This window comes from Microtus pennsylvanicus, chromosome 17 (assembly GCF_037038515.1).
Source record: "Microtus pennsylvanicus isolate mMicPen1 chromosome 17, mMicPen1.hap1, whole genome shotgun sequence".
NCBI lineage: Eukaryota > Metazoa > Chordata > Mammalia > Rodentia > Cricetidae > Microtus > Microtus pennsylvanicus.
Genome location: NC_134595.1, coordinates 18,101,286 through 19,090,160, shown reverse-complemented (window position 1 = coordinate 19,090,160; position 988,875 = coordinate 18,101,286). Strand labels below are relative to the sequence as shown.

Genomic DNA, 988,875 nt, shown 5'->3' with positions numbered 1-988,875 from the left:
CTCTTTCCCTCCTTAGGCACAGCAGTAACGAGAGGTGAAAGCCACCAACCGAATCTCCAAAGCCTCTGCCCAGGCGGGAAAATAAACTTGAGTGCAGCAGCGCGAGCAGCCTGGAGAGGCTGGAGGACTGGCGAGAAGTAGAAAGGGGTAAAAGTCAGTTTTGCAAAAGAGGAGGGAAAAAAGAGAGAGAGAAAAAAAAATGCTTTATGGGGAAAAAAAAAATCTCCTCGGGCACGCCCCCTCGTTAATGACCTGCGTGTAAAGCCGACTGCCGCGGCGGCCCAAGCGGCAGCAGCCTCAGCACAACGCGAGGCCGCGCGCGTGAACGTGGACGTGGGCGGGGGGGGGGGCTCCGCCCGGGCGTGTTGCGCGGGGCGCTGGGTTGGCAGGCGGGCGAGCGCGGGTGTGAGCACCGGACCGAGCAGGGGGGGTGGCGCCGCCAGTGCTGCCTCCTCCGCGGCCCAGGTCATGTGGGTTGCTTTTTTTTTTCTAGTCCCCCCTCCCTCCTTCCAAGCAGTTTACTTGTGAAGGGGAGGGGGTGATTGGAGTAACCAGTCAGGGAGAGGCCTGCTGTTTGCTTACAGATCGGGGTTTTTCCTCTCTCTTTTCTCTAACCGGATTGGTTTGCTCCCCGAGAAAGAGGCGTTTTCCTAATCTCCTCCCTCCCCACGCCTCCACCCCCACCCCGCCCCACCTTCCTGAAACCTGACTAATTGAATTACTGAGAGTGCCCAGGCACCCTCTCCTTGGCCCAGCCCGGCTGCACGTGTAACCCTTTGGTTGCTGAAGTGCGTCCGGACTCAAGAGTGATTTGGCATCTTTTTACTTGGGAATGGGCTGAGGGGTGTCTTTCCATTGAAAAGAAACTGGCTCCCCACTCCAATAGGAGAGCCAAAAACTACCTCTGGGACTGCTCAGGTGACATGAAGTCTACACGGACAGGCTGGAGGAGCCTTGAGTGAATCCGGGTTCGGATAAACCTAAACTCGGTTCTGCCCGCCACACATTACCCGGCGCTGGGTCATCTGGAAATCTGAGCATCTCTCTCGTGCCTTTCAACGCCCTCTTCCTACCCGAGATTTACAGGCTTGGGGGCAGGAAATGGGACTTTTCTTTAACGTGATGCTCTGAAAGCGCGATTTGAAAAGAAGGGGGTCGGGGTGGGATCTCATTTTCAAGCGATTACAATTCAGAGCGAACCTTCACCTGGAAGGAGCTGATGCAGCGCGGGAGCCCCTCAGTACGTTCGTTACGCCTTTTCCATGCAGATCCTGGGGCTGGGTTGCTACGCACACCCCACATAAATATCTTGAACTAAACTCCTTATGAGAAGAAAGGGAGGGAAATAGGAGGCAAGGAAACGCCTTTATTACTGAAAAGGGCCATGAATTTCTGGACTGTCTGGAGGTTGCCTCGGCCCGGTCTTTTGAGACCAGCCTAACTGGACCTCCTGGAAGCGGGGCGCGCCGGGACGGGTCCCTTGTGGTCCTGCGTCCTGGCAGCGAGCCCCACATTCGGCTCTGCGAGACCTGCAGCCCAGGCTTTTTATTTTGTTCTTCAGTGTATACAACCTGGTAAGAAGGCCAAACCCGAGAAAAAAGGGCAGTTCTTTTCTTTTTTTGTCTTTCTCTCTCAACACTGCGTCTTTTCCTTTTACATATTAGACAAATAAAATCAAATATCATATTATCTGTCCTGCGCCTTCCAAACCTCGAGCCCTGGGTTTCCGGGCTCTTCGAAGAAATTTGGAAGCGTCCAGACGCCCTCCAGTGGTAGGTCTGCAGTCGGCACCCAGCAGGGGCATCGCCAGCCGCCTGGGCCCAGACTGAGCTGGATGGGAAAATCTAAGGTCAGGAAGAGTGAGGACTTCCGAAGAGAGAAGCAGTTCCCACAGGGTGGGAGTTACTGGAAGTGATGGAGATTTTCCCTAATTATCCTGAAGGAACGTTAATGTTGAGTGACCAGATGTAAATTGCAACCGTATTATTAGTCTGCATGACTAGCCACCTGAGAGACAAATCTCCCTCTGAGTTTATAAACGAGTTGAAACTCAGAACGTTGGCTCAAGCCCTCCTCTGCTTGTTTCACCAAATATTAGCATCAAGAAAGAAAAGACTTAAAGAAACCATAGGGAAGATTTTACCTTTGGTATCAATGTTTTTAATTTAAAATGCTACCTCTGGTTTCTCTCTCTCTCTCTCTCTCTCTCTCTCTCTCTCTCTCTCTCTCTCTCTCTCTCTCTCTCTGTGTGTGTGTGTGTGTGTGTGTGTGTGTGTGTAAAATCTTGCTGGTGTTCAAGTTGAAGGTGCTTTTGTTTTGTTTTTTTTTTCCCGCTTCTTGCCCCAGCCTTTTTGGTAGTAACTCTAATAGACATTCATATGACAAAGGCAGTTTTGCAGGAGATAATCTGGCCCCTTGTAAAGGATATGTGTGTCTCTAGGAAGAAGAGAATTCACGACTCCTGTCTTGAGCAAAATGCTGAGCCTTAAGAAGAGTTGTCTTGGAGAGTGATCAGATATCACAGAGCTAGCCAGCTGGCTTCCTGGAACATTACGGTGGAAAGGGGCTCGACAAGAAAGAAATAATACCCACTTAGTTCCCCCTTGGAAATGCATACAGATGAAAAAAGTCTGCATATCAGAAGAACAAGCGTATTTTAGTATCTTAAATATCTCTGGTTTATTTAAAATAGGAATGGCCCAATTTTTATGGAAAAAAAACAGTATGCTGTAGTCTTTCTTAAAATCATTCATGTGATTAGAATAAGATTCTGAAATTTGAAATGGTTCAAAACAAAACTCAGATGTCTATGGGAAGTAATTCTCAATTAAATGTCTCCTCCAGGACCAAGTGTTGACACTGGACTTATTAAGCAATATGACCCTTAACTACTTGAGTAGATACAATTTGAAGAGAAGCATATATTAACTGTACACATGTTACTAGATAATGTGACTATCTCTGCTGGGAAGCACACACTTTAAATCTACAGAACGTCGTTTCATATAAAATAACATGTTTAATCCCATGTTATCCATCTGGCCTTCACACAATACATTTCTTTCCTTCAGCCAAGGCAGGGAATTCTTGTCTAACCAAAAGAAAACAATAACCATTAAAAGTGAAGGAATAAAAATGCAGGGAGTTGTTGAAGGCCTTAAGTTCTATAAGATGAAAACCACCGAAAAGTGGATTGGTAACGGCCTATGAACGGGCTTCGCTATTCTGAAAATGTTTGCATTTAAAAGTCACAGCAGCCAAATATGCTGGTGGCTTTAAAACAAATGACACTGAGGCAATACCATATTTGCCCCAAAACATGAGCCAACTCTAATGTATTGATTTAATATTTTTGCTTTTAATTGCCCCCAACCCGTGTGCTAATCTTAGCTGTGAATAAGAATCGCATAAGAAGCGGGGCAGTCTGTAGAAGGACAGTGCCTGGGCCCATGGTGCTTTAGGGATAGCCCCGTGTCTGTAAAGATCTTTTTACAAGCCGGGAGGTGGTGGTGCACACCTTTCATCCCAGAGACAGGTGGATCTCTGTGAGTTCGAGGCCAGCCTGGTCTACTGAGTGAGTTCCAGGACACCCAGGGCTACAGAGAGGGACCCTGTCTCAAAAAAAAAAAAAAACAAACCAGAAACTCTCTGGAGAATTCTGATGAGCATAGAGGATTGAGAACCACCAATCCAAGTAATTTATATTTGCCTTAATTGCTTCAATCTTCTAGGAAAATAAGTCCTATTCTTCTTTGCCACAAGCACTCCAGCTCACCAGCGAGGCAGACTTTCTTGATCCTGTCTACAAAGTTGAAATGAGTCTTCTGAACAGTTTTTCCCTGCCACACAGTTATATGTAAGTGCTGACTCCAAGATGTGGCGACATGGGCAATGCTTACTTTTCAATATGGGCAAATCTTTCTTTCTGGCCTTGTGGAATTAGCTTCGTAGAGTTCTATAATGTCAAGTGTCCAAACAAATGAATTAAATAAGCTGGTGAATCAAGCCTCACGGTTCATAGACTAAGCAACTCTTAATTTAACGAAATTAAATTTAACTAGATATTAAGATGTTAAATTGGAATTTGTATCCAACAGAAATAATAAAGGAAATAAACTCTAGAGCAAAGGTTAAGGAAATTATAATTAAGAGAATAAAACGTCCTAACAGATGACTCACAGTATTTAAGCCAATCCTTCTGTTTCTGTAGAGCTTTTAGCATTTATTCTAAAGCCCCGCTAAGCCAGCCCCCACCACCGGGCTGTCAATCATCAGCTGCCCTGCCCACAGACTGAAAAGGCTAATGAAACTCTGCTTACCCCCTTTCTAAGAAGTTTCTCAGGACGTTTAGAAATAATAACTTTGCTGCCTTTTCTCTTCTCAGACATCCAGATGAGGGAGGAAACATTCGTTTTCAATTTCTGACCTCGCTTAGCGAGTACCACATCTCTACCTTCAATCCCATCACCCGGACAGAGCTTCTTTCTCTGGCTCATCTTTCTGTCCTGGGACTTTCTGTAGTTGATTTCAGCATCTTTCCTCTTTCAATCTAAAAAAACAAACCAGCAAAAAAACAGAAACAGTTTTGCAAGTTGCTACAATATCCTAAAAGAGGCATTTAAATATGTTCCGTCTCTCCACTACCGGTCTGGGTTATTTTTCCCATCTCAAAACACGTTTTAAATAATACCACTGTAGCAAATTCTCCAAACACACAGACACGTTAGCAGTCATTTTGATAAACACCTAAATCTCATAATAAGATACACACGCGTGTGTGTGTCTTGTGTTACAAAATTGCCTGCCCATATGTAATTCTGAAAGCAAACACGAAGTGTTGTCTCAACCAATCTCCACAGCACATTTTCAGAGCATATACCACAGAGTTGTGCCACCAACCACTAAACACATAAATGAATTTATCCCTAAAGCAATTTTCCTATTCTATGTTGCTTCTTGAGCATGGAAGTAAATTATTTTATTCTGTATTTCCCTCTTCAAATTTTTAAGTGAAATTCTATGAGTGAAAAGTATCTCCATTTTACAAATCTAATCATTTAGCATAAAGTATAATATCCAATACTGTCTTTGGTGAATTATTAAATAATATACTAGAACCCTTGTGCTTAAATCAATATATTTCCACACACATATATCAATAACTTGTCTGTATCTGTATTTTTCAATCAGAGACATCTATAACATGCCTTTTTAAAAATTAAAAAGAATATATGTAGCCATTACAGAAATAAAGTTAATGTATAGATTTTTCCACATTCAAACTAGTGATTAGGATGTGTTTCTCCTGCCAGTTCCATCTATCATCATCCAGAGGGCATTTTAAAATTCTTTTTTCTTGCTTTGGGCTCCACGGAAGTCAACGCATCTCCGTAAAAACTGCCGGTGCTACCAACCCGTACATACACACACATAGACACGAAATTTTTATGTGAGAGTACACAGAAGAGCAAGCGCAGAGGTAGAGAGAACTTAGTCCCGATCAATGTTTCACCCACGATTTTCATCTACTTCTGCAAGAATTCTATTTAAAGATGAGCGGGGTACACAACCTCTAGTCAATAAGCGTGATTGTATAAAATGGGGAAGGCTGATTCCAAGCCCTTTTTTTAGCTTTGGCTTTACTTCTTCCCCCCCTTCGGTTCAAAACTGGCAAAGCAAAGTAAAATGTAGAATTATGGCAAACTAAAATATTCTTTCCTTAAATTATGTGCATTTTTTTTCAGATGAAAAGCTTCTTTGGGGGGGGGAGACTGGATCTTGATATTTTTCAATTCTTGACCTATTTATTGTTTTATTCATTTAAATTTCTTTTCATATATATTCATTTTACCTGATCACATAATGAAGACAAAAATTAATGTTTTAGAAAGTTGTCCTCAGATCTTTGGCCCCAGCCCTCCAAATACCTTCGTCAGTAGTGTAAATTTTATATTGATAAATTAAAAGATATAGTGAGGGTATAATTTTTTAAATCATTCCACTTGCAGTTTGGGATAACAAGTGTAAGCCTGGTCTAGAAACCACTATCATCTCTGAATGGCAGATAATAATACATAGGATTATAGATCAAAACTTTTTTTAAAAAAACGAGAACTATTTTTGCAAAATTGAGTCTTCCTAAACTCAGTTCTGTGAAGGAAAGCGTGCTCTTAGTCTGACTGTCCAGGAGTCGGAGATTATCACTCTCCATTTCCACTGCCCTCCCTTTTCTCGGCATGTGATGTATGCTAAATTAAATAGGATTTATTGGTTCAGCTAGATTCTGAATTACCCTATTTTCCTGTGGATTAGGAGAGTGCATTTCTTAGCCCTTCCCTTCAAATCCATCAAGATCTTTTATGTGGACTAGTATTCTGCACACTTCCAATGCTTAGCGTATATTACACTGCAGTATTAGCATAATAATAAACCATCTTAAAGTACGACACGGGCTGCTAAGTGAGCGCCTCTTCAGTTTGGAGCCAAGACATCAAAAAGTTTTATTTTCTCCATATATGTACAAATTTTTTTTAAAAAAAAATTCCCCTTTTTTAAAAAAATGAAATGTCCTTGCATCTGAATAGTCTACTTGCTACAGATTAGGGTAGAGAGAAGCATATCTTTCAGAAGCATATTTTTTTGTTTAGTACATTCTGAGGCCTGGATTTTCAATTTTAGTAAGTGTTTTAAAATGGACAAAAATTACAATAACATCATATATCAAAATGAGTATTCTCTTTCCCATGTCAAATTCTAGGACCTGTTTTTACAAGAGCAGCAGCTAGATATTGTTCCTTGTTATTAAGAAATTATTTTGTCTCTGAAGGGGTGGGTTGTTGGGGGGGGGACAATTCAATTAGTACCATTTCATCTTGGTTGCTCTAAGCAAGAGCCTGATCTTAAGGTATTATAAAGAAAAGAGTAACACGCTTTCCCTTCCTACAGTTTACAGCTGGGCATGTAGCTCCATGGTAGAGTGTAAGCAAGTGTAATATTCTGGATTCATCCCTGGTATCATAGACGGGAAGGAGGCAGGAGACCAGGTGGGGATAGGAAACTAGTGTGTTTCTACATTCATGGGATAGGAATAAATAGCTAGATGATAGAACCCTTGCCTGGCAAGGACAGGATCCTGGGTTCCATCCTTAGCAGAAAGAGGAGAAAAGGGGAATGGAGAAGAGGGGAAGAGAAGGAGGGTAAGGAACCCTTTCTCCACAGGTGGATCAAATAGGATAAAATGAGGTGTCATCTATGGTCAATAGCAAACATTCAAAATGGCTCCAGTATAGTGCGCGGGTAAAATCAGTCCCTCCTGGTAACAGATGTATCCTATTTTCCACCTCTTGAATTTGGGTTGATCTTATGACTTTTTTTAAAACTAAAAGTATGGTGAAAACAATGTACCAATTCCAAGCCACACCTTATACATTCAGGCTTCATCGCTCTTTCTGGAAGGCCCGCCCTGTTGCCAAGGAGACAAATGCCAGCCAAGATAGCCTTCGGGTTGGAGAGAGAGAAGCAACACAGTGACCCAGCATCTTCCCGCCCGAGTCCCAGATGCAGAGCTACCTGGTTGACTGGCAGCTACTGGAGCTGGCTAAACAAGAAATGGGGAATACAAGTATATGACTGAGTCCCACCTAAACTGTGAACCCAAGTATCCTGGGCTGAATGAATGGTTCTCCTTTCAAGATAGTACATTTTGGGATGCTCTGTTATTCACCAAAAGCTTCAGAAATAACTTCTCAAATTATTAAAAAAAAATAAAACTTTGAGTATTACTTCATTCAAATTTTATCTTTTCACAGCCCTATTCATTACTGAGTTAGTGGTGTTAAATCTACAATGGGCAATGACAACTCTCTAAATGTTTGGAGCATCAATGGTTACAAATGTTATAGGGAGCCTTTCGCTTCAACAAATGAATATGACTGACACTCTCCTCTTTGGACCATTAGAATAGCAAACCTGAGCGGCTGATATATCCAGAGGAGATTCTTCTTCGAAAGTAACTCCCTGCAAGAAAAATGAAATAGTGGAATCAAAGGAAGCTGTGTTTAGCTTCATCTCTGGCCTCCGCATCACTCACCACTATTGATTTCACATCATGGCACCGCCATATTTCAGCGGGAAGATCTGCCACAAGACAGAAACTGTAGCGACCCTGCAAGGGTCATCTTGCTGTCAACTTCAAATTACAACATCTCTACTCTTGGCTGACAGCCGTGGCAGTCCCTGAGTAGCACAGCTCTCCATGGTAGATGGGATAGGTGTGTTTCAAGGAAATGAGATATGAGGTAAGATATATAGCAAGTCCTATCTCCCTATAATTTCAAGTTTTAAAACATGAAGAGGGGTTAAAGCCCATGGTTTGTTTACTAGGCTGCTTACTAAGCTGAACTTCCAGTGTCTATCATACAGCGTCTCCTCTAACCCACAAAGTTGTCCTTACAGTGTTCGTCCCGCTTGTCTCCTCTCTGGCAACAGAACCCATTCATCTTCTTAAAACTTCTCTCCTTTGACATGCATTATTTAACATTTGAAGTTTCTCACATCTTTGACTAGTTTCTTCTGTAACCTCAACACCAAATAAGTATTTGTTAGACCCTGAACTTTCTATGAACTCTTGCCTGCTGGAGTAAACAATTTTTGTTTCTATGTTTGCAGCTGCTCTGAGCACAGAACCCTCATGAGTTTCTGAAAACAAGGAAGTGGCTTCTGGTGGGCTTGAAGCTGAGAAGGCCCAAGAGCTAGGGCGTGGCCACTAATCGCGGAGAGCACTATATAAGTTGCCTTGGAACATAACAAAATGGGCATTCTTGTATTGACCGAGTTTTCTGTCCCACCCCAGGTCCCACAGTCATTCGGTCCCAAAGAAATACACAGAGGTCTTCATTAATTACAAACTGGTTGGGCAATTAGCTCAGGCTTCTCATTAACTCTTTCTTACATTGTACATTAACCCATTATTCTTGTCTGTGCTGGCCATGTGGCTTGGTACGTTATATCAGCGAGGCCTTCTCATTTTGCTTTCTCTTTGGCTGGCTGACAACAGCAGACTGACCTTTCCTCTTCCCATAATCCTCCTGTTCTAGTTGCCCTGCCTCTACTTCCTGCCTGGTTGCCCTGCCAATACTTCCTGCCTGGCTACTGGCCAAGCAGCCTTTTATAAAAATAATACAAGTGACAAGATGAAAGATCATTTTCCCCCAACATTCTTGCTTCAAGAGTGACCCGTGTCTCTGTGTGTTCTTTAATCCTCAGACCCTTGCCTGATCACAGTTCCAGGTGGTGCAGGCGCCCCAAGTATTTGTGAAATGAACACATTTATAATGCCCACCTCTGGTGCAGATGTTTGCTTTAGGCCTCTCTTCTTTCTTTACTGGCCTGATAGTCTTTACAGGTTGTGCCTATGCTCAGCTCTCATTAGAGTTTCTTGGTGGCTTTTGTGCTTCGTGCCACCATCCCACTCCCTTCCCAGTCTTCTCATGGACTTCACCATGTCACTACACTCTCACACTTCAGAAGTAACACGCTCAAAAAAAAAAAAACCTGTCTACCCATGTGAGATGTAGCCACACTCTCTGCAACCGCTCTTCTCCAGGACACCGACATCCAAAAGAAGTCTCCCATAGTTCTCAAATAAGAATTCATAGTTGTCAGGCTCAATAAAGCAGGTAAAATTTAATTTTCAAAATGTTCACTTCTATGCTAGGTTACCTCCTAAGAATAGTTCAGCCATTCATTCTTGTCTCTGTCTAACAACTAATCCAATTTGTGGCTGAATAATACATTCCAAAGGGAACTTCTGGTGTTACTTTCTACTGCTTAAATAATTGTCTGCTCTCACTCAAAATAAATTTAGTAAAGTTTCTCTTTACCTTCTGCTCTAATTCTACCCAGTAAAATTTGCCCCACACTCAGAAACTGCAGCCACTCTGAGCATCTGATGTGTCCTCACAGAAGCGTGTCTTTCTGTCCTTGCTTGTGTGGTACCTTCTGCCTAACACGTTTGAGCCCTCTCCTGGCAAGCTTGTGATCATTCTTCAAATCTCTGCTAGATTGACACTTCCTTCGTTCGGTCTCCTCTGTGCCATAGGATGGGTCAAAACCCCCTCAAACAACCACATGACAGTGAGTTTCTTTTCTTCACGTGACCTGCGTCCTAGATAAAACTGTGTATCAGTGTGGTCCATCCCTCCCCTTCTGAGTCCAGTCACCCTCACTGTCTTGTCCATGCTTAGCGTTATGCGAAGTACGGAGTAGACATTCTCTCGATGTCTGCAGTAGTGGATGGAAGGAGGTGCCAGGTGTTCACACCATGTTGTTTCTGCAGTTTTCATTGGGAACCCGATATTGGGTTATAGAAAAGGCAGATGTAGGAAGGACAGTACAGTGCCTCACAAAAGTTTGGGGAGGTTTAAGCAGCAAATCTCCATACAAGGAAACCCTACAGGAACCAAGAAAATGCCTTGGGAAACATTTATAAACTAGAGCCAGGTTAAAATGAAGTCTTTTCTTTTTTCTTTTCATTTTTTTTATTTTGTTTTTTTATTTTTCTTTCTTTTTTTGAATGACAATAACTCCCATAGGCTCACATATTTGAGTATTTGGTCCCCAGTTGGTGGAATTGTATGAGAAGAATTAGGAGGTCTGGCCTTGATTGAGGAGGCGTGTTAGAGGGGCAGACTTCTAGGTTTCAAAAGATTCATGCTATTCCCTGTATCCTCTCTCTCTCTCTCTCTCTCTCTCTCTCTCTCTCTCTCTCTCTCTCTCTCTCTCTGCCTCCTACTTGTGGATCAAGATGTGATCTTCCAGCTGCTGCTCCAGCTGTTCCTGCTGCCACGCCTCTGCTCCACCATCATGGACTCTGGCCTTCTGAAGCCATAAGTCTAATCAAATGCTTTCTTTTCTAAGTGATCTCAGGCACGGTGTCTTATCACAACAACGTCAAAGTAGTGAAGGGATATGCAGCACAAGAGATAAAATCCTGAAGGTGGCAGCAAGCAGATCCTTTGGGAATCATAAACCTTTGCAAAACTGGAGATGTTAAGTACAGAAAGAAAGGGAAAGACTAGAAGGCTCAGAGGTGAAACTAGGACTTGGGTTTAGCAGGGCTGCGGTAGGCAGGTCTTCTGAGACTCCAGGGCAGGAGAGATGCAGAACACCAGTTAAAGGCAGTCTGTTCTCCAAGGGCTGCTGATAGGACAGGAGACCGCGACAGGTGAAGATGGAAGGATGTCTATGTATGTTCATGGTTTTGATTTATTAATTCTTCTTTCATTGTCACCTGTTGCTACCGTAGTTTGAAGATGAGGAATTCATACTAGAGATACTTGGATATCAACAAATTATCTTCCCCTAGAGCTGCCCATGAAACAAGAGGGGAGGATTGGAACAGGAGCCTGGTTCTTAATGCTATAACCAGCCAAAGAGAAGCATGGTTTCTATGCAGGTGGGGTATGGCTTCAAGAACGATAAAAATTTTGAATTAATAAATGACTAACATTGAAATAAACAAGGGGGAGGAAATGTGCATGAGCCTCGGGAAAGGATTTTATAATGTATCCGAGTCAACTCAATGATAAATGTACGTAATTAATCACAGACACCATTTTGGCAAATGAAATTTTTAAGTGATCGAGGCAATTATCTATACAATTACATATGCATAGGAATGCATTATTTCCTGACTTTTAGCAGGCAGCCTACCTCACCGTGTGTAAAGAGAGTTACCTTAATTTAGCACCCTACTTTGTAACCTCGCTCTGTCAAGGACTTTTTCCGGTGGCCAGAAGTTCAGGAGATGAACATGATAATGGCAGTCTCTTAGTTGTGTTACTATTATCTTTGCGAAGCGATCCAACCACTTACGGGTTCTGCTTTAAATATTAGTATAGATTGTATACCCTCCCTTTTCCGTTTTCTTTAAAAGAATATAAAATAATTTTCTAATTGCTTTTTTCCATTAATGTTCTGGAAAAACAAATACTAAAAATGTGTGGGAACAGTGGAAGAACACGTGAGCTCCCTGAGAAGAGATTAAAGTGAGAGAAAAATTTATCAGCTGCAGAAAGCAACAGTCCTTTCTCTCTTACTTGGTAGAATACATTTGTCTGGTTCTTAGCTTTGCAGTCGTATCTTAGAAAGGCCATGTGACACCATGATTTCCATCCAGAATCAGACAAAGGCAGTTCCACAGGCAGCCCTACAACTTACGAAGATGCTAAGCCCCAGTTACAAATTATGAGTGCTTTGTATGCATGAAGCTTATCCTATCGGTCTTGTAAAATTTGCTATGTGAAATTATTTCTATCAAATATTATAGCTGGTCCAATGTTAGATAGATAACATGCTGGATTCTGTTTTAATTTATCATTAACATTAAGTCTTGCCATCCCCTAAGCTCTTTTATATCTTATCCTTTTAAATTAATCATGTCATTCTGTCATTCATTCTTGCCAATAAACTGAATGCTATGCATGTGTATAAGATTCACATATATATACATATATATGTATATATATCAACGTCTCATTTTATTTCATTCAGATTCCTACACTTAAAAAAACATTTTATTAGCATATTCATAGTTTAAAGTGACAGGTTTCCTAATGACATTTCATTCAAGTATGTCATTTGATCTGACCAACATTCACACCCCATTAATCAGCTATATAGAGGAGACTGTATATGTAGTCCATCATGGTTAGGGGAGGCAAGGCTGCTGGGGTAGCTCTGCCTGTGACTGGGAGAGCTTGCCACACTTTATTCATCTGGTGGAAGGAAGTCCTGAGCGTTTGTGAATATTCTCTCCCCGGGAGACCTGCATCTGCCAGGCTAGACCAGTCTTCAACCTTACAAAAGCATACCACCCACTGGAGATCAACTATCCAGGTATCCAGCCAGTGCAGAACATTTCACATTCAACCCATAACAATGGCCTTGCAATTACTGAACATCTAAAACACGGAGATTTGAGATATTCTGAAAATGTAAAGTCACATAGCAATTTTTTAAATCTCAGAAGAAAAACTACAAAATCTCTCATGAAGACTTTTCCATATTGACCACAAGTTGAGACAGTAATGTGAGGTGCTTACAGGTAATAGTTATATGAATTATTAACAAATTGTTTTAATGAATTCATTGTTTTTATGCCTACTAAATGTGACTATTGGGGAAATACTGTTCTTGGATCACATTTATGGCCGGCATTGTGCTCCTCTTGGGAAGTGGTGATCTAAACATTTAAATACAACAAGAAAGACAGGGAGGAAGAAAAGGAAGAAGAAAGGAAGGGAGGAAGAAGAATAAAGGAGAAAAAGAAGAACTTTCAAGAACCAGAAAACTAAGCTTGAGAAATCGTACTTTCTGCAGATGGTAGACCACCGAGACTATGATTAAATACAGTGTGGGGTACTTGGCACATGCTCAGTTCGTATCAGCATTTTTGAATGTTGGCTAAAAAATAATGTTTTTTAAAATTCACAGTAGTAGGTCCTAGCACTGGAACAATGAATAAACAGTTCAGTCTGCCCAAGCATGCCCACTCTAAAAAGAAATACAAAGCGCACGCCTTTAATCCCAGCACTCAGGAGGCAGAGGCAGGCGGATCTCTGTGAGTTCGAGGCCAGCCTGGTCTACAGAGCTAGTTCCAGTACAGGCTCCAGAGCTAGTTCCAGTACAGGCTCCAAAGCCACAGAGAAACCCTGTCTCGAAAAACGAAAAAAGAAAAAAAGAAAAAAAAAAGAACTACAAGCAAGACAATATTTTGTAAACATTTACATTTTTATGTGTTATTGCGATTGTGGACCTAAACTATGTTAACTTTTGATTTTCAAAGTTTTGTGCATAGTTTTCTATCTGACTCTGGTTAGAGCAATAGCCAACAGTTTCTATTTGATAACAGGGAAAAAATTAATAGTATCTGTATAATGAAGGGTAATTATAATTTCTATAGCAAAAATAAAAAGTCTACTTGCTAAAATGCTGCAAAGGTGTTCAATAATAAAGATTCGAAGTACTTGCCCAGTATCTACTTATTTCTGTACTATCTATATCTAATGTACTGTATGCACCATTTTTATGAAAAGGCATTGTTGAATCCTGAGTCCATTATAAAACCCAATATACAAATACATAACATCATATATGTAAACATATACACACATATATTTCTATATGTATATGTGCATGCATGAGTGAGGTAGCAAGTATGGTTCTGGCTGACCTTTACCATTTTTACCTCCTCTTTCACCATCAAGCTTCTGAGAAGCTTGCTTGGGCTCCTCGCTTGGGCACACAGAACTAGTCTTTGGATAGGAATATGAGCTGATGGACTATGAGGTGTTCGTTGCAGTTTTACATCTTAAAGGAAATAGAATCCTGTCCCTGGAGAAAAGATAAGGGAAGTCTTGCAGGAAGCAGAGTTAGGTGTCAGTTTGAAGGGGTGGAGAGAGAAATGGCAAACAGGAACCGTGGCAAACTGTCAGAGACATGGAGACTTGAGGTGGAATGGATATCGATAAGAGTTGAGACATGCCCAGATTCTGAGGAGAGGGAAGGGAAAGCAGAGAGATCTGTGGAAGATTCCAAGAAGACTTACTGGGGTTCGTGTCTTCTTTTGGTGATGTCCTGAGAAGTTTCAATGAGGCTGTAAGACGCTTTTCTCTAACATGTGGTTTGCCGGTGGTACAGTTATTTGATACTGGGGAGAGCAGCTCTAAGGAGTTTAGCAGTAGCTAAGAGCCAATTCTGGGGCCCACTTCTTGACTTCAGTCAATCTTGGCTGAAGACTGTACCAGGGTCTGTAGACTGGCCTCATCTGGAGCAAACCCTTGCACCTTGACCCTAGCAATCCATAAATATGGGCTAAATTAAAATCCTTACAGTTTAGAGGAATATTTCGTGTTGATAGTTTTGAACACTAAATAGGTACATCATCAGATTTAACAAATATGTCCTTGTGGTTCTAGATGGTAGTAAAGAAGCAACCCAGGCATTCCCAAATCTTTGCAGTTGTGATACAAACCGCTGTTACACACGTGAAGGCAAGCCTTGCTCGTCTCTCCCTCGTCAGAGGAGTTCTTTTGTTCAGTGGGATACAGAAGATGGCGCCTGGGAAGTGTAGACAATCAGTGACTGAGGAGGGCTCAGCCACAAATGGCCAGACTGTATCATGTCATTTCTTAGGACTTAGGGACCAACACAGGCAAAACAATCTGCCCTGCAGTCCACTCTGTCAATCGCAGCCTTCTCTAAACTCTAGAATGTTTTCTCCACTCCTCCACGTAGAGGCTGTAACTCAGAGACATTCTCTTATTTGTCCTGTTTTACGGTTGGGAAAAGAAGGGGAACATGTGCTGAAGCTCTGGGAGTGGACCATCCTGGGCTTCAACCTTGGATGACTACAGAAATGGTCTATGAAGTACAATGTCTTTAGGAAAAAAGCTAAAACAAATGACAGGCAGGCACCTTCAGATAAGCTCAGGGTTTCTCTGTAGCTTGGAGCCTGTCCTGGAACTAGCTCTTGTAGACCAGGCTGGTCTCGAACTCACAGAGATCCACCTGCTTCTGCCTCCCTAGTGCTGGGATTAAAGGCATGCACCCCGACTAACCATTTACTGCTTATTATAACTCTCTCTACTCTTTTCCTTCTCTCTCCCAAGCCTACATACATTTTTAAAACACTATGACCCATTCAGAGGTTTATTTTTGTCTGAATCTGTCTTTATTGCATATCTGTAATCATTTTCTGACCAGGAGCACTTCTTTAATTAATTAATTAATTAATTTGTTTGTTTGTTTGGTTGGTTGGTTGGTTGGTTGGTTGTTTTTTCGAGACAGGGCAGGGCCACTTCTTAAAATGCTCCGCAGCATGGTTAGGACTAAGGCTGCTTTGCCTTTTGGCCCCGCCCAGTCAAACATGGCAGAGGTCCATTCACCGCCAGCTCTGGGAGCCATGCTCACCACCCCAGCTCCAGGGACGCAGCAGGTCTATGTCGTTATTAAGCAGCTAGTAGCATGCTGTTCACAAACCCCATTTAAGTGGTCTGTAACTGCACCAGCATGAACCAGGAAGCCAGCTCTTAAAGGAACTGCACAATTTTTGCTGCTAATGCAGAGTCAGGAAGCCTTCTCTTAAAAGAAATGCAGTTCTGCTTGCCTCTAGCAAACAGAGTCCACCCAAGCAAATGCTGCTACCAAGAAGCCATGATTAACTCTATTCTTTTGTGCCTAGAATTCCTTCCCAAGTTCTCTTGGATTTTATGTGTATGTAATTGCCCCACGTAGGCATGTCATTTTGTAGACAGAGACTGCTCTTTAGTTTCCCAGCCGCCAGACCTGAATAATCACACAGAAACTATATTAAATACAATACTATTTGGCCAATAGCTTAGTCGTATTCCTTGCTAGCTCTTACATCTTGAATTAATCCATTTCTACTCATCTATGTATTGCCATGAAGCTGTGGCTTACAAATAAGGTTCTGTTCAGTGCCTGTCTCCTTCAGTAGCTACATGGCATCTCCTTGACTCTGTCTACTCTCTCTCTCTCTCCATATATATATATATATATATATATATATATATGTATGTATATATATATATATATATATATATATGTTTGGATTTCCTACCTGGCTTTACTCTGCTAAGCCATCGGCCAAAAAAGCCTTATTCATCAACCAATAAAGCAACACATATACAGAAGGACATCCCACATCCCAGCACTTAGGAAACCACCTCCAAGTAGAGATGATCCTCCCCGAGGCCAATTCAGTAGCAGAACCCTCTGCCATGGCCATAAATATAGCCTGCTTCTTTTTAGCTGCCTGCTCTGCCCACTTCTCATCAAGTCTGGGTTTCTCTGAGAGAGTGACGACAGGAAACAACTGGAAACTTCTCCATCTGTTTTCCCTCCATACTGGAGCTTCTTCCTTGACCCCTTTGCTTCCAGCCAGCTTTAACACGTTCTCGACAGCCCTCACACACCGCCTCAGCTCCATCCCCTATGAGCCGCTAAAGCTGGTCATGAGTCCAAGATCGAGTACTGTTAAATATCAAGCCTCAGGGTTGCAGGACTCAGTTCAACAAAGCAGAGGTTACAAACGCATATCAGAGGGGCAGAGTGACGGGTGCTTGAGAGGCTGGGTAGGAAATGGGGTGGCAAGCTGCCATGCACCTGCCGCAGCTCAAGCATGCAGCAAGAGACTGCAGCTGTAGAGGAGTGCTGGTACCCAACGAGAGAGAGAGAGAGAGAGAGAGAGAGAGAGAGAGAGAGAGAGAGAGAGAGAGAAATATTAAACCAGGATTTTTATGAGCAGTCTACAATCTTTCTAAACTATTAGTTTTTAAAGAAATGTTGACTAGTGACTAGTGTTTAAATACTCCATGCTGGCTAGCTTGAACTTGTCTGTAAGAAGGATCTTGTTTTCTGGTCTGCTGTTTCCAGTGGCGCTTGGAAGTGTATTGCAGACAAGCCTCTATGCAGTGTGAACTGAAGACTGAGAAATCCATCGGAGGCAAACCAACATGAAGTCCAGTAGTGCAAAGTCCTAAAGAACAGCCTGGAGATCTACAGTTGCTGGTATTTATGCATGAAAACGACAGTAACAACAACAGGAAGGCCTATTAAATGGCAAACAGCCACTTAAGGAAATCTTTTAATGAAAGGGTATTTTAAACATCCTATAAGAGGTCCACTGTGCATTCTTTTGTGTCGGAACACCTCATTTTTCATAAACAAAAGCCTCTAATTGTCTTCTACTTTAAAATATCTTTGTCAGCAAGGATATTGAGGAGGCTGTAAAAATTGGCAGTGAAATCAGTTTTCATGTCCCTTATGACAGTTTACATTTTGAATGACAACTAAGGTTATCTATTTACAAATCTTGTAGCTTTATGCTCTAACAAGGTGATAGAAAAACCCATCATTTCCACTATTACTTGACATTATCTTGAAAAAGGAAGAAAACTATAGTACTTTAAATACATTATATTTCAACATAGGTTGGCAAAAATAGCCAATTGACTAAAATTTTGGAACATAGTTTTCCAGCCTCAAAGCTATTGACATGTGAGTCTAATAACGTTTGCAGGTAGGGGTCTGTCTGGTGTGTCTAGCTATTTAGCAACAATCCTGGCCTCTCCCTACTAAGTACCAGTAGTGCCCTCCCCAGACCATTGCTAACACCAAATAACATTCCAGATACCACCAATATTTTGGGGGATGTAACTTGCCATCCATTAAAAACCTTTGCTTCCGGGGAGTTATACGTGGCAACTTGGATTCAGAGCCACCAAAAGAAAAAAAAAAGGCTTGAAAAGGTAGTTCACACCAAAGAGAGTTATTAAAGAAGCAATACCATGTCTTTCATTCAAATTACACTGAAGATTAGAAAGAGAGCCCAAGAGCACTGGATGAAGGGGGAGTTGCTGTGGGTAGCAGAGTTAAGAAAGGTCCCAAATGGGAAGTCTATTCTTGCCATTGTCAGAAATACCACAGCAAGTACGAATTGATAGAGATGAAGCCAATTTATAATATCAGGTAGATTCCAAGTTCAAGACCTAAATTCCAACCTTCTTGATTCTGGTTAAGTCAAATTAGAGGTAAATTTCAACATCCAGAGAGACAAGATGATTCTGAAGTAAGACATTACAAAGGGAGTTCTCTTTTACCCATCAATGTCAAGTCAAAACATGTTTCCAGGAAATGTCGCAAGGTCTTAGTAGTGATTAGCAGTCAGTAACTTCCTGCTGTAGGAGGCTCATCTGTTTATGTGTTTCTTTTATTGGTTGAATAAAGAAACTGCCTTGGCCTTTTGATAGGGCAGCACTTAGGTAGGCGGAGTAGACAGAACTGAATGCTGACAAAAAGGGCAGAGAGAGAGAGAGGCACCATGGAGCTGCCAGGTCAGACATGCTGAATCTTTCCCTGTAAGCCATGACCTCGTGGTTATATACAGATTATTAAAAATGGGTTAAATCAAGATGTGAGAGTTAGCCAATAAGAGGCTAGAGATAATGGGCCAGGCAGTAATTTAATTAATACAATTTCTGTGTGATTATATTGGGTGTAAGCTAGTGGGGCGGCTGGGACCAAAAGCAGGCCCTCTCTTCATTTCTTCAACAACTGGGCCCTGTTCTTTCTTCAACAACTCCCAAATTTTTCCTTTTGGTTACAGAAGAAATCACTAATTCTATTTATTTATCAATAGACTTCACAAAGACAATCCTGTCCATGCCAGAACAGAAATTAAATGGCTGTGTGAGCCTCAGGGGAAGATGTACAATGAAGTCTTCAAGCCAAGCCTGGAGAGCAACGCACACAAAGGAAGGAGCAAGAGGATGCGTTGTGTGCATTTACAGTTTAGACAGAGTCCTTTGTCAAAACAATACAGTTTTCAAAGGCAAGACTGCGTAAAGTTTCTTTATTGTTTTTCTGGAAGGAGCTATAAGGAACACAACCACTAAGATTTTAGTTGAGTTTTGGGTTATTTAACTTGTTCCCGAATAGTTAAATACTTCAAAATGGCATCTTCTCAGCTTTTTTCCATGGCGCATCATAAATTTAAAGTCTGTCTTGATGGCATTGTAATGGCGGATGCATGTCATTAGACTCCTGTCAAATATAAAAGCTCCAACAGAAATCAGCTCAAAGGTTCATTAGGGGCTCCCATTAACAATGATGTTTCAGTGTTATTTCTTCAGTTGCAGTAAGTACACCACACTAATAGAAGATATGAATAGCAGGGAAGCAGTGAGTTCCAGTAAGAATTTGTGAGGGGAATTCTCTGTACTTTCCACTCAGTCTCTACATAAACCAAGTGCTCTAGAATAACCCTATTCATCCAAATATGCTTTGGAAATTTCATAGAAAGAATTTGAAGTACTAAAATTCCCTATGTAATTTTTTAAAGGCCCTGGAAGATTGAAAGAACGGGAGATTCTCATTCAATACTCAAGATGAAGAAGAGAAGGGTCAAGACTTCCTCACAGAAACCCGGCCATGAGGCACTCTTGCCCATACTCCTGAAAGCTCAATTTGAACTTTGTAAATAGTGCATCTCAACAGATATTTGGCATTCTTTTCATTTCTGTGATTTCTCAAGCGTTTATATTTTCTCCTTACAAGATAACTTTTGAAGGAAAATTCACTCGTAATTGTTTACAACGCATCACACACGGTAGGTAGAATGAGTGTCTAATTTACAGCAGCTAGGGCTAGCCAGAGAGTAGCAGGATGAGACAGCCAGCCCTTCCTGCTCTTTAAGCAATAGCAAACACGGTGTGAAGCTGACATCTAGCAAATTTGTTTTCTCCGTGGCATTCTGCTCACCTATCATAATAACGATAGACCCTAGCTTTAATTTCTGCCACAATGGAAGATTTTTCAATGCAGGAGCTTCTTGGCTGGTTGTCAGAGGGGAAGCTCCAGGCTCTTTAAGACCCTCATCTGTCAGAGGAGGAAGGCTCGCAGCAAAACTTCGTAGTAGACAGACTAAGGAGAGTGTCACGATCTAAAGACGATTTAGGGATTATGCATTCAGAGGATACACAGTCTAGAGCAGTGGTTCTCAACCTTCCTAATGCTGCAAGTCTTTAATACAGTTCCTCATGTTGTGTTAACCCCCAACCACAACATTATTTTCATTGCTACTTCCCAACCGTAATTTTGCTATTGTTATAAATCATAACGTAAATATCTGTGTTTTCCGATGGTCTTAGGTAACCCCTGCGAAAGGGTCATTCAAATGCCCCAAGGGTTTGTGACCCACAGGTTGAGAACCACTGCTCTAGATGGCAGTCTAGAACCTACCATGATAACAGGAAAGAACATACCTAGAGCAACTCAGATAAAATCCTTTGGATGAAAGGCAAACCCGGAGCATTCGAGTGTTCAATGCACGGTAAGGAAGCACAGAAGCTGGCAAACTCATGTCTCTTGGATCTGAGGGAAGTCAGGTTCCGCTGAGGCTGTGGAACGCTGGGCGAAGTCACTGTTCTGAGCCTCGACGCTTGTGGAGAGAAGCAAGGTGAGATCTGGTCTCAGCAGGTTTGTGGCGAGAGCTTGAGCAGGATTTTCTCTCTGGTGTTCAGAGCATCAGCTCTTTCATCCTTTCAAAAGGTTCGTGGTTCTGAGAGGCTCAGTGGGAAGTAAGGTGACTAGATTTTCAGGTCAAAATTTGCATTTCCAAAGCACTAAGAAGAAATAAGTGATATTTTGAAGTAAGACTAGATGCTATTTTTAGAAATGGGAAGAAGACACAATACAGCTGCTAGAACTCAAAGGGGTTCTTTGGGACTATGTACAAGCTTTAATGGACATTCCCAACAGTAAGCAAAATCTGTGTTTTAAACCGTGTGTGGTGTACAAGGAAGGCTCTTGTATTAGTATTTATATTTTCAAAATAAAATGAATCATGTGGAAGAGGAATGAATAAATTCTGACCATTTTAAAGATCTGTGTATTGTTTGGGGAGTATTGAGAAAATTTATTTCACATTTTGTGAATTTGTGTTTTGGGTTCTGTCGCCTGTTTCTCACATTGGTGAACTCAAACTCCACGAGAAAGAAAACTTGCTCTCAAACATTGACATCGCAAAGACATTTCAGCTCCGGACAGTCCCATCGCGTGGCTCCAGTCCCGTGCCGATGATTAATTACTCGATAGACAAGAAGAAATAAAAGCTGGGCTCAAGGAGCCACTACCAACAGAAGGCCTAATATGTTTATGGCATAATAAAATGTAATTTACCGGAATTTATCTTCCAATTCTTTTCAAACCTGCAAGTGCTGTGTAAAATGAGATATACCAGTAAATTCCAAAGTAAAGCTCAGGGCTCTTGGGAGCCTGCACACCTTTGATCTTGTCACAAATTGGCTCCTGGAAGCCATGGCTCCAGCACTCAGGTCTCTAGGGACCTTACCCCTGAAGCATCTCAAAACAAATAAAGTAGCTGAGACAGACGCTAGGCCCAGACAGAATGGCAACTATTTCACAAAATTAACCCCAAACGATGTGAACAGACAACCCCCCACATGTCATTATGTCTTTTTTCTCTCCCTCCCACGAAATCGTTCTATTGCTTTGGCCTAAATGCAGGAGATAGAGGTATTCAGCCTGGGCTGGCAATATTTCCGATACATATTTCAATAGATTACCCTGAATTGGCCTCCTGGAAGCACTTATGCTGACCAGCTTTGCAAACGTCTTTGTCAGCCCTCGCCCTTACCTGCTCACACCCGCCGCTAATGGATGGAAGCAGGGGGTGATGATAATCACTGTCTGTCTGCCAGGCCCTGGGTGTGCTGCCTGCGCGTCTCCACAACAGCCCCGTCTGGAGCGGGAAGAAAAGAATAAGGAGTGTAATTCAATGAATCCTTGGGAACCAAGCTTGAGGCTTTCTCTTTTTAAAAGAGAAGTGATATCAGAAGGCAGGATTATGAAAAAGAGTTAGTAAAAAAAAAAAAAGGATCATTGTGAATTAGAATAGCGAGAGCATTTCAAATTGAATTACACAGGATCATGGCAATTAGAATTGGAAAAGATCTTTCAGTCTTTGTCAAAGCATGATCACTCCCAGTGGTATAGTCTTCCGAGCCCAGTCCAGTCCAATTTTAAATGATTCAAGTGATGGAGTGTCCTCTCTTCTCCTGGGATATCACTTAACAGTCAAAAACAGCTTACAGTCAAAAACGGCTGTGGTACCCCCGCATATTTTTTTTTCTTTGCCTTCTTTCCAGCATTCTGTTTTGTATTTCCCCAATCCATCTTTAAATTATTTGGATTTAATTTTAAGTGATTATAGTCTGCGTGAAAATGATTAAACCCAGCTGAGTCTGAACCCTTACCCGTAGGGGAACTTGTCTCTCGGGCTCTCATTCTTTCATGTGTCCCCCCACGTATCCTGAGACACACGATCGTGTAGCCAATAAACATACACGCAGAACACAAACATATAATATACACAATCTGAAAATATTATACCGGTTTATTTTCTGGTGAGGAAATAAAGGCTCATGACTTTTAGATAATTCTTTGATTAAACAGTTGCGAAAGTCGACAACCAATTCCCTTTAGAGCTGCTACGAAGCCACAACTGGAAACTGAAATATTCTACGTTGTGGGTATATTTCTTTTGCATAAATAAAATGTTCTTCTATGATGTCTCAGTAATTTATTTGGTATAAATAACATAGATTTACAATATAATACTAATATTCTAAATGTGTTTCTAGAGAATACATAATTCAAAGCTTTTTGACATCCATCGAATACGTTAACTCATATTTTCTTTATGGGAGGACTTGTTCATTCAATAAATATGGTTTAAGATTTGAGTAAGTAATAGATGCAGGAAGAACAGCTGGGGTGTTCAAGGTTAATGGGACTTGCTTAAAGGTATTTAAAGATAATCAAAGAGCTTATATAGCTTTCCACTTCTTTTAGTAGAACTTCCTGGAGTATTTTTCACACCTGTCAATCAATGAGCCAATTTCCAATCAGGGAGGAAGATAAGAGCACTAGAAAAAAAATGAAAAACATAAATGAATAAACTTTTTTTAAAAAAACATAACATTTGTTATTTCCATGAGAATTTTATATGTCAGTAATCCATAAAATTTTTCAAGTTGGAACGTATCTTAGAAATTAGGTAGCTCAGTGGTTATGTAGTCATGGCTTGAAGAATAACAGACTGCCTGTGTGCAAAACTTGAAACTTTTAGATTTGTTCGAGAATTAATGGGTGTGTCTATGTATTGGACACGTTCCTGCGTCAAATTCCTTTATAAATCTTTCTTTTTCTATTCGGCTCTGGGGTTTGCCCAAGTGTTCTGCACAAGTGTTCTGCCACTGAGATATGTGCACTAATCCTCCTGCATAAATCTCAAAAAAAAAAAAACCATGCCTGCAAAGAAATGTTTAAAACACAGAGGCTGCGAGATGAGACAACAGTGGAAGACATGACTTTATAGGGGAAGATGGAAGCAAACAGAATGAAGAACTGAACGAGGAAAAAACAAAAGCAGATTTTGGAAGTTCAGTATATACTTAGCATTAGGAGAGAAAGCTTGATGTAATTCAATTGTAATCTCTTACTGCAGTGTGCTCTACCCACACTTATCAGATAATGAACCTGCATCACAATGGATTAGCATGAAAGTTGTTCTACATTAGGACTGGTCCATGACACATCTATGCAGAGGGGAGCATCCGTGACAAGCGAGACAAACTGCCCTCTCCACCTGTCAGAGTCAGTCCTGGAGGACCCCCGTGGTGGATGGGGTGAAGGGAAGAGACTCAAGAAAAAACGTGGAAGTTCTAGTTTGCTGTGCCAACTGAGTCAGAGAATTGGAAAAATTTTTTTGTGGCAGAAACTAAATCTTCTTAGGGGGATACAAAAAGCAAACAAATAAAAACAAACAAACAAAATAAAAAACAAAACAAAACAAAAAACCCTTGACACTGTGGTTTTTCATAATTGGAGTTAACCAACCAGTTACCTGATACGCATTCAGGAGTGCCCATCTACAAGGCTCTTCTGTGTGTGGAAGCTTGCAGTCAGGCTTTGTTGCATCAGTCTTGATAACTGTTTCTGTTGATTACATCGGCTCTTGATAATATGCTGACTTGTGTGTGTGTGTGTGTGTGTGTGTGTGTGTGTGTGTGTGTGTGTGTGTGATTCGTTTTTGCTTAGTATTGGATAATGTATACAAAAGAATAATGGATACAGAGAAATATTATCTGCATATCCATGTGAAAAGAAATGAAACTTGTATCCAATCTCAAACCATATACAAAATTAATAGTGGATCAGCCAGGGCTTGTGATGTATCATGGCATGTTTTGTCCCTGAATGTTCTGTATCCAATCCAATTTTGAAATACTGCATATTTTTATTACTTCAAAATCATGTATTTTTCTATCACCTTACATAAATCATGAGTGCTATAGAAAATGTGGATAGCAAAGAAAGAGGAAAAAGAGGCTAAGCAACCTCAATTACCCAACAGAGATGACCACTATTGGGATGTAGAGTCAATTTTTTAAGGTTTACCACCTTCTCTCACTGTAAGCCCATTTTGGAAGACAAAAATTAGATCGGATCAATATGGCAAATAAGTTTTTTTTTCCCCACTCAATAAATGTCATGTTTGCAGCATAAAATGTACCCAATGAACGGCTCAAGTGTTGAAGGCGTGGTCCTATGGCAGTGTTCAGAGGAACTGAATCATGGGAACTTTGACTTCATCAATGAATCGATAATACGTGGCTGGATTGGTAGGAGCCAGAGGAAGCAGGTCACTGAAGTCAGCTCTTAAAAGGCTTTTCCTTCTGTTTCTTCCTCTTTCTCTCTGCTTCCTGGATGCAGCGTGGGTAAACAGCCTTCCTCTGCCACACTCTTCTGCCTGTGTGCTCCTGCTAATCCAAACAACTCTTTCTACCCTTAGACTGATGACAGGAGGTATTTTTTCACAGTGACCAAAAGCTAATTAATACAAAAATGTAGGGTGGGCACCTTGTGTAGCTAGTGTAGATTTCCAAAATAATTTCACCGCACAACATTTGACCATATAGATGGTTTATGATTTATATGCCACTATGTTATTATTGGACATTATATTTATTTCAATTTTAAAGTGAGTATAAGGGATATAAAGGATGACGATCTGGAATATCTAAAGTATTTGATTCTCACTGTAAAATTGACTTTAGAATTATTTTTTGAGAGTTTGCTTTCACAGCAAGAGATGAGTGGAAATCCCTTCTTCACTCACCTCTAGAAACCTGGACATTATCATTTTCATAAAATTCTGAGCAATAAAAGAGAAAATTGCAAATTTGCAGTTTTGCATGTTCATGTGTCGTGTGCGTACATGTGTCTGTTAGAAGTGAATATATGCAGGTGTATATCTCTGTGGGGAGGTTATGGGTGGACCTGTGAGTGCACAAGTTTGTGGAGGTCAGAGGTCAACCTCAGATGTCATTTTCCAGGTGCTATCTATCCTGTTTTTTGAGACGGGCTCTCTCATTGACCTGGAGTTCACCAGACAGGCCTGGCTAGCTAGCAGCAAGACGCAAAGATCTGCTTGCTTCCACTACTTCCGGGGAGCAAGAGCCACTTCAGTCAGTTTTCTTTTGTGCGTTCTTAGAACCAAGCTCAGGCTCTCATGTCTGCGCAGCAAACACTTTACTAATTCAGACCCCTCTCCAGCCTTTCCTCATACTTTTGCTGGCCTCCTGGATGCTTTTTAGTACAAATGCTCTCCAGCACTCCCTCCCGTGTTAAAGGCTTTGCTTCCCAGCTGATGCTGCTCAGGAGGGGTGAACGAGTCATAAGGGACCTAATTTCGTCATTGATGAGTTCATTGTGAATGGGTTCATTTCATTTCTAATGAAATGAGTTCGTTTCGTTTCTATTGAAAGTGGGATCTGGTTTAAGTAACTGGAGGCATGGCTTTGAAGAGTACACATATTCCTGGACCCTTTATTTGCCTCTTTCTGTTTCCTGGTTGCTCTGATTGACAAGGCCCTCTCCACCCTTGTTCTGCCTAGCCTCAGGCCAAAAGCAATGGATCCAGTCATCCCCAAACTTGCCTTTGAAATCATGAGCCAAAATTTATACTTTCTCCCTTAAGTTGCTTCTTTTTTTTTCCAGCTATTTTATCACAAAGAAAAAAGTGACTGGCAGTCATTTTTATATCTTCCATTGAAAGCATATTTAAATTTCTCCAGTTTTCATTGTGGTGTTCTTTTTCTTATCAGATACAAAGACATTACTAAGTTAAGGGTAAGAAGACAACTTACCTTTTCCTCTCTTATGTTTTTCTATATGAAGGAGCGTTTGTGAAAAGACAGACAAGCAGACGGACAAAGGTTGAAAGGCTTGGGAGGAAGTTTCTACTGCCTTAGGTGTGGCTATGTTTGAGAACTCTAGTTAAGGATGACATTTTTAAGTCAAGAAGGAAATTGTTCTCCTGGTTCAGATGTATTTGGGAACGTCTTCTATTTATAAATTTGCATTACATAAGGAAGACATTAACAGAATCCAGGTGCACCTAAAACTTTAGGAGTTAATTCTTGGAATGACAATGAAATTTCTTCTTTTTAAGAATGGATATGTCTCTTGGCTAAACATGGATGAGAGCTTTTCCTCAATATGGCATAATAACCCCTGCAGGCTCACAGCAGCGAAACTAAGTCAGCCCAAAGTATCTTATTACAATAAAATCAAATTTAACCTCTTAAACTCAAGGCATAAATCACTCATTTCTCTTTCCAACAATTTGTGAGTATATTATCATAAATACTACCTGTCACAAGACTGACAGCTGTCAGTAGCTAAAAACTATGAATAAAATTGGAAATGCATTTGAATAAGAGAACCATCAGAGCATTTTTCTGGATGGGTAACGATAACAAAAGGTTATGACAGACAAGAGAAAGAATCTCAGACAGTGAAATCAAGAAAACTTTCTTTAAATTAAAGACAAAATCAGCCTCCGCAGAGTTTTATTTCCACAAAACGAAGTCAGTAAGATAGCTATTGGTTTTTGGTAATGTGTAGCGGTGGAAAATTGTGTTTACTTTGTGAGTTTTTATATTGAAAGTATGTATCGAATTGCAGGATATGAATTCAAAACTGTATTATCTGAGTTTATGTCTTTGCAAATGATGCCTAACCTTCATTAATATTTCTCCAGCAATATAAAATTAACCTCTTCTGAGCTCTAAAGTATACTTTTAACCACTTATTAGAATGAATACATCAAATGCCTTTCAAAAGACCCAACTCAATATATTTCCACATGTGGAAACTCAATTCGTCTTTCTCTTGCATTTTATGATTTAAAGAACGTAGCATTACATGCAATGATTTAAATAGATCTCAAGGGCGTTATGCTAAGTGGGAAAAGCTGACCTCAAAAGGTTAGATACTTTCCAGTTCTATTTACATAACACCCTTGAAATGACAAGCTATGGAGATGGAGAGGATATTCTCAGCTGTCGAGGTACGGGGGTGGAGGTGGTTGTCACTAATAAACAACACGAAAAGAGTGTCTCCGTATTGTTGGATCTGTATCTTGGTTATGGTCGTAGTTACTGAAATCTATACACAGGATAAAATTGCAAGGAGCCATGTGCATACACTCGTGACTGCACGTCAAAACTGATTAAAAACTGAACAAAGTCTGCAGTCTGCGGAGTAGTTTCTGTACCAACATACATTTCCTGGTTTTGATCTTGTACTGCAGATCAAATGATGACATGTCACCATTGGGAAAATAGAATGAAAAATTTTCCCAGATATCTAGTGCATTAATTTTGAAACTTTGTATCTAATTAGTTAAAAATAAGAAATGATTTCTGAATCACAATATCAACTCATTCACATTTTATCCTATATAGACCGTTATCAGAAAGGAAGCAAATTATAATCCTTCACAGCCAAATTACCCTTCACAAAATTCATGTACAAGTAAATTTATCTCACTTGCTGGGGAATTCCTCAAACTCTCATTCAGCGCTTACCTGTTCTTGAAATGCATTTTTAATATGCTTCGTTGTTTAGTTTTCACAACCATAGCAGATACGGTTATTCAATCCATCAGGTGTTTCTGCGTTGCTTTCTCAAAATGAAGATGCATGGCCTGGAATTCAGGAGAAAAAGCTCTAGACAAGAGATCAATCACTGTGGAAATCTTTAGCTTCGAGGATGTGTCTGTCCCTTGGGAAGACATTGTTCCACTTCTCCAAACAGAGAGCTGATAAACAGAATGGGAGGAAGGGGAAGATAAATGGGACTAACTCAGGAAAACCCCTCTGTGGGGGTTTTGGAGTACTAGCTCCAAAACTTCAAGTCGGGGTGTGGGATAAATGGTGGGGTTTGTTTTTAAGGACTTCATAGGTTTCAGTATGCCAGACTTGAGGTGAAAGATGAGTTAAGAAGTTCTTGTAGCAATTTTTTGAGATTTTTTTTAATACAATCTTTTCTCATTTGACATAGCTATCCCCATTCCCACATCCTTCTCTCCTCCAGCTTCCCCCATTTTCACCCAACCCTTTCCCATCCACTTTTCAGAAAAGATAAGGATTCCCATGGGGAGTTAACAAAATCTGACACTTCACTTCAAGGCAGGACCAAGGCCCTCCTCTTATATCTACACTTAGTAAGGTTTCTCTCCAGAAAGAATGTGCTCCTAGGTACCAGTTCAAGCACTAGGAATAAATCCTGGTCCCACTGCCAATATCCCCACAGACTGCCCAAACCTCACAATTTTTCCTCACAATCCGTGGTCCTATGCAGGTCTGCCCACTATCAGTCCAGAGTCAGTGAATTCTCACCAGCTGTTTCTGGGGGTATCACCATCATGGTCTTTGCTCATATTATCTCTCCTCCCTCTCCTGGGCTGGTCTCAGGTTGCTCAGCCCAGTGCTTCACTGTAGATCTCTGTATCTGTTTCCATCAGTTTCTGGTTGAAGGTTCTATGATGACAATTAAGGTAGTCATCAGTCTGATTACTGGGGAAGGCCAGAGTACAAACTTGTACAGTCACTTTAGAAATAAGTATGGCAGCTTCTCAGAAAACTGGGAATCAATCTACCTCAGGACCCAGGAATACCACTCTTTGGCATGTACCCAAAGGATGCACACTCATACCACAAGGACATTTACTCAACTGTGTTCATAGCAGCAGTATTCATAATAATCAGAACCTGGGAACAACCTAGATGCTCCTCAACTGAAGAGTGGATAAAGAAAATGTGATACATTCATGCAATGGATTACTACTCAGCAGTAAAAAACAATGACATCTTGAAATTTGCAGGCAAATGGATAGAACTAGAAAAAAAAAATCCTGAGTGAGGTAACACAGATCCAGATAGACAAACATGGTATGTACTCACTCATAAGTGGATATTAGATGTAAAGCAAAGGATAACCAGCCTGTACTCCACGATCCCAGAGAAGCTAGGTAACAAGAAGAACCCTAACAGACGTGCGTAGATCCACCTGGGAAGGAGAAATAGACAAGACCTCTTGAGAAAATCAGTGAAGGCAGGGGAGAGGGTGGAAGGGGAGGAGAAAGGGAAAAGGGGAGGGTGGAGGAGAACATAAGGAAATGGTATGCTCGGAAGGGGGAATACAGTGAGGGAGAGAAAAAAAAGAGATATCTTTATTGAGGGAGGCATTAAAGGGCTATCGAGAAACATAACACTAGGGAAATTAATTCCCAGGAATCCTCAAGGATGACCCAGCTAAGACTCTAAGACACAGTGGAGAGGACAAACTTGTAACCTCTTGTAACCTTTTGAGATGACTCAACAACAGTGTAGATGGGAAGAAGCAGAAAGACTAACTCAGAAGGAAAAACTGACAGGACGATTCTTCCTCATCACTATAGGAATGGAAGCATCCAAAGATAACCCAAAGATGGTTGGCTTCAGAAGGAGCTCTGAGCCAGAATCTATTAAATTCATGTCATGTTCACATCACTTTAGTAGCTCCAAACTTGAGACAGCCCAACTGTCATTTGCGAAATAAATAGACTTTGATGGAATCTATAAAGCAATGAAAATGAACCAATACAACTAGACTCGATGACATAGTTGTGTCTCATAAATTTAATACTGAGAAACAGAAGTTAAACAAAAGGTAAAGACAGTAGGCATCTATTATGACAAGACCAAACACTAGGAGACAAAATGGCAGTTTCCTTTATAGAGAACCCTAGAGAGCAGCACTGAAAGAGAAAGAGACAGAGATGGCTTCTGGGGTCTGCTGAAATTCTTATGCTGTTCTTGTGTCCTGGTTTGCTTTCTATTGCTGTGGTAAAGGACCATGGTCAAAATCAACTTGGAAAGGAAAGGGTTTATTTGGTTTAAAGATTCCAATCAGAGTCACATGGAAGCCAAGGCAGGAACTCAAGCAGGCCAGGATCCTAGAGGCAGGAACTGACTCAAAGACCATGAATTAATGCTTGTTTACCAAAGCTTGCTAAGTTTGCTTTCTTAGAAAACCCAGAACCTCTTGCAAAAGGGTGGTACCACCCACATCAATTATTAATCAAGAAACACCCAACAGACTTGCCCATAGACCATTTTCTCAATTAAAATTTCCCCTTTCTAATTTATGTTAAGTTGACAAAAAAAAAAAAAAACCGAACCCGCACACTCTGTGAAATTTATTTGCTGTGCGTTTGCTTTTTCTATGTACTTCAAAGTTTGATTAAAATTTCACATAAAATAAGCACATAATAGCAAAAATTTACTGAAATACCAATCTGTCTGTCAATGAAGCAAATCCAAAAACTGTCTACTGAGTTGGAAAATAAATAGGTTTAAAATTTGTCTTGTATGGGGTCAACAGAGATGGTTCAGAGTAGGTTTTCACTTTCTAGCACCCATACGGCAGCCCACCACTGTCTATAACTCTGGTTCCTGGGGATCCAGCACCCTCACCACAGATGTTCATGTAGGCAAAACACCAATGTACATAAAAACAAAAATAAATTCAGAAAATCGTCTTGTACTGTGATAAGTCCTTTTATTATACCTGCAAATGAATAGAAGAGAGGACTTTAGCCATTAGCTGTCACAGTCACTAGACCATCAAGACATACACAAATTTTAGCAGCTTTGGAAGTAGCCATTTTGTAACAGGCCTACAAAACTATAAAAGTTACCTACTGTCTGTAAAAGCAGCAAGATTTTTGTAAACATTATCTAGGCGGTACTTTAGATTTCCAGACATCTGGCTTCTGTTCCATCATTTAGAAGCTGACACTCAGTCCTCACAAGATGTGAGAAGCTAAACAAATTGAGAGATCGACACCTCTACTTAAATTCAACTCGAAAGTGGTGTCACAGAGCAAACCACTAAGCCCTTAATAGGAGAGACAGACAGAAAGACAGGCAGCTACAGATACAAGCCAACTAATCAGGGGTCTCTGTGGAAGGAGTGTTGAGACACAAAAATGCTAAAAAGTTGGCAAACACGTAGAGACTCGATGTGGACATGATTGCACAGCTAAAATTCCAGGAAGACTCCTCCACGAGGAGGCTTTCTCACGCTATGGGTTTCCCACTCTGAAGCTCTACATGGAAAAACCCTTCCGTAGCTGGTCCTTTCTCCAGGGTAGAGCAGGACACCACATCAAAGCGTTCTAGTTTTAACAAACCCTGCACCAGAAGACAAATGCTCTGGGCCTTAGGATCCAGGCTGTCAGAAGACCCTTGCCCAGCTCCAGAGAGAAGAGACACCAGACTCTACCTCACTGTTGCCATCTGGGTCCCACCTAAGGAGGAAGAAACCTGACAGGGTTTGGGAGGCTTAGAGCCAAGGGAGCAGACTCAAAGAACGTCTAAAACATTATTGTACGACTACAGGAGGCTTCCCCTCTCCCACTCCTGTCTTTCAGAGAATCTGTTTACTCTAGTTCTTTCTATGCTACATGCAGGGGCCACAATACTAACAATGACAACGTACAAAGCATAGTAAAAACCATAGGACCAACAACTAAAAGCTTCAGAAAGAGACTCAGTTACGACAAAAACGTTAGAATTAACAAACCAGTGTCCCAAGGAGCCATCAGAGCCTCGTAGACTTAATGGAAAAACGTAACTTGTGAGATGAAATGGAAAATGTCAACAGAGATCATGAAAGAGTTAAAAAAATTTTTAATAATAAAAATGTTAAGGTAAGAAAACAAAATTTCTGGCCTTGCCGGAGATATAAGACTCTAGTTGGACACGTCAATCACCTGGCGAGGGGACCACCCCTCAGGAAGATAGAGCCACCAGAAGGAGGAATTCTCAACCATTTAATGAAGTAATGTACTTAACCTTCCTAGAATTCTGACTCCCAAGTGTTGTGACCCAGGAGCCAGTATGAGGTTCTGTTGGGTCTGCCCACTTCTCTGAGTCCTGACTAAGAAAGGAATAGCTTCCTCTTTTTCCAGAGCATAAGTAAGCTTTCTTTAGCACTTGGGGCTTTTTCGTTCTGTTTTTCCTCGGGCTCCACTCTATCAGGTCCTTGTTTATCCTGTTTGTGTGTGACCTCCATGCCAGCTTAACTCTACGAGCATGGCTTTGTTCTTTTCGCTCGCATCCTCCTCCTCTGAGCAGGGGCTAAGCTCGCCTGCTCTGGGTTTATCTCTAAACTCAAGTAAAGTTGGCCTTGAGCTTCCTGTGAGTCTTTTCTTAAATTCTTTTATTAGGAATCCTTGAGAACTCCAAGAAGGGACTCTGATTTCCCAGTAAGAAAAACTTGCAGAATAAATAAGGATGGGCGTATCAGGGGTCTGCTCACAACAGAGGACAAACCCCAAGTGAGAGCTTTAATAGCACGGAGTTCTAAAGCTGAAGAGGAAGGAGAAGAACTGTGAAAAGGAGAACTGAATTCAGCACGGAAATCTGTGGGATCAGAACATCAGAATGGGGGGAGGACAACAACAGCAGAGGCGAGAGTCGTGTCTGAAACAATTGTGACTGCGGATTTCGCCAGGTGAATGTAAGACACGAGATCTCAGGGCCAGGCAGCTCAGTACAGGTTAGCACACCAAGCATGATCAATTTGCAGAAACCTGTTTGGAGCCAAATCAGACCTAAACTCCACAAAATTAAATATAAGGAAAAGCCATGGGGGAGAAAACACATCTTACCTAAAGGAATGGGGAGTGTACTTCAGTGGTAGACCATCTGTGTGCAGCCCTGACTTTAATCCCAAATTCTGAGAGAATATATATATATATATATATATATATATATATATATATATATATATATGGAGAGGGAGAGAACTTATCCATAGAAGGACAAAAGATAAGAATTATGCCATAAATCTCTTCAGAAACAATGCAGCCCAGAAGGGAGTGGAATAAATACTTAGTAGGAAAAAAACCCAGAAACCTAGACATTTGTATTCTATGAACTTACCCTCCACAAAGGAAGGAAAAATACATTATCAGACAAACAAATATCACAAGATCTGCTTCCAGCAGAACCGCCTTGCAAAAAATAGGAAGAGGAATTCCTTGAAAAAAGAATGCTATAGCTAAAAACCTTGGACTAGAGGAAGAAAGGAAGAGCTCCTGAGAGAACACACATGGGCCAAGTGAGAGGCTTTTCCTGCACATTGTTATCTAATAGATAATTTATCACTTAAAATAATAACGGTAGTAACATGTTTCATTATATATACATATGCATACTTCTGCATATGAGAAATGAGTGGCAATAATATTACAAGCACTGAGAGAAAAACTAGAACTATGTTGTCAATATAGGTCTACTTGGGAAATAGTATAATAATATCTTTTATCAGCAGACATGGGTTAGATGTAAAGAAAGAGTGTGAATTCAAGGGCAACAAAACAAGACATATGATTAATACATTAAGAAATGAGAAAAATGAAAATACAAAATGTGCAGTTGAAACTACAGAAGGAAGGTTTGAGATGCATCTTAGTGGCAGAACATACCCACGACCCTGGATAAGGCATGGAAGAAGATATGTTTTTGCTAACCCCAATCTTCAAAAAGGTAGAAAAAATGTATTAATTTCAAAAGTGCAGAAGTAAGAGCAAGGGATGTCATTGATTATAAACAGGGCATTGCATCACGATCCAAGGCTCCATAGTCCAAGAAGACAGCAATCCTGAATGCATATGAACCTAACAAGCAAGCATAAAAATGTGAAGCAAAAGTTAAGGTGAAAAGAGAAAGAGATGAACATAGTATTACCGTGGACTATTTCAGCACCTAGCCAGGAATGGACAGATCCAGCAGGTAAGCATCATGGAGCACACGTGAACTCAATCTTTCCATCAGGGAACTAGACATAATTGAAATCTGCCTTAACGAAGGAACACACGTAGAACATTCACTAAAGGCAGATCAAACTGGTCACGTCAAACACATATCAGCGATATTAAAAAAAAATAGAGATTACAAAGTTCTGCTCTTAGTAAAAGAATTAGACCAGAAACACTTTCAAATAAATATAAAGACAAACTAACAAGAGAAATTTAAAATGTTTTGAATGAAATGATTGAAAATATGGCTTATCAAATTCTGTGGGATTCAATAAAAGCACTAATTATAGAGATTTTAACGTGTGGTGTGTATATTAGAAAAGAAAGAATGATTGTGGGCCACGTTTGTGTCCACAGTGCTAATGCAGCTAGGGGCTGGAGACAGTGTGGATGTCCGTGGTCCGTGCCGTCACCAGAAACCACGTGGAGGTCTACAGTCCATGCTCCCACTGACTGGAAAGGGCGAGGACGTTCCTTTTACAGTCATGTCGATGACTGCAGACTCACAGTTGAGAAAGAGGGACATGGAAGGCTTCTGTGGCAGCCCTATCCACCCCGCCTCCCCCCATGACAACTAAACAGGAAGTCATCAAAGTGCTCTCCTAAACCTTGTGATAAGAATGCTGAGGTGTAACTCCTCACAATTGACGGCTTCTGGCAGGGATATGGGTGGGGAAGAGCTCAAGTTTCTTTAAGGAGGTGGCCACTGGGAGTTTGTATTATCATCCAGACAAACACAAACCCAGCCCCTGGGGATCTGGCAGAGTGGCCACATCTGCAAGCACAGCAGCAGTACCCTGACTCTGCACACAGGTGCAAAGGTCTCTTTAAGAGACAAGCGCCGCCTGCTCCCTCTCTCTTTCTGCCATTTCTCTGAGGAGGCAGGTCTCTGCCTCTCTCTGTCTCTCTCTGTCTTTCTCTCTTTTTCCCATCAGTCCCCTCCCTTCCCCAATAAACTTCCTTCCTATATAAGTCTGTCTGATGGCGTGTTTGTCCCCTGCCATGGGATCCGCGGTCCCACCTTACGCTGCATATCCTCACAGTTTGATCATTCACCAGTGAGTACAAAAGCAACATAAATTGGACTTTTTTTTATTCCTTCCTTCCTTCCTTCCTTCTTTCCTTCCTTTCTCCTCCCCCTTCTCCCTCTTCTTCTTTTCCTATTTCCTACTCTCGTTTTGGGGTAAGTCACAAGGCTGGGGGACAGACCTCGGAGGACTGGGAAGTGAGTGTGATGGGGTGTATGATGTGAAATTCCCAAATAATCAATAAAAAATATGCTGGAATAAAAGCATTTCAGAACAAAAAAAAGGGGGGGGGAGGGGAGGAAGGAAGAAAAAATACCCCCAAAAAAGTTAACAGGAAATCAAAAGAGAAAACCAAAACGCTGACTTTTGAAAAAGATCAGTAAAGCTGATGAAATTCTACAAAGGCCAAGGAAGAAGAGAAAGGGTACAAATGACTGATATCAGAAACAAAATGGTCATAATTATACTTTTCATAAGCATTTAATGACTGGCCAGGAATACTTTGAATGAGTCTTTGTTCACACACCTAACAATCCTAGAATGACCTTTCAAACCTCACATAAGGAAAGAAGTAACGGATCATTTAAACATGCTCACTATCTCTGAAATACATTGTATCACTAATTAATAACCTTCCCAATCAGGAACTAACCTACCATGGCTCACTGGCAAATTTCACAAAAAGATTTAAGGGATAAATTACATTCGTACTCCAAGTCGCTTTCGAGGCTAGAAGGAGAAGGGATACTTCTCAACCCATGCTAACTCAACCAGCACTACCTTAATGCCCAAAGCAGATACAACATTGCACAAACAGAAAGCCACAGAATATTCCACAACAATTGATGTAAACATCTTTAACATAACATTAGCATCTCGGATTCCCACAACAAATGAAAGAAACATACAAGAGATGATTAAATGGAGTTGATACCTGGAATACGAAGCTGGATAATTTTCAAAAATCACACAGAGAAAGCAATTAGTATATGCCTGAGCTCATTCAAAACCTAAAATTGCCAACAACCTAGGACTAAAGGAGCACTTCCTCAACTGCCTTAAGATCATCCAGCAAGAAATATAGAATGTCTACCGTTGTCCTTCTTCAGCTTGTGTTTGGGCAGTCATGCTGATGAGACTTTATGGGTGTAACTTCTGACATTATTAGGAGACATGGTCTCACAGCAAACTCCCCTCCCTGGTCCTCTGGCTCTTGCAGTTTTTCTGCCCCATCTTCTACAATGTTCCCTGGGTCTTAGATGCAGGAGTTGTATTGCAGATGTATCCTTTGGGACAGGGCTCTACAGTTGTAGTTTTCTGTAATAGTCTACATCTGTTGCAAAGAGAAGTTTCCTTGATGAGGGGTGAGGTTTACAGTTACCTTTGGATATAAGGGCAAACATTTGAAAGGTAGTTAGGGATTATGTAGGCTTCAGACCTACTCAAAGAACTACAGGTAATTACAGAATGTTAAGAGTATTAGTCTTACTCAGGAAACAACATATCAATTGATTATCTAATACCAAAACAACAGACCTAAAAACATGCATGCAAGCAACATTATACAGACTAAGCATATTATATTTATCAATTTAGGAATATATATATATATATATATATATATATATATATATATATATATATATATATAAACAATTGCTGGAAAGAGGGGCCAAGAATTTGAAAGAGAGTGAGGAGGAGTATATGGGAGAATGGTTCAACACTGTATGCAATATCCCTAACTGATAAGATAAGAAAGGGGAGCAAAAGGCAGATAAATTCAGAAGGCAACAACAAACTGTCTTTATTTGTATAGAAAAATTCAACAGAATTAGCATAAAAATACTTTGAACCAATAATGGCTATAGAATTATAGGATTGTATAAGGTTTATATATTTACTTACCTTTCTCTATAGCAGTAATTAGCAAGTGACATTTGAATTTAAAAATTCATTACCATACATACTAACATCCCCCAACATCAAACATTTAAGTATAAGTACAGGAAGATATACAAAGGAGCTATATAAAGATAACCACAAAACTGATAAAATGCATCAAAGAAAAATTAAATAAATGCTGAAACTGTCTATGTTCATGGATAGACAGACAATACATCAAGACACTGGATTTCTATATATTAATCTATAGATTCATTGCAATTCCAATACAATATCAGCAAGATATTTTATGTAGTGCAGTAAACCAACTCTAAAGTTTATAGGGAGGGGCAAAAGATACAGAATTAGCAACTTAATACTGAAGGAAAAGAACAAAGTTGGAAATCTGACATTATTCTAGTTCAATATTTAATTGTAAGTCTAAAGCAATAAAATCAGTGTGGAACTAATGAAAGGAGACAATTAGACCAGTAAAACAAAGTGCAGAACCCAGAAACAGACTCACATAAATACTGTCAACTAACTGGCAGCCAGAACAACATAATATAACATAACAAAGATGGTCTCTGAAGGAATGAAGCCAGAACAGCTAGAAATATACATGTAAAGTCACATAGATGTGAACCGAACACTGTCCACACACACACACACACAATTAACTCAGGATGGTTCACAGGCCAGGACGTGAAATGCAGAGCTATTATCCTCCTAGAAGGTAGCCTACGAGAAAACCCAGATGACCTTGGGGATGGAGACGACTTTTTGATGGCGTGATTCATAAAATAAATAAGTGATGAGCTGAGCTTCATTAAAATTAAAGACTCTGTGAAAGAGAATGTCAAGATAATGAAAAGACAAGTCTGAGAAAATATTTGCAAATGATGCATTTGATAAAGGACCGTTGTGTAAAATACAGAAAGGACTCAAACTCGGCAATAAGAACTAGGTATCTACCTTAGTAGAAGAATGGTTCTTGTCTAACTGTGGGAGACCTTGAGTTCATGATTCGGTACCCAGCATCTCAAAAAAAAAAATCAATGAAACATCTTAACAATCATAAAGTGAACAACCCATTTTTTCGTAGGAAAAAGATCTAAACAGGTATTTCACTAAAGCAGATTTACAGATGAGCAGCAAGCATGCAAAAATGTTCAACAGAACATATTTCTAGGGAACTATGAAGTATAACAGACTCCACTGTATACCTATACCCACAGTTCAGAACTTTAACACCACTAAATACCGGTGAGCATGTGAAACAACAAGAAATCTTATTGGGGGGGGGGCGCGGCTGAAGAGCTGGCTCAGCCATTGAGAGCACTTGCTGTCCCTGCAGAGGACCCAAGTTCAATTCCCTGCACTCACAGAAGAGGCTAACAAATACCTATACCTCCAGCTTCAGGGGTCCAGCACCCTCAGTCACTGGGGTACATATTTACACACATGCACATGTATGCATAAAAAGTAGACAGTTCCTTGCAAGAGAGAGACAAAGTACTTATTTACTGTTGATGGGAATGCAAAACAGAAGAGCTATTTTGGTGAACAATTCGGCAGTTTCTAAAACTCTAAACCACTCTTACCATATGATCCAACAATTGTGCTCCTTCATGTTTACCCAATAAATCAAAAACTTATGTCCACCTAAAAAGCTGCACATGAATGTTCATAGCAGCTATTTGTAACTGCCAAATTCTGAAACCAACCAAAATGTTCTTTAGCAGACAAATTGATCAACTGGGATGCCTCTAGACTATGGGATATTGTTGAATGCTAAAAGGCAAAGACCTGTGAAGCCATGAAAGACACAGAGGAAATGTGAATGCGTGTTACTGGGGGAAAGCGGCTACTCCTTGGAAAGCCTACACAGCACATGTTTCCGTCTCTGTGGCATTGTGGGAAGGCAAAGCAAAGTAAAGAAGACATAGGTCAGTGTTGCCATGGATTGATTGGCAGTGAGGGAGACATGAACAGTAAAACACGGAGGAGTTTTAGGATAGCATATGATGTGGGAGTCCCCTCTGTATGCTGTGACTACCATTAATGAAAAAAGAAACTGTGATGGAGGAAGGTCATTGGCTAATAAAGGAACTGCCTTGGCCCATCTCATTGGTTAGGAGATAGGTGGGAGGAGTAAATAGAACAGAACGCTGGGAGGAAGAGGAAGTGAGGTCAGACTCCACAGCTCTCCTCTCGGGAGCAGACGCCTCAGCAGAGACGCCATGCCCCGCTCCCGGGCAGACACATGCGATGAAGCTCCTACCTAGAATCTTCCCGGTAAGACCGGTGCTCACAGATTATTAGAGATGGGTTGATTGGGATATCAGAATTAGCCAGTAAGGGCTAGAGCTAAGGGCCAAGCAGTGATTAAAAGAATACAGTGTCTGTGTAATTATTTCGGGGCATAAGCTAGCCGAGCAGGCGGCTGGGGTGTTGGGGATGCAGCCCCGCCGCTCCTATTACTACAAAACTGTAGTGCCCTGTTGATAGAGCAGAACTTAGGTAGGCAGGGAAAACTAAACAGAATGCTGGAAGGAAGAGGCAGAGTCAGGGAGACGCCATGGATCCGCCACCAGAGATAGATGTGCTGAAACTTTGCTGGTAGGCCATGACCTTGTGGTGATACACAGATTAATGGAGATGAGTTAAACTAAGGTGTCAGAGTTAGCCAATAAGACGCTAGAGCTAATGGGCCAAGCAGTGATTTAATTAATACAGTTTCTGTGTGATTATTTCAGGGCTAAGCTAGCCAGGTGGCTGGGACAAACAAGCAGCTCTCCTCCAACAAGCGTATTCGTCTCTTCTCTGATGCCATTACAAAATACTGTATTCAGGATGCAATACAAAGACAAGGTTCATGTAGCCTATAGTCTCAGAGAATGAAAGCTGAAATCAGATAGACTTCTTGATTCACCCTCTGGTGACTCCCCTATTGGCCAAGACAGCACACAGAAGAAGGTATTGCAGGGAGGACCTATCACAAAGTCACACAGCCTATCCTATTATTTCATAAAAGCCTCCTAAAAACTAACAGTGTCCCATGAGAAGTACATTCATTCATCCAAGGGCAGCTACCCCCAACGACTTGAATCTTCACACTACTCACACAGAAGAAGCCTTCCATTGACTCTGACTTTGCCAACTTGGAGGCCAATCTTCCCATATAGGACCATTTGAGGGAAATGCTTAAGCTGTATCCAAACTGCAGCAGGTAACAAATCTATTCATTTCAGCAGAATATTGATGGGTAGATATAATTCTACATTTTCCCCAAACCATACAATGCACAACACGGAAAGGGAGTTCTATTGTAACTAATAGATTTTGAGTGCTAATGGGTATCAACATAAATTTATTGATGGTAGCAAATGTGTCTCTGTGGACAGAATCTCAGTATTGATGTTGTTGGATGACAAGTTGGCTGTGTGTCAGGACAAATGGGTCATGGACAACGTAGTTTCTACTCAGCTCTCTTTGAACCCAGAACTATATAAATACATAATACATAAATTAAAATATATATCAAATTTGGAATGTAGGTTCAGCAAACAAATTAATTTTCAAATCCATATTCAGAATTTTTCCTCAATCCACTAAACTAAACATGAAAATTGAGAGAAATTTTTGGTTTATTTGAGATGGAGTCTGACTGCATAGCCCAGGATTTCCTGGAACTTACTTTGTAGCCCCGGTCGGTCTTGAATTCATAGTGATCCTCCTCGCTTGGTACCCCAGATGGTTTTATTCAGTTGCTTTTTAAGGTCATCAGTACCACTTATGATTATTTTTTTGAGTCCTAGGCCAATGCTTCCCTTCACAGAAAGAATACACGAAGAGCCTATACTCGAGGGTTGTAGCATATACTCCTTGCCATTGTAACACTGGTGAGTTAAATTTCATAGGCTTAAATAATCATTTCTCGTGTTTAGAATGGATTTTGTTATTAATTTTAAAATATAACTTCTAGTTATTTCTATTGAGGTTCTAAAAAGAGTAGAGTTTTTTTTATAAATCTATTTTATTTAGATTAGGATAAAAATAAAAGTATCTAGAAATTCACTTTAGCGCTAACACAAAAGATAGACTGTGTTTAGATTAATCATATATTGAGAAAATAGTTTCTCCAACTTCTTTTTTTTCATCTCAGAAGAAATAATTCAGGAACCAGAAGAGAAACAGTATAATATCTGCTGTCAGGTGCATCTTTCTGATTGTCTGCAGGTGGTGATGTTTAGGAAGAACCAGACATTTCTCTCTTTAATGTTGATCCCTGAGCAGATCTGTGGCTGTCACACAAGTCTGTCCCCCCACTTCCAACCGCACCTGTTCAATTCAGAGTTCACATTGCAAATAACGACATAATTATCTGCTTTGGGAGACTATTGGTATGTTATGAGTAGGAGATAATGGATCAGGCACTTTCGTGTGATTTCTAAAAATGATGCTTGGACAGATGACTCCATGAACAACGAGTCAAGATGGATTTTCCAGGCTGGGGGAGTCCTAGGGACAAGCAGGTCAACATATCTGAAAGGACCTTCCAGGGTCTCTGAGGTAGAAAGATTCTATCAAACTGAGGTAGGTTTATTTTTTTTTGTTTTGTTTTTATGTCTTTAAAAGAGTAACTCCTGTATATTTATGGAAATAAATATGAGCCCTCCAGCCTTCCTTCCCACCAGTGAGTCCTTCCTTTGTACCAAATTCTCTGACCTTACCTCCAATTACTTCCAACCCCACTCTTTCCTGTCCTCCAAAGATTTCCTGCAAACAGCCTAATAACTATTTTTTGCCTCTCTCTCCTATGATTTCCAATTACTTATATGTTCATTGTTTTTCTTGTAATGAGCTCGACACTCTGGATCGTGTGCTCGGGTCTCTGGAGGGATGTCTGAATGTCGTCATGGTGATCGAGAACCACAGCAAGGCCCTTTGGGAAAGGAGATGGAGCTCGGGGCTGAGGTATACTCCTGGCAACGTTGATTTAAGTGCTCTCTTTGGAAGAGAGCAGAAGGTAAATAAAGGAGCACACGCTAGATTCCAATTCTTTGGTGCTGCGAAGCCTTGGAAAGCAAACTCAACTCGTGACTTCAAGAAGAATTAACCTTGGCTTGGCAGTCCGTCTCTCCATTCAGGTGGAAATTTGGCCAACCTTCAGTCCTGGAAAACCCTCCTGTGTCACCTTCATGTTGAGGAGCAGAGAGGAGAGCGTGCGTGTGTTCAGTACCGCAAGGCTCTCAAGGAAGCTGGCTTCTACATCTTTATCTGTAGCCATAGTTTGGAAATAATTAGTGCTGGAAGAGGTAGTAGAATTAATTACTAACAGCACCATTATATCAAAGTCTGCCACACAGGACAAATAATACAGCCATTTCTTCCTGGCCTCATCTTAAAGCCCGTTGCTCAGGCATGTCCCTGCAGATGCCGGCGTCTACAGAAAGGCACTCCACGGAGTCCACAGCTCAGGCTTAGTCACCATTTTACTATTGTAGGATGGCGGGTGGGAAAACCAATATAGTTATAAACCTGATTTTTTTTCATCCTAAAGTTTTAGAAAGCCAGTTCTAAATAATATATTCTCTAAAATGTCACAGATGTCCCGCCAACAGTCTCTCAATGGTCACATTCAGGAAAAGAATCATTGGTCGGCTAAATCCAAGAAAATGCTGACTCAAAGGGCTAAGGTTAAAGAAATGAAGTTACAGAGCGCATTTGAGATTTGACAATGGAGGCGCTGAAAGGAATAACAAACAGAGGTATACACTGTAGTTCTGACTCTGGTCTAGAGTGGCCTTTGTGACTTACCCGTTTCCCGTCTCTTTTGTCCCACATTGTGCCAAATACGAAAATGTTTTCTATCCCTGGACCATGTCCTCCACAAATGGTTAGGGTCCAGAGAACTTTAAGTAAAATGGCAGGATTAGGATGTAATTCCCTTGCTTAGGAATGTGGTACTTTCCCAAGGTCTACTGTACAGGGTAGAGTACCTGCATCTCTAGCAGAGTCCTAGGTAACGTAGATGCGGCTCCGCTGAGGGACACACATCAAGAACCACAGTTTTGAACCAGGATTTCAACCCTGGCCACAAAGTCTGTTAATGCAGAAGGTTTGAAAGCTCCTGACATTCACGTATTGACCCAGACCAGTGACATCAGTATCATGGTGGGAGTGACCAGCCTTAAATGCTTCCCCAAATGCCTTTGTGTTCCCAGCAAACAGCCTCTGTCAGGAACACCACCCAATTTCATAATAGTGTCTAGCCTGAACTCTACATTAGAGCTACCTGGTAACTTTACTTTTAATTGTGATATAACAAAACTATCCTAAAATTTACTCTCTTAAAAGTGTACAAATTAGCAGATTTTTACTTAGCAATTGATTCAGGTAATCATCATAATCAACTAGTAGGAACATTTTTATCACCACCTAGGGGACTTTAAAAATTCTGATGTGTGGTTTTGATACCCAGAGACTGCCAGAGCCTCTGGAGGACCCCGCAGAACACAAGAGGATTAGCTTCTGGTGAATTTCCAAACAATGGCCCAAATCCTTTGTTTCTCTTCATCTCTTCCCTCCTCTCAAGAAGTCCTTCCTGCAGCTTTCGTATAAAGTGCATTTCTTGACCCATTCTTTCTCCACTTTCTCTCAATAGTTTTTTTTCTCTGCTGCCTTGGTCTTTTTGTCTACTTTTAGCAACCACAGACACAGACAATCATATAAATTTACACACTATATTATATTAAAATTATCTTTTATAAAACAAATATATTTAGAGTCTGCATATGAGAGAAAATGTGATTTTTGTCTTTCTGAGTCTGGTTTAACTTAACATAATGATATCTCATTTCATGTATTTTTTTGCAAAGGTAATTATTCAGTTTTTTTGTATAGCTTGAAAATATTCCATTGTGTATCTACATCCAATACTTTGCTTATTTTAGAACCTCTGGATCCCGTAGCTGAGACACCCTTTGAGGGAATCCCGCTCTCCTGTTTTCTCACAGTTTTTGTGTTTGTGCTGTAGTTTGTACATCTGTTATTGTGGATATGTCTTCCAATTTTATTTGGTACTTTTATTCCACAGCCTACTCTTGAGGGTTCATGCATAGTAACATTCAGAGAAAAGAAAGCAGCATTAAATGGTGCAGAATATAGAAATAAAATTAAATTGATGAAATCCACTAATGTATCACCAATGACCATAAATAGAAAATGGCAAAAAGCAATCTAGAATATGATATGAAGTGAAGAATTATTTTGGATGGGGCCTTGACAAATGACTGGACATTTAAGGGCACTGGCTGCTCTTGCAGAGGATCTGGATTTGATTCCCAGCACCCACATGGTGGTTCTCAATCATCTGCAACTCCACTTCCAGGGGATCTGATGTATTCTTCTGACCTCTGTGCACAAGCCTCCACATAGCATGCAGACATATATGCAGGCCAAATACACATAAAATAAAATGAATAAATAATAAAAACCCCTTTAAAAATAATTTAGGCTGAATAGTGAAATAGGAAATGATTGAAATAAAGGAAGAAGGCAGAGAAAGAAGATAATATAGAGAAGAAGCAAGGCTGAAGAAAAAGAAGAAAAGGAATGAGCAACACTTTGGAATGGGAAAGAAAGAGCAAGGGTTTATGTCTCAGTGACTGTTCTCCTGCTGTGAAGAGACACCATGTTGGAGGCAACTTATAAAGAAAACGTTTGCCTAAGTTAAGGTTTCTATTGTTATGAAGCGACACCATGACCATGGCAACTCTTATAAAGGAAAAATATTTAATTGACCTGGCTTGCATTTTCATTAGTTTGGTCCATTATCATCATGGGGCATCACAGTGGCGTGCAGGCTGACATGGTGCTGGTGAAGGATTGTGACTCACAGGCAGCAGGAAGTGATCTAAGACACTGGGTGTGGCTTGAACATATATGAGATCTCTAAGCCCATCTCCCCAGTGACACACTTCCTCCAACAAGGCTATACCTACTTCAAAAATCTAATAGTGCCAGAGCTTAAGAGCTTATAGGGGCCAATTACATTCAAACTGCCACAACATTTAATTGCTTATCGCTTCAGAAGGTTAACCAGTGACCGTCATGTCAGGGACTATGGCAGCAGAAGGCAGGCATGACCTTAGAGAAGTAGTTACATCCTGACCTGCAGCAGAAGAAGATGGGGAGAAGAGGATGGGCCTGGCCTGAGTTTTTGAAACCTCAAAGCCCACCCCTGAGGACACAGTTATTCTAACAGGTCACACCTCCAAATCCTTCTCACACAGTTGTACTAATTGGAGGATCAAGCATTCAAACATGAGCCTGTGGGGGCCATTCTCATTGAAACCATCACAGGAAAGAAAGAAAGAAAGAAAGAAAGAAAGAAAGAAAGAAAGAAAGAAAGAAAGAAAGAAAGAAAGAAAGAAAGAAAGAAAGAGGAAGAAATAAATAGAAAGAGAAAGGCAAAAATTAAGACACACTATCTCAATAATAAGAGTTTAATTAAAAAGCAAAATTGAAGAAATGTAAGAAAAGGAATTTTAAAAAGAACAAAAATGTGAGGCTTTTGTTGTCCTTGCTGTTTGTCTGTGGTGTTGTTTGTTTGCCTTTTGTTTCTACAGATTAACATCAAGTCAAAGTACTACTAAAAGGGCCCAACTGTGTCTTGGTCGAGACGTCACACTCTCAGGATCTCCCGGTACTGATGACCCTGCTGGGTTCTGTAGCAGTGAAGGGGACAAAAGCAGGTATTGATCCACGCACTGATCACAGGCTCCAGGCTATCATTTGATAATAACTGTTCTCGTGCCCGAGGTGGCACAGCCTTTCTCCAAGCCTTAACCGCGTGAACCAAGATTCTCACAGCACGTAATTTTCAGCTCTCCCATCTTTTACTGTGTACAAATTCCTCCCAGGGCTGACCCTGAAGATGTAGCAGGTTAAGTTCTTCCCTAAGTCTGATTGTTCTCGCTTCTCGGGTCCCGGGGGAGGCTGGTACCCGGTCACTGCTCGGGGGTCGGGGGGGGGGTCGGGACATGCGATTCCTGCCCCTTGCTGACCAGGGAGGAATGAGCAGCTCACGGAAATGCTGAGCTGTATTTGAGGCTCTTAAGGACTGTGGTTCTGCCCTGAGGGTAGGACTGCCAGACTCACACCGCCTGAGACACCTGGGGTACTTTTTGGATGAGGTTTCTGCTTTCCTGAGGGAGAGTGACACGGCTGGAGATGTGTCTGCCTTAGTTGGTTTCTTCTCCAGAACATAGCGTGCCTTTTCTCTTCGCTTTGCAACTGCTCTCAGGACACTGCCTTTGTGAGTTACTGAGGCACGCAAGCGCCCTTTCTCTCTTTGGGACTCATGCGATCTAGTCTCTCTAACACTTGAGTCTTCTCCTTGCCTGGGATTCACGGAGGCAGCTTTTAGTCTGAACCTTCCCTGGAAGTCCAGGGAAGTTTATAAGACACACTCCTCTATCCCGAAGTTCTAGAATTCTCCAGCGCTTCTACATGGCTCCACGATATGATTCTACTTTCTAGTTTTCATTTGTTGCTGTTCTTTCGCCAGCAACATGCTGTCTTCACTGTCGTGGGCTTTCTTCATTCATGAGCTGTTTCTTTATGTCCACTAGGTTGGGTGCTGTTTCCACTTCTCGTTTGACAATTATCTGGGTTCGTCACAGGCCTTGCTGTTCCGTGATAATCTTAGAATCAGTTGGTCCAGGTGCCTGAAATAATTCTTCTGGGATTTTTGTTGAAATCGAATTGAATATAAAAAGATGAACTTTAAGAAATCTTTATTTTTCTTTAAATCAAATTTTTTTTCATATACTTTGATCAAGTTTTCCCTCTCCCCAACTTTTCCCAGATCCTCCCTCCTCTCCTACCCACCCAACTTTATGTTCTTTCTCTATCTTTAAAAACAAACAAAAAAACCCACAAACAAACAAACAAAAAGCAAGAATCATCCCCCCACAACACACACACAAAACACAAAGATAGAAATCAAAATAAATAAGCAAAATACCAGTAAGGCAAAATAAATAAATATGCCCAAAACAAAGCAAAATTAGAGGAAAAGTCTACAAACATATCACTGAGTTAGTTTGTGGTGGGCACGAGACTTGCCCTGGGTATAGTTAATACACATAGTGAGACTCCATTGGAGAAGAAAATTGTTCCTTTGCGGATGAGTGTCAACTGCAGATGACTTCTTTAGGGCTGAGAACAGGAGTCCACTTTCCCCTCCCAGTGCTGGGACTTGTGCATTTCCTCAGCAGAATAATAGTATTAGCATTCCTCTTGTGTTTTACCTAAATTAATAGATAATATACACACTATGGCAGTTTTATCATTTGTCTTCAAATAGTTGTTTACTATGTCATTCCACTGGGCAAAAATCTCGATTACTATTTTTGCCGAGTAACATTTTAATAGGTTAATATTTTCTAGTTCTAGACCCACTTGTACTGTAGCTACGAAGACTTGTGCCCTCTTTGGTAAATAAACCTTTATTTACCTGTGGGGCTAGGAAGTGGTTGGGCACAGAACCTGGCTGGAAGGGAAACACATAAAATGTCTTTGATAAAGCAAATCCAGAGGTTAATTGCATGGAAACTAAGGTAGTTATGCTAATACATACTTTGAATTTATGCTTGAGTGATTGCTATAACAGAATTAAATTCTCCTCCAGTTCTTTTCTCCCAATTCTTTCACACCTCAAAAGCACTCTGGAGCCTCTTTGTCTTTTTGTTTTTGTTTTTTTTTTTTTTGTTTTTTTTTTTTTTGTTTTTTTGAGACAGGGTTTCTCTGTGGTTTTGGAGCCTGTCCTGGAACTAGCTCTTGTAGACCAGGCTGGTCTCGAACTCACAAAGATCCGCCTGCCTCTGCCTCCCAAGTGCTGGGATTAAAGGTGTGCGCCACCACCGCCCGGCCCTCTTTGTGTTTAAATACTCGCAAACTCCTCCTTGATGGACCCGAAGACTTTCTCTTTTTCTCCCTCGCTCTCCTTACCTGCTCAGCAATTTATTTAGCAGCAGAACTTGACTTGTCTCTCCCAGAGAGAAGCAACCTTTCCTCTCTGGGAAGGGAAAAAGCAGTATCTGAGGAGCAGGTAGGAGCAGAGAGATGCTGTGACCATTCCAATCGGCAGTTTTTATTCTTTGTTTACATGATTTGGCAAGCCGGGGCTCTATCATTAGATGTTGAGGTAGACATATTTGAAAACAATAGTTCCTTTGGCTCTGTGCCCTCCTCTCTAGCAGCCCCGATTTGTTCAACGTGACATGTTCCTGCATCACTACGCCGTCCTATTTATGCAGTGTAATGTGGTCCTGCTTATTTAATTATTTAAGCAGCTGTAAAACCTTGCTGATCCATTTCGAAAGTATACTTAACTAAATTCCCAGCGTTGCCCCGTTATTTGTATAATGACTTTTGGATCCAATTCAAAGATTTTTATGTGAGTTCTTAAAATTCTGCCCTAGCGTTCTGTCTTCTGGAGAGATTTGGAAACGGGCCTCGGTTAGCCAGCACACTCTCCCGTGCTCCGATCACCTTGCTGTCTGGAGAATTGGATGGGAATGGCATCAGTGTGCTCCCCCAAACCTTTGATACATATGTCAAAAAGGACAGGGCCAGGGAGGACCCTGAGGCGCACCACTCTAAAATCTCCTTCTGCTTGACACGGAATTAGCATTCTTGGACACGACTCTTCAATTATTGATGAAGTCACCTGACTGTGCTTACATCCATTTCACATTTTCACATGTTAGCCGCAAGGATTTCATGAGGAACACTGCCAGGTCAAGTGTTTTGTTAAAAGGCTAACACACTGTATGAGCAGTATTTCCTTGACCCATCCCGTTGGTAAACACCTGCATTGCTCAGTCTACTTCAGTTTCTGATGAATTTCCACTGAAACGAGATTAAGTGGAAGACATAACCCACAATTTTGCCCAGCTCTATATTCTGCGCTATCAGAACACTTGCTCTCCCACCCTCTGTTGGGCTTCATTCATATTCAGTAATCTCTCTAGCCCTTGAGTCTAGACAGCTAGTTTCCCCAACCATGCATTCCTCCTGCATCCCAGAGCTAATGCCATTGTCTTTTAGTAGATCACAAGCCTGTCTCTAAGCCAGATTCAGGGAACTGGAATGTTCTGAGTGACCAACACCGGATCATGCATCCAGCTCTCACTCTAGGGCTGGACACTGCTCCATCCAAAAATTTAGGAACTAAAATACCCCGGGACTGGCAGCACAACCGAAAGCAGAGGAAGGGATAGATAAGCTCTGTATTCGGTAAAAATGTCTCTGAGGCGCTCAACTATCTCCTGAACGTAGTTTCATCTTTTCATCTTTTATTTTTTGGTCTGTGGTTTTTCAAGACTTGGATTCTCTATGGAACAGCTCTGGCTGTCTTGGGACTCACTTTGTAGACCAGGCTAGCCTCGAACTCACAGAGATCCATCTGCCTCTGCCTCCCTGAGTGCTGGGATTAAAGGTGTGCCTCACCATCGTCCAGTCATATTTTTATCTTTAACTTAAGAAAACCACATCAATTATGTAACTAATTACTATATATTTGCATATGAAACCTCTGGCTAGTATGACTGAGTGTTTTCCATTCTGAAGTCAGCGAACTCATTTCAAACCCCACGTAACATAGAGCATTGAGCATATGAAGCTATCTACAGATAAGAGGTGGGGATACCATGTCTACATCCTGAACTGTCCTGCAACGTAGAAATGATGACTTGGTCCTGATTCATTTGGATGCTAATAGTAATGTACAATCCAGAAGGCAATGATCTTAAAGCAACAGGAAAAGCTAGGATTAAAAGACAAGCAAAAGCAGTATTTTGGCTTTAAGCATATAACTACTACAATCTAGGAAATCCAGGAGGCCTGAATACTGTGGGACAATGGTCTGTACCCTGCCACTTGTATTATTTTTAAGAAAATGCTGATTGGCTAGTAGCTAGGCAGGAAGTATAGGTGGGGCAACCGGTCAGGAAGTAGTGGAGGGGCAACAAGAATTCTGGGAAGAGGGAAAATTCAGTATGCCGTCCTGACCCAGACACAGAGGAAGAAGGATATGACAGCCTTGCCGAATAAGGTACCAAGCCACGTGACTAACATAGAAAGAATTATGAACAAATATAAGGTATAGTGGGAAGGTTGAGCTACTGCGACGATCAGTTTATAACTAATGTAGACCTCCGTGTATTTCTTTGGGGCTGAGCAGCTGCATGACTGGGTAAGACAGAAACCTCTGTCAACACCTGAACAGGAATTTTCAGAAGTAGATTCATTCTCTAAATATACTTAATGGGCTAAGTGATTTTCCACCTTCCAGTACACTTTCCCAAACACTTCATTTCATCAGCTCCAGTCACATGGAAGTTCACGGAAAAAGTGTTGCCCACCATGTGAGAATCTTATCAAGGAAAGATCTGAGGGCAAGACCTTGTGGAACTCTGTGAGAAGATAACTTGAAGGAAAAAGTCTTGGGAAACCTACATTAGAATTGATTTGCAATCATCTGAAGCCAAACTCAACAGCTGTTTGCAGACAATTCCTATATTACTGATAGGATCAGCTTTTGTCTCTCTGAGAAGTCAGATTTGCCAGAAGGAAAGCCAATAGCAATGATCACATGCCCTTCTCCCCTCTTTGATCATCCTAATTAATCTAACATAGGCTTGGCCTGAACTATTAATATATACGCTGATTGGCATACCAAGCTCAACTTGGGCAGAATCTATCCTGTTTATCTTTTTATTGTACAGAGCATCCTGGTTCTGTGTCACGTGAATTTCAATTTTAATCAAAGACAATAAGCATCCAGCAGCAACAGAATCATCAGATCTCAGACTGCAAAGTAGCTAGGCAGGCAAGAGAAAAAGCAAGAGTGTTGTCAACTGTTAGGAAACTATTAAGCTTCCTTAAATTTACTAGGTATAAAAAAATGAAAGTAAATATCAATCAGGGTATTTATAGACAGGCCATATATAGATAGGTCTATATCTATGTATCTGTATAGATAGATATACTCACATATAAGAGAATACTCGTAGAGAATGGAGCAGGAGTAGAGGGACTAGATAATTTAGGAAACTAAGCGCAAGGCCAGTGAGCCACTTTCTTTCTTTAAACACAAGAGTCAAGCCACATAACCATGGGAATGTAGGACATCCAACTCTTTTCCAGCCTGGTCGATAACATTAAATGCTGCAGTTCAGCCTGACAAAATGAAGCAAGCACTATCACGCCTACTACGTAAGGCACAACAAAATTGTAATTTATCCGAAGGTTCCACCATTAGAAAATAGGACAAAATTTTAATTTCCTTTCCCCATTTCACAACAAGAAAGTCAATCCAGTGCTCCAGGCACTATTACATTAAATATTGATATAGAGTCACTGTATAGTAGCTTTTCCTTCTAAGAAATTAATAAATTCTTAATGAAGAGTAGGGAGAGGAAGTCTAACATGAATCAGTAATTCACTCCAATACAATTGACTATTGTTTATTGAGCTGTTCTTTTTCCAGATTGTAAGAAGAATGATTTTCCTTTGGATTTAATATTGCTGACACTGCTGCCTATATACCTAATAAATATTTCTAGATTTTAGATTAACATGTTTGTACATCTATCATATGGCACAAATAAAAATGAACAAAACTTAGCAGGGAGCTGCCTTAAAGCATGTATTTCTTGAAGGGCCAATTATCAATGGTTTTCACTTAGGAAAAGAAAATTCTCTAGTTGGTCATATGGCTTCTGTTCCTCCTACTTTCTGAACTGTTTGATGACATTTTCAACAAGATGGTCTCTGTGCTTCAGATGCACTGAGTGTAACCTATAAGATTCTGGCTAATGACACCTTGAGATGGGCATCTGCATAAGAACTACACAAAGGCATCCACATGTGCAGCTTAGTCCTAGCTTTTGGCTCCACCCTCTGCACCTCATTTTACTGAGCATATACCCAAGCGCAGGCGTTTGATCTGCAAGTTAGAAGTAGTAGAGACAGAGAAGACATCACTTGAGCCTTCAAGATATACATCAACTGTTACCTATTCAAAGTGAGTCAGGAAAGCTCAGTAGGAAGAGTCAGTGCATGAGGGTAATATTTACCAAGTGATATTCAGCAATATTTTGTTAAGATTAATAAATAAATTAAGAAAAACATTTTAGAACTTGAACTTTGAAAAAGGAAAAGACAGGCTCCTCTTTTGACTTCAGTTAGCATAAGTCACTGGAAAAGTCTGTCGTTCAGATAGGCAGCAGGAACTGTCTTTGGGTTAGAAGACCACCAGGGAATGTTTTTGGTAGCCAGCATTCTCTGATACATACTTTATCACAAACAACTTAGAGATGACCCCTAGACAGGCAATTGGCAGCCAATTGGCAAACCTACCTGTTCGGCAGAGACATGGATGAGATAAGACAATTCCCTCATACAAGTGAAGGTAACTTGGATAAGAAACATTGGGATATTAGATACCTAACAAAAATGAAAGCTTTTATGGTGTTTAGAAGAGAGTGAGTGTCTGAAAAAGGTCCAAAGGTAGATTCGATCAGTCACAACTACAGTGTGGAGGTTTAACTGAAATTAATTGAAGTGAATTAGGATAACTTGACATTTAGTAAGAATTACAAATATTCTTATTGGTCAGCATTACACTTCTGGATATATGTAATATAAGAGATATGCAATCTGGATTGTGAAGTTAATAGATGAATCATTGTGGATTTGTTTTTTTTTTTAGGGGTGATGTTGAGACAGGGCTTCTCTGTGAAACATCCCTGACTAACCTAGAACTTGCTTTGTAGACCAGGCTAGCCTCAAAATCAGAGAGATCCACTTGCCTCCACGAGTGCTGGGATTACAGGTGTGCCCAGCTGTGGATTTGGTTTATGACTCTAGTTTCACTATAATGAATGCCTTTGCCTTTGAGCATTTAATTTTATTCTATGTTCTTCATTCCAGGATAAAACAACAATATGGAAACATTTTAGTTGCATTCATCTATGCAACCTCCTTGCTTATTTTTTATGTATGGAGACTAAGAACTTAAGCTCCCCATTGATTGCTTCCCAAGTCACTTACTGGCATTAGGCTGTAGGCTCCAAATCACTACGCCAGCATTAAACATTTGTGTTGCCGCATACAATATATATACATAGAGTCTCCGTAGTTCCTTATCTACAGACTGAAGGCTATAATAATTCATGTCTCAGACACAGCTATCCACATAATAATGAAATATAAGAAAAGATAAGTGCAATGTCTACCCCATGACAGCTTTCAAAAAGTATTGCCCAATTATTACCACTCGAATAAAAATAGTCATATTAACTTTAATCAGCGCAGCCAAAAGTTTGAGATTACTGTTCTGTGACTACAAATTCTTAATATTATCACTGAATATGTCACTTCCGGTCACCCTGTCAATTGATCCCATGCATGCTTCCAGCATTGCTCCTGATCTTAGCTCTTTAAATAAGGGGTTATTTAGGTCCCGACCTGATCTAGACCATCTCTCAAGTTGATGACATACATTTAGATCCTGACCTGATCTATACCATCTCCTAGGTCTCTCTCTCTCTCTCTCTCTCTTTTTTTTTTTTTTTTTTTTTTTTTTGGTTTTTCGAGACAGGGTTTCTCTGTGGCTTTGGATCCTGTCCTGGAACTAGCTCTGTAGACCAGGCTGGTCTCGAACTCACAGAGATCCGCCTGCCTCTGCCTCCCGAGTGCTGGGATTAAAGGCGTGTGCCACCATCGCCCGGCTCCCAGGTCTCTTGATTCTCTTTGAAATAGGGGTTATTTAGATCCTGACCTGATCTAAACCATCTCCCAGGGTGATGACATACATTTAGATCCTAACCTGATCTAGACCATCTCTCAAGTCTCCTGATCTTAGCTCTTTGAATAAGGGGTTATTTAGATTCTGTCCTGATCTAGACCATCTCCCAGGTTGACGACCTCCATTTTTACCATCACGACAACTAGGTTAGATTTGGAGAAGTTAAATTTTAGCAAATACTTTCTACATGCTGTTTTGCTTTTTGATGGTGTGGTCATTGAACCCAGTGCCTCATACACACTGAGAACATGCTCTACCACTGACTTACAATCCCAGTTTTATATGTTAAACTTTTAGACTTCACATTTGTGGTATTTATGAGTCTAGATTCTTCTCCTACTAGACAGTCGTAAGTCTCAGAAACAGAAAGATCTCCCTTATTTTTTGGCAACCCAACTGCCTAAAAGTGTCCCTTGCATATGATAACCACTCAAAAAACATTGCCTGAACTGACTTGTCAAAATGAGTTGAGTACAGAATGAAACACACACACACGCAGAGAACACACAAACACACACACACACACACACACACACACGAATGTTGCTGTGCTTTGTTCATCCAACAAGCATCCCTAGGGCTTCCATACATATTCAGGCTTTAACACACCTCAATTCCCCTCACCCTGAGACACGAGACAGAAGCTTGCTACTTGAGCACAAACTATATGCACCATGCACCTTTAGCTATTATATAACACAGAACCAACATATGTATGATAAAAGCCAATGCTTTGTATGCTAACCTAAAAATATTAATACAAAAATAATACTGAGAACTGAGGTGCTTATTAGCCAGCAGGAGAGGCAGGATAATTAAGGAAAAGTGGATAACTTCAATATAAAACAGAATAACCCACGAATCCAGAGTCGTGTTAGGAGTACTGCCATTGAGGCTGGTTAAAAAATTCGGTGGTTAAAAATGCAAGAGAGTGTTTAAATGCAGAATGTCAACAGTATGCTGACAAGGTATCGACGTCTGAGTGACTATGGCTGAAGCTGTGAAGAATACTGCAGACAACATTTATATTGGAAAAAACCAAAACTTCGTCAAAGAAATTGTGTCTTCCAAATGTTGATTGAGTAAAACAGACCAAGCCCATTCTCTTGGGACATAAATCTACTGGGAGTTTCAGAAATGAATTAAATAATAACAGAGATAAAATTGCATCCTTGTAAGAATACAACACTGCCAAACACATAAAGCTTGAAGTATATAAAAACAAGATTTGAACAAGATCTGGAAAGTCTGGGAGGAATACTAAGGAGGAAGAAAGGAATTTTATTCTTCCTATCTTACTGAAAGACAGTGTTCTTTGTGTTTGTGCCTCAGGTCACATAGAAGATAGACAGAGAGGGCTGGAGAGATGGCTCAGCAGTTAAGAGCACTGGCTATTCTTCCAGAGGAACTGAGTTCAATTCCCAGCAACCACATGGTGACTTACAACCATCTATAGATCTGATGCCGTCTTCCACCATAAAGGTACAAACACAGATACAGCAATCATATACATAAAACAAATAAATAAAATCTCTTTTTAAAAAGATGCACATAGAATTAGTCTGCTCTTACAATGTACCACAAGCTGAGGAATTTGTGAAGAACAAAAGCTTATTTCTCATCGTTTAGTGGTTAGGCAGACCAAGAACAAGTATTTGTGGGAATTTCAATGAGGGAGTGTTTGTAACATCCTTGTCTAGTAGGAAGCAGACCAATACAAGAAGAACCAGAATTCTAATCATCAGCTAAGAAGCCCTCATGACTTTATCATCTCCTTAAGCACATCACTCCTCCCTGCCAAACCTCTAGCTGCAATTACATTGAAAATAACCAAATTTTATAAGGGGCATATTCAAACAATAGCTCAGCATGTATTTTTTTTGAATGAGAATCTTCTATCAAATAATTTTTTCAAATGTTTTCTTATGATACCTAGATGAGAGATCTGAAAGTATTTTTTAATTTTTAAAAATAAGGTAATGATGTTTTCCTATGAGGAAATTAATATTTTGCCCTTTGAAGCGATAAAAGAAGGAATTATTGGGAGGTCAGAGAGACACCAATGACCCCAAATTAGATATGCTGTGAAAAAGGCTGGAGCATCAACAATGTCAGTGGACAGGGAAGCACAGCGCACTTTAGAGACATAAGAATGACGTTAGAGACTGGCAGGATGCAGGGACTGTGCCAAAGAAAAGCAAACCCTAGAGTCTGAGAGGAAAGAGGTTGCCATGCAGGAACAGGAAAGGGAGGGTGCACAAGGCCATGGTGTCGATTGCCTTGGCGGGCCACTTAGTCTAGGGTTAGTAGCCCGCCTGGCAGGTCAGTTATTCCAGGGTCCCGGAGAGGCACTACCTGGAAGATATGGGCTAGGAGACAGGAAGAAGGCCATGCAAAGTTTGTCAAAGCCTCCGTTTATTAGGGACGAGATACAACCTTTTATAGGGTAAGGAGTTGGGGGGATGGGGCACAGGGTTCTGGGCTCTTGCCGCGTGGTTCACGTTGGTCACATGGTCCTCGTTGGTCACGTAGGCAGGAGGTTATCTTCGGTCAAGTCACAGTAGGCCTGGAAGTTACAACTAGGAGATGACACACCTAGTTCTCGAGATAGTTTGGAATGCGGGGTGGGTTCCGCTAACAGATAGCTCTCATTAACAACCAATTTGGGTGTGGGGTAGGCTCTGTCAATAGAACCATTCTTAACACAATTAGGGGTGTGGGGTTCTCTGCAGACTCCCCAGGGTGATGGTTCCTGTAATGATTTTAGGAGGAAATTGGCTCCTGACAGATCCCCCTTTCTTTTATAAAGACAGGCAGCTATTAAGTGAAGGGCATCAGGTCAGAGTCCAACCAAGGTGTCAGATCTAAAAGAGAAGGGACTGGGACAAGGAAAGACCCTCCTCTCGAATGGTGAAGCAATTTACCTCTCCTGGGAACAGAGGGGTGCCTTATGATTCTTAGGTCTAGTGGGGACCAGGTCTTTATCCCCCTTACCCGTCTTAGGATTCCCAGTATCCTGTCTTAGGTTGGGGGATTTCCTGCCACAAGTCACCCGTCCTTGGAGCTCCTCAAATGAAAGGTATCTAGCGAGATTTAAAATAAACAGATCACAGGTCACCCTGTCTTAGGCCATGTGGAGGGCACTCCTCGTGCCTGGCACCATGCCATTGTTGAGCCGGCCAGTACAGCCTCTGTATGGTGTGCTGTTCAGGCGAGGATCCACACTAACTCCCGTCATTGGGCCCCTGTGTCTATAACTAATGAAAAGACTGTGAGTAGCTCCTCAAACAAAATATAAGGATATAATTTTGGGCACCAATAACTCCATCTTCCAGACAAGAAGAAAGGGCGTTTTCCAAACCCAGTATTCACCTTTTAATCTGGCCTTAGGTATCCTCCTTCCTAAATGCCTACTCCACAATAAGATTATGAGTGCTGCCTGCCAATAATTAGGGCAGTGTAAAAGGGATCTAAATCTAAAATTTTTAACATATGCATTAAACCCAAACATTTTACAGCGTGTGTCAGACTTTTCCCAACATCTATAAGCAGTTATAAGTATCATTAGATCAATTGCAGTAAGAGCACAATGACATACATTGTCGTCATCAAATACCACCAGTTCCAGTCTCTGAGCAACAGTGACAGGAACCCTAATCTTTCCCCTTCTTAAGTGAAGAGAGGTTAATATTTTAATTAAAATGAGTTCTGTGTCCCAAAGATTAAAACTGTCTGATGTTTAGTCTGCATCTTAGTTTCAAAGCAAACCAGAATTCAAACTGCAGAAGGAGCTCAGCATTAGTGCTTCAGGACAGGTGGGATTCCTGGGTGAGGTGAGCAGGATTCAGCTATCTGAAGCACATCCTGGCACTTATCTCAGGCGGGTCTCCCTGGACTCTCTAGGGGCAGAATTGACACCCTGCAGAGTGGGGTAGCAGGTTCTGTTATCAGGCACTCCTCTCCTTGGGGGCAGGAAAGGCCAGACCAAGGACCTCTCCCCAGTCTCCTCTGGAACTCCTCTCTGGGCATCTGCAGCCTCGACATCAGATCCAGCTTTTCTTTTCTTTCTGTGAAAAAAGCATAAACATATTCTCGACCCCAAATATAAATAGGTCGGGTTTTTTCATAATGCATTGCAAGGGCTTTTCCACCTTGCCTTAGCAAAGGTTAGCTTGGTGTTATCACGCCAGATCCGTTTGCATCAGGATCTGCTTGCAACCTTTTATGAGTTGCTTTCAAGGAGCCTTGTCATGCTCCACATTTTTTTTTATTATTATTTTTAACCCTGTACGCAGTTCTTCCATTGGAAAAAGAGCCATTTGTAAAATTTAGCATAAAATCCTTTAAGGGATTTTTTAGCTATAACATTAGCAAAATACAGGTGTGTGAATTGTAGCAATCATCTTGGAAAAGATTGTTTTTGCCTTTGAATTGAGCAAAGACAATTGTCTACGAATCAGTCTTAAAATTATCAATGAATCTATTGTTTAGTATAAGAAACATTGATTATAGTCAATATTTTGTAAAGCCATTTTCCAGCTTTTATCCTGCCTTTTTGTATCAGACAGGTTGTTTTAAATCAAGAGTTTAATATCTTAACTGGCAAAACTGAGAAGGTTTAGCCATAAACAGCATTTTTTATAAAACTTGTAGAATAAGTTTTACATTTAATATACATATTTGTCATAGCTGAATTATAATTAATATACTGTATTTGTTGATTATTGTATACTTTACCTGTTGATTTATATTTTTTACCTGCTTGAGTACCTGTTAGGCAGCTTTAAGCTCTCTATTGGAAACTGTTTTTTGTAAGAATTTTACCTAGCAGCTCAAGGTCTTTCATAAGAATATTATAACTAGAGCTTTAACCATTGTATATCTAATTAAAAGCTTGTAAGCTAGCCTCCTCTTAAGTTTTAAGTCTGCCTTGTAGATAGGAAAATGGAAAAATGAAGCATTTTTTAACTAATAATGCTGGCCTCATTAGACACCAACATGTAGAAGAATGAAAATAGATCTACATACATCTCCATGTACAAAACTTAAGTTTATATGAGCCAAAGGCCTTAGCATATAAAAATTATGTTGAATCTCACAGAGAAAATTTTTGAAGCACACCTTGCCACATCTCAAACACAGCCTCAGTGGCATAAACATTTGGAGAAACCATAAATCTCCTGAACTGAGAAACTTTTGTATAACAAGACTATATAGTGGGAAAAGATCTTTACTTATCATAAATCCATTCCAAAAATATATGAAGAACTTAGGAAATTAGTTATTAAAAATTTTAATCCCAAAAAATATTTGTTATAGACGTAAACTGAAAACTCTCAACAGACGAACTTAAAAATGACTGAGACACTTAAAAATGCTCAAACATAACATCCTTTAGCCCTCAGAGAAATGTAAACCAAAACTCTGAGATTTTATCTTATCCTTGTAGAAATGACCAAGATTAAAAATTATTGCTAACAATTTATGCTTAAGAAAATGTGGGTAAAGAAAAAACTTTTATTGCTGGAAGTGCAAACCGACAGTCACCTTTGGATCACACAAGTATTGAAAATCCTGGATAAACCAGACTCTCCCAGCAGGAAGAGAAGAACCAAAAATCCAGGGCTAGCCTGTAAAGCGACCCTGCTAACCCTTTCCTCAAAAAATTCTTTCTCCTGGTCACTGGGGGTCGAACTCCTCCCCCACCAACCAAGGCCACGTGTGCCACCTCAGCAAGGATGGTCTCCGGCGAGCTATGGGGCAGCTGCGCCATCCCAAGACCCGAGTGAGAGTTTCCCTAGCACTGAGGGATCCCCATTCTGTCTATTTTTTAAAATTAGGCAAATATCTACCTCAAAACTTAGCAATACCCCTTTTGGGCCTAAATACAAAGATGTTTAACCAAACCACAAGGACACGTGCTCAGCCATGCCCATAGCAGAACCATTTTATCATAGCCTAGAATCTGAAAATAACCCAGATGTACCTCTTTTACACCTAGGATAAATGAGATGACATCCCTTTAAATATCCATGAATACCACAAAATATCTTGGAGTAACTTTAAGCAAGCAGGACAGACGTTTTGGGTCCTGTCATCTCTGCCTGTGAAGGCGGAAATGTTTTTTATTTTTAACCATTATCATTTGTTAGAGTATAACTCTGGCCCTTGATAAAGTTAATTAAGAGGCCTGAGTCTCAGCAGACCACCTTGAAGCCACACCTGGCAGCAGGAAAGGACCTCAAGCTGAAACAATACGACTCCTACCCAAGAGCAAGCCGTACAAATGGAAAAATTTGTAGGATAAGAACTTTAAATCTTGAAAGATCCCCTACTTTCTTGCGAAAGCAGAAGAAACACAGCAAAAATGACAATTTCACTGAAAGCAGTTTACAGATTCAGTGTAAATGTCCATTAAAAATTATAGCAACATTCCTCACAGAACTCACAGATTTAATGTAAATGTTCATTAAAATTATAGCAAAACTTTTCACAGAACTCAAAAGAACAATATAGAACTCAAAAGAACAATCCTCAACCTTATACAAAAGAAATAAAAACTCAGGATAGCCTAAACAATTCTAAAAATCCTCTGAATGTATCACAATCTTTGCTTTTAAAACTTTCCTACAGAAACACAGTGCTGAAATTAATCTACCTTAGATATAAACTTATATACCTACAAACTAAAGATTTTTGACCAAGAAGCAAGATTTTTAAAATGGAAAAGAAGCATATTTACTGTCCTAAATGAAGCTGCAGCTTTTTGAGTCTAGATTCCTGTATAGCAAACCTGCCTGTCAGCTTTTGCTCCATATGGCAGGGGGTTAAAGACATAGGCTCTCTAGCCCTAGCAGCCAGCCTGCTTGGCAGGCATAACTGTGTGGATTGTACCCTGACTTCTCGCATCTCGAGGGACTCCCTTTTGAGTCCACAAGCAAACACATAAAGCAAACACATGAAGCAAACACATAAATCTCTGTTTTTGACTCTTACTCCTCTCTCCCTGAGTGATTGATTAAATTCCTGTATGAATTTCTCTTCCCTTGAAAGTCCCATATCTTTTTGGACGACGGTGATCCTGCGCCTACCTTGTCCTGCAGATCTGTCCGAGTTCTACAGCCGCAGAACCTTCTGTTTTCTTCTTGTTGTCCCGGGACTGCGCGTTGTCGTCCGATAGTTGACCGTGCTCCGAGTCACTGGTTCGGGCGCCACTGTCGATTGCCTTGGCGGGCCACTTAGTCTAGGGTTAGTAGCCCGCCTGGCAGGTCAGTTATTCCAGGGTCCCGGAGAGGCACTACCTGGAAGATATGGGCTAGGAGACAGGAAGAAGGCCATGCAAAGTTTGTCAAAGCCTCCGTTTATTAGGGACGAGATACAACCTTTTATAGGGTAAGGAGTTGGGGGGATGGGGCACAGGGTTCTGGGCTCTTGCCGCGTGGTTCACGTTGGTCACATGGTCCTCGTTGGTCACGTAGGCAGGAGGTTATCTTCAGTCAGGTCACAGTAGGCCTGGAAGTTGCAACTAGGAGATGACACACCTAGTTCTCGAGATAGTTTGGAATGCGGGGTGGGTTCCGCTAACAGATAGCTCTCATTAACAACCAACTTGGGTGTGGGGTAGGCTTTGTCAATAGAACCATTCTTAACACAATTAGGGGTGTGGGGTTCTCTGCAGACTCCCCAGGGTGATGGTTCCTGTAATGATTTTAGGAGGAAATTGGCTCCTGACACCATGGTGTGGATGTGTTAGCCTGACTGTTTCAGAGACGCTCAACAGAATGATACATTTTCGGCATTGAACCCCCAAAGAAAAATGGACAAAGTCAGGGTCTTTACTGGAAACAGGAAATCGACGGAAAAGTAAAGGTGAATGACAGCTCTGAAGAAGAGGAGAGTTAAAAGAAAGCATGGCCAGGTTGGGTCTTAGGGCCCAAGTATTTGGGCAAAGGCTGCTACATTACAGGGGCTGTGTTGAGTGGAAGAGCATCCTGGCAGAGCACTTCCGTGGAAGCCTCAGGACCAAGCTTCTGCCAGGGATATGAGCTGCTCTGGGGAAGACAGGAGGAGAGCAGTCAACCTCCTGAACCAGGGGACCGATGCTCAGAGGTTTGTGGAGTGGGTGCTCTGTCAGGACACATCTGATGACCCAGCTGTCTCCTGGGATGAAAACACAGAGGTTTACAAGGAGAAATGAGTGATCATGAAAATGGAACAGGGACACACACATCCATGTAATCGGCGGTTTCTCTCCTGCCTCCCAGTTCCCAAATAACCACTCAGAGGCTTAATATTACTCATAAAAGCGTGGCCAATTGCTCAGTCTTATTATTAGCTAACTCTTACATTTAAATAACCCATATTTTTTATCTATGCTTTGTCACATGGTTCATGGCTTGTTATCTCATTTCTTAGGTGTCTTGCTTACTCGGTAGCTGCCTGGCATCCCCCAGACTCAGCCCTTCTTTTCCTGTATCTCTGCTCAGATTTCCCCTCCTGACTCTATCCTGCCTTGCCATAGGCCAAAGCAGCGTTATATATTAACCAATGAGAGCAACATATATTCACAACATACAGAAAGGCCATCCCAAAGCACTCTTACACTCCACCATGCCTTTCTTTAAAAACAAACAAACAAATAAAAACCACAGCCATGAAAAAAAAAAGAGAAGTATTACTGGGGATTGCTGGAGAATATAACCAAATTGTTTTCTCTGTCCCTAGACTTGAAAAAGTGTCTTTTCCAATGGGTAAAAATATTAGATTTTTACTTATAATAAAAGCTATTTACAACAAGCAGACAGCTAACATTAAATTAAACGGAGAAAAACTCAAAGCCATCCCACTAAAATCAAGAACAAGACAAGGATGTCCACTCTCTCCATACCTCTTCAATATAGTGCTTGAAGTTCTAGCAATAGCAATAAGACAGCATAAGGGGATCAAGGGGATTCGTATTGGAAAGGAAGAAGTTAAGCTTTTGTTATTTGCAGATGATATGATAGTATACATAAGCAACCCCAAAAACTCTACCAAAGAACTCCTACAGCTGATAAACACCTTTAGTAATGTGGCAGGATACAAAATCAACTTCAAAAAATAGTTGCCTTCCTATACACTAAGGATAAGGAAACAGAGGGAAATCAGAGAAGCATCACCTTTCACGATAGCCACAAACAGCATAAAATATCTTGGGGTAACTCTGACCAAGGAAGTGAAAGATCTATTTGACAAGAACTTTAAGTCTTTGAAGAAAGAAATTGAAGAGGACATCAGAAAATGGAAGGATCTCCCTTGCTCTTGGATTGGGAGGATCAACATAGTAAAAATGGCAATTCTACCAAAAGCAATCTATAGATTCAATGCAATCCCCATCAAAATCCCATCAAAATTCTTCACAGACCTTGAGAAGACAATAATCAACTTTATATGGAAAAACAAAAAACCCCAGGATAGCCAAAACAATCTTATACAATAAAGGATCGTCTGGAGGCATTACCATCCCTGACTTCAAACTCTATTACAGAGCTACAGTATTGAAAACAGCTTGGTAATGGCATAAAAACAGAGAAGTCGACCAGTGGAATCGAATAGAAGACCCTGACTTTAACCCACAAACCTATGAACACCTGATTTTCAATAAAGGAGCTAAAAGTATACAATGGAAAAAAGAGAGCATCTTCAACAAATTATGCTGGCAAAACTGGATGTCAATCTGTGGAAGAATGAAAATAGATCCATATCTATCACCATGCACAAAACTCAAGTCCAAGTGGATTAAAGACCTCAATATCAGTCTGAACACACTGAACCTGATAGAAGAGAAAGTGAGAAGTACTCTACAATACGTGGGCACAGGAGACCACTTCCTACGTATAACCCCAGCAGCACAGACATTAAGGACCTCATTGAATAAATGGGACCTCCTGAGACTGAGAAGCTTCTGTAAAGCCAAGGACACTGTCACTAAGACAAAAAGGCAACCCACTGACTGGGAGAAGATCTTCACCAACCCCGCAACTGACAAAGATCTGATCTCCAAAATATATAAAGAACTCAAGAAACTAGACCGTAAAAGGCTAATCAACCCAATTATAAAATGGGGCACTGAGCTGAACAGAGAACTCTCAACAGAAGAAGTTCAAATGGCCAAAAGACACTTAAGGTCATGCTCAACTTCCTTAGCAATCAGGGAAATGCAAATCAAGACAACTTTAAGATACCATCTTACACCTGTCAGAATGGCTAAAATAAAAAAAACCAATGATAGCCTTTGCTGGAGAGGTTGTGGAGAAAGGGGTACACTCATCCATTGCTGGTGGGAATGCAAACTTGTGCAACCACTTTGGAAAGCAGTGTGGCGGTTTCTCAGGAAATTCTGGATCAACCTACCTCTGGACCCAGCAATACCACTCTTGGGAATATACCCAAGAGAGGCCTTATCATACAACAAAAGTATATGCTCTACTATGTTCATAGCAGCATTGTTTGTAATAGCCAGAACCTGGAAACAACCTAGATGCCCTTCAATGAAAGAATGGATGAAGAAAGTATGGAATATATACATATTAGAGTACTACTCAGCAGTAAAAAACAAGGACTTCTTGAATTTTGCATGCAAATGGATGGAAATAGAAAACACTATCCTGAGGTAGGTAAGTCAGACCCAAAAAGAGGAACATGGGACGTACTCACTCATATTTGGTTTCTAGCCATAAATAAAGGACATTGAGTCTATAATTCATGATCCTAAAGAAGCTAAATAAGAAGGTGAACCCAAAGAAAAACATATAGTCATCCTCCTGGATATTAACCTTCATCAGGCGATGAAAGGAGACAGAGACCCACATTGGAGCACAGGACTGAAATCTCAAGGTCCAAATCAGGAGCAGAAGGAGAGAGAGCAGGAGCAAGGAACTCAGGACCGCGAGGGGTGCACCCACACACTGAGACCTGGATGGAGGTGGGTGGTCCTTGGACTTCCCACAGGGCAGGGAACCCTGATTGCTCTTTGGGCTGATGAGGGAGGGGGACTTGATTGGGGGAGGGGGAGGGAAATGGGAGGCGGTGGCGGGGAAGAGACAGAAATCTTTAATAAATAAATAAATTAAAAAAAGAAAAAAGAAGAAATAACTATACATACAAGTAATATAGAGTCTAAGCAGGTTATATTGAAGAATATATATGCATACACATGCACATATGAGTGCAATAACAGTGAAAAAAGACTGAATTTGAATGAGAGCAAAGGAAGAAATGCAATGATCTTATAATCCCATTTTTTAAGAAGAGAGACAGAGACGACGTACACAGTGGTGGGGGAGTGAGAGAAACCAGATTTCTGTAGCATTTTTCTCTCTGTAGACAGGCACAGTAGAAGTTATTGATAGATTATTTGGCTCCGCCTCGGCATGACACAGCAAATGATTAAATATCCATGACCAAATGGTTGTATGAAAGAGACATTCAGGATCATAGCTAAGTCAAGCAACGACAATGGATTCCCCATCAGGTTACAGAGTTGTAACCTAGTTGTAGCCCAGTGGTTGTCAGTTTCACTGCCGAAGAGATAAGGAAAAGGGAAGGTGGGGAAGAAATATATAATCCAGTCCCACACAGAGATCTAAATCCTCAGATCTGGAGGTGTGCTCTCTTCAAAAATTTGGATTAGAAATAAAGGAGATGGAGTCTTGGGGAGCAGCGCCTCTGGCATGATGACTCACTATTTGAGGGTTTCATTAGGAGGGAAGCACATGTCCCTCCGTAGCTCATCAGGAAATCATGACTGCCTGATTATTCCACTAAATCCTGCAGAATTTAGCTAAGAAGGGAACAGTCTGGGGGTGGAAGCTTCCACACTATATTGCCTTCCAATTTTTTTCTATTTCAAATCATAGAAACATATATTTTTAGATGGATTGATAGACACTCTTACAGGATGATATATATATCATCTTTTTGTAAACATTTACCTGTCAGAGTCTGTAATTTAGGGTGCCTTTAAATGAAATCTCAACTGAATTAACCTAAAAATAAAATGTTTCCATATAAGTTCCCCAAAAGAAGATGAACCCTAAGAAGTACTACTCAAATTCATTCCAGAGAAAATCAGGACTAAATGAGAATACCAGGTACAGTTAGAGGGTTATTTTGATGAACTGATTTCTATATAATATGAAGGGAGATTAGAGCTCACGGAGTTCTGAGTTCTGTTTTAAAATAAATCACTGCATGGAAACAGAGGAAATAGAACTAAGAATTTTATCCCCATGCCTGGTTAACACTTTCTTTTACAGAATTCAGATTTTTTTTTCTGAGGGAAAGCTCGGTTTCTGCAGTCTTTAGTCATTCAACTAAAAGACACAAAGGACCTCCCAGGAGCCAGGCACAAAGCTAGGCTCTATGGGAAGGCGGTAAACAAAAGATAGCTCTCACTCTTGAGGAGCTGAGGAGGTGGTGGGGCTGGGGAAGAGGAGACCTGTAATGGCACCGATGGATGTCTCATTACCAAGTGAGATAAGTGCCTACAGGGGAAGGAATGGAGACCGAAAAGAGGCAAGCCACAGAGCAGGCCAGGTAGGGTGGGTGGGATGCAGATCCAAGAAGGCAGCCATGGAAGTGGACTGAGCGCGTGAGTTGACATCTAAAGATCAAATCGGAGCAAAAGCTCCCAGGAAAGGCAGTGGAGTGGAGAGCCCTCCGGACCTCTAAGGGTCTGCAAGGATGGACCCCACCCCCACCCTCAACCCTCACAGTGGGGAAGTCATGCCCGATCCTTGTTAAAGATTTGGTCTTTATCCCAAGAGCAGTGGGAGGCCATTGAAAGACTCTAAGCAGGTTGGTGACAGGATGAGATTTGTGTTTTGAAAAGAACACTCTGGGCTGCAAAGTTGCAAACAGATTGGGGAGCCCGTCTGAAGGCAATTGTTCTTCCCTGAGTAAATGTGAAAGGTGGCAGCTGTCACAATCACTATCCTGTGGCCACCTGAGCCTGCTAATGCTTGTCTGCACCCCGAGGACATTTGGAAGCTATTTCGGAGGACTATTAAGCATTTCTTGATTCCCGATCAGATTACTGTGTGGCAGTGTTTAAGTGCAGAGACACAATGCTTTTCTGTCTGCTCGGGATTTGGGTTGGCCCGGCTAGTGGCCTAGTCGCTGTTCTGTGGTGACACAAGCAGAGACTCACACACTTGTGCGTTTCAGAGTCACGGACAATAGCACGTCTGCACTACACGTGTGTCCTAATAGCTCTTCGGTCTCCCTGTCGGCGCTTGGACTCTCTAAGTTTTTTCCTTAACCTCTGACTTCTTCCCATCAAAGCATCGGCCCTGGTGAGCGTTTTCAACGTTGCAATTGCTGTAGTATCTGGTTGGAGATGGGGGTGGGGGTGACGGGGATGGCAGGGTCCGGGTTGCGGGGAGGAAATCTTTTAAGGACAAAGCAGATTGTCTGGAGATGTGGATCCCTGATAGAACACTTGCCTAATATAGGCAAGGCTCTGGGTTCCATCCCTGGCATGCCACGCATAGCACTATACCGTAGAGAAAAGCTCAATTACAAAGGCCCATTTACTAAATTCCAGTTACCAGGACTAAACCATTGCTCCAAGGTTGTATCAGAAATAGTTCTGGAACTCAAGGAAGGCTGGATTACTGCATAAAGTTGGTGGAGTCTGCTAAAGGACACAAAAGGATATAAGGGCAGGAAGCCAGGTAGAGGCTCACCCCCAGCCTGAGGAAACCTCCCCTTCTGCAGAACCGCCTTCAGGCTGCAAAATGCTGCTAGACAAAGTGGTATGCTCTCCGTAGTCATTCAAATGTGCTCTCCACCATGTTTAAAGCCTTCTTCAGCAGCCTGGGCAAGTGGCAATCACTGGGTATCATGGCTTTTATTGTTCTATCTTCTTAGACTAAAGCCTAGAAGGCTCCTCCTTGAACATCCACTAGCCTAAGCTAATTGTGGTCTCTGCAGCTGCACAGAAGGCTAATCCTTTGTTGAGGAGACGGCCATTAGTGATTTAAGTGTGTCATTATGGCCTCTCTATCTTCTGCAGGTGGAAGCATCGGCACTCATCTGGTAAGCTTTCCAGGGCTCTGTTCCCCTGGCTGCACTCAACGAGACCCACTGAGAGTTTGGGAAACACCAGCCCAACTGTATGATTCTCCCATTGAACAGTGTGGGTTCCATCAACACCACTGTTGTAGCTACTCTTCTCAAACCAGTTCTTTTCATACTTTACAAAGTTTGGAGACGAGTAAATAATCAACAATAACAACAAAATTCTGCCTGTATTCCTAATGCGGAAAATAAGAATGTTTCTTTGGACATTCAAATCTGTTCAAATTTAAAGCTAACTTCTGTCCGGTTAACTCAAAATTCCGGATGCACACCCAGCTTAATGCTTACCCCTCTTTCTCCTCAGACAGGACCTCACCTCAGAAACCTGGAGTTGGGGAGGAATTTGACTATATACTTTATTATTTCATAGTCCCACCCCACTAGAGGCTCTTTCCTACCTTTTTAATGCTAGACTGAAGGAAAGGCTCAGGGACCTGTTGGTGCCTTCTAGGCCGATGATTATGCAAAACTCATTCTTACCTAAAAGATACTATTTCATGTTCCTCTGAAGCATTTTACTAATGGCATTTTAACTTTTCTCAAAGTATAGTTCTCAAATCACAAACTTATTGTTAGCAAAAAGCTACAGATTTTCATACTCCACTTCACACCTGATGTTTCAGTAGCATTGAAGGCCCACAAAGGGAAGGCTGTTGCCTCCTCGCTAAAAGAAAGGATTGACCTCACAGTTGGGTTCACCCACTTGGGCTGGCCCATCAACTGGCCCAGGGTCCGTTCCTCAGGGAGGCTGGTATTGTAGTGCCAAAGCAATCTTTATGAAAGGAGGAAGGGTTCACTGTTTAATGAGATAGTATACATTCTCTGGCCCGAGCATAGTCACAATGACCTGCCATAATGTTTGGTTGTGTCTGCCCACTTTTCTGAGTCCTATGAAAGAAGTAACTTTTCCTCTTTCTCCCCCTTCCCTCCGTCCCAGCCCCTCTTTCTTTGGGTGAGCCTATGTATGCTTCCTTTGGTAGTTTGGACTCTTTCTCCACTCACCACCGTGTGGCTGTTTGACCTTCATGTGGGTGAACTCCACTCTAGTCTCGTTCAAATGCATGGCAAGGCCTTAGATACTACCTGGTCCCTAAAGCCTGTGACAGTGCAATCCCTCCCAGTATTCTTCATTGCTACATGTCTCAGAGGTCCCAGATCAGACAATCCTTCTTAGGAAGAGGTAGGGAGAAAGTCTGTCTCCAAAACGGGGATAAGGACCAAGCTCCCGAGAAATTATCTGTTGGGTGTCTGTGATGTGTTCTACACACTGTTTCCACTGATGTGGTCCGTGATGGACATGTTACAACATTGATTTGTAAGGGATGTGCTATTTACCTTAAATCATTCCCCTTAAGCTCTTGCTAGTCACGTCTCCTCAAGTGTAGTCTAAGCCGGACATTTGTTTCCATTTTCAAAATAGATTTTCATGCTGGGTGGTGGTGGTGCACGCCTTTAATCCCAGCATTTGGGAAGCAGAGGCAGGTGGATCTCTGAGTTCAAGGCCAGTCAGGTCTACAGAGCAAGTCCAGAGGCAGCCAGAGCTACAGAGAGAAACCCTGTCTGGTGGGGGCAGCGGGGAGAAAAATAGATTTTTACATGTCAATCATGGCTAGACCCCACTTTTGCTTTTCCATATTATGTATTGCGAAGCTCAAGGAAGCTTCTAAGACACTGACTTATCTACTAGGGAGGCTCTCTGCATAATTACACTAACACTTCTGGATAAGATAATCAGTGCCCCCTTATTGATCATAGACTCCCTGGCCTGTTCCCTTAAGTATGAGCAATGAAACACCATGGCAGGTGGAGATCCATCAGAAGTTCCGCCATCCCTATGTTAAATACCCTGCAAGTGTTCATCCCCTGTTAGTTGACCTCCCAGGCTAGTTACTCCTGGCTTCCACTTCATTCCTCAACCTTGGGTGCTTCTCCATGGATCTCATGCCAACTCCTCCTCACTCCTTAGAGAGGAGGCAGCAATTTTTTTCTCCTCCCCCAGAGATGACTCCACATAAAGTTGAATAAAAGAATTATCGCTGGGCAATATAAGCTTCTTCGGTAACCTTCCTCTCCACCTTACAGTTGGCCCAGAATGTTACTCTTTCATCAGCTGGGAAAATAATCCCTACACTTGCTAACACCAAGAGTCCATCTGGGCGTCTTAGTCACCTTTGGAATTCCTTTCATTTAGTTCCTTGCTCTTCTTTGCCTCCGGGCTGGCTTTTTTACTTTCACCACCGCTGCCCTATGACTGCTCTTGTCTTTTCTCTCCATCACTGCTTATTCAAAGGGAGTTAATGACTTAACCATGAAGTCTAAAAGCCCTGTCTCATTTTTCAAACGCTTGGAATCATGACCTTTTCACGTTAAATCCATGTTCCTCATTCTCCCCACCATGTGAGGTAAGTTCTCAATGTGTACCAGTACTGATCCCAGTCAACAGAACAGCATCTGCTTTGAGACTGTTCTCCCAACGGGGAGCCTCTCCATTCACTGTGTGCTCCACCTGCAGGATGACTTTTTTAAAGACACTTCAACTTTTACTCGCCTGTCTTAAACGATGCAGCCCTGATACTGAGTTGCAGCTTCACTCTTAACTGGTTAGCACGTCAGCCAAGGTGGATGATCTTAAAAACAGCTGTTGAGAAGATGGTTTGGTTTTTTTTTTAATTTTATTTATTTATTAAGGATTTCTGCCTCCTCCCCGCAACCGCCTCCCATTTCCCTCCCCCTCCCCCGATCAAGTCCCCCTCCCTCATCAGCTCGAAGAGCAATCAGGATTCCCTGCCCTGTGGGAAGTCCAAGGACCGCCCACCTCCATCCAGGTTTAGTAAGGTGAGCATCCAAACTGCCTAGGCTCCCCAAAAGCCAGTACATGCAGTAGGATCAAAAACCCATTGCCATTGTTCTTGAGTTCTCAGTAGTCCTCATTGTCCACTATGTTCAGCAAGTCCCCTGGACCCAGCAATACCACTCTTGGGAATATCCAAGAGAAGCCCTATCATACAACAAAAATATATGCTCAACTATGTTCATAGCAGCATTGTTTGTAATAGCCAGAACCTGGAAACAACCTAGATGCCCTTCAATGGAAGAATGGATGAAGAAAGTATGGAATGTATACATATTAGAGTGTTACTCAGCAGATGGTTTGGTTTCTTCAAGCCACTCTCACTTCCCTTCTTCCTCCATTGTTTCTAAGCATCCTCCTGATGCGTTAAGAACCACCACAACCAGGTGGTGTCTACGGAGGCCTTTAATCGCAGCACTTGGGGAGGCAGAAGCATGGGGATCTCTGAATTCAAGCACAGCCTGGTCTGTAAGAGCTAGTTCCAGGATAGTTAGAACTGTTACAGAGAGAAACTGTGTCCTGAATAAAACAAAAAAGAAAAAGAAAACGAAAAGAACCACCACCACGTTATTTCTTTTCTTTTAAGTCCTGCCGATCACCTTAAAAGACCGTGATTTCCTTTTCTGTAGATGGACTTTTCTTGTGGGCCACCAGCTCACACACACACACACACACACACACACACACACACACACACACAAAGACATGGAGTTTTACTATTAATTATGAAAGTTTGGCCAATAGCTTGTTTATAACTAGGTCTTATATCTTAAATTAACGCACTTCTATTGATTTACTTTTTGCCTCATGATTTTATTACCTCAACTCCATAGTGCCTATCTTGCTTGCTCTACGTCTCCACGTGGCTCCCTCTTCTTCTTCCCAGTATCCTCTCTGCTGGAATCCTGTCTAGTTATTGGCTGTTCAGCTTTTTATTAAACCCATAAAAGTGACACATCTTCACAGTGTACAAAAAGATTATTCCGCAGCACTTTCCTCTGAATTCTTGTAACTTCCAGTATTTCTCATGTTATATGGAGTAATAACAAAATAAATAACAATGTGAATAAACTTACTGTTGCATCTTTCTCAAACAACCATAATTTCCCAACATATGAAAAGTCTTATCAGGAGCCCACCTTTTGTCTTCCAACAAAATGCCGTCTGAGAACGTGGAAAGCCATAATTTTCTTTAGTATTTTGTCGGCAATTCGTAAAAGCACCAGAGAATATCCTGTGTACACATTTAAAAATTTTTCCCAGATGTCCTAATTTTAGTCTCCATGACACCCGCTGAACAACCAGATGCAGAGGGGTGGAGGACAGGAGCTAAACATGATTGACAGTTCCTGAAAGAGATCCTTTGTCAACCCTCTGGGAAGAAGGAGAAAGAGGGAGAGGGAGGACGGGGAGCTAGAGCGGGAATTCTCCGCCTTAGAAAAGACAGGGGCAGGAAATGCTGGCAACTAAAAAGGCATCTAAAAAAAACTATTATACGAATGACAGTGAGCAGCTGTTTTGTGTTCCTATCCGATGAGGACAGATGCTCTGGGTACTCCAAACAGACGTTAGGAACAGTCTCCAGGTTCTAAACTTGGCGTAAATGTGGAGCAGGCTAACACGTTGGCAATCAAAGGGCAGAGAGATACCTGTCTACACTGGAGGGCCAGGGTGGTACCATCTTTGGAAGAAAAGGTGCTACAAGAAAATGGTATTGAAGATAATGCTCACTCGGGATTTTGTCTGATCTAACGAGGCCACTTCCATAGAGAAATTGATCTATTGCATCATATATGAGCAAGGTTTTGGATTTTTTTTATTGTTTTAGAAAGTATAGGAATGCGATCAACGCACTCAAGAAAGGTTATAGATTAGAGATGGCATCACAGGTAGGTGTAGTCACTGAAACAAAAGAGGCAGTCAGCTCCTCTAGGCTCACTGTTCCCCGGCTGTGTGACCCTCGATAGGTCATTAGAGGACTTGAAGTTTTCTCTTGTACTTTCTTCACAGAAATTTTGTGAGTGGTGACCGAGACACAATAAATGTCCATTTTTATTATTTTGCTGGACTCGAAACACCTTCTAGGCACTTTGCTAGGCATGTTGCCAAGAGTTCTCCCCTTCACAAAGCAATCATACAAGCCCTGTGTAAAATAAGACGATGTAATGACTTTTCACCAGCCTTACATTCTTTAATTAAAAATGAAAGCCCTGGGTATCAAAGCCCAGCCTGCTGAGCCCCCTTACCTTTCCCAGCGACGAGACATTTCCCTGATGTCTGTAGCATGTCTTTGACGTCTGGGATGGAAGACCAATTTGCCTCCACCCCCAAGAGGCTCCACCTGTCACCATTATTTTGTGATCTCTATAAAATTAAACTGAGAATGTACTTTTATTCATTATGCTTTTAAGAAAAGCCATAAAGCTTGAAAATACAGTATCTGTTTAATCAAACAAATGCCATCGGAAAGAAAATCCGTGTGTTTAATTTCATGTCTTCAAAATAATACAAATGTCAACTAATATATTCATGTTCAGTGTGAACTATAACCTATTCCTTGCCATATGATGATCTTGCAATAGAGGGTTTGTTCTTAGCCAGGGGTTGGTGCACAACATATATTTTCCTCTGGGTCATTGCTGCTTTCTCCCTCTACCATTTGCCTTCAGAAAAAGCCATTTTCTCAAGGGTTCCGGGACATGAATCCTTAAGTCTTCTGTTTATATTGGTAGAGAGATCATCACTTTGAGCTGGGGTAGCAGCTACTACATATCAATATAGACACCTGGGAAGGTTTCAAGTCTCTATTCGAGAGTCAGTTAAGAAGCACAGCTTGCTAAATCCCCCATGCAGTGTGTGTATTTGTGTATGTGTGTGTGTCCTTCTTTAAAGGAAAGTGTGGGTTCCAAGGAGCAAGGATAATAATGCATATGCATTATTCCTAGCAAAACAAAGAGTTAAGTATAAAGTGTTATGTATAACTTAATGTAAAATACACTAACAGCTCTCTCTATGCTAATAGGGAAATTTAAAAAATCTAACCTGTAGGATTGTATGGCTGACTCAGAGAGAGTCATCATAATTGGAATTTCAACAACATGTTTGGGATGATAGAAATCAGTGGAGCATGACAATCTTCAGTTTGAGTTATACATAAAGATGGCTTAGGACTTGAATGAGACATGCATGATGTATAAAGGAATCCTTAGACACTATGAAAATAGTTTACCACTGTGCAGAGAAAAGAGAGAAGGTTAAATTACTTCGGCTCTAAAATCACATGTAATGCAAAAGCCAGCTGAGCTCCCCATTGCTGTTTGTAGAATATTGAGTATATGAAGATGATTTCAGGGTATGGCTGGTGCTTTTAGAAAGAAACAGCACTAGTGATGATGAAAGTTTTAAATAATTCAAGAATGAGTAAAGAAAATAGCATTGTATTGGATTTGGTAAATACTATCACATTAGATTCTTAAATAGAAGATGCTCAAAGTGCCAGCCTTCAAAGTAGGAAGCTGAGTCCCAATGCTTTCGTTCCCATCTCTTGAGCCTTGGAAAAGCCCTTTGCCTCACTAAACTTAATTTCGTATTCTGCAAAGTGAGGGGAAATAATGATTATATGAGATGTGAGGGTGTGAAATGATATAGGAGTATAATCCTTGGATGTTGAAGAACATCAGCTATAGTACTGATAGTGATGAAGATAAAAGACAAGAAGAGATGACACAGGAAATAAATGCCAGGTAGACGCTATACCTGTCTATCTGTCTATCTATCTATCTATCTATCTATCTATCTATCTATCTATCTATCTATCTCTATCTATCTATCTTCCATATATCATTTATCTATTTATACCTATCTATCTACCATCCACATATCATTTATCTATCATCTGTATCTACCTATCATCCAATATCTATCTCATCTATCTAACCTATCATCCATCTATTTTCCATCTACTATCTATGTATATATCTACATATCTGTCTGTATATCTAGCTATCTATCTATCTGTTGAAAGCAGCTTCTCAGAGGAAACAATTGTCTTGTGATTCAATAAAGAATAGTCCCTTGCCAGGTGGCAATGACACGTGCCTTTAATTTCAGCACTCAAGAGTTATGCTTCCATATTAACTTTACAATAAATAATTTCTCTATAATGACAGATAAATTGAGATATATGGATAATTACCTGTAATGTGGAAGGTGTGAAGGAGGAACATGTTTCTTTGTTGTTGTTTTTGAAACAGGGTTTCTCTATGTAACGTCTCTGGCTATCCTAGAACTCACTTTGCAGACCACACTGGCCTCAAACTCACAGGGATCTGCTTGCCTCTGCCACCGGAGTGCTGCGATTAAAGGAGTGTGCCACCACCACCCGGCCAGCTAAGCATTTATTAAAGAGATTGCCTTCTCAGTTTCACTACTCCACTGAGTAGAGATGGCACACGGCATATCAAAATTTAAGGCTTTTTACTTAAAATACTAAGCTGACCCTGAAACGTGATACTAAACTAACCCTGAAATGGATACAGAAATCGAAAAAGAACATGTCTGATCTAGGCAATCTTTTAAAAGAAAAAAAAACCTGAGGACTTAAACTACCTAATTTCAATATTCTATGAAACCATACTAATCAAGGTAGTGTAGAATTAACATGAAGATTAACAAATCAATGAACCAGAAACAGGGAGTGCAGTAAAAAAACATACACTTATGTAGTCATCTGAATTTTGACAAAGGTGCCAAAGCAATCCAGTAGGAAAAGGAATCTTTTCCAAATCCAATGAAGAATAAATACCATCTCTAAAGTTGATATCCATATAAAAAGAAAGTGAACCATGATCCCTTCATCAGCATACATAAAAATCAACTGAGGATGGATAATAGACATAAACATAAAAGCTAAGCCATAGACATTTGGAAAAAATATCTTTATGGTTGGATAATAAGCTAGGCCGTTGTTGGTTTTTCAATGAGAAAATAGAGAGGGAAAAATCAATAAATTAAGTTTCATCAAATGAAAACTTTCTTCTATCAAAAGACATTGCTAGCAAAATGAATAAGCCAACCATACACTAGAAGGAACTATTTATAAAACACCCACCTAACAAGAGAGCAGAATCCAACATTTTAGAGGCTTTTCCCATTCAGCGATACAAACTCAGTGAAAATGGGGCAAAATATGTAGAAACATTGCAAAAGAAGATATCTGGCCAGTAACCACAAGAAATAATGATTGATACCATTAGTCATCAGAGAAATGAAAATTAAAACCATGGTGAAATATCATCACATACCCCCAGTCAATCTAATGGTCACAACATAGGCTGACAACCTAAACTAGCAAAACTACATTGTTGTAAGAGGTTGCTTGTTCTTTTTCCCAGCTCTCAGACCCAAAATAGTCACACGGAAACTATATTATTTAAAACACTGCTTGGCCCATTAGCTCTAGCTTCATATCAGCTAACAGTTATTTAATTTAACTCATTTCTAGTAATCTATGTGTTGCCACGTGAATGTGGCTTACCACGTAAAGTTCCCAGTGTCTGTCTCCGGTGGGACTACATGACTTCTCCTTGACCCCTCCTTTCTCCCAGCATTCAGTTTAGTTTTCCCCGCCTATTCCTCTATTCCCTGCGCAAGCCCAAGACAGTTTCTTTATTAACCAATGGTATTCACAGCATACAGAGGGGAGTCCCACATCATTGTCATGGGTGTGAGAACAGTGGGTGGCTACAGGAGCTGTAGTTCTGATAAGAGGCATGAGGAAACATTTTAGAGTATTGGGCTTGGGTTATATGAGTAAGCATTTGCCTTAAGATTCGTGCATTTTATTACGTATAAGTTTTACCTTAAATTTAAAAAGACTAGAAACAAATTTGAATCTTAATTAAAAATAATTAGGAAAAAAGTGTTCTAGTAGTTGAGATTGCTTTCATACCCATGAACACATATGGACTGATAGATGTCTAAGTAGAAGGATAATTGGATGGAACTGTTCTATAACCAAGTAGGCTTAGTGAAATGTAGGCAGGATATAAAGTTTCTAGCTGAGTGTTCTTTCAACTTCTAAGTTTGACTATTTTTATAATAAAATTCCAGAAAAAGAAATGAAGGATGTATGTAACAGCTAACAGCTGGGGACGTACGTCTGATCATTCCAAAATGTAGATCAGCTAGCCATGAAGGTTTTACAGTGGGCAGGGTTGTTATTATCCTTACACGGTAGAAAGACCTCCATGCCTAAAGTATTCAAGGTTAGTTGTAAGCCCAAGTGTAGACGGTAACTTTGGGCTGGGTTATCAGTCAGGTAACCATTTGTTTATTCATGAGAAAGACTGGACAGTTTCAGAGCTTGACAAATGCGCTATCTTAGGTTCTCATACTTAGGGGGCGGGGGTGGAGAAAGCAGTATTCTCCAAGTGAGTGTGTGCCTATGACAAGCTGGGAAAGAAAAGGAAGGAGAAGAAGCAAGGGAGAGAGTGACAGTATATGAAGCAGCAGGAAGGAAGGAGAGTTTGAATACAGACACTGGATTCCATAGAACACATGCTGACTTTGAGATTCACTACAGCGTCTGGAGGTAAAGATGCCCACGTGACATCAACAATAGACACATCAGAATTCCAAGAAAAAGACCATGATGGAAGATAAGGATTTTTGAAGTGTCAGGTAAAAGTCATGGCAATCCAAGAGAAAACTAGCAAAACAGCCCCTGAGGGCACCAGCCCTTTTAGGAAGGGACTGAGAAAGAGACGCAAGGCCATAGGACTGTGTTTAAAATTCTCAAAAGAGCCCAGAGAAAAGTCCACACACAGGAAAGGTCACTGCCAGGTTGCTGGAGTGTGAAATTGGCAATGTTTTCACCAAGGAAGCGAGGCATCTTTTCTTAGCAAACAAGAGAGATAAAAGGAAAAGGAAAAATGTGAGCGGCCCAAGGCTTTGAGAACTTCAGAGTGTATCTTTTAGGTGCTAGATTGGGGGCAGCGATGTGATCTTCTCAACTGATCTGAGATGGTTGGTGTCATGGGTAATCTTGATTGTCAGCTTGAGGGATCTGGAACCAAGTAAAAGATACAGCTGTGGATGGGGTGGGGTCTTTGGAAGGTAGTTAAGAGAAGAGGAGACCCTCCCTTAGAGGGAGTGGAAACTGGCAGGCAGTCCAGATATAAAAAAGATCTATGGGAAACTATTTCTGCTTGCCCAGCTAACTGCTTTTTCTCCTTACTTCTGAGTTTGTCTTTCCCATCGCTGTGGCAATGATGCTGCTCTCCTCCTCTGACATTGGAAGCTAGCTTTAGCCTTCCCACATGGACTCAAGATCAATGACTCTCCAGGATCTTCCAGTCTTTAGCATCACATCTGGAACAACTGAGGCATCCAGCGTCATTGCTTGAGAAGCTACTGGGTGGGGCCTCAGGTTCTCCATCATGCAGAGAGCCATTACTGTACCCCCGTCGTCTACTATGTAAGCCATTCTAGTAAATCCCCTAGACATACATCCAGCTGTTCATCTCAAGAACCCTGACTAACATAATAACGCAGTTGGTATACAGACAGAGGGTTGGGAAAGTGTGGTTTCTCAAGTTTCCTGATGTAAATCACTGCTTCTTAACTTTAGGGCCAGTTAGGATCAGTTGGTGGACGTGCTGAGCCACAGAATGTGGGTATTACCACCAGAGTTTCCAGTGTCCTAGAGGGAGAGATGAGATATTCACAGTGTGGATCTGTGTGGAGCCTGATAGCTAGAATATCTAGTGTGGGGCTGGAGAGATGGCTTAGTGGTTAGGAGCACTGATGGAGGAAGGTCATTGGTTAATTAAATAAAGAAACTGCTTGCCCTGATAGGTTAGAACATAGGTAGGTGGAGTAAACAGAACAGAATGCTGGGAGGAAGAGGAAATGAGCTCAGAGACGCCATGCTCCCCTCTCATGGGCAGACACGATAGCTCTGCTCTCTGAGGCAGACACACATGATGAAGCAAGCCGCCAGGTCAGACATGCTGAATCTTTCCCGGTAAGACCGGTGCTACACAGTTTATTAGAGATGGGTTGATCGGGATATCAGAATTAGCCAGTAAGGGCTAGAGCTAATGGGCCAAGCAGTGTTTAAAAGAATACAGTTTGTGTGGTGTTATTTCGGGGCATAAGCTAGCCAGGCAGCTGGGGTGCTGGGGACGCAGCCCCGCTGCTCCTATTACAACAGAGCACTGGCTGCTCTTCCAGATGTCCTGAATTCAATTCCCAGCAACCACATGTTGGCTCACAACCATCTGTAATGAGATCTGGCGCCTTCCTCTGGTGTGCAGGCATACATGGAGGCAGAATGTTGTGATATTGAAGTAGGCAGCCACGCAATGACTATGTAGATGGTCACATTTCCTCCTGATGATTGTGTAGATAGATGGCCACCATGTCCTCCCAATGACTATGTAGATGGTCACTACATCCTTCTGACATTCTTGGTAAATGGAGTCTTCTTAATAAAACTTCACCTTGTAGAAATTTGGGGGAGTTTCTGGGGCTAAACTCTCTTCTACAAAATAAGATCATGTTCAGACTGCATTCCAGAATTACTGATTTGAACATTGTGGGGACATACATATGAGGAAATATCTCATGTGGAATTCTTCCCCATCCTGGCTGCCTCAGAGAGACCCTCAGCTTGAGGAGATTAATGGGCTGAGAGAATCTAATACAGTATTTATTGGTTGTTTGGGCACTCAAAAAAAGAGCCCACATTTACATCAGTTTATCATTCTGCTTTCACAACAAACTAGTATTGTTTAGATCAAGAAAATAAGCAGACAGTGACCGTGGTATATGACTTTTCATAACAGCTTCTTTAAGAGACTCCAATGCACCATGACCTCTCCTAACAAGCTGCTAAGTTTCTATTTATTTCAAATTCATCTCATCTACAGGTCTGTAACATAAAGAAACACAATCTACTACTGTAATTAATTGGGAGTTTTAATGTTGCCTTTTCTTTAATGACAGAATTGTTTCATGACAGTTAAGTTTAGGATGCCTAAACTTTAAGAAGAAGAAGATACATTCTACTCTTCAAATGCATCAGAAACCTTGAGATTGCAGAGGTCTTGGGGTGTCTGCAGTGGCACTGCATTATGGGAAAAACAAAACCTACATATGTGGAAAGTAAGTGAAAACTTAGCTTCAAAAGCTTCCCTGATGTTAGCACAGAAGAAGAGCTGGGCTGTCCCTGCATCTGCAAGAGGAACACAAAAGGAAGGATCAAGGATAAGGTAGCAAGGACTATGCAGTCTCATGGCAAAGATCTTGGTGGGAAGGTTGTCTAGGTTTTGATGGAGGATTATAACTCAGAGAGGTGCTCATACCAGCAAAAGTAGTTTCCATTAAGCAAAGTATATAAACAGTAGGGATGGGGTGAAATAAGTAAGCTATATGATACTATATGTGGACCTATGAATTACATATATAAAATAGGTCTGCTATATGGCATATATGAACATATAAATGACCTATATATGATATAGGTCAGCTCATGATATGGGATTATCCTCTGTATATTAGAAATATGTTTTATTACCATTGGTTAATAAAGAAGCTGCTTTGGCCTATAGCAGGGCAGAATATAGCCAGATGGAAGAGATACATAGAGAGAGTAGGTAGAGTCAGAGAGATGCCATATAGCTGCCAAAGAAGATGGACCCAGAACCTTTCCGGTAAACCACAGCCTGTGTCAATACACAGATTAATAGAAATGGGTTAATTCAAGATGTAAGAACTAGCTGGAAATAGACCTGAGTCATTGTCCAAACAGTGTTGTAATTAATATAGTTTCTGTATGATTATTTGAATCTGGGTGGCCGGGAAAAAAAAGAGCAGCCACCTACAAAATGGCTGGCCAACGTGGGGCAACTACATCTGTATAAAACCTGAGAGAGGTTGGGAAGGAGTTCTAGACACAAAAGAACAGAGTTAAGCATGGCTTCTTGGTAGAAGCATTTTCTCAGGTTTGCTAGAGGTAAGCAGAGGTGTGGCTCCTTTAAGAGAAGTCTCCCTGACTCACCTTTACTGGCAAAAACTGAACAGCTTCTTGGTTCATGCTAGTAGTTCATAAAACTCTGTCTCTTCCAGAAAGTCCTGCACTTAAATGGGGTTTGTGAGCAGCTTGCCACTAATTCCTTAATGGCAACATAGACCTGCTGCATCCCTGGAGGTGGTATGCACGGCTCACAGAGGCCTTGAATATACCTCCATCATATTGGACTGGTGGAACAAACAGGCAGGGTTGTGGAGATGGTCTTAGCCATGCCCATTTAGTATGTGTTTTTAAAAAGTGCTCCTGGTCAAAAAGTGATTACTGGTATGTAATAAAGACAATTAAAATGGAAAAGACCTCTGAATGGGCCACAGTGTTAGATACATAGGCTTGGGAGAGAGAAGACAAAAAAAAGCGTATAGACAGTTATAAAAAGAAGTAAATGATTTTATTTTATTTTATTTTATTTGGATATTTTGAGACAGGGTTTCTCTGTAGCTTTTGGTTCCTGTCCTGGAACTAGCTCTTGTAGACCAGGCTGGCCTCAAACTCACAGAGATCCACCTGCCTCTGCCTCCTGAGTGCTGGGATTAAAGGTGTGCGCCACCACCGCCCGGCTATGATTTTATTTTTTTTTTAATTTATTTATTTATTAAGTATATAGTGGTTTTCCTGCATGTATGCCTGCAGGCCAGAAGAGGGCACCAGATATCATTTCAGGTGGTTGTGAACCACCATGTGGTTGCTGGGAATTGAACTCAGGACCTTTAGAAGCGCAGGCAGTGCTCTTAACCTCTGAGCCATCTCTCCAGCCCCAAGTAAATGATTTAAAAAAAAATAAAACAAAGTCTTTAAAGAGACAGTAAAAGTAATATAAAAGAGTATAGAAGTCATAGATTAAAGGAATAAAAATTAAGCCACATAAAGATGGAATAAACACAGAGAGTCTGAATTATGTGTATTATTGTGTTTTCTTTGATTTTTTTTTGACTGCAGAGAGATAGTTGATTCTGAGGGTTGCTAAGCTAAACCAATATATATATTTTAAAGGTTTCTTGGCTTCAAAATTTGGGTCTACGGATATGTTGCTTTGGTTTTGTTTCCACAGAGGATGGGAACCTGTGGATTCCTTCCAGGTTAATGTGGTTTGTTGGAACAAGACCCCCTGAAAGGTCTTGGTGAACCCTAAAAATACTTCACCCAACAAACAGCAGAAAGAAGTTTGAAGAAAACTATGCTTAAATTCACAAAATGATTGGTTATAAATGTTTGCTTTCATTTAAAGAGGAATGTGATATAAAGATGAATACTTTACATTGGTATGGACTTTGGTGTATTGATAAAAATTTAAGGTCAATTTAGATATATGTATATTATATTTCTATTCTTATTTAAGGTATTATGTTTGTACAGCTCATTTAAAGATATAATGTGTAATTAAGAAATACAGATTAATAGTTATTTATAATAGTAAAACTTGTAGTCATGTTAGGTTTTCTAGATATATAGAGATATATTTCAGTTAGGCAAATAATTTTTAATGCTTCAAAGATCTACAAAGTATGACATTTAAAATATTTTAAGAACTTAGACTTAACAGTGAGACATGTCTGTTTCTGGCATCACCAATTACTTCAGAGAGGTTGAAGGGTCTTGAAGAAACTTGTTACTGACTTTGCCTTCAATGTGACAAGACTAGTCATTTGGGCAAGAAATGCTCTTGCCTGGATTGCTTGATGGTGTGCTGTATAAACTGCACATGCAGGACCCACAGAAAGCGACTGCTAAACATCCCTTAAGACGGGATGGTCAGAGTTCCTGCTTCACAAAAGAAGCAGCCAGACATTCTGCAGGGCACAGAAGAAAGCAACTGATAAACTTTGCCATTACAAAGCAGAACAGATCTTCAAATTTCTTGCTTCACAGAAAAATCTGCTGGATACTATGGGCCTGTAGGTTGAAGATGAATGTCCCAATGGCACAGAAGAACTTTGAGTGACTGTCCAGGCAGAAAGATGTCTCTGTCAATTCTAGAACTTTGGAAGTTGCTTACAATGCATTTTTTACTGTTTACTTAGGTAATATTATATCCTTCTGAGATATATAACATTATCATAATATCGATGGAGTTGAAGACAAATAGTTATAGCTTTCCTGAGTTATGATAACAGGAAAATTATATGTAAAACTTTAGACCCACAAAGATAAGATATATGGTAGAGTATTTTCCTCAATTTGCCAAATGTAAATGGACTAAATATGTAACTATAATTCTTGCTTGATACATGTTTTGTTATATGTAACTTTACTATGTAAACTTAAAACCTTCCTTTTTCTTTGGACAGAAAAGGGGAGGTGAGGTAGATTCCCCTCTGTATGCTATGAATATGTTTTATTAGCATTGCTTAATAAAGAAGTTGCTTCAGCCTCTAGCAGGCAGAATATAAATGGTGGAAGAAATATATAGAGAAAGTAGGTGGAGTCAGAGAGATGCCATGTAGCTGCCAAAGGAAAAGAACTCAGAATCTTTCCCATAAGTCATAGCCTTGTGATAATACATAGATGAATAGAAATGGATTAATTCAAGATAAAAGAGCTTGCTAGAAATATGCCTGAGTCATTGGCCAGACACTATTGTAATTAATATAGTTTGTGTGTGATTATTCAAGTCTGGGCCGACAGGAACGAAAGAGCAGTCTCTGTTTACAAACTCATAGTAAATCAACAGAAAGGTGAAGGATCTAACTGCAGAACAGTTAGAGAGGCACATTCACTGAAATCATTTAATTTATCATTTAGGTTTAATTTATAATAAAGATATTTACCATGTCCTTAGAGGGAAGCAATTCAAAGAACCAAAGGGCCAAGTTTCATGAAGTCGGATATGATAAAAATGAAACCAAATAAAGTCAATGATACTCAGCCTTAGGACACAACTCAATTCTGGAGGGATGTGATGTTCTCATCGAGAATTCAGAATTCTGTTCGTGAAAAGGTTAAACTTAATGCAGAAGCAGAAAGATTATGAGTGGATGCTGCAAGAAGTAAACATTGAAACAAACAAAATAAGAAGTTTTCTAGAATAAAATGAAGTCTCTCAAAGAGTAGAGTTTACAGGGAGGTTGCCGGGGTTTGAACTCCAGCCCCCTCATGACCTTTAACCCTCTCCAGTGCCTTGGTTTTCTAATCAGCAAAACTGCCACTAAGAGCAACGTCTTCTGAATGTGTTCCTGTGAGAGAGAATGACACAGCAGTCCTAACGTGATCAGAACATTACCTGGCCCATGCTAAGCACACGATAAGCTCCAGCAATGTAGTTATGGTCATCATTATCACTATTGTTGCTCTCGATGGAGGACAGCCGTGAGGGATGACGTGCACTCTCTAAGGAGTGGTTCCAGCTGCGGAGTGCATTTACTGCAAAGGGAGTCATGGTGTAAGAGACAGCAAGGTCAGGACAGTGCTGGCCCAGGATTAGAGAAGGAGTGTGGCTACATTCGTCCACCAGCTCTGCCTAACAGTATGACAACTGCACCTGCGTTCTAAGTGAAAATATTTTCGTGCTACTCAAAATGACAAAGCTCTCCCCCCACCAAAACATTTATGACAAGTTTGTATTTTTATAACTCTCCGCGGATGATTTGTGCATTATCATGCAAACCATCAAAAGCCTTTTAAAAGTATTTAAATCACGATAGAAAGAGAGACACATTCATTCTTTTATTTAATACATATTAGATACTTCATATCTATCGGGGCCTGTGACGGACATTAGACATAATTATATGACCGTTAATGAGGCATGCCCTGCCTTCCAGGCATTTACAATTTGGGCAGATTGTTGGAAAGAAATCACAACATATTAATCAACGCTAATCCAAATGAACCTTCGTGAGACATTTCAGTACTGAGGCCTGTGGTGTGAATGTGAACTGTCCCCTCCGCAGCCCCATGTGCTTGACTGAACATTTGGTGTCCAGCTGGTCACGCCGCTTGGGGAGGTTATGGAACTTTGGGGACATGAGGCCCAGCTGATGGATCGCTACTGGGGTAGCCATTTGTGGACTCTAGCCCCCTGTGGTTCCAGTCCACGTCTTTCTCTCCCCGTCACGGTGTGAACAGTCACCTAATCCTCCCATCCACTAAGACGTCCTTGCCATGATAGACTGAAATCTCCTGAAGCCGTGAGCCCCCACCCCACAAAACCTTCTTCATCAAGAGATGACTCCTGTCGGACATTTTGACACAATCATGAGAAAAGCAGCCAACGTAGGTAGAGTAAACAGTTCTAGTCAATTCTTCCTGTGATGCGTAGGAGCACTCAGCGTCCCGGGACATAAAAAAGAAAACCCGGCAGCGTAGAACCAGTCTTAAAGTTGTAGTAACGTGTACGTGAAAGACACCACAGGTCACTATAGGAAAGAACAAGGGCAGGAAGCAGCAATCCGTCCATGATAAAGCAGAGACATGTGTACTGTAGAAAGAAAAGAGACATACCCTAACTAAACTACAGTGTGGAAAACAAAAAACTAAAGCTGACCCAGACATAATTATAGATATCAAATTATTAAGTCTCAGTATTAAATTCAGACCAGATGGAGTAGATCAACAAAGGGCACACAAAACAGAGACGGTTGGGCACGTTCATGAAAACTATGTAAGTTAGATATTTTTTTCATACAATATATTCCGATCATAGTTCCCTCTCCCTTCTCTCGTCTAGGATCCTTCCCGCCTCTCCCAACTGCCTCCAAGCCTTCTTGCTCTCTCTCTTTAGAAAACAAACAGGCAAATAAAACAAACCAACCAGAATTTAAAAAGAAAAAAAAAGTAAGAGAAACACAAATACACACATACACATGCACACACATTCTCTCTCTCACCACACACACACACACACACACACACACACACACACACACACACACACACAGAGGAGTATGACACAAAGCCAATAATTGCAAAGATGCCGTTTCAACAAAAGAAATTAGAGGTAAAACAAACGTTTCTCTTGCAATCAGTCTTCATCCAACACTGATGGAAAGGAGAATCTTCCAGGAAGTCATTACGTAGCACTTAAGACACGTAAGTATTTCAAATCTCCACAGCCAGATGGTATTCATTGTGAAGCCCCGGAAGGCTTCCCACGTGAGTGGCAATCGCATGGGTCAGGGCGTAAAATACAGCCCCAGTGCTGCCTCCTTACCTAAGCACAATGTTCTGCCGGGAGGCTTCCTTGAATAAAGATTTGGAACTGTGTCTCATCGTCGATTAGTCCAGGGGAATTATTTGGGGAAATTAGAAAGTCGTTCTGTTCTCAGGAGATACAAAAAAAAAAATTTTTAAAAAAACTCTGAGCCTCTTGAGTTCTCAGACACTTGCTTCCAAGACTAATTGAATCAATATGCAGTTGCAATCTTGATATATTCTGAGGTTAAAAAATAAAATCAATATCCAATTTAAATTGTTTCTAGAGACGGACCACGAAATAGAGAGAAAGTAACTAATCAAATATGATTTCCAAAAAGTGATTTGTAATTTTGGTGCTTTTTTTTTTTTTGCAATCAAAGTTTTTTTTACAAAAACTATGTCTGATGACCAGAATTGGGAAAGATGTTTGAAACAAAGTATGGTAATAAGCCAATTTTAAAGCATTTAGTAAAACATTTATCTTAGGGGCTATACTTAATAATGGTGATTTTATTCAAAAAGATTTAGAATTATCAAGCACAATGAGAGTTAAGTGAACACACTTTAGGTTAGGATCCAGCTAGAGAACATGGATGGGTGGTTTGAAATGGCACTATTTTATTTTGCATTATTTTATTCTGCAACAGAAGAAATTTGAGATTTCATTGATCACTCTCAGTGTAATCTCAGAAACTCCCTATGCTAACCACTATGTGATAAGGAGAAAAAGGAGCGCTATGTGAAACTAACAAGTCTGCCTCAAAAAGTGACTCTTTTAGCGTCCTTAAAGCAAATGTATAGACCATTATGTCAAAGATTATAACAGAAAAACCAGAGAGGCTTCTGTTTTGAATCATGAGTTATATTTGTCTCCATAAAAACAAAAATCTATCAGTTTCTCAAAACTACTGTGACGTTGTCAAGAAGCCAGGGTGGTTAGTTGATTACCTATATAGAAGATAATGTTTATTTTCTCTGCCCAGTGTCAACGACTGGAACCCGTGCCCGCTGAAGACGATGACCAACTCGGAATTACCATTTGTCATTTGTCGGCTACTGATGTAAGAAAATCCCTGGGAAATGGAAGATACCGCTGATAGCAGGTGTTTGCTTTTGAAAGAATTTCCTTAGAAGAAACGTCCAAGCCTGACGTTGGTGGCCCACGTTTTTAATCCCAGCACTGGGGAGGCAGAGGCAGGCAGGTCTTGTGAATTCGAGGCCAACCTGGTCTACAAGAGCTAGTTCCAGGAGAGGCTCTAAAGCTACAGAGAAACCCTGCCTCGAAAAAAGCAAACAAACAAATAAATAAAAATAAAAAAGAAACTTTTAGCCTTTGGTGGAAAGACCAGCCTATTTTCTGGGGAATCCAAATCTGCGTACAAAATAAACTTTATTGGATAAGATACCAGTCTCCAGATCAGAGAGATGATACACTGTGTTTTCAGAACAGTCCTTTTTTTGTTCTCATTGGACTAAACTAATACTAAGTGACCGCTGCCCTGTCACAGGTCCACAAGTTATCCTGTCAATCAAGTCTGCAGGACAAGGACATTGCGTTTTTGAGGGACAACTTAGTGGTGTTCAGGAGCTATTGGCTTGCTGAAAACCCAACTCCCAAATGTTAAACTTCTAGGGCAGGTAAATAAGCACAATTTGTATCTTTGCTGCAGGTAAGAGCTACCATTTCCTTGTGCTCATACCTTCTCAGTGTACATAATCAAAGTTTGTAGAAGTTGATGCTTTTCAAAAAAAAATCCTGTGGAAACTTTAATAAAATTAAAATGCCCAAGCAGCCTGGCCCATAGAAACCTTCCTTTGCATATCTGACTTCTGAAAACGCGTATTCTCTTTGTAGTGTTCAGGCAAGTTGCCTTGAGCTGGGAGCAAGAATAGAGGTCAAATGAGAAAGGAAATCTTAAATAAATCAGATACATTTCATTTGCACCCAGAATTTTCTATCAGACTTGTCTCTATCAAGAAATCAGACTGTCTTTCCAGTTTACTTTTCCACTAGAGCAAAAATTAGAGTTTGCAAATTGTAAATACAGAGGGGGAAAAGATAATTTAGAACACTGTTTTATCACTGTCGACCCTGCGGTTTTCATAGCCGAATCCCACGGATCTTGAGAATGTCATTATTGCCTTGCAGTGTTTATAGAGCAGAGTAGAGCCAGCCCGCCTCCACCAAAGGGCAGAAATGAAACTGAGTGACCCAGGGAAGGACACAGTGTGACCTGTTGATGATTAAACCCTGAAAAAGATAAATTGAGTTAGGCTAGCTGCCTGAGTAGGAGGGGAGTAAGGTGCACACAGACAGCGTGGTCCCGTTTCCAGAGCCCTTTCGGTGCCAAGGCTGAGGGCTTCTCCTTTCCATTAGGGTGCAAATGTTTTCTTCAGTGCAATCATTAAAGCCCGGAGAAGGCAAGGATCTTGTTTGGTGATGGCGAGATGCACTCCTGTTTATTCCTTTGTATGCAGCGACCAAAAAAAAAAAAAAAGGCAAGAGGAGTTTAGCCGGGATTTCAGCATCTGTCAATATCTAGGCAGAAATTTTAGCAGCGGAGGTCAATCAGTCTCTGGAAAGTGCTAAGCCACCATACCGAGTGCGCCCGCCTGACTAACACTGCCTCTCGATATGCATGACCAGGCATATTTCAGCGCACGCTGCCAGGCGGTGTTAGTAATGCGAGCGATATGCAGCTCACTTTACTTGCTGACTGGCTTAAAAAGAGAAAATTAAATACATTTCTCATAAGGATATTTTGTGGAATTTTTTCCACATCATTAAATAAAATGTAGCCTTGGTTTAAAGGCATTTCCTGAGAGAAAACATTTCTTAACCTAAACTAACTGAGCTATGTGAAGTAGTCTGCCTGTGTACACCACAATATTTTTTTTCTGATTACACATAATGGGTCTCCTATCCTCCTGCAGGCTTACCCATATCATTGAATTGTTTCATAGCTATCCGGGGGGGAAAAAATGGACTGCAAACTTTTTAAAGCGGTTCTCAGGAAATGGGTGCTTATTCAATTTTCTCCTCAGAGTTACAAAAGAGTGGATGGTACTAGAGATGATATTTCTAAAATAATTAAGAAAAACAAGGGCAGGCTTTCTTTGGCTAGGTATGCACGTTCTTCGCAACTTTAACACAACAGGCCGTGTTGCTGCTTCCTCATTGCGCGTATAAGGAAAGCGGGCTCAGATATGACAGACAGAAAACGGCAATCAGGGGTATGGAATCAAACTGAAATTATTTTCTCTTTGTCCAAGCTGCAGAAGGCAGGGCCTTGTGCACTGAGCAAACACCCAGCTAGTGAGCTACAGACACCCCAGTCCCGAAAGTTTGCCGTTCAATACTCCATCAGAACCTGTATTTTCGCCTACTTCCCAAGGAAGTCAATGTGTGTCCAGACCGAACCCTTTCCGAGCTGAGTTTTTGCAACATGCCTTTAATTACTTTGATCCCCAGCGAGCTGAGTTATTCCCACTAACTTCCTAAATTTGTGGCCCCTGCCTAGGGAGGAAGGGGATGCATGAGGCTTGTGTATCTTTTTTGTCTTCCATTCCAACAGCCACATGAGATCCTCTGACTTTCCCTTTAATAGACTCTCTTGGCCTCTTTGTTTAAGTTGGAAGTTTTCTATTAAGAACAAAGGAAAAATTTATCCTCCCAAGAAGATAGCAAGTATCTTCTCTTTAATCCCAGGAGCCCTCTAGCCAATTTGAAAGTCAACATCAGACAGGGAGGTAAGGCTTTTTTGTTTTGTTTCCATCTTAACTCTGAGCGTTACTCAAACTGAATCAAGAAACAAGGCTTTCAAACTAAGTAGAGAACTTAAAAAAAAGGGGGGGCGCGTCTTTTTACAAGGTTGTGTGGGATAACTACAGGGTACACCCTGAGAGGAAAACAAAGAGCAGGCAGTGTTCCCAGCAGAGGTTAAGGCTACACAGCAATCCACAAAGCAACTTGTAGGAGAGAATGAACGCCCTCCCTCCCCACTACCGCATAAACCCTGCTATTGTAAGGCAGCTCCGGTGTTTTGACGGAGGTGCCCTCAGAAATCAAAACAAAGACAGGTTCCAAGGACCTTAGGGAATCCTGCTCCACACACGCAAGCATGTGCATGCAGTCACCCGCACACGGTAGATGTGCCATGGGGACAAGGGTGCTGTGTCTAATGAGAAACACAGAACAATCTTCTCTTCAGGGTGCGGGATCAAATTCCCGGTCTCCTAACTAGGTTAGGACTCTGTCCCTGCTATGGGCATTGCCTTATGGCACACAATAACCTCTTGCTCCATTCCTATTCCCTGTAAAAATAAAACCTTCAAGGAGAAAGAATGTCCTATTGTTGGAGCAGAATTATTCCTCCAACTTCTCAAAGAGGAGGTATTTTCAGCATCTGGGAAGAGATTGTGTCCAGAGGGGCTTCTTAGTTTTACAGCTGGGTCCATTCAAACCGGCCCAACAAGCCAGCATTACATAGAGGAGCCCAGCCAAACACAGGCACTTCAATCATGCTCAATTCACTTGGGTTCTGGTAAATGAAATAAAACCCCAAAGCTTGGCTTTTTATTTTTCTTAGGGCAAAGTCCATTTAGAATGGATATAATCGCTCGCTATGGTTACATATGCCACATTTATTTTTAAATAGCTCCATATCCCAAGGGCTCCTGATTTTCATCCACACGGCAGGTAGGAAGACTGCAGGAAAAAGAATTTTCAACACAGTCTACATTTTATCTGGGACACAAAGCACATGTGGAGATGCTCACACAGCCTGGTTAGGGACGGAGCAAGTTGGCGACTGAGCCTTATGTCCTGGAAACACAGCTATGGGAATGGGGTGGCTAAAACATCCTACAATCTGCTGGCCAAACTGGTCATCCTGTTGCAAGGTTTGCAGCTGCAAGTGGGTGAGGCTACCTCTACTGGGAGCAAAATGATGCCCTGTGCAACCTTGCTTTATCACGAGGCTGTGTTGTCAAGCCACGGGAATGGGCCAGTGTTGGCCTGGATTCAAAAGTCCTTCATCTGCTCTTGCATCTCTAGGGAAGGTGGAGCAGCTGGGGTGGGGTGGGGGAGTGGGGTGGGGAGTGGGGAGGAATGATGGTTTTTTGCTAGGGAGGGCTCAGGTGACAGACTTTTCAAGAATGTAGCTAAGTTGGAGAGAAGTGTTGGGGTCAGACGTGCCTCCCTAGTAAATGGTAATTTGGATTTTCTGTATTTTGCCCAACCTTACCTGATCTTGGTGCCTTCCTTTGCTCTCATCAGTCCCCCGCAGCCAGACCCCAGACCCAACTCATCGTGGAACACTAAATGAACTCCGATTAAGTCTCTCTAGTTTAAATGGTCTGCTGACCAAGCTGGCTGATTGTAGATCATTAGGCCTAAGCGGAAGTTAGTAGAGTTAGGGACCGTGTTTTACCCACACGCTCATGTTTATAAGTGGTAAATTGTGTTCTTGGTATCTTTGGAAAAAAAAAAAACTGGAAAGGTTGGTGGCATGAGTTTACTTTGTACCTTGGCAGCAATCAGCCAGAAGGAGCAGCTGCTTCTTTTGATGACCGGGTGCTAGGTCGTAGTGCCCACTGTGCCCTGGCCCTTCTTGTGAGCTATCTGCCTTGCTTCCCTAGGTACAGAGTTTAATGAAGTAGGAGTCACTGGAATAAATGATCCAGTAATTCCCCTTACTCCTGAGGAGCAAACCCATTGCTGCCGCCACGACAGCCGTTATTATCACCTGCACTAGACGGTTTTCACGTGTGACCTTCAATGTCACCAGCTAGGTTATCCTACTGGTAACAAGACTGAGGTGGTTGCTCCAGCCAGGAAAGCGCTCTGCCTCCAAGAAGAAAAGCAACTATGTTGCAGGCTTCAGAGGAACCGTCCTGGGGAATAGATGTATTCTGACATCTCCCAGCCGATTGTAGCACAGGGGCAGAGCGGCTTGCATCCGAGGAGGCTCTTGAGTCGCAAGAAGGAAAAGCATAAACACGTTCGGAGAATTGTGTTTAAAAAGCATGACAGAGAAGAGGCATCAGTGAGAGCTCCGAGCAAATAATTTTAGGTCAGGGTAAATACAAGGTTTACCAACTTCAATTTTCTGCATACATACTTAAGGGCAGAGTCAGACCCTGACCAAAGACAAATCGGCAGCTACTTTCTTATGCCTGGGCTTGTTTCCTGATGAGGGCTTGTTTCCTGATGAGGGCTTATTACGTGATGAGAGCGAGCGTTGTCTCTCAGATACTCCAAAAGAGTAAGAGTAAGAGACACAACAGCTCATCTCAAATTCTCTTCCAGGGCTTGCATCACAGTTAGTGTCTGAAGTTGAGAGTGAGCACCAGGAGCCTCCCCTGGAGAGCAGCAGAAATCTCGATCATGTTTCCGGAGATGTAAGGGAGGCTGCGATCTGAGCAGGTAAGAAAGCGGTGAGTGTGGGGCACGGAGTTTTAGACCCACATAAAGGATTGCCAGACAGCTCGGGGGATTGGGTGCTGGGTGCTGGCTTGGGGGAGGACTTAGGAGTTGAACAGGGTGCGTGTGTATTCATGTACACACACCCATGATCATGCGTGTGTTCGTATGTTTGGGTGAACATACACATATGTACATGTGAATGTAGAAGAGAGAGCCCAACAATGGATGTCATCCTTCTCCTTCGCTCTCCACGTTATCTTTAGAAACAGGGTCTAACTGGACTGGGGCTCACCGATTCAGCCATAATGGCTGGCCAGTGAACCCCAAGGATCATCTTTTTATGATGACACCAACCTCTGCCTCAGTGATGGGGCTACAGGAGTGTAGCACCATGGGCGACTTTCTATATGGGCATTGAGTTTAAACTCCTACATGTGTGGTAAATGCTATGCCAGGAACTTTTTTAAAAAAAAGAATGGTAGGGGCTGGAGAGATGGCTCAGTGGTTAAGAGCATTGCCTGCTCTTCCAAAGGTTCTGAGTTCAATTCTCAGCAACCACATGGTGGCTCACAACCATCTGTAATGAGGTCTGGTGCCCTCTCCTGGCCTGCAGACATACACACAGACGGAATATTGCATACATAATAAATAAATAAATATTTAAAAAAAAAAGAATGGTAAAAGTCAGGTGGTGGTAGTGCACACTTTTAATCCCAACATTCGGGAGGCATAGGCAGGATCTCTATGAGTTTGAGGCCAGCCTGCTCTACAAGAGCTAATTCCAGGACAGGTTCCAAAGCTACAGAGAAACCCTTTCTTGAAAAATCAAAATAAAGAAAAAGAAAGGAAGGAAGGAAAGAAAGGGAGGGAGGGAGAGAGAGGGAGGGAGGGAGGGAGGGAGGGAGGGAGGGAGGGAGGGAGGGAGGAAGAAAAGGAAGGAAGGAGACTGGAGGAAGTATGATGGCTAATTTTTCTTTTCCTTTCTTTTTATTTCTGTCATTTTGAGACAGGGTCTCTCTATATAACCTGGCTGTCCTGGAACTCACTATGTAGACCAGGTTGACCTCAAACTCAGAAAGATCTATACCTCAGCCTCCTGAGTGCTGGGATTAAAGGTGTGCGCCACCACCCTTGACCCTGTGGCAGCTAATCTAGGTTGTCAAGGTGACTATATCTGTGATCAACTATAACCCAAGCAACCGGACACACCTGTGAGGAGCTTTTCTCAATTGCCTCATTTGAGATGAGAAGACCTGCCTTAAATCCACATTTTTGAAGTGGGAAGATCCACTCTAAATCTGGACCACACCTTCTGGTCGCGGCCTCTATAAGAGGACATGGGCGGAGGAAACTGTTGTTGGCCTGCTTGCCCTCACTCACCAGCAAGGCCCATCTATCCTGCTGTCGAGACATTTCCTGGATAGCATTAGAACCTACTCCTTTGGAAGTCAACATACATTGAAGACTAGCTAAGACATTCAGCCTCGTGGACAGAACAATCGGGCTCTTGAACCTGCTGTCAGAGACGGCCATTGTTGAACCAGCCAGACCACAGCCTCTAAGCCACTCCAATAAACCTCCTTCTAACACATACATATTTATTCTCTCAGGTCTGTCCTTGCAGGGAACCTGCACTAATCCAGAAGGAGAGGAGAAACCCTCATGGGATGATAACTGCCTACATTCTCTCCGAAGCTGGCCTGGTAGCAACCGGAAGTTCAGCTGTTACCCCTGGACATCACAGCAGAGGAGGCTGATTTCATCGGGAACCAGCCTTCACCTGTGGGGCAAGCGGGCCGTCAGAGCCTAGGTCCTAAGGTATACTTGACCACTAACCTGTTCCCAGATTTTTAATATAGTAACTGGCCTTCTGCCTGAGACCATGCGATAGTTACTGGGGAGAACTGAGAGTCATGGTCTGGGAATTCTGTTGTTGTTGGAGGGAGAAAACCATTCATGTTTCCTGGTAGTCTGGAGGACTTAGCAGGAGTGAATCAGGAATAAGGCATTAAGTATTCGGTACTGCCCGGGTTCAGCTTCCTCGCATTCAGAGTAAAAGAATTTTGGAAAAAAAAGGGGGGGGAGGGATTCCAATGTATTTGCATATATATGTATATATATATATATATATATTATAGAGAGAGAAATTGTTTCAGAGGCTTTTAAAAGAGTGGTGTAGGCTAATGGCTTTAGTCAAAGCCTAAAAAAAAATGTTTTAGCACCTCTGAGAGGGGCTTCATTTTTAGCTGTCTGAGGCATACTAATGACTGAGGTAGAGTTAAAAGTTGTTCTGCGCCCACCCAGGGAGGATGGGGGAATGAAAACAGTGAACCAGAGGACTGCGCCACGCTTTTCCCAGTCGCTGAGTCCATGAGGGAACAAAGCAGCTTTGGTCCTACCTCTGTCTTCGTGCCACCCCAGGCTTCCACAGCGGCAGTGAGATGCTCTCCAGGCCCAGCCACCTTTTCCATTAGAGAGGAGCTGGGGAAGCGAATGGTCCTTGAAGAGAATAAAAGCTTCGGATGTTTCTAATTCTCACTTTCCATCCACTTGCTTAAAACAATTGTGTTTCTGGAGTGCCCTTCCACAGATGCATCAAAGTGGAAAAGAGAGAGAGAGAGAGAGAGAGAGAGAGAGAGAGAGAGAGAACAGGATATCTTGGTGGCCTCTTCTGCAGCTTGAAGGCATGATTTTGATAAAGGGCTTGAACCCAGTTTCCACAGATTACAACAGAAAAGAAAACAATGTGAATAGCTGTAGCTAAAACACACACCCAAGAGAACGACTCCTTTATCATCTGCTTTTGAAGCAGGACTTGAGAAGGACATGAAGCCAGAAAGAGAGCCCACAGTGCTAATCGGGCACACAGAGCCCTGTATGCACCAGAATACCCAAGGAGGAAAATTTCCATAGTTCGGTTTTTCTCAGTGATTCAGGCAGAGTGATGTACGTCGTCGCCCCAGTAGAATATTATGGTTTCCAGACAAGAATGCGAGAGATGCTTAGAAAGCCCCCAGCTCTGTTTAGGGACATGCAGGTGCATCTCCCAATGAGCCTAAAGGATCCAATGCAGGGCTTTTTCTCGGCTAAGAAAACAAACCACCAAAAGGCTCTGTGCACATTCCCCTTTAAGGCCTTCTTTCTCCCTACCCCTCGAATAAAAAACTGAAATATCATAATGGCTATTAGAGTGTGGTGTTTACTTTTAAAGTCTGGATTCTGCTTGTCCTGTTAGGAAATAATATTATCTACTGAAACTCAAAATAAAAAAACCCAAACGGCTTATTAATACAGTATCTCTTTCCCCCTAGAGAGTAAAACATAAAAGTATTCAATATACTCACACTCTGAGAAGGCTTTCCCTGACACCAGCTGTTAGATTTACTGTTAGGACTGCTCGGTTACAAAGCACAAGGAGACAGTGTTCACCTTCCACAGCATCAACAGCTCCGCCAACTGCTTCTGCCATGGTTTCTAGGAAGCAGAAGGAAGTGTGAAGAACTACCATTCAGATGAAAAGTGGGATCCTGCTTTTGCTCCTGTTCCCTGGCATTTCTTCAGTTGTGCAGTCTGTGAAATGGGCTGATCTCATATACGGCCGGTTGTATGAAGAAAGTGTGATTCCTGCCATAGAGAGACACTGGATCGTTTGCTCTCAGCGCTGAATTTCATCATGAGCCAAATCCCATTATAACAAGGGGTATTTTTTTAAAGAAAAATTTGGAATACTGTTTCAATATGCGTAACTACCAATAGGAAGCTATAAAACACTGGTCCGTGAACTAGGCCCCCTCCCCCCAACGGTAACTAAAATGTACTTTAAGAAGACTGGGTATAATAGAGCGGCCAAAAAGAGAGGGTTTCAGATAACTAATTAGGGCCTAGAGAGATGGCTCAGATCTTCTCTGCTCTTCCAGAGGACCTGAGTTCAGATCTCAGGACCCATGTCTCACAACCACCTGTAACTCCAGCTCCAGGGCCTATGATACCTTCTCCTGGACTCCCAGGTCCAACATATACACATACACATGAGTAAAAATATATCTCAAACTCAGTAGTCACATTTTGAAATTAAATATTTTAGTGTGATCTAAAATTTTTTAATAATATATTTTAAATTTATACATATATACAATGTATTTTTTTTAGCATAAACTACCCACACTCCCATCCTTAACTCCCCCAATACTCCAACCAATCCCCTTTCAACTTCAGTGTCCTCTTTTTCTCTTCCTTCTCCTCCCCCTCTTCTTCCTCCTCTTTTTCTTTGTCTTCTTCTACAACCCACTAACTTCAATTAGAGCTGCCAACATGTGTATGGTTCTGGGGCCATATACCCACTGTAGCCTTGCATGGTTGGAGAGACAGACCTCACGAGGTCCGGTAAAGGAATAAAGAAATTACAGACAGACCGATACAGAGAAAAAAATAGCTGGGGTTGAGTGGACTGGGCAGATAGAGACCCCAGAAGCTCAGTATGTCTATTATATGCAGCTGAACAAGGAGGAGGGGCTATTGCTTACAGCTGAGCAAGGAGGCGGGGTTTATGGTATACAGTTGGATCAAGGAGGCAGGTTTAGCTAATCTCAGTAGGAGCTGTCTCATAGGGGAGCTGTCTTCAGGCAGTGAACAACCAGGGGGAGAAAGCTACGGCAGACGTTTTCTGCACACACTATCAATATTTGCTTTTAGACCAGGGCTCGGGTTGGTGGGGTGGGGAGGTGCTGCCATTTTCCCATGGGTCCGGGGCCACTGTCCTTGACAAGGCTGTGCCTCTATCAAAACATACATTCACTCAAGACTTCACACAGGACTACCTCCACTCTCTAATACAGCCCTAAAAAAATGGCTTCCCTCCCCTGCAGCCTTCAATGTCCAGTACCTCCTCAGCAAGGGTGGGGTCTCATGAGCTCCTCCCCAACCATGGTGGAATTCTGGCTGGCCTAAACGCCTGTAGATCGTGTCTGAGTAGCCACAGCTGCTCTGAGTTCATGAAAGCAATGACCATGTCATGTCTAGAAGACACTCCACCCCACCTTCCAGTTTCTATGCTCTTTCCCTCTTCCACAATGTTCCATGAGACTTGGGAGGAGGGAAACTGATAGATGTCCCAGTTGGGGCTGGGTACTCACAGCCCCGGATTCTCATCACTCTGACCAGTTATGAGTCTATGTCTTAACCACTGCCCACTAAAATCACACAGAAAAACCTCCTCTGACTGAGGCTGAAAGCACATGAATATACAGTTATAAACATAAATATTTAGAAGGCAGTTTGACAACAGGACCATTTAGAAAAACAACAATCACATGTTCCCCCGTTAGGGTTCATGTCCTGCCTAGCTATGGGCTTTGGACCAAGTTTATGGTACCAGGCGTGAATAATAGTGTGAGGAGCAAACCTCACATCCAATCAAACAGCATTTGGTAGCCCTATGACGTCATATTGTGTGGAGCAAACCTCGCATCCAATCAAACAGCATTTGGTAGCCCTATGACGTCATATTGTGTGGAGTAAACCTCACATCTAATCAAACAGCATTTGGTAGCCCTATGACATCATATTGTGTGGAGTAAACCTCACATCTAATCAAACAGCATTTGGTAGTCCTGTGACATCATTTTGTGTGGAGTAAACCTCACATCTAATCCAACAGCATTTGGTAGTCCTGTGACATCATGCCCCTGTTGCACCAATGGGAAACTTTTGCTCCCCAGGTCAGTACTATAGCGGGCAGTGTAGAGCACCGGGGAAGACCACAGATGTCTTTTCCCCCCTAGGAGCCTGCATAGCACCTTCTGGTGTTATGGAAGTCGGCCAGCAAGGAAGAGGTTTCCTAGGCACTTCCAGCTTGACCTCTCTGTCCTAAAACCCCAGCAAGTGTTATCTTCAGCAGCGGAGCTAGTTCTATCTAGTGGTTATCTAGTTCTAAAGGGAAATTAAGAATTATGGTAATAACCTGTGTTATTTTAGGTGCCCCAGGTACCTCCCTGACCAATAACTTTGAAGGAGCCATCCCATACTTGATGCTGAGATTTTTGTTTTTTAACCTAGAACTTCCGGCAGAAGCAGTGTCCATGCCCTGCAGTGTTCATTCTTGTAGAGTAACTCTATTCAAGCTGCTTTACTTATTGTTTTTAACTTTTTATATGATTAGTGTGGGCTAACATTTACTTGTTTACATGCGTTGAACCATTCCTGCATCTCTGAAAAAAATCTGATTTGTTTCATGAGTGATTTTTTAATGTGTTCTTCAATTTGGTTGGCAAGTGTTATGTTGAGAATTTTTGTGTCTATGTTCATCAGGAGATTTGTCCATAATTTTCTTTTTGTTGGTTTTCATCTTTTCTAGTTTTCATATCAGGGTAGTTGTCCATAAAGTGAGCTTTGCTACTGTCCTTCCTTTAGTGTTTCATGTAATAGTTTTTAGTTCTTTGAGGGCCTGGTAAAATTCACCAGTGAATCCACCTGGGCCTGGATCCTTTTAGGCAGCAGATTTTAAACTGTTGCTTTAATTTAATATATAATGTATCTGTTTAAATTGTTTTTCTCTCCTTGTTTTAACTTCTGTAGACCATACCATCTAGAAAGGCATCCTTTTTTTAGATTTTCCAGTTTAGTGTGACGGCGGTCATTGTTTCTGTTTCTCATCTTATTTTGGTCTTTGGTGACTTGGAACTATCGACAGAGGTCCTGGGAGTTGAACTTGGGTCCTCTGGAAGAGCAGCAAGTTCTCTTAACTATGACGCCCCTTCTTCGTCCCCATGGTTCCTTCTTTCCTGTGTCTTTTGGGTAGACTTATTTTTCCCACCAGTCTGAAGAACTCCTTCAAGTGATTTCTGTAGAACTGACTTAGTGACCACAGATTCCTTGGGTTCCTCAAAATGGAATTTTAATCGTGGACAGTTTTTGTTTTCCCTTCAATATGACAGATAGCTTTGTAGGATGTATAACCTGAATTGATAGTTGTTAATTTTCAAGACTTGAATACACCTTTCCAGTCTTCGTTGGCTTTTAAAATTTTCGTCAGATAATCTGGTGTTATTCTGATGTGCTTCCCTTTCTTTGCCACTTAGTGTTTCTCTCTTGACACTTTCAATAGTGTTTTGATTACAATATGATGCGTGTTCTTTTCTCCTCATCTGGGGTCATTAATTTTTCCTGCATCTGAATTAGCATTTCATTTCTCAACTGGGGGAAATTTTCTGTTATGATTCCTTTTGAAAATATTTTCATTGCTTTTAGAATGTATCGCTGTCCTCTGCAGTCATTATTAATAGATTTGGGTCTTCTCGGAGAGCTAATCTCCCCTGTGCCTTCCCATTTGCTCTTCATCCTTGTTACATTGTTGCAGATGCTCAGCTGTCCTATGTTTTGTTTGATCCATTCTGTTGTTGAGACTTTCCACAGGGCTTTCAGTTGACTTACGCTTATTTGTTTCCAGCTCTAGAGATCAGTCTTTCTTCAGTATTTCTCTTTATTGAATTCATTTCATATCATCTCCCATCACCTTACTTATTTCAGAGAGCTGTTTGTGTCTGTGAGCATACTTAAGATGATTATTTTGAGCTCTCTGCCTGTACTGTCTAGTTTCCCGTCCACTTGACACAGGTTAGAGTTATTCAAGAGGAAGGCAGCTTCAATTGAGAGAAAGCCTCCATAAGACCCGGCGGGAGGCAAGCCTATAGGACATTTTCTTAATTAGCGATTGATGGGGGAGGTCCTAGCCCTTTGTGCTTGGGTCTACTCCTGTCTGCTGGTCCTGGGTTCTTTGGGAAAGCAGGCTGATCAAGCCACGAGAAGCAAGCCAGTAGAGAGCACTCTTCCCTGGCCTCGGTATCAGCTCCCGTCGCCAGGTTCCTGTTCGAGTTCCTAATCTCACTGTTTTTGGTGATGAACTGTTGTTATATGGAACTGTGAGTGAAAGAAACTGCTTCTTACCCAATTTTATTTTGGCCATGGTGTTTCATATCATGGCAATAGTAACCCTGAATAAGCCGGTGTCTGAAGCTGCATCTAACTCACTCTCCGTAGATACCATTTCTAAAGTGTAAGCGTCAGTAATTTTGGGAGGAGTTATCTTGTTTTGTTGTTGCTGCTACTGTTTTGTTTGTTTGTTCTTTGTGTGTGTTTCTTGTATTACAATGTTGGGATTTATGTGTCTGGTGCTATTTTGTTGTTGTTTTTTTTAATCAGCTATATTTATTTCAGTTGAAGTCCTCACGATGTTCAAATGGAATTTAGATGTAGTAGTTAGGATACTAGAGGTAAAAAAAAAAGATGAAAGAAGAAAGAAGAGATGTAAGAACAAGGGATATGATACAGTGGAAGGGTTTAGTAGAGCATCTCATAGAGAAGACTGGGTGGGGAAACCTAAGGAACAGTCCTTATACATAACCAAGCAATACACAAACAAAAGTTCTACCACAATGAGACATATGCTAGAGTTGGCGTTAAATAATAGGAAATAAAAAAAATAAAAGGATACTATGGCTTGAATGGCTGGCAAAGCTGACCCGAGTTGAAAGGTCAAGCTTATAGTTGGGTCCATGTGGTGGTGTGTGCAGGAGAGGGGAGTAAGAGCCACCTGTCTCTGCAGCCTCTTGTTCCTGGGGTTCAGCGTGCAGGGAAAGAAGGCTATAGATCCTCTTCCGCTAATTTCCTCAGATGCCTGCACTGTACTCGGCCATGGACTGTTATATGTCTGGCCTATGTGAGGGCCAACACTTTCCTTAACGAAAAGAGGACTTTGAAAGAAAGGATGGTCGAGTCTCGTGGGTGTTTTGATTTCTGGAGGCCTGTTCCCCTCTCAGACTCCCTGGCCTGGGAACATGACAGAGTGAGGGCTAACACAGGCCGGAAGCAAAAGTCACAAGTGTTTAACACTCACATTTTGTTTTTTGCAACAATTAAAAAACCGTATTCATACTAGCATACTTTGGCTTCCTTTGTGTTTCTTCTTTTGAGATAGGTCTCGTGTATTCCAGGATGATCTTGACTTTCTGATCCTTCTAACTCCCAAGCAGGTGTGTACCACCGCACCGTTGGATGCGTTGCCTTTAAGCCCAGGGCTTTGCGCATGTGCAGGAAACACTCTGTTAACGGATCGCCAGCTCCAGCCTACTCTCGCTTTTTAAAAGCAAATCTGTTCTGTCATCATGTTATTTAAGAAATAGCATTAGGTTGGTGTAAATGAAAATTGCAGCTTTATGTGGTGAAGAAAAATAATTCAATACACTGTGAATTGTGACGTGATGGGAAGGAAACCTCTCTGTGTGTGTGTAAACCTCTGGTTCATTCAGCAGAGCTGAGAAGCCAAGGCCGACAGCTTCTCAGAGATATCAATTTTTAGTGACTGGGATATATTTCCTTACTGAATGAACAGCACGCTAATGCGACGAGCAAAACATCCCACAGAGTTTTGGTTCCTGAACAAGGCAAAGTCTGCACTCTGTACTTCTAGGAAAATGTGAAGTCAAGTCCATTGTCGACGCGAACAGAATCTTTTGTGTAATTGTTCAAGCAAACAGGCAAGGGTTTGTAGAGTTAAAAGCAAACAGTCCCGCAGAGCTTTGGCATGGTCAGGGGAGCTGGAATAGCTAGTAAGGCGTGTAGCATGCAGGAGACAGACAGGGCAAGGCAGAGTCGTATTTGATATCAGATGCTGCATCCCAGAAGCCCTCCTAGGCAATGCTCTGACATCTTGAAGGTCACAAATTCAGACGGCTTCGTTCCTATGAAATGAAAGTGACTGAGGTTGGAAGGAGTGAAAAATGAATAGGGAATTGTGAGAAGACAGTGCCTAGAAATGAATGTTTAATGAGAGAAAAATCTACTTGGACTAGTACCTTATAGAAATGCAAACTACACTTACCCTGTTTTCTTTTAAAATAAGAAAGAACAGAGCTAAAGTTGCCTATCAATCTTTCTCCATTTCGAAAACGTAGGAGCTTATTTTAAAATATTTAACTATGTTGAAAGAAAACCCTTGTTTGTAGGCTGTGTCAGTAGATGACCTTATTTTCCTTACACAAGATGTCCCTGGTCGAGGACCACCATTTCCCGGAGTCTCAAAGAGCCCAAGAGCACCTGCTTCTGCCTTCTCTTTCTCAGGAAGAGGCCTACAGGCAGATCTGGCTAGGGCAGATGTTGGCACCACACCCCCAGTTTAAACATAGCCAGACTAAAAAGGGGCAGGGTTCCCGAGGCAAGGCTATAGTGACCGTCCCGTGTGTGCCATGGGGTTCCAACATATATGTATTGTTTCTACTGCACAACATCCCCTGCCTGATCCCAGGACCTCAGGAACAGAACTGCAGCCCCCGCCAATGGACGGCTTGTTCTTGTACCAGCCTGGCAGAGTCAGAGAAGGCGTGGGTAAGAGATCCGAATATGGCATAATTAGCTTTTCTTTAAAATCCACTTAATAGACTCTAAAGCATTTCCCCGTTCTCAAGTGTTCTTGCTGTAATCCAGCCCTTATTTATGTTAGCAAGTTTGCCCTTGAGTGTCCCTGAGTGAGTTTACTCTCTCTCTCCTAAGAGGCAAAAAGAGAGCAAATTCAATTTTCCATAAGCAGAGAAAGGAAAATATTGTCGAGCAGCTTCAGGGCAGCAATTGTGGATGTTTTCCACAAGGGGAATTTGAGAATCTGCTATGTAAAAATGACAAAAGGTTGCTAGCAAGAGTCAACAAACCAGTTTGGAAGCTGATGTCCCATAAAAATGATGGTCACTTATCATGGGACGGGTGCCGTTAAAGGACATTGAAACCCAGAAGGGACCTCAGGTCATGTTTATGATGAAGCAGGCATCCACTTACTCAGAATGGCTTACAACTCATGGCTTTGTTATCCTTATCCCTCATCCCCCCCCTACACCTAACGGAGGGCCTTGCTATTTGAATGTTGCAGTATGAAATCAAACAAACCCATCAATCTTCTTCTGCTAGTCATTTGCATTTCAAATCAGTGAGATCATTTTAAATATTCATACCCTTCAACTTGGTAACACACCGCTCGTGTGAATTTGTTCCAAGGAAAGAATTCTAAACAACAGCAGAAATAAAAATAAAAACAAGTTAAATATTCAATAATAGCAGAACGCTAAGCAAAGCACAGTTTATGTTCTCAGGAAAATGTTATACAACCATTGCAAAGAGTATAAAGATTATGCAATAACATCGAAAATACTTAAGACGTTGTCAGAAAAAATCAAGACACAAAATTCTAAATAGGCATGATTATATATTATATGCCAGGCAGCAAGCTGGTGCAGAAAATAGAAGATTAAGAGGAGGGGGGCTTGCGGAAAAGTTAACAGGGGCTTCGTGTCGGAGCTGTACCAGTTTTCCCTGTCCCTTAATTGACGGCATTTTCTCAAATGAGCGTGTATTACTTTATTACGGAAATTCTTAAGATGAGGCTAAACACAAAGGCTGCGGAAGATGACAGAGAACATTTAGCATGAAGCAGTCTCCTCAGCAAAGTAGGTTTCGTGTTGTCCTGAATACGATTGTCTAAAGCAGACATTTCCTCTGGTTCCACGATGGTTTAAAAGCAGGGTTTCAGAGGAAGGCAAACAAATCCAAACCTTCCCTCGGATGACTTTGCCAACACTCTGAACAGAATCAAATTAATCATTCCAGGGATGGTTTACAATTCAGAAATGAGGTTTTTGTTATTTTTGTCATAATCTCAGCTAAATCTGGTAGAAGTGGTACAATCAGACAGAAAATTAACCTTATTAAAATCCACCTACAGCATCAAATTAGGGTTTCTAAGGAGGCAGATTCAGAAGGCTGAATGAATGCAATGTGGAGTGGAGTTCCCCTTCGTCTCCCCACTCCCGCCCTTCATAAACCTCAGCCCTTCTGCTTCATCAAGCGGCCCTTTGTGCTAGCGCTCTGGGCAGGAAGTGTGGTGCGAACCGATCCGCTTCCCTAACACCTCTCATGGTTTGTGAATATGCACGTGTTTGAATACATCAAACACATCTGCTTCAGGAGAGTCCCGTGAAGTAGTCTCCATATGTGTGATTCAGATACAAGGCAAGCTTCTTTCCAGCCTTCCCCCTATGTAAGACACACATGCACACACACCATACATATACCACACACACACACACACCATACATATACCACACACACACACCATACATATACCACACACACACACCATACATATACCACACACACACACCATACATATACCACACACACACCACATACACACCACACACACACACACACCATACATATACCACACACACACACACACCATACATATACCACACACACACACACCATACATATACCACACACACACCACATACACACCACACACACACACACACCATACATATACCACACACACACACCATACATATACCACACACACACACACCATACATATACCACACACACACACACCATACATATACCACACACACACACCATACATATACCACACACACACACACACCATACATATACCACACACACACACACCATACATATACCACACACACACACACCATACATATACCACACACACACACACCATACATATACCACACACACACACACCATACATATACCACACACACACCACATACACACCACACACACACACACACCATACATATACCACACACACACACACCATACATATACCACACACACACACACCATACATATACCACACACACACACACACCATACATATACCACACACACACACCATACATATACCACACACACACACCATACATATACCACACACACACACACCATACATATACCACACACACACACACCATACATATACCACACACACACACCATACATATACCACACACACACCATACATATACCACACACACACACCATACATATACCACACACACACACCATACATATACCACACACACACACCACATACACACCACACACACACACCACATACACACCACACACACACACCACATATACACCACACACACACCACATATACACCACACATACACATCACACACATACTACACACACATACGCACATACAACACACACACCACACATACACACGCACATCATACACACACACCATACACACACCACACACACACTACACACACATGCTACACACCCCCACACACCACACCCCACACCACACCCCCTCTCCCCCCCACACGCACACACACACTCCACACCCCATACCACACACATACACACACACCACACACACCATACACACACATATGATACACACACCATACATACACCACACACACCACACCCCCACACCACACCCCTCCCTCCACACACATGCACACACACATTCCACACCCCATACCACACACACACACACACACACACACACACCACACAATGGTTTTCCAGACAGGTTTTAAAAGTAAAGGAAAATCTGTGTCAAGAAAATGTGAGCGCTGTGTCACTGAGGCCAAACCCCCGCTGTGAGTGACAGGGCTAAGAAGTCAGAAGTCGGAGGAGAGTTCGGAGGGAGCTGGCCTAGGGAGAAGAAAGCAGCTCAGGCCTGGGCCCCACAGACTCGTTTTTTTTCAAAGCCTTTCCCAAGCTGTCTCCGTCTCTGTATCACCTCACAAGCAGCCTGACTTGGTTGGGCTCATTAGGACTCAAACATGAACTTCTTCTCTTGGTGCTTGTCTTCCTTCTAAAACAAGGCGTTCAGTAGTTACTAGTCCAGCTGCTGCTTAGGTTTCCTGAGTGGCAAATGGTGTGAGGAGATGACCGGGCTATTCCTGCTGATACCATGTCAGCAGACTTTCACACTGGTTTTCTTGGTGTCCCGGCTCCTTGGTTGAGAGTTAGTCCCAAGACCCTTCCACAAAGGCATGTATTAACTATGTTTGTATGTATGAGAACGTCCACAAAGGCATGTATTAACTATGTTTGTATGTATGAGAACGTCCACAAAGGCATGTATTAACTATGTTTGTATGTATGAGAACGTCCACAAAGGCATGTATTAACTATGTTTGTATGTATAAGAACGTCCACAAAGGCATGTATTAACTATGTTTGTATGTATAAGAACATCCACAAAGACATGTATTAACTATGTTTGTATGTATGAGAACATCCACAAAGGCATGTATTAACTAAGTTTGTATGTATAGGAACTAAATTTTATGTAAGAAGTTATTATTATTTTCCCCAATCATTCTCATCTTTTCTTTTTCCCTTCCTTCCTTCCTTCCTTCCTTCCTTCCTTCCTTCCTTCCTTCCTTCCTTCCTTCCTTTCTTTTTGGCTAAATTAAATATTGGATGACTTTGATTGTCACTTTCCCAGTTTGCTAAGTTGCATCAAGAGTGCCACAGCTCACCTTGAAAGGGACAGAGTCACGGCGGGGGTGGGGGGGGGCGATGAACATCCACAGAGAGGCTTCCTTTGGCTCTGGAAGCAATCTGCAATTGTTTTCATTCTTCGGGGTGTTAGAGGCAGGTCCAGCTGCACAGCCCAGGGGGAGCTAAGCCTGCTGCGAGGGCTGTGAGGAGAAATTGTTCTGTCTTTGGGCTTTGTTTTACTTATTTGAAGATGCCCTAAAAATAAGGACACTCCCCGTAGATCTGAATAGACTAGAATTAAGACGCTGGAGAGGACTCATAGAAATTGGCATTCAGCTCATTGTCCAATCAGCAGCACTGGGCAGGAGCAGCAGTGAGTGCCCTACCTAACGCCCCTCACAGACCCCCTGCCCTTCCCTTTTTAGCCAGTTTTCAGGTCAAGAAGATCTGCAATTTTACCCTCTAGTTAGTTATTCCCTTTAACTTTAAACCAGAAAAAGGGATGAGTGACCTACTGAACTGCCTTACACAGCTATGGCCACTGCTCAGAGGCTGGCTCCTGCCCTAGGCTCCATTCACTTTCCCTGGGAATTTAAATGGTAATGCGGTTCCCTTCTACCTGGAGTGCTCTCTTCCTCTCCCGCAGACGGTTCTGCCAAGACCAGAAGCAGTGAAATAGGAACAGCGTTCAAGCTTGAGTTCAACAGCTTCCCAGATATCCCAGTAGCCACTCAAGTTTGGTGTGAACCAGAGAGACAAAATTGCCCGTGAAAGGCTGAGGGATGGGGACCGCTTTGTGGAGTGTCCACTTGGCATGTCCAAAGATCCTGGTTGACAAAAATGGTTAGCAGATTTATATGCTAGTCTTAATATTATTAACTCAATATAAGCATTCCTCTGTGAGATTCTTTTTAAGACAAAAATAGGGTTCCATAACTACCTACACACGTTGCTAAGAGCATCTCATACGGGGTTGGGAATGATGGATTATGCCTGTGGAGCCTGCACTTTGGAGGCTCAGGCAAGAAGATTGGCCTGAGTATGAGCCAGCCTGGGCTACAGAGTGAGGGCTACTGACAAGCATCCCTTCTCAGGACAATAACAAAAGAACATTGCGTACCGTCAGCCCAATTTGGAAGATTTCTTGGCTTCTTTGGCTCCTCAGAATCCCTTCCAGACCTCTGCTTTCTAGGAGAAATTTATGGTGTACCCTGCCAGGCACCCCAAATCTTGATTGGTTTTCCATTCTCAGTGATTCTGTAGACATCACCCTCAAAAGCTTTGGTGCTCTCTTTCTAGTGGCGTGAGGCAGACCCTCCTTGTTACAATCCAAAAAAAAAAAAAAATGCAATCTAGCCATGCCCTATCAGTTCATCTTCTATGTGCACGTGTATCACGCTGTTGGCACATGCTTGTTCCTCGTCTTTCCCCAGATAAATTCTTCTCTGGCTTCCACACCAAAACACTTCCATTTCCTTTGATTTTCAAAGGGCCCACAAGAGTGTAAGGAGCTATACTGTTTGGGGGAATTTTCCTGCATTATGAACACCCTTGGTGATAACGGTTGATGAGGGGAAGGGTTTATGATGTGCCGAGCATCCAGTTTTCAGCCTTTAAACATTTTCCTATATGTGCCCAGATCTTATTACCCCTGGGAGAGAGCTTATTAATCTCAGTCGAAGCTGTTTCAACAAATCTACTGTAATAATGAAAAGTCGTCCTCTCGCACTTTGCTCTCAGTAAATTTACCATCCTTTGATAAGGTTGCAAACAACTGGGAAGTAATTGATCTGTAATTAGCGCAGCCACTGCGGAAGAGAGCCTGCGTTGGAACCCCATCATTTATCTGCCCAGCGCAGCACAGCCTGCTTCAGAACACTAAATTATTTAGTATTCTTTTCAAATACAAATGGTCTTGATGGGTCCTCCATTATTTTAAGAACTTTCTGAAGAAGAGACTAACATTTAAATTTCTGATTATCTGTCACCAGTGCAGTAGTTAAAGGAACCGGGACTGGAAGGGGATCATTTTTCACACATGACTTGTCTGCTGAAGCCAGCCCGAGCTATGAATGGAGAAGGACAAGGGCCCTTTGATCTGCACCAAACTTGCACAATTTATCTTTTAAATGCACTAAAGCTTTTGATAAATGTCAATTTGACAATTAAATTCTTCAAGGGCCACAATATATCACCATCACAGTGCCTATTTTTGAGGGTCGGTCAACCATAACGTCTTTCAGCAGGCTACAGCAAGCGCAAGTTAGCCGGAAATGATAGCTCTCAGGCCTGGCTCTTCTGCGCATGGTATTTTTGTCTCTTGTTAAATAAAATAGCTGTGATCTTTTCCTTCAACACAGGGCACAGCTCCAATGGCAGAGTTCATGTTCGGCCTTGCAACCCAAAGTGACTGTGTTTTCTGTCATCTTTTTGATGGTGTAGGAGAGAAAGCAGTCCGTGGGAACCCTTTTCAATCTATATCCATGTTGATTTTTCTTTCCTCGTTGCAAAGGTGTTTTCTTGTGTATTTTATAAGAAACAAGCTAAGGCAAGTCTATCGCTCTCAGAGGCCTCAGAGTCAGCAAGAGGGTCATGGGGTTGCTACTCTGGGTTTAGGGAAGACCCTGGTTATGCTTTGATTACAAGGGTCATTGATTAAGTCAAAGACCAGAGATGGTAGAGTCCAAAGAAATAGCTGGAAAACAAATACCCGGTATGACGATTTGTGGAGAAGCTTCCCTTTTGAGGCTGTTCCACCTTTTTAGTGTATGTGAACTTCAAAGTTATTTCATGCCCATGCTCAAATCTTCCTGTATCTTTGAGAACAAAAATAGCCATCAGATATGAGGAAGAACTAGCCCCTGCCATCTGAGGGTTTACATTCAAAAGCTCTTCTCTTCTCTGCTCTTTTGGCCCCATTAAAAACTCAACATTAGCCGGGAGAATAGTGATTGTAATGTGACATTTTGAAATGCTTCTCATGAAAGATGACTGCCAACTCCGCGGTTACTAAGGGGTTTGCAAAGGGCTGACAAAGGGACAGATCCACGGTGCCTGTGATCCCCTCTCAAGAGATAGTGTCTGCAGAGCCCAACGTGGCCCCACCACCCACGTATTTGGCATGGCTATGATGCTATCTTTTGACAAAACTGACATTTTGGTCCGATTGTGAAGAAAATTAAAGCTCCCAGATCAGATAGCCGACCCGCTGAAAACACAGACACCTGGTGCTCTTCGGGAGCCTGCATCGCTTCTTTCCTCAAGGCCAGGGGAAGCAGCATAACCCTTAAAATCTCTAGGAAGAAGTGAAAAAGAGCCACCTGACTGAGTGTCTCCAGGGTGTCTCGCCGTTTCTGACACAGATTAATTTTTTGGATGGGCTATCATGCAGGATTGTCAGTCAAACACTGCTAGAATTGTAATGCGGCATCAGCCCTTGGTACAGCTGAAGTCAAGAGCATTGCGAGGTTTCTCTTTCTCGAAAAGAGATGGAGGTCACTTCTCTGACCTTTATAATATCTGCTGTCTCTAACTTCTTGTGAAGAACTGAGACTAACAGCTATTTTGTAGATAGGACTGACAGAGGCTGTGTGTCCTGGGCTGGGATGGTTTCCTCAAGGTAAACCTGGGTGTAAGGTGTCGTTTTGACCAATGCCCTTTCAAGGCAGAGTTCTAAATAGGCCGGCAGCTCTGGATGAAGTTTCCTTGCAATCATTATGCCTTTCAAGGGCCTCTTTATAGTATGTAGGTCTTTGTGGTACCATGATCATTAACTTAGGCGTGTAGTTGGACTATAAAGAAGCTCTTCTTTGTGTCTTTCTCATTGTATCGCACTATTCTTTATTGGCTATATTTAAGAAATCCACGGATGGATAAACAATGGCCTGTTTTAAATACTGACATTCAGATTAGAATTTATCACAATGTATATTTTAATGGGTATTTTTGTGAAGTTGGCAAAGTCCTTTGGGATGATATTGCTCGTGTAATAAACTTCTTGTCTCGCTCCCTCCATAAATTGTCTTTTGAAATATCACTAAGTGAGTCATGAAGATTAAACATATGGAAATCAGGTTGAGAAATTAAGCCAAAGTAGAGAATTCCATCATTTACCCCAAAATAGCACTGGGTAAGTATTTCTACCGTTCTCCACATGTCATTTAGCTTCAAGAACTGCTCCAAACTGTCCCTTTCATTTTCTTTTGTGCTATAGGCAAGCCCTTCTCTGACACAATGGGGTCCTGCCTAGGAGCACAAAGGTAAATATATGTCAAAATATTAAAAGTTATATTATATCTAAAATAGTAGAGGTAATACATTAAAACTAAAATTAAATGTCTTATTCTTCTACACTGATAAACATATATGGATAAGATCAAAATGGAGTAATAGATATTTGTTGTTGATTCTGTTTCTATTGAAAATTCATACAATACATTCTGATCATGGTTCCCCTCATCTCTGAGAGTCTCCCCACTTTCCCAAGCATCTAACTCCAATTGTTGTCTTTCGTTTTAGAAAACAAACAGGCAAATAAAAAAGCAAACAAGGCAAAACAATTAAAAAATGAATTAAAAAGGAAAAAGCACTAGAAACATACACACAAACCCCATCAAAATACAAAATCAAAAACAATAATATACAAACAAAAGACCAGTGAGACAAAAAAAAAATGCCCAAACAAAGCAATCTGAAAAAAAAAGTCTATGAAAATACTATTGAGTTCATTTTGGGTTGGCCAACACCTTATAGGCATGGGACCTGCTCTTTTTTTTATTTTTATTTATTTTTTTTATTGATAAAAGAAGAATAAAGAAAAAAAACAAATTTCCACCTCCTCCCAGCCTCCCCTTTCCCTCCCCCTCCTCCCACCCCTCTCCCCTTCCCCCCACTCCTCTCCCCCTCCTTCTCCAGTCCAAAGAGCAGTCAGGGTTCCCTGCCCTGTGGTAAGTCCTAGGTCCTCCCCCCTCCGTCCATATCTAGGAAGGTGACCATCCAAACTGGCTAGGCTCCCACCAAGCCTGCAGATTGCATAGGATCAAAACTGCGTGCCATTGTCCTTGGCGTCTCATCAGCCCTCATTGTTCGTCATGATCAGAGAGTTCAGTTTTATCCCATGCTTTTTTTGGTAATAGTCCAGCTGGCCTTGGTGAGCTCCCACTAGATCAGCTCCACTGTCTCAGTGGGTGGGTGCACCCCTCGTGGTCCCGACTTCTTTGCTCATGTTCTCCCTCCTTCTGCTCCTCATTGGGACCTTGGGAGCTCAGTCCATTGCTCCAGTGTGGGTCTCTGTCTCTATCTCCATCCATCGCCAGATGAAAGTTCTAGGATGATATGCAAGATATTCGTCAGTATTGCGCTAGGATGGGGTCATTTCAGGTTCCCTATCCTCAGCTGCCCAAGGAACTAACTGGGGACCTCAGCTTGGGCACCTGGGAGCCCCTCTAGGGTCAATTCTCCTGCCCACCCTACAGTGGGTCCCTTAACTAAGAATTGTGGTTCTGTGCTCCCCTATCCAACCTTCCTTTATCCCGATCCTCCTGTTTCCCCAAGTCCCCCCTCCTTCCCTTCTACCTTTTCTCTCCCCATCTCCCCTTACCCCCATCCCACCCCACCCCCAAGATCCCACTTTTCTCCCCAGCAATTTTGTCTACTTCCCTTATCCAAGAGGATAACGATATGTTTTTCCTTGTGTTCACCTTCTTACTTAGCTTCTTTAGGTTCGCCAATTGTAGACTCCGTGACCCCTATTTATGGCTAGAAACCAATTATGAGTGAGTACATCCCATGTTCTTCTTTTTGGGTCTGGGATACCTCACTCAGGATAGTGTTTTCTATTTCCATCCATTTGCATGCAAAATTCGAGAAGTCATTGTTTTTTACCGCAGCGTAGTACTCTAGTGTGTATATATTCCATACTTTCTTCATCCATTCTTCCATTGAAGGACATCTAGGTTGTTTCCAGGTTCTGGCTATTACAAACAATGCTGCTATGAACATAGTTGAACAAATGCTTTTGACATGTGATAGAGCATCTCTTGGGTAAATTCCCAAGAGTGGTATTGCTGGGTCCAGGGGTAGGTTGATCCCGAATTTCCTGAGAAACCGACACACTGACTTCCACAGTGGTTGCACAAGATTGCATTCCCACCAGCAATGGATGAGGGTACCCCTTCCTCCACAGCCTCTCCAGCAAAGGCTATCCTTGGTGTTTTTGACTTTAGCCATTCTGACAGGTGTAAGATGGTATCTCAAAGTTGTTTTGATTTGCATTTCCCTGATTGCTAAGGAAATTGAGCACGACCTTAAGTATCTTTTGGCCATTTGAACTTCTTCTGTTGAGAATTCTCTGTTCAGTTCAGTGCCCCATTTTTTAATTGGGTTAATTAGCATTTTAAAGTCTAGTTTCTTGAGTTCTCTATATATTTTGGAGATCAGACCTTTGTCTGTTGCGGGGTTGGTGAAGATCTTCTCCCAGTCAGTAGGTTGCCTTTGTGTCTTAGTGACAGTGTCCTTTGCTTTACAGAAGCTTCTCAGTTTTAGTAGGTCCCATTTATTCAATGTTGCCCTTAATGCCTGTGCTTCTGGGGTTATACCTGTGCCCATCTGTTGTAATGGGACCTGCTCTTAAGCGTATCTTATGAACTCAGTGAGACTCTACTGAAGAAAACTGATTTTCCCTTTGTAAGAGATTGTCAGTTGAAGATAATTTCATAGTCAGGGATAGGAGACCATATCTACTTCCTCCTCTCGGTGCTGGGATTCTGTCTGGTGGGAACCCGTGTACGCCTTGTGCATTTTGCCACAGTGTGGGTGAGCTCACATGTGCACCATCCCTGTGGGGTATGGTAGACACTGCTTCCTTGAAATCATCCGTCTCTGCTGGCTCTGACAATCTTTCTGCCTCTTCCATGAAGTCCCTTGAACCCCGTGGAGAAGGATTTGATGACGACATCCCATTTAGGACTCAGTGTTCCACAGTTTCACTCTCTGCATGTGTCCAGCTGTGGACCTCTGTATTAGTTCTTGTCTGCTGCAAGAGGAAGCTTCCCTGATGATCAATAGGCAATGATCAATAGGCAATGATCAATAGGTAATGATCAATAGGTAATGATCAGTAGGTAGAGCAGAATGTCAGTAGGAGTCATTTCATTGCTCTGTTCCTTTAGCACGTTTTCCCTTAGGTCCATGGCTTATCTAGTCTTGGGTTGTCAGGCATTGGTTCCGTCTTTTGGAGGGAACCTTGAGCCCAATCAGGGAGTGTTGGTCACTCCCACACTGTGCCATTATTACACCATCACATCATCCATGCAAGACACCATTATGAATCGGAAGATTTGTAGCTGGGTTTATGGTTACTTTTCTCCTCTGGTAGTATGTAGAGTACCTTCCAGTACCATGAACACTGGTCAGTAGGGGAGAAGGCTCTTGTTAGGTACCGTCTTGACTTCTCCGTGTTTCATGAGATACAAGAGTGTTGCCTTCATCAATAGGTCCTCACCATCAGTTTGTGGAGAGCAACCAACAGACTTGGCAATAGCCTGAGTTGTTAGGGCATTCCCATGGGGGTGCTTTTGCCTAACGGTATCTATTTGTAATAGTTTGAATAGGAAATGCCTCCTGTAGTTCAAGGGTTAAACCTTTGCTTCTCACTTGATAGTTCCATTTGGGGGAGACTTTAGGAGGTAAGGCCTAGCTGGAAGAAGCAGAAGGAAGCTAGACCTCATTCTTAGTCCCCTTACTCTCTGCTGCCCGTCTACCATTAGGTGAACAAGCTCGTGCGCATGCTCCTGCCACCCCCTGGGGTCCTCCTCCTCACTGTGGAACCCGGATCAATAGAGCCAAGGACTACAGACAGAAATTCCTAGGACTGTGAGCCAAAGTAAGTCCTTAAACCTTTACTTATCTGGGAGCCAAGTGAAACAGAGTATCGGTGTCAGGGAAGGCCCCTGCTGTGATTGAACCTGACTATGTGGTTGCTGAGCCTCTGGAAATGGCTTTAGGGAGGAAGATGGGAAGTGGGACAGAGACACTTTAAATGCTGTAAGCTCAATTTAATGAGAGGTTCCAGTATAAGCCTAGGAGACCAGAATGCTGCCAGGAATTCAGACAACAAAGCAAGGCCAGGCTCGAAAGCTCCTGAGCAGAAATAAGAACGTTATTGAGACTCTCACTAGAAGTCGGTCATGTCACATTGTGTTCTGAAACTTGGAGTGAGGCTGGATTTAAAAGTAATGGACAGATTAGTGCATGTGTGTATGTGTGTGTGTGGGGGGGGGAGTGTTTCAATACAAAACAGACCATGGTTGTTGAAAATATTAGCACAACTAAAAAGAAACCAAGCAGAGTATTATGGCTCATACCTGTTATCACATCACCCAGGAGGCTGAGGCAAGAGGATCAAGCATGAGTTCAAGGCCAGCCTGGGCTTCAGAGTGAGACCTTGTCTCAACCAAAAGAAAGAATAAAGAGAGAAAAAGAAAAAGACTTTGCATCCGGCCAATGGGAAATGGGACTTGACGAAAACTCAGGAATTGGTCAGGGCTCCCCCATCACACGATGACTTGGAGTATAAAACTTTTACTTATTGAAAACCTTTTGCTTTAAGAAGAGCGCAGCTCTGGTCTCAGGAGGCTGGCTGCTGCTCAACCTGGCAGTAGACCAGCCGTTGTGCGTGTGATGCCAGTATACGGGCGTGCAGAATAGAAGGATCGTATGGTCATGAGACTTTTACCTAGGTTTCAGTGGATGACCTGGGAAGCCAAAATACGTGTGGAAGGAACAGAATCCTTCCTGGCAGCCCTTGAGAAGGCAATGTGCCCTGCCATGAGTAGGCAACCTGAGCTGCTGTGGAAATCCGTGGATAGCAGAGGGATGCTGGGTGTCTCCCGAGGAAGGCAGTAAATAGAGACAGCCCCAAAGAGAAGCCATCTGAGCAGCAAATGGAAAGGCCATCAGGGTAGGACTGCCCAGGACCACGCTACCTTGTGTGTTTCACCCTGTACGTGAAACTACATGGTTTGACTTTTGTCCCGCTGGCTTTTAGGATCACTTTAGTCTCACCCCTCCTTTCTATACCCCAGTCTCTCCTCTTTCAGAATGGAAATGTTTACTTGGTGACTGCATCTCAGAAATAAGAACAGTCCTTTTTGCTTCCAGGGCCAAGAGTCTTTCTTAAGCTTCAAAGGGGACTTGGGCTTGAATTTCTAAACAGTGTTGCGATTATTAGGACTATAGTAGGTCATGCAGATGTGCGTTATAGCAGGGCATAGGCCTTTAGGGCCCGGAGCAGAAGGTTAGGGTTTGACTATGAAATGTCCTGCAGAGACTCATGTGTTGAGCATTTGGCCACCAGCTGATGGTACTATTCTAAGAAGGAGTGGAAACTTTAGGAACCAGGACCTGCTTGGACAAAGTGTGTCCCTGGTGGCATGCCCTGAGAGGTTTTACATCATCTCTTGTCTAATCCTCTAGTCTTCTTCCTGTTGGCCCTGAGGCCAATAGCTTCTTCTCCTACAGGCTCCCTCACCATGATGTCCTGTCACAGGAGTGGAATCAACAGAGCCAATCACAAAGGCTGGCTGGAAATTCCAGAAGTGTGAGCCAAAGGAAACTCTTCTTCTTTTAAGCTAGCTATGTTATAGCGATACAAAGGTTCTTAGCCAGGACTTATTCCTTCAGCCTTCTCCCTGGACATCCTTCTGCAAAACTATATATGCGCTCCAAAAGTTTTAAGCTTTAGGTTAAGTCCACTCAACATCAAGCGATCAGTTTAGAGGACCTGAACACAGTCACCAAGTCCTGCACTCGCCGTACCTGTGATGTTACAGAAATGTTACGGAACATTTCTGAGACTCCAGAAAGAAACAAAACAAAACTATTTTTCAAGCATTGAGTTCCCAGTTCCTTTTGTTTTCATTCTCTGGAATCTATAAGGGAATTTATATTGTTAATAATTATGATTCATATAAATTTATTCCTATTTTAAATCTCAAGTTTAGGAAAAATCAATACATTTTTACCAAAAATTGAGACGTGATGGAGGAAGGTCATTGGTTAATTATAATAAAGAAACTGCTTGGCCCTCATAGGTTAAAACATAGGTGGGAGGAGTAAACAGAACAGAATGCTGGGAGGAAGAGGAAGTGAGCTCAGAGGCCATGCTCCCCTCTCCAGGGCAGACACCATGCAGCCAGCCACCAGGTCAGACATGCTGAATCTTTCCTGGTAAGCGCACCTTGTGGTGTTATGCAGATTACTAAAAATGGGTTAGGCAAAATATGAGAATTAGCCCGTAAAAGGCTAGAGCTAGTGGGCCAAGCAGTGTTTAAAAGAATACAGTTTGTGTGTTGTTATTTTGGGGTATAAGCTGGCCAGGCAATCAGGAGCTGGGGCGGCAGGAATGCAACCCGCAGCTCCTTAAAACAGAGACGAAAAATTAAATAGATATTTTTTTCATTTTAAATATGTTTTTGTTTGATTTTTTATTCTTAGAAATTTCATACATATACAATGCAAATTCACCTCCACTCCATCCTTCCAACTTCTCCAGAGCCCCCAAATGTGTCTTGATCATCATAACTACATGTCCCCTTTTGTCTTTTTTTTGAGATTATAATATAATTACATCATTTCTCCCTGCCCTTTTCTCATTTTAAACCCTTCTGTATACTCCTTCTTGTTATCTTTCAAATTCATGGCCTCTTTTTTTAAAATTAATTGTTATGTGCATATATGTGTATACATAGATATTTTTACAAATAACCCACTCAGTCTATAGAATGGTACTTGTATGTACGTTTTCAGGACTGACCACTTGGTACTGGATAGCCAATAGCTGTGCTCTTCCTTGGGGAGGACAATTTCATCCCCTCTCAGCATCCTTTGGTTGTCTCCAGTCCTTTGTGTAGGGTTGAAGCTTCCTTATCTTTCTCCCATCCACTTTAGCAGTCTATCAATGTCATTTTAAATGAAAATAAAAAATATATAACTTTAGCATCAAGTGGCTGAAGAGGAAGAAAGGATGTCCTTCCATAAGTAGGAGGAGCTTTGCTGCCTGTCTGCCTTCCTTCCGACTAGAACACTGCTTTCGTTGCCCTTAGACTTGCACTGAAATATTGGCTCATCCTGAGTCTCCAGCCTTCAGAATAGAAGGATACGGGCATCTTTCCTGAGTTTCTGGCTTGTTGTTGGAGAGGCTAGTACTTGGGCCCTTCATAATAGTCTAGGATAATTCCTTATAAGTTTCGTCTCTCCCTCCTGTGTATGGTCATTCTTTCCCTGAGAGATCCTTGTTCTTTGTTTGCTTGTTTATTTTACATTCCAACCACAGTTCTCCCTCCCACTCCTTGTCCCACCCCCCTCCCACCCTCAACAAATCCACCATCCACTCTTCCCAACAGGTAAGGGCTCCCTTGGGAAGTCAACAAAGTCTGGCACATTAAGTTAGGGCAGGACCAAGACCCTCCCCCTGCGTTAAGGCTGAGCATGGCACCCCACCACAGAGAATGGGCTCCAACAAGCTAGCTCATGCACCAGGGATAGATCTTGGTCGTATTGCCAGGGGTTCCTCAGTTCAAACTTCACCACTGTCTCCCATAAGGAATTGTTCAACATCCTTAATCATCAGGGAAATGAAAGTCAAAATGACTCTGAGATACTGTAATCTTACACCTGTCAGAATGGCTAAGATCAAAAATACTGAGGACATCTTATGTGAGAGAGGATGTGAAGTCAGAGGAACACTCCCACACTGCTGGAGGGAGTGTAAACTTGTACAACCTCTTTGGAAATCAGTATGGCGGTTTCTCAGATAACTGAGAATCATTCTACCCAGTGATACCACTCTTGGGCATGTACCCAAAGGATGCACGCTCATACCACAATAACACTTGCTCAACAAAGTTCATAGCAGCACTGTTTATAATAGCCAGAACCTGGAAACAACCTAGATGCCTCTCAACTGAAGAATGGATTTAAAAAAAAAGTGTTACATTTACATAGTGGAGTACTACTAGGCAGTAAAGAAAACCAATGACATCATGAAATTTGCAGGCAAATTCATGGAACTGAATGAGGTAACCCAGACTCAGAAAGACAAACATGGTATGCACTTACTCATAAGTGGATATTAGCTGTAAAGCAAAGGATAACCAGACCGTAATTCACAGCTCCAGAGAAGATAGAGGCCTCCATTCCATAACCCATTGAACCAGATGCAGAGATCCACAACCAAACACCAGGCCGAACTCCGGGAATTCAATTGAAGAGAGGGAGGAGAGAATATATGAGCAAGGGAGGTGGAGATCCTATGGAGAAATCTACAGAGACAGCTGAGCCAAGCTGCGGAGACTCGTGAACTATAGACAGCTCTGGAGCCTCCCTGGGACCCAACAAGGCCCTCCACGTTCTGTGTTAAATGATAGTTTTAGAGTAGTTATTTTGTTAGTGCCATTTGTTTTGCTGTGACCTCTGGAAACAGAGTCATGCCGTACATTACAGGCTGGCCTGCAACCTGTGCTATGCTTGCTTTCTCCCTAGTGCTCGGGTTACACGGGGAGAGCGCTACAAACAGCGCCTGGAATAGTCTTTACCATTGGCATTCTTTTTCTCAGGCTATGTTTGTAGCTTCTGCTTGGTTTGCAGAGCGGCCAGCTAAAAACAGGACAGACATTTCCTTAAGTTCCCAAGCCACTTTCTCCCAGTCTTTGCTGAGGAGCTCTGTGTATGTGCAAATTGTAACGAGGCACACCTTCAGTATTTGGTAAAGGTTTAGCTCTGACTAAGCCTTTGCTTCCTGTTGGTGCAGAACTTCATTCCTGCTTGCACAAACAGCCCATGAACACTGGCCAAGCAGTCTATCCCCAGTTCGACGGAGGGTCCCTTTCTCTGGTTGAGGATCCACGGTCATACATTTTCATGACGAACATCTTTCTGAGGTTTTTCAGAGGCCTGGCTGAGCCCTCCATTGTCTCTGAGATTCTCCAGAATTTGCCACTTCTTTCTAAAACTCTAAGTCCATTATGGCTGTGAGGTGACTGGTCCTCAAGGCATCTTAGTATTGTGGATGGAGAGATAAGAACAGAAAGATCTTTACAACCTGCACTGTCTCAGGTGGAGGTGACACAGGCCCTTAATGGCAGCATTCAGGAGGCAGAAGAATGCGGATCTCTGTGAGTTCGAGGCCAGCCTGGTCTACAGAGCAAGTTCCAGGACAGCCAAACCTTCATAGAGGAACCCCGTCTCAAAAAACCAAAACCAATAACAAAACAAACACCCCCCCACACACACACACTGTCTACTATCCTTACCAAAGTCCAGCCTTTTCTTCTTAAAGGCGTCTCTCTGATTGTTTCAAGCCTTTGATTAATTTCCAGAGCAGAGAAAAAGTTGGTTTTTGACAACTTCTGCCAGTTTTTTTTTGTTGCCTTCACACAGACCAGATTTCTGAATGCCCTTACCCTGCCAATTTGAAAGAACTTCTCTTATTTCCTGAGTTCTACATGTTCAAAACTTTTGTCTGTCGTCTTTACACTTGCTGGAAATAAAAAGTTTGGCTGAATATAAAATCATTGGCTGACACTTTTCTTTCCTGAAGCATCTTAAATTGTTGAGGAGCTGGAAACTTCTCTGGAAGCTCCGAAGCCAGCCTAATGTTTTCCTTTTATAGGTGACTTCCCACCTTGGCCCTGCGCTCTCCAGATTGGCAGTGCTTCGTGGGTGTAGTCACACCTCAACGGGGATGCATCCTGAGGATGATGGGAGCTCTGTGTTTGGAACTCACCCAGGCACTGCCTTCTGTGTCTCCTCTTTTCATTGATATTCTGCATTCTTTCCTGAAATTTGCCAGGCTCTGAGGATAATCGCTGTCAGTGAGTCCTTCTAGAGAATTAGCGAACCTCATGGTGACTTGGGAAATCCCCCAAGCTTGAAGCTGGATGTTAGAGACAATGGTGGCTCTGTGTACGGCTGTGCCTCCTGACTCGGCCATTTAGATCAGTCGTGGTGAGGTTTTTAAAATGAGCTGTAGACATAGCAGGCGTGGCAGTGCACATCTTTAATCCCAGCACTCAGGAGATGGAGGCAGGTGGATCTCTAAGTTCGAGGCCAGCCTGGTCTTCAGGGTGAGTTCCAGCACAGCTAGGGCTACGTAGAGTTACCCTGTCTCAAAAGAAAAAAAAGCCCGAAAGCTACCCCAAACCTGTAGATATTACATATAAAATCTTAATAAAAGCACTTTTTCAATGTGGGCATGTGTCTGTCTGTATGCGTGTGTATGCAATGTATTTGACAAATATTTTCTTTGTGTGATTTGCCCTTTTGGAAAACAGTGCAACTTGACAAGCAAGAGTTTCAATTCTTTACAGTCTGATTCGTTATTATTTTCTTCTGTAGTTAGTGCTTTCTGTGCTCTGCCTAAGAAATCCCCCATCTGCCCTGGTGTCACACGGTATTTTGACATGTTTTCTTTGGCAGCGTCATGGCCCTTCTCTGTGCTCTAGAATGTAGATGATATTCGTTCCTATCTCTTCACGGAAATGGTGTTGACAGTGTTTTGCTCATTGACTTCGTTGCTCCTAGACGGAGGAAATGCTGACTTCCACTGCCCTGGTTCATACCAGGAGTCTATGGTAATGTCACTTCAATTTTGAAAACCAGTCTCAATGTGACATCAACGTTTTGGGACATGCTCTATCACTCAGAGGCAGTGCATCTCCCCGCTGCTGTGGCTCACGGGGAGGCACACTTTGCTTGGGATTGTGGTCACAGCCCGAGGAGATGAGCAGATGACGTGGAAAAGGCACTTCACTTCTCAGGAGGAGACTATGTGCTTTTCTCACAGGGAACGGCTAGGAACTAACATCCTACAGTCATGTGAAAAGCCACGTGGAGGCATAAGAGTATATTTGGCCCACAGCTTTAACAGCCCACCGCGGCTCAGAAGGCAAGGAGCAGAAGGCTGGTCAATCCCATTGCACCGGCAGGCAGGAATCAGAGAGCAGACAGGAAGTCATCCACCTCTCCTACAAGGCTCTGGCTTCTGAAACAGCGCCAGCAGCCCAGGACCAAGAGTCGAAACACAGGGACCTGTGTGGCGCCGCATCTAGGTCAAGCGTGAGCACTGGAAAAAACAAGAACAAAAGGGAACCAGGATACAGTTTTTGGCACGAGAATTCTTATTTTTTTTTCTCAAGAAAAAAATAGAAAATCTATAGTTCCTATTTCTATCACAAATGCAAAACTTCCTTTTGTGAACTTGGAGACTTTTCGAAACGCTAGTCTGATCCAGTTGGAGGAAGGAGAACTGAGTGCGGTTTGCATAGAGAGGGAGGATCTGATAAACATAACCCAGAAAAAAAAAAATCAGGATAATGAAGTTGTAAATGCAGAGTGCTATAGAGTTCACCCAGCTCATCACTAATAAGGGTGTGGATGGACTTGAAGGCCTGTCTTAGCGAGGGTGACAGTTAGGAAGGGCAGCAGAGACGGCAGAAGAGATGAATATTTCAGTGCGTTTAACTGTTGCCGACTATTCCAGGCTGAGCTGAGATCATGACAGAGTTTACTGCGGGGACTTGGGAAGTGCCAGGAAAAATGTTTTGCATAGACATTTTTATTCAAGTATCAACCAAACCGGCACATATATGCATACATATATATGTGCATGTATATATGCATGACTGTTTGTTATTTGTGAAACACGTTCGTGATTTCTGTCTTCATCATTTCCTGCCCACCAGTCTAGGGCAAGTACGATGCCCAAAGCAAAGCCAAGGAATTCTCCAATTGTGTTTGTTTGTTTTCCCATTTGATCTTTCTATGATAAAAGAGATTAATTTTAAAAATAAAGAAGTTCTATGATCTATTTGGTCCCATTTGCAAGGCAGATGACATTTAATTTAGACTTTTCATAACATCTCCTTCAACTTCCTAACATGGCAGTCTGAAAGTTGATTAAATATGATAAAGCCTAGACTTTGCTCCTCCTATTGGCACTGAGGTATTTTATATGGTTTCCTTGCACTTAGAAATCTCATTTTTACCATAGGTTAGAAAACAGTTATTTCCCTTTGGATATCTGCTGAGATTGCTGCAACTGGCCAACAAAACAAAACACCCCCTCACAAAAAAACCCCAAAAACAAAACAAAAAAAACAAAAAAAAAACCTATTCAATGGATTCTTGTTGATGTGAGTTCATTGGGAAAAAAAGAAAGAACAGAAATCCTTGAAAATGGAAAATGTTTATTTGCCCTTATTTTTCTCCAAAGGGGTGAGAGCATCAGTAAAAGAAAACGTGAGGACCAATGAGGCGACAGGCATGCAGAGCGCCCATCTCCCATCCGAGATCTCCCTACTTCAGAAATACAGATACAGATGAATATGCCTTGAGACTTATATTTTGAGATAAAATTTTAACACTGCAATACCTGTGCTCTGTCATAAAATTAAATAACACTCAGTTTTACCTTCAGTTCTGAAGTTATCCTAGCATTTACCATTCCTTTCTTACAACAGAAATCTCTAACTCCTAGCGAGGTGAGGTCCAGGTCTCACACTCTTCCAGACTACTGCTTAGTACAAACGGTACCACAGTTTCCACCTTCAACTCAGTGGCCATCTACCTTCTTTACCTGGTTTGCATTTGGTTTCTTTCCCAATTTCTATAAAAGGTCCTGTCGTCATAATGAATAATGTACCCAAATAAAATAAGTGTCACCCATTTCTTCCTGCCACCAAGTCACTTAGAGTTCTGCCAGCACTGCTTTCTGCCGGCTCCCCTTCTAGGTCTCCTTTTCTAATAGTTCAAGGCTGTGGCAGCCAGTCTGCAGTGGCTGCTGGACTGTAAGAGTCCTTCCGGGCAGAAGAGCTCTGCAGCCTGAACCAAGGACAGAGGCAGGAGCAAGCATACCCGGAACGTAGTTAGCCGAGGTCTCCACTGTCCTACAGAACTGTCAGGATTTCTCCGGTGCTGACGTGCACCGTGGCTTCCGGAAAAGGCCACGAACTCCAACTTTTCCCAAGCATTAGAGACCGTGAAATCATTTAGAAATACAGTTTTCAAAAGAAGCAAAAAGATAAAGCAGGAAAGGAAGAAGGAAAGAAAACGGTTCTAGCCGGTTTCGGCTCCATCCTTTTCCGTGTCAATATTAGAACGGTCTTAAACATATCAGTTAGGGAACAACTGGACACGGTAGATGGCTGCCACATGGATTATTGCACAGCTGCCAAGCATAGCCCACTAAAGAGCTCTTAATGGTAGATAGATGTGCTAATTGTGAGTAAGAACAATGTAACTATGGAGAATTTGGCAATTTGTACATTGGAAATTCCTGAAAGGAATAGACACAGGACCTGGGAACAGACTGTCCGCTAGTTTAGATGCCACAGCTATTTCTGCCCTCCTTTCATTTCTCACAATTTCTACTTTTCAGTAATTAATATGTACTAATTTTATAGTATGGCCAAAGTTAAAGTTTTCATTCATTTTGTCTGCTGTGATCAACTTGCTATTCTCTCTCCTTGGAACTGCTTACTCGAACCAACTTTCCCTTCACCCACAATCAGTCATTTCTATCCGAAGTCAGAGAACCACAGCCCACAAGCCGTATTAGGAAGCAACCTGGCTGCCTAAATAAAGTTTTATAGGAACACAGACACTTGCCATACACTGTCTGTGTTGTTTTCACTTAACGGTGACAGAGTTGAGTAGTTTAGTGTGGCAGAGACCGTGCAGTCCACAAAAGACAATATATTATGTCACTGAGCTATTACGTCATTAGATTAAAGAGGCGAGAGAGTCCTTGGGTTGCAGAATTGCAGTGATGGAGCATGTAAGAGGTCAGTCAAGTGCAATAGTGAGCTGTGCAGTAGATGCTGATGACCAGGCCTCTGAGGAGCAGAGTCAGTAAAAGAATGAGCTGCGTTTGAGATTTATTAACAACGTGTCTATGAAAAATAAACAGGAGAGCGCTGGGGATATGGTTCAGGGAATAGAGTACTTGGGGTATAAGAGCGATAGCCAAAGTTCAGACGCTCGGCACCTACAGCAATGGTTGTTACGGCAACCTACCTATAACACCAGTACTCAGAGGTGAGAATTCAGGAGTTCTCAAAGAAAGCTGTCTCGCTAGACTATCCCACGTTGTCAAACTCTGAGTTCAATTAAGAGACACAGCCTGAAAAAACAAAAGGTAGAGAGAGAGATAGAGAAAAAGACTCCTGATGCCAACCTTGGGCTTCCACTTAGATGTGTACACATGTGACCCATAAACACATGAACATGCATCCATGCACACCACGCACACATAAAATAATTTTTTCAAAGGAATAAAGATGAGGAAAAGAGGCTAAGGGATTGCCGAGGGTAGACTTCGTGAAGTGTGGCCCACGCTCTCTCAACTGGGTAGGCTCGCACTTGACATACTGGCATCCCATTCCTTAGGTGTCTCAGGTTCAGGAATACAGCCCAGCCTAGCACGATTGGTACCCAGCACAAGCATGGGGTTTGGACTCTTTGGAATCGTGGGGTTCCAAAACCTGTTCAACAAAACTTATGGGCAGGACCATTGCTGTAGTGGAGTTTGAAGGTAGTGCAAGACAGGACAGTGGACCTGAGAGATGAAGTATTGAGTCAGAGTTGATCAGCTTTAAGTCTCAAGGTTGAAAGAAATTTGCCTGTTGACTTTTAGGTCTTATTGGGTTCTTATGATGCTATTCTCCCTTCCTCATAATTCTTTCTTTTGTGATGAAGTGTTGATTCTGTGCCTCTCATTGTTATGTTTTGGAAACTTATGATGTGTTTCATTTCACACGTTCATGGCTGTAGAAGAATTTGCTTTTCTATGAATTATACTTTGGGTCTTACCCAAATATAATTTAGATAACATTTTCATGAGACTTTGGACTTTAGGTTTTTGACTCCATGCCTGAGTAGAAAGTCCTTTGAGCCTATTTGGTGGAAGTTTGCTTTTAAGAATATGTTTGGGGGGAGCAAGAATAAAATATTATGGATATTGGCTTTCTAATTCAAATATTGAAATCTTCACAACCAAGTTGCTGGCATAGGAGACAAGGCTTTGGGAAGATGCTTAGGACACAAAGGTAGCATGCTCATGTGTGGGGTAACTATCCTTATAAATGAAACCCTAGGAATGACCTTGGTCTATTTCACACGTGAGAATACATCAAGGAGATGCTATCCATAAATAAGGAAGTAGAACTTCATTAGATGTCACATTTACTTTTCTAATGTGATAAAACAGCATGACCAAGGACAGCTTATTTTATTTTCTTAAGTATTTGTCTTATGGCTTCAAAGGGTTGCATCCATGATGGTAGAGTAAAGGCATGGCAGCAGGAAAAGGCAAACGTTCACAGTTTGATCTCCAAGGAAAGACAGAGAGAACACTAGGAATGGAGCAAGGTTTTTGAAACCCAAAAGCCCACACCCTGTGACACACCTTCTCCAATAAAGCCACACCTTCTAATCCTTCCCAAACAGATCCATCAACTGGAGAAACAAATATTCAAACATTATGAGCCCAGCAGGGAATTGGGGGGCATTCTCATTCAAATCACTACAAGACACTGAATCTACTGACATGTTGATATAGAACTTCCTAGTCTCCAGAATGGGGAAATTTTTTTAGGTTTTGTTTATTGGGACAGGGTCTCGCTATGCAGCTCTGGCTGCCCTGGAACTCAAAGAGATCTACCTGCCCCTGCCTCTCAAGTGCTGGATTAAAGGTGCGGTGCCACCACACCTGGCCTGAAGTCCTGAATTTTCTTTTTCTTCCCTTTTCTTTTCTTCCTCTTTCTTTCTTTCTTTCTTTCTTTCTTTCTTTCTTTCTTTCTTTCTTTCCTTTCTTTCATTTCTTTCTTTCTTTCTTTCTTTCTTTCTTTCTTTCTTTCTTTCTTTCTTTCTTTCTTCTGACAGGGTTTCCCTGTGATGCCTTTGGCTGTCCTGGAACTCTCTCTGTAGACCAGGTTGGCCTTGAACTCAAAGAGATCCACTCGTCTTTGCCTCCCAGGTGGTAGATTCAAGGTGTGAACCACCATGCCTGGCCTGAATTTCTGTTTTTATGAGCTACTCAGTTAATGATACTTCGTTGTGACATAGCAAGCAGGGCCAGGCCACTCAAGGAAGAACCAGGGCTTGGCAAATGTGACAGAAAGTTCCTGTTATTTAACTGTGTCACAAGACCAGCCTGAGATGAAGGTGACTGCTCAGAGAGATGGAACTAGAGCCAGGCATGCCATGCCTGCATCTCCCATGAAGGTCAGGGGTCTTAACTCTGCAGTAAAGTTAATTTTCTCATTTCTGAATGTGAACGATGCTACATGAATGAAAAGAATGAAAAAAAAAACTTTGCTGCCTTTAGTCTTTCTGAGACAGAGTGTAGCAAAATTGAAAATCAACCAAGAGAGTTCAGCTGCATTAACTGAGATTCACTTGGTTGCAAGTCACAAAAATGTCTTTGTTCAAAGTGACTTAAACAATAAGGTATGGTATATTTTATAACTGGAAACCTGAAAGAACGTTTCCAAGACCTCGGTGCCTCTTAAGTATCAAGAACAGAGGTTTGAGACGGAGAGATGCTCAGACACACCAGCTATAGTCTTAGTTTGAGTCCCAGAACCCATATAAAAAAGGGAATGTATAGGATCAACTTCCAAAGTTGTCCTCTGGGACCTTCACATGTGTATTTTGGAAGCTATGCCACAAACATCACACAAGCATGTGCACACACTCGCCACCATCAATGATGATGATGATGATGGTGGTGGTGGTGGTGGTGGTGGTGGTGGTGGTGGTGGTGGTGATGGTGGTGATGGTGGTGGTGATGGTGGTGATGGTGGTGGTGATGATGATGGTGGTGGTGGTGGTGGTGATGATGACGATGATGATGATGAATCTGGGGTCTTTTCTTCTTCCCACTGTTTCAGCAGCATCAGATTTCATCCATGACAACGATGCCTGTCCTTTGCCATGGACACTCCCTCAAGCAGAAGAGAGTAAGAATGCAGAGTTTAGATCTTTCTCTTGAGTTTAACAAGGTCATGCTGGACCAGCAATATGTGGAATAGATGGCTGTGTAGTAGAACAGCAGGAATAAGATTTTGGAGTGCCGGATAAGTGTTCATATGTACACACACGTGTGTGCACATTCAGCTATATACCAAGTGTCTTTGTCTTTAAGTTCGGAACAATGTGATTCTAATGTATATGGAGACTTCTCATTCATTCCTGGTCACCCAAACCTGAAGTAACCATACAAAAACTGTATTAATTAAAACACTGGTTGACCAATCACTTAAACATATTGCTAGCTAGCTCTTATATCTTAAATTAACCCATTTCTATAAATCTGTGTATCACCACGTGGTTGTGGCCTACCAGTAAGGTTATGATAGCAGCAGAGAGACATTGGATAATAGAAAAAACTTCTGAATTGAATCAGCCAATGTATTTCAAGGATATGTTGACCTCACAATGGAAATCAGGAGATGTGCTACGTTGGGGAAGGGGTTTTGCTCTTGTTTCAACAGGAGAAGAAAAGCTGTGGATACCATCAAAATTAATAGAGATTCAGTTTGAAAAAGAGAAACCTCTTGATAAAGAGAAATGACAGCTCATCCACAGAGGTGACAATCATACAGGTGGTAAGGAAACCTCATAAGGGTTGGGACAGGGTTCTGCTCTTGTCTTTGCAGGAATATACTCATCTTCAAAAAGATGAGAGACCTTGAGCATCTAGGTGCCTAAAGAAGAAAAGATAGCTATCCAGAAAGAATCATCAAGCCAAGAGAAATCTGACTTATGATGCTGTATTATCTGCACAGTAAAATTTCATTACCTGAAAATGTATATATCTCTACTTAAAAATCAAAGCTGGCTTTGGAATTGGACAATGGTTATCCTTCTTAAAATCCAAGCATGTTGTTAAAAGAAAAAAATCGGAGTTTCTGTCTCATATTAGGAGCCATCTGGTATAAGACAGTAAGAAGGAAAAATTTTACTTCTCTCCATGCCTAATTTTGTCTCTATCATACCTTTCTTTGAATTTATGTCTATATGAATAATATTTAACTTTTCCACAATGAACAATAAATTTTTCTGAAGTCATCTTTGAGATTTCTAGGAAGAAGATGGGGCCCCACAACAATTCCACCTGTTTAATATGACATCATGATGCTGATAGCACTTTACTTTAAGATTGCTTTTGGGTACCAACTGCTCAAGATGATTCCAACTTGGTAAGCTGAAATGGTGCACCTTCTTACAACATTCTGGCCAGAACTTCAAATAAGAACTTCAGAAAAACCCTATCAATTACTCAGAGACTATTTGCAATTATATCATACAGTAACTTGAAACTTAACCATCATTTTACTTTTACAGGATCCCATAAAAAGAACTTCAACCCCATGACAGCTGGAAGCAATTCTAGAAGACGACGTCCCTTTTCCCAACAAAGTTTGTCCTCAGGGTTAGGGACTTGGTTATATTAGGGGTTGATTATAATAGGTAGAGAGTTGGGGGTTCGGGTGGAAATTATGTAGGCTCAGGGATCTCTTTGGAAAAAATAAGGGAAATTGGATGGATAATAGGTAGATTAGTATGAGCTTACTCACACTAATAATAACAGTGAGTAATAGAGTGAATACTTGTTAGCTATTATTTAAAGACAATTTACATTAGTATAGATTCTTGTATATTGATACAAATTCAAATTATATTTGTTATATTGAATATGCTCCTATTTCTGTTTATAATACTTGTACACCTAGGCAAACTTATTTTGTCATATTGTATGCATGCATGCTTCTACCTCTGCTTAGGGCATTTTGTTTATTGATACAATTTTAGTATATATTTATCATATTGCACTATACATTTCTACTTCTAATCAAGATACTTATACATTGTTTACATTTTGAAATCATTGTCCTCATTTGCTGCACAGATGTTTAAAAATTTCAATATGAAGTTTTAGTCTTTAAGCTATATAGATATTAAGAATTATAGGTCAATAGTCATACATGTTTGTCACACTTATAATTAGACTAATCAGGTTCTTTAGATACACAGAAATTGTATTCCACATAAATAGGTAATCTTCAACCACTTCAAAGAACCATAGAGTATGGCATTTAAATAACTTGGGGTTCTACTGACATGAGACACAATTGCTCCTGGCAGCACCGATCTATTCCTGACAGAATGTTGGGCATCAAAGACACTCCACTTGTAGTTTGTTTTCTTCTTGGCAATACTGAAATTTGGGCAAAGAACCTGCCATGCCTCAACCACTGACAAAATGCACGGTGTCTGGACAGGAGAAGCAGAATATAAGAAAAAAGACTGCTAAACCTTGCCAAGATAGGGTAACATGGTTTTGAAAATTTTCCTGCTCTGAAAATGGTCTCTGTCAGTTACTCTAGACCATAGCCAAAGTTGGTTGCTCCAACTTGCAAATGAGACTTTGGGTGATTGCCCAGGTAGCCAGTTGTCTCTGTCATTTATTGCATATTTTGGAACTTGCTTGATTGTACTTCCTGTTTACTCAAGTAATATTGTTTCCCTTCTCAGGTCTTCAATGGGGTTGAGGACTAGATAGTCATAGTTACTTTCCTCTCATGCCTTGGCCAAGCCATTTTTAATACAAGATTTAGACTCCTTAGAATAGGATAATTATTGAAGTATTTATCATGTTTCTTGCTTGATATTATTTATGCTGGTCATAATTCTAATTTTTCTTCTTGATATTTATTCTTATTGTATATAGTTTTGTATTAGACTTAGAACTTTTTTATTTAGACAAAAGGGGGAGGTGCTGTGGGAACTGCTTCAGCCAATAGCCTTTAAGATACTAGCCCACTTAGGTGAGGTCTCTTACACTATAAATGCAGTTGTAAAGCTTGTGTTCTCTCTCTCTCTCTCTCTCTCTCTCTCTCTCTCTCTCTCTCTCTCTTCCTGCTGGATTTGGTTCCTGTTCCCTGCTCATGCTGAGGACTGTGATCTGTGAGTCTACCCCTAAATAAAGAACCCTTTATTATACTCAATTCTGAGCTAATGTGGGACTACTTTATAGTGTCCATCTACAGTCTAATGCACTGCTTCCAACAGGATGATTACATTAACTAATAATTGCTGAGTGTTACCATGTGCCCAGTGATCTTCTAACCATCTTTTCATGCACTATGCCATTAAAACCCTCACAACTGCAACAGCCTTTTGAGACTATTTTCATCATGTCTCTTTTACAGAGGAGCTAACTGTTTTATCATCTTTGACTCATAGAGGAAGCAGTTAAAGAAACAGAAGTGTGAAATAATTTGCAGAGTCATACAGCCAGTAAGTGTAAGCCAATGTTTTTGTCTTAGCATCAGACAGCTCTGCAAGGCTGTTTGACTCAGTTGTTCCCATCTGTCCAGTCAGGCAAAGCACAGACCTCTGTGCTTCACATTCCATGCAACAGGCTCACATGACATCACCAGCCACACTTATCACTGTTCTGTGGAGTGACCACCTTCTGATTTCATAATCTCCCAAGGACTCAAGGAATAGAAAAGAATATATGTTTTACCTAAGATAATAGTTTATTATAGAGAAGAGAGATACATTATAATCTATGTATAGAAGAGCTATAGGGAGAATCAGGGAGAGCAGGAGTTTTTAATTTACCATCTCCCTGTGGAAACTATAGATTGTTTTTCTTATCAATACCCAATCTCCCTCAGGAAAATCTGAGAGAGCCTGACTCAGCCCCAGGTAGACAAAAGCATTTGCAATAGACAGAATATTTCAAAGACTTAGAAGTCATCTTCTGAGAGCCAGTAGGGTCAGGCTTCTCCTGGGGATGTGAAGGGTTTGTGCAACTCAGACCTGTGGGCTATCTCTTTATTGTACAGTCCCATCAGATGAGGCTAGTGCCTATCTTTTGGGCCTGTTTCATGGGAGGAACTCAGTTCTCTCTCCTTCACCCCATCCTCACAGCCAGGAAGGTCCACTTAGCATTTCAGGATTTGAAGGACCCAACCAGCCTCAGCACAGCTGACCAGAGTTCAGTGCTCACAACCCCTTGTTCCATCACTAATAAATATCAACTAACTCTTCATCTGCATTTTGGAAAACTCACTTCCAAGACCCATTAAAAGGAAATAGTCTTCAAAGTCATAAAATTGATCATAATGAGAAAGTATAATGGTTAGGTTTACAATCTATGATACATCTATCGGACCATTTCCTCTAAAAATGGAATTGTTACTTTTATAATTCAAGAATATGTAGAAAATTGAGATGTTTCTGTTTGGATTTCTCTTTTTATAACGATAAAGCCCTTTTAATTGCACACTTATCTAAACTATGCCTTTTCAACACAATTGCTAACTGATAAAATATGTGTACAAGTACTGCTATGCTTGTACAATGTGTGTCTAATAAATTGTATGCTCTCAGTATAATTCTTGAAAATGAAAACTAAAAATAAATAGAAATTCTAATGCTATCTTATTGTCATACTGTCTAACACTGATCATCTGCAAAACTCCTCAAGGGTGGGTATTACTTTTCTCCACATGATAACCACACCCAATTCCTTACTGGAATTCATTGCACTCCCCAGGTCATTGCTATCATAACATTGATGTATCAGCACTGTGCTTTAGAGAATATGATTCAATAAGGCAATAGGCAAAGGAAGGTCTGAATGAAATAACTCAAAGCCACGGAATGTTAAGCTATGTGTGCAGGGATTCAAGGCCATCAAGATGTAGGATTTACTGCATTAGGGTACAGAGGAGCGCCCAGCAAAGAGGAAGGGCTCACATTTCCCTGTAAGATGGATGTGAGTGGGTTGGGAGGTAGAAGTCTAAAGGGAAAAAGGCTGGAAAGGAGGAGTAAATGCAACCAAAATTGTAGGGCACATGAAGCCAACCCAACTGAAAGGCCCAACCCAAGGCTCCAAGAAGCTCTTAGCCTCTTTGCCCAGGGGCCACTAACATAATTCACCCTGGTTCCCTTCTGAACTCAGGGACTCCAGAGTAGGGTGTTGTCTTCTCAGGCTTCATCCGTTGAGGCAACAAATGAAACTCCACAGCTCTGAGATGACAGCTCTCTGTAAACGACTTTCACTAGACTTTGGGCCTCTGGCTGGTTTTCAGGCCCCTTCTCCACACAGTCATCAATCCTAGGCTTTCTCTGAGCCAAGCCGTGTTGAGCAAATGATGGCAGAGGGGACTCTTGGATATGGTGAGCAGCTCATGTTTTCAAGCTAAAGGTTCATCCATAAACTACACGCTGTCTTATTGCGTGTAGCTTCGCTATAAAATTATAGCACAGGCTGGCGCAAAAATAAGGCTGCCCTGACATCTCTACTTCCTCCCAAAGTTCACGGGGATTGTGCCTTGAGAACCTTCCCACTGATGCGGGTGGATATGAGGAAAGACCTCTCTGAAGCAAGGGAGCCAGGGAGGTAGATGGAGTGGCAGGAAGTGAGCGCTAATGGAGTTAAAATTAATTGGCGTGTGTGGGGTAAGAAGGAAAAAGGAAGGAGCAGATGTTGAGGCGATTGCCGGAGAGAGCGCTGGGATGGATTGCCTGTCTTCCCGCCAGGGCTCAACGCAAACTCCTGGGAGAAATGGTTTTGCTACCTCAAGGTCTTAACGGAACATTAGTCAGGGCTGCGGAGACGGAACTTCTGCCAAGGACTGTCATTCTAGAGCAGATTTCAGGGAGGCCGCGGAAGGGCAGGGCTTTGCTCCTCTCTCAGACCAGCCATCTCCAGCTTCAGTTTGTGTGCCCTTGCAGCTGTCACAGAGGCGAAACTCGAGGGGATCCTGCAGGCTGCTAACCAGACACTAGATCTCCAGGTTGGATTCACATATACAGCAAGGCCTCAGGTCTAGCTCTGCTCTGCATAGCTTTATAGTCTGTGGGAGCTTGGGGCTTCCACACGCAATTCTGCAAATCCATCCACTCCTCACTGAGTGTTCCTGCTGTGTTTTGTACCCACAAAAACTCTACACTGAAGTCGGATCATTAAGCAAATCAGACAATATTTCTACCTTCAGAGCCAGCATTCCAGTGTATTTGGAAATCAATAAACAATAGATAGAATGTGTCAATCTTCTATTTGGCTAAGAGGGTAGGGATTCTGGTCCCAAGAAAAGCTGTAATCATGAAAAGGTGCCATTAATAGTGAAGGAAGATGGACAAGAGGTTAGGGTGGAGCCCGTCACTCAAGGGGGTCGAGAAAGTAGATTCCTTAGGGAAGAATATTCAAGATGGTGGGGATGGCCAGTGCCTGGGCAGAGAGTTGAAAAGTTCATTCACAGACTGAGCAAAGAAGGAAGGAATAGGAAACAAGGTCAAGGAAGAATGGGTCCAGACACAGAGACTACCTAAGGCCTTGCCTTTGCCCCTGGGTGTAATGGAAGCCGTGGCTGAGTTGGTAGGAGTGAAGAGACGTGATTAGTATACCGAGTCCAGCTGCAGGGCTGAGAGACTCACCTACGCAGCCATCACAAATACAGGAGTGACTCAGGGGCTTCAGAATTCTCTGCACGAGAGATCCTGGGGACTTGGGCTGTGGTTGGAGGAAGCAGTTGAATTCGAGATAGAGCTCTCCAGATTGCCCTCTTCCTTCCTGTAACTGAGTTTCGGCATCACCTCCACCATATCTGGTGCTTGTTCTGACTCTTGGGATCGTTACATATGCATCCAGAGCATCCTTGGAAAATGTTGTTTCAATGCCCAAGCTTTTTGGCAACTGAACATTAAAAGTCAGTGTCTTGGACACAATGTCTGTCTGTCTGTCTCTCTCTCTCTCTTTCTCTCTCTCTCGGTGTGTGTGTATGCCTGAGTGCGTGCATGTGTGCATGTGTACATGTGTGTGTGTGTGTGCATGCCTGAGTGCATGTATTTGTGTGTGTGTGCGAATGTGTGTGTGGGTATGTGCATGCCTGCATGTTTGTGTGTATGTGTATGCGTGTGTGTGCGTGCGTGTGAGAAATGAGCTAGTCTCTGAAGCAGATTATCTGATACTACCTTTTCTCTTGACAACCTTCCTTTGTGCCATCAAATCCTCGCGTTCCCTACATGATCCCCTTCACACACTGGCTTGACTTCCCTGAATCATGCAGGCACTATAGTGAGCAAACCAGTTGTAGAGGGTATGAAGACTGAAAGAAGCCATGTTCTTGGAACTTTGAGAAGACGACTGTGTGGTAACCATTTTCTGCCTTCTATTAGGTCCTGCGTAGTCCACGTTTGCATGCAGGTCTAACTGTCAGACCAAATCTATAAATCTTGGGCTGAGGAACCAAAGTCACCTTTCACCCTTACCCTCTACCCCAGCACTCCCAAGCCAGGAGCTCCAAGAACCAAATTCCTCTAGCTAAAAACTGTATTTGCCTAAAGTTTCCTATGTGACTCTGCAGTGCCTTGCAATAACCAAAGAGCTGGTGATGAAGGAAAGAGTTGTCTTTCTACTTAAGGACTAGTAGTCCTCAACTAAGTGTGTTTGGTGGCTAGAGATGACTCAAAAGTGGCTGCACTCACTAGGAAAAGACAAAGAAAGACATCCCTCCCCCTTGGCTCCTCTGCTCTTGCTACAGATCCTGAAGAGGGAAGCTTCAGTACCTATGTTAGTGACTTACGGGGACAATGTCAAGAAGAACATTTCTGCTATGGCCCTTACCAAAATCACCACCCCCTACACACACACACACACACACACACACACACACACACACACACACACACGGCAATGGTTGCAATTCTAACCTCTGCCTTTCCAAAGTTAGAAATAAGATTTACAATGCAAACAAGAGAAGGCTAAGCTTTCTGAAAAGCACTGTTCCGTATAAGGTCTCCAGACAGCAGCGGCAGCAGAGGTGATAAGGCAAAGATGCTTCAGTGCCCAGCATTCCACACGTGATGGGAATCAGACAACATCCTGGCATTCTAGGCTGGAGCTAGAGGGGAAACAGTCACAGAAGTCTCATGAAGCAGCTTTATCTGGTCCTCCCATCGCCATGGCAACCCACATCTTAGAAAGGCAAGGAACAAAATGTGTGAATCCTGCGATAGCTCCTCGACCTTCCGGCCTTTTGGCATTGTCTTATGCTGCACGTTCGTAGCACGCTTGCTGCACGCACTGTGGATTTCAGAGGATGCCCACGAAGAGATGATGACTCCACACAGCATCAGAGACATCCTGTTAGTGTCTAGCTGCTCAGGGCTGTTCTACCCCAGGAAGATGCCACGGTGCATACGGGAAATACAACTGAAATGTTCAAGATCCATCTAAGTTCATCCAGCCCAGTTCGGACTTCCTATCTCTAATGTTTTCCTTAGCATGTTTAATTCATACCACAAATAAATAGATACCATTGAAGGAAGTAGTACGCACATTTTACTTCTCGCTAAGGGAGAAATGACTGGCGAACTCTAATTCAGTCCCTCGAATGGCTTTAAATATTGAAAGGGGGAACGAAAAATAAGAGCGCTGGCAAACACTGTAGATAGAAGTCAACCAAGCACCCAGAGAAGTTAGTAGTTAATGAGAACAGACACCAGTGAGTAAAGCATTCAAGTAGCTTGCTCTGGGTTCATGGTTTGAACCGGAGTTTAGAGTAACTTGAGGAAGCAGGGACCAGGGATGGTCTTTATCCTTGGATAGAACCCAAAACGCTGAGCTGCACAACTTTGATCAAATACATTCTTTATTCTGGTGAAATAAGGAACTTGTCTGATACTCTTGCATTAAGACTAGTGTAGTCTGTATGGGTCAAAGGTGCCCTTTAGCAGCCTCTAGTCCAAGCTGGGTGCCCAGCCTCGATAAACCCACTGTCTCCAACGTCATCAGAACTATAGTACATGTGACATATCTGTTTTCCTAAGCGCAAAGAAGCAGCTGATGCATAATCCAGTGGTCTTCAGTCTGACCCAGAGTGGTTGGAGGATCGTCTCATCTCATTTGTGCACAGACACGTGTGTTGCTCTCCACAGCCACGGAACTCTTTCCCCTAACTCCCTGGAAAGCCGAGGAGAAGTTCGGACCTAAATATATAAAGGCTAAGATGCAGTTCGTAGATGCAGACGATCCAGGACATCCTCTTTGACAGAAGGAGACCTGGCCTAGGAAGTGTCCATCCGAGGAATGCGCTGCCCCTGTCAGAGATGGTTTCTTGTCACCTCAAAACCAGCAGCAAGACAACAAGTTCCGTTTCTCCAGGAATCAGGAAAGGATTGAGTAGGGGAGGAAAAGGGCACAGACAGCTACCATATGGAAGAGGTTTAATCCGAGGAGAAGAAAGCCAAATGCAGGGGCTATTATTTCAATTCTATCTAGTTTTCAGCCTTAAATATGTTCTTGCTAATTCTCTTTACTTACGAAGCTGAGAAGACTTTCAGAATGAGAGAGAAATAAACAGGGCTTACATTTTTCCTTGCATTGCAATTGCATATTTTCATGCAAGATTTAACTAGCTCAAAGCCACATGTGGAAAGAACCTCTCTCACACCAGAACATACCTGCTGAGTAGCATCTTCAGGCAGTTAAGCCCTACACCCGAGCATGTTGTGCAACAGTGCATGTAGTCACCAGCGAACATTCTAGAAAGAGGAATGCGCTAAGAAAAAAGCATTCTTTCTTAATGAAAGAGGAAACCCACTAAGAAGAGCATTCTGGGCTCTTATTAATTTTTACAGAGCTAGGTGACCTATTTCACCTTTTATTTCAGAAGCATTTTCTTCAGAAAACCAACTTAATTAAGAAGAATAAATAGACCTGATTTAAAGCAATTTTTATTTCTGTACATCTTTGACGGGTCCTGGCTGATATTTTAATAAACATAATCTCACATGTTCCTAGGGATAGACATCTTCATGGAACCTTTTTATGCAAAAGTTTTCACACTCCTCTTATAAATATCTTATTCATAAACAAAGAGAATGTACTGTATTATAAAGTGCTTTAGGAATTTGTTTAGGATGCACAAAGTATTCTTTTCTTGGTCTCAAAGGAAGCCAAAGTAATAAAAGAAAAATTCTCGGGCAAACACCTTCACCTGTCTGTGTCCAGAACAACTTTGTGAGTGCGAGTGTGTGTGTGAAGTATGTGTATGAGTGTGTGTGTCTGTGAGTGGTGTGTGTGTTTATGTGTGAGAAGTATGCGTATATGTGTGAGTGTGTGCGCGCATGCACGCGTGCACGTACATCTTCTGAAAGTAGGATTCATTTTAGTGCAAATTTTATTTCTCCTGAAATTTGGTTTAAAAGCAAACCTAACAAAAGGTGCTAAGTTGAACCATTGTATCTTATTGATAGTGCTGGCTTTGAGTTTGGTAGTGGTACTACCTTTGAGTACACAGTGTCTCTTGCTGAAGAATTCTCCTAATGTAGCCTTGCTCTTAGAATTCATGGCATTAAAGTTAAGTGTATACATATGTGACTCATGCATGTATTAGATCACAAACATTTACGGTTTACCATAATCAAGAAATAAGCATGAAGCGATAAGGAGACTTGGACTTTTCATGATCTGTTTTTTTTGTTTGTTTGTTTGTTTTGTTTTTTGTTGTTGTTGTTGTTTTTGAAGTCTATTTACTTTCCCCAATTCTTGCCTTAAAAGTCAGTCCTCCGGGATGCCCTAAGGAAGAAAGTCCTTTACTCCACCCAAAAAGCCTAGGTATAGCAGGTGCTGGGGTAATGGGGTGGGGGAGGGGAATGCACAGTAACCAGGTGCAGGAGGCCCCTGCTGGATCTCATTGAGCACTAGTGTGAAAAAAAACCCTTAGGAAAGTTGAGCAAGCACTCACCAGCTGGTGCCCAGGAGTTAATTAGGCTCCTAAACAATTATTTTAAAAGGTGAATAAAGGACTTGCATTTAAAACCCAGGAGGCTTTCCTTAAAAAAAATCTGAAGTTCTGCTCTTCCCACGCAATGAGGCAACCTGCTAACAGAGAATATGTGTTCCCACCTGGAAGCGCTGGGGTAGAAGGGAGAAGCCCAAGTTCTTGGGAGGACAGGGGTGATGGTTTGTCCTCCTCAGTCCATAGGGTGTCTTCACATCCTGCCTGTCTCACTCACCTGACTCCCCTATAACATCTGTAGGATTTTGAGATGCCTCCAACCACGAACTGGGGCAGGAACAGATGAAATCATTTAGGAAATATGCCATGGCAGGAAGTATCTTGGTGCCCTTCCGCTGGCAAAACTGTCTTTGGACTCTTCATTGTCTCAGAACCTGCCCTGTTTCTTTTGCGATGAGTCTGGCGTCCTTCTTCCCAGGGGATCTTGCGTGCTTCTAGATGACTGCGCTCTCCACATTGCAATACCATGCTTTCTCAGCATCCTTGACACACAACGGGCTGTACGTATTAATAGGAGGGCAGCTAATCTCGGCATATCGTGATAAGCATATCATCCAAAGATATGGAAAGAGACAGGATTAGAGGTAAAAAGAAAAAAAATAAACACGTTGGGATTGAGGAATAGCTTGGTTGGCAGTCTTCTTATCTCGGGCGCTGCCTCAACTGGGAGAGGTGCTGCAGTCAAAACCCAGCACTAAGGAAGCAAGGGCAGGAAGATCTGAAGGTCAAGGTCATCCGCAGCTACACAGTGAATTTGAGGCCATCCTGGAATACATGAAACTCTATGCAAAAACAAAAACAAAAATCAAAAGAGCCAGGGTAGCAAAATTCCAGTTATGAAGAACAGTGAAATAATTTTATGGTGGTGGGGGAGGTCACCACACCATGAAGTCACCACACTGTGAGGAACCATGTTAAGGCTCACAGTGTTAGGAAGGTTGAGAACCCTGCTCTACAGTCTGCCAGTTTCAAGTTTCAGTGCCTTTGCCATGTCCAATGGCCTTGCAGAGTAGGCTTGCACTACCGAGATGGTCCCAGAGTGACCGTTAGCCAATAGGAGCTTCTTAGACCAGTTAAGAAATAAAACTGGCATCCTCCTTAGACACTGCCTTGGGGTCCAGGCTGAGGGATTTTATGTGTTCTTGTCAGGACCAATGCTAAGGATTTAATTCCCTGATACAGACCTACACCCCTTGGCCTTTCATGGACACTAAATACACCACCAGTGTGGCGGTGTTTGCAAAGTTCCTTCTAGCCATAATCACATAAATCTCGCTTCCTCCCCGCACTGCTATGCATTGCTTAGCCTGTAATCCTGAGCAAATGGTTTCTGCCCCTAAGAAGTGTTTTTCTAGAAGCTTCCCTGTTCTGGTTTTTACAGAAATGTCTAGCTGTATGAAGGAAGCTGTTTGCTTATAATTAGCAGACTCCTGAAAATAATCCTAGACTTTGCCTTGTGGTCTCTGGACTAAGCCAGAGGGTGCTTCCATTAACTCTTAGGCTAAACTGAGGGTGGCAGCTGGGCACAAGGATACCCATTTTTGCAAAAGCGATTGGATGGAAAATATTGCTTTTTTGAATCCTAGATAGCTTACCAAGTCCCTGTATACTGAGTACATAGCCCGTGTCTCATTTAATCCTCACAAAATTTCCCATAGTGCTTTTCATGCTTCGGAGGTGAAGAGTGATGTATCCTACGGGTTATTAGCTGAGCAGCAAGAGAGTCAGGACACACCCTCAGACGCTCTGTTACCTGTCTGCTACCAATCACGTAGGCACGAAGTCCCTCTGACTACTTTCTTTTATAGGTAGATCACAAAGCACACATAATTATTTCATATGAATTTCAAGGTTATAATCATCCAGGTCTCAACAAAACCCTCAAATCCACACCCACAATGAACGCCAAGCCTCTTTTCAACAGCTTGGCGATGGGGCAAATTTGTTGGTGTTTGTCTGAGCCAAAGTCTCACTACGTAGCCCAGGCTGGTCATTAACTCACTAATAATTCTACTTGTCCCTGAGTGCTGGCATTAAAGGCAGGCACCACCAGGTTTTTCCATAGCTCTCAAAACACTTGGGTTGTAACTTTCACACGTATGTACCTATTGTCTCCGGTTAGGTAAGACCTGATGGAGTCTCACGTTACTCCTGGTCTCCATGAGACCTGAGAACAACACGTGTCACGCATGCTCAGTGGAGTATGTACCGCATACTTACTACCAAGTAAGAACCTTGTGTTCGTACCGATGTATAAGCATCGGGCAGGGTGAACACGTTTTCCTTTCCTCTTGCAGCTGGAACAGATGGCAGCAAATGTAGTGGCTTACACGGCACAAACCTATTCTCTTACAGTTCTAAAGGTCAAAAGTCTAGGCCGGCCTCACGGAGCTGCCATGAAGGTCTTGCAGGCCTTCTTTCTGTCTAGGATTGGAAAGTAAGGCATTTGCTTGCCTTTGTCCCTGTCTGGAGGAGAACCATGTGCCGTGCCTTGTGACTCTCTCTCTCCATCCTCAGAGCCAGCCGCTGTGGACCACTCCATCCTCAGAGCCAGCCGCTGTGCGGACTGCTCCATCCTCAGAGCCAACCGCTGTGCGGACCTCTCCATGCTCAGAGCCAGCCGCTGTGGATCACTCCATCCTCAGAGCCAACCGCTGTGCAGACTGCTCCATCCTCAGAGCCAACCACTGTGCGGACCTCTCTATGCTCAGAGCCAGCCGCTGTGGACCTCTCCATCCTCAGAGCCAGCCGCTGTGCGGACCTCTCATCCTGTCTTGTGCTCCCATGCTCGTGTCTTGAATGATCTTGCAGTTAGATTGGCCCTTTCTGAATAATCCACACGAAGTCAGTTGAATTGCCAGAGGAAACCTGAACCCTGCATGACATAGTCACAGGCTGCAGGGGTCGGTTTGTGGGCATCTTGGGAAGGGCACTGATTGTCCTGACTAACACACCAATAGAGAGGAGAGGTCAGGGAAGTGGATAGTAAATTGGTAAAACCTACAAAACCAGAACTCAACAAGGCACCTGCTACCACTGCCCACTCTCTGAGCACTTAGGAGATATCCGAGTCTAGACTGAGGGCCGTTGATACACTTTTCTGTACACAATTAAATTCTCAACTTGCTAATTTTTATATTAGTCCTCTTTTCAGATTGGAAGAAGTCATGGAAAAGAAGTTGCATGACTTGCCTGGGATCCACAGAAGTACCAAAGTCTTGCCACCTTCCCTAGGCTTCCCCGGCCCTGGCAGTTAATCCTAGCTTCTCTCTGTTGTCTGGCGTCTCTCAGCTGTACACTTCTGTAGCCTTTTACCCCCCCCCCCCGCCCCCCGCTGCCCCATAACTCCCAGACCTCCTTAACTCTACAGTGAGCAGTGGGGGTATAGTGAGACATGGCAAAACCCTCCAGCAGGGCGCTCTTACGGGTTTGTTTTCCCTCTTATTCTTGTTGTTCAAGAAGACAGACGATAATTAAAATGTCAGAGCCCTTCATGCTTCCCTGATCAAGATAACGACTTTCCCACAGGTGAGAGAGAGAAAAGAGGGAAAATGTCTACCGTGGGAGGAGGTCAGAAACGACGCTCCAACTGAGCCAAGCTGGAAAAACTAAGGCCCCTGGGCTCAAGGGACTGCGGATTGCAGCTCCAGCTGATCCAGGACAACGACTCGCCCACCGAGGCCTTCAAGAGGCTCCTCCCCATCCCTCCCCAGAGCCCCATCTGGAGCAGCTCCTCAGGAGTCTGCTCCCAGAGGGTCTGTCCAACAGCTTGCTAATTCCATCCAATCTCTTCAATTCCGTTAATTCCCAGTTTCAGAAGCAGAGGCAGCAGCTGTCAGGACCGGCAGCTGTGTTCCTTTCTACCTCTCCCTTTGCCCTCTTCAAGCTAACGAAGTGGATCACAGGCAGCTTGAGGGGAAAGAGTAAGGGCTCTGGATGAGAAACGAGGGGGAAAAAAAACCCAGAAAAATAAGATGAACTCACAGGAACACAAAAGGGCCAGGCTTCCTGAAGACAATGTGGGGAATTAATTCCCATGCCCTGGCTGTAAATTGAACCATCTCCGCAACACCCATGTACCCTCTACAGGGTAGTTCTCAAATTCACTCGGGTAAAGAGTCAATATTTTAATTGTTCCTGTCTGTTGTTGACTTGTTAACAATTCTATTGTGCATGTAGCAACACCTGGCCTGTCTGCCCTATGTCTCCTCAAGAGACAGCACACACTGGTGTTGGGGACAAATTGCTACTAAAGTATAAACACACACACACATGTTATAAAGAGTTATTTGTTCGTGTGTTAGTGCTTGCATGTATGTTTACATACCACACGCATGCCTGGTACCTCAGAGACCAGAGAGGGTGTCGGAGTTCCTAAAATTGGAGTGACAGGCAGTTATGAGCCACCGCCTAAGTACTGGGAACCACACTAAGGAGCAACCAGTGCTCTAAACTGCTAGTCATCTCTTTAGCCCCCGCACTTTAATTTCTGTCCTTATCTCAGTGGCTAAGTAAACCTCTTTTAGAGGCCTCGTTGGGAAATTCCGTTCTATGCAAAGTGAGCCTCATACGCCTGCAAAAGGGAAATTTCCGATGCGGAAATAGATGTGGGGTTTATGGCGGTTCAGGGGAGGAACAGTGGTGGGTCATGCTGGGTCTCTAGGATGTTCAAGGTTCTATCTTTGAATGAGATGGGGGGTCCGTGTGAGACCTTAGAGAGGGGAGTGTTATAATCCCACTGTATTTGGGGAGCCTGGGATAGAGAAAGGGAGGCTATTTAACTATTGCAGCTATCCAGGCAAGCAGATTACAGGAGCTCATACAAGGGTCTAATACTGCAAGGCTAGCAAGAGACCCAAAGCCAGATGCATTTGTTATTTTTTAAAGCAATCTATTTTAATTTTACATACCAATCCCTGTTCCCTCTCCTTCCCCCTGTAGTCCTCCCCCTTCCCCTCCATTCCCCATCCTCTCCTCAGAGAGGGTGAGGCCTCCCATTGGGAGTCAACAAGTCTGTCATATCACTTGAGGCAGGACCAAGGCCCTACCCCTGTATCTAGGGAATGGGCTCCAGAGAGCCAGTTCATGCACTAGGAATAAATGCTGGTTCTGCTGCCAGTGGCCCCACAAATTGCCTAAGACACAGAATTGTCACCCACATTTAGAGGACCGAGTTGCAGGTTCCCCAGCTGTCAGTCCAGAGTCAATGAGCTCCCAATAGCTCTGATCAGCTGTCTCTGTGGGTTTTTTCATCATGGTCTTGACCCCTTTGCTCATAGTATCTCCCCCCTCGCTCTATGATGGGACTCCAGAAACTCGGCCCAGTGCTTAGCTGTGGATCTCTGCAGCCAGAGGCATTTGGGTACCAGAAGGTGGACAGTGTTCAAGAGAAGTGTCAAGGATGATGGACGGGTGCCATGGTTTTGAGCCTGTGTGACAGGAAGGGGGCATTGCTGTCGCCGAGTGAGGGAGCGCAGCCTGTGAGGGAGGCTCAATGCCCAAATATCAAGAGTTTAATCCCCAACATCTTGAGACTGAAATCTCCACTTGAAGTCCAAAGAGACATAAGAGATGCCAGGCAGTAATTGGATGTCCAAGTCTGGGGCGTGAGAGAGATGTCTGGGCTGGAATAAAAATGGGAGTGTTGTCGATATTTAATGCTATGGGATTTAATGAAATCAGCAAGGTAGTACATTTAGAGAGATAGGCACTCTCTCTGAAAGGAGAGAAAAGGAGCAACCAGGAAAGAGGTGGAGGGAGGGGGTGGGGGAGCGAGTCATACAGAGCTCAGGACAGTGTGGTCTCCTCAAGGCAGGAGGAAGATGCTTGAAGAGAGAACCCGGGCAGGTTTTCACTTTTCATATTCTATATCTGCTAAACAGGAATATTAATGTTCACATGAGGTTACTATGGGGATTATTAACGAGCTAATCCATTTAATAAGGACGTACTGAATGTGGTCTCTGTGCCAGGGACTTGAATTAGAGTAACAGATAGTTCCCCAGCTCAAACAGGAGATTACATATTTGTAAAGCATCTAGCCCTAGTGCTTGACCCCAGCATTGCCCAACATGGAGCTTTTTGCTCTGCGTAGTAATTGCCTCTGTGTGGCCTACATGGATTTACACTCTCCTTGGCTTCTTGAGACCAATTAAAATTACTTAGTGCTCATTAGTCAGAATGGGCAAGCAAGGGAATCTACTCCTTCTCCTGTTTTCAACCTTGATTTTATTGCCTTGATGCTCCATAGATCATGTGGGTTCCTGTCTTGATTAGGGGGCTAGAAAGGACCACTTCGGGATGTAGTAAGATATTTTACCTGGGATGCCCAAAGGGCCTTTAGCCCTCACTCAGGGAAGTCAGCAGCCTAGACAAACTATGCACCCAACTCGGTCCCAACGTCCAAGTTTAGAGAGAGGGGCAATGAAGCAAAAAAAGCAATTTCAAAAAGCATGGGGGGGGGGAGGCTTAAAGCAGAAGAGGCAGCCAGAGGCCCACAGCCCAGTGGCTGGGCCTTCTCGGACACGTGTGGTCTGTGGCAGGATGAGAATGTCCCTTCCATCTATGTCCTCAGAATACACGCATGGCTTTATGTAAGTGAGATTTGCGATCGTAGTTAAGCCTTTCTCCTTTGCGTGATTTTCTCTGCATCTCTCAGAAGCCCGAGGCCTGGAAGAAGGCCTTGTCTTTCCTGCTCCCCGCATCCCCGCATCCCGGCATCCTGATAGTGTCTTACAGGCTGCAGCTGACACCAGGCTCCACAAGCCACGTAACCAAGGTAACCCCAAACCCCAGAGCCCAGGTGGACCTCCCTGAGGACAGCTGGAAGGCCACAGGCTCCAAGCAGTCAAGGTTGAGTGAATCCCCCAGCTGCCTTGTACCTCCCTTGCCGCTGCCCTTCCCATCTGGGCCTCTGCCTAGGGAGGCTCCCTGGAGCCCCGCTGTTTTCTTTACAACCCTGGGTGACATTGCACAGGCGATCCAGATTCTCTTACAAACGCCTTTGTTTTGATCTGCACAGCTCTGCCGAGCTTCTTCTGGGCCTTGTCATGTTAACAAAAACAAATGTAATAATATGCACTTAAAAAGGCTCACACGTCTTGATATTTTAATAAGCTTTTGATTCTGTAGGGACCTCTGAAGCTTTTAAAAGTTTAAAGTTAATAAAGAGAGTAAAAGAAAAAAATATGAATTGTTTTTAATTATTCTTGTACAGGATTAACCAAGCCAGTTGTGTATAATTAGACAGTAGCTACCTTGCATCGTGGAGGCAGTAAATAGGCCCACAGGGGGGCTGCCAGAAGGCTGAGGTGTTTACAAGGCACCGGGGATGCTTTCGCCAAGCTTCTAATTCCCGCTGCAGTTACTATTGCTTTTATAATGGATGTGTTCATTACAACCAGAGCCTAATATGCGAATCCATCATCTTCTGTCCGCCCCCCACCCCCACCCCGCACCGAGGACTCTGAAGTGGAGGATGGCAGGGGAGAGTGAGCACTTAGACTTTGGTGGTGCAGTTATTAAGAGAGCCCATTCGTGGGCAGGTTGTGGTGGTTTTGTTTTTGTTGCCCTCACAGAGAGGAATTTTAAGAGGTCAAATAAACAGTTGCTGAAGGAGTGATCATTAAGAGATTGCGAAGACAGTGTTTTTGTTTCCTTGCGTGTGTGCCTTTAAGATGCCAGCAATGCCAGTGTCAAAAGCATGGGGACCAGAGTTCTAGGGCTCGGTTGTGAGCTAGTCCTTCGACTGCAGAAAACTGATTCTCTCTCGTTCAACGGTTTTGGTGCATTCCCACATATATTCTTGGCCTTGTCTGAGGGAGAGAGATAAAACAGGGACTCGAGAAAGATTAGACTCTTTCCCCCAGGATTCGAGACAGGACGCGCTTCGGCATCCCCTGAGAAGTTTTGAAACTCTCCTGCCTGGACCCCACCCTAGACTTAATGATTTGGGGTAGCATCTCCAGGGGGTACCTTGGACATATAAATTTTGGACATGTCTTTGGGCTATTCAGGTGGATTCTGACTGGGGGAAGTGAGTCATAATTAAAGGTTAAAATGTGTCACATGCTAGGAAACGGGTTTTCTCTGAGCCTCCCTCCCTCTGCTCTTGTAAAAATGCCTGTTCTGTATTTCTATCTTAAGGCTGAGCCCCCGGGAAGCAGTCTCCGAGAAGGCTTACCCAGGCATGATCTCGGGATAAAACTAGTTGGGGATAAACTAGTTAGCCCATGCCTGCTTCCAGGAGTGGGTGTGGCAATTCTGTCTACTCCCAGCCTTCTTTCTAGGGAGTTGGTGAATGACAATTATCAGCCACCACCTCCACTCCAGCTCCTGGAAGCTGGAGAACAAATGCCCCTCTCCATGTGGGGGGCACCCTACACTACCATCACAGTGTCCTACAGAGATTCAAAATGTAGGTTGAAAAGATAAGAAACTATTCATTTTCTTGCCCCAATCCATAAATAAGTATGCTCTTGACAAGGACTTTTGAATGCTATTCATTTCTTTGTTATAAGAATCATCTGGTTATCATTGTTGGTCACACAGTGAATCCCAGTGCCGATTAGATGGCCAAAAATCCTATTCGTCCCCCCAAACCTCTCCTAAACACCATGTCCTCTCCTAAACTTACACATGGGATGAGAAGTCATAGTCCAGGGAGAGGAGACATTACTCTTGCTAACAAACTGAGAGGTTCCACTCCCTATCAATGATGAAAAGAGTGACCGTTCCTTATTTTGTATTTGCTAAGTATCTTCCTTGATCTTCCCACTCAAGGAGGAGATGTTTTATGCATTCAGACAAAGAGCTTAACCCCTGTGTATCTCCATCCCGCGACCAGAAATGAAGGGGTTAATCTAAGCAGCTTGCATGGTTTCTCTGGCTCTATGGTTCTATGATTCCTCAAGCCTGCTATTTTGGGTGAGGAGAAGCAGACTTCCTTGCAATTAAGGACAGGCAATGCAGGGAGATGTCTAAATAAAAGGCTAGCCTGCTAGAACGGACGTATCACAAAGCTCCTGCTAAAGGACTGCACTGTTGGACGGGGACGTTTATTCCCTTCGTTGTCTCCTTCCGTCCTTGCGGAGACTCTGTGAGGAGGTCAAAGGTTTACACACAATGGCTGAGGGGAGACACATGAGAAGGTAGAGGTGACAGGGAGATGAAAGGACTGGAGATTGAGTAACACATTTGGGGTCCTTCTCTAGTAATCTCGGACAAACATCGAACATGTCATTCTCAAAGTATTTTTTCATGTTCCTGTCTCAGTCAAAAAACTTAGGACAGGAAATCTCAATTACCTTTTTTATTTTATGCTTATTCAAAGAGAATTACCTCTTATGAAGCCACTCCATCCTCAGGCATGTTCAAGAATATTTAAACACAGAGCATCCCACAAAACCTAGAACTCTCTTGACTGGGAACCCCAAGAACAAATGAGTTTGCTGGAGGATAGTAAGCTGAAATACAAACACAGGTGGGACTCTGGGCGCTGGCAGTGAGCTTGGTTCACAAGTGAGAAACGCATCTTCAATACATTCACTAGGAAAACAACCATTTGGTCTTCAACCACGGGCCATTGGGTTGGCCAAACATGCAAAGAACTCTTTGTATGAGTACATATTTGCATAACTTGGTCCTACTATTCCTCCCGCTTCTCTCTGGAATCAGAGATGAACCTTGCAAGGACAATCTGCCAGGACTGGAAATCGGTTGATTGATGAAAGCTGAAAGGAGATATAAGAAATGGAACACCCACTAGGATCTAGGGATGAGAAACCATCTATAATCATGAAGAAATCTAAGAAAAGATTTAATTATTGCTTCAGAGAAGGACTGGCTCTGAAGATGTTAAAAAATTGTCTGACTTCGTTGTGTTGAATGCAAAGTAGCACACACACATACCACACACACATAGGCACACACAGCACACACACACATACACACACACACCACACACACACACATACACCACACACACACACACACCAGGTCACACACACATACACACACACATCACACACACACACACCACACACACACACATACACACACACCACACACACACACACATACACACACCACACACACACCACACACACACACACCACCCCCACACACACATACACACACCACACACACACCACACACACACACACCACACACACACACATACACACACACCACACACACACACACACACACACCACACACACACACACCAGGTCACACACCACACACACACACACCACCACACACACACACACCAGGTCACACACCACACACCACACCACACACACACACACCAGGTCACACACCACACACACCAGGTCACACACCACACACACACACACCACCACACACACACACACTAGGTCACACACCACACACACACACACACCACCACCACACACACACACACCAGGTCACACACCACACACACACACACCACCACACACACACACACACCAGGTCACACACCACACACACACACACCACCACACACACACACACACCACACACACACACACACACACACCAGGTCACACACCACAGACCACACCACACACACACACACCAGGTCACACACCACACACCACACCACACACACACTCTTATCCCCATGGCATAACTGTGAGGTGTAATAGGAGGCATTGAAAGAGAAAAACTTGAGACAGGGATTAGGTATGAGCCAGAACGTCCCTATTCCCAGGGGAAGGTGAGCACATTCAAGGCATTTAAAAATTGAGGTTGAATTAAACGCTAGGAAATATTTCCCATTGTCGGCAACAGTTCTACGCCGGCCTGCTGGGACGGTGTACATCTTCTTACAAGACATTTTCATTTCTAATTTCTTTAACTCACTGGAAAAAATCCATCTTGAATTCTCCACAAATCTCTGTGGTGTTTACTAAGTGAAATAACTTAGTGCCCTCGACAGCCTTCACTAACTTAGTATCCACCGGTTTCTCCCAATCAATAATAAACACATTAAATACTATTGGTCCCCAAACAGACCCCAAATGCACCATGCTATTAACCTCTCTCTACTGCAGGAGACCATCGGACACTGTTTCTTGCTGCTTAGCTGATTCCATAAAAATTTGCAGCTGTTGACTGCTCCTGCCCAGTTTGAGAAGCAACCTCCAGGCCTGTTCTTCCCGCATCAAGTCTACTTGGCCACTGGCGTGCAGGGCCTGGGGTGATGCCAGCCTATGGGATGTGGGAGGTCCAAGAGACTGAGCAGGGGTGGGGAAGACGACAGGGAAACCTGATTGTTCTTGCTGCAAATCCATTTGCAGTGCCATTTTTCAATTCATTGAGAAATGTCAATGTTCTTTCCAGTCTGGCGGAGGCAGATTTGACCAGGTGTCTCTACACAGAGTGGGTTCTCGCAGTTTGGCTGTGTGTGTGTCATCAAGCTAAATAAGGAGCCGGTTTAGTCCGCCCCCCCCCCTTTGCTTCTGCCGGCCAGACACACTTCCCCATATGACAGCCTTATAAATAGCTGCGAAGCAGCTGGTCCTCCTCTCACCTCCTGACTCCGTCAGCTTCCCCCACCAAAAGCCCCTGACAGTCATACAGCTGGGATCTCCCCCCTTTCCCTTTTTCTACCCCCTTTACCCTCCACCTCTGGCATGCAACCACTCCCCTTGGCAATGCCCAATGTAACCATTTCAGGATTGGCTTCCATGAGAGGAAGGGTCAGGCAGGCTGGGGGCTGGATTTGACCACCAAAGCAAAGCCCTCACCCAATTAAATATGGGGAAAGAAGGTTGGGAGATATTGCAGTCAGACACCAGACAGCCTGTAGTACAGGGGCCAGATGGCTGACCCAACAAAATCAGAGAATCATTTCGGAGTGAGTCAAATATTATAAATATCCATGGAGCTTCTCTCTCTCTCTCTCTCTCTCTCTCTCTCTCTCTCTCTCTCTCTCTCTCTCTCTAAATACATGTAATATAAGTGCATTATTATTAACTTTTACAAAGTACCAAGTACATGTTCAAAGCTAGAGTAAGGACAGGATTTTGGATTAGAACACCCTACAAAGACTTGAAGGTTTGGAAGCCAATATTTAATAAGAAGCACACAAAATAGAAGCGCTGCTTTCTTCTGAAATTATTGTTGCCTTCTATGGAAAGGAAAGGCTCTTGATCTCAGGGTATCAGAAGTGCAGGGGTATTGAGACTCAACAAATTTTACAAGAGTTCATTGAGCGCTCATGATGTGCTGGACATAGGGTGTACAGGGCTGTCCCTGGACTCATTCAGCCCATTCTGGTGAGTGAGCCAGGTAAGTAGATGTCATGGAAGATGCAATGGTCAGTTCGCTTTTGGGAAAGAGTCCTGTGGAAGTAAAAAGAGAGGTCAAAGGACCACCGAGGTGATGTGGATAGAAGGCCCCTCGGGAAGATGTGTGAGATCCAGCAGGGCAGGAAAGAGTGAGTGGATCCATCGAGTCACGGAGTATAGGCTAGAACTGGTGCGAGTGGGCTGGCCTGGGGAATGCTGCTGTGGACATAGAATTATAAACACGAGAAGGCAAAGCCTTTGGATAAAGAATGTAGTAAAAGATGCGAGTGCTGAAATCACCTATCTTGGTCATCAAGGGACAAACCCACCCATCTTCTGGCTTACCCCATGTTAGCTAATCTTCATGTTAAAACCTACCATAATCTCAATCTGCTATCAAAAAAACATCCTTAAACTACGGTACCCACAAGAAGAACATTCTCCAATGTAGAGGCATGCTTTGTGATGATACATAGCTGTGTTCCCCTCTAAAGGACCTTACACACTATATAGATATAGTATATATATGCATATATATACTATACACACACACACACACACACACACACACACATCCTGTCATATCCACATGGCACAGGAATCCCTCAAGGGTTAATTCATCATCTGATGGTTCCAGAGTAGGACTAAGGGCAGAGGGTGGAAGGACGCAGATTGTTGGCAACTGGCATCCTTTGGACAGGGATTGGTGCTTGATTTCTGAGGATAGAGAACAGCAGCCTTTGTCCTGAATTTAGACATAGACACAGCAGGCCTCAGCAGGAAACCAGGTAAATGTATGGACAGGCAGAAACTATCTTAGCTTCTTCTAACGTCAGCCAGCTTGTCAGCCTCTGAGCCAACTTTGCAGGCCATTTGCTTTACCTCCTCCTAGAAGCAAGTTAATCCCCTTGCTTCCCACCACCTCATCTCCCTGGAATCAGTGTCTGTTCCCCCTTCCTGGAGGACCATCATTCCTGGCTGACTCCTCTATTTTTAGCACCCTGCCTGAAATACCCCCTACACCTAAGAAGATAACACTTTCTTGAAGGTTTATTGAGAAGTCTATTACCCAACTTTATCGTCAATGCTTATTAATTAGATAAATAATATCATTTTTATGCCTTCTTGTGGTGAGTACACGGAGAATCAAAGATTAAATAGCTGGCCAGATGCTATTCATTGGCAGAGATTGGAGTCTAACCCAGAAGCCTGGTACTAAAGCCTGAGTTCTCCCACCTTGCTTGGGCAGACAATGTCTCGTGGTCAGACCAAGTGGTAGAATGGGGGGGGGGGAAGTGGATCAGAAGAAGGGAGGCAGAGAAAGTGGTAAAATGTGGGTTTGGGGGAGATCCTTTTCTCTATTTATGCCCAAGGGATATAGATTTCTGGATCCAGCACAAGATCGCCTCCACTTCAGCTGTCTGGGGAGTATTTAGAACACGAACGAGGCTGGTTATCCTGAGAAGATGCGACCCACCCGCTTGGGGCTGGCCTCTCCAGCTGTTCCCTGAGTAGTTCAAACTGGTAATTACTTCCTCTAACATCCCCAGCAGCAGGTCCCTCCAGCATCCTCACAGCTCCCTACTGCCACCCTGACCCCAGGTTCTAGTCTTGGGAGAGGTTCCAAAATAGAAGAGTGGCTAGCTGGTGAGTAGCTAGCTCACCTAGTTCCTGGAACAAGGCAAGATTAGTCCCTGCTTGCTTAAGTCGGAAGCACAGAGTGAGTTAGACGACTTCCTGTGAGCAGTCGCTTCTTTCAAAGCAACAGTCTCTGATGACAGATGAAAGACCAGGGGCAGAGGGCAGAAGGCGCTTGCTTGACGTCACCTGGAGAATGAATGAATGATGGATCTGGGATCAGAATCCTAGATCTTTCTGGCCGTGGAGTCAAAGATCCAGGCAACCAATAGCAATAGCCCACTCGATTGGATATAATATGTATAACCTTCTCCACTTTAGGATTTTGAAGATGATACTTCTTTTGACAGTCTGACCCATTACCGCGGAGGTTAATGTAAGGATTTCTTTCTTAACCATGTAATTATATTGTGACCTTAGTCTCCTTAGAAATAAATCTAGAAACCCCATGTTGTCTGTATTCCTGATCCTCACCTCTCTAAAAAGTAATGCAAAAAAAAAAAAAAAGGGAAGTAACTCTGAAGAGTTTCACTTTGAGTGTGTGTGTGTATGTGTGTGTGGGAGGGTCTGTGGGGAGTGGGTCTGTGGGGGGTCTGTGTGTATGTTTGTGTGTCAGTGTATTTGTGTGTGCCTCTGTGTGTGTTTGTGTGTGTGTGTGTCTGTGGGAGGTCTGTGTGTGTATGTTTTGTGTCAGTGTATTTGTGTGTGCCTCTGTGTGTGTTTGTGTGTGCTTATAACAGAACAACAGCTTTTGTCTAAAAAATTAAATGTGACAAGAAATTAATCCACATTGTGATCTAATTATTTTTAGAATTATGAGAAAAATGTAAGATGTCTCAACTATTTAAGTTTGAAACGTGTCTATGGAAATTAACTTTCTTTATCTTCTATAAGGGTTTTCGTTGTCTTGCCTTCCTTGGGAGGTGTTTCCAACAGTCCCTAATTGCTTTCAGGAAAGGTCACTAGCATCTAAAGTGGGGTTCTTTATATAACATCCGACTTTAAAGAACATGTGACATGCGATATAAAGGCTTATTAATTATCTAATTACTTAACCTCCTTTCCCACCCCTTGGTTTTGTGAGATAGGGTTTCATGCTGCCCAGTCTAGCTTTGGATTCACTGAGTATCTGTGCCTGGCCTTGAACTCACTCCTGATTCTCCTTCCTAGACTTCACGAGTGGCAAGATTATTGACTTGTGCTATTCTTCCTGGTTTAACTGTTTCTAAATATTATTATTCCTCTAGAAAATCAGACAACAATAAGACCAAAAGTAATGGAGGATTTGGTGGATAGAGTGGAATTAGCTACTGAAGGAAAGAGTTTTCATACTGGAATAAACAAATTCACAATCGTGATACATTCATAATAAATGTTTTGGAGATGCTAACATCCACAATATTTGTCCCAAAATATGTTGCCTACTTAAGTCTTGAATTAGAGCTGATCTTCTAGGAGAACACAACATCTGGATGCAGAAGGGACAATGAAACTTCATTTAGGGAGAGTTCTGCTCAGGTCTCCTACTCCCAGGGGAGAGGAATTTATTCCACTACTTATGAGAGAGAAGATCACAGTTGAAGTACAAACTGTGCACCAGAAATTACACAGCAGAGAAAGAGCAAAGGGGAAGAAAAGAAACAGAAAGGAGCGTATGACCTTAGCAAGAAGAGGCTGCCATTGAGAACCCCTGAAAACCAGTGAGGGAGACCCCACGGAGAAGGAGCTCCGTAAACAGAGATGGGAAAGCCAGAGAGGGCTATCGCTCATTTACCCAAAGTTTAGCTAGACTCCTTTGCGTGTTTTATTTACCTGAATTATTTTTAATTAAAATATAATGTTATCAATTCCTCTGTCTAACCCTTCCCATGTCAATGTTAGCACATGGCTAAACCCCCCTCTCCTGAAAGACATGTATCAATCTCAAGGAAACACTTGTTACACTTCTTGTTGTAGTTCCCTACAGTAAATTTTAAAAATGATGACCGCATGCAAATGCCCTGAAGGTCTATGAAGTGCCATTCTCTGTGATGGGAGATGCAGGACGCAGACTCCACTTAGAACAGGGAGAATTTCATCAGCAGAACCACTTAGGCAGAGAAAGACAAATTAATTAGCTTGTCAGATTCTTTCTCTCATGAAGCATGGATGCAACGGATATCAAAACACCATATCCCAGTGGTGCCAAGCTGTCCATTTATCCCTGCTTTTCTTTCTCCAGTGGGGGATGCCAAAAGCACCCCCACACTAGCACGGCAGTCATGACATGAAGCACAGTTGCTCATGGTACTGCCTGAAACGTATGTAATCACACCTGTGGATGCACTATCTGCATGCTTGGTGCTATCCTTTATAGGCAGCTACACAGGATTTCAGCACTAGATGTGCAATGGTTTATATGATAAAATATGCGATGAATGCTTCACCAAAAAATGTATATAGGTTTTGTGTCCATATTTTTTCTTTACATTTTTAATATTTAAAAATTTTAACTTGTATTTCACCATCGTCTTGTGTTGTGATCCAGCTGCCCTCACTCCCCCTGACTGACAGTGGAACTTCCTTGTGGTCTGTAATTGACAGGATGTTTGTGTTCTTTCTGGCCGGTGGTTTTCCACAGAAGCAGTAGAGGTACAAAAGGTTTTAGCTGAGGCAAAATAAAGGTTGCTGTCCTTCCACCTGAAAAGAAGCCACCGTGTCTCAATCCCCGCACCCTCCCCCACCACACACACCAGTCTTGGCATCCAGGCTGTGCTGGTGGCGCGGCAATCTTGAATATTTTTAAAGTAAATATCATACTTTTAAAAGTTTTTGTGCATGTGTGATATACGTGTTGTGTTTTGTGCGTGTGTGCATGTGGGTGCACACGCATATAGAGCTGGGAGTTGATGATGAGTCTGGCCCTCAATCACTCCCCAACTTATTTGTCGAGACAGGGTCTCTCAGCGAACCTTGGAGTCACTGACTCAACTAGGCTGGCTATAGAACGAGCTCCCGTGACCTTCCTGTCTCCAGCTTTTGCATGGGTATTAGGGATGCAAACTCAGGTTCTCGGGTTTGCACCGCAAACACCGCTGCCGGAGCAATCTTCCCTGCTCAAGTATTGCTACCGTGATGACGGTACCATAAAATCTACCATCTTAATAATTCCTAAGTGTGTATAACTGGGCCTTATGGTAGCTTTAGCTAAATGTACCTAGTTGTGCAACAGGTCTCTAGAAACTTTTCACTGCACAAAACGGAAATATTATATCCTTTGACAACAATGTCCTCTTTCCCCATTCCTTAAATTTTACTTTCTACTAAAAAAAAAACAAGTGTTTTTTTAAAATATCTATTTAATCTATTTTTTAATTTTGAGCTTTAATTTCCATTCTCAAGAAAATAAATTCAAAAATTGACAACTTCTAAGTATAACTTTACCTTACTATTTTAACCCTTGAGATAGCAAGCTCAGTAAAATATCCATTGTACGAACATCTAGTTATATTAAACTAGTGGTTTTGTTAGAGGGAAAGCATCATGGAATCTGATAGTTTATGAATTATGCATGCCTTTATTTTATTACTCATCCCCGGCTCTTTCAGCAGAATACCCAGACATATGCAATAACAATTAATTCAGTCATTTTTGTCGTTTTGCCAACTTAAAGTCATAGAAAGGCCAACATTTTACTCACATTTTTCAATTTTTGTCTCTATGAAATATGATTGTCAAGGAAGGAAAACAGAACATATTTTGTTTGACAGTTTATTAGCTTTAAGCACTTAGGCATATGGTATGTGGGCCTCTATTTGTACTCTTGTCCTGGTCCCCAAAATATAAGCACGCATGGTTGTAACTGAATGTGTAATTATCTCTCTTCATTGCGCTAGCATAAATTTTACAGAGTCAGTTATTTGCTTTATCATTGTATCTCTGGTGGTGGGTACAATCATGGTACATAACTGACCTTTAAAGAAACACATTGAATAAAACAAGTCAGTCCCCTTCATCGATGACAACTAAGCAAGCTATGGTGTGGGAGCCATCGTTCTGGCATCAAGGGGGCAAAGATGGATAAGGCACAGGCTCCCACAGGGCAATTGCCATGTGGTTGGGAATGTCTCTAAAACTCATATGGGTGTGTAATAATAGTGTTTGTGAATCCCGGATGCAATTTTCAATATGGAGATTGCAGTGGGATCTACTTTGCAGGGCTGTGAAGATCAGAAAAGTCAATATATGTAATGCTTAAAACTGTCATGGACTTGATCTGAGTAACGGTGGATGACGGGGGCAATCCGTCATAGGAGCAGTTTAGTGGCCCTAGCAGAAGTAGCCACAGTACTGGCGGTAGTCTTAGCAGTATTGATGATGAGAGATGTGAAATTTCTGTGCCAAACAGTGTCTATGGGCTCAGAGGGTTGTGAGCAGCATCATAAAGAAGAACATACGGCTGTTAGAGTCAAGGGCACTTCAAAAGAATACACCTTTGAAGAGACAAGTCAAGGAGTCTACTCTGGATAAGAAAACAATTGGAGAGACGTGACATGCACGATCTCGTAGGTCAGGAGAGAGCACGGTGCGAAATGGGCAGGGGTTTCCTTCACAATGGAGGGGACTCCTGGAGAAGGGAAAGTGGGGTGGTTACAATCAAGGCGTAGCAGCAGGAAGCAAAGAGGAGTCTGACCCCTCCTGCCAGCCATAGGGCATGCTGGACTACAGAGAATAAACAGTCGGACTTGAAAGGGCTGCTGGGGATTTCAAGTCATTGGGGAAGACCCAGGTGTCAATTAAAGGGAAGAACTCAGCGCTCTGGGGAGACGAGTGAAAGCCCTGAGTTACTGGAATCCCGCACCTCCGGGCAGCAAGGTGGAAGCTTTGATGGTCCGGAGTTGAGTGAAGATCAGGAAGATGGGTCAGGAGCAAGAGAAAAACAGCCTCACTGGGACATGCGACGGTTTAGGAAGATGTGAGGTGCGGAGTTTCTTTTGGCTTAGGCCGCCGCACGTTAGTTCAGTTACGATGAAGACAGAGGAGCGCACTGAAAACTCATTTTCACTAGCTTCCTCGGCACAGATAATATATTAATGTCTTGTTGCCAAATTGCACAGAGCATTGATAAGAAATGTCCCTTCCTTCATTTAAAATATCGCTACACTACCCCTGGCCTTGCATGTCAATGAAAATAAAATTTATAAACGGTCAGAGATTAGAAAAGTACAAAGGGCTTTGGGAGTCTAAGACATGATTATGACCGGCTGGAGCTCAGTGCAGATTTCAAACACCGTCGTGCAAATCCGCAGAGATTCGCTCACACCAGCTTCGACTGCTTGCTGGCATCTTATGAAACAGCAGCATCTCAGAAGACTGATTCTAAGACAGCATCTCCCACCAGCATTTCAAATCAAGCTGGATGAGGAGGGGCATGAAGAGAGATCAGACTGGATCATGATCAACACCCCAGGCCAGGCCGCTAGAAGGTTCTTTGGAGTTATGGAATGAGTATTGTCACCAGCATTCTGTTGAGAGGGCTTCTGCTTCTCTAGGGAAGTGATGACCCCACTCATGACAAGCAACACAAGGGTCTTGGGCAGGAAACAAAGAACAACTTGGCAGAATACTAAATAAATTAGCAGCGTGGAAGAATCCGAGTGACATTTAGGTCACAGAGTGATATTATTTCCCCGGCTCTGGTAATATTTCCCCCCCAAAGCTTGACTGTGCACAGATTTAGATTTAGATATTTCTCTCAAAAGTTGTAATGCACTGTAGCTTCTCAGGTGTTAACGTTTATCACAGTGGGTGTTGACAGGGTGGGCATTTAATTGTCTGAGGACTGCTGTATTTTCATTGTTTCTTAAGTAATGAACTTGATTCTATATCAAAGTGTGAGGTACTCGCAGCTTCTCAGAGACGCTGGGGACCCATCCATAAGTCCCATGAGAATTCACTTTTCACGTACACCCCATGAGGATGAATGAAGCAACTGTCTGGAGATTTCGGGAAAACTACTGAGTCATCTTAATTACCTAGATTTACGTAAAATCTCATCTCAACAAACTTTGCTGTCCTAATTATTTTGGTTCTTGAGCACTGTTTGAAAGAAGTGAATTCACCATTAGGGCATAGACCTCTGGTAAATAAGTTGTTACCATTGTAATAATGTGTAGTATAAGATTTAGTGGGATTAAATTAGCTAAAATTTGCTTTAAATGAAAACTTTATTGTTTTAAAATTTATTCTTTGATAATTTCATACAACTCTGCAATGTTCTTTGACCAAATCTACTTTCACTCTCTCTCCTCCAACTTATCCCATCCCGTATTTCTTCCTCCTAATTTAATGATTTATTTTGTTTTTAACTCACTAATCATTCATTGCTGTCAGTATGTGCACGGGAGTAGGCCCGTTCACATATGTGTGGCCAAACTACAGGGGCCACATCCTTAAAGAGAACTGACTCTCCCCTCCCAGGAGCCACCAACTGTTGGTATCTCTTCAACAGCCTCAGCCAGGCTGGAAGTTTTCCCGGCTTGATCTTGTACAGATCTTGGATGAGCAGCCACAGCCGTTGGGGCCTTAGGTCTGGAAAACACTGCCTGGTAGCAGCTCTCTGCACACACTGGCTCTGATGACCCTTCTGCACCTTCTCCTATGATAACCCCTGAGCTTTGGCAACAGAGAACATGACCTATATGGCCCACTTGAAGCTGAGGAACCCCACATCCTCTCATCCACTTCATGTTTTGAGTATCAGTATTGACCACAATCACTGTGACAGAAGCCCCTCTGATGATGGCGGAGAGCCGCATAACCTACCAGATAAATATTTAGAGGGCAGTTTGGTACTATGCTTGTTTATTCTTTATGAATAGAAGTAGGTCCTTTCCTAAAGCCTAGGGCCAATTCAGTCATGAATTATTGAGCTAACATACAGAAGCAGGCCTGAGGTCTTTTGGGGGGAACAGACCTTAAATCGAAACATAGAGTAGTTGGTTATTCCCACAGTGTTTATGCCACAATAGCAGCAATAGGCAAATCTTGCTAGGCTGGTTGTTAACATAGTTTTCAGTTGGTGTCTTTTCTCCCTAGCAACCTGATGCCCCTTATGGCCCTACAAAAGCTAACTGGTAGGAAGGAAGTTTCCAGCTTGGTACCAGCTTGATTTCTTCTTGTACAATTCAAGAAGATGTTGTCGAGAATTCTCTGTTCAGCTCAGTGCCCCATTTTATAATTGGGTTGATTAGCCTTTTACGGTCTAGTTTCTTGAGTTCTTTATATATTTTGGAGATCAGACCTTTGTCAGTTGCGGGGTTGGTGAAGATCTTCTCCCAGTAAGTGGGTTGCCTTTTTGTCTTAGTGACAGTGTCCTTTGCTTTACAGAAGCTTCTCAGTCTCAGGAGGTCCCATTTATTCAATGATGTCCTTAGTGTCTGTGCTGCTGGGGTTATACGTAGGAAGTGGTCTCCTGTGCCCATGTGCTGTAGAGTACTTCCCACTTTCTCTTCTATCAGGTTCAGTGTGTTCAGACTGATATTGAGGTCTTTAATCCATTTGGACTTGAGTTTTGTGCATGGTGATAGATATGGATATATTTTCATTCTTCTACAGATTGACATCCAGTTTTGCCAGCACAATTTGTTGAAGATGCTCTCTTTTTTCCATTGTATACTTTTAGCTCCTTTATCGATAATCAGGTGTTCATAGGATTGTGGGTTAAAGTCAGGGTCTTCTATTCGATTCCATTGGTCGACTTCTCTGTTTTTATGCCAATACCAAGCTGTTTTCAATACTGTAGCTCTGTAATAGAGTTTGAAGTCAGGGATGGTAATGCCTCCAGACGATCCTTTATTGTATAAGATTGTTTTGGCTATCCTGGGTTTTTTTTTTTTGTTGTTCCATATAAAGTTGATTATTGTCTTCTCAAGGTCTGTGAAGAATTTTGATGGGATTTTGATGGGGATTGCATTGAATCTATAGATTGCTTTTGGTAGAATTGCCATTTTTACTATGTTGATCCTCCCAATCCAAGAGCAAGGGAGATCCTTCCATTTTCTGGTATCCTCTTCGATTTCTTTCTTCAAAGACTTAAAGTTCTTGTCAAATAGATCTTTCACTTCCTTGGTCAGAGTTACCCCAAGATATTTTATGCTATTTGTGGCTATCATGAAAGGTGAAGCTTCTCTGATTTCCCTCTCTGCTTCCTTATCCTTAGTGTATAGGAAGGCAACCGATTTATTGGAGTTGATCTTGTATCCTGCCACATTACTAAAGGTGTTTATCAGCTGTAGGAGTTCTTTGGTAGAGTGTTTTTGGTCGCTTATGTATACTATCATATCATCTGCGAATAACGAAAGCTTAACTTCTTCCTTTCCAATACGAATGCCCTTGATCCCCTTATGTTGTCTTATTGCTATTGCTAGAACTTCAAGCAATATATTGAAGAGGTATGGAGAGAGTGGACATCCTTGTCGTGTTCCTGATTTTAGTGGGATGGCTTTGAGTTTTTCTTTGTTTAATTTAATGTTAGCTGTTGGCTTGCTGTAAATAGCTTTTATTATATTTAGGTATGACCCTTGTATCCCTAATCTCTCCAACACCTTTATCATAAAGGGGTGTTGAATTTTGTCGAATGCTTTTTCAGCATCTAATGAAATGATCATATGGTTTTTTTCTTTCAGTTTATTTATATGCTGGATTACATTGATAGATTTTCGTATGTTGAACCAGCCCTGCATCTCTGGGATGAAGCCTACTTGATTATAATGGATAATTTTTCTAATGTGTTCTTGGATTCGGTTTGCCAGTATTTTATTGAGAATTTTTGCGTTGATATTCATGAGTGAGATAGGCCTGTAATTCTCTTTCTTGGTTGGGTCTTTGTGTGGTTTTGATATCAGGGTAACTGTAGCTTCGTAAAAGGAATTTGGCAATGACTCTTCTGTTTCTATATTGTGAAATACATTAAGGAGTATAGGTATTAGCTCTTCTTGGAAGTTCTGGTAGAATTCTGCATTGAAACCATCTGGTCCTGGGCTTTTTTTGGAAGGAAGATTTTTGATAATAGTTCCTAATTCTTCGCGACTAACAGGTCTCTTTAGATCGTTCAACTGATCTTGGTTTAGCTTTGGTATATGGTACTTATCTAAAAGAAATGTCCATTTCTTTTGCATTTTCCAGTTTTGTGGCATACAGGCTTTTGTAGTAAGATCTAATGATTCTCTGAATTTCCTCTGTGTCTGTGGTATGTTCCCCTTTTCATTTCTGATCTTATTTATTTGTGTGTTCTCTGTCGTTTAATTAGTTTGCATAGGGGTTTGTCAATCTTGTTGATTTTCTCCAAGAACCAACTTTTTGTTTCATTGATTCTTTAGACTGTTTTCTGCATTTCTATTTTGTTGATTTCTGCCCTCAGTTTGATTATTTCCAGTCTTCTATTCCTCCTGGGCGCGTCTGCTTCTTTTTTTTCTAGAGCTTTCAGGTGTGCTGTTAAGTCCCCAATGTATGCATTCTCCGTTTTCTTTAAGTGGGCACTTAGTGCTATGAACTTTCCTCTTAGCACTGCTTTCATTGTGTCCCATAGGTTTGAGTATGCTGTCTCTTTATTTTCATTAAATTCAAGGAAGACTCTAATTTCTTTCTTAATTTCTTCCTTGACCTAGGTGTGGTTCAGTAGTTGACTGTTCAGTTTCCATGAGTTTGTAGGCTTTCTGGGGGTAGCATTGTTGTTGCCTTCTAACTTTAATCCGTGGTGATCTGATAAGACACAGGTGGACACTGATATTTTTTTGTATCTGTGGAGGTTTCCTTTGTTTCCGAGTATGTGGTCAATTTTCAAGAAGGTTCCATAAGCTGCAGAGAAGAAGGTATATTCTTTCCTATTTGGGTGGAGTGTTCTATAGATGTCTGTTAAGTCCATTTGCTTCATTACCTCTAATAATTTTCAAGAAGGTTCCATAAGCTGCAGAGAAGAAGGTATATTCTTTCCTATTTGGGTGGAGTGTTCTATAGATGTCTGTTAAGTCCATTTGCTTCATTACCTCTAATAATTCTCTTAATTCTCTATTAGGTTTCTGTCTGATTGACCTGTCCATTGGAGAGAGAGGTGTGTTGAAGTCTCCTCCTACTAGTGTTTGTGGTTTGATGTCTGCCTTGAGTTCTAGTAATATTTCTTTTACATGAGTGGGTGCTTTTATATTAGGGGCGTAGATATTCAGACTTCATCCTGATGAATTTTTCCTGTTATGAGTATAAAGTGTCCATCTCCATCTCTTCTGATTGATTTTAGTTTGAAGTCAGTTTTGTTAGAAATTAGTATGGCCACACCTTCTTTTTTCTTAGGACCATTTGCTTGAAACACCTTTTCCTAACCCTTTACTCTGAGTAGATGCCTGTCTTTGTGGTTCAGATGTGTTTCTTGCAAACAGCAGAATGTTGCATCCTATTTTCGTATCCAATCTCTTAGCCTATGTCTTTTTATAGGTGAATTGAGACCATTAATATTAAGTGATATTAATGACCAGTGGTTGTTTACTCCAGTTATTCTTATTGTTTTTGGTAGTAGAGTTTGTGAGTCTCCCTTCTTTGAGTTGTGCTGGTGAAGGGTTGCTTGATGCCTGAGTTATTGTAGGCTGTGTTGGTAATGTTGGATTCCTTGGGTTGTGACTTTCCTTCTATTACTTTCTGTAGGGCTGGATTTGTGCTTACATATTGTTTAAATTTGTTCTTATGCTGGAATGTCTTGTTTTCTTCATTGATAGTGAACAATAGCTTGGCTGGGTATAGTAGTTTGGGTTTGCATCCATGTTCTCTTAGTGTCTGCAGTACCTCTATCCAGGACCTTCTGGCTTTCATGGTTTCCATAGAGAAGTCAGGTGTAAGGCTAATGGGTTTACCTTTATAAGTTACTTACCCTTTTTCCTTTGCAACTCTTAATATTCTTTCTTTAACCTGTATATTTTGTGTTTTGATTATTATATGGCGAGGGGATGGTTTTTTTGATCCAGTCTGTTTGGTGTTCTGTATGCTTCTTGAATATTCAAAGGAATATCTTTCTTTATGTTGGGAAAGTTTTCTTCCTTAATTTTGTTAAAAATATTTTCTGGGCCTTTGAGCTGTGACTCTTCTCCTTCTTCTATTCCTATTATTCTTAGGTTTGGTCTTTTTATTGTGTTCCATATTTCCTGAATGTTTTGTGATGAGAATTTGTTGGCTTTGCTGTTTTCTTTGATCAGTGAGTTTATTTTCTCTATGGTGTCCTCAGAATCTGAGATTCTTTCTTCTATCTCTTGTATTCTATTGATTATGCTTGTTTCTGTAGACTCTGCTCCTTGACCTAGATTTTCCATATCCAGCTGGTCCTCAGTTTGTGTTTTCTTCCTTGCTTCCATTTTAGTTTTCAATTCTTGAAAATTTCCGTTACCTGTTTGATCGTTTTTTCTTGGTTTCCCAGGGTATCATGTACGTATTTACTCATTTCTTCAAACTTTTTGTTATACTTCTCATCCATTTCTACAAGGGCATTTTTTACATGTTGTTTAAGGGACTCTATTGCTTTCATAAAGTCAATTTTTTCCACTTCTTCTGTGTTAGGGTGTTCAAATCCTTCTGTTGTAAGATCATTGGGTTCTGGTGTTTTCATGTTGTTTTTCAGATTATTGGGTGAATTCTTGCCTTGTAGCCTGCCCATCTCCTCCAACCGATGCTATCTAATGGGTCTTTTAAAACCGAATCAGGTTTCCCTGCTGGCCAGGGGCTTCGCTTACAAAATGCCCTTGCTCTGTTTCCTGGCTCCTGTCATTGGCCAAGAGACCTCTCCCCATTCAGAAGGGTCTTCAGGAACAGGAACAGGCTCCCCGTTCGCCAGGGATCTCACCAACGAAAGGCCTACCTCTTTGATTTAATTGTAGTGGGGCGACCTTCTCTCGGTGTGGTGAGCTGATCCCCGTTGCTTGCATCTGCCACCGCACCGGTCCCAGCCGCTTGCCTATATTGCCATTGTTAAAACATTCAATTGTTTGCAACTTTCTTGAGAAACTTGCTTCCTTGCCTTGGGTAGATATTGCCTTTTTCTGAACATCTTCCTCCTTTAAGTGTTTGAATGTACCTTAAATTGTTTCTTATTAAACTAGAGTTTGCTTCAACCCCCCCCCAAAAAAAAACCAAAAAAAAATTCCAAACTATGATTCTTGCTAAGCAAAGGGTTCTGAGTTTTGCTGAATGAAAGCAGCAGTGTATTGGGATTCCCATCCTAACAGGGGCTTTGCTTGGAGCAGCTTGGGCTTGGTAGGGTTGCTGTAAGATTTCCATTTGAGAGCTGCTCTGTCTTGTCCTAGCACTTCCTGTGTGGTATACAATAGGCTGCTTTGTCCTGAACTGTGGCCCTTCCTCTGGCCATGCTAGGCACTACAGACAGGAAGACATGGAGATTCGCAGCCTAACATTCTTACACTATTACAAAAGTTTTAAAAATATCGCAAGACTATGATATGTTGAATGCCATTACGAAATAGAGTCAAAACACAGAACTATATTCCAAGGGCCTACCATGGTATGTAATGCCTATGGGTGATAGATTTTTACTAGCTAAAGTGGAAGTCACTTCGGACATGTTCCACTCTCAGACATGACTATGGTAATAGAGCTTTCTAAAAGCAATTGCTTCATGCAAGAGTATAGTTTGTTTCAAATTTCCTTTTTCATTTCAAACTTACATTTTATCTTATTTTTAAAAAGATGCATTTGTTTTTGTGGGTTTAAGTGTTTTTGATGGTTGGGAGCCAATATGTGGGTGCTAAGAACTGAACCCAGGTCTTCTGCAAGAGCACAAAGTGCTCATAGCTACAGAGCCATTGCTCTAGCACCCCCAGCCCATTCATACTTATTTTTTTGAGAAGGGGGCTCTCTACACAGCCCTAGCTGTCATAGAACTACTATGTAGACAAGGTTTGCTTTGAACTCACAGGGATCTGCCTAGCTCTGCTTCCCAAGAACCGGATTAAAGGTGTGGAACTCAGCACCTGGCTCCAAACTCATATCTATTGCCATCACTACCTTGCTTGCGATCTATTGGCAAATACGAGGCCACTGTGGTAGGCAAGGGCTAAAATGACTGCCAAGCATCTTGCCTCCTGGACCTCGTACTCTGTGCTCAACCCTTCCTTGTGAGCAGGCTGAACCTATGAAAGTCACAGAACTCGCTTCTATAAGACGACTTATGATAAAAGGTAGGTGTTCCAGATTCTGGGGCTTAGATTCCCAGAAGCTCTGGTGTGCCCCGCTTGTTGTCTCTTGCCTGTTAGCCTCTTTAAGTCTCCCTTGCTTATCTGGTCCATAAGCCTTCTCTTAAGTCTTGGGTCTGACGACAGCCAGCTGCCGTATGGGTGATTCCAGAAAGAGTTGTAAGAGACAAGAAGTTGATGTCTTAGTGAACAACCGGCAAGCACCTGAGACCTGACAATAACCGTGTGTCTGAGCCATGTGAGTTGGCTTCTGGGGGAAACTCACGAGTCAAATCTTGAGGTGACTGCACCCCTGACTGATACCTTGATTTAGCCGGGGGAAGCCTTTGAGTCAGTGACGCTAAGTGAACTGTACCTGGCTTCCTAATCCACAGAAGCACGAGAGAGACAATAAACACCTTGGGTTTCAAGCTAGTTTGAGGGGCAGTATGTTCTGGAACTTAAGTAACCAATGTTGCTTCTGTTTTCTTCAGTTGTAACAGTCTGATGAATGCTGTCTTTCCTTCTATAGCTTATCGCTGCTCACCAAAATCCAACCATTGCCAATGTTATATGTTTTAAAGTTTTAAACTGTTATATGGTCCTTTTATGTTCTCAAACAAACAAACAACAACAACAAAAAGCAAAACTCCAAGCCCAGAAACTCCTGTGTTCTTAGTAGTTGGACATTTAATCAGCATATTTTCAATGTCTCCCTGGCTCAGCTACAGTTTTCCACAGTAAAACAAGGTGCTTCTCAGAGCATGAGCCAAGAGGGGCCATCCTGACCGGACCCAAAATCCTAATCCCACCTTAATCAGACAAGAACCATGCACAAATGATCCATCCATTGAAATCTCAATCTCCTAATCTGCAGAGTGAGAAGAGTAACAACCTACTGTTGTGTTCCTGAGAAACGGTTAAGTGCAGAATAATAAGTGAACAGAGCTCAGGGCAGGGCCTCCTGGCACCGGGTCCAATACATTTTTTATTACTAATTGTATCGGAAACTACAAAGACTAGCACCTATTAAATTTCAATCAGTGCCTCATAATCCTATCGGGATTTTCTGCGCTTTCACTGGGGGAAAGCTACACAAAGAAGTAAAAGCAAAACTTCAGATGCCGTGAGCAACTGTTTTGCCTCCTCCAAAGACTAACCCTGAGTATTAGTAACACTAAAGTAACTACTGAGTTAGCAGGCGGAGGGATGCAGAGTCCGTTTGCTTGCTGTGCTCTCTATCAGGAGTCTTAGACTAGAAGCTTCTCTCCACAGTAAAGGTAGATATTAATGGGACGGAGCAATTGTAGTCTTGAGTTGGCAGAAAATATTTCCGGTTTTCTGAAAGAAAAAAAATATTGCCAGGAAATGCATGCGGGGGGGGGGGGGTGTGTAGCATCTGACAGGGCCTTTCCAACTGCAGGGTGCTGTGGGAGGGGCATAGGCCGCACCCTCAATGACCTGGCGGCCAATGAGACTCCATCCTGGCTGCTGTGTGAGCCTTAGGCAGGCAGGACACATGGGTACCATCTGTTCGGGGAGGGTGGGGTGGACAAGCCCGGTCTCCCTGACTCATGGCGATGGCTGAAGGAACAACAGAGATAACGCATGCGAAGACAATATTTGAGAGTTGAGGAAAACAGAGATGCATGCTGTGTATATTTCTGTGGCTTCCCAGTTAAATAAGAAGTAGCCGGGCACGTGTGAGTGCAGCAAGGGAAGCTATAATTGAGTCTGCTTATGTAAATGTGGTGTTTTTCTTAAAAGCTTTCCAAAAAATTCTAAAGGAAGTCATAAGACTAAAAGTCATTTTAAGGAACTTTTTTTTTCTTTTTGGAGTAGAAAAGATTTTTCATTTTTGGAGCTAAAAGAACACTAAAAAAAAAAAATCCAGTATTTAGCATGAAGGAACAGAGGAACTAAGCTGCAAGGCAGGAGGTGGCAGCTTCTTCCCTCGCAAGGCGAACCCTTGCGGATGCCAGGAGCAGGTCTACATTGCCTCTTGAAGGCCAGTGCTGCACCTCCTCACAATGGTGCTTAGCAACTTGTCTTCAAAGGGGCAACCCACCTGAGCTCACACCTTCGTTCTAAGCAGATATCAGGGTGGAAAGACACAAAACGGAAGTCTGCTACAGGTAACCGTGATCACTTTTCAAAGGCACCTCATTCCAACAGAGGAAACTAAGAAATGCAAAGAGACAAGCATTGCCCGCTAGATTATTCTCGAGAGACCAAATCCACTCTTCACAATGTGGATCAGAAGCAGGTAGGTGTCTGCAATGCTCAGAGCCTCGCGGAAATAAGGCAAAACAAGACAAGGCCTTCAGACCAGTGATAAAAATCAATCTGGTGGAAAATTGACAAGCTTGTTTAACTGGGGGGCATAGGAGCCAAAGGCAGACCCCAGAGACCCCCACGGCACATCCGGAGAAATCCTGTCATTTCCATTAACCTGCTCAACCACGTGACATCACTGCATGTTTTAAAAATTCAAACATCAACTTAAATTAACTTTTTTTTTTGCCATTGTGTTTTAAGTTCTGACTTCTTTCTCTCCTTTCCTCTACACTAAATTATTAAAATCACCAACTGCTCAACAATTAAAAATATTTCAGAGAGCAGTGATGCCAAATTTGGATCGACCAAAGTGAAATCCGACAGAAGGAAAGATATTTTCAACGTTTCCATGCTTGATGCATTGTTTAAGGATACGGCAACGTGGAGTTAAAACCGACATCTTGCCTTTCACTCCCCGAAACCAGCACGCATGTTTGGTGCCATGAGAGCCTCGCTCCGATCAGGGGACCTGAGTGAACCACACTAAGGTGTCACAACATACTGGTTTTCATGTATCACTTCCTTTTTGAAGCATGCTTGAGCTATGACAGAATGAGACACTAACTCAAACAAGGTTTTGTTTAGGGAACTCAGAATGAAGAGACATTAAAGAAGTTCTTTGTCTCATTTTTAAAGGGATTTTTATAATTTTAAAGACTCTTACTAAAATGCCATAGAGTTGCGCATCCATCTAAAACTGACCTGTGTTATCTCTTCTCTTAATGCCACCTAGTTACACACTTGCACAAACAGAAGTGGACGGCCAGCATGACGGGGGAGCAGAATTGCAGTTTGCCTCTGCGTCCAGATCCATGTGAGGGCACCAACTTCCTTTTCCAGTGGGTGGTAGTCCCCCAAGCAGGATCTTCCCAGGTCAGGAGGTCATAATCATGTCAGACAGCTCATCCCCTCACCCCCTTTACTTTAGGGTATATTTTTCGATTCCATCCAGCTCAATAGCTGGGGTCCAGAAAATTTCCTAAACTTTCACTGTGGTGCTAAAGATGCAAAGATTGACCTTGTTTTTTCAAAGCCCATGTGTTAATAACTCCTTTTGCAATGCGGGCCAACATTCTAGGAAGTCAGTGAGCTGTACTTCACAAAGTTGAGGGGTGGGCTAAATATCGGATTGCAAATCAATGCATTTTTTTTTAAGGAAGCAAACATTCCCAGCGCTGCTGGTGGTTACAGGGCTGACCAAGTGAAGGCTTATTTGATGCCTTATGTGGTTAAAATCGTCTATGATGTCACAGAAGTGTGTGATGAACGGAAACTACATTGCTGTAAACACGGAGCATTTCAGATCTGAGCTATCCTGGACCAACCTTCAAAGCATGGAGAGGACATTCAAACATGACCTTGCTTGGCCACATGACGCTTGTTGTTGTCTTAAGTTTTAAAAGTTAAGAAATGAAAAGTGGTAAGATCAAGCAAGAAGCTACTGCCTAAGGATGGCCCAGTTAAGAAGTAGCAGGTCCAGGCCTGGAACCCAGGCTCCTGACCTGAGGGCCTATGTTCTTCCTTCTGGGATATTCTGAGCCTGTCCCTGAAATGTCTCTGGGGTAACAGAGATAGTCACAGCAAGGCACTGAATTTTACGTAAAGTAGTAACTAAAATGTTCGCCTAGAACTTTGTAGTTTTCTTAAAATACTTTTAAGAAATACTTTTTCCCCTGTGTCTTTGAAAGAATGTTGGGTTGTGGACAGGCTCCTCCCGAGGTGGCTTTTTGGCAGGGCTGTGCTGTTGGTTAAGCAGATATTACCAGGCTGGTTAGTTCTTGGCTCTGTTTCTATGAGCATCTTTCAAAGACTTTCTCTTCAGCGTTCAGGTTAGGAACTCCACATACTGATTAGTTAGAAAACAGAAAACCGAGAAGCTGCTAAAGACTGACTCTGCTTGATCTGTGCCCGGGTCACCTGAGAGCTTTTGGTCTGTCTGTTGTGCGGTTTTAATGGGGGAACGAGCATTTCAGGCAAATTATTAAGTTATTAGTTATCCAAGCCTTATATATTTACCTAGCGTTTTAAGCAAAAGCTTAAATTCTCAAGAAAATTAGACCAAACTAGGAGTTCTTCCTTTCCTAAGAGGGACCAAATGAGGCTCTAGGAAGTGAAAGTGTTAACAAATGAGTAGTAACATTTGCAAAAAGAAAAAAGAAAAAAAAAGAAAAAAAATCAATTTTAAAATTAAAATGCCTGGATCCCAGATAGAGACATTTGTACTGCTAGCTGCTAATCTGAGTGTCAGAAGTGAATCCATTGTGACTGGCTGCCCAAAATGCAGCTTCTCTAGTTCTTTCTAAGCTCGTCCGCACATCTTCTGTGTGAGGACCCAGCCTTGCCCTCCTGCCCGGCCCCACCCCACTTGCGTGCGCACGTGGCTTATTAGCGTGGCCCACTACTTTCTACCTTGTGGGGAGGATATTGCGTTTCCCCACACGTTACCAAGCTGCACGCTTTTGTTAGCTCTCTTGGGAAATTTGTGGCAGTGTGAAGTGAACTTCTGTCACCACTCAATGGATTGCAAAAATAGTTTAGTTCTCGCTAAAGACCTGGATCCTAGCTTGAAAGGCTGCGCGATCCAATCAGAATCTCTTCAGCAAGATCGCTTATAGCCAGTCTGGTTTCAATGTGTGAAATGGATAGAATATGCTTCGGCGTGTGTAGCTGGCTACAGCCTTCCATTTTATGCCTTCGAGATAAGCCCTTGGCGTGGATTTTTATAAGCCCATAAAAAGGAAACAATGCGAAGTGAGTTTGCCTAGATCCTGCTGTGCTGTGGGCACGGAGCTGACCGCCATGAGGGCTCACTGTAAGACACGGGGCTACAGAGAATGTCTCATTTGGATTCTAGGTCAAGCTGTGCTGATAAATATAAAGGCAGCCTTGGGTAAGCCGCCTCGTCCTTCTGGGCCTTTGTTCTTCTCTGTGCAGATGGAGCTAGTAACGTCTGCGTGGCTTGGCTTGAGAAGCACTAAGCACTTAGCAGTACTGTCTGTTAAAGCTAAGTATGTTAACTTGGTTCTGCTCTCTCTGGTCACCATTCCCTTTCCTGCTCCCTAAGAAAGCTACCACCCGAGAGTGTGCGCACTTGTCTAAAAGCTTGTACGTATGTACGGCTTTTGGATCACTCAATACTGAGCCCAGCACTGGCATTTGCGGTGACTGCCTTTACAAATTTCAAAATAACGTTTTTTATATCATTTGTCACAGGTCACTTTGAGTATTTTGGACAACTATTGTATTTCTGATGTATACAATTAATATAAATACTATATCTATAATAAGAATTTTGACCCCAAAAAATATAAGAGAATTTCAATTAAAAGGAAAAGTATGAAATTACAATATTTCTTGAAAAAATAAAAATATAAAAATGTGTATTTTGAAATTTATTCTCGTATCAAATAAAATAATTGAATGCTAAATGGTAAAAGTTAAAAAGAAACTGTTTTCAAAAGATGTGTCTGAGGATCGAATGCTAGCAAGATCTTACTGTGGACCACAGGGCTTCAGAAGGCACAGAAACCAACACGCCTTCAATCAGGCTTATGTGAAATTAGCGTCCAAACTCAAAGTTTTCACCGGCCCTTCACTCAGATCAGCTATGTCTCACCCTTGAGCAAGCGGGCAGGGGTTATTAGGCTACTTTTTATGGTAAGACAATACTTATTGCTCGATTCATTTTATATTTACTTCAGATATATTTTGTTGGAAGAACACCTTTTACAGGATGAAAAGCGAAACCGTGATCCTGGCTTTTGTCTCCCCAAAGCCTGGGCTGACATCAGTAGATAAAGAGACAAAGAAAATCTAGGTATGTACACATATTACTGCAACGTAAAAAGAATGAAAAGATGGAAATTCTATAATCTGCAACAAAATGGGAGGGATTAGGGGTTGTTATGGGAAGTGGACTGTAGCGGGCTTTTTATCCTCTTGGGCCAACAGCCAGCTCCCAAATCATGACATGGAGACTTCTCAGTTATAAATGCCTGGCCTAGCGTAGGCTCGTTCCTGGCTAGCTCTTTTAGCTCTTTTAACTTAAAGTCACCCGTTTCTCTTTATCTACCCTTGGCCTCTGGGCTTTTTATTTTCTTTCCTTCTGTTCACCTCACTGTCACTGCTTCTCATGTCTGCTGGCTGGCAGCTGCCTGGCTTCTTTCCCCCACGCGTCCCTTCTTCTCTCCTCCTCTTCCTCTCGTTCTTCTCTTCTTCTCAAGCCTAGATTTCTCCTCCTATTTATTTTCTCTGCCTGCCAGCCTCTTTTATCCTTTCTCCTGCCTAACTATTTGTCCTTCAGGTGTTTATTAGACCAGTCAGAGGCTTTAGGCAGGCAAGGTGAAACAGACAAGACACATCTGTCCATAACAAAACATACACACTTAGGTCATCAAACAAATGCAGCCTAAACAAAAGGAACACACCTTTGCACAGTTAAAGTGATACCACCCAGCAGAAACAAATGCGACACATCTTTATGTAATTAAAATAATACCCCACAACAGTGAACTAAGTCGGACACAGAAAGACACACACTGCATGTTCTCTCTCATACGTGGAAAAGTAAACATTTGATCTGGAGAATCATGGAGGGAGATTGGATAATGGGCACAAAAACACAGTCCATAGAAGAAACACATTCTAGTTTTGTACAGTGCTCAAACAGTCAATGACATATTTATATATTCTATACTCTTTATTATAGAAATAAGCAGAAGAGGGGAGCTCCAGGAAGAGTCCAAATGAACAATAATGAGGAGATGGAAGTACCAATTGCTCTTACTTGATCACTATGCTTCATACAGTCTTGAAATATACAGTGTGCCTTATGAGCCAATACATTTGTTACACATCAATAAAACACATTAAATATTCAAGCAGATTAAAGTGTTAACCATTCTAACTGCATCAATAAACTATGTACATGCATATCTAATCATCATACTGCAAACCCTAAGCATCTACACCTGAAATTATAAACAGCAAAGCCCCAGAGCTCAGGACCTTTCAGTCTCTTGAAGAAGGTGTAGGAATCGTGCATTTGAGTGGAGACGGTCAAACATGTATTCTCTTTCTTTAACTCCTCAGATGAGAATGTGCTGGGCTGGGGAACCTGGAAGAGAGCGGGGAAGCATCTGCGAACACAGACAGGGTGTGGGAGGTCCGGCAGATTGCTGTGTGCCTCTGACTCCCAGCGGAGGCCGCAGGAGGCAAAAGCAAATTGAAAATTCTGTTCAGAGTTTGAGCCCGGAGCACTCTTCTCCCACAGAGTGAAGCTGTCTGCCCCATGACCCTAGAGACAGGAAGAACTCTCAATGGCTTGTGGAGATGCCCTTGTTGCTGCATAGCCCATTATATGAAAGGGAGAAACTGTATCATTGAGCATGACTTCAGGAAGCTGAGAGAGAGATTGACTTTGGTGGGAGGGGCATTGAAGAGGCACGAAGGATCAAGGAAGAGACTACTGTCAACCACTCAGCCTTCCAGTCTTTCAGTACTCATCGGCGTCCCTGCTAAGTCCTTGCACTTGCCATTCCAGAGAAAAGTGAGGCCCAGACTCGGGCTTAGTATAAAACCCACCAGTTCCAAATAAGAGCTATTTCATACCTGATTAGTGGTGCTCATATACTCAAGCAGAATGAAAAGTACAGAGACGGACAGAGACCAATCTGTCTGGGCTACTCGAAAGAGGGGTAAGACTGGGACATGAACAGCTCTCCACTGTCAGAATTGCAACCTCCCTCCATCATCCCAAGTCTCATGGACGGGTCTCTTGAAGTTGGGAAGCTGAGAGGAAAAGGAATTGGCGCCTTTCATGCCACGCCCCGCAGTGTTCTTGAGGCAGTCACTCCCGGGCAGCAGCGTTTAGTAATGAAGTGCGACACTTGACTCTCGGTGCCTCACGCGCGTTCAGGAACTTCAGTTAACAAATTCCTTTCACGTTTGTTCCAAAGACTCGCATTACACCTGAGGGGAGCGCTGGGTTTTTCAAGTGTTCAAGGCAGTATTTGTTAGGCAGGCACAAAGTTTCCATTCCAAGGTGGGAGCGGTGAGAACGGAGCCTGAAGCACATCAAGGGTTTCTTGGCAGGTTTGGAGCAGTGTTGGGGGGCCTCCCAGAAGGTGGCCTCTGAAGAGCCGGGGACTCAGACTCTTCAAAAGGAGCCAGAAAGAACCCGGCTCTAAATGGTGTTCTCCCTGCTCTTTAAAACTCTGAAAAGTGGAGCCAAAGAGATTCTATCACTAAATCAGAAGAACGTGAGCTTTATAGCGTACAGTATGGCATGGGTGTTGTCCACTAATATTGAGGAAGGCAGAGATGAGCCAATTATATCCCAGGAAGGGGGTCAAACGGGCTGGATTATTACCAAAACCCTTCTGAGGACAAAAACAAACACACTGGATGCTGTCCAAGGGCAAATCCATAAATAAATCGGGAGACACGGCCGCCCTGGTATGGCTCCAGAAGTTAAGATTGATTGCTTTGCATGCGGTATGAGAGCTGTGTGCAATGTACTTCCTAGTTGTGCTGCTAATCACACCGTTCCTGGCATGTGCCGTGGACTCTGATCCCAGGAGCGCGCTGCCAAGCCCCGGCAGATAAGAGAAATGGACGCACTCTGGATAGCTGCCCAGTCATTTCCGGTCACGACGGAATCACTCTCTTCTTGTCTTAGGCTTCTACCCCGAGTGAGGGAAGGAAGAGACAAAAGCATCGCCTGGGGCCTGCAGGGTCCTCTTAAACCTGAAATTAGGGGCCTGGAGTCGCAGCTCTACCTGGTAATGTTTCAGGGCACCTAGCAGGCTTCTCTCCCTGCCTGGTCTAATTGCTCCCAGGTGCTCCAAATGCTTTTTCAGTAAACACGCTTTCCCCTCCCTGTCAGGAGGATTCTCATATTAAGGTGTGAATGGCTGATGCAGCGGGCTGCTTTCCAGGGCTAGGGTTTGATTAAAGGAACACGCGATAGGTCATGAAGTTAGTCTTGGTAGCTCAAGTGGGCTTCAGGGAAAGGAAGGGGGTGCCATGCTGAGCGGTGGCAGAAAATGGAAAGAAAGAAATTGCCAAAGTTGGTCAGGTCGGATTTTTTTTTTTTTTTTTTGCATAGGGCCATTCTTATCTAAAGTAATGATATGGCTTTGCTGAGCTACATGAGGGTGTCAATCAGAACAATCTATTCGCATGCACGCACGCGCGTGCGCACACACACATGCACACACACACACGCAACATTTTACATTATTAACCTTGCCATTGACAAGACTCCAAAGAAAACCCCTAAAAACATTGAGCTGTTTCCAGCTGTCCTTCTGGATTATGCAGCATCCAGGAAAAGAGCCCAAACCTGTCCAAGAAAGCTCAGCGCTGATTCTACAAGACCATGGTCAGAAATGGTTCGACTCTCCCTGCCTGAACCTTTGGCAACTGGGAAGTCTCAAGATGTTCTTGGCCAAGCTGGGAGTGGATGTGGCAGGTCTCTCTTCATTATGAATTCCACATGATCCCCATGAAAGAACCAGCAAGCAGAGTCTGGACCTAAACAAGCTGGCTTTGGAGTTGAAATAGAAAAGCAAGCAAAAAAAAAAAATAACCTGGAAATTTCGGGAGGACAAATGGGAAGGACAAGGGTGAGAGAGACGATCTTTAGCAGATATTAGGACATAATGAAAACTCCGGACTCAAACTCTGTGGGGCTGCCGTACAAACAGACTGTGGAAAAACATAGAAACAGAGAGAAGGACTCTAACACACATGGTGTGAAGGATAGGGTGGAAAGCGGCCTTTCGGATGGGGTCGAAACAGCCGAGAAGCATGGGGCAAGGAGGGAAATCGGAGCTGGGCTTGCCCCTGTGTGTTCAGATCAGTGCCTTAAACACAGAACTAAGCGTAAAGAAAATACACGGACAATTCTTTCATGTCTTGGTGTTGGAAGGGTCTTTCTATCTGTGCCTAAAAATTCAGAATCCATAAGGAAAAGATTGATAAATTTGACTATATTAAAAACACGCGCACCCTCTCCATGCAAAAATTGTGAGAGAGAAAAAAAAAAAGCCACAAGAAGGGAAAGGATTGCAGCTCCCGTACAGCGCTAATTTCTCTATTTAAAGAACTCGTAGAGAAGAGAAAAAGGCTAACAAACCAAATATAAAAATGAACAAATGACACGAGCAAATGCTTCGTAGAAAAAGGAACGCGAAGCCAAGGGTACGTCAGGATTATCATTGTCGCTCATTATAAGATAAATCAATTAAACCACGCAGAAAGGATGCCTCCCTAAAAGTCTGAGTCCACATGGTGGAGGACAAATCCCAGGCGTGAGGCTGGAAGATCAGGCCACTCATTCACTGCTGGTCAGGGTACCCCCCTGCCCTAGGTCACTTGACAGTGACCTTCAAATGAATGCACCCACCAGGTCTCCACTGTGGGCCATAACAAACAAAAACAAAAACAAGCGAGGCTCTCTCACCCTAAGTGATGGAGACAATTTTTAGAAGGACAAAACACCAAATATTTGAGACGGTAATCTACAGTCATAGAACAGCAGAGAGCAGGGGACAACTTGTTGGTTATATGTGTCAGCTTAACTGGGCCACCAGTCTAGCTAGCTGGGCAAGCATTAGCGTGTCTGTCAGGGTGTTTCTGGATGAGATCGACATTTCAATTGGTAGGTGGAATACGGCAGGTTGCCTCCCTTAACGTGGGTAGACCTTGTCGAATCACTTGAAGATGTTAAGAGAATAAGAAAGGTGAGAAACTGAGTCTTAGTCTCTGAACCTCTGCGCTACCCCACCTGGCTTTGACCATACTGTCTTCAAGCCTGGACATTATAGGTTGATCTTACCTTTGGACATTAACCAGCAATCTGCTTTACCTGGACTTGGAGACTGCTCCTTCACATGTGAGCATCGTTCAAGGTTCCCGAGACTCTGCTTGTCCACTGCAGACACTAGAGACCTTCCATCTTCCACCGTGTGGCCAGATTCCTCAAGCTTCTGGTGGATAGGCACATGTCCTGCTGGTTCCTTTCAACATGTTCTTTCTCGAGAGAGCCCTAATATAACCATGTGTGTGACAGCGGAGAAATGAACAAGATGAGCCTACAGTTGCCCCAGCCTTCTGCCTAGAAAGAATTTCTAGGCTACAGTCCAAAAAGGGGGCTCCCAACAGCACAGAAGCATAATTTAAGGAAAGAAGTTCAAAATTCAGAGAAGCAAAGAGAGTGGGATCCTCAGGACAAAGTACCGGTGACCTGAAAGCCCAGAAGGAACTTTGGGAAGTCAGAATTCTTCCAAGTCTTTGCCTAAGAATTCCCCCAAATTCTGGTGTCGGTTCTGGGAGGCGCCTGTATTTACTCTTGACTTTAGATGCCATCTTCCACATGATGGTGCTCCCTTTACCAAAACTACCACCTTTCCTACCACACAACTAGAGAATTACCCACGGCTTTGGTTCTAAAGGCAAGCCTGGCTATAGGACTTGCTGGCATGTGCATGGTGACTTAGCCAAGCTCTTTGACCATTTGCTATTTTTACCTGTTGTAGACTTCAGTTTTATTCAAAACACAAATCAATGAACAGTCCGGAGTACTAGATTTTGAGTCAGGAAGCGTACTGTAAGATTAGGTCTGTCCTATAACCTCCAGTTTGTGTTTTCGTCTTCACAGAATGAAGTCGCTCCTTTATGTGAACCCTCATACCCCTTTAGTTCTAGAATTCCATGTAAATTTCTGACGATAGTGCACCACAGTTGCAAAGATTTACAACGCTTCTTGATAAGGCATAATTGCGTTGGTTCCAAAATGTATAGTTAAGCTACTTAATTTTACAACGAGATTTAATTAACTCGTCCTTCCTACTATCAGAAGCCCCCAGTGAACTCATTGTCTTTGCAAGTCGTGCTGAGCAGTGATGCTCTGCCTTGGGTACTCTATCCTGATTTGTTCCTGTCGTTGCGGGAGGGACTGTTGGACAAGGCTATATTCACTGGAGAGAGGGACATAATATTTTTCGTCAGGAACCTGTTTCCACTCTCCCTCTGTGGCCCCAGAGGCCTCACGGAAGAGCCGTGGCACTAGGCACCAGCTAAATGTCAAGGGGAGTATTCAGTTCAATGGATACATTCTGTTCTTTCGGCTGGCTCACACAGGTGGGCCCATCTGAAGCAAATGTTACAAATTGGACTTTTTCATACAGCCCATGGAAATAGCCAGTGTCCCTAGACCTGTGGAGTCAATGGGGATAACCACGTTTTTACTCATCTTTTAGCTGAAGCAAACCTTCAACATATACTCAAGTCTTCGAGGGCACGGAGTGGATTTGTGAGCTTCCCTTGAGGCTCTTGGCTCCAAATGCTGGGAATGTGTTATATGAAAAAAAAAAGTGCCTTTTTTTTGCCATCTGTGAATGAAAAACATTCTTCATATGTTTAACTGTTTCAGATTGCCATATGTGACACACACACACACACACACACACACACACACACACACACACACACACACTCCTGTTTGATGGTTAAGATGGAGTCTGTAAGCAGACTTTGGGCCCCTCTTTCAATTCCCTGCTTTTTTTCTTTCAAGGGGACTAACGGTGAAAAGCTTACAGGTTTATACCCACCCAGAAAGAGAGCAATTTTCCTGTTGAGGCTGACTTAGCCGGGGCAGTTTTCTGGTATTTCAACCATCTGCTGCAATTCTCTTCTCCCTCCTATCCGTTCACCTAAAGTGCCCCTGATGCTGGCCCCAAATCACAAACATCTGACTGCCAAAACCACAGCAAAAAGGGCACCGGCACGCTAGTTAAATCGCTCAGTTTTATAAGACGAGATGGGTTGAGAGAAAGGCGGGAAGAAGTCAACTAAAGGGTGTCCTAACGTCAGCTGCCCCATGAGCTCGGCAGGCAGAAGGGACAGACATCTTGCCGAGGCGTTTATTATTTGGCCAGCTAGCAACAAGGAGCTTTTCCTTACTTCTCCACAGTTCCTCATTTATTCCTCCGAACCCCTTAGAGGTGAAAGCAAAATCCTTAGCAGCATCCGCTGCAGGATGCGTTTGCCCTCATCCTCTCACCGTGACTCGGGAACTGCCAACGTCTAGGGTGCTAACCCAGGGACGCCGTTATTCCGATATACGAAGGAAGGCCTCCGGTGAAGGACCTGTTCGGCAGACACAGAGGAATTGCTCACCAAGTCCTTTCAGGGCAGACGTGTCGGCTGCCTGCCTACTCCCTTCCAACCGCCTCGCTCGAAGACACAGGTGTTTCTTTGGCTTAGATTCTGTTGATCAAATCCACCTGGGTAAGACGAGCGCAGCGGCGCAGGCTGGTTTAGACAGCTTTGCCAGTGTTCCCCATGTCTGGTTTTCTCTACTTGTAGGTACACGGTGGCTCCATGATGCCCATTCCTTTGAATTCAGGCAGGGAAACGGTAAAGAGGATGTTCTGCGTATCACCCCGAGGCGGCGATTTTAATGGCAGGGTTAGCCTCAAAGTCCTCTTTGTCCACAGTGAAAATCTTAAGACAAGAGCTTCACTTAGTCTGGGTCCATTTGTGAGCCAGAGAACCTGTGTGTGACATGGAACACAAGCAATGCTTTTACACTATTTGTTTAGTAATATTTTATTAGTATAAAATATTCCGTGCAACATTTCTTCCTTAAAAACAAACAAACAGGTATAAGATCCTAAAATAAACGGCCACCTTCAATTCTGGATTCTACATAACCGGAGGGGCTTACTGTAAATCAAAAGTCTACCAGCCCATACAAAACCTTCAAACAGGGCCCTTGATAACAGGGACGCTGGATTAAGCCTGAAAGAGTCTGTCGCTAGTCTTTATTTGTGAGTTAATAAAAAAACAAAAAACAAGCAAACCTCATTGTGTTAGTCTTTCTGTTGCAGTGACAAAATACGAAGAAAAATAATTTACAAAAGGTAACGTGCTTTTTGGCTCGAAGTTCCAGACCAAGGTCAGGCGGCTCCACCCCTTTGGTGGGCAGAACGCTGTGGTCCTAGGAGAGGCTGCTCCTGGCCTGGCACTTGGAAGCAAAGAGGCAGAGAGGGCGGACCGAGGACAAGGCCGACTCTTCAAAGGCGTGTTCCTGGCAACTGCCACGTAGGCTCCACCTCCTAAGAGCCCATTCATTTCTCAACTCAATGGGGCATTGATTAAGTCAGTCCCTTCACGATCCAGTCACGCTGGCAGCTGGAGACCAAGCCTTCCGTGCCTGAGCAAATCCACGCACTGGGGAGTGGGGGGTGGGGCATTCAAAACGTTAACAAACCACACGCATTTTCTGGAACTTTGGTTCCTCTTCGTCTCTGTGGTGTTTGTTAGTGCCATTCTTCCTCCCGACTGGGAGTCTAAGTACTAGCTGGGATGTAAATCTTCATTTCTTGAGTTCTTTGACTTTTTTTAAATTTAGTCCTTTGACAAATAAATGTGCTTTCTATGTGTGGGTCCTATGGCAGGCATAGCAGTAACCACACAATTGTTGTCAAGAAGGGACAGAGAGCTTTGGCAGGGAAGCAAGACAGACAAATCGATGGCCACCTGTGCGCCTGGTCTACCACTGTGATCTGCAGATAGCCCACCAGAGGTTACCACGTTATCGTCTGAACATCCTCTGCCCATCAAGTCTAGGGCCTATGTACCATGCAAGCAGGCCATGCCTATCCTGTGTGCTCAAGATTTACCACCAAGGAACCAACCCTGGTAGTTGTTGACCCCCCCTACCCCCACCAAGGGTGCTTAGAGATTGATCAGAAGCTTCTTCTCAAACCCTGTACTCTAGAACCTGGTGTTGGTTCTCTGATTACAAAGACTGATGCGTTGAACAGCCCATTCCCTGCAGGGTGACTTCCAAGATAGTCTCCACAAGGACTGGAAAACAACCCCTATGACCTTTCCTTGGTACCTCATTCTGGGGCCAAAGATCTATTCAGAGCTTCAGATGGGGCATGTTGTCTAGAGGTAGGAGCCTGGGTTGGTTTTGGTTTGTGAGATTTGCCTTAAAGAAAGGCTGAGGAGATGGCTCAGCTGTGTGTGCTATGCAAACAAGAAGAGCAGAGTTCAGACCTCCAGAACCCACATAAATGCTGGGCTGACGTGGTGAGCCATCCAAAGACCCAGCCATGAAAGCAGAGAGAGGGGGTCCCTGGAAGAAGCTGGCCATCGAGACTAACCATGTCAACAGGTTCTGGGTTTGATTGAGAGACCCTGCCTCAAAAGCACAAGGGAGAAAAACAACCAATGAAAGATTGGGGACATCAACTTTGGGTCTCCACATGCGTTCAAATGTCCACACACACACCTGCACACCCACACACCCACAAACAAGCATGTGTGTAGGCACCACATACACACGCAGCCCAAAAGAAAGATAAAAGAATTGTAAAACAATAGGAAGGAGATGGGGAGGAAGTATTGTCCCAAGGAAGACAGAGCAAGCGGGACTAGGCAGAGCTAGCTGTTGAGCTGGAATGCAGACCAGCTAACGTCAGACAACCCAGAGGGTGTTAAGAAGGAAACACTGGTCATAGGAGTGTTCTGTGGTGTGGTGACATGCTCCCTGGGGCCCAACCCAGTCATCAAGTAAGAGCTGCCCTGCAGGGTGTGATGTCACATGAGGCAGTCCCCTGCAGCTGGAATAGCTCATAACAAAGCTGCAAACTGAGTGACTTGTCTCAGGTGTGCATGGCCACTGAGTGTGCACTGTGACCTGCCCTTTGGGCTGCTTGGCTTACTTTGTGGGTGTCCACAGAACAGCAATTTCAGGATCTTTCTTCCTAGAGGAAGCAGGGTTAATTGCATCCCTCCCGTGAGTATGGATCTGAGCAGAGTAGTTCACGTGGGAGCCGGTAGCCCATGCCGCACCACCTGTCCTTAACACTGAGTCTAGATTTCATTGACCCTCAGAGGCCACATAGTTTGTCTCTAATGGGGCCTAGTTGGCATGCCAAGAGTTGTATTTCAGTGGGGGGCATAATTCTCCAAAGATAATAGGCTTTGCTGCAAAACCTCAAGAGTTTGTGAAGGCGTTCTCCCATGAGGAATTTCCTCAAGCCTCTTGGGTTAACCACTCCGAGGTTCATATTCAATGTATATGGTTCCCACGTTTTCCTACCCTGGGACCTGACCTTAGGTTAGCAGTCCTGTTTGGCTATTCTAGCTATTCTGAGTTAAAATCTCGAGGTTGGCCCTGGCTTTCTGTGCTGTAGAGTTGAAAATGAGATCATCTTGGGCCTATGAGTTCTCATCTCTGGCTTTCTGTTGCCTGCGGCTCCAGTGAGCTATTTATGTCCTTGCTGTAGACTCTCTGTGACGCTTAGCAATAAACCTTCTAGTCCCGATGTCTCTACAGCCTCATCTTTATGGGTTTAAGATGCCCTACAGTTTATTTCCCTAGTTTGTTCCCTTGTACCAATCTACCATTCCCAGTCACAGCTGATGAAGGGTTTTAACAATAGGGCCGTGATGTGGAGGCTGTTTGGGCGCTACCTGTCACCAGAAAACAGGTGCTAATTGCCAGCCAGAAAGCAAGTGAATCAGCTTCAGCACTGCGACTTCTCACCACCTGCTTTCTCAGTCATCCTGGAAGCAACTGTCACCAGGCTGCCTCTTCAGAAGCCAGAAGCAATCGCTAACCGATATTTCTTAGAGATGAATACTCACGAAGGCAATGGGGGGGGGGCTCAGCAAAGCCACGCCCTACTCAGTGGGGTGCTCTAGCATGGATATTGCCTACCGGGGGCCTTATTTGACTTCCCTGAAGGAATGTGGTGGTGGCGGTGGGTGACATGGTTTCCACAGCTGAGACCCATGCTGAAGCCATGCAAGCATTATCAGCTAGCTCTGCTAGCTGTGGTCAGACCAGGAATTGGTCCATAGGCTCCTCCCTGCAGGAGATCTACAAAGTACGCTTTGACAGCTACCACCAGCCTCATCAAACGGCTTAAGGGACCTCAAAGAGCCATGGTGGCATCAAGTGGGACCTGAAGTGAGGCTACAACCCAAGCCATAGGTTAAGCCATATCTTTTCTCACTGTAGGATGAGGGGGAAGATGTCAGGAGGGTACAAGAATAATCATGCAAGTTTAGAAGAGAGAAGGCACTAGAGCAGCAATCTAAGGTGCAGCAGCACCAACATTTAACCTTGCCTGCCTAAGGTACCTGATTGGTCTAATAAAAAGCTGAACAGCTAACAGCTAGGCAGTAGAGGGATAGGTGGGGTTGATGGGCAGAGAGAATAAACAGGAGGTGAGAACGAAGGAGACAGAGAAGGAGATGCCCTGGGCTAGCCGGTGAAGCAATGTCCAGCCAGCAAGATGGAGTAGGACATATAGAAGGAAAGAAAGGTAAAAATCCCCAAGGCAAAATGCAAATGAAGAGAAACAGGTAAAGTTATAAGAGTTAGCAAGAAACAAGCCCAAGCTAGGCCAAGCATTTGTAATTAATAACTAGTCTCTATGTCAAGATTTGGCAGCTGGTTGGTGACCCAAAAGAAAGCCCATGTTTTTTAGACCAAATCCCAGAATAAGAATTTGCCCAACACTTCCTTGAAAACTCTTGGGGGTTGTGGACCCTTCAGATCCTGAGTTTCTTGTAAACAAGTTTTTTTCTTATGCTTGCAGCTTCTCTGAGCAAAGGCCCTCAGGAGTTCCTGATGGCAGGGGAGTGGTTTCTGGTGAGTTTGGCTGGGGCGTGGCTCTCAGTGAAGGATCCCTATATAAGCTGCCCTGGGACACAATAAAGGGGGCATTCTTGTTTCAAGGATGACCCGTGTCCCGTGTCTCTGTCTATGTGCGTGTGTTTTTAAATCTCCAGCCTAATTCCCAGCTTGCAAATCATACTGTAGTGTGAACTGCACTGTACTGTAGAGTGGAATACAGGCAGACAGTGTAAGTGGAGGCAAGATAGGGACCCAGGGATCCTCTGAGAGATCGCCCTTGGGAATGGTGAAGGTGAATTTAAGGCCTCAAAAAGAATGGAAGAAAAAGAGTAAAATTTCAAAGAGACAGAGTATGGACATCCAGATTAAAAGGAGTAAAGAAATAATAAGCCACGTAAAGATGATATGCACAGAGAATTTGGATTATGTCTATTATTGTGTTTAATTTTTTTTGACTGGAGAGAGACATTTGATTCTGGGAACTGCTAGGAAAGGTTTCTTGACTTTAAAATATGGGTCTAAGGATTTGTTGCTTTGGAAAAGAGGTTCTGCTTTTGTTTTTCCAGAGGATGAGAACCTGTGGAATCCTTCCAGACTAATGTGGTTTGCTGGACCAAGACCCCCTGAAATGTCACTGTGAATAAAGAACCTTCACCCAATAAACAGCAGGAAGTAGTATAGAAAATAATGCTCAAATTCCCAAAATGGTTTACTAGAGGTTGTGAGGCTGCGGCGGGGTCGAGGGGGATGCGGATGCAGCGGCGGCGGTGCCAGGAGCATCGGCAACTGCGGCAACAAATGCTGGAGCCGAGGCAAGCCGGAGCCACTCAGACCCCACTGGGCTGCGGGTCTGTGAGTGGTATATAGAGAAGGTGGTGGGTGGTTTCCAGCTCTGTGCTCCTGAGAGTCTGAGGCATGAGCAGCAGGCTTTCCCACAGGACCCAAGCAACCCATGCAGTAGCCCCCAAAGGTCCCCGAGCCTGCCACCCCGGCCGGTTGTGGTAGCACAGGCTGGTAGGATTTGCTGAAGGAGGCAGAGGCAGGAGGATCTGGAGCTCCAGGACAACTGCTGAGCCGTCCCAGCTGAGACTGTACGGGTGGCTGCTGTTGTCACCGCTATGGATTCCACGGCTCAAATTGTCATTAGCCAGACAGCTGCTGTGACTATCTTGCAGCTGGCACCAGCATTCATGTGGAATGTAGAATGAGCGTGTTCGCTAGGGCATTTCATATTTGTGCCACGCCATGCCAGTCTAGAGCCTTGGTCTAATTACTATAGAAAAGAGAGAGCTGTTGGGGGCTGTGGATCCCAGACCCTGAATTTCCTGTAAACAACTTGTTTTCCTGTGTTTGCAGCTGCTCTAAGCAAAGACCCTCAGGAGTTCCTGATGGCAGGGGAGGGGTTTCTGGTGGATTTGGCTGGGGCGTGGCTATCAGTTAAGTGTCCCTATATAAGCTTCCCTGGAACACAATAAAGGGGGCATTCTTGTTTCAAGGATGACCCGTGTCCCCGTGTTTCTTTCTATGTGTATGTGTTTAAATCTCCAGCCTAGTTCCTGGCTCGCATACCATCCTGTAGTACAGGCACTATAGAAAACCACCCGCCATATATGTTGAACGGTCCAGGTTTCTCCAGAAGTTTGGAGTTTCCAGGTTTCTGTAAAACGGTGGGTCAAAACATGCTTTCTCTTCCTTATATTTAGAAATCCAAACAGGAGGTGTGGAATTTTTAACCTTGTTGCATGTACGCAAGCCAGAGAGTCACACCACAGGTCCCATTCTCTCCCCTCTCCGCTGGCCACATTGGCCCACTCCATACTAGTCACTCTATGAAGAGATGACCAACAATCTCTTCCCCCCGTGTGTGTGACAAACCACCGAAATCCAGCAGCACCTCCCCCTCTCCAGGTCTTCCACCCTGCATGTTTTAAAAAGCTGAGAGCACTTAAAGTACAAGGATTACTCTGGAAAAGTCCCTAATTAATAAATGTTCTACATTTTTATGTGGGAATGTTTAATATTTAATTTTTCAATAATTTTATCATTTATAATTTATTAAATTTATTTTGTGGCTTGTATTTATTAAAAATTGATATACTTCCTATTTCTTTTACTCCAATGTTAGGTTATTTTTATGCACAAAAAATGAGCAAAAAGCAATACTTTTAAGTCCTAGAACTTTTTTCTTAAAGCCCCTGTTGGAACATATTAAGACTGTACTATCCTAGGGTTCCCCTGTGATATTTCGCCCAGCATGGCCTTGGTGGCTGTTGCATTTGTGTAGGTCAGGGGATTATCAGTCAACCTTTCAGAACAGAGCTAACCTGGGCTGCTTCCCCCTTCCCCAATGATCTGAGCCCCGAGTGTTCATTTCCGTGTTGTTGGACTGGTTTGAACTGAGAGAAGTCTCGGTCCACAAGCCTCAGACTCAATCTCAGCATGGATCACTGGCTCTCTGAGACTGACAGCTCAGTGTCTCCAGTCAGTCAGGCAGAAGAAGGGAAGGGCAGCAAGAAGAAAAAGAAAACAACTGAGAAAGGAAAAAATTTACAAGTGGAGTTGGTGGCAAATGCCCCCATCTTTCATGATCAAATGTTTTCACAGAAAGTGTCTGATGCCTCTGATGTGGATTCGGTCAGTTTGCAGCACCTAAGAGGAAGGCTTGGGTCTTTGAGATGTAGTTGGACATAGAGAAATTTGCCCATCTAGGTAGGGGGAATGCTATTTAGACTTCTTTCCATAGTGGGGTTGTTGAGTTGAGCTTAATCCCAGCTCAAGTTGTGATGAAGGTCAGGAGGTAAAGCAAATCTTAAACGGAGAGGGACCCCAGCCTAAAATTCACCCAGCAGACAGCGTGTCCAGCTCATTCCCTGTGCAAATGTTTGTTGAGCATTTACTACAGGAGATACCAGAAGGTCAACTGGAGAGAGAGAGGCCAGGGCTGAGAAGGGCAAGGCAGTTCAGTTGCCAGCTTGAACAGCAGTGGGGCGGGGTGACCTTTGCTACCCTCACAGGATAGCTTTAGAAGTCCATCAAACAGAGCTCTGGAGTGCTGTGAGGTGCTGGGTTAAAAATACGACAGCAAATCGTGAATGTCAAAAGGTACCACTCGCCGTGTTTGGCATCATTTCATGGCTACCTGCAAGCCTGCCTTCTCACCCCTACCGGAACTGAGGGCAGAGGTCACATCTGTTTGGGCTTTATTCCTGCCACCCCACACAGTGCCTTGCTCACGGCAACCCTCATTTAGATGACCAAATCAATTGATGCTCATACCCAGTCCTTCACTAGCCTAGAAGCCACAGGAAGGCAGGTTAGATGTATCTCTCTCATCAGTGTGCCTCTCAAGGAACCAAGAACAATGCACAGTGCAGAAACTGCCGGACCAGTGTAGGTTTTATTGAAGAGGAGCTTCTGAAAGGCAACCAGTTTTTCTGTTCCAGGCTCCCCCCCAGTGCCCTTCTCGAAGCCTGGCAATGCTTACTTCGGTCCCCTTCAGTGCCAAATGAAGCTCTTTCCTGTATTCTAACTGCTAAGGCTCTTTGGAATTTTGATATAATACATTAAAACATTTCCTCAGCCAAGTGTTTTACACAACATAAAATATTTTTCTATGGTAATGTTTCTTTTATTGAGTTTATTTTTTTACAAAAATCATCACACATTCTACAGATATTCAGCAACACTTACTCAACTGAAACACAAAATAAAATTACAGAAACACCAAATAGAGATATTCTCCAATTAACCAGAAAGAATTTGTTGTGACTGAGGAATAAATGCCCTGACCTGAAATGCAGTTCAGGCATGCTTGGGGTCTCTTCCAGAATCCATCCCATGCTTGGGACACTGTTATCTGCTGATCCAGTCATTAGGACAGAGGACCCAAAGATACTAACGGTTGTAAAAGAGACCTCAGCTTCAGATACAGAAAAGGCGACACTCTGAACACTGTAGGAGCTCAAACAAACGGGCACGAGGCGATGAATTTCATGTGCAAAGCAGACAGGAACTGCTAAGTCGGGAGGAAGCCGAGCTGAGGAAACTGGTTGTTAAACCTTAGCAAGACCCACAGCCTAACAAAAAGATGATGCAGAGACGATGTTAGAGGCGGTGGCTCCAGGGGTCCGGGTCACCAGGACTTCCTGGGGAAGTGTGTCCAAGTTGGTCAGTAGTAGGGGAAAGATCGGTGTAGGGTAGGGAGAGTCTGATCTGGGAACTGAAGCCAAGTTTGTGTCTGAGGTTCAGGAAAGCTGTAGATTAAGTATGCAAAAACTGACTCTTTATCCTTGCCTTTGCTTGTCTAAGTCAGACCACTGCTGGCCCCTTGTGAGTCGGAAGCAGAGGTCAAGAAGCTAGCGCCCTGGGGTTAGGGCTCCCAGCACTACATGCATACACATAGCGCACCCATGAATTGGTCAGGATGTTTGTAATTCCTTCTTGGCAGATGCGGAGATGAGGCACCAGGAAATTCCAGTGGTTTGCACAATGTGATATACAGAGAAGGGGAGACCTGGAGCTAGAACTGCCGTTTTCTCACCAGTGACCCACTAGTTTGTGCCTTATTTCCTCTGTACCCGTTCAGTTTTCAGTCTCTATCTATATATCTATATATTTATAGAGGTGTCCCTCACCCCTTCCCAGCATTCTGTCTCCCTGCCCTCACCCTTAACACCACCGGAAAGGCTCCCAGCTGTGTGCTTATTTATCCCACATCCTCCCTCAACAGAAGTGCCCCGTTAGCAGGGCCTGCCTGGGATATTTACTACTGGGTCCCTGAACCTACACTGGTGACCGGCACAGCCTCTTTATGTTTCTTTAAAATCTGTGGGGTCCAACTCCTCAACCATCTGGGATCTCTTTGAGATGCAGATCCGTGTCTGAGCTGACACCTGCTGTGTTGGAGAGGTCTCCTGAGCACTCACTACAACGTTTGATCTTCTTGTGGTTTTAGAGGTGTGGGGGAACCGGTCATAGAAGAGGGCAAGCTGGGATCAGAACCGAGGCGATGAGTAAAACCCATCTCAGATGGGCGAGCCCCTTCTACCCGCAGCGGTTTCCTGTTTGAACACATGGACATCTCGTATGTGACTGTTTCTCAATCTTACTCAGAAAACATTTGTCTTGCTTCTGTCCCACAGCGCTGTAAGAAACCGGCAAGCCTCAGATCCACCAGGCCCCCTCATGACCACATTAGGAGCTGCCCGCCAGTCGCAAACCTGTTTGAATTCCTAAGCAAGACTTGAAAACAGAAAAGCCTCAAAGGCAGCAGCTAGAGAGACCAACTCCCTCAAATAGGGATTTTTCTTTAGGGTCTGTTTGGCGAAAACACATGCGTCTTACTTTGAGGCAGGCCATGTCAGCGGTTTAATTTAAGACATCAAATGAGAAACAATCTGTCTGCTCTAACCTTTTGCCGGTGAAATGAACAGCCTCTGAGCCAGCTCCCAGAGAACACTCTCATTATCCCGGTCTCCGTGACATGGGACATATTGTCTCTTTCCTTGACTTGACCTTAACACATCATTGATGCAAAACATATTTCTAGTTTGAAAAATAGTCATCTAGAAAAGAAAACCATTTCCCTGTCTCAATTCACAGTCTCAGACTCAGCACTGGGGGGAAAAATGTGTTTTACTTGTATTCGTGACTGGTTCTAGTCTCTAAAAATCAGGGAAATATTTGAGAGCAAAGCGGTACCCTAAAAATTTATTTTTTGAATTTCTATTTTTTTTTCTGTGAACAGAATGAGATCTGTGAGATATGGGGTAGGACATTAGCTTTTCTATAATGTTCCTAGGAATTCAGGGAAAAGGGAGGTTTGCTTAGTAACTCAGGTTACATTCAACAAATTACACACAAAGATAACGTCTCCACAGATCTTTAGAACTAGCCAAAGCTAATTCTTATCTATAGTATGGTGAGGTCTATTGGAATAGAGAGTGGACATTAGGACGGCTTTGGTTAACATTTGCACAGCCGAGAAGACGGCAGCCCCAGACACAGGCTGAAAGAGACAGGACTGGAGTTGAGAGCTCATGGCAGCAGGGTAGTGACTCTTTGGCCTCACCTGCTTTCCCTCTCTTTACGAGTCCTATTTGAGAGATACAATTGTATTTATTGGTCCATGATTGATTTCTGTGAGGCCCCCTTCTGTTTATATCAGAATTAGTATCGGCAACCACCAACAAGAAGACAGTTTATCTGATTCATTAAAAAGAAACATGGTGTCAGTGAGCAAAGATGGCTGCAGAATTCCAATCACGTTGCTCACCCTGTGTGACGGGATGAGAAGAATGAAAAGAAGGAGAGCAAAGATCTCCCTTTTGCTGTGTCGTTCTCTTTAAAGGAGATCACCAGAACTTGCAAGGATTTATATATACTCTTTCCTCACCAGCTAGAACTTGCCTTGCCGAAAGGGAGAGAGGGTGGTAATGGAAGCTGCTTCCTATCAAACTGGGCTTCTGGAGAGGGGCTGTGGCTATAGGGGGCGCTGCATTACAGTTCAGACACCGTTCTCAAAGTGCTGGGATAGCTAAACATGGCCTCTTTGGAATAATACCGCAGGAATATGGTTTGTGTGATGATAGACAAGCTTGCACTAGACTAATAGACACAACCATCAATTTCTTATGATGAGAGGTTCCTGAAATAAAAAGAAAGCGGAAGGTATTACAGGGACTTCAGACATTTAAAGCCGGGAACCATAGGGCTGGGGGAGATGGCTGATTGCCTGAGTTCGGCTCTCCAACACCCACATAAACAGTCTGTAACCTAATGCCCGTGGGAGTGGAGAGAGGCAGGTCCCTAGAGCTCACGCACAAGCCAGCATAGCAGAATTGGTGAGCTCCAGGTTGAATGAGAGATCCCGTCTCAAAAATACAAGGTGGAAGAGCTGGAGAGATGGCTCACTGGTTAGGAGCCCTTGCTGTTCTTGCAGAGGACCTGGGTTTGGTTCCTAGCACCTACATGGTGGCTCACCACCATCTGTAATTCCAGTTCCAGGGGATCCTAGGCCCTCTTCTGCCTTTCTCAGGCACGGACATACTTGCTGGTATACCCTCACTCATAGACACAGAATAAAATTTTAAAACGACAGCAATAAGGTGGAAGGCAATCGAGGAAGATAGTTGATGTTTATCTCTGGACTCCATGTGTGCACATATGTGTGCATGCAGCGACAGCATCAGAGAAGACAGAGGAGAGAGAGACAGAGAGAGAGGAAAGAGAGAGGCGGCAGCACTGGGTGGGCTCTGCCTCTCATGGCTTTCCCGTGAGAGCTTTCCCCCTGTCTGCAGTTTGACACGGAGAAGAAAGCTGTTGCCTTCTAGAATTGAAGGTCGAAAGAATGGCATTCAAGGCTGCTCAGGATACTGGAAACGGAGCGAGGAAAATCCTGGAAAGTAAAGAAGCCCCTCCGAGTCTGCACATACATTCTGCATATCTTTTGCTAAATTTTTTCCATGTGTGGGGTTAAAAAAAAAAGATAAAGAGCCCAGTGAAAGCAAGAATTGGAGGACTAAAGAGATTAAAACAATTCTTCAGCACAGCTGACACTGGCAAGAAAGGGCTGGGAATTTAAATCCCTTCAAGTTATGGGAATCGACTGTTATAGCGCACATGTTTCTCTCTCCTGTTCTTTTCTTATCTTCGGATTCTAACTGCACATGCATTGGCCGGCTCCTCCCCTCAGCCTCTTCTCTCTCCCTTCTTCAGATTGGGTAGTTTCTATCGATATTCACACCTTTGTCACCTTCTTCTGCCAACTCGAATTCGCTCCTAAGCCCAGATTCAATGAGTTTTCTATTTCAGATATTGTACTTTTCAGTTCTAGAATTTCTATTTTTCACTTGGTTTCCATTGCGCTTCTGAGATCCCCATCTGTTCCCTCATTAGGACCATTCTCCCACCCCGCCCCCGGCAGGCCTTAGCTTCATCGTTGTAACACCAACGTCTACACCACATGCATCCATGTCAACTGGCCGGCTTTGTTTCCCGAATTAAGGGCCAGATATTCCTCCTCCTTCAAGTAGCTCGCCACTGTGTAAAGTTGTGCAGATGACTTTGGAGACCAGGCACTTCGGGGAATTAAGATTTCTGCTGTTTCTCTTTGTTCGCATTTCTCTTTAAACCTCGGGAAGTGATTGGTTGATAACCTTCAGTTTGTGGAGGCTTGTGTTTTCTGCTTTGTTAGAGATAAAAACACGAACGACCAGTCCCAAGACAGGACAGGAGCAATGTCGCAGACCCTGCCACCATTAACAAGATAATAAGGGACAGCAAACAAGCTCATGCCAGCAACTTCTGCAGCTCAACAGCAAAGTGACACTAATCCGGGCCAGAAAACCCAGGACTGGCCCTGTACTGAAAGTCTAGGTCGTGGGACTGCAGAATTCCTTCAATATGCTTAAAAATTATTCTAATCTTACATCAATTACTTTAAGAAATAAAAGAATATTATGAGGCCATACTATAACACAAACATGATAGAATTTCTATTATTATACTAATCCATCTTCCAGAATTACTAGCAGGAAGATTTTTAGGATAAAGAAAAAGAACAGAAGAAAGTTATATAAATATGACATAGTGAAGAGAACCAGAAATGTTCAGTGTGGTTGAAAAGGGACGAAGACATTTGATCGGATTTACCACCCACTTATAAGAATGAAAAGTAAGTAGAGGGCATGCGACTGTTTTAACTTCACGAACGGCATGTACAAGTACTACCTCCAAGATGATGCTAATTTAGGAAAAGCTGAGGGATTCCTACAGAAGGTCGGGCACAAGGACTCCAGCCACAGCTATCAATATCGCCTTCACCATCACAGCCAGTGCAGTACAGCACAGAAGAAAAAGACAAGACACCAATACTGGAAAGAAATAGACACTGTTTTTCTTTGTAACATGTGGCATGATGTCTTTGAATTAAATAATATGTATGCAAGCAAATTGTGCTTCCATGTATAAGAGCAAGCAGCCTACAAGAGAAACATCATCAATTCCTTACATAGAAGCATCAACAAGCGTAAGACATATAGGGATAACCTAATCGAAACAGCGTGCTGTCTCTACGATGACAGTGTGGAGCAGTGCAGGGTGTGGAGACATAGATAAACAGACAAGGCTACAGAGTCAATAAGACCAAGGGGTCCATTACCTACAGATGAATGCAGTCATTGCGACAGATCTCAGCAAGGTTTCATTAAGCTTGTTTTAAAACTTGACGATATGATTGTGAAATGAATATCAGAAGAGAATAAAATTGGAAAACACGCTGCTGATGTAAAGCTTTACTAGACAGGCATGGCATTCAAAGCCATATAGCATGGTATATGGCATTGTTCGGAGACAGACGAATAAATGGATATAATACAAGAGAAAATCTCACACATATTGGCAGTTATTTATTACAGAATGTTAGCGCAGTTAAATGAGGAAACGTATCCTAAAAACAGCTATACTTTATGTAGCTCAAAGACAAACTTCACAAAAGGAGGCCAGGCAAGGACCACACAGCCATGAGAATATATCCTTGGCATCATTAGTCATCCGGGAGAAGCAATTATAAGCACACTCTACCACCACAAACACCTTTGGAAAGAGCTAGCTTGAAGGACTGATGTCAAATGCCAGTGAGGGCGCAGGGCAATCTGAGCTGTCACTCTTTGGTGCTAGGACATAAAAAGGCAGCACCGGCTTAGCAGAACTTGGAAGCTTCCAGGTCTGTATGGATATACTAGACCCATGACTCTGGAATCCTACCCTTAGGTGTGTTTTCAAGAAAACACAAAAGAGATAACCTGCTAAAGGGTTATGCAAAAATATTAGCTGCTTTCTGGCCCAGCTTTCAAGTAAGCAAATTTCTTTATTGTTTTTTAAGCTTTAATGCTCTCTCTCTGTGTGTGTTCACTTGTTTTTAAGTTGGCATATTAGTGAGTCAAACTGGGTACACACATGTCCGTTACCAGAAGGGAGTAAGTAGCACTACAGCTATGCAATGGCATCCTGCTCAGCAACATTTGATAACCCAACATGGATGTCTTAGTGTTACTACTGTTGCCATGAAACACCATGACCAACCCAAGAAAGGCTTTATTTGGTTTACACTTCCACACTGTAGTTCATCACTGAAGGAAGTCAGGACAGGAACTCAAACAGCACAGGAACCTGGAGGCAGGAGCTGATGCAGAGACCATGGAGGGGCGCTGCTTACCGGCTTACCCCCCATGGCTTGCTCAGCCTGCTTTCTTATAGAACCCAGGGCCACCAGCCCAGAAGTGGCCCGACCCACAATGGCCTGGGCCCTCCCCCATCAATCACTGTACGCTTGCCTAATCCTATGGAGGCAATTTCTGAGTTGAGGTTTCCTCCTCAGAAGACTGTATCTTGCATCAATCTGACACACAATTAGCCAGTACAATAGATGAATCTCAGAAAGTCATCTGGGGGGAAATTATATCAATAGTTCATGCTCTAAGATTTCATTCACGAAGGGTTAAGTAACAGGCATGATAAATACGTGATGGCATTTAAAAGGACCCTTGTCTTTCTGGGGTGGCATACACATGTGGTGGGAATTCATTTAGCCAATAGCCTTTCAGATACCAGCCCATTAGGGCATGGTCTGAGGTACTATAAGCACAGACAGGGAGCATGCTCGCCCCTTTTTCTTCTTTTGTTCGTTTGGTGGTCGGAGTTCAGTTTGCAAACCCAGTGCCCACCGAGCAGAGGAACACAGTGGCTTTCTATTGTGAGTGAGCCCCAGTAAACATTTGTAATCCTTTATCATGGGCTCCTGTGGGCCTCCTTTAGTTACACACACACACGCGCGCGCGCACACACACACACACACACACACACACACACTCATGAGCTTTTACACGACATAGCTCTTGTAGGACACACGTTGCAGCAGGTAGTCTTTAAAATCCAGACAGTTGGCTGCATATTCTGCTATAGGGAGATTCTACCTTCATTCTAAAAGAGGGTTATCAGAAGACAGATGGCCAGATAGTGATTCCCATGATCTGGGCCTCTGTTTTGGGCTGAGTGGGTTCAGTGAAAACCTCTTCAGCATGGCCACATTAGTTAGTTGGTTGTTTAATTGGAAAAGTTGATTAAAACATTGAAAGGACATATATGCAGATAAATGCTTTCAATATTTTATGTTTCAATAAAACCGTGTGCATGCCCACACATGCTCGGAGCTGTTCTTTTGATGTGTGGCCAGGGCATTTTTCTTTGGTTTGTATTTCTCTCTCTCTCTCTCTCTCTCTCTCTCTCTCTCTCTCTCTCTCTCTCTCTCTCTCTCTCTCTCTCTTTTAAAAAATAGATTTACATTCTTTTTCTCTGCTCTGCTCCCTGCCTTCCCCTCCCTTTCAACCCTCTCCCAAGTCCCTCAAGCTCCCAATTTACTCAGGGGATCTTGTCTTTTTCTACTTCCCATGTAGATTAGATCTATGTAAGTCTCTCTTAGTGTCCTCATTGTTGTCTAGGTTTTCTGGGATTGTGGCTTGTAGGCTGGTTTTCTTTGCTTTATGTTTAAAAACCACTTATGAGTGAGTACTTGTGATAATTGTCTTTCTGAGTCTGGGTTACCTCACTCAAAATGATGTTTTCTAGCTCCATCCATTTGCCTGCAAAATTCAAGATGTTGTTTTTCTGCTGTGTAGTACTCCGTTGTGTAAATGTACCATATTTTCCTTATCCATTCTTCAGTGGAGGGGCATTTAGGTTGTTTTCAGGTTCTGGCTACGACAAACAATGCTGCTATGAACATAGGTGAGCACATGTCCTTGTGGCACGATTGAGCATCCTTTGGATATATACCCAAAAGTGGTATTGCTGGGTCTTGTGGAAGGCTGGTTCCTAATTTTCTGAAAAATAGCCACATTGACATCCAAAGGGGCTGTAGCAGCTTGCATTCCCACCAGCAATGCAGAAGTGTTCCCTTTTCCCCACATCCTTTCCAGCAGAAGTTGTCATCAGTGTTTTTGATCTTGGCCATTCTTACAGGACACATTCTCATTCTTGTCTACCATCCCCATATTATCTCTGACCTCTAATCCTGATCTCCTTAAAGCAGAGTTAGAAAGAAAAGGCCTGGGATAAAACCCGACTCGCTGAACATAGCGGACAATGAGGACTACTGAAAACTCAAGAACAATGGCAATGGGTTTTTGATCCTACTGCACGTACTGGCTTTGTGGGAGCCTAGGCAGTTTGGATGCTCACCTTACTAGACCTGGATGGAGGTGGGGGTCTCTTGGACTTCGCACAGGGCAGGGAACCCTGATTGCTCTTTGGGCTGACGAGGGAGGGGGACTTGATTGGGGGAGCAGGAGGGAAATGGAAGGCGGTGGCGGGGAAGAGACAGAAATCTTTAATAAATAAATAAATTTAAAAAAAGAAATCAAATGCACTTTTAAAGCAGTCTAAATACAAAAATCCTTCGAGGATTTTTATTTTAGTTTCCCCCGTTTTACACCCTCTGCGCTCCATGACTAAATTGACAGCCTATTCTTTTTGGTACCTCACACCTTTCTACTGAATTTCCAAAGAATTCATCTTTGTTTCCACAGCGGAAGAATGGCAGCTCTCTCTGTTTTAACCATTCTTTTTTAGCTGGGTTGAGTGCAGTTTAGATCCACTGCGTCATTGCCACCACTACCCATGCTGGATCGAGGCTTTACTCAAGAGCCTGCAGCTTCTCGTTTGAGGGCAGGGCAGCGACACCCTTCCTCACAAGGTCAACTAAAACCACAAGAAGGGTAGAGGGGAGAAGGCATTGACCCCTTCCTCTGGAAATCTCTTGATGGTCTCTCACCTCCTTACTCTCTCCACACAGCGTTTACCTCACAGCTTCAATCCACTGTGAAGCCAAGGCTTTCTCCTTCCCTGAGTGTCCTTTCTTTCCTCTGAAATGTGAAGGGAAACACCGACTTAAAAGTGTTTTCACAAACACTATTTCCTATGTGGTAAATAAATCTATGAAACAGTATCCAGCTTTTTAAATGGTTTAAAGAACAACACAGCCTCAAACCGTGATAAAATGTCACTATAGGGCAAAGAGAATGACACAGGAGGCCATTGGGAGCTTCCGTAACCTTTCGGTGCAAATTAAATTGGTGCAGCTCCTTTGGAAGATGCTGCTGCACCCCTTAAGAAAATTAAGGATGTGCAAATATTAGCAATTCCTCTCTTATGGATGTGACCTAGAGGGACACGTGCTTGGGTACAGGGAGACAGATAAGCAAGAGAAGTCTTGACAGTGTAGGGTCTGTAATTATCCCATCTAAGATCCCCAAAGATGCTGTACAGCGGTACAGTGGATAAGCGGTGACATAGAGATTTTTGTCAGCCCCTCAGCTTGCATATTTAATGCACTTAAATCCTCACTGCCAATACTTAGAGGCAATACTTTTAGAAAGAGTGCAGGGACCCCAGGCTCAGGATTAGTGTCCTTATGAAGAGGTGCCAGAGAGCCTGTGTTCTTCCATCACAAAACAATACGGCGGGAGCACACTGTCTACCGTTCGGAAAGCCTTCACTACATGCGTGGGTCTTTGACTTTCCAGTCTCCAGAACTGAGAACTGTTAGAAGTATTTAGCCACTGTTTAGAGGGTTATTTTTTGTTTGTTTCTTTGTTTACAGCAGCCTGAGCGAACTGAGGCAACTGCACAACAGCGGGACTTGGAGCAGGACACACAACAAAGTGGCCCTGTCCCATAGAGACTGTCAACCAAAGGAAAGCAGTCACAAACTAGACACACTGTAGGATTCTTTCAGGGAAACTTCCAGAACCGGCAGAACTGAACTACTTTGCTAAGGACTCGAGAGCCACTGAAGGTCAGAGATATTTTCATGGAGCCAGGAGGGAGGCTACATTTGAAACGAAGGAGACGCCTGTTCCTTGTTATATGAAGCAGGGACTTTGGTGTGCTGACCATACCTGTCTGTTGGCCTGCACAGCCCTTGGCATGGTGTTTGTCTCCCACAGATCTTGGACCTGTACACCCCACCTCCAGGCTCCCACACACACCTCTCTCTGTGATGGTTTTCAAGCAAAATGTTTCAAAATGTTGCTCTTTCACACAATCCGTTCATTTCTCTAGGACACCACAACCTCTCACCTGCCAAAGTGTATTGAGACCTTCTGGAGGTGGGTCCCTAACTCTGGCCTCTGGCTGATTCAAGCGCCAAGCTGAAGAACAAGCAAGGTTACACATTCAGCAGGACAGACTGATTCCAAGACAAGCTTCCTTCCTGGCGCACGCCTGCTTCAGAACATAGCCCTCACCTGGAATCTCTAGTAATGGGGGTGCCTGTGGCTTAATTTTCACATTAAGGTCAATTATTTGTTATCTCCAAGTGTGCGTCTCAGTGTTTGTCTCTCTACATCCATGAATCCCATATTGTAATCTAATTTTTGATTTATAATTGATTAAACAGTTTAATAAAAGCTCCATTTTAATATAATTAGGAAGATGTCTTATCCCCACCCATTAGTAAGTGACTCGGTTGCAAGATGCAGCTTAAAAAGACAACAAAGACATTTCGATCACCAAAGTCAAGATTTCAGGGCTTTTTTTTATACCATTTATTTGTATAATTTCTTTCCTTTTCTTTCTTCTTTCTTTCCTTCCTTTCTCCCTCCCTCTTTCTTTCTTTCTTTCTTTCTTTCTTTCTTTCTTTCTTTCTTTCTTTCTTCACCACTGTCTGTAGCCAGTCAGACTCACTGGGGGCAGCATCTATGTATGAGACTGTTCTGTTTAAAAAGCCTTTAGTTGGGGACTTATTTTTCATTTTCTACTATGTTTATTACAGAAAGCTGGATAGACTGCATTCTGTAGGCATCTTTTATGGCTGAATGGTGCATTTGGGCATGTGAGCGTGCATCCGTGGTACACACACACCCCAAGGCACAGGATGGAGAGATCTCAGGCTAGAGAAAAGTTAGCCAGTGCCATCAGCCTGCTTGAGTGTCCCCAGGCCACTTTCCGTCAACGCCCCTCTTCTTCAGATCTTTCAAGTGACGCCAAACTGTGGAAAGAGTTTCAGAAATGCATGACCATCTCCTCCATCCGGTAACAAATAGAACAGCTGGATCAAACAAGGCCAGCTCTTTTTGGAAGTCTCTCTCTCTCTTCGCGAGCCTCTTGCATCCTTTCGATTATTAGGAAGCTCACAGGACTGTGTGCCCAAGGGTTACTTCTTAGATGGCTTTAGTTTGGGAAAATGTTCCCACAGATGGTTGCATTTTGGTTACTGATGAGTCCTGTGTAGCTGCAATGTGTCTGCTAAAGGTCTCAGGAAAGCAGGGTTAATTTTAGCAGAATGCCCACTAGAAAGAACCTTCTATTCACTGACGGTCACATGGCTAAACTGTGGTTTATTCATATGATGAAAGGAGTAGGCCCGACTCTGACTGATTCTCCATTTCAATGACTGACCGTCAGATTGCCAGCTGGCTTTGATACATGTTTATCACCCAATTAAAAATGAAGAGCACATATTATAAGTGTGGTGACACTTTGGGTCCAGTGGTAATGACGTAATACATACGTCATATGAATTCTTCTCTGCACCTCACACAGGTGTCCACTTGAGACTCCAGTAGTGGCTGGACAGACAGCAGGCTAGTCTGTGTTCTGCTGAGACCACAGAAGGACCACAAGGCTGTTCTGCCTCCTGCTTAGACAGGAGACAATCAATGTAACCTGTTTGTCACACAACTAATGTCTGCTACTGTGTGAGTGGGAACTTTGCTAATAGGTTTAACAATTCTTGCTATCCAGTTAATCAGTTTAAACCAGACACAAACCTATCATTTATCAAACCTTAGTATTTGAAGAAAATGGAGTTGTTACACATCTGAGCTGTATGCATAGTGAGTGCTGTATTGCTAGGCATATGTATTACAAGAACACTGTCTTATGGTACAAGGGCAAATACTGTGGAAAGCTCCTTATTTTAACTTAAGTTCTGTCCTATATTCTCACTCAACTGCCCTCTGCCAAATGCATGAGTGTTTGCCGTCACCTTCTTTCTCTGTAAATACACGTGCATATCAAAGGACATATTATTTTTGATTGTTTTGAAATTTAAAAAGTGGTGCAAAGTTTTAAGATTCATCCAACATGGAGCTGGAATTTGTTTCCACGAGTTTGTTGCAGTTAATAACAACTATTAGTTGCCAAGCATGGGGCACACACCTTCACTGCCAGCACTTGGGAGGCAGAAGCAGGAGGATTTCTGTGAGTTCGAGGCCAACCTGATTTATATAGTGAGTTCTAGGACAGCCAGGGCTACACAGAGAAACCCTGTCTCAAAGACAAAGCAAAACAAAACCCTTATTAATTATTGCTTATGAATGTCACCCCTATGTATCTTCTTCAGCATGACTTAGGGTCCATATGTGTATATTGTTCTCTGAGGCACACCGGTGAGGGAGTGGCTGCATGTGAAGTCACCTTTGTAAGATTAGGGGCAAACATGAGAGCTATCTCCATTGCTTTGTAAGATTAGGGGCAAACATGAGAGCTATCTCCATTGCTTTGTTCCCCATACTTAGCCTCATACACGGCTTTGCCATTGGTCATCAACTTCGTATTTTGGGGTTTGCATTCATGAGAACACAGATTGGAGTATGTTTTCCACGGTTATTTGGGCATCTGTATTTTCCCTTCTGCCCAGTGCCTGTTCACACCTTTTGTCCATATTAACTCAACACCAAGGACCTTTGTATATTCTGGATCTGTTCATTCCTGAACAACTTTTTGTTACAGATATTGCATGTTAGCTTCTGATCTTAGCCTTTTGACGAGTAGCAGGTACTCATTTTATTTTATTTTTTTTAAAAGATTTATTTATTTATTATGTATACAGTGTTCTGTCTGCATGAATGTCTGCTGGACAGAAGAGGGTGCCAGATCTTATTACAGATGGTTGTGAGCCACCATGTGGGTGCTTGGAATTCAACTCAGGACCTTTGAAGAGCAGCCAGTGCTCTTAACCGCTGAGCCATTTCTCCAACCCCGAGTTACTCTTTTAATATAAACAAGATTCTCGATCTCTGCCTTTCTAAACAGGGCTTCTCAGTTTTGTTTCTGTGATCACTAAATGAAGTTCACAATATCATGAAGAGTTTATGCTAAATTCCTTGAATCCTGATTCTGACTTGTTAATTTTTACTTCATTTGTAATAAGCTTTTTTTTATAGTAAAACAACCAGTTTAACTGCTGATATTTTCTGTTTGTTTCTATTTTATGTGTGTGAGTGTTTTGCCTGAATGTACGTATTTGCCTCATGTGTGTGTAATATGTGCAGGGGCCAGAAAAGGGTGTCATTTTCTCTAGGGCTTGAGTTACAGTTGTGAGCTGTTTTATGGGTGCTGGGAACCGAACCCAGGTCCTCTGCGGGAGCAGCAAGAGCTCTTGGCCTCTAAGCCACCATCACTTTATCCCCCAGCTAGCCCTCTTACTTTTTAGAGTATCCAATCTTTCCCATTCACTTCAACTGCTATTTCCATAATATAGTTTAGATATTTTCAAGAATGTCTGATTTGCTCCATTAGTCCTGAAGCCTTTATTACATTGTTTTAGTTCCTATTGACAACTCGGTCAGTCAGCTTTCTCTTCTCTTACCATGTATGCGTATCTCAGGGATCAACAAAGCTGTCAAACTTGGCCATCTACTGAGCCATCTCCCCTTAACAACTATTTGTTATGTCTCAAAATGTGTAAAGCAAATTCCACAATCTTATTCCTTAAATGCTATTTGATTGTTTTTAATCTTTCTTTTTTTTATGTGAATTTAAGAGAGAATAAGCTTAAGTTTGATGAAAAATTTTGCACAAGGACTTTGGTTGCAATGACATTATATCAGCAGATCAATTAGGGGGAAATCATCATGCTAAAAGCTAAGAGTGGTGTGGAATTTTTAGAACACGTGTAGACCGACATGTCAGTTTAACAGTTTTAGGGATGTTGACTGAAGACACATGCTGACTTCCCCGGCGCCTGACTCCTCGCAGGAGTGGTAGAAGCTCAACCATCTACACTTTTCTATGCAGGTTCTGACAACCCAAACTGTGCAAAGAAATAAAAAGGAGTGGTTGACTGGACATGAAGATGTGCGTGTGATAGGGGAACAGGGCTTTGCAGGCACAGATATTTCATCCTGGAAAGTATGCCATGTTTGAAGGATAGCCTTGTAAAGACATAGAGCAAAGGCACTGAGCACCTCTTTTCAAGATGTACACAAACGCAAAGGTCCTCTAAGAATTGTCTCCTAACAGGCTTAAGATATTGGAAATTCTCCCCATGAACATCCTAATGAGTGTGCACGCGCACACACACACAGACTCCTCACACATTTTTTGGTCTATTATTATGGCTTGATAATTTATCTACAGAGTCATGAGTTATGTTGCTGGGGGCTGGGCATGAAGCTTAGTTACATATTTGCCCAGCATTTGTGAGGACCTGGGTTTCACTCCCAGCACTGGAGATGTTACTGTATGTATTTGTTAATAAAATGTTTTGTTAGCTACCATATGGGTGCTGGGAATGGAATCTGGGTTCTGTGCGACTGCAGTTAAGTGTTCCTAACTCCAGAGCCATTTCTCCAGTCCATAAGGAGTTTAAAAAGTCACACCTTTCTACTTCGCCATTGATCTAAAAAGATGTAAGAGAACATTCTATTGTAACACCATAGCCAACTAACTCTTAGATTATTTTATTAATTTTAATGAGTACATTCCTTTGAGCTTTGTGACTGTCTTGGTAGATACTCTTACTAGATATCCCTAACTCAGAATTTGTTTCTCCCATTCTAGAAGAATCATTTTATGCTGTCAGCGCTCTTCATTTCCTATGCTAAATGGTAGTAATACCGGCAAAAAGAAAATGTTCCTTAGGTTTTTTTTTTTTAGGGTTTCGGTTAACGATGCATCCTAGTTGTATTAGTTCCCTAAGATTTTTGTAACAGAAATAATGAATTATTTTGAACATTTTCATTATATCCATTTAAAAACCACTCATAATTTGTCTTATTTGGTGTTAATGCATACCGCCATTTGAATGTCTGTGTCTCTTCCAAGGATACTGAAGGAACCACTAGAATGTGACAGCCGGCCATCTTCCCCACGGGTAATAACATCAACGCCTTTCCTCCCCACTTCACTCTCTGTCAGTCGAGGCCATGGTGGTCGAGGTACCTTCTTGGAAGCAAAACACTGAATTTTTATGGTCACCAATCTTGCCGGTGTGACTTCCTAACCTCCAAAACTATAAAGAATAACTTCTATTATTTAATTGGAGAGTCTGTTATTTTTATTTTTTTTTAAGAATCAATGTTAAGGCAGTTTACCTGCTAAGTTGTATTTAGGACTTCACTGGTTTATAGATTTTACCTATAATTTTGTGGTTAGACTAGCCTCGTAGAAATTAGACCCACTTCAGTAAGGCTTTGTCCATTGCAAACTATTAAATTGTACTTATGAAATCTCCTAATGTTTTACCAGTCAATTAATATTAGTTATTTATTGGTGCGTGTATGTGTGTGTGTGTGTGTGTGTGTGTGTGTGTGTGAGAGAGAGAGAGAGAGAGAGAGAGAGAGAGAGAGAGAGAGAGAGAGAGAGAGAACTCATGCGCCATAAAGTACAGGTGGTCAGAGAAGAAGAGAGAATTGGTTTTTCTTCCACCATGTGGGTGTTAGGGATTAACCCAGGTCTTCAGGTTGGAGGCGAGTGTCTTTATCTGCTGAGCCATCGTGCTGGCCCCAGTGGTCAACTATCACGCCTATCTCCCTCTGCAGCATCACGAGGCTGGATAACTCTGTATGAACTTCTAGCATGAACTTGACTTCTCTTCCTCCTTTTACATGCACTTTCTCTGGTTTTCTTCGAGGTCTCCTTCTCTGTTTCCCTATCTTTGGAGTGTGCAAAAACACAATACTCACTTAAACCTCTTTGTTCTCTATCTATCTCAATAACAAATGATGACTTTAGACAGGTCCGTGCTCTGATGACAGTCCCTACGGCATCTCCTGCTCTATTCCAAGCACACACTCGACATAGTCACTTGGACATCTCCATACTAACTCCTCTATGACTACAGTGCAACGGGCTCTTTCTGAATTCTGCTACTACCTATGCCGTACTCCAATTCACTGCGTGGTATGCAGGCTGCTGCTTTATTCAGTATGAGCAACTTGAAGCTGGGAATAAATTTCATTCATCTTTAAATCCCTTGTACCTAGCACGTGTCTGCTACTCACTAAGTATTATATTTATTTACTTGCCTTTGGGGGAAAATGAATAGATGACTAAGCAAATGAGTAACCACGTATAAAATGGGATTTTAAACAATTCACTTGCTTACATTTATGAGGCCTGAGTCTTGTTTCTGAATCACGCTTATCATTCCGGATTAGCCAAAGCTATGCAAGTCCGCAGTGAAACACCCAAGGGCACCGATGACCGTGCGCATCCCACCCAGCCAGCCACAGGGAGCTCATTTAGTGTCTGAAGGAAAAACAAAAGACATGGAGTCCGTTTCTCTTTTATTGCAACCCATTGCAAGGTCAAAAGATTCACAGAAATATAGAAACTACAAACTGGGTGAATTTTCTTTATCCACTCAAAAGGACATTAAATACAAAGGACCAGACTTTTCCACGGCAGCAATAAATTTCATAGGCTTTATTCTGAAAATACTGTTGACATTTGGAGAGGATAAACAGCCCCGCATTAAATGTGTTCACATGTATTTATGACAGGCTAAGCAGAAAAGGAACTATATCGCCCAGAAAAAGTATTTTAAGCCTCATTTCAAAGCGTCTAATGAGAGCACATTCAACACCCTCCACAGGGTCACTGAGGTGATGCTTTTCTTGGCTGTTTTTTTTTTTTGTTTGTTTGTTTCTATGAGATTAATACTTTGAGGCTGGATATGATACTTCTACAGAGTTCTATAAATGAGCCAAAGCAGCTTCCCAGTTCTGTTGCACAGCTTCTCTGTATTACCAGCATCTTAGAGATAAGTGCAGCCCCACCCCAAGCTAAAGCGTGTTAGAGTGCTGGGCTTCAGCTTCAAAGAATGCAGCATTTACAGAATTCATTCTGCCGTCTGAAACCACCGGCGGCTTCGCCAGAACACTCCAAAGATGATCTCAACTTTGAACTGAAATCATGCCATCTATTTCAAAGATGACTTTCCCTTCTTTTGTCCTTGTGTAGCTCCTTAACATATAATGTGACATATGAAAATTAAACTTTTGTTTATTCGTTCAAGCTACTATTACTATACACATAGTCTTATAAATGACTTTTGGGTTAAAAAGCAGTTAAAATATTATGAAATAACATTTTTTAGTAGCGGAGAAATGGATATAAAATGATACAGTTCAATGTATAAGAAGAAATGTAGTTTTCTAGTGGTAAACAACTTTTTCTTAAACAATTTGTATTTCTTTCGAACTAAACTAGCAACCTGTTTGGCTGTGAAAAAAAAAACATTCCTGATACTTGCTCAGTATTTATTTTTAACTGATTGGAATTAAAGCAAAAAAGGAAAATGCCACATCAGAAGCATGTTGACATACTCGAAGGAAACCAACATTTCTACAGGAAAGTAGTTGTTGTACATATGTGAATGGCATTCAGACGGAAGGCTGCTTTCTGCTTCTTGCGGCTCGTATCACGTCAGGAGCATCAGGGTTTATAGGAAATAAAGTCAGACCTCATCATAATTGTCAAAGACCAAAGACCACATGAGGGGAGAATAAATAGCAAGTTCAAAGGTCAAGGTTTTGCTTCTCCTACTATGAAAGTTAATCACTCTTTAGCTTGAAGAGGCTCCCTGCTGCCTGATTATAGACCAGACACAGGAGAGGTTACTGGAGCCCGAGTCCCTACAATGGATTAACTGGAAGGATGTGTGAAATCAAAACATATACTCATTTTCTGATAGCAACTGAGATAACTAAATGCTGGGAATATTTAATTAAACTAAAACACTTATTTCTGGCAAGTGCAAACAGAATCTTAATGAACAGATTTTCTAACTCTCTCCTTAACTCATACATTAGCTAACAGTAGATCTCTGCAGTAGTGTGAGAACTATTCAAAATTATAACATGCATATATCCAAAAACCTGGTCTAAATCCCAATGCAAAAGAAAATATTCAATAGGAAGATTGTCTACTTACATCTCATTCATTAATCTTCTACCAATGTGACTACTCCACCTCAGAATATATTTTCATAATTACCAAAATTGCCAAAATAATGAAATGATCTCTAAAATTTTTTAAATAACTGCACACCATTAATTACATTCGTGGCTTCAATGTGGATAATGTAAGATGAGCCCCAAATGTCACTAAAATATACCCTGGCCAAAAACTACCCACAAAGTAAAAGCTAACAAGGTGTCAATGTAAAACCATCTAAAATATTTATTACTCAACAGAAAAGCATTTACAGAATAATGAATAATTAACTTTTGTGAGCTGGCCAGGGATTGTTGCCTCCATATACAAATTTACAAAAGGCTTTATTTATTCTCTCTAGTTCCTAAGGTACCCACAAGACAGCAAGTTGACCACCTGTGGGCACAGTGAGTCAGCCATTACCACTGGGAATGGCATGCTCCCCCCATGGCCTCCAGGAAGGTCCCTCAGTCTGGATATAACTTATCAAGATATTCACTGAGCATACGTGCACAGACATGAGGGTCCACGAGCGTGGAACTGCAGGTGTGTCTCCTGTTCTGGTCTAATCGGATGTGAACAGCATATTCTATCACAAAAGAAAGCCTTTGGCTGAGCATCTCCAAGATGTGGCAGAACTTAGACGCTCAAAATAATACACCCAGTTTTTTGACTTGAGATTTCACAAAGTCTTTTTTTAGAGAAATAAACTTTTGGATTAAAAAAAAAAGTTTTTTATGGTTTTCATAATCTTCCATTTTTAGGAACACAAGGCAGCTCACCTGGGGACATAACAAGTGCACTTATGCTATGCAGTATGCAAACAAGACACAAAGAGAACACGGGTCCAGACAGACAGGTGGTGGTTAAAACCGTTACCCCGCCCCGCCCCCCACTGCTCTGCCCTGCTCAGGAGGAAGCGGCAGACATGTTGGGGGTCCAGCCCATCTGGTAGGCTCTCTCCAAGGTCCTCTTGCAGTCCTGCAGAACGGTGCTGAAGGTGATGTGGGGGTACTGCTGCACCAGCTGCTCAACCGTCACCTCGTTCACCTGGGAGCAAAGAAGAGCCACGGTCATACACAGGGACCACCAGCACCACATGGGCGTGCAATGCAACAGGAACTGGGCTCTCCCCTTCCTTTCTGCTTAGCAGCATGAGGACGTGTGTGCTGGAAACATATGTTTGCCTTTAGTCTGACGCCTCTGATTTCCCAGCACTACATCTGCTCCTATGGATTTTTAATTAAACATGATGTCATGAAATCAAATGTACCTGCTAAACATAAACGACTAAATGACTGTGATTTGCCAAGACCTTAGCAACGACCATTAAAAAGCCAGAGCACAGAGGAAGGAAACAAGGAGATAGCATGCTGGCGGACCTTTGACTTCCTCACCCACAGGAGAGCCCTTCAGGATGAACACTGTACAGTGGGGGAGGGGCAGGGTGACTACACAGGATTCCAAATAGAAGGGCAAGGGAAAATGTTTGTTTTTCTTCCCTTTAAATGTTAAGACATTGCAAACCCCAGTCCCTTTGTGAGAAGGGCTGAAATGCGAGGGATCAATAATTAAAACACACATAGCTGGCAGGTCAGGGATGGCCCCAACAGACCTTAGCCGTCAAAGAAGCCACCGTGATTCTTGATTAGACAAGGCAATCAGACAGGCCTAATTAAAACTAACACCTTTACAATTGCTGTGCTGTGAAGGGATTAATTTGTCGATTATTTTTAAGCTGACTGCAGTTCATATCACAGAAGTAGACAGCTTCCTTCATCCTTTAGATAAATAAATGATTAACCTAAGAACCACAACTTATAGGTAGCTTTATTTAAAATCTTTATAGAACACTTGGGCATTTTCGAATACATCAATATTTAATTTGTACTGTGTAAGCTATACGGAGTTAATTTGGAATGAAGATATTTGTGGTAAACATTTTTGAACATCTTTCTTGATGTTCATTATTGGAAATCATCACCACCGCAAGAAAAACAATAACAACAACAACAAAATCCCCAAAGCCTGAACAATCCTAGAAGCCCTAGCTGCTTGTCTTGAAAGTAAGCTTAGAAGTATACCGATCATTCGCTTATTCTCTTGTCTGTACTTTTCCTAACAGGTGACTTGAAACTTAGGCAGGGTGTTATTTTTGTTTAATACTGAGAACTGCCATGGTCACTTTGTGCTGGTGACACTTAATCTTCATCAGAGGGTTTAAGACAGGGTCATTGCTATATAACCGGGCTGGCATCAAGCACAAGATGCTAAATCTTCCAAGAGCTGAGATTTTTAGATACGGACCTCCATCCATGCCCTGCTGTCAGGACATTTCTCTAGTTATGACGTGCTTGTTCAAATCCTCTCTCTCTCTCTCTCTCTCTCTCTCTCTCTCTCTCTCTCCCTCTCCCTCTCCCTCTCCCTCTCTCTCCCTCTCTCTGGATTGCTCAGCTATGAAAACAAGGTGAAGGGACTTACACTGTAGACCTGTTGTGGGGCTTAGATGTCATCTTATGCCTAGTACCACGACTGACGCAAGGAGCCCCCTGAACGGCAGTGCCAGTTAGTGCAGCAGGTAATCGATGGAGAGTTACTGAAGCAGGAGTTAACTAGGGATGTGTATGAGATAACCCTATCCTCACAGTGCTAATCAGAATCATTCCACTTCTAGATGTATCTGAAGTAAACCTTCATAAGGGTGGTCACAATGCTCTCAAGAAAACAGTCACAGCAAGGGCAATCTTTAGGGCATACTTCCCAGGCAGGACGACTGTTCTACTTGATGATTTCAGGAGTGGGCAGCCCAGCTTCTTGAATTGTGGATTGTGACCTCCACAAGTTGTATAGATAAATGTGAAGGTTTTAAAGTTTGGCGGCAGGTGGTTTCTGAGCATGCAAGGGCTGAACACTGATTTAAAATTAAATGCTATTTCAATCAGAGATGCTTCTGGCAGTGCTTGTCCATGCTGTGTAGTGTGAGTTCCCGGAGGCCCTTGGTTCTGAACCCACAGCACATGGACTTTGCACTGTGTATGCCACGCGACACAGCTCCAGCGAGGAAGGCCTCCTGAAACACGTGGTCTCATGGTCATGCAGCTAGGAGCTGCAGTGTTTGTACTGCACATACAAGGTTTCTGCTCTTAAAGCTACAGAATGGTTTAATTACTAAAAGCAAAGACTTTTGTCTATTTTTTCTACCACCATGTAAGTGTCAAATTTGGATTGTGCATTGTTAGAATGTTTGATTTTTAAGAATTGTTACCTGAGTTTCATTTAAAATTTTCATTAAATTTTGTGTGTGGGACAGGACAATCTCTAATAATTTCTAAGATGGCTCTGGATATACCTCTGCCATTTTGAACTATGAATATGTATTTATGTTTCTGGCACAGACAATTGTAAAGTCTAAGTCTCAGTCAGTCTGAAAAGCACTGAAGATGCTCTATGATCCACAGTAGCTAATACTCAGCCAAGACTGGATTCTTCTAACAAGTACACCCACCTCAGCAGGGATAAACTTGCTTTCATCTTTTAAAAAGTGGTATGATTGTTTGTATGCCAAAGTATTATTTTTAAATGAATTTCTCTGTGATCTTTGATCAGCAAATGTTTGATTTGTAGACCTATTTTACTAGCAGATATGCTGGGGTAATGTAACGTTCCGTATGATGAACAGGGATGTGCGTGGCCAGGGTTTGAGAAGGCCTGATCTACAAGACTCGCAGGTTTAGGATCTCTGCATCAGGGGACTGTGTTCCTAACACACTTGTGGGTTTAGGATCTCTGCATCAGGGGACTGTGTGTGTTCCTAATACACTTGCGGGTTTAGGATCTCTGCGTCAGGGGACTGTGTTCCTAACACACTGGGATGAAAGTGGCTTCTGTGAGAGAGCGCAGGAGCCACAGTCAGAGAGAATGTTGGGAAAGGAGAGCAACTGCAAGCATCCAGGCACTTAGCAGGAAGACTACTCACTAAAGCAGGCAGAAGGGGGGGGGCAGAGCACACTGCACCTCCTTCCCAATCTACACACGGCAGGGCAGTTTTGTGTATACCGCTGACAGGTAATTTCTTTGGAGAATCAATTTTAAAAAGAAAAAAATACCAGTGTATAGCTTCTCCAGAGAGAGGAATGTAATTCACCTTAAGCAAACTCGATACCCAGAGACACAGATTTATAAAGTGTATAAATTAAGGTAGGAATTTTTCACATTAGCAAACCCTTTCAAGGGAGGGTTAATTTATTTCATCAGCTCCCCTAATATCACTTCCTTTGATTCAACGGAATTTAATTTATCTATTTCTTTTTCATGAAGTAAGGTAAGCCTGTATTTAAGAATAGAGACGCTGTCATGGGAATTCTCTGGCTTTCGTAGGATATTAAGAACAGGTCGGCTCTGTGCAGCTGCGATGGAACGAACAATGGCGGGCCTCAGTAGGTAACGTGCGTCTTCTAAGCAACCCTTCTGCTAACTGTGCACTGTAAATTCCAGAGAACGCAGAAGAGAACACAAACAAACCATTTCAGACCTTGGCTGGGGAAATGTTACGCGGGGTGAGTGCAGCGTGTGCTCTATTTTCACTTATAATGTCTCCGGGTAGCGCTAATGGTAGATTTTATATGCCGTTATGTTCACTGGCTCCTCAGAAGTACATGTGATGCTTCCTTCCTCTTGTAGACTCTAAACGTGCCGAAGAGGGGCTTGAGCCTGGTGTAAGACACCAGGGGAACCAAGCCATCTTGAGTCTTACGCTGACATACACAAGCCTGCAGAAACTTTGTCATGTGCCATTCCACTTGCTAGGGTGAAGGAACACTCTCTAACCTATAAAATGTATGTAATATAAATGGGGGAATAAAGGTGTTTTAAACATAATCCCTCATAACATCTTTCCTTCAATGGTAACTAATTTACTTCACATGAGATTTGGAAAATGAAGTGTCTTCCTAAAGAAAAACTCAGAAGTGTTATTTGAAAAAATTACTGTGATTGAAAGGAAAAAAAGCATATGCCCCAGGTTTTTAAAAAGTATACAAGAAAGATTGGATTTTGTCATTCGCTCCAAAGACAGCATAACCATGATCTACATCTTCAAGATTATTATAACTCGTTTTAAAGTAGTACAATTTGTCTGGTATTTTAATCTATTTTGAGTTAACATCTATTAGCACTTTTTGAAAATGTGAGGCAATTTGCTATGCTAATTAAGGTAAATCATACCATAGTTTCAGTATATTGCTGCTGCTGTTGCTGCTACAGCGGGGTGAGGAGAGAACCTCAGAGTCCAGAGATCCAGTGTGCACTGCCCTCCAGTGCCTTCCCTTCTTATCACATCCTCGTCAACACCATCAACAGGAAGTTCCTGCTAAGTACAAACCTAGGCTAGAATTCAACTATTCCAAAAAATTAAGATCTCATAGATATGCCAAAGAAGCCACAAGCATCGAGTGGTCCTGCTTTCCTCATTACCACAGAAAATGCTTGTTGGAGACAAGAAACCAGCAACTGGAACACATTAGGTCAACAAGAAGAAACTACTCTAAGTGATTTGTTCTTTAAACTTTTTGACGATTTTTTTCATGTGTGTGGTACATGCATGTGACAGTGCAAATACATGTGCCTGAGTGGCCTCATGTGGAGGTCAGAGGGGACAGTGGATGCTTTCCACCATCATTCCCTGCCTTATTCCCTTGACACAGGGGTTCTTGTAGAACAGGAACTTGCCACGTTGGCTAGCTGGCTGTCCAATGAGTATCATCTCCATCACCCAACACTAGGGTTACAGACACGTGGAGCCCTGGATGCTGGTGATCTGAACTCATGTCTCCATGATTGCAGAACTAGTTCTTATCTTCACCGAAGCATCTACCTTTCCAGCCCAAAGTGCTTATCTCTTTAATGGAGAAAGTTCTAGTCTAGTTTGAGATAGTGATAATAGCATGTTTTACTTTTTACCCAGACTGTAAGTTCCTTGACAACAAGCAGTAGTTCCTTCAACTCTGTTTTCCACTCAAAACACACTGTCTGCTGTTCTCAGCCAACTAAGATGCAGGTTCTACAGGGTAGCAGTCATGTTTTGTTTGGGGCCTGGGACACACGCCTACTATGCAGTACACACTCGATGCATATGTGTTGGCTTGGTGAATACAGGAGTTATTAGGAGAATTTGTTCTGTGTACACAAAAAGGGAACATGCCAGTACTGTGCCTAGTCAAAGTTACGTCTTCACCAGACTTTCTAAAGTCTCCATCTGACCTCCGTCCCAAGTCCTTTAACTACTGAAGTTCCTGGGATGTGAGATTACCCTCTGTATGCCGTGAATGTATTTATTACCACTGGTTAATAAAGAAGCTGTTTTGGCCTATGGCAAGGCAGAATAAAACTAGGCAGGGAAAACTCAATTGAATGTAGGAAGAAAGAAGACAGAGTCAGGGAAATGCCATGTAGCTGCCCAAAGAGAAAGACACTGGAACCTTACCAGTAGGCCATGGCCTCGTGGTGATACACAGGTTAATAGAAATGGGTTAATTAAAGATGTAAGAGCTAGCTAGGAATACACCTAAGCTATTGGCCAAACAGTATTGTAATTAATATAGTTTCTGTGTAATTATTTGGGTCTGGGCAGCCAAAAACAAAAGTGCAGTCTCAGCTTACCAATGGCGCCCACTGTCTGGAGCATGGATCAACATAAGACCTAAAAGAAAGTTTAAGAAAGAAAAGAGGGCTTCTAGACTTACAAAAATGGGAGTCAAGTGCAGCTTCTTGTAGCTGCATTTTTTTTCCAGATAGGCTGCGTTTGTGGACCACAAGCAGAGACTAAGGGCATGAATAGCTCTGGCTCTTTCAGGAGATCCTTCTACAGAGCACTTAAGGTTTTTGAGCAGAGCGCTACAAGTTGCTTAATGGTGACAGAGACCCGCTATGTCCCTGGAGCTGGGGCAGTGAGCATGGCTTGCAGAAGTGGTAAACATACCTCCTTAAAATAAATGTTAAAAAAGTAATAGAGTAAAAAAAAACATGTAAAGATGGAAAATACAATAAGAGTCTAGATTATATATGTTATTGGGCTTTCTTTGAACTTTTTGATTGCTAATGAGTTAAATGAAGGGAGACATTTGATTGTGGGAGCTGCTAGGTTAAACCAACATAAAGGTGTCTTGACTTCAAAATTTGAGTCTAAGGATATGTAGCTCTGGAAAAGAGGTTCTGCTTTTGTTTCCACAGAAGATGAGAACCTGTGGATTCCTTTCAGGCTTACGTGGTTTGATGGAACAAGACCCCCTGAAAGGTCTCCATGAACCCTAAAAATACTCCACCCAAAAAACAGCAGGAAGCAGTTTAGAGAAAAATACACCCAAATTCCCCATATAATTGTTTATAAATGTTTGTTTTCATTTAAAAGGGATTAGGTATAAATGGTCACAGTCAATTTTTAAAAAAAGATAATAAGGAGAATATAATATAGAGATGAATACTTTGCATTGTTATGAATCCTGGTCTACTGGTACAAGTTTAAGGTTGATTTTGGTTTCACTTTGTACATTATTTCTGCTCTTGTTTAAGGTATTGAGTTTATGCAGCTAGTTTAAAAATATAATAATTAAGAAATACAGATGAATGGAAAGTCATCTATAATAATCAAACTTTTAGTTATGTTAGGTTTTCTAGATAGAGATATATTTCAGATGGATAGGTATTCTTCAAACCTTTCAAAGACTGACATAAAGTGGCATTTAAAATGTTTTAAAAACTTAAGACTTTTCTCAAAAATGAGACATGCCTGCTTTGGGCAACACCAATCTACTTCAAGAGGTTAATGGGCATTGAAGAAACTCATTATGAAATTTGCTTAAATGTGACACGATTAGCCATTTGGGCAAGAAACTGATCTTGCCTGGACTGTTTGATGGTATGCTGTACAAACTGGACATGCAGGGTCCACAGAAAAGTGACTGCTGAACTTTCCAAAGGGTGGAATGATCCTGCAGGGTCCTGCTTCACAGAAGAAACTGCCAGACAATCTGCAGGACACAGAATAAAGTGACTGACAAACTGCTAACACAGATAAAACAGACTTTCACATTTCCTGCTTCATGGAAAAGTCTGATGGATGCTGGATACTATGAGCCTGCAGGTTGGTGGGTGCCTACAATGTTACAGAAGAACTTTGGGTGACTGTCCAGGCAGTGAGAGTCTAGAACTTTGAAAGTTGCTTACAATGTATTTCCTGCAATATTTTATCCTTCTGAAGTCTTTGATGGAGTTGAAGATAAACAGTTACAGTTTTCTTTAGTTATGATAAAAGATAAATTAGATATGAAACTTTCCAGATACAAATAAACTAAATAATATAAGTGTAATTCTTGCTTGATACCTGTTTTGTTATATATAATTTTACTATACTAAAGTTAAAACCTTCGATTTTATTTAGACAGAAAAGGGGAGATGATGTATATTTCCCCTCTATATGTTGTGAGTATATTTTATTACCGTTGGCTAATAAAGAAGCTACTTGGGCCTATGGCAGGGCAGAACAGAGCTAGGCAGGGAAAATTAAACTGAATGCAAGGAGAAAGAAGGTAGAGTCAGGGAGATGCCATGTAGCTGCTGAGGGAAAAAGATGTGGGAAACTTACTGGTAGGCCATACCCTCATGGTGATTTATAGATTAATAGAAATAGGTTAATTTAAGATGTAAGAGCTAGCTAGGAATATGCCTAAGCTATTGGCCAAACAGTGTTGTTGGAGGATGGTGCTTGTTCGTTCCCAGCTGTTCAACTAGCTTAGACCTGAAATAATCACACAGAAACTGTATTAATTAAATCACTGCTTGGCCTATTAGCTCTAGCTTCTCATTGGCTAATGCTTATATTAATTTAACCCATCTCCATCAACCTGCGTATCGCCACATGGCAGTTGCTTACCCGGAAATATTCCCAGCATCTGTCTCAGGCAGAGGATCCATGGCTTCTCTCACTCTGCCCTTCTTTCTCCCAGCATTCAGTTTAGTCCTCCCCACTACCTAAGTTCTGTCCCTTCAACAGGCCAAAGCAGTTTCTTTGTTCATCACAGTGTTAAAATGAATATAGTCTCTGTGTGATTATTCAGGTCTGGGCAGCTGGGAACGAAAGTGCAATCTCTGCTTACATTCCTCCTCATCCTGACTCTTGGATTTTATTGTTTTTCTCCAACACCACCTGGTACTTCTTTGCAGAAGCACGCTTCCAAGAGTTTAGTGATTTTGCACTCATAATAGTGGTAGAGAGATTGTTGCCCTTACAAGGCTTTCAGGCAGCTCTATGAAATGACTAAACTGTACTTTGGGTTGACAGATGGCAGCCCTCTTTCAATATCAGTTACACACAAAGCAACAAGAGACAGGTTAAGAATCTTGGATGAAAACAGGTTTCCAATACTTTACAAACCCTACATCTTAGAAGATTTGATGATTGCAGCCTTAGTGGCTTACTTAAGATGGTTAACTCAAGAAGGCCTCATGGAAAGTCTGAAAATTTCAAGACACTTAAGGTCTCTTCTGATGTCAGTTATTTGGCGTTAGAGAGAAAAAATAATGCCATCTGTACCTTTTCTTTTGGGGGGAGGGGGATGCCTTGGAACTGATATGGCTTCGCTCCTCCATGGGATAATGAATAGAGTGGTTTTCTTTGGTTGTTGTTGTTGGTTCCCTGTCACTGCAGTGTGACAGGCAGCAGAGAGTACAGCCCCAGGTTAATAGAAATTACAGAATCTTAACAACTGCTCCCAATACTTCCTGCAGATTAGATTTCATGCGCTGGGATAAGACAGAAGTCAGATCCTTACTGTCTACCTTGGCAAAATATTTTAAAATTTGTGTTAATCTTTTAACTGTAATGAGCAGTAAGGTATAACAGAGGTATATCCCTGTTCTAGATAGTCTTGTACCCGGCAACAATCTCTCTACCACCATCATGAGTGCAAAATCACTGAACTCCTGGGATGGAGTCTCTACAAAAAAGGTACCTGGTGGTGCTGGAGAGGAAGCAACCTCGTGGGTGGGAAGAGAGCCATATGATGAACATCGACTACTTTCCAGTTGTCTGCATGCAAACATGTCACGAGAGGATGCCATGTGGTACAGTCGAAATTAGTAGTGCACAGAGCGAGCCAGTTAGAGTGACCTCAGGATCTTAACACATAGTGCTGTGGCACCTGACTAACACTGCTGAACATGAAGCGTGAGTCCGATGCTCGTCTGCCCTGTAAGACTTTCTAGCATTGAAAACAAAGATTCCAGTTGGGATATAAATACATTTCCAAGCACCTGACAATCTCTTCCATAGGGATGTTCTGACAAATAATAGATGCCACTGGCCTGCAGGGACTACAATGGAGCTGTGCGTGCAAGAGACAACGAGGTGTGGTTAAAACAGGGTGAAGCTCAGGGCTATAATGAGGTCCCTCCTGACAAAGCCAGCTTGGGTCCGGCACCCCAAAACCAGAACGGCTTTCTCTCCCACCTTCTTCGCAGAGAAATGTTTCCTCATGTTCTACAGAGAGACTGGTCAGCAAGATGGATACAGGATGTGCTGCCTTGGAGCTTATAACACAGCAGGAATACAGGTAATGACTGCAGCAGTAGCAAAAGCTGAGAGGAGATATGCAAGCTGTCACAGAGGGAAGTCCAGAGCAGGTGCTCCAGCGTGTTGGGAAATGCCTCCCAAACACAGGGTGTGTGCGGGACTTTCAAAAACAGTGTCTGTCCGTGTGCTACATAAATTAAATGTATACATAGTGTGCAGATAAGAAGGGAAGCTTGTTCTGTAGCCAGCCTCTACTTTGTAAACTAGTACACCCCTGGTGAAGAAAATGGTCCCCCCGTGCAGGTGGGAAGCGCTCACAGCGCACACAGCACACTCAGTCAGGGCTTGCCTCCTAATTCAGGACTCCAGTTCTGACACTGGTCTGTCACTGCTCACAGACTCCCTGGGCAATGTCACTCAATGCTAGCAGCCCTGGGGGCTAACTGCAGGCAGCCCAGAGGCAGAGTGTTGTCTCTGGGGCAACTGACCCTGGAGTCTACTTCTGTTAACTGGATCTCTGGGAAACTATACTGGACATCCATGGTAGTCACTGGGTGCCGGAAAACGTCTCTCTATGCTTACTCTGGTGCTCTTTCAGCTACTTCCCACAGGCTCTGAAAGTGGTGGACAGTTACAGGAAGTTAAGTGTCACTCAAAATCTGCATGTGATATGATGGCCCAGTTTATGACCATTTATGCAGGACAACAAGATACTGTTTCCCCCCTTGGTGCTGGTGGTTGAGCCAGGACACACCAGTCATCCCGCAAGTGATCCACCATGAAGCTTCATCACAAGCCCTTCGCAGAGAGTGAAACACCAGCTGAAGGACTGACTGTCCAGAACCTGCCATAGCTAACAATGTGCATCACTTCTCTGTGGAATTAAAGATTTCTTAATGAATCCATGTCTCTCTCCTTTTACCAGGATTCTTCATATCGCCGGTTTAGTGATGTCACATTTTACTGTGCTTTCCCTAAGGGCAGAACTGGAAACCAGGAATTCAATACCACCTGTATCTCTTTTGTTAAACATCAAGGTGAGTCTCAGAGTCCTGTTCCAACTGTTACGTAAGCAGCTTTCCCTTTCTCGTCCTTCCAAGGCTTCAGTCAGGAGCCCCACAGTGATGCATACATAACAAACATATGATACATGCTTCCTGATGTGGAATCAATTAAACTGTCAATTAAACTGTGTCTGTCATCAGGTACAGACAAGAACATAGTGGCTGTCATCCCAACTGATTATCAGAATGAGCAGGGGATCTCTTTAAAACCCTGGTGCCAGGCCATCTCCCAGGCAACCGTATCAGTCTTTGTAAGGGATCAGTCTTTGGAGGCTCTCAAGAGAGTCAGATGCACAGCACAGGTGGAGGGAACAGCTGATTCCTACCACTGGCACCTGAGAGCAAGAAGTAAAAGCAACAAGTACCCACCCCTTCTGTGACGCCCTCCCCACTGCACAGACTACGGGAGCTGGAGAAGGGGACTTGGAGGCTATAGTCATCTTTTTAAAATATTCATTGCTGTGCTGCATAAAAGGTTAAATACGCATGGGTGTCTCTTTTCATGCCTGGCATCAGGCCTCTAACTGGTCACCACTGACTTTCCCAGCAGCTGATGGAGAACAAAGGGCCCGGAAATGCAGTTCTCATATGGACTTAGTGCTTCTGCAAGGAGCTTTTCAGGGTGCGAGAGAAGCCACCAAAGACTGTGCAGTACCTTTAAAAGAGGAAACCTGCATATCTCATTGGCATCTTAAATGCTGCTTGCTAATTGCGGGGTCAGCTGGTCACGGAGCACACATAATGCAGTATGTTTCCGACACAAAGCTCCACTCGTGGGTGAGCTCTTTAAAGACAGAACTTGGTTCCTTGGTATCTTAAGACTGTGAAATGCCCGTGCAGGAAGGAGAGGGGCTGGGAAGAGGGCAGGCAGGGCAGGCATGGGAGAAGAAGGAGCAGGGGACAGAGTGAGAGAAAGAGAGAACACAAGCACAGAATTCCTGAGTGACGACAAACAAAATCCTCATCTAAAAATCCCAGAGCATAGGAAGAGACAGACGCAGAGAATGCAGAGACCCTGAGAGGGGCAGCCTTGTAAATTCAGTCAGCTTTGTCAAATGCAGCCATTCCATTTCAGAATCGGCAATGATTGGACGTGCTATGCTCGCTGTCAATAGCACCACGGGCCTGGCTTCATGCTGTCTCTCTCCTGAAATGCAGGCGCCTGTTAACACTAGCGCTGCTTCTATTCACTTGAATTAGCACAGGGAGAAAGCAGTGAAGAACCTGGGAGACGGGGATCACAGAAACGCCTGCAGTGTTAAGTGAGAATTGGGGCTTGCAGACCTGAAGCCTCTAATTAGAGATTAGTGTGACAGGAAGTCCAATAACCTGACTGTCAGAGAAAAAGTTAGTGACATTTTCATCCCTGGTCTCACCAAGCAATCTTCCACCGTGAAGGATGTTTCAAGCTGAGAGCAAGCTTTCGAGCCAGTCTTCCAGGAGTGATCATGGGCTTGATCAATGCTCCGGGCTACGCATTTGCAAGGGCAGTACACATGAAAAACCAAAACATGGACGCAGGACACGGGGAGAGCTTGAGTCACCTAGAGGAGTCATCTGTGGTGCCCCCAATGCTTCAGCAAAAGAACAGCGATGTGAAAACCTGGGCCCTAATAGGATAATGAAGGTAGTCATAGTGGCAAGCACAATGTATTTATGGAACACATCTGGGTGTTTCTAAATTGAACTCTTAGAGCTAAGTTGAAAACATAATTGAGGGAGAAAACTCTCTGCACCAAAAAAAAAAAAAAAAAGTTTCCTTTTGCGCCTAATGGTTTTCATTTCTTATGCTTCTCAGTTTTTAGGTTTTACTGTCATATGCAAAGGCTCAGGACCTGGTGATCACCAAGCAAGCACCTGAGGAAAAGCTAGCTTCCTAAATGTACTTTCTGCCACGTGAGATTGAGAGGTCTGACCTGCTTCCCCAAACAACTGATTATCGCAAAAATATATTCTGATCATATTCATCCAGAATCTGGGGGCTGAAGAGATGGCTCAGGGGCTAAGGGCACTGGCTGCTTTTGCAGAGGACCGGGGTTCAATTCCCAGTACCCACATGGCAGTTTACAACTACCTGTAACTCTGATTCCAGGGGATCTGACACCCTCATACCAATGCATATAAAATAAAGTTAAATAAATTATTTTTAAAAATCTGAAAATAAGTGTTTTTTTTTCTTTGTTTGGGTATGGTTTTGAGAAGCAGAACTGCACAGAAACCAGAGCATTCCAGGGCTGGACTAGCAAGGAGTTCAAGTGCAACAACACAGTAGGTGTCCAAACTCTGGCTGGCTGTCCCACTGGCCACTCCCAGAATCCTCTACCTACAAGAAATGGGTATTAAACCTAACTCAGCATCTTTTTTATTTGGTTATTTCCTTCAGTCTAGGTACCTTTTTTTCCCCCCATCTATCAAATGGTTAAGAGGCAGTGGGTTCTAAATGTTGTTGAACTTGCTTTTAGCTATATAGTAATTTCATACGGTAAGTCTTGGAGACTTTGAATAAAGACAGCAACAAAAGGCTGCTATGGATGAAGAGACTACATATGATAAACAGAAGGCAATCCACACAGCCACCCAGCCTCTAATACATATTTGTTTAATGAGTAATGTGGGCCTGATGCCGGTGTAGGTCCTGTTTTAAAGAACAAGAACTTTCTGTGTAATGAGGATGAGAAGGGTCAATGCCTCCACCTCAGCAAGTGAGAGCTAAGATTTGCTCACTTCATATGAGGGCAGTCCCTTCCTGTAATCCAGGGAATAGAGACACTGGGGGACAGGCGGGTGGTGGGAGATGGGAAAGTCAGCAGTGGTGATGGGGAAGACCGAAGAGCACCTCCCGGATTGGGATTTGCAATCATTTGACAGTTGCCAGGAGACGACAAAGCTGGAGACAGGGAGGTGGACGCTGTTTGAAGCATCACATCGGAGCCACAGTGAGGGTGAAACTGGAAAGAAAGGAGCAAGGAGAGAGCCAGGAGAACTGATCCTAGACAACCCTTTCAGGAGGTTTAACACTAGGGTGCCAGAACACAAGGAAGAGAATGGGGAAGGTGAGGAGGGTGCTGGGGGTGAGGGGTACCAGATGGCGGCAGCAGGGCTGATGCTGGACCAATGTAAGAGTTTTGATTCAGGAGAATCACTCGGATGTTCTCTTAAATGAGTGGACAACAAGTTGCACAATAATCTAGTTCACAAGATTCAACTTGCCATTCTTTCTCAGGCCCCAGGGGCCGAGGGACGACTTCTTTACGTTTTCTCCTACCACAGTGACTGCAGTACATTTATTGATGACTAACATACATGACAGAATTGAAGGACAAAGGCTCTGCTCTCTGAAAACCTTAAGAACAAAAGAAACACGATTCTCAGAAGGTAAGCAGGGCAGGAGCAGACAGCTTGTCACTGAGTGTTGGGACCTCAGTTTTCCTTTCCAATTGTAGAGAGCCCTCAGTCTCACAGGCTGGTGAAACCAGCCCTGTTGGTGCTTGGTCAAGGGTTAGTGAGCTGCCATTACCCCTTCTACAGCTAAACATAAAAATCACAATGCTATCCAGCCTCATTCTTTCATAGTATTACTGAAGCCAATTCGAAGCCCCAAGGTGAATACTGACTGTGAAGCAATGATGCTGGGGGGGGGGGGCGCCTTCAGGCAAACATGGCATAGGGCTACTGACTCTACAGTATTTGGGGGTGGGGTGGGGCTGCAGACGCTCCTTCAGTTTGTGGAAAATAAGCTAACGTTTTCATTTACATCAAATCCCTAACAAGCAGCTATTTGCAGCACTGACATCTTACAAGATCCTACCAGAAGTCGATCTTCTCCAGAAGCAAACCCTAGTCTTATCTGGATCCTGACTGGCTTTTGATTGGCAGGTCTTTACCCTGCTCAAAACAGAGTCAAACAAATATAAAACCAAGTGGTCCTCAAGGTTTTGCCTTCCTCTCTTTCCTTTTAATGAAACAGAATCCTGACGACTGAAAACACATTCTATTATTTTGAAATATTGCTGCATGTGTCTCAGGAGACTGTTTTTTGTTTTTCAGATCTTAGCATGTAGCTGGGTAGTGGTGACACTGAGCTTTAGTCCCAGCATTTGGGAGGCAGAGGCAGGAGAATCTCTAGTTCTAGAGTTTGAGGACAGACTGGTCTACACAGTGAGTTCCAGAACATCCAAGGGCTACACAGAGCAACCCTGTCCTGAAAAAAACAAAACAAAGCAAAACAAAAACAAACAAATAAACAAAAAACAACCCTTAGCATGTGCATTTGTATTCAGAGCTAGAAATTATGATCCTGCTAGGGCACATGATGACTCTGTCATATAAAAGATTTCAAAGTAGGAATGCACACAAAAATAAGAACAATAGTTATACTAATGATAACCAAAGCTAATTTTTATTTCTTGTTTATAGTGAACCTGACTTGTGCTCAGTGGTTCACTCTCATTTCAATTACTCTTGTATGACCCTCTGGGGCACAAGTTATTATTGTGTTTCAGGTCACTCTAGGTGAGTCCGAGGCCCGAGATTAAGTTCTGAAAGGTCCTAGAGGTGGCAAAATGACAGAAGTGAAAAGCTAGCAGTATGGCGCGGTGCTGACCAGTGCTGCCTGGTCCAAGGAGGTCCACCAGTGTTTTCTGATTTAATGGCTGAGCTCGGGACAGGAGTATCAGTGACATTCGGCAGCGGGGGTAAACAGGATGGGAAGGAATGGAGATGGGAACACTTGACTAGAATGAGGCTGAGCCAAAGGCTTCTCCCTGTTCCATTACCAGGGATGATCAGGAGGGGGCTGTAAAATGTGTTTTAAAGTGCTGCTATGCGAAAATCACCTGCGGAACTGTTTCATCAGCAAAAGGAAGATGCTGATGTTTCAAGCAAAGACTTCTACCCAGAGCTTGGAGCCCCTGCCACCTCTACCTCCCACCACCTCCTCTCGCCCCTTTTTTTTGGCATACAAGGTGGGCTGTGCAGTGACAGGTGTCTCAAGACAGGTTACACAGAGTAGGTCAGTCAGACCACTTCTGCCTTCGTAGAACAGAAAGCAAATTTTTTCAATGTATTTCTTTTTTCAGCAAGGCATTAATTTTAAATTTTGGCTCAGGGCGATCTGAAACCAGCTGTGCATACGTAGGGGGATAAGGAGAGCCCGGCAGGTACTCAACTTTGTTTCATGGCTGAATTGCTACCAAAACAGTCCTGGACACAGTGCCCCACAAATTATTTTTCCCTTAAACTGATTTTTCCAGTTAGTTCTATGTATTAGTTACAGAACCGTCTATTATTTTCCCCATAGGGCTTTCCTGTTCACAATTCCTAAACAAGCTACTAAAAACCCCATTTTTTTTCCCACAGAAATATTTTGGTTGTTGAGGCCTTCTTGTCCCATAATTGCCTTCTGAGAAAAGCAGTTCAGTGGTCAAATTTTCCTGAATTAACTTGGGCACACAGTACTGGGCCCTCTGTATCTTACGGCTGTAACCAGAGCTCTGGCTGACTGGTTCCTATCACTTGTTTTCCACATTAGCCATCTCTCTGCCACTTAAATAAGGAATTCTTCGCGAGAGTCAGGCTTTCTTACATCCTAGAGAAATATTATAGCAAGGGACCTTTATCAAAATAAATCACTATTTCTCTCTTCAACTGAGAATTTCAAGAATTATGGCAGACAAGGAAGATGGTCTTGGGAAGTGAATTTTTGATAAGAAATGAATTAATTTGATTATTTTCATGCTTTGGACCAGTAAGAGCCAGCCTCCGCTGGGCCCCTGGCCTGCAGGCAGCTGGGTGATCAATAGAGGCCACAAAGGCGGCCCTCCTCCTCCAGCAGCCTCCCTGATCTCTGCCTGGTGGACGCTTCACGCCTATGTAGTTCTAATTTATGTCAAGCAGCAATCAAAGGAATTCCAGGAGGCTTTGGTCATAGGACACTGGAGTGGACCTTCACAGTCTATTTATGTCTAGTCCTGGAGTAGCAGGGTCCACACAGCCTTCCAGACCTCTAGTGGTCCAGGACACGGCAGCAGCAGATGGCAGCTACCTGCCTAATGGTGATGGGTGGTGTGGGGGGGGGCAAGGCAGAGTGGCCTAAGGTATAAACTGGGGTACATTTTCTCCTAGTTTATAACTCTGCAGGAACATAAGAACTAAGCATTTTAAGTGAAAGCGTTGCCAAGAGTGGCTCCCTCAATAACGCTCTTTAATGATACCCCAGACGCTGGCATTTTCAAATCAAATGAACAGTGTGTAAAATTAGTTCTGCATGAAGTTAAAAAAAAATAGAAAGTGAAAGGGAGCTTTTAAAAGCTCCAGCATTTCTCCATCCAACTGCTTTTCACAAGGGTTTGGCATTTGAGAATTGCTACGTTTATGATGTTATTCACTGCTCATAATTCAGGCCTGTGTCTCCAAACTTTGGTATTAACACACACTGCAGAGGTTTCCCAAGCCAGCCAAGTTGCCTCTGGCGAGGTCTCCTTTTCCAGCCAATGCCATTCCATTGTGCCCTCTCTCTTCTCATCAACCTTGTTACCCCAAACCTTTTTCATTAACCTTGAACATTGCATTTCCATTTGCCCTACAGCTTTCCCATGCGCTTTTTTCCCTTTCAGTTTTGTTCTCTATCCAAATTGCCTTGTAAGAAATAAGGAAAATATCATAAGAAACAGATCTCTAAAGTCTAGAATTCACTGAAGTCGTGAAAACAATTTCTATGAACAAAGTCACCACTGACTGTTTATGGCTGTGGAAGCTAGAGTAAACACATTGCTTTTATTTCAGTCCCATCGATTACCTACGTACTTTTAACTAAGTCACTAAATAAATGTAAGTCAAACTGATAGGTGATTTCAGGTCAGCTCTAATTCCCAAGGTCAAGTAAGTCTTTGAACAGTGACTGAGAGTATAAGCTCCCCCCAATTCATCAAAGCAGTCTCACACAGCGTTTTCTTCTCTTGGTTTTTACAATGCATTAAAGTTTAGGAGATTATGTGGCGTCAGCTTCAAAACCTTTTAACATGCTTATCCATCCAGTCATCGGAAAAGCTACTCAGAGCCTTCTTAATGCACTTCCTAACTTTACAGCTGCGTGGGGAAGGCTCCAGTGGTTGGAGGGCCGGGGGGACGCCTCCCCAGGACCCAGTAGTGTTGCAGCCAAACAAATTTACTGCAAATCTACTTAGACATTGATAATCCGTGTACATGCTTTTTCAGCTGCAAAGAATATGTTTGATCCTTTGCATCTGGGGGTCAGGAGAGGAGACAGAGAGAGATATTGAGATTTTCCTACAGCAAATAAAAGACATTTTGTTATGATTCTTATAACCTCTTAGAAGCAGAAGTAGGGGAAAGTACAAGTTTGGCTAAATATAGCCTCCAAATTAAATGTAAGTAGTACCGAATGAAACCTATATATGAAAGAAAATGCAACTAGACTCTACCAAGTCTTTCTTTTCTTGAGACAGAGTCTCACTATGTAACCCTGGATGACCTGGAACCAGCGTCTATGCCTCGTCTCGGTACCCCCCACCTCAGTTCTGGGACTATAGGAATTCACCCCAATACCCAGCTGACTTTGTGATTTCTAAGGACCAGAGAACTCCAGAACATGATGGAGAGACTTACAAACTCACTGACATGTCTCCCCAGCTCAGGGATCCTGCTGGCCACATTCTTGGCCAGGTGTCTAATTGTGTAACAATGAAGTCTCTTGGCCCTTGGCTGGCTCCAGACGGTGTGCCAAACAAGGTGGGGATCGCTAACTAATGACCTTTGTTAGTGGTTAGCAGCACTGGTTGAGCTATAGCGACACAGTGGTACGCACCACTTTGGTTGACGCTTTGTTGGCTTGATGACCAATGTTGGGGACACACAGCAGATCTCCATGCCGTGGCCCTGCTTTTACTGTTTCTTATTTCTACTCCTGTTTGCCTTTATTTCTCCTTGCTAGTTTCTCAACCCACATCAGTGTCTTATGTTCATACTTTCTTCATCTCTGTGTGTGAGCAGATGGGTTAGGAACTTTACTCAAATGCAGTGTTCCATGGAGACATTTGTTTTTTACCAGTGAAATGTGTAGAAAGTGATTATTGGTATCTTTCTACAGAACACAGAAATTTAGATGTGAAAAATCTACAAAGGTATCTTCTATAGTTTGAGTATTTTATTTCCTCTTTAAATTTGCTTTCAAAATGTGATGTATTATATTCGTGTGTGTGTATTATATTCGTAAACACACATACCACTGTATGTTACTATGTCATTAAAAAGAATAGTAATTCAGGGTATTTTATATATGATTGGCATTATCCTAAGTACTTTATATTCATTAATTTATTTAAATGTTCACAATTCTACAAGATGGGTACTAGGATAATCCTCATTTCACAAATGCTGCAAGAAGCTGAGCTCAGGATTACTCTACTATTAAGTGTGTAAGCCCATATCTGAACCACGCTCTGGCCCCAGAGGACACTCCCCTTATTATGGGCTGCTTTTCTTCTCCATGCAAATCTTTCTTCGGGTCTTGATGAGAATTTAAAGATGGATGACATAAAGCAAAATTGGAAATCTGAAAAACTACTTTAGTTTGGATTTTCCATCCAACTTTCTGTTCAATACTTTGCTTGCACGTCGTGTGTGGCTTGGAAATGTCTTCTGTTCTCATTGAAGCCCTCATGTTTGGCTCTGAGCAGACTTGAGTCTCAGGAAGCCAGACAGCAAGACTGAGCTCCTTGGGCTGGGCTGAACTGCAGCAGGCTAAGGCCAGACGGTACTGTGTCAGAGGCAACAGACTCACAGAGCCGTCCTCTGTTTGAAAAAGGATGCAGAACCGAACACAGAATAGACTGCAATCCTTAGGGACACCACTAATTGCTACGACCTCTCTATCTTATTTTGCAGTAATTTGTGCTTTTATTTAGTCTTTTTTTAAAGTCCAGAATTCTTAAACTTAAAATCAACAAAACGTTGCTTAGCCTAGGGGATGGAATAGTGTTCTAAACTAAGAAACAAGAACATAAATGGTTGTAATTTGTATCTGAAGATGAAGCTAATTTTCAAGGTACAAACTATAAAGAGGACAGGCTAGAAAGAGTGGCTCTAAATGCATTCACTTTGGAGTCCTTGGTTGAGACAGCATGGGTTTTTGATAGATGCTGAGGAGCTTGCCTATCACTGTTTTGTATTTCCAGAGATCTCCGCCTATTGCGGACCCTTTAACTGTAAAGTGACAAGGTTAGCAGCAGCATCCTCTCAGCCAGCGATGAGCGTCGAGGGAGACTTGCTCCGGCGGGTCTCAGTGCTGTTGCTAAGATACAAAGCAAGTAGCTTTCTGCGCTGGGCTAAGATACAATATAGTCTCTAGAACAGAACCAGCAAAGGTCTAGAGCAGTTGAGATTTTAAAACCTTGGAAACAACAATTAGATCTATTGTCAAAAATGACAAAGCACACAATGGATTTGGACCACTGTGATTTTTGCCCCAGATTTGTCTACACTTAGAAAATGTAGACAAATACATGGCCTTTGTTTGTCTAACTTCAGTTCGTGTGACAGATTTGTCCCTACTCATCGCAGAAGTGGCACAGACATGTAAACTGAAGAAGATGCCAGTACTTTGTTAGAGCACATCTCGAGGCACACCTTTTCAAAGCAAGCTGCCTCCTGGCTAAAGGCTGCCTCTGGCACTTTTAAGAAATGTTGGAATCATATGTCAAAGATTTTGGGTACGGAGCCTTGTTCAGGTGTCTGAGATTTCTCAGCCTTTACTTGGCATTGCAAATAAAGAACTAATTCTTTGATTTGTTATAGGGAAATCATGGAAGCTGCAGAGGAGAGAACATCTGCTCAGGGCTGAGTGGGCTGCACAGATGCTCTCTGTTTCCTTCTCCGTCTTGTTAGGTGCAGTCCCATTTCTAAACTCATGCTCAGTCCCTGACAATGGATGGCTCCATGGCACTTTGGCTGGGCCTCTGGGGACATTTCCCAGCGTGCGATAGGAGAGACAACCTGAGGTGCAGGTAGACACAGACTGGCTCCTTCTTGCCTCCAGTGGCCAGAACACACATGTGTGCAGAAATGAAACGAACACTTACGAAAAGCCAATTTGAGAGTTTGCTGTTACAGGAAACTTAAACTCTAGAATTTCATTTGTTAAACAGTATAAATCGCGGTTTGCAGCAGCCTCTTAAATTCTGCTCTGTGAATTTAGAGATAGGAAGCTAAATTCTACGATGATACCACATGATTGCCTCCTCCCCTTTAAGTACAAAAATCCATTATTAATCAGAAATACAAAAATAATTCCTGAATACTTTAGCAAATCAGGGCAAAAACCACATGGCTAGCAGTGTGCATGGGCATGTAGGAAGGAATATGGCGTTAAGCTAGCTACTATAGCAACTACATGCAGAAAACAAACAAGTCCATCTTACTTTATCACATCTCATCAGTCCCAAGTATCTCAGGGATTTGCTGCTCTGTGCAATCAGGGTGGCTCCTTGATCTGTGATTTCTTTACACCATCCAACGTCCACTGTCTCTATGGTCACGCTGTATCGCCCAATGGCGATCAGTGCTGCCGGGAGGAAGAAAGAAAGTCTTGACATTAGCAGTGTTAGGGAAACTACCTCCCACCCATGATTGACTACGGCTCATCTCCTCACTGAACCTGTTCCTGAAATGCTGTGTGCAAATGAATGTTTTATAAACTAAATTAAATTTGAAATGCTTTAAGAAAGCTTGCCCTATGACAAACCCTTGTGTGCGGTGAATAATCATTCTGTAATTTCCCTGGCATTGAATACAGTCTTTACCAGTTCACTCACCTCAAGGTCACCTATACTTTCAAGCATTCATATTTGCAGGAGACATAAATACAAGTAAATTATAGATGGAGCATTATAAAAGTCCAAGTGCTATCTAAATTTTATTCAAGGTAACTCTAATACTTTTGAAAAGAAAAAAATACTGACCACATAAACACCATTTTGAGGTGTGTTATATTACATGCAAATTTCTTCATGAATCAGTATAATTTTTTCCAGCTGTTCATTACTTGTAAAATATAAGAACATATAATACTTTTCACATTAGTTCTTCTTGGGCTGTAGGGAATTAAGAGTATATTATACATATAGCAGAATTTAATTGGTGCCAGGCTAAAGTGCAGCAAAGGGAATGTATTTGTTATGGCAAATTTCCTTTTCATATCAGAAATCTTTCTATCCATTTATAAAAAGAGCCTGCCATCTGAAAACCATGACATTATCTCTGATGTTCTTGGTTCTTTATCCCTGTACCACTACTAAAATGCAGATGTCTATACTAGAGTCTCAGAGGTACTTTAGTTACCCCTGAACAGCTCCACAACCCACCACCCTGCTGGAGCCACCAGTCAGCAAACGGGGTTCTCTCCAGGGACTTGTATGTGGTTTGATAGGTGAGTATGGCTCTAACATTTATGAAGCATAGAAAACAGATTTTAGTACCTGCAGCCAGAATAATGTTAAGATGTATTATCTGTGAATGAAAACCTTGATGCCAATGCCACAGACATTAAAAGGGAAAGAGCAATTGTTTGCTAGTTATTTCCTTATTCCGATGACACGGTTTGACTTCTGGAACCATAGAGGTGGGAGGTATTTTCTAAACTGTGCTGACTACATTTAGAAAGCAGAATAAATTTCTCATGTAAATAATACAACCCGGGAAATATCTCTTGGCAAAACTCCGGTAACCATCTCAGTGATTTGTTTTGTTTTTGTTTTTGTTTTTTTTAAAACAAAACAAAAAACTCTTATAACCAAACCCAAGGGTTCCTGTAACACAGTACTTACAGGAAGCCAATGTTTATAGAACAATAGCCATGATCCCAGTGTTTTCAATTAAAAATACCACAGAGATTTTTCTTAAGTTCCTCCTAACACCGGTATTCATTAACACTTTCCAATTGTGTGCATGCATGTAACAGGAGTAGCCGCAGAAAGGGTATCCTACACTAACCCCACAGGGTGTGCATGCATGTAACAGGAGTAGCCGCAGAAAGGGTATCCTACACTAACCCCACAGGGTGTGCATGCATGTAACAGGAGTAGCCGCAGAAAGGGTATCCTACACTAACCCCACAGGGTGTACATGCATGTAACAGGAGTAGCTGCAGAAAGGGTATCCTACACTAACCCCACAGGGTGTACATGCATGTAACAGGAGTAGCTGCAGAAAGGGTATCCTACACTAACCCCACAGGGTGTGCATGCATGTAACAGGAGTAGCCGCAGAAAGGGTATCCTACACTAACCCCACAGGGTGTACATGCATGTCACAGGAGTAGCAGCAGAAAGGGTATCTTACACTAACCCCACAGGGTGTCACTGGAACCATGCTGTACTGAACCAGCCCTGCCCTTGGCTGGCCCTGGGATAGCTGGCCTACCCCTCGCGGGAAAGTGGTCCCAGCCCTCACCACAGGTACGTACCTTACCCGGGCAGCACACTAGAACTGACCCTGTGGTCAGGGGTGCAGGACTAAGAGTGAGAACAGGAGAGCTGGTCCCTGACCCCAGGCAGTGGCATGGGTGAGGGAAAGATGCCCCCCCCTCCACCTCTTGCTACCTGTGGAAGGTGAGAGAGCCGGCCCCAAGGTCACCAGAGGGAGAAAGCTCACCCTGCCCCACACCAGCTACAACACACAAGAGGGCGGGCCCTGCACCTCACATGGGCAGCACACGCAACAGAGCTGGCCCTGCCCCCTCACATGCCCCTGCACTGAGTGTGTGTGACCTGGAGAATCAGCCCTGCTCCCTGCTGCAGGCTGCACTGGTGAGGCAGCTGACATAGTGCTGAAAAGCTCACTCAGGGCAGTGACAAGGAGGGAAGCTGGCAGGTGACCAACCCAGCTGCCACCCAGGCCCAGAACCAGGGCTATGAGTTTGCCCACCCTAACACCCACCACATCTATGAACTGCTGGCACACGTGAAGAGGATGAGCCTACAAGTATCCAAGAGGAGCCCCAATGAGAGCCCATTATCAGGGCTGCAGCAGAAACCAGAGGCCTTGGGCCAGGCCAGTGACTCCAGTGACTCCTGGCAGTGAATACTTGAAAGTCAAGACGAACGGACAGGCTCAAGGTAACCTGTGCGAACAATGGGCAACAGCACAGCCCCCACGGCAAGGTTCCTCTCCTTTCTGTTTCTTGTTATGTTTGGTCTTTGGCTTTTCTTTTAAATTATGTGTTTTTTTCTTGGGGGGTAGGGGACTGCTGCAAGGGTAGAGGTCAGATCTGAGGGGACAGGGAGATAAGTGGGATTGGAATGCATGATGTGAAATACACAAAGAATCAATAAAAGTTAACAGAATAAAACAAAACTGATTTTCTCTGGTATTGGAATCACTTTATTGGTATCCTGAAGATTGCCTCTGCTTAGGGAATTAGGAGGGGCTCGAATGCCATCCCTCCCAGCACAGCCTGTGCCTACTGTGCTGTTTACAAGATGGAAATGCACAAGTTGAGGGAGGCCCAAGGTCAGAAGATTGTGAACAGCTGTTTCTCTGAGACTTGAGGCTAGAACACAAGAGTCCTGAACTATCAGAAGAGGGTAAATCAAATGATACAAGGCACTCTCACAGGCTGCCATACAAGCAAATAAGGAGACCACAGCAGCTGCTGACCTGGTTTGAGAGCCACTTGTATCTGGAGTTTTCCTTTGCTTTTTTTCTCCCTTGTCCAAATTAAATTATATAATAAAGGCAGCAACTGTGGGTAACTCAGGGCATTTAGTTTTGGTTTTGGCCTTGCTCTGTTTACTGAAGTTATGCTTCAACTTCATTATTCTGACATAGCTCATTTCTTCAGTGAACCTCATGAGTGCTAAAGCATTTCTACCAACAGCTTATAGACTACCTTCCCATAAGTCAGGTTCTGGACTAAGGATTTCTGGCTAAGTATCTGATTTAACCCTCACAGTAAGCCTGTGGAGTCTTCTTATTACCACCTCAGAGATCAGCAAATCAAGTCACCTAGAGATTGAATAACTTTCACAATGTGTCAAAACAGTAAGGGTAGGAACAGTATGTGAAGATGGGAGCCAGCACCTCGTCCTGTCTTCTATCAGATATGTCCATTAGAACCACAGGGCATGACGTCATTCTAACAGGTGACATCCCAGTGGTGGAACTACCATGTGATGTACTGAGCCTAGGTGCTGGGGATACGGACAGAGCTCAAGGCTACTTTAGTGGATGTGAGGGTAGGTTGGGTAGCTGAGAATAAGTAAGCAGTCACAGTATCATGTTAATCCATGTCTATCCCTACTTCCTTCTCATTTTCCATATCTCATGATCAGAGTCACCGCCCAGTCATTTATTTCTCCTGGGTACAGCTTTCACTTATTTGATGGCCTACCTCTCACATTAGAGCAATGGCCACTATGCAGTGCAGTGTGCCCGGCACAGAGCAGGCTCTTAACCATGCTATAAAGGGACCCTCTGCGGGGGAATGACAGAGAAGCCTTCAAAGAAGAGGTCAGCTGGGTCTTAACAGACAGCCAAGAGTTCTCTGGAGAAACAAAGGCAGGCACAATGGCAAGAGTTCTGGATGGGAAAGCAGCCTGTCCAAGGGTTGAGGGATGAAAAGGGAGAGCACGCAGGTAAGTCTATGTGGCCACGCATAAACACACTCAAAGTGGCAAGAGGCACTGCAGAAACATTCCGTGAATAATGACAGATGCTGCGGCAAGACACAAAGCCTGCAGAGCAGGGTCCTCAACAGCACGAAGCTAGTCTCGAACATACAGCTCAAAACAAGTAAACGTGTAAGTAAACTCAAGTCTAACTGTCACAAGTGTTCTACAGAGGGCAGACTGGTCACTACAGGAATCAGTAACGACAAGATGCAAGTGCTGTTGGGATACCAGCTGGACCTGAGGTATTCCCAATGGAACTCTCCTTAATCCCTCCAGGAGCCTTACAGGACAACGAGCATTTGAGAGAAAAAGAACTCATGTTAAGTGGTTCACAAAGGCTGGATCTACCCAAGAGGTACAACCTCCTCCCACGCTGAGGACATTTTCAATTGGTTGGGATGGAGACTAAGCCTACTCTCTATGACACTATTTAAGACCCAAATATTATAGCTTAGGGATGGCCAAGTATTTAGCCTCTGTTGATAGCACTGGCTTAATGGAAAAGCCTGATTACTATATCTATATCTATATATTTGTATCTCTTAAAATATATAGCATCTTTGACAACTTCTTCATTGTAGTTCATGAGCTAGCTGTGAAAATGTAATAAAATCTAACTTTAGGTTCACCTCTAGCCACTGTATTTAGTAGATACCTGACCTCAGGGTGATATTTAACTTTTGTGAAACACAGCTTCTTCATCCAGATAATACAGATATTGACTGTATGTCTCATCTACTTCACAGGATCAAATGAGATAATGCACGTAAGGACTTTTTGCTACATAAATGTCACAGCTTGTTTGGAGTTTCTGCAAGTCATACTAGTGAGCAGTTGATATGCAATGGGAAGGCCTGACTAGAGCCCAGTGGTGCAAGTCTGAAATGCAAACTGCTTGAGAGGCTTGGTCAGGAAGGCTGTACGCTCAGCCTGGCCTGGCCACACAGTTCACGGCTAGCCTGGACAACTCTGGGAGAGACTACCTCAAAACTGAAAAGGCTGAGGCTATAGCTCAGTGACAATGCGCTTCCTTGGAGTGAGTGAGGCTCTGGACTCTAGTCCCCGTGCCACAAACAACGTCGTGAGGCTAGACAAACGGAAGGCTCCGAGAGCACTGTGTTCAGGCTCTGCGTCACTGTGAAGTCCTCGACTGCACGCTCTCTACTGCTGAGCATGGATGTGTAAATTGCACCTGTGTTCAGAGAACTGCAAATGTAAATATGTGATTGCTACTTACATCAGGGGCTGGTGACATACCACAACAGTATTTCTACTGTTGAAAAAATATGCAATACTAACTCCCTAATTCCAAGGAAATTTCAATACTTTTTTAATGTGCTAAATGCAACTAGTCAAGAAAGTTACATTCTAAGAAATTTACATAAGCTAGTAGTGATTGCTCAGTAATTTCTATGTTCACAAAGACTAAATATTAACCTGCACACCCAGAGGTATATAGAGAGCGGACAGCTGACTGCAAGACTGAAGTACACATGCACTTAATATTGACGAAGAAATTCCACTTCGAGGGTTCTACCTAGAAAATGTAGTTCTGGTAATAAAAAACCTACCTCTGCCTCCCAAGTGCTGGGACTAAAGGCGTGTGCCATCACCATCTAGAAAATACCTCTTTTTTTGTTGTTGTTTAGGATTTTCTGAACTATTGTAGTACTTTACATCATTTCCAAAATAAATATCAATATGGAGAGCTCAAAGAGGAATACTGTCACAAATGAATCCAACTGTACTGAGAATGAACAGCACAACCCGGGTGAATGACACAGCTACAATATGAGATGAGAGTTAAGAAATAGTTTGCTTTGGAAACAACGTTTTGACTGGATATTAAGATCATGAATTAGCAATGCAACAACTACTTTCTGTGTGATCTAGGACTGTTCGATTATGACAGGCAGTCTTTTTACTGTTAAAGCAAGGAGTCACAAATAGGGATAGCTGGAAAATGTTTATAATGAAGCTCCTTGCATTGAACTGGAATCTGAGTTATCTGGATGAACTCCCGTTTGCAGAACAGGTGATAAGCACGGTGGATGAGTACGCCTGCTTTAGCAAGTCTGTGCATATCCTTGGTACTTCTTGCTGGGAGAGCCTAGGAGCTATTGCTATTATCTGAATACCATTCATCAATAAAAACAGCTTACAAGAGAGGTGATTTCTTATAAAAAGGATTAGAGAAACTAAGTGTGGAACATCTTATGACATTAGAAAAAAGAAGTTTTAAAGGGAATGAAAGTACATCAAAAGGATAAAGTATCTAATCAGAGAGAATAACAATGGTCAAAGCTGGAACAAGATGACCACAAAAATAAACACAACAGTGTTGACTAATGATTTCTAAAAAAATATATCTATAAATCCATAGATATAAACAAATAGGCATAGATGAACAGCCCATCCATACAGAAGAGTTGCATTTAAATAATATAAACCAATGAGAGAAATACAGAAATATTATTAGGCAAAGACTACAACAATAATCATAGCATGACAGAGCAATAGATGCACAAACCAGTTAGTTACACTGTATAAGAACAAAATACTGGAATAGTGACAAAGGTAGTTCTCATTTACAAAAGGAAAAAACTAACTTTGCAGTGGGTAGTCGATCCAGAAGACAGGGCCTTAAACAATGATCCATGTGAACTTAACTATGCATAACATACACACACATTTGTGTCTCCTGATCATTTCTTCAGTATTCCTGAAAAGTAAACAATCGCTATCTAATCATAAGAAAACATCACACTGTGGCCAGGTGAGATTGCTCGGCAAGTACAGGTGCTTGCTTTGTAATCCTGGCAATCTGAATTTGATTCCTGGAGGCCATGCAAAGGCAAAAGAAAAGAACCAACACCAGAAAGCTGTTCTTCTACATCTACATGTGTGCTGGTATGCACACCTACACACACACCTCACACAATAATGATGATGATGATAGGCAACGACAAAAGTAAACATCGCAACGCAGAAGCCCAAACGAGAAACATTTTAGAAATGAACTCAGCAGTATTTATTCATCTAAAGGGCCAGAGAAGTAGAAATAAAATCCCAAACAAAGAAACAACAAAGATGAGCACATGGCCACAAAGCAGAGGAGACTACGGATTTTATGACAACTAAGTATAATGCAGAATACCAGACTGCATCCTGGGCCAGACACGGAGATTAGCTTTAAAAGCACTAAGATTGTGGCTAGAGAGATGGCTCAGCAGCTAAGAGCACTGGCTGTTCCTCCCGAGGACCAGGGTTCAATTCCCAGCAATCACATGGCAGCTCACTACTGTCTGTAACTCTAGCTCCAGGGGACCTGACACCCTCACACACAGACATACATGCAGGCAAAGCACCAATGCACATAAAATAGAGATAAATAAATCATTTTTTTAAGCCAGTAAGATTTAGACACGTTTAGTTGATATTCTTTTCACCATTAATTCTCCAGTTTTGCTTATTATAGCTGTATCTGTCGTCAACATTAGGGGTATCTGGGTGAATGCTGCATGTGATGCCTACTACTATTTTTAAAGTTTTTGTAAAATTACTATTTGTTTACTATTGTGCTATTATTTGTTTCAAAATAATAACTTACAGCATGGACAAATGCACGAAGGACGACAGTGAAGGAACTAAGCTGAGAACTACAATCTTCTAAGTGAAAGATCTGCCACATAAATGTTAGGACTAAAAATACATCCTCCCTCACGGGAGGAGGGTGAGTCATGCAAGCACGCTAACGAGGCCCTGCAGATGCTGCTGCACATCCTTCGCAGCTCTCGCTCCCGCTATGGAGCTGGGCGCTTCTAATAAAATCAGAAATGTCCTCATGCTTGAAAGGATAGGGGTTAAAATTTAACAGCAGGATTAACATCTTTCATGTAATACTTGGATAAAAGCCATTTGTAAAGAAATTTCTTGGCACACTTACAAAGAGATAAATATGAAAAAGTGCATGTCTCTGTAGATGTCACAGAGGCTACAGGAACAAAGAAATGACACTTTCAGGGACATTTGTTGCTGTGTTGCCAGTCCCTGACAAGACTCCCCCACCCACAGGGACTACAGTTCACCCTTGCTACCCGGAAGAGTCACAGTCTCCTACCCAAAGCACAGATGCCCAAGTGCCACCCCTGGAGGGTGATTCAGAAGTTGCAACAGCTCCTTGGATCCTGGTATGCAGCTGAGGGCTGAGAGCCCCTGGATAGACTGACCTACAACTCCGGCAAAGTCAGTCAACTCAAAACAAAGCGCTCACTTTTCCGGATGTAAATAGCACCCATGTTCTGACACAGTACTACAATGTGTCCTCTCACATGGCAGCGACTGGTTTATGATCCAACACTTCATAACCGCTTACATCTTGTCCACCTTATGCACTGCTGTAGTCTTGGTAGCTTAGCAGACACCGACTGCACTCAAAGCCAAGTTTTGCTGAGTCTGCTTTTGTAAATATATATACTTTTTACTTCCTTGCACCTACTTCACACACAGCATGTAGCAGGGTTTTCCGTGTCTTACAATTGCGCATCAAAGCACCTGTCTGTCTTTAAATAGGTTGTGAGCACTTTGGGGCATTGAATTTGGGCTATTTAGGAACACTGAATCTCTGAAAATAAAATTTTAAAACAAATTATTTTTCATAGCTATAAAGCAAGTGTAGAAAGTTTGCACATGAGAAACAGTGTGGCAGCCCTGGTCCTTCTCCAGCAGGAAGAAGGTTCATCCTGACTTCTCCATCAGTGGATTGGCCACTGTAAGAGTTTATACAGACAGAATTAGACAACAGTGCATTCTGGCTGTCTAGCTGCTCGTTATGTTTGTGAGGTACCGCCACATAGCTGTGTACGCTAAGATGGTATGTTCACGTCACATTCCCTCCAGTGTTATAAAGGGTCTAGTTTCTTCATACCACTGACACTGTTTAACAAATGTGCCCTGACTGTAGCACATAGCTGTGTACGCTAAGATGGTATGTTCACGTCACATTCCCTCCAGTGTTATAAAGGGTCTAGTTTCTTCATACCACTGACACTGTTTAACAAATGTGCCCTGACTGTAGCACATAGCTGTGTACGCTAAGATGGTATGTTCACGTCACATTCCCTCCAGTGTTATAAAGGGTCTAGTTTCTTCATACCACTGACACTGTTTAACAAATGCGCCCTGACTGTAGCACTCCAGAGGGCACACAGTGGGCGTGAATTGTCATTTCCCCGGGAGGAATGAGCTTGTGCATCTTTTCACCATATATAGGATGCTTTTAAATCCTGTAATAGATACACATCGATATCAATTAGGTTAAATAAGAAGGGAAGGCAGATGGTAACTTTTCAATGATTAGGCTACATAAAAGAATAATCTAAGTAAGAAATAATTTTCAATGTAATTTGAAGGAAATTGTTGCTAAAATAGACTTCTTCTGCTTTCAGAAACACGAATCTTAGGATAGGAGAGTGAAAGGAGAGGGTGAGAAAGGATATAGAGAACACCCCAAAGCTGTATTACACACACCACACACACACACACACACACACACACACACACACACACACACACACAGGCTTTGGTTAGGGAACCGAGATCTTTGCAAGTCAAGTACAATTGTGGCTAACACTGGAATCTGAAAACAGAACTGTCTCCCATTTTAACAATGCTGCACCTTGAGCCATCAATTTTCCATAGCTGTGTGTGGAGCTCAGAGTAGCAACGTACAAGCATGGCTCACCAAAGAAAGCCTACTGAGGCCTCTAACTTCCATGGCAAGGCATTTTCCTGCCCTTCACATCCTGAGACAGAGATGCAAAAATTATTGATAGGTTGCATATACTTTCTTTCCTTTCAGGTAAACAAGTTGGTAAAAAAAAATAAGTTCAAGAGATTTTTCTTAAAAAAAAAAGTCTATTAATGCATGAGACAAGGATTAGCGCCGTCCTTTGATTCCTATACATACATAATTTCCCAGGCAGAAACATACAAATATGGCTGGGTGTGTAAAAACTATTTCTGTATACCTAACTTCCAGAATGTAGTTAAGTGAGAGGTGCATGTAGATGCCAGTCTGACGCCCTGCCCTGTGCTCCACTGGAGGTGTGTCCTGGATAACGAACCTTTGCGAGGATCTTGACTCCTCTGACAATTCTCTATCGCATTTTAGAATCCAAAATGAAGAAGAAAAAAAGAGCGTTACTACTCTAACATTAGCAGAGAATGTAAAATCCCTGGTTCAATAATTCTGCTTTATTCCAACCTGCATAAATACATATATCAAAGAATTACATAGCCTTTTCAAAATATTGACATTATACTAGACTTCTTCACTTTATGAGAAGTGAATTTAGGTTTAGAGTATGTTAATTCACTAATATGGATAAGAACTTTAATGTCTGCTTACCTTCCTGAACTGAATTTTCCAGACTAACCCTAAAGACAGAGATATCGGTTCTAAGTAGGCATGAGCTACAAACATGTATGTGACTCCATGTAAACAGAGTAGGGTAAGGAGGCATGGAAGTTGGCGCAGGCACATGTCAGGCAAACCAGCCAACACTAAAGGTTTCCTAAGTAGGCACAGAGGAAAAACAGAGTGAACATATTCTCTTGTTTCTTTCAGCAGATTCTGACTGCCTGCGATGTGCCGGCTATTGCTTGGCACACACGCGACATACACAGGACACACACACATGACAAATACAACACACGCGACAAACACACATGGCAAGTGTGACACACGACACACAAATGACGAACAAGACACGCAGCACACATGACAAATATGACACACACGACGGAACACACGACACATGTATAACAAGTACAACACACATGACAAATACATGGCAAACACGGTGCATGTGACACACACAACACACATGACAAACGCACAACAAATACGCCACATGTGACAACTATGACACACATGACAACTATGGCGCACACATGACAAATATGTCACATGTTTTAATTATAAACTGGTTGGCCTACTAGCTCAGGCGTCTTGTATCTTACATATTAACCCACAATTCTTGTCTGTGTTAGGTACGTAGCTTAGAACCTTTTATCAGTGAGGCATTCTGATCTTGCTTCTTCCTGGTCTGGATGACAACTGCATATTCGGCCTTTCCTCTTCCCAGAATTCTCCTGTTCTGGTCGTCCCACCTCTACTTCCTGCCTGGTCACCCTGCCTCTACTTCCTGCCTGGCTACTGGCCAAGGAGTGTTTTATTAAAATAATCCAACAGACAAATCTTTACAAAGTACAAGACCATTGTCCCACAGCAATTTACCAGGTACTCACTGTGTGCCAGCATCTACCCAGGGTTACTTTCCTGCCTTACTAGAGCTTCTATTAAATTAAGTAGAACACATCACTTGTCATGTGGTGATTCTGTTTGGGGAAAAATAAAAAAGGAACCAAGGGTGGGAGTGTTCCAACCCTTCACAAAGAACGTGATATATGACCAAAGCTGGAAGAGGAGCGAGCCAGTCTGCCAGACATTTAAGAGAAAGGCACCCATGCAGGTAAGATCTCAAAGTCAGTCCCTGTGGTAGCAGGAAGGCTGGTCTGTTCCAGAGGGGTGGAGGACAGCTGTGATGAGATTACCAAGGTAACAAAAAGACAAAAGTTCAGGGAAAATCATATTGCAGGTCACTTGACAGTATTGACCTTGGCTCTAAAGAAAATATAAATCCATTGGAATATATGTGGCAGAGGAATGATGTAATTAACCCAAACTATCAAAGGCTGCTCTGGATTCTGGACTGGGAATGAGAGAAGCAGAGAGACGACTGAAGAGGTGGCCACGGCCATTTTCCAGGCAGGAAGCGAGAATGGATGGGCTGCATGGCCGAGCTGAAGAGAAAGGCTGAGTTCTGAACAGACTTCAAGGGTCTGTTGAATGTCTGGGGCATTTGTTGATGGATGGGGAAGGAGATTTTAAGATTGTCAAAAGAGCTGGGTGTGATGGCATATACTTCTAATGTCATCTCTTCTGGAAGTAAAATCAGGAAATAGCGAGTTTGAGGAAGCCTGGGCTACACAGTGAGTTTGAAGCCAGTTTGGCCAACCTAGTGTGACCCTGTCTCAAAATAAAAGCAAAGGGTTGTGGGAAAAGCTCAGAGCTGTAGTGTTTGCTTAACATGTGCAAGGCCCTGTATTAATCTACGGTGCTGCTAAATGGCAAAAGGAAAAACAACAACCCACAGCACTTAGACAAAAGTCTTATATGGATTTTTATCAAGTTGTTTCTTGTGTCCATGTGTGTCTAAATGTCTCTGTGTTACTGAGAATATATTGGTTTCCTCTACTACATATAAAGCCCAGAGTGGGATCAGGCTTAGTCATATCAGTCCATCACTGCACAGCATAAAGACTTTGTTTGTTAGCATTCTATAACCTGCTTATTGAAAAATGCACATTGAAATTACATGTGCCCAAGATGGGCTTCGGCATCCTGCAGAGCTCATAGTCAGTCTTCTACATTTAGAACACTAACCAGCAGCTTTAGTATGTCAGCCACTATGGTGATTACAGATATCTTTGGAGAGATTACAGGGTAACACACATAGCATTCAACATTAGGCTTTTCTAAAAAGAAAAAGTAAAGGCCAGAACTTAAAGGGTTGGAGCTAAGCAGCTGGCTGAGTTTACCTGAACACAAAACAAAGACCTCTGTATTTCCTTCAGTGGGTTTTCTGTTGCGTCCAGAGTGCTCCCGACAAGCACACTTACTGGTGTCAATAGTCAACCTCTCAAATTATTTGGAATCACGTGGTAAAAGCACAGTTGCAAACCAACTGAAAGTAAGCATGGAAGTGCAGCTCAGTTATGTGTCCCTCACTGCAACCATAGCAGCTGTGACTTGGGCTCTGATGGAATGTGAATTTTCTTGGTAATTTTTTTCTTATGGGTATATCTCTGTCGTTAGAAAAACAAAAACAAAAATCCATGAAACTCAAAGCAGTTGAGATTTTGTGGTCTGGTGGAGATCCTGAAGAAAACAGAAACATTAAATTTTCTGCATTATCTTCGCTTCTGATTTCTTCTCTTTTTTCTCCAGAACACTCCCCTTCACTGCTGGTTCACATTCTAATACGTCTGGTTATCTCTCGGTTACCCTCTGAACAGAAAAGAAGCCTATGCACACCGTTACTGGGAACCCAACAGCAAGCTTAGAAAAACACGAGGAAAAATAAAAGACATAAGAGGTTGGAAAAGAGTAAACAAGAGTCAGCAACAAAGAGAAAGTGTGTGCTGTGGTTAAGTGAGGTGTCCTTGTAAACAGCTCATCCATGGAAGACTTTGCTCCTAGCTGTTGGCACTAGTTTGGATGGTTCTGCACGTTAGGAGGTGGGGTCTATTGGAGGAAATAGGCCAATGTGGGTGACTTGCTGGAGGCTGCACTTGTCTGTCTCTCCCTGGTGAGGTGAGCAGCCAGTTCTGTCACACCTTGGTGCTACAATGCTCTCCTTCATCACAGGCCCAGGAATGGTGGCAAGTTGAATGGTCTGTGGCTGAAACACCTGAAACCATGAGCCCACACAGTCATTGCTCCTGTTAGGTCACTAACAGCAGGTACTGTGTCATGGAAGTCCAAATGATACATACAGGGAAGAAAGAGCAAGTGCAGAGAATATCAGTGCAGAGACCACATGTCAGGATCACAGTCCTGGATCTGCCTACTAGAGTGTTCATGTGCAAGGATCACAGAAATGGTACATAAACGCACACTTATCCTTGAGTGCTAAACCATGGACTGACCTTGGAAATTACATTTTGCATGACCGGGGCCTGGGTCCCAGAGACGTAGACACACAGTAATATATTTCCTTAAATATGTAAGACAGTGGTGGCGCACGCCTTTAATCCCAGCACTCGGGAGGCAGAGGCAGGAGGATCTCTGTGAGTTCGAGACCAGCCTGGTCTACAGAGCTAGTTCCAGGACAGGCTCCAAAGCCACAGAGAAATCCTGCCTCGAAAAAACCAAAAAAAAAAAAAAATGTAAGAGGAAGACACTTTGGATTACTCTTGTAGGGGACACTCCAAAATCCAATAAACTCCAGGGAAGATCTGCAAAACCTTGTCTCATTCCCAAACCCATAATACTCCGATTCTGTGGTCAGGGAACATGTGCTGTGTCTTTTAAACAGTTTTTCCGCATCATCAAATGATTGTGGCCCAGAGTCAGGGTTAGACATCACTGAGCGAAGAGCAGACAGATCTGTTTAATGAGTCCCTCACATCTAGGTAGTGGTAGTATTTTCTTTTTGCTACTTTGCCACCATTGATTGGGACATAAACTATACAACGCTATGTAGTTTGGAAAAGGCTGACAATTGGCAATGCTCACTCCCACACTGCAGCAATGACTCACACAGCCCTCTGCGCCGAGTAATTAACCACCCATTTGTATGGACTGGCTGTACCAATATAGTTCTCTTCAACAAGGAAGGAAAGGAATTTGGACAGAACATTAACAGTTGCTAATACCAAGCAAATAGAGTAAATTGGATTTATTAAAAAGATTATCTGTGTGGATTTTTACCCACAGAGTTGATATAATTTGTCTAGCTTTCTAATTATAGCTGGGACAGAAAATGGCTGAACCCGAGGACCTCTCACGGCACCTAATAAACTCTTACTTACAGCGAGAACATTTCTCGGGTTGGAGAATGACAAATACTTTACTAAGCTTTTCCTGAAAGATAGCGAGAGGTGTCTCACCTATATCCAGCTGATGAATTAGCTTTAGCTAATAATCAGTATCATGAGACAGCAAAGCAGCAGCCTGTAATTATTCTGAAAGGAATGAAGGAACAGATCTGATAAAGAGACTAGATCAGCTAATTTCTCCTGTGGCATACTGAGCAGGAGAGAAGCTGATTTTGCCAGGAGTTTAAGGGAGGCCAAGGTGAGGGACAATGGTAGCTTTTACCTGCCCGGGATCCATTGTGACTTCCTGGTAAAAACAAACTAACAAAAAAACCCCCAAAACCTCAGTTGTCCTTGCTTTGGGAGGAAATCTGAGGTCTGTAATCAAAGTTTCTCTGTATGTGCTCCAAACCTGAGTTCCTAGTCTTGGGCACAGACATCTAAATCTCGCTTGAAGTGGTGGCTTCACAAAATCCAGAGTCCACCTGTTCTGGAGGAAGTTCCCTAAAGAGACTGTCATGGCAACCTGGAAACCCTATGTTTTTGTTCTTTTTAAAGCTTACCATGCTACGTTTTAGTTTTTATTTTGTGCCTGAGGTGGTTTGAATAAGAATGGCCTTCTACAGGCTCATATACTTGAATGCTTAGTCACCAAGAAGCTTCACTACTGACGCGGGTTAGAGGGTTAGGAAGGACTGCCTTTTTGGAGGAAGTAGGTCACTGGAGAGCCCACACCAGGTCAGTCTCTTCTGTCTCTCCCCATCTCTCTCTGCCTACAGATCAGGGTATAGCTCTCAGCTACTGCTCCAGCTCCTGCCACGCCTTCCTCCACGCTCCCCACCATGCTGACAATGGACTAAACCTGTGAAATTGCAAGCAAGCGCTGGTAAATGCTTTCTTTCGTAAGAGTTGCCTTGGTCATGGTCTCTTTTCATAGCAACACAACAGAGACTGATCAAGGGGGTGGAGTCACCTCAGTTTTGCCAAGGCGTTTCTCTGCTCTTGTTCTGTATTGTCTTTCTTAAGTAGGTGCTGTTCACTCACAAGGTAGTATTTATAGGGAAATACCCTTAAGATTGTCCTTGCTCAGCTTCTGAGGTCAGATCAAGGGTGCTTGGAGTTGAACGTCCTCAGACACCTCGTTCACTGTTTACAACAGCGAATCCTTCCCAGCATTTTCTCAGAACATTATCCACACAGACAAATCAACCATCAAATAGAACCTCACTCAGTATATAACTATATGTGCCTTAAAAAAATATGACTGGCTTTTACTTTGTATTTAACCAAAACAATGAAACTGAACTACAACAAAAAGATTTCTAGAATTTACAATGGGAGATAATTCTTTTAAAAACCTATATACTTAGGGATGGAGGGCTGACTCAGAAGTTAAGAGCACTGGCTGCTCTTCCAGAGGTCCACAGTTCAATTTCCAGCAGCCACATGGTAGCTTAACAACCATCTATAATGAGATCTGGTGTCCTCTTCTGGCCTGCAGGCAGACATGCAGGCAGAACACAGCATACATAATAAAATCTTAAAAACCAAACCCAACCAACCAACCAACCAACCAACCAACCAACCAACCAACCAACCAACCTATAGAATTAGTACTGGTCTAGTGGTACATTCCTATAAATTCCGTCTCTTGGAAGGCAGAGACAAGAGGCTCCTCAGCCTAGGCTATATAACAATCTGTCTTAAAAAGAAAAAGCCCACATAAATGAAAAGGTTAAGGAAAATATTAAACACTTGGGATGATTGTAAGCATCCTTCATGTTAATTTCAGACAGATTTCATGATGCCTCTGTAGGACAGGTGGGGAACCTGACCAACTTTTCCCCTTTCCCATATTTGTCAGTGGTATTATTATTTGTAAATTGTTGGGTTTTAATGTTCCTATCTGCTTTTGTGATCACAATTCTAATGGCTGTTTGTCTCTGGTTCCCACATTTGGGTGAATTAAATACTAAGTATTTACCATAAGTTTGCCTACAACTTTAGTTCAAAGCTCTTTATTTTGATTAATCCACTGGGTAGCTATATGTTATCATTTAAAGATCTGTTCTAAAGCAAGGCTCCACATATACTCCCTAAGTCCCCGCATGCGTGAGAAAGACTGTCACCCTTCTGCTTAAGCAACAGCATGGCCAAATACTGCATTTGGGAGTCACGCCTATTTTTATCTTCGGGGCTTTATACACAGGTACTTGGTGCCAGTGTGCAGAAGCATATGTCTGACCTGATTTCTTCCCCTACCATATGTGTCTGGCTTTCCCTTTGTCTCTCAGGATCAATATCTTTATCAAAACATGTCTTCATAATTCAGTAGTGATTTATTTTCCTGGAACTGTGCAGGCTTCAATTTTTTTTCTTTTGTATTCTAAACTCTTGGGCTGCAAGACCCAAGGCCTCTCTCTTGCTCTGTTGCTCTCGGCTCCTCCTGATGCTCACACCCCAAGAAACAATGCTTCTGAATGAATGCTGGGTCGCAGACACCATAGAGGATCCTGTGGTCGTTCCCTTCAAGGTGTTTCTTCTTTGACCGGAAACGGTTGTCTGTGGTGATCGTGGGGTGAGGGGCTCAGTGAGCTAGAGCTGACCACAGCAGCTAATGGGAAAGTCTCATGTCTGGTGTCTCTGGCAGGGAGCTATCATTTTATTTTCCCTGACACACCCTCTCAGGGTTCTCTGTTTAAGAAGTTATGTGATACTTAATATCAGAACTATTGGGGTCATTCTGAGTTGAATTCTGGAGCTTCCTTTTTTTATCCTTCTCTCTCTTTTTTTCCACATCATTTCTGGAAATCTTCCCCAGGTGAAGGTGGCAGATGACATAGATGGCTACTCGGCATAGTGCACTCTCCGCAGGAAATCTTTTCTCTAGTATCTGTGGGACCCAGCTGGACAATCCAGTCTCTTCAGATTCAAGACTCTAATCAAGGAATTGTTGGCTAGACTTTTCTCCATGGGGATACCCATTTTTTATGTCAACTACAAATATTTCCCAAGATATTTCTCCTCACAAAGTTAAATCAAGTTGATAAAAGTTGAAAATGAAATTATCTGGGAAATTATTGATCTTTGGGTTAATCGTAATAATATTTATTGCATGAGTACTACATATAACATAACAAAGGGGTAAAAAGATCTTTGCCCTTACTTTCAGTAGGAGAAAAAAATAAGATATTTGAATATTATACTATGTAAACATTGTACACTTCTGGGTCAAGCAGTATGCTATAAGGAACCTCCATTTCTCAATTTGAGGTGGTTTGACTCCTATTTTATTTATATTGGTAAACATTTCCCCAGATGGACCCTTACATTTTGCTTCCTAGCTTATACACATACCTTGTCCTACCCACTGAGGTCTATTTCCTGCATGATAAACATCTTCTCAAGTGATAGTGGGCAATCAACTCTGAGTCCTTAAAGATCTAAGAGCATGTTTTTTCACGTACACCATGAACACTCAAGGAGTGCACAGGATTTCAGAGTGAAACCACTTCTTCACAGGGTGGAAGGTGCTGTTTCCCAGTCTCCTGGTTTCCCACGCTGATGATTTTAGAGCTTGAGCTATTCTCGTCACAGATCTGCACGAGAATCCTGAGTTTTATTTAGGCAGCTTTAGAATTTGCATTTCACTTGATCTGCAATGTCACAATGGGGCGCCTCCATACAGATCTAGTATCACAATGTAGCTGGGCATTTGGGGGCCATTCAACCTGAAAGTGTTTTTCTTTCTTCTTTTTTTTCCTTCTTCAAGGATGCAATTTCTTTTTATCTATATAAATAATATTAATGGTGATTTATTTATTTACTGCCAACTACTTCACCACTGTTTCCTCTTGGTTTCATTTTAATCTGTTTCACATCTCTTTTATGGATGTGTTTTCTGTCATATGACCATTTACCTAAAGATATTTTTACCTTATCACCCAGGGTTTCGAGGATCCAATGTCTTTGAAGGCTGGGCCTAGCCAACATTCTGCAGTTCATCTCTGTGCCAGGTAACTATAATTGTTTCAGTTGTGACTTCCGTTCTGCTATAACAGTTATAGTGAGTGCCTCCTGATATGTTTTCTAAAAAAAAGTGCTAGTATCTTATAATCTCTCTACCCTTTTCCCTAATGTTTTGTCTTTCAAAAATACTCTTACAGGGTTGGCAGAGATGGCTCACTTGTTAAGTATTTGTACTTAACTGCAAAAGACCTGAGTTCAACTCCTAACATACACACAGAGTGACTCACAACCATCTGTAACTACAGTTCCAGGAAATCTAGCCCTCTGAGCTAAATGAGGACCTGTATTTATATGTTAACACACACACACACACACACACACACACACACACACACACACACACACACTTACAAATAAACCTCAGTGGAGGGGAGGGTACTGAAGAAGATGACTGGAAATGGGGAGTGTGTTTCGGTGTCAGGCACAAACCTGATGCAAGGGAAACTCCCGCAAATCTACAATGACGATCCCAGTTAAGTCTCCTACCTATAGTAGATATATAGCCTGAACTGGTCCTCTCTTGGGATCAAACTGGTTGGTGACTACCCCAATTGTCATCGGAGAGCCTTCATCCAGTAACTGATAGAAACAGATGTAGCAATCCATTGCCAAACATTAGGCTGAGTTCCCTCCTGCTGAAAAGGAGGAGGAAGAGGAGCCGGGGCTCAAGGACATCACAAGAAAACCCACAGAATCAACTAACCTGGCTCAAAGGAACTCACAGAGTCTGAACCAACAGCCAGGAAACCTGCACGGGACCAACCTAGGTCTTCTACATATATATGACAGTTGTACAGCTTGGTCTATTTAAGGGACCCCTAACAGTGGAAACAGGGGCTGTCCCTAATGCTTTGGCTGGCTGTTGGGAACCTGTTCCTCATACTGGGTCGCATTGCCCAGCCTTAATATAAGGGAGGTACTTAGTTTTTAGGAAACCTGATATGCCATGCTTTGTTGACATCCATGGGAATCCTGCCCCTTTCTGATCAGAAGCAGAGGAGTGAATGGGGAGGGGGGAGGGAATGGGAGGGAATGGCTGAGGGGGGGGGGCAACTTCAGTTGGAATGTAAAATACAAAATTAATTACATTTTAAAAATGTTAAAAAATGTCTTATATAAATTCTTGCACAAAACCATTTTAATGGTTAAGAAAAAAAGAGTTCATGAAATATATGGCCTTTCCTAATTGTTCCTAGTTTTAGGAGCCAGGATTTGTTTCCAGTGAAGTTGAATGGAACATGTGGTATGTACTGTTTGTTAGAAAACAAGAAAGTAACAGGAGGCCTGCCTGGCATGAGCAGTGTACTTTGGGAAATAAATGCAAGTCAAGATAGTAGTTAACCACACCTTCCCAGTTAGTCTGCTGGTTTGGGCAGATTTATCATAGAGGCTGAAAGAATGGACAACTTTAGAAATGTGAATTTTCCACAACTGGGTCTATTTTACTACTTTGTCTATGCAATGTTTTTGTTATTGAATAAAATATGGAATTAAAGTCTATTTAGTAGGAAAGTATCCTCAACCACTTTCAATAGTTTCTGTAATTTAAATTGTTCCTTCGTAACATATTTGAAGTACATATGGTTTAACTAACACCTTACATATGCCAAATACCTTTATTTAAGGTATTTGGAAACAAACATGAAAACACCTGGTATTATATGAAGGAGGGAATTTTTGGTAAAGAGACTATTTTTGTAAAACTAGATGTCTTACCAGGAGTTATTTCCTTTGCATTTTACCGGGACAATTCAGTTTGGCTTAAACGCAATAAACTTTTATGAAACAGTCCTATGCTTCCACTTGCTTTTCCCATCATCTACTCACAATATACGTAATGCGCATTAATTCAGTCAACCACTTCTCAGGTCCAGGGAGAGACTCCTTCAAGAGAAGTGAGTATGATTGACAGTGTCCTCAAATCAGTAATATCATAAATATTTATATATACAGTTAGAAACACACTATTATTAGTATAAGAAATACAATTTATCTCTGGTGATAATAGCTTTGAAAGTTAAAAAAAAAGCAAGCTCTAAATGTTTTAGCTTTCTGAAACACTAAGGTGGCAGCAAAAGCAAACCTCTCCAGCTGAAGACTAGCAGGTGATTTCCTTCTCCACCAGCTGCTTCAGCACATACGCACACAGCATACAGCCACATGTTCTGGTGGTTGTTTCTGTGCATTACACACATCATTTGAAGAAGTATTCAAGCAGTAAGAAACTAAAGGTTCTAAGCCAAACTCCTGCTCCACAAAGTGACCGTCTAAGTACTATGAATTTATTGAAACTTTGAAAGCATAATAATGCCAAGTTTTTTGAGTTGTTTGTATATTTTGGAGATTAGTTCTCTGTCCAATGTGTGGTTGATGAAGATCTTTTCCCATTCTGTAGGCTGATGTGTTGTCTTGCTGACCATGTCCTTTGCTCTACAGAAGCGTCTCAGTTTCAGGAGGTCCCATTTATTAATTGTTGCTCTTAGTGTCTGTGCTACTGGGGTTATATTTAGGAAGTGGTCTCCTGTGACACTGTGTTCAAAGTTACTTCCCACTTTCTCTTCTATGAGGTTCAGTGTGGCTGGATTTATGTTGAGGTCTTTGATCCATTTGGATTTGAGTTTTGTGCATGGTGATAGATATGGGTCTATTTTCATTTTTCTACATGTTGATATTCAGTTATGCCAGCACCAATTGTTAAAGACACTTTCTTTTTTCCATTTGATATTTTTTGTTTCTTTATCAAACATCAGGTGTTCGAAGATGTGTGGATTGATATCCAGGTCTTCTGATCAGTTCTATCGGTCCTCCTGTCTGTTTTTATGTCAACACCAGGCTGTTTCAGTACTGTAACTCTGTAGTAGAGTTTGAAGTCAGGGATTGTGATGCCTTCAGAAGTTCCTTTATTGTACAGGAGTGTTTTGGCTACCCTGGGTTTTTTTTTTCATATGAAGTTGAGTATTGTTCTTTTGAGGTCAGAGAAAAATTTTGTTGGGATTTTGATGGGTATTGCATTGAATCTGTAGATTGCTTTTGGTAAGATTGTCATTTTTACTATGTTAATTCTACCTAACCATAGCATGGGATATCTTTCCATTTTCCGGTGCCTTCTTCAATTTCTTTCTTCAAAGATTTAAAGTTCTTGTCATATAGGTCTTTTACTTGTTTGGTTAGAGTTACCACAAGACATTTTATGTTATTTGTGGCTATTGTGAAGGGTAATGTTTCTCTGATTTCTTTCTCGGCCCATTTATCATCTGTATAAAGGAGGGCTAGTGAGTTTTTTGATTTACTCTTGTATCCTGCTAAAGAACAAATAAACTAATAAAAAATGGGGTACAGACCTAAACAAAGAAATGGCTGAAATACACCTAAGGAAATGCTCAACACCCTTAGCCATCAGAGAAATGCAAATCAAAACAACTCTGAGATTCCATTTCTGTCAGGATAGCCAAGATATAAAAAACACTGGTGACAGCTTATGCTGGAGAGGATGTGGGGTAAAGGGAACAGTCCTGTATTGCTGGTGGGAGTACAAACCAGTACAGCCACTTTGGAAATCAGTATGGTGATTTCTCAGAAACGTAGGAAACAACCTCCCTCAAGACCCAGCAATACCACTTTGGGGTATATGCCCAAAGGATGCTCAATTGTGCCACAAGGACATGTACTCAGCTATGTTTACAGCAGCATTATTTGCAATATCCAGAACGTGGAAACAACCTAGATGTCCCTCAATCGAAGAATGGATTAAAAAAAATGTGGTACATTTACACAACGGAACTACACAGCAGTGAAAAATAATGACATCTTGAAATTTGCAGGCAAAAAGATGAATCTTAAAAAAGAAAAACATACTGGGTGAGGTAACCCAGACCTAGTAAGACAGATATCATATGTGCTCACTCATAAGTTGCTTTTAGGCATAAATCAAAGAAAAACAAGTCTACAGTCCATAATCTCAGAGAATCTAGACAACAAACAGGGACATACATGGATCTACATAGGAAGGAGAAAAAGACAAGATCTCCTGAGTAAACTGAGAGTGTGGGGGGCATGAGAGAAGGTAGAAGAGGAGAGGAGAAGCGGGAAGGGGAGCAGAGGAATGCCTGTAGTTCAATAGGAACAATAAAATTGTAATAATGCATTAACTCAGTAAATCAAAATATTATTCCAGTATGTAAGAAACATAATTACACATGATATGTGACATTCTTTCTATATATTTTGAGTTAAAAATAAATCTAGTGCATTCATAACACATGCTGCACTTCTAAGTTGGGATCAGTTGCGTGCTTAGCAGCCTCGTGTGATCATGGCTGCCCGCTACTGTACTGGCCAGTAAGTATACTACATGGCCAAATGTTTTACCAGATGGAAAACTTCAAATGCTACTTTAAAAAAATATACTCAGGGAGCTGTTGTTGCCACTAGAGGACTGCTTTTCTGACATGCTCAGGGGGTGGGGTTTTATTCTAAGCACTGCTCACACTGGATACAGAGACCTCCACTCCTGTAATCCCAGCAGTCAGGGGAAAAGACAGGGGGATCAGAAATCCTGAACCACATAATATATAAATGGTGTGCGTGTGCATGTGTAGTCAGTGATATCTCATCTATGACAGACTATACTAGACCATTCTCATTCTAACCTTAAAGTTAGTTCACACTGATTTAGAGCTCTCTGCTCCAAACAGTAAACAATGCTATAAAACAAACTGCTCACTTAGAAAAAACTTAGCAACTGGGCGATGGTGGCGCAAACCTTTCATCCAAGCATTTGGGAGACAGAGGCAGGTGGACCTCTATTGAGTTCCAGGTCTGCCTAGTCTACAGAGTGAGTTCTAGGACAGACTACAAAGCTGCACAGAGAAACCAACCAACCAATCAAACAAACAAAAAAACAGCTTACAGTAAATGTTCAATAAATATCAATAAACAAGATTTTAATAAGTTACCGTTGCGTTGAACAAATAGACTGTATTTCTAGAATTTCTTTTCTAAAATTCATTTTTTAAGTTATCATACCAAGCAATGGCATCACCACAGCCCACACTGTCTTTTCAAAGGGACTCCAATAATGGCCACAGGGTGTAGACACAGAGAACAAACACTGCAATGTAGTTAATTTGAAGAACATACTTGATTACATGTCAACTAGAGCAAGCCTCTCCAGAGACAGCATGACATCCCAGGAGATTACAGAGCTTAGATAGCTGCTACCTGCTCATAATGAAGGGCTTATCAACCACAAAATATTTTCAATTATCTCACTGAGAGTATACTATCACATGCATGAACATAAGCTATATTTCAGATGTAATGAAGCATGGCAGTGTGTGCTTTAATTGCTTCTATGAGATTTACATCATATTTACAGCTATTTTCTGTATAGTGTAAATTTTATGAAGTTGAATGGAACAGTTTCACTCATGCGGTGTTGTGGCGAAGATGGGACTCCACAGAAGGGAGCAAACAAGACACTGGCTATACTGCAGTGCTGCTTTGCAGTAAATCTGCGCTTTCCTTCCTTCCTTTTTCCCTTTCTTTCACACCTTTCTTCTCCCCCTCTCCCCTCCCCTGCTACCTTCCCCACCCCTTCCTCTCAGCAGGACCTTATTCTCTAAAGCATAGGTCTGGAACTGTATGTCCACCAGGTTGGCTTTAAACTCACAGAGACCCACCTGCCTCTACATCCCAGGTGCTATGATTGAAGGCATGCAATCTTATACAAAGTAAGTTAAGAATTTGAGCAGTTAAAACTTACTCAGAAAATTTCAAAGTTTCTTGTTTTAACTATTTGGGGTAGAAATAGTTAAACACACACACACGCATATATGCTTCTGCTTCTTCATATATATATTTGCTTTTGAAGAAGCATTTATTAGATTGAGTCTGAGTCAAACTTTTCCTTGACCACAGTTTAATGTGCTGTATTAAAAAGTTGAACTAAGAACTGCAGAACAGTTCCTGGTAAAGACAAATGCCTAAATATTACTAAAGGACATCAGGGAAGCTACTTTATTGCATTATTTATATAGATATGCTTGGTCTGCATGTTATACATAGTAATATTTTCCTTCCATAAAACAAAACTACATCCTTGCTTCCTACATGATTCAACCTTCTAGGCCCAGTTCCCGCTATTCACTTTTTGTTTTCAATGAAGACTCAGGTATGACTTTGCTCAATTTCTTTGTAGGCAGACTGGTCTTAAAAATAAACAATGTGCCAGGTGGTGGTGGCGCATGCCTTTAATCCTAGCACTCAGAAGGCAGAGACAGGTGGATCTCTGAGTTCGAGGCCACCCTGGTCTACAAGAGGTAGTTCCAGGATAGCCAAGGCTGTAATACAGAGAAACCCTGTCTTGAAAAACAAAATAAACAATGATAAATGACAACCAACATAGAGCCCCAGTGTTGGGGAGATAATAGGGAAGGATGAGGACCATACTATGAACCAGGTAATGGGCATACCGAGGAACTCAAGTCTAAAAGCAAATATTTGAGCCTTGCATGGTGGCACGTTTCTTTAATCCCAGCACCTGGGAGGCAGTGGCATTAATATATTCTATAGAAACAAAGGACAAACAATTTCTTTAAAATATTTTAAATTACTGAGTCCAACACAACTCAAGGTATAGGTTTTAAGAATACTGTTACTGCTAATACCATTGGCATATTACTGATGCAACCAGTACTGCAGTCAGGGGACAGAGGAGCAGCTACAATGCATGGTCATCCTACCACAAGAATCTTTAGTAGGGTAGGAATTGTGGTCAAAACTGCTAATACTGTAAGATTTCAAGAAGCTAAGTATGTTAGTTAGCTTTCTGTTGTAGTGCTAAAACACCATACAAAATTTAAGGAAGAGCTTATTTTGGATTACGGTTGAAGAGTTAGAACTCATCATGGTGGCAGGAGGTGAAGCAGCAAGTTCGCTGCTGGCCAGAGCAGGAAGATGTCTTTGTAAGCAGGCAAGGCTATGAACTCGCAAAGCCTGTCTCCAGGGAGATACCCCCACTGCAAGACTGCACCTTCTAATGGTCCCTGTCAGCACCACCAGCCGGAAAGCAGGCATTCCAACACACTAGCCTATGGGGGACAGTTAGGATGCTATCTCAGAGTCAGCAGAGCATGGTACCTCGGAGGCTGCTCTCTTCCTCCAGAAGGCAGAGCGGTGATCTGCAGAGGGCATGCCTTTGGAGAACACCAACAATATTCCTTAGTCTGGTTCTTCCAATCCACCATTGTTAGGGTTTTTTTTTAAGTTGTTATAATATAAATTTAAGAACAATAGAGATTTATGCATGAACTTTGTGGTATCTATTTTAATTGTGTGAAGTATTTTAATAACTTTAAGGCTTTTGGTTTATGTTCTAGCTAGAGTTGGTTGATAATTAATCTCCAGACAATTGAAATTTTACTGTATTTGTTTAATATAAAGTCATTCATCACACAGTCTGAATATAAAGAGAAACTTTTTGTTTTGTCTCAGGTAGTAACTTATCAGACTGAAGAATTTTTCTTGGATACTTTATTGACCTCTACATAATAAGAGTGAAAACTACTAAATCATCTTAACTTTGTCTTTATGATTACAAACTAATTTGTAATATAATATTAAACCAAAATAAATAGGCAACATGTTTCTGGAAAACAGTTCATATTTTATAATGCTTGTTTGCTTGCTTTACATTTTCAATTTAAATGTTTACTTTCCTTGATATTTATACCCTTTCTTTGATATCAATGGATTCTTTGATATCAGTTTCTTTAAGAGAAATTATCATTACAAAGAGTTAATTGAGATATATGGTATTAACAGTAGTCAGGAATATCATGGTTATCGAAAAATGTATTTTGAGTATTTTCAAGGCACAACAAATGATCTCATCCTTGCTAAAAGAGTACAAAGCTTTAGGCTGTACCCAATGATGTTGTGTTTTGGGGGGACAGGGCTGAATTAACTTAGAAGATAGCACAATCATAGCTTTTACTAACTGAAAACTCACACTAAAGATGTAGGTACTGCAGCTGTTAGGACTCCAAGCTATACTCCTGCATGGGCGTGGTGGGACGGTTAAAGCAGAGCAAAAGGTAAAAATGAGAGTCCCTTAAACACAAGAGGTTTATAATTCACTTGTGGAAATCAAAACAACAGAAAAAGTAACCATCAAACACAGACGCTAGCATAATATAAATATTGTTGTCGTGAAGAGGCCCTCAGATACACACATCCACAGATAAACTTGTCATTAAACCCCAAAAATCTATTACATCTCTCTGTATTAAAAAATGTGTGTGTGCATGTAGCATTTGCATGTGTGCATAGAAGTCAGAGAACAGCTTACAGAAGTCAGCTCTCTGTGTCCACTTTGTAGGTTCTGGACACTGAACTGAAGGTTCAGGCGAGGCAGCAAGCAACTTTACCCACGACCCGTCCTGCTGACCCCTCCTTCCCATTTGTCATCAGGTGATGGCACTACTGAGTTGGCCACAAGAGAGTTAGCAGAGTCACCCTTCGCTCCTTCTTGTCCCCAAGAATATCAAGGCGAAGCTCCTTGTCCAATTAGTACCTTATCATTGATTTTGTCTCTAAGCAGCTCTTCAGTCACCCCAGGCCCTCCACTCCCAAGGCCTCCGCTCCTATTTGAATCCTCGTCCTTTCTTGCTGATCAATGATCCAGTCTAATTGGTTCTCAGCTTCTATTCTGGGCCTACTCCAATTTAGCTTTCCTAGGAAGTTTCTTTTCTTGTTTTTAACCATAACAGTATATGTCAAAGATGAAAACGCCCTTCTCTCCTTAGTTTGGGGCTTGAATGCAAACATAAACCCAACTCAGTTTTGGGTTGGTAACAACTACCGACAAACCCTGAACACTTGGGCTCTTAGTACAACAGGTACCTATGTAATAATCATGGACACTAACTACACCCACATTTTTCCATATACCAAGGATCAAATGTCTGGTTTAAAAAAAAATCAAATTGCTCATATGGTGTCACTTTGGACAAACAGAGCTGTGCTGATTCTTTATTCTCACTGTAGGAGGAACATTCTAGCACGATGATTAATAACACCATTTTCTAAACTACATCTTAGTCTACCAATTCCGGAGAGTGAGGAGGTGGGAGAAGGAGGAAAGCTGAGGGAGGACAAGGGCTATCCCAAATCCTCAGTAAACAGGATTCCCAGTTTTTGTTTCCTACCCAGGGCAGTTCATATGTATATACACATCCTGGCCCTTCAGTGAAGTTAATTGCCAAAGGGAAATGATGCTTAAAACAGCTGCTTTATCGCCTAGAAAATTTGGAGTGGGCGAAAAATATTCCAGTTCAATGTGTAGCATCTAATTGAGTGTGTGTGGAGAAATAGATTTTACCTAAAGAATCATCAACACAACTAAATTCCTTTATACATACACAACAGCCTGCTGTGAGCTAAGATGTACCATCTCAGTCTGACACGTTGACTGGCACCTGTAGCTGTAGGACCCAGATGCTGAGGGGCAGAAAGATAGCCAGTTCAAAGCCTGCCTAGGTTATAGAGCAAAAGTGAAACTTAAAAAAAAAATCTGCTTTTCAAATACACTGCACATTTTAAAAAGTACTTAACTCAGACTCAGCATTCTATTCAATAGCATTCTGTAGTAATTTTGATTTGATTTCTTGCATAATCTACTTCTGTTTCCTAAGTAAGGTAACTTTAAAATAAAAAGCAGAATATACCATCAGATTTCCATAATAATATACTACTATATATCCATTGTTTCTGGAAAAATAGGTATTTAGTGTGCTGCTTGAAAATAACACTTTAAAACGCACTAGGTACATATACATTTACCGATGATCATACCCTTAGATATATGCTTATGTCTTTTGTACAGATGATCAGACCCTTAGCATACATGCTTATGTCTTTTTGCATCTTATCTTTTTGGACTCACCCACATTAAAAGATCATTTCCAAGCAATCATGCATCTGGAATTATTTTTGTGATAGAATTTCTCATCATATTTGTGGGTAGAGGCTTGCCTTTTAATGAATTGTGTATGTTTTGCATTTTCTGCTGGCCTCACCTGCCCCAGGCAGCTGCAGCCTCCTGTGGTAATCTGTGTGTCTACCTTTGTGCATATGCGCCTCTGGGCAACACTGCTTGAGAATGAAGCATGGGACTGCACGACTATAGGGCATGGCCATGCTGGGAACCAATTTCATATTATGCCCAAAGGACGGAAAAGGAAAAGAGGCAGACTGCTTGCCTAGAGCAAACTTTTTTTTTCTCTCAAGGAGTTTAGCAAATCTGGTTAAATTCCATGGATCCAAATGTATATTTTGACCTTTTCATGGAAACTAGATGACAGGCTAGTCTAGTAGTCAGAATAATTTCACTAATACAGGGCTTTTGAAAGCATGCTACTTAAACATCACAGGGATTTAAAATGTTCTATATTTACAAGTGCTCACTAAGTGTAAATTAATATATATACAGCATTTACTATCATAAGCATCACACACAAAGTGATAGGAACAGAACCCATTTTATACAAGTCCGAGCAGCAAAGCATCCACTGCTGAGCAAACGAGGACAAGGAAGGGCAGTCCGTGGGCGCTCACTCTGCCATGGACCCTGCTAAGCGCCTCCGATCCCACTCCTGGGACATAGATGATGTCTGCTTCGTATAAACAAGGAAAAGATGACAAGGATCTGAAGCACCACGGTTAATAATCGGGTGTGTGTGTGTGTGGGGGGGTCGACCTTCAAGTCTGCCTGACTGTGCCAGATTCCAACATCTCATGTCACATCAGCAGATAATAAAATAAAACTCACAGAGACAAGAAAGTAGGAAGGGCTAAGGGAGAAGCCATCTAGGAATATGGCTAACACATGTGAGCTTTCATTTACAGGAAACACAAGTGACCAAAGAGACACAAAAGCTGCTGAAGCGTAGATTAGTGCTTCATTTGAAGAATCTGAACGAGACAAAGAAACTGCACACCCTTATAAGCATTGTGCATTATCGAGGCAGCGTCTAATCCTACTGCCATGTCAAACAGAATCATCTTTCTCTTAGATACATCTCTCAATCAAGTTCTCATTCTCCATGGCAAGCAAGAAAATACTGAAATGCAAGGGCGGACATTTCCCAATCAGATTAAAAAATATGGTCAAACATTTGAATAGAAATATCTCAGCAAAACAGATAAAAATCTCACAACATATGCAGTAATTTTTTGATGAATAGATCAAAATACCAACAGCCAAGTTGCACCTCCACAGCCTGATCTCCTCTCTGTTAGTGCATCCGTCCACTTCTGCATCACACACTTTACCTGTAAAGAGCTCTGTCGTCTGGCGACAGCACAGTAAACAGGAAGAGTTTCAAAAGATGGTGAATTCGAAGGCAGTGGCCATGATTGGAATAGAAGATACTAGACCGTTGGTTAACCATCACTCACGTTGTTTTATAGCTGTCACCTGTGCACTGCACATGAAATTATGGGGTGGACACAGTGTGTGCACTCAGACTCAGAGTTCAGCACCAGCAGAATGTCAGCACAGTATCCGGCTAGGGACAGCTGCAGATGACAACTCTTCAAACAAGACCAAGCAGACAAACCAGGCATATAACTAACATGGAATACCACACTACAGGGCAACACGAGAAGAGCTCACTCTTATGAATTTTGGTAACTTAGTAATAGTTTAATTATTCACTATTTTACCAAAACTCACATACTGTAACCAACACGTAGAAGAATGATTTTTTTTATTCGATAAGTGGTCGTAAATATCAACTACATCCCAGAAACAATTCTGAAATGCTGGAATATAAAAGGGTAGGATACATAAAAAGTATATCATGTTTTCAAGTAAATAAAAATGTCTGCTTATTCAAACTTAAAGGAGTTTTGAATCCATCTATCAAAACTGAGATGCATGACCAAAATCAGCATATGACTCTGAAGAGCTATGGACTCAAAAGCAGGGAAAAAGCAGTGCTGCTGGTACAAAAAAGACTTTAGGATGTGGGCTGTGGGCTGTGGGCTAAGCTCTCGAGCACAAAAGGCTGAGACGCAGAGGAGGAGTGCATTCCAGACACGGGCCTGGAGACGCATGGGAAAATAGAGTCCAGCGGGCAGATCAGGGAGCCCAAAACCAGTGGTCAGAAATAGCCTGGGGTGGAGAGTAGTTTGGGGTCCTCTGAGGGGAGTGTTTAAATGTCAGTTTGGAAAGTAAAAGTGCATTTAAAACCCCACAGCCTCATTCTCTAAGAATGATCTGCAGTGAATCAGGCCTTTCTGCTGAGCCGGTGGATACTCTGCTGGCCCTAGCATACCAAGTGGCTCTCGGGATAGATTCTGCTCTGATCTCAACTATGATAAACTGGACCTGTGATGGTTTTGCTTATAGACTTAAATGAACATAAATAGATATTTAAAACAATCCATATTGAGGTTCTAGGGAAAAATGAACAAAGTTCAGCAGAATTCTATAGTGTAAATCAATACAGATTGAATAAAAGCACGGAGGGTGGAGCACTCCCAGCCAGATGGAGCACTCCCAGCCAGGGCACTCTGAAGACTCATTATTAACTCCTTTAAGTGGATCCCGAGACCTTCACAAAGAACAATTGAGCCAAGTTTCTGTGGAATGAACCACAATTTGTGCACAGTGTTTCCAGCCTGTCAAATTAGGCTCAAATAATGATGCCTACTACATGCAGGCAGTGTTTATTACTTAGTGTTACACCAAACTTGCATATTCTTCAGACTAACAGAGCTTTAAGCCATAATTAGCTGCCTTGCCTAATGAGCACAAGGAACTTTCAGAAAGTGGTTGAGTGAAATGGTTCTGAAACCCTTAAGTAACACTAAGAATGACGGCAACACGAGGAGCGGCTGGCTATTAGTCCCGGGGCCTTTGAGGCCGCTCCCTGAACTCCACACTTCTCTAGCACACCTTGCAGCGGAAGCCTAAGCAGCACACCCTTCCTTTCCTCACTAATTAAGGACTTTCTGCCTCAGGGATTTTCCAAGAACACATATTACAAATAGCAGTATCTCTTTACATCCCCACCTAGTGAATTCTGAAACTCTCAATAAAATATAAAGCTCAAATACAGAGACAAGAGAGGTAAGCAGAAGGGCCCAGTGCAGTGAGGGGGGAAGGCTGTAAGGTTGGCTGGGGCTAAAGTAACTTCCCCAGGGAATCCCTTTCAGAATCCCACAAACATCTGCCTGGAGCCACAGGGACCGAGGCAGAACTATTGTCCATGCTCAAAGGAAGGCAAACATTTCAGAGATAAAAGTCCAACCCAAGGAAGAAAAACAAGTCCTTTTCTATTTGCACCTTATCATGCTGCTAAATGGCTTAACATACTGGATATACATCGGTTTTAGTCTAAGAAAAGAAAGTCACTAAACCATTCTTGGAGAGTTACATGGTACACTGAACTAAAGTGACCTCACTAGAAGCTGCCCAAATGAATGCGGCCCAGAGTCTCCTCTGTTGTTTGCTTGCAGTGTGGGATGAAGCGGTGGGGAGGGAAGTTATAGAAAAGTGAAGGGCCGGCCATGGGGGATTAAGGGGCAATCTATTCAAGGAATTCAAGAAAAGAACCTGTTAAAGGACAAAAAGAAATAATAGAATTGGGCCTGAGTCTTTTTAAAACTAAGAAAGAAGCAAATGAAGTAAACTGCAAAGTCCACACTTAAAATTTAATGAGTGAAAAAAAATATAAAGCAAGAGTTTTTAGAAGTACAGAAGGGTGACATAGACTTTTACAGATAACTGGGTTGATTTTAAGGCCTGGTGTGGTAGACACTTAAGGGTGTCCGCCTGAAACCTACACCAAGAGTTGGATTGATGACACAGAATGTGAATGGCCACTGAGGCCAAGCAAGGACAGGCCAGACCCAGGAGCCAGGACACTCACGCTCGGCCCTAGATAATGTCAGTAACCAAGAGAAAGAACAGACAATCACTCAAGGCGATCATGACTTCAAAGAATATGCTTGCTTTCTTAAAAACAAACCAAAGCCATACAGAAGACAGACACTGAAATAAATTACTCAAGACACTCACAAAGTGAGTCAACCACAAGAGGCAAGAAACCAACTGTGCCCCAAATATGAGTAAGAGCCACTCAGAATGAACAAGATAAAGAAAATAAATCAGACAGAAAGCAATAACGAAATTATATAGTGTTAAATAGGAATAAACACAATAGAATATGAGATAGCTTTGTGGAGAAAATTACAAAAATCTATTAACAGACATAAAGGAAGTTCTAAAATGAATAATAGTCAATTTATGGAAAATCCATTGTGAGATGACATTTCTCTTCAACAAAATCTATACACTCTGTGTAGTCTCTTCAAAAGACCAACAGTCTTTAAATTACGTTTAAGAAATTTATTGTTTTTATTATGAAAGAATAAGTACATTAATGCCAAAAAAGGAATAAAGGGGTGGGGGCAAAGATGACTCTCCATGATAACCAGTTGATATAAAACAGTAGTAATTCAAATAGCATCCGATTAGTGCCAAAATAGACAAAAGAAATCCCTGACACAGGCTCATAAATATATGAAAATTTTATCTATGAGAGAAGTATTACATCAAGTCAGATGGAAAATTAGATCTGAAAAGATGTAGAGATAATCATGGTCCTCTATTAAAATACACAGATCCCAAGTTCACATATAGAAATGAATTTCAGGAAGATTAAGGACTCAAGCATTAAAAGAAAAGAAAAATAAGATAATTGAGACACTACAGAAGATCTTCTTTGCTCCACGGTGCAGAGGGGCTACTTAATAAGGAAAATTATCCCTATTGTGTTGCCTTGTGCCAAGGGTTTTGCACACATTAATTCCTCCACTTGTAGAAACCTAGGAAGTAGATACCATTGGTCTCACTTTATAGCTGAGGAAATGAAGGCACCAAGAGGCTACATTAAGTTGTCTAATATCTTAAATCAGGAACTGGCAGAGGTGGGATTCAAATTTCAACCCTCAAGACTGAAGGCACTTAAGACACAGCTTGATAAATGCTGTCTCCAAAATTACATTCTTTTTAAAGATAAAGGTATTTGAAGCCACAGTAAATTTAAGTTGTATGGTGAGAATATATTTGTAGCACATAACAAAATGTATTAGTGTCAAGAATATATATTTAACCAAAGTCTACAAAAGTAGAAAAATTGGCAATTCCTATAAATAATTTAGAAAAGAAATAAAACTGGCCAATAAATACATAAAGAATATCCACCTTCACTAGTAATCAGGGAGATGCAAATTAAAAGGCTGCCTAGAAGACATTTCTCATTGAGCAGAGCAGCAAATGAAAAAGTTTGCTAATACAAGGTGTGGGCAAGAATTAGGAAGGCAGACACCCTCCCACACTGCTGAGGGAAGCATAAATCCACGCGGCCACTCGAGAGGGCGATTTGGAAGCACCAATTAGAATGAAAACACGCAGAGCCAGAATGCAGACACTTACAGCAGCAGTGCACTCTCTGCGGAGCACCGGCTATGTGCGGAACCGCAACACCCAACATATTAATCCACTTAATTCTCATCATGGATATAAGATAAGAAGAATGAAATTTAGATTATTTACATAACTTGTTTAAGGTCTTATGTAAGCTAGAGAGCTAAGAACTGGGAAGTAACCAGCAAGATATATTGCTTCTTTGTACTCAGGGAAATTCAATGAAGTAATCATTTATAATACAGAAAAATGAAAAAGCATAATGTTAATAAATATTGATATATACATGCATAATATACATATATAAATGAAATATGGTATATTCATTCCATGGGCAATGAACAAATGTGCTTTAGCTACAACTTGGTTAAAAGAACAAACTAGATGTATATGAATCAATATAAATGAGTCTCAAAGGAATATTGCTAAATGAATGAAAGCATGCTGTTGGAAGATGTATAATTATTATTTCATTCACATAAAACAAATAAAAATAATACATTCTGATAGACACATTCATATGAATACATAGAACAGTCTAGAAGAGTAGCCACTTGGAAAGGAGGAAGAGTAGGACCGAGGAGAGGTTCAGTGGGCATAGCAATCATGTATAATCAGAGTTTAGATTCCCGAAATTCTTGTAAAGACAGGTAAGTGTGACAACCCACCCAGGGCACCAGAGAAAGGGGATTCCCTGAGCAAGCAAGCTAGTCATACTAACTGACTTCATCTAGCCTCAAAATATAAGGTGGAGAGTGATTTAGGATGACATCTGTTATAAACCTTAGGCTTCTGTATGCACACATATACACAGGCATACCAACCACACATGCATATACATGGCAAAACAAAACTGCGATGCTAGAGGAAGTGCATAGTATGGTGGCCCAAAAGGCTGGTTTCCAGTTCTAGTCCTGCCACTAATTTCTTGGCCAAGGAATCTCATACTACAAGGTTATCTATGGGCTTACCAAAGGCCTAAAGTAAAGATATTGAAAGCCCTTTGATATCAGTGGTTTGATTTGGTTATGACGGAAGAACAAGCAACAAAAGTGGTCATCCCGGGGCGCAGTAGAGAATGCCTTTAATCCCAGCATTTGGAAGGTGGGTCCAGATGGATTTCTGTGAGTTGGAGGCTGGCCTGGTCTACATAGTGAGTTCCAGGACAGCTAGTGTTACATAGTGAGACTATGTCTTGACAAACACACATACACACACAAAACAGATAAATTAAATAAAGTAATTATATTTCACTTATGTTGTGTCTTTCCAGTGATGACCTTTTTCTCAAGAGACATTCAATGAATACTCAGTAAACGGATGAGAGGTTTGTCTATGTGGATGTGTGGATGTGTCTGAGGAGGACAGGAGAAGGCAAGTGGACCATTTCACTTACAGCCAGCAGAACAGTTAGCAGCAGGAAAGAGAGGTGGCATTTTACAGCACTGACGGATTGAGAGTTGAATTAGTTGCTGGATTCACTGTGCCGTGAAGGCTGTACAGAAAGGTGTGCTGAAACATGGAGCAGGAGAAACAACATTCCTTCTGATCCGGAGCAAGGGAGGGGAGGAAGAGGAGCCTGGAGGGAGAGCGGTGGTGCTGATGACCATCACATCATAACCCTCTGATCCCCAGGGCTGCAGAGAGCTCTATTTTGGCAAAAAACCTTTAGAGTTCCTCGTAAATATTTAAAACGTGAGTGAAACAGGCCATCAGCTTCTACAGCGCCCTCAAGACTACAGGTGTAGGTGAAGGCATGAAATGACATTCTAATCCTAATATCTATGGGCAACATTCAGGACTGAGCTTCCTAATGGTGACATTGCTCCTTCTGTAAATGGTCTCAGTTATGGGGGAAAGTTCAAATCCTAGTAATGGACAAATTGGGGCACTGTTAGCATCACTGAAGACAGCTCACAAACACGCTAGATGGAACTGAAATCGCTAAGGTGGATAATCACATGTAGAGACAGGGGAAAAAAACAGAGGAGAAATACTTCCTCCTCCTCTTTATGCGCTTTGAGCCTGCTTGTTTTGGTACAGAGGCACACAGCAACGTAGGGATAAAGTGCAGCTGCCAGCATGTCACATGACAATTGCAATCTACAGGAATATCCCTTATAGATTCAGCAAAAGAAACTCTAAGTACAAGTGACAGAAAATGTTTCCTATAGTATCTATTTTTATCTAAACCCTGGAAAGAATACTCTCAAACTGGGAGATGTTTTATACCAGACAGTATAGTCAATTCAAATGGGGTTCACAAGGTCTGGGAGTAGATCCCTTCATGTCTGATGACTGCACTCATTTTGCTTCTTCTACCTGGAGACACTTTTGCTTCTTCTACCTGGAGACACCCAAATGATGGGACTGTTGAAAGATAAAGGAGATAACGAGCAAGATTAACATCCCTTAACACCAGCTGGGTACCTGTGACTTTTAGACATACAGGTGTAAGTGACACTTGCTGACTCTCCTAATTTTCAGCTACGATTCATTTTCCCTTGTCCTAAAAGCAGTGAGATTTTCCTTCCAGAATAAAATCTCTGCCAATTTTTCACCAGCATTTAGGTGGGACTGAAGGCGCATTCAGCATTGATGTTAAGCTCCAACGGGCCCAAGCACACCTGTGTATCTCATCCACATGGCCAATGATTTGTAGGCATTTGACTTGATCCAGCTCCCCCAGTTGCTTCTGACAGTAGTGCCTGTACACAGATTCTTCTCCCTCCAGGATGATGTTGATGAATTATTATATCTAGAGCTACTATAGCCCACCTCACTACTATAAAGAGAGTCCATCTAACGATACCACCACCTATACCTAGTGAGACAAAATACAAAGAACTGTAGAGAAACAAGAGAGGGACCTGAGAACTCAGTGGCAGGCATGTCCAACCTTTTGGTATTCCAACAAGATAGGACTTGCAAATTTCATGCTCCAGAACCCCACGACTGACTTATTTTAAAAATTGCAAAAGTATTTTTGTAAGGTGTAGGTGACTTTATGGTTTTGTGTTGGTCTGCATTCATAGTGAGCCATGGCCACATGCAGCCCATGGGCTGTGGGCTGGGCATGCTTACTCTTCATGTGGAACTACAACTACCTCTCAGTCTATGCGTCAATAAAGCTGCCCTCCCTTCAATTCTTTTTTGAGCTAGATGAGGTAAAGCTTATATTAATTGTAACCAAAATATTTCAAGACTCCATATATTTGGCTAATGTTTTAAAAAATGAATATGGCCACACTGAACTATATATTAGTACTTAATGAAGAATAATAATAGTATATCTTGTATAGATAAAAACAGTTTCTACTATAATTAGAAATTTTTAAATATATTATTTGCTTAGACCCAAGTATCTCTTCATTTTTTTGGTACTCCCTAAAATTTATTCCATATGAATTCTGGAGGAGGGTGTTTTAATTCTAAATAAAAATTCTCAGCCATTACAAGCAGCATAAAACATAAGTATAACCCTTATTGCCAATTTTTATTTGTATACCCTATTTTAGATCTGGGAATCTGACACTAAAAATGGCCTCCAATTTAGAGTTGTTTGTATTCAATCCCAGCAACTAAAAATAAAAAGTTAGAAAGACAAAGCCCCTAGTTAACATGTCTTTGGTGGCTGCAGGAGGAATGGTTGATTTTTTTTCTGTGTGAAGAAAAATTTCCACAAGTAGTATGGAAAATGTATTTTCTGTAAGAACTTAACGAAAGTAATGAGATTTTCCTCTTAGCTTCCAGGAAATTTACAGTGAACCACACTGTTCTTGTGGAATCTAGTCCTGGGTCATGATTTCAGAACATGCACACACAGTTCTGCATGTAGAAATAAACGTAATTTGGGTACTTAGAGCAGATAAACAAGAGGGCTGTTTACATTGGCCTTATCTTGACTTGTTCAGCTAAAAACAGCTCAATGGAAACCTGACTTTCCAAACATTTCATCATCATTGCTACTTCCTGCTGTCTCCACTCCGCTTACAATCAGGTTGACACCTTTGGTTCAAAAAACTCTACACATTTGACATGCGACAAAGAAAGTGGTGCCACACCTCTACCCTCATGGTCTGCACCTCATCTCATCTGAGCTCTTCATCCTCAGCAGATACTGCATCTCACTATGTAAAGGCCAACTGAATTCTTTCTTCTTATAGACAATACGGTGCTTTTCTTTGGGGGAATATTTATTTTTATTTTATGTGTGTGAGTGTTTTGACTGCATGTGCGTGCATGCGTGTGTGTGTTTTGACTGCATGTGCGTGCGTGCATGTGTGTGTGTGTGTTTTGACTGCATGTACATGCGTGTATGTGTGAGTGTTTTGACTGCATGTGCATGCGTGTGTGTGTGAGTGTTTTGACTGTATGTGCATGTGTGTGTGTGTGTTTTGACTGCATGTGCATGCATGTGTGTGAGTGTTTTGACTGCACGTGTGTGCGTGCGTGCGTGAGTGTGTGTGTATGTGCACAGTGTGCATGACTGATGCCTGAGGAGCCCAGAAGAGGGTGCTGGATCTCCTGGGACTGGAGTTACTGAGGGCTGTTAGCCCATGTGTGTGCTGGGATCCGAACCCTGCTCCTCTGAAAGAGCATTAAGTGCTGTTAACTCTGGAGTCATCTCTCCAGGCCCCATTTGCTTTGCCAGAAGGCGAGTCTAGTAAGAACTGAAACTCATTAAGGATCAGTGCAGACCTCACTGAATCCACATCTGGGGGCATGGGCAGGGCATAAAACGCCAAGTCCAGTCCCAGGTGACACATCCATATTTGGTTAATAAAGACTAGGTAGTCTGGGCTATAATAACAAACTTTTTGTTTTCCCAAGGCTTTATGAACTATAAAGCCACCTAAGCATGCTTTAAGGTCATGCTTTCTAAAGTATGAAACAAAATTTTCAACAGAGGACGGGAAGGTGCCTCATTAAAACTAAAATCTCTGTAAGAACCCAACCAGATCATACTTTGTATAAGCACAGTGTGTTTGTGAGAGCAGAGTATGTGTTTGAGCACAGGGTGTGTGAGCAGTGTATGTGTTTGTGAGCAGAGTGTGTGTGTGAGCACTGTGTGTGCAAGCAGTGTGTAATTGTGTTAGCAGTGTGTGAGCAGAGTGTGTGCATGTGAGCACATTGTGTTTGTGTGTGCAAGCACCATGTGTGTATGTGAGCAGTGTGTGAACAGTGTGTGTGAGCAGTGTGTGAGCAGTGTGTGTGAGCACAGTGTGCATGTTGGTGTATGTAAGCACAGTGTGTATATGTGAGCATATTGTGGAAGCACAGTGTGTGTGTGAGCAGTGTGTGTTTGTGTGTGATCAGGGTATGTGTAAGCACGGTGTGAGTGTGAGCACTTGTGGACGTGAGCAGCATGTGAGTGAGCACAGTGTGTGGGGGTAGGGTTGCCTCGCTCACTCCCTCACTCCAATCTTTTCTACTGTAATCTCCTCTAAACGGTATCATCTTCTGCGTACCTTTCAAATGTAGCTTCCCGATGAAAATGACACCGAGTAAAGTGATCTGGGAATATAAATTTCCAGCAGGGCTGTTCTCTCCTTCAAGACATCCAACAATAAATAGGTATTCTGCTTAATCATTTCAAATGGAGTCAAGTCTAAAATTTTCTATTTTATTCCAGAGCTCATGCTATACAAACACTATCTTTCTTCTTTTTTATAGGAAAATAAACAAATGTCTTAAATGAGCTCTTCCACTTTTTTTTTTTTTTTTTTGGCTGTGGCTCCTAGGCATAAAACAAGCTGTTAGCTACAGACACTTTAACTCCTATCTTTATCCCGGTGATCTTTCACCACACCATTAAAAATGTGTTTTCTGACTGGGCATAGTGGCCTATGCCTCTAATCCAAGCAAGTGAGAAGTAGAGACAGGTGGATCTCTGGGAGTTCAAGGCCAACCTGGTCTACAGAGTGAGTTCCAGGACAGCCAGGGCTACAAAGAAAAACCCTGTCTTAATGAAACAAAACAAAACAATACAAAACAAAGAGAAAAAAACTTTTCTAAGTTAAAAATATTCAGAATATGGAATCATTTTTCTAGTAACATGCTAGAAATTTAGTCTTTGAGTACAATCAAAGGTGTGTTGATTGCTAAGACACACACCTAGCACCTTTGGAGCCCAGAATCCTATGTAGAATTTTCTATTTCAGTTTTGCAGGGCATTTCTATGCTTTCCTAAGAATACTTCACAGAAACTTGCAAATCGTCCGTTTCTAAACCTCGAATATGCCCTGCTAACGTGGAAATACTAAGAGGTTGCTAGCCCGCCATTACAGATATTGCCACTGGCTGACAGTGATTGACAACTCCCTAGCAGAGAACAAATATGGGGAGGGAGAAGGCGCCCTTATTTTCCTATTCTAACTTCTCGGCTTATTGAGGGTTTAAAATGATCTTGCAAGGATGCTGCTAAGAGCAGAGCTGAAAATCCAGAGAGTGAGCACTCTCTAAAACCCAAGGATGAAATAATATCAAAGCTTCCGTGAGCTGTGCATCTTCATCTCAGAGAAGGTGAGAGATGAAAGGGAAGCCCGTGCGGGAACGCACCGAGAAACAGATGGTCTTTTTACAAGCTGAACTTCTGCCTTCCACCAGTGTGCTTCTTAATTGTAGCATACTGAGCACTCTCATGCAAATGATTTCAATTGCTAAGCTCACAGCCGAATAAACAGGGTTAGCTCACTGACATTAAATGACACAGTGTACTTGAAGCTCATGTACTATTTAGTCTGTAAACACTTGATATGCAAAATTGTATGAGGAAACTAGTGCCAAGGCGGTTTAAGATTATAACCAGTGCTCAGTAAAGATTTAAAAGCTTGGCCTTCGTTTTGCTGAAGACGCTCACTTTCATATTTAATCAATGAACTTCAGTTCCAGTTTTAGTTCTTGATTCAGAATTTATGATTTTTTTTTTTTTTTGCTTATTCTAAAGTGAGTTAAAGGAAGCTGAGAATCAGCATGGGGGTAGAGAAGATACCTCAGGAAATTTTATGAGTTAATAGTAACACTTGCTTAAGATCATCTCAGAAACAAGTTGATTATTGAATTTATCTTCCATCGGGAGGACAGGATGCTAATGGCTTAAATGTGTGTTTCTATTTAGCAGAGGCGCACAGGAGCACCAGCAGTGGCCATGGGGTGATCTTCTGTCTTCCTCATTTTTGCATGCTGGTGTGATGTTGATGTGCCTCCTCTTTTCTCATTGAGGATGTCTTTCAGTAGGGCACAGGCAGATGCGAAGACCCCAGGAGATGCGGACTGCCACAGAAGGAAGACCTGCTCTGGCAAGGAGCTAATCTCCCTGGGAGGCTGGGGCAGAGCCCGATGGAGGCACAGCCAAGAGACTCAAGATCTGTACACAGTCATCCCCAAACTTCCCAGCACAGCTGTCACCCTACCAACAGAGAGTTCTGGTAGACCTAGCACTTATAGCTATTCCATGACTCAATGCAAAACTTTTTCATGAAATCTTGGCTAATATCTTATCATTAATTTGGATAAAAAAAAAACCTTTCAAACTGAATTTCAACTTCATGTGCAAAAAGAACTTAAGTAGCCTCCTTGAGCTCAGTTTGCCATTGCTCTAATTACAGTAGCTAAAGAATTTAAAATTGAGAAGTGTGTGGGTGAGTTCATCTTTACATATCTATACTGTTTATCTATGTACACATAAAATACAGAGATAGCTATCTTATGTATTTGCATTTGATACAGAGATGTCTACATCTATATTTGAACTAGATGAGCTAAGGAAACCCTTGGTAAAGAACAGAGCTCCTTGTAGCGCTCTGAGGTATGTTAGGCAAGTACTTTCGTGAAACGCTAATGTCCTTATTTTTAAAAGGGTGTGATATGCTTCATATTTCTTTGGATTCCCAGTGACTGTCCTGCTGATTAATTGTAACAAACAACTTTTGCTCAGTCTCTCTCCAGAATGTTTCTTAGTCTAATGACATCTTGTACAAGCTCTTGCCTTTACTGTTTATATCTCATTCCTTGTACCCCCACAGCTTGCATTATATATGAACTGCACTTTATGAAAGGGCATCATGTTACAGAGCCTGTTCATTTGGGAACTTAATTTCAGTAATACTGTCAATATTATTAAAGAGCGTCCCTCTTTATGTTATACTGTTTTAAACTTTGCTGACACATCCTCTTCATGTTATAGGCAGATATTCTCATTGCACCAGTAAGGGAATAAATACGTAGGCTACTGCTTAAATGGAGCCTGGATCCTTGTTCTGCACACCTAACAAAATAACTGGGGCAACAATACTGGTATTCTATGCACTCCTTCCCTCTTGCCTATCTTTGGTCCTTTAGCAAGTCCTGTTTGACCCTACCTTCTATCAGATCAAATGGCTTCACTCCACTGCCCTGCTCTCTAGGGTCCAAATCGTGACTATTGATTACCGATCACTGCAGCAGCCTGGGCATTTGTATGCACAGAATCTACTCTGATGGAAAGCTCCAGGGGTTCTTCCACAGTCCTGGTCACAAGCAGCTCATGATCCTTCCTTCAGAGACATACCATAAAGGCACAATACCTTTGGGTCTGTAAACCTCCACTAAAGCTACACGCACATCACCATTCCACAAGTGACTTCAAAATTGCTCTGTGCTTCTTACCTGGCTTTTATGGCCTACAGGGTTGCTTTTTATGGGAAGCGGGGCAATCTTCCTTTCGGAAGCTTCCGCTCATGCAACCCTTCCATGACTAGATGCTTGTGACAAATGACACTTGCTTTCACTCCTCCACATCGTGCACTGCTGCACTTTTCTCCAAATCATGTATCAGTTGACTTTCTTTCTTTACTAGAATGGAAGCTATGTGTAGAGAAGGAATTTAGCTTGTTTCCCTTACTGCTGTGTCTATAGCAAGTACGACAAGGCTTGAAGAGCGATAGTAAATACAGGGTGGGGGAGTGGGGCTGGTTAGCATAACCCTGCAGTCCCCTAAGACCTACCTTTCTACCACAGCTTCAAGACGCATGTTTGAACTTCTACATTTTAGCAAAGTTATTTAAGGTATTTAGCAATTAAATGTTTAAAATGAAAAATTGTTCCTTATATAAAAATGTACAAATTGAGAACAGAAGTGACCAGACCTGTCAGATTCTTGTCTAAATTGCAGGCGTGGACATCAGCACACAATCTGCAAGTCTTCCCAATAGTGGAGGTGTTATCCAATCACTGAAACTCTGAGCTCGAAGAGTCAATACACTTTCTTGGTGACCATTAGTCACAAAGTGAGGAGGCACTTAAGCTCACTATAAACCTGAGGTTTCACTACTGGCCAAACTGACGGGACAATGAAGTGATGACATCTGTCATACACACAGATTCACACGCCAAAATCTGAATTGAACTTCTGAGAAAATTGCATGACTTCTGTAGCACACCTTATATAAATCTAGCAGAAGCTAAATTTACACCAATGCCAAAGGCAGAGCGGACCTTTCTGCAAGATGTTCCTTATTCTGCAATAAACCTGTTGAAGAGACAGGTTTAATGTTCACCAAGGTTAAGTGTGTCAGAGGTCTCTGTGGTATAATCTGTCACCACCTTGCCTTAAAGCTTTAAGAACTACCCACAGGAACTAAGATTCTCTTGTCAAAATCACGGTTTAAAATGATTTTTATTGAACTTCCTTGTTTATAGCTTATTAGAAAATGTGATATATATATATATACATATATATATATATATCAAGATACAGTTGTATGAAAATTCAAAGGGAAAACTATTTAAAAACTAATACAGCTTGACTATAGTAACTGGAGCAAAATGCCATAACACTGTTTAACCTATTGGACAGAAGGTTTCATATATGCAAGGGAACTGAATATTTATTTCCAATCCAGATGAAAGGTTAATTTATTCACATACTAGGAACATACTGACCATATTATAGCCCATGAAACTTGTTTAGAAATTTTTTTTAAATTAAACACCCATCTCTGTTTTGTGTGCCAAATAAGATAACGGGGCATAATTACTGGATGGATGCATTTCCACACATTCTACACCTTTTAACTCAGTACAGCATTATGATATCAGAGGCATAAGACTCATATCAAACAGCTCTCCTAATAGATTTTTGGCAGCAGAAAGTAATATGGCAAAAGGCAGGAAGTGTGGCTCAGGGGAGGGGGCTGCTCACACAGAAGAATGTTCACAACAGAGAAAATACGTGGTAACATCAGATAAAACACTACTCCACATACCAGTGGGGAATTAAACCCAGGCCAGCCATTACTCTGCTTGCTGGATGCTGGGAAGGAGCAAGAACAGGTGTCCAGTTTGAATAGCCCAACCCCTCTTCTTTACCCTGAACTGCTCCTCTTCTAGACTGCTAGTTGCTCCTTCCTCCATCAAGGTAGCTGGGGAAGGAACAATCATAACCTTTGAACAGGATTTGGCCTAACTTTACAGAACACTGATCTAATATTGATGTTTGTGGAGCATTTTCGGAATACAAAATTTATGTTTCCTCCATGCACCAGGTAAGGCAGTCTTGCTGGAGCCAGGAGATTGAAACTTGGACCCTAAAGCTAGGAGCAGAGGCCAGGGTATTGCCAAACACACTGAGAACAATGATGCTTACAGCTGCCTCCTCTACATGGGTACCAAGGGATGCTGGGGAAGCCAGTGAGAGACCAGTAAGTCCTGCTTTCTTCCCCTTTAGCACATGAAACATATTTCTAAAATAGATTGAGGTCAGACAGAAATACCAGAAGGCATACTGAATCTCTGAATGTGAATGGCTTGCAATGAGTGCTGTGGGCGCTAGAGTCACTAATATGTATGAAGGTCCAGGGGACCATTTCTCCATGCAATACATTACAACATCTGAAAAATCAATGTCCTAGGGCAGAGAAAGATGAATACAGAGCTTTTCAATTATCTCTTTTCTTCTTTCTAAAAATACTTTCCCTTTCAAACAGATTCAAAAGGCAATATGAGTTGTTTTCCAGGGTCTCTACTAGCCTCATCCCACAGGGTAATGGCCCAGCGGGCAAAAGACAGTATAGACTTTGAAGTGCATTAGGGTCCCTGAGAGCCAGGAATGAGGGCATGTTTAGCAACTGGCCAGTCTGATTAACAAGACAGCCGTGCCCAATTTCTTCAAGATTGACACAGTCTTTATATATATATATATATATATATATATATATATATATATATATATATATATATATATATATATATTTTTTTTTTTTAAGCAAGCATCTTCTGTCAGTTAGTCTATGAATCACGGTTTGTTTGAAAGTAAGATTTCCTATCACATGTTCATCTTGGGAAATATAACAGAAGAAATCCTAAAAGCCCAGTTTCCTCATGTTGAATCAAAGAAGAAACGAGATTCGGCTCAGCGCAGCAGTCATAGCCCAACTTTCCATCTCAATTACCGAAAAGGCACAGGGTCACCTGCCACTTCTGAAGAAGCAGAAATCCACAGATGTGATACGCTGGAAAGATTAAGGTCCAAGACTCCTAACTGCAGGGCAGGCACAAGGAAGTGCTGCAGGGGACGCAGAGCACAGCCATGTTGTCTTGCACGCAGTGTTTCCGAAGCAGGTGTTTCTGCCAAGCGCCTAGAGCACTTCCTACCAGTGTTTAATGAGCTGTGCAGAGGAGGCTTGTCCAGCTTGTCATAGCAGCAGAATCCTTCCAAATAAAGTTTTCCAGGAAAGACTAATAGTACGATCAAAAGCAGAATGACTCTAGCAGTTGACATGCCAGGGAGTTGTGGGGAGGAAGAGAAGGAAGGGGATAAGGCAAGGTCTAAATAGTGCTAGCTCGCAGAATGTGCTCAGCGAGGGTCTGGTAGAACAAGTGGACACTTGTTTCAGTACAAATTGTTCTGGAGTCCCACCGTGCTTGTTTCAAATCCACTCAGCTTGTATTTCTGGTCTAGGTAAGTGGGCTCTGTAACCTTGAAATGGATGGCATGTTTTAGTTATAAGAGAGTTAGAATTTACCGAGCATTTGATAACTAATGTTTCTGTACTGAAGAATGGAGTTTGAACTCCCGGATTCTTCCCAAACACAGTTAATTGTACAGCTTCCTCCATTCCATTCTGGTTAACATCTTTTTATCCTGGCCAGTGGCACAGCCTCTGTACTCTTATCCCAGACTCTGCCTTTTGACTCCTTTTCGGATTTCCATGTACTACGGCAGTGAGACACAATGAGTTAAGAGTCTTCCCTAAAATACCATGGTGCTTGATATGCTACATTTATTCTCAAGGACACGGGGCCCTTAACATTTGTCCAAAGATTTATTGGGTACTAGCTATGGAAAGAAGCACCATTCTCAACACAGAACTGCAGTAACTGAGGGGGCAGAAGCTCTCTTTCTGGAAGGCTGTGATGCCTTCATCAGAGGAGCCAGTTCAAGAAGAACAGATAAAAGAGCGGAATCTGAGAGTGGTGAGCACTAAAGAAAACAGGCCAGGATGAGGAGCCAGACTTGGGCAAAGGAGGAGGGCCAGCGTCAGCCAGTGTTGGAAAGACAGAGGTGGTTGTGAGCTCAGTGAGAAATGGCCCTTGGAGAGCATTCCTGAGCCGCGTTTGCTGCCTTCATTAGGACTGGGGAGGGAATGAGTGATAGCCCCTATCTGTCTGCACTTGTGCAGTTTTGATTCCCCTAAAAACTGAGCCTCATGGCAGGAAGCCACACGCATTTCTATTTGAGTACAAAGAGTCATACTCGAGAAACATTCATTCTATGTAATTTGCTAGCAGTCTACAGATGGTACTTGGGCATCTGCACAGAGCTCTGTATCAAATTAATAATCATTAATTAAGGTTCAGAGTATTCAAAATAAGCTGCATTGAAAAAGATAGATAAGTTGTCAGGTGGGTTTAGCATAGAGACTGTTCGATTCTCTTTTTAATCCTATGTACTACAACATACCTGGAGGCTTCATACACCACAGTTTAGCAATTCTGAACTTAAACAGGTAATTGAAAAGATCTGCCCTGAAAAGATCCTGAAGAATCTTTCTTTTAACTGAAAAGCAATTTCACCAGATGATCTGTTTTAAATTGAGCAAACCATCCATCACAAAATTCTTGAGGTCAACTTAAAAATTCAACAAAATTTCATGTGCCTAATAACACCTGTGCTCAGCTGTAGGGTCGAGCAAAAAAGAGAAGGCATGGAGCTGAGCTCCTCTGGAATCTCTGCATTTTTTTTTTATGGGAATGATGGTGACATACAATGAAAGAACTGCTTTTGACCCTGTAGAGATGACCCTCAAGGACAAAGACTTCACAGTTTTCTGTTCCTAAAATAGATGAAAGATTCAATGTTCTTTGGAGAATCAATTGTTAGAATGACTGTGACAAAAGTTTGAAGTTTTCATATAAATATTACATGATCAAATTTAATTTGACAAAGGTGCTAAACAAAAAGTAGCAAGCCTTCTGAACTTCTCCCCAGAGTCAATGACTTGAGACGCAATGTTTTTAGAAAGGAAAACTCCAAATCCCACTTCAACAATGCAATTTCCATATTAATATTTTCCTCTAGTTCTTTTTTTTTTTTTTTTTTTTTTTTTTTGGTTTTTCGAGTCAGGGTTTCTCTGTGGTTTTGGAGCCTGTCCTGGAACTAGCTCTTGTAGACCAGGCTGGTCTCGAACTCACAGAGATCCGCCTGCCTCTGCCTCCCTCCCGAGTGCTGGGATTAAAGGCGTGCGCCACCACCGCCCGGCTTTCCTCTAGTTCTTTAAGAAGAATTATAAAGCCAGTGTTTGCTTCCATCCTCTCCTCTTATACAGCTCTCATCCTGCCATACCATTGCCTGATGCTGGGTCTCTTCCAGACTGTATCACGAATAGTATTTCTAAAAGGTTAAGAATTTGCTGGTGGAGGCTCCTGCTCTTTTGCTGAGTCCTCTGGCTATACAGTATATCTGGATTTTGGACAGTACAGCTAGAAATGCCACAGAAATAATTTCCAACATGTAGCCTTTGGTCAAAGAGAGAAAGATGATGGTTGGTAAACATGCGCTGAAGGAGGAAAAGTGTACGCCATGTGCTTCTCACTCTCCCCAGGCTTCTCCAGGGGGAAAGGGCCACGGACTTCTGCAGTAGCCTTGTGATCATTGGTATGCCTAATGGCGACTGATTTTTGGGCTGTGTCCATACCCAACTCCTTACTGGTGTTCATAAATATATCACATGTTTTTAAATCTTGCTTCAGAGGCTACTGAAAACTGGAATGTAAAATATGTGGTATGAGAGTAATAAATAAAGCATCTGACGTTCTGAGAATATGCACTGTGCTGGGCATTGTGCTACATTTTACTCTGTATTGACTGAAGGCGTAAGTCACAAACAATGCCACACCAGTTTGGAATTATGATTAATAGGGTGGTATTTATTTAAAAGGGAAAAAACTTACAGATCACTGTCCCAGACAACAGCCCTCTGCACAACCAGGAAGGGAGTCTAGTGGCCAGCGGAGCAGGAAGAGAGAGAGGAGAGGAAGTGGCTGCTTTTTTAAAGGGAGAGAGACCACGCCCCAATGGGCTGGTATCTCAGCGGCTATAGGCTGGAGGAGCGGAAGGACCTCCCGCAACAATTGACTCCTCCAACAACCTCATGGTGTAGAAATGGCTCAAGACTCCCCCAAATCTACTTCCTGGTTAAAATAACTGTAAAGTTGGGGTAACCATTGTATTCTCTCCGGAAGAGTTTTTAGCCTATACCATTGCCTCGGTGAACTAACTGGTGGTTGATGTCATCTAACTACATTAGTTCACTGCCAAACTCCAGCTCCCAGAGAAATGCCTAAGCATATCAGACACCCACACTGTAATGACTGAGCCTGACTTTATCAGTGATGTAGTAATGGCTGAGGAAGGTAAGGAATTTGCTGGTGCTTCTATAGATAAAAATGGAAGGACCTAGTCTAGAGTCCCAGCTCCTAATCTCACACTGAACTGAGAACAATGTAGTTAAAGAAAAGGAACAGGGAGTCTCCTTGATTCATTCCAATGTAGCTTACAGGTGCATAAATGATATGTTTCACATGCAGACACACATGTACACATATACACGCACACACATACACATATGCGTGCACGCACATGCACACAGTGCATTATCTGCATGCTCACTGATTACACTAGATACCCTTTTTGCCTGACTTCATCTTTTCTTCCCTTTTCCACACATCTCCTGAACAGGTAAGTTAACATGCTTGCTCTTGCATATGATGAGAAGATTCTAATGTTTAATGATGGCTAAGTGTCATAATCTCTCTATGATAAGGTAAAGAAGTAAACATCTCCCTTTTTCTATTAAACACCAGTATTGATGAAGAAAAGTACAAGGGATAAAAAATATTTATTTTCCTGTTCAAAATAAATTGAGTACATAGTATTTCATAAAATACTTTCCAGTTAGTTATTTATATACATTGAATACTTGATTTTTCTTATAAATTAATCACTTGGCCAACCCATCATTGAAAACCTATTTATTTTTACTGGAATGTGGATTTGAATTTTATTTGAAAATAAGGCGCAATAAAATAGTTGACTAGACTTTTTTTTATAAAAGCAATTAAAGTGGTATCTAAAAACCATAGTCAAATGACTATGCTTAGTCAAATGAAATGCTCATAGGTGAATGAGCAGTTTTTAAAAAAGCCCCATATAAACTATCTACAGAGTAGGTCTCAGTGGGTATTAAAATGGTGCCCCCAAAGACCCATGACTTTTAATAAAAACACTAAATACAGAATAACTACTAATTCAATTTCTCCTAAATATTGTAAATGCCAAAGGTTAATCTATTTTGGCGAACTAGCTATGACAAAGTGACATGTTGTAAATAATAAATGGCCTTCAATAATGAGAACTGTAACTACATTACACAACAGCATTATGTAAATGACGGCTCGGAGTCAGGCGGATGTGATGGTTCAGGCAATTAACTATGTTAGGAACGAATGCAATGGCTACCACAACTCTACAGTTACTCTATCCAGCAAGTAGATTTTGTGGGTGGGCAAGTAAGTACTTAAGACTCTTTAAAGGGCTTTAAAGTCTTTGGTTCTTGAGTGGGCCATGTAGACAACCACTGTCAGCAATCATTTGCTTTTATAGAGATTATTAGTCATGTACAAAAAAGCAAAACAGAGAAAAAAATTTTTACAGTTAGTAAGTTCTCATAAGCCTTGATAAACACATGGTGATTCTTTAATAAAGTTGATGTAAAGGGTATGTTATCTTCCACAAGATTATATACTTCATTAACTGATTTTTTTCAGAAAAGATTCTTTAATTTTAAAATTGCATTCTTTTAGAGAGAAAAATATCAATATAACTCATCTTCTTTGTTGTCAGAAGTTTACTAGATTCTACATGTGTTCCAAGAAATTAAGAATGAAGAAGGTTGTATGTGACTTTAAAAAAAGAGTCAGCAATTATTCCTTTGATTTCACTTGCTCATATAACTGACCACACTTGGCATTTGAATAATAAATACCCAAGTACTTCAATGATGGCATAAATGATATAAAAATGATTCAATTTTCTTACTATCTACAAAAACGTGCTACCATGGAAAAGGTTGTTCTTGGACAATCTCAGCCATAACAAAGGAAAGTCTAAATAACAACTAATATGTGGAAATATAGTTCTTCTTTGAACAGAGGTGTAGAAAATGTGAATACATCTCACAACCTGTTAAACAGAAGCAGCGTGGCAAAACACAGGAGAAATGGGGCTCCTCTGGGCCTGCGAAGGCTCGAAGGCTCTTCCACGAAGATTACAGAGGTTTCTGACTAGTGGGCAAAGAAAGACATGCAGTAGCAATTCATCATGCCACTGGCTGTGAAGAGCTTATTCTTTTAAACCTTTATTTACTTAAAAAAGTTTGACTATTGGATTCAGAACACATGAAAAGCTACTTTGAATTCTTTTTAAGTCAGCAAATATGACTCATTCCACCTTCATTAGATCTTCATTTTATAGAAGCTATATTGCATTTGGAATAATGTCATATTTACCTATAGAGACTCACTATTATTTCATGCTTGGATTTGAGAAGAGGCAGCTTTAGTTTCTTTATGAATAACCTCAGCATGCTATTTATGGGGCGGGGCACAGTTTGAAAACAAAGAAGTAAGCATATTAGTATGACTGATACTGCCATATTATTTACTATAAACAGCAGGAGACATGCATCCTGACTCTTGTGAGGGAAGGGTCTTTATCTGTCTATGGGTCTGCCTATAATTAGTCAACATTGCAAGAGCATGCATCCATTGGTAGAAAAAGGCACTCTTGAAACGCTAGTCATGTATACCCTAATTGCCTCCCTAGAAGAATTCCTCGCTAGAAAAGCACATTTTCCCCGCATAAAACCCGACACCAGAAAACAGAAAACACTCTCCCTATGCAGGAGTAAACACTGCCCTGGGTTGCCATTTCACCATTTACTTTCCCTTACATAGGTCGGCAGCGGGAAATAACAGGAGGCAATGAAAGGTGAAATCTCTCTCTACCTCAAAGGAACTTGCCATATTGGTACTGAAAAGAAACTCATTGTTAATATTGAAAACTATGACAACTACAGAGACACAATAGACAACGTCTTCGGTGAAGAATTCATTTTTAAATGCCCTGTCCTTTTATTTCCTTGTGGGTGGGGGTGGTGGCTGTGGACCCAGTTCTTTTGAAAGCCTGATCTAATTATTCTGCAGCTCTTGATTTTTCCTGATGTTACTTTTCCTATCCTAGTCTTTCAACTTGAAAAGAGCCACATTTGTTTGGCATTATTAAGTCTGATAAATTAACCTTAATGCTCTGAAATTTCTTTTACTGTTGCTTAGTGGGAAAACATATTAAATTACAATAAGACAATGCTTGACTTATATGACATGGTATATGCACTGTGCAATAAATAACACAAATGACAGCATATTAAAGACACACCGGATATCTAGAGCTTCTAAAAGCTTCCTTGAGCCTTACTCCCAACTACTTATTGAAATATGAACTTGGAAAAATTAGGATTGGAATCAGATACCAATGAAACAATAAATCCTGCTGCTTATCACTGCAGGAGCCTGTAATGCAAATGAAACAGAGAAGCTTGCTGGAGATGGTGTCAGTCAGGGTCTGTGAGGACTAAGGGGGCAGGAGGACAAGGAGGGATGGGAGAAGGCACTGCATACCTTCCTATACTCCTATAGCTCTAGACTCCGGATTTATATAATCTTAAAAATGACCTTAACACCTCCACGTAAAGCTCAGAAGGTAATCCTGACCACCAGACTGTTCATTCTACAACCTGGATGAGCTTTCAAAATTCGCTTTTTCCACTCCCAGGGCTCTATCTCCATGTACCATAGCAAAGGGTCCAAAAATGGTGATCTTCCACCTCCAACAGCCATTCTTTCCATACCTGCCCAATCAAAAAATTCAAAACACCAATTCTGGTTCTATGCATAATACCTTTCAATGGCTTCCCACTGAATTCAGAATAAAAACTAACATCATTACCACAGTCTGTGAGCCATGTCACAACCCGAATTTTCTAATCCCTGTCACTCGGTTCCTTCAACTCACCAAACTCTTTTCGTCTGGCAGGCTCTTGTAGTCACTGTGCCTTTTTCTTTGTCTAACCTGTCTCAAGGACCATCTCCTCATCTGTAGGGTGGGGCACAGAGATTTCTTTCTAAGTGAAGGCTTCTCTAACAATACTGCATGTAATTCAGATTGTATGCTGCTGTTCTCTGCCACAAAGTCTTGTCAATTCCCTCAGCCATGGTGTGATTATTGGGTTTGTTTACTTCTAGGGAATGAGTACACTTACTCTAGACATCAGACCTTGTACATAATGAGCATAATAACTAAAAGGCATGAAGGAGAGATATGGGGGGGGGGTGCAGAGGATATTTTTATGATTCAGTTTGCTTTGCTGGCTGTTTATTTAGTTAGGACCTACTATACAGACTACGAGTGTACTGACAACATTGAAATATTTACTCGGATTACCATGTTCTTACTAAGTACTATAAAACTACACTCAATTTTAGAAAAAAAAATGTTTTCACTTACATCATACCAGTATTTCCTGCCTTGACATTTTCTATTGACTGTTTGAGCATCTTTAAAATTTAGCTCAATTTACCACTTTGTTGTGGTGTTCAACAAGAGCAAACAGAGACACTTTTTCTTGGGGTTAGGCCCTGTGCCTTAGGTGACATCAACTGTCATTTCTGGTTGAGCTAACTGAACTGCCCGAAGTGGTCAGAACAATGGAGTCCAAGCCGCTGGATGTTTCTGAGACTTTCAACCTTACACAGACGGAATGGACCATCTGAACGAGTGGCCCCTGTGATGGCCTCCCCAGGAGCCACCTGATGCTTTCCTGGAAAATGTGGAAGAAGTCAATATGGTTTAGTACTTCTTTGGCTGTTCATGCGAACACATTTTTAATTGAGTAGTTTATAAGCATCTTTCTACTTCACTTCATGGTAATTTACTGCAACTCTCTACAAACATGACTTTATTCTGACATTCCTAGTTTAAAAAAGAATTTCTAGAACAACTTATTTAATGTCTGTTAAAGTTCAAAGGCATTTATCCATGAACTCACTCTGGCCTCTAGTTACAGCCATATGTTCACATTTTCTATTCATTGGAAATGTTTGAATTCAGATTATTTGTCTATCTTGGTTTTATCAGAACAATGATGGCTCAGGTGTTGTTCTTTTGTTTTCTGTGTCTGTCTCAATGATGTACATCTCTACCATCAGTCAGCCTCAGAATCTGGATGACGGAAGCCAGGATGCCAGGGTCCCTGCTCTGGATTTCAATTCACTCGGCACGTCTGGGCGGAGGTCCAAGAGTCTCCACTATGAACAAGTTCAGCAGATCGTGTGCTAAGCAGTGATGAAGGCATATACTCTAGAAGACACTGGCTGGCTCTACCTTCCTTCAGAAGGATTTTATCTGACTCCTTTCTGTGTCTACTCAGCACTTTGGGAATTACTGACATGACATATTTTTGCTAAATGGACTAGTCATATGTACAGAAAATTTTTCTTGTAACTTTAGGAGCTGGTAGAATATTCTCATTGGTTTATCTTCTGAATAGTACTATCATTTACTACTACTTTAGTTTAAAGGGAACACATCTAAGGAATGTTTACATTTAAAACTTTCTACTAATGAACTGAGGCTTGATGTTTTAGTGGCCGCTGCAGGTCTGGCACCGGGAAGCACAGTGACCAACAGAAAAGTCCTCCTAACCATTCACTTTCTCCTGCTCATTCTATTGGAGACCTCTTGTCTTCTGAACGCTGAACAAAACATAGTTCATTTGTTTTAAAGCATAATTGTATCTGAAATTACTGAGCTGGAACTTTTTTCCTCCTTTAGTATGTGGTGATTGTGTATGTGTGCTAAAGAATCAAAGACAATATTAAAAAGGCAGAATTGAACATACTAGTTTTCAAAATAAAATCACCCGTTTAAAAAAAAATGGAAAGATAAGAAGAAAGACAGAAGAGACAGAGATAAGGACCCACAGGCTATCTCTAAAATAGTGTTACTATTCCAAATTACTCAAAGCCTGTAAAGTCTATCACTTCCAGAAGGCAACAAGCCAACTATGGGATGGGCAAGATGTCCGGTTCAGAGTGGATGGACAAAAACGTAGAGAACGCAGGAACTGGATATCAAGTGATGAAAGCTGTTATGAAAGGGGGAGAAAGGAAGCACAATGATAGTGGTTTCAGAGAGAAACAAAACAGATCCGAAGAGGGAGGGGCCACAGTAAACAAAGCATAGGATTTAGAACAGAAAGATACAAGGTTGAGGTCCAGAAACATGACCTCCACCAAACCCGTTTCCATTCTCACCTCTTTTAAAGCGCAGGTATGGAAAGATGCAGGGATCTGAGAGAGTTATCACTGACTCACGGGCTGACTCTAAGGGCATGTCGCAATCTGTGGGAAAATGCCTTGGAGCCGGCTGACTGCTGGAATGCGGTCACTGAAGCACCAACATAGGAACAATAGGTAAAGGAAAAGATACTGATACTTTTCAATTTTGTTTCTGTTCAAAATTCACCTCCTTCACAATCATTCCAACGTACTTTCAGGGACTATCCAGCATGGCAACAGTTACTTATCTTCCCTTTGTTCTAGAACGATCCTTTTATTATAAGACTCAGAAACAATACAGTAAGTTAAATGGTTGTTAAGGAAATGAAAATAACCTTCATAAGTGCTGTTTATATCAAGTGAACTGGAAGGAAGAGGACTGGAATCTAAATGTCTGTTTTCTGATTAGTTCAAATACAGAAGGAACTTACAATAAGTACATACACTTTAAACAGTAACTATTTCAATGAATAAGCCCAAAACTAGTCCCTGGAATGCAGCCAGTCCTATTTCCTTTTTACCAATTTGCTTTTGATTTTGCTAGTGCATTTTCACCTCAGCTCAACTCTTGCAGAGTGTGATGTAGTGTTAAAGGCTAAAGATCTGTTTATCATAGGAAATGCCTTTCCTGTCTGCTTTCAACATTACATTTCCAATAAATAAAATAAAATAAAAGAATAGACAGTGAGTTTTAGACAGGATGTGAACTCATCGTGAAAAGATCAGGTCTAGTTCCTAATGCTCAGGAAGCTCCTCTCAGACGTCACCATGTAATGTGGACTCGAGGAGTCGAAGCTCAAAATGTCATCTAACTATATAATGAACTGTAGATTTCAAAGAGAAAATTTTTATTTAAAACAATCTTTTTTCTCATTCAATATATTATGTGAACACTTCATATAAGTTAGGTAATTTATTTTGATGTCAAAACAGTTAATTCAGAATAAACATACATGCAGTTTTGATAGTAAATAAGACCTTAACATTAGTACACCTAGATAAAATTATTGACAGTTCGGTTGAACCTGATATCTGTTTGAAGCAGTATGACTTTATCAAAGATGTTTTTTTTCTTTCCTCTGGAACTGGTAGCACATGTTCAGCATTCAAGGTTGGTTTAAGCTTCTGTGTTTTGCTTTCTTACTACCACTTTAATTCTTCATTAAGCACTCAGTTTTTCAGATTCACTCCAGTTATAAGACCTAAAACGTAGCCTTGTGGCTCTCAGGGAAAGTGGACAGGAAGATGCTCATCAATCTATGGAAGCGTTTCATTGAAGCCCTGGCACCACAGGTTGTCAAGAGCTGGAATTGCTGACCCTGTTCTGTATTTTCTGTGAAAGTATGCTAATACATTGTAATTGCTTCACTACTTATACAAACTTTATCACATGTATTAAGGTATTTTGTAAAGTATAAGGTCATCTTATAAACACAGATACCAAATCCTAGCCTCAAACAATGTCCTCCTGATCGAAGCAGTCACATGTGTGTAAAGGAGCTGTTTATGGTGTGTGTTGCCATTTGTCTATAGATAGAGATGGTCAGCATGATGATGCTCAGATCCCTTTAGATACAAAAGTTGCTCTTTAAATACAAACTGGAGGGCTTGAGAGATGGCTCAGCAGTTAAAGAGTTAAAGCTGCTCTTTCAGAGGATCCATGTTTGATTCCTAGCATACATCCCAGGGTATGTTTAATGAATTAGGTACCCATTCTTTACAAAACTTGCATAAGTTAGGTAAACTGGTCGTTGTGTATGAACTAAAGTCTTTGGAAATAACCCATAGCAATTGATTTGTCAGGAGACTATAACAAAGGCACACACACACACACACACACACACACACACACACACACACAAAACTGATTTGCTTTAGTTTTTCTGGAAAGTCAAAAAGAGGTTGGTAGGTAGGTAAGTATAGGTCTGTGTGTGTGTGTGTGTACTAAGCTCAAAATATTGTGCTTAATATTTAACAAAGAAAAGTGTTGTCCATGGTAATACGATTCTTAAGTACATTTGCAGTGGTACCTAGAATCTTTAAGAAAGTGAGCATGCTTTCTAGGTTTTTCTTAAGAATATTAACACATTGGTACTTTTAAAGACAGTAGAGCAAAGAGAATTATCTCATTACTCTATTGTTGCAAGATGTAAGTGTTTGAGCTAGTGTAAAGAAAGGGACACATTTCACTTAATAAATCAGACAGGTATGTGGGATTGATGCACATGAACAGAAATGCCAGCAGCCGCCTGTCCAATAGGTTCACAAGGCCTCATTCTACAGAACAATACAACAGGGAAGTGGTGGAAGGGGAAGGAGACTGTATCTCCATAGCAACCTGAGAGGGTGGGGGAAAGCAGGGCACTGCACGCCACCTGCTAATCAATTAGGAGAATTGTTTGTAAAGCTGAAGAAATTCCTGGAGAATTCAAGGACAGCTCTAGGGTCAGAAACAGAAAACGTTAATTAGAATCTCTTTTCAACTTAAAGCATTCATATTGTCAACACCTATATAGTAATAGTACTATACTTTATATTGGCCACTCTGCTCTATTTCTTATGATAAGAAGTCTTTTTACTGTCACTACTATGATAGCCGTTTACTAAAGTCAATAATAGTTTTCTTCTTTCCATGTGTGTTCAATGTCTGGGGAAGTTTGGAAGAGAACTTTCAAATGTATAATCTCTCCCTAGGACATCATTTAACTTTAATACTGATAAGCCTGTCTATACTCTTAAAATATTGCACCTAGATAAAATTATTGAAAAGTCCAGTTGAGCCTGTTATAGCTTCTATCTTATTGCCTATTATATCTTAATAGCTCATAACTTCAAAGCGTCTACTCTCTCTGTAGATACTTATTTCATGAGATGAGACTATCTAACTTGTCAAGTGAGGTCAAAGAAGCTTGTGAATCATTTAATATACTATTTGTTTTTTTCTAAAATTCTTCCCAGGGCCCAGTCTCTCTTGTGCTCTAGCTTCTGGGTGCCCCCGCCCTGCATATGTCTTTGTCTTGCTTCTCTTGAACTGGAGGTATCAATGGTGCTACCTTACACTGGTGGATGTGTTAGCAACGACTCCTGTGCAGGCGGACATGGGATGTGTTAAGCAATCAATCCCTCATTTCACAGACAGGCTTATGGCAGTTACTGGAAACATTTTCAAGGAACACAACATTACAGTCTCTATTCCTGTTCTATGCTGCCTTTTGGACACAGCATTGCACTAGTAAATCCCATGTGTAAACATGAGGCTGGGTGGCAAGACCAGCCTACTAAATATTTACAATGGTAAACTCTTCAGATTGTAATTTAAAACAGAAATAAGATAAACAGCTTCCCACACCACAAGTATGCTCTCTGCACTGTCTTGGCCAGTCAACAGAAGTTTATCTATATCAAGAAAATCAAAAGAAAACAAAAATGAAACAATTCATCACTGAAAGTAACTATGAATGTGCAAAAGATGAGGAAAAATAATGTTCAACATTAGCATGGAAAACTGTGCCTTAAATTAATAAAAAGTCAGAATGACCATTCCTATTATTAAGAAAAAATTCTATAATCTCACATATAAACAGAATAGGGCATGAATTATTTTAGAGACAAAAAGATTCTACAGTGTATGTGAAACACCCAACAGTCATCTAAGCATAAATAAGCTAAGAAGCTCAGTCACCAACTGGAGGATAAGGGATGCAAATCAAGCCAGTCTTATTCAATCTATTATGTGCAGCAATTCTCTGGGGTGGAATAAAGGACTCTGAAGCTAGTGTTAGACTGTGATTTTTGTCCTCTGGGAAACTCCACTTAACAGCTCTGAATATCATTAAAAGCCTGTGAGACTCTCATTCAAGGGCTGCTGCTGTAGGCGGCCTGGGGAGCTTTAAAAATGCACAGAGAAAGGCAGACTGTGATTACAGACTGCTCAACACAACCAGTGGCCAAATGCTGGTACCCAGCTTCCCATGGAACTTGCTGTGTGTCCTCTCATCATAAGATGTACTGTCATCATTCCACAATAACCCTGGACGCTTTTGAAGGCATAAAGTGTGCTTTCTTTCCATCTCATGGCATTTTGTGTATTTCTTGGCATATGGCAGGTGTACAATACAAGCTGAACTGATTTACGGCGTGAGATCACGTACTTGCCCCCATCAACAGAGCCCTACACACCTCTTACTGGCAATACTGAGATTACAGGGGTCACTGGCAGCACTCTGCCTAATGGTGTGCTGACTGACAGAGTAGAAAATCAAATCAAGAAGGCCAGCGTGACCTTTGAGCTGGTGGACAGGGTGTGCACTCACTGTAGCAACAAGGTCAAGATCAAAGTGACAAATGTCCAACCTTCTAGGACATGGCTAGAGACCCGACTGGCCACTTCTGATTATCTGCACCATTTCCTCAGCATCACAGGTGAGTCAGAGCTCGGATCCTGGCAAACAAAGAGAGGGACAAACAGCAGCACACTAGAACGAGGCAAATTTCCCAGGCTGAAAAAATGCACTTGACAACAGGTTTCTTGTGGATTATGCAAGCCTGCCGATTAGACATGAAAACAACTGCTTTATGGTGACCTGAAATGGGATTAACATAAGCCGGATGAGTGTTCGGAATGCTATAAAGACCCCGGTGAAGGGCCATTCAGAAATGATACGGCGAAGCCGCTTTAAGGGGAAAAAAAGTCTTGCAAAACAGAGGAGCTGACATCAGCCTGCTTATCAGCAATCAGGAGAAGGGACAGCTCCTGCTGAGAAAACCTACTTGGGGAACATGATTCTAGGAACCAAAGACTCTAGTTTCTATGACCCAGGGTGGGAGGGTCATTTGTCACTTTCCTGCCTTTTAGTCACATCAGTTGTCACAAGCGGTTGTGAGAGTCAGAATATTACTTTGAAATAACATGGATAAAAAGGAATACAGTGTGTAAATAGAAGCCTACTCACTTCCAGGCACTGTAAAAGCTCTGTTAATTGCTAAGAGAGACAGTCAGTAGGTGACTAAGGCATTGCAATTTACGTCTGTTTAGCACTGATATGTTAGTCAGATCTCCAGAGGGCGTCTAACCTGCCTTCCTCCATATGGTACGCATATGTTATATTTCTTCTTGAAAATGGCCATATGCATCTCTTTCATACCTAAAGAATGGCAGCCTTCCTTTAGTCTTTGTTCGTTATCTTTGCTGTGATGTATAAATATTTATGGAAATAATTATTTTTCAGATCATTAGAATATAATGCCAGTTATATGCATTATTTTCTTTCTTGGAACAAGAAACTTCTTTTAGATATTAAAATTGTCAAGCCCCAAAGTCAAGATATATTGTTATACACATTTTGATCAAAGAGAATTTAACATGGATTTTAGTTCATCATGCAAACGCAGGCTCTTAAATATGCTTTAGAAGCAAAATTTCCCCAGTTGCTGAATGAGTCATGGCCAATCATCATCAGTAATCACTATCATCTATGGTATTAAGTTAACATTTTGTGCTCTGTGGCTACTGACTCCATTATGTAAAGGACACAGCCTGTCTTTCCCTGCCTCCTGTTTTTCTTTTTGCAGTGGAGGGAACACATCAAGGGCTCTTATATGCTAGGCTGGCAGGCATGCACTCTGCCACTGAGTATACTCCTAGGCCATCAGGTTTTATTTTTCCTACAAGGAAGAGGTATAAACAAATGTAACGAAGCTTGTAGTCACTTGTTTCCAGCCGGAATCTGGTATCATTTGCAGTCATTCTAACAGTGCCTTTGCACACAGGGAACAATCCGGTGCTCTCGGTTTATAGAGAGTGAGAAAGTAAAGGGCAGGAGTCTTTGGCTTAGTTCCCATCCTCTAAGTTACTGCTTCTTTCCCTTTAACAGGCAGAATGTCAGCTGACTCAGAGCAGGATCAAGACCCACCTGGTTTCCATTAACACCTGCCTTTGGGTGGGTGAATCTAGCCCTTAAATGTTAGTAGATAATTGCCCCCTTTTTATCACCAGGCGGCCAAACAGCCAGACATTTAGTTTTTCTCTACCCTTTGGAGAGTTTAATAATTTCTTGTCATATAATGGGGGGATTACCATATTTAAGGGATTGTTGTTTCTTATATTTTCTATTCTAAATTATACAGAATAATGCCATTCACAAAATTTTTTGTCACCCCCTTGAGATAGCACAGCCTTTCAAAAGCATGATACTCTTTCAGTCTACTGATTGGCGTGTGAACATGTTCAAGGCTTGCAAACACGGCCCTGGAAGAGGAGGACAGGGAGATCAACTGATCAAGACCTAACTCATGCACATTTCGTTGGCTGATTTTGTCCTGTGTCAAGCTTAGTCTGCCACATCTGTCACCTACAGTTCCATCCGGGTAGAAGTTTAACAATGAAGAGGTAACAGGAGCAATGGGAGCAGAGGACGGGGTAATGGTCTGCTGTTCTTGCAAAGGACCCATTCGGGCCCAGAACTCACACCAGGCAGCTCACAATCAGCTCGCTCCAGCTTGGCATGGATACAACTACTATAACTCACGTGTACCTCTACTTGAGAGCAAACACCCCACACAGGCACAGGCCTGGTTTAGGGCATGTCTTTAGAAGGTGACTGGATTCAAGAAAGTATCATAAACTTGAAAAAAAAAGTGCAGGAGCCTTTCTGGTCTGTTTTCTGTAGATGAAGGGTTCCAAGCAGGGACACACAGCCAGAGCTCCATTTTAAGAGGCAGGAGTTTTCAAACCTGGCTGCACATTAGAATCACCTGGAGAGCATTTACAGCTTTATTGAGAACTTGACCCTGTCCCCAAAGAATCTGATTCTGTCAGTCTGAGGGAGGGCCTGGGCACCACTCCATTTGCAAGTTCCCTGGGTGACTCAGGGAAGCAATCTAGGCTAACGCCATGACTTCCAGTACCAGCTTTATGAAAGAATAGGACCTATTTTAGTAAACATGCCACCCAAATTGAAAATCAAACTTTACCTAAATATGGTTCTCAGCTTTGTATAAACAAAATAAACAAACTAAAACCAACCAACAAACAAAAGCTCCTAATACTGAATGAGTTAAAACAACAACAACCACATTTAACTTGTGATTATATGTCAAGGGTTAAGGGCTTTCTGGCTAGACTGTGACAGAATGCTGGGGGTTGTTACAGAATCAGAGGGTAGAACAATGTGAAAACCCTATGGTATTAAACATGGTAGGGAAAAACCGTCACTATCTACAAGAGGTTTTCTCCTTCCTCAAGCACCACAAACATCCATCAATACATCTTGGGTGACAATAGGTAAAAATCAGAGCATCTTTATTTTATTCCATAAAATCTTGACTAAATTGCATCCATGACAACTGTACAACATTTCTAGCAGAATTAATAATGGTTGGAAGGTATTCCAGCCCTTGGGTAGACTGACAATACCCACCCTTTTCATAGACTGGGCTACTATAAGCATGTATTCTATAGACACCTTCACTAACCTGAAGTTCTGGTGCGATTTTCTGTGCACTGGGACTAAATGAGGTTTGGGACGCTTCTCCTGGGTGCTTCAGTTCCTTCCATTAACACAAGTCTTGGCTGAAGATGGATATAACCCTGACTTCAAGCTACACATACAGAAAGAGGCAGTCTTCCATGTCCTCAAGTTAGCACTCTTACTTCAAAAGGTAAGAAAAGTTTTTCAGCATTCAGGGACCCAAAGGCTTTATGAGACACTTTCCTTCCATCAGCTCATGTCTTTCCTTCTCTTTCAAGCAGGGAGTACCAGGCCTGAGGAGCATCTTCAGGTGTAAGTAGCTCTGCAGCGTTGCCTAGTGACCCCATTTAGTCGCCCCCCATCCCAAGCTGGTTTCACAGAACTTGTTTGGAACCTCATTGTTTCCCCCCATCTAGGACAATAATTCTAGTTAACGCTCTGAGCACTCTTACAGCTTCACGGTAACTAGCCTCTCCCCAGTGGAGGATGCTGCTGCAGCTTTATATCCTACACAACATATTCAACTTCATATCCTGCTTTGCTCCGTAAGTATGATGAGGATACTGTTTAAAGACTGGTGTGCAATGCTCGCAGGCCTGCAACACCAGCCTTAGGGAGGCTAAGGTAGGAGGGCAGACAGTTTGAGGCCAGTCTAACCTATATGATGAAATGAGAGCCTGTCTCAAAACAATGAAACAAACTACAAAAACCCATAACTCTGTCCACTTGCATATGTATAGTCCATGATTGCTTTTGTACTATGGTGGTGGCTCATTAAACCTACAACATGAACTATCTGGCCCTCCAGAGAATATGCTGGCTAATATTGTTATTACCCAGATAATCCTGATTGAAAATATAAATCTTATCCCATTGCTTTCACATATTAAACTTTGGTAGTTATGCTTGGTGGTGAGGAAACAGTGTCTGCCAACCCCAGCATTTCTGCTTGCACTGAATCACCCTTTTATTCTGACGGTGCCTGGCATGCTGACGCTAACTTTGCCGTCTTGTGCTTTTTGCTCTGTTATGTATATCATGTCCTTTAAATGTGAATTTCTATGTACCCTCTTAGGCTGGATTCAATGGTATCACCTTGTAGCCTTCTTTTGACTCCTTCTCAAGAGTCAAATCCTTCACACATGCCGCATTTAAATAAGATTTATACACTTGTCTGTTTTGCGTGTATCACTATTGGTTTTTTCTTTCATCTATTTACATATTTGCTGCTTTGCTAAGTCATGCAGACTCAGCTTAAATATAGAACACTCAATATTTAAATAAAAACAATGGAAGTTTTATGCGCTTTTGAACAATTGAAGCCACTATTATTTCAGGCTAGTTTGGGAATTTTCTTAATGTGTCTGCTTCTAGGGTCACTTTATCCTGAGTAAAGAAATGCCACCATAACCATTACACATTATCATAAATTAAACCCAAAAGTTGCTTTTTAATTTTCTCAACAAACATAATCTCAAAGATTTTTAATCCTTTCCAAATACCACATTTGCTCTTAACAGAAGAACTTGCAGGACGCTCATTGCAAATTATGTGGAACGGGCTCCGAATACAATTCTTAAAATGAGAATTAAAAATATATAGAGAGTTATGACGGCCATCTTCAAATAGCTGAGTACCGTTGTTAGGCTACTGACCTCACCACAGATGGGATGGCTGATGGAGCTACTGCACGGTCACTCACTGTCACTGGGAAGGAACACGGACCACTGACTCATTAAGCAGATATTCACATTTTTTAAAAGGCAGCTGGATACAGATGAACAAAGGATATAAATATAAAAGAACACCATTAAGGAAAAATTATCTTTATAAATTTTGGATAAAGCAGAGTTCCAGAAGACAAAGATGAGGGGATGAAACAAAATGAAAGTTAACTGTAACTATCTTAAAGCAAAGAATCTGTTCTTGAGGATGGTGTGAAAATTCAAAGCTCACAGAGAACATTTGCAAAGCATCTAATGGTCAAACAAAGAGCACATTGACTGTCTACAAATTCACAGAAGAAAACTCAATCTTCTAAATAGAAAGGTATGGATACGTGGGCAGTTTAAAATACAGTGATGTTTGGAGGTCCAACAAGTATATATCATAACATGCTCTATCTCACTAGAGTAACTGTAAATTAAAATCTCAGTTACATCAGTCTACATCAATAGGATTGGCACATGCATGTGCGAATACACACACACACACACACACACCAAGCAGTATCTACCAACCACTGGCAAAGATTTTAAGCATGAGTAATCTTATACGTGATGGGATTCCAAATTAGCAAAAACTTACTTTGGAGGGCAAATTGTGACATCTAGTAAAGATTATAATTAATCCTATATTTATCATTACACAGAATATTCAACAAGGCATTTATCGCAGCACTGTGTAGAAACATAAAAAACAGAAAAAGTTAAGTTCATTAGTGGGAGAGAGAAATATGTAAGAGCCAAAACCAACGAATTAGGACCATATGCAGCTGGTTCTATCTGAAGAATAGAATGCTGATAACAATGAAAATGCAAGATCCAAAGAACAGAGTATGCCACGTCATACCATTTATATGAAGTTTTGAAACCCACTAAGGAATCTTATCTATTATTCAGAGATACAATCAGATGAATCAGAGCGTAGAGATGGTCCAGGAATGATAGATAACTCCAAGTCAGAAGGATGGTTACTTTGGGCGGGGGGGGACTTAAAATGTCTTTATAAACATTTATTTTGTTTTAGCTAATATTCGTGACATATATAATATTTTTACAAATAAAAAAGTCAACCACTGCCAAAACAATTACTTTTAGAGGAAATGGTTAAAAAAGTAAAACAAAAGATATGCCTCATGTAATAATAATCCAATAGGAGATGTTTCCTAGTTGTTTAAGACAGACTTTACACTACTCTAAAGTGCTATCCATTTGAGAATTAGAATTTGTCTTCAAACTTGGTCATTCTCTATGCTCCTGACCGTAAGGCAGGAAACAGAAGCTATGTCCATTCCTCAACTCCATAGAACTGCCAGCTGCATGAACTTTAAAGTTAGGACCCATGTGCAAAACCACAGAGAAAGGGTGTAACCACACAGGCATTCGAAGCAGTACCCCAAATCCAAGCATGCTCTCTGAACCACACCTCACCTAATCTCATAAGCACACAGACTAGAAGTTCTGTCAGAGATAGAAAGCCCACATCAGTATTGTCCTTGAGATGACTGTGTAATGAGGAACTGTTCATATTCATGCATGCATGCATTCACTCACTTACTCATTCATTCATTCATTCATTCATTCATTCATTCATCATAGCTATTTGATGAAAGCAGTGGGGTCACAGGACAGTATGTATAATAGAGCATGCTTGATGAAAAACGAAAGACATCCGAAGTATTGTATTTGTTGGCTTGTATAGGCCGAAAACTATGCATGAGTGATTATGAAATGTGGAGAGCGGTGAGTAGGAGTGGGTACTGACTGGGAGGGACCCTGACAGCTCAGAGTGACTTTTACTTTGTATTCTTTTGAATTTTTACAGTTTGAATTCTGTAAATGTTTCATTAATTAAATTAAAAGGGAAGTCCCTAAAAGATGTATCAATATAGCTTTACTATATAAAAAAGCATCATTATCCTCATTCTTCAAATGCACTACATTTCCAGCTTCTTTCAACCTAAACAAGCTTTCCTGTAATTTGGTCAGAGAATGATGAACGGTAACCAGGTCCTGCCTGGTGCTGTCTGGTAGCCATCACCACCTTCGCTTCACTGTGGAAGGATAGTCTAAGGGTCAGCTTCTTGTGCACTAAAACTTGGGTTTTTGCTCCCAGGTTGAAACGCTTGAAGCCCATTTCTTCTGAAACACGGGTATTACATTATGGCAGGCGACACGGTGCTGGGCTTGCCTTAGCCTGAAAGGTGCTACATTATTCCGTGTCTAGACTGTGCTGGCTCTCTCAGTTTACCTTGTCTTGTCCTGATCTAGGCACTCGGATGATCACTGGTTCTCATCACCCTTCAGTTAGGCCAATCTTCACCGCCTGCTGATGCTCACCAGGGTGTCTATTCTAAGGTCCTGCCCACCTCTCCCCTGACTCCATTTGCTCATACCTAAAACAGCGAATTCACATTGGCCCATCTTTTCAACTAATGAGCACTTCTGTCAACTAGAAAGCCCCTTGGACCTTAAATTATAACTTTCTATCTTCTTTTATGGTTCTCCTTGAATGTAAATGTGTCACAGTTAATCTTTATGGGCAAATGTCTGGATTCAGAATCATCATGGAAACACGTCTCTGAATGAATTTCAAGAAATGGCTAATGAACAAGAGAACACTCATGAACATAATTAGGATGGGTCAGTCTTCCATTCTCTATGAACCCAGTCTAGAAACTCCCAACGAACATTCCCAGAGGTTTGTCCCCTAGTTTATTCTAGATCCTGTCAAGCTGACAGTTCATATCCCCCATCGCGGTTACCAATTCAAGCTCGATTCCATCGTGTACTTACATGCTTTACACCAATTCTTAACAGAACATACACCCTCAGAAACATGCACTTATTTAGCTTATAGTCATATATTAGAAAAGACTCAAAAGCCTTGGAAACATATAGAAAAATGGGAACTGCTGCTTTCCAACTGCATCATGGGAAAAGTCCTTTTTTTTTTTAATCCAAAAGTCTTCAAGGGACTTCGGTTCTAACAAATGAACAGGACACATTTCACAAAGGGAAGTAACAGAACTGTTGTAAAGCAGAGCTTGAACATGTGCCATCCATCTACTTGCTAACGAGTTTCTAAGTTTTCAAAATCAGTGACTACTTCTTAACTAATCTGCATTTAGCTGTACAGAGGCCAGGACCGCTGTGGTCATCCTAGCTTCCTTACCTCCCTTGACTATATCCACCCAGTCATCCAGTCTCAGGTGCCAGGACTCCTCTATGTTCCTTGCCTAAGTGCTCTGCAGGCCTTGTGGTGGCATCTCTTGTCTGCATCTTACCTCCACAGACAAAGTCATTGTCTTTAGCTCATAAACCTGGCTATGCCACTCTCAAGTGGGTTTCAAATTAAATCCACCCTCTTTTCCTGGCTATCCAAAAATGTGGGATTTGATTCCTGCGTACGTTAAGTAGTTATGTGAGCTTGAGAATGTCACATGATAAATTTCATGCTATAAAATGCAGCTGAGAACCAGAACTTGCCTGTAACATACCTAAGATAGTTTTCAGGGAACTGCAAAAATTAAGCACACTCCCCTCCCCGCAAAAAGCAGAGTAAAACAAACAAACAGATTAAAAAAAAGAAACAACAACCTGAAAACCTGGTCAAACAAGAAATGGGCTAATAACATGAACAGGAGGTTTCCCAAAGAAGCACAAAAGGCAAACAAACATTTCAAGTGTTTAGCATCCCTTGTCATCAGGGCAATACAAACTGAAGCTACTCTAAGCAGCATTCTGGCAACCTCATGCAGTCAGAATGGCTATCGTCCACGAATAGAACAACAAATGCTGACCAGGATGCGGGGCCAGGGGCCCCCTTATTCACTGTTGGTGGGAGAGTGCAAACTAGTACCACTGTTTTGGAAATCAATATGGAGGCTTCTCACGAATTTAAAAATGGAGCCGTATTGTTCAGCTAAACCACTCCTGAGAACATACTCAGAGGGCTCCACATCTTACTATACACTTCCACATCCATGTTCACTGCTGCTGTACTCACGAGAGCTAAGGAATGGGACCAGCCCAGATGTCCATCAACAGAGGCACGAGCAATGAAAATGTGGCACACATACACACAGGGGTTGAAGGATAAAAAGGTAGAAAAGAACATGCTTTGTTTGAAATATAAAATGCACTTTGTTTGAAAGTGAAATAATGATACTTCATTGTTATGTGAGAATTAAAAAAAAAAATCTAAAGACCATTCTTAGTACCCAGCAGGCAGTGAGTGAGTGTTAATTGTGCATATGTACAGTTGCACTGAGGATCCAATCTGTGTACAATACTAACATAGGCACTTAAAAACAAAACAAAACAAAAATCAGTGAACACTGACAAATGTTTCTCCCAATATATACACTATTTCTCACCACTCTGTTGGTAAGAAGGGGATCATGACATTTAACTGAAAAAGTATTATTTGGGCTAAAATAACAGTAATACAAAAAAAATAGCCTAGTGCATTTTCACAAGTGGGAAAAGACCTTAAGGATGCAGTGGATTGCAAGTGGCTCAGTGTGGCCATTTTGACGCTGTCTTTTTGGCAATGCATGCAAAGGGAACAGCTGAATGAGCACAGAAGCCCTCCAAACTCCCAGTCCAACAGAACACAGACCTGCAAACAGGAGAATATAATTTATTCCACTGGTCAGGCAATATTAAGTTTAATTGTGGGTTCCATATGTTGACAGAGTTATTTACCATTTTAGAGGAAGTAGGAAGATATTGGGCCCAGAAACAATGTATATGAAACAGTTAATAGAATTCTGGTAATTAGCTTTGAGAAGAACATAAGGCTAAAATATTTTAAACATTTGAAAATATTTTCCATGAAAACTATTTTTTAATGAGCAGGGCTGAACCCAGAGTACAGAAGCCATTACTTAGGAGGAAGACTTGAATTACCAGTCTCAGAGGTGACTGGGAGAATAATATGGGAGACACTAACAACGGCTGTTTCAAGGGAGAGGGAGAGTTTTTTTAAGGGTAAAATGAAGGATCATCTAGTAAGAACTGCGGTTAAAAAATTTCATTTTGGCTAATAGGACAGACTAGACCATCAAGATAAAAACAGCAGCTAGTATTCATTAAGCACTTGACAGTGTGCTAAAAACATTACAAAATTACTCATTTAAAACTTGTAACAATGACATAAAAAAAAAGCATGGTTTTACTGATGAAAAAATTGATACAAGTTAAGTGCCTTGTTCACAGTCCAGCAAGGAGCAGTTGAAACAAGACTTAGAGCCAGAAGAGTGAACTCATCACCCCCATGCCATGCAACTTCTAAAGTCGCCAGTGGACCTTGGAATGTCACCCTCTAGCTCTCATCTTAGCACAGCTCAAATCCTTTCCAGTCGATGCTGACCAGTATCCTGCATGCCTGCAACTTCCGGCTATGTTAGGAAAGGCTATTCTGCGATGATGAAAGCATATGGTTTCTTAGAGATGCACAGGAATTCAAATGTACAAGAGGCAGTAGTTGGAGCAGGAATAGAATACAGGAATATTGATCTAAGCAAGACACAGGTAGAGGGGGCTGTAGCCAGAAAGGACCCAGTAAGAATACTTTACTCCTAGAGAAAGAGGATTTCTGAGATCACTTTAGATCATCGGTCATTTCAAAACACAGTAATCTAGATCCAGGAGAAACAAACACACACAAAGCAAAGCACAGCAAACTTCACCAATCTTTTCTTGCTGTTGACTTCAAAAGCTTATGAGTTTAGGGCCAGAGCAAGGCTCAGAGGTTAAGATCACATCCTGCTCTTGGAGGGGACCAGGTTCCTGGCTCCAATGCTTAGTTGCTCACAACTGCCTGTAACTAGTTTTTGGTGATCTGAGGCCTCTGTCTTATGCACCTACAACCGTATGTAAGCCCATGGGCACATGTGCACGCACACATACATACAAACACACACACAGAGTTCTAAAGAGTTTAATAATTCATGCACACACTGCCTGAGAGTGGGCCCTAGGGTTGCCTAAATATTGCGATGTATCACCAAGGGTAGCCCTGAAATCAAGACTCTCCTGTTACAGTCTCTGAAATGCCAGGAAACCCAACCAGCTGATTAAAACAGTTAACTGCAAGAAGTTAGTAAACCTGTAACCTGAAAATACAGTAGTCACCGTCCGATGCTCCACAGAGAGCACAAAGGAAAATAGTTTGGAATAATTGGACCCTAGATAAACAGGGTAAATATATAAGTTAAAGACAAAGGACAGAATTCTATCCCACAATGCACAAAAACTCTGTTCTAGTAAAAACTTATGGGTATATAACTATGCTCCAGTGTCTCATATGGTCTCATCTGGCACAATTTTTCAGAGATAGTAAAAAATACAATTTGCTCATTTAGAGCATGTTTTAGAGAAGAGTGAGAAATAATTTCTCTAAATTGAATATTTGGGAACCAATTACAACCCCAATTCTGCTATTAACCTCAAAATAGGTAATTGCAAGTTTGTGTCTAAATCCATTTGTCATAATAGAGCAAATTAAGAGTCACATGATGGATGTGATTAATGTGTGACAGTTATCAGGAGCACCATGAGCACAAACTAATAACAACATCACAGGGAGATTCCAAATGTGATGCAGCCATGAAGGCAAAACGAATTTTCGCATTATAATAGCAACGTCCAGGAAAGCTAATGTTTTCTTTGTGTGATAGTCACGGCTTGGCATCTGGAGAATGGCTGGCCATTAATGTCCTAATAAATGGCAGGCACACACTGGAAAGGCTGTCACCATGTGATGCATGGAGCACAGTAGCTGCTGCTATTGTCATAATGGACTGGCTAGGTGGCAGGTCACAGGGTGCTGTAAAAAAAGGGAGACTCATTACTGGCTCCAGCTCAGGGCCTGGATGTGTCCTAGGGTTCTGACCGAAGCTGCATAAACACAGTTTCAATGCATATAGGAAATATTCTTGCTTAATTTTCATCTTATATTCCTTACCTATTCTTCTGCCAAAAGAACCGGTAAGATTAAACCAGATGATTAAAATAGTAGGGTCACAATACTTAATGCACTTTGTAGATATGATGAACATGCATTTAGTAACTATCACATGGATAGTAAGATAGAAAACAGTCTGAAGATTCTGGCAAAATATGTATTTAGCTGATGTCCCTTGATACCTGGGGGAAGCATCTGTTTTGGCAGCTACTGGTAGGCGTGGTTCAGTCATTTGGACCACATCAGGTTAGGCAGTAATTTGACCTTGCTAAACGGAATCCTATGAGGTCAGGAAGAAAGCTGGTTCATCACTACATGCCAGGCCTGAGCATGGATGATGCTCTCACCCAGATGGCCAATCAGTAAAGGAGAAGAGAGCTAAGTCAAGAGGCTTGGAGTCCTGGCTCTGCCATTAATTAGCCTGTGCAACACAGGCAACTAACTTTAGTTCTTTAAGTCTTGCTTTATCTCTGTGAAAAAATGAAAAAGTTATCGAGATACAAATTAATGATGCTGCAGGTAGGACACAGTGTGCTAAAAGTAGCTACTTCTTACAGTAAATAGAAGATGCAGCACAAGATGGTCATCTTATCACAGCTCAACTGTGGAGGTGACAGTTCTCTGAGTGGCAAGCAGGACAGATACAGCTTGTACAAAACTAGGTTGTGCACAGATGGCTTTGCAGCACTTACAATGGTCTCATACTCTTAGACCCCCATAAACCTAAGTGTGAGCAGGTTTTCCGATATTAAACATAGAGATGTATAGGGATGTTCAGTGGGAGTTCGTGAGGGGGTGAGCCTTGAGGAACACTGCAGGTTCTAACCAGAAGACACAGTGGCTGGTGGGTTTTCAGAGTGCAAGGGTCTAGAGGAAGGAAAGGCAGTGTCTCCTATGCTTCCTCTAATCCAAATGTTTTATTTTAACAATTACTTTTCAAATTCACCTTTCTGTCTCCTTTATGGTAAAATAATGCACTTTTCTCCTCTTTATTATGAATACTCTTGAAACTCAAATGAACAATTTTCAGGTGTTGGAGAATTTTCATGCTTGGACTCAGTATGACTGAAACTATCTTAGCATTGTGTTTGGCAAAGAACCTTATTTGTTTTGTGGAGACTTTAGGTATGGAACTGTTAGAAGTTACAAGTGTCTTCACATAATTATTGATAATTAAAGGGTTAAATTTGAAAAAAAAGTGCTGTTAGGCTCTGAGGATCTTCGTGAAGTGAAGGCTTTCAATGCTTGTTGAGTTTAGGGACCACAAAAGAGACTGTTATTTCAGCACATCATCCACACCTCAAATCATTGAGATTATGTATTTTTTCTGGGGGTGGGGTGGGGAGTTCTATTTTAAATGATACAGTTTAAAAATGCAGACCTAGGAGAGGTAATCAGACATGGAAGCAAAATAATTTGCATTATTTAAATGGCACAAAGAGTATATTAAAATGTTCACACATTCTAGCTGTACATATTGTATATGTAGATGTGATTTCACTTAAAAGAGCCCAGCTTTTCTGAGCACAGTAAAGAAGTTAATGTTGCTGTCCCAGTGCTTCATAGGTAACTTGTCAATACGATCACTGTCAGGTCACACACACACACACACACACACACACTGAAATCCTGCTCCAGTGAAACACACACCAGGACACCTGAGCCCAGACACAAGCACTGGACAAAGTGCCAGGGGACAGGCCCTCTGCTACTGCCAGTGTCTCTCCCTGCCTGCTCAGCGGTGGCCATCCCAGCACCTGCCATGCTGGCTCCTCCCCTTCAAACCAGCTTCTCTCTACCCTTGCAACACTCTTCTCTGTCTTCTCCCAGCTTGAAACCATACTGTCCCTCAAAGTTCAGTGCCCACTCCCCTTACTCCCACTAAACATTCCTCCCTTCTTAGAGGCCAGATATACCTGTCAAGTCAGCGCTTGGGTGTATATGGAAACTTCTGAAAGGTTTCTTCATGGACGGCTGAAGGCAGAAGGAGCAGCCAGTCCCTACTGCACCCCGCTGAGGACACGGTTCTGAACTGAGCAGGCTGGCACGTGCTCTGTTCTAAGAGTCCACTGTGTGGGAGAAAGCTGACTGTGGAAGCATGATGCCACTGACCTTAACTTATCCATATAGTTGTGTTATGATGCCACTGACCTTAACTTATCCATATAGTTGTGTTATGATGCCACTGACCTTAACTTATCCATATAGTTGTGTTATGATGCCACTGACCTTAACTTATCCATATAGTTGTGTTATGATGCCACTGACCTTAACTTATCCATATAGTTGTGTTATGATGCCACTGACCTTAACTTATCCATATAGTTGTGCTATGATGCCACTGACCTTAACTTATCCATATAGTTGTGTTATGATGCCACTGACCTTAACTTATCCATATAGTTGTGTTATGATGCCACTGACCTTAACTTATCCATATAGTTGTGCTATGATGCCACTGACCTTAACTTATCCATATAGTTGTGTTATGATGCCACTGACCTTAACTTATCCATATAGTTGTGCTATGATGCCACTGACCTTAACTTATCCATATAGTTGTGCTATGATGCCACTGACCTTAACTTATCCATATAGTTGTGTTATGATGCCACTGACCTTAACTTATCCATATAGTTGTGTTATGATGCCACTGACCTTAACTTATCCATATAGTTGTGTTATGATGCCACTGACCTTAACTTATCCATATAGTTGTGCTATGATGCCACTGACCTTAACTTATCCATATAGTTGTGTTATGATGCCACTGACCTTAACTTATCCATATAGTTGTGTTATGATGCCACTGACCTTAACTTATCCATATAGTTGTGCTATGATGCCACTGACCTTAACTTATCCATATAGTTGTGTTATGATGCCACTGACCTTAACTTATCCATATAGTTGTGCTATGATGCCACTGACCTTAACTTATCCATATAGTTGTGTTATGGAAGGAAAATAAGACCCCATAGTCTGCTCAGTTCTGTTTTCATGTCTAGCCCTCATGTCTCATCTGGTCTTCAGTACCCTTACTTTCTAGTTGGACATTGCCAGAACATGGTCTAAGACTAGAGCCCTGTGAGGAGAATTTGGATACTTGTGAGAAAACTCCAAGTAAACAATACACAAGAGTCTTGTGGCCTCAGTTTCTTCAAAACCAAGGAATTATTGTTGGAATGTGTTTTTGTGCCCCTCCTGGGTGTAGTAGATAGGAGTGAGTTTACTTCGGATTACTCATTATTGCTGCTCTTATTCAATTAAATATTTAAACTCTCTTTTATGTACCTCTATGGTAATTTTTTTTTTTGCCTCATGTGTCTTGCCCTTGTGACTGTACATAGCCAGAGCTCCTGAGCCCTTTCCTCATGTGACCGACCATTCTTAACCCACAGAGCATACACTGTCTGATGCTCTGAATAAAGTCGGCTGTTACGTGAGAACTCAGTCTGCCTCATTTTTAGGCTCCCCTCCCCCAGCCCCCACCACCGCAGGAGCAGTGACACTTCAAAATGACCAAACTAGATTTGTTACTTCCTCTCTCAAGCCAGGCTGCATGACATCTTTCTCCCATAATGACACCTCATTCCCCCAAGTTATCCTTGCATGAAGCCTGAAAAGGATCCTTGGCTTCTTTTTCAGCATGTAAATTAAATCAATAGAAGTCTTTGGTGTGGCAAATATACTGAAATTGTGCCCATCTTTCAAGGACAAGTGCAAATACCAGATCTTTTCAAAATAATTAATTCACATTGATTTCCCTTTCTTCTGAAACAATAGAACTTTGACTGTGTTCATCAATTATTCTGATACTTAATCTTACATAATTCTTTTGTTACTAATGACCAAACTGTAAATTGTTTTGTATTCCCATAAGACCTTTCATACACACACACACACACACACACACACACACACACACACACACACACACAGAGAGAGAGAGAGAGAGAGAGAGAGAGAGAGAGAGAGAGAGAGAAAGAGAGAGAGAGAGACAGACAGAGACAGAGACAGAGGCAGAAACAGAAAGCTAACTTAAATTATCATTATTTTGATTGTTTCTATGTAACTTGTTACTGGCATATCTCTGAAAATGAATGAGATGTTTGTCACTTTTATATTTCAAATACTAAAAGCAAGGAAATTAAGTTCTGAATAAGTATGCTTTTAAGACATTTTATTCAATATAATATTTGTAAGTAAGGAAGATAAATACTAGTGATATACATAATGAAATGGGGGCTGTGGGTGATAGCTTGCCTTGCAAGCATGAGGACATGGACTAGAACCCCAGAGACCATAGTAAAACAGCTGGGCACAGGGCCTTGTGCTTGTAACTCCATGGCATGGAGGGAAAGGCAGGAGAATCCCTTGTGCTCTTTGGCTATACAGCATAGACTACTTGGTATATTGCGGACCAACAGAATGGTGACTCAAGTAAACAAAACAACACAAACATGTGCATCTGCACATCAACAAATAAACACATATAAAATAACATTAAGACGGATATAAAATAACTAAGATATTATATACTTTATGAAATGGGGCAATTTGAATACTTTTTCTGGCACATACTTGAATCACACACACACACATACACAAATTTAAATTAGTAATGGCTGTAAGGGACCAAGGCTGTCACATTAGGAAGTATGAGTTCAGAAACTAGGTTGAATCACGAATGAAGCATAGGCAGAGGGCTTGTAAGTCTTGGAGGAAAAGCTGTTTCAGAATGCAGGATTGTGAGAAGGAAAACACTCTATTTCAATTCCCATCATCCAATTTGAGGACTCATTAGTAGGCAAAGACAGCTGATTTTAATTGTTTAGACTGGTACACAGGGAGAATGACAATCTCTAAAGTCAAGAATCTCTCTCCTAATTAGACAAAGAAAGTTGGCATACCATGGCATATTCATGAGCCTACAGGAGAGAAAACATTTTAAAAGGAGAGATGAATGAAAAGACAGCAGATGGAGAGAAACTGTATTTGATCATAGATGACTCAGAGTAAAGGGAAGTTGAGATAAACTAATATTAGAAGGATGAAATGGCTAGAAAAGACTAATAAACATGAAAAGCAGGCAAGAAACAGGAGGTTAATTATAGGAAAACTGAATTTCACAGTTTTATCATCCATAAATTTAGGCTCGAGAATTACAGATAGAATAATTTCTGATCTGATCGAATAGAAGACTTTCAAGACAGAGCTTCAGTCTGAAGCCCCAGAGTAAACTCATCAATTCATGACACACTTGAAAAGCTGGCCTGTGAACCGCATGATGCATCTGGAAAACCGCCTCCTTACTATCACCGTCCACACTACAGTAGACTGTAAAGGATTTCATCCTCTGTCCTATTCCCTGATTCTAGAACTGTCTGCAACAAGTAGAATACTTTAAATGAGTAAAATTCATGCACTGATTGGAGGAAATGCAGGGCAAAAGAACTCATCATTCAATACAGTCCACAAGACGCTCTGCTTGCCTGAACACATCACGGGCTCAAGAAAAAAAAAAGTTGAGTTGTTACATGGGTAGTATCAGAAGTGTGTGTTGGAATTTTTAAAAAAAAATTGAAACAAATAACAAAGAATGAATGACTATGAACATGTTTCAACATATTTCAAAAGGGAATAACTAAGAAAAATCATAAGTGTCCTTCACTTGACAACAATCTGACAATCTGACTCTGGAACTCTCCTAAAGATGGGCTTTACAATCGTCATATTGGCAGCTCCAGGGCTATTGCAGCTCGCCCTGACAAGAAGGTCCAAAGGAGATAAATGATATCATCCCACTGACTGCAAAATTAATCTGAAGCAGACTATAGAAATGTAACTAAATGTGGCAGCACTTTAGTGATACCAACAGCCCTTTTCAATAAAAATGAACCAAATTATAGAAACCTTATTTTATAAACTAAAAATGGTATCATAACAGTCTTGTTACACATATTTTACTACTCCAATTCATTACTACATCTGAGATAGAGTGTCCCAAAGTTACCTATTATATTGCTGGTTTCCGAACGGTCTACCTCTTCAAGATTTTGGATCTATTAATTAAAATTAACACTTAGGGCTAACAGAGTCAAAAGAAAGGTTCTTCAAGACACTGATAGGTGTTAATCTTAAATTCTGATCTCATGAGAATGAGAACAACTTTAACAATATTTGAATTAACCACACACACACACACACACACACACACAGAGAGAGAGAGAGAGAGAGAGAGAGAGAGAGAGAGAGAGAGAGAGAGAGAGAGAGAGAGAGTCAACTCTCGTTTTCTCGTGATGGGGACAGTGGACAGAAAGAGACTGACAAGTATGCAGATGGACCTAAAACTATCAAAAACATGAGCAGTCAGTGGGAAGAGAAATAATTTTTGTTCATCAAAAGAAAGTTATTTTGAAAACACTCCCTGATATTATAAAATGGATGAATGAATTGAAGATGGAAATGGTATTTATACCTTTAGAAACTAATTAAGTAGAAATATATTTCAGAATATCTTAGTGTGCTTGTTAAAAGTTCAAGTTCCTGGAATCCCTGAGGGTACAATAAGAATCTGCAATTCTACTGTGCTTCTCCCTTGATCAGTTCTACAGTAATGTTTCAAAGCTCTCCTTATGGAAGGGTGGTCTCTCCTCTGGACACAGCATGGTGCTGGAACACCAGGTTTTCTTTCCAAAGGTATAGGGGTTAGAAGTCAGAGACTAAACATACTAAATATGGCTCTGCCCTTGGCAATCCAACCATGGGCATGCTATTTAAACTCAACACTTGGTTTCTTTATCTGAAAATAGGGATTATAACACTTTATCCAGGTGCTTTGGAGAGTCTGACACCCAGAATGTTCTGGAACATAGTATAATTAGTTCATTCCCCACAGTGAAAATTAACTTGTTCTGTAGCTGATCTGCCGAAAATGTCTCACAAAAAAGAAATGAGTGGCTCTGGAATCGCGTGCTCTTAGCACCAAAAGGAGATGTGACGAAAGCCCCGACAGTTCTACTAAAGCCGTACAAAATCTATTTTGTTGGGGTGGGCAGAATTTTCTGTTTACTAGATAATTTAGAAAAACAAATTAAGAGAAGCAAAGAAAGTAATTGACTCTAAGATAAATTTTGGTTTATATGAGTAATCAACTCCAGGCACTGACAGTGTTGAGAAAGTGTTAAACGAATTTGCATAGGTTTTACAATTAGGCCATAATTTGCAACTTTCACAATTCCTTTTATGTTCACATGGTCTTAATGTCTGCTTAATGCAGTCACTTCCTTATTATTCCTTTTTTTTCTTTAATGTTTTCTCAACTTTCTAGTGTCAATGATTAAGACTCCTTACACCAGAATTATGTATAAGAGGACCTGTATATAAAGAGCCCTGGTTTGATTCTAATCCAGGTGAGGGTAATGGGACAGACCCAGGAAGAAAGGGTGTGAACATCATCTGCTCCCACAGACTGTTCACTAAACTCAGCCAATTAGTGCTAGCAGGAAGTAACGGACTAATAAACAGCTCTAACACTGGAATAGAAAGGAAGTCATCCCCCCCATCACTGGTTGGAAAAAACTGGTTTCAGCTAAATTAAAAATCTAGCTCAGGAAGAAGCCTTAATTATTCCGCAGGATTTGCATTTAGAAGTATCGCATGAGGAGGAAGACTTGCACACCATTTTTCATGGCTCCGTTCATGGGTGATGTACAACTCCTAAAGGGGCTTGGGGCAGTTTTTTACCTAGCAGAACCATACAGCTCTCTCACAGATCCCCAGGTCCAGGCTGAGTTGCTTTTTATCGCCAAACTCCATTGGAGTGCACAATGAAGTTAAAACACATACACACATACACACACGCACCACTCTTGATTGCCCTTTGGCTGTACAATGCATCTTTATGTTTAAAATACAGTGTTGCTGAGGGGATGGCTCAGAGAGCAAAACACTTGCCACACAAGTGTGAGGACTGCACTTTACATCCCCAGGACCTGTGAAAAGGCTGGGCAGTTGTTACAGCTCTTGTAACACTTGCTCCCCAAGGCAATCCTGACACTAGCTGGAATGGACAAGTTCAGAGTTCAGTGCGAGACCGTCTCAATAGATGAGAAGTGGAGAGTGACTGGGGCCTTCCCATGCATGTGTACATATGCCTGCACCCTCACACATGCAAAGCCTATACAACCATATATATATGTGAGTATACGTAAGTATATAGAAATGGTGATTATAAACTTTCTATTTAATAAGTTTTTTAATTGAAAATTACTCTTTGTTCTCCATATTCATGGAGCAGTTTTAGGATGATCTATCATTTCCATGGGTGGCAGGGTAGTGATCAATATGTGGAATATATCCTTCTATAGCAATTTGTGTCTCAAGCATACTGTACATAGCTGAAGGCCTTGTGTCCATGTAATACACTCTAACTATTCATGTGGTAAAGGTACAAGCTGAAACAGTTCAAGTCATGAAATAAAGGTAGAAGACATAATTCTCCCCCTCATGGCTATGACTTAGCCACATTTTACAGAGATGGGGTCTTGCAAAACAATGTAAGTTGGTAAAATAAAGAAGGGAAAAGACAGCATAGGTTGTGTTAGTGGCTCTCAGCACACACGGGCATAGGACTGCTGGTATGTCTGCCTCTCCCTTCTTCCCCTGCCTCCGAGCACCTTCTGCACTAGGAGAGGAGTCTGTACTCTCAGGAATGAGGAAGCACTGGGATGGACATGCAGTGAGCGGTCTGCTGCCGGCTTACAGGATTAGAGAGCCAGCACCACACAGCTCTTCTTGAGAAAAAGGAAATCCTAAATTACCTTTCCTTCTATAGTTGTGCCAGCTACTGGTTGTCTTCACAAAGCACCGTAACACAAGTCAGTCAGCTGTTTGATCTACAGATACCTTTCATGTGTGCCCTGTGCCATGGAATCACTTCCTTAAGGGACAGTGCAACGGTTCTAAATGGATACTTACATAGGTGTTCCTGGCATGTCCGCTAAACAGCCTTTACCTTTTGACAAATAATGTGGCTGCCAGCTAATCCTCCATAAGCCATTTTATGTACATATGTTGTGATATGTCTCATACACACACACACACACACACACACACACACACACACACACACACATATATGGCAAACTAGCTTTTTTTCAGAAATATCTACATTTAAAGAATAACATTAGAAATATGTAAAATAACCCTGCTTTAATACTAAAAGAACTTTTAAAAAGGATAATTTGCATCATCATTCATATTTGTATGGATTATTGCAATTTTAAAAAATGTGTACCTTTAAGTTATGAATAATAATAATAGATGAGTCTTTTTCTTAGTGTCTGGCACATTCGAGTTGAAAATGTCAACTCTGGTCAAGGTTCTGTGGAAATTAGTAGACATGGACATCAGGTGCTTCAGCGTCAGGAAGTGGTCTCCATGGTAACAGCCTTGGTGCTTACATCAAAGAGCCACCTCTTACTTACATACACACCATCACAGTTCTGATGAGTGCTTGGGCCATGAAACTGTTCCCCTACACGGGGGCCTTCCGTAGTCAGGGCTCATCATTAAATTGCATTTAAGATGCTGATAGGTGAAATTATCACTCGCAGTCTTGGTTTTAGCGGAGTATAAAAAGTACTTTCTATAAAGAGATATACTTAGAAATATCTCATATATTCTCAACATTTTAGTTAGTTACACAGAAAACTTGTGTGTTGAAACATCATGATCATTACATAATCTTGTAATGGTAATGGTCACATAGGGCTATCACACAAACATGCACATACAGAGAGAGAGAGAGAGAGAGAGAGAGAGAGAGAGAGAGAGAGAGAGAAGGAGAGAGAGAGAAAAGGAGAGAGGAAGAGAGTCAGACACACACACACACACACACACACACACAGAGAGAGAGAGAGAGAGAGAGAGAGAGAGAGAGAGAGAGAGAGAGAGAGAGAGAGAGAGAGGAACTAACCATTAAGATAAACTTTATGCCAAATATGGTGGCACATACCTTTAATCCCGGTACTTGAAATGCAGAGGCAGATAGATCTTTGTGGGTTTTGTGGCCAGCCTGCCTATATAGCAAGTTCCAGGCCAGCTGAGTCTACATGGTAAGACCCTGTCTCAAAATAAAAGATGGATGGGCCAGGTGGTGGTGTTCCACACCTTTAATCACAGTATTTAGAAGGCAGTGGCAGGTGGAGCTCTGTGAGTTCAAGGCCAGCCTGGTCTACAAGAGCAGGTTCCAGCACAGGCTGCAATGCTGTAGAGAAACCCTATATCAAAAAAAAAAAAAAAAAAAAAGATGGATGTCTGTGCCTATACTCTGATGTGTCTCACCAACCTCAAGCCCCCAATCACTCATTCATCAAACTCACACGACCATAGTGTGAGAAGAATGTTAAACAATCTTGCCTTATATTTTAATATAACACTTGGATCGTGCCAAAATGTCCATATCCCCATGGTACAGTTTTATAGTACATCTTACCATTAAGGACTAAGTCTATCATTTATTGGCAAAATTAACTCCAGTTTTCATGTCCTTTCAACCTAGTGATGATTAAAACAGGGTAGAGTGAACAGTAATTTGCTGAAACTGTGGCTAGAAATGTGTCCTGAGTTCTCTGTGTCCTTTATTTATTGCTTATTCATCTCTGGATTAGCATGGCTTTACAGCAGCAAGGAAAGCTCTCAGAGGGTACTCAGCACTTTGCAGTAAAATCCATAGTTACTGCAGGGAAAGTCTCAGTAGATCTAATCCAGCAACTAAAATTAATCTATGAGCCCTTTCTTCCCATTTCATAGACAAGTCCCTGGGCCTTATTTGGCGGCAGGAACTGATGTCTAGATTAATCAAAGGCAGGACTGGTGTGGCCAGGAAGGCACACATGCAGAACTTGGTGCCTGCTGATGCTCTCAGTTCCTCTCCATTCCTGTTCACCTAGACACTGGGATTCTCATGTGTGCCACAGAGTTCAATTATGTGCCAGGGGTTCTGGGGCACCTCATGTATACAGCTGTTCATTCCCCTCGTCTCTTCCCCAGAGTAATACCAAACTCCACTGAATAAACAAAAGTATAAATCTAGGCATATAAATTGCTTGAGTCTGGCAGGCTGACAACAACCAGAGAGATCTGAATGCATAGTTTCCACTTCACAATACTCAGTGACTGACTGCCTCCTTTTCGTATTAGACACAAATGTCTTATAATCCAGATCTTACGGAACTCCAGACTCAAAAGGAAGCCCACAGGAAGCACTTTCAGCAGTGTGATGCACGATGTGAACAGGTCTACCCAGGAGGCTGTGTGGAGAGAGGACAGATAGCCTTTCTACTGCTCTCTAAGCAGTGACAGCAGGCACCAGGCTGGCTACAGAGAAGTACCAGTCCAAGGTGGGCAGGAACACTTAGTACATAATTAAAAATACACACAAGAGATACAGACACCGGATTCCAGAGGCAGTAAAGTTCTGATGAACCACATAGAGGTAGGAAGCAGGCACAAGGGCTGGATAAGGACAGAGGAAGTAGCCATACAGACTTGTGGCCAAAGCAAAACGAACCAAACCTTGACAAGATGTGAAGACCATGGAATTAATGCAAAAGTTTTTTCTCGATAAATATTTCATTTTTTTAACATTCCAGATTTTAAAATGCTTGGAATTGGTTATGCAAAAGCCATTTCATCCTTGTATAGTTTTCTCACCTAAGCTTTTCATTTCATATACTCATAGGCTGGGGTATACGCATATATGAACTAAGAGGGAACAGACAATGAGGGCTCTTGGGACATGGAGAAGAAAAGATGAACATCTTTATTTATTAATCACATGTAGTAAATATCACTCATTAGATAGTGAAATGCCTTTGGATTTATAAATGACAATATTATATACATTATAGATATACTAAGTAAATTATTATTAACTTTTCCAAAGGAGGTAATCATCTTAAAATTAAAAATAAAATGCATCTTCTACTTGGGAGTGATTAAACTTTTCTAGAAATAGCGGTGATGGCTGAACAACACTGTAAATATATTAATGCCACTAAATTCTACACTTAAAATGACCACAGCAGGAAATGATGTACATATTTTTATCAAAGTAAAAAAATAACCAAGCCTAACATTTATAAGACCTTTTTTTTAAAATGTAGAGTAGAAGCATTAATGACATTTGGTGATCTGTGCTTCCACTGAGTACCAACATCCCATTGTATGAGCGGCTACCAATGACTGACTATCCTGAGTGTGGCAAATTATACCCAGATCATCTTTGACACTGGGAGCCCTCTCACATTAAAGAAAGGAATACCACTTACTTGGTAAATTTGGAAGACAATTAATAGAGGTTATTGCTATTACTCTGATGCCAAATGGTATTTTATCTTGTTTCTTACATCATTAAATATACTGAAGATATCTATGGATTTGTATCTTTAGAATTAAAACACTGGGAATTTTAAATTTTAAATGCTAGAAATTTCTTAAAAAAAACTTTGCCAGGCAAGTGAGATGGCTCATGAGGTGAAAATACATGCTCTGCCATTCTGAGTTTATTCCTGGGGTCCATGGAGGAAGAAGAGAACAGGCTCCCAAAAGGTACCCTCTGATATTCACACATGCTCACATTTACTTACATGCACCAAACACACACACAATTATAATAATAATACTGTTGTTTTATTGGAAGAAATATAGATACATAAGCTAATTATATTTTTCATAAATTATAACATGAATTAATTGTATATCAATGATTTACATTGTTTTATAAATTTCTTGTAATAACTTCAGCTATTTCAACATCTATAAATGAATGATTAATAATGGGCTGGCATTTGGCAAAATGTAACACATGTGAACAGTTATTTTATTTATTATACTCCCAGTATGTATTATTTATTTATTATACATTATTATATACCCAGAGCCTTGTGTATGCAGGCACACCCTGTCCCATCATCATTATTTTAAACTATGAAAGCTGTATGAATAATTTTTTCTTTTCTCTCTCCATTTTTGAGACACGGGTATACTCTGTATCCTGGGCTAGCCTAGAACTCATTATGTATGTTTCCCAGGCTGGCCTCAAAAAGTCCTATCTGTACTTCTGAGTCAATCTCTGAAGTGGTCGGATTATCCTGCTGTGAACCACAATACTGTGCTTATCTGAACATGAAACCCACAAACTATTAGCATACTTATCATCTGAAGATGTGAGTTACAAGTTCACAGTGAGAAAAAGCCAAAAACCAAACATCAACAACAAAGCTCCAATAAAACCCCCCAAATAAAAACTTCTAAGTATTTGGAAGAGCAAGAATTGAATAATCAAAGAAGAAACAACTGTCTTATTTCTAAGGCACCTAATCCTAATCTTTTACTAATATACACATATTTTTAGAAATGAACATGAGTTTTACCTGAATACTTAAATGTTATCATTGGAGTCAAAAGTCTTTTTGGCTGTGGTACTGGCACACCCATTCCATCTTCCATCTATTAAGGACCTACTGTAGGCAGGTTTTGTTAGACACTAATGGAAAACACAGACATGCCATGCCCCCTGTCCAAAGTGGGAAACAAAAAGTTAAACAAAAAAAAAAAAAACAAAAGGTAAAAAAAAAAGAGTGCATGTGTGAGTGAGTGTGTAAAAAATTGTGCATGTGTGTGTGAAGTATACTTATAGTACAAATCATATAAAAGCAGAGGCCATTATCACTGCAGTCGTCCCCTTTACTCTCTCTACAGTATAAATACCTAGCGTGAAGCATGTTTAGCCCTGGGATCATAGATTTCACGTTATTTCTATATTACACCCTAGGTCATATTCAACTCAGCACAAAAATGTCAACAATTTTACTTTCTGGAAATTCCTTCTAGGCTTTAAAAGAAAGAAAATTATGAAGGGAGAGTCCTTTCTAATAATTAAGAAACATCATCAGGTAATTCACAACATCTAAAAATCCAGGAAAAATCAGTCTTCCTTTCCACTACAAAGGAGACCAAGCACACTCGTCACTGAGGCAAATGTCCAAAGCTGGGGAGATGGTGAGTAAAGTCGAGAATGACTTTGATGTCTGCAGAAGCATTTAAAGATTGACTGTGATTTCACCCTAGCAGACACATGGACTCAGCGCACAGCTGCCGACTTTATTTCATTTGTCTAGGGTCAACCCGGCGCCATGCAAAGGTTCCCACTTGCTTTATCTGAATGGATAATTTTGTCCGAAAAAATCACTTTGTCCGATGAGCTTTTATGTGGCGAGTTTTCTATGATAAAACAGCCGCAATAAAAAAGCACAGAGAATAGAGTGCACGGGCTCTGAATTATGCCCGGGATAAATATTGTTACTTAGAGAATAAAAACCATGAAATTAGTGATTATCTTTTCTTTCAGAAAATTACTCAAAGCGAGGAGTAATGAAACGTAACGCAAACACCCTACCTGCATCCTAACCACACAAAATGATGATGCTGAGCCCAGGTCTGTACCTGCCCAGCTCCCATATTTTATCTTAATAAAATGAATTTCCATTTAATGCTGTGTCATTATCATGAGTACATAGTTAATACTTTATATAGAATGGATAGCTTCATCTTCAAAGCTGTTTATAGGCTGCTAAGAATCGAGACCCCCAAAGACCTCAATTTCCATAAGAAGACGGCAAGGCTACATTCACTCAGGTACACAAATCACTGGCACACAGACAAAGGCTCTAAGAACTCATAATCTCCTCTTTGTGGATTTGGTCAGGGATGGCTGGCTAATTGGAGGGACTCATGAAAGCACCTTACAATCCAATTAGCACTTCAGTGCAATTAAGTGCTAGAGACTTCCCTATTCTACAGAGACAGGCTTTGATCTCTCAGTGAAAAGTGTCCTTCCTTAAAGCTGCGGGTTTGATTTTTTTTTCTCAGTAATTAGTGCTAATTGTAAACCCAAGCCCGACCTGCTATAAACAGAGTGTTTTACCGCATTTGACACAAGGACCTTAAATCAGTGTTCTCTTTTGTCTATATTGTACTTGCTTATTAGAAGCCTGGCTATTTTGCTCATCATTTGACGCACAATGGATAAGTACATACTAAAGTCAGCTGGAACAAATGCCTTGATCGTAAGAGCTTGTGTGGGTATTTTCACTCATGCCTTTAAGCCCAGTTACCACAAATGTGGTTGATTGAATTTCATTTAAGGAATATACTGTAGTTTTTCTACACAAAGAATGACTATTCAAAGGCAGTTTCTAAAGAGGTTTAGTGACCCTTGTATGTTTGGAAATAAAAACAAAAGAAGAAAATGGTCTTTTCATGGGAACAAACAAAGAACTGCACAAATCAACTGCAGAAGTCTGATAAAAAAAGTTTATTATAACAATATCTGTTAAATCAACTCATTGTTGGGATTCATGAAAATGAATTAAAATATAGGGCAATGAGTGTGTAGACCAATAAGATATCTCTACATGGAAATGAGATGCTGCAAAATATAAACTCTCAGGCCCCCACTAAGGCATAGATAAGATCCTTTGAAATTAGCAGGCAGTTTCTATGCAAATGCAAAGCAGCTGGGCGCTGGATGGGAAATTTCTCCCTCAGACAGTTTTAAATATACCCCATCCCACTGTTTAGTAAATGATTTCTTCATTGAAAAAAAAAATTAACACAAATGGAGCCAAGCATGAGAAACTGACACCAGACACTGAATTAGGACTGATTTAGTGATCTGAAGTAGAAATAGTCTAGTGTGTTCAGACATATAATTATTAGAGGAAAAATATATCTAAATACATATATTACACAGAAAACGCAAAAGCATCAATTAGCAGCCAGAGAGGCGGATATATTTTTTCCTTGAGGGAAAAAGAGAAGGAGGTTAGAAACAATATTTTTACAAAGGATAATATAGTTAAACATGGCTAAAATGAACAAAAGGTGTGATGGACACTTAGAAATTATCCCTAATTTTATGCTCTTTAGATTTATTAAGGCAGTTTAAACCAATGTATTGCATCCATATGGTTTACAGTCAAATAGTAATGAACCACTGTGATGTTTCCCCAGAGTTTGCTTTAGAGGTATGTCTCTCTTCTTTGAGCCTTTTTTTTTTCTTTGCCTCCTTCCCACCAGCATTTCCAAGCAGCTAAGAGTGGTTGAGTGGCTAAGAGGGATATCTTTCATAGCTCATCAGGAGAGGAGGTGGTATCTTATGTTAGGACCAGGCATTCACCCTGGCTGGATATGGTACCTTGTGTTAGGACCAGACATTCACCCTGGTTGGATATGGTACCTTGTATTAGGATCAGGCATTCACCCTGGCTGGATATGGTACCTTGTGTTAGGACCAGGCATTCACCCTGGCTGGATATGGTACCTTGTATTAGGACCAGGCATTCACCTTGGTTGGATATGGTACCTTGTGTTAGGACCAGGCATTCACCCTGGCTGGATATGGTACCTTGTGTTAGGACCAGGCATTCACCTTGGTTGGATGTGGTACCTTGTATTAGGACCAGGCATTCACCTTGGTTGGATATGGTACCTTGTGTTAGGACCAGGCATTCACCCTGGCTGGATATGGTACCTTGTGTTAGGACCAGGCATTCACCTTGGTTGGATGTGGTACCTTGTATTAGGACCAGGCATTCACCTTGGTTGGATATGGTACCTTGTGTTAGGACCAGGCATTCACCCTGGCTGGATATGGTACCTTGTGTTAGGACCAGGCATTCACCCTGGCTGGATATGGTACCTTGTATTAGGACCAGGCATTCACCTTGGTTGGATATGGTACCTTGTGTTAGGACCAGACATTCACTCTGGTTGGATATGGTACCTTGTGTTAGGACCAGGCATTCACCCTGGCTGGATATGGTACCTTGTGTTAGGACCAGGCATTCACCTTGGTTGGATATGGTACCTTGTATTAGGACCAGGCATTCACCCTGGCTGGATATGGTACCTTGTGTTAGGACCAGGCATTCACCCTGGCTGGATATGGTACCTTGTATTAGGATCAGGCATTCACCTTGGTTGGATGTGGTACCGCACCCTCTTCAGGCTCTGCAGTCTCTATGTCTAATCTGCTTGAATCTATCTTCTATTAGCATCACCTCCAGCCAGAATGGATGTGATGAGGTGACTTGATCAGGGTTAGTGGGCATTTGGAATCAATGGAGATTGGGAGGTGGAGCCACATTTGCAATCAGCCTTGTCTTCATTAATGTCACTTTCTTTTATTACCCAGTGTGATGGCTGGAATAAGAATGGTCCCCACAGGCTCATATATGTGAATGCTCAGGCACCAGGGAATGGAAATGTTTGAAAAGATTAGAAGGATTAAGAGGTGTGTCCTTGTGGAAGAGGTATGACCTTTTTGGAGGGACCCCACACCAGACCCTTTCTCACTCTCTCCTCTCTGCTTGCTGCTCATAGCACTAAATCTCTGAGCTACTGTTGCAGTGCCTGTGTGTGGCCATGCTCCCTGCCATGATAATAATGGACTAACCTCTGAAAGTGTAAGCAAGCCCCTAATTAAATGTTTCCTCTTATAAGAGTTGCCTTGGTCATGGTGTAGCTTCACAACAATAGAACCATGACTAAGACACCCAGCCTCCAATTTATGAGACCTCCTGAGGAGACAAACTAGATACTTGCTCTCTGGTGCTCTTGAGCCTAAAGCATTTTCTTCGACTTTACTCTTTTCTGTTCAGTTTTGTACCTTCTTTAAATTTCTTTCTGAGAAAATATATATAACAAAAATTTATTATTTAAACTGTTTTTAATTGCACAGTCAATACAAAGGCAATTCATACTGTTTTCAACTGTCACCACTATTCACCTGCAAAACTTCCTTGCTGCCTGTCTTCATCTATTTTCTGGCCATGGGTTGTTTCCTGGAGGCTATAATGATCTATAACTCAACTGTATGTGTTTCTCTTTTCCATGCATGGGAATGATTTCCCAAAGAAGGGAGCAGTTTGTTACTTATTCGTGGTCCAATCCATGTCTCATCCTCTTAAAAGAGAAAACAACTACTGTGAAGAATGGCCAAGTGATGTGTTCTTGGTATCAATGTGACTTGGCATGACTACTGTGAAGAATGGCCAAGTGATGTGTTCTTGGTATCAATGTGACTTGGTGGCATGACAAGATTAGGACCCAGTTTGCCCAGTCTATTCCTCATCTACACTTCGCATGTCCTTCCTGGGGCTTTGTGAGTCTGCATTTCCCTTGATTACTCTCTCATCTTTTCTCCTTTCTATGCATGACTATACATGCCTAAGAGATGGGTAAGACTTTAGATGTTATTACAATACCAACAGTTTGACAGGTGCTGGTTAGGGAGCTAGATCTTTCTAAGCTATGCACTGAATGGAAGAACAATGTAGAGAGCTGAATTTATATCCCTTTACAGATGAGTGCTGTGGAATAATCCTTCTGTACATGTGAATATGTATTGCTCTCAGTGGCCAATAAAAGAGCTGCTTTGGCATATAGCATGGCAGAATATGGCTAGGTAGGAAGGCAAAACTACAGAGAGAAGGGCGGAGTCAGAGGGAGATTGGAGCCAGATGCAGAGGAACAAGATGTTAGGGGACAGGTGAAGCCACGAAGTCACATGGCAAGATGTAGATTAATAGAAATGGGTTAGGTTGTAAAAGCTAGTTCATAATATGCCTGAGCTATAGGCCGAGCATTCTGTAATTAATATAAATTTTTGTGTGATTACTGGAGACCAGGCAGTAGAGACAAAAGAAAAGCTCCTCTCTGTTTACAGATGACCCTGCAGCCCATATATTAGGACCCATGAACTATACCTGTAATACCTAACATAGCATGCATTCCAAACTCAGTGGAAATACTACTACTAATATTTAAAAGTATGACAAAAAGTATCAATGTTTCCTATTATTGGAAATCACTTTTTGTGATACATTCTAATTTCCTATACTTCCCATATCATGTAACCACCTATTATTTCATGAAAGACATACTTCAATGATGACCGAAAGGAAAAGGGTCTCTACAAGCCAATATACCTTAAACAGCACACTCGGTCTTATTTTTAATATTTTTTTTCCAAGTTTACTGAATTAAATTTAAGAATAAAATTTGAATACACATCAGATAATGTTTTGGTTGAATGTTAAGTTTCAAAATCTATAATTTTATCTTGCATAAAAGCAGAGAGGAATAATTAGGGTAACAATGTCAAGGCATCAAGAAAGCACCTCTCAGGCAGGTGTCCTCGTGTCTCTATTTTGTGGAGGAAAAGCCTGGGACTCAGAAAGATAATGAATCTACCAGAGACAAAGCAACAGCATAAACTCATAGCCTGTGCTTTCAGCCACTAAGCTGTGTGTGTAGACTATGGAGCTCCTGAAAACTCAGAACCAAGTTACTGACACCAACAGAGTAAACTGGGGAGTAAGCATAAAAACTATAGTACTACTGATCACGGCAAGGGCAGGGCAGCTTCTTCTCATCTGAAAAGGCAATTTAGCTGCTTCTTTTAGAGTAGACACATCTGTTACTCGTGATAAACTATTCATAAATATGGAAAACACTGGACGAGTCACACTATACCAAGCCCATGAAAAAGTAGTTGAAACATTTGCTCTTGATTTTAGATGAATTTGATGAATCATTAAAAAATTCATTGAGCCACAACAAACTTGTCTTAACACAAAACTTACTTGATACGTCTGCAATTTGTTCAATAACTCAGAAACAAATAAAAAGGACCTGTGAGCAAACACGGAGAAGAAAACCATAGTAAATGTACGGTATGCCTTTGCAGCAGAAAGCCCTGGTTCTCACCTGGGAGCCCAGTGACTCTGATTTTGGACACAAATCTGACACACTAGGTTCCAGCAGTGCAAAACCACAAAGCAGTAAACAGAAAGGTGTATTACGAAGCACAGGAGCAGAAGGACAGCAAAACACCCTGAGCTTGATGCTCTCCTCAAAGCTAACTCTAGAAAAAGGGTGGTACATGCCAGCGCTTTGGAGTAGAGCCTGCAGGAGGAGCTGAAACCATGCTGGACTTAAGAAAAGCTGTTCCAGGAAACCAGGCATGCCATGTACATGGCCTGTGCCCGCTTCCAGTGTAATGGCAGAGTGAGCAGAGCTAACAGCAGCCAGTGTCTTGTGAAACTGAAAACATTTCCAACCAGCCCCTCAACCTCCAGGTCTACGCCAGGGAAAGCATGGCCGGATAGCAGCCGATCCCTCACTAGGTCCAGTGAGCTGGCATATTTGAGCCACTCACCTGGTGTATTTCTCTATAAAACAGTTTGCTAAAGCCTTGAAGAATACAAAGAGTTCTTAAAAAGCCTTCCAGGGGCTAGGGTGATGACTCAGTTGCTCACAAGGCAAGCTGGAGGGTAAAATCTGGATTTCTAACGCTCATGCAAAACACCAGGTACAGTTATGTATTTCAGTAATCTCGGCCCTGAGAGGCAGAGACAGGAAGATCCCCGGGGAGGACTGGGCAGATCCCTAGCTGATCCACGACTTCCAGATTCAGTGAGGGAGGACTGGGCAGATCCCTAGCTGATCCACGACTTCCAGATTCAGTGAGGATTGTCTCTTCAAATTATTTAGAACCTGGCTGAGGAGGACACTTGCTGTTGATCTCTAGGCTCTGTTTATACACCCAAACGTGTGCATGCACATGTGCAAGCACGTGAGCATGTGTACACACACAAACCAACACCCACAATCTCCAGAAATAATTATAAGCATGCATCTAAGCAGAAACCCATTTACAGAACACTAAAAGAAATGGCATTTCTTCCTAATATTGCCAAAAGAATGTTCAGAAGTTGAGATTTTAGAAAAGTTAAATCGTTTCAGATGCCCTTGCTAAAATACTTTTCCCCTCAAGATCAAAGTTTGTGGTCTGATTTCCTTCAGGTGAGCCTGCCTCAGGCCTGAAGAAAGCCTGTGCTCCCTACACTGAGCTTGCTTGCAACCCCGATTCCAGGCAAGGGAGGCAGCATGTTTGAAGAATGCTGCTGTAATCTAAACTTCTTCTTAATCTCCAAAGCGTGCTGGAGAATCAAGTTTTCGTAAAACCTTCTGACCCAACTGGTCCCGTGATGGAGGAAGGTCATTTGCTAATAAAAAAACTGCTTTGGCCTATCTGATAGGGCAGATTTTAGATAGGCGGAGTAAACAGAACAGAATGCTGGGAGGAAGAGGAAGTGAGCTCAGAAATCATGCAGCTCCTCTCAGAGCAGGCACAATGAAGCAAGCCGCCAGGTCAGACATGCTGAATCTTTCCCGGTAAGACTGATGCTACACAGATTATTAGAGATGGGTTGATTGGGATATGAGAATTAGCCTGTAAGGGCTAGAGTTAATGGGCCAAGCAGTGTTTAAAAGAATACAATTTGTGTGTCGTTATTTCGGGGTATAAGCTAGCCAGGTGACCAGGAGCTGGGGCGGCAGGAGCCGGGCTGTGGGAAAAGGCCCGCAGCTCCCACTACAGTCCCGCATAATATGGACAGTGGGGAATAAATGGGTTTGATCAATTAGGAATTTCTATGATATGTTAGTCAGCCATTCAGACTTACCCCTACAAGTCAGTATTTTGAACACTAATGCCATGCTACCTAATTTTAAAATAAATGGGTTTGATCAATTAGGAATTTCTATGATATGTTAGTCAGCCATTCAGACTTACTCCTACAACTCAGTATTTTGAACGCTAATGCCATGCTACCTAATTTTAAAATGCTGCATTTCAGAAAAATCTTCCTAAGGAATATTTGCATATTTGGAAATCTAATTAACCCAAGCATATTTTAAGGCTTCCAAGAGAGAACATACAATAACATTTTTGTCAGCTGAACGTTTGCTTGAGGCTATGTAAGGATTTTATCATCGGGCATAATTTAACCCTTCAGCTCTCTGTTTGTTTTATAAAAAGGCTGTCCAATCAGGACAGGAAGCTTCCACCTGCCCAAGACTGCAGATTTCAAAAGGAGGACTCTGGCCACTTTAAGAGCAAACCGAGAAGCTGGGCTATGCTGCTTGTAATCCCAGCACGCAGGCAGGAGGATCCTGAGTTCTGAGCCAGTCTCATCCAGTCTGGACTACATAGTGAGACCTGTCCAAAACAAAACAACACTGTCTGCCTGGGAGTATAGTGATGACTGTGTCAAACCTCAACCCGAGATCATCTTCTCCCTTTCTTTAGTAAGATTGCCTTTCCCCAGGACACTGGAATTAGGTTTTAAGAATTTCCATCGTAATGTATACATAGTAAAGCACCCTCATGTTTTTTACGGAGAAATATTTATAAGGACAGGTGTCCAGAAAATGCCCAATCTGGCTCCTCAGTTGTTACCTTTTGTGTCCTTAATTTCTACTAGTGGGGCCAATAGGGCAGTTCATAGGACCTCTTGGCTCCCTAAGAAAGGGCACCTCTGATTCCTACATGAATTGTGTATTTGGTAGAGAGGGCTAAATCATGGACAGGGACATACTCTACCATGTCTTTTCTTTTCAGCTTTGGTCATCCATTTCGATGGAGTGAAGGCAGACCAGGGCTCTCTTCACTACTCCTCTTCAAAGATTATTGCACACACAGAGGCTCTAGCTACCAATTAATTAATGGGATGGCCCTTGTGTAGTGCTCAGCTGTTTATCCAAGTCCCTGGAGATGCTCTCCTGACAGCAGAGCCCAATGTGAGATGTTCGTGGACTGTGACTGAAAAAGCATGGGATAAAACCGGACTCTCTGAACGTGGCGAACAATGAGGGCTGATGAGAAGCGAAGGACAATGGCACGGGGTTTTGATCCTTCTTCATGTTCTGGCTTTGTGGGAGCCTAGCCAGTATGGATGTTCACCTTCCTAGATATGGACGGAGGGGGTAGGACCTAGGACTTACCACAGGGCAGGGAACCCTGACTGCTCTTTGGACTGAAGAGGGAGTGGGAGAGGAGTGGGGGGAGGGGGAGAAGGGTGGGAGGACGGGGAGAAGGGTGGGAGGAGGAGGAGAAGAGTGGGAGGAGGGGGAGGGAAATGGGAGGCTGGGAGGAGGTGGAAACTTGTTTTTTTTTCCTTTTCTCAATAAAAAAAAAACCAAAACCAAAAAAAAAGAATAGATGGAAGCTGTAAGGATTAGTTAGGCAGACACAGGATTCATGAAGACCTCTGGTATGCCCAATGGAGTCTGGATAACAGTCTACTGTAAATCTCAGGAGCTAAAGTAAACTCAAATAATGAAAGACTGGGTACATAGCTAAGACTAAAGCTTGCCCACCACTCCTGAGTGGTCAGTTTCAATTTCTAGTACTGAAAAGACACAGGAGAAGGGGAGAAGGAAAAGGAGGTGGGGGAAGGAGGTGGGGGAGAATTATGAAATAAAGTTTTTTTTTTAAAAAAAATATGTAGTCAGTCCTTCAAAAAATCTGTTTCCAAATCACAAATTATTAGAAAAGGATTGCTATATTAAGGAACTATCTGAGAGGCTGCAGAGATAAGCTCAGCAAATAAGAGCACAAGCTGTTCTTGCAAAGGGCTGGAGTTTAGTTCCCAGCACCCGGGCCAAGCAGCTCACAACTGCTTATCACTCCAGCTCTAGGGTGATCAGACTTATTTGCATTACAGCAAATCAAGGAAGCTGGAAGTGCAAGAAGCCGATCAAACACGAATCTGAAACACCTACCAGCTACTGCCTTTCACCTGAGTGCCAACAGCCAGATGTGAGCTGAGTTCATCTTTCTGTCTGACCCCAGACAGCCCCATGGATCACCACAACCTTCGTTACTGTTAATTACCACACTGATACTCTGCTGGCGCTGATCCTCCCTCCCCACTCCTTGCTCCCACATCTCACCTGGAGCCTCCCTTTCAGTCACATCTTTTATTACCTCCCCTTTCCCTCTTCATCTGCCTCTATAGTTTCATGAGCTGTAGCCGCTCTCACTCCCAACACACACATACATAAAATCAGAAGCTAGCATCCACATATGGGAGAGATGATACTTCTTGACTTTCTGAGCCTAGGTTAACTTATGGTATCATATTTTTGAGTTCCACCAATTTGACTGAAATTTTCGTAACTGTATTAGTTGATGGCTAAATAGTTTCATTGCATTTCAACCACAACTTTCTGATGTCAACTCCCACAAAACACACACACACACACACACACACACACGTATTACTATGTAATTATTAAACATTTGAAGATGTAAACCTGTAGACATTTTGAGCATTTCCTCCTGGTTCTATTATCTCATAAGAGATAACTTAGTGTATAGAGCAATGACTTTCAGAAAAGTATGTATGCTGGACTGATGAGCGGCTCAGCAGGTCAGAGCACTTGCTGCCAAACCTGATGACAAAAGTTCACCTCAGGAGCCGTGCAGTGGCAGGAGAAAATGGACTCCCCCCTCCCCCGGAGCTGTCCTCTTATCTTTACTCATGCCTTATGGCACGCCCCACCCCCACACAGTGAAAAAAAGTAATACGAATTTTGAAAAGCATGTATGTCACCTCATAACAGAGGTCACTATAAATAACATTTTATTGTTGTATTAAAGATCAAGGAAAGGGCAGAGGATAGAGTCAATAGCATTTTAGTGGATAAGTGAGACAAATGCTTGTATACACTTCCTGCTAGCATGCATCTTGTTGGGTAAAAGCAATCAGTCCATACGGCTGTTGGTGCTTTACGCTGCCATCCCACCCACACCAATGACACTCACATGGCATCTCTTCCGAACTTGTTCCAGTATCCACAGCTGCATCCACGATGCCAGTGTTTCCACTGCCTCCCAGTATTCACAGCTGCATCCATGATTTCAGTGTTTCTACGGCCTCCCAGAATGCACATCTGCACCCATGATTTCATGGTGCTGCCATGATCTCCCAGGATCCACAGGATCCCAGGATCCATGAGGGCACAATGTTTCCCTGGCCTACTCATCTTTGGCACAGGGCTTACTATTTCACACTGTGATTCTCTTTACTTACAATCCTCATTTGCTATATTTTGAGCAATTTAAAACCTTCTTTGTACAAGGGTTAAGGTTCTGAATGTGTAGCATACTGCCTAAAACAAGGGAGGTGCCCAGAAACTGAAGTGAAGGCAGAACAAAGGAATGCCATTTCTGTCCATTATCACTCACAGCTTGAGTAGAGTGCTCTGCACACAATGGGCACTTAAAAGGCTCTTCTTGGGTGAAGAAAATGGAAAAATAGTGTGCATTCGAGAGATAGGAAGATAGCACGCAATGCTATGTCTTGAAATGTTAAAGTCCTTGCCTAAATAGCACAATCTATATCCTATAGAAGTACGCAGAGGGAAGATAGCTATGCTAGTGTATAAACAGCATAATCTATATCCTATAGATGTACGCAGAGGGAAGATAGCTATGCTAGTGTATAATGAGGACGGCACTGTTAATTCCAACAGATTTTCTGATTCAGCAAGTCAACTCTTAAGTCTTCTAGCAAGGCTCTCATCTATTCCATTTTGAGCATCTTCAAAGATATAGAAAACATTTAGTATTTTATAATTAAGAAATCCCTTCATGTAAAAATAAGTTCTTCCTTGCTATTTCACAGTTATTCTCCCTTTTCTATATTATATGGAACTGGTAAATACTGGAATGGCAAGCAGCTTCTGTTTACTATTAAGTCTTAAATTGTCTTTTCTCTTTTCCTTTTTAAAAATCTTTCTCTGTGACCTTTTACATTCCAAAACATTTCTGCTTTTCTTTTAAAAACCTTTCCCAATTCTCATGCTTCCTCTTAAAATGTGGAAGTCAAAGTCAAACAAATAGTTTAATAGGAGCTTATGTAATGCCAAACACATCAAAGAATTATTTCCTAACTCCCTAAATCCTAGTATCAAATGAGTTTTACAGCACACTTTGCTAAAAGCTAGCAAGCCTTGATCACTTCTCTGTGTCTGTTTCATGTGTTCCCGGAACACCCGGTGTTTGAGGGGTGCCAACCTCTCTGGTTCACATCACAGTACCGAGATGCAACACTGGGCATTTGGATCAGAAGACTATTCAGGGTGCCCCCATCAGAGCTTCCTGTGAATCTCACCACAAGGACTTATGTGTTCCGACTGCAAAGCAGAACCACTCAGGAAGCCTTGTTTGCAAACAGGCTCCACTGTTCCCACCACTCCAAATTCATGGTCTTCGGGTAATGTCCAGACTGTGGGATCTTGGAATAACATTGAATCTGTTTCCTATTGCTCAAAAGTGATTTATATAATTTGTCACCATGATTCTGAATTCCAGTTCTAGCTTTCCAAGCGTTTGTGGCTTTGTTATCTTAGGGTAACCCCTAAAATGTATAAGGATGCCTTTAATTCTGTTGCCTATGCAATATGGCAATGCAGGACAGAACCCATCGGCAGCACTAGGACAGATTCCTGATGGTCTGCAACCAGCAGGCTCCTGTGCTTTCTGGCTGTCTTAGTCAGGGTGTCTACTGCTGTGACCAAACAGCAAGTTGGGGAGGAAAGGGTTAATTTGGCTCATGCTATCAGCACTGCTGTTCATCACTGAAGGAAGTCAGGGCAGGTCCCTGGAGGCAGGAGCTGATACAGAGACCATAAAGGGGAGCTGCTTACTGACATTCTTATAGAACCCATATAGCCTGGGATGGTACCATCCACCATGGGCTGCAACCTTTCGCCACTGATCACTAAACGAGAAAATGCCTTACAGCTGGATCTCATGGAGGCATTTCCTCAGCTGAGGCTCCTTCCTCTGATGACTCTAGAGCTTGTGTCACGTTGACTCATAAAACCACCCAGTACAATGATAAAGACCTTGGGGGAAGGGTTATGTTTACCTAATTATTGAAGAATGTAGTCAGACAAAAAAATATTATCTATTCTTAAATATGGCAATTTATGGAACTGAGCTAAAGGTGATACTAACATGATTATGATTTTATCCATTGTTATGCCTGTATAGGCTACATTTCATCGGAGACTGAAGTTCTATCACTCCAGGCATTTGCAAAACAGAAAGACAGAATTAGAACCAACATTTTCTACCCTAGTTTATCTCTCTCTCTCTCTCTCTCTCTCTCTCTCTCTCTCTCTCTCTCTCTCTCTCTCTCTCTCTCTCTCTCTCTCTGTGTGCATTTATATATTTATTTTAGGCTGTCATCAAACCCAGGAATTTGCTTGCTGTTCAAGTGTTTGCCATCAAGCTACACCCCAGTCCTCTACGGAACTTTAAAAACCTCAATGATTGGAGTAGGGGAGGTAGTTGCGTTAGTAAACTGCTTGGCTTGCAAGCTGGAAGACCTGAGTTCATCCTCCAGTTGCCTGCCATGCCAGGGCTGCAGAGAAGGACACCAGAGGTGGGCAGCAGTCCTAAGGCTGACACTCGAGCTTGTCCTCTGGTTCCGGACTGATCAGTTCTCATCAGACACTCGGTCATGGGTGCTACAATACTAAGAAACAGAAGTGCCACTTCTGGACAAAGGATGCAATGCCCTTTAGAGCATTCGGCCAACCGGCAACATTTACTGGTTCAAAGTTCAACTGCTTTAGGGAGTTTCCTAGTTGATTACTTTAAAATTTCCTTCCACTCCAGGTTCAGTTTTTTTCAGACTACCATGTTTCACCATGCCACTGCTTGTTACGTCTTACTAAACTACACACAAACAACTCCAGGGAGAATTAAAACAGTTCACTGCAACTGACTCAGGTTTACTGGTTATTTGACAATGGGATATATTCCAATAGAAAGCAGAACCTATATCAAAAGAAGGAGAGAAAAATTGAGCTCTGATGTTCAGCAGAGTTAGTGAGCTGACCTTGGAATTGTATAAACACACATTTCTTTCCCATTTAGCTTTCTGCTGGCATAGACAGTTCTGTCTGCAATAATGTTAATGCATCATTTATTTATATCAAAAGCCTGCCCTAGACGAGAGACCTAAAAATGCAGTAAGATGACAGTCTTTGTTCAGAGAGTAAAAGCACCTGAGAAAGGTCTCATTCCTAAATGTCCTAAATGTGTTATTCTATGAAATTAATGTTCCAATATTCTGCTTCCAGTCATTGAGCCATGAGTTGCCTATAAATATGCTCAAACCTGCACCTCCTCCTTCCTCTTCTGCATGTATTGTCTCTGACTGTGCATTAGAACCTCCAAGAAAGCAGGGATGGGGTGACAAAAATTACCAATTAATGAGACTTCATATAAAATTTGGGAAATTTACTTTCTTACAGAAATTTGATTTTTCATTGTAATTGTTGCTTGCAAAGAGTTTAATAAGATTAAATCAATGCCACACAAACAGATTCTGTAAGAAGTACTGTATTTATTTTCAATTCAAACCTAGCATCATTGCATAATCTATTTCTACTAAATAACATCTGATGCTTGTTTTTCTATGTAATATTCAAGGTTAAAGATGTAGGTAAAACTATACGTTTGTTTTGCCACCATGTATTATATTAAAGAAAACCTTACTATGTCATTGCCTGGGATTTTTATTTTCTTTACTCTATGATGGCTTTCATTTAGGGATTTAGGATTGTGGATCATGACTAAGAACTGAAATGGACAAGACAAGCGTCCTGTGTCTTTGTGTAAGACAATTCTGGGAATGCAAAGGAACAATGAGCCATAGAATCTAAGTTCATCCAGACGTTAGCAATCCACTTTCATTATGGTAACTCACGTTTTGAGATAACAAGCCGACTGATAATATCAAAGCTTTTGTTCTTGAAGTAAAACAAGGATTCCTGATCTTACCCCTTGCTTTGATTCTCCCAACTCTGATTTTTTTTTAAAAAAGAAAAACTTAAATATGGTTGATTGAATATGGTAACATTAAGTTTTATTGGTGAAATTCTTAATCTTTAACTGTGAAGTGGTTGCATATTATCAGAAAATATATATAGTATATATATATAATATGAATATAAATATTAGTATGCTCAAACTCTTTGAATGTAGTGAACAAAAGCAGTAATTTCAACCACAAGATTAGAATGATAGCTTGTTTGAATGTTGGAATTTCTCAGTTTCATCTTCTATTTCTAAATCTTTCAGTTATTATGATACAAATGGATGTCCATTTTAACAGATAAAACCTCTTAACATCTACACCTTTATAGTCAAATGCAATTCTGAGATTGGACTTCTCTTAGTATTCTCCAAGGGAACATAAATCTCCAGATGTTATATATGATGCATGCTGACATCTCTTGTAGCTGACATGTGGCCACTGGAAAGGATCATGACTTTACTTTAAAAGTCTATCTCATCTCTGCTAGTTACATGAAATACAATGAACATTTTAGATATTAAGAAAGCAGAACTATCTAGGTTCCTTTGTCTTGGATTTCCCCCAATATCAACAAAGGAATGAAAAGATACTGCTTGAACTATTGTGCCTACTTGAAACTAGTATGTATTATTCGATCAACCAAGAGTTATCAAATGACTCTGTTAATTTCATGAAATATAATAGATTATGCAAAGATGAAGACAAGAGGCACGGGAGACTCCATCTTCAAAGTCACTATGCCAATTAAGGCTAGGCGACCATTCATGATTTTCTATGATTATTTACTTTAGGCATTTGCTTTAATTATCTGAAAATACCCATTTCAGAAAATAGTGAAGAAACTATCATAAAACATTTTTAAAAAATGCTTTCATGGTATTTCCCCTCTATTGCTTTTTGAAACATGTCATAATATGACAACCACTTGGAGAAAAAAGAAAGATAAAAGATAGGGAATAGAATTCAACATGAATTAGTATTTCTACTGGGACCTCAAGTTACACTAGCCAGAAATAAGAGCTGATTTTAGTCTCAAGATTGTGTGTGTGTGTGTGTGTGTGTGTGTGTGTGTGTGTGTGTAGGTGGGTGAAGGTGGGCATGGGTATGCAGGTGGAGAGCATTATAAATTTTAGAATATACTAAGACAGTAAAAAACATTCCAAACTCTCTTCACTTTCACTCTCTCCCCATCTCCTGTTTCAGCTGCGACTGAGATGGTTCTGGAATCTACTGGAGAAGGGGTTGGAAATTTAAATGGTAAAACAACAAAAATACTTTGCCTTTAGTACTAACAAGGGACTAGACTATCTAGTTGTGTGTGGGAAAGAAAGGGTGTATGCCTTGTTCCGCACAGGGGTAAATTTTCTGAGAATGTTTTCGAAGAGTTCTTCAGTAAAGGTAGGAGTCAGTAACCTATACTTGTATTTACGTGAGAAGCAACTATTACTATGTTTGAGTTATTTTATTAGTGGATTAATGTTCATTTTCTATTTAATTTTCAAAATAATACAGGGCATTTGAATCTGCAATCTCTCTCTCTCTCTCTCTCTCTCTCTCTCTCTCTCTCTCACACACACACACACACACACACACACACACACACACACAAACAGTATCCAGATGCAATGCCAAGAAGCTTTCATTTACTCCAATCATGCAAGATGAATGTCTGATTATCTATTCCTTATTTACAGGAAAAACCAAACCAAACCATTGAGGCTCAGATTTGTCTTATATGTGTGTGCTGTGGAGGGTATTTGTGAACTTGGGAAAATCCCAGCATTCTTTACAGGCGTTACAGGACAGTCCTCACAGAGAGATTATAACCATGCAAGGTATTGGCTCCAGGCTAACATGATAAACACATTCCACAAAGATTCATACACTGGTCACAACTTTCACTGGAAAGTAATGAAAATGTCTCTTCAAGAGGGAATCATAGCATCGAGCTTCCTGTTTGACTAAAGTGAGATATTTCTTGAATGTTTAGATTCACTAATACAGAACGGTAATTAGAGGAGGTGTGTAGTTGAGGGGAGGAGACAGGAAGCGGCTGTCTCTTCATGCAGTGATAGGCTGGGAAAGCTGGTTGGAGACCTCAGCTTGAAGGGACAATGGGGGTCGAACCTCAATGCTAGCAGAATCACCTGGGGCTGTGGACACAGATTGCTGGCCCCTAACCTCAAGTCTCCTACTCAACTGGGCCACTATGTGGCCCAGATACTTGCATCTCCCCATTTCTAAGTAGTGTTCCTGCATCAGGACGGGGCACCAAATATCAGGTGTGAGAAAGTTTTGGGCCCAATGGGGTTTAAACCCTACGTCTTACTAAATGTGGGATTGCTAACTGATCCACCCCTCCCTGGCCCTAGTTGCTAATTTAGGAGATGGAGGTGACTGTGTTCTGTGAACACTACATAGGACAATGTAATTGGTCTGGTGCCTAACATACATGAACAGCTCCATAGGCTCTCACCATGAATCACTAAACTTTTATACATAAAGCATACACAGTTCTCTTTGGATTAAATGGAATTACATATATAGAAATAATTCTCACACAACAGGATAATACCAAAGCAAGTTGGATACAATGCAGCTGTAGTTGTCTTTCAGAGGAATTACGGAGTCAAGCCAACACTATCCCTAATATCTTCTTAAACTCACAGTAATTCAATCATGGTTGGCACATCAGTGTTAAGGGAATCCATGGTAACCACACAAAGTAACCCCCACCCACACACACACATGTATTAGTGCCAGCAATTATTTGGCATTTGCTACATTAGTTAAACTGTGTAATAGTAAGTGAGATATCACTGTTTGCTTCCTGGACCTTTGGAAGGCCGATTTTCTCCCCAGTCTCCCTTGCAGGGAGTAGAAGCTGACAGCTGTGACTTGAGGCACTGATTCTCTCACAGGCCCTTTAAGAAATAAGGTAGTAAACATAAAAGAATTAAGAATCTATTACTGCAGCTAGATTATTAAGAATAATCATTTTTATTTAGAAGACAACAGCTAATTTCTTTCATAGCTAACAAGTATTTCTCATGAACACAAAACTAGGCTTTAGAAAATACCAATTTGAGGTGCATGTGTCACAATAGGAAAAAACTGAGGTTTTTTCATTTCAAGAAATACAATTGTTTGCTTTTCATTGAGATTTATACAGAAGCAAAGACCTTTAGAAAATAAATAATCTTGAACAAGAATAGCAATAAATGCAAATGCATCTTGCATGCTCTGACAATCCTTAAATTTAATCCTTTTCTGGGGGCCCTGGAGGATAGTCTTAGTTGAAGCAAACCAAGAGATGTCAATCAATTGACACAGCTCAGGTATGAAGCAACAGCAAGATGGAGTTGTCAAATGAATCTAAAGCTACATGCAGTATCAGAAAAAAAATAATAAACATGAGAGGGGGAATTCCAGTTTTATTCTGAAAAATTCAAAAAACTACAATCAAAGTAGAGTGTGAGGGCTCCTAAAACAGCAGATGAAGGCGTCTACCAGGTGTGACCTCCACCGAGGCCATGTGTTCAGCTCCTTCTATGGCAAAGGCATTTGAGGAGAGGGGCGAGGATAAGGAAGTCAGGACACCCACTCTACTGGGCTCCAAGTATCCCACTGGTGTAGAGAACTCTTTGTCCCTCTGCCCTGAAGAAAGCACGGACATTTTCCTTAAAGACATCTCAGGTGGCAGGGGCAGCTTCTCTGTTATAGCCCAGCAAACTGAAGCACAAGGACAGGAACATTATATAATAAAGGCACCCTTGTTGTTCTTGCCCCGTGAGAAGGGGAGAAAAGTCAGTGAATACATAGTATGAGCATGCATTTATCCCAAAGTCTCACCCAGCCAATTTCACCTCCCCACTCCACCCTCATGAAACATGGCTGCTTACGGGGAAAACCAGGCTTGAGCTGAACTTCATTAGACAAAATGAACAACATAATTTTCTAAACTAAGGCCGATAATGAAAAATATTTTACATGACTGCCATCTCTCTGTGCAATGTTTTCAGTGTAACGGAATGTAGAGACCCAACTGTAATTATAGGTGAAAGAGGAGTTTTATATAATGTTGTTTGGGAAAAAAAATCAATGAAATGCAAAGATGAACCTTATTAAAAAGATATAACATATTTGAATATATGATGTTCTCTGTTTAATGTCAGAGAGAGAGAAGGATACATACACACACAGAAAGAGAGTGGATGAGAGAGAGAGAGAGAGAGAGAGAGAGAGAGAGAGAGAGAGAGAGTATTTTTCACTGATAGGTGGATAAACATAAATGGATTTTCTTTCTATTGCAACAGAAAGTTAAGGAGGTATTCGTATGTTAAGGCACACGAGGGCATACTTTACAGGATTATTGTACTGGGCCATCAATGCCTTTTCTATACAAAGGACTTTTATATTAGGTTGTCAAGGAAATTCATCAGGTTCATAAAAATACAAATCCTCCAACATCAATAAGTAAGTATCAAGTGAGTCCTCGGTGCTGTCATCCCTCCCCTCGCTGCTTTGACAGGTAGAATCCATGGCAATGAACTTGCTGTAAAACAACTGGAGTTCAAGATGAACCTTTCTGCTGCCGAGAACCTGAGGTAAACACACCCATTTGCTTCAAGTGCTGCCTGGCTCTACTTCATTCACGCAGCGTTTAGGTTTAATTGACAGAACACATGGGCATGGTTTCCATAAACCCTTTTACTGAACATATATCCTGACTACAGTGTCACATTAAGAAATGGCAGGCAATCTGTCTTCATGTCATATTTAATAGATTTCTAGTAAACAGGCCACAAGTGCTCTTCCTAACAGGTGATAGGTTCTATTAATGTCCTGTTGTCCTTTCATAATTAAGGGCCTGGCAACCTTTCCATTATAGTCAGGACCCCGGAGAGAGAGCAAAAGGGATGGTTTCCATGTGTCTTGGCCCTGACAACAATGCCTCCCTTTGCCCCACTGACTTTACAGACCACTGATAGTTTGTCTAAAAAGCAAAACAAACAGAAAAACCACAAACAAAACAAAACCAAACCTGGAATGCTGGCTTTTCCCATGGCAATCTTTTCTTACTGGTCCCCTTTTCCTAGCTTTTTTGGCCCTTCAGTCAGCCCCTGTGCCTACCTTTACTTCTCTGTGAAATAATATAGCTATGCAGTTCTCACTAACACCATCTCTACCTGGATGTGGTGTTGGCCTGCTGCTTCTTCCAGGTGGGACTTGCCTGCTTTTCACGTGTATGTTATCAATGTTGGGTTTTGTTGTTGTTGTTGTTTTGAGGCAGGGTTCCTCTGTAGCTTTGGAGCCTGTCCTGGAACTAGCTCGTGTTGACCAGGCTGGCCCTGAACTCACAGAGATCCACCTGTCTCTGCCTCCCCTCCCGAGTGCTGGGATTAAAGGCGTGTGCCCCCACCTCCCGGCTTCAAGGTTGTTTTTTAATTTAAAAATCAACATCAAAATGGCAAAGAGAATCAAGATACTGAAAACAGTAAACCTCTCTCCACAAAACAAATGCAAGCCCACCGGAAAATTCATGGGACAAAATTTTAACTTCTGGAGTGCATCCCAGAGGCACACTTGCAAGAACACAGCAACATCCAACCCAGAATCAGAGGGCAGAGTCTGGGCTATGTTTCCCAACATTGCAGGGATGTGTCATTCTCTACCTGCACTAGTCCACACCAGGAATGGAAACAGAAAGGACTGGGCTTAGTGTAGATTAGAGGGTCCAGGGAAGAGAAAGGAGACAACTGTCACGAGAAATGAGGAGGTTGGTGGGGCAGGCACTGGATTGCCTTCATTTGTTTTAAAGGGAACAAAATGAGTTTGGATTACCAAAAGAAATGAGAGTCCTTTTCAGACCTGCAGGGTAAGTGCTTTTTGTGATTCTTGTTATTTCTACCACAGTGTCCAGTGAGCAAATACATTCTTAATAGTTTGTGTAAGTAAGGTTTTGAATTCTCGGCTTTCCCAGACTGAACTAGCTGCATCTAAGTAGAGAAGGTAAAGGGAAGAAATTACACAGGGCAGCAGATCAGTATCCCACAGCTGTTCTAAGGGTTGACTTAGGAATTGAAAACTCAAAGTGTCAGGGTTCAGTTTCCACTCACTTAACTTTCAAGCTATGGCATCTTATGAATTTGTAGCATGAACTGCACTCAATTATTTTGTTCATATTTGCACACTGTGTGCTACTGCAAACAAACGGGTGCTTGCTGCTCAAACGCCAAAGCTGACAGGGTCTTCAGGGTTAGGTTGTGTCCAGTTCCAGGATACAGGAAGCCAGCGGAGAAACCCAGTTTTCAGCACCTGTGGGCTCCTGGTTCTCATGTATTTTATTGCACACCAGCAACATCCTTTATTTGTAAGCCCAACCTTCCCTTTATTGGCTGTTATTATTCAAGAATGACTTCCTTTCCTGCTAGCAAGAGAGCCTAGATAGCAGGTGAGTCAAAGTCAATTAAAAACTAAAATGTCTATCAGGCCATCCACGTTCCTACCTGCTCTACAGTGGTGTTAGATTACCCTGTGAGAACTAGTTAAGTACTGAGAAAGATCACTCGGGACACTACTATTCACCTCAGCATACAATCAGGGCATGTGCATAACTTCATCAGCATGCATTTGGGGCAAAGAGAAGAGTATTTTTCTGCTGAAATTTTATGTACTTTCCTAGAGTAAAAACTTTATCCTAACCTTTTGTAGAAAATCAGAATGAATTAGCATGGTGTATACAATAACCTGCTATGCCACCATGCCAGGAGTTTGACCAATTCCCTTTCACGGAAGCCTGAAAATGTCAAGTTCATTTTCAAACCCATGGCTAGTTTCATCTACTTTAAACCAAAAGTGACAAAATAGGAATTGACTGGGGTAAAATTCTGCTAGCCACTGCTCTTAATATTTGATAATCCATGGGAGGCAGGTATACCACACACTGCTGTGACAGAACAAAGATGACAGATAAACTCCTGTGACCAAATTAATTGGAAATAGATGCCTCAGTCTTGTGATCCCATTTCAGGTTTGGAGAGAATTATATGCATCTTCAGAGCACGCCATGTCTAAAGATGATTAGTCTGTGCTTCTGGCATCAGGCTAACACGGCTGGCATGCTGCCAAGGGTCTCGAGAGAAAGCTAAAAGTTCAGCAGAGGTGTTGCAGACCATGGAGCTGTTCCAGAACTACCTTGGAGAACATTCTGGCTTTTCTGTTGAGAACTCATCAGTTTGAGAGCTATTCCCTTCGTGCCTGGGCTGTGTTTCCACACTGCTCTAAGCAACCCTTCTTAAACTGGCCTCTTGTTTTCTTCATTTTCATCATGTTTGTCAAAACAATCCACTTCATGGCTGTCTGCTCATCGATGTCTACCTACCTTCTCTGCCCTTACTATTCTCACACCCATCAGAATGGTGAAGGAGGGTGACGAACTCCGAAGGGAACTCTTAACATTTCCCAATTGTGTGAAACAGCACCACGATGTGCAAGAGGCAAATGACAACCAGCTAGAAATCGCAAATAGCGGAGGAAAGAAGACCAAATGTCAAGCACAGCCCCAAAGCTGTTAATTAAATGACCACATATGATACAAGTTGTTAATTGTAAATAAATCGTTATCTTCAGGGGATTTGCTCTAAAACAAAACAGCAGTGTTTGTGAGGAGAGTGGAGGAAGGGAAAGAGGAAACACTTGGTGCCCATTGTCTCTGCTGAAGTTAAAAATAGGGACAGCAGACATTGTTGCTTTTCATGGAGACTTTAACACATAAAACTAATAACTTTGGAAGATTATAATAATGCCTACTGAGGTTAAATAATGTTGTATTTCTGCTCAGAAATATAAACTGAATGCTTTTCACTGTGCTGCCCACTCTATAAAGTGACTGGAATAAATGTGTGAGAGAAAATATTACTGGAGCAAAAAGTCCAGGGTCTAAACAGATCTATGTTTGTGTATGGATTAAAAGCCCCTTGCCTCGACAGAGCAGCTTTGACAAAGAGTACAAGAAACGGACAACTGTTTTAATAGACATTTCTTATAGGCATGTTTGGTTTCTAATTACAAATGATATCAACTCTTACAAATTAACCACTGTTTTCAGGGCAAAGGAAAGCATGAATTAAATATAAAGGAAAATATAAAATCATGTTAAAGTAAATGTTAGAGCAACAGAATGGGATCTGGAGACTATTTCAGATATAGCTATCACTTTATCTGCAATATGAATAATATTATAAATATTCCCTTTTAACTCAATACCTCATCTTGTAGGGGTATTTTTATTGTTGGTGTATTTTTTTTACTTGATATAAAAATAAAAGCCAAATAAGTAATGGATATTCAACTTCTTACAGATAATATTAATTTTTAATTTATATTTACTGTTGTTAAATAGAATATTTGTTTAACTAAGTAAAGATGTGTTGCATTTGTTTAACCTTGCCTGCCTAAGGTTCCTGATTGGTCTAATAAAAAGCTGAACTGCCAATAGCTAGACAGTAGAGGGATAGGTAGGGCTGGTGGGCACAGAGACTAAGAAGGAAGAGGACTCTAGGCTTGAGAGAAGAGGATGAGGATAAAGAGAAGGAAGCACCTGGAGCCAGACAGACACAAAGGAGACAGGAAAGTAAGGCATACAGAATAAAAGAAAGGTAAGAAGCCCCAAGAGAAGATGTAGATGAAGAGAAACAGGTTAACTTATAAGAGCTAGTAGGACAAACATAAACCAAAACTGAGCATCCATAACTAATAATAAGTCTGTGTCATGATTTGGGGGCTGGTAGTCCAAGAACACCTGCTACAGTTACTCTGTTTGCTTTTTAAAGGGAGGGAATAGGTATCAGAATCTTCAGTTGGTAATTAAGACGAGAGCAGGACAGAGATTGTTTTCCAAGACGGTATTATGTGCATTATTCTAATAGGAATAAGAATAAAGAAAAAAACAGATATATAATCATGTAGGTAGTAGAGTTTTTCTGCAATACCAAAACCTATACTACAAAAAAAAAAAATTTCAAATGAAAGGAAATGTTCTGAAGCAGGAGCTTTGTGTGAAATCCTTCATGTGCTCTCTCCTAAATATTTCAATGGCTTCTTCAGATCAGTGGTTCTCAATCTGTGGGTCACCCATGGATTTGAATGACTCTTTCACAGAGTTGTGGAACACCTTCACAAAACACAGACACTTCTATTATTATTCAGAACAGTAGTGAAGTAGCAATGAAAAGAAATTTCTGGTTGGGGTCACCACAACATGATGAACTAACTACATTGGAGGGCGGCGGCATTAGGAACGTTGAGAACCACTGTTGTCGATGAAGATGCCTAAAGTAGCTCAGAATATAATTTAGTGAGTCCTGGTAGCATGACCTGCTCTCTGCTCATTCTTCTAGGACACTATGTACCCAGAAGATACAGTGTGTTTATGGATTATGACCTTGTCTATTGTTTTTAAACATGGCTTTAGGGCGAAGATATTTAAAGGCAAGAAATTCAGCATACATTAGCAGATCTTAAACAGATGCCCTGCAATCATGGCTGTGAAAGAAAAAAATGAGGAAACAGCCTTGGAGGCCCTTCGGCTTGACCAGGAAGCTCTAGTGTGGTCAGACAGTGACCACTTCCATACCTATTCTAATGATAAAAGATAACACTTGCACAGTGTTGAAATCATCATAGGACACATTAGAAGAACTGGAACTGCTGGGAGAGGATTTCTGTTAACTAATTATATCTTGTTTAAAAGAATACAACACTAGATTTATATAAACATATTTCAAAAAAGCACATAAAAATCTACCAATGCTAAATTAAAATCATCAAAAAAATAGAAATGACTTTTTTTAAAAAACACAGGGACGATTTTAATGTATTTTTCATTATTTAAGAGAAATATTCTTAATAGGATCCAATGAAAAAATATTTAGAAGTGATCTTCATAATATGCCCTGTAGGCAAAACATGTACATATTCTCAGCTGTGTGACTGATCTGAAACCAAGTAGCTGTATCAGGAGCCTAGCAAGGTATCACCTTTCTTTCGATTCATTACCATGTATGCTTCTGCAGTAGAAACAAGTTCATCTGGGAATTTACTAGTCAGCACTTCCCACTTCTGCAATTTAAAAGTTTTTTTTCAGTCATTTTCCCTTGAAGATGTCACCCCGGGTACTGACACATTCATAAGCATAATCAACACCTTTGGAGCAATAAAAAAATTGCTATGAGTTGAATCCATAGACTGATACAAATAGTCTTTTTTTTCTAAGAAGTTTAGTTTTAGGAGACTTTTCTTGCAGGGGACCAAAGAAATAATTCTCTTAAAGCACCAGAATATAATTAAAGGTTACATATGAATGAAATACCACGAAAGCAATAAATGAGCACTATCAATAATAGAGAAAATGTGAAATTGTTACTTATACAAATTAGAATAATTAAATTATTCATCTTGATATGGTACTATATTTGATTTTTTAATTTAAATATAATGTGCTAGAGAGATGGCTCAGTGATTTGAACTTTCATAGAGCCTAAGTTCAGCTCTCTGTACACCTACCACGTGGCTCATAACTGTCTACAATTCCAGCTGCAAGGAATCTGATGTCTTCTTCTGTATTGCATGCACATGTAGTTAAATGCAAAAACTAACACAGAGACACGCTTATATACACATGAATAAAAATAAAATCAATCTTTGAAAAAAGATAAATATCACAACAACCCCATGTTTTGTTTAGCTTACTGAAGGGAATTTTTCACACTGGAATTTAACATCAGGATTAAAATTTCCCATAGCCAAGAACGAAACTGGTCAGCATTTGTGTCATGCGGTTAACTCCTGATGCCTTGACATTGAGAAGGACAGCGCCATGTGTCTATATGTATGTGCATGGGGTTGTTTTCCCAGAACCACAGAGGAGGCGAACATTTGGAGTTCATACTGTTCCTAGTAACTCCTGATTCCATGACACTGAGGATAGTACCACGTGTCTGCAGGTACATGGCTGTCTTCCTCAAACCCCAGAGGAGGGTACAGTTGGAGTTCATACTGTTCCTAGTTCTCCCTGAGCCAAGAGGGAGAAGACAAAAAGAGCAGTTCGTGTCACTTCTAAAGATTAGAGTTCTATTAGATTCTGGGCCACATATGGTCACCAGCACTTAACAATGACTAATTGTTTGGTGAGGAAGGATTAAAGGGGCACTCTCTGGAGTTATTCTCTATAAATTGGAATTATGGCTCCATCATGGAAAACTGCATTTCAGGTTTGTGTGCCTTGGTTTCCTCACCTGTGAAACAGAAGTAATAGTCTATAAGCAGGTTATCAGGATTAAGTTCATAAAAATGAAGCCGTCGGGCTGGAGAGACGGCTCAGTGGTTAAGAGCATTGCCTGCTCTTCCAAAGGTCCTGAGTTCAATTCCCAGCAACCACATGTTGGCTCACAACCATCTGTAAAGGGGTCTGGCGCCCTCTTCTGGCCTTCAGGCATACAGACAGAATATTGTATACATAATAAATAAATAAATTTAAAAAAAAAATGAAGCCGTCACATAGCAATAGGTACTTGGTGAATAAGTTTCTATTACTATTTAATGTAAGAAGTTTGGTAGTTTCTGTAGCAAGCAGGTAAGCAAAGGAAAGTATAATGTAAACATGAAAGATGAAGGTCCCTGATTCCCAAAGACTGTCTTTTGGCATCATCTTAAAATTGCTAGGTTTTGTTTCTGATGTGAAATGTCACAATAATGATCAATTTTGATTATAGAGTATATATATACTCTTTATATATATATATCATTATATCTATCTATCTATCTATCTATCTATCTATCTATCAATTTTCATTATAGAACACTAGTTCTCAAAATGTGCTAGGTCCACATTTAAGGTTCACTGGCTAAATCTCCCGATTTCTTCTAAAGAGTTAATGTTATAAGTAATATTATGATTTTAGTCTGGCTTATTGACAGAGGGTTTCAGGAAATAACTTCCCAAACATGAACTAGAATGTAGCTGCACATAACTGGAAGCCAAAAGAACAAAAGAGCTGGTCTTTCTCTTGGCTCACCATGTATTTTTTTCAAGCCTAGCATCTCACTTTTAGTCTGTTTTGTTCAACATGACTGCACATTGAATGGGCAGCCAGTGTGAGCAGGGAGGAGGTGGAGCATGAGCCAGTGTGAGCAGGGAGGAGGTGGAGCATGAGCCAGTGTGAGCAGGGAGGAGGTGGAGCATGAGCCAGTGTGAGCAGGGAGGAGGGGGAGCATGAGCCAGTGTGAGCAGGGAGGAGGTGGAGCATGAGCCAGTGTGAGCAGGGAGGAGGGGGAGCATGAGCCAGTGTGAGCAGGGAGGAGGTGGAGCACGCCAGTGTGAGCAGGGAGGAGGTGGAGCATGAGCCAGTGTGAGCAGGGAGGAGGTGGAGCACGCCAGTGTGAGCAGGGAGGAGGTGGAGCATGAGCCAGTGTGAGCAGGGAGGAGGTGGAGCATGAGCCAGTGTGAGCAGGGAGGAGGTGGAGCACGCCAGTGTGAGCAGGGAGGAGGTGGAGCAGCCAGTGGTCGTTCTGAAAGCAGAAATGGTGGAATCACCATGGCGGCTGGGGCCCTGTACACATACCCTGAAAACTGGAGAGCCGTCAAGGCCCTCATGGCTGCTCAGTACAGTGGGGCTCAGGTCCGCGTGCTCTCCGCACCACCCCACTTCCACTTTGGCCAAACCAACCGCACCCCTGAATTTCTCAGACAATTTCCTGCTGGCAAGGTTCCAGCATTTGAGGGTGATGATGGATTCTGCATGTTTGAGAGCAATGCCATCGCCTATTATGTAAGAAACGAGGAACCTGTGGGGAAGTACTGCAGAGGCAGCAGCTCAGGTGGTGCAGTGGGTGAGCTTTGCTGACAGTGATAGCGTCCTTCCAGCCACCACCTGGGTGTTCCCCACCTTGGGCATCATGCGCCATAACAAACAGGCCACCGAAAATGCAAAAGAGGTGAGGCGAATCCTGGGGCTGCTGAACACTCATTTGAAGACAAGGACTTTCTTGGTGGGTGAGCGAGTGACTCTGGCTGATATCACAGTTGTCTGTACCCTTCTGTGGCTCTACAAGCAGGTCTTAGAGCCTTCTTTTCGCCAGGCCTTCCCCAATACCAACCGATGGTTCCTCACCCGCATTAACCAGCCCCAGTTCACGGCAGTCTTGGGGGAGGTAAAGCTGTGTGAGAAGATGGCCCAGTTTGATGCCAAGAAGTTTGCAGAGAGCCAGCCTAAAAAAGATACTCCAAGAAAAGAAAAGGGTTCACGAGAAGAGAAACAGAAGCCCCAGGCTGAACGGAAAGAGGAGAAAAAGGCAGCTGCCCCAGCTCCTGAGGAGGAGCTGGATGAGTGTGAGCAGGCGCTGGCTGCTGAGCCTAAGGCCAAGCACCCCTTTGCTCACTTGCCCAAGAGTACCTTTGTGTTGGATGAGTTTAAGCGTAAGTACTCCAATGAGGACCCCCTCTCCGTGGCGCTGCCACATTTTTGGGAGCACTTTGATAAGGATGGCTGGTCCCTGTGGTATGCTGAATATCGCTTCCCTGAGGAGCGCACCCAGACCTTTATGAGTTGCAACCTCATCACTGGCATGTTCCAGCGATTGGACAAACTGAGGAAGAATGCCTTTGCTAGTGTCATCCTGGTTGGAACCAACAACAGCAGCTCCATTTCTGGTGTTTGGGTCTTCCGAGGCCAAGAGCTTGCCTTTCCGCTAAGTCCAGATTGGCAGGTGGACTACGAGTCATATACATGGCGGAAACTGGATCCTGGTAGCGAGGAGACCCAGACCCTGGTTCGAGAGTACTTTTCCTGGGAGGGGGCCTTCCAGCATGTGGGCAAAGCCGTCAATCAAGGCAAGATCTTCAAGTGAACATGTCTTGCCGTCGCCTAGCTGCCTGCACCTACCCTTCTGGGGAGATGGGGGTCATTAAAGGAAACTGAACATTGAAAAAAAAAAAAGAAATGATGGTACAAACAGTGGTTCAGGGTGTACAGCTGAAGCTTCTCTATTACTGGAGGTCTCGATGTACAGAACACACACACACACACACACACACACACACACACACACACACACACGCACACACAGTCCCATGATTTTTAAGAAAGTTACCTTATCTTGATCAGTGATATCTAAATCTAACCAATTATAAAAGCCACCAGAGGAACAATAAAAACATCTAGAAAACACCACAGAGCTCTGGGCCATACCTGCCTCAGAGCTAGCTAGCCTGCCCTCCTTTCTGTCTGCCATAAAAGATTTAGTAGATCTGATATAGAGGTGAAAAGCTGTACACCCTGTTCTTCAAAACCACCAAGTAGTTGACTTGTAAAACACTGAGTGCCCTAGCCATGATCTGATCTTTAGATACTACCTCGTCCCAGCCCTCCACTGAAACGGACTTTACCATTCTGGCACAGGACTAGGAGGTGGTTGTTTGTTTGTTTTCTAATTTAAATTTATTTTTAATATGCAGATTAAATTTATAATAAAACGTTATTTAGTATATTTACCTTTAAATCAGGCTAATTAAATATACCACTTCATATACTGACTGGTTTTTCATAAAACATGTACAAATATTTTTTCATAAAACATGCAGCCTGAATTAGACAATACAGGCTTTATTCAAAGGCATTCTTGAAGTTGACTATAATCTATCTGATCTCTGTACTTCAGATTACCATGAACGTCAGCACTGAGCATGGGCATTAACACAGCTTAGAGTATATAATCAATGATGGATAACACCGAATTACATATGATACTTCCAGAAAGTTCATGCGAAATTCCACGAGATAACTGTCAGTTAAACATCACTGTCATAGGAGGACAGGCTGAAGAGGACAGCACAGGGAGGCTGCTATTTGTATCGAACCATTTGAGAGACAGGAGAGTCAGGGAACAATACAGGACTTCTCTGAACCTCAGAGGATACTTCTTCAGTCCTTCAGGCACAAACTGGAAGATACTTCCGAGTTCCCCCACTTTCCACATTCTAGCTTCATGCCAACATTGGGGGGCCACGTATGCTGGGACAGACAAGGACAACACACAAAAGCAAGCAGAATAACCTCAGGTGCTGCTCACAGAACCCCGCCAGAAACGTGCCTGGGGGACTCGAAGCTAATGCCAGCACCAAAGGAGAGGAACATGTAGACTGCGGATACGAGATTAGCTAATCCCTGGGACTACCTGCCTCTCTAGAAACATGCACAGATGTGACTAGCTAAAATGCCAGAGGCCTTGGGAAGGCTACCTGTCATTAGGTGAAGGTTCTGAGGGGAACTGAGCAGATACTGGGGTAGTTCACCATGGAGAGTGAGCACACAGGCCTCTGTAATCCTAGACCACTATTTAGTAAAAAGGGGCTTTCAGTCTCACATTAGCTGACAGGCTTGGACTGGCTGACTGGTAAATCCTCTTGATTTGCAAAGGGAGACTGTTAGTCCTAGGAGCCAGAGCTCCTTAAAGAGCACTTTGTACTGTCTTTCCTTTAGTCCCTGTTTGTTCATGGTTGATGCAGCTTCCTTCCTAATAAATTCACAGGTGAGTGCGGTCCCAGGAGTCAGGGAAGATGTGTTGGTCTTGGCAATTTATTGTGTTCTTGCCTGGGTGAGGCTGTAATATATAGAAAAGAGAAGGCAGCCATTACAGGCAGACTGGCTATATTTACCTCTCCGGTTCCCCAGAGTTAACTTGCTTCTTCAGATCTGTTTTTCCTTCTAGTTTATCTCTTTCTGTCTTAAGCAGTTAGAAACTATTTATTTTGGGAGAAAAAAATAATCTCTGAACTGTTTATCAGTTATTTTATAATATTCTTTCCTTGGCTTGGAAAATGAGGAGTCAATGTGACTTACTTTCAGGGATACTGTGGATAAAACACACTTTTACCACACATAAGTATATCATTCCAGTGCTTAAGGTTGGCAGATTTAATCTAGTACTTAGTGAAATAGAATCTGCTGAACTCAGAATATCAGAATTTCTTTTAAATGAAGTCAGAGGACAGATGAAATATGATTTTACCTCTTAGAAATGTCCTTGGCTACATAGTGAGCTTGAGGCCAGACCAGGACTTTACAAGCCCTTGTTTCGAAAAACAAGTTTAAAAGCCAACCAATTTCCTAAAAATACTATTTCCTAAATTATTTTATTTCCTAAAAATAAAAATTACACACACACACACACACACACACACACACACATACACACACACACAAATATAGACATATATAATGAAAACCTCTCTATCTGTGAGGCTTTTAAAAAATAATATATTGGGGCAGGCCTATAGGCCATTGAATTTTGAGAATTTTCTCATAACGAATAAGAACTGGGTAAAAATTCTTTTTCTTGCACCATAATGTTACATGATGAAGTCACTCTCTGTATGAAAGCATAATGTCTCACCAAATACCCTGGGCTGACATGCAAAGGACAGGGTTAAGTATAGAATAAAACAAGTCATTTTTAAAAATTTTCTAATATGGTTTATCGAAGGAGGCTAGGACTTTTCCAATTTCTATAATTATTTATTTAATATGTGAAAATCTTGCCACTGCCACGCAGATTCATCTCATTCTTCTACAATGAAAAAGTTAATCAACTCTATAGAACTATAAAGACTTGCATATGTCAGTTCAGTATGTTTTGGCAGGTAAAATTCTAAAACACAAAAGCACAAGAAGTAAGGAAATAATGGTAACTTTTAGGTAGCCGTTACCTCAAACTGATTTCAGCAATTGGCCCTAGCCTAACTTGGTATATGCCCACTCGCGCTCCTGCATTAAGACACATTGCTGCAGTGGCTTCAAAGCCAACCATAAACAGCATGCTAACTCGTACTGGTCAGCGTTTCATCAAGCCATTAGAGCCTGCATCTGAAAAAATTAATATTTTTCTTTTTCAAGATGTATCTCTTATATTTTTCTCATCCCCATTATTTTCCAAGTTTTAATTCATGCCTACACCTTCTGGAAAGCGGAAAGAGTTTCTTAGACCGGCATTAGGAAGATGGTGCAAGGCCATTCTGTTCTCAATATGTGTGCTCTGTTCTTCAGGACTATTAAATCAAACACCAGATGAGAAAAGAGAGACACTGGCTTTACTAATGCCCCACAGAACATGGATACGCGAATATATTTAGGCGAAACCTCTGCTGTCACAGACAATGCCATTGTCAGGCTAGCTTCTACATTCAGTTCAGCCTGCTAAACAAGAATATGGGAAGAGATATGTTTCTGGTGTATCTAAGAGATGTCTGGTTGTTTAAAATGAGAATATTTCTTAAATTTTCTTCAATACATAATCTAATGTATATTTTTTCCTAGAATTTTTTATTTTTACACTAAAAAAAAAAAAATAGAACACTTCCCTTTGAGGTGGCTAACACTGACTGTCAACTGGAAAGAATCTAGAGTAACGCTGGAGAAAAACATCTGGGGAAGCCTGTGGGGGAATTTATGGACTCGATTGAAGGAGGTGTGAAACTCCACCCTAACTGCATAAAAAGAAGTCGCAAGTGAGGCACCACCAGACACCTCTCCTGCTTCCCTGAGGCTCCTCGCCATGAGTGGCTGTATCCCACGGAAGAGAAATGAAATAACCTGCTTTCTGAAGTTCCTTTTTGTCAGGTGTGTTGTTGCAGCACTAGGAAAATAGCTAATACTCTTCTCCACTGAAAAGGACAGAACATGTTTTATTGTTCTTACTCAGAAATCTTCTGGTCAAATCATAATTTGTTTGTGTCATGGTGCTACCTAACATAAAATATAACAAGTCTAAAACAAAATACTGTGGTAAGCCAAATTTTATATCTGATGATGTCATACTGGATCAGTATCAGTGAAGTGTTTATCTTAATCAATCAATCTCTTAGACTAACATCCTTCCAAGAATATGTGTTCCCTTCAGCACCGCGACAGTGCCACGGTACGTAGGTTTAAAAAGTGGTACTTTCAAAAGTATATTAAAATCATACTAAAGATATGATTAATTATACATATTTAAAACTAAAATTTCAAGGTATGATTGTGTCTGATTAATGAAGAAGCCATGGAAAATACAGCAGACATATTGGAACAAGCTAGCCTGTTTCTCTTGATCATCACAGGTAGTGACTCGTTCTATGACATGTTAGAGGTAATCAAAAATACTGTTCTGAAAAGAAAATCCTCCACTTAGATGTCAAATAACAAAATTTTTTAAATCAAAAAGATAATTTTTTCTATTAATATATTATTTTGAGTCATAATATTTTCCAGCAGGTATAAATCTTTTTATGGTGTATATTTATATAAGTGTGTGTGTTCATGTCTGTGTGTGTGAGATCAGCCTCCTGCCCATGTTCGCCCTTTGAATGTACACAGAAGGGTATTTGTTTATATATGTGTGTGACAGAGGTAGTCTCCTGCACTACCCTTGAGACTGTGGGTAATTAATGTACAGTTACCTTCAGGTTTAAATTTGTACTAGACTGTATTTTTTCATGCAGTGCTGAGGCCTGAATTCATAGCCTTGGGTGTGGAAAACAAGCATTCTATTATCAAGTTACATCCTCAGCACTAATATTATAGATTTCAAACAGTTAACATAAAAGGAATAGTCTACCACAAACTATACAGAAAGATTCCTATGATGTTTTATGTCAAAAAATAAGCAGAGAAGACAAACCTAAATACTGCCCACTGGAATAGGTAATAAAGAGCAAGAGTACAGGAGGACTGACACAAATTTGAAATGTTTCTTGATCTGGGAGCTGGTTCTTGGATTATGTTCAGTTTAAAAAGTTGTGTTTTTAATAAATGTAAATTTTCTCCATTATATATCATACACAAATAATGATTTTTGAAAAATTAAAAAATAAAAATTATCTAGACCATTATATAGGTTACTTAGAATATTCTACTCTTGATGTATTTTATATATTAAAACAATTAAAAGAAAATCATATCTTAGATATACACAAAATGTAGAGGTGTATCCTGTCAATGCAGTGTAAGACTAATTATCTCACAATTAATCTGGTGTGTTTAAGTATATGTTCCTATGAAAGAATAGGCAACAACAGTGTCTACAACTGAGCTTCCAATAAGACTTAGGTACGGCTGCATGAACTGTTTCCTAAGGAACATTTAAACTATCAGGTGAACAAAAAACCCTGAGTGTATAAACTCCAGTGTGCTTTATTTGAGAGAAGACCAAATTCTCCTTTCTTAAAAACCAAATGTCCCTGGAGATGTGTGTACATCAATGTAACTAAAACCTAATGAAATTTCTGAAGGCTTTAATAAATTATTCAAAATCTTTAAAATACTTTTGAAAAATGATATGAATTTCATACTAAGAAGTTCAACTGATCTGGCCTCATTTAAACTTTAACTTAATAACATTATCAAATAAAAATAAATACTATTAAGTTAAATAAATAGCATTATATCAATCAGCATTTAAATTAGTTCTGTGAAGCCTACTTAAAGGCTTTTTAAAAAGCCAAACTTCTGTTCTTAAACAAAGTACAAGTTCAGGATATGGAATGTGGAAAAATAAAGATATAAAAAAAAGAGGCACTGAAAGGTTAAAAATAATTCAAATACAAGGGTGATGAAATACAGTGTGTGGAGGCAGAGGAAGCTCTTCTGCTTTGTGACCTGCTATGTCCCGCACCTCCACATCCCGGACTGTGTACAGATGTCCACAGATCATGAGGAACGACTGGTCACCGTATGCACCGCAGCCCAGCTCATCTTTCATCACAGACTGACAGTCTGACTATGAAGCATTCCTATCCAAATTTTATCCTTGCCACACTGTATGGCATTTCATTTATATTTTAGTAAGTAAAGCTTGCCTGAAGATCAGAGAGTAAAACAGCCCTTCCGCTCAGCCTTTCAGACCAGACCGTGCTAAAGCACACCTTAATCCCAGTGACCACTAGTTGTCACAGAACCTGGGAGGTGCATGCCTTTAATCCCAGCCATAGAGAGGATTATAAAACGGGAGGAGACAGCTTTCAGTCACAGTCCTATTCTGAGATTCTTGGAGGCAGGATCGCCATTTCAAACTAAAGTAGAGGTAAAAGCCAGTGGCTGGCTGTTTTGGTTTTCTGACCTTTAGGTTGAACCCCAATTTCTCTCTCCGAGTTTTTGTTAATTGTGCTTCACCACACCAACCTAAAATTCTTCATTCTGAAGTCTCCTCATCACACCCCAGTTTTTACTTAATTTTCCTTTTCAGAATTGCTATGATATTAGAAAGATAACTTTAATAGGAAAGACTGTGTTACAAGTTCACCTTTCATTCTTGTTTGATGGGGTAAGTAAAGGGCAAATTATAACTACTGCATTTCCCCACTGTACCTTTACGACAGTCTAAACAATTAGCTTATCTTCCTTCACACACATATTTAGAAGCAGAACCTGGTTCTGAACTCAGGTCTGACTTACTCCCAAGCAATTAAACCTGTGCTTTCAAGCACACATGGATTTGGAGAAGAATATGATCCTACTGCCTGAAAACCATGCAGACTTTTACACATTCCCGGTTAGTGCAGAGCTCAGGCTAGAAACTGCCTCCTGAGAGCTCAGAACCGTTGCTCTAACCCTCACTGAAAACTCAAGTTCAGAGCTTCTGGTGATGAACATGGTCACTAAACTGTTAGCACAGTATTGTGGATAGGGCATGGTTAAGGGTCAAAGATGAAGGCAAATTTAAATCATGCTCCTGCTATTCGCTTTTTATCCTTAGGCAACAGAGGGCATGCTTCTGCTCCAGTGTAACAGTAATATCAGATATTAAAAGTCTACAGGGCTGGAGAGAGGCCTCAGTGGTTAAAAGCACTGGATGCTTTTCCAGAGGACCAGGGTTCAATTTCCAGCATCTATATGGCAGCTCACAACTGTCTGTAACTTCAGTTCCAGGGGTTCCATAGCACCAGGCACACATGTGGTGTACATATCTGTGTATGCACAGAAAAAACATACACATAAATAATTTTTTAAAAAAGAAAGTCTATAATTGTTAAGATAAAATGAGTCTAGTTAGCTAGACTAACCAAGATCATACTTAAAACTAGTCTCCTGGTCTCCCTCACAACCAACTGATAGGTAACCCTGAAATCCTATATTCTAATTATTCTCCATCATCCCACAAACAGATTCATCACAAAGCAAAGTCCACAAGTAAAAGACGGATGTCTGTACATCCTCCACAGTGCATTTAATCTCTTTAGGCATCTCTCCACTATCCATTACTCTAAGAGTGTCCTGGCAATGACACCTGAGAACACCACGAATTCATTATCACCCAAATAATACAGGAGTCACTACAAGAGGGCGAGAACTTATGATGCCCTTTCCTTCTGTCTGCCTTTCCTCTAAGGTATCAGACGAGCAGTCTGCTGTATTTATAAATGACAGCACAGCTGAGAACAAAAGGAGATTATAAAAAGAAGAAAAGCTCAGAAGGTTGAGGCAAGAGGTAAACGTCAAGTCACTGCCTAGGTAGATGAAGGGATACTCCAGCCACCACCATAGTTTCAGTGATTGGTTTCATATTTGCCACAAACAAAAAGGCTCACAGTCATTTTCACATTTTATTAAATTTATAATGAACCTATTAAAAGTAGTGAATGTAGACAGAAGGCTTTTCTCTGTCTCGCCTGGTCCCATTGGACCAGTTTCTATCTACCCACTGGGTCCCCTCACTAGTTTCCCCAGCCGCTTATGAAATAACCACTCTGAGGCTTATAATCAGTTACAATTGTTTGGTCAATGTCTTAGGTTTCTTACTGGCTAGCTCTAATTATTAAATTAACCCCTTTCTATTAATCTGTGTATTGCCACAAGGCTGTGGTCTATGTGTGCGGCATGTTACTCCTTTAGTGGCTACACGGTGTCTCCTCAACCCTGCCTATTCTCTCTGTATCTTTGTTTGGACTTCCCGCTTAGCTTTACTCTGTTAAGCCATTGGCCAAAACAGCTTTATTCATCAACCAATAAAAGCAACACATGAAAGACATGCCACATCAGGTGAATGTAGAGCCGCCCTGCCCAGCAGGGCATGCAGTCGTGGAGCACCTGAAACACGGGCAGTCCTACCTGAGAAGTGCTGTAATCAAAGAGAGTATGGGGAAACTTTTCATAAGTAATATAAATTGACTATTGGCTAAAGAGGCAGTAGTTTCATTACACTGCATTAAATATTACTTAAACGAATTTCAACCTGTCTGTTCCTTTTTTGTCAATGTGATGACTAGAAAAATATGAATTACTTATGGAGCTTTCATCTGTGACTTCATTGTATTTCTGTAGGACTGGGCTGGCTTACAGTGAAAACTAAACATATTGCACACAAATAGCAACACATAACAATTACTCTCTTCAATTTAAACAGAAAGGGCTGGATTTCATTAAGAATCTTACTGGCAAATTGTAATTGAGAAACAGATGTTTATGTAATGCTAAGCAGAATGTAATTAGCATGTGAGAGAGCTACATTAAACATTTTTACCTTTTAATATCAATGCCCACAGATATACAATTTAAAGAATTTAATTACAGGGGTACGAGGGTTAGGAAGATGGCTCAGCAGATAAAGTACTTGCTGTGCAAACACAATCACTCAAGTTAGGATTCCAGAGTCCTCAAAAAAGCCTGACATAATGCCAGCACAATGACATGGTAGCCTGTGTCTGTAGTACCAGCACAATGACATGGTGGCCTGTGTCTGTAGTACCAGCACGGTGACATGGTAGCCTGTGTCTGTAGTAGTACCAGCACAATGACATGGTAGCCTGTGTCTGTAGTACCAGCACGGTGACATGGTGGCCTGTGTCTGTAGTACCAGCACGGTGACATGGTGGCCTGTGTCTGTAGTAGTACCAGCATGGTGACATGGTAGCCTGTGTCTGTAGTACCAGCATGGTGACATGGTGGCCTGTGTCTGTAGTACCAGCACAATGACATGGTAGCCTGTGTCTGTAGTACCAGCACGGTGACATGGTGGCCTGTGTCTGTAGTACCAGCACGGTGACATGGTGGCCTGTGTCTGTATTACCAGCACGGTGACATGGTGGCCTGTGTCTGTAGTACCAGCATGGTGACATGGTAGCCTGTGTCTGTAGTACCAGCACGGTGACATGGTGGCCTGTGTCTGTAGTAGTACCAGCACAGTGACATGGTAGCCTGTGTCTGTAGTAGTACCAGCATGGTGACATGGTAGCCTGTGTCTGTAGTACCAGCACGGTGACATGGTGGCCTGTGTCTGTAGTACCAGCATGGTGATGGAGAAGAGAGGTGACTCATCGCACAGCGTAAGCAGAAAAGCGAGCTCCAGTTTCAATGAGAGACTTTGTTTCAAAAAAGAAGGCAGAGAGTGACAGAGAAAGAAATCTGAAGTAGACTTCTAGTCTCTAAACATGCAGGCACTAGAGAAATTGTGTGTTTAGGGGATATAGTTTAATTTAAGAAAAGATATAGATTTTATTTTTATATAAATTACTCATTCTAAGAGTTTCACAACTGAGTTATTTTGACCTTGAAATATAAATCCCAAGGAACTTACAACAGTAGCTAGGTGTCAATAGAATAGCAAAGTACAACATGTATATGCACACCTAGGAGACCTTTCTCCGAACAATTACAGTATCACCCTTGCTTGGTTTCCTTGCTAATCTATTCTCAGCAGCACCAATTCCCACATCAGTGCTGACTCTGTCTTTGGAAGGTAAACTTGTCTTTGCACTTTCTGCTTGCACTGTCAGTAACTCCTAATGTCTGTAGCAGAAAGTCTAACTCTAGCAAAGGTGTTAACGATGAACTGTAAATTACCTATGCCCGCCACTCCTGGATTTGTCAAGATCCATCCTTTGTGCTGCAGGTGAATGCCTGCCCCTGTGAGGGGAGCTTGCTTACAGCTCTGTATGGATGCTAGTAATATGGGCGTGAACTTCTCTATACTATCCAGGTAGCAGACAGATATAATCAAAACTCCCTCTCATCACATCATACTGCATATGTTTACAGCCTACTGGAGATCATGTTGAGAGCAAGTTAAGTAGGATAAAGTTAAGAACAAACATTTGTTCTGCATATTGTTAAGATTTGGTACAGGGACAGGCATATATTGACTCTTCAAGAGATTATCTGTCACAACAATGATAAAAAGCTATCAACTTGAAAATGGGGGGAATGGGAGGAACTCAGAAGGGGGTATCTGGGAGTAGTTGTAGGAAGGAAAAAGACAGGGGAACATGATAAAATTCTATTTCCACAAAAAAAAAAACAATTTAAAAGAAACTGCCACAACTTACCACCGATTAAAAAAATCTTTCAAAAATGATTTGGTATGAAAAAAGTACAACAAATTATTAATGCATTTGATAACAACGAGATATATGACACAGGCTATGATTCTCCCACTCAAACACACAAATGACCAATTCCTCTTATTTTAGAACATGAAATTATAAAATTTGTGAACATAGTTTCATTAAACTAATTTGCAAATTCAAAGCCTCCAGGCAGCATTAGAGTGTTGATCGATCTCAAATCCATACACCCTCCCTAAGGATAGAAGGAAGAAGAATTCTCTTCACATGTAGTGGCAAGTTTAGCTAATTTTGAAATTCTGTTTTTTATAACAACTACTAAGAATTTACTAGTTGGTATCCAAATTAGAGAAAATAAAATGATTGGTTATGAAACAAAAGTAGTTTGTATTGATGTTTCGGCTAAAGCATTATGTTAAGAGAAATATATTCTTCACTTAGTCAAATATTTATATCTATACTACTAAAATCTACATTTCCTATTTTAATGAGAATTCACTTTAAATTCTGTAATGATGAGTCATTTAATTTGAAATAAATTTCATTTTGGAGATTTGGTTTTGACTTCTCTTGTTTATTAAAATCTATTACATCACAGAAATAAAATTATAGAATATTATCACATAACAAGGCTTACTTGTACAATATGCATATTTCCATCCTTTCAAGACTGGATAGTTTCAAAAAAAATCAGCATGAATAAGAGGCTGGAGGGAAAGGACCCCAGTTAGATAGGGAAAGGAAAAGTCTCCCAGCCTGAAAAAGACGGTAGTGTGGAGGCCCTGTACGCCAGTTCATGCATATAGAATATTGGGGCCTCAGAGGACCCAGGATTCCCTAAGAGCTAGTGAAGACTGGAAAATCTTCCAGCTCCACCCTGACAGATGCCACCAAAACTTCTGTCCTCCATGATCTCAGAACTGGGAGCCAAGCTAGTGAGAAATGCTTCTTATAGGATCTGTAGCTTATCATGTGGGATTCCTGCAATGGTTTGCACTACTACTTTTATGAGCTAGAAGATTTTGATTTCGATGCTTCCTGCTGGCCCTAAGAACGTAGGTACCACATACAGAAACTTTGAAGTGTTTACTGAACTTAACACTTTTGGTCTAGAAGAGTTCTGATTTTTTTTTTTTTTTTTGCTGGGGGTGGGGAGATGCTGGTTAGTATCTGCCAGGCCACCCAGTGGAAGCAGAGCTACAATGTAAACTGTCAAGGACTTTCTTTCCATTCTGGAGACCAGACTGATATAGTAGGCAGAAATGTGTTCTTGGTGATCCAACCACCTAGTAAGTGGTTGTTTTTTTCCTCCCACATCTTAAAATAAAATGAAGGAAATCTAAAGTGGTGTGGTCCTGCGTATGAGGCCTCAGGCCACAGCCCACCCAGTTCCACTTGCATCACACGCTGTAAGAGAGAGTTCAGCAGCAGCATCTCTGTCTCTCTATCACAGGCAAGCAAGCACGACTTCTCAAAAGTAAAGAACTAGGCATAGGCAGAATGGGGTTAAATATAAGTCTTCCAATAACTACAGCATTGTTTTCAAGTTAATTCTGAAGCTGATTTGAAGCTTCCCCATAGTCGGCAAAGGACTTACCGAGCCGAACCTTTCCTTTCTTTCTGCGCTGTCTTCTGGCTAACCCCCCAAGTCTGTCCCCATGAAGAGGAAAGGAGTGCGCTGATTGTGTCCCTGAGCAACCCGGCCTGAATGGAAACCAGCCAAAAGTGTGGCTGAGGACACTGCTCCATCAAATCCTCGGGGATGAGGCTTTGTCGCTGGAAACAAGAAGCCATGTACTGGCTTGTGGGTGAGCCTCCCTTCATGGGCTAGGTGAGGAAACCGGCATCTCTGACTGCTGGGTCTGCTGAGGCACGGTGGCTGCAGGCTCCTCGGAAGCGGACTGACGGACAAAGGCCTCTAGTAGGCTGGCTGCAGCCTCCTGGTTCTGAGTGGACAGTTCCAAGGGCAACAAGTAAGGGCTAATAAGGCCTGAGGGTAGTCAAGGCACCTGAATGTTTAATTTTTAATATTTCTTTTGGTTTGGAGGCAAAAATTCCTTTCTTGTCTTTCTCTTTTGTCTTTTATTTCTAAAAATAAAGGCTTACTATGTAAACGCCTGTCTGGCTTCAAAACCAGGATTCTCCTGCTTCTACCTTTCGAGCACTGGCTTTACAAGTGTATATTATGGTAACTAGCCTAAAACAATATATTCCAAAAGGCACGAACAATTAGAAATATTTATTCACCTGCAAAACAGTTTTAGAAAGTTCATTATAGCTGTTCTGCGAAAAGTTCTCCCCCACTATTGTCTATATTAGATGGGACGTTTCCAATCCTCACAACCCATTAGCAACTCTGATTAGGTGAATACGGCGTTTAAATAAATGTCTGCAATTCCGACACGCGTTTTTCTTTTTCTAAGAATACACTATGCTGGGTTGGCGTTGGGACAGCTGCTGCATGCCAGTCTGATAGTCTAAGACAGAATGGCATGATCAGAGGAACGGAGAAGATAGTTAGATGCCTGATGGATATCAATAGAACAACTTTACTGAAGATATATTTTGTGAACAGATTTAGCCTGGCTTGGTAATGGTAGCAATGAGAGGTATGAAGGAAAGTGAGGCACCCAGGATACCCAAGCTTTAGCTGAGTATGAATACTGAAGCATTTTCTGAACCATGTGAAACCGGTACTGGCTAAGAAGACTTTTTAAAAAAATGCTGAAAGCAAACGTTCTACTCTGCATTTAGATTAACCCACTGAAAAGGAAATACTTCCAGAGGCCAGCACAGGGAAATGATGCTTTGACAATCGTGGTAATATGGATCCAGGTTTATAATCAGTATTACACACCTAATTCCTGTACAGGGAGCAAGGGTGAACCAAGAAGAAACACTAGGCAAGGCAGGCGCAGTGTGAGCACGCAGTACATCATGTGTTAAATTGAAACAGCCTCAAAGTTCAACTTCCTTCCCCGTTCAAGGAGAAAATCTGCTGCTATGAACTTTAGGATAAAGGATTTGCAACTATATGGTGCTTGAGAAATATGCTATTGCTGTAATTCAACTCACTGTATGTGGGCTTCAAGATGCACAGTGGCATTCCAAACCAACTTTTAAAGAAAATTGCATGGAATTTTTAAGACATCAGGACCGTTCTTAAAAGCTATGCAGAGAAAAACGGATTTTTGATAGTTACGAATTACATTTAGTGCAGCCAGATTGTAGAGAACGCTCTTTTTGCCTCAGTATGGTTAGAATTACTGTTGACAAAGATTTAATTTAAATTTTTAAGGGTTTAAACTGGAGAATATAGGTCACTGAATTTTCATTCACTGTATAGTATCAGCACCGCAGAAAGCAAGCTTTGCTAGTGAGGGACAAATTCTGGCCCCAGAATCCATCGCTTCTGTAGTAGTTGGGGCCGAGTGTGTGTTAGTGAGAATGATTCGGTTCCCAGTCAATCAGCAGCCTGAACATTCACAGTTAGAAACATGCCTGGCATGGAAGAGAAGCTCAGTTCAGAAAATACTAAACGCATTTGTGAGACGGACCAGAGTCCACAGAAACCATTTATTTGAATCACAAGCTGGAAGAGAGTCCATCTTTCCTAGCAGGTTGCAGATTTATATAGATTTATAATAGTAGAAAATATACTACATAGCTCCAAAGTATAATTCTATGATGGCTAACTGGTTTCCTATAGCTGAAAAAATACTTGTAGGATTTACCACATGTAAAAACATTTAAAAGAACCTTGCTGTACACCTAAGAAACCATGAGAACTAATAGTAGCTTTCTGATTTAAATACGTCATAAAATAACAGGTTTAATAGTATATAGCATTAAAATGAATACCACTTTCATGAATAGAAATTTTAAATTTGTAGTTTTCATAAACTGAGAGAGCCGATTTCAAATCAATTATCTATCAAACAAGAGATGAAATTTTGTACAGAAATTTTGTAGAGTAATGTAAAGGATCTACCCTTCCACGTCTGCACTGTGTGAGAAAGTTCTTGCTTCACTTGGATGCCTGGTGCTCACTGTTCTGAAGGGACCTCAGCTCTTCTGAGTCTATCCTGTGCAGACTAAGGACTGTGATGTGTAGGATGTAGAAACATGAATGTATGTGCTAACTGTACATGGACAGCACGTTTCCTGAATTTATTTTGGAACAAGTATTAGCAAATACGGATGTAATAGAAGTCTAGGGGTCGTGTATTTGGGTCAAGGTGGGCAGCTTTCCAATAGTTTCTTACACAAATATCTAAGGAACCAATAATTGTTTACAGGCATAAGTACTAGATACTCAGAGTCTCCCATGAGGCAGAGCAACAGATGATGGGTGAACTTCACCAGCCTGATGAACTCATCTCCTTCACCAACATTTAGGAAAATATTTTAATCAGAATACGAGAAGGAAAAGATATCTGTACTAATTTATAGTATTTTAGAAAGTGAATCATTGCAAGCCTTGATTGCAAGGTGTGTGTGTTAGAAAGACAAAGTTGAAAATGAACACTGTGAGGATTTCGCCCAATTTCTTATGTAAACCAGAGCAGACGGCATGATTCTCAAAAAAGCCAAGTACATTTGCCTCACATAAAATAAGACTGATTGAATTTCAAGCTTTTCACTTATTTTATAGAGCTAAAAATTAAGTTCCCTTTTGTTGTTCAAGATGGGCAGTGTGATTCATGTGTGTATTTGATATGCATGTTATTATAACATATTTATATAGCATATGTATACATATATATAGCATATATATCGCCCTATTGTTTTTTCATGTAACAGGTAGTTCATGCTATAGAATCAAATTTTGAATATTTGTTCCTTGTGCAAGTCCAGGGCGTCCTTGCAGATGAGTCTTGCCCATGACCTGTCCCCCTGCACAGTGTCTGCTCCTCACGCTAGAACAACATCTCGGGGACTCAGACTTGTAAACATATCTTTTCAAAACTGACTGCAGAGGAATTTCCAAAAATACAGAAGACAAGGAAGCGGCTGGATTCTATTAGGGGATTATTGTGAATTTTCAAATCTAATAGTAGAACAGAAAAAACTTTATGGGAGGAAATAGCATACCTTCAAAGCAAAACTGTTTTCTTGGAGAAGCTCCTAAAGCCATATGTGAGCAAAAAGGAGATAGTAGAAAGAAAGAAAAACAAGTCGTGTGGCATAAAGGAGATTTGAACCTAAAAAAACAAGGGTGTTTAAAAATAAGCCTGTATCAATCACCAAAAAGAATGTATATAACTAGTTTTCTACACATTTTCCTTCTGCACCAAAGAATTATTTACCATCAGAAAACACCATGACCTGTAACAATTAAATTATCAGTGAATATTATTCATTCGAAAAGGATAGATATATACTACACCCACCCACCCACACACACACCCCACACACACAAGAAAAGCATCAGGTATTTTTAAAGATGGTGTGAGTTTTGTTTTGTTTATCTCCGTTTCTCAGTTTTTAAAAACCTCCTCTGCTGGCTCACAGTCACACCTGGTGACAGCCACGTCACTTTCAGGATGAGTGTGTGTGGCACCTGGCACAGAGGCTGGATCAGCCATGCCAACTCAACTCAATTGTTAGCAAAGTTGAAAAGTTCAAACTATTTATTAAATGTCATGCGATAAACCCTTGAAGAGAAACACATACGACAGACAAATTCTGGGTGATTGAGTCTTAAGAGAATGTTTTAGAATAAGGGTTAAAACGAATAGTTGAATACCAGAGTTTGAAGTAAGTTTGATTTACTTAATAAAGTAAACTTGTAAGAAAGCCTTTCTGCACATGAGGAAGTTCTGTCTAACATCCACACTAGAGACATCATCAAGAGGTCGATGAATTATCCCTTCTTGCTCAACACAGTTGAGCTTGAAAGGGTTGAGACCATCTACCTCACGACACACTCCATGTGATCCCACTGTAATGAACTGGTTTCATACTCCTGAACAGGTCATTTACCGACAGGCCCAGGACGTCATCTATACTTTGGAGAAAGTGGAAATGCACAAGACCATTGGTCCTTTCAATGATTAAATTTATTGAGTCATAGTCATTGAAGGACAAGTAATTTGAAGGCCTGTGTGGGAGACTATGGAAGACTACATAATTCATGCTGGGCGGTGGAGGTGAATGACTTTAATCCCAGTACTAGGGAGGCAGAGGCAGGCAGATCTCTGTGAGTTCAAGGCCAGCCTGGTCTACCAGAGCTAGTTTCAAGACAGTTTCCAAAACTACAGAGAAACCCCATCTCGAAAAAGCAAAAACAAAAAAGACTACATAATTCAAGCAACTTTATACTTATTTCCAAGAGTTTGGATCCATAAATTCCAAGTAAAACCTGGACAGAATCAGAAAGTTGATGGAGTAGCAAAAATATAAAACCATCTTTCTTTTTTGTTTGTTTTTTGTTTTGTTTTTCAATACAGGGTTTCTCTGTATAGCCTTGGCTGTCCTGAAACTCACTCTGTAAATCAGGCTGGCCTCAAACTCAGAGATATGCCTGCCTCTGCCTCCCAAATGTTAGGATTAAAGGTATGCACCTACAGTGCCTGCTCTATCTTTCCTTCTTACGTCCCCTCCCTTCTCCAGAAGCAGGGACTACAACTGTGGATGGAGAGAGGGTGCTGTGTATTCTCAAATTATGATGCTTTAAAATTGATTTTTGCTGAGCTACAAAGGCCGCGCTTCTTGTGAGGAACATACTAGGTTTTAGGCTGAACTTTCTAAGCAGAAAACCAACAATAAATGATTCAGGGTACAATTAGACTTGAGAAATTCACTACATAATCCACAGATTTTAGGAAAAAATTGTCCAATCCATGTGTTACTCTCAAAGTGAATCCCATAAGTCAGGCCTATCTGTATACAATGAGTCCATGTCCAATGACAGAAGAACCAGCACGAAAAGCTTCCACTGCCAAAGATAGGACTGTCTGGATTTCAGTAAGGGAAAACAATGGCCTAGTTTAAAATGATAGTGAACACTAACTTATTAGTCACATCTGAAAGGTAATAAACAACTCAGCATTTGGAAAACTGCTCAAGAGAAATGGTGGTGATGACTCTGACCTTTTCTCCACAAAAACAAGAGGTGTACCTGGAGGAAAGCGAGCAGCCTGGCACTCTACAAGGAAGCACTGCAGGGGAATCTACTCCCTCTTCTTATCTCAGAAAATGAGGGCACTACTACTGAGGAAGCAAAAACAGAAGGCAGAGCCACTCCAACGACAGATTTCATTTTATTAATGTTCATTAACGGAAATGGAGGCTAACAGTGGCACTAAGGCCTAAGAGCCTGTGAGTTCCACGCCTAAGAACTACAGGAAGAGAACAATTAGCCATGCTATTTTTCATGGCATAGGTACAGGTTTCTAAACAGTGTACATCCTAAAAAAGTGATCAATTATCCTGTTATCAGAAACTGGTTTAAAATAACCATTTAAATGAAGAAATAATACCTGCCTGAAAAGCTAAAAATTCTGAAAAGTTACCTGCTGTCAGACGCAGCAGTGGTGGTGGCACTGACTGATTAAATTCTGCCTGGGCTCAGTTTGATCGTCCACTGAAACGACATAATGCTTCTAGGCCTTGCACAAATTCAATACGGTGCTTTCAAAAAGGGGAATTAAAATTTAATTCACTAAGATTTTACAACACTCTATTCATTGACTGTTGTGCATATGTGTATGCACATGCATGTCCACGTGCTCATGCATGCTGTGACACATATTGACAGGTCAGAGAACAAGGTGCTACTGTTGGTACAGGGGAGTCCTGAACAATGGAGTCAGGTCCTTGGGCTTCAGGCAAGAGCCTCTACCTAGCGAATGCAGTGGCACCTTGTTTGTATTTTAATAAGTAAAGCCAGCCCGAGGATAAGAAAAGTACAACAGCCACACTGGACAGTCTTACATACCAGGAGGTGCTAACTAACGCACACCTTTAATTCCAGTAGCCAGACTAGTTTGCCATAGAAACTGGGTGGTGCATGACTTTAATCTTAGTGGTGCACGCCTTAATTCAAGCCCTAGAGAGGAATATAAAATGAGAGGAGATAACTCACAGTCTCATTCTGAGATTCCTGGAGGCAGGATTGCCATTTTTGGACTGAGGTTGAGGTAAGAGACAGTGGATGGCTATTTTACTTTTCTGACCTTCAGGTTGAACCACAATTTCTGTCTCTGAGTTTTTATTAATTGTGAAACAAGTGAGATATGTTATGGGCTCCAGAAAATTTAATGTATAAGAAAATTATACAAAAAATTTGAAGTTAAGAAACTAGTTGGGCTGGGGGTGTAGCTGAGTTGTAGGGGGCATGCCTAACATGCATGGGGTCTAGATTTGATTCCAGGCAGCAAACATACCAGACAGAATGCAGACAACTAATTGTAAGTTCAGCACTATGGAACTGCAGGCAGGAGGACCAGACGTTCAAGGACATTTTCACCTACATAGTGAGTGTGGGGGAAGCCTAAGCTAGAGACCCTGTCTTAAAAAAAAAAAAAAAGAAAGGAAAATATTTAATACATCAATGAGTACTAAACAGAGAGTATTTTTAAGTAACAATAGTCCTGGGCACATCATTGACCTATGAGTAATTATATAAGAAGTTACATTAATACTGAATCCATAATACTGTAGTTTATAAACCATGTGATGTTATACCCTACCCAATCTCAGTTTCCACATCTGTAGCTCAAGTATTAGCAATAACTCTTAAAATGGAATGTTTAAGGAATTAAAGCAATCCTACAGAAAATATCACACAAACTCCAATTAGTTTATCATTATTATGATGAAAATTTATATTTGTTCTCAGTAGATCTATATATTTTATTAATAGTTATTACCCAACATAATGTTTCCCTCTATATAATATATGTTAAGTGAAGTTGTTGCCATGGGAATGATGAATTTGACAGGATAAGTTGCAACAAAAATTGGAACTTATTCTGAATTTTTAAATAGAATATTTTCATGAGGTTTCTTCAACATTTGCCTGTATGTGCACGTCATCATTTTGGATGACTTCTGTTCTTTCTTTAATCAATGCATACAAACTCACCCATTCAGACACCTGTTTATGCTCCAAGTCTTCCGCATAGCATCTACCTCAGACGCCCCCTTCTGCTACCTCTCCCACAGATCATTCCCCAGATAGGGCAGTCCATGACGATTCTGTCTTTTCATACACACCTATACCTCACAGACCTACCTTCTAAACTGACACCATCATATTGCTTAAAATGATGGAAAGTTTATTAATATCTGACTATTACTTCTTATCCAAGTTCTCTATTTTTGGATTTTCCATAGCATCTCACCAGCAGAGTGCACACATAAGAGTAAAGCTTTGCTGAATGAAACAGTGCTGAATAAAGCCTAGGATTAGAAAAGGATTTAAAGATCATATATGACAACTGTCTTCTCAGTTTTCCATCCTCCTAACTCTTCCTCCCAGATTTTCTCTGCCTATATAGATCTTTCCGTACCAACCAAGAAAAGCATTTTCAAGAAATTGTGAACATCAAGATTTCCCTTTATTTTTTTTCATTGAATAGTATAAAGTGAGAAGCTAGTGTGGTATGGGAGAATGCTCATGAACACAGTAAATATTTGTCACTTGTATTGGTTTAATAAAACAATGATTGGGCAGCAGCCAGACAGCAAGTATAGGTGGGGAAACCAGACTAACAGAATTCTGGGGAGAGAAAAGGCAGAGACACAGTCACCAGCCAGACACAGAGGAAGTAAGATGAGAATGCCTTCCTGAGAAACAGTAACAAGCCATGTGACTAAACATAGACAACATTGGTTAATTTAAGATATAAGTCAGTAGTAAGTCTGAACTAAGAGGTCAAACAGTTTATAATTAACATAAGCCTCTGTGTGGCTCTAAGAGGGGGCAGGATACAAACTTATGTTTACAAGCGTGGTGTTCAGTGCAGGTGTCACAATGCCACTAAAAAACCACTCAACACTCATATCACACTGATGAGGAACAATCACAATTCTATTTGTAGTCATGTTAGGACACAACAACAATAATAACAACAACTAAAAATGCTCAGTCGGCACAGTGGAAAGCACTAAGCAATGAACTGTAAAAGTGGGCCTGTGGCAAAAAAATGTACTGTGATTTGGGGTAAGTTTTCCATATCTATAAAAGGAAACTCCTTCATTAAGAATGATGTTTTAAAAAGCTAATAAAAATTAAACATGGTACTTCCAAAATACAAGAGTAATGTAGAAAAGGAATGCTGAAAAGTTTGTAATTTAGATAACGGCTATACTAAATGAAGAATTACAATATTTAGTCATAAAAAGTTAATTAAGAACAATTGTATGCATGTATATACTTGGAGGTTTAAGATTATTCATGCACCATAATTATACAAACAGGTTTATTTATCTTGAAAATATGGGTTAGGCTATTTCTTAACTTAAATACTAGACTAAAGGTAGAGTCAAAGTTAAGTTGGTTATGGTAGTAAGTTTTTTCATAGAGAATGTTTAAATTTTTTATTTTAAAAGATAAAAGATTTAATAAGTAAATTTAGCATGACAGAAAATACTGAGTCACTACACAAATATTGCCTTTCTGTGCATAAGAAAAATCTATTGGAAAAATTCTGTATGCATTTAAAATAATAGCAAATGCATACAACATACAGAGGTAAACTTAACTAAAAACCATAAAGTATTACTGATATAAATTTAACAAAAATGAATACTACACATATGTAAAAGGATTCTTAATATTGTTAAGATGGTGGTTCTCCCTTAAACAGAAGTATTGTTTGAAGAAATATTTTAAAAATTCTTCTTACTAAATCTACATTATTTAGCTCATCATAGCAAATGACATAAACACTGTCATTGTTCAATCTTTTATTTCAAGGGGAGCTAGCTTGTGTCATGTACTAATCAAGGAAGGAAGTCAATTCTTTCTAGCAACCAAAAGTAGTTGGATAATGTATAATTAAATATATCAGGGCAGCAAAATGTCTCAGAAGGTCAAGTCTTTGCAAGAGTTTGGTCATAGAAGGAGAGAAATGACTCCCACAAATTGTCCCTTGTACACTATAGTAAACACACACACACGGGGAGGGAGGGAGAATAAGTTCTCATTCCTTCATATTCCCTCATTTTCTTCTAATAAATAAATGTAACACATACCAAATTTCAGGTGAGGAAAGAGGCCCATTATTTAGAAGACAAGAGATCATCTTATCTTCTAAATGCAGCAGGATGGAGAACAAAGTAAAGTAGGAACAGAGAGAACATTTTACATAGACATATAAAAATGAGAATTTACAAAACAGAGTTCAGCAGAATAGTACTATTCTGCAAGCAACAATGAACGCTATTTATATTTAAATAATAGAATGTAAAATGAGAATAAGAACAGTAACCAATAAAGTATTTTTTGACTTGCAAATATCCGTTCTATAGTTCCTCCCTGTCACTTCCTAGCTATTAAGAGTCAGGCCTGCTGACAAAAAGAGGGGAATCTTACCCAGCAATCCCCGAGCATATTCAAAGACAATTTAGAGTGAAACAAAGGGAAAGGCTAGAAGGTTATTTCAAATGCAACATCACTGCAGGTAATACACACCCAATAATGCGAAAAATGAGATGAGGAAATAAGAATAAACTGATTTTGGCTATAAGACTTAAGGAAGGAAAAGCACTTTGGCTGCAGGTCTTGCAGTCCTTCTTTGGATTTCTTCTGTCTCTTCAACGGAACGGCTTACTTAATACATCCCAGATCCTAATCTGAGTGGACTAAGAGCAAAAAAGATCCAGGACCCCCAGAATGGCTGGAGAAGGACAGCTCATTAATCATTTATCAGTGGTAGGAGGTCGATATGGCAAGGGTGAAACATGGGTTATAACAAAGCAAAGATTAATCTTCCCAGGCCACCCCTACCAATCTTCTTCCTGGGAGAAAGAGTTGTATTACCACCCCTAGCCTCAAGCCTTGCAGGGCAGCCCTGGCCTCAGGAATAGAGAAACTACCTCTCTCTCCCACACAGGGCTTGCCATTGTGGATGCTGACTTTCTATTCTACAGAATGAACATGCCTCAGGACTGTACCTGTTGGGTCAATTGAAATGACAGCTCCCATGATAACAATGCCTGAAGACCGAAAAGTCTGTGTCATGACCTTGTTTTAAGTTAAAACATCCCGAATTAGAGAAGCAAAGTGACCAAGAGCAATATTTAGCAGGGAAGGTGTGGCTCAGAAGAGCACTTCTGGGATTCTGAGAGCAGCAGAGGAGCTTGGGGAGTGGCAGCAGGTGACTGTGCAAAGCTGGGGTACTGTTCAGCAGTAGTCAAAACCCTGGGCTCAACTCTGTTGCGGGAGGTCCTTCCGCTCCTCCAGCCAATAGCCGCTGAGATACCAGCCCATTGGGGCGTGGTCTCTCTCCCTTTAAAAAAGCGGCTACTTCCCTTCTCGCTCTCTTTGCTTCCTGCTCCGGTTCTGGTGACTAGACTTCTTCCTGACTGCGCAGAGGGCTGTTGTCTGGGACAGTTATCTGTAAGTTTTTTCCCCTTTAAATAAATACCACCCTATTAATCATAATTCCAAACTGGTGTGGCATTGTTTGTGACTTACGCCTTCACAACTCCAACACTGAAAAAACGTGTCAAAACACAGTAACCCTGGGAGTGCTAGTGATCTTGTAGGGCCCTAAACTACAATGTTGGTACCTAAGTGTTTACAGTCCTCTTTAAAGGTTACTTGACAGTTTGATAATGGAAACAAAATGGTATGTCTAGAGCATCAGTCTAAAGGTCCTCCATAGGGCTAAAGTAAAAAGAAATGTGCTAACAACTCTCGGGTACCCTGGGTCCTGACATAACTACCCCCTGACACAAGGGTCGCACAGGAAATACTTAGTATCCAGACCCCAGTGGAGATGAGAGCTCTTTTCATGCATTCCATTTATTGTATCTTACGACGCTCTGTGCTGCCAGGATAGCAACTGCTTCAGGCCTCTGTGAACCTGGACGGTACAGAGTGATTCCCACTCTGTGTTCCCTTCTTAATAACAATAGACACGTCTCTGAATGAGAATTTTCAGAAGTAGTCATTAAAAGAAAGCAAAAAGATATTAGCTGACAAACTATCCTAGGAACATAGAAAGACATGCAAGAAACCAAGAGTTTCTAGGAAGAAATACAGAGAAGAAAGAAGATAAAAGTCAAGATAGTGATGGAGCTTAAACACACTGGACTCTGTTGAACCTCTCTTCCTCCTTGCTGATGGAACACACGTTCTGTACAAACAAGAGGCTAAATGTGAAGGAGGAGAAGGGTTGTGTGTGTGTGGCAGGGGCAGTCTCTAAGAACTAACCATTAGTGAGTGTCCAATATACCAGTGGGTACTGCACAGGTAGTTTTTATTCATCTTCACTACCTCCTGCAGAACATGTTATGTGGCTTAACAGAGGACAAAACCAAGAGATTAAGGACTATGCTTAAGAGTGATGAAGAAGAGACAAGAGTAGAATTGTCACCTGACTTGCCATGCCCCCCTCCCTGCCCCAATACTTCCTACAACAATTGTCCACTCATAGAGGAGCGACTATATTGAATTTTCTTCAGGGAGCAATTTCCCAAGGCTGTGTTTTCCATTTAGATGGTTCTGACTTAGTGGTTTGTTCATAGATTATCTTTTACCATAAAGATCTGTTTAATTTGAGGAGTTAGGAGCATATTAGTTTGATGGCTTTCTGCATGACAACTGTGTCATATATCAATTTAAATGAAGATAACATTGGAAAAGCCAGGCTAGGTGCTGCTCAGCACTGTAGCTATATTCAACACCTGTGAGAATCTTGACAAAAATCATTTTTTTGCCTGGGGAGCTGCTGCTTGTGAGTCAAATCACCCTGCCACACTGTTAAAAGTATCATTGTTCCCCAACCAAAGCAGTCCAAACCTAGTAACATAGAAAGAGGAGACAAGGAGGAAACTGGTCAATCTGAACATGGGTAAAGCAGAAATATGTAGTAACCAAAAGAATGACATCCCATAGGAATAAGGTGGACATAAAAATGTCCAGCTTTAAATTGACTTCAAAGTCAAATGGATTAGATCAGCTGTTTCAGTTTGGTTGTATATAATCATCATTTATGCATGATCCCAGACTTGCTGCTCCAATCCCGCCACCTAGAAGGTCTGCTTTAACTGGTCTTGAATATGGCTCACACATTCATGGGCTTTTGAAATTCTGCAGGTTTTCTAGTATGCAGAGGGGACTGAGAACCATATCTACATAATTCAGAGACACAAGTAAACCAAGCTGTGGTGGCAAGGTTATAGTGTGCTGGCACCACACTAGGAGATAAATATTATTTAAACCCGAAATACAGAAAACAATGTCACAAAGAAAACCCCCAGAACCTAGGATAAGAAAGTAGTAGAAACATCACCAGCAAGCCTCACCTCTAGCTGTTCTCCAATAGAAACCAGCTCACTAGTCTTACACAGAAGACTTAATTCTCTACTTCACAAATGAATAATTGAGTCTCTAATATGTGAAGGTACTTCCTAAAGGTCAAAATAAAAATTTAACGCTAGGATGTCCCAGGTCCAACATCTTTTCTCTTCTCTGAACCTTCTGGAAAGCTATCTGCACATGCCAAGTTAACAGTTACTGGACAAAAGCTTTATCGTTAAACAAAATAAACCTCCCAAACACAGTGTAACTGTAGTGACATTTTCCACTGTCGCGCTTCAGCAGAGTCCTCAAAAAGAAGAAGGGATTTAATCCATAGCTCTTGGCTATTAGTAATGTGACAACTGGCAGAGCTTGGAGAAGAGAACCATGTGACATGACAGAAGGAAGAGAGGGAGGGGGTCTTAAATAACTAATCTGCTGTGAACATGAGTTCTCCATATGCATGTGGCAAGCAGGAGACTCTCCAGGGCCTGGACAATCATGGGCTTCATGAGAATCTTGAAAGTCAGGTATGTAAGTATCAGTTTAACATGCCAAGAGAGTCAAGAGACTATAAAAAAAGGAAAAGAAATCAACACATCTTTACAGGGTATAATTAGGAGAAAAACATAGAAACAGCATTTTCTTTAAAAAAAAATCTTTATAAAATGTATTTAAAATCTGAATATTTCTTGCCTTTTTTTGATGGAGTAGCTATAAACTAAGCATAGAGTCTCACACATACTAGGTAAATGATGTGTCAATGAGCTACATCCCTAGACTCCATGTTGTCCTGTTGTGGCTTTATTAGGTTTTCTAAATGGCAAACTTGGGATGTGACAAAGTACTTATCTCTCCAGCAGGGCAAGGCAGCATGACACTCTAGGATTGAAGTGAGTCATAGCAGATATAAAAGCTAACAATAAAAGATTTAATGGGATATTAAGTTCTCTCAGATGGAAAAATTTCAGATTTAAATAAACAATTTAAATAGTCAGAAAAGGAAACAATTTCTCCCTCAGAGAATGACAACTACCAGGTTAAAACTATATATGGGTCAAATACATGCTTCTAGGGAAAGAATATAAAGCAGAACAAGATAGGAAAGGCATAATTACTTCAACAGGGTGAGCTCACACTCTAGATGACAGGGTGGTTCTTGCTGTTTTCAGAGGATTCCAGACAATAACTTACAATGCTGATGGGAATGGACACTGCTCCCTCCTATGTCTCTCAGTGTGGATAGATCTGTTAGAGCCTCTCTGGCACTAACAAGGCTTGCTATTACAACACCAGACAAACATTTTACACAGTGCTAGTGTGAGCAAGAGCCCTCAGTGCCCTGACTGTATTATTCATGTTTATGAGATCAGAAATTTAATCGACCAAAAAATTATTTTCACGTCCTTCCTCTTCAACCCATATTCTTTAGTTCTGTGTGTTAGGAGAATATATGGGGCTGTGTGTCACCATGAACTCAGGCACGCATGCATTCCACTATGGTTTTTAGACTATGATTCCTTTTCCTTTATTTTTGTTTAATCTGAATTAGCATAAATGAACACAAATTGTCTAAATGAGTTGTGATATCTTTTTAAATAATTCTCAATGATTTTTAAGACTTTATTCATCTAAGGGTAAGGATTTAGGACAAAGGATCATTACATACCATAATCAGTGATTTTACAGGACACCAAGTACAGCTCTTTCAGGTTTTGTCCCTCCTTTGCAATGACCTCCACACACCTGAAACACACAAAGTGGTGGTGTTACACTGATGCATCCCACATAAATGAGCAAGAATCGGGCCACGCATCTACAAGAAGAAGCCAAAGGTCAGTAGTGCCAGAATGCCCCTGTCCTCTCAACTTCAACCCCTCATTCAAGGTGTCTCAGGGAGTCTCACGTTCTCTGCTTCCAAGTTAAGTGCTCTGCTCCTGAACACTCCCATTAAATCCTTGTCTGATCCAGGAGATATTCCTATAAGACCACTGTGAATTTGGGTACGAAAAGCTGATTAAACCCTTGTGGAATAATGAATGTATCACATATAAAATAGCTAAAATTACAGTATGTAGGTGACAGTTATTTTGAAAGAATGATAATTATTCAGAGTCTAATTTTTTAATTCTGAAGTTTGATATCATTAAATGCACATTTGCAGAAATTTTACTCAACATAAAATCAAAAATTGTAAAAATCTATAACTGATAAAGGATATAAAACCAGAACATACAAGAACGATAAAACTTTCACTCTAAACATATTTCATTTTTAATATTTTAAATAAATGGTTATATAGACTATTAACTATACACAGTCATATAATATTTAAAAAAATTTTACTTAAATTAAAAGATTTTTCAATACAACCTGAGCAGCACTAGAGTAGAGAATTTAATGAATTTTAAAAATACTGGTTAACCACGCTACCTAATTCATAGCTCAGTTCGCTATAATCAGAAAGCTGGACTGTCAGACTGACATACAGGTATGGGTGCTCTGTAATGCAGTCCCTGTTTTAATCTGTATAGATAGCAGTTAAGTAAAAGGGTAAAAAGCAAAAGAGTCATTAACCTTTCTAGGAAGTAAGGATCAAGCTATTTGATACCTGTGTGTACAATCTATCAAAACTCACTTGACATCCATCTCTGTCTTTAGGATATTTCATTTGCTGCCTAGCTTATTTGTAGGTATCTTCAAAAAATGTCAGGGAATTTTATACAATTTTATCCCGTATAATTCATTATTGAAGGTTAAATTAGTAAGAAAGACATATTTTTCTTTTAAAGTACTTTTATAGAATTTGGTCTTAATGGAATGATAAACATTTCATTCCCAAGGCAGCCAGGCAAACATGCTTCTTTGGCTATTTTATCTAAAAAGATTCATGACTAAAACATGTTTTTCCATAACTACAGCAGAGACTTAAAACACAATACAATTATGATTGACACAGATTATTGTGAAGGCAAACTTTAAGCCTAATTTCATATCATTTGGCTTTAATGTAGCATTTTAATAAGTTCATAAAAAGAAATGCTAAAAAAAGAAATGAGACAGTTCAAGCAAAGTCCACATATTACATATGACTTACAATAAATTTTCTCATGCTAAGAATAAAAAATAAAAGCCACAGATTACTACAAATCCTAATGATTCAAAATTTCCTAAAACACTTTCTGCAATACCAAAGATCCATATTTTACAGTCCTTAATTGGATTAAAAAAGATAATTCAATATGTTTTGGCGACAATAAAAAAAGTAATTGTATTTTGTTCTCATTCTTCATACAAATACATCAAAATGTCTGATTTATGATTGACTGTGAGAGACACTAAGCAAATGCAGTCTCTTGTATCTATTCATCTGCAATCTATACTGGATACGCCACAAACCCATAAAAACATTACAGACTCACAGAGATGGCTGGAGGGAGCAGATATCAGAAAGAATGCTGCTATACCGGGGAACCAAACACTGCTTCATGACAAAAGAACCAGCATGTATTTAAAACAAGACAACCATGGGTGATGATTGCCCCCGAACAGATGAATGACAGGGAACATTAAGGTTTCTCACGCCCCTCCCCCCAAAAAATGATGGAGAAATGGACAGGAGGTGTAGATGATTATGAGTAGATACTGCAAATCCATGCAATTTGCTTGAGAGGTAATACATTAACAAAAGCAAACTATTTCCTGAAGGGATTACAGCAAAAATTTTCATTTTCAATCATCCGTTGATGAGATATTTGATGACAGAATTTTCAAGTTCTATGAATCTAGACAGAAATTTTCCCTTTGTGAGAGATGGTTGAGATAGGCCTTTTCTGTGTATCTTTGGCTGGAACTCACTATGTAGACTAGGCTGGCCTCAAACTCACAGAGATCCATCTGCTTCTGTCTCTTGAGTGCTGGGATTAAAAACATATGCCAACACCTCCAACTGAGACTGAAATTCTTAATACCATGTTAAAACAAACACAGAGTTGAACAGTGAAAATAAGCAGCTATTGTAAACTGGTGGAAATACCCAGCACCGCTCATCCTTGGCTAGTTTCTAAAAACTTGTAATTCTGCCAAGTGCGGCTTCTCAGGCGGCACTGGTACCGGTCTAGATGAGGCCAGGGTAAGGACAAACCTTTTCCCTCTACACTTTTAAAGTCCATCCTGGAACACATTTAGAAGAAACACTACATTGTAACACGTCAATGAAGCACGCTTGCCCTGTTTTATACAGAACACACCGAGAGGAAGCACAACAGTGTAACACATCTATGAAGCACACTTGCCCAGTTTTACAAAGGTTCTTGGTATGAACACACCCACCTCATTGTACAATATGCAAGTAGAAAAAAATGGCAAATAATACAAATGATAGAAATTTTCATGACAGGTACTTATGAAAAATTTGAGGGGTATTTTCAAACACTTTTGAAAGATAAAAATGCTTTCCAGGTGATAATTTGACAGTCCTGAGCAGTGTGACTGAAACATACAGGGCATTTAGGACCCATGTGCCTCCATGCCTATCCCCATTCATGTATATCACACAAGAGAACACTCTCTCCAATGTGGCCAAAAAGAAAAAAATTACATTGGTTCACAGAGGCAAGCCACAAGCACCTATAATCAGAATCTAGAATTTAAAATGTTTCCACCCTTTCTATACTTTGTTTCCATCATCCCAAAGGACAGATCTCTGACTATTACAAGACAAGCATTCTACATAGATCAAGGAGTTCTCATAACAATATAGGAATTAAAAAAAAACCCCACAAACTCCTTAGGGAAAGTAGTGAGATTATAAAGGGTACATTCATAACAGAAAAAAAAACATATTAGACGCCAAAAAAAAATATCAGAAACTGTTCAAAGTATTCCATACAATCACAAACAGGTAGGGCATGACACCCTGCTCCTGGGCTCTGAGAGCTCACCGGGAAGCATATCCTTAGCGAGAGGAAGGAAAGGCCAAAGACACATTCCCAGCCACATCTGTAAAGGACCAAGGAGCAGACTCCTACCTTCATTTGAGATCTTAGCTCATTTGCTTCAAAATGAGGCTCTGCGTAAACATTTTCTTCCAGATCAAATGTATTGGGTTCACTTCGATATTCTTTAGTTTATTCTGAACTGACTGCCCTTAGATTATCTTCTTGCTTTTAGACTTCAGCAACGATGTGAAGAAAAAAACTTTAAAGTCTTACTATTGTAAATTACTAAGTAACAGCTGTTGAGAATGAATATATATATTATATATATATATATATATATATATATATATATATATATATATATATATATATTCTTCTTTTTCTTTTAGAATGGAGAAATGTGCCAGAAAGCCTTCTCTAAGATAGTCAGAGTCCAAAATTATTTTCGATAATTTTACACTCACTTGCTTTTAAGAATGTCTAAAATACACCTGAAGCATTTTGTAAAATTTAAAAACTGAAAGGTTATTTTGTGAGATAAATAAGGTGGATTTTTTTTCTTTTCTTCTTTAAGAAAAGAAAGTATTTCTCAGTTTTGATGGAGAAAAAAAATCTGTCCTCTTAGCAATAGATTCCTAACCACCTGATTTATGTGAAGGGTAAAGGTTAATGAATCAAGCTGTGTAAGCTTCCACATTATCAAAGGAATTCAAAAAAGCCTTGAATTATGGAAAACAATGACCCATTCTACATACATACCAAGTTTTTATGTTTTTTTGTCTCCTACTCAAAAGCCAGAACATGGCATTAGTGACAATTGAAAAGAACTAATGAGGAAATATGACCACGCTGTTTGCAAGAGGAGTGTCCTAGGAGACCTTGTTACTGTTTGTGATGTACTTGAAACCGAAAAGAAGCTAATTGGAGCTGCCAGACACTGGTTTGCAAATCTTACTTTAAAGGACAGGCTCAATCACCTTCGAGGTGTGAAAAGAAATATCCCCATTAGAGATGCATTAGCAAGGGCTTGGCGGAGCTCTACAGACACTTCGGGATGCTCCCTCCAAGCTGCACTCCTGTTTGAACAACAGACAAGGCTATAAAGAGAGAAAACTGCAACAAGACAAAAACAACCCCAGAGATTAAGAGAAGAAAATGTACAGAGAGTGCTGTAAAGAAGTTGGTAAATACGTACAAAGCTCGGTGTGTTTAAGGTTGGATAAACATGGAGCTGAAACCTCACAACTCAAAAGACACCATAGAAGTTACCTACATGAAGGTTCTAAAAACAGAGCTGGATTTCTGAGTAAACCTACGTTATATGGGCTGTCGATAGACAAACCGCAGTACACATGAACGTACACCACACACACACACACACACACCCCTGAGAAAGGAATTGACAGTTTACAAGCTCTAAACAGAGTAGCAAGGAGGAAGCAAGACCTCCTGGTTGAAGGATGCCATGCTAATTCACAGATGGGCTACTTAAGTGATACCAGAGGTTGCCAAAACATAATTTGGCATCTGGCAAAAAGCATAATGACATCTGATTGATTTTTTTTTGAAGTCTGAAATTGAGTTCTGCTGAAGAATAATCTAATCGCACCGCACATGATTTACAAGTGCACCATGCTTTTAGAATATATGGAAAGATCGCAAGGTTTAAAGAAAGGAAAATTTATAAAAAAATTTATGTAAATTCAAGAATTTATGACTAGTTCCCTTATTTGAATAAAATCTCATCTATGAGCATTCTATTTGTAGGTTCTTTTTCTAGCAACAGGATAGCTTAGCCTTATAGAAAAAGACTAATATAATTATTTTGTCTTTAGGTTAATCAATTGAACTTGGTGGACAAACAAGATTATTTCAGGAATTTGGCATATGATACATTGAGAACACTTTGTATTTCTCCATGTCCTTTCTCATAAATGCTCTTCTATGCAACACCAATAACTGCAGTTACCCAATACAAAGTCACGTCTAACTTTCATGAACACTTGTCAAGATATTTTCATAGAAAATATATAAGCTGATTTTTTAAAAGATTGATTTGCAATTAAAATGCTAACTCATTTACTCAAAAAACATTCTTAATATACCACAGGGGTAGAAAGCACGAGCGACATACAGAATGTCACCAGCTCCACCAGTTAGCAGCAATTATCTTGGGACACCAATTAAGTTCTCACTTACCAAATGTCATTCTCTAGAAAGCCAGTAACTGATTAGTGAATCTGAGATCTATTTAGGCAGACATTTCCCACTGAAACGGTAGCAGATTCATTCTATCCCACAGAAAGGTTAGAAAATGACTATTGTACAAACTTGTTCCTGTGGTTTTCAAACAGGAGAAGCATCTCAAAAGGCAGGCAAGATTTCAGGTCCCTGAATTCGTGGCCCTTCCTAGGGTTAGAGAATTCTGAGGAGGAGAAGGCAGAGCTCATCGCTAATTTTCTTTCCAAGCACTGGTAACTTGCCCTGAAGCACTCTCAACATCAGCTAGGTTCTGCTTATGAGTTATGGAACTCAGCTAAGAAAGAGTAACATGACAGCAAACAGAGTTTCTCTATGTAGTTATAAGTGTCATCATGAACAACTCACATGGAAAATAGTTCTCTCTACCCATATATCAAATCACGCATTAATTGAATTTGAATGCTTACTTAATACAATATTTAAAATAGTCTTCAGGCAGAGTAAGGTTTACATGTAAATGGCACATTTCTTTTACCTACCAAGAAACAAAATACTTGAAGTTTTTCTAAGAGGCAGAAAAGGAAACTTAAACTAACAAGTTTATAATAAATTTGATTCTGGCATTAATGCTTTGGGTATTTTATTCAAAATCTTATTTCTAATTTAGCCAGTGCTCTGTCCTTTTTACCACAAGTTCATTAACAAACTAAGCAAACTTTTGGGGAGCAGTCCATAAACCAAGCAAGAGAGCAGAAAATATGCTAACTTCCATTTATTAAAAATCAACATTTTTATCAAATGTAAAATACAGTCAAGGTACATCATTATATAATGATGAATGTAAGGCTTGTAGTTGTGATGGATCAAATACTATTTACTTTTGTTATTAATATTAGTATTCATAACCATGAATACAGAACTGTAAGTATCTTCAGAATTACTAAGATTCAAATATAGGCAGTCATTTTTAGGGCGAATGGAAACACTATGAATCGTAAGACAAAAATGAAGAAGAGACATCCACTAATAAAGATCCTTCAAATGCTTAAGTTTTTTGTCACTGAGAAAAAAAAATATGGTAGTTTTGGAATAGTTACTGCTAAAAACCTTCTGTGATTCTGCTGTTGTTTGGGGGGCTCCATCAGTTCATCTTCAATGATTGAGGGGCATCCAGACACTGTACAACATGGATGAAGCTAAAACTGGTGCTGTCCTTTGGTATCCTGACAGTTTAATACAGAGAGGAGACGAAAGATCTTATTGGTCTATGCATTACACAAATTTACTGTGCGGAAAAAAGCTTAGACACTTATAAAACACAGACATTTGAGAACAGTGTAAACATGAGCACTGGGATCCACCGTCGTGAGCTGCAGTCTATGGGGAACATTTCTTTACTGCACAAAGTCAGTCAGGGATAATCCTGGCCAGCTCCCACCACTTCTACCACTGATGATAAGTACTAACGATTATAGTAATGCCAGCAATATTTTAAAGGTATCTGTCATACTTGCCAAAACAAAAAGTTTGATGTCTGTGTAGAAGCAGGGTACAGAACATCTGACTGAGGACTTCCCCTTCGTTCTCTACCCAAACCGCTGCAAATGCTGATATCAAAGCCTTGTCCGCATTGTACATCAAACAGATATTTTATTTTTGACTGATCTTTAATTTAAAATGGCTGATTATATTATTTTAGTGGTTGATTCAGGATATGAGATTTCAGGCTTCATTTAAGAAAGAGCTAAGCATGTTCTCACCCCAAGATAGCCATACTCTGTTTCACAGTGACTAATTGCCTCTTTACATCACTCTCTGGGAGTCGGCCCACCCTCCGCAGGAGTTTTGTGAAACAGCCAAAGACTGATGTTCAACACAGACCTCCCTTGACCCTGTGTAATCAACGAGGCAATTGGGACAACACACTGACAAAGGGTTTCCTTCTCCTTTGAGAAGGCAGAGTCTCAGAAAACTACAGAGCATGGGAGGTAAAATTAAAATGTAAATATTAAGTAAAGGGTTCCCCGCTTCAGCTAACAATAGTTTTTAAATATCCCAAAACAACTCTCAAAATTTTGTTTGAGGAAGCAATTGTAGTGATATGAAAAAATAATTTAGTAGTGTTGAAGAGAAAAGAAGAAAACAGTAATCTGATATTGTGGCAAGCTTGTAATTAGATAGCTAGAACCAAACACAAGGGAAAGAGGGTGAGTGCTTCCACTCCCATGCGTCCCACTGCTTGTGCACTTATCCTCAGGAAGGCTGCACTTTGTCACTAACTTTTAAGCCTCAGTTACCCTCTGGCCTGCCAAAAAAAACTAACAAAATAATTCTAAGAAGAGATTATAAATAGAGATGATATACACATAATTAATTCTGCAATTATGAGAACATGAGATTCAAGTCATCTTGGACTCTAAGACAGAAGCAACAGGAAGACTGTCTAGGCCAGGCATGGGGACAAAACAACGGACACATCTTTCACAGAGAGGAGGGAGAAAGGTAATGCACATGGCACAAATTTCACCATGCTGAAGTACAGTTAGATTGAACTCAGACTTCTGAGGCTCAACCACAATCACTGCTGAATAGAGGGACTTGCATCCGAGACTCTGGACCACAGCAGCTCTGCTTCCTGGCCCTCTGCTATTACCTTCCGATGTTCGTGTCAGGGGTGAACCATCTTTGCTCTAATATTTATAGAGAAGAAAGGCCGTAGGTCAAGTTTGGTTGTTTTAGCCATTATATTGACAGAACCATAAACAATTTTACTTAAATAACAATTGCACTTATATTAACTGCTCATATACTTCTATTTCTAAGAGTGACGATAATAGCCTCAATCAAGAATTTTTAGTAGCAGCAATATAGCTTGTAATTTTTAAATACCAAAGGATGATAGTTGATTTAATCTGATATGCATTTGTTTGAAGGGTGGAGGAACAAAGCCCTCTACACTTTCTTCTTAACATGGAGTTAGTACAGAAGGGTAGGGTTTAGAAATGCCAAGACAGCCTCTCCAATCTTCACTTCTTTGGCTATCGTGGTAACATCTCTCATGTCCCAGACTCCACTGGCCTATACAATACATCTAAAGATTTTGTTTCAAACATTTAATTTATTCAACTATGCAAAGGCTTGATTATAAATGAAACCTTTAATTGAGAGGAATAAGTTTTATATCTGGTACTTATATTTATATATATTTATAAATATAATTCCTTTTTCTTTCTTTTTTTTCTGTGTATATGTGGGGTTTCAAGACAGGATTTCTCTGACTGTCCTGGAAGTCACTTTGTAGACCAGGCTGGCCTCATACTCATAAATTCGCCTGCCTCTGCTCAATGCTGTGATTAAAGGCATGTGCCACCACCACTCAGTGAAATATAATAATCTTTTTTTCTAAATATATTTTTTAAGATTTATTTATTACGTATACAATACATCTCTATGCCAGAAGAGGGCACCAGACCTTATTACAGATGGTTATGAGCCATTATGTGGTTGCTGGGAATTGAACTCAGGACCTCTGGAAGAACAGCCAGTGTTCTTAACCTCTGAGCCATCTCTCCAGCCCCAAAATATAATTCTTAACAAATGTATGTGTCCACAGTCAACACTGTAACTAAATAACAAATCATAATTGTGCAGGTGCACTAGAAGGAGGAATTTAGCAACTGAAATACCATAATCACTAAAATTCATGTGGCTTTGTCTGGACTAGTCATTTCCCCAAAATGAGAAAAAGTTGCAGAAAGCTGATGAAACTAGCTGTTAATAGTGACAGAAACCACAGTGATAGTGGGGGAAAGCTACCCATGCTCTCGTGGCAGTGAAGAAACATGGAGAAGGGAGAAGGCACCTTTCACTTCTGCTTCAAGACAGTGGGGCTCTCTGCTGAAAAAGCAGGCTGGAGGCACCGGAGGAGCGAGTGACAGTCAAGGGGCAGTACTCTGTTATTTTATAAAGGAACAAAGGCTAGAAAAGCAAATCTCCAGTGAACTCTCCATGACTGGTTACTACAGTCATTTTCTATGTCGACAGCCGTGAAAAGGAGTAGAACCACAGGATTAGGGTAGGTAGGTTCCTGCCCTGCACAGGAACACACTTCTCTCAGGATCTAACAACGTAAACCAAAGGGTTTAGGCATTCTGAGCAAGTGGAACGGGTCAGGGGAAACAGGTTGTTACTTTCAAAAGTTATTAGTGAACAAAGACATGACAAAAAAGCCAGACACTGAAAGGACATCACATAAGCATGCTTGGAGTTGGTTTCATGCTCCTAAAGATCCCAAAGAAATATCCAATTTATACCCAGTAATGCTGGGAAAAAATTATAGGTGTGTGTGTGTGTGTGTGTGTGTGTGTGTGTGTGTGTGTGTGTAAGCGTGTGTGTGTGTGTAAGCGTGTGTGTGTGTAAGCGTGTGTGTGCGCACACTGGGGGGTAACCGTGTACTGAAATGTAAGTAACCCTCATCACATACACAATATACTTAAGGTATTTGACAACTTTAGAGAATCTGGGAATTCAAATCCATGCCATAGTTCAGAAAAGAGGCAACTATGAAAAGGTCTTGTTTAATGCAAACAGTGCTACATTCAGGCAAGCATTAGCTTGAATACTGGTTTGATTTTAGCTCCTGGAAAGACTATATAAAGAGGAGGAACAATGCATTCACAGACCCAACAGTCACTGATGGCTCTAAATTAACTGTTTATTTATATCCAGTAATATTCTAAAAAGTATATAGAAATCTGAAGGGGACCAAGTAGGTTTAAAATAAAGGCAAAGAAGTGTAGTCTGAGAGTTATGTAATTCAGACGTGAAGGTTTCCACCTGTGGGAGGAGACTAGAATAAGCTTTGGAGGAAGCACAGAAGAAGAAGAACATGAGTATGTGTAAGATCCACAATACAGGTACATTTCTAGCAAGCCCTGGTACTCAGAACACACTGCAAAGATGTTCCTAACGAAAGAATGCTTTAAAGGTATCAAAATATCCCCTGTCATTTGCAGAACTTCCTCCCATTCCTTAACACAGCTGTGTCCTTGATCTGTGAGAAACTGACCCCAAGGAAAAGCTAGGGGGTGGGGAAGATGACACTGAAATACAACACAATGATAAAATAGATATTTAACGGCACCAGAATTTTATTCATTTCTAATGTTTCGTGTAGAAAATCTATGAGGCAGATGGACGGCTTAGTAAAAACACTTGCCATGAGGCTGGTTCCTTGGGCTTGGTCCCAGGACACACACAGTGTAAAAGGAAAACCCTCCTGAAAGCAGCCCTCTGTGTTCCACATGCAGACCATACCAGTCATTGCCTCCCCACTCTACACAGTAATGAACAGACCTGTAAAAGAGGCTTTGACAATCCTGGCTATGGAACAGACATGTTTGCAATGCTCAGCTATAGCCCCTGTGTCTGTGTGCCTGTTAACAGCACAGTTCTGAAACCAAGATGGAACTTAGCTTCCAGAAGTTTCTTCTCTAAGGCAGAAGTCACAACATCAACCTCCAAGGATTTAGGCTGCATTTCATGTTCACAAAGATGTTTTTACTCACACAATAAAGATGTCCAAACACCAAAGTTTTCATTAAGTATACGAATCCAAAGATGGGTGTGTCTTTCCAGGGGACCCTATCTTATCCACTCCCACATCCTCCACAGGAGTAAGGTGGTGTGATTTACAAGGATAGAGTTTCCTAAAGCACGTCTCTCAGAGCACTGACACTGAACGAGGCCTCCCCACTTTTATTTTTTGATAACTCTGAAGTTTTAATAGTTTTCAAACACAAGAAAGAAATATATGGTTTAGTAAGTTTATGTACATTATGTCCATCCCCCCAGTTAAGAAAATAAGTAAAATATACACAGTGTGTGTATATAAATATTATATAATATATATAGCTATACCTAGGAGACACTATGCAGTTAAATGATAAATACTATTTCAGTCCTTGCACAGCACAGCGTCTCAGTTCTAAGAATGTTTGTGTGCACACACACTCACACAGTATCTTCAGTAGCTAAATAATGTCCCCTAAATGCCAGGTCAAAGTTCACATAGCCTATAGATGAAAACTTATTCTGTATTCTATAGGTGGGTACCTAAAGGTTGGGCGGCAGCAGCATAACAAGAGGAGGCCTCATCACCATGGGGCAGCCTGCAGGGATACAGCCATGTTATCATGCTTGCTAGCGGCCACCAGAAGCGAAGGGGAACATTCAGAGGTAGACTGACACCTTTTCTTCAGCTCAGGGAACACGACTACAACTGTGAGAGAATAAATTCTATTTATGTTTTAAGCGATAAGTTGGTAATTTGTTATATAGTAGTGAGAGGAAACTTCCCAGGTTCTTCCTTTCTCTCTTTCTGCTCTTCAGCATCCATGAGATGAAGAGTTTGCGCCTCCACATGTTCCTCGCCAATGGCTCCAGCAGAGCCCTCAACCCCAGGTGGAAGCTTCTGACGATACGAAAACCCAAATTACCTTTCTTCCCTACCCACAGAGCATTAAAAATGTTATTAATCAATGGATTGTGCATATGGAATTTTTATTTATAAAGGTAACAACCTAGTGACATTTAATTAGACATCGCAAATTTTAAAAGATAATTTAATTAGATATCACAGATTTTTTAAAAATGATTTAATTAGATATCACAAATTTTGGTACGGGAGGTCCTTTTGTATATGTGTTGCTTTTATTGTTTAATGAATAAAGAAATTGCCTCAGTCTGTTGACAGGGCAGAGTAGAATTAGGTGGGGAAAACTACACTGAATGCTAGGAGAAAGAAGGTAGAGTCAAGAGAAGCCAAGTAGCCCGGCCAGAGACACACACCAGGCAGAACGTTGCTGGTAAGCCACATCCACATGGTTATACACAGATTAGTAGAAATGTGTTAAATGAAGATGTAAGAGGTAGCCAATAAGAAGTCAGAGCTAATAGGCTAAGCAGTGATTTGTTAATATAGTTTCTGTGTGGTTATTTCAGGGCCGAGCAGCTGGGAACGAACAAGCAATCTACTTACAACAAAAGATGATTTAATTACATATCAAAAATTTTTAAGCTGTGATTGAGAGAGAAAAAAAGGAAGAACATTCATCTCCGTTTTAAAATAATCCCCCAAAAGTAAGTCTTTTATACGTTTTAGAATAAACACTCATTTCTGTCAACACTTTTAGAAAGAAAATTTCAAAAATTGAAGGAATTCTGCATTGATAATCCCACTACCTACCACTTAATTCTGTAAGTGACATTTTGATAAGATGCATTCGGCTTTCTCTGTCTGCACTTTAATTCATGGATTTATCTTATTTTTATGCCTCGTAATGCAAGTGAAGACTAATGTACTTCACTCCTAAACACTATAGTATACATCATTAACTGGAGTTCAAAGTCGGCTAGAGGACCTTTTTTTAAAAAAAAATTAAAATGAGACGTACCTATTGTTCAGTGACTAAATCACAAATACTATTAGTTTTAGCATGTGTGCAGCCTGAGCTGCTACTGAAGTTTAGCTCTCAGTCAGTTCTCACACTTTCTGGGCCAATGCCCACAAATCCCATTCCACATACACAGTCAACTACTTTGTAGATGCCCTTGTTATTGTGCGTAACCTAGTCTGTTCTAATACGGTATTGCACTCTGTAGTGAGAGGCTTGCGTTTTTCATTTTTAGATTATCCTTCTTTCCTTCTTCCTTCCCTGCCTCCCTTACTTCCTTCCCTCTTTCGTTCCCCACGTCCCGTTCCTTCTTTATCTGAGTAACTCAGGTACAATGTAGTCTAGGCTTGCTTCAAACTTGCTGGAACTTCCCTGCGCCAGCTCCCAAGTGCCAGGAGTAAGTCACGCATAAGCGTGAGCGATTTCCTGCTTGTCTCTTTTTAAAAAGATATCTATGTTGGGCTACAGATGTACAAAGTGGCAAACAAATCAAACGAACATAGCCAAGCACACCACAGGGTTTGTATCTGAGAATTTCTGCTATGTAGGAATTATTATCTTAGTATAGAATGTAAAAATAAGGAGAAAATATTTGGCACATTACTATACATGTCATATTTCCAAATTCTAGTCGTTAAAGAGAGAAAAAAAGGTATACTATTACTTCTTAGCTGTGTAAAAACACACTAAAAATTTTATGAGTCACTCTTTTATTTTTCACAAGATTAATATTTAAAAATGTAAACCACTGGGAATAATTACAAAATTATTAACTGTATGAAAGCAATTTATACTTTTATATTACTCAATAAGGACATGCAAATTTCAGACCATTAAAGCTAATTGTTTTTAAAGCACACTTAGTATCATCTCAACACAGGCCTTGTTAACAAGGAGGTCACTCCATCCTCTCTCAGTGCTTTCTAAGCTTTGGCATTTCTAAGCAATGAAAATGCTATTTTTAGGTTCGCTCTTCCCGGTACATTACCTTCTACCCTGTTTCGGCTAAAGATACAATTTTGAAAGAGGCACACAAAGTGACTCAAACTTCCCTTTCACTTTCAAATTAAAAATACTATCTGAGGATACTTATGCTTATACTTTCTTCTAAACTAATTGTAAACATAAAAGTCTACAAAGACACTAAGATTAAGGGTAAAAATTAATAAACTCCAAATGTGAATGTGATAATATCCCACGTAAGTGTAACTGATGTCAGAGAGAAAGAAGCGCAGCTGTACTTGGCGGAAGTCCTTCCATGTGGCTGGCAGAGCACATATTCACACAAACAGAGAGTGCTCCGTGTGATTGTTGAGCCTGCCTTTTGATGCCTATTCCCAGTCATCTGGAGTCTGGCTCCAGCTGAACAGTAATCTCTGATACTTTGCTGTGTGATCCAGGCCACAGCAGGTGCGAAGAAGCCACAAAGTCCTACAGAAAAGGATTTCCCCTCTCATCTATAATTGAATTAACAACCACAAAACATTAAAGCTGTAGAATTAGCAAAGACAATATGAAGTCTTCATTTTTCCGTGGAGAACTCTTTTCTATTTCTGAAAACAATGGCATGCCTGGTGTGTCCTCTACAACTCCTGCCCAGTGCTCATCTTGCAAGCAAACTTCTGATGTTCAGTCTGCACACGCTGGGTAATACAGTTCACCTGTTTATACTTTCATGTTCACTTCTCTAAGGACTGAGCACTTGTATCTTTTTAGAACGACTGTTGTCTTCAGAATTCCCTCTTTCTGCTTTGACCACTGGAGCAGTCACCATGCTAACTTGATTTCAAGTTCTGCTGAGAATGTTCTGCTCATATTTGATATGAGTCAATCAGGTTTGATGAATGAATGAGAGAAAGAATGTCACATGCTAATAGGGTAAGTCATGTCACTTTATCAAATTAGCATTTGGAAAACCCCACAAATTTATCACTTTTTAGTGAGAATATTTTGGCAAAATAGTGCTTTATTTTTTGAATGATAACTAAACTACATGTAGATAAGAAGACAAATACCCATGTAGAACCCTTTTAATAATAATGAGAATTGATGGGTGGTGGTGGCGCAAGCCTTTAATCCCAGCACTCAGGAGGCAGAGGCAGGCGGATCTCTTTGAGTTCGAGGCCAGCCTGGTCTACAAGAACTAGTTCCAGGACAGGAACCAAAAAGCTTACGGAGAAATCCTGTCTTGAAAATCCAAACAACAACAACAACAACAACAATAATAATAGGAATTGAACTAAATAGCAACAAAATATAAAGGGATTTAAAAGGCGAAAGAAAAAAAAACTATGTGAAAACCATCAGCACTAAACACATAAGCAGAACAGGAGGATAAGAACATGGATTGGAAATACACAAATTATTCTAAATTTCCCCCAGTTAAAATTCCTTCTGATGGAGAAGGCACAGTAACATTCACTAGAGTAACGACCAAGAAAACCTAAAACAGTTTTTGAATATATTATGGCTGCTAAAATTTATAAATTGCCATTAGTTTCAAGAAGTTCATTTTAAACTTCTTCAAATCAGAAAAGAAACATTTCTATTTAAATGGAAATGGTTTAAAAGAAAATAAATTTACTTCACATAAAATGCTCCAATGCAGGAAAGGGAGAACAGACAATTTGTGAAGGTGACAGCAAAGGCCACAGACAAAAACAGGCTTCAAAGGGCATATCTTTCAGAGAAGGTAGATGGGGTAAGCAATTTATAATTCAAAAGTGCTTTCTATCACGTAAACATTTCTTTGCTTGAAGAGTCAAGACAGTGCTTTGGCTGGAATGACTTGGACCATGACTGTGCTGGGATTGAGAAACACCCGCCTTCCGGAGGCAGAAGAGCTGCCACAAACCTGCATGTACAGGTACAGATGAGAGGGACAACTTATTTCTGTTATGTGTGGACATTATGCACTTCCTAACTTCCTGCAGAAAGACATAACAAAAGGGCATGAGATTTCAGCACTATCCTGCCAGTACTCAGGAGGCCGAGGGACCAAAAGACGATAAAGAGAAGAAACAAAGGAAAGAAAGGACAGAAGACAGCCAGGATAATTCATGGAATACTTTCCTCCAAATCTGGAATCTAATATTAATTATCCCAAATTTACTCATCCATTTTAAGGAAATAAAAAGACGAATAACAGGACATACTGAGTGGCAGCATAAGAAGACAATTAGCTAAATCCAGAATGCAAAATTTCTCGTCAAAAGAACGATTCACGTTCTTTAACAACCAATGTCATGCAATGGAAGGGAGGAACAGTGTTAGTCATTAAGAGATAGCGTGGATTAACGAAATGAAATCTTTGATCTCATCTTGATACATACTCAAAGATGAAAGGGGCTGTGCATATGTTGTATTACAGTTCTTCAATGCCAACCTTTCTAAATTTTAAGAGCTAAATATAAAGTATAATAATAAAATATTGCTCTGGTGGTTTGAATGAGAATGGCTCCCATATGCTCATATATTTGACTGTGTAGTCCTCTGTTACTGGAATTGTTTAGAAAGGAGTAGGAAGTGTGGCCTTGTTGGTGGAAGTGTGTCACTGGGAGTGAGCTTTGAGGTTTCAAAAGCCCATGTCAGGCTCAACATCTCTCTGCTGCCTACTAGTGAGGATGCAAAGCTCTCAGCTACTGACCCAGCACCATGGCTGTCTGCTTTCCACCATGATGGAAATGGACTAATTCCTCACAGCTATAAACAAGCCCCCAAATAAATGCTTTGCTCTATTAGAGTTGCCTTGGTCATGGTGTCTCCTCACAGCAGTAGGACAGTGACCTAGACACTTGAATACTAAGTAGATCTAGAAAACTACAGTTGACGGTCACAACCATTTTTTGGGTGCAGCCCCCAAACATAGGGTCACACATCTGTGATCATTTTAGCCTCTCTGGAAAGAGCTCAGTTAAACAAAGCCGTCACTGACTTTCCCATCAGTTTTCTTGGGTTGTGTGAGAAGGATCTGAAAAGGCATGTTAAAATAGCACATACCGACAAAATCAGTGTAGAACATGGCCTATTAGTCCTTCCTAAATTTATAAACTCCTGCAGTCCACACATGACCCCCTTGGGCCAGAATCCCCAAAGACATTATCCCAAGACTGAACACTGAAATCCTGAAGGACTGAAATCCTCAAACCTATAATTCTGAAATCAAATTCTTTAGAAAAAAAATTTTAAAGTATTAAAATAAATTCAATTGAACATATGAAATTTGAAAACAGCAAACAGCGCTTCTTACGTCACTTTACAGAATAAAATAGGCAACAATAGCACACATATTTCTGAACGTATGAGCATGCACACACAGTTGGATGATATGAAGGTATGAGAAAGTGTGCGGGACTAAAAGTGAAACACGGAGGAAGACGAATATGGTTGGCGACTGTGTGCACTCAGCTCCGTCACTTTGTCATGTTTACCATGGCTTTACCTGTGTCCTTTAATGTCCTAGATCCAACTCCACATGGCATTGCTACTGTGGAACTTTCAATGACAAATGCCTCCATCCACTCATGTCTCTGAAGGCTTTTACCCAGCTTGCGGTGCTGTTTGGGAGGACACGAAGGCTCCCTGGAGCAGCTATGTGACTGGGGCAGGCTCTAAGGATTACAGGTTGGCCCCACTTCCAGCTCACTCTCTTCTGCTTCCTCTGCGATCCCTCAGCTCCACCACCATCATAGACATCTAGCCCTCTGTGACCACAAGCCAAAATACACTCTCCCTCAAGTTGCCTTTGGTGACAGCATCTCATCTCAACAGCAGTAATAAACACAGCTAAAGGACAAGATCTTGGAGAACACTCATACTTCACAAACATGAACATTTAAATGGGACATCTCTGTTTTACTGAGGGAATTTTGTTTCCTTCTTTTCCTTTTTTACACTTATTTACTGATTGATTTTTGCATGTATTTATGTGTGTTGGAGCATGCAGCTGTGTCAGAGGTAACAAGGTGGTCAGAGCCCAACTTGTTATTTTCTTCTATTAGTTTTAGCCATTTGAGTTCTCGGACTTTCCATCTATGTTTTAGGGTAATTGCCCACATGTACAAAAAGAACTCATCAGGAGTTTTATAATAGAATTTTGTCAAACTCATATTAATTTTGGAAATTCTGTTGTCTTTATGAAACTGACTTCTAGTAATTAAACAGGACGTTTCTCTGTACTTAAAGGTTTGTTGTCGTTTATTTTGTTTTGTCTCTGAAGCACTGGCTAAACTCAGGACTCCCTGTGTGCTAGGAAGTGCTTTACCACTGTGAATGCCCCATCCAGATTTTTATTTTTAAGGGCTGTGGAGTACTGAGGATGTGATCATGAGGCATGTTTTGTTAGCTTGAGAAATTTCTTCCTTTTTGTCCTTTGTAGTGGATGTAAATGATCTGGGATTTAATTTTGGTATCCATATGCTCACTACTACTTTGTAGACAAACAATTGGTTTTTGTATATCTATTTTGCATTATGAAATCTTGATTATTAATGCTAAGTATATGTTATATATATGTAATTAGGCCAACAGCAAATAACTGTGGATTATTTTTTTATTATTTGTATGCTTTGGAGACATTCTGTACGTACTCACTGTTACTACTAGATTGCCAGCTTTCATAGCTCAAAGTCTGAGATAGATAAAAGGAAAAACTCAGGGATATACCCACATTGTTTACCAGGTCCCAAGGACACTGGCAGGCTTCTCTTTTCTCCACCCTTTGGCATCTCTCTGTGAATGTTTCATATACTCTTCTTTAAAAGGGGTGAGGAGCCAGGCATGGTGGTATATACCTTTTATCACAGCACTCTGAGGCAGTGAAATCTACATACTGATTTCAAGACCAGTTAGTGTTAAATGGTGCCATCTTATCCCTGACAAACAAGCAAGAAAGCAAGCAAACAATAAACCCAACAATAAAAATGAACAAAAAAGTGTTTCTATTATGTTTCTCTGGAAGTATAAGCTTGTGATAGAAAGGCATTTAATTATTCATATTCTAAAACCTGTTCAAGTTATTAACTACAAGAAAATGAATAACTGGTCCCCTTTCCTCTAAAGAGGGGATAATCTTATTAATAATCAAGGTGTTATTGCATTATTACAAGAAAAATATAATACTACTCCAAAATGATTTTTAAACTTCAGGTTTATGACATATGATTTTGTTTTTTAAATGAGCGAGATTCTTAAAAAAAAAGCAAGAAAGAAAAGAAATGACACATAAAAAAGTGGTATTTAACATATACAAAAGAAAATCACGGGGTTGGAGAGATGGTTCAGAGGTTAAACAGAGCACTGGCTACTCTCCCAGAGGTCCTGAGTTCAATTCCCAGCAACTACATGGTGGCTCACAGCCACCTATAATGAGATCTGGTGCCCTCTTCTGGCCTGCAGGTGTACATACAGATAGAGCACCATATACATAAAATAAACAAATCTTAAATAAAAAAATTCAAGTTACATGGTCTGCAATGGAAGATGAATTTTAAAATGGAGAACCGGGAATGGGGTTGTTGCAGGCAAGTGCAGAATGCTTCCCCAGAATAAATTATGTAACCAAATAAACATTATTAAGCAAATAAAAACTGAGATGTGGACATGTAGGTTTCAAATTGTGTCACTATCTCTTCTTGGAGAAATCAAATGAACCTTAGTAAGCACTCCTGCTCTGTAAAAAGATTTTCATAGGTAACTATCTCTTTGTAGGGTGTGGGGGACGTGATACATGTTTGTTTTCATTTTTGATCTCATTTTTGGCCTGAGTTTGAAGTAACAATTTATAATAATAAGATAATGTCCATGATGATAAGGAACCTAAGACCTACTGGGAATGGTGTGCCTTTATTTAACTGGCTCTGACCCTGACAGCTTTCTAAAATTATTTATGCTTATTTTCCAAAATGAATGACGGTCCAAAACAAAATAAACTCATTATAAACTTCCAATGTGTTTAGGGACATAGCTTAGGGGCAGACCATCTATACAGCACGTGGGAATTATCAGGACCCCCGCCATGCAAACACACTGCGCAGGCACACGGGTGATCTCACTACTGCTCGCACCCAAGGGTGAGAGCCATTGCAGAACCTATGATGGTTTTCTTCAGCGCGTCAATGCTGCGCCCTCTCCTGGAAAGGCCAGAGCCTCTGGCCAGATACTTGATTTTCAACTGCTGTAGAGTATATGAGGATAGTGTGAAATTGCACTAAATTGGAACACTCAGGTTTCGTACTCCAGAGAATACAAAGTAAATTTTCTATAATCAGTTCTCCTAGTTTTGGCCACTTCCTTTCTGCGCTGCTTATCTGCACATTATCGATTCCTGACATGATCCTTGGTGTGAGTAGTGGATGTGTGCCGTCTAAACTCCAGTCAACACATGATGGGTTTACAAACACACAAAGTAGGCAAGCCGTTAACACACTGAAGCATCTAAGAGACCTTTCTCACTGTGACAGAGGCAGTTACGGGACTGAGATGGTGTCTTGCAAAACAGAACTTAGTTTAGAAACCCCAAAATAACCTTCTAGAAAACCATCTAAAATCCACTGCCATCACTCAAGGCCTGAACATGGATACCGATCCTTTGCTGTGTCATCAGTGTAAACACTTCTAATATGGGACACTGATTTATGTGCTTGGAAAGAAGTTCTCTTTCACTTTAAGAGTTTTCTATTATAAGAAGAATCATAAATCTCCATTAACTGTCCCCACATGGTGTGCAAACAACAGGCAGCTTAACAGACAGAGTAAGAAGTCAGACTTTAAAGGTGCATGGTTTGCGGCCTTGATGCTTAACAAAGAGACATGCAAACTGTAGGCATCACAGTACCATTCTGAAAAGGCTTTCAAAACTACCAGCCTGCTTGAAGAAGAAAACATAAATAAAAATTTGGGGCAAAATACATTTGACATAACAAATAAATACAGCATACCTCAAAATAAAGATTTTAGTTTGCAAAAGAGTCTAATGCTGGACACAGTGGCATTACCACTGTGATGACAGGTTGAGGCAGGAAGACCATGACTGTGAGATTAGCCTGGGCTAAGTAGTGAGTTCCAGACTAGTGGACCATAAACTGAGATGCCATTTAAAAAACAAAATGACTATAATTTTAACACTTTTTGTATTAAACTTTTAAAATTCCACAAGATACTAATTTTAATGAAATGTTGCTATTAACAGCATCTTTGCATTATAAGATCAATAAGTTTAATAATCATAGACTTCAAATATGATAGGGAAAAAGGATGGCACTCCAAATGACCTGGAGCTCCCCAGCATTCTGAAGTGTAGCCTTGTAAGCCTCAAAAAGAAAACAAACAACAAGAAGAACAAAAACGTCAGTTTTCATATCTCCCATTTAAGGATTGCCAAGATTTATAATTTTTTTATTCTGTCTCCCAAGCTCAATCTGGAGCACTTCTGCGGCATGAACTTGATCTTTATACAACTCAGCTGAAAACTTAAAAGCGCTATCTTTTATACAGTTATGTAGTTAAAGATGAAAGAACTTGTGCTCAATCATCGAGATGCACGCAAACCTCCCCTAAAGGGAAATCAGGAGGCTTAGGGTGCCTTCTCGAGTTCATGCTAAGGGATTATGCTAAAAATAACCCATGTCAGCACATCCATCTAGACAGATAAGTAACTCAGAACAACAAGTTCTGCTGTAGCATTGGTATCAGGAATCCCTTGACTCCTGGTCGTATCAAGCACAATCAGCTCACATAGCTCAGTCTCTCTAAGTTAACCACATATCTGGTAGTCAGTTTATCCTATAACCCCACCCAGTTGGTTTTATCTTTATCTGATAAATGATTAAGCTAAACGGAAATTTGCTCCCTAGGGGAGAGATTTATATTAGTATGTATTTAGTATGTATACTAGTATGTAGTTAGTGATGAGCTAGCACCAGACGAACAGACCCTTTGCTGCCTAGACTCAGGAGTACCTGCTGGATAAATGGAAACAGCAATCAGCCAATAGAACAGAAGCTTCTCGACTTGCCAATATTTATCTATGTAACCACAACTCTTACTGGTTTGTTTACCTTTCCTCTTCTCTTTCACAATCAAGGGCACAACCTGATCTAATAGTGACTGGGCTTATTATCTCTACTGAGAGGAAGACTTGGGCATATTACAAAACATGTGGACTTTCCCTGAGTGAAACAAAGATAGGAATAACCCAAAAGCTGAAAGATGCACCTCTTTCCTGTAATTCGTCCACACTCTTATCTTTTTATACAAGAAAAAAAAAAGAAGAAAAGGAGGAAGAGGAGAAAGAAGAAGGGGGTGGCTAAACACTACCCACTAACTACCCAACTCTGTAATGCCTTCAGCTCTTCCTATATGTATCCTCAACCCAGATTTTATTATAGCCCCTGACTCTAGAAGCTGAAGTAAATTACAAACCCAGCATTCAGTGTATTTGATAACTGCTTAGCTGACTATATTGTGAATAGATTGAGAACAATCAAAAATGACATTTCCATAACTGGAGAGCCTTTCAACATAATAAAGGGAGCTTCACTCGAATCCGGTGGAAAACCCCAGCTATTCTAGGCCTCAGATTTGGGCCACAGCAGCACGTGCACACGCACAGAAAGAGCTGAGGGAACTGCAGGATGAGAGCGCAGTCCTTGGGTGGGGCCCGTGTTTGCTGAGGCAGACACATCGGTACTCCCGGGAAGAACTCTGCACATTTCAGAAGTCACCAAAAACAGACAAGGACTCAAGAACTGCAAACTGGGGAATCGGGAACCAGTGACAGCTTCTGACTGCCACACTTGACTGTGGTGTCTTGGGGGATGGAAGCTCAGACCTGTCCGTCCTGCATGGTGGAATTCTCTGTTGGTCTGGTCCTGGGCTACTGGAGAGAAGACTAAATGAGCATAGTGGTAAATGAAGAATACTATCTCAGGACACTCTTATTCTGCCCACTCCCTCTGCCGTTTCTCTCGTCCAAAGGGAACCATCTAAAACATCATGGTCAAACTACAATTTTGAACATGAATGCTTGTAATGGAACACCATATAGGTGTCTAGTATCCTGAAATGGTCACATGTCTGAGCAAATTCACAACTTCCCACAAAATTACTGAATTGACAGGCATACAAAACACCTAGGGGTATGTATAAATTTAATAAGGAAAAACTAAGGGAAAAAACAAAAATACTCTCATCATCCTTATATAAAGACCTATTGCAAAGTCTGTACGTATATTGGGACTTGGGAAATCCAGTTTCTAAATATTTAGTAATATACTAACTATATATTTATATGTTACCTAAACATTCCTGTACTCATATAGTTGTTTATAGATAGAAGAGCAAATTATATTGATTGGTACTAGTGAATTCTGATCATGTAATTCCTGTACTCATATAGTGTTTTCTTACATTAAATTTTTATTTTTTAATAGCTTACGATTTTTAAATAATATCCATTTTTATTTAATTTGCACTGATGCTTTGCCTACATGTATGTCTATATGAGGGTGTCAGATCTCCTGGAATTGGAGTTACAGAAAGCTATGAGCTGCCATGTCGGTCCTGGAAACTGTACCTGGGTCCTTTGGAACAGTTAAGAGCAGTCAGTGCTCTTAACCACTGAGCCAGCTCCCAGCCCCCTCTTACTTACATGTTCACAACTACTTATCCACAATTAATTCCCTTACATTAAGATGGCTTACCCTTGGCAGAGAAGAGAACAAGGTGGGGGAAGTCTCCTTCCTACAGCCGGCTTTTCTGGCTGTCTGACTCAATCCCACCCATCAGATAGCCTTTCTCTCGTCTGCTCATTTACAGTTACGTGATTCCTAAAAATCTGACCCCGAAACTTGTGTTTTACATCCCCTGTCGAGTTACTTTACTAATTTTCATACTGAGAGGCAGTAAATGAAGTCAGGTTCATGAAATTCCCCGGAGTTGATTTTTTGCTGCTATTTCCCTAACAAGGCTATTATAACATGCTAGAGCCATCTCTGACTGTCCACACCTTTGCTATTCTTCAAGCAGAGCTTAGAACTTGAAATCCAGGTCAAGAAATCGAGTATGTTCACAGAAATGTATTTAATTAAGTCCTGGCTTTTGTTGGTGCAGGTGTGGGCTTTTGAGTCATCCAAGCTCCTGGACTTCGTGTTTCCTCTTTAAAAGCCACAGGAAATGCTCCTTATGCATAAAACACTCGGAGCTCCCAGACGAAAGCCCACATGTGAATGTGATGTGTATTTATTGCCTCTTTGCTGATGAAAAGTGGCAGCATTCTGATAGAAACGGGAGTAGAGATTCGGACTACAACAGAGAAGAGGGGGGCACAAATGTGTAACAAGCCGTCAGAATAGATAAAATTGAGAAGAAGGGGAACAGTACTTTTACAAAGGAAACATCAGTTATGAAACTGGTGGTTTAATTTGGTATGCTTTCCACTTTTAAAAAATTGAGCTCAACTGCATGTATAATGAGCTACAAGCAGAAGGTACATTCAGTAGTACATGAATAAAAAATGACCTTTTCATTTGCTCTTCCGTAGCTTGGCATTCCTATATTATTAAAATATAATGTATTAAAGATTAAGTAAGCATATTAGCATACAGACATCATGCTTCTATGACCGTGGATATGATGGTTAGCCAATACAAAGCTAGAAATCCATCCCTATATTCATATTTTAATAAGGTAAGCATTTATTAAAATGAACACAAGGCCTTCTAATAACAATTAAAGTCAATTATTTCATTGGGTATGGAAAAGAAGGCAAGGAGGAGCGACTATCTTAGATAGCCACATATAATAATCACAAAATATTCGGTGGCTGGGAGAAGTTGAATTTCACATTACAGAAAACAATTAAACAGATAAAGTCCCCGGCTTAGTACAATATAACATTTTCAGTCCAGAAATTAAAATAATAAAACAATTTTCATAATAATTTGAAACTCATTTATTAATTTCTAAAAAATAAGTTTATTTTCCTGCCACTTAAAACTATCCAGTAGAGAGATGTACAGTGTTAAGAGAGTGCACAGGGAACTGCAAAAACACACAACATAAAATTATCAAATTCCAAAGGCCACGTTTCCCTCTCACCTCATTACAGGAAAGCAAAGTAGGTTCAGAACAGAAAACACAGAATTGGGAAAAAAGAACAAAGGAAAAACTGATGCTATGGGTTTGATGCAATGGCTGTCGGCTATGTATCGCCCTCCTCTGCTTTCCTACTTTACTTTCTTTTGTGATTCTGCCTCCTTGTAGCGCCCTCATTGTTATCCTCGAGAGGCACAATGCTCCATCATGTTCTCTTCAGCGTACATCAGGAGTATTTTAAACAGGTACATCTCTCCTTTTCATTTAAAGTTCTTTGCTTTCTCCATCTCCAAACAACTGCTTCCATCTCTCACAATGGAAAGCTGACTGCCTTAATGTACAAAGAGAAAGTTCTGTGGAACCTAGAAATCTGTCACTTGTCCTACTGATTATTTCAAAATGGACTAGTAAAGGACACACTGCAGTACCTAAGTGGCTGACCATCATAAAGGACTCGGACTTGTCCAGGCCAAATACCTAAGATTTTAGCCCTGTGTTTCCACCACTAGAAACTGTGTGGTGTGATGAAGAATACCCTAAAAGCTATCTTCGTGGTGGTTAGCGTTGGAGGCCCAGAGATGTCCACTTCTCTCAGTATAGGCCTTCATCATGCTCAAGGACCCTCAGCTGACAACCCCAATGAGCAATGAGACAAGGGACAGTCTTTAAACGGCAGCTCCTAGTTTGCCACAGTCCAAAGGAAGGGCCTATAAGAGAATATAGAGTGTGTACTAAAGAGAACAGAATTCATTCATAAATGCAATCATTAAACTAAAATGTTGCTTATGTTTTTTAAAACATAGTTAAGTGGAAATCATACAAATAGTATTCTAAATGAAATCTAAGGTATGTATGTGTGGTGGAGGCAAACACTTCTTTTTAAAATGATATAAATTTGAACAGACCTTTATCATACACATGGCTGCATTATGTTCTCTATGGTTTCCTTGGATGAACACAGAAATGACTTTATTTTTAAAAATCAGTTTGCTGTGAATAAAATTTATCATGTACTGATGCATTATTTCTCAATTTCTTTTTCATATTATCTCTTGGAGATAAATGGCAATAACAGACACATTAAAATGACACTAAAAGCAGCTTTTTATAGTTTTAATTATTTTTTCCTTTTTGGTAATAAAAATGATGGGGTGTGTTTGCATGTGTTATATATTGAGAAGCTATAATACTGCTTAAATATTCATAATTGTGGAAATAATTCTCACTTGGTATTTTGAAAATAAAATAGATTGCTTCTGCTCCCTTAATATTATGTCCCTTTATTAATGCATGTTGTGGGCACACCTATATTGACGGCAATCCATCACTGACTGACTAATGCTGCAGAAGGACAATTTTCTTTTATGAGTCCATTAAGCTTCACTTTTCTGAGAAATAATTCCACAATTTGGAATGTAGGTAATGAGCACTGCTTTTGGACCTTAGCAAAGCCAACCATGTGTTCTTATCCATGCAGTCTCCCCTGCCCTGGAGTTTCACCTGAGAAATAAAACCCACACAGATGAACCCACACCCACAGTGATGGGGCCCTCTGAAGGCCGCATCAGTGGGCTCTCCAGTGAGGTCACACTCCTCACCTCTGCAGTCAGAAACAATTTTATGACACAGAAATGGAGAAAGGCCCATGAAAGCCAGACTAATTTAGGTGGCATTACAGTAATGAGAGCTTCACATGTAGAAACTGACAGTACAGTGTCCACCCGTGGCTGGACACTGGCCCCCACCTCAAGGGATTGGGAATAATCTCAGTTCTTTACCAAGCAATTCAGAGAACTTTCTGGTAAATTCCTTTACTCTTCATTATCTGAATCTTTTCATTTATTTTTAACTTAATTTTAGCTATTTCATTTTTAAGGAAATATTATATAGAAGCTACCACAGTGAGGCAAACAGTCTACCTGTCTCCACTGTCACTTCTAAATGTGATCTCCTCCCATGAAGTTTACGTTATCAGAAATTTCTTGAAGAAACTTCTGAGATTAATTTGTAAATTTATAAATGAAATGAATGCATATGTACACATCTATGTATGAGAGCTACTAGTGTATGCATGCAGAAATACAATTTGCCTTCAAATAAGTTACATCCTGGCAGACATGCTTACTTTACTTAGCACGCGTGAGGCACTGGGCTAATCCCCAGAATTCAAAAGGAAAGAGGAGCCTTTTCTAAGACATACTGTATGGCCGTCCTTCTTACACAAACATCAGTATCTACAAGTGAAATTTTACATCAAAGGGCATTTACACTTATTACCTGAAAAGATACACCTAAATTGATTTATATATTTTTCAATGCTAAATTATAATTAATAACAAAATATCAATTAATTTATAATGTATTATGAATGCAAAGTGATTTACTATGAATTTTTACATGAGAAAAAATTCAGAATAAATAAATTTGATTCTAATTGCCTTTCTATTCTAATAATTATTCTAATAATTCAAACTATGCAATTAATTACTGATTCCTAGGAAACAAGACCATCATAGGGAATAAATTCCTAAATAGATAAACAAGAAATGAGAAATATGTCATACACCCAACATCAAAATATTTCAATTAGTTATTAGGGTGCAGTGGTACATGTGAATGTGTCTAGACTGGCACAGAAGTTCCAGGCCAGTGTGGTAACAAAGGGAGAACTTGTCTTGAGCAGCAGAAACCAGTTTCAGGGCAAAGCTTTCATAAGCACGAGGTGGGGGGAGGGGGGAGCAGGAGTAAACTAAAAGCACCATCAACGACCAAGTTAGAAACCAGGTTCCAGATGAGGTAGGGATGGCTGTCACATACTAACATACTCAGGGCGGACAGCATGCTGTTAAAGTCAGGCTTCCATCTGGATGGACGCTCATTCTTGGTTCAGATCTTCTCCAAGTAACAAGGGGAAGGGAGGAGGGAGGACAAAAGGAAGGAGGGAAAGTGGGCAAAACTAAGCACTGAATCTTCGGACTACCAACACAAAATGTCTTCACTGGGGGCCCAGAGCACCATGACACTGACCAAGACAGGTTACTACATGGAAAGGAGAGCTCACAAAGAGCTAACAGAAGCTTTACGTAACAACTCTGTTGGGTTAAACAACAGGACATCAAGCATGCAACCCAACAGTAACTAACAGGACATATAGACTAGATACACGGTTACCCTGACATTTTCTAGAAGATTTCTCAGGGCCGTGCTGCCACTGGGGCACTGGTGTCATGCAGATCTAGCTGCTACATAGGACCATGTCTGGGTCGGTGGTCTTACCGCAGCCAGAGTCTGTAATTAAATCTGAGGCCTGCATTGCCACACAGAAGCCCAGGGTCAAGGCCTTGTTGGTATCCACGGGCCATGCCAACACCAGAGCCATTCTGATCTGAGTGGCCTGTGCTTCCACCCAGACCTAGGATGTCATCTGGGCACAGGCCGATGCTGAAGCTATGTCTGGGTCAGTGGTCCTGCTGCATCTGGGGTCTGTGTTGATGTCTGTGGTAAGTGTTACCACAGAGAATCACAAGAAACATGCGTGATGAAATCAGAGGGCCATGCAGAAGTGGCCCTGTATGTTGCTGGCCCTGCCTCTCATTGGACACTCCAGAGAGACGGTCTCCTACCATGAGCAAGGCAGAACTGACCCTGATGACATGGGCTTAGTTAGAGGAGCTGGCTCTGCCCCTCGCCTGATGGGGCAACCCTAGTGGCCTAGACTAACCAGTTTAGCCACTCATGACCACAAACTGAGTGGGGTTGATCCACCCTAACATCTACACCATCTAGGGCCTGCTGGAGCTCGTGAAGGAACTGGTTCTCTGGAACAATACCTGCAGGGGCTCCATGATTCTGAGAGGCCGTGGGATATCTGAGGATCCAGTGATGATGATGATGCAGCAGGAACCAGAGGCCTTGAACAAGACCAGTGACTCACAGCAATGAACATTGTAAGTAAAGCTGATGGGACGAAATGGTACCTTGTGTGACACACTGTGGCTCCTAATGCCACCAGAATAAATGAAGAGGTGTTGGAGAGGCGGGAAAGGTGGAGAAGCAAAGATATTTTTTTGTATGCTTTTTGTTTTTGTTGTTTTTCTTTGCTTATTTGATTGCTTCATTGGTTTGATTTTTTTTTAAATTTTCTTTTGGGGGTTGATGCAGGGGTAAGGGGAGGTTATGGAGGGGCTGAAGTGTGAATGCAATTAGGGTATATAATATGAAATTCCCAAAGATTCAATAAAGAAATGTTACATTAAAAAAAACAAACACAAAATACTTAGATATAAACCAAACACACACACACAAAAAGTCTGGAAGATTTTGCTGTGTGTATGTCTGTGTGTATAATGTGTATTTCACTCACTGCCTTCTAAGACTTAACATGGTTAATAACAAATTCAATGTTAAAGAACTCCAAATAGTTCACATACCGTTCTTAAGAAAAACAGCATCTCTTATTAACTACATATGAATTTCCCAAAATAAAGAAAAATCTGTAAAACATGTTTTAGTTGTATAGTTTATAGTTACAATTTGAGAGCACTATCAAATATTCAGATTTCTTTTCCTTATATATCATTTTAGGAAGAAAATTGCTATAATGTTCCTCCATTTTATGACTTTGTTGTTTAGATAAACTTGCATATTTTCATAAAGCTATAGGGCTTGTTTTATGATTAGAATGTAAGAATTTCTTATTTGGGCTCTCAGTTCTTCAAAACAGAACAGACATGGCTTTAAAATATCTTATTGATATAAAAAGTAATTTTGACAATTATGCATGAAATAAAATAAAACATTCATATCTTGAAATTAAATGTGGAACATTTAGATTGCAATGGCTGAGTAACAATACAAATAAAGATATATTACTAAGCAAAATTATCTTCCAAAAATGAATTATTTTCTTCTTATATTCATGATAAAGAAAAATCATGATATGACATAACATTGATTCTACATTGTGTTTTATATGAGTGTTTCAAAAGAGACCACTAAAATATATCTTATTTTTGTTGAGTGAATAAAAATTTCTGAAAGAAATATGATGCATGCCATTAATAAATTATATAACATGGAAAGCTCGATATATGACTATATGAATTTTGTGTGCTAACAATATATGATATTTCATATCATATGAGTCAGGTGAAACAGTTAATAAATGCCTCATATTAGTTTACTCTCATATGTACATATTTTTATCTCCTTTTTGGAACAGAAGCAATTTAACTTCTATTAGTAAGTGTTCCCATACATAGTCTAAGTTCAAACATTATTGGATGAATAGGCAAACATGTGAAAACATTCCTACAGGAAGTAACAAAAATTCTTTAAGTTCACGTCTATGCATGAGTGGGAAGAAATGTAAAGGAATAATTTAATTCTCTGAGTAGCACAGTTAATACTGCCTCTCTCTGCTCCAGTGGGAAGCTGATCTTAGAAGCCACATACGTGCCAGCAAACACTCTAACACTAGGCTTATCACCAGCCCTCAGTTTACAGAACTCACTCACTTGGTCGAAAACGTTCAGAATTTGTTATATTTCAGCTACTTAAAGACCATATTTAGAACTAAATTTCCTATTTGTAATTTTGTGCTTAATTTTGTAAGGATAGAGAGAGGGTAAGTATAGCAATTATAGGCCTCGGAACTTAGATCTGCTCCTCTGCATTTCTTCATAGAGTAAGCAGACCTTCACATGAGAGTTAAAACTGATGGGTCATTCACACAATATTAAAAAAAAAAAAAACTTCATTTACAATGGTAAATACCTGTCACTTGTGGGGACCATAAGTAAGGTCAGTGTTAGGCTGTAGTTCTGATGTACACTTTATGATCTAACATATTATGTAGGGAGCTCTCAACTATGCATCAGTGTGTCTTCTCCAATGGCGTATCCTCCTCTATTGATCAGGCTTGGACACCCTAACAGTTAACAGCTGTAGTCTACGCTGCCTTGCTTTGTGAGCTCACACTTCACATTCATTCATAACCTCAGACAGCCCAAGGAACTCAAGGGCAACAAACTGTGCATTGCATTTTGTATTCTTTACATTTTATTCCCCATTCTAAAGTAACACATAGTTGTTGGGTTTTGGCTGTATGATCTAACATGTTCACTTAAAAATGTGCATTAATTAAAGTATCCATAGAACATTTGATTTTCAATTAAATATTTTGACATTCATTCAAGGAAACTATGTAAAGTCAATTATCTTGAAACACTTTTAAGTCAGAGATGTTCAAAGCTAGCAAAACAAAGCTTTTCTTTTTAACACCAATAAAATATAAATAGTCTTAATTGTTAGCAGACATCTTCTGACAAGTCCTCTCCCAAAACAAAGGCTTATGCTTATATGAGCAATGGGTATCTGGGAGAAAGATTTACAGTAGAAACATTGGCATGGCCCAAAACAAAATCAGCAAAAAAATATCGACCGTGGGCACAGGTAGCTAACAGGACAGTAAAAAGGCTCTCAGTATCTGAATACTTTAACAACACCTGATCATAGAACCAGTACCTACACAAACACAAACAGTCGCTACATACATAGCTTAGCTTTTTATGTTCTTAAACTTTAGAGGGAAAGCTACGAGAAATAAAAAAAAAAATACACATATCCTATAATTTATAACTCAAATAAACGTTGGTAAAATATTAATTTTACTAGATGTTTCTTATTTCTACTTGTGTGATGGTGTATCTGTAGTGAGTAAGTGACTATCTTAGGTGATATTAGGGGCTTTGGTATGAAGCTTTGTAATAGAATGTTTACTTAGCATTCAATCCCTAACGCTGACATTTTTGTTTGCTTGCTTGTTTTAAATGTAGGTAAGAATCAGAAGTTGAGCTGGTGCCTACCAAGAGCCTTCACCCAAAGGAAGCAACCAGAGTACTGAAAGTTACTCAGTCTGCATGCTAACGAAGGAGAAAAGTGAAGATCAACCCAGCCACAAATTCTTCCATGTACAATGATGTCTTCCTGCAAGATGCACTAGAAGCATTAGTGGAACAAAGCTTGTGGGAGTCAACTTCATAGGAACCCATCCCTGACATTGCTCAGGTGGCCGACAAGCTCAGAGCAGATAGGCTTCCCATCTAAGATTAAGTGTAGGCCCCATGACTAGCAGTAGATGGCCAACATGTCTTTGGAAATTCTTTGTCTCATAATGTTTTGTCAGGCCTTTTTTTTTTTTAAATAACCTCATAAGTCCTTTGCATATATATGCTGACTTTTGGTTTTGTAACTTTATGGGATTCCTGGATGTATGTGAATATGTGTGTCTCTGCTTTACATATGCTTACATGTGTTTCTTGACTCTTTTTGTCTGTTTTATCTTTTTTGTCTTACTCTCTTTTTTCTTTGTTTTGTTTTTAATCTTTGTTAAAATTTAATTATACTTCCTTGAGTGCCTATTTATTTTGAGGAGAGACAGAAAGAAAGGATGTGGCTTCTGATGAAAGAAAGGGTTTATAGGATGAACATGGCTGGATTATACACAATTAATGGCATTCAAGGCCAAAAGTATAATTGTTAATAAACAAGGGGAAGGGAGTCTAGAACTATCACCAATCACTCCTTGTCATCCAAATGAACTTTAAAATGCTATAAATTATTTTTATGTATATTCCTCAAAATATACATTAATAAAATATTTATTTTATAGGCAGAAAAAAAATTAGGAGACATTTAGTTAGTTTAGCAAGTTAGCATATGTTTATGTCTAGATTATAGATTTTATTTTGAAAAAGTAATGTGAAAGATAGATCTTATTCAAGTCAAAGACGACAGTGAGAAATAATTTAATGATATATGTACATAAGCAAAAAACAAAGGGACTTTTTAATTTTTGGAGAAAAGAATTTTTAAAGGCTATAATTTGCTATATCTATTAATAAATTTTATGTATATGCCCTGTGCCACAGTATGCATAAAGAAGAAATACAAACTCATATTAGAAAACTAGACTCTAGGAACTGTATGTCATTCAGGTCTGAGACCTGCCCCAAAGGTTAAAAGGTAAACCAGACATTTCTTTCTCCCTTGGTTCCCGAAGATGCCATGCCCCTGACAGCTGGAGGAAGAAGAAATGAGAGCTGATGACTCCTAATGTTGCTGTTCTCATTTCAAAACTTGCCACACGCAGATGCCTGAAGCCAAGGCCCACTGCACAGGAGGGCAGTTTCTCACCTCATGTTCTTAGCTGGTACCTAGAGCCATTTTGAAGATAGATAACATTCCCTTGTCAAACAAGAAGGCTAGTCCATAGAAACCATCTCAAATAGAGATTTGTACATCTAAGCTAGTGCCTTCATTCTGCTGCTGGTGTCTGTCTTAGTCACTGTTCTATTGTCAAGAAACACCATGACCATGCAACTCGTAAAAAGAAAAACATTGGGGCTGGCTCACAGTTTCGGAGGTTAACTCCATTATCCTCATGGCAGGGAACATAATGGCATTTAAGCAGACATGGAGTTCTACATTCTGATCTGATGTGGGATTCCCCTCTGTATGTTGTGAATATCATTGGTTAATAAAGAAACTGCTTTGGGCCTATAGCAGAGCTATACGGGAATAGAGCTAGGTGGGGAAAACAAAACTGAATGCTGGGAGAAAGAAGGGTGGAGTCAGGGAAAAGCCATGGAGGTGCTGCAGGAGACGACCCACTGAAACTTTGCTGGTAGGCCACGACCTCATAGTGATGCACAGATAATACAGATGGGTTAAATTAAGAGGTAAGAGTTAGCAAATGAGAAGCTAGAGCTAATGGACCAAGCAGTGTTTTAAATAATACAGTTTCTGTGTGATTATTTTGGTTCTGAGCAGTCAGGAAACCCACAAGCAGCCTCCCAACAACACTGAGAGAATGGGGGGCAATGAAAGAGAGAGAAAAAGACAGGCAGGCAGGCAAGCTGGGACTGGTGCCTCAAAGCTCACCCCTAGTGACAACAAACCACACCACCTAATCCTTCTCAAAGGTGCCACTTTTTGATTTTTAAGAACTCAAATACATGAGCTTATGGGAACCATTCTTATTCAAAAATCCACACTGTACCAAGCTCTTTGAATATATGGCATATGTATTTCAATTAAAATATTTGAAGTAGAACAGCATTTTAAGTATAAGTATTTTCTCAATGTGTTTAGTTGCAAATGAATCTATCAATATTAGAAATCTTTTCAGAGGGCCAAGACTATATGTAGTTCAGTGGTAAATCACTTTCCTATTGCATATGATGATCATAGTACAATCTCAAACACCAAACAGAAAACACACACACAAAGAATACTATTACTAATATTAGTACTCATACTAATAAATAAAAACCACCTCATCAAAAATTAATATTCACTGTGCCATTCCATTTTATCAATTTGGCACTGCACAAGAATTCAATGCTTTGATTAAGCTACTGTTTGTTTTTGCAAGGACAATGCTCATCTCTAGAAGTGTATAAAACTCTTAAGAATACTACAATGTCCAGAGACATTCATTCTTAAAATATATTTAAAAGATTGTCTCTATTAAGAATTTATTTTTCATGCTGGGAAATCTAGGGACCTTTTCATGACTGCATGTGGAAAGAAAATTACATGAAAAAAATAAAAAATATATAGTTTTCAAGTCAACGGACTTTACTTAATCAGGATATACCGTATCACTACAATTGCTCAAAAGACATCACACAAGAACTATGTGCTTATTCTCCTGTCATAGTTACTGAGTAAATCAAATAGAACTCATTAGGATAAACAGTCAGGACATACCAAACCTCAATTACTAAGGTCTCAGCACTTCTGAAAACAGAGTTATATCCATGCTAACATCACTTAATTAAAAGTGGAGAATTTACTTTGGACAGTTTCCTCTAACCCTGGTCCTTATTATCTGGAAGAGTGAGGCTGAGATAATTTAAGGCCGACTAGTTCCAGTGTGAGCAGACCATAAAGGCTTCAAAAATAGAGGCCCAGATGCAAACACCCACAACTCTGTAAAACCACTGGCAATTGTAATTTAATTTGCAGTACAGCTTTAAGGAAACACCTTCATGAAAATAAAAGGCAATCTTTAAAACAATGCAGTTCTAAGAATCCTTTAAATTCTGTAATTTTGCTGAAAAAACAGATGGGAATGTTTGAAGCATTTTATTTAATAAACCCAGCAAACTGAGGTTTCTTAACAGGGAAAAAGCTGTCTCTGTTAAATAGAACCTTGAACACCTAGACTTAGGACAACGTTTAACAGAAAGATGACAGAATTATGTTACTGGAAGCCAGCGCCACTCTTGGGTGATCTCAGTGCAACCTGTGGCCTGACTGCCAATACATGGGACTTCCCAGTGTGTTCCCCAAGGAGGAATGAAGGTCTCAGGATGCCCAGTTCACGACATCTTATCCATCCTTATGACTCTCTTAGGCATAAAGTCTTGAAAGAAAAGCTGTAAGATTTTCTTACTATTCATGTAAGAACAGAACAATTGAAAACAAGAAACTCCATTCATGTTCTATAGCTTGTAAGCATGTTTCAAATTAGATAAAACATAGAATTTTGTGATTGAGGTCTTCACCTGTGAGGACCGCAAATAACAACATGCTATCTTAATTTTATCTGATCAAAATGATGCCAATTTACTTCCAAAGCACTCCCATCCTTTTCCTTTTCCCTCTTCCCCTCCTCTTCTTCCTTATGCCTCTTTCTCCCTCACCTCTTTCCCCTTCGTTTACTTTTACTTTTGTTCTCAAAACTTACTTCATAAGTTTTTCTTTGCATCAGGGAGAGACTACTACAGGAAACCACAAATAAAATGCAGAGTTATACAGACAAGTCCCAATGGATATAACCATGAAACACTCCCATACCTAAGGCTCAAATAGGGGAGAAAGGTCCTGAGAGTCAGAGGATCAGGGACTTTGCTGTGTGGTTATGCCTCCTAGTGACATCAGAAGCTACAACCATATTCTCACCAACCAGACCACCTAAATGAGAGCTGAATGAGGACACTAACGAACATGTCAAACTGGATGGAGATTAGCCCATGAGGCCTCATCCCTATACAAACTACTACAGGCAACTAACTGAGTGTGGTGGGGGAGCAAGAGGGGTGCTCCTCTCCATGGAAGACCACACCAATTGGATGTCCAGTGCCAAAGAGTCAGCTTTGAAAACATATATACAAGTAACATTATATAGATTCAACAGGTATATTTGGGAATGTGTGTGTGTGTGTGTGTATACAAATACATAAATGAATACAATATATAATAAGTGCTGAAGAAAGAGGCTATGAATTTGATGGAGAGTGAAGAGGGGTGTATGTGAGAATTTGAAGGGGGATGGGAAAATGTTGTAATTAAATAACAAACAATCTCAAAAATAAATAAAAGAAACAAAAGAACTTGCTTACTAAATCCTAAAATGTAGTGATATTTGTTTGTGTTTTAACAAATAAAACTTGCCTGAAGAACAAAGTGTGGAGCTAAACCACTAGAGGCCAAGGAGTAGTGGCACACGCCTTTAATCCCAGCACTAGGGAGGTGGAGACAGGAAGGGATGTAGCTGGGCAGAGAGAGGAATAAAAGGCAGGAGAAGACAGGAGCTCAGACGGATGCAGTCTGAGGACTGGTAGAGGTGAAAGGTCTCTCCAGTGGCTGCCTGCACTGCTTCTCTCATCTTCAGCATTAGCACCCATATCTGACTCCAGGTTTTTATTAACAACAATTAGAATTTGTGCTACATTAAGAGAAACTCCCCTCAAATTTGTACATGCCTTTGTGACTACGAACTAAGGCATTCAGCTTGCTGCCTTTTCTTTCCTATCATTTATTTTTTCAATTAGCACATTAAATATCAAATTCTGGGGGCTAGAGAGATAGCCCAGTGGTCCAGAGCACTTTATGTTCCTCCAAAGGACCCAGTTCCAGTTCCCAACACTTGCACACTGGCTCACCATCATCTATAAGTCCAGTTTCAGGAGATCAGACCCTGACCACCATGGGCAACAGGCACACATGTGTTGCACATACATACACATGGGGGTAAAGACTCATATATAAAATAATCTAAATTTTAATTTATATGTATAAATTCTATATCCTACATTTTAGAGTATAACTCTGCTAAAGTTGCCTAACTAACAGGATTTCTTAAATTAAAGGCAAAGTTTGGGCTTTCATCCTACACAACTTCTGCAGAATCTGAATTTGCCAAATTTCTCCTACACGAAGCCATCTTTTCCTCTGGCAGCCTCAGGCTGACTACATGATTACTTTGTGCTGCCCTAGCACAGTATCAGTAAGCCACGCTACCAGGGTAATGCCCAAATACATCCTGGATGCTGGTTTTTATCTTAATCTTGATGTTTTTTTCCAAGCACTTTAGTTTTCGGCTGGAATTTCATGCGTTAAAAAGTCAACATTTTTATCATTTCCTCCATGAATTTAGTTTTACACATCTTACTTTTAAAAAGATCATTTGGCAAAATATAAAGACTACAATTACCATAGAGCCTCTTATAAAATCCCTGAAACTCTTACAATATAATGTTTGAATGAGAAAGTTGTTAAAACTCAAGTATGAGCAATAGCAAGCTAACCAAAGTCTCAAGCTGCAAACAACAGAAGTGTTCCAAGAGAGTCTAATAAAGAAATCCTCACTTAGAAACAGAGTGGGACACTAACATGTGGTTGCCTATTTATTCGTTTTTCATTTGGCATTTATCCACTGTGGCAGTTTGGATGAGATGTCCCTTGTATCTTGGACAGATGAATACTTGGTTCCCAGTTAGTGGTGCTGTTTGGGCAGGTTTAGAATGTGTGGTCTTACTGAAAGAAGTATATCCCTGGGGGCAGGCTCTGTAAGTCTTGCATCATTTTTTAATTTACTTTTCTCTCCTTCGTGTTGTAGTTTACCATGTGAAATCTCAGCTTCTGCAGACTCCAGTTGCCATGCCTGCTCCTGCTGACTCTACCCCACCACCATGAATTCTCACCTTTGGAACGATAAGTCCCAATAAATTCTTCTATAAGTAGCTTTAGGTCGTGGTGTTTTTTTCACAATAGAAAATGTCACTGACACACCCACTAACTACCATACTATGTCGAGAAACAGTGAAGACTGGACCTCTTGCTACAGGGATAAGCATCAAGCAATGGGCAACTGGGAATTCTGTAGAGTTGAGTGCTATGGAAATGTAGGGAGACATACCTAACCCAGTCAGTATCTGCTGAATGCAAAAGAAACCCCAGCTGAACTAACCATGAATTAGTGTCAATGGACTGGGTTCCACAAAGAGGAAAATGCATTCAGAAAAATGGGAAGCAAGGATCCTGAGTTCTACTTTCTTCCTGAATTTTTCTAGTCCTACAAACTGGCTTCTCTCAGAAATATTTTTCCACAACCTGGAACCATGAAAGTTTTCTCCATTCATACAATCTGGTCTTCCTCTAGACTACCTCTCTTGATCTGTATTACAATTACTAACGACCTGCGGTGATCTGAGTAAGAATAGCCTCCATGGGCTTATATGTTTGAGTGTTTGGTCCCAGGCTGGTGGAAATGCTTGGGAAAGCTGAGAAGGTTTAGACTTGTAGAAGAAAGTGTGTCACTAAAGCAGGCTTTAAGGTTTCAAAAGTCCATGCCATTCCCAGTAAGCTCTCTCTGCCTACTGTTTGTGGTCTAAAATAGAAGTTGTTGGCTATGCTTGTTTACAGCTATGCTTCCCACAATGATGGTCAGGGACCCCTATGGACAATGAGTCCCAGATCAAACGCTTCCTTTTATGAGTTGCCTCTGTCATAGTTTTGTTGATGCTCTCTTTCTTTCTTTCTTTCTTTCTTTCTTTCTTTCTTTCTTTCTTTCTTTCTCTTTCTCTCTTTCTTGTCATGGCAATAGAAAAAAATACTTAAAAATGTAACTAAAACATGAGCCATATCAGGAATATTACCTTAGAGATCTGAGGTTCAACACCTTTGCTATTGGAGGGAATAGTGAAACATGAACAAAAGAGCATACGTGGTTAGACACAATCCAGCAGGAGCTAAGCGGGCACGCCTACTTGAAATTGGGATAGGTCCTCTCGTGAGACCAGTGGGCTCTCTGTTGAAAATTTGACCACGTTGTGGAAAAATAGCTCAGATAATGATGAAACAAAGTTATTCTAACAGTCCTTCACAGAAAGCTGGTCATACTCCTGGGCTATAGACAGTTCAATATATGACTGTTGACTCCTAGTTAAAAACAAAAACAGAATTAATGTATCTCGTGTGATGAAAACCACTGGGTGGAGCTTATATTCTGTTAAATGGAAAGAATCCTTTACTCATTTCTATATAATCTCAGTGTTATACAAGAACCAGAAAAGGTCATTAGAGAAAAATAAAATACCTTCAAACTCAAAAATCCCATCATTATTAGCCTCTGCTTGAAAAGTTAAATGTGTAATTACAGGCTCTCTGGGGAAAACAATAACCAGTGTTATTATGTGGAAAAATGCATAGTTATTTGTGGGTGCCAGAAATGCGGTTTCAAGGATTATCTCACAGGGGGTTAAAAGCAGCAAACCTGTGAAGTGTTTGAGGCTGCAGAACCCAGGCTGGAGCCTTGTTTACTACCCAGTAATCGCAATGGGCCTAATTTATACAACAATTACTTAGAAGTAATTCCTTTGAAATGTGTTGTGTGATTAATTGACTGGGTTCCAGGAATGTAATGTTGTTCCCACACTGTTGTTCACTTCAAACTAATGCCCCCTAGAGCACAGATCCAATTAAGAAACAAGGTAGGGAAGCAGATAGTAAGCATGGTATTTCTATATTGCACAGCACTCTGTAGAGACTGAACACCACCACCTACTGTCTGCAGGCACCTGAGTCATTCAACAATCCTCTGTGACAAAGTGATGTGGCCATGCAAATGAACAAACAGGACTTAAAGCAAACATAATAGAGAAACAAAGTTAATAAATGTAACTACTAGTTAAATATAGGAGGCTTTAAAAAAGGCCCAACTATAGTTGAATGTTGTATTTCCCTACAGAAATACAATGGACGCACTTCTCCATACTGACCTTTATCACACTTCTGCCCATCTGGAGGAGCCACCCCACCCCCATTCCCACCAGCCTCCATTCCCTGGGGACTCTGCATCCTGGTGTGGATGCAGGGTTCCCTCTACCTCTTTCCAGGACCTTCTCAGCTTTCCCTTCTTGCTCATCTTCACTCCTAGTCTGCAGAAACACTTTCTACCAAGGACCACCCAGTGCTTGCACTGGGCTGAGATGCACAGCAATGCTTTTCTCAACCCAGGTCAGAAAAGCTTCTTTCAGGAGCTGGGAACTGACACAGAGTCCCACAGCTGAACAATGTGCAGGGAGTGGGAGACTATAGAATACTCAGACCTAAACGGGATTCCTCCATCAAACTCCTCCCGGCCTGGCCCAGGGATCCATGGAGAAGAGGAGGCAGAAAGATTGTAAGAGCTAGAGGTGATATACGATGCCAAGGAAACAGTGCCTTCTACACACCACAGGACTGTCATACATATGAGCCAACAGAGACAGTAGCAGCATACAAAAGACCTGACCAGGTTCAAGCCGGATGGGGTCCCAGCAATGCATGGGGAACCAGAGACACAGGATCACACCCCTAACCATCTACTATCAAGGGGAAATTTAGTTTTTTCTAATGAAGTATTACTGGGTATATCAATCACACTCCAGGGCAGGCCCATGTCCATGTCCAGTGTATTTGGCCAACATGAAACAAGCTCATTGTTTTTTTGTTTTGTTTTGTTTTTGTTTTTATGTTGTGGTTTGGTTTCTTGCTTTGTTTTGTGGACTTTTTATTTTATTTTGCTTTGTTTTGGTCTTCATTGGTCTTTTTGTTCTGATTTTCATTATGTATATGTGTTTATTGGTTTAATTTTTTTATTTCTTTTATGAAAGAGAGAGGGATGAGGGAGGGATGGAAGGAGGGAGAGAGAACACAAAGTTTGATGGGGCGTGAGGAGGGGAGGGTCTGAGAGGAGCTAGAGAAAGAAAAAACATTCAAAATATACTGTGCGAAAGTATCTTTTACAAATAAAAAAAAGAAGAAATACAAAGAACAACCATCTTCACAGGCAAGAGCTGCAGTTTTGACTGATAGCATTAAAAGAAGCCTATAGTTAGTTGCTGAGGCTACCGATTTCTCCAAGAATTCACAGGAATTTGAGTTCCATCCTCTTTCATTTATCCCTTGAGCACTCAGAAGGCTCAGTTAGTTAGGGCCTATCAGATCAAAGCCAAAGAGAAACCAGTGGGAAATTTTTAGGCATGTAAAAGCTTTTTAAGAAATCATCCAAAAAAAATTAAAAGAAAGAAGGAAAGAAAGAAAGAAAGAAAGAAAGAAAGAAAGAAAGAAAGAAAGAAAGAAAGAAGGAAGGAAAGAAAGAAAGGAAAGAAGGAAGGAAGGAGGGAGGGAAGGAGGGAGGGAAGAAGGAAAGGAAAGGAAAGGAAAGGAAAGGAAAGGAAAGGAAAGGAAAGGAAAGGAAAGGAAAGGAAAGGAAAGGAAAGGAAAGGAAAGGAAAGGAAAGGAAAGGAAAGAAAGAGGAGAATAAGAATACACCAGGATAAACTGGAATGAAACAGGAAGTGCCCAGCAGCTAGGAGCACTGTGAAAGTCTGGCACGACAGGCCTTGGCACACTTCTCCTTTGAGTTTGAGCTCTGCTTTCAGGAACCCAAGATGCAAGGTAAACATGGGATTCTTGATTCTTTAAGAGCCAAGAACTTTGCCTTCTATTCCATCTGCCTGCACATGGTTCAGAATGTTTCTCTCCTCCTTGGATATTGATAATGGCCTGATTTGTTGACAATCAATGACTAGTTCCGCTTAATTCCTCATGGAATTTTCATGAGCCATTCAAGAGTAACTGTGAAATGATGACGTGAAGGTGAAGCCTAACAAGTTCATAGGTGAACTTCCAGTAATAACTATGTTTCTAAATACATGCTTTGGAAAATTGTTTAGAAATATTTAACTTGAAATTGTGGCAAATAATAGATATTTGTTAAATATGTGACATCCTGATTGATTTTTTTTTTGTCAACTGACCAAAGGGAAAAAACAAAACAAAACAAAAAACCAGACATATCTGGGAAAAGGGAATCACAATTGAGAAAATGCTTCCATAAAACTTGCCTATAGGCAGGTTTGTGAGGGCATTTTCTTTATTAGTGATAGATGTGGGAGGGGCTGGTCCATTGTGGGTGGTGCCACTCCTGGGCTGGTGATCCTAGGTTGTATAATACAGGAATGAGCAAGTTACAGGAATAAGCCAATAAGGGACATGACATTCTTCCATGGCATATGCTTTAGTTCCTACTTTGAGTTCTTCCCTAACTACTTTTGACAATGAACCAAATGTGAATTAGAACTATAAGACAAATAAAACCCTTTCCTTCTCAAATGACTTATAGTACATGTGGACTCCTTACGAGACTCCACCAATGCCTTCATGGCATCAGTAAAGAAGGAGCCAGCCCCTACGCAAGGGAATGGGGAAATGCAACTTGGGAATATAAGAGTTTTGGATTATTCTCATTAATCATTTCTATTTAGCAAAGAATTTATTCTTTTTTTGTTGTTTTTTGGGTTTTTTTAGTAGAATCTTGAAAGCATTTCTCTTCTGTCATTTTAGTCTTTTTTTTTTTAATTAAAAAATTTCCAACTCCTCCCACTTCCCTCCCCCTCCTTTCACTCCCCCTCCTTCCCCCTCTCCAGTCCAAAGAGCAGTCAGGGTTCCAAGCCCTGTGGGAAGTCCAAGGTCCTCCCTCCTCCATCCAGGTCTAGGAAGGTGAGCATCCAAACAGACCAGGTTCCCACAAAGCCAGAACATGAAGTAGGATCAAAACCCAGTGCCATTGTCCTTGGCTTCTCAGTCAGCCCTCAGTGTACGCCATGTTCAGAGAGTCCGGTTTGATCACATGCTACATCAATCCCAGTCCAGCTGGCCTTGGTAATCTCCCATTAGATCAGCCCCATTGTCTCAGTGGGTGGGTGCACCCCTTGCGGTCTGACTTCCTTGCTCATGTTCTCCCTCCTTCTGCTCTTCATTTGGACCTTGGGAGCTCAGTCCAGTGATCCAATGTGGGTCTCTGTCTCTATCTCCATCCAAAACCAGATGAAGGTTCTATGGTGATAAGCAAGATATTCATCAGTATGGCTAAAGGATAAGACCAGTTCAGGCGCCCTCTCCTCAGCTGCCCAAAGAACAAGCTGGGGACATCTCCTTGAACACCAATGATAGTCTTTGCTGGAGAGGATGTGGAGTAAGGGGAACACTCATCCATTGCTGGTAGGAATGCAAACTTATGCAACCACTTTGAAAATCAGTGTGGCAGTTTCTCAGGAAATTCAGGATCAACCTACCCCAGGATCCAGCAATACCACTCTTGGGAATATACCCAAGAGATGCCCAATCATACTACAAAAGCATTTGTTCATCTTTCATATTCTTATAAAGTGGCTTTCTTCTGCATTATCAATAAAAACCGAGCATTGCCCTTCTTCCTGGAAGGTTAAACTGCTAACTCCTGTTTGAAAAGCTGGAGTGCCGTTTCTCAGAAGAAACGCTACATATATGTGCCTCGAGCAATGAGAAAGAACACGTCGTCTCTCCGACCCTTCATTAGGAAGAGGATCTTGGCAACAGCGATGCTGCCTGTACAGGGTCTCTGCAGGAAAAACTATTTTCAAAGGTAACCTTGCCAAAGGCTATGTTCTGTCTTGGCAAAAGGAAGCAAATTTTACTTTTCTACCAATCGGTTTGCTCTGCATGAGAAACAGGTGTTAAGGTATGAAATGGGGCTATGAGTAGCAGCAAAATAAAACTTACCCAAAATAATTTTCAAGTAAAAAAAAATCCACAATTCTGAGAGATAGTAAGCCTGCAGGGCCGACATGTTTTTGCAAAATGCAAATCATGAAAAGTGGTTAAGGGATTAAATGCTCTTTTGCAAAAATGACCATGGAGATTATAATCATTAATTAAAATCATGTAAATAATTTTCTGAAAGAACTCTCCCTTTTTATCTCATAGGTTTCAAACAGTCTAATGGTAAAAAAGGTTTAGTCTCAGAAGAGAGTCTCTAATTAAAACTAGAAATCTGGTATAATTAATAAGTGTCAGTTTGCAATCTTAGCCATTTAGTAAAGACATGGCAATCAAGTGCTGTCGGTTCACAAAAATGAAGTAAAACAGAATCTCCCCAGAAAGCGAAGCTTTCATAGAGTCTAGTTCCCATCAGCACAGAAGGAGCCCAGGAGGAGCCCGGGGCCTTTGCTACAGCGGGTTAAGTATCTTAACTAAGGCAAGTCCACATGTGCAAGTTTTGTTCATTTCTCTTTTCTCCTTTGAATTGCAAACTGACCTAAAAGTCAGCTTTCAGGGAGTTAATTTGTGCCGAAATTTTGAATTCTCTAAAATTCATTGATTCCTCATTATTATCTTCACCCAGAAGTGAACCAGAACTAAAAGAATAAGACAAAAGTCTAACATATCAATTTCAAATTTTGAGTACCAGTCTTGTACCATTCTTGCATCCTGTCTCCTTGCAGTGGATGCCCAACTCTTTGACAGTTTCACAGCTAACAAGTTTAAATTTACCCCCAAGCAACAGCTCACAGAACAAGGAGAGCCAATTACTATGAGACAGTAGCCACACAGCCAGGGGCATTTATCACCAACCCTCTTGTCACAGGAATTATTGGTATCTGTCTTTCCCTAGTCCACAACCCCTGGCATCTACCTGCAGGCCATGGGGACCTAGTAGAAGATGAATCCATCCTAGGACCAAGAGTAGAGGGCAGAGCCTAGGTTCAGCCCTTAGCCCTCTCTTCCCTGCTGCTGTACTAACCTACATCAAGGCTGAGTTCACACAAGGACTACCTAACAGCACACCCTCCCTCTGGCTACAGACCACGCGGCTACAGAGGGAGAATCAGTGCACCTGATAACACCAGACAATAAAGGCCTACTTATTATGGAGAAATAAGTCAAGCAAACTCCAGAGGGTGGAGCTGGAATTGCAGAGATAAGAAAGATCTGAAATCTACTCAATTTGTGAGATTGTGTTTTCAAGAGCTTGTTAAATCCTAGACTGAATGAGTGTGAGTTGTTCTTTGCTGCTTGTAATACAGATAATCCAACTCAAAATATGAAAAGCATTCAATCAATTATGTATAGGATTACAATGCACTGGGATGGAGGTAGATATGCATTCTCGCTTTGAGCATGGACTTCCTACTCACTGAGCCAGGGGTGGCAGGTAGCCTTAGCTGATAACTCCTTCAGGGTCAACGTTATCTTCAGGGAGCCACCTAACTCCAGCAGTAACAAAGCACCTTAAAGGTCTGCTGCGTTCCTTGTTCTCGTCCCATACTGTGCTCTTCCTTAGGTTGTCCATGCCTATTACCTCAGAACCCGCATCTCCTCCTGAATCCATGACTCACCAGGGTAACCCAGGTTCCTCCTTCAATTTGTTCTATAATTACCCTCCTTTTATAAGCTCAGATCTTTTATATCAATTAAAAGCTTTACTAGCGTAAACCTATTTCTGCTTGTGAACACTTGAGAAGTGTTCTTTGTTTTCATAAACTATTTGTTAATTTGGCTTTGGCCATGATTACACCTACAGAACATAGAAGACACTGTATTTTAAAAGTTATTCCACATTTTTATGTTTGATTATGGCATACTAAATTGGAATCAATCACCATCCTCCAAACTTCTTCATATTATCTTTCCTGGGTGGAAATCCCTAAGTCTAAGCACACAGCCTGGATTTCAACCAACTCTGCTAGGATGCCGTGCTAACTTTGGCACTCACTGGTTCCCCCCTCCCCCTTTTCAATCACAGCATTTCTTATAGCAGAGGGTGGTAAACATTTGCTCTAAGGGCCTATTAATAAACAGTTTAGGTTTTACAGGTCACATGCTCTCTATCACAATGACGAATCTGCCACTAAGACATGAAAGCATCCCAGACAACAAGGAAATGAATGAACATGGCTGTGTTCAAATAAAACATTACCACAGAGAGTAAGTTCAAATTTCATGATATTTGTTCATCAAGAAAATTTCTCTTTAGAACATTTTAACTCCTGATAATGTAACAACCAGTTTTGGTGCTACCCCACCAGAATGGGTGGTTGTCCAGGCCTGGTTTAGGAACTGGGATCTGGCTCCACCATGCAAAACACAACAGGGGTACTCCAAGTGCACTCTCGTCGGAACACGGCCCAAGAACAGAGTCCTGTGAGGAGAATTCTGAAGGCCTGTGAGAACACTCCAAAAATTATCAAGAGTCTTGTGACCTCAGTCTCTTCAAAACACAGAATTTTTCTTGGAAAGTGTTTCCATGTTCCTACCAGGTGTAGTGGATTCAACTAAAGGTTTATATGCCTCTACGGAAAGCATGTTTTTATCACGTGTGACTTGTCCTTGTGACTGAACACAGCTTGAACGCAGGAGAACTTTACTCAGAGAATGAATTATCGGAGGCTCTGAATAAAGACGGCTACTGCATGAGACTAGAGCCCGCTGCCTCTAGAACAGTGTCACATGCCTTGCAGTTTTATTATGTGAGGGTTTTCTTTTTTTGGTAGCTGGAGTTTTCAAATACCCTGGTTTTATTTTGTAGGCAGTTGAGCAATAAAACAATACCATATATTTATGCTTTATCCATACACTAGAATAACCAGTAAATTAACTGTGTCTCCCAAGTTTTGCTTTTTATTCATTTTCTTACCATGGAGGAACATTTAAAACAAAGAATATATAGAGTTCACTGAAATTGCCACAATGTAAATTAGAGAAGAAAGCTACTAAAACCAATTAAACTTTAATGCAGACGTCTTACCATCTACAACTACTTATTGGCAGACCACACATTTTTCACACTGCAATGTAAATCCTAGACAAAATAAAAGAAAACAACAACGCTTCTGAAAGTCGAGGCTCATACTGCAAGGCAACTGCCACAGACAGCACACCCCACACAACGACTACCAGTTCACCAGCAAGTCTACTATACCTTTAGATGACCTCTTTCTTGAAGAAACTCTTGGGTAAACGCTACATACACTTTAACTTGAATGACAAAATTACAGCCATAAAAAACCCATTTCTCTGTCTTCAGCTGCTGTTTTGCATGCACTTCAATCTGTAATGGGAGGTACGTTTGGTTTGTTTCCTTTAACACATCCGCCACTTGCAGACCTTCATGTGTGTTTCTTGTTATTATCTGTCTCACTGCTATTTGTATGCAAACCTTACTTGTTCTCTATCAAGTTGTTAAACATGAGCTTTGAGGACAGGATCAGGTATCATGGCTTTGACCCATACCTAATACACCTTCACCCTGATGGAGGATTAGCACACAGTGAGTGCTAGGAAATGATCCACTGCCAACAAAGGTCAATGAATCCTCTCCCTCTGCAATTTGATTAAATGTGTTTCTGTTCAAGTGGGAACTATGTAAGAATTCTTGTACCTTTTTAACATATTTTCTATTCAATATAGTACAACTTAAATGTATGGTTAGCAAAATAAAATGCTTATTTTAGCAAGAGTAAAAATGATTTACAACAACTTGATTTCTTTTGTTGCTTTAAACACTACACACCTCTGCCTAAAAGATGGGCATACACCCCGCTGTTCATATGGGACACTGCCTTTGGCTGCTTTACCATCTGCTAGCCTGAGAAAAACTGTGGCTTCAGACACTGTGGTTCTGAGTCCCATATGTTTTTACAGACTAAAACTTATTTGAATCTAATGTTAATTTCTGGTTTAAAATTACAATGTATTTTCTGTGGTTGAAGAAAAGACAAACTGTACAAAGTTTTTTCCTGATACGTTTGGATCAATCCATATCTTGTGATATTTTCTGAGGCTCCTTAGTGAGGCGGGCAGGAGGATGCAATGAGAGGCATTAACAACCCCGTAACAAGGGGGACTTGATAGAGGTGGATCATCTGTCTATCTGTTGCTTTCATTGGTTAATTAATAAAGAAACTGCTTAGCCCTCTGATAGGGTAGAATTTAGATAGGCAGAGTAAACAGAATAGAATGCTGGGAGAAAGAAGCCGAGTCAAGGAGTCGCCATGATTCTCCCAGTGGACACAGACGCAGGTTAAGATCTTCCCTGGTAAGCCACCTCGTGGGCTACACAGATTATTAGAAATGGGTTAGTCAAGATGTGAGAGCTAGCCAATAAGAGGCTGGAACTAATGGGCCAGGCAGTGTTTAAAAGAATACAGTTTCCATGTAATTATTTCGGGTATAAAGCTAGCTGTGTGGGCGGCCGGCCGGGTGCCAGGAACATAGCCCGCCGCTCCCACTACTACAGGGACTCTATATTTACATAACTTTAAAACTTTTCTTTCTACTTCCAAGAATCATTGACAGGTCTTACAAGATCTTCCCAGCACATATCCATGGGATGACACAATGAAGGTGGGGAGTATATATTGTTGTGCATATTGTTAGGATTTATGACGTATCTTTTGAAGAATTTGATTATTCTTATTTTGCTATGAAATAAGAAAGAACTATGAATTGATATACTGACTATAATATCATTTATCTTATCTCCAAATTATATAAAAATATAACTAATGTGAGATACTTATTCCTGGAAACAGCAACAGAATTCCATAGGGACATTCCTAAACTATATATATTGATAAACTATTAATAATTTAAAAACTAATCCTAGTCATAAACAGATATCTTTACTAACTATTGTACTCTACATAAATTCATCATGCATAAGTCTAAACATTCCTTCAAAGAAGTTACACTTGAAATTCAATTTTGATAGTTTGTTGACAAAATTTTAAAATATTTCAAATTTTCATTACTTTAGACTTTATAGTCTAAAGTAATCTTTAAAGACATCTAAATGATGTCTTATGATACGTTTTTATTTAAAATCTCAATCTACATTTTAAAGAAATGAAATTCTATGTATTAGTGGACTAGTCAGTTTCTACTGAGTAACCGGCCCACTTTCCATAAAGAAATGTGGTCCAGCTCGACCTGGCTTCTTTCTGAAGGAGAAGCAAACCCTGAGAGAAACCAAGTCTGAGCCACGAACAGAAGCACTCAATGACTAAAGATTTCATAAGGCTCCCAGTCAGGATTTGCTGGGAAAAGCTGAAAAGATACCTTCTCCCACTGCATACTCCCTATGGGTGGCCAGTGGGGAAGTCAAGATCATTATTAGGTCCTGTTTGGTATCTTGGAAGAAATTCTTTTCCTGCCTTCAGGGTCACAAACTTACACTACCCATTTTCTATTTTTTCTTTTTACTCAATTTGTTTCATTTATATCTGTAAAGATTATATACAGACCTCAAGAATTAAGTGAGTAGATCTAAGAGTAAGTAAAATACAGTAAGATCTGAAATCTTTAACTCAGTGGGCTGTCTCTGTTTTATTCTTTATTTAAAATCTAATGTAAATATCTGATTTTTAAAAGACATTCGATGCTTTGAAAACCACACATTCAGGACGCTGGCCCCACAGTCTTTAACTCAAGTGCACACATGCCCCTTTGTCAGTCCTGGTCACTTGTTGTTCTAAAATGCAAGCATTAAAAAAATCTATGGTTAAAAACCAAAATCTGTACTTGCTTATGTCCTCTGGAGGTAGCACAGTTAAGCTTTGGGTTCCTAATTTCTGACTGATCAGTCGACTGAGGGCAGCAGCCCTGCCCTCAGAAGTGCATGCTTTGTCATCACAGTCCTGTACAAACTGAGCTCCTGTGGCAGTATGCTAGCTGACGGAAAATCCCTTCTATAAAAACCAGACATCTTCTTTTAATTGAAAGAATAAAAATTAATTACATCTCTCTACATATTTTATGTCGAGAACCTTGTTGACCACCTGTGAATGTGGTAACAATGTTAAGGAAGGAAATGAAACCTCATCAAGGTTCTAGGGGATGGGGAGAGGGTATATAACTGTGTAAGCAGTAAACACTGTCAAAAGAAAAGGAAGGACAATTTCTGCTGTACTTCATCTCGCTTTCGTGTTTCTTTAAAGACTATGAAAACTACCTCTGAAGTTCTACTTATCCAGAAGGACAATATTTAGAAGTTCCTCCTTCAAGTGGAAACTGGATCGCCGTTCAGAGCACAAAGTGGCAGAGGTGCTACTGCTGGCAACTTGCATGAATTTAAAAGCTCAAAATTTTAATCTTCATATAAAACCGGACAGAAGTAAGGATGGAAAAGTCTCTGGTAACCTGTCTGCACACGCTGGCTTTTAAGAACTTTTCAGAACATTTGAGAGCTACTAGAAAAATAGCTCTGCCAAACATCACAAGGCATAAAACAAAAGCTCGGGCTTCTTGGGCCAAATACAATGCGATATATATCCAGTTTTGCTCTAGCACAGTCAACAGGGTACCATTTAAAAGTAAATGCTGTAAACCTGGCTCCTGCAAAGTTCAAGGTCAGTTTAGTCAGCACAGCAAGGCTTCATTTGAAAGGTGTAATGCCAGCCAATTGTGGTCACTCATATCTGTAATCAAGGCACCCATTAGGCTAAGGCAGGGGCGTGGCACACTCTAGGACAGCTGACTATGAAAGCTAGATCTGTCTCAAAATCTTAGAACAAAAACATAAACAAAAATCATACCATCACATGTCCACAGTGAATGGAATGAGCGCTTTTCAAATCAATGTTTTCAGGGTGCTTACCAGACCCTACTTGGGAAGACCTCCAAATAACACTATATACTAAGACAGCAAAGATGCTGCCTAGATGAAAAAAGACTGAGATCAGAACTCAGAGTGACGAGTTTTCTATCACAATCCATGACATTTATTTAACATTTCCTACAATGTTAAAAAGAAAAGGATTAAAAATGCCATTTGTGCCCTTTATGTGGGGAAATTCAAGTTACATAAAATTTAAGTAATTTGTTTTAGTAAACAATTCACAAAGACATTAGAGAAGTCTCCCACAGTCCTAATCCTCCATCTCACAGAGCACAGATAAATCGTAGCTAATGGACTAAACAAAGGTTATGTAGCAATTGTCTTAATAATTTCCTGGTAATTTTTGTGTTATTTCAAACAACCTTAGGAACATGATATATTAGAAACCTATTTTATACAATTCGGCCCTGATTTTATCACTGCCAAGCTAATCAATAGCGAATCTAGCCTTATTTTATTCACAATAAGAGCTGATGTGACGATAAGTGGCACCATTCATAGAGTTTTCTCCTGCTAAGTCAGACGCCAGGATGGAGTGACACGACTTCAGTAGCTGGAAAAGAACTGGGACTTTATGAACAGAACTGTCTTTTACAAACAAGGAAAGCTGAGAAGTCAATGTCCTGGACAGGAAAAACCAATAGCTGACATGGACAAGATGACTTTAAAACTATAGACAACATTGGTTTTGAAAAATTACAAACTCCACGGAGCTGAACTGCTCTAAAACTAAGAACAGCAGGGTTACCACATCAATCTAGTTACTGGCTTAACATTGCTACACTCAGCTACAATTCCAGAAAGCTAAGGAGTCCAAATATCAGGAAAAGAAAAAGGTAAAACAACAACAACCGAAAAAAAAAAAAACTCAAAAAAGTCATGAATAATTACCAAAAGAAAAAGCATTGCATTTGATTTTATTCATAAATGTCCAATTCCTTTTACATACTCAGTGAAGCACTGACTCAGCGTCTACACAGGACGCAGCTAGGAAGAGAACATCTATTTGTTATCAGTAACACTTACCATGTACAAAGGGAAAAACACAGCTTTTTTCAAAAGTGTACAACAGATCTTAATTTACCCAGCCACCCACACAAGAGGACCTAAGTGTTACAAAACCCATTTACCCCTAAAATATCTTGGGTAACTTTTCAAAATTATCATAACATATGGAAATTGTCTCAAAAAAGGACTACTAAAAACACGCTTATGGTCGCTACAGTGAAAGAAGATGAAGGAGTGAGGCCAAGCACAGGAGGAGACAGAGGAGAACACAGTAGAGTTCCACATCCAACTCTGAATATCAGACTAGATAAGGGTTAGTCCCAGGAAAACAGGGAGTTGGCACTGGAAGACAGAGAAGGCCTTATGTCTTTCTTATTTGATGTTGCAAATTAGGTCGGTATGATAAGTAACCAGGCTAGCTCGAGAGAAACAGGAATACTTTAATGGTTAAAGATGGGAAACTTACTGTAAGAATGGGAGTTCCGAAATCTGATAGGTCCGGTGGGCACCACGAAGAGAGAGAGAGAGTGTGCACCTGCATCCCCAGGTTTTTCTACCTGGGCTCTAGGTGGCCACACCCTAACTAGATGTGATTGGTTGAAACTATCAGCTGACTGTTTCCCCATCAATTTGAGAGTAGGGAGTGCAGGCAACAATGTGATTAGGTGGCTCATCATTTTGGAAAGAAAATCAGGAAGAGCTACCTGCACAACCAAGGATTTTATACAGTTCTGGGAGAGAGTCAGTCTCACATTTCATCACATCACGCTATAGGATTGTTGTTAATACATCTATACTGCCAATTGGATTTTAGTGTGTCTTTCTGTGGTACCTAGATGTAAGTTTCATATGATAGGGCACTTACATATCTTATCACCACGTGGTCTCTTAAACTCAGACACAGAGTAAGTGTGTGCTGAATGAGCATGTGGGCACCTGTAGGGGCAGACAGATGGGTAAGCTGCAACTCCAGGAGGGCTTCAGTAAATATGAAATTACTACTTACATTCTGAAAAAGACTAGAAATTTATAATGGCTACTATGTATTACAGACCCATCTATGAACTCAGAGCAGAATTTAAAATTGTTTTACATTTTATTTCAAGTATGCCACATTGTAGCTGCGAGGCCAGAGGACAACTGCTGCAGTGGGTTCTTCCCTCGTCCCCTGCGGGTGCGGAGCCCGTGGACTCACTGTGCCCATCCTACAGCAGGGCAGCTTTCAAAGGTCTTGCTATGTAGGGATGCAATGTTGTTAAATTTTGGAGTCAACCTGTCAGGAACTGAGTGTTGATTTCTATGTATACTAAAGGAACGATGCACAGGGGTGGGTGGAGTGGGAGTGTGTGGATACCTACCATGGCCCATATTACACAGGTAAGGGGACAGCTTGCTAGAGTTTGCCACTCTTCTGTCATATGGTTTGGGAGTGCGTGTGGAGTTGTGGGGGTGTGGGTATGGATCACACTCAGGTCTTCAGGCTTGGTGGCAGGGACTTCTATCTGCTAAGCCATCCACCTGGCTTCTAGGCTGACAACTTGAAACAGATTTCTCTTGGCCTCAACTTCTCGTCCTTATTGAGAATGTTACTTCCCTTCTGGTATGGGCAGGGCCCGTTTTGCACAGGAATTTCATCTCCTATCTAAATAACAAGAAGGGAAGTTAGCTACAACTTACTGCACCTACAGTTTTTCTAATTCTTTAAATTAAAATTAGGTAAAATTGCAGGGTGTATATTTGGGGATGATAAGTACCTGATGCCATCATCTTCCCTTCTCTTGATGCTACATTAACCAAACATCTCCACAATGATCTGACTCACTAAACATGAGGACTCGATGATTTTCATGAAGCCTTTAACAGAGCTGCATGTGTCTGATACTGGTTTACTGGTATACGTTTCAATATACTGACATTTTCTGTGAATAATCTGTAGGAGATTAAGACATTCTAATTATTTTTAATGGCCTAAACATTTCAGCTACCAAACTAATCGTCAGTATGATTTTAATATCCTCACTTGTAATTACAAGTAAAGAGTTAATCATTTACATCTATAACCTTACCTTCACAGCATAATTTAAAACTATTAAAGCATTTTAGATTTTTCAGATTTTATTTCTCTAGGTGGGAAACATTTCATCTTGTGGAACTGTGATTTGGGTTTTTTTTTTTTCTAACAATCCAGAAAACACCTTGAAACATTTTACTAAGAAGAATTTCAAACTTCTAAATAGTAGAAGAAAGACTATGGAAGGCTGTGTGTATCATTACATTATAGAGCGCTGTGTGTATCAATCAGGTCAATCAATTTATGACTAATTTTGGTTGGCCTGCTTCCCCTCCACCAAACTGTTTTTAAATAAACAGCAATAGTTATTTCATTATATTTCTATTTCAACATGTATTTCTGCAAGATCAAATTAGTTAATATTTCAATAATGAAGATTTTTCATGGTCCTATCTATTTGACAGGATTTTGTTTTAGAACACAAGATTAAAATATTTTAGATGCACCCATCTTGATAATTTACATGTCAACGTTAAGGAATTCTATGACTGAAATGTGCCTGAATTCAGGTTCTTTCTGACAGGCTCTAACTATGAAATTTACATTCCATTTTTTAAAAATGAGAATGAGAAAAGAAAGGCAACTTGTAATGTCACATTTAATCAGTCTTGTGAGCCGAAAAATTCCTTCATTTCTTTGCATTCAAGGGGGAGCTGCTCATAAGATCAACTCATTCTTGGAATTGAGAAGTACTGAGACAAATTTAAACCTTTCACCACAAATACAGATGGAGCTGTAAACATAAAAAGTCGGAACATCAGAAGTTCCACAGCAAAAAAATCTGTGATTACCACAGCTTTCAGGGGGAGACATTTTGAGGAGAGAAACAGTGAGTGTCGGCACTGCTCTCCAGTTGAGAGAGCTGGTTCATGAAGTCTTTGCTGTGAATTTCGGAGAGCTACCAAATAAAAATGTAGGGTTGTGCCATTTTTACATCCGCTCCTTGTTTCTGGGTATACTCAGAGGAGGCGTTAAGGAACCTCTTCAGAGCTCTGCTTTAAAGGTCTTGTGAATGGAATACCATAGCAGGAAGACAGAGAAGTCCAATGTGTGTACACAGACCTCTGTCCATGAGCCAAGATTTTATTTTCAAAGAGACACAAGGACTTCTTTTTGAACAATGCCATGGTTAGCTCAGCATACTGACACAGGGCCTGTGCCAGGGCATTTAAGCCTTTGGATGTTATACTATTCATTACTCCAAATGATGCTTGCCAAAGACCATACTGAATCCATTCAGTACAAAGTTTGCACTGAGCACAGTTAAAGGAGGTCAAGGAAAACATGAACAAGTGTTTTGTATGCAGAATCCAGCTCCTGGCAGTAACTCTTAGTGTAAGGGTTCCCAGTCAATTCCTCTCTCTTAAAAATGGCTTATGCACTAAACTGAGTCACACCTTTGTTGTACTCCAGCATCAACTGATAGGAAAGGGGAGACGTGTTTGTAGTAGTCACTTCAAAACACACTGTAGGATACGTGCTTTTCCCAAGCTTCTCAACTGTACATGAGATGGTGAAAGCACCAACTTCTGCTCACCATACAGACCACCCTGGGGCCTCTAATCTAACTAAGAACATTCACCAAAGTCACTAACAATATAGAACTGGGTTTACTGTGCATGTCACTTCAAAGCCAGGAGAAATGCAGTGGTTACGGGTACACGGGCACACGGGCGCACTCGCACGCACGCCCACAAACACACACAAAATTTCAAACTAGACATCAGAAAATCAAGCACCACTGGGAAAATGGCACATCTGAAAGAAATCTATGTGAAAGGGCATGCAAGATTCCAGGGTAGATATATTTCAGGGCTGCAACACTCCGTGTGGAGCAGACAACTACACACGTTGCGGGGCTCCAATGTGATGAGCAAAATCCACCTGAGCAGCCTATATCGTATCCCAAACAAGGATTAAGCACAGCAGTTTTGTTTTTTAGTTTACTTTTCTTTGAGAGGTGTCCATTACAAATGAAAGTGTTTCTGGCTTTAAAGACTGAGGTTTGAGGAGCTGAATGGAGCACGGAAAGCTGCATGACAGTATTAAACATCCCAGTCCCCAAACACGCAAACTCAGAAGTAACATGTACCATTTTTAAATACTGAAGCTGTTAGTCCCAAATCATTTCCAGTTTCAAATTTGGAAAATAAGTTATTACAAGTTTAATTTCATTTGACTAAAATAGCTCTATTTCGCCCATTTTTAGAATCAAGGCAACAAAATCAAGAATGTGGTGAGTAAAAAAACAGCTTTCCAATCAGATAGTAATCTAATCTTGATTTCACCACTTACTAGGACTTAGTCAAGATATTCAAATCTTTCTGAACAACAGATCACATGTCTGAAAGAGAATAATGCTCCCATTGTTGATTTAAATTTGAAGTGTGTAGGGTGAAGGGTGAGCCATCTTCTGACCTCAGCCCCAAGCACTCTGGAGACAGTCACTGGGTACCTACCTGCCCTTACTCAAGTTCATCACTGTCCAGACTGCTAGTGTATTCTATCAACAAGCAACACTCAGAAAATTACAACCTTCATGAGAATATATAGTTCAGGCAGAACAACTCTCAGGAATAAATGTTCTCTGGGTGTCACTAATGTTTAAGTGTCTAAAGAATACATAGCAGAAGAAATGTGTAAATAACACCTTTTATAAGATAAAAAAATCTTATGACAAAGCAATTTTCTCATGACTTTTTCCTGTCAATGATATTTACTGTTATGAAGAATGTAAAGCAGACTTGAGAGAGGAAACAAACACCCTAACATTTGCTAATAGGATGTGGTAGAGTATGTTGTAAATACCGAGATGAAGCCAATGGTGGGGGATTTGCCTTCGGAATTACTGTGTACTCTACAAATGCATATAGCATGTTGTGAAGAAGGGTAACTACTTCATTTTTTTTTCGTCTCTAACGGCTTTATTATGTGAGCCAGTTAATCTGTCCGTGTTCTGGTTAAACCCATCAGCTGTGAATTCACTTGGGTAGAATTCGGAAAGCAATCAGAGCAAAGGAGAGCCATTTCATCAACTTACACGAGTATGCTGAAGGGAACCTGTATTTAGTAGTTCACTTCCTGAGACTTCAGCTATTCCCTGCAGTTTACAGTTTGAAGCTTCAATCTCTCCACTCTTCAGATTCAAACAGCTTCAAAATTTAAACACCTTTCACTGGAAAATATAGAAAGCCAAGGCATGGCCTCTGTTTAAAAATGCGGTATTTGTTGCTGTCCTTGTGCAAAAATTTTTTGATAGATGATCTGTGACTCACTTTCTTCAGTATAATCTTTGTCATTTAAGAAAAAACAAGGAAAATCAGAAGTATACAAATCTGGTGAGAAAAATATCTTTTAGCTTTCACGTTAGCCGTATATTTTATCATGCAGTTTGTGCTCTTGCAGTAAAATGTTTAAAATGTTTCAGGATGAAGAAGATATTTTCTCCTCTTTCCTACAGTGCTCTCTCTCTGATGGCAGTGTTTTGGAAGTCAGTGTGGCTTCATCATAGTTAAGAGGATAATACAGCCCTTGGCAGTTTGCATTGGCTGTTTGTATTTTACCTCTCAAAAAGTTTTTCATTCAATCTTGCTCTTGCTCTCTGACCAAGTCACTTCTATAGTTTTATCCTGTTGATTCTCTCTTTTTATTTCCCTTCTCTAATACCCTTTTCCTCCATTTCACAAATTAAACCGTGTAAGCCATGATGCCTATAATAGGCCTTCCCCTTATTTCGTTCATCAATTGGATCCACTCCCTCCACTCTAAATATTAATTTACATGTAATTGTATTGCTCAATGTCACTTTCATTAGAAAGATGACCTGTGTTTAAAATAAAGAAATTAATCAATCTTCTAAGACTTCTGCATTTGTAGAACATCAATCTAAGCTACAGTTTCAAAATGTCCAATTAAATGTGCAATGCTTATTGAGTGTCTACCATTACTCGCCTCTGTGAATCTCTGATAGGGAAGAAAAAGCTAAAGAACTTAAGATACAGTCTGTGCCTTCCAAGAAGCTTATTTTCATTAGAAGACTAAACTAATGCACATGAAAAGTTAACGGGGAAAAAATAACAGATGTGAAGAGTAGCGTCCACTGAGTTCAGTATATGAGGATCTGCAGTCCTAAGGCAATAAATAAGTGCACAGTGCAGGTTGCATGGCCCTGTTTGTGTGAGTGCTGTATTTGGCCACATGCTACAAATAAGCAGAAGGATGCTCACAAGAGCTCTGTGCAGCAGAAAAAAACGCTCTCTTCACAGAGTTCTGTTTTTGTTTATTTTGTTGTTGTTGTTTGGGGAAAATGTTGGTTCTTATTTATAATGAAAAGTAACAGGAAATAAAAAGAGTGGGGAGGAATTTTGTTTCATGGAGCAGATTGGAATGGACCGTGGAAGCTAGGTAGAGAGGAAAAGGACAGCACAGTGATTCAGAAAGAGCAAATCAGGTGGAAGGAATGTTGCTGTGCCTTTGAAAGACTGTCACATTGCCAGCTTGGCTTCGAAAGATGGATCACGATCATGCAAAGCTGCAGTAGGAAAGTCTGGCTGTTGTGAACTGGCAAGGGCTTTGACGTTATGCTGTTATTGTGACATTAGACCTTGCATATGTTCTCAGAGTTGCCTCTCACAACAAAGAAGGCACAGGAGAAAACACTGCTCTCCTTGGATACATACCCAAGTTCTAACTATAGACAGGAAAAATGTGGGCAAGGACTTTTAAATGCTAGAAAATAAAGAGTTATGTTCAACCCAAGTATCTGTGAAATACAGTCTCTACTTCATCGCTCATCCTAGATGAACCGCAAAATTCCTTCAAAAAGGGATAGGGCAAAACACCTTACTCTTTTCTGTTGGCACAACCACTTCTGATGTTAATCAGTGGACACAAAGGAAGAAGGGCCAATGAAAACTCTATGCTATTTTAAAAAGCCATCAAGTGAAAATCACTATTTCTTACTTACTCTAAAACTGTGCATGATTAGAGTAAAAAGGCCAGAGATGGAAGAGGAAAGTGAGTCTGATGTTCTCTGACGTTCTAATAGCGTTTCCATGGCATCTAGGGATCATCACCAGAAGCAAGGGAGTGATGGTGTTTTTAAATGTGGGAGACTGGGATTCAGAAAAGTGAGGAGATGGATTTACTCATACTCGCTCAAGCAGAAAAGATTCAGTCAAGTACTCAAAGCAAATTCTAATTCCAGGGTTACTTTCTCTACTCCTTAACTAACAACCCTACTGTGGTACACACCAGAGCACAATGAGTGTGGAATATACTTCAGCTAGGGTCAGTTAACTGTGCCAGGCATCCAGGGACCAGGATTGCTGGCCTTTCTGAGGTTTTTTTTTTTGCTGCTTTGCCTGCTACACTGAAACTACTCAAATTATCCTCTTCCCCTTTGGTTAGTAACTTTGGGATTTCTAGTTCTTTTTTGTTTGTTTGCTTGCTTGTTTTTAGCTGAAAACTGAACTGAGGGAACAACCAAGTGTTCTATCACTGAGCAAAATTCCAACCCCCTCTGCCTCCTGGGAGAAGGAATGCTGAGGCCATCTCCATGGGGAGAACAATAGACATCAGAGAGATAATCTACAACTAAATGGAATTCTTCTTAATTCTCAACTTTCAGCCCTTTTTTATTCTCTTCATATGAGTCTTTTATAAAGTAGTCCTTTCTCCAATTGACACGTAACTTCAATCATTCCCCACTGTCCTACTTAGGAAAGGCTCTATGGAGCGGAAAAGAAGAAATATTTCTAAAAGAATTGATCTAAAATTTTGAGTGCATGTCTTTAAAACAAAAACAGTGAGATTTTCTATATTTATTATAGTGACAAAATAGAAAGTTCTCTTTATATTCAGAATTCTGCTACATAGAACACTGCGCTATATATAGTGATATTCTGTTTATGAACTAGTAAATAAAGCTTGCCTGAAGATCAGAGTGCAAAGGAACTCACAAATCAGCCATACAGGCCAGACAGTGGTGGTACCCACCTTGAATCCCAGCACTAGAAAGAAATACAAGGTAGAAGGTAACAGGAACTCATTCTCTTTTCAGTTTGAAGATTTCATAGTGGTTGGCTGCTTTGCTTCTCTGATCTTTCAGCTTGAACCCCAATATCTGTCTCTTGGTTTTTATTAATTACACCTGTACCCATTTTTCTTAATATAAGGAAGCAGCAAAAAATAATGAGCCAGAAAAATTTTACAAAGTATATCTTATCTAGGTTCTGAAACAAAACAAGCCTGGGGAAAGACTTAGCACCTGAAACCTTCAATGCCTATGTCCCATGGGGAGAAGCACCTCAGGAATAGAATATGTACCAAGAAAGGCAGCTTCATCTGACCCCCCCGCTGATCTCCACACTGATCTAGCAGCAAATGCTTCTGGTCACATCCTCAAAACACATTCAATCCAACCACCTGCCCTAATCCTTGCTCCCGCCACCAAAATCCACATTGCTGCCACCTCTCAGCAAACTCAACACTCCCTGATTTCTTTGCTTCCATCATTTACCCAATACTAGCTGCTCACCATATATCCTAAGTGATAGATCCTAATGATAGCCCTAAATAATTCTTGTGAGGTACACAACAGACTGTGCTACGTTCCATTCAAACCCTTTCAATAACTTCCCATCATAGCAAGAATAAAATCCATGTTTTGATATGACCCATGAAATCCAAACTAACCTGCCTCTCTGACAGGACTAAAACATTATTTGCTCCCCACTTCTTCACCAGCTCTGCTCTGGCTGTACATTGTCCCCTATGTTCCTCACCAAGGCTCTTCTGTTTTAGGGATGTAGTTAGCCCTTGCTGTTTCCTTGTTTATTTACACGGCTCACTCCTTGCCTTTACCCAGTGCCATCTCTTCTACAAAGGGCAGTCGCACCATCCTTTAGAAGGACTTAGAAACTAGAATCTTTAGCTCTACACCGCATCCCTTATAGCCACTTAATCTGATCTCCTTTTCTTACTGCTACCTAGTATTAAAAGAGTCCTTACTTGTTCACTTACATCCATCCACTGGATGATAATTCCCCAGAGGCAGGGACTCTATTTGCTTACTGGGGTATCTACAGTGCTACAGTGGGTGTTATGGTTAGAAAGATCACAGAGTATTTGCTGAACAAATGCGTAAATATTCAGATGAACTTCAATGGGAGTTCTCAGAGAACTAGGAAGTGCAACTTTTTTGGACATAGTCACTCATATAGCCTTTGAATTGAAGAATAAGTGGAACCAATACATTTTCTGGTAAGAATTAGATGTATATGTTTAAAGGGAGTCACGAGTAAAGGCTAGGAAAAGCTTAACACATCACTGAAGTTTCCTGCTCTAACTTGTTTTTTTCCCACTGAGTAGAGAGGGCTCCTTAGAAATCCTAAGTCTGTGTCTTGAACTCAGAAAACTAACTTATAGGAAGTCCTATCATTTTGGCTGGTTTCCCACAAACCTAAATGCACAGTCCAAAACATAAAAGGGAAAAGGGGAAGCACACAGCATCATTTGAAACAGAGGGCACAGAACTCTGGGGCAAACTGATGTACATCAGAATGTATTTCCTCAAAATCGGAGCCTTTGTATCTGAGCAACACCCAGAACAGATGGTGTCTCTTAGTTTCCTCACCACTTCTGTGCAGAAGCACATCCCAAAGCCAGAGAAGAACGGCTCTGACCTTCCCTGAGCTGTCCTGACTATTGGAGTAAACCCTCCCAACCTCCAGAGAAAGCAGGAATTCTTATCTCTGAAGATACACAGACACCAAAAAGCTGAGCAAATAGGTTTTGACAAGTTCCCCCAAGCTGGTAAATGATGGCCATACCTCCTTTCCACTCAACTCCATGACTATCTTCTTATTCATCAAACCCAGCAGAAAAAAAGCACACTGCTTTTCCATTTTCACAGGGCTTCATTTCAAAGGCTGCTATGCTGCATAAAACCAAAAATACTTTTCTCTTGCTAACCTGTCTCTTGTCACAAAATCCTCAGCTGTAAATGCAGCAATAGATAGAGAAGGAAAATATTTATTTCCCCTATGAAGTAGGATACTTCTATCTTACTGCTAAGTTTCTCAGGCATGCGGGGCTAGTCAATTAAAACTCCGTAGACGCTAAATAAAACAAGTTATATAAATACAAGACTACTGTATGATTGAAATGCGTTTCTTTACCTTTGATAATGTTACTACTTTTATAGAAATTACCTTCCTAATAATCAGTTCAGTAAACCCAGATGGGCGAGGGTGGTGGGATTTAAGGAAAGAACCCACTCACTCTAGTGAAAACAGAAAAAAGGACTTCTTGTCTGATAGTAAAGATCTTTGTCTAGTGGGCTTTCAGGTGATAGATTTAATGCCTTTATTTTCTTCTGACTTCCAGGTCAATGAAGCAATAAAGCATCACTGGTCCCAGGCATGAAGGTGTGACTGTGTTCCCATGCAGCTCTGATGCTGAGGCCCTAGTTAAGGCTGGCTCCCTGCTCCCTGGCCAGCCAAGCAGAGCTCTCCTGCTGCTCTACCAGCTCATTTTCACTCACTTGTTTTAAAATTCATATGAGAGAAGCCATTTGATTCAAGAACACCCAGGCAGAACCTGAAGCATACTTTTGAATTAATCTCTTATATGGTCGTTTCTTTGAGTTTAATTTGAAATAAATTCTTCAATAATACATGATATTTGTTTTTGTTTTTAAATGCAGAAAATGTATGTGTATTAATAATTGAAATAGGCTAAAACAGAGTATTTCCGAATAGAGAACTTCTGAAATTTCTCAAATAGGTACTAATAAAAATGATTATAGTTCATTAGAGCTGTTATTAACACAACGAAACCTATGAACTAATGCATGCATTTGATAATGAGAATTTATTTTAATTAACGGGCCCTTTATCGAGTTTGCTTAAATGTAGGTACCTGTTTAGCATGTTCATTTCCACACAGGATAGGAAGGTATAGGACTGAATAATTTCACTTTTCAAAATCTGAATAATGAAGTTTTTTTTCCAAAATACTGTTCTTTTTCTTGTTAAAAGGTTTGTCATTTTTGATGAGAATCATCACTCATCAACCCTGTATCAGTCTTCTACCCTTTTATAGTATTTTAGTCCACTAAAAGTAGCAGGTGTGTGCAGAAAATATTTGATAGTATCACTGCTCACTATCCTTAACCATTTAAGGAAAAATAATCCTCCAGCATCTTAATGAAGATGAGCTTCTATGTTCTTGTTATCAGCAAGTAGTTAGCAAGAATGTGCCAGCTGCTGTTAGCCTCGGAGCCTCAATTCCCCTTCCTCCCGAGCAGTGCGGATCCCAAAGTCAGTAGTGCCGAGTGAGTCTCTTACTTGGACAATGGCAACAAGAAATCTTCAACAAGTGCTGTACCGACCCCTTTTCTTTTGCTTCAGATCCAGCTGAGCAGCAAAAACTGCTTGAAATTCAGCAATCACATTTCTCACTGTTCCAGAATGACCTATTTCGCACTAGAGTGAACCAGTGAATTCATACATATAAATAACTATCTACAGACACTGTGTTTCAAAATATGAACAAGGATAACTTCAAAGAAATAAAATATAAAATAAAAAGAAAGACAGAAAGAAGAAAAAAAGAAAAAGAGGGTGAAAGGTTGGGTAATATATTTTTAAGGGTTGATTAAATCAGCATTTTTAAACTTTTAATATGATAATGGTGAATAACACAGATATCAACACTACAGGAGAGTACTTTGGAATTTTCTGTAAATATATACATGACAGTACATGCAAATACAGCGTTTACAGCCAAGTATTCCAAATGTCATGTATATAAACTGCCTTTTCTTGATAACTAAATAAAAACGTGTTAGCAATTCTCAACAGAATATATAACAAATTACTGGATGAATACTATGGATATCAATAGCATTTATAGAATATTTTTGTGTACAAAACTCAATTATATGCCAAATTTTGCAAACCACTTTTCTAAAACTTTCTGATCCCTCAAAACTATTTTTAATTTTAAACAATCTCCCGGTATATAAAAATGCACACTCTAGTGTCCTCACTACACTCTGAACCAGTGTCCACTCATCTGAAAATGCACGCTCTAGTGTCCTCACTACACTCTGAACCACTTTGCACTCATCTGAAAATGCACTCGCTAGTGTCCTCACTACACTCTGAACCACTGTGCACTCATCTGAAAATGCACTCGCTAGTGTCCTCACTACACTCTGAACCACTGTGCACTCATCTGAAAATGCACTCGCTAGTGTCCTCACTACACTCTGAACCACTCTTCACTCACCACTGTTTCCAGTGACAACAAAAGATGATCACATAGTAAACTCTCAAGCAGTTATTTGTCAAGTATTTTTCAAACATGACCCTGTGTTACAGACATTTGGGCAGTGTGTGAAGACCCACTGTGTGTCTCACATCAACACCGTGGCATAAACCTGCTGTCAGAAGTGAACAAAAGCAGATGCAGGCAGGACCTCAGAGAGGGAAAAGAATGAAGAGCACCCTTCACCTAAGTCAAATACTCACCAACTGGGAGAATATGCAAATACTGCAAAGGGAGAGAGATCAGAGCCCATCATTCTCAGCTGAGAGAATAAGAATACTTGCTACCATAGCTTTAAGATGCCTAAGCTTACATTGTCGATATATAACAAATTCAATCATTGCATAGAATTGAAAAGCAATCTTTTGGGGGGATAACTGTATTTTCTTAAGTGTTGTGTGCAATGTTTCGAGGGTGGGAGTAAATATGAATGGAGGCGAAAACAGAAGTCAGTCCAGTAAGCAGAAGAGACAAGGAGACGGGGGAAAGAAAAAGATGGTCCCAGAATGAAACACAATCCTCAGAAGTAAGACAACTACTGAGGAACCCCCAACAGATGCCAAGTCAACCTTTCAAAGCTAAGCTGTCTCTCTGAGGAACATTCCCATAGAATGAAACATTGAACACTTTAAAGGTTTTAACTCTGTCTCCTCTAAAACTGGGAAGTGTTTACCCAAGTCATTCTATTCAGTGTTTCCTCACTCTGAACCAACCCTGTAGAAAAAAAAAAAACACGGTATATCCAGTCCAGAAATGAGGCTATACTCTGCTGCTTTCAGAAAAGTGATTTTTCAAAAGAAAAAGTACAACCAAATTGTGGAATATATATAAAATAATAAAATTTAGTTTGTGATTTTACAGCCTTTGCAAATAAAAGACATTTGGAATTCTTATTATCAGTAGTCACTTAAATAAAATACTCATCTGCAAGTCTTTACACCTATAGAAACAAACTTTGGCAATAGGATGGACTTCAAACAGCAACCCTGCATAATATATACGGAAGTCAAAGAGCAAACCTTGAATGTTGTTCTCTGTAAAACACACACATACACACACACACACACACACACACACACACACACACACACACACACAGCACCTCCACAAAGTTTCTTCTCCATTTTGTGAAAATAAAGTTTTCCCATTTCACATACTGCAACTTCCCAACTTTCACAATCAATTATGAATTTATTGTGAGTAGTAGGGATCTGTTTTGTGTTCTTTCTGTCTGAGGGAGCACCTTAAAATTCACTTTTTCTAGTTTCCAAATTATTATAAATTTGATATGACATCAAGCACAAATCATCATTTATATTAGTTGAATGTTGTCACTGAAAGACAATTAGGCACACATCACTAGTATGTGACTGAAACAAACTAAGCAGGAAAATAATATTATAGCCAATAATGAGAAATAAAGCTGTATGTTCATGGACCTCATGCTGTTTGTGATAGTGGAGTGGGCTAAGTGACTTTTATATTCTTATGTGGACATTTGTCTTTCAAATCGAGTACATCAGAAGTACATTCAAAGCTACATAACTCTTCCTGGGACTGGGTGGAGCGCACAAATGCTTGGCACATTGAAAATGTTTCTCGCTGGGTAAGCTTTCCCACGCCTGAGAAGGAAAGTAGAGGCAAGCTACCGAATGCTAATCACACTGCTGCAACTATCCAGCACATTTAAACACTCACAGGAAACATATTTGCCATGGACTTTGATACTACATCACTTTTTAATATTGCTCTCATGCCATTGGATAGAATTTCATGTCCTAAGCCCAGAGAACCACGAAAAATGACAAACACGTTGCAGATTTCTTTTCTTATCTGGAATATTAAAAGAGTGCCTCTAATCTTATACAGAAAAAAGGGGGGGAAGCCATTTTAAACTAGCATGCACTTGTTGAGGGTAAACGAAGTCATAATCCCTAAGCAACTGATGATTGCATCAATCACCTGATAATTGGTAAATTTAAGACGTATGTGAAAGAGCTGGGAGTAACTATTAGAAAATGTATGAAGCTATCTAGAGTATCCAGGTGCAATGCCCTGATAGGATGGGAGCTCTCAAGTGACGTAAACAACGTGGTTGCTTCTTCCTCACACCAAGAGTAAAACATGAAAGTTTGCAGTACAAGGGAGAAAGATCTAGGAAAAACATGGGTGTTTTCAAATTCTGATAGTTGTATGTGTTAATTACTTAGCTAACATTTCCACAGTCCCCACTAGAGTCATGTGCCTATGCCCATCTCGCAGCAGTCATTACATACAAGCCGTGTGAACTAGCATGGATGGGAAAGAACAGACCCATCCAGACAGACAGCTGAAGTTGTTAGAGAAATGTCGGCATGAACAGAGATTTTTTTCACCATCTTTCTATTTCTAAGGGGGGAAAAAAGTAAAATCTCAGGTTTCATATTTTTAGCACTAATTAAACACTGAAAATGTATTCCTTTGAGCAGTTCTACAAAATGACCCAGATTTATAGATGGCATCAGTGAAAATGCACTAGAGTAAGATGAGAAGGAAGAACTGAAGCTGTCAGAGGCACAAGAGAAGCCTCCATTGTTCCTCCTCACATAGCTCCACACATGCAGATACAGTACCTGACTAGTATAAAAGCTGCAGGGTAAAGTGAGCTTCACACACACACACTACACAGCAAAAACAGCACAGCAAATCTTCCAGGACTGTTTTGGTTTATTTTCAAGTTAAATAAACATTAGCTTAAATTTTAATGAATCAGACATGGCTTGGGGGGGAAAGGATGGAAAGATAGAAATCATATTTAAAATAAAGATGATAATGAATACAACTGGCCTAGAATAAAATGTGTTGCACAAAAGAAAAGAGGGGAACGATGAGGGAGGAAGATAAAAAGGGGGTTAAAAGTCAACTAGAGTAATAGCAAAGTTAAGAAAGAAAGAATATGATGGTGATCATAACGAGGACCTCGGACGGCTCTAAGCACAGTAGTGAGAACAGAGTACTGGAGAAAGACAGGAGAACAATATCCAAATGAGTGGCAATCAAGATGGGAATCCTTTAGGGATAGAGAACTCCACAAACTCAAACTGGACAATTAGACAACAAGTAATGAAATGAGGGATGCAAGATCCAGTTTTCAAGAAAATGTTATAGCAAGGCAAACATACTATCCGCCAAGAAGCACTTCAGGCAGAGCCACAGTGGAATACCAAGCTGTTCAATCCCTAGTTTTAGGGCCAACCCCGCACCCATGTCTTTAGCATGGCTGACATGATAACTCTCAGGCCTCATCAGGTGAGCAACCCTGCAACTTGAGAGAAAAAAAACACATGAAATCAAGATGTAGACCAAAATAATACTTTTCATACGTTTGAGAAAGCTAGAAATATTTTGCCCAATATTTACAATGTTTGAAACATTTAAGAGGAATCTTACAGAGGAAATCTAATATTTTCATTTTTAATTTAAAATAACTAAAATAAGCTAACTCATGGAAATTTGTTATATTTAAGGGCATTTTATTTTGAGTAAGTTATGCAGTGCTTGATAATACCCGAATAAAGCACAATTGAGACCTTTTCAGTCCACAGTAGTGTTCAGGAGATTTTGGTTAGATTTATAAGGCTGCTTTATAAGGGGTTAAAGGTGTTTGAGAAAATGAAACATATTGGTAAGGTTTAGTTTGGAATAGAAACAAATTTAATCAATATGAAAATGTTTGAAATGTTTGGAGGAATTTAATCTGTCAGTTAAATAAGCTGATTTGATTACCCTGGAAGAAATAAAAATGTTTTAAATATATCTCTGATAAATATATTTACCAATGTATATTTTGTAAATTCAGCTTAAAGGCTTATAACTATCCAGCTTTGTGATTTAAGACTATTCAAAAAAGATTACCAATTATGATACTGGAACTGCTACTTACCTATCTCACATATCAAAGACCCTTAGAGATTCAAAGTTCAAATGACTCAGTGAAACCACTAATTTCTCCAACCAAGAGATGAGCACAATTCAAAAGGTAAGACCTTTTGAAGATAATCATCTAACAAACCTGCGATATCAACGTCTTCCAGGAAGCTATGAATGTAGTCTGGACATTCCCCACATACCTACAGGTCGGCAAGAAGCTTTATGAGCTGAAAACGTGCTTCACTTATTTGTTTCCAACAAGAAACTTAATGCTCATGAACACATTACAGAATAGAAAATGTTAAAGAGAACAGATTAGGGACTGCTGTATTAGAGAGCTGGACACAGATCCTTTTCAGGATGCTGAGCACCTTTAATTCCAGCACTCGGGAGGCAGAGGCAGGTGGATCTCTATAAATTTGAGGCCAGCCTGGTGTACAAGAGCTAGTTAGTTCCAGGTCAGGCTCCATAGCTACAGTGACACCCTGTCTCAAAACAAACAAAAACGAAAGAAAAGAAAATGGTTATAGGTGACCGAAATTTCCATTACTTGGTGGTATCACATAACCCCTGAAAAAAGGCTCCCTTAACAAGATGGAATATCTGCCCCATGACATTTTGAGGGTCCTCAGAGAAACGGTTTGCATTTTTCTCATAAAAATATTCCCTCTTAAAACCCCAGGCATACGCCTGGACTCCACTAATTCCTAAACTCATACTCAATATGTATCTACCAATCAACTACTCAACATAAGCTAGCACAGCTAAGAAGATACTAGGTTGGACTGTCTGGAAGACACTGGTCCTGCCATCGAGCTTCCATCATGTTCAAACATGCTACAATGTGGGCAGTTTGCTACTGCACAAAACCTTCCTCATTGTGCTTGTTTCTCTCTCTCTCTCTCTCTCTCTCTCTCTCTCTCTCTCTCTCTCTCTCTGACTCATACTTTGCATTTAAGGAAATCTTATGATTGTATTCATTTTTTTTCTTCCACTTGCTTCTCAATTCCTACATGCCTCCAGATTTTTCCTGCCTTAGGAGCAAGCTATTGTTTCCTGTTTTATTTCTAAGTTGCATATACATTCTGCATATATTATTAATTCAAAGAACAGTGTAGTAAAAGAAAACATTCTAAAACTATTATTTTCTGATTCACACATTAATATCTTTAACAACTCACTGACTTAATGGATTTTTTGAGGCAAGGCTCTCGGATAGATGCAAAGGAAGACATAGTATACATAAATTCAAGAGAGACTCTGACATTCCAGCCAACCCTATTGCTCTTGTTAAGTGCCCAGGGTGAAAATTCTACAAGGTCAAATGGGAAGATCCTACCTGACCCTGGTGTGGATAATCATGTCCTGAGGTTGTGCAAAGGGAATGCCACTAGTCCCAAATCACCAAACGTATTCTATGCAGAGCCTGGAATAAATTAAGCACTTTGGGGAATGGAAACTGCTGTTCTCCCCAGGAAGAACCACAGCTCTATGAACAGGTCACAGTGCCTGCCTTGGGCATGTCAGGTGTCCAGCCGGCTGTGAAGTTCTTCCTAGCCCTTCTCAGCTGGAAGCAGCATAATAGGACCCATTGTTAACACTGAGAAAATCAAGACCCTCAACTTCAGAAAGAGTTTGTTTCCCTCTCACCAAAGACTAAATGCAGAAAGTCCTGAGATACAGACCCACCAGGATTAATGAAACTGCATCATTCATATTTTTGTCAGACAATTAAATAAAAACACCTACTACTCTAATGAAGAAGAGTTGTCTCTCTAATAAGTTGTTTCTTGAATTAAGCATTGTACAGAAAGCTCTATGAAACAAAGTGGAGCCAGCACAGTCTATTTATTTTGAAATTAACTGACCCCCTCCATTATAACAATAAAAGCAATTTCTTATCATAACACTGTGTTTTTCAAGTAACTCTTGGGACCAAAATTCACTAAAAATGATCCCACGATTTTGTTTCTATGGTATAAATATCCAGGAAACAGAGATTTGACGAGTGCCACTGGCTCCAAGTATGGCTTGATCAGGTTCTGGCATTAGCCTTGCTTCTAATTGTGTTCTTGCCATTAAGTCTCTGTATTGTTAGCATATGCTGCACTGCGCTACCAGTGCTGGGATCACAATTAACATTCATGTACCCTTCATCTCATTCCAAAAGCGATGGGGTAGATGAGGGCAACTGACTTGAGAACAGCACCTTAAAGCTTCCCATGGGCAGAGGAGGGTAAAAAGTGTCCTGTTCCAGTTCCTTAGCCTTTTGGAACAAAGAGGGTGACCAACAGTGCGGTGCCAGGCTACAGGATAAAGAAGCGGCAGAAGCTTGTTCACGTCATAGAGAGCAGCACATCCATGACCTTCACAGCTTTTTCTGAATTTGTGCTTCCTCAAAAATAGTATATCCACAAATATAGTAAGCTTAATGCATCTACCAATGTGTTTAGGTTTGATTTTGTAAGGTATACAGCAACAATAGCCTACTTGGAGGTCAAGTGTTGATTACAGAAGGAAAAAAATACACCCCAAAACATTGGTACATAGATTAAACAGGCCTAGCTGATTCAGGTGCTAAACATTTCTTATTATCCAAGGTGGGCTATATCATGGTGGAAACCACATAAGACCATGTGGTTAAACTCACTGTTATAAAATATGCTTCAAATTTGACCACTGCATTTAATAACTATTTATTTCAAGGCCAAGAATAAAAACATTTTAAAGACATAACATAAATAACAGCCCTGTGGATTCAATGTGTGCTTTGATCTTATTAACGATGAAGATCAACTGGGAATGTAGCTCAGTTGGTGCAGTATTTGCCTAGCATGCAAAAGGCTCTGGATTGAATCTTCAGCACAATCAAAAATTTAAGAGCAAAAAATCCCTGTAACACAGAGAAAAATAAACTTCTAAGCTAACAATCTCATCCAAAAGTTTCCTCAACATATCTTTAGTGTCTGGTGGCATAAAAATAAATTAAAGAATAAACCTATCAATACCACAACTTTTAGGATTTTTAAAAGTGAGAACATAAGCCATTACAAAAACCAAACCCAGAAGTTTAAAGGATTAAAAAATTTAATTTCAGCTCTTATTTGTTACAGTTTCTAAATAAATGTAGTACATTAGAAGGATGCAAGGGGCTGGGAATCAGTAGAAGTACAGCCCTTCCTTTCATTTACACTGACCTGGCTTCAATTCCTAGACTACAGAAGAAAATCGTTCAATGAAATTTGACAACAGGAAATATGATGTGATGGTGAAGAAGACACAAACTGCACCCCAACCATGAAGATGTGACAGCATTGGAAGCCGTGAAAGACTATCTTTCTAAGCTGTCTACAGGAAGTTCATAGAGATTTCAGTAAGGCTTACTGTAGAGAAAGAAAAAATGGCAACATGAATTAGTAGATATAAAATGTGTTTACAAGTTGAAAGCTGTCTTTCCTTCTCCTCTTCCCTCTCTTCCTCTCTTCCTGCTTTGTTGAGATAGGGTCTCTCTATGAAGTGCATGCCAGCCTTGAACTAGTGAACTCGTAAGTGTGCCTCCAGAGTGCTGGAATTACAGGAATGTGCCTCTGTGCCCAGCTTCTCAACTTATCTTAAGATGCTAAGACCTGGTACTTTACTGCGCTGTAATTTTACATCTACTCTAATCTAAAGCTTTTACATCTGGTAAGCTCCAACCCTACCTACTAAAAGGACCAAGTCAAATCAGTAAATGCTAAGAACACCCTTGAAAGGCAATGAAATATTATTTTCTGAATTCCAAAATCATACTCCAAAAAATATCAGTTTTTTGTATTTTTGAGACAGGGTTTCTCCTAGCTTTTGGTTCCTGTCCCGGAACTAGCTCTTGTAGTCCAGGCTAGCCTCAAACTCTTACACTAAATAGTACATATCATAAATTATAGTTTTATATGATTTGTGTTATTTATAAAACAATACTTTTGGAATATATATCTTTATGCAAAGTCTATAAAGTAAATGCTATCCTTTCTTCCATTTTTAAATACAAGAACACTGAGGCATACAAAAGTTAAATATCTTGCAAACAGTACATAACTGACTTGTAAAAGAGCCAAGATTCCAGTTCAGTCAGCCTGCTCCTCATTCCATCTTCTTAATAACCAACCACACCTTATTTTTAGGTTTTTTGTAAAAGCTCATGAAGTAGGGGCATTGCTACCTAATGGATAAATACTGGCAGCATATTTTGAACAGTCCACTTATTAATTTCCCTTAAAGGAGCCACCTGAAATGGTTTGTAGGGCTGAGACTACACAAATACAAAGGAAAGAAGCAACAACAAAATCTTTGAGAAATTCCTAATGGTAGAAAGCCAACTGTACATTATACATACATACGTGTGTGTGCGTGTGTGTGTGTGTATAATGTGTAAGCCATTCTATACCAACTGTACATTAACACACACATATGAACATACAAGTACACACAAAGGCATTACAGTAACATATATACTGTTGAGGACCAGCTTTGATAAAATTACCGCTTACCAAGCTAGGTGCATGGGGATTAGAAAAATAGTAAAAAGAATGAAGATGTGAGTGAAAATATAACAAAAATATTACCAGGATGGAGCTCTAGGGAATACTGAAATTCACCCTTGTTCAATTTTCCATACATTTTTATACCCCAATACAACAGGGGAAAGAAGAGAAAAGACTGTCTTAACATGATACAAAGGACGACTTGAACAGTTACTTGCTTCAATACTTGAGACATCAAGTCATTAATCCTTGAGAAAAGCATTCCATTGGCTAGGCAGTGAACCCACCCAAGACCAAGTATCCAAAAAGGGCAGCCACTCCCAAGGTCAAAGCCTCTTAATTCAAAAGAAGGAGCAGAAGTTTGCCTGAATTTCCTGACCATTGGTCAGGGTGGAGTGGATCTACCTGTGTGGGCCATCTTAACGTCCAAAACACCAAGTCCCCACACCCTAGGTCAGGGTGTAGGGGGTCTACCTGTATGGGCCATCTTAATGTCCAAAACACCAAGTACCCACACCCTAGTCAGAGTGTAGGGGGTCTACCTGTGTGGGCCATCTTAATGTCCAAAACACCAAGTCCCCACACCCTAGGTCAGGGTGTAGGGGGTCTACCTGTGTGGGCCATCTTAATGTCCAAAACACCAAGTCCCCACACCCTAGGTCAGGGTGGAGTGGATCTACCTGTGTGGGCCATCTTAACGTCCAAAACACCAAGTCCCCACACCCTAGGTCAGGGTGGAGTGGATCTACCTGTGTGGGCCATCTTAACGTCCAAAACACCAAGTCCCCACACCCTAGGTCAGGGTGTAGGGGGTCTACCTGTGTGGGCCATCTTAATGTCCAAAACACCAAGTCCCCACACCCTAGGTCAGGGTGGAGTGGATCTACCTGTGTGGGCCATCTTAACGTCCAAAACACCAAGTCCCCACACCCTAGGTCAGGGTGGAGTGGATCTACCTGTGTGGGCCATCTTAACGTCCAAAACAACAAGTCCCCACACCCTAGGTCAGGGTGGAGTGGATCTACCTGTGTGGGCCATCTTAACGTCCAAAACACCAAGTCCCCACACCCTAGGTCAGGGTGGAGTGGATCTACCTGTGTGGGCCATCTTAACGTCCAAAACACCAAGTCCCCACACCCTAGGTCAGGGTGGAGTGGATCTACCTCTGTGTGCTATCTTAACGTCCAAAACACCAAGTCCCCACACCCTGGGTCAGGGTGTAGGGGGTCTACCTGTGTGGGCCATCTTAACGTCCAAAACACCAAGTCCCCACACCCTAGGTCAGGGTGGAGTGGATCTACCTGTGTGGGCCATCTTAACGTCCAAAACACCAAGTCCCCACACCCTAGGTCAGGGTGGAGTGGATCTACCTGTGTGGGCCATCTTAACGTCCAAAACACCAAGTCCCCACACCCTAGGTCAGGGTGGAATGGATCTACCTGTGTGGGCCATCTTAACGTCCAAAACACCAAGTCCCCACACCCTAGGTCAGGGTGGAGTGGATCTACCTCTGTGTGCTATCTTAATGTCCAAAACACCAAGTCCCCACACCCTAGGTCAGGGTGTAGGGGGTCTACCTGTGTGGGCCATCTTAACGTCCAAAACACCAAGTCCCCACACCCTAGGTCAGGGTGGAGTGGATATACCTCTGTGTGCTATCTTAATGTCCAAAACACCAAGTCCCCACACCCTAGGTCAGGGTGTAGGGGGTCTACCTGTGTGGGCCATCTTAACGTCCAAAACACCAAGTCCCCACACCCTAGGTCAGGGTGGAGTGGATCTACCTGTGTGGGCCATCTTAACGTCCAAAACACCAAGTCCCCACACCCTAGGTCAGGGTGGAGTGGATCTACCTGTGTGGGCCATTTTAACGTCCAAAACACCAAGTCCCCACACCCTAGGTCAGGGTGGAGTGGATCTACCTGTGTGGGCCATCTTAACGTCCAAAACACCAAGTCCCCACACCCTAGGTCAGGGTGTAGGGGGTCTACCTGTGTGGGCCATCTTAATGTCCAAAACACCAAGTCCCCACACCCTAGGTCAGGGTGGAGTGGATCTACCTCTGTGTGCTATCTTAATGTCCAAAACACCAAGTCCCCACACCCTAGGTCAGGGTGGAGTGGATCTACCTCTGTGTGCTATCTTAAAGTCCAAAACACCAAGTCCCCACACCCTAGGTTAGGGTGTAGGGGGTCTACCTGTGTGGGCCATCTTAACGTCCAAAACACCAAGTCCCCACACCCTAGGTCAGGGTGGAGTGGATCTACCTGTGTGGGCCATCTTAACGTCCAAAACACCAAGTCCCCACACCCTAGGTCAGGGTGGAGTGGATCTACCTCTGTGTGCTATCTTAATGTCCAAAACACCAAGTCCCCACACCCTAGGTCAGGGTGTAGGGGGTCTACCTGTGTGGGCCATCTTAACGTCCAAAACACCAAGTCCCCACACCCTAGGTCAGGGTGTAGGGGGTCTACCTGTCTGGGCCATCTTAACGTCCAAAACACCAAGTCCCCACACCCTAGGTCAGGGTGGAGTGGATCTACCTGTGTAAGCCATCTTAACGTCCAAAACACCAAGTCCCCACACCCTAGGTCAGGGTGGAGTGGATCTACCTGTGTGGGCCATCTTAACGTCCAAAACACCAAGTCCCCACACCCTAGGTCAGGGTGTAGGGGGTCTACCTGTGTGGGCCATCTTAACGTCCAAAACACCAAGTCCCCACACCCTAGGTCAGGGTGGAGTGGATCTACCTGTGTGTGCTATCTTAACGTCCAAAACACCAAGTCCCCACACCCTAGGTCAGGGTGTAGGGGGTCTACCTGTATGGGCCATCTTAACGTCCAAAACACCAAGTCCCCACACCCTAGGTCAGGGTGGAGTGGATCTACCTGTGTGGGCCATCTTAACGTCCAAAACACCAAGTCCCCACACCCTAGGTCAGGGTGGAGTGGATCTACCTGTGTGGGCCATCTTAACGTCCAAAACACCAAGTCCCCACACCCTAGGTCAGGGTGGAGTGGATCTACCTGTGTGGGCCATCTTAACGTCCAAAACACCAAGTCCCCACACCCTAGGTCAGGGTGGAGTGGATCTACCTTTGTGGGCCATCTTAACGTCCAAAACACCAAGTCCCCACACCCTAGGTCAGGGTGTAGGGGGTCTACCTGTCTGGGCCATCTTAACGTCCAAAACACCAAGTCCGCACACCCTAGGTCAGGGTGGAGTGGATCTACCTGTGTGGGCCATCTTAACGTCCAAAACACCAAGTCCCCACACCCTAGGTCAGGGTGTAGGGGGTCTACCTGTGTGGGCCATCTTAACGTCCTAAACACCAAGTCCCCACACCCTAGGTCAGGGTGGAGTGGATCTACCTGTGTGGGCCATCTTAAAGTCCAAAACACCAAGTCCCCACACCCTAGGTCAGGGTGGAGTGGATCTACCTGTGTGGGCCATCTTAACGTCCAAAACACCAAGTCCCCACACCCTAGGTCAGGGTGTAGGCGGTCTACCTGTCTGGGCCATCTTAACGTCCAAAACACCAAGTCCCCACACCCTAGGTCAGGGTGTAGGGGGTCTACCTGTCTGGGCCATCTTAACGTCCAAAACACCAAGTCCCCACACCCTAGGTCAGGGTGGAGTGGATCTACCTGTGTGGGCCATCTTAACGTCCAAAACACCAAGTCCCCACAACCTAGGTCAGGGTGTAGGGGGTCTACCTGTGTGGGCCATCTTAACGTCCAAAACACCAAGTCCCCACACCCTAGGTCAGGGTGGAGTGGATCTACCTGTGTGGGCCATCTTAATGTCCAAAACACCAAGTCCCCACACCCTAGGTCAGGGTGTAGGCGGTCTACCTGTCTGGGCCATCTTAACGTCCAAAACACCAAGTCCCCACACCCTAGGTCAGGGTGGAGTGGATCTACCTGTGTGGGCCATCTTAACGTCCAAAACACCAAGTCCCCACACCCTAGGTCAGGGTGGAGTGGATCTACCTGTGTGGGCCATCTTAACGTCCAAAACACCAAGTCCCCACACCCTAGGTCAGGGTGGAGTGGATCTACCTGTGTGGGCCATCTTAACATCCAAAACACCAAGTACCCACACCCTAGGTCAGGGTGGAGTGGATCTACCTGTGTGTGCTATCTTAACGTCCAAAACACCAAGTCCCCACACCCTAGGTCAGGGTGTAGGGGGTCTACCTGTGTGGGCCATCTTAACGTCCTAAACACCAAGTCCCCACACCCTAGGTCAGGGTGTAGGGGGTCTAACTGTGTGGGCCATCTTAACGTCCTAAACACCAAGTCCCCACACCCTAGGTCAGGGTGTAGGGGGTCTACCTGTGTGGGCCATCTTAAAGTCCAAAACACCAAGTCCCCACACCCTAGGTCAGGGTGTAGGGGGTCTACCTGTGTGGGCCATCTTAACGTCCTAAACACCAAGTCCCCACACCCTAGGTCAGGGTGTAGGGGGTCTACCTGTGTGGGCCATCTTAACGTCCAAAACACCAAGTCCCCACACCCTAGGTCAGGGTGTAGGGGGTCTACCTGTGTGGGCCATCTTAACGTCCTAAACACCAAGTCCCCACACCCTAGGTCAGGGTGTAGGGGGTCTACCTGTGTGGGCCATCTTAACGTCCTAAACACCAAGTCCCCACACCCTAGGTCAGGGTGTAGGGGGTCTACCTGTGTGGGCCATCTTAACGTCCAAAACACCAAGTCCCCACACCCTAGGTCAGGGTGTAGGGGGTCTACCTGTGTGGGCCATCTTAACGTCCTAAACACCAAGTCCCCACACCCTAGGTCAGGGTGTAGGGGGTCTACCTGTCTGGGCCATCTTAACGTCCAAAACACCAAGTCCCCACACCCTAGGTCAGGGTGGAGTGGATCTACCTGTGTGGGCCATCTTAACGTCCAAAACACCAAGTCCCCACACCCTAGGTCAGGGTGGAGTGGATCTACCTGTGTGGGCCATCTTAATGTCCAAAACACCAAGTCCCCACACCCTAGGTCAGGGTGTAGGGGGTCTACCTGTGTGGGCCATCTTAACGTCCAAAACACCAAGTCCCCACACCCTAGGTCAGGGTGGAGTGGATCTACCTGTGTGTGCTATCTTAACGTCCAAAACACCAAGTCCCCACACCCTAGGTCAGGGTGTAGGGGGTCTACCTGTATGGGCCATCTTAACGTCCAAAACACCAAGTCCCCACACCCTAGGTCAGGGTGGAGTGGATCTACCTGTGTGGGCCATCTTAACGTCCAAAACACCAAGTCCCCACACCCTAGGTCAGGGTGGAGTGGATCTACCTGTGTGGGCCATCTTAACGTCCAAAACACCAAGTGCCCACACCCTAGGTCAGGGTGGAGTGGATCTACCTGTGTGGGCCATCTTAACGTCCAAAACACCAAGTCCCCACACCCTAGGTCAGGGTGGAGTGGATCTACCTGTGTGGGCCATCTTAACGTCCAAAACACCAAGTCCCCACACCCTAGGTCAGGGTGTAGGGGGTCTACCTGTCTGGGCCATCTTAACGTCCAAAACACCAAGTCCCCACACCCTAGGTCAGGGTGGAGTGGATCTACCTGTGTGGGCCATCTTAACGTCCAAAACACCAAGTCCCCACACCCTAGGTCAGGGTGTAGGGGGTCTACCTGTGTGGGCCATCTTAACGTCCAAAACACCAAGTCCCCACACCCTAGGTCAGGGTGGAGTGGATCTACCTGTGTGGGCCATCTTAAAGTCCAAAACACCAAGTCCCCACACCCTAGGTCAGGGTGGAGTGGATCTACCTGTGTGGGCCATCTTAACGTCCAAAACACCAAGTCCCCACACCCTAGGTCAGGGTGTAGGCGGTCTACCTGTCTGGGCCATCTTAATGTCCAAAACACCAAGTCCCCACACCCTAGGTCAGGGTGTAGGGGGTCTACCTGTCTGGGCCATCTTAACGTCCAAAACACCAAGTCCCCACACCCTAGGTCAGGGTGGAGTGGATCTACCTGTGTGGGCCATCTTAACGTCCAAAACACCAAGTCCCCACACCCTAGGTCAGGGTGTAGGGGGTCTACCTGTGTGGGCCATCTTAACGTCCAAAACACCAAGTCCCCACACCCTAGGTCAGGGTGGAGTGGATCTACCTGTGTGGGCCATCTTAACGTCCAAAACACCAAGTCCCCACACCCTAGGTCAGGGTGGAGTGGATCTACCTGTGTGGGCCATCTTAAGGTCCAAAACACCAAGTCCCCACACCCTAGGTCAGGGTGTAGGCGGTCTACCTGTCTGGGCCATCTTAACGTCCAAAACACCAAGTCCCCACACCCTAGGTCAGGGTGGAGTGGATCTACCTGTGTGGGCCATCTTAACATCCAAAACACCAAGTACCCACACCCTAGGTCAGGGTGGAGTGGATCTACCTGTGTGGGCCATCTTAACGTCCAAAACACCAAGTCCCCACACCCTAGGTCAGGGTGTAGGGGGTCTACCTGTGTGGGCCATCTTAACGTCCTAAACACCAAGTCCCCACACCCTAGGTCAGGGTGTAGGGGGTCTAACTGTGTGGGCCATCTTAACGTCCTAAACACCAAGTCCCCACACCCTAGGTCAGGGTGTAGGGGGTCTACCTGTGTGGGCCATCTTAAAGTCCAAAACACCAAGTCCCCACACCCTAGGTCAGGGTGTAGGGGGTCTACCTGTGTGGGCCATCTTAACGTCCTAAACACCAAGTCCCCACACCCTAGGTCAGGGTGTAGGGGGTCTACCTGTGTGGGCCATCTTAACGTCCAAAACACCAAGTCCCCACACCCTAGGTCAGGGTGTAGGGGGTCTACCTGTGTGGGCCATCTTAACGTCCTAAACACCAAGTCCCCACACCCTAGGTCAGGGTGTAGGGGGTCTACCTGTGTGGGCCATCTTAACGTCCTAAACACCAAGTCCCCACACCCTAGGTCAGGGTGTAGGGGGTCTACCTGTGTGGGCCATCTTAACGTCCAAAACACCAAGTCCCCACACCCTAGGTCAGGGTGTAGGGGGTCTACCTGTGTGGGCCATCTTAACGTCCTAAACACCAAGTCCCCACACCCTAGGTCAGGGTGTAGGGGGTCTACCTGTCTGGGCCATCTTAACGTCCAAAACACCAAGTCCCCACACCCTAGGTCAGGGTGGAGTGGATCTACCTGTGTGGGCCATCTTAACGTCCAAAACACCAAGTCCCCACACCCTAGGTCAGGGTGGAGTGGATCTACCTGTGTGGGCCATCTTAACGTCCAAAACACCAAGTCCCCACACCCTAGGTCAGGGTGTAGGGGGTCTACCTGTGTGGGCCATCTTAACGTCCAAAACACCAAGTCCCCACACCCTAGGTCAGGGTGGAGTGGATCTACCTGTGTGTGCTATCTTAACGTCCAAAACACCAAGTCCCCACACCCTAGGTCAGGGTGTAGGGGGTCTACCTGTATGGGCCATCTTAACGTCCAAAACACCAAGTCCCCACACCCTAGGTCAGGGTGGAGTGGATCTACCTGTGTGGGCCATCTTAACGTCCAAAACACCAAGTCCCCACACCCTAGGTCAGGGTGGAGTGGATCTACCTGTGTGGGCCATCTTAACGTCCAAAACACCAAGTGCCCACACCCTAGGTCAGGGTGGAGTGGATCTACCTGTGTGGGCCATCTTAACGTCCAAAACACCAAGTCCCCACACCCTAGGTCAGGGTGGAGTGGATCTACCTGTGTGGGCCATCTTAACGTCCAAAACACCAAGTCCCCACACCCTAGGTCAGGGTGTAGGGGGTCTACCTGTCTGGGCCATCTTAACGTCCAAAACACCAAGTCCCCACACCCTAGGTCAGGGTGGAGTGGATCTACCTGTGTGGGCCATCTTAACGTCCAAAACACCAAGTCCCCACACCCTAGGTCAGGGTGTAGGGGGTCTACCTGTGTGGGCCATCTTAACGTCCAAAACACCAAGTCCCCACACCCTAGGTCAGGGTGGAGTGGATATACCTGTGTGGGCCATCTTAAAGTCCAAAACACCAAGTCCCCACACCCTAGGTCAGGGTGGAGTGGATCTACCTGTGTGGGCCATCTTAACGTCCAAAACACCAAGTCCCCACACCCTAGGTCAGGGTGTAGGCGGTCTACCTGTCTGGGCCATCTTAACGTCCAAAACACCAAGTCCCCACACCCTAGGTCAGGGTGTAGGGGGTCTACCTGTCTGGGCCATCTTAACGTCCAAAACACCAAGTCCCCACACCCTAGGTCAGGGTGGAGTGGATCTACCTGTGTGGGCCATCTTAACGTCCAAAACACCAAGTCCCCACACCCTAGGTCAGGGTGTAGGGGGTCTACCTGTGTGGGCCATCTTAACGTCCAAAACACCAAGTCCCCACACCCTAGGTCAGGGTGGAGTGGATCTACCTGTGTGGGCCATCTTAACGTCCAAAACACCAAGTCCCCACACCCTAGGTCAGGGTGGAGTGGATCTACCTGTGTGGGCCATCTTAAGGTCCAAAACACCAAGTCCCCACACCCTAGGTCAGGGTGTAGGCGGTCTACCTGTCTGGGCCATCTTAACGTCCAAAACACCAAGTCCCCACACCCTAGGTCAGGGTGGAGTGGATCTACCTGTGTGGGCCATCTTAACGTCCAAAACACCAAGTCCCCACACCCTAGGTCAGGGTGGAGTGGATCTACCTGTGTGGGCCATCTTAACGTCCAAAACACCAAGTCCCCACACCCTAGGTCAGAGTGGAGTGGATCTACCTGTGTGGGCCATCTTAACATCCAAAACACCAAGTACCCACACCCTAGGTCAGGGTGGAGTGGATCTACCTGTGTGGGCCATCTTAACGTCCAAAACACCAAGTCCCCACACCCTAGGTCAGGGTGTAGGGGGTCTACCTGTGTGGGCCATCTTAACGTCCTAAACACCAAGTCCCCACACCCTAGGTCAGGGTGTAGGGGGTCTAACTGTGTGGGCCATCTTAACGTCCTAAACACCAAGTCCCCACACCCTAGGTCAGGGTGTAGGGGGTCTACCTGTGTGGGCCATCTTAAAGTCCAAAACACCAAGTCCCCACACCCTAGGTCAGGGTGTAGGGGGTCTACCTGTGTGGGCCATCTTAACGTCCTAAACACCAAGTCCCCACACCCTAGGTCAGGGTGTAGGGGGTCTACCTGTGTGGGCCATCTTAACGTCCAAAACACCAAGTCCCCACACCCTAGGTCAGGGTGTAGGGGGTCTACCTGTGTGGGCCATCTTAACGTCCTAAACACCAAGTCCCCACACCCTAGGTCAGGGTGTAGGGGGTCTACCTGTGTGGGCCATCTTAAAGTCCAAAACACCAAGTCCCCACACCCTAGGTCAGGGTGTAGGGGGTCTACCTGTGTGGGCCATCTTAACGTCCTAAACACCAAGTCCCCACACCCTAGGTCAGGGTGTAGGGGGTCTACCTGTGTGGGCCATCTTAACGTCCAAAACACCAAGTCCCCACACCCTAGGTCAGGGTGTAGGGGGTCTACCTGTGTGGGCCATCTTAACGTCCTAAACACCAAGTCCCCACACCCTAGGTCAGGGTGTAGGGGGTCTACCTGTGTGGGCCATCTTAACGTCCTAAACACCAAGTCCCCACACCCTAGGTCAGGGTGTAGGGGGTCTACCTGTGTGGGCCATCTTAACGTCCTAAACACCAAGTCCCCACACCCTAGGTCAGGGTGTAGGGGGTCTACCTGTGTGGGCCATCTGAACGTCCTAAACACCAAGTCCCCACACCCTAGGTCAGGGTGTAGCCACACTTGTTGTCAACAACTCTGAACAGGCTGAACTCTGACATTCAGAAAAGATCAAAATAGGCTCACATTTTTGGCCCCCACAATATGCAATGTCAATAAGGCAATACAAGTAACATTTTTCATGATACCCACCACAGAAAGTGTTATAAAAAATGTCCATGAAGAGCTGCCCAGAAAACACCACCTCTGCTACTCCTTGGGGCTCCCACTCTGAGAGCACACAAGAAGCACATGGAAGGGACTGTGTCCCGAACAGCCACCTCTGGATGCTGGCAGAGCTATAACACTCATTAACCTAACATCCCCTTCTGAGCATCTGGTTCCAGCACTCCCAACACATGACCCCACTTTGTGGCCAAAGGTCGGAACCCAGGGGCTCCTGCCTGGCTGCTTCTCACCTGCCCTCTGGCTTTACCCTCTATCCGGTCTCTGTATCACACTGCATCTCTTAGGAAAGACTTTTTGTGGTGGTTGTGGCTCTTGTGTGCATGTGTTTGGGTAAGAATTTTAGATTTTTCTTTTCAAAATTGTCACCATATAGTCTGCAGAAATACTTCTGCAGGAAAGTCAAGGCTGACACTATTAAAAAGGGGAGGAAGGAAAGGTTTTCTAGAAACTGCTAATAAGCATCTATGTGAAATAACTTTTTCCCTCCCACACAGGAAAAGCTAAAAGAAGAACAGAACAACAGCTGAGGAAGGCAAGGCGGCCTACCTTTAGGAGGTCAGTGATGTCTTACCTACCCACAAATTTAAAAATAAACAGCAGTGGATGTACTAAAACATTACCATTTGATAACTTTGATGCAAAAACAAAACAAAACAAACAAACCAAAAACCCTACTTTCCAGGATTTTCTTTTTAAAAATGAGATTGTGTTATTTGGTAAAAGGGAAGGAAAATAAGAATCTGTGGTCCTAAAGTGCTCAAACTCTGTCTGTATATGCAGAATGTAACATGTTACTGTCCTGTGTACCACAGTCTGGTTTTGCCTGGATCTAGCCTACAGAGCACACACTAATCAACTCCCATTTGAAACCACATCAGAGGATGAACCAAGCCAGTCAGAGTCAGCGACAGTTTGCTTATTTTGAGTAGAGACTCACTTCATGTTCTAATGCTGACATCACTAAACTGCTTTAGCACAGTAAGACAAACAACGCATTTGTTTACTTTTTGTCTTTGTTTTCAAAATTCTCTTGACTTAAGTGCTTTGGATTTGTCTTAAGCACTGGAGGTTCTGGATCATATGGAGGCTAAGTGTGAACTAAGAAGGAGAGATATCTCTATTATTTGAATGCACTTTAAACACAGGGGTCTACAAGAGCTAGTTCCAGGACAGGAACCAAAAGCTACGGAGAAACCCTGTCTCGAAAAATCAAAAAAAAAAAAATTAGTTTCAGTTCCAGACATCCAAATTTCTAGGTCTTTGACCTTGACTTATTAATCCCTCCAAGCTTCAAGTTCTTCACTGTAAAATAGTAAGGCAGGCTGTACAAACTCTACAGTTCCTCAACACTGACAAACAATACACTTAAGCAAATGCATCTGAATTGTAAAGGACAGACATAATTACAGGTATGGAGGTGCTGCAGTGACTGAAATGGCAATACTACAATACGTAATGCTATGGAAAAATATTTTACTTTGGCTCAAAATGCTGCACTTTATTAAGAATGCTACCCAGCTACTAAGCAAATACCTGTACACTGAAAATATTTTTACAGCAAGCATAAACAGTTTGACAGTAATTTGTATCATTCTCACGGGAAAATAACTTCTCCAATCTCATCTTTCTAGTCTATGTAGCAGTGCCAATTTATAGGCATATAAAATTTGAAATCTCTTCTGTGCATCAATTATAACTTACGCAGCTCCCTGAGCAGCATTTAAAAAGCAAAGAAGTGCAAACAATATTCTGCTTGCTGACATAGTAAAAAATTTAGCTAACATTGCTTTAGAACTTCACAATTTAGCTGCAATCAAATATCCTGTTTTTGAAAAAAGAGAGCAGTTAGGGTAATAGCTTAGGTAGATTTTAAATTCTACATCCAACTAACCTGTAATTACCCAGCTCGTCACCTAAGGAAATGAGCAATGACCTGAGCACAAACTAACAATAATTTCCTTCTAGTTTCGTGGGTAGTAGAAGACGCAAAACTCCTAAATTTTATTTTTTAAAGCTATATTTCAAATCTCAGATCTACAAACAATTAAGAAAAATAAAATGTAACACAAGATACATAAGTGATCTTAACTTCTGGGGATATTTACTGCTCGGACTAGAAAGAAAGAACAGATAAATCTATACAAAAATAAACTGAAAGTTTGTGAAAGTTCCTAAAGAATCAATAAAGGGAAATCACATAACAAATAGCACACACTAATTGGAATTTAACTTAGAAAGAAAATGTTGTAGATGTGCTGTTTAGAGTTTATATGAAGCTCCCGTGACTACCGGTGAAATAGGAACTGCAGAAGGTAATGCACCACCATATTAGACCTTTTACAAGGGCAGATGGTTGTAACTGGTGGAGGTAGCTTTGGTAGGCTACACTTAGACAGTCTGCTTGATATTTGCATATAACATTCATTAACATAACTAGAGCCTGGTAAAAATTGAAATGTGTGAGGAAAGGACCCTTTATAAACTGGGAGAGCAGAGATTTATGACACAACGCTACCATTCAAAGGGCATCCAAAGCTCAGGAATTAGAAACTGGATTTCCTTTGTCCAAACATGATCTTCTGTCTCCCTAAGGCATGAACCCAAATGAACACGACACCTGCAAGTCCTCACAGTCCAAAACGTCCAAAGAGTCAACATAAATTCTGAAAGCCCACAAGTAAAAATTCCTATTTCTCAATTCCCTAATTTTAGATTGCTCTGATGGAATGGGATTTTGAGAATTTCCCCTACAGCAATCATGGTCAGTAACAAGAGATGCAGAGGCAAGCAGCTTCTGGCCAGCTGTGGACCAGAGATAGTACTGGGGTGCCGTGCTAATGGAACATGGCTTGACTATAGTACAGAGCATAATTTAGCTTCTAATTTGATCAGTTTTAAAATCAGGTTGAGGGGGGTACCTTGGGCTCTAGGCTAGAACTTGGCATATGAGATATTAGCCCAAGGGCGAATTTCCTCAGGGACTATATGGATGTTCTGTAGGGTGAAGCAAGGTAAGATTCAGCACATCTCTCTTCACATTCGAGATTTGGTCTCCTGTGTTAGACCACTACATATTCTTTAAAATGTAGCTAATAAAGAAATAAACCTGAAATCTTTACCCAATTTAAATCAGAATATATATACTTCATATTAAAAGTGAATTTTAATAACTTTCTAGGGGGCTACACCACTAGAAGAAACTGCTGGTCTATATTACGCCAATGGTCATGGGTAATGTTCTATGTATATGTCCATCACTGATTCTCATAGATAGCCATGGGCCATCTACAGGATGAAGAGGGTTGTCAGCTCTACAGTCAAGGCACGGAATTTTACATTGTCAGGGTCAGTATGGTCTTCAGCTCACTGAAAGATTTATTTAGATAATGATGATGATGATGATGATGATGATGATAATAATAATAATAAAAAACCTTAGTATTTAAAGATGTAACAAACGGTCAAGGAGTCCATTTGAGTTCACCGCAAGTCTTGGAGTGCCAACACCTTCCAAACAATGCAGTTTCCACCTTTCTCTCTGTACTAGGCTCTTATTACTGTGTACATGTGTGCTTTGTTTGCTTGTTCACTTCCTTACACTAACAGATGAAAAAAAAAAAAGCAAACATGAACTGGTAGCTCTCAGGCTGCATCCTCTCTGTAGTTCAAGCAAAGGCTGCAGTGAGGCCACTGCTAAGTTCTGACAACCAAGGTCTAGAATGATGACCGAACTGTTCCCTAAGTGTTGCCATCATACTGTCTGAACTATAATCGCTGGTATAGCTGGGCTGGCACAGGCAGACAGAAATGTCCTACTCACTCTTACTGGGGTGAGTGAAATGCAGGATAGAATTGGCTTGATAGGAATGCGTTTCTGAGGTTAGTGAGGCCTAAGGATGGCTGCCTTGGGGAAATGGAGACTTTCAGAATCCTGAAGAAGGTAAGAAAGGAACACTCAGGACTGCTGGAAATTTAAGCCAGGAAAGAATTCCATAGAAAGTATTGGGGAAAACCTTGGATGACACTTAGCATTCTGTTTTTTTTTTAAGTTCAAGAAATATGTGGGGGCTGGAGAGATGGCTCAGAAGTTAAGAGCATTGACTGCTCTTCCAAAGGTCCTGAGTTCAATTCCCGGCAACCACATGGTGGCTCACAACCATCTGTAATGGGGTCTGGTGCCCTCTTCTGGCCTGCAGGCATACACACAGACAGAATATTGTATGCCTAATAAATAATAAATAAATAATTTTTTTTTAAAGAAAGATGTGGAATTGAAAATACAGTTTGTAACACCTTAAAAGTTTGCTTAAAACTAGTTTATTTTAACAAAATCAATCTAATAAAAAAGAAAAATGAATTAAAATGGTTTTTAGGAATATGCCATGTGTAAATGCATCCTCACAGTGAGACACTTTCGTGTAATAGCCCTCCTGGGGTTTTTCGAGAGTTGTCAGTTTTCATCAAACAATCCTTTTTTTTTTCTCTGCTTAACCGGTTATTAAAAATTTCTCCTTAAACCTTGATTACCTCAAAACTGTAATCATCCATCTATGATTCTTTGTTTCCACTGAGTTTCCCACAGTAATAGGAAGACATATTTTATGTTGTTCACTGCAGATACTGTTTTCTCCAATATAATAATCACTTGAAGCAGCTTCACAGCTAACACCCACGTACACACACTCATACATGGACACATACACACACACACACACTAAAAAAGGCAACAAAACAGATTAAAAGTGAAAGGGTTATTACACTGACAATAATTTGTCACCTTGCATAACTAACAGCTTAACACAACACTTCTGAGGGTTTGCCACGATTACAGCTTTAAATAGCAAAAATCAACAAGCACAGTTAAAAATTATATGGAGATCTATACTACAATTTTATTATAGGCAGTTTTAATTTTTAATGGGAAATAGATAACACAACAGTAACTACAGAAAGCAACTGTAAAACACAAGGGACTATAGCTACCAATGTAGATTTCTACGTGACAACTATAGGGAAAGTAGTCTTGAGATAATATAGATAATTTCAACAGGAGCACCTGGATATTAAAATATCTGCAATATTATAACACACCAAACCAAATTCGATGATTATTTTACATTCATAATATATAGGGATTCTTTCCCTATCTGACTAAATGGAATCTTCTAGCTGATGTGATTTTTAAGTGGGAGCAATTGAAGGTAGGAAAACGGCATTCTCAAAGAACTGCAGCAAAAAGATGAACTTTAAAAACTCAGTCAACAATCTTGATTACTGTTAGTAGAAAACTGTGGTTTAAGTGTATTCTTTCTACTGTAAGCCATCAATCTACTTTTACTGCACTCTGATGGAGCACATAGTTAAGAAAGAGAAAACATGAAGAAAGGCTCTTTTTAGCACCGTTTTTTCATGAACTAAGATTTCACCAATTTGTTCTGTGGTTATATAGGCTATCAAGTATTAAGAAATCAATGCAATGTCTTCAGCTGTCAGTCACGGGGTGGCACTACTGGAAACTAAGGGAACACATCTTCAAGTAGAGTTGCACACACATATTTCTAAGGAACCCATTTGCAGTCTTATTTATGCTCTTAAAATAGACAACCTACCACTATCTGCTGAAAGTGCTCATGGGTATGAAATTATCTAATTGAATATCATTTTCTTTTATAATCAAAGTACGTTCACATTTAGCTTCAATCACTTGAAGCTTAATTTTAATATTTTCTATACAGTGAAAATGAGTCAAAAAACTTCATAAATAGTCCCAAATAAGATTACTTCTTTAAATATGTTTCTACTGGGAGGAAAACTGAGTGAAAATATGTCATGGTTACATAACTCCCGAGAGTTTAATAAGCAACATGCTTGGAGTAGTAATTCTTTACAATGATAGATCGCTAAAACTTCTCAAAACTCAGAGTACAACAAAGGTTTTCAAAGGAAATGAAAGTAATGATGGAGTGGAAAATTATCATTCTTTATACATAAAGTAACCTTCTTACAGATCTTAAGTAAGGTTTTCCGGAGTGTGCTGCACATCTCTGTTAACCATATTTACTCAATAACCTAATAAAAGCGACCAGAATGGGTCAGTACGAGTTCTGGTAAGTTCGCATAGAAAGCCCATTGTGGTTGCTTATTAAAATAATGTTACTACAGGAGAAAGTTCGTTTAAAAGGAAGAATACTTACGTTGTGTAGGCTGCTTATTTGTCATGTTTACTTTAAGGCTTTGCCTTTTATTTTATAAAAATATATATATGATAAACTTAACTTATGATTTTATTATGTCTAAGAAAAATATTAAAAAGGTATTAGTGGAGCCAAAGCTGAATTTTTAATTTGGAAACACATAAAAGGAATTAAAAACTCTATCATATACATACATGAAATGAATTCTAACCTCAGAATCAGAAGCATGAAAATGATCAAAACCAATCAATAAAATCCCACGTATCTTCATAGTCAAGGAGCTTTTATTAAAAGCAGAATTAAAAAAATTAGTATTTGAATTATACAATGTGTGGAGATGGCCTAAAAGTGCAATGGAATGACTATCCAGCCTCTGGTGACATGTCAGGATCTAAGTGCGTACGGATTCAACATAAATTGAAAAAAAATGAGAATCTGCTCAAGATTTAAACCAAGCAGGAAAATGTCAATGTGTGTGTGCACGTGGGACAAAGACACATATACATGCATGTGCACGTGCACACACACACACACACACACACACACACACACACACACACACACACACACAGGGGCTAGGGTGAGGCAAAACCAAGTCTGCTCATAAAGACATTTTCTGTATGTTCAGTATTTCAAATATTTTTTCCATTGCTACCACATAGAGACATTTGTTAATGTCTATGTTCATAAGTATGAGAGATACTTTGCTTTGCTTTTACATTCAGTTTTAAAAAAAATCCATACAGGCGGTCAATTGTGTTCTGACAGCACACTAAGATTTACAGGCTCAAAGATGGCATGATCACATTAGCCAGGTGTGCAGAGAAGAGGAGAGCACTTATAAATGAAATTAATAGCATTATACTATAGTAACCTTACTTTAAAGTTCAGTCCTTGTTTTAACATATTTCTCACACTTTCATTTCTGAAAAACAAAAACTAATCTTTTTCATTATTCCAGATAACAACAATCTTTCTAAACCTTCCAATTTTAGAAAAACTGTAAAACTCAAGAAACATGCAAGCCACATAAACCTCTATGTAACTCTTTCTTTACTTTGCTTCCAAGATACTGTTCCAAGATACTGATACAGGAACAAGAAGAGAAACAATTTTCCAGGTTAAGATCTCCTATTATACTACTAGTTAACGTTTGTTGTAACAGAAAGTTCTAGATTAACGTTATTTCTGATGCTGGTAAATTACTTCCTGGTCCAATAAAAGGCTCTTAGATGATAACTGTCTCTTGCCTACCCACCAGTGGAGGTTCTAAATCTTAGTCGCAATAAGCACAATAGGTTATAATATTTTGTTGTAAGAGTGATTTGTCAAAGATTTGTAATTAGTCCAAGAATTCAGCTGCTAAAATACCATACAAACAGATGCACAGTCCTCAAGAATGAGCATAAATGATTTGGAGTTGAAGTGAGGAGAAATGCAACTTGTATGTACATTATTGGTTTTAATAGTAGAACACAGACCTTTGAAGGGAAATCCTAATAAAGCATTCCATTAGGAAAAAAGGAAGGTGGATGCATTCCTTAAAAACTAATGACTACTGTGAATTCTCTGGTATTCTCTGAGCAGCAATAAACTGCATTCTTATCAAAATATAAATCTTCACTACAAAGGGAATTTAGAGTAATGGTGAGGAGAAATAATTATTACGATATATGTTATATCATGAATGTTAATTTTTATATGACTGCAATCATTATGATTCCATTACAACTTCTAGTTTTCTCTTATGATTTCTAAAATTTATCTCAATAAATATAAAGGCTAAACCACATGAATCTTTCAAGAAATCATTTCAATTTTTAAGGATAACTGGTATATGAAGTTTCATGTACAACCACATTCAGCCAAGTGTTATATTACTGGGTTGATTATGTGTCTTAGCAAAAGGATTTTATATGCATCTTAAATGAAGACAGTGCGCCCTTTACGATATCCAGGTATGATGACCACATGACTCTCTAAATCTAGCATCTTTTAAATACAGACAACAATGACCACAATTGTCTGAAGTATGCATCTGTTCATGTTCAGTAAAAAAATGCATGAAGTATAGACACACCATCTAGATACTAGGGAGGCTGAAACAAGAAGATCATAAGTTCAAGACCAGGTTGAGCAACTCAGTGAGATGCTGTCTCAAAGCCACTGAATGAGAAAGGCTATGGTGTAACTGAGTAAATGCCACTGGCCAGTATGAACAAGGAAGGCGCTGGGTTCAATGCTCATTCCACAAGAAAATTACAAAAATCTTTAATTAGGATCTATGTTCATATCCATTCTTTATTGATAGATATTAGCCAAATAGTTATTAACTAGGAAAAAGGTAATTTTTTTAAAAAAAGTATATGCTACACTTTGGTTGGAAGTTCTGCAGAGCCATCCTTGGATGCTGTCTGGACAGAAGCATTCTAAAAACCAAACAAATATTTTCTCTTTAAACATTATTTTCTTAGACTTAAAGAGATTTTGATGAATAATTACAAAAATGTTTGTATTTAGCAGTCTTTTAGTCAAGTACAGATATCTACAAAATAGCTTTCCCTTCACTGTCACCTTTTTGGATACTTCCTTATTAATGTCAGCCTTATACAAAAATATAATCTGGAGGCTCAGGGCAGGCTGCAGAGGTATTATTGGTTTGTGTCTTTTTACAAGTAATCACATAATATGTTTGATGATGTGTTTATCAGTTTGCCTCTAACTCATCACGCAAACAAAGAACCATTTATTTTTAAAAATGTTGCTAGCAGAATTACATTAAGAAAATTTAGAAATAGTTTAAAATGCCTTCCAAGAAGAACTAAAAGAACAAACACCTACTTCCTCAGAGGCAAGGACAGGGGAGCAGTGTAATCACTGATCATGACCCCAAAGATTCTGGAGGAATCGTTAGAATTCAGGCACTGCTCAAACTGTACAGGATGATTGCCATTTGAAAGACTATCTACAAGAAGGGGTGGGAAATCACAAAATTATAAAAATACTAGGGTACATTTTAACCTTCTCTCAAGTAACTAGCTCCTACCTAAACTACTGCCTTTCTGTCTATCTCTGTTTCTACATTTATATTTCTAATGGAACTGCTGTTCTTTTGTGAGGGGGTATCCAGCAAGGACTACTCTGTTCTAATAGTAGAAACAAACTGTAAATTATAATGGAAATAGAAAAATCCCTATTTTATGGCTTCAACTTGTCACGCATTTATTCATTCATTTAGAATAAAAGAACACCCCATGCTAGAAACTTAAATATTACTGTTTTTATTTCATATTTATGTGTAACTGTCTGTGTGTGTGTGTGTGTGTGTGTGTGTGTGTGTGTGTGTGTGTCCATGCTCCAAATGTGTGCGGTGCCTTTGGAAGCCAGAAGAGGACACTGGCTCTCCTGGAGTTAGAGGTATAGGAAGTCGTGAGCTGCCAAATATGGGTGCTGGGAACTGAATTCAGTTCCTCTAGAAAAGCAGCAAGTACTCTTAACTGCTGAGTCCCTACACACAAAAGTCCCTATCCAATAAGAGCAACACTGATCTCTGAGTCAGCTCTGAGAATCTGGACAGGAGAAGAACAGAGAGGGAAGGATGGGGAGAGAGGGAGAAAGCGTGCAAAGGGATGTCATCTGTGTGGAGACCTAGAGAAAAGACAGGGAGAAAAATAAAACAAAATAAACTGCCTCCGACTGTACGGTCAAATACGTCAGTTTGAATCTACTCTCACTGGCTATAAAGTCTTTGCACTCAAACATTTATGGTCCCTTTTCCTGGTTCATAAGAATAGATGGAATGAGCTGGCATGTAGAAACATTTTGCACAATACCAACATACAGCAGAGATTTAGTGCATACCAGCATCTTAATAACACAACACACCTTCAACCATCAACAATGTGAGCTTTGAAAATCATCTCTCTTATTCCAGTACTACAGCGCACTACACTCCAGGCCTTCTCGTCAGCTTACTTCCATGTCTACTCATATATTTTAAAACAACGGATAGATGTAATTTCAGAAATGACACACTAAAAATGCAACTAATTTTCTCCTCAAACTACATAACTGAGCTGATAGCTGCAGGTTTCTTTCCAGGGAACAGCGGGCACAGCACAACTGTGCCAACACATAGCCACAGGGTATGAACAAAGCGGCAGGAGTACACTCCCAAAGCTGTGCGTGATGGATTGCATGCAAGCCATGCAAATGTGCTAAGATGTTCGCCACACTGATGCCTCGCTGATGTCCCATTCAATTCTAACAGTTTCCTAGCCCCTGACCTTACCCTTGCTTCTGAAGTTAAGTGGGATCCTTGGGTCACAGTGCCCTGTCCTGTGCTGCTGCTACACACTCAACTTCTTCCGCAATTTGTTTTCTCTGTCCTGCAACCACACAATGACCCTCCCCACAAAAAGCCATGAATTCACTCATGTTTAATGTATTTACACATTAATAGTAACATCATCATCTAAACAGGTCTTAATCACCTTCTGTTTAAACAGAAAGCACTGCTGCTGTAGAGAATGCTCTTGTATAGTGTAAAGATTTGCCACTCATCTTGGTTTAATAAAATGCTGATTGGCCAGTAGCCAGGCACAAAGTATAGGCGGGGCATCCAGGCTAAGAGAATTCTGGGAAGAGGAAAGGCATAGAGTCAGTTACCAGCAAGACACAGAGGAAGCAAGATAAGAAAGTCTTATTGAGAAAAGGTACCAACCCACATGGCTAAACATAGACAAGAATTATGGGCTAATTGAACTTGTAAAAGCTAGTTAATAATAATCCCCAGACAACAAGTCAAACCGTTTATAATAATGTAAGCATCTGTGTGTTTCTTTGGGAACTACACACTGCTGCTATTTTTCTGGGAAAAGCTATGACTATGAATATACAAACTCAGAGGGGTAATAGACTGCATATCCAGTGACAGCCTCGAGTATGATTACAGGTGGGACCAGGGGCTGATGATGGTGAGCATCTCATTGCTGTGTGGGTAGAGTTGGCTTACAGCGTTGACATGCTGTCTTTGGATTTAGTATAAGTTTACAAGGGGAAATGGGGTGTGGTTTGGAGGACGTTGGACCAGTAATTTTTTTCACATTTGAGAAAAAAAAATTGAAAGAGATTATTTAATGAGGAGAAGTAAGAGGTGGAATTGTAGGTGGGACGCAGAGGAACACTGATGCACAATATGCTGTCTTCATTTCTGAGCCTTTACCCTTTACACTGAAAAGGGAATGATGCTGTAAATACCTGCCGCCTGGTGAAAACCTGGCTGACTTAATACTCTTGCAATTCAAGCCATGTTCCTAAGAGATTTTGTACTCCCCTAAATATCTTAAGTTATCAGCAGTGAAGTGAACAAGTCTAGTTTTTTTTCCCAGTATCTATCTTCTTTCATAATTATCACACTGTGTAGACAATAAGAAACTGAGCAAACCTAGGCTATGTGTGGGAGTTAGGGGCTGGAGGGGGAGGGAAGTCAGAGGAAAATAGATTAAAAAAAATCCTTTGTTCTAAATGGTAATATTAGTTATCTGATGTGGGAGTGTCATATATCAATCTGTTGATTTCATTGGCTAAGCAATAAAGAAACTGCTAGGCCCATTGGATAGGCCCACCCTTAGGTGGGTGGAGTAAACAGAACAGAATGCCGGGAGGAAGAGGAAGTGAGCTCAGACTCGACAGCTCTCCTCTCGGGAGCAAACACCTCAGAGAGAGACGCCATGCTACCTGCTCCAGGGAAGACGCACGGGTTTTGGGGACATAGCCCTGCCGCCGTTCCATGTTACTACAAATGGCGCCCAACGTGGGGCTCGAACCCACGACCCTGAGATTAAGAGTCTCATGCTCTACCGACTGAGCTAGCCGGGCAGGCGGCTGGGGTTTTGGGGACATAGCCCCGCCGCCGTTCCATATTACTACAGTTATCTAGTATTCCTTTTCTGCCCAAATACTAGACTTGGGTGGTGAGTTTAATAGCATACAGCTCTATTTCCTCTCTCAATCAGCGGCTCTCATTTCTATAATAAATGACACGTCTGATCTTCCATATAAAAAATGAGATTTTAGATACCTGTCTTAGGAAATATTACCACAGTGGTAAAAAAGTAAATTCTAAACTAAGCACTTCCTCTCACACCATCCAGAAATCAGTACTTCCAGCACAGTTCTTTCTGAGCCATGGCAACCATTAATGAAAGGACTAGCAAATATAAGCAAATGGCTACGTCATAGAAACACGGCCTGTGCTGTTCTGTGGACGTTTCTTCATCCTCACCCCTCCCAATAGTTATGCTAATACCGAAAACAGATTCCTTAGAAGAAAGCATGACAATAACAGTGAACTGGCCTTGTGAACAGTGTGTCTTTCTCAGCTATGCACCTTCTATGAGCAGTCACTGTTAGAAATGTGGTCTAAAGGCACCAGGAAACTCATGTTCCTAAATTAGCATTAAGAACTGATTCCATCATCCCGAATTTTTAACACAACAAGAACAGTATTTATATTTAATAAGTCTACGATATTGTTGATAATGTTTTGAAGCCAGATTTTTATTTGTTAATTACTCTGAAAGTATGGCTAAAAACTAAGCCGTGGCACTGTTTCCTTAGGGTTTTTTAAAGCCATTTTCATCTTGACTTGGAGTAACCCTGATCAACTGCAGGAAACACAAGATCTGCCCTCATAGCACTCTCTCATGGAGGACAGGGGAGGCTCTGGAGACCAGCAGGTTCCTTCCAACCCCAAGGCCTTGTAAGAGGCAAACAATTAACTGTGGTGGGAGAAACTCTTGGATGTGTAGCTGCCTATATGTCACCCTTGGGGAATGCGCAGTGTGCAGCTGCCATGGCCTGTCCTTGCGGAGGTGGGACTCTCCAGTGGTATACCTAGTAATTGGCTAGGGGACCTTTAAGTTCGGTGTAGCTTGACAGTGAGTCACCCAAGATTCTTCTCTTTTGTTCCCTAAGTTAGCCTGGGATAGGAATCCTGTCTTTGGTCTGCCAGGACCTTACCTATCTGATGTAAACAGAAATAAATGGTAATAAGAAGAAGAGATGGTAACAGTCATCTAATATTCCAAGAAACTGATTTTGATACTGAATACTATCTAATCTTTTAAACTAAGAGTAATAGAAGCTAAAAAAAACAGTATCACAAATATATCTATAATATTGCAAAGTTATTTCAACTTATTTTCTATAGACTGAATACAAGATTAATAAATAAAACTCTTGAAATGTCTTTTTATATTTAAAGAAGGATAATTATTTTCAGTGTAATCTCTTCCAAAAATACTCAGCTTTATTCTATGGGAATTGGTTGTGTGTGTGGTGTACGGTAGATGTTCGCAATCGAGGTTGGAGTCTTAGAGTGAAAGATCTGAGAACGCCAGTGCTCTCTTCTGCAAACATGAAGAGCCTCTCTGTGCTCTTTGGTTCCATGCGGTAACATGCCGTCACATGTTTCTCCACTACCACACTGGCATCAGACACAGGATCACAACCCATGAACATTGACAAATTGGCACGATCATCGCTGGTAGCCAAACATGAGAGGAAAGTGGCATGCCAGCTTGGAGAAAGCTGCTGTAGAGGACAACTGCACACAGTGAGAATAGTTATTCCAGAGCTGGTCACTGCCCAGTAAAAAGTCCTCCCTGCACAAGGATGTTCTGACATCAGCTTAAAATACAAAATTTCCAGAAGGCATTTTAGTAGAGCACTTTGTCTTTCTCAGAATAAATACTTCAGTATATCCACATACACATTTATTTCATATAAATCCTTCAGATGAAGTGAAAAGTCAAAACTGGGGAGAAGCAGAACATCACATTTGACTCTGGTCCAGTGAGAATTGGAAATACACAGAAACTCCCTCTGCCTAGACCTTTGATAATCCAAGCATAGCATTCCACAATAAAAACCAGACACTATTAAAACGATTTTCAGTGCTGTCCTTGTCAACTCACATTTGGGTAATCATGCTGGTGAGACTTTATGAGAGTAGCTTCTGATACTGCTTAGAGATTACTATGCAATCTATGACATCACTACACAATCTCATAGCAAATAACCTGATCCTCTAGTTCTTAAAATCTTTCCACCCTCCTCTTCTGGAATAGACAAATGGGGAAAGCTGTGTGCAGAAGACGTGGTCTTCCCCACAGAAAAGCACAATTGACTGTCCAGTGCCAAGTAGTCAGCCCAAAAAACATACATACGAATAACATTATACAGACTGAACAGGCAATATTTAGAAGTATATATTTATATACATATATGCATGCAATAGAAATTGGTGAAAATAGAGGCCATGAATTTGAAGAAGAATGGGGTAGGGTGTATAGGAGGGCTTGGAGGAAGGAAAGGGAAGAAAGAAATGTTGTAATTCTATTATAGTCACAAAAAAATTTAACTTTTTCTGGGGTTGGGAAGATGTCTTGGAGAATAAAGGTGCTTGCTGTGCAAGAATGACTTGGGATTTCCAGAATCCACATTAAAAGAACCCTAAGACCCCAGAACTGGATAGGGCAAAGGCAAAAGGATCACAGTGGCTTACTAACCATAAGCACCAGATTCAGTGAAGATGCCAGTCACTCTTAGCTATGGTTTCTATTGGTGTGATGAAACATGACCAAAGCAACTTGGCAAAGAAAGGGTTTATTTGGCTACATATCCTGAGTCACAGTTCACTGATGAATGCCAAGGCAGGAGCTCAAACTGGGAAGAAACCTAGAGGTATGAGCTGATGATGCAGAGGCCTCGGTGGAGTGCTGCTTCCTGGCTTACACATCATGGCTTGCTCGGCCTGCTTTCTTATAGAATACAGGACCACTGAACTTGGTACTAGAACTTGCAGCAAGTCTTCTGCCTCTGTCTCCCTAATGCTGGGACTACAAGCATGTACCATAAAACTTGGCCTAAGTCATGAGTTTTTACAGAAATTTTCTGTCCCTTTTAAGAAATAATTAATTCCTAAAAATATTCTTAAAAACAGAATTTAAGTGTGTCAATTTTTTGACCACCAGTAACAAACTGCTTCCATGTCTCTACAGTCACTTTATATCTACGTACCACTCTGTTGGTTATTACTTTCATCAGACAAGAGGATGAAATAAAAGTTAATAAAAAGAAGAATGACTAGACCTCACTGCTTGTCCTAATGGAACCCAAAAGTAAACAGAAATAACAAAGTGTTATGGTAACTGTGTATGCGCAAGGCCTGTCACACACTGATAACATCAGACAGAGTTTTATAAAACATCAAGTTGACCATCGAAAAAGGGGGAAACACAAGTTTCTACAGAGCAGGTCACATAAGTACCAGACACTGAGAGAAGAATTACCTCAGATTTATCAACTTAATAGGAATGAGCATGCATCTTCTTTCTGACTGAGAGATCTTTACTATTAAATGAAATGATACAATGGAAACAAAGAAGTTTCCAGGCATAAACCAGGCACTGGGAGACTTAAGAACATAGCACTGGGTATATGTGGGTGGTAGGAGAGAAGCAGATGACCATGTACTGATGGTGTACAGTATTGAAATATCATCCCTAGGGCAAATGGTGTGGGAGGAGAGAAGCAGGTGCCTAGGTGTTGATGGTGTACAATATTGAAGAACCCAAGAATGTTTCTGAATAGTAAACAAGCTGCATGCATTTAGAGACACAGCATTTGCCAAGTGTAGAATTATTCCATCTATTCTGTCACCTACAAGTTTGAATTCACGGAATATGGTAGCTGACTTACAACATCCTGATTCACGATACCTTCAGGTTCAGTTTCAATCAGCGTTTTCTGAGTTCTCACAAGGAACTGCTGAGCTCTGCTGGAGGAAATGCAACAGTGATGTGGACTGCTGCCATATCAGATTTATGCCTTCCAAGCTCGCAAAACCACTCAGCAATTCTACATTCTGCCCCTCAGCTCCTTCTGCCACTTCCCATAGGGTTTCCAAATTGTAACTCCTGACATGAGGGCCCCAAACAAGCCTTTCTCTGCCTCAGGCTTTTAACTGGGAACTTGATTAGCTACAAAGAACAATTAAGGGCCATAGGCCTGTACTGTCTTAGCTTCCTGTTCTCTACAAGTACTGATGATTAATCCGCTCCCACCTGCCATCTCAGAGCATGAGAAAATCTCTTCTCTTCCACAATAATTCTTCCCAACAATCCGTTATTTCTACACGTGCCTCCCAATTCCACTGCCCCCCAATGTCCCCTTCTCCTTACTCATATCTCTCATTTTCACATCACCTTTGCCTTGGCCTTTGAACACCTTCAAGTCTCTCCCTCTTTAAAAAGTAAAGCATAGCAAAGCTCGGGACACAGCAGCCTGGCCTCTGTCACCCATTTTAGGTGGCAGAATGCTAAGTCCAAAGTGCCCCCTGGGTCCTCTGCCTCAGGTGATCTCTGAAGCTTCTGGCACTTTCATTTTCTTCATTATGTCTACTTCCTCTGCACACACATCAGCAGTGTTTCTCGGGACATGGTCTAGGCCCTCAAGCACCCTGATCCTGACCACATCCAACCAAGGAAGTAACAGTCACCTTTATACTGGCATTGCCTTAATATCTGGCTTAAATTTATCTCTCAGCTTCTAATCCTACAATTAAGTAGCAAAGCAGATACAAACTCGAGGGTAAGCCTGTACCCACCTTATTTGGTGTGACAACCACGCAGTGACACACATGAGAAAGCTGTTTGTTCTGATGTCCTAGAGCAAATCATGAATTGTACCTTCTGTTAAGAGTCCTTAACTCCCACTCCCAACTCTCTATTTCTGCCTCACCTTAAACATTATCATCTCTTACTTGGACTATGTCCCTCTATCACTTTTCCTAAACCTTTATCATGAACTCTCCCACCTGTGCGAACCTGAGGTCACTCCTCCATTCAGCACTGGCTGCTGTCCACCTCTCCTACATCACCCCTTATCCTGTGTGCTCTGGGAACAATGAGCTTTGTCCTTCCAGAAGTGATTCCCTCCTAGGCCCATCTTCCAGAACACTATTTTAACAGAGCAGGACAAAAACTCTGCCAGGCCTTCAACTATCAGGCCCGGTCCCCGATATGTGAACCATCCTTGGGTTCCTCTGCTTGTCCCAGCATACGAAGACTAAGAGATTCTGTCAGAATGGCTGCTGTCCACTTAGACTCTACAGACTTCCCGAAATATCTTTGCTTTATGACTCCAGCATCTCAAACCGTGCAAAGTCACTGTAGAAAAGAATCACCAGGCGATGAAAGGAGACAGAGACAGAGACCCACATTGGAGCACTGGACAGAAATCTCAAGGTCCAAATCAGGAGCAGAAGGAGAGGGAGCCCGAGCAAGGAACTCAGGACCGCGAGGGGTGCACCCACACACTGAGACAATGGGGATGTTCTATCGGGAATTCACCAAGGCCAGCTGGCCTTGGTCTGAAAAAGCATGGGATAAAACCGGACTTGCTGAACATAGCGGATAATGAGGGCTACTGAGAACTCAAGAACAATGGCAATGGGTTTTTGACCCTACTGCACGTACTGGCTTTGGGGGAGCCTAGGCAGTTTGGATGCTCACCTTACTAAACCTGGATGGAGGTGGGCAGTCCTTGGACTTCCCACAGGTCAGGGAACCCTGATTGCTCTTGGAGCTGATGAGGGAGAGGGACTTGATCGGGGGAGGGGGAGGGAAACGGGAGGCGGTGGTGGGAAGGAAGCAGAAATCCTTAATAAATAAATAAATTTTTTTAAAAAAGTAAAGAATCACTATTTCTCTTTGATGAAAAATAAAAATAAAATAAAGCCTTCACCTATTTTCTTTCCAACACATCGATGCTGTCCCACACATCGACATTGAGTTCTGCTTCTAAAACCAGACCTGTTCAAGTTGCCTCCTCAATTAATCTGAAGTCAAGGAACAGTTCTCCAGGGAATTTCTAAACATGACCAAAGCAGTCTATCCAGTCACTTTCTCCTATTTACCCTCAAACCAGAGGCAGCAAAAGCAACAGATCCTACACTGCTTTAAGCCTCGAGGCACGGACCCCTGGGTCTGCATTCCTTCAATGCACAGGAGAAACAGCCTTCCTCATTCAAGCCTCTGCTCTGACACCACTCCCCTCTGGAGGAGATCTCAACTGACCACTCCCACCAAGGTTGCATTGATTAACCTGCCTCCTGGCATATTCCAAGGTATCTTGTGAGTTGCAAAGTCTCATGAGTTTTAATTATTTGTTAAGTGTTTCTCCTTCAAGAATCTCAGCTCCTCAGAAAAGAGGCTGCTATATTTATCTTTAAAACACTGGCACTTACATGTTCAAGTGCTTGTAGAATGAACAAGGGGATAATCATATACAAACACAAAAATATAAACACATTCTTATTCCAACTGGCATTAATTTACCTACACTTAAAATATCCTTTCCCTCCATTCTTATCATTTTCACAGGCACTTTAGGAACCAAAAAGGCTACACTTGAATTATAATTATTTTTGAATTCCATGTTTTGCTTCCCCTGTAATCTTTTTTGTTGCAAACAGTAATTTTTCAAAGGCTGTTTAGGGATTTTTTTTCCCACTTTACTTGCAGCAATAGAAGGCTCTTAGAAGGTGTTTGATGAGCTAAATCTGCACGACACAAAATGATCTGCACGGAGGGGCGGCTGGGCCTGAGCTTCCAGAGGCTTCCTGCTATCCATCCTCGTATATCAGCTCATCCACCATCGCAAACTGTCTTTCTTTGGTACAAAATGTTCTCTGCTTCTTAGTAAATACCAGTTTTCTAACTCATTTTTCCCCTGAAGTGTTTGTAATAGTAATAATTAATACTAATCATTACATTTGAAACTAATTGGAAACAAGGAAAATCACAGGGAGAAAATTTTGATGAGGACGTGGAGGGAATTTCGTTTAAACTGTAAAACCCCTTGTAAAAATGAGTTCCATTGCCCACTGAAGAAAACATGACATTGCAGACACCACCACACAGAACCCTGAGATTCTGAACACATTACCCAGTGAATGCTCCATCACAGCAGCATCACACACATACAAAGGACACATGATTGATAGATTTGTTCACCGGTAGCAGTGCTTTCTGGAGAATAAGAAGTGTAACCCCAAATATCTCAAGGCCAGGCTTCCTAAAATACTTATTTAGGCAGAATGAATCAAACCTTACCCTTATAATTATATGAGAACCTCTTCCACATATTTTTGCCAATATCTATACCAAAATTCCCCACATTTTATTTAGATAAATATTTAAGTATATTTTGAAGTGTCAACAGTCAGAGTCAGCAATCCCTCCTGGGCTGAATGAAGTGAAGGCACTTCCTTCTGCTCTTCATGTTTGTGAACTCGTTTTCTAACATGGGGTAGGTGGGCAGCTTAGGAGGCAAGGAGGTGAGCAAGTAGGCAGGTGATGTGGGATTTCCCTCTGTATGCTGTGATTACCATTGATAAATAAATGAACTGCTTTGGGCCTATAGCAGAGCTATAGGGAAGCAGAGCTAGTTGGGGAAAACTAAGTTGAATGCTGGGAGAAAGGAGGCGGAGTAAGAGAGAAGCCGTGTAGCTCTGCTGGAGAGAGATGCCGGAACTTTAGCAGGTAAGCCACAGCCTCATGGTGATACACAGATTAATAGAAATGGGTTAAATTAATATGTAAGACTTAGCCAGTAAGAAGCTAGAGCTAATGGGCCAAGCAGTGATTTAATTAATACAATTTCTGTGTGATTATTTTGGGGGAAATGAACAAGCAGCCAAGCAGCCTCCTTCAAAAGACAAGTAGGCAAATGAGCAGGTAAGCAGACAAGCAAGAATGAAGGTAGGCAGATGAACAAGAAGGCAGGTGGGCAGGTGAGCAAGTGGACAGGTGGGAGGTGAGGTGAGCAGATGGGCAGGTGAGCAGGTAGGAGGTGGGCAGGTGAGCAGGTGGGAGGTGAGGTGGGCAGATGGGCAGGTGAGCAGGTGGGAGGTGGGCAGGTGAGATGAGCAGATGGGCAGGTGAGCAGGTGGGAGGTGGGCAGGTGAGATGAGCAGATGGGCAGGTGGGCAGGTAGGAGGTGGGCAGGTGAGGAGGTGAGTAGATGGGCAGGTGAGCAGGTAGGAGGTGAGCAGGTGAGTAGATGGGCAGGTGAGCAGGTAGGAGGTGAGCAGGTAGGAGGTGAGCAGGTGAGTAGATGGGCAGGTGAGCAGGTAGGAGGTGAGCAGGTGAGTAGATGGGCAGGTGAGCAGGTAGGAGGTGAGCAGGTAGGAGGTGAGGTGAGTAGATGGGCAGGTGAGCAGGTAGGAGGTGAGCAGGTAGGAGGTGAGCAGGTAGGAGGTGAGCAGGTAGGAGGTGGGCAGGTGAGGAGGTGAGGTGAGTAGATGGGCAGGTGAGCAGGTAGGAGGTGAGCAGGTAGGAGGTGAGGTGAGTAGATGGGCAGGTGAGCAGGTAGGAGGTGAGCAGGTAGGAGGTGAGCAGGTAGGAGGTGAGCAGGTAGGAGGTGAGGTGAGTAGATGGGCAGGTGAGCAGGTAGGAGGTGAGCAGGTAGGAGGTGAGCAGGTAGGAGGTGAGCAGGTAGGAGGTGAGGTGAGTAGATGGGCAGGTGAGCAGGTAGGAGGTGAGCAGGTAGGAGGTGAGCAGGTAGGAGGTGAGCAGGTAGGAGGTGAGGTGAGTAGATGGGCAGGTGAGCAGGTAGGAGGTGAGCAGGTAGGAGGTGAGGTGAGTAGATGGGCAGGTGAGCAGGTAGGAGGTGAGCAGGTAGGAGGTGAGCAGGTAGGAGGTGAGCAGGTAGGAGGTGAGCAGGTAGGAGGTGAGGTGAGTAGATGGGCAGGTGAGCAGGTAGGAGGTGAGCAGGTAGGAGGTGAGCAGGTAGGAGGTGAGCAGGTAGGAGGTGAGGTGAGTAGATGGGCAGGTGAGCAGGTAGGAGGTGAGCAGGTGAGTAGATGGGCAGGTGAGCAGGTAGGAGGTGAGCAGGTAGGAGGTGAGGTGAGTAGATGGGCAGGTGAGCAGGTAGGAGGTGGGCAGGTGAGGAGGTGAGCAGGTGGGAGGTGGGCAGGTGAGCAGGTAGGAGGTGGGCAGGTGAGCAGGTAGGAGGTGGGCAGGTAGGAGGTGAGCAAATGGGTAGGTGGGCAAGAAGGCACAACACTGCTTTCTCAGGTCCAGACTCATTCTGTCTATGGTTGCTTTTGCAAGTTGTCTCCATGTGAATTTTGGGCCAGAAAAGTGTGTGTGTGTGTGTGTGTGTGTGTGTGTGTGTGTGTGTGTGTGTGTGTGTGTAAGTACATGTGTTTGTATGTATGTATATTGGTGGGGGGTATCATAAAGCCTTTAAGTCCTTAAAAGATAGAAAAGATACGGGGAAATAACAAAAATAATCCCTAATTAATGGAACCTAATTAATGGAAATAACTTCAGATTGAAAATCATAGAAAGACATTACAGAAGTGCCTGATTCACAGCATTTAGGAAAGAGTCCTCCAACTTGGGTTTTTGAAAACACAGGCCGAGCTGGGGCACCTTAGGAAGCCACTCCTTGTTCTGTATTTCTCTGACATTTGTAACAAACCACATTAAGAAGAACCAAAAGCAAAATGAAAGGCTTTCTCTGCGCACCTTTAAAAGCAGAAGAAAATAGTTTCTTTCCACAGTACACTCCAAGCCCCTCCAAGCAGTAACACACTTGCTTCTGGGGAGGGCCATGCTTGGAAGATGTTTAACACACTAATTCTATACAGACTCAAAATGATATGATAAATGGGCTTTAGCACACACGCACGCACACACACACACCACATGCACAGGGTGGGGGAGAGGGGTTCTAACAGTGAAACACCCTTGTTAAATGGTTTTGCCATTCAGAGGAAGCAATTCTCCACTGCTAAAAATATTTTTGAGTCTGATATAAGAATAAAATTACATTAAGAGGCCAAGATGCATGGGTTTGGTAACTTGCCAAAGGTAGATGCCGACTTCTGCAGGTTTCTATTTCAAAGATAATACCAAGCATTCCAACATTTCTAATTCATAATCAGCTGCTGCAGGCAAGAAGACTGTTCCCAGTCATCTGCCCTGCCGTGGCTAAAACCCATTCCACACACAATCATATAATACTGTGTCTGAGAGACTCTGCATACTCTTTCTTAGCAGAAATCTCTGACACAGATAATCTACTGAAACTCGCTAAATAATTAAATTCAAAATATGACTAATACTGACAAAAATTTTAGTTGGTCTATTTTACCTCGACAGCCCAGTGAACTGTCTTCACATCTAATGACAATAAACACAATTAACAATTCAAGTAATTCAACTGATCATTGTGAGTGTGTGTATTTTAAAAAGCAAATGTGGTAGAAAAGAACACCACTTTAAACACATTGTTCTAAAGTTGCACAGTTTTAATTCAGACTCAGTATCATCAAGAAACAATGGCACCAGAGAAAATAGCTGCTTTGTTAACAGAGTTTCCAAGACATTCTTAATTTAATAATAAAACAAGACCCAATTTTCTGTAAACTGGCATATTCTAATTAATCACACTGTTGATGACGGATTCAAGACTATAATTTGTGACTAGTAAAATGAATCTAAGTTCAGATGGTCTGGGCTGAGTATTGTAGCCAAAGTGCTCATGTGGCAAACATGAAGATCCCAGGCTCAGCCCCTGAGGAGGCAGTGGGAAAGACGAGGGAGAAAGTGAGAACACAATCCTTGTCAGACAAATGCGATACAGAACAGCTTAATAAATGCAAGTAAGGGCTCCAGGATGACAGAAAGAACTGCATTCCTAGAACAAGTCTTAGAACACTTCATTCTCACAAGGGCTCGAGCCAGACAGAGCCTTGAAGTTCATTAATCCCTTGTCAAGACTCGTGTTATCTCCTCACCAGACCAGGTTTAGCAGCTCTAACTCACCAGCCCTCTGCTGCCCCACTTTCATTTGTGAACACATGGAAATATTAGTACCTTACAGTAATTACTATAGAAAAATCAAGGATATGGAGTAAGCTATACTTTAAGTTCCAATTCTACAAAGTTTATCATACAGGTAATAAAAAGGATTGGAGGGGGGGAACAAACCTAAGCGATCAGCTTGATTTAAAGCGCTATTTGAAATCAAAATTGTAGGTGCCTCCATTCTCCGTATGCAAAGGAACTGCATGGCTCAAGGAGGAACAGTATTAAAGCCGCCATTTCCTAAACTAAACACGTGCTCTTCACAATTTAGAAGGCATCACTACCAACCTCAAGAGGGAAACACACACATATGTAGTAATGTTTTCAAACTCAGGGCCATAACCTGTGCCTAAGCAAGCTATGCTGGGCCTCCTGTCCTCAATAAGCCAATTAAACTGCCAGTGAAAAGCACAAAATAGAGATTTATTTGACAGGGCAAAGGGAGAGGTGCAGGAGTGTCGCCCCCCCCAGGGCCATCTTCAGGGCTCTAACATGAGGTAGGGCTAATAGTTGTGCATAATGAGACGGCCAGCGCTATCAGGATGCCTCCCTTCCTTCCCAGGCTTCCGACAAGATCAGATTCCCTACACAGTGAATGGACTGACAGACAGACACGCTGTGAAGCTCGCTCTTGGAGATGAGTTCCATCTCTGCTTGCCTTGGGCCTCTAAGCTCTCCTTCTCTTAGTGGGAATTTCCTACGCAGGTATCCATTTCCTGGAACCCATCACTGTAGTCGTCTAAAGGGGGAGAGAGGTGGCGTGAATCCTTTGTCCATTCCTCCCAGGCAGGCTGCAAAAGGGACAGAAAGACACTGGGCTCCGATCTCCAGAACTGATCCACAATTTAAAATCTCCAAAGGGTGAAGGCAGGGGACTTGTAAATTCTCAGAGGAGGGTTAATTTAATTCATGGCCCCTAAAATAGCCCTGGGTGTCCTTTCCATTCCATTTCCAATACACAGTCACTTTAAGGCAAGTGTTCCCCTACCTCATTCAGTTTCTGGATTTCTATGCCCTTTCTCTAGTCCAAGTGGCTAGACCAAATCCAAATCACTGTCTCAGAGAAGCAATCATAGGAGAGCAAGAATTAAAGTTCTTTGAATTTCAGGAACTCAGGCTTTGTGTTACAATAATCGGTACTTAAGTTTAAGAAATGGTAAAACTAAAATTTAAACATGCCTGTTTACCTTCCTAGGAGCCTCTTGGGAAATTGACCATTCCTTTTTCGCTCAACTATCTACTTTCCCTACCAGAAAAATAAAGAAAAGAAGAGGCTGCATCCTGTCATGGTCCACAAGAGAATAAGCTCAAAACTGCAATGAATGAGGAAGAAAAATAACCCTAGAAGGGGGGGGGGGAGGTAGGGATGCTAGAAGAAATTATATGCACAAGTTTTGGCATATATATAGATAAAAATAATCACCAACTGTGTAAAACTGTATAAAAGATTAATTCCTACTGAAAAAAAGTATTAAGTGTGACAAAGCATACTTCATTTACTTTATGCTAGCAAATGTATAGAATGACAGAGGGTCAGCGGCCACTGGACAAACAGAGGTGAAGAGACCGACAGAGGACAGCGGCCACTGGACAAACAGCGGTGAAGAGACCGACAGAGGACAGCGGCCACTGGACAAACAGCGGTGAAGAGACCGACAGAGGACAGCGGCCACTGGACAAACAGAGGTGAAGAGACCAACAGAGGGTCAGCGGCCACTGGACAAACAGAGGTGAAGAGACCGACAGAGGGACTGCACCAGAACAGAAGTGAACTGGGAACAGTGTCTAACCAGAGGAAAATGATCTAACATCTGATGTTATAACAGTTAATCAATTTGAAAATGTAAAATAATTTCATAAAATTAAATCTTGTATATTGGAAGTCTGGTGTATTGGAAGTTCCCTAAATGCAAAAAAACTCAATGGGAGGGAGGGAGGGAGGGAGGGAGGGAGGGAGGGAGGGAGGGAGGGAAGGAAGGAGGGGGAAAGAAGAAGAGAGAGTCCTAAATAAATGGAAACACTTGAACCTAACTCAAAAAAAAAAAAAACAAAGATTAAAACTCTGATGAATTTCTTTTTCTACTTTAGTGGTTTGAACAATTTAAACCAAACCAATCAAAAACTGACGCAAACTGAAGCAAACGAGGCTATGGCCCCACCCTTACTCAGATTTCCTTCTTGCTTCCGCCTTTCACCCATGGACCACCAAACCACTGGCAGCCCAAGCTACCTGATTAGAAAGATGTTTCAAAACTTTAATAAACCTTGGTATATATTTTATCAAGTAAAATATATACTTTATATATAGAGAGAGCAGATGAAGTATGGTACCTCTATGTAAATAAAGACAAACTGTATTATAGAGAATTACACCTATAGGTGATAAAAATAAATTAAAAAATGTTAGAATGTTTGTGGTGACATAGATCGTGGCAATGTGAAAATTCACATTTTAAGGATACGAACTAGTGTCTCCGGGAGGTCTCAAAGGACGGACAGACGGACGGATGGACGGACGCACACGCGCGCGCGCGCACACACACACACACACACACACACACAGGTCAATTTCATCAACATTTCTTTATGTAATTCTTAAGACTGCCACAAGGTGGCAGGTGTGGTGCAGGCTCTGGATAAGACAGAGCATTGTGAACTATGAAATGAGAGTCACAACACTCTCCTGTTGACATAATCTCTTAAATAGGAAGTTATGTGCCTGCCATTGTCCTTCTTTGAACATTATGACTGAGGCAAAGCAAGAGCGTCTTACTTTGCCAACAATAAAACCAAAACTCAGCTACTGTAATAAAGGGATCTAATGATCCTCTACTCTCGTCCCATCATTAGGCTGTGGCATATAGTGTTCCATATATGCTGACAATGACTACAGACATCCTTATCTCGTGTCACAGTATACAGATACGCTGAGGATGGGATCTATGTCCTATGTACCATTGTTGTATCCTTTAAACTAAATATCCTATTACAGGTGCTTTACATATAAAGTAAACACTATTTTTGATAACTCCATTTATGAATTAGAGTAAATAAGAAATATTCTGAAATAAGGGAAGGCAGGTTCAGCAGTCCAGGATCAAATCCCACCCTGTCACTGCAATACACAACTAATGTGTACCTTGAGAATGCCAGATAATTTGTATTGGTATGCTTTTATAGATGAGGAAGATAATTTTATTAAATAGATAAAACAGCTAGTAAATGGCTGGTTAAGCATTATTGTTACATATAAACCTTCAAATAAAGTACACCAGGTGAAGAACTGTCATAGCAATACAATAGACTTTTTCCTTGGAACAAAACTCTTGTTGATGTCCAGGTCTTTCGTGTTGATGTCTCAATCACCTAAGCTGACCTAACATTTACTTCCTTAGGCTTGACTATGAAGATCACTGCACACCTGGTAGCATAAAAGAGCCCAGATATTCTTGCCTTTGATGGGTGAGTCTACAGGTAGGCCATGAGAGCGACTTCCTTTAGTAGCCTGTTAAGCACCTCAACTTCCATACCAATTCCAACATCACAATCCACACTTACTTTTCACATGACACCCTTCCTGCTTATGCTAAGATAGTTAATGATCTATTAATTTAGAAGAAATGGAAAAGAATAACTAATGTGAAGACATCCTACATCATCTGAGTGCTCTTTTCATGAAGCTTGTATTTTAAAAAAATATTCCTTTTTGCCTTGAATATTTTGGGGTGTCAATCAATGTTCAATGTTAGCTGATAGCCATTCACTGTTTTCCCTTGAGTCTGGGTCCCTCAGTTTTTGATTTTGCATGTGCTTGAGACCTTATGTTTGCTTCTTTCCTTTTTTATTTTTAATTATGAAACATTTCAAACACGCAGAAAAGAAGTTTTTAATGTATACCACTGAATCTCTCACTGAACACATCAACTGTTAATGTTTCACATCATCTCCTTCCTTGTTTTCTCAACATGTATGTATGAAAATAAATTTCAAACACCCTGCCTAAATACTCAGCATTTATCGACTAAAAGCATTCTCTTAGTGAGGTGCATTATACATCACAATCACGGCCAAGAAAATAACTCTGACATGATCTTTCTACATACATTTGTATTTCCACTTATCCCTATCATATTTTTCAGAGTTTTGTTTGTTTCAACCCAAAAAGCAATAAATAACTACACAATGCAAATAACTGTCACATTTCTTAAACTCCTGTTCCTGCCCTTCCCCACACTGACTATCCTAAAGTATATTTCACCAGTCTTTCAGGATGCCTATGGTCATGACTGCTCTGACTGCACTCCTGACAATGCAGACCAACCATTTTGTGGAAGAACAATGGAACAGAAGCTGCACTTGCCCAGGCTTGCCTCTGATGGTGTACACTGTCCATTACTGGTGATGATGCTTGATTATCTATCTGATTAAGGTGATGCAAGCTGGATTTCTCTGTTGAAAAAGTACTATTTAAACCAGGTATGGGGTATATGATGGGAATCTCAGCACCTGGGAAGTAGAGGGGGAAGAATGAGAAGTTTAAGACCAGCCTTGGCTACAATAGCAAGTATGAGGGCAGTCTGAGTTATACGAGTGCCTATCTGAAAAAAAGAAACATTTTATATATCATATATATCACATACATATGACATTACATATTATTTTACATAGTGGTTACCTCCTGACTTCTAGCATATATTCTGGTATTGCTTGCCTTACTTTCTATAAAGAGAAAGAGGGGGAAAGACATCCAAACACAAGCAGAACTATACTAAGCCTATAAAACTTGAGCCCATCTGTCTCACTTGCTAATAAAGAAAATTCTCTTTCCTTTGCAAAATTATAGGGAAATCTGTCAATCAAACTTAGCTTGACTCCTACAAGCTCTGTACCAGGTTGTCTGTCACATTTCTAGTTTCTTCTTTGTGCCAGATCTTACTTCATCAGCACTAATGAAGCAAACTAGATAAGAAGGTGGAATAAGGTTTTGATCAAAATCCTAATTCCCAAATCAGCAGTCAAGGGGGCAGTCAAGGAAGAGTAGAGCCATCTGCAGACACTAGAAGAAACTTTGCTATGACAAGTCGTTATGAGAGCGGAACGTCTAAAGAGAGTCACTGTGACCTTATGAAACTCAAAACTCATCTTTCCGTTATGCAAAGCAGAAAGGCAATTTAAATGCGGGAGCTTATGTTTCCATTTACATTACTTCTTTTGTACAGAGACGGTCAGACTTTTTTACTAAGTCATCCAGGAAAGACCAAGAAGCATGAATGCACCCAATAATGAACGTGGTATGCTTCAATAGCATGCATTCCCAAGAACTTTGATTTCAAGGTTAAAATAAAGGGGGGATATAAATTCTTCTAGAAGTTCTAGATTTTAGGTGTGCCTGCAAGTAGAACTTCCTAATTTCCCAGTTCTTTATCCATATACTAAGTATTTGTAAATAAATAATTTTTCCTGCAAGATTCAGGTATTAATTGGCACCAGAATAATTCATGAGTTAAAAGAAAAATAAAAGTTCCTAAAAACTATGAACTTTACGCATTTTTATTGTATTTATTATCATTCTTTCTCTGAATTTTGTTTTCTGAAGTTAATTCATAGTGTACTAACATGACCTGATACTTACACTTTTCCTATAGGCTGTCATTGAAATAACAATGAGTAAACAAGGAAGGAATTAAATGAAATTAAACTTCAATTTAACAAGGACAATCTAGAGTTCTGATTAGACAAGTTTATAAGGTATTAAAACATGGTATAGATATTTGGTATTAAATAGATTAGTATTATTAAACTGGCATTTTTACTTTTTGTAACTGCTATTAAAACAGACACAAAATTATGAGATGTTTATGGATTTTTAATTTTCTCTTCCCTTAGTTGTGGAAATGAACAAACTGGGCTAAGCAACCACTCTATTAGTTTATGTTTTTGCACCAGCGGCTAGTACCTGTAGTGCTGAAATCTAACAGGTTCACTATACTTGTGAGTTTTCTGTGTGCCTCTATTTGAGTTCACAAAGTTAACTGGGAAGAAAAAAATCCTTTATCAAAAAGAAAATGTACACATATTTATATTAAATACAAAACATATATCTTTAATATGAATTTATAATTTCTATAGTAATGTAACAAGGATAACTCAGTGTCTATTTGTGTATCGTTGATCCATTCAAGGGGGAAAAAAATCTTTTACATAACTTGGAATTTAAAATTTTCTGCTCTAAAGTGTCAACACTTATGAAGAATTGCATTCTACCTGAAATCAATGCACTCCCTGCCTTTAGCTCACTTAAAGCAATAATAAATGTGTTGCTATGAAAACTTTTCATCCACTTTCATAACAACATGTTTTGGGATTCATTTTATAATTCTATTTAAAATGAGCTTTTCTTAAAATATACTTCTAGCTGTACATATCAAATAAAGAACAAAACACAAAAAATGATAGCATCAATTAAACTCCTATTCTAATCTGAAGTTCCAAGAATAATAATTTGTTTCTAATGCAAATATGTTAGCTCTTTTGAACGGAAAATAGACACTGAGAGTTTAAAACAATATAGCAAGGGACAACAGAATTATCTGAAGAACTAAACTAAGTCTGTTATGAATATGTTATACACTTTCATTTCCAATCATTTAAATGAGCCCGGTTATTTAAATTAAGAAAGAATTTTAAGAAAGACTGTTATTTAATGAATATAAAAACAAGGGTCAAATTCTGCTGTTAGATATGCAAATGCCCACATCTGACAGCCCCTTGCTCTCCGGGATTCCATTTCCTGGTTCATGCTCTCCTGTGCATGGCACCGAGCAAGCAGGACAGAAGAACAAGTTGAGGACAGCACTCACGTGAGGGATAATTAGGGGAAATATTTTCTTAAAACATCATTGGAGGGAGGAAAAGTTTCTCTTCAAAAGACTTTTCCATTCCAAATAGGTAATTTTGTATGGCTGCAGGGGTACTACCGTAATTCTGATGAGAAATGTTTTCACATTCTAAATGACAACTAAATATAGAACTAGTCATGAAAATACGCAAGGTATCATTACATGAAGGCTCTGGTTTTCATGAAAAAATACAAAACCTGGGGGGGGGGGAATATTTACTTGAAAAAAACAAATCATGTCTGCTCTTTTTATGTTAAGAACAGCCTACGAAGAGTAGACAAAGAATAAATTTAGTTTTCATTTTCCTTTGAAATAAAATAATTAAGAGTAATAATGAATCACTAGTTTAAGCATATTACAAATAAAATAAAATTCATATGTAAGAAATACCACGTTTTAATACTGGCTACTGAGCAAAAGAAAAGATGAAAGACAAAAACTCTGAGAGCAATGATTTATTTGTGATCATAAGAAAAAAACTAAACCTAGTACAGTTTAGTACGTCAAGGCTTAGTGTTAGACAGAACAAATGGACCAATTATTTCTACATAAGCCCTTCTGACCCTAATTACAGACAGGTAACTTTCATTAATAATCACTGCGGTTATACTGAACTTAATATACCTGCTTTAAAAGAAAGGTTAAAAAATAAAAAAGGGGAAAGTTTGTAATAAAATCGCAAAGTAGCATTAAGGAAAAAATTCCCTAAAGTTCTAGGAAATACAATTAAATATATTAAATAAATGAAGGCAAAGCCCCAAAGCATAATGTTTTCAAATGGTGTAATATGAATTCTAACTTTAAAATACTAGATAATCATCTGTACAATCATCAAAATTGTCTAAGTTCAGAGAACAAACCAATTATGAAGCTAACATTCACAATTATATTTAAATGTATAGAAAGCATAGTCAATTATCAGCAACTAATCAGAAAATATTGAGGCATTTGCAATACAGATAAAATTATTAGATACATAAAACTACATTTAACATCCATTTTAAGGAGTTTTTAATTAAAAAGGAAAATCAACCTCACAAAAGAGGACCTTAGGCAAATTTGAATTTTATGTCTTCCAATTTTTTAATCATACTAAATTTCTATAGTAAAACTCAAATTTAAAGCACTAAGGTAGTAAGGTGTGTGTGTGTGTGTGTGTGTGTGTGTGTGTGCGCGCGCGTGTGCGTGTGTGCGCGCGTGCATAAACAAGCTTATTGGGTCTGTTGAGGACCACAGAGGTGGCAGTCAGGCACTGCCCAAGACTATTTCAGTGATTTTAGTACACAAGACTAAAGGTCCCAAGAAATTCAGTCCCACATGTGGTTCTGTAGGTCAGGATGAAAGTCAGGGATCATTCCCATCAACGTCAATGAAGAGTCTAAGCACTAGCAAGACTAGAGTGCTCCAGATTCACAAAGAGCTTTGAGTAATCAAGTCTAAAAGACACAGATCAGAGAATTAAGACAAAGATATCTGGAAGCCTAGACAAGAAAGCCTTGGTAACTGATGTCAGTCTTACAGTTTCCTGAATGTAGACAGCACTGGCGGAGGCAGACAGAGCTATAGAGTTTCGTAGTCTGTCGAGTCTTATTGATAATAGAGACATACTAGCAAAAAGTCTGTATACTGACTTATTGAATCAAGGGACAAGGACCAAAAAAAATAGGGCAGTGCCTGGCAAATGAGTGGTGGTGTTTCAATAATTATCTTCAGATTTATGATGTTAGCAGAGAATAAAGATCAGCATATCCTCTGCCCAAGATAACCAACAATGACCCTGAACAGAAAAATCTACAGTGTTCTGTCAAGCAGAAGGTCTATTCTCATGTCCTTGCCATTTAGGCCAAACTAACCCTACCCTCCCATACACCCTTTACATTGATTCAAATGACTATTAAATTTGATGTAAAAAAAAAACCCTACTAAAGCAAATGATGATGTGGGAGGATAACAATTCATATTTCTAAGAACCTACTGAGATGAAACACATCAATCTCAGCATTGCTTCGGTCTGCATATTGTGATCCTCTATCAGCATCTGGGAGCTGTAGGTCACACAAGCAGAGAACAGAACGGCACCCATGGTCTCATGGGGATGGGGATCCTTTACCTATCACTCTAATGGGTAACGATGCAGAGATAATATACCAGCAGTTAGCAAGGTTGGGGTTGTTCAGACTCAAGTCTGGTCAACACTCTGATCATGGACTTTCTCTCCTCCAAAAGTCTAAGAAATTTGTAGTTTATAGGACACCTAGCATATGGTATTTTGTTACAACAACCCATGGACTAAAATAACATATAAAGATACTATATGGAAAACGAGGTTGAGACAAACTTTTCATAGAGTGAAATTAACAAAAACATTATATTTTCCATTATATCTTAACATGCTACATATATACATGTCTTTTTATGAACAAAACTGGTTAATACATGAAGCTATAAATGTAAAGACAGTAATGATAAAATCAGCTTAGGTTCTAGGATTACTTTCTTACTCAGGACAGGAAAAGCTTATACCTTCTACTTCTCACATATGAGAAACATCACAGCAACGAGACTCTTAGACTACAAGAAAATAAAAACATTTTAAAATTGTAAATCTCAACAGGCCCTTTCACTTTGTCACATAACCACCAAAAGAGTGACAAAGAAGTTCCACAGAACCCAGGTAGGCCCTAAGGTGATGATGGGTCAGAATGATAAGGCACCACTCACTAATCTGAGTTACCTCCAATGCCGTCACTGCAGAACCAAGCGTCTGGAGCAGGTTAAGAGCACTGTAGTAGCAAGAGCAGATTTACACATCCTAGGAAACAGTTACATGCTGATGAACAGCGTTAATTTGACATAAAGGATCCTAGTGGTTATAAATGTACCTTCTCCCTACTTTAATTGGCAATGACTACCCTGACCTTTCACCATAACTCTAACTACAGCACAGTAATTAGACAAAGCACTACTTTGCTTGTGAAATAAAAAGTAGGGGAAGAAGCTCCCATCATTAGCTTTGAGAATATAAAACAGGCTAAGTGAGTTGCCAATCAGAAATATATACGTGTGTGTGTGTGTGTGTGTGTGTGTGTGTGTGTGTGTGTGTGTGTATAGTTGACTATCCAACCACAGGCCAGAATACCTTGGTATTCTGAAGGTAGAGGCAGTTCCTACAACTAAAAAAGAAAACTAGACAGAAATTATAAGTCCAGAAAAGAAAAAAAGTCGGGTGTTTGGACAGCTGTAGAGAAAAAGGAGAGAAGTTTTATTTCAACGGGTTAAAAAATGATAACTATAAATTCCTAACTGTGGTACACAGAAGAACACCTGCCTTGTGTAAAGCCATAGAGAAGAGGCAGCTTCCAGATACCCCTGGAAAATCACCCACGTTCTTAAGACCCCCAAGAGCTCTAATGACCTCTCTATCCTGCGCTGGGCTAGAAGGAGTCAAAGAGTCAGACTCAGGCAGGCCTTTCTGTCACCCACCCGGGAAATACTGGGTCTTGGAGGAAAAGGAGCAGGTTTTATAGCAGCCAGGAGTGTGCCTAAGTGGTGGCATGCTGAAGACATCCTTGGGAAGAAACAAGTCATTAGAAAAGAAAGGCTAACACAAGCTCAACCTTAGGTCCATTTTCGCATCACAAATTGCTGCCCACTGACATCCCTAGACCTCTGCAGAGGTCACTCTTTTCTCTACCCACTCCAGTACTTGGAAAGTCATAGCACTGAGTAATGATAACTCAACTCAGGATCCAGGATTATTTTTTTCTCATTAGCATAATAAAAGCTTATTCATTTTTCTATATGTAAGAGGAAATACGATAATAGCAATTCTAGTAGTTAAATAATAATTCATGTTCATCATTAAAAGTCAGAAAATCTGTGACAACCATCACTTAGAATATGAAAATCACGCACATAAAAGGCTTTTTGAAGAATTACTCTATAACACATGAAAACCTAGGTTATACAAAATATATCACGCTGTCATTAAAAACTGTCCAGAAATTCAAACGAGACATCACTGATGCTAGAATAGAAAGATTTAACAACAGATAACTATTAGATAAAGAAAATAGGGTATAAATACATCGTGGAATTTTCTTTAAGCTTTAAAGAAGAATAAATTTATTTCATTTGTAGAAAATGGACACAACTGGAGATAAACATATTAAGTAAATTAATCCAGTCTCAGAAAGAAGAATACTATGTACTTTTTCTGCGAGATGTTACACAGATTCTGAAAATGAGGGCACAAAGGTAGAGGTAAAACTGGCAAGACAAAGGTGAGAAGGGAAAGGTGACATGGGGGATATGCACAACATCTAGTACATTTGCTTTAGAAAATGTTCTTAATGTGTAAGGGCATATAGAAACTGTGAAGATGTATACTGTATACTATACAATGAAAATGAAAGAATACAAAAGAAGGTAAGAAGACTCAATTGATCATCTAACACAAGGAAACAGACTAAGTTATCAATAGTATTTTCTTTTCTCTCCCATATGACCTACTGTGATACAGACAAGCTGACCCTTACCAAAAACTCAACAAATGAGACCAAATCTTAAACTTAGGACCAAAACTAAACAAATAACATTTTTATGAAGTCCCCAGCTAAGGTATGTTCTTATAGTAACAGAATGTTTTTTTTGTATGTGTGTGTGTGTGTGTGCTACTACAGCAGGTTGCCATATGACCCATCAAAAGGCCCTCAGTGTTAGTCATCCCTCCCCAAAGTCCTCCTTTATTCTCTTCTTCCCTCCTTGTCTCTATTTAGTCCTCCCACCCCAGTCTTCCTCTTTCTATAACGATACATCTATTTCTCCCCTTGTCCTCGGCACTTACTCTGTACCTAATCTCTGCAGTTAGATGGGCTGTAGTATGCCTAGAGGGTGTGTAGTTGGATGGGTGGGGAGATGGGGACAATCTGGGAGGAGATAAGGAAGGGGAAACTGTAAATGGACCATATTGTATGGAAAAATTATTTTCAATTAAAAAAAGAAAATTCCAGAAGAAACAAAAATAAAATAAATAAATCTTTTAAAAAGTAAAGATTACTGCTGTCCCATTTTACAGATAAGAAAATGAGACACAGGGATAGCAGTTTGCCCAACAACAAACAAATAAGAGGAGGCAGAGCTAGGATTCAAATACAGGCTGCCTACTCCAGTAGCTGTGCTATACTCTCTTAAGGGAAATCCACGTACGCGTCTGAGGGATTTACTGCACTGTTCCTTCCAGTTCCTCAATGGTAACACCTTCTGTCTTTTGTTTCTGAGATTGACCCTACGACCTCACACATGCTGAGAGCACAACACTTCCAGCTGGATGCCCACTTCAAATGCTCCAAAGTAGCATCTAGCACTGCTGTGGGCATAGAGACATTCTTCTGTAAGGATGCAAAAGGACTGGCATTGTCTTTCCTTGAAGAAATTAAGCAAGATGTGCAAACAAGCAGGTTCTTAGACACGTAAACACCTTTAAAGAATTTAATTGTTAAGAGACTGAACTTTACAAAGATAGATTAACAATGTTTCCTCACATGGCCACTACTAGGATTAAAAGTCAGAAATAATTAGAATGCCCACCATTTACAGAAGAGTTAAATATAATGTGCTGAAATTTTACTGATATGAATGATGAACAAAGGATTCTGAAACAAACTAATGAGCACTGGACTTAGGCTGTCGTACATTACATACAGTGCAAGTGCACTATCAGAAAAGACTCTCCGGAGCATCAGCAGTGGAAATCTCTAGTGGTGTTCCACATGGTTTTAGTTTTCCTTTCCAGAGTATTTACAATGTGTGTGGGTTTTTTGTCAGTCAAAGAGCAAAAAAGAAACACAAGACCCCATAATCCAGGGAAACTGCAGTCAATTCTAGTTCAGGACAGAAAGTAAGGGGAGGCAGAAGCTGAAGAACGTAGAACTTGCAAACTCACTCGTGTGTGCACGGTGGGTGGGCACACCCAGGACAACAGCACTTAGGTTCCATTTTTAGCACTATCTAACAGCAAGAAAAATGATAAGCCACCAAATTACATTTGAGTCTAAGCTTCAAAACTGCAAAATGAAAGAGACAGACAGAATGACTGTCCTCAGGTTCTTTACAATTCTAAGCGCCATATTGACAATTTTGAGAAGAAGTAGGCAGAAATATAGTAACAACTTCATCCTCTGCCAATCTTGAATTCTCCCAGCTGACATGTCACTCAGTTTGTGTGGGATTTGACATAGAAAAGCCCAGCAAATGGGCACAGCAAAGGAGCCTCCCAAAGCTAGTCATTGCAGTCACAGTTACTGTTCAACAGAGATGACAAAGAACACGAAGGCAGGTGCCCATGTAAGGCACATCGCTGTCCCATGAAGAGTTTAGTTCCAAATAGCTAACAGTTTCCTTGCAATATTTAGCTTTAACATTTAAAAAATGCATATAATCTATCTGACATTGTGGTACTTCCATTCCTCCTGACAAAAATCCAAGGAAAGAGCCAAGGGAGACTTTGATATTACATTGCACTGTTATTCAGATATATCAATAATCAAATCTGGGGAGCTGCCAATAAAAATAGAATAAACATCATTAGCATTTTAATAAACCTGCAAGCCACAGGGCAGGAAAGACAGAGCAAGCAGAGCAAAGGGAAATCAGCATATGCCAGGCTCACCTCCAGCAGTTTGCCCTCTGGCAGCCCGCTGTGTCCTGCCAGCACCATGCCCGCACCACTCCAGGGAGACACCTCTGTGTTTTAAATTCTTTCAAAGACCTCTCCATGCTCTCCCTGTCTAGAGGATATGGTGTGGTCTTTTTTTTTTTTAAAAAAAAAAAAGGCTGAGAATAGATAACCTGATTTTCAAACTACTTTGGGAAAGTGCTGATCTGTTGGTTATATATAAGAAGCACTCTGAAGTCAGAATATGATTTTATATGTTAGCAAACTGGACCCAAATGACAGATGAAGAGAGCTGGTGACACGTGAAAACAAAGCCTGAGCAGAACCCACCCACTAGACATGCCAGGCTCTTGTAGGACAATGGAGATATAAGCTGGTCTATGATATCACTGATGACCAGCTCCCAGGACACTTGACATACGCCAAGCTCAAATTTACACGGAAGCAGAGTAAACAGTTAATTAGGTTATTTTCTCAACCAAATTGGAAGTTAAAAATTGTGCTTCCTGGAAGGAACTTTACTGTTCTATTAATTTCATCATGATTGTGTATATGAGTATATGTAAAGAACCAAAGTGTATTTTTAAAACGATTCATTAAAATATATTCCTCTGAAAAATCCATGGAAAAAAAAAACATTTTACAAAGTATATAACTATATATAAAAGGGTTTTAGTCAATATAAACTTAAAATATAAAGAACATTCCTTGTTTACAAATCTTTATTCATGAACTGAATTCATTTCTGGCCATTTAATTTGAAGAAAAAAGTAGATGTTTACAGAGCATAATAAGCATACTGTAGTCATCGTATCTTCCTAAGATAATTATGAACATTCAGTGCTACCATACGTTAAGTAATAAGTAACATCCAAGAGCCTGCTGGTGTCTTTATGAAGTGTGTCATTTAAGGCCTTCAATGTCCGTTCATCTTCAGGTGACCACAGGCTAGGGTGGTAAGAAAGGAGTGATGACGGACGATGCCATGCAAAATACCACTCTCATAATGAACTAATGATTCATGCTCAAGGTGCCTTTGAAACATGACTAAGCCTGCAAATATTACACTGAGGTGGGCTCCTATTACCCCAGTCATTAAAAATAACTCAAATAAGTTTACCAAGGTTAGACAGTGAATGACCCCATATAAAAACACTGAACAAAAAAAGAGAAATACAAAGGATCCCTTCCCTCAATTCCCATTGTACACCCAGTCCATTAGCATTCAGAGAAGACTTTCTGAGTAATCTATTTCCTTGTACCAAGTGTATATGACCTTCTCTGGTGGCCACTGGCAAGTGTTTGCCAAAATGTCACTGACCAAAAACTGCCTTACAATGCAGAGTTTTCTGAAATGAATATGTCATGGATCAGATGAAAATGTCATCAGTGATACTGACAATGAAAAAAAACATTCCACAGAAAGAGAAGAAGATCCAAATTAATGGAAGAAAATTACCAGAGAAAATGTCATCAGTGGACATCAACAAAAACAGTCAACAGAATATAGCTTTTAAAAAGAGAAGACGCAGCTTAAAGAGAGGGAAAAAAATCAGCCAAGAAGCAAAGCCTTTTTACTGAATTCGGAGAAGAAAGGCTGCTTTAACAAAGGCTTGTCTTTAGGAAAAGGGACTCTCTTTAAGAGATAGACTGTTGTTGTTCCTGGGAAAGGGATGGGAGGAAGGAGGTAGAAAAGAGATGGGGGAGAGGAGGTAAAATGTCTAAGCACTGAGGAGGGGCTCCTCACATCTGAATCCCAAAGTTATTCATTTACTCATTTGCATGTCAAAATGAGTGATATAATTTGCGAATGTCAAAAGTAGTCACAGAAAATTAAATAGAAATTGAATAAAAATTACTTATTGCTGCCCTTAAAAGAGAAAGTCAAAAGTTGTTGATTTTCCCACTGTGCAGTCTCAGAAAGTTTCACTTGTACCAACATTTCAAAGAACCTAAACCTAACCAGATACATTCATTCTTTTAGAATTTAAAGGGAAAAAAAGGCCTCACTGATTCTTGGGGTCTTTATTCAAATGGACCCTGCTTATCAGTGTCGTCACTGAAATAATGTAGTTTATATTCTAGAACTCTTATCTGAGTATGACTGAGGTATCCTAAAGAAAGGCTTTATTAGAACCTTGAAAATAATACATGTGGAAAGCTACTTCACAGCTGTCTGAGGGTTAAGCATAGTCCACACCAAGTCTAAAAAAAACAGTATGATCCACCTAAATGCTCCAAGGACAGCACTCCAAAAGCAACTTGGAGGAAAATCAATGCTAAGATGAACATTAACACATCAGTTCCTTGCCTTTGAATTATTATTCAACAGTATCCTCAACACACACCGCAAGAAGAGATCTATAAGGACGATCACACATTCTTAAAGTGAACACACAGAACCAGCTCAGACATGAGATACAGTATAAAATCAACAGTGACAAATCATTAAGATAGAGTAACAATTATTTACACTAAAATTACAAACATGCTGTCAATGGGACAGAACTGTAAGCCAAATATATTTGCTTATATGCACAATAGGAGCTTGCCATGATAAAGCTGCCGTGGCCCCGCCCTTTTTAAAAACAGGGACATTTTTCACAAATGAGAGATGACCATCAAGTACTAAGGAGGTCTGTGTGGATGACTAAAACTCTCTCAGGGATGACTTGGTGATATATCACATTCTTCTCCTGTTACCACTGGAGAACAGCTGCTGAGAGAGAACCCCAAAAAGCTTCTCTGTAGCATAATGAGGTCTGCTTACTGTGAAGAAACTTGTGAAAGAGAAATTTTAGACACGAAAAGATGATAGGCATTGGCTTAAAAATATGAACAGCCTCTCATTTGTAGTTCTAATAAGGTCACAATATTCAAGATATTAACTATATGGTAATACGCATTTATTCAAAGATAATCATATCACAAATATCTAAAGGCCAAAGAAAGAAATGTTACAGGAAAAAAACCTACAGGGGTAACATATTGTCAGGATGAAATTGTACCTGTTTCCTTCACACATACACCATCATTCTATCTTGGAGGTTGCCTCTTTAATTCTTCCACTTCAACTTCAGAGCACTTAAAGGTCACCCTTCAAATTAACTATTTTGTTCATCTTAGTTTAACAACCTATATTACCTGTCCAACACGAGTAGTTCTTTATTTCCTTTTTATCTGGAACATAAGCTCACTAGGTTTGATCACCAATCAATCAATCAATCGTTCAATCATTGATCAGGAAGCAGTTTCTGAGATTCCAGCTAAATGTTTGGTGCTTTGGCAGAATCATAATTCTTGCCAAAGATTAATTCCAATGCTGCCATCTACATAATAATATATGAAACTCAAATCCATTTCCATAAGAATTAAAACTAAAAGAAAAAATACTCTTTTATACTTGTCCCAAAATAAAAGAATATTTACTTATTCATTTCACTAATTAACTATTAGTTTATATGGATGTATATTTGTGTGTGTAAATGTATATGCATACTTGCCATACATGTGTGGAAGGAGTCAGGATATCAGAGAATGGCCCCAGATGTTACTTCTTGTTTTCAACCGTGTCTGAGGCAGGGTCTGCTGCACAGGTCAGGTCAGCCTGCTGCGAAGAATTCGCCCTCCACTCCCTCCCCCACAGGACTGCTGGCATTACAGATGCTAACACTACTGTCCCGAGCTTCTCGTGGGTTCTGAGGATTCAAGCTCGGGTCCTTATGTTTGTACAGTAAGTACTTTTACCCACTGAGCCATCTCCCCAGCCCAAAATTAAGATTCTCAAAATAGATATGCATTTTTAGCAAAGTATTCTTATATGTGCATGTGTGCACTATAATAAAATACTGCAATCATTGGTAATTCATTAGTGAAAATTAATTTTCACCTTAAGAGAAAAAAACCAACAACCCTGGAAACAGTATCTCCTAAATAAACTAAATTTCCACAATATCATAAAAAAATTACATAGAAAATGTTCCAAGGCTGTAACCTACAAGAGCAAAGACTTACAATGATCCTTAAAGATGATGAGGGATAAACATGTAGAAACTTTCTTCACGCAGTACGAAATTTTCGGCATAGGACAACCAGAAAGTATCTTTACCATGATATGCTGTGCAGCTGAAATAAAATTTGTCATTTGCTCTCAACTCTGCAGGTCAGGCATCTGAACAGGGCTCATCTGACATTCTTCCACTTTCCATACAAGACTGTAGGAGTCTCAAGGCTGAGACCACATTGTCTAATTTAGCTTCAGTTACAAGCTGGCTATAAATGTTGGGTACTCATCCTTCTTAATGAGGTCTCTCATGATCAGAGAAAGTGGTCTATGCCAGTGGTTTTCAACCTTCCTAATGCTGTGACCCTTTAATATACTTCCTCAAGTTGTGGCGACGCCCAACCATAGAATTGTTTTCATTGCTACTTCTTAACTGTCATTTAGCGACTGTTATGAATAATGGTGTAAAGATCTGATATGTAGGATATCTGACCCATAGATTGAAAACTGCTGGTCTTTGCTACATACATGTTAATGGCAGGATTCCAGAGAGGTGAGCACAGAACTTCTAAGAATTCTACGAATCAATTCCTGCAAGTCCCACAACGTAAATTCCACTGTAATCAGTACAAATCCTAAAGTGGTAAAGACATGCATTCCACTTCTTAATGGGGAAACAGGTCATGTCACATTGCACTTCAAAGTGCACACACAGGTGGCAGGAGTCTGGGGTTACAGTTTGAAGAATCCAGGTGAGCTTTAATAGCTCTTCCTGGATTATCACTCCCTAACTTCCGGTGCTCAATGACTGCAGGGTTTCATTCTGAAGAGGAAATGCAAGTGCTAACGTTCATCCTCTGCCATATGGAGTTACACGACTTGGCTGCTGCGCCAAGGAGTTTCAGAGCATGAGCCACATCTGCACCAATAACTGCTACTACCATTGGGTTGGCTGGTTTTGGAGGTGGTGTGTCCTTTCAGGTCATAAAAGTCTTCAATCTTTTATGTTTAATCTAGTGGATATGTTCGTGTTTTGATTGTTTCTCTTTTTTATGTATATGGGTGGGTACTTTACCTGATATATGTCTATGCACTACCTGTGCGTCTGCTGCCTGAGGACACCAGAAAAAAGCATCAGATCTGGAACTGGAGTTACAGATAGTTATAAACTGCCACATGGGCGCTGAGAATCAAATCTGGGCTCTCTGGAAGAGCAGCATGTGCTGTACCCCTGAACCATCTCTCCCGGAGCAGCATGTGCTGTGCCCCTGAACCATCTCTCCCGGAGCAGCATGTGCTGTGCCCCTGAGCCATCTCTCCCGGAGCAGCATGTGCTTTACCCCTGAGCCATCTCTCCCGGAGCAGCATGTGCTGTACCCCTGAGCCATCTCTCCCGGCACTTCTGATTTTTACTTTTAACAAGCAAGTATTCAAATTGAACAATCTACAATAAATAGCATCAACAGAAGAAATCCAGGTTACATATACTGCACTTCAACAAATTACAAAGTTCATAAAAGAAGGAAAACATACCATTGTAAAAATTAAATATACTTCTATCAATTTGTAAGGTAACCTGTGGAGAAATTTTCCATTTACATTGTAATTAACTAGCTGACCTGGAAATCCAGTCATACTGAATTATGAAGAGTTCAAATTTATTATACTAGTTTTTGTTGTCTATGAATAAATAAGAATGTTTGATTAAAAAGATGAAACTCTAACTTACTCCATGAATTCTCAATTTCTCTCATTTCACTGAATATATTTCTGAAATAGCCAAGAGAGTCACAGAATGCCACAAAATGATAATTGCTACCTAGAATTCCTTGAACATGTTTGTCTCTAAAATACTTATTTCTATAGCCACGGTGCACTGTGGTATGTCTGCTCTGGACAATTTCAAAGGGTAAAATATGCCACTGAACACACTACATAATCAGAACCTTTCCTTATGGGAGGAGAGAAAGGAAATCGCTACTTGCTGCTTCACAATATGGTGAACCAAGAAGCAGTCTGAGGAAGAGCTAACGCCCACTAATGGCATCCCTACCATTCCCAATAAGGAGCCGGTTCCTAGAACTGCAGCTATTTTCGGCTGAGGATCTGTTACAGCAGTGCTGCACAGAGACGCAGTTGGACGCATAAGAAGTGCAGAATTTCAGACAAACTGGTGCTGGCAAGATGATAACACTCGGTAACGAGGAGTATCTCATTGATATGGAAGCACTGATCTAATATTTAAGCCACTTTAATGTTTTTATTATGTTATAAGAGGCCAAATAATGCTCATCCAGAGGGAATGCCATTAATCAAGTCACCTTTTATAGTTAGCTTTTTCTTTCAAAGCAGTCTGGCATGATTTCCAGAAATCAGACAATTCTAGTGATTATTCAGGGTTAACAATATGTCAGTGCCACAGTCCAGGAACAGGTGATCTACTTCTCAAATGACTGTGACATAAAAGCTGTGTATGTGTCTAAAATAACCTTCAAAGTCTTACAGACTGGTAGGCAAACTATATAGTTAGCAGAAAATGGTAACTAGTCTAACATATTTAAATTATCTCACTTACTCTTCTCTTATGCTGGATCTCAAAAGACAGTTCCAAAGTGCACCTTGAACAAACAGAAAAGCAATTAGCCTGAATTAATTGCTCCATGCAGAAGGCATGCTTGCTGGCCTTGACGATCCTGCCACTGCTTTCACAACCTGATGCTCTGATGATAACTGCTGAAATGTGAGCTTGGCCTTAATCAGTATGTTTAGATACATATTAGCAATTAACCAAATATTAAATATGCATCAGAGAGCAGCACAAGAAGAGCAAGAAAAAAATGCATGATTTTCCCCTTGTACAGCCATACTGTTCTCACCAAGAAGCAGAGAGAGAACTGCAGCTACCTTTCTGGCTCTTTTCTCAGTTAATACTGGCTACCACCATACACAAAATACAAATGAGTGAATGGTTCTTCACATAAAAAAAATCCCCAAAATAAAAAAGATACCCCTCAATAACTGAACACTAAAACTCTTTTGAATAAAAGAGAGAATATGACTTCCAAATAACAGCATGAACCACATAAAGCTCCACCTGTATTTAGACAATAACATTAAATCATTTTGGTATCAATTTTAGTCTGGAAGGAAGGGGACAGTGGAACCAATTACCTGACTGTTTCCAAACTTTGAGGCAAACGTGAAAGTACATTTATTCACCCTAAGATAAAATCAATATTCATAATTCTCTTAACACACATGAATAAATCATGTAAAGGTGATGGAAGATGAAGCCAGAGGCCCAAGAATGAGGAAGACAGAGGACTGATTTCCTTGCCCAGACAGTCATCAACAAAACAGCACAAGCCACACAGTTGAGGCCACCAACAGGAATGTTCTCTGTATCCTGATGGACAGGAATGTCATGTTGGGCTTTTTGGTGTCATTTCATCTTGTCTTAACTACAAAAAGCATTCTTGATCATTTTAAGAGAATTTATCAGTACCCCACAACTATAATTGTTAATGTAATGAGTGTGCTCTTTTTTTAAACTTCAGTACGTGAAGACAGTTCACACTATCTTAAATTAAATATTTTATCAGCTGAGGAACGGTATGCATGAAACTTTTCCATTTTGCATGTGGGAAAAGGTTCAAGCCGAAGTATTCTGTCATTTTCATGTCTTCAGGAAACACCTCCCTTTCTTAATTTCTGAAAGGACTGTCATACAGAAAATAGCCCAGGCACGCACAGTGTCAGGTCTGCCATTTTTAATTATTACCAGTCAAGTTACAGCAATTTCCTCTCTGGTTAAACATGTGCGTACCTATCTTCCAAAGTATTTCTTTATGCCACTGTTCATAAAACATTTTAGGATGAAGGAAAATCCCCTGCACTAAATTAATAACTAATCACAGGAGATATTTATCATCTCAAGACTTTTACAGAGAAATTGTCAGATTTAATCACCTTGCCCATATTTTCACTATTTACTGCGCTTCATTTATCATACACTTTAGATTTTGACAACAGTGAGTTATTTTAATTACAACTTCAAGTTTGAGTGACTAAGAATAAGGCCATCCCTTGGAGACATGGGGGTGGGGAAAGTGGAGAAGTCATCTGAGGAACCAACAAACTATCACTTTCATGAATAAACCAAGGTTTCCTTCATTGTTAGAATTGAAAAACAGGCATGATGTAGGAAACCACCAAATCATGGGCCAAATGACAGTACTGCATTATCATCATTCAAAGTGTATCATTCCTGCTCTTTCCCATGATACGATCATAAACTGATTTCTTAACATGGAAAACATTTTGTATGCCACAAATCTGGGTCATGGTTCAGTGGTTAGTTACAGAGTGCATATTTATTATGAGTAAAGCCATGACTTCAATATCCAGCACATACTTCCCCTAAAAAAGAAGGATAAACCTCACAGACTAAATACCTATTTTGTATATTCAGTCTTCCTTCTATAGCTTAAAACATAAAACAAGAAACTGTATTACAGTCACACATTCAGAAAAATTCATGACGGTTAACTACAACTACGCTTCTATGGGCAGGGAGGTAGACTGGTGACTCAAATGCTTGTCGTGTGAACATGAAGACCTGAGTGTAGACCCCACCTACCACCGTCTAAAGAGCACAGCATGGCAGTGCCTGTAACCCAATTATGAGAGACAGAGCCAGGAGAACACCAGGGTCATGGCCAGGCAGTCTAGCAAAAATGGTAAGCTCAAGTTCAATGAGAATCCCCCATCTCAAAAATTGAGATGAAGAAGCAAGTAAGGAAACTATCAAATATCAACCTTTGGTCTCTACACTTGCCTGCATGTACTCATGCACACAACATACATACACACATACACACGTGTGTATACACACATAAAGAAACAACTTTCTAGAGATGATCTTACAAATAACTATTCCAGTAAAACATATTTATTCTTTTTTTAAAAACCATAATTACATAATATTCACAAAACTATTCAGTGGGTTATATAAGTAGTTTATGACAGAATTTTAAAATTGCTACATGAAACTGCCTACCATATTATGAGATACCATGTGGCAGGTTGAATGAGGCTGCCCCCCTAGGTCCTTATGTTTGAATGGTTGGTCCTCAGTTGGTGAAACTGTTTGGAAAGGATTAGGAAGCACACCCTTGTTGGTGTGTCACTGAGCATGAGCTTTGATGCTTAAATAGCCCATGACATTCTCTCTTTCTCTCTCTCTTTCTCTCTCTCTCTCTCTCTCTCTCTCTCTCTCTCTCTCTCTCTCTCTCTCTCTCTCTCTCTCTCTTTCTCTGTCTCTCTCTCCCCTACCCCAACCCTTGTGACTGCTGCTTTCAGCTACTGCTCCAATGCCATGCCTTCCTACAGGCTGTCATGCTAGAAAGGATGGTCATGGACTCTACAATATCTAGAATCGGGAGCTCTGATTAAATGCTTTCCTTTAAAATTACCTTTGTCGTGGTGTTCTATAACGTGATAGAAAAGTAAGACACACTAGTATCCAAACTGTTCCACATCCTAGAGGAAGACTAGCACTAGAACAAACACTACCACATGGATGCCACAATGGTTAGCATCAACTAACTAGTTTCCGAAGAGATGAGACTGGCTGGTACATAGGCTGGTGTGAGACTCTTTGGCTCAAATAAGCTCCCTGCCTCATCTTCCCAAGACACTGGCACTACACACAGCAATGGCACATTTTTATCTCCTTTTTATTTCTAAGTTTCCAGGCTATGAGAGAAGAAAATTGCTCCAACTTCCCAATGTTCCAAGCTGAAAAGCATCTACTCCTCCAAAATGCTTAACTTTAATAGAAAGTAAAATAGTCTCAAGCTCAAATTCAACCATGCTAGCTAGGTCTGTCCCCTTGGGCAACCTTTAAACCTCAGTTTCTATGAGAATTAAGTAATATTAGGGGATTGAAATGAAATAAAAGTCTAAGTCCACTGTGACATGACATTCACTGGAAGATGGTAGATTATCCCCTCAGTCCTTGAGCACTTATAAATACAATATATAGCATATGTTCACAAAACAATTCTTGGAAATAAAACACAATGGGCACTCAGCAAATATTTTATACCACCAACACCTGCTCAAATCCTCTCTGAACTTTAATTCTAAATATCACTGCTTTTTATTGAATCAACGGAAATTTGAAAGAAGAAACAGAATAAACATCCAGAGATGATCAAGGGAATTAGAAAAATCTTTATATAAAAGCTCATTGAGTTTTACATGAGCTGGGTGCTGTCAGTATCACTGAGAGGTGTGCTGTTGCATCTGTCAATCTACAGTTTTAAGTCACATAAACTCAAAAGCACTACAAAGGGATTTGTTGTTTTCTGTAGGAGAACAGAAAGAGAAGAGAGAAAAGAGAAAAAAGAGAGAGCTAGGACTTGATGCTAATGGCAAAGGAACCATGAATCAAATCTAAGCAATACCTATTAATTCTCTAAAACAAACAAGCAAACAAACAAAAATCCACCTAAAATGGCTGTAAACAAAGGATGTAGCTCAGTGGTAGAGCACATGCCCAGAATGCATTAGACAATGAGTTTAATCCCAGCACAAAAATAACTAAGTAGCTCATAGCTTTGAAGCTGGAAATAGTTTAGAAGAGTACAATACAATAAATAGTTTTATAATAGCCCTGCTTACTACCCAAATTGGAAGTCTGCTAATGAAACAAAAGATTCACCTATTAAAGCTGAATTGGGTCTTCCTCTGTGTCTTCCACCTGTTGGGCAAAGTCCTGATGTCAGAAATGACAGCAATAACAAAGAAGAACTAAACGAGGCAAAACAATTAACTCTATTAACTGTTAATGTATTTATTAGGATCAACTTTCAAAGAACTATTTGAATTAATATATGATATAAAAATCTATAAAGTTAAATAATATCTTTTAAGTGTATGTGTATCTCTGTCTATGCAAATATGCAATACATTTGGGCAGGTGCCCACAAGACACTGGATCCTCTGAAGCTGGAATTACAAGTAGTTGAGAACCAAACTCAGGACCCCTAGAAGAACAAGAAATATTCGGAACCACCGAGTCACCCCACGAGCCTCTACATTCTATAGTTTGATAAAATCAGTTTCTAAGATGGCTAGGATAAAGACAAATAAAATATGTGGAAGAAACTGATCAACAGACCATTCTCACGCTAAGACATTGCTGATAAAAAGATAGGCTAATCCAAAACTTACAAAGGAAGACTAGAGTTCAGAATTTTCATGTAAATTTTCTTTCTTTTTTTTTTTTTTTTTTGGTTTTTCGAGACAGGGTTCTTAAAGAAAAAAAACAAAAACCTTACTGTGTACTACATAGAAAGTAGACATAAGAGAGAAGATATAAAAATCTCCATGTTTTAAGATTTATTTATTTATTATGTATACAATATTCTGTCTGTGTGTATCCCTGCAGGCCAGAAGAGGGCACCAGACCCCATTACAGATGGTTGTGAGCCACCATGTGGTTGCTGGGAATTGAACTCAGGACCTCTGGAAGAGCAGTCAGTGCTCTCAACCTCTGAGCCATCTCTCCAGCCCAAAATCTCCATATTTTAGAGTAAAGCCTTTTATGGAAATAAAAGACTAGCCCAACAAGTTATGGCAATGATAGTTTGCTTCAGCAACCACTGCTAAGGCTTGGGTATGACTGAGAATGTCATCCATGTTAGCAGCTGAGTTCTTGGTGTGCCTGTGTTGAACCAGTAGACCTTTAAGGCTAATGCTAGTTCTTGCCTGGCCTCCAATCTTTCTCTGACTTCCTGGCTTACCATGTGATCTGTTTCTGCCTTTATTAGGCATCCATTTAGAGAACCTCACCCAAAGTCAGGCACATGCGCCATTCTCCATTGGACTTTCGACCTCCAAAACCATAAACTACATAAACCTCCTTTCATGACATGCTACCGAATAGAGAGTAATCTGTTATCACAAGGGTTGAGCCTGGCTTTGCTGTACCCTTGTAACATTGGCTAGTGGCTGCCAGACAATCTTTCATTTCTCTCGCATTATTACTTTACACTGTTTTCATCAGCAACACAGCAAGCTGCCAATCAAAGGGTCATTTGATAAAAGAAGATACAGATCACAAGAATGAAGCTAATGTATTTTTTAGGACCACTGTTAAAAATTTAAAATAGAAAAATTACATTTTTGACATTAAATATTTAAATTGAGGCAATTCCTTTTAATATTCTTGTACACTGTAAAGATTTGTCATACATATTGGTTTAATAAAAGACTGACTGGCCAGTAACCAGGCAGAAAGTATAGGCAGAGCAACCAGACTAGGAGAATTCTGTGAAGAAGAAAGGCAGATACGCAGTCACCAGCCAGATGCAGAGGAAGCAAGATGAGAATGCCTTACTGAGAAAAGGTACCAAGCCACATGGTTAAACCTAGACAAGAATTATGGGTTAATTTAAGTTTTAAGAGTTAGTTAATAATAAGCCTGAGCTAACAGACCCAACAGTTTATAATTCATATAAGCCTCTGTGTATCCCTTTGGGACTGAGCAGGTGCAGGACAAAAACTTCCATGTATAAACTATTATAATCATATTGCTATAAGAAGCTCAGAACCACTCAAATTTTTATATATTACCCTTTTATACCTAAATGTACAGCTTTTAGATTCTGCATCAGTTACACAAAAAAAACTGGAAAGACCAAACTGAATGGAAGATAACGAAAGATTTATGTCAGATACAGATAAATACTTCAATAAGTTTGGAGTCAGAAAGAATAGAAAAGACATAATAACCAGGTGTTTAATTTAAATCACAGATACAAGTAGTTCATATTCTCTTTTCGTAGAACACCTGGATTGTATTTGTATTTAACAGCAATGATAAATGTCAAATAACTACTTGACCATCCTTCTGACTTCTAGGAAATATCATGCTGTGCAATCTGCTCAATGCAAAAAGTGCTTTTAGGAAACAGCAAAGAAAGAGAACAGCATGTCTTAGTCACACAGATCAATTTCAAGACTACATAATACTAAACTGTAAGCGCTGGGATGTGGCTCAGTGGTAAGATTTTAATGCAGCACCTGTGAAACCCCAGATTTAATTCTACCACCACAAAAACCCAACCAAACAACAAACAACAAAAAGCAACCAGATACAATGATCAATACGCAAACAGTGTTTAATCATTATACAATTTTAAATGTTTAGCTTTTTTTGAAAAAAGTCTCAGACAAGAACTTTAAATGTAGAAAAACTAAGACCACTAAAGTTTATTAACCCAGGACTGAATTGAAATAGTAATAGGGTTTTTATATAGAAATACATAAATAATATCTAAGGCTCTAGAGCAGTGGTTCTCAACCTTCCTAATGCTATAGCCCTTTTTAATACAGCTCTTCAAGCTATAGTGACCCCAATCATTGCATTATTTTGTTGTTACTGATAATTGCAATTTACTGTTATGAATTGTGAATATTTGATATTCAGGATAACTGATATGTGGTCCCCAAATGGATAATGACTCACAGTTTGAGAATCATTGTTCTAAAAACAAAGAAAATAATTAGTTCCTACCAAAAACATAAATATAAGAATTTTCCATATATTAATAATAGATTAGTTCCATCTATGAAATAGAAAACTAATGGATGATTCATTAACATTTTCTTGTTTGTCAGTTTTCATAGTAACAATTATAGAAAACACATTAATCTAAAATAAAAAAATCCAACAAATGATCTAAATTTAATAGGAAAAATTTGGCCTTTCCTTGAATGAAAGATGTTGAAAGGTTTAAATGAGAACGCGTGTAAAATATCTATCAATTACCTGTGCAATAAAAGTTACATTCCTCCACTCTATCCTTATCGAACTCATTATTAATGTGAAGTCTTATATCACCTAAAGAGACGGATGACCCTTACAGCAGAACAAGCTCAGTGCCCCATTTTTTGAGACATAGCACCAAGTACTTAGCACTGCTTCCTGATTTACTAAAGTATAGTAAGGATGAACAAATTTAAAACAGAAGCTAATTGATAGGCTAAATGCATTAGTGCATTCCAGTGCTCTCTCTATGAAAGGTTACTACCCCATCTCAGCTAAGTGCTGAGATCATAATTAAGTCTGATGGCAAGTCCTAGATTTATACCAATATAATTACAAATATTACTTAGCTTAGTAATACAGTATGGCAAGAACAATGAGATGAGTAATTTAGATGATATTGCAAAGTGGGTTTTAATGTCTGAAACTTCTATTACAGTACACAGGATAAGTGCAAGTAGTGTAATTAAAACTAAAAGAGTCTGATCCTTATAACTCTACTGCTCGGCTCATTAAAATGCATGTTTTCTCAATTAATCCAAACTTTTCCATTAAAAACATAAAAATACACTTTCATTCCTTGGGAATAAATCTCCATGGTACTTATTATATTTAGAATCAAACACTAAATAACCATTACAGATAAGTACAAAAAAAAGAGATAGGGAGCAAGAAGTTGTGCCCATAAAGCCTGACAAAGGAAGAAAAAGCAAATTAAAGGCTGCTTATTTTTCCATATAAGTCCCCAGTTTGGGCAAAGTGTTTGAAGAGCTAGAAGATTAAGATCCCTGAGCAAACCTATGTAAAGTGTTCACTTAGCAGATAATTTACATAACATTGACAGATTTCATAATATGTATGATTTACAGCATTCTCTGATTACTGATTCTCTTGATTTATATGACGCCTCGGTCATGTGTACAGAAAACTGTGGAATAATCACATTGCTGCAGAATGACTGTTCTTTCTTTTAATTCAATATATTGCTAAGAAACTTCTCTAAATATTAAACAGAAACACAAGATGTTTATATATTTTATTTTATTACTTGTCATAAAAAGTTATTAGAGTATGTTATTAAATTGTCTGCAAATTAGAATATTGATAATGGAGACACTTAACTTTTAAATTGATATCACTCAATTTTCTTTAACTATTTAGCCTACTTTGTAAAGTAAATATTATCAGAAACAACAAATACATTTAAAATTTTTGACTCTTTATAATTCTGTAAAAGGCCATTAGATTTTTAAAGAAAATTTGAAAATTTGGGTAGACTCCAAAAGTGCAGGAAACACAAGCAAAGAGTGACCAAGAAGATTACATCAAACTGAAGCGTTCCACACAGCAAAGGAAACATCAGAGTGAAAAGAAATTCGACTCAGAGAAAGCACTCAAAAACTTTATGTCACAACAGGGAAGGAACCCAAGTACATGTAACTCAACAACAAAACCCAAATAGTCTGGTTTTAAAAATGGGCAATAGACCTTTTTTTTTTTTTTTGTTTGGTTTTTCGAGACAGGGTTTCTCTGTGGCTTTGGAGCCTGTCCTGGAACTAGCTCTTGTAGACGAGGCTGGTCTCGAAAGACCTTAGACCTTTTTATAGACACACAAAGGTTAAGCCTCACTAATTGTCAGTCTCAGACAGAACTAGACTTCGTAAGTTATGCCTGTAATCTTTGCAGTGAGCAGGACTGGGAGTTCTCCTTCAGTGTGTTACCCACTTAGTAAGAAGGACTACTAAGAAAAAAGAAAGTGAAAAGATAATCTCTGCAAAATCACAGAAGACGTAGACTCTCTATGCATGGTTAGTGGAAATATAATTAGAGCAATTAGGGTAAGCAGTATGGTGCTCCTGACGAGATTACAAATGGGGTGACCACAGGCTCCCGTGATGCACTGCTGGACATTTGTCCAATGAAACCTGGAAAGAAAAGCGCACTGCGCTCAACATGTTTGTTATATTCAAGAAAGGCGGCAATCTCTGTATCCTTCAACCCATTAATAGAAAAAAAAAATCTTTAAGCTTTTAAAAAACAGTACATTTTTCCAACGATATACTAATCACTCCCTCGCCCCACCCCATATTGCCGGCAAAAAGGGCTGGGGATATTGGTCAGTGATATACTACTTAATCAGCATAATGGCATAGGTTAGTGACCTCTCATAGAAAAGGAACTGGAATGAACCTCACTTTGCCTTTGAAATCCTGTCATAGAACAACATGGATAGAACTGGACATCATGTTAAGTAAAGTAAGCCAAGTAAGAAAGACAAGAATTGCATGCTCTCCATCCTTAGAGGAAAATGCAAAATCTTGCCTTCTAGAAATTAAGAGGACCAAAGTAGCTGGCCATAAATTACACAAAAGTCAGATGCTCAAGGCTCTGATGGCAGACAGCAATACTGTACTGTGGTATTTTTAAAAGACAAGAAGAATACAGTTGGCTGTTGCAGTTTTGCCTTTTTTTAAAAAAAAAATGATAAACGCTTTAGGAGACAGATTTACTGACCCTTATTTAAACATCACATCATTTAAATATACATTAAAGCTTTACAGAAGACCCAATAAATATTTTTTAATTGTAACTTTTATGTATCAGTAAAAACTTTTTTAATTAATTAATTTATTTTTTCTTGGAAAACAAATTTCCACCTTCTCCCATCCTCCCATTTCCCTCCCCTTCCTCCCACTCCACTCCCCCTCCCCCCACTCTTTTCCCCCTCCCTCTCCCGACTAAAGAGCAGTCAGGTGGAAAGTCCAAGGTCCTCCCCCCTCCATCTAGGTCTAGGAAGGTGAGCATCCAAACTGGCTAGGCTCCCACAAAGCCAGAACATGAAGTAGGATCAAACCCCAGTGCCATTGTCTTTGGCTTCTCATCAGTCCTCATTGTTCAGAGAGTCCGGTTTTATCCCATGCTTTTTCAGTCACAGTCCAGCTGGCCTTGGTGAGCCCCCAATAGATCAGTCCCTCTGTCTCAGTGGGTGGGTGCACCCCTCACGGTCCTGACTTCCTTGCTCATGCTCTCCCTCCATCTGCTCCTCATTGGGACCTTGGGAGCTTATTCCGGTGCTTCAATATGGGTCTCTGTCTCTATCTCCATCCATATGCAAACGCTTGCCTCCTCAGCATGGGTGGGGCCATCACACACTTGTCTGCATTATCAAAGTCTACTTGCAAGAGGTATGCTTTATCAATGTGATATTTTATGAGAAAAATGGGCTTACAGTTATTTAAAAGAAGAGATTTCCCATTTTACACATTGTATATTATGTATTAAGTTGCTAATCACCTGATTCAATTTAAAACAACTTACATTTATAAGAAATGTAAATTGTAAGCCAGGCGATAGTGGAACGCACCTTTAATCCCAGCACTCGGGAGGCAGAGGGAGCTCTGTGAGTTTGAGGCTTGTTTCAACTACAAATTGAGTTCCAGGACAGCAAAAATTATAAACAGAGAGAAACCCTGTCTAGAAAAAAGAAACAAACAAACAAAAGAAAACCCAGAAAGAAGGAAAAGAAGGAAAGAAGGAAGGAAAAAAATCTAAGTTGTAAGAAACGCAATCATCATCATTAAAAAGAGGTCAAATGCTCAAATGTTTGAGGTAATTCCTCAGAATCATGGGTAAGGTAAACCATAACAAACAACACAAAACTATCAAGATCTTAAAAAAGACAAACCATATATGCTTCATGAATAACAAAAACGAGTTAACACAACCACTGTTGTATCTGTCCAAACATGCCAGTGCTGAAACACTTAAAAACCTGGCTGAACTTAAAGCAGCGAATGCATCAAAGTATGCGTCTAGATTTTTCTCCACACTCTAGTGCAGCAATTCAGAGACATAGCTGCATGCCGCTATACATGATACTGCCATGTCTTGTTACAGTGATAAGCGTATCTGCCTGGCTTTCCTCTGGACACATGTCTAGATGTTCCAATAGTTACCTGTCATTTATGATCCAGTTCAGACAGAGGTTCAGAGAGCTAAGATTTTTGCACCTCTTGACGATTTCCATCACAGTTTCATTGTCCAGTTCAGTGATATGACGGAGATCCAAACTGGAAAGGTTTCTCAGCTAATGACATAAATAAAATGAAAGATAAAAAAAAAATAAGTGCCAAGTTAATTCTCAAAAATTATTCTATCATTTCTCATGCAATAGGAGTAGCACCTCTGCTGTACATGAGATAGTCTAGCATTCAATTAAATATCGAAGTATTTTACAGAGAATACTTTAAATAAGCATTGAAATCTATAATGTATATATGAATAGGCAAAACATAAAAAAGATTTTACTGAAGCACCATTAAAATGAAGAACTAGCAACCTGTTGTATAATAAGTAGAGAAGCTGCTGAACACATCTCAGAAAGTACCTACAGCTGATAACTTCATGCAGTGTTTATCTTCACACATTTCAGCATTTATCTTCAAAACTAAAACATCACTTTTATACAAGTTCTCTCATTTTATTCTATGAAATACACATAATCAACTCAGAGGTGTCCTGACGATACTCTCTGAGTTGGGACTATGAGAGTCACACGTTTTACTGTACCATGCCAACCCCTATTTCCTCATTTCTCTCATTCATTTTTATGATCCCTAGTTTTCCCTGATGTACAGTCTCAAAAGGTAAATTAATAATATTTACATAAAGATGGCAGGGTTTTGGTTACCCACTTCAAATGAGGTACGGTTTCAAAAACTTTTGCTTAGTAACAAACAGCACATGTGTGATGGAGGTGGGTCTTGTATCTTATCTGTTGCTTTCATTGGTTAACTAATAAAGAAAACTGCTTGGCCCTCTGATAGGGTAGAATTTAGATAGGCGGAGTAGACAGAACAGAATGCTGGGAGAAAGAAGCAGATTGAAGCAGTCGCCATGATTCTCCCATCCAGACAGACGCAGGTTAAGATCTTCCCTGGTAAGCCACCTTGTGGGCTACACAGATTATTAGAAATGGGTTAGATCAATATGTAAGAGCTAGTCAATACGAGGCTAGAACTAATGGGCCAAGCAGTGTTTAAAAGAATACAGTTTCCGTGTAATTATTTCGGGGCATAAGCTAGCCAGGCAGCCGTGAGCCGTGGTGGCAGGAACGCAGCCCGCCGCTTCGCTCTTAACACAACACGTGTGTACATATGCATGCCTTACTCTGCCACCTTATAAGGAAGAGTGACTGCAGAGATGCCATTAGAGGGACTGTCCTGAAATAGAGAGATGGAGCTAGATTATTCAACCAGGTCCAATTTAATTGGTGAACTTCTAAGTGGAGAATCTTCTCTGGCATCAGAGAGATGTGACCGAAGCTAGAGCAGCATCTGAATCATGAGAGCGGTGCAGCCTGCCTTGCCCAGGAGCTGGAAATAGAGAGTGGGGACTTTGTGCAAGGGGTTCAATGTTGGGAAAAGTCATGGCCCTTGGCTGACAGCCATGAAAAGTAAGGATAAAAACCTACAGCCCCAAAGGGCTTAATTCTGTCAATACCTGAAGAAGCAAAACACACAGACTCTGTCATTGAGCTTTCACAAGGCAAACTAACCCAGACCACACCCCGACTTTATCTGGAAAGACCTGGAACAGACAGACATCTAATTTAGGCAACAGTGGAATGATAAATTTGTGCAGTTTAAGCTAAATGAGTGACAATTCACCACAGCAGCAGTTAGAAAGTAGGACGCAGAATTTACACAACTTGAAGGAGCTCTCCTAGGACTAGTTTGTCTTCTCCAGACCACCATCAAATTGTTCTTAGGGGAAGGTTATCCCTATAGGAAGCAGAATTGTAAGTTTGACCCAATTGCCAAAGGCCTCATAGCAGACAAGTCTCACCTGTGTCAATTCAGCTTAAATCCCCCGAGAAGCAGACACTAAAGCCATGGTAATGGTAGTACACGCGCAGCTGCTGAGCAATTTAAACATGACCAGGTTTCCGAGACCTGAGTCTTCAATTCATTCATATTTTGATTTTTGTATCTGTGTATAGTTGGTGGCTACTGTATTGTCACAGTTCATGAAAAGTCATGAAGGAGTTGGGGAGGAGTCAGCCAGGCAGCTCCCAAACTCACTTTGTATCTCAGATCACATGAGAGAAGCTACACGTACAGAGCTGAGACACCATGAGTCTCTGTTCTCTGAAGCAGGCTGCATAACTGCGGGAGAAAAGAGAAATGGAAAACCAGTCACTGTGGACACAATCCAGAGGCAGAAGTTTCCGCAGTGGATCCTTCAAGGGCCATAAGGTTTCCTCTGCAGAGAAAAGCTTTTAAGAAGCCTCTTTACAATCTGCCTGTCAGGTCAGACGTTCAGTGAAGTGGAATCCAGCACAGCACCAGACCCAGAAATATCAAAACTGCAGAGAGAAGGCAAGAGCAAGAAAGAAGGGAGTTCTGAGGGGTTCCTGGGTTCCTGTCTGGTCGGCAGAGGCTGAGGGCCTCACTACCAGAAGCACACTATGAGAAAAGAGACTCACGGTTGCTGGGCCAATTCTGCACAGAGCTGCATGCAGTTAATTAAAGGTGTCACACACCTTTAAGCCCAACGCTAGAGAGGCAGAAGCAGATGACTTCTGTGAGTCCCAGGCCAACCAGGGTTGTTTTTCGGTCCTATCTGAAAAACAGAACAGCACCAAAACAAGAACAACAAAAATCCTTTGGGCTGTCCAAACATCTCCAGGCAGCTGACCAGTCAAATGTCATCTAGCTTTTCTAGTATCCCTTCCTTTTAGGGACTCCTCACTACAACCATATAACCAACACACCATGACAGGCCCCACATGAAAGCTGTCACCTACAAAATCCTAACCCTTCGATCCTCGACCCTTACCTCTCTGCAGTTTACACTGCTGGGAGGTAAACAAAACAAAGGAAAAACTATATAAAATACAAGATAGAATCCAGAATTTATAAATCAATTGAAATTCAATAAAATTCCAAAGGGCTCACACTCGTATTTCTGCAATATCTGCACGCCTCCCAATACCTGACATCTTTCCATGTGGCAAATGGAAATTAGAGCAGCCTGCAGCAATAACCTGGGAGCAAGGTGCAAAGCTGTGGAGACGTGCACTCCCTTTATGACAAGTGAACATACTGCAATAGAGTCAGAGAGGACAGTAATGGCAAGGGGACAAGCTTTAAGTCCCAGCGTTTTCTTCAATAGACTGGCTACCATTTTTCAAGACAAGTAGCATAGTAATGATTTATAAGAAACTATGGGCAGGCAACAAAGAAAATTCGGCCCCCATCTTCTCAGTCAGAAGCACACTTCGAAAACAAACATGTGCCAGAAGCAGAATCTAACCCCAGTGCTTGGGAAATGTCTTTGCTCTCACATATGAGAAGAAACTCTAAGAAGGAGGGGATTCTCCTTAAAAATCAAAGGTGAAAGGATTCTGCAGCTGTAATTATCGACCAAGTGAGTCAAAAGGAGAGGATCCTGGGTGGAACTGACATGCTCAGCAGAGACACCGAGAGCCTTTGGAGGTCACTACAAAGGTCCTTTCGGAGCTAAGATCAGTTCCTTGCTATGGCCAGCAGGAAAGTAGGGCTATCAGTCCTATAGTGCTAACAGCTGATTCCTTCCAGTGAGTACACTCAAGTGAACCCAAGCACTGTGAGGAAATGCAGCTCTTTAGTAGACAGAAGAGGTATATAGGCTACGGGAGAACTCCACACAACTGTCAACAATGAGGTGGCATCCATTCTTTCTGAAGCTGCTAAATTAGTGTTTACGTATCACATACAAATAGAAGAATCCTGCATGTAGGTTGCAGGAGAAACTATATTTGAAAAGAAGCCAGGGTTGAATACATTAAATTAATGTAATGAATGCCAAAGAAATAAGCATTTTAAAATGGCTAAAATGGTAAATTTCAATTGTTTTGGTAAAATATATTTTACCAAAATCAGAAGTCATTTTCAAAAAGAAATTAAATATGCACATAAAAACTGTAAAAAAGAAAAAGAAAAGGAAGAAAATATCCACTTGTTTGTACTAGTACTCTCCCTCATACCAATGAAGGCCTTGAGGATCACACAGGTCTAAGCAACTGGTTAAGATGGATAACAGACTGGGAGAGAGATGTTAGCAAATCCAAACCATGTTACAAATGGTGCAGGACAATTCTGTATTCTGTCAATTATGTTTTAAATAAACGCTGATTGGCCAGTAGTCAGGCAGGAAGTATAGGCGGGACAACCAGACAGGAAGTAGAGGCAGGGAAATGAGAACAGGAGTATTCTGGGAAGAAGGAAGGTCTTTCCACAGTCCTGGCCAGACTATTCAGGATGTAACCTACCCCACCCAAAAAGGTACTGAGCCATGTGGCTAAGATATACTAGAATAATGGGCTAATTGTAGGTTATAAAAGTTAATAAGAAGCCTGAGCTAATGGGCCAATCAGTTTATGATTAATGTAGACTTCTGTGTATTCTCTTTGGGATTTACCGACTGTGGGAACTGGGCATGACAGAAACCCCAACAAGCAGGCCCTCAGGTTACATACAGACTTGTAAAAATCCAGACATCCCATGAAACTAATCCCCAGCAGGAAAATGCAGCACCAGGGCTGAGCTATGGGGAATGTTAAGTCTTGTTTGACTGACTTTTGAACTCTCCACATCCAAAAGATGGCACTGGCCATCTGTGCCTGTTACTGCCTAATGTTCATGATCCTGATGTTACAAGTTTACAGGTATACCACATACAGGCTCGCTCACCATAGCTTTGCAGGACAACACAGAAAATTACTTGACCCATTAAGGCTCATTCTTTGTGATCTGGCAGTTCCTGACTGGCATGTGTTCACAGGGTCTTCCTAATGAACATTTTGACCAATATTAGTAGAAATATAACAATATCCAGAGTCAGCTGCAGGAATCTAAGTTCCAGTAGATCATCACAAGATGAAACCAACATCTATTCAAAACTACACAAACAGCCCTGTCAAATTCATCACATCCATTTCCTTGATAGGGAATATTATAACAGTGCCCTCCAATGTTTCATAAAAAGCTACCTAAAATAATCCCTCATAGTCTGAAACAGATAATTAATTTAGAAAACTGATATTTTAAAAACCTTGCTTTTTATTAATTCACCTGTAGTCTTGGGTTATACAAATCACAAAGGATTTGAGTAAGTAGGGCCTTTTAACCAGGAGCTTGTGAAGGCCTCACTCCCATTTTCAGATACGTCATAAGGTAAAATAAAAAAAAAAAACCCTAAGTCAGAATGTGGATGTAAGTAATCACTTTTCAGTTTAAAAAAGCATTGTTAGGGAAAAAATTAACTTGTATCTATTTGCATAAAAGAACAAAATTAATCTTTGATTGGTATGGCCAAGTCTGTACTTAAATATAAAATGAGATACCCAATCATTACCTAGGTAACATGGAATGAAGACTATAAAGATGTCTACAATGACTTCAAATTTTTCTTAAGATAAAGAAAAGATGAAAGAAAAAGAAAGAAGAAAAAAGGAGGGGTGGAAGTTGTGGAGGGCCAGATAGGAGGATCAAAATACACACCCAAGAAGGAAGAGAGGGAGAAAGGGAGGGAGAAAGAAAGGGTGGGAGGGAGGGAGGAAGGGAGAAACGGGGATGGCCACATTATACAAGCTGACTACTGATGGAGGTGGGTCTTGTATCTTATCTGTTGCTTTCATTGGTTAACTAATAAAGAAAACTGTTTGGTCTGATAGGACAGAAAATTAGGTAGGCGGAGTAGACAGACAGAATGCTGAAAGAAAGAAGCCGAGTCAGGCAGTCGCCATGATTCTCCCACCCGACATAGCCGCAGGTTAAGATCTTCCCTAGTAAGCCACCTCGTGGGCTACACAGATTATTAGAAATGGGTTAGATCAATATGTAAGAGCTAGCCAATAAGAGGCTGGAATTAATGGGCCAGGCAATGTTTAAAGGAATACAGTTTCCGTGTAATTATTTCGGGTATAAAGCTAACCATGCAGGCAGCCGGGCACCAGGAATGCAGACTGCCACTCTTATTACAACAGAGTGACCATATTACATCTACAGACTACAATAAATGCAACTCAAGCTGTTGTCACAAAAGCCAAATGGATATCCCACTCTTTTAGGCTAATTCAGTGGTTTGAACCAGAATGTGCCCCATAGGTTCACATTTTGGAATACTTGGTCATCAGTTAGTGGAACTGTTGGGGAAGGATTAGAAGGTATGACCCTATTGAAGAAACTGTGTCATTGGGGACAGACTTAAGATTTCAAAGACCGGTGCTATTTTAGTGTACTCTCTACTTCCTGTTTATTTATCAGGATGTGAGCTCTCAACATTCATGCTGCCAGACTCCCTGCCATGATGGTGAAGAACTCGCATCCGTCTGGAAAGAAAGCCTCAAATAAATCCTTCTTTCTTTGAGTTGTCTTGGTCATGATATTTTATCACAGAAATAAAAAAGTAACGACAAAGATAATATAAGAACAATTGGAGGTAATAATTTTTTAAAAGAATAAAACAATCTGTTTGTATAAATATATATATATATATATAAATGACATTTAGTACCTAAATAACTCCTAGCTCTGTCACATTAGATTTATTAGGAGCATGTTCCTATGCAATCAGTTATAATTGCTGGGGAATAAAATCAAGGTTAAGACTGGCTGCTTGACTAATAGCATTGGTTCTGGAACTTAAGCAATCACACAGCCAAACTTCCAGAAGCCTGGAAAGATGAAAACCAGGCTGAAGCCCAAAGGCAAAGGCAGAGAGGGCTAGAGGAAGGCATCACAAGGAAAGAAATAAGACTGAGTCACAGATCTTGAAGAGTAAAACCGCAAAATGAGAAAACTCAGAATGCTGGGAATAGAAAGGAGAAAAGAGAAGCTGTCCATCTGGAAGACAGGAAGAGGTGCACACGCCGACCAGGTCTGACAGGTGCACATGAGCAGCTGAAGGACAGTAGCGCCCTTTCTGTATTCAAGGGTGGCAATGCTGTACACAGCAATCAAAAGATCCATGCGTCACATTTATGACATCAGACAAATCCTTCCCATGACATCAGGAAACTGGAAGCACCACAGTAGAATTGGGATGTGTTTAAATCACTTTGAAGCATGGCACAAACAATAAGACCACTAATGCTAAGTATGAAAACAAGAATTGTAGAATCTTGTAATCTAGGGCAAGTCCACATTAGTACTCAGGCATGTTTCTATGTGTTCCTTCCAACCTCCTTCTCCTTCTCTTCCTGCTCCTCCTCTATTTCTATGTGTTCCTTCCGACCTTTTCCTCTTCCTTCTCCTCCTCTTCCTCCTTCCCCATCTCCTTCTTCTTTTTGTGGTTTTTCAAGACTGGGTTTCTCTGTAGCTTTGGAGCCTGTCCTGGAACTAGCTTTTATAGATCAAGTTGTCCTAGAACTCACAGAGATCCACCTGTTTCTGCTAGGATTGAAGGTATGAGCCACCATACTCAGCCCTTTCCAACAATCTTTTAAAGTTATTTTTGGTTATTATAGCTTTCTTTTTTCTTTTATTTTTGAGATTATAATATAATTGCATCCTTTTTCCTTTCCTTTCCTCCCTCCTTCCTTGCTCTTTCAAATTTATGGGCCCTTTTTTATCACTAAATGTTGCTACATGCACACTTAATGTTATATTTAGAAAAACTTACATATATTTAGGAATAATATGTATTTAGTAAATATATAACATAAATTATTCCTAAATATAAACTGCTCTGTCTATATGTTTTCAGGGCTGACCATTTGGAGAGAACCTACAACCACCACTGTACTAAATCAGCATGATCCCTAACTACATTCAAACATTCTAAACATTTATAGCCATTTATATTCATAGCTAAGTGTGGTTCCTTCATCAAGAAAATGTCTCTTTGCAATAGATGGAGCCTACTACAGGAAACCACAACCAATCAAAATGCAGAATTGTAATGTCCGGTACCAATGGCTACATCTACAAAACACTTCCTCACAAAAGGGTGAGGGGACATTACAGAAGAGGGGCAGAAAGATTACAAGATTTGGAGGATCAGGGAGTTTGTTGTGAGACTGTCTCAGAAGCTACACCCATAAAGTCTCACCAATATGACCACCCAAGTTTGTGCTCAATAAGGAAAACAATACAAAAGCAAAGTGAATGGGGGAAAGAGCATGAGGTCTCAATCTGACACAAGGACTACACGCAGTTAAGGAATACTGAGACTGAGAAAACAGTCTTCTCCAGGGAAGAGTACACCGACTGGCTACTTAGTCACCATGACCTTCTGTCTCCTGCAGGTTGGGTTCTGCCGTTGTCCTATCACATCTGAGATCTCTCTCATTTGATTCAGCACTCTGGTTTGCTTTGTAGGATATTTTACCACCCTGCTTCTCCTCAGAGCTGTCCCTCTGACTCTTTCTTGTATATCACTGTTCACAATGAACTTTCTTAAATCATTTTACTGACATCTCTCTCACCATATCCAAAGTCTCTAGGAAAGAAAAGTTCTTATGCTGCCTCCTTTAGTGTCTATGCCCTACCATTTTCTAGAATCAAATAAACTAACTCAAACTCCCCCCTCCCCCAAGCAAAAATGTGCTGGCTTGGTAGGAGCCTAGCCAGTTTGGATGTTCACCTTCCTAGATATGGACGGAGGGGGGAGGACCTAGGACTTACAACAGGGCAGAGAACCCTGACTGCTCTTTGGACTGGAGAGGGAGGGGGAGAGGAGTGGGAGGAGGGGGAGAAGGGTGGGAGGAGGGGGAGAAGAGTGGAAGGAGGGGGAGGGAAATGGGAGGCTGGGAGGAGGTGGAAATTTTTTTTTATTCTCCTTTTATCAATAAAAAAAATAGAAAAAAAAGAAAACAACAACAAAGGTATACAGAAATAGAAAAAGGTAAAAGCCCAGAGGTATAAGGCAGATAAGTTAAGTTAAAGAAAGATGGCTAGAAACAAGCCAAGCTAAGGCTAGGCATTCATATGAGAGAATAAGCCTCCATGAATTTATTTGGGAGTTGGGTAATGGGTCCCCCACAGACTCCAAAACAAACAACTCTGGTCCATCCAGCAGTCATGGTGTCTTCTTCTCATCCTCTTCCCTGACACTGCTTAAAAGATTGTTTACATCTGGCCTGAACCTTGACTATACATTAGGAGCAGGTGGAAAAATTTAAAAACATTAATATGATCAGCCTCTCCTTAGAAATAAATATAAACACACACAAATATAAATATGTAACCACAACTAATAAAAAGGGGGCATGAATTTAAAAGAGAAAAAGAAAGGAAGGGTATATGGGAAGATTTGGCACGAGGAAAGAAATGGGAATGATGTGACTACGCTGTAATCTGAAAAAAATTGTGAAAAGTAAACTATGAAATTCTCAAAGAAGAATATTTTATTTTTAAAAGATATTTGAGGGAAGGAAATAAAGGCATTCTAATATTTTATGTCTGAATGCCTAGATACTCAAAGAACAGACTAGATAAATTAAGGCGTCATCAGTCATAAAAAATATGCTTCTAAATTTAATATCTAACTATAAATTGTGGGGTGTGGGTGTGTGTATGACTAAATTAGTTTTGTACAAACATTAGCTTTGCATTAATAGTGAATAAAATGTATTGATGTCTAGAAATGCACACATATAGTAATAAAACAAAATACATATATCTGTGGTGTTAAAGAGTGATTGACAACTTGACACCATATAAAATCACGCAGGAGACAAATACCAGAGTCGCTCTGTGAGAGTATCTCAATCAGGGTATAAGCAGTCCTAGTCTTAGGCTGATGGCTGAGGTTCCACACTGAATAAGAAAAAGAAACAAACTCAATTGTTTTACTATAAAAATGGTGGCAATGATGGCCCAGCTATCTGGGGCAGGTACACAGGGCCACGTTCACACTTCACTTCCTTGGCCTACCCATTTGTAATTCAGCTAGCACACACCCTTGGGCAGAACTCAGCACAGAAGCTTGGCTCTATGCAAACCCAGGAAAAGTCTCATTCTTGCACCAGTGTGCACCATGTTGCTTTACGTTCGTCTCTAGTGAAGTATCTGTGCCCCAGCACAGAAAAGCAGAAGCTGCAGCTGCAGCTCAGCACGGAGCACTGCTGTGCTGTGCTCCCTGTGCTTGACACCGCAGCACACAAAGCACTAACACAGTGTGTTTACATGAGTAAACAGGATAAAAACGCTAGAAATCTCAAATTCTGTCTAGAAAAAACTTGCTTTCATGTTATTTTAAAGTGTTCTATACATTAACTGAAAAACGATTCAAACAAAAAGCGATGTAAACTATAAAAAATACTTTAAGGATAACTTCTCTAAGATTCTGGAAGTCAGATCAGGTGCTCAATGTTTTTAGCAGCTGAAAACAGGTGTCACTAATATGTAAACATTAAATAGTAAAAGCCAACATTACCAAGCCGCACAATTAACAGCCATTTGAGAACAAGGAGCATAATGAATTCTCTATTTACATATTTGTTCTTAAAATGCAGAACATTAAGAAAAAGTCTCTGTAAGCTGTCAAGATTTTGATATGTGTGGTGAGAATGTTGAGTTCTTCACCAAAATTGCAATCACAGCCTCCTGCTGCAGCATGTGAATTTGTTAATTGGGTCTCTGCTCGGTGTATGGTTCAGAACGGATGTGCTGCTCCCTTAGCTCTGGCAGGCGGTGCAGTCATAATTGACTTTTTCTAGGCCTTTTCTTCTCCATATAAGGCTTCTGGAGCTCAGGATAAACTACAAACAGCACCTACAGTTACAAGTGTAAAGCAACCCTGTCACTTTTCACACAGCGGGGGCTGAGAGTCAGGATTTCTCCTCAATTAAAAAATAACATGTTCACATAATTTCTGTTAAATAAAAATAAGGGAAAGCAAATGAAGGGTACATCGAGTCAGATAAACTAAGGAAACTGCATCATCTAATCAGAAACCTGTATTCTTCTTTCATTCATTTTCTCATAACAGGCACAGAGATATATTAATAAAAAAAAAAGGAAGACATGGTTAATGAAATTCTAAAGTAACTTCAGTCGTGAGTCACACTTCAATAGGTTAAAAGTTTTCCAAATATATTCTAAAAGAGAAGTTTGGATTCTTACTTTTTAAAGTCGTAAAATCACAAAACGCCATTGCCAGACACAAACACTAATTACACACCCAGAACCATGACTGCTGCATCATCTGCTGGCGTTCACACTGCCTACTAAAGCAAAAACTTCAAATTATTTTATACTTTATTTCTAAATGTGTTAAGCTGAAAAACAAAGAAAGGAAATTAATGATTTTAAATTAAAGGACCATTTTGACAAGCAGTTTTATTTTGGACATTCTAAGAATGCAAAAGAGTTATATATGTGTCTAAAATAAGATATAGTTCAGTGATAGCATGTAGGCTTAGCAATTCAAAACCTAGGTTCAATCCTCAACATCACAAAATTTAAATAAATTAGGTTAAGTGTCTATTTTTTTTCTTTCCTGGTTTTCAATAAACACCTAGAGTCACTGGCATCCAAACAATCCATCTGATTCCTGACCCCACCATAAAGCCAGAGCAAAAAGGAGACAGAGCTGCCACTCTTCTTTCAGAAATGTGCCGTTCTATTCTATGACTGCAGCCCAGGTCGCAGGCAAGAATGCAAGTTCCACCCGTTCATCCTAAAGCTTTGGTGCACAGAACCTAACAGCTGGTAGACTCTACGCCTCTCCCCACCCCAACATTTAACACCACAAAAAAGGTTTCACAACATGGAGGTCGCATCAGCAGGTCCCCCAGCTTTTCTTCACTTCACCGGAGGTCTGGAATTCACTACAAGCCAGATGACCAAGGCATTATACAAAATCTTTCTTTATAAGCAATAAGCCATGTTTATCACAATAAACATTTCATCTCTCTCTTTCTCTCCGCTCCCTCCTTCTCTCCCATCTCCCCGTCTCTGGCTGTCTCTGTATAATTTCTTATTTCTACCTTTTTCCAAAATCCACAAAAAAAGTGACAAATCTGATATTACCTCAAACTGGAGTATCAGACCACGTATCTAAATGAGCAAGGAATCAGAACCTAGGCCTTAAAGAAATCTCAGTGCAGATTTAGAAATACTGTTTCTTAGACAAATCGTATCTACTCACTCATAAGTGGTTTTAGACATAATGCAAAGAAAAACATACTACAAATCACAATCCCAGAGAACCTAGACAACAATGAGGACCCTAAGAGAGACTTACATGAATCTAATCTACATGGGAAGTAGGAAAAGAAAAGATCTCCTGAGTAAATTGGGAAAATGGGGACCATGGGAGAGGGCTGAAGAAGAGGGGAAAGGAAGGGAGCAGAGAGAAATGTATAGCTCAATAAAATCAATTCAAAAAAAAGAAATACTGTTTCTTCAACCACTTTGAAATTGCATTCGAGTTAAACATTAATGGCTCTTACCATACTCCCAATCACCTAGCCATGAATACTTAAGGAGTGAACACCTCCAGGGGTTTTAAAACAACGCCTTACAAGAGCCAAATGCCAAAAAAACTGGTGAGGATTTATACTCCAAAGCACTCAGGAGTTCTCCAAATACTGACTCATATCTTTTTACTTAGCTTCACCCTATTCTACAAGCAGTTCCAAGAAGCGACAATGTTTGGTTCAGAAAGTTTTTAACTTTAGAATTAGTTTTTATTGGTGACTCTTCTCATTATACTAATGGGAAAAGCTCCAAGCAAAAAGCTAAAATTCCAGCATAATGACTGTGTGGTGAGTAGTTACTCAATTATTTAAAAAAAACTGTCTTTCTATAGTTTTATTTGAAGCAAATATAATAAAATTGAACTATATTATCATTAAAGTAAATAACACAAAGTTTCAAAATGAATTGGGGAAATGTATAGCATTGTATAGAAACCTACTTTCTGACAGAAGTAACTGTCCATTGTGACTCCTAAACATTCAATTAATGAAATGAAATTTAAAATAACAGTATCTAGTAAACATCTGAAGTAAAACTTTATCAAATTTACGGTTTACCTTGACAATTGTTCTGAATCTTAAACCTTCCTCTTACCTGTAAAAAGCAATGACTTTTGAAAAGAAACAGAAGCACTGAAATGGTACAATCTATTTTAATTACCTATCAACGTCATCCAATATATAATATCAAATAACTGGCAACTAATAACCAATAGCACACATAAGTAGCTTATAATAGGTAACTTGTGGCTGGTTTTCTTACATTTGCCTTTGTAGACTGATATTACAAGTTTCAGCAATTAAAAAAAACTTCATGTTTGCTATTACTAAAAGACTATGTTAAAACCATCCTTCTATATTTAACAGCATCTACACTGACACCCCCGCTCCAGAATTTCTTAGCTTCATTATTCATAACTGTCATGTAAACTGGCCTGCCCTTATCTCTCCAGTACAGATTCAAGGCAGCACTACAGGCAGTGCTAGCATAGAGCAGTGTCAAATATGAGTTACATCCTACGTCCAATCCTCTATTCCCTGAAAGAAAATAAAAATCAGTGCAGTTGTTATGTGCTCTCATATAAGAAACCTAGCTGGATGCAGAAATATCAGTTAGAGCTTAATCAGAAAAAAATTACTAATAAGTTCATGTTACATGAGGGGAATATCAGTAAAGAGATATTCTAGAAAAAGAGAAGCTCAATAAACTGGACTTGGCAGTATATGACTGAGAATTAGCCATAGCAAGAAAGCCCAACCACTGCGAAGTTGAGGGCAAAAGGGAGATTGAGCATGCCTGGAATCCACAGGCAATATTAACATAGCAAGTTAGAGCTATCCAAGGGAAGGACACAAAGGAAAAGGGCTGGGATCAATGTCAGTACTAAAAACAGTGGAATGCAGACAAATGTCACAGCCTCCCTCTTTCTTTTTTTGTTCCATTAAATATACACTGCAGAGTGAAGTCCTGTATAATGTCCAGGTAGAAAAGCACGTGCTTAGAAAAGATTCGTGTGTGTGTGTACGTGTGTGTGTGTGTGTGTGTGTGTGTGTAAGATTTTTTATGTTAAGAATTTCATACCTTTTTTGATCACATTTACCACAATCCACTTTTCCTCCTAACCCCTCTCAGATCTAACCCTACCCCCACTTTTCTCTTTTTCTTTATTATTAGTATATGAATGTATACATATAAGTATATAATAATTATAAATATATAAATACAACCTGCTGAGTATGTTTAGTGTTGCTTGTATGTATCTGATTTTAGGCTGGCCATTAGGTATATGATGTGGGAGTGTCATATCAATCTGTTGATTTCATTGGTTAAGCAATAAAGAAACTGCTTGGCCCTCATAGGTTAAAACATAGGTGGGAGGAGTAAACAGAACAGAATGCTGGGAGAAAGAAGCTGAATCAGGAGTCACCATGATTCTCCCACTCCAGGCAGACGCAGGTTAAGATCATTCCTGGTAAGCCAGCTCGTGGGCTACCAGCAGATTATTAGAAATGGGCTAGTCCAGGTGCCAGAGCTAGCCTAGAAGAGGCTAGATAGAAATGGGCCAAGCGGTGTTTAAAAGAATACAGTTTGTGTGTAATTATTTCGGGTAAAGCTAGCCGTGCGGGCGGGCGGGTGCCGGGGACGCAGCCCGCTGCTCCTATTTCAACAGGTATTGGAATACCAAATAAGGAGCTTACCCCTGGAGAAGACTCATTAACTGCCTGTGGTCTTTACCTGGGTTAGTACCCCAGGGGATTTCACCCATCCACACTGGCATGTCAACTAGTATTATTATTACTCAGGTCTTGCTGAGTAATATTGTTGAGATTTCATGGGTGTACACAATCTTGGAGCAGATGTGCTGGTCCTTTGGCTCCTACAATTGAAAAGGAGGATTCTAAAAAGCAAACAGTTCTTGGAGTAGCACAAAGCAAAGGACAAGCAGGGGAAAGGGTGGGGTTTTGCAGCAACAACAAAAATGATGCCGTCTATCTATGGAAGTCCTTAAGGCAATCCAGAAGTGGAATAATTGCAAGGGTATTATTGTATCCTGCCTAAAATCCTACAGTGCTCTTCTTTGAGCCTGCAGAAAGTATAAAAGTTACAACTTGAGCAGTTTTCTTGGGAACAAGTGTGCATGCTCCATTGTTAAGCTCCAAGATTAAATGCCAATTTCATACTGAAATAAGCACCTCTGATCAAAGCAATCACCAATCATTTCTCTAGCTACATTAGGAAGCTGTTCCTTGGGTAGGTGGAGGGATGTGGTTTGCCAATCACCCACTGCGCTACAATCAGTTGAAAAAACTGAAAAGCCATTTATAATGAGGGAAAACCTACACTTCTAAAGGTTTTGTAAATACAATGATCAACAGCTTCTGTGTAAACAACTGAGGCAGCACTTGGCTGCCAAGCAAACATTCAAGAAGCACAGCTGCCTTACAGGGTTTCTCTAGTGCATCTAACGAACAGTAATTTCAGGACCAAATGCAAACCAAAAAGTCACAGTGAATAATGACAGAGGCCAAGATCTGGTTAAATGTTAAAGCTTCACACAGAAATATCTGAACATCCTACTCTTCTATATAAGCTAACTTCTGACTCACAGGGAGACACCAAGGAAGGTAATTCTCATTTTCAAAGAACAAAAGAGGCACAAGGTAACAGTTCATATCCTAGACAACCATTATAAACTAAACATAGTATTACAATGATAAGAAATACATGATCCTTTGGGTTCTCAGTGTCTCAAGATTAGCATGGGGTGTATTGTGAATACTTTTATGAGTGCATATGCAACAACAAGTACACAGGTAGGAGCGTCTCTGCACTGACAAGCCTGCCCCAGATAATCAATGTATTGCTTAAAAATGAGACAGTTGATTATAAAGAGAATACTAAAGACAAATTATCAAAACTATAAAGTGATTGCCAATGCTTTACTAAATCATCTTTTAAATTAAGTAGATTCTATTTAATTCTATACTCCACAATGTTTACTTGAAAGTAATAAATATATTCACCTTTATCTCAATAGTACATTTCCTGACTATATTACTAAGTTGTTATCAATGAGCCCTAAGTCTGATTACTTTATGCAGGCAGTTATATTCTACTGATTTATAAGTGGAACTTGATGCATTTCAACACCACTGCTTTATAGGTCAAAAGAGATATGCAATAGAATCACATTGATCTTCAAATAAAATTTCTATCACAACAGTATGAACTAATTTTAAAGGATAAAAACTGGCTGGAAGTAATATCTCACAATACATTTTTGAATAAAGACTGACCTTGTGTTTGATGTCTAATGAAGTAACACTGAAATCCTCTTTGTAAAGTTATTTACAACAAAATTCAAAGGTGTGTGATAAAAATCCAAAAAGTGAATAGAAGATAATAAAAGCACAGTAAAATAATATTTAAAGTGTAACTCCGAGAGTTAAGCAAAGCCCTTTCAAAAAGACATATCAGCTCTTCTCGTTTTATGTCATATATTTCTATTAAGCCTGAAGCAGCAACTGTATCACAGAAGAGGTTCCACGGAGAATCTCATTTGCTCATTTTATTTGTTAGGACTTTCATAGGTCAGTCATTACAAAGATGAATTCATTTATTTTACTGGTGTCACACTGATACATGTTGCTATTTCAGTGGCTGACATGAGAATGTAGCACAAACAAATAAATGTATTTCAGCTAGAGTAGGAGTAGTAAGGCTATGAAATTCGAAGAGCAGTCCCACAGAGAAGGTATTTCCCACTTAACAGTGACAGCACTAGATGTGACAAATTACTGAACCTTCCTGGTAAAAATAAATATCAGTCACTAATTTGGGAAATAAGAAGAAGCTAGAATAGTAAATCCCGTTTGTATATCACTATAGGACAACGCATGTTAAATTATTTTTAAATACTATCTCATCTATTTACTGTTAACTAAATCATCTTTAAGGGATGAGCAGAAAAAGAAAAAAAGCATAGCTCTGGGAGCCACAGAGTCATTAATATTAACATTCAGCAGTGACACTGGGTAGAAAACGAGACAAAGTTCTTAAGTAATGTTTGTCTTAAAAATTATTTTACTCTTTTAATATAATAGCTAGCAGCTAGAAGTAGAGTGCTAAGAAACTTTTGTAGGTCATTATAAATTCTTTCATTTTATCTAATTTTTAAATTCTTTACATAAATGGTAAGCATTCTTGATGTGGGAGTGATTTCTTATTAATAAAGAAACTGCCTAGGCCCCTTGATAGGCCAACCCTTAGGTGGGTGGAGTAAAAAGAACAGAATGCTGGGAGAAAGAAGCTGAGTGAGTGAGTCGCCATGATTCTCCCACTCCAGGCAGACGCAGGTTAAGATCATTCCTGGTAAGCCAGCTCGTGGGCTACAGCAGATTATTAGAAATGGGCTAGTCCAGGTGCGAGAGCTAGCCTAGAAGAGGCTAGATAGAAATGGACCAAGCAGTGTTTAAAAGAATACAGTTTCCGTGTAATTATTTCGGGTAAAGCTAGCCATGCAGGCGGCCGGGTGCCGGGGACGCAGCCCGCCGCTCGTACTACTACACATTCTTCCTTATATAATATAAAGTAGGTAAATGTCATTGTCATCACCAGCTTGCAAAGGAGGAAAGCAAGGCAGACAGATGAGATGTCCTGTCCAGTTTGGGTAATCAGCAGCTAATACCATTAGCTTTGATGACAGAGAAAAATAGTTTGCTGCCCTTGGCAAGCCTTTAAGAAAAATAGTCAATTAATAAATCTTATCAGATCTAGAGAACCACCTTCATCGTCTCAAACCCAGCTTCTGTCTTAGAAGAGAAAACATGGCAAGCCAGCAGACACCTTTTCTAGTGTTCGCTGGGTGACAGGCACTAGGGCATACTTCAAAGCAATTGAAGAACATATTTTCTACATCTTAAAACATCATTCAGACACATATAACTTACCAGAAACAAATGAAGTAATCATCTATGACTAAAAGATATCATCACCCTTTAAGTACTGAGTCAGTACATTCTATTATTAGAAAAAGACACTAAAAGTGACCAGTTATTTGGAAACTTAAAAAGGCAAGAAAGTTCATCTTTCATTTCTGGTCTCTGAATAAAAAAGAAAAGGAAGACAAAAATTGAGTTAGCTGCATGAGTGATCATTTTTTCCGTTACTTATGTTAAATCGACTGAAAAAAATCAATTTTATTTTCCTTTAAGAAACAGTTTATATTTTCACCATAAGCACTTTTAAAAATAAGTATTTTTTATTTTCAACTTCTTTAAATATGACTGTGATCCTAGAAAATATCAGAAGTTTGGGCATTTTCTTTAGATTTTGAATATCATCTCAAGAAAAACTGGCTTCTAAACACAAACAACTCAATCTGTATCTAGCAAGTCCCACAAAATTAACCAATGTTATTAATAAAATGAATAACTGAAACAACAGTAAGACATTAAATAATAACCAAACACTATCTTCCAACTCTAATATATATCAACAATGTTAAGAAGAAAATAAATTCATATTTCCAACTCATAGAGAAGACATAATTTTCATATATGTTATAAAAATAATCTTTGGACAAAATCCTTCAATATCTTCCTTAATGCCCACTGCATATCACTGAGTGCCTAAAGTTATCTGTGAGCTAATCGCTTCACTGCGGGTCTGTGATACATGCTCTGGAGCCCATGATCCCCAGGTTGTACTCCAGGCACATGCTGACAGTTCAGACTCTATGGGGATAGTCAATTAATTTTAACTTAATCTATATACTGATACCTACTTTAATTATCACCCTACACATTTTCAGGTCATTATATAGTCATTAAAAGTATAATCTTGATTAGAAAAACTCTGTAATTTTAAATTATCACCTGAAGTTTTAATTTTATGACACAATTATTTTACTATAGAAAATTTCAAATACAAACAAGCATACTAGAAACAAATAAATAACAGCTAATGTCATTTAACTCAGCTCAATTATTACTACTTTATCATACTTATTTCCTTATATGCCTAACCACTTCTTTCTTCTTAATCTCCTTAAAAGTGATTCCCTAATTTCTTATCATTTCACCAATACTCAACTATTCATCTCTTAAAATTAAAAGTTTTAAAAGCATAATATAAAAATCATAAAGCTAACAATAGCCTCCTACTATTCAATAGGCAGTTAATATCTGAGTTTTCTCAGTAAACACCAATATGTTTCCAAGTTGTTCTACTTCAATGAAGACCCAAGTGAATCCATTTACTCTGTCCTAAGTTTCCTACAATAATTCACCCAATCTTTGGGGCCTTTGGTGAGCATCTATCTGACAGCTCTAGACTCGGTTATCTACAATCTACTCCCTAACTTTTTAGCTAAAATTTTGTAGATCTCACTGACAAATGAGAACACAGTCTCTCTATTTAAGCTGGGCTTATTTTACTTAATAAAACTTTTTCGAGACTCACCATGCTGTCAGAAATGAATCTATGGCCTTTTTATTGGCTAAATGAAATTCTACTGTGAATATGTATTACGGTAGCCTTTTGAAAATTCAACTAACTTTTATTCCCAAAGCAGGATTTCTCTGTTGCTTTAAAGCCTGTCTTTGGAACTAGCACTGCAGACCAGGCAGGCCTCGAACTCAAACAGATCAACCTACCTCTACCTCCCAAGTATTGAAATTAAAGGTTTAAATCACATTCTCCCTTCGCTTTTATTTCTCCAAACTCTCCCATATACACCTCCACAACTTCCTTCAAATTCATGGGTCCTTTTCTATCAATTCTTTTTGCATGCATGCGTGTGTGGACACACATTAATGTTGAAGAATACAATCATCTGTGGGTATAAATTTCCAGGCATGGTCTCCCTTACTGAGCAGGAGACAGTGGTTACCACCAAGGTATGTGCACCACTACTGTACCTGTAGGGTTATGACGTCATATTAGTCACTGATACAGTTCAAAGATGTGATAGCTGTATGAGACTATTGTTTGCTTTCCTCCTTTGATTCTTTCATGACGCCTTCTGGTACCATAAATGTTTATCCTCATGGAGGTGGCATTCATGTCAGTACCAGCACGGGGAATTCTAGGTCCTGTTTTGAAGTACACTGTGTGCTCAGGAATAGGAATTTACCTTTCACTCCTTGGGGGGTAGCCAAGGGCAACAGCAACAGGCTGCATGTTTCGGATGTCTCTTAGCACTGACCAACAAACAACTCAAAAGTGGGCACCTGGTAATGAAGTGCCATCAGGCCAAATGAGAAGAGTTCGTTTAAACTATGTGTGTATATTTATACACTGAACTATATGTGTTTTATGTTTCAGGGGAGATTATTTGGGGGGGGGGGGAGGTGGAGAGAGAGAGAGAGAGAGAGAGAGAGAGAGAGAGAGAGAGAGAGAGAGAGAGAGAGAGAGAGAGATTTAATAGTTACTGGTATGAAACTTTGGGGCTTTTTCATACATCCATACAGTTATTTAACAGACTGTCCACCTCCTGTATTTACCTTTCTCCCCCTTCTCTAAAGAGCCCTTCCTTTGCCTATTTTCTCCAATCAGATTCCTTGTATCCTGTTACTCCCCTTTATCTCCCTCCTCCTTCCTAAGGAGACCCTCTTTCTCCAGTTCCCTTTTTATCAGACCATTTGTACTCCATTATTTGTATCTGTTTTCCTAACTCCCTCTGTCCTAGTGATGGTCTCATTTTGAGTTCTATGGTTCATGCTACATCTACAGATATGGAAATAGGAGCCTCCAGGAAGAGAGAAGATGTGACGCTTGTCTTTCTCGGTCTAGGTTACCTCACTCATTATGCTCTTTTCTAGTTACCATGTACCTGTAACGCTAATGATTTCGTTTACTCCACTGCTTAGTAGTATTCCACAGTTATGTGAACCACATTTTCATTCTCCATTCATCAAATGTAAGAAACATAGGTTGTTTCCATTTTGTAGCAATTGTGACTAGAACAGCAATGAACATGGCTGAGCAAACACCTGTGGAGTATAATGTCATGTCCTCTGGGCATTGTAAATGGAGACTGCACTTTCGTTTCCCGGCCACCCAGATCCAAATAATCATACAGAAACTATATTAATTACAACACTGTTTGGCCAAAGGCTTGGGAGTATTTCTAATTAGCTCTTACATCTTAAATTAATCCATTTCTTTTTTTTTTAAATATTTATTTATTTATTATGTATACAATATTCTGTCTGTGTGTATGTCTGCAGGCCAGAAGAGGGCACCAGACCTCATTACAGATGGTTGTGAGCCACCATGTGGTTGCCAGGAATTGAACTCAGGACCTTTGGAAGAGCAGGCAATGCTCTTAACCGCTGAGCCATCTCTCCAGCCCCCAAAATTAATCCATTTCTATTAATCTATGTATTGCCATGTGGTCGTGGTGTTACCTCATTTTCTACATATCTTGTTTTCTTGGCGGCTCCATGGTGTCTCCCTGACTCCTCCTTCTTTCTCTCTGCATTCACACAGTTTTCCCACCTAGTTATATTCTGCCCTGCCATGGGCCAAGGAATCTTTTATTGATCAGTGGCAATAAAACATATTCATAGCATACAGAGGGGAATCAGACATCAGGGCATGTGCCACAAAGAGAAACAGCTGGGTCACATGACAGATTTATTTTTAGCTTTTTCAAGCTTTTCCACAGTGATATCCATAGTGGCTGTCCCAGTTTACAATCCCACCAGAAGTGAATAAGGGTTCACTTTTCCACTTCCCTCCAGCACATACTGCTGATTGTTTTCTAGAACTCGGCCATTCTGATGGGAATAAGATAAATTCTCAAAGTTGTTTTCACTGGAATTTCCCTAATTGCTAGGGACCATAAATGTTTGCTGAGATATTTCTTAACCATTGGGTTTTTTTTTCTCTTTTAAGAACTCTCTCAGCAGGTCACAAGTCCCTTTTTTTATAGGTTATTTGTTGAGGTTTTGTTTCTTTTGACCTTTTGTTTTTTAATTTTTTGTATATTGTGGATATTAAGCATCTGTCAGATGTCTAGCTGTCAAAGGTTCTCGCCCATTCTCTGGGCTACCTCTTCACCCAGCTTTTTTTTTTCACCCAGATTGTCTCTTCTGTTATGCAGAAGCTTTTTAGTTTCACGAAAATCCAAATATCAATTTTGGCATTAATCCTTGGTCAAATGGTCTCCTACTCAGAAAATCCTTTCCTACATACATCCTATGTTTTCTTCCAGCATTCCAGTGTTTCCAGTTTCACATTTAGGTCTTTGATCAATTTGGAGGTAGCTCGGTACAAAGTATCTGATACGGGTCTAATATTCTTCTACTTGTATAAACTTCTATCTAGTTTATACACCATTATTTGTTGATGCCTCTTTTTTCTGGTGTATATTCTTGGTGTAAAATATTAAGTGTCTGAAATTATGTGTGGTCATGTTTGGGTCTTTGGTTTGGTTCTACTGATCCAAAGGTGTGTCTGTAAAACACCATATTGTGTTTTATTACTATGGCTTTGTAATATATCTTAATATCTAGAATTATAATTCTTCCAGCATTTACCCCCACTCAAGATTTGTTTTGGCTAATGGGGTCTTTTGTGGTTCCATATAAAATTTAGAGTAGTTTTCTTTTATTTCTGGGAAGAAGAAGATACAGATTTTACTGGGATTGCACTGAATCTGCCTATGGTAGGAATGGTCATTTTTATACTGCTAATTCTACCAACCAATGAACATAGGATATCTTCCCATTTCCTAGTGACTTTCTGTTTCTTCTGAGATTTCAAGTTTTCATTGTATAGTTCCTTCATGTCCTTTGATAGACTTCTCTCTAGACATTTTATCTGAGGCTACTACGAATGAATGGCACTGTGTCCATAATCTCCTTCTCTGCATGGTTGTGGTTGGTATACAGAAAAGCTGTTGAGTTCTGAAAGTTGATTATTTACCTTGCTACATTGCTGAATTTATCATTTCTAGAAGTTTTCTGGTAAAAATTTTTATAAGCTCTATTATCTGCAAATAGGGACAGTTTGACATTTTCTTCCCATTTGTAGCCTTTTAATTTTCTTCTCTTGCATCACTGTTCCATCTAGTACCTTGAGTGCAATGCTGAAAAGGAGTGGAGATAGTAACCATCCCTGTCTAATTCCTGACCTCGGTTGAACTGTTTCAAGCCTTTCCCCAATTAGGATGAAGTTGGCTGTGGGTTTCTTGTATATAGCTGTTATATTGACGTATGTGTCCTCCAATCCTACATTCTCTAAGACTTTTATCCTTTAGGCATTTAGGCCTCATAAGGCCCAATGTAATTTCCTGAGCCTAACTTGAGTTGGCATAGTGTAACTTCCTGAGTCTAGCCAGAGACTATTCGACCTAGACCTGTCTCTGCTCGGCCACTGCTAGCATGGCAGAATCTTGTTAGCCCTAGTTCCTTACTCTGCCTCAACCTATCCCAAGTTTCTCCACCCACACAACAACCTTATATAAATCCCTGCTTGATACCATCAAACAAGATCCTGCTTCGACAGACTCCTGACTCAGTGGGTGTGTTTCTCCTGGGACGGGAGGGAGGATGTTAGGGCAGCTGGGTCATTCGACATTCACCATCTGGCTCTGTGCCACCCCCCTCTTTCTGCCAGAGAACCCGGTAAGGGCGTATTTTATCAATGGCTTTTTCTGCCTTTATTGAGATGATCAAGTAATATTTATCTTGAAGTCCATTTATAAGGTTTATTCCATTTATTGACTTTCAGGGCTAATGACAACTTTGTCATAGTGGATAAAATTTCTGATATATGTATGTATTCTGGCTCCAAGTATTTTATTTGAGTATTTTTGAGTCTATGTTCACTGGCAATATTAGCCAGTGATATTCTCATCTTCTCTCTCTCTCATGTATGTGTAACTGGTTTGGATATTAAAGTAACACTGGCTTTAATAGGAAGAGTTTGGGAGTGTTCCTTCTGTTTCTTTTCTTTTAAAAAAATTTTTAAGAAAGAATGGCTATGGATATGAATTCCCAGTAGAATTCTGATGTGAATTTATCTGGTTTTAGACTTTTCTTAAATAGAAGCTGTTTTTTGTATTATTTCAATCTACTCATTGAGCCTGCTTAGGCTGTTGTATTTGTCTTAAATAGAAGCCGTTTTTCTATTATTTCAGTCTACTCATTGAGCCTGTTTAGGCTGTTGTATTTGTCTTGGTTTAATTTTAGTTGTTTACCTAAATCTAGAAAATCATCCAATTCTCGTATATTTTTTCCAGCTTCACGGAACACACATTTATTTGTGCTTGATTTCATTTTTTAATGTAAACACTTAGAACAAAACACTTCCCTAATACGACAGCTTTCAACAAGCCCCAGAGTGTGTTGCGTCGTGCTTTAATTTTCATTTAGTTCCAGGAAAGTTCCTTATTTTTCTTGACTTCTTGTTTGACCTATCCACCATTTAGTAATGAGTTGTTTAATCTCCATGAGTTTGTGTATTTATGAGAGAGCTTTTTGATCCAAACTTTAAGTTTTACTGCACTGTGGCCAGATCAGATACCGGGCATGTTCTCAATCCTTTGAAATCTGTGAAAATTTGTTTAGTGTTTCATGATGTTATTTATTTCAGAGAAGCTCCCATGTTGTGCTGAGCAGAATATGTATTCCTTGGTATTTGGCACAATACTCTGCTAAATTCATTTGTTGTATGGTGTCAGTGAATTATGAGTTATTTATTTTTTGTCTAGACAACTTGTCTATCAGACATAGTAGGGTATTGAAGTAAATGTAGGAACACAGTCCAACAAGAAAAGTCAAAAAAAAAAAAAAAGACAAGAAGAGTCTTGTGACTGCTGTTTTATTCAAAATCACAGAATTGATCTCAGAATGTGGTTTCATGCTCTTCCCAGGTACAGCAGAGAGGCGTGAGTTTGCTTTATTCATTACAACTGGCTATTGCTATGTTTGTGCCTCTTGTCCTTTTGGCTGGGCACTTTACTCATGTGACCATTCTTAACCCTCAGTATAAAGTTCTGATGCTCTCAATTTAGTTGCCTACTGCAGGAGACTTTAGTCTGCCTCATTTGTAGACTTCTCTCTCCTAGGTTCATAATATCAATTAGAGCAGATGTTTATCTGTGTTTTAATTCCAGTACAAGATTTTAATTAAATTGGGAAACCCCGAGTTTGAGACATATAGGTTGAGAATAGGAATATCATCTTGATTAGCTGTCCCCTTAATCATAATGAAATATCCTTATTTATTCTCTTCTGCTTAGTTTTATTTTGAAATCTATTTTGTCATATGTTAGGATTGCAATGTCTGCTTGCTAACTGGTCCCATTTGACTAGAGTACTTTGTCAACCCTTTAACTCTAAAGCAGGGCCTATCTTTAAAATTATGCTGTTTCTTTCTTTTTTTTTTTTTTTTTTTTAGTTTTTCGAGACAGGGTTTCTCTGTGGCTTTGGAGCTTGTCCTGGAACTAGCTCTGTAGACCAGGCTGGTTCTTGGAAGCGGCAGATAGATTCTGTTTTCTGATCCATTCAGTCAGTCAGTGTTTTTTGACTGGAGAATTGAGGCCACTGATATTTAAATATATTATTGAAATGTGTGTGTTCGTTGTAGTCATCTTGTTGTTGATTATTGGTATTATTTGTGTTCTTAGTGGTATTCTGTTTTTATAACTATGGCTTCATATTTCTTCCCACGGTTTTTCTGTCATGCTCAATCTTTCAAAATAATATTTCCTCTATTTTTCTTAGGTTTGGTTAGATGGATATAGATTTAGGAGGCAGTTTATGTCATGGAAAAAGTGTCTTTCTCCTTCAGTCACGGCAGACAATTTGCTGGATATATTATTTTGGATTGGCTGTCACTGTCCTTTAGGATTTTGGATGCATTGCTACAGGCTCTTTGGCTTTCAGTTTCCTTTGAAAAGTCGTCTGTTGTTCTGATGGGGTTTCCTGTATATGTAATGTGTTATTTTCAGAGCTTTCAATACACTATTTTTGTTATATATAGTTACATTATAGTTATTATATGTGGAGATTTTGTTTAGGGTCTTGTCTATTCAGTGTGCTGAGTGCTTCTTGTATTCATATGGGTATGTCTTTCTCTTTACTTTGGGGGACCTTTCTTCTATGATTCTCTTGAAGATCTGGCCTATGCCACTGACTTGGGATTCTTCTCCCTCTTCCATGCCTATTATTGGAAGGTTTGTTTTCTTTATGATGTCCCATATTTCCATGTGTTCCTTCCCCCTCCCCCTGCTCTGTGTGGTTTTTTTTTTAATTTTTCACGTTCCTTACTTATTTGGTCTAGATGCTATAGTTTAGCTTCAAGTCCCAATATTACATATTCCTGATTCATTCTCTTTTAAAGGCTTTGCTTTGAAATTTCTAGGTGAACTATTGAGGTTTTCAATTCAGTCTTCATTTCAGTTGAGTCCACTTCAATGTTTCTGTCTCTTTATTGAATTCCATGCCCACTACCTGTATTGTCTTTGTAATTTCCATCCAACTTTAGTTTGTGTTTTCCTGGGCATCACTCACGTGTTTATTCTCCTTATACTCATTCTTCTTGATTTCACTGAGTTATTTCTTTGTGCCCTCTTTAAACTTTTTGAATTCTTTGGCAAAATGTTTCATGTATTTTAATTATGACTATTCTTTTAACTTCTGAATTCTGAGGTTTCTCTAGGTGATTCTCATTGGCAAGCATTTCTGTAGAACTGGTAGGGAGAAAACTAAAGGGAAGATGCTGCTTGGTCATGTGCTGGTGTTCCTGTGATGAGAAGAGGACAGACCCTGTAGGAGTAAGCAAGTCTGGGTACAGAGCAGGCTGGCGTGTATCTCTTCACCTTTATCCTTCCCTCTGTTAACAAACACTCACGTGCTTCCATGCTCTGGCATTGTGAATACTGCTATAATGAATATGGAGCTGGGACGATCTCTTCAGCATACTGAATTCAGTTGTTGAATAACTGATCACGTGGTAACTGTGATATTTCCTTGAGACATCTCTCTGATGATTATTAATAATAAACATCAAATCTTTGGTCATTTATGTGTCCTCTTTAAAATATTCACTCAGGTGCTTGTGAGTTTTAAAACTAAGGTTAATCCTTTTCTTCTAAGCTTTTATAAATTTTGGTATTAATCTTTACTAAATCTGCAATAGTTATTTTTCCAATTCATTTTTTTTAGTTGTTTGTTTTTTGAAACACAGTTTTAGCCATGGTTGTCTTGGAACTCTCTCTTTTTAGACCAGGTTGGCCTCAAATTTGGGGACTTCCGTCTCTGTCTTCTGAGTGTTGGGATTAAAGGGGTGTGCCACTAGACCTAGGGCAATCTCTATTCATGACAGCGAAATGCAATATCCTTAGCTTGTAATGTCTTTATCATATTTTCCTACAAAGGTAATGATAGGCTCACCTCTACAGTAGTCATGATGAATTGGTTTCTTCTCTCTTAAATCCTTTGTAGAATTCACTATTGAATCCACCTACACTTGGAATACTCTTAGCAAAAAGCCAAGTAAAAATAGAACTTCTTTAAGAAACTGAGAAAATTCTGGTTATGTACAGCTCCATGTTTCTCCTTTACAGGAATGATAGCCTTGCCTTGTAGACTAGCTGGCACCCGATTCCTGAATTCTAATGATGCTGAAAGCACATGCTGGTGTACCTTCCTGGGTAAGCTTTGGTACTTTGTGCTTTCGGGTAAAGCTTTCCTCCACATTGTCCCATATATATGCACACATTTATTCATAACAACACTCTTTTTATTCCCTTAATGTCTGTACCACTTGCTACAAGTCATGATATCAGCACTTTCATCTTTCCCTTTTCAGTCAATCAGACTAGACTTCATCTCTCTTACCAAAAAAATGAGCTTTTCCCAAGTCCATGTGTCAGTACAAGGTACAACCTTGGCTGCTTCTAGAACACAGCTTCTCTGTGCACTCAGGAATCACTTCCCAAAAGATTTCACCTCGTTGATGCTGGTCTCTTCTTAATCACTGTTAATTTCTTAGCTCCAGCCAACCAGTATCAAGTATCTCAGGAAAGCAAAATTTTGCTTTAGTAGTTCTGGTATCTTGTTAATCACGGCTGACTCTTCAGCCCCAGCTAAGATCCCAGAACCAGAGGCTCTTAATTCAAAATAACAAACGACACAGATAGAGCTTTAAACTTCCCTCTCAAACTCTGCAAGCCAGGCTTCCATCTTCTGCACTTCTCTTAAAATTCCTATCTTCCAAGTTCTTAAAAAACACCCCCATTAACCCCTCACTGAGCTCTTAACATTCAACAACCTTCCATAATCCTCCCAAAAACATGTCAGGACTGTTACAGCAATACTCCAGTATGCTGGTACCAATTTGTCTTACGGTTTCTACTGCTGCAATAAAATGCCATGACTAAAAGCAAATTGGGGAGGAAAGGGTTTATTTGTATCACACTTCCACATTGCTGTTCATCACTGAAGGAAGTCAGGACAGGAACACAAACAAGGCCAAATCACGGAAGCAGGAGCTGATGCAGAAGTCATGGAGGGGAGCTGCTTACTGGCTTGCTTCCTCTACATTGTTCTGCCTGCTTTCTTATAGAACCCAGAACAACAGTCCAGGGATGGCACCACCCACCATGGCTGAGCCCTCCCCCACTGATGATCACTAAATGAGAAAACGCCTTACAGCTGCATCTTAAGACGGCATTTCCTCAGCTGTGGGTCCTTCCTGTGATGACTCTGGCTTGCTTCAAGTCGACACACACCAGTCAGCAGTATCATTACTGGTTTTCTGTTTTGTTGGCTTCCATTTGCATGTTTGCCACTTTCTTCTGTGCACTTCTGCTCTTCTCTCTCAAGTCCTTGAAAGAAAAACTGAGCTCACTCATTTGAGGACAGCTATTTAGTTCTACTCATTCTACCTAAGTAATGAGTTAGCAGCATCAGAGGAAATTTGAAACACGTGGTTTTAATTTCATTCAAACAGTTGAAAACACATTGCCAGTTTTCTTTGCTGCTCCTTACTCATGGACTGTGAGAGGCGGGATGAGCAGAGGGCATTCACACAGATGTCTGGGTTCCCCGTGCAGTTCTTCCACAACACTGCTCCCTTCTGAAACTGATGACCCCCTGAACAGTTGGTTCTGTCTTGTCACCTCACATAATCTATTGGGTCTTTGTATGTCACCCTTCGCTTTGCTGCCATCTGGAAATCCTTCAATGAAGTCCTCTCAGATAATCACAGGTGTTCTTCTTAGTTTCTCAAATCTTAGGGATCACTGTTCTCTGCTGCCGGATATCCATCATCATCATCATCATCATCATCATCAGTCTCTCTACTTAGCCCTGGTACTATGCAGACAAGGATGATCTCGAACTTGCAGATATTATCTTCCTGGTCTGCCTCCTGAATACAAGAATTAAAGGCGTGTTCTACCATGCAGGACTTGAACTATTTTTTCCTTGTTTTGTATCTGTTGAAGAGTTAGTCCCTGCTGTGATGCTTTAGCTGGAAGGACCACGCACTGTTTGTGCCATTATAAACCACAGTGTTTACATGTTTGACTTGTTTTAAACCCTTCCCTTAAAGTGAGCTCTCCTTTTTTTTTTTTTTTTTTTACTCTAAGCATTTGAACTTAAACCCATGGCAGCTGTTTCCTGTGACTTCTGAGTGCTCTGATTTGTTCCTTGCAGTTGCTTTAGCGACAAGTCATATAGAATCACTCTACCTGAGCAGGAGGGAGTAATTGTACACTTTCATTTGCTAATTTGTAAAAGCAGCAAGAAAAAGACATTTCATAGTTACAAGCAGGTAGAATAAGTGACAACCCCCTACAGTGGCAGAGGCCAGTTCTGCTAGAGAGGAGTTGGTGACACTCAGCTCTCACAGGAGCCTCGGCTCTCACCTCACATAACTAGACATTTAAACACAACCCAGTGCACCAGGCTCTCTCAGCCTGCCCCTCACTGACCCAATGAGCAGGCTGAGCAGTGTTCAAAGGGACGATGTTTGATGTTTAGCAGAATCTCCTGAGTACCAGGCATGGAAACAAGAAACATCACAAAGGAAGTTGAGAGTCAGGTTAAGACGGAGAATGTCAAAGTGGAATTGAACCAAAATGAACGAGGTAGTAGGATAACAATCTTTTCCAATCTTTTGCCCTCTGGCCCTTCGCTTAAGTTAAAGAAGTCACAATGCTCCAATTTTCTTTACTAATGTATTAATATATTTGACATTTTTTTAGTTTAGCTAAATGACTTAACAGTCTCCCTGGCCCAACAACTTCAAAATCCTTTAATTCTTTAAGGTACAAGAAATTTTTAATCTAAGAATAGATCATTTAATTCAAGTGTGTAGTTTTCTATACATACAGACATTAATGTATAGCAATTTTATGCCATTTGCCTTAATTTTTAAAGTGCAAAACCATGTGCTAAAAGAAATTTTTTAAAATCATGTAAAAAGTAGACATATTTTAGGTGACTACTTTCAACACTGTATTTTACATGTCCCTAATCATTTCATTAAAAATTACATAGTATAATGATAACAAAGAAAACACAATTTAAGAAGCACTTGGTATATTTAAACAACATTTTGTAAACATTTTAATAACTGGTTAAAAACACTGCAGAAGGCAAAGATTTTAAGTCTAATGCTTGAGTTTTATAAAACTTGACATTGACAGCTTTACAAAATATTTACATGCTTATAATACAATGCCACCTTATTCTATCTTAGCACAAGAAAGTGACCATCATTATACCACAAGCAACTTTTCATCAAAGTGAATATACTGTTATGGAGAAATGTGCAGGTTCAAACTCTGGGCTAGCTTTGATATGAGTGTAGAAGTTTTCACCTGTTAGCAGGTCACACCAGAAACCCTTGCCTTTCAACTTCAGAAGAGCCTCCCCAGCAAAGGAAGCTTTGCACATACATTTACCGCAGCTATTATTTTATCACAGATAATGAATCTTTTAAATACTACTATACCAGAATTTGGGGCCATCTCAAATGCTCAGAGGGTACAGTCATGTGGAAAACTTGTTTTGTCTTTGGTGAGCAAATTTTGAGTGATCATAAAAAATCACACACATGGTCATTATAAGAGTTGTGTCCTATCTATTCATCCATGGTATTTCTAACGACAGCATTAGAAGGGACCAGAAAACACTCACCTCGAGATTTTCAGGTCAAGGTTACAGGGAATGAATAAAAGTATGTGGTTATAGATGGTCTTGGTTATACTAGATGCTTTAGTAGATCGATAACTAAAATTAAGAATCCTACCTTTTCCTCTAGTGATAGGCTCCAGTGCTCAGAATCCAGGCAAGTCTGATCTCTTTAAGATACACTGAATAAGAATGGTGACTTGATTTTTTTGAACCAATGCTTGCAACTACTTTTCTAGCAACTGGCTTAGAGCAGAATTTACTTTGACAGCAATAATGACCATTTACTTCACTCTTACTGTGGTCTTAATACTGAGGAAATCATTTGCCATATATTGCCTTAGCTAAAAAACTAGAAAGTAATTTGCACACTTAGGTTACTAAGTAGCAGAGCCAAGGACCAAAATGGAGCTAACAAAGGAGCCAGGACGAAAACGGAGGTGACGAAAGACTCGGGCATCTACTCGCTGCCCCCAGCAGCACAGACTTATGTAATTCAGAAACTTTTGTCCTTGTTCTGTTTTTTTTTGTTTGTTTGTTTTTTGTTTTGTTTTTCCGAGACAGGGTTTCTCTGTGGCTTTGGAGCCTGTCCTGGAACTTGTCCTTGTTCTGGAAGGAAAGCAATGTTACTCAGTAAGCTGCAACCTTGAAGAGACCCAAACAGATCAAGCATAAAGAGAGCTGTGATCTTCCCTACTTATTCCAGCACTGTGCTGCCATGTAAGAGCTTTGTGACCATCATGAGAGAAAGCTGAAGGACAAGGCTATCTGCTTTAAGTCAAGAGGGCACTACCTGCACTCCTCTTCTAAGTACAGTGTGGTCAGAGTTAAAAGCTATACAATGCACAAGCCAGGCAGAACACGAGGAAATGTTATAGTAGCCTGCTTGTCTATCACATGGATATAAGAATTAGCCCTAATGATCACAGGAACAGAAATGAAATGCTATCGCAAAGAAGCTAGTACCATCATCATTTCTAAAATACATGTTTGGTTGTAAGTAAACTCTGAGCTAACAGCAAATTTTCTCATTTCACCTTATACATTCAGATTAATCAATGAAACAGCCACATTCTCTTTGTAAGCTAATGCTCCTAGGACACAGTGAGAAAAAGAGTAGTTCACACTCAATGTATCAACTATGTGCAATGTTTTCAGTTGAAATTTAAGTCAACCTTGTCATGTATCAGTTTCTTTAACTCATGTTTTTATAAGTAAAATGAAAATATAAAACACAAACTACTTTAAAATAAGGATTCTGTTTCAGAAAAAGGAGGTAGAAAGTTTTCTAAAACTGGTATTTACTTTATCAAACACTAGCTGACTCCTATAGTTATCCAACTATTCCTCATTAACTACATTTAGCAAAACCAGAAAGCCAGGCACAACTGGAAAATGTCCACCAGCACAGCTACTCAGGAAAATGAGGCAGAACCTATGAAGATCCAGAATCAGGTGGATACAGAAATTGTGAAGATCCAGAATGAGGTGGATCTAAAACCTGTGAAGATCCAGAATGAGGCGGATCCAGAACCTGTGAAGATCCAGAATTAGGTGGATCCAGAAATTGTGAAGATCCAGAATGAGGTGGATTTAAAACCTGTGAAGATCCAGAATTAGGCGGATCCAGAACCTGTGAAGATCCAGAATTAGGTGGATCCAGAAATTGTGAAGATCCAGAATGAGGTGGATCTAAAACCTGTGAAGATCCAGAATGAGGCAGATCTGGAATCTATGAGGTCAAGAGCAGTCAGGCAACAGAGGAAGACACTGCTTCAAAACAGCCAATGAACTGCACACAGGGCAGCGGGTCTGTGACTCCTGGTATTCAGTGGCTAATGCAAGAAGACCACAAGTTCAAGGATTTCCTGAGCTATATACTGAGTTCAGTGCCAATCGTGCCACAAAATAAAAAGTAAAAAGATGGGTTGGGATATAGATCAGTGTTGGAGTGCCTGCTTAGTAACTGGAGGATGGCTGACAGTGACAATACTGTGACCTGTCACCTTCATAATGCTCAAAAACATCAGGAAAATGAATGAAGCTGTGGCGCTTACCTTGGTTAGGTGAATGACTCCTTTGGAAGTAACTGAACATCCCATGAAGCCAACATACTGGAGTTCAGGGCAGTGCTCCGCAAATGCCTTCACTGACTGGTCTGTCACCTGGGGAAGATATGAGAAAGTTACTGAGATGGTATCACCGTGAACTCATGTCTTTTTCACAGGGCTCGTTAATCTTTCCCTTTCCAATGGGTCACTTGAATCAGCACACAAACATGCTGCAATGTCACCAGTGTGACTAAGAATTACTTCCTTGGCCACACATCCCTTACACCCATGTTTCCATACTTCTTTATAGAAACAGAAGATACTGACAAAAGCTACTATGTAAACAGAGACTGTGATTTCGTTTCCCAATCACCCAGACCCAAATAAACACACAGAAACTACATTAATTACAACATTGTTTGACCAACAGCTCAGGCATATTCCTAGCTAGCTCTTACATCTTAAATTAACCCATTTATATTAGTTTATATTTTATCACGAGGCTCATGATTTGTTATCTCACACCTTGCTTCTTGGGTGACTACATGGCATCTGCCTGACTCCACCTTCTTTCTCCCTGCATTCAGTTTAGTTTTCCTGCCTAGCTCCATAGGCCAAAGTAGTTTCTTTATTACCCAATGGTAATCAAATGTATTCAGAGCACACAGAGGGGAATTCCACATCACTACTCCACTTCCTGTCCTGTGTCTCTTCCTCTCTCTTCTCTTCACATTTTATGGACACTATTAACATGCTATAGAATTCACCCTTTAAAGGTTCAGCTCAGTGATTAGTAATATATTTGTAAAGCTGGGCAGGATCATCAATACCTAATGCCACATAGTCATTCCTACTGTCCTCTCTCTGGATCACTGTCTTCCAGCTGGGAAACTGACTCTCCAGCCTTCAAACTTAAGACTTTCACGACCATATGCTCTGCTTGGTCCCCAAAATGCCAACTATAGAGTTTGGAACTCCTCAATCGCAAATCATGCAAGACTTTCTTGAAAGAAAAAGAGAAAAATCTCCTAATGGTTTTATTTCCCTGGAGAACCTCAGGGAAATATACTGAAATCTTCTGAGAACTCTTTTGCAAACTTACAACTGAAAGGGATAGGACCCCAGGGTCTGTATTTTTAATAAGCCCCAAGTGACTCTCAAATCATTCAAAATTCAGAGGTCCCAGTGATGCAAAGAACATAGAGTATTAATTCTGGATATTTCTAGCTAGATCTGCTTTAAAAATGAAAGGCAGAATAAAACTATTTCTTCCCAATCATACCTAAAACTTTTATTCACACATATAAATTATCTTTCTATAATTATGTGAAATTTTTAAGATTCAACTTATAAAAAAAAGTCCAAACACATGGTTATTTTAGGTTTACTTTCTTCATCCAAAATAAAAACATTTTTGTTGGATTTCAGACATCAGTGATACCCACTGTTTCTACATTAGTTTTTAGTTTGGGTGACTCTTATTTGTATCTTCTTTATGTTCTACAGACAGCAGGAAACAGAAGTACGTGAATAGCATTAATTCTAAGACAATCACAGGGACATTTCCCTAAAGTAATGAAACCAACAGCATCCATGGCAAGCCTGATAAAAGATTAATTCTGCCTTCAAAAGTAAAGTATGCTTAAGCATATTAAGGCTGAGGTTGCCATTGATAAATTAAAAATGGACTTGCCTTACACTCAGCTTTCTAAATACATTATGTTAACATGGAATACAAAAGGCACTAAAATCGCTGGAAGCATCAATGAAACACAATCTTTAATTAAAAACCAAAAAGAAAGGGAACGGGGTTAAGAACATGGTCAGTAAGTTAAATGCTCTGCTCAATCTCAGACTAGCATCAAGTCTTTTTTTGAGAAGGTTGGAAAGGAAGAGGAACTCAGATAAGAATAAAGAACACAAGAAAACTCAGGTCCCAAGATCCTCAGGTTTTTTTTTTCATTTCAAATATTGCAGTTTATTATTGAAACTATCCAGATAATCAACAGTGAATCTTGCAAAGCTCACCCATTAACATAAATTATGTAATAATACCACAGTTTAGACTACAATTACGGAGGCTTACTTAATTTAATTTTTTCCTAACATCTATATGTTTATTTGTATCTATTATTAAAAAGTATCTTACATGACATAATCATTTATCTAATATAATAAAAATAATTAGAATAGAAAACACTTTACAGAAAAAAGTATCTACTATCTTATAAATAAAACATTTATAATTTTAAAATGGCAATTCATATTCAAAGGTTTAAGGATTATGTAGTCAACCACTCAGGTAAAGTAAGTTCTGAAGAAAATTGTATCTGAATTCAATATATACATATTTTCTTATTATAATTAACTATATACATTAGAATCACCATTTACAAAGCATTTACATAGTCTTAGATGTCTGAAGTAACCTAGAGATGATTAAAGTATACAGGTAGATGTATAAGCTTTATCAGAAATGACCTTATTTTATGTAAAAGACTGAGAAATGAGAAATTTGGCTTTCTTTTTTTTTTCTTTTTTTTAATTATTTATTTTTTTTTTATTGAGAAAAGGAAAAAAAAGTTTCAGCCTCCTCCCAGCCTCCCATTTCCCTCCCCCTCCTCCCGCCCTTCTTCCCCTCCCCTCACTCCTCTCCCACAGATCCTCAGTTTTTAAAGAGAGAGAAAGGAATATTCAAAGTCCGAGGTAGGCTTTTCTCTTTTAACTGAAGCCATTAGAATAAGACAGCTTGCGAGGAGCCTCTAACATCAACAGAGCCTGCAAAGGGAGAGCAGAGTGAAGCTCTCCAAGTACAGAAACACTCTGAAAGGGTATGTTTGTTTTAGAAGACTAATAAAATAACCTTCAAATGTCAGAGGTGATTGATTCTTCTCCTACAAACAGAAGATCAGTGTCTTAGGGTTTCTATTGTTCCAACAAAACACCGTGACCGAAAAGCAACTTGGGGAGAAAAGGGTTTCTTGGCTTACACTTCCATATTGCTGTTCATGGCTGAAGGAAGTCAGGATAGGAACTCAAACAGGGCAGGGTTCTGGAGGCAGGAGCTGACACAGAGGCCATGGAAGAGTGCTGCTTACTGGCTTGTTCAACCTACTTTCTTACAGAATCCAGGACCACCAGACCAGGGATGGAACCACCCACCAAGGATTAATCCCTCCGTCACTTATCACTAAATGGGAAAATACCTTACAGCTGAATCACATGGAAGCATTTCCTCAGCTGAGGCTCCTTCCTCTCTGATGACTCTAGTTTGTGTTAAGTAGACACACAATAGAAAACCTAAGATAGTCAGTGAGACACCTGGGGCAGAAGTTCTGACATAAACCCAAGTAGAGATTATAGGAAGGCAAGTATTAGTGGGTCTCAGCTTCTCTCAGACCCTTGAGTCTAGGTGCCTCACTTTAAATCTCAAGTGAATGTCCCATCCCTTTGTGCGATTATTTAAAGTAACTTCTCTGTATTATGTCTATCTCTAATACAGAGAATAAAAATGGTACTCACTTCACAGAGTAAAATATGAAAGGGCAAAGACAATGCAAGCAGAACACTTTGAATAGTGAGAAATCATAATTTCTCAATAATGGTTAACTAGTATCATCACTCTTGATCATACTTCTGTATTGTGATTCACAACCAGAACTAAGGAGTTGATGGGTTGAAGAAAATAATAATTCAAACCCAGCAGAACTAAAGGATGCTTCTTTATTCCTCCATGCACTCTGGAGATCCCGGTCACTGTCTGGGAGTTCTAGATAACAAGTGGAACTGTGATTGAACAGTGACAGAAACAACTGAAAATCCATTGCTGTCACAGCAGACTCAAAGTGAACTCCTGGTTATCTCTGGCTAGAAACCCACACTGTTTTACTTTAAAATAGTCCAAAGCTCAGGTTCTCGTTAAAAAGGTCCAATGGACCTTCAACAAAGTCTGGTTCTTCTGACAAGCTTTATTGTATCATCCTCACCTTGAAACCTGCTCAGACTGCAGAACCTGGGTCCTACTAACTATGTACTTAATCCCAATAAGCACTTAGTCGAATCTTCAGGTGACTGTCATGTACCTTACAGCTTAAGGAAAACTGCCCAAAGGATGAAGATTCTCTTTGGGGCTTAGAAGATACAAACCTAAATAGCTATATCCTAACCCAAATAATATGGTGGATTTTGAAATCACATATTGAGGTACATTTTCCCCCATTTTAAAATTAAACTTGGCATGAAAACACTGAGAAACTTACTTACAATGTATCATTGTGCTGAATAAATGCACTTTAAGTGATAAAGAAGTAAACTGAGTATAGTTCCTATCATTTTAACAATATAATACCATCATGCAACCAATCCCCTTTGCTCTTTTGTGACCACATCAGTGAAGCACCGCTCCACACCCAGACTCTGACAAGTACTGCAACACTTTCCTATCTTTATACCTTCAGCTTATCTAGAAACCTTCCTATAACTATGAAGCCACCATAAGTAGCGTTTTGTGTAATTCTTTCCCTTGTAAAATGTTTTGGAGACTTATCCATGTGTGCATATACATCTATATTTTGGCAGAACTGTTACTGCTGTAAAGAATTCCAGTATATACAATACATCTGACCAGGTAATAAGTACGTGAAATCTTTCTAATTTAGGAGTTTGAATGGTGCTCCTTATATACAAGTCTTTGTATGGAACTATATTTTTAGTTCCTTTGAATAAATGTCTATGAGTAGAACTGATAAATGAAATCAGTATAAGTCTATATCAGTTAAAGAATTAAATTGTCTTACTAAATTGAAGGAGATTTTTACATATTCTAAATTCAAATCATTTCCTAAGCTATGCCTTTTCTTTTCATTTTCTTAATGTTGGTATCTCTAGTATCCAAGTTCATGATGTTCTCTGCATTAATATTTATGTCTGGTGTGCAGTAAGGATAAGGATTCACGTTTAATATAAGTATGTCCAATTCTCTCAGCATCTTTGTCAAAATCACTTTACATCACTAAGGAATTTTACATTTCCAACCTGTGATTCATTTATTTGGAGAAGACAGACTATGGAAAATCAAGGTGGAGAGTGGGAATTAGTATACAAACACAAACACGACTCTACATTGTGGAAGAATAAAGTCAGTCTGCAAATCAGATGCTGAGGTTTGAGTCAAAGCTATTGTGAAAACAAGGGGGAAGACGCCGGATTCAGCATGATTCACATAACATAGGTAGAACATGACTGGCCTCCTTTGCCGGACATGCTAATCAAACAAGCTAAATTTGAAAAGGACATGGGTTCATGCAGTCTCCATCAGGAAAGTCCTGCTGCTAAGAATGACTGCTGTGCCCTCTTCAGTGAAGAGGAACATGATAATAAACTTCTGCAAAGACACTGGCAGGGCTTCATTTCAGAACCCTACAGGGACTTTGTGATATGAGATTCCCTCTGTATGCTGTGAATACCACTGGTTAACAAAGAAGCTGCTTTGGGCCTGTGCAGTGCAGAATAGGGCAAGGCAGGAAATCCAAGCAGAGAATAGGTGGAATCAGAGAAGCCATGTAGCCACAGCAGGAGACAGAGGCACTGGAACCTTGCCAGTAAACCACGAGGCTCATGGTAGAATATAAAATAACAGAAATGGTTTAAGATGTAAGAGCTAGCTCAAAATACACTAAAGCTATTAACCAAACAGTACTGCTAATAATACAGCTTCTGTGTGCCTATTTCAGGTCTGGGCGGCCAGAAATGAACAAGCAGCCTCCGCCAACAACTTTGTTAACTGCTAACTTAAAGGAAAAGGGAAGCTGAATGTGGCAGTAAATTATAAAACAAACAACAAATGCAGAAAGTGCACTCTGAGGAAGGCACTTTTATCTAAAAAGGCTTAAAATCATAAGAAGGGGGAAAGTGGGGTGGAGAAGCCTTTATAGAAATTTTATGATTGTAAATAAAGAGATCCAACTTGCTCTCATTTAAGACTTGATAGCTTAATGTTTTCTTACATCATAGAGAACTGTCCTAACCAAAGTAAGATAAATTCATGCAGTAAGGTATAACAATCTGTGCTGGCATTCTTTTTGAGTCATTACATATCTGGCAAGAAGAGCAACCTATAGCTGCATTAGTAACTTTTCCAAAGTGACTTTGGAAAAGAGTGGGTTCCAAAGGCCCACCATGGTAAGACAGCAGGCAGCAGGCATGGCAGCATGTGTAGAAAGCTGAGGTGTCACATCTTCAACAGAACAAACTGGACATGGGGCTATGAACTCTCAAGCCGACACCCAGTGCAAGCAAGGCTGCATCTCCTAAATCTCTCCAAAATGTACTACCAACCAGGGACCAAATGCTCCAACACCTGAGCATACGAGTCTCGTACAAACCACCAGAAGTATTAACTAAAAAAAGTGGAATAATCTTTAGAGATTTATATATAGCTGACAATGAGCTACTCTGCAAAATCCTAATTGAGGGCACCAAATAGTAAAACAGCATTTCTTGCCCTTGATATAAAAACTGAAAGAAAAAAAAATACGACTTAGGAGACCTCCTCCTCCAATTTCAGTCCATATACACAGTTCTGGAAGCTGACCTAATTATAATTATTGAATCAATCTAAACCAAGTAACATGAGAGAATCAAACTACATGTTAATACTGAATAATACTGAACATGGCCTTCAGAATATATTGGGATCATCTCTGCACATTCTACTGCACCCGATGAAATCCAAGATATGCCATCCCCCCTCCTCTGAACATCTTCAACAGCCTACATATAGGACTCCATACTGTAACTCATGACCCTACCAACCTAACCTTTACACATCAAGCCACAGTGACTTTTCAACACCACAAATCAAATCAATCCATCTGCCATGGAGAATCTTTCAATGACACCAATTATTCCTAGAATAAAATCCTCCCTATCTCATCTACCTCATTTTAACTCGAAATTCTATCTCTGTGCCTATATGGATATATCACATCTATACCATTCACTAGTCTACCCCCATGAATGTCTTCAATCCCAGCACTCAGGCAAGTAGATCTCTGAGCTTGAGGCCAGCCTGGACTGTTGGCAGAGGCTGCTTATTAGTTTCCCGGCCGCCCAGAATTGAAATAACCATACAGAAACTATATTGATTGCAATACTGTTTGGCCAATAGCTTAAGTGTATTTCTGGCTAATTCTAATATCTTAAATATACCCATTTCTATTAATTTGTGTATCACCACATGGCTGTGGCTTACCAGGTAAAGGTCTGTCCAGCATTCGGCATCTGTCGCTGGCAGGGCTACATAGCTTCTCCCTGATTCCACCATCTAGATAGATAGATAGATAGATAGATAGATAGATAGATAGATAGATAGATAGATAGATAGACAGACAGACAGACAGACAGGTAGGTAGATAAAGATAGGTAGGTAGGTAGATAGGTAGATAGGTAGGTAGATAGATAAAGATAGGTAGGTAGGTAGATAGATAGGTAGGTAGATAGATAAAGATAGGTAGGTAGGTAGGTAGGTAGGTAGGTAGGTAGGTAGGTAGGTAGATAGATAGATAAAGATAGGTAGGTAGGTAGGTAGGTAGGTAGGTAGATAGATAGATAGATAGATAGATAGATAGATAGATAGATAGAGGTAGGTAGGTAGGTAGGTAGATAGATAGATAAAGATAGGTAGGTAGGTAGATAGGTAGGTAGGTAGGTAGATAGATAGATAGATAGATAGATAGATAGATAGATAGATAGATAAAGATAGGTAGGTAGGTAGGTAGGTAGGTAGATAGATAAAGGTAGGTAGGTAGATAGATAGATAGATAGATAGATAGATAGATAGATAGATAGATAGATAGATAAAGGTAGGTAGGTAGGTAGATAGATAGATAGATAGATAGATAGATAGATAGATAGATAAAGATAGGTAGGTAGGTAGGTAGATAGATAGATAGATAGATAGATAGATAGATAGATAAAGATAGGTAGGTAGATAGATAGATAGATAGATAGATAGATAGATAGATAGATAAAGGTAGGTAGGTAGGTAGGTAGATAAAGATAGGTAGGTAGGTAGATAGATAGATAGATAGATAGATAGATAGATAGATAGATAGATAGATAAAGATAGGTAGGTAGATAGATAGATAGATAGATAGATAGATAGATAGATATAGGTAGGTAGATAGATAGATAGATAGATAGATAGATAAAGGTAGGTAGATAGGTAGGTAGGTAGGTAGGTAGATAGGTAGATAGATAGGTAGGTAGATAGATAAAGATAGGTAGGTAGGTAGGTAGATAGGTAGGTAGGTAGATAGATAGATAGATAGATAGATAGATAGATAGATAGATAGATAAAGATAGGTAGGTAGGTAGGTAGGTAGATAGATAGATAGATATAGGTAGATAGATAGATAGATAGATAGATAGATAGATAGATAGATAGATAGATAGATAGATAGATAGATAAAGGTAGGTAGGTAGGTAGGTAGGTAGATAGATAGATAGATAGATAGATAGATAGATAGATAGATAGATAGATCAATTGATCGACCGACCTTCCAGCCTGGGTATACTCTGCTAAGCCAATTGGCCTTATTAACATCCTTATTCATTAAGCAATAAAAGCAAAGGCAACACATAGAAGGACTTCCCACACCAATGGACTACAGTATGAGTTCCAGGACAGCTAGAGAGAAAAAAAGTTTTGAAACTTCCTTCAAAAAGAAAATGATTCTATAAATAATTTAATAGAAGCAGATTTCTTTTGAGCCACAAATAAGAGCATGGTCTTTCCTGACATAAGATGTCAGGCAGGTACTATTCTGTATGTCATGAACAGGACAAATGATTGAACCCACAGAGCTTGTGACCCAGAAGGGGAAAAACACTAAGCATTCATTTCCAGAATGGTATTTCCACTGAGGTAAGATCACAATTTTCAGCAGTCAGTAATTTGGTGATTTCTTCATATCCCATTATGCGGAAAGAAACAAGAACGTGACTAAAAATCATACGCAATGTTCTGCTCAAACATTTTAAGTCTTAATTATACAAATGGTAACACTTCAGAGACAAGCTACCGTAAGTGTCACTTTTCCACAGCATGAAAATTAAAGACCTTTGAATATATTTCATAATACAATTTTAAAATTAACACTATGCAATTATTTCATCAAGCAAATAAAAAATGGTGAAATTTTACCTTTTAGTCTCATTTAAAATTTGGAATAAGCAAAAGTAAACAAAACCACAAATGCACCTCCATATGCTAATCTTCTGACTTTGGTAATTATTAGTTTGTACGCAATGCTATTTCACACATAGGCCTCCTACATGTACAAAATAACATATTAATCTCTTCATATCTCTTTATAGTGATACTACTTTGGCAACAACATCCATGTGAAATAATATGATCTATGTACAATTTGAATGGGAACAATCTAACAGTGACCAATAAATCTCATTTAAAACTTACAAAAATTAAAAAATAGACCCTTAACAAGGGCACTGTAATTCAAAGCGAATCATTTACTAAAAGTTTAGAATCGCATTAGTGTTTAATGAAAATCTTATTGTTCATCTGACCTTTCATATTTTAACTCATCCTATCTTATTAATTGTTAATTTCTCTACTGAAAAGTTGGGATAGCTGACTTTTAAAAGTCTATAAATCCCATGATAAAGAATTATAAAAAGTGAAGAGACTAGTCTCTTTCTAATGGTGTAGGTATCTATCTATCTGTCCTGATCTTAAAAATCTTTAAGTGTAACCACTTTCTTTCAATTTGCTAAGTATTTTTGACTAATAGTATTTTTTGTTTTGTTTTGTTTTCTGTTTTTCAAGACAGGGTTTCTCTATAGCTTTGGAACTCACTCTATAGACTAGGTTGGCCTTGAACTCTCAGAGATCCACCTCTCTCTGCCTCCTGAGCTGGGACTAGAGGTGTGCACCACCACCATCCAGAGACTAATACTGTTTTAGTTAACCAAAAGTTAATAAGTGTATTATATAAATGAAATAGAAAGTTATACTATTCTGGGTGTGTTCCTACTTTAACTTGTGAAATGGGCATTCTAAGATATAATCTATGAATACAACTGTAAGGTACATACAGCAGGAAGAATTACAAATACTTGAAAGCAGGCATGTACATAAGCTTTGGAGATCAAAAGGCAGGTAAAAGTTCCATTTGATATGAATGAGCAAGTACCTGCAAGTAATTCTGTGGTTTATCACAGGAACATGCTTTAATTATATGAAAACAAAGGACTCTTTTTCTATTCTGTAAAATGTTATTTCATTTTTAAATAAACCTTTAAGTTAACAGATACATTCAGAGAACTCATTTAAAAAAGAAAAAAAGAAAAAATTCATGAGCGTGACTGAACGTTAAACTAAATCTGCCATGGAGATCACTTACAAAGCTAGGTTTTTGGTAAGAAAACAGGAAATGTGGTATAAAAAACTTGAACTCTGCATCAGCCATCTTTGAATGGTGCTTCTTCCTAAAACACAGAAGGAAGGAAAGAGCACAGAGAGCGAAGCTGTCTAAATGGCAGCAGCAGTAACAAGTACTTCTGTAGGGATGCTGAAAGCCATACAGCAAATGGTTCACTTCTTGTCTGTCCTCCTCCCCTGGCCTCTGCCTCGGACCTCTTCTCCTCTCCATCTTCCCTTACCCTTTCGCCTTCCTGCTTCCTTCTGTCACCTATGTCCTTCCCAGGGCTTAGTGATTCCACATGTTCCTTGCAATCCTTCTGCCCCCTATACCACTCTTCTTTTGCTGACTGTTTATGAAATGGAAAGAAAGCCTTTTAAAAAATGTAATGTTATTAATTTAAAATATTAGATGTTTACAATAAAGTTTTAATTACAAATAGATAAAATAGTGACAAACCTACTTATCTCAAAAAGAAATTTAAGATTATATAATTTTGCGACATTATTGGAATCAGACTGCCTAGGTTATAATCCAGCCCTAACTCTTTCTAACTATGGAAGCTTAAAGAAGTTATTCTGTATTTGGGGGCGAGGGGGATGTAAAGCTGAGACACAAACCCAGAGGGATCTCAGTATACAAGATCCTCCAGGAAGCACACCGCTGCTCAGTGTGCAGACACGCACTCCCTTTCCCAGATCCAGGATATGGTATTTTAGACATTATTATACAAAGCTACCTTACTCCTATAATTTGAACTCAGGAGAACATATATAAGCAGTTAATAAGAAGGGTATGCTATATAATGTCATACCCTCTCCCATGTTAGTAAATATAGAAACGTCAACCACTTTCTGTTCTATACTCAATCTGCATTTATACATAAGGGGAGTGGGGTGATATGTATAATCGCAGTTAATAAAATTAATAAAGAGCAATTTTAACTATATGAAACAAAAAAGCATGTACTTTTCCATAATGCACGGAAAAGCCCCAAAAGAGGCTGTCTAGTGGCTTTAAACACAGGCCTCCAGGAATAAAAATGACAAATTTTCTTATTTCTGAGGGAATCATGCAAGGCAAGTTTTCAGTCACGTGTTCAATTTACATGTATGAAAAGATGATCAAAATGTACAATATTTCATAACAGCAAAGAGCACACCCAACTCAGGAAGTCCGACATGAAATATCAAAGGGAAAGCACAGAAGCACAACCTTCAAGAATCATCTGAGCTGAGAAAATGTTTAGAATAGACTTTAATATTTTAGCAGGTAAAGGTGCTGCCCAGGATGGACAAAATCTAGGCGAGGCATAAAGCCCTAATAATCTACGTTTTAATCATAAATGAAAGGCAATAATCACTTGCTTAAAAAAATAATGCACACAATCTGGTGTGTGAATATAGAACATTTCTTACATATTCATGTTAACATTCTTTAAACAAGAAAACCCATCATCAAAAACAAAATTTAAATTAGGTTATTCATTTTTCATCATGTCAGACAAATACATTCACAGCTCACTAAAAGTTCTTCCGTACATTTTAAACAGCTTATAAAATCTCACCTACTTTAAGTAAGGTGTCAACAATAAGGAGAGAGAGGGTAAGTCTGCCATTTAGCCCAAACCAGTATGATATACACCCTCCCTCCTACAAGGAAGCCAATGATAGAAAGCAGAGGGAAAAAAAAAGATTGTGCAAGCTTCTCACATTTTAAAATTAGAGACCCAGAAAGGACAAAGCTCATGCTATCCGTGTCTCTGGACTGCGAGGCAAGTATGTATAGCTTCTTTCTGAGACCGGGCTCCCAAGCACAGGCCCAACAGACAGTCAGCACTCCATAAACAGCGAAAATGCAAAGGAATGAATCGGTCCAGGCAAAGCAGTCAATGGAAACAGGGTATGACAGAAGCCAAACCCACTAATGCAATTCAGAATTAGTGCCATTAAGAAGAAGTGAAGATCTGAGTGCCTGCTTGTCAGGCATGATACTAGATTATGTTTATTTATACAACAGTGCATCAGTCTTTAAGAACTATATACACTTTGTTTGACTCAGAAGTGCATTTAGGGATTCCTATGAAGTATGCTAAGCAAGGCAGTAGAGAGATTTGCACATCACAATACTCACTGCAATATGACTTACAGTAACAATACTTTAAAACAGGACATGGCCAAACAATGGTGTATGTGGCCAAAAGGCTATTTACTAAAAATATTTATTGAAGTGCAAAAACAGATGCAACCTAAAATGGAATTAAATGGTGTATAAATATTATTCTATCCATGGTATCCACACATAGTGAATAACTCAGGTGGAATATTAAAAATCTCTTCACAGAGGAGTTACATAATTACCTTACCTTCCTGTTTGCCTTCTGCTTTGTTTCACAGAACTCTACTATAGTGCTTAATGTCTGCTTCCCTTCTGGAGGTTCTGGATTTAAACCAAGAACCTCACACAGAAAAGCAAACACTATAACTAAGGCAAATATCCGGCTCTCTTCTGACATTTCATTTTAGGCAAAGCCTCAACTCTCTTTTCCCAGGATGGCCTTGAACTCACTCTAGCTCAGAAAGGCCTTCAATTTGTAATCCCAATTCAGCTTCAAAGAATACATGAATACACACTTGCATCAACTTGTAATCCTGATTCAGCCTCAAAATAGACATGAATAGACACTTGTATCAGCTTTTGCACTCACATTCACAGAAAACAAAAAGAAGAAAAAAATGCATGGCAGGAAATATTTTCAAATTTATCTCCTCTTGTAGCCTGACTAATTTCTATCAAACCTTAGAAAATAAACAAAATAAAATGGAAATGTTTTATAAATTAAAAGATTATTCAGCTTCTAAATATTAAATAAAACTCAGTATCATGTTATTACCTGGTCTTTATTCTTTAAAAAAAAAAAGGTGGGTGGCGCACACCTTTAATCCCATTACTCACGAGGTAGACAGAGGCAGATCTCTGAGTTCAAGGCCATCCTGGTCTACAAGAGCTAGTTTCCAGGAGAGGATCCAAAACTACAGAGGAACCCTGTCCCCTGCTCGATGAAATTGAAAAATTGGGGGAGGGCTTCTATAAACCACAGGGAAAGAACATTATTACAAAGCAATACACATGAAATCTGATTCAGCAGGCTATATCAGGCCAAAAGAAACCCATATACATTTTTAAAAGTTGCTTTTATTTCATATATATTGAAAGTTTTTTGGTGTGGGATTCTACTCTGTATGTTGGGAATACCATTGGTTAATAAAGAAGCTGCTTTGGCCTATGACAGAGCAGAATAGAGCTAGGCAGGGAAAATTAAACTGAATGCTGGGAGAAAGATGGAGTCAGTAAGAAGCCATGTAGCTGCCACAAGAGACAGATGCTTCTGCTGGAGCCCACTGAAGTTTGCCAGTAGGTCATGACCTCATAGTGATGCACAGATTAATGGAGATGGGTTAATTTAGGATATAAGACCTAACTAAAAATATGCTTAAGCTATCAGTCAAATAATATGGCAAATGATATAGTTACTGTGTGATTATTTCAGGAATCTGGGCAGCCAGGAAACAAATGAGTAGCCTCTGCCTACAGTTTTTCTTAAAAATTAAGGAATAAGAACAATACCATACTGAATTAATTTGCTAATTTAAAATAAAAATATGAATGTGGATACAAACCATAGTCATCTAGTTAGAACCTATTATTAAAAGGCATTTTTGGGTGTCTGAATATGAGACATTGAACTGAGGGGCTCACCTGGGAACTTGTCAAGCTTCCTCAATGACATGGTAAGAATAGGCTTGAACTACACAGCTGCTCATTCATGCCCAGGCTGAAGATAACGCACATCAGATGTTCCCCAGACTTACTGATATCAATTTAGTGACCTACTCAGGGAGCTAAATTCCCTATTAGCCTGCCTCCTGGAAATCACATCTCTAAATTCCTTCCACAGTCATTTCTAAGGTGCCACCTTATTCCTGCTCAGCGCCCATCTTTTGGTTGGATCCTCTACTCGCTCTGGCTGAAGAATACCCCTATCTGCAACACCAAAGCCACTTGATGTCTTTTCATGTCTCCAATGTCATGGTATGATATCCTACAGCAACCAGAGCCTCTAATCTTTCAATGCCAGAGTGCTTCAAATGTGTATGCCCAGGCCTTCCTACTACTACTACTTCCTAGTCTGCCCTAGACTTCACCTGAAACCCAAAGCCTGTGGGCCAACCACTCACAAATGCCTGTCTCTCTTACATATTCTTTCTTTTCAGTTCTAAGCACAAAAAATTAAAGCTCAAGTGAAGGAATTAAAGACAAGGGCCAAGGAATAGATAGTATCTTCAACTTGTACTTGTTTTCTTTAAAAATAAAATAAATCTTTAAAAAATAATCAATAACCAAAATGGAAGTCACTGGTTGTTCTACACCACTGGTTCTCAACCTTCCTAATGCTGCAACCCTTTAATATAGTTTCTCATGTTGTGTGACCCCAACCATAAAATTATTTTCTTTACTACTTCATAACTGCAATTTTGCTACTTTTATGAATTGCAATATAAATATCTCTGTTTTTCAATGGGTCTTGGATAACCCCTGTTGAAGGGTCTGTCAAACCCCAGAGGGTCATGACCCACAGGCTGAGAACAGAACAATGAAGGCAATTCAGGGGGAAAAAATCTGCGGACTTGAAGACAAGAGAATCAAACATAGCCCTGGACACATATGGCGCTGTAGCAGAGGCTGTCATATCCTTGCCAAGAGTATTTTAGAATGAATACAGGAACTAAATCGATATTTAAAGAAACAACAGCAGAATTTTTCCAATTTGATGAATGATATGAACCTGCAAATTAAGATCAGTAGTTCCCAAAAAGAGAGACTCATAGAAATACACATAAAGATACCACATAATGAGGTCCCTAATACTAAAACAAAAACATCCTGAAAGCAGTAAGACTTCTCTGCAAATTAAAAAGATAATTTGAATGGCATTTTTATCAGCACCATAAGAGTAGGGCAATACTTTTAAATCCTTTGAAAGTATTAAAGAAATTTAAATTTTCAAGCCAAAACTCTAAATTTAGCAAAAAAAACATACTTCAGGGATGAATATGAAATTAATTTCTCAGCCAGTCAGCCTGCCTACCAGAAGAGAACAAGAAGGGACATTCTTAACACAGGAAAGGACAAGAAAGGCTCTTGTGAAAACTCAGAAGGAGCAAGAGGAAATAGAGGGCGATGGATAGATAACACAATGGGATTCAGTTCTACCTGCAAGTTTTCTAAAATACCTTTGGAACAAGTAAGACAAGAGCAAGATAAGACACACAAAGCCACAAACATGCTTTGTAAATGTAGCGCTGGCATTTGGGTGGTAGTCAAAGCTCCCTTTCTTAGTTCCTTTTTTTTTTCTTTTCAACCAGTAGTAGATAAACAAAGCAATGATGCCTTGGCCCAGAAACCTCTCCAACGCCTCTGACTGTGCACTATATGAATTAGGTCTAAGTATAGTCTTTATCCCACTACAGCTTTAATAGGAGGGATACTTCTGTACCTTGTATAGGGTGGATAAAGGAGCAACTGAGAATGCATCTGGCTAAAACCCCTCTGCCCGTGAATTCTAATCATGAAGCAAGAAGTGGTTAAGAAGAAAGTTCTTCATCATTTGGCCAAATACAAGTGAACAAACTGCCCTCTTCTGTGTCAACGTGTTTATAAACACACAGCTGGAGTAGTGCTGCATCTATCACCTGCAGACATCACAGTAAGTGTGTGTTTATAAACACACAGCTGGAGTAGTGCTGCATCTATCACCTGCAGACATCACAGTATGTCCACCACCTACCAGCACTGACAGGACCTAGACTTACAGAGAAAGCAGCCTCTCCGCGCTTCCTGAGTGTAGACTCAGGCATGTTATCTCCTCTAGCTTCAGCTCACAGTCCACGATTCCAAGCATGACGCCATGAGGAACGGTGAGAATAAGAGAAATGTGATCTTAGTCTCATGGGCATGCTACCTGGAGCCTGCGAGAAACCATCAGACATTTTACTAATAAAATGCAAATGCAGAGAACGCCGCACTGGAAACCACTGCATTAGGGTGGAGAAACACCTTTCTTACACCCACAAGTAAACATGAGTGAAGGCACTGCACAACTGCGAAGAGGAGCGAGCTGGCACTTCCCCGCCTCATTTACAAAGCATGTTTTTGGCATGAAAGCAAAAAATGACATTATTTTTTAAGAACTCTTTCATATCCAAGAGTCCATATAAATCTCTTCAAAGGTTTTTTTAAGGTTTAAAAGCCAGGGAATTTGGATGTTTCAGCACCATTACGGCTAACCTTGGCACTGCAACTGCTACCAATCAATTTTTTTCCTTTTAGAAAGAATGCATAATTTTGATGAATGCTATTGCAAATTACACACTGGAAACATAATTTTTCATCTGAATGGGGCCAATGTCTCTTGGCACGCTTGTCACCATCACAATATAACTGCTAATCTTCAGATATAGTTATTAACAACTTCAAAAAAGCATTCCGAAGACCAATTCTCCTTTTAAGGTCAATGATTGCCAGTTAATGACCAATTGGCTCGAACCACTGCTGTCCTGACCTTTACATCATGTTTTAAAATACAAGACAATAAATAACTATTAATAAAGACCTATTTTGAAAAATGGTTTTCGGTGACCATCTATGCTCGCTGAAAACATAACTGCTTTGTGTTCATATAATCACTCAGTCAATTGCTGGTGTTCGCTTGTTTTCTCTTTGCAGCTGGTGGTGTCTGGTCATTAAAATGGAAATAAGGGTGGAAGGTGAGAAGCCTGAAAATCTGAGATGAGCTCTGTTGGCACTAAACAGTGTATTACTAGTGAAACGTACTGGGGTAGATAACAGGGCACTGAAAGGTACAAGATGAAAACTAAAGGCCACCATCTTCATTCCCAAGGACCCCAAAATGTCCTGGGCAGATGCTTTCACACAGTATATTCATCGGTTTAGTTTCCTTCTGATTTCTATGCAACAGATTTGTACTCAACGTGTTTGAAACTGGATCTTCACTCACAGTATCTCAAGTCCCAGCCACAGAGGCACGCACAGTTTATCTCATTTACTTAATAGCTGCAACAGTATTCTAATCTGAAAATAGGAATTTAATTACTCCTTTATTGAGGCATATCTCAGTCATCTATATTTATGTGTTTATTTTGTTCTTACATTGCAAGCAATGCTCCTGTGGACATCCTAGTAAACATCTCTTGGGGAAAGTATACCAGATAACTACAGTAATTCTCTGTATCTGACTTGTGTAAGAGGACACTGGCTTTTTAGTGACAGATTTTGTTAGACTATGACTGGAGTGACTAAGACTCCTTGGCAATACCCAGAACTATGTACAGGGAAACATACATCAAAAAGCTCACACATGAAGCATTTCTTTGCTGACAACAGGGTAAAACTCCAATATCTTCCCTCAGAAACAGTGTTTTTAAATTTACTCTGCTGTTCCTATTTAGTTACCATAGGAAAATCAAGTTTGGCTGATTTACGCAGGGACTGGCTCACAACAGCTACAAACTTAACAGCTGTCTGCAGTCAATGACTCACATACCATTAGGAGACTGAACTGTTGTGCAGACAGACTGTGTTATTATGACAGACTCTAATGCTGCTTTTCACAATCCACGAGATCCCTGAAACTGAGCCAAAAGAAGCTGGCAACACCACAGAGCAAGCGAGTCGCACAACATGAGCACAGCACGGAGTCAGTCTCCTACAGGCACAATCACAAACTATTTTCTATGGTATTCTACTAATATACATATCTCCACATTCGAGAAAGTTTTTGTAAAACTGAACAATTCTATCTATATCTTCTTATGTTTTATGGGCTTTTCTTCATATATTTGTGTTGCAAACCCTTCTATAATCAACATTTATCTTCTTGTCTGGCATTATATGAATGAAATATAAGCATATTTTCATACGGTATATTTTACAAAGTTCATCAAATGGCTCTAACCTTGCATCTGTTTGAACACACCTAGAGCATCCTCTATAAAATATGCATGTGTGCATACACCCAGAAAGTGTAATTATGAAGGTTAGGTTCTGGAGAGGACAAAGAGGACAAGCTATTCGAACACACACTGTCATGGGCACTTAAGACGTGGCAGTAGATATCTGAGTTTCCTTCTCCATAACTATGAACCCTCCTCCCTAAGACCCCTTTCACTCTTGTTATTTATCAGGACAAATTGTTGTGATATCAAATATAAAACTGGCTTGGGTCGCATATACTACAACTGAGCTCATGCTGCTGATTTGTGACTACAGAACATCCAAAGTGCAGAAATCAAAAGAGCAATAGGTTTGTTAAATACTATACTATGTTGATAAGAATAAATTTTGATAAACCAGAATACTAAAAAAAACATTATTTATTTTCTCTATAGTATTTCTAAGACACAAAATTAATAAAACCAAATACAAGCACAGTAATATATTTACCGTGGATACGGCAGCCAATTGTTTTCTGAAAGCTGATATTGTACATATATATGCCTGAGGATTTAGCAGCACTTAAATATATTCTACCATGCAGAGAAAAACACATGATGCATACATAAGACCATGCCTGACTTTAACTCAAAGGTTAAAAGTCACATAAACCACACTAGAACAGAAGAGAATTTTATAGGCATAAGCTGTCCCACTCACAGAAAACGAAGAAGTATTTCATCAATTAAAAACTCTCAAATTATTGTTGTGCATGGCAAATCTGCACTCAGACAGAATAGAAAGGCATGGAAAATTAGAAGACTATGGGAACAGAAAGGAAGCCTTCCCTCTAGAGTCTGGATGAAGCTCTTGCCAGCTGAGTCAAAAGATCCAGCACAATTAAGAAAATGTACTGTAAAGATCCCTGGTATAGAGTCAATATTCCTTTAACACAGAGATATTTCAAGTAAGAATGGCAACATAGCAATGAATCATGCTTGAGCCCTAAGCACATACTGCCTTGTTTCTTTCCCAAATGCGAACCTGTAATTTTCTTTTCCTATAATTTGAATCTAAAAAACAAGCTATAATTGTTTATGGGGTTGGGGACATGGCAGTGTCTTAACTTCTTTGAGCAACCCCTTGTGATCTATATTTTCCCTTCTCTGTTGTAATCTTAACCATCACATCCCAGGAATCATCCAATGATCTCACTTATCAGATTTAGAAAAAAAAAGTTCCTTTGCAACACTTTGATATGTAATCAGAATCCACCAAAATAGCATATTTGGCTGCTATAAGAATGTAACACGTGACTTCTCTTGAAAAACCCACACCCACACTTGGGTAGGAACTATTCTTTTCTCCACAGTGTCTCTTTTATTAACTGCACACTTAAGTCTGTTAAAATTTCCTCTTAATGAACTCCAACTCTGCCTACACCCACTCCTGAATTTACTCCTGAAAGTGTCAGAAGGACTATCAAGAATTTGGCTTCACTTGAATGGAGCTCTCTGGAAACTCTGGAGGATGCTCAGAGGGCAGCGCTGAGCTGTGCCACTGGCAACTGACAGGACCACCACCAGAGGAATCCAGCACAGTTACTTTAAAAAAAAGACATAAAAGGGGGAGTGTGTCTTCTGAGGCCATGCTTATATACAGTCCCTGCATTTATAGAAAGAGGGGCTCTATCAACAACCTGAGAGAACGAGCTTGGCAAGCACAGCAGATCACCTAATCAACAGAGTACTCTGGGGGAGGGGGGACCGTCTAACTTTGGCTGCATGATCAAAGGAACTGTAAAGTAAGCGTAGAGAATCTTTTCCAAGTTGTCCCAGGACATTTTCCTTTTAAATCTGGCTACATTAATTCTAGGAAGGGTTTAGCTTTCCCAATTTTGTTTAAAATACCCAATTTGTGCCTCTGCAAGTGTTCTGAGAGTGAAGTTCTGGTATTTACATATAAAAAAAAAAAACGCCCTCTAAAAACTGTCTCCAGATGATCCAAACCTGCTAAATCTACTACTTTAAATTTTCATATTTATTATTACCACGTGTTTAAGGGCATGCACACCAACTGAGCATGTGGGGACATGTCAGAGCACACAACTTGCTTAAATCAGTTCCCTCCCTCAACCTTTCCATAGTTTCCAGGGATTGACCTCAGGTCATAGCAAACGACTTTTACCAAAAGAGCCATCTCACTCACTGGCTCTAAATCTCTATACATTACCAGCAATACTTTCCTACTTGTTGAGGCTATAATGTCACCTCTACACTCCAAGTCCTTCAGTCTCCCAAAACTTTGCAGGTTGGGTAAGAATCCAAAGTCATCCTCCAGACACACTGTACACATTACTTAGTTACAAGATTCAAACTAACTTCTGACTAAAAATGAAATCAAGAATGTAGTATTCCAAGCATCTTCTCCAACTCTGCAATGTTGAAGAATAGGCTCCTATTTAATTACCTTCCAAAGTGATTTAAAGGGCTACATTTTTAAAGTGATACAAAATGATTTCCAGTAAGCCATAATTTCATAAAAATACATTCCCTCCATAGAGGTAAGAGATGTAATAATGATAAAGGGACAAGGGATGGTTCTGTCTTCTGCTCCTCGAGCAGTGCTGCCACAGCACAGCATGATGCTCTCCAGGAAACCACTGTAGGCAGCTAATCTTTGTATCCTCCACCTGTTAGCCTATATACACAGGCTACTGAGTCACAACTTATTGCAATAGAAAACTATGTAATCTATATATTAATCCATTGCTTTATATGCCTATATATTAAATTACAATCCATTTTACATGGCTTTAGTAAATGTTCAGAGGACTAACAGAACTACCTAAAAAACAATATTATCTCCATCAAAGAAATTATTCAATTGATGTAGAAAAAGTGAAATACATGTATGTATGTATATATCACAATGTATATCTACAGTTTATTCTCTGATATAATAAGATAGTTTCCTCAATTCCTGAAGAATTTATCTTAATAGATGAAAGAATTAATCATGGCAGAACATATTTATTCTAAAACTAACAGTGACCAAAAGCTTATATAACACGCAGCATATTTCAATTCATACACAGTATAAACAAATGTTAACCTTATTCATGTTTGTTCATATAATCTTTTAAAAGTTATGTTTTACAAAATCCTGATTCTAAAACTAAAGCATTGTTTTATGTTTCTTCATCAATTGCTACATGTTTGTAAACTCAAAAGTAAATTCATTTAAAAAAAAAAGAAGTATAGGTTCCAGGCACTTTTGTTTTTAAAACAATACAATAATTTATTTTTTGCTTATTAGAAATAGGTTTTCCTGGTTGTGGCCATTTAGAAGAATTTTGTTAAAGATTAAAATCAACCCTAGAATTCCTCAGGACTATGTTTATGCAAAGTCTGACTTGGCTCCATGCATGTTCTATTCCACCTCCCAGAGTACAAAGGCCAGATAGCTCCTCACACGAGACACATTAGATATTGAACTTAGAGTCTATGTCCACATGTTGCACTGTTTCGCACTGACTGAAAACCAGATGAAGATGTCAAAACCCCAAATAATGTAAATCCTTCCAAGGGTTTTATAGATGACTTACACCTGCCTCTCGCAAGACAACTCTAGACAAATCATTCAGGAAAATGGAGCTTTGAATGTATCTCTACAAATAGATTCTAAAGTTTTTATCGAGCTGTTAGTAAGAAATGGAAAGTAATAAAAGTTGACTATTCTTTGTATAAAATCCTTAGGACAAAAAGGGCTTTGGATTTTAGAAGGCCTTTGATTTGGGGCATGGTTAAACATTCCTAATCCAAACATCTAGAATATGAAATACTCCAAAATTTAGCATTGGGAGATTAAAGATAAGAAACAAGTTCCCATAGTGACAAAGTTAGAAACTATGAGAAGAGGGTTAGCAAACTCCACGATCCTGGTAAGCACGCACAAACATTAATGAAAGCTTGACATATTGACTTCTCTGCTGTTTCTGAAGGGAGCCTAACATGTTACATTCAGATAAACCATTGTTCCTATATAGGTTCATTTTCATATATAAAACTGAACTCCATGTGTGAGAGTCTGGGACTCAAAGGACATGTCCAGAAGACAAGCTGAGAAGGGACCCAGTTTCTGTATCACCTAAGAGTGACTTTTCAATGCCTCCATCTCTGCCCCATTGTAGATTCTTAAAGAAAAATGTAAAAAAAAAAAATGTAAAAAAAATGTAAAAAAAAAATGAAGATGCATCTCTTCTGACTTGAGAAAGAAGAAAATGAAGGAGTTCTTACCTACTGAATATCTCTAACTTGGCAAGTAACTGAGCTGAGTAAGCCAGGAGGAAACAGTCAAAATCAACAAGACTGGAAACAGATTAATACCTGAATGAGACCAAAGTAGCAAAGCCACAATCCCTGGAAATAGGTATTGAGCTGTTCAGCCAAGGGCTGAGGCCTCTCAGAAGCCTGCTATCCCAGCAGGGACACTGTAAGAACTTCCATGGAGGTTATTTGCATATCTCGTCTCCTAATAGGATCCTGCTTTCCTGGAAGCAAGGATTATTGTCTCGTTTACATTTACATCCCCAGCTACATCCAGCATACATTCATCTAATATTAGGCAAATTAATTAAGTATGACGCCTTCTCAGGAACTCAGTGCTTATCTTGACATTCAAGCAAAGCATCAGCTTGAGTTAAAGTCAAAATATTTATCATTAGGCAAGTTTGTTTTTGCTTTATTTTAGCTTTCATTTCATTAAGACACATGTGCACATGGTTTCAATCATCAAATAACTCCAGGCTTATTTAAAAACATAGCAGACTAGTCTTTCCCCATCATCCCACCATTTATCTCCCTTCCCAGAGGTAAGCATTTTCAGTTCCATCAGAAGATTAATCCAGAATATACTTCCATATTTCCAAATGCCATGCCAGCATTTTCAGTTTTCAGTATCAAGTCTGGATAATCTTATGACAATAAGACTTGAGCTAGTTTGTCTTACTTAGATCCAGTCTACACAGACTCCTTGACTTATTCTGTGGTCATTTACATTGGGTTCTTATCTAGCATTCACATAATCACAACTACATAAACAGTTCAGAGCTCAGCCATATCACGAAATCTTACTACTTTTTTCCAAGCACAACTTTTGTTTATATGAAGTTAGTAAGTGTTTGGAGTTATATTTTGTTGCTTTGTGTTTTCCTGGCTTAGCTGTCTAAGTGTGTGAGAGGAACTGCATTCACACCAATGTTGTCATCTCCTAAGTTCTACAGTGCATTATATCTGTTCCCCTTTGGCATTGTAAGAGAAACAGAATGCTTAAACTGTTTTAACAGTGTTTCACTTACCAAGGTCATGTTTTACTCAATTGAAGGCTGCCTGGGGTTGTTTATTCATTCCAGACATCGTGATATTACAGAACTTTCCACTGACAAAACGAAGAAAACAAACTGAAAAGCCAACAGAGCAAGACACGATACCTGTGACCCCAGCATCAAACAGCTTGGGGAGAAGGATCATAGATTAAAAAAAACAAACAAACAACAGAAAATCATGATGATAAATTATTTTTGATGTGACACAGTGAAAGGAGCATGAGCTACAAAGACAGGCCTCATAGCATCCTGGCTTCAGTTTTCTTGACCATCAGTTTCCTTAGCTGTAAAACGGAATTGGTGGACATACCACAGGTAGATTTCTCGTAAGTATCTTGTAGAACAGTGAGATGTGTATAAGAACCTTTATAAACACACACCTACTAAGAAAGGGCATAGAATAACATAAGTCTTCAAGGTCCTAAATAATAGAAAGCAAAACTCTCAGATATGCTACTTAAAAGACAGATGTTAGAAACATTTTAGATCATAAATTACCCTAAAAATAGTAAGTTTAGATGATAACAATCATTATCATTAAGTGAGTATTTTTAATGGGGTTTTGTCAGATAATATTCAATATCAGCTATTGTCAGAAATATAATTCACCAATGAGAAACTGAGGCATTAATATATCTACACCCACAGGTACCACTTGGCAAAACCAAGATTCAATCCAAGAATTCTAATAATGCCTGACATGATCACTTGAATATAAAGTGATTTAAAATTACTCACATGGAAACTTAACTTTTAAAAGAAAAGACCCCTGTGACCCTAGTTCTTGCTGTGAGACTGAAGCCAGTATGGGCTACAAGGTGATCTACTCTCAAAAGACAGACAGAACGGTGGGGAAGAGAAGGAGAGCTTCGGTGCAGGGTGATAAGAACCTGGAGCAGAGCCATGGCAACAAGCATGAGAGCTGGGTTTTGTCCAAGGGAGCAGAAGAAAGCACGCTATATCAGCCAGACTCTCCTTGGACTAGTCATACACTGGCCTTGCTGTCTAATCACCTTAATGAGATGAGACAATAACTGTGAGGAATGCCATTCAAATCAAAAGTTATGATACATATGCCACAGAATGGACTGAGTTGGGTCTCCCTCAAATTCATATTCTGAAGCCCTAACCCCCTCCCCCAAATCACTCTCTCTTGAGATATGTCAATAAATAAGTTTAACAGAGCTCATATTCCCTAACCCAAAGACCACGACTCTGCTGTGTAAGGAGAAGAAAGGAGCCATCTGAAAGCCAGAAAGAGCCCTTACCAGAAACCCAATGCTTCCAGGCATGCTTGGGTGTCTCCCCTCCAAACTGTTAGAAAATACAGATTGTTCTTTAGTCACTTCTTACAAGAGCCTGAGATAACAGACCATAAACTTAGAATGGATTTTGAATACTAGTTCTCTTTCTAGGCATTAATGAAACACACTATTTAAAAGAGAGATATATTAAAGATTGTGGTGGGGAGCCCATCATGTTGGCACATGCATGCCTTTAATCCCAGGACTTGGGAGGCAGAGAAGAAGGATCTCTGTGAGTTCAAGACCAGCCTGGTCTACTTAGCAAGTTCCAGGACAGTCAGGGATCCAGAAAGACACCTTGTCTCCAAAACATTAAAATAAAGACTGTTGTGCAGTTTACCATCCACTGATATTAAGAACTGCAGTTGGGATGAGAAAGTCTAGCTCTGGGATGACAGGACCTTATTCAAATCACTGAACCTTTCAGCTTCTCTATACAAACCCAGGAAGTTGGGGAGATTATCCTTGTCTTCTGCAAAACTCAACGGGAGCCCATTTAGTTGCTAGAAGAAGCCAACAGAATCACTGCCCGGGATAATCACTGCACAGTGAATTTAAAACAAAATCTTTGGATATAAATTAAATTCTAATAAACAATAAAAACAAATGAATATAACAAAAAAATGTGATAGGTAACATTCAGGACTCACATACTTCCAAGCAGTTTAGAGCTCATAAAGAAAGCACTTACACACATCCTGCAACTTGACAGATTTCTGCTCCTATCGGCTGTTCTGCTATTAGCAGGATCTGAATTGGAGAACAGAAACCACAAATACAGCTCTGAGCACTGAGAGTCTGGTATTTAAGAGATTTAGCCCAAGAAGTTGTCAGTACAAAGAAAGTATGTTAAAATTTCTAACAGTCAGTACTAAATTGTGGGGTCAGGGATTCAGAATGTGCTTTCTATATACAAGATTCCTCCAGTTCAATACTCAAAATATATAAAGATTTTTAAAAATCAATAATAGAAAATGAAAAACTGCTCAATGTGGAGCTGGGGTGCTGAGGCCTACTTTGTGAAGAAATTTGAGAGAGGTTTCTGCTCTTGTGTCTTCTAACGATGAGCAGAGAATGGACCATCACCATCATACCACAGTGACCAGCAAAGGTCCAGCATCAGCAGGCAATGTGAGACCATTTCAGGCATCTGATGGAAGGAAGGTGACCACCTGTGTGGAAACCAGCAGCAATTTCAGGGTGCCCTTCAGCCATTCCCCATTCACATTCCTGTAGAAAGTACCTATACAATGGGAATCTGAACTGATCTAAAAATCAACTAAGAAAAACAGCCACCTAATCATGTAACATTGGCATCCCCTTCTGGCAGAAACAAGGAAAGGGCAGAAGACAGTAAAGCCATCTTTAAAGAAGGGGCGGTCTCCTATGACCAATTTCTCCCAGTCAACTGCTCCAATCAGGCTCACTAAGCAAGAGACAACAAAACAGTGTCTAAAACTGCCGCTGATGTCCAGAAGCTCATCAATGAAAACTAAATTTAGTTCATGGAAATTAAAGCCAGAGGCTAAATGACCACTAGATGGCACCAAACCATGGCCAGGACCTGGACAAATTCGTTTCTGAGACAAACAAGCTGAGCTCCTAGCTAGTACACCACAGACGGTTCCTCCAGTCAGTTGATCACATGTTCTTATACTTTTCATAACTGAAAACTGTAGGTTCTCACGGTTGTCTACTGCAGACTGTGGGACACAGATACTAATACTTTAAAATAATATATCTACAACAACAGAAATGTTTTTCAAAAATAATAGAAGAGATAACTGGAAAAATACAGCTAAAGGGCAGGTCAATGCCTTCAAGAATCAAGTTGGGATCCTAAAAGGCAGTAGGAAAGGACCATATAAAACAAAATGGAAGAAAAGTCAAGGCACTTAGCTGTGTCAACAGCTCAGCATCCTGGGGGGAAAATGGAGAAGTCAGGAAGGCAGGGAGAGACAGCATAAACTCTGGATACAATTATCAAAATAAACTCCCCCAAACTACAGAAGGACAAAAGATCTTAGTGTGAAAGGAATGACAGGAAAAGGAGGCAGAAAACCGTATGGTACCACACTACCTTGTGTTTGGAGCAAAAGCATTAAATTTCCTAAAGTTTTCAGAGAGAGCTTTGAGGTTGTTCACAGCACCCTTTAAAGCACAGGACAATCTGCCCTGGAGGTCTATGGCCTTCACTCCAGGACTCAGACAGCTGGGGAAGAAGACTGCCATGATGTCAGATTAAGACAGAAGGAGTTCAGGACCAGCCTAGGCTACAGAATGGGACCCTGTCGAAATCAGGAGAGGAAGAAAAGAGAGGGAGGAAAGAAGGAGGAGAGGCAGGCAAACAAATAGGTTCCTTGATATCCAGGGCTACAGGAGATTTTTCTTAACAGAGACTCAAATGGGAAATCAGCTGTGGAAAGAGTATTCAAATTAAAAACAGGACTAAGAGAGAAGGGGTGGGCTGGAGAAATGTCTCAGTGGCTAAGAGCACTAGCTGTTCTTGCAGAGGACCCAGATTCAATTTCCCACACCTACATGGACACTCATAACCATCTCTAACCCCGATTCCAGTGGATTTTAAGGTCCAGTGCACCTTGCTCTGGACTCAGAGGCCACTGCACTCACAAACACAAAGAATACTCAAAAATAAATTTAAAAAAAAAAACTGGATGTGAGGGCTCAGAAAAATGGCACTAACACATTTGATAAAAGAGTTACCAAGTATTTTACCTGTTACTACTTTAGAGCCAAAACAAGACATAATGTGAAGAAACACCTGAAAATCAAAATTGCTATACCATATTAATAGAAATGAGAAACGAGAAAATAACACAAGCCAATGAAGTTCCAGGCAAACTAATAGAAGAAACTGACCAAAGTTGCTTCTCGAAGACTAAGAATATGAAATAATATTTACAAACATTTCTCAAGACTCATCAGAAACACAGAAAAGTGTGGATGGGATTTTTTTAAAAAACAGCAAAATACTGAATTAAAGGGGGAATATGAAATATTAAGTAGTTTACATAGGAGATTTTAAAAACATCTAAATCAAAAAATCTAGAACAGGAACAGTTCAGAATAATAAAACACAACAAAACTGTCATAAATAAATACCTTAAATGAACAAGATTACAAACCTCAAAATCAACGACCACATAGTGATATGTGGGTTTAAATACTTAAAAACATTAATGATTCTCTAATACAGCCTAAACCAGCAAAGTGGAAGGCAACAAAACTGCCCCATTGGTTTTAGGTGAACACAATCTTAACTCTAAAACCAGACAATATAAGGAAAGAAAATATGGCTTCATTTCACTTACAAGGTAGATGAAAGAAAATAGACACAAGCACACTCTGGAGGTTTGAATGGGAATGGCACCTACAGGCTCAAACACTGAATGTTTAGTCATCAGGGAGTAGCACTGTTTGAAAGGGATTAGGAGGTGTGGCCTTATTGGAGGAAGAGTGTTGTAATAGAAGCGGCGGGGCTGCGTCCCCAGCACCCCGGCCGCCTGCTAGCTTATGCCCCGAAATAACAACACACAAATTGTATTCACTTAAACACTGCTTGGCCCATTATATCTAGCCTCTTCTCAGCTAACTCTCACACCTGGACTAGCCCATTTCTTTTTTTTTTTTTTTTTTTTTTGGTTTTTCGAGACAGGGTTTCTCTGTGGCTTTGGAGCCTGTCCTGGAACTAGCTCTTGTAGACCAGGCTGGTCTCGAACTCACAGAGATCCGCCTGCCTCTGCCTTCCGAGTGCTGGGATTAAAGGCGTGCGCCAATAACCTGTGTAGCCCACGAGGTGGCTTACCAGGGAAGATCTTAACCTACGTCCATCCTGGGTCGGAGCTTCAACGATAGCGTCTGCTTGGGAGAGGGGAGCATGGCCTCTGAGCTCACTTCCTCTTCCTCCAAGCATTCTGTTCTGTTTATTCCTCCCACCTATGTTTTAACCTATGAGGCCAAGCAGTTTCTTTATTACTTAACCAATGACCTTCCTCCATCAGAAGAGCGTCACTGGGAGTGGGCTTTGAGGTTTCAAAAGTCCAAGCCAGGCCCAGTGGTTCTCTTTTGCTGCTACTTTTCCAGCACCATGTGTGTCTGCATGTTGCCATGCTCCCTGTCATGATGAAAATAGACTAAACCTCTACAAATGTAAGAAAGCCCCAATTAAATGCTTTAAGAGTTGTTGTAATCATGGTGTCTTTTCCCAGCAACAGAACACTAAGAAATACACCCCTCACACACATAAGCACACTGCAACAAGATAATGCCTAAACATAAAGCCTAAGTAGTTGATTACCTATTACAGAGATAATTGCCCAGCCATGTTCATGGCCACATTATCACAATAACCAAGATGTGGACACAACCTAAAAGTCCTTCAAGTGATAAATGAATGATGAAAATATGATGCACATGCACAATGGAGTTCAATTTGGCTGAAAAATAAAATTGTGAAATTTTCAGGGAAATAGAACTGAAAAATCAGGTTTAGTAACCCACACCTAAAAAGATACTGAAGATTCTCTCTCACTTCTAGACCCTCGCTCTAACACAGACACTGCAGGTCCCCTCTCACTTCTAGACCCTCGCTCTAACACAGACACTGCAGGTCCCCTCTCACTTCTAGACCCTCGCTCTAACACAGACACTGCAGGTCCCCTCTCACTTCTAGACCCTCGCTCTAACACAGACCTGCAGGTCCCCTCTCACTTCTAGACCCTCACTCTAACACAGACACTGCAGGTCCTCTCTCACTTCTAGATCCTCGCTCTAACACAGACACTGCAGGTCCCCTCTCACTTCTAGAACTTCGCTCTAACACAGACACTGCAGGTCCTCTCTCACTTCTAGATCCTCGCTCTAACACAGACACTGCAGGTCCCCTCTCACTTCTAGATCCTCGCTCTAACACAGACCTGCAGGTGCCCTCTCACTTCTAGACCCTCGCTCTAACACAGACCTGCAGGTCCCCTCTCACTTCTAGACCCTCGCTCTAACACAGACACTGCAGGTCCTCTCTCACTTCTAGATCCTCGCTCTAACACAGACACTGCAGGTCCCCTCTCACTTCTAGACCCTCGCTCTAACACAGACCTGCAGGTCCTCTCTCACTTCTAGATCCTCGCTCTAACACAGACACTGCAGGTCCTCTCTCACTTCTAGATCCTCGCTCTAACACAGACACTGCAGGTCCTCTCTCACTTCTAGATCCTCGCTCTAACACAGACACTGCAGGTCCCCTCTCACTTCTAGACCCTCGCTCTAACACAGACACTGCAGGTCCCCTCTCACTTCTAGACCCTCGCTCTAACACAGACCTGCAGGTCCTCTCTCACTTCTAGACCCTCGCTCTAACACAGACCTGCAGGTCCTCTCTCACGTCTAGATCCTCGCTCTAACACAGACCTGCAGGTCCTCTCTCATTTCTAGACCCTCGCTCTAACACAGACACTGCAGGTCCTCTCTCACTTCTAGACCCTCGCTCTAACACAGACCTGCAGGTCCTCTCTCACGTCTAGATCCTCGCTCTAACACAGACCTGCAGGTCCTCTCTCACTTCTAGATCCTCGCTCTAACACAGACACTGCACGTCCCCTCTCACTTCTAGACCCTCGCTCTAACACAGACACTGCACGTCCCCTCTCACTTCTAGACCCTAGCTGTGCATCTTTAGTTGGAGCATAAACTTGAAGTAGCTGCAATAATCAGCAAAGTAAGAAGGCACCATGGGGGAGGGAGAGAGGACCTCTAGAGAGGGAATATAGTAGGATATAGGTACTATGAGGGAGAAAGGGGTGGGGAGGGAGGTTATTAACTGGGAAAGAAGGTGATAGGGTAATACAGAGAGAAAGTAGGAGGGAGAGACAAGTAACACTAAAAATGTTTGGAACAGCCAAAGGGAAGCATATCATTTTATAAAATTACCTTGAAAACAGACATAAATGTGTTTAACATATGTATGTATATATATGTATACATACATAGTTTGAATGGAGTTATGTGACAAAGGGTGACAGTATTCTCCCCAGGAGTCACAGACTACTACAGACGTATATTATTTGTGTTTTAATAAAGTCTGCCTGAAGATCAGGGGGCAAAGCAGCCATACTAGTCAGCCATACATATCAGGCAGTGGTGACACACAGCTTTAATCCCAGGTCTCGAGAGACAGAGACAGATGGATCTCTGTGAGTTCAAGACCACCCTGGGCTACACAAGACTGAATCTGTCTTAAAAAGAAAACAGTTCACATGAAGGTGATCCCAGCACTTGGGATCCCACGCCTTTCATCCCAGCACTAGGGAGGTGGAGACAGGAGTGACATGGCTGGGCAGGGAGAGGAATATAAAGGGGATGAGACAGGAACTCAATGAAAGGAGAATCTGAGGTTGGTGAAGAGCATTGCAGGATTACCCCCTTTAGTCTGAAGATTTGGTAGAGGCAAAAAGTCTCTCCAGTGGTTGGTTGTTTTGTTTTTCTGATCTTCAGGTTGAACCCCAATAACTGTCTCCAGGTTTTAATTATTTGTGCTACAGATCTAACAAAAACCCCAGTACAGACACTAGAAACCTCCCTTTCAAGTTGTTAGTAAGTGGGGTCCAAGAAACTTCCAAAACAATATAGGCTATTGTCGTGCTCCTTGGTTGCCTCTCAGAACTTGAAGGTTAGGCCCATATTGTTGAAGACAAGACACATTTTAGACACAGGACTCAGAAAATTAAACCTGGAACTGAACTGAAAGCCTCCTCCCTGAGTAATAGCTTTGCAGAATCTGAAGGTGTTACAGAAGATTCTAAAGAATAACCAGAAGTCCTAATGACCAGGCACCAAGTTATTCCCAATGATGCTATCTATAGTGGCACTTTTATCTTGTGAATAACCACCAGCTGCATCATTAGACTTAAGCCCCAAAATAGGTAAGAATTCATACCTGGTACTGTAAACCTAGTAAACCACCCATGGAAAGAGGTCAGGAATTCTCAAGAAAAGCATAAGATTGACGTTTACTAAATCAATATAATCCCAAACAGTATTCTAAATATGTATCCTTTTATCCACATCTAAATATAACCCTTCTCCCCTCAGCAAAGAAGTTTCTTTTTATAACAGATGGAGGCCACTACAGAGGTCAACATCTGCAATGTGGAGAGAAAGTGACCATGAGAGGCCCAGCCCAATCAGTCATCTATATCTAAGACTCAGTAATCGTTACAGAACACAGATTCTAAGAGCCGGAAGTCCAGAATCTCTTCTGGACTTAACAGGGAAGTTGTACCCACGAAATATCAACAACATAGTTGACAAACATAATAACCACACCACTCATGTAAACATGGATAGGAAAATTTCACAAGGAAATTTTAGAGGAAAACAATGGCTGCTGAAAGAGGTGCGTCTGCTGTCTTGTTAATATTAAAAACCATAGATCCTATCTCAGTAAATGAGATCTGAGCTCCTATATTTCTAAGACTTGTTTTGTTTCTAAAGTACTTTATAGCCTCTTAAGTTTTGTTTACATACTTACAGTACACAATGTGATATGCCAATAATGGCTATACCAGTTTGACTGGCACATCCATTACCTTAAATATTTATCTTTTCTTTCTGTTGGTAACATTTAAAATCCCCTGAACTAGATATTCTGCAATACTCTCAACTGTTAACCACAGGCATCCGTAACTGTGTTACGGAACATCTGAAGGGTTCTTCCCAACCAACAGCGTCTGTTATCTATTATCCTCTCTCCACATCCCTGACACCTCACTCTTCCCAGACTTGGGAAACCATTTCTCTGCTCTCTCCTAAACTGAGCATAACTTTTGGTCTTAGACATATAGAAAAAAGTATGTGTATTTGAACATCTGTGTCTCAATTATTTCACTTAGTATAATGTTAAATGTCCTCTACTCATCCATATTGCTTTAAGTGTTAGGAGTTCACTAATTCTTTATTTCTTTTTTTGGTTTTTCGAGACAAGGTTTCACTGTAGCTTTGGAGCCTGTCTTGGAACAAGCTCTTGTAGACCAGGCTGGCCTCGAACTCACAGTAATCTGCCTGCCTCTGCCTCCCGAGTGCTGGGATTAAAGGCGTGAACCACCACCACCCAGCTAGGAGTTCACTATTTCATAGCCAAGTGTAGATGTGTGTGTGTTCTCTTTATTATTCGGTCATCCACTGAGAAACAACTAAGTTGATTTTGTATCTTCCGAGCAAATCCAGCCAAAGCAAAACCTCACGGAAGTGTACCCTGAGCTTTCTTCTAGACCTGTATACAGTGTTAGTTCCCTTTCTAGCCCTCTGAAGAGTCTCATCACTGTTTTACACTGGTAGCTGGAGTAATTTTCTATACTGGTCCCTAAATACTCATGATACTCAGATCATACTCTGAGTAGCAAGATTCAAGACAAAAATTACATTCTTTACAGAAAAACAATAGGTTTTTCACATAAATAGATATCATATTCCTCATACTCTTTGTTCAGGGTACACATACTAAGACTATCAGTTGATGCCTAAAAATCTGGATAGTATCTAACCTTATATATATTTTTATCAACACACACATATTTATGGTAAGTTTAATTCATAAACTATGGTTAAAAATTAATAAAAAGAACTATAAAATACATTATTATAAAATTTAGGTGCCTGCTCTTTTTTTGATATGAAATGACACGATCAGAAATGAGGCAAAAAAAACCACAGCAATAGTGACGTGACATTAGGCTACTACATACGAAGACAGTGTGATAATGCCACGGCACATCTGATAGCCATGGCAGCTGCCACAGGTATAAAACGTGAGGGATGGTAGTGAGGAAATCCATCCAGGCATGCTGGAGGAGGGCTCATTCAGATCACATGGGAAAGGGACAGGAACTGCACACGATTTCATCTGAGAAGTCATTGCAGCAAGCAATTTAAAGCTTGCTTATTTCTGAAACTATCCACTTACTATTTTCAGAGCAGTAGTGATCATAACTGAAGCTATGAAAATACAGATATGGGAGGCACTACTCACTTAAGGTATTACTCAGCATGCACTCCAGATGGCTCTTACCTTTGAACTTTAAAATGAGATCAAACTGGGGCAAATTGTAAAATATACATGAGAATCTTTTCAAGATTTTTTTTTTTTTTTTGGTTTTTCGAGACAGGGTTTCTCTGTGGCTTTGGAGCCTGTCCTGGAACTAGCTCTGTAGACCAGGCTGGTCTCGAACTCACAGAGATCCGCCTGCCTCTGCCTCCCGAGTGCTGGGATTAAAGGCGTGCACCACCACCGCCCAGCTCTTTTCAAGATTTAAAAACAGCACTTTAATTAAGGACCAATAATAAATTTGCTGAGATCATACTACTAATTTTAATTTTGAAATAATGAGAAATAATTTAACAATGATTATTAAGTTTTAATATTTATTTTACAGAATAAGTTGCAAATAAGGTCCCCACAAAATTATTCAAACATTCTTTAAACTATTAAATATATTTCACATCTAGATATGAGTAAAAGTTACAAAAACTGGCATAATACATTCATGATTTTTCAGAAATGAGTAATCAGGAAAATGATTTACATTATTATTATTAGATGTCTAGCTGGCAGTTAAGAACCAGCTTCTCTGTTTTAAGAGAATGAAAATTTGGATTTAGAAAAAGGCTTTCTAAACCTCTGTATTGCTTATTGCCTTAATACGTACAAGTGTTCATTTACAAATACTCAAAGAAAGTCCAGAAAAACCACTCATAATGTATGCAAATAAACTCCTTTTGCTGGACTGGATAGGCTATAAGCTCAGCAGACTATACTGGCAAATGTAGCCTTGAAAGTACCTTGGGTTTGAGAATTATTGTCAAGTCTGTTTACCTTATTGCTATTTAATGTTTCTAACTTTACAGAAGCAAATCTAAATTTCCAAGTATTTCTGTACAACAGAAAACCTAACACTTGTAAAACAACTATCTGTGGAATTCTCTAAATATAGCCAAGGCAATATTTCAAGAACATGTTTTGGAACATATTTATAAAAAAGGCCAGGTTTTTACTACTGGACTAAAAATAATTCTCTCTCTCATATAGTTATGTATATAAAAAATTATACATAATCTCAAAATATTCAACTTCTCATATGCCAATAAACAAATTTAGTAGTGGTAAATTTTTAATTGTGTAATATTCAAGACATGCATTTTTTATTTTTTAATTTTTTTATTGTTTTTACTGAGCTATATATTTTTCTCTGGTCCCCTCCCTTTTTCTCCCCTCCCCTTCTACCCTCTCCCATGATCCCCATGCTTCCAATTTACTCAGGAGATATTGTCTTTTTCTATTTCCCATGTAGATTAGATTCATTAGGGCCCTCACTGGGATTGTGAATTATAGGCTGTTTCTTGTTTTGTTTTGTTTTGTTTTGCTTTATGTCTAAAAGCCACTTATGAGTGAGAACATATGATATTGTCTTTCTGGGGCTGGGTTACCTCACTCAATATGATGTTTTCTAGATCCATCCATTTGTCCACAAATTTCAAGGTGTCATTATTTTTTTCTACTGTGTAGTACTCCATTGTGTAAACATACCATATTTTCCTTATCCATTCTTCGGTTGAGGGGCATTTAGGTTGTTTCCAGATTCTGGCTATAACATAGTTGAGAACATGTCCTTGTGGTACAATTGAGCATCCTTTGGGTATATACCTAAAAGTGGTATTGCTGGGTCTTGAAGTAGGTTGTTTCCTAATTTTCTGAGAAATCGCCACACTGACATCCAAAAGGGGCTGTGTCAGTTTGCACTACAACAGCAATGGAGGAGTGTTCCCTTTACCCCACATCTTCTCAAAAATAAGTTGTCATCAGTGTTTTGGATCCTGGCCATTCTTACAGGTGAAAGATGGACTCTCAGAGTTGTTTTGATTTGCATTTCTCTGATGACTAAGGATGTTGAGCATTTCCTTAAGTGTCTTTCAGCCACCTAGATTCCTCTGTTGAGAGTTCTCTGTTTAGGTCTGTATCCCATATTTTATTGGATTATTTGTTCTTTGATGACCAATTTCTTGAGTTTCAAGACAAGCATTTTAAGATGCCTGTGGTATATCTCCTATACATTCTGTTGCTACTGTTTGACTTTGGTTTTTTGAGACAGGGTCTGTCTACATAGTCCTGAATGTCTCTGAACTCACAGAGATCCACTTGCCTCTGCTGCGATTAAAGGTATGCACCATCACACCCAGATCCTCCTACTCATTATTAATGTTGCAGAGGTAAGTTATGTTTTTAAATATTAAATCTATTTTCATACAGTGAAGTGAGTTGCCCCATGTTTTATTCATCATAGATGTTGGGACTACCCATTCCAGCTCCTATCCTCTAAATGAAAACACAGACTAACACATATAGATTCAGAGACATGTGATGAGTGAGCAGAGTTAAGTACCGTGAAATCAGTTAAAGGAAGGTAAGATGATAAAATGTCTACAGCTACCATACAGAATGGGAAGACTAGAAAAAGCTTCTTAATGGAAAAGACATTTTAGTTGAGAGCTATCTCTAGAATGTTACATAAAAGAGTAATGATACTGTCTGTCCTGCTTCAAATACATTGTCTGAGTTTTCTTTAAAAAAAATCAATATTCATTTATCTGTAATAATGATAAGCAGAGATGGTATTAACAACTAAGTGCCAAACATAATTTCCAAGTTATTTTGGTATTTAGTTCAATAACTACTAACAAAGAACAAAATGGTTAACTTCAATTACCATCCATTCTCTGCATGGCTCACCCTGTAGTACATTTGGTAGGAAACAAACAAACAAACAAACAACTTACCAAAAGGCTGTTAATGGGGAAAACCTGAGAGCAGAAAAATAAGAGAAATTAAAGCTCTGGTTCGTCCTGTACAGACTGAAGACATGAGTACTGAGGTATGGGGACAGTTGTTGCTGCAGACATAAGGGAGGGAACGGCCAGAACCATCAAAAGAGCCCACTGCATGAATGAGAGGTCATAGACTTAACATGGTCCGGAGATTAGACTAGGCCAAGAGAGGAGAGAGAAGGGGAGAAAAAGGAAGACAGAGAGAGAAAAGGAGAGAGGGGACCAAGAGAGCAGATGGCTGAAATAGCAGGTTTATAGGGGAATGAGAAGCTGGGGGTGGAGGAAAGCCCAAGAGCTAAAGAAGTTTAGGGTAGAGGGGGGCTGAGAAGAGCTGAGAGGAGCGAGGATGCTCTGCTATGCTCATAGGCACCACAGACAGCATCCAGCCAGTTTCTTTTGGACCTGACAGATCCATACACTAAAATCTAGTGACCAGATACTCAATTCACCAATTAGGCAGAAGTAAATGGCATTTCTGTTCTGGTTTTATTTCAAAGAGGTGACCATTTTAATGAGGGAAGGGAAACATACCCACATACCCATGTGCCTGCATTTGTACCATGCTTTCTTATTTTTTCCTCTTTTACTGAAAATAGATTTTTTTTTAGTCATATATGATTTGGTTTCCCCTCCCTCTATTCTTCCAAGTTCCTCCTTAACTCCCCTATCATCTGAATCCATCCACTCTCTTTCTCTTATTAAAAAATAAACAGGCTTCTAAGGGATTATGATATAATATGTTATGCAATGATATAATGTAATAAATATGATATGATATATGATAAAACAAAAACAAACACATCAACAAATCAGGATAGGCCAGAACAAACAGAAGGAAAAGTAAAGGAAAGGGTACAAGAAACAGATACAGATGCAGAGATCCACTCATTCAAACTCAGAAATCCTATAAAAACCAAAACTGGGTAGCCTTAACAAATATCCAAAGAACCTATAAACAACAACAAAAAAAAAGTATAAAAATTTTTTTAAAAAGATAAAATGTTTAAAAAGAAATAAAAAAGAAAGGAAAAACTGATAGGATATCATGAGATAAGGGCCTCCAAAGATGCTGCTGTGCCTGTTTTCAGTTGGGCACCTCCTGCTGGGTACCAGCCAACCTTTAAAATGCATTTGTTGCCCCCAGGAAGACTCCTCTGGAAGAGCTAACTTTTCATCTGCAAGTGGTAATCAATTGGAGGTAGATTCTGGGTTAAGAATGAAAACATTCTCCACTTCTTCATCTGTATGGACCCCATCTGATCCAGACCCATACAGGCTCTGGCATGCTCCTCAGGCTCTGTGAGTTGATATGTGTGTGGTTCTGCTAACTTTAGAAGGCCCTGTCTCTCTGGTGTCTTCCATCCTCTCTAGTTCTGTGTGCCTCCACTTGTGCAGGGCTCCCAGCAACCTGAGAGGAGGAATCTGATGAAGACACTCATTAGAACTTAATGTTCCATGGTCTCTCACTCTCTGCATATTGTATGACCAAAGGTTTCTGTATTCGTTCCCATATGCAGAGGATGGCCATTGTTCCGTATTTGTTCCCATATGCTGACCTACTAGCATAGCAGAATTTCATTAGGTGTCATTTTATTGCTATATTCCTTTGAACATAGTATTTGACTTAACCCAAAGCCCAGGGAAGTATAGTCTCGGGTTCTTGGTCACGCAGGCAGCATCAGGTATGGGGTCCATCCATGGACTGCCTTATCTCAGCTCTCCCACGAGTGCTGAGTCACCACTCTACTCACATACCCTGCAGGCAGAACACCACTGAAGGTCAAAGGAGCTGGAACTGGTTTGGGGTTTCCATTTCTTCTTTGGTAGCATTCACAGTCCCTCCAGTACAAGGAACACTATCCGGTAGGGGTGAAGATTCTATGTAGGCACCAGCTAGTTTCCATAGTGGCTGTCAAAGTCTGCATTCCCACAAGCAATGAATGAGTGCTCCCACTGTTCCAGACTCTCCAGCACATGCTGTCACTTGTTTTATTTATCTTAGCCATTCTGACGGGTGTAAAACGAAATCAGAAGGTGGTCTAGATTTGCATTTCTCTGCCGAATAAGAATGTTGAAGATTTAAGTGCTTCTCGGCCATTCAAGTTTCCTCTTTTGAGAATTATCTCTTTAGATCTGTTCTCCAGGGGCTGGAGAGATGGCTCAGAGGTTAAGATCTGAACTCCATTTTTTAAATTTGGTTATTTGTTTTGTTAATGTCTAGTTTGAGCTCTTTATATGTTTGGATATTACAGTTTTTATTCTTAACATTGAAAGACCTGGATAAATCCAGACCTCCCCAGCAGGAAGAAAATAGCCAAAAATCCAAGCAGGAAGTGAAGAATCAGGAATCTAGCATTATCCAGTTTAGTGACTGTTTCAGGAACTAGCTAAGATAAAGTTAGGTTGTAATCTTGAGAATAATCTTGAGAAACAGAGTTTCCCCCTTGTGATTGTCATTGTAATGTGTTTTAAGAACTAGCTGATAATGACCCTGGGAGTGGTCCTGAGAGGCAGGGGGTTTTTCGGAATTTTTCTGTGACATACTCCCTGCCAATTCCGGATCACTGGGCTGTGATTTCTTTCCTTAAAAATTGCTTCTCCCGGGCACTCGGGGTCGAACTCTCCCCCTGCATGGGTTATGAGTCTCGGCCCCAGTGCACTGGTTCCTGTCTCATCTCATCAATTAAAGCCTCGTGTGATTGCAGCAAGGATGGTCTCTCGTGAGTTACTGGGGGGGTCGTGTTATCCCGAGACTTGAGTGAGTCTCCCCAGCACTGGGGGGTCTTTCAACATCACCTAACACTTCCCCTTCTTACTTCCAAGTACTTTATGTCAGAATGTAAGACTTGCAGGCAAATTGCTGAGAAGTGGCACTGGCTCACCACTACTGGAATAGGGGCAGAAAGCTAGGCTATACAAACATTGGTGTGTGATGCTAAAATGCATCAGCTACTTGGCACAACGCAAACGCCTGCTTCTTCGCTCCTTCCCTGACAAACTGTTCAACCAGAACTATGTCAAGTAGAGTCTGTTTGGAAAGGGAAAAAAAAAAATCCAGAATTCCAATCCTGAAAAGATGGTAGGGTAGAGGAAAGTGCATTCTAAAAATACATATATACTACTCAGACATTAAGCCAGTTTTCACACACTGTGACATTTTTATGGAGTCCTTATTAAAGGACATTAGAATTTATTATGTGTATTAAGTGATCTTACAATGTATTTTAGGGGAAGCAAAAGCTTTGCACTCCCTCTTAGGAATCCTTCAACTAGGCTTGAGAATGAAGCTGACACAAGGCAGGATCCAGAAGGGAAAGCATAAAGTTCAGCTAACACAAGTTTGATATGCATAAGACCCTTTTAAAACATTTTAATTTTTGAGAATTTTATACATGCATAGAATTTTGATCATGTTAACACCTCATTCCTAACTCCTCCCAGATCCATTCCCCATGCCCCTCCCAACATCATGTCCTCTAGCTCTCTCCCATAGCCTATTGATTCTAATTTGTGCTATCAATGTCTTCATGGGGGTAGGGGCATCCACTGGAGCATGGCCAGTACCAGGGGCCTCATCCTTAAGGAAAATGATTCTCCCTCTCCTAGAAAAAATCAAGTATCAATAACTCATCAGCTAAGGATGAGTGCTCCTGAGCCTCCCACCCCACACGGGAACAAGCAATGGCTAGATCTTGTGTACATCTTGTGCAGGGACAAAAAAATAAGTCAGAGAAAAGGACAAGGAAAAGGCTAACACTAAGGTTATGAAACCGTCATATGGAAAGTTACTATTTTATAAGATACACACACACATGTACATTTATAATCTGTCATATAAAAGAATTTAATTGGAGTTACCCTATATTGAAGCCATATGTTGACAAAAAGTCCAGTGCCAAGTATTCAGTACTACCCTTGAGTTGGCCAGTGGTGTTCAAGAGACGCCCATTGAATTGTTCTTGATTACCCACCAACACTTAATACTAAGACTCTCTTTCTGAAGACACTGTGCACATTGGGTAAAAGACACAGAGTAATAAACTTGCTACTGATTAGGAAACTTCTTCCCTATTGGCTATATGAGGTGTGTGTGTGTACACATGTATATATGCATATATATGTACACACACATATCCATTCTTCTATATGGTAGTGTTATACAAGCTACTCAACGTTGGGGAGTGCCACCAACAGTCCTACACAACTGTGAATCCTGTGAGCTACAATAATGAGTGGAATTATAAAATATATCCATGAATGAAATAGTGGCACAAATGTTAAGCTGCTAACCAATAACTTTCTGTTTGGATTTAATGATAGTACTACATGAGGAAAACCATGTCTGCCATCTAAATCTGGTCAAGAATCCATGGCTGGGAAGCTCGCACCTTTAGGTGACTCTACTATTACTTTGATAAACTGACATAGTATCAAACTTCCCACTCAACTCTTATCTCTACCCATCAATAGTACATTTCCCAGACCTTATCAGAAAAGTTTCTTTGTGTAGTGTATGGCAGTTAGAGCAGAAAAATCCTAACTAATCAAAGTGCAAAGAATAAGTATCTGTAGAGTGCTCATCTTTTCAAGGCTCGAAGACCACTGTACAAAAGGGAGTGGAAAGATCGCTAGGAGTAAGAACAAAAAACAGTCTAGACACAATGAGACTGCTGCAGTTATGAATGCACAGCAGGGTAGGAACCTGTTAAATGAACACACAGAGGTCACTGATTACTTAATTAGAAACAAATAATGCTAGTACTGAAAACTGATCCCTCCCCAAAAAGCTCACACTTCAACTATCATAAAGTATTAAGAAATAGAGTTTTAAGAGATGATGAAGGCATGCATGCTCTTTCCTTACAATGGATTAGTGCCATCAGTAGAGTGATACATTAGTTATCACAGTGTCCTTCAGTGAGCATCCATCTCCAACTATGCACACCAGCTTTTCCTTCTGCCACATTTCTTTTTTTTTTTAATTTTATTTATTTACTTATTATGTATACAATATTCTGTCTGCATGTATGCCTGCAGGTCAGAAGAGGGCACCAGACATCATTACAGATGGTTGTGAGCCACCATGTGGTTGCCGGGAATTGAACTCAGGACCTTTGGAAGAGCAGGCAATGCTCTTAACCGCTGAACCATCTCTCCAGCCCCCTTCTGCCACATTTCAATACAAGATAAAGACCCTTTATCAGGAATTGGCAATATGCTCTTAGTCTTCCTAATATTGAGGACCATGAGCCAAAAACACTTCTACTACTATAGTAGTAGAAACAGTGGTAGTAGACTAAGACAAGATAGTAAGCAGAATAAGAAATATAGAAGTAAACTAAGACAAGAACATCATGAAAAACGACACAAGGCAAAGGGGCGCCATTGAACATAATGAGGTAAAGAAGCGTCTGAGAAGATGAAGGACAGTTTGATAAGGATGTTTGATTGTTTTTGTACAGATTCCTGATTAGTCTCAACAAAATCACATTTTTTTTCTGATACACAGAGGACATCTTTTCTGTAAGAATTTAACTTTCTAGCCAGGTGTCGGTGGTATTCACCTTTAATCCCAGCACTCGGGAGGCAGAGGTAGACAGATCTCTGTGAAGTCTACGAAGAGGTCCAGGACAGCCAAGGCTACACACAGAACCCTATCTTAAAAAAAAAAAAAAAGAAGGAGGAGGAAGAGGAGAAGGAGGAAGAAAGGAAGAAAAGAAGAGGAAGAGGAAGAGGAAGAGGAAGAGGAAGAGGAAGAAGAAGAAGAAGAAGAAGAAGAAGAAGAAGAAGAAGAAGAAGAAGAAGAAGAAGAAGAAGAAGAAGAAGAAGAAGAAGAAGAAGAATTTTACTTGCACTTTCTGCTCTCAACAAGAAGGAAGACCCTACTGATCATCCTCAAGTGCCTTTAACTGGAAACAGTCAGGAAGCCACAGCAGCATGGTGAGGAATCTTTAATTCCTTTCACTCTCCTGGCCTCCATCTGCAACTTGAGATGAGAGTGGCAGTCAACGTGAAAGCTCTGAGATACAGTCCAAGACTGACTGAGCCTCAAGAACTTAAAAGAAATGTACACTGATACAATTTCAGCAAAACTTAGCAGTAGAAGATATTGACAAGAAAGTGTGGGATTATTTCTTTTTATTACATCACTGGATCAATGTGATAATAAAACTGGCTAACAAAAGAATTCTCAGGGCCCACACTTCTAATAAGTCTTAGATTAAAGAACATTATAATATGGATAAAGTATCATCCTCTCTGCCCTCTCCCATCACAGACTTTGGGGATACAAATTACTGATTTTGATATCACTAGCGTCTAAGATAGTGCTACCACAAAACATTCAAATGACAATGTTAGTGAAAATGTTGCATTTTCACCTACAGCTGCTACAAGTATCAGCAAAAGGTGATGCTAACAGATTCCCCTCAATTCAGAGCAAACAGTCACCAACGACTTTGGACTTCAGTTTCCAAGTGTGTATTAAAGGGACTAGAGCAGTAACCCACCATGAGCATGTGGGAAGCAAACAAGAGAGGCTCAAAATGAATGCCATGTATGTTCCCTTGACATGAAATCGCATTCTGTGAGAATGTTGGCTTTTCATAAAAATGAAAAGTAAACCTTGAATTTGGAGACATTCTGTCAACACTACAAAAAGGGGGCAGGCAGGAGGGTCCCCTTGCAGCTCTTTACAGTGTGCGAATGGAACAGGCTGCTTCCTTCACACATCTGCAAACCTCATACATTTAGCACACACTGTAATGAAATGAAAAGGAATAGAGCTTTAGGTTCATTTCAAAAATATATTTTCTGAGGAAATATATCTAGTGAGATCAAAAAAATAGAGCATGTAACATTTTGTCTCAGCATAAAATTTTACAAAGTTCTGTTATTCAAGAATTTATCTAGTTTTTTCCTTTATAATACTGAGGTAATCATAAAAATTGAATACTGCAAGATTACTGAACTTAGCACCCAAAAGACTATCTATTCACAATAAACATTCCCCCTCTCTTTCTTTCTCCCTTCCCTCAACCCCTCAACCCTATGTATACATTCAATGTACCTCCATTTCTGATAATCACATTAAAGAGAGGATAGAAATGATTAAAACAAATGACTTAATAAGTAAAGACATAAAGAATGAAATAGTCACAAGAAAGGATTGAAAATATAACCTACACCTAAGAAAATCAAAAATAAAAACCACTCTTCTGAACCAATTATTAAAATAAACCACAAAACCAGGGCGCCCCCATTTTCTCCCTTGAAGGGTCATATTCTCTACTAAACTTCCAAGTCCAAATGGAATTTACGTGGGAATTTCTCCTCCCTCCACTTCACTAAACTCCTCACTGATTTTTGATGAATTAAGAAAATTACAAACTACAGGGAGCTTTTACCCATTACACTTGAGTAATCTCATCCTAAGTCTCAAGTCCTCAGTTTATCATGAAAAGGATCAACCCTGAGGGAAAGAGACCTGCAGAGAGCAGAGATCAACTACCCCCATAAAGCCAGTAACCTAACTGAAAAGTCATGTTATAATTTATAAGGGATTATGAAAATGAAATCATAGCTAACAGTAACATTTAAGTACATAGATTACAATATTTCACTGGAACCAGAAACCCAAATAAGCATATTATTATATCCAAATTATAATAATATAATTATTATAGAGATGGAGAGCAGAGAGATCAATTAACTGCTCAATTTTTCATGAACAAAGGCAACTAAGAGAAATATAAGGGGAAATCTACATAAACCTTACACCGGAGCTCCAAAGCAGTATATATACACTGCCTACACTAGTAACATGAACAGTGATTAGAAAACATGTGCAAAACTCAGTCATGCGAGGAAATTCCTTCATCTGAGACTACAGTGAATATTCATAGCTAAGAGATCCTAGAACAAAAGACTCCAACAAACTACTCACTAAAATAGATAATTTAACAGTTTTTTAATTAGGCTTCACTATGCAAATTTTCAGATCAAATTTGGTTTTATTGTTTCTCTTCTCCTCTTATTCTCTCACGTCCCCTATCTTCTTGTGCTTTCCTATCCATAGTTAGCCTTGTGATTTTCTTTAATGTTAAGACAAAATACTTACATGAATTAAGACAGCTTTTTGAATGCTGCAACTTTACTTTTAGGCAGCCTTGGTCTCAACACTCTATGCTTTGAACAATCTTCCACTCGAATATAAAACAGAAACCATGGCCTAGAGCAATAGCCCAACAATTGAGAGCACTGGCTGCTTTTCCAGAGGACCCAGCAACTACACAGTGGTGGAGTTAACCATTTGTTATGTCCATTATCAGGGTATTGAATGTCAGATTCAGGTCTCCACCAGCACTGTATGTACATGGTTCACAGACATATTCAGACAAATATGCTTGCACATAAATTTTTTAAAAATCTCTGAAAATTTTAATAAATAAAACAGCAATTTTGAATGTCTTCCATCCATCAATCATTATCATCGCTAACATTATCAAGGTTTTACTTCTTTGCAATCACCCAGAAGAATCAGGGTGGGTAATAAACTAACATTTCTAAAGTATCAATTAGTACCAAAAGAATAAAAAGGCCTGTCTTAGGGTTTCTACCACTGCGAAAAGACATCATTAGCACAGCAACTCTTACAACGGAAAAACATTTAATTGGAGTGGCTTACATTTTCAGAGGTTTAGTCCATTCTCATGGTGTGAAGATGGCACACAGGCAGACATGGTACTGGAACAGGAGCGAAGAGTCCTTAAATCTTGACTCAGGCAACAGGAAGTGAACTGTCTCACAGGATGTGGCTTAAGCATAGATGAGACCTCAAAGCTCACCTCCACAGTGATATACTTCCTCCAACAAGACCAAGCCTACCCACAAAAGCCACACCTCCTAACAGTGCCTCTCCCTTCAGGGTCATTTTCTTGCAAACCACCACAGTCCCTTACCAATTAATTTTATGAAATTAATCCTTACAACCACTATATGGCTTGTTATAATATTGTTCCCATCATACAGATATGAAAGTAGAAACAGGAACTAACACCTTGACAAAACATACATGATCCAGTAACAGTCTAAGTTTGAAAGCCAAAGCAACTCTAAAGACTATTCAAATAGGTATTCAAGCACTGTGTTCTGCCACTCTCTGCAAACACATAACGCTCTCTCTCTTGGCTAACAGCCAACTCTCAGCATTCCTCTCTACTCATGATCCCAAAAGCACTGATGAAGAATCTACCACTGCATATCTAGAACAAGAAAAAGTATTATGCAAAGAGGCCAAGTCTGCAGAAAATTTTCATCGCTGTACTCAAAAACAAAAAAGTAAATTCTATCAGATATATAAATTATCTGCCACATACATACTTGTACCAGATGCTGAGTCAATCATCTCAGGTGGGGATAATTACTTAATTCTGTGCACGAAATGAAATGTTACATGAATGAAATGGAGTTTTTCTTGGGATTCCTAACTTTTTAATCCTTTAAATTTCTGAAACTTGAAGAGACAAATGGTAATCTTAAATACTTGCTTTGCTACAATATAAAAACATTCCTTCCTGGAGAAGCTATGAAATGACCTTCATTACAGACTGATAAACATTTGTGAGAACCCTTGCTGTGATGATTGATTGCATTCTCCCTTGCTTCACTTACCTCACACTAAATTGCCTGTCATTAAAATGATGACTTTCATCAATGTGCTTTCTTAATCCTTCCTCGGTCCTTTCTAGCAATGACAACCTTAGAATAATGTATTGTAAGTCTTTACGGATCAATAATGCTTAGAATACAACTCTACAATCTACCACCAGGATTTTTATCCCCCTATTTATAATCATCTCTGACAAGCTAACTAGCAGTAAAATTTCTTACTAAGGAGAGAAAAAATAGACATCTAACAAGTTGAGCACAACACTATAAACAGCATATGCCAATCTAAACAAGTTAAGAATTTTGAGTGAAGCTTAATGTTAGCAAAAGGCTTTTATCCTGAAGTAGTTAATGACTGAGATGTCATTTGCAGACTGCTCAAGAAAAAAATTATTACTCAGAATCTCAGACATGTTGAGATGATTTATGGGATGTTATTTATGTAAAAAGACTTTTCTACAATGTCAGAAGCAGAAAGCTTTCATTTACAAGCTACACAAGCCGGTATGCATACCCTAGGAATTTTCTTTGCATAGGCAATTAGAAAAGACTTTTTTCTCATTTAGTAGGTATTTAGATTATACCTTAGATATATTTATGTAAGAATGCCATTATGCTTGCTTTAAAACACTACAATTTAGATACTTTCATTTAAATCAACATTACTTAAAATAAATGCCACCAAGTGAATAAAAGCAGCCGTGACACCCTTTACAATTGACTTTGTCTTTTCTAGGAAGGGACTACATTAACTTCAACTTCCTTAAACCTGCATATTCCCTCACAAAGCAAACTAGATGCACCTGAAGTCTTTGCTAGCACTAAATGAAGGGGACTCTTTTGCTCGTGAGCCATTTTCTGTATTCTTCCCCAAACCACTTACATGCTGGACAAAAAGGAAATAATTTGAGGTTTTCTGTTTTGTTTTGGTTTTTGGTTTTTTTGAGACAGTGTTTCTCTGTAGCTTTGAAGCCTGTCCTGGAATTTGCACCTGTAGACCAGGCTGGCCTCGAACTCACAGAGATTTGCCTGCCTCTGACTCCCAAGTGCTGGAATTAAAGGTGTGCGCCACCACTACCCGGTTGGAAATAATTTGTTTATTACTAGGTATCATGAAAAAAAAAGATCTAATTCAATTTATAGGAGAATTAAGTCCCACAGCCTTGTCAGTTTAAAGAAAAGTCAGGAGAGGCATCACTCTTGTACATTCTTCTCCAAAAAGCTACTGGAGGCATTGACATTGAGGACAAAGACCAGACACATAGGAATATCACACTGAAAAAAAAAAAATCTAAGGTCCCCAGAGGAATATCACCAAAAATAAATAAATAAACTGGCACTACATTGACCATAATTTAAAAAGGAGGAAAGAGGGGAGTATAGAGTTTTTTGTTACAGTTAGGAATAAAAACTGGTAATTAGCACAAGGAAAGTCAATCAATCAATGAATCAGCCAATCAATAAATAAAAATGATCCCCATAAACAAAAACAAATCATCACGGGGAAGAAAACACAACAGAATACATTATAAAGCTCAGCTGCAGATGTGTAACATCAGCAAATGTCTACTATAAATGCCTAAAAATATGAAAAGAAAAAAAGCAGACAGAAGAGCAGTGGAAAGGAGGAAGACTGCTCAATGACTTCTTCCTGCTGGGTAATGAAGGCTGCAGCAGACACTGCTCATGTGCAGTGGTGGGGCGCTAAGGAAAGGGAAACAGGCTGTGAGCAGAGACCTCTATGCAGAGGGCCAGCAGAGGACAGAGGTGCAGCAGTATTTTACACTGATTTTAAGTGGACTCTTCATTCGAAATTCATTGAAAACTTTTTACCAAAAAAAGTGTGCATCTAAAAATTAAAAGGTATTCTCTTTTTTCTTTTGGTTTTTCGAGACAGGGTTTCTCTGTGGTTTTGGAGCCTGTCCTGGAACTAGCTCTTGTAGACCAGGCTGGCCTCGAACTCCCAGTGATCCGCCTGCCTCTGCCTCCCCAGTGCTGGGATTAAAGGCGTGCGCCACCACCGCCCGGCTTAAAAGGTATTCTCAAAATGGAAAAAAAGCAAAATTGTAGCCGGGTGGTGGTGGCGCACGCCTTTAATCCCAGCACTCGGGAGACAGAGGCAGGCAGATCTCTGTGAGTTCGAGACCAGCCTGGTCTACAGGGCTAGTTCCAGGACAGGCTCCAAAACCACAGAGAAACCCTGTCTCGAAAAACAAAAAAAAAAAAAAAAAGCAAAATTGTATTCCTAAAAACCATTTTTGAATAGTTCTATTTTCTCAGTGGTCTATCTATAATTTAATGCTCTTTTTGAAGCATATAAGTTTTAGGGACTAAGTGCCAATATAATGTATAATACAAAATTTATAACATATATACGACCAATAACTTATATCTCCAACAGAAAACCTTTCATTATGAATGCCACCTGCTAGGAATGGTGGTGGTACCCTACTAACCATATTCATAAATAACACAGAGACACAGAAAGAAATTTGTAAAAACACTGTAAGTACATGCCTCTAAATTTAAGGAAGTAACTCTATACACCACAAAGGAAACTGATAAACTGCCAATTCAAAAGAATAATATTCAAGGAATTTACTGACAGACAAAAGAACATAATCAGATAATTCAATGGTACAGAATTACTCAGTAAAAAGACAAAGATGACAAAATAGAACCCATCGGAAATACTACATTTAAAACAAGTCAATAAATAAAATGAAGAAACAACATGATTGATCAAACAAAAGAATTCTGAGTCTGAAGATGCTTTAAAAACTGAATAATAATTTTTAAAAAACTCCATGAGACTTACAGGACACTGTTAACAAGCAACACTCTTATCCTTTTTTGGCATGAGAGTGCCAAAAAGGATGGGAAAGGCATATAAAAGTATAACAATGAATTAAATGCTGAAACTTTTCATTTTCCAACTTGTGAAAAGGATAAACACAAATTAGGAAGCTCAAAGGTCACCTAAAGGATTTGATCAAAAAATATTGTCTTAGGGCACAGTGTAATCAGTATCAATGGGGAGCAACAAAAAAAAAAAAACCTCAATCCAGCAAGAGAAGAACATGACTTACAAAGGAAACCTTACTAACAGCACAAACCTCACAGGCTAGCTGAGAAGGGATGGCATACACAGTCCAGCAAAGAAAAGAAAATGCAAACCAAAGGCACTATTCTCAGCAAATCTACCCTTTTTATAAATGAAAAAATTAAAACTCAAAACAAAAAAAAATGATCAATATATCACTATCAAACTGGGCCTCTGAGAAAAGGGAAGAAAGGCCTCCATTAGAAATAAAAGAATGGCCGGGCGGTGGTGGCGCACGCCTTTAATCCCAGCACTTGGGAGGCAGAGACAGGCTGATCTCTGTGAGTTCGAGGCCAGCCTGGTCTACAAGAGCTAGTTCCAGGACAGGCTCCAAAGCCACAGAGAAACCCTGTCTCAAAAAACCAAAAAAAAAAAAAAAAAAAAGAAGAAGAAGAAGAAAGAAATAAAAGAATGATAACTGGCATCATAAAAATACACAAAACAGAATTTCAACAGAAGAACAAATACACAAAAGGGACAGAGAATCAAACCCTACAACAGAGAAATCCACAATGAAACAGCATTAGTCAAAGAAAGTGACAAAGATATACAAAACACCTAGAAAAAGTATGTAGTGGAGGGGTCATCTGTGGGTATACTCACCCAGGCACGGACATGTGGAACCACAGGTGGACACCAGCGTCTTCTTGGTTGTTCTCTACCACACTGTTTGAGACAGATTCTCTCTCTAGACCTGAAGCTCTTTGTTTCAGCTATACTGGATGGCCAGTGAACACTTAGCCCCTCAGCTCTGGGATCTCTGTCTCTCTCTGTCTCTGTCTCTGTCTCTCTCTGTCTCTGTCTCTGTCTCTGTCTCTCTCTCTCTCTCTCTCTCTCACACACACACACACACACACACACACTTTTGAGTATTTAAAGGCACAAACACAGGTCCCATGCCTATGCCACAGACTTCATCCACTAATTCACCTTCCCAGCCCCAGAAGTCTCACCTATAATAACCGTGAGTGTAAACAGACTAAAAAAAAGACCAACACTGATGGCTGTAAGGAATTCATTTTATCAGTAAATAAAGAATGGATTGTAAGTCAAAGGTGGAAAGGGGATACAGCACATAAATGTAAACCAAAAGCAAGTTCAATTACCTACTTAAAAAGGTAAGTTAGACTTTAAATCAGAGACAGCAAGAAAAAGAGCTCTCTATGTGGGAAGAGCAAAGAGTCCTAGAGGAATGTGTGTGCTTACATGAACTAGCCATGTGAAAGACTCCAGAGACTCAAATCCATGGAAGAACTGCAAATGCCTCCCCCTGCAGTGAGGTTTAGAGGTATGGCAAAGCCTTCTAGAGTACTTAAGTTGGCTGAACACTGACTTGGGAACTGAGTACCCAAGTGGCTTTCTCCCTCCTAGATGTTTACATCCTGAAGACAGGTCTCATACAAAGACAGTTTCTACCATCATTAGCTAAACCTGTCTACTTGATCCAACTGTATACTATAATCCCAGCATCCTTGTTTATCTGTATGTAATAACCCTGCCTCATTGTTTGCCTGTATGTAATATTCCTGCCTCCTTGTTCAACTAAATAATAAACACCCCGAATGAGAATGCAGGGTGCTGCAGTTTCTCCAGCAGACAGCACAGATCATCAGATCCTAGCTTTCTGTCTGTGTATCTGTATTTGTCATTTCATCATTCTCTCACTGCCCCAGTTGGTCCATCCCTTGAGTTGTGTTGGATGCGGCAACTGTGAATGATGAAAGGACCAATTCAAAAAGAGGGAGGAAATAACAATTATAAATACAAACGCATCCAAGGATGAAGTATGCACAACAGAAAGACAACAATACATAGCTCTAACGGGAGACAAACAAGCTAACTGTAGCTGAATTGCTTTGTGACAGTTAATCTTGTCAACCTGATGAAATCTAGAATGACCTATGAGAAGAATGCCTAGGATGCTTTTATGTCCAGGTTGCAATACCTAGTGTAGGAAGATGAGGAAGACCTACCCAGTTTGGGCAGAACTGTTCCATGAGCTAGAATACCAGACTGAGTAATAGAAAGTAGAGAGGAGCTGAGCACAAACATTTCCTCTCTGCTTCCTGGCTAAAAGAAATGTGAGCACTGCCTCAAGCTGCCATGACTCTCCTCCATGGTAAACTGACTGTACTGTAGTTTGAACTATGAGACCAAAACCAAAAACCTTTCGTAAGCTGCTGCGGTCAGATACTTTCTTACAGCAATGAGAAAAGTAACTAATGCCGATGTCAACACCCATTTCCGTAAGAGACAAAGCAAGATGACAAAGGTCAGCATGGAGACAACAGAGCTAAACTAGGCTGCACATCAAACAGGTCTACGAAGTATTTACAGAACGGCTGCTCCAACACATGAAACAGTCTTCCTAACAGATGAAGTTCCATGTTAAGTCCCACAGTACATGTGATCACTAACCATACTAGCAACGGACTAGAACTAGAAATCAACAAAAAGATTAGTAACTAAACAAAAAAAAAAATGGGGAGACTCAACAATGTTCTCCTGACGCACAAGTCATCAAAGTGAAAGGGAAATTTTAAATTGTACTGGAGAAAACGGATATGAAAAAAAAAATCAACCAAAACCCATAGGATACACTAAAAAGTGCATAAAAGGAAAAGTTTATAGCAATACTATCTACCTTGACAAAAATTTCCAAGATTTCAATAAGTAATCTTGGTTTACCGTGAGGAAATGGGTAATTGAGAAGAAAATAGAACCTTCTGTGAGTTACTCTGGTGTGAGGAGAAATGGAAAATGTGAGAGAGTCTGAGCAGGGTCTATTTAGGAATTTAGGGTGGGCGTGCGTAAGTACATATATGTGTGTCACAGGGATTAATAAAAAGAGGAGCCTTGAATTTAAAAGAAATCGAGGAGGGGTATAGGGAAGATTTGGAAAGAAGAAAGTAAAAGAGGAAATAATGTACTTATCCCAAAAAAGTAGTAATTGAAAAAGGGAAAAGAAACAAAAAGAGCAGACCAGAAGAAAAATAAACATCAGAAGTTATTTTGAAAGAAGAGATAAGATTGCCACCAAATTACAGATAACAAAGGCAACATTCATAATTGGTAGAGTAGTGTAAAGGATCATAGAGACTACTAGAACAACAGTGTGCCAACAAATCAGATAACCTAAAGGGAGTCAATTTATGGACACCTACAAGCTGCCAAAGTTAAATAATGAGACACAGAAAATATGAACTTGGCATGAGCAATGAGGGAGCACCACACTGGTATAGGGAGTCCCACACTACTATGGAAAGTCCCACACTACTATGGGGAGCTCTACACTACTATAGGGGAGCCCCACACTGCTATAGAGGAGCCCCACAATACAATGGAGGAGTGCCACACTGTAATGAGGAGTCCCATACTGTAATGGGGGAGCACCACACTGTAATGGGGGGGCACCACACTGTAATGGGGAGCCCCACACTGCTATGGGGAGCCCCATACTGCTATGGGGGAGCACACTACTAGCCACGAGCAAATCTGCTTTTGCAGTGTACCTCCTTTCAGGATGGCATACTTCAGATTATCTCACTGTTGGCTTTTAATGCTGCTTTATTACAACAGTTAGCCCATGTTTGGAGGGGGCGGGAAATCAGTGAAGAACCACAGCTCTCACATCAAAGAGGAAAGAGATAGTTAATCTTAAGCCATACTGTGCCAGACTTCTTCTTTTGGGCCACCAACTAGCTTCCAAATCATGACACAGAGACATATTAATTTTGAATGCTTGACCTTAGCTTAGCTCGTTTCTAGCTAGCTCTTCTAACCTAACCTGTTTCTCTTTCTATGTTTTATCTCAGGGGTTTTCACCTTTTCTTACTTTCTTGCTGTCTCTATGTCTGGCTGACAGTGGTTGCCTGGCTTCTGGCCCTGGGTGTCTCCCTTATTCTCTCCTCTCATCTTCCTTCCCCCTGTTCTTGTTTTTGAATCTAGCTTTCTCCTCCTATTTTTTCTCTCTGCCAGCTAGCCCCACCTATCCTTCCTCTGCCTAGCTCTTTATTAAACCAAACAAGTGCCTAAGACTGAGTAGGCGAAACAAATCCAATACATCTTTACACAGTTGAAGTAACATTCTTCAGCATAAACAAATGTAACACATATTTGCCTAGTTAAATAATATTCCACAACACCATACCCTTTGACAACTCAATTCTAGTTTAAATGCGATGATTTTCATACAGGCAGGAAAGAATGATGAACTACTAGAAGAAAAACATAAACTTCAAAACTTTGTGCCCTACCTAAACGTCCTAAAACGTTTAACATAGCATTTCTTATATTACTGCTTTGTTACTCTTAAAATATTAAATATAACAGCATTTACTATGTTGTAAACACATTACAAATATAAATACATTTAATTTTCAAAACAACCCTTGAAATAGGTACTATTATAGTCTGCATTTTATGGGGAAAAAAAAAAGCCGAGGGTCTGAGGAACTAGTAAATTGTCTGAGGACAGAAGATAAAGAGTTGTTAGCTGAACACAGAAAACCTTGGTCCAGAATGTAAGCTCTTTAGTTAGAAAATTAAGCAACCATATACATGTAATGGATAATCCTGGGAATTGGAATTTATAGACCAAGCAGACAATATATATATATATGTATATATATATATATATATATACATATATATATATTAAAAGAAGCTTCTGATGATGAGATCTGTTAATATCTCATTGGTAGCAGATAACAAGCAAGTATGATTGATTCTTAAAATGACTTCAGGTTTGGCCTATACATAAGGCCTCTAGAATGGAAAGAAGAAAGGGCAAAGGAAGCTAGAAGGGTGGACTGGAGCCAGACTGTATAGTCCAAGGAGCTCTGTCCCAAGATCAATTGTGTGATAAGCAATGAAGAGCCAAAGGAGAATCTTTAATATGGCCACCCACATGTTTCAAGAGAAAAACAAAACAAAACCAAAGAACTCTAAAGTTCTAAAGGCAGGGTGTGATAGTGCACACCTTTAATTCTAGCACTCAGGAGGTCCAGGCTGACAGATCTCTACGTTCAAGGACAGCCTCTGCTATATAGGCAGTTCTAGAGCCAAGTAGGCCTACATAGTAGGAGTGTATCTCCAAGAAAAGGAATGGGGAGGATGAGGGAGGGAGACGAGCAAGGGTGAATGAAAAAAGGGGGAGTTCAGATAGGACAAAAAGGTAAAGACATGACAGTAACAGTTAAGAGAGATGAAGTGTTGTACCTAGGAGAAGGAAAAGATGCAGAGTCATTTCAAGAGCATAAAATCTGAAATTTTAGAGGAAAAGTGAGATATAGGGAAAAATCAAGGGGAAGTCTCAAGTGTCCAGCTGAAAATACTAAGAAGTAATGGCATCAAATGGTTTAAGAAAAGAATACTAAATAAAATCAAGATGTATGATTTAAAACAATATAGCTGAAAGTGTCTTTTTATATTAAAAAAAATCAGTAACTTTCTGATATGAAATATAAAAATACTGATCTGGGTTTCCCAAGCTTGTTTCTTTGCCTTATTTATAATACTCTTACTAAAAAGACTGCCAACAAGCATTGAGCAATTCATACTTAAAAATAAGACCTAAAATAAAAAGCCCGACCTCCACAAGCCCCAGAGAACTGATTTATTTACCGTGCATTACTAATGTATGAGGGCTAACACTTTGATGTCAGAGCAAAAAGACACACTGGTGCCGTCTACACCTTGGAGTCTGTCTTCTCTAGACCATTAAACCAAAAAAAAAAAAAATCATAAAGTTCTAAAACAAATAAGTTAATATAATCTTAATAAAAATCAACATATTCATTAATATGTATTACTAAAATTACTATTTTAAAATCAACTGTTTTCTTAGTATCTACTTGAGTTATGAGTATTTAAAATACTTAATACAGAAGCTCAAAATTATATAATTACAATAAAACTAACCCTTTTTAATACAAAAATTCATAGCTCAGAATCATACAATTTGCCTTTTAACTTTGGATACTAAAGACAAAGTACAAAACACTCACACTTTCTTACCCATTCTAAGTAAAGTGTTCTGGTAACGGAGAGCTGATGGAATGGTCTCAATTTGCTAATCACAACTTTAAACAAGCAGCTCTCAGTGGCTGTGGAAACACGGTTTCCTTCAACAAAGAGTGACCTTTTCACCTGTTCAAAGGCTGTTTTTATACTCAGCAATATAAAACAGGAAAATAAACAGAAAGGGAAATAAGCATGAATCATTTTATATTTACCGCAGGGACAGCCACATGAATCTGATCATAAATATAGCTAGACACAATATCTCTTGTGACAGAATTATAGAAAAGATGACGCCCAATTAAAAACATGAGTTAATTACTTTGGGCAGGTTCACCAGTTAAGATACTTCAGGCTGAACAATAGGTGGTGCTCTATCTCCATTTTTAAAGAAAGTACTTCCTAGTAGTTCCAACAGAAGATATTTCAGACCAGGTACCAATTTAAAGACTAATGTCAGAAAACCAATGGATAATATCAAATTAGCTGTTCTTCTGTGTAGAAGAAAATAATCTCACCTACCTATCTTTCAGAAGAATCTAAGATGGCACTGACTGACCTGACACTCTGAAAATCAGAAATGTAACGCTAAACCCTAACATCAGTACTACAAAAACAAACGCTAAACCCTAACGTCAGTACTACAAAAACAAACGCTAAGCGACTCAGAAGCAAACGTCCTAAAACTGGGCCACTGCTAGAAATAAGTTGCGGAGCAGGTGAAGTCATTTTATTCCAACTGAACTCACGCTCTAGAATTTTAAGAACTTAGCATCCTAATCCCCTGATACGAAGCAGTTTTAAAACACAAAAACTAAGCTCAAATCTGGTACACATGTATTTCTGCAATTTCAGGCTTCCATATAGCACATATTACCCATTAGTAAAAGCAGTTTCTGACTCAATTCTAAGTGTGATCTCCCCTCACTAAAAGCAGTACTATTACTACTTTATCTCAGAAATAATTTTACTACTAAATTCCCAGAAAAATACAAATAGAGCTTATGTAACAGAACTTTATTATGGGTTTTATTTTTCTTTGCCTTAGGGTAAATCATAGAAATTCTTGAAAATATAAGCGCAGAGGATAAAAAATGCCAGCAATGATGCTGAAGTCTGCTCAGACAGCAGTGTCCCCGCTTGTTAAAGAACTGTGTCTTAAATCTGTGCACAGGAGCTCTGTATCTGGTCCATCAATCAAAGAAGGCCAGTGAGCAGCACAGGCTAGAGGAAGCTACAGTCTACACAGGGCCAGGGAGCTCCGCGGGAGACACTGGGAGCCTGTGCCGTCCCTTAGAAAAGGTAAATGACACCAAGAATTCCATCTGAGAGGTGGAGACAGAATTCTAATCCTAGGAAGTAGGAATGCTATTTTAATAACAGTCAGTTATATAAAACAGTTCCTCACTGGACAGCACCTCCCTCCCACAGAACAGCAGAGAAGTCTTGCAACTTCTAATTCAAGGTATTCATGTCACTTTGAACCCATGTATACTCATTCCATAATTAAAGAAAACCCTAATTTATTCATCAGATATTTTTAAATGAAAAACCCTAATATTTAATCATTTAAATATTTATTATTGAAGTTTATAATGAGCTTTTTTCTCCTGCATTCATTTAATATTGTTGCATTAAGTATTAAAAATTAACTTTTGGTTTTATATAATACCAATATTCAATTAAAATAACAATTATCATTTACTATATCATATCAATAGTTTTAACTAATATACATTTGAAAAAGCAAATCTCTAAATTCTCATTATTCCTTTGAATTCTGATATCCAAATTTCTTCATTTTTACAACTGTCAGAAATGACTTCAGATCTGTAACAGTGTTGGCTTAGAGTGGAGCTGGTCCCTTCCTCTTTGTGACACACACAATGAGCTGTCTGCAACCCGGTTGAAGCTTCTTGGGCAAGTCTGTCTTGTATTCCTTATTAACCCTGAAGCTCTCACTGCACTTCCTCCGAAAATCACTAAAGTATACTTTGAAAGCAAAAGAAGTCGTTTTCAGACTGTTTTCCAATCTACCAAAGAAGGTTAAGATTACAAAATATGTACCATAAATTGAAACTACGCTGCTAAAGGAGTCACAATGTGAGCCCATAAGTAGGCTGTTGCCTGGTAACCTCTCCCTTTTAGAGCAGGCTAGGTGAGTTTAAAAAGGCACACTGGTTTTCAGTCCCCAGGAAAGCTCTCCCATGAACGCTGCCGACCCTAGATATATCAGATAGGATGAAATAAACGAAGCAGCCTGGCCCTGATCCTGGCCACTTGTAAAGAGGCCTAGGTCCCAGGTAAGCTCTCCCTCTGCAGGGGCTGACCAGGCAGCCCTGTGGAATTCGAAAGGATCCAGAACTAAATAAAGAGCCCCCAACTGAGACACGCGATAACCAGCAGCCTAGAATCTGAAAATAAACTGCTAGATGTCATAGAAAACTCATCTTGCCAGAATATCTAAGGCAACGGGTAAATGAACCTAAATGTTCACATGTGGGTCCCACATTTAAAGGCTCCAGACAATTCCTTTCCTAATGCTTACAGAGAATATGCCCATCCTCAAAGAGAACTCTAGCGGAATGTCAGGTTGTATAGTCCACACTCACTGAAAGCAGAAGAAGATGGCCACACATCGGCATCTTAGAGATTTTTAAAGCTCTAGAATCATTTGAACCACTGCTTGTGCTAACAACTGGGTGATTTCGTACTGGCATCCTGGAATCAAAAATGTAGGAACTAGAATATTAAATTCATTTTTAAATGCTTCATTCAATTATTCCTACTATATTTCTTTTAGTTGATTAAAACAGCAGAAGGGAAAACATAGATGCCTTTAACATTCAACGATATCAAGGATGTGAACTGGAGAATTTTTTTTTTTCTTTCGAGACAGGGTTTCTCTGTGGCTTTGGAGACTGTCCTGGAACTAGCTCTTGTAGACCAGGCTGGCCTCGAACTCACAGAGATCCGCCTGTCTCTGCCTCCCAAGTGCTGGGATTAAAGGCATGCACCACCACCGCCCGGCTAGAGAATTTTAATATACAGGCACTCAATTTCTACCTTCAAGGTGTGGCTACAATTATCTAAGGATTAAATGATGGCTTTTTAAAATCAATGACTACAGAAGATACCCCTTTCATATCATGAGGACTTCTTACTAGGAACACTCTCCACATAGAAGGAAATTGTTTACTGTGTTTCACTTCCGCTTAGTTTGACTGCTACAGTCAGCAATTTGAGAAAACCCAGAGAGCAGCTTATAGTCCTAATAATTATTCACTAGAATGAAATAAATTGGGCTCTTTTACAGGCACTTACAGAAAAGTATCTAAACAAGTGGGGGAGAGTAAAGCCTAAAATAAAGCCCTCCATTTGTATAAAGTGCTAATTTTAAATCAACATGAAGGTCTATATGAAACTGTTTTATATATGAATAAAGTTCTACTGTTCTAATACAAACTGACTCAAAAATACTTCATAATTAAAACCAAAGTAAGAAAAGTGTGTATATATTCTTTAAAAGTATGAAAACAGAGAAAATCGTCTCTTAGTTCAAAGAAAGTAAAACATAGTAAGAGACATGGATACACATACCAACGTAAAACCCAACAAATATACACTAGAAAATCTTCCTGTAAATGCTGGCTCACAGAGCAATAAACTACAGCATTGTAATGATTCCTTCTGTCCCCCAAAATCACACACAGAAAGGGATCTCACTTTCTGCTATTCCCACCACTTTTTACTTCTGGGAATGCTGGTTGCTTTGTTGCTCTGCTTTCTATGATCAGGAACACACACACGTACATACGGCTGAGGAAACTGACAAAAATCTAAACTGAGTTGCAAACTTTAAAACTCAAGAAACAAAAGAGATTTAAGACCAGAATAAATCCATTTTCAAACAGGACTACTGGTATTGTCTGATTTTTAAAGTAATTTAATATTAATTTTGCCAACTTACTTCTAATGTGTATTTTCCTATGGGGGAGATTCTTACATCTGTCTTATGCTGCATTTGAACCTTTAGTTTATAAAATGTGTAACTATAAATGTATGGTAACTACTACTTGAACATAATGGACATGAACTAAGACTAAGTTTGGGTTTTTTTGTTTTGTTTTAAGTTACAGTATCACACACATAAATTCAAAATAAAACAAAAAGACTCACTGGAAAATTAGCTTATTTCCTACATATAATATAAATGATAAAACTTGATTAACTTCTGAAAAGCTGTTATTATGTTTAATTATCCACAAAAGACAGGATTTTCTTAATTAGGAGGAGAACTATAAAAGATTTGGAATCCCCAAAAGTTTGGCATATTTGTTCCTATAATGATAATTAAACATATATTCAAACACCTATCATAATATTTAACTGTGACAGTAACAAAACCTAGTCGCCATGTTCTATATTGCTATGACGTAATAACTAACTTTAAGATACCTCTAGAAGGACAGGCAATCCAGCCATTTCTCATGGCGTGATTGGAACGTGCCATGCCTGTGTGGCAGCCCTTCATGTGTCTTTCTGAAGAACATGCCATAAATCTGAATCAATAAATGAGGTCAAGGCTAATTGATCTGAAAATACAACTGTCAAGCACTGTAATCATATTGATAGATCAAAAAATAGACCCTAAAATAATAAGAAATGTAGCATAATTATTATCCATACATGCACGAATGAAACACGGAGAGTCAGGCCTGCTTGTTTGTTGGGGTTTTCTGTCCCACTCAGTACCCCACAACTGTTTAGTCCCAGAGAAAAATCACACAGAGATCTCTATAAGTTATAAAGCTGATTGGCCCATTAGCTCTAGCCTCTCACTGGCTAACTCTCACATCTTGATTAACCCATTTTTCTGATCTATGTTAGCCATGTGGCTCAGTATCTTTTTCCAGTGGGGTAGATCACATCCTGCTGCTTCGGTGGTCTGGGCAGGAGTGGGAAGAATCAACTTCCTCCTTCCCAGAATTCTCCTGTTCTCATTACATCATTTCTACTTCCTGTCTGGTTTTCCTGCCTATATTTCCTGCCTGGCCGATCAGCATTTATTTATAACATGATTGACAGAATACTGACAATTCTCCCGCACCACATGAATATAAAGTCAACAGTAGTACACTGCAGTAACAATAAAGAAAATGGTTCGAGGGAAGGCTCACTCACCTCCAATCCACAGAATACTTACATCACACACGACCCCAAAATAAAGTTAGTAACACACAGTTTCTTAATAACGTCCAGTTAAGTCTTTTTTGGTTTGGTTTGGTTTCATTTTTTTTTCAAGACAAACTTTCTCTGTCTAACAGTCCTAGCTGTCCTGAAACTCACTCTGTAAACCAGGTTGGCCTCAAACTAACAGAGATCGCCCTACCTCTGCCTCCTGACGGCTGGGAGGGAAATTTTGGTTAAAGTCTTTACTTAGAAATGTCGCCACTTGAAATTCTGCCTGAAACCCAAAAAATTCCTGTAACCAAAAACGTTAACTAAACTTCCTGATGAACTTTAAGTTTAGTTGAACTGCTAAATAATTTCATTCTAAATAATTTTACTATATTTAAATAATACCCAAACTTATGCATTGATCTTGAGTGGTTATTTAAATACTGATTATTCAGCATTTTTATATATCCTTTATCGCTAATACATTTTCAATAATATCACCAATTGATGAACAAATACCTATTTTAAGGAAAACTTACATAGAAAGCCACATTACTAGCATCAAATAATTTTTCATTTTATTAAATGACACAAGTCATTAATATGTAGATTAATGTGCAAAAGGTTATTTATATTTGACTTCTCTCTTATTGTTCTCATGATAGGGACTAAATCCAGGACTCATGCAAACAAGGCAGGTGCTCGACCAACTGAGCCATACCGCAGCCTATATTCATTTTGTTACTAAACATGAAGCTACACATACTAGCACTGTAAGAGAATAACTGCATGAGAAATTCTATAGCTTCACCATTACTTCATTAGTTCAAATCTAAATGCTGCTAGTAACAAAAATATTATTCTTAATAAAAACATTTCCTAAAACTTAAAAATCGTGATACTCTCTCATATAAAAATGTGTTTTTAAAAATAGCCTCTATATTAACCAAGGTCTCTACATTACTGGGTATTGGGCTCAAATAAGTTACATGGTAAGTCATAAAATGTATGGACAAAACAACAAAATGAATCCATGACTACCATCAAATATCAACTTAACAGCAACAGAGAATATATTTCTAGCCTCAGCTCAACTGCAAGCAGCCAGCTCATTTCCCTAAAACACTTTGTCTGTCTGCCTGCCTGCCTGCCTGCCTGCCTGCCTATCTATCTATCTATCTATCTATCTATCTATCTATCTATCTATCTATCTTAACATCTACTCTTGTTCTTCCATGTTTTTGTCCTTCCTATTTATGACCAAATGTAAATTCAAATTGCTGTCTTAGACTCTGGTAAATAATTCTGAATTCAAGAGCAATAAATTTTCTACACTGCCACAGAAAATACATATTCTTTTTTTAAATATTTTTATGGTTTTTTTATAACTTTATTTTTATTTGCATTGTGTGAAGGTGTCAGATCCCCTGCAACTGGATCTTCAGACAGCTGTGAGCTGCCATGTGGGTGCTGGGAATTGAACCTGGGTCCTCTGGAAGAGCAGTCAGTGCTCTTAACCACTGAGTCATCTCTCCAGTCCCTACATACATATTCTTAAGACAATTTTATGACTTCAGCATCTCTCATTTAAAGGGGTTTAAAGTACAAGTACAAGGCACTTCAAGGTTGACCCATAAATCGTCAGCTGAAGCCTACCCAGGTTATGAGAAGTCCAAATAAATGTTAACACTAATATAAAAATACCTTGCTTGTCATTCTACTCGCAACCTCTGAGTATGTAATAGAACACCACTACATGACATTTGAGCACAACTCTCAAGACAGAGTGTATGCCTAGATATTCAACTCCCTCATTTTAAGTTTAAAATATTAAAAAAAAAATCCCAAATGCAACAAATATAATCTAAATTTTTTCAGAGTCCAAACAATTTTGCAAATCTAAGTAGGTCAATAGATCTGCATTTGAAAATCAGTAAACTAGAAAAAAATGAGGTTCCTTCAATACTGCTTTTGAGGTTGTATGTATATGCATGCATGAATGTCTATGTAAATGTATTTGTGTGTGTGTGTGTTATATATGGAGAGAGGCCATGTGCCATCATTATTTCTTCCTACTAGTTTATCTTTTATATCCTCAAAATATGAAACTGTTCATTTTCATTTTACTCTTATAAATTCAAAACAATAACCTACAGTGATACTATACAGAATTGATACAGATATTTGAAATAAATTTCAAGCAAATAAAATCCCCATGAAAACATTCATTTAATACTTTATATTTCTTTAAACAGTCTATTTTGAATGGTAATATTAAAGAAAAACTATTACAGTATTAATTTGAGTTAATGACTTTAATGATTGTATCTCAATGCTGTTAGTATCTCATTCAAATATTTAAAGCTCAATTTGAGTTTATTTAACATTTATAGAATAACCAAAGAACTGAATTAAACTAACAATTATTTTATGAGGAATTTTCAGAATTCTAATCAAAGTGATAAATCAATCTGTGGGAAGAAACCACTCTTTAGCAAAGATGCCCTCCACTTAACCGAAACTTGGGCCAGTCAAAGAACAAGTATGAACAGGCTTCACGAAATTCCACTCCGATGACTCCAGAGAGCCTCTCCCAAACATGAATGAAAAGCACAGAATGGAGAGCCCCAGGCAGCTCCTCACTCTCTCACATTCCTTTTCTGAATGTCTCCTCCATCTCTGTATTATATAATCTAGAAAAACATAACTCCCTCCCCAGGAAGGGAGCACCCTCCTGATCCTTGTCTACAACCAAGAGAGACCATTAGATCTCTCTAATGTCTACAATAAAGCTAGTTTATTAGGAACTGATTTGTTAATATTTTCATTCCCAAGAGATGGCTCTGACTTGATCTTAGGACAAGGAATACATGTGAATTCTCAACTTTTCATCTGGAAAGTGGGGAGATGGACCTATCTCATAAATCTACAAGACATTAAATATGAATCTGATGAAGTACTTGGAAAAAGGAAACTTTTGAGTGTAAGAACTGAGTTTGGAAAAGCATGTGGATTTAGCTAACACAGGATGAGTTTGTTAAGGCAAGGCAGAAATGTAGCTTGCTAAATGGAAGTAAGGCCAACAGGGACACTGTCAACCATCCTAAGAACAACAATGAAGGATTTCACCAATGAATAACACAGAAGAAAAATATATTGAAGGGGGAGATCTAAGAATTCAGATATAAGAGTTTGGGCATGATTAGTCTGAACTGCAAACCAAGGTGACAGGATATCTAAAGAGAAGACAAGAATCATTCCAGCAGAGGGGGCACTGGCACTCACAGCTCCAGCAGCTGTGTGGTGGTCCTTTGAAACCATTTAGCCCATCTTGACAGCATTCACCTGTTTCATCTAGCTGGCCCTCCATTTCCTATGTAATCCACCCACACAAGCTTCTATTCCCTTGTTTTAAAGTTATTTTGAGTTGAATAAATGTACATAAAATTCATGAGTGGATTTAATACCCCCAGAGCCCAGAAGACATAGACAAGGTACTATTTTTGAAGCAATCTGAGCAAATTCCAATGTCCAAGAGCTCGGACATGTGGATCTTCACATCCTATGTATTTATATAGAAGGAAAGATACAACATTTGTGTATTTTTAGGGATGTTTTACTTTGAGGATAAAGTTCTCATTTGGGGGATATGGGGAATGGATAAATGGATGATTTTATTCTTTGAGCAGTTGATACACATGAAAACATTCAGCAGCCTAAGACTTAATCCATGGTGCAGTGAGAGAACTGAGAATACAACAGTGGTGTAACTCCGTCTGCCCACTGTTGATAGATTAAGACACACAAAATACTCATCTTTCTGTAAAGTGACACAATATTTGCATACACTCTCTTACATTACTTAAAGATTACTTATGATGCCCAAGACAATGCAAAAGTTATACACAGAGTTGTCATAGTATACTGTTTAAGGTATGATGATAAGGAGAAAACTCTGTAGTCGGTGCAAATGCAAGGGGTTTGCGGGGGGGGGGGGGGGGGGGGATTGGTAGTATAATGAAATATAGCTCTCCAAAAGCAGATTTTACTGCTTTAGTCTAAAACATCAGATTAACCAGTTTTGCTCCAAGAAAAGTGGTTCAAAGTCAGTACTAAAAAGAAGAATTTTATACTGTCCTACCCCAATTCCACCCTTGGGCCTGAAACTGACTAGTCACCATACTTTTGTGATTCAGTTTCCCCATCTGCAAGATGGAGATACTATTCCCTACTCCACAGCAGAGCGGGACACTTGCACTTGGTGGAGTATGCAGTGTTTAGAAAAGCCCCAGGTCAAGTGTCAACTGTCATTACATCTTCTTTTGAACCTTACTTCTGTCTAGGGCAGACAAGTTTTCCCCATGTGAAATGACATAAGGAATAAGATTACTATCTTACAAACTCCTGAACCAGTTACAGAGCACAGAGCTGCAGTGTTTTCAATTGGGTAGAATTTGACGGCATTATGTAAAAAAGAAATTGAGTCTTCACACTTCCCTTTTCTGAGATTGACTTGTCTGTAAGCACACAGAAGCAACGGTATCTGTAAATACTGACAGTAGCAATTACCATGCAATACATGTGTTGATTTACTGTAATGAATGTATGAATGTGTTGTTCAATCTCTGCCATTAATTGGTCCTTGTACCATCTGCATTTTATTATTATTTTTCTGTGTTCATTAGGAAAACTAAATAGTGATATCTAGAAACATTGTCAGACCATGAATATACTCTCACCCCTCCCAGCTGTTCCTTACGTTAACACTGTATCCCACATTACTGTTATTAGCAATTATTCTGATATCTAACAATGCACCAAGAAAATTTGTATTATACTAATGTGTTACTTTAAGACACTAAAAACTTGCGTTTAAGAAAAATATTAATTTAAATGAGATGTGGCAAGTTATCTGCACTAACACTTTTGTGGTATAAATATTTTATTAAAACTGTTTTATCTGATTATATTTACAATAGACAGTCCCAGGTCTAGTAGCTGATGTGTGTGTTCATAAAGAGGAAAACAGTGATTTTGATTAAAAAAAATCGAAGTAATATCTAAAAACACTGTTGTCAGCTCAAGCATGGACATCAATGAATATTGGAGGCAATATTAATTCTGTGTAGGCCCTACCCATTTAATGATAAAGAAACATATAGACACACACACACCACCTTGATGAATGTTATATTGTATACTCAATAGATGCATGCATATGCAAAATTTAACAAATGATCTGCAGCTATAGCCTTAAATATCAGCTGTTTTATTCGTTTATATTGTAACATAACTGAAGAATTGTAATTTGTATTTCACCGAAGATCCCTGTAGATCAGCAAAGAAGATAATTTATTATTTGGGATATCTTGTCTGATACAATTTACTATGAACATATTAGCAAAATATCTTCATGCAAAGATTGTCTAGTAGTACTGGAATCATCTATGGTAAAGATATTAAACAAATAAGTACGTAACAATAATTAATAGACCATAGCATATCAGTATAGTGGAATAAAAAGTATCTGTTATTCACCAACCCCGCAACTGACAAAGGTCTGATCTCCAAAATATATAAAGAACTCAAGAAACTAGACCGTAAAAGGCTAATCAACCCAATTATAAAATGGGGCATTGAGCTGAACAGAGAATTCTCAACAGAAGAACTTCAAATGGCCAAAAGACACTTAAGGTCATGTTCAACTTCCTTAGCGATCAGGGAAATACAAATCAAGACAACTTTAAGATACCATCTTATACCTGTCAGAATGGCTAAAATCAAAAACACCAATGATAGCCTTTGCTGGAGAGGTTGTGGAAAAGAGGTACACTCATCCATTGCTGGTGGGAATGCAAACTTGTGCAACCACTCTGGAAAGCAGTATGGCGGTTTCTCAGGAAATTCGGGATCAACCTACCCCTGGATCCAGCAATACCACTCTTGGGAATATACCCAAGAGAGGCCCTATCATACAACAAAAGTATATGCTCAACTATGTTCATAGCAGCATTGTTTGTAATAGCCAGAACCTGGAAACAACCTAGATGCCCTTCAATGGAAGAATGGATGAAGAAAGTATGGAATACATACATATTAGAGTATTACTCAGCAGTAAAAAACAATGACTTCTTGAATTTTGCATACAAATGGATGAAAATAGAAAACACTATCCTGAGTGAGGTAAGCCAGACCCAAAAAGAGGAACATGGGGTGTACTCACTCTTATTTGGTTTCTAGCCATAAATAAAGGACATTGAGCTTATAATTCACGTTCCTAGAGAAGCTAAATAAGAAGGTGAATCCAAAGACAAACACATAGGCATCCTCCTGAATATTAACCTTCATCAGGCGATGAAAGGAGACAGAGACAGAGACCCACACTGGAGCACAGGACAGAAATCTCAAGGTCCAAATCAGAAGCAGAAGGAGAGGGAGCACGAGCAAGGAACTCAGGACCGCGAGGGGTACACCCACACACTGAGACAATGGGGATGTTCTATCGGGAACTCACCAAGGCCAGCTGGCCTGGGTCTGAAAAAGCCTGGGATAAAACCGGACTAGCTGAACATAGCAGACAATGAGGAAGAATGGGAACTCAAGAACAATCGCAGTGGGTTTTTGATCCTACTGCACGTACTGGCTTTGGAGGAGCCTAGGCAGTTTGGATGCTCACCTTACTAGACCTGGATAGAGGTGGGCGGTCCTTGGGCTTCCCCCAGGTCAGGGAACCCTGATTGCTCTTTGAGCAGATGAGGGAGGGGGACTTGATCGGGGGAGGGGGAGGGAAATGGGAGGCGGTGGCGGGGAGGAGGCAGAAATCCTTAATAAATAAATAAATTAAAAAAAATATCTGTTAAAAATGCTATAATCACAAGTGGTCATCCCTGATCAAGGGGTGTGTGTGTGTGTGTGTGTGTGTGTGTGTGTGTGTGTGTGTTGGTAAATAACATATATAAACAACAATTAAGGAAATAGAAGACATAGATTTGAGAGAGAACAAGGGAGGGGGTGCATGGGAAGAGTTAGAGGGAAAAAAAGAAAGGAGAAAATGATGTAATTATATTTTAATTTCAAAAATAAAAAAATTAAAAAGAAAACACAGCTATCGTCAGTTAGGCATGGTGGCACACATCATTAATCTAAGCCTTCCAGAGGCAGAGGCAAGAGGATCTCTCTGATTTGAGAACAGACTGGTCCACATAGCAAGTTTCAGACAGCCAGGAACCCTACCTCAAAAGAAATAAGCCACAATCCATAATGACTGACATAAAATAATGTATATGGGGTAGTATGAAAAAGCAAAGCACTTCTTAGGGACCATTTGAGAATTAAAACATATTTCTTTATTGAATATAAAATAAAACTGACCACTTAACAGTGTTATATATCAAAAAACTCCAAAACACTACACTTTAATAACCACTCTTTTATAGTAAATATATGTCTATAAATAGGAAAAGAAGTGATTATTATTTTTCAAGATCCACAAAAAGAGTCAAAGAACTTACTCGATGCATACAAATATTCAGTAAAGCACAACATAAAAAGCAATTTTTAAAAAGGAAACTAAATAAAGAGAATGAATCTCTACCCTTATCTACTTATACTGGATACATGAAATATTTTATATCTAATACTTTTCAGGAAAAGTACTCTACATAAATTACGAGAACTGGTGTTTGTTTGTTTTCAAGGCAGAGTTTTTCTGTGTTGTCCTGACTATCCTGTAGACCAAGCTAGTCTCAAACTCAGAGATACACTTGTCTCTGCCTCACAAATGCTGGGATTAAGGATGTAAGCCACCACTGACCAGCAAGTTTTTATAAAAGGCTGGAGAGATGGTTCGGTGGTTAAAGCACTTGTTCTTAAAGAGGATCCAGGTTCAGTTCCTAGTACCCACCAGCTCACAACTATCTGTAACTCCAGTTACCGGGGTTATAGTACACTCTTCTGGCCTCTGTAGGTACCAGGCATACAAGTGTTACACAGACACCGAGGCAGGCAAAACGTTCATACACATAAGATAAAATACATAAACTGTCATTCTTAAAACTCCATATGTAAAGTCCTTTGCAAAAGACAGCAGACTCTCGTGCATTAAGAACTACCATTGAATTACTGTTTGAGGTTAATCCAAAGTTTCTGCAGATTTTCTAGTGTAAGATTTCCTATGTACAACCACAGTCCCACAATTGTGAGGTCCCACGGCTGCAAAGGATGGGTGGCATTAAGAAAGAAGCACGCCACTGGCTCTGGTCAGCCAGCCTATCTAGTAACAGGTCCTTCTCTACAGAAGTATTCCCTAGTATAAAATGACAGCCAGAGACACTCAGCCTATGGGACATCCTGTCCCCAAATTGACTATCATCTCTGTGACAATTCTGCCAAGTTATCTCTATATCCCAAAATATTTGTCAAAAACTGCCCACATCAGCTGTGTAGCTTAACAAGCAACACAGCTGAGGTCACAATGTAAATAATTTGAAATATTTTAGTAAATTACTCACACTAAAATTATTTTCCATTAAAACTTTGAAATACTTCTGAAATGTTTCAGACACTAATTTGAAGACAGCTACTTAACCAGTAATAAACTGTGAGTTACAGCATTTGTTCAAGCTGCACAGTCCTTCTCCCATTGCTGTATTAGAAAAATATCTCTTCAGCTTTATAATCTGAAATTTAAGCACAAGGTGCCATTGGCTTTGCAGATGTCACATATATGAAAACCCACAGGTAATTTTCCTACCCTGCAACTAATGCCAGTGAAAACTTGACCCCCTTCTACCTGCCTATTACCTTTACACAAACTGCTAGAAACCTTCAGATAGTTGTAGGCATTGCCACTTCTAAAAGAGACACAACATGTGTGAGTTACAGAACGAAGCGCAGGAAAGGAGAGCACCCTGAAATCCCTTCATCCTACTTCGGTCCACCACTGGAAAGTCAACCCACTTAGCCGTCCTCTGATACACTGCAATGCCAGATTTTCTACATGTTATTTCCTCTAAAGATGCCCTGCTGAAGCCTGGGAGTTCTTCCAATATACAATAAATGACTGTCAGACTTGAGGCTTTTCCTGAGAATTGTTTCACTTTTCTCCAAGTCTCCATTCATTATTTGTGTATGTTCCAGTAGCAAGAAGAAAGGTGTTCTTTCTTGTATTAGTGTTCTGTGTCTCACTAAATTATAGAAAGTATACAAATCACAAAACAGGGTGTGTGATAATGGAGTCCACCAGAGGCAAGAGCTGACTGCTCCAAGTACTAAAGGAGAGTGCTGCCCGACCCTTTATTGCACAAACCAGACCCTGATACCTGTGACTTCTGGTGTCAAAGTAATGGAGTTCTTGTGCAACTACCATCAGAAGACAGACATGTTTCCTTCAGACATATTAAGCTAGTGTTTGAACAGTTGTGATATAAGTATTTTTAAAAATCTTTATATTGGGAATTTCATACAATACAGTTTGAACATGTTCCCCTCGATTTCTCATCATTGCAGCTTCCCAGTTCTCCTCTACCTGCCCAGTCAACTTTAAGATTACTTTTTTTGCCTGGGTCTCATAGCACCCCCAGCACAGCAGACCACTTTAAAGGCTACTGCAGACTAGAGTAGGACCATTATATAAAACACTCCTATGAAGAGTAAGTGTTCTAGTCCTCCAAAACCAATTCCAAACAGTCACCTCTTCTGTATGCATTGCTCACTTGCATTTAATGGGGATCTACATTTTTATATAAAATCCAAAAGTATTACACAAATATGTCCACGTAAAAAAATTTCATTTCTAAACCTATGTAGCTTGAGTAGCAGGCTGGCTGCCTCTGACAGTACAGTCATCGCTGAAGACAGCCCGTAGTAGGATGAGTGTTCTATATAAACACTGGCATGTTATGGCATTGTCCAAACAGCAAAAAACTTTTACAAAACTAAATTCCACTCAAGGAGACCTTAAATTTAATGAAAATGCCTTAAGTACTCTGATTCTGAATCAGTTAGTTCAAGGTATGGCAATCCTGCACTAAAAACAATTGCCTATCCTTGCAAATACAACTATGTGATGTTTCCATGCCAAGGACACTGACATGAATCCTATCCACACTACCTTCATGGCACAAATGGTTATTCTTTCTCTAGGCCTCTAACTACAGGGCTCTAATGTGGACCATTTCTAAGACAGAACAGAGTCATATCAGCAGTTAAAGCATGTTGTTCCTCCATTTCATCAAAGGGTTAATGGCTAGCAGAGACTCCAACTTCCTACTTTTGTTAGAATAATGAGTACTATGAAATAATACTTGAAGTCAATGTAAAGAGTGGCTACCTCAATCTACCTGTGTGATGATTTCATAAGTTCTTTATGAGAAGGTGATTTTTATTTAAAAAAAATCCCAAATGACAATTTCTAAAGTTTTAAGTGATGGGAAAACTCCACACTCAGACTCTTATTTACTCTGTACTGCCCACACTGCTCCTGAAGCTCTATCTCCCTTCCGACACCTACTTTCAGCTCTACACTGTTCATTACTGAGAAAGATAATTACAAGATGTGAGGATTAAAGCTGAAAAACACATTGTTAGACAAATGATTCCCTGGTAAACCTTCAGCTGACAATCAACCTTGACTGATAGAGATGCAGGCTCCCTGTTCAGAAAGCAGAAAGGAGTCCAGGCTGCAGGACCACCAAAGTCCTCCCTGCACTCTCTGCCACAGCCCCAGAGGAGCACCTGCGCTCCACAGTATCCTGGGGACCAGTTACTTCAGTCTGGAAATGGCAGGTCAGGATTCCTAAAAAACAAAGCCTTATAGCCACTTCAATTTGGGTCTACCTTCTGCCTCTGTGTTGGAGGGAGAAATTGGACCTAGTTTTCTCATTCACTTCTAACAAGCCGTTGCTACTTAACAAACTATTTGTTCTTTTACCATCTCAGTAAGAACAGGTGTATTTACATGTGATAGAATACTGGAAGGTTGTCTTTCAATTGCCTATTTCTAGACGTCACTATGTTTTCTATTGTCCTTCTCCCTACTTGGCAGTGATGGTGAATTCCACACACATGCGCACAGGTGAATACAGCCATCTGACACTGTGTATCTCATCACCTAATGCTTATTAGTTCTAGTCCCAAGATGCATCTAAAACTCACTCTTGAAGATTCAATAAAAATATTGACTTTATTTTCCACATGATGAAAGAACACAGAAATGAAGTTCTTAGTAGGGATGGTGGCACACCCCCTGTAATCCTATGACTCAGAAAACAAAAGCAGATGACCTCTGCGCATTTGGAGTCAGTCTGGGCCACACAGTTGTTCTAGGCCTGCCATGGCTACAAGGCAAAACTAAACAGAAATTTTAACTAATATGAACAATTAGCTACTAGGTCTTAAGGGTTAAAAAAAAAACATTTTGAGATTGGATCTCAGTTGATACAGTGCTCGCACAGCGTAGATGAAGCCCTTGATTCAAATCCCAAGACTACACCCTGAGTTTAGGGGCACACGCCTTCAATCATGGCACTTGGTGCCAGGATCAAGACTCTAGTGTCATCATCGGCTATCTGACGAGTTGGAGGCCAGTCTAAGATAAATGAGATCCTGTCTGGAAAAGAAAAGAATAAAGGACTGCTTTCACCACCAAAATAGAAGCTAAAGGGAAAGATTGGATTTGGAGATTTTAAAAAAAAAAAAAAGTTTTTAAAAATTGTGGTATCTGTATAAAGAACAAACAAGCAAGTTTTATGATTTCCCCAACACTTTTATATAGAAATTACTGCAAAATTAATGAAAATTAACTAAAATAAAAGCAAGAGATTATTTAAAGCATTTTCTTTGACACTCTGAATATTTATAGGAAATCAGGCAGACTTAAATGCTAACATTCTCCCATATTCTTGTGAATGAATTTTCTCCTGAACTGTAATTTAAAACAAATTCAATTAAGCTCTCAAAAATAGTCTTTATATTGTCTATATATACATTAAAATAGCATAATCAAGGAGTTTTAATTATGTTTATAAACACTATACAAATAAGAAAAATGAATTCTCATACTACAAAAATCCTTAAGACCCCTCATGAGCAAGTTTACAAACAAGCATGAGAGAACCAGTTACAATTCCAGTTATATGGTGAACGTGTGCTGAATTCTACACTGTATTAAACATATCATCTGAAATCTATTTTATAGCTTGAATACTTCTTCCATATTAAAAACTGAATTCAAACTAATACAAAATTTGAAGGTTAAACAACCTATACATAATTCCTACTAATTATGCCAATTTAGCAGAATCCACAAAAATGAGCAAAATGCAAAATTATTATTTATAAGAGTTACATGATTATTTCATCATAATTACCAAATTCCTGTAATTCTCAAACTCATTTTTATGTATTTTTGAGCTTTTCGAAGCACTTTAAAACCTTTAATCTTATTCTAATCTCAACAAACTTTGTAGGTTAACGATACAACACCAATTATGTAATAAGTTTTCTATATACGTGATACCAAAGCCACTTTGGGGAGTTAGTGATGCAGGGGAGAAGGAGAGAACAGCAGAAAGTGTGATCATTAGAATCACTTTTACACATGTATGAAACTGCTAAAGAACAAACAGTAGAAATTTAAAAAGAAAAGGGTTTTCCCCCATTTTTAACAGTTTTTGCAACAACAAAAAAAAATGACAGGCAGTTTACCATTATATTCACTAAGAACATATTCTAGAAATCAATTAAAATAACATCAATCATTTTAGAATGGATCAATCAACAGGCTTACAAAAGCACTGCTAATTAGAGGGAAAATAATAAAAATTCAGGAAAACAACATTTATTGAGTCCACTTTATTAAAGACATTTTAAAAATTAATAAAACCACACTCCAAAAAAACAATAATCCTCTTGTGTCTCTTTAGACTGCCTTGGGTCCATGAAATGCATCCAAAAGAACAAACTTGACAATCTAGTCCTACTTCTGCTCTGTTCAGTGTTTGCTGTTTAAAACAGAAAAGATCCCAGGAAGACCATAAAATTCTCTCATGCATAATTTAATATTGTGTGCTTTTTCGTAGTAGGCAGAAATGGGTACCATATTTATAAACTTAGTAACACTGAGTAAATACATCATGCTAGTATACTACAAATAAATACACCATCTCAAAATATTTTCAAGATGATAAGCTAAAATAGCACCCTAATTTACCTACAAAACTCATCATTTCATCCACATATAGAAGTATCAACTTTCAGTGTTTCTCTTTCATTTATAACATATCAGAACCCTTATTTTCTCTCTGCTATGAACTTTATAAAAATGTATTAATAAAATGTCAGTCACGTGCTCCCTTATCTTCAGCATCAGTCAGTCTCATAAACACCCAAAGTAGTCCCTGAAATTATGCTACTTGGCCTCTATCACTTAATAATTCAATTAGAATATAAACCAAACATTTTACAGATGCCTAAAATATAGAGACTATTTAAAGATCCATGAGCTTCTCACCATCTGAACTGCTACAGAACTGAGACTGTTGGGAAGCATCATCTTTGAACTAGACAACTCTAAGGAAGTGTTCCCTTCACCCCATCTCTGGAGATGGACTGCACCCTGCCTGACCAGCAGCAGCATGGGCCTACAGAGTACGGAACTAGAAATGAAGTCCACTCAGATGGCTTTTCAACACTAGCTACTATGACTCATAAAAAATAAATATTGGAATCCAATGGAACTCCATCCTTGTGAAAGTCTCAAAAAAAAGCAATATCCTCTTGTGTCTCTTTAGACTGCCTTGGGTCCATGAAATGCAGACTAAATGGAAAAGAACTTTACAATCTAGTCCTAGTTCTGCTCTGTTCAGTGTTTGCTGTTTAAAACAGAAAAGATCTCAGGAAGACCATAAAATTCTCTCATGCATAATTTAATATTGTGTAAAGTCTCCTCACTTGCCAGATTATTAAAAACCTTAAAGAATGGGAAGAAAATATGTGAATACTGTTCTTAAAATATTTGCCAAACAAATGTTTTTAAAAGATAACTAAAATGGAAATTAAAGTTTAATTCTAGTATTTTAAATTTTAAATAACTCATGAAATAGATTTTTTAGGTGAGCAATTAAACCTCAAACCACTTAATATGTGATGAATGAGCACATATCATTCAGATTCTACTGCATCATATAAACATATAAGCAGGTTCTCAAAAGTATGTGTATATACATGACAGCTATCTTTGAATAAGAACTATACATTTTAACTATTAAAATATGGAAAGGGTAGAGAGAACACAACTTGCCTCCTTACTAATTATTAGGCAAACTAGAATTGATTTTAGCTTGTCAACCAAGTAATCATATTTCAACAATATAATAATGTTATAAATAAAATGAGCAATTCAAAATTCAGAAAAGAGAATTTAAAAGGTCCTAGACACTAAGAAATTAGGCTACTGATTCTTAAGATTTATAGTCATTAAATTATAAATTATTAAATGATCAGAAAACAAAATTATCCTAAGCCAAATTAACTTAAGAAATAACCATTTTTAACCCCGATCCAAACTTCTACTTCCTAAGCTTTTTAAAAGCATTACTTGTTTATATCCTACCATATTAAGTTATTGATGATAATTTCAAAGTATACTCAGAAGGAGAGTACATATAAGAGAGTCAATTTCTAGTCCTAAGTTGCATATATAGCAAACACAATCAGACATTAATTAATTAAACAAACAAGAAAAATATTAAATGTTACATATTTTCTACAATATATTTTCTATTATATGACTCTGGGTTCAATACCCAGCACTACAAAGGCACAAAAATATTTTTAAAAATTAGCAAAACATCAGCATATTAACTTTCTAAAAGTCAAGACTATGCATATTCATTTGTTGAAAAGATATATCTAGAACTTTGGGCATAAGTTTTCAAACTGCTATAAAAGCACTTTACATGACAGCAATTTTTCTACAAACTAATAATATACTATAAAATAATATCCTGTACTATGGTTAAAAAGTGAAGACTGCTTATACCGAAGGTTAGCCACCTAGAGTAAAATAAGAAAAAAAATCTCCAAATGTTTTAGTCTTCTAAATTCATAAAGAAATGATAACAAGCACATAATACTTATATAAAACTATTATAAAGACCTATATAAGGCCTACATAAAATTTGAGCTGCTAATGACATGGAATAGATTACACTGAATTATAATAATTTTATACATAGTATAAAATTATAAATCTAATATAAAAATCTATACATTCTTCCTATAGACACGTCTACAAAGAAAAACCAAAAGAGATTTAAATATCTGTATTAGAATGCACATTTATCAACATAAAATATGTAACAGAATACTAACTATAAAATTATACATGATCGTGACCCAAAGTAACTTATATAAAACAGTTCAAAAATCACTTCAGTGCCTGATGAAGAGCTGTAAACCTTGAACATCTCCCTAACACAGGAAGGACTGCTAGGCTTCGTAAATAGGAGGGAAAAAACAACCCAATTACAAAACAAAGACGTCTGCTATGCCGTACTATTTGTCACTTAGTTTAATAAGCATTGATATTAAGCTATATGCTCGGTACATCACACCATACTCAATAACGAAATACTCAGTTACTAGTGCTTTCTACATCAGGGTTTTAGCCTTGCTCTATACAATTGTGCTGCAGCAGTCAGGATCACGTACAAACATTAACCCAAAAGTATTTATTAACCTTTATCATATATTTCGTGGTGTGTTATCTGTTAATATATGCCTAATTAGTATAATTTTAATATTTGTGGGATAGAGTTTCACTATGTAGCCCTAGGTGGCTTAATAATTTTTATATTTAAAAAAATGTAAAATAGCCAAATATTGTTTTAACATAGGCACATATGGAAAAGGTCACTCGATAACCAATATGCATAAAAATTCCTGCATTCTGAAGCAAAATGAAAAAAGAATGGTTTAAAAATTTACTAATTTGTACCATTTAGGTTATTTTACCATTTATACACAATATCGTAATAATAAATATTTGACTCCCCCTCATCAAAACTGTGTTTAATTGTCCTGACACTGAATGGAATCATAAATAAGAAACAACTGTGTAACCTCTAGAGGCTTGCAATATTAGTATACAAAACAGTCCACAAAATAAAGCTGCATGCGATGTTTTCAAAAAACGAAATGTTCATCTTTCTATCTAAGGCATTCAAACTATAAGCCAGAGAACAGTTATTAAAACAATTCCCCACGCTTCATTATATTTAGACAGGGAAACTGCAAGAGGAGTTCTGGAAGTACTTTTTAATTTCACATTCTAAAAAATCACATGGGAAATTTAAAATTTATTTTAAAAATAAGTCATAGCACATCCTCAAATCAAGGCAAAACCCAACTTTAATCAATCCTGACTGTTTCACACAGCTGGGACATTCTACTTTGTCTACACTTCCTAAAATGCACAGCAAGGACACTGTTCTACTTTCCAATGGCTCTATTTTAATTACAGCTTGTAGACAACACCAAAAAAGACCATTTTAAATAAGCCACTTATTTATCCTTGTTCTGTGTAAAAGTTCTAAAATTATAGAATCAGTCTAAAATTAAGTGCAAAAAGGGAAATATCAGTAATAAGAGAACAATACACATATCACCTTCACTAAGGCACATTTTAAACATGTACCTTCCTAGAAATTTTTCCAAATATGAAAATTATTAATATGGCATTATACCTATAGCACAACAGAAGTGAAGTGTTTACTTTCTGAATGAAAAAATCTGCAATTTGGCTAGGAGAAGCAACAGTCATCTATTACATACCTAATGAATTTGCAGCGCACATTCTAATGCAAAATGTACCAAGAAATGGAACAACTTTAATTGTGTTTTCAGCAGAATTCACTAAATAACACAGCTAAGATAATGTGAGTACTTTACTGACTTCTTCGCAGAGATATCTCTAAAATAAATCTGAAATTAGTCAGATTTATTTTATTATTTATTAGCTAAATAAAAACTAAATTTGAAAGTTATATGCACCCCTAAAAATAACTAGAAAAAAAGCAGTAATTGCTTTGACTGGAGTAAATTATCTCTCAGAAAAAAAAAATGTATTTTGAAGTAATAGAAAACCTTCACCTTTGGGGCTTAAAATTGTACTGTAAGTAATCTCTATTAATACTACTGAATTTAAGGCAATTATTCCTACCTCAGTACACACCTCTAAAAGACAGCAGTACTGTTTTTCTCAAATATATGTACTTGAGATGTATGTGGTAAAAATAAGTTTATCAACATGGGTTCAGATGTTTACTAAAGTCTAAAATTGACTAGTGGTCAATTATTTTCATATGAAAGTTCCCAATTTTGATATCTTCTTAAAAATAACTATTGTCGTACCTAAAACAGCACTTTCCAGGACGACAGAGAGAAGACATGTTGCTGCAGCCTTTCTGTCCCGGCCACCTGGGCTGACTTGAGACGGTTAGAGGCTTGGTGCCCGCTCCTTTCTGCGCCTTCCGGCTTTGTTCCTGCCCTTACCTTTGCTTTCCAGGCCTCCTTTGTTTGTGTCTTTTCATATTTCATTCGTTCTTTATCCAGTAGTACAGAACCAAAGTGGCCCATGTCACCAGGCCTGATATAGCTATGAAAAAATACATTCTCCCTAATTTAAGGGATAAAACTAAGCCAGTTATCATCTTGGAGAGGAAGAGGGGTTTTAGGCACCAGACAGGCCGCCCAATAAAACTCAGACTCGAGCCACTGATTATAACTTCCCACGCATACACACACAGAGCTCTTGGAAAGCATCCAAGTTTTTTTTTTTTAACTCTTCTCTTCTGTCTAGGAAAGGGAACTAAAAAAAATAATTGAGCTATAACAATGCAATCTCCTTAGCAAATCTATTGAACAAGAAAATAATAATGAAATCTTTGTAATCTACAACTTTTGACAATTTTTAGCTTCACTTAAATATTTAAATCTGAAGTCAGACTGAACAGTTTCATGCTTCTAACAATGTTGGCTCTGACTGATGAAAATATTAGTTACTAAGTATATAATCACTGGGATAGGAAAAAAATAACCAAGTCATTTGATAAGCCTTTAAGAAACTGACTTCGAGGATGTCATCATATTTGAGTCAATTGTTCTCAACTTTCTAATGGATTAGCTAGCATCAATTTTTACTATATGAGAAAGGAAGCAAATGTTTTTTTAAAGCACAAACTTAAAGTCTATCCGCAACAGAACTGAAACTAAACATGGGCAGACAAATGATGAAGAGCTGCTTCCACTGAGACACAATTTCCCACCATTCATCAAGGCACCCAAGTAACAATTACTGCCATGCTACTTAAAAGCTGATGCTAGTCAAATGTATTCTTTTAAGATTTTCATACTTACTGTAATATGCCTATAATAATCTAAAGTAACATTCACATTTAAAAATTTTAATTACTGAATATGCAAAAATATTAAAACACCAAGATGGAAACAAAATATCAAAAACAATAACAGAGATATCTATACAACTTTAAGGTATTTATATTGTCACTTCTATGACGAAAAGTAACATGACTTCTGCCTTGTCCTGATCAAATCAGTGGTGACCAAGCCCATCCATAAGAACATCAGGTCTTTCTCCACCTTAGAAAAGGCTCACTGGCAACTGTGGCAGAGGCCTGTATCAGGGTAGCAGGAGACGAGGTTCAAGCCAAAGTTCAAAGTTAGCAAGTTAGCCTGCCTTTTATCCAGAGTTTTAGTTCATCCTGGGCTGCCCGACACTGTCTTAATAAAGCATCAGAAGAAGAGATGCACTTAGAGACACAATAATAGTGCTGGAGCCGCCCTGTATCAGCTCGTCTGCACACCGTTATCCTCCACACGCTGCACTTTTCCTGCCAGACTTCAAGTTGTGAAATTTAGGGTACAACTGTTATTTCTGGGGGAGTTCATGTTCACTCAAAAGGACTGCTTCTGCCTTTTCAAATTTAAATCCAAATTTAAAAACAAAACAGGGAAGAGATAAACGTAGACAAAATTTTGAAACAATACCAAAAACAAACATAAAAATGGTAACTATGGCTACAGAAAAAGGTTAAAAGATGAAAAAATGACAAATGCTGTGTCACTTTTATGATGCAAAGGATAATGCTGAAGAAAAAATTAGGAACTCCACAGAAAAGTGGGCCAAGGTTGAAGAGACACAGAGAATTCAAATGGCTTTTAAACATGCAGCACCACTTCCGAGTCGTAATGGAAGGCCAATTACAACTAGTTCAGACACCGCCTCTCATCTATTGAGAGAGCAAGAACTGGGCAGTCTAATAGTTTAACACTGATAGGAGTGTAGGTATGATTTTTCCAACAACTGCTTGATGAATGTGCTCAAACAGGATGAGAGGTTACCTAGTGCTTTGTTGATGGCTTTACTGTCACCAGAGACATTAAAAAGTTATTAGACCTAAGGCCCCTGAGGGAAAAAAAGTGGTATCAATAAAGCATTTGTCGCTTTGCCGCTGAACAATAATGCTGGCTAAAAAAACAAAGACAGTGGGGCATAATGGCACACCGCAATAATTCAGCTCTAAAGGTGCTAAGGAAGATAAATTACAAGTTTGAGGCTATCCTTTGCTATACACTCGTTCAGTGCCAGCTTGAACTATATAGAAAGACACTGACTCAAAAAAATGAATATACAAATAATTATGATATAAAAGGCCCACAGCTATCATTGTTTTCTATGACAGAAGACCAAAAGCCTTTTCCCTAATGTAAGACAGAACATAATTTTAGCTCATGCATTTATATTAAGAATAGTACTACCAAAGTCCTAACCAGCACACATAGGCAGAAAAGAAATACAGAACATCCTACTTGGTTAGAACACTCTTAGTAGTAGAGTGTCTGGCCTAGCCAGCATGAGCCCTGGCTTCAATCCCCAACAAAAGAGGAGTAAACAGAGAGAGCGAAGTGGAGGGGACAACGAGAAGGAGGGGAGAAGAAAGAAAGAGGAGGAGACACAGAAGGAAGAAAAGAAGAAAGTAGAAAGGGGCAGAGTAGGAAAAAAGTAATCTCTCTCTCTCACACACACAGCGGTGCTAAAATATATGTTAGCAATGTTATAAAATAGAAAACTACCACATAATTGGGTGCACTTACAAACAATAAACAACAAACAATCAGAAAGATAAATATTGGAAACAATTATATTAGCACAAACATCAACAGAAGCCCAATAGTTAAGGGGGAGGGGACATAGCTAGGGAACTGAAAGACTTGTATAGTGAAAATTGCAAAATATCTCTAAAAGAAATTAAAGAAGATAAAAAAATGAAATGAAATATACAAGACTTAGCATTGTTAAAATGACATTTCTACACAAAGCAACACATAGATTCAATTAAATCAGTATAAAAATCCCAAAGTCAGAGTTCTGCAGAAAAAGAAAAATATACCCTAAAGTTCAGACTCTCAATCAAATGGATTAAGCAATACTGACAACTAATTTGAAAGCTAACACTATTTTTCATCGAAAACTTACTGCAGAAGTGTACTAATGAGAACAGAAAAATACTGGCACACAGGCTAACACTGAGGGAGAAAGCAAAAAGAATCTAGAAATAAATTCTTGAGCACACCATTAAGCTATTTTGACCACAGACTCAAAGACCTTTCAACAAGCAGGGGGCCTGCCTGAAAGTATTGAGAGTACAGCTCAACATGGTAGGTTTTCCCAAGATGTGCAAGGCTGCAGGTTCAACCCCAGCACAAAGGAGAACAGAGAATGGGGGGAAAGGTAGGAAGCAATGAATGAAGTTGGCAAAAATGTCAGAATACTCCATTTAATATCGATTTCTTGTATGATAACAAAAGCAAAAATGATATATATTAAGACAATACAAAGTTTGAAATTTCTGCACATCAAAGGACACAATTAGAACAAAAAATAACCTACAGGGTGGGAGGTACAAATAATCTACCTAGAAAATAGCTAATATGCAGAATAGAATATACAGTACATTCCTACGACCCAACAAGAATAACCAAAATATCCATCTTAAAGATGGACAAAACATTTGACAGATATTTCTCAAAAGAAGATATAAGCCAGACTTTGCAACACATGGCTTTAATACCAGCACTAGGGAGGCAAAGACAGGTAGATCTCTGTTAAAAGGACAGCCTGGGACACACACTAACACCCTGTTTCCAAAAAAAAAAAAAAAAAAAAAAAAAGCAGAGAAGGGGGAAGCAGATGGGGAAGAAGAAAGAAATTGGAGAAGTGAGCCAAAGGAAGGGGAAAGGGAGAAGGGGGGAGAGAGAGGAAGGGGTATGAGAAGGAGAACAACAATGATGAAGAAATAAATAAAATGGCCACAAAAACGTATTTTACCTGGGGAGGTAGAATATACAGTACCAAGAATTTTAAAAGTATTTTTCATCATTTCTCCATCTTTTTAACATTGTATTTATGTATTTTTATTTTATGTATGCACTTGTCTCTGTGAGGGTGTCGGATCCCCTGGAGTTTCAGACAGTTGTGCGCTACCATGTGGGTGCTGGCAATTGAATCCAGGGCCACCGAAAGAGCAGCCAGTACATTTAACTACTGAGTCAACATCCATCTAAACCCCCATTTCTTCATTTTTATCCCTGCCTCAAAATGTTAAAACTACTTGATAGTTCTAAAAACTACAGCAAGCAATGTCACTAATAATGATAAAAAATACTAGGAACATAGATAAAAGAAAGGTTATACAAAAGACAATATTGTTTTTATCAAAAACTATCAAGTTAAAAAGGAGGCACACAAAATATATTCTAATAGAAAACAATTGAGCTTATGGGCAAAATTTGTTATGAGAAAAATAAATCAAGAAGAACCAAAGTGTCCATCAAAATTCAAGTATTATAGATAGGAATATTTAGTATAAATTTAAAGAGACACAGATACGTTAGTATGTGCATTAAAAGTTTTCTGAAAATAACAACAAGGGAAATTGGTAAAATGTGGTTTAATTCATTCTAATTTTCTATATTATGAGAATGCTTTTAGCTAGTCACATGTATTTTTATGAGAACAAGTTACTTAGGCCTCTTTTTTATAGTTCTCAATATATTATATTTTTCAAATAAATGTGTATATATATTTTAATTCCAGGTGTTTTCATTATTATCAACATTTCTAGGGGCAATCATCTAAAGGAAAAACTATACAGATCATTTAATATGTGACTACCATGTTTATGTAAATTACTTGTTTTTTTTTCTAAATGGATCACCTTGATTATTTCCATTCTAAAATACCAAAGAAAAGAGGGGGAGAACTCCTTATCTCTTTTATAAAATTAGTAGTTTAACTGTAATAAAGGAAATCAAATGCTTTAGAAACCTACTTTCCCCTATGCTGAGGCCAAAAGCAATTAGCTACTTAAGTGTTCCCCAGAGAGAAATCTATAGGACATAGGATGACGGAATTCTAAAAATAAAGGTAACACCAACCAATCAGTAAAACCAAAACTCAATTTACTGTATTTAATTCTTCTTGAAGTCCCATTTCCTACAAAATGCCCAAAAAGTGCTATACACACTTCTACAAAGCCTTTACAAAGTGTCTGCAAAAGATGGTCCTCTCCAGCAGACACCTGAAAGGAAAACACAAGAAAGAAATTAAAAGCTGGCAGTGGTGGCGCACACCTTTGATTCCAGCACACAGGGAGGCAGAGACAGGTAGATCTCTGTGAGTTCAAGGCCAGCCTGGTCTACAGAGTGAGTTCTAGGACAGCCAGGACTACAAAGAGTAATGATGTCTTGGGGGGAAAAAAAAACAAAGAATGAAATTACTCTATTACTTAGTATCTCTGTAAGATGGACTGTCAAGAACGATGCAAAGGATCTGAAATCAGTTATCCTGGTGTGGTATGCATTCAACAAATGCTTAATGAGTTAGTTAACAACATGAGATTGGGCTTAGAAAAATTAATTCATTCATACACCTAATGACCATAAGGAGCAAAAGATCATCTGTCATACAGGATTATCAGACCTGTAATAAGCATTAATTCACTTTCCAGTTTTAAATACATACCTTTAGGACAGAAATTATCATACCATTCACTAATTTTCAACCTATTCTTGGGATCTGTTCTCCCAAGTATCAAAAATCAATGATCACAAATGAATGAATGCTGTTAAACCACAAAATAACTTTTGCCCAATAAACTGTCCCACTGGAGCCCGGTGGTGGTGGCAAACGCCTTTAGTCGCAGCAGTCAGGAAGCAGAGGCAAGCAGGTATCTTGTGAGTTCAAAGCCAGCCTGGTCTACAAGAGCTAGTTCCAGGACAGGCTCCAAAGCTAAAGAGAAACCCTGTCTCAAAAAAAAAAAAAAAATTGTCCCATTGGGTGATCTACACTAAAAAAAAACAAAATTTTACTGTTTTATTTTCATGAAACTATCTGACACATTAAAAACCACACAAGAGATTATTGTTTTATACCTCCAAGTGTGTCTCACATTAAAAATACTGAATAAACCTCGACACAATCAACTGTGTGAAGGTTCACAAAATACACTGCCAAATAGTGTGCATACTTGCACCAATCACTGTTACAGAATCTCACCAATGTATGTCTTAAGGAACATAAACAACCAGCACACAAACACACATATGGGCCAGTGTGTTCAATACAGTACTTGAAGAACTAAATAAATACAACAAATTGAGTGCTGGCATCATTTCTTTAGGTTGCTGTAATAATGCATATGATATACACCTAAATGTATAGACCAAGCATAATGAAAAGTCCTGGTAATAAGTACCACGTGCTGGTTCAGCTACTTATTAATACTTTTACTTTATTTTAGAATATACTCTACCTGATTATAAACATCTACTATGAAGTGAGCTGCGGTTTCAAACACGTCACACCACAGCTTGACTGACTGACCTGTCCCATCTAACCTAACTATGATGTCACAGGGCAGTATCGTCTTACTGGACCCCTGGGATGCATGAGAGCAGTGCTGACTAAACGTCATTATGCAGCAAATGACTGTGTTTATCAGGCTTCATTTCACCAAAACTTTATATTAGGCTAGTACTCACCACCTTAGTTAACTAAAATAGAAAAAATTACTAATTTTTCTGAAAATGGGTGGTTTTAAAATTGGGGGAAGATATAAATATTTACAGTACTTTTCATTTTCTTCCTGTAAAAGCTATTGCTAAAGGAAATTCATAAAATTAATTTATCTTTATGAATAATGTTACTGGATACCTTTATTAAATTACTGGTAACAATGTAAGTAGGTAAAATTTCACAAAATTATTTTGGTAAGCTTGAATTTAGTTCCCCCCATACTAAACTAGTAACTGGTTAGATTACTGGTCAGCTAATGCATATCCTGAAAGAACATAACTTTTCTTAGCTGGACATCAAGTCGCAGGCAATGCTAGGGTTGCAGGAAATCAAAACAACAGAACAAAGGCCTCATTACAGAATCAATACATACAATTTACAAATGGAAGATAAAAACCCAAGGGAACAGCAAACTCCAACCTAACAGCTAACACAAGAACATATTACAGAGTATGCTAAAAGTTAAGTTTGAATCTTTCTCAAATTAAACTACAAAGACATACTTTCCTTAATTTATTAAAATTTAACCTTCTTAGTCAGGCAGTGGTGGCACACGTCTTTAATCCCAGCACTTTGGAGTCAGAGGCAGGTGGATCTCTGTGAGTCGAGGCCAGTCTGGTCTACAAGAGCGAGTTCTAGGACAGGCTCCAAAGCCACAGAGAAACCCTGTCTCAAAAGCAAAACAAAACAAAACAACAACAAAAAATTAACCTTCTTAAATACTGAAATACTCACTAAAACATTACATTTACCAATCATTAATGATCTTAAATTTCGATCACACATCAGAAAAAACTAAATAGTGTATTATCCTGATATACAGTCAGATGTAATAAAACAGGCAAGAAAACATAAAATGAGGTGGTGGTAGTGGCTGGTTCTCATTACCCTCATGTGGACGACGGGCTGAGGAAAAGCACAATGCAATGAAGGACATGAATAAGGCTCCAGCTGATGACTTAGAAACAGGGTTCTTGAGGTACTGCTAAATGCTTTATTTGCATGCTATTTTATGCCAAAAAATTAAAAATTATAATATATCTAACTCAATATATGTTCCTCTAAGTCAAACTAGACCTAAACAGTTAATTTATAAACAATATTTATTTAAATCAAACTGAAAATATCACTAAGTTCAGTATCTAATTCTAAAATTCCCAAGTATATAAAAAATTTATATTTAACAACCAAACATCAATTAATGGAAAGAGGACAACTTTTGTTTGCATTTCTGTATGTGTAATGAATTTGATACCTAAATATGTCAAACCAAACACATATCTTCAAACAACAATGAATACAGAAACAAATTACTAGGTCAATTGTTACTTTTTAAGGTAATTAGGCACTAACACTAGTCTTCTGACAAAAAAAAATTAGAAATTTCAAACAAACTCCCTTTCAAAAACATGTTGACAAAATGACATAACCATCTACGAGGCCTGAAATGCAATATGTAAAATTTGTATCCAAGTTTGAAGTAGGAAAGCCCAACAAGACAACACTTAGCCGGGCGGTGGTGGCACACGCCTTTAATCCCAGCACTTGGGAGGCAGAGGCAGGCGGATCTCTGTGAGTTCGAGACCAGCCTGGTCTACAAGAGCTAATTCCAGGACAGGCTCCAAAACCACAGAGAAACCCTGTCTCGAAAAACCAAAAAAAAAAAAACCAAAAAAAAAAAAAAAAACAACACTTAACTGGGAGGCTGGAAGTCTGTTCGCCCCACAGCAAGGTGGGTGAGCGGCAATGACGAAGGTAAAGCATGCGGGTAGTACCCCACCACTCAGCTCTCTACTGCACTCACAACTGACTTGACGGGCTGCTTGTTCTAAGGAGGATTTAAGTTGTAGGTGCACTCACGCACTTCACCGAGAGCAGCAGTGTCCCGAGCTTTGCTGAGGGGACCTACTGTGTACCAAACCTCATCAGTGTGCACCATTAAAATTCTAGAAAAGATTTGATTAAAATTACAACTAGGTGCTTCAGAAATGGAGAGTTTGGTGACATGCAGAGCCCAACTACACTGTACTGAGACTCATTTAACAGAGCTCTCACTAAGCATACAGTGCCAACAAAGTGAGCAGCTACAGCTTCACTGTGTTGTTCAACAAAGAATGACTTCTATATACATCTAGGTAATAGGAATAAAAAATTTAAAAGCCAAATTGCCCAAGAACTAGGAAGTAAGGATCTTCTGTACTACAGTTAAGCTTCCATTCTGACTTGTAATTCACTGTACATCAAAGAAAATCAACTCGCCTGACACGGAAGGACTATTCCCTTCAGTGACGAGGCAGGTGTTGAGGCCAGAAAGAGAGCCTGTTTTCCACAGCCTTTTACCTTGTTTGATCACTGGCTACTTTTGATCTGACACTGCCCTCTCTCTAGTAATGACTTCCCCCTCATAGACCCTACCTCACATCTGTCAGAAAGAATAAAGGGCATCAAACTGAGACCTGACAACGCCTATGGGCCATGCAATGTGCTGCCAACAGAATGTGCCCCGGCTCCCACCATTTTCAATTCAGTTTCTTTTGTTCTGGGAGGTACAGGGTTAGGGTGCCAGTGACAGCAGAAAGGATTATGCACCAACTGTGAAACCAAGCCGTCTTGAATGTGTATCTTTTATCTTTGATTCTTCATCTTCTTAACAGCTGCAAACTTTATGGTGGTTTGCATACCATATTCATAAGAATACATATTCAACAAGTGCAAAAGAAAGTTTGTTTAAATTCCATTCCAGGACAAAACAAAGGATACAACGTATTGTATTTCAACTCTAAATCTAAGGAAAAAGTTTCAGAACCTCATGTGAACTTAAGACAGTCGTCACACAGCACATTAGCAGCAAATTAAATCACCCAATTTTTAGGGTTTAGTAAATATTGTCTTAATGATCTAAAAAGCAAAAACATCTCGCCTAAAACAGCACATACATCCACAAGAGGAAATCGATCAGACAGTTAAAGCATACATACTCACACTAATTTGGTGTGAGAATAGATCAGAGCTTATTTAAATAAGTTAGAAGTTTCTTTAAGACATTATTAACAATCATTTCTTTAAAATGAGCAGTAAGGAAAAATCATCATTTTGATAACATCTTACTGATAGATAATTCTTCAACTTCCATTAAAATATTTTCTAAGTTCTTAAATATAAACCTCTGTCTAACACACACACACACACACACACAATTATACAGCCTGTACTAAAGGGAAGTGTAGGAAATTTAAAGATCTTCTAAAGTCACACAAAGTTAAAACACCATCTCTTTTGTCTTTATGAAGAAATAGAGTTTTTCTTAACGTTAAAAGAGTGGGAAGAAATGTATGACCAAAAACAAACCAGCAAATGTAATGTCAATGTAGTACGGTACTATAATGAACACAAACGAGTGTTAACATTATACATACACAGGGAAGAATCTCAGGACTGGAGGATAAGCATTAAAGTCGTTTTAAGTTGATTCTGATAAATGGGAAACATTACCGTCTATAACAGCAAAAGAAAGGTGCACATATTTACAGAAAAGTGAAGGTACCCAGAACTAAAAAGTCAACTCAAAAAATTAAGAAAATGAACCAAAGAGACTAAAAGTTATTTACTACTATGGAGGGCTAGAAGGAAAATACTCACATTCTTATACTATCAGCAATTAGCATTATTAAACTCTTATAAACAATGTAAAAAGTTATAACTCATTACTACATTAATATGAGTATAACTCTAAATGCATTAGTAAAATGTGATCATTTTCACTAGATCTTAAAATATGAAAAAGATGGCTCTTACACACTTGGACTAACTATAAAAAAAGCTACACAATGCAACTCAATTATAGGATAAGGAGTACAGTGTGGCAGAATCTGGCTGCCCTGTAGACAAGGTTGGTCTTGAACTCACAGAGAGCCACCTGCCTCTGCCTCCAGAGTGCTGGGATTAAAAGCCATGTGCCACCACCGCCCAGCTTCAGAATTAATAATGTCTTAAGAAGTTTCCCTGCTCGTGCTCTCTCTCCTTCTGCTCCCGATTTGGACCTTGAGATTTCTGTCCTGTGCTCCAATGTGGGTCTCTGTCTCCTTTCATCGCCTGATAAGGGTTAATATTCAGGAGGATGCCTATATGTTTTTCTTTGGGTTCTCCTTCTTATTTAGCTTCTCTAGGCTCACTAATTATAGGCTCAATGTCCTTTATTTATGGCTAGAAACCAAATATGAGTGAGTACATCCCATGTTCCTGTTTTTGGGTCTGGCTTACCTCACTCAGGATAGTGTTTTCTCGATGAGCAAGGAACTCAGGACAGAGAGGGGTGCACCCACACACTGAGACAATGGGGATGTTCTATCGGGAACTCACCAAGGCCAGCTGGCCTGGGTCTGAAAAAGCCTGGGATAAAACCGGACTCGCTGAACATAGCGGACAATGAGGACTACTGAGAACTCAAGAACAACGGCAATGGGTTTTTGATCCTACTGCACGTACTGGCTTTGGGGGAGCCTAGGCAGTTTGGATGCTCACCTTACTAGACCTGGATGGAGGTGGGTGGTCCTTGGACTTCCCACAGGGCAGGGAACCCTGATTGTTCTTTGGGCTGATGAGGGAGGGGGACTTGATTGGGGGAGGGGGAGGGAAACGGGAGGCAGTGGCAGGGAAGAGACAGAAATCTTTAATAAATAAATAAAAAGAAGTTTCCCCTCAAGTTATCCAAATGTCATTTTATCCGACACTGAGAGAGACAGAGAGAGAGAAGAAAAGCAAAAATGAAAAAAATCAAACATAATTTTTACACAAAATATCTGTTTATGTGTTGTTTGGGTCATTCATTCTCCATTTCCTCTGTATCAGTCCCTTCCTCCAGGTTCCTGCTATTTGAGTTCCTGAGCTGACTTCCTTCAGTGATGAACTGTAATGTGGGGGGGGGGGGGGGGGGGGCACAGCCTTCCTTCCCAGGCTGTTTTTGTTCATGGTGTTTCATCACAGCAATAGTAACCCTGAATGAGGCCTATGTGTTACATTAAATCTGTAAACAATTTTGGTAGTATAGCTGTTTTCACACTAGTAATTCTGCCCGTCTAGGAGCAATGCAAAGTCTTTTCATCCTCTGATACTGTCACTTCTTCCTTCAGTGTCTTCAAGTCTTCATTACAGAGGTCCTACAGAGGTCTTTCTTTTCTTTGGCTGGGTACATTCCTAGGTGTGTTGTTGGTTTGCTCTTTGGTTTTTGTTGTTATTGTTGCTTTTAAGCTATTATAAATGAAGTAGTTGTCCTAATTTCTTTCTCTAAGAGTATACTGGTGGTTTAATATGAAAGCTACTACTTTTTTTATATAAATTCTATACCCTACAATTTCATGTGTTTATCAGAGCTAAGGGTTTTTCAGTAAGTATTAAGGTCTCAGGTATAAACTCATGTCATCTGCAAATATTAACAGTGACTTTTTCCTTTCCTGTGTTTACCTCTTATTTGGCTATCCTTGTCTCACCCCTGATGTGAGAGGAAATGCTCTAGTTTGTCTCGAGTATAATGCTGGCAAAGGGTTTGTTGTACAACTGCTGTTATCTGGAGGTCTGTTCCATCTATTTCTAATATCTGGAGGATTTTTATCAAAAAAGACAGGATGAATTATGTCAGATGTGGAAGATTATTTATACAGCATATTCCATTCATTAATTCACATATGTTGAGCCAATCTTGCTTCTCCTGGATGAAGCCCACATGGCCATAATGTGTGCTCCATGACCATCTTAATGTGCTCCTGAATTTGGTTTGCAACTATTTTGCTTAGAATTTTTGCATTTATGTTCAGAGACATGTACATCTAGGTTTATTGCTGCCTTATTCAATACAGCAAGAAAACGGAAACAACCTAGAAGCCCAAAACATGAACAAGTAATAAAAATCTAGCACATACATAAAAGGAAATTATTATTCTACTCTAAAGAAAAATGAAAACCAGTAAATTTGTGGATGGCCTTATAATATATAATATTAAATGAGGCCACCTAGTCTGAGAAAAAAGATCCCATGCTCTCTTACATATGCAAATCTTAGCTATAATAAAAACATGCATATATGTAAACAGCTGTAATTATGACTAGAACATATATGAGAAGAATAAAAAGGGTACTATTGGGTAACGATGGACAGAATGCAGAAAAAAGAATAAGAGTCATAAAAGAAGATAGGAAGCTAATTGTTTTCTAGTTTCAACTCTGTTGTCTTTTTTCCTTGCTTGTGGTATATAAGTCCATAGACATGAAATGGACAGGAAATTTACAAAGCTCAGTTAAACTTAGACTTCAGAATTATTTCTGACTTCCATAACTTCAGAATGGCTATTCTAACTATATAAAAGTTCAATAATATAGATTTTTGAGATTGGGCAAGTATTTGTTTGAATAGTTGCCTAAACCTAAATGTATGTTGACTGTATTTGTAAAAATTCACTACAATAACCATTTTTATTTTAAAAAGCAAAGATTTCAAGAAAGAGCAATGTAGACAACCTCTATAACATAAGTAGGTAAATCTACAGCACCCACAGCAACAGCACCACCCACACAGGTTTACACGGGGACATAACTTGTACATATTCTGGCAGAAGACCAGATATGTCAAAAGCCAAGTGTCACAGAGTGTTTACAGTTATAGGTCTTTTAAATAATAATAATAAAATAAAGGAAAAGTTGTAAATTATGAATCTGTAAACCAGATTAAAACGGTTTGTAAACTACATTTAGAGAGGTAAATTTTAAGGAAAGAAAGGGGGAAAAGCAAAAAGAAAAAGGCGAAAAGCTAATTCTCCAGTTCTTCTGTCTAAGCCTAACCACTAAAATAAGGAATGAAGTTAAGCCTCAGATAACCTCAAACCTTAGCACCTCACTACTGTGAATAGAGAAACCATTAGCCAACTTCTACCTAGATCCCAATAATACCTCTCGTTTGTTGACTGGCAAGCTAGACAGTAGTTGGGGAAAACAAGTGCTCATAAATGACAAGCTTAATGTACTCCCAGCATCCCTCTGGCACTCAGCCTTATAAATTTCTATCTGCCAAGCCTAATGATGTGATTCTTTATCTTAACACACTATCTCCTGGCACCAGCATCGAATGCAAAGCCCAAACAGCACTTTCACTCTTGTATCTCAGAGATAATTTGATTTGCTCACATCTTTTCAATTTCTTAAAATATGCAATCCTAAGAAATAGAATAAATAAAAAGACTTAAGAGCATAAAAATTTTTAAATTACTTATCAAACAAACAAGAGACACAAGTAGGGACCTCCAACAACTAGGAATTATCTACTTATAACTGGAAATTTTAAACTCAAGGGAGTGATCAAAAATTTGACACCAAAGTTATTTTAGAAAAAGAATATAAAAATAGTATTTATAGTGTCCTACTTTGAGCATAATCCACCGTACACTTTCCACACTAGGTTGTCTGTATCCTAACTCTAAATTAACTTCCTCTGAGGTTCTGCTAGTATTTAGACATTTCCATCATCAGCTGATGAAGTCCTTGAGTTTATCAAATAATTTTAATATTATTAAACAAATAAAGACAAGTAAATCTGCGGGGTAAAAATATTAATGCACTACCAAAAAAAGTTATTTAGACATTATTCAAGTCACTGCCTGTCCTCCATATAACACTGGCACACAGGAGAGGTAAAAATAGACACACATTCATTCTTGTTTTACTATGCATTTAAAATGATAGACTAAATGCATTTGTTAAGATATCTGGTATATCAAAGACACACTCAGATATCAAAAAATTGAAAAGAGAATGACAAGACCTAGTAAAGAATGCCGAAGTGAACTGATATCCTGTTAACTAATTTCTACTTTCAATTATATTCACCTTTCAAATACTATAAATAAAGCCAATTAATTAACAGAGCATATAAGTCAGCATTCTGACAAGAATTCTTTAGTCTATTTGATTACAACTATATGTGTTTTCCCTCCAAATACTCCCCAACTTCACTGAACAAAAATAGCCCACAAAAATTACATCATTGGGATGGTCTAAATTAAAAGAAATTTACTTACTTGTTTCTTTAAAATAAAATTCCAAAAACTGTTGATCCTGCATCTTTAAACTATATAGCTATTATTTATTTGTTCAAATGGATCTTCTTTTTAAAAGCACATTCCCAAAGTATTTAAAGAAATATATTTGGATAGCATGTTCAATTCAGCAGTAACCCATATATCACTAAAGCATTATTGACTGAATCTGTTTTATGTCTGCATTGGAAAGGAGAAGATAGAAGGTGAGTAGACACTCCCTGCCCTCAAAAGAAAGGACAAGCCATTAGCAGGAAGCACATCTAAATCACTTTACTTAATGAGAGTGACCTAGCATTTAGTAAAAAGAAATTGAAACTGAACCTGTCTTTGACTGTACATGCAGAAATGCTTTCAATAAGCACAGCAGACTCACACACAGATTTTGCTGTAATATTGTCTATAACAACAAAAATGCCTGGCACAATATAAGTGACTTCAATTAAGAACAGATAGCAGGAGAATATAACAGATACGTAGCAGTTAAAGAAATGAATTGCATAGCCTCTGTGGCTAGACCTCAACAATTAAATTAAATACCAAAAAAAGGCTCACCATATATTATGAGATCAAATACCTAACCACATGACAAGGGATATAAATTACATGTGAAGACAATTACACAACATGTTATCCACGTGGGCATTAAAATACTTTTTAAAGGTCATTATTATAGCTACCTTTAGAAAAAGAAAATGGGAAACAACAATGCAAGATGGCAGATATTTAAGCTGCCTTGCTTTATTTCTTCAAAAGCAGCAGAAACTTTAATATAGTATTGACAATTTCTGCGTGATGGGCAGATTTCCTACTCTTGTATTTTGCATCCTCTCGTCTCTTTCTCAGATATAAGAACATTCACATCTCCTTCTGATTCACATGCAAAGACAATTTCAACCTGTAACATTCTTCATGCAGTTAGTTTCACATGACACAAAGAGAACTATCCCCACTAATACCAACTGAAAGACAAAAACTGTAAATGAAGCCTCACAGCAGCATCTTTGTAGTTGCATCAAGGATGAAAAACCTGTCGGTGAAACAGATACCGAGACAATGCTGCCATCTAAAGGCCAAAGCTTAAAATGAAAGATGTGTACAGTCAACTGCACAGGAGCTCCAATAGTCTTGGAGAAGATTCACCTTATCGAGAGAGCAGAGTAAGAGTTCATTTGAAGGCTGATCAAAGCGCCAGTCAAACTCTACAGCATCCTGTCTGGCACAGTGTCCCTTCTTAAGTACATCTATTAGTAGTTATTGTAATTGGCAAATGAGCAATAGCACTTGTCAAAACAAACACAGTTGACTACTTCTACATTTCAGTTTATTACACAAATATGCTGCAGTCCTATGGGAAGTTAGTTGTCTGTGATTCAATCATCCAGCAGCACTCAATGAGTTCTGAACTTCCTTCTAAGAACCTTAGTGAGGTTTATCACAGCACTTTAAATCCCCCATGAAAACCAAATCCAGATCTTACATCCTTCGGATTTAGGTATATGGCACGTTATCAATGCAAAACAACATGGACACAAATGTACGAAAATAAAGCATAACCTCCCAGCATGAACAGCGCCCCCTTTGGAAGGCCATCAGCTAAATCCTGAGGTGACAACAGAAGTACTCCTCTGTGCTTTCCTAACAGGAAAACAAGTGTCAGTAAAGGCAACAAATATTCCTACTAAAGACTAGAAAATGTTTAACATAGGATTAGTAACCTTTAATTTATGTTGTGTACCATGAAAATGAATGCTTAGTAAATTGGGCTATTACGCTCCTAGTATATCTTATGGGTCAGAATTTGTACTAAGCAATTTGTGAGTATTTGTTATGACATTTAATCTTCAACTATAATCTGAAAGACAAATATTAATATAACATCATTAGCAAATGAGGTATAAATGATCATCAATAATTTTTACAGGATCACAACACAACTGAGAAACAAAATGTCAGTCTATCTAACCCAAAAAACCTAACTCTCTATAAGTTCATACACTCTCAAGTGATTACTTTCATAACCACTTTAAAAGGAAATGTGAGGTGTTTTTTATTGTGTATTTTCAATGTAAAACCATATTTTGAGGTAATAAAAGCACTTAATTTAAGCCATAGTGCTTCAATTTTTAAGTAGTTTTTAAATAGTGTCATCTCAACAGACAGGTGATGCCTGAAAACTCCTTCCACAACTCAAGTTCATACATGTAAGGCATTTTATTACATTCACAAAGAATGGGTCACTGTTGGGACCAATTGGAGTCCTGACCTTCAGCTGCTCTTCCCTGCTAAAGCCTTCTGATTGGAGTTACTAAAAGCTGTGTCTTGAGGATCAGAGGATGGGCTTTTCACCTGTTGGCCCACTTGACTGCTGGGTATTTAAGCCTCCATGGTGCTACGAAAAAAAAGGGCTTTGTACCAGTGATTAGACGTTCATGTATCTGTCTGTCTCTGTGTGTGTTTGTGTATTTCAACCTCCAGCCCCTTGCCCGAAGTGTTTTTGTATTTCAACCTCCAGCCCCTTGCCCGAAGCTCGCGAACTGTATTGTAGCGCATAGAGCGCAAGGGGGGGGGGGGGGGCGTGCAGTGCAGCAGGTCACCTTTAAGCACAAGCATTCATAGTGCCAGAAAGCACCAAGAAAGCTTCCAAAGGAAGGAGACAACCAGCAGTCCTACCCACTTAAGACACCTATGAACCACATCAATGCCTAGCATGGCATGATAACCCTAAGGGTGCAGTAGTGGCAAGCATACCCGGATGGTAACCACCAGATCTCATATTGGATTTAAAACCTGGTCAGGAAAAGGAAGACCAATCCTGTCTGGTACTGGAAATTTACCTAATTATTCAGTACAAGTGAAATCATGGTTACTAGAGGAGAATCTGCAACCATTAATTTACTAAGCTAGCAAAATCCCTAACAACAATCCATAAACATTTGTCATTATACCCACAGATAAGTGGTCTTCACCACAAGGAAACTTCTCTTTGCAAGAGAGACCACTACAGAAAACCAGAATGAATCAAAAGGCTATTGTGAACCCCAGTCCCAACAGATAGATCTACAAAGCATTCCCTCACCTAATGCTCAGGGAACACTGCAAAATAGGAGGCAGGAAGACTATAAGAGCCAGCGGAACAGGGAGTTTGCTGAGCAACAGTGTCTCCTAGTAACTTCAGAAGCTACACACATAAAGTCTCACCAAAGTGACCACCCGAGCATGAGCTGAACAATGATGACACCAAAAGACTTGCCAAACTGGATGGGGAAAAACCGTGAGGCCTCAACTATACAAAAAGAGCCTCAAACAACTAAGGAAAGCTGGAGTGAGGGAGGGGTCTTCCCCAGGGAAGGGCACACTGACTGGTATTCAACACCAAGAGGTCAGCTCTGAAAACACAAACGCAATGACTATACACACTAAACAAGCCATTTGCAGGAATAGTATGTCTGCAATAACAATTAGAGAAAGAGGCCATAAATTTGAAGGAGAGTAAGAAGGGGTACAGAGGAGGGTTTGAATGGAGAAGAAAGGCAAGAGGAAAATGTTACAATTATATTATAATCTCAAAGTTTTTTTAAATTTTAAAATTTAAAAAACCAAAAAGGACAACAAAAATGTCTACATTTTAAGAAATAAGTTAAAAGCAAGTCTTTTTTATAAATACATTATTTTCAACACTGGAAACTCCCACTAGCTCCTCCCAAGTGATAATAGTAGTTTCTGGTAATTGATATGATGTCCCTATCAGTTAAAAATAAATGGCTTTGCATTTCATTCAGCCATAATTAGGACTGAAATTCAAATACAAGGTACATCATGGATGAACCTAGAAAAAGACACAAAAGATCACATCTATGTAATTCCACTTGCATAAATCATATAAAATAGGCTAATTCATAAAAACAGAAAATAAATTCGCAGTTACCAGGTGCTAGAGAAAGGGAAAATGGGGAGTGATGGAGGCTAAAGATCAGAGTTTGATCTAATAAAGAAATGATATATAATTAGATATATAATTAGATTGCATAGCTTTATGTATAGTGGTATATTATTGGTGTCTTAATAAATAAAGCTTGCCATAATACTCAGCCACACAGGCCAGAGAGTGATGGCACACACATTTAATCCCAGGACTCAGGAGATAAAGACAGATGGATCTCTTGTGAGTTTAAGGCCACCCTGGGCCACACAAAATTGCATCTGTCTAAAAGAGAAACAACGCTCACATAAAAGTGATCCCAGCAGTTAGAATAACTCGCCTTTAATCCCAGCACTAGGGAGGTGGAGACAGGAACAATATGGCTGGGCAGAGAAAGAGATATAAATGGGAAGAGACAGAAGCAAAGTAGAGTTTGAGGGTTCATGGAGACTGGATCTTGCCCATTCTGTCTGAAGACTTGGTAGAGGTAAAAGGTCTCTAGTTTATCTAGGCTGCTTTGTTTTTCTGATCTTCAGGTTGAACCCCAATATCTGTCTCTGGGTTTTTATTGTTCGTGCAACATTATGGATATAATAAAAACAAAGAATCTTATGTGATTACATGTCAATAAAAGAAAACTGAGTAGAGCATTAATACATGTGAAACACATATGTATGTGCTAAAATATAACACTTATGGAATTATCAAGATTATCTACCCAAATTTACTAGATACTATCTTTTCACTATTCTAAGTAAAAAGTTTTATTTATAAATGTATACATTCCTGAGCATTAAAATATCCTTAATCTAGAATTGTTATAATTCCTAGAGGGACCAAAGAAACTCCAATAATGGACAGGTTTTGCTAACAAGTTTTATCTATTCCAGCTGACCTGAGTTAATTCACTGTTGGAATTCTTTAAAGAAACAATAAGCACGTTAGTGAATGATACTTAAAAACCCAGCACCACACACAAGCATCTATCCGCTTAGACGAGCGCACGGTAAAAAGGTCTGGAAGAGATTTCTGCTTTTCAATAAGTAGGATTTGCCACTTGATAATCAGAAGACAATTTGTAAACAAAATCCAAGGAATTCAAAGGGCAACAAACGGAACAGTGTGAGTGAAACCAAGTACTTACCAATTTGTTTTCCTGCATGTATATTCTTTGTAACTTCAGGCAGCCCTTAGCTATGACAATCATGCCTTCATCTGAGATCTTGTAACACTGGCCAAAGTGAATGTCTTTGAGTTCTCTGCATTTTGAGCCCAGCTGTAAACAAAGACATTTGACTCAATGCTCAGAAAATGACAAAGGCAGTGTATTTCTAGTGCACAGCATTCTAAAGTAGATATCCCAAAGTTAAAGAATGATTTATAAGTTACTTTTAAAATAACATAAACTTAAAGCAGTATTTTACAAAAGCATCTACCTTCTACCAGTCCTATTTCATCTACCTCATAGTACACCAAAGTACACAGACTCCTTAGCAGTTTAAGCTTACACTTTTACTTCTATAAGTCTTAATAGAGTGTGTAGATGGGGGAAAACCTAAATAAACAAATTACAGTATACTCATAAAAATCAGTATTATATGACCATTAAAATCTCGGGAGGCAGGGGCAAGCTGATCTCTGTGAGCTTAAGGCCAGCCTGGTCTCCAGAGCTAGTTCCAGGACAGCCAGGGCTGTTACACAGAGAAAACCTGTCTCTAAAAATATGAAAATGTATACACCTTTTATAGTATAATATGTATGTGTTTAAATGAACATGCACATATACAAAGAGACTGATATACATATCAACATGCATACAATTAGCTTTGATTAATAACAGCATAGAGGCTTATCCCTCTGACTTTTTATTACTTGCTCTTTAAATTAGCATATAGAGTACTGCTTCATTATGGTATTTTCAAGCAAAATTTGTTATGGCTTATTCTCCTGCCCCATCACCTCCCTTTCCTTCATCCCCTCCCCCTATACCCTACCCCTCCGTCTTCCCACTCTCCTTTCTGTTTTCATGTCACATGGATACCCTTGTCTGTTCCTTCCTCAGAATAATTGCTCTCTTGATCTCCTAATTTCTCAAGTTTTGCCCATATTCCTCTCCCCAGTCTGTCTGTCTCTCTGTCTGTGTGTGTTAAAAAAACTGAAATTTTTTTAAAAAACAGAACATGCAGTCTCTGTCTTGTCTGGGTCATTCTGCTTTAAAAAAAATCTTCAGATCCATGTATTATTCTGCAAATTTAACAGTTTCACTTATCTTTACTGCTATGCAAATTTCCACTGTGTGAAGGGTTTTTATTATCCAGTCATCTACTAATGGGCAACCAAGCTGGCTTCCCGTCCTGCCATACTGAATAAAGCAGCAGGAACCAGGATGCACAAGTACCTCTGTGCTAGGATGCAGTCCTGTGAACACATATGCTCAGAAGTGGTGTGGCCAGGTCGTAGGGTATACTGGTCTGTATTCTCTCAAGACCCTCCACACTGGCGTCCATAAAGGCTACATTAGCTTACACGCCCATCAGCTGTGAGCAAGGTCCTCTCTCCCCACACCCTCACCATGATTTCCTGTCATCGCCTCTGACTGGGATGAGATGGAATCTCAAAGTTATTTGAATTTGCATTTCCCTGATGGCTAAGGACACTGAACAGTTCTGTAAATATTCTTTTTTTAACAGAAGTAAGCTTTTATTTCCATGTTTCTTGGATTAAGTTGTCTGAATTGGTTGTTTTGAGAGGATTAGTCAAAGAGACCAAATCCCATATCTTCATCTGATTCCTCCGACTCTTCCTTGGCTTCAGGCTTCGCTGGGGCTGCAGCAGCTGCAGCTACAGCTGCAGCAGCAGCAGCAGCAGCAGCGGTGGTGGCAACAGCCACAGGGGCAGCAGCCACAAATACAGATGGATCAGCCAAGAAGGCCTTGACCTTTTCAGCACGTAGGAAGGTGTACTCAGTCTCCACAGACAGAGCCAGAACCCGCTTGTACCCACTAATGATCGAGTATGGCACTGAGGCAACAGTCGGGTAGCCGATCTGCAGACAAACACTGGCAACATTCCGGACACCCTCTAGGAAGTGAGAGTGAAGAGCCTGCTCTGTGATGTCAAGCACTTCTGGGTTGTAAATGCTGCCATTGTCAAACACCTGCTGGATGATCAACCCAAAGGAGATGGGGGAGATGTTCAGCATGTTCAGCAGCGTGGCTTCACTGGCTCCTATTTGTCTCCAGTTTTTATCAGCTGCACATCACTCAGAATTTCAATGGTGCCCGTGGAGATTTTAGTGGTGATGCCTAAAGCCAGGAAAAAAGAGGTCTTCTCGTGCCCCAGACCAGTGTTCTGGGCTGGCACAGTGACCTCACATGGGGTGATGGCACCAGCACAGGCAGCAGCTGGCACCTTATTGGCCAGCAACATGTCCCTAATCTCAGTGAGGTCCTCCTTGGGGAACACAAAGTCCACACTCCCTCGGATATGAGGCAGCAGTTTCTCCAGAGCTGGGTTGTTCTCCAGGTGCCCCCAATGGCCTTCCGCATCAGGGTGATGGCCTTGCCCATCAGCACCACAGCCTTCCCTCACAGGGACATGCGGATCTGCTGCATCTGCTTGGAGCCCACATTGTCTGCTCCCACAATGAAGCATTTTGGATTATCATCCAAAAGTTGGATGATCTTAAGGAAGTAGTTGGACTTCCAGGTCACCCTGTCCTCCCTGGGCATCACGGCGGTGCGTCAAGAATTGCCACGCAGGGTTTAAAGACGATGTCACTCCAACGAGGACGCCTGGCAAGAGCCAGTTCTGTAAATATTTATTGACTATTTTTGTTTCTTCTCAGAATTGTCTGTTTCATTAGTTCATTTCCTTTCATTTTAGAGGAACTATTTAATTTTTGCACTTCATAAATTCTAGATATTGGTTCTTGTCTGAAATACAGCTGGCAAGGATTTTATCCTCTTTTGCAAGATGGCTATATGTTTTGCTGATGCTTTTAATTTTGCAAAGTTTCATTTAATAATTTTGGGGGTTATTTCCTATCAGAAGGTTCTTGTCTACATTCTCCCTTTAAGTGTATTTTCTGTTTTGTTTTTTTGTTTTTGTTTTCAGGCTTACCATTAAGGTCTTTGATCCACTCGGAATTGTTTTGTTTTGTTTTTTTACAGTGTGAAAGACGTCTGTTGAAGGTTTAATATTTATTTATTTATTATGTATACAATATTCTGTCTGCATGTACACCTGCAGGCCATAAGACAGCACCAGATCTCATTACAGATGGCTGTGAGCCACCACGTGGTTGCCGGGAATTGAACTCAGGACCTTTGGAAGAGCAGGCAATGCTCTTAACCGCTGAGCCATCTCTCCAGCCCAATATTTTGGTATTTTACCTGCAGCATGTGTTGGCATTTTGGTCAAGCATTACATGGTCAGAGACGTATGGGTTTATCTCAGGGTCCTCTCTTCTGTCCCACTGGTTTACATACCTGATTTTTCTGAAAGTATGTTTTGGTCTTGACACTATAGGTGGGTGGTAGGCTTCTGAGTCAGGTATTAGAATACCTTCAGCTGTGTTCTATCTCCTTAGGAATTCTTCAGCTATTCATGGTTTTCTATGTTTGATATAAACTTCTGGGCTGTTTTCTAGTTCAGTAAAGAATGTCATTGGAATTTTGATGGTGATTGTATTAAATCTGTATGTTAATTTTGATAGTATAACCATTCATAACTTTAATATTGCTAATCTAGAAGCATGGATGATCTTGCCATTTTCTGGTATCTTCTTTGGATTCTTTTTTCAGTGTCTTCAAGTTTTCAATGTAGAAGTCTTTCACTCCTTTGGTTAGGTTTATTCCTGGATACTTTTAAAGAATATTTTCCCTGATTTCTTTCTGGAAGAGTCTGCTTTCAGTATATAAGAAAGTCACTGACTTTTGCATGTGGATTTTGTATCTTGCGACTTTGCTGAAAATGTTTACAAATACTTAGAAATACTTTCATTACCATTACTATTCATCATGCTCATTAATATCAACTGCCAAATCCCACTGAATTCATCAAAACAGGCAGGTACATTTCTAGAACTTACACTAAGAAAGCTGAACCCAAACCAGTATTACAAGTCTGAACTGGTTCACATGTGTCTGACAGAGATAAAAACAGTACTATTCAAAGTCTGCTAAGCACCACTTAACCCTCAGACATCTCCATTACTAGCGACATGGCCCTTGGTCCTGGTCCACAATGGCAGGAGACTGCCTTCCTGGGCAAGAGAAAATACCGGGGCTCTGAGTATTTGGGAGCAGAGCACAGAGTTTGACTTCTGGCACTAAGAGCAGAGGAACATTGCTGATAAATGTGAGATTACATGGAAGTTCATACTTGTAGAACTGGAGGAACTTTTAAAAATCTATTAAATGTTCCAAACTGAAAAGGTTCATCCACATTCTAGCACAGATGAGCAAAAGAGACATCAGCACACAAATCATCATGCAATTTCACAATTCTAGCTATGAAGAAGATTCTCTAGGCTTCAAACAAAATTTAGATTCACACAAAGGAATGAATTAAGAATGCCTCAAACTTAATGTTAAAATAAAGCCACAGAGCAGTATCATCAAATCTTGAATGACTGAATTTCTAGAGCAGAAATCTGCACCCAAAACTTGAATGAAGGCTGAAAGTAGAACTAGAGGTTTAATGGGGGGGGGGGAGGGTGTTTTGTTTGTTTTCAGACACGTAAGTTCTCAAAAAATTATCTCCCATGTATTTTTAATAAGGATGGCATTTTAAAAGGTACCCTGAACCTGATAGTGATGGCACAGACCTTTAATCCCAGCACTCAGGAGGAAGAGGCAAGTGAATCTTTGTGAGTTCAAGGCCAGCCTGGTTGATAGAGCTCATTCTAGAACTACATAAAAACCAGGGCTATACATAAAAACCTTGTCTCAAAAAATAAATAAATATATATATATAAATAAATAAAATAAAGGTGCTCTGCAAAACATAACACTGTATCAAAAAAAGAAGACATAAGAACTAGGTAATAGGAAATCAAACCCAATGTCAAGATGAAAAGAACTAATGGATTACGCTGAAGACATATTAAGATAGCATTGCTGCAACAGTATACAAGAACCCCAGGCTACAGTCTTCAGGGTGCCCTAGCTAAGTTTAAGAAGGCAATTCCGTTCAGCTGCAAAACATAGTTGCACTAATGCAAGAAAATCTTTGAGCTCCACTAGTGCTGAATATAAAACTGAAGAAGGTAGAAAGACACTAAATCCAATCAAAGCAAACTACTGTAGAGAAGAATGCAGTACATCATTATAAAATGTGAATAACAACACTCATTTAACAAAAAGCACAACAGAAATTCTGTCACAAGATGAAAGGATAGAGTCAGAGAAAGCTGTGTAAGAGTGTTGAATTCTGGAAAAAGGAAGCAGCTGTCTAGCTGAAATGGGGTAAGCAGATAAGCAAGGTAGAGAAAAGACTTCCTCCTTCCAGAGGAAGTAAAAATGGTTGCACTCCTAGAGGCACACGGATCCCTCTATAATTAATAAAGGAGAAATGCTCATCTCATCTCTACACTCCTTCACTTACGAACAAACCGCTCCCAAGAAGCAAGCGCTCTTGACTGCTCTGAGCGGAACACCTCAGTTGGTCTGTTTTATCCAGCTGTGACTACATCAGATAGCCAAATGCCAGAGTCGTGTTAACAAGCTCACTTAGCTCCAGGAGAAACAATATCCTCTACTTAAAGTTTCTGAGAATTAATATGATATGATTTATTCCCGCACTGTTTCTTTGTTTTATTCTCAAACTATTTGATTCTGGGCAAAACAGGACAGACCTCCCTGTGACCTCAGCAATTACCGCATCAGGAAAAAGACTTTCAAGTAAAACAGTTTTCATACAAGGAATGACTAGGGCTTCAGGCTAAGACAAGATATTTAAGTTGATTGCATGGAATACTAACATTTACAGGTGATTCTGATGGTTTTACCTACAAGAAAATGACATCATGGCAAGGAAAAAGACCAACTCATTCTGTTAGTTCAAGCTAGTTATTAGAGAAGAGCGTCTCAGGAAGCAAGCTAGTATGACTCACTACGAAAGGAGTAAACACCAGTTAACAGCACGTCATTTATGGTCACTATTTTAAACAACATCCCCCACAAAGTAGAGGAATCCTGACTGAACTGATTATCATTATTTTATCCATAAATGTCCCAAGTTCTAGACTTGGGCGCTGTCAAGTCAGTACATTTTATTGGTGTCCTTCAAATCTCTCAGTGTTGCAATGTGGGCCATGGCCCACAGTAAAACACTTAAAGAGAAACAACCAATCCTTGTACCTTTCTCTGTATGCTTTCCCAAGTCTCACCCCACAGAAAGGTCTTACAAGTCTTCTAAACACGGGATTCTCTATCAAAGAAGAAGATACTAAAGACAATGACACTATGACCCTGCCAAATGGAGAGATTTCCATTAGATTTCTGCCAATCAGTTGAGACACACACAAAAACAGGTCGTGCCTTAAAAATAAGATATATCCCTGTCTGAGTCACTGTTCTTGCTGTAAAGAAACACCACGACCAAGGCAACTTGGGGAGGAACGTTTATTGGCTTATACTTCCACATCACTGTCCATCATCAAAGGAAGTCAGGATGGAAACACAGGGCAGGAATGTTGAGGCAGGAGCTGATGCAGAGGCCATGGTGGAGTGTTGATTACTAGCTTGTTCCTCACGGCTTGCTCAGCCTGTTTCCTTATCGAATTCAGGACCACTAAGCAGGGGTGTCCCCATCTACAATGAGCATTAATTAAGAACATGTTTTACAGGATTATCTGCTTACATCTGGAGGCATTTTCTCAATTGAGGTTCCCTCCTCTCATATGTGTCAACTTGACATAAAGCTAGCCAGCATAACCAGTAAACAAGGCTTCATCTAGACCATCAAGTAGAAGGATCTGGGAAACACTGTGAACTTTCCACAGATGCACCAGAATGAGCAGAAAACAGAGCATATGAGAAATAAGTTGATCACCCAGGAATCACTACATCCATTAATGAAACAATTTCTGTTTTCTAGTCTCCTGTGTCCTAACGGCGTAAAAAGTCAACAAGCTCAAGAGTCAGCACTCTTCCCATTCATCAAAGAAACAAGAACACAGGGCAAACTGCTACAGAGGATCACACTTTACCAGAACCGAGACCTCCTGCCCCACTACACACACACAACTGTACAAGCCTCACTGACATAAGTTCCCAGATTTATCAGAGAAAAATCACTTCATGATTCTGACCGTGGAAGAAAGTATTCTGATTACACCAGAAATTTTCAGGTTGTCTTGTTTCATTTAATTTTAAGACAAGGTCCAACCATGTAACCCTGGCTGGCCTAGCAATCTCAGAGATCCAGGTGCTGGGATTAAAGCTATGTGCCACATGCCTCACAACGTTCCTTCCTTAACAGAGATTGTCCTCAGGAGAAACCCTTCATCTGAGCCTCACAGGCTGGAGTTTTGTCAGAGCCAAATCCCCAGAGAAGTCCCTTTCCTTGGGACATACCTAACTCCAGTCAACTGTGCTCATCCTATCCCACCTAGGGCAGAAGAAAAAATAGAAGCACCAGGGGATTTTATTTTAACACTGCAGGTGCACGCTCACCAAAAGGTTAAAAGCCCTCATCACAAGACTAGCGAAGACTCCCTCTACCATACACAATCCTTCCCACACTCTACTGAAGGCTCATTTACAGAAGTACCATTTGTCAAAATAGAATATTCACAAAGTATATTTAAAAGTACAGATGAATACCTAGAAAGGGAAAAGAGAATTAAAAATCATTAGAACCAGAATCTGACAGATCTGGAATGCTGAATTATTAGACCAGGATTTTTTTTTAATTATGGCTAATATACTGAGGGCTTTAATGGAAAATATAGGCTACTATGCACACACATAAATAAGTTAACAAATAAACTTATTAAGATGTGCACATTACATTCAGAAAACTTAGAAGCATATTAAATAAGCATATTTTATTAAATTTTCATTTAATTTTAAAAGGACCTGAGTAGATGAAACTGTATATTGAGGGTTTTAAATTGAGTCAAAAAGAAACTACTTCAAAGAAATGATTCAGAAATATAGGAAAAAAGATATCACAATTATTAACTTTAAAAAGCTTGGAATAGTTATACTAATTTAAGACAGGACAAACTTCAGTTTAAGAAATGAGCCAGAGCCGGGTGGTGGCACGTGCCTTTAATCCCAGCACTTGGAAGGAGACAGAGGTAGGTGGATCTCTATGAGTTTGAGGCCAGTCTGGACTACAAGATCTAGTTCCAGGACAGGCTCCAAATCTACACAGAGAAACCCTGTCTCAAAAGAGCCAAAAATAAATAAATAAATGAATAATTTAAAAAAAGAAGTTAACCAGGAAACAAATAATGACAAGGGGACAAAATACACCAGGATGCCATAATAATCAATGACAGAGTACGCAAGTAATCATAAAAAGTGAGAACGTGTGAAGCAAAAGCTAGCTACAAGAAGAACCAACAAATCTATTATGGTAGTTATGGATATTAATATCCTGCTGTCCCAAAATAGCAGATCTACCAGACAAAACAAAAACAGTAAGGATACAGCAGAACTGAATTCAACTACATAATCAGTTGTCTGGATAAAATGGATATTATAGACCATCTCATTCATTAAGACAAGAATATAGATTCTTGAAAAGTTCGCAGGAATTATTCAGCAAGACTGACTAAATTCTGGATCATAAAAGCCAACTTAACACAGCTAAATAAAAATAACAAGTATAAACTGTTGTGAGACCACAATTAAATGAAAAATTAGTAACAGAAACATCATTGAACTGTTCAAATATTTACAAATTAAGGAATGTTTCTTTAAATAACACATGAAAGGCGGAGGGAGGGAGGGGAAAAAGCTAGGCCTCAAGAATCACTTGAAAACATTCTCAACTAAATGAAAGACCAACACATCCAATTTTCCAGACCAGATGAAAAGCATTTGTTAGAGAGGAGATGCATACATAATTTGGATGCTACTGTAAAGAATGTCTGGATTCTGTTTGACTTTTTTAATCCTGGTACTTCACTAAAAATATGCCTAATTTTTCTAATGTTTTCTATAAACAAAAGCACGTCACCTCAAACAGAGGCAGCTTCGTTTCTTTCTTTTCATGTTAGTGCATTTCCCATGTTGAACCATGCTTAGATTCCTGGGATTAATGCATTTGTTCATAACAGGGTATTATTCAGACATCTGCTGAGTTCTGCTAAGACCTTGCTAAGAACTGTTACAAATGCATTGAAGAGAGAGAGCCTCGGTTGCTTTTGTTGACTCGCTGACTGGTTAGATGGCTGGCTAGTTATATTTACAAATAAGCTGCCTCAAGCTTTTTGGAAGAATCAGAAAAGGTTAGTGTTAATTCTCCTTTAGATGTTAAAAATTACCAGTGATTGATTCTCCAATAATTCAATCTCCTTACTTATTTTAAGTCTGCAAACTTTCTAATTCTTGGATCAGTTTGTAGTTTTATTCCTAGGCATTTGTCCATTGCAGGCTAATTTGATTGTGACGCTACTCATTTTTTGTTTTACGCAACTCAGTAGCAATGTCCACCTTTACTTAGGATTTAGTAATTTGAGTCTTTTCCTTGCCCCTACCCCCACCCTTATTAAACAAACTTAAAGTCTGTCAATTTGAAGGCTTATTTAAAGCAATCTGCTTTGGTTTTGCTTTTTCTATAGTCTCCTGCTCTTGGTTGTATGACTGGTTATTGCCATCTTCTTCCTTCTGCTAGTCTTCGGGTAGGTAGGCTTGCTCTTCACTCACGAACCTTCAGACACACAGATGTCTGTGATGATCTAGAGATGATGTGAGGTCTAGCACTGTTTACCGGAAGCTGTGAAACTATAAGTGACCATGCTGACTCTCAGACATCTTGCTGTGCAGAATTTTACGTTTACTCATCCCAAGGTTCTTCCTAAACTCCTTTGTGATTTCTCCTAGGAGCCACTGGGTATGAGTGCACTGTTCAATTTCCAAACATCTGAAGATTTTACAACTGTTTGATTTCCAGTTCATTCCATCATGGTCCAGTAAAACTACTTTGTTTGAGTTAGCATTTTTAAGCCTGTTAAAAGACAGTCTACTTATAAGAAAATTCCATGTGAACATAAAGATATGTATTCTTCCATTTTCTTATTATTGATACACAATTTTCATTTTCCATTAGTGCTTTGTGAATCATTTTCCTCAGCTTTTTGTGTATATTTTTTTAAAAAAATGATTTAAATGTTAATCTCAGAAGTCCACTGCTTAGGTTTCCTCAAGGATGGTGTTGACCATTGTTAAGATCATTCAGTGTGCTGCTTTTTTTATTCTTGCATGCCTTGTGACTTTAGTCCAAAATTATTCGAAGGGCTAGAAAGATGCTCAGTGGTTAAGATCAGTTGCTACTTCTGTAGAGGACTCATATTCAGACATGAGCATGAGCATCCACGACGAGCAGCTCATAAACACCTGTAAATCCAGGTCTGGGATCCAACACCCCTGCTGGTCTCCATAAGCTTTTTTACATAGTGATGCATTCATATCCACTCGGTCACACATACACAGATGAAATAAAAATAAGCAAATAAATTAGGTAGGGTAATATAATTTGGTGACTTGGGAGATTTATTAACTCTCGAGTCCCTGGGATTTACTATTTTGGCAGCAAGGATTTCACAAGAGGTTTCCAGAAATAACAAGTTTAAAAGCAAAACAATCTGCCCCCCTCCACACACACACACACACACACACACACACACACACACACACACACACTCTGCCTAGTCTTTGCAACCTGGCTCTGTGATTGGCTACTACCTTAACATTATTCTTGCTATGCCCTGCTTCTTACTTTCTACACAAACTAAGTCACATTTCTACAATTCATTATTTCTTTGAGTTTTAGTCACCCCTTTCTTGTTCTTATTGGGAGCAGGCAGGCATTGGGGGGTGTTTATGAGACAGGGGTATCACTGTGTAGATGCAAGCAATGATGAAAACTTACAGTCTTAGGTTTTCATAAACATGTATCCTGACATGAATCCACATGACTTTCCAAACTTTCCTGTATACAATGATGCTCTGACCGTCCTGATATTTCTGAGATGATACTAAAAATTAAAATATCTCCCCCAGACATTTTATCTGAGACCTCAGGAAGGCTACTGTATAGCTTCTCATATGTTGTACAAAGCAACTACAAGATTTTTTTTCTATTTACCTTAAAATATTTTCAATCTATGTCTACTGCCTTTCCATCATAAAAAGTAGGAGATTATATATATATACACACACACACACATAATACCTGCATCACTCCTTCAAGTAACTCCCCAATAGATTAGATACACACACACACAAACAAACACAGAGTAACCTTCAAATAAGATCTGCACTGTTCCATCTGGGACCGGGAACCTGCGCCCCACAATGGAAATGCAATTGCTATCTTTATGATTGCCATCAACCAAGGAAGAAAATGGAACACAAACTGGGTTGTTGGGGTAGCTGTTTGTTTTATTTTTGTTTTTGTTTTTAAGCCATAATGCTATATTCCTTTACTCTTACTTGGCCTTTTCTTGTTTTTGTTTTGAGGCATTGGTTTGTTTTGCTTTTTGATGTAGTTCTGATTGGCTTAGAGATCTCTCTGTAGACTAGGCTACTAGCATCTACTCCAATGGGTTGTCTCTTGACAATCTATCTTCCCTTACCTGCTGTGGCCCTTTGCTTCCACTGGGAACCCAGAAGATCCAGCACCTCAGCTGCTTTTAAACAATTCCACAGAGAGTTATAGCTGCCTGTTCAAATATTTTGCTCATGGACTGAGGTTTACTGATTGTTTCTGTTTGTTTGTTTGTTTGGGCAGTGCTAGAGACTGAAACCAGGACCTTGTGTAGTCTAAGCAAATATCCTACCACTAAGCTGTATCTCTAGCCTAAATATTTATTTTTTGAAAAATAAAAAACTTATAGCACACAGACTGAAATTTACTGATGATTTAATTTTAGGTACTATTTTAATTTTAATAATTTAATATGGAAAAAATCTACAGTGGCTTATTTTCAGAAATATCTGAGTTCCATGATTCAAACTGGATCGTGACTGTCACATAAAATAGTAACAATATATATTATTTCTTAAGCTTGTTTTAATGATTTTAATATTAACAATCACTTCCTTGAAAACAAATGCTAGATGATAAAATATTAAGAAAACTAGATGATAAAATATTAAGAAAACTAAGATAGCTTTTTACACTTAATTAAACTGCTCCTTCCCCCAGATTCATGACTATAGTCTAAGACAACAATGATAGAGATACAACATACTCATAAAATTTTTCCATTAGTAAGATTATATGGCATAATTTCTATGGAGATACAACTATCAGTATTCAAAGAATGATACTGTATAAAGAAGATAATGTTCAGTCAAAATAGCCCAACTTGTTGGCAAGGTAAATCAGCAGATAAAGGCGCTTGCCACCAAGTCTAGTGGCTGGAGTTAATCCCTGGGACCCAGAAGAGAGATGGCTAGAGTTGACTGCTGCAAGTTGTCCTCTTCCCTCTACCTGTACATCACAGCATGTGTACACACACACACACACCAAATTTACATGGTGGGGGAGGCAGTAAGGTGGCCCAATGGATATAGACACCAGCCACTAAACCTGACTACCTGAGTTTGAATCCTGAAACCTACACAGTATAAGGAGAGAACTAGCTACCTCAAGGTGTCTCTAGCCTCTACATGTACACTATGGCACGTGGACACGTGCTTGTACACACACGCACACACACTAAATGAATAGGAAAAACTTTTTTAAACAGCAAAAGTTTTAAGTATATCATTACAGTCTGAAAAGCATTATCAAGCTTTTTTATTTGAATTCAATACTTTAAATATCACAGTCTTGATCTGTTAAAGCTCTAAATTGAAATGCTTTAAGTAACTGTTTAAAAAAAATAACTCAAAAACCATATACATCTCGTGTTTGTTAAAACCAGTAAAAATTGTAGCACTTATGAAGGAAAGATAGTTCAAAGACATTATCAATAAAAAGTACGTGTGTATTTCTGAACCACTTGTCAGTTTATTGTCAGAAGTGAGGGGTGAATCAACAGTCAATTAACTGCTAAATTATTGAGTTCAAGGAAAGATAATAATTACAGAAAATTGTTAATCATGAATAGCTCATCATAAAAGTATTGGTTTACTAAACCATAATACACTCCACAGCACAATTATCAAATATCAGCAGGTTATAAAATTAATTCACTAGGTGGGTGGGTCAAGGGCAACATTTATTTACCACAGTAATATAAAATAAAAAAGGAAACAAAGGTACAATGCACACAAACCCTTAATTGTTTGTGTATACATAAAATCCATTCTCTCTCTACTAACCTAGTACGCCAGTTTGTCAGTCAGAGCAATCTATATAAGCAGCCCAGTCTTGGCCACACCTTCCTACAGCACAGGTGAGAATGGGAAATAGGTACTCTACACTACAATGGGATTCCTATGTGATTATTCAAGAACAAAATTAGCTATGGAGGAAATAGACAACTTTCCTACTTCAATCAGAATACTGCATTGTATGAAGCTTCTTCATAATCCAAAAACCAAAAATCTAAAACAAATATCAAAACAAGTTATAAACTCTTAAAATGACTCACATAATAGAGATTTACAAAATTAGTTTCAAAGTTGCAAAGCTTTTAATATTTGATTGTTTGATTGTTACAACATAATCTGTCCCTTAAAAAACTTGCTAATTTCCCTCTGCTTCAACCACAACTCTGACTTAATTCTTTTTCACACATATTACTCAGAACATCCCCATGAGACTGCTAATGTGAAGCCTGTTGTGTTACATGACAATTAAATATGCAAAGATAACCCAGCTGTTAATACATTGATATTTAAAAAGTTTCTCTGTGAACTATGAAATGCTGGAAAAAAAATCCATGAGAAATAAAATCATGCTACATCCATAAAAATGTGTATTCTCCAGAAAAGAGTAATTTAATTGATTTTAAGAATGGTATAAAATGCTTTACCTATCCAAGGTAGAAATGAAATCAGAAAACAGAAAACTGTTACTTCATAGCATGCCTGGGCAATGACACAGGCTCCCTTCCTTGCATGCTGGTGACATCTTTAATAAACACAGAGCGTAGTCACACTCAGTAGACTCCATTCAAGACAGTCTTCCCAAAGTTCTCCTCATTCAAATTTCAAAACATTCATATATAATACTTCAACTTCATGAATGAATAAGCCACTCTCTCAGGAAATGTTAAATGCTATTCCAAAAGGAAGCATATAAAAAGGAAACGTAGGGCTGCAGAGATGGTTCAGAGTTAAGGGCACCAACTGCTCTTCCAAAGGTCCTAAGTTCAATTCTCAGCATCCACAATGGTGGCTCATAACCATCTATAATGAGATCTGGTGCCCTCTTCTGGCCTGAAGGCATACGTGCAGTCAGAACACTACATAATAAATAAACCTTTAAAAAAAGTGTAATATTGAGCTCATTTAATTCCAATTATTAAGCCAAATACATGCAATTATCATTTTTTCTTACTTTATGCTCGTCAATGTGAACTTCCATTTATTCTTTAAAAAACTGGTATTTTAAACCATCTTTAAAATATGCCATCTGATAACATAAAAGGGAAATTAAAAGTTAACTTTTAAAAACTTATTCTGCCCAATCCAAATACTGTAACTTAAAGCAAAATCTAGTATAGATCAACTTAGAAAATAAATAAATAAAAAGAAAAGAAAAATTAAAATTTTAAAAGGAGTTAATAAAATGGTTGGTCGCAGATATTAGGCACTTGGTGTAGAACACAGCAAAATTAAAACATCTGACCGTCACCACCTGCCTAAGCAAACAGTCATCACTGCACAGAAAAGATGGCTCGTCATTTGTAATGCAGCAACCATTCAAACTGTTGCTGCAAAAGGTTTTTAATTAGTGTGTGAAAGCACTGAATACATGCCATTAGTTACCTGCTTGAGTCCTTCATCAGTAAGTTTGTCCTGGTTGCCTACGTGAACTTTCTGCAGTAAAGGACAGTGAGAGGCAACTGCAATGATGGAGGTGTCGGAAAGCTGTTTACACCTGTAGGCTGTATACCTAAGAAGTCCAGGACACTTAAATGCTAAGACACAGACGCCAGTGTCAGACATGCTGCGACAATCAGAAATGTTGATTTCAATTATATTCTGACTTCTCGATGCAATTTTTTCCAATAATTCATCAGTGACCTAAGGGAAAAAAAGAATAAATTAAACTTTGCTCAAAGGAAAAAACTACTTCGTATAATTTCTATCAATAAGTAATAATTGTATTATAGTATGTAAAACACAATGAAAAGAAAAATTTTCTTCTAAAGTATATCAGGAACTGTGGTATAATAAAACATATATATATATGTATGTATACATATACATACACACTTTTTCTTTATTCCCAGTTTCCAGTACAATTTCCTAAAACCTTTGGAAGTTTTTGAGTGTTAGAGTGTAGAACGAATAATTAAAAACTCAGAGACAGATATTGGGGTTCAACCTGAAGATTAGAGAAGCAAAGCAGTCAGTCCAAAATGGCGACCCTGCCTCCAGGAATTCTCAGAATGAGACTCAGCACGAGACCTGTCTACTTCAGTCTTATATTCCTCTTTAGTGCTGGTATTAAAGGTGTGCACTAGTTAACTAGTGTGGCTGCTGGGATCAAAGGTGTGTGCCACCACTGCCTGGACTATATGGCTGACTAGTCTGGCTGCTTTGCACCCATCTTCAGGCAAGCTTTTATTATTAAAACATAAGTAATCTACCACTATTTCAGAGTCCCGTTACTCAGAAGAAGCGTCTGAGCCTTCCTGAACAGAGTAAAGAGGTGAATGAGAGTGGGGCTTACAGCTGCAGGATGAAGTGTGGTCACTCTAAAGACCACCAGGTAGCGCTAGAGACATAGTTCAATGGAAGAATGCTTACCTGGCATGCAAGAGTCCTAGGTTCAAACTTCAGTAAGGAAAACAAACACTAAATAGCTGCTGATCAGAGAGTACATCTGTCATCCCTCTAGCCCTCTAAGGAGGTTAGACAAGTTTGCTGGAGATTAGGTTATAAAAACTCTTCAGCAAAAGTTAATCATCAATACTGAAGGGCTAAAGACTGGAATATCCCTATCTTGACTTGTAACTTTTCCATGTGGATGTTTCTGATTGTATCCTTAACTATAAATCAGAAAACAGAAGTAGAATCTTGTCCTATGATCACTGGACAGTTGCAATTACATACCAAGCCCAAGGTGATAGCTGGGGCACCCGAGCTTTCACTGTTTGCTAGAGAATGGCTGCCTCCTAGGATCTGCAAGTGACATACGAGGGCAGGCAGAGTTACAGGGCCTTAACCTACCGGGTCTGTGGCTGTTGTATGGAATAAGCTCCATGGATCTGATCCTAGATGTGCTATCAGAACACAACGAGAATGTGCATTTTACTTTTCATTAGACCCCTAAAAATCAATCATTTGGGGGCCCATTTTAAACCTTCAAGCTCACCAAAAACTACAGACAAATCTACATTGAGATTTAAAATGTTTGAAAACTAAGCAATTATTACATATAAATCAGCATGATACACAAATTGGTTTCTGGTTTAGTTTGGTGTGTTTTTATTTTGTGGGGAGGGTGTCATGGTTGTGTTTTCTGGTGCGAGGAAAACTGACCATAGGGCCTTGCACATAGCAGGCAAGCACTCTACAACTGAGCCATATTTCTAGCCCCATGAACTGAGTGTTTATACTTGGTATCCAATGACAGCACAGTATGCAAACTGCAAGTTTTATTGCTACCAGAATACCACCTTGCAGGTAATAAATTCATAGCTGAGAAAATGCATCACTGTGTAGCAAAACATCAAAGGCTATAGAATTGTCCGTTTAAAAAAAATCTTTACTCATAAGATTCAATACTAAATACATGTAAAACATAATTCATCTGGCAAAAAAACTCACATGGCCACCTAATTTAAAATAATAATAAAATGTCAGCCATACATGTTACCAGCCCAATCACCATATTTAAAGAGAAATCAGAGTTATGTTATTCAAGTTCTTTTGACAAAAATAAGGAAAAGAGAAAATGCAGATAAAGCTTAAAATGCAGAAAGAGAAAACTAACTTCTGCGTGTGCTGGGAGTGAGAGCCCTGAACAGGGCCACCTCTGTGGGTGTCTGCTGAGAGGAGCTTAGCAGCTGATTGGTGTGAGCCTAGAGGAAAGAGCTGAGTTAGAAGGGGGTCAGGGGTCACCTCCTACTTGCCTGACTCCATTTGCACCATTCCTGCTATACAGACAGTTCAGGAACCCAAGCAAGCAGGCAACTAGCTCTGTACCCGTCTTAGCCTCTTATCAATGAGGAGACAAGACAGAAAGGCTTACGTATGAATGCTCTGGAACTTGCTCGATCTGTTAAAGTGTGGTTCATACACACACTGCCAGTGTCAGCACTTGCTTAGACCACCTAACGAATGCCTACTACATGTGCATCCTAGCAGTCTGCACTTGACAGCATAAGGCATGGTGGGGTTAGTCGGACTCTAATAATTAGCAAAAGTTACAAATCTGCTTCTTTTTTAACGAAACCTCTGTCATCAACAACTTCCCAATGCACCAATGATAAATATCATGCAGAATTTAGAGCAGTTTAAGATTCCAATAAAAATAATAGCTTTATTGTATGTTTTCATATATTTCTAATGCAAAATACCAACTATCATTTAAAGAATGAAGCCAAAAAGTCTAATAAACTGTCTGCAATCAGCACTATAAATTTCATCTGTTTTCATAATCTATGACACCATGTAAGTATACTGGAACAATTAAACAATTAGGAAATTTGAAAACTGCCAAAAGGAAACTTGTCTGTTTTCAAAAAGATTATTTTAGCCCAATTTACTGCTATTTATCCATAAACAGGAAATAACAGCATCTCCTACTGAAGTTGAAGAGAGAGCCATGAATTCTTATGTGTAAGCCTGTGGAGGCCATGGCACGGGACAGATGCCTGTGTACCAACATTCGCTACTATCAAACTATTAGGATGCAACCTCCCTAAAGGAAAAGTTCCTGGTTTTGAAATGATGATGATAAAGAGAGATACAAAAAAGACTACAACACAGAGAAGAAGAGTCACAGCTACCAGTCTACATTAGAAATTATCTTTTCCAGCGGATCCAGACCAGGGACATTTACGGAAGCAGGACTGGGCCAGAGACCTAGGCTGGAAAAAGCCTGAAGCAGTGACCTAGCCCAAGGCCTGAGACCACAAGCTCCTCAGAGCAGGAGTGGATCGAGACCAAGAACATTTGTGGAGGCAGACCTGAGACAGCAAACTCCACAGAAACAGGTACAGAGGAGCAACCGCTGAGCGAGTGGGCCAGAGCCAGAGACCAATGCAGGTTCAGGTGTGAATCTGTGACCATCAAGTAGACCTGAGCCAGTACCCCCTGCAGGTCTGAGGAACTGGGCCTGAGCCAGGACCCTCCTTGGGTCCTGCATGGGTCTGGGTCCTCCAAGGGAGTAGGCAGGAATCAGAAACCTCTGCTGGTCCAGGCCTGAGTTTGGGAGCTCAGATGGAGTAGGCCTGAGCCAAGTCCTCTGCGGGTCCAGGCGCAGCCAAGTCTGGGACCTCCAAGGGAGACGATAGGAGCCAGAGACCTTTGCAGGACCAACCCAAAGGCAGGGACCTACGCAGGAACAGATTCAGACCAAGGATATTTACAAAAACACGTCTGAGCCAGCAACCTCGCCAGAAAAGGCCTGAGACAGCAAACTCCACAGGAGCGGAGCAACCTCCAGGAACACGGAGTGACCAATGGGATAACTAGAATCCTGACACTGACTGTTCCACGAGGAACAACCATCTGAGCCTTGGATCCACTGGCACCTAGAAGATTAATCACCAGAGGCTCAGACAGCCCCAACCATACCAATTAGAGGAAAAGATGACTAGACAAGGTAAGAACACATGCAATACCACAATGAGCAACACAACACCAGTAAAAATCTAGAAATCCTACAACAGCAAACATTGAACAACCAAATAAAGATGAAGCAAAAGAAAATGACCTAAAAAATAACTTCAGGAGAATGTTTGAGACTCTTAAGGAGGAAATGAGAAATTCCCTCAAAGAAATGGAGAAAAAGACAAACAAAAAAATTGGAAGACATCAGCAAATCCCGTAAAGAAAACCAAGAAAAAGAAATCCAACATATAAAATAAACTATTCAAGACTTGAAAATTTAAATACAGGGGCACAGGAGACCACTTCCTACATATAACCCCAGCACCACAGACATAAAAGGCATCATTGAATAAATGGGACCTCCTAAGACTGAGAAGCTTCTGTAAAGCAAAGGACACTGTCACTAAGACAAAAAGGCAACCCACTGGCTGGGAGAAGATCTTCACCAACCCTGCAACTGACAAAGGTCTGATCTCCAAAATATATGAAGAACTCAAGAAACTAGACCGTAAAAGGCTAATCAACCCAATTATAAAATGGGGCACTGACTGAGCTGAACAGAGAATTCTCAACAGAAGAAGTTCAAATGGCCAAAAGACACCTAAGGTCATGCTCAACTTCCTTAGCTATCAGGGAAATGCAAATCAAGACAACTTTAAGATACCATCTTACACCTGTCAGAATGGCTAAAATCAAAAACACCAATGATAGCCTTTGCAGGAGAGGTTGTGGAGGAAGGGGTACCCTCATCCATTGCTGGTGGGAATGCAAACTTGTGCAACCACTTTGGAAATCAGTGTGGCGGTTTCTCAGGAAATTAGGGATCAACCTACCCCTGGACCCAGCAATACCACTCTTGGGACTATACCCAAGAGATGCCCTATCATATGACAAAAGCATTTGTTCAACTATGTTCATAGCAGCATTATTTGTAATAACCAGAACCTGGAAACAACCTAGATGCCCTTCAATGGAAGAATGGAGGAAGAAAGTATGGAATATATACATATTAGAGTACTACGCTGCGGTAAAAAAACAATGACTTCTCGAATTTTGCATGCAAATGGATGAAAATAGAAAACACTATTCTGAGTGAGTTATCCCAGACACAAAAAGACGAACATGGGATGTACTCACTCATAATTGGTTTCTAGCCATAAATAAAGGTCACTGAGTCTATAATTTGTGATCCTAAAGAAGCTAAATAAGAAGGTGAACCCAATGAAAAACATATAGTTATCCTCCTGGCTATGGGAAGTAGACAAGATTGCCGGGCAAAAAATTGGGATCTTGGAAGTGGGGCGGGATGGGGGTAAGGGGAGATGGGGAGAGAAAAGTGAGAAGGGGAGGATGGGGGGAACTTGGGGAAACGGAATGATTGGGATAAAGAAAGGTTGGATAGGGGAGCTGGGAAGCACATATCTTAGTTAAGAGAGCCACCTTAGGGTTGGCAAGAAACTTGAACCTAGAGTGGCTCCCAGGTGCCCAGGGAGATGTCCCCAGTTAGTTCCTTGGGCAGCTGAGGATAGGGATCCTGAAATGATCCTATCCTATAGCCATACTGATGAATATCTTGCATATCACCATAGAACCTTCATCTGGCGATGGATGGAGATAGAGACAGAGACCCACACTGGAGCACTGGACTGAGCTCCCAAGGTCCCAATGAGGAGCAGAAGGAGGGAGAACATGAGCAAGGAAGTCAGGACCACGAGGGGTGCACCCACCCACTGAGACAGTGGGGCTGATCTATTGGGAGCTCACCAAGGCCAGCTGGACTGTGACTGAAAAAGCATGGGATAAAACCGGACTCTCTGAACATGGCGAACAATGAGGGCTGATCAGAAGCCAAGGACAATGGCGCGGGGTTTTGATCCTACTTAATGTGCTGGCTTGGTGGGAGCCTAGCCAGTTTGGATGTTCACCTTCCTAGACCTGGATGGAGGGGAGAAGACCTTGGACTTCCCACAGGGCAGGGAACCCTGACTGCTCTTTGGACTGGAGAGGGAGGGGGAGAGGAGTGGGGGGAGGAGGAGAGGGGTGGGAGGAGGGGGAGGGAAATGGGAGGCAGGGAGGAGGCGGAAATTTTTTTTTCAATAAAAAATAAAAAAAGAAAGTGAAAATACAAAAAAAATAAATAGTTCTGACATGGAGAAAGTTAAAGAGTTGAAATCAAGCTACTTTGGACAGATTTTGGAAAGTTCAAATACAAAATTCATTTCTAAAGAAAAGCCAAAATATCCTGTCCAAGAGTATTCTTCAAAATAATTAATTATTATAAATATTTAAGTATTATACATACCTATATTGCTTAGCTAACTTTCTAAAGCCAAAAAAAGGCAATTTTTGTTATCCTCTTCCCCAATCTCTATTTCTCTGGCTCATTGTATTTAAAGAAAACAGACAATAGAACGGATATAAGCATTTCTAATTATGCTAAAGAAAAATGGTGAAGAAAACCTCAAAGCTACAGGATCATATACCGTGTGTCTCCTCTGAAAACTCAGGGAGACATTTCAAGAGTTCTTGGCAAAGACATGTATTTTTTAATTATCTTCATTGGTTACTTCTGAAAATGACATAAGAAAGGAAATGTCATGTCCTCCAGAAGTTTTAGAACCTAGGAAATGTTTTAAATATCTTAATAGTCACAGATTCTCAAGTTAATGTCTCTTTTACAGTGTAATCCCCTCCACCTGTAGCCGGCTATTATGCAGAGAATGGAAGGGAAGTGACATTTGAAAGTGTCCCAGAAAACAAAATGGGAGAAAAAGATGAAAAGAAAAAGGACACCATACAGGAAGTAATAGGCAAAAAGAATTGTGAGATGAGTGTGAAACGGAAGGATAAGGGGTTGTAGTGGGGAAGTCAAAAAAGTAGGGTTAAATTTTGAAAAGCTATCTAGTATAGTTTGCTAAATGGATGTAAGATAGAAAACTAGTGTCCAGAATAATTCTAAAGTTATTTTTCTTGAGCTATAAGCTAAGGCATCCAATTACATACACAAAGAGATGTGTTGGAGCCACTAAGGAGGTAATAGCAAGTACTCAGTTATGTATATGTTAATTTGAGGTAAAAAGCTGCATGAATTCTTCAAGCTACTTCATTTGTGCTGTCTGGCTGCATCTACCGTTCAAATCAGGAACTGAAAACATTCATGCTACACAAAATACAACAGACTTTTTAGAAATGTGAGGATATGGTGATCTCTGTAATCTCTCCCTCTCTCTTCCTGTATTTGTGTGTGTGTGTTTAATAAGCAGAATTTGTTATGCATTTCTATTTCTGTGATGTATAATATATAATAAAGACAGTGACATCAAAAAAAATATCGCCATCAACAAAATCTAAATTAACAGGAGATAGCAATCACTCATCATTAATATCCCTCAATATAAATGGACTCAACTCATCTATAAAAAGACACAGGCTAACAGACTGGATATGAAAACAGAATCCATCCTTCTGCTGCATACAAAATATACACCTCAATTTCTGTTGCAAGGAGCCACTTGTTTGTCCTGGCCACCCGGCTAGCTTGGCCCCAAAATAACCACACAGAAACTGTATTAAGTAAATCACTTCTTGGCCCAATAGCTCTAGCTTCCTATTGGCTAAAATACATTTTAATTTAACCAATTTCTATTAATCTGTGTATCACCACGTGGCAGTGGTTTACTGTCAAGATTCTAACCAGCGTCTGTCTCAGGCAGAGGATCCATGGTGTCTCTCCAACTCTGCTTTCTTCCTCCCAGAATTCAGTTCCGTTTTCCCTGCCTACCTAAGTTCTGCCCTATCAACAGGCCAGGGCAGTTTCTTTATTCATTAACCAATGAAAGCTGCACGTAGACAGAAGGACCTCCCACACAAACCCTCAAAGACAGACATCGGCCTCAGAGGAAAGGGTTAGGAAAAAAATTCCAATTAAATGGACCTAAGAAACAAGATGGTGTAGTTATCCTAATATCTAACAAAATAGACTTCAAACTAAAATCAATCAAAAGAGACAAAGAAGGACACTTCATATTAGTCATAGGAAAAATCCATCAAGAGGAAATCTCAATACTGAATATCTATGCCCCAAATACAAGACCACCCTCATATGTAAAAGAAATACTTCTAAAGCTTAAATCATGCATTAAACCACACACACTAACAGTGGGAGACTTCAACACTCCCCTCTCACCACTGGACAGGTCAGTCAGACAAAAAAATGAACATAGAAATAAGAGAACTAACAGATGTTATGACTCAAATGGACTTATCTATAGAATATTCCATCCAAACACAAAAAAATACCTTCTTCTCAGCACCTCATGGACCTTTCTCAAAAATTGACCACATACTCAGTAACAAAACAAACCTCAACAGATTAAAAAAAAATATGAAATAACCCCATGTATCTTATTAGATCACCATGGCTTAAAACTAGAATTCAACAACAATACTAATTCCAAAAAAGCCCATCAACACATGGAAATTAAACAATGATCACCTAAATCATCAATGAGTCAAGGAAGAAATAAAATGAAATGAAAATGACCACACAACATACCTAAATTTATGGGACACATTGAAAGCAGTGTTAAGAGGAAAGTTCATAGCACTAAATGTCTACATAAAGAAACTAGGAAAACCCCATACTAGAGAATTAACAGAACAATTGAAAACTTTAGAACAAAAAGAAGCAAACTCACATAAGAGAACTAGACTGAAGGAAATAATCAAATTGAGAGCTGAAATCAACAAAATAGAAACAAAGAAAACAATACAAAGAATCAATGTATTAGTTCTTCCAAGAAAATCAACAAAATAGACAAACCTTTATCAAAACTAACCAAAAGCAGAGAAATAATATCCAAACTAACAAAATCAGAAATGAAAAGAGGGATATAACAGATACAGAGGAAATCTAGAGAATCATCAGGTCATATTTGAAAACCTGTACTCCACAAAATTGGAAAACTTAAAGGAAATGGATAACTTTCTGGATAAATATCACTTACCAAAATTAAGTCAAGACCAGATAAGCAAATTAAATAGACCTATAACTGCTGAAGAAATAGAAACAATTATCAAAAGTCTCCCAACCAAAAAAAAGACCAGGACCAGATGGTTTCAGCTTAGAATTGTACAAGATTTTCAAAGAAGAACTAATACCAATACGCCACAAATTGTTCCACACAATAGAAACAGAAGGAACATTGCCAAACTCTTTTTATGAGGCTACAATTACCCTGATACCCAAACCACTTAAAGGACATTGCTAAGAAAGAGAATTACAGACCAATCTCACTCATGAACGTTGATGCAAAAATACTGAAAAATTACTGGCAAAAAGAATCCAAGAACACATCAGAACCATCATCCACCATGATTAAGTCGGCTTCATCACAGAGATGCAGAGATGGTTCAACATACCAAAATCTGTCAACGTAATCCACCATATAAACAAAATGAAACATAAAAACCACACATGATCATCTCATTAGATGCCGAAAAAGCTTTCGACAAAATACAACATCCCTTCATGATAAAGTCTTGCTGAGAGCAGAGATACAAGGAGCATACATAAACATAATTAGGGCAATATACAGCAAGCCAACAGCCAACATCAAACTAAATGGAGAGAAACTCCCAGCAATTCCACTGAAATCAGAAACAAAGCAAGGTTGTCCACTCTCTCCATATCTATTCAATATAGTTCTCGAGGTCCTAGCTACAGCAATAAAACAACAAAAGGAGATCAAGAAGACACAAACAGGAAAAGATAAAGTCAAACTCTCACTATTTGCTGATGATATGATAGTTTACATAAGCGATCCAAAAAATTCTACCAAGGAACTTCTACAACTCAAACACTTTCAGTAATGTAGCAGGATACAAGATTAACACACACACGCACACAAAAATCAGTAGCCCTCTGGGCACAGATGATAAATGGGCTGAGAAAGAAATCAGAGAAACATCACCCTTAACAATAGCCACAGAGTAATTCTAACCAAACAAGTGGAAGACTTGTATGACAAGAACTTTAAATCTTTGAAGAAAGAAATTTAAAGAAGACACAAAAAAGTGCAAAGATCTCCCATGCTCTTGGGTAGATAGAATTTAACACAGTAAAAATGACAATCTTACCAAATCTACAGATTCAATGCAAAATCCCAGCAAAATTCTTCACAGACTTTAAAACAGTACTCAACTTCATATGGAAAAGCAAAAAACCCAGGATAGCCAAAACAATCCTGTACAATAAAAGAACTTCTGGAGGCATCACAATCCCTGACTTCAAACTACTACAGAGCTACAGTACTGAAAACAGCCTGATATTGGCATAAGAACAAACAGGAAGAACAACAGAACTGAATCGAAGACCCAGATATTAATCCACACACCTTTGAACACCTGATTTTTGACAAAGGAGCAAAAAATATCAAATGGAAAAACGAAAACACATTTAACAAATGGTGCTGGCATAACTGGTATCAACATGTAGAAGAATGAAAACAGACCCATATCTATCACCATGCACAAAACTCAAGTCCAAATGGATCAAAAATCTCAACATAAAGCCAGCCACACTGAACCTCATAGAAGAGAAAGTGGGAAGTACACTTGAATGCCTTGGCACAGGAGACCACTTCCTAAATACAACACCAGCAGCACAGGCCACTGAGAGAAACAATTAATAAATGAGACCTCCTGAAACTGAAAAGCTTCTGTAAAGCAAAGGACACAGTCAACAAGACAAAACAACAACCTACGGAATGGAAAAAAGTCTTCACCAATCCCAAATCATTGAGAGGTCTGATCTCCAAAATACACAAAGGAAAAAAAAAGGAAAAGAAAAAAAAAAACAAAATACACAAAGAACTCAAGAAATTGGTCATCAAAAGAACAAATAATCCAATAAAAAAAATGGAGTACAGACCTAAACAGAGAACTCACAACAGAGAAATCTAAAATGGCTGAAAGACACTTAAGGAAATGCTCAACATCCTTAGTCATCAGAGAAATGCCAATCAAAACATCCCTTACAACTGTAAGAATGGCCAAGATCAAAAACACTGATGACAACTTATGCTGGAGAGGTTATGGGGTAAAGGGAACACTCCTGCATTGCTGGTGGGATTGCAAGCTGGTACAGCCCCTTTGGATATCAGTGTGGCAATTCATCAGAAAATTAGGAAACAACCTTCCTCAAGACCCAGCAATACCACTTTTAGGTATATACCCAAAGGATGCTCAACCAAGCCACAAGGACATGTGCTCAACTATGTTCATAGCAGCATTGTTTGTCAGAGCCAGAAACTGGAAAGAACCTAATGCCCCTCAACCGAACAATGAATAGGGAAAATGTGGTACATTTACACAACAAAGTACTACACAGCAGAAAAAAATAATGACATCTTGAAATTTTCAGGCAAATGAATGGATCTAGAAAGCATCATTTTGAGTGAGGTAATCCAGTCCCAGAAAGACAATTATCATATGTACTCACTCATAAGTGGTTTTTAAAACATAAAGCAAAGAAAACCAGCCCACAAATCACAATCCCAGAGAACCTAGACAATAACGAGGACCCTAAGAGAGGCATACATGGATCTAATCTACATGGGAAGTAGAAAAAGACAAGATCTCCTGAGCATGGGACCTTGAAAGAGGGTTGAAGGGAAAGGGAGAGGCAGGGAGGGGAGCAGAGAAAAATATAGAGCTCAAGAAGAAAATTAATAAAAAAAAGAAATTATCTTTTCCACCGTGAAATGTACTTTTCAATTAAACTTATATATACACTGTGTGTGTGTGTGTGTGTGTGTGTGTGTGTGTGTGTGTGTGTGTGTGTGTGTGTAAAACATTAAATTTTTGGAAAATTGTTTAAAAGCATACCATTGTAGATTACAGTCTTCTGAAAAGAGAATAAAGATGTTTATTCAACTGAGAAGGGCAAATAAGGGTTTTAATAGAATTTATCTCCATACCTGCTGACGACTGCTAAGATCCAGCTGCTTCCAGAACTGGAAATCCAAACAAAGGTCACGCCAGTACTTGCAGACCAATGATGCAGAAAGGCAACGTTCATCCAGGGACAAATTGGAAAATATCTGTGAATTACAAAAGGAACCATGCATGTGCTTAATGTTTTCCAAGGCATAGCAATATAACAAACTTACAGGCTGAAGGACAATATTGAAAATATATTGAATACAAGTGAGCACCATCAAAGTCAGTCAGAGACTATCCTACAGAACAAGAAGTGTGATGACAGAGGGGCCAAGAACGGGAACTGGCACTATCTTTTAGGTAAGGAGAGAAAAGAAAACAGAATGATACTAATGTCTGTATTTTTCTCTTCTCTTATAGTAAAACATATTACAAGGACAAGCCAACAACAAATGAAACACTGCCTAGGCTAACGGAAGAGGAAAGACTAGGGAGTAAAGACATAAAGAGTCCTCTGAAGCTTTTGCCTGACCTTGGGAGCATAAGAACTTTTAGACACAATTTAAGAAAACTCAGAAGTAAACCATATGAGAGGTACTGTACCTTATGGTACCTCCTAGACACTCATAACCCCTGCCTAATGCTGAGAGATACAAATCTAATGCTGGACGTCCCACAAAACATCTGCTTGAGACTTCAAAGGTTCAAGGTCATGAAAAAAAACAAGGAAAGATGAGAAACTGTTATATTCCAGAAAAGTCGAACAGAAACAGGTTCTAGTGCAAACCCTGAACTGGATCCTGGACAAAAAACAGGAAAGAACATTATCTAAGAAAGTGATCGAATCAAAATAAAGATTAATTTGTAATTATGAGTAATATACCAACGCTGGTACCACAGTTTTGGCAAATGTACTTGCGGAATGTAAATCAATAAAATTAAGGGAGACAAACTGAGTGCAGAGAGGAGGGGAACCTCTGTACCGTACTGTCTTTGTACTTTTTCTATAAATCTAAAATCATTCCATAGAATACACATTGTACATCTTAAATAGCGCAATAAAAAATACAACTACTCCAAGGTGCAGACCTACTTTAAAAAAACTTAAAAGTCCTATCAGGAAAGAAGTGCTGGAGCCAGGATTAGGGTTCAGGCAGGTCTTTGAAGATGTTGGAGACACGTCAACAAATAATGGGATGTAGGAGATACTGAGTTGGACCAATTATCAGAAACACTTCAAAGCCAAATGATAACAATGGAAACCAAGCAGATGTTTAGACGATATAAAGGAAATTAGTTTTTACTTTTCTATATTATAATTATATCGATATTTTATTGTCTCTTTTATTCTGGTGCTTATGAGAAATTCAATCAAAAATTATGTTTTTATATTCACTGAAAATTTTTTGAAAAGTTTAAAAGTTAAAACAAGATAAGCATAATATTGCTGAATTCTGGGTAAACAATATTTAAAGGGTTTGATTTACTATTCTATAGAGACATTTCATTTGTATTTTAATAAATAAAGCTTGCCTAAGATCTGAGAGTAAAGGAGCCCCACTGGTCTGTCTTACAGACCAGGCAGTGGTGACACACACCTTTAATCCCAGTAGACACCTGGCAGTAGTGGTGCACACCTTTAATGCCAGCCCTAGAGAAGTATAAGATGGGAGAAGACCGCTCTCAGGCTCAGTCTCATTCTAAGATTCCTAGAGGCAGGATCACTATTTTTGAACTGAGGTTGAGGTAACAGCCAGTGGCTGGTAGCTTTGCTTTTCTCGTCTTCAGGTTTAACCCCAATATCTGTGTCTGAGTTTTTATAATCATTTTTCACTATTCTCTACTTTGGCTCATATGTAAAAATGTTCACAAAAGTAAAAGTTTTAAAACAGACTTTTAACACAAGTCCCTTACCTTTAGGCTTGAATCACGGCTTTACCATTTATTATAGATGTAGCCTTGGGTAAACTGCTTAACCTCTTGTATATCATTCTTAAAATGGGAATAATATAACATTTATCTAGTAGGGTAATTATGAGAATTAGAAAGCATGGACAGTTTCCACACTGTTGTCTGAAATAAGGTAATAAGTACATAAACCGTTTCTGCCATATCTTTGTCTTAATAACTTACCCCTGTACAACCAAGGGCTGTAGTCTCCAAGCTATACTATACATCTAAGCACCTCGAGCCTGGGAGAAACCACTGTTGTGGCTGTCACAAGCATTGTGCATTCCCCAAAGGGTGTAATGGAAAGCACGGAAAATGCATAAGTATCTAATGAATGTGGCTCCAATACCAGCAAAGAAGGAGTAAGCAAAGCTCCTGCCTGAGCTACTTAAAAGTAAAAACCGATTGACAAACTATGAATTCCTTCTAATCTGCTTTTTCTGTATCCCATGTTTTCTGTATTGGCTTTCATTTCCTTCAACTCACAATGTTTCCAGTATTCTTGTGATGTCTTCTTGAGGAATGGTTATACAGAGGTATGAGATTGTTAGTAAAACCTATTGACAGCAGCTGAGAGCAACTGCCTCAAGACTAAAAATTAAAAATGATAGAATGCAGAGGAAGCAAAACTAGGAAGGGGCTGAGTTTTCTACTTGTTTGGTTGGTCTCTGCCTGAACCTTTTACTCTTCTGCATGGGAATGAGTGGCACCTGTGTAGACCTGCACAGCAGACAACAGGGAGAAGGCTGTCCTCTTTCCAGCCAGAGGACCCAGAAACCCGGCCTGCCACAGAGTGCTCGCTTTTCTTTCTCTTCTCCTTTATCCCTACTGTTCAATCCCAAGAGCTGCCTCTGTGGCCAAGCTGCAACAAGACAGCTATCCAGAATCTTAATACTCCAAAAGGAGCGTGTTTCTAGCCAAAGAACCAGAAGAGAGAACTCTCTGACCTAAGAGTTCTGTGGAGCCACAAAACTAAATTCATTATGAACGCAATCTCAAGCACAAAAGAATTATACAACAAGCCAGATCTACAGCTCCGGCAGAAACTCCATCTTCCAATCCACAAAAGTAAGCTTCACTGGCACACACACTTTGCAAGACTGTGTGACAATAAAATTTTATGAAACCTGGCAGTAGATTTGCCTTGCCCCCGACTGTGTTTATAAAACCCATGTTATAGTACACATGCACTTAACGCTATGAATTCCTCCAACCCTACATTAGATGTATCCAATAATGTTTTCTGCACTGATTTTCATATCCTTCAATTCACAATATTTCCAATACTCCTGTGATGTCTTCCTTGATGAATGGTTATTCAGAGGCACAAGACTGTTAGCAAAAAATGATAGAAAAGTTCAATCCAAAAGTCTATTCCCTCACAAAACTGTTAGCAATTCTATTAAAGTTTAATAAACTAGTAAGTGGTTCATTTTAAGCAAGGAAAAATGATGTGGGAGTGTCATTTATCAATCTGTTGATTTCATTGGTTAAGTAATAAAGAAACTGCTTGGCACTCATAGGTTAAAACATAGGTGGGTGGAGTAAACAGAACAGAATGCTGGGAGGAAGAAGAAGTGAGGTAAGACGCCTCAGAGAGACGCCATGCTCCCCTCTCCCGGGCAGATGCGATAGCTCTGCTCTCTGAGGCACATGCGATGAAGCTCCAACCCAGGATGGACGTAGGCTAGAATCTTTCCCAGTAAGACTGGTGCTACACAGATTATTAGAGATGGGCTGATCGGGATATGAGAATTAGCCTGTAAGGGCTAGAGTTAATGGGCCAAGCAGTGTTTAAAAGAATACAGTTTGTGTGTTGTTATTTTGGGGCATAAGCTACCCAGGCGACCAGGAGCTGGGGCGGCAGGAACGCAGGCCCGCAGCTCCTACCACAGAAAAAAGGCAGCCAAGTTTTAGCATGAAGGCATCTCTGTCAGAGGCTTCGGGGGCTCTATACAACATGGAGCAGTGATCTCAAGAACTACTTTGGAATAGTCAATAAGAAAATTGGCAAGCACAAGCAGCAACAGTATATACTAAAGGGGAGGAACTCTACTTCTCAGAACTGCCACATTGGAATACTCACACTGCCAACTTTAAATATAGCACACAATCAAATATAAGCAACGTGATAAAATACATCTGTATAAGTGAGACATCGAACAAGAAAAAAAGAGAATCACTGGGAACTGCACACAAAGAAGCCTAAGACAAACACAACAAGTCAACAACTAACGTGTACCCAAAGACCCAGGGGGAACCATGAACAAAGAGCTAACAGAGCTTGGGATGGGCCTCAGTGGTAAAACACACGCCTACTGTATGTGGAGCCCAGAGTTCAAGACTCAGCACAGTAAAAAACAGAAAAAGAATCAAAGTTAACAAACCCAGAGATGTCCCATCAGAGAATACTAATAAAAAGTAGAAATTACAGAAACAGAAGATCCTGGAACCAAATCACATCATAACTGAAAGGAATATTTCATCATGAAGATCGACAGGTAACAGCAAAGAGAGCTTCAGGCAAAGCAGCCCCTGCACGACCACTTCTTCACCAGGACTTATTAGCTTAAAATTCACTTGGGAAAACTCAAAATGTTACAAACAAAACTGCCTTCAAAGAGGCCAGAAATAAAAATGTAACCATCCAGAGCCTACTGCTGGCTTGCTCTACAGAGTCTGTGACACCTGTCGCCTACTGATAACATAGGATCTTTGAGTTCAAAAATACTAAGTTGAAAATGAATTTTAAAAAACCATCTTAAATTATTCTATAAATTTGGGAATAACAAAGCACTTCCTAACTCAGCTATGATATCAAAGACAAACCAAAAACAAATTTTTTCTTTCTGGAAAAATGTATAGACTAAAGTCCATCATGAATGTTGGTAAAAAAAAAACTTTTAAAAAATTAATGAACTATGTGACTGGAGAGGTGGTTCAACAGTTAAAACATGGTGCTCTTTCGGTGGAGCCAGGTTTAACTGCCAACACCTACATGGCAACTCACAACCATCTATATATAGCTCCAGCCCCTGCAAGGCCTCTGAGTGTGCCAGACATGCATGTGATACAGACTTAGGTGCAGACAAAATACCCATACACATAAAATAAATAAAAACTGATTTTAAGAAACCAGATCCAGCAACACAGTAAAAAGATCGCATAGACCATGGATAAAAGACTTTTTCTAAGAAAGGATGGGCCAACGTCTGAAAAAAAATCCATATAACATACCAGACCAATAAATCAAAGCTTAAATAAAAATAACTGTCCCAACTCATGCAAGAAAAGGCACTTACCAAAATAATACTGTTTCTCGATTAAGACAGTCTACAATCTAGAAATAAGAGTGCTTTTTCAATTTGAAAAATGAGCTCCGCATGGCCCCAAGCTGAACTGTGAGATTTCTCCCAGAAGTCAGGAACAAAACAAGGATGTACATTACCACTTCTATGTAATACTCCACTGGAGCTTCTGGCCAGGCCAAATGAAGCAAGGAAAAAAATCAAACTATCTGTTCCAGAAGGGCATAAAACAATCAGTGGCTGGAGACATGGACCAGCACCTACTGTTCCTCCAGGGGCCCAGGGTTCAGCTCCCAGCTCCATTGGACCCAACACTCTTTTCTGACTTCCACAGGTGCCTGCACATACACATGTTACACACAGAGAGACAAATAAATAAAACAGAAATTTTTTAAAAAGTTATCAGGTGGTGGTGACACAGGCATTTAATCCCAGCACTTGGGAGGCAGAGGCAGGTGGATCTGTGAGAGTTCGAGGCCAGCCTGGTCTACAAAGTGAGTTCTAGAACAGCCAAAACTGTTACACAGGAAAAACTCTGCCTCAGGAAAAAAAAAAAAGTTACCTAAACACAGATGTCATGATGTTAAACAAAATAAATTAAAGAGAAAATAAAAGCAAAATTTGGGCTAATAATCACATATTTTTGATACTAGTATTGGAAAGATAGAATTAAACAATTTCTATCTACAATAGCATCAAAGAGAGTAAGATTCATAACTTTTCTTTCATTATTGAGATTTCCCACCAGTTGAGTCAATGTGCCAATATTCTTCTCTAAGCATATGAACATTTCCTTTCGCTCTTTCATTCACATTGTTCTATTTTACTCATTGTAAACCATTTATAATGGTCTTTTTGAGGTCTTTGTAAGGTCTATTTGGAGCTACTTAGAGTCAGTTTCTCCTGCTTTCTTTTCCCTCAGTCTGACTCACATTCTTTATACTCTTCACATCTCAAAACTGTTCAAAACTAAGTATTTCAGGAAATATGGTAGCGATAATAGAATCGTACTCTTTGATTTCTACCTTGCCTGCTCCTTATCTCTGGTCTCTGTGGTACAGGAGTCTGAGTGGTCAGTGTCCTCGTGTCCTTTAGCTTGGCTTTCTGGGAAATCAGTGTCTCAACAGCTGTTTCAGTGTCTTGGAAAGTTTGCTGAAAACTCTCTAGCCTGCTCCTCAATCGGCTTATGGGTAGAAATGCTCAGCCAATGTGGTGTTTTGTTTTCTGAGATACGGTCTTAATCATGTTGGCCTCCCATCTGATTCTCTGACCTCTGCCCCCTAAGTGCTAGAATTACTGGGATAACTAGCTTAGCCAATTTCTCCAGCTACCTTGATCATTCCTTCCTGCCAGCCCTTCATACATTCGTAGTTTTACAGTAAGGCAGGATGTGTGGAAAGATTATGTCTGCACGGTTCTCTCACTCCCACGGTCTACTTCTTCCATTTTCAGCTCCTCTCCCACTCCTTGAGTGGCACTACATCTTCAGGCCAGCGTTATGTGAGCTTCCCTTGGACTGCATTTTGTTTCTTCCTACCAAGTCTCTGCCTTTAGTTGACAAGTCCCAAACTGAGTTAGACCTCTGGGTAGGTCACACCAGGAGCACTACCCTACATGTTACAGAATTCCACTATTCCTTTGACTCTTTAACAGAGTTTCCTGAGAATAAATGCATCCCAGTACCTGTCCTTTATTTAATTCTAAACCCCCAACAATTGGGGCAATTTTGTTCTTTTTTGGAAAGGACAAGCTACACTTAGCATGTCCCTCTAGAAACTTTAAGTTATATGGATATTTTTAAGCTCATCCCCCTCACTTTACGGATGAGAAAATAAAGATTCAAGGAGACGAAATCATCTGTATAAGGTTTTAAAGGGCTGGATGTTTTCTTTTCACATGTCATTTATTTGTGTGGGGGGTAGATAGGCACAAGAGTGTAGTGCACAAATGTGTGCGTGTACACAAGTGTGTGTGTGTAGTCAGAGGACAACTTGCAGGAGTCCTTTCCTTCTATCATGTGGGTCCCAAAAACTGAACTCAGGTCGTTAGAGTTAGCACTTACTCAGTGATAAGTGCTTTTACTGGCTGAGCCACCTCAGTGGCCCTGACTCTATAGTTTCAAAGGACTAATTTGCTCTTTGCATGATCACGGGTGCCAAGTAGCACCTGACTGGTACTTCTCCAGTTTTGTCTCTTGTAAATGACACTTTTGATACACACACCACTGACTAAATACATGTGGATTTAGGTTAGTTTTGCTTAACAATGTGAAAAGGAATTAATAGGCAGGTGATAAAAATAAAGAAGGATACCTGGGAAGGTTGAGCAACTTCTTTAGATTCTACTATGCTAATGTGGAGTGCTTCTTAATCACCCTTTCTCCCCCATCTTTTCTGCAACCTGAAACTCAAGGCTCAACCAAGACTAGAAGGAACCCGACTGACAGAATTCTTCAGGCTACTGCACTTTTTGGTAGGCTGATAACTTAAGACCACCTAGCACACTTCAGAAAGGAAATATCATAAAGCTGGCTTCCTAAAACCCTCCAGCTTCCCTCCAGAGAAATGTCTCCCATGAAAATGCCTTGACCACGAAAGCAGCCCGCTGGTAATAACTCTACTGAACTGAACGTCCCCTCCACTGACAAGAGAGTGAAGGGACTGCAGAGAAGGTCTTCTAGTGGTGGAGAGGCTAGGTCTCCTGCTTCCATTTCAGAAAGGAACAGGCTTGCTAACAGAGCAAGGTAACAATCTACACCTAAAGCAAACAGTACCTCTCGTATTGAGCGTGTATTTCAAGGTAGCCATTCATGCAAAGAGAAAACATGTCAGGAAAATTGCTGCACAGTGGTTACAGCAAACAAAGTGCAGGTTGTGACTTCAGTATGCAGAAGGGCTTGAAGTTGTAAAAGGAACAAGTAGCAAAATCCAAGGCTAGTTTGATTCAAAACAATCCCGAAACCAAAGCTCTAAGAAAACTGCTATTCCCAGGGGTGACCTTAGAAGAGCGAGGCTCTGCTCCGCACATGTCTTATAAAGATCACAATACAGCCCCACGCTGTAATAAATCGGCCTCAGACTCAATGGCTTACAAGGTGTCTGCAATAAGCAAACAACTCCCCTATTCAGGAATGCCTTCCATAAACTCTGTGAGAGAGTATTCAAGTTCTCATAACAGTCTGTTCAAAGTCTGTCTACAGCGGGAAAACACACTAGGCTGCAGCTCAGGGTCTGCCATTCGCTGAAATGTCCTTGGATGAGACATTTCTCCTCTATTTCTGTATTTATTAAGGGTGGGAGTGAATAGAGGGTCTCAACAATCACTTCTTGTTCCTGATTTACCAAATTACGATTTCCAGGAATGCTTACTACTTCAAGAAAGAAGTTCCATTTTTTAGAGCACCAATTGTTACCAAGGCTTCTAAATTGCCAAGCACATACTCTTTAACCCGGAATCCCACTTGCTTGAAACCTAGCCTCAAAATTATTTCAAGGGGTATATAGGCAACATCTGCACACATTGTTATAGTAGAAAAAATAAAGCCGGAAATGTATCTCTCAATAGAAGGCAATATTATGAGACTATGGGATACTAAGCGGTAGTTTAAAATGAAGGAAACTAAATGATTCAGGAAAAAAGACTTCCAAATCCACTAGCCACAAAAATTACAGCACACAGGCATGGGGGAGGGGGCGTATACACAGCTCTTTCTGCAATAAAGGGAACATCCTATACAGCACAGTCCAACAGAGGAGGCACTAAGGACATGTGACTACAGATTTCTGAAATCTAACTCTCATAATTGAAAAAGTGAATTTTAAGTTTTACTTAACCATTGCAAATGTCAATACTTGTAGCTAGCAGCTAACATACGGATGGTGGTATGGATCTAGAAAAATAACCTCAGGTGTTACCAGTGGTCATTCTACCTCTGGGAGACAAGATGAAACGGCGGGAAAGGGCTGAAGCAAAGCAAGCTCTGTCTTAGTTGGCAATGCTGGAGCACTTCGAAAAAAGGCACAGTTAGCACTAAAATAGATAAATAAGAGAGTTAGCCTCGTTGATGTGGAGCCTGTAACCCCAGCACTGAAATGCCTGAGGCAAGAGGAGCAACAGTCTGGAGGCCAGCCTGAGCTACACAGTGAGACCCTGTCACAATAAACAGAAAAAGATAAGAAATAAGTAATTTATTATCTTTTCTTCGTGATATAAGAGCCCAGGTAAAATGAGAAGAACACCCAGTTTGTCTCGGTTTGCATCTACACCTGTCAAATAAGAAGGCAGCAATGAGAGAAACTTCTACTAAATGTTTGTTGATCGTTTATTTATCCACGGCAGCCAGTGATGCAAAGGACTCGGGGAAGTTCCCTCTGCCCTAAAGCGCATCCCCTGAACACACACACACAGTAATTACTCCTCTAACCTGCATAACGATTAAAGCATTACACTTGACACAGGGAATGGTCAACTTGCCCACTCTTTTGCTGTCTTGTTCACAAGCACATCGAAGTCACAGGGAAACTGATCCAAACACAGAAGTATGAATGTGCAGAAAGTCTAATCAAATAAGGGACCCTGATATGACAGTAACAACTGAAAGTCATAGCAGTCACCTCAGCAACAACAAGAGTAGCCCAATTCTCCTGAAGGTTATTTCTGGCTAGTCTCATTTAAATAGCATCCACACTGAAAGGGGCGTGCTGCTAACCAAGACAGAGAGCAAGGAGGGGAAAGAAGAACTTAATACAAATTCTATCACGAAGTTTGTCCTTAGCACTGACAAAACTGGAACTTTTTACTTGGTGATTTAAAGTGGCACAAAGTTCCCAGCAGGCACTTCAACTCTTCACTCACCCAACGCTCAAGAAGGAAGGACTTCTGATTTGTGGTAACCCTTGTTTGTATAGGAAGGTAAAGATATGGGAAGGAAAAACAGCATAAACAACAGGTTGGTTGGGCTTGTTTTGATTCAAGTCAAGCTAGCCAAAACTCCCTAGTTCACGACCCAAAGTGTCCTGCAGTTTACGGGTGTGACCTTGAAGGAATCATTCAACCACTTCAAGTCCAACTAGACTGTTAGCTTCACAAGAGGAAAAAAAAAAAAAAACTGTTGCAGGCACACCAATGTATGCCATCTGCTCCAAACCACTGAAACGTCAGTTTCTTTTTCTTATAGTACGTACGTTATTAACAGGACTTATCTCACTTATCAACCTGAGAAATCCATATACAAAGCTCGCAGTGACTGGTCACGGTAAATGCCTCCCAAGTTATTGCCACTTAGGAGCAGCTATCAAATTTGCAAACTTTTAAACACCAGGATGTAAAGCCGAGACCCACTACATACAAACTGCTCAGGAATGCACGTATAGTCCACAGAAATTTAGTAGTGTCTCTACCGGGGGTTGCTAACGCAATCCACGAACCACGAGTTGTACATAACAGACCTAAGCTACTACAAGCATTCAGCAGACTCCAAGTTTCTCTACTTCCAAAACTAGGCTGAAAGCTCAGGCCCCACAGGCTTCCCAGTCTCCCCTTCCGGCGTCCCCCGGCTGTCAGGGAACCCCCCCCCTCCTTTGCACACAGGGGGAGGAGAGAGAGAGCGAGGCGGGGAGGACAAGCGAGCATCCCTGCGCCACTCGCCCAGACCCACCTTAAGCAGGATGGACGGCGGCAGTTGGTTGATGTCTGGGATTTCGGGGGGCGGCTCCCTGTGACAGTCGCAGGGGTTTCCGTGGGGCTCCTGACAGTCCGCGTCGCCACTTTCTGGCTGCTGTTGCTGCTGCTGCTGTTGCTGCTGCTGCTGCTGCTGGGTGGACGAGGGGGCGGTGCCCCCAGCTCGGACAGCGTCCCCGGCGGCCTCGATGGGGGCACACTCGGAGGCGGGAGAGGCGGGCGCGGGGCAGAGCGGCGGTGGCGGCGGCGGCGGCGGCGGCGGCGGCGGAGGCTGCTCCGGGGCCTGGCAGCAGCCGGCATCGGGCGGCCGTGGCGGCGAGGCCCCTCCCCCCGCCGGCCCTCCTCCGCCACCGCCCCCACCGCCGCAGCCCCCGCCGCCGCCGCCGCCACCGCAGCGGGGCTGCTTGCAAGGGGTGCAGGCGGGGACCCCGGTCCCCTTCCGCTTGCAAACCATCTCGAGGACGGTGGGGGACTCGGCCTGCGGCGGCGGCGACAGCGGCCCCCGGAAGAGCTGCACGGCGGCCGACGGTCCCAGGAAGCGCACCGGCCCCACGCTGGCCAGGAAAAGGCCCGGGCCCTGCTGCTCCCAGGCGGCGGCGGCGGCCGCGGCCAGCCCCAACTCCTTGCAGCAGGATGCGGGCGACGAGGAGGCGGCGGCGGCGGCAGCGGCAGCGGCGGCGGCCGAGGACAGCAGGAAGCGGCGGGCGGCGGCGGCACAGTCCTCGGCGGCCAGGGCCGCGTAGCGCCGTGCCAGGTGCTGCGAGGAGGCGGCGGCGGCAGTGGCGGCGTAGGCCCCGTCCCGCGGCGGCGGCGGCGGCGGCGAGAGCGGCAGCTCCTCCTCTAGGCCGGCGGGGGCGGGCGCGCCGGGGCTGTGCACGATGAAGCAGAGCATGCAGGGCCCGCGGAAAAAGCAGTCCCGGCTCCTGGGCGCCGCGGGCTGCGGGGTCGCCTTCGCCGGAGTCCGGCGGGGCAGTCTGAGGAGAGGGCGCCGGCGGCGACACCAGCTGCAGCAGCGAGGCTTCTTCTGGCTCGGGCGGTTACGCGGCTCCTTCGAGAGAAGGTGGCCCATATAGAAGGCCCCCGAGGAGGGCGAGCGGGACGGGGCGGGAAGGAGGCCCGAGGGGCGGGCTCCGGGGCGGCGGGGCAGGCCGCTGGCTTGGCCGGGCCTCTTGCCCGCCGCGGGGTCGCCCGCGCTGCGCACCCGGCACACGCGACGGCGGCGGGGGCGGGGAAGGAGGGAGGGACGGCGTCAGCTGCGGGCCGCCGGGGTTGCCCGACGCGGGCTACATGCTTGGCCCCGGGGAGCCGGGAGAACGATGGGCGCGAGCTGTGGGGACGCGAGGGAGGGAGCGGGTCTGCCGGCTGGGCCTGCCGGTTCAGTCAGTCAGGCAGCGCAGCGCCACGGCGGGGGCGACGCCGGCCCGCCTCGGACCATTTTAACTGCGGCTCGGCCGGCGGCGCGCGCGCCCGCGACACGACTCGCTGCCGCAGGAGCGCGCGCCTATCCCCCCCCCCCAGCTCCGGGAGGGGGCGGAGCCGGGCGCGGGGGCGCGCGGGGGCTCACCCGGGGCGGGCGCAGCGGGGGAGGAGCGGGCCCTCGCGGACGCGCGCGCGGTGACGGGGACGCGCGCCGCTCCACGCGCCTAGGGTGCTCGGAGGCCTCGGGGTGCACGCCCCTCTCCAGAGGCGGGCGGAGACGCTTCCGAGCCAGCTGTGCGACATCCGTTTCCCCAGCCGCACTGACGTCCCGAGGTGTAAGTTCAAGAGCTTTCATTGGTCGGGCACGGCTTGGCTCTTCCCCCTCACTTCCCACCCCACCTTCAGCCCTGACTCGGAAACTGAGGCCAGTTGGGAACCCGAGTGCCGGTTCTCCCGGAAAGGCGATGGAGAGCCCTGGGAGAGTGACGCATGCTCCGCCCTTGGGTGACGGGCAGGACCCGTTAGTTGGATAGTTGTGCGACACCACTGGTTCTACTCATTTGTCTAGGTACCTGTTGCACACTGCTGCCATTGCACTCCCATGGCAAGATGAAGGCACGGATCAGGTTACCTATACAGGCTGGAGGGTAGTTTCTCGAACACAAGGAGTAATCCAGCATTGCAGACTTCGAGCTCAATGTTACTGTTGACACATTGGAAATCCAGTCTGGCCAGTATAGAGAGGTTAGTGCGGTGCCCGTATGACAGACGTTAGTGACCAAGGTGGGAAAGTAAGCTTGCTGCTGACCATTTAGAAATCTTAGTTACACTGATGCTGGACAGATAGGGTCGTAACAGGTTCGCTGGTATGGAGTGGTTAGCTTTCACAAGGAGGAAGTAGGGAAGGCTGTGTTAGTCTCTTCGATAAGGATACCACACACTGGTGAAATTATAAACAATAGTTTATCTGACTCTTGGTTCTGGGGGCTTTGAAAAGTGGGATAACATCGCACAGTGAAAGCTGAGTGGCAGGACAAGAGACAATCCTTCGTTTGTATGCTACTAGTCTTGTGGCAATCCGTTCAGAGGGCAGAACTCCAATGTCCTCATCACCTCTTAAAAGAGCCGCCTCTTAGTTTGTTGTATCAAACTGTTGCAATAGCAACTTTCAGTGTGAGTGTCAGGACTGTCAAACCCGTGGTAACTAATGACTCTAACACGGGAGGTAGATGGAAGTGAAGAGGAGGAGGAGAGACTTTGGGAGGAATGTATTCGTTGTGACTGGAGGAAGGAGGAAAGGGAACAAAGATTGGAAAGAGATAGAGTGCATTCTGTTTCTGGCAGTTTCTACTTTGCACCAAATGAAGCCCCACCAACTGCTGAAGAAAAGGGGGGGGCGTTCTAAAAAACTACCAAGGAGTAGGTTGGGGATATGGTTCCACCCAGACGTACCATCAGATTTTTTTGCTAGCAATGGTCTCTTTTTCAGAAACCAACCTTTTAAATCTTCATATTCAGAAATCCCACTTCCAGGGCTTGATCATAATGAGATGGAACTTCAAGAAACATAGAGACAAAGATTTGTGGAAGAGATTCGCATACCTATATTGCAATCGGAAGAGCTGCCTGAAGTCCCCTTCCCTATAGCTGTACCCACATGGTGGTAGTGGGTAATGGGGGAGGGGAGCCTTCCAGAACACCACCAGAGCTTCACTGGTGAGAGACAGAGTTAAGGCGTTATAGCTCCTTTCCTGTATCAGCTTGACTATTCTTTGAGCAAAGGGAGCTGTTCTAAAACTGTTGGAACTTATGGCCCTGTCGGTTTCATTCAAATACAGACCTCCCCTTTGACCATCAGTCCCACATCTTGGATTAGCCAAGAGAAATAAAACCCTACCTCTATGAAGAGACTTTACAGAAATGCTCATTTCAACTGTACTTAGGATAGCCAAAGCCTCAAGGAGCCCAGATGTCTGTCAGTGGGAGAGTGAGTAAGTTGGAATATTCATCCAATACAACTCTACTCATGAATTAAAAATAAAACAGAATATGAATGAGTCTCCTGAGTGTGTTGAATCAGACTGGAGTGAGAACCCGAGTGTCTTCCTGGTTTTAGCTAGTCCTTTATGGGGAACCTGGCCCTGGGCAGGCCTGTCCGAGCTACATGTGTGCAATAACTCCAGCTTCCTATTTTTAGAAGTGAACTGGGCAGATGAGTCTGAGGCTTTTAAAGCTTCTGGAATTGACAGTAGCTATTTTATTACAATTCCTGAGGCAGACAGCAATGAACAGATCGTCTCTGGTCTGCTAGTTGCCCTCTGCCCATCATGAGAAGTGACATCTGTGTTGAGAATATTCTGTCTGTGCTCACCACCTCCCGACACCTGTGCAGATCTTCTTGAGGAAAGACAATTCCTCAGAGTTTCAACGTTAAGCCCCTAACTTCACTGCGTGCCAGCTCTCAGTTTAGGGGTTCACACCTGTGATTCCAAAACTGAGGATGAGGCAGGAAAACAGCCACAGTTCAAGGCATGCCTGGGCTACAGGCACTCTTAAAAATGGGGGTAGGGAAGGTAAGTTGCTATTATTGTCATTGTGGTTAGTCTCAGACATCTGAGTGTTGGACCCCAGTGGTGTTGCTTTGATAGATTTTTGGAGGCTGAAGCTTGGTGACGAGGTATGGGGCAGGTCTTGAGGTTTCAGAACCTTACACCATTCCCAATGCACTCTCTGTTTCCAGCTTCAGTGCTGTGCCTGCACTTTGTCATCAAGGACTCTAATCCTTCTGAGAATGTAAACCCAAATAAACTCTTCTGTGAGTCACATTGGTCATGGTGTTTTTATCAAAGCAATGGAGAAGCAAATATCATAGTCACCAAAACTGTAGGAACTCAGCACCCTAAAGAGTCATGTAGATAAATTTTCAAGAAATACAACCATGAGCAACAGTTATATGCACTGCAATCAGAGATTGTTTTGGCTGTTGAATATTAAAAAAAAAATTAGTAAGCCCCATAATCCCGCATAGACAGAGACTAAGCTGGCCTCATCAGCTGGCCCTTGGTGGCTAGCATTGTCGGTTAAGTAACATATTCTCTTGAGTATACACAACCACCAAACATCAGTGTCACCTATGACCACTGTGGCCATGGTAAGGTGAAATAAAGAACCCTCCACAGTCATGTCTGAATACGTCATACACACGAGCATCCTCCAAATGGGCAGGAGAAATGAATGGAGACACTTTTGTATTCTGTATTGTAAGGACACATTTGTACCTAATGCTGTAGAAAGGAACCTGCACATACATGCTTTTAATAGGTTTTTAGGCACTGCTAATGGCTTGTTCTAAGTTAATCCCTGCCCCCAGCCCAGAGACCTGTAGAGGAGTACAACAAGGTTAATACCCAAGACACATAAGATTGAGCATTTTCTTTTTTCTTTCTTTTTTTTTTTTTTTTGTGGTTTTTCGAGACAGGGTTTCTCTGTGGTTTTGGAGCCTGTCCTGGAACTAGCTCTTGTAGACCAGGCTGGTCTCGAACTCACAGAGATCCGCCTGCCTCTGCCTCCTGAGTGCTGGGATTAAAGGCGTGCGCCACCACCGCCCGGCAAGATTGAGCATTTTCAAGAAGTACCTAGAGCTAGATGTTCATAAAATGAGAAGGACACGGGGCAATAATGAGAGATGCAGACATCACAAGGCTCAAATCTGGGTGACAAAGGGGAAAAAAGATTCCTAAAGGAATGGCAATGTACCCACCCTTCAGCACCTCCCTGTGTATCTGCTGGCTGGAAAATAGAGACATCAGTTATTTCTTCTAAAGTGTTGGTGTGCTGCCCCCTCAGTTGGCTGGCTCTGAACAAAATGCAGCTTAAATGTTTGGTTCCTAACTCTGCTCATTGGCCTTTATGGTGACAAGCATATCAAACGCTAATATTCAGGTTTTCTCAACCACAAAGCTGAACATTTTAGCGATTATAGGTGACTCCTGTTTTCTGACCATTTACAATGAGAGCTTTGCACTGTCCTTGTCTTCTAGGTAACATATGTCTGAAGACACATTCATGGACATTCTTCCGCTTTCTGGCGGCCTCTAAGTAGCCCTCAGAAGGAGGGGAAAAAAGGATGGTTTTTTTTTTCAATTTTCAGGAAGGTAATTTGGCAGCTATGCAGAAGGACTAGGGAATACAAACAGGTAATTGGTAGGAAGACTAGCAGAGATTGTTGTTGGAAGGATCAGAGAAGAAGCTTTGAATGAAGTAAGATGTGGTTGAGTAACATTTCTGATGTGGATTTTCAAGTATTGCCGAAGTATTTCTGTGTGGTGATATTTTGTTTATAATCTAACAAATAAAGTTTGCCTGATGATCAGAGTGGAGAACTAAGCCACTAGTTAGCCATAGATCTGGGAGTAGTAGCACACACCTCTAATCCCAGCACTAGGAAGAGAGAGACTAGCAATATGGCTGGGTGGAGAGAAGAATAAAAAGGGACAGGAACTCAGTGGAGTGTGGAGTCTGAGGGTGGAGAGCATTGCAGGATCACCCCTTTGAGTCTTAGTAGAGGTAAGATCTCTCTAGTGGTGTGACTGCTTTGCTTTTCTGTTCTTCAGTTTAAACCCTAATATCTGTCTCTGGATTTTTATTATTCGCACTACATCATAGATCTGGACATGGTGGCACACACATTTAATCCTAGCACTTGGGTGACAGAGGCATACAGGAGATTAGGCACAACAGGCTAAAGGAATTGGGATGGCGGATTCTCAAGACTGCTTTCTGCTTATTTGTGGGTGTCATCTTGTAGGGGAGCCTGAAAAGGCTGGGTGCTGGTCACATTCTGGTGTAGCTGGTCTCTTTGCTCCTGTCCAGTGTTTGTGGTATGGAAATGTCTGGTGTCTCTTACACCTGTTATTGGTAGAACAGAGGACAAAGTTAAGTTTAGGGGAAAAAAATTAAGACTAGGGAATTGAGAGAGGTGTATCTGACCTATTTAAGGTGGACCCTTCAATTTGGCTCCCTGGAACTCACAAGAATTTTTTGGGTTTGTGGAAACATAAGCTTTAGACGGTAGCATATTTATGTGGGAATGGCTGTGACAGATGTTTTTGCACAATGAAAAGTATTTTTAAGACTATGGAAGGCAGCATGAGAGAGAAATTTGGTTTACTTGGTTTGTCCTCACACCTTTATAACTTGCAAGTACATACCTTAACTTGTATTTGTGTTTTACTAAAATGTGTATGGTGAGGTTGTCCTTTTTAACTGACAAAACCTCTCAGCTGTCAGACTGCATCAGAGATCTTTGAGAAGGATAAATTTTTGCTTGATTAAAAACGACAGAGAGGGGCTGGAGAGATGGCTCAGAGGTTAAGAGCACTGCCTGCTCTTCCAAAGGTCCTGAGTTCAATTCTCAGCAACCACATGGTGGCTCACAACCATCTGTAATGAGGTCTGGTGCCCTCTTCTGGCCTGCAGGCATACACACAGAATAATGTATACATAAGAAATAAATAAATAAATATTTAAAAAAAAAACGACAGAGAACTTACTTGGTTGGCACCTAAAGCTACTCCTCAGGGTTCTCCTTGTTTGCTGAGGGTCATATTTGCCTTTTGATGTTTTGTGCAGGGCCTGCCAGGCTCCAGAAGATCCCATGGGCTAAGAAATCTGTAGGAAGACAAGCCTACCTTGACCTGAGCAGCTAGGCTGTCGATTCCAGTGATTCTGTCCATGTCTGGAGATCTTCGGTTTAGATGAAAGGCAGTTTTTCCCAGTGATCAGCACTTGGCAGTTGAAGTGAATTGCGGATGGACGTTGTTCTGTGCCCATTTGTCTTCTGTCTTTGGAGGGAATAGAGTGTTGCTGCTAGGAGCCAACCTGTCTCTTTTTGTTATGAAAAAAGTTTTTAATAATTAAATAATTAAATGTCAGATCCCCCAGATCTCTGAGCAGTTGAGGGCTGTTTACTGGGTATAGATGAGTTATAGAACCTGCCTGGAGAGCTGGGTCTGAGCTTGACTGTACTGGCTTTCAACTTAACAGGTAAAGCAGGGTTGGATTAAGAGACTTAAAAGTACATACCAATTTAAAACAGAAGAATTATTGCTTTGTAGTCTGGAGTGGGATACAATGAACAGACAATTATAACATTTAAAGTAAACATAGGTGTATTTAAGTTACATGTATGCACACACACAGTGAACAGAAATTGGGCAAAGTGGATGCTTTTGGTGGGCCCTACCAAAGACATACTACTGCACTAAACATACATGTAACAGAGTCAGCAAGAGGAATTTAGAAACAAAAACATAAGTAAACCAGGGAACCAGGCAGGGTATACCTCAGTAAGGATGGCGGTACTTGGTTACTGGACCTGGCTGTCTAAGGTGGCAGTGAAGTCACCTGACCTCAGTCAAAATGGCGGTGGTCACGCCTTGTATGGAAAAGCCACATTTTTGAGCCTTGGGAGTTTTAAATTTAATAACAAGAGAGACCTAAAGGCATGACCGGCCCTGTTGCCAAGCCTCCCTACCACAAGCAGCCAGGAGCAAAGGCTAGAATTGAAAGCAGTTGCCTCACGGATCTGACTAATCTTGTCAGTTCCCACAGGACCAGCGGTAGCAGTGGCAGGGATAGTTTGAGGAAAACAGAGCCGGCCAGACACAGGCAGAGCATTTACAGGCGGGTGGCTGATAGTTTGAGGGTTTATAACACACCTGAAACTATGAAAACACCACAGGGCCTGCTGGACAACATCACCTCTCTACAGGTGGGGTGTGGATAAAACAGACACTGCAAAGCCTATAGTTGGACATCTCTTCTCTACAGGTGGGGTGTGGAAGCCTGGTAGGCTCCAGTCTGGGCAACTCAGAAGCCAGAGAGTCTAGAGGCCACTCCAAGTGGTCTCTCATGGCTGGGACCAAAAGAAAAGGAAAAAGAAAAATCTGAGGGACCCTGGGCCCCAAATCGAATGCGCAGGAGGACCAACTCTGGGTAGTCCAGTCACATTTTTAGCTATGGGAATCAACCAGAGATGAATGTCAGCAAAGGGCTCAACTGTAGCCATGAAGGCTATGGTTGGAGCTGAAAGCGGAAAACTCACCACCAAAGCCACTAGTGTGCATAGACATCAGCATTAAGGCAGATACAACACAGAGCTGTTGTAAAGAAACCCAGGGTTCCACATTTCCTCTGCCAGCCCACCCGCAGGTGGCAGGTGAATCTCTGTGATTTCAAGGCCAACCTGCTCTACAAGAGTTAGTGCCAAGACAGGCTCCAAAGCTACAGAGAAACTCTGTCTCAAAAAAACAAACAAAAAAAAAACCAACCAAACAAAAAGGATAAATAGAATTTATGCTACATTTATTAATTGAGTAGAAGGAAGAGAATGATGGATAGGAAGAAAACACCAACATTGCTACTTGCATGTGTTCATGAGTTTCTTTCAATGCAGCTTAGTGTATTGAAATTTTTTACAAGTGTGAACAATATCCCAACCTAGGGCAGACTTCTTTTACAGCATAGTAGGATTTGCACTGAAGTAAACTTCAAAGTATACCAATTCGGAAAGCCTTAAATTGGGCACAGTGACACACACATATAATATCAAGACTCTGTGTCAAAAGACAAACAATACCAAATAGCCTTTTCTCATCTAAGAATATATACTGACTTTTAAATTCACATTTGCCTGTGATACCTACCCATGTATAAAAAGACTTTTTAGTGCATGCAGTTAGGTAATGATTGTGATGCATTGCTCAAACATATCAGTGATACAAGAGCACATTTCTTGTGCCATTAACCCTACCGATTGTGGTTGAGGGGATGGAGAGCTTGGAGGGCCTTTGCACATGGAAATTAAAGAACATACCAGGTGCCCAGTGATTTTAGAACAAACAAAGTTTAAGAGAATTCTCTTTAGGAAGACAACCTGTTCTTTAATTTATTTCAGACACTAGCTGCCACCTAGACTGCTCTTCCTTCACCTCTTTCTGGTCTCAGCCAGATGTCTCTTTCACAAGACTTCCTCTTCGTGGCTCTGCTGAACTGCTCTGTAGAACCCCTTACACTGTTACCTGCTGTGGTACCTGATGTGGCGCCTGTTTCAGTTAGTGAATTAAACCCTGCTCTGTTTACTACAGAACAATCAGTACCTGTGATTGTCAGTCAGCTGGATTTGAGAGGCTGTGTATCTTCCGTGAGACTGATGTAACTAGGTGAACCACCTCAAAGGTGGTCCAGATGTGAATCATGGAGAAGTTAGGGAGGTTCAAAAGCGGCTGCAGAGACTTTCCTGTTAGCCTTGAGAGAACTGTGTGGCAAGAAACTGCAGGTAACCTCTGGAAACTGAGGAGCCCCTAGCTGACTGACACCTGGAGCTCAGCCTGATGAAAATCTGAGAAGCAGAGAACACAGCTGAACCCAGCAAGAACTTCTAACTTGAAGAACTACAAGCAGTACCCAGGTATTGCTTAAATCACTCTGTTTCCAGGACTTGTTTGTTTTGCCATAATAGAAAAAATGTTCAAACAGTCATGTGGAATCCAAGACATAATTTTAATAGGAGAAAGCAAATAATTACCCTTTGTATAAAGGAAACAATTAAGCTGGACTTAATATAAATGATTTGCTGTTCTTCAAATTTTACATATGCTATTGAGACAATTAAGGCAAGTGTGGAGGTATATTGTACCTCATTTGCTCAAGATCCATATTTATCTTCTTAAATAAAAATAATACAACACAAAGATCTACTACTTCTATTTCCTCAAGTCAGTATCCAGCTAAGTCTGATCATTTTATTTTCTCATTTTCAACTGGTACAAATTAATCTGTCTAGGTTTCCCTAACCCGTTTTATTTGTTTTCTCCTGGAATTTAATAACATTTGGGTTCCTCATTACACAGCCTTTAAATTGCTAAACAGTAACCCAAGGCCAGATAATTAAAATTATTTCAGTGACTCAAAAATAGCAAGGTATGCATATGTGGGAGAGAGTTGGTCTCCTTCCCCTCCCTACCACCCATCAACCAATGCCTGAGGCAGGTAGGAGAACTGGCCCTGAGGTCACAAGAGCAGGAGAGCTGTTCCTGACCCCCACCAGCTGCAACACTTGGGAGAGCAGGCCCTGCACCTCACCTGGAAACACAATAGAGCCCACCCTGTTGTCAGAGGCTGGGTGAGCCAGCCCCAAAGTTGTAAGCGTGGGAGAGCTGTTCCTACTACTCATCTGTCATGTGGCAGTGTGAGAGGGGGAGAGATGGCCCCCTTACCCCTCACCCCTTACCTTGCTGGAAACAGGCGAAATAGCCGACCCTCCCTCCTTACCAACTGCAGGACTCAGGAAGCAAGCAGTCCCTGCTCCTCACCTAGGCAGCACAGCAGAGCTGACCCAGTGGTAGGAGGTGAGGGTGACTCAGCCCTGATGTTGTGAACACGTGACAGCTGTCCCTATTACTAGTCTGGCATGTGGCAGCATGAGCAGGAGAGAGATACCCTCACCCCTGCCCATCAACACCTAAGACAGGTCGAGAAGCTGACCCTGAGGTCCCAAGAGTGGCAGAGCTGTTCCTGCCCTTCATCAACTGCAGCACTTGGGGAGTGGCCTCTATACCATGCCTGGGCAACACCGTACAGCTGGCCCTGAGGATGCTGGTGTGAGAGAGCCTACACTGAGGGTGTGAAAGCAGAAGTGGCCCCACCCCTTCCTCATTGCTGCAAGAGGTGAATTAGTTGGAGGCAATGCTGAGAGCTTACCCTGGTGATGACGAGGGAGAGCTGGTGGACTGACCAACCCTACAACTACCCAGGCCCAGAACCAGGGTCATGACTTGACCCACCCCAACATCCATCCCATCTATGATCTGCTGGAGCATGTGAAGGGACCTGACCTGCAAACTCAAAGCTGCAGGATCTCTGCGACAAAGGGCAACAACAGGATATCCAAGAAGAGTTCCAGTGAAAGCCCAGCATCCATAGTGTAGCAGAAACCAGAGGCTTCGAGCCGGACCAATGACTCTGCAATGAACACTTGCAAATGAAGATATATGGACAAAGGGGTTTCCTGTGCGGCTCATTGTGTCACATCGCAGCTTCCATGATGATTTTTTTTCTCTTAAATTTTGTTTTATTTTGAGGGGATACAAGGGCAGACGAGGGCTGATGTGAAGAGCTAGGGAAATGATTGGGATCAAGATACATGATGTAAGACCCATAGAATAAATAAAAAAGTGAAAATGTTTTAATAGAAAAAATAGCAAGGTACATTCCCAACACCACATGTTGACAATTTGTCGTATTATTCTAATAATCAACCAAAATATTTACTTACCACACGAGCTTGCTCTGCCTTGCATGCAATGAATAGGAGACTGCCATTGAACGCATTCCAAATACCGTGAGATAAAACAGTCATAAAGAGGATGCCCATACTGAAGGAACGGTGTCAACTCTGTATGCAATTCCTTCTGTGATAGGTGCAAGCAGGGGACAAGGGAAGGCTGTCAGGACACCCGTGGATCACCAACCACTACCTACAGCCTCCACCTCCCTTCTAGTCCTTTCTGATCCTGCTGACTTCATTTATAGTCGCTAGAGTACAGAACTTATCCCTTGTGTTTAAATAATGTGGTATTGGTCTTTGTCAACACTCGGAGGATGGGTAATCTTTTGTGTGGTTATAGTGAAGACAAGTTGGCTTTCCTCTCTAAAAATAAAAACAAAAATCATATTTGTTTGAAAAACAGACAGAAGTGATTTAGTGAAATGTCCTCTATGACCCTGTAAATTTCATTAACTCCGCTAACTTTTGGGAAGATATTTAGCATTGGCACATCAGCAAGTCTCTTTTGTGTGGCCATGGGTTTCTATTCTGATCTACTTTCTTTTTCAATACATAATATTGGTGTTGTTAATGTAGTAAGTATAGTTTTGTGTGTGATATCTAGCCATACCGACAGTATGTAATAATGCTACTGGGTCATCCCTATTTGGAATTCACTCTTACTATCTGTTTAGGATACAAAAACTTTAAATATGACTTGTAAACTGGTAAAGTAGATGAGAGAATAATTCCCCTAAATTTGGTTGTTCAGTAATACTTAAGAGTTATCTCAGGCCGGGCTTTGGTGGCGCACGCCTTTAATCCCAGCACTCGGGAGGCAAAGGCAGGCGGATCTCTGTGAGTTCGAGGCCAGCCTGGTCTATAAGAGCAAGTTCCGGAAGAGAAACCCTGTCTCGAAAATTAAAAAAAAAAAAAGTTATCTCTCCTGTTATGAGGGATAAGTAAAGCCAGGTGCAGATATTTTTTTGAAGTGAATTATTGAACCTGTCATTGCCGTGAGTAGCATAGTATCTTATGTGGCTTCCTTCTTGACTGCTTTATATCTTCATTTTACTCTTGTCGTGAGAGATAGTCTTTTCCCTACATTAGTATATTTTATCTCCATAGTCTTTATTGTATGTAATTATTGATAACTCAGGGCCAGTAACATGGCTCAGTGCCATATGACCTGAGTTTGATCCCCGAACCCGTGTAAGGGTAGAAAGAAAGCACCAACCCCCGGAAGCTGCCCTCTAACCTCCACTTGCCCAGCCTGGCACACCTAGACCCATTCTCACACAAGTGATACGCACAGTGATAATAAGCAAGAAAATAAGTTAAAAATCAACAGCCCATAGCATTACTGAGCAGATTGATTTCAACAATCTGCATCTTTCTTGCACTACAAACAAGATGTGCTCACTGTTGAGTTCGTAATACGTAACACAAACACAGACGATGGTAAGTATTGTTTTCACAGGCTGTTGATACAGAAGAATACTTACTTAAAGGCATAACTTCATTTTCCATGTCAAACATGGAAGGACAAACAATATTCTCGCATCACCAACATTGAACATTATTATACGCTTTTCAAATAAAGGAATAGAGCTTCCTTTGAAAGTGTGAGGGTGCTAAACTGTCAAAATCTTTCCTGATGAAATTCTTTGCAGCACAGTCATTAGATCATGAAAATTCATTATTTCTAAAGGAACTTTAATTCTGGAACATATCCTACAACCAACTTTCAATTGCATTGCTTATTCCATACTGTTTCATCTGCTTCATTACCAACCAGCCTCCTCTCACCCCTGAAATAACCTCATTTCCAACTGTCTTTCTATTTCATTCTACCTCCTAATGATATTAAGATATGCTTCATAGTATCTTCTTATGGATTTAGTTCTGGGAAATAATCTGTGAAGAATATTAATCCTTTTCAGGCACATTAGAGAGAATATTTGCTAAGATCTGGTTGGAGGATAATTGCCCTGAGAAACACTGAAGAGAAAGCTAATGGGGGGAATAATAGTTTCTGGAATTAAACATGAGCATGGAAGACATTTTCTGGAAAAACAACTTATACAAATATACATATATATGTATATATATGACAGGGTGAGAAGCAGAAATACATGTCTGCCATAATAATACATTTTAAGAAAACTCAAATGATTCATAACTGTACCATATTTTCCTTCCTTTGAAGTAAAACTGGGTCTAACTAAAGTATAAATTTGCAATTTTAGGGAACTTTTGGCTTTTTCTGAGAATAAGGCAGCACCAGGGGCTACTGTTACCTCAACCATGAGAGAATATGTGGATTCTAGCCATAAACAAAGGACACTGAGCCTATAGTTCACGATCCTAGAGAAGCTAAGTAATAAGGTGAACCCAAAGAAAAACATATATAGATCCTTCTGGAAATTTGAAGCAGACAAGATCGCCAGGCAAAAGTTGGGAGCATGGGGGTGGGTGGGGTGGGGGGAAAGGGAGAGGGGAGAGAGAAAAGGGGAAGGTTGTGGAGAGCTTGGGGAAGTGGGATGGTTGAGATGGAGGAAAGGGTGGATATGGGAGCAAGGAAGGAGATATCTTAATTGAGGGAGTCATTTCGGGGTTGGCAAGAGGCTTGGCTCTGGAGGGGTTTCCAGGAGTCCATGGGGATGTCCCCAGCTAGGACACTGGGCAGTGGAGGAGAGGGTGCCTGAACTGGCCTTGTCCCATAGTCACACTGGTGACTATCTTGAATATCACCATAGAACCTTCATCCAGGGACAGATGGAGATAGAGACAGAGACTCACATTGGAGCACTGGACTGAGCTCCGAAGGTCCAGATGAAGAGCAGAAGGAGGGAGAATATGAGCAAGGAAGTAGGGACCACGAGGGGTTAGTCCACCCACTGAGACAGTGTGCCTGAACTAATGGGAGTTCACCAAATCCAGCTGGACTGGGACTGAACGAGCATGGGATCAAACTGGACCCTCTGAATGTGGCTGACAATTGGAGCAGACTGAGAAACCAATGATAATGGCACTGGGATTTGTCTCTACTGCATGTACTGGCTTTTTGGGATCCTATTCTATTTGGATGCACACCTTCCTAAGTCAGGATGGAGGGGGAAGGGCCTTGGACTTCCCACAGGGCAGGGAACACAACCCTCTCTTAGGACTGGAGGGAGGGGGGGAGGGTGAGTGGAAGAGCTGGAGGGAAGTGGGAGAAGGGGAGGAAGTGGAAATTTTGATTGGTATTGTTTATAAAGTAATAAAAAAAAAAAGAAAACCAGCATGGCAGTTGAACACAACAAAATGAGTTTTTTGCCTTGTTTTTTCATACTTAGCATGATTTCTTTAAAATTGTCTCAGTTGGACTCTGCTTAGTATTAAGTGAAATTTACATTTTAATTTGAGGAAAATAAACATTTTAATAGAATTGTGTTTTTAAAATAAGCATGGTGTTTCTACACTTAGTCAAGTCTTTATGTGCCTCAGCAAATATTGAATTTTCCAAAACATTTTCATTCCTTTTTCCTAGTTAGTTTGCAATGTTTGTGGTACCACAAAGTTGGTCATTCCTAGTCTGTAGAAATGTGCATTAATTTCTCATGTTTGCCCTATTTTACATGATAAGTTACATGAATAAATTTCTACATATGAGCTGATAATTTTATTGCTAGAATAGACTTGCAGTACTATTACCTTAATATGTTGTTATGGTCATTTGTTATATTTGGACTTTTGAATATTCATTTGTTAAATTGGTCCTTATTGTTTACATGGATTTTTATTTAAAAATAAGATTTCCCATTTTTGTTCAGGGGATGAAGAAGATTTTAATCCTTCTCAGACAGTAGCTATTATTTGACTGTTTTTTTCTGAGAAGCAAAAGCATTCCTAGTACTTCAAAGAACTACAAATTTCTGCTTAAGAAAGTCTCATATTTATTCACATAGGAATACTCATTTTTGTAGAGTCAGCACCATGTGGATAAATTGAAAAGACTAGGAGAAAACAGATGTCATACCTAGAACAAAAAGTTAATATTCCTAGCCTATTACCTACTCAAGGCTAGTGAAGTCATGGATCTTGAAAGAAAACCTACAACAGCCACCAGGAAAGAGCACACCAATTGGCTAGGATTATACACATACCACCACCAACAACAACGACAACAACAACAAAAGAAAAGGATCTTGAATGGACAATTTTCAGTTTCATGTGGAAACACAAAAGGCCCAGGATAGCTAAAATTCTCCTGAATAATAAAAAGACAGCTAGAGGTATCATCACCCCCAATCTCAAGTTGTACTACCAAACTACAATAATAAAAACAGCATGGTATTAGAAGACTCAGACATAAGTCTACACACCTTCAAATTCCTAATTTTTGACAAAGATCAAAAAATACACTCTGGGGCATAAAAAGCATCTTCAAAAGATGGTATTGGTCAAATTGAATAGCTACATTGCATGTAGAAGAATGCTAATGTATCTTTATTTATCACCTTACACAAAACTCAATTCCAAATGGATAAAGGACCTCAAGATCAGGCTAGATACACTGAACCTGCTAGAAGAGAAAGTATGTAACAGCCTTGAACTTAATAGCACAGGAAAAGCCTTACGAACAGAACACTGATAGCACCGACTCTAAGATCAACAATTGATAAACGAGACCTCATGAAGCTGAAAAGCTTCTGTATGGCAGGGTGTAGATGGACGCTATAGAGTGGTCCCACACTAGCTCAGAATTGAGTATAATAAAACGTTCTTTATTTAGGGGTAGATTCACAGATTACAGTCCTCAGCATGAGCAGGGAACAGGAACCGAATCCAGAAGCCAAGAAAGAGCATGCAAGCTTTAAGGCTGCATTTATAGTATAAGAGACCACACCCAAGTGGGCTGGTATCTTATAGGCTATTGGCTGAAGGAGTTCCCACAGCAGCAGGGCACCGTCTTTTTGGCAAAGCAGCAGCCTGCAGACTAGCAGGCTGTAGAATGGGAGAAGATCTTTAACAGTTACGCATTCAGTAGAGAGTTAATTTCTACGATATATGAAGAACAAAGAGAAAACAAACAACGACAAAAAAACACCCTGACTATTAAGAAAACAAATAGTCCAATTAAAAAACAAAGTGCAGAACTAAACAGAGTTCCCAGAAAATGAAACACGAATGTCTGAGAAACACTTCAGAAATGTTTAACATACTGAGGCCCTATCAGACCTAGCTAGAAATCTTCAAATATAACAGACTATTGACAGATGCTCTCCACTGACTGATGACAATGCCCTGTTGCTGAAGGCATTACTTGCATCTCTTACTGAACACAAAGAAGTGGAGCTGGTGCCTAACTAGAGGCTTCACCCCTACTGATGGGGACTCTTCTAAATAAAAGACTACCTCCACTAAACAATGATATATGAAATGAAAATTCAGGTAAATACATAATGCAGGATTATGTATAGGTTTTAAGAATCTGCACACACATGCAGACCTTTCTTTAAACAATTTGGTGTATATATGTTATATATTGATGCTAATACACTTCTACCACCAATAGCAGCAACATCTGGCATGAGGCAGAGCATCAGGAATCTGAATAAGCCAAATAGGAACATCATTCAACTTTCTATGCATAACACTTTATATTACATTGCAGTGCTAAAGACCTTGAGACAAATTTTCCCCTTTTGGTAAAAGACTCGGTGAAGTTGGAAAAAGAGGCATCTAAAACATCATATTTTACACAGTCTCATATCTGTGCAATAAGACAAATTGTTTCTAACTTTGCATCCTTTTTAAATAGATGAAAAGCTTCATTCAAATATTTATAAATGTTCTTTTACTTTTGAAGGCTATCTCAACGAATAAAACACATTCCCAACAATGACGCATCACTGGAAAAATAAATGCATTCTATATATAATGTAGGTAGCTCTCGGTACAGTAACATAGTAATTAAAAATTCATTTGTAAATTAGTACTAACCTTGTCATAGCCAGAAGTCATTTGAAAAAGCTGAGGCAAGGTTACTATGGCTTCTGTTTGGTCAACAGAAAGTTTCTCATAATGCAAGAAGTATTTTCACAGAGCAGCATTGTTAAACATGTCTGAAAGGCCCAAAGGCCAGGGTGAAAAAATATATTCAGCCCAAATATACCAAATTATAATACTAACTGTGGATCTGTTAAATACGATGTTTGTAGTGAGAAAAGGAGTAATAGATCATCAGAAAGGAAATGTCTCTGGGTCATAAAAAGCATCTGTTTATTCATGACTGAATTTCTAACAGTTGCTAAATAGTTAGTGCTCACTGAATGTGGAGTGAATAATCCGTAGGAACTAGCCTCGCTTTCCTGGTAATGGATCTGGAATTTTGTAATACATACATGCATATACATGCACACACATAGCACACACACACACACAACCATTTTTTGAAAAAAAATAACATGAATATAGTACAAAAATATATATAAAGAATATTTTGGTTATTGCAGGAACAGGAAGTAGAATGGGATAGGAAACCAGTTCAAGGAGATTCAAAGACAAAACACAATAGAGGTTAGTAGGAGTGCTGAAATGAATTTAACATGCAAAATTAGTCAGACTCCAAAGGGAAATACTCAATTTCATCGTCATCAGCAGAAATAATTTACAGTACCAACTGCTTTAGAACAACTAATAGTGTGGTGAAGACGCTTGAAAGTTGGGAAAGTCACTGACAACGAGGACTTGAAGACTCCACAAGGCCCCACGTTTCACAAGGCACAAAGTCTAGTGTGTGTTTGTGTGTGTGTGTGTGTGTGTGTGATGTCAAGTACTTCACAATGTTCCTTCCAACTGGGCCCCCAGTAATAAAATGTTTAAACTTTAGGCTCAGTTGGAAGAGTACTCACTGGGCACAATTTTGGCTCTGGGTTTGGTCCCCTACATAGCATAAAACTAGGTGTGGTCATTCAGAGCTGTAATCCAGACATTTGGAAATAGAAGCAGGAGGATCAGAAGTTCAAGGTCATCCTTGGACACACAGGAAATTCAAGACTAAGACTCAGTGGGTAACGGTATTTACTGAGCAAACCATCCCCAGAACTCATAGCAAGAGGACAGAACTGGCTCTGAAATTTGTCCTCTGATCTTCATGTTCGCACACACCATAGAACATGCACACCTCCACTGACATGCACACACACACACACACACACACACACACAAATAAGTTTGTTTTTGTTTTTTTAAGTTTGTGACCACACTTAAAAAACCCAGTTGCAAAAACAAATACCAAGGTCTTTTCCTATTCTGTAAGTTGCTATTTTGTCTTGTTGACTGTGTCCTTTGCTTTATAGAAACTTTTTAGTTCCAGGAGGTCCTATTTATTAATTGTTGTCTGTGCTACTGGGGTTATATTTAGGAAGTGGTCTGTGCCAAGGCATTCAAGTGTACTTCCCACTTTCTCTTCTATGAGGTTCAGTGTCGTTGGTTTTATGTTGAGATTTTTGATCCATTTGGACTTGAGTTTTGTGCATGATGATAGATATTCATCTGTTTGCATTCTTCTACATATTGATATCCAGTTATGCCAGCACCAGTTGTTGAATATGCTTTCTTTTTTCCATTGCATATTTTCAGTTTCTTTGTCAAAAATCAGGTGTTTGTAAGTGTGTGGATTGATATCCAGGTCTTCAATTCTATTCCATTGGTTCTCTTGTCTGTTTTTATGCTAATACCAGGCTGTTTTTATTATTGTAGCTGTATAGTAGAGATTGATTAAACTATTCTTATTACAGATGTTTGTGAGCCACTATGTGGTTGCTGGGAATTGAACTCAGGACCTTTGGAAGAGCAGGCAATGCTCTTAACCGCTGAGCCATCTCTCCTGCCCTTGATTAAACTATTCTTGATCACACAAAAAGCCTAACTTTATTAGATTTACACTAATTCCTTACACAAGGCCTGTTTTATGATAAAACATTAAATTTTTTGTGTAGCTCATACAAAGGTGAAACTTCCAGCATATGCATAAACAAGCGGTATATATGGCCTCATGCACACTTACAACCCCAATGCTGTATGGGCAGAGACAAGAAGATTACTAGCAGTTGCTGACTGCTAGACAACCACAAAACAAAACAAGTCCATTACACCAAATGTCACATTGGGTACCATCTATAGAATTCAAGATCAAAAGGAAAGAAAAGCATGTGAACAAGAGTCAGCAAATTAACAAAGATGGGTATAATATTGCTGAGGGTTTTTTTTTTTTGTCTTTGTTTCTTGATGAGATTCAGAACATGCAACCCTCAAATGTAATACCTTAGCCTATTGAATATTTCAAACTAAAAGAATCTGAGAAAAAGATAGAAGGTAGATGGTCTCTCTGAGCTTCTCCAGGCCCTTCTCACCCAGAGCAGACCTCAAGACTAGAGTGAGATATGAGGGCTCTCCAACTGCAAAGAATGAATGGCCTCCTTTACAAAGACTCCAGGACTCAGGACCGAGGCCTGGCTAGGCGTCCCTGATTTGCTGCCATCAGATCATTGTCCTTGCTCTGACGTAGTTCTCCATCACCAACCACTCCTCGTCAAACCTCTCGCGCAACAGTGCTCAGAGCAGAAAGGTTGCTTTTCTCTTACATGGGAACAGCACTTTGTTTTCTTCACAAGCTTTCCCTGTCAAATCAAACTTATGTCAACTAATTTCATGATGTTTTTAAATTATTAATTTGTTCTCTGTTATTGGAACCTTAGAAAAGCAAAGAAAAGATTATATTCCCTCCTTATGACACAAGGCTTGATGGGGCACAGTTATACGTTACGTTAGTATTGACCAGCTTAAAATACTAGTCTTTTAGCTGGGTGGTGGTGGTGCATGCCTTTAATCCCAGCACCCGAGAGACAGGGGCAGGTGGATCTCTGTGACTGGGAGGCTAGTCCAGTCTACAAAAGAGTTCCAGGACAGCTGGTGTAATACAGAGAAATTCTGACTCCAAAAAACAAAAAAAGCAAAAAGCAAATAAACAAGCAAAAAACAAAAACTAGTCTTCTGTAGAAAACTACGTGAGCACCAGTGCTAATGAGCCACACGTGGCTTCTCTGATTGGCTATCCAAACGTTAGCACTAAATGTTGATATCATTTGCCACGTTGAAGCTAAGAAATCAATGGTAAATCTCTACCCCATGACTGTAAAGGATCATTCCTTAGATCCCTGTACTCGTGGGAGAGGTAGGTAGATCCCAGAGTTCAAGGCCAACCTGATCTACATAGAAAGTTCCAGACCAGCGATGGCTAAACTATTGAGACTGTATCTCAAAATTAAAAATAAATAAATCCATACCAGATTTCTGACATATCTTTACATTTGGGTGAATTTTTCTCTTTTGTAAATCTTTAAAATTAACAAAGTCTCCCAGTTTGCTTTCTGTCATCGTCTTAGAACCTAGGTCTCTAAACCCGGTATTTTGGGTAGACTTGACAGGCATTAGTCCTGTATGAAGCCTGCCTTTGTTTTCGACAGAAGTGACCAGCTATATATGATTGAAAGAGCATATGGAGATTGGAAAGATCTGGGAGAAGTTTGGGGAGTGAGAAACATCAAACCATAGATGAAAAAAATTAATAAAAGAAATTTAAGTGACATTATCAAAAATAATCTGTGAAAGGCCTTACATATTTACTCAATCATTCCAAGGTATCCAGCCAAGTTCCTTCTCGTTAAAGTCATTTTGAAGAAAATAAGATAATATAGATTTCTAAATGCTAATTGGTCAGGAAAAATTAGATACATGCAAAATATTTTATTTTAGCTTGCAGAGACTTCCATAAAAACAATCAACTGGAAGCCAAAATATATATGCATAGGACCTGGTACAGACCCATGCAGGCCCTGTGCTAGCTGCTTCGGTCTGAGAGTTCATATGAGCTTTGATCATGCTGACTTAGAGGGTTTGTTTTTCTTGGTGTCCTCCATCCCCTCTGGCTTGTACACTTTCTTCCTTCTCTTCCACAAGGTTCCCCAAGCACTAAAGGGAAGGATTTGATAGAGACATCCCATTTAGGACTGAATGTTCCAAGGTCTCTCATTCTCTGTATAAGGTGTGACAGTAGGCCTCTATATTTGTTCCCATCTTCCGCAGGAGGAAGCTTCTCTGGTGATGGATGAACAAGGCACTGATCTATGAGTATAGCAGAATATTGCTAGGAGTCATTTTATCACTACATTTTTAAAGCTTTTTAGATCAGTATTAGTTATTCGGTTTTTATCTTAGGTCCCTGGGCTCTCTAGTGTTAGGTTCTTGATCACCCAAGAAGTATTGAGTATGGGTTCCATCTCATGAAGTGGGCCTTAAGACAAATCAGATAGGCCGCCCTTGTCCTAGAGGTGTGGGAAGTCCTTCAGTATATGTTTTTTCTTTTATTGGTTAATAAAGAAGCTGCTTTTGGCTTAACAGAATATAACCAAGCTGGAAGAGATATAGAGAGAAAGTAGGCAGGGTCAGTAAAAAGCGATGTAGCTGCCACCACAGACAGATGTGCCAGAATCTTGCTGGTAACCCACAGACACATGGTGATACACAGATTAATAGAAATGGGTTAATTTAAGATATAAGAGTAAGTCAGAAATACGCTTAAGCTACTGGCCAAACAGTATTACAAATAATATAGTTTCTGAGTGATTATTCTAGGGCTGAGCAGCCGGGACAGAACAGGAGGCCTCCCCCAACATCCTAAGATATCTTGCCTTTTCTGATCTAATGAGATGATCATATGGTTTTTGTCTTTAAGTCTGTTTATGTGGTGGACTACATATATCAGTTTACATATGTTGAGCCATCCCTGTATTTCTGGGAAATCCACTTGATCATGGTGGATAATCTTCTTGATATTCTCTTGGATTCTGTTTGCAAGTATTTTATTGAGAAGTTTTATATCTATGCTCATAGGGATATTGATTTATAACTTTCTTTTTTGGTTGGATCTTTGCATGGTTTAGGTATAGAGAGAATTAGGAAATATTATTTCAGTTTCTATTTTGTAGAATGATGTGAGAAGTATTAGTGTTAATTCTTCTATGAAAGTCTAGTAGAATCCTGTGCAGACTCCATTTGACCCTGGGCTTTTATTTTTTTTTAATTCAGAAACTTTTCATTGTTTCCATGTCATTAGTGGCTATGGCTCTATGTACATTGACTATTTCATCTTGATTTAGTATTTGGTAGGTCATGTATGTCAAAAAAAAATTCCTTGATTTCTTTTAGGTTTCCTGTTGTTGTTGTTGATATCCAGTTTAACCTATGGTAGTCAGATAGGATACAGGGTGTTATTCCAGTTTTCTTGTATCCATTGAGAGTTGTCTTGTATCCAAGTATGTGATCAATTTTGGAGAAAGTCCTGTGAGTTGCTAAGAAGAAAGTATATTCTTTTGTTCTATCGATATCTGTCAGGTCCATTTGATTTATGATGTTATTTAACTCCAACCTTTCTCTGTTTAAATTTTTTTCTCTGAATGACCTATCTATTGGTGAGAGTGGGCTATTAAAGTCACTCACCATCTCTCTGTGAGTATCTTAATGTAGTAATGCTTCTTTTATGGACTTGACTGTCCTTGTGTTTGGGGTAGAGATGTTTAGAAGTGTAATAACCTCTTGGATTTTCTTTTTCTTTAATGAGTATGTAGTACCCTTCCCTGTCTCTTCTGATTAGTTTTGGTTTGAAGTCTATTTTGTCAGATAGTAAAATGCTTCCATGGGCTTGCTTCTTGGAGCCATTTTATTGGAATGCCTTTTTCTATCCTTTTATCCTAAGGTTATATCTGTCTTCAATGGTGAGGTGCATTTCTGGATGTAGCAGAAGGATGGATCTTGTTTTCTGATGCAATCAGTTTCTGTGCCTTTTTATTGGGGAACTGAGACTATTAATATTAAGAGCTCTCAGTGAGCACTGTTTATTGATTCCTGTAATTTTACTGTTATGACATGGGCTTTTTCCCCATTTTTTGATCTGGTCTAGGATTACTTATCCCTTGTATCTTCTTGGGTGTGGTTATGAGTGACTAGCCTGATTCCATCTCAGGGTAAAAAGCTTTTTTGTTATAAGGACAGAAGCTGTTTCTATTAAAAATTGACTCACATATACTGTACCTGGTAAGATAAGGTGTTTTGCCAAGGGATCTTGAGATATTCCGCCAAGATTATCTGTCAGATAATCTAATCTGCTATCTGCCTTTGTAAAGTTTGCTTGCAAAATCCTTAAGTTTCAAAACCCTCAGTTTACACTTTTCCGCTATAAAAGGAGGCCTGAAAAGATAACCCACACTGTGGAAATCCAGATTTGGAGAGTCAGTCCTATATATAGTAAATGAAGCTTGTTTAATTGGCTTAAATTTCCATATTGGTTTTCATTCTTCATTGATGGGATCAACATTTACCCTCTTCAGAATGAAAATTTCCTTCTAGTGTCTTGTAAAGTTAGGTAGGTAGGGTGAAATTGCTTAAATTTGGTTTTTATCATGGAAATTTTTCCCCGGCTGTTGCTTGTGGTTGGTATTTTCTGGACTGACATCTGTGGTCTTTCAGAGTGTGTAGAACATTTCTTTAGGTCCACAGAGGAGGCAGGTGCTATAATAATGAACCTTCCTTTATATTACTTCATCTTCTTCCCTTTCAACTTTTAATAACTTTCTTTGTTCTTTGATTATTATGTAACGTGGGGAATTTTTTTTCTGGTCCAGTCTATGTGGTGTTTTGTATGCTTCTTGGACCTTGATAGCCATCTCCTTCTTTAGGTTGGGGAAATTTCTTCCTATGATTTTGTTAAAAATATTTTCTGTACCTTTGACCTGGTTTTCTTTTCCTTCCTCTGTCTCTATTATTCATAGATTTAGTCTTTTCATGGTGTCCTAGATTTCCTGGATGTTTTGTACCTACATTTTTTTTTAGATTTAACATTTTGTTTGAATGGACTATCCATTTCTTCTACTCTGTCTTTAATATTTGAGAGTCTCTCTTCTATGTCTTGTTTTTTTTTTGTTTTTTTTTTTTTTTTTTTTTTTTTTTTTTTTTTTTTTTGGTTTTTCGAGACAGGGTTTCTCTGTGGTTTTGGAGCCTCTCCTGGAACTAACTCTTGTAGACCAGGCTGGTCTCGAACTCACAGAGATCCACCTGCCTCTGCCTCCCGAGTGCTGGGATTAAAGGCGTGCGCCACCACCGCCCGGCTCTTCTATGTCTTGTAATCTGTTGATGAGGCTTACTCTGAGATTTTTGTTGGACTTCCTAACTTTGTCATTCTGGTTTTAATTTCAGTTTAGATTTTCTTTAGTGAGGCTGGAGAGATGGTTCTCTAGTTAAGAGCATTGACTGCTCTTCCAGAGGACCTAGGTTCAAAGCCCAGCACCTATATGGCAGCTCACAGCTGTCTGTAATTCCAAGAACTAACACCCTCACACAAACATACATGCAGGCAAAACACCAATGCAAATAAAATAAAAATAAACAAATCATTAAGAAACTAAAAATAGAAAGATTTTCTTTAGTGATTTTGCTTTTGTGAATTGTTTTCACTATTATATTCAACTGTTTCTTTGTGTTTTCACGTATGATGGGATTTATGCATATCCTCCTTAAAATTCCTGAAATTTTCCTAACTGCTTTTTTCTTTTGAGACAGGGTGTCTCTATGTAGTCCTCCTGGCCTTCTACATAGATCCACCTGTCTCTGCCTCCTGAGTGCAGGGACTACAGGCGTGAGCCCTCTCCCAGTTTCGTAGTTTCTGTTTTGGAGCCCTTGTCTTGTGCTTCAGATATGATGTTTTTCTCCATTCCTCCTGTAACACGAGCTACTGAGTTCCAGTGGAGACACAGTCATTGCTTTGTCTGTTCATGTCTGTGTTTTAGCGCTGGGATCTGGGCATCTGGAGTTAGGATATCTGAGGTGTTTCTTGATGTTGGTGTCTGGTACTGTTTTTTTTTTTTTTTTTTGGTTGAGTTCTTTGGTGGCCCTTGCCCTCTCTGTATCCATGGTGGCCATGGGGTTGCTGGTGGAGAGTGCTTCTCTAGGTCAGGGTGTGGTAGTAAGAAGTGGAGATGGGCAAGGAGAAAATATTAAAAGCAATGTGGGACTGAGCTATGGGGACTGGGCCTGCACCAAGAGGTGGAGTCCCCACGGAATGTGGGTAGAGTGGAAAGAAACACTCCTGGAAGTTGCTGGTACAGGACTCTGAGAGAGCCTGGAGAGATAATCATGGAGGACAGGAGGATCCTGAACATCACCTACCTGAGCCCCAGCCTGGCATGGTCATCTGGTCAGCTGGTCAGCGGGAACTGCATCAACTGATGGAGTCCCCAGGAATGAAAGAGCTTGACTCATCTTTCTTAATGTTCTACTGCATTTACTTTGCTGACAATTTTTGCATCTATGTTTATCAAGGACACTAGCCTGCAGTTTTCTCTGTGTGTGTATGTGTGCATGTGTTCAGTCCTTGTCTTACTTCCATAGCAATGCTGGCCTTGGAGAACGAACCCAGGAGACTTCCTTGCTCTTTAGCTTAAAATGCTATTTCAGAGCTAATCAGTAAGTTTAATCACGTCTAAAACCTGCTAAACGTAGAATAAACAAAGTAGGTGCTTTGCAAAGTAGATCATATCCAGCTCAATATTTGCGCACTTTCAATTCATTAGCAAGAAAGTGAAATGTACTTGGCGACAAAACCTTAGGAATGTTATCAAAAGGGAAAGGCTATGGGATGGAAGTAACTACAGAAATAAGATAGATTCATTTATTGTAAAACTTTAATAAAAGAGCATCAGTGCCCTTTCTTTTCCTAGACCTTAAAGTACACTCAGTAACAAAATTGTAAACCTCTATCTTAAGCATTTAAAAAAGAATGGCAGCAAGTTTTCTGTTAAAACATGTAGGCGCATGTCTTTAATCCCAGCACTTGGGAGGCAGAGGCAGGCAGATCTCTGTGAGTTCAAGACCAGTCTGGTCTACAAGAGCTAGTTCCAGGACAGGCTCCAAAACCACAGAGAAACCCTGTCTCGAAAAACAAAAACAAAAACAAAAAAAACCATGTAGGAATCAGTGTGTGTTGGCACATGCCTGTAATCCTAACACTGAAAATATGGATGCATTGGTAGCCAGTGAGATACCTCATGGGTAAAAGTGTTTAAAGCTGAGCCTGACAAACCAAGTCCCATCTCCAGGATCTACGAGGTAGAAGGAAAGAACTGGTTCCTGCAAGCTGTCATCTGACCACCACACCCACCAAGGTATGCCCCTCCCCCCCACATGCACATGCATTCTCACACACACACACAAAAAAAAATGTAACATTTAAATAATAATAATACAAAACTATGAGACAGGCCTCGGCTACATTGCAAGTTTAAGATGAGCCTAGGCTACATAAGACCCTGGCCAAAAAAAAGCAAAATGAAGAAATATGAAGGAAGAATAATCATACAGGTGTTAATCAGCTAGCCTTTGGAGATATTGATATCTACAGTGAGCTGCCATCTCTGGCCCCATCAGAGTGGGTTTGGAAGCCAATGGGTCTTCCCGTATTAGATTTGACTAACCCAACACTGTACTCCAAGGCAAAGTTTTGTGCATACTGACCTGTTCTGCTTCCAGTAAATGGAGTCTCTCGTCACACTACACTGTACTCAGTTGTTAGAAAGCTGTCCCTAAGTCACAAGAGCTGGCACTAATCTAGGTTACACCACAATGATCTGCACTATGTTGGGAATGTGCTAAGGTCCATGCCAGCTGCTATCCCTCTGAAAACTCCAACTGTTCCTTTAAAGTTGTTTTCTTTTGCTTCAACTATAACTCTTCAGAGAAACTTCTAGGAACCTGACAAGTTGTTGAGCCTCTCTGACATGTCCTTTAGGTAATGGAGTGTCAGCATGGATCATTATAATACTAAACTGAGCATGCTCAGAAATTATATAGATATGAATAATTTGCATTAGTATGGATCTTGGTTGATTGATACAAATTTAAGATCAATTATGTTGTATGTGTATTTCTGTTCTTGATTAAGGTATTGTGTTTGTGCAGCTCATTTAAAAATGTAATGTATAATTAAGAAATACAGGTTAATAGATAGCCATCTATAATAGTTAAGCTTGTAATCATGTAAGTTCGGTTTTCTAGATGTACAGAGATATATTTCAGATGGATAGGGAGTCTTCAAATATTTGAAAGACCTTTAGAATATGACATTAAAATGTTTAAGAACTTAGGACTTTTCATCACAATGAGACATATCTGCTCCTGGCAGCATCAGTTACTTCAAGAGGAAGATGGGCATCGAAGAGGCCCCTCATGGAGCTTGTTAGCCATTTGGGCAAGAGATTGCTCTTGCCTGGATTGCTTGATGTTGTGTATGATGTCTCAACTAGATATGCAGGACCCACAGAGAAATGACTGTTGAACTTGCCTAAAGGTGAAACCGTTCTTCGGTGTTCCTTCTTCATGAAAGAGTCTGCCAGACATTCTGCAAGACGTAGAAGAAAGCAGATGATGGACTTTTCCATTAAAAGGCAGAACAGATCTTCAAATTTCCTGCTTCATGGAAAAGTCTGCTAGATACTATGGGCCTATAAGCTGAAGATGGATGCTCTAACAATACAGAAGAACTTTGGGTGACTGTCCAGGCAGTGAGATGTCTCTGTCAATTCTAAAGTTTTTGGAAGTTGCTTACAATGTACTTTCTGTTTACTTAGGTACTATTATATCCTTCTGGAGTCTTTGATAGAGTTAAGGAAATGATAATTATAGTTTTCCTTCTTTATGATAAAAGATAAGGTAGATATAAATGTTGTAACTGTAATTCTTACTTGATATCTGTTTTGTTATATGAAATTTTCTATGTTAAAGTTAAAACCCTCCTTTATATTTAGACAGAAAAGGGGAGGTAATGTGGGATTCCCCTCTGATGCTGTGAATACCATTGGTAAATAAAGAAGCTGTCTTGGCCTGTGATAGGGCAAAGGAGTAGAGCTAGGTGGGGAAAACTAAACTGAATGCTAAGAGAAAGAAGGCAGAGTCAAGAAGAAGCCATGTAGCCCCATCAGAGACAGATGCTGGATGGAAATTTCTTGGTAGCCACAGCCACATATCAATACACAGATTAATAGAAATGGGTTAATTTAAGATATGAGTTAGCCAGATATATTCTTAAGTTATTGGCCAAACAGTATTGCAAATAATATGGTTTCTGTATAATTATTTCAGGAGTCTGGGCTGCCAGGAACACACAAGCAGCCTCCTACAATGCAGAAATATTCACATCTACTCTCTCATTTTAAAGAAAGTACTCCCTGCCCTTGAACTGAATCTAGAAACAACCGTGTCATCATTATTTCCTTTCTAAACATTTGATCTATGACCTGAATCTAAGCATGCTCAAAAATGTTTTCATCCCCACATGTACCATCCTACATGAACATAAGAGAAATCCTTATTCATGCCTTCTCTGTCCAGGGAGGACATTGACTGCAAATAACCACAGTGTTCCATGTATCAAATCTGTCTCTATTCTTTTGTCTTCAGTCTGTGTTCATTGTCTTTGCATTCACTGAGAGGAGATCCCATTACCTTTGGTTACACAAGAGCGCAGTTTCTGGCTGGACCTGGGACAAGTATAGTGTTTCTGTCTGTAATCAGCAGCATTGGGATAGCTGTGCTACCAAAGACTAATAGAAGAGTGGTACAGACCAGTCCTGTGCAATAAGACCCAGCTTCCTACAGAACATACAATTCTGAGAATGAAGATGGCCTATCCCCAGTGCCCTGCTTCCCAGCACCAGGAAAAAGACGTATCTCCTGGCTAACACAATTCTGTCAGCGCATTTCATACATGCTACCCTGGGGACAGGAGTTATGTGTCTGGCACAGGATTGTGCTGTGGTAGGCCTGGTACTGAGATTCACATCTAAGCCCTGGATTCTATTCTCTCTTTCTCCAGGCTATTTGAAGTTATGAGAGTGATATGTGGGGACATCTTTCCTGCTGCCTTCTTCAATGTATCTTTTCTTACTACTCTACGAAATCCAAGCACTGTCATCTCTGGCTTCCTTTCCTGGGGTAGTGTATAAACAGCTCTTTAAATTCTGTCTGTGGGGAGAAAACCAGTGAAGAATCTGACTCTGCCACCGTCTCATTCTGCTCCCAGGAAGCTTTTTTATTAAGAAGAATCACCCTTACCGCTGAAAATAGAGATTCAGATTCTTATTCATATCAAAAATCTCAGAGGCTGAGAGCTTGTCATGTGACAGACCTGTGGGTTTGATCCACAACATTTCTATGCTTTGCTTGTAAAGCCCTAAGTCTGCCATTTTGTTGATGTGGTGAGGTTTGTATATAAATCTGCCTGTCTAGTAGGATTAGGAGCTCAATAACTAACAATCTGCAGACATAATAGTCTGTCATTTTCCCCCTGATAATCTGTCTACTGTCTGCTAAGTTTCAGGCCCCAGTCACAATGAGATAAGTAGGAACAGAGTTGTCAAATTCTTCGCCATACACACACATCTGAGCAAAGTCCCATCTTAATACACTAAACATAACATTCTATAGCAATGCATATTTCTATCTAGTTATGTAGCAAAAATGAACCTGCTAATTGGAATACTAGACTAATCTCTGTGTAGGAGATATAACAGGACACATAAAAGGGTGCCTTTCAAGCTGTGCTTCCTAATGCATAGCACAGTACTCAATGCTTATCTGTTAATAACTGTCCACGGTTCTAAGTTAAAGAGAAAATAATCTTGTAAATTATTGTAAGATGAAATATTACAGGATGTGATTGCTTTACCATTAAAATTAAAAGTTTACTAGAATAATGACTCAGTTTATTTGGTCAAATATAACACAGTATTTTATGAACAAATCAGAATAGAATTCTTTTAAATGACTTTATTAAGTTAGTAGTGTATTATTGGATTAGTATATTCTCTAAAGACAGAAAAACTTTAGAGTTACAAACTGAGAGGAGAATGTTTTTGAATTAGAAAAGCAAGTGCATAGTGGGTATGACCCCAGTTTGGCAGCTTTAGTCATGCACACAAAGGGAGAAAGGAAGAAGCGCGCACACACAAGCAGTGGAAAGAAGGGAACATAAAGCGGTAGTCAGTGGCATTAAAGCTGCGGTGCTGCTTTGCAGTCACTTATGGCGTCACAGCAGACGGGCTGGGCGGCCTGTGAGGTGTGTGTCACCTGTGACGTCACAGCAGATGTGCTGGGCGGCCTGTGAGGTGTGTGTCACCTGTGACGTCACAGCAGACGGGCTGGGCGGCCTGTGAGGTGTTTGTCACCTGTGACGTCACAGCAGATGTGCTGGGCGGCCTGTGAGGTGAGGTGTGTGTCACCTGTGACGTCACAGCAGATGTGCTGGGCAGCCTGTGAGGTGTGTGTCACCTGTGACGTCACAGCAGAGAGTCTGGGCGGCCTGTGAGGTGTGTGTCACCTGTGACATCATAGCAGATGTGCTGGGCGGCCTGTGAGGTGTGTGTCACCTGTGACGTCACAGCAGAGAGTCTGGGCGGCCTGTGAGGTGTGTGTCACCTGTGACGTCACAGCAGAGAGTCTGGGCGGCCTGTGAGGTGTGTGTCACCTGTGACGTCACAGCAGACGGGCTGGGCGGCCTGTGAGGTGTGTGTCACCTGTGACGTCATAGCAGATAGTCTGGGCGGCCTGTGAGGTGTGTGTCACCTGTGACGTCACAGCAGAGAGTCTGGGCGGCCTGTGAGGTGTGTGTCACCTGTGACGTCACAGCAGACGGGCTGGGCGGCCTGTGAGGTGTGTGTCACCTGTGACGTCATAGCAGATAGTCTGGGCGGCCTGTGAGGTGTGTGTCACCTGTGACGTCACAGCAGAGAGTCTGGGCGGCCTGTGAGGTGTGTGTCACCTGTGACATCATAGCAGATGTGCTGGGCGGCCTGTGAGGTGTGTGTCACCTGTGACGTCACAGCAGAGAGTCTGGGCGGCCTGTGAGGTGTGTGTCACCTGTGACGTCACAGCAGACGGGCTGGGCGGCCTGTGAGGTGTGTGTCACCTGTGATGTCACAGCAGAGAGTCTGGGCGGCCTGTGAGGTGAGGTGTGTGTCACCTGTGACATCACAGCAAACAGGCTGGGCGGCCTGTGAGGTGTGTGTCACCTGTGACGTCACAGCAGATCGCTGGGCGGCCTTGAGGTGTGTGTCACCTGTGACGTCATAACAGATAGTCTGGGCGGCCTGTGAGGTGTGTGTCACCTGTGACGTCACAGCAGATGTGCTGGGCGGCCTGTGAGTTGTGTGTCACCTGTGACGTCACAACAGATAGTCTGGGCGGCCTGTGAGTTGTGTGTCACCTGTGACGTCACAACAGATAGTCTGGGCGGCCTGTGAGGTGTGTGTCACCTGTGACGTCACAGCAGATGTCCTGTGCCGTCTGCGAGGTGTGTATCTCTCTGGCAGTGGATTCCCCAGCTCTGGTAAGCATCTTCAGCACCTTAATGATGATTTTTTTTTTCATGGTGAAAATGCATTTATTTAGAATTAGCTGCTAGACTCAGTTTCGGTACCAATCTTGTTGGTAACACCAGAGCTTCGAAACCAGGCAGTGGAACATATCTATGCCTTCTTCTCTCTGCCACTCTTTAGCAGGGTATTGACTTTGGCCACATCACAGTCATAGCATTTTTCCACATCCAATTTGATCTGGTGCTTGTTGGCTGTGACATCCACAATGAACACAAGTGTCTGTCTTCTTTCTTCTTTGCGATTGGTTCAGTGGTCAAGAGAACTTGGTGACAGCATAGTGGTTGAGCGTATTTCTCTCAGCACACTCTTGCAAGGGTATTTGGGCCTCCAGAGCTGCAGTGTCTTGAGGGGTTGGAAGGTGAGTGACTTTCAGGTCAGATCATCTTTTTGTGGCTGTGGATGACTCTCAGTTCTGCCATCTTAGCTTTCAATGCCTTGTTTCTGGCTTCAGTTCCGGGGTGGACAGGAGTGTCCTTATTCACTTTGGGTACCATCTTGGCGAAAAAGCAAGAATGTCTTGTGAGGTAGAAAGTTTGGTTTTTTTTTTGTTTGTTTGTTTTTGTTTTTGTTTTTCAAGACAGGGTTTCTCTTTGGTTTTGGTGCCTGTCCTGGAACTAGCTCTTGTAGACCAGGCTAGTCTCGAACTCCCAGAGATTCGCCTGCCTCTGCCTCCCGAGTGCTGGGATTAAAGGCGTGTGCCACCACCGCCCGGCGAAGCAGAAAGTTTTTTTTTTTTAATATTTATTTATTTACTTATTTATTTATTATATATACAATATTCTGTCTGTATGCCTGCAGGCCAGAAGAGGGCGCCAGACCTCATTACAGATGGTTGTGAGCCACCATGTGGTTGCTGGGAATTGAACTCAGGACCTTTGGAAGAGCAGGCAATGCTCTTAACCACTGAGCCATCTCTCCAGCCCCGAAGCAGAAAGTTTTTAAAGGAAGAATTTAATTCATCAAATATAAAATGAACATATGTCAAAGCTTTTAAAGATTTGTTAATGAGGAGACCAGGATTTGAAAAACAAAGTCGAAGGAAAATTCAAAGAGCCAACGAAGAGAAAGGCACTCGGATGTTGAAATGAATCTAGCAGATGCAAAGCTGGCCACCATGCACGGGGCTACAGTCAATTCATATGAGTTGGTCCATAGGACTATTTGTAGTTCTCTCTTCATTTCCCTCGTACACCTGAATGGTGAGGTCACAACGAGACAAGAGATAGAAGCTTGTCCAGCATTGTCCATAGAATACATTTCCCCCAACTTCTCAAAGTGGTTCTGAGTTTCCCCTGACACGATTTTCTTCAGCTTTGTCCTGCGCTCCACCATCCTCCAGCTGTCCTAACAACCCTCCATCAGCATGGACGACACTGACCTGTCCTTTGCCCTGCAGCCTCTCCCTCATCTCAAGTCCCGCTCTCCTATTAACGTCAGTGTGGTTGATCTACGTTACTATTCAGAAAAGTACATAAAGAGTAAAACTCATTTTGTTTTTTGTTTTGTTTTTCCCAAACAGGGTCTTACTACGTAGCTGTCCTGGAATTCACTGGGTGGACCAAGCTGGCCTTGAACTCACAGAGATCCATTTGCCTCTGTTTTCTGAGTGCTGGGTTTAAAGGCGTGTGCCACTACACCCAGCAAGAGTAAAACTGTAAGAAACTATCAGACCAATTCACTTCATTTGCTCAAATGTACTGATAGACCAGTGGTAACATCAGTAAAGGTGGTGTGTGTGTGTGTGTGTGTGTGTGTGTGTGTATGTGTGTGTGTGTGTGTGTGTGTGTGAGAGAGAGAGAGAGAGAGAGAGAGAGAGAGAGAGAGAGAGAGAGAGAGAGAACCACTGTGCTAATTACTATCATCCTGCCTATTTGGTCAAGTTTCTCATCGCTTACTTGTAGTAAGAATCCATTTAGGTCAGCTTAGTTGGAATCTCCCTGGTTTTCCTGTTAGTGTTTCTATCCAGGGACTCCTTACTCTGCTCATAAATCCCCAGACATCTTTGCTGTATGTGGAGTTGACCCTGACCTCTCTTCCCCAGAATAGTACCCCTATTGTAAAAGTCTTGAATAAACTCTTCCACGATTTTAGCAAGTGTCAGGATAGCTTTTTTTTTTTTAATTTTAGCATCTACTAAAGAAGAAAAAGTATATATATTTTTCTCTATGCATACTTAAACTCCATAAGGAAAGGATGACTGGCAGAAGAAAAGTCATATAGGAATATTGCTTCCTGTGACTGGAGATGAAGACCCAGAGAAACAGTTACATCTGAATTATTTTAAAGAGCCCTATTGAGAAATACAGTAAGAGGACAGCGTGCATGGGCTAATGGTAATGCATCAATTAGAAGAAACTTAGGAAGACCAGTGTGTTCAGATTCCTTATATGTACAACCATCTTTATTGGCAAGAATGTTCTTTTCTTCTACCATTGACCAATCCAAACTCATAGATTTCAGACATGAAAGGGACTATTGGGTATTTTAGGACTCAAATTGAGGAAACAGATTTTGTGTTTTATGTTTCTTATGCATGTGTCTGCATGTTGTGTTCTTGTGATTTTTCTTTTTATTCTGGTTTGTTTGTTTGTTTGTTTGCTGACTTAAAAAAGGGGGGAGAAAGGAGGCATGGAGTTGGCTGGGAGAGGTGGGAAATTGGGCAGGATCTTGGAGGAAATGAAGGAGGGAAAACTGTGATCAGAATAGATTATATTGGAAAAAATATTTTCAATTAAAAACAAAAAACAAAGTTTAAAAAAAATCCAGAAATAGATTTAAGTTTATGTTCCAAAAAAGGCAGGGCACTGGGAGCTAAGACTGAGCAAAGTGTTGATTTATTCCAAGATGCTAATCATTCTTTTGTGGGGAAACTTCTACTGCTGTTGAGAACAGGTGCAGTTTGACAGGAGCTATGTGATGATAGGGAAAATCTCACACACATGGACGTAGTGAAAATATTCTTAAAACAAGAGTCCGAGCCGGGCGGTGGTGGCGCACGCCTTTAATCCCAGCACTCGGGAGGCAGAGGCAGGCGGATCTCTGTGAGTTCGAGGCCAGCCTGGTCTACAGAGCTAGTTCCAGGACAGGCACCAAAGCCACAGAGAAACCCTGTCTCGAAAAACCAAAAAATAAAAATAATAAAAAAAACCAAGAGTCCAAGAGCCTCTTTCTATACATCTTACACATAATTATAGTTGCATAAAGCTGCTTGGGAAAGCTCTTTCCGTGTTGCGCTCATCAGGGTTTTCCCCTTCACTTTCAGGGATGAGGAAGGCACCTCTCGACATAACAGTTCCGTGACCTTTCCACAGGAAAGAGCAGATAAATCCTCCAATGGTTCTGTGACCTGCTTCAGGGCACGAGCGTGTGAGGAAAGTGAGAGTCACTTTACTACCTGGCTGTTTTCTGAGATAACGAGGTGCCCCTGTTTGAGGCTCAGTGCGTCCTGAACGGTTTCCAACTTCGGAACTTCTATCTTATCATTCGCCCTTGCACAGCTAAGTATTGCTTTCCAGCTTCCTTTATTCTCCAGGTTTCCGGAAGTACTAGAGGTGCGTCAATTCCCCTGACTCCCGGACACTGATGACCCACGTTGCCTCTGTCATGAAGTCATTCATACAGTATGCTCTGCCTCCCCTAAATATTCTTCAAATCTTATTTTAAAAATCAGTTATATCTCAGGACAAAACAAAACAAAACTACCATTGACTTCTGTGGATGTGTTGGAACTCTTGCGGTGATCATGTAAGATGTCAATCTAACTATTTTAAGATTCCTCCCTTGGCAGAAATCTCAGTCAGTGGTGGAGACAATTTACTCTACAGTGAGGTGGGATGAGAGACACAGTGGGGAGAGACCCCGAGACAGACGGTGTTCCAGAAAAGCAAGGAAAGGCCGGGTGCTCCTGCAAGGGCAATTGCAGAGATTTAGGAAGTACACGTGTTGTTGTCGTTGGGTTTTTTTTTTTTTTTTTTTTTTTTGCTTTTTCTTTTTTCGAGACAAGGTTTCTCTGTAGCTTTGGAGCCTGTCCTGGAACTGGCTCTGTAGACCAGGAAAGTGCACATGTTTTAAAGGATGGATCTACGGAGGGAGGATGAGAGGCTCAAATGCAAGGACTGCTCACTCAAGGGAAGACAGATAAGGAAACACCCAAACCAGGTCTCTAATTGGCAATCTAACATTTGCATTTGTTGAATTATTTAAAGAAAGCCTCACCAAGATACCCAGGTTGGCCTTGAACACACTCTGCGGCCCAAGCACGAGTTCTGTTTCTGCCTCCTGCCTAGTTGGGGTTACAGACCTGTGCCTATAAACCTTTGATTTAAAGACTTTTGGTGTTTTGACCTCTAGCCAAGGACAAAACTGAGCCATAGAGAAAACAAGGACATAACCAGCTTTTATCCAAAAAAAAAAATATGTTCATTTTGGGGTCCTCTCCTTAAACTGGCAGTGAACTTCTCTTTCCAGTTCTTATCAACAGGAGGAGGGAAAAAAAAAACAAAAAGAAGTCATACTTGAGAAAACCAGGCTCTGTAGCACCAATAATAAAAACCCAGAGACATTGGGGTTCAGACTGAAGATCAGAGAGCAAACCGAACCACACTACTCAGCCCTACAGGCCAGGCAGTGGTGACATACACCTTTATTCCCAGCAGCCACACAAGTTAGCCATTAGAGGCTGGGCGGTGGTGGTGTGTGCCTTTAATCCCAGCACTAGAGAGGAATATAAGGTGGGATGAGACAGGAACTCGCTCTTTGAGTTTGAAGATTTTGTAGAGGTAAGAGCTCTCTAATGGTTGGCTGCTTTGCTTCTCTGATCTTCAGGCAAGCTTTATTTATTAAAACACAAGTAAAATGCCACTATACCACTCCAAACACTTGCCTACAATCAAGAAAAATAACTGACTATGCATAAAAATGCAAAAATAAAATTGCTTACACTTTTGGCCAAATAAAAATGGTCAGTGTCTCTCTACCCTGCCAATAGTCAGTGCTACACCTGAGGTGAAGCAAGGCCCAGGGACTACGACCATATAGACTAACTCTGTGTTCGGGTCACTGGAGCTGGGCGACAGTCTTTCTCGTTTGCCCTATGGTATTTCCTGTGGTCACCTTATTCCTAGGGCTTTATCATAGAATTACAAGTGTAGCACGGTGCCCAGTCCCTTCCACATGTACAGAATAAGAGGAGGAGGCTTCTTGTGTTGTTGCTATTGGAATTTGGGGGAGGGAGGGGTTTCATTGACCCCTGAGAAAAGCAGCATTAATTTTTGTAACTCAGAACTCGTTCTGACCCTGCGTTTTCCACGTGTTTCCATTTGACCCTACCTTTCTGTACTCTCCCTGTCCCACCCTCAAGGTCCCTTTTTCTCATTTGGATGGGGCCTTAATTGGCCCCAAATCAGCTATTCTAAATCTCTGTGGTAGAGAAATGAGCCATTAACAGCTTAACGACTGCAGTCCTGAGAGGTAAATCCTTCTTCCTGTCACACAAAGGAAAGTCCATTTAAGCCCGACAATCCTCTGAGCCCTCCTTCAGAGCAGTTTTAAAGTGACTGTAACACCATTATTATTGTGCTGGTAACGCTAGTAAGAATCAGCCCTTCGAACTTCTCATTTCTCCCATTTGATTCCTTTTTCCAGACTGACTTTGAATCTTTTTTAAATTTTTTATTTAAAAGCTTTTTCTTCATGTTACATACCAACCACAGTTCCCCTCACTCCCCTCCTCCCACTCTCCTCTCCTCCTCTGCCCCCCAACCCCCCATTCACTCCTCCGAAAGGGTAAGGCCTCCCACGGAGAGTCAACAAAGTCTGGCAGATCAGGCTTGGCAGGGCCAAGCCCCCCCCCCCCATCCATATGGAGATTGAGCAAGGTATCCCTCTATAGGGAATGGGCAGATTTTTAATTTTATTTAAAACGAATTCCTAAAATACCATCTACCTTCCCTGACATAGTTTCATAAGAACCGCTTAGGGAAAGCTGCACCACTGCAATCAAAGATAATTTCATTTTTCAAAGCCATACCAATATGTTGTTTTTTTCTATTTGACAGTACTATCACTTATTAAAAACTACTCATTTGGTTGCGTTAGGAAACAAAAATTAAGTTAAATCCCTTCTGTAATGGTCAGTTTCACTGTTTGAGTGAGAAAACCTACTCCAGAGCAGGACCTTAGAGGGGGTTTGGGCCTCTAGTCCCAGATATTTGGGAGGTTGAGGCAAACGGATCACAGACTTATGACCAGATTGGATGACAGAGTGATTGCAAGGTCATCCCAAACAGCTTTTAAAAAATGTATTCTTGAAATTAAAAAGTGCCCCAGAGGTATAAGCATACAGTGATAGATCATTTCCCTGTGCTTGGGAGCGGAAAAATATCAAATTAGATATGGGGAAAATGAGATAGCAAGATAAACTGTTTTTGCTTGAGTTTGACTTAAATCTGTTTTAATTGCTCTCAACACACACGCACACACACACACACACACACACACACACACACACACACGAGTATATATGTGCATAACATTTTGGTTGACACTGATACCCGGATAACAGGGTCTCTTCTTGAGGTTCTTAGTCTCATTAATAAAAGAATTTAAGAACAGACTCAGATGGAAGTTCAAGAGCAACTTTATTAGAAGTTAAAAAGACAAGCGTTACAGAAGGCAAGCTGTAAATCTCAGATTGCCAGGAGGAAGGAGTCAAGTTGCTGTGAAGGGTAAACACAAGGGCTAAATGTCAGGGGCGGAGTGGGGCGTGGAGGCTTTAGAGAAAGGTTGAGGAAGCACAGGAGGCTCTGGGTGGCATCTAAAGGAAAAAGGCAGGGCAGGAACAAAGAGCAGAAGTTACACCTTTCTCCTACCCAGGTACAAATGAGGTCCCACCCTACTTAACTTTCTGGATCAAACAAGATGGGGCGTGTGCAGGGTGATGTGGCCGTGCAGAGATAGGTGATGTCTTTCTGAAGGGAGAATAGACCCAACCAAACCTCCTGGGAGCTCAGGGACTACACTAGAGGGTAGCAGTTATTGGCAGGGAAAGTCATTATCTCCTAAAAGAGCTGACACAGCCTTCTGTCTCCTTAGAATCCTGTGATGGTTTGAATTCTTGTTAAGAAAGACATCTACCATCTTCCACTTTTAAACAGGTCCTTTATTACCTTAAACAGAGCATGTCCAGAAAGGTGCTCATATTTCTTCCCTGGAAATAAGGCCTTACACTGACATGCTCAAAAGTGTACATCTTTGTAGAAGAGTAAATGCCCATCCCTCATCCTATACAAAAAATCAATTCAACATTGACCAAATACCTTGATATTAGGTCTGGTGTATCCTGCCAGCTGACGGGGCAGGCCAGTATAATGCCTGAATCCTAACATCTAGACCTTTGAAACTGCTAAGGGAAAACATTTCAAGTTATATGAATAGACAAGGACTCCCAGAGAAGGATTTTACTACCCCAGGAAATAATACCAAGAATTAACAAATACTATGCTATGAAAACTATAAGCTTCTGTACTATCTGGAAACAATTACCAGAATGAACAGATTCTAAGGAATGGAAGAAAATCTTTGCCTGCTATTTATTCAGTGGGGAATTAACAACCAGAATACCTAAAGAATTTAAAAATTAAACATCCAAAGGATAAATAACCCAGTTAGTAAATGGGAGGATGTACTGAACAGATAGTTCTTAAAAGAAGAAATACAAATGGCTACTAAGTACACAAAAAATGGTCTCCATCCTTAGCCATCAGAGATATAAATCAAAACTACAGACATTATCTTGCTTCAGTCAACATGGCTTTTCTCAAGAAAAAAAATGTGGACAAGAATGGAGTGTATGTGTGTGTGTGTGTGTGTGTATGTGTGCGCGCACATGTGTGAGAAAGTAAGTTAGTTGTACGGCTGCTGCAGAAGTCAGCATGAAGTTTCTGAACAGAACTAAACCTAAAACTACCATATCGTATATCACTCCCAGGCACACAGTCAAAGAAATCCCAGCCGCATGCTGCAGATATACCTGCATATCCATGATTGTTCCCGAGTCATTCACAACAGAGAAGGCGTGGAATCAGTCTAAATGCCCAGAGGCGATATATTGAGTGAAAGAGGATGGAGTTATTCGGCCATAAAGAAAAACAAAATTATATTATGTGTGAAAAATGGACGAAACTAGAAATCCATCGTGTTAAGTGAAATGAGCCGAACTCAGAAAGCTATAATTGTGCATTTTCTGTCATATGTAAAAATCTGTATTTTGATAAAAAGACATGATGATACATTCGGGAGTATCATGAATGAACCAGTGGGAGAGATGATGTGGGATGGCAAAGGGAAATGAATGAGTAAATATAATCAAAGTACATTATATTCATGTATAAAAATGCAGTAACAAAAGCCATTACTTTTTTTTGTTTTGTTTTGTTTTTGTTTTTTTGAGACAGGGTTTCTCTGTAGCTTTGGAGCCTGTCCTGGAACTAGCTCTTGTAGCCCACACTGGCCTTGAACTCACAGAGATCTGCCTCCTTCTTCCTCTGCCTCCCGAGTGCTGGGATTAAAGGTGTGTGACACCACTGCCCAGTGGGGGAAAAAATCATTACTTTTTATAATTATTTCTTTTTATTTTTTCAGATTATAACTCCATCATATCCCCTTTCTCTTTCCTCTCTCCAAACTCCTCTCATACACCCTTCCTTGCTCTTTCAAATCCATGCCTTCTTTTTCATTAAATGTTATTACATGCATATATGTTTAAATATAACCTGTCCCATACACATAATGTCACCTGTATTTGTTTCCAGGGACGACCATCATATTGGATAACCAAGTAGTATGCTTTTCTGTGGAGAAGACTATTTCTCCTGCCCTCAGCATTTTTAGTTATTCATAGTCGTTTGTGTAGGATGGAGGCGTCCTGGAATTTCCCTGGTCCACATTAGCATGTCTTGTTCTTGGTTATTCTCACCTTGATGGTGAGAATTTATAGCTTCAGACTTTTTGAGGCAACACAATCTCACAGCAGACTCCTTGATTGACCCTCTGGTTCTTATCAGTCTTTCCAGGCCCTCTTCGGCATTGACCCTTGAGCCTTAGGGGCAGGGGTTGCATTACAAATGTTCCTTTCAGACCAGGCGCCTCAAGTCTGCATTTTGATTGATTGTGGTGTTTTGTAATGTTCTCTGTCTGGTGCGAAGAAGAGCTCGCTCATGAGGGGAAAGAACTAGACCTGTTGTGGGTAGAAGGAAATGTTTAAAGTGTGGCTAGTGACGCTGCTGGTTTAGTATAGTGGCAGTTGTGATTTCTCCTCCAAGGTCCGAACGAAATCTCCTCCCTAACAAAACCTCCCTGGATTCTTTGTCCAGAAAGCATGGAGCTTGGCAGTGAGAACAGTGTTTCTCTTGCTCAACGTGAGTATGAAAATTTTCTCTTTTCTTGGATTTTCCTCTCTTCTTCCAACGTATAGTTGTGTTCCTGAGTTTTTACATACCAAGACGTGAACCTATTTCATATGGCTATACCAAGGATAATATCAAGAATGACATTCCTATGGTTTTAATATTCCTCTCTAAAATACATGCAGAAATGTTATTGCCCCTGGATGATTCTGGGAGCTGGAACCTCTAAGCGTGGTTAGATCATTAGAGCACTGCCCACATGCCTGGATATTACATTCCTGGATATAGGCCATCATCTCAAGAGGGAGTTTGTGGAGTGCCATGTTATAGAAATTAGTTTAGCTTTTCTGGGTTAAAGTCAAACAAGAGTGTATGTACCAGGCTCCAGGCTTTTTCTTTTCTTTTCTTTCTTTTTCTTCTTCTTTTTAAAACTTAAATTAACCCATTTCTCTTCATCTATGTTTTGCCTTGGGGCTTTTTAGCTTTTCTCTCTGTCTGTCCTTTGCTGTGCCTGGGCTGTCTGTTTAGCTGACCCCAGGCATCTCCCTTTCTTTCTCCCTCATTCTTTCTCCTTCTCTCGTTATTCTCTCAAGCCTAGATTTCTAGCCTCTACTATCCTCTCTCTGTGTAGCTATTGGCCATTCAGCTTTTTATTAGACCAATCAGGTACCTTAGGCAGGCAAGGTGAAACGGCAGCACATCTTTTCGTAATTAAACAAATGCCGCAAGACGAAACGTAACATTCCTTCACATAGTTAAAGTCATATTCTGCAACATAAGGTCTCTGACTGTGCTATCCTCTGCTCGTTCTTCCGTTTTCCACGGGACTACAACCTTCACACCGCTACTTGCAGAGTAGAGGATTCTCCTACAACTTTTACAAAATAAGATTTTTTACTCCTTGAATTATGACATTATCCAATTATGAATAGTAAGTGTTCCAAGCAAGACCCCACACACACACACACTGACGGGGCTGAAAGAAAGCTCAGCACTTGCTGATATTTCAGAGGGCCTGGGTTTCAGCACCCTCATGGAGGCTCACAGCTGCCTGTGACCGCAGTTTCATGGGCTCTAGTGCCCTCTTCTGGTCTCTGTCGGTTACTAGGTGCTTACACTGTGCATACATATGTGTAGACAAAAGACTCATACTCATTAAAAGTGGACAGATAAAAAGGAAGCACCTGACCTACAGAAACACCATCTTCACGTTTAATATTTACCAATAAAACCCACACTTTCCCCAGACCGTGCATTATTTATTAGAATACCACACGAAGTAGATTCTCCCAGAAGAGGTAGGTCTCTTAAGTTTGTTTCTGTTTTTTTAAACTGGAGCTTAGCAATGTAGGGGGACAGGTGGGTACCTGTGTTTACTTTGTGATCAGGGACTGTTGTGGAAGGGATGTTTTATAATATTTACTCAGAGAAATGCTATGTTTTAATTCATTTTCTCATGACTATGATTAAACACCTGATAAGAAGCAATGTGAGGGAGGGAAGGACAATTGAGAAGGAAGGAACCCAAGGACCGAGGGAAGAAAAGGGGATTTATTTTCAATTCAGTCTGTCATATCAGAAAAGGCATGGCAGGACCATGAAGTCCAAAGTTACACTGGCTGCTCAGTCAGAAAGTAGGGCCGAGGGATGTTGGTACCAGGACCACTTCCTCCATTATTTTTTATTCCGTCTGTCAGCAGTGAATGGTGCTACCTGCATGTAGAGTGGATCTTCCCACCCAGCTGAACTTCTCTGTCAGCCTCATCACAGACACTTGCAGAGGTTTGGCTTCAAGGCTATCCTAGAAATCGGTCAAGTTGACAGTTATTATTAGCCATACACTACCACCTAGAATGTATGGGACAAAGCTTTTTTAAGTTTATAGTTGGGAGAAGAGTTGGGTAAATGAAATTCTGAGAATAGAAGCTCAAGACCCGTGAAAGCACCAGTTGTTCCAACACACTGACTCAAGCGGACAAGCAAGAGCTTAAGGGAAAACTGGTTCCCTGATGCCGTTCCATTTTGTTGGTTATCACCTGGGCATTCACCGTGTGGCATGGGATGACAGTAGCTTTTCCTGGTCCCCACAGTCAGCAGTCGGGAAGAGTGGATGCAGAGGAATGAAGTCTCTGTCTCTCACATCAGCTTCCTTCAGAGAGCGATGGTTGCAGCTTCTGTTCCTCTTTCCAGATCCCTCCTGTGTGACTCTACCCAGAGCAGTAGACCCTTGTCTGCAATCTCTTAGGAAATTCTCGGGCTTGCCTTTCCTCTTGCAGTCAGTAGATGACAGTAGATGTCACCTGTCAGACTCAGTGTAGGGTTAACCCAGCAAAGTCGCTTGCGCTCCAGATGCTGTTGACTGCAAACTCACTCTGTTGGTTGTTGTTAAGGTGATTTCTACACAGAGGGCAAGGACATTTCTGGTTTCCCTTGTGGCCCCAGTGTTGTGCCAAGTTTTCCCAGCCACCTTAAGCATGACGTAGTCTGACATGAACAAATGCCCATTTCCCCCAGTCAGGCACCCATGACAGATTGAAAAAAGCATCTACCCAAGTCTAACTTAGTGAACAAGAGAACACTGAGGCGACACACAAGAGCATGACCCGGAGGTTATTTCTAGGAGCATGGATGGTTCCCAAGCAACTGCACCACCAAAAGCTGAGTCCAGCAAGAGGACCCATCCTGAGAGCTGCATCTCTTGAGATCCCTGCACAGTTTAAGGCAGCTTGACCCTACTCTGTTGGTTGATAGGGCTGTTTCCCCAGGAATCGTATAGTTTATGCAACCTTAGGAGTGGCTGGGAATCTCATAAATTTTAGGAGCTTCCTGAGACTTCTGAGTTTACCTGTTCAATCTGTTCTTCTTCTTTTTTTTTTTAATACAGGGTTTTTCTGTAGTTTTGGAGCCTGTCCTAGAACTTGTTCTCGTAGACCAGGCTGCCCTCAAACTCATAGAGATCCACCTGCCTCTGCCTCCTGAGTGCTGGAATTAAAGGCATGTGCCACCACCGCCCAACTTTAATCAAGCCACTGCCCAACTTTAATCAAGCCACTGCCCAACTTTAACCAAGCCACCGCCCGCCCAACTTTAATCAAGTCTTAAAGAGACTCCTACCAGGAGGAAGTGTTTGAATCCGAATGAAACAGGTACCCGATGGCTTTGCAGAGGGCGTGATCCTCTCTGCCTCTGTGAAGAATTTTAAAAAGCTTAGAAACTGACGCCAGCAAGACTACAGGATCCAATGTCAACACAAAAGAGTCAATTGCTTTTCTGTCTACAATTCATACACTGTGAAATTTACATCTGAAACCAGTACTGGGCAGGCTAGATGGCTCAGCAGGTGGAAGCCCTCGCCGTGCACACATAAGGACCTGATTTTGATCTCTAGAGCTATGTAAAGATGTCTAACGCTAGAGCTTCTTTTATTTATTTATTTGTTTGTTTATTTATTTATTTGGGTTTTTCGAGACCGGGTTTCTCTGTACCTTTGGAGCCTGTCCTGGAACCAGCTCTTGTAGACTAGGCTGGTCTCGAACTCACAGAGATCCACCTGCCTCTGCCTCCCGAGTGCAGGGATTAAAGAGTGCACCACCGCCGCTCAGTGTTTTATTTATTTTTAATTTTGTAAACTTTATTATAAAGAAACTTAAAATACATAAAGCATTACATTTCTTTTTAATTGATAAACATTTTTGAAAGGACAGGAGGACACATTGTTACTGTGTTGTTTGCCTGCCTGGACTGATGACAGTAACAGGTTCTGCTGCACTCATTGGGAATGGGTTGCCATGATACAATTCTTTGTGTTGTATCAAACATCTTTTTGATGTAATGACTGATGTCCCTTCCTTCTGCTCTTTTGGAAATGGCTGATTTAAAAGATGGTACTGTGATAGGAGAGACGGAGGGTCTTGTTAACAAGGCACTTAGGGAACTAACTGAGAAAGTAAACGAAAAAACAGAAGCATTAGCACGCTCACACATGATGCTGTGGACAGCTTGTTAGGTGGCATAGGTTTTGAGCTGGGAGGCAGTGATGCCTTAGTGTGGAAATTCAAGTATGAATGCTTCCACGACATCACTGCACCTTTGACTTTGTTCCACAGGCTCCAGATCTGTATGTATTCATACATACATACTCACTTTGACTTTCTCATCCTCGAAGTTATCAGTAGCTGTCATTTTCCCTTGTCTTCCATGGGTATCCTTAGCTGTGGCATGATATCCTAGGTTCCCTTTTCTGAGGACTAAGTTTTTTTTTTTTTTTTTTTTTTTTGGTTTTTCGAGATAGGGTTTCTCTGTGGCTTTGGAGCCTGTCCTGGAACTAGCTCTGTAGACCAGGCTGGTCTCGAACTCACAGAGATCCGCCTGTCTCTGCCTCCCGAGTGCTGGGATTAAAGGCGTGCGCCACCACCGCCCGGCATGAGGACTAAGTTTTATCCCTAAAGAATGTTAGGCTTCCCAATGCAATTAGCCTATTCCTAAAAGGTTTTCCTCTCCTATTTTTTTAAATTTTATTCCTGACATCGTTTTTACTCTGGTATCATCAAGCAGTTTTCCCCTATTTGCCAGAGTAAACTTCCAGAGTTTGAATGGATTTCGAGTGTGATTTTTTTTTTTTTTTGTTTTGTTTTTCGAGACAGGGTTTCTCTGTAGCTTTGGTGCCTGTCCAGGAACTAGCTCTTGTAGACCAGGCTGGCCCCGAACTCCCAGAGATCCGCCTGCCTCTGCCTCCCGAGTGCTGGGATTAAAGCCGCCCGGCTGAGTGTGATTTTTTTTATATTTTTGGTTGTGAGCCCAGCCTTTAACAGCAGAGCCATGTCTCCAGCCCGAGTGTGATTTTTTTTTTTATTCTCCCTTTTTGTTGTCCCTTTTCTCGGGTTGAGTCGGTGATAGTTCCTAATCACATTCTCTCCAGTGTGCTTGTTCTTCAGCAGGAGTTGCATGTCTCCTTTGGTTGTGCGTGTGCAAATGTGTATCTGCACTTCCATGGCCTCACTTATGCCTACTTGTTGACATCCCTAAATAACAAGGCAAGTCCCAGGAATGATCCCGTTCTCTCTTGCACTTTGTGTAGATTGAGGAGAAAACCTCTTCTGTTTAGGGTCCCTTCTACCTCCTGCTTCATGCTCGAGTTCTCAGGAAGTACTTCACCTACTCTTCCTATTATGTTATTGCCACATAAACCCGCCTGGCTGGTCAGTTATTCCAGGGTTGTAACCCGCCTGGCGGGTAAGTTATTCCAGGGTCCTGAAGAGGCGCTATCTGAATAGACATGGGCGGGAAAGAGGAATCAGGCCAAGCAAGATCTGTTGTCAAGGCCTCCCTTTATTAGAGAAATGGTTGTGGCTTATATAGCCCTTGAATGAGGAATTTGGCTTGGGATGGGGGCAGGGGCATGGCAAGGGCAGGAAGGGATCTTTCGGCAATGGTCACGAGTCGACACTTGGTCACGAGTCCACACACTTGGTGTTCTCTATGCAAGCGGAATCGTTCCTTTTGTGATTCCAACCACAAACAGTTCTCTAGATAGATGGCATGTGGGGTAGGTTCCGCTAATAGATAGCTATCAAGATAGTTGGGTGTGGGGTGGGCTCTGCCAACAAACAGTTCTCAATACAGTTGGGGTGTGGGGGCTCTCCGCAAACATCCTTAGGACAATAGTCCCTACTATACTTTTTGGGAAAATGGCTCCTGACAGTCACAGATCCCAGGACTTCCAAAAGATAGCAGCTAAGTTTTCCTTCAGTGTCTTTGCCACAACACCTTGACCTTTACAGGAAAAAAAAAATCCCCCTTTTATTAAATTCTCCCATCTCTTCCTACCCTCCAAATGCTCCTATGTAGCCATCCCAGCTTCCCTTTAAGTTCATGGCCTCTTTTTTAATTAATTGTTAAAGCATGAATATATTGCATATGTATATAGCATATATTGTATATGTATAGATATATATATTCCTAAATTCAACTTGTTCGGTTCATATAAAGGTACATGTCTGTATGTTTTCAGTGCTGACCACATAGCACTGGACAGCCAACTGGTTTGCTCCTCCCTGGGGAAGGCACCCCTCTGCTCCCAGTTTTGCCAGCTTTCCCTGGACAGAAACAGAGACGAGCCCACAAGGCCTTGACCCTACACAAAGAAATTCTCTTCTTACGTCTTGCACTTACATACATTTGCTTAGGTCACTATTGAGTTTTCTTGACTGGTGCTCTCTAAAGCTTGTGGACAAGTTCAAGCTCATCCTCTGAGTTCAATATCAACAATATTGTCTTTATACTTTTGATTTTTTTCTTGCTGTTTTTTCAAAAACTGATTTGTAGGAAGAATCTTCTGCAAAGTATCCATATTTTCAGAAAAATATGCTTTTTATTATGTAAAATCAGATTTTATCTTTTCTAGCAATAAAACAAAATGAACAAATCTGTCATTTTAAGCTTTTTATATTCAATTTCCTCTGAGAATATTTTGAAAATTTCATTGCGTAATACACACTTTAATTATTATTATTAATTTTATATTTTTTATTTTTTGTTTTTTGACACAAGGTTTCTCTGTGTAGCTTTCTTTTTTTTTCTTTAATATTTATTTATTTATTATGTATACAATATTCTGTCTGTGTATGCTCGAAGGCCAGAAGAGGGCACCAGACCCCATTACAGATGGTTGTGAGCCACCATGTGGTTGCTGGGAATTGAACTCAGGAACTTTGGAAGAGCAGGCAATGCTCTTAACCTCTGAGCCATCTCTCCAGCCCTCTGTGTAGCTTTCAAGCCTGTCCTGGAACTCACTCTGAAGACCAGGCTGGCCTCAAAGTCACAGAAATCCACCTGCCTTTGCCTCCCGAGTGCTGGAATTAAGGTGTGCACCACCACTGCCCAGCTGATATTTTAAAATAACTTTGTATGATTTACCTAAATATAATATTGTTGTTTTTTTTTTTGTTTTTAATAGAAAAGAGCCTTAAAACATGAGAAATAATTCTAAGGGCACAGTTGCATGTGCTAAACCCATTAACCACCAGGTGTCACTCTTGCTTCAGGCCTAACCAGAAAATGAAAAAGACTGCAAAGTTGGACTTCCCATGATGAAACATCTTTATCAGCAGGGAAGATTTATATCTTGTAATTAAGCAATAAGACATAAAATGGAATTCATTTTGATAGTAGGAAAGCAAAAACTCCTGCTTGATTAGCTTTAATTATAAAAAGATATGGTAATTGTCTAAAACATGGGCTGTCAAGGATGAAGGAATTATTGCATGGGGCTTAACACGCCGCTAATAATATCCTGGCTTTATTAAATGCCCCCACACAGTAGTTGCTTCATAAGCTTAATTTATAACATCACATTTGTGGTGGAAATTTGGAGTATTGTTCTCTCGTAGGTTTAGTCAGAACTGAGACGTTAAAGGTAAGTAAACATAAATTAGAAATTGTTATAAATTTCTTTATGTTTTCCTGCAAAACAGAAACAAGTGTTAACTCTTTCCGTGTATGTCTACTCAATGGTACATAAGGCAATAGAATTTATAATACTGTGCAAAAGATATCCTAAGGATTCTTATTGAAATACTTAGGATGCCGTACTGAGCTTCAGTTTTAATTCCTATCCCTTATTGAGTACTCACCAGATACCACCCACTGCTTAAAATGCTTTCATATGTCATAGTTAACCAGTTCTTTCTGAGGAATGCAAGGGGCTTCCTAGGGCTTCTGCTCCAACTAAATGGAATCTTAGGGATACATCTACAATAGCTACAATTTTCCACACTGTGAAGTGCTGCAGCATCCAATGAACTTCTATACACCAAGGAGATTTTGCAAAAAATGTAAAAACCAAGCCTCCATAGCATGTATATATATATACATATATATATATATGTGTGTGTGTGTGTGTGTGTGTGTGTATGTGTATGTATGTATATAAATTTAGCACTTTTAGAATGGTTTAGCAAAGTTGGGTATAAGTCAGAAAGTTCCAGGGTTGGCAGGAAAGGGAATTCTGTTTGCAGCTGGAGGTGCATGAGTCCTATGTTTGATCCTATACTTAGCTCAAAAGATTCCTAAGGTTCCTCCTCAAGGTCATATAAAGAGAACAGTTGAGGAGCAGAATAATTTCTTCAACCTGTTGAGTTGCCTGCAAGTCATGCAGCGAGTCTAAACATACATATTTCCTGAGTTTTAACTGGGGGGGGGGGATGAGGGTAGTTTAGGGGGTGATTTTGATGAGGTCATCTAAGCCACCCCTCATCCAGACTCCTGTAACTAGCAGCAGTTAATGTATTGGTTTGCCAAGTTGAACTTTCATGGGATCATTTCTCCTGCCAGTTGTCAGTGTCCTTTCTGGGGTGAGCAGAAAAAGTTATACAATGCTGACTTTGTTCTGGAAGCCAGATGAAGGGTGAATACTGGTTGTGGCTAAGAATGAAGTCAGCCCTCTATGACTTAAGTTTTGGGAACTTCCTCAGACTTAGGAGTTGTTTACTTCCTGAGTCTTAAGGAGCCTCTATTCTGGATGAAATATTTCAATTATTTAGAGGGAAATAAATACTGAACAGTCAGTCAGGGTGTTAGTCCACATTCTATCATTATAATGAAATACCTGAGACAATGAATGTATTCAGAGAAAAAGGATTGTTCTGTCTCATAGTTTCAGAGGTTCCCGTTGTGATCAGTTGGCTCTGTGTCTTTGTACTGTGCTAGGTAACACATGGAGGAGACCACGTGGCAGAGAACCAATGATCGCCTCATGGCCAGAATACAAAATAACGACAGAAAAGGGGTCTGGAGTCTTATTTTTTCCTTCAGGGGAACACCCCTGATAACTTAGAAACGTCTCATCTTCCCTTCCCCCTTAAAGGTTCTACCGCCAGCTCCTGTTACTACCTCGGGGAGCAAGGCTTCAAGCACACAGCTCTGGGCGGCCATCAGCATCAACACTAGAAGAAGCAGACTCTCACATCCCAGTGAGAAGGTCAGAAAACTACATAATCAGATGAGAGGAAAACATCCAAAAGCATCAGCACGAGGGCTTTGGACAAAAATGGCCTGTCCAGACAAAGACGCAGGAATTCCTAAGTTGATAGACCTCGTCTGCATGCCAGGCCCTTCTAATTGTGGTATAGTGACCCACGCTGAGTGAAGGCTTGCGGTTACATATTATCAGGTGTGTTTGGGAAGTAGACTACAGAAAAATAAAAACAAAAATAATGACAAACAGCAACTTGTAAGAGACAGAGCTATTGAGGCAGAATAAAATTTAAACAAACACCCCCACAACAAAGGACCCTACTTTTAACATCCCGAGAAGTAAAATATTGTGATTATGAAATAAGAATAGGATTCTTAAGTGTATAAAGAACAAAGCAGTGAGACTAGAAGATGTAATGGTAGCAGAGAACTAAATAGAATATTAGAAGCTGAAACTGAGGAAATTGTCCATTAGCAGAATATATAAAGAGATGAAGCACCGTCATGAAAAGTTATCCGAGTTAGAAGACTAGTCAGGAAATACAATGTCCAGATACGTCAGGGACAAAGAACAAAGAGATGATAAAACAGAAACTATTGAGTGGGCCCAGCAGAATGCATGGAAATGTCAGGAGCCATTTCCCCCAAAATCATTACAGGAACCATCACCCTGAGGAGTTTGCAAAGAGCTCCACAACCTAACAATTGTTTTATTGGCAGAGCCTACCCCACACCCAATTATCTAGAGAACTAGGAGTGTCAACTTGCGACTTCCTGACCGAGGAATCGTGACCTGACCCATCATAACCTCCTGGCCAAGGACCTCACGACCGGCTGGAACCACCGCTGCAAGATTCCTTCCTGCCCATGTCCCTGCCCCCCAAATTCCTCATCCTATATAAGCTGTAACCATGACTCTAATAAACGGAGGCTCTGACAAACCTAGCACGGCCTTCTTCCTCTCTCCCGCCCATGTCTTTCAGATAGCGCCTCTCCGGGACCCTGGAATAACTGACCAGCCAGAAGGGTTACAATCCCTAGACTGAGTGACCCGCCAAGGAGGTCTACATGAAAAGAGGCAGGCATGGGTTAGCAAGCTGAGACCCCATCTTCCCGCCTTCCTCTGGGAAGAAATCACGTGAGTTCATTTTCCCATGGGATCAGAATCTTCTCCCCCTGCAGACTGGATGCTATGCCTGCTAAGATCTCTGTGTTTAAGCAGTTGGTGTTTGCATGTGATTCCTACAGAAACTGGTCCTGCAGTCAGCTAGGCGGTTTCTCTCCCCTCCAATCAAAGCTGGTTGCGGAGACTTGCTTGGTAATAGGATGTAGCTGATAGGGACATGTGGGATTTTTATGAAGTTTGTTGTTTCTACTCATGTCCCAGATGCTGGCTCTTGCTCCCATTTGCCATGCTGGACAGAAGCCCACCCAGCTCTGTGGCGAGAGCTGACCTCCACTCGAACTTCCATCTGGCTTTCTAGACAAGAGCTACTTCCAACTTCCTGGCCAAACAAGTGGGTAATTTTGGAAGCTGATCATCCAGCCCCACCTCTTCCACACAATCCAACTGGCAGGCTTGTGAGAGCCAGAACAGTGGCTGCTGCTGCTGCCCCTTTCTCCTGTCTGTCTGCGAGAGGCAGTTGACCTTGTAGATCTCCCGACCTTGAACTCCCCTTCATAGGCCTCTGTATCTCACATGGACTCTCTCAATTCAGACACCATCCTGAGCATAATCATGACCAAAACAGACTTACCCAACAACTTAATGATTTATAAAAAAAAAAGTGTGAAAAATATTTCACCTATTTCAGAGAAGCTCATTACACAGCCCCAGAAGATCCTACCTAGCAACACTATCTAAACCAATTTTTCTTGTTTTGCACCGACTTTAATTTAAAACGCTTGATCCAAATGAGTTCGCTTGTCTTATACTTTTTGGCTATTTTGAGGGCCATACTTGAAGTTGGTGTTTTCCAGTTTTCCTCTTATGATTCAATTTGAGAACTGATTAATAGCATTCCATTTAGAAAATAGCTAAGGCCTTACTAATCTGAAATCATCAAAAGTAGAATTCTCTCTTTTAATGTTTCATGTTTTGAATATAATCAACTGTTTATATGAAAATGGAGAAATGCAATGAGCCTCAAAAGGTTGTTAAAATGAAAAACATTATTAAAAAGCAGAGATTCTTGAGGCTCGGGATTGTTCCAGTTTCAAGGCATTGCTGTTTGTCAGGTTCAACAATATTTAGGAGGCACCTTCCACCCATCCTCGACTTCCCGCCCTTACCCTCTATCCCACCTCCTTTGACCCCCTTCTTTCTTCTCCTCCTTCCCCACATCCTCCATTTTAAGGAAGGGCTGGCAGGGGAAGGAGACGCCTTAGCAACTTCCCTTAGGGTAGAGTTCCATTTCTAAGATTTTCCAATAGAAGTTTCCTCTAAAAGATTGGTTGAAAAATATCCTGGAGTCCCAAGCGGGAGGAAACACCATTTCTTGCTGGAGTTGACAGAAGCAGAGGGCAGAACTCCCAGCTCGGAAGCTGTCATTGTATAAATGGACCAGAGTGGCAGCCCTCTGAGGAGGAGGAACGACTCTGAGTGACATCTTCTTCTGCCATAATGAAAAATGAGAGAAACTAATGCCTTTTCAAACCCGAGCTTCTAGAATCCCAGGCTGCTGAGCGTCCTTGGGCAGAGAGCTGTCTGTTGCTCTCGGGTCACACCGTGAGGAAGCCGACTGTGATGAGGTAGCCCATGCTCACATTCTGATTTCATCACTGCTGTTATTGTGTGATTGGGTTGCGTGGATGACTTTATGCCAGAGTCCTTGTTCGTTTTGTCGTTCATCCACCATCCTTGCCACAAACACTGATTGCAGGCTGCTGTGCGCCAGGGCATGTATCCTGGGGATATAAAAATCAACACGACATCCTCCCAGCATCTAGAAGACCTCACTGTAGGGGCAACAAGTCTCTGTGATACAATCTGATGAATCTGTTAAAGAAAGAACAACTGTCCATATAGATTCCATATTATGAAAGACAGAAGATAAGGGCCTTTCAGAAAGACCACCCCTGAAAATAAGATACTTCTAACTTGTGGTATGTCTTCCTTAGTTGACCAAAGATCCCACAATTTTTAACTTCTTTTAAATAAGTCAGCTTTGCCTTGTGGTGGTGGTGCACGCCTTTAATCCAAGTACTTGGGAGGCAGAGACAAACTCTGTGAGTTTGAAGACAGCCTGGTCTACAAGTTAGTTCCAGGACAGGCTCAAGAGCTACTTAGAAACTCTGGGATTAAAGGAGTGCTTCACCACTGCCTGGCCACATAGCTTTTTTTTAAAAAAAAAAAAATAAGGGTTTTTTTTTTAAAAGCTTTATTTATTTATGCAGTATTCTTCCTGCATCTATGCCTGCAGGCTAGAAGAGGGCGCCAGATCTCATTACAGATGGTTGTGAACCACCATGTTGTTGCTGGGAATTGAACTCAGGTCCTCTGGAAGAGCAGCCAGTGCTCTTAACCCCTGAGCCATCTCTCCAGCCCCCAGGCCACATATCTTATACAGCAGAAAAACTAAACAAAATTTTATCCTTGACAGTCTGTCTGTGTTCAAAGAGTCTCTGGAGCCTAAAAAGATGGCTCAGTCCTTAAGACTGCTTACTGCTCTTGCAGAGGACCTGGGTCTAGTTCCTGGTACCGAAGCAGCTTACAACTCTGTGTAACTCTGGTTCCATAGGATCTAATGCTCTTGGGCCTCCATGGGCACCTGCACTCATGCAGTGCATGTGAACTCACATGGGCACACATGCATACACACAAATGAAAATAAATCTGCAGCGGGTGTGGTGGCGCACACCTTTAATGTCAGCGCTGGGGAGACAGAGGCAGGCAGATCTCTATGAGTTTGAGGCTAGCCTGGTCTACATAGAGACTGTGTCTTTTTTTAAAAAAAAAAACTTCTTTATTGATTCTTTGGAAATTTCACATTTTGCACCCCAATTCCTTTTACCTCCTGGTCCTCTCATATCCTCTCCTTACCCTTGCAGCACTCCACCACAGAAGAAACAAAACAAGGCAAGTGAGCAAGCATGGAAACAAATAAAAACAAGAACAAAACAAACCAACAAAACAAAATAAAATGCCTTTTCAATTCTTTTTCTTTCTCACCTTTCCAACACCCCTTCATTCATCCTGGTGGCGTTGGGGGACCTTGGTATGTCATATAGTATATGCTTTTGTCCTATCAGCTTTACTAGCAAGTGGTTATTGCAATGAGACTACATTTCTTGCTGCCAAATGAACTGGGACTCCATTTCCCCCATTATTTGGCAATTCCACTTAGGTCACCTTCATATATGTATATATTTTAGGAAGTTTCCATTGTATTAGGTTTCCATACAACCCCGTTTGATCCTCCCGTTCCAGCCCCCTTCCACACCATCCATCTAAAACTACACTGTTTCCCCTTCCTAGTGTGTTCAATCTTCTCCCAAGTTTCTTACTGTATACACAGCCTCTGTGGTTCTGTGGATTGCAGCCTGCTCATCAAACATCAACAGCTAACACCCACATATAGCAAATCTGTCTTTTTGGTCTGGGTCACCTCACTCAGGATGACTTCTTTTTTATAGCTTGGTCAATTTATCTGTGAAGTTCATGATGTCATTTTTTTTTAACAACTGAGGAATATTATGTTGTGAAAATGCAACACATTTTCTTTATCTAGTCATGTGTTGACAGGCATCTAGGTCGTTTCCAATCTCTGGCTATTATGAATAGAGCAGCCACGAACATTGTGGAGCAAGTGCCTCTGTTGTAGGATGTAGAATTCTTTGGTTATGTCCCTGAGTGGTATAGCAAAAGCTGGAGGTGGATCTATTTCTATTTTACTGAGGAACCAACACAGATTTCCACAGTGGATGGACAAGTTTTTACTCCCACCAGAAATGGATACCAGTGTATTTCCCTTACCCTACAGCCTCCCATGCATGAGCTGCTTCGACATTTTCACACATGTGTATGCTGAGTTTTGGTGCCTTGCTGCCCTCTCCTACTCCCCAGCTTGCAGGAACCCTTCTTCTTCTCGACAGTCTTCTACTTTGATCTGTCTCTTTTGATTATTGTTTTTGAACCTTAGATCCTTAGCGAGAAACGTGGTCTAATGGGTCCCTGTAGAACCCACAACTGGGGAGTACGTGATCGCCACTTGTCCTGGCCTGACACACTCTTCTCTAACCTCTAACTCTTGCATTCTTTCGCCCTTTTCTTGTTGTTCCCTGATTCCTGTGTGTGTGTGTGTCTGTGTGTGTCTGTGTGTGTCTGTGTGTGTCTGTGTGTGTATATATAGAGAGAGTACTGGTTGTAGCCTGCTACTGGCCCTGAAATCTTAAGACCCCAGTACCCTTCCTGACCCCTTGCTGGACTTACCTTGATCATACACTGTTTTGTTGATTCTGAGTTTGCTTTTTATAATTCTATTTCTCTTTTCTTCTTTATGTGTTTTGACTATTTTATCACTCATATATATATTTATATATACACACAGTTTATACACATAATAGCCCTGTTTAATAATATTTTTGTTTTTAATTCTCTTTTGTCTGATATCAATTTAGAGAGCCTAACTTTCCCTTGGTGTTCTACAACTCTGTTCTTACATTTTCAGTCACTACATAGTTCTGTGTAAAGTATACGCCAGTCCCCTACTGCTATTTAGCAGACTGCTCCAAAATTTAATGGTATTTTATAGCAAAATTTTGACATGTTCACTGTTCAGCAGGTTAACAGTGCGAGCTGAACTCTGACAAGCAGTTCTTCTAAAAGTTTCATCTGTGATTGTCCCCCCTATCACACATTGCCTGGTCATTTGACTAGAGCTAAAAAGCTGAAGATGGTTCCCTAGGTCTAGTGGTTGACATCTTTGGCTGGGTCGTGGTCTCCACACACAGCTTCTTGCTCTCGAGGGGGGCTGCTTAAGCTTCTGCACCCGATGCCACCTTGTGAAGACTAAGAACAAACCACAAAACATTTTAGGTGTGAGGCTTGGAAATTTCATAGTTTGTTTATTTGGCACCCCATTTTGACAATTCATTAGCAAGGACCAGCTCGATGGTGTGTTCTCCATGTGAACCCCATGGGGGACACAGAGACAGATCACTCAGCAATGCTCTTCGCAATGCCTGCTTTGAGACAGCCAGAGCAGTGCCTCTTTTTGGCTGCTATGTATATATGGAACTGTTGATAGGGTCTTCAGCCCAAGGGTCGCCCAGAAGCAGGATTTCATATGCCTCCGAGAACCTCAGCTGTTTCCCTAGTGCCTTCAATGCAGTGGTCAAGGTCTACCTATTTTGTGAGAAACGGTTCACCTTGTCCAAGTCTCTTGCCACATCTGCACAGCGTCTGCCCAGACACACCCAGTGTAGTGTTTATCCAAAAGCTGGGCTACCGTGGCCTAGTCAGTTTAATATGTAAAACTAGCCATTATAGGATTCAAAAAGGAAAGTTACACAGGAACCAATTTTCAGTTAAAACAGTACTATTTGGGTAACCTCTGCCAGAAAAAGTAAATTTACTACCCACTATAATACATATGATATACCATATAATAGCAAGTCACTTAGAAGTCAGAAAAAGTTCCAGTTAATGGCAGTCGAGAGAAAAGGTTCTGTAGAAAACAACTACAAATCAAATCAGGGAAGTTTAGTAACCTCATTTACATTCTTATCATTTTCACAGTTAAAGAAAGCTAATTCTCATGAATTACTGTCGTGGAATAAAATTAAACCAACCTTAAGCGAGTCAAGAGCTCCAGGGGTGCAGAAACAAAGAGAATGTGCACATCAGCATATTCATTGAAGGTTTAAAGATTTTTACTATTATTAATCAAGAATTTAAATGTCCCAAAGACATAATACTTCTTTTCTCAGAATAAGATGTCTTATTCATAACCCAGATGAAAACTATATAAAGAAAGGAGGAGAGGAGGAAGTGGTCCCTGGAATGCTTTGATTTGGATTAATGGTTCCAGTCTTCAGGGCTGTAAATTTAACTTCTATTGCTGTTTGTGCACTAAAGGGTACTCAATTGGCCCCAAAGAATTAATGCAACTTCTAAAAGTTGGCCAACTAATTTATAGGCAATAACTTACGTGTCAGGAAAAATTGGATCTGCAAGTAAAGCTATATTTATTCCCATGAAACCTGGTGGTGTTTTTCCTCATAAAAGTTAGAGGGATTAAGTTCATCTGAAACTTTTCCCTGAGAATGGTGAGAAGAAGGAAATAGCTCTTTTGAGTAAGAGTGTGAAGCTGTAGCCAAAGAACACTGTGGGAGAGGAGCAGGTGCCAGGGGAGAAAATGGACCCATGCTGCCAGCGAGAGCTTGTGAAAGTGTAAGGCTCTGGATCACAACTGAGGCCAACAGAAAACCGATCTTCTCTGGTCATGTGGTTCTGCTCTTTGGTTTGTCAACATTGCATCTGCTGGGCTGTTGTTCACTGAGTATGTTCCTGTGTGAGGATGCCTTTCCCCAGCCCAAATCTGACAGCTAGCACCCCTAGCAAAACGTGCCTGTGCTTAGTCTATATTCGTGATCAATCACAGTTTCTCCAGTCCCTCTGCCCAGTCTGTTCTCTAGATCTGATTTTAAAAGTGCAGTAAAGCCTCTGGGGTATCCTTGGCCAATGAAGTATGGGAGAGCTGAGACCTCCGCAACTCCACTCATTGATGAGATGGTTCTGAAGTTCCTTCATAGTCCTGAGAAGACTGGTATTCAATGTCCCCCAGCAGTAAGTCTCTTACCAAATTCTTGTAATTTGGTAATCCTGTATTTCCTGATCTGGACTTCAAATAGCCTCACAAATAATCAGATACTCATTTTTAAAGCATTCCCATTGTTATACAACTTACTGGGGGCAGGCAGAGACAGAGAGAGACACACACAAGGAGACTAGAGATACATAGCTTGATGAAGTGGTGCATGCCTGCAATCCCAGCACTCAGGAGGAGGAGCCAGAAGGATCATAAATTTGAAGGTTGACCTAGTTACATAGTGAGTGAGTGCCAAGACAGAGACACACCCTGGGAACATAGCTGAGAAACAGGAAGGAGAGGAGAGGAAGCAAAGGAGGGAAAGGAAGGGTTTCTAAAACTAAGAACAAAAGGAAAGAGCTTGAAAGAGAAAGGAAGAACTGAAGTGATGGAAGTTGAGAGCAGGTAAGGGACCAGTCTCAGTGTCTCAGGCTGTGTCTGCCTGTGCTGTGGACTCTCACTATGTTAACCATCCCATCACTTCTCATCCTTCCAGACTTCACCTCCTGGCCTCTCTTTTTAAATAACTTAGTGCAGGCTTGCTCAATGTAGAAAGGAGGCAATGTAATGCAAAAGATGAAGGTCTCGGCATCCACATCTCAGCTCTGAGGTAGACGTGGTTGTAAAGAATTCGGTGACTACTTCTGAAGCTTTTTTCTCTATGAATATAACTCTATTACATATTCGCAATAACTTACTTATTTTTAAAGATACATTTATTATGTATATAGCATTCTGCCTGCCTGTCTGCCTACAGTCCAGAAGAGGGCACCAGATCTCATTATGCATGGTTGGGAGCTTCCATGTGGTTGCTGGGAATTGAACTTAGGACCTCTAGAAGAACAGCCAGTACTCTTAATTGCTGAGCCATCTCTCCAGCCCACAACAATTTATTTTTATAAATATAAAATCACACTATAATGTCTCAGTAATTGATTTTTCTCTTATAATCATACATGTACAGGTTTTAGTGTATTTAACATATCTATCCCAAGAGGCAGTATTGCCTACTGGTTGTAAGAAGGCATTGCAGTACAGTTAGCCTGCCTGAACTGGACAAGCCACTATAGCCAGTCTTCTCTTTTCACAGTTCTCTCATAGGCAAATGTCTCTTGCCCATAATCCCTAGTGAGATTAAAGTAGTTACTAAAGGCCTCCCAAACAAGAAATGCCCAGGGCCAGATGGATTCAGCTCAGAATTCTACCAGACCTTCAAAGAAGAATTAATGCCAATACTTCTCAATCATCCCACAAATAGAAACATAAGGAATGTTGCTTAATTTTTTTCAAGGCCGTGATTACCCTGATATCTACACCACACAAAGTTAAAAAAAATAAAGAAAATTACAGACCAGTTTCCCTTCTGAACATAGTTGTAAAAATTCTCAATACAATACTTGCAAACCAAATCCAGAAAACCAACAAAATGATCATCCACCATGATCAAGAAGGCTTTATTTTAGATGTAGGCATAGTTCAACATATATAAATTGATAAAAAGTAACCTACCGCATAAACAGATTGAAGGCAAAAACCACATGATCATTTCATTAGATGCTGAAAAGGGCATTGACAAAATTCAACACCACTTCGTGATAAAAGTCCTGGAGAGACTAGGGATACAATGGATGGACAAACCTCATCATAATAAAGGTGATTTACAGTAAGCCCACAACCAGTATAAAACTAAATATAGAGAAACTCAAGATATTTTCACTAAAATCAGGAGCAAGACAAGGTTATCTCCTTTCTCTATATCTATTTCATAGTAGTACTTGAAGTCTTATCTAGAGCAATAAGATAGCTGAAAGAGATCAATGAAATATATAGAAAAATAGAAGTCAAAGTATCTTTATTTACAAATGATACGATAACATACTTAAATGATCCAGGAAGCTTCTATAGTTGATAACTACTTTTAGCAAAGTAGCAGGATATAAAATAAACACAAAAAATCAGTAACTTTCTTATATACAAATGACAAATGGATTGAGAAGGAAATCAAGAAAGCAACAGCTTTCATAATAACCTCTAAAAATATCTCAGGGTCACTTTGACCAAGTAAAGGGAAAGATTTGTATAATAAAAACTTTAAGACTTTGAAGAAAGAAATTGAAGAAGATATCAGTAGATGGAAATATCTCCCATACTCATGAATTAGTAGGCTTAATATAGTGAAGATGATCATTCTACCAAAAGCAATCTACAAATTCATTGTAATCCCCACCAAAACTCCAATACAATTATTCACAGAACTTGAAAGGACAATTTTTAGATTCATATGGAACCCCCCTTAATACCAGAATATCTAAAACAACCCTACATAATAAAAGAACTGCTAGATGTACCACCATCCCCAATTTCAAGTTTTACTATATAGCTATAACAACGAAAAACTGCATGATATTGTCATAAAAAGACATGTTGATCAAATAAAATTGCAGACCCAGGCATAAATCCACATACCTACGGACACCTGATTTTTGACAAAGAAGCAAAAAAAAAAATGCACACTAGAAAGAAGACAGCATCTTCAACAAATGATGCTGGTCAACTGGATGTGGGCAAATAGAAGAATGCAAGTGGATTCATATTTTATCACCCAGTACAAAACTCAACTATGAATGGATCAAAGACCTCAACCTAAACCCAGATACTCTGACCCTTATAGGGGAGAAAGTGGACAATAGCCTGGACCCCATTGGCACAGGAAAGGACCTTCTCACCATTTTTACAAGCACTAAGATCAACAATGAATAAATGGGATCTGATGAGACTGAAAAGTTTCGGCATGGCAAAGGATACCATCATTTGGGGAGAGTGACAGGCTACAGAATAACAAACGATTTTTTTGCCAACTACACATCTAATACAGAGCTAATATCTAAAATATGTAAAGAACTAAAAATCAAGTGAATACAATGAAAACAAATAACTCAATGAAAAAAAGAGGGAACAGATCTAAACCGAGAGTTATTAAAAGAGAAAACACAAATGGCCAAGAAACAATTAAATACTTAGGCCTCAGGAAAATTCAACCCAAAACCTGTTGGGATAATCTTTTTGTAAGATGTTGTCTCTGTCCATCCTCACTTGCCTAAAGCACCTTCTGATTGGTTTAATAAAGAGCTGAACCACCAATAGCTAGGCAGAAAGAGGGTAGGTGGAGAAAGAGAGTAGGTGAGACTTGCAGAGATGGGACCTCTGGGAAGGAATTTGGTGCAGGAAATTTGCAGGAAGTTGAGGAAGTTAGGCATACAGTACTTAGGAGAGGGAATGAGTCACGTGGAAAAACACAGATGAATAAAACAGGTTAATTTCAGTCTTAAGAGCTGGTTAGAAACAAACCTAAGTTAAGGCCATGCTTTCATAATGAATAGAAATGCCTCCGTGTTGTTATTTGGGAGCTGGATATCCAAAGAAAGACCTGCTATGAAAACCATTTGAAATTTCATCTTGCACCAGTCAGTGTGGTCAAGATTTAAAAAAAAAAAAAGACAGCTCATGCTGGAGAGGATGTGGGGTAAGGAGAACACTTCTCCATTGCTGGTGGAAGTGCAAATTTGAACAGCCGCCATGAAGACCAGTGCAGTTGTTCCTCAGGAAGCTGGGACTAGATCTACCTTGAGTTCCAGCTGTGCCCCTGTTAGGCATGCACCCAAAGTACTCTGCACACTACTCCAGGGACACGTGCTCATACGTGTTCATTGCTGCTCTCTTCATAATAGCCAGAAATTGGGATCAGCCTTTATGTCCATCAATGAAATGAATGGATAATGGGAATGCGGTACAGTTACACAATGGAATCTTACTCAGTTGTTAAAAAATGATGAGATCTGGGGCTTGAGAGATGGCTCAGCAGTTAAGAGCACTGCCTGCTTTTCCAAAGGTCCTGAGTTCAATTCCTAGCAACCACATGGTGGCTCACAACCATCTGTAATGAGATCTGGTGTCCTCTTCTGGCCTGCAGGCATGCATGCAGACAGAATACTGAGAATACTGTACACATAATAAATAAATAAATAAATAATATTTTAAAAAATGATGAAATTTGCAGTAAGTGGATGGAGCTAGAAAAAAATCATTATGCATGGGGTAATCCAGTACCCCAAAGACAAATACAGTGTATGTTTATTTAAATGTGGGTATTAGATGTTAAATCTTTGATAAGCACAGAAGTTTCATATAGAATAAGGGACTAGGAGAAGAAAGGATTTTTTTCTAGGAAGGGGAAATAGAATATTTAGGTATAGAGGGATGGGGTTGGGAGGCTAAACTAAATCAGGATGATTAAATGGAGAGAGGGAGAGGGGCAGCGATAAGGAAGGAATATAGGGAGGGACAGCTAAATATAAGGGCCATCTAAGGGGACATACTACTACAGTAGAAGCTTCTGCTTTTTTGGTTTTCGAGACAAGGTTTCTCTGTATGGCTCTGGCCATCCTGAAACTTGTTCTGTATACCAGGCTGGCTTTGAACTCAGATATATGCTTGTCTCTGCCTCTCCAGTGCTGGAATTAAGGGCATGAGCCACCACCACCTGCATCTGTAGAAGCATACACACACACGACAAAAAGAATCACCAAATAATGGGGACACAAAGCTCCAACTAAACAACTCTCACCATCAAATGAAACTTCCAGTTCCAGGAATGGGTCACATCTATCTAACGAAGTTGTTGGCTATGGGGACCCATGGAATCCCCCAAACAACTCAGGCTTTTGTCAAGGCTATTTTATTTTTTTTTGGTTTTTGAGACAGGGTTTCTCTGTGGCTTTTTGGTTCCTGTCCTGGAACTAGCTCTTGTAGACCAGGCTAGCCTCGAACTCACAGAAATCCGCCTGCCTCTGCCTCCTGAGTGCTGGGATTAAAGGCGTGCGCCACCACCGCCCGGCTGTCAAGGCTATTTATAGCTCTCCACAAATCGACAGTAAGGCCTCATTGCTGAAGATAACACCTACACGTTTTGTTTATCGTGGGAAGTCGAGCTGGTGCCTAACTAGAACCTCTCCTCTGCCCATTGAATAGTTTCACCATATTGGAAAGCACTCTGCAAGTCACCAGAGGCTGAAGGCACACACCAACCCAGCTGTAAATCCATCAGTCTTTAGTGGCGACTGACCAACATGACACAGCATAATAGCGTCACAAAAGTTGTGGGAGCAACAAGCACTATCTGGCTGGATTTAAGGACCAGCCCATGAGATTGAAGCCATGTCTGACACTGGCCAAGAACCTAGGGAAATACTAAATACCATTGTTCTGCTAATGTAGCAATATAATGACTCCTAGTGACATCCTGCTATCCCCACAGACCAGTGTCTTGTTCAGTCAGCATTAGAGAAGCTTCCTCTGCAGTAGATGGGGACAAATATAAAGACCCACAACTAGGAATGTGCAATGAGTGAGGGTCTTAAATGGGATGTCTCCATCGAGCTTCTCCCCTCCGGACTCAGGGAACATTGCAGCAAAAGGGACAGAAACATTGTAAGAGCCAGGAGGATATCACCAAAAAACAAGGCCTTCTAGACCCTATAAAACTTGCAGAGGGCTGGAGAGATGGCTCAGAGGTTAAGAGCATTGCCTGCTCTTCCAAAGGTCCTGAGTTCAATTCCCAGCAACCACATGGTGGCTCACAACCATCTGTAATGGGGTCTGGTGCCCTCTTCTGGCCTGCAGGCATACACACAGACAGAATATTGTATACATAATAAATAAATAAATATTAAAAAAAAAAACTTGCAGAATTGGTGACAGCATGCACAGTGCCTTCCCAGATCCAAACCAGATGGGGTCTTAGTGCTGAAAGGGGGAAGTGGACATGAGCTCCCAACCCTAGCCAAGAAGCTGTCTCCAATTAACAGCTGCTCGCCAAGGAAAACTCAATTTTCTCCAAGGGTGTTTCATTGAATATATAAACCACACTGAACGGCAAGCCCATGCCCAGAAGTAGACGCCCAACACAAAATGAACTTGATAATATTTGTAGAGATTTAAAAATATCTATAAGGCTTTGAACATTTTCACCTTACTGGTCTTTTGTGTATGTATTACTGTTTCCAATTTTATGGTTTTTTTTTAAAATTGGTTCCCTTCTTCTCTCCTTACCCTGTGCCCCCAACTTCTATGTTCTAATACTTTTTCTTTGTTCTCTTTCTTTTTCTCTTCCTCTGTTTTGTTCTATTCTGGTGTTTTGTTTTGTTTTCTAAAGAAAGAGACAAAGAAGGTAAGCAGTTGGAGATGAGAGGGAAAACCGTGATCAAAAAATACTGTATGGAAGCATATATTTTCAATAACAAGCTATATCAGTTGCTATGTTTTAATTAATAACACTGGTCTCCCCATTGTAACCATAGCATTCAAACTGCACTTGTGTAAAGAGCAAATGTTGCCCATAGCTCTTTAGGTCACAAATCATCACATAAATAGCAACTCTGCATCATGGTTGGCGACCATAGCATCCATTCTAGATTCTGCTACTCAGGCCATACACAGACAACAAAAGCATGCCATGTCGTCTCTTTGTCTACCATGGGTAAACCTGTGTGACATTTTACAAATACCTATAATCAGAATTTTCAGGCAAATATGAAATAATGCACAGGAAGGTGACTACAATGGACAAAAATGATGTCCTAGAGGAAGGGGCACCAGCAAAGCCTTCACTTCGTAGAATCTCTTACATATGCATCCTAACACCAAGGACACAAGGGTCAAAGGGGAATGAGCCTCACTTGAAAGCAGTGTGACCATTTGCCATGGAATAGAAAAGATTATCAGAGGAAAGATATGTTATCTAAGCAAGTTTGAGGAGCTAGGTGCTCGGCTTCCCTACAGAAGAAAACCCTTCATTACCTGTCATCTTTGCTTTTCATTTCCTTGGGTACAAACATAAAGTTGTTTAATATTTTGACAAAGTTTCTGTCTTTGATTTTTGTCATGCTGGGGATTATACCTAGAGCTTTGTGCATGCTAAGTAGGCAGTTTATACTGAGCAGTAACCCCAGTGCTTGATAGAGTCTTAAAGCCACAGTTCTCCTATTATTATCAAGGTCAACTTATGCTGTTTGGTACACTTGTCATTTTACAAATACCTGTGTATTTACACTGCTGTGTAAGAAGCAAGGACAGCCTGTGTCTAACCGAGTACCAGGTTTGAGTTGCTTCAGCTCCTAAGGCTCCCTTTTCCCTTCCTTCTGAACAATGGGGATAACAGCAGTTTCTGCTTCACAGGAACATTGGGATAATCATCTAAGTTAATCTTTAGAAAACATTTAGGACAAAGATGTGGTAAGTAGTTAGCACTAATTAAATTACTTATATTTCATTATATACTTATATCACAGCTTTAAACTATACATTATTAATAGACATTAGCAATATTTCTGATAATTATGTTATTTTGATAATACAGGAATCTATGGACATACATATTTGAACTTTCTATGAGTAAACTTATTAGATACATTTTTTAAAATTTTTTTTAGACAGGGTCTTGTTGACTGATCAGAAACTTGCTATTTGAAGTAAGTTGACCTTAAACTCAAAGAAGATGTCTCCAAAAGATATGACTATACGGCATTTTCAATTAGTGATTGATGAGATAGGGCCCAGCCTATTGTGAGCAGTGTCATTATTGGGCTGGTAGTCCTGGATTCTAGGGAAGCAGGCTGAGCAAGTAAGCCAGTAAGCAGCTCCCTTCCATGGCCTCTGCATCAGCTCCTGCCTCCAAACTCCTGCCTTCAAGTTCCTGCCCTGTTTGAGTTCCTATCCTGACCTCCTTCAGTGATGGATGTGTAAGCCAAATAAATCTTTTTTTTCCAAGTTGCTTCGTCATGGTGTTTCATCACTTCAATAGTAACCCTAAGACAAGCTGGTACTAGGAGTGAGGTACTTCTGTGACAGACCTGATCACGTTGTTTTGGGGAGGATTGTGGAAGGATTTGGGGACCCAAGGCAAGAAAAGTCATTGAGTGTTGAGAGCACAGTGAGCTGCTCTGTAGATGGCTGGAAGATAAGAATGTGGAAAGCAATGCAGATGACGGAGGCCTGCTTTGTGAAGATTGATAGGGACGCAATGACTCTGCCGGGCCTTTTGTGTGAACAATCTGTGGTAGAGCTCCAGTCAGCTGGAGATGAAGAACTGACTGTGGTTAACAAGAAACCAGATCCCTTAAAATAAAACCTTTGCATTCCTGGGACATTGGATGCTGGAAAACTGGAGTTGAAGAATCGTTTGTGATTCAGAAGAGACCAGCATCACTGAGGTGAGGCCTTCTGGAATGTGTTTCCTCAGGCTCAGCACACGGAAGCTGTGTTCCAGAAGCAGCCAAGTGCTGGCCGCCAAACTTGGTAGTGTAAAGAATGGCCCAGGTGGTATTGGTTTTAAGGGTATGAAGAGGTCATGGAGAAGAGCTGAGGCTTGGCACTGTGTGGCGTGGCTAGGGTCACTGAAGAGATTCTAGGAGGAGCTGTTGGTAAAAGTGGAACCCAGTTGCAGCACAGGACCCTCCCTGGCATGCTGGAGATGCCAGTACTATGGGACCACCATCAAGAACAGACAGACAGAGTCTAGAAGACAAGCCGTGTGTGCTGCAGAGGGCAGAGCCACAGAGGTGACCCAAGCTCCTTGGAGGAGCCCAGAAAATTGTGAGTGAACCCCAGATAATTGGACATTGAGTTATTTACACTTTGTGAGTTTAGTTTTGCTTGGTTTAAGTTGTGACTGTGCCCTGGTTCTTTCCTCTTGAAGTAAGAAAATATTTATTTTTGGTTTTACAGGAGCCCAGAGTTGAGTCTTTGAATTACAAAAGACTTTAGATTTTAAGAAAGACTGAATTTTTAAGCATTTGAATTTTTTTAAAGACTGTGGGATTTTTTTTTAAACATTTATTATGTGTGTATGCCTGAAGGCCAGAAGAGGGCACCAGACCTCATTACAGATGGTTGTGAGCCACCATGTGGTTGCTGGGAATTGAACTCAGGACCTTTGGAAGAGCAGGCAATGCTCTTAACTCCTGAGCCATCTCTCCAGCCCAGACTGTGGGATTTTTAAATTTTGGAGTGTTTCTATTAATGTGTGACCTTGGGAAGGAAAGAGAAGGAGGGTTACAGCTTATTGGCGATGCGTTTGTGGGTCAACTTCACAATGGTCAGTTGTGCTGGGTGGTTTGTGTCAGCTTGGTATAGGCCAGAGTTACTTAGGTAACTAAGGGAGCCTCACTTGAGAAAAAGGCCTCCATAAGATCCAGCTGTAGGGTAATTTCTTAATTAGGGGTTGATGGGAGAGGTCCCAGCCCATGTGGGTGTTGACATCCTCGGGCTGCTGGTCCTGGGTTCTATAAGAAAGTAGGCCGAGCAAGTCATTTAAAGCAAGCCAGCGGACGGCACCCCTCCATGACCTCGGCTTCAGCTCCTGCCTCCAGGTTCCTGTCATGTTTGAGTTTTCCTATCCTGCCTTCCTTCAACGATGAACTACAATGTGGAAGTATAAGCCAAACAAACCCTTTTCTTTTCCAAGTTGATTAAATATCAAGAATATATAAATTAATATTTAATACTTAAATATTAAAAGGTGTACATATAATTAAATAAATTAAATATTTAAATCAATTTCTAGGCCGTAACATGCTTCCTTATTAATCTAAAATGTTTTAAGTAGTATTGGCTTATAGGAACTTGAGAAATACATGGAACCCAGTACATGTTCATCCAGTTTCTTCAATAGTAACAGGTTATTTAGTTTGTATGATTTTCATCCCCCTACATGTAAAATTCTATGTGGTTTTGTCCCATGTGTAGGTCTGTGTAACTACCAAAATCAAGATACAGAACCATTTTATTTCTTTGAGGGACACTATTGTGCCGAGTTAGTATTTTCACCAGCCCAATTCCTGTCACCTGGAAGCAAAACATCAGTCTGTCCTACATCTCTATAACTGTGGCATTTTAAGAATGGTATGCGAATGCAGTTGGACAGTGTTTAGCCGTCGGGGGTTGGCTTCCAACTCAATGTAATTACCTCAAGACCCTTCCTGGCTATTTGTTACTAGAGGTTCATTCTTCTTTATTGCTAAAGTATGGTGCATTGAATGTCTGGTCCGGAGTTTGCTGTTCATCTGTTGAAGACCAGCCGACTGCCTTCTCTTTTGGTGTTGAAAGTGAAATCACTGTAAACGCTTTATACGGGTTTTTGTGTAAGTTTTTATTTCTCTGGGAAATGCCCGGAAGTATGACAGCTGGGTTATATGGCAGATACACGTTTGGTTTCTGAAGGAACTGCCGAATTATTTCCCAAAGTTGCATCATTTTGCATTCTTCCTGGAAATGGATGAATTTCAGCATCTCCACATGCCGGGGAGCATTGGGTACCGCCATCATTTTTCTCTTTTGCTAATCTAGCAGTCTTGTGATGAGCACACGCGGTTTTACCATGCATCTCCCTAACAGTGCACAATGCTGGCGGTCTGTTACTGCACTTGTTTGATATTCTTACCTCATCCTTGATAAAATGTCTTTTCATTTCTTTATACATTTTGAAGTTGGATATATATTTTTTCTTCCTCCTCTTCCTCATCTGTCTCTTCTTCCATCTTTTGAGATTTTTATTCAGGATAAAATTCCTTGTCACTGTATGAGATCTCTATGGTTTCTCCGGTTTGTACCTTGTTCTTTCATCTAAGCAGGGTCTTTCACAGAGGAAATGTTTCCATGTTAATAAAGTCCAGCTTAGTAGTTTTTTTATAATTCTTCAATGACCTTTTTATTGACTTTACATCTTGTGTATTATCCTAGTTTGTGTTCTGTGGCTGTGATAAACACTGATCAGCAGCATCTTGGGGAAGGAAAGGATTTATTTGGCTTACGGTTACATCACTGTAAGGAAAGCCAAGGTGGGGACTCTGTGGACTCTGTGCAGGAACCTGGAGGCGAGAGCTTCAACAGATTCCATGGAGGGTGGAGGAATCTGGCTTTTCTCTATAGCTTGCTCAGCTTACTTTCTTAGACAACCGAGGACCACCTGCTCCAGGATGGCACTGACCAAAGTGGGCAGGGCTCTCCCACATCAATCAACAATCAAAAAAACGCCACACAGGCATGCCTACAAGCCAATCTGATAGATGTAATTCCTCAATTGAGGTTCCTTATTCCCAGGAAACATTAGTTTTTTTTTTAAATCAAGTTGACAAAAACTAACTAGCACACATATTAAGAAAATTAGTCTATGATTATCATATTTATTGGAAATATTTTCCTATTTGTGGTACTTTTGTTTCATAAGTTTTCTTTTAGGGCAGCCTATTTGTTAATCATTTACTGCGCATTTTGTGCTATGCTTTTCCTAAGCCTTTAAAAAATTATTTTCTCATCTGACTTGTAATTTGCTCTTTGATTTTGTTCAGCTGCCTCAAAGCATAGGTCTTTACAGCTTTTAATTTTTAATGTTTAAAAACATTCTGTCTAAATGTATCTGTCCCTTCTCTCTTCCCTTCTGCTCTCCTCTTTCTTCCCTTGTTTTTCCACCCTCTCTGTGCTTCTTTCCCAGATGACCTCACAGCCTCTCCCATCACCGTGACCTTGGACTTGTATTTATATATCCAGGCTCATTGGGTATTCAAATGTCCGTAAAGAAAGCAGTGTGTGTCCACTAAGGACATCTCCATTTCCAGAGGCAGGGAACTGAACATCATGTCAACACCTTCCTTTTCTCCCATTAAACATGGACAGTTACAGGTTTCTGCTAGTTTTATCGTACAGAATCTTTAACTTGTCCTTTCTCTAGTTCAGATGCTACTCATGGCTTATTTGAAATGCTGAAGTTGCCCTCTAAACAGTATTCCTGAGTCTTGTCTCTGTCAACACAATAGCTTATAACAATGTTATCTTCCAGTGTAAAACACACTCCAAATATGTCATTCTGCCACTCAGAAATCCCACAATAGAACTGGATGTGTAGCTAAGTAGGATGCCACTTGCCTAATATACATGATGCCCTGAATCCCATTCCCACACTGCAGTGTCCAAAAAAGTAAAAGGATAACCTGAAAGTTTAAAAATCACATATAATTGTAGGCAAATAAGAGAATAAAAATTTCATAGAATAACATTACATTTAACTACAGAAATATATTTGAAATTATGGAAGAATTGATGTTTACCTAAAAAATGTAACCAATCAAAATTGAACATAGAGAAAGCCTGAACTGGTCCATAATCATGGAGGAAATGGAGAAGATTTGCTATCTGAAAGAGGATGGGACCTGTTACAGTAGCTGTGGGGGGAAACGACATCCACCCTACACTGGTAATGAGTGGACAGGCCACAGAAAAAACAAGGAAAATAGGTTTATAAAACCAACTGCTGGGCTTCCAACACAGCAGGCCTGTCAGAGCAACGAGGTGGAACTGGCCACCTGCCCTCTGATTTCTGTTAAATTAATGACTTTATAATTTTCTCCAGAGAAAAGAGGTTGTATATAGAAATCAACAGACCTGGAGCCAGGGCCCGGGTTCCTCTTTCTCTATCTATCTCTCTATATTTTTTTAACTGGGGAAGCCTCCAGATGGCAGCATCTTCCTATGGAAGAAGAGCCTAGGCGTCAGCTCTGTTTCTCCATTCACAGCAGCACCCAGGAGTCAGGCAGTCAACAAGGGGGTGGAGGGGGGAGCGGAGGGGGTAGGTATGTTTCAGAATATCCTGAGCTTTCATTCTCTACTCAGCTCACCATCCATAAAGAACATTTCGAAGCTGGCAGCTTGCATAGGCAGTTTCCCTACAGTTATAATAGAAATGGGTATTTTATTTTGAGCTGTGGTCGTAACACTCTCGTTTAGACTGATTTTCGTTGTTCTCAACACACCGTTTACACAGAAACAATTTTTATTTTTCATATTTCAAACTAGGCAGTGAAGAGTCAGCATTACAGTTACGTGGATGCTAGCATCGACTCTAGTTAACTGCTCACTGGTCTCTGTTGAGCCGGGTTCTCAACCTTCCTAAGGCTGCAGACCTTTAAACAGTTCCTCATGTTACGGTGACCCCCAAGCATAAAATTATTTTTGTTGCTACTTCATAAATGTAACTTTGTGACTACTATGAATTGTCATGTAAATGCCTGATATGCAGGATATCTGCATATCATGCGACCCTATGAAAGGGGTCATGACCCACAAGTTGAGAACCCCCGCAGTAGTCTTCTTCGCACATTGCTATTCTGTACCCAGGATCCCACAGTTTCTCCTCATAACTGCAGTAGGTATAAGATGCCACAGGGTACTCACAGGGTCCCAAACGATCTGCTCTTTCTCTCCTTTCCCAGCGTCTTTGGTCACTTCTTTGCTGTTTCTTAACACAATATGCTTGTTCCCCATCAGGATCTTTGCATGGTCCAGCACCTTCGGGGGCTGTGTGGCTCACGTACTCATTTGGGTCTCTTTCCAGTTAGCATTTTTCTGGGAGTTCTTCCCTGATCACCACCCGTCTCCTCATTATGAAGGGACCAGGGCCAGTTGTTATTTTTTTTCCTCCAGGGACCAGTTTGTTGGGACCTCTGCCCAGTATCGCCCATCATCGTATGCTGATTCATTGCTGGCTTTGACCAGACTCTCGGGAAATACGTCCAGTCTGAGACCCAATCAGGCTCCTACCTGCTCAAAAACAGGAGCTGTTCTTGCTATTTTCAGTCAGACAGACCCCTGACACTGCAACTACAAATGTCAATCATAAAATGATTCCTGTATTAGTGAAGGTCTATACCCAATCACTTCAAAGTACACTTAACCACAGCTGGAATTCCCCTAAACAGGCTTAACAGGGACTGCCTTACTCTCACCCCTGGGATCGAAGCCATTTTGGGCAGGCCCCAGAATTCTGGTTTTTCTGTCTCCAGGATAAAGCTGCTTTCAATGATTGCATATAGGGTGTCTTCTTGTCATCTGGAGTGATCTAAGGACCCTACAATTATATCTTTATCATCCTCATATTGACAGCATGAACATACCTAATCTTTCTTGTGTCTGTTTACCAAGCACAAGACAAATTCTGTGGAAAATTGAGGCTTTGTATTGTTTCCTTCTGTCTTCCTTCAATCTATAAAAATGCCTGATACATATACTAGGTGTTCAATAATGAGTTTATTGATTGAATGAAAGAACAAAGCAAAGTTCGGTCAGCTTATACCTCCATTTCATCCCCTTTGATGCATCATGTGATAGATACTTGGAAAGTAGAATCCTAAACTCTCCTGACATAGTATTATTGTCAGTAAGTCATTGATATCATTTTCTACAATTTTTTAAATTATTTCCCTTCCTTCTGTCTTCCTTCCTTCCTTCCTCCCCCCTCCTCCTCCTCCTCCTCCTCTTCCTTCCTTCCTTCCTCCTCCCTCCTCCTCTTCTTTCTTTCTTCTTTCCTTCCTTCCTTCCTTCCTTCCTTTTTTTCTTTCTTTCTTTCTTTCTTTCTTTCTTTCTTTCTTTCTTTCTTTCTTTCTTTCCTTCCTTCTTTCTTTCTTTCTTTCTTTCTTTCTTTCTTTCTTTCTTTCTTTCTTTTTTGAGACAGGGTCTCTCTCTATAGCCCTGGATGTCCCAGAACTCACTATATATATTAGGCTGGCCTCAAACTCACGGAGCCCAGCCTGCTTCTGCTGGGATTAGTAGCAGGTGCCATCACGGCAGTTATTTAGTATCTCCTAAGCATACATTTGAATTTAAAACTGTACCAGGAAACTCCACAAGGTTCTACCCACAGATTAAAAGCCATGGACTACGGCTGTTGAGAGGGGGAGAATTGTTCTCGACTACAAATGAGGTCCCTGATGGGCTGTCTGCTCCCAACTGTTACTCCTAAACATATACACAAAGAAACAAACCTTAATTGGTCTCAGCATTATTATGTGCATGTAACAATAATTAAGAGAAGAGGTCATGAATTGAGAAGAGAGTGGAGACATGGCATGTGAGGAGTTGGAGGAGGAGAGGGAGAGGTAAAAATGATGTAAATACGGTACTCAGGCATGAAATTCTCAAAAAATTGACAGAAAACTCCCCCTAAAGTTACCAGTGGTCATATAAATTATAGCAGCTAGGTATCTTTAGCATTTGTATAATTAAAAGTGGAATCAGCATCAAATTATTTTATAAGAGATCTATGGAAGTAATTCTTTTTTATTTTCTCAAGATAGATAGGAGGGGCTGGAGAGATAGCTCACTGGTTAAGAGCACTGGCTGCTCTTCCAGAGGTCCTGAGTTCAATTCCCAACAACCACATGGTGGCTCACAACCATCTGTAATGAGATCTGGCGCCCTCTTACAGCATGTGGGCATACATGGAGGCAGAATGTTGTATACATAATAAATAAATGAAATCTTTAAAAAAATGTTTATAAAAAAGATAGATAGGATTTCTTTGTGTAACAGCTCTGATTGTCCTGGAACTTAATCTGTAGACCAGACTGGCCTCAAACTCACAGAGATCCTCCTGAATGCTAGGATTAAAGGCATATAACACCATCACCTGGCCTGGAATTAATTCTTAAACGAAGCAAATTTTACTGAGAACCTGGGCAAGTCACCAAAAGAATTTGTCACCAATGTTGAAAGACTATCTGCATTCCTAATCCTGGATGGTATTTTGTCTTCAAAACAGCTCTTAGCCATAGAGTGTGCAGGCTGGAGAGAGACGGGTCTAAGCAATTAAGATATGAGTTCACTTAGGCTGTACCCCTATTACGGTTCAGTTTCTGGTACTGCTAGCCCACTGTGCCCTTGCCTTGTAGTGGGATTGTATCCCCCACGGGCATGGGCAAAGTCTGAAAACTTCTGCTAAATAAAAAGAAATTCATTAAATACTATTTCCATTTGAATGGATTTAGTTATAACCACAATATATGAAGTCACTAATTAAAGTAATAAAATATTCTATTATAAGGTATATTAAATAATTCCTTAACTTCTTCCTTGGTATTAAGAAAAAAATTCCAAGCTGAATTGTGTTAAATATCTACTCTGAAGTGGAATCAATGACTAAATTTTTATAGTGTCTTATGGAGTATCCCTCTTATTTTTCTAATTAGCCAATATCTTAACTTTTATTTTAAAATAATTTTGATCATTTTGTTCATGATTATAAAATAGTAGCAGCTTTAATCTGTTATGTTTATAATGTTATAAGCTCTATGCCAAGGGTCTTCAAATTACTTGACAAATATTCCTGGGCTAGCCTTGGAACCCAGTTACCTTGGTAATAGGTTCTCAATGGGAAGAAGGCTCTAACTTTTCTGCTGGAGGAGGGTAATCTTTCTATCTGTTGTTTCATTGGTTAATTAATAAAGAAAACTGCTTGGCCCTGATAGGTCAGAACATAGATAGGAGGAGTAAACAGAGAGAAAGAAGCCTAGTCAGACAGTCGCCACGATTCTCCCACTCCAGACAGACACAGGTTAAGATCTTTCCTGGTAAGACAGCTTGTGGTACTACACAGAATATTAGAAATGGGTTAGATCAATATGTAAGAGCTAGCCAATAAGAGGATAAAACTAATGGGCCAGGCAGTGTATAAAAGAATACAGTTTCCGTGTAATTATTTTGGGTAAATCTAACCATGTGGGCGGCCAGGCGCTGGGAATGCAGCCCTGCCGCTCCATCAACACTTTTCACTGACGACAAATGAAATTTCTTAAGGCAGTGAAGGTGAAGAACTGTCTGAACTCGATGACTACACTCTCCCCCCCACTTTGTTTTTGTTTTTTTAGGCTGCAGAGATCTTGTAACCTAGGCTAGCCTCGACCATAAGTGCTGGGGTTACAAACATGTCCTACCTTGCCCAGGTTTATATGTTACTGGAAATGGAACCCAGGGCTTCATGCATGGCAGGCTAATAGGGTACCAACTAAGTTACATACCCTGCCCCCGAAGGCTGCTACTTTTAATAAAGGAAACCTGTGTAGCGTGGCAAAGTGAGTCAAATTAGCATAAATTGTGCAGGTGAGTACTGAATATCCCCTGTGCTTTATCCCCATGGAGTACTGTGATGTGTGACAGCATTGCTGCCCGTAAGAGCTGCATTGCTGTCAGCATATCTATTTCAACAGCAACGAAATCTGATGCTTGCATGTCTTATAGTTACTTTTCCAGGGAGATCCCACTCATTTTCTTTAGCTGTGTCTTAGTTACTTTTCTGATGATGTGAAGACACTATCACCAAGGCAACTCATAGAAGAAAGAGTATATGAGAGAGTATAAAGAGAAAGGGGCTGGCCCTTTTAGAAAGTGAGACCATGATCCTTATGTCAGAGGTCATGGCAGCAAGCAGGCAGGCGGCTATGGTAAAGCAGTGAGAGCAAGGGGGAGAGAGAGAGAGGGAGGAAGGGAGGGAGGGAGGGGAGATCTAAATGGAAATGAAGTGGGCTTTTAAAACCTCAAAGCCCACCCCCAAATGACAATCTTCTCCAATAAGTCTACACCTTCTCATGTTGTTCAAATAGTTCCATCAACTGGAGACCAAGTGCTCAAACAAACGATCCTATGGGAGCCATTCTCATTCAGATGCCACAGACTATGTCTTGCCGTGACCTAACACAGGGTAGTTTATTGTAGAAAGGCTTTTTTTGATGCACAAACTAAAACCTCCTCGGTTATATGACAAGATCACCATTTATTTTTCTAGTATAGCAAGGTGGATATAATAGACGTCTGTAACTCATTTCTGCTCATCACCCATTCCCCTATAGTGACATAAAATCGACCTTTTTAGTGAACCATCCTCCACCACTGGTTTGTTTATTTCTATGCTTGGGGTGTGGGGCAGGAGCAAGGGGCTGAATGATGTTCTAACGCTAATGGTATACAACAGTTGAGAGTCTCGTATACCCTTCTCTTAGCTAGGATATCTCTTGCTGTTTAAAACACGGTGACCAAAAGCAATTTGGGGAGGAAAAGGTTTATTTCATATTACACTTCTATGCTAGAGGCTTCTGTTGAAGAAAGTCAGGCCAGAAACTCAAGTCAGGAACCCTGAGGCAGGAGCTGATGCAGAGACCATGGTTGGGGGTGGGGGTGGGCTGCTGTTTGCTTTCTTATTCCCATGCCTTGCTCAGCCTGTTTTCTTATACAAACCAGGACTGTCTGCCTAAGGGTGGCACCACCCACAGTGGGCTGAACCCTCCCCCATCAACCAGTAATCAATAAAATGCCCAGCAGACTTAACTACAGGCCAATTTTATGAAGGCATTTTCTCAAGATTCTCTTTCCAGACATGTCTAGGTTTGTGTCAAGTTGCTAAAAACCAACCATCATGGTCCATGATTCTGCTCAGTCCAAAGAAGGCGAATTACAGCTATGAACATCAAGCTAAGACTTCCTGCTAGAACTGCTGGGAAAAGGAAGCTCACCCTCCAGCCCAGAAGTTAGGTCTAGACTGCTCATAAATGATTTTGAATAATTAAAGCATATTGTTTGAGCTCATAAATCTAGCTTTACATGAAGCCAGAAACTATTGACATTCTGAACTCCATTAACTCAAGTTACTTTCTTTTCAATCCATTACAACAACAAAAATCTTGAAAAACACAGTCGGGAGGACGACAAGCCAGCAGAGACCAACGGGTTAGTGAAATCTAATATGACATCCTCATGGTGGCGGTTCTTTCTGCCTTCCACTTTTGTGACCGAGATCAACTACTTAGCTTCTCAGCCACAGTTCCTCAGATTTAGAATAGGAGCAATAGTAGCCTTGCCTAGAAGGACTCTCAGGTCAAATATCAAACTGTTAGTATAGGAAGCAAGCTTAGTAAGTACTCCAGAATGCATTATGATTTTTAGTCCTCGTCAGCTTTAGACATCGAAACCCTTGGTCTCGGAAAGGCACCCACAAGTCTCACAGCACGGTGCCATTGCCATCCGCTTGTCCAGCCACATTTAAACACAGATGTGGAGTCTCAGTGTACAAGCAGGACATTGGATCTTTACACCTTCTGTTCCTGTGACTTAATGGTTAATGCAGAGAGGCGACAGAATATGACTATCAGGATGCTGTTCAACCCTGGAACAATTTCCATTTTTCTACGCTTACTTAGAGCAGTTTTTAAGATATGAAATCCGTGGGAAGAGACATCTCCCTGCTAAAGAAGAGATTTTTTCCTAGACTGCATATGCTTTTAAACATGACTACTTAGAATTTTGATATTTCTCTGCAAAGATGTGATTACAATATCACAAGGAAGATATTGTTAGTTGTACAATCCCTTTCATTCATCTCCTTTGAAACATGTTTTATGCATGTCTTATGCAAGTGTAACCACATGTTACACTGGAGAACTAAGAGAAAGGACATAAATCTGAGCTTGGTGAGGAAAATCAGAGAAAGACTGACCTTTCTGGTGAATTTTAGAGCTGTTCTCTTTCGAGTAGTATTGTACAATATAGGCTTGTGTTATATGAAAAGCATTAGAGAATGCAAATAATGTGTTAAGTAATTTAATAATTTTTTTGTGTGTTAAGGTAATTAATCACAGCTTAAATAGTTGTACACATCTCTCAATGTCCCTCAATCTAGGGGGCTTTCAATTTCTTTCTGCCTCCCCTGTCATTGTTAGATTGCTCCTATAGAGCTAATAGAGTATCTGAGTTTAAAAGCTGCCCTTTTGAACATCTTGCTTCTCATCCACAGTGGAGAGAGAAGTGGGATTTGCTCTACAACAAATGTAAGCCGAGGCAGGCTCTGCTTGAGTTGGATTTTCCTAAGGTGGATTGGGTGCCTGTAGGGTAAAGGTTGTGACTTTGTCCCCTATGCCATCCAAGGCTGATGTTTTCTGCTGATTTTTTTTCCTCAAGCATGTCTACATGAGGATGACCTTTGGGTGGTATTTTTGCAACAGAATTAAACTTCCAGGAACTTTTAATGTAACCGGAATTTGTACTTATGTGTGATTTATTCTCAATTGCTCACAACCTACCTGTGGGTGTTTAATGACAGCAGAAGAGAATGGAGTTCTGTATTTCATATAGTGCCCTCTCCATTTCCTAATTAACTGAAGACAATCACTGTCCTCATGGTGATCTTAATAAGAATGGCCCCATAGGCTCATATCATCTATTTGAATGTTTGGTCCTTGGTAGAACAGTTTGGGGAAGGTTTAGGAGGTGTGGCCTTGTTGTAGAAGCTGTCGCTGGTGGGTGGGCTTGGAGGTTTGAAGAGCCCATATCAGGTCTAGATCTCCTCTTTCTGACTCTGACTTTGGATAAGACATGAGCTCTCGGCTGGGCAGCAATGGCGCACATCTTTAATCTCAGCACTTGGGAGGCAGAGGCAGGCGGATCTCAGTGAGTGTGAGTTCCAGGACAACCAGAGTTATTACACAGAGAAGCCCTGTCTCTAAAAACAAAAAACAAAACTAAACAAAAGGAAAAAAAAAGTGAGCTCACAGCTACTGCTCCAGTCTCATGCGGATGTGCTTGCTGCCTTGCTTCCTTCCATGATGACTATGGATTCATGAAACTGTAAGCAAACTCCAATGAAGCCTTCTTTTATAAGTTGTCTTGGTATCTCTTTATAGCACTAGAACAGCAGCTAAGACAATTTTTATCACAATTATTTTGCTCCAGCTTGCTCATTCTTGCCCAAATGAAATCTTTTTTTAAATTTTTTTTAAATTTTTAATTTTATTTTTCCATTCAAAAATTTATACTTCCTCCCCTCCTCCCATTCCACTCCCACTACCCCATTCACCCTCCTCCCTCCCCCTCCCTCCTTGAGAGAGGGCAGGGCCTTCCCTGCCCTGTGGGAAGTCCAAGGCTCTCTCCCCTACATCCAGGCTTTGCATCCAAATAGACTAGGGTCCCAAAAAGCCAGTACATGCAGTAGAAACAAGTCCCAGTGCCTTTATCAATGGCTTCTCAGTCAGCCCCCATTGTCAGCCACATTCAGAGAGTCCGGTTTGATTGTATGCTCATTCAGTCCGGTCCAGATGGATTTGGTGAGCTCCCATTAGAACAGGCACACTGTCTCAGTGGCTGGAACAACCCCTCGTGATCCAGACTTCCTTGCTCATCTTCTCCTTCCTTTTGCTCTTCAACTGGACCTTGGGAGCTCAGTCTGTTGCTCTGATGAGGGTCTCTGTCTCTATCTCCATCCGTCACCGAATGAAGATTCTATGGTGATATTCGAGATAATCAGCAGCAGCATTATTTGTAATTGCCAGATCCTGGAAACAACCTAGATGCCCCTCAATGGAAGAATGGATAAAGAAAGCATGGAATATATATACATTAGAGTACTACTCAGCGGTAAAAAATAATGACATTTTGAATTTTCATGCAAATGGATGGAAATAGAAAACACTATTCTGAGTGAGATAACCCAGACCCAAAAGGATGAATATAGTATGTACTCACTCATTAGTGGACTCTAGCCATAAACAAAGGACATTAAGTCTATAGTTCGCAAGCCTAGAGAAGCCAAATAACAAGGTGAACCCAAAGAAAAACATATATAGATCCTCCTGGAAATTGGAAGCAAACAAGAGTGCTGGGCAAGAGTTGTGAGCATGGGGGTGGGGCTGGGGGAAGGGGAGAGGGGGAAAGAGAAGGAAGAAAGGAAAGACTGGAGAGAGTTTGAGGGAGTGGGACGATGGAGATGGAGGAAGGGCGGATATAGGAGCAAGAAAGAAGATATCTACATTAAGGGAGCCATTTTAGCGTTGGCAAGAGACTTGGCTCTAGAGGGGATCCCAGGTGTCCACAGGGATGTCCCTAGTTAGGTCCTTGGGCAGCAGAGTAGAGGGTGCCTGAACTGGCCTTGCCCCACTATCACACTGATGATTATCTCGAATATCATGAAATGAAATCTTTTAAAATTCTTCAGTTAAGACAGATTTTCCAAGCCCTCTCAATGTTCTTAAGGTTTCTAAGTCATTTCATGTATTAACATTTCTATGATTCAAAATCTAGATAGTGTAGATCTCTCTCCATTCTAATGCATCCCACTGCGTCTTCTTCCCTGAGTATTGGAAAGCTGGTCAAATACTACTACTTACTGCTCTATATTCCAGAGTGCATAAGATCAGTGTCTCTAAGCACGGTGCCATCTGCTCTCAGGAAGAAACCTTTCTCTCTCAATCTATGTAAAAATAGCATTATTAATGCCTTCCCCTTTAAACTGTCCCTTCTTTTATTATGTCTGGCAGAAAAGTGATTGCACCCTTAACGGCGGCATGGCTAATGGCTTAAGCAACACTGGTCGCTCATCCTTGTAGCTGTCTTTGTTTCTCTTCAGATACGCCTTCTGCGTGTAAATATGTCCAGACATTGTCAGGTTATGTTGGAGTACACAGGAAGTCATAATATGTCCATCGCTAATGTACATCTATGCAAGGAATGAAAGGAAACACGGCCCAGATTCTCAGTTACATATTCAGGATATAAGATAGCAACTTCATGCCTAAATACTAAATGGTTTCAGTCATTGTCTTCAGGCAGACACATTCTTGTCTTCTGTCCAGATATGTGATAACACAGCTTTCTAACTAGGGAAACTTTGATTTCCAAGTTCAGAAGAACATGTTTTTACAGTTCTCTTATTCCCATGCCAGTTTTTATGCTTTATTAAAAGAAATCTATTTCAGTATATTTTTTTTCCTCTGAAAGTATTATAATAGCAAACTCATTGTTTGGATGTGCACACTCCAGATGAAAGTGATTTCATTCTCTTAATGAACTGCATAAATCCCTTGGGTTTCCTTGAGTTAAATTTCAAGTATTTGTGTGGGTTTTTAAAAATCTCAGAACACGCTTAAAATTGTTAGAAATTAATAAACTCCTTCCCCAAACTGAGACTACAGCACAGAAGTCAAAGGCACCTGCGTGTTTGGTTCAAATAGGATGCTAAGGATGTGGTCCTTAGAAGAGTCATTTCAGCATCATTAAATTAGTTCCATGCTGAGAAAATTTCTCCTCTAAATATATATTCCACCCACTGTCCAGTAGGCACATAGCTCTGTGATCTACTTGCTTCAGTAGAAAGAGGCTTCAGGGCTGTAAAGGAGGTCTCAAAGCGAAGTGTTCACTTTTCTATAAATGGAGGGCCATTGCACAAGTCACAGTTATTTATTATTTTCAAATACTCTCAGAAATGGAAGATAATTTTGCGTTCGATTTTATGCTGATCTGAAACATTTTTTTCTCCTTGTAACTAAGTAATGTACAAAGCAACAAAGAGTATCTGTCTATCATGATTTCATTAGCCATAGCCCACATCCTCCCCAAGCCCCAAGCTTACTGTAAAGAGGCATTCATTTCAGGTCCAAATAACCACACAAAGCTGACATGTATAACATATAAAAAGCTTTTCATTGACAGAAAAGCGTTTTCTCTACTGCAGTTATATGAATTGCAAGTGCTAGTACCTGACAGCTAATAAGGGGTCTGGTTCTAGTGGGTCACCCTGAGGCTCTACCCTGGGCTCCTTCCACCTGTTTCAGCACAGAGACTGACTATGAATTCAGGAAACGCCTACTGGTGACACGCTTGTTACATCTCAACACGTTTCCTGACTCAAAGGGGCAAATGATTACTATTTGCTGCATTTAAAAAATGTATCAAGTGGAAGGACAACTCATAGATCTAGCCCCCATGTAACGTTACAAAAAAAATGTTTCTCATCTTTATTTGCTACCACCTTCTCATAATATGTAACTTCATGGGTTCTTTGAGATTTTTAAATTTGAAAGAAAAATGTTATATAGTAGAGAAAATTTGCAAAACAACCCGATTTTAAACCCATCCCACTTGGAGAAGCTTTTGGGATCCTGCCGTTCTTTAGGTGTCTACTACATTATACTACAACACGCACATGATCTGTGTGCTCTCTGCCCTCCACCCCGGGATTATCCACTTATTCTGTTTCTGGAGTGTTATGGTTTAACCATTACTAGGAGAACAAAGTTTTATCACAATAGCGGTTTTCAGTGTGGTCATATATTAATCAAGAATTTTCTCAAAGAAAATCCATATGCCTTGTGAGAAAACATCTATTTTACACATGAATATGCTGCCAGCAAGCTTAAATAGCCGGTTGCTCTTAGTTATTCTTGGTTTAATACATGTAGTCAGATAAGCTGACTAAAACCCATAAGCATGGCATTTAGGATGCCGAGAATGCAGTATCCCTGAAGGTTCAAAGCCAACCTGGGCTTTAGTATGAGAGCTGTCTCAAAAACCTGAAATTCTTTTCATGCACCACTCATATATATATGAGATGTGAAAAGTTTACATATTGAAGAGAACATTTCTCTCTTACTCTGCTCAATATTCGCTCCCTCCGGCCCTGGTTGTTCTGTTGATCATTGTCATTCTGACTAGGGTAAGATGAAATGGCAACACTGTTTTGATTTGCATTTCCCAAACTGCTTGGGACAAACAACATTTTTTTGAGATATTTCTTAGTCATTTTTTTTCCTACTTTTGAGAACTTGCTCTTCAGGGCCCAGGTTCATTTTTGAATGGCTCATTCTTTCTTTCTTCTTTTTTTAAAATTATTTGCTTTTTAGTTCTTTATATAGTCTGGGTATTAATCCTCTGTCAGATTTATCCCATTCTGTGGACATCCTCTTTACTCAGCTGGTTGTTTCTTTAGCAGGTTTGTTTGTTTTATGAAGTCCCATTTGTCAATCATTGGTCCTAAATTCTTGAGCAAATGGAGTCCGATTCAGCATGTCATCTCCTACACCTGTTTCATGTAGGATATTGCCTATGTTATCTTTTAGCAGGTACAGCGTTCCGGGTTCCAGGTTTTGGAGTAAGTTTTTGTGCAGGGTGAAATATACATCTTTAATTTTATTCTTCTTCATGTGGACACCTTGCTTTCCCAGCACCATTTGTTGAAAATGCCCTCGTTAGCTTATGTTTTGACATATTTGTCAAGTCTTAAGTGGCTGAAGTTGTAAGTACTCATGTTTGGGTCTTCAGTTTTGTCTCATTGCTCTACATGTTTGTTTTTGTGCCATGCTATTTTAATTATTCTGGCTCCATAATATATTTTAAGATCTGGAAATGCAATATCTCCATCATTGTTCTTTATGTTCAAAATTGTTTAAGTTATCCAGGGTCTTGTGTAGTTCCACATGAATTTTAGAATAGAGTTCTGTCTTTATGGAATAAAAGAGATGTGGATTTTGGCTAAGATTTCACTGAGCCTATAAATCGTTTTTAGTAGAATGATCATTTTTATAATATTAGTTTAATCAATGAAAAGAATTAGAACTGATAGAACTCATGGACATGGAATATATTTTCATTTTCTTAGTGTGTTACACTCTATCTTCAGAGGCTTAAAGTTTTTACTCTAGAGATCCTTCACTTCCCTGGTTCTGTTTATTCCTAGATATTTCATTTTCTTTGAGGTTATTGTGAATGGGAGTGTGCCCATGATCTCCTTCTCTGTATAATTGTGGACGGTGTACAGAAAAGATATTGATTTTTGAAGGTTGATTCTTTATCCTACCACGTTGATAAATTTGTTTATCGTTTCTCAATTATCTGATAGAATTTTTGGCTAAGGTACAGTATCATGTCTTCCACTAGAGAGATGGTTTGCCAATTTCTTTCCCTATTTGTTTCCCTTTGATTTTCTTCTCTTGTCGCATTTCTTCAGCTAATACTTTGATCACATTATTGAGAAGCGTGGGGACAGTGGACATCTGGACATCCCTGTGACTTTCCGATGTTAGTGGGGTTGCTTCAAGCTTTTCTCCATTTAGGATGATGTTTGCTATTGACTTTTATTGCGTCGAGGTTCATTTCCACTAGTCCTACCTTCTCTAGGACTTTTATCATGAAGTCATGTTGAATTGTGTTGAAGGCTTCTTCTACACCCATTGAGATGATCATTTGATCTTTGTCTTTAAGTCCATTTATGTGGTTTATTGCATTTGTTGACTTGCATATGTCAGACCATACTTGAATTTAAGGAATAAAGCCAAGTTGGTCATAATGTATAATTTTTGATGTATGTATGAATTCTGATTGCAAGTATTTTTCTCCTTTTTCATTGATTTTTTTTTGAGTTCTACATTTTTCTCTGCTCCCCTCCCTGACTCTCCCCTCCCCCTTTCAACTCTCCCCCAAGGTCCCCAAGCTCCCAATTTACTCAGTAGATCTTGTCTTTTTCTACTTCCCATGTAGATTAGATCTACATAAGTTTCTCTTAGTATCCTCATTGTTGTCTAAAGTCTCTGGGATTGTGTTTTGTAGGCTTTTTTTTTTTGCTTTATGTTTAAAAACTGCCTATGAGTGAGTGCATGTGATAATTGTCTTTCTTTGTCTGGGTTACCTCACTCAAAATAGCTCCATTCATTTTCCTGCAAAATTCAAGATGTCATTGTTTTTTTCTGCTGTGTAGTACTCCATTATGTAAATGTACCACATTTTCCTTATCCATTCTTCAGTAAAGGGGCATTTAGGTTGTTTCCAGGTTCTGGCTATGACAAACAATGCTGCTATGAACATAGTTGAGCACATGCAAACTGGTACAGCCTTTTTGGATGTCAGTGTAGCGATTTCTCAGAAAATTAGGAAACAACCTTCCTCAAAACCCAGCAGTAATACCACTTTTGGGTATATATCCAAAGGATGCTCAATCGTGCCACAAGGATATGTGTTGATTACAAGTATTTTATGAGCATGTTTGAGTCTATGTTCAATAGGGATATTGGCAGGTAATTTTCTTTCCTCTTTTCCTTTTCGCTTCCTCCCTCCTTCTCTTTCTTTCTGTCTTTATTTTTGTGTGTGAGTGTGTGTGTGTGTGTCTTTACCTTGTTGGGGTTGTAAGAGTTTGGGAGTGCTCCTTCTGATCTCAGAAGGACTGGCTGTATATCTTCTTTGAAAGTTTGATAGAATTTTATTTTGAATCCATTCACCTGGTCCTAGACTTTTGTTTTAATCCGAAGGCTTTTAATTACTATTTTAATCTCTTCGTTTGTTATTGAATTGTTTAGGATGTTGATTTCTTCTTGGTTTAGTAACGTTGGTTTGATTGAATCTAGAAATTCATGCATTCTTTTTAGATTTTCTAGCTTAATGGATTACAGGTTTTATTCATATTCCCTTACACTGCTCTACATTTCTGTGGTAGTTGTAATGTTTTCCTGTTCATTTCTGACTCTATTAATTTAGGTCCCCTCTTCCTTTCTTTTCCTTCCTCAGGCCAATGGTCTCTCTCTTTTTTTTTTTTTTTGCCTTCTCAAAGAATCAGCACTTAGATTTGCTGATTCTTTAAACTGTTTTCTTTGTTTCCATTTCATTGATTTAAACTCAGCTGGGTTTGGATTTGGTTTGTTCTTGTTTTTCTGACTTTCTGAGTTCTATTATTAAGTCATTCATCTGTGCTTGTTCTGATTTTTTAATGCAGGCACTTAGAAATATGAATTTCTCTTGTAGGACTGCGTTCAATATGTTCCAGAGATTTTGTTGTGTTATGTTTCATTTTTACTTAGTTCCAAAAATGTTTTTAAATTTAGTTCTTGATTTTTCTCTTGGACACATTGTTCATTCAGTAATGAGTTTTTTAAAAACTGTATGAGTTTGTGTATTTGCTAGAGAACTTAAAATTTATTGCAGGTTTCAATTTCATTGGGTTGTAATCAGTTAGGATGCAGGAGTGATTTCAATCTTTTGAATTTATAAAAATTTTATTTGTACTCCAGGATTTGATCTGTTTTTTAGGACTGTGTTCACTATCTTCTAGAGATTTTGTTGTGTTGTTTCATTTTCATTTAGTTCAAGATTTTTTCTTGTTTTTAATTTTAGTCCTGCTAAAAGCAATTTCAGGATGTGAAAAGGATCTAAGTGATCACAGGCTTCTTAATTCACAAATAAGAGAATTCAGCCCAAGGGACAAAGCTGGAATTAAAATACAAAGTATAAGTTGTCTTGATTCAAGGATATTCAACTATATTAGTTGATCTTTCAAGTACAGCACTCCACGTTCTACAAACCACTGTGGCTAGGTGTTTAGAAGTCCTCAGGGATGTTATTTGAGAAGACAAGCCTATGAATTGTCAGAGGACATCAGAGGATAGAGCAATTCTGTGTAGTAAGGTGATTCAGCAATGGCCAAGGGGAGGACTCCATGACAGCCTTGCGACTTCATCTAGAGTGACATTAAGGGTGACTTTCTCTGGTAAAAATCACTCTAGGTAAGGAGCTTGCATGGCAAAACATGAGGTAATGAACACAAGCAGATTTTAGTGGGAAGGGAGGTACACTACATATTGTAGGACTATGTTAAAGAGACATGAGAGTACCCGAGAGATAGATGATAGATAGATAGATAGATAGATAGATAGATAGATAGATAGATAGATGATAGATAGATAGATGATAGATAGATGATAGATAGATAGATAGATGACAGATAGATAGATAGATGATAGATAGATAGATGATAGATAGATAGATAGATAGATAGATAGATAGATAGATGATAGATAGATAGATAGATGATAGATAGATAGATGATAGATAGATGATAGATAGATAGATGATAGATAGATAGATGATAGATAGATAGATAGATGATAGATAGATAGATAGATAGATGATAGATAGATAGATGATAGATAGATAGATAGATAGATGATAGATAGATAGATAGATAAATAGATAGATAGATGATAGATGATAGATAGATAGATAGATAGATAGATAGATAGATAGATAGATGATAGATAGATAGATGATAGATAGATAGATAGATAGATGATAGATAGATAGATAGATGATAGATAGATAGATGATAGATGATAGATAGATAGATGATAGATAGATGATAGATGATAGATGATAGATAGATAGATAGATAGATAGATAGATAGATAGATAGATAGATCAGAGGATAATGAATTGTTCTGCATGCACAATCACTGTATTTTATCCCTACCGCTCATGTAAAGATGGAAGGAGAGAACTGGTTCCACAAACTTGTTCTCTAACCTTCTTGAGTGTCATGGTACAAACCTGTTTATATAACACACACACACTCACCCCACACACCCCACTGTTCCTTGGCCCCATATATTTAGGCAGAACTTCACGGTCAAGGAACTGTGTAGAAAAGGATGTTTCTTACATCATAACATGGTGTGGGAGGTCCATTCGTCTGTATGTTGCTTTTTTGGTTAGTGAATAAAGAAACTGCCTTGGCCTGTTGATAGGGCAGAACTTAGGTAGGCAGGGAGATGGAACTAAAACCTGGGAGAAAGAAGGGTGGAGTCAAAGAGACGCCATGGATCCTCCACCTGAGACAGATGCCAGTTAGAATCTTTGCCAGTAAGCTACTGCCACGTGGCGATATACAAATTAATAGAAATGGGTTAAATCAATACAAGAGTTAGCCCTTTTTCTTTCTCATGATTCTCTACCTTGAGAGACGGTTATGCTCTCCCTCTACGGGTCTCTTCATGCTTGCCTCAGACACTCCCCATCCTTAAGAAGCAGGGAACCATTTCTTCCCTGTAAGCCTGGGCATCACTTGTCTGTGTGGAGTAACATCACAGGTATCTTAACACCCAGTCTTCTGCATCTGCCACCTTCTTGGAAACAGAGTTTGAGATTCTCCCTGCCTTCAGTTTTTGTTTTTTTCTTTTTCCCAGCACAACACCCATGGTTGAAACCTCAGCAAATGTTTACTGATTAAAAATACAACTGATGGGTCAGTGTGGAGACACTACTGATGGGGGCATTTATTGTGAGATAAAAATCACTATTAAAAGAAGGTTTAGCTATAAAAGGATAATTTAAATGCTCCGCTAAATGCAGTTGTCTGGAAAACATCGAGACCAAATACCCGTGAGTAAGAAAAGATTTGATTCCAGGGAGAGAGTAAGGGAATATGGAGAGCAAGCAGGTGAGACCCAGGAGGGGTGGCAAGCTTTAGAGCCACAGAGCCAGGCCCACAGATCCTGCATTTTCCCATAAGGCTTTCTCACACCGTGCTTGCTACTGGGGACAGATGTATAAATAACATCAGAGGGTTTGCTGTCTCACATCCTCTCGGTTCCAGCATGGCTAAAGTGCTCCAAAGAGAAACGATTTGAATAATGAAACTAGCAAAATCTTATGGAAGATGCAGGGGAGGTGGAGATCTTACCTGGGTCATGAATTATTCATCCTTCACTGGGGGACAATGAGGCAGAAGTTTGGCTTTTATTACTCTTCCAATACAGAGTGATCAGTTTTAATTTTAGATGATTGCACATGCTTATGTAATATACTAAATTCTCTTTGGATATTAACATTTTTGTTTTGACCATTCCAATTTGAGACAATTTACTTGAGGTTAGGCAATCGTTTCTCTCTAATGAATGGATTAGAGTTGGATATTAAGATATATGGAACACTACTTCCCAGTCCTTGTGGTTAATCAGATAAAGTCATTTTTGTCTCTGATGTAGAACCAGAGATGAATGATCTTGGAACAAAAATCAGATTACAGTGACATAGTTTTCTGAAGCCCAGAAATATGCACACCATTTGCTAATATCGACCCCAAGGAAAGATGCTTGTTTTCCACCCTTGACGGGAGAAGTACTGTGTAGCGACAGTTAACCTTAAGCCACGAGTTCAACCTTGAAAGTTAACAAATATAGTTTAGCTATGATGAACAAGACAGAAGTAATTCCATATCAGAATAGTTTATCATAGGCACACAAATTTAGCTCTGGATGCCCTCCTGGATTCTGAATGACCTATAGTGACTCAGGGCTTTTAAGTACAGAGCTTGTCTAGAGATCTTACAGAACCTGCTTGTGTTCACGCTATAGGGAAGGACATATGTGGTTTTAAATTCATGTCTCTTTTGCTCACACTAACATAGTTCATTTGTTGGCTGTTGCTAATGGCGATGCAATCCTGAAAGGAGATAGTTTCATTTGTAGGCTACTGCAGATGGTGACGCAGTCCTAAAGGGACTTGGATCTCAGAAGAGTAGTGGAAATTCCTCCTTTACTCGTCAACCAGTGGCAGCAAACTTCTAATGCTACCAAAGGAAAGGCTGCGACCATTTAAAAGTCAACTAGGTGAGCTGTTTTTAGTTAACCAAATGTGTCAGCAGCAGCTTAGTACTAAAACTCTGATCTCTGCAGTGGGAGGCCATTTGTTGGTTCCTGGCTGCTCAACCCTGAAATAATCATACAGAAATCATATTATTTAAATCACTACTTGGCCCATTAGCTTTAGACTCTTATTGGCTAACTCTTACATCTTAATTTAACCCATTTCTAGAAATTCCCACCTCCTTCCAGCCTCCCATTTCCCTCCCCCTCCACCCACTCTTCTCCTCCTCCCCCCACTCCTCTCCCCCTCCCTCTCCAGTCCAAAGAGCAGTCAGGGTTCCCTGCCCTATGGAAAGTCCAAAGTCCTCCCCCCTCCATCCAGGTCTAGGAAGGTGAACATCCATACTGGCTAGGCTCCCACAAAGCCAGAACATGAAATAGGATCAAAACCCAGTGCCATTGTCTTTGGCTTCTCATCAGCCCTCATTGTCCGCCATGTTCAAAGAGTCCGGTTTTATCCCATGCTTTTTCAGTCACAGTCCAGCTGACCTTCGTGAGCTCCCAATAGATCAGCCCCACTGTCTCAGTGGGTGGGTGCACCCCTCGTGGTCCTGACTTCCTTGCTCCTGTTCTCCCTCCTTCTGCTCTTCATTGGGACCTTGGGAGCTCAGTCCAGTGCTCTAGTGTAAGTCTCTGTCTCTATCTCCATCCATCGCCAGATGAAGGTTCTATGGTGATATGCAAGATATTCATCAGTATGGCTCTAGGATAGGGTCATTTCAGGTTCCCTATCTTCAGCTGCCCGAGGAGCTAACTGGGGACATCTCCCTGGGCACCTGGGAGCCCCTCTAGATTCAAGTCTCTTGCCAACCCTAAGATGACTCCCTTAATTAAGTTACATGATTCCCTGCTCCTCTATCCAACCTTCCTTCCTCCCAGTCATCCCGTTTCCCAAGTTCCCCCCATTCTCCCCTTCTTACTTTTCTCTCCCCATCTCCCCTTACCCCCGTCCCACCCCACCCCCAAGTTCCCAATTTTTTGCCCGGCAATCTTGTCGACTTCCCATACTCAGGATAACAACTATGTTTTTCTTTGGGTTCACCTTCTTATTTAGTTTCTTTAGGATCACAGATTATAGACTCAATGACCATTATTTGTGGCTAGAAACCAATTATGAGTGAGTACATCCATGTTCCTCTTTTTGGGTCTGGGATACCTCACTCAGGATAGTGTTTTCTATTTCCATCCATTTGAATGCAAAATTTGAGAAGTCATTGTTTTTTACCGCTGAGTAATACTCTATGTGTATATATTCCACACTTTCTTCATCCATTCTTCCATTGAAGGACATCTAGGTTGTTTCCAGGTTCTGGCTATAACAAATAATGATGCTATGAACATAGTTGAACAAATGATTTTGTCATATGATAGGGTATCTCTTGGGTATATTCCCAAGAGTGTTACTGCTGGGTCCAGGGGTGGGTTGATCCCGAATTTCCTGAGAAACTGCCACACTGATTTCCAAAGTGGTTGCACAAGTTTGCATTCCCACCAGCAATGGATGAGGGTACCCCTTCCTCCACAACCTCTCCAGCAAAGGCTATCCTTGGTGTTTTTGATTTTAGCCATTCTGACAGGTGTAAGATGATATCTCAAAGTTGTTTAAATTTGCATTTCCCTGATTGCTAAGGAGGTAGAGTATGATCTTAAGTGTCTTCTGGCCATTTGAACTTCGTCTGTTGAGAATTCTCTGTTCAGTTCAGTGCTCCATTTTTTAATTGGGTTAATTAGCATTTTAAAGTCTAGTTTCTTGAGTTCTTTATATATTTTGGAGATCAGACCTTTGTCTGTTGCGGGGTTGGTGAAGATCTTCTCCCAGTCAGTAGGTTGCCTTTTTGTCTTAGTGACAGTGTCCTTTGCTTTACAGAAGCTTCTCAGTTTCAGGAGGTCCCATTTATTCAATGTTTTCCTTATTGTCTGTGCTGTTGGGGTTACACATAGGAAGTGATCTGCTGTGCCCATCTGTTGTAGTGTACTTCCAACTTTCTCTTCTATCAGGTTCAGTGTGTTCAGATTGATATTGAGGTCTTTGATCCATTTAGACTTGAGTTTTGTGCATGGTGATAGATAAGGGTCTATTTTCATTCTTCTACAGGTTGACATCCAGTTGTGCCAGCACCATTTGTTGAAGATGCTTTCTTTCTTCCATTGTATGCTATTAGCTCCTTTATCAAAAATGAGGTGTTCATAGGTTTGTGGGTTAAAATCCGGGTCTTCTATATGATTCCATTGGTCGACTTCTCTGTTTTTATGCCAATACCACACTGTTTTCCTTACTGTAGCTCTGTAATAGAGTTTGAAGTCAGGGACGGTAATGCCTCCAGAAGTTCCTTTATTGTATAAGATTGTTTTGGCTATCCTGGGTTTTTTGTTTTTCCATATAAAGTTGATTATTGTCCTCTCAAGATCTGTGAAGAATTTTGATGGGATTTTGATGAGGATTGCATTGAATCTATAAATTGCCTTTGGTAGAATTGCCATTTTTACTATGTTGATCCTCCCAATCCAAGAGCAAGGGAGATCCTTCCATTTTCTGGTATCCTCTTCAATTTCTTTCTTCAATGCCTTAAAGTTCTTGTCCAATAGATCTTTCACTTCCTTGGTTAGAGTTACCCCAAGATATTTTATGCTGTTTGTGGCTATCCTGAAAGGTGAAGCTTCTCTGATTTCCCTCTCTGCTTCCATATCCTTTGTGTATAAGAGGGCCACTGATTTTTTGGAATTGATCTTGTATCCTGCCACATTACTAAAGGTGTTTATCAGATGTAGGAGTTCTTTGGTAGAGTTTTTGCGGTCGCTTCTGTACACTATCATATCATCTGCAAATAACGAAAGCTTAACTTCTTCCTTTCCAATTCGAATCCCCTTAATCCCCTTATGTTGTCTTATTGCCATTGCTATAACTTCAAGCACTATATTGAAGAGGTATGGAGAGAGTGGACAGCCTTGTCGTGTTCCTGATTTTAGTGGGATGGCTTTGAGTTTCTCTCTGTTTAATTTGATGTTAGCTGTCGGCTTGCTGTAAATAGCTTTTATTATATTTAGATATGACCCTTGTATCCCTAATCTCTCCAAGACCTTTATCATAAAGGGATGTTGAATTTTGTCAAATGCTTTTTCAGCATCTAATGAAATGATCATATGGATTTTTTTCTTTCAGTTTATTTATATGCTGGATTACATTGATAGATTTTCATATGTTGAACCAGCCCTGCATCTCTGGGATGAAGCCTACTTGATCACAATGGATAATTTTTCTAATGTGTTCTTGGATTTGGTTTGCCAGTATTTTGTTGAGGATTTTTGCGTCGATGTTCATGAGTGAGATTGGCCTGTAATTCTCTTTCTTGGTTGAGTCTTTGTGTGGTTTTGGTATCAGAGTAACTGTAGCTTCATAAAAGGAATTTGGCAATGACTCTTCTGTTTCTATATTGTGAAATACATTAAGGAGTATAGGTATTAAGTCTTCTTGGAAGTTCTGGTAGAATTCTGCATTGAAACCATCTCGACCTGGGCTTTTTTTGGTAGGGAGGTTTTTGATAACAGTTTCTAATTCTTTACGACTAGCAGGTCTATTTAGATTGTTCACCTGTTCCTTAACTTTGGTATATGGTATTTATCTAAAAAAGTGTCCATTTCTTTTACATTTTCCAGTTTTGTGGCATACAGGCTTTTGTAGTAAGATCTAATGATTCTCTGAATTTCCTCTGTCTGTGGTTATGTCCCCCTTTTCATTTCTGATCTTATTAATTTGCGTATTCTCTCTCCGCCGTTTGATTAGTTTGGATAGGGGTTTATCAATCTTGTTGATTTTCTCCAGGAACCAGCTTTTTGTTTCATTGATTCTTTGGATTGTTTTCTGTGTTTCTATTTTGTTGATTTCAGCCCTCAGTTTGATTATTTTCCAGTCTTCTACTCCTCCTAGGTGAGTCTGCTTCTTTTTTTTCTAGAGCTTTCTGGTGGGCTGTTAAGTCTCCAATATGTGCTTTCTCTGTTTTCTTTAAGTGGGCACTTAGTGCTATGAACTTTCCTCTTAGGACTGCTTTCATAGTGTCCCATAGGTTTGAGTATGTTGTTTCTTTATTTTCATTGAATTCAAGGAAGACTTTAATTTCTTTCTTTATTTCTTTAGGTTGGGAAAGTTTTCTTCTATAATTTTATTAAATATATTTTCTGGACCGTTGAGCTGCACTTCTCCTTCTTCTACTCCTATTATTCTTAGGTTTGGTCTTTTTATTATGTCCCATATTTCCTGAATGTTTTGTGATGAGAGTTTGTTGAACTTGCTATATAATGCTGGAAATAAGGCCATTTATAATGGCAAGAGCTATTTAAAATTAAAGTTAACAGCCCATATGAGATAAGATTTAAAACACCCCCAAAGAATACAACAATCGATTTGAACATGTGTAAAGTCGATCTATAGTTGAGTTGGAAAGAACATGGCATGTTTCCTACATAAATTATTGTTCATTTACCCGGAATACAGAGACCAACAAACTTTGATATGGAGGTAGATCAGTTGGTAACAGCGCTTGTGTGAAAAAGAAAAAACTGGACATTTAAGAATTTCAAGAAAAAATAAACTAAAACACCCAAACTGAAAAAATATGAAGGCAGACAGATCTTAGTAGATATGAAAATAGTACACAGTGTCTAAATAAAATAGTTTAATTCAGGGCACATAAATATCCAGACAAACTGGACCAGAAAACTCAGAGACAGAATTCACTCAGAGGCTGAACCTTCAATGAGGGTCACCTCAAGTCACTGAGCCAAAGACACATTTATGCAGCCATTTGGGAAAATGTAAAGAACCTCACAGTCTACACAAGAGGAAACTCCAGAGTCTTCAGAAATCCAATTGTGACGTTCTAGCAACTTAAAGTCCAAGAGAAAACAAGAGCAAATACCTCCTTAATCTTAGGGACAGCTTATCTCACCTCAAACAAATCCAGATAATTTTTATACTGCTAAATTTAGCTACATAAAATAAAAATTCCTCCATCACTTTTGTGATAGTCTTTTCTAAAATAATGAGTACATCAGACACATTTTAGCTGGGGAACATTCTACGAAATAGTGGGCTGTTAAGCATTTTGAAGTGCAATGCCTGAGCATCCCTGAAAGAATGTATCTTGAACCCTCCTGGAGACTAAGGGTATATGATAGCCAAATGATCTTGAACTTGATTCTTTTGCTCTACAGGACATTATTAGCCCCATTTAGAAATGTAAAGGGGTTTGAAAATACAAAATAGTGACACATTGATATGAATTTTCTAAATTCGTTGCTCATGTTTTGATTATAATAAGATTTTTTTTCTCACACATGGAACCTTGGAGAGGAATAGATGCTGTGAAAGTAAAGGTGAAACCGTTAGACAAGAGGAAGGATCATGAAAGGATTGTTGAGGGGTTTTAGGCATGGAAAAGTCATAGTGAAACCCATTGTTGTGTATTAATTAAAGTGCTGAGAAATGAAAAATGCATTCAGGAGACCACAATAATATTCCTCTTATAATGACTTCTATGTAAATGCAAATAGGAAGTTATACTAAGAATAAGAAGACTTTCCGTTTGTAAGAATGTTACAAGGAGAGGGCCCCTTGTTCGTCCCAGCCACTGGGCTAGCTTACACCTGAAATAACCACACAGAAATTGTATTAATTAAAACACTGCTTGGCCATTAGCTCTAACTTCTTAATGGTTAATTCTGGCATATTAGTTTAACCCATCTCCATTAATCTGTGTATTGCCTCGTGGCAGTGGTTTACTGGAGATTGTAACCAGCGTCCGTCTCAGGTGGAAGATCCATGGCTTCTCTGACTCCGCTTTCTTCCTCCCAGCATTTAATTCTGTTTTCTCTGCCTACCTAAGTTCTGCCCTATCAAGTAGGCCAAGGCAGTTTCTTTATTCATGAATCAATGAAAGCAACACACCAACAGAAGGACCTCTGACATCATAAGAAAACTTAGGAATAGACAGGTATCATAGTGCAACGGGTCAAGTCACTCTCAGTCAGCTCTGAAAATTCTCTCTTAATTATATTTCCATTTTATCTAAGTTTGATATGTAAATGTGTATATATAAAACCATCTCACTGAAAATTTATTTCATAGAAAAACATTGATGACCAAAATGACTAAGAAGATATTTAAAAACATAGCATAATCGAATCAGAGAAGTTAACAGAGAACCAAAGAGAAGGCTGTGAGAGGGAACCACATGAAGGGCGGGTGTTCTCACTAGGCACTCTTCTTTAGTCCCTGAGGGAGAGAACATTCCAGTGCTGTGAAAACTACTGCAGTACAAGACAAGAGGACAGCTTCTACATTCCCTTCACAAAATGAGAAGACATTAACACTAGAGCCCAAAAATGAAAGAAAGAGGCAGGGAGGGACTCATAAAATCCTTCTTAGATCTAATATATATATATATATATATATATATATATATATATATATATATATATCAGCAACACATTTAAAAAATAATGTCAAAACTGCCAGTCAGTGGTGGTGCACGCCTTTAATCCCAGCACTCGGGAGGCAGAGACAGGCGGATCTCTGTGAGTTCGAGGGCAGCCTGGTCTACAGAGCGAGTTCCAGGACAGGCTCCAAAGCTACAGAGAAACCCTGTCTCGAAAAACCAACAATAATAATAATTATAATTAATAATAATGTCACAACCAAAAGTACAAGAATAATACATCAAAAATTTATCCTGTTAATAAATCAAAGTCATAAAATCATATGATCACTTTCAAAGATATTAAGATTGTATGTGGTGGGGCTGGAGACCTGGTTCAGTAGTTAAGAGCATTTGACTCTTCTGCCACAGGACCTGGGTTCACTTCCCAGTGCCCAAACAGTGGCTCACAACTCTTTGTAACTCCAGCTCCAGGGGAATCCAACATCCTCTTCTTTTCTCTCCAGGCACCAGGTACAGAGATATGCTTGCAGGCAAATCAGCCATATGCCCTCAATAAAAATAAGTTCATCTCACAAAACGCTTTTTTTTTAAAGCACACAGCACTCACTATCCATTTCTCCTAGATTACAAAATGTAATATAATCAACACTATGCATCATGGTAAAGACTCACTTCTGGCTGAAGATGAGATCGTGTTAATTTTAAGGTTGTGTCCTAGAAATGACTCATAAATGGTCAGGGCAAAGTTTCCTACTCGTTATTGCTGAGGAAAATTGTTAGTGTAGCCAGAAATGACAGGGACATTTGACGAGTAAGGTTGAGAAAAGAGAAGTACAAATATTGCTTCTAGGTGAGAAAACTATAAGACACAAGACAATCAGTTGGAAAAACTAAACAACTAAAGAATTCAGTAACACAGTGAATACCAAAATATATAGAAAAGTGTATTCTTCGCAGTGATGAGCCCCGGTACGCAACAGTAGCAGACACAGCGTTTGAGGTAACACCTTTGTGTTTTTATTAGTCACCTCAGAGGTGACTGACACAGGCCTGTAATTGCCTTTTCTCTCTGGAACTTTTAGGATTTTCACAGTGATTCTGATGGTCTCAGTTTTATTACAAATGTGTCTCTCCATTTTCGGAAGTCTTTATTCCAGGAGCTTCGTCCTGGGTCTGCTCTTCTCTAGGTCCCACGTCTGTTATACCTCACTTGTGGTTTCTGTGCCCTTATCTTACTTCGCTATTCCCAATGGATTTTCTTAATCATGGCTTCCTAAACTGTGGATTAAGACCCTAGGCAATGAATGTGGCGGTCACATTCAGAAAAAATGACAAGAGTAAAGTTTCTGAACAGTGACCAAAATGAATTTAAGTTCACATATGTAATGATCCGCCTGAGCTTCTTGGGTCAGTGATTCTTTGTATGTCATCACGTGACTTTACTAGGGCCTTGGCTCTGAACATACCACATACACATTGTGTCCTGTGCATACTGTCATGTAAACATACCACATGTACATTGTGTACCATGCACGCTGTCATGTAAACATACCACATGTACACACTGTGTACCATGCACGCTGTCATGTAAACATACCACATGTACACTGTGTACCATGCACACTATCATGTAAACATACCACATGTACACTGTGTACCATGCACGCTGTCATGTGTACATACCACATGTACATTGTGTACCATGCACGCTGTCATGTAAACATACCACATGTACACTGTGTACCATGCACGCTGTCATGTGTACATACCACATGTACACTGTGTACCATGCACGCTGTCATGTGTACATACCACATGTACACTGTGTACCATGCACGCTGTCATGTAAACATACCACATGTACACTGTGTACCATGCACGCTGTCATGTAAACATACCACATGTACACTGTGTACCATGCACGCTGTCATGTGTACATACCACATGTACACTGTGTACCATGCACGCTGTTGTGTACATACCACATGTACACTGTGTACCATGCACGCTGTTGTGTACATACCACACGTACACTGTGTACCATGCACGCTGTCATGTGTACTTACCACATGTACACTGTGTACCATGCACGCTGTCATGTAAACATACCACATGTACACTGTGTACCATGCACGCTGTCATGTAAACATACCACATGTACACTGTGTACCATGCACGCTGTCATGTGTACATACCACACGTACACTGTGTACCATGCACGCTGTCATGTGAACATACCACATGTACACTGTGTACCATGCACGCTGTCATGTAAACATACCACATGTACACTGTGCACCATGCACGCTGTCATGTGTACATACCACACGTACATTGTGTACCATGCACGCTGTCATGTGTACATACCACACGTACACTGTGTACCATGCACGCTGTCATGTGAACATACCACACGTACACTGTGTACCATGCTCGCTGTCATGTAAACATACCACACGTACACTGTGTACCACGCACGCTGTCATGTAAACATACCACACGTACACTGTGTACCATGCACGCTGTCATGTGTACATACCACATGTACACTGTGTACCATGCACGCTGTCATGTGTACTTACCACACGTACACTGTGTACCATGCTCGCTGTCATGTGTACATACCACATGTACACTGTGTATTATGCACGCTGTCATGTGTACATACCACATGTACACTGTGTACCATGCACACTGTCATGTGTACATACCACACGTACACTGTGTACCATGCACGCTGTCATGTGTACATACCACACGTACACTGTGTACCATGCACGCTGTCATGTAAACATACCACATGTACACTGTGTACCATGCATACTGTATGTGTACATACCACACGTACACTGTGTACTGTGTCATGCACACACCAACAAACACTGGAGCACTTCAGCTCAGAGTCCAGATGATCAGATGTTATGGGTTGCACTGTTTGTTAATGTACACACTGAATTTTCTGACCTTATAGAAATACAATGATTTGGGCTGGAGAGATGGCTCAGAGGTTAAGAGCATTGCCTGCTCTTCCAAAGGTCCTGAGTTCAATTCCCAGCAACCACATGGTGGCTCAAAACCATCTGTAATGGGGTCTGGTGCCCTCTTCTGGCCTGCAGGCATACACACAGACAGAATATTGTATACATAATAAATACATATTTTTTTAAAAAAAGAAACACAATGATTTTGTTATGAAAAGCAGAGACTTGTAACATTTTTCTGCCATCTTCATTAAGCATAGAAGGACCAAATAATTCATCTTCAGATTGAATTGTGTTAGAATGTTTAAGTTTAAAAATCACTTTGGAACACAAGATCCCATCTCCAAAACAAAACAATCGAAAGGGAACAAACAACAAACAAAAAAAAACCCTCAGGAAACTCCAGCCAGCCTGGCAGCACACCTCTGTCTCCACAGGTACAGGCAAGAGGATTAGGATATCAAGATCAGCTTAGATACATGAAAGCCTCTCTCAAAATTAATTAGTTAATTAAAATACAGAACATAGTTTTTCCAATTTTACTCCATATTTATGTTCTCAACAATGAGGATTATGAAATCAAAATACTGATCAACTTTGGAAAACTAATTACAGACCAGCTACATCTTGTAGTATCATTTTTTTCAGTGAATAGTCAATTCTTAATGTCAAAATAAAACTATCATATCCATGTTATTAACTCCAAAAATATTTTAAAATTAATTTTATTGTGATTTATTATCAGTCTGTGTTGGATTTGTATATATTTATATACAATTCAAGGTATTAAAACATTCTCAGATGAGAGGGGATTAAGCATGGACAGGTTTCAGAAGCCCTCTTCTAGACCTGCTACACGAGTCAATACTTCTGCTTTGAATTTACAGTGATGTAATTCTATTTCAACTAAAAAGTACTTTTTTAAATCAAGAAAAAAATAAACAAAAGCTGAGTAAACCAGGAAGAGCAAGCCAGCAAGCTGCTTTCCTCTGCTCTCTGCTACAGTTCCTACCTTCAGGTTCTTGTTTGGGTTTCTGCCCCGACTTCCCTAGATGATAAACTGCTACCTAGAAGTACAGGATAAAATAAACCAATGGTTCTCAACTTGTGGGTCATGACCTTTGGCCACATATCAGAGATCCTGCATATCAGACATTTACATTACAATTCATAACAGTAGCAAAATTACAGTTATGAAGTGGCAACAAATATAATTTTATGGTTGGGGGTCACCAAACCTGAGGAACTGTATTAAAGGGTCACAGCGTTGGAAAGGTTGAGGGTCACTGAAATAAGCCCCTTCCTCCCCACGCTGCTTTTGGTCAGTGTTGTTTTAACACAGTGACAGAAAGCAAACCAGCAGAGTGCATGAAGTTCTCTATAATGCTGAACATACTTAGAGTTAATATCTTTCAACTGCATATTTTTACCCCTAAAAACACATTTATGAACATGTCAGCTATGTACAATAAAATGTATGATTTAAATCTTTACAGTTAGATGAGTTTTGCTGAATGTGTATCCCTATGAAACTATTAGTACACCCCAAAACAGAAAATTTCTGTCACTTCGAAAAGCTTCTTGGTGCCTGTTTGGGGAATTTTCAGCAATGACTTTAAGTATATACATACATACATACATACATACATACATACATACATACATACATACGTGTCTGTATCTCTCCTCTTTCTCTGGCTCAGTTAAATCCCGAGAGAACACTTCACCATCTAAGGTGAAGGGATCTCTTGCACACCTCACGCTGCCACACGGATGAGAAGTGTAGACAGTGCTTTCACTTGTGCATAAATACTCATTCACTTAATTGTTATGTAATTGGCCACTTGCTTAATATTTCCCCTGTTTTTTGTTTTTGGAGAGAAGATCTCACGGAACCCAGGACAGCCTCCCAGTTGCTGTAACCGAGAATGACGAAGTTCCTTGGCTTCCCGCCTCTACCTCTGAAGTTCTGTGATTACAGTCATGTCCACAAAGCCCATCTAATGTTTTCTTCTTTGACAACTGAAGCTGTTTTGAAGCAATGTGGATGGCTCTGTGATAAGACATGCAGGCGCCTAGGACCTCGCTGACTCACATCTAAGGGCAGGGCCAAAGCTTGAGGTGTCTTCATTTTCTGTCTGTCTCCAGGAAGCGTCTTTTGGTTAGCTTTTGTATTGGCCTAGTTCAGACCCACAAAAGGAATGGGAAAGTCTTCAGTTTTGCCCTAACCCTTCAGTCACATTTTGCTGGGACAATAAGGAACATCCATATACAGTAGGGACAACAATATACATCTTTATAGCAAGGGACAAAAACTACCCCTTAAACGACAGACCATAAACGAATCTCCCAGGACAGGCCATCCTCCAAGCAAAGGCAAGTATTTATGATGTTTGATATGTATCAGGAATTCTTTCATCACTAAGTACTGAACCAAAGGTATGCATTATTTTAAGAAACTTATTCTTAGTGTTTATTTTTGTGTGTATGTATGGGGCGCATGGGGTGGGGGTGTGTTTCCATGCATGGGCACATAGAGGCCTGAAGGGGGCGTCAAATCCTTGGATCTGTAGGCTGTTATGTGGGTGCTGGAAACTTGAACTCCAGTCCTCCATAAGAGCAGCAAGTGCTGTTAGCCGCTGAGCCATCTCTCCAGTCCCTTAAGCATGCATGTTTCTAAACGTTTCCAGTGCTTATTGCCAAAATGATTTTTGAAGGGGTGAGCCAGTTACAATGAATTTGGCAGCCTCGGTCAGAGTGGCAGTACCTCCAGCAGTTTTGGGTATTGAGACGTATTTAATTTTGTGCTAGCTTGAAGGATGAAAATAAAGTCCTTCCTTTTAATTTCATATTTGTTCTATCACTGGTAGAATAGAGCCTTTCTCCAGGTTTCTTTACATGCTACGTTTACTCTTTGGAAGATTATCTCTTTTGAACTTTGCACTTCATTTGTCTTACTGCTTTTCATGACAGATATAAACCTATTGTCATTTTATGGTAATTTCACACCCAACCCATGGTTTAATTAATTTGCAATTGTTGTAAATGCATCAACTCTCCTTGAAGCAAAACTGACCTCTTGTCCATTTAACTCCAAGCTCAGTAGTACATTGTCCTCATTGAGATTTTAACACTGAAGCTTGTTGTGATTCTGAAACAGCCTGGAATGCTCAACCTCTGAGTTTAAGTGGTGAAGGCTACACATCTGCAGAGTGAGGTACGTAAAAGGGTCCAATCGAAAGGATAATGGCCAACGACAAGTCAAAGCCATTGTCAACAACTTACTTCTGAGCTGCATCCCATAATCAAGAAAAAACTCCTAGGAGTGTTTCCAGGCATGTCGAATAACAAGGCGGTGGTTGGGTTTCCAAACATCTTGGGCTGAGTAATTTCTCTCCACAAGTTGGATGAGCTGATTATGAATAGTCAGTAGAACTCCATCCTTTCACCATGCACCCCAGGCTGACCTGGTACTCTCAGTCACACTGCTTCAACCTCCAAGGGGTGGGAATTCCATGTAAACACCACTTGTGCCCACCTGACCCATCTCCATGTTTGAATGGTTGGGAAGATCCATCGTGGTGATAGACACATTCAGGGAACTATAACAAAAGCCCAGCTTCCTTCACAAAGATATCTCATATGTAATAATCAGCAGTATTCAGTTTGGAATTAGTTTTCTCTGAATAAGCCCAACCCGAGTCAACTTTGTCTGGTTAAGACTGAACTGGCTTCAGCTAACCCTACTGATACGTCAGGGAAGTCAGACGTAGAAGGTATTTCACTCTGAGACGTGGAGTTTTGCTTCCCCCTTCACGATTTGCTTGACTTTCCCTCGGCTGCTTTGGGGAACTGTGTCCTTCAGCCTCTGTCTTTCTTCCCAGTGAGCTGCTCCAGCTGTGTGGGGGAGGAAGCTCCTCTCTGCTTGATGCCCCTCTCCATGGCAACGCCCCCAGTCTTCTTGCCCATTTCCAGGGATGCTTAGAAGCAAAAGAGACCCAACCCCAGACCCTACCTCTTTACTTTCGGAAGAAACCGAAGTGATGAATTTTCTTTCCGATTTTCCACACAGAGCCGTACAATTTGTTTTCCGCTGCATGGCTTCCACTTTTCGATCAAAAGCCACTCCACTAACCATAGTAATGAGTTATTTCCACTCACAATAAAACACAAATATCACAGGTTTGTGATGATTTTCTGAAGCACGACTTAAAACCTTTCGAAAACTGATGCCTTAGGTTCCTCTTGTATTTCCAGCTGAAAAGGCCGGAGGAAGCAACCTTTGAATGAGCGACTACTGACTCCTCATCCACCTCTGTGCTCCTGACTTGGAAAAGGCTACCAAATACTAAACTACTTGTAGCCCGCACTCACTGCCCACAGGGCTCTTTCTGGAGCCAGGGAAAGAGTGATTAGCTTCTCTATTGGCTACCCATCAACTGTGCTCAGGTCACCCAGCACCTGGCACTGCTCATGTTCAACTCTCAAGACACACCACGTGACAGAATGAGTTGTGATTTCTTTTGGGGGCCTCTGGACAGACTTTAAAAGCTTACTGTTTTTGTACAACTCCAAATAACACCTAGAACTACAACCAAATTAAGAGCAAAGACGAGAAAGACAAAGGTCTTCTTGACCTAAAAAAATCAATCTCATTTGAACCAAAGTGTAAGAGGAATGTCAGCATTCTCTCCTTGCCTTTACAATGATTTTTATTTCAGTGAAGAAAGAATTACTTTGAAGTTTTTAGAAACTCATTTTTAAATATTTATTGTATTTGTTACTGTGTGTGTTTGTGTGTACATGCGTGTGTGCATGCCTGAGAGTATGTGCACCGTGTGTGTACTTGTGTGTTCATAAAGGTCATCAGATCTCCCAGAACTGAAGTTATAGGTGGCTGTACCACTCAATGTGGGTAATGGCTACCAAAGTTAAAATGCTTTTAACTGCTGAGTCATCACTCCAGCCCCAGATATTTTTTTTAAATGTGCATTTAATTAATCTCACTATATCCTAGTGTCTATTTCTAAATAAGGATGCTCGTTTTACTGCGGTAATTGTTTGATTTTAAGAACTATATTTAAATAAATGTAGCAAGGGCATCTGTTTTTATGGCTAAAACTGTGGTAGAACAAATGTCTAGGTGAAGAAGTCAGCATAGTTTGTTTTGTTTTGGTATTGTTCAAGACAGAGTTTCTCTGTGTAGCCCTGGCTGTCTTGGAACTCACTCTGTAGACAAGGCTGGCCTCAAACTCCGAGAGAGAGAGAGAGAGAGAGAGAGAGAGAGAGAGAGAGAGAGAGAGAGAGAGAGATCCACCTGTCTCTGCCTTCTGAGTGCAGGATTAAAGGCGCACGCCACCATATCCAGCAGCAGCAAGATATTTTTTAAACACAGGAATAAGAGGGTAATGGGAATAGGAGAGATAAAATATCATATACTTTCTCTTAACTATAAACTCTCAATTTAAATATATACACGCATGTATATGCCCACGGGTGTATGTGCCATGAATGCGGAAGGGGGCTATTTGAAGGAAAAAGAGAATTGACTAGAGGGGAATCAGGAGAAAGGGTAATAGGGGCTGATAATGAGCAAAAAGTATGATGATACGTATGTATGAAAATAGCGTAATGAAATTTATTATTTTGAATGTTAAAGAAAAAAATCAACTGAAAAAGAAACCTTTCTCTAAGTGTTTTTTGATAGGCATATTCCGAAGACCTCTCATTTTTAAGTAATGATGATCAGGGTGATCTAGGCACCTGAGGGTCCCTAGACCGTTGACATGGGGACTGTCTTCTACCTCACAGCCTTGCCGGAGAGGCAAGTGCGTAGAACTAGAAACTAAGCAGATGACTGCCGACCATGGGAGACTGACGGTACACAGTACTAGCTTGGAGGCTCATGTGTCAGAGGAGCCACTAGGGAACTTCAGGAGGAGATGGGACATGAGCCTGACCTTCAGATACACAGTGACTGTGGCCCGGGAGGCAGGCAGAAAGGTCTCCAGACTGGTCTGTAGGGTTAGCTAGTTAACTACCGAGTTAGTACGGTTAGGTTAGTTAGTTTGGATCTGTGAAAGGTACAGTGGTAAGCGTGATTGGTGGCAGGTGATTTGACGAATTATGAGTTTAGGCTCAAACCTAGATCTTTTGGGAAACACCCTTCACTTGGAACTTTTGCCACAGAAGTCTGGGTGGTAAGGGCATGCTTACAAGGAGCTGCAGAAGATAGGACATGGGAAGACAGTAGAAAAAGCTTTATTGATATTTATGCTGTTTTATTCCTTATATACTTCTGTTTGTATAATAGTTAAGACATTGTGGCATAGGGATATAATTTAAAATACACATAAATCAATTCTTTCCCTGTGGAGTCAAGTAACGTTGTCACCATCCCTGTCACCCACAGCTGCTCCACTTGCAGAATACCCCATGCTGGGCAGGGTCTATGCTAAGTGCTTTCTGTGATCATGCTATTGCATTTAACCCGTGCAATGTGCTCTATGACATGAGGGGTGGATGTGACCCACTTTATAGAGTGTGTGCTCAGACACTTTTCCATTATCACTAAGAGTAAGCGACAGAGCCAGGTTTGAGCCTGACCTGGCAGGTCCAAAGCCTTGGAGGTGCATGTTGGTCTTTGTACAGTGGTTTTGGCTTTTTGCCCTGTCACCTATAAAGATGTATTGTTTTTATTTCAGTAGATGTTACTAAAAGGCCATGTGGCAAGAATCAGTCAGTCTTAAAGGTTTTTTTCTAGGAAAAAAAATTTAATCCAGGAAGTAGAACATCTCTGTAATGCAAACTATAACATGCTGAGGAAGTAAATTAAAGGGAACATGAATATGATGATAAATGTATGTGTGGATTGGAGGAACTAATATGGCTAAAATGTTCACACTGCCCAGAGGGATCTATATATTTATATAATTCCTACCAAAATACCTATGACAGTCTTCTTGAATATTGAAAAAACCACAGAAGAACCTGGGTAGCCACACAGTCCTGAGGAAAAGGGAGCAAACCTGGAGGCATTCTAGTACCTAACTTCAAGTTACTTCAAAGCTGCATTAACCAAACAGCATGGCACTGGCATTAAAATAGGCACACAACCCACAGGACACGATGGAGAACCTGATAAGAAATCCATGTATCTACAGCCAGATGATTTCCAACAAAGACAGCAGGAACACACTGGGGAAAAAGAAAGTCTCTTCAATAAATGAGAGTAAAAAAAATGATATTTCCATGAGAATATGGAGGTTTGGTGAGGTGGTTAACAGGCCAAGGTTCTTGCTAACAAGCCTGATGACCCAAGTTCAATCCCCAATATCCACATGGCAGAAGAAGAGAACTAACTACAAGTTGGACTTTGACCTCCACATGACATGGTACCTGTGCACCCCATCCCACATCAAATAAAATAAAAAAAATAAAATAAGAACTGTCGACAGATGTTTCTGTCCTGCCCAGGCCCGGCTAGCTCAGTAGGTAGAGCATGAGACTCCTAATCTCAGAGTCGTGGGTTTGAGCCCCATGCTGAGCACAGGAACAGCTGGAATTTAATTAAGAGACTGAAGTTGAGGAAGAGATCTCTGATATCCCTTTCCCCTATTCTACAGGAGATACAAGCTTCCCCGAGTTTTGAAGTCTTGTTTTATTAGTTTTCTTCCTTTGCTTGTGAGCTGGAGGTATTGGGCATCCGTGTCTGGGACTTGCTCACCCACACTGAGTGCTCTTTCCGGCTCTGGTCTATAGTTAAGTGATACAGAGGTACCTAAGAGGATCCTGGGTAGAACAGGGAATGCATAATTCCTCTGTTCTGGCATAGCAAAAGAAATTCATTCCTCTTTTTCTGGACTTTAACATTTGTGGCCTTAGCTAGAAGTCTGGTGCTATAGTAATATTTTATTTATGTTTTAATAAATAACGCTTGTTTGAAGATCAGAGGGTAAAAATAAGCCCCTAGAGGCCAGGCAATGGTGACACACACCTTTAGAGAGACAGAGACAGAGGGATCTCTGTGAGTTCAAAGCCACCCTGGGCTACACAAGATCAAAACAGAAACAGATCCAGGTGGTGGTGGCTCACACCTTTCATCCCAGTACAAGGGAGTCACACACCTTTAATCCCAGCACTATAGGGGAATATAAAGGAGACAGAGGCTTAGAGCTAAATCTGCAGCTGCCCAGTCTCAGTAGATGTAAGATTTCTCTAGTGGGTTGGATGCTTTGCTTTTCTGATCTTCAGCTTGAACCCCAACATCTGTCTCTGGGTTTTTATTATTCATGGTATGGTGCCCCTTGTCATATCATGTCTCTTGGGTTAAAAAGGAAACTAGAAGGTCTGGAAGAAGTCTATCGGGAAATAATAGAGGGATGAGGACTTGGAATGATAATGTCTATCTTACTGGAGACAGATTATATGCTGGGTGGTATTTGTAAATGCTGGAGATACAGCACTGTAGGTACTGTCCTTTTCTCAAAGAATTAAAAAAATTGGCAAGAAAGGAAAAGCATAAGAAATGACATAAACAAGGTCAGACAAATCAGCACGTTCTCTCTGGGTATCTTCGGGTTTCCATTACTAAGATAAATACCATGACCAAAAGCAGCTTAGCTACACTCCATTACTAATGAAGTCAGGGTAAGCACTCAAGGGAGGAACCTGAAGCAGAAGCCCTGGAGAAACACTGCCTCGTGGCTCACTTCTCCTGGCTTGCTCTGTTTGTTTTCGTGTGCATACCAGGTTCTCCTGTCTGGGGTAGCGCCCCCTATCGGAATGGACCCTTCTGAATTAATCATCAGTCAAGAAAATGCCCCAACAGACTTGCATACATGCCAGTCTTGTGGAAGCTGTACTAGTCAGGGTTCTCTAAGGGAACAGAACGGAATATATGTTATATTATATCACATATTTAAAGAGAATTTATGAATGGGGCTTGGGTTTTAGTTGATTTCAGATGTGGTCAAGATCACAACAAGGAATAGCATGGGAGCATTTTTCTCACTTGAGGTTCCCTCTTCTCAGATGACTGGAACTTGACAAAAACGAGCAAGCAAAACTGTCAGGACACCGAGATCAGACCAAATCCAGAGAGTTTCCATGCGGAAGTGGCATTTTCAATGTGGGTCAATAAAATGTAAGGGGGAAGATTGGCATCTCTAGTCAGAAAGGAAGCCATCGTAAATGGCGCAATGAGAGCTGAGGCAGAGTGTGTAGAAGGTGACAGGTATGCAGAGACAGGCTTGCAGGACAGACCAGGCACGACAGCTCAGCCCACGCTGATTATTTTGCTCTTTATACTAAGACCACTGGAGAGCCACTGAATGGCTGTCATTTAATACATGCTTTGACTTAACTTTTTCAAGGGTGGAGAGCTCAGTGTGAACAGACGCTATGCTGAAGATAGTGGAGAAGGAGCTGTAGGCGTCCATTCAAGTGGTATGCATGCTGTAGGCTACAAGAGCCCATGCAATTGATAAGCATGCTGTAGATTGCTTAGATCTACAGAGAAAGAGGATCCAATCAATGGGGAGCTCCGGCTTCCTGATTGGGACCACTGGCTGCACGCCACTGCAGGAGAGGAACACTAGGAAGATGGCCTGAGGGAAACACAGACAGTCCAGTTTAGAAAACACTGAATTAGAAACACCTTTGAGACACTGAAGGAAATGTCTCACACTGACCATAGGTGACCATTTTTACCAGCCAGTTCCATGTCTGGAACTTCCTTCCTCTAGTTGTTTTCATGACCTGTCCCTTCATTTCCTCTTGTCTCTATTTAGACATCAGCTTTACCTATGGTGGCGTCTGGAGCATGTTGTCTAGCATGGCAGCCCTTCCCAGGGCTCTCTACTCTTCTTTCCAATGCAAGGACTTCCTCCTTCTCTGCCTGTGATGTCCCAAGGTAAGGAACATTATATACTTGGCTTTAAGAGACGCTTCTTCCATCTGTGATGGCTGCTACCTTTCCCAGTGTCGTCACTTGGCCAGCAATTGCCCTGACCTTGTTCTAAGACAGAGATTGTTCTTCAAACCATTGCAGTTCTGCTGGGATGGTAATGAACTGTTTGTTTTTAATATTTCCTCAAGTTCTAAGGTTGTGTCTGGTCCTGTCAACTTGACATAAGCTAGAGTCCTTTTAGACAAGGAAACCTCAATTCAGAAAGCACCCCCACCAGACTGACCTGCATATAAGCCTGCGATACATTTTCTTGATTGATGATTGATGTGTGGGGGGGGAGAGCCCCATCACTGTGAGTGGTGCCACCCTTGGGTTGGCGGTCCTGGGTGCTGTGAGAAAGTAGGCTGAGTAAGCCATGATGAGCAAGTCAGTAAGCAGTATTCCTCCATGGCCTCTGCCTAAGCTCCTTTATTAGTTAGGGTACGATTGCTTGGGAAGGAAAGGGTTTATTACACTCACAGTTCTATATCATCAAAATCAGTGAGGACAGAAACTCACACAGGGCAGGAACCTGGAGGCAGGCGCTAATACAGAGGCCATGGAGGGGTGCTGCTTACTGGTTTGCTACATTCTTAGAGAACCCAGGATTAGCAGGCCAGGATGGCACCACCCACCATGGCTGGGCCTTCCCCATTAGCAATTAATTAAGAAAATGCCCCACAGCTGGATCTTATGGAGGCACTCTTTCAATTAAAGTTCTCGTCGCTCTTATACCTCTAGTTTATGTCAAGATGAGCTAGCTAGTACAGTTCCTGTGTATAGGTTGCTTCCCTGCTTGAGTTCCTGCCCTGACTTCTCTCAGTGATAGGATGTAATCTGTGAGGGGAAGTAAATGCTCTCCTCCCTAAGTTGCTTTTTGGGTCATGGTGTTTTATCACAGCAATAGGAAGCCTAACTACAACAGTTCTCTTAGAGGTCAGGGACAAACAAGCTCAAATACAATGCTGCCATGTCATTTTTTTTTCCCACCCAGACTAATTGCCTAAGTGAGGAGATGGTTATTCAAATCTTGTATTTCCTCTCTGGCTTTGAGAGAAACGATTTTAGTCTTAACTTTTTAAGAAAAAAAAATCAAAGTAGCACATGCATATAGCAACAAAACAAGAACACAGAAGGCTCTTGATGAAGTGCAGCAGCCTCCCAGTCCCCCAGAAGCAGCCAGCGAAGCATCTTTTATTCTCTGGTGACGATTTGCATGCAGTAAACAGGCTCAAGCGCTCTCTTCTTGTTTGCTCAATTAAGCCACCGAGTTTCACTTCCTGCCTCAAAAGAAGAGATTCACAGCACAGTTTTTCCTAAATCAGTTTCCACGTCTTGTACATTTTGGAAGCTAGGGTTTTAGTTCTCCTGTTGGGTGCGTTTGAATATTTAATATCCTTTTCCTCATCTTCTTTTAAAACACTTGCTTATTTGATGCCTTATTTTCCTTCCACTCCCCGGGATCAGAATACCCAATAGCATCCTGTAGACTTTGTGGAACAGCACAGCTCTTCTGGGTCTGCAGGCCATGTCCTCCGGGCTGTAGGAAAGCTGATTCTGCAATGATGTCATGAATATTGCTGTATGAGTTCTCTTTTCATGCTTCCCTCAGAAGGACCACCCCATGTGTGTTTATTTGAACCCTGTCAAGGAGAAACATTCGCTTCCTCCGGATTGTGGCTCAAGCCCTGTCCATTCCCCTCTGCTCTTTACTGTCTGGAGCCCATTTTGTTTTCATAGGATTTCATTTTATTTCTTTGGTATCTTTTCCCACCCCCACCCCATTCAGCGACTGTCTTCCTACCTGTGTCCTTGCTGCCTTAGTGTTCGGAGTGTTCCAGGCAGATGTCTTGCTTTTGCTCTCATGGTGATCCAGCATCATCACATGACTGAACAGGAGGCCATCTGCACTGTAGAGAGGGCCGGATAAAGAGGGAGGAGTTTTCAAGCAGAGGTGGCATCCAAATATCAAAGTGCTAACTGCTGTGGACACCTTCCCTAACCCCTCCAGCGCTCCTAGGCAGATTACTAGATCTTAATAGAAGAGCCCTCTGACCTTTTATGCGAGGGAATACAATTCCAAGAAGAGAAGGGAAGAGCAATGATGACCCAGATGACTGTTCAGGGACACATAGTCCAAGTCTTTCCTCTCTGGTCCCTTTTACACATCTGCCTTCACACAACACCTGCCTCCCCCAGGATTCTTCCAGAAGTATCAGCAAACCCTTCTCATACCCACAGCATCAGCTGTCTTGTGTTAGCCTGTCGATAGGCTTTACTCCTTCTCAATGCTCTAGAATTTTCTCCAAATATTTATCTCCATCACTGGTGTAACATGTGTTGTTTATTCATTTACTGCTGTCTTAATTGGAATTTAGGGAGCAAACGAAGAATGAATCAGTTGTTGAAAAATTACTACAGGATGCAGGAAACTTACAAAAATTAAATGTACCCAATTTTCGCAGAATGTTAACCACTTGGATATTTTAAGAAAGTCTGAAGTTTTGCTAATCTATGCTATTCTTTGGAAATTTCAGGGGCTGAGGCTGTAACTCCATTGGTAGTGTGTTTTCTGGGTTTGAGCCACCACACATAAAAGCCAGGTGTGGTGGCACATGCCTGCAATACCCATACACAGGTGATAAAAACAGGAGAATCAGAAGTTCAAGGCCATCCACAGTTGATGAATGACGAATTGAGGCCAGCCTGGGATAGGTGAGAGAGAAAAAAAGAAAAATAAAAAAATAAAATTTAAGTAGGAATTTCAGCCTTTCTTGTACTGAACTCAAAATGAAAATCCACATTGTATAACTGCTGCTGGCCCCGACTTAGGTGCAGTTTTAATTCAGGCATTCTAGGGAAACAAAAACACCAACTAGGCACACAATTGTAAAGCTCTCCACAGACCCAATCTCAGATAAATGGAAAACTTCACAGGAGGGCAAGGATAAAGGATGGGGAGACGGTAATGAATTCCGAGGCAGCCGTAGAACTTTCTGGATCCAGAAAAATGAGTACCACATTCTCGGAAATCTCCAATTTCCATTTGAATGTCGCAACTGAGTTTACGATAATTACCTCCTTAGGGAAATGGCTCCACTTTCTGAGTATAATTAGCTCCAAGAATATTTCCCCAATTTCAGTTTGCATCTGCCCTTTGCCCTTGTTTTGCTGTTCTTTAGACCTCTTCCGTCGGAAGTCTATTTTCCTCCCAGGTTAGACACCCTTTAAAGTGCTCTTCGACCTGGAACTGTGTCTTAATCTAAACAGCCCACTTGTCCTCTTGTTGATAGCTTCTGTCTCATACAAACAACCTCTGCTTGTTCTCAGAATTCAAGGTTTCTCTCATCATTTTACCTCCAGCACTCAATTTTCGTATAATATGTAAGCACATCTTTTCTCCAACTACAAGACAAACCCCCTGGCCATTAGAAATCCTGTGTATCATCTGTCAGCACAGCTGGACGAGTTACACACTGTGTTAGAATGGCTATGCGTCCATCTCTTGGCGTGAGCTCCAAAGACAATGCCGAAAATTGTAACTTGTGGCTACCTTGTTTAAAATCCTTTATCTATACACGTGACTAGTTTTGTATTATCAACTAACAAGCCCCAAAACAATTCTTGAAAACTCTAGGCCAAAAAGAAAGAAAGAAAGAAAGAAAGAAAGAAAGAAAGAAAGAAAGAAAGAAAGAAAGAAAGAAAGAAAACTCTAGGCCCAATCTCCATCCATCATCCATCCATCTTCCATCCATCCCACACATCCACCCACCCATCTATCCATCCACGCAGTACCAACTGTGTGTCAGACTTTGACAGACACCATGAAGCAGCAGCGAATTAACAGCAAATGCAGCACCTGCTTTTGTGGTGCTTGTCATGTAACAAGGATGAAAATTTCAACCAGGAAAACATACCTGGAAGGAAAAGCGTCGGTAGAATTATCCCCCAGTGGAACTAGAGATGTTTAAGAAAGCTTGCCCTGAGAACAGATGCAATCCACAAATACATTTATTTGTGTGTATGTAAATAATAAAGAGATATTTTAGATTTTCAATATTCATTCTTTTAAATAATAACTTTTTGATACATGTACAATTCACAGATTATATAATTCCATTATTTAAGGCAAACAATTCAATGGGTTTTTTTTGGTGTGCTATTATGGTTAATTTTTAAAATTATAATTTAATATATATGAAGCATAAAATAAAACATTTAAATTTTTGCTTTTGCTTTTTGTCTTTTGAAGATGGAATCTTATGGAGTCCAGGGTAGCTTAGAATTTGTTTTATGGCCAAAATGACTTTGATCCTCCTTGTGGCTACCTTCCAAGAGCTGGGATTACTGTAGGCGTGTGCACCACACCTGGATTAACTAGTCTTAAGTATATGATCTATTGCTATTTTTCTTACTCACAAAGTTTCATAGTCTTCATTGCTGTTTCCCAAACTTACTCACTCCAAACCGAATCTCCCTGCCTCCTAGGCAGTATCTCCTCATCCCTCTCACCTAGTCTATAGTAACTGTCCCTGTGTTTTCTGACTCTGGATTTGCCTCACCAGGTATCTCTTACAAATGATCATATAAGAAGTGTGCTTTATGCCTGAATTATTTCACATAGCTAATGCTTACAGTATTTATTCCTCTTTGTAGATGATGATATTTTTGTGTTGGGCATGCATTGTGTACTTTATGAAATCTGTGGATGAACACTTGGCTTCTTCTGCTTTTTTTTTTTTTTTTGCTGCTGTGAATAATGCTACAATGGGCACTTGTATGATACCTCCCTTCCTCTCATCTCTGGGTTATACCTATGTATCTTGGTCATATTACTGGGTCATAGGGCTATTCTATTTCTGGATTTTGAGAAACTACTAAATTAGTGTAGTCCATTATTATACTGTTCTATCTGCATCTTAACCAATGCTTATTTTAACTTATAAAAAGGTATAGTCATGCTGTTGGACCCTAGCGTCCAATCACTGAGGAGGAGTCGCCCTAAGAGACCATCTCTCACATCACAGCTGATGTAAAAGCATGAGGATTTTATTAATTCTGTCATGACAGGGTCTTCCAGCAGTTGGGAGGCTAAAAGACCCTGAATGTCTGATACAGGCTATTTTTAAAGGGAAAAATCACAGAAGGAAGGGGTGTCTGGGGGTTGTTCTTTAAATATTATGATTGGCTTATTCAAAAAGGCTATTACCAATAATTGGCTGGAAAGTGGTTTCCAGATCAGATGAGGTAAAGGGAAACTTCTGAGGGTCACTTTGCCCCTTCCCAGGGACTGAGTCAAAACATCAGTAACTGAGTCAACACCTAAGGGTTATCTTGTCCCTATTCATGGAGATGGAAAGTTCCCAACATCTCAGAATGTGCATGCATAGCTGTTATGTCCTTGGTTCCCAGGGGAGGAGGGGAAGTACTGAAAGTTGTCAGAAATGGCTTCAGAATTGTCTTAATGCTAGTAGCATCTACAATGCTAGTAGATGGGAAGTGATCATCTACTTTTTGAAGGATGGACTACATAAGGCACGAGACTTCTGACTTCTTGACATCATGTCTACAGCCTTTGTGAGGTTATGGTGCTACGGCTTGAAGCCAGGGCCACACACACTAGGCAAGAGCTTTAACACTGAACTACACTGCCAGCTCAACAACTTCTTTTCTCCAACAGTCTGGAAACTTCTTTATATGTATTTATTGTTTGTGAACACATACACAAAGGCACACAAAGAAGTGGATGTCAGAGGACGACGTGCAGGAGTCTGTTTTTTCCCTTCACCTTTTGAGTCCTGGGCTTGAATTTAGGTTACCAGGCTGGGAGGCAAGAGTCTTTTCTGGCTAAACCATCTTGTCCAGCCTCCTGACAACTTTTGAATCCAGCCATCACAGTGCTACCTCACTATTTTCTTTACCTAATGATTTTAAATATCCTTCCATTTACTTCCTAGTCACTGAATATTTTCTTTGCAAGATTATATATTCAGTTCTTTTGTCCATTTTTTAATTGGCTTGTCATGTTCTTATTGAATTGGAAATGTTCTAGCAGAGATAGTTTTAATGCCAGGATAACTAGCAAGCATTTTCAAACAGCTCTTCTTCATCCCAGTGAAACAGAAACTGCCTGAATATGCCCTGGGAATCTAATATGAATTTTGTAGGACTGTGAAGATTTGTGGATCTTCATTAGTTCCTTTAAGACTTTTAAATTTTGTCCTGTAGCTCATGCTGACTTCAAAGCTTCTATTTAGCCCAAGCTAGTCTTGAACTCATGATCCTCATGCCTCGACTTCCTAAGTGTTAGGATCACCATTGTGTGACACCACGGATTCTTTTAGGGCCTATAGAGCAATTGAAATGACCAATTATGCAACACAAAAACCTAATTTTAATTGAAAACATTATTCAAATGCTGGCTTTATTGTGTTCCATCAAAATTTTACTATTACCCTATGTAATTTTTTCATAGGATTTTAAAAATTATTATGGATTCATGTTTATTTCTTTCACAAAGATTCATATCTATTTCATATATATGAATATATATATATATATATATATACACACACACACACATATATAAAACAAATGTATGTATATTTGTTTAGAATCATTTGTTACACAAGTAATAAAAACCCAGGGATAGATACTGGGGTTCAAGCTGAAGATCAGAAAAGCAGAGCAGTCAAGACACTAGAGAGATCTTACCTCTACTAAGGCTCAGGCAAACAAAGGGTAATCCTGCATCTAAAATCCTCAGATTGAGAGCGAGAGCTATCTCCTCCCATTTTATATTCTTCTCTAGTGCTGGGACTAAAGGCGTGCACTATCACCGCCTGGCCTTTCTGGCTAACTAGTGTGGCTGCTGGGATTAAAGGTGTGTGCCACCACTCTCTGGTCTGTAGGGCTGACTAGTGTAGCAGCTTTGCACCGATCTTCAGGCACACTTTATTATTAAAACACAAATAATATATCACTATAATCATTGAGTGTGATATTCCACACTTATACCACTCTTTGATCATGGACAACTTTGATTCATGTCAAAGTGGGTCATATTTGATTAATGTCAAAGGCATTCATGGTTATTAATTATAAATAATACTTGAGATTTACAAAACAGATTCTGCATGCAAAGCACTCTTCATGTGACAATTTCTCATATTACACAATGATCCTGAGAGATACATTTATTATTATATTTGTCCTGATGTCAAACCCATGAAGTGCTCACTTGACATACATGTCTAATGTATTACAAGTTAATATGGAAGATCCTTCACTTTTCTGCACGTTGGCAGCTCTTTCTCTGGGTATCACATCACTAATCTCTTGGCAGAATTCCTTTTTCTAAAATGGCATATCAAATATTAGTAAAACTTGACTAATTATAGCTCATACTAATAGAGAAACCAGGAATAAAAACCTGCCCCATGGCAGCTGATTTTAAAATAAAGACTATTATTCATTTTTTTTAAGTTTTAAAAGTAACTGTCTTGAGAAATTATTAGCCTCTTTTCAGAACCGTAATCTCAAGAGGATTATTTGGATGCGTACAGTGAAACCCATTGATGGATACTTAGGGTAAGGAAGCACTAGGCACCATGGGCTTAACTGAAGCCCTGGCAAGAACCTCAGTGATTCATAGGCAGCTCTTGTAACTTATAGAATTTATTTATATAGTTTGGGGTTCACTCTAGGACAGTTCCATAAAGTAAGAGACTGAGGCATGAATTCAAGCTCCAAACTATCCATTCTTTGTCATATATTTTTTAATATGAGTTAGTACCCAGTTTCTGAAATGGTAGGTTATATTACAAATTTAGAATACTAACTTCTCTTCAAAGAGCTCAGGCAATTTAATAAGTGGCTAATATCACAGAAAGAATTTAGCTTGAGGCTGAGTAGCTGTTTTCCTACTTAGCTCAGGCTTGGGATCTGGTAAATCTATAGACAAGAAGTCAGTAACAATACATGGCTGTATAGATGTCACACCTGGTTCAAGTTACAACTTCTGGACCCCTCAAGTTTCACCTCTCTCTCTCTCTCTCTCTCTCTCTCTCTCTCTCTCTCTCTCTCTCTCTCTCTCTCACACACACACACACACACACACACACACACACACACACACACACACAGAGATATTTTAGCAAGACTTTTCTCTAGATATTTGTCCCATCTGTGGTAGAATTTCAAGATGGTCCTCAAGGTTTGTACCTCCTGATATAGGAAACCCTCCCCACTTTATACCCTCCCCTGTATATGGTCTGGATCTATGAATGTAATGAGGTTATCACTATGATGATTGTATCTTATTAAATGGCAAGAGAGATTGCAGATAAAGTTAAGGTTTCTAAATCTGTGGGCTGCAGAGGCAACACATCCTAGAAGGGCTAGGCTGATCTGGTGAGTCCACAGACAAGAAGTGAGCAGATGTCTCCCCTTGATCTCAGACAGGTAGACATCCATGTCATGAAACGCTTCTGAAGAAGACTGTTCTCTTGTCTCTGATCCTTGGTTCCCAGGACCTAAAGAGCATTGGGAATATGGCTTTGAATATCAGTCAACATCACTGCTGACCAACACATTCATTTCAGGCTAGCGAGTTATGAAGAGAGGACCTAGCTATCTCTCAGAAAGGTTCTAACCCAGAGAAACGTAGATAATAAACCTGAGTTCACTAAAGCCATCACAGTCTTATAAGATTGGTTATACAATGATAGAAAACTAGCAGAGTATCTATGAGGAGAACATATATTTCAAATATAGGAATATGTGGAGAAATTCAATGTTTAATATACAATGTGTATTTAACTTAAAAGAGAACAATTACTATAACAGTTTACGGGGAGTTTGGAAGATGCTACTGTTGTATCCTGGTTGCAGGAGTGGGTACACAATTTATACACATGTTAAAGTTCTCAGAAGTATAAACCAAAGTAGAAAAGAAATTGACTTTAAGATAAAATTTAGAGCCGGGCGGTGGTGGCGCACGCCTTTAATCCCAGCACTCGGGAGGCAGAGGCAGGCAGATCTCTGTGAGTTCGAGGCCAGCCTGGTCTACAAGAGCTAGTTCCAGGACAGGAACCAAAAAGTTACCGAGAAACTCTGTCTCGAAAAGTTCCTTCCCCCCAAAAAAGATAAAATTTAGATCCAGTGCCAATGGCCATGTCAGAGGAGCAGCAGGTAGCAATTGAAGTTCAAGGTGTCTACCCACAAGGAGAAAACTCTCTGAGGGGTCAGTCTTGGCCAGGAAAGGCCCCAAGACCACAGACCCTGGAATGTCTTTTGCTTCGCTGTGCCTTTACATGTTTGCTGCTGGGATATACTTTGGGATCTGGCATGATGCTAATGGGTGTGGGGAGATCCCCACTACCTATAATGCAATGTGTTTTTCTCATGGAGATGCCCTTTTCTACTGGGCATTTTCATCTGTGGGCTGTCATGAAGATGATTTTTTCCTAAGCTATATTGTCTCATAATAATAATGGTAGTTTATATACAGTTTTAATGAAAAAATAAACACAAAGAAGTGTCACACAGCTAGAACACATAAGTTTCTATTGAAAGCTGTATAGACTGTGGCTTGGGTTAATGATTAAGAAAAACAATTGTGTCCCAGTTGCCCAACTACTTTAAATTCTTTTAACCTTAATGTTGGGAGATGTGTTCACAGGTTTCAGAATGCATCAAAGCTGAAACAGAGCTTTAAAAATAACTTAAAGTTAGACTAAGATGTTTTTGTCAAATAGCTTTGAGGTAAAAAAACTGAAGAAGATAATCTAAAGTTTTAGAAAGGCACAGGGTTGAATGCAGAACTCTTTCAGGTCAGGGATAAAGCAGCCCAGTTATTTATTACTGACTGACACACTATTCTTGCTAGGAATGGTTGATGACCAAAGATGATAATTAATTCCTTACACTCATTTTTGCTCTCAATCTCCTGATATAAGACACCATTGATGAGTGGGTATGTACACTAAAGATTTAAAGTATATATCTTTTTCATATATAAAAGTTTAGGTTTGTGATTTCTTTAAGATTCTTTGTAAGATTACTTTTCAAGTTAAGTAATAAAGTAATTGACCTTTTTTTTTGTAACTGCAAAATGAAACTTAACAGCAAAAGATTTGACTATAATACCTTGCTTGCCACACAGTTAATCTATAACAAGTTGTTTGTTATAGAGTTAGAAGGAAAACATCAAGAATTGAGAGAGTTAGAAAGAGCTAGAAGGAAAACATCAGGAATGAGAGAGTTAGAAGGGAAACATTAAGAATAAAGATAGAGTTAGAAAGAAAATATCATAATGGGAGTAGAAAATCACTGGGAAAATAAAGAGTACAGAAAGCAAAGAAGAATAAAGGAAAGGTCTGAAGGAAACCAAAGAGAGTGTGAGAGTGTCTTTTTCCTGACCCCTCAGGTAGAAAAGTCCAGTAGGGGCTAATGCTGTGGATTATCCCTTCACACCCTGTGCTGTCTGGAAGCTGGTCCCTGAGATGGGTATAATTAAGATCTAAAAGACGAAGCATCCTCAGATCTTTAACAAGTTTGTCATTTCTATTTGCTTGTGTAGTGTATGTATATGTTTGTGTGGTGTGTACCTATGGGTACACACATGTGTGTGTGCATGTAGAGTAAGAGTTTAATGTGGGGGTCCTCCTCAATAACTATCTTGTTGTTTTGGACAAAATCCCTCACTGAACTCAGAGCCCATTGATTTAGCTAGACAGATGGCCAATGATGGATCTCCACTTTCCCAGAAGTGTAGACACATGCGGTTGTGCCCAACCTCTAGTGGGCACTGAGGATCCAAACTTAGGTGATCCTTACACTTCTTCCCAGCACCTGTGGGATCTATAATCTATAACAAGACAGATTAAAACTAATGTAACTGAATAGTATAAGAATCATGAGTGCATGCTAAGCCTAGGGATAAATTTAGTAAGAACCAGGATATATGTGTAGTCATATCCTTCCACATACTGTTGGCTGCACCCAATTGGGGGTGGGGCCAGAAATCACAGGGTGAAAAAATAGGCAATACTGGGCTGTCACAGACCAGCCTCAACAAAAATACCACTTGCTAGGGTTGCGTGTGAAGATTAGAAATATAAGTAAAGAGTATGAAGACACAAAAATTAATATTCTTTTTTAAAAAATGCTGCAAGATCCCTGGTGGCAGTAGGCAGCAGGAATGCTATAAGTCCCAAATGGTGGTGGCAGGCCACGTGGCGGGAGGCAGTGGGCCCTGGGAGCAGCCAGTCCCAGGCAGAGATGGCTGCTGGTCCCTGAGCAATGGCTGGTCCCAGGCAGGGAGACACATGGCAGGCGGGCAGGAGACAGAGACATGGATAGACATGACATGCAGAGTGAGGTTGAATGTTTATTCAGGGGTTGTGAAGGGGAAAGAATAAAGGGGGAGAGAGAGAGAGAGAGAGAGAGAGAGAGAGAGAGAGAGAGAGAGAAGAGGAGAGGAGAGGAGAGGAGAGGAGAGGAGAGGAGAAGAGAAGAGAAGAGAGGGGAAGAGAAGAGAAGAGACAGAGAAGGGGAAGCGGAGAAGTGGGGAGAGAGGCAGAAGTGAGAAGCGAAGCTGCCTCTCCGAGAGGAAGATGGAAAAGAGAGCGAGCTCAGTCTGGAAGCTGAAGATCAGCCTGCCTCAGTGGATGGGGAGGGGAGTGGGTGTGGCTTGTCTCTTAAAGTGACAGAAAACCATAACAAAAATAATAAAACATAGAATAGTACCAGGAGAGAATTCCAGTGAATATTAAAATTGCCCACATTTAATATCCAATTGCTTAAAATGCCCCTACCCTTAGATGTAGGAGTAAGATTAAAAAACTGAATTAATATGATACAGGAAGTGAATAGACCAGTTGAAGGTTTCAGGCTACACCCAAAATTAAACATTCTGTTGCTAGGATCAAACAAATCACACTCACACTAAACCATTCTGTAGGCAAGCCACTCCCTGGGTAGAATCTAATGTTATCTCCTTAAAAGGACTGGAACCTTAGTTGAATCCTTAGACTTTTGTTTGAGGTAGAAACATATCTACTTCTTTATTCCTGAAACACAAGGTCTAGCTATCTGCCACACTTGTTGACAATGACCTTGAGCAAGCAGAACTCTATGACCTGAATCTAAGTGGGACCTACCTTTGTTTGAGGTAGAAATATAATAACCTTGAAGTAATAGAGGTAAGTTACAACTCTCTGAACTTTGATCAAGGTGGAAACAGGCTCACATTTTTGGGCCTCCAGACTGAGTCAGGTCAAACCAACTCTCACAGTTATAAAACCCATTCAGTTAAAGTTCCTGATGTAGAGCGTCTTTCTTTAGTAGGTGTCTTGTCCTCTGTAACAGGAAGAACAGCAACTGAAAGTTGTCTGCTTTGTTCTTTCAGGTAGAACCCGAATGATCAAAAAATCATCACTCTGTCCTACTGAAAAGATACATAATTTCCCTGATGAAGTATCTTAGACTGGGATTTACTTAAGGCCATTGCTCATGTGGTCTGATTTTTAATTCAGTGCTTTAGTGGTTTGTGTTGAACAGTCATCTAATTGGCAGTCCAGCCTTGCTCTTTCATAATTAACTGCCAAACCCAGTTTTGATAATTTTCAGAGACTTAGAAACTCGACGCCGAACACCCTAAATAAGACATGACACAAAGCCAGCAAGCTAATTTGTCTTAATACAAAAACTGTCTTTTGCGTGCTATAAATAGATGGATTCAAGAAAAAGCATTCTTCGGAAAGATGAGCAAAATCTCAATGAATATGAGATTGAGTTAGAACCTGAGCAACCACATGCTTTAACTGATTCCTAAGATTCTTTAGAGAAATTATTATTGCAAGAGATGGTTCAGTTCCCGTAAATTCTTACTGGGATCCAGGAGTGGTCTGGGTTTTGTTTGTTTGATTTTTAACGATAGAGGCAGCTCACTAGAAACTTGAGCAGGAAAGTCAGCACACTACACAAACAAAATGTGATAGAATTCTGGGGCTTTTCACCAAAGTGCCACATTTGTTTACTTCTCCATTCTGCTGGGCCCTTAGGGCAAGAGTAATCCAGCCCTCAATACCTGGCCCATGCATCTGCTGTGCTTGAGATTTTTTTTTTTTGTCCAATCTGGAAGGCATCCCAGACTCACTTGAGAGAATGAAAACTTGGGGGCATATTTTAATAAAACAAAACTATCCTTTGATAAATAAATTCACTTAGTTTAATATTCAAAAGGTACAGAGGCAATTTAAAGAAAGGCCCTACCTTGAGCCTTGGCTCCCACACCAACCAGCTTCCCTTTCTGGGGAAGCCAATGGTAACACATTTTTGGGATACCTTTCCAAGGATATTTTGTGTGTAAACAGCAAATGTAACGTATTTCATCTCTGTGTTTTGTAGATATTAGTTAATTATATATACTTCCATTGTCCCCTGTTATTATTTTCAGCCAACAATGTATCTTAAAGATAATTTCTCATCCGTTCATAAGAATATCCCCATTCTTTTCTAGGGTTGATTTAATTTTGGGACTGTGCCATTGTCTAACAATTCTTCACTGTTAGATGTAGGTGGCTTTCCATCATAAGTACTTGCAAGCATTGCTACCATAAATATCCAGGTACTTGTGTCAATTTGCAAATACTTCAACTTTTAGACCCACAATCACTGGATCAAAGAAAGTCCATGTGTGTCTGTGATGTTACCAGGGAGCTGTCTTCAGTAAACACAGCACCGGTTTATATCCAACTGTATTGCAGAAACGTGTCTGTCGCTCTTGATCATTCCATCCTTTCAGCAATCTGGGAGACTGAAAAAGCTGTTCTAATCTAATTGTATTTGTATTTCTAGGTTTAAATAAGACCGACCATTATCTTACATGTTTGTGGCTCACTTTCCCCCTGTAAAGTGTTACTGTACGAGTGGGGATCAGAGGACCACTGTGGGAGTCAGTTTCCTTCTTCCATCCCATGGTGTTCAGGGATCTAACTCAGGGCATCAGGCTTGGCAGCAAATGCCTTTCCCCGCTGAGCCAGCTCTCACTTGCTGAGCTAGCTCTTTCTTACCCGCTGAGCCAGCTCTCACCTGCTGAGCTAGCTCACTGAAAATAAGTTTATGTTCTTTACCTATTTTTTTCTGTGTTGTGCATTCTTTCTATTCTTATTTTACAAACTCTATATATTATTAGGAAAACTCATTTTTTGACTTGTGATATCACATGCAAATATTTTCCATGTTTATCATTATAACCTTCTTTATATGTTTTAAAAGTACATTTCATTGAGATGGAGCATCTATACAAAACATAACTTGGTAATTGACTAAGTGAAGATCCTCATAGAACATCACATATATCTAAATGTTTTAATACAGCTTCACTCCCAAGTAGTGCAAAAATGAGTCCTTCAGAAAGATGAATTCTTTTTGACGTATTAGAGACTCAGGACAGTTGACATTTAAATTTCTGTTAACTCATATTATTTAGTGGAATCGCTTTTGAATGGTGATCTCAAAAAGCTGTATTTGTAGAGGAACCGGAAGCCAACATGATTGGGAAGGCTAGATTGTGTATTTTACATCAACTTACTCAGATTCATCTCTGAGTGATAGGAAAGGAGCCTAGCGGAATGTTCATTTTTAGATGGGGCTCAAAAAGTGATTCATTCTGCTGATGGAGCAACCATCTAGGGATGTTCCATGGTCCCCTAATCCACTGCTGATTACTGATGTGCTTAAAATAATATGGACACTCTTCTTGTTTGGGTCAATGATTCATTCAAATGTTCATTTCCTCCGAATATTCTAAATGGTTGTCCATTGAAATATCTCTTCAAATTCAGCGCAGAGGGCCTTTGGCAGCAGTCTGCTGGGAAATAATTTCAAGGCTGAACACACAGCATCTGAAAGGGTTTTTCAGATATCTTGGTTTAAACAGTGAGGAAGAAAGTTTGACCCCAGACAGTAGCTAATATTTGTTAAAAATAACAAATCTTCTTCGAATGAACATGTATTCATAATGAGGTTAATAATGTTTTTTCTTTTCTATAAACATTTTCCCTTGTTTATAAATACTTGAGCATAAAAATGAGTTCCATTATGGACACTGCCCGAGATAAGAATGACTCCACCTTTTTTTTTTCTTCAGTAACTTTCTTCAAGGCTCCCGAGGGAATGGGGCTTTTGTCTAGATGCCCAACCTTGGGAAAAGGACTTTCTTGGGGTACCAAACAAGGATCACTTAGGAAACAGAGGAGAAGCACCTTGGTATGTCTCTAAGGGAGTTTCCAAAGAGGATAAACCCAGGGAGAATGTGAGCAGCCCTGTCCTATGAGCTGGGAGCCAGGGGAAAATAAAAGTAAAAAGCAGACATGCGCAAAAGGCCCATATTCCCTCTCTGACTTCCTGTCGATCATAAGAAGTCTCTCCCATGTGGTCTTGCCTCGGTAGCATGCTGCCTACAGGTGTGGATCCAAGTACCCAAGGGCTGAACACTCTGAAACTGAGCTCCCAAATCCTTATTCCCTTGAATTCTTTTGTTACTTGGTCATCACAGTGAAAAGAGGAATGCACAGTCTGAACTTGGCTGGTTCTCAGTTTTACCTGAGACTGATCCTGTAAGAAAATGTACTACATCTGCAAGTTTAGCCATGTGTCTGAGGCCGATACACATAGGAAGCACACGGTCCATCCATGACCTTAACTGTCATCCTGCGTCCTTTTATAATGTCGTTACCAAAATGTAAAACCAGAAAGCCAAGTGCACAAAGAGTAATAAACAAACTAGAAAGCATCACGTCTGTGTCAATTTCCACTGACAAGAGAAGAGCTTCCCCTGCTGTGAGAGATTTCACCTCTCTATGTGATAGCAAACAGAAGGCAAATAACAGGAGGCAGAAACTGTTCATCCCAAGGACAAGAAGAGCACTACACTCCAGGTCGATATTCAAACGCTTAGAGCATCTGAATGCTCCAGATAGCTCAGGGTATCCTGCAATCTTCAGTAGGAATGGGGCAAACATCGACTTCTTAAGGCTAGCTCTGCATTCTGCAAAACCCACCTCATCTTACTTAGTGGAAATTGATCAAGGGCCAGGGCTCACTGATTATCTCACTAAACACAAAGGAAACGTGTCTCTTTTCAACTTCTCTTTGACTTTCCAGTACCCTTTTCTTTCTGAATTCATAGAAGGCTGAGAATCCTTGGCCTTACTTTCAAAACACCCACTCTTGACTCCTTGAAAAGACAATAAGGTGAAAGAAATACGCAAGGGACATTTGTATGCGTTGGGGTCTTTGTTTGTTTAGTTCTGACTGTAACAAAGCACGTGTTAGACATTCGTCACAGTCCCACTCAGTGATTTCCAAGTCCCCAACACGATTGGCATTTTCCATTTTACAGTAAAACCCAGATCACCGACAACCAGTCTGGCTTGTGTCTACCTCCCAAAGTAAGCAGGAGCCTGATAACGGTGGTTTCTCCCGGTGTCAGCCTGAGTCTCGGAACTGCTGAGGGAGCACAGAAAGCAAAGAGGACCCACAGAGGCCTGGGAAGGAACGATGAAATGAGACCATCGCAACTGTTCTTGTCACTTCTACGGCTTCTGCTTTGTCTATGCCAATAAAGATCGGATGTGACTGGAATCCGAGTTATTTTAGTATATGACTGATAAGCTTCTAGATTAAAGACGGAGTACTAGCCCTAATATTATGTCACCCCTTGGTAGCCCTAGCTACCCCCAGCTCAGTGCAGTTCTCTGCGTATTCATCTAGTGTCTTGCATGGATATAATTGCTTCAAGCCAATACAGAATTCAAATGACCGTTCAAATTGTTTCTTAATATGTTCATCATGTTGAGCCTGATTCCTATTTTTAAAACTAGTATACTACCTGGCTGAGATAGTTGAAGTGTTCAACTTACAATCCTGCTACAAAGTCAAAGGTCAGTAATGTATAATATAAAGAAGAAAAAATAACTATGCTTGATACTATTTTTAGTTATTTTTTAAAAACTTACCCAGATGGTTTTCATACAGTATATTCTGATCACGGTTTTCCTTCACCAAACTCTTTCCAGATCCTTCCCACTTCCCAAACTCCACCCAACTACATGCTCTTTCTTTCTCTCTCTAAAAGGCAAATAAACAGAAAAATCAGAAGAAACACACACACACACACACACACACACACCATAAAAACAAAGCATTTAAAACCATACTAGACAGGCAGCGACAGGCCATTAAGATTAAACAAACAAACAAGAAATATGAGACAAAAAGTCTCCAGAATACATTGAGTTCATTTTGTGTTGGCCACCTAATGCTAGACATGGGGGCATGGGGCTACCCTACCCCATGAGTCTCCAATGGAGAAAAAGAATGTTTCCTTTGCAAGCAAGTGTCAATTGCAGACAGCTTCATAGTTAGGAGTCATAGTACCTGTGCCATCTAAACCACTCTCAGTGCTGGGACCACATCTGGCCTGAAGCAGCTAAGCCCCGGTGCATGCTGCCAAAGTCTCTGTGAGCTCATCTGTGCATCAGCCCTATTGTGTCTAGAAGACACTGTTTGGAAATATCCATTGGCTCTTATAGTCTTCCAGCCTCAACTTCTGCATAGTTCCCTTAAGCCTAATGGGGGGATTTTGATGAAGACATTCCATTTAGGACTGAGTGTTCCAAAATCTCTCACTCTCTGCACATTGTCCACTTGTGGGTCTCTGTGTTGGTTTCCACCTACTGCAAGAGGATGTTTCTCTGATGAAGTCTGAGCTAGGCACTGATCTACGCATCTAGCAGAATGTCATTATGAGTCAGGAGTATTTGTTTCCCCCTAGGCCTATGACATATCCAGTCTAAGGTTCATGGCCACCCAAGCAGTATCAGGCATGGGTTCCATCTCTTAAATCCAATCAGAAAGTGGTTGGTAACTTCCACAACAGTTGGGGTACTAGTGGATCAGCATATCTCAATTCGCAGATCACTTTTGTAGGTCCCAGGGTTTATATCTGGATTGATGGTTTCCTTTCTCCTCTGCTTGCATGCAGAGTACCTTCTTGTAGTCAGTAGGATTGAAGGTTCTACGTCGGCACCAGCTCAGCTTCTCCGCATTCAATGAAATATGTCAGTATTGCCTTCAGTCATAGACCCTGACCTTCAGTTTGTGGAAAGCAACCCGGGCAATAGCCTGAGATGTTTGATGGTTTCCATGGGGTCCTAGTGAGTCAATGACTCAATTAGATGTAACCTATTCTTGGCAGCAAATGTTTTAACTTTGTGGCAAAAGATGTCTAGTTGAGGCACTGTCTCTCCTGTCATACCAATTTAGATTTTTTTCATATATACAAACATTTTAGAAAGCTTCCACAGTAGTAGGTTTCCAAATGACACCTCAGATGGTGCTCAGCATTAATTGTCCTTCCCCTTATTCCCTCATTTACCTTGGTTCCCATTAACCTCTCCACTCCCGTCTCCTCACCGTCTCGCTATAACTACACATCCTATTTTTCCTTCCTTGGGAGATCCTTTCTTCATATCCAGTCCCTTAGTTGACACCTAACCTCTGTGGTTTTATGGGTTGTAGCATGTCTATTGAAGGCTTAAAAGTTAATATTCACATATAAGAGAAAATATACAATATTTAGCTTTTGGAGTCTAGGTTACCTCACACAGGATGAGTTTCTCTAGCTCTATTCATTTACTTTTGAACTTCATAATTTTGATTTTTTTAAATAGCTGAATACTATCCAGTTGTGTAAATGTACCACATTTTCATTATCCACTCATCAGCTAGTGAGCATCTAGGCTGTTTCCAACTTCTGGCTATTATTGTGAATAGAATGGCAATAAGCATGGGTGAGCAAGTGTCTCTATAGTAGGATGAAGCATCCTTTAGTTATATGCCCCAAAGTAGTATAGTTGGATCTTCAGGCAGGTTGATTCTCAGTTTCCTAAGAATCCATCAAACAGATTTCCTTAGTGGCTGCACAAATTTGCATCCCCACCAGCAGTGAATAAATGTTCCTCTTACCCTACTTCCTTACCAGCATGTGCTGTCCTTTGTTTTATCAATATTGGCTGCTATAAGATGAAATCCCAAAGTGGTTTGTGATGTGGGAGTCTTCTGTTTTGTGTTGATTTCATTGGTTAAATAAAGAAACTGCTTGGCCCTTTAATAGAACAGAAAATTAGGTAGGCGGAGAAAACAGAACAGAATGCTGGGAGAAAGAAGCTGAGTCAGTGAGTCACCATGATTCTCCCACTCCAGGCAGACGCAGGTTAAGATCATTCCTGCTAAGCCAGCTCATGGGCTACACAGATTATTAGAAATGGGTTAGGTCAATATGTAAGAGCTAGCCAATAAGAGGAGAACTAATGGGCCAGGCAGTGTTTAAAAGAATACAGTTTCCATGTAATTATTTAGGGGCATAAGCCATGCGGGCGGCCGGGTGCCAGGAACGCAGCCCGCTGCTCTTATTTCAACAGGTTTGAATTTGAACTTTTCTGATGACAAAGGATATTGAAGATTTATTAGTGTTTCTCAGATATTTATGTAGCATCTTTTGAGAACTCTCTGTTCAGTTCTGTACCCCATTTTTAGTTTGGTCATTTGTTTTCTTGATTTTTTTATTTCTTTATATAGTTTACATAGTAACCCTCTATCAGCTGTGTAATTGGTAAAGATCTTTTCCCAGTCTGTAGTCTTCTCCTTTACCCAAATGATGGTGAGAATCTGGATTTATTAGTATTTTTCAATATGCAACCATGCAATTTGACTAGCACCATTTGTTGAAAGATATCATTTCCTTGATTTCATTCTCAGTCAGTTTGTTGTTAGTAAACAGGAAGGCTACAATTTTTTGTGTCTTAGTTTTGTATCCTGTTACATTACTAAAAATGCTTATCAGCAGTAGACATTTTCTGGTGGTTTTTAGGGTTGTTTATGTATAGAGTCTCATCATCTGAAGACATACTTTCACTTTTCTCTTTCCTATTTGTATCCCTTTAATGTCCTTCAGTTGTCTTATTGTTCGAGCTAAGACATAAAGTACTGATGTGGAATCTCCTTCTATATATGTGTTGCTTTTATTAGTTGATGAATAAAGCTGTTTCAGACAATGTCTTAGCGGAGTAAAGCCAGGCAGGAAATCAAGAGAGAGTAGGTGGAGTCAAGAAAACACAATTAGCTGCTGAAGGAGACAGATGCCAGAACCTTGCCAATAAGCCACAGTCTCATGGTGATACACAGATGAATAGATATCGGTTAATTCAAGACATAGGAGTTAGCTAGAAATACACCTAAGTCATTGGCCAAACTGTGTTGTATTTAATACAGTTTCTGTGTGATTATTCAGGTCTGAGCAGCTATGAAATGAAAGAACAGTCTCTGCTTACAAAGGGTGTCACATTATTGGAACAACTACATCCACATAAAGCCTGAGAGAGATTGGGAAGGAATTCTAGACATAAAAGAACAGAGTTTAGCACAACTTCTTGGTACTCACACTGATTTTAGAAAGACTCTGTTTGCTGACCACAAGCAGAGGTATGGTTTGTTTAAAAATTGGTCAATTTTGGAGAAAGTTACAAGGATTACCGAGAAAACGTATATTCTTTTGTATTTGGGTGAAATGTTCTGTAGATATCTGCTAGGTTCATTTGGTTATTAGATTATTTAATTCCAGAATTTTTTTTGTTCAGTTTTTGTCTGGATTATCTGTCTGTTAGAAAATGTCGGCTATTGAAGTCATTCATTGTCACTGTGTTAGCGTCAATACAGGATTTTCGCTGGAGTAGTCTTCTTTTATAGACTTGGGTTCCCTTGTGTTTGAGCTATAAATGTTTAGAATTTCAATACTCTCTTGGTGGGTTGTTCCCTTGATGAGTGTGTTATAACCTTCTCAACTCGTCTGATTAGTTTTGGTTTGAGGTCTATTTTTTTCAGATATTAAAATGGGTATCCCAGCTTGTTTCTTGGATACTTTTGCTTGGAATAGCCTTTTCTATCCTTTTACTCTGAGGTGATGTTTATCCTTGATAGTAAGGTATGTTTCTGGAGGCAGCAGAAGGATGGATCCTGTTTTTAAAATCCATTTGTCTGTGTCTTTCTATTGGGAAATTGAGACCTTAATGTTGAGAGTTATCAATGAGCAGTGTTTGCTGATTCCTGTTATTTTATTGTTATAATGTGGGTCCCCCCTCCTTGGTTTGCTGTTCTGGTATTATTTATTTTTTGTATTTTCTTGGGTATGTTTAACCTCTTTGGGTTGAAATTTTCCTACTAACACCTAAGTACACTTAGAAGTGCTAAGATCATCATTCCTGTATGTATTTTACTACAATAATGGTGTAGGAGGTTTTTCTGTCTATGTGTTGCTTTCATTGGTTGAATAAAGAAACTGCCTTGGCCTTTTGATAGGGCAGAACTTAGATAGGTGGAGTAGACCGAACCGAATGCTGGGAAGAAGGGCAGTGTGGCAGATGCCATGGTTCTCTTGCCCAATTCGGACACTGGTTAGACTCATGCTGTAAGCCACATTCATGTGGCGATACACATTAATAGAGATGGGTTAAACTAATATGTGAGAGTTAGCCAATAAGAGGCTAGAGATAATGGGCCAGGCAGTGTTTAAATGAATACAGTTTCTGTGTGGTTATTTTGGGGGGGAGTTAAGCTAGCCAGGTGGCCGGGAAGAACTGGAACCTGCTCCATACAAAACAATAAAAAATTGAAAAATCAATTTTCCTTAGAGAATCCACAAGCTTCCAGGCTCAGTGGTACATGGTACATGCCTGTGACCCATATTTAGATTCCGGAGGTCAGAGAATTATAAATGTAAGTAAGCCTGGGCAACACAGTGAGCTCATCTCTCACAAGCAAAACAGAGCCACAAATTAATTTTAACAAATTAAAAGTTTCTCTTTGAACTTGGAATATGTAAAACGTGAATCCTGTAGTTAGGCAACTGCGAGGCCATGCACCACAGTCCGAAGCTCATCACAGCCCTCACACTAAACACAGTGTTGTCCTGTAGCAGATGCTCGCCAAATGTTGGTCGGATGTACAAAACAAAAGTTTTTCTCTTCTTTTTCCTTCCCTTTGCTAAACGGAAGCAAAAGAAACTGAAGTCAGCTTTTAGTAAAATGTTAGGAAAACGCAGGCATTATTCAGCGTGTGAGTTCACTCCGCGTAGCTAGCAGCTGTGAGGAAAAGGGTTTTGATGACCACTGATTTGGATTCTGAAACCGTCTCTTCTAAGATAGTTCTCAGGCACAGCTGCAGACTGAAATAGTCTGGGCTATCTGGAAAGTAAAACAAGATGTAGATCCCGGAGCAATGGCACCACCTCCCAGGCACCAGTGTGATTGCAATGATCTCAGCTGCTGCAACACCCAATGCTGTGTCTAGGAGTGACATATCTCCTGGTGGAAGATAAATTATATGGTAATCACCGGCACGGCACACACACACACACACAAAATCCGCCAGCAAAATATCAAGCTATGGTGTTGGAATAGTTTAGCTTGTTATTGGGGAAATACCAAATCGCCCTTCTCAGGGAGTGACTCATTTCCACTTATCTGTTTTTACTTTTCCCTTGAGTGAATTCAAACAACCGTGCTTATCAATGGCTCTTTCCTTCCTCCCAAGTCCATGTCAAAGAAAGAGTCTCTGGAGCCCCCCACTGTTGCTTGCTGACTCTTGGGGTTCAGACAAGTCACAGCTGTGGCACAGCCTCTCTTCAACATGGCCCATGACTTCCAAAACAGCGTATATTTTTTTACCTTTAAAATTTTTTTATTCATTTTGCATACCAACCACAGTTCCCCCTTCCTCCCCTTTCTCACTCCTCCTACCCCATTCTCTAACTACAACCCCAAAAGGGTAAGGCTTCCCATAAGGAGTCAACTAAACCTGGTACATCAAGTTGAGACAGGACCAAGCCTCTCCCCTGTTGCATCAAGGCTGAGCAAGACATCCCACCATAGGGTTATATAATGGCATTTCATTTGTATTTTAATAAATAAAGTAAAAGAGCCACATTGGTCAGACCAGGAAATGGTGACACATACCTTTAATCCCATAGCCACACTAGTTTGCCATAGAAACCCGGTGGTGCATGCCTCTAATCCCGGTGCTACACACCTTTACCCCAGCCCTAGAGAAGATTATAGAACGGGAGGAGACAGCTCTCAGTCTCAATCTCCTTCTGAGATTCCTGGAGGCAGGATCGCCATTTTTGAACTGAGGTCAAGATAAGAGCCAGTAACTGGCTGCTTTGCTATTCGGATCTTCAGGTTGAATCCCAATTTCTATCTGAGTTTTTATTAATCATGCTTCAGAAATGGGCTCCAAAATGCCAGCTCATGCAGCAAGGATAGATCCTGGTCCCATTGTCAGGGGCTCCACAAACAGACCAAGACACACGGCTGTCACCCACATGCAGAGGGCCTAGTGGGGTCTCATGCAGGCTCCCCAGCTGTTAGTCCAGAGTCCATGAGGTCCCCTGAGCTCGGGTCAGCTCTCTCGAAAACAGCATATCCTAAGGCCTTTTCATGCTTTCTGAAGCCCGAATGCTGTTTTAAACTCTTTACATGTATTGGTCTCCCATTCACGATAATGCCGAGAGTGAATTGCTATTCCTGTATCTACTTTCGGGGAAAGGGCTACAAAGTGGAGAGAGCACTCTAATTGCCCAGCAGGCAAGCCTCTGTCTGTTCCCAGATGCCTCCTCTCTAATAACTCCAAGTGCTGGTTTCATTAGATATAGCCAATGACACCCCTCATCCATATGGACTGAACCCCCACAGTGTGCAGTGCCAATGACACCCCTCATCCATATGGACTGAACCCCCACAGTGTGCAGTGCCAATGACACCCCACATCCATATGGACTGAACCCCCACAGTGTGCGGTGCCAATGACACCCCTCATCCATATGGACTGAACCCCCACAGTGTGCGGTGCCAATGACACCCCTCATCCATATGGACTGAACCCCCACAGTGTGCAGTGCCAATGACACCCCTCATCCATATGGACTGAACCCCCACAGTGTGCAATGCCAATGACACCCCACATCCATATGGACTGAACCCCCACAGTGTGCGGTGCCAATGACACCCCTCATCCATATGGACTGAACCCCCACAGTGTGCGGTGCCAATGACACCCCTCATCCATATGGACTGAACCCCCACAGTGTGCGGTGCCAATGACACCCCTCATCCATATGGACTGAACCCCCACAGTGTGGGGGCAAAGCTCTTCATATGAGCCATCACAGCTCATTCTCATGACCGGTCACTAATTTGATGATGAGCCCTATTTATCCACAGCAAATGAAACAATGGTACAGGGAGAGAAAAATCACTGTTCTCTAACCACAGAGACAGAGAAGGGTAGAGCTGGTCTGGAGTTCATAAGACACCCGTCTGCACACTGGCAAGGGTTTTTAGCTCACCTAGTGGTCTGGGAGTTTATTTTACAAAACCTATTTAGAGATGTGTTTAACAGATAGGCTCAATTTTATCTTTCTTACTGCTGTGACCCTTCCGTGAGGACAAGATGTTTGTGTATCTTCTGCCAGTGTTCCTAACACATATAACTCTATATTTACTGCAACAAGGAAATGGTTATAAATATTAGTAATCATAAGCCACTGTGCTATGGTTTGAGTCTGAGATGTCCCCACGGACTCTGCTGTTTAAACACTGTGTCCTCAGCTGGTGGTACTGTGGGATGTAGAGAGCCTTTGGGACCATGGAATAGCTCACAGAGGTGGCTCACTGGAGAGCTTTAGAGATGATATCCACTTTTGTTCTGGCCTGAGGACTCTCCTTCCTGATTCACTGAGGTGTAAGAAGTAGCAGGCAAAATCTGTCACCACAAACCCAGCTGTCTCAATACCATGCCTTCCTCACCAGGACGGACTGATCCTTCCAGAACCACCAAGCCAAAGTCAACCTCTCCTCTTCAGGTCACACGGTCAGGTGTCTGATGACAGCAGCAGGAAGAGGTAACAAAGCTTGCGTAAGGAGCAGATGCCTGCATTGCATTTGGGGAAGGAAACTGAGGAAGGACACAAAACACGACTGTTCTGTCATTTGTGATCTGTTTTTGCCGTTTATGGAAGGCATGGCCTCTTCCTTTCTTGCTCCTCTCTTTTCCTTCTTGGGGACTTCAATATTTTTGAAAAAGTAACAGGATAGATGCAAAGGTGGCCAGGTTCCAGGGACTGAGGCTCTTTAGTGGTCCTCATCCTGACTCTTGTGGTTTGAATAAAATTGGCCCCCTTATGCTCATATATATGAATGCTTAGTCATCTGGGAATGACACTGCTTGAGGAAGATTGTGTAGTGTGGCCTCCTTGGAGGAGGTGTGACCTTGCTGGAGGAAATGTGTCACTGAGGTTAGGCTTTGAGGTTCTAAAAGCACAAGTCAGGCCCAGTGTCGTTCTCTTCCTGCTCTGGGAAGATCCAGAAGTGGAACTCTCGCCTGCTTCTCTAACACTGCGTCCTCCTGTGTGCCACGGTGCTCCCCACCATGACAGTGATTGACTAGACTCTGAAGTTAGAAGCCAACCCCAATTAAATGCTTGCCCTCGTAAAAGCTTCTATGGTCATGGTGTCTCTTCACAGCAACAGAACGCTGACGAAGCCAGAAGCCTGATTTTGCCTCACTTGCTCATTTCTGCAAATTTAGGCACGTCCTCTCTCTTCATTAGCTCGAATCCACTGTTACGTTTTGTTTTGTGTTGCTTTCAGTGCTGTTCCCTAATCTTCTCAAGAGAAGTGAAAGTGTCCCATCTCTACTATGTGTTACATGCTCTGCTGTGAACTTTGCATTAGTCTGATCTTCATAACGCCTTAAGGTAGAAGTAAAACTCCTGTCCCCGTTTTACCAGTAAGAGGTTGTGCAACTTCCCAATGCCAGGTGACAGATTGGAGGTGATGTCAGGATACAAACCAGGGTTCTCTAAATCCAGTGCTATTTGTACCATGTCTGTGGCTTCTAAAAACCCGAGAGAACGCATATACCGTCATCACTTGGTGAGACAAGTCGGGATGTTGGAAAACCACTCACCAGCTGTGTGATATTTACATGAGACAAGGCACGACGTCAACAGCTGGACTCCACATGCTTTCTTGGACTCTTATGTTTTGCTTTTATTTACACACCTCTCCTATATTCAGTAACAAAATAATGGGTTTGCTCAAGTTCCGTCCCTGGCCCTTCATCTTAGGCAATGATGTTCGTATCCCACAAAGTTAAAATCTCCCAAGCCTTTCTTGTAAGATGCATCGATGCATCTGACTAGTTCTCTCCGTATTGGTTTCCCCGAAGGCTTTTCATAGCAAACGTCCTTGGAGTCAGGCTAAAAAGGCTGCTCACTCTGTGCTTGCCTACGGTTGGAAACCCTGGTTCTCCCTGGTGTTCTCCGCACTGCAGATGTTCCTCTTCCTGTTGGACAGCTGGAGATCTGGGTGCAATCTTCACAGTGTTCACCACTAATTTATGACAAATAGTATTAGTCCCTTCTGGGCGACTGACCAAGTTCTATGACTGATCCACCCCCACACATCCTTGCTGCCTCCCTTTCCACCACTTCTTCCCTTAGTCTCAGCTCACGCCAGAAATAATACCCTTTGAGTTGGATCAGCCAGAATGACAGCAAGAACTCAATGGGGCTGCTGGAGAAGGGGTTCAGTCATTAAGAGAATTGACTGTTCTTCCAGAGGACCTGAGTTCGGTTCCCAGCACCCACACTGGGCAGCTTATGACCACAGGTAACTCCCAAAGGCTTTTCATATCAAACATGTGCTGCCCTCTTCTGGCCTTCACAGGTACTGCCCTGCATATGCATATACCCCCCCCCCCCCACATCTGTGATTAAAAATAAAATGTTTGAAAAACCATTAGAAAATTCGATAGAATTACCACGGTGAATGATTTGAGAAGAACTGGGTATTAATGGAATATTTATTTATGTATTTTTATGTCTTTCTGCATGTATGCCTGAAGACCAGAAGAGGGCACCAGACCTCATTACAGATGGTTGTGAGTCACCATGGGAATTGAACTCAGGACCTTTGGAAGAGCAGGACATGCTCTTAACCGCTGAGCCATCTCTCCAGCCCCAGTATTAATGGAATTTCGACTAGGGTTAATGAAGCCCTGGATCACTGAAAGACTAAGTGTGATTTAGCATGACCAGGAGATGGCAGCTGCGTGCAAATGTGGACCCCTCAGGGAAGGGGCTGGGGCAATGAGTACTGAGCCTCATTCATACCCCAGTCAGGGCTGGGACAATGAGTACTGAGCCTCATTCATACCCCAGTCAGTTCACACAATCCACCCTTCCTTCTTGCCCCACTGCCTCCAGTTAACTAAACAAACTGGGGCAGAAGAGACCCTGTTGACAGTCTCCAGGGCCCAGACCTGCAGGGAAAATTTGAACCATATAGACTCAAAGCAAAAGAAAATAACCATCTACAACCAACCAAAAGCCATCAACCACAAAATCTGAGCTCTGGGTGCAGTCGCTCCGACCTGGACTGCCGAGCAATGCCTGCAATACTAGACTCACGTTAACATACGAGCTACAACTAAGGTGTCTCGGTCTGGGCTCCCGTCGCTGTGATGAAACACCTTGATCAAAAGTTACCTGGAGAAGAAAGGGCTCATTAGGCTCACACTTCCACACCACTGCCCATCACTGAAGGAAGTCAGGACAGGGACTCAAACGGGGCAGGAACCTGGGGGCCGGAACTGATGAAGAGGCCACGGAGGGGTGCTGCTTACTGGCTTGTTCCTCATGGTTTGTTTGCTCGGACCGCTTTTTATAGCACCCAGGACCACAGGTCCAGGGGTGGCACCACCCACAGAGGTCTGGGCCCTCCCACATGAATCACTAGTTAAGAAAATTCCCTCCAGACTCCACAGACTGGTTGTATGGAGGGAATTTCTCAGTTGAGATTCTTTCCTCTCAGTCGACCTTAGCTTATGTCAGGTGGACAGAAGGCTACCCAGCACATAAGGGTTCTGCTTGCTTGCACCAGCACCATTAAAACCCCGCTGACTACAGCCGATCCCTCCTCCCGTCTGTCTCAGTCAACACAGCTCGGAATGGTGCCTTCTTACGAAGCCTGCCTTTACTGTCAGGCCTTGCTCCTCTACCCCGCTCCTTTGTGTCTTAGGTACCTTTCTGTTTCCCTGCACAAGAGCTGCCTTGCTTGTGTTCCAGTGAAGGGAAAGTTTCCTTGTTGTTTCTCTTTTTGAACCTGTTAGGCGGATGCTGTCGTTCTCCATTTTAAAACTACAAAGAATATTCACGAAAGCAAAGCTATCACAAAAAACGTTAGCACTGAAACACAGCGAGTTGTTCGGATCAAATTGACACACTCCTAAAGAAACATGAAACAGATGTTTTATAAATATGTCAGCTATTCAGATTGTGAAATTCTCATGGGAAATGACTGCGTTTCCTATATATAGAATATTTAGAATGCTTTTAAGACTGCTATTTCGAGAAAGTTGGCAGATTAGCCATCTTGAAAATCTCCCCTCTGACACCTAAGAGTGCTGCCAATGGTAACACAAACAACTTTAAAAGAGCGAAGTCTCACAGTGAGACACTGTAAACCCACAGGCTTCAGGCAGAAAAAGGGAGCAGGCTTGAGTGGGGGCAGCGCCCACAGGCTGCCTGCCTAGAAGTGCCAGAGGTTGTACAAGTTTGGATGACTGTGGAGGGGCCCTGAGATCAGATGATGGGTACTCACGGTGAGCATCTGGAAGTGAGACCCCCATGTAAAGCCCAGACCTGCCAAAGTCAGCATTTCTCCCTGTTTCTTCTAAAAGAATGTGATGTAAAGTTATATTGAAAATACAAGCTTACATTGCATATTGTTTTCAGACACAAAGTATAATATAATACCTTTAGGGAAGAAATGAGTGCAATGGAGTAAGATATGCCCAGGCCACAATATCTAATTTCTTAAAGTATATAATTAGGCTTTTAATATTGTGTTTGGTATTTGTGAAAAAATTTTTAATGAAAATATATAAGGATAAAGAATGAGTCTGCAAATAGCATATACATATATATATATATCTTATGAAGGATGCATGCAGAAATAAAGAATAAAGCAAATTATAGAAAGGTTAATACAGTGAAATGCTCCATATGATTTAGAACACATAAAGCGTTGCTATATTGGCTAGTTTTAAAATCAACTGGATACAAACTAGAGTTATCTGAGGAAACCTCCATTGAGAAGATGCTCCTATCAGGTTGCCTGTAGGCAACTCTGTGGGCATTTGCTTGATTTATGATTGACGTGGGCAGGCCTATCCCATGCGGGGCGTGTTGTACTGGGCAGGTGGTTCTTAAAAAAGGAAACTGAGCAAGCCAGTCGGCAGCATCCTTCATGGTCTCTGCTTTAGCTCCTGACCGGATTCTCTTCACGACGGTCTACAAGCAGTGGGATGAAATTAACTTTCATTAGAAGTTGACTTGAACTCTGGACCAAGACAACTGCTATTGACTCTTAAAGTAGTTGTATACAATACAGTTATAAAGAAATACAGCTTAATACTAGAACAATAGAATGGTTGCATTGGAGGGAAGGCAGGGAAGACACTAGGGAGGGATGCACTGACTCAGTCTCATTTTGCTGGCAGCATATTGGCTCTTAGTTTAGGCGGTGCTACAAGCAGAATGGTTACATTATTCTTCATTCACTTTTTAACTGATTTAATTTATTTTTGAGATTATAATATAATTATATAATTTCCCTCTTCTGTTTCCTTCCTCCAAACTCTCCCATATAACTCTCTTTTCTCTCATTCAATTAATGGCCTCCTTTTTTTTGTTAATTGTTATATGCATATATAATGTATACACATATATATTCCTAAATATAACCTGCTTGGTCTGTATAATGTAACGTGTACACATGATTTCAGGGTTGGACATTTTGTATTAGGTAACTGATTGGCGTACTCTTCTCTGGGGGAAGACTATTTTCCCACACTGAGTATTCTTGGGTTGACTGTCATTCTTTTTTTTTTTTTTTTTTCGAGACAGGGTTTCTCTGTGGCTTTGGAGCCTGTCCTGGAACTAGCTCTGTAGACCAGGCTGGTCTCGAACTCACAGAGATCCGCCTGCCTCTGCCTCCCGAGTGCTGGAATTATTGACTGTCATTCTTTGTGTGGGGTTGAAGCCTTGTGGGTTTCCCCTGACCGTTTTAGCACGTCTATTGTTTTTCTCCTTGTTTAGTTCATGTTTACAAAGTCATGTTGGTCAGATTTTATGATATTCCTAGGAAACACAGTCTCACAGCAGGCTCCCCTGGTTCTTACATTCTTTCAGCTCCTTCTGTAATGTTCCCTGGGTCAAGAGTTGTTTTCCAGGTTTATCTACTGGGCTCTACAACTCTGCAATTTGATTAGTTGCAGGTTTGGGTTTTTTTTTTTATGGTTTCTGTCTGTTGCAAAAGGAAGTTTCCTTGTTGAGGAAGTTCTTAGTTATTTTCTTTTTGCTGTGACAAAATATCATAAATAAGGCAATTTATAAAGAAAGCGTTTAGTTATTAAGCTCACTGCTCCAGAGGATTAGAGTTCATGACCATCATGGTAGAAAGCATGGCAGCAGGCAGGAAGACATGGCACTGAAGCAATAGTTGAGATCTAAAATCTAATACACAGGAATGAGGCAGAGAAAGCGTCCACTGTCTGAGATGACTTCCTGTTGCCTGTAAGTCAGGATGTAGAAGACTCAGCTCCTTCTCCAGCACCATGTCAGCCTGCATACCACCATGTCTCACTATAATGGTAATGGATTGAACCTCTGAACTATTAGCGAGTCACCGCAATTAAATGTTTTCCTTTATAAGAGTCCTTTATAAGAGACACTGTGGTCATGGTGTCTCTGCACAGAAATAGAAACCCTAAGACAATAAGAAAGTTTCATTTAAATTATTTATGCATATTGATATATAGACTTACACATATTTTAGTTTTTTTCCTTAGGTGGATTGTTAATAGTATGATTCCTTACAACTTTTTCAGACATCCTTATTTTACTCTCCTCCTTCCAACTTCTCTATAGAACTTTCTCCTGCACCATAATTAGAGTTCCCCCAAACAGATCACTTTGCCCTGCTCTTCCTTCCTCTGTGACCCCCTAACCCCCCACTCTGGCAATGCTCCCTTTTGACTTCCTTGGTTTCTGCATTTCCTCCGGCCTTTGTTCTCACATCTAGAGCTCTAGAGCTGGGAGCCTCAGGTGACAGAGGACAAGCAATACTCATTTTTTCCGGGTCTGGGTTACTTCACTCATTATGATCTTTTCTGGTTCCATCCATTGACCTGCAGAGTTCATGATGCTTTACACATGAGTACTATTCTACAGTGCACACATACCACATTTCCATTATCCGTTCATCAGTTCAAGGACACCGAGGTTGTTTCCATTTCCTAACTGTTGTGAATAGAGCAACCCTGAACTTGACTGATGAAGCATCTTTAGCATAAGATGTGGGATCCTTTGGGCATGCGCTACAGAATGGCTGGTTGTACAAAGGATTTTTTTTTCTTTTTGAGAATTGTCCACACTGTTTCCACAGTGACTCTCCCAGTTTGCACTCTTGCTAACAGTGAATGACTGTTTCCCTTTTCCCACACGGTTTCCAACATCTGCTGTTGGTTGTTTTATTGACCTTTGCCATGATGACTGGGGTAAGAAGAAATCTCAAAGTTGCTTGATTTGTATTTCTCTAATTGCTTGGGATGATGAATATTTTAAAAAATATTTCTCAGGGCTGGAGAGATGGCTCAGTGGTTAAGAGCACTGTCTGCTCTTCCAGAGGTCCTGAGTTCAATTCCCAGCAACCACATGGTGGCTTCGAACGATTTGTAATGAGATCTGGCGCCCTCCTCTGGTGTGTGGGTATACATGGATGCAGAAATTTGTATACATAATAAATAAATAAATATATCTTTAAAAAAAATATTTCTCAGCCATTATTTTTCATCTTCTGATATTTCTGTCTTCAGGTCCCAGGTCCATTTTTTAATGAATATTATTATTATTATATTATTATTTTCTTGAGCTCTTTATGTATATTGGATATTCATCCTCTGTCAGGTGTCAATTTATGTCAACTTGTCACAAGCTGAAGTCACTAAAGGGGAGGAAACCTCAATTGAAATAATACTTCCATAAGATCTGGCTGTAGGCAGGTAAGTCTATAGGGCATTTTCCTAATTAGTGGTTGATGAAAGAAGTCCAAGCCCATTTTGGGTGACGTCATCCCTAGGTTGGTAGTTCTGGGTTATAAGAAAGCAGGCTGAGCAAGCAACGAAGAGCCAGCCAGTAAGCAACACCCCTCCATGGCTTCTACATCAGCTTCTGCCTCCAGGTTCCTGCCCAGTTGGAGTTCCTGTTCTGGCTTCTTTGATGATGAACAGTGCTATGGAAGTGGAAGCTAAATAAGCCCTTTCCTTCCCAACTTTCTTCAGGCTACAGTGTTTATTCTCAGCTACAGTGACCCTAACTAAGAGAAGTTGGCACCAGGACAGTGGCATGTTGCCGTGACAGACCCGACCAAGTTGTTTTGGGGAGGACTGTGGAAGGACTTACGAACTTTGGGCTAGAGAAGCCATTGAGTGTTTAGTGTTTAGTGAGCTTGGAAGATAAGAATATTGAGGGCAATACAAACAGCGGAGGCCTGGCCTGTGAAATTTCAGAGGGAAGTTTAAAGACTCTTTTGAGGCCATTTATTACTGTAAATTAAGATTCTGTGGTTCAGGTCAACTGGGATTGAAGAACCAGATGCAATTAACAAGATCCCAGAATTACTAAAGCAAAATCTTTGCTGGGATGCTTGACGCTGGTCTGCTGGAGCTGAGAAGTTGGTGGTGATTAAGAGGCCAGCATTGTTGCGGTGAAATTTTCTGGGAAATGTTTTCTGAGAGTCAACACACAGAAGCTGTGTTCCAAAGGCAGTCAAAGTTGTACCTTGAGCTAGCAGCCAAACATGGTAGGGTAAATGTCACCCAGGCGGTACTGATTTTGAAATCATGAAGAGGTCATGGAGATCAGCTGAGGCTGGGCACTGTGAGAAGCCAGAAGAGGCCATTGGTGAAGGTGCAGCCTCAGTGGTAGGTGAAGGCCTAGGATTGAAGGGGTCACACAGAGAAGTTGGGGCTTGCACCATGAAGAGAACCTTGCTCAGAAGAGGCTGCTGGTGTAAGCACAGCCCAGTTTCAAAAGACCCTAGCATTTTAGAGATGCCAGGACCGTGAGATGGCCGCCAAGAATAGCAGCAGCCTTGGGGTGGAGGAGCCTGCTGGAGCATAGAAGAATAGCAGCAGCCTTGGGGTGGAGGAGCCTGCTGGAGCATAGAAGAAAGCTGTGCACGCTGCAGAGGGTGGAGCCAGAACAGTGATCCAAGCTCTTCAGAGAGGTCCAGGGGATGGTGAGTGGATCCCAGTCATGGGACACTGAGCTATTCATGTTGTTGGAGTCTGGCTTTGCTTTGTTCAGATTGTGACTGTGCCCTGGGTCTTCACTCTTGAAGTGAGAAGGTATTTAACTTAATTTTGATTTTTGAAGTACCCGCAACTGACATACTTTGAGTTTTTAAAAGAGATTTGGATATTTTAAAAGAGGTTGGATATTTTTTAAAGTGAATGAAGTTTTTAATGTGTTTGAATATGTAAGGACTATGGGACTTTAGGTTATTTATGTTTTGTGATATTAATATTAAGGTGCCATCTGGCGAGTAAATGAGACAGGAAAGGTTCTAATTAAAAAGTGAAGCGTTTGCATGTCAAGTCGACAAGGAATCAGTTGCGTTGGCTCGTTTTATGTCAACTTGACACCAGCCAGAGTCATCAGAGAGGAGGGAGCCTCAACTGAGAAAATGCCTCCATAACATTGGGCTTAGGCAAGTTTATAGGACATTTTCTTACTAGTGATCAATGCAGGAGGACCCAGCCCATGGTGGGGGGTGCCATTCCTGGGCTGGTAGTTGGGTTCTATAAGAAAGCAGGCTGGGCAAGCCAGGGGACCCTAAGCAGTAAGTAGCATCCTCCATGGCCTCTGCATCAGCTCCTGCCTCCAGATTCCGGCCCTGCTTGAGTTGCTGTCTTGATTTCCTTTGATGATGAACCGTGATATGGAAGCATATGAATAAACCCTTTCCTTCCCAAGTTGCTTTGGTCATGGTGTTCACCACAGCAATGGTAACCCTAACCTAGACAGATGTACAGCTGGCAAAGATTTTTTCCTATTTTGTGGACTTCCTCTTTTCCCAGTTGATGGTTTCTTTTGCTCTGCAGAAGACTTTTAGTTTTAAGAAGTCCCACTAGTCAGTCAATCATTGGCTGTAATTCTTAGGCAAATGGACTCCTATTCTGAAAGCCTTTTCCTACTCCAATATCATGTAGTAGGTATTGTCTATGTTTTCATCTAGAAGTTTCATTGTTTCAGGGCTTACGTTTAGGTCTTTGATCCATTTGGGGTTTGTTGTTGTGCAAGGTGACAGATATAAGGTCTAATTTCATTTTTCTGTGTGAGAACACCCAGTTTTCCCAACAGCATTTGTTGAAGATGCTTTCTTTTCTGTGGTTTGTTCTTGGCATCTTTGTCGACCATTAATTGACTGCTTGGGTCTTCCACTTTGTTCCATTAGTCTACATGTCTATGTGACAGTACCACATTGTGTTTATATTTATCCTATGACTTTGTAATATATCCTAAGATCTAGAATAGTAAGCCCTACGTCATGGCTTCCCACCCCAACTTTTATTGAAAATAGACTATTTTTTTAATCACATAATGTATTCTGATTATGGTTTCTCCTTCCTCTACTCCTTGCAGTTCCTCTCTACCTCTCCTCCCATCCATATCCACCCCATTTTTGTCTCTCACTAGAAAATAAGGAGACTCCTCAGAGGTAATAATAAATAAAATATAAGACAGCAAAACAAAAACTAATACATCAGAAATGGGCAAAACAAACAGAACAAAGAGCCCAAGAGAAAGCACAAGAACCAGAGACTCACACACTTAGGAGTCCCATAAAAACACTAAACCATAAGCCATAATATATAATAAAATATGTATATTCTACATTTTATATGTATATTACATAATTATATATGGTATGCCATATATATGTATATGCAAAGGACTTATACGGTAAGAAGAAAGAGAGAAAAATAGATAAATAAAATAAAAACAAAAAATAAGATAAAATTTAAAAGAAAAATCCCGACGTGATATTATGAGACAAGAAACCTCCATCAGTGCCATCGAATTTGTTTTCTGTTGGCTATCTACTGCTGGGCTTACAATCTATACTTGAGAGTAGCTGGTTTTCCCAGTAAGATTCCCTTGGAGAAAATTAAAATTTAATTTCCCTGCACTGTTATTTTTCTCAGGATTGTTTTTGTTATTGGGAGTCTTTTATGGCTCTATATGACTTTTAGAATACATTTTTCTATTTTTGTGAAGAATGAGACAGGGATTTTGGTGGACTGCATTGCATCTGTAAATAACTTTTGGTAAAATGGTCATTTTCACAATATTGATTTGACCAATCCAGCAGCATGGGATTTCTTTCCATTTTCTAGTTCTTTCTCATCTCTTTCTTCAACCGTTAAAATTTTCCATCGCAGAGGTCCTTTATTTCCTTGGTGAGGTTCATTCCTAGATATTTTATTTTCTTTGAGGCTGTTGTGAAGGGGAATGTGCCCATGATTCCGGAGAGAAAAACTCTTGGTTTGCGCAGGTTCGTTCTGTATCCTGCCATATCGCTGTGTGTTCTGTTGCTGTTGTTGTTGACTCTAAAGTTTTCTGAGAGATTTTTTGGGATCTCCAATATCATAACATCTGCAAAAAGGGACTGTCTGACTTCTTCTTTCCCTGTTTGTTTCCTTTAATTTCCCTCTCTTGCCTTATTGCTCCAGCAGATTCTCTGAGCACATGTTAGACTACAGTGGAGATCGTGAACATCCCTGTCCCCTCCCTGACTTCAGAAGAATTGCATCAAGCTTTTTATTTAGGATGATGTTAGTTGGCTATGGCTTTTATTCTGTTGATGTACATTCCCTCTAGTCCTACATTCTCTAGGATATTTATCAAGTCATATTGGATTATCAAGTCATATTGGATTGTGTCAAAGGCTTCTGCATCTATTGAGATCATTACTTGATTTTTTTTGTCTTTAAGGCCATTCATGTGGTTTATTACATTTATTGAATATGTATGTATGATGCATATGTTGAATGATTCCTGTACTTCAAGAATGAAGTCAACTTGGTTATGTTATATAATATTTTTCAGTATGTCTGTATTCTATCTGCAAGTATTTTATTGACTATTTTTGAGTCTGTGTTCTTTGGGGGGTACTGGCCTGTGGTTTTGTGGTCTTGGCTTGGGTTAGACATTGGAGTGATACTGACTTCATAGGAGGAGTTTGGGGTGCTCCTTCTGTTTCTATTTTTAGGACAGTTTAAGGATTGACTGCTTTTGTGGGACTCCTAACAGGGCGATTTAAATTTTTTCTCACCACAAAAATATTAAATATGTGATAATGAACATATTAAATTGATTAAGTCAATCCAGAGTACATTTATATATCAAATCTTCACAGTATATGTTGGTAGTTTTAAAATAATGTTTTTGTTTGTCAGTTTTTTTAAAAAAAGGATTGACTGGAAATCTTGGAAAGAGTGACGGACAGCAGAATTCTGCCAGACTTTTAAGGACAGTTTACAGCCAATCCCTCTTCAACTGCACTTTTTCTTATTTTGTATTTTGTTTTTAAGCTGAATGCTTTTTATTACTATTTGAATCTTATTTGGAATGTATCTATTTAGGCTGTTGGCTTCTTCTCAGTTTAATTTTGGTGGTTTGGCTAAATCTAGAAATCCATCCATTCTTTAGGTTTTCCAAGTTTAATTGAGAACAGGCTTTAAAATATTTTCTTCCTCCCAATAGTGGGAATTTCTTTGTCATGTTTCCCTGTTCGTTTCTAATTCTGTTAATTTGGGTCCTCTCTTCTTTCTTTCAGTCAGCTCGCCATGGGGCTGACTTACTTCCCTTCTTAAAGAACCAGCTGTTCGGGTCATTGGTTCTCTGTATTGTTGCTTTGTTTCTATTTCATTGATTTCTACTCTGGTTTTTATTACCTCTTGCTTTTGACTGCACTTGAATTTGGTTTGGTCTTGCTTTTCAGATTTTTGAGTTGTATCTGAAGACATTTAATTGTGCTTTTTTTCCCCTAATTTTTAATGTAGGTACTTAGAGCTATAAATTTCCCTCACAGGACTGCTTGCATTATGTCGCAGAGGTTTTGTTACGTTTTCATTTAGTTCCGATTTTTTTAATTTTGTTTTTTATTTCCTTTTGGACTGACTCATCATTCAGTGAGGAATCATTTAATATCCATGAGTCTGTATATTTTTTTTATTGCATTGTGATCAGAGGGAACTCAAAGAGTGATCTCAATCTTTCTGCATTTGGGAAGATTTGATCTGTGTCCCAGGATGTGGTCTGTTTTACAAAGGTGTGTGGCTGAATAGGTGTTCAGGTGGAATATTCTGTAGCCATCTGTTAAGTCCTTTTGATCCAAGATGTCAATTATTGAAACAACTTTCTTTTGTATGTGACTTGCATTTTTCTCTTACAGCTTTCAACATATTTTCATTGCTTTGTATCCTTAATGTTTTAACTATCATGTACTATGGGGTTTTCTTTTCTGGTTTGTTTATTGGGTGTTCTGTGTGCTTGTTGGTGTGGGGGAAGGGCAGGAATGGGGAGCATCAGGGAGAGTTCCTGACTATTCACTGGAGAAGGATGTGGGAGATCTGGCTAGGGAGACAGATTGGATACCAGACATGATCTGAGAAGTCTGTATTCCCCGTTTCCTTTCTGATAGAACTTATGTAAATTAAAAATACATGCTAATATTACATATTATTTAGGTCTAGAGGGTGACCTCATGCCTAAAGTCCTCTCTCATACGCACATTCACACATGTACACACACACACACACACACACACACTCCAGTTCAACAGTGCAGCAATTTATTTTATGAATAATTTCTAAAGGGAACCCACTATCTTCTAGGTCTTGTTTTATACATGGAGAACACAAAATTAATCAAAACAGACTGAACAGACTGATATACTAGCATATCAGATTTAAGCAATATCAAGAAATTCTACGTTTTATAGGAAATTTTGCTACGATTTTTCTCGTATTTGTCTGTTAATAGAGTTGATTGGGAGCTGGTGGAGGATTCTAGAATGCTTGCTGGGACTCTTTTCTGAAAACGCTCTACGTCTTCAAGTTAGCTTATATTCATGAACCCCTGCTGTACCTGCGTCTGATAAAGTGAATCATTCTCCGTAGCTCACACACACCCTGGTTAGACTTACCGGAGGAAGGAAAATTGGGTTGTAGCTAAACTGAATATTTGATGGCACCCTCATTCATGGGTGGGCCTGATAGGATATTCTTGATATTACTGAGGCTTAAATTGGATGTACAGAGAACCGCTAAGAGCCAGCTGCTAATGCCACACCTGGGGAGCCACCATCTGTCACTTCACTCTTAAGTGTCGAGCATGGTTTCATTGCGTGTTATTTTGTTGACAGTTCCAACCTTCTCTTTCAAAGAGGGAAGGAAGTAGAATCATGGTTTCTTAGAAGTATGTCTATTCACTATTGCTAATAGGTCAACCAACAAAGTTTAAAACACTTTAAATTCATTAAGTTCAATTCTTTAAGTTTGAAACCACTAAGTTCAATTCATTAAGTTCAAAATCCGTGGGTTTCACTTGGCCAGGGCTCTCTAAGACAACTCTTGTGCCTCCTGGAACACTGACTTGGCCAGCTAATGGGCACAATATTTAAGTAGCAATCACTCAGTGGCCATTCAGGTTGGGTTCACTCCTATGTCTGGTGTTATTCGTGGGGAGGCTCATGCCTGAGCCCTCTCCCTGTCCTGTGATTTCAGGGCTTCTCTACACACATCACCAAAGACTACATGATCTTTTTTCTGTAGTCGCTTAGAATTCTAACACAGTGACTTCCTCACTGTAGAAAATGGGAGGGACTAACTATTCTCTGCAGTCCTTGACCCGGGTAATGGCACCCTGTCTCTCTCATAATATTCTCTCAGTTGCAACCCTCAGGGAACCACCCAGATTCAGAGGGAGTGGACCTGGGTTCTCAGATACACGCATAAGAGGAAGGACAATGAATTGTGACAGTCTAGTTTGTCACATCATTCCATCCCCTACCTTGTGTGGTGAGGCTGAAGAGTTACTGATACTCTGGGTGAGACATGAGCTATTACAATATATTATAACACTATTGTAACAGAACTCCAGCAGAGGGTATCAATGACTTCCTAGAGCCAGTAAATAAGCATCCTTTATCCCCCAGATAGGACTCTAGTCACAGACCACAGAAAGAATTTCACTCAGGTCTGCCTTGGTGAGGCAATGGATTTATCAAATTAGCTTACAAGAAGGTGGATAGGGGCTTATACACAGGCGCACAGGAGACCCAAGGGCAGCTGCATCAAGGAACAGCCCTCCCCAGCATTGGTGATGACACAGAAGCTACATTCCCGGAGCTTCCTGTCCAACTTACAGAAACCTCCACCAAAGAATCTACTGTTGCTGTTCCCAGCAATGGTCCGCTGCTCACGTGACCTTGGGGAAGGTCCTCGCGAGTCCTATGGCTTTCTTCAGTTTCTCTCTGTGCCTCCCTCCCCTATCCAGGAGGCAACACTTCAGTTCAGAAGTATTAGCAACAGTATGGAAAGTGCCTAGACTATCAAAGTGTCTCTTCTGGTGGCTTGAGGAAATCCAGACACCGGAACGCTGAAAACAACAGTCCCCCATACAGCTGGGACTCTAACCTCGGCACTTTAAAGTTAGGAACTTGAGCCAGGATGTCATCCCTTCACACGCGGACCTCATTCCAGACAGTCGATGTTTACTGAGTACCTTCTATGTGATAGTTATTACCATACACAGGGGATAAGACACTAGCCGTGTCTGGTGGCAAAAGTCTATAATCCAAACTATTCAGGAGATTGAGGCAGGAGATCTCGGGTTCAAGGCCTGTATTCAAAGATAGCCTGAACAATTTAGTGAAACCCATCTCAACCTAAAGAGTAGAGAGTTAAGGCTGTAAATTGGGGTAGAATGATTGCCTGAAATGTGGAAGACCCTAGGTTCAATCCCAGGGTAATGGTTTGAACGAGATTGGATCCAGTAGGCTCATGTATCTGAACACTTGGTCCCAGTCCGTAGAACGAGGATTAGGAGCTGTGGCCTTGTTGGAGGAGATATTAATTCTCTGTCTTGTGCTTGTCTATCAAGATGTAAGCTCTCAGCTACTGCCCCAGCACCATGCCTGCCTGCCTGCTGCTACGCTCCTGGCCACGATGCTCTTGAAGCGTAAGCCGGAATAAAATGTTTTCTTTTATAAGCTGCCTTTGTCATGGTATTTCGTGCGGCAATAGAAAAGTAGCTAAAACACCCGCCATCACAACCATGTTGATTTTAAGAGTCTAAGAATGTTTTAGATGTATTTACTTTATGCACACGACTGTTTTGCCTGCATGATGTATGCATACCACGTACGTGCCTGATGCCCATGGGGGACAGAAGAAAACGCAGGTTCCCTGGAGCTGGAGTTACAGGGGATTGTGGGTCAACAGGCAGATGCTTTGCAAGAACAAGTGATTTCTGGGTATTGTGAGCAGGCAGGAATGGGAGAGAGGAAGACAGGAGGTGGGAAGGGGACAGTTCTGCCGAGAGAAGTCTGCGTGTCACTGGGGCAAGGTTAGACAGATTGAAGAGGCAAGTTAGGAAGCAACCTCACAGGGCTTAGTGCCGATAGGAGGGGATACAGAGGGAGAGGGGGCCTCAGCGGGGAGACCTAGGTTTCTGGCACTTAGGATCCAGTGTCATATCAGCCTTTGCCACACCCGGGACGGGACAGGGAATTTAGATCGTTGTTTTCACCTCAGTATGATAACCCCCATGAGGCTTCTGTAAATGCTACCAGCAGAGAGCCCAGAAATGTTCAACGACACTAAATATATTTTCAAAGTGTTTTCCGATTCTCTAAGGGAAAAAGGATGTGAGGTGCATCCCTCACCCCTTGCCCGCCAATGTATTGAGCCAGGCCAGTCGCGGGAGTTTTACCTGTGTGAACATCACAGTGTGTCTTTGAAAAGTAGCTAAGCTGATCGTGAAAATGAAGTTCAGAGAGTCCGCTCAGGGGGCGATCAGATGATTGCTTGTTCTCCACCGGTCACGGAAAGAGCTCTAATACCGCATTTCTCTATTCCAGGTCTAGCCGCCCTTAATTTCTATTCTCTGATGAGGAGACCGTGCACAGTCATCGCTCCAGCTTTCTTTCATGGGGACTGACCCCAATCACAGCCTCAAACGCGAGGCCAAACAAACTGCTAGGAAATGACTCTTCAGATTCCAGTTTATTATAGTCGTTGGAGTGGAAGTGGAGTGCAGGCACCCGAATAAAAACTACTTTGGGGCCCGCAAGATGGCTCACTGGGTTAAAGTGCTTGCTGGCAAGGCTGACAATTTGAGTTCAAATCCTCAGGACCACATTATGGAAGGAGAAAGTGAACTTCCATAAATTTTCCTCCGACCTCCTACATACCACGTGTGCACACTCACACAGTCCAACATATACATACATATAAATAAATAAATGTGCTATTAAAATTTTAAGAACATTTTCCCATTGTTAGGAATGGCTAAGACCTTGAAAACCTAACAATGGGAAATAATTAGTATTTTACTTCTGATACTTAAATCCTGAATTTTCTCACTCCACTGGGTGGGGGACTAGACTCAGTTCCTTGTACCAATCCCACACGTTCCACGGCAACACTGGCTAGAGAATTGCCCAGCCAAACAGTTTGCTTCTGTCTACTCCAGAAGTACTTGCTAGCAAGTTTCATATGCATCATTCACTTCAGATCAAGGTCATGTGTGCTGACCGCTCTTAAACACTATAGCTTGATTCTGCCATGATTTTATGTCCAGCATTGATCATGGCATGTTAGGTCCATCTCCTAACACTGTGACTTGCCTTGCCATGATTTTATGTCTACATTGATCATGGCATTCGGGGTCCATCCCCTTCTTCTAACAGGGTCACTTTTGAGGATCTGGGGGACAGCACAAAAGATGACATTCTCTCATTATAAATGTACATTATTATGCCACGTTCTTACTTCAGTCAAGAACTTCTGGCCATAATGCCTATGCTAGTTCATGAAACTTACCAATAACACATTCTTTATATTACATATGAAAAGCTAAAAACTATTTGGAAGAGTAATTTCTAACCTCCATTATTTTAGTTGTCTGGTGAAGTAAGGGTCCCATCCTGCCCTGCCTTTCTCCTCTTTTCAAACAGGGTCCTCTGATGATTCGCCCTCAATCCTTGGGAATCTGGACAAAGGGGAAGCTTGCTAGAGGAGATTCAAGCTACAGGGTTTCTTCCATGGTTAATTTCTTCACATGAGTGGAATGAAGCAAGTGTCATTTTCCCGAAAGAACACTTAGAACCCTGGATGTAGGCAATTCTAGTCTGGTAAATAAACCAAAATTTAAATTTGGACTTTTTAAATGCTGTGCCTCAAGGATCCAGAGAACATAATGAGTCACAGACGTTTCAAGTACTGGAGTGTGGCTTAGATACACCATTGTAATCTGGACACAGATTGAAGACACACGAAATCCCTCCGCTCCCTGGAGGCCCTTAGCGGTGACATCACTTGTTATGAAGTTGAGCGGGAGTATCTCAAAGAATGTAATGGAAAAACCCCAGATACATCTGTAATTGGTTACGAATCTCAACAAAGATCATGATGTTTATTGCACTGGGAAGGGTGACCGCATCTTTGTGGAATTGAGAGACGATTTTTGCTGTTGCCACAAGCTATATTAGGTCCTCCTCTGTCTACTCACGGGCTCGGATTGTGAAGATCAGTAACCCAGGTCTATGCCCGGGGACCACTAGCCATGGCCTTTCTGGCATGAGCAGAGAATGAAGTACATATGAACAAGGGGTAAAACCCCACTCCTTGTCACTAACCGCCTTCCTTCACTCTCATAGTGAGAAGATTTGTGAAAGTGGACAAAACCTGTTCAGAGTAGGTCTATGCAGCCAGGGCATCTACCAGGATGGCACAGCACAGAGAAAAGAATCCTATTTGGTGTCGTTGCCTCCCCTGGGTTTAGCGCCCTGACCACTGTGAGTATTGAGACCCTGGGAAAGTTCCTCAGTGTACCTTATGTGAGTAGTGTAGAGAGACGCTCAGCAGTCATGAGAGCTTACAGTTCTTGCCTTGGAGCCACAGTTTGTTCTCAGCACCCAAGTGGTGGCTCATAACCATCTGTACCCCAGTTCCAGGGACTCTGATCCTCCTTCTGACCTAACTGGGCTCCTGCATGCATGAGGTACACCTACTTACACCAGGCCCACACATGTAAAATAACATACATTTTTAAAAAATCCACCTTACTACTTGTTTTATAATATTCAAAACTGGAGATAAAAATACTTACCTCTCGAAACTTGTTATGAAAATTGAAGATAGTAAGTCATTCTTATTTTAATTTTTCCTCAGGACACTATAGCCAGTGTATAACTATTTTAACTGGATTTCTTTGTTTTGTTTTGGTTTAGTCTGGTTTGATTTTTTGAGATAGAGTTTCTCTGTGGAACAGTCCTGGCCATCCTGGAACTCACTTTGTAGACCAGGCTGTCCTCAAACTCACTGAGATCTGCCTGCTTCTGCCTCCCGGTGCTGGGATTAAAGGCTTGCACCACCACTGCCTGGCCTACTTAACTGTTTTTAAATATTTATAATTAGTATCTTCTCATCTCCTTCTCTTCTCTTACCTCCTGAGATTTCCTTACAAGTTTCACGATAATAACTAAGTGAAGAGTCCAAGATTAAGAATATAAAAATGTAGATTCCAGAAATAAGAATGTAGAAATTAGAAAATACAAAGTTGTAAGCCCAGGAGAATGAGAGCAGGCTGTCGGCAGCTTTCTCAGCAGTTTAAGGATTAACTATTAACAGTGGGTTACTCTGCTTTACAACCCAGAGCTCTGTCTGAAAGGATGAAGCGGCCCTCTGCAAACTTAGAGTCCTTCTGCAAACTGAGGGCCAGTTTTCAGATAAGCCCTGGCCACTCACGACCAGCAATTGATGTGAGATGAGTTAACCTTTAAATGATGGGGTGTATATGGCTCTTTTCAGTTATGCATTTTCCCACACCCTTCTCTGATATGCAAATCTGGCAGTACCAGGGGAAGTGCAGCTTCAGAAAACACCCTCAGGGAGCACCAGGGAGAAACGATGGCTTAAATACAAACACTAGTGTAACTTAAAAACTCTGTTAACTGAAACTGCAAAGAGGCACAATTTGTATCTTTTACCTTGAAACTGTAAAAATTCCTTTGTTCATGCCTGATGTTTGTTGCTTCTTGCTATGAAAAAGGGGAGTTTAGAAACCGTCCTTTGCCATAGCCTTAGAAGTCCGTCTCTATCTGTGGTCTCAGCTAGCTGATAAGCTTTTTGTGTCCCACGGAGATTTATTTTTTTTTAATTTTTTATTTTTTTCCCTGGAGTAAAGTTTGTTTCTGGTTTAATAGACTTTGGTGGCCTGTCCCCCATCTTTGCGTGACCCCCAGGGACCCAACACTAAGTACTGAGAAATAATGTGGTGTCAGAACTAGTCACCCATTCTAAAGACATTAAAGTAAGTGCTACACCATAATAACAAGGCTATCTACTGAACCTGGGTTTTGAATGTGTCTACTAATCAGTAATCCTGAAACGTAGTTTGTAGCATCCATCTTCAAACCCACCCAGTTCTGACCCCTCTCCATTCCATTTTCTATTTCTTCAGATGGTGGGAAAATTAACCTCGGTTTCGCAGATTAAAAACAATTTACTCCCATCCAGTTTGATATCTCCATTAGGTTCAGGGTGTACAGACAGCGGTTTCAAAGCTTTGCTGCCATTTCCCCATGCTCTCTGCATCGAGGTACAGAGGAATGCATGAGTCACCACAGCCTGAGGCAGCCTTCTGGGTAGCAGAACGGCCTCCATTGCTGTCTTACTTCACCCCTTCAGGTATTTGACTTCTACAAAGATTTCATTTATAATACAAGCAGTTTGAGAATCCAGGATCCTTTCCATCTCCATCTAAAAGCCGTAAAATTGATCTTGCTTTCTCTTTTATTTTGGAAGGAGAACACAAACGTTCAGGCGGAGGAAATCTATTATTTTCCTGCTGAACATGAAAAGCCTCTTAGCACCCAGGTAAAAAGAATCCATTTTGATCCCTGCTCCTGTAGGGCTAGTGTTGAGAGCCCACACTGCAATGCTGTCCTGACTGCTGTCTGGTTTTATCAATAAAGAACAGCTTTTCCTAACCCAGGTGCTTCATATCTCTGCAGCATTCTCCTCTAGAAGATGCACAGCTGTGCGTAGCTGTGCAAACGGGGCCCACAAAGCCCTCCCACCTCTCTGCTCCAAGGCTTGTTTTAAAACCTCTATTCTTAGATTCTTCAGATTCGGGATCAGTGAAAATGCCAAAATTGTCTTGCTCTAAATAACCTGACCCTCACTTTTTCACAGGAAACGGACTTCAGAAATTCAATTTTGAAATCTAGGTGGGAACATATGCTATTTCATCTGTTTTATATTTTCTTCACTCTGAAAAGTTTTTGGAGAAGTGATCCTTCAGAAATTAGTGGTCCTGTGTTTCCTATCTTAAAATATTAGCCTAGTATCCATTTTTGCATGAACTAGCATGATTGTGCCGTATTACACACAACAGTGACTTTAAATCTTTTGGCTTCTTCAGAACCGCAGAGGCAGGGCTCTTTCTGTTTTGTGTTTATCTTTCAGAGGGTCTTTTCTCTCCATCTCTCTTTTTTTGTTAATCATTTTCATATATATATATATATATATATATATATATATATATATATATATATATACATGAGAGAGAGAGAGAGAAAAAAAATTTCTGCCTCCTCCCCGCCTCCCTTTTCCCTCCCTCTTCCCTCCCCCTCCCTCTCCAGTCCCAAGAGCAGTCAGGGTTCCCTACCCTATGGGAAGTCCAAGGTCCTTCCCCCTCCATCCAGGTCTAGGAAGATGAGCATCCAGACAGGCTAGGCTCCCACAAAGCCAGTACTTGAAGTAGGATCAAAACCCAGTGCCATTGTCCTTGGCTTCTCACAGCCCTCATTGTCCGCCATGTTCAGAGAGTCTGGTTTTATCCCATGCTTTTCCATTCCCAGTCCAGCTGGCCTTGGTGAGCTCCCATTATATCAGCCCCACTGTCTCCGTGGGTGGGTGCACCCCTCACAGTCCTGACTTCCTTGCTCATGTTCTCCCTCCTTCTGCTCCTCATTTGGACCTTGGGAGCTCATTCCGGTGCTACAATGTGGATGTCTGTCTCTATCTCCATCCATCGCCAGATGAAGTTTCTATGGTGATATGCAAGATATTCATCAGTATGGCTATAGGATAGGGCCATTTCTTCCCTCCATCTCTTGCCTACATGGACATAGCACTTTGCGTCCTCCCTCTACCTTCTTGTGTTTGTTTTCTTTAAACCTGGCACAGCCAGTTAAAGATAGCCAGAGATCCTTCATATCTTTCCCCACTGGAAGGTGAGAGCTGTGTTTGTTCCTTCTGAAGCTGTGGCTGTGTTAACCCACTGGATGCAACAGAAGCAACAGGCACTAGTTTCTGAGCAAGAGTTTGCTTGCTGCCTTCACTTCACATCTCAGCGAATACTCGCCGCCCTGACCCAGGATATAAACAGCCCAATTGTCTGTGGAAAATAGAGTAATGGGGGAATAAGGAGCTCACCCAAGACTTGACAAGAAACTGAGTATCTAAATGAAATCGCCATGAACTTTCCAAACCTGCTCATTCTCCAGCTGGACGCCCCTGAACAACCCCACTAAAGCAGCAGAATTGCCTAGCTGCACCCTTCCTGAGTCCTTGACCTCCTTATTACCAGATATACTTAAACTGTCTGTTGTCTTAAACCACTTTTACGGGGAATTTACTGCACAGCAGTTGATAACGCACTCGGTCTTATTGCTGTCCTCCTTGCCAACTCTTTTTGTTCCCACCATCCATCCATCTTTGCCCCGTTTCCTGTGACAGTCTGATAGCACCTACAATTGTGGATGGGACCCAAGTGCTGTGTGCTGTGCAACTGGCCATTCAAAGAACCATATAGAACGTTAACTGCCAGACAAATTGCTTAACAGCCTAGAATGTGAGCTATAATGACTGTGTTTGGATATCTTCCGGGTCTAGGTCTGTCCTTTACTTGGCAAGACAACGCGTTCAATCAGAGGTAGATTGTTTTAAAGCCTAATCAACATTATCATTGCTCAGGCGGATGGAAGTGTGGATATTATTAATAAATAGCAAGCAGCCTCAGGGCTTGAATCGCTTTTCTATTTATGATCTGTCAGGACTCCTGAAACACAATTTTGATTAATGCAAAGAAATAAATTCAGTATCCCATGATGTAATTAGTTTTCAAAAGCTTAAGGGAAAAAAATTAAGTTGGAAAAAACTCAAAGCAGTTAAAAATCCAATGTCTGTTTCTCTGAGGGATTTAGAGAGGTAAGACAGGAGGAGACAGAGACGTTGGCAGTATGTTTAGTTTTTCTTCTACATTTTTTAATTTTTCCACCAAAGTTTATTTTCTTTTTTCTACTGGCTCCTCTCCGTGTGTCCTGGTAGAATCTAATGTACCATTCTATTCTAGTAATGGGTAATGACCTGTCATACCCGGGCCCTCCTTACTATCCTGAAATAAAATTCATACATGGCATAACCTAGCTACATGTATATTTTTAATAAGCTATATAATACAGTGATTTTAATAAAAAAGATAAAAAGGAGGTAATTTCTAATAAAATATCTTAATATGTAATCACATTACCACCTATTCAGCTTCATTTGTGCGATATGAGGACATATTAAAATATCTGAAGATAATCTCTGGTTTATGAAGGATACTGTAGTTCATATAAATGATTAAATGGTTTTATTTATTTTTGATGCAATAATTTCCATTTCTACTCAGTATCTTTACCACTTCCTCTAGACATTCACTGAATATTTCCCCTTGACTTCAAGATTAAGATACTGAAATAAAAATCAACATTTACCTCTAAAAACAGAGTAAAACAGATTTTATATTAGATAGCATCACACCATATGTGAGTCTGAAATAAGTAAATTGCTCTTATATAAATATTTTGGTGCAAACTTCCTCGATTTTATATATGAGGAAAATGAGATTCAAAGAACTCTTACCTTCTTTGAATAATACATCAGAGCTGGCAGGCAGACTTCCTGAAATGACACCAGGTTTTTTTTTTACAGGAATGGCCTTCGAGGTGTTATTGGGAAAGGCAAAAACGCTTCTGCCGTGCAGGAAGACCAAACAGTGCTGTGTGTAATCTCTCACCTACTTCCTAGAGCATATTATCTTACTAAATTATTTTGAACATTCCCATTGTAAACCAAGTAACTGATTTTATTGGGATTAAGTCAACATCTCCCAAAACACTTCCAGGTGGAGCTCAGCCAAACTGGAGCTTCGGAATTTTAAGAACTAGCACTCACTCCATGTTAGCCCAAACAAAAGGACAGAAACACGAAAAATGACAAGAGATTTGACAGGCAGGAACCAAAGACTGTGGGACATGGACAAGTCTGAGAACACGGTCACATCCAAGTCACCCAAGGAACTGAGGAACATCTGGGGTTTTTGAAGCTCCAAAATGGAAGCTCTGTAGATGGACACAGGCCACGGGAACACAACAGGTGAGAAAGAAACCTAGGATTTTCGCTACCTCAGATTCTGTTAGTCTTTGAGGATCCATCTGTGGACACAAACCACCATCAACAAGAACAACAAGTAGAGAAAACAAACTATTTTTTAACATTAGTTAAAATGGAGAGGAAGAGGACATCTATAACCTTACAAAGACATGCATATCATGTAATTTTTAAGATGAGGTGGCAGGTTGGACTTTGGATGGATGATGCAGAGATCATTTTGAAGTACATGATATTAAGTCACTGAATTGTGTCTACTCAAAACTCTTATGTTCAAGTTTTTACCCCCAGGACCTCAGAACATGCCCATATTTTATAAGCAGGGTCATTTGTAGATATAAATAATAAGATTAATTATTAATTAAGTCATTCGATTAAAATACAGCTAGTAACATAATAAGGAGAAATTAGAACACAGAGCTATACACAAATAATATCATACGGAGATGAAGCTGGATGCCTAAGTACTGCTTCTGGTGGTGAAGACTGTCAGGAAGTTATCAGATGTTAGGGGCATGCGTGGAATCAATTTTTCTTCAGACTCTTCAGAAGGAGCAATCCACTGACACCCTGTCTTAGGCTTCCAGCTTTCACAGCTGAGAGACAAGACATTTCTGTTGTGTAAGCTCCCAATTCACCGTACTTTGTTATGACCTCTGGACCTACTTTGCTCTTCAGCTGATGTGAGGACACATTCTACCAACAGCAACCTGGCAAGGAATGGTGCATTCGCCTTACACAACCAAGTAACAGTCTACCACCAAGGAAAGTCTGGGTAGAACTTGAGGAAGGAACCTGGAGGCACTGAAGCAGAGACTCTGGAGGGTCCTGCTTATGGGCTCACTTCCCCTGGCTCATGCTCCCTCTGTCTGCTTTCTTCTATAACCCAGGGCCACCTGCCTAGAGATAGCACTGCCCACAGTGGACTATGCTCGGCCACATCAACAACGGTCAAGACAATTTCCCACAGACATGGCCGGAGGCCAGTTGGATCTAGGCAGTCCCTTAGTTGGGATGATTTCTACGTTTGGTTTTGCCAAGTTGGCAACAAAAGCCAATACACAGTCATAGAACAATAGCACACATGTCCAGAAGCTACTGTAAGCCATGAAGTTATCTTCTATTTGTATGGCTCTATCCCTTACCCCACCCCAGAGTTCCCCAAAGGAAATCTGATGCCGTTGACCCTGTTAGCAGTTATGTATGTGTGTGTATTTTATGGAGACTTTCTGAAGACGTTTCACACTCTACATATATTAAATGAAGGTGATAGCAACAAGGAATATAAACCAGAAGGGTTAATTGGTTATAAATAGAGTTCTTATTGCAGTATAGACATATAGTAAAAAATAAATGAATGCTAAGCATGGTGAAACATGCCTTTAATCTCAGCATTCGGCAGGCAGAGCAGGCAGATTTCTATGAGTTCAAGGCCAGCCTCATCTACATAGCAAGTTCCAATATGTGCTGTACATATAGTATTGCTATACTAATTCAGTAGGTGTGTTTTCTCTGACATCACCACAAACATATAAATAATGTGTTATATTACAATATTTTAACAATTACACTTGACTAGGCAAAGAAACTTTTTGGCTCCATGTAATCTTGTGAGGCTGCTATCATATGGGATTTACCATGTTAACCAAAACATAACAGAGAAAGAATGCAAAGGTTCCTCCATGTTGCTGACAGTCCAGTTTAGGCTTGACTAGAATTTGATCTCCTTGATGACAAGCCCCATAGGAAATTATTCAACTCTGTTCTAGAAAACTGAGGTCAAGATGTTCTAGCTAATTTATCTTGAGTTCCGTTAAACTTCTGCTTGCGCAAAACTCCCCTCCCCCCCCCCCCCAGCTAACAGGTTATCTTAGCGTCTGTTAAATTGCTTGCTTATGCAAAACCTATCATTGTCCCCTTCCTGCCAATCCCCCCCACATACACCCTGCAGCTGCTGAGGAAGATACCAGGATGTGGTTTTTACCTTTAAAAACCCTTCCCTTAAACACTCAGGGATACACTTGGTCCCTAATACCTGAATGTAGTTCTGGCTAGCTGGAATAAAGACTTAATTGGCCATAGATTGTGTTTGAGTGATCATCTCTGGGGGAGCTCCCCATAACAATTGCACAAGAAAAACCCAGTGCTGAAATCAAGTTACTTCAGTCCAATGTTGTGGGATGTTTTATTCTTTCAGCTTTTTGGGGGGCCTACTACTCAGCTCCCAAATAAATCACACACAGAGACTTATTCTTATGAATGCCCGACTTTAACTTGGCTTGTTTCTTGCCAGGTTTTCTTATGTTAAATTATCCCATCTACCTTTCCGTCTGGGCTTTTATCTTACTCCTGTATATCTTACTTGCACTCCTACTCCATGACTGGCTGGCTGTGTAGCTGGGGGGCTGGGCAGGGGGTGGGGACTGGGTGGCTGGGTATGGGGGGGCCTAGGTGGCTGTGTAGCTGGGGGGCTGGGCGGGGGGGGGCTGGGTGGCTGTGTAGCTGTGTGGCTGGGGGGAAGGAGGTGGCTGGCCCCTGGTGTCCTCCTCTCCCTCCTTGTTCTCTTGATCCTCTGTAGTAATAAGGAGCGCGGCGGCGGGGTTGAGTCCCCAACACCCAGCCACCTGCCCGGCTAGCTTTTGCCCCGAAATAATTACACAGACACTGTGTTCATTTAATCACTGCTTGGCCCTTAGCTCTAGCCCTTACTGGCTAATTCTGATATCCCAATCAACCCATCTCTAATAATCTGTGAGCACCGGTCTTACCGGGAAGATTCTAGCCTAAGTCCATCCTGGGTCGGAGCTTCATAGTGTGCGTCTTCCCTGGAGCAGGTAGCATGGCGTCTCTCCTGCGTCTGCTCCAGAGAGGAGAGCTGTCGAGTCTGACCTCACTTCTTCTTCCTCCCAGCGTTCTGTTCTGTTTACTCCACCCACCTAAGGGTGGGCCTATCAAATGGGCCTAGCAGTTTCTTTATTGCTTAACCAATGAAATCAACAGATTGATATATGACACTCCCCCATCAATCCTCTTCTTCATTTCTCCTTCTATTTATCCTCTCTGCCTGCTAACCCTGCCTACCCTTGCTCCTGCCTTGCTATTGGCTATTAAGCTCTTTATTAGACCATCAGGTGTTTTAAACAGGCAAAGAACCACCGCTTCACAGAGTTAAACAAATGCAGCATAAACAGAAGCAACACACCTTAAAATAATATTCCCCGACCGTCCAATATAAGACAGGTCCAGTGATTGTAGTGAGTGCTGCAAGGCCCTACCCATGGCATCTCTCACTCACCATGCCAGTGCACTTACCAGGGGCACTACTGCAAGCATATGAAACTCTTTGCCAGGTAGGGATGGGATGAAATGTCCCCTAATGCAGACAGCCCTCAGCCTGACGGGGGTTGCTGAACACAGCCTTTCTGTGTCACACAGAGAGTAACTTCAGCTGTCCCAGGGGATTGCAGACATTGTCACCACACACCTTTTTTCAGTTTTCTACTCTTCCCCTTCATGTCTGCACTCCCCTGTGATCATGTCCCTGACACACTGTTTCCTTCTGTTCCAATCTCTGGATCTGTCTCTAAGGAGCCCAGCTACGAGAAAGGCAGAACATGACAATTCACTTGGTTAAGGCTTAAACTCTGGTTCTATGTGTTTGTGATTGGTTTGTTCCTCTACAGAGACCAAAGTAATTTAATTTCATAGACAAAATATGGTTGTCATTGATGCTATAGACAAAAGTTCTGGTTTTCCCACTTCCCGGCATGTGCTGCGATCATGAGAGTTGGCCAGGCCAATTAAGTACAAATGAAAGCGATGTCTTTTAAGAGCCGTGCATGGCTCCCCACGTTCATTTTCTCTGCCTTGGTTGGTGGTAGATGAACTTTCAAATGGCCCCTAGTTTTCTATGCTTTCTGGAATTCATTTCCCGTTCAATCTCTCTCCCCCTTGATTATGGCCTGGTCTAAGCCTTGCTACAAAGCAGTATATATCTAATCAATGTAATGCTACTTGTTACAGTGTTACATAGGATTGCAAAACATGCTGGTTTTACCCTCTCTGTCCACATAGAACTGAAACCTATCCACAGCCACCAACTCAGAAGCAGATCCTTAAGCTGAAACTCCTACCCTTGAATCCCAGTGGCAACCTCCACACAGACCATGAAATCACCCAGCAGAGCCATGTCTGGCTCCCAGCCCCACAGAACCTGTGAGGACATAAGCCTGCTTGTGTTCTAAATGCCAAGCTGTTGGTGTTTGAAGCAACAATAGAAACCCCTTCAGTAACAGAGTGATTGACACCTCCCTCAAGCTAGGTCCCAGCTGACCTAATGGTGCCAGGTATGAGCAGAAAATAAAGCTTTGGTATTTAAAGTCACAGTGCATGTTAGTGTTGCTCAAGTCTACTTATGCGTTCTGACTTGTACATAAAGCAAACCTTCTGCTCTGGCCACTGAAGAGTCCAAGAATAAAAATATAAAAATATAGATTCCAAAAATAAGTAGAAATAAATAATTATAAAGTGGTAAGCCTAGGAGAATAAGAACAGGCTGTCAGCAGCTTTCTCAGCAGCTTAAGAATTAACTATTAACAGTGGGTTACTCGGCTTTACAACCCATAATGCTATTTGCGAGGCTGAAGTGGCCCCCTGAAAACTTCGGGCAGCTCTGCAAACTGAGCATCAGCTTTTAGATAGCCCCCTCCCCACACCGCACCACTCATGACCACCCACTGATGCAAGCTGAGATTTTTGACTTTTTGGTTGTGCATTTTCCCATCCCGTTCCCTGCCGTGTGAAACTGGCAGTGTCAGGGGAAGGTGCATAGCCTTGGTAAGCGCTATCAGGGAACGCCAGGGAAAACAATGGACTAAATGCAAACACTAGTTTAACTGAAAAAAACTCTGTTAATGGAACTTGCAAAGAAGGACAATTTGTGTCTAAGTTTCACCTCAAGACTGTAGAAATTCCTTTGTTATTGCCTAATGCTTGTTGCTTCTTACTATAAAAGGGGAGGGGTCAAAAGCTGGCCTTTGCCACAGCCTTACAAGTCCATCTCCGGGTGTGATCTCAGCTAGCTGATAAGCTTTTTGTGCCCCATGGAGATTTAACTTTTTTAATTTTTTACCTGGAATAAAGTTTGCTTATGGCTTACTAGACGTCAGTGGCCTGTCCCCATCTTTGCGTGACCCCTCACCCCCCCAACCCAAAAGCCACCTCACTCTTACGTTGCTGAAGAATATATCCTGCTAGCATTGTGACCTGGAGTATGAAGACAGTACTGACAACATAGATCCAGAGCCTGGCTTTGAAATCTTACGTCCTCCTCCAAATTAATATTCAGAAAATAATCTCTATGTCTTTTCCTTGTTTCCGGCTTAAAATATGACCCTGTCAAAGATCTATAAAGCCCCGTCCTCGAAATACAAATAGCACTAATAGGAAGCCAAATTTCACAGGAGTTGCTTCAAAATCTAAACAGCTAGCTCTGTCCTTGGCGGAAGTAACAACAGTCTCCTTCCCTGCTTGCTGATTTGCCTCTCCACTTCCTGCCTTAGCGGGAGGTTAATTAGACACAATTGCCACACAGCAGCACTGCCCGAGGGCACAATACAATGGGCCAATTTGGAGTCAACTGCATCCTAGAAACCCTGGGAGGTGCCAGCTTTCTCCAGCCGGCTGAAGACAGACTCTCCCTAACTGGTCCAGGGGCTTCACGGACTCTAGGTTTGCTGCATGACCCTAATTGGAGTGAAACTTCCATTGCAAGACACTGTTCAAGGATGAAACTCGATGTCAATGTCTTGATGTGTTTACTCTTGGCTCGTGGGCACAATTGGAAACGCTGATATCCAGACATCTTTCTAGAGAAACTCAGGGCGTATACACATTTTTGCAGGGTTTTATGCCTTAGAAACCAATTCACACAGTTAGACCATCAATGACACAGAAAGCAAATGTAAATGAGGACAATGAGTAGACCGGAGAAAACTTGGCGGTTAGCTCTCCAGCAAACCTGGCCGAGGTTAAGAGAGAGAAGTCCTCACACCCTGACCTGGAAAGTGTTTCTCATCAGGCAGGCCACCCTCAGGCTTCTGCTCTCCTGCTGTCTTAGGCCATCTTGGCTGCTTGAACAAAATGCTTTAACCTGGGTGTGCGACACCACCTGGAATGGCTTCTCACAAGTCCCAGATCAAGGCAGCAACCAGCGACACATTTGGCAGGGATCCATCTTCATCTCAGCTTTATGGCGGATGGTGTCTTTCAGTTGTGTGCTTGCACTAAAAAAAAAAAAAAGAAAGAAAAAGAAAAGCCTTCCTTTGGCCTCTTGTAGGGCACCAAACCATTCCTGAAGACTCCACACTCCCGACAGAATCACCTTGCAAAGGTCTTATCTCTGAAGGTCATCACCTGTGAGTCTAGGTTTCCCTTCTGTGCCCTGCTGTTTGAATCAGGTGCTTGCTACAGAGTCCACGTTAGCCTCAAACTCACAATCCTTCTACTGCTGGGATTATATACGACATATGAGGAAAGTCATATGTCTACACACAAACATTTAGACCGGAGCAGCTCCTATTCCAACAAGGAAGCAGATAGCTCATCTCTCAGCTAAGTGGTCTTTACGGCCCACTTCAGTCCAGGTGTCTAATTGGCCCGCTAGAGGAGACAGGTTGGATTTGAACCCTAGCCAGCTCATCTGCTTGTGAATTTAGTCCAGTTACTATACTTCTCTAAATCTCACTTTCCTCAGAGGAAGCCAGTACCTCAGAGGCAGTAGGGAGGATTAGATGGCTCCGTACATGGAAAGTCCTTGATCCAAAAAGGCATCAGTTAAGATTCTTTTTTTTTTAAACCATTTTTTTTACTACTCATTCTATTTAGTTTATTTGTGTTTAGTTCTGAAATCTCTGGAAAAGTGTTAAACTTTTTATATTAGTGTCTTGCTTTTCGGCGCTCTCTGTACTGTCATACAAAGACCAATTGTTATTCTTTCTGTTCAACTCAGGCCTAGCGCGTGGTGAGAATTCGTTTTATGCTGTAGATGTTGATGACATTCAGCTCACATGGACCTGTTGCAATGACCTGCTCACCAGAGTGACAACTCACAAAAGGACTGGTGGGGCCCACAACGAACAGATCACCACGGTACTGAGCTCCCTGGCTGTCCTGAAATACTAACGTGGATTCTAAGCGAGAGCCCTGGAATGAACAGCATGTAGGAGACACCCTGTATGCTAGGTTTTATGAATTAAACTCATGTGCATTTTCCTATCTGCTGGCTTTTAGGTGTATTCCTATGATAGTCTGCTTTTCAGGGGTTGCCCAGGAGACCATGCATCCGTTTTCAGGCATGAAAGGCTGGGTCCTCTTTACATAGTTATCAATATACGGAAGAAACTTGAGACCCTCAAGAGGGGAAAATTCATGTCATGGGGGAGAGGTGTCAAGTGCTGGAGACTTTTCTTACCAAAAGGAAGCCTCCTTTGGAGGTTCTAGAAAGGAACAAACTTGTCAATGAAATTCGCAATCCTAGCATCATCATTCTGAATCTAGAAGAAAGTTCTGCCTGCAGATAAAGTGGGACTAGTTAGTGATACAGACATTCTAATAAATGCCAGTGTGATGCCAATTCTAAACTTTAGGCATTGAATTCATTATATATTCAACATAACTCAAATAATATTGCTCCCAGGAATTCCCACCAGGCTGCAATGACCCAGAGTTTCTGCTCAGCCAGCCTGGTGCTTAGAGGATAAACGGAGGAGAAGGGACACAGCGGAGTCAGCCTGAGCAGGAGGTGAATTTCACAGAAAGGCCCAAGCAGGATGGGATGTGTACCACCCTGGCTTTGGGCTCTGCAGGTGGTAGATTTATGGTAGAATTTCACGCACACTATCAGCATCAGTTTCAAAATGCCGTGCATTTCCGTAGCAGTTACTTCACCGCCAGTGGCTCTGGCAGAGCTACCACTGTGGTTTCCTGCTTTATAGCCACCGTCTTCCCTCCCCGTTCTTGCCTTTTCTGAAGTGTCTGTAGGCATCTCCCTTGTTTCTGGTGATGAAATGTCCTGAATCCACAAGCACGGTACCCAGGCCCTCTTTCAGCGCAAACATGCCATGTAAGATGTTTGCTTGTGTCCCAACACCACGGCAGCCTGGATTATGTTGGTTTGTGCCTATTTTGTGGTATGTTGTGTTTAACTTCTTATTACAATAATACTGACCTGGGCAGTTTGTGTAATTACTAAATGCAACAGGTGATAAAGCCGATAACTGTTATGACATTAAGATGATGAAATGGCATTGACTATGTCGGTTCTTATGGCAGTGATAGTTTTATAAACTATCCCAATAGTCAAAATAAGCTGCTATTGAAAAGACTCATCCCCAAACAGTGGCTAACATGGTCACTCAACCACACACGTATTCAGAGATCAGGCTTCTGGACAAGCTAGTGCCGTGAATCCCAGTTGGCTTCACTTGGCTACAGAAGAACGCTGAGAAACATATCCCTGGATGTGCCAAGCCGACATCCTTTCATGAAAAGGAAGAAGAGAGGACGAATGCGAGGGCCAACTGGCAGCATCTGCAAAACTGTTTTCAGCATTAACCATAATGGAAGGAGAAGAGAAGCAGACCCTCCGGGAGAGCCAGCAAAAGTTATTCTTCTCTTTAAACAAGGCCTCTGTCTGTAGCCAGAGAGGGGTGAATACAGATATGCGGGGTCTCTATCAGTCTATGTCAGTCCTATAGAAAGTATAGACACGAGTGGCTCCTGCTCAGATATTACTCCTCACTACACTTTAGGACCTGCTGGATCTGGGCTGTGAGACGGCTCAGTCCGTAAAGGCACTTGCTGTGCAAACCCGGTGATCTGAGTTCAATTTCCAGAATCCACAGAAGGGTGGAAAGAGAGAACTCAGTTCACAAAGCTGTCCTCTGACCTCCATGAACACACACACACACACACACACACACGCTCATCATACAGCAGTAAAGAGGTGACAGATTTCCACCACAGTAGAGAAGCCATCAGCACAACTAAGGACCACATGAGCATCAGGGTATGGGACAATTATCACATGTCCCAGTTGGTGAAGGGTCGACATATAGACACAGCTGGCAGACACCCATCTGGAAGGACTAACATACAATGTGCTGGGTAAATATGATGATGATGATGGTAATAATAATAATAATAAATACACCTTGAATGTGAATATATTTTTCAACTATTTAAATTTTTACCATTAAATTTTGAATTTTCCTTTGATTTTACTGATATAAAAAAGGTATGAACCCCTTTATTATTTTCATGAGTCATATCACATCATTGATCACCATATATTCATGGTTGTTTCTTTTGGTAGCCTTGCCAGAATATAATGTAGCCTGCATATCACCAGCAGATGCAGGAAGAACATCCACATAGATAGCAAAACTACTTTATATAATTAGACTATTTGTAGAATTGAAGAGAAAGCCTACTGTAAATATAAATGTAAAATGTAAGTACAAAAGATATAAAGTATTTATACAATAAAAAACAATGGATAATTCTGTAATTCCAGCACTTGGGAAACTGAGGCCAGAAGATTATAAATGAATTCCAAACCTACCTAGGCTGCTGTGTGAAACCCTGCCTCCACTGATGTAAAAAAACACTTATATGCTTCTTAGTATATAACTCAAAAAATTGTTAAATGTCTTTTCAGAACTGATATAACAAAGACCTTCAAAGGGAAAACTAGGATTTTTATCATAACATGAAAATGCCTTTATACTTGGAAATTTAATAATAAACCACTCTTTCCCTTCAAGTTTCCATTCTGGTGAATTGAATTGCATAAATTCAGAGATGGAAATTTAGCCACAAAAATAAGAAATTTTTAATTCTCAGACTGCATTTAAATTTTCTTGTTAAAATGAAAAATGTGGTTGAATTCACACGCTATATTTCTCTGATCCTCCCCTACGGTTGAAAAATCTTAGAAACTAAAAACTCTGGGTGGGTTTTACAATAAGAATCTCAGGTCTAATCCAATTAGTGTGTCCTTTAGGGAGTAGCCTAGTTCTGTTTGTACCAAATTCAGCCTCAGCTTTACAACCAACTAAGCAGCTGCTGGCTGAGACCTAGAGATTTCTATTGTAATAGTCTGCCTGAAGTTGGGGTTTTGCTTGGTGTCCGGTGAAGCCTTGTGGAACAACCACTGTGTTAATGAGAGCACCAAATAAAGGCAGAGAATGGGACGAGGGACTATAACACAAAGCCAGGTCTGTGTTCCTGGCAGGTCACTGTTGATTGATGATACAAGGAGAGGCTAGAAGAAATGTGAAGGATTGCTTAGGTTTCCTGCAATGACAATTCTCATCTCCTCCTCTATTTTCTTTAGTTACTACGTCTTAATTTAGAAACTAATCAGCATCACATTTTCTATTTTTAATTACTGGGCTTCCAGGGAAGTTCATGTGACCCAGACTAGCTAAGCAACCCCCATTCCCTAAAATGTAGGAACTGGATCAGAGATAGACACAGGTGCAGTTAGAGGCAATGTCGTACAATCAGACTTCTGCTGGGCTACTCAGGGCTCAGGGCCTACATTCTTTTTGGAAGACTGTGAAAGCTTCACTCTGGACCTTTCAGGTACCGATTTCTCTTATTTGCACAACCACCTGCTTCCTGAAAACTTACACCCAAGGAAGCAGAGAATGATCAAGTGGTCAAGCAGTGTTTTTTGTTTGTTTGTTTTTGTTTTTTAGAACTAGAGCCAAGCAGTATGTTCTGTCATTGTTGTTCCTTCCCTGATTTCTGGAAAGGAGACCAGCCCACTGGGGAAGTCAGAGCACATACACCAAGGGGAAGGGAAGCAGCTGTCTAGTTCAGGAGACTCGCTGAAGGGACTCTTTAAACACTGGTCACTTTGCTGTCACTTTGTCAACGATGGTTTCTGTCCCTGGAGATGTCGTCTCTCCACCCCACAGTATCAGGAGGTTCTGAGGAAAGATGTAAACTCTGAGGATATCCTTCACAGGCTGTAGAGTTGGGTGCTGCTGTTGGCTGTGATCTGTTCGGGGCTATTGGCCAGCCTACTCGACTGTAGCTCTCAGTAGTATTTGGATTTGCTCCTAGCATGGTGACTACATTTTAAGGATAAGCATTTTGTGAGGAACCCTAACACACTATTTTAGCAGAATATCTAGCCCAAATTCAAGAAAAGAAAACCAAATAGGAGTGTTTTTAAAATGTATTTTAAAAACATAATTTAAAGCTGCCATAGCTGAGAAAAGCAATAGTTCCTTTACAAAATTAAGGTGAGGTGAGTGCCCATCTATTAGCAGGAAATTAAAGAATAGCATTGAACACTATCAATCAAATAAACAAAACACTGTAATTGGCATCCTATTTAAGACTATGACAGTATCTAACAGAATTATAAATCAATTATAGGCAGAAAAAAATTAAAGTGGTTATCTCTGGGTACTGGAATCCACAGAGGGACTGGGCAGACGCTGCTCGGTGTTGCGTGTCCCTCTGTAGTGCTTAATCTATTTAAAAATTATCAACCTGTAGTATTTGGGGCAAAAGCATAGAAGTCAAATATCTAACTATAATTATTGATACAGACAGACATTCCTTTCCTCAAAAGCTCCTGTTCTTGACCTCTGTTTTGGGCTCACAACTTCATGGTGATGAGGAGGGTAAGAGATGAGACCTGAAAACAGGGGGCCTGTACAGATGGGTGCTCCCCTCCTGTTTCAGTGGGGCTCCTAGTCTGAGATGCTGGGAGCAGGCCATCTCTCCTGCCCTCTCTGGACATACCCATATAGGCCACACAGGGCTTTGCTTTAGTAATGTCCAGTGCACTTCTCAACACAAGCAAACTGACAGCTGAGATTTATCATCTCCAGTGTTTGTAGTCACGGTGAGTTTAGAGTTTAATGGGTCAAAACGGGAGCTTAAATGTAGTCTAGGCATTAGGCTGAGAAACACAGTAATAATGTGGTTTTTCTGTAAGCAATTCTGTCCCGATTTCTCATCAGATGTACATAGGCATAACTGGGAAACGGGTTGTTCTATCCTCACCAGTCTATCCCTTCACCGTGGCCTGTGGGGCGATGCTAAGTAGTCACTAAGATTTAAGGTTTTAAAACATTGCTTTTATTTCATGTACATGATTGTTCTGCGTGTGTGTGTGTGTGTGTGTGTGTGTGCATGTGTGTGTGTGCATGTGTGTGTGTTAACTGTGTGCATGGCCAGAAGAGGGCACTTGATTCCTGAGAACTGGAGTTAGAGACAGTTGTAAGCAAACATGGAGGAACAGGAACTGAACCGTGGCCTTCTGGAAGAGTAGCAAGTGCTCTCAACCATGAAACCACCCCTTTACCGCTCCACGATTTAAGAGTATTGAGAGCAAAGAAAACTATTATGAAAATCAAATGGAAAACAGAATATGAACTATTCCTATACTATGGCAACTATGAAAAACTTATCAATGTAAATGGATAAAAGTTGACTTAGACCCCAAAGGCTTAATTTTCTCTGGAGGTAGGAGAATATAAAGGCATTTCTCACACTTTGTTTCAACTAATTTTGCTTGAACCATGACTAGCCAGTCCTCTAAGAACTTACCTGTGAGCTATGGTGTCAGCTCTGTCAGTGAACTGTTTGTAAACATGAGGACTTGAGTTTGATCCCCAGAGCCCATACAGAAAGCTGAACATAGTGCATGTTTTATAACCCTAGCACTGGAGAGCCAGAACCAAGCAGGTTGCTGGGCCTTGCTGGCCAATCAGTCTAGCTTAACCCATGAGCCTCAGACAAGTGAGAGCCTCTGCATCAAAGAAATAAGGTCCGCAGCTCCTAAGAAACGGCATCTGAGGTTGTCTAGTAAGTCTTACAACTACTCATTTCGGAGGAGGAGAAACAGATTCATACCTTTGGCCAGCTACTATATAAACTCCAGGCAAATAAGGAATTAAAACATAGAAACTGGTTTGAAACTAAACAGTTGTGGAGAGAGGAAGTGGATAGTGATTGCTAGGAATATCAAAGATGGGGTAGGGTAATGGTATGCTCTTAGATAGGCTATGGTAATGAGCTCTAAATCCAGAGTTAAAGCCTGTTCTTTACATACGTCATACAAGTGCTTTACATGGTGTGGCTGTTTGACAAGAATGGTCCCCATCAGCTCATACGTTTGAATGCTTGGTCATTAGGGAACAGTGGTGTCGCTTGACAGGGATTAGGAGACGTGGCCCGGAGTGGACTTTGAGTTTCTAATGCTCAAGTGAGGCCTGGTATCTTTCTCTGCCTGTTGCCTGGGATCCAGATATAAGATTCTCAGCTGCTCTCCAGCTCCATGTCTGCCTGTATGTCACCATGCTTTCCATCATGAGAATGGGCTAAACCTCTGAACTGTAAGCCAACGCCAGTTGAATGCTTTCCCTTATAAGAGTTGCCATGGTCATGGTGTCTCCTCACACAGCAACAGAACATTGACTAAGATACATGTGAGTAAAATCTCAGTAAATCTTCTAAAAACATCAAAAGAATTTACTATGTCCAAAGTCAAAGCACAGATACCAAAATTATAGGAAAACGTTGCTACTATTCTCAAAGAAGTAATTTATCTAATTGTTGATGAATTTTCCCATTCATGGGTAATATAAAAACCTGGAAATAAAAAAGAAGCAAAACCCAAAGGCAATATTCCTGAAGACCTACACAACAGCCCTCAACTTGGAAAAGCTGCTCAAACAATTCAGAGTAGAAACTCAAACTGGAATAACATTTTCCCCTATCTGTGATTCTTTGGAATGACTTTAGAGAAACAGTCACTTAGGAGTATACATGTTACGATCGCTAGAGAAAATTGTGTCTCTACAAGCATAGAACAAATGAGTGCACAGTGCACAGTGTACCGACCACAGCCTTCCCTTTGATCTTTAAAACTGGAAACAACTCAAACGGGATGGACTCAGAATGAACTACAACGCGTCCGTTGTAAAACTCCCCAGGTAGGTTCGTCACCTGAACCAAAACAGTTGCAAAATATAGCAAGCGTACTATGACAGGTTATGTAAGAGACAGGAAGTCACACTACATGAATATTTGCTAAATGTTTCCAAACTCAAAGACTTGAAAAGTAATCATTGCTTCTTATGGTAAATTTCCTGGCTAGAGGGGACAGACTAGGCATTAAAATGAGATTTACTTTTTGTGAATATTCCTTGCTCATTTTTAACTTTTGAACTCAGTGAATCATCAAAATATTAGGCAAAGAAACAAGGCCTAAATAAACCAAGCCTAAGTATAAATTTAATGAATGAACCTAACTATGTGAAATGGGTGACTACAAAGAATTACTTTAAGTCACTGTTCAGATGGAAGCCTCACCCCAGCCCCTGGCATCCATGTACCCAAAGAATCTAGAATATTTGAATGTTGGTTCTGCCCCCAGACCCCTCCCCTGGAGTTGCTTCAGTCCTGACTCTGCCCTTGAGAAAGCCTGCCATCAATGGCTCCACCCTCAGAGGGCATTAAAAGCCCCCACTCTGTCCCTTCCTGGTCTCCTCAAGTTTCCCTGGGGCCACCCAGGAATGCATTACTCAGAATAAACCTGTATTTATTAATTCGGTTTGGTTTACTTATTACATCAGCGGTGGCAGATTCCCATTAACCAGGATTTAATACTTAAGATTTTGTACTCAACCCAAGTTGAGTTTTCCAGCTACCAGGTGGCTGTGAAAAACCACTCTGTCTTCTCCACCAAGAGACAGACTGGCTCAGTGAGTTACCCTATTTCAAGCCATGGCTCTAAAGGGGTCCAGAACCCCTTCCTCCTTCCAGCCTACCTGCCAAGACACTGCAGTGCCTGGCAGCAGGCCTCTTCTGGGATAGAGACAGTCTCTACCTTTTGGGGTCCTTGTATGGGAGACATCTTGCACAGGGGTAGCCCAAACTTCTACTGGAGGACACTCTGTCTTAGTCTCTGCGTCTCCGGCTAACTGCTTGTAAACAGATACTCCAGGGTCCAAGTTCGCTCCTCGAACACCCTATAAAATTTATCCAAACAGGGGCTGAGCTACCCTGGCCAGGTTTCTGAGCACTGCATCCCTGCCCCCTCTGCTCCTGCTGTCCCTAGCCTTTCTCTCTGCTCCTGGTTTTTGCCTGCGGGCAATCTCCTTGCTTCTACGTCCGTCTGGATTTCATGCTTCTGTCAGATTGCTCTTCCAGTTTTCCCGACTTGTCCTTCTCTTGGATGCTCATTCTAGCTTTGCCCATGCTTCCTAACCATGCTGGGATTCATGTCCAGCACCTGGCTGTTCACCCCCTCCCCCAGCATCCTAGGAGACCACAGCTTAAGCTGCAACCAGCTCTGGCCTCTACATGGCTCCTGCCCCTTCCAACTCCGTTTCCCTCTGCAGCACTTTCTCCATTCTCCAGGTAACGGGCTGCCCGAACCTGTTAAGAGCTGCCTTGATGCCAAAACCCGCCTGTCATTCCTATGGTTTCTTTCTTCCTTCGGGATTTTTATGTTGGTCAGCAGTCAGTTTCCTTGGAAAAGTTTTGTTTGTCTGTTGGAATGTATGTGTAAATAATACAGCCGCAGTATGCTTGTTTTATGCCTCTGTGTGTCTGTGTGTGCTTGTTTTAAAGAATCTGTAAAACTTGTAACTCCAGATTACAACAGCTCTGGAAAAAATACAAACACATGGGTAGCTACCATTTTGGGTGAGGTCAAAACAAAAACCTCAGTGCCATCTTTTTTTTTTTTTTTTTTTTTTCCCTCAGTGCCATCTTAACTAAGGGTACAGACATGCGCTGACCCCACTAAGGAGACATTCCTCTCCAATATACTTTAGCTTATAATATATTTCTATATGATAATTCCTGCCCTACCCTAAAACCAAGGTTTTTTAAAAGATAAGGTTTAAAACAACACTTACGTACTGAGATATTAAAGTTGTACATTTATGTACAGGAATAAATGTTGCTGACAGCCAGATTTTGAAATTTAAGAGTAAATTTGATATTGATTTAAAACATTAAATTGTTTACAATGTTTAAACTTGACTCTGCCTTCTCCAGATTAGGATTATCCTCTAGGTCTCAGGACCAGAGCCAAAACCTATGGACTAAAATATTCTTCTAGTCTTCTTGCCTCTACTAATATTGGTAAGCTGTAACTGATTGGGTAAACTGTACGTCCAAATTTAAGTTACGTCTAATTTAGATATACCTGACAGGTAACGGTTCCCTGTTTCTCAAGCACCTTTACAGATCTGAGAGTATGGCATTTAATAATAATAACAACAACAAAAAGCTTCTTATGCTAGAGAGACAAGCCAGCTCCTGCAGCATCCTGTAGCTCCTCCACGAAGGTGGATGGTCAAAGAACTTCCTCCTGGAGGCTTACTTTGGATGTGGCAAAGCCACCCACACAGCAAAAAGCTACATTTCACCTCATCAGCTGCCTGGACCCTGCCTGGAATGGAAGACAGAACACTGGGGGATCAACTGTCTCATCCTGCCGAGACGGGTAGACCGATTCCTACCCCCACAGGAAAATCTGTCAGGCCTCCGGGCTCAACTGCTAAAGGCAAGTACTGCTTCTAAGACTGGCATTCACCGAAGATCACAGAGAGATTTGGGACTGTCTGGGTAGCTGGACAAGCTGTCTTGCTTCTGCTCATTTGCTTCTCCCGCTCAGATCTGTCTGATGGCGTTTGATGACCAGGGTTCTAGAAGCTCATTACCTCATTAGGTAAGTTTCCTGTTAAAAGTACAGACAGGTGTGCCTCTGTCACAGGCTCCACAGTCCAGGATGAACAGGTCTCAGATGTGACTTCAGAGGTTCAAAAATTTAAATTTCTTTTGGTTGTCTTCTAAAAATATTCATGCCTTTAACCCATAGCCTTTTGCTGCGACACCAAGATGTCAATCTGTTCCAGCTATCTTACAGATACCTGCAGGTTTCTGGAGTAGTTCTGCTGCTCTATCAGGAAATCTAGTCTGGTGAAAACTACCAATTTCCAGAGCCTATTTTCACCCCTCCCATTTTGAGCATATTTTGCAGGTTCACTCCTGCCTGGGCCAAGCCCAACTTACAGAGGGCCTAAAAGTGCCAGCACCTGCACCAGTTCCTGGGACTTCACCATTGGTACCACCTCCAGGCTCAAGTGGGCACCTACCCAGCAACTACTGAAAACTGGTTTTAAAGGACATACATATCTGGTCTCATGTCTCGTTCATTCACTCTGCCCCTCCAGGGCACTTGTCTGGTCCTTCCAAAAAGACTGAGATTAAAAACAAAACAGGGGTAAGAAAGTCAAGAGAAGGAATGAGAACCAGGCATATTAACAAAGTTTTATGTACACATCTAGAAACACCAAAATTCATCCATACTAGGAGACTCAAAATTAGTTTCTCTCTGTAAGATTAAAAACTAGCCTGTAGCTGGGTGGTGGTGGCACATACCTTTAGTTCCAGCACTTTGGAGGTAGAGGCAGGCAGATCTCTGTGAGTTCAAAGCCATCCTGGTTTGCAAAGCAAGTTCCAGGACATTCAGAGACACACAGAGAAACCTTGTCTCAAAAAACTAAGAACTATCCTGTGAGAAGAACTAATAAAGATTTTTAGAAGAAAGGGTGTTTTGAATTGTGTCTAAGATATTATTAGTGTTTCTGATTTTTACTGTTGAAAATAGGCATTAAGCTAGGCATAGTGTTACCCTGCCAGTAGTCCTGGGTACTTGAGACTTGAAGGTAGGAGGATTGCTTATGCCTAGGAGTTGGAGATCAGTGATACTCCATCTCTTAAACAACAGTAAGAGGGGTTGGAGAGATGGCTCATTCCCTCAAGACTAGACTCTTGGAACCCTGACGAGGGTCAATGAGGGAATGAAGAAAGGGCAGATACGGAAGAAATGGCAAAAACATGGGTACAGAAAATCTGGAGTCAGGAGCCGTGCGCATGCACTGGTGGATTGGCACCAGCCACCACCATAACCCAGAACCTCAATGTTTGTATTATGCACAGCACAGGGGTAAAACTCGCCAGTCTCAGTAGGATGTCTCTGTATGTAGCTCTCTCAGACTGTGACCTTGCTGAGGAGGAGGTTGCTGGTATTTGTGCACGCTGGTCTCTCACTCGCTGAGGAGGAGGCTGCTGGTATTTGTGCACGCTGGTCTCTCACTTGCTGAGGAGGAGGTTGCTGGTGTTTGTGCACGCTGGTCTCTCATTCGTACTCAGACCACAGCGGAAAACTTTGCCACCCCTCCGAACTTAACCCAGAGAAGTCTTTGCCACTCCTTGACAAGACCACGCTGGTGCCAGCAATACACATTCGGGACTCTACACACTCAAGTCTTCCTTGGCTTCCAATAACTCAGCAGGTGAGAGCACAGATGCTCTTGCAGAGGACCCAAGTTCAGTCCCCAGCACCATATTAGACAGCTCATAACCTCAGCACTAGGGGATCTAATGCCCTCTTCTGGCCTCTGCAGGCATCAGAGCCTGTTCTTTCCTTTCACTGTGTTGGTCCTGGGGCTCAAACTCAGGCCATTAGGCTTGGCAGCAAGCATCTTTACCAACCGAGCCATCCTGCAGACTTAAGTATTTATAATCCAGCACACCCCTAAGGGTTGATAGTAGGCAAAGACAAGAGACTTCCAGAAACACAGGGGCCATCTACCCTGGCTTACACAGCTTTGAAGAAACGCTGGCTCAATCAGTGTGGAAAGGCAAGAGTAAGCACCCGTGGTCACTCTGACAAGGGCTGTCCTCTAGCCTCCGTAGGTGTTCTGTGGCACATGCAAGCCTCACATGAACACACACACACACACACACACACACACACGTAAACCTCTTTTTAAAAAGAATTGAGGATGGGAAGCCAAGGAACCAGATTAGTTAGAACGCTGAGCTACAGGAGAGTTAGTGAGGTCTTAGATAATAAGGTGGGGAGAATTGGTGGTGGGGAGAATGGTTCAGATAAAAGCATGAATCGACATTTTAGGTGTGGCTGCTGCCAAGTTGCTGATGATGACGTGTGTTGGGGAGAAAGAATAGTGAGTTCACGTTCTCCCTCTTTGCTGGCTTCTCTGGTTCTCATTCATTCAGCCAACGAATACTTTCGTGTTGTCCTAACCCCTCCTATGCGCTGAGTCCCTTAGATAACTCATGCTATAGCTTATTCGTTGCTACTCTCCTCCTATGGGCCTCTTCCCTTTAGAGCACACAGTTGAAACTTGGTGTGTGTTGTTTGATGAATGTCGTTCTCCGCCATTGTTCTTTATAAAAGCATTCTATACCCTGCGAAGGTTTGAGTATGAACTGTCCTCGCTCAAACCCATGCTGGCCCATGCTGGACTTAGTAACTCAATCAGCAGAGCTGGGGAGCGGGGCCGAGGGGAGGTGGCAGTGTTCCGGGAACAAGGGGAAGCATGTGCAAGTGCCAGTTAGAGAACAATGAGACACAAAAAGCCTGGTGTGGGAGTGAGGGGAGTGGTATACGGCAAGCAAGCTGAAGGGTCGACTCCTTTATAAAACGGAAGTCACTGGTGCAACGAGAAGTAGTGGTAAGGGGATACCATTTCATTTTACTTCTTGGAGTATGGTTTGGAAAACAGCTTGAGGGATGCTGGCAGTGTCTTGCAGTCCACTGGAGCTGCTGGATGCAGGATCACGTCCTCCCACAGGTGGACAACAGGAGAACTGGCCTGGTACCTCATCTGCATCTCTCTGCTTTTCTTAAAGCTTTTGACTTATGCTAATTACGAAAGGAAATTTCATTCCCACTGGAAGGGCTGGAGATTTTCACCTCACCTGAGAATTCAAACTGAAAATCCTTAACAGTGGCTGGGCATGGTGGAGCATGCCTTAATCCCAGCACTCAGCAGAGGAGGCAGGCAGATATCTGCAAGTCTGAGGCCAGCGTGGTTGACATATCAGGCTTCAGACCAGATAGGGTTTCATAGTGAGACCTTGTATTAAAAATGCATTAATCATGAGAAACATTGAAATTGTGCTTCTTGCTATGCTGAACTCTGAGGTACACGGTCTAACCTACTGAATGAACTTGTCAAACATATTTAGCCTCAACCTCGTCTACTGAAGGTATTACATAAAGGATGAAGGTATTATGTGGTGATAACACAAATTATGTCAAGATGAAACAATCAATAGATTCCATGTATGATATTAAAAACTTTTTTAGATGATTAATTTTGTTTTCTAGTGTTGGAAAAAAGAGACATCTATCTGTCTGTGTATCTATCTACATATACAAATCTATATGTTATAAAAGTAAACTTAAAAATACAGAGATATAGTAGAATTAAATGATAATATGTCACTAGTTTTAATTATTCTACATATGGTACTAATGCTGAGATGTTGGCAAACTTTTCTCATCATTCTGAATCATACACTTAGGTGATTGCCCTGATATGTCTAGAACTCAAAGTCAGGGTTGAGGAACTCTCATGACCCAAGACTTGAAGTTCAGGAAAATACTGGGCAAGCAAGAATGAGCTGATCATCTCACACTTAACAAGGAATTTAGGAGTAGAGAGCACAACCGATGTCTGCAATTGATCTCCAAGTTGTTTGGCAAAACAAATTCACATACACAAACAAAACCATCAGAGTGAAATGGCAGCGACTATTAAGTTTAGGAAGCAGATATATCATGCATGAAGATTCCCTATACTGCCGCCATTTATGTGTTCGAAAATTTCTATAATAAAATGTTAGAGGAAATAAGCTTCTATGATAAAAAATGATGAAGAAATAAAACCATACAAGATGCTATTAAAAACCGGAACAGCTGTTGGGCATTGTATTTATAGCATAAAACTTGACATATTAGAAAATAGGTAAATGAAAAGTATTAGAAATTGGCTAAAATTTTAATAGCCTCATAGAAGAGTGATTTGAAAACAAACAAGATAATTAATGTTTAAAGTTTTAGAAATGCAAGAAATGGTAAGTACAGGTGGAACTTACATAATTATAATCAAATATTATAACCCTCATAGTAGCCGAGTAACAATTATAATGCAAACACATTGGAGGAGGAAGAAGACAAGGGAACACACATATGACAGGAACAGATGGGGAAAGGCACAAAACCCTCATCTTCTCGTGGGGTGGCACACAGTGTCAAGAATCAAGAGGTGGACATCATGCACATGATTTTAGCCTCGAGGTAAGTGCAGACTGTTCCCCGAGAGCTTGAATTTGTATCTCTTGGAGGAAGAGCTGATGGAGGAGATGGAGGGCTACTCTTTTTTAAAAAAATTGTATTTATTTTTATTGTGTGTACATGCATACATATGTGCCACAGCACACCTGTGGAGGTAAGAGGGACAAGTTGTGGAGTTGGTTCCTTCCTTCCACCATGGGGATCGAACTCGGGTCATCAGGCTTGGCAGCAAGTGCCTTTTTCCACTGAGCCATCTCGCTGACCTTGGAGGGCTACTCTTTATCATTTCCATCTTTGAGAACTAGTTGATCCTTAAAACAATGCCCACTATGTTTTATTACTAAATGAAGGAGAAATAAAGTGTTGAGAATGGCAGCGCCCTGGAAAAATAATATAAGCCGTAAAATCAGAGATATGTAACTCTAAAGGGAGGATATATACACTTTTCAAATCTATGACACAAATACAGTTTATAGAAAGAAATACGAAAGTTAATCCCTTTTGAAATTTAGCCTAAGAAAACTTAAAAATAATATGTACAAGGCATGCAGCAAAACCTGGGAGGTCTACAATGGTGTTAAAGAAACGTATCCAGTTGCTGGAAGTAAGGGCAGGAACAAAGAAATACATAAGGAATAAGTTACATTATCTTTTACAAAGTATGATCTAGGAACGCCATACTCTGCTTCTTCTTCTTCTTCTGTGAACAGATTAAAACAATATGATGCAGCTATTAAAAAAAAAGGAAAGTCGTAAACAGCTGGGACACAGGGGAGGGATGCCTAACATAGAACATCCACCCGGAGAAAGAGCAGGCCCTGCAGGGACACTCCCAAGAAGGGAGTTGCTGTGGAATTAATGGATGCGGGAGAAAATCTCTGACCGTGGGACCTCCCAACCATGCTTGCAACATTAATAAAAATGCCTGTGGAAGAATCTATTTATGGTTATATTTAGGATGCTTGGGTGGTTATGAACAATGGGCCAGTGACTGATAGTGGCTTGATTAACTCCAGGGCAATGTGTAGTGGGGTGTCGCAAGGGTCTCTATTGGGTCTGGTCTAGTTTAATGTCTTTAATGGTCTGGAAAGGGGAGTGAATAGAATTTATAGATGTTACTCAATTTTCCGCTGAGTTCAAGGCCCGAAGTTAAACATTTCCTGGCATGGTATGGGTGACACTCAATCTGGCACGGAAAAGGATGGATTGTGATCTCTAGTCCTTCACTCTTGAATGCTCGCCTTGTGGATTAGAATTAATATTCATTGCACCTGGCCCATTTTTGCAAACCCCGGGTTCCTCTGAAACATTTTTCCTTTGGTTCCTTTTGCTATATTTCTACTGAAAGAGCCTGTGAAATGGCTCTCTTGTCCTGGATTCAGTTACTATTATTCTCTCAGGATCTGAATTTATGCATATATATATATATATATATCACCAAATTTCTACACATTTAATTCACTTTGGACCACCCATTTCTGTGAGTTGGATAGTCGGATGCATGTGTTTCTCTTTGATTAAAATGTTCATATGACCCTTTCACACCTGATATTTTAAAACCCAGCCCCTGTCAATCATGCCCTCGCTTCTGCCATCCTCCCTCTTTCCAACGCATCGTCTACTTTATTAGTCACATAGCGAACTTCATTATCCTCTGTGAGCTTGTGTTCCTTTCCCGGTGCTTCCTCCCATTCCCTAAAAGGGCCTGCTAGCTTTTTTCTACTGTGTGTGTAGTAATAATAATCCCCGTTGAAGTGCTGTAGTCATTATAATAAGGTAGTAAAAGAGCCTAGGGGAGCAAAGTTAAATCTGGCATAGGGAAATCAAGAAGTAGCTCAGGGTTTCATTTCGGCTGGAATTCGTACCACAATCAACTCTGTTCACAGTCGATGAACACAGAAGGGAACATGGTGAGTAGTCTCGATCATCACCTGCTCTTTGTTTTCTTCGCTGAGGACTCCAGGGAAGTGGTGTAAGGACTGGGACCGAGCGTGTACATTGGTCATATTCTCTACCAGTGACAATGAGCAGTGCTTTGCAAAAATCCTGGTACAGACTTTTAGAAAACCAAAATTAGAAATTAAAATAAAATGAGGAGCTGAGCATGTGTATATAACTGCCCCCCACTTCAAATCCTTTAAAAAACATAAACGGGTTATAATAATGAATCTTTATCATCACAAGAAGACAAGTTTTAAAATATGTTACCAGCAGATCAAAAATTACAGGCCAGCCGGATACAGTGGTGCACACATTTAATCCCAGCGTTTGGGAGGCACAGGCAGGTGGATCTCTGTGAGTCTGGGGCCAGCCTGGTCTACAGAGCGAGTTCCAGGACAGCTAGAGCTACATAATTAGACCCTATCTAAAAAGAAACTTACAGGCCAAGAGAGGTGGCTCACACCTGTGAGACTCAAGCACTCAGGAGTCAGGTGGATCAGGAGTTCAAGGTCACTCTTGGGCACGTATTAAGACAAAGCCAACCTGTGCTACATGAGACCCTATTTCAATTTTCTCTCTTAGAAAACTAGAAACAGACAAACATTTCAATTTTAAAATGCATAAGAGCATTACCTAAAAGAAAAAATATAAATGGCTTATAAATACAGATTAAAAGTCCTACGTTAGACATAAAAGGCAATACATATTAAGATGGATATAAAGTGGTTTCTATCATATTAACAAAACGTGTAGGCCATATCTATGAAAGGCACAAATATTTAACAACAAAACCTTATGCTACTTAGTAAAATTATTATTTTTTTATTTATTGCCTAGAACGCTCATTCTCAGATAATCTAAAAATACATACACAAACATGGGGAGGGGGTGCAATCTTTTGAAACACTACTTAAAATGATGATAAACTGACCAAAGCTACATACCCACCCTCAGATGAACGCTGAATGGCTCTCGCAGAATGGGCTTTACTAATCAGGGAACAGCTTCGTAAGACTCAAGGGGAGTCATGGCTGGGGCACATTGTTAACAGTGCAACAACAATGCTTGGCTAAATATGGACAGTGTTGTCATGCTAAGGTGAGAAAAGGATCAACTCAATAGTTTTATATACGTGCAGATATCTTGATGCGAAGATCAAGGTTTGGAAGGATACGCGCAATGGCGTCAGCCGGTCTCTAGCCTGGATTTCCGGGTGCTTGTGAGGACTGCGCATGTCCCCTTTTGCTCTTCCGCGCTGCTGTTTTAAAACGAAGGACATGCTGGCAACTTACGTAGAAACCTTGACAATGAAGTAGGTGAAGAAGCGTCCTTCTCTAAATTGGCTGTATTTCCTCCGAGGGATTAATTTTAATTAAACCCCTGACATAGGTACAGAGATAGACACACCCTACCTTTTAAGTTGACTAATACCCAAGTGAGTAAAACTCAGAAAGGGAGTTATTAAGTTTTCTATGTCATTATTGAAAATTAAAATAATTAAAATAAAGACCAAGAGGGTTCCTTCAGCCATGCATGTTCTCACTGATGAAATGCATCAGAGAACTGACTGGGGAGCATCCTGCAAGAGGTCATGGGCTCTAGGAAGTAGGAATGAGATACAGAAGAAAAGGAAACAGACTTAGGGACCGGTGGACATGAATTATTCAAGAAGACATCATAACTTAGTTGTGTTCTCAAAATGCATTTAGTTTTCATATTTCATTTAAAAACCACCTCTTGGGTAAGGTGTGGTGGTGTACACCTTTAATCCCAGTACTGGGGAAGCAGAGGCAGGCGGATGTCTGCGTTCAAAGCCAGCCTGGTCTACAGAGTGAGTTCCAGGATACTAGGGCTACACAGAGAAACCTTGTCTTGAAAAATATTAAAAACCAAAAATATCAAAAATCAAAAATATAAATTGCTGGCTTTTGGGACCCTGCTTCTCATAGTGGGTAGCCTTGCCCAGCCTTAATACTTGGGAAGACGCTTAATCTTACTGCAACTTTGATATGCCATGTTTTGTTGATATTCATGAAAGACCCAACCTTTCCTAAACAGAAAGAGAGGAGGCGTGGACTGGGGTTGGGAACAGAGGTAGGGTAGGGGTTATGGACTGGGAGGAGAGGAGAGAGGGGAAACTGTGGCTGAGATGTAAAATAAATAAATTTGTTTTTTTAGAAAAGCTATCTCTTGAGGCTGGAGAGAAGGCACCACAGTTAAGAGCCCAGACTGCTCTTCTAGAGAACCCAAGTTCAATTCCCAGCAACAACATGGTGGCTCAGGCTCCTGCGCTGAGAAGATCCGGAGTGGTGAATGAGTCCTGGGGAACCGAATCCAGTTTCCCTCCAATTCCCTAAACGTTTCTGGCCATCCAGTGGAGGGGAGGGGGCTGTTCCCGCTGCTGGCTTTCTTTACCCCATACCATCTTGCCCTCAGGCACTCCTTTTCATCTGTGGGGTCCTTGGATCCCCCAACTTAGCCTGCTTCGGGGTTGAGGGGCTGGGGAGCCAGCGCTGAGTGGTCTTGCCTCTGGGGCTTCTTTGTACCACACCACCCTAGCCCCACAAGCCACCCCTTTCATCTGCGAGGTCCTTGGAGCCCAGCACGAGGCCCTCCTCCAGTGCTGAGGAGATCCGGAGTGGTGAGTGGCCGCCTGGCCTGTGGTCCCAAGGAACGGAGTCCAGGTCCCCTCCAATTCCCTAAACTTTTCTGGCCATCCAGCGGGGGCTTGTGTTCCCAGCTGCTGGCTTTCTTTACCCCATTCCACCTTGCCCCCAAGCACTCCTTTTCATCTGTGGGGTCATTAGATCCCCCAGCACAGCCTGCTTCAGGGCAGAGGGGATCTGAGAGCCAGCTCCATTGCTGAGGGGACCTAAGAGAGGGCAGACCAAGAAAAACTCCCAAGTACACAGTCAGGCACAGCAAAGGTTGGACCAAGACACCAAGACTCTCCTGGCCTCATTTGAAGGAAGAGATGAGCAGGTGCCAATGCAAGAATTCCTCCAACAACCTGAAAAGCAACATGATAACACCAGAATCCAGCGAACACGCAACAGGAAGACTTGAACACCCTAACCCAGAAGAAGTAGAAGAAATCAACTTTAAAGGTAACCTTATGAAAATGATGGAGACCCTTAAACAGGAAGTGAAAAACTCCCTTAAAGAAATGAAAGAGAGCCGGGCGATGGTGGCGCACGCCTTTAATCCCAGCACTCGGGAAGCAGAGGCAGGCGGATCTCTGTGAGTTCGAGACCAGCCTGGTCTACAGAGCTAGTTCCAGGACAGGCTCCAAAGCCACAGAGAAACCCTGTCTCGAAAAACCAAAAAAAAAAAAAAAAAAAAAAAAAAAGAAATGAAAGAGAAGACAACATGGTGGTTCAGAACCATCTATCACTCTAGTCCTATGGTATCGGACGCCGCTTGCTGGCTTCCATGGGCACAGGGCACATGTGTGATGCACAGAAAGACATCAGGCAAAACATTCACACGCATAAAAGTAATAATTTAAATAGAAAACAAATAATAAAAACCTGTCCCTTCAGTACAGCTCCACTCGAGGGGGACTCTAAGCCAATTTCCAAATCCATAAGTGTGACCACAATTCAACACAGTCATAAGAAATACATATTTCACATGACACATGGCAGACATATCTGACCAAACATGTATGAGACATGAAATTAACTCATATTTATACTTTGAGGACCAGCTGTGTGCATCCCTAGACTAGGTATGTTGATGTGTACATTCCATTGGTTCCTCAAAGCAACACAGAAATATTCAAGCATTGACTGCTTTAGGACCTGAAGTCAACACAAAACCAGGCAAAGGCAACACAGGATTCACATCCATATCCTAGAGCAGTGTCAGATTCGATGGTTTCCTGAGAAGGTGAAGGGGTTGAACGCCAAGGCATCTTCATTAGAAATTTGATTTTGTTTCTTTTTCACAAGGCTCAGTCATCCTCAAACTGGAATTGCTGTACAGAGTTAACATCGCTTTAGGGATGTTCAGGCACTGTGACCATAGAGAACATCCAGTATACAAGAGTGACTTTAAAATCAAATGTTACTGGGCACACAGCTAAAAGATGGAGTAGTGATGTCTATATTTTCAGGTTCAGATTACCTCATATTTATGTATTTCTGATATATTCTAAAGTCAGATTCTAAATCCACCATAGTATATATGAACAAAGTATGAAGTCTGTGTGAAGCTAACATTATTTTGGCGTCGGTTGCAATCCTAGACCACTTTTTCCTCTGCTCCTTCTGTTCTTCTGAACTTAGGGGTTTTTGATGCCTTTGTGTTAGATCTGGAAACAAAGCACAAATGTAACAAAATTGCCATGGGGCTAACAAAGAGCACTGTGCCTGTGACTAATATAACCACACACCTGCTACTACCATCTGTCTGCGGAGGGGGCCGAGGCGACCCTCTTCCACAAGCAAGCAGATCTCCCAATTGAAAGCTGATTTGCAAAAGAGAGCCTGCTTGACAGCCTTTATCCCCAGTGCTCCAATCTCCAGCTTGTCATCTGAGAGTCAATTTCGATCAGTTCAACAAAGAGAGGAAGAAAATACTCTGCTCGCTCCTAACTTACCTGGAATCAGGGAAGGAGCCAAGTAGATGGATGTAAGACGTCCACATGATGCAGATGATGGAGCTGATTCCCTGACCTTGGCGGGTGATATTGGTCAACAGTAAGGTCGGGAAGTGACTGCTATTTGATCCATTCACTGCCCATCTCCTTAAATAGGAGAGATTTGTTACAGGCAGGGATCCCAACTATGTTACTCATAGAATCTATGTAGTAGAGAGAAGAAAGGAAGCGGGAGAGCTGAAGGAAACAGAAAAGAAGGACAGACATCTGTATCTCAGGTTTTTTTTTTTTTTTTTGGTTTTTCGAGACAGGGTTTCTCTGTGGCTTTGGAGCCTGTCCTGGAACTAGCTCTGTAGACCAGGCTGGTCTCGAACTCACAGAGATCCTATATCTCAGTTTTATGTAACAGTGATATTATTATACTTCCATACTCATACTTTTATGCAATCAAAAATTGGCAAACGATGCAAGAGGATGGAGTTCCCTGCTTAAAGATTTTAGTTTCAAGAAAAATTTTAGCTCTAAAGTCACTTGCCATTTTCATAGGGGGAAATTATAATTTTTCTTTCCTTTCTTGCAAGCAAAGGTGTAAGTGAGCAAGCCTTTCCTTGAGCCTCATGCTGCAGCCCCAGACAGTGGCTCAGGGTATCTCCACATGATTGAAAAGTTAGACAAGCTGCCCACATAGCCAAGGAGGGGATGTGGAGAGGGTGTTTGCGTCAACTGCAGAAGTCTGTTATGCAAATGAAGGCCCACGTTTGCATAAACCGTGGCACAATCCATCATGCAAATAAATATACATATTTATACCAATTACAGAATTTCCACTGGGCCACCAGGGGAAGAGCTCTCCTTGGGTGATGGCAAAAAGGGGGACGCAAGTGTTTTGATTTGAAGCAGTCATAGCTGGGGTACGGCCCTCCAGAACTAGAGCTGGGTGTAGCTTTCAGTGTAGAGTTTCCTCGGGGCATCTATAGAGTTGCTGGCACAACACTCGTCCATCTGTTTCCCTGGCTGATAGTCTTTAATACAAGACAGCCAGGCACCGAGGAGGGATCTATTTGAACTAAAATTCTCACTGTAGGATGGAAAATATAGTAAAGAATTGAAAACAGAGAGGAAACATGGTTGTGAATTGGATGGATAATAACTGTATGAACCTGTAGTTTTAAAACGTATACTAAAAGGCTCAGAAATCGTGATACCATGGTGACAATCAGCATACATTGCAAGCAGCTTCATTATTGCTGCCCCATAAGGAGAGCAACAAACCTAAAACCTTGGGAGAGATGACCAATTCCATTTCTGAAACAGGGAAAGTGCAAAGCAAGCTTGGAAGAGCTTGTGCTAGGCACTCAGGAACAAAGGGCAGCTGGCCAGGAAGTAAGAAGGGGCCATCAGCAGGCATTGTGGCATGTCACACATCAGAAAGAATATTAACTGTGGAACACCCTGTCTTTGCATGGCTCCAGGGACAGATGTGGACAGGGCAGCGAAGGAATAAAGAAAAGACAAACACCCAGACACACAGAGAAGTTAGTTAGCATTGGTTGTTGTGTGAACTGGGCTCTCAGATGGAGAAAACACAGCACCCAGGAGCTCGGTGTGTTTACTACATACAGTTGAACAGGGAGGTAGGGTTATTCCATACAGCTGAATCAAGGAGACCTGTTTAGCTGATCTCAGCAGGAGCAGTTTCTATAGGGGGCAATCTTCAGGCAGTGAGTACCCAGGGGAGAAGACTATGGTGGACATTTTCTGCACACTATAGCAACATCTGCACATGGACCAGGAGGTGGCTTTGTTGCCCCTTTGAGCCTCACCCTGGGGAAGAGGCTTTGTAATTTTCCCATGGGCCTGAAGTTTCTTGGTTCTTGACACAGCTGTGCCTCTGTCACTCAGAATCACTCCCTCACGACTTCCCTCTCTCCCCACAGGGCAGTGCATCATTCTTAACTTGTTCATTACATTTATTCGTTTGTTTGTGTGAGCTTGTGCACAAGGGCTACAGCAAGGCACAGGTTCGGCCATCAGAAGATAACTGGTGGGCATTGCTTCTCTCTTTCCATCATGTGGCCCCTGGGGATCAAACTCAGATCGTCAGCCTTGGCAGCCAGCATCTTTTCCTTCTCTGAGGCATCTCGTCTTGCTGGTATCCAATTCAAAATATAATGTTGAGCTTTACTGTCTTTATAAGATGTAGGAGGTGAGGGAGAGTATCATCCTACCGTATAGCAACTATTCTGCATTATATAAAACCAGAATTTTCTTCCTTCTGTCCTTCCCTTCTTCATTATTTCCTATGGAAAATAAAAGTTATCTGTATTTACCCTACATGTGATGGCTTGAAATATGTATTCACTAAGGATGTTAGAATCACTTTGCTTCACATACGTGTGTTGTGGTAAGAACTGAACATCAGTTCTTTGCAGTCTTCAGGACTATAATACATTCTTATTGCCACAGCTGCCATGTTGCACACTGGTTATCTGAAACTGACTCATTTTGCACAACTGAAATTTTGTTCCTTGGTCAACATCTACTATTTCCCCCGTTTTCAGACCTCTCCAGCCTCCATCCTCTCTGCTGCCATGAGTCTCACTATTGGAGAGCCTGTATATGTTGTGTCTTCAGTATTTGTCTTTCTGACTTTAACTCTCAGCTGAATCCCGTCACAGCACAGACAGGGTGGTGAAGGCAAGCGGCAGGAAAACGGGTCGGTCTGCGTGTAACTTGCTCGGCCGGCGTCTGCAGCTCTGGTGGGTTTGCTGCCCTCCATCTTGCTCCTTTGCACTTGTCCTAAGGGGTGACGTCACTTTCAGAGGTCTGTCTTAGCCAGACTACTCATCCCAGAGCCCAGTCTGCTGTCCTCAGGGCTGCTCATCCCAGAGCCCTGGCTGTTGTCCTCGGGGCTGCTCAGGAGAAGCAAGTCTTCATCCCCTTACTTCCTCTTATTCTCACATTCTCCTGCTGCTGCTCCCCCGTTTGCTCCGCGTTGTTTCCAAGTGACAAGTGAGTGTCGACCTTCTTCCCTTTATGAGATTGTTGTGGCCTCTGAAAATCAAGAAGAGCTACCGCATCCTTGTAAAACTGACACTAAGGCCTTCAACCCTATAAAAATCTCTCAGACAAGTGAATCAAGAGGATAGATCCCCCGTAAGCAGACTTCTCTGTCCCTTCGATTGAGGATTTCATGGCAGCCGCATTTAAAACCTTGTATAATATTAATACCAATCAGTGTTTATTAAAATTCAGACATGTTCACAACTGTTGCAGCAGCCGAGTGCCTGTACGTTAGATCGATTTCCGTCCTCAGACACCCATTAGCCACGCTGCTTCCCATTTTCATAATGAAGTACAGTTGCGGAGGGTGTTCACGAAATGACTCTATTTGATTTATACGTGACCTTGACCGGGAATACTCCGCGTGTGAAAATGCGATCAGTCACCACCTCCCCCACTTCAGTTGATGCCTTGCAGCTGTCTGTCCGCATTTCCAGCCCACGGAGATGCCGCAAACACCAAGTCAGATTCCTTCGGCCTACATCGGACGTGGTGTGGACAAAATGTTCACTCACGCTTAACCTGCCCGGCTTGTAGCCACTGAGCAGACCCTGAGACGGTGTAGTAAAGACTTAAGGATCTTTTACCATTAAATAAAAAAGACTCCACCCATGAACCCGTTCTTCAGTACATTTGAACCAAACGGAATCTTGCAGCTTTACGGGCTTCGTAATGACCTGAGATGTTCCATGACAGCCGGGTCAGGGTGGTGGAAGAAATATAAATATCAACCCGGTTTTACTTAGCTAAAAGCAAACTGCTAGTGGAACCCAAGGGCTTCTGTCATCCTCTGAAGTATGGCCAGAGGAAACAACGGGGTTGGCAGAGTGTCCTCTGCCTCCATGGTATTCCTTTCAGGGAAATTTTGTTTGAAAACTTTTTTTTCCCCTCTTGCCAAAATGTGTATAAGATTGGCCAACATCTATCCCCCTAAGCGCTATTCTTCGGGGCTGGTGAAGAATCAAGAGCAACACCTGGCGTTCCCAGCACAGCCCAAGCTCTCTGTGGAGTTATAGCACCTGCTTTTTGAATTTTAGGCACCACATCCGGCCAACAACTTTTTTGGACTTCAGTGTTTTATAATTCAAAGTTGAGACACGATGGCTTTTCCCATGACCGTACAAAGTATGCTTGGAGCAGTACTTACTTTGTTTTCCAGGGGGACTCTTCAGGTGGCAAAGCCTCTGTGTAACACTGAAGGGATGCGTTTGTATGAGAAGGTGGAGTCCCGCTGGGCCCTGCAGCTGCAGGACCATCTGGATGCTGATGTGCCAAGTGCCTCCATCGACTTCACTTTCGTGGGGGAGCCTTCATGAAAGGCGGCAGAGAAATGGCTATGGAATTAAGTAAAGAACATGAAAGCATGCAATTCGCAGTTGAAACAATGCAATTTCCAGGAAATGAGATGTAAGAGAATATGTAATATGGAAGGAGAGCAGTGCGCGTCCATCAGTCAGCAAGAGGCCCGGTAAGATTAGATTCACTGAAGGGAACATGAAATGTCTTCTCCAAGGGAAGAATGGAGCTTTAGGGCTCGTGGAGAGACAACCTAAAGTAATATGCTAATAAAATAAGAAAAAGAAAGTTATAGACAGTCTGTGGGAAATTTCCCAGAGTTTCCTAGTATTGACGTACCATGCACCGCTCATTCCACCTGCACGGTTCCCGTGGAAGATGTGGCTACGGATGCCCAAGGCTGTTGGTGAACATTCTTCCTCCCTCCCTGTTCCTTCACCTCAAATCTCTACTCCAGAAACACTCTACCTCTCGACTGTACTTTCATCCTCAGTCATGCCTTAGATTCTGGCCTTTCCCCAAATTTCTCCAGCAGAGTGCAAGCTGCCTTGTCCTGTCCCTGAGCTCTTAAGACCCCAGACTGCCTCAATCAAATGTTCAAATCCACAGCAGCAACCAGAGCAGTGGCGGCAAGCTGTTAGCTGCTTCCCACGGCAATGCTCTGCTCAGTGACCTCTGAGACCAGAGATTTTCCCAGCGTGAACGGGCGCCCCAAGACTCTTTCTGAGGTGTGTATGTGTACAGGGTTCTTCTTGGGGGGTATAGTATTCAATTTGGGAAAGAATTACTTTCAATAAGAGAAGAATGTGGATTCCCAAGACTAACACTTCAGTATCCTGAGGAGTATGATCACATTTTTCTCCTGATGCTGCTATTTTCCTCTATTACAAGTTGTTTTATTCCTACGAAAGGGGGAAAAAAAGGAAGAGGAACGGTTATGGGAGAAGAAATGGCAAAGAGAAACTTTTATTGATTGAGTTGGGGGTAATTTTCCTCTAAGGGCATCACAGCCGTATAGAATGCATACTGTAAATCTCAAGCAGGATGAAAGGTCCATCAGAACATGCATTGCTTTTGTGTTTGCATTCACTTGTGTGTACATGAATGAACAATGCGTGTTCATGCATGTGGATACAGAAGTCAGTGTCTGGGGCCCTCCTCAATTGTTCTGCACCTTTTTTTAGTTTGTTACTTGAGACAGTTTCTTAACGGAATATGGAGCTTAAAGGTACCTAACCTGGCTGGCCAGAATTCTGCAAAGGATCTCCCTAACTCACCTACCCTGCTAACTCACCTACTCACACTGCTGTGTCTGGTTTGTATGGGTGCTGGGTGTTGAGCTCAGGTCTGCTTGCTTGAATGGCAAACAATTTACCAAATGAGCTTTCACCCCAGCCCCCAAAACTCATTTTTCTTTCTTTTTTTTTGTTGAAAATTGACATTTTTCTTTTCATGAAATATTTTTTTAATTTATCCTCTTATACAGTACATCCTGACTATAGTTTCTCCTCCCTCCACTCCCTTCCCTCTCAACCTCCTTTCTTCCCCATATCCACTGCTCCTCTGTTTATTTCCCCTTAGAGAAGAGCAGGCCTCCCAGGGATATCAACTGAGCATGCATTACAAGATACAATCAGACTAGGTACAAACCCTCATAGCAAGGCTGGACGAGGCAACCCAATAGGAGGAAAAGGGTCCCAAGAGCAGGCAAAAGAATCAGATAGGCCCCTCCCTCCCACTGTTAGGAGTCCAGCAAAGCCCCTAAGCTACACAGCCATGAAGAATATGCAGAGAAGCCAACACAGACCAACGCAGGCTCTGTGATTGTCATGTTGTTCTCTGTGAGCTTGTACAAGCCCTGTTTAGTTGGTTCTGTGGGCTGGTTCTTCTGATGTCCTCAACCCCTTTGACTTCTACAGTTCTTCCTCCCCCACTTCTGTGGACTAACATTTGACAGTGGTTTTCTGCATCTGCTCCATCAGCTGCCTGAGGAAGCCTCTCCGGTGATGAATGGACCAGGCGCTGGTCTGAGTCTATCAGAATATCATTAGGAATCATTTTATTGACTTTTTTTTTTGCCAGTTTTGTTTGTCTCTATCTCAGCCATCCAGCCTCCTGGTCATCTGGGCAGTGTTAGGCATGGGCTCCCTCCTGTGGCATGGGCCCCAAGTTAGTCCAGTCATTGTTTGGAGCACTCCCATAAGTTCTACACCACCATTACCCCTAATACAACTTGTAGGTAGGACAAATTGGAGGTCAAAAAGTTTGTGGCAGGGCTGGTGTCCCAGTTCCACTACTGGAAGCCTTGCCTGGTTACAGAAGATGGCATCTGGATCCTCCATCACTGGGACTCCTCACTAGGGTCATCCCCGTAGAGTCCAGGGAGTTTGCACTGCACTAGGTTTCTACTCTGCCCCCCCAAATGTCCCCAGTTCCAGTTGTTTCTCCCCATACTCTCTCACTTCATTGCTCCCATCCCTCTTTTTCCCTTTCCCACCCCCATCCGGCCCCAGTCCATGCATCTCCTTTTCAGCCCTCCTTGTTACTTACCTCTTTGGGTCTGTGAGCTGTAGAATGATCATCCTTGACTTAACAGCTAAAGTCCAACATATGAGTGAGTACATACCATGTTTGTTTTTCTGAATCTGAGTTGCCTCACTCAGATTTTTTCTAGTTCTATCCATTTGCCTGCAAATTTCATGATGTCATTTTTAAAAATTGCTGAGTGATACTCCACTGTGTAAATATACCCCATTTTCTTTATCTACTCTTTAGCTAAGAAAGAGCTAGGTTGCTTCCAGCTTCTGGCTAATATGAATAAAACTGCTGTGAATGTGGTTTAGCAAATATCCTTGTGGTGGGATGGAGCATCAGTCATTTTCTTAGTCATATAAGTCAAGTAAAACATGTGTATATGGTTGAGCATCCTTTGGGTAAATGGTCATATACCACAAGCATACTTGATCAACTATGTTCATAACAACATTATTCATAATAGCCAGAACCTGGAAACAATCTAAATGTCCCTCAACTGAAGAATGGATAAAAAAAATGTAATCAATTCTCACAATGGAGCACTACTCAGTCAGAAAAAAAATAATGACACCTTGAAAGTTGCAGGCAATACAATTCACAAATCCAGAGAACCTAGACAACAACAAGGATCCTAAGAGACACATACATGTATCTAATCTACAAGGGAAGTAGAAAAAGACAAATATCTCCTAAGTAAATTGGGAGCATGGGGATCATGAGAGAGGGTAGAAAGAGAGGGGACGCCAATGTCCTTTAATTTAATGCTTTTATGAGGACTGGTGCGGGAGAATTGTCTGTATTCTCAGTCATGTTATAAATAAACGCTGATTGGCCAGGTAAGAAATATAGGCGGGAAAACCAGACAGGAAGTAGAAATGATGTAATGAGAACAGGAGAATTCTGGGAAGGAGGAAGTTGATTCCTCCCACACCTGCCCAGACCACAGAGGCAGCAGGATGTGATCTGCCCCACTGAAAAAAGGTACTGAGCCACATGGCTAACATAGATCACAAAAATGGGTTAATCAAGATGTGAGAGTTAGCCAGCGAGAGGCTAGAGCTAATGGGCCAATCAGCTTTATAACTAATAGAGATCTTTGTGTGATTTTCTTTGGGACTAAACAGTTGTGGGGTACTGGGCAGGACAAAACCCCAACAAACAAACAAGCCAGCCTGGCCCCATTCATGTAACAGAGGATAACACTTACTATCTGAGCCTACATGACCTCTGTGCATTCCCAGAGCAGCAAGCGTCCTTGACTAGTCAACACTATCCCCTTCAGTCACGTGGCTGAATGATAGGCGCTTGAACTGTATCAGCCAAAATGAGTAAATCTCAAAACCACATCCAGAATTCACCTCAGCAGTCAGCTGGAAACAAACAAGAGCAGTAGACAGAGGACCAGAGTCTGCTGGCAGGAGGGAGATTTGGTCTACCTCACACAGTGCTGAGCTCGCAGCCCGTGGCCCTCTTACTGCTCTCGAAGACTCTGTGTTGACCACGCAAGCAGTTGGTGTTTGGAGAGGTTCCTGTTGGTTCTCACCCACACAGCAGGTGTCGAGTCCCACTTCCTGTCTCTGGGGAACCCGGTGCAGTGGACTCGTGCATCTGTCTGATCTCTTGGTCCTGGTCGACAATTAAGACTTTGGAGCCTGGCAGGATTTGTCCAGGGCAGAGCGGTTCTGCGAGCCTCTCGGCAATGAACAGCTGCTGAGGACCGTCTCATCCTGAGTGACATCATCCTGGAAGTGGAGAACCAGCCTCCGCAGCCATTTGTACAGTCATTTGTATGATTGAATTTCCCATTTTGAGGGAGGCAAATGACACTTTTATCTAAAAACAATTTAGCTTTCTTCCTTTAGGGAGGAGAATTCTGCTATGCCAGCAGAATGCAACAGATTATAGAGAAAGAAAAAGGGTCCGGATAAAAGGAAGTAACCAAGAAAAGGATGAGGACTTGCATCTGCCTGCTTTTGTGTGCCATGATCACAGAACAAAAATTCTTCTGCTTGGCTGTTTGTGCTTTAAGACGGCTCCACCCAGTGTTTATGGCAAAGAAGGATGGGTACGGCCAAATGTCCAACCTGTATTCACCACATGGTCGAATTGCTGGACATTTGAACAGATTTGAAAGCAGAGCAGCTCCTGGGGTGAGCAGGGGGCTGTGTAGGTCCGCTGTGTGAGACTCCCTCGTGTCCTGCTGGCGCCAGCAGCCCTGTGCATGGCGGACTAGTATCCACTACACGGGGATACTATGTAGTCAGTGTAGAAGCAGCCTACATAGTTCTTAATCTGTTGTCCCGGCAGGTCTGTGCCCTACTCAGCTGTGACATCCAGTGCACAAAGGCATCGCGATGGGAAAGGTTGTTTTAAACAGAACTCCATGTGAAGTCCCAAAGGATGGCGCTCTTGGGAGAGAGCTGTAAATATGACCACCAGATTGAACATTATTTGCTATTCCAAACTTCCTTCTGCTCTGCTCTGTTTCCTTTAAATTTTTTTCCCCAAAATTTCTCCTAAAAAGAAAGATGCATCCCCTTCTGGCTTTCCAAGGCCGTATTTTATGAGTCCGCACAGTTCGCAGGCACAGAGAGTTAGCCCTCCACCTGGAAGAATGCTAGGTACCACTCTGACTTCATCTTCTCACAGCCTGTTTTGCTTCCTTTTAGTGTTGAACATTCTAAATGAACCAAGATTGATGTATGCGGTACTCCAACACTTATTGTTTTTAAGGATGTGTTTTGAATCCAAGAAAACTGTAATGTGCTTCCCTATACCCTAGCGAGAAGAAATAGAGGAACAAGATCCAAGAGTGTACTAGAATTGAGTTGTTACCAAGTGCTTTCCGTGGACCTATGTAGGATGGAGGGAAGAAGCAGATATTCTCGTTAAAGCTGCTCTCTAAATTCCAGGGTGTTCCTTTTAGTGTGTTGTGATCCCAGCAACTGTGTCCTTTGATGGACACTTGCTCTTTAAATTGATGTATTAGGGACTAGAGAGACAGCTCTGTGGCTACTCTTATGGATTCAGTTCCCAACACACCCACGGCAGCACACAATGCAACTCCAGTGCCAGGAGAATCCACCACCCTCTTCAGGCCTCTGTGAGGATGCCCATGGTGCACTTATTTCCTGCGAGGAAAACAGTCATACAAATAAAATAAAAATAAAGGAATCTTTTTTAAAAGTTTTTAAATGGATAGCTTTTTGTTTCAAGAAGAGGGCCATTGGTCACTTCGATAGAATCAGCCTCAGAACAACAACAAAAACCAGGTGTCCTTACAACTGTGGGCTCCAAAAAACCAAGAAGACAGGGTTGCTTTCACTCTGCATGCTCCCTTTGTCCTGTAGATGTTCAGCTTCTTCCCTCATTTGGGTCCTCTTCTTCTCTTGTGGGCACCAGTCAAACTGGGTCGGATGCGCCAACATAAACCCATTCTAAACAAGTTACCTCTTCAAATACTGGGGGTCAGCACCTCAATATACAAATTTGTAGTGTGCAAAATTTAACCCACGGCGGGCAATAAAGACAAAGGTAGCATGATAATGCCCTCTTCTCTGGCACCCCACCTCCTGTCTTTAGTGACAACCATGCATCCTCATGTATCCATGTAAGGAACAGAAGATTTCTATTTGAAGACAAGAGAAAGGGACGAATCGGCCTCGTGGTCTAAAGGAGAAAAACTTGCTTAATGCAAAGATCCTTTAAAAATGGGATATAGTGATGGAGAGATGACTCAGTGGGTCAGAGCACTGGCTGCTCTTCCAGAGGACCTGGGTTCTATTCCCAGTATTCCCAATGTGTTGTTGGTGACAAGTGTCTACATGTAGGAACCTGGACCACTGTTCACATGGAAGTACCTCCACATACTCTATATTCCCAATCTGTTGTTGGTGACAAGTACAAAATTAATATTTCCCATATCGTATTTCCTCCTACTAATATGTGTTGAGAATCCCAAATCTATTTTCTGAGTGGTTTCTATGGTGAAACTTCTTGCCAACTAACATGTGGGTTACAGACAAGAGTTCCTGAAGAATGAACATTGCTTGCTATAAATAACCGAGAGACGGATGTCCACTGCAGCCCACGGAAAATTAGCTTGTCAACTAGTGTGACAGAGAAGAAATGGAAATGAGTAATGGCTTCTTTGTTGTTGGTACAAATGCAGAGACACGGCGCCATTTCTCAACATTCTGGGAGGAAAACACATTCTGTTAAGAAACAAGGCAAGCCCATGCATCACCAGGAGAAAGGCAGGCTCATAGCCGCACCATTTTGGAGCCTGCTACAAAAAGAAACTAGGAATGCTTCAGATGGGAGCTCATGGCACACAGAATCACCGCCGTGAACCCTGCTGTCTGAGACAGACGTGAGAATTTACAATATGGATCCCGGCAACAGTTGCCTGACTTCCCAGTACAGCTAAGTCACTGGCGTGTAATGTGAACCGCCAATGTGCGAAATGGATAATCTCAGAAATGTGGCCACTTCGAGAAAGGGGACGTGCCAACATTGCATTCTCCTTACCTGTTGTTGTGAGTCTTCTCAAAGCACAAAAGCAAAGCAAAAAACCTAGGTTAGGATTTACCAGGATGGGAAAATCCAAGGATTTCCTGGAGGCATGTCACCGTAGCCTCCGAGGAAAATACAAACTAGAACAGCTCGTCGGGAGCTTAGCTGCTTCTAACTTTGCACAACACACTTAAGGCGGACAGCAAAAAAGAAGAAAAAGGGAGCTGGGCATTTTGAACAACCGGGTATCTGTGGGAGAACTTACACACTATATGCTAAAATAATAAATAAAAAAGAAAAAAACCCTTATTGAATAATGATCAACTATGGTAAAATTCATTACTTTTTCCACTTATGTCTTTTAAGGCAAAATATATTTCCTTAAATAGCCATGAAATTTAAAAATTACGATAATTTAACTTTTAACCAGATGAAAACAATTTCTTTATACAATTAAGAATATTCTGGATTGATCAGATCACTCAGCATGTAAGGGCCCTTACCAGTAAGCCTAACAGCCTGAGTTGGGTCACTGGGACCCATTTAGTGGAAGAAGAGAACCAATTCCCTCAAGTTGTCCTCTGACCTCTACATTTTCACTGTGGCACGTACCTACACACACATGTGCACACACATATGTACACACCACACACACACACACACACACACACACACCACACTAAATAAAGATAATTTTAAAAGTATTCTTTCCAAACAAAATTGTGTTTTAAAGGCATACATAGTATGTTTGCACTATTGTAAGAAATGGATAAAAGTCCTGCTACCCTGACTGGAAGATAATATAAATTACAGGGAGAATTTACAATCATCAATAAAAGTACAGATGGAAAGATGACAGGGGGAGGAAAGCTTTGAACTGACTTTCGTCACAGAAGGATGACACGTGTGACCAGATCCAAAACTAGAACAGAAAACAGAGGAAGGAGTGGTTTCTGGGGCCACCCACAGTGCAGATGCGGGGAGAGAGCAATTGCTTTCAGAAGTTCATGAACCCATGGAATATTTGTCTCGGAGAGGACTTGATGAGCTCCCACCCTTTCATTGATAGACGAGGTCAAGAAAGGCTAAAAATATCTCACCATTTTCTGGAGAAAGCCCAGTTTTACACGGGAACCCCTGTAGTCTTACCATCACTAGCAAACAGTCTTCAGAACCTTGACCCTGGAGAAGAAGCAGAGGTTTGATTTCTTTAAAAAAAAAATCTTTTAATTTTAGTTTCCAGTCTAACATATGTGTGCATTAGTATCCAGTCATATGTATGCATACGTATGAATATATTTATTCATGCGTGCTTTCCAAAAGCCCGAAATAGCAGATCTTTTTTCATATGACCTTCATCTCATATCAGCCTACAGACCACCTGGTAAAACTACAGAATGTTGCATTTGAAAGACCTTAGAGAGCGTTCAGAAGGCTAGCCCTGCTTGCATTTGATAGAGCTGTTTTTACACATGCCAGAGGCGCACAGGAGCCAAGACTGCAGAACAGGCTCAGAGGGTAGCTTCCTGAAGACTAGTCTGTGCTTCCTCTTCTGTTGCCTCTTTCCTCTCTCATTCTTAATTTCTTCTTAGCAATAAAGGGGCGAGGAGAGAGAGAGAGAGAGAGAGAGAGAGAGAGAGAGAGAGAGAGAGAGAGAGAGAGAGAGAACGAGCAGATCTGAAGTGTCTGCTAACTGATAGAAATGTTTGGTTTTGTTAATAGTCTATTCTCTAATGCTTTTGTCAGTCCATCAGGGGAAGTCATCTTCTTTCATGTAGATCACATTTCCTGTCTTCTCATTTAGAAACGGCCATTCTGCAAGGACTGGTTTGGGGCTCTGTTTTAAGAGCCATTTAAGCAAAGTGATTATCTCATGCATACATTGATTTAGTTAGCGAACAGAGCAAGCACATAATCTGACAGAAGCTTCCAGGCAGGCATGAGGGGGAAAAGATGATAAAACCCAAGACCTTCCTTTGAGCGTGTCTTCTAGTGGGAAAGAAACACACGTATGCAGATATGAGCACACACATGGCAGAGATGCCGGCTACAGGTGCTGTGCAATGGGGTAACATTCAACATCACAGGAAGTGGTTATATGCGTGGCTCTTGACTCTCCGTGGGGTGGGAATCTATTTCACTTTTGGAACTTCTTACAAGTAGTTTCAATTGCCCTACTTTTAAAGTAGAGACGACTAAATCCAATGTATAGTGTATTTCAAGGATTAAGTGAGAAGTGATAGGCAACATTATTGGAATGTAAGCACTCAGTATTTGTGAATAATCAAAATTTATTTTTGGTTTCAGTAATGAGAGCACAAGATACACAGTGTTTACTTAAGGGTCACCAGACCTTTCATGACCTCCTGGAGACTAAGGGTATTTGAAAATCCTTTAATTAATAGAAGTTTGCAAGGAAGGACACCCTAGCAGATCTTAGCTAACCGCCCTCCTTAACTCAGTGTATCTGAGAGAGCCAGGCCCGGTGGTAACCCACCTAGCAGAAATGAATATATTCTAAAGAGACACTCATGTCTGTCAATCTGATTATCTGCCTATTGAAGCAACGGAACCAAAGAAATGGGAATTTCCCTAGGAATCTCATACTGGGAGGAGGTAGCATCTCACCATTCCCTACCTTTTTCCAGCCCTCTCTGTCTACCAGGAAGACCCAACTTATGTTGTGTGCCCTGTCCGCCTAGAAGTAGGAATTGGCTGGGCTCTGTATACGTTTGAAGAATGGAATGACAGTCATCCGAGTAGATGGAAAATCAGCACACTCTGATCATGAGGACAATGTTTCCTGTTGATAAAGAGCCAAATGTCTAGAGGCTGTGAGGCTGCTGAGGAAAAAATGGTACCACTGATGTAGAAGAAACTCAAAGTAATAGAATTGATGATGTCGAGCTATTAACAAATTTGTTTAGGAGACATTAAGTTGCACTAAATTGTAGAATTTAGTTAAGGGAGTGCTGCCTCCAAAATAACTCAAAGTAACACACTAACCAGGCTTGTTAGAGTCTTGCTAGGATGATGTTTCTGTAAATGTGTATTCTCCAGGATTGACATGCCTTTAGGCGCCATTCCCATAACAAAGGTGACTTACAACCAGTCTCTTCTATCTGAGAATAGGCAACTCAGGGTGACAAAAATGTTGAGTCCTGGTCTGCCCTAAAGCCCCCAGTTCTCTTCTTAAGAACATAGTTCCAGCAAAGCACCAGGGACAGGTACTGATCTCACTGCTAGGAGCCTTACAAGCAAACCAAGATACACAGCTCTCACGCACATGCAGAGGCCTAGGCTGGTCCAGTGTAGGCTCCCTAAACATGTGCTCCCATGAGGTCAGGTCAGCTGTTTCTGTGGGTCCTTCTGTCATGACCTCGACACCCAGGCTCCTCCAATCCCTTCTCCCTTTCTTCAATAGGACTCCTGGAGCTCGGCCCAGTGCTTGACTGTGTTTCTCTACGTCTGCTTCCATCAGTTCCTGGGAAAAGGCTCTCTGATGACAATTAGGGTAGTCACCAATCTGCTTACAGTAGATGGCCAGTTCAGACACCCTCTCTGTGCTGGGTTACCTTGGGCAGCCTTTCTGCACGGTGAGGAGCTTGGTCCTACCTCAACTTGATGAGCCATGCTTTGTGCAAGCCCATGGGAGCCTGCTCCTTTGGGATGGAATCAGAGGAGGAGCAGAGGGGGGAGGGGCTAGGATGTGGGGGAAGGGGAACTGTGCTTTGTCTCGAGAATAAATGAAAAAAGCGTTGATAAAATAAAATTAAAATAAACAAGAAAAAGAGTTCCACCAGGTGGGCAGAAATGTTTGAAAAGAACAGCACTGGGGCACTTAGGAAAAAATTCTAATGCTATCTTTGCTGTGTGAATCTCCCATCTGTCCAAGAGGCCAGACTTGCAGTCCCCTGTCTCTGTTCTGGTCCTAGGGTGAGGACCTAAAAGAGATTTAAATATGACATCGCATATGGAAGGTGTAAGCCTATGGTCTATATAAGTTAGGAAATTTTTCTGTTTATGAACCAGTCTTCTTTGCGTATGAACTAGAACTGGACACGCTGCCTTATTATTAAAGACCCTTTTCCCTATTGTCCTCGGTGTGCAGTGACTTCTTGCTGGGAGGGGGGTAGCATGTTTCTCTGCTGCCCTGTGTCATCCCTATGCTTCCTACTTTTGACTTACAGTGAACAAGGTCATTTGTTTGTCTAAATCAAATGAGAAAATGAGAAAAGTTGAGACTTGTGTGAAAATGCGTTAAACATCATTACCGAGGGCTCGGGACATGTTATGTTTGAGAAAGGAAGTGGAGAGGAGATTTGAAAGAGACATTGATTCAAATTGTCCTCCAGGCAAAAGATTTATTACTTCAGAAGGCAGTTCAGTGGGGAGCTGATGTGGGGACTGGGGGAATTCTGAAGTCAAAACCCTTATTAGGCCTTCTACACAAAGTAAGGTGTCTACTGTCAGTGGTTTCCAAGGAAACGGAGATCTGAAACCCGAGGAAGCAGTTAATCCATGACGTGTGCTGTGTGACCTCAGCCTTTGGTTCCTATGTGGTAATGGCAGAGCTGGAGGCTTGGCTCTTTGTGTATGTTACATGGAAAGAAAGGTTGCAGGGTTAAGGCTGGCCTTACAGCTTGTCATGGCTGTTATGAGCGGAGAGGGACTACCCAGGGTGCCATGCGGCTTTTCCCAGCAGCACCTAAGGATTCCCACAGGGTGTGCAGCTAGGTCCATGGAGTGCAGGCCTAGCACAAAGCTCCGGATTTGATTCCCAGCATGACATAAACCATCTGTGGTGGCACATGCCAATAAATTCCAGTGCTCCAGGGGGGAGGCAGGAGGATCAAAAACCCAGGGTCATCTTATGTAGCTGGTTCCAAGCAGATCCTGCCTGAAAAGAAAGGAAGAAAAACTAAATTCATATTAAGTTTGTTCTCTAAATGGAAAGTAGACGATGGCGTCTCAGAACCAGTTTCCAATCCCTGCACCCAGAAGAAATCCAAGAATTGACGTGCATTGTCCACATCCCTTTATGGGAAAAGAGATGGAGATCGCTTTGAAAACACTTCCTACCTATACTCCAACACAGCTTTTCTTCCTTAGGACATACCACTATCCATTATCCTGTCGGCACGTTGAAGCAGAAATTATCGTATCCCTGTAGTCATGGCCACCGACTGAGTAGACTAATATAGAGCTACATAGATACATGATAATGGTAGCAGGACTACTGATACTCTGCAGTAAAAGCCTGTGAAGGGCTCACCGCATCTTCACCGGGCTTGCAGGATTTACTTCTCCCTACCCTTCCCTAGCTCCGAGCCATCTTTGGGGATGCTAGGATATTTGGAAGTAGGAGAATGGAAGAGAGACTCCTGACTGCCATGTGGGTAGCATCCGTGGTGGTAACCTGAAGTGATGCAGCTATCTGGGGTCCCCCACACTCCTCCAAGTGGGTCCCTCACTGGGCTTGTCAGCCTGATGAATGTATTTTACTTTACATAATCGTTACTCTAGTCCAGAGGTTCTCAGCCTTCCTAATGCTGTGGTCCTTTACTACAGTTCCTCATGTTGTGATGGATCCCCCCATCCAAACAATTATTTTTGTTTCTATGTCATAACTGCAATTTTGTTACCATTATGAATTACAATGTAAATCTCTGTTTTCTGATGGTCTTAGGTGACCTCAGTGATAAGGTCATTTGAGCCCCCAAAGGTGACGTGACCCACAAGTTGAGAACCACCGCTCTAGTCTGTCATCGGAGCCCTGCCCTGAACACAATTTGTTCACACCCCCCTCAGGAAAAGTTAACCGAAGAAACATCTTGGAATTAAAAACAAAGGCAGAAGGCTTCAGCCCTCCTAACGATGTATTGTGAACGTGTCATTCTTTCACACTGATGTGCTTGGGACGCTGTAGTTGCATGCTATGGGGCTGATTGCTTTGCCTAAAATATACAGATCCCAGCTCTGCAATTTCCTTCTGTCTTCCCTGTTACCAGAATGAATACAAATCAACAGCATGGCCTTTTCACTGAGGCAAACTCAGGGTTGGGGCAGTAGTCATCTTTAAGACTGAAAATACTTCTGCTTGCTCGTATTTGGATATAATCCAAAACTTAATGTAATTGTCGGTCTTTTTTCTCAGTGAAACCTTCCATTTTGTGGTTGAAAGATTGGGGAACCCTTTATGATCCCGGCAATATGTAAGTCCAAAGTCAATAATTTCGTTGTGTTCTCTCTTCAAAGATGTCATAGCTTACATACTTGGTTTTCCATAATGTCATACACTAAAACCCAGAAGCCACAGAAACAAGCCTTCCCCTGGCTCTGACATTATTTGAATGCTTCTGTCATGAGCACCCTGTGCCGGAACACTGGCAGGCATGCTTCCGTCTTTTCACGATGTCAGAACCTATTTAATAACAAGAAATCGACAAGGCATGATAGCTTCATTGGCAGCACTTTACCCGATTGTCCTAATTGCCTTGAAAACTCTGATCCAGACAACAACATGATTTTCTGTTTGTTTGTTTGTTTGTTTACGGGTGTTTGCCTGAATGTGGATATGTGCATCACAAGCATGTGTGGTACCTACAGAAGTCAGAGATGGTACCAGATCCTCTGGGCCAGATTCCAGGCAGTCGTGGGTTGCCATGTGGGTCCAGAGAATACAACCCAGGTCCTTTGGCAAAAGGACTTTTAACCACTGAGTGTTCTTAACCACTGAGCCTTCCCTCCAGCCCCAATACATTCTTTCATTCCAATCTTATTTATATTAACTTTCAGGGCACATTAAATATCATATAGCAAATATATGTATATATGTGTGCATGTGTAGATAGATGGTTAGATGGATAGATGAACAGATGGACATATAGACAGATAGACAGACAGACAGACAGACAGATAGATAGATAGGCAAGTAGATAGACAGACAGACAGACAGATGGACAGACGGACGGATGGATAGACAGATAACAGAATGGCACAAAGGGTTAAAAATGACAAGGAAAGTGACAGAAATTGGACCTATCTGAGCTGCAGAAGAAGTCACAGAAGCAGCTCCAGCTGCCGGCTGATGGCCGTAGAGTCAGGCTGCAGGTGACCCACAGAAGCAAGAGCAAAGGGCAGGCCTGGGTCTCAGCAGGTAGATGAATGAATGACAGGTTCGCTCAGTGGATGGGAATTCAGATAGGCTTCAGCAGAGCAGGGACTGAGCTGAACTGAAGCCCTCGGGACAGTAGAAAGTTCTCTGCCCATTAGTCCTCTGGCACATATTCCGAGTGGTCAGGTGACAATTTGGTGACAAGCACTTGCTATCACAGTGCTGTATCTCTTTATGCAGGTCCTGTGAGGGAGTTGCCCCTCTCTCCTTCAGCCTAGTTTCCCGGTAAATTATGAGCATGTCTTCCTGATGTGGTTTTAATATGCCCACATACTAATATTTATTCTCTGATAGACTTACAGAATGGGACCTTTCCTGTTCCCTGTATGAGTGCCGCTGGCCAGATGGTACCGTTTATGTTTCTACCTAGGTTCACAGTCATCTTCCATCCTCAAAAGCTATTCACAAAATGGAGAGTTTGGGACTGAAGACCCGGTTTCAGTTCCCAGCACCCATATGGTGGTTCACAATCATGCCTAACTCCAGTTCCAGAGGGTCTGGTGCCCTCTTATGACCTCAGTGGGCACTGGATGCACACATGGTACATGCATATACAAAAAGGAAAAATAGTAATATACATTAAAAATATAATCTAGTTCTTTTTTCCTTTTATTAAAAATAGATTCTTTTCGCATGCAGTATATCCTGATTACAATGCCCCTCCCTCTTCTCCCAATTTCTCCCCCTCCCCTCCCATCCAGATCCACATCCGTTCTATCTCTCATTAGAAAAAAACAGGCTTCAGTCAGGCAGTGCTGGCGCACACCTTTAATCCCAGCATTTGGAGGCAGAGGCAGGTGGATCTCTGTGAGTTCAAGGCCAGCCTGCTCTACAGAGTGAGTTCCAGAACAGTTGGGGCTACACAGAGAAACCCTGTCTCAAGAACAACAACAACAGCAGCAAAATGAAAAACAACCAAAAAAATAATAATTTAAAAAGAGAAGAATAAGAAGGAAGAAATAAAAAAAGGGGAAAAAACAGGATTCTAAGAGATAACAACAAAACATTACAAAATAAAATATAATGAGATAAAAAAAATCCCATCAAAGTTGGACAAGGCAAACTGACAGAAGGAAAAGAGCCCCAAGAGAAGGCACAAGAACCAGAGACCCACTCATCCACACACTCTGGAGTCCTATAAAAATACCAAACTGAAAGCTCTACCATATCTGCAGAGAACCTGATATAGACCCAGGCAGGCCCTGTGCCTGCTGCTTCAGTCTCTGCGAGGTCCTATGAGCTTTGCTGAGTTGATCCAGAGGACCTTGTTCTCCTGGTGTCCTCCGTCCCCTGAGACTCTCACAGGCTTTCGGCCTCTTTTCCCTGTGGGCTCTGAGGGGGTATTTGATGGAGACATCCTGTTTAGAGCTGTATGTTCCAAGATCTCTCTTTCTCTCTCTGTAATGTCTGTCTGTGGGTCTCTGTAATTGTTCCCAACTGCTGCAAGAGGAAGCCGCTCAGATGGTGGCTGAATAAGACCCTGATCTATGAATATAGCAGACTTTCATTAGGAGTCATTTTATTTTTTATTTATGTTTTAGACCAATACCATTTGGCTTTACCCTGGGCCTCTGGGCTCTCTAGTCACTGGTTCTTGGTCCCCCAAGTGGTGTCAGGCATAAGTTCTAACTAGTAAAATGGGCCTTAGATCAAATTAGACACTGGCTGGCCACTCCCACAAGCTTTGTACCACAATTGCCCTAGCGTATTTTGCAGACAGGACAGATTGTAGATCAACAATTTTGAGGCTTATGTGCTTATGTTTCTCTTTTGGTGGTCTGTAGAGTACTTTTCCACACTAAAGACGCTAGAACACAGGAGGGAAGGTTCTATGTAGGCACCTGTTCTACCTCTCTGGGTTCAGTGAGTTGTGTGGATGTTTCCTTCAACACCTGGCCCTTGCTGTCAGTTTGTGAAGAGTAATCTATCATCTCAGCAACAGCCTGGGTTGTTGGGGGTTTCCATGGGACCACTTTAGCCAACAACTCAATTGAATGTAACCCAGTGCCAGTACTGGAAGATTCATTTGGTGACAAGAAATGGCCAACTGGGGCTGTCTCCCTCATTATTTGGTGATTTTATTAGGACCACCTTCATGTATTTTAGGATGTTTCCCCTGTACTAGATTTCCATACTACCCTCAAAAGTCCCTCAATTTTATCTGACTCTTCTCCCTTCTCTCCTTCAATCCCATCTCCCCTCCCCTTCTTTACCTGATCCCCCGTTCCCATCTTCCCTGCCCCTTCCCATGTTTCCTGTTCCCCTTCCCTTCCCCTGTAAAATCTATTCTGTTTCCCCTTCCTAGGGAGATACATGTGTCCCTCCTAGTCCATTCCTCTATACCTAACCTCTCTGGATCTACAGATTTAGCTTGGTTATCATTTACTTAATGGCTAATATCCAAATATAAGCGAATATACACCACATTTATCTTCCTGGGTCTGGGTTACCCAACTGAAGATGATTTTTTTCTAGTTGCATCCATTTGCCTGCAAATTTCATGATGCCATTTTTTTAAAAGCTGAGTAATAATCTGTTGTGTAAATGTACCATAGTTTCTTTATCCATTCTTTTGGTAAGGGTATTTCCAATTTCTGGCTATTGTTGATAGATCAGCAATGAAGACAAGTAAGCAAGTATCGTTGTGGTAGGGTGAAGTATCATTTGGGTATGTGCACAAGAATGGTATGGCTGAATCTTGAGATAAATTGAGTCCATTTTTCGAAGGAACTACCATACTGATTCCCATAGTGGCTGTACAAGTTTGTACTCCCTCCAGCAATGGAGGAGTGTTGCCCTTGCTCCACATCCTTGCCAGCATGAGCTGTCACTTGTGTTTTTTAATTTAGCCTTACAGGTGTGAGACAAAATCTCAAAGTAGTTTTGATTTGCATTTCTCCCATGGCAAAGGATGTTGAACCTTTCTCTAAGTGTTTTTCAGCCATTTGAGTCTCCTCTATTTAGAATTCTCTGTTTAGATCTGTATCTATTTTTAAATTGGATTATTTGGGAGTTTTGTTATCTAGTTTCTTGAGTTCTTTATATATTTTGGATATTAGTCCTCTATCAAATATGGAGTTGGTAAAAAAAAAATCTTTTCCCATCCTGTAAGCTGCTGCTCTGTCCAATGATGTGTCCTTTGCCCTGCAGAAGATTTTCAGTTTTATGATGTCTTATGTATTAGTTGTTGATCTTAGTGCCTGTACTAATGGTGTTCTGTTCAGAAAGTCTTCTCCTCTGCCAATGAGTGCAAGGCACCTTTCTCTTCTACCAGGTTGAGTGTATCTGATTTTATGTTGAGATCTTTGATATATTTGCAGTTGAGTTTTATGTAGGGGGATAAGTATGGATCTATTTACATTTTTCTACGTGCAGTCATCCAATTTAACCAGCACCATTGCTGAAGATGCCGGGTTTTTTCAGTGTGTCTTTCTGTCTTCTTTATCAAAAATCAGGTGTCTATAGGTGTGTGAGTTTACGTCTGGGTCTTCAAATTGATCCCATTGATCAACGTGTCTGCCAAATAAAAATAAATCTTCAAAAATAAATGGAGGCACTCTCTGAAAGCCATCTCACACAACACGCGGTAACCTAGAGCACCACACACCTAATTTCAACAGCTTCATGGGTTGCAAATCCATCATCCCCTGGACTGTGGACTATATGTGGCGAGAAGGCATCACAAGTGAAACAGAAAGCAGAGGCCCAACCTTCTTACAGGACTGGCACTGCCGGATGCAATGTCCCAAGCACAAATCCATGGCATGGCTACTTCAGAACACGCCACAGTGCAAGATCTAGAAAGCGTGAGGTGAAGCCCATTTGTGACAGATGCGGTTTGCGACTGTTATTTAGTCGTCATGCTAGCCTTGGCTGCTTTATCAATGTGACTGTTCGGTGTCAGGAGATCAAGAAACTTGCCCGAAACCAAAGCTACAAACGCCAGGGTCAAGATGACAGTCGTGAGGGCGCTATAATTCAGAAGCTAGGGGAGGGGCGTGCGGGGCGTCAGACCCTATCGCCCTCTGAGCCACTGATGGCATTTTACTGTTAAAATCAAACACATTGTGTACAACGGTTTTACAAGTACTTAAAAAAAAAACACTGGATGTTTTGGTAGATTTTCAATGGTTCTAGAGATTTTGTTTGTTTGTTTGATGTATTTGGAATTCTGCGGTTGCCCTGTTTCTCTGCTTCTCTGTTCAACAATATTTACAGCACACTCTTTGAAACAGAGCAGAAACTGTGTTTCCCAGGCTGGTCTTGAATTTCTGGGCTCAAATGATCCACCTGCCTCAGCCTCTTAAAAGGCTAGGACCCAGGATGTGCACCTCTGCCCCCAACTTACAGTTCATAGTCCTTAGCTATGATTATTCTAAGCACTTCCTGTCTTGAACTACGTCCGTGAGAACATTATGCTAACCTCTCGGATGAAGATGCTCCAGTCTATGTCCTAGCTACCGTGCAAGCCGGCTACATCCTGGGCTCTTATTCCTCTTACCTTGCTGGCCCTCTCAGAATCATTCTCCGTAGAAGGCAGCCACCGTTTGCTCCACTCTTGTGTCTTCCAGAACACTTCCGTTCCCTAACTGCTCGTCCTCAGTCTCTTCTGAGGATCTTCCTCCTCAGCTTGGCTCCTTAATAATATGGGAGAGAAGGCACACTCAGTCTGGCTCCTCCTGTCCATCGTCTCTTCTTAGGTAGCTTTATCTATGCCTGTGGCCTCCGATATTGCCAGCATGCTGCTAATAATTGGCTCCTGTACTTAGTTTCAGGTTCCTATGCTCAGTAACTCACCCGATAGCGCCACTAGGAAGGGCGCGTTCACCCTCACCTGTTGTCCCGTCACCGGAATTGACTTCACTGCCAACAATTGTCTTTCTTTGTTTCCTTTCCCTTTATTTTCCACAGCTAACTCAGTGGCAGGTCTCGACTCTCCCCACCCCCACCTCTGCAACCACTGCTCTTCCGGAGTTTCTGTCCCAGCCCCCTGCTCCCTTCCTCCCCCATCAGCCCCTTTGCACGCCGTTACTCGGGGTCTCAACAACAATACTGCTGACATTCTAGGCTGATTCTTTCTTTCTTGTGGGGACTTTTGTCTTGGAACTGTAGTGTTTAACAATATCTCTGGCTTCTACCTGCTAGGCGCCAGTAGCACCCCTGTCCCAAAGCTGTTAAAATAAAAATGCCTCCGGATATTGGCAAGCGATCCTGAGAGGGAAGATCACCAGCCAATGAGAATCACTGTCACAACCAGAGCGCACTTTGCTTTCTAAAACGAGGGGCTAGGGAGAGCGCTCACGGGGTCAAAGTGCTTACTGTGAAAGCCGACAGCCTGTGTTCGAATCCCCAGAAGGCATGTAAAGGCTACACATGGAAGCAAAATTGTCCATAATCCTAAGGTGCCTACAGGAATGGGAAGCAGCAATGGGAAAACCTCTAGAAACTGATGGCACAACTAACCCAGCAGCCCAGAGGCCCTGACTCGGTCAAAAGTGGAAAAGCCAGGACCAGTGAGCAAAGGTCCTTGTTCTCTGGCTTCACACATGCCCTTTGGCACAAATACCTACACAGAAACACACACGTGCACACGTACACATGCACACACACAGAGGAAACACATGCATACATTAACACACACACAGAGAAAACACATGCATACATGAACTCACTCTATGCACAATCATATTTTAAATGAGTCATACTTAATAATCACATGCACATCGTGATCAGAGAAAAGCGACATAGCAACGCAGTACTGCTGATGCTTGTCTAATGTTGGCTTCCTTGTGACTCCCCAAGCGTTTATTCCCCCATGGTCAGGAAGGTTGGCTCATCTCTCTCTTCGAGACAGGGTTTTTTTTTTAAGTATTTATTTGTTTGTTTATTTATTATGTATACAATATTCTGTCTGTATGCCTGAAGGCCAGAAGAGGGCGCCAGACCTCTTTACAGATGGTTGTGAGCCACCATGTGGTTGCTGGGAGCTGGAGAGATGGCTCAGTGGTTAAGAGCATTGCCTGCTCTTCCAAAGGTCCTGAGTTCATCTCTCTCTTTTACCAGCCCCGGTGACTTGCCTTCTAGTCCTCGCCACAAGCCGGTTGCTTCTCTCTCTGCAGAACACCGTTCTCTGAACTGCTGCGTGGCTGTTTGCCTGCACAGTGGAGCCCCAGCAAGCCCCTCATTGTCTAGCCCGCGTGCCCCACCGCACACTGCTGCCCCCTCTGAGCCTTTAGTGTGTTACTCAGTGTTCATCGCCAGGTTCTTTATAGCGGCTCTGGTTGTCCGGAATCGTCCTAGGTTTGTATCTTCCTGTCTTTGCCCCCCAGTACAACATAGCTCTAGGAGACCGAGTGCTAACGTGCCACGTACCTCACAGCCTTGCCGGCGCCCATGACAGTGCCAGGCACATGGCAGGTACCCGAGGAACACCGAGCCCAAGTGCCGACGAACAAAAGTTGGCACCGTTAAGGTTATAAAACTCATCTTTGCTAGCAACCTCGGCCTGTTGAAACACATTCGCAGAGGTGAGTACCTAATGAATCTGTCTCCTGTGACATCTAGCCTTCTGTTTGATACAAGCTTTGTCAGGGGAATGAGTTATTGACGTTTTAATGCCTGAGGATTATGGTAATGCGGCTTAACTATATCGATCTGTTCAGTATTCTGTACTTGCCTTGGCTGCTGTCCCAAAAACTCCAAGAGAAGGAGGTGTCCAGATGGTCATAACACGGACTATGAAATGGGATCAAAGATGGAGCTTATCAGAGCAATTCATAAAACATTAGACATCAAATTTTGACACTTTAGTTAAGCCACAAGCCTAATGAAATGGTACTTAATGAGCTTAATTAATCCTACCACTGACAAAATTCAGAGTGTGTGTGTGTGTGTGTGTGTGTGTGTGTGTGTGTGTGTGACAAGAATGAAGATTTCCTAGCTGATCTGCAGAGTCTGTGGGAGGGATCGAGAAGCAACTTTCCAGGCAGAGTCATTTGGCTCTGCCACTTAAACAAGAACATCGGAATCAATACAGATATGGGACACACAGGAGGAGAAGCACAGAACTCAGGAGACCCACTTGGGCCTGGCAAACGAAAGAAGGCAAGAATGCATGGAATACAGAGTGCCAGGCTCTTAAATTGGGCAGGTTTGGTTCTGCCCCCCAGTTCTGCACTTGCTAGTACCTTCGTATTTGCATGCTCACCTGTGGTTTAATTTATTCCCCCTTCCTTGCTAAAAAAAAAAAAGAGAGAAAAAAAAAGAGAGAAATAATGTTCCTTATCACAAGACGGTAGGAGAATAAAATGGGATAGTATATGCTGAGTACCAGGACCAGAATCTGAGTGCTGTCCGTGTCTGCGTTCTATTTCCTTCCAGACTGCAGCATTTGCTCTCATTAAGATAGCATGGGAATTACCTACTTGACCTTGAAATCAGCAAAGACCTTCCGAGATGGAGCCCTAGGCGCAGCATCTCCAGCTCCCGCAACATTTGTCAGTTGCCTCAGAGGAAAGATTAGCTTGTATGGAATGCTGATGTTCAATTACCCTCTGCTCTGTAGAGGGGATCTAAGGCTTAGCATGAGGGCCTGGGTTGCGGGGGGGGGGGGGGGGAGCGGGGTCTCTTTGTGCACTACCCCAATTTTCCAGCCTGCAGGAGCACAGCAGAGACCAGCAGATCCCTGTCCTGCCAGGATGGCCCTTCTCACAAGGCCACAGACACTTTACAGCCATTATAATAAAAGCTAAGTCTGCCAATCCTGGCTCCGTGAGAGTAGAAAAACAATAGCTAGAAGATTAAATAATTCAGGGCCTTTCATATTTAAGTTTGAGGGTGAGTGGAAACTGGGAGCATAATAAATAAGAAGGACTGCAATAGCCTTTAATAAAGCCAACGGACCAGGGAGTCATTCATTTGCCATATGAAGGATTTGTTTTCCAGGGCAATCATGCAAAAGAAAAAAAAATTTTTTAGCCTTTCCTGCAGAGGAGAAACTGGCCTGACCCTATCCTACCCGGCTGAAGGAAGTCTGCAAACAAGATTTTCAAAGTACTCTTTTTCAATTAATGCTTTCATATGTTGAGGCTTTTCATAGAAATTATAGCTTTAGCTGTCCAAGATGGCTTAAGCAACTGCTTGATTTACAAATGCATCTAAGCAATGCCAGGGGCCTTTGCAAATTAGATTTCTCAAATAATCCTCGAGGCAGCTTTTATATGCACCCAAGGGCTTGCCGCACAGTCTCCAGCCTCATTCTGAAGAATGGTTTTCAAAACTCCAGGCACATTCAACTCTTTTACCCTCTGGCTTCCCTTTTCAGATGGCTTCACTGCTGCCTGCTGCTTATCAGAATAACAGAAAGAAAGCCATGGGGCTCAAGATGTTGAGCTGTCAATCACCAAGGCCACCATCATAACTACCAATCTCGGCTCACCACCAAGGCTACATCCTCCCCTCATCAACTGGCTCTTGATATCTCCCTCTATTCCCTCTCTCCATCAAGGTGAAGGCATTCTTAAACGATTGTTCTTACTGTGTTGTCTCTGGCTCAAAAGACTGTTGCACCTCCTGTCTCCACTTTAACCCTCTACTTCATCCTTACCCTGGCATGTCCCTGTCCCTTCTTCATTTGTAAACTTTTCTGTAAAGCAGTTTCAGGATTACAACAAAGCCAAACAGTACACAGAGACTTCCCATGCATCCCCTCTCCTGACACAGACAGCCTTCTTCAAGATCAGCATTGTTAAAATGGGTGAGCACATATTTGCTTGCCGTTATCACGCCAAGGCTCCATTGCATCAACCTTCTCTCATGAAGTTTGCATGTATAATTGCATTCATCCACAACTGGGCCAACATAATTGTTTTGTTACTCTAAAGTCCCCTATACTTCATCTATTCATACTTTTCCCCCAGTAACCTGTGACCACCCATGATCTGTTTATGGACTCTCTTATTTTGCCTTTCTCTTTTGCAAAAATGTCATACAGTTGGAACGATACAGCATGTGGCTCTTGGATTGCTTCTTCTACCTGGTAGTGTACATCAACATTTCCACCATGTCTTTTTCTCGTTTAATAGCTCACCTTTTTCAGCATGGAATGATCGTCCATTATATAGATGTAGGAGGGTCTTCTATCTATCTGTTGCTTTCATTGGTTAATTAATAAAGAAAACTGCTTGGCCTGATAGGTCAGAACATAGGTAGGCGGGGAAGACAGAACAGAGTGCTGGGAGAAAGAAGGCAGTGAGGCAGACACCATGATTCTCTGACCCGAGACGGATGTAGGTTAGGATCTTTCCCTGTAAGCCACCACTTCATTGTGCTACACACATTAAGAGAAATGGGTTAACCAAGATGTGAGAATTAGCCAGTAAGAGGCTAGAGCTAATGAGCCAGGCAGTGTTTAAATGAATGCAATTTGTGTGTTGTTATTTCGGGTGTAAAGCTAACCGTGCGGGAGCCGGGCGGGATAAAAAGCAGGCCTGCTCGCCTTATCACTACATATATAGATGTGTGTTTGTCCATTTGACAATCACACAACATTGTCTTTTTAATTGCTTCTTTTATTTTTCAAGATTATAGTTTTTTTTTTCAGGTTTCACACAAGTGGCTGGCCTTGAACTGCTCAAGGCATCTTTATTTATACTTCAAAAGCAAACATGTTTTTCCATCCTTTAGTATTGACCTCCAACAAAAACAAATATATCAAATAGGTGCCCCCCCACACCACACAACTTTGACATCAAAGCAACCTTTAAACGAAAAACAATGCTCAGCATTTTGCTAGCTTGGCTAAATAGCAAGCCAGACACATCCTGTTCCTACAAAGCTAAAAGGCAATAAACATAGGCACATATTTTCAAGAACTACAATATTATTCAAAACTTAACAAATCATAGTATATTATACCATTTTCCTTTACCCTTGCCTCCCTCCAAACCCTCACATATACCCTTCCTTGCTCTCTCTCAAATTCATGGTCTCTTTTTTTCCCCCATGAATTGTTGGTACATGCATATATATAACCTGCTCAATCCATGCAATGTCATTTGTATGCGTACTTTTAGGGCTGACCACTTGGTACTGAATACCCAACTCGTGTGCTCTTCCTTGGGGAAGACTATTTCTCTCACTCTCGGCAGTCCTTGGTTGCCTGTAGATTTTTGTGCAGGGCTGAGGCCTCACGGCCTTTCCCCTTCCACTTTTAGCATGTCTGCTCTTGTCCTTGCTCAGCCATGACAGTCATGTTGATGAGACTTTAGGGGTGTAGTTCTGGCACTACTAAGAGATATAATCTCATAGCAAACGCCACCATCCTCTGGCTTTCACAAACTGCCAGTGCCCTCTTCTGTAATGTTCCCTGAGCCTTAGATGTGGGAGTTGTTTTGTAAATGTTCCCATTGAGACCGGTTGTTTCCAAGTCTGGGCATTCGTGGATAATGCTGCTAAAATACCTGTGTGAAGGATTTTGCACGCACAAAGGTTTTCATTTCCTTTAGATAAACATCAAGGTACAGGCTTGCTAGGTCAAATGGCAATAGTATTTTTCTTTAATGTCTGAAACATTTTATATTCTATGTTAAAACATTCAATGTTTAAATATATGTTACATCAGCAACAAATTCTTGCCAAAACTGGTATTGTCAGCCTTTTGCTTTAAAAAAAAAATTTGTGCCACATTTTTTGGTTTCCTTTGTGTGAAATATTTTATTTATCAAGTTTATACCTCAGTGAGCCAAGGAATCATAGAGTTTCTAAAATTTCAATTAAACACAAGCCAGTATAAGGCATTATTTTGCTTTGAAAATTAAATAAAGCACTAGATTTCTCTTTTTTAAAACTTTTGGTTGTTTGACAGTTTCATCCACCTATATGAAGAATTTTGGTAATTCTCACTTCCTCATCCCTTCCTTTCTCTCCCAACCAGCCCTTTTTCTTATCAAGTCTCTGTCTTTGTTTATGTGGTCCACTGAGTTTAGTAAAAAGTTCCTTGCCAGAACATGACCAGGAGTTTATTTAGCAGAGCAAATGCAACTTATCTGTGACTATACCAGTACAAGAAAATGTCACATCCTTCAGCAACTGTTAATTACCAATAGTGCCTAGAAGAGGGGTGGGACTTAATGGACTCCCCCATCCACAGTGAATGGTTAAAAGGCCCAATCTTGGTGGCAGGGAGAGATTTATTTTGTTTTTACTTACATGTACATGGGTGCAAATGAACATATAACACATACTAAAATGTCTTTAAGGTGGTGGTGCTCCAACTTCCTAATGCTGCAACCCTTTCCTACAGCTCCTCATGTTGTGGTGACCCCAACCATACAATTGTTAGCTAAATTAGCTGAAAACCTGCACTTAGGCCTCCTCAGAAGAGACAGAGAAGACATCTAATGCTGGTAGATCCATAGCAATACTGAAAGCAGGAAACGGCAGCTTTCGGCAAACCAGAGTTTTTGCAAACCAGAGTTTTTGAAAGATGAAACTGTAGATGATACTAATGAATAGGTTGGGGCTAAGAGAACCATCACCCAGAAGGCATGTGCTCAAAGCAGGCTGGAGGTCATGTGCAGCAGCTCCCACTAACAGCCAGGCAGGTGATGGTGAGCCCAGGAGCAGAGCTCACTGGAGCATCATCTTCAGAGGGGCCATGTTGGTGGGCCCCTCAGCTCTGCTCTGTGCTTTAAATGGGTACACTTGTTTCTGCCCCTCATACTAACTCTATAGCTGGCTTAAAGAAATGATGATCCTAGAGAAACTTTTTTCATGGAGAGAGATGGGAGGGGGTATCCTACCTGCATCCTGGACCCACACTAAAAGTGGGTATGGGCCTCACAGACAGAAGTTACAGTGTAATGCTGAAGTGAGGGACGGCCCTACAACACAGCCGAGAAGACCTACATAAGCTCTTCTTATTAATTGACTAACCAGGCTGCTAAGCCCCAGAGCCGAATAGACAACCAATATCATTAGTCACGTGAGAAAAATAAACAGAATGAAAAAGAATGATCAAAAGTAATAGACAGTTAAACCCTTCGGGGAGAGCTGGGAAGGAGTCTCTAATTTGCATTAGTCAGATGAGATCACCCACAAAACACAAGCAGCTGTTATAATGAAGGGTAATAAAGAAAAAATATAAAACATTATTGCCAAATATAAAATAAATTATGGCAAACTCCTAAGAATAAAGTAAAGGAAATAACTCAGAAATAGATCAAAGATATAAAAGAATGAAATGATAAAGAATTTTTAAAAACTTAGGTAATATGAAGACAGTTTGGTGGTTGGGGGCCAACGCAGTAGGATTGAGAGAAAAATGTCAGCTTGGGCTACATAGCTCCAGGCTAGACTAGGCTACAAGGAGAGACCCTATCCTACCCTGAGCAAAATGTATGTGGATTATCCAGTGGAAATCTAGTACATCTATAGATTTTGCATAACAAAAAAACCACGGTGTTATCCTTAACTATTGAGGAATCAGTGAAGGATATCGCCCTTCACCAAACATTCAAGTCTTCTGATCAAAAGCCTATTTATTGCTGAACAATGATTACAACTAATACAAAAACTAACTCTACCTACTAAATATAACCCATAGTCTCACTGCACCGCACAGCAACCTGCAAGGCAGTCACAGTGAGAGAAGATGACCATGTTATTCACATCCCATGACTTTTCAGAACATCAATGTGAAGAGACCCTTCTAAGCATTGAGAGAAAGATGGTCATTTACAAGGACTAAATAAAAGTCAGCTATGTCCAGATTTCTCAACAGTAGTGATTGTTATCAAAAGATAGTGATACAATGCCTTTATCACTCTGGAGGGAAATTATTCCTAATCAAGAATCATCTAGAATATTTATTAAAAGATGTTGTGAAAAAAGAAAAACTTTCCAGGAATTAGAGAACAGAGAAAACTTACTTCCATATGCTCTTTAAAAAATGGTGTGTCTATACTACATACAGAATAATAATTTTTTTTAAAAAAAAAAGTGAAGGATTTTACCAAAGAGGATGATTTGGACTCCAATAAAGCACACTAGCCCAGGAGTACAGAGCAAAGAATCTCATGAAAATCAAAAAAAACAAACAAAACCCTACATGTAGGAAATTAGAAAAGAATATAAGCAGGTTCCTTGTAAAGCCTCAAAGGGAAGAATAAAATTATTCCAGTTGGAGTTTAATGAGGAAGCTGGGAAGCAGAACGCTATGTAGGGAAAAGCTGTATATTTTCATTCAAACAAAATACTACAGCTAAAACAGAAAGTTATACTAGAAATGCGCAATACAAATGTGCAAAGAATTTACAATATGATTTTAAACAGTTGATGGAAGATGAGGGAAGAGAACCTACTAATGTCTTGCAATGGTCTTTTGGTCACTGTGATAGACTGTCTGACACGAACTGAAAAGAGTGTTGATTTTGGTTTATTATTTGAAAGGTGTCTGCCCGTCATGACAGGGCAGGTATTGTAATGCAGTTCACATCACATCAGCCAGGAGTCAAAAGAAGGAGGGAAAAGAGAAGAGAAGATACAGTCCCTGAGGGCATGTCCCCAGTGGGTGCCATTTCCATTCCCCTCTGTATGATGTGAATATGTCTTATTACCATTGGTTAATAAAGAAGCTGCTTTGGCCTATGGCAGGGCAGAATAGATTTAGATGGGAAAACTAAATTGAACGCAGGGAAAAAGAAGGCAAAGTCAGGCAGACGGCATGCAGCTGCCAAAGAGAAAAGACACTGGAACCTTACTGGTAGGCCACAGCCTTGTGGTGATATGTAGATTAATAGAAATGGGTTAATTTAAGATGTAAGAGTTAGTTAATAAGAAGCCTGAGCTAATGGGACAAAAGGTATTGTAATTAACAGAGTCTCTGTGTGCTTATTCGGGTCTCAGCATTCTGCAAACGAATGTGTAGTCTCAGTCTACACCTCTCCTTTCCCCCAATATTAGCATCATATTATGAAACTCATCGAAGAACTTATTACTTCATTGAGTCAGAGCAGTTTGAATCTAATCCCTCTACGAAGAGCCTCACAAGCACAGCCAGAGTCATGCTTCAGAAATCTCTAAGAACCTCTCAATCCAACCAACAAAGAACACTATTAGTCACATGCATATTCTGCATCACACCCCCCTTTCTGTGCCAGAAGCATAACATGAGATACATTTCTTTTTCCTGAGATTCTGGCTATATTAGTCAATTCTATGAGAAACAAAATTTACATTGCTGCCATTCTCTTTGCTTCTAAATCCCTAATTTTCAAAACATATTATTCTTGCTTTTTATCTAAAGCATGAGTAAGATTCATTATAAAGTAGAAGATAAATGCTAACAGTAATACAAAAAACATGGCCTTACTAACTTTAAAATAATATAGGGGCATGAATTTACTCATTTCATTTTACCAGACATTGGCAAATGCATCCAGAAACCCATCATTAGAATTGTGATCAGCAGCTTTGTGATGTCAAAAATAAACTAGTTATAATTGGAAGATGATGAGTCCAGAAACGTTCATGTTTTATTTTATCTAACGTTCTCATGTTGTTTACCACACATTAGTCTTTAAAGTTTAGTCTTTTCTCATTCTATTTCTTTACAATTTTATGAAACTAGTTCATTTCAAAAATGATAATTTTCTGTAGTAGGCAGCCAAAATACCCTCAAATTACTCAGATTCATGCCCATGTTAACTCTAATTCCATACAGTTTTGGACTAATTGAGATGTTTACAGCTTTCTTCTTGACTCTACCTGAATGTAAGTCCCACCCTTGTTATTTCTCCGTGACTTGACCACTGAATCTCTCTCGCTAAGGATTTTACATTACTTCTTATGTTCTATATTAGTCCATTTTTATAATTACAGTGAAATGTTGGGGTAGACTACCTTCTACAGAAAGAGAATTGTTTTAGCTCATGGTCTGGAGCTGTAAAGGTATGGGGCCACTTCTAATAATGGTGTTCTTACTGGAAGAGACCTGAGGTGGTGCAAGCAAGGAATCACATACTAAGAAAGGTGAGTGCGTGCGTGCGTGTGTGTGTGTGTGTGTGTGCACGCATATTTCTTTCCTTTAAAGAGAGAGTATCACTGTGCAGCCTTGTCTGGCCTAGAACTTGCTATGTTGACCTAATTTGTCTTACACCCATAGAGATTTATCCCACAGGCACAGGGATTAAAAATATATACCTCCATGCCAGGCTTGTTTGTATGTATTTCTTAAAAGGCCATCCAGATAAAGCCATGGAAGCTGGACTTTATGTAATTCTTTTTGCTCCCAAAGGTACCAACTCTACAAATAAAGTAGATTAATTTTCTGACCTCTCTCTACCAGGGACCCCAGTAGCCACCAGGGTCTGGGACTCAGGCAATTTCATTTTCTATCCTGTTCTTCATTACAAGTACATGTAGTAAAAACTTTAAGAGATTGAAGAATGAAATTAAAACATGTATTAGAAGACGGGAAGATACCCCACATTCACGGAGTGGTAGGGTTACCACATAGTCAAAGTGGCCATCCCACCAAAAGCAATCTACATATTTGATGTAATTCCCATCAAAATTGCAACATAATTTTTCACAGAACTTGAAAGGACAACTTTTGGCCTCATATGTAGGCATGCACACATATACACACAAAAGAAAAAATACCAGAATAGCTATAACAATCCTGAATAATAAAAGAATTTCTGGATGCATCATTATCCCTGATTTTGAGTTAATTGTACTACAGAATATACTAATAAAAACAGCATGGTATTAGCATGTAAATAGAAATGCTTATCGATGGAATGGAATTGAAAACCCAGATGTAAGTCCACAGCATATAAACACCTGATTTTTAACAAAGACGCCAGAAAGACATCATCTCCAACCAATATGGTGCTGGTCAAACTGGATAGCTTCATATAGAAGAATGCAAATAGATCCTTACTATCACCCTGCACAAAACTGAACTCCAAGTGGATCAAAGACCTTAACATAAGACCAGATGCACTGAACCTGATAGAAAAGAAAGTAGGAAATTATCTTAAACTTACTGGCATGGGAAAAGACTTTCTGAACATGACATCATTAGCACAGGCACTAAGAACAAAACTTAGTAAGCAGGACTGTATGAAACCAAAAAGCTACGTGACAAAGGACATTATCATTAGGGCAAAGTGTCAGGGTCCAGAAAGGGAAAGGGGTTAATATAGAAAATGTACAAAGAGCTAGAAACAACCTGGACATCAAGAAGACAACCCAATTTAAATCGGGTAAAGAACTAAGCAAAGAATTCTAAAGAACAAAACTCAAATGAGTGAGAAACACTTTGAGATGTTGGTGTGGGAGGTCCTTCTGTGTATGTGTTGTTTTTATTGGTTAATGAATAAAGCTGCTTTGGCCTCCAGCAAGCAGACTAGAGTTAGGAAGATATTCCATGTAGATAGGGAAAGAAAGAAGGCAGAGTCAGGGAGACACCATGTAGCCACTAAAGGAAGCAGACACCCGGGAACATTACTGGTAAACCATAAGCCTCATGGTAAAATATAATAATAGGAATGGGTTAATTTAAGATGTAAGAGTTAGTTAATAAGAAGCCTAAGCTATTGGCCAAGCAGAGTTGTAATTAATATAGTTTCTGTGTGATTGTTTGGGTCTGAGCAGCCGGGAACTAATGAGCAGTTTCTGCCTACAAGATGTAATACATCTTTAGCCATCAGGGAAATGCAAATAAAAAGTACTTTGAGATTTTATCTTACACCAGTCTGAATGCCTAAGATCAATACCACAAATGAGGGAAGGAAGATTAATTCCTTACTGGTAGAAGTGCAAACTTATATAACTACTATGGAAATCAGGGTGGCAGTTCCTCAGGAAGATGGGAATAGATCTACTCCAAGATACAGCTACATCACTCTTGAATCCCACTACAGAGACACTTGTTTGTCCATTTTTATTGCTGCTCTAATCATAATATCCATAAGTTGGAAACAGCTTAGAAGTTCATCAACAGATGGATAATGGAAATGGTGCTCATTTACACAATGGAATATTATTCAGATGTTTTAAAAACAAAGTCATATTTGCCTGTAAATGAGTGAAACTTGAAAGCAGCTATTCTGAATGAGATAACCCAGATCCCAAAAAGAAAATTACAGTGTGAACCCTCTTACATTTGGATCTTAGCTCTTAAGCCTTAATAGGCATCCTGCAATCTGTATAGCTACAGAAGTTAGGTAGAGAGTAAGCAACTGTGGGGAGGAGGGAATATTCCAAATAAGGGGAAATAGGATATGTAGTTATGGAGAGACAGAAGGGAGACTAGAATGGGGGATCAAACAGAGAGGGAGAGAGGAAAGGAGGTAAAGGAAATTCAGGGAGAGACAAATTGTAGAAGTACCCTGCACTTATCCCAAGAGTGACCTTTGACGCAGATCCCTTCAGATGCTCTTCCTGTTGCCCATATGACAATTAGGCATTGTGATCTAGCTGCATGGTAGGACCCTGCTGCTAAACGCCAGTCAGGTGATGTCCAGCTGTTATCTCCATCCTGTTTATTTCCCCCTTACTCTAGGATAAAGCTGAGCTGTAACACTGAAACTGTCTCCCAGAAATCCTTTTCTGTCATACCCACAGCCATCTGAACCCTGCTAACCACCTCAGCTCCCTCCCTTCCTCCCCAGAGGAAGGAGAAGACCCATGACAAGTAACACTGAGGATCATTTGAGGGGTCATATGCAACAGTAAAAGCATCTTAAAATGTATACATATGAAAGAAATCTAAGTGTAGTCTCCAAATAATGAAGGTGATAAAGCCCCAACTAGACATCTTTTGCCACCAAGTAAAACCTCTAATAATGGACCACATCTAATTAAATTGTTAGCCAAAGGGGGCCCAGTGAAATCCCCAAATAACTCAGGCTATTGCCAAGGTTATTAGTTGCTCTCCACAAACTAAATATAAGGTCCTATTGCTGAAGACAATGCATACATATCTCATTGAGTATAGCGAAGTGAAGCTGGTGCCTAACTAAAGACTTTCAGCCTATATATATAACTAGTGTTCATAGTATTGGAAGATACTTTGCATGCGATCAATGGAGAAAGGTAACTACCAACCCTGCTACAATCCACAATGGTGACCTGCCTGTATGACACACCAGTGCAATAGTGGCACAGACATTGAGGACGTAACCAGACACTAACTGATTGGATTTAAGGTCCTCTTCACAAGATGGAACCAATCTTTGACACTGCTTGGGTGGCCAAGAACCTGAGACTAGACAGGTCATTGACCTAGAAGAAAAGAAAATAATATTATTCTGCTAAACGAACTCCATAATAAAACGACTCCTGTTATACTCTCAGATCAGCATCCTGCTCAGTCATCATCAGAGAAGCTTCCTCCTGCAGCAAATAGGAACTGATACAGAGACCCACAAAAGGCAATGTGTTGAGAAAGACCTTGTAATACTCAGTCCCAAATGGGATGTCTTCATCAAACCTCTCTCTTCATGGCTCAGGCATCTATGCAGAAGAGGCTGAAAGACTGTAATATCTAGAGGGGATGGAAGGCACCAAGTAAATAAGGTCTTCTCTTCCTGGCACAGCAGATGCCACATACCTGAATTCACAGAAATCCTGGCAGCAAGCACAAGGCCTACAAAGGTCCAAGCCAGGTGGAATCCCAGTGCTAAGAGGAGAAAGTAGACATGAACTCCCGTCCTTCACTAGGATGCTGTCTCCAACTCAAACTCTTACAAAGGAAAGATTGTATTTCTCCAATGGAGTTTCATTCAACCACACTTAAGAGCAAACCCACGTCCAGTAGGAAAAGGTCAACACAAATGAACTCAGTGGTAGTTTGGGATTATTATTTTCCATCTCATATTGCTTTATTTGGGCCGTTTTTACCTTAGTGGGCTTTTGCTTGTATATTATCGTCTCTGATTTTGTGTTTTTATGGTGTGTGTGTGTGTGTGTGTGTGTGTGTGTGTGTGTGTGTGTGACTATGTTTCTCATGCTTTTTCTTTTATTGTTATTTTATTATTGTTGTTTGTTTGTTTTCAACTTGTCTGTTTTCTAAAGAAAGAGAGAAAGAATGTGTGGAGCTAGATGGGTGGGGAGGCAGGATCTGGGAGGTGGTGGGAGAGGGGAACCATTATCAGAATATATTATATGAAAAAAATTATTTGCAAGTAAAATGTACAGATAACTATTTTGCTTTTATTTTAGAGTGTGTGTGTGTGTGTGTGTGTGTGTGTGTGTGTGTGTGTGTGTGTTGAAAGAGAGGGCAGGGGTGGAGGTCAGAAGACAGCTTGTAGTAGTTCTCTCCTTCTACCACGTTGGTCCCAGGAATAGAGCCAGAGCAAATGACTTTGCCTGTTAAACCAGTCCTATGTTTTTTTGTTGTTGTTAACAATTGCTATTCATTTTCTGGCAACTGCATACATGTATATAATACACACACACACATACACACACACACACACACACACATACACACATATAATATAATATAATTAATATAAATCCCCTTAGAATCCATTGTCCTAACATATCCCCTCCTTCTTTCATGCCTTTTTTGTGTTTGTAAAATGACATACCATCTTAGTTAGGGTTCTATTACTGTGATAGATCAAAAGGATTTATCTCATATGCCTCCAGTTAGGAACCACTGCTGAAGGAAATCATAGCAGGAACTTAAGCGAGACAGGAACCTGGAGGCAGAAACTAAAGCAGGTCATGGAGAAGCACTACTCCCTGGCATTCTCCTGTGGCTTACCCAGCCTGCTTTCTTATACAACTTGAGACCACCAGCCCAGGGGTGACACTGCCTATAGTGAGCTGGGCCCTCCAAAATCAATCATTAATCAAGAAAACGCACCACAGGTTTGTCTACAGGCAATCTGGTGCAGGCATTTTCTCAATGAGATTCCTCTTCCCAAGTAACTCTAATGTCGGTCATACTAACACAAAACTACCCGGGACACCCGCTGGGTTTAATTAGAGCTGCTTGCAAGCTTACAGGTACGGAGTTATTTGCTGTACCCTGGAGAACTTTCTAGTGGCTATCCCCTGGAAGAAAACTGGTTCCTCACCTCAGCAGCCAATGACTAACTACATCTCTGCCTTTCCTCTTTCCAGAATTTTCTTAGTCTGGTCACCCCGCCTATACTTCCCACCTGGCTACTGGCTAATCAGCATTTTATTAAACTAACATGAGTGACAAATCTTTACAATGTACAAGAACATTCTCCACAGCATATGTGTGTAGTGTGGAACTTGTTTTTCTCATTTAACAGTATGTTACTAAGATTCTTGTATACTGTTACACATGATGATAATTCACTCATTTTCATTGCCTAATAAACTACAACTGAATTTTACATTTTCCCATAACTGATTATATTGTTTTTTCCACTCTTTGTTGATTGGTTGGCTTTGTTTTTGTTTTTCTGCTTTGGTTTTTGTTTGTTTGTTTGTTTTGTTTTGTTGGTTGGTTTGGTTTTTGGTCAGTTTTGTTTTTTTGTTTTTTTGTTTTTGTTTTTGTTTTTTTGAGACAGGGTCTCTCTGTGTAACCTTGGCCATCTGTGAACTCACTCTGTAGACCAGGCTGATTTTGAACTCACAGAGATCCACCTCCCAGAGTGCTGGGAATGAAGGTATGTGCTACCACCACCCAGATTTTGGGTTGTTTTTTTTTTTCTTTTTTATTGTTATAGACTTCCCTAAACATTTTTAATATAACACTTCATACAAATACTAAAATCTTTAGGGCATATAAATGCTCAAGTCAACAAGATGCCAAATTATTTTCCAGAGTGATTGAACCAATTCTACCTCCCTTTTATGACATGCGAGTGATGGTGTTGATCTATATATTCTCCAAAACCCAGATGTCAAGTCTCTGTTTTCTCCATATGACTGCAAAACAATACTGTGTTGTGATCTTATTTTTAAACAAGTAAAAGCTATACTACTTATGAAGTTTCATAGAAATAACAAACATTTTAGTTAGGTATGTTGGTATATGCCTGCAATCCCAGTGCTTAGGAGGAGGAGGCAGTATCCAGTCTTGATATGCAGGTTTGTGCCAAGTTCTATTGTGACTTTCTATGCCATGTTCCGTTGATAATCCTGGGGAGGCCTGCTTTTTTTTCCTGGAGGGAAATGTAGGAAGAGTGGATCTGGGAGAGAGGGAAGGTGATGGTGGAGCTCTGGGAGTAGTGGGGGGGGGCAGGAGAAAACTGTGATCAGGATATAATGTATGAGCGAATTAAAAAAAAGTTGGAGGCAGGAGAATGAAGAGTTCAAGGTAATCTTAGATACATAGTAAGTTTAAGTACCACATGAGGCCCTGTCTCTAAAAAAAAAAGAAAAGAAGAATAAGTATTTCAATTCAGAAACTCAAATTATTATAAACCCTACACCACAATCACCCAACCATGTTTCGATCCTGGTTAAAAAATAAAGGCACAACAGGGAAAAACACGCCATTGTAAGCTAAACACGGGAGAAGCTGGGACCATCTAGAGTCCATCTTTCAGGCGACTTTAGACAAATCCCCTTCTGGATTTTGTGTTATACTACACAAGAAAGCACCTCTTCAAGTAAATGTATTCTGTTGTTTTATCTCTGGCACAGCGACTTCACCTGAATCTCCTGCTGTTCAGCCAGTAATTGTGACTCTGAAGTTGTTGGCCCACTTCTCAGGCAGTAGCCTGGTAGGCCTTCTACATCCCTCTGGACCCCTGGATCCTCCTCCAAACATAGTTTTTTAACTAAATCTTTATTGTTCTATTTACCAATAAAGACTCGGGAGTCGGAGGATGGGATGAGAACCTGCTAGCTCAGAGAGATTGAGGAGCTGACCTTCCCTCTTTGCGGGTTTCTCAGAAAGAGCATCTCTTCGGTAGTTCCAAACCAAAAATGACCACCACACTCAAGTCCCTCCCTGTTACTTCCTGTCTGTCTCTCTATACGTCTTTCAGACTCCTCTGACTCTGATTACTTTCTGGCAAGTAGTTGCTGGCTCCGCCTCCTGACCCAAAGTGGATTTTATTTAATTAACGCAAACATAAATTCAGGGTTCCCAGTGCCATCCTCTATCCGGTGTATCCTGTGACAGTAGTCTATCAAAGTAAAGGAGAGTGGGCTGGATTTCAGGCCCAGGATTTCTTTAGGATTGAATATCTGATTCCATGTGTAGTGTTTATATGCCAACAAAGGAACCATTTAACGTCACTGTTGAAAGTGGGTCTTTGGTGTCATACCGACTCAAGGTGTTTGGTTACATTTTTGTGTGTGTTTAACCATCCAGGCTGACATTTATAGAAAAGCCTCACTCCTGCCAGACTATTGTGTACTTAACTTTGCTCTTCTGTCCTGGAGCTGTAAATCACTTCCAGGATAAACTGGCAGGTGTTATACAGACACTGAATACAGCTGATGGCTTCTTTCAGACCTGTCATATTAAAACCTCCACAAGGCTCCAGGAATTTACAGTACCCCAGAGAAGAAGGCGATATAAAAAACTCAGAAATACTGAAATTGCTAGTACAATAAGTCTGTAATATTGACTCTGGGAAATAGGGAACACAGAAGCAACACCAGCACAATTTATGTACAGAGGGAAGCAGCCGGCATTAAAGCAAAGTGTCCTGCTGTAACCAGAAAGGCCATTCCCCACGGGTTCAAAGGCAAGTGCTCTGGTGCGGCTAAGTTGTAGCTTGTGGTGGCGTGTGTATTAAGGAAGGAACACTGAAAATGCCAGCCTGTCCTCGGGAGGACACAAAAGCCAGGCCCGATGTAGAAAGGATGACAAGCTATTCCCTGCTATTTTCCTCAAGGTTTAACATCAATTGCCCCCAGCAAGCATTAGCTTCATCTTCCTCTTAGTCTGATCCTGTTCATACTAGTTTATTGAACAGGACTATAGACCTCCAGTGAAGAATGTTAACTGTTTTTCAGCCAGAAGAAAGGTAGGGCGTCAGAGGGGGTTTTGAATGATTGTAGGAAGTCTAGAGAAAGACATCAACTGAGAGGTTGGTACCCAGAAGACCTTAAGAGATGGGCCTGAGGAAGATGACTGCGGACGATTTGGGGAGAACCGCACATGCAGAAGATCAGGCCCACAGAGCTGAACCTGAGACAGGGGTGGATAGCGTAGCGAAGCGCACAAGGCTGGGAGAAGACATTTGCATGTGGCAGAATGCTTTAGATGGACGCAATGAGAACTCTAAGTGGGCTGTGAGTTTGAACGAGAATGCCCCCCCCCCCCCAGTTCATATCTGCGACTGCTTGGTCCCTAGTAGGTGGAACTCTTTGAGGAAGGATTAGGAGGCGTGGCCTTTTTGGAGGAGGCATGTCACTGGGAGTGGGCTGTGAGGTTTCAAAAACCCATGCCAGCACCAGCCGCCACTCCATTCTCCCTCTTCCGGGCTAACCTGTGGATTAGACGTAAGCTCTCAGATACTCCTCCAGGGTCATGCCTGCCTGCTGGCTGCCATGATGTCCATGGGCTGAAACTGTAGGCAAGGCCCAACAAACTCGTACTCCTAGAAGCTGCCTCTTCACAGCGATAGAAAGGAAGCCACATCATGGGCTGAGGTCGGAAAGGCAGGCATTGCCCACTTTCCCGGAGGCTGTGAGGTAGGAGTCTCTATTGCCCTGGTAACAGGGCTATAATCAATTGTCCTCACACAGACTTTAAATCTCACCTCTGCCTGATCTCGTCATAGCTGGTTGGCAGCTTCAGTTTTTTACCACATAGTTTATTTCAATGGTCTCAACAGAAAATGAGCTTTTCCCCTCCTACCATTCAGGCATAAGTTTCATGAAAGAGACACCCTTGCCCCCACTTTCTGTTGTTTCTGACTATCCCTGAACCCTTTTCCATGCCCGGAGAGTGTGTCATGAGCACATTCCCAAGCCCAAGAAGAACCAGAACCAGACGACTGTGTGGATATGTGAGGATGTGATGGAACCTTGTAAAGAATTTTAAAGCCCTGCCCAGATAAGAACTGTCTGTCAAGCAGGAAGACCAGTAGGCCCTCTCCAGATCCGAATTTGGGGGTTTCTAAAGCACATTTGAAAAAACAAATGCACGTGGGTTTCCTAGAGAAAACCAGTTCACAGCTGTGGGCCGCCTTTGTGCAGTAGAACCAACGGGAGGATTTCCAGGATGTGGTGGGCAAGAATTAGAAATGGCTGAAAATGAGGTAAGAACCAACAGGATCTGGTAATGTTATCTGAAGAGAAGCTGCAGGTAGGTCTCAGGTAGGGCTGTAGCCCAGCGATAGAGAGCACTTGACTGGTGTGCCTGAGGCTCTGGGTTTCATTCCCAGTCCTGGATACCCTGGGAACAAGAAATGAGGCTCCACACTGAAACTGTAGCCCTGGGTAAGACTGAAAGGTGATGGGTTCAAGGGACACTTCAGAAACCGTATTAAATTTGGCTGTTGGCTAAATTCCGTGAAATGAAAAATGATACATGAAAGATGATTGTTGGTTTTTTTTCAAATTCTGAGGATTACATTTTTTCTTGATTTTTAAAAATTCTGTATTTCATAGAACCCTCCTCCGTACTGCACTCCCCAGCATCCCGACTTTGGTAACAAATTTTTGTACAACTTTATTTACACAACTAATTTGGAGATTACTTATTGCTTAAGGAATTTCAGATGAAATGACTTTTGAAAGGGAAGGGTGGGGGTGGAGAGGAATCCAGGAACACACAACTTTTCTCCCGTGTCTTACTGCCATTTTTCAGGAGCAGAACAAAATACCGGAGGTGCTCACAGGCCAGGAAAGGTCAGCCTCATGACCAAGGCTGCCATCAGACTCCTCTGTCTCCACCAGGCAGCCCTTTCCTAAGAACCACAGTGACTAATCACTAAGGCTGCTACACCAACACCTACGGCTACCCGAAACCATCTGCCCTGGTTTCAAGAATGCTGCTGAGAGAAAATACCCTAAGAAGAGCAACTTAGTGGAAAACAGTCTTGTTTCAGCTCATAACTGCTAGTTACTGTCCATCACAGGAAAGTCGCTGCGGCCAAAGCATGAAGGAACTGGTCATAGTCACAGCAAGGAGCAGAGAGAGAGAGGGGAAAATTTTTGGCCAGTGCTCAGCATACTTCCTAGACTCGTAAATAGAATGAGACCCAAACAGAGGGAATGGTGTCGCCCGCAGTGGGCTGAAACTTTGGTTAATTTCACTGTCTAGACAGTCCTCCACAGGCATGTTCACTGGCCAGCCTATTCTACACAATCCCTCCACAGGGCTATCTTCTTGGGTAACTTTAGACTGTAGCAAGTTGACAGTTAGAATTGACCATCACAATTTCAGTCCTTACCAACTTGACACACAACTTAAGACTTCCATCCATAACCTTCCATCCTTGCCCCCATGTGTATTGTTTATCTCACATGTAAAATAAAGTTCAAGTTTTAAAATACCCAAAACTCTTTAAAAGGTCCAACCCTTTTTTTTTTCTTTCAGTGGTATATTTCCTTCTGTTAGAGAAATAGAAACAATTTTCTCATAGTCTATGAGAAAATACAGAGAAATATGGAAGTGTTAAAATTTTCACTGTTAAAATAGTCATCCAGTGTGATATGTGAACATTGATTGAATGAGTATGGAAATACAAAGACGATTAACTATAAAAAACAATAGGAAGAATGAAACTCCCTTATTGATTTCTATTTCACAGTGGCTCCTTTTTAACATTTTATTTTATTTTTTTTCATGTATTTTTTTATTAATTTATTTATTTATTAAAGATTTCTGTCTCTTCCCCGCCACCGCCTCCCATTTCCCTCCCCCTCCCCCAATTAAGTCTCCCCCCAGCCCGAAAAGCAATCAGGGTTCCCTGTCCTGTGGGAAGTCCAAAAAAGTTCCAACCCTTTAAAAGTTCAAAGTCTCGGAACTGTGGGCCCCTGTCGAATCAAAAACAATGTACACACTTGTAATAGTGGAAGAACACTGGGTGTAAAAAAGTCACACCAATGCAAATTCAAAAGACAGTAGTAGAAACACCAAGTATGGCTCCAGTGTCCTTCATCTGGGATCAGAACAATCTCCCAGACTCGGAAGGGTTTGGGCAAGCTCACCCCTCCAGCTCTGCCTCCTGCCGCACACACAGCCTCTCTCTTAGGCTCAGGTGGTCCTTGTGGAATCCCACAGTCCTTCGCTTATCCAGTATCCTGGAGTCTGCATTGCGATCCTGCCTTCCCCACCACAGCTGCATGCGCTGGCCTGTCAGGCCCTCTCTGCTGGGACTCTAACTCTCTCGTGCAGTGTCAGGCCTTAGCTGCTCCTCAGAACTCTCTGTCTTGTACGTCTACCTTCAAAACCAGGACCACGTGAGCATCACTTATGACCCTGTCAAATTCTACTGCCGGTTCCCAACAAAGCCTGACCTCCCTGGACCAGAGCTGTATCCAGTTGTGTGTGCTCACAGAGAGGAAACACTTCCCAAGACAGCTGTTTCCAAGGAGCAGGGGACCATCTTAGTTCAGGCTTTATTCCTTTAAATGAATTCAGAGATCCAACCTCCAAGAAATGGAGTCTTGCCCTCAGGATATCATTGCTGTTGTCCCAGCGCAGCTCAGAATCATCTCATGTAAGTGTTGTTGGCCTATCCGGTAATCATATCCACTTTCTCAGCTCCTGCCTGGATCTCTATCAGTCTAAACTTTCTTCTACCAAACAAATCAGTCCATTGTCTTTCAGTCCAACTTCCCTCTGGTTCTCAGGACATAGGCAGAAGGAAGGCAGCTTCTCGGCCAAAATATCCCATGAATTCATTCTAGCTCAAGTTCTGACAAAAACTACCTGTCTGGCCATCAGGTTGTAGTAGAACCAGAAGTAGTAAAAAGCAGAGGACAGGGACAGCCACCACATATGTCTCTGAAAGGGAAACCAGAGGCCTGAGTGTGTTCTGGGAAGAGACGGCCCACACCAAAGTAGTGTCCACATGTACATAACTGGGACCAGGCCAGGGTGAGCGTGGGAAGGACTCTCGTGACTTTTGCCCTCTAAAGAGCCATTCAGCTATCAAGCTGACCCCCAAGAAACACCTGTCATGGTCTGAAACCTTGAAGAACTCCTTTCTCTTGGGCGCCCCGATTACAGCTGGAGCTGGCATTCCCCGGAATGCAGGGATTTGTGCAGCAAGCGAGCGACTGGCTGCAGGGCAGCAGGGAGATTTTCTTCTGCAAGATTTTCAGTCATGGCCTTTCCTGACCCTTCACCCTGCTGATGGTTATTTAAAAGTCAAATGAATGCCCTTTCCATGAGTTATTGAGTTTTCCTATCCTGCTCTTAGCATAACTTGCTACTTGGGAAAACAAAAGGATAACGGGCTCTGTTCAGGGGAATTAATGATCTCCAAGTGTCCTAGTTAGAATGGTCCATTAGAGGAGGTGGGGGAGAGGAGACGGGCATTTTCAACCATAGCTGCAGCTTTACTGGGATTGCTGAAGACCGAAAGACTAATATCTGAACTGATGCTAAGACTTTGTTGGAAGGAGCTGACCCCAGGTGATGTGGGAGTGATTTCTTTCTAATCTGTTGCTTTCATTGGTTAATTAATAAAGAAACTGCCTAGGCCCATTTGATAGGCCGACCCTTAGGTGGGTGGAGTAAACAGAACAGAATGCTGGGACAAAGAAGCCAAGTGAGTGAGTCGCCATGATTCTCCCACTCCAGACAGACGCAGGTTAAGATCTTTCCTGGTAAGCCAGCTCATGGTGCTACACAGAATATTAGAAATGGGTTAGATCCATATGTAAGAGCTAGCCAAAAAGAGGCTGGAATTAATGGGCCAGGCAGTGTTTAAAAGAATACAGTTTCCGTGTAATTATTTCGGGTAAAGCTAGCCGTGCAGGCGGCCGGGTGCCAGGAACGTAGCCTGCCGCTTCAATTACTACAGAGTGGCGCCCCACCACTCATACTGCAACACCCAGGTGAAGTTAATTTAAAACTGGTGCAGAGACCCTGCAGTCATGGCCTTTAAGCATCTCTGCCCAACTCCACATGGTCTACGTGGTCTCGGGGAAACGATTCCCATACACATACAGTCTTTACCTTAACAAAGATTTTGTAAGAAGATGACAAACTATCCTTACCTGGATTTGCCAAACAAATCTGGCAATTTGTTGTAATAAGAGCGACGGGGCTGCGTCCCCAGCACCCCGGCCGCCTGGCTAGCTTTTGCCCCGAAATAACAACACACAAATTGTATTTATTTAAACACTGCTTGGCCCTGATAGGTTAAAACATAGGTGGGAGGAGTAAACAGAATGCTGGGAGGAAGAGGAAGTGAGCTCAGAGAGAGATGCCATGCTCCCCTCTCCCGGGCGGAAGCGAGAGCTCTGCTCTCCGAGGCACACGCGATGAAGCTCCAACCAAGGATGGACGTAGGCTAGAATCTTTCCCGGTAAGATTGATGCTACACAGATTATTAGAAATGGACTAGTCCAGGTGCAAGAGTTAGCCGACATGCAACTACAACACTCAACAAGCATGTATTGAACAGCACCCATACCAAGGAACAGGAAGCTCCACAGGACAGGGAATTCAGTCTGCTTGGTGTTCTGTTTATGGTGGTTGGTCTTTGTCCACATTTGACTGCATTGAGAGGCGGCTAAGAGATTAGCAGAGAAAACTGTACACAGACCACTAGATCCTGTAGGTTCTGATGTAAGGAGTGATTTGACTCCTTGATGTGTTCATAATATGCTAGCATCACTGTGAGCCAGTGAATGGACAGGAGGTGTAGCCTAGTCGGAGGGAATAGGTCTCTGGGAGTGTCCTTTGGGATTGCATCTTTCCCTGGTCTCTTCCTGCATATTCTGTCTCTGCTTTCTGACCACCATGATGTGACCTGCTCTGCCTGCCACACGTTCTCCATCATGCTGGGCTAGCATCTTTGAAACCATTAGCCAAAGTACACCTTTCCTCCCCAGAAGTTGTTCCTATCAGGCATTTGGTCACAGTGATGAGAAACGTGGCTAATAAACTGCTATGTCACGGTGGCATAAATGACCGGGGCCCACTGGAGACACCAAGTCGGTGGTCCAGCACTTGCCAAGCTCAAGGCCCTGTACAGGAACAGAAATCTACCATGTACCAATCATCCAGGGCTGTAGCAGCCACTGTGAAGGGCCTATTATGCCAAGCACTATGGCATGAAGTTTGCATTTGTTAGCTCATTTACTCTGTTCCAGAGCTCTAGAAAATGACTATCATGATCCCCATTTTATGGTTGAGGAAACTTATTTAGATTGAAAAATCAATTTGCCTGAAGTGACATAGAGCCGGAGGATACAGAAACAAACATCGAGAACTCCAGCCCACCACTGATGTAAAGGGAAGGGGAGTGGAGGTGGCCAAACAAGTGGAATCTAGTGAATAGAACAAGATTAGTGCAATGGAAATCAAATTACAAGTCCCAGTTAGGCAGCCATGCAGAGTCTGTGCTAGCGATCACAGATCACAGAGCATCCGCTCCTGGTAGCATCTAGACAAAGGCCTCTCGCACTTCAGAATGGACACACATCATTTAAACGGGGTTCTTGTTTAAATGTATGGTCTCACTGAACTGGCCCAGATATGGCCTGAGAGTCAGCACTTCTGACAAGCTGGGTGACATGACTCCCTGCAAGGAAGACTGCAGTTTGAGTTGTCACATTCTAGCCTACTGGCAGCAAAGCCGACCTAGAAACCAATGCTAAACAGTGCCAAGAAGTCCCCAGGCAAGCAAGAACAGGACAGTCAACTAGAGTAGAAACACACACACAGACACACTCACACAATCCCATAGACACGCGTGCATGCACACACACACACACACACACACACACACACACACACACACACACACACACACACACACAGAGGCATACACATGAGATGCTCAGCCTGGAATGTTGCTTGCCACCAAGACTGAAAACTTGAGATTGATCCCTGGGACCCCAAGGTTTTCATCTGAATAAGAAATATCTTGGGGAGGGAAGGATTCATTGGGCTCACACTTCCTTATCACTGTCCGTAGTCCAAGGAAGTCAGGACAGGAATTCAAACAAAGCAGGAATCTTGAGGCAGGAGCTAATACAGAGGCCGTGGAGGGGAGCTGCTTACTGGCTTGCTTAGCACGGCTTGCTCAATCTGCTTCCTTACGGCTCTCCACAAATGCCATACACACAAATGAAAGTAATTTAAAAAATAGTTTAATAGCCTTAGCTCTAATTCAGTGACTCAGTTTCCAAGTGGGAAACCAAGACATAAAGTGAAGTGATCTGCTGATAATTAAGGTGGCAGAGAATCTCGGGCTCTGCCAAGCACGGGCTGGGACCACGGGTGCAGGCATGTGGGGCGAGCGTGACGTATTACCCGAGAGGCCCGAATTTGATTATATTGACAACAGCAAAGTCTTCAATGTTTTAATTAAGGGAGGTGATATAAACAGCATTAAAAACTAGAAAGCTGACCCGATGTCAATCACTGTGACACATGTCGTCAAGGACTGGGCACCGTGGGGGGTCTGCACTGAGACCTTAGTCATGTCTCCGGATGTTTTTCCTTGTATCCAAATAAGCCGTTCTATAAACACGACTTTTATGTTAGCATCGTATGTGCGTGTTTGTGATCGCAGGACTTATAGCACATTCTGTCTTGTCTATTTGGTACTAACGAGGCAGTGTTCCCCAGAACATGTCTGTGGTGGCTGTGTACCCAACAGACGCACGCTACAGTGGTTCTGAGACGGACCCCTTTGCTCTCAGACTTTCTCACCGTGTAATTGTAGCCAAGGTACAAATTCTACATGTGCAGATGGAGGACATGATGCTACAACCTAACGTGGTACTAAAGGATTTACAAGGTATCTGTGACAGTATTAGGTGTACAGTATGTTTAATAGACAACTGGTAGTTTTTGTCATAACCGGATATTTAGATATCAAGTCTTTATATTATGAATAATTTGCTATATTTAGTAGATAAATCTTTTTTTCAAATATTTATTTATTTATTTATTATGCAATATTCTGAGTGTATGTCTGCAGGCCAGAAGAGGGCACCAGACATCATTACAGATGGTTATGAGCCACCATGTGGTTGCCAGGAATTGAACTCAGGACCTTTGGAAGAGCAGGCAATGCTCTTAACCCCTGAGCCATCTCTCCAGGCCCTAGTAGATAAATCTTACAGACACATTATAGCATATTTTATGGTTTTCTCATAGTCTATTTACCAGTTGTGCATATTTTAAAGATTCATAATCTCTTTTTCTTTTTCATATTTTACATGTATTTATTTCTGGGGTCACACATGCCACAAGTGTGTGGTGGCCAGAGGATGCTTCTGGGGGTTGCTTCTCTCTTCCCAGCACATGGGCTCCAGGCATAACTTCAGGTTATCAGGCTCAGTGGCAAGCGCCATCTTGCCAGCCCTTGTGATCTATTTACCAAACTCTATTCTAGAAAATTACACAAATTAACTTTATAATTGATATATATTCTTTTTCATTATTGTATCATTACATTCCCTTCAGCACTAAGGATTTCCATTTAAATATCTCACTGATCTAGAAGCATCCACTCGTTAAAAGTTATTCATGGGCTGAGAAAATGGCTCAGTAGTTAAGAACAGTTGCTGCTCTTGCAGAGGACCCATGTTTGCGTCCCAGCATTCGCTCACAGCCACATGTCACTCCGCCCTGCAGGGCCAAAGCCCTTTTCTGGCCTCCTCAACACTGTGCGGATATGCTACACATGCAGACAAACACAATGCAAACACGCATAAATAAAAATGAATGAAAGTGTTTAAATTGTATTTATGTATAGTTTTGTCTGGTTGGGGTGGGGGTTGTGTGTGGATTGTTTGTTTGTTTGTAGTGCTGAAGACAAACCCAGGACCCTCGCTTGCTCCTAGCTGCCCTATCAGGAACTATATCTCTGGTCCTCAGTGGTTTTAGTTTAGAAGGGAAGACAAGAGTTCTTGTATGTGTTTGTGTTCAGTGCCACTGGGTCTTCTGTAGTTTGCATCCGTTTTAATGAGTGGAATTATGAAATTAAATATACCTAGCAGAAGAAATAAAACCCAGTTTTAGATTTTTTTTATGTTTTAATACATTTTATGTGTTCTGTACTAAGGTGATTTTTTTGGCCATTGTGGCTTGTGTTTATAACATATATCTACATAGTAAAGATAAACTTGCTTCTTTCTTTTGTTCTCCCGTGCTCTTCCTCAGGATGGTTTCTATTCTGTTGCTGATGCTGCCTGGGAAGTTTCTTATTTTGGCTCTATTCTTTGAGTACTGACCTTCTGTTTATAACTTTGGGACCAAATTAGTGAGGTCTCTGCTGAGTCATTCTTCCCTTTTCCTTGCACAACGCACGGGAATTCCAGTGCTTTGTTTTTCTCTCCCTGCAGAGTCTCTTCAATTAAACATGTTATTCTTACCTAGAACTATAGTCTCCCTTAAAAGTGGGGCTAGAAACATCTGATGCTTATTTAAAGTTACCCAAATGTTTGTTGTTGCTTCTACATCATGTTTGCTTCCTCAGGGTTTGTCTTAATTAGGGTTTCTATTGCTGTGATGAAACACCATGACCACAAAGCAAGGTGGGGAGGAAAGGGTTTATTTAGTTTACGCTTCCATATCACTGTTCATCATTGAAGGAAGTCAGGATAGGAACACAAGCAAGGTGAGAATCTGGAGGCAGGAGCTGATGCAGAGGCCATGAGGGGAGCTGCTTAGAGGCTTGTTCTCACGACTTACTCAGCCTGCTTCCTTCTAGAACCCAGGAACCACCAGTCCGGGCATGGCTCCGCCAACAATGGGCTGCCCACTCCCACAATCGCTAATTTAAAAAATGCCCTACAGGCTTGCCTACAGCCTGATCTTATGGAGGCATTTTCTTACTTGAGGTCCCCTCCTCTCAGATGACTTTATCCTGTGTCAAGTTGACATAAAACAATCCAGCATAGGGTTTAATTCCTTTTTACAAGTATATGTATACTTTTTTGTGAAGTATCCTATAGGCTCCAGGGTTTAAACACCTTCTCCAACTTGTGCCTTTGATTGGGGAGCTGCAGAACCTTTGGGTCTAGAGACTAGGTGGAGAATATAGGATACTAGGGATGGGCCTTGAGGGCAATAGAGCATCTCATCTTCCCCGTGTAGTCTCTGTTTCCTGATATATGATGATGTGAGGAACATACCCCCCATGCTCCTGCCTCAAGGAACGCAGCCACCCCTTCTTCACCATGATGGACTGAAGCTGACCTCTAAGCAGAGAAATCTGGCCAGATTCCAATGCCTTATTCAGATCTGTGAGGTCGAACCAAGGTGCCTTCTCTCATAAGATGCACCGAGGTACCCCTTCCATCCCCCCCTCAGGAAAAGTTCTTGTCAATAAAACCATAGCAAAGTGACTTTTTTATCACTTTGAAATTTCTGTAGCTATTACATTCCTCCTTTATAGTTATGTAGACATTGCTTTTTATTACATATTACTCTTGAGGATCCATAAAAGTAGATGATAAGAAAGACGAATTGGCAAAAGTCATGATTCCCAAGCCACGTACCACGGCACCTGAGAGAGCACAAGAAACCTGCCGGAGTACCAAAGGATAGCTTGCATTTTAAAATGCCCCGGTATTTGATTTGTGTTAGCAATGACACGAACATCTAGATCAAAGTTAGCCCCAATGTCAGCATAGCGTCAGGCAGGCAGCATGTTCTTGACAGGGTCATCTTTCGTAAATTTATTAGTATTTGCTATAATCAAAAAGAATGCTAGGCATAGTGGCACGTGCCTTTAATCCCAGCACTCGGGAGACAGAGACAGGTGGATCTCTGTAGGTTTGAGGCCAGCCTCATCTACAGAGTGAGTTTCAGGCCCATCAAAGCTACAAAGTAAGACCCTGTCTCAAAAAACCAAACCAAAGCAACAATAACAACAATAAAGAAGAAGATATAACCATGGCAATGTCTGTTGCGATTCCAAAGTTTAGGAAGTCCTTTGGTACCCAAGAAGCATAGCCATCCCATTAGTAAATGTTAGTATTCAGGCATCTGTACTGGCCTGACCTTGGGGAATATGTCCTCAGCTGTAGCCACTAAGAGCACATTCTGAATTACAGCCCTCTGCCATTTTCTTTCTTTTGACCTGACAGACTCCAGCAAATTTGCCTTCCCTTCCTCTCCCTTCCTGCTGCACTGACTTCTGCCACTGGCCATGATTCAGAAAGGTGGCTGAGTTCAGGGTTTTCCTTGGTACGGTAGCCCTGGAACAATGCACATGGCCTCTTTTCTTGGATTTACTTTACCATGATGGTGTTCAGTACAAGTAGTCTAACATTGTAAGTCCTATCCAACAAAAAGTATACTATATATGTGTATACTTTCTTTGTTATAGGCCATACTTATACACATGCACACACACACCTTCCTATCATAGGAGAGATGTTTGGAAAAAATAAAATTGAGGCTAAAGGTAGCATTTTTAGCCACAAGCCAAGAGTGTAATAAAACAGCAACTAAGAACTATTTCAGCAACTATGTTTTCAAAAAGTACTCTTTTATGGTCAAAAAAAAATGCAAGACTGGTTTCTTTGCATCTTACCCACAAGGCTGGCAAAAGCAAGAGCCAGGGTCAGAGTGATATGTCAATGTGAGTGTGAGGACCTGAGGCTGTATCTCCAGCAGGCATGTGAAATCTGGGCATGGTGGTAAGTGCTTGTAATGCCAACACTGGGATTCCTAGACAGGCAGATCCCACATCTCAGAGTGCAGCAGTCTGGCCAAAAGAATGATCTCTAGGTTCTGTAAGTTGACCCTGTCTCAAAAACAATAAGGCGGAGGACAATAGAGGACGACACCCATCACCGACTTTTGGCCTTCATGCATGCATGTGTAGGTGAACCCATCCACCCAAACTTGTGCACGGACATACCCTCAAGTGAGTTTATTGAACAACTGCTCACTTGATGGCTGATTTTATGCTAACTTGACACAAGCTAGAGTGGTCAGAAAGGAGGGCACCTCAACTGAGAAAATGCCTCCATGAGATCTGACTATGGGAAGGCAAGTAGGGCATTTTCTTAGTGATTGATGGAGGAGGGCCCTGCCCGCTGTGGGTGGTACCATCCCTGGGGCTGGAGGTCCTGGATTCTGTAAGAAAGCAGGTTGAGCAAGCCATGAGAAGGCAACCAGTAAGCAGCTCCCCTCCATGGCTTCTGCATCAGCTCCTGTCTCCAGGTTCCTGTCCTGTTTGAGTTCCTGTCCTGGCTTCCTTTGAACTGTGATGTTGAAGCAAAGCCTGAATAATCGGTTCCTCCCCAAGTTGGCTTTGGTCATGGTGTTTCATCGTAATAATAGTAACCCTAACTAAGACACACACACACACACACACACACACACACACAACAACAACAACAACAACTGTGAGTCAAACACACTTATTGTGGTCAGCAGACTACTTTCAAACAAGCAGCAACACCGTACAAATCTGTCAGCATGAAAGTGGCAGTTCAAGAAAAATCTGTCACTCGGTGACAGGGGCAATACAGAAGGAGAAGTGGTCCTCAACTATGATTTAATACAGGAAATAGTTGATGCAATTCATTTAAATTAAAATCTCTAATGAGTAACTGATGACCATTAATCTACAACTATGTATAATCAAAATCGAACTCCCAAGAAAGGCATTAGAGATAACTTGAAAAATGTCAATCACAGGCTCGAGGCTCAAACAACCCTTCACAAATTCTGCTTTTCCCCAAAGAGTCTTCATTTCTCCTTGATTCTTGAGATGTATTTCTAAGTCAGCAATTAGACTTAGAAATATGTGTATTTATAAGTACGAAAAGTATTTCTGTGTCCAGCCTGGGGCAGGATGCCTTACACCCATACTTTTCTTAGCTGCACGTAGTTAGGTGCTTCAGTACCGTTTTCCAGAATGGGAGCTACTGAGCTTTATCGAACAATTGGATCAACTGTTCAATAAAATTGTTAGTTACAGTGTGCTAATTAAATTCTGGACACTTGTGAGCATATTCATCTCTCTCAGGACATATTTATTTATTAGCTTGAATCTCCGAAGCTGAGGATCCAGTGGGCTAAGCTGTAAATGCTCAACGGTTTCACGTGATGTGGGATCAAAGAATGTTTTCCACAGTGGAAATGTCATAGCAGAGGTATGGCTTCTCAGAGTAGAGCGAGGCTGGCGGGACAGTGAAGACATTACCAAGGTCTGATCTCAGGATCCTGGAAAATGAGGAGACCGCGGAGAGATGGCAGTATCTTCAGGTGGCGTGAGGGAGACTCTCTGGTCCTGGCATGAGGGAGACTTTCTCTCTCTGGTGTTGGCGACTGGGAATGCTAGGGACGGTGGTAAGGAAGAGTGAGTCAGTCAGCCGGGATGGCAGCGTGTGGAGTGGAGCCAGAGGAACCTGGAGAAGGAAGCGCAGGCCAGGCAGGAGGGGTGTGGGTGTCAGGCTGAGGAGGCCACAGGGATGGGATTCTAAGAGACACTTGAAGCAGAATGTGTGGCCTCATCAGAATGGTATCTTAAAAAGCTTTTCCAGTCTCAGAACACAGTCCATTAACAAAACTGTGTGAGGAGATTGCTGAGATCTTGCGAAAGAACTTCAAGTAAGCAAGACAAGAGTCTTGTAACTTTTGCTCCTCCAAATGGGTTGTTCTGGAAATGTGTTTTTGTGCCCCTCCTGGGTGTAGCAGCTAGGAGTGAGTTTACTTTAGACTGTTCCTTACAACTGACTATTCTTATCTATGTATATGCCTCTATGGAAAAAGATGTTTTTGCGTGCATAGCTTGTCCTTGTGGTTGAACACCTTACTCATGTGACTCTTCTTAACCCTCGGAGTATAAATCATCTGATGCTCTGAACAAAGTTAGCCCTTGCATGCGACTTTAGTCTGTCTCAGTTTTAGGTACCGCTCTCCCAGGTTCACGGTGCCACCTAGAGCAGCCACATTCCAGCACTGGCATAGAAGTAAGATGAGAAAGGCATTCGTTCAAGGAGGCAGAGGGGAGAAGAGACCTTTTCACCATCCTATCGAGAGCAGCTAAGGCCTGAACCAAGATGCTGGCTCTTGCCTTGGTTCACCTGGCTGGTGAACGTAGCTGTCTGGGCTTCTTCCTGCGTAGTTTAACTTGGAGAGCCCCTTGGGTCAACTGTTCGTTAAGCACTGGGAGCTAGTTCTAAGGAAGAGAACGGGGCCCTGCTCCTCCAAGCAGCGTGGATGTAGGTCGTCATCCCAGCAATGCTGACCTTGCAGGGTTCTGAAATGAGCACGCTAGTCAGTCCTTTGCATCATTTAAGGAGCCTCCTACTAAAGGATAGTAGATTCCCTGGGAGGAATGCAGCATTAGCTACCTCTAACGCCCTGCCCTTAATTGCTTTGCCACGTTAATTAAGTGGGTCCCCAGCAAGGCACTAATCAAAGAGAAGCAGAACAGATAAACGTGGTGTGAGGGAGAGAATGAGATTGGAAGCACCGGAGAGCTGTGTGCTGCAAACTGGGTGGAACTGGAGCGTTGAACCCTAGAGGGACAGGCACCAAAGAGCACAAGGGAAAGAGGTCATTGGAGATGATGGAGGCAAACAGGACTCCTTAGGCTTGGAACACAGAGACCCCGTCCACCGTGTGTAGTAGACCCTTGGTCCAACAGAGCTTCCCACCCGAGGACCTCGCTCGTCATTTTCACATTTCATTCAGCTCCTAAAATGCCCTCAGCAGAAAACCCAAGAGATCTCAGCCAATCTCCTCCCTCCCTCCCTTTCTTTCTTCCTTCCTTCCTTTTTTCCTTCCTTCCTTCCTTCCTTCCTTCCTTCCTTCCTTCCTCCCTTCCTTCATCCCTTTCTTCCTTCCTTCCTTTCTTTCTCTGAGACAGGGTCTTACTATGTAGCCCTGGCTGTCCTAGAACTCCCTCTGTAGACCAGGCTGGCCTAAAATTCACAGAGATCCGCCTGCCCCTGCCTCCCAACTGCTGGGATTAAAGGCGTGCACCACTGCACATGGCTCCAGTCCGTCTCCAGCATTATGCTGTGAGCTAGGCTTACTGCGTAGTAGTTTTCCCTGAGAAAGCCAGAGTTTCGAGAAGTTGCTTACAATTGTTCAGCTGAGTAGTAGAGTTTGAATCTATATCCATTCTGGCTCCAGAAGAATCAACCGGTGGTTCATCTGCATTTTAACCCCACCACTGCTGTGCTCAACTCTCCAGACTGGGGGAGACTTCCTAAGCCCTGTAGGTGGAGTTTGACTGTGGGTTCACTTTAATGAGTCATTTTCTTCTACCCTTGCCTTGTAGGGCTTACCAGAAGATTCATGGTATCTTCTCATGAGCACTAACAGAAGGCTTTCTACCCCAAGAAAGCTTCTGGGTTCCTGCAAAATAAGCAATAAAGCTTGGGTTGCGAACCAGAACTGACTGGCCCAGGACTGAAAATCCATACTGAGTCTTCCAAGGGATGATGCTAACCCTTGAACAGTGGGGCTGGAGGGTTGAGAAGTGGAGAGTGGATACACTAGATTACTTGGAAAAGAGTGGGCCTCAAGTGCTTGTGGGAGAAAGCAAACAGCCAGAGATTGGAAAGGCAGCCTTGAATGCCCTTAGGAAGGTGTCTTCGTCACTGTTGTCATTGTGAAGAAACACCATGACCAAGGCAACTAATAACAGAAGGCATTTAATTGCGGGCTTGTTTACAGTTTCAGAGGGTGAGTCCATGACCATTATAGTGGGTGTACGGTGGCAGGCAGGCATGGTGCTGGAGCAGTAGCTGAGAGCCCACATCTCAGCTACAAGTTGCAAGTAGAGAGAGAATTTTACTGGGCCTGGCATGGGCTTTTGAAACCTCAAAGCCCACTCTTAGTGACATACTTCGTGATCCTCCTGCCTCTGCCTCCTTCAGCAAATCCTACCGGCGTGCGCCACCACAACCGGCATTAGTGACATACTTCATCCAACAAGGCCACACCTCCTAATCCTTCCCAAATAGTTCCACTAATTGGGGACCAAGCAATCAAACATATGAAACTATGGGAGCCTTCTCATTCAGACCACCACAGATGGGGATGACATAGGAAGCCCCTAGTGAGAAAGTGTGTTCTTGTCAGTGAAATGATTCGAGTATTTGAAAACATGAAGTTAACGCGTACCGTGGAATTAGCTGGTTGTTACTGATGTGTTAAAGCCCTACAGAGGGATAAAGAGAAACCCAGAGCCAGTCATTAATGAACTGTTAAAGGCTAAGTGTGAAAGCAACTGGTAGTTTACAAAGGGACCCTGCTTCCTGCAGTGAGACCATCTCATCCGAGGAACAAGATCAGGAGCTGACAGTTGAGGTTGCTGAATTCTAGAGATACTGAAAAACTTAGCCAAAGGAGCTGTTTGCTAAGGTAAGGGCTGAGCTGGGGAAAACCCAGAGCTCTGGAACCCAAGATGTGGATATCTAGGGATATGTCCTCTGAGTGTTAATTCTGCACTTCCCTGAATTTCCTCTCTCCAGAGGAAGAGCTAGTAGCCCAAGAGGGAGGAATCTTCAGAGGCTTTTCTCCCATAAAATAGCAGGCAGTCCCCACAGGAGCTAATTCTGCCTTTTCTCTTGGCTGATAGACTGACAATAATGGAAATTAAAGTCCTATAGCTAGGGCCATGCTGTAGAAAGAAAACAAATTTGTTTCAAAGGAACTTTACACATTAGTCAGTGTAGATCATGAGCTGGGACAACAGCCCTGGAGCTGGACTTGCTTGATCAACAATGTTGAAACACAAAACTAGACAAGCAAAAGTTTAGCAGCATGTGACATTTCTTTAGATAATGGAATCAAATACCCTCTCAAGGACTCCAGGACACAGGATAAACACCCATCCAGGACCAATCTTTGAAGTATGAAAAAATAATGCCCTATACAAGATAAAGAAGAATAGTTTCCTTGACACTGTAAAGAAAGAAAGAAGGGGGCTTTTGGAGGTGGGATGCGGAAGTAGGTATATTTTAATATACCAGAAAGTCTACTATAGAGTTACATTGCTCAGAAGGTCTTAGCAAAGACATCATTGACCGTGGCTATCAGAAACGGGCTGGACAGAGGCAGCAGCAGGTCTCCAATGCTCTAAGCTGGCCTCCTTTACAGCAAGGGACAGTGGTAAGGGAGGCAGTCAGTCCTAGTGTGAACTCATGATGGGGAAGTGAAATAATGAAGCCAAGAAGTGGTTCTTAGTGCTGAAGAAATAGCCCCTGGCTAAGAGCTCTGGTTTTCTTTCAAAGGGGCTGAGTTCAGTTCCCAGCACTCATATCCACCAGCAGTTTACAACCACTGGTAACACCAGTTCTGAGGAATCCGGCACCCTCTTCTGGTCTCTGTAGGCACCTATACACACATGGAGCATATGTACAGATATGCAGGCATACATACATACATACATACATCTATACATACATAAGAGAAGCCACAAATATCACAATGACCAGAAAAGACAAAGAGACTACAAAGGATGCTGGACATGAAGGAATTCTGAGAAAATGAACAGAACAACGCATTACAAAAAAATGAAATTGGATAGTTCTGCTTAATACCTATACCCAGACACAAGAGTAGAAAATGCAAATAATCCACACGAGCAGGCAGCTCAGGTCTCCGCCACAGTAGTATTCGCATCCCTCCCCCCAGATAAACTTGACTACATGTAAGGACCCTTGATAGTTGTGCCTTCTAAGGTACGCAAAGTACAAAGAAGCCAATGTCAACCAGCCAGGATCTTTGCCACTTTATAATAAGAATCCTCTTTGTCCATCGGACAGGGACGTGTTCCTTCTTTAACCAAGGTCTCATTAGAATGGCCTTCTACAAACAGCCTACGTGCTTCTACAAACACCCTCTTCAGGGCTGCATAGGTGTTCTAGAAGGAGATGGAGCCTTTCCAACTCTTAGAAATCTCTTTGCTCTCTGGGCCTTGGCTAGAATTGCTTTTAAAAATCTGTTCATGGCAACATTACCCCTTCCACCATGTACTTCCAGTCCATTCCCAAAGCCCACTTTCAGTTCCCATTTCGTCTCTGTGAGAGATTCTCCAACACAGTCCCAGAGAGGAGTACTCAGCTTCACAGCAATGAGAGCTCATCGCCCCCAGTTAAGGAAACTGGAAGTATCAGATCAAGACGTGTCCTCTTGGACTTCTGATGAGGCGATGCTCCAATGTCTCGTCATAGCAATACACCCATTCATTAGACTCAACCCTCACGATCTCATCACTGTATGCATGCAATTAGCATGTAATTATGTATGCACTAACATACCCAAGGCTCCACTTTCATTTAATACTGTCTTCTAGGGAGTTGACTTTCGATATCTGAATTTATGCAGGCCACAAACATTTAGTATATAGCAACTGAATTCCCCAACAGCAGTTTTTACACAGCGTCATGTCAGCACAGTCAACTGGTTTTTTGTTGTTATTTTGTTTGTTTGTTTGTTTGTTTAACATCTATGCTGTGGGCTATAACACATTAACCCTTTTTTCCTTTCTCAAGTGTCATACCTGCCTTGCTCTATTTACTCCATGTCCTTTATCCCCCTTAGATCGTCCCTCTTTTCCATCTAACCCTGTCTTGGTAACTGTTTCTCAAGGTTCTGGACTGACACCCCTCTATCCTTATGTTCCATGAAAACAGAGATCATGCCTGCTTTGCCCACGGCCCAGAAGCCCCCACCCCCAGTGTAATGATTCAGCCACAGAACATGGCTGACACTTCCAGTTTCCAGGGCCACACATATATGGACAAGCCCTCAGGCAGAAGTGCCTAATGGCCCCTGGAATCTTAAAGGACCCAGCTTGACCCACGTGCAGCGTGGTTGCATCATCTACGTATGACACAGCTGTGCGAGCCCTTACGTGCATGCATGAGCTCCGTCATCTGCATATGACATAACCACGTCTTCCCCCAGTGTGCATGTGCTAGGCAGCCCTTCAAAGCTGGAGGCACCGTCTTTACCTCTCTCTCTGCACACTGTCCTTCACCAGGCCTGCACACCCTCCCATGATGTGGGAGTGTCATATATCAACCTGTTGATTTCATTGGTTAAGCAATAAAGAAACTGCTTGGCCCTCATAGGTTAAAACATAGGTGGGAGGAGTAAACAGAACAGAAGGCTGGGAGAAAGAAGCTGAGTCAGGGAGTCGCCATGATTCTCCCACTCCAGACAGACGCAGGTTAAGATCTTTCCTGGTAAGCCAGTTCGTGGAGCTACACAGATTATTAGAAATGGGTTAGATCGATATATAAGAGCTAGCCAATAAGAAACTGAAACTAATGGGCCAAGCAGTGTTTAAAAGAATACAGTTTCCGTGTAATTATTTCGGGGCATAAGCTAGAGCTAGCCATGCGGGCGGCTGGGTGCCGGGGACACAGTCCTGCCGTTCTTATTACTACACTCCCAATAAACTTTTAAGAGGGTTTGTTGCATGTTCCATGTTTCCTTCTCATTTGCACCACATAATTTCATTGGTACCATGGGACTTGGGAAACTCTCCTGCCTCAAGCCCTTATCCCGAGGTCGGGATCCAGAACCAGGTATTTTTTCCACAACAACTACATGTTCCATCTGCCTGTTCCTCTACACACATCACTGGCTTCAATTGGTGAGTTTCCCCATTCTGGTCAGCTTAACCGTTTCTCTGAACCTGAGGAATTGACCGTGGAGCTCCTGGAAATCTTCTGGTGTTCCTAGAAATGGGGGGAACAGCTCCCAACCATGGCTACTGTTGAGCCCTTCACTGACATTCATCTTTAGATTGCTTCCCTTAGCTGAAATAATGTTTGGATAACCCAGGGTCAGACCTCCTGTGACTGGGGGCCCAGGGTCCCTTGGATTTTTCTTTCTTTTTTTCTTTTCTTTTTTTTCGGACCTCAGTGGTCCCCCATTGTGATAGACTGCTTAGTCTCTAGCCTCTCTGACCTCCCAGTTGACCAGACTGGAGCCAGTCATGCTTTAACATCTGCCTGTAGATAGAGGGCGCTCTTCTACAAGCCCTGCGGTGTTCACTGCCATTACTTCCTGTCTATAGAAGGGAGACGTCCCCCTATAAGCCTTGTGGTGCCACCGTTTCGTGGGTTTTCACGGTATCAGCTAAGGATAGCAAGCCATCCAAGACCATCAATCCAGCCTCCCCCCAGGATGCCTTTTAGAGGCCCTAAAACTCCAGGCCTTAATGCCCTACTTACAGATTCCCACACTTGTCCATCTTTGTTCAAAAAGTGGCCTCCTTACAATTTAGATTTAGAACTTTAGAATAATTTTAAAACTTTAGAGCAATTTAAAGTGGCTGTCTAATGGCACCTTTGATCCTGATATTTTACTGGAGCTTTCTAACTACTGTCAGCGCACAGGCAAATGGAAGGAGTTTCCTTATATCCAAGTCTTTTACTGTCTAAGCTCTAAGTCCCAGTCTTATAATCTCACCTTTCATGATATCTATATGATCCTATCTAATAACCTACTTCCTGAAGAGCACAGGTGAGTTTGGAGCAGGTCAGACTACATGCAGATGAGGTTCACCAAACACATGCAACACACCCCTGGGGGGCAGAGGCGCTTACCAAGCAGGAACCACACTGTGATTATAACACCCCAGGTGGAAATTTAGCTAGGGACTGGTTTTTGACTTGCCTCTGCCCTCAAGCCAGTAAACTATAATAAGCTCTCAGAGGTCATTCAAGATACCAAGGAAAATCCTGCATTTTTGGAACGCCTTACTAAAGTCCTGTTACAGTATACTAACTTAGATCCAGAAACCACAGAAGGCAGACAGTTACTCATGACTCATCTTTTTTCTCAGAGCTACCCTGACATTAAGACTAAACATAGATGTTTGGAGAAAGGCCCCTTGACCCCACAGGTGGAAGTCTTAGAGTTGGCTTTTAAGGTATACCATGCAAGGAATGACAAAGCCAGCAATCATCACTGTCATGTGCTAGCCATGGCCCTCCAGCTGGCCGAGGTGACAGACTGCCTGATCCAAGCTGTCCATGCTGCTCCCGTGCCCACGGGGCTCGAGAACCACCAGGCCCATGTTTCAAATGTGGTAGAATTTGTCACTGGGCCCAAGCATGCCCTAATCCTCTTCTTGGTCCCACGAAATCTTGTCCAAGATGCCATAGGTAAGGACATTGGGCAGTTGATTGTCCTTAAGTACATTGTGGCATGGTGACCCAGAAAATTCCCAAGTTGACCTTCTAGGTCTGGCCATGGATGAGTGAGGATTCCCGGGCTCCTTTGACCTGACCACAATTGTCATCTGTAACAGGGAGCCATAAGTAAACATCATGGTATCACGATGGCCCTTCTCCTTTCTCTTGGACACCAGAGCCACATACTTGGTACTGAGGTACTGGAGGCCTACCTCTCCTTCTAGTTTCCCTATTGTCAGGGTAAGGGGACAGTCTTATTTACCTCAGCAGACCCCACCACTTAACTGTGTTTTTAGGGGTATTTATCTCACTCATTTTTAGTCATGCCAACCTGCCAGTCCCTCGATGGGAAGAGATTTTTTTTTTTAGCAAAAGTAGGAGCTTCCATTTCATTTGCTCCTTCTATTCACCTTACCTCAAACTCACCAATAGTTCCCCTCCTCCTCCTTCTAGCCTCCCAACCTCCCAGCTCCAATATGCCTTTTCCTCTACCAGCCTCTCAGATGGACCTCGAAGTCTGGGGTACCTAAAACCCCTCTGTTGCTAAACACCATTCCCCCATTGTTATCCAATTACAAGATCCCACTAAGTACATTACCCAAGCTCAGTATCCCCCCCTCTTTCCAGAGCTTTAGGGGACTTAAACCTATTATCTCTGACCTTCTAAGAAAAAAGCTACTTCACCCTACCTCTTCTGCCTTTAACACTACTATACTTGCTGATAAAAAAAAAAAACTAACAGAACCTATTGCCCACAAAATCAGCAAAAAACAGTCTTGAGAGACCTTACAATGCTCCATTTCCACCCATTAAAAAACCCCAAACTCCCAATTTTTTATAATAAACAAAAGAATGGAATGTAATGATTCAGCCACACAACATGGCTGACATTTCCAGGTTCCAGGACCACTCATGTGCAGACAAGTCCTCAGGCAGAAGTGCCTAATGGCCCTAGGAATCTTAAAGGACACAACTTGACCCATATGCAGCATGGTTGCATCATCTACATATGACGCAGCTGCGAGAGCCCTTGCGCCCACGTGTGAGCTCCATCATCTGCGTTTGACGTAACCATGCCATCCTCCTGTGAACATGTGCTAGGCAGCTCCTAAAAGCTGAAGGCAACATCTTCACACCTCTCTTTCACTGCACATGGACCTTCACCAGGCCTGTACACTCCCCTATAAACTCCTAAGCAGGTTTGTTGCCTGTTCTGTGTTTCCTTCTCAGTTGCACCAGGCAATTTCACCCAGTGCCTAGCACTGTTCCCAGTAACTGAGTTATGGGGTCTAAGACTACCAGAAAAATACCATCAAACTCAATTTAGATCATAGGCTGCCGTCTCTAATCCAAATCTGAGGTGTGCGCCCAGAAGCAGGTGAGAGAAGGGCTTCTGAGGGCGAAAACCACTTAATTTCTCCAGAATTTGCAGCTATGTGAGGAGCTGCCTCACTTCCCCTGCGCAAGGTGATAAGCAGGTATACAGAAGCCAGGGCAAGCAGCTAATCATTTTACAGCAGTTCCACCATTCTGGGGAGGGGGCAGCTTACCAGGAGCTTATCTTTCAAGGATTTTGATCAGAGACCAACGGCTACTAGAGTAGATACCTAGCACAAACTGGAGTGTCCTTTGCCATCAGGAATGGACTGATCAGTGCCCTCATTCATGGTAGCATCAGTAATGTGGTAGGAGTCAAACCCACACTGGACAGGAATAGAGACGAGTCAAGTATACTTCAGGAATAGTAGCTGGAAAAGGGGGTGAGGTTAATGGCAGCTGGAGGAAAAACAGGATGGATAGAAGGCCATTTTTGGATTGGAGAGGCTGGGTCATACTATAAGCTATGAAAAAATGGATGGAAAAGGAAACTCTGAAGGCCATGTGTGCATGAGACTGCCATAATTAACCTTGTTGCTTTTAATGCAAATTTAAAGAAATATATTCGAAGTAAGAAAAGGATCAAAGGCAGATAAAGAGAAGACTGCATCAGTGCACAGGAAGAGTAGAAAGGACAGGAGCAGCAAGTGGAAAATTGAGTCCTTGCCTTGGGGGCATCATTCCCTTAGTGTTCAGAGTTGACACTTTCCTTTGCTTGGAGACACAGAGAATGGGGAGGGAGGACTAGAACAGGCTTGAGGAGGGTGTGTGAGTGACGGCACAAGGACACCTCTGCTCCTTGCACAGGGAAGGGGCACATCTGAGACTGGAGTCACGTGCCTCTAATTCCAGTCATGGGCTTTGCTTTGATATCCATTATGAGTTTCTAGGAAGCACTAGGAACATTCGATAAAGATGAGATTCAGGGGGGCTGGAGAGATGGCTCAGAGGTTAAGAGCATTGCCTGCTCTTCCAAAGGTCCTGAGTTCAATTCCCAGCAACCACATGGTGGCTCACAACCATCCGTAATGGGGTCTGGTGCCCTCTTCTGGCCTGCAGGCATACAGACAGAATATTGTATACATAAATAAATAAATAAATAAATATGTTTTTAAAAAAAGATGAGATTCAGAATGAGGAAACGGCAGACTCTAAGGAGGACCCAGGTAGGGCAGCATAGTAGTTATGAACAGAGTGCTGACAGCTTATTGAAGCAGTGATTTTCCATGGTCAGGTTTACAGTGGAAAGACTTACCTGTCCAAGCTAAAGGAGTCATAAGCTGACTACCTGTACTCCTTCATCTCGTCTAAGTCTCATATGAAAATATCTTTCTGCCCATGAAGTATTGTATGCTTCAATAATTTTGAGAAACACCTTAAAGTATCCTTGGCTTTTCTTTTACCCAAACAGAAATAAAATCTTCTTTCACTTTTATAATAAATGGTCTTTGCTAATGAATAGATTCTGTATTATTATATATTTAATAACAAAACTTTTACATAAGGCATCACAAATAACTTCATAATAAAAGTATGACTTCAATTGAATGTTTTATTTCACTATGTCTGACATACATAATTCTATGTTGGGACTTAGGTTGCATTTTGGCATTGGATATACTCATTAAAAAAAAACAGAAGATGTTATGTTTGTCATATGTATCCATAAACTTTATGCATTCTTTTCTTGATACTTTGGCAAGACACCTAGCAAAAGCAACTTAAGAAAAAATGGCTTATTTCAATTCCCAGCTGGAAGATATACAATTCATTATAGAGGAAATACATGGTGGTGAAAACAGGTCACTGGTCACATTGCATCCAGATCAGGAGAGAGAGAAAAATTCACTTCCTCTGTTTGTTGTGGAAACTCCTTCAGCCAATAGCCTTTAAGATACCAGCCCAGTGGTATGGTGTGGTCTCATGTACTATAAGTACAGATAAAAAGCAGGCAAGGCCCTGTTTTCTGCTGGATCTGATTCCAGTTCTCAGCACACGCAGACGACTGTGGATCACTACCCTTACTGTGAATTTATCCCTAAATAATTAAACCTTTGTTATACTCCATTCCAAGCTATTTTGGAACTCTTTGATACAACTACATCTGTTTGGCTTGTTTCATTTTGCTTCTATTCAGTTCAGAACTCCAGTCCATGGGAAGATGCTGCCCACATCCAAAGTGGATCTTCTTCCTCAGTTAAATGTCTCTGGAAGAGCCATCAGAGACATGCCTAGAGCTGGTCTTCTAGATGAGTCCAAACCTAGTCAACCAGACAGTGAAGCTTAGCCTTCATACCTCATTACCACCACACACACACACACACACACACACACACACACACACACACACACTCATACATACCATCTACACACATCACATGCACACACATATACACCACTGATGGTGGATGTCTTTCTGTATATGAGTTACTATTATTGGTTGATGAATACAGCTGTTTTGGACAATGGCTTAGCAGAGTAAAGCCAAGCAGGAAACCCAAACAAAGATATGTAGAGAGAGTAGACAGTGTCAAAGAGAGATGCCATGTAGTTGCTGAAGGAGAAAAATGACAGAACCTTACCAGTAAGCCACAGTTTATGGTGATACACTGTTTAATAGAAATGGGTTAGTTTAAGATATAAGAGCTAGCTAGAAATATGCCTGGGCCATTGACCAAGCAGTGTTATAATTAATATAGTTTCTGTGTGATTATTCAGGTCTGGGTAGGCAGGAAACAAACGTGTGGTCTCCATTTACATACCACCTACACATACACACACCACATACATACACACATACTACACATATACACACTGCATACACACACTCCACATATACACTGTATACCACATACACATACTATATACATACATATATACCACACATACATATACACACCACATACACTTAGACACACCATATACACTTACACACACACACACACACACACATACCACCTGCTGAATTTGAAAAGAGGTTGAAGAATCTGAGTCCTCGTTTGTGTATTAATAACTCTTCTAATAGGAGATGTGCTGTCTGGAATCCCAGCACTTGGGAAGGAAAACAGAGGAATCGGAAGTTTCAAGCCAGGGTACATGTGAGACTGGGGGAGGGAAGGGAGAGATCTGAATGGGGATACAGGGTCTTGTGGGGATGCTGAAATCCATACCCACTTTTAAAGATGCATATTCTCTTAAGACTTGATACTTCCTCTTAGGAGTCTGTAAGAAGGGAGGCCATGATTGACATGCCCTTATCTTGGAATTCCTCAGTAGTAACTGTATTGGCTTTTTAGAAAATTATGAAAAGTGTTTGTTAATTCCATTTTTTTCTGTCTTTTAACAAACTCTGGAGATCTTTTATGTATAAGCTTAAAAAGAAGTTACCGACTATGCAGGGCACTGTACAGCTGAGGACACCCATCTTCCCCATGGACCAGAAGAAGTTCCACGTGGAACATAAACTCTTCTCTTCACCTGTTCTTAATACACAAATGTGTGGGGTTTACCTTCCCCCACCATTACATGTTAACTGCAACATATCACAGACATTAGGTCGGTCATGACGATTTTTCTTAAAGGAAGCAGAGGAGATAGCCTTGGCTGTGACCAAGGACTCTCACAAGAATGTTAAGAGGAGGTGCAGATGAGGTAGCTCTTGGGGATTTGGTCACCATTATGGGGCCCCTCATCCATCACCCTGTTAAAGATAATTTCAGTCAAGTAAAGGGTGGGGTTCAAAGTAAACGCAACAAAGAAGTTATAGTCAATTTTGCTGCTGCTGTGTTCCCATTCTGGTGAGCTTATCTTACAGTCATATGAGACAGTGCACATGGCTTAGATCATAGCAGATTTCCCAGGGTGCCTTCTTCATTGCTGGCCCCATGCACATAGGGAACCCGACTATTAACCACACAATGTTACATGCAAATCTGAGAACCAGTTCAGGCTGGCATTCAACTTTATTTATTTTTTAACATGTTATCTGAAAAAAAAAAAGGTGGAGAGATTCATCCTGGATGGAATTTTATTATTACAATCACTTTCCTAATGTTTTTCCTATTGAAGCCAAATGAAATCATTCGCTGAATCATTTGTAATGAATAATCACTATCTGGAGAAAGAATTTTATTAAAATAATATTAAAAATTTAAAATGAATCATATCTTCTAGACTTGGGGGAAGTGCTAATTTTTCCAATAACTCAGCGGAAATGCCAGGAAGAATTTGCTCTATGAGTCGATCCTGGATCACAACCAGTATGATCAGCTCCTTACTAAGCAATACTCAATTAAATGGGTTTGTGACTCCACTTACTTGATTTGCATTTAGGATGCCCCTTGCTAGAGAAATGAGGCTGAAGAGCCATGGTAGCAGTTAAGACTGCTTACTGCTCTTCCAAAGGAGTAGAGTTTGGTCTACAGCATTGCGTGGCTTGTAACCACTTAGAGTTCCATTTCCAGGAAATCTGATACCCTCTTCTGGCCTGCTCATACATGCACACATGCACATGCGCATGCACACACACAAAAAGTAGAAATAATAGTTGGTTATGATGGCATGTACCTAGAGCCCTAGAACTTGGAAAACTGAGGCAAGGAAATGAAGAGCCTGAGGCCACCCTGGGCCGCAAAGCCACGCTCTCTCAAAATCAAGCAAGCAAGCAAAGCAGCAAACAAAGTGTTGCCAGGGGATAAGCCAAACTCATCACATGGTAGGAGTCTTAGACACCTTGCTTCTAAGCACGGCCGCAGAGCATTATCTCCACCATTGGTACCTAGTTCTTGGAGCTGCCCGTTTTCTCAGTGGTAGCTCACATGGGACAGTCGTGCAGTCTGTAGTATGTGAGGGAACCACACGAGCAGCTCCAATCACTTAGCATCTCTATCACTTGAGGAGCAGAAAGTCCAAGCGAACAGCTGACAAAGTGTCATTTCCAAGTGCACACTTTGACCCATCTCTTCAAACCTTGGGGTCTCTAATGCTTCCTTCCCCAATCCTGCTTCCAGAAAACCAGAACTGAGTTTTACCCAGGCTATGAACAAGGCCCCTGGTGGCCTGGCCAGGGCAGAGATAGTGTCATTTTCCCCAAGGGTTCAGACACACAGAATTGCAAAGAGTAAGCAAGTGAAAAGGGAACCCAACCTGGAGGGGTGAGGCAATGGGGAAGAATAATCGGGATTCGGGGATAGTGGAACCACAGGAGACAGCAAGGGATGTCTCTAGCTAAAGGGGGCAGCCTTGTGATAACTTGATGAGAGATATTACAGAGTCCCCACCCCTTTCTCTCACACACTCTCTGAGCGTGGCTGGTCTCCACTCAGGGACTAGAAAAAACACAGAAGCAATGTGTTTTTGTAGTGCCCTCTGCTATACAAAGCCTTTACAAAGCTGGTGGGACCAGAGTGGGATTTACATTGCTAACCTCTGAGCGTCCGGGACATTATAACACAGGATTTTAGGTTCTCAGTGGGTTCCTCAAATGCAGAGGGGGGCAGGTACCACAGCCAGCAGAGTTACTGTGTACGTGTGAATAACAAGGATGTCAATGCAACCAAGCCAGGAACTGTCTGAACGTACACGGTACTTCAGATGGTTTTTTTTTTTTTCTGTAACAGTGAGCATGATTAGGGTTAGAGCGCAGCTCGATGGTGCAAGAAATAAGTCTGTGCGGCAAAGGAAGAGAGCACCGCCGACTGAAGGGTCTGGACAAGGTGAACTTGGGCGTGCTCTGAAGAGTGAGCACCCAGAGAGTTGGGTTTTATTCTAATTCTGATAGTGACTGTGTCTCTCCCTATTGGCTGGGGTCCGGCCTCAGAACCTTAATTTGATTGGCTAGTCTGAGAAGAATTAGTACACAGGAAATGAAAAAAGTTCGAATACAGCAATAGATCTTTGTCTACTTGGGGGTGGGGTTTAAAACATACATATAAAAATTCTACAAGGTGGGGGGGGGCAGTAGGTAGAGTCGAATTGCTTGTCCTAAACACAATTTTATAGTATGTAATAGAAATGACTCATATTTGATATTTCTCACAGTGCTTAGAATCTGTGTGAAGCATGGGCAAAGCCTTGGATTCAATCCCTGTGACTGAAATAACAAAACATGAACTGCTACGGAATTTTTCATCATGTCATGATTTTACATAATGTATAAAATTCTTTCTTACCATACAAATTTACTCTATCAGTTCACCTAGTCACATGCACACACGCGCACACGCACAAGCAATGCATGCACACACAAACACACACACACACACACTTGTGAATAACAGAGACCAGTTTAACATCCCAGAGGTTTTTGGAATCCTCCTGAGGCTTTGATATCCATGAGGCAAATGAGGTTCTCGTGAAAGAGGGTTTAAGGCGATGTGAAAAGGGAGAAATTGTAAGAACAATGAAGTCTTGGAAAGGAAATTATCTGGGCCTTGGGGAGCCTTTAAGTTGCCCTTGCTACTGAGAACATACCAGTCCTCCGATCCTAAAAATCTAGAGACTTTTCAAAGCCTCAAGATGGCCTGAGCTTTTCAGAGCCCCAAGGTGACTTTGTGGGTGCATTTGTTCTCTCTGGCAGCCACATTAATACTCACAGGGTTCAATCACACATAGACGTTGCTATTAACCAAATCCTCTCTCTGCACGCTGGCAACAATATCTCCAGCTGTTTCCATTTCATTTCCAAATAGCCCTTAATTTTAATCAAATAAGATCAGCTGTCTGCATTTAAAGATCTAGAAAATGATTGCTAGGGACATTTAATCCTAATTGTTGCTTTCTCTTCCTTCCTTGGTCTCTCTCACTAAAATAAACCATCCATTCGGTTTTGTCCATAAAATAAACTCAGAATGATTAATGTCTCTTTTTGTATACCTTTTAGCCGTATGTCACGGTTGATAGCCACAATCCAATAGCCATGTGTCACAGTTGATCAGCCATGATCCAACAGCCATGTGTCACGGTTGATCAACCACAATCCAATAGCCATGTATCACAGTTGATCAACCACAATCCAACAGCCATGTGTCATGGCTGATCAACCACTATCCAATTGCCATGTATCACAGTTGATCAACCACAATCCAACAGCCATGTGTCATGGCTGATCAACCACTATCCAATTGCCATGTATCACAGTTGATCAACCACAATCCAACAGCCATGTGTTACAGTTGATCAGCTACGTTCCAATAGCCATGTGTAACAGTTGATCAGCCATGATCCAATCCAAGGATAAAGAGACTTAAATAACCTGACAGCCTATCAGAACCAACGGTACAAAGGAGACTGGTCCATAATGTCGTCAACATGTTCAAAAGTAGGCATTATGAGCATCTGGGGGAAGAACAAATTCCACAGCATAGACACTAAAACGCTTGATTTTGAGCTCTGACGGCTAAGGAGTTCTCTTCGAGGTAAGGTGTGTTCTGGCAAGACGTAAAAGGATAGAAGGAACAAACAAAAGCAAACCATCTCATCCTCAGGCCCCAACTTGTTTCCTCAAAGAAGTAGGCAAAATAGATCAAACAGACGTATTTTGAAATGACAAAATGGCTCTAAATAGAATAAATAGATTTTTACAGCTCTGTAAAAATCAGAATCCCAGGTAGCAGATGGTTAATGAAGGTCAGGCAGACAGCTTCCCTAATTTATCACTGTGAGTTGAGTCGTGTGCCTTTATTAGAAAATGATGGATAGTGTCCTTCTTTGCAATATTTTAGGGACCACTTTTTTTCTAGAATATGTAAAGTTTTTAAAATATGAACCTAATTAATTTTTCTGATATAACTAAGAGAGAAAATGAGCCTCCAATAGGCATGTTCATCATCAAAATGAGATTAATTGCTTTACTCACACCTGGGAGACCTTTGAATGTGGGATATGTTGTGAATGACTTTGAACTTCAAGTACCAAAGTTGAGGACAAAGCCGAGTAAGAAAGCAGGAATGACCTTGCAGTATCCGCTGTGGAGGCTAGAGGGCGCAGTTGCTTCAGCGGCTCTACAGCAAGGCAAACCCAAACCTCTTAAAGTTTCTTTTCCTGTGACCTACTGGTTTTCAAACTCAGATCATCAACTCAGCCTCGTTCCCCACTAAAACTCTTGCTCAGTCTGCTGGAAGGAACAGACGACTAGAAGGCTTCTTCTACTTACCGTGGATGGTTTCTGTGGAGGCCTTGGGTCTGCAAGAAGAAACAGAACACACTCAAAATGTCTTGTGTATCAAAGAATTTTCTGGTTTTTGGTTTATCAAGTGTCTACTCAATTTTCACATGAGTTTTTGCTTGTTGGTTTCTCCTGTTCAAGCAAACAAAAACTCAAAAAAAAAATACATGTACATATACCATGTTCTTGAGAAGGATCTACCTATGATTTTCAATACCCTAAGGAAATTATGGGGTAGATTCTAGGCAGTATGGTTATGTCAATCGGATATGTACACATCTCAATTTTACCTGATCTTTTATTTATTGCAAAGACATTGTGACGCCGGGCGGTGGTGGCGCACGCCTTTAATCCCAGCACTCGGGAGGCAGAGGCAGGCGGATCTCTGTGAGTTCGAGACCAGCCTGGTCTACAGAGCCAGTTCCAGGACAGGCTCCAAAGCCACAGAGAAACCCTGTCTCGAAAAACCAAAAAAAAAAAAAAAAAAAGGACATTGGCCAGTCAAGAACTTTGTGAGGTCTTGCCACCGTCACGTGTTTACTCGTCACTTCCGGTAAAGAGCTCTCCAGGATTTCTCCGCTATGTTTTGTCGGAGTCTTCTTTCCTCGGACTCCACAGCTCACACGACACCAAACCCCAGCTCACTCTTCACGCATTTCTTTCTGATCCTGTTCAAGCCGTGAGTCCACTCCACGGCCACAAATTCCTGCTTGGTTCATCGTGTCTGGGCCTCTCAGACGGAAGCTCACAGTCCTCACGCTGAACTTGTTGTTGAGTGACAGGTGTCTCCACCATTTTTCTGCATACCTGAAGACCTCAAGTAAGACACCTACAGTACTAAAACACAGCATCCTACTCCAGGAAGCTACGCAGCCGTGTCCTGTAAAAGCTTTCTAAGTGATAGGGTAAGTATTTAAGTTCTAGGCTATAATGTTAAACGGTTTTTGAAGTAAATATTTCCATTTCCCTCTTAAACAGTCTAGGCCCACCTGTGGCCCCCAGTATTGGGGCCCCTATAGTTGCCACTACTACCCTGCCCCACCCTCCTGTGGGCATCATCTTAATTGCTAATTGATTTAATCTGTCATCAAGGGATGCCAGGGTGGGAACCGGAGGCAGAGACCTTGGAGGAGGACGTTGCTTATTGGCCACTTTTCTTTTTTCTTTTTTTTTTTTTTTTGATTTTTCGAGACAGGGTTTCTCCTGTAGCTTTTGGTTCCTGTCCTGGAACTAGCTCTTGTAGACCAGGCTGGCCTCGAACTCACAGAGATCCGCCTGCCTCTGCCTCTGGAGTGCTGGGATTAAAGGCGTGCGCCACCACCGCCCGGCTTGGCCACTTTTCTTACACAGCCCAGGCCTGCCTAAGGCCAGCACTGCTTCCAGTTCCCTAGGCCCTCCTAACTCAACTAGCAATTAAGACGATGCCCACAGAAGGTGATTTCTCAACAGAGGTTCCCTCTTCTCCAAAATGTCTGAGTGGGCAGAAGCTAACAGGTACATGCGTGTACAGATCCAATGCTTGCGACACAGGAGAAAAGCACGTGACCAACTTAAGATAAAACCCAGCAGCCATCGACAGTGATAAGCAGTACAAGAAACATTACATTAAGAAGGAAAATGGCTCATGAGGAGATAGTTCCTTTCTGAACTTGACTGTGATGTGCAGAGTATCTGAAATCCCTGCTAGTGCCGGAGAATTGTCTGTATTCTGTCAATCATGTTTTAAATAACTGCTGATTGGCCAGGCAGGAAGTATAGGTGGGACAACCAGACAGGAAGTAAAGGTGGAGCAGTGAGAACAGGAGAATGCTGGGAAGGAGGAAGCCCATTCCTCCCCAGTCCTGCCCAGACACTGAAGAAGCAGGATGTGACCTGCCCCACTGAAAAAGGTACTGACCCATGTGGCTAACATAGATAAGAATGATGGGTTCTAAATTATAATGATAAATTTTAAGAGCTAATATGAAGCCTGAGCTAATAGGCCAATCAGTTTATAACCTAATGTAGACTCTCTGTGTGATTTTCTCTGGGACTAAATGGCTGGGGGACCCGGTGGGATAGAAACCCCCACGAGCCCGGCCCTCCTGTTCCACCCTGCTGCTTGGTATGACATGCTCCTGGGCTTCATTCTGACTCTCCCACAGTATTTATCACAGAAACAGCAGGTCAAGGAGACCATTGACCGCCATCCTAGCAACCCTGAGTGGTGACACATCCTTCCTGCTCTAAGTGGGTTTCTTGGGGTCTTGGGGACTCTGTCACACTGATGGAAAGCTGGCTGAAAGATCTTGAGCACATTTTTTTTTTTTTTTTTTTTTTTTTGCTGGTTGAAATAGTCTAGTGCAATCCATTCCCCAACAGGGCTCAAGAATTAAACAAATTGCCATATAAAAGAAAACATCTTTTGTTTCCTCACAGCTCAGTCTGCGGCCTGAATTTTAACCTTTGAAAACAGAAGCTGTTCGGTTCTGTTCTGTAGGTGGCTCCTATTTCTATTTATTAAAATAGAAATAATATACCACTATAGTGGAAGGTTTGCTTTTGAAAGAGCCATTACAATTTAGAATTACGATTTGGGGGGTATAAAAACTCACAAAGCAGTGAGAGCCTACAGTGAGGAGGAACTTGTCTGAAATGTGTCGAGCTGAAACTAGCCAAAACTGGTCCCCATTTGACTTGATCTTTAGAAAACTCAAACGCGGTCTTTTGGTGAGCTTTTTTTCCTGACTCTAGGATCCAGGGCAGTCCTTGCCTACCTCCTGCAGGTCAGGCAGCTGCAGCTGCAGGGGCCCAGAGGATGACCCCTCCGAACAGCCAGTGGTCCATTGTACCCTTAGCCTTCCAAACACAGATCTCAGCTACTTCAGTCCCATATCTAATACACAGTGATTCCTAGGCGGCCTATGACCTAGTCTGCCCAAATATCTCAGAGAGTTTTCTGGCACATTCTTTATCTGATCAAACCAACATGTGGCCTAAATGAGAGGAAAGGAATGCAAGAAAGAAAAAATAATAATACTGGCTAACTTCTGAAGCAGATTCTCTGCAATCAATACTAAAGAATAACTGATTCATTCAACTAGCACAAAAGCATTAAGACACTTAAGTCTGTGCATTCACATGCTAATTAAGGAAATAAAGGCTGCATCTCATTAACTACAAGCTTTGGAGTGTGAGTCGGGCTGTCTATTCAGTATAGGTTTTAAGGTGTTCAATATGCTTGTCTGAATTGGAGCCTTAAGTTTGAATATTAAATATGAGTTTTTTCTCAAGAACACACATGATTGGAAACCACATTATAATGCTTCATTTTTAAAATATGCTGTTTAGCCTCCACATTCTTAAATACTTCTTCTGACTTCATTAGCTCTGTGAGGATTTCATGCTTTAATTTTTTTCTTGACCTTTTTGATAATTACATACAGTGAGAAAGAATAGAAAGAGTGTATAAACAAAACCTTACAGAACACATTTGTTGCCTACCCTGAAGAGACATAGTATAATTCCATTCATAATCTTTATAGCTGAGACATAGGCATTTGAGATAAGGCTTAGGGAGCTTCTACTGTTGAATATTCAGTGTTCAAATCAGGAATGCTCACTATAAAATCATGCAATGATTTATAAAGAGACTGAAAGATAAGATATCAAGACTTTTGAAAGAAACCCTGGTAGTTTAAAATAAGGCATCAAGACCAACAAACATTAAGGAGGTTGAACCTCAGTTCATGGCGTTGTCATGGCAACAGTTCTTTAAACAGAAAGTGAGGATAAAGATGAACAGAAAGTGAGCTGTGAAAGATCAAATCCTTACTGGTTTTTTGCATTATTTTTTTTTCTCCAGTGGCAACGTTGCTGTAGGAAATACCTCTAGACACCAACAAAAGTCCCTCTCCTCTGGGCTTTCCTAGCCTCTTTGCTTCCTAAGGGTTTCCCGATGTTGCTCCCCGCCCAGCCCCCTGAGCCTCTCTGCTTCCCTTGGCTCCTGGCTGAAGAGCGGCAAACAATCCGTTCCTTAGCAGTGCAGCAGAAACAGCTTGGATGCTCCAAGAGAGGCTCTCAGAAACCAGAAACTAACTGGATGTTTTCCAGGTCCCTGAGTCATGCTTCAGTGGTTCCAGGTCTTGTTCTTTCGGGATTGCAGCTGAGGTGACCCACCCACCCCAGCTCACTTGGGGCCTCTCTCATGGTAAGCTCTTTGAAACCGTTCACATCTTTACTTTAGTTCTGACCCCCAGGCAAACCGGGGTGGCTGGTCACCGTACCTGTTTATTAGAGAGGACATCCTAAAAGCCCTCTTTTCTGGTCCTTGATTTTTTTTTCATATCCAACTCCTCTAATATTCTTTAGAACATAGACAACAGAGTTGAGACTGAAAGTGTTGCCTACTCAAATAAGTCCGTGTGGCGGCAGCAGCACTGAGCACAGACTGACTAAGGGGGAATCATCCCAGCACAGCCTCACACAGTGTTCTTAGAAAGAGCTATCCCCTCCCCCCAGCCGTCCATGCTTATCATGGACTCCATGTTTATCCATGCTTATCATGGACTCCATGTTTATCCATGCTTATCATGGGTATCACTGGTGCTAGAGTCAAAGGTGACTACATCCTTACGAAGTCAAACACCAGCTATTCAGTGGAATATTGTTTAGAACAATTCATAAGGTGGCATTAAAGTCTTCTTAGTTAGGTATGGTGGCTTGGAATCATGGCGATCCCAGTACTCTGGAGGTAGAGGCAGAAAGATCAGGAATTAAAGGTTGTCCTGAGATAGATGAAACTTGAAAACAATTTATACAAAAATGAGAGAGACAACTTGATGAAATAAGGCAGTGTATATTGTCTTTTAGATTCCCGACTTTAAATATGGATCATACAGTGAGTAATTAGAAATAGAGAATTGATTTTGGAGCTCCCATTTATCTTAAAGGGCATATGCTTTGTATAAATAACTTATATTTTAATGTATATGTACACGAGGAATATAGAAAGTAGAGAAGATAATAAAAATCAGTACTCAGCCAGACATAGATGTATACAGTTCACACCATCTCTTCCAGCACCCCACCCTCTATGTGTATACTAACACATAGGTGGGTCATGAATAATAGGGATGCCGAGGACATAGATGTATACAGTTCACACCATCTCTTCCAGTGCCTCTCTCTATGTGTATACTAATACATAGGTAGGTCATGAATAACAGGGATGACAAGGACATGGATGTATACGGTTCACACCATCTCTTCTGGTGCCTTGCTCTCTATGTGTATACTAACACATAGGTTGTTGTAATAGGAGCGGCGGGGCTGCATCCCCAGCACCCCGGCCGCCTGCTAGCTTATGCCCGAAATAACAACACACAAACTGTATTCATTTAAACACTGCTTGGCTCATTTCTATCTAGCCTCTTCTAGGCTAATTCTCACATATTAATTTAGCCCATTTCTAATCATCTGTGTTGCACCCCAAGGTGCGCTTACGGGGAAGATTCTAGCCTACGTCCATCCTGGGTCAAAGCTGAATCGCGTCTGTCTGCCCGGGAGCGGGGCATGGCGTCTCTCTCTGAGGCGTCTTACCTCACTTCCTCTTCCTCCCAGCATTCTGTTCTGTTTACTCCACCCACCTATGTTCTAAGCTATGAGACCAAGCAGTTTGTTTATTACTTAACCAATGAAATCAACAGATTGATATATGACACTCCCACATCAATAGGTTGGTCATGAATAATAGGGATGCATTTTCATTTTCTACTGTTATTCTCTTGAGACATTTGTTGAGGGACTGGATGTTTGTCCTTGCCTTTCTGCCTGTAAATGTATGTGCTGAGGCCTTCCACTCAACATGACGGACTGTAGAGATGGGCCTTGGGGAGGTAATCAGGCTTACATGAGACAGCAAGGGGAGGGCCCTCATCATGGAATTACTGACCTTCTAAGAGAGGTCTATAGAGTTCTTGCTCTGTCTCTGTCCCATTGAAAGTAATATGAGAGGACATTCGTCAACCAGGAGCTAAATAAGACAGATAGCGCTTGATCTTAGACTTCTCAGCTTCCCAGAGAATGATATCAATTCATTTGTTTAACTACCTACCCCGTGGCAGCCTAGGAGACAAAGGTAGCACTTGCTACACTGTGAACACTGTCCTATGTTAAACACATGTGTAACAACCATTCAAGAGAACATGCGTGGACCATTATCTAGTTTTCCAAATCACTGTCTGAAATCCCCCAAATACACACATTTTCTTGTCATTTCTACTTTCCAAAAAGAATTAAGGTTTTGTTCAGCAATGTCCTCTTCCTGCATGCAAGTAGCCACGGTGTAATCATGTGTCTTAAAGAGAAATGAGGATGCTAGGAGCTCCAGAAAGGGACCTGACGAAGAACAACACAGTTCTCTTCACTGGTGACTGGTAAGAAACACGTGTGACCATTTCAAGCCAATTATAAGCTAGGAAAGGAGTTCTGAGTGAAGGCTGCTGGGAAGCTCCCTCACGTCTAAGACAGAACCGTAAGAGATTGTCTCTGTTCGTCTAGACATTGTGAATTAGGGATATACCACCTTCCTATTTCCTGGCATTTCCAAAAATGACAGATACATGGAGCAGCCCTTTGATGATGCTCATGGATCACTGAATCCCACCCCTGAGGCCCACCTCCTCCCCTGTGCTTCCTGTTACATGAACTAAATCTGCTCTCTGTCAGACAGATGTGCCAAGGTTCTGAGTAATTGCAGCCAAAATTATTCTGATAAAATACTTTATCTATTTTTGCTCTGATGACAATTTTTGCTCATAAATCTTTACCCATCACTCTGGCTTCTTCCCAAGATAGAATTATAAAGGGAAATCCTGAGTCAAAGGATAAGAACATGTTTAGTGTTCTTTCATCTGTTGCCAAGCTAACTCTGAGAATGGCTGCATCAATTAATACTCAGCAACAAATGACTGACGTAGTAGGCCTCACCCAGCATCAAGTATCCCCCTCCTAACTGTTCATTGATGCTCTGTGTGATGTGACAACAATTTGCATCTTCCTTAAAGACATTGTGTATGTTCTGTGTAGCATTTATTATCCATTTGTATTTAGTATTCCTATGTCTGCCCGTTCATGTTGTTGGCTGTATTGGAAGCTAAATAGTTCTTTTAAAACTTGACTATAATACATTTTTAATTTGAATGTCATCCTGGTATAGATGAAAGGCAGATTGTATTTCAGGACAGAAGCTGATGTTGGTGCTTTATTCAAAAAAATAAAAACAAAAACCTAAATAGAGACACAAAAATCTCTCTTCCTTAAAAGCTATTTCTATCTATGGAGTTTGGGAAAATTCGTGGAAGACTTTAATAGCTACAATCTCAACTCACACGAACCCTTGTACCCCCTTCGGTACCCATAGTCAGGACTCTGGCCGTCTAACTGCTCCTTTTAAGGTTTCCTTTATGAGCTGCTCGGCTGAATTTAGGTTTCTCTCCACAGTCTTAATGACCCTCAATAACTTCCCTCATACACCCTTTCCCTAAAAATTGTTTTATTTCAAGCTCAGGAAATTTATAATCCACTGGAGAGAAATGTGCGTGTATAAAATTAAATGTGAACTCCAATAACAACACATGCTCAAGATATAGGAGGCAATCCTGGTCCATTTTTATCCCGGAAGTGCCCCGTTTTCAGTGTGCTGCAGCCCTGGAAAACAGAATAATCCAATCTCCATTATTAATGCATTCAATTATACCTTTTAATATAGTGCATACCTGGAGAGAGGAGAGGCCATGTGACCAGGCCTCACTCCATTGCCGGCCAGGCTCCTCCCACGACTGCACGGGGAAGTGCAGCCTGCTGCTTGCTTGTCCCTAAAGTCCTTATGTCTAAAGAAAAATTCTTTATAACCTTTGAGTCTGGCCCTGTGTGTAGAAACAGAGGCAACTTCTGAGGTGTGGTCCTCTGTCCCCCACAAGCAGAAGGACAGAAGCTGGGTGTCCTCGCAGGTAATGGTTGAGTCAGAAGGACTTCACTAATGATCAACTCACAGGCCAGGCAGAAAGGCTCCGGTCACTGAAGATTGAGGGAAAGGACTGTCGTGGCCCAGGAGGACAAGGACTGGACAAGGTGCCAGGATCAGAGAGAGAAAGCAGAAACCAAAGTGCAAGGTGGTGGAGAGCGTGTCTTTCTAGGGGACAGTGGATTGCTGCCATGTTTGATTGGCAGTGAAGGCTATATAATCAATAATGTGGAAACGAAGCAATCTGCCCTGGAGAACCCAGTTCCAGGTCATTTTAAGAATAGCAAATCTCAGCAGGGCTGTGGTGGTGCCCACCTTTAAGCCCAACACTCAGGAAACAGAGGCAGGTGGACCCTGCTCCGTGAGTTCAAGGCCAACCTCGTTTACAATAGCTAGTTCCAGGACAGCTAGGACTGCTAAATGGAGAAACCCTGTCCAGAATTAGAAATAGAAAAAGTGTGCTGATACAGTAGCTGCTAGCTGCAAGTGGCTATTTAAATCAACTAATATTTATCTAAACAAAAGCAAGTTCAAGGACAGCCAGGACTGTTACATAGATAAACCCTGTCTCGAAAAAAACAAAATAAATAAATAAACAAAACAAAACAAAAAGAAATGTAGGCCATGTTCAGTGGCTTTTCACTGTGTGTATGCTGTATGCTACTTTCTTCTCCCTGTCTGCTTGTGGGTGTGGTCACCTTGGTCCTCAGAACACTACAGTTTGTATGGTGTAGTCTAGCTACATAGATTTTTTTGATCCATATTCTCTCTCCTCTCCACCCCCCCTCCCACTAGATAGGGCCTTCATAGCTAAGATCATCCTCGTCCTCAAACTCTGTGAAGCCATAGATGATCTTGAACTCCAGAGCCTCCTTTCTCCACACCCTTAGCTGGGCTAAAGGTCTGCAGCACCCTGCCCAGTTTATGCACTGATAAGGACTGAACCAGAGTTTCACAAATGCTAGGCAAGCACTCTAGCAACTTAAGGCCTACTTCCGTATTCTTGAGTCCCTTTTATCAACTTCATTTTTTTTTCAATTTTTAAAACTTGATATCTATGGTGTCTGCCTGGCTCCCTTATCTTTCTACTTTTCCACTACCTCCACCCAATTTTTATTTGATAATTGGACTACCTGTAGTACAATCATGTCAGAATCACCAATGAGCAGAAAGGAACATATGGGAGTGTACTCCTGGTGTACTAGTTAGAATTTTCCAGAGAAACAGACCCAACAGGAGATAGTTACGAGCACTGAGATGTATGTGTATAGGTGGACAGTAGGTGTGCCCTGCTGTGTGAAGGTACGAGCATGAAAAAGTGTACATATATGTGTGTATACACACATATACACACGCCCTCACACACTGGATATTGCAGTGAGCATCTGAAGGCTTGAGAAGCAGAATGCAGAAAGCGTGAGAGGATTTACATCTCAGTGTAGCATGTGGTCCTAGGAGTTGGAGTTTCTGTCCTGCCCAGCTTTCATTGGGTAAATAAAGGAACTTCTCAGGACACACAGTCAGCCAGAGAGAGATTCCCGCCTCCGCCCATCCTTTCCTTTTATTCTGTCTTAGCTTGGATGACGCCTATTCACACTGGGAAGGGATATCTTCTTTATTTAATCCATGGATTCAAATGTCAACCCCTTCCAGAAACTTCATCACAGACATGCTCAGAAATGTTAACCAGATGCCTGGGCATCCTATGACTCAGCCAAACTGACACATGAAATTAGCCATCGTATTTGACTGTTAGGATGCTAAGAGTCAGCCTTACAGTGCACGGGTTATTGTGAACTTCCTACTAAGACAAATTTAGATCCCCTTAGAGTGGAGACTGTCCGTGTTCTGTTTGCTCCATGCCGAGACAGCGGACATCTGTACTGACATAGTTACTCTAGTAAGTATTTCTGAGGTTAGGAGTGTAGTTCGTGGGTTAGCACATACGAGGCCTGGCTTCAATGCCTAGTACTACAGGAAGAAAGAAGGAAGGAATGGGAGAGGAGATTATGTGAGGAACAAAAGGGAAAAGAGAGGCCTCCAGGGAAACACCTGCCAATTGACCAATGCCATACCATCCCCTTCCAATCCTGGTGCTAGACAGAGGGGGACTCAACCTGGTTGGGAAATGGATTTTACTGAAATCAAATCTGGAAAAATTGGATGTAAGTATTTGTTAGTATCCATAGACACCTTCTCAGGATGGACTGAAGCATATCCAACCAAGCACGAGATGACCAACGTGGTAGCAAAGAAATTAATTGAAGAAGTCTTGCCCAAGTGTGGCTTCCTGGGCCATGATTGGGTCTGACAATGGCCCAGCCTTCATATCACAGGTTCCAGCCAGGTGACTGGATCTTCATCTGCACAAGACCTTGGAGTTGAGATGGAAGGGTCTGTTCATTGTTCTGATGACCATGCCAATGACCCTCAAAGTAGACGTTATCACCACCTGGGTGCATTACTCCCACGCCCATCTGGCTGATCTGTTCGCCATCTCAGAGGACTGCAAAGGAGACACATGGACGTGGGAGGCTTCCAAACATCCCTCCAATCTGCTAAAACTGCATCTTTGTCATGGTAATTGAGTTGAGCCCTACTGATTTTGTTTCTTCTGCTAACTGCCAATGCCTCCTCTTCCTCCTCTGTGCATAGCCCCCATTCCTTATGGAACCAAGCCTGGACTTAATTACTGTCCAATGGGAAGGGGATATGAAGACAGCAGGGATAGGAACTTGCTCCATAGGCTGTAAATGAGTTGACTGTGGACCCTGCTATGATAAGGACCAATATCCCAACCACCCTTGGGCAACTGCTGGAGGGCGCTGCCACCAGCTTGTCATCAAATTCACTGAGGCGGGCAAAACGGCTGACTGGACCACTGGTAAGACCTGGGGCCTATGGCTCTACTGCACTGGCTATAACCCAGCACTGACATTCACCATCCGCAAAGCCCAGTCACCTGCCATTAAGGTTTCAACAGGACCCGGCTGGGTCATTAATCCACCTCAGGCCCCCAGTCCATCACCCCAAGTTCCATCCAGGGGGAATGACTCCACAACCAACTCAGGCGAATGTCAGCTCTAGCCTCATAATCACGTCAACCATCAACCCATTGATGGGACACAACCACCCTTTACTAGATCTGCTGGGTACTGAATGCTTCCCAACCGAATTTGACCAAAGCTTGCTGCCTCTGTTATGGTATAGCTAGCTCTTCCTTACTATGAGGACCTAGAAGTTAGTGTCACTGCTTCCATGATGGCTGACATCAATCACTGCTGGTGGCAATAGAGCAGACAAGGCCTTGCCCTAGAACAAGTGACTGGGCAGGGACTATGTATAGGACAGGTTCCCCAAGATAAAGCTTCCATCTGTAATTCTTCACTGTCTACCCACAATTTCATACAGGATCAGTACTTGCTCCCACACAATCACACTTGGTGGTCCTGCTCCATGGGGTTTACCCCTTTGCGTGCATATCGAAGTCTTAAGCCAGACCAGGGGATATTGTGTACTAGTCAGGTTCCTTCCGAGAATAACCTATCACACTGATCAGGAGTTCCTTGACCTCACGCAGCAAGGATAGAGTCTCCTACTCAGACTCCCAAGAAAAGCCCTGCCAATTCTTGAGCCCCGCTCATACAGATAATGACTTTACCAATTTACCATGGGCTAATTAGTCTCTAAGGCCTCAACAAGCAATGTCCATGTCAAAATGTACATTTGCTCAAGATTTCACTCAGCCAAGGCTTCCTTTTTTACCCCGACACTCTTAATTATCCGTAACAATGGCCAAATATGGGAAATTTTTCTACTTCCTTTCTCTCCCCCTATTCTCCCCTGTAACTACCCCATCTGGCAAGCTGACAGCTGGGTCCAGTTCTCAGAGAGATCCATTTCATTGTGAAGGATCCATCCCACCCCGACATGAGTGCCTGCACCATCTTAAGTTGCTTGTTCTCTTGTCTGTCATTCCTTTCACCATAACATATTATGAGTCCTTCTAGAAGTTTTGAGTATATTGTTCTCCTCTCTATAATAAACCATGCAGTTTCTACCCAAGAAATAGAGGAAGTAAGATTGAAACTCAGATCCTCTTGAGAATGACACAGCAACACTAAATGCACAATAATCAAGAATTAATTTCTTTCTGGTCAAAAAGTTTAAATCCCTGGCCTGGGTGGAGGCCTAGCATTCTAAACTAACCAACATTTAGACAATTTAATCCAATGGGGCTGGTCAATTACCTGGCTAAGGGACCACCTCTTAAAAAGGCAGGACCACCCTTAGGAAGGTGGGTTCACCTTAAAACATGCTAGAGAGATGGGTGGAGTAATTATTCCTTTAATGAGATAATGTACTTTTCCTTCCCTGAATTTCAGCTCTCTGGCACCAACCCTAAGAGCCTCCATGAGGTTCAGCTGTGGGTACCTGGTTGTTTTGAGTCCTGTCTCAGAGAGACATTTTTCTTTTTCTTTTTGTTTTTGTCTTCTTCTTCTTCTTCTTCTTCTTCTTCTTCTTCTTCTTCTTCTTCTTCTTCTTCTTCTTCTTCTTCTTCTTCTTCTTCTCCTTCTCCTCCTCCTCCTCCTCCTCCTCCTCCTCCCTCCTCCTCCTTTTCCTCCTCCTCCTTCTTCTTCCTTTCTTGTTTTCTTTCCTTCTTCCTCTTCCCCCTCCTCCTCTTCTTTTTCTTCTTAAAATAAAAACAATATCTGTATGGGTACTTTTCCTGCATGTCTGTCTATGCATCTTTTGAATGCTTGGTACCAGAAGAAGCCCAAAGATGTTATATCCCTGGGACTGGAGCCATCATGTGAGTGCTAGGAATTAAACTCATGTTATCTGAAAGACCAGCCAGTGCTCTTAACACATGATCCACCTCTCCAGGCCCCAACACTTGTTTTTAGTTAAGTATATATGGGAGGGAGGGATGTATACATGTATGCAGACACCTGTGGAGGACAGAGGTGTGTGGTGTCCTCCTAGACCTACAGCTGGGCTTGTTAGTTATCTGTTGTGGCTTCTAGTGTCCATTCCAGTCCTCCGGAAGAACAGGCTAACTACTGAGCCACCTCTCCTCCCCACTTTATTTCTTCCTGTTTGTCTCTTTCTCTCAGGTGATGGCGAGGACTGACATGTGCTTTTTCAGGGTACTTATAACTCCCTTACTTTTTAAATAAAGCTTCCCTTCCCACCATGTTGCTTGTCAGTCATACAGCTGACCTCTATGCTGGTTTAACTACAACAGCATTGCTTTCCCGCCTCGTTCCTGTTCTCCACCTTCAGGCAGCTGCTGGGATTTATAGCTTGCCTGCTGTTGAGTTTTTTTCCTTTTAATCACTAATAAAATCATTTTCTTTGAATAAACTTGGGCTTTGCTTGAGTCTCCAGCTTTCCTGGCCTTTAAATGATTTAACCACCAAGGGAAAAAAGCCTTTTCCTGTACCTCTAGAGGGGACCAAGAAGATATGTTCATTTCACCGCAAATGCCTTCTTCTTCCATTAAGGGTGGCTCTGGCTCCACATCTTCAAAATCTTACTTGCATTTCATCATCTTTACCATGGAATGTCTTCCTTGAAAGTCCTTACTGTCCTTATTGCCCCTGGAGGATGTTGGGCCTTATATTTAAAGATGCACGTCCTCCACATAGACCATAAACCAGACTTTTGGTATACGGACCTCTGTGTGGTCCTTGTCTGGACAGTCTGTGCAGCTCCATTTTCCACTTATAATATGTGCGGAAGGAAGAAGCATCACTTCCAGGGCTGGACAATTAAAAGAAAAAAGAAAAAAAAAACACCTAGAATCTCCAAGCTGAAAACCTAACTGTCTGTTCTTGCAAGATCAGGCTGTAAGGAAGCAAGTGCACAGAAAGAGAGAGGCACCCGACCTATCCCTAGCAATTCTAGCTGTCCCTCTCCCCCAGCACATGGACGTCATCAGACGAAAATTTAATCTAGACAGAGAAAGGAAGAGTACCAGAGTCAGGGACTCGCGGCTGGAGAATTAATTGCACAAAAGCCGCAGGGGGACTGAGCAACTCAGACCGGAAAGTTGGCTTGACTGATAACACCCTTGCAAGCCTCCAATAGGAAGAACCTCCACAGACTGCAGGGGAACTGACCTGCAGATGGACTCTTCCATCCCCAAAGCTCCCCCTTCCCATCCTATGGAACCCCAAGACCTTCCATGCTACATGCACACAGTGTCATTTCTGAAAAGAGACTGCGGACTTCATTTGTTCTGATTAAAGAACCGTTCTACTTCTAGAGATGCCTGCCTGCTCTCTTTTATTTCTGCATCTCCTCCATCGATCCTGATCTAAAAGCTTCTTTTTCATTTGAAAATCTTTATAGAAGAAATTATTATTTCTTGATTCTAAGGGATGTAAATATTGTTGGACCTCACTTCCTGGGGCACATCTCCATTGGGGCTCAAGAATACCAGGTTTTAGCTGTCTCCTGAGGCAGGTGAACTGTGTCCCATTAGCAGCTATTGCTCTTTTAACTAGTCTGGTACAGCCCTTTTAGTTTAGTTTAGTTTTGTTTTTTCTGAGACCGGGTCTCTCTGTGTAGCCCTGGCTGTCCTAGAACTCGCTCTATAGACCAGGCTGGCCTCAAATTCAAAGAGATCTGCCTGTCTCTGCCTTCTGAGTGCTGGGATTAAAGGTGTGTGTCACCACCGCCCAGCTTTAATTTTTTGTACATTGGCTTTTCCTGTGACCTGAACACTAGGTGGCCCAGTTAAGCACACCCCTTTTGTGTTGCTTATTCAGTCTGCTCCAGTATAAATAACACGGCTTGCAGGTAAACACGTCCTGCAGCCCTGACCTGGGTTAAGGAGCTCATGGCTGGCATTTACTAAAGCCAGCATTTTCTAGAAGCGGAACATCAGGATCCATCTGGATGACTTTGTCTTGTTTCCCTTTGTCCTGTGCCGGGGCCCAAGGGCTTAGGGTGTTAACTCTGCTAACTGGTACCATCACATTAACCAGTTGTCATAACTGTAGTATCATTAGGGGTCTCTTGCCCCTGTGCTAGACCAGCCCATCACAAGGCCATGGCTTCTTGCCATGAAGGATTTTTCAGTTCCCATGTTATTCTTCCCACATTTTCCCCTTTAAGATCTATTATGACCTAACCTCCTTGTTCTCTTGTGGGAGCTCCCTTCTAGGCTCCTTTCCTGATGAAATCCATGCATGACCAGTGTTTAAGGTAAGACCAAAAGGTTTCCCCACAATCATTCCTTTGTCTTCTGACCACTTGCCCATAGGCTGTTACTAGCTTGGGCCATCTCCAAAAAAGAATGACAGTTTGTTTTCCTGTCTGGCCAGTTCTGCCACAGTGCAATGAGATCTGAGGAATGATCTGGCCTAGTCCCAAAAGGCATCACCTGAAGGAGACAAGTCTGGACCCCTCTGGGGAGCAGTTAGCTAGATAGATGGGGTCCAGGAATTGAGTTGCTCTGGGTCAAGGTTGCTCTCCAGACTAATTTTATGACAGGGTCAAACAGGCTGAGTGGAAACTGATCCAGATGCGCATCCATGGAATCAGGGAAGACACAGGAGGCAGAATAGCAGCTGAGCCACTATTCCCATTTGAGGTAACTTTTGAGATGGTCAGTGTAGAGGCTGGTTGAGTCTGGGACTCTCGTGGTTGACTCCTGGCTTGGGTCCACCGCAGCATTGGTGTGGGTGTTGTGTAACCTACAACTGCTGGTTGGTGCAGGAAAATTCTGTATTCTGTCAATTATGCTTTAAATAAATGCTGATTGGCCAGTAGCCAGGCAGGAAGTATAGGTGGGACAACTAGACAGGAAGTAGAGGCGGGGCAATGAGAACAGGAGTATTCTGGAAGAAGGAAGCTCTTTCTCCAGTTCTGTCCAGACACTGAAGAAGCAGGATGTGACTTGCCCTGCTGAAAAAAAGTACTGAGCCATGTGGCTTACATAGATAAGAATAATTGGTTAATATAAGTTAAAAGAGTTAATAAGAAGCCTGAGCTAATGGGCCAATAAGTTTATAGTTTGTGAAGACCTCTGTGTGATTTTCTTTGGGGCCTGATGACTATGGGAACCAGGCAAGATAGGAACCCCAACAAGCAGGCCCTCATGTTACAGCTGGTGACACCTGCAACTTTAAGACAGGAGGGAGTGGTGAGGATTGGGCAATTTTTCATGCAGCATCAGCCAAATCTTTCAAGAACTGCTGGAGGTAGGTGTGTCCATACTCTCACAAGTCCCCTGAGTCCCTTGGGAGCAGTGGAGGTGGACAGCCAGACATGACCTTGAAAGGGGAATTACTGCATCCACCCTAAACACTATAAGTGGCAGAATTTCTGGCCAAGGGAGCCTGTGTCTTGGCAGTGCTTGGCCACTGCTATTTTAAAGGTTCGATTCATTCTCACAACTCGGCCTGATGATTGGGGGCAGTCCCCTGGGTGCAGCGTTCACACTGATCTTCTGTGCAGGTAGGAAAAGCTTCCACCCACACTGCAAAGTACACACGGTAAACAGCAAATCTCAGTACCTTTGCTGGGTTGACTGTCAGGAAAGTCCACTTCTAGATGCTCTTTTCTGTCAGTGTGGGAACCTCGGGTCCCTCCCTGGATTGTTCCGAGTATGCTGTAGACATGCTTTGCTGGCTTGTTGGGTCAATGTTGGTAGCCTCAGAACCAGCAATACCTTTGGAACAATTCTTACAGGGCAGTTTTTCTAGATGGGTTGCTTCCTGAGCTTGTTGGACTAGGCTGGGAGCTGTCATCTCAGGAATGATTATTTTCCTATATGTAGTAATCAGACAGTCCTCCTGATTATTTGAAGCCCTGAGATCCAGGAGCACCTGGTCATAAACATACCTTCTGAGGGGGGGGGTAACGGAGGGGACTTCGGGGCTGTGTCTACACAGAGGGCAGCTGATTTGGCTGTCTGGTCTACTAGTTGGTTTCCCCAACTCACTCGACCTTGACGCTTTATGTGAGTCTGCTATAGCCATGGGCCCAGCCAGCTTCTAGGAGCCAGAGGACCTGACTTCTACTTTAATTTCTTCGTCCTCTGAGGTAAGCACTCTCTTTCTCGGTCTGTTTTTGTTTTGAGTCTCTTGCTATGAGGAGCTATTCCTCCAGTTGTAGGTGTCATCCCTATCAGTGAAAGGTTGTATACCTAAATTGGTTCTTGTCATTTAAGACCAGCCATGAGTAGAAAATCTCTTTTCTAATTCATCCACAAGCACGAGTGGGCTTTCCCTCCTCTTCAGGCATGTACGTGGCTGAATAACATACCTGTCATCTTCTTGGATGAGGGGAGGGTCTGGCGTTTCGCTTAGTGGACACACTGGAATGGGCTCGTTCCTGCAATGTAGACACAGAGTCTGGTGAGCTGGTCCCCTGTAGAGGCCAGGGAACACTGTATAGGGCAGATGCCTCTGAAGCAACAGGATCCGGGGGTCTTGCGACTGCCTGAGCATACAGCGCGGTGCTGGCAACTGGACTCAGTAGGGGGCTGAATCATGGGCAAACTTTGATCCTCTGGATAGTTAATGGATGTGTTTCTTTGTTGTCTTCCGGATTAATAGTTTTGGCAGGATGGTGTGGGGATGCACATCAGGATTGTGCAGACCCCATGAGAAGAGTTCCCTAATCAGGATCATTCTGGAAGAAACACTGACCCACACCAGTGAGAATGTGCACAATCAATTTGACACAAGCTAGAGTCATCAGAGAGGAAGGAGCCTCAGTTGAGGAAATGCCTCCACGAGTTCTAGCTGTAAGGCATTTTCTCAATTAGTGATCAATGGGGGAGGGCCCAGCCTGTGGTGGGTGGGGCCTTCCCTGGGCTGGTGGTCCTGGGGTCTGTAAGAAAGCAGTTTGAGCAAGCCAGTAAACAGCACCTGCCTCCAGCATCCTCCCCTATGTGAGTTCCTGTCCTGCCTCCCTTGAATATGAACAGCAATGCTGAAGTGAAAGCCAAATAAACCTTTTCGTCCCTAACATGCTTTTTGGTCATGGTGTTTGGTTGGTCACAGCAATAGAAAACCTAAGGAAGACGGAGTAGAAGAGAGGAGATGTCCACCTCTTCTCAGTTTATACTCTAGAACTACAAGGTGGAATGGTCTGCAGAGCAAGATCAAAGACAGCGAGCTTAGGCAAAGAAGGTAACAATCAAAACCAGAAAGGTATAATTGCACGAGGGGGCCATGCTCCAGCCACGGCAAGCTGTTGTGGGAGAACTGTTCACATTGCCACTCCAAGGTGCCAGTATAGCCAGCTTGAATCAAGGGACAGAGTCAGCAGTTGGCTGGCTGGGATTAGCCATAGAGAAGTTGGAGGACTGAGAAAGACCAGTAGAGGGGGACAGGCAGAAAGAAAGAGGGGCTGAGGGGGATTTCCCTGACTTTTGGATCAGGAAAACATAGAGAATAGGGTCAGGCAACCACTCTCTGCTGTTCCTTGGATTTATCAGGTTTTTAAACCAGCTCCTGACTCCTGGGTTTTTATTAATGCTAGCACAATTTAGGTAAACATTATATCTGGTCTCTGACTCATGGCATTATTAAATCATGACAAGGAGGTAAACCCACCACCTCTCCACTGCCGCTTCCTCCACAACCAGCTTTGTCTCTCTTTGATAGAAGAAGCAGGTTATGGAATTTTCCTCGATGCCTAAGGAAAGCCCCTGAGGCCATGCATGTGTTAGGGGAGTCCCTGCATGAAGAACTAGTAAAGAAGCCATTGAGTGAAGCTAGGAAGTTGAAGCCTGGAGACCCTAAGATGTTAGAGATGCCAGAATCTTGGACACCTGCTGAGGAGAGCTGCTAACAGGGAGTGGATCCAGACCAAGAGAGAGAAGTGTGTTGTGGTCAACAAAGCTGAACGGAGTTGGAGATCTGATGGAGCTTTGACATCAGACATGGAGATGCAGAGTTAGGGTTTCCCAGCTGGTTTTTGGACTTGCTTTGGTCTAGTATTTCCTTACTATGCTCCCTTCCCTGTGTTTTGGAATGATAATGCATATCCTATGCCACTATATGTTGGAAGTATGTGATCTGCCTTTTTATTTTAATTTTACAGGGGATTACAGTTAAGAGATTGCCACGAGTCTCAGAAGAGACTTTGGACTGAATGCATTTTTTTTGCATTATGATATGGCTACAAGCCTTTGGGGGTCAGTGAGTAGAATGAGGTGGTTTGAAAGAAAATATCTTCACTTTTTGTTCCCAATGAATTTATTACTCATACTCATTGTCTTTTGGGCACTTTCATAGACTTCAAGAAAATGCTGTGCTGACAACTGCCTATTAAATAAAAATCACATCAAAGACACGTTGGGATCACATTAGAAGGCTTGAAGCCTTTAGAGTGAGTGTACACTTCAGTCTCCAAGCACGGCCTCCAACCTTCCACACTGGGGGTTTCAGTCCGGTAAGCTCCACCTCTGATTTAATACCAAGTTCTTTCCTTAAGGAGATAAATGTGGGGTGCTTTCTTTTTATGAGGTAATAACTGCAGCCTCTACTAAATAAACTTAGAGGCTGAGGTATTTATAGGAAATAAACTCAAAGCTAAAAATCTAAGAGATCTTTTAGCCTAGGCTATGAATTTAATTGGATATCTCTAGGAGTGCCCTCAGGTCAACTCTATTATAATGAACCGGCTTCTCTCTCCTAGCCCGTTCCCCTCAATAACCTCTTTTCTGCCTCTCTCCACATTTCTGGAAGATGGTTCTAAGAATTCTGTAATAAATTTCTCATTTGCTCCGCCACAAGTGCTTTATTCTTCAATTGGCAATCCCTAATCCTCTGTAGAACTCGCCACCTAGAAGCACATTGCAAACGGCATCCAAAAATTAAAAGGAATTGACTTAGCCCTCTCCTTCCTCTGCGACCAAGAGTGTGTGGAAAACGTTGACTAGAAAATGGGACTTAAGTCAATTGAAAACTAGAGTTGCCCGCGATTGAGGGAGAGGTTGTGAAGTCTTAAAATAGCCCTGGGCGCTTTCCCTTGGGGAAATTGAAGTTTGGCTGTTCACTACACTGGGTTATTTCACTTCTGAACTACACCTTGCTACCTATCAAAATAAAGTGGGGTCTCTGTAAATAAAATGGACTCTCTGTGTATTCAATGCTACATCATGAAAAAAAGGCTGCACAGATTTTTTTTTTTGGTACCACATTTGTGTGTGTGTTAATTAGGTTACAAGAATACTTACAGAAATCATTTCAAAAAGTCACTGGGACACTTTGAAAGGACAAAGAAGTGTCTCCTAGAAGAGCTATATGCAGCCTTTAGATCTGCAAGGATGTCTGTCATGTCATACACAAGCTGTTCTCAGCATGAGGAACAGCAGTGGGCAGAAGTGACTTTTTGACAAGGGTTGGTGGCTCTCCAGAAGATGCTGAGCTGGCCTCACTAAGGTTGTCATTTAATACAATAATCTATAATTGATCCCAGGGTGCTATGGGGTGTGAGTGTTTCAGTTTGCTTTGTTAATGTTCTAACCGTTCCTCAGTCTGGGAATTTAAATACTAAAAACTTCTATGACACAGTTTCACAGAAACCTGTTTATTTATAAGAAATAAATTATCTGTATCTAATTAAGATTGTAGTTGTTACTTTGAATGAATTCACATCTCACAGCAGAGTTTTCCAGTGCCTATCCATATCTTTTGGGACCTACTGGTGGGGCACCTGTAACTGGACTGGATGGCTCCCAAACACACTAAGGGCTTCCTTCCTGAAGCACCCATGGCTCCTTCTCAGGCCAAGGGTGTTGCACACCGGAAGTCCCAGCACGTGAGCATCTATATAAACTACAGTCAACAGCTATTGGTAAATGCATGGCTGCCGACTCCTAGCAGGTCAGTTCTACTGTGTGTTCTACACAATCACCACCAGACTTCCCAGACAACCGAACTCCACAGCAACGAATTCACTAATCCACTCTTTATTAGCGGATCCTCTGTCTACTGCCTCACATGCTCACTGGCTTTCCCAGGGTCTGCCCCCAGAAGGGTTTAATTAAATATATGAAAAGCCTTGTGTCTAGATTGCTTGTGTCTAGTTCCCAACTAAGATATTTTAAAGCATTAGCAATTTTTCTTATCCTACTAGAGTTTTGTAGTTTTTGTCTTTTTGTTGTTGTTTGTTTTGTTTTGTTTGAGACAGGGTTTCTCTGTGTAACAGTCCTGTCCTGGAGCTCACTTTGTAGACCAGGCTGGCCTTGAACTCACAGAGATCTGCCTGCTTCTGCCTCCCAAGTGCTGGGGTCAAAGGTGTGTGCCACCACCGCCCGGCTGTTTTAGTCTTTTTATTTTTTATGTGAAGTCTGATAGTTAAAAGCGTCAATCAGGTCTGGGTTTCATGCCTGGCTTCCTGGCTAATGAGCCAAGAACTAAGTGATTTAACGTCTCCTTCTCTCAGTCTTCTATAAAGCAGGGATCCAAACAACACCTATTGAAGCTGTGTCTGGCACCTATTAAATAACACACTGCTCTCTTCGGTGTTCAGTTCTTACCAGAGAGTGTTGTCTAATAGGAAACAATGGAAGCTGTGGTTAGTTGGTTTCATAGCTTCCTATTTTGTTATGAAAGTCTATTACTGTGTCTAAATTAATCTAAAGTGGTTAGGCTTCATATAGGCTAATGGGGTGGTGGTGAGTAACCAGTTACTGAGAACAATAGATCAAGAAAGATGGAAGAAACTTTCTGTCGCTGTCAACTTCTGCATGTCTGTCGTCCATACCATCTCCATGGCACCCTTCCATAGCTACAGCAGAAGCCCCAGGATTCTCAGAAAGCTTCTGATGGCCGTTCAAGCTAAGTGGGCTTTCCTTTCCTTCAGTGATCTAGCTATTGGACTCATTTTAACACGTGACCACATGCGAGACCTTTGTGATGGCTCAGGTAAAGTCAGATACATGGTCAAGTAGTGTTTGAGATATTTTGTATATATATATTTTCAAAATTCACTATTTAAGAAATGGAACAATAAGCTGGGCGATGGTGGCACACACCTTTAATCCCAGTGCTCAAGTGGCAGAGGCAGGTGTATCTCTTGAGTTCTAGGCCAGCCTGGTCTACATAGTTACTTCCAGGACAACCAGGGCTACACAAAGAAACCCTATCTCAAAAAACCAAAATACAAACCAATAATAAAAGAAAGAAGGAAAGAAAGAAAGAAAGGGAACTCTTAGTTTTTTTTTAAATGATTGACTTATATTTATTGTATCAAAGGGATTGAAATTTCCCTTGGGGGCATCAATAGGAGACTACAATTTACTTTCTTAGTCCCCACAGAGTTCTAGCCAATGAGTGAAGCCGTAGCCAGTTTGCTAAGTGAGTGTACAAATATTACTATGCATTGCTTTCTCAGCAGTTGATTGCTCTGATCTAGGGTTCCCTCTCATTGTTAAGAGAGCACAGACATGAAGAGGGCAAAGTGGGGGGGGAGGTCTGTGGCTTTAGAACATTGGCATTCTCTGCGGTTGAGTTACCATCTTGTTTGATTTTTTTACTAGAGATCTGCCTGCTTCTGCCTCCCAAGTGCTGGGATCAAAGGAGGCCAATACAGGGCTCCCTCATCTCAGACTCTATGAATCCAGCTTAGTCATGACAGATAGAGTACATTCACACTCTAGAAGGATGGGAAAGGCAGCCCCAGCAGTAAATGGTTGAAATTCAGATCCAGTCTCCTGAGGCGAACCTGGTGGTTGTAGGGCTGTGATCCTACTAACTGGGAAGATTAAGGCGGAGAGATTGCAAGTTTGAGCCCTGCTTTGGTGTAAAATGAGTTCAGGGCCAGCCCGGAAAAGACCCTATTTCCGAAATGAAAAAGGCAAGGCTTGGAGATGCAACTCTGGCAGAGCACGCCCAAAACATAGGCCTGCGACGTTGCTCTGTTCGTCCCTTCTGAGAATGGTTTCTGAGCAGAGGGTCATAGTGATCTCTGCTCATCCCAGAGTGAACCAGAGATGGAAGAATTAAATGTCTGGCCTCTGGCAAGCACTCTGAGAATGCTAATCGTTGTTACTCCCACTCAGGCTTGTAAGAATGCTGCTCTGCCGTGAGCTCATTGGTTCTGTCCTTGTCGCCCCAGTTAGCTTGGCTCTGAACTGTTGGTCACACCCCTTCTTGTTACGTTCTCAAGGCAGGGGAAACAATGACACCACAGTGGGCTGGGTATTCGGGTGAGAGGTCTAACAGCTGTAAACCTGCTCATAATTTAAGTCTTGGAGGCGTGAGGTGTTTCTCAAGCGTTTATAGATATCCCAGTGATAAGAAATTAAATGGGGGTGTGGGGTACTTCTGTGTGATGAACATGTTCACAATGGACATTTTAATGGCTGTTAAGTATATCCTTTGGGTCATATTTGCCCACTAGTGCCACTTTGTGTAGCATCCAGGGTGGAATGAGTTTTGTTTTGTTACTTATGTAAAGATTTTCTCAGCCAGTTTATAACATCGATTCCCTAGAATGGGTTGTTCTCTCATGAACGCTAAAGGACGTATGTAGAAGGGTGCACTGTAATCATAAAATTCTGCAATAGGCCTTCATATCACACATACCCTGCTCTGCAGCTGAGACCAGTTCACTTCCCAATAGGATGCATCTAGGAGAGAACTTGCTTCCACCAGTGAACAGTGTCTGTGAGGCAGGGGCGGGGGACTGGAAACTCACGGAGGCCTCCTCATCGCGAGCTGGTGGCTCACGGGTGCTCACAGCTACACTCGGCATTCCACTGTCTAGCTGTCAGCTTCCTCATAGCCCAGGGGCAGCCTTCAGTGTCCAGGGTCTGGTCAGCAGGAGAAGCCAGGCACCTGTGGGAGCAGCAGCAGGCTTTCTGACCTCTGCATCGAGGTGCTCGTCCTTGAAATCCACACCACCAGGCAGATCCTCGTCTTTGGTTCCTGGAATCCATCCAGTCATTTTGTGAGTACATGACAGCCTGCTTTAAACCCTTTCAATCTAATGCTTCATGGTGTCTTTTTCCTGCGTTGACTTCTATGTGGATGTTGAGAATAATTAAGAGCTATGTGGGCTTTGGAGCGGCATTCAAGTTTATAGTGGTAGAGTAGCTCTTCAAAGAAGGAAAGAGTAAAGTGTGTGTAATAACATGTGGGATTATTTTTATACAGGGAAATCATAGAAGGTTATGTTAAAAAAATCGATATTTATTTCTAGAAAACCCAAAGTGAGGTCTAAGAGAGAGGTCTATGTTTTATGCATGTGACTCATAAACTGTATTTTTTTAAAATCACTTTCATGAAATACATGCTTTCTTTTTTGTTTTGGGAAGAAATACATGTTTTCCAATTTAAAAATTTTAACTATAAAAAATAACACATATCTGTAACAGTTTGAATACATAATGACAAATTGAACTGGCTTGGTGAGATGGCTCGGCAGATAAGTGTTCACCAGGCAAGCCTAACTTCCTGAGTTCGATTCCCAGCAACCACGGTAGGCAAGGGCTCCCAAAAACTGTCCTCAGACTTACGCACATACACACATTGTATTAATAAATTAAATTAATTAAAACATCACCTTGTTATTTATCTTTGTATACATTTTAACTTTAGCCCTGACTGGCCAGGGACCCAGAGCTCTACCTGCTTCTGCCTCCTGAGTGTTGAGATTAAATGTGCGTACCACCATGCAAGTACTATAACCTTTTTTTACTTCTGACTTACAACACGCCAGGGCATAGTCTTAGAAACCCCTAGAGTCATCTTACGTTGGAACGAAAGTGCTATTTACTTTAAGTCATGATATGACATAGCATTAGGGAAAGAGGAAAAACCACAAAACCTGCCCACCACGGGGCACAAAAACTCTGTGCTGCTTTTGTTTTGTTTTCTGATTGAGTCACGTGTCTCTGGAACTTGAGCACCTTCTGCCTAGCATCAACAGGAAATTGATGACACACTGGTGACTGACCCCGTAATGATGGCCCTTCACAAAGCGTGACTTGCTCATGTCAGCCTGTCACTACTCAGGAATGTCTTTCACTCTTCCCGGCATTCCAGGTTCCTCAGCACTGGCCGGTGACTGACTCAGTCACTCGGTGGAACCGGCATCCTCTCTGGACGGCTCTGCATTTGAACACATGCAACTGCTATCTTTCCTGCAGGAGAAAATGCTGGTGGGGTTTTACTTTTTACGTTTTAGTGTGTGTGTGTGTGTGTGTGTGTGCGCGCGCGCGCGCTGGGAGACCTTAACATCCAGTCAGATCTCTGGGAAATGCAGTGACAGTGATCAGGAGCTGTCCAGTGTGGGTGCTGGGAACCACACTTGGCGTTCTACAAGAGCAGCAAGGGCTCTTAACTGCTGCGCCATCTCTGGCAGCCCACACATACAGTTTTCCTCAGTATCGACAACGAAGTGTTCCTGCTCGACTTCCGCATCTTTGGACACGTGGAACTTCTGTGTCTGTGCTGAATCACCATGGACTTTTAAAAGGATTATAAATGGAAATTCAATTCAGATTATGTAGCATCGCCGTGCCAATGATCCAGTTCCTAAGACAACTGAGTTTATGGGCATAGGCGACAGCACCTGTGCAAGAGCAGCGGAATGCCACCAATTATGTCCCAGCCCAGCACCAGAGTCCTTAACAGGTGAAAACCAATTGTCCTTAGCATATGTAACACATGGTGCTATTCTTTTAATCCTCAAATAACCTTTTGATCAATTTTATTACATCTCAGATGAGAAAAAATGGGATTATCAAGGTGTATAGTTATTAAGAAGCAGGTCCTTCTAAATGTAGCTAGTCTGTTCCCAGTGCCCAAGATCTTAACCGGCAACCTACCCTGTCTCCTCATCGTCCTAGGGCTTTTCTTTCATTGTAACATAACAGTCCTAATTATAGCAGCTTAACTCCAACAGAAGGAATAAAGGTTAAACATTATCAAACATTACGTAATTAGATTGTTTCCATTTTTAATCATAATCTGTACAATCATTACCATACTAACCCATATGCTTTCCACACTCAAAGATACATTTTAATATAAAAGTCATGCTCATCCTCAGAAATCTGGATACTACAGAATCGGGAAGTAAACAAATAAGATTGTTATAACCGTATCGCCTGCGAGCAGTCATTACCAACATGGCAAGTTTCTTTGAAAACTTTTTGGCACGTTTTTCATATAGTTGAGATTATAGTCGAAATATTTTGGCATCTTACTTTGTTTATGTAGCACATTGTAGTTGTTTCCTCGAGCTACTGGAAAAAAGTGACCACAAATGGTATCGCTTAGAACAGTAGAGATGTATCCGCTCAGAGTAATGGAGCCCACCAGCCTGAAGACTTGTGCGAGGGTCAGAGGGCTTCTGTTGGGGGAGTTACCACTTACTGCCCCATTGTCACCCTAGTGGTTTCTCTTCCAAACTTAGACACTCTAAAACTAAAGCAATTTTCTATAGTCACTGACATCCAGGGAGCATCAGCATCTTGCTGTTGATAAGCGACTGATGTGGGAGTGTCATATATCAATCTGTTGATTTCATTGTTTAAGTAATAAACAAACTGCTTGGGCTCATAGCTTAGAACATAGGTGGGTGGAGTAAGCAGAACAGAATGCTGGGAGGAAGAGGAAGTGATAATGTGGTTCTCACCAAGGTCCTTGTGCTCTGTCCTTCCCATGGCTATCAGTTGACTTCGGGTCCCACTGGAACTGGGAGATGCCGGTTGTCTTGGTGAAGTGTGCTATTGTGTGACTTTATAAGAGACTAGTGGGCCACCTGAGCTGGAGTTTCCCATTTGTTTCTACTCTCCATCTCTACGGTCTGTGGATAATGTCAATGTACAATGCTTCTTGGTAGAGAAAAAAAAGTTGCTGGGAAGAGAATATAAGAATTGACCCTGATCTAGATCAAACTCCAGCTCGGGCTGCCCTTTTATCTTCAGCAAAAGATGGTTTAAGCTACCTTTGAGATTAAATGTCCTCTTCAGAATGAAGGATTGAAAGCTTGTCTTAGGCCGTTACTAGGAAGGACAGGGAGTATGTGTGTCAGGACACTGCACAGCCAAATGATGCTACACGAGAAGGTGTCTTACAAAGATCTAGGCAGTAGACTAGCTGTCTCTCAGGCGCTTTCATTCTCAGGGCCCATTCGCCCCACTGGGGGGCCGTGTGCTACCTTCATGCTGTTTGCTGTGCATGGCGCGATGCCAAACAACTGAAACTACAGCTCCCCCCAAAGATGTGCGGCATCCTCCCCATTATAAATCAGATTTCCTGGAACAAAACACAATGATAGAGTTGGTATCTGAGGGTCGATCCATACTGTATGTGTCAGAAGAATAATACAAAATGCACAGTTCAATGAAATGATATTATAGTCTTTAAAATGTAGCCAATAAGAACATGAACAATAGATTGATGTTTCTATAGTAGCATAGCTTAATCGAGAGTATTATTAGCAGAATTAGTGAAACTACCATCGTGCTGATAATTTTGTAGTGTGTGTGTGTGTGTGTGTCTGTGTGTGTGTGTCTGTGTGTGTGTGTCTGTGTGTGTGTGTCTGTGTGTGTGTCTGTGTGTGTGTGTCTGTGTGTATGTGTGTGTGTCTGTGTGTGTGTGAGTGTCTGTGTGTGTGTCTGTGTGTGTGTGTCTGTGTGTGTGTGTCTGTGTGTGTGTGTGTGTGTGTGTGTGTGTGCATGCACACAATGTGTAGATGCCCACACCATGGCTTGTTTGTGAAGGTCAGAGAATAACTTTGAGGATTTGATTCTCTTCTTCTATTTCTATATGGTTTCAGGGATTGAACTCAGGTTGCCAGGCCTGTGCTGCAAGCACCTTAATCCACAGAGGGTTTTTTTGGTTTTTTTTTTGTTGTTGTTGTTGTTTTGCAAGATAGGGCCCTGGAATTAGTAATTTAAGCAGACAAGAAGCAGGGGCCTGCTTTGACAGCTCTTGGCAGGTCATGAGTCAGAGATGTCTTCTAGAAATACAGGGGCAGCAGATCCAAAGGGAGGAATTCCTTACCTCGGGGTTGTGAGCTCTTTGAAAGCATCAATGCTGTCTCATACGTGTTTATTCCGTATACAGTCCAGAACCTGACACAGTGCATCAGGAGCCTGGCTGAAGGCCAACTCATACTTTTTCTCTCAAGGTCGTTGTGTCCACCACGCAGCAGGGTCATGTTTGAAGAGTTCGTCACCTGTTTAGCTGAAGTCCTAAGCGTTTGCATCATTCCTGTCTGCTCCTCTGGCCTCCTCCGTGTGTGGTGTTGAATTATTAGTAGAAAGGGGAGGTGTATTAAGCTTATCATTAGCCTTTTCTTTTGGCATGTAATCAGCCAGGATTTATGATATGCTAAAGGCTCCAACGTCTGTGAAAGGGAACATAAATGTATAAACGGGATTATTTTTGTGGTATCGAGCTTGGAATAATATAGCCATTTGTTTTCATTGTGGCACCGTGTATCTGGTATGCTTTTATTTTCAGGTGGGTAATGACCTGCTAAACAAATTAGATATATTATTCTAGTCCATCCTGGCCTAGAGATCTATTTCAACTTTGCCTCACCAAGCTTTCCAGTCAGAAGTCAATGCAGAATATTAAAAAAAAACCCACTTTCCTCTCCATTTTTATGTTAATTTGGGGGAATCTATTATCATAATTCAAAATGCTATTGTGAAGAGATGAACATTTTAGTTAAACCCACTTTTAAGAGAAAATGTGCTACCAACATTTATGTAGATCAGACCTTGTAATCATTTATTGCTAAATTAGTTACGTAACCTTAATTAGTTTAACTAAATTAAATAACTTTACAAGCAAATTTTACCAACTAATAGGTTTTTCTTGTAAAAATTTATTTCATTTTTAGTTATGTGTATGTGTGTGTCTGTGTGTGTGTACCTGTGAGTACAGATGCCACAGAGGCCACGGGTGTTGGATCTCTCTGGAACTACAGTTGCAAGTGAGAACAAGTCACCCTACTTGAATGCTGGGAATCAAATCCATGTCCTCTGCAAGAGTAGAATGCATTCTTAACAACTGGGCCATTTCTCCAGCCCCCTTTATTTATTTATTTTTTTGGTTTTTTTTGGGTTTTTTTTGTTTGTTTTTGTTTTTTTGAGACAGGGTTTCTCTGTGGTTTTGGAGCCTGTCCTGGAACTAGCTCTTGTAGACCAGGCTGGTCTCGAACTCACAGAGATCCGCCTGTCTCTGCCTCCCTCCAGCCCCCTTTATGTGAGATGGAATTAACTTCCAAGTTTTCTTCTTCTTCTTTTTTTTAAAAAATAACATTTCCACCGGGCGGTGGTAGCTCACGCCGTTAATCCCAGCACTCAGGAGGCAGAGGCAGGTGGATCTCTGTGAGTTGGAGGCCAGCCTGGTCTACAAGAGCTAGTTCCAGGACAGGCACCAAAAACTACAGAGAAACCCTGTCTCGAAAATCCCCCCCCCACCAAAAATAGCATTTCCTCTTAACTTAATAGACTACCTTCCTTAGGAAGGAATGATTATAGGCCAGGCATGGTGGCATATGCCTTTAATCTCAGCACTCAAGAGACAGAAGCATCCAGAGGATCTCTATGAGTTCAAAGACAGCCTGACCTACATAGTGTTTCAGGTTTCCCAGGGCTACATGAGACTCTGTTCAAAAAAAAAAAGAAAGAAAGAAAGAAAGAAAGAAAGAAAGAAAGAAAGAAAGAAAGAAAGAAAAAATACTTATAGTACAAAACCAAAATAGAGTACAAAGTATCTAGTTTTTCATTTATTTGTGGAGCTCTCTAGTTGGGCTAAAAAATGAAGCATGACTAATTTTCAGCATTTGAAAACTTTCAATTACTCTTAAAACAGTAAAACAGCACACATTCATTCTATGCGTTGCCAAGAACATAAAACATCCAAATCTACCTTGACTGTCTTTCATCTTGTTTTTATCTTAGGCTTCTAAATCTTACCAAATGCTTTCTCGTGTCAATTAAATCAGATATTTCCTGTAAGTGCTGTAATGTACTGTGCAGTCTGACTACGGAGACGAACATGAACAAGCAGAGCCGCCATTCAAAGTGTCACTTCCTGTCGGTCACACCACGGCAAGCTAATTGTTATCGGTTAAACCTAAAATGCACCCCCCAACAAGGCCATGTGTTGAGCACTCACTCAACGTCTGAGCTTGGAGAGCTATTTTGAAGTGCAAGGAGTCTTTGGGAGATGGATCTGGCTGGCAGAGGTAGGTCATAGGAGCCGGCCTTTATTGGTTCCCCGATTCCAGCCTGACCTCCCTATCTTCTGGAGTGCTAAGGAAACAGCGTGTGAGCCCTGCCGTGCCTCTGGACTCTCTCTGTGGCAATGGCCGCAGTCCTCTGAAAGGGAAAGCCAAAACTAAGCTCTCCTCCCCACGCTGTTTCTGTCAGGTATTTATTTGGGTTAAAACGACACAAAAGCAGTTAGTGTATTACTCTGTTTTTTAAATTTCTAACCCAATTTCCAAAACTCAAGTCATACGATGTGAGACATATTTGTTTGATACTTTGCAGTCTTCCATGACTTCTCATTTATTCCAGTTCTCAAGAGCTTTAATCTATAGTTATTATCATTCCTATAACTAATATCACTGTGTCATATATACAACTTGCATTCTGTCTGATGCTTATATTGGATGACTGTGATGTGCTTTTTTTTTTGCTAAAAGTCTATTATTACAATCTTTTCAACTCTACTTTTCATTTTTATTTTCCCCAACTGTTTGAATAACATTCTTGTGCCCTGTGATTTAATAATTGTTGAAAAGATATTAGGGAAGTCGTTTTTAAGGCTTAAAGTATATGAGTTAAAGGAAGTTAAAACTTCAACGAAAAGAAAGCAGTGGATTGGCAGCCAGTCTGAGCCCCTTTCTTTAAGGGGTTTCGTGTCTTTCTTCCGGAAGGTGGCCTAAGTGTGAGGCGGGTTGGCCTCCGTCCTCCTTGCTCTTTGATCATCTCAGACAGGGAGGAGGACGGTTTAGTTACCCATCCCATCGCCTGCCCGCTGTGAACCTGCACATTAGCCTGCGTGTCACATCTCAGCTCCTGTCTACACAGAACCTCGCTGTTTCCCGTGATAGCAATGACTTCTCTTCTGAGAGATACGTTTCAAGGTGAAAGCTATTTGCTCCCCTAAGCTCACGGCAAGCGTTCTGTTAAATGGCACCTGCCTGTACTTACGTATTAGGAGAGCTGTTAGGAAGAACAGCCAGGAGGGTGGCGGACATAAATATCTTTTTCTCCGTTTTCTGGAACAAGGTGACCTGGAAGACAGTTGCTGTATTAATGTTAATGAGGATAAACAGGCCCCTTGGCAAGACTGAGAGAGAAGAGCCCAGAGCTCTGCTCTCACAATGAGAAGCTGGAAGCGTGCCAAGCTCTCTGGGTGGAATCCCAACTGCCCCATCCCCAGAGGCCTTGCTGTCCAGTTCTTCCATCCTATGAGGAGGATGGAACTCCTCAGAGAGGATAAGCTGGGCACTTCTCACAATGAGAAGTCAGGCTTTGTGTGGCAGAAAGTCTGTTGAAGGAAAATGGAACTTGAGTGCTTTTAGCAATCCAGCCCCAACCTTTCACTATAAAACATTCTCCTCGGCTATCTTGGTTCCTACCCTATTTTATTCCTTAAACTCTAGAGGTCATCCAGTCAGATTAAAGCCTCTGAAAAGTCACCTTTACCACTTGACTGAGACTACAACCTAAGAGGGCGGCGTTTTCTGAGCCCTAATGGAATGGTAACATGTATACAGAGCCCCGGGGAAATGAACAGGACAAGCTCTGGAATCAGGGGGCCCTGAGTTAAGTTTCTGGTCCCTCCTTACAAGCGATCTCTACAACCATGAGAAAGCACCTTTAAACTCATCTTTGAAGAAAATCCAGGTAATAAAACCTATCTTGGTTGGACATGGAGGCATATCTCTTTAATCCAATTATTCAGGAGGCAGAGGCAGGCAGATGGATCTCTGTGAGTACATATACATGAGTTCCAAGCCAGTGTCAAAACACACACACACACACACACACACACACGCAATATGAACCACATTATTATTAGGTGCAATGGGGGAACAGACTCGCTGATACAGGACAAGGTATAACCAGTTGCAGAGTCTTTTAATTTTTCCCAAAGAGCTGGGAACCAACCACATGCCCCAACTTGCCCCCTGACCCATTCTTTACCACCCAAGGGAGTGCAATCACTCTCTCTCCTCTCTCTCTCTCTCTCTCTCTCTCTCTCTCTCTCTCTCCCTCCCTCCCTCCCCCCTACCCCCCCTCACTTTCTTCTATTAAGCGGTCACAAATCCACAGACGAGAACCCATGCCCTAAGGCTGGTACCCTGGGCTTCTGGGAGAATGAATTCCCACAACACACACACACATGCACACCCAACAAGCAAACCTCTCTAATAAAATCTATCTCATAAAATCATTGTAAGGACTGAGATAAATATATAACCTACCTAGCATAGAGCAAGGCACATCGCTTATGAGCAATAATTTCATAGTTACAATCGCTTAAAAGACTGTTGCAATCTTTATTGCTCCTGACGCATGCAGGCATCACCAAAATAAAATAATAAAATAACCCCACTCCGAATTTTCTCTCAGACTACCCCCTAAATGAGCATTAATGTCCAGACTTTCACTCTTTAGTCTATACTTTTTTAAAAAGTTATAATCTCTTGATGAAAAGAATGGGCAAATATAAGAACTCGGAGTGAAAGTTCCTCAAACCACTTTGAGAGAAGCAGCCCCACTCAGTTTAGGCAACCTTGGCTGTACCGGTCCTCCTCACCAATTCCCTGCAGCAGCGTCCTATTGGCTGAACACGACCAGGAAATAGGAGCCATAGGAAAGAGCTCATAGAACAACCTTCCAGAGCAGAGGCCATGTGGCAAGAAACGGAGAGCAGATGTGGGAAGGCTTGAGCGGTTTCTGACCCATACTGAAAGACCCCCATACTTGAAAGACCCCCGTGCCCATGTACTATGTTAAACTCTGCTGAAAATTTAGCTGGGCCCCCGGGCTCAGCCGATGCTAAAACTGGATATCTATGGGTTGCAGACTCACTGACTAGGCTACGGAGAGAGACAGAGTGCTATATCTAGCTTTGTGGTTTTTCGGGACTAAGGAGAAGGAATACTTCACCCCACCCCACCCCACCCCCCACCCCCCGCAAGATATCCTATCTAAACTGTCAACTCGCTGCAGGGTGTTTTATCTGTCTTTATGGTTTTTCAGGGAAATTCGAGAATAGACATGGGGCCATTCCCAGGATGAGCTAGCTAAGCCCACCAATTTGAGAGCCAATGAAATGCTTGGGCTATACTACCCTCTTATGTAATCATTTTTCCCTATAAATATGGCTGTTTGAATTTGCCCCGGGGTGGGCAGTTGGCATAAGCTACTGTTGAACCCTCAGGCGTCTGTGTAATCAATAAAGACACCTTTTGCTGATTGCATCTGTTGGCCTGAATTATTGAGTCTGGGGGATTTCTCCCACCGCCCTTGAAAACAAAGGTTTTTCAATACGGGCCTCCTAACAGCCAGGCTGCCAGCAAGGCACCAAAGGCCACGCGGCTTCAACAACACACATTCATTTTCCAGAGATCTAAAGGCTGAGAGGTCCACGACCAGGTGAGGGGCACAGTAAATATCTGGCAAAAGGCCTCTTGCTGGTTTAGAGGGCTTATCTTATTGTACCCTTCCTTTGCCAGAAACATAATCCTTATGGGGTCTCTGATGATAAGTGTACTAGTCCCAGAGACTGGGGATGGTTCAGAAGTTAGAGCACTTAGAGAGGACCCAGATTCGACTCCCAGCACCCACGTGGCAGTTCCCAGCTGTTGTAACTCAAGTCCTAGGGAATCAGACTCCCTCTTTTGACCTCCACAGGCACTGCACACCTGGGGAGCACAATGTGCAGGCAAATAAATAAAACAAAAATAAATAAAGCCAACCATTCATCCAAATAAGATTATAACTAAAGGAGGAAAAAGGGGACTAAGTCCCATGTATGAAGGTTCCACCTTCACGACCAAATTACCTTCCAAATGTTCTAGCTCCAAGGGTCATTATAGTAAGAGGAGTTAACACATGAAGTGCAGAGGGAGAGATTCAAATACACTCCTTAGTCATATATAAGACCACCATGGAAAAAATTAACAGTTTTTGTTCCATGTTTATGGGTAAGGTGACTCAACAATCTTATAAGGACAATGTTCTACAAATTATAAATTTAATACATTTTTAAAATATTGAGAGTGCTTGATAGAACTCTATATAAATTGATTCCAAAGTGCATATGAACAATTCCAACTCAATTTTGAAAAACAAAGCATGAGATACTTAAGACTTATTATAGAAATGTACTAATTGTGATATCACTATAAGGACAAAACAGGAAGTCCCGAGATATCTGATATATAATTGAGATCATGTTATTGATCAATGCATGAGTTAAAGAATACAGAAAAAAACAGGTTCTCCATATGGAGAAAAGATAACTGACTACCTCATAGAATACAAAGTCAATTTCATATGAATTAAAGACCTCAACGTGATGGAAAATGAAAATGTTTCGAAATAAACTCAACACCGTCTTTATTAATGAGGCACGAGGCTGAAAAATTTAAGTGTACAAAAACACTGAGCTGTCAAAGTTCAGATGTTAATAGTGCATACAGTGCTGTTGGGAGGTGCACAGAACTTTGTGAGGTGGGGTCTCAAAGGGAGGTCATCAGAACAGGTGCCTGGGAGGGGACTGTGGAACTGTGAACTCTCAAAATGTGACCCAAACTATAGATAATCATGTTCTCTCTAGTTCTCTTTAAATTATTTAGATAGATTTAATACTTTATTTGTATATTTCATAATGAAATTACATTATGAAATGGTATGAAGACAATACGTTTAACCTTTATTGAAGTTGATTTATATATGATAAATATACATTAAATCACTCACATAATACAGTCTTATTTTTGAAATTTAAAAAAAATAAGAAGAGGAAAACAAACACACTTAATTTATATGTACAATATGTGTATATTATCCATAAAAGAAAATATCAGCAAATTCAGTTACGTTAAAATTAAAATAGGGCCGGCAGGATGACTCAGCAAGTAAAGATATTTGCCACCAACGCTCAACACCTGAGTTCTATCCCTGGAACCCAATTCTGCAAGTTGTCTTCTGACTACTACATGTGTATACACACACACAGAGAAGTGCACACACGAGCACATAGTAAATACAGTGTAATTGTCAATGTGTGCATTAAAATACACTAGGGTAGGGGCACATAGCTTGGTGGTGTGACAAATGCTTCCAATACATGAGAGCTGTGTTTAATCCTCAACACCTCCCAAAGATTCTCCTGATATGGATATTTAGTTTTATTCATAATATTTAAATTTTGCCACCATTTTTCCCAGCTCTGCTGTGGTTTCTATTTGCATATAAAATATAGGCTATTTGCTTCGAGGTATTGAGGCACACCCCAGCACTTGGGGGGCAGATGCAGGCAGATCTCTTCAGTTTCAGGCCAGGCTGACCAATATAACAAGATTCAAGACAGCTAGGGCTACACTTCTACACTGTGAGATCCTGTCTTAACCTGCCACCCCCCCCAGATAATACTAAATGATAATACATCTAAATACTAAATATGTATGTATGTGTGTGTAAAGTGTGTGTATATATATATGTATGTATGTGTGTATAAGTGTGTGCATATATATATACACATTCTCAGCATGACTGATGATAGGAGGATTTAATTACTTTACAGGCGAGAGTCACAAACAGCCTCCACAAATTCCCTCTTTTTCAAAAGGTCTATTTTTGTCTTTTCAATTATGAGAAAGTGGGTGTGTCCTTGACAGTCAAGAGTCATCAGATCCCCCTAGAACTGGAGATACCTGCCATTGGAGTCATGTGATGTGGGTGCTCAACTCAAATTCAAGTCTTCGGAAGGGACACACACACACACACACATGTATAGTGTATTCCCTTATATAACCACTGGATAGTGTGATATTGGACAATGTAGTCATAGAACAAGCCAAGAAAACAAAATGAAAGGCCAACGCAGCCCCTTCAAAAGCACAGCAAAGTCCTCCTCAGCAAAGGTTAACCCCACCAAATAAAACCAAATAAATACCAAATAAAACCAAATAAAACCAAAGCCATCAATACCATGAAATCTCCTCTCTTCAAGAAGGGAAACCTACCTCTAACACGGACTAAAAATGATGTTAATATCTTTAAAGGACTTGATACACAGTTTTGTATGCAAAGGTTTAGGTTTATACAGGAAGAGAGAACATATGACACATATACATTGTGTACAAACATGTTCAGACTGTATGCGCATGTATGAATTATGCACATATAGAAGTGAGACTACTTTATGCTAGCATGTGAAATTAACTGCTAGCATTTAGGTGGCTGCCTACTATGCATAGATCACTTCCTTAACCGTGTTTCCCCACAATGTTCTCCATATCTGCAACCTCACTTTTCGTTTCTGCCCACTGAAGCTCTACGGCTGCCATGTTTTCCTGCCAGAACCCACTGACTGCTCAGGTGGGCAGGTTTCTCTGCAGAAAAGGCTGCTACTGCTGCCCTAGGCCATGAGAGATGTGCTGGTCTCTCCTTTGCCTCTCTTTCTGCAGCCTCGGGCAAGCCTTTCCAGAATCCCACATAGTATTACCGGGTCTATAGCATGGCTATAAAATGTCACAGCAGGTTTAGAAAGCAAAGAAAGCAGAACATGTCAATTACTATCTGCCCAGGCCTAGACACATCTAAAGATCCCAATGTTCTCATTCCTGGCCACTAGCTAGCTGCCCGGGGCTGGCTCCGGAGGAAAAGCTCCAAAACTTCTGTGCCTTGGCTCAACGCTGTTGACAGAGGCAGGAGACACAAAAACAAGCTTTCCTCTTGCCGATTGTGAGAGCAGCCAGTTACATTCTCAGCATGACTGATGATATAGGGGGATTTAAGTGCTTTACAGGCGAGAGTCACAAACAGCCCTCACAAATTCCCTCTTTTTCAAAAGGTCTATTTTTGTATTTTAAATTATGAGAAGGTGTGTGTGTGCGCGCGCGAGCGTGTGTGTGTGCACACACAGATGCTCAGCACACACATGTGAGTGTGGGTGCCCTTGGCAGTCAAGAGTCATCAGATCCCCCTAGAACTGGAGAAACCTGCAGTTGGAGTCATGTGATGTGGGTGTCCGACTCAAATCCTAGTCTTCGGAAGGGACAGCCAGTCCTCTCTCCTCGCTAGATTTTGTTTTTGTTGTTGGTTATCAACTTGACACAAGTTAGAGTTCTATGGGAAGAGGAGCCACCATTGAGAAAATGCTCCTGTCAGACTGTCTGTAAGTAAACCTGTGGAGGGCATTTCCTTGATTATGGATTGATGTGGAAGGGCCTAGCCTATTGCCACCGCTTGGCAAGTGCTTCTTTGTTGTACAAGAAAGCAGACTGACCAAAAAAAAAAAAAAAAACAAACAAAAAAACAAACAAACAGTACCACCACTACCCCTCCCCCAAAATCACTTTCCTTAGAAAAGGGAGTTTAAATATTATCATTCTTATTGTCTTAGTTAGGGTTTCTTTTGCTGTGAAGAGACACCATGACCATGGGAACTCTAATGAAGGAAAACATTTAACTGGGGTGGCTTACTTACAGTTCAGAGGTTTAGTCCATAATCACCATGGAGGAAGCAAGGCAGCACGTAGGCAGAAATGGTACTGGAGGAGCTGAGGGTTTTACATCCTGATCTGCAGGCAACAGGAAATGGTCTAAGTGCCTCGCACTGAGAGAAGCTCGAGCAAAGGAGACCTCAAAGCCCACCCGCACAGTAATACACTTCTTTCAACAAGGCCACACCTGCTAATAATGCCACCCCCTTTGTGAGCCATTTTCTTTCAAACCACCACACTTATGGTTCCTTTGAAGACTCTTGCTTTTCCCCAGTGTCTTTTTTCTTTCTTTTTCCCTTTACTTTTACTAGAATCTCTTGAATCTAACACCCATGTAAATATACTTCCAAACTGTATGGTTTGTAAGCTTACCCAGAAATGAGATGAACCACAAAGGTGTGAGTGAGGGTTTTAATGCCAACAAATAGTCCTGTTGCCTGTGGAATCTCTACAGAACAGTCAGGATTTGAGCTCTAGAGAAAGCAGCAAGGGCACTGCTCACAGCCCTGGGGTTTCTGTCATGTGTGACAAGTTCACGAGATGATTTTTAACGCGGGGAATTTGTCCTCTTCAGTGATTACTCCCCACCCTCCCATCCCCCACCCCCTGCTTTTTGTCCTTTTTTTTGTAAAGACAATTAACTAGACCCAGGGAGGATCCTTAAGTTAAAAGTTTGTTTAAAAAAATAGAAAGAAAAGCTGGGCAATGGTGGTGCACAGTTTTAATCCCAGCACTCAGGAGGCACAGGCACTTGGGAGTCAGAGGCAGGAGGATCTCTATAAGTTCAAGGCCAGCCTGGTTCCAGGACAGGCTCCAAAATTAGACAGAGAAACCTTGTCTTGAAAAACTAAAAATAAATGAAAGAAAAAGAAAGAGGGAGGGAGGGGCAGAGGGACAGAGGGAGGGATGGAGGAAGGAAGGAAGGAAGGAAGGAAGGAAGGAAAGAAGGAAGGAAGGAAGGAAGGAAGCTGAGAAAGTCAGTAAGTCATGTTCCTTCAGGGTTTCTACCTTAGTTCATGCCTTGAGTTCCTGCCCTGCCTGCCCTCCACGACAGACTATTTCATGACAGACTACAACTGTAAGCTGAAATACACCCTTCCTTCTTTAAGCAGCTTTTGGCCATATGTTTATGACAGCAATAGAAACAAACTCATATACGCTCTTAACCACTGAGCAATCTCTCCAGCCCCTTGTAAATTCCCTCTTGTCTATTTCTCCAGTCCCATCACTTTGCTTTTCCCCCATTCATGTCGTGAGATTCATTCTAAACATTCAGCATTAGTACAAATCCCTGATCACAGATTCTCTCTCTTGCCTCTTCCCGGAGGTCTAGATCAGGAATGTCTCCGTTTCACTATACGTTCATGCCTTATCCTCCTTCAAGACACACTCTGTTGCCACTTCCCCTTGGAAACCTATCTATCTACCCATCCCCATGCCTGGATCAGTAATATCTTCTTGAATCTGGGGCACATGGTCGTTGTCCCTGGCACATATCTTATTGAGCTGTCTTCCTCTTTTGTGAGTTTGGGAACTCCTAAAGATAGACTAATGTGGTCTCTGTATTGCTGTGAACCTGCTCCAAGGTTATCACTAAACGTTTAATGAATATTGTTTCAATATTTCCATTCATCCCTCTTAACAGCCCTGGAAAATCAGTGCTATTTCAACTAGCTCTGGTGGAAAGCAGCGGATCTATATAATTGAAACTATGGTTAAAAACAACCATGAAAAAGATGATTCCATGATGGGAATCAGAGCTTTTAAATCATAATAGCATAGGAGAAATAGAACAAACAAAAGGAGAGAGGAAAGGAGCAGGCAGGTGGGAGATATAAGATGTAGATCTCCTGTGTACAGCCAAGCCTGTAAGGTTAGGTTTTAAGCTGATAAACGAGTCATAAATCTATAGGTACACTGTAAGATACAGAAGTAAACAGAAGAATATAGAAAATTGTGAAGTTAATTAAGCTCAGGTTTTAGATGACATAATATGTAAAATGATAATGGAGGTACAATTTTAATATAACCCCTACTAAAGATCATGTGTTAGAGGCGATCCCCAATGCAAAGGACTGGTAAGCAAGGTCTAATGAGGGATGTTCGGTCACCATAGGGTACTTGTGGCTGAATTAATACCATTATCAGAAAAGCAAGTTGTGTGGTTTTGTTATAATACGGTCCAAAGGCTAAGGGAACATTGTGAAAGTGGGGTCAGCAAGTACACAAGGGGAACTGTAGGCAAGAAACATACAGGGGACAGTAGATGAAAAATTACTGTGAGAAAAACACCAAGAGTGAGCAGGATTCTGGCCCAACCATCTAACAGGATTCTTGTTGAAGACAGGACAGGATGATCAGCATCACCAGAGAACAACAGAGAGTGAGCGAAGTGCAGGGAAAACAAACACCCGCTCTCTCTAGCCTCCATGAAATCTGTTAAGGGCAGAACAAAGGAACAGATTGAAACACAACATGTGAGACAGAACCATAGATCCGTTCAAAGGGCGCGTGAGCAAAGAGAGGGACTGGTTTGTGGGTGTAGGTCAGTGGGGGAGCCCTGGACTAGTATGTAATAAGGATTCTACCCTGTCACCATAAGAAGAAGGAAGAAGAAAGATTTATGCTTTCATCATGTTTATATTTGTATGTACATATGTGCACACAAATACAGGTACCTGTAGAGCTCAGAGGCATCAGAACCCCTGGGAGCTGGAGCTGCAGAGGGTTGTGAGCCACCTGACATGAGTGGGAACCGAACTTGGATCCTTTACAAGAGCAGTAAGTGCTCTGATCTCTCCAGCCCTCCAAAAAAAAGTTAAGAAGAAACTGCTAGCCACCTTCTGGGCACATTTTCTATAATACTATGGTCATGTATCATTATGGTTGCATCTCTTCTTTTGGTTCAGAAATGAATGGCTTGAAAATGCCACTTTCTAATGATGCATATGGCAGGAGGAAAGTAATGGACAATAGAATTACAGTGATGTGAACCATCACGGGTAAAGGAAATTTGAGATTAAAATACAAATGAGCATGGTGGAACACGTATATTATCCCAGCACTTTGGAAGTAGAGCCAGAACTATCAGGAGTTCAAGGCCAACCTGAGCTACGAGAGAGTCCGCCTCAAAAAGACAAAAATAACTTTTAAAAAATTAAAAGAATGCATACATATTTATGAAATATTTAAGGCAGGAAAGTGGGTGGTAGCATGAGGGTGGCTCAGCTTCTTTTTCCCATGAGATATTTCCCAAATGCCTGGTAGGCATGTATGGTTGAGGACATAAATGGATGTCAAATAAAAGAAAAGGATTCGTGTAGATCACAGTCATGTCTTTACTTCAATTGAAAATATTTATATTAACAGTATTATTCCATTGTGCTAGCAGGAAGTGGTTAGAGTAAACACAGTCTACATATATGAAGACAATCAAGTTACCATAAATCCATGTGCTAAACATAAACAAAGTTGCTTCATAATGTGTGATGATTTAAACAGCTTGTAAGTTGAAATTAATAACATAGGAGTCGGAGGAGAGACAGAAGATCGTAGGGAAGACTGCGTCCGAGGGTAGAATTGCTTAGGAAACCTTGGTTTGATAGGGAAGAGTCCATGCAAATTAACTGTTTACACTTTTACTTTGGAATCAATGAGAGACCACAAATGACAGTTTTCTTTAGGATTTTAGACATATTTTTTGATCAAGTTAAGGAATTTCCTACATAATGCTTATCACAATGAAGGAGAGTCAGCTACCATCAGCTCCAGGAGAGCCGCTACTGGTGTTTACTAATACACCTTCCCTCTTGAGTTCTCGTACTTGCTATTTCTTAGGCATGGAACACAACTTGAATCTATCTTTCATCTTCGTGTCACAGATGAAATAAAACTTTTGGGAAGCCGTCCCTTTCCTCCTCTTCCCCCTCTCTACCCTCGTTTTTTTAGGGGTCTCCCTGTTTTAAATATTGTGTTTTGTAGTTGTTTAGAATCCATTTGCTCTTTCAAATTCCAACCAACATTTTATCTTTCACTGAAGAAATCCCTGACCTCCGGAGTTTGCTGGTGCCCCGGGTGAGCATTTATCTCCAGGGCCTGCCAGATGTATTGATTAATTCCAGTTAAGTGCTTAACAGTGTCAGGCCCCCAAAGAAGTTACTGGTATTCTCTTCATTTTTTCAGTTCTGACAAAACTTTGAGAAATACTCATCACCAATACTGCAGACTAGAAAATTAAGGCAAGTATCTGATGGCCCTGGAGGCACAGCCCGGAGCCAGGGTGCAAGCCGTGTCCCTTTTCTATGGCCTCAGGCTCAGCTCAGTGCAGAATGAATCTGGTGTCTGCAGCGGAAAGGCTTCAAAGGGCGGGGGAGCGGCTATCCCAGCGAAGCGGGCGTAGGCAGTGCTGTGCCACTCATAAGAACTATTCTTGGGGCGTGGGGACCCCAGGTCATCCGCCTAGGGAGACCACAGAGCCGGCTGGACAAAAGAAGCGAGGTGGGGGTAGGGGATGCTCCGCCCATTGCGGCACCGCTCCGCGCCGCTCTAGGACGCCGGAGGGTCTTCCTCTCGGCTCTCGCTGGTCGGGGCTGGACCGCCCCTCCGTGGGCGGCGCCTGGCCTGGGTCTGCTGCAGTGTCTGAGCCTGGTTTATAAAGTCCTGGGATCTGATCTGGAAGGGCGCAAAATCCACTCTAGGTGCGATCTTGTCCCTGTATTGGCTACCCCTCCTTCAGCGTTGACTTCTAAAACTCTCAGATAACAGGAGCAATTGTTTTCCTAGAAGTCTGCCTTTTGTGGACGGAGGGAAAAAGAAACACACACTACCTCTTATTATTTTCAACTGATTTCTTCTGTGCTTTCATTTTGGCTCAGATTCTTGCCATAGACACCTTCGTGTGGTGAGAGATCTGTAAACAGCCTCTAACCGCAGTTTCCTAACCTGTGGGCAGAGTGTGGGATGAGGGCTTCCTTTTCTCCCCTACAGAGAACCGACAGGTTTTCGGGGAGGTAAACATTACTTCTATTGTCTACCTGATAGCCTACTCCACTAATTTCGGAGTTTTATAGTTGCCTGGCTACCAAAAAGACCAGGGGTGGGGTCAGAATTACAAAATTAAAGATTGCGTTCTTAGGGGTTGAAAGTGTTATTGAACGTCAGGGGTCACCACCTGTGCCCTAAGTACGGTCAGGCCACCCGTCCTCAATATGTCAAAAGAGAAGTGGAAAACGGATTTATTGAATGTGGTCGTGTTGGGAAGGGACAACGAAATCCAACGGACTCACTGGAATCCACCTGAAGCAAGATCAAAGTTCAGATGGCCAAGGATGAGCATATCTAAGTTATCTGGGTCATGTGACTTCCCACAGCCTTGACCCATCAGTCTTTTGGCTTTAGTCTTATCCTGTAAGTGTTGTGCCCAAGTTGAGACCCCCAGAAAAACCACCAAACCACCCCCAGGATCCAGTCAAGTCCAGAAAAAGCAAGGTTTATTCAGCGTGCTCTCAAGCCAGGCTGGGCGCTCGATCACTACTCGACGCAGGGCAGTAGGGAAGAGAGCCCCTCATCATTTGGTGTTGACATTATGTAGTAACCTCCTGGCCTACGTGACCGTGGACCACGCGGCAAGAGCCCAGGCTCCTGCCCCCCCCCCCCAAATTCCTCATCCTATATAAGCTGTAACCACACTCTAATAAACGGAGGCTCTGACAAACCTAAAACAAAAAAAAAAAAAACCAAAACTGCAATCCAGGTTTACTCAGGGTCAAGGGGGTTAGTTTTGCTGAGTACAGGGTATGGACTACTTCTGCATAGCCTCTTCCTCCTTTAAGCAGCTACTTCTGCTTCTGTGCATGCCCCCCGGGCTCCCCAAACAGTTATTTCTGCTCCTGTCGAAACCACAAAGCTGGCTGTTGACAGGGGGCTAGCTCCCAGGGATACTTGGGTTTTTTCCCCCTGCTGATGCCTATGATGTTGCAAAGTGCATGTGTCTTAACCAGATCCTAATCAAGTTTTCCATGTCCGTACAGTAAGGTAGAGGGACAAGTTGTTAGCACTCTGTGAAATCGCTGGGTTTCCCCTCTGGCTTATGCTTTTCCCGTCTTCTAGTATGAGATTCCTGGGGAGAGTCTCATTTTGTGTGTGTGGATGGTCCTTTGTCTCAATATTCTGATAGAATAGAAGACCTGATTAGCTCTTTAGAACATTGTCAGGGTTTCTGCCACTGTGAGAAGACCCCATGCCCATGGCAGATCTTATAAAGGAAAGCATTTAATTGGAGCTGGCTTACAGTTCAATGGTTTAGTCCATTAGTGACATGGCAGGAAATATGGTGGCATGCAGGCAGACGTGGTGTTGGAGAGGTAGCTGAGAGTTCTGCATCTGGATCCACAGGCAACAGCAAGAGAGAGACACTGGGCCTGGCTTGAGCACTTGAAACCCCAACCCCCTCTCCCAGTGACACGTTTCCTCCAGCAAGGCCATACCTCCTAATAGTGCCCCTCCCTAAGAGCCTGTGGGGACCATTTTCGTTCAAACCACCAGAAACATTTTTATTTCTGCTGGCCTATTACGGAACTCTGAACACATAATCCCATTAGAAACTTGATTTAACTCTGTATTAGTAAATGGAAATGACAAGGGGAAATGACAGGTATGTTTATTTCTAAATGTTCTGCCAATTAAAATAGAAACTTTAGTGACTAGGTTTATTGAGGTGACATGCAATAATTCTTAAACCATCTACAATGGGAAGCTTCTGCATTACGGAGGCAACTTAGAGGATTATATCAAGATGGTAAAACAAGACTCCTTTAAAAGCTCATTTCACTCATAAATACCAATACTGAAATTAAGTACTTCCTCGGTCTTGGGTAGACATAGGTAGAACAGTCTTGTATGAGCTAGCAAAGAGGCGGGCTGACTTAAATAATCAAAAAGAAGCAATAACAAAGCCGATGCTCCTGACTAGTTGATAACCCTAAGGAATTCAGTTTCAACTGGAAAATCTTAGAGCTGTCTCAGAATACTAATGAGCTTATTATATTTATCCATGCTAAGGATCTGTCTTGGTGTTCTTGTATTCTTAGTCGCTCCCTCTAATAACTTTCTCGTTTTATTGCTGTGGGCATAATGATGTTCTTTTGTATATCCACGAGACGTTCTGATGCTGGAATAGGCAACTCCAGCAGCTCGAAAGAGTGATAATGAGGTGTTCTCCTTTTTACATTTATGCTTCCCTTCCAGGCCTGTAATTTCATTTAAGGGTTGATATTGTTTTTCCAGACTTTCTGTTCAATAATGAAATGCAGAGCGATGATTGTTCCCCTAAGAACAACTTTAAAGTTTTCCGAGAACTAAGATAAAGGCTGCGCAGCAGATTCTGCAAGTATCACTTGCGAACATTCAACACATTGCACTCGGAAGCCAGATGATGGGGGGAGTTGTGACTTATGATTTGTAGATAACAATCTGTAACAGGACACTAAATTGGTAGTGATTTAGTGGGCAGCAAATAGAACAACAGGACAAATGTGAAGATCTAGTTGCCTGAAGATAGGATCAGTAGCGTTGGCTCAGCTTTGGAGGAAAAATTGCCGAAATACAAAAGGTGTCAAGGATGAGAAGCTGGAGAAGAATAAAATACCCAAAACAAGAAAAACAGAAAACAGTTCCAGGCCACTTATTAGAAGCCAGGTGCCATAATAAGGATTTGTTTAAGTTACCCATTTATTCTTCATAACAGCTATGATGTCGGTGCTGTTCATACCCCCACTTTAAAGGTGAAAATCAAAACAAGAAATTTTCTCATGCAGGGAAGTGCTAGAAAGTGAATTTCAAGCATAGGTCTGTCTGACATGCGTAGCACAATTAATAAAAACCCTGAGGCAGATATTGGGGTTCAACCTGAAGGTCAGAAAAGCAAAGCACAGCCACTGGCTCTTACCTCTACCTCAGTCCGAAATGACGATCCTACCTGCGGGAATCTTAGAATGAGATGTGAGTGAGAGCTATCTCCTCCTGTCTTATATTCCTCTCTAGGGCTGGGATTAAAGGTGTGCACCCCTGCCTCCCAGTTTCCATGGCACACTAGTGTGGCTACAACTATTAAAGGTGTGTGTCACTACTGCCTGGTCTATAAGGCTTACCAGGGTGACTGTTTTACTCTCTGATATTCAGGCAAGCTTAATTTATTAAAATCCAAATGAAATATCACTAAAGACATGTAGAGCTACACAGAGATTTTCATATCAGTCATTCTGGTTTCTACAGGTAAAGATTACATTTTTTAGTTGCCCGGTGATACACAGCATAATTCCGGCACCCAGAAGGTAAGAGAATCATGAGTTTGAAGCCAGTTTGACCCATATAGACATATTCCACTGTGCTGCTAATTTTCATTGGTATTGGTTTTTCTTATTCAGAATCACTCTTGTTCCTCTGAATCATAGAGGAATCTATTCCTAACTGGCAAGGAAGCTTAGGGAATGGTTAAACATCATGGCTTTTGTATTAGACTATCCTGTTTCAAATAGCAATGCCTATACCAACAAAGCAGTGAGATTGTAAATTACACAGCTGAGCTCTCTCTCTGCCTCTTTTTAAAAATATCTCAATAAATAGGTCTATCTCACAGGGTTTTTATCACTGAAATGAGAATGTGTTTAATGTGCGTGCCTGTGTGTGTGTGTGTGTGTGTGTGTATGTGTGTGTGTGTGTGTATGTGTACTAGTTAGAGTTCTCTATAGGAACAGAATTAATAGAATAAGGATATATATGACAAAGATGATATGTTAGGTTGGATTATATAATACAAGCTGGATAGCCCAACAATGGCTATCTGTGCACTGGAGAGGTTGGAAATCCAGCAGCCCTTGGATGCATGAGACTACATGTACCTCAATCTGGCTCTGAAGGCTGGAGGATTCCTGGAGAGCGGCTGGTCTTCAGTGTAGCATGAACTCTAATTAGTATTAATAATACAAACCCAGAGTCAGATATAGGGGTAAATGCTGAAGATCAGAAAAGCAGAGCAGCCAGCCACTAGAGAGTTCTTACCTCTACCAATGTTCAGACAAAAGGGGGACAAGCCTGTCTCCATGAATCCTCAGACTGACTGCTGTCTCTATGAGACCTCAGACTGCATGCTCAGACTGAATCATCAGACTGCACTGAGCTCCTGTCTCTGCCCAGTCATATCACTCCTGGGTCCACCTCCCTAGTGCTGGGATTAAAGGCATATGACTCCTAAATACTGGGATTCAAGGTGTGAGCCATCACTGCTTGGCTCTGTTTCTCTTTGAGATTGGATCAATCCCATGTACCCCAGGGTGGCCTTGAACTCACAGAGATCCGTCTGCCTCTGCCTCCTGAGTGGGGATTAAAGATGTGTGCCATGACCAACTAGAGGCTTAGCTCTGCACTCTGATCTTCAGGCAAGCTTTATTTATTAAAACACAAATAATCTATCACCATAAGGAAATGGAATCAAAGATTGTGGTTGATTGAGCTCTTCTGTTGCCGTAATAAAACATCATGAATGAGGCAATTTAGATTAGGGAGGATTTATTTTGGTTTATGGTTCCAGAGAGTAAATCCATAATGGTGGCCAAGGCATTGCAGTAGGCAGCCAGAGCAGGAAGTGGAGAGGTCACATCTTCAACCTCCAACACAGAGTAGAGTGGGAACCAGAAGTGGAGTAAGCCATAAGCTCTCAAAGTCCATCGTCCTCAAGAGTGTGTGCCTACTTCCTCCAGCAAGGCTTAGCCACCTCCAGGAATGGCACCAACAGCAGGGACCCACGTGTTCAAATACTTGATCCTACGGGGGACATTTCACATCCAAACCACTTCAGTGACTAAACCCAAGCCCTAACTGCTACCCAAAATGTCTGTGTGTGTTTCTAAAATGACTGGCGATGGACTAACTAGGTACTAAAGATGTCTTTCTAAATTTAGACATTGATAACTATCATTGCATAGCAAATGCCTGAGGACATCCTGCCAGGAAAACAGTCTATAAAGAATACCTGGGCTTTTCCTTATCAATCAAAGCTTGCTTTTTATAGCTGCTGGAAGTAATAATGACAGTCATTATCACTACATTGTGGTTTGACTAGCAGATGAAGAAACACCGGGGAAGCAAACAGATACATGTGGATGTGATTAGGTCATTTATTTTTTTTGAAGAATTAAAACCGAAAATATTTCTTATCTAAAACAATAATTGATATTAATATTATGCCTATGTGTCTGTGAGTGGGTTTGTGCATGTGAGTTCTGGTGCCCTCCGAGACTGCATCTTCTTGAAGCTGGAGTTACAGGTGGTTGTGAGCCCAGGACACAGGTGCTGGGAACTGACCTCCAGTACTCTGGAAGAGAAGTCAGTGCTCAGAATGGCTGATCCAGTCTCTAATTCCAAGAAGAGGTTTTTAAAATTGATTCTTTGTCCCCTTTTTTGAATTCAATCACTACCACCAATACCAACAACAACTTCAAACAAACACATACACACAAAAGACTATGATTAAAATAAAAGAGATAATGTTTAGGGTTGTGGAAGCAGCTCAGCCAAGGGTCCCTGACTAGTTTGTCACAGGCCCCGAGTTCAGTCTCAGTTTGAAACAAAATAAAACCCTTACATCGCCCGGATTCTCTTATTAATCTAAGCTTTGCATATGCATTAGTGAATTTAGAATCATGCCTCCTCTTTTGAAGTTGTTTGCCTTATTCTCCTATTCCAAAGACAAGCAACTGAGGCACGCAGGTTCTGTGACCTGATCTAAACAGCTAGGCTCCAGTTTAACCTGAGAGGCCTGGCTGCAGAGCCAAGGCTTTGACTCTTTTAACCTTCCTTACTAGAGCAGTCTGTCTCGGGCGTGCATCCACATTCTCTATTTTATCACGCAATTTTAAGACACACAGATGCTGTGAAATTCAAATACAAACCCCATGATAACCTGGTGCAAGCTTCTTTGCTATATTTCATGCATAATTATCACAAAACATAGGCCATCTTTTATGAAAAACGTAATTACAGGTAGGCTCTTTGTTTTGAAATAGAAAATCACATACAATCTGTCCCATACGATCCCATTTCTCCTAGTCGTTCATGAGTCGTCCTTCTATACTGCCTGGTAGTGATCTGTACCTAGTCTTCTGAGAAGAGCGTCCTTCCCCTTCAGCTGTGTGTTCTCAACTAAAGCTTCCGCGGCAAGATTCAGATTATTGTACATACTCTATTGGTCTCAAAGTCCCTCCCTTGGATAAGATAGCAATGGCAGTGGGTTGTAAGAGTTGAATGCTTTCTGGGCCACAGAGAGGAATCGATCAGATAGAGAATTTAATGCAGTATCTTTATGGTTATATGAGGTGAAACGAAGAGAGGATGAGAAAAATTAAACACAGGAACGAGGACAAACAAAGGGGCGGGGGGGGGGGGAGTTGAGTGAATCCTGGCTTCAGTCTAGGCCCTGGTACAGTGATATCAGCTTTTCCAGTTATCTCCTTCCAGCGCAGTGATTACTCAACAGTCAACAGTTTTGTCCACTGCCCAGCATTTTTTTCAACTCTTTGCCTTGCTTACCTGAGGGTATTGGAGATGGGTTTCTGATCCTTGCCACCAGAGAATTCCCTTCATACACTTTAAAATGTATCACATTCAAAGTATCTATCGTATGTGTTAGAAATGCCATGGCTTCCCCACGAGAACTCACTCTGCACACGAGAGCTGAAGGGAAGTCTCTTTAGTAGTGCTCTTCTGGCTGGGGCGAAGGCCCAAGGAAGAGCTGACCTCGAATAAAAGATTTGCTAACTTATACAGACCTTAGACTTAAGCGTTTTACACGGTCTTTCATGTGTAAATCTCTTGGAGATATTGGGCCCTGGTTACACTTTGAACAATTTAAACAGAGACAGGAGACTCCAAGTCTGGCCTCCTGGGCAGATAGAATATTTGCACCGCAGAGACGTTGCCAGAATTATTTCTTAAGTCCACCGGTGCTGGCTGTTCTTTCTGAATAGTTGTTACCCAGGTTCATCTCGGCCATTGCACAAAATTATGTGTTTCCTGATAAGAGTACAAGGAACTTAATGGTGTTTCCTGATAAGAGAACGAGGAACTTAATGGTAGACTTAATGGTAGCTATGACCCCATGTTGACCCCTTGAGCTGCCTGTTAGAGATGTGTTCTTTGGGGATGGGCAATTTAATGGCTGGCGAATAAGCATTTGTATCCTTGCATTGTAAACTTGGCTTGTCTCTAACAGGCCTGGCCAACACAGTACTTATCATTGGTGTATTTTGTAGGCAGAGCTCCCTTAGCTAAATTCTGCTTTGTGTGATTTAATGTCCCCTAAGCAAATCGACTAGTAAATACCTTATAGCATCAATTCAATTGCTTTGAGTTTTTTCTACATTATATGTTATACTGTAATTATTATTTTATTGTCACAGTATATTAGGCAGAATTCCAGGACAGCCTCCAAGATGTCTTCCCATATACATATAGACCTATACATATACATCACAAACATATACTATGAAATTGAGTCTAGAGGGTAGAAAAAAATAAAGTTACAGATTCAAAGTAAGAGAAATGGTTCCTACCCTGGTTTGGAGACAATGAAACTCACCATGACTTCTATACCTGCAAAGGACTGAATTTTGTTAAGCAAGTCTTGGGGGGGTAGAGAAATTGATCATACAACTGATTTCAAACTATGCAGGCGGCCTGGGGAGGGGTTCACAATTGTCATCTCAGCACTGGTGAAGCTAGACGGAGGGGCCACCAACAAGTTCAAGGCCAGCCTGGGGCTACATCACGAGTTCCAGGCTAGTCTGGGGCTACAGAGTGAGATGGGGGGCTGGGGTAGAGGAAGATGAAGAGGAGCAGCATGAGAATAAAACAGTTCATTTATAAGCAAAACAAAAAGCCCTGTTGGCTCTTCTCAGCGCAGTTAGAATGAAACAGACTCTCACTAACAGAAAAATCTCACCTCATTGTGTCCTTTCCCTCCCTTCGGTGGGTTCACGTCCCTCGCATCACACCGGGCTCTCTGTGCTTGTCACACTCATCTTTTCCACCCCAGAATGTGCGACTGTCTAGAACATTCTGTTCCTTCGTCTGCCTGTAGCTGGCTTTTCCCCCTCCAGGTTGCATTTCAAGGTTCATCTTTCCAGAGTCACTTGTTACCAGAGTCCCTCCCTGCCCCTAGCAACAGCATGCCTTGTCATAGCACCCTTCCACTCAGACTTTAACACTGACAAGAATGCCGTGTTTGTTTACTAATTACCTAGCCCCCATCAAGATGGGAGGTTTACTCTTAGTGTATATTGATACTTCAGAAAATATTCTTGGTAAACAAATAAGTTAATATGTAAGGAAACATACATTTTAAAATGAAATCCTACACTCAATCAAATTGGAAGAAAGTTATTTATTATGTAAACGAAGCATAACAATTCTTGGATATTAACAATAAAATTAAAATTGTGGGGGACTGATGGAAATATTTCACTTCTATTCCTTTGTTTGGAACAATTCTTTCAGGTTCACAATTTAAAGTATATTGTGTGTTTTTAGATAAAAATATTTTAACTGAATGTGTTCATTTATGTCACTCAGTTCATTATTAGTGACAATCTTGGGACTTTATAAGATAAACTGCATTTCAAGTAGAAGAAAGTTTATCACTCAGTTCTTTTTTAGTAGCAATCTTTGGACTTTAACAAGGTAAACTGTGTCTTTCAAGTAAGAAGAAATTTGTTTCATATATATGTATGAGACACAGCACACACACACGCACACGGACTTGCCTTTTTTACTGAAGGGCAGGAAGATTTTCTTCAGTGTGGTATTTTGAATGTTTATCATTTTCCATTTTTTCCAGTTAGAGTCTATGATTGATTTGTAATAATGTGAGAGATATAGATGGGGTATTTTACTTGCGGATGTCCAATTGTGTAACTACTGTTTATTGAGAAACACTACCTTTTCTCCATTCTTCTGTCTTCAAACTGTTGCCAAGGATCACTTGACCATATCTGCCTGGCGTGTATTTGTGTGTCTTGAATTCAGCGTTGCTCTTTCTGAACCCCGCCCCGCCCCCAAGCCAGGGTGTAGTTCAGTGGGAGAATGCTTCTCTGGCCGATGTGAGTCTCTGGGTTTAGTCCTGGTGCTGCAAAACAAAGCAAATAAAGAACACCACCAACCAGCCAACCAACCAACAACAACAAAAACAAATTAAAGCAAAACCTGTATTTTAAAATGGGCAAAAATTCTTTGAATATACACTCTGCAAAAGAAGAGATGTGAATTTCAAGTAAGCAGTGAAAAGCGTTCCACATTGGTACCTATTGGGGAAATATAAGCTAATACCACTATAGATCCATCAGAAGGGTCAAATAATCGGATTGTGGTAGTCTCAGCACTAGGAGGTTGGGGCAGAGTAGTAAATAGCTATACGTTTAAGGCCAACCTGGACTCTATTGTAAGTTCCAGATCAGTCCTGGCTACAGTGTAGACTTTCAAAAGACAACAAAAAAATGGCAAATAAAAATGTCAAAGCAAACCAATCTTCCAATCTTTTTGCAGTACTCAGTGCTGGTAGACAACAAGGAGCCACTGGAACTGTCATATGTCACTGGGGTAGCATAAAATGGTGCAAGCCCTGGAAAACCTTTGGCAGGGCTGGCTGGGATGAAGCTCATTGGTCTGCTACTTGTTCAGACCAAGCATCTGGGTTTGATCCCCAACCACCATGAACAAAACTAAAGCTTGCTGGTTCCTTATAACGTTAATTATCACTTGTTGGGGTTGAGGAGATGGTTCAATGGGTAGAGGAGTTGCCGAGCAAGCAGAAGGACCTGTATTCAGATCCCAGGCCCTACTAAAAAGTCAGCCATGGCTACAGGTGCCTGCAGTTCCAGAGCTGGGGAGCAGGCAGGATCAGGCTGATCTCTAGTGCTCACTGGACAACCAGCAACCCTCTTTGGCCAACCAAACAACTTTCTCTAGTCTTTGAGCCCTGGCTCAGTAGGAAACCCTGCCTCAAAATAAGATGTGATACAAGACAAATCTGGCTTGGTCCTTAATGGGGCTGTTACTCAGATTAGCTCACAGTAGCTGTGGTTACCTGCACTAGACCTGACAAGATGAAGCCATGCAGAATGCCAGCATGGATGAGAGAGACTCCCCTGAGGTTCCACCTCTACTGGAGGAACTATTGGTCACTGATGGCTGCTGAGGGAACAGTCGTCTCCTCAGGGGACATGGCCATACTCCTTTCTTTAAATGTTTCCGTGGGGTAAAGTATCTTGTTCTCACGCACACATTATCTTCCTTTCTAAGACTTTTTCTTATTTGTAATTGTGTGTGTGCGTGTGTAAGGGAGACAGATGCATTGGCTCCCACTGGAGCTGGAGTTACAGGTGGTTGTGGGTCACTGAACTCTGTCTGGTCCGTTGATACAGCACTATGCATCCTCACCCACTTACTGACTGAGCCAACTCTCCAGCCCAGGGTTTTCTATTTAAAGGAAACCACTCACACTTCATTGAAATCTCTTTTGGTTTTGTTTTGTACCAGCCCCTCCTCTTCCAAGTGGCGTCTGATTTCCATGACTGCAGGAATGATTGCAGATGATACCCACGTATCTTTTTATAGCCGAACTTGCCGATCACAGACGTCATTCTAGTTGTGGTTTGGCAAGGGATCTGGCTATGTCAGATACAAGACTCTCCAAGTAGACATAAAAATATTCCTCCTCAGATAAGTCACTGCCCCCGGAAACCCGGGGCCTGCCTTGCAGGAGCCTAGCAAGAGAAGCACGTGGAACCGCACTTACTTCCTCTGCTTCTCTGGAAGGCTCCGCACTCCTCTCTGCACTCAGCTGTCTTTTCCCTCGGCCTCCCCTGGGAGCAAACATTTCTGTTCCTTAGTAACTTGGTGGAGGAAGTGATCTGAGGATCCGGTCTACACATTTCTTAGATTACACAGACTTCCAGCTAATTCTGTGTGCAGCTCCTCTCCTTACTGCTCCCTTCAGGGATCTCTGCCAGCTGGGTTCCCCGAGACCTGGACCTAAGTTTATGCGCTGCTGCAAGCATCTAGAGATAGTAGTCTCAGCCTGATGCACCTTGTCGACCCGTCTAGCTGGTCTCCTAAACACAGATTTCCTTTTAAAAACTCATCCCAGAGCTTCCCAAGTCAGACTCTCTGAGAGGGCGGCTGGTAACGTGCACGTCCTAGGAGGTCTTCAGGTGACCACACCCGGAAGTCATTACTCATTACTCCAGCACTGTAGGTCAAGCACACGCTCAAGTTTTGTCTTTGAAGGCACAAAGGACTAGGCATAAGGGAATGAAGGAAAGGGCAGGCAAATCCTGAGAATACAATGGCTTACTAAAGGGATAGACCTTGACTAAACTGTGGCCATTTTAAGAGGACTCGTCTTGATGAGGAATGTTGGTGGCAGTATTTCTCCTTGGAGAAGGGAAAGCCAAGGAAACACCGTGAGTCTGTTGAGTCAGGCAGCCTCCGTCTGGGAGGGGAGCATATGAACGGTTCTTAGTGGGGTTGACATTGACTTTGAAGACTACAGGAATTCGGTTCTGTCATCCACTTTGCCTTTCTTCCCTCTGCTCCCCTTATTTTCCATTTCCCGTTCTGTAATGCAAAGGAAGTCATATATATGCATTTTGAACTTTGGAAAGCCAATATAAGAAACATCTTGAACTTCACCCAGACATGATCTATAGGGAAAGTATTTGTCTAAGTGAACGGTCTCCAGAATCTATGAAGTTTATGCGCTGTGAGGACAGACTGGGTAGCACACAGAGAAAAAAAATA

General features: G+C 41.1%; 2 protein-coding genes, 1 non-coding gene and 2 pseudogenes across 3 annotated transcripts; 3 read left to right on the top strand and 2 right to left on the bottom strand.

Moving 5' to 3' along the window:
- Positions 1-205,159: 205,159 nt before the first annotated feature.
- On the bottom strand, positions 205,160-677,489 carry Fbxl17 (F-box and leucine rich repeat protein 17). The gene is made up of 9 exons (XM_075952216.1): positions 676,267-677,489; positions 665,391-665,513; positions 653,392-653,649; positions 638,409-638,540; positions 540,097-540,204; positions 506,865-506,995; positions 369,766-369,842; positions 228,887-229,029; positions 205,160-207,872 (listed from the first exon to the last, which is right to left on the bottom strand). Exons 1-9 carry the CDS (start codon positions 677,356-677,358, stop codon positions 207,732-207,734), a joined length of 2,205 nt encoding a protein of 734 aa, XP_075808331.1. The 5' UTR covers positions 677,359-677,489; the 3' UTR covers positions 205,160-207,731.
- Positions 341,844-343,241, top strand: LOC142837019 (elongation factor 1-gamma pseudogene; annotated as a pseudogene).
- Positions 639,940-641,058, bottom strand: LOC142837012 (large ribosomal subunit protein uL10 pseudogene; annotated as a pseudogene).
- On the top strand, positions 677,475-680,531 carry LOC142837217 (uncharacterized). Its single transcript, XM_075952217.1, has 2 exons — positions 677,475-678,452; positions 679,198-680,531. Exon 1 carries the CDS (start codon positions 677,606-677,608, stop codon positions 678,239-678,241), a length of 636 nt encoding a protein of 211 aa, XP_075808332.1. The 5' UTR covers positions 677,475-677,605; the 3' UTR covers positions 678,242-678,452; positions 679,198-680,531.
- A 102,211-nt stretch (positions 680,532-782,742) lies between these two features.
- On the top strand, positions 782,743-782,815 carry Trnar-ccu (transfer RNA arginine (anticodon CCU)). Its single transcript has one exon. It is a non-coding gene; the product is annotated as a tRNA-Arg (tRNA).
- Positions 782,816-988,875: the final 206,060 nt, after the last annotated feature.

Bases quoted from the DNA above. Each gene is read 5' to 3' on its own strand.
- LOC142837217 (XM_075952217.1), top strand. From the start codon at position 677,606: ATGGGCGCGAGCTGTGGGGACGCGAGGGAGGGAGCGGGTCTGCCGGCT.
- Fbxl17 (XM_075952216.1), bottom strand. From the start codon at position 677,358: ATGGGCCACCTTCTCTCGAAGGAGCCGCGTAACCGCCCGAGCCAGAAG. The intron at 653,650-665,390 runs GTATGGAGATAA...TTTTTCCCTTAG, and splicing joins ATCTTAGCAGTCGTCAGCAG to GTCACTGATGAATTATTGGA. The intron at 207,873-228,886 runs GTAAGATGGACT...CTTTGCTCCCAG, and splicing joins GACTGATGAGATGTGATAAA to GTGAACGAGGTGACGGTTGA.